Source organism: Phyllobates terribilis, unplaced genomic scaffold, assembly GCF_046119375.1.
Source record: "Phyllobates terribilis strain yellow unplaced genomic scaffold, ASM4611937v1 Scaffold_9__5_contigs__length_417890890, whole genome shotgun sequence".
Lineage (NCBI taxonomy): Eukaryota > Metazoa > Chordata > Amphibia > Anura > Dendrobatidae > Phyllobates > Phyllobates terribilis.
Window position 1 is genome coordinate 249,408,126 of NW_027362769.1, and position 1,153,433 is coordinate 250,561,558.

General features: G+C 40.9%; 1 protein-coding gene across 11 annotated transcripts; it reads right to left on the bottom strand.

The window, feature by feature from the left end:
* Positions 1 to 62,386: 62,386 nt before the first annotated feature.
* Positions 62,387 to 951,829, bottom strand: RBFOX1 (RNA binding fox-1 homolog 1). Of its 11 annotated transcripts, none has more exons than XM_073647782.1 (14): positions 951,159 to 951,829; positions 409,752 to 409,994; positions 323,489 to 323,632; positions 311,292 to 311,345; positions 292,394 to 292,486; positions 289,489 to 289,549; positions 287,368 to 287,421; positions 210,352 to 210,453; positions 181,491 to 181,623; positions 177,883 to 177,922; positions 114,701 to 114,765; positions 82,798 to 82,850; positions 66,548 to 66,623; positions 62,387 to 63,114 (listed from the first exon to the last, which is right to left on the bottom strand). In XM_073647782.1, the coding sequence occupies exons 1-14, from the start codon at positions 951,300 to 951,302 to the stop codon at positions 63,066 to 63,068; spliced, it is 1,311 nt and encodes a 436-aa protein (XP_073503883.1). In that variant the 5' UTR covers positions 951,303 to 951,829; the 3' UTR covers positions 62,387 to 63,065. The 11 variants fall into 11 exon arrangements, with proteins under 11 accessions (XP_073503883.1, XP_073503885.1, XP_073503882.1 ...); XM_073647783.1 differs by having other exon boundaries at positions 63,055 to 63,192; positions 951,159 to 951,810; XM_073647784.1 differs by lacking the exon at positions 82,798 to 82,850 and having other exon boundaries at positions 951,159 to 951,812.
* Between the last annotated feature and the right edge of the window lie 201,604 nt (positions 951,830 to 1,153,433).

The following is a 1,153,433-nucleotide window of genomic DNA, read 5'->3' on the forward strand; positions in this document are numbered from 1 at the left end:
GGGCCTTTTTTGAGACTGCAAAGGATGAGACAACTCACATTATCTGCAAACTTTGCAAGAAAGAACTCAGTAAAGGGGAAAAGTGCAATAATTTGACTACTACATACTTGAATCTTCACATGCGCACACAACATGGATTATACTGGGAATCTTACTGCGCTAAAATACAGACCAGAGGACCTCAACAAACATAAGCTGCCCCATCAACCGAATCCGCTGCTTTTTCTTCCTCTGTTACCATTCCAAGTATTGGCAAGCAGGTTTAACACCGCAAAACTTCTGGTTCTCTCCCTGCCCCTGTCAGGCTGAGTGAGAGCCCGTCAGCTGTAATGGAAGCGAACATGCCTGCTGTGTTTGTTTCACTGAGCACACCACACGTTTCTCAATCCACTATAACATCTGTGCCTGCACCTCACTGACAGTCCAGCAGTTTGTCCATTTCACCGTACACCGCTCTCTCTAAGCACCCCAGCCATCCCTTGGTCCCGCAGTTGTGGTCACGTAAAAGATTGTTTCATCTTACACATGACAAAGCTAAGAGGTTGAAGTCCACCATCTCAAATTTGTTGGCTACGGAAATGCTGACTTTACGCCTGGTGAATACAGATGGTTTCTGAAAGCTGATGGCTGTTGCAGTCCCCCAGTAGCAGTTGCCCAGTCGTCATTACTTCTCTAAGAAAGCTGTGCCTGCGCTACACCAGCATGTCGCAGACAACATCACCCGCTCGTTGGCTAAATTGGTATCTGATAGGGTGCATTTCACCACAGATACCTGGACGAGTAAGCAGGGCCAAGGGCGTTACATCTCGCTCACTGGGCACTGGTTGACTCTTCTGGCTGTGGGGACAAGCGGGGAAGGGGCTGCTCCACAAATCCAGGGTAATGACAAAATATAAATAGCTAAAACCAAAAATACTCCTCCACACCTTGGGCTTTGTCCAAAATTTTTGCACTTTTGCATTGCTTTCAACCGTGACAAATGCATTCCCCGGGAAATGTCATTTTAACATTTTACAACCTTATCTGGCTATATGGTATGTGAGACATGATTAGACACATCCTGCTTCATTTATGAAGGAGGGACTCTGAAAGTCACAAAGCCTATTTATAGGGCCATCAGGCGGCCTTTACTATTCATAAAGGGCCAGCAGTCGGCCCTCGCTATTGTTAGAGAGCCATCAGCCGGCTATTCTTTGTTGTTCCCATTACTAAAGAGTGGGTCTCCTTTACTGTTGTTGCGTAAGTAGTGAGTGGCAGGGCTGGCCAAAATTTGGACGCACTCTAACACCCCTTTGAAAATTTGGACGCACCACAATACCCCTTTGAAGAGACATGAGAGGGCCTACTGAAAACAATGTTCCCATTATTAGGAAGTGGGTCTCCCATACTGTTTGCCTATGCAGTGAATGCAAGGGCTGCCAAAAATTTGGACCTATTCCAGTGCCCCTTAGATGAGACATAGAGGAGGGCCTCCTGAAAAAAAATGTTCCCATTATTAGGAAGTGGGTCTCCCATTGTGTTTGCCTTTGCAGTGAATGCAAGGGTTGCCAAAAATTGGGAGGCACTCCAATGCCCCTTGAATGAAACGTGGAGGTCAGAGGGCATCCTAAAAACAATGTTCCCATTATTAGTAAGTGCGTCTCCCATTGTGTTTGCCTTTGCAGTGAATGCAACGGTTGCCAAAAATTTGGAGGCACTCCAATGCCCCTTGGAAGAGACATGGAGGTCAGAGGGCTTCCTGAAAATAATGTTCCCATTATTAGTTACTGGGTCTCCCATTGTGTTTGCCTATGCAGTGAATTCAAGGGTTGCCAAAAATTTTGAGGCATTCCAATGGCCTTTGGAAGAGACGTACAGGTCAGAGGGCCTTATGAATACAATGTTCCGATCATTAGGAAGTAGGTCTCCCATAGTGTTGGCTTATGCCGTGAATGCAAGGGCTGCTAAAAATGAGGAGGCACTCCAATGCTCCTTGGAAGAGACATAGAGGGCCTCATGAAAAAATGTTCCCATTATTAGGAAGTGGGTCTCCCATAGTGTTGGCCTATGCAGTGAATATAAGGGCTGCCAAAAATTGGGAGGCACTCCAATGCACCTTGGAAAAGACATGGAGGAGGGCCTCATAAAAAAATGTTCCCATTAGAAAGTATCGGGTCTCCTATACTTGTAATGCCCATGCACTAATTGTATGAGATGACAAACATTTACCCCTAAGGGTACACATGAACATACTGTATAATTTTTTTTTTAAACGGACATTATAAACACCCTTTAAAAAAATTATGTGGGTGTTACATCATGGACCATGGTCACCCTGGTGATATGGTGGTGGAGGATGAGGATGAGGAGAAGGAGGAGGACAAGAGCAAATAGCCAAAATCAGGAAGTGTTTGCCCATGTGTGGGTGTGAAAAAGTGCATGGGAATAGACCTCCCAAGAAAAGACACTGGATTTGAGTTTATGTTATGCTGCTATCATTCGGTGGTGTTGAGAAGTCTGGCCCAATCCAACCTTTGTTCATTTTTATAAAAGTCAGCCTTATCAGTTATAATTCCACCAGCGGCACTAGAAACCAGTTCTGATAAAACGCTAGCGGCAGGGCAGGCCAGGACCTCCATGGCATAGTGTGCCAGTTCATTCCACGTGTCCAGCTTGGATACCCAATAATTACACAATGGAATCACAGAGGATGTTGGTACGGTTGGCAAGGTACTCGCTTCAGCATCTTCCCAAGCTTTGCACTCCTTGTGAGTGTACCCCACGCCTCAGGGTCTGTGCGATGGGAGGGTCTGAGAAAACTGTCCCAGAACTCTGACAGTGTTCCCCTGCCTCTGCTGTATTGGAGTTGAGTCTCTCTCGGCTGTACTCCTTGGTTGTACAATGAACTGTGACCTCTGCCGCAAGCGTTTTCAGATGGGAATTTTTTTAATAGTTCCGCAACAAGGGCCTTCTGGTACTGACCCATTTTTGTACACCCGTGTGCCTCAGGAAGAAGAGAAAAAAAGTTCTCCTTGTAGCGTGGGTCTAGAAGTGCCACCAACCAGTAATGACTGTCATCCAAAAATTTGAGAATGCAAGAGCCACGGGAAAGGCAGCTTAACATAAACTCAGCCATGCATGCCAGACTGCTAACAGGCAAGACTTCCGTGTCCTCACTAAGAGAACAACTGACCATGCTCTCCTCCTCCTCCTCCCTTTCCTCAGGCCATCTGCACTGAACAGACGGTATGACAGTTGTGCAGGTAGTACCGTTTATAGCGGATGAAACTCCTCTTGCTCACTGTCACCCAATCCACGTTGGGATGAGATGAGGCTGGGCTGTGTGTAAGCACCCTGTATGGTTCCTTACTACATCTCATCGTGCTCTGCATGCAATACATCCTCTCTGATTGTGAGCAGAGAGCATTTCAGAAGACAGAGAAGCGGAATGGTGATGCTAATTATGGCGTCATCGTCGCTTACCATCTTGGTGGAGTCCTCAAAGTTTTGGAGGATATTACAGATGTCTGACATCCATGTCCACTCCTGAGGTCTTAAGTGTGGAGTCTGAACTGAATACCGACAGCCTTGTTGATGCTGGTAGTCAACAACTGCCCTCTTCTGCTCACAAATCCTTCCCAACATCTGCAGTGTAGAGTTCCAATGCGTGGGGACATCACACACCAGTCAGTGAGCCGGAAGCTGCAAATGCTGCTGAAGCACAGCAAGGGCGGCGGAAGCTGTAGCTGACTTTCTAAAATCGGCACACAGGTGGCATACTTTGACAAGCAGATCTGGCAGCTCCAGGTAGCTTTTGAGAAACCGCTGAACCACGAGGTTAAGCACATGGGCCAGGCATGATACATGTGTGAGCTCGCCTCGCCTCAGAGCCACAACCAGGTTCCGGCCATTGTCAGACACGACCATGCATGGCTGTAGGTTCAGCGGTGTCAGTCACAGATCTGCCTGCTCTTTCAGAGCTGTTCACAACTTTTCAGCATTGCGCAGTTTGTCACATAAGCATATTAGCTTGAGCAGAGCCTGTTGCCTCTTGGCTAAGGCAGTGCTGCAGTGCTTCCAGCTTGTGACTGATGTGGTAATTTCGGAGATGGAGGCTGAAGAGGAAGATGAAGAGGATGAAGTGCAGGAGCTTTAGACTGTGGGGACAGCCCTGATTGACCTAGGGCTCGCAATCCTCGGCATTGGTAGGATGTGTTCCGTCCCAAGGTTCGACTTGGTCCCGGCTTGCACTTTGTTAACCCAGTGTGCCGTAAGCAAGATGTACTGCCCCTGCCCACAAGCACTTGTCCATGTGTCCGTGGTTAGGTGGACTTTCCCTGCAACTGCATTGTTGAGGGCACGGCTAATGTTGTGGGACACGTGCTTGTGTAATGCGTTGACAGCACTCCGGGAGAAATAGTGGTGGCTGGGGACCGAGTACCGAGGGACGGCCGCCACCCTCAGGTTGCGGAAAGATTCCATCTCCACAAGCCTAAAAGGCAACATTTCGAGCGCAAGCATTAGCAAAATGTGGGAGTTTAGTAGTGTGGCCTGTGGGACTTTGGCTCCGTATTGGCACTTGCGTTCCAAGGACTGGGGCATGGACAACTGAATGCTGCGTTCGGACAAGGATGTGCTTGCTGATGGTGCTAGTTGAGAGTGTGCAATGACAGGTGCAGCTGCAGAAGGCATCTTCGCATGCACTATGGACAGGGGATTGGCTTGCACACACATAATTCGAAGAAGCAGTGGTGTCACCCACAAACATTGCTGCTGGACCTGGGGTTCGGCCCACTTAGTCAGGTGCTTTGCTGCCATGTGGCTAATCATGTTGGTGGCGGTAAGGCTGGTGGTCTTGCTACCCCTGCTGATGCTGGCCTGGCAGTTGGTGCAAATGTTCTTTTTGGGGTTATTAGTAGACTCTTTAAAAAGAAACCAGACTCGGGAAGACCTAACAGTTGTAGTGGCTACTTCTGTCGTGTTGGTGTTACGGGGAATGGTTGCCCGCAGGCATGCTTGCGCTCTGCAGTGTCTCTGAAGGATGACAAGCTGGATGGCAGCGCTCAGCTGTGATTCAGCCTGTCATTTCAATGCCATCCCAGCGTGGGAGAATTCTCCTGCTCAAGCGTTGAGCGCTGAGAATTTTCCCACGCTGTCAGTGACGTGCATGAGGTGAGCCAAGTTCATTGGACATGAGCTCACCTCATGCACGTCACTGACAGCGTGGGAAAATTCTCCTGCACTCACAGCATGCGAAGGAGAATTTTCCCACGCTGTCAGTGACGTGCATGAGGTGAGCTGAGTTCATTGGACATGAACTCGGCTCATCTTTATGCGGTCACAGCCAGACACTGCAGAGCGCAAGCATGCCTGCGCTTCCCAGTGTCTGCCGCATGGCAAGCTGGATGGCAGCGTTCTGCTGCGGTCCAGCCTGTCATGTGAACGTAGCAGAGCTGAAGCTGTTGTGGGATCCATGGAAAGGTAAGGATGATGTTGCTTTATTATTTTACTTTTATTGCAGGAGATCGTTGGCTTCAGCTGGAATGGGCGTGATGGTAAGTATGGTTTAATTTAGAACAATAAAGAATTGTATCTTTATTTCAATTAAAGGACTTTATTCTGGGTGTTTGTGTTTTTTTGTAACTTTGACTATGGGGTTAGTAATGGGGGTGTCTTATAGACGCCTCTCCATTACTAACCTGGGCTTGATGTCAGCTGGCATTATAAGCTGACATCAACCCCAACCCTATTACCCCACTGCCAGCGCTACAAGGCAGTGGGAAGAGCGAGGCTAAGTGCCAGAATTGGCGCATCCTATGGATGCGCCATTTCTGCGTCGGCTGACGGCTGGTGTTTCTAGCCTGGGAGGGGGCCAATATTCATGGCACCCTTCCTGGGCTATTAATATCAGCCCCCAGCTGTCTGCCTAGCCTTTGCTAGCTATTAAAATAGGGGGGGACCCCACGTCATTTTTTTGGGGGTCCCCCATTTTAATAGCTAGTAAAGGCTAGGTATTCAGCTGGGGGCTGATATTAGTAGCCTGGGAAGCTCCGTGGGTATTACCCCCTTCCCAGGCTTCAAACATCTGCCCCAGCCGTCTGTTTAACCTCTGCTACAGACTAAAATTATGGGGAACCCCACGCCAATTTTTTTTTTAATAAATCCTTTATTTTAACACTAAATGACAAGTACAGTAATCAACACTATCACTGTACTTATTATAAATGTGACTGACATGTTTCTATCTATCTAATCTATGTGTGATGCTCTATTCTTTATGTTATAAATTGTCGGGTACCGAAGCTGAATTGCCGGCTTTTTTAAAGAGACGGTGCATGAAAACACTAATATTTTTTTTAATAAATCCTTTAACACTAAATGACAAGTACATTAACCAACACTGTCACTATACTTCTTATAAATGTGACTGACATGTTTCTATCTATCTAATCTATGTGTGATGCTCTATTCCTACTTGTCTAAATTGTCAGATACCGGTGTATGCCGCTGCCGAATTGCCAGCCGGCTTTTTTAAAGAGAGTGTCTTCTGAGCAGTTTGTCAGCTTTTGGACATCTTTGAAGGTGTTTTCTATGTGTTTCTATGTGTTTTTGTTTGCCTGCCATTGGTTTTAACGGTGTTCGACGGTGTTCGACGGTGTTCTAAGGTGTTCGACAAACAGTTCTTCGAACATCCCGGTGTTCGACGAACCGAACCAAACTCGAACACTACGGGGGTGGATCAACACTATACCTGAGCCTATTTCTACAAATATCTGTAAAAACACCCTCAGTCAGAACTGGAATGGACCCTCTTGCTATGTGCACTGCAGTCTGCTATACACCCTGACTGCCTGCCTAGCACTGATATCTCTGCAGCTGGATTAGTCCTCAGAAGGACTGTTAGTTGAGATGGAAAGGGGTCTCTAATATAGTCTGGTATACCTTCACTAACTAGAAACTAGCAAATCTCTCCCTAGCTCAGCAGCAGCTCTCCCTACACTGTCTGATTCCAGAGACGAGCATGGTGGCTCCAGGTCTGATGACCTGATGACACTGTGCGGCCAGCCAATTACTGTAATACCACAACCACCATGGCTGTGGCATTACAGTGTGTGGCAGACAGTCCCTGTATGTAGATTGGCGCCCTAAAGAGCACCAAACATGCAGGGAGAGGACCCAAGCTCCCGCCGAGCAACCCCGGAAATAATTGGCAAGCGCCAAACATTTCGAGCAGTGAGATGCTCGGGCGAGCACAGAGCAGTAGCGAGCATGCTCGCTCATCACTAGTGGACAGTTCTCCAAGCTCAGTTTCAGCAATGGCTATTTCTGCTGAACCTGGTGCCAGGGAAGACTGTGTGCGATAATGGTGCGAACCTGTTGGCGACCCTATAACGTGGCAAACTCACACAGATTCCTTGCATGGCTCACATCCTCAATCTGGTGGTACAGTGATTTCTCCACCACTATCCTGGCCTGAATGAGCTTCTTCAGAAAGTATGGAAGCTGTGCGCTCACTTCCGCCATTCACATCCCTCATGTCATCAACTTGCATTGATACAGAGGTCTTTCTCCGTGCCATTTAACAGGTTGATATGTGATGTGCCGATGTGGTGGAATTCCACTCTGCACAAGTTGCAGTGACGGTGTCAGCAGCAACGAGCCCGGACGCAGTATGTCATGTCGTATAGCCTAAGCCAACGCAATACAGACATGGGGCATATCACGTTTACGAATTGGGAACAGATTAAGGACCTCTGCACCCTTCTGCACAGTTTTGAAATGGCTACTAAACTAGTTATCGCTGACAATGCCATCATCAGCATCACTATTCCCGTCATCTAAATTCTGGAATAGACGTTGAATATCGTGCGGCAGTAGGTGGTTTTCCCTGAAGAAGAGGAGGATACAGAAGGGATAAGAATGTGTCAAATGTGTCAAAGTTCCAGACTCTCTTCACACAGGCGGATGCCAAGTGACGGTGGCTTCCTGCGATTGTGGGGGATTGGTGATACCAGACATACTGTTAATAACGGTGCAAGAGCCGAGGAACAAATGGAGGAGGAAGAGGTGATGGAGAGGTGAGCAACAGTCAGAAGACAAAGAGGATAACTATCCCCTCTCTGTTAAACGTGGTTGGGGGATGGAGGAAACATGCATCAGTGTTACGCAGCCATCAATGGAGTCTGGCTTTGGACCACCTGTAAGAGCCAGACATATTAGTGCCTTCTTGCTGCACTTTCTGTAACATGATCCCCGTATAGGTAGGATTCAAGATAATGCTGACAACTGGGTTGCCACTCTATTAGATCCATGTTATAAGAGTAAATTTTGCTAGATGCTTCCCGCCCTGGAAAGGGACACGCTAATGTTGGAGTATCAAAACAAGCTTTTAAGCAACATTAATAGAACTTTTCCCCAAGAAAGGAGTGAGGTACACACTGTGCTTCTCAGCTGTAGTCTTACAACCTCCGGCACATCAGTTGGTCAATGCCAAAACAATAGCAGCAGTAGTAGAGAAAGTGGCAGAAGCAATTTCTGTGAGTCCTTTCACACATTTTTTAAACCAGCTTGTGCACCAGCACAACAGAGTACAATTCTAACAAGTGGAGAACAACTAGAGAGGATGGTGGAGGACTATCCAGATCTCAATACGAATACCATCAGTGAGGATTTTGACCATTTTACCTTTTGTTCTTCAAAAATGGATGAATGGCCTGAGCTCGCCTTTCACACCTTGGAGGTTTTATCATGCCCGGCACCCAGCGTTCTCTCAGAACGTGTGTTCAGCGCTGCTGGTGGTGCCCTGATGTATAAGCGCACCCGTAAGAAGTGTAGACCGCCTATCTTTCATCAAAATGAACAAGTCATGGATCTTAAACTTTTGCACCCCAATTGCAGACTGTACAGAGTAGGCGATGTTGTAGTTTTTGGTGTGCTGCACTGATCTTGCGGAATTGCAGTCTGTGATATGGCATGTGTGCATGCTCTTTCTGTGGCTGCAGGTATTAGGCCCTAATTTTTGGAAATGCGGGGACTCCTGATTGTGTCTCCATCTATTGGGCTGGCTCTAGTGGAAGAAGTGTATGTCCCCATTGTACTACTTATACTTCTAGTGAAATTGATGTCACTTTGGTGTTTTTGGGCACAAATGTCTTCAAATGGGAACAGCCCTGATTGGGTCTCCATCTACTGTGTTGGCTGTCGGGGAAGAAATGTCGTTTCTAATTATACAATTGCTACTGTACTTAAATTGATGCCACTTTGCTGGTGTCTGCCAGTAATTTTTGGAAATGTGGGGAATCCTGATTGGGTCACCATATATTGGGTTGTTTGTAATGGAAGAGGTGTTGCTCCTAATTGTACAATTTCTACTGTACTGAAATTGATGCAACATTGTTGGTGTCTGCCAGGAATTTTTGGAAATGTGGGGAATCTTTATTGGGTCTCCATATATTGGGCTGGCTGTAGTGGAAGAGGTGTCGGTCCCCATTATACTACTTATACTCTAGTGAAATTGATGCCACTTTGGTGAATTTAGGCCCAAATGTTTATCAAATGGCAACAGTCCTGATTGGGTCTCCATCTACTGTGTTGGCTGTAGGGGAAGAAGTGTCGTTCCTAATTGTAAAATTGCTACAGTACTGAAATTGATGCCACTTTGTTGGTGTCTGCAAGCAATTTTTGGAAATGTGGGGAATCCTGATTGAGTCTCTATCTATAGGGTTGGCTGTAGTAGAAGAGGTGTCGTTACTAATTGTACAATTTCTACTGTACTGAAATTGAAGCAACATTGTTGGTGTCTGGCAGGAATTTTTGGAAATGTGGGGAATTCCGATTGGGTCTCCATTAGTGATGGGCAAGCAATAAAATGCTCGGGTGCTTGAGTTGAGCAAATTGGAATGCTCGAATGCTCAACCCGAGCAACGAGCCTAATGTAAGTCTATGGGAAACTCAAACATTTTTCCGACAGCCCCCCCGGCGGTCTGCAGAGGATCTAGAAATTGCGGAAATCGATGGGAACAGTGCTCAAATGACATTAGAACAGCAAGAGGAAGACCTGTGGAAGCATTTCTGACTCCCAGGTCACTGCTGTGAATAATGTTGTCAGAGTATTGCGCCACTTTTACGGACTCACAATAAAAAATACAAAATCAAAACCAAAATGGATTTTCCTGGGAAAAACGTTAATGAACATCCTTTGCAGGGTAATGACTTGTATATAATGCAAAATAAATAACCAAAAACAAAAATTCTCCTCCACAACTTGGGCTATGTTCACACGTAGCGTTTTTGATGCATTTTTGCACTTTTGAATTGCTTTCAACAAAGACAAATGAATTCACTGGGAATTGTCATTTTAACATTTTACAACCTTATCTGGCCATGTGGTGTATGACACATCATCAGACACATTTATAATATAATCGCTGCACTCCCGTTATGTGGTGCTCAAGAAGGGACCGTGCCCTCAATCTGGTAAAAATAACCTTGGCACTCAAGAATATGTTCCAGTAAATGAAAATTTATTGCAGTCCATTACAAATAATGACAAAACGTTTCGGTCACTTAGGACCTTCTTCAGTTGACTGCAGAGAACGCAAAACATTGTAAGTAAATAATATCAAAAAAACTTTTTCACAAAATCATATAAATCCAACATAATGTCAATAAACATCTATGTATCAATAATTGATGTGGACTCAGGAGCAAGGGAAGAGGAAAAGGACCTGAGGGATTCTTACATGTGAATAAAGCTATCTCTATCCATCCGTGGTTGTAAGGGGAAAAAAAAGTATGGAGACAGTTACCTACCAGTAAATAGACTGTGGTAGGATTAATGGACAAAAGCAAATATCTTAAGAGGGTCCATAAAGGACTGCCTGGGAGTGAAAAAAAATAGTGGAGTGAATTTATAGGTGAAGCCAAAACAGTTAACTCGTAAAGGTGGATGGCACAAATACCTGGTTCAAGTGGGATAGACACTGATCTGATGGCACCGCGGTATCCACCGCTGGTTATGCTGACCATCTGACTATGGGGGAATCTCTTAAATAGGGGAGGGAATAGCAGGACACACCAATCACTATTGTGGTTTAAAGGACGCGGTTTTCGCGAAACCGGAAGTGACGTCCTTACTCTACCGGAAGTGACGTTTCAAGATCACGTGTGCGGTCCACGGGAGGTGCGCTTGCGTTCCAAAGTGCAGGAAATGTCTGCGCTGGATCAATAACTGTGAGTAACGGTACAAGAAGGTGCTTAATTGTTCGGGGATCCCAGTGGAGGACAAGGGAAAAGACTCTAGGGATAGACAACATCTGTAAATAAAAAAGAAACAGTCAGGAGGAGGTACAGCATATAGGAGCATCACAATTAATATTCTCCATATTTTTATTATTCGATATGATGCTATTTAAATTCTATATATAATATATAAAAAATATATATAAAAAAGTTTGGTGTAACATGAGTTTCCCTATATAGGATAGGAAAATATTAAACAAAAGACAGAAGGTCATAATCCCTATTAAGTCCTTTGGGTGCAAGAGCATCCATCTCGTGGATCCAAAAGGCCTCCCTCTGTTTTAGGAGGCGAATACGGTCACCCCCGCGTCGTGGTGGTGGGACTTGTTCCAACACCTGGTACCTTAATTGAGAGATATTGTGTCCCATGGTGACAAAGTGGTGGGGAACGGGCAGAAGCAGATTCTTGCACCTTATCGTGGATTTATGTTTTGATATTCTATCCCGTATGGGCTGTGTAGTCTCTCCTATATATACCAGTCCACAGAGGCATTTGATAAGGTATATTACAAATGTGCTTTCACAGGTATAATAGCCTTTGATATTGTATTTCTTGCCTGTCTGTGGATGGTATATTATATTGCCTTTAAGGACATTGTTACATTGTCTACATTGTAGGCATGGAAAGGTACCCGTCTTGGGATTCTGGAGAAAACGTTGTGTGTGTCTCGATTTACTGGTGCCAATGTCGGCCCGGATCAAGGAGTCCTTAAGGTTTTGGGCTCGTTTGAAACAGGGATTATGACCTTCTGTCGTTTGTTTAATATTTTCCTATCCTATATAGGGAAACTCATGTTACACCAAACTTTTTTATATATATTTTTTATATATTATATATAGAATTTAAATAGCATCATATCGAATAATAAAAATATGGAGAATATTAATTGTGATGCTCCTATATGCTGTACCTCCTCCTGACTGTTTCTTTTTTATTTACAGATGTTGTCTATCCCTAGAGTCTTTTCCCTTGTCCTCCACTGGGATCCCCGAACAATTAAGCACCTTCTTGTACCGTTACTCACAGTTATTGATCCAGCGCAGACATTTCCTGCACTTTGGAACGCAAGCGCACCTCCCGTGGACCGCACACGTGATCTTGAAACGTCACTTCCGGTAGAGTAAGGACGTCACTTCCGGTTTCGCGAAAACCGTGTCCTTTAAACCACAACAGTGATTGGTGTGTCCTGCTATTCCCTCCCCTATTTAAGAGATTCCCCAATAGTCAGATGGTCAGCATAACCAGCGGTGGATACCGCGGTGCCATCAGATCAGTGTCTATCCCACTTGAACCAGGTATTTGTGCCTTCTACCTTTACGAGTTAACTGTTTTGGCTTCACCTATAAATTCACTCCACTATTTTTTTTCACTCCCAGGCAGTCCTTTATGGACCCTCTTAAGATATTTGCTTTTGTCCATTAATCCTACCACAATCTATTTACTGGTAGGTAACTGTCTCCATACTTTTTTTTTCCCCTTACAACCACGGATGGATAGAGATAGCTTTATTCACATGTAAGAATCCCTCAGGTCCTTTTCCTCTTCCCTTGCTCCTGAGTCCACATCAATTATTGATACATAGATGTTTATTGACATTTTGTTGGATTTATATGATTTTGTGAAAAAGTTTTTTTGATATTATTTACTTACAATGTTTTGCGTTCTCTGCAGTCAACTGAAGAAGGTCCTAAGTGACCGAAACGTTTTGTCATTATTTGTAATGGACTGCAATAAATTTTCATTTACTGGAACATCATCAGACACATGCATACAGTGCTGAAAAGACACGGAAACAGCATGGGGAGGACCCCTGGAAGAATCTCGGACTCCCTGATCACAGTCTAAAAGTGTGCCCATCATAAGTGAACCTTGGCGCATGCAAAGATTAGAGATGAGCGTTGTTCTACTCGAACTGTTCGCCAATCTCAAATTCGAGCTGTTTTGGGCGGTGTTCGAGCCGGTCGGCGAACACGAACAATTTGAGAAAAATTCGGCTGTTCGAGGTTATGTTCGATAACTGTTCGTGCACCAAAATCATAACTGGATTTTTTCTCAGTAATGATGAAAATTAATGTTAATACGCAGTTTGAGTGTACAGCGGGGCGGGGGGAGGGGCAGGGGATGGATCTCTGCAGGAACAATGAAGATCTCCATTTTTTTTTCTCTTTCCCGCATTTGCAGTGGGGAGGTGCAATCTGTCAGCCTATCAGCAGCGCACACACGGAGCGAAGTGCTTTTTTTCACACAAGCAAGGGCATGTGTGATTGGCAGTGTATGTCACATGTCCTTGCCCTATAAGACCAAGACATTTTCCCCGTTGCCACCATTTTCTCACTGCTGCAGCTGCGTGTTAGACGGCACCGCTGTTGCTGTGTGCGCTATACCTTGTTAATTTCAAGCCAATTTTCGCACAAATATACAGATAGCTTGGGAGTAGGGAATAGTTGTGATTGCAGTCCTTTTAAGGACTAGGTTACAGCATTTCCTACGACTTTTATCAGGCAGGTCTGTGCTCTTAAATAGATAGATTGTGGGAGTAAAGACTAATTGTAATTGGAGTCCTTTTCAGGACTAGGTTACATCAGTTCCTATCAGTTTTTGCCAGGCAGGTCTGTGCCAGTGCTGTGCAAGTTTTTTTCACAGCATTTGGCTGAATCTAGCAAAGCTAATCCTTTTTGGCCTATTGCAGAGTGTGTTAGTCAGTGGAGTAGCCTATCTGTGTTGCAAGATATACCACCTGTGTATAGAATACCAATTTTTTTACTGCACCTAGTGAAGTAAAATCTTTTGGGCATAGCATCATTCTATTAGTCCATCTATACTGACCTCCATCAGGTTGCAAACTGAATATAATTTTTTTCTGCATCTAGCTCTGAAAAAATATTTGGGCTTCTAGCGGTGTGTGGGACTTGGTCTATTAGTCCATCTATACTGACCTCCATCAGGTTGCAAATTAAAAATAATTTTTTTCTTCATTTATCTCTGAAAAAATATTTGGGCTTCTAGCAGCGTGTGGGACTTGTTCTATTAGTCCATCTATACTGACCTCCATCAGGTTGCAAATTAAAAATAATTTTTTTCTTCATTTATCTCTGAAAAAATATTTGGGCTTCTAGCAGCGTGTGGGACTTGTTCTATTAGTCCATCTATACTGACCTCCATCAGGTTGCAAATTAAAAATAATTTTTTTCTGCATCTAGCTCTGAAAAAATATTTGGGCTTCTAGCAGTGTGTGGGACTTGGTCTATTAGTCCATCTATACTGACCTCCATCAGGTTGCAAATTAAAAATAATTTTTTTCTTCATTTATCTCTGAAAAAATATTTGGGCTTCTAGCAGCGTGTGGGACTTGTTCTATTAGTCCATCTATACTGACCTCCATCAGGTTGCAAATTAAAAATAATTTTTTTCTGCATCTAGCTCTGAAAAAATATTTGGGCTTCTAGCAGTGTGTGGGACTTGGTCTATTAGTCCATCTATACTGACCTCCATCAGGTTGCAAATTAAAAATAATTTTTTTCTGCATCTAGCTCTGAAAAAATATTTGGGCTTCTAGCAGTGTGTGGGACTTGGTCTATTAGTCCATCTATACTGACCTCCATCAGGTTGCAAATTAAAAATAATTTTTTTCTTCATTTATCTCTGAAAAAATATTTGGGCTTCTAGCAGCGTGTGGGACTTGTTCTATTAGTCCATCTATACTGACCTCCATCAGGTTGCAAATTAAAAATAATTTTTTTCTGCATCTAGCTCTGAAAAAATATTTGGGCTTCTAGCAGTGTGTGGGACTTGGTCTATTAGTCCATTTATACTGACCTCCATCAGGTTGCAAATTAAAAATAATTTTTTTCTGCATCTAGCTCTGAAAAAATATTTGGGCTTCTAGCGGTGTGTGGGACTTGGTCTATTAGTCCATCTATACTGACCTCCATCAGGTTGCAAATTAAAAATAATTTTTTTCTGCATCTAGCTCTGAAAAAATATTTGGGCTTCTAGCAGTGTGTGGGACTTGGTCTATTATTCCATCTATACTGACCTCCATCAGGTTGCAAATTAAAAATAATTTTTTTCTGCATCTAGCTCTGAAAAAATATTTGGACTTCTAGCAGTGTGTGGGACTTGGTCTATTAGTCCATCTATACTGACCTCCATCAGGTTGCAAATTAAAAATAATTTTTTTCTTCATTTATCTCTGAAAAAATATTTGGGCTTCTAGCAGCGTGTGGGACTTGTTCTATTAGTCCATCTATACTGACCTCCATCAGGTTGCAAATTAAAAATAATTTTTTTCTGCATGTAGCTCTGAAAAAATATTTGGGCTTCTAGCAGTGTGTGGGACTTGGTCTATTAGTCCATCTATACTGACCTCCATCAGGTTGCAAATTAAAAATAATTTTTTTCTGCATCTAGCTCTGAAAAAATATTTGGGCTTCTAGCAGTGTGTGGGACTTGGTCTATTAGTCCATCTATACTGACCTCCATCAGGTTGCAAATTGAATAAAAAAAATTTCTGCATCTAGCTCTGAAAAAATATTTGGGCTTCTAGCAGTGTGTGGGACTTGGTCTATTAGTCCATCTATACTGACCTCCATCAGGTTGCAAATTGAATAAAAAAATTTTCTGCATCTAGCTCTGAAAAAATATTTGGGCTTCTAGCGGTGTGTGGGACTTGGTCTATTAGTCCATCTATACTGACCTCCATCAGGTTGCAAATTAAAAATATTTTTTTTCTGCATCTAGCTCTGAAAAAATATTTGGGCTTCTAGCAGTGTGTGGGACTTGGTCTATTAGTCCATCTATACTGACCTCCATCAGGTTGCAAATTAAAAATAATTTTTTTCTTCATTTATCTCTGAAAAAATATTTGGGCTTCTAGCAGCGAGTGGGACTTGTTCTATTAGTCCATCTATACTGACCTCCATCAGGTTGCAAATTAAAAATAATTTTTTTCTTCATTTATCTCTGAAAAAATATTTGGGCTTCTAGCAGCGTGTGGGACTTGTTCTATTAGTCCATCTATACTGACCTCCATCAGGTTGCAAATTAAAAATAATTTTTTTCTGCATCTAGCTCTGAAAAAATATTTGGGCTTCTAGCAGTGTGTGGGACTTGGTCTATTAGTCCATCTATACTGACCTCCATCAGGTTGCAAATTAAAAATAATTTTTTTCTGCATCTAGCTCTGAAAAAATATTTGGGCTTCTAGCAGTGTGTGGGACTTGGTCTATTAGTCCATCTATACTGACCTCCATCAGGTTGCATATTAAAAATAATTTTTTTCTTCATTTATTTCTGAAAAAATATTTGGGCTTCTAGCAGCGTGTGGGACTTGTTCTATTAGTCCATCTATACTGACCTCCATCAGGTTGCAAATTAAAAATAATTTTTTTCTGCATCTAGCCCAGCCAATAGTTTTGGCCTCATACCACAGTTTGGCCACTCAACTCTGCTCGGTTACCATCCATTGTTTTTTTGTGCAAACAACTCCAGAGTTGTGAATTAGTTAACCACCAAAATGAGTGGAAAAAGGCCTGCTGCTGGTGGAAAGGGTAATAGGCGTGTTGGGAAGGGGAAAAAAGGTTGTGTCCGTGGGGTAGGTGCAGAAGAAAGACCATCTTCCAGCCAAACTAAAATGTCTACTTCTTTTAGCGGACAATGTGATAAGATCCCTTTCTTACGGCCACGCCAATCGCTACAAATTCCAGATGAGGCACAAAAACAGCAGGTGCTTCAACGGATATTAAGTGCTCCTTTAAGTGGGCTCTCCTCCACATCAACTTCAACATCACAAATACTCCAGTCCTCAAAGGTGTCACCCAAATCGCACTTGCTTCCTCACAGCTCCCAAATCTCCAGCTGCCCGTCTGAGTATGAGGTAGAACAGATGGTTGAGTCTGCAGAGCTGTTTACTCATACTATAGCCTGGGAATCAGAGGTCGACTCCAGCGCTTCTGTGAATCCAGACGAGGAAATGATCTGCACTGATGCCCAGAATCTTTATGAGTCGGATCCAGGACCAGACGCAGAAGGTTCTGACCATAATGTAGACCCTCATTCCCAAACTGTAACTCCTGTTGGTGGAGACAATGAGGAAGACGATGATAAGACTCAAATACCTGATTGGAGCGACAACTTTAGTTTTTTGTCAGGGCAGGAACAGGTTGGCTCTGAGGACGACGGGTGTGATAACGCACAGGGTGATGATGATGAGGTCGGAGATCCCACTTACTGTCAACCCACAGTCAGCCAAGAGATGAGGTCAGCAGAGGAGGTGGAGGAAGATGCTAGTGACGACGAGGTCAGGTTGCGCCTTCCTGGACAGAGACGTAGTACTGGAAGCACGTCAACAACTGCATCCTCAAACACAACTCTGCCTCTCACCACAAGTCGTGGTGGCTCTTCAGGTCGCATGGGTGCTAAGCCTTGCATAGCCTGGGCATTTTTTCAGATCGATAAAGATGACCCAACTCGTGTTATCTGTAACATTTGTCAACAAAAGCTAAGTAGAGGCCAAAAAATACATAGTTTGAGTACTTCATGCATGAACCGGCACATGGACATGAAGCATAAGTTGCAGTGGGAAGCTCAGTGTGCTACAATGCGGCCTAGCCGGCCGGGCCAATCACCGTCTGCCATATCTTGTGCATCCGCGGCCTCTTCATCCTCTGTGACTGGGGGGACAGCAGTCACACCTGTTTTGGGGCGCAGACCTGCCACCTCTTTACCCGCAACAGCCAGCGTGATTGGCAGGTCATCATTTTCTTTGGAGGTGGTAACACCAGCTGGTGTTGAGCGCTGTCCGACATCGATAGCACCACCTTTGGATCAAGGCAACCTAACATGTCCGCCTGCATCTTCCTCACAGACCGGCAGTTTGCCGGGGACACCCTTATCAACCCCGTCTAAGCACAATAGCCAGCCCTCGGTCCCTCAGATGTGGACAAGTAAAAGACCATTTCCTCCTAGCCATGAGAAAGCTAAGAGGTTGAATTTCACCATCTGCAAGCTCTTGGCTACAGAAATGCTGCCTTTCCGCCTGGTGTACACAGAGGATTTTCGAGACCTTATGTCCGTCGCAGTGCCCCAGTACCAGATGCCCAGTCGGCACTACTTCTCAAAGAAAGGTGTGCCTGCGCTCCACCAGCATGTCGCACATAACATCACCGCTTCTTTGAGAAACTCTGTGTGTGACAGGGTGCATTTCACCACAGACACTTGGACGAGTAGGCATGGACAGGGGCGTTACATGTCGCTGACTGGGCACTGGGTAACTATGGTGACAGCAGGACAAGGGGCTGCTGTCCAAGTCTTGCCGTCCCCACGAGTTGTGCGTCAATCCTCTTTATGTAAAAGTTCCTCCACTGCTTCTGCCTCCTCAACCTCCTCTCGGTCTTCCACCTGCACCCAAAGCCTGTCTGGTCATGCCACAAGCTTTCTAACTGCGCAGAAGGGATCCTGCACACCTCCTTACTATGCTGGCAGTAGGGCCCAACGTCATCAGGCGGTTTTTACATTGAAATGTCTGGGAAATGTGAGTCACACAGCTGAGGAGTTGTGGTCAGCTCTGGAGAACCAATTTCATGAATGGTTGTCTCCACTGGACCTGAAACCAGGGAAGGCCGTGTGCGACAATGCTGCAAACCTGGGTGCGGCCCTTCGCCGGGGCAATGTCACACACGTGCCTTGTATGGCTCACGTGTTGAACCTGGTTGTCCAGCAATTTTTAGCCCACTATCCCAGACTAGATGGCCTTCTGCAGAGGGCACGGTCGCTGTGTGCTCACTTCCGCCGTTCGCATCCCGCAGCTCAGCGACTTACATCTCTACAGAAGTCGTTGGGCCTGCCACTTCACCGGCTAAAATGCGATGTGCCTACCCGGTGGAATTCAACTCTGCACATGTTGCAGCGACTGTGGCAGCACCGACAAGCCCTGGTGCAATACGTTCTGACGTATAGCCTGGGCCAACGAGATTCAGAGGTGGGGCAAATCACGCTGGAGGAGTGGTCTCAGATCAGGAACCTATGCACCCTTCTGCACAGTTTTGAAATGGTGACGAAGATGTTTAGTGCTGACGATGCCATTATCAGCATGACTATTCCGGTGATTTACATGCTGGAGCACATGTTAAACAGAATTCGGAGTCAGGTGGTGGCACAAGAGGAGGTGGAGGAAGTAGAGGAGGAGGAGTTGTATGCGGAAGGGCTAACATCTGCAAGGTCCAGACGGTCGGCAGCACCAAGGCGGCAGGCATGTGAGGGTGGGGGAGATGGTTTTACCAGGGCGCATGGTAGCAGCCAAACTAGTGAGGAAGGTGCAGGAGCCCAGGAAGAAGTGGAGGACGAACTGATGGAAGACTCATCAGATGAGGGAGACCTTGATCACATTTCTGTTGTGCGAGGTTGGGGGGAGAGGACAGAGGAAGGAAGCATGATTGTTACCTCGCCACCAACACAACAGGGACTTGGTGCTCCTGGATGCGCAACACACATGAGTGCCTTCTTGCTGCACTACCTGCAACATGACCCTCGAATTGTGAGAATTAGAAATAATCCTGACTACTGGGTTGCCACACTGTTAGATCCCCGGTACAAAAGTAAATTTGCAGAAATTATTCCTGCCATAGAAAGGGATGCACGCATGCAGGAGTATCAGCAGAGACTGTTGCAGAATCTTACATGTGCTTTTCCACAAAATACCAGTGGTGCACGTAGTGAATCTCACAGTTCCAACTTGCCAACCGTGGGACCGTCAAGTGTTCAGCACTCAAACCGTAACAGAACCACAGTATCTGCTGGTAACATCAATTTTGCGGAATCATTTCACCACTTTTTTAGCCCATCCTTTGCATGGCCACAGGAGACAAGAAGTCTGACACATAGTCAACGCCTAGAGACGATGGTACAGGAGTATCTCCAAGTAAACATTGAAGCCACGACTGTGTCACTGGACCCTTGCTCTTTTTGGGCTTCCAATCTGGATAAATGGCCGGAGCTAGCCACTTACGCCTTGGAGATCTTGTCATGCCCCGCAGCCAGCGTTCTGTCTGAACCAGCGCTGCTGGTGGTGTGCTGACAGATAAGCGCATGCGGCTCTCCACTGATAATGTAGACAGACTCACGTTCATAAAGATGAATCCGAAACGACTTTTCTACCCCTGTGTCATCCTGGGGAGAGTAAAAGCTTGATGATTGGTTAAAATCACCCTACCAACCGTTTTAAGCTTTCAAATTACTAATCATGTTTATCTGTATCTTGACTGGAAAATAATTTGGGCTTTGTAGCAGTGTGCAGCACTGATCCTATTAGGCCATCTATAATAAGCTTCACCAGATTTAAAATTAAAAATAATTTTTAGCTGCATCTAGCCCGGAAAATAATTTTGGGGCTCCGAGATGCGCAAGACACATAAGTGCCTTCTTGCTGCACTACCTGCAGCATGACCCTCATATTGTCAGAATTCGAAGTAATCATGACTACTGGGTTTCCACACTCTTAGATCCCCCAAACTTTTCGATCAACCTTTTCATTTTAATAAAGACCAAAAAAATGGTCATTTTTGAAATTATAAGCATTAGCAGGTTGTTAGAAACTGAAATCAAACAGTTTTCAACTCAAAACTTTATTCTAGGTGATGTTACATTTTCACATAGGACCCCTTGTTCGAAAGGAGCTTCTGAACTCTCTCGTCCATTGAATTTGTCAGGTTTTGGATGGTTTCTGCTTCAATTGTTTTGCATGAGGACAGAATACCCTCCCAGAGCTGTTGCTTAGATGTGAACTGCCTCCCGCCATCATAGACACTCCTTTTAATGATGCTCCAAAGGTTCTGAATGGGGTAGAGGTCAGGGGAGCATGGGGGTCACACCATAAGTTTGTCCCCTTTTATGCCCATATCAGCCAGAGATGCAGATGTTTTATGTGCAGCATGAGATGGTGCATTATCATGCAGAAAAATGATCTTGCTGTGAAATACACGGTTCTTCTTCTTGAACCATGGCAGGAAGTGCTGTTTGAGAAAATCCACATACATTATGGAGTTCATCTTTAGCGCCTTCAGGGATCCTAAAGGGGCCGACAATCTCTCTCCCCATGATTCCAGCCCAAAACATTACTCCACCTCCTCCTTGTTGGCGCTGTAGCCGTGTTTGCGTGGGGTGTCCATCAACCAGCCATCCTCCACTCCATTCATCTGGACCATCGAGCGCTGCACGGCACTCATCCGTGAACAAAACAGTTTTGAAATCAGTCTTCATGTAATGTTTGGCCCACTGGAGCCGTTTCTGCTTGTGTGAAGTGGATAGAGGAGGTCGACAGGATGGCATATGCACAGCTGCAAACCTCTGAAGGACCCTGCATCTTGTTGTTCGGGGGACGTTGGAGGCACAAGCAGCTTCAAAAACTTGTCTGCTGCTATGACAAGGCTTTTTTGCCGCTGCTGTTTCAACCTGACGTAATTGCCTGTAGGAAAGAGTACTCAATTTGCCCTTATCAGCACGCACACGTGTGTACTGTGAATCAGCTACATATTTCTTGATTGCCAAGACACTTCATCCTGATCATCGCACAATGTTGATTGTAGTCATGCCTTGACCTAAACACTCCACAATTTGTTGCTTCTCAGCAGCCGACACATCCTTTTTCTTTCCCATTTTGGCAGAAAATGTAGGCTGCTTAATAATGTGAGAGAGCCTTCTTAAGTAGTCTTGCCTTTCATTGGACACACCTGCCAAACTAATTAGCACAGGTGTCTGCAATTGCTTACAGTGATATAAAGAGCCCTGACACACATCACCATCAATGAGTTTAACTGACAAACAAACAAATTCTTCCCTTATCACTCCTAAACACTTTTTGCATAATAATTTGGAACGCGGTGTACATGTGCTTTTCCACAAAACACCAGTGGTTCACGTAGTGAATCTTACAGTTCTAACTTGCCAACCGTGGTCTGTATGGAATTGTTCAATAAAGGGCCCAAAATTAAGATAACATAGATGGGAGAGGTCTCTATGAATAGGAATTCCTAAGTATTTGATACCCTGTGAGGGCCAGGCAAAGGGAAAGTTGGACTGGATGGAATCCTATATGGATTTAGGGAGGGAGACATCGAGGGCCTCAGACTTCGCTGCATTGATTTTAAAATTTTACCATGTAACAAAGTGATCTATTTCAGCCATAACAGCAGGGATGGATATATGTGATTGAGTGATATATACTAGGACATCATCAGCAAATAGAGAGCACTTGTACTCGGTGCCTCCCACCTCAATCCACCTAATATTGGGGTTATGGCGAATTGATGAGAGCAGGTGCTCCGTCACTAGGATGTATAAGAGAGGGGACAGAGGACATCCCTGCCTTGTCCCATTGGTGATTATGAAAGGTGATGAAAATGTTCTGACGCGCCCCCTGGGCCTTGGGACACCCGGAGCCGGACCCTTTTTGGTGGATGCTGGTGGTTGTAGTCTCCGTGGCGGCGACCCGGGTCCGTGGCTCAGGGCGGTCAAACCAGTGGCGGAACTATTTATGTGGTTTTGATGTTTAAATGTCCAACTACGCCACCCGTGGATTGCGGTCAGAGTGAACCGCCGCTGCAGGGCAGACCGCTGAGGCTGGTGTTGTGGGTGCAGCAGAGCCTAGCATAAGGGAATATAGCCTCAGGTAAGTGTATGCGGAGGATGGGGGTGATGGTGCAGGGCAGCAGCAGTAACGACACAGAGTCAGTGATGCAGTCCAGGGCCTTTACTCACAGTTCTTATTATCCAGACCACGTCTGCAGGTAACGGCTGCCCACGTCATACTATGCTCACCAGGTGAGGGGCTCAGACAACTCCAAGATAACTTTGGAGCGCTTCACAGGACCCCCTTTGCGTGTCCTTTGTCTGGCCTTTCTTACCAACCCTTCTGTCCGGCTGCCTCAAGCCTCCTCTTGGTAAACTTGGCGCCAGTTTCCCTGACCCTATGTGGTGCCTTCCTAGCGGGTGTAGCGAGGGGCTGTGCCACATAAAATGTCACAGCCTCCGTTTCTAGCTGAGCGTCGTTTCCCGCCTCCACTAGTTTCGGGGACCGGTCTCCCCCTTTGGCCTGACCCCTCCACGCAGGTGGATTCGGGCGTGCGGTGGCGACTCGCCCATCCGCACCCATGGGATCCCTTCGTTCCTCGTTCCTGGAGCCTTCTCCGCTCCTCTTCCTTCCTTCTCCCTCTTCCAGGCCTGGGCCTCTGTTACTAGGCCCGCCTCCGGAGCAGAGCTCATGCAGAGCCCCTGCTCCCTGTCACTTCTGCTCAGACTTCTCTGCACTGAACTAAGATGGTGACCACCTTTTATACTCCCTTCTCAATGCACCCAGGAACTGCTTCCTCCCTGCTCCTGCACTACAGGGTTCCCCTTCCTCAGTGTTCCCTTCCCCCACTCCAGCCAGGGACAGGGACTGTCGTGCCCATCTCAGGGGCATATTGGTCGCCCTGCCCCACGGCAATGTGGCGTAATGCATGCAGGTGTCGGGTCCTGATCCACACTCCATCCATACCTGAGAGTGAGATATCACACCTCTGGGTGAGGTGCAATACCTCTGTAGCAACCGAGCCCTCAGGGTGCTACAGTTCCATTTATCTTCAGCCTAGGTGACAAATTGCGATACAGGGCCGTGATTTTGGCTATAAAAGGTTCCCCTAGACCCCTACCCCAAACTTTTAAGAGAATAATATATGGCATGCCAGGAGACTCTATGGAATGCTTTCTCAGCATCCAACGAGAGTATCTAATTACAAATTTTTAACTGCATCTAGCCCAGGAAATACTTTGTGCCTAGTAGCAGTGTCTGCTAGTCAGCGGATTATCCCGGCTGTTAAGCAAGCTACACCACCTGTAGTTTGGACACTTCATTTTTTCAAAGGAAATGCTTCAGGACCACGGGATACTCAGTGAAGAGCATCAGGAGGCACCCCAAGGCATAGGGGCTGGGACTGGCAGCAGGATGCCTTGCGGTGGACAGCCGAGCTCGATCATTATAAAAGCTTTTTAACTACAGCAGCTTTAGTGGACGCTACTGGAGCTGGAATTACGCGGCTGCTGGCATGAGACTTGCCCAATAGATCCTTGTAAATGGATTTAAAGTGTATTCATTCAAATTAGAAAGACAATTTAAATTAAAAAGCTTAGAGCTGCCTCCACCACAGCGGGGCTCTCTCGACCCACCAGCGGACAGGCACCAGTATTGGGAGAGGGGGGCTGGCCGTCAGGGTTCACTGCGGCTCTGGCACAAACCCGGCGACACGGAGGTGGCACGGGCAGGAGCGGACTGGCCGTGTCGGCTTCTCACTTTTTGGATTTTAGAAGGGCATGACATGCCTATATCTGTGTCTCCCCCTCCTTTTACTCCTCCACCTCTTTTCTTTTCACATGACTATATGTACTTGTCACTTTCCATGTGTTAGTTATGTCTTCTGAGCAGTTTGCCAGCTTTTGGACACCTTTGAAGGTGTTTTCTATGTGTTTCTATGTGTTTTTGTTTGCCTGCCATTGGTTTTAATGGTGTTCGAAGGTGTTCGACGAACAGTTCGATGAACAGTTCGGCGAACACACGGGTGTTCGACGAACCGAACCGAACTCGAACACTACGGGGGTGGCTCAACACTAATCAGCAGAGGCTGTTACAAAATCCTACAAGTGCTTTTCCAGAAAACACCAGTGGTGCATGTAGTGAATCTCAGAGTTCTAACTTGCCAACCGTGGGACTGTCGAGTCTTCATTACTCAAACCGTAACAATAACACCGTATCTGCTGGTAACAGCAATTTTGTGGAATAGTTTCACCAATTTTTTAGACCATCCTTTGCAAGGCCACAGGAGACAAGAAGTTTGACACATAGTCAATGCCTAGAGAGGATGGTACAGGAGAATTTCCAAGTGAACATCGAAGCCATGATTGTGTCACTGGACCCTTGCTCATTTTGGGCTTCCAATCTGGAAAAATGGCCTGAGATCGCCACTCATGCCTTGAAGAGCTTGTCGTGCCCCGCAGCCAGCATTCTCTCTGAACCTGTGTTCAGCACTGCTGGTAGTGTGCTGACAGATAAGCGCACGCGGCTGTCCACTGACAATGTAGACAGACTCACGTTCATAAAGATGAACAAATCATGGATCCGCAAGGACTTTTCTACCCCTTTGTCATCCTGGGGAGATTAAAAGCTTGAGGATTTTGGAAAATCACCTCACCAACCATTTTAAGCAACTCTGGGGCAATTGATGCCACTTAAGTGGTGTCTGTGCCACAATTTTTGGAAAAAATGGAGACTCTTTTTGGAGTCCCCTTGCTGTGTTTTACATGACGTTGGTATCGTCAATTCCAGGTTGGTTGGGTCGTTCCCCCCCCCTTTTAACCGTAAGAAACTACATACACTATGGCTTGGGGTAACACAGATGCTTGAGTCTGAAGAGCTGTTCACTCATACTATAGCCTTGGAATCAGAGGTCTGCTCCAAAGCTTCAGTGTCTGCTAGTCAGCGTAGTAGCCCAGCTGTGAAGCAAGCTACACCGCCTGTGTATCTAATAACAATTTTTTTACTGAATCTAACCTAGCCAATCATTTTGGGCTATTAGCAGTGTCTCGTAGTCAGAGGAGTAGCCCATCTGAAGCAAGGTACTCCGCCTTTGTATCTAATAACAATTTTTAATTGCTTCTAGCCCAGGCAATACTTTGGGCCTAGCAGCAGTGTCTGCTAGTCAGCGGAGTAGCCCAGCTGTTTTGCAAGCTACACCGCCTGTAGATCTAATTACAAATTTTTAACTGCATCCAGCCCAGGCAATACTTTGGGCCTAGTAGCAGTTTCTGCTAGTCAGTGGAGTAGCCCAGCTGTTAAGCAAGCTACATCACCTGTGGTTTGGACACTTAATTTTTTCAAAGGAAGCGCTTCGGGCCTCCGGGACACTCAGTGAAGAGCATCGGGGAGGCACCTCAAGGCAAGTGGGCTGGGACTGGTGGTAGCACGCCTTGCGGCGGTCCGCCAAGCTCGATCCTTATAAAAGCTTTTTAACTGTAGCAGCTTTAGTATACGCTATTGGAGCTGGAATTACTGTGGCTGCTGGCACCAGACTTGCCCTCCAATAGATCCTTGTAAAAGGATTTAAAGTGTACTCATTCAAATTACAGAGCTTAGACCTGCCTCCACCGTGGGGGGTCTCGACCCACCAGCGGACAGGCACCAGTATTGGGAGAGGGCGGCTGGGCGTCAGGGTCTACTGCGGCTCTAGCACAAACCCGGCGACACGGAGGTCGAACGGGCAGGAACGGCCTGGCCATGTCAGCTTCGCACTCCAGCGTAGTCCCTCTGCCCGCTCGCTCCAGTAACCTCAAAGGAATGCGCAAGCGGATTTTCTTCCCAGGGCTGTTCCCCGCCCAGCAGGAACATGGGGGAGCTCAGGTCGGCCTTCCACCGTACTCTCTTACCTCCCTCGCCCTCTTTCCTTCTTCCGTTCTCCATCTAACCCCTCGGCTCTGTGGTGTCCGCTTTCCCTCCAGCTCTCTCCTTCTCACAGGTGGACTACCACATGTATTCACAATGTGACAAATCTTTTGAGCCCAGGCATAAGAAGTCGTCGAGGTAATGGATAATATGTGCTCCCTTAGAAACGTCCATGACGACCCATTCGAGGAAGCAACTAAACGCCTCAAATAGTGAGCAGGATCTGGAGCACCCCATGGGCAAACAGTGATCTATATAGCATGCTCCTTCCCAGAAGCAGCCCAATAGGCGGACACTATTTGGAGGCACAGGTAGTAAGTAACCGGAATGCCCCCTCAATGTCTGTTTTGGCCATTAGGGTGCCCTTTCCCAACTTCTTGACCCGCCTGATTGCCTTGTCATAGGATGTACAGTATATGCTACTGTACTTGGTTCCGCGTCGATGTTGTCATTTACTGACCTGCCCCTTGGATATGAAAAATGGTGGATTAGTCCGAATGTATTGGGTTACGTTTTTGGCACGACTCCCAATGGGGATACCACTATGTTTTATAAGGAAAGTGTTCTGAATGGAACCGCCTTTTTACCTAAATATATTTCTTTTTTTAATTTTCTTGTCACGACGTCTGGGAGTTGGTAGGCTGATTTTAGATTTTTACTCCAGCCTTTCTTGATTTTAGAAAGGCATCACATGCCTATATCTGTGTCTCCTCCTCCTTTTACTCCTCCACCTCTTTTCTTTTCGCATGACTATATGTACTTGTCACTTTTCCATATGTTAGTTGTGTCTTCTGAGCAGTTTGTCAGCTTTTGGACACCTTTGAAGGTGTTTTCTATGTGTTTTCTATGTGTTTATATGTGTTTTTGTTTGCCTGCCATTGGTTTTAACGGTGTTCGACGAACCGTTCGACGAACAGTTCGGCGAACATACTGGTGTTCGACGAACCGAACCGAACCTGAACATTATGGGGGTGGCTCAACACTAGAATAGACCTCCCAAAAAAGACACTGGATTTGAGTTTATGTTATGCTGCTATCATTCGGTGGTGTTGAGAATTCTGGCCCAATCCAGCCTCTGTTCATTTTTATAAAAGTCAGCCTGTCAGCATTTTCAGTTGACAGGCGCATGGGCTTATAAGTTATAATTCCACCAGTGGCACTAAAAACCCGCTCTGCCACAACGCTAGTTTTGATTTTTTATTATTGCATTTTTGCTACCGAAAAAACGTAATAATTGCATTTTTATTTTTTTATTTTTATGTTGTTTACCGATTGGGATAATTTATTGTAGATTTTTGATAGATTAGACTTTTGCAGATATGGATATACCAAATATTTTCTGATTTTTAATTCATTAAATGGGGTAAAATAGCAGTGATTCTCTTTCCATCCCTCTCTGTGTGAGACTAACAAATAAAGTAGAAAAAAATTATCAAAATAAAAGAAAACTAAATTATAAAATGACATTAGCCCATCCAATGATGCTTCAGCATTGTAGGAAATAGTGCATGGCAACTTTATTTATTTATGTTTTTGGTGAATCGCATTCTGAATTTCAAAGAGTTCGAATTTGTATCAAATAACGAATTTCAGGAAATTCACCTTGAACCCGATCCTCTGTGGGATAATGTACACATCTCAATTTGATTGTATTAAAACATCTTTATTAGAGATGATGCAAACAGATTAGCAGTACCTGGTCTATTGGCCAACTCATAAAACGTTGGACAAACAACTAGTGATGAGCATATATATTCGAAATCCGATCCCAAATGTTAAGTTCGACACGAATGTTGCACATTCGGATTCGTGATCGGAAAGGCGAGCAAAATTTGTTACATTCGGGAAAATCGGTAATGTTCGGCGAATTTACGTGGTTACGTGATTGCGGGGCAACTACTGCATTTTTTACAGTTTTGCTACCATAGTGCTTGCGTATGATGAGCGGGGAGACAAGGCAGATGGGTGGGGTGAAAGCTCAGAACAGGTCAGATCAGTGGCGCCCTGTTTTTTTGTTTTTTTTTTCCTTCCTGCAGACATGTTACACTTTGCTATAAGCCACCTAGCGCTTTTATTGTTGGTGAAATTCAACTGTTTTCTGTGTAAAAAATAAGATTTTTTCTGTTCCTAGCCACAGTACATCAAAGATTTTTTTGTGTCGCAGACGTGATACACTCTGCTATAAGCCACCTTGTGCTTTTAGTGGCGGTAAAATTCAACTGTATTCCGAGCTTGTGCAGAGCCCAAAAAATCTAATTTTTGCTCTTGCTAACGTTATACAGCAGCCTAGATCTGAGTTTGGAATAGTTTGGAGAATATCTCCTATGTTATACAGGTGTCATCCACTGTTAAAAAATTCTTTGTTCGGTTCCTAAACTTATACACCAGGGACATCTCAGTTTGAAACACTTCGGAGAATATCTCCCATGTTATACAGGCCTCATACACAGTAAAAAAAAAACTTAAATACTTTGGGTTCTAACGTTATACAGCAGGGGCATCTCAGTTTGAAATAGTTTGGAGAATATCTCCTGTGTTTTGCAGGCGTCATCCCCAGTAAAAAAAAAATACTTTGTTCAGTTTTTAACACTATACAGCAGGAACATCTCAGTTTGAAATAGTTTGGAGAAAATCTCATGTTATATAGGCGTCATCCACAGTAAAAAAAAATACTTTGTTCGGTTAGTAGCGTTATACAGCAAGCCATATCTTACCTTGTCATTTAGTGTCGCTGAAATTCAGGTGTTTGTTCTGCTAATAGCATGCGCCTACTACAGTATCTGAGCAACAGGAGTGGGAAAAAGAGAGGTCATGGTGGAAGGGGGAATAGGCTTGGTGTTCAAGGTATACGTGGGGTAGGTGGTAATGTTAATGAAAGCACTAGTGAACCAACTCCGTCATTTCCTATGCATAGACAACTGACAACTTCTGTTACTGGACGGGCTACTCCTCTCCATTTCGCTGGCAGCCGCATAGCGATACGCCTTGTTGATAAGGGCCAGAAAGAGCAGGTGTTCCAGTGGATGGCAAATGCTGCTTCAAGTTGCCTCTTCTCTTTTTCCTCCACCTCAACATCACACACAGTACAGTCCACAGAGGTGCCACCCCAATTACCCTTACTTCCCCCCGTGTCACAACTGTCCAAGCGCCCAATTGACTGTAGTGAACCACAGATGGGCGAGCCAGTAGAACTGTTCACCCAGTTCTGGGCATCAGAAGTGTACTCCAAACATTCACAGAGTCTTGAAGAGGAGGAAAGCCTCTGCACCGATGGCCAAATTTTTTTTACGTTGGATTCGGGGCAGGACGGAGTAGGTCCGAGCAGGTTCTTGACACTCATCACCAGACTTTAACCACCGGGGAGGGAGGTGATCCTGATGAGACTCAGATACCTGAGGCTCATGCGGACTGTACTGTGCTGTCAGGGCAACAAAAGGAGAGGGGTCACTCTAAGGGCGAGGAATGGGATAACATATAGAATGATGACAAGGTTGAAGATCCTACTTGGTGTGAACCCAGAGTCACGCAGCCGAGTAGGTCATCTGAGGATTTGGAGGAGGCAGACAAGGAGATTACCTTCTATCCTACGGTGAAGACACGGAGTGATGCAAGCACTAGGAGCACGGTATCCTTAGCCACAATTGTGGCTGTGGCCAGCAGTGGTCGTGGGTCTGCAGCTCGCAGGGGTGGCAAAGGTTGCCTAGCATGGGCCTTATTTGAGACTGTAAAGGATGAGCCAACTCATGTTATCAGCACACTTTGCAAGAAAAATCTCAGTAAAGGGGAAAAGTGCAATAATTTGACTACAACATGCATGCACCTTCATATGCGCACACAACTTGCGTTATACTGAGAATCTCATTGCGCTAAAATGCAGACCAGCGGACCTCAACAACCATCAGCTGCCCCATCAACCACATCTGCTGTTTTTTCCTCCTCCTCTGTTACCATGCCAAGTATTGGCAAGCAGGTCTAACACCGCAAAACTTCTGGTTCTCTCCCTGCCCCTGTCAGGCTGAGTGAGAGCCCATCAGTGGTAACGGAAGCGGACATGCCTGCTGTGTTTGTTTCACCAAGCACAATGCACGTTTCTCAATCCACCATAACATCTGTGCCTGCACCTCACTGACAGTCCAGCAGTTTGTCCATTTCACCGTACACCGTTCTCTCTAAGCACCGCAGTCAGCCTTTGGTCCCGCAGTTGTGGTCACATAAAAGATTGTTTCATCCTACACATGACAAAGCTAAGAGGTTGAACTCCACCATCTCAAATCTGTTAGCTATGGAAATGCTGACTTTCCGCCTGGTGGATACAGACGGTTTCTGAAAGCTGATGGCTGTCGCAGTCCCCCAGTACCAATTGCCCAGTCGTCATAACTTCTCTAAGAAAGCTATGCCTGCGCTAAACCAGCATGTCGCAGACATCACCCGCTCCTTGACTAAATTGCTATCTGAAAGGGTGCATTTCACCACAGATACCTTGACGAGTAAGCATGGCCAAGGGCATTACATCTCGCTCACTGGGCACTGGTTGACTCTGGTGGTTTGTGGGGACAAGCGGGGAGGGGGCTGCTCCACAAATCCAGGGTAATGACTAGTGTTGAGCCACCCCCGTAGTGTTCGAGTTCGGTTCGGTTCGTCGAACACCCGTGTGTTCGCCGAACTGTTCGTCGAACACCTTCAAACACCGTTAAAACCAATGGCAGGCAAACAAAAACACATAGAAAACACCTTCAAGGGTGTCCAAAAGCTGACAAACTGCTCAGAAGACACAACTAACACATGGAAAAGTGACAAGTACATATAGTCATGCGAAAAGAAAAGAGGTGGAGGAGTAAAAGGAGGGGGAGACACAGATATAGGCATGTCATGCCCTTCTAAAATCCAAAAAGTGAGAAGCCGACACGGCCAGTCCGCTCCTGCCCGTGCCACCTCCGTGTCGCCGGGTTTGTGCCAGAGCCGCGGTGAACCCTGACGGCCAGCCCCCCTCTCCCAATACTGGTGCCTGTCCGCTGGTGGGTCGAGCGAGCCCCCCTGTGGTGGAGGCAGCTCTAAGCTTTTTAATTTAAATTGTCTTTCTAATTTGAATGAATACACTTTAAATCCATTTACAAGGATCTATTGGAGGGCAAGTCTCATGCCAGCAGCCGCGTAATTCCAGCTCCAGTAGCGTCCACTAAAACTGCTGTAGTTTAAAAGCTTTTATAAGGATCGAGCTCGGCTGTCCACCGCAAGGCATCCTACTGCCAGTCCCAGCCCCTATGCCTTGGGGTGCCTCCTGATGCTCTTCACTGAGTATCCCGTGGTCCCGAAGCATTTCCTTTGAAAAAATTAAGTGTCCAAACTACAGGTGGTGTAGCTTGCTTAACAGCCGGGATAATCCGCTGACTAGCAGACACTGCTACTAGGCACAAAGTATTTCCTGGGCTAGATGCAGTTAAAAATTTGTAATTAGATACTCTTGTTGGATGCTGAGAAAGCATTCCATAGAGTCTCCTGGCACGCCATATATGATTCTCTTAAAAAGCTTGGGGTAGGGGTCTAGGGGACTATTTTATAGCCAAAATCACGGCCCTGTATCGCAATACGTCACCTAGGCTGAAGATAAATGGAACTGTAGCACCTTGAGGGCTCGGTTGCTACAGAGGTATTGCACCTCACCCAGAGGTGTGATATCTCACTCTCAGGTAAGGATGGAGTGTGGATCAGGACCCGACACCTGCATGCATTACACCACATTGCCGTGGGGCAGGGCGACCAATATGCCCCTGAGATGGGCACGACAGTCCCTGTCCCTGGCTGGAGTGGGGAGAGGGAACACTGAGGAAGGGGAACCCTGTAGCGCAGGAGCAGGGAGGAAGCAGTTCCTGGGTGCATTGAGAAGGGAGTATAAAAGGTGGTCACCATCTTAGTTCAGTGCAGAGAAGTCTGAGCAGAAGTGACAGGGAGCAGGGGCTCTGCATGAGCTCTGCTCCGGAGGCGGGCCTAGTAACAGAGACCCAGGCCTGGAAGAGGGAGAAGGAAGGAAGAGGAGCGGAGAAGGCTCCAGGAACGAGGAACGAAGGGATCCCAGGGGTGCGGACGGGCGAGTCGCCACCGCACGCCCGAATCCACCTGCGTGGATGGGTCAGGCAAAAGGGGGAGACCGGTCCCCGAAACTAGTGGAGGCAGGAAACGACCCTCAGCTAGAAACCGGAGGCTGTGACATTTTATGTGGCGCAGCCCCTAGCTACACCCGCTAGGAAGGCACCACATAGGGTCAGGGAAACTGGCACCAAGTTTACCAAGAGGAGGCCCGAGGCAGCCGGACAGAAGGGTTGGTAAGAAAGGCCAGACAAAGGACACACAAAGGGGGTCCTGTGAAGCGCTCCAAAGTTATCTGGGAGTTGTCTGAGCCCCTCACCTGGTGAGCACAGTACGACGTGGGCAGCCGTTACCTGCAGACGTGGTCTGGATAATAAGAACTGTGAGTAAAGGCCCTGGACTGCATCACTGACTCCGTGTCATTACTGCTGCTGCCCTGCACCATCACCCCCATCCTCCGCATACACTGCCCTGAGGCTATACTCCTCCCGTGGGGAGTTATGCTACGCTCTGCTGCACCCACAACACCAGCCTCAGCGGTCTGCCCTGCAGCGGCGGTTCATACTGACCACAATCCACGGGTGGCGTAGTCAGACATTTAAACATCAAAACCACATAAATAGTTCCGCCACTGGTTTGACCGCCCTGAGCCACGGAACCGGGTCGCCGCCACGGAGACTACAACCACCAGCATCCACCAAAAAGGTTCCGGCTCCGGGTGTCCCAAGGCCCAGGGGGTGCATCAGAACATTTTCATAACCTTTCACAATCACCAATGGGACAAGGCAGGGATGTCCTCTGTCCCCTCTCTTATACATCCTAGTGACGGAGCACCTGCTCTCATCAATTCGCCATAACTCCAATATTAGGTGGATTAAGGTGGGAGGCACCGAGTACAAGTGCTCTCTATTTGCTGATGATGTCCTAGTATATATCACTCAATCACATATATCCATCCATGCTGTTATGGCTTGAATAGATCACTTTGTTACATGGTCAAATTTTAAAATCAATGCAGCGAAGTCTGAGGCCCTCGATGTCTCCCTCCCCAAATCCATACAGGATTCCATCCAGTCCAACTTTCCCTTTGCCTGGCCCTCACAGGGTATCAAATACTTAGGAATTCCGATTCATAGAGACCTCTCCCATCTATGTTATCTTAATTTTGGGCCCTTTATTGAACAACTCCATACAGACCACGGTTGGCAAGTTAGAACTGTAAGATTCACTACGTGAACCACTGGTGTTTTGTGGAAAAGCACATGTACACTGTGTTCCAAATTATTATGCAAAAAGTGTTTAGGAGTGATAAGGGAAGAATTTGTTTGTTTGTCAGTTAAACTCATTGATGGTGATGTGTGTCAGGTCTCTTTATTTCACTGTAAGCAATTGCAGACACCTGTGCTAATTAGTTTGGCTGGTGTGTCCAATGAAAGGCAAGACTACTTAAGAAGGCTGTCCCACATTATTAAGCAGGCTACATTTTCTGCCAAAATGGGAAAGAAAAAGGATGTGTCGGCTGCTGAGAAGCAACAAATTGTGGAGTGTTTAGGTCAAGGCATGACTACAATCAACATTGTGCGATGATCAGGATGAAGTGTCTTGGCAATCAAGAAGTATGTAGCTGATTCACAGTACACACGTGTGCGTGCTGATAAGGGCAAATTGAGGACTCTTTCCTACAGGTAATTACATCAGGTTAAAAGAGCAGCCGCAAAAAAGCCTTGTCATAGCAGCAGACAAGTTTTTGAAGCTGCTGGTGCCTCCATCGTCCTGCGAACAACAAGATGCAGGGTCCTTCAGAGGTTTGCAGCAGTGCATACGCCATCCTGTCGACCTCCTCTATCCACTTCACACAAGCAGAAACGGCTCCAGTGGGCCAAACATTACATGAAGACTGATTTCAAAACTGTTTTGTTCACGGATGAGTGCCGTGCAACGCTCGATGGTCCAGATGGATGGAGTGGAGGATGGCTGGTTGATGGACACCCCACGCAAACACGGCTACAGTGCCAACAAGGAGGAGGTGGAGTAATGTTTTGGGCTGGAATAATGGGGAGAGAGATTGTCGGCCCCTTTAGGATCCCTGAAGGGGTAAAGATGAACTCCATAATGTATGTGGAGTTTCTCAAACAGCACTTCCTGCCATGGTTCAAGAAGAAGAACCGTGTATTCCACAGTAAGATCATTTTTATGCATGATAATGCACCATCTCATGCTGCACATAAAACATCTGCATCTCTGGCTGATATGGGCATAAAAGGGGACAAACTTATGGTGTGACCCCCATGCTCCCCTGACCTCTACCCCATTCAGAACCTCTGGAGCATCATCAAAAGGAGTGTCTATGATGGCGGGAGGCAGTTCACATCTAAGCAACAGCTCTGGGAGGGTATTCTGTCCTCATGCAAAACAATTGAAGCAGAAACCATCCAAAACCTGACAAATTCAATGGACGAGAGAGTTCAGAAGCTCCTTTCGAACAAGGGGTCCTATGTGAAAATGTAACATCACCTAGAATAAAGTTTTGAGTTGAAAACTGTTTGATTTCAGTTTCTAATAACCTGCTAATGCTTATAATTTCAAAAATGTCCATTTTTTTTGGTCTTTATTAAAATGAAAAGGTTGATCGAAAAGTTTTGGGGGATCTAAGAGTGTGGCAACCCAGTAGTCAGGATTACTTCGAATTCTGACAATATGAGGGTCATGTTGCAGGTAGTGCAGCAAGAAGGCACTTATGTGTCTTGCGCATCTCGGAGCCCCAAAATTATATTCCGGGCTAGATGCAGCTAAAAATTATTATTGATTTTAAATCTGGTGGAGCTTAGTATAGATGGCCTAATAGAATCAGTACTGCACACTGCTACAAAGCCCAAATTATTTTCCAGCGAAGATACAGATAAACATGATTAGTAATTTTAAATCTGGTGGAGCTTATTATAGATGGCCTAATAGAATCAGTGCTGCACACTGCTACAAAGCCCAAATTATTTTCCAGCCAAGATACAGATAAACATGATTAGTAATTTGAAAGCTTAAAACGGTTGGTGAGGTGATTTTAACCAATCATCAGCTTTTACTCTCCCCAGGATGACACAGGGGTAGAAAAGTCGTTTCGGATCCATGATTTGTTCATCTTTATGAACGTGAGTCTGTCTACATTATCAATGGAGAGCCGCGTGCGCTTATCTGTCAGCACACCACCAGCAGTGCTGAACACACGTTCAGACAGAACGCTGGCCCTGGGGCATGACAAGATCTCCAAGGCTTAAGTGGCTAGCTCCGGCCATTTATCCAGATTGGAAGCCCAAAAAGAGCAAGAGTCCAGTGACACAGTCATGGCTTCAATGTTTACTTGGAGATACTCCTGTACCATCGTCTCTAGGCGTTGACTATGTGTCAGACTTCTTGTCTCCTGTGGCCTTGCAAAGGATGGGCTAAAAAAGTGGTGAAATTGATGTTACCAGCAGATACTGTGGTTCTGTTACGGTTTGAGTGCTGAACACTCGACGGTCCCACGTTTGGCAACTTGGAACTGTGAGATTCACTACGTGCACCACTGGTGTTTTGTGGAAAAGCACATGTAAGATTCTGCAACAGTCTCTGCTGACACTCCTGATGCGTGCATCCCTTTCTATGGCAGTAATAATTTCTGCAAATTTACTTTTGTACCGGGGATCTAACAGTGTGGCAACCCAGTAGTCAGGATTATTTCTAATTCTCACAATTCGAGGGTCATGTTGCAGGTAGTGCAGCAAGAAGGCACTCATGTGTGTTGCGCATCCAGGAGCACCAAGTCCCTGTTGTGTTGGTGGCGAGGTAACAATCATGCTTCCTTCCTCTGTCCTCTCCCCCCAACCTCGCACAACAGAAATGTGATCAAGGTCTCCCTCATCTGATGAGTCTTCCATCAGTTCGTCCTCCACTTCTTCCTGGGCTCCTGCACCTTCCTCACTAGTTTGGCTGCTACCATGCGCCCTGGTAAAACCATCTCCCCCACCCTCACATGCCTGCCGCCTTGGTGCTGCCGACCGTCTGGACCTTGCAGATGTTAGCCCTTCCGCATACAACACCTCCTCCTCTACTTCCTCCACCTCCTCTTGTGCCACCACCTGACTCCGAATTCTGTTTAACATGTGCTCCAGCATGTAAATCACTGGAATAGTCATGCTGATAATGGCATCGTCAGCACTAAACATCTTCGTCGCCATTTCAAAACTGTGCAGAAGGGTGCATAGGTCCCTGATCTGAGACCACTCCTCCAGCGTGATTTGCCCCACCTCTGGATCTCGTTGGCCCAGGCTATACATCAGAACGTATTGCACCTTGGCTTGTCGGTGCTGCCACAGTCGCTGCACCATGTGCAGAGTTGAATTCCACCGGGTAGGCACATCGCATTTTAGCCGGTGAAGTGGCAGGCCCAACGACTTCTGTAGAGATGTAAGTCGCTGAGCTGCGGGATGCGAACGGCGGAAGTGAGCACACAGCGACCGTGCCCTCTGCAGAAGGCCATCTAGTCCGGGATAGTGGGCTAAAAATTGCTGGACAACCTGGTTCAACACGTGAGACATACAAGGCACGTGTGTGACATTGCCCCGGCGAAGGGCCGCACCCAGGTTTGCAGCATTTTTGCACACAGCATTCCCTGGTTTCAGGTCCAGTGGAGACAACCATTCATGAAATTGGTTCTCCAGAGCTGACCACAACTCCTCAGCTGTGTGACTCACATTTCCCAGACATTTCAAAGTAAAAACCGCCTGATGACGTTGAGCCCTACTGCCAGCATAGTAAGGAGGTGTGCAGGATCCCTTCTGCGCAGTTAGAAAGCTTGTGGCATGACCAGACAGGCTTTGGGTGCAGGTGGAGGACCGAGAGGAGGTGGAGGAGGCAGAAGCAGTGGAGGAACTTTGAGATAAAGAGGATTGACGCACAACTCGTGGGGACGGCAAGACTTGGACAGCAGCCCCTTGTCCTGCTGTCACCATAGTTACCCGGTGCCCAGTCAGCGACATGTAATGCCCCTGTCCATGCCTACTCGTCCAAGTGTCTGTGGTGAAATGCACCCTGTCACACACAGAGTTTCTCAAAGAAGCGGTGATGTTGTGTGCGACATGCTGGTGGAGCGCAGGCACACCTTTCTTTGAGAAGTAGTGCCAACTGGGCATCTGGTACTGGGGCACTGCGACGGACATAAGGTCTCGAAAATCCTCTGTGTCCACCAGGCGGAAAGGCAGCATTTCTGTAGCCAAGAGCTTGCAGATGGTGAAATTCAACCTCTTAGCTTTCTCATGGCTAGGAGGAAATGGTCCTTTACTTGTCCACATCTGAGGGACCGAGGGCTGGCTATTGTGCTTAGTCGGGGTTGATAACGGTGTCCCCGGCAAACTGCCGGTCTGTGAGGAAGATGCAGGCGGACATGTTAGGTTTCCTTGATCCAAAGGTGGTTCTATCGATGTCGGACAGCGCTCAACACCAGCTGGTGTTACCACCTCCAAAGAAAATGATGACCTGCCAATCACGCTGGCTGTTGCGGGTAAAGAGGTGGCAGGTGTGCGCCCCAAAACAGGTGTGACTGCTGTCCCCCCAGTCACAGAGGATGAAGAGGCCGCGGATGCACAAGAAACGGCAGACGGTGGTTGGCCCGGCCGGCTAGGCCGCATTGTAGCACAGTGAGCTTCCCACTGCAACTTATGCTTCATGTTCATGTGCCGGTTCATGCATAAAGTACTCAAACTATGTATTTTTTGGCCTCTACTTAGCTTTTGCTGACAAATGTTACAGATAACACGAGTTGGGTCATCTTTATCGATCTGAAAAAATGCCCAGGCTATGCAAGGCTTAGCACCCATGCGACCTGAAGAGCCACCACGACTTGTGGTGAGGGGCAGAGTTGTATTTGAGGATGCAGTTGTTGACGTGCTTCCAGTACTACGTCTCTGTCCAGGAAGGCGCAACCTGACCTCGTCGTCACTAGCATCCTCCTCCACCTCCTCTGCTGACCTCATCTCTTGGCTGACTGTGGGTTGACAGTAAGTGGGATCTCCAACCTCATCATCATCACCCTGTGCGTTATCACACCCGTCGTCCTCAGAGCCAACCTGTTCCTGCCCTGACAAAAAACTAAAGTTGTCGCTCCAATCAGGTATTTGAGTCTCATCATCGTCTTCATCATTGTCTCCACCAACAGGAGTTACAGTTTGGGAATGAGGGTCTACATTATGGTCAGAACCTTCTGCGTCTGGCCCTGGATCCGACTCATAAAGATTCTGGGCATCAGTGCAGATCATTTCCTCGTCTGGATTCACAGAAGCGCTGGAGTCGACCTCTGATTCCCAGGCTATAGTATGAGTAAACAGCTCTGCAGACTCAACCATCTGTTCTACCTCATACTCAGATGGGCAGCTGGAGATTTGGGAGCTGTGAGGAAGCAAGTGCGATTGGGGTGACACCTTTGAGGACTGGAGTATTTGTGATGTTGAAGTTGATGTGGAGGTGAGCCCACTTAAAGGAACACTTGATATCCGTTGAAGCAACTGCTGTTTTTGTGCCTCATCTGGAATTTGTAGCGATTGGCGTGGCCGTAAGAAAGGGATCTTATCACATTGTCCGCTAAAAGAATAGACATTTCAGTTTGGCTGGAAGATGGTCTTTCTTCTGCAGATGTTACTGTTGCTTTAACACCTACCCCACGGACACAACCTTTTTTCCCCTTCCCAACACGCCTATTCCCCTTTCCACCAGCAGCAGGCCTTTTTCCACTCATTTTGGTGCTTAACTAATTCACAACTCTGGAGTTGTTTGCACAAAAAAACAATGGATGGGAACCGAGCAGAGCTGAGTGGCCAAACTGTGGTATTAGGCCAAAACTATTGGCTATGTTAGATGCAAAAAAAAATTATATTCAATTTGCAACCTGATGGAGGTCAGTATAGATGGACTAATAGAACAAGTCCCACACACAGCTAGAAGCCCAAAAATTTTTTCAGAGGTAGATGCAGAAAAAAAATATATTCAGTTTGCAACCTGATGGAGGTCAGTATAGATGGACTAATAGAGAAAGTCCCACACACTGCTAGAAGGTCAAATATTTTTTCAGAGCTAGATGCAGACAAAAAATTATTTTTAATTTGCAACCTGATGGAGGTCAGTATAGATGGACTAATAGAGAAAGTCCCACACACTGCTAGAAGGCCAAATATTTTTTCAGAGCTAGATGCAGATAAAAATTATTTTTAATTTGCAACCTGATGGAGGTCAGTATAGATGGACTAATAGAGAAAGTCCCACACACTGCTAGAAGGCCAAATATTTTTTCAGAGCTAGATGCAGAAAAAAATTATATTCAGTTTGCAACCTGATTAAGGTCAGTATAGATGGACTAATAGAACAAGTCCCACACACAGCTAGAAGCCCAAATAATTTTTCAGAGGTAGATGCAGATAAAAATTATTTTTAATTTGCAACCTGATGGAGGTCAGTATAGATGGACTAATAGAGAAAGTCCCACAGACTGCCAGAAGGCCAAATATTTTTTCAGAGCTAGATGCAGACAAAAAATTATTTTGAATTTGCAACGTGATGGAGGTCAGTATAGATGGACTAATAGAACAAGTCCCACACACTGCTAGAAGGCCAAATATTTTTTCAGAGCTAGATGCAGAAAAAAATTATATTCAGTTCGCAACCTGATGGAGGTCAGTATAGATGGACTAATAGAACAAGTCCCACACACAGCTAGAAGCCCAAATATTTTTTCAGAGGAAGATGCAGTAAAAAAATTATATTCAGTTTGCAACCTGATGGAGGTCAGTATAGATGGACTAATAGAACAAGTCCCACACTCAGCTAGAAACACAAATATTTTTTCAGAGGTAGATGCAGAAAAAAATATATTCAGTTTTCAACCTGATGGAGGTCAGTATAGATGGACTAATAGAGAATGTCCCACACACTGCTAGAAGGCCAAATATTTTTTCAGAGCTAGATGCAGACAAAAATTATTTTTAATTTGCAACCTGATGGAGGTCAGTATAGATGGACTAATAGAGAAAGTCCCACACACTGCTGGAAGGCCAAATATTTTTTCAGAGCTAGATGCAGAAAAAAATTATATTCAGTTTTCAACCTGATGGAGGTCAATATAGATGGACTAATAGAACAAGTCCCACACACAGCTAGAAGGCCAAATATTTTTTCAGAGCTAGATGCAGATAAAAATTATTTTTAATTTGCAACCTGATGGAGGTCAGTATAGATGGACTAATAGAGAAAGTCCCACACACTGCTAGAAGGCCAAATATTTTTTCAGAGCTAGATGCAGACAAAAAATTATTTTGAATTTGCAACATGATGGATGTCAGTATAGATGGACTAATAGAACAAGTCCCACACACAGCTAGAAGCCCAAATATTTTTTCATAGGTAGATGCAGAAAAAAATTATATTCAGTTTGCAACCTGATGGAGGTCAGTATAGATGGACTAATAGAACAAGTCCCACACACAGCCAGAAACACAAATATTTTTTCAGAGGTAGATGCAGAAAAAAAATATATTCAGTTTGCAACCTGATGGAGGTCAGTATAGATGGACTAATAGAGAAAGTCCCACACACTGCTAGAAGGCCAAATATTTTTTCAGAGCTAGATGCAGACAAAAATTGTTTTTAATTTGCAACCTGATGGAGGTCAGTATAGATGGACTAATAGAGAATGTCCCACACACTGCTAGAAGGCCAAATATTTTTTCAGAGCTAGATGCAGACAAAAAATTATTTTGCATTTGCAACGTGATGGAGGTCAGTATAGATGGACTAATAGAACAAGTCCCACACACTGCTAGAAGGCCAAATATTTTTTCAGAGCTAGATGCAGAAAAAAATGATATTCAGTTTGCAACCTGATGGAGGTCAGTATAGATGGACTAATAGAACAAGTCCCACACACTGCTAGAAGGCCAAATATTTTTTCAGAGCTAGATGCAGACAAAAAATTATTTTGAATTAGCAACCTGATGGAGGTCATTATAGGTGGACTAATAGAACAAGTCCCACACACAGCTAGAAGGCCAAATATTTTTTCAGAAGCTAGACGCAGAAAAAAATTATATTCAGTTTGCAACCTGATGGAGGTCAGTATAGATGGACTAATAGAACAAGTCCCACACACAGATAGAAGCCCAAATATTTTTTCAGAGGTAGATGCAGATAAAAATTATTTTTAATTTGCAACCTGATGGAGGTCAGTATAGATGGACTAATAGAGAAAGTCCCACACACTGCTAGAAGGCCAAATAATTTTTCAGAGCTAGATGCAGACAAAAAATTATTTTGAATTTGCAACGTGATGGAGGTCAGTATAGATGGACTAATAGAACAAGTCCCACACACTGCTAGAAGGCCAAATATTTTTTCAGAGCTAGATGCAGAAAAAAATTATATTCAGTTCGCAACCTGATGGAGGTCAGTATAGATGGACTAATAGAACAAGTCCCACACACAGCTAGAAGCCCAAATATTTTTTCAGAGGAAGATGCAGAAAAAAATTATATTCAGTTTGCAACCTGATGGAGGTCAGTATAGATGGACTAATAGAACAAGTCCCACACTCAGCTAGAAACACAATTATTTTTTCAGAGGTAGATGCAGAAAAAAATATATTCAGTTTGCAACCTGATGGAGGTCAGTATAGATGGACTAATAGAGAAAGTCCCACACACTGCTAGAAGGCCAAATATTTTTTCAGAGCTAGATGCAGACAAAAAATTATTTTGAATTAGCAACGTGATGGAGGTCAGTATATATGGACTAATAGAACAAGTCCCACACACTGCTAGAAGGCCAAATATTTTTTCAGAGCTAGATGCAGAAAAAAATTATATTCAGTTTGCAACCTGATGGAGGTCAGTATAGATGGACTAATAGAACAAGTCCCACACACTGCTAGAAGCCCAAATATTTTTTCAGAGCTAGATGCAGAAAAAAATTATATTCAATTTGCAACCTGATGGAGGTCAGTATAGATGGACTAATAGAGAAAGTCCCACACACTGCTAGAAGGCCAAATATTTATTCAGAGCTAGATGCAGACAAAAAAATATTTTGAATTTGCAACCTGATGGAGGTCATTATAGGTGGAATAATAGAACAAGTCCCACACACTGCTAGAAGGCCAAATATTTTTTCAGAGCTAGATGCAGAAAAAAATTATATTCAGTTTGCAACCTGATGGAGGTCAGTATAGATGGACTAATAGAGCAAGTCCCACACACAGCTAGAAGCCCAAATATTTTTTCAGAGGTAGATGCAGAAAAAAATTATATTCAGTTTGCAACCTGATGGAGGTCAGTATAGATGGACTAATAGAACAAGTCACACACACTGCTAGAAGGCCAAATATTTTTTCAGAGCTAGATGCAGATAAAAATTATTTTTAATTTGCAACCTGATGGAGGTCAGTATAGATGGACTAATAGAAAAAGTCCCACACACTGCTAGAAGGCCAAATATTTTTTCAGAGCTAGATGCAGAAAAAAATTATATTCAGTTTTCAACCTGATGGAGGTCAATATAGATGGACTAATAGAACAAGTCCCACACACAGCTAGAAGGCCAAATATTTTTTCAGAGCTAGATGCAGATAAAAATTATTTTTAATTTGCAACCTGATGGAGGTCAGTATAGATGGACTAATAGAGAAAGTCCCACACACTGCTAGAAGGCCAAATATTTTTTCAGAGCTAGATGCAGACAAAAAATTATTTTGAATTTGCAACGTGATGGAGGTCAGTATAGATGGACTAATAGAACAAGTCCCACACACAGCTAGAAGCCCAAATATTTTTTCATAGGTAGATGCAGAAAAAAATTATATTCAGTTTGCAACCTGATGGAGGTCAGTATAGATGGACTAATAGAACAAGTCCCACACACAGCTAGAAACACAAATATTATTTCAGAGGTAGATGCAGAAAAAAAATATATTCAGTTTGCAACCTGATGGAGGTCAGTATAGATGGACTAATAGAGAAAGTCCCACACACTGCTAGAAGGCCAAATATTTTTTCAGAGCTAGATGCAGACAAAAATTATTTTTAATTTGCAACCTGATGGAGGTCAGTATACATGGACTAATAGAGAATGTCCCACACACTGCTAGAAGGCCAAATATTTTTTCAGAGCTAGATGCAGACAAAAAATTAATTTGCATTTGCAACGTGATGGAGGTCAGTATAGATGGACTAATAGAACAAGTCCCACACACTGCTAGAAGGCCAAATATTTTTTCAGAGCTAGATGCAGAAAAAAATGATATTCAGTTTGCAACCTGATGGAGGTCAGTATAGATGGACTAATAGAACAAGTCCCACACACTGCTAGAAGGCCAAATATTTTTTCAGAGCTAGATGCAGAAAAAAATTATATTCAATTTGCAACCTGATGGAGGTCAGTATAGATGAACTAATAGAGAAAGTCCCACACACTGCTAGAAGGCCAAATATTTTTTCAGAGCTAGATGCAGACAAAAAATTATTTTGAATTTGCAACCTGATGGAGGTCAGAATAGATGGACTAATAGAACAAGTCCCACACACTGATAGAAGGCCAAATATTTTTTCAGAGCTAGATGCAGATAAAAATTATTTTTAATTTGCAACCTGATGGAGGCCAGTATAGATGGACTAATAGAGAAAGTCCCACACACTGCTAGAAGGCCAAATATTTTTTCAGAGCTAGATGCAGAAAAAAATTATATTCAGTTTGCAACCTGATGGAGGTCAGTATAGATGGACTAATAGAACAAGTCCCTCACACTGCTAGAAGGCCAAATATTTTTTCAGAGCTAGATGCAGATAAAAATGATTTTTAATTTGCAACCTGATGGGGGTCAGTATAGATGGACTAATAGAGAAAGTCCCACACACTGCTAGAAGGCCAAATATTTTTTCAGAGCTAGATGCAGAAAAAAATTATATTCAGTTTGCAACCTGATGGAGGTCAATATAGATGGACTAATAGAACAAGTCCCATACACAGCTAGAAGCCCAAATATTTTTTCAGAGGTAGATGCAGATAAAAATTATTTTTAATTTGCAACCTGATGGAGGTCAGTATAGATGGACTAATAGAGAAAGTCCCACACACTGCTAGAAGGCCAAATATTTTTTCAGAGCTAGATGCAGACAAAAAATTATTTTGAATTTGCAACGTGATGGAGGTCATTATAGATGGACCAATAGAACAAGTCCCACACACTGCTAGAAGGCCAATTATTTTTTCAGAGGTAGATGCAGATAAAAATTATTTTTAATTTGCAACCTGATGGAGGTCAGTATAGATGGACTAATAGAGAAAGTCCCACACACTGCTAGAAGGCCAAATATTTTTTCAGAGCTAGATGCAGACAAAAAATTATTTTGAATTTGCAACCTGATGGAGGTCAGTATAGATGGACTAATAGAACAAGTCCCACACGCTGCTAGAAGCCCAAATATTTTTTCAGAGATAAATGAAGAAAAAAATTATTTTTAATTTGCAACCTGATGGAGGTCAGTATAGATGGACTAATAGAGAAAGTCCCACACACTGCTAGAAGGCCAATTATTTTTTCAGAGCTGGATGCAGAAAAAAATTATATTCAGTTTGCAACGTGATGGAGGTCGGTATAGATGGACTAATAGAACAAGTCGCACACACAGCTAGAAGCCCAAATATTTTTTCAGAGCAAGATGCAGAATAAAATTATATTCAGTTTGCAACCTGATGGAGGTCAGTATAGATGGACTAATAGAACTATTCCCACACCCAGCTAGAAACCCAAATATTTTTTCAGAGGTAGATGCAGAAAAAATATATTTTCAGTTTGCAACCTGATGGAGGTCAGTATAGATGGACTAATAGAGAAAGTCCCACACACTGCTAGAAGGTCAAATATTTTTTCAGAGCTAGATGCAGACAAAAATTATTTTTAATTTGCAACCTGATGGAGGTCAGTATAGATGGAATAATAGAGAAAGTCTCACACACTGCTTGAAGGCCAAATATTTTTTCAGAGCTAGATGCAGACAAAAAATTATTTTGAATTTGCAACGTGATGGAGGTCAGTATAGATGGACTAATAGAACAAGTCCCACACACTGCTAGAAGGCCAAATATTTTTTCAGAGCTAGATGCAGAAAAAAATTATATTCAGTTTGCAACCTGATGGAGGTCAGTATAGATGGACTAATAGAATGATGCTATGCCCAAAAGAATTTACTTCACTAGGTGCAGTAAAAAAATTGTTATTCTATACACAGGTGGTATATCTTGCAACACAGATAGGCTACTCCACTGACTAACACACTCTGCAATAGGCCAAAAAGGATTAGCTTTGCTAGATTCAGCCAAATGCTGTGAAAAAAACTTGCACAGCACTGGCACAGACCTGCCTGGCAAAAACTGATAGGAACTGATGTAACCTAGTCCTGAAAAGGACTGCAATTACAATTAGTCTTTACTCCCACAACCTATCTATTTAAGAGCACAGACCTGCCTGATAAAAGTCGTAGGAAATGCTGTAACCTAGTCCTTAAAAAGACTGCAATCACAACTATTCCCTGCTCCAAAGCTATCTGTAGATTTGTGCGAAAATTGGCTTGAAATTAACAAGGTATAGCGCACACAGCAACAGCGGTGCCGTCTAACACGCAGCTGCAGCAGTGAGAAAATGGTGGCGACGGGGAAAATGGCTTGGTCTTATAGGGCAATGACATATGACATACACTGCCAATGACACATGCCCTTGCTTGTGTGAAAAAAAGCACTTTGCTCCGTGTGTGCGCTGCTGATAGGCTGACAGATTGCACCTCCCCACTGTAAATGCGGGAAAGAGAAAAAAAAATGGAGATCTTCATTATTCCTGCAGAGATCCATCCCCTGCCCCTCCCCCCACCCCGCTGTACACTCAAACTGCGTATTAACATTAATTTTCATCATTACTGAGAAAAAATCCAGTTATGATTTTGGTGCACGAACAGTTATCGAACATAACCTCGAACAGCCGAATTTTTCTCAAATCGATCGTGTTCGCCGAACGGCTCGAACACCGCCCAAAACAGCTCGAATTTGAGATTGGCGAACAGTTCGAGTCGAACAACGCTCATCTCTAGTAATGACCTGTTTATAAGGCAAAATAAATAACTAAACCCCAAAAACTCCTCCACACCTTGGGTTATGTTCACACGTAGCGTTTTTGATGCGTTTTTGCACATTTGCATTGCTTTCAACCATGACAAATGCATTCCCTGGGAAATGTCATTTTAACATTTTACAACCTTATCTGGCCATATGGTTTGTGAGACATGATCAGACACATTCTGTTTCATTTATGAAGGAGGTACTCTGAACGTCACAAAGCCTATTTTTATAGGGCCATCAGGCGGCCTTTACTATTCTTAAAGGGCCATCAGTCGGCTATGCTTTGTTGTTCCCATTACTAAAGAGTGGGTCTCCTTTACTGTTATTGTGTATGTAGTGAGTGGCAGGGCTGGCCAAAATTTGGACGCACTCTAATACCCCTTTGAAAATTTGGATGCACCCCAGTACCCTTTTGAAGAGACATGTGAGGGCCTCCTGAAACAATGTTCCCATTATTAGGAAGTGGGTCTCCCATACTGTTTGCCTATGCAGTGAATGCAAGGGCTGCCAAAAATTTGGACCTATTCCAGTGCCCCTTGGAGGAGACTTAGAGGAGGGCCTCCCGAAAAAAAAATGTTCCCATTATTAGGAAGTGGGTCTCCCATTTTGTTTGCCTTTGCAGTGAATGCAAGGGTTTGCAGAATTTGGGAGGCACTCCAATGCCCCTTGAAATAGGCGTGGAGGTCAGAGGGCCTCCTGAATACAATGTTCCCATTATTAGGAAGTGGGTCTCCCATAGTTTTTGCCTTTGCAGTGAATGCAAGGGTTGCCAAAATGTTGAGGCACTCCAATGCCCCTTGGAAGAGACATGGAGGTCAGAGGGCCTCCTGAAAACAATGTCACATTATTTGGAAGTGTGTTTACCATTCTGTTTGCCTATGCAATGAATGCAAGGGTTGCCAAAAATTTAGAGGCATTGCAAGAGACTTACATGTCAGAGGGCCTTATGAATACAATGTTCCCATCATTAGGAAGTTGGTCTCCCATAGTGTTGGCCTATGCAGTGAATGTAAGTGCTGCTAAAAATTAGGAGACACTCCAATGCCCTTTGGAAGAGACATAGAGGGCCTCATGAAAAAATGTTCCCATTATTAGGAAGTGGGTCTCCCATAGTCTTGGCCTATGCAGTGAATACAAGGGCTGACAGAAATTGGGAGGCACTCCAATGCACCTTGGTAAAGAGTTGAAGGAGGGCCTCATAAAAAAATGTTCCCATTAGAATGTAGTGGGTCTCCTATACTTGAAATGCCCATGCACTAAGTGTATGAGCTGACAAACATTTACCCCTAAGGGTACACATGAACATACTGTATAATTTTTTTTTTACGGGCATCATAAACACCCTTTAAAAAAATTATGTGGTTGTTACATAACGGACCATGGTCACTCTGGTGATATGGTGGTGGAGGATGAGGAGAAGGAGGAGGACAAGAGCAAACAGCCAAAATCAGGAAGCGTTTGCCCATGTGTGGGTGTGAAAAGGTGCATGGGAATAGACGTCCCAAAAAAGACACTGGATTTGAGTTCATGTTACGCTGCTATCATTCGGTGGTGTTGAGAAGTCTGGCACAAACCAACCTTTGTTCATTTTTATAAAAGTCTGCCTGTCAGCATTTTCATTTGACAGGTGGATGCGCTTATCAGTTATAATTCCACCAGCGGCACTAAAACCCAATCTGCGCTAGCGGCAGGGCAGGCCAGGACCTCCAAGGCATAGCGTGCCAGTTCATTCCACGTGTCCAGCTGGGATACCCAATAATTACACAATGGAATCACAGAGGATGTTGGTACGGTTGGCAAGGTACTCGCTCAGCATCTTCCCAAACTTTGTACTCCTTGTGAGAGTACCCCACGCCTCAGGGCCTGTGCGATGGGACGGTCTGAGGAAACTCTCCCAGAAATTTGACAGTGTTCCCCTGCCTCTGCTGGATTGGAGTTGTGTCTCTCTCGCCTGTACTCCTTGGTTGTGCAATGAACTGTGACCTCTGCCGCCAGCGTTTTCAGATGGGAATTTTTTTAATAGTTCCGCAACAAGGGCCTTCTGGTACTGCCCCATTTTTGTAGACCTGTGTGCCTCAGGAAGTAGAGAAAAAAAGTTCTCCTTGTAGGATGGGTTTAGAAGTGTCACCAACCAGTAATGACTGTCACCCAAAAATTTGATAATGCAAGGGCCACGGGAAAGGCAGCATAACATAAACTCAACCATGCATGCCAGACTGCTAACAGGCAAGACTGCCGTGTCCTCACCAAGAGGACAACTGACCATGCTCTTCTCCTCCCTTTCCTCAGGCCATCCTCACTGAACAGATGGTGTGACAGTTATGCAGGTACTACCATTTATAGCGCATGAAACTCCTCTTGCTCATTGTCACCCAATCCAGATTGGGATGAGATGAGGCTGGGCTGTGTGATAGCACCCTGTATGGTTCCTTGCTAAATCTCATCGTGCTCCGCATGCAATGCATCCTTTCTGATTGTGAGAAGAGAGCGTTTCAGAAGACAGAGAAGTGGGATGGTGACGCTAATTATGGCGTCATCGTCGCTTACAATCTTGGTGGAGTCCTCAAAGTTTTGGAGGATGGTTCAGATGTCTGACATCCATGTCCACTCCTGAGGTCTTATGTGTGGAGTCTGAACTGAATACCGACAGCCTTGTTGATGCTGGGAGTCAACAACTGTCCTCTTCTGCTCACAAATCCTTCCCAACATCTGCAGTGTAGAGATCCAACAGGTGGGGACATCACACACCAGTCAGTGAGCCGGATGCTGCAAATGCTGCTGAAGCATGGCAAGGGCAACGGAAGCTGTAGCTGACTTTCTAAAATGAGCACACAGGCGGCATACTTTGACAAGCAGATCTGGCAGCTCCAGGTAGCTTTTGAGAAATGCTGAACCACGAGGTTAAGCACCTGGGCCAGGCATGATACATGTGTGAGCTCGCCTCGCCTATGAGCCACCACCAGGTTCCGGCCATTGTCACGCACGACCATGCCTGGCTGTAGGTTCAGCGGTGTCATCCACAGATCTTCCAGCTCTTTCAGAGCTGTTCACAACTTTTCAGCATTGCGCTGCTTGTCACCTAAGCATATTAGCTTGAGCAGAGCTTGTTGCCGCTTGGCTAAGGCGGTGCTGCAGTGCTTCCATCTTGTGACTGATGTGGTCATTTTGGAGATGGAGGCTGAAGAGGAGGATGAAGAGGATGAGGTGCAGGAGCTGTAGACTGTGGGGGCAGCCCTGATTGACCTAGGGCCCACAATCCTTGGCGTCGGGAGGATATGTTCCGTTCCAAGGTCCGACTGGGTCCCGGCTTCCACTTTGTTACCCAGGGTGCCGTCAGAAAGATGTATTGTCCCTGCCCACAATCACTTGTCTACGTGTCCGTGGTTAGGTGGACTTTCCCTGCAACTGCATTGTTGAGGGCACGGCTAATGTTGTGGGACACGTGCTTGTGTAATGCGGGGACAGCACTCCGGGAGAAATAGTGGTGGCTGCGGATTGAGTACCGAGGGACGGCAGCCACCCTCAGGTTGCGGAAAGATTCCGTCTCCACGAGCCTAAAAGGCAACATTTTGAGCGCAAGCATTAGTGAAATGTGGGAATTTAGTAGTGTGACCTGTGGGGCGTTTGCTCCGTATTTGCACTTGCGTTCCATGGACTGGAGTATGGACAACTGAACGCTGCGCTCGTACAAGGATGTGCTTGCTGATGGTGGTAGTTGAGAGTGTGCAATGACAGGTGCAGGGCAGAAGGCATCTTCGCATGCACTATGGACAGGGGATTGGCTTGCACACACAACAGTGGAAGAAGCAGTGGTGTCACCCGCAGACACTGTTCCTGGACTTGGAGTTCGGCCCACTTAGTCAGGTGCTTTGCTGCCATGTGGCTAATCATGCTGGTGGTGATAAGGCTGGTGGTTTTGCTACCCCTGCTGATTCTGGCCTGGCAGGTGGTCCAAATGGTCTTTTTGAAGTTATCAGCATAGTGTTTAAAAAACAACCAGACTCAGGAAGACCTAACAGTTGTACTGGCTACTTCAGTCGTGTTGGTGTTACGGGGAATTGTCGCCCGCCTTCTGTCTGCGGCCACCACACTGATCCTCCTGCCTTTTGGGTGCTCTGCCTCCCTCACCCTGTGTGCTGCTGTCCTCGCTCTGCATGTCCTCCTGCCAGGTTGGGTCAGTTACTATATCATCCACCACCTCGTCTTCCACTTCCGCACCATGATCCTCCTCCTGACTTTCTGGCAATTGTGGCTCATCGTCTTCCACCTCTTGTGACACTTTACCACCGTCACCTTTGTATGACCGTGGCTGCTCAAATATTTGGGCATCGCTACATGCGATCTCCTCTTGCCCCGCTTCAAGTGGACCAGGCGAGAGGACTGAATCTATAAATGGGAAAGTGAACAGCTCTTCGGAGTGTCCATGTGTGGGATCAGTTGTCTCTGGGCCCTTGGCATGGTGGGAGGAAGGAGGATCAGGGGGAGGAATATTTCGGTCCAGACTCACGGCTACTGAGACTTGACCGTGTGGAAGACAGGGTGATGGTGGTGGCTAAGTGACTGGAAGCAGTATCTGCTATCCAACCAATAACCTTTTCACAGTGCTCTGTGTTCAAAAGTGGTGTTCTGCGGTCCACTATTAATTGGGACAGGAAGCTCGAGTGAGAAGATGTGGGTATTTGTTCTGGCACAATTTCAGCTTGCCCACGGCTTCGGTGTCTGCATGCACCATCACCATCACGTCCAGTTCCCCGTCCCTTGCCACTTACCTTGCCCATTTTAAATTGAGAACAATATCTTCCACACTCACTACAAATGGCTTAATTTGGAGCAAACTTATATAAGATCCGTGTGATGGACACATCACAGTGTTAAATAGCTGGCCTGTAGGTAACTATTTTTAACAGCAAACTGGTGTCAATAACTTCAATGACACACTGAAACAAAATTTTAATGGAGGACAGAAATGGCAGAATTTTCAGCGCAATTATATGTGATGTGATCTGTGTGACGGACAAACCACAGTTTTAAATAGCTGGCCTGTAGCTAACTATTTTTAACATCGCCGTCCTTGTGTCAATAAATTCACTGACACACTGCAACAAAATTTCAATGGAGGCCAGAAATGGCAATATTTTCAGCGCAATTATATGTCATCCGTGAGGCAGACAACACTGACACACTGCAACAAAATTTCAATGAAGGTCAAAAATGGCAACATTTTCAGCGCAGTTATATATGATCCGTGTGATGGACAAACCACAGTTTTAAATAGCTGGCCTGTGGTTAACTATTTTTAACAGCAAACTGGTGTCAAAAACTTCACTGACACATTGAAACTTAATGGAGGCCAGAAATGGCAGAATTTTCAGCGCAATTATATGTCATCCATGTGACGGACACACCACATTTTAATATAGCTGGCCTGTAGCTAACTCTTTTTAACATCGATGTCCTCGTGTCAATTAATTCACTGACACACTGCAACAAAATTTAAATGGAGGCCAGATATGGCAATATTTTCAGCGCAATTATATGTGATCCATGAGGCAGACCACAGCTTTAAATAGCTGGCCTGTAGGTAACTATATTTAAAAGCGCCGACCTAGTGTCAATAAGTTCACTCACACACTGTAACAAAATTTCAATGGAGGCCAAAATTGGCAATATTTTCAGTGCAATTATATATGATCCGTGTGATGGACAAACCACAGTTTTAAATAGATGGCCTGTAGGTAACCATTTTTAACATTGCTGACCTCATGTCAATAAGTTCACTGACGCACTGCAAAAAAATTTAAATGGAGGCCAGAAATGGCAATATTTTCAGCGCAATTATATATGATCCGTGTGATGAACAAACCAGTTTTAAATAGCTGGCCTGTAGGTAACTATTTTTAACAGCAAACTGGGGTCAATAACTTCACAGACACACTGAAACAAAATTTTAATGGAGGCCTGAAATGGAAATGCTTCAGTGCAATTATATGTGATCCGTGTGGCGGACAAACCACAGTTTTAAATAGCAGGATTTTTAGCGCTGTAATATGGAAAGGACCTGGCTGTATTCTGCAGTGCCAACAAGCAAATGGCGCAGATAAACGGTGTTCTCTGGATTGCTTTTTAAGTAAATAATCATGATTAAGATAAAAAAAAAATAATCCTGGCCCCTGATACCTGGGCCTATTTCTACACATGGAGACAACCAGCAGACACATAGCCCCCCTAAAAAATAACTTTTATTAATAATCTCTAAAAAGGACCTAAAAGTCCATAGACAAACAACAATAATACTCTAAATGATAGGACATATAGAATCAGGTAATACACCGACCGGGAGGGAATACAGATTCAAGCTGTCCCTGTTATGTCCCTAAATCCTGTCCCTACCTGACAGCGGAGGTTGGCACCCTAATTTGTACTTCGTGGCGCCCCCGCTCAACGTCGGTATCCCTAATGTCCCTACAAGGACCCTTTTAAATTCCATTTGATGTATGGGGAGACATCTACCTGGGTGGGATTTTGCTTTCTGAGCCGCCTTTTGAGGTATATAGCTGGACTATCAAAGTGTAGCATGTGTCCATATTTGATTGCTCTGGCTGCTATTTGATTTTTTTTGGCTATGGAGAAACAAGCACTGTGCTCCTCTACCCTAGAGCATTTATGTTTACCCGACCAAATGAATTTGGCCATCTATAATCATTGACCTATTATCGGCTTCTGTATTTATACGTTCACTTTTTCTACCCTTTCTCACTATTGTGGTTTTGTTTAATTTAAGACAAGGGTCCTTGTAGGGACATTAGGGATACCGACGTTGAGCGGGGGCGCCACGAAGTACAAATTAGGGTGCCAACCTCCGCTGTCAGGTAGGGACAGGATTTAGGGACATAACAGGGACAGCTTGAATCTGTATTCCCTCCCGGTCGGTGTATTACCTGATTCTATATGTCCTATCATTTAGAGTATTATTGTTGTTTGTCTATGGACTTTTAGGTCCTTTTTAGAGATTATTAATAAAAGTTATTTTTTAGGGGGGCTATGTGTCTGCTGGTTGTCTCTATTTATTAGGCCCCTCATGTGATATTTTGTTTAGGTGTTTAAACCTATTTCTACACATATCTGTAAAAACACCCGCAGACAGAACTGGAATGGACTCTCTTGCTATGTTGCTATGTGCACTGCAGTCTGCTATATACCTTGCCTGCCTGCCTAGCACGTTTATCTCTGCAGCTGGATTAGTCCTCAGAAGGACTGTTAGTTGAGATGGAAAGGGGTTTTCTAATATAGTCTGGAATACCTACACTAACTAGAAACTAGCAAATCTCTCCCTAGCTCAGCAGCAGCTCTTCCTACACTGTCTGATTCCGGAGACGACCTTGGCGGCTCCAGGTCTGATGACCTGATGACACTGTGCGGCCAGTCAATCACTGTAATGCCACAACCAACATGGCTGTGGCATTACAATGTGTGGCAGACAATCCCTGCCTAAAGAGCGCCAAACATGCAGGGATAGGACCCGAGCTCCCGCCGAGCAACCCCGGAAATAATCGGCGAGTGCCAAGCATCTCGAGCAGTGAGATGCTCGGACGAGCACCGAGCAGTAGCGAGCATGCTCGCTCATCACTACTGGACAGCTCTCCAAGCTCAGTTTCAGCAATGGCTATCTCTGCTGAACCTGGAGCCAGGAAAGGCCGTTTGCGAAAATGGTGCGAACCTGTTGGCGGCCCTACACTGAGGCATACTCACACACGTGCCTTGCATGGCTCACGTCCTCAATCTGGTGGTACAGTGATTTCTCCGCCACTATCCCAGCCTGAATGAGCTTATTCAGAAATTATGGAAGCTGTGTTCTCACGTCCACCATTCACATCACTCATGTCATCGACTTGCATTGATACAGAGGTCTTTCTCCATGCCATTTAACAGGTTGATATGTGATGTGCCGACGAGGTGGAATTCCACTCTGCACATGTTGCAGTGACTGTGTCAGCAGCGACGAGCCCTGACGCAGTATGTCATGTCGTATAGCCTAAGCCAACGCAGAACAGACTTGGGGCATATCACGTTTACGAAGTGGGAACAGATTAAGGACCTCTGCACCCTTCTGCACAGTTTAGAAATGGCTACTAAACTAGTTAGCGCTGACAATGCCATCATCAGCATCACTATTCAGGTCATCTACATGCTGGAGAAGACGTTGATTAACGTGCGGCAGGAGGTGGTTTCCCAGAAGAAGAGGAGGATGCTGAAGTGATAAGAATGTGCCCTGCACCCAGTGATCTCTCAGAACGTGTGTTCAACGCTGCTGGTGGTGTCCTGATGTATAAGCGCACCCGGCTGTCCCATGAAAGTGTAGACTGCCTAACTTTCATCAAGATGAACAAGTCATGGATCTCAAACTTTTGCACCCCGATTGCAGACTGTACAGAGCAGACGATGCTGTAGTTTTTGGTGTGCTGCACTGATCTTGCGGAATTGCAATCTGTGATAAGGCATGTGTGCATGCTCTTTCTGTGGCTGCAGGTTTTAGGCCCTAATTTTTGGAAATGTGGGGAATCCTGATTGTGTCTCCATGTATTGGACTGGCTCTAGTGGAAGAGTTGTCTGTCCCCATTGTACTACTTTTACTTCTAGTGAAATTGATGCCACTTTGGTGTTTTTAGGCCCACATGTTTTCAAATGGGAAAAGTCCTGATTGGGTCTCCATCTACTGTGTTGGCTGTCGGGGAAGAAGTGTCGTTACTAATTGTACAATTTCTACTGTACTGAAATTGATGCAACATTATTAGGGTCTGCCAGGAATTTTTGGAAATGTGGGGAATCTTTATTGGGTCTCCATATATTGGGCTGGCTGTAGTGGAAGAGGTGTCGGTCCCCATTATACTACTTATACTCTAGTGAAATTGATGCCACTTTTGGTGGTTTTAGGCCCAAATGTTTTCAAATGGGAACAGTCCTGATTGGATCTCCATCTACTGTGTTGGCTGTAGGGGAAGAAGTGTCATTCCTAATTGTGCAATTGCTACTGTACTGAAATTGATGCCACTTTGTTGGTGTCTGCCAGTAATTTTTGGAAATGTGGGGAATCCTGATTGGGTCTCCTTCTATTGGGTTGGCTGTAGTGGAAGAGGTGTTGCTCCTAATTGTGCTTCTTCTACTGTACTGAAATTGATGCAACATTGTTGGTGTCTGCCAGGAATTTTTGGAAATGTGGGGAATCCTGATTGGGTCTCCATCTATTGGGTTGGCTGTAGTGGAAGACGTGTCAGTCCCCATTTATACTACTTATACTCTAGTGAAATTGATGCCACTTTGGTGGTTTTAGGCCCAATTGTTTTCAAATGGGAACAATCCTGAATGGCTCTCCATCTACTGCGTTAGCTGTAGGGGAAGAGGTGTTGTTCTCAATTGTACAATTGCTGCTGTACTGAAATTGATGCCACTTCGGTGGTATTAGGCCCTAATTTAGGGAAATGTGAACACTCATGATTGGGTATCCATGTGCTGGGTTGGCTGCAGTGGAAGAAGTTTTGGTTTCCATTACAATAGTTATTCTCTAGTGAAAATAATTTTTTGGTGCAGATATTGATCTCCACACAGGGGTACACAGACCTGATAATCTTAACATGTGTATAAAAAGCAGACTGCATCCCAGCTTAAAATTGTTTGGGGAAGATATTCATCTCCACACACGGGGAAAAAAAAAAAAAGGTTGGGTCAGAGCAGCTTCCTGACCCTGGACTGTACTATGCTGTCAAGGCAAGAAGAAGAGGAGGATGACTCTGAGGGCGAGGAATGGGATATCACATTGGATGATGATAAGGTTGCACATCCAACTTGGTGTGAACCCAGAGGCATGCAGCTGAGTAGCTCATCTGAGGAGGTGGAGGAGGAAGACGAGGAGATTACTTTGCATCTTATGGCGCAGACACAGAGTGATGCAAGCATGAGGAGCACTACATCCTTAGCTACAACCGTGCCAGTGACCAGCAGCGGTTACTGGTCTGCAGCTCGCAGGGGAGGCACGGGTTGCCTAGACTGGGCCTTTTTTGAGACCGCAAAGGATGAGCCAACTCATGTTATCTGAAAACTCAGTAGGGGAAAAAGTGCCATAATTTGACTACAACATGCATGAACCTTCACATACGCAATCAACATGCGTTACTCTTGCAATCTCACTGCAATAAAAAGCATACCAGCGGACCTCAACAGCCATCAGCTGCCTCATCAACCGCATTTGATGCTTCTTTCTCCTCTTCTATTACCAAGTATTGGCATGCAGGTCTCCCACTGCTGAACCTCAACTTCTCTACCTGCTCCAGTCAGGTGGAGTGATAGCCCATCAGCTGTAATAGAAGAGGATATGCATGCTGTGTCTGTTTCACCGAGCACACCAAACGTTTCTCAATCCACCGTAACATGTCCCGCTGCACCTCACTCACAGTCCAGCAGTTTGTCCAATTTACCATACTCTGCCCTCTCTCAGCACCACAGCCAGCCCTCGGTCCCGCATTTGTGGTCACATAAAAAATTGTTTCCTCCCACACATGACAAAGCTAAGAGGTGGAAATCCACCATTTCCAATCTGTTGGCCACGGGAATGGTAGTGTCAGGCCCTAATTTTCGTATTTGTGAACACCCCTGTATGGCTTCTTTTTTTACTGAGGAGGTAACCAGAGAACCTGAAGGAAACCCCCTGTAAACAGGGTGAGAATATACAAACTACTTGCAGATGTTGTCTTCTATCACCATAAAGTAGTTAGCTCGTTGTCTAGGAGACCGACCTCCGCTGCTACCTACCTTGTGACCATTATGTTGAAGCTTGCAAGGTGTCACGGGTTTACCATGACAGAGAGGAGCAAAAAGATTGCAGCGTCTGATTCCTCCCACTCCTGCAGTCATTAAAAAGAAGCCTTTTGCCTTAATATTAATCGGTTCCGGGGTTAATATGCTCAGTTGTGAGCTCCTGGAAGCTTATCATGATTTAGGCTCTCGACAGATTTGTCCCGTGCATTTCACCTACTGTGATAGCGCTGTACCCCAACACATCAGACTGCCGCCTACCATTGAAACCTGGAAAAGGAAGCTGAAGACCCACTCTTTCTGAGTACAATCTGCGGCAACCCTCGCTCCAGCATACCGTTTAACGACTTGCTATACCCTGACCTACTGTATCCTCACCCATTCCTTGTAGATTGTTTGTGCGCCCTGGAGGGCAGGGTCCTCTCTCCTCTTGTACCCGTCGGTGACCCCTTTTGACATGTAATGCGCCACGAAATAAATGTCGCTGTAATAGTAATAATAATTACAGTACTTGTACTGGGTCAATTGATGGTACTTTCCAGATGTATACCCTTAATTTGATGTGTTTTTGCAGCTTTTGGGCCTGTTTTAAGGTGCTACGTATGCGTTTTTTTTGTCCCCCCATTAAATCCAATGGCGTTCGGTAACAAATAAATCGGCGAATATCGCAAATTCGGCAATCGTAATCCGAATCGAATATAGAAACATTTGCTAATCTAGATACAACCTCTTACCTGATTTTTTTCCATGGCTCTTCTTTTGATTAGCCTATCTGGTGTTACGTTACTATTGAGATACGTCATGTCGATGAGATCAATTCAGGCCAGCAAATGAACAGTCGAGCCAGTAAAAAACTATTCTCAGGGCTTCGTTCCGATTTGCACTAACTCCTAACTCTGCTCCATATGCACTTTTATAAAATTGGTGTCAAACAAATATGTGGTAGAGGATGCATGCACATCTACAGCAGTCTTATTGTACCTCTGTACAAATGAAATACTTTAAATACCAGATGAATAAATACTTAAAGCAAACACTTGTATTTAATACTATATTCACATAGAGAAATTTGCAATCCAGATTTTTAATAGTCTTCTAGCCAAAACAAGCAGATTATTATTGCTTTTTTATGTTCCCGAATTTTGGATCCACTCTTAGCTTTAGCAGAAAAACCTCAGGTAACATTAATCATGTTGCTCGTTCTGATCCAATACGCATTGTTCTTCCTTTGTGACATATAATGTATTTCACAAATACACAAAAGACACACTCCAGATGTTATTTATACATTTGAGACTAAGCTTTTATTTTTTATTTTTTTAATATTACAAACCATTGTTCTTTATTCACAAACCACTGTAGTGATATAAACACTCATTTCTAAAGACAGATATACACATTATCTGGGTTTGCAGATTTCTTTGATAATCTGTTTTGAAGTCACTATAATCCACACATGGTATTTTATAATTTATTTTATACTTGATAGCATCAGTAATTATTTACATACATGAAAACATTCCAAATATATATTGTTTAAAAAAAGAAAAGAACATAAATAAAAAAATCCAAATATAGCTATCCCAGATAAACAATTTAATTAAATTGTAACCAGTGAAAAATCTTTTTACTATTTTTTTGCGAAATATGGATACCTCTTTCCTTCTGACATATCTCATTCAATTACAGATTTGTTGTTATTTATTTGTTTTTCTTCGAGAATTTATAGTACCATTCATTCACATCATAAAGTCTTAAGTAAATCTGATTTTAAAATCAGTATCTATGAGGTGTCTTAAAAAAATGATGCAAACCCCCATTGTCGATTTGAGGTGATGCCGATCTACTAAAAAAATATTGTCTTTTTTCCCCAGTGTTACAGTACATTTTAAACTGGATTTGCATATACTTTAAATATACTGGAGGGAATATCCCTTTTTCTTTTATACTGAAAATAACACACAATACAGAAAGTTTTCTTTTTTCTATTTGAAACTTTTTTTTTCTAATTTCTAAACATAAAAGATACTTTCTATACTTAGAAACACTACTGAAAACATTTCATCTTTTGTGGATCTTTATTGATGTATGTTCAACTGATCATACTTGCATGCACATACGATGACAAAGAGAAAATCTGGTCACAAACACTTGTATTTAAAGCAGTTTTTTATAGCAAGTTGGTAGGTTTACAGCAGTGATTCATTGAATACAGTGGTCGTCTCTGTGGACGGGCACAGTACATATGAGGATATTATTTGCAATGAACAGAAAATAGAAAGAATGGGAAATATACCCACATTTTGACCCCTCCCCCGCCCCCACCCCCACCAAGTTAATTGTATTTTTTTATTACAAATACAAAAACAAAACTCTGGATGAGATTACCATAGCTCATTATAGCTCATAAACAGGACACCATGGAAGAGAATCTACACATATGCACAGACAAACTGCAATTTTTCAGTAACCTGACAAATGGAATTATTATGAATTTCATTGCATATTTCTCATCACTCTGAATGATAGGCTTGAACTGTGCTCAATGTTGATGATACTGTTGCCAGTAACCATTGATTATTGTATGCTATGAATCGTTTTCATATAGTACGCTTAAAAAACATTATAAAATTACTAATTGCATATTTTTATGTGCATGAAAGAGAACATCCTGTTGCTAAGTGTTTCACTTCTATTTAAAGACCATCTGTTAGCAAAATGCTCTTCTTTGTATGTTTTTGGACTATTCTTCATGACTGACTGAGAATAAATAAATTACACTGTGCTACACTTATTTTCCTCCAATAATTTACACTGTGATTCTCTATATTTTATTCTGTGTTTTCTGATTAAAATAGATGATCATGAATATTCTTCAGGAGATGATGCCCTGTGCAGCCCTCTCGAAATATATAATTTAGCAGCGTTGTCTACATACTAACAGCTGACTGGTCTGTCATGTAACCTCACAATTACAGTCATGCAAAAGGAGATATTATTAGTCAAATCCCTCACTGGACAAGTCTATATGCTCCATAATATAGACTCATTCAGGGATGGACAACCATGTTAGACTCATTTGCACCTGATACAAAATTCCTGAAAACTAGTCTAATGAGAGATACTAAGTAATTCAATGGGACCCCGAGTATGTGAGATACATTATCTAATTGAATAAGTACAAAAGAGTATAAGATTACCACCAGATTTGATTCTATTACTAACATTTCTAGTTATAGCAATTTCTAATCCCACCTATATGCTACATAATAAACAAACACATCAATAATAAAATGGAATATGTTGCATAAGTTTTAAGTATTACTGATATGTTGGTTTATTATTACCCCTCCTAAAATTCTATATTTTTTTTAATTGATCATTTTTATAATTAATAAGAAAATGTTTTCTTTGTATGCTCATTTTCTATATTTGAGACTTTTTATTTGCCTTCTTAATTTTTTATTTTCCAAGGCTTACACCTAAAAGCTTTGATGAATCGTACACTTTGATCAAATTCATTTCGTAATTAATTTTCTTTCTTTTTTTCCCGCTACAATAACTTTTTTTAATTTTTTTTTTAGGTGTGTTTTAAAATAGTTCAAAGTATACTGAAATGTATAAACTATTAAAGAGTCTGTTAAAATAGGATTCCCTATTTAAATATGCTATATACCTTAATTAAGTAATTTTAGCTGTAAACTACCACTTACTTGAAATGAAAGGAAAAATGAAACTTAGAAAAAACAAAAAATAATAAGTTATAAGACCCATAGAATTTAAATAGATGAAACTCTCTCAGTAAGAAAATGTGTTATTAAGGATTATGGTTTAGTAAACATGAATAATAAACTAACTTGTGTGACACATAATCCATATTTTATAGAAAATTTGGATCTTTACAGGTCTCCTTAAAACTAAGTATAAAGAGTGGTTACTGTGTGTCAGTCATATAAATTAACTGGCATACAGTAATTCAAAACTTTCTTTTCATTAAAACAGAAGTTACATAGATAGAGTTTTGTACAACTGAAAAATTGCAGATTGTTTACACAGTATAATGTTTAAAAAAAGCAGCAACCAAGCAGTTGAAAATACCGTGATTATCTCTACGTAATGAATGCAATACTTGTAAAATGTTTATATAAATCTTGATATATTTAGTAATTAACTCCATAAAAATGATAATTTTCTCTAATAGTTGTTCTAATAGGCTAAAACTAAAAGCATAATAGGCTGCGTATATTTTTAGAACGTAACAACTCCACTGCACAGATGTAAATTTTGTACATTTTAAATGGTACAAACAATTTAAGGTATTTTTTTATTACTTTCCCTTTACAACTTTCAAAAAAAGAAAAAAATAGAAACAGTGCTTTTGTCATCTTTTTTAATAATACTCCCCCTCCCACATTATAAAAATCAGCAATGATATCAATAATTTATTATACTGGAAGAAATATAAAAAAGAATGTAGATGAACTAACTAGCTTGTTTGTTTTTTTCTTTTATATATATATATTTTTTTTATTTTTTTTCTTGTTTTCACTCATTTTTTTTACTTTTTTTTCTTGTGATTTTTGTCTTTTCTTGATTTTTTTTTTCAAACTGTTTACGCCAAGATTATTATTAATAGCTGAATACTGTCTGGTGGAATGCTTAAAAAGGGTAAGCTAGGATAGCATTTCATCAGATTTTATGTTCAAAGAGTCAAATTCACAAATTTAAACACAACCTTTGGCTCTGGACAATTAATAAATAATTTAGGACAGTCACTAAATGAAGTTTGGTGCAGTGGTAACCTTTTTGCTTAGATGTTTCAGCATTTTAGCCCTCCCAAATAAACTGAAATATGTAAATGCAGAAATGACTACTATAGTCACACGCTTACAAAATGTGATAATTCCAATAGCTTAATATTTAGCATATATTATTAATTTACATATTATAGCACTCTTGATTGTGGCCCTAAAATAGTTTTTTTTATTCATATCTACATTAGTAGCTTCCTAGGTCAACCACAAAAAATCTACAGCCAACAATCAACTACAGAACTTTGAGAAATTAAAGACCCACAATATTAAAATACACAGAACAAAATATCTGAGGTATAAGATAAAAAATGTAATTTTACTCTCTTTGAGTTTTATTTAGTTATTTAGAGTTGCTAAAATGATGCACTACTGCATGTATTGCAATACCCAGGCCTCGGAAAGCTTCTTTTTTCCCCCACACTGGAAGAGTTTTATGGTTTTGTCATTTAGTATGGAGCAAAACGGCTGTATCCCCCTCGGTATATACTAGCCTGTAATGAAGAAAGAACGAGACCGACATCATCAGCATGGCTCCTAGTCTTGGCATCAGTGAAGGGTGCAAAAGCATTCTGAAACAAAGCAATTTCATGGGTTTGTTTTTTAAGGTTACTTTAAAAAAATCAATTTCAGAAATTAAAATATTACCACCACCCCAGAAATCAATTACCATCAAAACTTAATAGTTTAGATAAAGCTCAAACAATGATAATTTCAACATTTATAGAGAATCCTGAATTAAAGGTTTTTTTATAGCGTGCGTTGTACATAAGAGAAGAATTAACTGGGTAGAAAGCCAAAATGAGCAATTGTAAGTGCACAGTGCTATATAATATGATGACTGCAATATATTAAGAGGATAAAAACTTTGATGGGAGTGCTTTTTAATATAAAAGGTGCATGGGCCTAACTGTGGCACAATGTTTTCTAGCCAAGGCACAGATTTTTATCAACTTTACTTTTGTGGCTTTCTTCTTTACCATTAATAAATCAATGCATTTCCAGCCATTCTTCAAGCATAAATGGGGAAAAGGTTTTGTCTGGAATGTTTCTTTAATATTCTACTCAGGATTTATCTGGGAGGAATATTGTGAAATACTCAACACTCTTTCTTGTTTTGAGATACAGGCATATATCAGAGATATGTACATATTTATGGATCAATTATGATTTTGCTTTGCACCTTGGATTTTACAGGGGTTGTCTTATAAATATCCTGTATGTTATGCTTTACAGGTGAAGTAGAGTGAGTTCTCCACTTGGACCACCCATTTGCTTTAAAAGTCAAAGCAAAAAGTCAGAGTAAAAGCAACTTTGGCCTTGCAATGTATTACTGAACCTGTGAAACGATAAAAATGTATGGAAAATGAAGCCCTTTCACTTGGTGATAGTACCGGTTTGGATTGCATCTCAGGAGCTAAAACAGCTGTAATTACCTTATCATCAGGGCAACTACTTTTTAAAGAAGAGATCTTTATAAAAAAAAGCCCTTTTACAGATTATCATTTGAAAGTATTAGTTAAAATACCTGCTTCGCTTCTTAAGTAGAATCCTTCAGATCTCTTAACATGTCTGCTTTAGTAAATGGTTTTAGATTTTCTAAAATAACCAATTCTGGACCATGCTTTTTAGGACTCTATATTGGGCTGGTCTTCCTGTATGCTTCTTAAAAATGTATGTGTAAATTTTCAAGTGGGTGATACCAGTTGAAGACATATCTCTTCACAGTTTCACCTAGGTAGCACAAATTGGATGCTAACAGTATTACTGGTACATACCTTGAACTGGTAATATCCAGTGATCAATTTACTCATACATTTTTTAGAAGAATAACTAAGGAATTCCGCAACACAGATGGCCTAAAAGCACTATTTAATATAGAATATGAGGATTTACTAAAATAGGTATATCAGAAATAGAAATAAGAAATACTGCTGAAATTTGTATTTAGAAGATCACTTGAATTCGTCTGGGAAATTCGATTTAAATGAAATAAATTCAGTGCGATCTGAATCCTCTGGAAATGCATTAAAAGCAACACATCATATATATTTCCCCTTGGTCCTCCCTTTTTCTTTCTTGCCACTGCCGCTTTTCCCATTAGCTCCTCTATAGTCTCTTTTCTGTGTTCTGTCTTCCATCTTCTATCTTAGTCTTTTTCTGAGCCTCTAATGCTTCCATCCTTCACTAGGTACCCTACCGTCATGTGAGCCATTGACACTAATGATGCTTGTCACATCAATGTAACTGTGAGTGGCACAACACATGTTATTAATGTGTGATAGCCCCCAGATAATGTTGTGGGGCTTAGTGAAAAACAGCAGCATCAAAGGACTGTAAAGAAAAGATAGAAGGTACAAGACAGAAGACAAAGGAATCAATAGGTGGTAGTGGGACAGGCATAGGAAGGGTCAAGAAAGAGGGGTTACATTTTTTTTACTAATTCCTTCCTGGCCCACAGAATTCAGAATAATGGTGGTCAGCTAGCCACTTTCCATTTTGTTGGAATTAGTGCAAATCAAATTTTTCAGGAAATGCGTAATAAATTTGATAAAATGAGAAGAATCAGCAATACTTTTGTTTCAAATTTCTTAATCTATTCCTTTAACTAGTTTATACCTATTTTACAGCAGCTCACACTTGCTTTTGTCTTTGAAGATCATAAGTTTCATGGAAGCTTAAGAATTTGTATCACTTTTGCTCTTTGAATTTAGGACAGTTTTTGGAGAAAAAAGATCATAATCTTTTACTGCCTTCTGAAGGCAAAAGTATCAATTCTATCTGATCTGTTTTCCAGCCTGTACTCCTCTACTGCTTGAGTATGCTGTTTCAAACTAGTAAGCATTGATGAAGTACAGTACCTTGATAACCAGGCAATAGTTAACTAAGAAGCCTGGTGACTTGTTTGATCTATTACATGATAAGAATTTTTAGGAGGCTGAAGGAGCTGCGAAACATTATAATGTAAAAATCGACATGATTGTTTTTAGATGAGTGTTTAAGTTATTCATTTCTATGATGTATTTCTATCATTAGTTTAGTCCTTCTAAGTATGTACAATATATGGATTTTTTTGATACCTATCAGAGTTAAAGGGGTGGTTTCGTGAACCAGCTCATCCAAAAAAGTTCTCAATCACCTTGTATAAGTGAATGAAGCAAGAGTCAGAGATTTTCCCTAGGATAGTTTTATAAATGCAAGTGTATTTTGGTATATATACATATTGTTTTAGTCTATTTTAGTTTATATATTATAAAAAATATAGAATTTTGAAATTCAATTGCAAATCTGTAAAGACAACCTTGCAATTGATATGCCTTATGATAGTTGGATAACTATATTATATAACTTGGATAACTGAATTTATAGCTTGTTCAGATGAATGTATTTTTGTCTTCATGCAAAAAGGGTAGCATAGATTCAGAGACTGACCAATGCAAATCTTTGGTGTTGTTCAAATGAGTGTGTTTGCACATGGACCGATGGCTTGAGTGTAACAAAATCGCTACATGAACTATCTTGATCTGTTTTTCACCCAATCAATTTAATGGGATTGTTAAAACTTGGATGTCATATGTACATCCATAAGGCATCTATTTTAACAAATATATTGCTATTATTGATATAGGAAGCTGATAAAACATTGACTATTTTTTCTGCATGAAAACTGTCAATTTTACATATTCTCATCTGTACCTGGCCTAATTAACATTTTAATTTGATTGGAAATTACAGAACATGTCCCTATTTGTCAAAATGAAAAAGTAATCTAAAGAATACTTCAAAAATCCAAAAAAAGAATAATATTAAACACACTGTATATCTGCATGAAAACAAATCATATTATACTTTCACTTTACCACTATGAAAAAATTAACATTCAATTTGTGATGAAAAAAAATGTGAAAAATGAGAAGAAAAGCTTACCACGGTACCAACGCCGTAGGTGGCTGCTGGAGCAAGTGTGTGGTGGTAGGGGTCGGCAGCATAAACTCGTCCGTAACTGAAAACATAAACATTTATATATATGAATCAACAAGTAACATTATTAGGAATGAGAAATAAAATGCAACCATTAAATTTTTTTTTTGAGCAATTTGCTATTTTCTTTACTTAAAAAAAACAATCTAAAGTTACTTTAAACTTTATATTAAATAAATATATAAATTTAAGGTGTATGAATGGAAAATAGATTGTTGTGCCTATCCACCTATCTACATTATATTCAGGCTATAAATCATTCTGCTACAACTCTAAAACCGGCCACAAATGATATCTTTTAGGACATATAGACCAGATGTTTTACCTTGGAATCTAGACCTGTAAATTTTGAACTGAAGCCAACACTTTAAATGAGTGTAGAGAAGTAATCACACTCCTCTGTATACTGAAGTACAACAGGTAATCCAGCTCAGGACATTGATAAATATTAGCCAAGATACTGTTCTTGGAAGATGTCCAATTACTAAAATGTCCTTTCATTCTCCAATCTTACAGTCAATATTGTAAAAGCTTATAAGTGCATCTCACTAAACTGTCTATAACATAAAATATGGCACAGAGTTCTTAAAGTAAAAGCTACTGCAAATAAAAAAAAAGAAAATGTTCTGTAATAGATCATTTTTAAATGTTAAAGCAAAATAATTGAGTTAAACAAAACATATATCAAAAACATATGACATTATTCATTATTGAAACAAATATCTATATTTGCTTTGCACATATTTGTATATTAAAACAAAAATATATAAAATATATATATACAGTACAGACCAAAAGTTTGGACACACCTTCTCATTTAAAGATTTTTCTGTATTTTCATGACTTTGAAAATTGTACATTCACACTGAAGGCATCAAAACTATGAATTAACACATGTGGAATTATATACTTAACATAAAAAGTGTGAAACAACTGAAAATATGTCTTATATTCTAGGTTCTTCAAAGTAGCCACCTTTTGCTTTGATGACTGCTTTGCACACTCTTTGCAATCTCTTGATGAGATTCAAGAGGTAGTCACCGGAAATGGTTCTCACTTCACAGGTGTGCCCTGTCAGGTTTAATAAGTGGGATTTCTTGTCTTATAAATGGGGTTGGGACCATCAGTTGTGTTGTGCAGAAGTCAGGTGGATACACAGCTGATAGTCCTACTGAATAGACTTTTAGAATTTGCATTATGGCAAGAAAAAAGCAGATAAGTAAAGAAAAATGAGTGGCCATCATTACTTTAAGAAATGAAGGTCAGTCAGTCCGAAAAATTGGGCAAACTTTGAAAGTGTCCCCAAGTGCAGTTGCAAATACCATCAAGCGCTACAAAGAAACTGGCTCACATGAGGACTGCACCAGGAAAGGAAGACCAAGAGTCACCTCTGCTTCTGAGGATAAGTTTATCTGAGTCACCAGCCTCAGAAGTTGCAGGTTAACAGCAGCTCAGATTAGAGACCAGGTCAATGCCACACAGAGTTCTAGCAGCAGACACATCTCTTCAACAACTGTTAAGAGGAGACTTTGTGCAGCAGGCCTTCATGGTAAAATAGCTGCTAGGAAACCACTGCTAAGGACAGACAACAAGCAGTAGAGACTTGTTTGGGCTAAAGAACACAAGGAATGGACATTAGACCAGTGGAAATTTGTGCTTTAGTCTGATGTGTCCAAATTTGAGATCTTTGGTTCCAACCACCGTGCCTTTGTGCGACACAGAAAAGGTGAACGGATGGACTCTACATGCCTGGTTCCCACCGTGAAGTATGGAGGAGGAGGTGTGATGGTGTGGGGGTGCTTTGCTGGTGACACTGTTGGGGATTTATTCAAGATTGAAGGCATACTGAACTAGCATGGCTTCCACAGCATCTTGCAGTGGCATGCTATTCCATCCGGTTTGCGTTTAGTTGGACCATCATTTATTTTTCAACAGGACAATGACCCCAAACACACCTCCAGGCTGTGTAAGGGCTATTTGACCAAGAAGGAGAGTGATGGGGTGCTACGCCAGATGACCTGGCCTCCACAGTCTCCAGACCTGAACTCATTCGAGATGGCTTGGGGTGAGATGGACCTCAGAGTGAAGGCAAAAAGGCTAACAAGTGCTAAGTATCTCTGGGAACTCCTTCAAGCTTGTTGGAAGACCATTTCCAGTGACTACCTCTTGAAGCTCATCAAGAAAATGCCAAGAGTGTGCAAAGCAGTCATCAAAGCAAAAGGTGGCTACTTTGAAGAACCTAGAATATAAGACATATTTTCAGTTGTTTCACACTATTTTGTTAAGTATATAATTCCACATGTGTTAATCCATAGTTTTGATGCCTTCAGTGTGAATAAACAATTTTCATAGTTATGAAAATACTGAAAAATCTTTAAATGAGAAGGTGTGTCCAAACTTTTGGTCTGTACTGTATATATATATACATAAACACATATAGAAATATATTAAAATGCAAAGACACACACACAATAATAGTATCTGGTCATTAAGTCCCAAGTGGAGCTAGTTATTAATGAGCTAATTACTACAACGATAATCACAAAGTCCAATTTATATAATGTATACTATAGGATATTCATAGTACATTATAAAGCAATCTATTCCTTTGTGTATGTTTGTGATGTAGAATAGATTACCCATATTACTTAGTCAGTTAATTTTAAGTCGGCCAATAAAACTATCTTCCTTATGCATTTTTAAGATGTAATATTGATATTACTGAAATACACGAGAAGCTCGTCAATAATCAAAAATAACCAGTTTTGCTGTATTTTTCTCTTTTAAATGACGTTCGACAAGTCCCGCCTTACTATGTTGAAGAACCCAACCATCTACTTATACTAACTGTATCATTTCAGGAGCTACCTTTTTTGGTGATTAGACAGACAGACTATAAAGGGGCTCATCTATAATCTTTCCTTGGTATTTTCCTTGGTATTTTCCACTCTTTTGCCATCTTGCTTCTTATCAACCAGTGTCATCACTTTCTGCTACTAAAATGTTGCTTTCTCTAACACCATGTAAAATGCTATTGTAATCACAACTCTGATAATGCTAACTGTAACTATAATGTATTTCTTACACCACAGAGCCCAATGGAGATGTTCTTACACCAAGGACATAATGAGGACTTTTAGGGTTCCATCGACTTTAAAATGTTTTGACTGAAAAAATTATGTTGCATGCACTGTTTTTCTTGCCTTCTAAAATTTCAGGTTTGTTTGTTAAAACGAATGAGTGGACCCGTGGAAGTTCAGGTTCTAGTACCCGACCCGAACTTTATTGCAAAGTTTGGTTCAGGTAACATAAATGTATCCAAACTTGAACCATAGAACCAGAACCTGAACCCCATTGAAAACAATATGAACCCAAACTTTTCAGGTAGAAAATAAATTAAATTCTCTCTATCTCTCGGATTTCCCCCTGAGCTCCAAACATTGTATGAACTTCAAGGGAAAGTCTGTGTTCGGCGTTTAGCACCAAACAGTAACTGTCCGGTACGAATGCTGAACTTATAAGTTCAGGTTCGCTCATCTCTATTTATTAAAAACAGAACATTATGAATATTGTAATTGGAGTAACATAAAGGAGAGTAAACCTCCTAATTGTGTGTGCGTCTGTGTGGAATGAGGGCACAAAAGAGAACAGGAGCACTAAATATGGGTGGTTTCAAGGCAAAATAGTCTATGATAGTAACATTTATACCATATATTAATAATATATGCAGTTCACGGATAATCACAAAGAATCCTGAGAACAGAGCTCGGTATCTCCTGCAGTACCCTAGGCAATGAATAAAGTTCATGAATGATGCTTCATTCATTTGTGTCTACAGCTAGGAATCAAGAGGAGCTTCAGATCAATGTTCTAGGGATAATTGTTGTTCTAGCTGTAAGACCCTAAGTAATCAGATATTTGTCAACTATTCTCTGGATAGGGCATTTGAAAAAACAAAAACATTTAAAATCTTTTGCACTGCGACCAAAAAGTTTAAAAATTTGGCATGGAGTAGGGCTGAGTTAACTAGAGCTGAAGTTTTATTTGCTGAACAGCTCTCCCTGAACAGAGCCCCATTCCTGTATTATATTATCCATCAATTTCAATGAACTACAGAAGTGAAAATTGATGCTCGCAATGGTCCTCATATAACAGGTACTGATTCAAGCTATTTTTAATGCATCTCTGATAAATCTTGTTACTTGGGTAGGCTTTGTTACAACATAAATGCGGCGTCTTTACATTCTCTAGAAATCATTGTATTTGTTGGCGCTGACCTTCACTTTGAAAAGTTGATCTAAAGTGGGTCCTTTGCTATGATTAATATTTGCTATTTTATAGAGAAAATAGAAAGGGTCAGTTTATTTTTCAAATACAAGGCTTATTTCTAAAGCTGATTTAAAAAGACTCACCTATGCCTGACATTGACATTTAAGGGCTTGAAAGGTTAGGATTGTTCACTAGCAGCCCTTTAGTATTTTAAAACAGCACTGCAAGTAAAGATTTCCAGACAAACTGATGTTTTGATTTCAGTTAAAGCCAAAACTATATCATACTTAAACTAATTCCAAAACTGTGTAAAAAAATAAAATGTACTTGACTTCATCATGCTATATATATATACTGTGTATATATATATAAATATATATATATATATATATATAATTTAAAATATATATATATTTATATATATATATATTGTGTAAATACTATTACTATAACATTAATTGGTTGTCTAAGGGAGATAATTTTTCCTTGCGGGGAGTGCCAAGTTGGTGAAAGGAGATGTATAGGCCATGCAAAGCTTCTCTGGGAATTCAAATATACAACTATCCTCCTCATGGAGGAAGAAAATTTGAACTTTAACATCACCTATTGGATGAAGCAATCCTAAAAGTCAATATTGATCTCTTATTACTGAGGAGGGACAAAAACCCTGGAACACGTGTCTGTAAATTAAGCTTCTGGTGGGTCATTTTATCCTAAGTCATATGGCAGACCTGGGTAAAGGTTCAATATTGACTTTTAGGAATGCAGCATCCAATATGCCCTTGAGTTCAAGTCCGCTTCCTCTCTGAAGAGATTTGCATATATAACATTAATGAAAATTTCCATAAACAAGTAAATTATATATGTATAAATATCCCATTTAATGTCAGACACTGAGGACAATAGAGAAATCATTGGAGCGACATTCAGTAGGTGGCAATAATCACTTTTGCAGACAGTTCCTTCTCCTTGTGGAGAGACAAGTCAGTGTAAGGAGACTAATAAGAAATGCAATGTTTCTTTGATAATTGAAATATACAAATATCTGCTTGGGAGAGGAAAGACACTTGAAGTTTAGCACTACCTATTGGATATAGCAATATCAAAAGTCAATATTAAGCCTTTAACACTGAGGAGGGGCAAACACCCCGAAACATGTGTCTGCAAATGGAGTTTATGGTTTAGCTTTTTATCGCAAGACTTGTGGCAAAGTTGGTTAAAGATTTAATATAGACTTTTAGGAATGCTGCGTCCAAAAGGTGGCCAATACAGTTCAAGTTCTTGTCCTCTCTGAATAGGTTATGTGCATATGTAAAATTAATAAAAATGTCTATTGACATGTCTGTAAATTACATATGTATGAATATCACATTTAATGTCAGACACTGATGACAATAGAGAAATTGGAGTTTACAGCAAACAATAGGTGCCAATAATTAAATTTGTAGAAAGTTCCTTTCTCTCTGACATTCACTGACTGATTGACAAGAAGTTCTGATATGTTCTAAATAGAATTTGCTTGTATATATTATGCCGATATACGCCCTGGTTGCTGCAAAATAGCCGAATATGAGAGCATTTAATATCAATCAGTTATTCACCAAATAATCATTAATCAAAATGGGTGTTGCCCAAATTACAGCTTATTATTTATCCACAGAGAAAGTTATAGTTCCTGAGACATTGAGTGAAGTAATACTTTACATGCTCCACTGCCACCCCATTTAGTTTAGTTACACAGGATCACATTTACATATCATTCATGTTTCACACTGAATGACTAATCAATTATTTTTTAAAGTTCTAACAATTTTGTGTTCATTAATATTGTATGTTTGTTTTATGTAACGAATGCATAAGAAATACATTTTATACTAAATATTAATTATTTTAATTTTTTTGGTGAAAAGGCCACAGAAAAAGAAAAAAGTCATACTACTGATGAATCCAATTAACTAAAGCATGAGAATGATCAGTAATCACAATCATGGAAAAGCTCCATAAATTAAAGCTAATAAATTTGCATGTATGGAACTTTTCTTAGCACGGTAGATCATAGGAGCCAATTTTATGTAACTTGTTTCCTGTAAAGAGTTCATATATTTTTTTATAAACATTGCATATTTTTTCTGGTTATACCATAGGACTGTGCACATTAATTATACTACAGCCTCCTGATTACTGCTCTCTAAGTTTCACATTTTTGATAATGTCCATTTATACTTAATATCTTGTCATGTTGTCACATTTGACTAGTCATGCGAACTGACCTAGAACCAAAGGAACAGTCAAGACTGTCAAAATGATAACGACAATAATGCCAAAAAAGGCCAAAGTGCTTTCTCTGTTTAAAAAGACAGATTAATCAATGTACCCAACAAAAATAAGGAAAGGATCTAAGCGTTTATGGATTCTTATCATTTGATACATGTTTCATGTATTCCATTGACAGCAAGCTTGAATGGAAAGAGAGAGAAGGAATTTCATTTTTTGTCGAGATAAACTCCCAGTCACTGTGGCAGTACAATTTTGAGTACTTTTCATGTTAGGGCTAATCCTCTTTACGGCTAAATTTGAAAAGGTTTTCAGTGACAGAAGACAGTGTGATAGACATGCTTTTGAATAAGGAAGCACCAGCAAATCAAATGTATGTGGAAGCAGGCAAATAGCGATAATCCTTTTATTTGGTTCCTATCTTTTTTTTACGATGACTGCATAATCAGTAGCACAACAACTGTATAATTTAGTAACATCTGTCTTAATTGCTATTCCAAGCCCTTCTGAAATTAGGTCAGTACCACAGGCTATATGTGATTCTAAAAGCACAAATAATTAAAATTTTATTAGCAATGCTGAGATGTAACAATCATTGAGCAAACACATGAAAAGCCTTCAACTTATTGAAATACATTTAAAAGAGAAACTTTTGAAACAATGGCGTTGTTAATGAGGTATCAAGTAGAATGATATGCTTATAAACCTTTATTGGGTAACAGACTTTGCTGGTACATATACTTGTTTGCAATGCATAAAATTCTTTGTTTAAACTTTATTGCTATTAATACTGAGTTTAATCATATTATGTGTATAAAAAATGGCCTCTCTCTCTACTTATTATTTTATTACCCCTTAACCCCTAAAGAACACATGATGAGTATTAATGTCACAAACACATTTTCCATACTCCTTGCTCAAGCACAGCAACTATGCCCGTGCAGTCAGGGCAAGGGTTGTAATACACAACTGTAACCCCTTCTATAAAGGTAGAAGTCACTCTTCTGTAAATGTAGACATCAGAGTAACATGTGATTGCAGCTGTTTAACCTCTTGAAATAAGCTGTCAATGCTGATTGTGGCATTCAGAGGGCAAGGAAGAGCCCCCTTAGATAGTGTCACAGGGAATTCTTGAAGCTCATACTTATTGTAATAATCCTCTGGATCTTACGTGGGTTTCCTCTGGGTTCTCAGGTTTCCTCCCACACTCCAAAAACATACTGATAGGGAATTTAGATTGTGAGCCCCAATGGGGACAGCAATGATGATAATGTCTGTAAAGCGCTGTGGAATTAATAGCTCTATATAAGTGAGTAAAATAAATAAATAAAATACATCTTGAAAATTATAGCCAATCAGCAAATTTAAGCATCATATTTGTTTTGCGCACCACAAAATTAGTTATGTTCAACTGTTTTCTTCTCTAAACCAATTTGGCTGTAGATCAGTGTGATGGGTAGAGAGTTAACCCTCCACCAGGCACAGCTCAATTATTTTTGTTTATCTCTCCTCTCAAAATTGTCAGAAAATTTCCTCCCTTCCAGTTATTTCCTGTCTTTACATGCTCTTTGAAACCTGATCTCAGAGTGTTACAGAAGACCTTCTGGAGAGCAGATCTTTCCTTTGTGGCTTCTCAGGCTCTCTGTGCCTGAACTCATCTAACATTTTAAGGTTGGTATTTTCTCTTTTTATTCATCATAATTGTTTATTTAGCTTGCTTTATGAAAGAATAATGCAAAGTTTGTGGAAATAAGTAGGGTTTTCTTAGAAAAAGAGGGTGTCCTCTAAGGCACATTGCGCCCTAACATGTACTCTCTCTCTTGCTTCAGGTTCTCTGCTGAAATGGGCAGTAAAATGTATGATTTAGCTAACCCCCTTCATGTTGAAGAAATGAAGAACTTGAGTTAACCGAAGAGCTACTGCGTTAGCAGAAACACCAAGCGCTGGCCAATGGTCATTTTGTCCGCGATGTTGAATGTGGTTGGTATCAATTCACAAGTGATTAACCTAGGCAATCAACTGGAACCACTGCATAGAAGAATTTAGCTGAAAACTTTGGCTAATGAACTGATGAGTGGAGAGCTACCCCGAAGAAGACTGAAGACGAGTGGAATCCCTTCTAGCCTACAAGTCCGGCTGAAAAGATTTCATCCCAAAGATGATTGAGAAAAATCACCACTTTTCCCACCCATTTAATATAGCTATATTTAGTGCTGACATAACTGAGATCACCTGCACAGAAATTTTGGGGAAATTTATTAGGATTTGTGCATTCAGTAAAACAAGTAAGTGAAAAAAACCTCTGCAACATGGCTTTTCTACTTAAATTTTGCAAAAAATAAAAATTAATTAAAATTTAACACTGATACATACTTGCCAAAATATGGCACATACATAGAGTACAATCGCAGGCAAAGAACAAGACCACATACAGCTAAAAAAAAAGAAAGCTGCTGGGATGCAAAGGAAAAGAAAAAAAGAAAACTTTATCTGATCATCAATGACAAATTTTGCTCCATTGTCAAGAAGTTTTGTACAAAGGTCAAAAACATGACTGCTGTAAATGTGTTGTGTCGAGTATTGACTCTCAGCTATGCTGAGCTGCGATACCACACACTGCCCATCAAAAAGAGCTGCTCTGTTCTTAAAAATATGTCCACCCCTTTAGCACACAAAGGGTGCAGTCAGGTGGCCATGAAAATCAGAACGAGATTGGAACGCAATGCATGGCCTGTCTAGTGGGACTCCTGACTTGAGCGTGACAGCTTCATGTATTTCTATTCAACTGTCACTCTCTGGTCGGGAGATTTGAAGGCCAATCCGTGCATTGCATTTTGATCTCAGTCCGAGTTATAAAGCCATTATACTGCATCCTTTATATCACAAGTGTCAAACTCCGGCCCGTCGGCCAAATCTGGCCTACAGGGTGGTTATATTTGGCCTACAACACCAAAACTGCCACCCATATATGGGGTGGTTATTCTGTGTGGAGGACTATATGGGGCCATTATTCTGTATAGAGGACTATGTGGGGCCCGTTATTCTTTAGGGAGGACTATATGAGGCCATTATTCTGTATGGAGGACTATATGGGGCCATTATGCTGCATGGAGGACTATGTGGGGCCCATTATACTGTATACTGGTTGGCCGACGACTTTGTCCAACTTTTTATTTTTGGCTCTTTGTATGTTTAAGTTTGACATCCCTGCTTTATATGAATAAATTGAGAACTGAGATTCATCCCTAATAGGATGACAGTCCAATCAGTGTTGACAGTGTCATAGTGTGTACATTTTGACAAAGTGACAAGGGGAATGATTAGTTTCCTAGGTTATTGCTACACTGTTCTTATTTTATATAACATAGGCCACACAAGGCGGTTGACCATTGGTGATTTTATGCTGGTATAACTAAAGAGGGGTAAAAAGTATCACTTATTATAAGTCCACGTAAGCCAAAACCAGGAGTGGAACAGTCAGAGGAAAAGTATAATAGAAACACGTCACCACTTCTGTATTTATCACCCACTCCTGGTTTTGGCTTACAAATACTTATGTAAAATACTGACCAAATAATCAACGTGTGAATGTGGCCCAAGAGTTAGACTTTGAAGTGGATACAAGGTGTTATTATATTAAATTGTTTTACAATTGTATGTTTCTGTTCAGAGATAGAAGAACTTGGATTAAAAAATATTGCAAATAAGTTTTTAACTGGAGCAACCTTTATTTAACAGAGAGTATGTTCATGGTTCAGTAATCTAGTGAATAATCAAAAGTACTTCTGCAAAGTAATAAATTACAATCGCATTCTTGCAGACCTCAAGAAGTCTAATTGCTCTAATAAACTTTCCTGCAAGTATATGCACTTTTGTTCTTCACTGTAATTCTGTAAATATTTATCTCTAGCAGAAAAATAACAAAAAAAAATAAATGTTATAAAAGTTCTAAAAACTAAAAAAGTCAACTTCTTAATAGAGAAACAGTTTAATCTAAAATACAACAATGTGGTCATTTAATGCTTACGTTCTGCTTGGCATTTGAGTGGTAAGATAACATTTGAAATGCTATTTAGATTATATGATTTTAGGTATATGCTTAATGAAACAAATCTGTTTCTATGAAGATTAATTATAAGATTAAAGTGAGAAGTTCAAGCTGGCTTAAATTAGTTTAATTTTTTTTCTACTGAGGATATCATATCAATATATGGCATAGCAATGTAACATTTTGATTGATAAATGAAAGGTAAATAAGAAACTATACGGAAACTCCAATTAAATTTGTAGAATTATTTTTTCTTTACATTGTAATAGACACACACACAATAGGTATCATATTCCAGTGAATCATACATTATGACATGTGATTGTGGCAGCTATATCAGACATCCCTTGGAGAACAGGCAATGGGTCAAGGGTGCAATTACCCTCTGGACCTCTGTTCTTCTAACAGATGCGAGATGCCATTTCTTTTTTTTCAGTGCTAGGACTAAAATGATCTCAAGAAAATCAGGCAGAAACAATTATTGTCATAAAGCATCGTTTCAGCATTGCTTGTGAATGTGATTTTAAGCACTACACTTTAACCCTGGCAAAACAAAGCCAAATGCAGGTTAAGAATTCAAAAAGTACCCTGGTCAAGTAAATTCACCATAATATAAAAAATATGAATGACTATTATTGTTAGTCATTGTAAACTGCATAAAGTTGGCTACATCTTCATCTAAATACTAATATTTAGAGATCTCTGACAACCCTACTAAAGATCCAAAACTTTATTATATAAAGAGAAATATAAAGGAACTACATGGTAAAACTATAAAAATATAAAGCATGTATATTTAAAGTCAAACAAAGCACCATGAAAACATGAATAAAGTATAAAACATTTATACAGTCAAATTGAAAGGTCTCCCCAGCAAAAAAAAAATCACTGATGATCTATCTTAAGTGCAACTGACATTTAAGGAGTACTTGCAGGAGAATCTCTGTTTTTAGCTCCTCCCGTCCCTACTCCTCATCCCTCCCCTTTCTATAGAATCTTATCAGTATCAACTGCCATCTCCTATCTCAGCAATGGGAAAGTCTATAACCACTAAACACAAATTTTACACTTGACATAAGAGTGCAGGATAAAGGAGGAGAAAGAAGGAGATTTCTCTTTATATATATTACAAAATTGCTTATTTTTACATGTAATATTGATTGATGAAATAACAGTTTAAATGATGATTACTCTTCATAGGGAAATCCGGGAGTTTATAAAAAAATGTACCTTAGCACTAAAAAGTAGGGAGCTGCCTGTTGATCCCAACCCTGTTCTTGGACGGGATAGAGCAGTCATTGACAGCTCCTGAAGATGATTCAGCTGCTCCCTGTCAACAGAGCAACTCTTCTTCTTCTGAATGCTCTGTCGATGGGCATGACTGCCTAAGCACTAGGCGTGACTGCCTAAGCACTAAGCGTGACTGTCTAAGACCTAACAGGTAGATAGAAACTACCTACTTGTTAGTGCTTAGGAACATTTTGTTTTTTAAAGTCCAGGATAATCCCTTTAAGGCCATCAAATGAGTATTTATTGTGTATTCTGCGGTTCAGCAGAGGCAAGAGGCAGTACAAGGCAGAGCAATTCTCTCAGCCTGGAGTCATTCAGATTTCTTGAACTCTGTAGCTCCTTCGCAATTTGATCACTAATTGATGGTCAATAAAGTATTTATCCACCAAAACACATTTAAAGCAAAGGTGGAGCCACATTTCACAATGATATCTGATGCACTGATGTGCTTCAGAATGGTAGTAATATTATGGGAAAAGTTATACTGGGCAAAATTACAAATGCTGCTTTTGCATTGCAAAATAAAAAATATTTATTACTTTTTTCAAAGTATTTTTGGCCATAATACATAATGTCTATGTATTTTATTTTTCATTAAGATCTGGCCTATGACTTAGGGATGTCACTTATGTATTTTGAAGGTCCGTGCGTGTGTACATAAATAATATATTTATATATATCTTAGTAAAGTTTATATAACTTCTTTTCATCAGTGTCGAAAGCCTTGTAGTGTGCAGCTTTTTCAGATGATGGCACAATACAGAAGGCTTCAATGTCTTTTTTACTTTGAAACAGCATTTCTAAAACATTTTCTCCACACCAATGTAACATTCATGATCTTGAATAATACATGATGAACTTTCACAGGAACAAAGTTTCCGTAAGTCCTGATATTTTATTAAAGTAGCGTGGAGCTCAAACTTTTCTTATGATTTACAAAATTGTCAAACATTAAAGTAAATAACAAGAAAATAAGTAAAGAAAGACTAGATAAAAAGTATGGCTATAATGAAACATATCTACAAGTCTAACAATAAGTAAAAGATTAGTGTTTGCAATAGGTTAAACTAGTACTCCTCACCAAGTGGCTTCCATGCCACGTTTAGCTTTGTGCTCCCTTGCATATGGCTACACAGCTGTTGACAGCAGCAGATGTTATTAAGCACTAGCGGCACCAAGGAAGTTGTAGACTCACTAGAACTCAGCCCCAAAGTCAAAAAACATATTAAGGGCATATGTATTATTGCTTCAAGTGCGATCTGACAAAACATCGGATTACACTTGGACCAATGTTATTTCATGGGGCTGTGCACATGTCTGATCTTTTCCAAGCCGGTCTGAGGAAAAATTGCATCATGCCTGAGTTGGATCTGATTATCGGATCCCAGTCGGCCATGCAAGTCAATGAGTGCATGGAAAATATTATACTGCACTAGGATGACATCTGAGTGCAGTCCGATTAAAACGGATTGACAGTAATGAGAAGATGGAGAATTTTTTTTCCATCCTCTCCTCCTCTGAGAGAATTGGATCCCACTCAGTGTCATTAGCATAATCGGCCTGATTCTCTTGGATGAGAGAATGTACCAGGGTTCGACCCTAGCCGAAGGGTATGTGCACATGTTAAGTATTTGTTTCAGACATTTCTGCATCAAAAACGTGTCTCTTGGCAGGAAAAACACTGCATATAAAATGCACATTTTTGCTGCGTTTTTGCATTTGTTTTAGTGCACTTTTTTTCTGTGTTTTTTACCATTTATAAGAACGGATGAAAACATTGAAAGATGGGACATGTTGCAGAATTAAACTGCTTCAAATCTACCATGAAAAAAATAAGCAGGATGTGCAAGAGGTTTTGATGGGACAATTAAATGCTGTGCTTTTCGAGCCAAACATAGCGCAAAAAAATGTGCAAAACCACTATGTGTGATCATACCTTAAAGGTGGTCAACGCTAGAGTAAGAACATTATAATTGGCAATTATTACAAGGGTTAAGAGCCAAATGACTCCATCATATCTTTAAAAAGATTTTTTATTAACATTCGTTGTTGAATCATACCACCTTTCACATTAAAAACTCTCACAACCTGCAAAAAGTTGAGGGCTATAATCGTTATCATTAAGTCTAAATGATTAAATAATTCTCACTTCTGTAATTTACTGTAAGCGGTTTCCTTATAATTGTAACATGTCCAGGGAGTAATTATATTTTGGATAGCACATAACAATGCTACATGCTTACAGTTGTCTTTCTACAGCACATTTTTGACCTTAATATAATGTATACTTGGCCAGCATAAGCAGGAGGCTTATAAGAGAAATGTACAGAATTAGAATGAAGGCATTTACAACAGCAGAGAACATTACTTATGTTTTACACAATATATAACAGCGAAATAGTAATTGAAAGGTGACCCAACTACAAAAAGGGAATGTTAATTATTTAGCTATAGCATAATAAGTGATACAGCGTGCACTTTCCATACAGAGACATTCAGAACCCGAGCCATCAGACAGGGACAATGCCAGCACCTCCCTCCCCCCACGCAGACAGCCAGGCACCCTGCCAGCATAAATTTATCAGAGTAGCTGCTTATTTTCTGCTCCCCTGACAGCTTGTGTCATTGAGAGTGTCAATCTTGCATTAAGTGATGTCACTATGCTCAGTGGTGACATCTATAGTCCTAATCGGGGTATCCAGGGCTATCCTCATCTGACCCTTACAGGTGTCATAAAATATCATACATGAAATGTGATTATTATCATTAAAAAAAATATAAAAATTTGCTCCTCATTGAAATATTAGGTGGTTCAAAACAATAAAATGAATTCAACATGGCATCATCCCAACCAGTCCATGTTATATTGTAAATAAATGTATGCCTTTACACAACAAATACACATTCAGCTGACTAAATATCATATTAAATTATTGGACTCTGTTGGCTCATGAATATAATAAGAAAGGCAGGAAGGGTCACAAAGGTTTGGGTAGATGCTGAGCAGAACACAAGTATGGGGTTCAACATATTAAGGGCTGTTGTTATTCTTCAACATTGCATATGCATGTTAGTGAATATAGCCCTCTCAAGTCTTTGATTGTCATTGTTAACTCTACTTTTCAAAGAAGTTAAGTGGGGGAGAACATTAAGGTCCCGATTCACCCTTCGATGGCCTTCGATCTTCACACCGGTTTTGTTGAGGAGATGTGCTGGAGTAAGACTCTTCAGATTTATTGAATGAACTCATTCAATGAATCATGAGAGTTGGACAAGTGATGTGCGCCTCAAAACATATTCTGCTCCAGTCTCTGCTGGAGAAAGATTTGTGGCAGAGCAACATGAAGTTGACAATCAGCAGTTGCCACGCCCGTCCCACCCTAGCTTTGCCTACTTTGTCGGAGTTGCGTCAAAATGTTGCAACTTTTCAAATCTTTTTACACCAGAATACTGGAGTAAAAGTTTTGATGAATCGGGCTCTATGTTCTGAGACTAGACCCTTTATAATTAGGACATTCATGGTTGAACACCATTTTCTTTTATACAATTAGGCCAAATAACTGCCCTCAATCATGTCACCTTATTACTCTGATGTCACAATTTCTTGTTCGATTATTTAAAATACTTTTTTCCAACATGGCTAGCTGAAAATCCCAGAAACAGTACAGGAACAAAAAATCAAATGATCTCCCATATTTTTCCTCAAAAATCTATCACTGCAGTATATTCATAAATTAGTATTGTACTATCATGCACTTCTATAAAAAAGTATCTAAAGTATTACCAACAGTGTATGTACAGAAAATTGTAGAATCAGAAGAATTCATGCATATGTGAATGAGAACATGCAATTCTCATAACATTGATGTAAAATCAAACCAAAATCTATATATCCACAAGAAACCCAAACTGATGTAGATGTAGTTGAGAACACACAGTGAAAACAGCATGATACATTCTCCGTATAGATGCAGGGACACTATCTGTCTCATCATATACTCAACTAGCAGTTAACCTTTGCTATATGCTTTAGGAATATGGCAATATATTACTCCTCCATGCATATTCTCAATTCAAGATTCTGCAGCTTTAGATCAATGTGACAAATAAAACCAAAGCTGCAAATAAAGTATTACAGTCAGCAAAATTGTGTAATGCTCATAATAGAACAGAGCCCACAGGCTACTGGTACATTGGTGAAACCGAGATTGATAGCCTGATTCTAACAGAGCATTCTAGAGTGATTAACTGCAGTTTGTGTAAAAAGGATATTGAGACCTGGACGGATGCATCAAGAAGTATCAATGGTTGTTACCTGAAGAGGAGTTACAAGAAATTTCATCTGCTGCAACGAAGACGAATTGATTTCTGTAAAAGAAGATAAAATTCACAATACTGCTTGCTGACTAGAAAATGTAGTAGCTGCCAGTTGACTTGATATGTATAGATGGGACATTGGGAAGGAATTTAATTTTAATGAATGTGGAAGGAACACATGTTGACAGATTTTAGATCTACAGAATTCATAAGTGTTGTCATGAAGAATGGTTACAGGGTATTATGAAGTTGAATATGAATGATGGACAATTCTATCACAAAATGCTTCAAGGCTACAGATTGTTCAAACTAAGAAATATGTTTTTGTAAGTGTAAATCCAAAGCCTATGTTTCCGGTTGTGATTTATAGAAGGTGTTATGTGATATGACTGATGTGAACACTGTGTCCTACAGAGCCAGAGTTACTGTTGCTCAGATCTAGTGACTGCATGAAAGATATACTTTACACCTGCACTAAGTACCAGCCATTAAGAAAAGTGCAATAAAATCACAATCTACTACAGTGATAGCGTATGAACAATCATACAGTGTGTTAACTTAAATTGCAATCATTTATTTGGCTCCCATGTGCATGAGTATCAATTAGGCTAATTGCAGACGAGCATATTTTTTGTTATCCGGAAAAATCGTACCAATTATGCTAATCACACTCTGATCAGAGTTTAATCACAATGTGATCATAGTGTGAGTCGATATTCTCGGATATGGAGAAGATGGAGAAAACAATGTCTCTATCTTCTCCATACTATCAGTCCATGGAAATCGGATTGCACTCAAATGTCATCCGAGTGTGGTCCGATCGTTTCCACGGACATATTGACTTTCATGGCCAAATGCAATCTGAATATTAGATCAAACTTAGGCATGCAGCGATTTTTTTTCCTCGGACAGACCCTGTCTGGCGACAAAATCAGACATGTGCACGGCTCCATATATTAACATTGGTATCAGATCGCACTTGGACCGATAATACGGTCATCTGCACAAGCCGTTAGAGAGATGTACCACGTTCATATAGGATGAAAACCAAATTTATTAAAGAGGTTTCTTAGAGGTATTCCTACAATAAAAGGAACACTTTAGGCAAAATAGATACAGTGTAATTTGCCGAGTAAAAAGCCTGCAGAGGGGGGGGGGGGGGTTGCAAGAGACTGTAAATTAAAGTCCCCCGAAAAAGATATCCTTATGCCATGCATTTCTCCTTGGTCTCTCCACTATGCATAGTAAAAGGTATCAGTTTTGCCCAGAATGAACTTTTACATTTGTGGGCCCACTAAGATAGCAACTCTCCATATGCCTTAAGACATAAGGACATCAAAGAAGAGGAGTCCACTCAGTATCTTCCTCTAAGGCCTCGGCCCCACTATTAGTATTTGGTCAGTATTCGGTCAGTATTTTTTCTCAGGAGTGGGAGCCAAAACCAGGTGAGGGACAATCAGAGAAAAGGTATAATAGAAACAAGTCACCAATTCTGCATTTATCACTCACTCCTGGTTTTGGCTCCCACTCCTGAGAAAAAATACTGACCAAATACTGACCAAATACTCATAGTGGGGCCGTGGCCTAAGAGTTGGATTGGAGAGCTATCAAATGCTAGCAAAGAACGGCTTCCTCACATTTAGGCCATCTCTACATTACATGCTCAACCATTTATTTAATTGGTTTTCATATAATACTTTATTTCCAGGGCCAGCTTGTAAAAGTGAGCCTGAGAAATATGGTAGGACAACTTTTAAGCTGTTTGTCAATTTTTTTACTTTTAGTAAGTCTATTCCGAGTCAATCTTGAGTCATGTCTGTTTTCTAGGGATACAAAATGCCAAAATATGGTAATCTTTCCATTGGGGTTGTCATGAAGCAATCAGCCTGTCTCAGATTATTCAGGCCTTCATTTCAATGCAAAATTGCCATTGAACAGTGGGCAGAGAACAGTGAGTTTTGAAATGTCCTAAAACTGTAATTTCTCTATCATATCATTCTAACAGTACATTTCGGTTGTAAGCCTTCTTTCATTACGTCACATTGTTTGCCTAAATGAAGGAAAAATAACCATTACTGTTTTAGCCAAATGGTTTGGAATTTACATGAATGCTAGAACAATTTGTAAATTCAAGACATACATTTTGAATTTAACGGTTAGTGACTATTTGTGACCTGCACTTAATGTACTGTACATCACAAGACTATACATTCACAAAATTAAATATAATACAGAATACATTGATAAACTAAAACTATACCTAAAATATCAGTTTTGGTGAATTTTAAGTAGATTCTAGCTTTTAGTCCAGTTAAAAAAAAATATTTGGCTATATTATGTAGACATTGATAGCTTCTAGGAGGAACTCATATCCTAACTGAATAATATTGCAATGGTGGGAAATAGAAAATCCTTACTTCTCATTTTATTTTTAATTCATTTTTCTCCCCACAGGGAACAGAAAAAGAGTCTAGTGGGCTCACTGGGCAAGGAGTGGAACAGTAGATGATTTAGGAGCCATAAATCAGAAATGGATTACAACCAATGCTAAAACATCTCTGAACACAAAATGTACATAGCCTGAACTTATTTTATGGCATCTCTCCTGCCTCAGTCACAGTCTATATCCTGCTTCCTGCTTACAGAATAATGGCTGCCATAAATGTTAGTCTATCGCATCTAGAATGGCAATCAGTGGAGATTCAAAATGCTCCCTGACAATCCTGTTCTATGCTACTTGATTAAATCATTTTAGAACTGTTCTTTAGGCAGCTCTCCTATATTGCATGTTAAGACTAGTATATATATATATATATATATATATATATATATATATACACACACACATGTATACATATTTTCTTATCTTTCATGCAGAAATATAATTATCCTAAGTTATAAGCCATAAACTTAGTATCAATTCCTGAGAGACTGTGGTGACAGCATATTTTCTGATTCCGGTCAGGTATAGTATTGTCATGGAGAGATAATTGGACTCAAATCAGCTATAACAATATCTACATCCTACATGTTTGTGAATATATGTGAGATGACGACCAATGTATTTGGGGATTTGAAAATAGAATAGTATTAACGACAGCTTAAAAAAAATTATTATTTGGACCACTTTTGATGAGTCCGCCTTCAATGCATTGTGCCATGTAACATTCGTTAGTCTCACAACTAAAGCTCATGTTTCGTGTTTGTAGTCTGTTTGCATACAAATTCTGATGCTTGACTAAAACATGGTTCTCCTGATGATTTTTGAAGTACATTTCCAATATGTATTCATCCTTTCAGCTTTGGACCTACTGTCAGGTTTCACCGATATTGCCTTTGAGAGTGGCCAGTCACGTAACTTCAAGTATGCTATTTGCATACATACAGTCACATGCCAACTAGTTGTGGTCAGCTTCTCTCAATTTATTACTATTGGAATAAGCAAGGCACTTCTAGTTGGAATGTGGCAAGAAATTTACAAATTGCATACTAGCGATCACGTCATCACCCGCTCTCACCAGCAATACTCCTGAATCTTGATAGTGGTCGCACCATATGCTGTCAGGATTCAGATGTCTACAGTCACAAACTGTAGAGTGCTTGCAGACTTTTAACAAACTCACACATATTGACTCTTCAGCAAGATAATCAACTTTGATTGGGAAATCTAAAGGCAATAGCAATGAATCTCTGTTTCCACTAGCCATGCCAATCTGGGTAAAGTATGTGATTACTGTATAGAAGGATAGACACATAGATTTTCAAGGTCACCCAAAAGGCACCTTTGCCTAGAAAAGCATTGGTATATTAATTTGGCATTCTTCTTTCAGATTATTCTTTAGAAATTACTTTTTAAATATTTTAACCATTATGTTAAAGACTCATGCATACAATAATGCCATGTGAGTCTATTCAGTATGTCAGCATATTGAGTCCCTTTGGATACATTTTGCAGATCTGTAAGCACTCTTTATGTAACCGCACAGTGCCTTGGTGAGGTGCTGTGTCACTCCTAAAAGTAATGTTGTAGAGGAGAGCACTTTTGTCTAACATCATGTAGAATCCATAAGAAAGTCTCTGTGAGCTCCCATAAAGTATTGGATGTACACGGGGTTGTGGCGTGTGCTTAAAGCAGCCCATGCAACATATTTCCCTAATAGGATAAAAGGGGTCTTAATAATGTTTTCTTGCCTTTTGTGTTTCCTGCCTTTATGTATAATTATACACTGTATACTAATATACCAATATATGTCTATGTATTCAGTGTATATACCAAACAGTCAAAAGGTTAAAACTAGTAATGAGCGAATATGTTTTGTTAACCCTTTTGGCGAGCATGCTCAGGTGCTCGCCGAGTATCTTTAGAGTGCTTGGGTGTTATGTTTTAGTCACTCCGTGCTCATGATTTGCGACTGTTTGACAGCTTTAATATATGTGAGGAATGCCTAAGAAACAGGCATTCCTCATATGTATTAAAGCTGTCAAACAGTTGCAAACAATGAGTGACTAAAACATAACAGCCGAGCATGCTGAAGATTCTCGGGAAACACCCGAGTGTGCTCGCCAAAAGGGTTAACAAAACATTCTCGCTCATCACTAGTTAAAATCACTGACCACTGGCATGTACAACATGGATCCTCATTGTAGATACAATGGCACTTATAAATGGTGGTTGGGATATAGTTGGTAGGATCTGAATAAACATTTCTTAAAATGTATTTGTTTAGAAGAGGGTAAAATGGGCAATGCCAAAGGACCATTGATGCATGTATGGAGCAAAAGCTAACAAATCTGGTCCAACCGACTGAAATGTTAATGCCCATCTCTGGCAAAAAGTCAAGTTGAATTAGCTGCCAAATGGTCTTTTATGCATGGCTTTATGTCATTTTTAACATGTATGAGAGTATAAATATCTTGTGACTTTTTGAAGATTTTAATATACTATGTCTGTGTTTTACACCTTTTACGGAATATTGGTTGCAACTCTTATGAGACAATGTTGGGCTGAAGGAGTCATTACAAACCAGTGGGGATTAACATTTATTTCTGGATTTAAAGGAAAAGAGAGGAGGACAGCCTTATCTCTCTTCACATCATGGATAACGGTAAATTGAAATTATTGTTTCTTATTATATTTTTGACTGGTGATCAAAGACACTTTTTTATATATCATTAGTACAATTGGCTGTTGGCAAAAGTCTTGTGGGCTGATTAAATATTGTTGTTTTTCCACCGCAGTTACCCTGGCTGTGCAATTTTTGGAGCTACGCTAGAAATAAATGGATGGAGCTACACAAGTTCAATTACTTCTCTGACAGTGGTGCAAAACGACCCCATTATAGAGATAATTGAGGATTTCAATGAAGGAATGCATATCTTTAATACATTTATGTAGATATGCCGTAAATATAAAAGATGGGAATATTGATGACCTATACTAGATCATCAATAACCAATATCTTATCGCTTAGGTCAAAATTTTAGCACCATCACAAATCAGTTGATTTGATTTGTTCCCTGAAATATTTACTAGGCTCCATATATTTTGTAAAGGCTATGTCTAGTAATATAGCAGAGCCCCATTTACTTAGATGGGAGGGAAATGCAAACAGCTGCAGTACCAGATACAGCCACTAAGGGATGTGTGGAGCTACGTGATGTACACCATAAAGTGATCCCTTCAATATGCTGATTAGTGTAGCTGTTGGGAGTTGGAGACCTATTGGTGCCAGAAACCATGAGATACCTTCAGAGGTCTTGCAGAGTCCATTCTTTGACAGGCAACAGATCACAACTGTTCTGACTAATATTAGGCAGGTAAGTGGTTTTAAATGTTATGGCAGATCATATATGTATAATGCGTATTTTCTATTCCAAAATAAGTAATGTATGTACTATCTCTCCATGATACACTAGTCTCTTCCTGTAGGAAATTAAATCAGGAATAATGGCTTTTAAAAATTGAACATCCAATAAGACCAAACCTTAGAGATGCGAGATTTTGTGCAGAAAAAAAAAAAGCTGACAGCCACACAGACATCAAATGCTTGCAAAAGCAATCCAGGCAAATCTATAAATGTCTATACAGCCACTAAATTGGTTAAGGCATGCTCATTAACAGTCACAAACATGCAAACACAAAAGTAATATGCTGGGATAATTGGAATAGTCCACAGTGGTGAACAGCGATAAACACAATGTCTTAGATCAATTACAGTGTACTTTAATTTACAATTTTACAAGAATGAGCTTGTAGGTGAATTGAATACACTTTGTATTTTTAAGAACATATATAAAATCAAGATAACTGCAATTAAAATGTAATGTACGACATAGGACATGTAGTAGAACAATGATACATCTAGCCTACATGCAAACACATATATCAATCAGACAAACTAGTGCAAAAGCTCTTCCAGATGAACATATCCCTGTCCCAAAATCGCTATCCAATAAACAGATATGGAACAATTCATAATTAAACTGTATTATGCCCTGTTATTAATATATCAATAGAAGGGTCTCTTTCTCAGCATGTCTATCTTTAGATATAGTAGTTTCGAAACACCTTCTGGACTCAGCAAGTGATAACTGTTTATTTCTATTCAGGATTCTATGGAATCTTTGAGTTGTACGGAAAAGGTGTTAGTATTCCCCAAAATAGGGTAATTTCAAGAGTTCTTACTTTTACAATGGAAGTACATAGATTTAGGGATTTTCATTGAGGGGACCATATTAAGGAGTTTTTATGCTATGCATTTGCCATTTGCGGACATTTACTACAGCAGGCAATCTTGTTAGAAATCATCAGATCGAGCTGCGGAGAATCAAATTTGAGTTGAATTTCTTGAAATTCACAAACCCCTATGAATTCCAACAGTTTGCTATTTGGTTCATGTGGATTGGCTAGAAAAAATGCCTAGCGCCATTTCACACACTGTTGGAAGAGTCACAGAATGGGTGTATGTTGACCAATAAGGCAGGCCAAGCTACCCCATGATGCACTATAGCTATCACATCACATGGTCTACCAAAGCAATACAGGGAATACTATTACAGCCAGTATAAAAAATGCGAATTAGCCAAGCAGCTCCATTTTATGCTTGTACCTTGTGGGAATAAGAAGTCAGAGTGCACAGCTTATTCCACATATAGACAGAAAAATGCCAAATTTGGATTGTGTTGTACTACTGCACTAATGTTGAAAAACACCTAGTTGCAATCAATGGAGAGAGAAAGAGAAGGTGACAGCAGCAGTGCCAGAGTCCGGTATCCCATTTGCTCTACTTATATTCAAATCTTTCTCTCCTTTCAAAAATGTTCTGCACACCTTTCCAAGGCAATCGGACTACTTGAGATTCCTCACAAATAAATTCACTGCAAACAAATTTTTGGGGAAAAATTTGCTGTACCTGATGAATTTGAATTTTAAAAGTTTTGATCATCTCTAAATGTTATGTCTACCTCTAAAGACATACTCCCTCATAAATAAACAAGTCATTCAGTACAAGATACATAAATACTACAAAATCAAATACATAGAGCTCTACGTAAGCTGATTGAGTAAATATGTTATAATCACACAAAAAATTTTCTCCACAATATAACCCAATCAATACAACTTTTTACTATGTTACTAGCTGTTATCTATTTCAGTTTAGGGCCTTCATCACACAATAGAGTTTCAGTCTACAAATGTAGCTGGTTGCTCTTATTATTTCCCTACAAACTACTAGTAATGTATGTCTATAATGGCTTAAATGTCAAATATGCCATAAAAGTTTGATTGACAAGGATTAGTGATGCGCGAATGTGCTTGGATAAGGCGTTATCTAAGCACACTCGGGTGCTAACACAGTAACTCCGGAGTGCTTGAAAAATACGTTCGCGTTGCTGCGGCTGCACGTCTCGTGGCTGTTAGACAGCCCCAACACATGCAGGGATTGCCTGTTTGGTAGGCATTCCCTGCATGTGTTGCCACTGACTAACAGCCACAAGACATGCAGCCGTGGTGACGCAAACATATTTTTCGAGCACGCCGAAGATACTCTGTTAGCACCTGAGTGTGCTCGGATAACACATTATCCAAACACATTCGCTCATCACTAATAAGGATCCAGAATCAATTGCTTTAGGTACACACACATTCAAAACATAGTGTAAACCTGGTCGAATGAAGACTAAATTAGTCCTGATACAAATAACTGCTTTAGATCACCATTGTTTTTTTTCCAGAGAGGAAAAGGGAAATGTAATGTCATCTGGGCCCTGTCGTGGATGTAGATGCCAAGAGTTGGGCAAGGGAAAATGTTTTATTGGACTATGCATTTCGGAGATGGTCTGTTTCCTTCATCAGGTTCAATGCATTGTAGCTGATAAAGGAAAGTAGGAGATGGACCGTCTCCATTGTACCTGATGAAGGAGAGGGATCATCTTCCTTGTACCTGATGAGGGAGACCGACCATCTCCATTGTACCATATGAAGGAGACGGACAGTCTCTGAAACGCAAAGTCCAATAAAACGTTTTTCTTTTCCCAACTCTGGTCATACACCGCCAAAGCAGCCCCCAGGTGACACTGTACTTCCATTTTCCTATTTGGCAATTCCTTGTAGTTTCATGACCCACATGATTTGGAACCAGTGGTCAGTGAAGCAGCCCCATGGTGGATTTGTCTTGGCTCTTTTCAGTGTTGTGTTTGCCCAGCACAACCAAATGAGGTGAGCATTGATCGAACACCAACACATGTCCTATAATATTGCTCCACACATGGAGCACCTTTCTTCTTCCTTTTCACTATTATTAGTTTTCTTTTAAATATTCAAATTTTTCTTTTAAATGTAAATAGCATACATGATCATAAACTCTTAAGAAAGATATGAGAACTTTGTAATGCTTGTTCGGGAAGTCACATAGTCCTGCATGTTTTGCATGTATATAATCTATCTTTATGTTTGTATATTCAGCAGACACTGGCTATATGTGCACTAATGATACAGTATTACTATTCTTTTTAAATAAGGTTTCGTTTAACAGTACATTGTTACTTTAGGTGCTGTTTTCATACAACTGCATGGCTATGACAATCACGTCAGATTGAGAAGTGTTAAACTTGCCAATTGTAAGTGACAAACCCTTCTTGTCCCCCAGATGTCAGCATTGCCATGTAATCAGACGAACTGCATAGCAATCAAGTCAGAAAAAAAGAAGAATGGATTACCCCAAAGGGTTTTACTGCTCTGACCCATGAATCTAAGGAAAATTCTTTATCTCAAGATTTAAAATGGGAATTATCAGATGGATGAGTTTTACCTTTAAAAGAAAAGTGCACGAGGCCTTCCCAAATGAGTTAAAAAACCCTGAAGCAGTAAGTCATATAAATCCTACATGGGTATTTTTGCTCACATCGGCAAAACAGCACCCAGGGTGCACATTACTGTGCATCTCATGCAGTTAATGTCCAACCGAGATGTTAATAGCTGGGAGTTAGAAACACAGAGAACCAAGTTGAAACCTTTCAGTTTTCAATTGAATGGAATGACTTTTCAAATTGAATTAACTCCTTACTTTCAGACTGCCCTAAATACTAAATGGAAAGAATGGCTAGTAATAAATGGATGAAAAAATATACTCTGAGTGGAGCGGTTCATCTGTTTATTTCCAAAGAAAGCAATGCTACGGAATATCTAAGTCCAATTTTCATAATAAATAAACCACATCCATTCAATAAAGGCAAAATATCTGCAATGTATATTCCACAGTGATAAACAATTGATAAAATGTTGAATGTATTTTCTCATGCCATTCAATTTAATAAGCACAGCAGGTCAGAGAAACCTATGAAACAGTGTAGGTCATTAGAGGGAAATGCAAATTGTTGTCACAAGAAAACAAAGACCATTCCGGCAATAAAGTCTTGTCCCCTTGTAATGATGCAATGATTGTAATTTGCTAGAACAATACAAGGAAATAAATCACACTGGAGAGATTTTGCAACCTGTTTAGTTTTAATCTCTTTTTTTGTAACATATGCTCGTTGAATCTTCCTTCCTTCTACCAATATTTCCCATAAAGATGACAATTTTTACCTACAGCAACATAGACAAGTGCTAACATAAAGTACTGTTTTCACTCACTGAAGAAAAAAATATTTTTATATAACATATCTGTTTCTGTGCATTAATTATTTCTTTATCACTGCGTAGGATGACATGTATTCTGCTCAGTATCAGTATCACTGACAGTGTGCACATCTATATGGCAAAAAGCAGCTGTAATGCTATCAATCTCTACTAGGTGTAAGGCATACTCTACTATATTATGACTCCGTACAACCTCCCAATGGTCGGAAGAAATAATATAGTGCCCATAAATAACTATGACCTTAAGAGTCTGTTTATACAGACTAACCGATGGCCCTGAACGACCACTAATTAGAAAAAATTCTTTAATAGCTTGCTTACACAGGGAGACCATGCACACTGAGCGATCTGTAATAGATCGCTCAATACACATAGGCTTCCATAGTACTTGGCAATGAAAGTCCTGTTTACACAGGATGATGCGCTGCCAAGAATGATGATCTTTTACATGCATAAAAGATCATTTCATTTCATTATTGGATCAGCAGTCTGTCTCTGCTGATAGATTATGGTAAAATGAGGATTCTTTAAGAAACATTCCAATCAAAGTTTTTTTCCTCTTAATATATTGCAATCATCATATTATTAAGCACTGTGCACTTACAATTGCTCATTTTGCCTTTCTACCCAGTTAATTTGTCTCTTTTCCATTAGGTCGAAGCAACCACGTGATTAAAAACAGATTCCTTCTAACTCTATGCAGAAATAAGTCTATTTTCCCTGCATGAGTCATCCCTGCAAAAGTCCCTGGCAGGGGGGAGAAGGGAGCAGCAGGGTCAGGAGCTGAAGATGGAGATGACTCATGAAGAGAAAAGAGACTTCCTGTTTCTACACAGAGCAGAGAAAAGAGAAAAATTACCTGGGTAGAAAGGCAAAATGAGCAATTGTACACAGCGCAATATAATATGATGATTGCATTATATTAAGAGGATAAAGACTTTGACTGGAGTGATTCTTTATGAATGCTCATGCACAATTATCTTTTAGTGTAAATGCAGCTTAACTGTTGCTCTATATACCTCCAATTTCATCTGAAAATGTATCAATGAGTTCTGTATGAGAAAAATTGTGGTATGCTCCGGATATCATTTTACAAAGATTGTCTCAATACTGATTTTAGAGAGGAATATCTCCTTATCATTGTACCATATGAAGGAACCATATGGCAGAAAACAAAGTGCCTAGGGCCCGTTTCATAAGTTCGACATAGACTGAGATGTCTGGACAGGCTGCAAAACTCCTGACCTGAACTCAACTATCTCATCTTTCGATCCGAACATCATGGTCTGTACTTGGACCGTGAATGTCAGACATGTGGAACCAGCCTTAGGCACTCTGCTTTCTGGCAACAGCATAATTTATGCAAAGTAGGCTATTGAGTTCAGGTTAGGAGATCTGTGGCCGGTCCAGACATGCATTGCTGTTTCCCTTTGGTTTTAACTGCCCCTTTTTGGATCATTGGGTTTCCTAGCTACTACACAGACACCACTTTATGATATATCATAAAAGTCTCTTTTTGTTTAACATCCCTTAAAAGGATGATCTAATTCTAGACCCTGAAGCCCAATCTAACCCCACAATAAATCAGAGTAACACTATAAACTAACAGATGAATAAATAAATACATAAAATATTTATTTCTCCATTAAAATTAATTTTATCTGGTTACTTCTGCGCTCATCTTTCATGAAAGGACTGATAAACAAGACTATTTATTCCCTTATATAGAAAACGAGATGTGAATCTTGTAGGAATCATTCGTTCTTGACTTGCAGCTAACAGTGTTTGAGTCCTTTGGGGCAATGACATTGCAAATGTATAGTTTTAATATGTTTGTTTGTTCCTTTACAAGCCTCTGTAAGTTTATGTATGACGGCATTACTAAAAGATTATGGCAACACATATATAGCTGTTACCTTGAGAAACCTGTTGTGTTTGTATGCACACATTAGCCTTTATGTATCTGTATTTTATGTTTTAATTTCGTGGTTTGACTTGTCTAAAATTATAGACTCTGGATGATTATTCCTTTAATATAGCAAGGCTGTTGTACACAGGAGTATAAAGGGAAAATGTATTGGTACTGTAGCTTAGTGTCTGTCCATGAGCCTATAATCCATAAATTTTTAGGGAAAGCCATTAATATCAAATCAGTTAGAGTCCCACACCCAGCACCCTCACTATCAGCAGTTTTCTGCTCCAGTGGCAGCTCAATGTTAACAGTGAACAGTACCAGAACACCACAGCTCCATCCACAAAGTAGTGGTGATTGCCAAGAACTGCAACTCAGCTCCTATTGGGCGTAGGCACTTAACACTAAACTAAGCGGAGTTGTGCTGTGTTCTGTCCATCCAATACTTACATCTAGCCTCAGCTGAGAGTATCTCATGGGAGTGCCAAATGTGTAGGCCATGAGAAAAACTCTTTAAGTGACATACCCCCAAATGTGCATAAGAATAAAATAAGAAAAATTGCTTACTAAACCCATTATAAACATGTCCTTTGTTGCTTTAATACATAATTGTTTCTGCCATAGTTTTTACATACCCACAATCTCAGACCATGTCTTGAAGGCGTTGTGAATATTAATTCTCACACATTACATCTAACGTCTCTGATGGAAAGTTATTTTGGCAAAATTCATAAGGACGTAATGATACACATTCTTTCTGTGATTTTCACAAAACGAAAATGCAACCTTTCTAGTCTGCGAGGCTGTTCTATTGTACATGTTTTAATCTGGAAAAAAAGTAGACATGTCCACTTTTGCTCCAAATTATGGGTTAAATGTAACTTTTTAAATTAATGGATCCATTAAAAAAAGGACAGTACATGGATGTCATCCATACCCCATCTAAGCGCTATCCGGTTGTTACTGTTTAATGTGTAAGAGAAGGTTGGAAATGTTTTTTTATGTATAAAAATAGGTGAACATTGAATCCAGCACACTTAAGAAAATTGGACATTTTCTTTTCTCGTCTGCAAAAAAAATGAGAGGCCTGAAATTACCTGGATGAAAACCTTATCACGTAGAACTAAAGCATACTGCCTAAACCTGCATTGCTATACATCTGATAAAAGGTATTATGGATAGGAATTCTAAAGAGGAATTTTTGGCTTGTTGCTTGTGGGTTGTGTGGGCTATAAAATGTTTGGATGCCCACCAACACACAGTGAGGCAAAAAATTAAAAAGCTGAGGTGCCTTTCCAATATTTGTTTTTTTACATCAATAGAAATAAAATAAGATATTATCGCCACAACTACATAATTTATTTGAATAAAACCAAATCAATTTATTATAAAAGACCAGTAATAATGACTAATGCTGAGCGAGCATGCTCGGATATGGAATTATCCGTGAGTGCTTGGGTTCAGATAAAGGAGACGGCATGCTCGAGTCAAATGCTTGGGTAGCCGCGGCCTCATATATCGTGGCTGATACACTGCCGATAAACATGCGGGGAATGCCCGACACTGCATATCCGAGCATGCTCGCTCATCCCTAATAATGACCAGATGCACAAGGCAAAGAATATGCACCTACAAGACAACAGCGTGCAAGGCAAATAGAGAATGATAAAGCAGTTTCATAAGAGAGGAAGGCTTTGTCATTGACTTGCATAACTAAAATACTAAGTTATGACAAAAAATGTAAATTCAAGATGAAACGCTAACATCAAAACTTATGAGTGCTGAGAATATATATTATTTCCTGTGTTGCCTGGTCTCAATAATATTAATGAAAAAATTGCTATTGTATAATCATCTAAATCACATATGGGTAGAACTGTATTCATGAGTTATGTCCCAGTAATTACAATAATTTAGTTTACACATTCATTAGTCAGTTCAAGTCTGAAGGGGCTTTAACAAGGGTTGTTTTGAGATATCACATGTTGATGAAGTTCTTGATTCGAAAGTGCATAGTGGATTGTTAAAGGCGTGTTCTCCAGTTTGAATTTATCTCCTATTTATAAGATAGGAGATAACTATAAGATAATGGGAGTTCAACTATTGAGGCCCACACTAGTTCCAAGAACCAGGGCTCTGAAGATCTGCAACTAAATGAAGCAGTTGTAGGGAGACAAGACACTGTGGAACCAGAACAGCATGAAGGCATGGCAGAGGGGATTTGTTTGATCAGGACTCTGGGTACAGCGTTGTCGGGGAAATGAGCTGAGGATAAAATCAGCACAGTTCTGAGGTGATTCTGGTGCCAAAGACAGAGACTGTAGAAGCGACAGTAGCGTCCGGAGCTCCTGTCAGGAGGAAAGGTGTCGCTTATCCGCCCAGCTCAGAAATCGACGGTCAAGCTCCGAAGACCCGAGCGTCGCCAGTCAAAGTTCCCAGCCCAGACATCGATGGTCAAGCCCCGAAGATCCGAGCGACGCTAGTCAAGGTTCCTCACCCGAGTGACGTCAGTAGACAGGATGGATGCCGGCTGCAGCGGCACCGTTCTCAGACGTGTGCGCCAGTGATAGGATGTCGCAAAAGCTCCGGAGGTGTCAGACCAGAGATTCACGGTCAGATCGGCTACCATGAAGGGCGCGTGAGATGGGCCGTTACTTCTGACAGAGACATATGGTACTGGGCATGGATAGAGGGAAAGACAATAGTCAGAAGGGGACCAGCAGACGCCAGAGTGACATTGCAAAAGTGGATAGAGCGTTACGGGCGAAATGGGCAGTGAGTTGTGATAGGAACAAAGTATTGCCAAAGCTTTAAAATACTGCCCCTCTCTCAGTATAGTTAATGACAATGTAGTTCCCCTTCCCTCCAGTAGATCATTTTAAACTATCCACCCCTGAATTCTAGTGTATTCATATAATTTATTCTGTTATGCGATTTACTACTTATTTTACTGTCAAGCGTTGTAAAGAAATTGTTACCATATAATACGTGTTTTACAATTAATATTAGTTGTTAAATAAAAGAAATTTACTTTTGTTCCACCTGGGTCCCCTGGCAGCTTTCAATTTCATTCACAGGAGCGGCTCCAGCGCAGGTTCAGTCACTGCTCGGAGTAACCACGCCCCCGGCCCTGACTGACAGGTGGCCCCAATGCAGTGCCAGTGTCAGTCAGGGCAGAGGGCGCGGTTACAGCAGCCACTGTGACTGAAGAAGCTCTGGTGCCGCCCTATGGCTGAAATCAAATGCTACCAGGGGAGAATAAAATGTATTTTCTCCCCACAGCGCTCGGCTACATGCGGACATCGTGCAGGTTGGTTAGTAACACTATTAACCTGTAGATTAAGTCCATATCTTCAGGTTACTAGCGTTTTCCTTTTAACTAAGAAGTCCTTGCATATAGGCACTCATTTTAATTATTTCCAATAGTGACCTTCTTGGTCAGGAAGGGTTTAAATTGTAGACACGCACAAATGTCAATTGCTATTTTTAATGTATTAAGTTGAGATGAGTGGATGTAATGAGATTCGATTTGGCAATTTGTGCAGAATTTACAGAAAGATTTGATTGACAGCAAAATAATTCCTTGGAAATTGAATTGTCCTTACTATGCTTTGACCACAAAGCATTCTAAACATAAAATGTTAAAAAAAAGCAAAAAAGAAAGAAAATGAATATTCTCCTCACCACTCACCTATCCCGCCGTCCCTGCAGCCTGTCATCTGGTCGCCTGCACCTCTTCTTCTCTTTTTCCCCCATCACGTGGATTATCCTTTGCCTCTTTACTCCAGGCCAGAATTTCCAGCATGACCAGGCCTCAGATGTCACTAAGCTCCATGCTATTATTCAAGCTACCTACGTCATAACATCATGACGTGACTATGTGTGCCACACAGGGACAGACGTCCTGGCCTGGAGTGAAGAGGCCAAAGGATATCCAAGCAATGGTATAAGATGAAAGAGGCACAGAGGACTGGATGACAGGGTGTGGGCTGAGTTTTATTTATTTTTTTAACTGTTTGCATTGCCCTTTACAGTTCAACAAAAGCAGTCGTAAAAGGAGGAACTTACAAAAATCCTTATTGGGAGATATCTGGAGAATTCAGTTTAATGCAAATAAATTAGCTCATCTCTAGTATTGGGTCGTTGCTTAGAACTTTTACTAAACCCATGTAATCAAGAGTTCAGTGAATAACTTTTTACAAAGGATGAAATTCTGTAAACTTTTACTTTGTACAAATGACTATTAATAATCATCTAACAATCTTCAGTGATACCCATGTGCCTTGACCTGTCCACACAAGGGTATGTCTGGTCCACCAGAATATGAGAGAATCAGTCTATAAACCCATACCCTTGTAGAGTAGTGTAACTTAAAGATCGTACAGAAGACAACCCCTTTGGAGCTGACTTTGGAAATACTCATTTGCCACTGGGGCCTATTTCTTACCGGTAAATTCACAAATACCCTATTATACAGAATGATACTGTAAGTTATTTCATATGTTACATGATAATAAAAAGAAATGATGCCATTTACTATAATTTAACTCGTTAGTGACCACCAATGGGTCTTTTTACTGACCTGAGATATAGGAGAACAGCATCCCACGAAGGATGAAAATTCAGCAGCTGTCAGCTGTACACTATAGCTGACACCATGCTGACACCCTGCTGCATCAAAATTTAGCAACATTTAGGTGGTAAAAAGTAAATTTTTCATTCCTGTCATGCCACTTGGCATTAATTCCTGAAAAGCAACTGAAGTGTTAATAAACTACCTGACAGTAATACAGAACATATTGAGGGGTTCTGTTTTAAAATTTAATCTATTTTTGGGGTTTTCCAAAATTTAGGTCCCTCAAGGTAGACATATGAGAAATGTTATTTATTAACTATTTTGTGTGGTATGATTGTCTGGATTAAAGGATAATCATTAGAAGTTTGAAAAATGCTAATTTTTTAAAATTGTTATCAAATTTCTGATATTTTTATAAATAAACACAGAATATAGCAATCCAAATTTACCATTAATTTAATGTACAATTTGCAACGAAAAAGCAATCACAAAATCACTTGGATACGTTGAAACATTCCAGAGTTATTGCTACATATTTGAAAAATTTGACGTGTTCACTAAACGGTTAAGACATGCATATACTTTGTATTCTGCATGAGAAAATGGGTTAAAAATTTCTCTCTTTTTAATCACTAGATCCTTAGTTTGGCTTTATTCCACATCATCTTAAAAGGGTTGTCCTCACATTGATCTAAATGTTTGGGGCCGATAAAATAAAAAAGCCTATACTCCCCTCCCGTGCGGGCGTCGTTCCAGTGGTGTCGGTACTCGCAGTCCCGAGGCTCACGTGTGGTTGTTGTTACTGACTCCGCCTTCAGATGTTTTGAACATGAAGAAGAATTCAGGGCTGCAGCTGATCTCTGACTTCTTCTTCATGTTCAAAACATCTGAAGGCGGAGACAGTGACGCCGGCACTGATTGGACAATGGGGGACATGACTTAACAATCACATGAGAGCCCCAGGACCGCGAAAGCCGACACCACTGGAACGGCGCTGGCACTAGAGGTGAGTATAGGTTTTTTATTTTATAGGCCCCAAACATATAGATCAGGAAGGGGTTGTCCTAGTATTGGACAGGCTCTCTCTTTAAGCTCATCATCTTAGATATGGTCAGAATTCTGACATACAGTAATGTTAGATTTATTTCCAATTTAAAAAATAATAATTTAAAAAGTTCTATTTCATATTATGTCAATCAACAAGCACTTATTTACAAAGTGTCGTTTTGTATGCATTTTCTTCTTCGCAAAAAGATATTCACTTCTCTTATTTATTCAATTTCTGTTTACTTATAAAAACCGAATTATATTAGTAATAGAAGAAAATAAGCTACAATGCAAACAAGGTCTTGGTGCCTAGGTATATGTAATAACTTAATGCTCAAGTAAAATTTTCCTCTGCTACTTAACTTGGAGTGATCAGAGTTATGGAATCCTATATTCATGTTTATATCTGTAATACAAAAATTATATATACAACCCATTTTCCTTTTATATTATTCATGACAGGAATCACAATTAAGATGCAAATTTCCTTTGCATTGTACAATTTATAGGAAGTAAAGTGCCTGCCCAAGGTGACACGGAGTAACAAAGATAGGATTGTGGTATGGCCTTTCCTATGCAAACTGCAGAGTCTGTGCTTTATGCTTCCAGTATCTTGCTTCTCAAACTGCAGCATTATTATACAGCAATAATAAAATGCCGAGAATGTTTCCTGCTCAAGTCAATACACTGCAGTTATTCATGTGTGATATAAGTCAAGGTGTAGTAAAAGTCCAAACATTAATACTTATTCCGTGAATTTTAAAAACGTTTGAAAAAAAAAAATCTACAGGGCACAAATTTCATTTTATGAATTTCCACCAGAATTTCTTGGAGCAATGCATAATTCTGTGAAGTATGTGTTTTACATTTTATGGAATGCATAATTTTGTCTCATTATATATGTATGTTAGGATTGTGACACCTCAAAATTATTAACTCTATATTTTGCTTAGGTGGTCACTGTATTTTCAAATAAACTGATCTAGCTTTATAGATAATGTGCCAAATACGACATCGTCAATTCTCTTCCATTAAATATTAACGTCCCCAAAAAATCACTCAAAATGTCCAATGGCACCAAAAGTCAGCTCACCGTTATTGTGTTGAGGACTCACAGCTTTCACAAACATCTGCCTAGATCAACAGACTTCTTAATCCCAAACTTAGAGAAAGTCCAGTAATGCTGAAAAAATCCCATAAAATTTAACGGTTACTTTACCATAATTTAAAAAAAAGGTATCAAAGAAGTCAGGAGCCCATGAATGGCCTCCATGTTTCGGCAGGTTGTGCCTTATTCGTGCCAACAGCCATGATGAAACAAAGTCTTGTGGGATTATTTCTGAATTAATGACGTTTTCTAAATTTCGGACAAAGTGCCTGCCGTCTGCATATCTTGTTGTCCACTTTCTGCCAAGTGTAATCCACCTCTAGATGCATAAACACCAACATGGATTGCATAAAGTAGGGGCAGGCCTTTCTTTCTTCATTCCTGCTGTTCTGTTTGTCATTTAGCCATAGTAGAGATACAGGATTTTGGTTCAGGCAAGGCAAGACATTGGACAAGGGCAAGAGCATTCATGTTGGAAAATGAGGGAAAGAATATTAAAGCATCTATAGTGCTGGCAAATTTCTGATATAGAGGGACTGCCCATTCAAAAGGCGTGGAAAACAATTTACAGAACATGAGAATAGGAACAGTTTCTTGACATACAATACTGGCATGTGCACCAAAATCGTTTTTTTATTTCTGTTGAAAGTGAGGAACATCTTATGTTTCCACCTTAAAAGCTGAAGCATGATTGTTTGCTTTGGGCAGCAAGTCCATTGCTTTCTCTAGATAATTAATATTGGTGCTTAAGAGTTAAGAAATTGAATACTACAATCTATAATCTTACATGCACACATTTTAAAGAGGAAATTTCAAAATGTACAGTGATTTTAATAAAAAAAGAGTAAATAATATTAATTCTCTAAATATATGTATGGTCACATTTTTTCAAAAACTTCAAAATTGAAACACTGAATAATTAGAAAGGAAATTGATGGAATTGACTGGATAATTATATCAGAAGCAAGTTTTTACATAAGAATCAAAGTAATGGACAACTGGTCCAAAATAAGCCCATTATAAGACAAAAGGATATATGTACATACACATGGCATATAAAAAAAACGGTGAGAATCCATCGCCTAGTGTATAATAAGTAGAAACTCATAAACACATTTTCCATTTTGGAAAGTAATTACAAGAAATTTTGGGATTTAAGAGTCACTCCATGAAAAGCTTTTGTATAATGTGATCGATCTCTACATGCCCTCATAGTGTCTTTTACCTGAATAATACCATTACTGAGATCTCCTGCTGTCTTTTTCTGGGCTGTAGTTGAAGCTTGTATTGGCCACACAATGATGACTGACCCCCTGCTGAATTCTAATTGGACACCAGTGATGTTGGGGCTTGAAAAATGTTAAGATTTACAAATAGCTCATTTTTATGATAGTTAAGCCCATTATGGTTTAAGGAGTAGATTAGCTTTGTACAGCTGCCAACTGACTTCTACATAGGGTGATCTAATTAATATACAACTGACTCATTTACTGTCCTGAAACTATTTTTATCCTGTGGATAGCCACCTCTTGATGTCATAAAATAGTAACAGCAAATAACAGGAAGCACGAAGTCATTACAATGTAAAGGTAAGGAACATAAACACAATGCGATGACTTATTTCTTATTTTTCACTGGAGTGTTGATGTCAAAGAGGTTTTCTTGTTTAACAGTAAAACATCCCATAGATTTGAATTGCATTGCTTGCCTATTGCTTACCAACTGCTGCTCTTTGCTGACCTAGTGACAGTGGTGATGTCACATTGACAGCATGTGAATAATTCCAGCTAATTACTGGGCTTAGCAGTTATGATGATGTAGACAGCACAAGACCAGTGACTGGCTAAGTCACAAAGTGTTGGCATGACATTACCATAGCTGCTATGTAAATAAAGACAGTCTGGGAGCTGCAGAGAAGCAGTCCTTGAGTGTCAGTAGGTAAGATGTTCAAAGAAGACTATAGTCCAAAAATCAATTCCAATATAGACAAGAACACATAGAAAAAAATCCAGTTTAATTAAAAATCAGTAAAATATATAGATACAGTACAGACCAAAAGTTTGGACACACATTCTCATTTAAAGATTTTTCTGTATTTTCATGACGATGAAAATTGTACATTCACACTGAAGGCATCAAAACTATGAATAAACACATGTGGAATTATATACTTAACAAAAAAGTGTGAAACAACTGAAAATATGTCTTATATTCTAGGTTCTTCAAAGTAGACACCATTTGCTTTGATGACTGCTTTGCACACTCTTGGCATTCTCTTGATGATCTTCAAGAGGTAGTCTCAGGAAATGGTCTTCCAAAAATCTTGAAGGAGTTCCCAGAGATGCTTAGCACTTGTTGGCTCTTTTGCCTTCACTCTGCGATCCAGCTCACCCCAAACCATCTCGATTGGGTTCAGGTCAGGGGACTGTGGAGGCCAGGTCATCTGGTGTAGCACCCCATCTCTCCTTCTTGGTCAAATAGCCCTTACACAGCCTGGAGGTGTGTTTTGGGTCATAGTCCTGTTGAAAAATAAATGATGGTCCAACTAAAAGCAACCGGATGGATTAGCATGCCGCTGCAAGATGCTGCTGTAGCAATGCTGGTTCAGTATGCCTTCAACTTTGAATAAATCCACAACAGTGTCACCAGCAAAGCATCCCCACACCATCACACCTCCTCCTCCATGCTTCATGGTGGGAACCAGGCATGTAGAGTCCATCCGTTCACCTTTTATGCGTCGCACAAAGACATGGTGGTTGGAACCAAAGATCTCAAATTTGGACTCATCAGACAAAAGCATAGATTTCCACTGGTCTAATGTCCATTCCTTGTGTTCTTTAGCCCAAACAAGTCTCTTCTGCTTGTTGCCGGTCCTTATCAGTGGTTTCCTAGCACTATTTTACCATGAAGGCCAGCTGCACAAAGTCTCCTCTTAACAGTTGTTGAAGAGATGAGTCTGCTGCTAGAACTCTGTGTGACATTGACCTGGTCTCTAATCAGAGCTGCAGTTAACCTGCGATTTCTGAGGCTGGTGACTTGGATAAACTTATCCTCAGAAGCAGAAGTGACTCTTGGTCTTCCTTTCCTGGGGCGGTCCTCATGTGAGCCAGTTTCTTTGTAGCGCTTGATGGTTTTTGCAACTGCACTTGGGGACACTTTCAAAGTTTGACCAATTTTTTGGACTGACTGACCTTCATTTCTTAAAGTAATGATGGCCACTTGTTTTTATTTACTTAGCTACTTTTTTGCCATAATACAAATTCTAACAGTCTATTCAGTAGGACTATCAGCTGTGTATCCACCAGACTTCTGCACAACACAGCTGATGGTCCCAACCCCATTTATAAGGCAAGAAATCTCACTTATTAAACCTGACAGGGCACACCTGTGAAGTGAAAACCATTTCCAGTGACTACCTCTTGAAGCTCATCAAGAGAATGCCAAGAATGTGCAAAGCAGTCATCAATGCAAAAGGTGGCTACTTTGAAGAACCTAGAATATAAGACATATTTTCAGTTGTTTCACACTTTTTTGTTAAGTATATAATTCCACATGTGTTAATTCATAGTTTTGATGCCTTCAGTGTGAATGTACAATTTTCATAGTCATGAAAATACAGAAAAATCTTTAAATGAGAAGGTGTGTCCAAACTTTTTGTCTGTAGTGTATATATATATATACATTTAATATACACATATATTAAATGTATATATATATATATATATATATATATATATATGTGCCTAATCATATCTGTCAGCATTATTCCTTGGTATTTTTCTACCATCCGGTGACAATTATATATATATATATATATATATATATATATATATATATATATATATATATAGTACAGACCAAAAGTTTGGACACACCCTCTCATTTAAAGATTTTTCTGTAATTCATGACTATGAAAATTGTACATTCACACTGAAGGCATCAAAACTATGAATTAACACATGTGGAATTATATACTTAACAAAGAAGTGTGAAACAACTGAAAATATGTCTTATATTCTAGGTTCTTCAAAGTAGCCACCTTTTGCTTTGATGACTGTTTTGCACACTCTTGGCATTCTATTGATGAGCTTCAAGAGGTAGTCACTGGAAATGGTCTTCCAACAATCTTTAAGGAGTTCCCAGAGATGCTTAGCACTTGTTGGCTCTTTTGCCTTCACTCTGCGATCCAGCTCACCCTTAACCATCTCGATTGGGTTCAGGTCTTGTGACTGTGGAGGCCAGGTCATCTGGCGTAGCACCCCATCACTCTCCTTCTTGGTCAAATAGCCCTTACACAGCCTGGAGGTGTGTTTGGGTTCATTGTCCTGTTGAAAAATAAATGATGGTCCAACTAAACGCAAACCGGATGGAATAGCATGCCGCTGCAAGATGATGTGGTAGCCATGCTGATTCAGTATACCTTCAATTTTGAATAAATCCCCAACGTTGTCACCAGCAGAGCACCCCCACACCATCACACCTCCTCCTCCATTCTTCACAGTGGGAAACAGACATGTGGAGTTCATCCGTTCACCTTTTCTGCGTCGCACAAAGACACGGTGGTTGGAACCAAAGATCTCAAATTTGGACTCATCAGACCAAAGCACAGATTTCCACTGGTCTAATGTCCGTTCCTTGTGTTCTTTAGCCCAAACAATTCTCTTCTGCTTGTTGCCTGTCCTTAGCAGTGGTTTCCTAGCAGCTATTTTACCATGAAGGCCTGCTGCACAAAGTCTCCTCTTAACAGTTGTTGAAGAAATGTGTCTGCTGCTAGAACTCTGTGTGGCATTGACCTGGTCTCTAATCTGAGCTGCTGTTAACCTGCAATTTCTGAGGCTGGTAACTCAGATAAACTTATTCTCAGAAGAAGAGGTGACTCTTGGTCTTCCTTTCCTGGGGCGGTCCTCATGTGAGCCAGTTTCTTTGTAGCAATTGATGGTTTTTGTAACTGCACTTGGGGACACTTTCAAAGTTTTCCCAATTTTTCGCACTGACAGACCTTCATTTCTTAAAGTAATGATGGCCACTCATTTTTCTTTACTTAGCTGCTTTTTTCTTGCCATAATACAAATTCTAAAAGTCTATTCAGTAGGACTATCAGCTGTGTATCCACCAGACTTCTGCACAACACAGCTGATGGTCCCAACCCCATTTATAAGGCAAGAAATCCCACTTATTAAACCTGACAGGGCACGCCTGTGAAGTGAAAACCATTTCCGGTGACTACCTCTTGAAGCTCATCAAGAGAATGCCAAGAATGTGCAAAGCAGTCATCAATGCAAAAGGTGGCTACTTTGAAGAACCTGGAATATAAGACATATTTTCAGTTGTTTCACACTTTTTTGTTAAGTATATAATTCCACATGTGTTAATTCATAGTTTTGATGCCTTCAGTGTGAATGTACAATTTTCATAGTCAGGAAAATACAGAAAAATCTTTAAATGAGAAGGTGTTTCCAAACTTTTGGTCTGTACTGTATATATATATATATATATATATATATATATATATATATAAGTATATAATATATATTCATATACAGTACAGACCAAAAGTTTGGACACACCTTCTCATTTAAAGATTTTTCTGTATTTTCATGACTTTCAAAATTGTACATTCACACTGAAGGCATCAAAACTATGAATTATCACATGTGGAATTATATACTTAACAAAAAAGTGTGAAACAACTGAAAATATGTCTTATATTCTAGGTTCTTCAAAGTAGCCACCTTTTGCTTTGATGACTGCTTTGCACACTCTTGGCATTCTCTTGATGAGCTTCAAGAGGTAGTCACCGGAAATGGTTTTCACTTCACAGGTGTGCCCTGTCAGGTTTAATAAGTGGGATATCTTGTCTTATAAATGGGGTTGAGACCATCAGTTGTGTTGTGCAGAAGTCTGGTGGATACACAGCTGATAGTCCTACTGAATAGACTGTTAGAATTTGTATTATGGCAAGAAAAAAGCAGCTAAGTAAAGAAAAACGAGTGGCTATCATTACTTTAAGAAATGAAGGTCAGTCAATGCGAAAAATTGGGAAAACCATAAATCGCTACAAAGAAACTGGCTCACTTGAGGACCGCCCCAGGAAAAGAGGACCAAGAGTCACCTCTGCTTCTGACGATTAGATTATACGAGTCACCAGCCTCAGAAATCACATGTTAAAAGCAGCTCAGATTAGAGACCAGGTCAATGTCACACAGAGTTCTAGCAGCAGACACATCTCTTCAACAACTGCTAAGAGGAGACTTTGTGCAGCAGGCCTTCATGGTAAAATAGCTGCTAGGAAACCACTGCTAAGGACAGGCAACAAGCAGAAGAGACTTGTTTGGGCTAAAGAACACAAGGAATGGACATTAGACCAGTGGAAATCTGAGCTTTGGTCTGATGAGTCCAAATTTGAGATCTTTGCTTTCAACCACCATGTCTTTGTGCGACGCAGAAAAGGTGAACGGATGGACTCTACTTGCCTGGTTTCCACCGTGAAGCATGGAGGAGCAGGTGTGATGGTGTGGGGGTGCTTTGCTGGTGACACTGTTGGGGATTTATTCAAAATTGAAGGCATACTGAACCAGCATGGCTACCACAGCATCTTGCAGCGGCATGCTATTCCATCCGGTTTGCATTTAGTTGGACCATCATTTATTTTTCAACAGGACAATGACCCCAAACACACCACCAGGCTGTGTAAGGGCTATTTGACCAAGAGGGAGAGTGATGGGGTGCTACGCCAAATGACCTGGCCTCCACAGTCACCAGACCTGAACCCAATTGAGATGGTTTGGGGTGAGCTGGACCTCAGAGTGAAGGCAAAAGGGCCAACAAGTGCTAAGCATCTCTGGGAACTCCTTCAAGATTGTTGGAAGACCATTTCTGGTAACTACCTCTTGAAGCTCATCAAGAGAATGCCAAGAGTGTGCAAAGCAGTCATCAAAGCAAAAGGTGGCTACTTTTAAGAACCTAGATTATAAGACATATTTTCAGTTGTTTCACACTTTTTTGCTAACTATATAATTCCACATGTGTTAATTCATAGTTTTGCTGCCTTCAGTGTGAATGTACAATTTTCATAGTCAAGAAAATACAGAAAAATCTTTAAATGAGAAGGTGTGTCCAAACTTTTGGTCTGTACTGTATATTTCCACAAAGTTAATTGCAATGCAATTTTGGGAGTTAGATATATAGAGATTTGGTGCAATGTACTGCACCAAAAATTAAATCAGTAGTGAAAAAATTTAAATACATAATAGCTAGACATACTACCAAAAAATAATAATAGACTGTGTCACCACATTGGCCTCCAACACCAACGCATGTTTTGACCATGCTTCATCTGGGGGTCAGAGATGGAGGGAAGTAGGTAGCAAAGATGCGCTGATAAGATAAATTTAGTCAAACATCGTTCCATGATATCAGTGGGAGATAAACGTTCATGGGGGTCTGAGGTGGAGGCCGATGTGGCGGCGCAGTGTATTATTATTTTTTGGGGTATGTCTAACTATTATGCATTTTAATTTTTCACTACTGATTTTATTTTTTGTGCATTGCAGCAAATCTGTATATATCTAACTTGCAGAATTGAATTGTAATTAACTTTGTGGATATATTCAGTTGTGCTTAAAAGTTTACATACCCCGGCAGAATTTTTCCTTTCTGAGCCTTGTTTCAGAGAATATGAAACAAGGGTCATTTGGATGTTTTTGGTTGTTATTAAAATTTAAAAAGAGAAAACACAGTAGTTTGACAATAAATGGCTTCACCCAACCAATAACCATGAGTGGAGAAAAAGGTTTTTTTATCATATTCTCTGAAACAAGGCCAAGAAAGGAAAAATTCTGCCAGGGTATGTAAACTTTTGAGCACACCTGTATGTGCTTACACAAACCTGTTATCATTACTCATTGGTAGTATTCTGCCATCTGGTGGATACCCTTTGTATTGTAATCTTATTTTCATTATTTTGTGTCTCTCATCAGCCTCCCCCTGCTTTCATTGCTCTTTGTTTTTACTATTAACTTTTAACTTTTATTTTTATTGTATAGTTGTGTATCTTAATAAAATATTTAATGTGTATATATACATTTCTCTCATTCTTTATCAAATTGGGTTAACACTGATAGGTAAGCAATTCAAGCCTTTGGGTTATTAGACTGGAAAACTGTAGCCTTTAAGTAGCTAAGTTTTAAAATAATTCCAGTTTATCAAATAGCGTGTTGTTTAATCACACAGTAGACCTTGCAACTTTTTATCTCCATGTCTGTTTCAAATATTGTATGGTGATTAATATATAGTACATATTTGGACATGATATCAGTAATAGTTAACATCTTCACTTATGACTACAAGTGCATCTGTAAGGATAACAATGCTATACAAGAAAAACAAAATCAAACATGCATTTATATTTAATTTGTAAAAAACAAAACATCTATTAAGATTTTTATATGCACAATCAATACAGTGTATACCAAAATCACATGCACAGGCTTAAATCCAACATTTTATGTGTGCAAAATCAGATTTCAGCAGAGCATTTGTTAAATAAAATAATGAAATAAATTTCACAATTTTTTGTTTAAAACCACGACATGCTTGCATTGCTCTTTTTTCTTTAAAATGGAATGGCAACAAATATGCAGCACTCCCTTTAATTTTAGTGATTAAAAGCCACCATGACATTCAGGGAATCAGACTTTGACTACATAGTGATAAAAGAGCATATCAATAACAACAACAAAACATTATATTTAGGACAAGGCATGCGTCAGCTACACATGCAATTGCTTTTCTTTACATCATGTATCTACCTGCTCTAATAATAGAGGATTACTGCAAAGTATTCATGCACTACACATTATGTATCATTCCACACAACATATATGTACCATTATGCATTCTAAAAAACAAGAAATATACGAGAGCATTTTTGTGGGTAAATCTTCCCATGATTCAACAAAAGATTGCAAATAATCCAGTATATTTTTTCATTTTGATACCTTCTTTTTATTCCTCACACTATTGTATAGGTATGTGAATTTTAGGTTCAAATAGCAGTGTCTACACATAAATAGAATGTGATTAATAGAGTTAAGCCTATAATGTGTCTATTTGTCATAACCAATCTGTCCATCAGCAAACACATGTGAGAAAAGGGTAAGCTGTTTATAGGAAGGACAGTATACTTAGATATATTGAGGGAAGGGAGGTGAGGTAAGTGAATGAGTTTACAAAAAAGTAAAAAAGATATACTGACATTGTATGTGTGTGTAAATATATGTGGAAATGTATATTTTCTAATATCTGGATGCACATATTAGCTATTGATTATTTTACAATGTATAGAAAAATAGCATAATAATAATAATAATAATAATAATAATAATAATAATAATAAAAATAATAATAATGATCATATTTATTATACATTAAAATAATATGTAATTTAACAACTTCAGGACCAGGACATTTTCCCCTGTTCATGATCAGGCACATTTTTGTTTTTCTTTCATACATGTGGCTTTAAGATACTCCAATTTTTTTCCTTGCATGGATATTCAAATTATTTTTGTCTCTCTTTTTGTGATATAAAAAGCCTAATTTTTATGCCTTTTTTATAATATAGAAAAAGGAAGGAATGTAAAGAAAAAAAAGAAAAAATAAAAGTATATTTTCAGTTATTACTTTTTCTTTTACGACCACAAGGGTGCAGCAAAATACATTTTATTTTTTGTACCCTTTTTTGTTGCAATCATTTGTAATCATTGGGCACGTCTTTTTTTTCCTACAAGGACAGGACTAGAAACAGTGATTCAATCTATTCAATTGTGTCTCTCTTTCCCTCCCCCAGTTTATCTTTTTATTCATTCATTTATTACTTGTATTGTGTTGCCATAAGGTCAAAAAAGACATTTTCATTTTAAACTCTGATCGAATTGTTAAGGCTGCAGTCTATCAGCAGTCACTGATTTACTGCAGCGGTCATATGAAATAACAATGTCACATGACCACTGGGATCACAGTGCTGACATTACTGTAATGAAGCCAATCCTAGATGTGAGTATATGTTTTGTTTTTTTTTTCTGGGGTACTTTAGCATTTAAGAAGGGTTTTAAGTGCTGGACATCATCATTATAAAGATTTTGCTAGGCTATATTTTAATGTAACTGCTTAGCTAAATTGATTTAATCTTTTAACAACAGAAAAAGATACTGGAGGGAAGATATAATATATTGGCATGTTGCATATGATATTAAGAGAAGAATGATAATGCACATATATGGACATTCAATTGTAGATTTCATATTTTTCTAGAAATGTTTAAAAGACAAAAAGGGACTATTTTGCTAACTCTTATAAATGGTCTTATATACACTTTGATAATTGATAGTAAAAGCATACATATTTAACTAAATAACCAGACGATCAGTTACAAATATGTTAAATATCATTTTGATGTTACAAATGTTACTTTGTTGATCTAGATTTAGCAGATAACTTTACTCTGAAAAATTTTTACTTTAAATTTTTACATTTTTTAAATTAGTCATTTATTCGTGATTCATTCTATATATGCATTCTCTGTTTAAGGGGTTTCACAACCATCTTTACGGTATGGCCTCCAGATCAATGTTCTCCATTCAATAGTTCCGAAATCATATATTTTTCTAGGGCTGTCCAGCTACTGGCAACCCTAAATACCATCAGGACCTAGTGACACTAAGCCATGATTTTACAAAAATTTAGCACTAGAGTCAAAGTTATATTACTGGGAGCCGACATATGAACTTGTCAGACTTTAATTTTACTTTTTAATATCCACTACGGCTTTATAGTACCTTTCATATTTCAAAAATAACTTGCGGGTTGGGGACTTTTCATGCTCTATAAAAGTAAATAGGATATACTACATTTTTAAATTCTCAGGGGAGCATTGCATAACCTGTAAGCATTCTTACAAAGAGAAACTTTACCCTTTTATCAGGGGACAATCACCCAGCTAAACTAGTTTTCCTGCTTTGCACTGATGAAGGATAAACACCCCAAAACATGTTGTGTTTGGTTTGACTTGTGGCAAAGCCCTTGAAAGGGTTGATATTGACTATTAAGATTTCTACTTTCAATAGGTGGCTCAAGAATTTCTGACCTCTTCTTTGTAGAGGTTACTTGCATGTTAGGATATACTGAATGAATTCATCTGTTTTTATATATCTTGTTAATATGAATTAAGTTTTATCAAGAGAGTGTAGCCATATCTCTGCCAAAACAGGGAGGTGATATCCCTGATCTTGTAATCTTGGGAGTGCTAGCTGTTAAAAACTTTGAAATTTAAAAACTTTTAGCTCATCTAATTAAAATGCAATGCAATTTTATGGTGGGAAAAACATTTAGGGTAAGATTTGTTGCAGAAAATTCTGCAATTTAAAACTACTTTCATATATCATACAGTAACATGGGTTGTTTTTAGAGTAAGTGCATACATTTCTGAAAAGTACATTAAGATGAATCGGAAAAGAGATTTTTGCATCAAATCTTCAACTTCTAAACTTTGTTTTATAGATTAGAGTTTGTATAATATTTTTATTATTATTATAAATAACCGTGTCCTATTCTATGGGATATTTTCTATCCACTAATAATTATAATGAAGCTATTAGATAACTTAATTTAAATTAATAATTCTATTATTTATATGATATTTCTTTGATAAATCTTTTTTTTTAAACTATATGGCAATGCAGATTTTAATTTTTTCATCAGAAGGCTAAAATATGAATCTAGCAGATTACAAGTTTGATCATGATGTGAGAGATGTGAAAGCAACTTTATTGTTTAAGTATTGTTAAGAAGAAAACTATATAAGGTACTTATAACATTTTAAATCAGAATTGAAAAAAATAAAGTTTTAAATAAAAGTCTTAAATTAAAATAATAATGTTAAAAGCTTATATTGAAAGATATGAGCTATGTTAAAGGTAAATACAAAGTATTGTTATTATTATTATTATTATTATTATATGTTTATTCCTGGAATTTTTAAATCAGATTATATTTACTGACATTGTAGATGTAAATTGTTTGCAGCATTGATTGGCATAATAAATACAAACTGCCGTATTAAATAATTGTATGTATAAAACAGGGACTATGTGAATGTAAAGAAATGAAAATTTATGTAAAAAATACAATAAGAGAAAAATTGCTGACTTAAATAAATACTCCAGGAAAAATCAATATATATTTATATGCTAGAATGGAGTCTTGAGCGAAAAGTGCATACCCGGTTTGAGCATATCTCAGCAGAGAGATGAATTGTTGCATGGGTTAATGAAGGATATTTACTGGGACTGCCTGGAATTTTTATCCTTTGACTTTAAGAGGACCGATAACTCAAGTCCTGTGATGCTTGCATCCATTCATTTTTCATTGCTAATAATTTCATTTTGTATTAGCTTACAAAAGTCCCACAATGGTATCCCATATATAGTGATATTGATCACAAAAAACTCCAACAATATGTAGCGACTACTTGCATATAGGATATTAATCCAAAGAACAAGAAGATATCTATAAAAACTAGATATAGTATTGTGACTTTATTTAAAAAAAGTTAAATTTTATGATCTGATATACTAATTTTCTTGTTCTTTGGATTAATATCCTATATGCAAGTAGTCGCTACATAATTTCGTTTTGTGGTGCATGACACAAGACCACCATAAATAGTTGTCATGCACCACCCCTTTAGGCCCTACACTGAGCATAACCTTGAGTGTTCCTTTAAAATAAAGTGCTCCATAACAAGAAAATGTTATATAGTGTCTCCTAAAATTAAATGATAAAATAGTAATTATAAAACAGTTGTGACAGCCAGTTATTTTTTATATTCTAAATTAGAAAATATTTTATATTTGTTTTGCATTTGCATGTTCATACTTTTAGAAGTAGCTTTATTTACTTATATATAGGTACAAGGTTTTAGCTTTTTGATGTTTAAGTCATGATAAGGATGCAGCCCTTTTAATTCTAACATTTTGTACATGTGCATACCCCAGTATACCCTACAGCAATAAATGAACCAATGAAACACATAAAGAGTAAGATTAACAGCCCTTACCTGTCACTATATGCAGCTGCTGTAGCTGTCGCAGGCTGAGCATATCGATAGGCAGCATAACCACCCTGAAAAAAAACAAATACATTTTCAAGTGTTTATGATTGTTAATTAGATGTTAAAAGTTAATATTATTGTGCTAGCATGCAATCACAGGAAATATAAGTATAAGCCAATATTGGCAACTCTTAAAAATGTATTCAGCATGTAAAAGTTTGTAGATTAGTAAAAGACAAAAATATTTCTAGACCATCAATAAAAAACAATTCAGTAGCTAGATTGTATGCTTATTAATGTTAGCCTGCAAACATGTACTAAAGAAATAATTGGTCAGTCTGGTGTTTGCTATTTTGTTACACCAATTGCTTAATCTTTGTTGTAAGCCTTTAGGGGAGCTGTGGGTCCAAACAAAAATGTTAGGAATCAGAAAGTCTTAGGCTACATATGCACACTTTTTATAGAACGTTAGTCATACTGTTACATATGCATATGTAAAAACTGTTTGCTATATAAATAACTCAAATCATGTATACATATTTTTTGGAGGATTTGGAAAAGAATAGTCCTACACATATGCATTAACAGATTCCAATAGATCATTGTTACATAGTTACATAGGTTGAAAAATGACTTTGGTCCATCAAGTTCAGCCTTGTGATGGCTTATTTTAGTCTACGGCCTATTTGTATACTGAACTTTTGTCATACAGCAGACATCAGTCACTTAGTATCAGTATATTTCTATCTGTACCAATGTATCCACCAATAAAGATGTACTCACTTATATTGAGTAATTATCCTTTACTCTATAATAGTACATTTATGCGCATTAGCGAGACTAATCTGTCTTCTGTTGGTAGTTACAAGAAGATTGGTAGCTACAATTAAGGCATGACATGTTTTGCCATAAATCAATCTAAGGGTACATATAATCTTCATGACTAGAGTTCATTTGCAGGATCCTGGTCCAACAGTCACTTTGGAAGTCCATGGCCTTCAGACAAGAGTCTTATGAATATCCTACTACCTGCCAGCAAACGCAAACTCTCTTCTGATTTATTGAACCCGCACCATCATTACATTGTGGCAATGCATGCATTACTTTGTACCGGGCCTGCTAATCAGAAGAGGCGCGAGAGATGTCAAAGATAGTTTGATAGCTGTGATCCAGTGACCACGGGATACCAATGTGACTGCTGGACCTGGGTTAAATCTTTAATCATCTTTATTTGGGACCACCTCTGATATATGATATTCATTTTCTAAGCAAATTGCCAAGGAAACAGTGGTGCTTTTGGCAGAAGAAAACTTTGCCGAGAATTACATTTCTTAGCTTTTTTTTGTGCGATTAAGCTTCTATTGAATCCACATTGCCAATCCATTGAAGTTAATTGCTAATCATATTGTCTTTATTCTAGTGATAAACGATCAATGTCATTATTGAGATGACTCTTTTTAAATTCAGTTAGGCTGTAGATTCTTAAGTTGTTACAGGGAATCTGTCAGCAGGTTTTTGCTTTTTATGTAATCTGAGGACAGCATGAGTTTGGGGTTAAAACACTGAATTCAGTGTTGTGTCACTTATCAGACTGTGTACTGTTGCTTACTTACAACAAACTTTTTTTCACTAGAACATTATCATTGCCCTGACTAGCTGTCTGACCTCGCCCCCTCGTCTGATAAGCAGCTCACTATCAATAGAATATATACATACATTCTGACTGTGTCACAACTGCTGCATCCAATAAGCTAAGTGATGCATCACTGGAATCAGGCTCTCTTTTCCTACATTATGCTACTCTCAGATGAGGTAGAAAAAAACCTGCTGACAGATTACCTATAAAGGATACACAGGAAAAAATATGGTTTGGTCTATTGGTAATGTACATAACTGTGCTGTAAATTTTTGTTGCTGATTATTGCATTCTTGCATTATGACTTCCTTTCCGATCATTTTACTGTATCACATGAGCCACGTTCTAACTCTCCAAATCATACAGGTTCTTATGTATAGATATAGAACCAAAGTTATTTTCTCTAAATATTTTTATGGGAGCCTTAACCCCTTTACGACCTATGACATATCTAGACATCATAGGTCACCTCCACCTCTTTGATGTAGGCTCCGGCGATGATCCCACATGTTTTTAGGCACATGACCGCTGATCTGACCAGCTGTCATTTGCCACTAAGCCGAGGGTGGAATCGCGATCCACCTGTGGCTGTTAACATGTTAGATGCCGCTGTCAATGTCTGATAGTGGCAATTAACATGCCCGCATTGGAAGCAAGTCACTAGCTCCAGCCATCAGTGCCCATGTCACATGATCGCGAGGTGCCGATGGGTCTGCAGGAGCCCCCTGTGGTTATTATAACCAATCTGCTATGAGCGCCATACAGTGGCCGACATTGTGCTGAAGCCCTGCTATGTGTAGCACAAGCAATCAAAAGACCACAGCTTCAAGTCTCCTATCGATACTATTGAAGAATGTAAAACGTAAAAAAGTTTTTAAAAATATTTAAAAAATAAAAAAATTATAAAAGTTCAAATCACCCCCCTTTTGCCCCATTCAAAATAAAACAATAAAAAAATAAAAAACACACATATTTGGTATTGCCGGGTTCAGAATTGCCCGATGTATCAATATATAAAAATAATTAATCTGATCGGTAAACGGCAGATCGAGAAAAAAACTCAAAATGCCAGAATTAAGTTTTTTTGGTCGCCGTAACATTGCATTAACAGGTGAGAAACATATCATATCCAGCCCAAAATGTTATCAATAAAAAACATCAGCTCGGCGTGCAAAACATAAACTCTGACGCAATCTCAGATCCCAAAAAATGGAGATGCTATAGGTCTTGAAAATGGCAACATTTTCTTTTTTAAAAACTTTGGTTTTTTTTCACCACTTAAAAAAAAATCTATACATGTTTGGTATCTACGAAGTCGTAATAACCTTAAGAATCATAATGGCAGTTCAGTTTAGCATTTACTGAACAAGGTAAAAAAAAAAATCTGCACTTTTATTGCAATTTCACCGCACTTGGATTTTTTTTCCTGTTTTCCAGTACACTATATGGTAAAATAAATGGTGTAATTGAAAAGTACAACTTGTCCTGCAAAAAAAAAGCCCTCACACGGCCATATTGATGAAAAAAATATAAAAGTTATGGCCCTGGGAAGAAGGGAAGCAAAAAACGAAAATGCAAAAATGGAAAAACCCAAGGGGTGAAGGGGTTTATGTGACAGTCATAAAAATGCATATAGAAAATGACAATCATGTATGCATGATTGCATGTGGGTCACATGAAACAGATCTACTTTGTTATAAAAAAAAATCTTTAAAAAATAACTGTTTTCTTTTGTAATGGTAACAGTCCCCAATAGAAGAATTAAATTACTAAGACATTTAAACTAATTTAATACCAAGTATTACAGTGTGTTCATAGTAAATTAGCAAGTATAATCCTGCACTCTGTGAATTTCATGCTTCATCATCATTCAGCAATATCTGTATAAACATGCACCGCAGAAGTCACACTAAATACAACTGCTGCACTTTAAGATAAGTGTATTATTTTTCAGTGTTAGAACAAAAAAGGGCAATTTGTAGTTTACAAATTGGTATCAGTATTTTTGATTTTTTTTTTCAAATTAACATTCAATTGTATGTAACGGTAATTGCAGCTGTTTGTTTAAGCCGGGGACAAACAAAAACATGGATTTCAAAGAATTGTGTTCAGTGATGCATTGATTATCAAACTGTGAAAACAGCAGAGCTTCTTGTGCAGTGGACCACAATGTTATATCAACCATTTCAAAATGATCTCAGCATGCCAATTAACAAATAGAGGCCATTCTCTATGGATAAAACAAACACCATTTATGTTCCTATTACATTTAACCCTCCACCCTAGTGTCCCCAAGGATACATTTTTTTGTGGCATTCAGAACTTATAACAATAAAAACTGGAAATGAGCAAACTTATTGAATTCTCAAATTTGAAAAAAAATTGTAATTCACTGTACACAAATTCAGCAATATGGTGGCAAGCTGGCCGCCATTTTTCTGAAAAATAGAGGACCAGTAAAGGGTTAAAAATAAAATAAAAAAAAATTTCTAACCTTGTCGTTCACCTGTACAGCGATGCCTCATTTTTATGCTGTTGCACGCCGCATTTCTGGCCTCCTCACTATGCCAGGACTTTTGGAGGTGACCTGGACTTGGAAATCCCTGACCACATGTGCGCCCCGATGTTACAACAAGATTGCAACCTCACAACATGCAGGGATGTCTAAGTCATGTTTGAACCCGGAAGTCTCAACCTAGAGTGAAGAGGCTGGAGACGTGGTGCACAAGGGCAGAAGAAAGAACTATGGAGGACCCGACAGTGAGCAGCAAGGGAAGCGAAACAGGTGAGTGGTGAGGCTTCAGTTTTCTTTCTCCCATCTTACCTTTATGCTCTGCAGTATGGAGTGAGATATAAAACATTCAATTTGCAGCGAATAACTATGTGTGAGCTGGAAGTAGAATGAGGCCCCATAGTCTTACATAGCAAAAGCCACTTACAGCTCACACTAGCGTTTCACCCAGGAGAGTGGGACATTTTTTTCTCACTTGCCATCCATGTGCTGTCCGTACACAATCCGTTTTTTTGCTCAGCAGCTATTAATCTTTTAAAGGACCATTTACACTTTCCTCTGCTACAGAATTGTAATGTATCCATATGCAAATGGTCTCTTCAGAGAGGAAGAGGACTAGAACTCTAGTGCCACCTACAGGAAGTAGCAGTCCTAAAAGTCAATATCAACCCTTTAATGAGCCTTAACACATGACTTAGGATAAAAGCCAGAATCAGAATCTCAATATGCAGTCACTCTGTTTTGGGGAACAGCCCCTCGTCAGTACAGAGTGTGAGATCTGGTTTGGCTGGTTGAAAGGCGTCAGACCAGTATCTAGGGGTAACGTTTCTCCTTGTGGAGAGTGACATGTTAAGCATGTCAAGGTGAGGAGACTATTAAGCCACAATGCTCCTCTGGGAAATATGTAAATTGCTTGTCTCCCCACCTTGACATGCTTAACATTTCACTCTCCGCAAGGAGAAAAATTACCCTTTGGATAATGCATCCATAAAAATCGGATGTCATACTAATGGTCCATATGGCATGCAATTTATTTCTTACAGTGTACCGATTTCGGAGGGAAATTGCAGCATGCTGCAATTTTTTTCTCATGATGAATACAGCGAATTCAAAGTAAAAATATGCAGATCTGTACTGCCTTATTGAATAATATTGGTCAAAGTGCAGAGCTATTTTTTATCAGATTTTATTTGTCCTATTTATATGCTAGTGTGGGCGAGCCCTAAAAGCAACTTACAGCTCACACATACAGCACAGTGTGATCCAACAAGTGGGAAGAGTCATCATTTGACTCAGAAAAGGACTGGAGTTAAACTTGGAAACCGCAGAAGATAGCGACTGGTGATTATATTAACACACACTTCACTATACTAACATTTACACAAGTTTTGGGAATACAAAAAATAATAGGAGTGCTTATTTAATGAAGAAGTAGTAGGAGAACTGACGAGTGTTACACACACAATGATCAAGGTGGTGGCACGAAACAGATTTGGCTCACAGAAAAGGAAAAAAATTCAGAAAAAATCACAGAAAAAATCAGCCTTACCAAAACCAGGTCAGATTACCAAAGCACAAGCAGAAAGCGGCAGACCCCATGATAAAGGCTGGGGCCACACAGGTGCAAAATACTGATGTCACAGCCACCCATTCCATGAATTGGCAGATACATGAGTGTCTGTGTAGTATTAACATTGCACACAAATCCAGCTTATATAGGACGCCAGTCACACAAATAGGTGTGTTTTATTTTTTTTGTGGTGCACTGTGTTAGGCTTACAGCCTATTAATGACGCCCATAATTTTAAATTGAGCGGGCTGCCTGGCACTATATAGGTGTACCACACAGGACAGATGCCCAAATACACCCACCCAAAAATGAAGGGCCTGGCCACATCCTGAAAAAAATGGAAAATGTGCAAATATATGAAAAATAATGTATAAGATAAATATATTACATGAGGTATTGGTCGATATTTTGGTCAAAATACACAAGCTTGCAACCCACGTCAAGGATCCCCATATTTGCAAGTCCCTATGCTAAAATTAAAAACAGCTCACAGAAAATGACAAAAATTCCAAAAACATCACAAAAAAAACCCAGCCTTACCAACACCAGGTCAGATTACCAAAGCACAAGCAGGACAAGGCAGACATCCTGTGATGTTTTTTTGAAATTTTGTCCTTTTCTGTAAGCTGTTTTTACCAGAGGTCACTGGTAAATTGTGCTCCTGTCAGTGTATTGCTGGCTGCCAGATAGCACTGTCTCATCTCTGGATGTGACTGAGCTATCAATGACATTGACGTGGGACCCTGGCTATATGGTCTACAATGGACAGGTGAGGATGAGGTTGGTTTTTTATTTTACCTTTATTGCAGGTGACAATGGCTTCAAAGATTAGGTTTAAGGTAAGTATATGGTGTTTTTTTTAGTTTTTTTACAGGGTACGAGAACATTGGGGTCAAGGTGCATGTAAGTGTTAGGTGAGTATAATGTGGTTATAATTTTTAGTCAAATTATTTATTTTAACTTTTTTTTTTACTTTGAGTTTCACCATGCAAGTGTGTTGATGAGAAATTACTTCTCCCATCAGCGGCGCTTGTTTACAGTGACAGGAGGCACCGGTCGATGGTGGTAGTAGCCCCATCAGCCGGTGCCTATGACCCTCCGTAAGCTTTTTGCCGCATATCACTGTCACAGCTGCGGGATCACGCTGACACCTGTCAGCATGATCCTGCAGCGCTGTGACCAGAGGTAGCGATCTTACCGCCAGTCACAGCCCCTGATTCCCGGGAGTCACTGTCAGAGCTGCGGAATCATGCTGACGCCTAATGTCCAGTGTTGAACTCCGAACACGAACTTCTCCCGGAAGAACTGTGTTGCAGAGATGCAGAGAGAGAGACTCTGTGGGGTACTCTGCTTCCTTTGGCAGCCCCCTAGCCCTTATTACAACCATTTTACAGCACCAAAGTTTGGGTACCTCTTGACTTCAATGGGGTTCGGTTCCAGTTCGGGTAGAGTTCTGGTACTCGAACCAAACTTCACACTAAAGTTCGGTCAAACCCGACGAACCCAAACATCCATGGGTCCGGTAATCCCTAGTTATAAGCAGAGCATATTCATACACTGGATTTTACCATTTTAAAAATTTGCAAAGGAAACTGTGTCAGAAATCCTAGCCTTATCCTCATATTTCTGCTTTAGATTTTCACTTTGACATGCCAATGCTCAGCATGTAGTTTTAATCCTGTTCATTAGGGCTAAATCATGGGCGACTATCAGATGTGGTTTCTGCACTTACGCCATGTTAAGTTTAAGATAAAAATAATTTTTTATTCAACTGAGAATTTGCATAGACTTCAATTGTGGGAGGTAGAATGCACATGAATTTCACATAAATTGTGGTGTAGGATCTGCATCGAAACCAATATGAAATTTATTACATGTCTATGGGAAAATATTCTTGTAATATGTTTCAGACATCATTAAAATTCTTAGCAGTAATAATGGAGAGAAATGCCCTTACTGTATATTCATGAACACAAAGTTATTTCAAAGTTAAGTTCTACATATATAGATCTCGTTTCATAAAGGACTTTTAGTCAGAATTCTGTAATAAAACTCCTTAACGTCACAAAATGTTTGTGCAAACTATTTGTTAAAATATTTTGCAACTTTTGGTGTTTTTACACCAGTGCCAGCCAGCTACATCAACTTTGAAAAAAGTTGGAGGTGTTGGGTCAAAGAATGGTCTTAGCGAAATCCACCCCAAAAATTCATCATAATTTATGCTACAAAAGTGGTATAAATTATACTGGAAATGTAAGACAACTACTAGCTGGAGTAACATTTCTGACAGGGGTGCCTGGTAGTGATGAGCGAGCATGCTCGTTTCTCGAGATTTACGAGCATGCTCGGGTGTTTCCGTAATATCTTCAGCGTGCTCGAATGTTATGTTTGAGTCACTCCATGTGCATGATTTGCGACTGTTTGACAGCTTTAATACATGTGAGGAATGCCTGTTTCTTAGGCATTCCTCACATGTATTAAAGCTGTCAAACAGTCGCAAATCATGAGCACTGAGTGATGAAAACATAACACCGAGCACAGCTGAAGATACTCGGCGAGCACTTGAGCATGCTTGCCGAAGAACATACTCGCTCAACACCAGTACCCGGCAGTTTTAAGATACGCAAATTCATTAGGAGGCACACAGTTTTTCATGAGTTTGGCACATCTTACTCTAGCGCTGCCTACATTAACCCCTTCTTGACCTTCAATTTTCCATTTTTGCGCTTTCGTTTTTTCCTCCCCTTATTCCAAGAGCCATAACTTTTTTATTTTTTCATCCACAAAGCCGTATGAGAGCTTGTCTTTTGCGGGACAAATTGTATTTTTAATGACACTATTTATTTTATCATGTGATGCACTAGAAAGTGGAAAAATTTCCAAGTGCGCTGAAATTGCAAAAACAATGCAATTCCACAATTTTTTAGTTTTATTTACCATGTTCACTATATTCTAAAACTGACATGGCAATTCGATTCTCCAGGTAATTATGAGTACACAGATACTACACATATACAGTTTATTTTTTTATTTAGGTGATGAAAAAAATGTCAGAAATTAGTAAGAAAAAAAATGTTGCTTAGATAGCCATTTTCTGAGACCTGTAACATTTTAATTTTTCTGGATCTGGGGTTGTGTAATGAATTATTTTTTGTAGCCTGAGCTGATGTTTTCGATTGTGTTTTGGGGTAGATTCGATGTTTTGATTGCCTCTTATTGCATTTTATTGCAATGTTGCGATGATCTAAAAAACTTAATTCTGCCGTTTTAATTTTTTTTCTCGTAACACTGTTTACCGATCGGATTAATTTATTTTATATTTTGATATATGACTTTTACAAATGCAGTGGCACTAAATAAGTGTACTTTTTAAATTGTTTTAATTGGGGCAAAAGGAGGGTAATTTATAGTTTTTTATTTTTTTCCTAATTTTAAAGACTTTTTTCCTCACTGTCTTTTTTCCTCACTGTCTCACTGGAGCACTGCTATGTGTAGCAGAAATCACGAACTCCTATGAACACCAGCCACAGGCTGGCGTTCACAGGAGGATCATAATGACAGGTATGGGGGTCATCAGTAGACTCCCAGCTATCATGACAGCCCTTCAGCACTCCACGATCGCATGATGGCACACCGATGGGTGAGATGAATGATGTGCTTTCGACCGGTGAAATCTTCATTCAGTGAAGACAGACTTTCCCATTACTAATATAGGAGATGACAGCTGCAACGGATACAATTCTATGTAGATGGGAGGAGAGAGGAGCTAGAGGCAGAGCTCCACCCCTACCTATCTAGACAGAATCTTAGCAGTAGCAGGCCCATCTCCTATCTCAGTAATGGGAAAGTCTGTCTACACTGAATGCAGATTTTACTTCAGAATTGAGAATGTTGATAATGACTGATAAGTAGTGTTGAGCATTCCGATACTGAAATATCGGGTATCGGCCGATATTCGCGGTATCGGAATTCCGATACTTAATTCCGATACTTTTGCAATATCGTATACCGGAATCGGAAGTTCCCATAATGCAATGAGACATTTTCATTTTATTCAGCCAATGAGGATCCTAAGAAGTGTGGGCACATCCTGTTAGGCATGTAGGCATCTTAACTAATGGCATGGCTGTGATTGGCTGCTGAAATGATGTCATGATGCACTATAAAAGCCACCGCCGCCATTTTGAGCTCACTCTGCTGTGAATTCAGTTAGGGATAGGACGCTGTTGTTCTGAGGGACAGTTTTAGCTACCTATTTGCTCTATACTGCTTTACCCAAGCTACTTTCTAAATCACTGTGCCTTGCAGTGCTAGTGCACAGTTCCCTGTGCTGTTCACCGCTGTCTGCAAGGTCTGTGTGTGTGAGTGCAGCTCACCCTGTAGTGTGTGCTTCAGCCAAGTCTGGTTGTAGTGCACTCAGTGTGTGTCACTGCCTCATACATTGTCCTTTTTTGCCAATTCATAATTTTTCCTGATATCTCCTATTAGTGTGGTGGTTCCATCTGTATTCAGCTAAATTGGTTCCAAACACACTATATAGGAGTAGATAGAGAAATTTTATTCCGTCTTGCAGCGCTAGTGCACAGTGCTCTGCATCTGTACTGTTCACCGCTGTCTGCAAGGTCTGGTGTGTGAGTGCAGCTCACCCTGTAGTGTGTGCTTCAACCCCGTCTGGTTGTAGTGCACTCAGTGTGTGTCACTGCCTCATACATTGTCCTTTTTTGCCAATTCATAATTTTTCCTGATATCTCCTATTAGTGTGGTGGTTCCATCCGTATTCAGCTAAATTGGTTCCAAACACACTATATAGGAGTAGATAGAGAAATTTTTTTGGTCTTGCAGCGCTAGTGCACAGTGCTCTGCATCTGTACTGTTCACCGCTGTCTGCAAGGTCTGGTGTGTGAGTGCAGCTCACCCTGTAGTGTGTGCTTCAACCCCGTCTGGTTGTAGTGCACTCAGTGTGTGTCACTGCCTCATACATTGTCCTTTATTGCCAATTCATCATTTTTCCTGATATCTCCTATTAGTGTGGTGGTTCCATCCGTATTCAGCTAAATTGATTCCAAACACATTATATAGGAGTAGATAGAGGAGCCTTTCTGCAGCCTTGGGCCCTGCAGCCCCAGCCAGATTAGTATTAGCCTATTTTTTGCAGCCTCATCTATTGCATTGTAGGTTACCTTCCTACATTGTAATAGCTACAAAAAGTTTGTGATACTATCGTTATTACATCTTTAGGCACATCCAGTGTCTTTTTGTGACAAAAAAAAACCTAAATAAAGTTCACCAAACACTCCACTTTACAGTTGTGTAGGCCACATTAGCTCATATTAAAGTCTAGTCCACACTTTATAAAATTAGTGTTTCTTATACCTGTTAGCAGCTGTTCAGGAATAAGCACACTAAGCCCTTAGTACTTTTCTGCCTATCTTTATCAGTCTACCAAGATGAAGAAGGCAGGGAGTAAGGCATGTGGTCGTGGGCGTGGGCGTGGGCGTGGAGTTTCTGCAGGGAGAGGACGTGAGGATTCTGTGCCTGCAGGGAGAGGACGTGGGGATTCTGTGCCTGCTGCGGGCACCAGTGACTCAGCATCCCCCAGTTTTACCAGGGAACAGTCCTTTATGCGCAGCTTTGTAGGAGCTAGCCTTACCCCACTGCTGCGCGAGGACCAAATTGAAGCCGTTGTCGGATGGATGGCAGCTAACGCATCGACTTCAATTAGTTCCAGATCCTCTCAGGTCCTGAGCACTGAAGAGCACCCATCTGTCTCTTCACCACCTGCCAAATTGCCCAGGCAGTCAGAGAGCCCTGGACAGGAGCCATCTCTACTTCTGTTCTCTGAATCTCTTGGCTTGGAAAGAGGGGGCCAGCCAAGCAGAATTCGAGAATTTGAAGAAGAGGTAGTATGCAGTGATGCGCAACCGTTTTGTCTCTCTGAATCTGAAGAGGCGGGTGGGCCAGTGCCTATGGTCAGCAGCACACCTCAGTACGCATCTGATGATGAGACTCAGGTGCCACTTTCTGGTGCGTACTGTGCTGTCGAGACTACCCAGGAGAAGCAGTTGTTTGAAGAGGGTGGTGTAGATGATGAGGTCCTTGACCCATCATGGCGTGAGGGACAGGAAGGTGGTGGGAGCAGCTCTGAGGAAGAGATTCCCCGAACGGCACAAAAAGGAGGGAGAGGGAGGGGGCAGACTTGGTTGCCTGTAGCCTCCACTTCGGCACCCATTAGGAGCATGGCTCTTCCAAAATCCAAAGCGGGCGCTCCCAAGACTTGCAGTGCCTGGTCCTTTTTTGACACAGTTGCAGATGACATTTGCTTTGTCAAATTCAAGCTGTGTAATCAGAAGGTGAAAAGAGGGAAAAGTGTCAGCAACCTCAATACCACAAATATGTGGAAACATGTGCGGACCAAGCACGTGGTGGAGTTACACAAACACACTGAAGACCTAGGCCAACCTACAGCGCCACCTACCACCTCTTCAGCTCGTGTTGTAGCCTCTTCCTCCAGCTCACACACAGCTGGTTCGGCTTCCTCACAGGATCGCCATGGAAGAATCTCTGGCACTGTTGTACAGAGACACAGTGTAAATCCACCCACAGCACCACTTTCCCTGTCATCCTCACACTCCCAGGCCAGTCTACAGCCATCGTTAGCACAGGCATGGGAGAAAAGGCGCCCATACTCGGCAAACCACCCCCGAGCACAGGCTCTGAATGCTGGCATTGCTAAACTACTGGCCCTTGAAATGCTATCATTTAGGCTGGTGGAGACTGACACATTCCGTAACTTTATGGCATTGGCAGTCCCACAATACAACGTGCCCAGCCGCTTTTATTTCAGCAGGCAAGCCGTCCCTGCCCTGCAACATCATGTGGAGGGAAAAATTAAACATGCGCTACAAAACGCCGTCAGTAGCAAGGTCCACCTGACCACTGATGCGTGGACCAGTAAGCATGGACAGGGACGATACCTTTCCCTCACTGCCCATTGGGTAAATGTTGTGGAGCCGGGTACAGATCTTGAGAGTGGCGCTGTACGTGTTCTGCCAACTCCAAGGATTGCAGGAATCCAGTCTGTACACATTGACTCCTCCTCATACTCCAGTTCCTCTGAATCAGCGCTGCAGGAGCCGTCACGGTCTACCTCCACATCGACCCGTGAACGGTTACCTGTTATGATGACCGATATGAGCACAGCCGTGGCCAAACGTCAACAGGCCGTATTAAAATTAATTTCTTTGGGGAATCGAAGCCACACAGCGCAGGAGCTCTGGAATGCCATCAAGCAGCAGAGTGACGTGTGGTTTGTGCCAGCGAATCTCCAGCCAGGCATGGTAGTGTGTGACAATGGCCGAAATCTGGTGGCAGCTCTGGGCCTAGGCAACCTCACTCACATCCCATGTCTGGCACATGTGCTCAACTTGGTCGTGCAGAGTTTTTTGAGGGACTATCCGGATCTTGATGCACTACTTCACAAGGTCCGCATAGAGTGCGCTCACTTGCGGCGTTCCAGCAATGCAAGATCACACATTGCAGCTCTGCAGCGCCGATTATGTCTTCCGGAACATCGCATCATATGTGACCTACCCACCAGGTGGAATTCAACGTTACATATGTTGGAGAGGTTGTGTGAGCAGCAGGCAGCAGTAATGGAGTACCAGCTGCAGCAGGCGCAAACAAGTCGCAGTGCGCGCCGTTCACACTTCACCACCACTGAGTGGGCCTCTATGAAGGACATTTGCCACGTTTTGCGTGCCTTCGATTATTCCACGCGGATGGCGAGTGCAGATGATGCACTAGTCAGCATGACTATCCCCCTTATCTGCCTGCTTGAAAAAACACTGCAAGCACTAAGGGACGAGGTTTTGGAAGAGGTGGAGGATGAGGAGTCACAAATGCCATCTGCTTCTCTACAGTCTGCGCAACGTGGTTCCTCACAAAGGCCTAGGCAGGGGACACTTTGTGAGGAGGATGAGGAGGAGTCAATGGATGAGGAAGACATCTGTCCAGAGGAGGGAGGTACACAATGCTCTAGTAGTCAGTATCTAGAGCGAGGGTGGGGTGATGCAGAGCAGGCAGAGATCACGCCTCAAGCAGGGGACAGCGTTTCTTGGCCAGTTGGCAGTCTGCAGCACATGGTTGATTTCATGCTACAGTGCCTGAGAAACGACCGCCGCATCGCCCACATTCTCAACACGGCTGATTATTGGGTGTCCACCCTCCTAGATCCTCGCTACCGGGACAACTTACAAAGCCTCATAACACCGTTGAACCGGGAGCGTAAAATGCGGGAGTACCAAGACGCACTGGTGCATTCCATCATGTTCTCCATTCCAACCGAGAGCAGTGCTGCTAGTGCTTTACAAAGCAGCTCAGTGCGTCGAGGCAGTGGAGGAAGCTCTGCACAAAGAGGGAGCAGAAGCAGCGCCTCAGCACAAGGCAAGACCAGTATGGCCGAAATGTGGCAAAGTTTTGTGTCCCCGCCGCCACAAATGTCTACACCATCACAGACGGCTCCAGTCAGCAGGAGGCAACGTTTCCGTCAGATGGTGACAGACTACATGTCTTGCCCTCTTAGTGTACTCCCAGACGGCTCTTCTCCCTTCAAGTTTTGGGTCTGTAAGCTGGATACATGGCCAGAGCTTAGTCAGTATGCACTGGAGGTGCTAGCTTGCCCTGCTGCTAGTGTATTATCGGAACGCGTCTTTAGTGCCGCAGGTGGTGTACTAACAGACCGTCGCATGCGACTATCCTCCGATAACGTTGACCGGCTTACTTTTCTCAAAATGAACAAAGCCTGGATCTCTCATGAATTTGCCAGTCCTCTTCCAGAATAAATAATTGGTTGGCAACAGTATCCAGGTCTCCTGTTCTGTTCATGTTTCTACCACCTGAACTGTAATCCCTGAGCTCCAACACCGCCAGTTGGCGCTCGGAAGTGCCGTCTGCACAGTCAACACTTGCTGCCGTGTTATTGGGGTTCAGTAACGTCAGCTGTTCCCCTGCTGTGCGGACGGCAATTTCTCCTGCTCTGTCCACATCCACTGTACTACTGATTTAAAACCTCCTCCAAATACACCTCTGGCTCCTCTGTTTTCAGTATTATCCCTGAGCTCCAACACCGCCAGTTGGCGCTCGGAAGTGCCGTCTGCACAGTCAACACTTGCTACCATGTTATTGGGGTTCAGTAACGTCAGCTGTTCCCCTGCTGTGCGGACGGCAATTTCTCCTGCTCTGTCCACATTCTCACTACTACAGATTTTAAAGTTGCTCCAATTACACCTCTGGCTCCTCTGTTTTCAGTATTATCCCTGAGCTCCAACACCGCCAGTTGGCGCACGGAAGTGCCATCTGCACAGTCAACACTTGCTGCCGTGTTATTGGGGTTCAGTAACGTCAGCTGTTCCCCTGCTGTGCGGACGGCAATTTCTCCTGCTTTGTCCACATCCACTGTACTACACATTTTAAAGTTGCTCCAATTACACCTCTGGCTCCTCTGTTTTCATTCTTATCCCTGGGCTCCAACACCGCCAGTTGGCGCTCGGAAGTGCCGTCTGCACAGTCAACACTTGCGGCGGTGTTATTGGGGTTCGGTAACGTCAGCTGTTCCCCTGCTGTGTTCACGGCAATTTCTCCTGCTCTGTCCATATTCACTGTGCTACTTATTTAAAACTTGCTCCAATTACACCTCTGGCTCCTCTCTATTTTTATTCTTATCCCTGGGCTCCAGCACCGCTAGTTGGCGCTCGGAAGTGCTGTCTGCACAGTCAACACTTGCTGCCGTGTTATTGGGGTTCGGTAACGTCAGCTGTTCCCCTGCTGTACGGACGGCAATTTCTCCTGCTTTGTCCACATCCACTGTACTACACATTTTAAAGTTGCTCCAATTACACCTCTGGCTCCTCTGTTTTCATTCTTATCCCTGGGCTCCAGCACCGCCAGTTGGCGCTCAGAAGTGCCGTCTGCACAGTCAACACTTGCTACCATGTTATTGGGGTTCAGTAACGTCAGCTGTTCCCCTGCTGTGCGGACGGCAATTTCTTCTGCTCTGTCCACATTCTCACTACTACAGATTTTAAAGTTGCTCCAATTACACCTCTGGCTCCTCTGTTTTCAGTATTATCCCAGAGCTCCAACACTGCCAGTTGGCGCTCGGAAGTGCCGTCTGCACAGTCAACACTTGCTGCCGTGTTATTGGGGTTCAGTAACGTCAGCTGTTCCCCTGCTGTGCGGACGGCAATTTCTCCTGCTCTGTCCACATCCACTGTACTACTGATTTAAAACCTCCTCCAAATACAGCTCTGGCTCCTCTGTTTTCAATATTATCCCTGAGCTCCAACACCGCCAGTTGGCGCTCGGAAGTGCCGTCTGCACAGTCAACACTTGCTACCATGTTATTGGGGTTCAGTAACGTCAGCTGTTCCCCTGCTGTGCGGACGGCAATTTCTCCTGCTCTGTCCACATTCTCACTACTACAGATTTTAAAGTTGCTCCAATTACACCTCTGGCTCCTCTGTTTTCAGTATTATCCCTGAGCTCCAACACCGCCAGTTGGCGCACGGAAGTGCCATCTGCACAGTCAACACTTGCTGCCGTGTTATTGGGGTTCAGTAAGGTCAGCTGTTCCCCTGCTGTGCGGACGGCAATTTCTCCTGCTTTGTCCACATCCACTGTACTACACATTTTAAAGTTGCTCCAATTACACCTCTGGCTCCTCTGTTTTCATTCTTATCCCTGGGCTCCAACACCGCCAGTTGGCGCTCGGAAGTGCCGTCTGCACAGTCAACACTTGCTGCGGTGTTATTGGGGTTCGGTAACGTCAGCTGTTCCCCTGCTGTGTTCACGGCAATTTCTCCTGCTTTGTCCATATTCACTGTGCTACTTATTTAAAACTTGCTCCAATTACACCTCTGGCTCCTCTCTATTTTTATTCTTATCCCTGGGCTCCAGCACCGCCAGTTGGCGCTCGGAAGTGCTGTCTGCACAGTCAACACTTGCTGCCGTGTTATTGGGGTTCGGTAACGTCAGCTGTTCCCCTGCTGTGTTCACGGCAATTTCTCCTGCTCTGTCCATATTCACTGTGCTACTTATTTAAAACTTGCTCCAATTACACCTCTGGCTCCTCTCTATTTTTATTCTTATCCCTGGGCTCCAGCACCGCCAGTTGGCGCTCGGAAGTGCTGTCTGCACAGTCAACACTTGCTGCCGTGTTATTGGGGTTCGGTAACGTCAGCTGTTCCCCTGCTGTACGGACGGCAATTTCTCCTGCTCTGTCCATATTCACTGTGCTACTTATTTAAAACTTGCTCCAATTACACCTCTGGCTCCTCCGTTTTTAGTATTTACCCTGGGCTCCAATACCGCTAGTTGCTGCTCAGAAGTGCCGTCTGCACAGTCAACGCTTGCTCCAGTGTTATTGGGGTTCAGTAACGTCAGCTGATCCCCAGCTGTGTGTCCGGCAAATTCTCCTGCTTTGTCCACATCCACTGTACTACGGATTTAAAACCTCCTCCAAATACACCTCTGGCTCCTCTGTTTTTAGTATTTACCCTGGGCTCCAGCACCGCCAGCTGGTTCTCGGCAGTTCCATTGGCTCTTGTACCTTCTGCTACCCATCCGGGTTCCAGTACCGTCAGCTGGTCCTCGGTAGTTCCATTTGCTCTTGTATCTTCTGCTACCCATCCGGGTTCCAGTACCGTCAGCTGGTTCTCGGCAGTGTCTTTGGCACGGGTACTCCCTCCTGCCCAGCCTGGATCCAGCACGCCAGCTGTTTCCGGGTAGTGTCAACGTCACTTTGCCTCCAATGCGTTGTCCTGTCGTGTTGCGGTTGGGTTAGCCGACTCTAGGGTGCCTGCAGTTTAGGTGACTCCTATGTGGGCTGCGGGATCTGGCAATGAAGGCTGGTTCCATAGTGCCAATAGGACAAGCACCCCCTGTAGGACTGTGGGTTTTGGTAACTGCGGCCGGCTCGCGGCCTTGAACTTTTTTTTACATGGGTACCTTCTGCTACCCATCCGGGATCCAGTACCGTCAGCTGGTTCTCGGCAGTGCCTTTGGATTAGGTGCCTCCTTCTCGGTATCCAAGTTCCACCAACGTCTGCTGGTCCTTGGTAGTGCTTTCTGGCACAGGTACCTCCTGCTTAGTAACCGAGTTCCAGTAACATCAGCTGGTCCTCGGTAGTTCCATTGGCTCTTGTACCTTCTGCTACCCATCCGGGTTCCAGTACCGTCAGCTGGTTCTCGGCAGTGTCTTTGGCACGGGTACTCCCTCCTGCCCAGCCTGGTTCCAGCACGCCAGCTGTTTCTGGGTAGTGTCAACGTCACTTTGCCTCCAATGCGTTGTCCTGTCGTGTTGCGGTCGGGTTAGCCTACTCTATGGTGCCTGCAGTTTAGGTGACTCCTATGTGGGCTGCGGGATCTGGCAATGAAGGCTGGTTCCATAGTGCCAATAGGACAAGCACCCCCTGTAGGACTGTGGGTTTTGGTAACTGCGGCCGGCTCGCGGCCTTGAACTTTTTTTTACATGGGTACCTTCTGCTACCCATCCGGGTTCCAGTACCGTCAGCTGGTTCTCGGCAGTGCCTTTGGATTAGGTGCCTCCTTCTCGGTATCCAAGTTCCACCAACGTCTGCTGGTCCTTGGTAGTGCTTTCTGGCACAGGTACCTCCTGCTTAGTAACCGAGTTCCAGTAACATCAGCTGGTCCTCGGTAGTTCCATTGGCTCTTGTACCTTCTGCTACCCATCCGGGTTCCAGTACCGTCAGCTGGTCCTCGGTAGTTCCATTTGCTCTTGTATCTTCTGCTACCCATCCGGGTTCCAGTACCGTCAGCTGGTTCTCGGCAGTGTCTTTGGCACGGGTACTCCCTCCTGCCCAGCCTGGTTCCAGCACGCCAGCTGTTTCCGTGTAGTGTCAACGTCACTTTGCCTCCAATGCGTTGTCCTGTCGTGTTGCAGTCGGGTTAGCCGACTCTATGGTGCCTGCAGTTTAGGTGACTCCTATGTGGGCTGCGGGATCTGGCAATGAAGGCTGGTTCCATAGTGCCAATAGGACAAGCACACCCTGTAGGACTGCGGGTTTTGGTAACTGCGGCCGGCTCGCGGCCTTGAACTTTTTTTTACATGGGTACCTTCTGCTACCCATCCGGGTTCCAGTACCGTCAGCTGGTTCTCGGCAGTGCCTTTGGATTAGGTGCCTCCTTCTCGGTATCCAAGTTCCACCAATGTCTGCTGGTCCTTGGTAGTGCTTTCTGGCACAGGTACCTCCTGCTTAGTAACCGAGTTCCAGTAACATCAGCTGGTCCTCGGTAGTTCCATTGGCTCTTGTACCTTCTGCTACCCATCCGGGTTCCAGTACCGTCAGCTGGTCCTCGGTAGTTCCATTTGCTCTTGTATCTTCTGCTACCCATCTGGGTTCCAGTACCGTCAGCTGGTTCTCGGCAGTGTCTTTGGCATGGGTACTCCCTCCTGCCCAGCCTGGTTCCAGCACGCCAGCTGTTTCCCGGTAGTGTCAACGTCACGTTGCCTCCAATGCGTTGTCCTGTCGTGTTGCGGTCGGGTTAGCCGACTCTATGGTGCCTGCAGTTTAGGTGACTCCTATGTGGGCTGCGGGATCTGGCAATGAAGGCTGGTTCCATAGTGCCAATAGGACAAGCACCCCCTGTAGCACTGTGGGTTTTGGTAACTGCGGCCGGCTCGCGGCCTTGAACTTTTTTTTACATGGGTACCTTCTGCTACCCATCTGGGTTCCAGTACCGTCAGCTGGTTCTCGGCAGTGCCTTTGGATTAGGTGCCTCCTTCTCGGTATCCAAGTTCCACCAACGTCTGCTGGTCCTTGGTAGTGCTTTCTGGCACAGGTACCTCCTGCTTAGTAACCGAGTTCCAGTAACATCAGCTGGTCCTCGGTAGTTCCATTGGCTCTTGTACCTTCTGCTACCCATCCGGGTTCCAGTACCGTCAGCTGGTCCTCGGTAGTTCCATTTGCTCTTGTATCTTCTGCTACCCATCCGGGTTCCAGTACCGTCAGCTGGTTCTCGGCAGTGTCTTTGGCACGGGTACTCCCTCCTGCCCAGCCTGGTTCCAGCACGCCAGCTGTTTCCGGGTAGTGTCAACGTCACTTTGCCTCCAATGCGTTGTCCTGTCGTGTTGCGGTCGGGTTAGCCGACTCTATGGTGCCTGCAGTTTAGGTGACTCCTATGTGGGCTGCGGGATCTGGCAATGAAGGCTGGTTCCATAGTGCCAATAGGAAAAGCACCCCCTGTAGGACTGTGGGTTTTGGTAACTGCGGCCGGCTCGCGGCCTTGAACTTTTTTTTACATGGGTACCTTCTGCTACCCATCCGGGTTCCAGTACCGTCAGCTGGTTCTCGGCAGTGCCTTTGGATTAGGTGCCTCCTTCTCGGTATCCAAGTTCCACCAACGTCTGCTGGTCCTTGGTAGTGCTTTCTGGCACAGGTACCTCCTGCTTAGTAACCGAGTTCCAGTAACATCAGCTGGTCCTCGGTAGTTCCATTGGCTCTTGTACCTTCTGCTACCCATCCGGGTTCCAGTACCGTCAGCTGGTCCTCGGTAGTTCCATTTGCTCTTGTATCTTCTGCTACCCATCCGGGTTCCAGTACCGTCAGCTGGTTCTCGGCAGTGTCTTTGGCACGGGTACTCCCTCCTGCGCAGCCTGGTTCCAGCACGCCAGCTGTTTCCGGGTAGTGTCAACGTCACTTTGCCTCCAATGCGTTGTCCTGTCGTGTTGCGGTCGGGTTAGCCGACTCTATGGTGCCTGCAGTTTAGGTGACTCCTATGTGGGCTGCGGGATCTGGCAATGAAGGCTGGTTCCATAGTGCCAATAGGACAAGCACCCCCTGTAGGACTGTGGGTTTTGGTAACTGCGGCCGGCTCGCGGCCTTGAACTTTTTTTTACATGGGTACCTTCTGCTACCCATCCGGGTTCCAGTACCGTCAGCTGGTTCTCGGCAGTGCCTTTGGATTAGGTGCCTCCTTCTCGGTATCCAAGTTCCACCAATGTCTGCTGGTCCTTGGTAGTGCTTTCTGGCACAGGTACCTCCTGCTTAGTAACCGAGTTCCAGTAACATCAGCTGGTCCTCGGTAGTTCCATTGGCTCTTGTACCTTCTGCTACCCATCCGGGTTCCAGTACCGTCAGCTGGTCCTCGGTAGTTCCTCAGCTTTCTTGTACCTTCTTCTACATTTCCAAGTTCAAGCGTTTTGAAATGGTTCTTGGTAATCACTCTGGATCTCCCTGACGAGGACCCTGAAGACGAGGACCCTGAAGACCAACCCTAAGAAGACGAGGACCCCCAAGACATTGACCCTGAAGACGAGGACCCTGAAGACCACCCCGAAGAAGACGAGGACCCCGAAGACGAGGACCCAGAAGACCAACCCGAAGAAGACGAGGACCCCGAAGACGAGGACCCCCGAAGACGACGACCCTGAAGACCACCCCGAAGAAGACCAAGAAGATGACCCTGAAGAAGTTGACCAAGAAGACAAAGAAGAGAAGACAAGCACCAAGATACAGAAGAACAAGAGACAGAAAACCAAGAAGCAGAAATACAAGAAGCTGCAGAACAAAAAGCGGAAGAACATTAAGCATAAGACTAAAAATCAGAGCAAAAGATAATATCTAAATTATAAGCAGAAGATGACTAAGCAGTGTATGGGGGTGAGTCCGTTCCTCCTCGTGGTGCCCCTGGAAAAGACCTGCTGCTGCAGGCCAAACTGAACACGGACAAATCCTGTTGTAAATCTTTTGTGACGGGCAGAACGAAAGGTGCAATGTCCAACCTTTTATAGATAACAACTACAGGAATGCCTGTCACAAATAAGAATATGATGAAGAAGAAGAATATGAAGAAGATGAAGAAGTAGAATATGAAGAATGTAAAAAAAAGAATAATACGAAGAAGGTGAAGAAGAAGAAGGTGAAGAAGAAGTGGATGAAAAAGATGCTGAGGATGATGAAGGAGAAAGTGTGGGAGAAGTAAAAAAGAAGGTGAAGAGCATGGAAGTAGTGAAACATAAATATCTGACAAAATATAAAAATACTTAACATAGTTAATATTTCCGTAACTCAGAACATAATAAAAAAATAGTAATTCCTGCTATTCCATTTGACTGGGCTAAACCTCTATGCCTTTATTGTCTCCCCCACCTCCCCCAATACATTCTACATTATTCTTAGTTGTTTTCCTTCATGTAGAAATAACCTACAAGGAAAGAAAGGGTTTATTTTAATTCCGATATTTATGTCCCATTGACTTGCATTGGTTTCCGGTATCGGAATCGGCGATATCCGATACTTTTTCGGTATCGGTCCGATCCAATCCGATCCGATATTTCCCGATATCGGAAGGTATCGCTCAACACTACTGATAAGATATATTAGAAAGTTGCTAATTTTCATGTGTATTATTGATTTATGAAATAAAAATTAATATGATGGTTATGCTTTAATACGTAAAAATATGATGATGGATATATTAAAGGGCTTTCCCAGACATTTACATTTATGCTCGTCTGTAAATGTGTTTTTTGCAAATTTCAGATCTCTTTTACAAGTAGGAAAGCACAGTGGCTCAGTGGTTATCACAGTAGACTTGCACTGGGGTCTTGGGTTCTAATCCCTCAAAGGACAACATTAGCAAGGGCACTCCGGTTTCCTCCCTCACTCCAGATACATACTGATGTGGAATTTAGATTGGAATCCCCAGAGGGGCAATGATGTCGATGTCTGTAGAGCGCTGTAGAATTAATACCGCTATATAACTGAGTGAAATGAAATACATAAATAAATAGAGATCACCGCCATGCGTGGTCACCTTTCAATTTCTGGTGTTGTGAGATCAGGCCCTAGAGATCTAGCTGTAGGGGTCCTCTAAACATTCCCCACAAATAAAGATGTAATACAATTTGTAAAGCTGCCATTGGAGAGTGAGTGGTATATTGAGCTTTTGTTGTAAGAAGCACTAGAATTATGGATATATTATGGGAAAATCATTATGAAACCTGTTGTTTTTTACTATTTATTAAGCAACATAACTTTTGCACAACATTTCAAGTCTCTGATCACATCTGACTCTTCAAATATGGAACCTGCACTGATCAAAACATCTAGCATGTCACTATTAGAAGTCAAACTCTGTTAAACAATGGCTAAACTTTACAATATAACTGTGATGCAGCATTTATCTAAAAGCATCTACAACCCCAATTCCAAATCAAAGTTGTGAAGTTGAGTACAATCTGAAGAAAACCAAAATGCAATGATTTGGAAATCTCTTATAGCCATATTTTATTCACAATTGAATATGGAAAAATAAGTAACTTTCACTTTCTGATCTGTATTCCATATCAATTTAAAAAATAAACTCATTTTAAAATTCATGGCAGCAACACAAAAAAAGTTGCATCCATTCCATGTCTACTCAATATGTAGCATCCCCTCTTCTATTTACAACAATCTGTAAATGTCTGGGAAGTGAGGACTCCAATTTCTGAAGTTTTGGAGAAAGGAATGTTGTCTCATTCTTGTCTGATGTAGGATTTTAGCTGCTTTACAGTACTGGGTACTCTTTGCAGAATTTTTCCTTTCATAATGGGCCAAAATTTTTCTATAGGTGGAAGGTCAGGGGTGCAGATGGCCGGCTCATCACCGTCGCCATGTGGTTGTGATGGATGCAGTATGTGGATTAGCATTCTCTTGCTGAAATATGCAAGGTTTGCTGAATTGGACGTCTGGATGGGAGTACTGATTGCGCCTTTCAAGACGTATAAACTCCCCATGCCATAGGCACTAAGACTACCACATACCATCAGAGATGCATGCTTCAGACCTGTGTAATGATACCAACCTGGATGGTCCCTTTTGATCCCACAGGACATGGCATCCAAGGTTTTCATAACAGGTAGCGCTATAGAGTTCTAGTCTTCATCCTCTCTGAAGAGGCAATTTAATTTCCCAGAGGAGCATTGCACGGCAAATAAGCCTCCTTACACTGGCATGCCAGAGCTGATATATCACTCTCCAAGAGGAGAAACATTACCCCTTAGACCTCAATCCAGAGCCTCTCATGCAGCCAAATCAGTTCCCTTACTTGCACTGATGAGGGGCAATAACCCAATACACCGTGTCTGCAGATTGGGATTCTGGTTTGACTTTTCTCCTAAGTCATATTGTAAGACTAATTAAAGGGTTAATAGTGACTTATAAGATTGCTGCTTCCAATATGTGAATTGTGTTCATAGACAATAATTTTTGGAAGTATTTCTGAGCCCATACAGAGATTTGCACGACCGAATCTTGCCTATTTTTATGCCATGCTGCCTAAGGGTCTGTAGATAACGAGCACCCAATACTAACTGTTGGCCTTGCCCATTCGATTTCTCCAGAATCTTAAAATCTTTCGATGATTGTGCAGTGTAGACGATAGATCATTCAAAGTCTTTTTAATTTTACATTGAGGAACATTTTTTTTAAATTGCTCCACATTTTCCAGATGCAGTTGTTCACAGATTGTTGAATCTCAGATCCTCTTTGCTTCTGAGAGACTCTGCCTCTCTAACTTCATACACAGTTATGTGGCATAAAATTTGACCCTTCAGCTGTTTTTCATTTCATTTTTAGCCTTTTGTTAACCCTGTCCCAACATTTTTTTGAGATATGCTGCTGCCATCAATTTCTAAGTGAGTTTTTTTTTATCAAATCAAATGGGAAAATGTCTACCTTTCAACTTCTGATCTGTGTTCTATGTTCTGTTGTGATTAAAATATGGCTAGAAGAAATTTCCAAATCTTTGCATTCACGTTTTCTTTACATTTTACTCAGTGTCTCGACTTTTTGGAATTGGGTTGTATATTCTATTCTAAAAAGTTGTTTATCTGAATCTTACACAATGGGCTTGGTAACAGACACTTGATTATATCTAGATTCAGTTGGTGGCCGGCCTGGATTTCAGTAATAGTTCAACTTGCATTCACTTAGTTCAATAAGTGCATCACTTATTATTCTGTACCTGCTGCTGAAATAAGAATAACAGTTAAATGATAAAAAGTCAAGACACTTTTGAAAATAAAGAGGTAAAATGCTAAATACAAATATTCCTTCCTATGTTAGCAAATTAGTGGTCTCCTTTTCAGACTTGCAAGGAGTTATTACTTATAATAGGTGTAATTAGGAATATTATATGTGAACAGCATTCAGGTATACAGTCCGTGACCGTGAAACACATGCACCATCCAGCAAGCTCTGTGTGATTGGCTTTCAAGAAGAGTAAACCATAGATGCTCGATTGGCCACAATGTTGCCACTTTCATGTATAACTGTGCACATCATAGCATATACTAGGACGTCACATTTTTCTGTTAGTATTACATGGCAAACAACATTCAGTGAGAAGATTTTTGCATCACCAGCAAACTTCATACCTGAGATAATATATTATCAAACAGAAGCTCTTGGCACACTACTCTATAAGGAAAAACAAGTGTAATGGAGTGAATACAAATAAATATGTAAAATAAGTCAGCATTTCTAAACCAAAATAAATGATGATGGTTGATGATACCTGGACTAGCAACACTAATAGATACTTATGTGAGTATTATTGTATTTGTATAAATTTCTGAGTGCTAAATGAAATTGTTTGTTCACTAATTATGCACTGTGCAATTTAGCATTCCATGGAACTTTGCTGTTCTTTATGTTAACAGCTAGACTAGGATATGGGTTTGATATACCCATACCTTTGTCTGCTCCATATATGGATTTGTTCTATTATGTGATTGGCCAGTCTTTTGGTATTTCTATTGTAGCTTATTATCAATATACTTATGCCACTTTTTAACGTACAGTACAGACCAAAAGTTTGGACACACCTTCTCATTTAAAGATTTTTCTGTATTTTCATAACTATGAAAATTGTACATTAACACTGAAGGGATCAAAACTATGAATTAACACAAGTGGAATTATATACTTAACAAAAAATTGTGAAACAACTGAAAATATGTCTTATATTCTAGGTTCTTCAAAGTAGCCACCTCTTGCTTTGATGACTGCTTTGCACACTCTTGGCATTTTCTTGATGAGCTTCAAGAGGTAGTCATCGGAAATTGTTTTCACTTCACAGGTGTGCCCTGTCTGGTTTAATAAGTGTGATTTCTTGCCTTATAAATGGGTTTGGGACCATCAGTTGTGTTGTGCAGAAGTCTGGTGGATACACAGCTGATAGTCCTACTGAATAGACTGTTAGAATTTGTATTATGGCAAGAAAAAAGCAGCTAAGTAAAGAAAAATGAGTTGCCATCGTTACTTTAAGAAATGAAGGTCAGTCAGTCAGAAAAATTGGGAAAACTTTGAAAGTGTCCCCAAGTGCAGTTGCAAAAACCATCCAGCGCTACAAAGAAACTTACTCACATGAGGACCGCCCCAGAAAACGAAGACCAAGAGTCACCTCTGCTTCTGAGGATAAGTTTATCCGAGTCACCAGCCTCAGAAATCGCAGGTTAACAGCAGCCCAGATTAGAGACCATGTCAATGCCACACACAGTTCTAGCAGCAGACACATCTCTTCAACAACTGTTAAGAGGAGACTTTGTGCAGCAGGCCTTCATTGTAAAATAGCTGCTAGGAAACCACTGCTAAGGACAGGCAACAAGCAGAAGTGACTTTTTTGGGATAAAGAACACAAGGAATGGACATTAGACCAGTGGAAATCTGTGCTTTGGTCTCATGAGTCCAATTTTGACATCTTTGGTTCCAACCACCGTGTCTTTGTGCGTCGCAGAAAAGGTGAATGGATGGACTCTACATGCCTGGTTTCCACCGTGAAGCATGGAGGAGGAGGTATGATGGTGTGGGGGTGCTTTGCTGGTGACACTGTTGGGGATTTATTCAAAATTGAAGGCATACTGAACCAGCATGGCTACCACAGCATCTTGCAGCAGCATGCTATTCCATCCGGTTTGCGTTTAGTTGGACCATCATTTATTTTTCAACAGGACAATGACCCCAAACACACCTCCAGGGTGTGTAAGGGCTATTTGACAAAGAAGGAGAGTGATGGGGTGCTACGCCAGATGACCTGGCCTCCACAGTCAGCAGACCTGAACCCAATCGAGATGGTTTGGGGTGAGCTGGACCGCAGAGTGAAGGCAAAATTGCCAACAAGTGCTAAGCCTCTCTGGGAACTCCTTCAAGATTGTTTGAAGACCATTTCCGGTGACTACCTCTTGAAGCTCATCAAGAGAATGCCAAGAGTGTGCAAAGCAGTCATCAAAGCAAAAGGTGGCTACTTTGAAGAACCTAAAATATAAGACATATTTTCAGTTGTTTCACACTTTTTTGTTAAGTATATAATTCCACATGTGTTAATTCATAGTTTTGATGCCTTCATTGTTAATGTACAATTTTCATAGTCAAGAAAATACAGAAAAATCTTTAAATGAGAAGGTGTGTCCAAACTTTTGGTCTGTACTGTATATGTCTTTTTATGAAATATTTTTTGCATCTATAAATAAAAGAGTGTGATTTGTTTGCATAATATTGTTCTTATACGTCATTTTTTCTGATATGAATTGCTGCCATAGACGTTGAACAGAGTTCCTGTAAAATATTTATTGGATAGATGACCTTGGTGGTCAATTAATCTGCTTCTATAAGGAAAAACAAGTGTAATGGAGTGAATACAAATAAATATGTAAAATAAGTCAGCATTTCTAAACCAAAATAAATAAAAATATCATATAAAAGTATTACTTATTATGCTTTGCTTAGCTAACACCAACATATTCTGCAGTGCTTTACCTACACTGTTCCCATTGGGAAAAAGATCAGCAAGATAAAACCTGCCCACATGCCGCCCCTCTCTCTCTGTCTGGCTATCTCTATGATGAAGAACATACTTATGCTTCGGGGCGGCCTGTGGGCAGGTCTTATCTTGGTGATCTGGCCTAGAGCACTAAGATAAGACCATGCCTAGAGTCCCGCCCCGGAGCAAAGACATATCATTAACTCAAAACTGCAAGCACTGATTACACAAGAACCACAAGATGGATTTCTTCACCTCAAGTATCATATTAATCAGTGCAGCAGCCTAAACATGACACTGCCTGTAGTTTACTTAGCAAAATCCTGCTGACAGGTTCCCTTTAAGCACAAAATATTTATACTAGTTTTTATTTCCATGCATTGGGAACTTTGCACACTGTTTTATAATTCAAAACATGCAGAAAAATGAAAATAATTTTTAATACTTTACAGAAAAATAAAAAAAATGAACACTGGGCTGTTCTAAAAAATAGCAAAAATAGTCTGCATTTGTCTTTACAAACTCACAATATGTACTCTTTTTTTTTGAGGATTTTGCATTCCTGTGAATCATTGACGTAATATTTAGTTGTATACCCATGGTTTTTTAGAACTGCCTCACATCTACGTTGCATAGAGTCAACCAACTTCTGGCACCTGCAAACTGTTATTCCAGCCCAGGTTTCTTTGACTACAGCCAACTATTTTTTTGGCATTTGTTGGCTTTGCCTCAGAAACAGCATTTTTGATGTCACCCTACAAGTGTTCTATCGGATTAAGGTCCGGGGATTGGGCTGGCCACTCCATAACCTCAATTTTGTTGGACTGGAACCAAGATTTTGCTTGTTTACTGGTGTGTTTAGGGTCATTATCTTGTTGAAACACCCATTTCAAAGGCATACTCCCTTCAGCATAAGGCAACATGACCTCTTCAAGTATTTCAATATATGCAAACTGGTCCATTATCCCTGGAGTGCGGTAAATAGATCCAGCACCATAGTAAGAGAAACATGCCCATATCATGATGCTTGCACCACCATGCTTCGCTGTCTTCAGAGTGTACTGTGGCTTGAATGTAGAGTTTGGGGTCGTCTGATGAACTGTCTGCGGCCCTTGGACCCAAAAAGAACAATTTTACTTTCATCAGTCCACAAAATGTTTTTCTATTTCTCTTTAGGCCAGTTGATGTGTTCATTGGCAAATTGTATCTGCTTCAGTACATGTTTTATTTTTTTAAGAGTGCGACTTTGAGGGGACTTCTTGCTAAGAGATTTCCTGCTTCACACAGACGTCTTCTAACTGTCAAAGTATTCACAGGTAACTTGAGACTGTCTTTGATCATCTTAGAGCTGATCATTGGCTGAGCCTTGGCCATTCTGGCAATTCTTCGATCCATTCGAATGGTAGTCTTCTGTTTTCTTCCAGGTCTCTCTGGTTTTGCTTTCATTTCTAAAGCATTGGAGATCATTTTAGCTGAACAGCTCATCAATGTCTGCACTTCTTTATAAGATTTAGGCTGTGTGCGCACGATGCGTTTTTAAGCGTTTCCGTAGCGGCAAAAACGCTGCAGAAACGTTTAAAAAACACATGGTAGAAGGCCTGCCATGTTCCCCAATGATAATCCGCATGTGCTATGCACATGCTGCAGAAATTTCCGCTGCGGATTTTCATTGCGGAAAAAAACGCAGCACTACCAATTATTTTGCGGAAGCGCTGCATTTTCTCCCCCATTGACTTGCATTAGAACGCATGTATTCCGCTTCACTAGATAAGCACATGTGGAATACATGTGTTCAATGTGCGGATGGTACCCAGGTCTAGAGGAGAGGAGACTCTCCGCTGGACCCGGGTACCATAGAAACTGTAAAAAATAAAAGAATAAAATAAAAAATAAATGTTATATTTACCTTCTGATGGCCCCCGCTGCACTCGTCCTCCTTTGCCGGCAGATCGCGATGGACTGGAGGACCTGCGCTGACGTCAGAGTCATGTGATGGCAGGTCATTCAGTGTACCGTGATCTGCCAGCAGCCAGGACTGAGCGAAGCAAGACTGCAAGGGCCATCAGAAGGTAAGTATAGATTTATTTTTTATTTTTAAACATTCTTTCGGTCACAGTATATAAATCCATTCCGGTTCCATGGATTTATATAGTGTGACCAAGTTGACAAGCACTTTTCAAGTGATGCTAAAATCGCTTGGAAAGCGCTTGTCAACCCGCTTGCGGAAATGCATGTGAAGAACGCTTCACATCTGCTTGTCCCTGGAAGGAAAATGCATGTACAATCCGCATGCGTTTTTTTTCTGCCAGGGAGATGCAGAAACGCTCAGGAAAAATCCAGAGCATTTCTCTATCGTGGGCACATAGCCTTACCCTCTCCAACAACTTTTTAATCAAACTACGCTGTTCTTCTGAACAATGTCTCAAACTACCCATATTTCTCAGGCTTTCAAGGATAAATGCATGTACAACATGTGCTGGCTACCTGATTCCCACCTGTTTCTTCACAGAATGATTGACCTCACTAATTGAACTCCACACTGCTATTATTTTGAACACACCCCCTACAAATAATTATTCAAATACACAGACTCAAAAACATGAAGATCATGAATGCTGAGTCTGTTAGTTCTCCTAGAATCTACTGCACCAACAGGTAAATTATTTGACATGTGGTAATATAATTTACACCAAAAGCACTGATTAATCTGGTTAGTCACATTGGACTGCTATTACTTTGAACACTACTCTAAATTCTGTTTATAAGGGTTCAATAGCCAAAGACTCAATAATACATTGTTTTTCAATTTTTAATATGTTATTGATAAATATCAATAGCTCTATGAAACACTGGAGCAGCTGACAGGTCACTTTTCACTGGAGACGTACCTTAGCGACCCTGGAGAATGATGAAGGTGTTGGCAGGTGAGTATCAGACAGGAGGCAGGGTACGTACATTTAAAGCATCACTCCAGCGGTGCAATAAAAAAAATACTGGAGTGGTGCTTTAATTATTGTTATCTGACTTATAATAATGAGCAAATCTAAGATTTCGGAAAATATAGATGGCATAGGATTCCAATAGAAAAGTAAAAATAGTAAAAAGCTAATGTTTCTTATGCAGAGCAAACCTTCCACTCCACTGAATCTTTTTTTTCTACCAATTACTACATGTATATACTGTATACAGTGGGGAAAAAAAGTATTTAGTCAGCCACCAAATGTGCAAGTCCTCCTACTTAAAAAGATGAGAGAGGCCTGAAATTGACATCATAGGTAGACCTCAACTATGAGAGACAAAATGAGAAAATCACATTGTCTGATTTGGAAAGAAATTTTTTTCAAATTTTGGTGTAAAATAATTATTTGGTCGATTACAAACAAGCAACATTTCTGTCTCTCACAGACCTGTAACTTCTTCTTTAAGAGGCTCATCTGTCCTTCACTCATTACCTGTAGTACTGACACTTGATTGAACTTGTTATCAGTATAAAAGACACCTGTCCGCAACCTCAAATTCGATTACATATCCAGGCCTGTCTGAAGCTTGCTAGAGAGCGTTTGGATGATCCAGAAGAGTATTGGGAGAATGTCATATGGTCAGATGAAATCAAAGTAGAACTGTTTGGTAGAAGCACAACTCGTCGTGATTGGAGGAGAAAGAATGCTGAGCTGCATCCAAAGAAAACCAAACCTACAGTGAAGCATGGGGGTGGCAACATCATGCTTTGGGGCTGTTTGTCTGCCAAGAGACCAGAACGACTGATCCGCGTACATGAAAAAGTGAATGGGGCCATGTATTGCGAGATTTTGAGTGCAAACCTCCTTCCATCAGCAAGGGCATTGAATATGAAACGTGGCTAGGTCTTTCAGCATGACAATGATCACAAGCACACCACCAGGGCATTGAAGGATTGGCTTTGTAAGAAGCATTTCAAGGTCCTGGGGTGGCCTAGCCAGTCTCCAGATGTAAACCCTATAGAAAACCTCTGGAGGGAGTTGAAAGTCCGGGTTGCCCAGAGACAGCCTTAAAACATCACTGCTCTAGAGGAGATCTACTTGGAGGAATGGGCCAACATACCAGCAACAGCGTGTGCCAACCTTGTGAAGACTTACAGAAAACATTTGACCTCTGTCATTGCCAACAAAGGATATATAGCAAAGTGTTGAGATGAACTTTTGCAATTGACCAAATACTTATTTTCCACCAAAATCTGAAAACAAATTCTTTCCAAATTAGTCAATGTGATTTTCAGGATTTGTTTTCTCAATTTGTCTGGCTGACTAAATACTTTTTTTCCCCAATGTATATATATAAAATGATTTTATACCCTTTGGCCAACTTCCAGAGCCACAAATAAAGAACATATCTGAAATCTTTAATCTTTTGAAATAAATGAAGGTATGTTGATTTATTTTAACTAATCAACTATAAAAAAAAAGATCTTTTTATTTATTTATTTTTGCAGCACAGTATGTGGGTTGGTCTCTGCAGAGAGCACGTGAACAACTCTATACTCAGACTGTGAATGAAGAAGATCTGTCTGCTTGTTTCCCAGTGGAAGTCCCAGCAAAGTCTCAAGTATTTATTAACAGTTAAATTACATTCAGCAAATTAGCTCTATGTAATAAAACTTTTTCTGTTTAGATCACTGAGTGAACTCTCTGGATGCATGTTACTCTAACACAACATCAAGCATCACCATATAGAAAGTCTCTTCTTATTATCCTAAAACAACATTTCAACCCAAACCAATACCAACACACTAGGTCCAGGGAGAATCACAACATCCAAAGATCAAAACATAAGGGATAAAACATTTACAAAATCAAGTTTAATAATAATTTCATAAACACTTCCAGTAAAAAAGCTCACTGAATAATACATAAATACAGGGGATAACCACATAAAAGCTGATACTAATATGGTCATAGCATAGAAAATGTAAAAATGAATCTGGGGCCAAACTACGTCACTGTAGAAGCAGTGCCCTCTTTCCCTGAGTAGTTCCCAATACCATTTATTATAAATAGATATTATAATTGATATTATCACTGTCCTTAATTCAAGGGGCGCCCTAGCTATCCCTGTTCCCCGGATTACTTCTAATAGTGAAGACGCCGGGGCAACATGCCTTGCTGAGTTCCTGAATCCACCCTCAGTCTGTTCCCTCCTCCCACCCAGGGAAGAGGAGAGTAGTAGTGTATGGCAATATACCAACCAAACTAACAAAGCAATGCATACAGGGATATAGGAAAATACCAATCATACAAATATGATCTCACCACGGAAATATGATCTCACAGGGGAACACCACAGAGTGAAATAAGGGAAAAAATCAAAATATGAGAAGGAGAGGATTAGCACACAACCAAAACCATGCAACAGTCTTTAGATAAATTTGACAAATGCCTCATCAAACAGCAATACTCCACCAACTCCTGAAACCATGCAGCAATGAAGTTAACTCTGGTAATGACAACTTGCCAGAGGTGAATATATATAGGAGAGGGGAGTGACCAACACAGAACAGCTGAGAGCAAAGGCAGGTAAACTTCCAGGAATTCTCAACTAAACAGATTAACCCCTGCACTGCTAGAAGAAACTTACACTGTTTAATATGAAGGTGAAGTGCTTGTCATCTAAGCAGGAGTAGTAGAAATCAGACAGCTCCATCTTCTGGCTCCTCTCTGTCACAGTAAACCCGTGACAATTACATTATATAAAATCATGTTATATTACATAATATCATATATTAATGGTCCACCCTTTTAAGCTGTCTATATGGCATGCAGGTCTTAGAAAGTTGAATAAAATGATACATTAACAGCTCATTTACAGTTATATGAAAACGTTTGGGCACCCCTATTAATCTTAAGCTTAATGTTTTATAAAAATTGGTGTTTTTGCAACAGCTATTTCAGTTTGATATATGTAATAACTGTTGGACACAGTAATGTTTCTGCCTTGAAATGAGGTTTATTGTACTAACAGAAAATGTGCAATCTGCATTCAAACAAAATTTGACAGGTGCATAAGTATGGGCACCCTTATCATTTTCGTGTTTTAAATACTCCTACCTACTTTTTACTGACTTACTAAAGCACTTTTTTTGGTTTTGTAACCTCATTGAGTTTTGAACTTCATAGCCAGGTGTATGCAATCATGAGAAAAGCTACTTAAAGTGGCCGCTTGCAAGTTGTTCTCCTGTTTGAATCTCCACTGAAGAGTGGCATCATGGGCTCCTCAAAACAACTGTCAAATGATCTGAAAACAAAGATTATTGAACATAGTTGTTCAGGGGAAGGATACAAAAAGCTGTCTCAGAGATTTAACCTGTCAGTTTCCACTGTGAGGAACATAGTAAGGAAATGGAAGAACACAGGGACAGTTCTTGTTAAGGCCAGAAGTGGCAGGCCAAGAAAAATATCAGAAAGGCAGAGAAGAAGAATGGCGAGATCAGTCAAGGACAATCCTCAGACCACCTCCAGAGAGCTGCAGCATCAACTTGCTGCAGATGGTGTCACTGTGCATCGGTCAACTATACAACGCACTTTGCACAAGAAGAAGCTGTATGGGAGAGTGATGCGAAAGAAGCCGTTTCTGCAAGCACGCCACAAACAGAGTCGGCTGAGGTATGCAAAAGCACATTTAGAGAAGCCAATTTCTTTGTGGACTGATGAAACCAAGATTGAGTTGTTTGGTCATACAAAAAGGCTTTATGCATGGCGGCAAAAAAACACAGCATTCCAAGAAAAACACTTGCTACCCACAGAAAAATTTGGTGGAGGTTCCATCATGCTTTGGGGCTGTGTGGCCAATGCCAGCACCGGGAATCTTGTTAAAGTTGAGGGATGCATGGATTCCACTCAGTATCAGCAGATTCTTGACAATAATGTTCAAGAATCAGTGATAAAGTTGAAGTTACGCAGGGGATGGATCTTTCAGCAAGACAATGATCCAAAACACAGCTCCAAATCTACTCAGGCATTCATGCAGAGGAATAATTACAATTTTCTGGAATGGCCATCCCAGTCCCCAGACCTGAATATCATTGAACATCTGTGGGATCAATTGAAGAGGGCTGTCCATGCTCGGCGACCATCAAACTTAACTGAACTGGAATTTTTTTGTAAAGAGGAATGGTCAAAAATACCTTCATCCAGGATCCAGGAACTCATTAAAAGCTACAGGAAGTGAATAGAGGCTGTTATTTTTGCAAAAGGAGGATCTACTAAATATTAATGTCACTTTTTTGGTGAGGTGCCCATACTTATGTGTGTCACCCTGGCCTGGATGCCACAAATGTATAATAAAGCTGTGTCTGAGAGCAAGGGGGAGGTTCTCTGGTCAGGGACCATTAGCATGCAGCACCTCCTGTCCCAGGCCAGTAGGGGGAGCATGCTGCCCCTATAAAAGCTGGAACTGGGGGCAAGGTTAGAGGAGAACTGGACAACTGGTCTCTGGATTGAGAGGTGTCCCAGAGCAGGGACAGACAGTTGTGTTGCAGCCTAAGAGGCCATGTGGCAGTAGGAGAGCCACGAGCCAGGGGCAAGAGGTGAAGTGAGCCTGTCCTGGCAGATAGAGAAGCTAATCTACCGGACTTTGGTGTCCGAGGCTGTTAGGATTCCAAGTCCTACAGCAAATAACCAGTCCGCAGGGGACTGCATGTCCTTTGGCCTAAGAAGCCCGGAGGTTCCTCCACAGCAGAAGGGACCGGTGAAGCCGCACCAGGCCAAGAGTAAAAAGGGACCCAAGTCGCCAGCCATACGGGCGAAAAGACACGGTGAGCTCAGGAATGTGGGCTATTACACCGCAAGGAGGGAAATAGCCAGAAGGAGCGCAGAGAGCACGGTAGGCCTACACCCTCACCCTGATCAGGGCCAGCTTCCCACTTGTTCTCAGACATTCAGGCCCCCTCCTAGCCGGGACTGTTTTTGGGTCGACTCACCTGTCCTAATAAAGACCCTGAACTGTTTAAGAGGCCTCCGTCTCCTGGCTATTGCGACCGGAATCATCCCCTCCATCATCCATCTATATACTGTCCTGGGGCCATACTCCTCCCGTGGGGAGTTGTACTATTCAGTGCTGCACATTTGCATCTGCCCCAGCGGTCTGCACTGCAGCGGTGGTTAGCCCTGACCGCAATCCACGGGTGGCGTAGTCGGACACTGCAAAACATAATAGACTGCCACTGGTCTGATCACCCTGAGCCACGGACCGGGTCGCCACTACTACCCCCATTATTGCACTGTTGCCCGGATCCGAGTGCCCCACGGCCCAGGGGGCGAGTCATATGCACCTGTCAAATTTTGTTTGAATGCAGATTGCACATTTTCTATTAGTACAATAACCCTCATTTCAAGGCAGAAACATTACTGTGTCCAACAGTTATTACATATATCAAACTGAAATAGCTGTTGCAAAAACACCAATTTTTATAAAACAATAAGCTTAAGATTAATAGGGGTGCCCAAACTTTTTCATATAACTGTATATATATGAAAAACATGGATATCTCTGGAAAAAGACATCAGATGACAGATATCAAGGTATCATTTTATTCAGCTTCCTATAACCTTCGTGCCAATGTAGATGGCTTAAAAGGGTTGATCCTACTGACAGAATTCCTTTAAAAAAATACATGCAGTTCTGTTTTGGGTTTTTATTGCTGACACTAAAAGTTGTCACTATGTTATTATGATTTCGTGTTACTTTAGCTTGTGACTAGTTTGTTAGTGATCTACCACTTATTACCACTTACTTTTAATTTTTTAATTCTTTAATGATGCAGTTATTTTTTAATATTTCCAATTTAATTTTTTCTCTACTCCTTTTTTTCCTTTTAACATAGACATATGGGGGCTTGTATTTTTTTGCAGGACTAGTAGTTTTGTATGACAAAATTCATTTGATTCCATAATAATGTAATAAAATGAGAAAAAAAGTTCAAGTGTGGTGAAATAGTAAAAACAAATTTTGTAATTTTTTAGGTCAGTACCACCTGTGTCACCATTGCATGTAAAGTTTGTCTGAAGTTGTTGGCTCAAAAAGGCAACTTTGGACAGACTTGGCGCTAGCTAGCCAATATGGTAGGTCAAAGATGAACCCCCGGTCCCCACCATTTATTCCCTATAAATGGGCCACTAGGTTGCATTCACAGAGTAGCAGCTGGTCATTGAGGCAAAATTGAGGCAAGAGTAATCAAACTAGCTGCATCACTAACTGGAAGTAGAGAATCAGGGAAAGACGCAGGACACAAAAACATAATCAGAAGGATAGCCATGTCAGATACCATGATATCAGACAAAAGGAAAGTCAGACAAGCCAGGACTGATATCAAAGCAAAATAGGTCATAATTTAGCTAGGTCACACACATGACATAGCAGATAAAGAGCACCATATGTACTCAGTACCCAAACAGTAACTGTCAATTGCCAGTAGATTACTCAAAGTTTGAATATGGTCTGGTCCAGTCCCATAGGCCACAAATGGAAGTAGATTACAGCCACACACACTTTTACTAGCTGGGCTGCGCTAAAAGATACAGCCACATCAGTATTCTTATCTGACCTGTGCCACCAAATGATACTGTTATTAATGCCTCCTCCATCAACAACTGCAGAGTAGATGTGGAGGAACCTGGTAACAGAAGAAGACTTCACTGGATCAGGTCCAGGTAAGGATACAACATTGCGGTGTTGGCTGTGTTGTACACCTGGAACATGACTTTAACAACCGCACTCAAAGCTAGCCAATGCCATAAATATTAAACCTAGAAAACAATAATTGGAATACCACTTTTGATAATATTTTACCCCACTGCAAAATCGGGTAAGGCATACAAATATAATTTACATTTTGATTGCTTAGTTGTCGCTAAGGTCTCAGAATGAGAATGGAGATCAGTGCTAAATGAACTTGCTATTTGATCCTACAGACATAATCACAAACGATAAATGTCATCTGACAATGCGCGAGGGCTGTGTATGGAAGCGTATGCGAGCGCCTCGACTCTCCCTTGCCAATGTATATGTAAGTGTCCTAACTACTCCATTAGCAGATGTCGGGGAAATGAATTCAACATGCCCAGTATTCTGTTCTCTTGGGAGATAAGCCACTGGCTCTATTTTTGTAATATGCACTGCTGATAAGTTAATGAGTTTTATAAACTAAGGAACTAAGGTCATTCTTCCTTCTCTTATTTACATATTGCCATTACCATTCTAGTTTTTCCCACAGAGTGTACAGAAGATTTGATTTCAAAGAAACTTGGCGACATATGGCCTTAAAGTGGATGTTTTATAAAATATCATATACAGTACTGTGCAAAGGTTTTAGTCAGGTGTGGAAAAAAGGCTATAAAGTATAAATGCTTTAAAAAATAGAAGTCTTAATAGTTTGTTTTTATCAATTAGCAAAATAGAAATCTAAATCAAATTATTATTAGATGTAAAGGTGTGAACATCACACCTTGACTTTAACCCCTTAATGACCGGATCATTTTCCGTTTTTCCGTTTTCGTTTTTGCTCCCCTTGTTCCCAGAGCCATAACTTTTTAAATTTTCTGTCAATATGGCCATGTGAGGACTTATTTTTTGTGGGACGAGTTTTACTTTTGAAAGAAATCACTGTTTTTACCATACCGTGTACTGGAAAACAGGAAAAAAAATTCAAATGCAGTAAAATTACAAAAAAAAGTGCAATACCACAGTTGTTTTTGGGGCTTTTTTTACCACATTTACTGAATGCCAAAACTGACCTGCCATTAATATTTTCCAGGTCATTATGAGTACATAGACACCAAACATGTATAGGTTCTTTTTTTATTTAAGTGGTGAAAAAAAAAATCCAGAGTTTGCTGAAAAAAAAAAAGTCACTTTCCGAGACCTGTAGCGTCTCTATTTTTCGTGATCTGGGTGAGGGCTTATTTTTTGCGCACCCGTCTGACATTTTAATTGATACCATTTTGAGGTGGATGTGATGTTTTGATCACCCTTTATTGCATTTTATCGCAATGTTGTGGCGACCAAAAAAACGTAATTCTGGCGTTTAGAATTTTTTTCTCGTTACACCATTTGCCAATTGGATTAATTATTTTTTATATTGATAGATTGGGTGATTATGAACATGGAGATACCAAATATGTGTATGTGGGGTTTTAGTTTATTTTGAATGAGGTGAAAGGGGGGTGATTTCACCTTATATATATTTCTTTTTTTTTAATATTTTTTAAAAAAATGTTGGTACAATTTCTGCTTGCTTCAATAGTCTCCATGAGAGACTAAAAGCAGCAGTTGCCTGATCGGCTCAGCTACATACAGGCGATGAGAAGATCGCCTGGATGTAGCAGAAATGCTCACTAGCTGTGAGCGCCGACCAGTTGGCGGCGCTCATAGCAATTAAGACATGAAAACCACAGGGGTCTGCTGCAGACCCCGGGTTGTCATGCCACCCATCGGTGACCAGCGAACACGAGATGGGGTCACCGATGGGCGGAGTCAGTGACACGTTTTTCTGAAGCGAGTTAAATGCCGCTGTCAGAGATTGACACCAGAATTTAACTGGTTAACAGCCGCGGGTGGATCGAGAATCCACCCACGGCTGTTGCGGGCACATGTCAGCTGTAATAATCAGCTGACATGTGCTGGGTTCAGTGCGGGCTCAGCGTCGGAGCTCGCGCTGAACAGGGGGTACCGACGTGATGCATACTATTACGCACCACGTTGGAAAGAGGTTAAAACAGCATCAATTCTTCTAGGTAAATGTGCACACAGTAGATAATTATTCAAGGTAGACATGCACACATTAGATAACTAACCATCATGCAATACATTCAGGAAAGTATCTAATTAGCTCCAAATGTATACTGCAAGACAACGACCCCACACATACAGCTGATGTCATTAATACATATTTTCAGTGTAAAGAAGAACAAGGAATCCATCAATTGATATTATGACCCTGACAAAGCACTGATCACAACATCATCAAATCTGTCTGAAGAGACAAAAGGATTTGCACAAGCAAGATCCACAGAAGATCTATGATCAGTTGAGATGAGCGAACCTGACCTTAAGAGTTAGGGGTTTGTAATGGACAGTTAGTGTTCGGTGCTAAACTCCGAACAAGGACTTCTCCCGGAAATCTGTTGTAATGTTAGGAGTTCCGGGGAAAGTGCATTGCAGACAGATAGAGAATTGTTTTTTTCCAGCCCAAAAAGTTCGGATCCACATTGTGTTCAATAGTGTTTGGGTTCTGGTTCAAGTTCAAGTACAGTTCGGGTACTGGTACCAAACTTTTGAATAACCCAAACTTCCACGGGTTCTCTCATCGCTAGTGGTTAGTTCTCCAATATCAACAAACTCCCTGCCGAGTTCCTTCAAAAAACTGTGTGCAAGTGTACCTAAAAGAATTGATACTTTGTTGCTGTTTTGAAGGCAAAGGGCGATGACACCAAATATTGATTTGCTGCAGATTTCTTTTTTGTTTATTCACTTAGCATTTTGTTAGTTGATAAAAATAAACCTTTAACACTTCTATTTTTGAAAACATTTTTACTTTGTTTCATTTTTTCCCCTCCTGCTTATAATGTTTGAATAGCACTGTATATAAACCATGTAATAAAGCACAATAGCTATAATATGCATGTTTATAAAAAAAATATCAATTAGAAATATGCTTTTTAACTTAATCCTATTCTGAATTCAGCTTATTAATCAAGCATGTGTAGTCACAGAACTCTCCGTTTGTCAACTGTACTTTACTTGTTAATAAAATCTATTTTCGACTTACTACCAGCCCTAGGGGGTTAAACACGAAGTATAAGACAATATTTTCTAGGGAGGACTTAATGAATATCATTATCTTTGAGGTGATTACATTTTTAGCTATTAAAATCACATGACTATTTAGTTTATAGGAGTAAATTGAGTTACACAGATCCAATGCATATTGCAGAGAACCCACAGTACCATTACTTGTGGAATTATTCCAAGATATCATTTGTATAATAGGCACTTGTCTATGATATTAAAAATAAGTGTATGCTGTAAACAAAGTCAACTATTTTCTAGCAATACTTAAATGAGAAAATATGTCTAACAAACATAAAAAATACATTTTAGACGGTGGCAGTAAAATTAAATAAAATGTGCTAGTGAATAAAGTGTACAGAAAAATCAATTGAGCGGCTGGATCAAATTTTACTTCTGTAACTGAAAACTTTTTTTCTTACCCATTATGCACAATTTCATGATTGCTGTACAATATTTTTCAAAGATTATCGACAATGCGTATAAAATGTGTTCTGCTCTTCTATAATGAAATTTTGATCACTTCTTCAATGTATTTTAAATCAGTTTCTCACTGCTAAGAAGTAATTGTAATTTCAGAAATAAAATGACTGGAGAACTTAATCCTATTGAAGACTGTTTCATTGTAGTCCTACATGTGCTTCATATTTTTATGTTTTCATTACAACGCATACTGTGGATATGTAGACAGCCAATCTTATACATTAAAGATTTTATCTTCTTGATTTATTATGCAATAAATTAAAATAAATTCTCTGACCTCAACATTACAATACACTACCAATATTCAGTTAACCCAAGCCGACTTACTATAACTCCAGCACAGCATAAGTAAGTTCCTGTGGGAAATCAGTACAATGCCTTTATAACATCACTGACAAAATTAATTACAGGTCTCTACTTTACACACTAGACATTTTGCAGCTTTTACCATTGTGTCCAGTGGTAGATTAAATATCGCCACAGTGTAGAACACTTTTAAAGGTGGGAGTTTAGTTTTCAGTTAACCTGCAGCTTTGTTCTAACTTGATTCTGTGTAATAGATAAATGGTCCAATAGGCATGATAATGAATGTTTTTAATGGTTCTTTCAGAAAAGCATATAATCAGTCCGTATGCTGTCCGTATACAAAATGGGTAGCTTTCAGACAGCAAGGTGACCAATGGACCAATTCATGTCAATATATTAGTTCACATGAATGATTTAACACATGGACGAGCCGATATTTGCAAATTATTAATGTGTCTATCGATCCTGTGATTGTTATTATTCCACGAACGTTCTGAATGGGTGTTACAAATTCAATGTTGAGGAGTGTTTCCCTTTCCCTCTCTATTTCACTCTTTCTCTATTACTTTTATTTATTTATTTTTACTTAGAGATATCAGAGGAAAAAGAAAACAATGGAAATGCATGTGAAATGCATGTGCGTTTTTCACTTTTCATTTTACATTTTTTATGACGACAAAGGACCACTGAAATACATTTTAAATTGTATTCCCCTTTTCGTTTACAATTATTTTTATATACAGCACACATATTTTTTTTCTCGATGGAGACAGGACTAGAAACAACGATTTGGACAGGCAGTAGCTTTCTTTTTTATTCTACTTATTTTTCTTTTTACTCTACGTTTTTATTTATCTTTTTCTCATTTATTTCACACGATGTGCCCCCTACAGAGAGCATTTTAGTTATATACAGTATATATATATATATAAATATATATATGTACATATATATACAGTACAGACCAAAAGTTTGGACACACCTTCTCATTTAAAGATTTTTCTGTATTTTCATGACTTTGAAAATTGTACATTCACACTGAAGGCATCAAAACTATGAATTAACACATGTGGAATTATATACTTAACAAACAAGGAGGAAAAAACTGAAAATATGTCTTATATTCTAGGTTCTTCAAAGTAGCCACCTTTTGCTTTGATGACTGCTTTGCACACTCTTGGCATTCTCTTGATGAACTTCAATAGGTAGTCACCGGAAATGGTTTTCACTTCACAGGTGTGCCCTGTCAGGTTTAATGAATGGGATTTCTTGCCTTATAAATGGGGTTGGGACCATCAGTTGTGTTGTGCAGAAGTCTGGTGGATACACAGCTGATAGTCCTGCTGAATAGACTGTTAGAATTTGTATTATGGCAACAAAAAAGCAGCTAAATAAAGAAAAACAAGTGGCCATCATTACTTTAAGAAATGAAGGTCAGTCAGTCCGAAAAGTTGGGCAAACTTTGAAAGTGTCCCCAAGTGCAGTTGCAAAAACCATCAAGCGCTACAAAGAAACTGTCTCACATGAATACCACCCCAGACAAGGAAGATGAAGAGTCATCTCTGCTTCTGAGGATAAGTTTATCTGAGTCACTAGCCTCAGAAATTGCAGGTTAACAGCAGCTCAGATTAGAGACCAGATCAATGCCACACAGAGTTCTAGCAGCAGACACATCTCTACAACAACTGTTAAGAGGAGACTTTGTGCAGCAGGCCTTCATGGTAAAATAGCTGCTAGGAAACCACTGCTAAGGACAGGCAACAACCAGAAGAGACTTGTTTGGGCTAAAGAACACACGGAATGGACATTAGACCAGTGGAAATCTGTGCTTTGGTCTGATGAGTCCAAATTTAAGATCTTTGGTTCCAACAACTGTGTCTTTGTGCAACGCAGAAAAAGTGAACGGATGGACTCTACATGCCTGGTTCCCACCATGAAGCATGGAGGAGGAGGTGTGGGGATGCTTTGCTGGTGACACTGTTCGGGATTTATTCAAAATTGAAGGCATACTGAACGAGCATGGCTACCACAGCATCTTTCAGCGGCATGCTATTCCATCCGGTTTGCGTTTAGTTGGCCCATCATTTATTTTTCAACAGGACAATGACCCCAAACACACCTCCAGGCTGTGTAAGGGCTATTTGACCAAGGAGAGAGATGAGGTGCTACGCCAGGTGACCTGGCCTCCACAGTGACCAGACCTGAACCCAATCGAGATGGTTTGGGGTGAGCTGGACCGCAGAGTGAAGGCAAAAGGGACAACAAGTGCTAAGCATCTCTGGGAACTCCTTCAAGATTGTTGGAAGACCATTTCCGGTGACTACCACTTGAAGCTCATCAAGAGAATGCCAAGAGTGTGCAAAGCAGTCATCAAAGCAAAAGGTGGCTACTTTGAAGAACCTAGAATATAAGACATATTTTCAGTTGTTTCACACTTTTTTGTTAAGTATATAATTCCACATAGTTTTGATGCCTTCAGTGTGGATGTACAATTTTCAAAGTCATGAAAATACAGAAAAATCTTTAAATGAGAAGGTGTGTCCAAACTTTTGGTCTGTTCTGTATATATATATATAGCACTCTCTTTATGTATAAACCCATATCATATACACAGTAACGAGCAAGAGTGTAACATTTTTTTTTTACTTTTGACTTTCAGGCTCCATATCTCACCATCCACTACTGCTTCGAACTTGAGAGTTTCAGCAATTTTTAGACAATCATCTTGGCTATCTCATACATAAATTTGACTTGCAACTATTTAACACATGATTAGCTATGCAGATTATTTTCATGTCACTGCATTGTTTTGCTCCTAAAAATCTAAGTTTTATTTTTCATTATTTTGTCAGTATTTTGTAAATTTACCTTTGGCTTTCAACACTGCCTGAATCCTTCTGGGCACACTCTTGATCAGAATCATGCATGTCTTGACCAAAATCTGATCCCAGGTCTCTTCTAGACATTCCTAAAGTTGGTGCATATTGGTCAATTCACTTGGGTATGTGTACAGTTTTTTCTTCAACTCTACCCACAAGTGTTCAATTGGGTTGAGGTCTAGGGACAGTGGGGGCCAATTCAGCACCTCTACTTCATAGTCATTGAACCATTTCTTCACCAATCTCGATGTATGCTGCGGGTCGTTGTCCTGCTAGAAAACTGTGTCATCCTTTTCATACCCATAGTACTCCAGTGTATGAAGTAACTCATCTAATAGGATACTCACATATAGCTCAGTACTGAGACCACCATCAATCCTTGTCAATTATCCAATGCCTTTCGTTGTGAAACAACCCTATATCATCAGGCTTCCCTGATCAAACTTGACAATTCCTTTAATTTCTCAATCGCTTAGCCCCATTTTCCCTTGTTTCTTCCAGACTCATTTGCACCCATCAGAGCCTAATCTATTGACTTTTATGTCATCTCTCCAAATCCCTCGTTTCCAATCTTCTACTGTCCACTTTTCCTACTCTTTTGCAAACTCAAGCTGACACTACTTACTTGTGTAATGTGCATAGCATAGTGCTTGCATGGACGTCTGTGATCTTACTATTATGAAGCATACGAGACATTTCCACTGCTGTATTTTTAGCGCCAGAACTGATAGACCTTGCATTGAACCAACTTGTTGACTCCAATATTTTGCCTAGATGTCCACCTCTTGGATTTTAAATGGATGAACAGACTTCATTTTGTTTCCTTCCAACTCTCATAGCATTCATATGATGCAGTTTGGCAATTTTCTTGACCGAGAGACCGCTATCGATGACCTGGATGATGCTATTTCTCTTTTTCTTGGGAAATCTTCTTCATGGCTGCTCCTCGATTCGATTCAGTGACATTTCACTGGGGAATCAACCTAATAACACACGGAGCTATTGTCGAATGTGTGAACAGGTTGTATTTTGTAGTATACGGGAAGAAAAAGATTTTTACACCACCAAGAGCAAAACAGTAACAATGTAGTGAAATTACAAAAATCTGCATAACTAATCATATGCTAAATTGTTGCAAGTAAAATTTATTGAGATAGCCAAGATGATTGTCTATAAATTGATGATAGTCTCAGTAGCGAATGGTGAGATATGGAGCCTGAAAGTCAAAAGTTCAAAACACTGTTACCTCTTTGCTCATATATATGTACATATATATATATATATATATATATATATATATATTTATATATATATGTATATATATGTATGTTTAAGAGAGTTGATCCTAATAACAATTTTTTTGAAGACCCCGCAGCTCCAGCTCACTCCTGGAACTCAGCAGTAGTGTTGAGCCACCCCCGTAGTGTTCGAGTTCGGTTCGGTTCGTCGAACACCCGTGTGTTCGCTGAACTGTTCGTCGAACTGTTCGTCGAACACCTTCGAACACCGTTAAAACCAATGGCAGGCAAACAAAAACACATAGAAACACATAGAAAACACCTTCAAAGGTGTCCAAAAGCTGACAAACTGCTCAGAAGACACAACTAACACATGGAAAAGTGACAAGTACATATAGTCATGCGAAAAGAAAAGAGGTGGAGGAGTAAAAGGAGGGGGAGACACAGATATAGGCATGTCATGCCCTTCTAAAATCCAAAAAGTGAGAAGCCGAGACGGCCAGTCCGCTCCTGCCCGTGCCACCTCCGTGTCGCCGGGTTTGTGCCAGAGCCGCGGTGAACCCTGACGGCCAGCCCCCCTCTCCCAATACTGGTGCCTGTCCGCTGGTGGGTCGAGAGAGCCCCCCTGTGGTGGAGGTAGCTCTAAGCTTTTTAATTTAAATTGTCCCTCTAATTTGAATGAATACACTTTAAATCCATTTACAAGGATCTATTGGAGGGCAAGTCTCATGCCAGCAGCCGCGTAATTCCAGCTCCAGTAGCGTCCACTAAAGCTGCTGCAGTTAAAAAGCTTTTATAAGGATCGAGCTCGGCTGTCCACCGCAAGGCATCCTAGTGCCAGTCCCAGCCCCTATGCCTTGGGGTGCCTCCTGATGCTCTTCACTGAGTATCCCGTGATCCCGAAGCATTTCCTTTGAAAAAATTAAGTGTCCAAACTACAGGTGGTGTAGCTTGCTTAACAGCCGGGATAATCCGCTGACTAGCAGACACTGCTACTAGGCACAAAGTATTTCCTGGGCTAGATGCAGTTAAAAATTTGTAAGTAGATACTCTCGTTGGATGCTGAGAAAGCATTCCATAGAGTCTCCTGGCACGCCATATACGATTCTCTTAAAAAGCTTGGGGTAGGGGTCTAGGGGACCCTTTTACAGCCAAAATCACGGCCCTGTATCACAATACGTCACCTAGGCTGAAGATAAATGGAACTGTAGAACCTAGGGCTCGGTTGCTACAGACGTATTGCACCTCACCCAGAGGTGTGATATCTCACTCTCAGATAAGGATGGAGTGTGGATCAGGACCCGACACCTGCATGCATTACACCACATTGCCGTGGGGCAGGGCGACCAATATGCCCCTGAGATGGGCACGACAGTCCCTGTCCCTGGCTGGAGTGGGGGGAGGGAACACTGAGGAAGGGGAACCCTGCAGTGCAGGAGCAGGGAGGAAGCAGTTCCTGGGTGCATTGAGAAGGGAGTATAAAAGGTGGGCACCATCTTAGTTCAGTGCAGAGAAGTCTGAGCAGAAGTGGCAGGGAGCAGGGGCTCTGCATGAGCTCTGCTCCGGAGGCGGGCCTAGTAACAGAGGCCCAGGCCTGCAAGAGGGAGAAGGAAGGAAGAGGAGCGGAGAAGGCTCCAGGAACGAGGAATGAAGGGATCCCAGGGGTGCGGACGGGCGAGTCGCCACCGCACGCCCGAATCCACCTGCGTGGAGGGGTCAGGCCAAAGGGGGAGACCGGTCCCCGAACTAGTGGAGGCAGGAAACGACCCTCAGCTAGAAACCGGAGGCTCTGACATTTTATGTGGCGCAGCCCCTTGCTCCACCCGCTAGGAAGGCACCACATAGGGTCAGGGAAACTGGCGCCAAGTTTACCAAGAGGAGGCCCGAGGCAGCCGGACAGAAGTGTTGGTAAGAAAGGCCAGACAAAGGACACACAAAGGGGGTCCTGTGAAGCGCTCCAAAGTTATCTGGGAGTTGTCTGAGCCCCTCACCTGGTGAGCACAGTACGACGTGGGCAGCCGTTACCTGCAGACGTGGTCTGGATAATAAGAACTGTGAGTAAAGGCCCTGAACTGCATCACTGACTCCGTGTCGTTACTGCTGCTGCCCTGCACCATCACCCCCATCCTCCGCATACACTGCCCTGAGGCTATACTCCTCCCGTGGGGAGTTATGCTACGCTCTGCTGCACCCACAACACCAGCCTTAGCGGTCTGCCCTGTAGCGGCGGTTCACTCTGACCGCAATCCACGGGTGGCGTAGTCGGACATTTAAACATCAAAACCACATAAATAGTTCCGCCACTGGTTTGACCGCCCAGAGCCACGGAACCGGATCGCCGCCACGAAGACTACAACCACCAGCATCCACCAAAAAGGGTCCGGCTCCGGGTGTCCCAAGGCCCAGGGGGTGCGTCAGAACATTTTCATCACCTTTCACAATCACCAATGGGACAAGGCAGGGATGTCCTCTGTCCCCTCTCTTATACATCCTAGTGACGGAGCACCTGCTCTCATCAATTCGCCATAACCCCAATATTAGGTGGATTGAGGTGGGAGGCACCGAGTACAAGTGCTCTCTATTTGCTGATGATGTCCTAGTATATATCACTCAATCACATATATCCATCCCTGCTGTTATGGCTGAAATAGATCACTTTGTTACATGGTAAAATTTTAAAATCAATGCAGCGAAGTCTGAGGCCCTCGATGTCTCCCTCCCTAAATCCATATAGGATTCCATCCAGTCCAACTTTCCCTTTGCCTGGCCCTCACAGGGTATCAAATACTTAGGAATTCCTATTCATAGAGACCTCTCCCATCTATGTTATCTTAATTTTGGGCCCTTTATTGAACAATTCCATACAGACCACGGTTGGCAAGTTAGAACTGTAAGATTCACTACGTGAACCACTGGTGTTTTGTGGAAAAGCACATGTACACCGCGTTCCAAATTATTATGCAAAAAGTGTTTAGGAGTGATAAGGGAAGAATTTGTTTGTTTGTCAGTTAAACTCATTGATGGTGATGTGTGTCAGGGCTCTTTATATCACTGTAAGCAATTGCAGACACCTGTGCTAATTAGTTTGGCAGGTGTGTCCAATGAAAGGCAAGACTACTTAAGAAGGCTCTCTCACATTATTAAGCAGCCTACATTTTCTGCCAAAATGGGAAAGAAAAAGGATGTGTCGGCTGCTGAGAAGCAACAAATTGTGGAGTGTTTAGGTCAAGGCATGACTACAATCAACATTGTGCGATGATCAGGATGAAGTGTCTTGGCAATCAAGAAGTATGTAGCTGATTCACAGTACACACGTGTGCGTGCTAATAAGGGCAAATTGAGGACTCTTTCCTAAAGGCAATTACGTCAGGTTGAAAGAGCAGCGGCAAAAAAGCCTTGTCATAGCAGCAGACAAGTTTTTGAAGCTGCTTGTGCCTCCAACGTCCCCCGAACAACAAGATGCAGGGTCCTTCAGAGGTTTGCAGCTGTGCATACGCCATCCTGTCGACCTCCTCTATCCACTTCACACAAGCAGAAACGGCTCCAGTGGGCCAAACATTACATGAAGACTGATTTCAAAACTGTTTTGTTCACGGATGAGTGCCGTGCAGCACTCGATGGTCCAGATGAATGGAGTGGAGGATGGCTGGTTGATGGACACCCCACGCAAACACGGCTACAGCGCCAACAAGGAGGAGGTGGAGTAATGTTTTGGGCTGGAATCATGGGGAGAGAGATTGTCGGCCCCTTTAGGATCCCTGAAGGCGCTAAAGATGAACTCCATAATGTATGTGGATTTTCTCAAACAGCACTTCCTGCCATGGTTCAAGAAGAAGAACCGTGTATTTCACAGCAAGATCATTTTTCTGCATGATAATGCACCATCTCATGCTGCACATAAAACATCTGCATCTCTGGCTGATATGGGCATAAAAGGGGACAAACTTATGGTGTGACCCTAATGCTCCCCTGACCTCTACCCCATTCAGAACCTTTGAAGCATCATTAAAAGGAGTGTCTATGATGGCGGGAGGCAGTTCACATCTAAGCAACAGCTCTGGGAGGGTATTCTGTCCTCATGCAAAACAATTGAAGCAGAAACCATCCAAAACCTGACAAATTCAATGGACGAGAGAGTTCAGAAGCTCCTTTCGAACAAGGGGTCCTATGTGAAAATGTAACATCACCTAGAATAAAGTTTTGAGTTGAAAACTGTTTGATTTCAGTTTCTAACAACCTGCTAATGCTTATAATTTCAAAAATGACCATTTTTTTGGTCTTTATTAAAATGAAAAGGTTGATCGAAAAGTTTGGGGGATCTAAGAGTGTGGCAACCCAGTAGTCATGATTACTTCGAATTCTGACAATATGAGGGTCATGCTGCAGGTAGTGCAGCAAGAAGGCACTTATGTGTCTTGCGCATCTCGGAGCCCCAAAATTATTTTCCGGGCTAGATGCAGCTAAAAATTATTTTTAATTTTAAATCTGGTGAAGCTTATTATAGATGGCCTAATAGGATCAGTGCTGCACACTGCTACAAAGCCCAAATTATTTTCCAGTCAAGATACAGATAAACATGATTAGTAATTTGAAAGCTTAAAACGGTTGGTACGGTGATTTTAACCAATCATCAAGCTTTTACTCTCCCCAGGATGACACAGGGGTAGAAAAGTCGTTTCGGATCCATGATTTGTTCATCTTTATGAACGTGAGTCTGTCTACATTATCAGTGGAGAGCCGCGTGCGCTTATCTGTCAGCACACCACCAGCAGCGCTGAACACACGTTCAGACAGAACGCTGGCTGCGGGGCATGACAAGATCTCCAAGGCGTAAGTGGCTAGCTCCGGCCATTTATCCAGATTGGAAGCCCAAAAAGAGCAAGGGTCCAGTGACACAGTCGTGGCTTCAATGTTTACTTGGAGATACTCCTGTACCATCGTCTCTAGGCGTTGACTATGTGTCAGACTTCTTGTCTCCTGTGGCCTTGCAAAGGATGGGCTAAAAAAGTGGTGAAATGATTCTGCAAAATTGATGTTACCAGCAGATACTGTGGTTCTGTTACGGTTTGAGTGCTGAACACTTGACGGTCCCACGGTTGGCAAGTTGGAACTGTGAGATTCACTACGTGCACCACTGGTATTTTGTGGAAAAGCACATGTAAGATTCTGCAACAGTCTCTGCTGATACTCCTGCATGCGTGCATCCCTTTCTATGGCAGGAATAATTTCTGCAAATTTACTTTTGTACCGGGGATCTAACAGTGTGGCAACCCAGTAGTCAGGATTATTTCTAATTCTCACAATTCGAGGGTCATGTTGCAGGTAGTGCAGCAAGAAGGCACTCATGTGTGTTGCGCATCCAGGAGCACCAAGTCCCTGTTGTGTTGGTGGCGAGGTAACAATCATGCTTCCTTCCTCTGTCCTCTCCCCCCAACCTCGCACAACAGAAATGTGATCAAGGTCTCCCTCATCTGATGAGTCTTCCATCAGTTCGTCCTCCACTTCTTCCTGGGCTCCTGCACCTTCCTCACTAGTTTGGCTGCTACCATGCGCCCTGGTAAAATCATCTCCCCCACCCTCACATGCCTGCCGCCTTGGTGCTGCCGACCGTCTGGACCTTGCAGATGTTAGCCCTTCCGCATACAACTCCTCCTCCTCTACTTCCTCCACCTCCTCTTGTGCCACCACCTGACTCCGAATTCTGTTTAACATGTGCTCCAGCATGTAAATCACCGGAATAGTCATGCTGATAATGGCATCGTCAGCACTAAACATCTTCGTCGCCATTTCAAAACTGTGCAGAAGGGTGCATAGGTCCCTGATCTGAGACCACTCCTCCAGCGTGATTTGCCCCACCTCTGAATCTCGTTGGCCCAGGCTATACGTCAGAACGTATTGCACCAGGGCTTGTCGGTGCTGCCACAGTCGCTGCAACATGTGCAGAGTTGAATTCCACCGGGTAGGCACATCGCATTTTAGCCGGTGAAGTGGCAGGCCCAACGACTTCTGTAGAGATGTAAGTCGCTGAGCTGCGGGATGCGAACGGCGGAAGTGAGCACACAGCGACCGTGCCCTCTGCAGAAGGCCATCTAGTCTGGGATAGTGGGCTAAAAATTGCTGGACAACCAGGTTCAACACGTGAGCCATACAAGGCACGTGTGTGACATTGCCCCGGCGAAGGGCCGCACCCAGGTTTGCAGCATTGTCGCACACGGCCTTCCCTGGTTTCAGGTCCAGTGGAGACAACCATTCATGATATTGGTTCTCCAGAGCTGACCACAACTCCTCAGCTGTGTGACTCACATTTCCCAGACATTTCAATGTAAAAACCGCCTGATGACGTTGAGCCCTACTGCCAGCATAGTAAGGAGGTGTGCAGGATCCCTTCTGCGCAGTTAGAAAGCTTGTGGCATGACCAGACAGGCTTTGGGTGCAGGTGGAAGACCGAGAGGAGGTTGAGGAGGCAGAAGCAGTGGAGGAACTTTGACATAAAGAGGATTGACGCACAACTCGTGGGGACGGCAAGACTTGGACAGCAGCCCCTTGTCCTGCTGTCACCATAGTTACCCAGTGCCCAGTCAGCGACATGTAACGCCCCTGTCCATGCCTACTCGTCCAAGTGTCTGTGGTGAAATGCACCCTGTCACACACAGAGTTTCTCAAAGAAGCGGTGATGTTGTGTGCGACATGCTGGTGGAGCGCAGGCACACCTTTCTTTGAGAAGTAGTGCCGACTTGGCATCTGGTACTGGGGCACTGCGACGGACATAAGGTCTCGAAAATCCTCTGTGTCCACCAGGCGGAAAGGCAGCATTTCTGTAGCCAAGAGCTTGCAGATGGTGAAATTCAACCTCTTAGCTTTCTCATGGCTAGGAGGAAATGGTCTTTTACTTGTCCACATCTGAGGGACCGAGGGCTGGCTATTGTGCTTAGACGGGGTTGATAAGGGTGTCCCCGGCAAACTGCCGGTCTGTGAGGAAGATGCAGGCGGACATGTTAGGTTGCCTTGATCCAAAGGTGGTGCTATCGATGTCGGACAGCGCTCAAGACCAGCTGGTGTTACCACCTCCAAAGAAAATGATGACCTGCCAATCACGCTGGCTGTTGCGGGTAAAGAGGTGGCAGGTCTGCGCCCCAAAACAGGTGTGACTGCTGTCCCCCCAGTCACAGAGGATGAAGAGGCCGCGGATGCACAAGATATGGCAGACGGTGGTTGGCCCGGCCGGCTAGGCCGCATTGTAGCACACTGAGCTTCCCACTGCAACTTATGCTTCATGTCCATGTGCCGGTTCATGCATGAAGTACTCAAACTATGTATTTTTTGGCCTCTACTTAGCTTTTGCTGACAAATGTTACAGATAACACGAGTTGGGTCATCTTTATCGATCTGAAAAAATGCCCAGGCTATGCAAGGCTTAGCACCCATGCGACCTGAAGAGCCACCACGACTTGTGGTGAGAGGCAGAGTTGTGTTTGAGGATGCAGTTGTTGACGTGCTTCCAGTACTACGTCTCTGTCCAGGAAGGCGCAATCTGACCTCGTCGTCACTAGCATCTTCCTCCACCTCCTCTGCTGACCTCATCTCTTGGCTGACTGTGGGTTGACAGTAAGTGGGATCTCCGACCTCATCATCATCACCCTGTGCGTTATCACACCCGTCGTCCTCAGAGCCAACCTGTTCCTGCCCTGACAAAAAACTAAAGTTGTCGCTTCAATCAGGTATTTGAGTCTTATCATCGTCTTCCTCATTGTCTCCACCAACAGGAGTTACAGTTTGGGAATGAGGGTCTACATTATGGTCAGAACCTTCTGCGTCTGGTCCTGGATCCGACTCATAAAGATTCTGGGCATCAGTGCAGATCATTTCCTCGTCTGGATTCACAGAAGCGCTGGAGTCGACCTCTGATTCCCAGGCTATAGTATGAGTAAACAGCTCTGCAGACTCAACCATCTGTTCTACCTCATACTCAGACGGGCAGCTGGAGATTTGGGAGCTGTGAGGAAGCAAGTGCGATTTGGGTGACACCTTTGAGGACTGGAGTATTTGTGATGTTGAAGTTGATGTGGAGGAGAGCCCACTTAAAGGAGCACTTGATATCCGTTGAAGCACCTGCTGTTTTTGTGCCTCATCTGGAATTTGTAGCGATTGGCGTGGCCGTAAGAAAGGGATCTTATCACATTGTCCGCTAAAAGAAGTAGACATTTTAGTTTGGCTGGAAGATGGTCTTTCTTCTGCACCTACCCCACGGACACAACCTTTTTTCCCCTTCCCAACACGCCTATTCCCCTTTCCACCAGAAGCAGGCCTTTTTCCACTCATTTTGGTGGTTAACTAATTCACAACTCTGGAGTTGTTTGCACAAAAAAACAATGGATGGTAACCGAGCAGAGCTGAGTGGCCAAACTGTGGTATTAGGCCAAAACTATTGGCTGGGTTAGATGCAGAAAAAAATTATTTTTAATTTGCAACCTGATGGAGGTCAGTATAGATGGGTCTAATAGACCAAGTCCCACACACCGCTAGAAGCCCAAATATTTTTTCAGAGCTAGATGCAGAAAATTTTTTTATTCAATTTGCAACCTGATGGAGGTCAGTATAGATGGACTAATAGACCAAGTCCCACACACTGCTAGAAGCCCAAATATTTTTTCAGAGCTAGATGCAGAAAAAAATTATTTTTAATTTGCAACCTGATGGAGGTCAGTATAGATGGACTAATAGACCAAGTCCCACACACCGCTAGAAGCCCAAATATTTTTTCAGAGCTAGATGCAGAAAAAAATTATATTCAATTTGCAACCTGCTGGAGGTCAGTATAGAAGGACTAATAGAACAAGTCCCACACACTGCTAGAAGCCCAAATATTTTTTCAGAGCTAAATGAAGAAAAAAATTATTTTTAATTTGCAACCTGATGGAGGTCAGTATAGATGGACTAATAGACCAAGTCCCACACACTGCTAGAAGCCCAAATATTTTTTCAGAGCTAGATGCAGAAAAAAATTATTTTTAATTTGCAACCTGATGGAGGTCAGTATAGATGGACTAATAGACCAAGTCCCACACACCGCTAGAAGCCCAAATATTTTTTCAGAGCTAGATGCAGAAAATTTTTTTTATTCAATTTGCAACCTGATGGAGGTCAGTATAGATGGACTAATAGACCAAGTCCCACACACTGCTAGAAGCCCAAATATTTTTTCAGAGCTAGATGCAGAAAAAAATTATTTTTAATTTGCAACCTGATGGAGGTCAGTATAGATGGACTAATAGACCAAGTCCCACACACTGCTAGAAGCCCAAATATTTTTTCAGAGCTAGATGCAGAAAATTTTTTTATTCAATTTGCAACCTGATGGAGGTCAGTATAGATGGACTAATAGACCAAGTCCCACACACTGCTAGAAGCCCAAATATTTTTTCAGAGCTAGATGCAGAAAAAAATTATTTTTAATTTGCAACCTGATGGAGGTCAGTATAGATGGACTAATAGACCAAGTCCCACACACTGCTAGAAGCCCAAATATTTTTTCAGAGCTAGATGCAGAAAAAAATTATTTTTAATTTGCAACCTGATGGAGGTCAGTATAGATGGACTAATAGAACAAGTCCCACACGCTGCTAGAAGCCCAAATATTTTTTCAGAGATAAATGAAGAAAAAAATTATTTTTAATTTGCAACCTGATGGAGGTCAGTATAGATGGACTAATAGACCAAGTCCCACACACTGCTAGAAGCCCAAATATTTTTTCAGAGCTAGATGCAGAAAAAAATTATTTTTAATTTGCAACCTGATGGAGGTCAGTATAGATGGACTAATAGACCAAGTCCCACACACCGCTACAAGCCCAAATATTTTTTCAGAGCTAGATGCAGAAAAAAATTATATTCAATTTGCAACCTGCTGGAGGTCAGTATAGAAGGACTAATAGAGCATGTCCCACACACTGCTAGAAGCCCAAATATTTTTTCAGAGCTAAATGAAGAAAAAAATTATTTTTAATTTGCAACCTGATGGAGGTCAGTATAGATGGACTAATAGACCAAGTCCCACACACTGCTAGAAGCCCAAATATTTTTTCAGAGCTAGATGCAGAAAAAAATTATATTCAGTTTGCAACCTGATGGAGGTCAGTATAGATGGACTAATAGAATGATGCTATGCCCAAAAGATTTTACTTCACTAGGTCCAGTAAAAAAATTGGTATTCTATACACAGGTGGTATATCTTGCAACACAGATAGGCTACTCCACTGACTAACACACTCTGCAATAGGCCAAAAAGGATTAGCTTTGCTAGATTCAGCCAAATGCTGTGAAAAAAACTTGCACAGCACTGGCACAGACCTGCCTGGCAAAAACTGATAGGAACTGATGTAACCTAGTCCTGAAAAGGACTCCAATTACAATTAGTCTTTACTCCCACAATCTATCTATTTAAGAGCACAGACCTGCTTGATAAAAGTCGTAGGAAATGCTGTAACCTAGTCCTTAAAAGGACTGCAATCACAACTATTCCCTACTCCCAAGCTATCTGTATATTTGTGCGAAAATTGGCTTGAAATTAACAAGGTATAGCGCACACAGCAACAGCGGTGCCGTCTAACACGCAGCTGCAGCAGTGAGAAAATGGTGGCGACGGGGAAAATGGCTTGGTCTTATAGGGCAAGGACATGTGACATACACTGCCAATCACACATGCCCTTGCTTGTGTGAAAAAAAGCACTTCGCTCCGTGTGTGCGCTGCTGATAGGCTGACAGATTGCACCTCCCCACTGCAAATGCGGGAAAGAGAAAAAAAAATGGAGATCTTCATTGTTCCTGCAGAGATCCATCCCCTGCCCCTCCCCCCGCCCCGCTGTACACTCAAACTGCGTATTAACATTAATTTTCATCATTACTGAGAAAAAATCCAGTTATGACTTTGGTGCACGAACAGTTATCGAACATAACCTCGAACAGCCGAATTTTTCTCAAATTGTTCGTGTTCGCCGACCGGCTCGAACACCGCCCAAAACAGCTCGAATTTGAGATTGGCGAACAGTTCGAGTAGAACAACGCTCATCTCTACTCAGCAGTTACATGATCGCTGGAACCGGAGCAGGAAGAGCTATCAGTGCTGCCTAATCTGTATAGACCAACTCTACCTTCCCTATGGTGAGTCCAGCTATATCTGAAGCCAACTTTGAACTCTGTGCAAGGGCTTACTGTGCAATGATGGTTTAGAACATCATTTTAGAGTAATATACAGACTGCAATGATGTTTAAGGTCATGACTCGGCCAAGATGCTGTACCACCCGGATAACTCACAGCAATTGCTTTACCCACAAGGAGGCCAGTTATTAATTTATGACTATGGCAAAATACCAAATAATGGAACTTAACTGCCATAGTTCATTTTTAATTGCCTGAAAAAGCATGGATAAAGAATAATAACTAATTTGCAGATTTAGGTTACCTTTAAAGGAGATAACCATTGCTATATAAAATAAAAAGCTTAATAATTAGTTCCCTTTAGCGAAAATGTCAAAATCATCTTAAGGAAAAGCATTCATGTGATTCTGGAAGATTAGTAGTTCTTCAGAAAGCTGTGGTACTTCCTAACATGTGATCACCTCCTACTTTTATATGTTACTGACCCATACTATTTCCCTTAAGCTGTTTTTGTTTTTTTTCACTCTCCCTCCTGCCTCTGCAGTATACTGTCCAACCTTTTCGTCATAAGTGCCAACTTTAAGACAGAAAAGCAGAAAAGAGGAACACATACTGTATACTGCTCCAATATTTATTGTACTCTCAGCCAGTTCACTTAATTCACCTAATCTTTTATACACACTAAATTAGAAATATTCCCTCTCGTGAGGCCCACTAGTGTTAACAAACAGTATAGTATCACTTTCATGGCCACCCACAGAGCACCCCACACACATGAGCACCGCCCTCACAGTACAATGCCCCTCACAGTACATTGTCCTGCACATAGTATGATGCCGCCTGGGAGTACATCCTCCTGTACATAGTATGATTTAGGTCAGTAGTACATTCCCACATACATATTATAATGCCTCCACCAAACATTCCCCTACACAATGTATAATTCCCCCCACAGTTCATTCCTACACACAGTATAATCACACCTACAATACATCTCCTAACACATATTACATTCTCCTACACAGTATGATAACCCCACACATTTCATTACACCACACAAATTATGATTCCCCTCAATACATTCCCATACACAATATGATGCCCACCCAGTCCCCTTCACACAGTATCATGCCCCAAGAGTACATTATTCCACACCCAGTGTGATACCCTCAAATGTACCCCACTCCATACAGTATGATACGCCTAGAGTACATTCTCCCACACAGTATGTTGCCTCCACATTACCCTCTCATAAAGAACGATGCCCCTATATTACATTCCCCCACATGCTACAATGCAACCACAGTGCCTCTTATGCACAGTATGATGTCCAAGCAGTTTCTCCCAACAGTATATTCACTCATATACATTATAACCCTCCCCAAACGGTAAGATGCCCCCCACAGTCAACCAAATACAGTATGATTTCCTCGCAATATGATGCCTGAAAGTTCTCCACCACACAGAATAATGCCACCATATGATCCCACACACAGTACGATCCCTCTACAGTACTCATATACAGAATGAAGTCTGCACAGTCCTACACATACAGTATGACACTAGTCATACCAGTCAAAGTCTTTTTTACAGAAATCATGTTTCCCAAATAGCTGCCCATAAACAGTGTGGTGCCCTGATAGCCCCCCCCACACAGCATGATGCCCATATCGTGTCCCCCAGACAAAGTATGATGACACCACAATCCCTTACTTACAAAGTATGATACCCCTAAAGTCACCCAAATGCAATATGATGCCCCAAGTCCAGCACACAGTATGTTGCCCCCAAAGTCCCCCACCCCAAACATTACAATGCCTTCGCGACGCCCCACACAGTATGATGCCTAGCGTACTTATTCACTTTGTTTTTCCTACAGAGATGCCTACAGCTCTCCTACAGCATGCTGCATTTGCAAAAATATACTAAAACCTAAAAAGGCACCAAAAGCATGAAAGTATTTTGCAACATCTGTCAACTGACCATTTGCACAAACTCACCACTTCCCCCAAGCTACTTTCATGCTCATACCCACCTTTTTGTTGCAAATATTTTTGCTAAAAATGTATATTGTATCATGCACCATACAAAAATTCAACAAAGTGGCTAAAACAAATCTGTCACTGAAGCATGCTATATTAAAAAAGAAGGCACAGAATCCCCAAGAAACCTTGTCATGTAAACAAAATGGCACAGTATAAACAAACTGTGTGTTGTGTGCCTATTATTTTCTTTTTTACTTTCAGCCAACATTTGATTACAGCAAAAAAGATCTAAATTCACACATGAAAAAATATTTACTCTTACCAAAATGGCCATATTAAAGCACCATATTGAATCAAATTTAGATTAGAATCTTGAACCAAAGTGTTGAGTATTGTAGCAGAAAAGAACTGAAGAAAACAATGGAATCCTGCCAGCTGATAAAAATTAGCAATCTTTATTTCATGTCTTCAAAAAGGGGATATCCACGCAATAAAAACAACTAAACATTCTGACGCGTTTCTGACCGAAGCCCTTAGCCACTATGACTATCAGCTGCCTGGATTCCATTTTTTTCTTCAGGTCTTTTCTGCTACATTCCGATGATCAACGGACTTGAATAAGGCTGCATTCATTTTGGAGCAACAATCTATATATATAATCGTCTAATTCTGTCTGTTTGTCTGTAACGGAAATCCCGCGTCGCTGATTGGTTGCAGGCGGCTGGCACGACCAATCAGCGACAGGCGCCGTCCGGCCGTGAATTGGGGTGGGATTTGAACCACGCTTCGCTGATTGGTCGCGCCAATTGGTGACTATGAAAATTGTACATTCACACTGAAGGCATCAAAACTATGAATTAACACATGTGGAATTATATACTTAACAAAAAAGTGTGAAACAACTGAAAAGATGTCTTATATTCTAGGTTCTTCAAAGTAGCCACCTTTTGCTTTGATGACTGCTTTGCACACTCTTGGCATTCTCTTGATGAGCTTCAAGAGGTAGTTACCGGAAATGGTCTTCCAACAATCTTGAAGGAGTTCCCAGAGATGCTTAGCACTTGTTGGCCCTTTTGCTTTCACTCTGCGGTCCAGCTCATCCCAAACCATCTCGATTAGGTTCAGGTCTGGTGACTGTGGAGGCCAGGTCATCTAGCATAGCACCCCATCAATCTCCTTCTTGGTCAAATAGCCCTTACACAGCCTGAAGGTGTGTTTGGGGTCATTATCCTGTTGAAAAATAAATGATGGTCCAACTAAACGCAAACCGGATGGAATAGCATGCCGCTGCAAGATGTTGTGGTAGCCATGCTCGTTCAGTATGCCTTCAATTTTGAATAAATCCCCCACAGTGTCACCAGAAAAGCACCCCCACACCATCACACCTCCTCCTCCACACTCATCAGACCAAAGCACAGATTTCCACTGGTCTAATGTCCATTCCTTGTGTCCTTTAGCCCAAACAAGTCTCTTCTGCTTGTTGCCTGTCCTTAGCAGTGGTTTCCTATCAGCTATTTTACCAGGAAGCCCTGCTGTGCAAAGTCTCCTCTTAACAGTTGCTGTAGAGATGTGTCTGCTGCTAGAACTCTGTGTGGCATTGACCTGGTCTCTAATCTGAGCTGCTGTTAACCTGCGATTTCTGAGGCTGGTGACTCGGTTAAACTTATCCTCAGAAGCAGAGGTGACTCTTGGTCTTCCTTGTCTGGGGCGGTCCTCATGTGAGCCAGTTTCTTTGTAGCGCTTGATGGTTTTTGCAACTGCACTTGGGGACACTTTCAAAGTGTGCCCAATTTATCGGACTGACTGACCTTCATTTCTTAAAGTAATGATGGCCACTCGTTTTTTTTTTACTTAGTTGCTTTTTTCTTGCCATAATACAAATTCTAACAGTCTATTCAGTAGGACTATCAGCTGTGTATCCACCAGACTTCTGCACAACACAACTCATGGTCCCAACACCATTTATAAAGCAAGAAATCCCACTTATTAAACCTGACAGGGCACACCTGTGAAGTGAAAACCATTTCCGGTGGCTACCTCTTGAAGTTCATCAAGAGAATGCCAAGAATGTGCAAAGCAGTCATCAAAGCAAAAGGTGGCTACTTTGAAGAACCTAGAATATAAGACATATTTTCAGTTTTTTCACACTTTTTTGTTAAGTATATAATTTCACATGTGTTAATTCATAGTTTTGATGCCTTCAGTGTAAATGTACAATTTTCAAAGTCATGAATATGCAGAAAAATCTTTAAATGAGAAGGTGTGTCCAAACTTTTGGTCTGTTTTGTATATACATATATATATATATATATACATACATATATATACACACATATGTATATACACATATATATATACCGTATTTTTCGGACTATAAGACGCATTTTTTTCTTCCAAAATTTTGGAGGAAAATGGGGGGTGCGTCTTATAGTCTGAATGTTGGGGGGGTGTATATTTATGTTGGGTGTGGGGGAAGCAGTATCAGTGGAGGAGCGGGGCACAGGAGGCAGCAGCCACCTGCTGCAGCTTACACTGTCCCCGCTGCTAAAGAAAATGAATATTCACTGCTCCCCACGCCCATGGGGCATGGGGAGCACTGAATATTCATACTCTTTAATAGCGGTATACAGTGTAGCTGCGCTGCGGCTGCTGCTGCTGCCAACTATCTCCTGTGCCCGCTGTTAAAAGGCATGAATATTCAACCTCTCTCCACGCCCATGGGCGTTGGGAGGGGGTGAATATTCATGCCCTTTAATGAGCGGGCACAGGAGATAGCCAGCAGCAGCCGCAGCACGGCTCCGCTGTGTGCAGGCTATTATGCAGCATGAAGTCACTGCTCCCCACGCAAACAGACCCGGCGTGGGGAGCAGTGAATTCTGGCAGCTGATCTCTCCTTGTGAGGCGCGCATGGCAGTGACGTCATGCGCGGCTCACATGGAGAGATCAGTGCGGGCAGACAGGACGCAGCGCTGGAGGAGAGAGAAGAGAGGTGAGTAGGAGAGTTTATTTTTTTTTTGTGCATTAGGGGGACCATGCATACTAGGACAGGGATTAGGGGTGCCATGCATATCAGGACAGGGATGAGGGGTGCCATGCATACCAGGACAGGGATGAGGGGTGCCATGCATACCAGGACAGGGATGAGGGGTGCCATGCATACCAGGACAGGGATGAGGGGTGCCATGCATACCAGGATAGGGATTAGGGGTGACATGCATACCAGGACAGGGATTAGGGGTGCCATGCATACCAGGATAGGGATTAGGGGTGTCATGCATACCAGGCCAGGGATGAGGAGTGCCATGCATACCAGTACAGGGATCAGGGGTGCCATGCATACCAGGACAGGGATAAGGGGTGCCAAGCATACCAGGATAGGGATCAGGGGTACCTGCATACCAGGACAGGGATTAGGGGTGCCATGCATACCAGGACAGGGATGAGGGGTGCCATGCATACCAGGACAGGGATGAGGGGTGCCATGCATACCAGGACAGGGATGAGGGATGCCATGCATACCAGGATAGGGATTAGGGGTGCCATGCATACCAGGACAGAGATGATGGGTGCCATGCATACCAGGATTGGGGATGAGGGGTGCCATGCATACCAGGCCAGGGATGAGGAGTGCCATGCATACCAGGACAGGGATCAGGGGTACCATGCATACCAGGACAGGGATGAAGGGTGCCAAGCATACCAGGAAAGGGATCAGGGGTGCCTGCATACCAGGACAGGGATTAGGGGTGCCATGCATACCATGACAGGGATTAGGGGTGCAATGGATACCAGGACAGGGATTAGGGGTGCCATGCATACCAGGACAGGGATGATGGGTGCCATGCATACCAGGATTGGGGATGAGGGGTGCCATGCATACCAGGACAGTGATGATGGGTGCCATGCATACCAGGATTGGGGATTAGGGGTGCCATGTATACCAGGACAGGGATGATGGGTGCCATGCATACCAGGATTGGGGGATGAGGAGTACCATGCATACCAGGACAGGGATGATGGGTGCCATGCATACTAGGTTTGGGGATGAGGGGTGCCATGCATACCAGGATAAGGATGAGGGAGCCATGCATATCAGGATAGGTATGAGGGGTGCCATGCATACCAGGATAAGGATGAGGGGTGCCATGCATACCAGGATGGAGGGATGGGGACCACATATAAAAGGAAAGTGGGCAGCATATATATGAGGATGGGGGATATTGTCATAATTGGGGGACATTACCCCTATACCAGTGTCAGCAGATGACCCCCTCCCCCTTAAAAGAGCATCATGACCACATTTTTTGCTTAAATTTTTATTTTTTTATTTTCCTCCTCTAAAACCTAGGTGCGTCTTATGGTCCGGTGCGTCTTATAGTCCGAAAAATATGTTATATATTTCTATATATACCTGTACATACTGTATATGTCCAATGCACCTCTCAATGTGGAAGAAAGTGTAGAACTAATTTAATTCCTTAAAAATTAACACATTAATTAAAACCTTAGAACTAGATTTTTACAGTACTATAAACCACCAGAGTATTTCTTATATATTTTATTTCTGATAATACTCTTTCGTCATCACAGTATATTGCATGCTTGAAACTAGAAGCAAATACTGATCTTATCTATGTAATTAAAATGCCGTAACTGCGTAATCAATGAATTTATATATTTAGATTTACATGCCCACATGAAAACTAAAATACATTTGTGAAAATTAATTTTACTGAACACTATCTCCTTTCTATGACAATAAAATATCATGCATATAGATACTTACATAAATATCTGCACCATAAAATCCATCCTGGTAAACAACACTGCGAATAAAACATAGAAAAAAAATGCACAAATTAGTGGCAGACAAAACACAGCCAACTAAGCCTAAAAATGAGATTTTGCTGTAATACCTCTTGGTTCTTTGTGTGTTTACACATGATAAAGCAGTGTGCATATCCACATGTTTATTCCAGTATTGCATGCTCTAGTTAATGTTGAATTTGGCCTAGATAATTCCGATATGTTGAGGGCAGATTCTGAGTAGACTGCAGAATAGCCATGTGTGTTATACAAGTTTTCAGGGCTTAATGAAGTGCAACATCTGATCAGACTTTACAGTCTAATTTCAAAGATATATCTTTATGTAAATCAAATTGGCTCTAGATCCTGGAGTCCAGCGATACAAAATATGTGCTGGCGCCTTATAGAAGAAATACAAGAAAGCAAACTCATTGCACAATCACCTTTACAAAATATTGGATTTTGATGTATCAGAAAAAAAAAATGTTATTTTTAAATATACACTCCATTCTCAAGAACAGAGTGATTTTTAATTTTATTATTCAGTGTTCAACGCCTAGGACACCAGCTACTGTTGAAGTCTAGGAACGTTAGTCAAATATGTGCAGTGCTTTCAAGCTCTTTCCACTAGAGCTTGTAAAAGCTTCTCTAAAGATGGGCAGATTGCTATAGGGCACTTTATCTCCCGATTCCAGATCCAACCGGCTTCAGTGAAACCGTGCTGCTGCGATGATGCACAGGCTTAGCTGCTTCTGCTTGCAACATCGGAGGGTGCACAGTTCAAGCCAGTGGTGCGAAGATGCAGCTGGTTCACACTGTTTGTCAGGTCAGGCAGGATTACACTGCTTCCCATTAAGCAGGTAAACCAGAAGGAAGGAGAGCTGTGTGCTCTTACAGAAGTCGATAAAACAACCCCTTTAAGGCATTGTTTAAAGGGAACCTGTTCTCATTCATGCTGTCTTAACTACGGGCAGCATGAATCAAAAACTCCGCACTATTGAAGCTGTTATATTTTAATCTTTGGATAGTGGTGCCAGCTGGGGAGAAACTGTAGGTTACAGGCCTCGGACTAGTCAGTGGAGACACAAAGTCCCGGCCAGCTTTTCAAAGTATGTTTTCTATGAAACACCAGTATCAATAAGTGTTCATCACCTCTAGAAACTCCATAAATACTGTAGGAAAATGATTCTAATTGGTTGTCATCAGATTAAAAGGGTGGGGGAATACTTTGAGGAATCTAAGGTTTAACATTCTGGTTTGTTTCACACATGTTTTTTCACTCCATGATTCTATATCTGATCCTCATTCTTCTTTGTTTTGCTGCCTTCAGTCTGACTCTAATATGTTCAGATTCCAATAGGAACAAATTTAACCAGGTGTGTCCAAACTTTTGACAGTTACTGTTTATGTAGTAAAATAAGGTACTTTTAATTCCACATATCCTTGAATAACCATTTTCGCAGGGCTAAATTATAATGGAGCTAAATTTGTTTTTTTTACACTATTGCCCTGATTCATCATTGCCTTTGTACCTGTTTTTGTCTAGTTTTGTGTTTGTTTTCTTTCTGTCTGTTTTGTTTGTTGATGAATGCAATTTCTTTTTATTTCAAAATTTAAGTGCAGGTAGACATAAGCTCAGAGCAAGCATAAAGTGAAAATTATAGATGCGACATAACGTTATGACCTCGTCCCGGGTCTTGTTCACAGAGTCGCTGTTAAAGTGCTGAGCTTGTCCATAAAGATTCTGATGGTCCCTGGTGGGGTAAAGTATAGGGGTTTCTCCTTAGCTGTGGTGTCATCGTGTGCGCTCCTGCATCTCTGGTGTGTGAGCCCTGGTTGGCACACCAGAGTCGCAGGAGTGCACACCATGATACCAGAGCCAAGGAGAAAAGCCTATACTTTACCCCACCAGGGACCAACAGCACCTTTATGGACAAGCTCAGCACTTTAACAGCGACTTTGTGAACAAGAGCTGGGATTAAGTCGAAACGTTATGCCACGTCTATATTTTGCACTTTATGCTTGCTCTGAGCTTATGTCTACCCGTACAATGAAATAAAAAGAAATTGCAATTATCACAAGAGTGTGTGGTGAAGTTACCTAATTAGATGTCCTAGTGGCTCATCACCTCCTAACACCTGCACCTCGACTCTATTTCTGTGAGCATGCCAATTCTTCTCTACTGCTTTGTTTGTTTCCCTTTATTTTTTTGCATAAAATCAATTATTTTACTTGTACCTTTTTTTAAGTAAATTTTATAAGAGCTTTTCTGTTTTTTCTTCTCCCCTTTGAGAGACAAGTTTAGCTAATCCAAATGTTTTCCTCTGATTCAACTCTTTAAAAAGTAAAGCAATTTGGTGCAACTTCACTCCAGTCCCCTTTGTTCCATTTTTGAATACGCAAGCATTTTGACATTTGCGGCATTTTTTGAAACATGGAACTTTCGATGCCAAAGAGTCGCAAAAACAGTTCAAGAGAAAAAAAAAGACCATTTTTGACTTTGTGGAAAATTCATGAATCATGTGGATCATTTTAAAGAATTTGACGCCCAAAATGCCAACTTATACAAGAGGACAAAATAAAAAGGGAAGTGACCTAAAAAAATGCAAATGATGAATCAGGCCTATAGATATGAGAATTTACCAGCTTTCTGAAAACTATTGAGAACACTTTATCACATTTTGACAAATTTGGCTAAATGATAAATTCAGCTTTACTACATTATTTCATGAGTATCTTAGGCAAGTATAGGTTTTAGCAATGAATACTTCTTCCTAGAAGATGCAATAACTAAAAACTGGGAGGAAGGGTACTTGCACTGACGATAAAAGATGCATTACCAAGTGTTCTAAACTCCCATATTAATAAATGATCCTTTTACTGCACTTTTACTACTACATAGCTTTATTTTTATGCCATATATATTTACTTTGGACAATAAACTTTATATCCTCAAATTCTTCTGCAATGCTCAAGATATGTCAGATAGTAAGTTGTTCTGGTAGATGTCCAAAATTCTAATGTGTTAAATATATGTTTTATTTCTAATGGATAAATAAAGAAGGACAATCTTGTTAATATTCGTTTGCTCTTGTTTATTGTGTGCATTGAGTATATTGTAGGCGATGGGAGATCTCATATTTTCTCGCTGTGGCACCTGCATTATGGTCTCTCAGAAAAAAAATGGATTTTATTGGAGCATTGAAACCCTATTAATCAGAATCTGGGGGGAGTTGCACAGTCTCAGCTTCATCCAACCTCCTTAATGACCAGATGTTTGCAATCATCAAAGACACATTTTCAATTGTAACAATTTTTTTGTTTCTGCAGCATTTAGGCTCTAGTGGAATTTACATAACAACATGTGACATATCAAATGCTTAAAGCCACCAACCATGACAGTACAAATTACAGTCATTTTTCAATAGCCTATGCTGCGCAAGGTGCACAACTTCAGGCACTTGGCCTAGCACCATGCTGTGTTTGTTTCTGGAGGAAGACAAGAACAGCATGTTTTTTTTTTTCTATCATAGTTTATTTTTTCTAGTGGGAAAGTGTTCTAATGGTATATGAGAATGTAATACTTACCCGCCATAAGCAGGGATTGGAGGAGGGGGTGCTGCAGCACGAAATGTGTTATAGACCGTGCGGCCTCTGCCTCTGAGGTGTGCTCCTCTGTACGCAGCAGCAGCTGTTGCAGCAGGATAAGGGAAGCCAGGTACTGAAATAGAACACAAATGCATTATGGTTATTAAGTTAGAGCAACCTATTCATAATACATAATAAATGTTTTCCATAACATACAGTAATACATGTCCTGTTTGTCATTGATCAAGCAAATTCCTGCAATGTGTACCTCAGAAAAATATTTTTTATTACTGATATCTGCAAAAAGGAAATCATTAGGGGGGGAACCAGTGCATGTTCCTTAAGTCGGAATAGACATTGAATGGCTGTAGTTAAAATAAAGGAAATAGTAAAAAATGGGAATAAAATCACTGGTGAAGTAGAGAATCAGTCCAGGGTGTAGTTCACCACTTTTATCTGATTAAAACAATGAGGTTACAAGGCTACGCGTTTCATCATCGTACCAACACCTTCTTCAGGCCTCTCACCAGTCAGCCTGATTGCTAAACCTTAACCAGAGACTCTGCAATATGGCGCACCCTGTGTTTTTTTTTCTCTTCTTCTCTAGATAACATGAAATGGCTTTCCGCCTAAAGGTGCTTCGGCCGATCATTAGCCGGACTGTAGCCAGACTGCCTTTTCTACTGGCTCTCCCATATACAGGAGCACTCGTTTAGTCGAGCTCTCATATGTTTTCTATGAGAAGGCCATTGCCAGACATTTCTGTCGGGTAGCTCATCCCCAGAAGAACAAAGCTATTGGCAGTCTGAAATCAGACATGTTTGATCGACATCCCCCACCCCCCGATAATCAGATGGCCAACGCCCTCACACACATTAGGTTGTCGGCCAAACTTGCCAATCATTGTCTTGTCTTGAGGTCCTCGACCTTTCTAACCTTGAGGGCCACATTCAGTTCTAAATGATGGTCGCAAACCACATCCAGCACCTATCCTCCCCCACTATAGCATTATCCAGTGCCCCAATTATCAGCATAATGACAGCCAAAGATTCCCCACAGAAACATCTTGCACCACCCTGCCTTTTGCCAGTATACTTATATCAAGGGGTTCCCACTTTGGCCCCAATCATAATTCTAGCATGAAGCACTCCCATCTAACACTTGCATCCAGCTTCAACACCCCTCAATCTAACAGTATCACCCTAAATCCAGCTTACCAAATGTATCCCCCCCACCAGTATATGCACATTCATATCTGCTTTACTGTGAATGGCAACACACAAAAGTAACAATCTGCTAGACCTGGTGCTAGTGCACCAAGTTGGCAGACAGCCGTGAGCCACAGATCAAGGGCCGGCAAGCCACATGTGACTCCCGAGCCAAAGGTTGGAGACCCCTGGTCTAACGTATAGAGAATCTTTAGGTGTTGAGTGCTGGGGGAAGGAAACAAGACACTTTACCTTGAAAAAGGCATTAAATACAGGGCTGGGGGCACTTTGCACTCTGTAATAAAAAGCCTAGCTACAGGTTTGAACAACAGAACTGATCCAACAGATTTTTCTTTATCTACTGGCACAGTGATTCCATAAAGCATAATATGAAACTATAGACTACAGGGCATTTTTAAAACAGACTTTCTGAATTAAAGGAGGTTTCAGAAAACTATTTTTTTATCCCTCATAGGTTTAAAAAAAATAAACAGTTGCATTGGGTCTTTGATGACAGGATGCAATGGTGACATCATGGCTTCAGGAAACATGACTCCTGTTGCCATTCATTGAACTCAAGAGCGTCTGCAGATGAAGATGACACAAGCTCCTGAGCCCAGTGATTGGCTGCAGCAGTCACATGCACTGTAGTTGTGATGTCACCACTGCATCTTTTCAATAAAAGCTTGGGCAGTGACCAAGATGCAAAGCTGAACCTAAGGAGTGTGAGTAACACCAGAATCTACTATTTTAACATGGTGGACTTGATGCGGAGAGAAAAGTTAGTTGCAAACCCTTTATAACTCACTAAACAATGGGGAGTAATATTGATTATGTAGGTACCCCAGAGTGTGCAATAGGCTTTCCAAAAATTCTAAAAAGAGCTGGGCTGGAAGGTTTTTTTATCCAGTTTACTTTTAGCCTCAGGTTCTATTGCACTTTATAAAAATGTTAATGAAACTAAATGCAGCAATTTCCAAATATTGATTCAGTATTGGAAACTCTCTCTTTAAAGGGAATCTCTCAGCAGGTATTTGCTACTCCATCTGAGATCAGCATTCTGATTCCAGTGATATGTAACTTACCAAGCTGTGTGATTCTGTTTCAATAAAATCAGTGTTTTATCAGCAGATTATAATTACGGGACTGGGTGTCTTTATCATCTTGGTCAACTGTTCTGTGTGACTTTGTCCCCAGCAATGATTAGCAGATTTCTGCCTATGCACAGTGTACAGAGAAAGCTGCCAATCAATTGTACAAGTGAACTTATACAGGGCTCAGCATTCAGGGCACTGCTAGATCTACAGTACAGCAGAGAAAACTGTGATTGTATTAAAAAGAAAACACACAGACCAGCTAGTGATGCATCACTGGAATCATGGTCTCAGCCCCAACATTTTCCTGCCCACAGATTACCTAGCAAAACTTGGCTACAGATTTCCTTTAATGGTAAAAATGTTAGAAAATTTTTCTTTGCTGCGTGAATCACAAATTCTTCTCTGTTACTTTGCAAATCCCTCGGCAAACTACAGGTGACAGGGAAACCTCAGAGAATTTCCATTTCATTGATTCGCTTCTTTAATGTAGGAACTTAATGAAAGCCGATAATACAATTTTGGGAGAAAAAAAATATTATTTATGCAATTCTAGTAGGTTTACCTTTGCTAATCATAAGCTTTAGATTATCCTCCAAAGATTCTGCTATAAAAGCGGAGAATATCAAAAGCAGCACAGCCCTGAATTTCGACAGAAAACAAAGGAGGATGTAAAAAAGATTTTTAAGACACAGCAGCTTTCCAAAATGAAATCTATATACCATTTGCAAATTGGAAAGAAAAAGTTTTGCTGCGGCTTATAAATGACTGTGTTCAGGATGTTCTATATTCATTTTTTTTTGCATTATTTATTTATTCTCATCTATATTTCCAGAAAGGCAGAGAAAAGCAAAAGTATTTCACTGTCTGTAATATTTCTTGATAGTGGAGAAGCAGGTTCTGAAGTAAGGGAAATGAGAAAACAAAAAAGAACATTTTATGATCTGCAGAAATCTCGGCTTGTAATGCCTGAGAGAGGCATTACTGAAATCATGCTAACCCATCCATTATCACCTGGCTACAGTACCTTCCAGGCTTTACGAGATTCCTTTCAGGAAAGAGCAAGGTTTACAGTAATTCTGTCAGGATTTAGATGTTGAGATACAACATGAAACAGAATGTCAACAATGAAGAGCAATAGAGCATTCTGTATAAGGGAGCAGAATATGGAAAAGTGCAAGTTTATTACATCCCATGTCATTCAGTAATGCAGCAAAAGTTAATACGTGCCACTGGCATATACAGATGGGAAGGTAATAGAAGAAGTAGTATATCACTCTGTGATGCAGCAGTGGTATTATATTCTCTTTAACACATCAGACTTTTCACATTTTATTGTACAGACCATTACATTCTTTTCTCTATCATGGAATACTAATATACACTGGCTGTAATGATGCCAGCCCAAGAGCCTTGGAAGTCACATTAGACCTATTATTACAGAGGGTTTAAAGACAGTAGAGCACAGGATATACTTAGTTCTTAAGGGGAATCTATAGTGGATTAAGAGTAGCACTTAAAAATAGAATTCAGCATAAACAGATTCTGTACATAAAATCCTATATCCTCAATAGAGGATATGTATCTAAATGAAAGGGGTGGTCGGACGTCAAACTAAATTTTATTCTGTATCTCTATCTATTTAGTGCTGTAGTCTAAGCTATTTTCTATTATACTTGTATTAAAAATTCCCTACCGTTCTATCACTACACTAACTGCTATTCTATTTTTCTCTCTATTTCTTGTGTTGGTGATGCTTCATTTGAGAATCCAAGTGCATTCTGGGATTCCCAAACAAAGTGTCATGAGAGCAGGGGGCAGAGGCTACGGTCACTGTCACAGCCCCTGCCCCCCTCTCTGAAACCAGGGCTGTGAAGTCGGTAAGTCAAACCTCCGACTCCAACTCCTCAATTTCCCTGACTCTCTACTCTAACTCCACAGCCCTGCCTCACTACTGAGCATGTGCATAAAGTGCAGCCCGGCCTCACTACTGAGCGTGTACATAAAGTACAGCCCTGCCTTTCTACTGAGCATGTGCATAAAGTGCAGTACTGATTCATCTCAACTAAAAGCCGAGATCCTTAGATCAGGAACAGAACAGACATTTATTGGACTTTTCCTAACTTTCACAAATTCTTATGAAAACATTTACAGCACATCCTGCATTGTACTACTGTACCCAATTTATTACATGTTTTAGGAGTTGATACATTTTATATCGACTCCAACTCCACCAAAATGAACCCCGGCTCTGACTCCACAGCATTGGTAGGTGTAGCTTCACTTCTGAGCGTGTACATAAAGTGCAGCACACATTCATCTCAACTAAAAGCCTAAATACTTCGATCAGGAACAGAACAGACATTTATAGAACATTTCATTACTTTCCCAAAGTCTTATAAAAACATTTACAGCACATCCTGCATTGAACTACTATACCCAATTTATTATATATTTTAGGAGTTGGAGTAGGTCTATTTTATACCGACTCTGACTCTACCAAAATGGACACTGATTCTGATTCCTCGACTCTGACTCCAACTCCACAGCTCGGCCTGATACAAAGTATATAGCTTAGATTACTGTACTAAATAGATAGGGATTTACAATGAAATTTAGTTTGACTTCGGACTCCCCTTTAATCTAGTGTTTAACATTGTATAGAGGTAGTGCATTAGAAGATTTTGTAATTGACAGCATGGTGGTTAGCACTGCTGCTTTGCAGGGCTGGGGTCTTGGGTTGACATCCCACCAAGGACAATGTCTACAAGGAGTTTGCATGCTCTCCCCGTATTTGCTTTAGTTTCTTCCAGGTTCTCCGGTTTCCTGCTATGCTCCAAAGACATACTGATAGGGAATTTAGATTGTGAGCCTCAATAGGACAGAGATCATAATGTCTGAGAAATATGATGGTGCCATAAAAGTGATTAAAATAAATTGATTAAATTAAATCTGATACCTATTTGACAATAGTACAAAAATAATGATTGGGACAATGATGAGCTCACCCAAATCTGATCATTAATTTATTAAATTAAACCAATCAATCCAATATCAGGATTTGCCAGTAAAACTAGGACATTCGGAGGTGACATTTACTTCTCAACTATTGGGGAGCCTCTAGAGATGAATGAATCAATAGAATGTCAAATTCACCAACTTCAACAACTTGACCCAGGAAATATGACTCATGGCTAGACAATCGATTGTATTTCAAGCCCCCGATTGCTCTGAAATAAAATGTGTATGGGTTATTCAACTGCAATGGCACTATAGCCATACTAATCAAGAAAGCAGCAGCTGCAAGCTATGTGTCCCTCCTGGCCCTGCTTTGATCTCCTTATTTTCACTCCCTATCAATGAAGTCTGTGATATTTTTTTTATTCCTACACTAATCTTCTTCGTTACTGTGCTGTTTCACACACTATCTGTACAGTTTATTCAGGTTTTACATCTTTCTTTCCCTAACTCTATAATTAAGCTATGATGTCTTCTCACTATCCTGGTTCACCAAAAAATGACTGCTGCATTTCCTGCTTCTGCTTTTATATCGACAGAAAATTGCTAAAAACTTGAGACAAACTTGATTAGCATTGAATTAATTTGCTCTAGTAGCCAAACATAGAGACATATTGTAACATACCTGGCGGCGTCCTTGCATGGTGGTCCATCTCCCACTGTGCAAGAGCGCGCACTTGATCTCCTGTCCAGAATGTCTTTCTGGCTTCCCTCCATGCTGTCTGTTTGTGTCTGTTTCTGCTGCTTAAGGGCGGCGCCCGATCACTTCCTGCCTTTTGTACCTGCTGTGGGTCACACCCCTTGTGCGTCCTCAGCCTATTGCTGTCTGTCACTTGGTATATAGCTCAGCAGCTCCCTTCTATCCCTGCCTGTGCATAGTGTTTCTTTCAGTGTGTGCTTGCACTCTGAAGGTGCCAGGTCCCGTTCTGTGTTCTCTTGTCTGCCTATCCTGGAGGCTGTATTTCCAGGCCTGTCTGAACACGCTCCTAGCCTGTTCCTCCTGCCTTCTAGGGGCCGATTACCTAGACCTGTTCCTGTATCTTGTCTGACCTGTCTGAACACGCTCCTAGCCTGTTCCTCTCGCCTTCTAGGGGCTGATTTCCTAGACCCGCTTCTGTATCTTGTCTGTCCTGTCTGAACACGCTCCTAGCCTGTTCCTCTCGCCTTCTAGTGGCCGATTTCCTAGACCCGCTCCTGTGTCTGGTCTGTCCTGTCTGAACACGCTCCTTGCCTGTTCGTTCCGCCTTCTAGTGGCCGATTTCCTAGACCCGCTCCTGTGTCTGGTCTGTCCTGTCTGAACACGCTCCTTGCCTGTTCGTTCCGCCTCTCTGGGGGCCGTATTCCCAGACCCGCTCCTGTATCCCTCTGCAGTGTCGGTCTCCTCCGTACACTCAGTTCCAGTCTGAACTCTCTCCTGTCCTTTACCTGTTTTGCCTCTATGTCCGTTCCCTTCCTTTTTCTGCAGAGTCTGAACTCGTACCTAACTCCTGCTTGTTGTCTCTGCAAGTACTGTGTGAGTATCTGGCTCTGTCTTTCCCTTCCTGTCTGTTCCGTGTGAACAGAGTCCTGTCCTGCCCTGCTTCTGCCCGCTGCTCCGGCAGTCCTGTCCTGCCCTGCTTCTGCCCGCTGCTCCGGCAGTCCTGTCCTGCCCTGCTTCTGCCCGCTGCTCCGGCAGTCCTGTCCTGCCCTGCTTCTGCCCGCTGCTCCGGCAGTCCTGTCCTGCCCTGCCTGTACCCCTCTGCCTGTAATGTTCCTGAGTCCCAGTGTGTACTGGGCCCTATCCCGCCTGTGTTCCTACCTGCTAGTGCCTTCCTGTCTGCACTCTAGCTGTGCTTGCCTGTACCCCCCCTGCCTGCTTACCCGCCTGCCTGCATACCAGTCGTGCCTGCCTATACCCACCAGTCTGTGTGCCAGCCTACCAGTCTGTTCCTGTATTCCCCTGTGTGGGTCAACAGCCGTGTCCGGGGTCTGTCCTGGAGTAGCACCTGGTCCCTCTGCTCGGTTCCTCCTTGGTGCACTGGCGTCGTATGCCGTCGTGCGACCCTGGTCGGATCGGGTGAATACCTAGTCACGCCCCTCCAGGCATTCACTCTCCGGCACGGTCCAGTGGAATCACTACCAATCACACGCACACGCCGCTTAGCCCGGGCGTGTGCATAACAGCATGCTCAGGCCATGGTTCCCGTTGAGCCCCACGGCCTTCGCCCTCTGAGAAGTTTTCCAGCGAATATATGCATTAAAATAAATAAATAATTTTTTTTTCTCTTAGCTGAGTTCCAGGCGAAATTACGCACCGTCCAGATGGATCTATCAGCTCTCGTTCCTGCGGATCCGCCACGTTACTATGGGGATCCAAGACAGTGTCGTGCATTTGTGGAGCAATGCATGCTACACTTTAAGGCCTACCCTCTCTATTTTCCTTCCGATTGGGCTAAAGTGGCCTTTATTATGTCTTACCTGGCGGGTGATGCCTTGGAATGGATCAACCCCCTATTTGAAACACAGGATCCGATCCTCCTGGACCTAATGGCCTTCCTGGTGGCCTTTCTAATGGTCTTCGATGATCCTAACCCGGAGGCTCCTGCTGAAGCTTCACCTCCCAATATCCCGGAGCAGCCCCGATGGGTAATGTGTGTGGGTAGCGCAATAGTCCTCCAGCCCAATGAGACTACTGCCCACCCAGAATCCTCACAGGGTGACTACGCTTTCCGGAATACTTCTCTCAACCTCAAGAGGCAGTCCAGACGTGCTAGACTTAGAGGCAAGCCGTCACGCCAGGGTCTGTCCTCCCTGAGACCTCCTGACCCCAACCTTGAAGTCCCTACTGAAGCTTCATCTCCCTGTATCCCGGAGAAACCCCAATGGGTAATGTGCGTGGGTAGTGCACCAGTTCTCCTGCCCGAAGAGACTTCTGCCCATCCAGACTCCACACAGGAGAACTTCCTGCACCCGGCATCAGATGCTTCTCTCTCTTTAACCGGTGTGCATGTCCAAGGATGCTCCAAAGCTGTGGTTACCTCTGAGTCTGTGCACCTCTACTACCTGGCGGAGGATCCCCTGTTGCCTCCTGAATCCTCCGGGATACCACTCGATGACAAATGGAGAGAGACTTCTCTACACCCGGTACTCAATACTTTGTCCGCTTCGTCCTGTGAGCCTGACAATGGGTACCCCAAAGTGGTAGTTACCTCCGAGTCTCTACACCCCTCCGACCAGGCGGAGGATCTCCAGTTGTTTCCTGAACCCTTCGGGGTGCTACCTGGTAGCGAAAGGACAGAGACTCTCCTATACTCTGTACCTGATACCTCGCTCGCTTCGTCCAGTGAGTCCAACTTAGTGTACTCCGAAGCAGAGGTTACTCCTGAGTCTCTACACCCCTCCGACCAGGCGGAGGACCTCCAGTTGTGTTCAGAATCCTTCGGGGTGCCACCTGGTGGTGAATGGACAGAAACTTTCCTATATCCTGGATCTGATACCTCGCTTGCTTCGTCCAGTGAGTCCGACCTAGTGTACTCTGAAGCAGAGGTTACCCGTGAGTCTCTACACCCCTCTGACCAGGCGGAGGACCGCCAGCTGTCTCCAGAACCCTTCGGGGTGCCACCTGGTGGTGAATGGACAGAGACTTTCCTATACTCGGTACCCGATACCTCGCCTGCTTCCTCCAGTGAGTCCGACCTAGTGTACTCTGAAGCAGAGGTTACCCGTGAGTCTCTACACCCCTCTGACCAGGCGGAGGTCCGCCAGCTGTCTCCAGAACCCTTCGGGGTGCCACCTGGTGGTGAATGGACAGAGACTTTCCTATACTCGGTACCCGATACCTCGCCTGCTTCCTCCAGTGAGTCCGACCTAGTGTACTCTGAAGCAGTTGTTTTCTCTGAGCCTCTGCACTCTTCTGACCCGGCGGAGGACCTCCAGTTGTTTCCTGAATCCTCCGGGATACCACCAGATAACAAAGAGACAGTGACTTTTCCTCATTATGTACCTGATAACCCGTCTATTTCTTCCTGTGAGCTTGACAAGATGTACCTCGAAGCAGAGATTACCCTTAAGTCTCTGTCCCCCTCCAACCCAGTGAACGACTGGTCCTCGAATTCCCTGCAGAAGATTCTGGCAGGCCTGAAGAAGAGGGGGCGTAAGGGGGGAGGTACTGTAACATACCTGGCGGCGTCCTTGCATGGTGGTCCATCTCCCACTGTGCAAGAGCGCGCACTTGATCTCCTGTCCAGAATGTCTTTCTGGCTTCCCTCCATGCTGTCTGTTTGTGTCTGTTTCTGCTGCTTAAGGGCGGCGCCCGATCACTTCCTGCCTTTTGTACCTGCTGTGGGTCACACCCCTTGTGCGTCCTCAGCCTATTGCTGTCTGTCACTTGGTATATAGCTCAGCAGCTCCCTTCTATCCCTGCCTGTGCATAGTGTTTCTTTCAGTGTGTGCTTGCACTCTGAAGGTGCCAGGTCCCGTTCTGTGTTCTCTTGTCTGCCTATCCTGGAGGCTGTATTTCCAGGCCTGTCTGAACACGCTCCTAGCCTGTTCCTCCTGCCTTCTAGGGGCCGATTACCTAGACCTGTTCCTGTATCTTGTCTGACCTGTCTGAACACGCTCCTAGCCTGTTCCTCTCGCCTTCTAGGGGCTGATTTCCTAGACCCGCTTCTGTATCTTGTCTGTCCTGTCTGAACACGCTCCTAGCCTGTTCCTCTCGCCTTCTAGTGGCCGATTTCCTAGACCCGCTCCTGTGTCTGGTCTGTCCTGTCTGAACACGCTCCTTGCCTGTTCGTTCCGCCTTCTAGTGGCCGATTTCCTAGACCCGCTCCTGTGTCTGGTCTGTCCTGTCTGAACACGCTCCTTGCCTGTTCGTTCCGCCTCTCTGGGGGCCGTATTCCCAGACCCGCTCCTGTATCCCTCTGCAGTGTCGGTCTCCTCCGTACACTCAGTTCCAGTCTGAACTCTCTCCTGTCCTTTACCTGTTTTGCCTCTATGTCCGTTCCCTTCCTTTTTCTGCAGAGTCTGAACTCGTACCTAACTCCTGCTTGTTGTCTCTGCAAGTACTGTGTGAGTATCTGGCTCTGTCTTTCCCTTCCTGTCTGTTCCGTGTGAACAGAGTCCTGTCCTGCCCTGCTTCTGCCCGCTGCTCCGGCAGTCCTGTCCTGCCCTGCTTCTGCCCGCTGCTCCGGCAGTCCTGTCCTGCCCTGCTTCTGCCCGCTGCTCCGGCAGTCCTGTCCTGCCCTGGTTCTGCCCGCTGCTCCGGCAGTCCTGTCCTGCCCTGCCTGTACCCCTCTGCCTGTAATGTTCCTGAGTCCCAGTGTGTACTGGGCCCTATCCCGCCTGTGTTCCTACCTGCTAGTGCCTCCCTGTCTGCACTCTAGCTGTGCTTGCCTGTACCCCCCCTGCCTGCTTACCCGCCTGCCTGCATACCAGTCGTGCCTGCCTATACCCACCAGTCTGTGTGCCAGCCTACCAGTCTGTTCCTGTATTCCCCTGTGTGGGTCAACAGCCGTGTCCGGGGTCTATCCTGGAGTAGCACCTGGTCCCTCTGCTCGGTTCCTCCTTGGTGCACTGGCGTCGTATGCCGTCGTGCGACCCTGGTCGGATCGGGTGAATACCTAGTCACGCCCCTCCAGGCATTCACTCTCCGGCACGGTCCAGTGGAATCACTACCAATCACACGCACACGCCGCTTAGCCCGGGCGTGTGCATAACACATATAATATGGACATAATCGTGACAGAGTATTGCAAATTTTTGTTATGATCTTATGTCACTTATCTTGAGATTGGTTATGCCAACAGATAAGAGACGACTCTATAAAGTATCTATAAATCTACTTTGAGAGAAATAATACAATTAGTGTATGCTCACACATAAAACATGGCCGAGTGCAATGCAATGTTTTATTGGATAGCACTCAGCCCAATGTTATTCTGTGGGGCAGTGCAGACCTGGGATTATTTTGTCATACTGATTCAGCATGAGAAAGCAATCGCAGTGTGCTGCCAATGCATCCAATAATTGGATCATGGGCTCCCATATAAGTCAATGGGTGCGTGTAAAACATCGGACACAGAGACAATGAAGAAGATGGAGAAATTTAGCTCTCCATCTTCTCCACACCTGTGCTCCGATTCTCTCATGCAAGAGAATAGGATCACAGTAAGATGACACTCGGCTTAAACTCTGACAGAGCTTGATCTGAGTGATATTAGCATAGTTGTCCTGATTCTCTCTCATGGGAGAATATATGGTAGTGTGAGCGAACCTTTATATTATTTTTTGAACAAAAAATCTACTAAAGAATTTGAAGAAAAACATCAAATAACAAAGTAGATAAATATCTTGAATTCTTTGAATGCATTTACTTATATGATTTTATGTTACACATGATTTATGCATTGTCCAACTCCCATTAAGATTCTGGGCCTATCAGAATATTGGTAGAATGACACTACGCTGATTTCTTTCCTGAAACAACTGAAGCAATGTCAGTCCTGCTGAATAAGGCTAGGGTCACACTAGCGTATAAAAAAACTGTTCGATTTTCATCCAGAAAAGTTGGACTTTTTTTTTTCTCACTTGTCATCCTTGTGCAGTCTGTAGATGTCCGTATATGATCTGTTTTTTAATCAGCAGCTATTAATCATTTACAAGGCCATTTACAGAATTGTAACGATTCTGTAAAACTTGGATGACAAACTGTGGCATTTTTTTTTTTCTTGCACCGATCCAATTTTCTTTACACACAGGTTCTGTCAGTGAAAAAAATCGGTCATCAGCAATGTCCCATTGAATGACATGGGTCGGATTGCTATCCGATTAAATCTATCCATAAGATATTGATTTCATATTAAGAAAGGAATTGTTAGTGTAAATGGCATATTTGGACCAACTCCTTAATTTAGAACATTAGACTGAATGCATAGAAATCTGTAAACATAGCTTAAAGGGAACCTGTCACGTGAAAAAAACGCTGCAGGTTAATGGCATTCTGGACCTGCCTGGTGCCCGCACGTAGATACTCGCTGCCGGGAGGAAATGAACATTATTCCTCCATGCAGTATTCTAGTTTCAGTTACCGCTCTGTGTATAGAGAGAAGTGGCTATAACCGTGCACCCAGCACTGACTGACAGCCGCTCAGCATTAGACCAGGCTGTCAGTCAATGACGCTAGTGCAGTTACAGCCGCCGCTCTCTATACAGAGGACTAACTAAACTCGTGCCGGCACCTCCCCCGTGACTGAAACTCAAACACTGCCAGGAGGAATAAAATTAAATTCTTCCAGACAGTGGGGCTCTCAGTGTGGGCACTGGGCAGGTTAAGGATGCTAACCCTATAACTGCAGGTTACTAGCATTTTTTCACGTGACAGGTCCCCTTTAATTTCTATTTCTTCTACCTTGCCTATCTACCATGTCCTACTGATTATTGTGCCCATAATCATAATTTTAAGTTAATTAGAGGAGCTTTCCCAGAATTTAAAGTTATTCCTTATAGAGGCCCCAGGCTTAAATGGAGAGGGGGTGCACATGCTCAACCTTTGCTCTAGTCTTTGTTCTTTACTTTGCTTTCTCCAGAAGTCTCATAGACACCTGTGCCCAATTCTCCATATCAGATCCCTGTTCTCCAGATTGCTGGGGGTCCCAATTGTTAGACCACCAGGCATAAATAACTTTCAATTCCTGGAAAACCCTTTTACAGAGGTGCCATTTTTGTTTTGCAAAAGATGCTGAAAAACATAATCACTATGTCACTATTGGGTAAAGAATCTTTTTAATCATTGTAACTATTTACTAAATTAATTTTAATTTTAGATTAATACTATTATCTAACTTTTTTTAAGAACAGTATTTTTGGCAATTGTGAAGCATTATCTTTATATCTTGGAAAATTCATAATTCGCATACTGGCTAAAGAAAAATATTTCTTCTTTATCCAGCAATTCGCAACTTTATGTTACATACTGGGAAAGGCAAAAAAAAACAAGCAGAGAATGAAGTATAGGACGACTATGTACATTTTATGTACAAGGTTATATTTATAGAACTATACGGTGAACATGTGACCTTACAGATATAGAAGTCTTTTCGTTTGTGATTCCTCACAAGAGGGATGTAAAGTGATAACATCATCTAGTGGGCTCATGAGAATTCACATTTTGAAAGCCATGCACTTCCCTTGAACAGATCAGTAGGCATTTCCAAGAAAACAGTCACAAATCACAAACCTGAGTAAGGAGGCAAAAGTAGGACAAATGGATCAATGACTGACAAGACACACACAGGTATGTGACAAGTGGAGGCTTTAACATCACTATTTTTCAGATTTTTCCTGGTTTATTTTTTTATCTTAATACATCCATATTTTTCTGTTATTTTCTAATATATACCATTATAAGAGCCACATCTACAGCCATATATTAACACAAAACCCAAGACCAAAACAAAATGAGCAAACACCCTGCAATGAAAAAATAAACAGCAATAGTGCATGAAAATAATGTAGGGTACTTGATTAACATAATTTTGATAAAAATAGCATAAAAGCCATCCCACCACGTCAGGGTGACCCTATTCGGGACAATTCTAACCTCTAGTATTAACAGCTTACCATGTGTCTATGTGAATAAGGGCTGAGAAGGACGGAGGCCACGACTAATGGACACCCACCGGGAGGAGCTTTAAAATGTAATGTCCAGCTCAAAGAACAGGGAGGCCATGCAGTGAAAAAATAAATAGCAATAGTGCATGAAAATAATATACGGTCACCATGACGTGGTGGGATGGCTTATATGTTTTTTTTATCAAAATTATGTTAATCAAGTACCCTATATTATTTTCATGCACTACTGCTATTTATTTTTTCACTGCAGGGTATTTGCCCATTTTGTTTTTGTCTTGGGTTTTGTCTGTTTAGTGGCCAGTGTGAACATGCGCCTACACGCTGCATGCACACCAACTTATATTCCAATTCAGTTCTTTTAGTTTCTAATAATAACACAACAGAGATCCTTTAGCAAATATTCATACATAATAATGAGCCAGGAAGTAGTAAGCTGTTTAGCTTATTCTAGTGGTGTCTTAAGGAAACAAACATATTATCATTTAATTCTGAGACTATGACTATGCTGGCGATCTGAAAAACAAAGCTCTTAGAATATTGGCATACTGGATTTGGAAATCCATTTAATAATCTATATACATCAGCATAGCTTTATTTATTTTCCCTACTCATATTTATACCCTGATTGCAGAAATGTCCGTGCATTATCCAGCCTCTAAGTACACAAAAACATACACAATTACTAAGTAAAATAATTGATGGCTGCAAACTCCTATTAAGGAAAATGCAAAAACCAATAAGGTGAAGATTTAGCAAAAGACTCATAAAAGTATACAATCTAATAAGAGTCAATTATTATTTGTGCAATGGTAGAAATTTGCATGGGAACACATATGCCTAAAGAAGGGTATGCCATCAACTAAAATAATATATCTTGTATACATTATGAAAAATTCACCCATTTTTTTCACTTGGAGATGTTTTAAATTAATGGCATTTCTAAGATGCAAAAAATGATTCACAAAGTAACTACCATAAATCTCATCATTATAGAGTTAATTTCAGCTGAAACAAACAAATATCAAGTAAAACTGAATTCATATCACTGCTCTGGTTTGCAGCGAAGAGAACACCTATGGGGACAATCTATCAGAGATGCTGGACAATAAATTAGAAACAGAATGGTATGATAGGACGCACGCTGGGGTGGGACAAATAGGATCATTTGTATCATACTGACTGACAATATTAGGAGCTAAAGATCAGATTTTGCAGCTGTTCAAACATTGTTATGAAGTTCGAGTCTTTACATATTACAATATATTCATTTTCTGCAAAGCTCTGCAATAACACAGCGGAAAAAAAAAGATTTCAAAAAGTAAATTACTATGTGTTCTAATTTCATTTTATATGCATACTATCACCTTTTTATCCTGCAGAATAATAATGTCTTAAATACAAATACATTGATAACTTGTCTGCATTAAACTTCTTACTAGTTAGGTAACCCAAAATAATTAAAATAAAATTATATCTTTTTTAATTTAAATACCTAAAATGTATGCTCCTTGTATACAAAAACATACTAGTGCACCTCATGGGACATTAGATAAAAAGACAACCATAAATAGCTATGCCTACATACAAGTGCTTCTCACAAAATTAGAGTACTTTATAACAACAGCTTGAAAAATGTTTATCAAATCTGAAATGTTGGCCTACTGAAATGTATGTTCAGTAAATGCACTCAATACTTGGTCGGGGCTCCTTTTGCATCAATTACTGCATCAATGCAGCGTGGCATGGAGGCAATCAGCCTGTGGCACTGCTGAGGTGTTATGGAAGCCCAGATTGCTTTCATAGAAGCCTTCAGCTCGTCTGCATTGTTGGGTCTGGTGTCTCATCCTCCTCTTGACAATACCCCATAGATTCTCTATGGGGTTAAGGTCAGGTGAGTTTGCTGGCCAATCAAGCACAGTGATACTGCTGTTTGTAAACCAGGTATTGGTACTTTTGGCAGTGTGAACATGTGCCAAGTCCTGCTGGAGAATGAAATTTCCATCTCCAAAAAGCTTGTGGGCAGAGGGAAGCATGAAGTGCTCTAAAATTTCCTGCTAGATGGCTGCGCTGACTTTGTTTTTGATAAAACACAGTGGACCTACACCAGCAGATGACATGGCTCTCCAAACCATCACTGATTGTGGAAACTTCACACTAGACCTCAAGCAGCTTGGATTGTGTGCCTCTCCACTCTTCCTTCAGACTCTGGGACCTTGATTTCCAAATGAAAATTGAATCTCTGGGACCTTGTGGAGTGTGTCAATGACTGCCTTCTGGACATCTGTCAAGTCAGCAGTCTCCCCCATAATTGTGGAGCCTACTAAAACAGACTAAAGGACCTTTTTAAACAGATCGGAAGCCTTTCCAGGTGTTTTTTGTTAATTATTCTAATTTACTGAGATAATGACTTTTGTGTTTTCATTCTCTGTATGCCATAATCATCAACATTAACAGAAATAAAGACTTGAAATAGATCACTCTGTTTGTAATGACTCTATATAATATATGAGTTTCACTTTTTTGTATTAAAGAACTGAAATATATTAACTTTTTGATGATATTCTAATTTTGTGAGATGCACCTGTACTTATCCTCAGTATGAAGACTATGATAATGGGCCCCATAACAGTTGTACAGAGAGATAACTGATCATTTCTGATTTGCTGCTTGCTGACTACCAAGGCAGCCAAAACACAATAATCCTCACGTATTGTGCCAAACATTACTTCAATTACAAGTTATTTACTGATTAATTCCAGTACCAAAAACTATGATGGAATTATGCAGAGCTCAGATGCGAGTTGCAAGCGGTAATGCAAATTACCATAAGGAATTAGGCACCAACTGACCGCTTAAAAGTATACTAAAGGGGTAGTCTGCAGTCATTCAGTGTGCACTCTACGCTGTGAAGATTCTCTGATACCGGCGCTAGGAGCGGGTGGTACCCGAGCTGCATACTCCCGGCCTCAATCCAACTCAATTCAAGTGTATTGAGTAGTGTTGAGCCACCCCCGTAGTGTTCGAGTTCGGTTCGGTTCGTCGAACACCCGTGTGTTCGCCGAACTGTTCGTCGAACTGTTCGTCGAACACCTTCGAACACCGTTAAAACCAATGGCAGGCAAACAAAAACACATAGAAACACATAGAAAACACCTTCAAAGGTGTCCAAAAGCTGACAAACTGCTCAGAAGACACAACTAACACATGGAAAAGTGACAAGTACATATAGTCATGCGAAAAGAAAAGAGGTGGAGGAGTAAAAGGAGGGGGAGACACAGATATAGGCATGTCATGCCCTTCTAAAATCCAAAAAGTGAGAAGCCGAGACGGCCAGTCCGCTCCTGCCCGTGCCACCTCCGTGTCGCCGGGTTTGTGCCAGAGCCGCGGTGAACCCTGACGGCCAGCCCCCCTCTCCCAATACTGGTGCCTGTCCGCTGGTGGGTCGAGAGAGCCCCCCTGTGGTGGAGGCAGCTCTAAGCTTTTTAATTTAAATTGTCCCTCTAATTTGAATGAATACACTTTAAATCCATTTACAAGGATCTATTGGAGGGCAAGTCTCATGCCAGCAGCCGCGTAATTCCAGCTCCAGTAGCGTTCACTAAAGCTGCTGCAGTTAAAAAGCTTTTATAAGGATAGAGCTCGGCTGTCCACCGCAAGGCATCCTAGTGCCAGTCCCAGCCCCTATGCCTTGGGGTGCCTCCTGATGCTCTTCACTAAGTATCCCGTGGTCCCGAAGCATTTCCTTTGAAAAAATTAAGTGTCCAAACTACAGGTGGTGTAGCTTGCTTAACAGCCGGGATAATCCGCTGACTAGCAGACACTGCTACTAGGCACAAAGTATTTCCTGGGCTAGATGCAGTTAAAAATTTGTAAGTAGATACTCTCGTTGGATGCTGAGAAAGCATTCCATAGAGTCTCCTGGCACGCCATATATGATTCTCTTAAAAAGCTTGGGGTAGGGGTCTAGGGGACCCTTTTATAGCCAAAATCACGGCCCTGTATCACAATACGTCACCTAGGCTGAAGATAAATGGAACTGTAGCACCGAGGGCTCGGATGCTACAGACGTATTGCACCTCACCCAGAGGTGTGATATCTCACTCTCAGATAAGGATGGAGTGTGGATCAGGACCCGACACCTGCATGCATTACACCACATTGCCGTGGGGCAGGGCGACCAATATGCCCCTGAGATGGGCACGACAGTCCCTGTCCCTGGCTGGAGTGGGGGGAGGGAACACTGAGGAAGGGGAACCCTGCAGTGCAGGAGCAGGGAGGAAGCAGTTCCTGGGTGCATTGAGAAGGGAGTATAAAAGGTGGGCACCATCTTAGTTCAGTGCAGAGAAGTCTGAGCAGAAGTGGCAGGGAGCAGGGGCTCTGCATGAGCTCTGCTCCGGAGGCGGGCCTAGTAACAGAGGCCCAGGCCTGCAAGAGGGAGAAGGAAGGAAGAGGAGCGGAGAAGGCTCCAGGAACGAGGAATGAAGGGATCCCAGGGGTGCGGACGGGCGAGTCGCCACCGCACGCCCGAATCCACCTGCGTGGAGGGGTCAGGCCAAAGGGGGAGACCGGTCCCCGAACTAGTGGAGGCAGGAAACGACCCTCAGCTAGAAACCGGAGGCTCTGACATTTTATGTGGCGCAGCCCCTTGCTCCACCCGCTAGGAAGGCACCACATAGGGTCAGGGAAACTGGCGCCAAGTTTACCAAGAGGAGGCCCGAGGCAGCCGGACAGAAGTGTTGGTAAGAAAGGCCAGACAAAGGACACACAAAGGGGGTCCTGTGAAGCGCTCCAAAGTTATCTGGGAGTTGTCTGAGCCCCTCACCTGGTGAGCACAGTACGACGTGGGCAGCCGTTACCTGCAGACGTGGTCTGGATAATAAGAACTGTGAGTAAAGGCCCTGAACTGCATCACTGACTCCGTGTCGTTACTGCTGCTGCCCTGCACCATCACCCCCATCCTCCGCATACACTGCCCTGAGGCTATACTCCTCCCGTGGGGAGTTATGCTACGCTCTGCTGCACCCACAACACCAGCCTTAGCGGTCTGCCCTGTAGCGGCGGTTCACTCTGACCGCAATCCACGGGTGGCGTAGTCGGACATTTAAACATCAAAACCACATAAATAGTTCCGCCACTGGTTTGACCGCCCTGAGCCACGGAACCGGATCGCCGCCACGAAGACTACAACCACCAGCATCCACCAAAAAGGGTCCGGCTCCGGGTGTCCCAAGGCCCAGGGGGTGCGTCAGAACATTTTCATCACCTTTCACAATCACCAATGGGACAAGGCAGGGATGTCCTCTGTCCCCTCTCTTATACATCCTAGTGATGGAGCACCTGCTCTCATCAATTCGCCATAACCCCAATATTAGGTGGATTGAGGTGGGAGGCACCGAGTACAAGTGCTCTCTATTTGCTGATGATGTCCTAGTATATATCACTCAATCACATATATCCATCCCTGCTGTTATGGCTGAAATAGATCACTTTGTTACATGGTAAAATTTTAAAATCAATGCAGCGAAGTCTGAGGCCCTCGATGTCTCCCTCCCTAAATCCATATAGGATTCCATCCAGTCCAACTTTCCCTTTGCCTGGCCCTCACAGGGTATCAAATACTTAGGAATTCCTATTCATAGAGACCTCTCCCATCTATGTTATCTTAATTTTGGGCCCTTTATTGAACAATTCCATACAGACCACGGTTGGCAAGTTAGAACTGTAAGATTCACTACGTGAACCACTGGTGTTTTGTGGAAAAGCACATGTACACCGCGTTCCAAATTATTATGCAAAAAGTGTTTAGGAGTGATAAGGGAAGAATTTGTTTGTTTGTCAGTTAAACTCATTGATGGTGATGTGTGTCAGGGCTCTTTATATCACTGTAAGCAATTGCAGACACCTGTGCTAATTAGTTTGGCAGGTGTGTCCAATGAAAGGCAAGACTACTTAAGAAGGCTCTCTCACATTATTAAGCAGCCTACATTTTCTGCCAAAATGGGAAAGAAAAAGGATGTGTCGGCTGCTGAGAAGCAACAAATTGTGGAGTGTTTAGGTCAAGGCATGACTACAATCAACATTGTGCGATGATCAGGATGAAGTGTCTTGGCAATCAAGAAGTATGTAGCTGATTCACAGTACACACGTGTGCGTGCTAATAAGGGCAAATTGAGGACTCTTTCCTACAGGCAATTACGTCAGGTTGAAAGACCAGCGGCAAAAAAGCCTTGTCATAGCAGCAGACAAGTTTTTGAAGCTGCTTGTGCCTCCAACGTCCCCCGAACAACAAGATGCAGGGTCCTTCAGAGGTTTGCAGCTGTGCATACGCCATCCTGTCGACCTCCTCTATCCACTTCACACAAGCAGAAACGGCTCCAGTGGGCCAAACATTACATGAAGACTGATTTCAAAACTGTTTTGTTCACGGATGAGTGCCGTGCAGCGCTCGATGGTCCAGATGAATGGAGTGGAGGATGGCTGGTTGATGGACACCCCACGCAAACACGGCTACAGCGCCAACAAGGAGGAGGTGGAGTAATGTTTTGGGCTGGAATCATGGGGAGAGAGATTGTCGGCCCCTTTAGGATCCCTGAAGGCGCTAAAGATGAACTCCATAATGTATGTGGATTTTCTCAAACAGCACTTCCTGCCATGGTTCAAGAAGAAGAACCGTGTATTTCACAGCAAGATCATTTTTCTGCATGATAATGCACCATCTCATGCTGCACATAAAACATCTGCATCTCTGGCTGATATGGGCATAAAAGAGGACAAACTTATGGTGTGACCCCCATGCTCCCCTGACCTCTACCCCATTCAGAACCTTTGGAGCATCATTAAAAGGAGTGTCTATGATGGCGGGAGGCAGTTCACATCTAAGCAACAGCTCTGGGAGGGTATTCTGTCCTCATGCAAAACAATTGAAGCAGAAACCATCCAAAACCTGACAAATTCAATGGACGAGAGAGTTCAGAAGCTCCTTTCGAACAAGGGGTCCTATGTGAAAATGTAACATCACCTAGAATAAAGTTTTGAGTTGAAAACTGTTTGATTTCAGTTTCTAACAACCTGCTAATGCTTATAATTTCAAAAATGACCATTTTTTTGGTCTTTATTAAAATGAAAAGGTTGATCGAAAAGTTTGGGGGATCTAAGAGTGTGGCAACCCAGTAGTCATGATTACTTCGAATTCTGACAATATGAGGGTCATGCTGCAGGTAGTGCAGCAAGAAGGCACTTATGTGTCTTGCGCATCTCGGAGCCCCAAAATTATTTTCCGGGCTAGATGCAGCTAAAAATTATTTTTAATTTTAAATGTGGTGAAGCTTATTATAGATGGCCTAATAGGATCAGTGCTGCACACTGCTACAAAGCCCAAATTATTTTCCAGTCAAGATACAGATAAACATGATTAGTAATTTGAAAGCTTAAAACGGTTGGTAGGGTGATTTTAACCAATCATCAAGCTTTTACTCTCCCCAGGATGACACAGGGGTAGAAAAGTCGTTTCGGATCCATGATTTGTTCATCTTTATGAACGTGAGTCTGTCTACATTATCAGTGGAGAGCCGCGTGCGCTTATCTGTCAGCACACCACCAGCAGCGCTGAACACACGTTCAGACAGAACGCTGGCTGCGGGGCATGACAAGATCTCCAAGGCGTAAGTGGCTAGCTCCGGCCATTTATCCAGATTGGAAGCCCAAAAAGAGCAAGGGTCCAGTGACACAGTCGTGGCTTCAATGTTTACTTGGAGATACTCCTGTACCATCGTCTCTAGGCGTTGACTATGTGTCAGACTTCTTGTCTCCTGTGGCCTTGCAAAGGATGGGCTAAAAAAGTGGTGAAATGATTCCGCAAAATTGATGTTACCAGCAGATACTGTGGTTCTGTTACGGTTTGAGTGCTGAACACTTGACGGTCCCACGGTTGGCAAGTTGGAACTGTGAGATTCACTACGTGCACCACTGGTATTTTGTGGAAAAGCACATGTAAGATTCTGCAACAGTCTCTGCTGATACTCCTGCATGCGTGCATCCCTTTCTATGGCAGGAATAATTTCTGCAAATTTACTTTTGTACCGGGGATCTAACAGTGTGGCAACCCAGTAGTCAGGATTATTTCTAATTCTCACAATTCGAGGGTCATGTTGCAGGTAGTGCAGCAAGAAGGCACTCATGTGTGTTGCGCATCCAGGAGCACCAAGTCCCTGTTGTGTTGGTGGCGAGGTAACAATCATGCTTCCTTCCTCTGTCCTCTCCCCCCAACCTCGCACAACAGAAATGTAATCAAGGTCTCCCTCATCTGATGAGTCTTCCATCAGTTCGTCCTCCACTTCTTCCTGGGCTCCTGCACCTTCCTCACTAGTTTGGCTGCTACCATGCGCCCTGGTTAAACCATCTCCCCCACCCTCACATGCCTGCCGCCTTGGTGCTGCCGACCGTCTGGACCTTGCAGATGTTAGCCCTTCCGCATACAACTCCTCCTCCTCTACTTCCTCCACCTCCTCTTGTGCCACCACCTGACTCCGAATTCTGTTTAACATGTGCTCCAGCATGTAAATCACCGGAATAGTCATGCTGATAATGGCATCGTCAGCACTAAACATCTTCGTCGCCATTTCAAAACTGTGCAGAAGGGTGCATAGGTCCCTGATCTGAGACCACTCCTCCAGCGTGATTTGCCCCACCTCTGAATCTCGTTGGCCCAGGCTATACGTCAGAACGTATTGCACCAGGGCTTGTCGGTGCTGCCACAGTCGCTGCAACATGTGCAGAGTTGAATTCCACCGGGTAGGCACATCGCATTTTAGCCGGTGAAGTGGCAGGCCCAACGACTTCTGTAGAGATGTAAGTCGCTGAGCTGCGGGATGCGAACGGCGGAAGTGAGCACACAGCGACCGTGCCCTCTGCAGAAGGCCATCTAGTCTGGGATAGTGGGCTAAAAATTGCTGGACAACCAGGTTCAACACGTGAGCCATACAAGGCACGTGTGTGACATTGCCCCGGCGAAGGGCCGCACCCAGGTTTGCAGCATTGTCGCACACGGCCTTCCCTGGTTTCAGGTCCAGTGGAGACAACCATTCATGAAATTGGTTCTCCAGAGCTGACCACAACTCCTCAGCTGTGTGACTCACATTTCCCAGACATTTCAATGTAAAAACCGCCTGATGACGTTGAGCCCTACTGCCAGCATAGTAAGGAGGTGTGCAGGATCCCTTCTGCGCAGTTAGAAAGCTTGTGGCATGACCAGACAGGCTATGGGTGCAGGTGGAAGACCGAGAGGAGGTTGAGGAGGCAGAAGCAGTGGAGGAAAAATGACATAAAGAGGATTGACGCACAACTCGTGGGGACGGCAAGACTTGGACAGCAGCCCCTTGTCCTGCTGTCACCATAGTTACCCAGTGCCCAGTCAGCGACATGTAACGCCCCTGTCCATGCCTACTCGTCCAAGTGTCTGTGGTGAAATGCACCCTGTCACACACATAGTTTCTCAAAGAAGCGGTGATGTTGTGTGCGACATGCTGGTGGAGCGCAGGCACACCTTTCTTTGAGAAGTAGTGCCGACTGGGCATCTGGTACTGGGGCACTGCGACGGACATAAGGTCTCGAAAATCCTCTGTGTCCACCAGGCGGAAAGGCAGCATTTCTGTAGCCAAGAGCTTGCAGATGGTGAAATTCAACCTCTTAGCTTTCTCATGGCTAGGAGGAAATGGTCTTTTACTTGTCCACATCTGAGGGACCGAGGGCTGGCTATTGTGCTTAGACGGGGTTGATAAGGGTGTCCCCGGCAAACTGCCGGTCTGTGAGGAAGATGCAGGCGGACATGTTAGGTTGCCTTGATCCAAAGGTGGTGCTATCGATGTCGGACAGCGCTCAAGACCAGCTGGTGTTACCACCTCCAAAGAAAATGATGACCTGCCAATCACGCTGGCTGTTGCGGGTAAAGAGGTGGCAGGTCTGTACCCCAAAACAGGTGTGACTGCTGTCCCCCCAGTCACAGAAGATGAAGAGGCCGCGGATGCACAAGATATGGCAGACGGTGGTTGGCCCGGCCGGCTAGACCGCATTGTAGCACACTGAGCTTCCCACTGCAACTTATGCTTCATGTCCATGTGCCGGTTCATGCATGAAGTACTCAAACTATGTATTTTTTGGCCTCTACTTAGCTTTTGCTGACAAATGTTACAGATAACACGAGTTGGGTCATCTTTATCGATCTGAAAAAATGCCCAGGCTATGCAAGGCTTAGCACCCATGCGACCTGAAGAGCCACCACGACTTGTGGTGAGAGGCAGAGTTGTGTTTGAGGATGCAGTTGTTGACGTGCTTCCAGTACTACGTCTCTGTCCAGGAAGGTGCAACCTGACCTCGTCGTCACTAGCATCTTCCTCCACCTCCTCTGCTGACCTCATCTCTTGGCTGACTGTGGGTTGACAGTAAGTGGGATCTCCGACCTCATCATCATCACCCTGTGCGTTATCACACCCGTCGTCCTCAGAGCCAACCTGTTCCTGCCCTGACAAAAAACTAAAGTTGTCGCTCCAATCAGGTATTTGAGTCTTATCATCGTCTTCCTCATTGTCTCCACCAACAGGAGTTACAGTTTGGGAATGAGGGTCTACATTATGGTCAGAACCTTCTGCGTCTGGTCCTGGATCCGACTCATAAAGATTCTGGGCATCAGTGCAGATCATTTCCTCGTCTGGATTCACAGAAGCGCTGGAGTCGACCTCTGATTCCCAGGCTATAGTATGAGTAAACAGCTCTGCAGACTCAACCATCTGTTCTACCTCATACTCAGACGGGCAGCTGGAGATTTGGGAGCTGTGAGGAAGCAAGTGCGATTTGGGTGACACCTTTGAGGACTGGAGTATTTGTGATGTTGAAGTTGATGTGGAGGAGAGCCCACTTAAAGGAGCACTTGATATCCGTTGAAGCACCTGCTGTTTTTGTGCCTCATCTGGAATTTGTAGCGATTGGCGTGGCCGTAAGAAAGGGATCTTATCACATTGTCCGCTAAAAGAAGTAGACATTTTAGTTTGGCTGGAAGATGGTCTTTCTTCTGCACCTACCCCACGGACACAACCTTTTTTCCCCCTCCCAACACGCCTATTCCCCTTTCCACCAGCAGCAGGCCTTTTTCCACTCATTTTGGTGGTTAACTAATTCACAACTCTGGAGTTGTTTGCACAAAAAAACAATGGATGGTAACCGAGCAGAGCTGAGTGGCCAAACTGTGGTATTAGGCCAAAACTATTGGCTGGGTTAGATGCAGAAAAAAATTATTTTTAATTTGCAACCTGCTGGACGTCAGTATAGAAGGACTAATAGAACAAGACCCACACACTGCTAGAAGCCCAAATATTTTTTCAGAGCTAAATGAAGAAAAAAAATATTTTTAATTTGCAACCTGATGGAGGTCAGTATAGATGGACTAATAGACCAAGTCCCACACACTGCTAGAAGCCCAAATATTTTTTCAGAGCTAGATGCAGAAAAAAATTATTTTTAATTTGCAACCTGATGGAGGTCAGTATAGATGGACTAATAGACCAAGTCCCACACACCGCTAGAAGCCCAAATATTTTTTCAGAGCTAGATGCAGAAAATTTTTTTATTCAATTTGCAACCTGATGGAGGTCAGTATAGATGGACTAATAGACCAAGTCCCACACACTGCTAGAAGCCCAAATATTTTTTCAGAGCTAGATGCAGAAAAAAATTATTTTTAATTTGCAACCTGATGGAGGTCAGTATAGATGGACTAATAGACCAAGTCCCACACACTGCTAGAAGCCCAAATATTTTTTCAGAGCTAGATGCAGAAAAAAATTATTTTTAATTTGCAACCTGATGGAGGTCAGTATAGATGGACTAATAGACCAAGTCCCACACACCGCTAGAAGCCCAAATATTTTTTCAGAGCTAGATGCAGAAAAAAATTATATTCAATTTGCAACCTGCTGGACGTCAGTATAGAAGGACTAATAGAACAAGTCCCACACACTGCTAGAAGCCCAAATATTTTTTCAGAGCTAAATGAAGAAAAAAATTATTTTTAATTTGCAACCTGATGGAGGTCAGTATAGATGGACTAATAGACCAAGTCCCACACACCGCTAGAAGCCCAAATATTTTTTCAGAGCTAGATGCAGAAAAAAATTATATTCAATTTGCAACCTGCTGGACGTCAGTATAGAAGGACTAATAGAACAAGTCCCACACACTGCTAGAAGCCCAAATATTTTTTCAGAGCTAAATGAAGAAAAAAATTATTTTTAATTTGCAACCTGATGGAGGTCAGTATAGATGGACTAATAGACCAAGTCCCACACACTGCTAGAAGCCCAAATATTTTTTCAGAGCTAGATGCAGAAAAAAATTATTTTTAATTTGCAACCTGATGGAGGTCAGTATAGATGGACTAATAGAACAAGTCCCACACGCTGCTAGAAGCCCAAATATTTTTTCAGAGCTAGATGCAGAAAAAAATTATTTTTAATTTGCAACCTGATGGAGGTCAGTATAGATGGACTAATAGACCAAGTCCCACACACCGCTAGAAGCCCAAATATTTTTTCAGAGCTAGATGCAGAAATTTTTTTTATTCAATTTGCAACCTGATGGAGGTCAGTATAGATGGACTAATAGACCAAGTCCCACACACTGCTAGAAGCCCAAATATTTTTTCAGAGCTAGATGCAGAAAAAAATTATTTTTAATTTGCAACCTGATGGAGGTCAGTATAGATGGACTAATAGACCAAGTCCCACACACTGCTAGAAGCCCAAATATTTTTTCAGAGCTAGATGCAGAAAAAAATTATTTTTAATTTGCAACCTGATGGAGGTCAGTATAGATGGACTAATAGAACAAGTCCCACACGCTGCTAGAAGCCCAAATATTTTTTCAGAGATAAATGAAGAAAAAAATTATTTTTAATTTGCAACCTGATGGAGGTCAGTATAGATGGACTAATAGACCAAGTCCCACACACTGCTAGAAGCCCAAATATTTTTTCAGAGCTAGATGCAGAAAAAAATTATTTTTAATTTGCAACCTGATGGAGGTCAGTATAGATGGACTAATAGACCAAGTCCCACACACCGCTAGAAGCCCAAATATTTTTTCAGAGCTAGATGCAGAAAAAAATTATATTCAGTTTGCAACCTGATGGAGGTCAGTATAGATGGACTAATAGAATGATGCTATGCCCAAAAGATTTTACTTCACTAGGTGCAGTAAAAAAATTGGTATTCTATACACAGGTGGTATATCTTGCAACACAGATAGGCTACTCCACTGACTAACACACTCTGCAATAGGACAAAAAGGATTAGCTTTGCTAGATTCAGCCAAATGCTGTGAAAAAAACTTGCACAGCACTGGCACAGACCTGCCTGGCAAAAACTGATAGGAACTGATGTAACCTAGTCCTGAAAAGGACTCCAATTACAATTAGTCTTTACTCCCACAATCTATCTATTTAAGAGCACAGACCTGCCTGATAAAAGTCGTAAGAAATGCTGTAACCTAGTCCTTAAAAGGACTGCAATCACAACTATTCCCTACTCCCAAGCTATCTGTATATTTGTGCGAAAATTGGCTTGAAATTAACAAGGTATAGCGCACACAGCAACAGCGGTGCCGTCTAACACGCAGCTGCAGCAGTGAGAAAATGGTGGCGACGGGGAAAATGGCTTGGTCTTATAGGGCAAGGACATGTGACATACACTGCCAATCACACATGCCCTTGCTTGTGTGAAAAAAAGCACTTCGCTCCGTGTGTGCGCTGCTGATAGGCTGACAGATTGCACCTCCCCACTGCAAATGCGGGAAAGAGAAAAAAAAATGGAGATCTTCATTGTTCCTGCAGAGATCCATCCCCTGCCCCTCCCCCCGCCCCGCTGTACACTCAAACTGCGTATTAACATTAATTTTCATCATTACTGAGAAAAAATCCAGTTATGATTTTGGTGCACGAACAGTTATCGAACATAACCTCGAACAGCCGAATTTTTCTCAAATTGTTCGTGTTCGCCGACCGGCTCGAACACCGCCCAAAACAGCTCGAATTTGAGATTGGCGAACAGTTCGAGTAGAACAACGCTCATCTCTAGTATTGAGCGAGGCCAGAAACAGTCTAGTAGAAATGTGTCTGGTAGTATGCATATCACATACTTGAGGTCACACAACCAATCGCTCCCAGCGCCGGCAACAGAGAATCGTTACAGCATGCATAGAGTGACTGCAGACTTGTAGCTTAAGCCCGAACAACCCCTTTAAGTCATATATGGACCCGTACATGCAGATCATGCATGTACGTGCAACAATTGGGATGAAATCAGAGTTATTAGATCTAGCATGTAGCAGAGCTCAGAAAGATAACTCCGCCCACACTTCTTTTTACATTGTTTATTGACAATAAACTGCTAATCAGTGCTGTGGGTGGTGTTGGACAAGGACTCATGTGTGCATCAGTGATAATCTCCTGGTGATAAAACACTCATTGTATTGAAACAACAGAACACAGCCTAGTAAGTAACACATCACAGAAATCAGTGTCTCAGCCCCTACCTCATGCTGCCTTCAAATTACATAGAAAAACCTGAAGACAGATGACTTTTCAGAAAGCTACTTCCAATAGGTGACTCTAGAGTTACTGTCCTTTCTCTCTCTGAAGAGGCAATTTGTAAGTTGTAATTCCAGGGGACCATTGCATGGCTTATAAATCTCCCTATGCCCACTTGGTATTCCCCACAAAGAAAAACTCTACCCCTTAGGTTACGTTCCCACGATGAGTTTTTGGTGCGTTTTTGACTCGGCATATTTTTGAAGAGTCAAAAACGAAGCAACTTAAGTTCCAGCAAAGTGGATGGGATGTATAGAAATCTCCTGCCCACTGTGGTTTTATTTTACTCAGTGCAAACTGACCTGCGGTGCGTGTTTCAAATCCGCAACATGTCAATTTCTCTTGCGGGTACGCTGAGTCTTCTGTGCGGATTTCCCCATAGACTTGCATTAAGTGCGGAAATTCTGCAGGTAAAAAAATGCACATGCGGAAACGCATCAAAAACGCATGTAATCCGTACCTACATATATCAATAAAGTTTTTTTCAAAGCAAAAAAACCATGAAGCATCAAAAACAAAGCAGCTTTAGTTAAAGCATGACATAGCAAAGTAAAACAAAAAATGCAGAGTCAAAAACGCACTCAAAGACGTAATGAAAAACCGTAAGTAAACTAATTTAAATTATGGGTGCAGAAATTCTGCAGCGTCAAATTTCATTGTGGGAACATAGACTGAGACTCCAAATATAATTGAGACAAAGGTATATACTGGCCAAAATACGCAAATTTTATGAGAATTGCAAAGGAAAAACGAGAACATGGAGCCTAATAGAGATGTGTATGGAATGGAACATTTCCTAAGAAAAGTAAATGAATGTGCGTTTATGATTGGCCTCTTCAACCTAACTCAATTCCACAGATATTATCTTTATATATTTTCTACGGTGATGATTTTGACAAATGAGTAATATCAATTGTAATATTATTATAATAATTACTGTTGTACATAGAATATCTTTTTGCAACAAAATATTTTCCACCACCCGATAAAATTTAAACAAACTTCATTTCAACTTTATTGGAAATGGAACGGGAGGATTGAAATAATTAAAACTATAATTTTTACTATTCCATTAAAATTACTGCCTTATTTTCATCATGTTGCTTAGTGATGGGATGAAAACTTTCGCTTCAGCCTATATTTTATGTAACTCTTTTTACTTTTCAGACAGAATCCTCTCATTTAAAATGCATTGAAGGAAAACAACAACAAAAAAAAATCTAATTAATGAACAGGCCTAATCACCATTCCCCACATGGAAAAGTCATTTTTCACTGTTCGTTTTTTTTTTTTTCAGTGTAATCTCAAAACTGACATAACAGGAAAGCAATGGGCAATCAATCCACTCCCATTCATTTCTTTATTATTCGTATTGAAGAGAAATACAGCAGCGGTCTATTACAACATGCAAAAACATGATAAAAAAAATATATATTATGAAAGGCGAGATGTGTTTCTTCATGACTCGGTGTTACAATTTGTTTTACAAAAAGACAATAAATGACTTGTGAATTGTCCCTCAGCTTGCTTCACGCTGGGCGATTAGTGATTAATTACCTTGCTGCAAATTGACATGGCACAAGGAAATTGACACAGCCCTGATTAATTAACTTTTTATGTGAGATAGTTATTTACAAAACATTGCGCACTGTAATTGAATCCTTTTACACAAAGTCACGGTAGAAAGGTTTTAGTCAAACACAGATTAGTCCAAATTTCAATGTTAATCTGGCAATTGTTCCTTTTGGTGTTAAGCTAAGAAGAAATATCAACATTTTTATTCCGCTAAAGCAATGCGCTCTATAAATAAGCAACAAACGTGATATTAGAGCAATATTTGTACTCTGATTCATATTCTCTGCTCGGTGGTAGGTCACCACTGTGACCCAGCTCGCAAAATATCAATACTTATAATTACAAGCCAGTAAAAGGATTCTTCTCAGGTTGAAGTAGGTTTTATTGGAGCTGCACAGAAGAATTACATGGAAGCGTTGTACAAGTGCTTTTGAGACTACTAAGGTAGACACCTTTGTACCTCGGTGTCATTTGTAACCACAATATCTAACCTATAAAGAACTGTGATGTTCAGTACATTCAATTCCAGCTGATACATCATTTAAAGATATTAATCCAATAAAGAGTATCTCAAAATGGAAAGATAATGGAATGGATGTTTTTCGGATGTCGAAAGAAATGATAACAAAAGGACAAAATGAAGGTGTAATTTTACTTCCAGAAACATAACCACGATCATCCCTGTTAACTTAAAGGGAACTTGTCATGTCCTTTTTTGCTATTAACCCCTTAAGGACCCAGGGACTTTGTGTTTTTGCATTTTCGTTTTTTTGTCCCCTTCTTCCCAAGCCATAGCGTTTTTATTTTTTGGCAATATGGCCGTGTGAGGGCTTATTTTTTGCGGGATGAGTTGTACTTTTGAACGACATTACTGGTTTTACCATATCGTGTACGGGAAAATGGGAAAAAATATTGCAAAAAAAGTAAGTGCAATACCACAGATGTTTTTTTTTTTTTTTATCACGTTCACTGAATGCTAAAACTGACCTGCCATTATTATTCTCCAGATCATTACGAATTCGTACATACCAAACATGTATAGGTTCTTATTTATTTAAGTGGTGAAAAAAAATCCAAAGTTTGCTTAAAAAAAAAAAGGCGCCATTTGACAAGACTTGTAGCGTCTCCATTTTTTGGGATCTGGGGCCGGATGAGGGTTTATTTTTTGCATGCCGAGCTGAAGTTTTTATGGATACCATTTTGGGGTAGATCGCCTGTTATTGTATTCTATTGCAATGTTGCGGAGACCAAAAAACTTAATTCTGGGTTCAGCTTGGGCTCAGCGCCGGACCCCACGCTGAACAGGGGGTGACAGCCTGGAGCGTACTATTATGCCCGAGGCTGTAAAGGGGTTAAACTGCCCTCAATGTCTTGTTAGTTATGAACATTGCATCATTAACATGTTTTTCTCAAGCAAAACATCCCCGTATTTATCACAAAAAAAACACTCTTTATACTTTGATAATTGCCCCACATACCTTCTGTTTCAGGCATGGGGTGGGGATCTTTAGTTTTCCATTCAGGATCAATCAAATGCCTTTTCAAATTCTCCATGCCCATCACATCATAATTCTTTCCCTTCACTGCTCCCTACATCACCGAAATCTCCCAGCAGATCCTGCGCTTGCGCAATAACTATTAGCTTTCCGGGCATGCGCACTAAGTCTGGGTGTACGCCCCAGCTTCATATCATATGTGAGCATACGCCACAGTCGCTGAGAGTCAGTGGCTAGTGGATGCGTGCATCATTGTGACTCTCAGAGGCTCTGGAATATGCGCACATATGAAATAAAGCTTGGGCGTACACCCAGATTCAGTGCGCATGCCCGGAAAGCAGATAGTTATTGCGCAAGTGCAGGATCTGCTGGGAGGTTTTGGTGATGTAAGGAGCAGTGAAGGGAAGGAATTATGATGCAATGACCCCTATGACTGAAGCAGAAGGTATGTGGCGCAATCATCAAAGTATAAAAAGTGTTTTTTTGCAATAAATACTGGGACGTTTTGCTTGATAAAACATGTTAGTGATGCAATATCCATCACTAACAAGACATTGGGGGCAGTTTAATAGCAAAAAGGACGTGATGGGTTCCCTTTAAAAATGTAGTCTAGGGGTATCTGTACTCATTAAGTATCTGCTGCAGAAATGCACCATTTCTGCATCTCTTGGCAGGAAAAACATTGCGTAAAATAAGCGCATTTTTTACAAGCATTTTTGCTGCAGATTTCTCTACACTCATTAGTATGAGTGAAACGTGCAGCAAATACACTGAAATAATTGCCATGCTGCAGATTTATATGTGCACCAAGTCTGCAAGTCACAAATATCAAACATGTGCATGAGACTTCAGGATTCTCATTCATATTGCTGGCATCAGGAAAGCTTTCAGGTTTTGTAAGAAGTCTGCAGAAAAAAACTTGACAACTATGCAGTGTGAGCACAAGCCCTAATAATTATTATGCTTTTGTTTACATAATGCCATCATATTCTTTAACATCACTTTCCTCATTGGGACTCACAATCTAAATTCCCTATCAATACTGTATTGTCTTTGGAGTGTGGGAGGAAACCCAAGCAAACATGTCAAGAACATATAAACTCCTTGCAGATGTTGTCCTTGATGGGATTTGAACACAGGACCCCAGTGCTGCAAAGCAACAGTGCTAACCACTGAGCCACCATACTGCCCATATCTAATATTGTCTTCTGGAGCACATGGGTCCTCTGTCTCTCAACTTCCTGCTTTCTAGGGGATGATGTACTCCTGAAGACTGAAAGTTCAGACCAGAGCAATGGTCATGCTGCTGTCTAGCGCTAAGTATCTGCGGTCTATTCTATATGCTGCTGTAACTTTAACTGTGTTATTTCCCCTAGTACTGCATGACTTAATGCCAGTTCTATTACCGTGTCCTGGTGGATGTGAGTTAATTTGTGAGTCCTTCTTCCACCAGGTGGTGCTGCTGATAGAGTTTCACTCTATACCTGGAAGCCGTGCTGTGCTGACATGTTTGTTTGTGCCTCTGAAGTCCTTTCCTTTGAAGTTGCTGTACCTTTTCAGTGGAGGGAGGTGAGGGGGATTAGCACAGGGCTTGTGGAGGAGTTAGGGCTTAGGGTGGAGACCCGAACTTTCTCACCATCATAGATACCTTCGGGGTCAGGGCTATTAAGGGATCCCAGTCTATGGACAGACTAGTTTTCCTTGCTCACCCTGCCCGTATCTGCTGTTTCCTCACCAGCATTCCCCCTACACCATGACATAAGACTAACCACCACCGATAAACTACAGAGAAGGTCAGTAACCTAGGCAATGAGCAGTAAACTAGAAGATAAAAAAAACTCCATTATTGAGAACAGAGAGATTTTTTGACACAATTCTTGGAAAATATTTTACAATTTTGCCCATTTAAGAAATTTAGACAACCCATTTAAACAAATTAAAATAATTATTACAAGGTAAGATTTGTGGCATCAACAAGCAAACGATTAACACGTGTTCAAACTTCCCTACTATGTGCTTGTGTGGCAATGGCAATTATAGAGGTGCATAGCGCAACAGGAACAGCAAACAGTCTTAGATATGAAGAAGAAAGAGCAGCACTCACCATTCCTTTATAAAAATTAGAAAGTCCTTTATTCCATAAATTTTCTGGACATTTATGCATAAAGCAGGGGATGTGAGGAGAGCTTGTGGAATGCGGCCATTTTGCACCCGTCTGGCGCTTCTACGGGACCAGGTGTCAAGACCTGTAGACCTGGACCCATAGAAGCGCCAGATGGGTGTGAAATGACTGTAGTCCATAAGCTCTCCTGACTTCTCCCTGCTTTCCGCATAGATGTCTAGAAGATTGATGGAATAATTATTATTATTAATAATAATTTATATAGCACCATTGATTCCATGGCGCTGAACATAAGAAGGGGTTACATACCAAATACAGATATCACTTAGAGTAAACAAAACTAACAATGATAGAATGGTACGGAGGGAAGAGGACCCTGCCCTTGCGGGCTTACATTCTACTGGAAAGGGGCGGAGACAGTAGGTTGAGGGGTTGCAGTAGTTCCTGTGTTGTTGGCTGACAACCCTCCCAGATCTGATCTGTCAAGTAATGCCACTGTCAAAAATGTGAATGTGATGTCTAATAAAAGTGTGTGTTGTGGTAAAGGGGAACTCAGCCACCTCACCCCGCGGGGTGATGCTGCTGAGGATCCCCTAAAGCGAGCCAGCATAAGTGCTAGGGGCAAGGGGAGCAGGCACAGACACCAGGAAGCAGGTCATCCTGTGCAGGTGACCAGTGTCACACCAGATGTTGACATGGTCAATGGTAGCTGCCCCATGACTAGCACGGCTCCAGAGGTGATGTGGAAGGATGGGGATCAACACGGGGATCATAGGAAAAGTGGTCCTGTGCCGACTACCAGTGTCATGACGGACTGTGACATGGCCGGTCATAGCTCCCCCCTAGAGAGCACAGCTCCCAAGGTAAAAGACATGGCAGGTAAAAAGGTAGGCCACATAACCAGGCAAGGTAACAGGAAAGTGTGCCCCCCTGTCAGTCAGGAGAATAGGAGGAAGGTACCCATAGCCTGTCAGAGGTGTGGAGAAAATGTATCCCAAACTGGTCAGGGTGATCGGAAAGCTGGACCCTCAGGTTGGTGGGCAAGTGGATCTGCAGCTTGTCGGATCAGCTGGAAGGGTGGGCCAGGAGGTGGGCTCAAGAGGTGATCTGTAAATCACCCCTTATGCCACCTCAAACAGGGGAAGATGTCAGGAATATTATAAAATATTAATATCAGGGAAATGTTTGTCCATATCTGCCAGAGATAGATGTTCACCCCCCCTCCCTTATTCCCCTTCTGCTCAGCACAAAAGCCCCAATTAGTCCACGCCTGGTAAATAGTTTATGTAATCGAGGCCAGCCAAGGAGTGTTATAACTTCGTTAGGAAGCAATCATCGTGTCTCTGAAAGACGCAGGAGGTAATTAAAATGCAGGCTTGCACTAATTTGCGCGTAACTGTTGAAGCTGCTCCCCGAGCTTCAAAGGGGAATTTGCAGACATGATGACTCTGATATGAATTATGAGATATTATGAGTTCCATAGGTCCGACAGTAACGGGACCCATATGTGTAGTGACCAAATCAGCCCAGGAATGTATAGGTAGTTTTCCAGTGCGGTAACCAAAATCAGGAAGCTGCAGCGCAAAAACACCAGAATAGCAGACTGCAACTATGTGATGTGTTATATCAAAATAAAGATAAAATAATAAGGGAAAAAATGGCGTAGTTTGCAAGCTTCTGCGATCAACGAGCAATGAGTTATCACAGAAATTAGCGTTTTTAATAAAAATGTACAGGCTGGAGACCGGCCCACATGATGTCTTCACAAGGGGCGTGTGGCCAGATCTCCAATCAGGTATAAGAGAATCCATGAAGAAGACAAGAGCACTCATTGCCAGGGGGGAATAAGAATTATAAGCAATGGGTCCTGTTCAATAACAGCATATTTCATCTGGAGAGCCCCTCCTCCACCTATATTGAATCGTCTCCACGATCGTATAGAGTAAGTTGTCTTCTTTTTACCCTGTTTATTTTATGTAACTGCGTATGTATTGTAATGTCCCCTTTGTAACATCATTGAATATATTTTTCCTAAACACTGCCTCCTTTTGGATTAAATATAAAATTTAATAGTTCAGTTTCTTTTGTTCTGTAATCGTTCCCTTCCCTGAAGCCATATATGCTACCAAAACGCAGGTGTCCGGCCAGGCCTGTATTATATTTTAAACTCGGCCGGTGGCGGCAGAGTATTAATAATTGGGCTATCGTGAAGCTGACAGTGACCATACAGAGGGCGTTAAACACGGATTCCAGGCTGTGGAACCCAGGGTGTTGAGCCATATGCTCACTGGTCGCTTACCGATACCTACATAGAGAATAGTATCGATCGCGTGTTCGCGAATCCGGAAGAAATACGGACAGCGTAACGGCATGGTGAGATATTGTGTGATCTCCCCGGTGTCGTCCTGACTGTGTGTGAGTGGAATCCCTGACAAATTGGTGGCAGTGGTGGAATAGTGTGTGATCCTGTCGGTGCCGTTCATGACAAATTGGTGGCAGCGGTGGGATATTGTATGATCCTGCCGGTGCCGTCCTTGACAAATTGGTATAAAGGACTTTCTATTTTTTATAAAGGAATCGTGAGTGCGGCTCTTTCTTCGTCATATCTAAGACTGTTTAAAAATAATTATATCTCTTGGGGAACAGCAGCCCCTTTTCTTTCAATTATTTTAACCTAGTGGAGATCCTATGGAGGAGATAGCATGGGCCAATAGTTAAGTCACTTGCACAGAAGTCACTGTGTCTGATGGTTGTCAGCTCTGTCAGTTTTAAACTTCAGGCAATCTTTTGTTACAGAATCTAGACTTAGTAGTATTTAAATTTCCACCTATTTATTAATCCCTTCTAGGTCATTATCGCATATCCATTTTATTGGTATATGAGCTATCCATTATTTTTACAGCTAGATTATGGATCTATTACAATTAATGTGCTTTTCACATATCCTTTTTTTGTAAATTATGTGCAATAAAAAATTAACAGAGGCATGCTCCACTTTCATCCAAACTCCCCTTACAATCAATGGGCCCATGAAAAAAAAATGTAATGTGAGTGCTATATATATTTTACTTTTTCATATGCGAAAAACGGATGCAACAAGTATTGTAAAAACTGACACAAAGACTTAAAATATGTCGAACACATTGAAAAAAAGATGCATAGTTTTTCTTGTAAAAGAAAAAAAGGATAAGTGAAAACGGCTTAAGCTGATTTAACATAAAAGATTTTCCTTAGTCATAACTAGATTTTATTTAAAGTACATCAAACCAAACTAACAGTCAACTACAATTCAAGTCACTTTGGATGACTTAGCATTTTCTGTCCATTGACTAGATAAATTCCTATGATTAAAGTCTAGTAATAGCCTAATAGTAATGAGTAAACCTGTCGAAATTCAAATTTGGCAGCTTGTTCCAATTTAATCAGAAAATTCAATTTGCATCGGAGTTATTAGATGCAAATCAAATGTTCCTTATTTTGCTCTGGGGTCTCTGAGCTTCCAGTGCTGAGTTGGCCTCACATGTCACAAAGCATGTCGTCACATGATAACGTCATGATTCATGTCACCCAAGGCCTACATCAGGCTTACCCAGGGCTACGAGCTAAGTAATGTCCCAAAGTGTGTCATAATCACCAAGGCCTACCTACTGTTGGAAACCCCAGCATCAAAAAAAGATGATATAAGAGCCAAAGAGAATATGGACATGATCGAATGAGGGCAGCTGCAGCAGAACAGGTGAGTGTTGAGGTATTTTTTTTTTTTACAAACTTCTACAATTAAGAAAAATGGCAGCTGGCAGGTTGCCATTTTCATGAATTCACGTAAATCAAATCACACTAAAGTTAGATTCACATGTCTCCAATTTTTTTGTGAAATTCGAGACACATTGAATTCATTTCAAACAGATTCACTTATTTCTAGTGACCAAGTTTGTCTTCCAATGTTTTGCATTTTAAAAACAACGTTGATGTATATTCATTTTTCTATTCTTTATTTACAAAGAAACAATAATTAAAAACTAAAGAAATGAGCCGGAATATATGTTGGTATAAGTGCAATGTGTAGGTGCACATTCACACTGCGGCCATTTAACAACAGAATCTAAAATAAAAACAAACTGAGCAAATACCCCGTAGTGAGTAAATAAGTAAATAGTAATAGTACATGTAGGTAACATAGTGTACTTAGCTGTTGCTATTTTGATCAAAAAAGTGTAAAAGCCATCCCACCATAACAAGGTGTACCCTATCGGGACAGACCCTAACTCTTGTAGTTCATCTCACTATGTGTTAGCAGATCTCAAAATAGATGAGGACAGAGCAGCACAAAAAATAATCTAGAATATAAATAATAAACATAAAAATAACTCCTACACATTCCAATCTTTTACTAATCATCCATCTGAGATGGAAAAAAACAAACATCTCAGAAATTTTCTAAGACCTGAATTCATATCTTCTATCCAAGGATCCTATAAGTGTTTGTTTTTGTATGACAGGCCACGAGTAAATAAATTCTTTTATTTCAAAATATTTTTGTTCTTCATTTGTGAATCTCAAAATGAGGAATTCAACCCCACAATATTATCCTTGACAAATAGAAAGCTCTTACAATATGATGTGTTTTCCTAATGTATCAGAACATGTGCAGAAATTGATCAACTTCAGATGGTAAATTGATCATGAAAAGTTGTATTGTTGTCATTAAAATGATAGTATGGTTGTAATTAAAAGAGTAAAACTGTATGTAGATAATGTTAAAAGAATGTAAGTACCAGTCTCATCTCTAAAATTCATAGCTGGATTTACAATGTTTTTTGTCTTTAAGCTTAGATTTTTTTTCTACAAGTCTATGTTTAGACACTATGAACTTTTACCAAACTTGTCTGAAATATTTATAAAATGGAACTCTTGAGGAACTCAAAGCTTGGGGGATGGTGAAAAGCAGAGCAACATATCTGAGACAGAAAGATCAGTACTCATTGCCTTGTCAGTTCTAAGGGACTGAAGAGATACAAGAGGCACTTGTACTGTTGAGCACTAGAGATATGGAAACATAGCCAAGTACTGCAGCTGTTGAATGCTTGAGAGCCTTTATTCTTTCAAGATAAAACAGCTACCTAACCTATTAGATCTTTCTTAAAGCCCAAAAGCAGTCACTTCATTTCCACTTTACTTTGGTTATAATGGAATGTTTAATATACACTTTTGAGAAGGGATCCTTCTGTTTCTACATGTGTTACTTAATGGGATAAGACATAAAAAGTATGGATTGCAAAAGGTTTTTGTACGGATGTGGTATACATCTCTCATGATTTGTATTGATTTAAGCCTGGTTTATTCCTAAAATGTGCAACATGTATTTACTAAGTAAATTCAAGTAATTCAATTGGGGTTAAAGAGCAGCTTTTAAAAAATACTCAAGTGCACATAGCGCTGTGTATAGACCATTCTGTATTTACTAGAATGGAGAGAATCATGAAAGGCAGGCTGCGCCTCAGGACATGAGGAACCATTGGCGCTTCAGACATGATTTTCATTAGAACCAACGCGTTTCGGCAATGGACCGGCACCTTTCTCAAGTTCAAAAAATACATTTTGATTTTTTTTTGGACTTGGAGAAAGGTGCCGCTTTGGCGCTGAAATGCTTTGGAACTGCTAAAACCGTATTTTAAATTCCAAGGTTCCTCATTTCAGAGCAGCGTGCCTAACGTGTTTGTATCCATTCTGGTAAATTCACATTTGGAAGATATCTTCTCCAGCCACGGGCAGCAGCAGATATTCACAATTAAAGAGGTGCGTCAACATCATCAGGTGAGCACAACCACCCCCTCAGTGGAGATCTTTTTAACCAGTACTGTCCTATTGTGTGCACTTTTGCCCCTCTCTAGAGCTCTTCGTAGACATTGTGTTGTGTCCATACAATGCTCTGTGTGCTCTGGAACAGAAGTCGAGAGTTACTGCCCTTTGGTTTGAGTAATCAGTGAGTGTCTAAGGACCAAGTTCTTCACCAATTAACAATGTTGACCATGAGCTACAGCATATCAGTTAATTTAGATTAATATGTTTTTTTTAATATTGATATATTATCTAAATTCTACATTTGTCTTTTTTGACAAAAAAGTATTTACATAAAGTCTACTAGCAAATCGAAAGGATGTGTGATTTCTTGATCATATTCCAATTCCTGACAGCCACAGATATCAAAGATGCAGAAAAACAAACTTGAAAACATACAAATTATTTATTAGTGAATATGGCTGGAATACGAAACGCATTTTATTGCTAAGAACAAAACTAAAACTGGAAAACAAATGAAATGTGCCACAATGTTTCACCTAAAGTCGTGGCCTCTTTATTTTCTTGATGATTGGATCTACTTTACTGCCTGCCCATTAACTACTGGGCCATCTGAAATCTTTACACAGTGGAAATATTAGAAGGGAATAGACCTTGGGCCTCATGTCTATGGCCGCAATGTGTTACTTTTTCCTTATTACACATGTGAAGCAATGTCATATTAACAATGCATTGCTTGCTGAGATATATATGATGGGCAATGCATTTTACTTGAAAGGTTCCACTTGTTACCACAGTATTGACGCACTGAATTTACAACATCCCGCACAATCTCATACTGAATATTTATAGGAAACCTTTCCATACTCGTATCTAGATTTTGCCTGTGTGGCAGAAATGAAATTAGGTTTTTAACTGCTACTGGCAGGAGCGGTTTAATTAAAATCTTGATTTTGACTCTTGATCACAGTATAATTTACTTTTTGCTCTTTCCCTCTGTAAGTAAATCAAATAATATTTTACTGCCAGGGGCAGATGTCTGTTAATTTTATGATGTTCTTCACATCATTATATTACGAAAGCTTCTATGTCATTCACATAAGGGAGTAAACTGGTGGATTCCTTTTTTAGAATCATTTGTAACTCCAACTGTTAATGTTGGCTAATTTCTTTTCATTGTTACTACTTGTCAAACGTTTATTACCCAAATCACAGTTGTTGCCAAAAGGCAGCAATGTGATTCATTTACTTTGATTGCTATGACAGTGCTAACAAACACTCTCACAGTTAGATTCCATTACTGAGGTGCAAGATAAATTCACCTTAAAGTGTTTATTAGCCTCCAAGAGTTCACATAGGATGAGCTGTACAGTATTGGCATGGAAGTGTTGAATGCATTTATTTTAGATCACTTAGAAAAAAAATCACTCAATGGATGATAGATGTGATATAAATGTTTATATGTGACTGTCTTGTTAACGAACATGTGTAGTTTTGTTTTAGAATTTCCACTTCCTAATGATTTTTCTTTAACTTGGTCCCATGCAGAAGAATTCTAGTACTAATTCGATATCTCTGCAGCTTAAAACATGCAATGCTTTGCTTGAAAAAAATTTTGACATTTTGTTTTCCAATATTGTCTCAAACTGTAGCTTCTCCAGATGTTCCAAAATCAAAACTCCTATCTGAACTGAAAGTTTTTGTTTCGCAAGGTTTTGCAATGAGCTTCCGAAATATTTTTCACTGGAGAACCATCAACCATCAATATGTAGGGAAGGAGAAATAAATAGTAATCAGCTTACCTTCCAGGAAGGACAATTCAGTGTGAGAACTACTTATATTCGCCTAGGAACCCTAGTAGACCATGTTTGGTCAAGATGTGGTGCAATGAGTGTAGGAACACACCAGGCTGGTATCCTGGTCAGAAGTGGAAGAAGGGTCCATCAGCAAAAAGCTCCAGCACCAATGAGAAAATGTTAAAGCATAACATATCATGGTGAGACGAAGCAAAAAAGATAAAGGATTCATAGTTGTGAATAATTGTTGCTAACCCAAAATGCATACATTTATGGATCCTTAATATTTTAAAATCTTTTTTGCTTCACTATGTTTATAATTGCACAAAAAAAGTTATGTTTTAACATTTTCTTATTGATCATGGAGTCCAGTCCTCATGGACCCTTCTTCCATAATCAACCTTACCGAAATTTCACAAAGTTTGAGAAGTACTAGCTGCAGGTTTGGAATTAATATTCCCCTGAAAATTGCATTTTTTTGTCCCACAGATAACCTTATGGAGCTGTGCAAGTCCCAATCCATTAAAACCGGCAATGTACACACCAGTCTAAAAGGGGATATCTGGGACTTTAAAAAAAAACATGTAGCTGCTAACAGAGGCAACTACCTGTCTGTTGTACCAGCGCCGGTCATTGATCGCTCCTGATGGAGATTCAGCTGCTACCTGTCAACAGAGCAGCAGTTTACCTTCCTGTTAACAGGGTGGGACTACTGGTGTCATGTTGATTGACAGCTGTCTCTCTGCTGCCTAATTAGGCAAAGCCACCTGTCAATCAACATGACACCGGTAGTCCCACCTTGTCAACAGGAAGAGAAACTGCTGCTCTGTTGACAGGGAGTAGCTGAATCTCCATCAAGAGCGGTCAATGACCGGCGCTGGGTACAACAGACAGGTATTTGCCTCTGTTAGCAACTACATGCCTTTTTTTAAAGTCTCGGATATCCCCTTTAATGAAGAGTCATGCAGGAGTCAGATGAGTCTATTTCATTTAGAGGCACACACCACTTAATGAATTACTCTAATTTTTTAAGTGCTATAAGCCTCCACTAGAGATGTACTTCAGTCATGATACTAAAGTGGTTTAACTTTTTTGAAATTAAATGGGCGGGCATAGCCTTGCTCCATTCCGCCCATGCTTCACTCATTTAAGCAAAGTTGGCTCGGAGTAGCATAAAAAAGTCACAACCTTTCTGTGCAACTTTTGAGTTACGCAAAAATTGTGGAACTTATTAAGGTGTTTTTCCATTCGAAAACTACAAAACACCTTGATGATTCAGGATCTATATGTCTTAGCAGCTAAGATAGAACTGATTTAGCTTTACTATTGTCATTTTAATGAGAACAACATATAAAGTGTAAAGGTTGCTGTATAGAAAACTTTATAAAAAATATTTGTAAAAGTTGATATTTTTTTCATCCTAAAAAAACTCTTTCAAATATTAACCTTGTAAGTCAAGCGTCTGACTTATAGAGCCAGTAATAAAGGCTACTCATATATTATCAGAATTTCTATAATGAAATAAAGTACTATTTCAATGTAATATTATCACTCATTGTTTTGTTTGTAGTATAACAGCCCTGTCATCTGATTTAAACTAAATTGGATTTGCTTGATCTACTGTCCATAAAGAAATATATAGAAAGTAGCTAATGTGTATAATATGTGATGGCACAGAATATCTGTCACACAAAATACCATCTGGACAAGGGGATAACAATTGCAAAGAGGTGGTATTATGAAGAGGTTTCACTGCGTATATAATTATAATTATAACAATAATTAATTATTTTGGCAGAATTCACATGACCATGCTATAATTGCATTTTCCACATTCACATACGGTATTGTCCATATACAGTCTATAGTAAAGGCGATCAAATCATTTGAAATTTTAATTTTCCAGGTTCAACTATTTTTTTTTTTAAAAAATTGATTTTGAGTTTCCATGTGTAACATTCTGAGGTCCAAAGGACTGTATACAACCCATTTCTAGCTATGCAAACATAGCCTTAGTAATATCAAATTGACCTCACCATTTAAATGGATGGTAACCCAATAGTAACCAGTGGAGCATTTTATAACACATTGCACATACAGACTTTTCATCTTTAAAAAAAAAAAAAAAATAGAAACAGTCCAAAAATTATCCATCTCAGTCATTTGTGATTAGGCAGAACATTTTGTGCAAAACACTGATTCAAAGTGACAGTTTTGCTGTTTGAGGTAACATCATTCTGAGCCTGAAACTAGTGATATGCCATAACGCCCTCCAATTCATTTCCACTAATATGCTTACCAGAGGCAACAAAGGACAACTTTTACCTGCCTTTGGTAGTATTATTGCCTAGTCTACTGTTTGCTTATGCTAGCATTGGTGCTTGTACTTATGCTGCAGCTAGTGACTCCTCCATTCTTATCCATGATGTGTTTTTTCATTTTTTTCATTTTAACATTTTGATTTTCTTTGCAAATTTCATAAGATTATTTATGAACTTAGTTCACATCAAACTGACTCACTTATCCCTAGTCTGTTTTAGATTATGTGGTAGTCCATTGTAGTCATACAAATTAAACATGACATATATATTCTCAAGAATATACAACTTATTTTTCAAAATTCTTACTGTGCAGTATTTTTTCCACACTTGCCAAAAACTCTTGCACAGCAATATCTATTATATACATATATACAGTACAGACCAAAAGTTTGGACACACCTTCTCATTTAAAGATTTTTCTGTATTTTCATGACTTTGAAAATTGTACATTCACACTGAAGGCATCAAAACTATGAACTAACACATGTGGAATTATATACTTAACAAAAAAGTGTGAAACAACTGAAAATATGTCTTATATTCTTGGCTCTTCAAAGTAGCCACCTTTTGCTTTGATGACTGCATTGCACACTCTTGGCATTCTCTTGATGAGCTTCAAGAGGTAGTCACCGGAAATGGTTTTCACTTCACAGGTGTGCACTGTTAGGTTTAATAAGTGGGATTTCTTGCCTTATAAATGGGGTTGGGACGATCAGTTGTGTTGTGCAGAAGTCTGGTGGATACACAGCTGACAGTCCTACTGAATAGACTGTTAGAATTTGTATTATGGCAAGAAAAACGCAGCTAAGTAAAGAAAAACGAGTGGCCATCATTACTTTAAGAAATGAAGGTCAGTCAGTCCGAAAAATTGGGCAAACTTTGAATGTGTCCCCAAGTGCAGTTGCAAAAGCCATCAAGCACTACAAAGAAACTGGCTCACATGAGGACCGCCCCAGGAAAGGAAGACCAAGAGTCACCTCTCCTTCTGATGATAAGTTTATCCGAGTCACCAGCCTCAGAAATTGCAGGTTAACAGCAGCTCAGATTAGAGACCAGGTCAATGCCACACAGAGTTCTAGCAGCAGACACATCTCTTCAATTACTGTTAAGAGGAGACTTTGTGCAGCAGGCCTTCATGGTAAAATAGCTGCTAGGAATCCACTGCTAAGGACAGGCAACAAGCAGAAGAGACTTGTTTGGGCTAAAGAACACAAGGAATGGACATTAGACCAGTGGAAATCTGTGCTTTGGTCTGAAGAGTCCAAATTTGAGATCTTTGGTTCCAACCTCCGTGTCTTTGTGCGACCCTGGTAATGGTGTGGGGGTGCTTTGCTGATGACACTGTTGGGGATTTATTCAAAATTTAAGGCATACTGAACCATCATGGCTACCACAGCATCTTGCAGTGGCATGCTGTTCCATCCGGTTTGTGTTTAGTTGGACCATCATTTATTTTTCAACAGGACAATGATCCCAAACACACCTCCAGACTGTGTAAGGGCTATTTGACCAAGAAGGAGAGTGATGGGGTGCTACGCCAGATGACCTGGCCTCCACAGTCACCAGACCTGAACCCAATCGAGATGGTTTGGGGTGAGCTGGACCGCTGAGTGAAGGCAAAAGGGCCAACAAGTGCTAAGCATCTCTGGGAACGCCTTCAAGATTGTTGGAAGACCATTTCCGGTGACTACCTCTTGAAGCTCATCAAGAGAATGCCAAGAGTGTGCAAAGCAGGCTACTTTGAAGAACCTAGAATATGAGACATATTTTCAGTGGTTTCACACTTTTTTGTTAAGTATATAATTCCACATGTGTTAATTCATAGTTGTGATGCCTTCAGTGTGAATGTACAATTTTCATAGTCATGAAAATACAGAAAAATCTTTAAATGAGAAGGTGTGTCCAAACTTTTGGTCTGTACTGTAAATGTATATATGTCACCACAAGACATTTGTTCTTAGTTACTTTTGGGGTCTGTCACCTGCACCAAAATAAATTTTGAGCCAATCAGGCACGTCAAATATGGTATTGCATGATGGACAATTAAATGACTGTACTTCTCAGCATTGACAACACCATTAGTTGTGATTAAATCCCCAACTCCATGGGCTGAAATGTAGCCCCAAACTTGCAAGGAACTTTCACCATGATCATATGATTCCTGCAGGCATTCATTATTATACCACTCACTAGCCCTTCATGAATAAACTGCCTCTTATTGCAGAAATACATGTCACATTTAAACTCATCAGTCCAGAGCACCTGCTCTGATTTTTCTGAACCCCATTCCTATGTTTTATGCATATTTAAATCACTTGGACTTGTTTCCATGTAAATGATTGTCTTTTGGCCACAATAGTTCCATGAAGACCAATTCTGGCAAGATTTCTCTGCCCATTTTTGCTAAGAAATACAGGCAGATGCTTATCCATCATGCATTACCATCTGGGAGTAATCTGACTGACTCTAAATTTATTCTGCAGCAGGACAAAGACCCCAAACATAGAGCCAATGTCATTAAGAACCATTTTCAACATAAAGAACAAGGAGTCCTGGAAGTGATGATATGGTCCTCACAGAATTCTGATCTCAATATCATCACGTCTGTCTGGGATTACATGAAGAGACAGAAGGATTTGCACAAGCGACATCCCCAGAAGATCTGTGGTTAGTTCTTCAAGATGTTTGAAACAACCTCTCGGTCAAATTCATTCCAAAAAATTCTTTAAGTTTACCTAGAAGAATTGATCCTCTGATGCAGTTTTGAAGGCATAGAGAAGCCACACCAAATGTTGATTTGACTTACATTTCTCTATTAACTATTAACAGTTTTATTTTTTACACCAGTCTTACATCATGCCTAAAACTTCTGAACAGTAATATATATGTGGAAGTTCTAGCCAGGTGATAAAATGCTGAAAAGTAAGAATGATTTAAAATATAAAAATGTTAGTTTTTATTTTATATATAACTAACTGCTTCAGTATACTATTTCTGTTATATTTCTATGTCTTGTGTTTCTTTTATTTTTAGGATTGTATGATTTACTATTTTAAAATATCACAGAGTATAAGAGAATTTGAGACGTATTGTAATGAAGGTGTTAAATCCTTTACAGATTGCTGCATGGTGAATTTCTATTCACCTTTGTCTGAATGGAGAATATGTTCTCTCATTGAGGGGAGTGTCTTTGCAGTCTCTTGACTGGAGACCTTATGTAACCTTCCTCTATTATTTGTATTTGTAATGCTGAAATTACCTCCAAGGCAGGCTGGCTGCACACTGAGAAAATCTTATTAGAAAGCTGAGAACTGAAGAAGCAAGATGAAGAAATGGATTGTTAAGAAATATATATAACAGAAATCAAATATCAGCCAAATAATATGAAAATATGAGCACTGAGTGAAATGTTGTCTATTAAAATGTATCTTGCAGATACTATAGAGATTCAATTGTGTCTTGAGGACTGACATGTACAAATGCCTCATCAGCCTCTGCTGGGTTGTTCTTAACAGCCTCCCAGGATAACAGGGGTTATCTATTATATCTATGTGACAAAATAAAGTGTCTCTCCTGTTTCTGTCACATATGATAGAGATAGCTACTCATTTATTAGGAATTACATATTTTCAAAATGCAGCTCACATAAAGCCGAGGGAAACTCAAAGCAACAGTGGGGAATTTGAAATTCCCCATTCTGCTCTTCCCCATTTTCCTGGACCTAGTCCCCTTTTCATAACATATTATTAAATTGCTATTTAGGAATGTTTTTTTTCAGAGAAGCTAAAACGGTAGACACACCCTAAATCATTTGGTGTAAAACATCTTTTACTGAAAAACCAAAACCACTTGCTCTAAATCAATATTTATGTACCATATTTTGCAGATTATAAGAAGCACCAGACCATAAGATGCACCCCAAATTTTCGGGAGGAAAATAGGAAAAAATATTTTTAATAAAATGGTGGTGCATCCAGGGGAGCAGCTGCAGTATAGGGGAGTTCCAGGAGGTAGGGGCACTGCTGCAGGAAGCTGGCGGCATCAGGAGTGGGGCAAAGCTGCTGGCCCCGGGATGGGAGGAGTGGATGTTTGGTGGTACAAGGCTGTGTGAGCTCTGGACTTTCAGAAAACGTCAGGAGTTCGTGCACTTCCCATCCTTTTCCCTTCACTGGACTTTAGGAAAATGGCCAAAAGAGGTGGCGAATGCGCAGATTGAGATCTCTTGGAAGTCGAGATCTCAATCTGTGCATGCGCTGCCTCCGGCGGCCATTTTCCAAAAGTCCACAGCAGTGAAATGGATGGGAAGTGCAGGGACTCCTGACATTTTCTAAAAGTCCAGTTCTCACACAGCTTATCACCACCAAACGCCCCCTCCTCCCATCCTGGGGTCAACAGCATTGCCCCACTCCTGCCGTCGCCACCAGCTTCCTGCAGCAGCGCCCCTACCTCCTGGGACCCTGCGCCACCGCTGCCGCCCCCTCGTTAAGCTACATTTGACTTATAAGGTGCATCCACACACCCCCCCCCAATTTTGGAGAAAGAAAGTGCGTCTTATGAGCCAAAAAATACGGTAAATAAATTTAATATAATTTAGTACAAGGGTTTTTTAATTGCAGATTCATTTGTACATTTTAAGATTATGTTTATACAGTTTTTTTGAGAAGTTGTTTGGAGCAGATTTTCCCCAAGACCATCCTCAATATCTGCTATAAAATCATTTGGAAAAGGCTTCCAATTCATTTTTATGGAAATCCACTTTGCTGTCCATATTAGAATTTTTTTAAAGTTTTGAAAAATATCTGGTGAAAAGAAAAAAGTGCCTGCCACTTCATTGAATTGGATCTCCAAACTAAGCACTATCCAATCAAAAGGCTGCAAAGAGCCCTTCAGGAAAAATACTCTTTCAAAACAATTCAAAACTGCTTTCAAGAAATGATTCAGTAAAAGAAAAACTTGTCCAAAAATGTTCAAAACATAAGAGTTTGCTGAAGAACTTTTTGCTTAAAAAGCTCATGGTTTTTGAACTCCTCAAAAAACTCTGTGTTAACATAACCTTTAAGTAGTTAAGCTAAATTTGACTGCTCTTAGCTCCTTTTGTTGGCCTTCATTACTGACCAGTGATAATGGACTCACTAAAAGAGATAGTCTGCTTTAGATAATTTCTATTCACATATGTCATATGAATGAAAATCGGGGTGTCACCTGCTTAGGACCAACTTTATTCACCCAAGTGAATAGCTACGGCAAAAAGTGTCTCTGTCTCTGGAAGACCCAGCACATTTATATATTATAGATTGTCTTCTAATTTCCCTTAGGGTAACCAAAAAAATAAAGTGCAAAGTAAAAATATAATGTTTTTAGAAATATATCTAAAAATATTGTACCACCTCCTTTTCTTAGTTAAAAAAAAATAATAAAAAATATTAGGTATTACTGCCTCCATAAGATCTTAACTATCAAAATATACAATTATTTAACCTATACAATAAAATTCCTTCCCTTTTAGATAAATGCAATTAGAGTAGTAGGTGCAAAACTATGATATCCTACTAAGGTGTGTCAAATTACAAAGTCAGCTTGGCCACACTGGATATCCAAAAATTATACAGATAAAGCATGTTGTAGGGGACAGTCTGTAGTTATCAATGACAAGATACAAAAGCCGCAGTATCATGACCGGGAGTATAAGCTAATAGGAAATTCCGCAGTACCAAATGCACCATTCACTATAAGGAACCATCCTCCATCTGTCTTAACACGCAGACATTACTGTTTCTACAACACATTCATATATCTAATGAACTCCTGCAAAATTATTTCGATGTGACAGGTGTTTAAGACAGGAGAAAAAAAGCCCATTATAGTCCATTTTTTTCTATTCAACCGTTAACTTGCTTCCTATTAATTGGACTTAATGTAATGTCGTTTTCTAAATTGGAGTGAATAACTAGTGATCTGGAAATTAATTTAGACCATTAGTTTAATTACAGAAACTGATTGAAGTTTTATCAGACAATTACATGAAGAGCAAAAACACGGACTGATTTATACACTGTTGTGCTTCCTAAATCATATTTCTACAGTCGACAATGGAACTGATTACAATCTACAATCAATACATCTGTTCTGAAATCTGCTGCCAGCGTTCTGTGTCACCGAGAGCAATGTTCACTGTAGCTCAACAATTATCAAAAGAAGAATTCAAGCTGCTGAGGATTTTTCCCTTGTTATTTATCATGAAAACATCTTTGAGGAAATATATCAGACTATTCTTCACATTGCGGAATACCATTTTTAACGGCCGCTTTCTCTACCAAACAGACTAATCCCTGCCGCTTTACCTGGGAGCGAGGGCATGAGCTGGTGACCTTGTAGAGGAGCAAGAATTAATACCTATTAATTACAGAGTAAGAATACATGAGCTGGAGGCAAAGGCATGAAAGTATCAAACTACCACATTACAGATGGAAGGATAATGAGTATATTATTCTGGATAGAAATTTCATGCTGCTCTATGGTGAAATCACCTGAAAATGATCTTGCTCAAGTTAATAAACTTTAATTTCTTAATGATACATATATATATTTACAATACAAAAATCCAAAAATTGGAGATGATCAAATTGTTTTGATATGAGTTGAATTTTACGGAATTTGCAAGTCCCGGTGAATTCGAAGAATATCCAATTTATGTAAATCACGAAAAGATTGAATGCTGTCTTTTTACACTTTGCCGAATATGACATTAGTCACAAAACGCTGACATTAACTCAAGCACAACCGAGTGGGCTTGTTTATAATGTCTTATAACTATCACATCACATGGTATAGCACAGCAAATCAGAAGGCACTATCATAGCCTGTATAAAAGCCTAGTCATGGAATGCAGCAGCTATTTCAGGTGTATGTAGGATAGTGAAAGTCAGAGTTCACAGCCCAATAAAAGAGACAAAAAAAGAAATACCTTAAATATGGGAAAATCTCTCTAAATAGTAATACGTTGAATAACTGCAACAGTGAAAATTAGTCTTGAGAATAATGGAGATATCCAATTGATATGTGAAGAGAGATAAGAGAAGTGCTAGCAGCAGTGCCAGTGTGATTGATCAATAATATGGTGTAGCTGGCATCTGTCTTACGGCATTTGAAATACAATTATACACTTTTTTCTTAGTTCATAAAGTGCTAGAAGGCAGAAGTAAGACTTCATGGATGAACTGCAGTCCAAAACCATACCTTCGACATGTAAAAAAGACTATGTGAAAACATACGAATTGGTTTGCAGTAGAATGACAGCAGGTGCTCCAGACCGAAGGGTTAAAATTTGAAATATATGGTTGCAGTAGATGACAGTTTGTTAAATGAAAGGTTTGAAAGCAGTACAATAAAAAATGCCTGAAGGTAACAGTTCAATCATGGTGCAGGTTCCTTACAACTTTGGGGCTGTATTTAAGCAAATGGAGTTTGAGATTTGGTCAAAACTAATGGTGTCCTCAATGCTGAGAAATATAGGCAGATATATATACATCATGCAAAACCATGAAGGGGCACATGATTGGCTCCAAATTATTCTGCAGCAAGACAACAGCACAAAACACACAGCCATATCATTAGGAATAAACTCCAGTGTAAAGAAGAACAAGAGGACTTAGAAGTGATGATGCGACCCCCACAAATCGTTAATTTCAACATCATCAACTTTGTCTGGAATAAAGAAACAGAAAGATTTGCATAAGTGAAATCCACAGAATATCTGTGGTTGGTTCGCCAAGATGTTTGGAACAACCTCATTGTTGTGTTCTTTCAAAAACTGTGCGTAAGTGTACCAAGAAAAATTGATGCTTTGATTCTGTTTTGAAGGCAAAGGGAGGTCACACCAAATATTAATATGAGTTAGATTTCTCTTTTGTTCATCCACTTTGTAGTTTGTTAATTGATAAAACTATACTATTAACAGTTCTATTTTCAAAAGCATTCTTAAATTTGAAGCAACTTTTCCACATCTGCCTAAAACTTTTGCACAGTACTGTATATCATATGATATTATATTAACAATAATACAATAAGATAATAATTTAAAGAGATTGTCAACTACTTTTTTTATTTTAAAAATAGACTCGTGGTGGTTTCTCAACAGTCAACTTGCTTACATTTCCATGGAGAATGTCATGCAATTGCTGTACACAATTAATGGTCACTGATAGGCTGCAGCAGTCACTTTCAGTCTAAAGCCAAAGAACCAGTCTCCTAGCTCTCTCTTCCAGTTCAGAGGTTACACAAGAGCTGCAGTCAATCAGTGTCTGTTTTTTTACTTTAGCTGACACATAAAGTCCCCCTGAAGTTACCTGCTGATAGATAGATGAATGTTAACATGAATGTTAACAGCTCAAAGCCTTCTGCATCACCTACTTTTTAGGTGCAGTAATAGATGTATATTTACTTTTATTTACAGCTTTATTTTAATCCAAGATATCTTTACACTGTGACTTGCTATGTGGTATTATTCATTTTTGCACATTTTTCACAATGTAGGCTGCTATATGTGGGCTTTTTTTCTTTTAAAAGGTTTAGAACTAATGAGAACAGGAATTTCTGGGATGCCTAGATCCAGGAATTAAAAATATGCAAACAGCAGAAAATATATCCTGTAGATTTAATTATTTTTCAATACGTTCCTCGGGGGATATAATAAATGTACAGAAAGCAATTTGCAAATTCCCAAGTGGAATCTAACAAATTGAATATAATAAAAAGTCAGGGTTTCTTTTTTTACTTTATAATTGCTAAATACAAGGGAAAAATGAATGAACCCTTCCCTATATAACTCATGATTTACATTAATAGCTTTCTACACATTGAGTGTGAAAATTTAAGGTAAAAAACATTATATACATTTCTCACAAATATATAATTAGAACGTTTACTGCAACAGTTACTTTAAAGAAGCACTTCTACCAATCTACAGTTAGGTCCATATATATTTGGACAGAGACCACATTTTTCTAATTTTGGTTCTAGACATTACCACAATGAATTTTAAACAAAACAATTCAGATGCAGTTGAAGTTCAGACTTTCAGCTTTCATTTGAGGGTATCCACATTAAAATTGGATGAAGGGTTTAGGAGTTTCAGCTCGTTAACATGTGCCACCCTATTTTTAAAGGGACAAAAAGTAATTGGACAGATTAAATAATTGTTAATAAAATGTTCATTTCTAGTACTTGGTTGAAAACCCTTTGTTGGCAATGACTGCCTGAAGTCTTGAACTCATGGACATCACCAGACGCTGTGTTTCCTCCTTTTTGATGCTCTGCCAGGCCTTCACTGCGGTGGTTTTCAGTTGCTGTTTGTTTGTGGGCCTTTCTGTCTAAAGTTTAGTCTTTAACAAGTGAAATGCATGCTCAATTGGGTTGAGATCAGGTGACTGACTTGGCCATTCAAGAATATTCCACTTCTTTGCTTTAATAAACTCCTGGGTTGCTTGGCTTTATGTTTTGGGTCATTGTCCATCTGTAGTATGAAACGATGACCAATCAGTTTGGCTGCATTAGGCTGGATCTGAGCACGCAGTATGGCTCTGAATACATCAGAATTAATTTGGCTGCTTCTGTCCTGTGTCATATAATCAATAAACACTTGTGACCCAGTGCCACTGGCAGCCATGCATGCCCAAGCCATCACACTGCCTCCGCCGTGTTTTACAAATGATGTGGTATGCTTTGGATCATGAGCTGTAGCACGCCTTTGCCATACTTTTCTCTTTCCATCATTCTGGTAGAGGTTGATCTTGGTTTCATCTGTCCAACGAATGTTCTTCCAGAACTGTGCTGGCTTTTTTAGATGTTTTTTAGCAAAGTCCAGTTTAGCCTTTTTCTTCTTGATGCTTATGAGTGGCTTGCACCGTGCAGTGAACCCTCTGTAGTTACTTTCATGCAGTCTTCTCTTTATGGTAGATTTGGATATTGATACGCCTACCTCCTGGAGAGTGTTGTTCACTTGGTTGGCTGTTGTGAAGGGGTTTCTTTTCACCATGGAGATTATTCTGCGATCATCCACCACTGTTGTCTTTAATGGGCACCCAGGTCTTTTTGCATTGATGAGTTCACCAGTGCTTTCTTTCTTTATCAGGATGTACCAAACTGTAGATTTTGCCACTCCTAATATTGTAGCAATTTCTCGGATGGGATATTTCTGTTTCTTGCAGCTTAAGGATGAGCTCCTTTGACCGCATGTTTAGTTCACAGCAAAACCTTCCAAATGAAAGCACCGCACCTCAAATCAACTCCAGGCCTTTTATCTGCTTAATTGAGAACGACATAACGAAGGGATTGCCCACACCAGTGCATGAAATAGCCTTGGAGTCAATTGTCCAATTACTTTTGGCCAAAATATAAACTAATACCTCATATGACATATATATATATATATATATATATATATATATATATATATATATATATATATATATATATATATTTTTTTTGCACTTTTTCATCTGCCAGGGAGCGACCAGGCCCACTTATGGTGATCCTGTGAATGGGGGCATTGCACCTCTGTGATGCACGGAGAGGGTGCCGGGCATCCCGCCTAATCGAATAGGAAGGGCATTTAATAGGATGCCGGCCAGGCATGGTGCCGCTAGTGTGAATGGTACCCTATTTGCAGGTTTCATCTTGTGCGGTTATATTGCGGGGCAGTCACTCCTCCAGTGTAAGTGGTTGAGAGTGATTGCTCATGGCATTCCGCACCTGTGTCATCTCCTTCCTACAGGGAGGGGGCGGCCGTGTCCTGGTGTGCATTTCTCTTGTACCTTTGGCTGGTAAGTTCCATTGCCTTTTTTCTATTTTATAATTTGATTTTTGAATTTTTCTAAAAATTCTATTTATTATTCTGGCTATGCTGGTTGCTTTTATGATAGAGTAGGGACTAGCAAAATCATGAGGACCCTTGACGTTTGGGTTGCGAGCTTACGTATTTAGGCCAAAATATAAACTAATACCTCATATGATATATATATATATATATTTTTTGCACTTTTTTATCTGCAAGGGCGCGGCCAGGCCCACTTATGGTGACCCTGTGAATGGGGGCATTGCACCTCTGTGATGCACGGAGAGGGTGACGTGCATCCCGCCTAATCGAATAGGAAGGGTGTTTAATAAGATGCCGGCCAGGCACGGTGCCGCTAGTGTGAATGGTACCCTATTTGCAGGTTTCATCTGGTGCGGTTATATTGCGGGGCAGTCACTCCTCCAGTGTGAGTGGTTGAGAGTGATTGCTCACGGCATTCTGCACCTGTGTCATCTCCTTCCTACAGGGGGGGGCCGGCCGCGTCCTGGTGTGCATTTCTCTTGTACCTTTGGCAGGTAAGTTCCATTGCCTTTTTGCTATCCGTTATATAAGTGAGTAAAATAAATAAAAATAAACTGCACATCTTAAAGTGGGTATTCCCATTTCCAAGAGCATATCCCAATATTTAGTAGGTGTAATAATAATAATATTAGTAAATACCTCCAATAAGAAATGTAGTATAGCTCTTCTGATTCGCTATGTTGTTTACTCCATGTACAGGGCATTGCACTAGCTTAAGTATCCATGGCTATGACCACTAACAGCTACCTAACCAACTGTCACCATATGAGTAGTCCTAATTATGGATACCTAAGCTACTGCAATGCCCTGCACATGAGGTAAGCAACATAGCGTGTCAGAAGAACTCTAATAAATTTCTAATTGAGGGTGTTTGCTAACGTTATTATAATTACACCTACTACATACTACATGGATACATGTATCCATTGATTACATTGCAGACGGTATGAAAAAAAACATTACATTTCGGGTAAATACCCTTTATCGGAGGTGTCAGTAGTGGAAAATACTCTTAAATTTAGAAAGGTCCACGATATGAGGTGGTCTATCCTAAAGCAAAATGGCAACTCAGGACCAAGTATTGTGTAAAGTAAGCGGTGTGTTACATTTTTTCATACTCAAATCTATGGATTTGAGATATTCTGAATAAATGGTAACTATAACTAAGCATCTCCACATGTGCCGTTCCTTTCTTAAATTTACAATGGATTTACCGGAGCTCTGTCGTTGGCTCCAGAGGAATTGGCACACTACACAAATTCATATCATCCATTAAGGTTGTGCCACCTACCCTATTATCTATTTTGTCATACAGAGTGATCAACCTCAAAACCATTGATGTAGATCCTGATGTCAGTCACACTTGCTGCTGTGAGCATTCTTTGATATTCAATAGCCATGTATAACACTTAATTGTCCAAGCCTGCATGTTTACATGTTAACCTGTAGCATAGAACTACAAGACAGATCTGAATATATAGCCCCAGCTGTGCTAATACTATGTGAGCCGCAATCCAATTTCACAGCCAGTGGTAAATTTTCACAGCTATACATAGCTTGTATAGAGGACTACCAAGTGCAGGTGGCACATAAGACAAGGGTATTGGTCTCCTATTAACCTGACTTTAAGATGTTTGCCCTCTAGGCATCAGTGTATAAAACGTATGTGTTGTACTATTTCTTTTTTTTAACAATAATGGCATAGAAAATGGTTAATGTGGTGCAGAATCTGAATCGTCCAATGTACATGTATTGACGCATAGACTTGCATTCCTAGTTAAAGCAAATAACTTTTCACCCTGGCTTCTGAGTCCAGATTTTTCATTATGGTCATGTCATGTTTCTTGACCAAGAAATGGGTTTTCATATCGCCACAATGCAATTACTTTATACACATACGTAGAGGTCCCAGAGTATGGTCTGAAGGCCATTTACTGTTTACTAGATATTATTTACACAACACAGGCACCATCCACAAACAGATCATTTATACTTTTATTAATATATTATTATTATTTATATTTTATCATATGATTGCACTGCTAACGTAATCTTTCTTTACACAAAAACTGTCTTAAAAAATAATTATATATATCTATATACTTAGAGATATATATCTGTGAATATAGATATACAGTACAGACCAAAAGTTTGGACACACCTTCTCATTTAAAGATTTTTCTGTATTTTCATGACTGTGAAATTTGTACATTCAAACTGAAAACATCAAAACTATGAATTAACACATGTGGAATTATATACTTAACAAAAAAGTGTGAAACAACTGAAAATATGTCTTATATTCTAGGTTCTTCAAAGTAGCGACCTGGTCTCTAATCTGAGCTGCTGTTAACCTCCAATTTCTGAGGCTGGTGACTCGGATAAACTTATCCTCAGAAGCAGAGGTGACTCTTGCTCTTCCTTTCCTGGGGCGGTCCTCATGTGAGCCAGTTTCTTTGTAGCGCTTGATGGTTTTTGCAACTGCACTTCAAAGTTTGCCCAAATTTTCGGACTGACTGACCTTCGTATCTTAAATTAATGATGGCCACTCGTTTTTCTTGCCATAATACAAATTCTAACAGTATATTCAGTAGGACTATCAGCTGTGTATCCACCTGACTTCTGCACAACACAACTGATGATCCCAACCCCATTTATAAGGCAAGAAATCCCACTTATTAAACCTGACAGGGCACACCGGTGAAGTGAAAACCATTTCCGGTGACTGCCTATTGAAGCTCATCAAGAGAATGCCAAGAGTGTGCAAAGCAGTCATCAAAGCAAAAGGTGGCTACTTTGAAGAACCTAGAATATAAGACATATTTTCAGCTGTTTCACACTTTTTTAAGTATATAATTCCACATGTCTTAATTCATAGTTTTGATGCCTTCAGTGTGAATGTACAATTTTCATAGTCATGAAAATGCAGAAAAATCTTTAAATGAGAAGGTGTGTCCAAACTTTTGATCTGTACTGTATATGCAAGCTTTCTTAGCACAGAGGCTCCTTCTTCAGGCAAGGATGGTAATCCCTGCCTGAAGAAGAAGCCTATGTGCTCTGAAAGCTTGCATATATATTTTGTTTACAATCCCTGCCTGAAGAAGGAGCCTCTGTGCTCTGAAAGCTTGCATATATATATATTTTTTGCAATCCCTGCCTGAAGAAGGAGCCCTTGTGCTCTGAAAGCTTGCATATATATATTTTTTACAATCCCTGCCTGAAGAAGAGGCATCTGTGCTCTGAAAGCTTGCATATATATATTTTTTTACAATCCCTGCCTGAAGAAGAGGCCTCTGTGCTCTGAAATCTGGCATATATATTTTTTCTGGTTAGCCAATAAAGGTATCACTCCGAGAATACTTTTATCATTTTTGGGCAAAAAAGTATTTACATCAATTTTTCTGGCTAACACGGTACCACAATCTAATTTTGTATTGTACATCATTACAAATTAATAAAAAATATATTTCATTACAAACACTTATAAATTAAAAAAACAAGATAAATTTCTTCCATATACAGCGCCACTCTTGTCTCTAGGCTATGTTTGGAATTGCAGTTAAGCCCCATTTGCTAAGCTGTAATACTAGATAATCTAGGACATTTTTTTTCTAAATTTATACCATTTTTTTAACAGACACAAATAACAAACGGTTTGATTTTTTTTTCTTCATTTCCTATGGACATGCACTGTCATCAAGAATCAGACTTTTTTGTTCAAAAATTGCTGACAGCAGTTTTACATCTGGGAAAGAGTTAAGATCTCATTACGCTGACCTTTAGCATGAGGACACCACAATGACATGTCATCCGTTATACTTTCAATGCACTGCTTTCCTCCAAATCATACAGCTAGGTCCGAGAAAGGTTGAGCTTGATGGACAAGCGTCTTTTATCAACTTAAGTAACTATGAATATAGAACGACTTCTTTTTTTAGCTAAATACTGTACATCCCATACGTTTAACAGAAGAAACAACATCGTTCTATACCATGACAAATGTCACCATTAACCTTAAAGCAAATTTAAATATATAACACATTAACTAATTTATTCTCTAAGAACACAGCCTTTAGCGTCATTCCTTGGGTATTTTGCATAGTTATTATAATAGTATATACATTTTAATGCAAAACTCATTACTACCAAGCATAAGGAATAATTAATTCTGGGTGATTCTGAGTAAATAGCTTGTGCAGATGCTAAGTTCCATTTTCTACTGACTTTATTAATTTTTCATAAACCGATATTTCTACTGTAATGGTTTATAAGAGCTGTGTGGAAGTTTCAGAAATGCATTAACTGTCAGCAGTGTTGTTAATGTAACTGTGGTTTTACATTACATCTGAAAGCACTTTACCATTTTATTTTTCAACCATGGTTAAAGCTTTGTTACATAAACTGTAAATTAACTTTTGGACTAATTAACAGTGTGAATTGTGTATATGACTAATAGCACTTATGTAAGAAACCGTTTCACCCAGGAGCCGACACAGACAGAACAATATATGGGCCCTTTACAGTAAATAGCTCATTATAATGAACAATTCCACCTGCTTTAGAAGGGTAGGTTGCACCAATAGTATGTCCGCCCTTGGTTTGACCCCTTATAACTTTATTCTATATCTTTATCAATGTTCCTCGGTTTTAGGGCTTATTCAGATGACTGATTTTTGCATACGATTGCTATCCGTAGTTCTCACAGATAGCACTTTTACCTGTGATAGTTTATGGGGCCATTCACATGTCTAATTTTTTCCTTCGACCTATAGTTTCGAGACATATCTGAGTGTCAGATCAAAATTATCAATGCAAGTCAGTGGGTCCGTGAAAAAAATCGGACCACTCTTGGATGACATAAGGGGCTACTTTCCATGCCACTTCAAGGTTGTATACAAGGCTTTACTGTATTTTGGGAATGTGGGACTAGTGCTCTTTATGCATATTGTTACAAACTGCTCTATTACTAGCTTGGGATTTCTCCTTATACATTGATATATGCCATGCTTGCATTCAATTATAAAGTATATATATATAAAACTTCCTGATTTGCTATGCACTATATTGCATCCACTAGATCCATATTTTTGATACAGCCTATCTTATTTTTTATACTGATATCTTAGGTATGCACATGCACTTTATCAGTTTATAGAACTTTATGAACAAGGTACCCGTATTATATCTTGCATTAAAACACTATTTGTTTGATTAGACTATACGTCTACTGTAACTTTACCATCTTTTCTTCTGGTGAAATGATGTTGTATTGTGTATGGCATAATATTCTTGTTATATAAGATCCATAGTCCTATTGACCTCATTGCTATCTACAATATACAGTTCCATGCCTTACTTTGTGTACTCCCTGTAGTTACGTGGCACTTTGGTGTCATCATTATTCTCCCTCAGTTTTTACTCATTTGGGTTTTGTCTGTTTTTATATATATATATATATATATATATATATTGTGTAATAAAAATATAAATTTTACTTGATATGCTCCTGATTCCTATCTTTCTTATGGGTTATGGACATAAGAATGCAGTCTGATTTTCACGGACAGAATGGAGAAGGTAGAGATATTTTTTTTAAATTTCTCCTTGTACAAGAAAATCGGAAGATACTCCGACCACACTCTGATCAGAATCTGATCAGCAAATCGGTCCGTTTTTCTCGTACGTGAAAAAATCAGACATCTGAATGAGCCCTTATTTTTATGCCTAAGGCTATGATCAAATTGCATTTTACCCTCACATCAAGGATTCAACCAGAGTTACATCTGATGCCCTAAAAATCGGACGTTTGTGTTGACGGGGCCATTGACTGCAATGATGCAGATGGAGGCACTGTCTGCTTTGTAGGACATAACCAGGATTTCCAAAACTCAGTTGACCATGTCTTGAAGGCTGCCTCAGATAGGCAGATACAGACAAAATTATGTCCAACAGAGCAAATAGTGACTCCATTTGCATAATTACAGTAAATGGCCTCCTCAACACAAACATCTGAATCCCAGGCATTCAGATGTAAGCCCCAACAAAGCACTGTTGTGAGGATAAAAAGCAATATGAACCCGGCCTTAGTTTCTGGGGTTCAGTCAGAATAATAATTTCCACTTTGGCTTGGGTGTGGTAATTAGATACATGGACAGGACAGGAAACAGAAGAATATTTTTAGACAATTGTGCCAATTTGTCCTAGAATCTCCAACGATTTCCTGTTTATTGTTTAAAAATGGGTGTTCTTAAATGGAGAAAGGGTCCCTTCAGGTATGTAACATAAGTTCTGCCAGAATGTTAGCACAAGCTTATTCTTGCTCAAAGCTTGTATGACCTGATTCATCGCACAATTTTTGCCAGAAAACAGCATGAATCTGGTGCAAATTAATTTTTTGTGCAACTTGTAGCCATACAAAATATACCACAATGAACAAGAAATGTATAATTTTATGACGTGTCAAAGAAACTAAGTCTATTGAAAACTTGTATATGGTCATAAATAGCTGAATATTTTAAGCATATCTTCACCACCAGGAATACATATTAGAAACCGCCCTAGGCAACAACTATGGAAGATGCTTCTTTTAGAACTTGTTTTCTTTAGAAATGAGCATGTTTGTCTCTTCATAGTAATAGCAAATCACGGCAAATTCACTGTGTAGGTTTAGACCCCTATCCTCATTAACAGTGGGCGGTAAACGGGGGCTTTTGTGAAATCTCCTGTAATATTCTGTCATATATTTCATACCGGAACCAAAGTGGGCACAGTTTATGAGACCTACATTAATCTCGTGCTGGGAACAATTGTTCACAGCAAGAAATTAATGTAAGCCTCATAAATAATTATTTATGTTTCCGTAGCCTTGCATCCAGCATGACTGTGCACTGCTGCAATCCAAATGACATTGTCAGAGATTCTTAAATTCTATCCTACAGGTGGTCAAATGCTAATGAACGGCATCGATGCTTACAATCATGGCAACAACCAATTACACACAGCATCGTAAAATCTTCTTATCTGCACTATAGTTATTTACACCACTTCTAGCATGTACATATTCTTACATTGTTATTACAGGTAAACTGCCTTAATCAATAGGATATTCTTTCTGCTAAGTTTTACTCTAGATTAGTGTACTCTATCTACCATAAAAGGGGTTGTCTTGTGAAAAGATGTTATTACCTTTCCTTATGATATGAGAGAAGTTTTATATTAGTTGGTCCGACAGCTGAGACGCCCATCGATCGGCAGAATGAAACACTTTCATGCCTATTAGAATGGAACGGCAGTGCACCTATCCGACCACTGCTCCATTATATCTCTATGAGATGGCCTAGCAATGAGCTTGTTTCTTTTCTGGCAATCCTCATAGAGAATTAATGGAGTGGCAGTTGGGCATGCAGTTTGCCGATACATCCCAATGGGATAAAAGTGCCCCATTCTGTCAATCAGAGGTGGTCTCAGAAGTTGGACCCTGCTAATCTGTAAAATGTCACCCATCCTGTGGATATGTGATGTTATGCACACGCCCGGACTGACTGGCGTGTGCGGGTGTTGTGGTTCCACTGGACCATGAACCGGAGAGTGCCTGGAGGGGCGTGACTAAGTATCTGGCCGATCCGACCAAGATGGCACGACGGCATATGACGCCAGTGCACCAGGGAGAAACCGGGCAGAGGGACCAGGTGCTACTCCAGGTCAAACTCCGGACACGGGGGTTGACCCACACAGGGATTACTGGAACAGGCTGGTTAGGCTGGCGCACAGACTGGAGGGTATAGGCAGGCACGACTGGTATGCAGGCAGGCGGGTAAAGGCAAGCGCAGCTAAAGTGCAGACAGGGAGGCACTAGCAGGTAGGAACACAGGCGGGATAGGACCCAGTACACACTGGGACTCAGGAACAATACAGGCAGAGGGGTACAGGCAAGCACAGCTAGAGTGCAGACAGGGAGGCACTAGCAGGTAGGAACACAGGCGGGATAGGACCCAGTACACACTGGGACTCAGAAACAGGCAGGTTAGGCTGGCACAGACTGGTGGATGTAAGCAAACACGGCAGGTATGCAGATGGGTGGATACAGGCGAGTATGCAGGCAGGGAGGTACTGGCCGAAAGGACGGGCTGGAGCACAGAAAGGTTAAGACCCAGTACAGACTGGGTCACGGGAACGCCCGAAGCGGTGGGCAAGAACAGAGCAGGACGGGGCTGCAGGAGCAGCGAGCACAAGCAGGGCAGGACAGGACTGCCGGAGCAGCGGGCAGAAGCAGGGCAGGACAGGACTGCCGGAGCAGCGGGCAGAAGCAGGGCAGGACAGGACTGCCTTAGCAGCGGGCAGAAGCAGGGCAGGACAGGACTGCCGGAGCAGCGGGCAGAAGCAGGGCAGGACAGGACTGCCGGAGCAGCGGGCAGAAGCAGGGCAGGACAGGACTGCCGGAGCAGTGAGCAAAAGGGTCAGAGCGGAGCAAGGCTGCCGAAGCAGTGAGCAAAAGGGTCAGAGCGAAGCAAGGCTGCGGAGCAGTGAGCAAGGAGTCAGAGCAGGCTAGAACCGCCGGAGCGGTAAGCAAAGGAGTCAGAGCAGACTAGAACCGCCGGAGCGGTGAGCAAAGGAGTCAGAGCAGGCTAGAACCGCCGGAGCGGTGAGCAAAGGAGTCAGAGCAGGCTAGAACCGCCAGAGCGGTGAGCAAAGGAGTCAGAGCAGGCTAGGCTGAGTAGGGGGGACAGGGCTCTGTTCACACGGAACAGACAGGAAGGGAAAGGCAGAGCCAGACACCCACAGGGTACTAGCAGAGAAGTAGCGAGTGGACCACAAACTCACAAACGGGAGTACAGAGACAACAAGCAGGAGTTAGGTACGAGTTCAGACTCTGCAGAAAAAGGAAGGGAATGGACATAGAGGCAAAACAGGTAAAGGATAGGAGAGAGTTCAGACTGGAACTGAGTGTACGGAGGAGACCGACACTGCAGCGGAATGCAGGAGCGGGTCTGGGAATACGGCCCCCAGAGAGGCAGGACGAACAGGCAAGGAGCGTGTTCAGACAGGACAGACAAGATACAGGAGCGGGTCTAGGTAATCAGCCCCTAGAAGGCGGGAGGAACAGGCTAGGAGCGTGTTCAGACAGGTCAGACAAGATACAGGAACGGGTCTAGGTAATCGGCCCCTAGAAGGCAGGAGGAACAGGCTAGGAGCGTGTTCAGACAGGCCTGGAAATACAGCCTCCAGGATAGGCAGACAAGAGAACACAGAACGGGACCTGGCACCTTCAGAGTGCAAGCACACACTGAATGAAACACTATGCTCAGGCAGGAATAGATGGGAGCAGCTGAGCTATATACCAGGTGACAGACAGCAATAGGCTGAGGATGCACAAGGGGTGTGACCCACAGCAGGTACAAAAAGCAGGAAGTGATCGGGCACCGCCCTTTAGCAGCAGAAACAGACACAAACAGACAGCATGGAGGGAAGCCAGAGAGACATTCTGGACTGGAGATCAATTGCGCGCTCTTGCACAGTGGGAGATGGACCACCATGCAAGGACGCCGCCAGGTATGTTACAGTACCCCCCCCTTACGCCCCCTCTTCTTCAGGCCTGCCAGAATCTTCCGCAGGGAATTCGAGGACCAGTCGTTCACTTCAAGGAGATCACTTCCACTGTCCACAGGAAAAACTGATCTCATCTGGTTAGCTAGGATGCTACCTCCTATCCAGCCATCCTCAGCAACAGACGAAACGGGTGGAGTACCAGGAACAGCACACAAGGAAGTCTCTCTCCACATATTTTCAGGTGGCACCCCAGAGGGTACAGGAGACAACTGGAAGTCCTTCACCGGGTTGGAGGGGGACAGAGACTTGGGGGTAATCTCTGCTTCGAGGTACATCTTGTCAAGCTCACGGGAAGAAATAGACGGGTTATCAGGTACATAATGAGGAAAAGTCACTGTCTCTTTGTTATCTGGTGGTACCCCGGAGGATTCAGGAAACAACTGGAGGTCCTCCGCCGGGTCAGAAGAGTGCAGAGGCTCAGAGAAAACATCTGCTTCAGAGTACACTAGGTCGGACTCACTGGACGAAGCAGGCGAGGTATCGGGTACCGAGTATAGGAAAGTCTCTGTCCATTCGCCACCAGGTGGCACCCCGAAGGGTTCTGGAGACAACTGGCGGTCCTCCGCCTGGTCAGAAGGGTGTAGAGACTCACGGGTAACCTCTGCTTCAGAGTACACTAGGTTGGACTCACTGGACGAAGCGAGCGAGGTATCAGGTACAGAGTAAAGGAGAGTCTCTGTCCTTTCGCTACCAGGTAACACCCCGAAGGGTTCTGGAGACAACTGGAGGTCCTCCGCCTGGTCGGAGGGGTGTAGAGACTCGGGAGTAACCTCTGCTTCGGAGTACACTAGGTTGGACTCACTGGACGAAGCGAGCGAGGTATCAGGTACAGAGTATAGGAGAGTCTCTGTCCTTTCGCTACCAGGTAGCACCCCGAAGGGTTCTGGAGACAACTGGAGGTCCTCCGCCTGGTCGGAGGGGTGTAGAGACTCGGGGGTAACTACCACTTTGGGGTACCGATTGTCAGGCTCACAGGACGAAGCGGACAAAGTATCGAGTACCGAGTGTAGAGAAGTCTCTCTCCATTTGTCATCGAGTGGTATCCCGGAGGATTCAGGAGGCAACAGGGGGTCCTCCACCAGGTAGTAGAGGTGCACAGACTCAGAGGTAACCACAGCTTTGGAGCATCCTTGGACATGCACACCGGTTAAAGTGGGTGAAGCATCTGATGCCGGGTGCAGGAAGTTCTCCTGTGTGGAGTCTGGATGGGCAGAAGTCTCTTCGGGCAGGAGAACCGGAGCACTACCCACGCACATTACCCGTTGGGGCTTCTCCGGGATACAGGGAGATGAAGCTTCAGTAGGGACTTCAAGGTTGGGGTCAGGAGGTCTCAGGGAGGACAGACCCTGGCATGACGGCTTGTCTCTACGTCTAGCACGTCTGGACTGCCTCTTGAGGTTGGGAGATGTATTCCGGAAAGCGTAGTCACCCTGTGAAGATTCTGGGTGGACAGTAGTCTCATTGGGCTGGAGGACTATTGCGCTACCCACACACATTACCCATCGGGGCTGCTCCGGGATATTGGGAGGTGAAGCTTCAGCAGGAGCCTCCGGGTTAGGATCATCGAAGACCATTAGAAAGGTCACCAGGAAGGCCATTAGGTCCAGGAGGATCGGATCCTGTGTTTCATATAGGGGGTTGATCCATTCCAAGGCATCACCCGCCAGGTAAGACATAATGAATGCCACCTTAACCCGATCGGTGGGAAAACATAGAGGGTAGAACTTGAAGTGTAGCATGCATTGCTCCACAAATGCACGACTTTGTCTTGGATCCCCATAGTAACGTGGCAGATCCGCAGGAACGAGAGCAGATAGATCCATCTGGACGGGTGCGTAATTCGCCTGGAACTCAGCTGAGAAAAAAATAAATAAATTTTATTTATTTATTTTTAATGCATGTATTCGCTGGAAAACTTCTCAGAGAGCGAAGGCCGTGGGGCTCAACGGGAACCATGGCCTGAGCATGCTGTTATGCACACGCCCGGACTGACTGGCGTGTGCGGGTGTTGTGGTTCCACTGGACCATGAACCGGAGAGTGCCTGGAGGGGCGTGACTAAGTATCTGGCCGATCCGACCAAGATGGCACGACGGCATATGACGCCAGTGCACCAGGGAGAAACCGGGCAGAGGGACCAGGTGCTACTCCAGGTCAAACTCCGGACACGGGGGTTGACCCACACAGGGATTACTGGAACAGGCTAGTTAGGCTGGCGCACAGACTGGAGGGTATAGGCAGGCACAACTGGTATGCAGGCAGGTGGGTAAAGGCAAGCGCAGCTAGAGTGCAGACAGGGAGGCACTAGCAGGTAGGAACACAGGCGGGATAGGACCCAGTACACACTGGGACTCAGGAACAATACAGGCAGAGGGGTACAGGCAAGCACAGCTAGAGTGCAGACAGGGAGGCACTAGCAGGTAGGAACACAGGCGGGATAGGACCCAGTACACACTGGGACTCAGGAACAGGCAGGTTAGGCTGGCACAGACTGGTGGATGTAAGCAAACACGGCAGGTATGCAGATGGGTGGATACAGGCGAGTATGCAGGCAGGGAGGTACTGGCCGAAAGGACGGGCTGGAGCACAGAAAGGTTAAGACCCAGTACAGACTGGGTCACGGGAACGCCCGAAGTGGTGGGCAAGAACAGAGCAGGACGGGGCTGCAGGAGCAGCGAGCACAAGCAGGGCAGGACAGGACTGCCGGAGCAGCGGGCAGAAGCAGGGCAGGACAGGACTGCCGGAGCAGCGGGCAGAAGCAGGGCAGGACAGGACTGCCGGAGCAGTGGGCAGAAGCAGGGCAGGACAGGACTGCCGGAGCAGCGGGCAGAAGCAGGGCAGGACAGGACTGCCGGAGCAGCGGGCAGAAGCAGGGCAGGACAGGACTGCCGGAGCAGTGAGCAAAAGGGTCAGAGCGGAGCAAGGCTGCCGGAGCAGTGAGCAAAAGGGTCAGAGCGGAGCAAGGCTGCGGAGCAGTGAGCAAGGAGTCAGAGCAGGCTAGAACCGCCGGAGCGGTAAGCAAAGGAGTCAGAGCAGACTAGAACCGCCGGAGCGGTGAGCAAAGGAGTCAGAGCAGGCTAGAACCGCCGGAGCGGTGAGCAAAGGAGTCAGAGCAGGCTAGAACCGCCGGAGCGGTGAGCAAAGGAGTCAGAGCAGGCTAGGCTGAGTAGGGGGGACAGGGCTCTGTTCACACGGAACAGACAGGAAGGGAAAGGCAGAGCCAGACACCCACAGGGTACTAGCAGAGAAGTAGCGAGTGGACCACAAACTCACAAACGGGAGTACAGAGACAACAAGCAGGAGTTAGGTACGAGTTCAGACTCTGCAGAAAAAGGGAGGGAATGGACATAGAGGCAAAACAGGTAAAGGATAGGAGAGAGTTCAGACTGGAACTGAGTGTACGGAGGAGACCGACACTGCAGCGGAATACAGGAGCGGGTCTGGGAATACGGCCCCCAGAGAGGCAGGACGAACAGGCAAGGAGCGTGTTCAGACAGGACAGACAAGATACAGGAGCGGGTCTAGGTAATCAGCCCCTAGAAGGCGGGAGGAACAGGCTAGGAGCGTGTTCAGACAGGTCAGACAAGATACAGGAACGGGTCTAGGTAATCGGCCCCTAGAAGGCAGGAGGAACAGGCTAGGAGCGTGTTCAGACAGGCCTGGAAATACAGCCTCCAGGATAGGCAGACAAGAGAACACAGAACGGGACCTGGCACCTTCAGAGTGCAAGCACACACTGAATGAAACACTATGCTCAGGCAGGAATAGATGGGAGCAGCTGAGCTATATACCAGGTGACAGACAGCAATAGGCTGAGGACGCACAAGGGGTGTGACCCACAGCAGGTACAAAAAGCAGGAAGTGATCGGGCGCCGCCCTTATGCAGCAGAAACAGACACAAACAGACAGCATGGAGGGAAGCCAGAGAGACATTCTGGACTGGAGATCAAGTGCGCGCTCTTGCACAGTGGAAGATGGACCACCATGCAAGGACGCCGCCAGGTATGTTACATGTGATAAGTTATTGTCACTGAAATGTGGCGCACCTGAGGGTTCAGTCGCCACAGGGGTACTGCACCTCAGATAGAGGTGTGGTATCTCCTCTTCCAGGTAAGGATGGAGCATCACGCAGGACCCCACTTCACACTCAACACTACACCACTCCAGTCCTGTAGGGGGCCTAAATGCACCAGGGTGCTGCCCCGGTCCGGGATAGTGGAGATGGGGGGAAACAAAGATAGGGGGAACCAAGTAGTGGGTGAGGGTGGAGGAAACACTTACAGGAAGCACTTATAGAATCATATATAATAGGTGGCCATCTTAAGTTCAAGGTCTTTGATTGTGGGTCTTCTGTCAGGGTCCAGCAAGAGTCTGTACCTGGCTGAAGATTCACGGTCCTCGCTCTCTGGCCTTAAGATGAGGAGCGAGTCTGAGTTAACAAGTGTCTCTGCCCGGTCAGGGTCCTGTTCTAAGAAGGCCTTGGAGGGGAGTAGAGGAGTTAGGCTCCACAGACGAAAGGATCCCAGGAGGGTACGGACGGAGTGGAGTCGCCACCTGTATTCTTCACTCTGGCCTAGCCAGAGGGACTCCTGCCGCAAGAGGGGTAACCGGCCCCCGATATCTGACTTTGTCACTTCATGTCTTAGTCAGAAAAGCCCAGGGGCTTAGTGGATCCCAGGGGGATACGGATGGAGCGGAGGCGCCACCTGTATCTCTCAATCTGCGTTTACCCAGTGGGATCCAGCTTTACGCCACGTTCATACCACGCACAGTCAGGAAAGGAACCAGTGGACCCAACTTACTAAGGAGAGGAACACACCAACGGGGTCTTGACAGGTGCTCCTGATCTACCTGGGAAGTGCTGAACCCCCTTCCTGGTGGCCGCAGTACGCCGTATGTAGCAGAGAGAAGCTTTGCAGCTGCTACTTCACCAAAGTGAGTAAAGCTTGGATGACTTCACCTACTGCCTCCGCTTGTTCATTCCTGCGCGGCACTGCACCCACCCCAACTCTCCAGATCGTACACACTGCCCTGAGGCCTACTCTGCCTGTGGGGAGTAGTACCAACCAAGCTGCCAGAACATCAGTAGTGTTGAGCCACCCCCGTAGTGTTCGAGTTCGGTTCGTCGAACACCCGTGTGTTCGCAGAACTGTTCGTCGAACTGTTCGTCGAACACCTTCGAACACCGTTAAAACCAATGGCAGGCAAACAAAAACACATAGAAACACATAGAAAACACCTTCAAAGGTGTCCAAAAGCTGACAAACTGCTCAGAAGACACAACTAACACATGGAAAAGTGACAAGTACATATAGTCATGCGAAAAGAAAAGAGGTGGAGGAGTAAAAGGAGGGGGAGACACAGATATAGGCATGTCATGCCCTTCTAAAATCCAAAAAGTGAGAAGCCGAGACGGCCAGTCCGCTCCTGCCCGTGCCACCTCCGTGTCACCGGGTTTGTGCCAGAGCCGCGGTGAACCCTGACGGCCAGCCCCCCTCTCCCAATACTGGTGCCTGTCCGCTGGTGGGTCGAGAGAGCCCCCCTGTGGTGGAGGCAGCTCTAAGCTTTTTAATTTAAATTGTCCCTCTAATTTGAATGAATACACTTTAAATCCATTTACAAGGATCTATTGGAGGGCAAGTCTCATGCCAGCAGCCGCGTAATTCCAGCTCCAGTAGCGTCCACTAAAGCTGCTGCAGTTAAAAAGCTTTTATAAGGATCGAGCTCGGCTGTCCACCGCAAGGCATCCTAGTGCCAGTCCCAGCCCCTATGCCTTGGGGTGCCTCCTGATGCTCTTCACTAAGTATCCCGTGGTCCCGAAGCATTTCCTTTGAAAAAATTAAGTGTCCAAACTACAGGTGGTGTAGCTTGCTTAACAGCCGGGATAATCCGCTGACTAGCAGACACTGCTACTAGGCACAAAGTATTTCCTGGGCTAGATGCAGTTAAAAATTTGTAAGTAGATACTCTCGTTGGATGCTGAGAAAGCATTCCATAGAGTCTCCTGGCACGCCATATATGATTCTCTTAAAAAGCTTGGGGTAGGGGTCTAGGGGACCCTTTTATAGCCAAAATCACGGCCCTGTATCACAATACGTCACCTAGGCTGAAGATAAATGGAACTGTAGCACTGAGGGCTCGGTTGCTACAGACGTATTGCACCTCACCCAGAGGTGTGATATCTCACTCTCAGATAAGGATGGAGTGTGGATCAGGACCCGACACCTGCATGCATTACACCACATTACCGTGGGGCAGGGCGACCAATATGCCCCTGAGATGGGCACGACAGTCCCTGTCCCTGGCTGGAGTGGGGGGAGGGAACACTGAGGAAGGGGAACCCTGCAGTGCAGGAGCAGGGAGGAAGCAGTTCCTGGGTGCATTGAGAAGGGAGTATAAAAGGTGGGCACCATCTTAGTTCAGTGCAGAGAAGTCTGAGCAGAAGTGGCAGGGAGCAGGGGCTCTGCATGAGCTCTGCTCCGGAGGCGGGCCTAGTAACAGAGGCCCAGGCCTGCAAGAGGGAGAAGGAAGGAAGAGGAGCGGAGAAGGCTCCAGGAACGAGGAATGAAGGGATCCCAGGGGTGCGGACGGGCGAGTCGCCACCGCACGCCCGAATTCACCTGCGTGGAGGGGTCAGGCCAAAGGGGGAGACCGGTCCCCGAACTAGTGGAGGCAGGAAACGACCCTCAGCTAGAAACCGGAGGCTCTGACATTTTATGTGGCGCAGCCCCTTGCTCCACCCGCTAGGAAGGCACCACATAGGGTCAGGGAAACTGGCGCCAAGTTTACCAAGAGGAGGCCCGAGGCAGCCGGACAGAAGTGTTGGTAAGAAAGGCCAGACAAAGGACACACAAAGGGGGTCCTGTGAAGCGCTCCAAAGTTATCTGGGAGTTGTCTGAGCTCCTCACCTGGTGAGCACAGTACGACGTGGGCAGCCGTTACCTGCAGACGTGGTCTGGATAATAAGAACTGTGAGTAAAGGCCCTGAACTGCATCACTGACTCCGTGTCGTTACTGCTGCTGCCCTGCACCATCACCCCCATCCTCCGCATACACTGCCCTGAGGCTATACTCCTCCCGTGGGGAGTTATGCTACGCTCTGCTGCACCCACAACACCAGCCTTAGCGGTCTGCCCTGTAGCGGCGGTTCACTCTGACCGCAATCCACGGGTGGCGTAGTCGGACATTTAAACATCAAAACCACATAAATAGTTCCGCCACTGGTTTGACCGCCCTGAGCCACGGAATCGGATCGCCGCCACGAAGACTACAACCACCAGCATCCACAAAAAAGGGTCCGGCTCCGGGTGTCCCAAGGCCCAGGGGGTGCGTCAGAACATTTTCATCACCTTTCACAATCACCAATGGGACAAGGCAGGGATGTCCTCTGTCCGCTCTCATCAATTCGCCATAACCCCAATATTAGGTGGATTGAGGTGGGAGGCACCGAGTACAAGTGCTCTCTATTTGCTGATGATGTCCTAGTATATATCACTCAATCACATATATCCATCCCTGCTGTTATGGCTGAAATAGATCACTTTGTTACATGGTAAAATTTTAAAATCAATGCAGCGAAGTCTGAGGCCCTCGATGTCTCCCTCCCTAAATCCATATAGGATTCCATCCAGTCCAACTTTCCCTTTGCCTGGCCCTCACAGGGTATCAAATACTTAGGAATTCCTATTCATAGAGACCTCTCCCATCTATGTTATCTTAATTTTGGGCCCTTTATTGAACAATTCCATACAGACCACGGTTGGCAAGTTAGAACTGTAAGATTCACTACGTGAACCACTGGTGTTTTGTGGAAAAGCACATGTACACCGCGTTCCAAATTATTATGCAAAAAGTGTTTAGGAGTGATAAGGGAAGAATTTGTTTGTTTGTCAGTTAAACTCATTGATGGTGATGTGTGTCAGGGCTCTTTATATCACTGTAAGCAATTGCAGACACCTGTGCTAATTAGTTTGGCAGGTGTGTCCAATGAAAGGCAAGACTACTTAAGAAGGCTCTCTCACATTATTAAGCAGCCTACATTTTCTGCCAAAATGGGAAAGAAAAAGGATGTGTCGGCTGCTGAGAAGCAACAAATTGTGGAGTGTTTAGGTCAAGGCATGACTACAATCAACATTGTGCGATGATCAGGATGAAGTGTCTTGGCAATCAAGAAGTATGTAGCTGATTCACAGTACACACGTGTGCGTGCTGATAAGGGCAAATTGAGGACTCTTTCCTACAGGCAATTACGTCAGGTTGAAAGAGCAGCGGCAACAAAGCCTTGTCATAGCAGCAGACAAGTTTTTGAAGCTGCTTGTGCCTCCAACGTCCCCCGAACAACAAGATGCAGGGTCCTTCAGAGGTTTGCAGCTGTGCATACGCCATCCTGTCGACCTCCTCTATCCACTTCACACAAGCAGAAACGGCTCCAGTGGGCCAAACATTACATGAAGACTGATTTCAAAACTGTTTTGTTCACGGATGAGTGCCGTGCAGCGCTCGATGGTCCAGATGAATGGAGTGGAGGATGGCTGGTTGATGGACACCCCACGCAAACACGGCTACAGCGCCAACAAGGAGGAGGTGGAGTAATGTTTTGGGCTGGAATCATGGGGAGAGAGGTTGTCGGCCCCTTTAGGATCCCTGAAGGCGCTAAAGATGAACTCCATAATGTATGTGGATTTTCTCAAACAGCACTTCCTGCCATGGTTCAAGAAGAAGAACCGTGTATTTCACAGCAAGATCATTTTTCTGCATGATAATGCACCATCTCATGCTGCACATAAAACATCTGCATCTCTGGCTGATATGGGCATAAAAGGGGACAAACTTATGGTGTGACCCCCATGCTCCCCTGACCTCTACCCCATTCAGAACCTTTGGAGCATCATTAAAAGGAGTGTCTATGATGGCGGGAGGCAGTTCACATCTAAGCAACAGCTCTGGGAGGGTATTCTGTCCTCATGCAAAACAATTGAAGCAGAAACCATCCAAAACCTGACAAATTCAATGGACGAGAGAGTTCAGAAGCTCCTTTCGAACAAGGGGTCCTATGTGAAAATGTAACATCACCTAGAATAAAGTTTTGAGTTGAAAACTGTTTGATTTCAGTTTCTAACAACCTGCTAATGGTTATAATTTCAAAAATGACCATTTTTTTGGTCTTTATTAAAATGAAAAGGTTGATCGAAAAGTTTGGGGGATCTAAGAGTGTGGCAACCCAGTAGTCATGATTACTTCGAATTCTGACAATATGAGGGTCATGCTGCAGGTAGTGCAGCAAGAAGGCACTTATGTGTCTTGCGCATCTCGGAGCCCCAAAATTATTTTCCGGGCTAGATGCAGCTAAAAATTATTTTTAATTTTAAATCTGGTGAAGCTTATTATAGATGGCCTAATAGGATCAGTGCTGCACACTGCTACAAAGCCCAAATTATTTTCCAGTCAAGATACAGATAAACATGATTAGTAATTTGAAAGCTTAAAACGGTTGGTAGGGTGATTTTAACCAATCATCAAGCTTTTACTCTCCCCAGGATGACACAGGGGTAGAAAAGTCCTTTCGGATCCATGATTTGTTCATCTTTATGAACGTGAGTCTGTCTACATTATCAGTGGAGAGCCGCGTGCGCTTATCTGTCAGCACACCACCAGCAGCGCTGAACACACGTTCAGACAGAACGCTGGCTGCGGGGCATGACAAGATCTCCAAGGCGTAAGTGGCTAGCTCCGGCCATTTATCCAGATTGGAAGCCCAAAAAGAGCAAGGGTCCAGTGACACAGTCGTGGCTTCAATGTTTACTTGGAGATACTCCTGTACCATCGTCTCTAGGCGTTGACTATGTGTCAGACTTCTTGTCTCCTGTGGCCTTGCAAAGGATGGGCTAAAAAAGTGGTGAAATGATTCCGCAAAATTGATGTTACCAGCAGATACTGTGGTTCTGTTACGGTTTGAGTGCTGAACACTTGACGGTCCCACGGTTGGCAAGTTGGAACTGTGAGATTCACTACGTGCACCACTGGTATTTTGTGGAAAAGCACATGTAAGATTCTGCAACAGTCTCTGCTGATACTCCTGCATGCGTGCATCTCTTTCTATGGCAGGAATAATTTCTGCAAATTTACTTTTGTACCGGGGATCTAACAGTGTGGCAACCCAGTAGTCAGGATTATTTCTAATTCTCACAATTCGAGGGTCATGTTGCAGGCAGAAGCCCAAATATTTTTTCAGAGCTAGATGCAGAAAAAAATTATTTTTAATTTGCAACCTGATGGAGGTCAGTATAGATGGACTAATAGAACAAGTCCCACACACCGCTAGAAGCCCAAATATTTTTTCAGAGCTAGATGCAGAAAAAAATTATATTCAATTTGCAACCTGCTGGAGGCCAGTATAGAAGGACTAATAGAACAAGTCCCACACACTGCTAGAAGCCCAAATATTTTTTCAGAGCTAAATGAAGAAAAAAATTATTTTTAATTTGCAACCTGATGGAGGTCAGTATAGATGGACTAATAGACCAAGTCCCACACACTGCTAGAAGCCCAAATATTTTTTCAGAGCTAGATGCAGAAAAAAATTATATTCAGTTTGCAACCTGATGGAGGTCAGTATAGATGGACTAATAGAATGATGCTATGCCCAAAAGATTTTACTTCACTAGGTGCAGTAAAAAAATTGGTATTCTATACACAGGTGGTATATCTTGCAACACAGATAGGCTACTCCACTGACTAACACACTCTGCAATAGGCCAAAAAGGATTAGCTTTGCTAGATTCAGCCAAATGCTGTGAAAAAAACTTGCACAGCACTGGCACAGACCTGCCTGGCAAAAACTGATAGGAACTGATGTAACCTAGTCCTGAAAAGGACTCCAATTACAATTAGTCTTTACTCCCACAATCTATCTATTTAAGAGCACAGACCTGCCTGATAAAAGTCGTAGAAAATGCTGTAACCTAGTCCTTAAAAGGACTGCAATCACAACTATTCCCTACTCCCAAGCTATCTGTATATTTGTGCGAAAATTGGCTTGAAATTAACAAGGTATAGCGCACACAGCAACAGCGGTGCCGTCTAACACGCAGCTGCAGCAGTGAGAAAATGGTGGCGACGGGGAAAATGGCTTGGTCTTATAGGGCAAGGACATGTGACATACACTGCCAATCACACATGCCCTTGCTTGTGTGAAAAAAAGCACTTCGCTCCGTGTGTGCGCTGCTGATAGGCTGACAGATTGCACCTCCCCACTGCAAATGCGGGAAAAAGAAAAAAAAATGGAGATCTTCATTGTTCCTGCAGAGATCCATCCCCTGCCCCTCCCCCCGCCCCGCTGTACACTCAAACTGCGTATTAACATTAATTTTCATCATTACTGAGAAAAAATCCAGTTATGATTTTGGTGCACGAACAGTTATCGAACATAACCTCGAACAGCCGAATTTTTCTCAAATTGTTCGTGTTCGCCGACCGGCTCGAACACCGCCCAAAACAGCTCGAATTTGAGATTGGCGAACAGTTCGAGTAGAACAACGCTCATCTCTAAACATCAGCCTCAGAGGACTGTTGCAGCGCTGGTGGCCTTCACCAGAAACCACAGGTGGCGTAGTCAAACAACCACTCATCCAAAAGCCCATTTTTTTCATGTGACAGCCCTGGTCACGGACCGGGTCACGGCCACGATGACATCCCACACCACCACCATACATTGGCCCGGCACCGAGTAACCCCACCGCTCAGGGAGGGCGAGTCAGAAAGATCCCTTTAAATGCATGGTAGAAAGACTTCAAAAAAAGTGCAATATAAAATGGTTCAATATAAAAGTGAAAGAATTGGGACCAGGAAGAAGCGCATGCTTGATGCGAAACTCCTGTTGTCCCTGCTCTGTAGTGTATCACATGCTATCACGCTCTAACTTTACTTGCTTGGAATAAAGTCTGCTGAAGCTTTTTACACTCTCTCTTTTGTATTGAACTATAGACTGCTTTATGCACCTTGCTGAGCACCTCCTTAGTGTGTGGAGAAGAATGTTTTTTGGTTATAGTGCCAGTACTAAGTTCGGGGACCATGAATTGGTTAAGGTTTCAGATTTCAGGAAAATGCCAAGCACAAAATGATTTATTTAGTTATGTATATATTTATTTATTTTGTTTGTTTATTCATTAGTTAGTTCTTGTGATTGATTATAGTCAATCATATTTCTGGTTTATCAGATACAGAATAAAGAAATGTTGCTGTTTATCACAGTATGATGTCAAGTCTTATATGCCAATATCTGTAGAAGTTCCATTAGTGTACTTTAATATGACTTTGAAAACATTGGACCTGATTCAACATTACCGGCGTTGTTCACGCAGGTCTTGATGAGGAGGTGTAATGGAGTCAGGCGCTTCTGATACATAGAGGGGCATAGGCCTCTAAATGAATCCGGAGCGCCAGATGAGTGGCTTACACCTTTGTGTTTGCCTCCCCCAAATCCTACTCCAGGTCATGCTGAAGTAAGATTTGTGACAAGCATCGCTCGCCCCCGCCCCGTTCCACCCCAGGTCCATTCACTTTGTCAGAGCTGGGTGAAAATGGTGTGAGAACACCAAAAGTCACAAAATTTCAGCACAGCTTAGAGTTGCACCCAATTATGCCACTTTTCAAAGCTTTTTAGGTCAGAATACTGGTATAAATGCTTTGATGAATCTAGTCCATTGTTCCTGTTACTCCCACTGAGCATTTTTTACATAGGAAGAGGGTCTCTATCCATGAAAAATATGGAAATCTTAAGTACATAAAACATAGACATGTGAATTGGGCCAAAAGGCGAGTAAAAGGACCAAGTGATAGAAAATCATAATTTTACATTGTCTTGGTTATACACACAGTTTATTACAACATTGATGAACCTTTTGGTGGGTTAAATAGTATCTAGTTACCCTATTGGGTGCATCAATACCTGCACTGATAACCATAGTATATTAGCCTATTAGACAGGGCATTTCCCATTTTTTCTCAGTTTGCATTCTGAGATGAAATATTTAGTTTTTCATAAAAAAAATACTTTAAACCTCATACAATCCAGAATCCTACCCTCACAGTTTCATTATATTAAGTCATCTGAATTATTGCAGAATCATTTTTCCCATCTTACAACAGATCTATTAACAGTAAAAGAAAATATATCTCCTAAATGACACAAAGTAGAAATGATAACGCTTCAGCGTATAAAATGCAGCAAACAAAAGCAATTATAAAAATTCATCTGTATAGCTTTTCTTGCAATGAATCTCATCAAGAGCAGTATTTTTTTTTTTATTAAGCCTGCAGACTACAATCTATTATTGTACCGACTGTTGCCAAGGATTGTGCAATATAATTAGTTATATAACAGATGATAAACCCATCTGCAAGAATTTAATTGTTGGGTTATAATTAATTAATCCATATTACATCAATGTTCATTTAGAATTACCTGTCTAAAATAGCTTCTGTATAGTGTATGTGTTTAAAGAGAGGGAGGAGAAAGACAGATATAAATATGCACAATATAGGATGTGTATAATGCAAATGATGATAAAAACCACCCAAGTTAGTGAACATATATTTTAGAGTACAGATATTTGAGTTGCAAATTGTAAAACCTAGAATAGTGCCAAAAGTGAAACACCTGCAAGAACACCCTGCTCTCCAGTTTCCCAGCTGCCATCCTTCCTCAGTTTCACAATAGGGACTGATCATCATAAATAAGTAAGCAAAATACGGTGGAGCAGTTCCCCCTTGATGCAGATATAATTAACACACATACAAAGATGCAGAGATATCCTAAAGCAGCAAAGAGAACCTTCACATATAACTTGATACTTTCTATAGATTGTATCAAGTTAAAGATACAGTTTTCTGCTACAAAATATTTTACAGCATCATAGTATTGTGAATACACTGTGATTTAGTTTAAAAAATTCTACATCTACCGTACTGATTTAATGCTTCTCTTTAAAGAGTTTTCAATAAAAGTTGACAAAGTCTGCAGATTTAAACTTGTTTTCACATTGCCTTCAAGTTTCATCCATTTTCTCTGTAGCCACAACTAAATCTCCTCCACTTTACTATCCAATACCTCTGCTCAGTAATATGCAAGCCTTCACATTGGTGTGTGTGTGTGGGGGGGGGGGGGCTGACTTTCTTTTCCACATTTCCCATCATCCATTGTGGTATCTTTCGGAGCATGCCCAACACTTTTCTAATTACCAGCAAACTATTCTCAATGTAATGCCCAATCCCCTTTTGAACTAATTAGTAATGTAGATAGCAGAGGAGTTGGGGATTCTTCTGACTCGTGATAGAATGCTGTTCCCCCTGCTGCGTGGGTCACATGCTGCTATGGTCATATCACTACTTAATGAATCACTGCAGACTGAAGACAGGAACACACTTTAGCTAATGTCAGACATGCTTCCACATCCTGCTGTCCATCTTGGTATCTCTGCTACTAGAGACAGACTTTGCCTATAAATTTGACCAAATTGCATTTTGCAGGATCACCCAGGCATCTAATGTGTATGGGGTCTTCCAGACTATTCTCTGACGGATGATGTCAGAGAAGAGAATGAATGGGCAGTTGGATTTTCAATGCCCAATCCTTTTATTGTCAAGTGATATAAGCCATTGCCAGGTGGGATTGGCGTTGGCTTTCTCCTCTCTCCCTATTGAAAACTTATTAACTCTCAGCTGTGCGTTCATTTGTATGGGGGAGTCAATAGAGATAGTGGTCTGCTTGGCCAACAGCTATTTGATGTGTATGGCCAATAACTGCTAGCAAAAAAAGAGTCATGCATTTAAATGTCTTGTAATATCTCCAAGTTAAAGGGACTTTGTATAGGTGGACAGCTGTTTAAGCTTGTACTGTCTAATGTGTATTCGTGTAGATCACATATGACATATGGCTCAATTTCTATCTGACATTAGGACTAAAGGACACAAGCACACATTTATCCCAGTCTGGTAAATGTTTGATCTGCCAGACATTTTCAACAATTGCATTAGTCTTTCATGAAATAAAAGCTCTTTGTTTTCTAAAAAGTTTGACTTTGTGTAATATTTCTTTGTTCATCAACGAAACCCCAAAGAGTTAGAAATCACATTTAAATCCTAGGAGAAGAGATCAGTATGTCTAACTCCTGGAACAATCAGCTCTGTTCTCCCCTGAAACCAACACGGAGAAAGGTATATCGTATTGAACCAGAATTGCTTAAGTGTTCCATTAAAATGCAAATAGGCATACATGCAATTTAAGAGTGCTCTTGAACTTGTTACTGGTTTATTAGACCTGTCCTTTTCTGAAATCTACTTACTGCAGGATGCTTTTAGGACAACTTAATTCATGAAAAAAATATACTACGCTTACATTGATAAATGCTAAAACATGGGCTATGGCACAGGCATATTGTAAAGTACCAATATACAATGTAAGATATATACTAGGGTTCTCCCAACCACCATGTACAATGACATCACATTGTCATATATATTACATTATCAGTGATTTTTTTTTTCTTACAATATGTGTAGCATGATTATGTTATTCTGCCTATATTATGAAATGATGTCACACTACTGCGCTATCCATTTATATCACTGATAACTTAAGCAAATTAAAATTCTTTCTTTCAATCCTAGCCACTGACTTAAATTAAATTAATTCTGTAATTTTTTATATTTTTCAAGTCCTAAAAGTACATTATTTAACAAATGTAAATTAATTCTACACACTGTAATTTACACAGATATTACTTTATTCACTTGTCAATTTACATCTGATAATTCATGATATATTCCATTTAGTGATCCCTTTCATGGGAAATACATGCATTTATGCTTTCTGTTCAGTCAGCAGAAGATACCATATGATGAAATATCATGGTCTGTACCACTGAAGTTGTCTAGAGAGAGGGGGGGACTCATATCACAGTTACTGATGATAATTAGTCAGCTCCTCTTACACAGTTATATAGATTATTTAGGAGAATATATAAAAGATATTCTCACTGTTCCTAAAGCAGTCAGAGATGGTGATGGCTCTATGTGCCCATGTCATACTGGACTGATGAATTGGATTGATAGTTGAGTAAAGAGGGATAAAATGCATGGTGAAATCTGGATCTCAGAATGGAGTCTGAAGAGGGGCATTGAAGGCTGAACTACATGGGTATAAGTACAGTATGTATAATAGAATGGCATAAAGTGATAAAAAATCAGGTAGAGGTGCAAAGATGGAGAAAAATAATGCTGAACTGCTTCTTTAACTGTTGGGACTAGATACCGTACTACTCTTGCTCTAATGATGATATGATATGCACCACATAACAATTTAGTACATAAGAACTGATCTCAGGGTGGGCTATTTTTCTATATATCTCTAGGCAAGGTGCATATTTGCATCTTCTTATAGGTTTTACAAGATGTGTTAATTTTGGATCCTGTTGTGTCACACTGTTACATCTTTATGGAGAGGAACTAAAACCAAATTTTCAACTGTATTTGAAGTTAGAATGATGTACTATTTTTATGGTCGATGTAGTTTTCCCATATCTATAATGGTGACACATGTCATCAAGAAATCCCTAGCGAACTTATATACCAGTTAGATCACATTCTACATGGTTCGATGTTTCTTATAACGTTTATGTAAGTATTCGAGGGCATGACATAACTAATGTTTATTTAAAACTCATGTGTGCATTGTATTAGGAATGCTTAATCCTGGCAACAGCACTTAAAGAATGAGATAAAAAAGTCAAAATAATATAAAGCAACAATAATATAGCCAGTACCTTAGCTCAACTATTAACCTAAAAGGCTTTGGATTTGATTTACAATGTGTTTCTTTAGTTTTGACTTTAATTATCTGCTTCAAGTTGTCAGGACATAACCATATCTTAGATTTGCATTGCATTAGGGGATCTTTCCTTCCTATCTCTTCTGATCTTGTCTTCTGAAGTAATTTAACACAATTCTAATTTTCTTTTGCATGCGGGGTGCTCTCCATCCACGGAAGTGAGTTATGTGTATTCAAGTGGCGCATCTTATGAATCTTGTTAAGCTTTACCGCCTTACAGCTCTCACTGACGGAATATTTAATCACAGAAATGAGTTGGCAGATATGATATACAATGTGGTTAAGCCTTGCAGCATGTGTCTTCACTGGCAATTGAGGAACAGGTGAATTTGCCATTTATCAGTCCTATCTTGACAGCTTTGTGTAACCTTCTGTTTTCTTACTTATTTATGAAGATTAAAGGTGCTTTAAATCAACACTTTCCCTGTAGATATATCATTTTTATTTCCAAAGTGGCCATTTTTTCATCATTTGCATAGCTAGTAAAAGAGAGCTTCTCATTAAAACAAAAGCCAACTTGGGAAAAATGACTTCTAGAAAAAAAAAGGCTTCCATGTTTACACTGATTACCATTCTCAGATCTCGATATAAGCCAAGAATATTTCACCGATGAATGATGAGATAGGCTTTTTAATTACTGTTTTTTTTCTGGTGTAGTAATGTCTACTTTTGAAAGATATAACTATCTAAACATGGTTTTTAGAATCATTACCAATACATTGTTTCTTTGGTTTGCTTCTTTATGGACCAAAAAAGTAGACATGAAATCAACTACATCATCAAAAGTAACAAATCAAAAAGTAATCACCACGTAATATGATATAATAGCTCTTCATTTTCTTTGCATAGCAGAGAGGTCAGTAGCTTAGGGCTGTTTCTCCTGCAGAGGACTTTTTCAAGATACATCAACAAATGTATCAAGACTCACCTCATAATCACTGAATTTAGGTATTTCTTTTATGAAAGAACATGATGTACAAGGTTTATAGATCAGTAAAGGTAACACAGTGTAACACATTTGTTAGCACTGCTGCAAAACATAGCTCAAAACAAAGAACTCAAATGGATTGAGCCTTGGCCAATGTTTTGCTGCTCTGGAATTTGGGTGGTGATATCATCAAACCAATCCATATATGGACTCTTCTCATTCTGCACTGTCTACACTCTTCTCTTTGAGTCTTTTCAACATATACAGTACAGACCAAAAGTTTGGACACACCTTCTCATTTAAAGATTTTTCTGTATTTTCATGACTATGAAAATTGTACATTCACATTGAAGGCATCAAAACTATGAATTAGCACATGTGGAATTATATACTTAACAAAAAAGTGTGAAACAACTGAAAATATGTCTTATATTCTAGGTTCTTCAAAGTAGCCACCTTTTGCTTTGATGACTGCTTTGCACACTCTTGGCATTCTCTTGATGAGCTTCAAGAGGTAGTCACCGGAAATGGTTTTCACTTCACAGGTGTGCTGTATCAGGTTTAATAAGTGGGATTTCTTGCCTTATAAATGGGGTTGGGACGATCAGTTGTGTTGTGCAGAAGTCTGGTTAATACACAGCTGATAGTCCCACTGAATAGACTGTTAGCTGCTTTTTTCTTCCCATAATACAAATTCTAAGTAAAGAAAAACGAGTGGCAATCATTACTTTATGAAATGAAGGTCAGTCAGTCCGAAAAATTGGGAAAACTTTGAAAGTGTCCCCAAGTGCACTTGCAAAAACCATCAAGCGCTACAAAGAAACTGGCTTACATGAGGACCGCCGCAGGAAAGGAAGACCAAGAGTCATCTTTGCTTCTGAGGATAAGTCACCAGCCTCAGAAATCGCAGGTTAACAGCAGCTCACATTAGAGACCAGGTCAATGCCACACAGATTTCTAGCCGCAGACACATCTCTACAACAACTGTTAAGAGGAGACTTTGTGCAGCAGGCCTTCATGGTAAAATAGCTGCTAGGAAACCACTGCTAAGGACAGGCAACAAGCAGAAGAGACTTGTTTGGGCTAAAGAACACAAGGAAAGGACATTAGACCAGTGGAAATCTGTGCTTTGGTCTGATGAGTCCAAATTTGAGATCTTTGCTTCCAACCTCCGTGTCTTTGTGCAACGCAGAAAAGGTGAACGGATGTACTCTACATGCCTGGTTCCCACCGTGAAGCATGGAGGAGGAGGTGTGATGGTGTGGGGGTGCTTTGCTGGTGACACTGTTGGGGATTTATTCAAAATTGAAGGCATACTGAACCAGCATGGCAACCACAGCATCTTGCAGCTGCATGCTATTCCATCTGGTTTGCGTTTAGTTGGACCATCATTTATTTTTCAACAGGACAATGACCCCAAACACACCTCCAGGCTGTGTAAGGGCTATTTGACCAAGAAGGAGAGTGATGGGGTGCTACGCCAGATGACCTGGCCTCCACAGTCCCCAGACCTGAACCCAATCGAGATGGTTTGGGGTGAGCTGGACCGCAGAGAGAAGGCAAAGGGGCCAACAAGTGCTAAGCATCTCAGGGAACTCCTTCAAGAATGTTGGAAGACCATTTCTGGTGAATATCTCTCGAAGCTCATCAAGAGAATGCCAAGAGTGTGCAAAGCAGTCATCAAAGCAAAAGGTGGCTACTTTGAAGAACTTAGAATATAAGACATATTTTCAGTTGTTTCACACTTTTTGTTAAGTATATAATTCCACATGTGTTAATTCATAGTTTTGATGCCTTCAGTGTGAATGTACAATTTTCATAGTCATGAAAATACAGAAAAATCTTTAAATGGGAAGGTATGTCCAAACTTTTGGTCTGTACTGTATATAAAAAACAATTTATGACAGGTAAACAGGTAATTGATAATTCTAATAGCATTAATTAGGTATTACACTTGTCAAACAAGATTCTGCCTCTTGATTCCAGTTCAATTAGCAACAACGATAACAGCCATATTTAAAGTGGTTTATAAATGTCCATAAATAATGCAAGCAGCTGTAGTGCTCTAACTTTTTTAGTTAATATTGTGGAAGGGTTCACGTTTAGTTCACTTATGTCTTATCCATATGAGCAAGAGACATACTGTAAATGAACATAACTAGCAAAGTTAAGGCACCAATATTGGTCTCTTTGGCGCCCGGTCTCTATATCTTTCCATTCTCCATTACGTTCACATTTTTCTAACTTGATTGGTTTAATTTTTAATTTTGCTTCAATAATGTTTGGACTACAAAACAGAATTAAGTGCATTTAATATTTAAATTAATGTTAATATTCTATGCTAACAATTTGAGCATATTCATTACACACATTTATTTAGGCTCAATGAAAGCACTGTAGATTGATTTCTTCATCACAAAGCATTCATATGCAACATTAAACGGAATCTGTTAACAAGTTTTTCCTATGTAATCTGTGGGCAGCATGAGGTAGGGGCTGAAATACTGATTTAAATACAATCAGTATTTTATCAACAGGAGATTATCACTGTCAGACTAACTTCCCTGTGCCTTCTAGTCCAACCACGCTCACAGCACTGATTAGCATTTAACTGTGAATATACAATGTATAAAGAACGCTGTCAATCAGTGGTGTGGGTGGGATAAGCTTTCTGAGCACTGCTATATCTACAGCAGAGAAAATTGTGATTGTATCACAACTGCTGCACCCAATAAAGTAGGTGATACGCTGCTGGAATCAAGGTATTTTCCCCTAAGTTATGCTGCTCTCAGGTGAGGTAGGAAAAAATCTGTTGACAGATACCTTTTAAATGGACTTGAGTATTAATTTTGTCACAAGGTACATATAAATATTCTTTCTGACCAAAACGTATTTTAGAGGCTCTACTAAAGTAAATACTTTAAAGGAACACTCTGTCCTGTATTGTGCCTATTGGGAGATGCATGAATCAGAATAAAAATCATGCATGCCCCTTTAAGTATTGCATGAGATGAGACACAATACAATGTATCATATTTTTACAGAGTTCCTTTAATAAAAATGCTTTTTAACATGTGATGCTTCTTTATGATCACATTTTATAATTGTAGTCTCCTTCAGATATATTATTTTTAAGTGAAGATTCTAGAATAGCAAGACATGATATCTGATCATGGCACAATTTTTTTTTCTAATAGATTCCTTAGGTATGTGAAGGAAAAAATAATATTTATGTCTCTTTATGAACTCAAAGGCATATGGTGGTACAATAAGGTCTAAAATATTCTACAGGGTGGGCCATTTATATGGATACACCTAAATAAAATGGGAATGGTTGGTGATATCAACTTCCTGTTTGTGGCACATTAGTATATGGGAGGGGGAAAACTTTTCCAGATGGGTGGTGACCATGGCGGCCATCTTGAAGTTAGCCATTTTGGATCCAACTTTATTTTTTTCATTGGGGAGAGGGTCATGTGACACATCAAACTTATTGAGAATTTCATAAGAAAAACAATGGTATGCTTAGTTTTAACGTAACGTTATTCTTTCATGAGTTATTTACAAGTTTATGAACACTTACAAAATGTGTTCAAAGTTCTGCCTATTGTGTTGGATTGTCAATGCAACCCTCTTCTCCCACTCTTGACACACTGATAGCAACACCGCAGAAGAAATGCTAGCACAGGCTTCCAATATCCGTTGTTTCAGATGCTGCACATCTCATATCTTCACAGCATAGACAATTGCCTTCAGATCACCCCAAAGATAAAAGTCTAAGGGGGTCAGATCGGGAGACCTTGGTGGCCATTCAACTGGCCCACGATGACCAATCCACTTTCCAGGAAACTGCTCATGTAGGAATGCTCGGACCTGACACCCATAATGTGGTGGTGCACCATCTGGTTGGAAAAACTCAGTTTCCTCTACCTGAGGAAGATAGGTTCTGCTATCGAAATGCATCATGGCGTTAGAGAGCGTACTAAACAATAAAAGGTTTGTGTGTTATAACCTAATCCCCTGTCTAGTTGTTCTAGCGCTTCACTAACACCGCACAATTCCTTCTTTCTTGATTGCTAATCTCCCCTGCAGAGAGCGGTGGAAGCAGACTCCCACCTGGAAGTGTTTTCCCTTGTTGTGCGGGGATCCTTTGCACAACAGGACCAGGTGAGTGGTCACAACATCCTCCCCCTTCACCCCCCCCCCAAACCTCAGGCTCTTCACCATTGGCGCTCCAACTGCTTTTGTTTTCCAATAAATCAAGAAATGCATTTATTGGTTTAAATTTAGTACAATTTGGACCTTAAGTCAGTGGGCTGGGAATCTTCTTTAAGTATTTGGGATATAAAATGTTTATGTACAGGGATATATCATAAACTGAAGTGACCAATTTATTTTTCCTGCATATCCTGTTCAAATGAAGCCATGAAAGTAGCATTCATTCATAATAACAGTACTAATAAATTAGTGTCGTATTTGTGAAGGAGAATATTTTTCCATAACTACTGTGCATTCTTCAAGTTGTGTTGAGCATGGTGATAAAACATGATTCATAATTCTAAATTAATACAGTTGTAATGGTAATTAAAGATTCTCATTAGAAGGTACAAATGCCTCCCATGTGCTAGCTGTAAACCTGCACTTGGGAATTCAAGTGGTTATACGAAAAAAATCAATAACCTGCCATTTTATAATTAAAAGACAAAATAAATGTTAGGGAAAAATGTACTAAATTAGGAAAATTACTTAAGGAAAGATTGAAAATATTGATTTTAATTTACCAAATATGTGAACTCCCTTTGCCCTCCATAAGAAGACAATTAAAAGTTAGGTTGTTAATTCTGCATAAACTTGAAAATAAAATCAATAATTATGAGATTGGCACACAGAGTTATTTTTCATTAATACAAAGTAATTCCTGAAGATTTCTTTCCCGGTAGGGTGAAACTTTACTTCTTGGTTATTTATAGTGGTGTGCAGTAAGTCCTAAGTACTATTGTAGTTGTCACTTATTTCATTGTTAAAGATGTTTAGAATTTAGCTCAGATTTGTCTGTAGATATTTTAATTTGTGTGAAATAATTAACAGCAAGCAAATATTGTGCACATTAGGTTCATGCAAACAATAAGGTATAGAAACAAAGGACTCAATTCATCAAGGTGTTTTCTCTAGTTTTCTGGCGTAAAACACTTTAAAATGCCACAAAAATTTGTGTGTAATTTAAAGTTGCAAAAAAAATTCGTGACTATTGGTGTTTTTACAAATGTCCTAATTAGTCATAATTGATGCCACTGCAGTGTTGTTAATTATGTTAGTAATGTAATATGTAATATAGTCCCTGACTTAAGAAACTTAATTTCTGGTGGTGGCACACAGCAGTATAAGGATGCACCAGATTCATTAAACCACACCAGCGGGTTTTTTTTGGAGTGGTGCTACTAAGCTAGGTTTTCTATCCTTAGTCCTATACTCACCAGCTGCCATCTTCATCTTTTACCGACACCGTTCATGTTGATCTTCAGCAGTTTGTGAACAACCGTATCGGTCCAGTGTTTGTTGCGTAATCCGCAATTCAAAGCTCAATGTAAGTCTATAAGAGTCAGAATGAGGCCAGAACGCGTCTTCCATAGACTGACATTGATAGCTTGTGACCGTAACCTCTGACTTCCGGTCAGTCAGTAGTTGCAGTCACAATTAGAGATGAGCGTTGTTCTACTCGAACTGTTCGCCAATCTCAAATTCGAGCTGTTTTGGGCGGTGTTCGAGCCGGTCGGCGAACACGAACAATTTGAGAAAAATTCGGCTGTTCGAGGTTATGTTCGATAACTGTTCGTGCACCAAAATCATAACTGGATTTTTTCTCCGTAATGATGAAAATTAATGTTAATACGCAGTTTGAGTGTACAGCGGGGCGGGGGGAGGGGCAGGGGATGGATCTCTGCAGGAACAATGAAGATCTCCATTTTTTTTTCTCTTTCCCGCATTTGCAGTGGGGAGGTGCAATCTGTCAGCCTATCAGCAGCGCACACACGGAGCGAAGTGCTTTTTTTCACACAAGCAAGGGCATGTGTGATTGGCAGTGTATGTCACATGTCCTTGCCCTATAAGACCAAGCCATTTTCCCCGTCGCCACCATTTTCTCACTGCTGCAGCTGCGTGTTAGACGGCACCGCTGTTGCTGTGTGCGCTATACCTTGTTAATTTCAAGCCAATTTTCGCACAAATATACAGATAGCTTGGGAGTAGGGAATAGTTGTGATTGCAGTCCTTTTAAGGACTAGGTTACAGCATTTCCTACGACTTTTATCAGGCAGGTCTGTGCTCTTAAATAGATAGATTGTGGGAGTAAAGACTAATTGTAATTGGAGTCCTTTTCAGGACTAGGTTACATCAGTTCCTATCAGTTTTTGCCAGGCAGGTCTGTGCCAGTGCTGTGCAAGTTTTTTTCACAGCATTTGGCTGAATCTAGCAAAGCTAATCCTTTTTGTCCTATTGCAGAGTGTGTTAGTCAGTGGAGTAGCCTATCTGTGTTGCAAGATATACCACCTGTGTATAGAATACCAATTTTTTTACTGCACCTAGTGAAGTAAAATCTTTTGGGCATAGCATCATTCTATTAGTCCATCTATACTGACCTCCATCAGGTTGCAAACTGAATATAATTTTTTTCTGCATCTAGCTCTGAAAAAATATTTGGGCTTCTAGCAGTGTGTGGGACTTGGTCTATTAGTCCATCTATACTGACCTCCATCAGGTTGCAAATTAAAAATAATTTTTTTCTTCATTTAGCTCTGAAAAAATATTTGGGCTTCTAGCAGTGTGTGGGACTTGTTCTATTAGTCCTTCTATACTGACCTCCAGCAGGTTGCAAATTGAATATAATTTTTTTCTGCATCTAGCTCTGAAAAAATATTTGGGCTTCTAGCGGTGTGTGGGACTTGGTCTATTAGTCCATCTATACTGACCTCCATCAGGTTGCAAATTAAAAATAATTATTTTCTGCATCTAGCTCTGAAAAAATATTTGGGCTTCTAGCAGTGTGTGGGACTTGGTCTATTAGTCCATCTATACTGACCTCCATCAGGTTGCAAATTAAAAATAATTTTTTTCTTCATTTATCTCTGAAAAAATATTTGGGCTTCTAGCAGCGTGTGGGACTTGTTCTATTAGTCCATCTATACTGACCTCCATCAGGTTGCAAATTAAAAATAATTTTTTTCTGCATCTAGCTCTGAAAATATATTTGGGCTTCTAGCAGTGTGTGGGACTTGGTCTATTAGTCCATCTATACTGACCTCCATCAGGTTGCAAATTAAAAATAATTTTTTTCTGCATCTAGCTCTGAAAAAATATTTGGGCTTCTAGCAGTGTGTGGGACTTGGTCTATTAGTCCATCTATACTGACCTCCATCAGGTTGCAAATTGAATAAAAAATTTTTCTGCATCTAGCTCTGAAAAAATATTTGGGCTTCTAGCGGTGTGTGGGACTTGGTCTATTAGTCCATCTATACTGACCTCCATCAGGTTGCAAATTAAAAATAATTTTTTTCTGCATCTAGCTCTGAAAAAATATTTGGGCTTCTAGCAGTGTGTGGGACTTGGTCTATTAGTCCATCTATACTGACCTCCATCAGGTTGCAAATTAAAAATAATTTTTTTCTTCATTTAGCTCTGAAAAAATATTTGGGCTTCTAGCAGTGTGTGGGACTTGTTCTATTAGTCCTTCTATACTGACGTCCAGCAGGTTGCAAATTGAATATAATTTTTTTCTGCATCTAGCTCTGAAAAAATATTTGGGCTTCCAGCGGTGTGTGGGACTTGGTCTATTAGTCCATCTATACTGACCTCCATCAGGTTGCAAATTAAAAATAATTTTTTTCTGCATCTAGCTCTGAAAAAATATTTGGGCTTCTAGCAGTGTGTGGGACTTGGTCTATTAGTCCATCTATACTGACCTCCATCAGGTTGCAAATTGAATAAAAAAATTTTCTGCATCTAGCTCTGAAAAAATATTTGGGCTTCTAGCGGTGTGTGGGACTTGGTCTATTAGTCCATCTATACTGACCTCCATCAGGTTGCAAATTAAAAATAATTTTTTTCTGCATCTAACCCAGCCAATAGTTTTGGCCTAATACCACAGTTTGGCCACTCAGCTCTGCTTGGTTACCATCCATTGTTTTTTTGTGCAAACAACTCCAGAGTTGTGAATTAGTTAACCACCAAAATGAGTGGAAAAAGGCCTGCTGCTGGTGGAAAGGGGAATAGGCGTGTTGGGAAGGGGAAAAAAGGTTGTGTCCGTGGGGTAGGTGCAGAAGAAAGACCATCTTCCAGCCAAACTAAAATGTCTACTTCTTTTAGCGGACAATGTGATAAGATCCCTTTCTTACGGCCACGCCAATCGCTACAAATTCCAGATGAGGCACAAAAACAGCAGGTGCTTTAACGGATATCAAGTGCTCCTTTAAGTGGGCTCTCCTCCACATCAACTTCAACATCACAAATACTCCAGTCCTCAAAGGTGTCACCCAAATCGCACTTGCTTCCTCACAGCTCCCAAATCTCCAGCTGCCCGTCTGAGTATGAGGTAGAACAGATGGTTGAGTCTGCAGAGCTGTTTACTCATACTATAGCCTGGGAATCAGAGGTCGACTCCAGCGCTTCTGTGAATCCAGACGAGGAAATGATCTGCACTGATGCCCAGAATCTTTATGAGTCGGATCCAGGACCAGACGCAAAAGGTTCTGACCATAATGTAGACCCTCATTCCCAAACTGTAACTCCTGTTGGTGGAGACAATGAGGAAGACGATGATAAGACTCAAATACCTGATTGGAGCGACAACTTTAGTTTTTTGTCAGGGCAGGAACAGGTTGGCTCTGAGGACGACGGGTGTGATAACGCACAGGGTGATGATGATGAGGTCGGAGATCCCACTTACTGTCAACCCACAGTCAGCCAAGAGATGAGGTCAGCAGAGGAGGTGGAGGAAGATGCTAGTGACGACGAGGTCAGGTTGCGCCTTCCTGGACAGAGACGTAGTACTGGAAGCACGTCAACAACTGCATCCTCAAACACAACTCTGCCTCTCACCACAAGTCGTGGTGGCTCTTCAGGTCGCATGGGTGCTAAGCCTTGCATAGCCTGGGCATTTTTTCAGATCGATAAAGATGACCCAACTCGTGTTATCTGTAACATTTGTCAGCAAAAGCTAAGTAGAGGCCAAAAAATACATAGTTTGAGTACTTCATGCATGAACCGGCACATGGACATGAAGCATAAGTTGCAGTGGGAAGCTCAGTGTGCTACAATGCGGTCTAGCCGGCCGGGCCAACCACCGTCTGCCATATCTTGTGCATCCGCGGCCTCTTCATCCTCTGTGACTGGGGGGACAGCAGTCACACCTGTTTTGGGGCGCAGACCTGCCACCTCTTTACCCGCAACAGCCAGCGTGATTGGCAGGTCATCATTTTCTTTGGAGGTGGTAACACCAGCTGGTCTTGAGCGCTGTCCGACATCGATAGCACCACCTTTGGATCAAGGCAACCTAACATGTCCGCCTGCATCTTCCTCACAGACCGGCAGTTTGCCGGGGACACCCTTATCAACCCCGTCTAAGCACAATAGCCAGCCCTCGGTCCCTCAGATGTGGACAAGTAAAAGACCATTTCCTCCTAGCCATGAGAAAGCTAAGAGGTTGAATTTCACCATCTGCAAGCTCTTGGCTACAGAAATGCTGCCTTTCCGCCTGGTGGACACAGAGGATTTTCGAGACCTTATGTCCGTCGCAGTGCCCCAGTACCAGATGCCCAGTCGGCACTACTTCTCAAAGAAAGGTGTGCCTGCGCTCCACCAGCATGTCGCACACAACATCACCGCTTCTTTGAGAAACTCTGTGTGTGACAGGGTGCATTTCACCACAGACACTTGGACGAGTAGGCATGGACAGGGGCTTTACATGTCGCTGACTGGGCACTGGGTAACTATGGTGACAGCAGGACAAGGGGCTGCTGTCCAAGTCTTGCCGTCCCCACGAGTTGTGCGTCAATCCTCTTTATGTCATTTTTCCTCCACTGCTTCTGCCTCCTCAACCTCCTCTCGGTCTTCCACCTGCACCCAAAGCCTGTCTGGTCATGCCACAAGCTTTCTAACTGCGCAGAAGGGATCCTGCACACCTCCTTACTATGCTGGCAGTAGGGCTCAACGTCATCAGGCGGTTTTTACATTGAAATGTCTGGGAAATGTGAGTCACACAGCTGAGGAGTTGTGGTCAGCTCTGGAGAACCAATTTCATGAATGGTTGTCTCCACTGGACCTGAAACCAGGGAAGGCCGTGTGTGACAATGCTGCAAACCTGGGTGCGGCCCTTCGCCGGGGCAATGTCACACACGTGCCTTGTATGGCTCACGTGTTGAACCTGGTTGTCCAGCAATTTTTAGCCCACTATCCCGGACTAGATGGCCTTCTGCAGAGGGCACGGTCGCTGTGTGCTCACTTCCGCCGTTCGCATCCCGCAGCTCAGCGACTTACATCTCTACAGAAGTCGTTGGGCCTGCCACTTCACCGGCTAAAATGCGATGTGCCTACCCGGTGGAATTCAACTCTGCACATGTTGCAGCGACTGTGGCAGCACCGACAAGCCCTGGTGCAATACGTTCTGACGTATAGCCTGGGCCAACGAGATTCAGAGGTGGGGCAAATCACGCTGGAGGAGTGGTCTCAGATCAGGGACCTATGCACCCTTCTGCACAGTTTTGAAATGGCGACGAAGATGTTTAGTGCTGACGATGCCATTATCAGCATGACTATTCTGGTGATTTACATGCTGGAGCACATGTTAAACAGAATTCGGAGTCAGGTGGTGGCACAAGAGGAGGTGGAGGAAGTAGAGGAGGAGGAGTTGTATGCGGAAGGGCTAACATCTGCAAGGTCCAGACGGTCGGCAGCACCAGGGCGGCAGGCATGTGAGGGTGGGGGAGATGATTTTACCAGGGTGCATGGTAGCAGCCAAACTAGTGAGGAAGGTGCAGGAGCCCAGGAAGAAGTGGAGGACGAACTGATGGAAGACTCATCAGATGAGGGAGACCTTGATCACATTTCTGTTGTGCGAGGTTGGGGGGAGAGGACAGAGGAAGGAAGCATGATTGTTACCTCGCCACCAACACAACAGGGACTTGGTGCTCCTGGATGCGCAACACACATGAGTGCCTTCTTGCTGCACTACCTGCAACATGACCCTCGAATTGTGAGAATTAGAAATAATCCTGACTACTGGGTTGCCACACTGTTAGATCCCCGGTACAAAAGTAAATTTGCAGAAATTATTCCTGCCATAGAAAGGGATGCACGCATGCAGGAGTATCAGCAGAGACTGTTGCAGAATCTTACATGTGGCTTTTCCACAAAATACCAGTGGTGCACGTAGTGAATCTCACAGTTCCAACTTGCCAACCGTGGGACCGTCAAGTGTTCAGCACTCAAACCGTAACAGAACCACAGTATCTGCTGGTAACATCAATTTTGCGGAATCATTTCACCACTTTTTTAGCCCATCCTTTGCAAGGCCACAGGAGACAAGAAGTCTGACACATAGTCAACGCCTAGAGACGATGGTACAGGAGTATCTCCAAGTAAACATTGAAGCCACGACTGTGTCACTGGACCCTTGCTCTTTTTGGGCTTCCAATCTGGATAAATGGCCGGAGCTAGCCACTTACGCCTTGGAGATCTTGTCATGCCCCGCAGCCAGCGTTCTGTCTGAATGTGTGTTCAGCGCTGCTGGTGGTGTGCTGACAGATAAGCGCACGCGGCTCTCCACTGATAACGTAGACAGACTCACGTTCATAAAGATGAACAAATCATGGATCCGAAACGACTTTTCTACCCCTGTGTCATCCTGGGGAGAGTAAAAGCTTGATGATTGGTTAAAATCACCCTACCAACCGTTTTAAGCTTTCAAATTACTAATCATGTTTATCTGTATCTTGACTGGAAAATAATTTGGGCTTTGTAGCAGTGTGCAGCACTGATCCTATTAGGCCATCTATAATAAGCTTCACCAGATTTAAAATTAAAAATAATTTTTAGCTGCATCTAGCCCGGAAAATAATTTTGGGGCTCCGAGATGCGCAAGACACATAAGTGCCTTCTTGCTGCACTACCTGCAGCATGACCCTCATATTGTCAGAATTCGAAGTAATCATGACTACTGGGTTGCCACACTCTTAGATCCCCCAAACTTTTCGATCAACCTTTTCATTTTAATAAAGACCAAAAAAATGGTCATTTTTGAAATTATAAGCATTAGCAGGTTGTTAGAAACTGAAATCAAACAGTTTTCAACTCAAAACTTTATTCTAGGTGATGTTACATTTTCACATAGAAACCCTTGTTCGAAAGGAGCTTCTGAACTCTCTCGTCCATTGAATTTGTCAGGTTTTGGATGGTTTCTGCTTCAATTGTTTTGCATGAGGACAGAATACCCTCCCAGAGCTGTTGCTTAGATGTGAACTGCCTCCCGCCATCATAGACACTCCTTTTAATGATGCTCCAAAGGTTCTGAATGGGGTAGAGGTCAGGGGAGCATGGGGGTCACACCATAAGTTTGTCCCCTTTTATTCCCATATCAGCCAGAGATGCAGATGTTTTATGTGCAGCATGAGATGGTGCATTATCATGCAGAAAAATGATCTTGCTGTGAAATACACGGTTCTTCTTCTTGAACCATGGCAGGAAGTGCTGTTTGAGAAAATCCATATACATTATGGAGTTCATCTTTAGCGCCTTCAGGGATCCTAAAGGGGCCGACAATCTCTCTCCCCATGATTCCAGCCCAAAACATTACTCCACCTCCTCCTTGTTGGCGCTGTAGCCGTGTTTGCGTGGGGTGTCCATCAACCAGCCATCCTCCACTCCATTCATCTGGACCATCGAGCGCTGCACGGCACTCATCCGTGAACAAAACAGTTTTGAAATCAGTCTTCATGTAATGTTTGGCCCACTGGAGCCGTTTCTGCTTGTGTGAAGTGGATAGAGGAGGTCGACAGGATGGCGTATGCACAGCTGCAAACCTCTGAAGGACCCTGCATCTTGTTGTTCGGGGGACGTTGGAGGCACAAGCAGCTTCAAAAACTTGTCTGCTGCTATGACAAGGCTTTTTTGCCGCTGCTCTTTCAACCTGACGTAATTGCCTGTAGGAAAGAGTCCTCAATTTGCCCTTATCAGCACGCACACGTGTGTACTGTGAATCAGCTACATACTTCTTGATTGCCAAGACACTTCATCCTGATCATCGCACAATGTTGATTGTAGTCATGCCTTGACCTAAACACTCCACAATTTGTTGCTTCTCAGCAGCCGACACATCCTTTTTCTTTCCCATTTTGGCAGAAAATGTAGGCTGCTTAATAATGTGAGAGAGCCTTCTTAAGTAGTCTTGCCTTTCATTGGACACACCTGCCAAACTAATTAGCACAGGTGTCTGCAATTGCTTACAGTGATATAAAGAGCCCTGACACACATCACCATCAATGAGTTTAACTGACAAACAAACAAATTCTTCCCTTATCACTCCTAAACACTTTTTGCATAATAATTTGGAACGCGGTGTACATGTGCTTTTCCACAAAACACCAGTGGTTCACGTAGTGAATCTTACAGTTCTAACTTGCCAACCGTGGTCTGTATGGAATTGTTCAATAAAGGGCCCAAAATTAAGATAACATAGATGGGAGAGGTCTCTATGAATAGGAATTCCTAAGTATTTGATACCCTGTGAGGGCCAGGCAAAGGGAAAGTTGGACTGGATGGAATCCTATATGGATTTAGGGAGGGAGACATCGAGGGCCTCAGACTTCGCTGCATTGATTTTAAAATTTTACCATGTAACAAAGTGATCTATTTCAGCCATAACAGCAGGGATGGATATATGTGATTGAGTGATATATACTAGGACATCATCAGCAAATAGAGAGCACTTGTACTCGGTGCCTCCCACCTCAATCCACCTAATATTGGGGTTATGGCGAATTGATGAGAGCAGGTGCTCCGTCACTAGGATGTATAAGAGAGGGGACAGAGGACATCCCTGCCTTGTCCCATTGGTGATTGTGAAAGGTGATGAAAATGTTCTGACGCACCCCCTGGGCCTTGGGACACCCGGAGCCGGACCCTTTTTGGTGGATGCTGGTGGTTGTAGTCTTCGTGGCGGCGATCCGGTTCCGTGGCTCAGGGCGGTCAAACCAGTGGCGGAACTATTTATGTGGTTTTGATGTTTAAATGTCCGACTACGCCACCCGTGGATTGCGGTCAGAGTGAACCGCCGCTACAGGGCAGACCGCTAAGGCTGGTGTTGTGGGTGCAGCAGAGCGTAGCATAACTCCCCACGGGAGGAGTATAGCCTCAGGGCAGTGTATGCGGAGGATGGGGGTGATGGTGCAGGGCAGCAGCAGTAACGACACGGAGTCAGTGATGCAGTTCAGGGCCTTTACTCACAGTTCTTATTATCCAGACCACGTCTGCAGGTAACGGCTGCCCACGTCGTACTGTGCTCACCAGGTGAGGGGCTCAGACAACTCCCAGATAACTTTGGAGCGCTTCACAGGACCCCCTTTGTGTGTCCTTTGTCTGGCCTTTCTTACCAACACTTCTGTCCGGCTGCCTCGGGCCTCCTCTTGGTAAACTTGGCGCCAGTTTCCCTGACCCTATGTGGTGCCTTCCTAGCGGGTGGAGCAAGGGGCTGCGCCACATAAAATGTCAGAGCCTCCGGTTTCTAGCTGAGGGTCGTTTCCTGCCTCCACTAGTTCGGGGACCGGTCTCCCCCTTTGGCCTGACCCCTCCACGCAGGTGGATTCGGGCGTGCGGTGGCGACTCGCCCGTCCGCACCCCTGGGATCCCTTCATTCCTCGTTCCTGGAGCCTTCTCCGCTCCTCTTCCTTCCTTCTCCCTCTTGCAGGCCTGGGCCTCTGTTACTAGGCCCGCCTCCGGAGCAGAGCTCATGCAGAGCCCCTGCTCCCTGCCACTTCTGCTCAGACTTCTCTGCACTGAACTAAGATGGTGCCCACCTTTTATACTCCCTTCTCAATGCATACAGGAACTGCTTCCTCCCTGCTCCTGCACTGCAGGGTTCCCCTTCCTCAGTGTTCCCTCCCCCCACTCCAGCCAGGGACAGGGACTGTCGTGCCCATCTCAGGGGCATATTGGTCGCCCTGCCCCACGGCAATGTGGTGTAATGCATGCAGGTGTCGGGTCCTGATCCACACTCCATCCTTATCTGAGAGTGAGATATCACACCTCTGGGTGAGGTGCAATACGTCTGTAGCAACCGAGCCCTCGGTGCTACAGTTCCATTTATCTTCAGCCTAGGTGACGTATTGTGATACAGGGCCGTGATTTTGGCTATAAAAGGGTCCCCTAGACCCCTACCCCAAGCTTTTTAAGAGAATCATATATGGCGTGCCAGGAGACTCTATGGAATGCTTTCTCAGCATCCAACGAGAGTATCTACTTACAAATTTTTAACTGCATCTAGCCCAGGAAATACTTTGTGCCTAGTAGCAGTGTCTGCTAGTCAGCGGATTATCCCGGCTGTTAAGCAAGTTACACCACCTGTAGTTTGGACACTTAATTTTTTCAAAGGAAATGCTTCGGGACCACGGGATACTTAGTGAAGAGCATCAGGAGGCACCCCAAGGCATAGGGGCTGGGACTGGCACTAGGATGCCTTGCGGTGGACAGCCGAGCTCGATCCTTATAAAAGCTTTTTAACTGCAGCAGCTTTAGTGGACGCTACTGGAGCTGGAATTACGCGGCTGCTGGCATGAGACTTGCCCTCCAATAGATCCTTGTAAATGGATTTAAAGTGTATTCATTCAAATTAGAGGGACAATTTAAATTAAAAAGCTTAGAGCTGCCTCCACCACAGGGGGGCTCTCTCGACCCACCAGCGGACAGGCACCAGTATTGGGAGAGGGGGGCTGGCCGTCAGGGTTCACCGCGGCTCTGGCACAAACCCGGCGACACGGAGGTGGCACGGGCAGGAGCGGACTGGCCGTCTCGGCTTCTCACTTTTTGGATTTTAGAAGGGCATGACATGCCTATATCTGTGTCTCCCCCTCCTTTTACTCCTCCACCTCTTTTCTTTTCGCATGACTATATGTACTTGTCACTTTTCCATGTGTTAGTTGTGTCTTCTGAGCAGTTTGTCAGCTTTTGGACACCTTTGAAGGTGTTTTCTATGTGTTTCTATGTGTTTTTGTTTGCCTGCCATTGGTTTTAACGGTGTTCGAAGGTGTTCGACGAACAGTTCGGCGAACACACGGGTGTTCGACGAACCGAACCGAACTCGAACACTACGGGGGTGGCTCAACACTAGTCACAATATGGCGGAGTGAAATGAGACTAACGCCCGAAAGAGCTAAAGACAGTGCCTGGTAATTGTAAAACTAAGTTCAGGGAACTTAGATTAGTAGCACCACTCCAGTGCGAAAATACGAAAAAAATTGCTGAAGTGTTGCTTTAAAAGGTGAGTGAATCTTAATGAATTAGGCAAATCTTAATGAAGTGTATACTTCATTAAAACTACTTATAGAATTGGGTCCAAAGTGTGTGGAAGAAGTTGTATAACTTTCATTAAACAATGATTTTTGTATTGGTCCATGGGTTTTAGTGTTGGATGCAAGGACCAACAAGTCAGCTTGCTTTGGCCGGATAGAGGTTCAGCTCCTAGAGTCAGCTAAACTTTGGCCATTGGTGAATGAAATCTTAGCTTTTACAGCACTTGATTGACGTACAATGCATTTTGACAGTGTGTTCAAGTTTGAAAACTGCTACTCACCTTGCAGTAGAAATCTATGCTTCCCACTTTTAGTAGTTAAATTTAGCACTCAATATATTGTGGAAACGTCAAAATTCGATTCACTCTGCATGGGCGTCGTACACCGTTTTGCAATAATTGTGTGTGACACCCATGAAGAGTGACTCAGTGCCAATCATCTTTGGAACTAATAAACTCTCCTTTTATTGTACTGGTGATTTGTGTGGTACAATTTCTAAATAGTCATTTAAATGAGACTTTAAAGGAGTCTGTAAGCACAAAATTACTGTTCAAACCAAGAATAGGAGCTCAGTGCACCCTTGACATGACCAAGCAGTTCAGAATACATTCTCGCCTGGTTATTTTCCATCTATCTCTGTTCTTCTCTGGCTCCTGCAATGCTAAGGAATAGGAGATAAATGGAGATATGTGGCGATAAATGGAAAGGTAGGTGGAAAGGTGCAGAAAACTGTTTGGGCATCCCAAGGGTTCACCTAGCACGTGCACTTGGTTTGAATTGTAACTTCATTCTGGCAATCTGCCCTAAAGGTTTATATTTAATTGTCCAAACCGAAGAAAGTTTATGCAAATAGCAACAAATAAATTTAAAATATTAAAGGTGTAAAACTTTCCTTACCAATCATCAATCCCCTACTTCCCTCATGCTGATGCTTTATTGGTGCCCTATAATTTACTGTTCACTAGATTCCAGCATTAATACGTTGATATGACATTTAACCTTTGCAACCAATCACAGGCCAATATAATGTGCCCGGTGGTGCAAAGATAGCCAGTAATATATTGGTAATGTGAGTTTTACACCTTTTGTTTTTTATTAGACTATTACTTGTAAAAAGAAAATGTAAGTGTGGACAACCAAATAAAAAAATGAATCCATTTTAAAGAAAAAGAAAATAAATAAATATATATATATATATATATATATATTTCCAAATTAGTTTTAAGGCAAAAATGCATGCACAAATGAAAAAGAAAACATTTGGACAGACTAAATGATAGAACAGCCATGCAGAGCCATATTAGAACCAGTAAAAAGCTAGAGCTTTCTCTCTGGTCTCAAAGGTTGTGAGCCCTCAAGTCATGAAGGGTTACAGAGAACATGAGAATAGTGAACGTATTATATTGTTAAGCATTTAATAATGCTCTATCGCATGAAATGAAAGAGCTGTATAATTTCACCATTCATAAATTGATATCTTCCCTGCTTGCATATCTGTAAAGGTCTGAGAATGTATAATCCTCTTTTAACCTTATTCAAATGTTATGCAGCATTATAGTTCTTGCATCTGAAAAGATATGATCCATTCTCTACAGTTCAATTTTACAAATATCTTCTATTTTGCCAAAAGGGGTCAAGTCAGGTTTAATGCCTTTATCAAGTTACACCGATAGTCATCAAGAAATGTCCCACTACATCTCACCAACATCATATAGACTCATAGGAACATTTCACAAATCTTGGAATATGCCCTAAGTCATAAAGAACAAAATGAAAAGTACCACTTTATATGCATCAAATATTCATTTTATATCCTGTCTTCAAGAACAAAGCTGCTCTATATTGTGTCTGTGTGTACATTAATCAGTCTGGGTGCATAGATGTAAAAATTATACAGAATTTGGCGCTCTCAAGACTTTCAAGCAACATTACGAAGTCGAAAGAGAAAAAATGCCCATGCTTGAATGATTTCCATAACTTTCCAGTTCACAAAACCAGATTTACTTTGACTTTACTAATCATGTGAACTGTATATGGCTAAACACATGGCAAACTTAACATCATTATATTTAAAGTAGAGAGGTGCATATATTTTCAAGTGGAATTTAATTCTACTTGAAAATAGCAAAAATCTGCATATGCCTAAATGCAGAATTTTTGTAATTCGCTTCCACAAGGTCTCAGGAAAATGGCGGTCATTGGCTGTCATTTTGCTAAGCAGTAAAGCACCATCAAAGAGTTATTTTTTTTTTTAAAAAAAGGCTTATACTTACCATCACTATCTGGCAATCACCACCAATCATCCCTGGACTATTCATGCTGGGTCGGAACTTCTAGCTCTAAGGAGGCCCATGATGTCTTTGAGCATGCATGTGCACACGTCATGATATCACGGCCCTATGCAAGCCTGCACAAAACTGTATTGGCCCCATCATAGTCGGAAGTCCCAGCCCAACATGGAGAGACTCCAAGATTCAGGGCAAGTGGTAGTGATAAGAACATGCAATGAAGTGGATTTGTTGGAGAGGTGAGCGATAAAGTGAGTATAAGGATTTTTTTCATTCTTTAAATATTTTTACCTGTAATAAATGTGGGGTCACTAAAAAACACTTGAAAACTGAGCCAATTTATGGTGAAACCAAATGTGATCTCGATATTTGTCCAAACTGTAACTGTACCACCATGGCACATGCTGTGGAAACATCATTTTTAAGATATATAGAAGTGATTTTTTAAGAGCATACACTACAGGTGTATGGTTACTCTGCCATATGCTACTTTTGACTCCTTTACTATACTTTATTGAAATTAAATAAACCTAAATTATTTTGGTGCATGCTATATGTTTGGAATAAAGTTGTGCTGTTTTCTGCTTTTAACCACTTCGCACCAGAGCCTGTTTTTGCCTTCGTGACCGGGCCAATTTTTTCAATTCTGACCACTGTCACTTTATGAAGCAATTACTCTGGAACGCTTCAACGGATCCCCCTGATTCTGAGATTGTTTTTTCGTGACATATTGTACTTCATGATAGTGGTAAAATTTCTTTGATATCACATGCGTTTATTTGTGAAAAAATCGGAAATTTGGCGAAAATTTTGAAAATTTTGCAATTTTCAAACTTTGAATTTTTAAGCCCTTAAATCAGAGAAATATGTCACACAAAATACTTAATAAATAACATTTCCCACATGTCTACTTTACATCAGCACAATTTTGGAACCAAAATTTTTTTTTGTTAGGGAGCTATAAGGGTTAAAAGTTGACCAGCGATTTCTCATTTTTCCAACAAAATTTACAAAAACATTTTTTTAGGGACCACATCATATTTGAAGTCACTTTGAGGGGTCTTTATGACAGAAAATACCCAAAAGTGACACCGTTCTAAAAACTGCACCCCTCAAGGTGCTCAAAACCACATTCAAGAACTTTATTAACCCTTCAGGTGCTTCACAGAAATTTTTGGAATGTGGAAGAAAAAAATTAACATTTAACTTTTTTCACAAAAATGTTACTTTAGACCCAATTTTTTTTATTTTCACAGGGGTAACAGGAAAAAAATGGACCCCAAAATTTTTTGTGCAATTTCTCTTGAGCGTGCTGATACCCCATATGTGAGGGAAAACCACTGTTTGGGCGCACGGCAGGGCTCGGAAAGGAAGGAGCGCCATTAGACTTTTTGAATGTAAAATTTGTCTGAATAATTAGCAGACGCCATGTTGCATTTGGGGAGCCCCTGATGTGCCTAAACAGTGGAAACCCCCCACAAGTGACACCATTTTGGAAACTAGACCCCTTAGGGAACTTATCTAGATGTGTGGTGAGCACCTTGAACCCCAAGGTGCTTCACAAAAGTTTATAATATTGAGCTGTAAAAATAAAATTTTCACATTTTTCCCACAAAACCGTTTTTCATCCCTTAATTTTGCATTATCATAAGGGTAATAGGATAAATTGCACCATGAAATTTGTTGTGCAATTTCTCCTGAACACGCTGATACCCCATATGCGGAGGCAAATTACTGTTTGGGCGCATGGCAGGGCTCGGAAGGGAAGGAGCGCCATTTGACTTTTTGAATGTAAAATTTGTTTGAATAATTAGCAGACGCCATGTCGCATTTGGGGAGCCCCTAATGTGACTAAACAGTGGAAACCCCCCACAAGTGCCACCAGTTTGGAAACTAGACCCCTTAGGGAACTTATCTAGATGTGTGGTGAGCACCTTGAACCCCAAGGTGCTTCACAGAAGTTTATAATATTGAGCTGTAAAAATAAAATTTTCACATTTTTCCCACAAAAAATCTTTTTCATTCTCTAATTTTGCATTATCATAAGGGTAACAGGATAAATTGCACCATGAAGTTTGTTGTGCAATTTCTCCTGAACACGCCGATACCCCATATGTGAGGGAAAACCACTGTTTGGGCGCACGGCAGGGTTTGAAAGGGAAGGAGCGCCATTTGACTTTTTGAATGTAAAATTTATTTGAATAATTAGCGGACGCCGTGTCACATTTGTGGAGCCCCTAATGTGTCTAAACAGCGGAAACCCCCCACAAGTGCCACCATTTTGGAAACTAGACCCCTTAGGGAACTTATCTAGATGTGTGGTGAGCACCTTGCACCCCCAGCTGCTTCACAGAAGTTTATAATATTGAGCCGTGAAAATAAAATTTTCACATTTTTCCCATAAAAAATGTTTTTCATCCCCTAATTTTGCATTATCATAAGGATAACCGGAGAAATTGCACCATGAAATTTGTTGTACAATTTCTCTTGAGTACGCCGATACCCCATATGTGGGGGAAAACCACTGCTTTGGTGTACGGCAGGGTTCGGAAGAGAAAGGAGCGCTATATTGGCTGGGATAGGCAGCAGACACCATGTCACATTTGAAGAGTCGCTGACATGCCAAAACAGCAGAAACCTCCACAAATGACCCCATTTTGTAAACTACACCTCTCAAGGAATTCATCTAGGGAAATAGTGAGTATTTTTTAATTTTTAAATTTATACCATTGGGCAGTGAAAAAATCATAATTATATTTTTACCACAAAAAAATGTTTTACCCTCAGATTTTACATTTTCACACAGGGCAATGGGTAAAAATGGTGCCGAAATGTGTCACACAATTTCTTCTAAAAGTGTCAATACCCCATATGTGGCTGTATCGTACCGCTTAGCCATACGGTGAGATCTGGGTGCTATTTGACAATTGGAGAACAAATTATTGTAGAATAGGCATTTGGATTTGGGAGCACAAAATTTTCTGAATTTCTTTTGGGGGGCAAGGGTCATTTTGCTTTTCCAGAGCCTTTCTGCTACCAGTAACTTGGAAGTCCCTTATATTTTTAACAGATGACGGACCTGAGTGGGGACTAGCTTTTTTTGAGGACTGAGTTGAAGCTTTTATTGGGAACATTTTACGTAACATTTATCCGGCGCTCTAGGCTGAGCACTTACATCGGGGTTTCCATCTAAATTTCCAAGTGATGTAATTCAGATGAAACCCCTGCAGGATCCATTCACTGTAATGAGGCAGCAGAGTTACTCTGGACACCGTCTGGCCTCTGTGTAGCGGTGTCCTTTTTTTCAGAAGTGCACAAAACTGTGGCCAGCCGCACTTTTATGCACGCCTAAAACAAATGACACCGTGGGATCACAGGCTAGACGGCGTCCACAGTGGCCTATATCTGTCTCATTACAGGGAATCTTCCGTCATGGGTTCCGGCTGAATCACGTATTTCAGAGATTTACACGGAAACTCTGGTGTAAGTGCTCAGCGCAGAGCACAGGATAAATGTGGGCAGAGCCTTACTGGGATCTTTGGGGACATAATAAACAAATCAGTAGCAGGTGAAGAATTGGTTTTATTTATTTTTTACGCCGTTCCTAGTGTGATATAACTGATTAGATTACTTTATTCTTCGGGTCGGTGTGATTACAGAGATACCAGATTGATATCGGGTTTTTATGACTGACAGCTGTCACACACTAAAAGACGCTTTTTTTGCAAAATCTAGTTTTTGCATCACCATATTTTGAGAGCTATAATTTTTCCATATTTCGGCCGACAGAGTCATGTGACGGCTTGTTTTTTGCGGGACGAGTTGACATTTTTATTGGTACCATTTTTGGGGACGTGACATTTTTTGATCGCTTTCTATTCCGTTTTTTGGGAGGTAAAATTAACAAAAACAAACAATTCAGGAATTGTTTTTTGAGTTTTTTTTTTATGCCGTTCTGCGTGTGGTAAAAGTGATCAGGCAGCGTTATTCTTCGGGTCAGTACGTTTACAGCGATACTACACTTACTGTATTTTTTTTATGTTTTGGCGTTTTTACACAATAAAACTATTTTATAGAAAAAAATATTTTTTTTGCATTGCTTTATTCTGAGCGCTATAACTTTTTTATTTTTCGGCTGATGGAGCTGTATGGCGGCTTTTTTTTTGCGTAACAAGATGACGTTTTCAGTGGTACCATTTTTATTTCTATTTTGTTTTTTGATCGCATTTTTTTCCACTTTTTGTTTGGCAATATGATGAAAAAGCATATTTTTTTGCTCCGTTTTTTATTTATTTTTATTACGGTGTGCACAGAAGGAGTTAATTAGTGTGACAGTTTTATAGCTCGGGTTGTTTCGGACGCGGCGATACCAAATATGTGTACTTTTTTTGGTTTTGTAAAAATATACGGATTTATTGGTTTAATATTTTATTTATTTATTTTTATTTATTTTGTGATTTTTTTATTAATAGTTTAAAAACTTTTTTTTTACTTTTTTTCACATTTTTACTTAGTCCCTGTATGGGACAATAATTTTTATTTTTCTGATCGCTGATCTCATGTAATGTAATAGACATATATTACATTACATGAGATCTTCACACAGTCAGTGTGTCCTGCCAGGCTTCAGCTGCAGCTGAGCCAGACAGGACACCATATATGGCAGATCTGGAGGCGGTCATGTGACCTCCAGCTACCATAGCAACCCCAGGTCCTGGAAGGACACGGAGGTCTTCGGAGAGGTAAGTTGACGACCCCCTCTCCTCCTGCTGTCTCCTATATGCCGTGATCACTATAGATCACAGCATATAGATGACAGCTAAGGGTTAACATCACTGGGACCTGATCTAATCAGGTCCCGATGATGTTCCCTGTCAGAGCTAACGCTCTGCACCGGAATCGCAGCGCTTGCAGGACCCTAGGGGTCCTGAGCGCTGCGAGACCACCCACCGTTTTTAAACGTCGGCGCTGCACAGAGCCCGGCAAGCGCCGACGTTTATCTACAGTGGGCGGTCCTGAACCGGTTAATCAAAAGTCATTTCTTTAAACATTTCTTTAAAAAGAAAATATCTGAATCTGACCTGCATAGAATTCAGGACTGTAAACTGCACCGACAACAGGGTTTAACTTCCAGCCTAGAAAGCAGGGATAAAATAAAAAATTAATTGCATAATGTGTCATACATATAGCACATTTTATATCATTTTTATATAGGTAAATGAGATTTTTTTATATTTTTAAACGTGTAAAAAAGTTTACATTTACAAAAGTGATCAAAAGATGGTTGAAGCCAAATATCTGCACAATTTTGTAATGTAAAGTAAATACATTGCTGTAATAGCGTTGTGATTCTGATTACAATGATTTGGGTGCACAGGGGCCGGACTGTGCACTAGGTCTTCTCTTCACTGTCTGTGAATTCCTGGCCCCTCCGACTGCCTTCGGACTGTGATTTCCCAGCCCTCTGCCTCTGATGTATGAATCATCTGCTTTTTCTGTTTGAAATTTCAGCAGGGACCTGTCATTCATAGACTAGCTACAGGTGTAGGGGCTGGGGAATCACAGACAGGGAGGTGAAAATCCAGTGCACAGCCCGGCCCCTGTGCACCGAAATCTAATAAACAGAAAACTTCAAATGGTGATTAAAGAAGAACAACAAAGTGGATTTCTTCACCAAAGGTATCAATGTAATCAGTTTTACAGCATTATTACAGCCTTTTCTTTATTCTACATTATAAAACCATCTACACAGTTATATAGTCCTAAACATGGTAATTGAAGAATGGTAGTGTGACTAAATTCATCTATTAAAGATCGTTGAGTATGTGGAGTTCTGTATGTAGCGATTTTTCAAAATATTCCATTGATGGACCAGTCGGGATACATGCCTCATTTCATGTAAAGACAAGCAGGACAAGGAACCATTAATAAACAATAGGGCGGAGCTTAACAAGTCAGGACAGCAGCACTCATCTGCTAATAATATCATTATATAATTTAATACCCTATATAAAGTGATCATTTTCCTCAGCATTGGTGGCAAATAGTTAAAGCTCTATACCTATCACCAGATTAAGAATGTTGAGTTGTATCAACATTTCAATCAAATTATTGTATATTTTTGTAAAATTCTATAATTAATAACTTTGCGGCGATGTGATTGAATCCTGCCGCAGAGATGAGAGATTCTCATATCCTCCAGACAATTCTGTCAAGAATTCTAAGGATTTTTATCACATTTCAAGATTCACTAATGGGTCTTCAATTTGTCCATGAAATTTCTTCTCAGCTCCAGGTCGATGCACACAGCTGAGAAGTTCCTTCATATTTCATTTCCTTCCCACTCCATTTTCTGATGGCTGTATTAGCCAACTTTTTTTTTTCAGAGACTACGCAGGAAAAGACTTAATTCATCATGATGAAAATAACACCAATTAAAATTTACTTTATCTTGTCAGGGAGATATGTGCTGGCTCATAAATGTGTGGGTTAATCATGTGTGAGAAGTGCTAATGTCACTATCCTAGTAAAAGAACCGCCATGGAGCCTGATGTTGTCATTTATGGAGGTAAGTTCTTTGTTGTGGGTGTTAATGGCCGTATTTGTCTTCATGCATTAAATGTCAATTATTCTTTGACATTTGCCATTGCAAATGGCGGGTCATTAGAGAAATCATTGCTCTTTTCTACTGCTTATATGCTTATGCTGTTTTAATAATGTCCTATTCCAACGATTGTGCTAAATTTAACTTGATATTTTACTTTATTTTGGCATTGCTACTATGAATACTGTTGCTGCTGATGATTTACCAATTAAAATAAATAAAGGGAATATTATTACTTAAAAAAAATCAATAAAAAACACTAAATGGAGATTTGTATTAAAATGTCTAACAATATGTAATGTATGACAATGCAATTCAAAATGGCAGCAGATTATTATAGTGTGGAGCTACTTGGTGGCTACAAAAGGAAAAGAGAATCAATTTAGCCTAAAATACATTTTGTCTGATAAAAGCTAATCAAATAGACTCATTTTTTAATGTGATCTGAAGAAGCTATAACACTGATAATTATCTCAGAATTTTACAACATATTGTTTGTAAAAACTATGTAATAATGGTAAAGTTACAAAACTTAAAAATAAGATTTTTTTGGTACATTTTTTTAACAAATAAAACTGTATCTCTAAAATAAACTTACCATTTGTGTAAGGATTCAACGTCTTTTTATTTGTCATAACACGTGCCGTGGCGTTATTAACCTAAGCATATATAAAAGTAATATTAGTGTTTGCTTTGCTGGTACAGACCTGATATTTCCATGCATACAAATTTTAAAGTAAATATTAATTTAATATAATGATAAGGAATTGTAAAAATATACACAAAATGTGTAAAAAAAAATCAAATTACTTCTAATTACATTTACTTCAATCATTATAAAAATACAAATCATTTCAATAAAGCAACAGCATATCAATTAAAATTTAATAAAGAGACATTAAAAGCAAATTAAAAGGTTTTGCATAATTTAGAATTCAAGAGCATGCTCATATTCTATGAGAACGCTGAAATGATAAATATTTAAAATAATCAAAGAAGAATGTTATATTAAGCAGCATGCAGTGGAAAGCGTGGAGGGAGCAGAAACCGAAACTGTGAAATGTAAGAAGGAAATCTAGGTGTAAAAACAAAATACATGACAAAAATCCTCAAATTTCATGGTGATAAATGTTCCCCTTTTAGTTAACTGAATGATAAGCTATTTTTAGCACATGATACCAATTTAGCATTAAAATTACGCAATATTACTTGTTTGTCCAAACTATATTTAAATATATCCAAAGCGGTCAACTTGCTAAGCTATTTAAATCATTTAATTGTAATATGCATATAATGCATTTGCCACCTTACCCTGGTGAAGCCCATAAAGGTGAAACATGTTGTGGAGGCTCTTTCTCTATTTTAATAGCACTTTGTTCCTCTTATCATTACACGTTACAAAATGGGATACAATACCTAATGGTTAGTTAAAGAAGCAATCCTCTCATCAAAGTCTTATTATATGGCACTCTGTACTTGCAATTGCTCATTTTTGCCCTTGTACCTAGTTAATTCTTCTCTTTTCCATTAGGTCTATGACATCATGTGATTAAAAACAGTCTAGCTGAATCCTTGTAAGCTCTATGTAGAAACAATAAGTCTCTTTGCTTAAGTCATCATTGGAACTACAATTCTACATCACTGAAAAGTCTCTGGCAGGGGGGAGGAGTGGAGCAGCTGGTTCAAGAGTTGAAGAGGAGGTGGAGCTGGGCTGCCAGTGACTTTGCAGTGATGTAGAATTGTAGTTCTACTGATAACTCATGCAAGGAAAAGAGACTTCTTGTTTCTACTTAGAGCTTAGAAGGATTCAGCTGGTTTGTTTAAACCTGTGATATCATAGTCCTAATAGAAAACAAAAGAATAAACTGGGTAGAAAGGGAAAATGAGCAATTGTAAGTACACAGTGCTATATAATATGATGATTGGAACATATTAAGAGGATAAAAACTTTGATGGGAGGAGGAGTGCTTCCTTAACTGACAGCAGTACTTTTGCTCTGTGCTAGTCATACAATTTGAGGCTACTGGTGCTGCACATCTATGTAGCAACAAATAGATTGATCTATCCATATGTATATTACAATGTAATAATTCAACTAATGTAGCAATTTGACCATTTTTGATATATTTAAACATAGGTAGAACCAATAAAAAACAAAGTGTAATTTTAATGTGCACAGTAATTTATGATTTGCATTAGTTATTTGTACAATTTATTTATTATTTAAAAATGATGTTTTATTTTGGATTGGTTGAAATTGAATTTATGGCCTTTGGCTATTGAATTTATAATATTATTTAATCCCTACCAACAACATTGAGCAACTTCGGTTTTATTTCAAGTTAGAAGACTATTATTTACATAATAAATATATTTAAAATCAATAAAAAACTTTGTTCTTTGGGTTAGTTTGAGACTGTCGTACGCAGCACCAGTGTATTGGAAGTTAAAATGAACCTATCACCTACAAATATGCTATTTATCTGCAGATATAGTGGCATCATAATTAAGTCATCTTAGGCTGGTTTAATGGAAGTAAAGCTACAAAGAAAAAAATGAAGCTATATCTTCCCTGCAGCTGCTCACTTACAGTCTTAAGGGCAGTGCAATTCACTATAAGAATCACTGCTCATTATACTGTGAGCGCACTGTGATCACGCCGCTTCACATTGATTGACAGCCAACTCTGCAGTGTCATACCAGGCCAACCAATCAAAAGAGGAGCTGAAGCTGCTGACATAAGAGGCGGTACTCCTGTTTCCAGGCAACGGCTGTAGACTACTGTCGTTGCCAAGGAAATGGAATGTGTAAGTCGATTTGCACCAGCTTTGCTTACACTGTATCAACTCCGCAAAATTCAATATACAGTGTACATAGAAATCAGCCAATCAGTGGTGTGGGCGGGTTATACAGGGCTCAGCATTCTGAGTGCTGCTATATCTACAGCAGAGAAAACGGTATCAAAATAACAGCAAGCAGGTCAGCAAGTGACACATCACTGGAATCAGAAATTCTGTCCCAACTTCATTCTGCTCTCAGACTACATAGCAAAAACTTGGGGACAGATTCATATATATTTTTGGGAAATTGACTAGATTCTATAGGAAAACAACACTAATTATGAATTACTATCACTTAATGCAACGCTTTCCTGCTTGTCACAAAAGACATCTGTCGTCATAATGGATAACAGCAGAAGCTTTTGCAAACTTTTTATTTTTTTGCAAAGCAGAATTTTATTGAAATCAATGGGACCTGTTTTTCTGTTTTTGCACCTTTGATAAAAATGAGACAACAGATATTGAAAAGTAAAGTGAATGTGTGTGAACAAACCTTATGGGCAAAAAAAATCAGTCCATAATGACACAAATAAAAAAGATGCTGCAAATGAAAAAATAATGGAAGAAAGAATATGCAGACACAAAAATGATCAAATTACAGTGAAACAGTAATTAGGGAAAGATATATAATAAATAGACAATAAAAATATTTTTAACATGCACCTCTATTTTACGGCCCTCTACCACCGTGCCGTGTAATTTCTCCCTGGCCCTGTCCGCATCAGCACTATTTTCGAAAGTTACGAAACCAAATCCCTGCATGCAGGAGGGAGAAGGGAAGAATAACATGCAGATTAATATTTCAGTTTTCAAAGTTTTATTTGCTTTTCATTCATTTATTATTTTTTCAATTGAAACATCATATTCTTATTTGTAGCATGCATCTTCAAGGAGTGTAGAGAATTGAATGGTTATTTCGCGATATGTGAAATATTATCTTAATTTCAGCCACAAGTCAAGTATCAGACAAGTAGAGAATAGAGTGGATGTACCTTTTCATGTCACTGTAGATAATTTAATATCTAATAAAAAATAAAATAGCATCATCCAGTAGCTGAATTTGATAATAACTTTTTCTATAAATCTTACTTCATTTCTATTTTTTAAAGAGGACCTGTCACCAAGTCAAAAGTGGCCAGTTTTTACTCTTATTTTGCTCCCACTAATCCTCTTATTATTACATTTTTTACACATTTTTTGAAAAATCAGATGGTTACAGAGATATGGGTCTTTCATTCAGTGTTGATTTTTATAGTCTTTACCAACGGGGCAGTGCTCACACGATCCTCTGGGGTGTGTCTTTAGGTTGAGTTTTTATCCTGCGAGCCATGCCCCTTTGGTAAAAATTAACATGAAATAGAAAGGCCTATACCTCTGCAACTGTATGGTGGAGTTAAAGAAAAAAAAAAGTAGAATAGTAAGGGGAGCAGTGGAAAAAATAGACCACTTTCGACCTGGTGTCAGGTTTTATTTAAGAATCTATAAGACAATGGAAAAGGCCATTTTACAGGAACAATTTCTAATAAGTCTTTCAATTATTGAAGTAGGCTCTGGTGAGAGACATAAGCTGATTCTAAAGCTTAATTTAGGACAGTGAGAAATCCTACTTCAGTTTGAAAAACTGTAAATACACTTGGAAAATAGCCCCAGTTTTCTTTAAGAAAGAGCAACTATATCTGTGATAAAAATGATATTCAGTCATTTTCTGCATTTTATTTAAACACATTTCTAGAATAGATTTAAAGGAAATGTGTCATGTACTATTATTTTATTTTTTTTTTTTTTACTTATTCATTCCAAGTTACTTACGGAACATTTTTAATCTTTGGTATTTGTTTTAGATTTCTGGAAATATGAAGTAATTACCATTGTCTGCCAGAAGAGGGAGCAAGTACGGAATTATTGAACAGACAATTAAATGCCCATGCCAGAGTATAGGCGCAGTTCACATTTAACATGGCTCCAAAATAAAAGATAAGATTGGCTAGCTTCCCTACCCTCCTATGCTCTTTCTGAGCTGTATAGTATCTGTGTATTTGTTCAGCAGTGACAAAGCACACATATTGTTACATAAGACAGCGCGCTGTAAAAGAAGTGTGCACATTCAAAATCAAATTCCATGACAAATTAACTTTAAAGTGTCCATTACTTTTATATTAATCACTTATATTTGGGATAGACAATATCAGAACCTCAGGGGTCTGTCACCTGGCAACCCTGCCAATCAGCTGTCATTACCTCCTGTGGTGGGAAGAGGTGAACAGAAAACCACAAATCTATACACTGTTTATAAAGTAAAAAGTACACTGTTTGGTGGCCGAAGCTGAGTTCTCCAGATCATCTCCAATATGCTTTAATAGGAGTGAGCTTTAGTACCCGGCCATGACCACTAATCAGCGTACAGAGATGTGTTGCTCTTCTCTGCTTACAAAAGATAACAGCTGACCCTAATTAATCTGATATTGATGACCTATCCTTAAAGAGGTCGTCCACTACTCATACAATCTCTTCTCAATTACAATATTCCCCATCGTAGAATAAAAACACCTTATACTCACCTTCATGCCAGTGCTGTTTCAGGGCTCACATGACATTATGTTAAGGGAGCCCTGCAGCCAATTAGTTGCTGCTAATGAGTGCTTCACTCTCCCTTCCTTTGGATGTAGCTGACATCCGGGGAAAGTCAGAGAGCAGCGTTAGTTCTCACTTTACAACATCACATGAGCCCCAGACGACCAAGCGTGGGTGTCACTGGAATGGCACCAAAGGTGAGCTCAAGGTGTTTTTATTCTGCGTGTGGGGAATATTGTAATTGATAAGTATTTGTCTGAGTAGTGTACAACCCGTTTAAGGATAGATCATTAATATCAGATTAATGGGAGTCAGAACTCAGCTTTATTGTACATGGGGAAATAATGTAAGTGAGAAGGGGTTGTCTGAGCCTTGGACAACCCATTTCAGAAAGGTCATCATATAAATGTAGTGAACAACCGCTTTAATATTGTAAAAATAAACAACTTGACAAATTCTGGCATTATCTTAATGAAAGTCAATAATACAGTCCTGCAACAAATGCTGCATTGCTTTTATAAAATATATAAACATATAAATTAACAATTCATATACATTTATAGCATGTATAGTATTTGTATAACATAGCATTACATAGTATAGTATAGATCAAAGCCTAATGGTCAAAGTTTTCTACACCTTAATTATGAAAACAAGGACAGTGAAAAAGTTGAGCAGAGGAAAAAACAAGTTGCATCCTATTATTCAAAAATATTGGAGACCAAAATTGCTATGGCAGCTGCTATACTTATTTTTCCAAAAGTTTGTTTTTTTCACACACCATACAACATTTGCCAATGGATAAAAAAGGTATTTATACCCTTTTCTGGTGCCTTTGATCTGTTACCTTTAATATTGCGACTTTTTAGCCTTTGCAAAATACAAATGGCACACAACATGTCATGATAAAGTGCATTTAGAGGGTATAGTTATTTTAATTGTGGCAAACAATTTACATAAATAATCTATTTAAAACTTAAAGGAAAGATCAAAATAACATTTTGTATTGCAACATTTCCCTGCATAGATTCCTTTATAGAGAAGAGTTTGGGTTTTAAATCAATACATTATGAAAACAAATTAAACAAGCATTTTAAAAGGTTACCAAAATACCATGTGGATAAATGGACTTGACAGAACCATTTAGAAGCCTTGTGAAAATGCAGACTTTGATAGAACAATCACTTAGTGAAGAAACAAGTAGAAATATAATAGCCACAGCTAATTTAGACAATTAAACATGGAGAACAATTGTTGTCAAGTATTGTTAGTGATTTAGGACACGTAAACAATTTGAGGACACACACCACAGACAAGAAGAGAAATTAATAAATTTCAAGGCATGTTATCAATTTGGTACATAAATTATGTCATATTTTTTAAAAACTCTTCTGACGTGTGTTGGTAAATCCTAGTAATCACCATGAAACAACAAAGTCTCAAACTTCTTTTCATAGAACTCTCTTTTGTGCCATTCTTCTGTTTATCTATCTCCAAATTTAGGTCAATTAACAACTGAGGTTTTGTTCCTATAGGCAGATTCCCAGTCCAGCAGCGAGGTCAGTAATCTGTGATGGCTGGGTGACTTACCTGATGTCATTGCCAGCTCTTCTTTTGTTTAGCTGGGCCAGTGGGACATCATCATTACAGTATGATTTACACACGATGTCGCACCAGCCTGGCAAATCAAAAGGCGAGTCGAGGACTGTAGCCGGTAAATGATGATTTACAGGCATTGTGGCTTGTGGAAGGGGGTTCTGCAAACTGATTTTCCAATCTCTAGTCTTTACACAGTCTGACCATGTCCAATCAGTGCTGATGTGTCAGACTATCTCGGAACAAACCCCTTTGACAAGGAAAAGATAACACCCAGCTGTCAATTTATTCAAATTGTGAATTATTCAACCCCCATTGCAGGTTAGGATTTTTAACAAAATATATAAACTTTTTGCTGTTCATAATAAACCAATCAAAAAAGAACAATTTAAAGACCTCAACACAATTAATATAACAAGCGTTTTCTCTAAATTCGACCTGAATTGCCAGTCTCAGAATTAATCCTTCAAGTCACAAGTGTCTCCCCCATATAGCTCCAAAAATACCATTTGAATTGCTCCCTCGGTGTATTTAAATGAGGATTTTCTGATCAGATGGGCATCATCATTGGGGCATCTTTGCCTCCTGTCTGCTCCTAATCATCGTCCTCCGTCTCTGATTGATAATGAGAACGCGTCCTGCAATCTCTCACTTGCGCAGTAGCATAGCAGTCCCGAGCAGGAGGACTTTCACCGGAGCCATCGGAGTTGAAAAGTTCTCTGTCGGCACTGAATATGCATAGTGATGTCTGCAGGTGCGAGATGTACATCAAACAAAGCTGGAGGACGGCGATTAGCAGGGGAAAGGAGGGACAGATGCTATAGCAATGACGCCAATTGGACCAGACTATACTCAATTAAATGCAGTTAAAGCAATTCAAAAGGTATTTTTGGGGACATACAGAGGGAGTCAACAAACAATATACATGTTTTTGGAATGTAGTACAGGAGCAGATAAAGGTGGTGATAGATTCCCTTTAAGTACATGGTACATTGGCCATTATGACCTGCTGCAAATATAATTTAAAGCGAGACACCAGCCTCTGAAATGTTTCAGAGGAAATTTAACTCATTGCTTGTGTGCAAAGGCCTCCAGTTCGCTAATATTCTTGGATTGGCAAGAAAGTGGTACAACAAGTTTATAGTAGAAATCACAAGAGAATGCACAAACAAATAAAAGGATACAAAAACATACAAAGCCAATGAATGTTCCTAAAGATACAGTTGAAAACATAATTCTCAAGTTCAAAGTTAAAATAACAATGACTACTTGACCTCGATGTGCCACAGTCATCTGACTTGACCCCATAGAAAATCTTTGATGGGATTTGAGAAAGGCGGTTGCAGCATGTAGACCCAAGAACGTAAGAGAGCTGAAGGCCATTGCTCATGAGGTAGGGACTAAGATTCAGGAATGCTACCAGAAGCTTATGTCTGACAATGCATCAAATTTGCAGCAAATCATAATAGTCAAAGGGCTCTCTACTAAGTACTAAAATGCTTGTCATGAAGGGGAGAAAAATTCTGATTTTGCAGAAATAATTATTAGCTGTATTTTCATTGAATTTGGAGAAACCACTTGTTATATTGGTTGTGTGGAGCTTAATAAATTGTTCTGATTGGTTTATTGCAAGTAGTACAAAGTTTGTAAACATTTTTAAGAAACTTACTGTGCAATGGGGGTTGAATAACTTTGATTACAACTATAAATATTCAGTAACAATAACAAAGGATTGGTACATTGCAAAGTTATGAGTACAGCCACTAAAGAATTATTTCATGTGGAATACAAGCATTTACTAAACCAGACATGTCAATTTTTGACACATCTTTTTCAGTTGAGAAGTTAAGTAGAAATGTAATCTTCAATAATTTGTTAATATTGAAAGCTATTTTATCCTTTATGGTAACCATTTTATAAACTGTAAAATAATCAGCTTGTCAGGTGAGAAAACATCTTAATTCCCTTGCCTCTGATTCTCCCAAAAATGAAAAAAAGAGAATGTTAGAATTGTTGCAAACCTAAACCTAATGTTACTGTATTTATTTGAAGCCAGACAATATGTTTGCATGATTACTGATACTAATTAATGAAAAATACTCATAGAAACATAAATAGCTAGATAGATAGTTGTTATAGAAAATGGATTATGTAAAACAACAAGAATAAAAGGAAAAACACCCTCTTATGCTGACCTGATTCATAAACCATCACTTGATCCTTCATCCCCTTTGTCCCCATTCACGAATTACAGATAATTCCTCTCAAATTTTATGTAATTCGCTAGTTCGGTTAACAATTTTTTTTTTTTGTGAATAAATGTTTTTTTAAAATTATAAAAGTAAATTCCTCCAAATCCAGACATTTAACTGGTTTAACCTCGAAGAGGTGTTCGTGTCACAAACAAGTTTTTTTCTTGCACATCTATTTTACTAGTCAAACTTTGACTTCATACACACCACATTGTTGCAGGTGCAGGCATCTTAGGATGTCATTTTTGGGAAGGAGAATGAATTTTGTTAAAAATAAAACTAAAAAAAATGTAAAAAAAAAAAAAATCAAACATTTAACTTTTCATGTCTGTTTTTACATAGCTGCTTTCGTAGTCTAAAACCTTACATGCCACACCTATACTGTGGCCTGCTGCAACATTTACCTTCTGTGTGTGTACCTTACTATTATTTGTTACGTTTTTTTGCCAAGGGTTGAATAATTGAGGTTGGAAAGAATGTCAAAGATTAATTATAATAATGTACAAAATGTTTACAGTCCTAGGAGACCTCAGAATGTCAAATGCATCTTTTCAGGGCAATTGGTGGTTTTGTATTATTGCAATTCATGAACTGCAATAGAATTTTGAGGAAAAATTTGTTGAACCTAGTAAATATGAATTGAAAAAAGATTGGATCATGTCTATTGCTGACAATTATTGTATGCTCCGCAAATTGGTACAATTCAATTAAATATCCATAAGGATACCAACTTAAAGATGTTTTTACCCAAATGGTAGGTTATCATTTAACTTGATGTCTGGGAGTCCAATCTCTGACCCACCATCAATCACTAGATCATGGTGCAGAGCCCTCATTCCTCTTTTATAGATTATACTAATATTTTAATGTAACAAATTTTTCATCAATCACTAAAATGTGGGCCTTGAGGCCACATTCTTACTAGCTGAGGTAAAGATTGAATGGAGCAGGGAGATCACAGAGTAGTTAGCTATGTTCTTTCATGTCACATTGCTGATTTAGAGATTACTAGAACAATGGAATTCCTACCGACATTTATCAAATATCCTATAGAAAGGTTATAAACATTATTAATGGAAAATCTCCATAATCGTTCATTCTAGTAGATTGATAGATGTTCTCTGCAGCATAGTCACATAGATTTGAAAAGGAGATGCAGCAGCAAAAATGTGTGACTTTCATAGAGCATATTTCCACCTTCTAGTGGAGGCTAATTGAAGCTTTGTGAAACAACTAGATATTAGCGGATCTGGCAAAATTTGAATTTGCCCAATCGATTTACAGCTAATTTATTTTTCAAAAATTGAATGTACCTTAATATGTTCTGCGGTTTGGAGTGAGAGCAACACTCACCTTCTCTGCTCACTGTTCCCTCACCACCTCTTGTCACCATCACACACTGAAACCCCATTTTAACATTGGGCGAGAAGTCAACCAGGAATGTCCCGGGCCTAGTCATAATCAGTCCAAAAGTGAGCATCGCAAGATCGACTCACACATCATGACGTTTTGCAGTTGCCATGATCTTACAACGTGCATACGTTGAGATGTTCTAGACATAGTCATGACTGGAAGTCCCAGCCTAGAATATGCATTCTAAAGTCACGGTGTATGTCGCTCTAGGCCACAATATCCTGGGCCTAGTGGAAGCTTAAAGTTCCAGCCTAGCGTGAAGAAGCTTAGGCTTTCAGCGTGCGGCATAGGTAAGAATAGGTGCCAAGGACAGTATGAAGGAGAGTGGGTAGAGGAGATGGCCAGAGAGAGGTGAGTGATGAAGTGAGTATTATTTTTTGTTGTTATTTTTTAACCTTTTTCAGGCCTTCTATCCTACAGCAAATTGGCTACCAGCCTTTCACCATTTTGCTGAATTTGTGAGGAGCATATTGACAAAAATTTGCATTCTGGAATATATGGCTTTTTGTAACATTCGAGTAGACTTGAATTCCACTCAAATAAATTTGCTCAACTCTAGTAAGTTCTTTAGTTTGAGTAAAAAAGAAAGAGGGCTAGCCTCTTTGTATACCATTGTCAACCGGTGTTTGTAAGTATTGTGTGCATTGATATTTTGAAAGGCAGAGTGCAATACAAATCTATTGATGCATTTCGACCACAAGGTCTTAGTTGTATCATGCATATTACATCTTAGTCGTAAAATTTTAACTAGATCTTCCATCCATTTCTTCTTATAAACATTTCTTGCCCGGATAATCTGATGGGCTAGCTGGTATAGTGAAATAATATATTTTTTCTATCTGCTGTTATGGAGTCATCTTTTGCTGTCTATTAGAGATGAGCGTGTAAGGGGTAGCATGTTTCATTGTGGAGAATGACGTGCCTGCCAAGCCAGTGTAAAGAGACTTATATGCCATGCAATGATCCTCTGGGAAATTAAATAAGTGGGACTAGAGTCTAAGTCCCATTTCTCTTTGCATATTTAGCAAACCTAAAAGTCAATATCAACCCTTTAGCAAGTCTTTTCACATGACTTAGAATAATAAACAAATGAGATACTTTATTTGCAGACATGTGTTTCGAGGTGTTTGCCCTTCCTCAGACCAAAGCAAGAGATCTGATTTGGCTGGATGAGAGGACTCTGACTGAGGTATAAGCCATAAACATCTCTACTTGTGGAGAGTTACATGCATGACATGCTCTCTGAAGAGGCAATTTGCATATTTATTAGAGATGAGTGAATTTATTTGAGTGGAACTGAATATATAAAAAATTCTGAAATTTTGAGAATACGGACTTTTGTAAATTCACTTTGCATGGATTCTGCAAATTAGAGACACCCCAGAGCATAATAAAGGACATTTCATTTGCCGAGAATAACTTTGCAGCAAATTGATTTTTCTGGAATAATCCATGCGATTTGGTGAATTTGTATTTTGTCACATCTGCTTATCTCCACTATCTATTATTAATATCACTAGTTATCTATTGCATAGTAGCCTGTCATAGAAACAACCACCCAAAACTGTAGTTAAAAATTGCCTTATTAGAGTAGTAACCCATATGCAAATAAAAGTCCAACTGATCTTTATTAGATACAAGGACCATTGCATATTTCCATTCCTCGAGTCTCTTCTACACAACTATGGGAAAATAATTTGCTGAGAATAGCTAGAGTATAACATTTATCAGTAACAAAAATATATACAAATCACATTATGAATTCAAAGGCATGGAGTAAAGAGATTCTTTTTCTTGATAGAAAAACCCCGCACCAGAGTAAATTGGAGCAATACACAGAGTAATTGCTTGAGAGCATATTAGATTATATTACCAACTTTCACTTCAATAACAGGAAAATACCTATTCCAGCAAATGTTATTTTTTTTTTTTTACTTTTTTTTTTTATTCCACAAACATGAACTCATTTTCTGTGATGAGAAATGTAATTATCACTAGGGGATAAGGGAAAAAAATGTAAAACCCTTGATTATCTCTATAAAGAAAGCAGTAATTCTATTTTAAGCTCACAGTCCATAACCTCTTATCTACTAATACTGCATATTTTACACACTAAACAAAATTCAGAAAATACATAATAATTGCAGAGAGTAAAATAGAAGGAGGCTTAATTTATGATTTATTGTAATCCAAATGTTTAACTACATGTAGTATTATTGACAGTGGTAAACGAAGACCATTTTTCCATTATAAAAATTGTTACAACATACCAAATGCCAATACTATCTGTGCTATGCAGTTGGGTCCCATAGACAGCTATGGGCCCATATAGTACTGCTATGGCTAGGGCTAGGTGGCGACTCTGTAAGTCAGTATCAGAAAACATTAATTATCTTGACACATGGTTTGGATTATCAGTGAAAACAGAGGTGTCCATATGTAGACTGAACTGTTTCAATGTTGTTTCATTACTAGGCATATGATTGTGTGTCATGTTTCAAGGCTCTCTTTGGGGCTTAAAGTCACGTCAAGATTTGGATATTCCAGGCCCAAGTTTACAATCATGTAAAAAAAGGATGTGCCCTTTAAAGGAAACATGACAGCAGGATGGACATCTATTATCAAATTACATGACCACATTTGTTGGTGCTTTCAGGCAACCTCATTGTTTGGGCAAAATATGTATGATATTGCGATTCTCCCCCTTTCAAAGTTCTTTCTCTGTATATCCTAATGAATAGAACTAGTCCAAAAGGTCTGTGCTATGGCCGGACCAATCTCCTGATAGGATGGCCACAGAGGCATGACTGAGATCTATGATCTGCCCTTACACTCTCCTCCCAGAATTTTAATTTCTGTGGATGACCATGAACATGGAAACTTCAGTCAAGTACATTGGACTTATGGCTACATAACAGAGGCTTGCGGTCACATTGCGCATGCTAGAAGTCGTGGTGCTCGCGACCATCCAATGAATTTAGAATTGTCCATTTGACAGACTTCTGGGGCATGTCTGTGACCAGTAGACATAGAGTACAGACCAAAAGTTTGGACACACCTTCTCATTTAAAGATTTTTCTGTATTTTCATGGCTATGAAAATTGTACATTCACACTGAAGGCATCAAAACTATGAATTAACACATGTGGAATTATATACTTAACAAAAAAGTGTGAAACAACTGAAAATATGTCTTATATTCTAGGTTCTTCAAAGTAGCCACCTTTTGCTTTAATGACTGCTTTGTACACTCTTGGCATTCTCTTGATGAGCTTCAAGAGGTAGTCACCAGAAATGGTTTTCACTTCACATGTGTGCCCTGTCAGGTTTAATAAGTGGGATTTCTTGCCTTATAAATGGGGTTGGGACCATCAGTTGTGTTATGCAGAAGTCAGGTGGATACACAGCTGATAGTCCTACTGAATAGACTGTTAGCTGCTTTTATCTTGCCATAATACAAATTCTAAGTAAAAAAAAACGAGTGGCCATCATTACTTTAAGAAATGAAGGTCAGTCAGTGCGAAAAATTGGGAAAACTTTGAAACTGTCCCCAAGTGCAGTTGCAAAAACCATCAAGCGCTACAAAGAAACTGGCTCACATGAGGACCGTCCCAGGAAAGGAAGACCAAGAGTCACCTCTGCTTCTGAGGAAAAGTTTATCTGAGTTACCAGCCTCAGAAATTGCAGGTTAACAGAAGGTCAGATTAGAGACCAGGTCAATGCCACACAGAGTTCTAGCAGCAGACACAACCTAAAACAACTGTTAAGAGGAGACTTTGTGCAGCAGGCCTTCATGGTAAAATAGCTGCTAGGAAACCACTGCTAAGGACAGGCAACAAGTAGAAGAGACTTGTTTGGGCTTAAGAACACAAGGAATGGACATTAGACCAGTGGAAATCTGTGCTTTGGTCTGATGAGTCCAAATTTGAGATCTTTGGTTCCAACCACCGTGTCTTTATGCGATGCAGAAAAGGTGAACGGTTGGACTCTACATGCCTGGTTCCCACCGTGAAGCATGGAGGAGGAGGTGTGATGGTGTGGGGGTGCTTTGCTGGTGACACTGTTGGCGATTTATTCAAAATTGAAGGCATACTGAACCAGCATAGCTACCACAGCATCTTGCAGCGGCATGCTATTCCATCCGGTTTGCGTTTAGTTGGACCATCATTTATTTTTCAACAGGACAATGACCCCAAACACAACTCCAGGCTGTGTAAGGGCTATTTGATCAAGAGGGAGAGTGATGGGGTGCTACGCCAGATGACCTGGCCTCCACAGTCACAAGACCTGAACCCAATCGAGATGGTTTGGGGTGAGCTGGACCGCAGAGTGAAGGCAAAAGGGCCAACAAGTGCTAAGCATCTCTGGGAATTCCTTCAAGATTGTTGGAAGACCATTTCCGGTGACTACTTCTTGGAGCTCATAAAGAGAGTGTGCAAAGCAGTCATCAAAGCAAAAGGTGGCTACTTTGAAGAACCTAGAATATAAGACATATTTTCAGTTGTTTCACACTTTTTTGATAAGTATATAATTCCACATGTGTTAATTCATAGTTTTGATGCCTTCAGTGTGAATGTACAATTTTCATAGTCACGAAAATGCAGAAAAATCTTTAAATGAGAAGGTGTGTCCAAACTTATGGTCTATACTGTAAGTCCATTGCAGAAGCCAGAAATTGTTAAGTTCATGAGATCAGAGAGCTTAGTGGGAATGTTCTATTGGGAGACTGGGCAGAAATGGTCAACATCTAGTGCCCACCTTTTTAACTAGTATTATTCATTGCAACATGCAAAGAAAGAACTTTGAAAATTTGAGACTGGTGATATATTGTGAACTTTCCCCAAACAATTAGGTTGTCTGAAATATCCATTAAAAGACAAATACAGCCATATAAATCGTTTTTTAGATGTCGATCCTGCTATCAAGTTCCTTTCAGGGATCTACTCCCTTTATCCAGACAAAACGAAAATTACATGGTCCTTATATTGTATTTGCCAACTATATCAGAATATATGGGTTATACCCTGAAAAGGGGAAATCTTCTGACTCCACTTGTCCCCTAATCACCCGAGAAACCTCACATAACATAGAGTTTCCAGTAGGTTTCCTGTGCCTGATAGGATGCACCAATATTAGACAGAGCTACAGGATCAAGATTCCTTTTTAAGGTTGCATGGAATGAGGAGTAAAGAGGTGTATCCTTAAAAGGGGACAGGATTCTAGAGAACATTTCCAGCTCAAAAGTTTCAATGTTGAAGGTAAACGTAAGTCTATCGAGTACAAACTATAACCTAACATGTTGAGCCAGAGAAAGGAAAAAAACATTGAGGCAGATTCTAATTATCCCATATTAGGGGAAAAATCCATCCTGATTCCACATGTGGCAATCAGACTAGTTCCCTTGACCAATGTCCCATCACAGAATCTTGTGCCCATAACTTGTATTAGTATACTTTGCAAAAAAGGCATCCAGGGCCAGCTTGAACTTTTTACTGAAAGTTGGCAAGTATATTTTATATGCTAAGAACAGTAAAGGTAAGGTAAAGTCAGGACTCAGGAGTATTGTGCTGAGTAATAGGTAAAATAATTAAAAGCATAAATCATTTTAATTATGGTAGCATAATAAATAATTTTATAGTAGAAATGTGTGGATAAGTTGTGATCTCAAATAAAACACCAAAGCCTCAATTTAAAGGTGTGAATAGCAAAGTAAATAGTATAGTACGTATAATAGAATTAGCAACAACACGGAAACATTTATGAACAGTTGTCACACAGCACACAGAACACACCTAAGGCATAGCTAAAAATTGGCAAGTGAATGAGCACACTTTGCAATAGCCACTCCGAATGAATACCATAAAAATGAAAATTAGAGATAAGCAAATTTACTTCAGTGGAATTGAGTTCTCCTAGAAATGTACAAAAAATAGTTTTCTCCATTTTTCTGGCAGGTAGCTGCGGCTGCCATTGTACTAAACCATAGAGTGTCAACAAAGATTTAAAAAAAAAAATGTAATACCTGACCGGTTACCTTTTCCGCCACTCCCACAGCATGTCGCCTGGTTCCCTGTGCCTCTTTTTTGCCTTCCCCCATCATGTGTATCCTCCTTGGCCTGCTTCACTTTATTCCAGAGCTTTCGGGGCCAACTAAACCACTAATGTGACTGCATGCCATACCAATGTGGCGTGTATTGGGATGTCAGAATGTTATTATGTGCGTCCTCCAAAGCCTAGTTAGCGCCTCAAGAAGTGCAGAATGTGATGTCATAACACTGTGTGTGCAGTCCTGTTAGATACCTAATCCATGCCAGAAGCCCCAGCATAGAGTGAGGCAATCTGACTAAGATGGATGTGATGAGAGAAGGCAAAAATTGTGAAAGACTGGATTGCAGGCTAAGGGTACAGTGGGAGAGGTGAACGGTGAGATGAGAAATTTTTTATTTCATTCTACGATTATTATGCTCTTAGGTCTGAAAAGACCCCAGAGTATAACAATGATCATTTAATACAAATCAAATTTAGCCATGATTTACAGGTAATGTTTTATCTGTGCCTTTAGGCTAGCATACATTGCTGACAATATGCATTGTCTTTGTATAGGTTGCTGCAGTATAGTCGCTTTTAAAGCCAGATTTTTGGCATACATTGTAGCAGAACTGTGGTCGGATAACTCACAAAACAGTGAACATTTTTCATTTTCTTTTTTATGGCAGCTATCAGAGGTGGGAAAAAAGTGACCAAACTCTTGACAACTATTTCTGTGCTTGGCATGCAGGTCCACTTTTCACACTTGGAATAGCTTTGTCTACTTTATATAAGTAATTAAACCATACTTTAGTCTGTGGGCCTTTATATTATTAATTTTTTTGTACACATTTACTCTTGTTTTAAAACTTTTATACTGTCTACTATGTTATTTGACAACAATTACACTATGTGAAAGCTATTTATTTCTTTTGTTGCATTGTTGCTAGCACTTATCATAAATCGTGCATTAGAATTGTTACTGTTATGTTTTTTTAGGCGATCACAATTTATCCATGTATTTATTATTAATCTTCAAAAATTTTCATACCAATATAAGGTTATTCTATAGTATTATTTAAAAAAAATTCATTCTCTTATTATTTTTAGATTTATTGTAACAAGACAATTTTTGCTTGCAATATCCATGTACACTTGATCCCTGACTTCTGTGAGTCAGTGACTGCTGGACTTAAAAGTATCATTACCTAATAAGCCTGCAAAGTGTTTGTGCTTTTTGCATAAATGACATAGGTAAGCATATAAGTTCATGAATCACCTATTTTAGCTTTAGTGATATATTTTGAAGCTGCCCACTGCCCACACTGAGAGCCCCACTGCCTGGAGGAACAGAATTTTATTCCTCCAGGCAGCCTCGGACTTTCAGTCATAGTGATGTTGTCGGAGAGGTTTCAGTCATCGTTCAATGCACAGTAAGCGGTGGCTGTAACCACACCATGCCACTGACTAACAGTCAGAGCACTATGCACTGAGCGATGATTGAAGCCACGCCGGCAGCACCCCTATGACTGAAAGCCCTAGGCTGCAGGGAGGAATAAAGTTATTTTCCTCCCGGCAGTGGGGCATTCAGTGTGCACACCGAGTGTTAAGGGGACGATTGTAAACAACTTTATTAAATAATGGAAAGTAACTGAACCCGGGGTCCGCGAAGCAGCCTAGAGGACTGCGGCCGAACACCTTCCGGGTAAGAAGGTAAAACAACCAACTAATGTATAAATCCCTCCAGTGTTACTTCACACCGGGATGGGAAAAGGGATTCGCACTATCTCCGTTAACTGCACGATAGATGTGCGACAAATAAAGTAGCCGTAGCCCTGTTAACTGCACAGAGGCTACGCAGCAGGCGCTAAGAAGTGTGTGTGACTCACGCCGGCATGTACGTGCTCCCAGCCGGTGTGCGACCGGACTGTGGAGTAACTCGCCGCGTGACTAACAGGCTGTACCAGGGATATGGAGCCCGCAGTCTGCTTGGAGTGTATAGCGACCCCCTTAATGATGCCAGACTGTCAAAAGTAAACTACCTGCCTCCCTCCAGCTATGACTGCCTATCTCCAGCTAAACCTGCTTGTCCGAAGCTAGGCCTGCCTAAGCTACCTGTGCTAAACAGCTGAGCAAACTCTGGCATCGGCAGGTCACGGAGAAAGCAGCTAGAGAGAACGTAGAGCCCAAACAGGCAAGCGTCCACACAGGAACACACCCTTAGCTCAATGATCAGAGCGCACCGCCATGCTTGTGGGCGGGCTATTTAAAGACTAAGCCCTGCCCACCGTCTCATTATTGGTCACACTACTGATGATGTCACTCGCGACAAATCAGGCATTGCCAGGTCACCGGATCAGCTGATACCGAACCACCAATCACGATCCGCCATGTCACGGGCAAGCTCAGTGCAGTGCATCCTGGACTTAGACTGTAGCAGCCCTGTTCCCCTCCGCAACCTATGCTTAACACTATTAGGAACAAAGAACCAAGAGAGAGCCTGTACATCTTGTGCACTGGCTAGGCATTGGGACCGACAGCGATGCTAAGCAGCATCCACCCCAGCTGGACCAGAATGGGAGACCACAGAATCCACTGATGACTCTGACCCAATTTCAGGTCCAGCAACCACCTGACACCTAACATAATCCCCCTCCACTTTACGCTCATATTCCTCAATGAGCAGGGGAGCATGAATGTGGTCCACTGGTTCCCAGAAGCGATCCTTAGATCCATGACCCCTCCAGTGTACTAGGTAATATTTTTTCCCATGAACTATCTTAGACCCCACGATCGCCTGTACCTTGAGATCATCACCCTGGTGTATGTAGCAGGTTGGGGTTCAGCGAATTTTGTCAGGTGAACGGGCTTAAGGAGCGACACATGAAAAGTGTCGTGACTCCTCAGGTGTCATGGTAACTGTAAAGGGTACACTACGGGGCTTACTTGGGCCAAAATTTTGAAAGGACCAATAAAGCGGGGAGCAAACTTAGCAGATTCCCTGCGTACTCTGATATTGCGAGCCGCGAGCCAAACCCTGTCGCCCGGAGAGAATACAGGCCTGGACGGCGATGAGTGTCAGCCGACTCTCTCATCCGATTCTTGGATGCCAATAAAGCATCCTCGGTATGGTCCCAAACCTCCCACGCCTCCAGAGCCTAATTTCTGACCCCAGGTTGCACAGTGGGAACTGGCATAGGAGCCAGAACGCACGGATGTTGGCCACTATTCAGAAGAAACGGGGTCTGACCTGTGGAATCCGCCACGGGTAACGGATGATGAAGCCCAGACGGTCTTTGACGGGATGATTTATCTCTCGCACAGGAGACACACGCTAGAACATATTCCTTAACGTCCTGGCGCCACCGGGGCCACCAATATGACCGTTGGAGAAACTTTGTGGTAAGTTTGACCCCAAAATGACCCCTGATCTTAGAGGCATGTGCCCAGGAGAGCACCTCATTTTGCAGATTAGGAGGAACGAACGTCCTCCCAGAAGGAACCTGGTTTAGGGACACTGAAGTCACTGTCCGCATACTTCCCGAAGGAATGGTAAGCCTGGGCTCGTCATCGTCCTCAACCTTATCCAGGGATCGGGACAAGGCGTCTACCCGAGGGTTCTTTTTGATATAATCAGACATGACCTGGGTCTTGGGGACAGACAGAGGATAAACCCTACCGCGAGGAGACTCCGTGCCGGGGATCAATTCACTAGGACAGCCATACGGTCGGAGGCGAGGCAAAGTCTCTGGAGCCTTTTTGGAAAAGACATCCGCAAAACTCTGATATTAGTGTTAGTGGCCAAGTTGGTAGAAGACTCAGAGACTACCCTCCGGGTGGCTGTAACCATACACTGAGACTCACAATTCTCACCCCAGGAAGAAATTTTTCCCGTACCCCAGTCAGTGTGTCGAATGTGACAACGTAGTCATGCAAGACCCAATAGCACCTCATCTAATCCACCGGGAATAATAAGAAAGGAGATAACCTCCCGGTGACCCTGAGGAAACGACATGGTGAGGGGAATTGACTGGTGAGTAATTTGCATGTCCAGCAGTGAACCGTTGACTACGCTAATGTTCATTGGTTTTGGCAGTAACTCCACAGGAATGGCGTGCTTCTGGGCGAACATAGATGACAAAAAATTGCCATCGGCACCAGAATCCACCCACACCTTGGCAGTAACCGTGGTTGTTCTGAAGAGCAACGTCACCTTATATAATAATTTGGAGGAAGAAGCCCGGAATCTAACACACCTCCTCCAACGGCGGTTAGACACACTCATTTTCCCGACTGCTTGGAACCCTTATTAATGGGGTACTCCAAGTGATGTGCAGGTCGGGAACGAGAGGAGCTAGACTCAGTCCGGGATATATCCATAGCCTCAGGCTCCGGGACGGGAGTCACGGGGTTGGAAATGGGTCTAGAGAATGAAGGTGCCAACCGAAACTGAGGTCTGGAGACCTCCAGCTCTAACTTGTGTTCTGCATGACGCAAATCTATTCGGTTAGCGAGAGAGATTAACTCCTCCAGGGAGGTTGGAATCTCTCTGGTAGATAGAGCATTTTTAATATGCCCAGCCAGACCCTTCCAGAACACCGGGATAAGCGACCGCTCAGACCAATCCAGTTCAGCCGCTAAGGTTCTAAACTGGATGGCATAGTGGTTGGCGGTGGCCGAACCCTGGGCCAACGCAAGAAGCTTAAGAGCCGTATCAAGCGTGACTTAAGGACCTAGGAAAACAGTCTTTAGGGCTCTAAGAAAGAGACCCACCTTAACCACTACCGGGTCACTCCACTCCCACAGAGGGGTAGCCCACTCTAAGGCCCTGTGAGAAAGTAACAAGATGACAAAACCCACTTTGGCCCATTCAAAGGGGAACCATGCTTCCATCATCTCTAACTGAATGGAGCACAGATTAATAAAACCTCTGCAGGATCGGCTGTCGCCAGAAAATTTTTCCGGGAGAGCAAAACGGGGTAATGGGGCAATTGCAGCTGCCGCAGCATTCACCGCAGCCGTGTTAACCAGATTGGCCGCCTGAGAAGCTGCCTGGGTCACTACTGCAGTGATATTAGCCTCTGGGGCAGCTTGTTCCAGATTCCTAAGTCTGGCCTCAAGTTGCTGTATATAGCGCTGCAGTTGCTGGTTGCCAGCCATATTCGGCAAGACCCTGGCGCTCTGATACTGTTATGAGGACGGTTGTAAACAACTTTATTAAATAATGGAAAGCAACCGAACTCGGGGTCTGCAATGCAGCCTAGAGGACTGCGACCGAACACCTTCCGGGTAAGAAGGTAAAACAGCCAACTAATGTATAAATCCCTCCAGTGTTACTTCATACCGGGACGGGAAAAGGGATTCGCACTATCTCCGTTAACTGCACGAGAGATATGCGACAAATAACGTAGCCGTAGCCCTGTTAACTGCACAGAGGCTATGCAGCAGGCGCTAGGAAGTGTGTGTGACTCACGCCGGCGTGTACGTGCTCCCAGCCGGTGTGCGACCGGACTGCGGAGCAATATAAAGGAACAACTAACTGAGATATTTATGTTATAAAGAGAGCTAACAGTTGAATATAATATTACAGATATATAGTTTGATTGGTAAAATATATAAAATGGATAGATAGGTGATAGATAGATAGATAGATAGATAGATAGATAGATAGATAGAGAGATAGAAAGATCGATCAAGCTTACCTTTGATCCCCGCTCATTAAAAATTATTTCAACATCTAAGATTTTACCAAATTGCTGCAAGAAAAAAAGTAATGATTGTTATTTAATTTAAATAGATAAATTCATAAAGATAAAAGTTTTCACAAAAGCAATGACTATTAATGTGATAAATTATTGTGAGGCCAACTTTTAATCTATCACTACACATTCACATTTCATAAACTGTGTTGCAAACAGAGGTCATATAATCAGGATTGCTTAATAGGCAATTCGTTAGTCAATTAATTCATAATAAATAGACACAAGAAGCAAAGGATTAATTCTAAAGTCAGCTCTGAATGTGGCTGGCTTCTGTTAGACCTTTGGATCATCTCCTGCCTTCTTCTATTAGATTCCTGCCTTTATGCCATGCTGATGCACCGTCGTCCTTACAAAAGATGGTTGTTTTATAATGCTAATGTTCTTTTTTATTACTCTTTTAAGTGCATTGTATTTCTACACATTCTTCAGAAACTGCATGCTTATTAATGTTAGCAACAGCAGTGATGATATTTTGCAATTCAGTTTTTCTTTTCAGAGATTTTCTGGGAGTAACAAATAACTTGGGTATAACATGTGACAACTATGGAAAAGTAAAGCAAAAGTTACTTAAAAAACATCTGTCAACAGGATATTCGACTCCTAACTAAATGCATGAGAGTAAACCCTCTTTAATAAGTATTACATTCATATTTTGCCTGTAGTATTTAGTTGGGGAATTTTTGAGAAATCAATCCTTGAAGTTTTTATCACAAGTGCAAAAGGCGTAAACTGCACATCCAGCTCTGCTGTGCCTTCTAGTTGTTTCCCGCCCACCCCCAGCAGCCTGTGTTTTATTGATGTGTGTCTCTTCTCTCAGCGATCTTTCTCTCCTGTGCATCCATTGTCATTGCCCAGATTAATTTTATCAGAACATGCGCAGTAAGCACTAAATGGCGTAGCGAGATCAAAAGACCGGCTACCGCAACATCATCAGGAGATTAGTGCACATATGTCGCTCCTTCTGATGGGACAATCCTGGGCAATGATAGTGCATGTGCAAAATCTTGGTTAAGGAAAGACAGGTCACTTTGAGAAAAGTAGTGAGAAAAGTAACCTGTCAATCAAGGACCGAAAGCCAGCAGTATAAGGCAGCAGAGATGGAAGTGCAGTGCCTGCCTCGCTATACTTGCAATTAAAAGTTAAATTATGAATTTCACAAAAATATCCCAATGACCTACTACAAGCAAGGTATGAGGGCAATAAACAATAAAAGGGCTTTACACTCATGGCTATTTATGGGTCCAATATCCTTCTGACAGGTAAATAAGTGCAAAATGCAAAAATAATTTCAGTAAAACAACAACACTAAGGTCCTAAACATTTAGTATTTGGCCATTACACAAATACTTGACTTGGCGTGAATGTGTTCTCAATGTGGAGGGCAGAGAAAGCCACTGCCAAATACTATATCTGTAATGGGAACTTATCACTCAGAAAAATTAGAGGATTTGGTAAGGTGACTGATTACCTGTTCCTTTTCTTCCTCATCATTATTTGACTGGGAAAGTAAGGCGTTCCCTATACATACATTTTGGGATGTTCGTCCAGCCCTGACTACAAATTTCTATTTCTGTAAAGGAAATTGAGCCTTTAATGGCTGAAGGTACATTAACTGCAGTTGGGGTCTGATATTGAAGCCCTTAAAAGCAGTGGGTACAGCACCAATCCTAATTATAGTTTGCTAATAAGATGTTGGTTAAAGGAGTTGATAGCTACTTTTATTTTGATGAGGTCATTAATATGAGGGGCCAGGAACTGTACATTTGCCCCAATTTGAATGAATGAGGGCGGATGTGCAGTACTGTGCTGTGGCCACTATACAGTTGATGGAGCTGTGCAGCGCCTTGTCTTGGCCACGAGCACAGGGAGCAGCTGACCGGTGGGGGTGTTGGGTGATGCACTCCCACCAATCTAATATTAACCTATCCTAAAGATTATTCATCAATATAAATGTAGTGGACAAGCCCTTTGATACTATTTCTTTCACACTGATGAATTCTAAGTTTTATATTTTATTAAAATACTTCTATCTCTCATCATTAAAATAGCAAATGTAGTTGGTCACTGTTTTAGCTGTTTATTGACTTTTCTAAAAGGCAAAGCTAAATGGGTCTATGCAATGAAGCCAACTTGGGCTCTATGCACTTGGTCAAACCAGGTGCACAGGGCCTGTACAGCCATGCAAGGAACCCCAATGTCCCTGGACTATGGAGGTGTTGGCATTCTGTATGGCGCCATATCATAAGATCTCATAAAGCCATAGCAAAGAGTCCTAGCAGGGAAGAGACCATTTCATAGTTTCATACTACATTTTTGGTAAGATGTGATGATTGAGCCATGTGTGGTCTAAGTATATTCTGTCAAAATATATGACCGTGCTCGGACCGATGCTAGTTTCTGGGGCCATGCACATGTTACATTTTTTTCTTGGTCTGCGGTGCTTCAAGGGAAAAATCAATGCATGCCCAAATTTGATTTGATATTTAGATTGCACTCGGCCACGCAAGTCAAAGAGTCCATGGAGACCAGATGAGATCTGAGTGCAGTCCGATTACCACGGACTGACAGAATGGAGAAGATGGAGAAATTTTTCTCCATCTTCTCCTCATCCAAGAGAATTGGATTACACTTTGCTCACAGTCTGATCAAACTCTGATTAACATTTGATGAGAGTGTGATTTGCATAATCGACCTGATTCTCTCCCATGAGAGAATACACGGTTGTCTCCACCTGCCCTAAATTGATATACAGATACAATCTCAAAGAGGGTGGATTTCCAAAAAAATAGATTGCTTAACTTATTTCTGAACACACTCTGCAGTGTGCATTTAAGAAAAGCAAGAGTGAAAATGTTGACAGTTTCATAAAAATATTGGAATGCAAAATGTGTAATCTGTTATTGTTATTTTGACTGCAACAAAATAGCTTGCAGTTTTACATCCCTTGGTAAATGACCTTATTACCAAAAGACATTATTTAGTCATCAGTGCAGTAAGTTTAGATGTGTTCCTTTTCAACAAACTAATTATTGTGCTATCATTAGTTTAAATAGGCCTGAGTTCTCAACAGGAGGTGATTACAAATTATTTTTCACAGAAATAGGTAAGCTAAGGATAGGTGCATGAGCAAGTAACAAACTATGGATCAGATGATTTTCTTCTTTACTTCAAATTAGATAATGATGTGTGCACATGTACTCAGAATATACAACTATTAAATTGAATTTCTAATTACCTTCTTTACTAGTTTTGTATTATTGTATTTTTGTACTAGTTTATTATATACAGTGAAGGAAATAATTATTTGATCCCTTGCTGTTTTTGTACATTTGCCCACTGACAAAGACATGAACAGTCTATAATTTTAAGGGTAGGTTAATTTTAACATTGAGAGATAGAATATTAAAAAAAATTCAAGAAAATCACATTGTATAAATTAGATAAATGTATTTCCATTTTTCAGTGAGAAATAAGTATTTGATCCCCTACAAACCATTATGAGTTCTGGCTCCTACAGACCAGTTTGATGCTCCTAATCAACTCGTTACCAGCATTATAGACAGTTGTCTTACATAGTCACCTGTATAAAAGACTCCTGTCCACAGACTCAATTAATCAGTCAGACTCTAACCTCTACAACATGGGCAAGACCAAATAGCTTTTTAAGGATGTCAGGGACAAATTATAAACCTGCAAAAAGCTGGAATGTTCTACAAAACCATAAGTAAGACGCCGGGTGAGAAGAAGACAACTGTTGGTGCAATAGTAAGAAAATGGAAGAAATACAAAATGACTGTCAATCGACATTGATCTGGGGCACCATGCAAAATCTCAGCTTGTGGGGTAGCCTTGATCATGAGGAAGGTGAGAGATCAACCAACAACTACACGGGGGAACCCTGTTAATGATTTCAAGGCAGCTGGGACTACAGTCACCAAGAAAACCATTGGTAACACATTATGCCTTAAAGGTTTAAAATCCTGCAGTGCCCACAAGGTCCCCCTGCTCAAGAAGGTACATGTGCAGGCTCGTCTGAAGTTTGCCAATGAACACCTGGACGATTCTGTGAGTTATTGGGAGAAGGTGCTGTGGTCAGATGAGGCAAAAATTGAGCTCTTTGGCATTAACTCAACTCGCTGTGTTTGGAGGAAGAAAAATGCTGCCTATGACCCAAAGAACACCGTCCCTACTGTCAAGCATGGAGGTGTAAACATTATGTTTTGGGGGTGTTTCTCTGCTAAGGGCACAGGACTACTTCACTGCATCAAGGGGAGAATGGCTAGAGCCATGTACCGTAAAATCCTGAGTGACAACCTCCTTCCCTCTGCCAGGACATTAAAAATGGGTTGTGGCTGGGTCTTCCAGCAAAACAATGACCCAAAACATACAGCCAAGGCAACAAAGGAGTGGCTCAAAAAGAAGTACATTAAGGTCATGGTGAGGCCTAGCCATTCTATAGACCAGTGTTTCCCAAACCCCATCCTCACGTCCCCCCACAGGTCATGTTTTCAAGATCTCCTTAGTATTGCACAGGTGAGAGAATTCCTGATGCCTTGATGATACTTCAATCACCTGTGTAATACTAAGGAGATCCTGAAAACATGACATGTGGGGGGCCGTGAGTATGGGGTTTGGGAAACACTGCTCTAGACCTTAATCCCATAGAAAACTTATGGAGGGAGTTGAAGCTCCGAGTTGCCAAGCGATAGCCTCAAAATCTGAATGATTAGAGATGATCTGCAAAGAGGAGTGGACCAAAATTCCTCCTGACATGTGCGCAACCCTCATCATCAACTACAAAAAATGTCTGACTGCTGTGCTTGTCAACAAGGGTTTTGCCACCAAGTATTAAGTGTTGTTTGCCAGATACTTATTTCTCACTGCAAAATGCAAATACATTTATCTAATTTATACAATGTGATTTTCTTGACTTTTTGGGGGATATTCTATCTCTCAATGTTAGAATCAACCTACCCTTAAAATTATAGACTGTTCATGTCTTTGTCTGTGGGCAAGCTTACAAAAACAGCAAGGGATCAAATAATTATTTCCTTCACTATATATATAAATTTATATATATAGTTATATATTTATAAATAAAAACTATAGGTCCTTTCAATACTCTTAGACCCTCATTTGTTCTTTAGTCATATTAGTCATATAGTTTTAATGTATTAAATAAGTTATAAATTGCTGTTTTTTTGCCAGCCCATATTGAAAAACATAGTTGCTTTTCCATACAACTTTTCCGGCAAATGTGAAGCTGAAACTGACTGTGAATCTACTTTTCTTCCTTTCATCAGTGCTATAAAGGAAAGCAGAATAAATATGTATCAGAAAATCACAGACTAGATATAATGTCAGATTCTCAGTATTTTCTGTATTTACTCTTTAGGGCTCGCTCTCACCACTGTATAAATCGGACAAGTGCTACTTGATTTTTTATCCGATTGCACTCGGACCCATGTTATTCAATGGGGCAGTGCTGACAATCAATTTTTTTCAAAGACAAACTCTGTCTGTGAAAACAATTGCAGCATGCTGAGATTTCACTTTGAAATCAGTTGGGTGCGAGAAAAAAATTGGATGAACTACAGAGCCGAAGTAAAGCATTCAATTTTTACGGATACATTACAGTTCTGTATCATAGGAAATTGTAAATGGTCTTGTAAATGATTAAAAGTCGCTAAGTAAAAAAGCGTATTGCATACGGACAGCACATAGATGACAAGTGAGAAAAAATCATCCCACTCTCCTGGATGAAAATGTTTTATACGCTCGTTGACTCAAGCCTCTCTGTTATTATAGCTTCAACTCTTTTTGGAAGAATTAATGTCAGTTTTCTAAAAAAATCCATTGCTATATGTTTCTATCCATTTTGTAAATGTAACCAAAGTTCAATGTTTACATCCTCTTACACATTAGATTAAAGTTGTCTGACCCTGCCTATACCAGTGGGATAGGATGATCATCTGATGTAAATTCTGGGGTCTTAATTTCAATGGCTTAAATTCAAATGTCTTTTGTTCTCAAGATGGAAAAGTTACCACGAGAGTTTTTTTTTGGTTACTCTACTCTTCCAAGACAGAACAAGCCAAGCCAAGTGTTCATGTGTATGGGGAGTTGGGAAAGATAACTGTTGGGTAAAAGATCCATTGTCTGTTGCTTACTAAGGTGGGCCGGCACTTTTAGGGTATGTTCACATGATGCCCTTGCGCTGCTTTTTTTTGTCCCAACTTTCTGAAATTGCTGTAAAATTTCTGTTTTCCTTGAAAAACTGATACAAAACTGATGCATTTTTATCATAATTTCGGAAGCCTATGGCACTTACCCTAAAATATTACATATTTTTCTGATATCTACACTGCAGGCAATTCCAAACAAATTTTATAGATGTCGAGCTTTGACCTTTGAGATATCCTACCCAATGTTTAATCTTTCCAGTTATATTACATATGACTGAAAATCAATTCCAGATGTTACACATCCTCAAACTTACACTGATCCTCCACTACACATGACTGATAGGTGTAAAAATGGTTGGAAGAGTGTTTCACTGCTTCAGTTACAAGCATTATGTCTTCTATTACCTATAAAGACCTCACATTTAAACTTACCAGTTCATAAAATCTTACGCTACATCTCAGATGTCAAGTTTTATATTCTAATACAAAAGTCTTTTTTTGCCTATTCTGTTTTTCAGTAATTACGTGATAGATACACTTCATTTCAGGCTTACACTGTTGAGTCGCCTTTCCATAGTTGCAGAATTTGCAGCAAGAGGAAGTTTTTTCTTGTCTTTCAAAGAAAATCCAATCTTCTCTAGCACCCTAGTGGTGACAGTTTTAGACACATTTCTCACCATGTATTTGTATTTTTTCATAGCTGTATATTTTTATATTGTACATAATAATCTATTGTGAAACTGCAAAAAGATATAATTTTAACTCAAGTAGATCCATTCAAGTCCTTTTTGGCGTTTTTTTTTTCATGATACATGTGGATTCAATTTTATGTCTCTGTCAAATCCTCCTTTTCTTTGTGTCTGTTTTTCCCATTTTTATATTTTTTTTAAGACCACACAGGGTCACTAAAATACATTTAAAATTGTGTTCCACATTCTGTAACAAATATTTTTATATTTGACACATTTTTTATGGGGACAGGGCTAGTAACAGCAATTTGGATTGAGAAAGGCAGTTGTATTAATGTGTTTAATTTATTTTTTTACCTATTACTTTTTTTAATTCATTTTAGTCTTCATTTATTTTGCACATTGTCCCCCCCCCCTTCATAAAGTCATAAAAGACCTTGGGGGTTTATTTAAAGTGGTTAGGCCACCATAAAGAAGACATTTAACTAAGTAGAAAACGTGGAAATAAATGGTTTTGTAATTTACAGTTATTAAAAATGATGCTCCATTCAAAAAATAACCTTTCAACTTCTGAAGTATGCTCCCTGGCGCCCCCTGTCATTATTCTATTCCGTCCTCCCAGTGGCCGATCAGGTGGCTGAGCAAGCACAGTTCCTGTTCTCATAAGCGTCCCCCCCCAGTGTGCACAACATATGTGAGACGCTCCCAGCGCTCACCCAGGTCTGACAGCATGCGCAGGATGCAGATTGCGGGGAAGCAGGGAGGTGTGTGCAGTGATTTTGCTCCCTGCTCTCACACAGGTCAGACCTATATGAGCGCGATTGTACACAGGCGCTTCCCGTGCTCACACAGCTCTGATTGCTCGCATGTGAAGAAGAATGATCTCACCCATATGTCAGACCTGTGTGAGCGCAGGGGGCAAAATCACTGCACACACCTCCCGTGCTTCTCAGCAATCTTGATCCTGCGCATGCTGTCAGACCTGGGTGAGAACTGGGAGCGTCCCACTTATGTTGTGCACACTGGGGGGTGGAGGTGGGGGGACACTTAAGATGACACGAACTGTGCATGCTCAGCCAGCTGATCGGCCACTGGGAGGACGGAATAGAATAACGACAGGGGGCGCCAGGGAGCATACTTCAGAAGTTGAAAGGTTGTTATTTTTGAACGGAACATAATTTTTTATAACTGTAAATTACAAAACTATTTATTTCCACATTTTCTGCTTAGTTAAATGTATTCTTTATAATGGCACAATCACTTTGAATATTTAAATATTTTTATGTTCATCTTATTTCCCTTGTAACTGGGCATAGTAAATTAGCTCCAGTTACAGGGGAAATGTAGCCTCCTGGCTGCATCGCAGAGCTGTCTGGATCTCCTATCATACAGAAGCTTCTGCTCCCTCCCTAAACAGCAATCACATGACGGCAATGTATGGAGGAGGAAGTGTTGTCAGCACATCCTATTGCTGCATATACCGAGCTTGTTTAGCATTATGTATACAGCAATAGAGAAGGCACAGACAGTAACAAACAATCTGTACATTCCCTTTGGGGACTCCAGCTGTCCCTTACAGCTGGATCCCTGCTTCTGCAGCTACATGATCACATGTAGCTGTACGCCTATTCGGTGATGCTCGGAGGCTTAAAATCTACAAGCGGTGTGATAGCAGTTAAATAACCAATGGGGGGGTGTGTGTCAAGAGATCATGAAACTTATTTTCTGAAAAAGAAAACCATGAAAAATGGATGCAAATGTATCATAATATTCGCATCCATCTTCCATAGACTGTAATATTTTAAAAAAAAATGCTTTTTTCATTCATTTGTTTTAATGGTTGAAAGAACGCAGTAGACTGTTCTTTCTGCATCCTGTAAAAAAAAAATTATCAAAAAGTATATCTGCACAGATGTATGTCAAAAGGATACCCATTTGATAAACATTTATCATGTTGAATTCTATATAGTTACAAAGGTATCTGTTTAAATGTTGTTTTTTTTACTTTACAATCAGAGACATCAACCACACAACCAAAATGTGGTGTCAAATAGACTAAAATATTTAGAAAGTTTCTCTTATTAATAGTTGAATTATTTGTTATGCCTTATATTGTTTGTACATGTCCCCATTGAATTGCAAAGCACTGTGGAATACGTTGGCACTATAGAAATATAATTATTATTAAATAGTCTATGGGATCCTGATAATTTGTATCTTTAATAGTTTTGTGTATTCCAATTTTCTATTTTTTTTTATTGTTACTGTAATACCATTATTGGAGTTTTCTGTATTATTTACAGCTACAGAAGAACATTTAATATTTAGATTATTTTTGCAAAACATCATAATACTGACTAATGTAATTGACTGTTATATAGTGACATGGATGCAACATGTGCCAGTGTATGGTACGGCTGTAGCAAACTAGCACAGCTACTCGGATTCTTATGCAGGTCTGCTAGGCTGTCTGTAGGCAGACATAACTAACACTGCTACTAACACTACTGACTACTAACACTACTGACTAATTGTCCGCAGCAGAGATGAGACAAAAAATTTGAGTGAAATTTAATTCTACTAGAATTTTTCAAAAATCTGCATTTGTCAAAATGCTATTTTTTTATATTGCAGTTCTGTGTGCAGCCAGCAAAATGTCACCTGTTGTCCACCATTTTTCAGAGCCATAATGGGCCATGAAATGGTTAAAAAAAAATTAAAAATCCTTATACTCAGCCCACTGCTTACCTCTTTGTCACTCCTGTTACCAACACACATAAGGTCCTCACCACATCTTCTGATCCAGCGATGGTCGCTCTTTGGGCCTCTTGCACTGTCCCCGATTTCCAGGTGTCATGGCACCCAGGATGAATTTGTGCATGCCATTGAAAGGTCACGGTGCATGTTGTGACATCATGACGGCATTGACCTCCAGTGTGCTAGGCAGAACCCTCCTGAGCGCCATGACACTTGGAAGTCCTGCATAGTGTGAGAGAACAGAAGATTCCAATGCAAGCAGCAGAGGAAATGAAGATGTGGTGAGGACCGGACAGGTAGCAGTGAGTAATGAAGAGGATGTAGAGGTGAATGGAAGATGAGTACAACAATTTTTTTTATTTTTTACATTTTGTTTATTAGGCTATAGGATCTGAAGAGAATCCTGAGCAAAATAAGGGACATTAAATGCATTGAAAATAACTTCTCAAATTAAATTTTCTGGGAAAAAGTGCATAAACAGACAAATTCAGATTTTGCCTGACCTGCTCATCTCTATTCAGCAGTGTTAAGTTAATGCATGGAGATTTTTCTGAATTTTTGAAGATCTTATTTTGGTGATGCTACATCTGTGACATGGTGAAACAATGTTTTCCCATTTATTAAGTGGTGCGCTTAGTTTGCTCACACACTTGCAATCGATATAAGCCCTTCCAAGGATGTGAAGAATGTATTCAGTTTTGACCACGGAAGTAATGTCATCTGAGAATCTGTCTCTTCCTTTAAGATGTCATCCTAGTATTAGTTTTGACTTTTTATTTTGAAATAACAATCCACCTTATCGCTGTAAATATTGTGTTCATGTGTTTTCTAAATTTGGAGTAGATTACTATTTAGTATTATGGATTTTTTTACAACCTATTTACTGGTTTCTTCGTACTTTTCTACCGAACAAACATGAAGCTGAAGAAACTATTTCTAAATGACCATGAAGAACAGTTATATTGGAGAAATAAAGGACCTGAATGACATCGATAACTACATAGTACATGCTGAATATGTCAATAGAGAAAGGCTACATTTACTCTACTCATCATGATGTCATTTGTGGTTTTCAGTGATCATACAAGTCAATGTACTACATGTATGGAGCATACTGAGGTTAAGGCATAGACTTGGTCTTTTGGTAATATGTGTTTGAGACTCTACACTTACTGCTTTCAAACAAAATCAACACCCTGTTTTAATTCTCTTAAATGAACTGGAAAATTGGCAATTGAGATGTAACCTTATAAGCCTAAAATGTTAAGGGATTGTCAAGCCTTTACAATTATCCTAAGCTTTACTGAACTGACTTGGAGTCTATTGGAATTAAATCTAGATAGCACATAGCTGGATTTTCTAGGACATCCAGGAGATTTAATCTTGTAGCTAATGAAATCTTCAAGAATTGATTTAGAAGTAGTTGTCAACCCTATGTGCATGTGTAAAATTCCATCAGTCAACCTCTATAATACATCACCTCTAAAATAACAAGTTAAAGGCTGTGTATGGGACTGCTTCTTGATGAATCCTGAGGCAGTATGATCATGGAGGACACATTGATTTAGTTTTCTTTCTTTAAATGCTGATTAAAGTAACAACAAAGTAAAATAATAAGCCAAGATTGTCTAGTGTGGTGAAGCTTGCCTTAAAGGGCATCTGTCAGTAGAATCAACCCTCCTAAGCCGTCTATATGGGCATACAGGTCATAGGAAGCTAAATAAAATGATACCTTGATATCTGTGTTACAATGTCTTATTCCTGAGAAATCCATGTTTTTCTTACATGTAAATGAGCTGTTCAGGACTATGGGCCGGGTCTGCATGATTATCCGTCTCCAGAGATTGCTATAAATGAAATAAGGCTTTACCAGTGTGATGTGTGATGGCTGCTCTCTGCTCTCCTGATTTCACTGCAGAGCAGTGTGTGATTATACCTGACACATCTGCAGGTTCCTCTCAGCTCCAGCTTCCAGATCATAGGCAGACAGGGCTGCAATATTGTTACAATAGAGCACAGCTGTGAGAGCTGCAGCATATGTGTTTGTAAGAAGACAAAATTGAGTTCTACTGTTCTGTGCTGGTTACATTTCTTACATTGGTAACTGCTCCTTTCATTTAAAATAATCTCCGTAAGGGTGTCTTATACAGATCAGTGTCCGGCCCATAGTTCTGAACAGCTTATTTACATATAAGAAAAACATGGATTTCTCTGGAATAAGACATTAGATCGCAGATATCAATATATAATTTTATTCAGCTTTCTATGAATTACATGGCCATATAAAAGCCTTAGGATGATTGATCCTACTGACAGAGTCTCTTTAAAGGGAGTGTGTCTACATATTCCAGTTGTTGCTTTTTTTACCCCCTAGGGTATTAGGTTGATGATTCATGCCCTAACTAATAGCAGGATTTCTTAATAGGAAAGATGCTAAAATATCTTACATTTTTACGCTAAATACAAACGCTGAAACCATCAAGGAAAAATTCAGATTTTTACTTACTCCAAACATTTGCCTAAGGTCTGGATCTCTAAATCTGAAAGGAATATTTGAAACATGGAGTCTCTTCGGCTGTGTTTTGTTTTCTGTGTTTTCTGAAGACTGTGTCTGTTGTTGTCCATCAGTCTGTGCTGACTCATCTGTTTGCTGTAATACAAAAACATATTGAATTAAATTATTGAGAAATAATATTACAATTAAAAATAAAATCTCAATTCTTGCCTTATTATTTTAAACAAAGGATACATTTCATTGAATATTATGTCCAAAGAAAAAGCATTTTTTTTTAATAAATAGCAGTAAGTATCACCATGAGCACTAGCAGCTGTTGACAAGTGAGATATTTTGTAATATTGAGTTCTTCTAATATTACTCTATGTGACAATCTAATATTTTATGACCAGTATATTCTGAATTCATAAAATCTGGGGGAACAGAAGAGAATAGGGACTTTTCTTAAAGAGCTTGTCTAGTCTTCTGATGAATATCTGAACTCACTCAATGTGACTTCAAACTACTAAATTCTTACAGCATGCTCACTGCACACTGTCAGTATTCTCCGGTGTAGCTGATGAGAGTGGGCAATCAGTTGACCGCAAGTATGTATTATGCATACATATGATCACTTACCGACTAGACATGTTGGGCCTGGCTCAATACAAGTGACTTGAATGAGACCGATCACGACTAGTCAGAATGTGGCTGGGAGTATACAAATGTCATACTTGCAGTCACATGACTGCCCACTCTCACCGGCAACACTGGAGAATACTGACAGCATACGGTGCACACTGTTAGAACCTTGCTGTTAGTTTTTTTTTCCTTTGCTGGTCACATGACCTTGTTGGCCTATTTAATCCTGCTCCGCCCTTCTGGCTTTGCTGGACTTCATTGTATATCTACTTTCTAGCTAGCCTGTGCTCTGTATCTAACTCTGTTAGTTTGCTTGGTCTACGGACCTCTATGTTCTATCTATTTTGTTTGTTCGTCTGTCTGCTACTATTTCTGTTAGGAGGTGTCCCATATTCCTCCCAGTCCTTAGTACTTGTAGGGATTCCCTCCTCACATCTATAGGTCTCCGTACAGACTAGATTAGGACTTTAGCAGGTCTGATCGCAGGATCAGGTTCCCTGTTACATCGTAGGGATTCAGCTGAGTCTTATAGTAGGGACAGATCTCCTCTCTTTCCTTAGCTTTGGTAGCAGAACATAACAGTAAGTCCAGCCTGCAAATTCTCTAAGGAAAGATTTTTTTTTTTTTTTTTTTTTTTTGTTCCATCATGGTGTCGGTTCAGGATTTGGCTAAACACCTGCAGGGACTCTCTCTGGAAGTGGCCGAGCTCCGTCAGCACGTGAGTAACTGTCCTGGAGCATATTTCTTGGAGCCTAAGGTATGTTTGCCGGATTTATTTTTTGGTGAACATCGAGAATTTTTTTCATTTAAAAATGCTTGCTTATTGTATTTTCGTTTGAGACCCAAGTCCTCTGGGGATGAATCCCAGCGCGTAGGGTTCATAATGTCACTTTTGCGCAAAGAGCCTCAGGAGTGGGCCTTTTCTTTGCAACCTAGTGATACATGCTTCAGATCAGTGGATAGTTTTTTTTCTGCTTTAGGACTATTATATGATGATCCTGACCGTGTGGCATCAGCTGAGACTGAGTTAAGACGTTTAAAACAAGGATCAGGTAATGTCGAAAAATATTGTACTCATTTTCGTCGTTGGTCCACTCAAACAGGGTGGAACGATTCTGCTCTGAAAAGTCTATTTCTTGCTGGGCTCAGTGAAAGGGTTAAAGACCTGCTAATTGCTTATCCTACACCTGAGGATTTGCAACAGGCTATGCAATTAGCTATACGGGTGGATAGAAGACTGCGTGCTAGGGTTAATGAGAGCAAATCCTCTGCTATGTCAGTTTCTGGTTATGATAATGTGTGTACTAACAGTGGTGAACCGATGGAGATTGGATCGGTGGCACCTCGCTCTCAAGAAAAAGACCGTCGTTTTTCAGAAGGCTTGTGTTTCTATTGCGGAAAATCTGGTCATTTGATTAAAGGCTGTGAGCTTCGTATGAAGAAAGAAAAAAAAATGGTCAGTCACGCCCGTATTGCCTGTTTAAATTCCAAGGGTATATTTTTAGCTGCTTCCACGATTGCTCAGGAAAAATTAATGGAATTTCGGGTGTTTGTTGATTGCGGGTCTACACTGAATGTAATTGATGGGGGATTCGTGGAAAAACTCAATTTAAAACCTGAACCTTTATCATCCCCCATTGCTGTGGTTTCTGTGGATGGCTCCCCTTTGAAGAATATTACTCTCAAGGTCAGTGAATTTCCTCTCACTATTAATGGTGTTCACCATGAGAAATTGGATTTGGTAGTGTTGAATAACTTGCCTTCTCCAGTAATATTGGGTTTGCCCTGGTTAAAATTTCACAATCCTGTACTGGATTGGTCTACCAGTGAAATTAAATCCTGGAGCCATAAATGTTATGACAAGTGTTGTAACGGGCGTATTGCAGCTTTGGATAGGGGAGAATTGCCTGTTCCTATTCAGGATTTTTGGAGAGTTTTTTCTGAGAAGGAATCGCAGGTTTTGCCTCCCCATAGAGACTATGATTGTTCTATTGAATTTGTCCCTGGAGCGACTCTTCCTAAAAGTCGTTTATTTAACCTTACCATTCCTGAGAGGAAGGCTTTGGAGGAATACATACAGACAAGTTTGGCCGCCGGTCACATTAGGCCCTCTAAGTCTCCTGTGGCGGTTGGATTTTTTTTTGTAAAAAAAAAGGACGGCGGTTTACGTCCTTGTCTGGATTTTCGTGAGATTAACAAAATTACGGTACGCAATCCTTACCCACTGCCATTGATTCCTGATCTGTTTAACCAGTTATTAGGGGCCAAGTGGTTCTCTAAAATTGACCTTAAGGGGGCATACAATCTGTTGCGCATGAAGGAGGGTGATGAATGGAAGACTGCTTTTAACACTCCTGTGGGTCATTTTGAGAATCTGGTTATGCCTTTTGGTCTTACTAATGCTCCTGCATTTTTTCAGAATCTGATTAATGACATCCTTAGACCTTTGATCGGTAAAAATGTGGTTGTGTATTTGGATGACATTTTGATTTATTCGCCAGATCTGGAGTCTCATTGGCGGAGCGTGCGTGAGGTATTACAGTTATTAATGGACAATTCGCTTTTTGCTAAGCTGGAGAAATGTGAGTTCGCTGTACAGAGAATTAGTTTTTTGGGCTACATTATCTCCAGCAAAGGTTTTGAGATGGATCCGGTTAAGGTTCAGGCTGTGCAGGAATGGCCTAGGCCTATTGGTTTGAAATCGATACAGAGGTTTTTGGGTTTCGCCAATTACTACAGAAAATTCATAAAAAATTTTTCTAGTATTGTCAAACCTCTGACTGATCTCACCAGGAAAGGTGCTGATGCGGTTCAGTGGTCTTCTGAGGCCATTGAAGCTTTTGTGTATCTCAAGGAGAGGTTCACCTCTGCTCCCATCCTTATGCAGCCTGATGTTACTAGGCCGTTTTTGGTTGAGGTTGATGCTTCCTCTGTGGGGGTTGGCGCAGTATTGTCTCAGGATAACAGGGATGGATTACATCCCTGTGCCTTTTTTTCAAAAAAATTTTCGGAGACTGAACTGAATTACGATATTGGTAATCGGGAATTATTGGCTATTAAACTCGCATTTGAACACTGGCGCCACTTCTTGGAAGGTGCGGAATTTCCCGTTCAGGTTCTTACGGATCATAAAAATCTGATATATCTTGATGCTGCCAAGCGCCTGAATGCCCGTCAGGCTAGGTGGGCACTGTTTTTCTCGCGGTTTAATTTCTCCGTTACTTACATCCCTGGTACTAAGAATGTTAAGGCGGATGCCTTGTCTCGCAGTTTTTCTCCCATAGTCGGTGCTGAGAAAGAGGAAAACATTTTACAAGAAGGTGTTGTGATAGCTGCTTTAGACTCCGTTTTGGAAGATGAGATTCTTAAAGCACAGGAGAATGCCCCATCTAACACTCCTCATGGGAGGTTGTTTGTGCCTGGGACCTTTAGGAGAGATTTGTTTGTTGAGTGTCACGAATCTCGGTTGGCAGGTCATCCCGGAATCTCTGAGACCAAGAGACTGGTGGGTCGCAGTTTTTGGTGGCCTGGATGGCAGAAGGAAGTCATTAAGTGGGTGCGCCAATGTACTATATGTGCTAGATCTAAGTCCTCACATACTCCTGCTGCGGGGTTGCTTTGTCCTTTGGAGGTCCCCAGTGCTCCTTGGACACATTTGGCTATGGACTTTATAACTGACCTTCCCTCCTCTGAGGGTTTTACTGTCATCTGGGTGGTCGTGGACCGTTTTAGCAAGATGTGTCACTTGGTTCCCTTCGTCAAACTGCCCTGCGCTAAAACTCTCGCTAAGGCCTTTGTCAAGGAAATTGTCAGACTTCATGGCGTTCCTACTGACATTGTTTCTGATAGGGGTCCTCAGTTCGTGGCTCGTTTTTGGCGTGCCTTTTGTGACAGGTTGGGAATTCATTTGTCGTTTTCGTCCGGATATCATCCTGAATCTAATGGCCAGACAGAAAGGAAAAACCAGGATGTTGAGCAGTTCTTGCGTTGTTTTGTGGCAGACAATCAAGAGGGGTGGTCTGAGTTTCTGCCACTTGCCGAATTTGCTCTGAACAATCATACATCTTCTTCTGCTGGTTGTTCGCCTTTTTTTTGTTGTTCTGGGAGACATCCGTCGTTTGGGTCGTTCTCCAAGTTGGGATCTGCCGTGCCTGAGGAGGAGAATTTTTCCGGTGATTTGGAAAGAGTTTGGACGGATGTGCGTGGTAATCTTCAGGAGGCCAACAGAAAATCTAAAGACTACTTTGATAGGAAACGACAGGAGGTTTTGTTCGCTGTTGGTGACATGGTTTGGTTGTCCTCTAGGAATCTGCGGTTGAGGATTCCTTCTAAGAAATTGGGTCCCAAGTTTGTAGGGCCCTTTAAGGTGCTTCAGGTTGTCAACCAATCTGCTGTTAGGTTGGAGGTTCCTACCTCCTGGAGAATTAATCCGGTCTTTCATGTCTCTCTGTTAAAAAAAGCTGTTGTGTCGGATGGTGACGCCTCTGCCTCTGTTCCTCCGGTGGTGGAGGACGGGGAATATGAAATTTCTCGCATCCTTGACTCTAGACGGTATAGAGGTAGTTTGCAGTATCTTGTGGCCTGGAAAGGTTTCGGACCCGAGGATAACTCTTGGGTGAGGTCAGATGATGTTTCCGCGTCCAGACTTATCAGAGCGTTTCACAGGAGATTTCCTGATAAGCCTGGTCCTAGGGGATCCGGAGGATCCTCTTAGAAGGGGGGGTACTGTTAGAACCTTGCTGTTAGGTTTTTTTTCCTTTGCTGGTCACATGACCTTGTTGGCCTATTTAATCCTGCTCCGCCCTTCTGGCTTTGCTGGACTTCATTGTATATCTACTTTCTAGCTAGCCTGTGCTCTGTATCTAACTCTGTTAGTTTGCTTGGTCTACGGACCTCTATGTTCTATCTATTTTGTTTGTTCGTCTGTCTGCTACTATTTCTGTTAGGAGGTGTCCCATATTCCTCCCAGTCCTTAGTACTTGTAGGGATTCCCTCCTCACATCTATAGGTCTCCGTACAGACTAGATTAGGACTTTAGCAGGTCTGATCGCAGGATCAGGTTCCCTGTTACATCGTAGGGATTCAGCTGAGTCTTATAGTAGGGACAGATCTCCTCTCTTTCCTTAGCTTTGGTAGCAGAACATAACACACACGTTGTGCACACGTTGTAAGGATTCAGAAGTCTGAAATCACATAGAGTGATTGCAGACTTTCATCAGAAGCTCAGACAATGCCTTTAAGAAGACTAGCTATATATAGAGTACTAGAAATTCTCCATAGCAAGTAAAAATATGCAAATTTCTAGCCATTAAATGAGTCTTAGAGCAATTAATAGAGATATTATCCAAACCAAACTCATCTACTGACAAGTGTTTTGATGTGCTTCCCCATGATCATTGTAAAGCAGGGTTTGGCTGGTTGAGCGAGAAGCCATCTTATTGGAAGCTACAGCTAAAAAATGGCAAGAGCTGATGAGATGGTGCGAAACTGTCTTTACCAGAGAATTTAGGCCCTGAATCATCATGACTGGTATACTGTAGACTAGTTTTAATGAAGGGTGCGCTGGAGTAAGATGAGTTATTTTTTCAAAAAGAAACTGGCACTAAAAATCCTAAACTACTACTTTGAGCGATTATATTTCAACATTTCAGATTTTATCTATAAAAAATATTCAATGAATCAGGACTTTAGTATTTTCAGTCATTTCGGGTTCGACATAGCACAATTAATGATGTCTCCACTGATGGATGTTTTACTTGATTTGATATTGTCCAACCAGTCCTATATAGGTCTTAGATCACTGCTTGGTCTCTGGAGATGCATATCGGCAGATAGTCTACATCAGGCTAACAACTGCATTGTGGATTCTAAGCCATTCAAAGACAATAATGCCTCCACTGTGATCTAGACTTTGCCCAATCACAACATTACCATTGTTTTCCATCTTTCACATAAAACACTCGTGTTGGATTTTTTAATTATCTATAATTAGGGTTACATGTGCCTCATGAATTATAAAAAAAGGTTTTGATGTATCAAAATATAAAAAATAGAATAGACATACATTAGTTATGCCTACTGTTAGTATAATGCATACAATATTTTGCATTTATTTCAATAGTGCTCAATCCTAATTTTTCACCCATCTTTCAATTTGGCAGCAATCCATTTGAGTAATTACGCGCAGTTTCATAAGAAGCCTGATCTATCGTTCTAAGAGATTTGAAGCATGTAAATAAGTGCAAAATTACATATAGTAAGAAGTTTTTCTATTCAGACCCTGCCAGCTTGAGACAATGACAATTTTGTTGCATCGTTTGCATCTATATATAATGTAAATATAACTCGGCTCTGATGTAATTACACTGCAAACTCCTATTTTGCCTTCCTCAGGTTTGCTTGTATCAGTCTTTGCCAACAATTGCCAGCTGGCTTTACACTGAAAATGATGTTTTCAAGCTGTAGTATGGTATAAAAGAATAATGTAATAAGGGTTCTTGGTTATAAAATGCTGTATAATGTTACTATGCAATGTGCTCTGTTTTCCCACATCAATCACATTTTATGGTAATATTTAGCTTCACAAATAATCAATATACATATATAGAAATTTACGGTTTTCACATAGTATAGTTTCTCTCGTGAATAAGTTTGGATTTTTAAGAGTATGTCCTTCTGTAAATGTCATCATCTAATCTCCTTTACCATGAAAGCTAATAAAATAGAGGAACTATTAAAAGAAAACAAAAAAAAAACAACTTGTGTGATTTGTTAAAGTTGTAGACTATTCATATTGATTCATTATATTAACATTATATTATGGGAAGTTATAGAGGACCTATCAATCAATTTTTTCATGTTAGCTGTAAAGTGGAATAAAACTTTTTTTTTCTTCAACCCTCCATTGTCAAGATATTAGCAACCAAAGTATTTGGCATCTAATGAGTTATTTTTTGTCCATGTCCAAGTTGGTATTATCAGATAGCAACTCATACAGAGAAAGGATGTACACGCCCCCAGTGAAAACACCCACTTGGATCTAACTAAAATTAACATAATAGGTGCTAAATACTTTGATTTCTAATACCTCCTCAATGAAGAGGTAAAATAAAAAAACAAACTAAAATGTTTAATAGAACATCTATATAAAAGTTGTTTGCATCATTCTCCAGGAAACTGTGATTGACAGATTCCTAACTCCCTAATTGGCTACATCATAGAATAGTGGCTTCAGAGCTGAGTAAAACATATGTTACATCTAAGGCACACACATCAAACTCTGGCCCGTCGGTCAAATCTGGCCGCAGGTTGATTGTATTTGGCCCTTAACACCAGAACCACCACCCCTATGTGGGGTCATTAATCTGCATGGAGGACTTTGTGGGGCCCACTATACTGTATGGAAAGCTATGTGGGGCTATTATAGTGTATGGAGGACTATATGGGGCCCATTTTTCTGTATGGAAGACTATGTGTGACCCATTATACTGTATGGAGCACTATGTGGGGCCATTATACTGTATGGAGGACTATGTGAGGCCCATTATACTGTATGGAGCACTATGTGGGGCCCATTATTCTGTATGGAGGACTATGTTTGGGCCCATTATACTGTATGGAGGACTATGTGAGGCCCATTATACTGTATGGAGGACTATGTGGGGCCTATTATTCTGTATGGAGGACTATGTGGGGTCATTAATCTGCATGGAGGACTTCGTGGGGCCCACTATACTATATGGATGACTATGTGGGGCCATAATTCTGCATGGAGGACTTTGTGGGGCTCATTATACTGTACGGAGGACTATGTGAGGCCCATTATACTGTATGGAAAGCTATGTGGGGATATTATAGCGTATGGAGGACTATGTGGGGCCCATTTTTCTGTATAAAAGACTATGTGGGCCCATTATACTGTATGGAGGACTATGTGAGGCCCATTATGCTGTCTGGAGCAATATGTGGGGCTCAATATTCTGTATGGAGGACTATGTGGGGCCCATTATTCTGTATGGAGGACTATGTGGGGCCCATTTTTCTGTATGGATGACTACGTGGGGGCCATTATACAGTACAGAGGACTATGTGGGGCCCATTTTTCTGTATGGAACACTATGTGGGGCCCATTATACTGTATGGAGGACTATGTGAGGCCTATTATGCCGTATGGAGCACTATGTTGGGCCCATTATTCTGTTTGGAGGACTATGTAGGGCCCATTATTCTGTATGGAGGACTATGTGGGGCCCATTTTTCTGTATGGATGACTATGTGGGGGCCATTATACTGTATAGAGGACTATGTGGGGCCCATTTTTCTGTATGGAAGACTATGTGGGGCCCATTATACTGTATACTGGTTGGCCAGCGAGTTTGTCCAAGTTTTTCATTTTGGTCCTCTGTGTGTTTGAGTTTTACATCCCTTGTCTATGGGGACAATAACAGATATTTTTCTATAGGTGCGTATATTTCTTCCTTTGTATAACGTTGACCACTCATATGCTGGCAGAAACAATCTGGGTAAAAAAGAACATGCCCCCACACTAGATTAGGACAGGTTTCTCAGTGTAAAGAATGTAATGACAGACAGTTTAATCTCCTCCCTTATCTCATTGCAGAGCTGTGCATGATGAAAAAGTCCCATTAGAGCAGAAATTACTGACATCTTTAAGCTTTTATCTCATGACAGTCAGTATAAGGAGGGGAGGATAGCTGAGCTGAAATCACTGTGAGAAGGGATCCCAAGCTGCAAAAGTGTTTGCAATAAGACAAATCTCAGCTCTGCTGTATTGACAATTGCCAAACTGACTGTAACAAAATGAAAACTGAAAGGAGTGTGTACTCATACTCATCTCTGCTTTACTCTAGACACTATGCAGTGAGACCAGAGAAGAGAGCAGACTGTCTGTCATTGCATGTCTCACATTGAGAAACCCTGCTCTAAGCTTTTGTATTGTATTGTATGTTGCGGCCAGCTTATGATTAGTCAACGTCAGACAGAGAGAGAAGTACACAGCCCCAGAGAAAACACATTGAAATGCCCCCTTGGACTTAATATAAAAAATAACTTAAACTTTGTATGTTAATATTTTTCAGAGGAGAAATATAGATACAAGATAAAAATTACAATTTCCTTACCATATTCAAACTGGTGAAAGGTCCTTTTTAACCCCTTCACAATATATGATGTACATGTAAGTCAAATTTTATGTCCCTGTCTTTGATGTGGACTCATACGCTGATGATTTAATCAGTCATCGTGTATCTTTAACAGCCACGGGTAGAGTGGCGCTCCGCCCGTGGATGTTAACCAGTTAAATCCCGCAGTCAACCACTGACAGTGGGATTTAACACAGGCAAGCCAGGGGCGTCATTAATCACGCCCATCAGTAATCCTTGTCAGGTGATCACGGGGAGCTGATGAGATGTCATGACAGCCGGGGCTCTGGTGATGACCTCATGCCTGTCATTACGATACTCCTGTGAACACCAGCTTGTGGCCAGCGTTCATACGAGATTTTGATTTCAGCTAAATATAGCAGGGCTGAAGCTCTGCTATGTGTAGCACAGGAGATCAGATGATCGCAGCTTCAAGTCTCTTAAAAGGACTATTAATAAAGTGAGAAGTAAAAAAAAAAGTTTTAAAAATCTGAAAAAAATAAACATAAAAGTTCAAATCACACATATTTTGTCCCGCTGCAATATAAAAAAATTAAGAAAAAATTAAAAATACATACATTTCATTTTGCTGCATTTAAAAATGTCCAATCTATCAAAATATGAAAACAATTAATCCGATCAGTAAACGGTGTAATGATAAAAAAAATCAAAATGCCAGAAATAAGTTTTTTTGCCTTTGTAACAATGCTATAAGAGGCGATAAAAACACTGTATCTACCCCAAAACGGTATCAAGAAAAATGTCAGCTTAGCACGCAAAAAATAAGTCATCACACAGCCCCATATCCCCTAAAAATGAAAACACTACAGGTCTTGGGAAATAGCGACAAAAGCCAAAATAAAATTTTCATTCAAATTTCCACATTTTTTTCACCACTTAAATAAAACAAAACTTAACATGTTTGGTATCTGCCAGGTAAGTTTTACCATATACTGACACGGTAAATAAAAAAACATTTGTGGAATTGCACTTTTTTTTCCAAATTTTACCGCACTTGGACAATTTTTCCATTTTCCAGTAAGCTTTATGCTAAAATTAATGGTGTCATTCAAAAGTACAACTTGTCCCGCAAAAAATGTCTATATTGATGGAAAACTAAAAAAGTTTTGGCTCTGGAAAGAAGGGGAAGAAAAAATATATAAAATGCCCTGGGGTAAAGGGGTTAAGAAGACCTCTAGCATAAACACTTCTTCCTATCATAGCCCCCCCATCTGATTGTCTAGAACATTTTAATTTTACATTTTTTACTGAATATTGTACTTAATATTGCAATATTGTATTCTGATTATTTTAATATTGTACTCTTGTCAGTTTGGCCTCTTATCTTCTTCTGATCGGACTCCTTATTGAAATTTAGATTTCACCCAGATCTGTCTTTCCCTATGTTCTGCTATTAATAAATAAATGTAGCAGTTCAATGTCAAATGGGAAACTGGAGCTGGAGTTGTGGGAGAAGTGTATCTTCCATTGCATCATTATAACTGTAGGACAGGAGCTGTATAGTCATCAGCAGTAACTGTCATAGGGTTTGTGTCCTGCAGTGGAGAACTTGTGCGAAGAAGTTTAACTGTACAGGAGATTCAAGTACAACAGCGTGTCACCAAAACCTGATTCAGACTTGCTATAAAGTTTTGTTCGACAATCTTACACTGGTGTGCATTATAATCTGTCAAACAAATAAGGATATAAAAAAAGGAAAAGGAACCAGCTTACCCAGGCTCTAGGCATCATGAAGCGTGGAATCCAAGGAACCACTTGAGAATGAAGGAAAAAAGGAAAGATCCAGAGCTATGATAAAGAACGCAGTGTGTTGGCTCGAAACGCGTTTCTGTTTCTACAAATATCATGGATCAATTTTTATAGCTCTATGAATTTTTTTGAATAAATTTGGAATTTTATAAAGCCTGATCTTTCCTTTTTTTCTTCATTCTCATAAGGTTATAAAGAGAAGCATGTTGGCCCACAGAGGCTTCATCCCTCCTACTAAACAATCCAGTTTGTCTTGGTTAATCTTTTGTGCCAATAAAGTAGCATAAAGAATTTTGTCTTTTTTCTGCATATTCATTTTATTATGGATAACTGCTCATGGTTATTATTGTTCATGGAATATATATGTATTATCCAATAAATATGTCTAGCGCTGCATTTCATTTTACTATGAGGCTATCTTTCTGATTTCTGTAATAATGTATTTGAATAATACACCATTTGGTACAGATTAATCGTTTTTCTTACGTGTGTCTTGGTGATTATGCTGTCAATGTATTTTGTAGTACTTGAAGTGGAACATATCATTTGTCATTTCATCAAAAAGGTCATGTCCACTCATTTTCTGCATGACTCTCTACAGATCTACTTGTGTGCTGCTGAGATTAACTTTCTAATTTAAAAACCCAGACAAACAAGTATTTATATTAGAACATTATTGATGAGCAATGTCTGGGGAGCTATGGCTACAGTATCAGCCAGTCATCGTGCAGCCACTGTGACAAGAAAATCACTTGCACATAAGCATATAAAGTGATCACGAAATTGCTTGGCTCATGAAATTGTCTTTTTTGAAGAAATAAAACGCAGATATGATGTATGTTCATAACCTGACATATTTTAATGTCACATATTGAAACTCTTAGATGCAAAATTGCAGAATCTTTAAAATGCATTTTTTTTTGTCAACTGGTTTTAGGTTACTTGAATCATGTGCAACTTTACAACATTTTATATTGATGTACAGCATCTATAATAGAATATGAGGCAAAAAATGAATAGACAGGTTAAATAAAACCTACATTCTTGTGTCTACAGCTCTTATGTCATCACTTAATGCTTCATTTTGAAGCAAAAAAAAATGGCTGGGGAATTTATTAATGGGTCAACAAGTTTTTCTTTCATGTAAAATGCATCAGATAGGCTTCAAGACCATTTTCCAGACATTGATTGATTTCAGTCACCGGTCTCTTCTTAGACTTCAGAATCCAATTGGAAGCAGTAAACTGAAAATTCTCATTAATGAAACTACCCTCCAAATGAGTCAATGAAGCACAACCTAAAGTCTTCCAAGCCTATAAGAAAGCTGAACAAATGTCTGCCAAGTAGGGTGCCATCAGTGGCTACCTTGTTAATAAAATTTCCTGTTAAACCTGACAAAATTAGGATCTATTTTGCCATGAACTGAATATGATCTGTTTATCCCATGGGTCTACCTTTTGGAGTTGCTTGGCTTTCATACAGTGTATATTATCATATTGAAAATATTGATCACTAATGAGTTACAGACAGGAATTAAAGATGAGCAGATCTGTCTGTGGATGATTAAACTTTGAGTAGAATTTACGGAAATTCGCAGGCTCTTCAAATCAATTTAGAAAGGTCAACTACGCCCCCCAAAATAATCTAGCACCATTTCATACACTACTGAACACTCAGTAAGAGGGCTAATAATATCAGGTTGGCCTTCCCCATAATGCCCTGCAGCTATCACATTACATAATCTAGCCCAGAGTAGACTATTGCAGCCTGTATAAAAGATGGGGGCCTGCCATTCAGGGCCATTTTAGGTTTTTCCAGAGTAGAGTTAGGAGGTCAGAGCACACAACTAATTACACGTAGAGATGAAAAAAGGCTTAATCTAATTGAGGCACACTAATGTGTGGCGCCCTTGCGGGTTCATTTTCTACAGAGTTACTGCATCTCACCCAGAGGTGTGGTGCCCCACTCTCATGTAAGGAGGGAGTACTGCCCGGCACCCACCCACCTGCATCCAACACTACACCATTCCAGACCAGCAGGCAGGGCAAGATGCATGCGTACAGTGCTGAACCCTGTCCCAGGTTGAAAGTGGGGGGAACCAAGAGAGGGGGAACCATGTAGTGGGTTTGAGTGGAGGAAGTAGTTCAGGGGAGCACCTTCAGAAGGAATATAAAAAGGGAACCATCTTGTAGGAGACAGTTCAGTCTGAGGAGAGAGAGAGAGAGATGGGAGCAGGATCTCTGTAAGAGCTCTACTCAGGAGGAGAGGAGGAAGGAGCGGGCCTAGTCTGAGAGGACCAGGAGGACAGGCTGAGAGAGGACGGGAGCTGAAGGAAGGCTCCAAGAGCATCAGAGGGGATCCCAGGGGCACGGGAAGTGCAGGAAGCCACCCGTGCACCTGAATCTACACAGACATGGAGGGATCAGGCCACAGAGGGGACCAGCCTCTAAACTAGTGGAGAACTACAAGGCTCAGCTAGAAAACCGGAGGCTACTGTACTTTCAGGGTGCAGCTGCCCACTACCACAATTATATCACCGAAAAGGTGGCTGCATAGGATTCAGGGGACTGTACGTCGTCCAACAAGTTCCGAGGCTACTGGCTTGGGACACGGATTGTGAGGCATAGGGCAGGAGGTTGAGAGCCAGCGCAGGAAGATGACCAAGGAAGGCACATAGAATGGGGTCCCATTAAGTACTCCTGAAATACCTGAGGGATTGCTGAACCCCTTCCATGTTGAATGCAGGACGACGTGGGAGGTTACACTCTGGCGCTGGTAACCTGGAGTCTTGCACAACTGTGAGTAAAACCCTGAAGACTGCACCCCACTGTGTCCTAAAATTATTGCTGCACCATCACCAGTCCTGCAATACACAGCACTAGCAACATCTACCTCATAACATCACTATTTCCTGCCCTGGGGCTTCGCTCTGCCTGTAGAGAGCTGAACCAACTCTGCTGCATCACCATCAGCTCCAGAGGATCTGCACCGCAGTGGCGGCCCATATTTCCACATACCACAGGTAGCATCATGAACATTATATATAAAAACTTTATTCCTTTTACTTTATTCCCCATTAATTGACCACCCTGGGTCACGGACCAGGTCACTGCCACCGTGACATCCCCAGCACCGACCGGCCCAGCTACCGAGTAAACCACGGCCCAGGTGGCACGTCAAATGCAGTGCTGAATAACACTGGAAATTAGAGAGGTAGTCTTAGGCCACGGCCCCACTATCAGTATTCAGTCAGTATTCTGTCAGTATGTTTTCTCAGGAGTGGGAGCCAAAACCAGGTGAGGAACAATCAGAGAAACAGTTATAATAGAAACAAGTTCACCAATTCTGCATTTATCACCCACTTCTGGTTTTGGCTCCTTCTCCTGAGAAAAAATACTGACCGAATAGTGACCAAATAGTGATAGTGGGGCTGTAGCCTTAGACTGTGAATAATAATCCAAAGATTCAAGTGACGTAGAGAAGTGCTGCAGCTGTATAGTCACTCCATGTGACCATGGATAGATTGTCCTGAGATATACTTCAGTGACAAGAGATTAATAATGGCTTTTTTAATTCTTCACACACTGCAAACAAGGAGAGCAACATTAAACCCTTCAGTGTTCATTTTACTACTAAACCAAAATCCTGAAACCTAGGCTTGCGTGTCACAGAAAGCATGTTTCCTGCATTGTGAGACAGGCAAACCATTTTTTTGTAAAGCCAAAATAAAAATATCCATAATACAGAAATTTAAACACAACTGTCTACCTCACAATGTGTTGTAAAAAATATTACTGTTATTTTGCATGCTTCCTTATTGTAATAGTTTAATGTTAGACATGTGCACACCACCCATGTAATGCTGTTGGAGAGCTCAGTGCTATAAATGTTTTTTTACCGGTTAACTAGAGGGTTTTCAGTATTGCGATTTTTGGCGAAAAGACATGATACTAATTACATTTTTGAGGAAAATTTAGTGAAGCTGGCTAATTTGAATTACAAATAATTTGTCCAACTCAAGATGGGGTATGTTATTGAGAATAAGACATTCTGTAACCAAGGATTTTTTATATCATATCATATTTTACAGTATATTTTCTTGTACTTCTTTTGAGCATTTCCCCTATTAATTGTTGTGACACTTATACATGCTTGCTTAGTGGCACTTTACAGGGCATTTCCCAAATATGACTCTCATATTATATGCAAAATGTCCAATATTATTTATAAAGGAATCTAGGTGAAGGGATATCTATGACATTAACATCTGCCACTTATGGTATATTTAATAAGTAATTGATGCACTTACACAAGCAGTGTCATTGAGATGAGCCTAACCTGGGTTCCTTTAAATGTCTTCAAGTGAATTATGTTTGTTAAATACACAGTGTAATCCTTTGCTGTCATATATTAATTATTAGCTTCTCCATTCGTTATGATTAGCTGCTCTTTCATGGCCTTTAGTTCCTCCGTAAATTACTGGTCTACATGCACACCATGACTCTTTGCAATTAACAACACATTTATGCTCTCTATATCAGCTCAGGAAAACACAGTGACCTGGTTTAGAGTTTATTTTCTAGGCCTTCTACATAATTAAATGTTTACCTTGGTGTTCCATCATACTTTCATCTCTGATTCTATAATCAATAAATAAATAAATAATGAAGCGTTTGAAGAGGCTTCAGTACAGAAGTAGTTTGGAAATGATTTTACAAAGATTTTCAATTTGTAAGAAACTTCATTTTATTTCCACTTTTGTTTCAGATAATATTTTCTGTTTATTTGTTGTACTTATAGGGAAAAAAATATACTAGTGACAAAAAAATCTGTCTATCGATCTATCTACCTATATCTATTTGTTCATGCTTCAACTAAATACAGTACTGTGCAAAAGTTTTTGGCAGGTGTGGAAAAAATGTTGTAAAGTAAGAATGCTTTCAAAAATAGAAGTGTTAATAGTTTATTTTTATCAATAAACACATTTCAAAGTGAATGAACAAAAGAGAAAACTACATCAAATCAATATTTGGTGTGACCACCCTTTGCCTTCAAAACAGCATCAAAGCATGAATTCTTCTAGGGTATACTTGCACAAAATTTTTGATTGAACTTGATGCAAAGTTTGTTTCAAACATCTTGGAGAACTTACCACAGATTTTCTGTCAATGAAGGTTTTCCCGAATCTTTCTGTCTCTTCATTTATTTCCAGACAGACTTGATGGTGATGGAGCCAATCAGACACCTCCTTGATGGTATTTCATGATGGGTAATTATTTTCCTGTATATCTCAGCATGCATGAAACCATTCATTTTGACCAAACTCCCAACTTCAATTGCTGAAATGCTGCACAAACATATAAGGAACCTCCACCATGCTTCATTGCTTTCTGCCATCACTTATTGTACCATTCTCCAGTCCTTTGGTTGCAAAATTCCTTCTGCTACAGTCAAATATTTCATATTTCATCTCATCAGTCCAGAGCATCTGCTGCCATTTTTCTCGCTTCTTACGTTTCGTTCATAGCTGAGTAGTTTGGCCTTATTCTAATGTCGAAGGTACGGCTATTTGGCAACAATTCTTCCATGAAGACCACTTCTGGCCAGACTCCTCTGAACAATAGAGAGGTGTAGCTGGGTGCCACTGGTTGCAGCCAATACTGAGTTTATAGCACTGCTGGAAACCTTTGAAGGGAATCTGACTTTGAAGGAAAGTAATCAGAACGTGAAGTTTATTTCTTGCACTAAGGTTCCTTAGTTGATCACTGAAATGTGTTCTGCAGTAGGACAACAACTCCAAACATGCAGCTAATTTATTTGGAAACTATCTTTTGCATAAAAAAGACATCATCGATTCTGTGTGGTATTACATAAAGAGACAGAACGAGTTACTTAAGCTTACATTGACAGAAGATTCATTGATGAAGTCAAATCCCGGCACTCACATTTGTTTTCAATGCTTCTTTAATGCACAACCACAGAAGACGTTTCAGCCCATCAAAAGCTGATTAAAGCTCAGGATGGGCTGATACGTCTTCTGTGGTTGTCCATTAAAGAAGCATTGAAAACACATGTGAGTGCCGGGATTTTACTTCATTGATGAATATTCTGATTTTCCACGTGCACCACCTTTCACTGAACGGAGTGCCGACCATTTCTACTCTTTTTGTACATCGACAGAAGATCTGTGGTTAGTTCTCCAAGATGTTTGGAACAACCTCCCTGCCGAGTTCCTTCAAAAACTGTGCAAGTGTATCTAGAAAAAAATGTGCTTTATGCTGTTTGGAAGGCAAAGGGCAGTCAAACCAACTGTTGATTTAATACAGATTTTTCTTCTGTTAATTCACTTTGCATTTTGTTAATGAATAAAAAATAAACTATTAACACTATTTTTAAAAGCATTCTTACTTTGTAACATTTTTTTTTCTAGAACAGCCTAAAGCTTTTTCAGGAGTATCGTATGCTATTTTTGTGTGTCGTATTTTGGTTATTTTTTTAAGAGTAATCGGACCATTAAGCTTGAAAGTGTAAAGCAGTATAAACATACATGTTTGTGCCGCTATTTTAGTGTCATTCTGCACTGCAAGGAACATTTGTAAGGTCCTTGGACCATTTTATAGTATATTTAGACAAAAAGTGATCTGGTTAATGCAATCAAATGCAATCAATAAGAATTGGATAAGGAAGCAGCACACTTGGTGTGTATTGCAGAGTGCTTTGAAAAAAATCTTCAAACCAAATTATCAGAAGTATTTTTAAACCATTTCTGACCCCCTCTCAAAAGCCCCAGTCGATTATTGGCAACATTGTTTCTACTAAATTTCACAATTACAAAATCCCAGGTCAATAGAAATATTAGTACATGAAAGCACAGTAAAGCCACATGCCCATGACATTTTACATGTAATCATCGGTCGGTGATGTTGTGCCTATAGTCTACAAAAACAAAGCATACATATAGTATTATAAGATACCTTAGATGGAACCCGTCAAGTGAATAAATGCTATTAACCTGCATATATAGGGTTAATCTGCAGGTTATTAGCATTCTGAACCTGTCCGGCACCCGCAATTTGAACCCTGCTGCAAGGAGGAAATGAACTTTATTCCTCCCTGCAGCATACAGCACTCAGTCGTGGGGGTGGCACCGACGCGTGTTCAGTCACCGCTCTGTGTATAGAGAGCGGCAGCTATAACTGCGCCCACGGCAGTGACTGACAGCCGGGTCTAATGCTGAGCTGCTCTCAGTCACTGCAGGGGGCACGGTTACAGCCAACACTCTATACACAGAGCATTGACTGAACCTGTGCTGGTGCCACCCCTATGACTGAAAGCAAGATGCTACCAAGTAGAATAAGGTTCCTTTTCATGTCAGAGGGGTTCAAAGTGCAGGTGCCATACAGGTTCAGAACGCTATTAACCTGCAGATTAACCCCATATCTGCAGGTTAATAGCATTTTTTCATGTGACAGGCTCCCTTTAACCCTTCATGTTAACCTCAAAATATCCCCCCAGCTAAATGGATCATCTCATAACATTATATTATGGATTTTATAATTCAAGAAGCTTTCTCTAAATATTTTAAGAGATGCAATTTAACTGTAAAAGAAATGTAAATGCTGGACCCATATATAACATCCTAAATTAATCTATTTTACTTTAATACAGGAAAAACTTGGATTAAGTAACAAAAAGTCTTTTTTTTAGATGCCGGATGCACCAATCAAGCTTTTTCACAAGGAGAAAAGCCTGTGAATTTCTTCTAGGCATTATATGATTAAGTTGACAATATTATGTGAGCAATGCTTGAGTACCCACTGTGCTGTACTTTTGACCAAATTGATTTGTGTAATGAACACTTGCTCTGTCTCTTTTCTAAGCTTGAATAGGGCTCTTGATTTAACCAGTAATGCAGGAAGCCAAGTGAATTTACAGCCCCCACAGTCATTCTCACTCAATGTGAAGAGAATAGCAGCAGCCTTACAGGAGCAAAGCATAATTCAATACATTCTGCTATAAGCAGAGAAAATAATATCACAGAGCTCTGCAATATACCTATTTGATTTGATTTGTAAACCTGATAAAAAAGCAATCGAGAAAAGTTCAGGGCGCAAATATATATATGAGTCCTGAGAAAAATATGAGTACATTGAATGTGTATAAAGCTGAGGAATATCATGCATATTAATTCAGATTCTTACATTCAGGACCAGTTTTACCAGCTTCCTATTCCTATTCTCTGAAGCACAGACGCCAGATACCTTTCTGTTGAGAATGTAGCTGTGGATCGCAAACTGTATCTGATGGAGTTCAGAAAGTTTCCATTGCTGCAAAAAGTGTCATGTCTCCTGTATATTACATAGCATATAATAATCCCTATAATATATGGGATGGATAGACTGGTTAAATTAATTGTGAATGTTCTCACAAAGAAGGAATACCAAATATATGGACATTTGACTATAAAGATGATATATAAACATATATTACATAAAATATTTAAAAAGTTGTAATTATATTTGTTATTGCTACTTTTTAAACTTTACATGATATAATAATGCAAATTTGAAAGGGTTTTCTATACTTTTCAGTGATAGTTTTACTCTTAGGATAAGTAGCTGATGTGTGATTGGCTTGGCTCTATCTAGAGTTGAGTAAATATATTCGAGTTGAATTGAACTCAACTTGAATTTTACAAATATCTGCGTTTGCCAAAATTCAGAGTTTTTGTAACTCTCTTCCGCGCCGATGACGTCCCTGGCAACCATTTTGCTGAAACATAAAGAGCCATCAAAAGGTTAAAACAAAAGAAAAAAATATGTTTATACTCATTCTACTACTCACCTCTCTGGCCCCTCTGCTCCTCACCATCACTCGTCTGGTTCTCATCGCATCTTCTGATCACCGCCGTAAGCACTGAATCTATGGATCTCTTCATTCTAGACTGGGACTTCTTGTACTGATGAGGCCCAGGACACTGCTAATCTTGTGCGCTGAAGGTCAACGCACATGTTTTGATGTAATGATGTTGTGAACTTAAACACACTTGCATAAAACCATCCCATGTCTCATCAATGTTGGAAGTCCTGGTCTAACATGAAAAGGCTCAGGTATTCAGCACTCAATAGGGTGATAAAAAGATGACCGAACGGTTGATGGTGAGGAGCAGAGGGGCAGGAGAGGGAAGCGGTGAGGAGAGTATAAGTATTTTTTTTATTTTTCACATTTATTATGCTCTTGGGTCTTGGTATATCCCAAAGCATAATAAGGGGCATTAAAATTCATGGAGAATAACTACTTTGCAAATAAAATTTCTGGGAAATTGAGTTCAAACAGGCGAATTCAAATTTTGCCTGATCCGCTCAGCACCAGCTTTATCCCCTGAGATTTGCATAATCAGTAGTGTAGAGCGAGTATGTTCTATTAACCCTTTTGGCGAGCATGCTCGGGCCGAGCTCCGAGTATTTACAGCTGCTCGGTGATATGTTTAAATCGCTCCCGTGTGCATGATTTGCAACTGTTTGACAACTTTATTACATGGGAGGAATGTCTATTTCTTACACATTCCTCACATGTAATAAAGCTGTCAAACAGTTGCAAATCATGCACACGGGAGTGATTTAAACTTATCACCGAGCAGCTGTAAATACTCGGAGCTCGGCCCGAGCATACTTGGACAGAACATACTTGCTCAACCCTAATAATCAGCAAAACATAAAGTCTGCAATGTCAAAGCACCGCTACTACAGTTCATCTCCATCCATGTGATCTAAAATAAGCATTGGTGCCGATATTCATACATTGATTGTGTATCCTAAAGAAAAAGCAATTTATGCAAAATTATGAAAAATCCGTTTTAATGCATATGCAATAATTAAATTTTACATGTAACAATGAGGTCATTTGTGATTAGGTGAACTATCTCAATAGATCTTGGAGCAAGGGTTTTTTATAACATGTCACTAGGTTTCCAAAAAGACAAAGAAACATATTTAGCCCTGGGAAGTATAGCGATTATCACCATTCACATGTTTCTCCTTATTGGGATGCACAATTTACTTTCACTATTTTAGATACAAACTCCATCAACTCCATTGAAAGTCATTTGATCTCTTAGTATATTAAGAGCGTGGGAGAAAACTAAAGTAACTATAGGAAAACCATGCAAACTCCATGTCGATATTGCCATTACTTAGATTTGAAACCAGGATCACAAGAAACCAATAAACAATGCTATCAATAAAGATGTTAGTAGACATCAATCAGACATACTTGTAAAAGAATGGCACACCCAAATGTAACAAATGAATATTAGAAAACTTTATTAGAATACTACAATAAATGTATACAAAGATCTATTACATTCAAAACCATATAACCATATAAAAATGCACATGGTGCAAAACCCATGATCCTAACACAGCTGGCAGCAACCACTGGGACTTGGCTACATCCATCTATTCAGAGGAGTCTGGTCAGATGTGTTCATAAAGTTATACCTTGTGCATTGAAATAAGGTCAAGCAAATCAACTATGCACAAAAAAAAATTGGAAAAAATGTCAACAAGTGATTTGGACTGACAAAAGGCAGTTTTTTTGACAAAGGATAATACTGAGTGTCTGCAGGCAACACTGAAGCTTGGTGGAGATTAATTGAAAGTTTGAGGCTACATCTCAATAAAATTAGTTGGAGATATGGTCTAAATTGAAGATGTCCTCAATGCTCAATGCTGAGAAATATGAGCAGACACATCTATGATGCAATACTAGCAGCGAGGGGTCTGATTGTCTCCAAGTTTATTCTGCAGCAGGACAATGATCGCAAACACATAGAGGGAATGTCATTAAGAACTATCTTCGGTTTAAAGAAGTGCAAAGAGTCTTAAAAGTGATGATTTGGCCCCTTAGAGCCCTGATCACAATATCATCAAATCTTTCTGGGATTACATGAATAGACCAAAGGATCTGTGGAAGCCTACATCCATTGAACATCTGTTGTTATTTCTCCAAGGTGTTTGAAAGAACCTCTCTGCTGAGTTCCTTCAAAAACTGTGTGCAAGTGTACCAGAAGAATTGCTTTGATGCTGTTTTGAAGGTGAAGGGTAGTCACACCAAATATTGATTTGATTTTGATTTCTAATTTGTTCATTCACTTTGCCTTTTATTAACTGTTAAAAATAAATGATTAACAGTGCTATTTTTTAATGCATTTTTTACTTTGCAGCAATTTTTCAACATGTGCATGAAACTTTTACAGATTATTATATATTCCTGTTATCTGTTTACCTACTCAGGTGGATTCTCTAAGTCACAATTTCAGGTGAGCAACATGGACTGAAAGTGACAACATATTGGGCAGGACTTAGATCATAAAGGACCAAGACAGCAGGGTATACTGCTTGGTAGGCAGACAAGCAGAATAGGAAGGCAATAACATGAATGTACACAGGAACTGAAGAAGTATAGTAAGTCCCGGACTTTTAGAAAACAAACAGCTGTTCTATGAGGAGACAAACGGTCAATGGCAGAGACTTAGACAATTAGCAAATACATGGTTAACTGCAGGCAGAAGTTATGAACAGGCAAACTAAATACTTAAAGAAAAAATACTGATTGTTGCTACTGCATTGTAGTGTGAAGAGCACCAGAATTTGTTATGCTTACAGCAAACAAATAGTTATGTGCAAGTCATAGCCAGGATGTAAATGCAGATAGATGACAAACAAGCAGGAGTTTATTCAAGAAATGATTAGCAAGCTAAGAGAAATGGATGGGGTGGCAAACTCCAAAAATACATATGGTAACAGACTGTAAAACATACTGAGTGCACAGACAAGTACATAGCTTTCTGAGTTGGCCTTAAAATGCCTTGGTGATTAGGTCAAATGAGATCAGCAGGTTACTTGGAAACCTTAGAGTTAACTAAATTGAAGGAAAAATAAGCAGGGACTGACACCAGTGACAGGTGAGTAACCATTTCATTTTGTGACTGTAACATCCATGTCGGGTCATACCCCCTCTATTTGTACGTTGGTTGCTGGGTGGCGCCATACCTTTGTTGAGGGTGATGTGGCGCAACAATGTGGAAATCCCATTTAATGCTTGAGACATTAGGTGATGCTCAGTAAGGGAGTAGTGAGGTAACGTATTGGCTATTTAGACTTCTGTGAGCTTTGGATGGTGTTGTCTTTTATTTAAACTCTTGAACCTCTGACTCTCACTGCCAGTTAAAAGTTCTCTGGTTCAGCCTTGTGCTCCCAGCTTCTGCTTCGTATATTTGAATTCCTGATGCCTGACTGCGGCTATTTCCTGATCATTCTTTTGCCTTCTGATTTTGTACATTTTCTGCCCTCCGGGATCTTACCATTCCTACCAGTCTGCACCATCGACCTCAGCTGAGTCTGTGGTCCCAACTCAGAGGGCTCTATGTAAGACCAGATTCCTTTACAGGGTTTAATGGGTAAAGACCAGGGCAATCCCTGGGATTTGGTAAAAGCCATCCAATCTTGTACAGGGGCATGCTGGAGCTGTCAGTACTGTGATTGACAACTCGACCATCCAATCTGGTACAGGGGCGTGCAATAACTGTCAGTGCGGTGACTGACAGCTCGGCTGTCCAACCTGAGACTGGGAGGCACTGGCTTTCTTCAGGTGTTCATTATTCCAATTGAATGCCTGGCTACTTAACTGAGCTGCTTTCCCCAGATCTCTACCAGACGTACAGTACAGACCAAAAGTTTGGACACACCTTCTCATTTAAAGATTTTTCTGTAATTTCATGACTTTGAAAATTGTACATTCACACTGAAGGCATCAAAACTATGAATTAACACATGTGGAATTGTATACTTAAAAAAGTGTGAAACAACTGAAAATATGTCTTATATTCTAGGTTCTTCAAAGTAGCCACCTTTTGCTTTGATGACTGCTTTGCACACTCTTGGCATTCTCTTGATGAGCTTCAAGAGGTAGTCATCAGAAATGGTTTTCACTTCACAGGTGTGCCCTGTCAGGTTTAATAAGTGGGATTTCTTGCCTTATAAATGGGGTTGGGACCATCTGTTGTGTTGTGCAGAAGTCAGTGGATACACAGCTGATAGTCCTACTGAATAGACTGTTAGAATTTGTATTATGGCAAGAAAAAAGCAGCTAAGTAAAGAAAAACGAGTGGCCATCATTACTTTAAGAAATGAACGTCAGTCAGTCTGAAAAATTTGGCAAACTTTGAAAGTGTCCCCAAGTGCAGTTGCAAAAACCATCAAGCTCTACAAAGAAACTGGCTCACATGAGGACCACCCCAGGAAAGGAAGACGAAGAGTCACCTCTGCTTCTGAGGATAAGTGTATCCGAGTCACCAGCCTCAGAAATCGCAGGTTAACAGCAGCTCAGATTAGAGACCAAGTCAATGCCACACAGAGTTCTAGCAGCAGACACATCTCTACAACAACTGTTTAGAGGAGACTTTGTGCAGCAGGCCTTCATGGTAAAATCGCTGCTAGGAAACCACTGCTAAGGACAGACAACAAGCAGAAGAGACTTGTTTGGGCTAAAGAACACAAGGAATGGACATTAGACCAGTGGAAATCTGTGCTTTGGTCTGATGAGTCCAAATTTGAGATCTTTGGTTACAACCACCGTGTCTTTGTGCGACGCAGAAAAGATGAACGGATGTACTCTACATGCCTGGTTCCCACAGTGAAGCATGGAGGAGGTTTGATGGTGTGGGGGTGCATTGTTGGCGACACTGTTGGGGATTTATTCAAAATTGAAGGCATACTGAACCAGCATGGCTACCACAGCATCTTGCAGCGGCATGCTATTCCATCCGGTTTGCATTTAGTTGGACCATCATTTATTTTTCAACAGGACAATGACCCCAAACACACCTCCGGGCTGTGTAAGGGCTATGTGAACAAGTAAGAGAGTGATGGGGTGCTACGCCAGATGACCTGGCCTCCACAGTCACCAGACCTGAACCCAATCGAGATGGTTTGGGGTGAGCTGTACCGCAGAGTGAAGGCAAAAGGGCCAACAAATGCTAAGCATCTCTGGGAACTCCTTCAAGATTGTTGGAAGACCATTTCCGGTGACTACCTATTGAAGCTCATCAAGAGAATGCCAAGAGTGTGCAAAGCGTCATCAAAGCAAAAGGTGGCTACTTTGAAGAACCTAGAATATAAGACATATTTTCAGTTGTTTCACACTTTTTTGTTAAGTATATAATTCCACATGTGTTAATTCATAGTTTTGATGCCTCCAGTGTGAATGTAAAATTTTCATAGTCATGAAAATACAGGAAAATCTTTAAATGAGAAGGTGTGTCCAAACTTTTGGTCTGTACTGTACATTCAGCTAGTGTTTGGGGTTTGTTCTCTGTGCCTTGCGTTCTGTTTATTGATCTTCTGTTGCCTGACCTTGGACCTTGTTCTGACCATCCGTCTGTTTAACCCCTTCTGCTCTGATCTGCTTTCCTCCTGGTATTCTGTTCTACCGAATGTTACCTGACTACGCCTTTGCCTCTTCCCTCTGTTTATGACGTACCCTCCTGGCTTTGACTTTGGTCTCCTTAACTATCCCGTCTCACGGCCTGGCTGTGAAAAGTAACTCAGCGTCACACTTATTTTCTGAATGTTTTGTTCTTAAATGGGACCTTGTGCATTTTTGAGGTTTGAACATTTTGTATTTTTAACTGGTTCTAAATGTACGTCATCTTTTTATTGGAATTATTGTATGTAGTGATTAAATTAAATTTTGTGATATTTTGTTACATTTCTAGTTGCTATTTACTATATAGAAGGAAGATGGGCACCCCAATAGGTATGCCCAGTGAGACCTGCCTTCTTGTTTATTTCAATATAAATGAAGCATTTGACACAAATGGCTACTAAATAAATTTCTGAATGTACATTTTATATGCAAAATAAATATCTAATGAAAATGTTATACTCTATTATATTATGACAATTAAAAGTCCATGCAGCAGTGCAGAGTCACCTGCTTTTAAAAGTTTTTACTATTCTTACCACATAAACAAGAAACTAAGAAGAAATGTTTCAGAGCTGCTGATGAAGTATGCACTTAACATCTGTTTCGAAATTAGCAACATATTTTCAATTGTCACACAGTGAAATATTTGCCATCCTTACAAATTATTTTATGCCACTTTTACATAATGTTCTCATTCAAAAACATGAAAACTATCATGTGAAGGACAATAAATTAACAAGTAACCTGCTGTTCAGCTTTGAATCAAAGCAATGCAGATTTCAGTTTTGTGTTGCTTACATTATATTTTCGTCTCAGCCTAGAATGTTTTAAACAATAAACTTACTGTGTGCAGATGATACGTTATATCTGAGAGTGTGCTATACAATAAAATGTGTTTATGATATGTCATAAATTAGAGTGACTGCAATATGTGATAAACAAAAGAAAAAAAATTAACAAAAAATGCATTCATAGAAATCTGGTCAAAGGCAACGTATTCCTATATTAAACATAATAATAACAATAAAATGTAATAATAATCTATGTCAAGAATTCTAACTTTCGTGCTTCAAAATATATATATAATGTTAAGTGAAGACAAAAAAATCCTATTCAAGTTTACCCCCACTCTTCCCTCAAACATTGTGTGCGCAATTTGTATTTTTGATGAATAATTTTGTTCTTAACTTCTGTGCAGTTTATCGATCCAAAAGGTTAATAAATCTGAAACCTAAATATTTTAGAAAGTAAAAGTGAGGTTTTGTCTTTTTAAGAGAGTATCTATGGGTGCAGAATTATTCGGCAACTATTACTGTGCAGAATTATTATGCAACTAAATGAAAAATGTAAATTTTCCCATCTCAATTGCTTATTGTCATCTGTTAAAGTGAGAATAATAACCAAACAACTCAAAATGCACAAAAATACATTTAAAAAAAAATCTCAGAGACCAATATAGCCAGTTTTCTTTTCAATAAAAGTCATAAGCCCTCAATCCATAGAGTCAGTTTCTAAATCTGTTGATGATCAATTTTTGGGTAGCACCAACCACAACCTCCCAGACACTGTTCAGAGAGGTGACTGTTTTCCTTCATCTTAAATCTCCCATTTAAAAAGGGCCCAGAAGTTCTCAATAGGGTTTAGGTAAGGTGGGGAAGGGGCCATGTCATTATTCTTTCATCATGAACATCTGTACTAGCAGCCAAGCAATGAAGGACTTTGTTGCATGCGATGGAGCATGGTTCTGCATAAAGCTCATATTTTTATTGAAAGATGCAAGAAACTGTCTTCAAAAAACTGACAGTAGGCTTGGGAGTTGATTTTGAGTCAATCTTCAACCGGAAATTGTCCAATTAGCTCATTTTTAATAATTCCATCCCAAATCAGCAACCAATCTCCACCTTGCCACCTTGCTGGAGTCAAAGTGGAGGTTTGTGACCAATACTGATACAGTCACAGGCTCATCTATCTGGTCCGTAAAGAGGCACTCTCATCTCATTAGTCCATAAAACCTTTGAAAAATCTGTCTTCAGATATGTCTTGGCCCGGTCTTGACATTTCAGCTTATGTGTCTTGCTCAGTGGCGGCCAGGTTTCCGCCTATCTTACATCTGCCAGATCTTTAACCCTAGCATGCGTGACGTCGCAAATTTATGCCTTTTTGGCCCCCGTGCAAATCATATGGAGAAACTCACATAAATAACTTTTACAAGTTTATTTCAAAATAGCAAAATAAGATATGAATAATGCACAACATTTTAATTATAATTTTTTGTAGAAAACACCAAAAAACATTTTTTTTCCAAATTTCAAACAAAGATATGAAAAACACACAAAGGTATATAAACCTAGCGTAAACTAGCTGCAGCTACATTTCTTTTCTAACTTTTTCTTTTCAATTTTATTGATCTTCCAAACAATTTTCACATGTTATCTTTTCAAAATAATGTTCTTTACAGACATTTTCCCCACATGTGGTACAATATCACACGGTTTTCCTCTCTAAGTTTCTTGGACAAATGAAACAATGCTTTCGTTTTTTTTTCTCCTGGCCCTGGAATATCCTGAAACTGTAAGCCACACCATTTCATTGCTTCTTTACTTTGCTGTGGCAAGCATTTTATGTTGCTTCGCTTCATCATGTGAGGCATTACAAGTTCATGGCAAAAGTCCTTCAAAAATAGGCATCTCCTGTCCTTCCTCCTTGCATGGAGTTCTGGATGAGTTTCTGAATAAATAATGAATGAATTCAGGGCTGCTACATCAAGCATATTTGAAAAAATTACTACAGGCCAAAGTCTTGTTTGCCTCTTTCATGAATATTCTCCCACCATTTCATCCATTTTGTCTATACCTCCTTTAGTTCTATTGTAATACAGGATGATTTCTGGTTTTAATTTCCTGTCATTGCTGTCAATACTGCAATTGTTATGATCTGCAAACAAGAACTAAGGAAAGAATGGGAAAGCTTTCCCTACAGTAAGACTAAGCTGAATCCCTACAATGTAGCGGGCTGCCTGTTCCTAGCGAACAGACCCGCCTTAGTCCTCGGCTAGTCTGAGCGAAGACCTATAGAATGGATGGAAGAGGTCCCTAAAAGAACTAAAGACTGGCACAAAAATGGGACACCTGAACAGAGAAAGTTGTTGCTGAAAACCAAAGACAAACTGACAAAAAGGTACTAGAGGTCCCAGGACAAAGAAAACTGAGAGATAAGGCACCGAAGCACCTGGCTAGCAAAACAGTCAAACAACACTGAAGTCCAGCACAGCCTAAAAGGCGGAGCTGGAATAGAAAGGCAGATGGTCACGTGACCGCAAAACACAAGATGGAAAAAACAAACAGGAGGGTTCTAACAGTACCCCCTCTTTTAAAAGTATCCTCCGGATCCTCTAGGCCCAGGCCTATCCGGAAACCTCTTGTGGAAAGCTCTAACAAGCCTAGTAGAAGAGATATCATCCACCCTTACCCAGAAGTTATCTTCGGGACCGAAACCCTTCCAGGAGATGAGATACTGTATTCTCCCTCTATGCCATCTAGAATTTAAGATACGTGAAATTTCATATTCGCCGTCTTCCACCACAGGAGGAACTTGAGACAGTTTCATCCCTATCAGATATATCCGCCTTTTTCAACATGGAAACATGAAACACAGGATTAATGTTCCAGGAAGTAGGAACATCCAACCTAACCGCAGATGTGTTAACAACCTGAAGCACTTTAAATGGACCCACAAACTTAGGACCCAGTTTTTTAGAGGGAATTCTCAACTGCAGGTTCCTTGAGGACCACAGTAAACAATACCTCCTTTTGTTTCCTGTCAAAATATTTCTTGGACTTCTTGTTAGCCTCTTGAAGGTTGCAACTTACATTAGTCCAAACTCTCCAAATCACCAGAAAAATTCTCCTCCTCCGGCACCGCCGACCCCAATTTGGAGAACGAACCAAAAGACGGATGTCTCCTAGTACAACAAAAAAAAAGAGAACCCCCAGCTGAGGAGGATGTATAATTGCTAAGAGCAAATTCTGCGAGACGCAGAAACTCAGACCACACCTCTTGATTGTCCACCGCAAAACATCGCAAAAACTGTTCTATATCCTAGTTCTTTCTTTCAGTCTGTCCATTAAATTCAGGATGATACCCAGACGAAAATGACAAATGGACTCCCAACCAGTCACAAAAAGCACGCCAAAAGCGAGCCACAAACTGAGGTCCTCTATCAGAAACAATATCCATGGGAACGCCATGAAGCTTGACAAACTCCTTAACAAATGCCTTAGCAAGTGTCTTGATGCAGGGCAACTTAATGAATTGAACCAAATGACACATCTTACTAAAACGGTCCACGACCACCCAGATGACAGTAAAACCATTGGACAAGGGCAGATCAGTAATAAAATCCATTGTGAGATGCGTCCAAGGCACACTAGGAACCTCCAGAGGGCAAAGCAACCCCGCAGCAGGAGTATGTGAAGCCTTTGACCTAGCACACACCATACATTGATGCACCAACTTAATGACTTCTTTCTGCCATCGAGGCCACTAAAAACTGAGACTGATAAGTCTCTTAGTCTCAGAAATTCCTGGATGACCTGCCAACCGAGACTCATGACACTCCACAAACAAGTCTCTCCTAAAGGTTCTAGGCACGAACAACCTCCCATGGGGAGTGTTAGATGGAGCATCATCCTGAGCTTTTAGAATCCCATTCTCTAAAACGGAGTCCAATGCCGCCACCACAACTCCTTTCTGTAAAATGCTCTCCTCCTCGGCACCGACTGAGAAGAGAAGCTGCGAGATAAAGCATCAGCTTTAACATTCTTAGTACCAGGGATATAGGTAGCAGAAAATTGAAACCGAGAAAAAAAAAGTGCTCACCTAGCTTGATGGGAATTCAAGCGCTTGGCAGCATCCAGATAGATCAAATTCTTATGATCTGTGAAAACTTGAATAGGAAATCTAGTGCCTTCCAAAAAATGACACCAATGTTCAAACGTGAGTTTAATAGCCAGCAACTCCTGATTTCCAACATTATAATTCAATTTTGGTTTCCGAAAATTTTTTCAAAAAGAAGGCACAAGGATGTACTCCATCCCTATTCTCCTGAGACAAAACTGCTCTGTCCCCCACCGATGAAGCATCGACCTCGACCAAAAAAGGCTTGGTCTCATCAGGCTGCATAAGGATAGGGGCTGAACTGAAACTCTCTTTGAGATGCTTAAACGCTTCAATGGCCTCAGTAGTCCATTGGACCTTATTCGCACCTTTTTTGGTGTGATTGGTTAGAGGTTTAACAATTACAGAAAAATTCTTAATGAATTTCCTGTAATAATTGGCAAAACCCAAAAATCTCTGTATAGATTTCCAACCAATAGGCCTAGGCCATTCCTGCCTGAACCTTTACCGGGTCCATCTAAAAGCCCTCGCTGGAGACAATGTAGCCCAAAAAACAAATTTTCAGCACAGCGAACTCACATTTCTCAAGCTTAGCAAAGAGAGAATTATCACTCAATAACTGCAAAACTTCTCGTACACTCTGCCAATGGAACTCCAGATGTGGCGAATAAATCAAAATGTCATCCAAACACACAATCACATTCTTACCAATCAAAGGTCTCAAGATATCATTAATAAGGTTCTGAAAAAATGCAGGTGCATTGGTAAGACCAAAAGGCATCGCCAGATTCTCAAAATGACCTACCGGAGTGTTAAAAGCAGTTTTCCACTTATCACCCTCCTTCACTCGTAACAAATTGTATGCCCCCCGGAGATCAATTTTAGAGAACCACTTGGCCCCCACTTACTGGTTAAACAAGTCAGGAATTAACGGCAATGGGTAGGAATTGCATATGGTAATCTTATTAATTTCACGAAAATCCAGACACAGACGCAAACCCCCATCCTTTTTTTTAACAAAGAAAAATCCAACTGCCACAGGCGACTTAGACGACCTAATGTGACCAGCAGCCAGGCGAGTCTGTATGTACTCCTCCAAGGCCTTTCTTTCAGGGATAGTTAGATTAAACAAGCGACTCATGGGAAGAGTAGCTCCTGGAATAAACTCAATGGCGCAATCATAATATCTATGAGGAGGTAAAACTTGGGACTCCTCTGAAAAAACCCTCCAAAAATCTTGAATAGGTACAGGTAATTCCCCTTTTCCCACAGCCGCAATGCGACCGTTACAACATTTATCATAGCATTTCGGACTCCAAGACTTAATCATATTAGTAGACCAGTCCAGCAAAGGATTGTGCAGTTCTAACCACGGCAATCCTAGAACCACCGGAGAGGGTAAATTATCTAATACAACCAAGTCCAAAATTTCATGATGAAGACCATTGATAGTGAGTAATACATTTCAAGGGAGTATTATCAATTGCAATCACAGAAATAGGTGATGACAAAGGTTTGGATTTCAATTTAAGTTTTTCCAAAAACCCTTTATCAATCACATTAAGTGTTGAACCACAATCCACAAATACCTGAAATTTAATCAAATTTTCCAGCAAAGTAGTACTCCCTGAAAGAAATACTCCTGCAGAGCATAAACAAGCTCTACGGGCGTACCTGACCTTTTTTTTTCTTTACTTATCCGAAGCTCACAACGCTAAATCAAATGGTCAGCTTTACCACAATAAAGACACAATCCCTCGGCGAACCTCCGGTCTCTTTCCTGAGAGCGGAGCGACATCGCCCCAACCTCCATTGGTTATCCACCATCTGAGCAGATTTTCTGGGGACTATGACCTGGCATTGCAGGAGTCTTTACCTCATTCTGCCTAGATCTCAGCCTCCTATCCACACGAACAGCTAATTGCATGGCATCCTGCAGAGTCTCTGGTGCAGGGAATGCTATTAGCAAATCCTTAACCCTTTCACTCAGACCAGCAAGAAATAGACATTTCAGAGCAGGATCATTCCATCTGACTTCAGAAGCCCACCTTCTAAAGTGTGTGCAATAAATCTCAGTATCATCTGACCCCTGATTCAAACGCCTGAGTTCTGCCTCAGCAGATGAGATTCAATCAGGATCGTCATATAATAGACCCATAGCAGAAAAAAACTCTTCTACCAACCTCAAACATGGATCATTAGGTTGAAGAGAAAAGGCCCACCCTTTTGGTTCATTGCGCAAAAGAGACATAATAAAACCAATGCGCTGTGATTCAATCCCAGAGGACCTTGGTCTCAAATGAAAATATAACAAACAAGCATTTTTAAAGGAATAAAAATCTTGCTGTTTACCATAAAAAACATCCGGCAGTCCTACCTTGGGTTCCACAAAATGCGCTCCGGAACAGATACTCACTTGTTGCTGGAGCTCGGCCACCTCCAGAGTCAACCCCTGCAAGCGTTGAGCCAAATCCTGGATGGAAGCCATACTGATCCCCGTATTAATATTTCCTTAAATTTTATTTTTTTTTGGGCTGGACTTACTGTTATGATCTGCAAACAAAAACTAAGGAAAGAAGGTGAAAGCTTTCCCTACAGTAAGACTAAGCTGAATCCCTACGATGTAGTGGGCTGCCTGTTCCTAGCGAACAGACCTGCCTTAGTCCTATGCTAGTCTGAACGAAGACCTATAGAATAAAGAGAAGGGGTCCATAAAAGAACTAAGGACTGGAACAAAAATGGGACACCTCCTGAACAGAGAAAGTTGTTGCAGAAAACAAAAGATAAACTTGACAAAAAGGTACTAGACGTCACATGACCAAGCGAACTGAGAGATAAGGCACCGAAGCACCTGGCTAGCAAAACAGTCAAAAAACACTGAAGTCCAACACAGCCAAAAAGGCGGAGCTGGAATAGAAAGGCAGATGGTCACGTGACCGCAAAACACAAGATGGAAAAAACAAACAGGAGGGTTCTAATAGCAATCATAATGCATGGTACTGAGTAATATAACAAATTTCTCCTTCTACGCCTTGTAAGATACCAGTGTTGCTTTGTTGTTGAAACCAAAGACACACTCATAAAGTGCTCGCTGTGGATTGTGTTTCATTGCTTGAGGAATTTTTCGTCGGTTTGGCTTCATAGTACAAACAAGTATAACAGCTTTTTCAAGCAGAAAATTGCCCAGTGCAACATTTGTAAAATAACTGTCCATGGTAATGTTTCTACCTGAATTGTATATTGGTACTGTTAAGGGGACGGTTGCAACAACTTTATTAAAAATGGAAAGCAACCGAACCCGGGGTCCATGATGCAGCCTAGAAGACTGTGGCCGAACACCCACCGGGTAAGAATGTAAAACCACAAACAAAGTATAAATCCCTCCAGTGTTACCACACACCGGGATGGGAAAAGGATTCGCACTATCTCCTTTAACTGCACGGGAGATGTGCGACAAATAACGTAGCCGTTGCTCTGTTGACTGCACAGACACTACGCAGCAGGTGCTAGGAAGTGTGTGTGACTAGTGCCGGAGTGTACGTGCTCCCAGCCGGTGTGTGACCGGTCTGCAGAGTAACTCTCCAAGTGGCTAACAGGCGGTGCCAGGGATACGGAACCCGCAATCTGCTCAGGGTGTATAGCAACCCCCTTGCCGGAGCCAGACTGCCAGATGGGAACTATCTGCCTAAGCACATCTAAGCCTGCCTAAGCGACCTGTGCTAATCAGCCGAGCGAACTCCGGCATCGGCAGGTCACGGAGAGAGCAGCTAGGGAGCACATGGAGCCTGCCTAAGCGACCTGTGCTAATCAGCCGAGCGAACTATGGCATCAGCAGGTCACGGAGAGAGCAGCTAGGGAGCACGTGGAGCCCAAACAGACAAGTGTCCACACAAGAACACAACCAAAACGGAATGATCAGGGCGCACCGCCATGCTTGTGGTCGGGCTATTTAAAGACTTAGCCCTGCCCACAGTTGCATTATTGGTCGCACTACTGATGACGTCACCCATGGCCAATCATGCGGTACCAGGTCACCGGATCAGCTGACACCAAACCACCAATCACGGTCCGCCATGTCACGGGCATGCTCAGTGCGTGCAGTGCACCCTGGACTTAGGCTGTAGCAGCCTTGTTCCCCTCTGAAACCTATGCTGAACGCTACTAGGAACAAAGACCCAAGAGACAGCTTGTACATCTCGTGCACTAGCTAGATGTTGGGACCGACAGCGATGCTGAGCAGCATCTGCCCCAGCTGGACCAGAATGGGAGACCACAGAATCCACAGATGATTCTGACTCAATTTCAGATCCAGCAAATGCCTGACACCTAACAGGTATAGAAAGTGTTTTCACAATCTCAGACCCTACATCTTTCTGTACTGGTGCATCAACTTCTTTGCCACAGTAGATAAGCCCATTTATGCAATAATAATTTGCAGAATCACACATCCAGAAGATTTTTATTCCATACTTGGCTGGCTAACTGGGCATGTATTGTATGAACTTGCAACGTCCTCTGAAGGATACAAGTTGCTCATCTAATGTAACATTAGTACTAGGATTGTAAAGTTTGGTGCAATTTTTGATAAATGTGTTCCAGATATAACTGATAGGGGTTAATTTGTCTGTTTGGAACCTCGCTGCACGAGTTCGCTTATCATCAAGTCGAATGTTTCTTCTAATTTCCTCATATCTGTCCACTGCCATTGTCGCTTTATAGTGTGGATCAGAAAGTGGGTCCAGAAATAATTCACTGATTGGAACATCATATGATTTTTGACTCCTTGCCAGCAGTAAAAGTCAAACATATGCATAAAGTTCCTCTTTTGAGATATTTTTCCAGGACTTTTGCAGAAGCGATACATCTTCCTTCTAGGTTTGAACATAAAAGGACCTCTTCTGCAATATTGTCAGAAAAAAAAGTACAGAATACGTCTTTAGGGGAAAAGTACCTGGGACTTCCCACAGCTCCTTGAGCATGTCTCACAATATTATGTATTGGAGTATGTCCGACTAATGAAGGATTACTGTCCCAAAAAACATTTGTTTTGGATGTTCTACTTATCAATTCTTCAGGATCCACTGGATCCACTTCTTCATCATCAGAAGAATCACTGGATGAGGATGTTTGATTAGCTGGTGGCAGGTACTCTTCATCGGACAAAGATAGTTCACTTTCATCATCACTTTGAAACATAATTGCTTCAATCTCTTGGTCAGTCAAATGCTTGGAGGAAGACTGTGCCATTGCTGACTAGATGTTAGCAAGCTTAAAGATAAAACAATGAACACAATCAGGGTTGTCCACTCTTTGCTTGTGTGTGACACACTGTAAGGGTAAAGTGCCCCCTTCCTCCTCTCACCCTCAGCAGCTCTTACCTTTTATACTTTCTTTTAGGTGGTGTACTATTCTCTGGATTTTTGTGGCTCACAAGCTCTACCCTTTGCAAGCTTCTTATAGAAACAAAGAGACTGAAAATGAGTCAGACTTCCTCCCAACATCATATCATCACAGGTCCTTCAGCAATTAGCTCACAGTGTATACTGTCCTCAGTACTGTCTACACAGCTCATTACTGTGTTCAGAAGAACCTGCAATGATGTCATGGCCTTATCACTCCCTCCCAAAATCACATGACATCCTCACATGGCATGATCCACCCCCTGCCCCCCCCCACCAGCAACCCTGACTACAAATAAAGTAACTTGAGATACAAACAGTGCTGAGTACATGATAAAAATTGCAGGGGCCTAAAAGGCCCCCGTTCCATACAGATGTGGTTTTCCCCAAAAATGCATTGTTACACCAAAATGCCTATCAAAAAAATTTTTTGAACAACTGGATATTACCAACAACGACATACTTGAGGAATACCTAGAGTTTCAAAATTCTAACTAAAGTAATTTTGCAGATAATAGCAAAAAAGTAAGCACCGGGGCCTAAAAGGCCCCCAATACGCATTGTAGGGTTAAGCACTGAACACCTTGCACTTTTGGGCCTCCAGAAAGGTTGCAGTTCGGGAATATGACAGCACTGGAAGATAATGAGTTCTTGGTCACTTCATGTTAGATCCTTCTCAAATCTTTGACAGCTAATGTGCATCTTTAGAGATTCATGTAAAGTGAATTGAAAATAGTTTGAACTCCATTAAAAAGAGGAACCTGAAATGTTTTAGACTTCTATCCGCTATCAATCCAGTGTAATGCTCTTGTGGTCACTTGCCCGTCTTTTTTTATAGTCTACCAACAATGACATACTCTACTGGCATGTAAGTTCTGCTTGCAATTCGTAGTCCCAGTGATCGCCTAATATTCTATACATGTTTAATTCTGCATACATGCTGCTCTTTCCAAATATTGTCAATTCTTTTTGTTTTCAATGCAAGATATTATTTTAATTGAAAAAAAAAAGCAAAAATACAACACTTCTACAATAGCGGAAATAGTAATGTTCATTGAGTACTATAAGTCACAGAAGCAGAATCCAGCCCTGGTTAAATATGCTGGTTCTATCATTTACTTTACACCACCGGCCCTGAACATCGAGAACTACAGTATATTTCAGTATGAGAGATTTATACCGGGAATGTGGAAAAAGTTACTTCCCCATACAAAATAAATGTCAAGAACAAAGTGAATAGCACCTTCTTAGCAAATCAATCCTGTCTGGAGTTCTTTTAATCTTCCAATATCTGTCTTCAGCTCAAGGCGAACAAGTACCACTCTCTCCATCATTTTTCCCTGTGAAGTTGGTTCATGTCACGTATGTAAAGCCCCTTTTGTTGTAGGAGTTGTGTTGACACAACCTACTGCTGAGTGGACTTGCCAGATCAGTTTCATGCTGTGAAAAAAGTCTCATTATTGTAGAAAACTACTCTTCACATGGAAATAAAAGGTCACTATTCGATGCCAGGCTTTCATTACTTGACCTATGACAGTAGATCAACAGATTATCCAAAATCAAGCTGAGTAGCCATTTGCGCTGGATCGTGCCCGCTATTTCTCTAGCCAGTTTAAATTCATAACCCTTTTTATAATAATGTCAATTCCGCTTTAATTTAAATTACAATTGATGCAAGAAAGCGTAGACATTCTCTTCATTGCCCATTTCAGAAATTCATAAATATTTATTCCGGAGGATTAATATGGAAAATGTTCAATTATTTAGTTTACCACACAAAGCAGAAATTAAACTGAATTGCGAGTCTTCGCTTAGATTACTTCTACGACTGTTCTTGGAAATCCAAACTTATGCAGTTAAAAAGCACTAAATAATAGTACAATAAATGAACAAATATAGTTTAATCGTTGACAGACCCTTTGCACAGACTATAAACATTGCCACTCATATAAAAGCTGGAGCAAATGTCTCGTCATGATCTAGCGGGCTGCTCTCCATGTTTTACAACCCTTCACACTACATTAACCTTTTGTACTGCAAGTATTTATGACCTCATATAACAGTATTAATCAAACTGAAAGCTAATTTTTAGTGCCGTGGGTAAGCCACCATTGTTTAGGAATATGCTTAACTTTCCTCGCCTTTTTACTCCAATCATCTTGATAAATCGACATATACCTAAGATACCAGCCAATTCTATTTCTTAAAATATAATGACATGCGTATTCGTGAAAATGTTGGAAATATTATATGGAGAGAAATTCTAAACATTTGATGACACTAGGTGAGACTTAAAGGGGAACATCTAATTTTGATTACCTAAATTTTTCTAGAAGATTATGTATGCTGTGTAGGGGTGTGACACTAAATTACATTATGTGATGATGACTGTTCCCTCCTTTTTTTCATTTTTTCATTCAATTTTACCATTAGTCTAGGTCATCTACATCAGATCTATGGTGAGTTCCCACATCCAGAACCCTCACCGATCCACCGATCATCTGTTATTAGTACCAGTGACAGCCAAACATTGTCTAGAGGTGTACAGCACAGCTCTGCTCAATATATAGCGACTGATGCCAAGAACTGTACGTCAGCGCCTATTCTTTTAAAGATAGGTCATTATTACATTCCTGGAGAACCCTTTAAGCTTTGCGGGCCCTAATGCCCTAAATCTGTAATAGCCACACCTTCTACCCACCAACCATCTGGTATTAATCCTACTAGTATTTTCTGCATTTTACAGTCTATATATCTCATTAAATGTATCGTTTGTATAAGATTTTATTTTTTTATTTTTTTCTTAACAATTATGATAATGACAGAAAACATTCAAAAACTTTCCCTAATCTCAGATTCCACATTCTCTAGGAATAATCAAGTTCCTTTCTGGGAATACACACTAATGGAGTATTAGCCTAGACTATTGGGGATGGATTTATCAAAGCAATGTCACCAGAATTCTGTTGTAAAAGCTTTGAATAGTCCTAACATTTTTTTTGCAAGTCATAATTGTTCAAAAATGTTGTGCATTTAGCATTTTCATGCCAGTTTGTTAAGGAGACAACCCATTTTTAATTGAAGTAGTGACTCATACAAACTAAAAATACCCAATACCACTAGCAGCAGTGCTGTTCCAACTATGTCGGTGCCGGGTCAGCCACACAATCCCCGACAGACCCAATGCAAACATTGTTATTTTACATGGGGGACTACTTCATTTAGGAAGGGATTGTCCAGGTAGTGGACAATTCCTTTAATCCCCTTTACAAGTAACTCCAGACATGTGCTAACAGTCACATCTTTCAAGCTTAACTATCCTTTTTAACATTGAAATTGAAAAACCCAAAAGCCAAAGCATTGGCATTATGGATATCACAGTACCAATACACATATGAACGCTATGCAGATGATGAAACAACGGAAGCATCATTTTTAAAACATCATGATATATTCATTATCGAGCATAGGACACCACTTGAAAAAGAACATGCACTTACACACCTTGGCTACTATCATTGAGGTTATTAACGGTTGTCTAAGAAATTTTCTGCCATTCAGAATGCTCTTGGGCAACAAATCATCAAGGTCCGCTGCTGGCAGCTTCTTTGCATAGCCAACCAATGACGTACCAGATGTACTTAATGGAGACAAGTCCGGACACCCTGCAGGTCATGGTAGCACAATTGGGTCACAGACCCTACTCACAGGAGCACGAAAAATATGTGACCTGGCATCGTGTTGAAGAACAGCTCATAAGATATTTTAGAGAAATTATTAATTCATTCTAAACAGCAAGTGAAATTGGACATTACATACCAAGCCTAATGTGTAATACATTGTCTACACAGACCTTCAGAAGGTGTTTGCAGGACAATGGGCTGCAAGAAAGATGGTCACCTACAGGTGCTCCATTGACTTCAGAGGCTATAGTGATGGACAGCAAGATGGCAATGGAGTCTGGATCCATCATTGATAGCAGCCAGGGTGTGTAAGTCCATGTAATTCTACGTGTGGCACTCATACTCGATACTGAATAAATAGAGATGCTTTACATTTTTCCACATCTTTCATTATTTGCATATAATTATTATGTTTATCAATCAAGTGATTTCCATAATTCTGAGACTTTAGCAAGTTGCATAAGTTAATAATGTAAGTAGATTCAAGTGCAATTTTTTAAAGCTTGAAAACAGCATTAATGTTGGAAACCCTGAAGCAATTGATTCATTTGCCCATGCTGTAATCCAGGCTATTCAGGGCATCTGATGTCCAACTGTTTCAAAAATGATTTTCCAAATCTAGTAACAATATAATATCTTTTTTTTTTTAAACAAATCAGTTGCACCAAGTGAATAAGCTTTAGGCGTACAAAGTTTAATATGAAAGACAGTAGTTGATCCGGCAGGGATGTAAAAAAGTATTGCTATAGACATATAACAGAAGATCAAAGCAGGCATGCCAGGAGTAACAGGTGACAGGATAGCTTTGAAGATGAGGGGTCTACTTTTGTCTATGATTTGTTGCTTAATGAAATGTCAACCATGGAAGCTTGTCACCTGGCTGTACTTTCACTGTTACCTCTGCTGTAGATGATATGCAGATCTGCAGTCTCGGTATATTTATAGTTTGCAGAAGAAATTGTATGATTGTATTAAAATAAGATTTACAGAGCAGCATACCTTAATAAAAAGTTGCAAGACGAACGAATCAAGGAATATTTTATTTTTGTAATTGACCTTCTATGTAAACAAAAGGTATAAGAAATAGCTTTCCTTGCTGTCTCCCTCCTCCGAAACATTAGCAAATATCTTAAATATTTCAGCAGCGGCAGTCTCTTGAAAGGACTTTCTGTTTTTATTGGTAAGGTTCATAATACACTTCAAAACATAATGGATGCATATATTGCCTCTTATAGAGCAGACAAACAAAAATAATCTATTCCGTCTCCAACTGCGGAAAAGTATGCTGGGATAAACAGTAAGAAAAAAAGTGAGAAAAAAAATACATGAGTTCAGCGGATTTAAAAAAAAAAAATAATAATAATAAAGAATAAACAGTCAAATATATAGCTCTAAAAACAACAATTTCTATTCATTATATTTGTGTGAAGGATTTTCCCTGTACAAGAGAAAACTGCTGAGACTTGTTACTTGAATTCCATCCACACTTGAAAGAAAAAGCTGCATTGCAGCTCAGGACTCACAATATAAATGTGGATAAAAAAAAAAAAGCCCACAAAGTACATATCATGACGTATCTTTTAATGAATATTTAAACAGCTTCCGTTTATAAGGCAAAAGTGAATTTGTCTGGGAACTTTTCAAAACAAACTTGAGACTTCAAAATTATATTTCTGGTGATAAACTTTTCAAATGATTGATGGAAACGCATTAAGAATATTCTCTTACCTAAGGCGTCTGTTTCAACTGAAAAAATACATATAATATGAATTCAGCGGGCCCTTTTTTTGCAATACCATTTATGTGTCATGAATCAAGAATTCTTGACATTTCTACTTGTCATTTTTGATACTTGTGGCTTTTCCTGTCATACTGTTCAGTGAAATTGACTGGAAGTACTGCATTCCATTTACGATTGGATATAGAAAATTGAACCTTCTGTTGACTAGTAGGGTATGTTATATAGGTTCCACTGTTCTTTCCATATAGATATGTATAATTGAATGCCCTGCTGTTAAGTCAGATAATTACATCATAAATATAAAATGTGTGCTTTCAAAGGATGGAAAAGTTCCTTCCTATGCCTGGATACAGGGCCTGCATTACAGTGCTGGTCACCTTCTGGATTTATGTTCTACAATGCCATTGCCTAAAAATAATTCCATTGAAAAAAAAAATTGCAGAAATATTTGACATGACAGCTAGTTTACAGAATCACAAAAGCAACCATGTAGAGTTTGAAATATATTATATGTGTACGAGGCCGGTGATAAACAAATATACATACACGAATGCCTATGAATTCTATGAGCATATGGCACACCAGTCTAACAAATGACAGAAAGATTTAAATAAAGTCAAATTATTCATACAGCCGTGGTTTGACCACATTGAAGAAGCTCTCCTATGAAGTCTGTGTATATGTGTATGTAGTGTTTATGTGTTAATATATTCAACTATCACCACTCTCTCATGTATCCAGGACCATTCCACTCCTCTTCTCATTGATTTCACCACTCTTCAGACTCTCCAAGTTGCACTGTGCGCCCCGGAAGTCACTTTTACAATGCAAGCCTATGGAGAGTCACAACAAGGCTACATAGACTTACAGTGTAAAAGAGACTTCCGGCTCACACATGGAGCATAAAGTGACCCGTAGGGTCTGAAGAGCGGTGACATCACTGAGAAGAGCAGTGGAGCAGCGCTGGATCCCATAGAAAGTGGCAGTTGGTCAATATATTAACACACACTGCATTACATATACATATACACAGATTTTGAAAAATCAAACTTCATGGGAGGGCTTCTTTAAAATAAAGCTCATGGTTAAAAATAGAAATACTTTTATATCAGATTTTCCTCCGCTCTATTGTCATGCCCAAGAAAATATGGGATTACCTGGCACTCAGGGGTGTAAGAAATCACCATGGAGCAAAATAGCCCAACTTGAGATGGGAAAATGTCAACTTAATTACTATGTTAGTCTTCTTAACACACAGGAATAAGATATTTCATCATCCAGGGCTGATGCTCATACTGAGGTCACAGTAAAGAGATAATGCTCACAGTAATATCACAATATAGGGACAATGTGCCCTTTGTGTGCCGTATTATCACAATATTGGGACAATGTGAACATTGGTTGTAGAGTACAGGGATAATGCTCACAGTAATATTACAATATTGGGACAATGCGCCATTTGGTAGTACAGTACAGGGATAATATGTATAGTAATATCACAATATTGGTAAAATGAGCCCTTTGTGCACAGTAATATCAAAATATTGGGACAATGTGCACTTTGGTTGTACAGTACAGGGATAATGCTCACAGTAATATCACAATATTGGGATAATGTTCCCATTGGTGGAATACTACAGGGATAATATCCTCAGTAATAATAACACAAAAGTGGGACAATTTTCTCTTGGGTGGTATAGTACTAGGATAATGCTCACAGTAATATAACAATTTTGGGACAATGTGCCCATTGGTGGTACAGTACAGTGATAATGCTGGACAATATGTAGATAGAAATTTGTCAAGTACATAGATTATGCACACAATGATGTCACAACAGTGTGCTAATGCCCAAGGAATGTCACAGGTCAAGGAAGAGACTACAGTGAGGTCGCAGTTAATGGGTTCCATGTAATCAGTAATATACAGGACAATAATTATGTAAACCAATGTAGAAAAAAAGGTCATCATATACCTGTTACCTTGCAGCATTGGAACAAAAAATATTGGTATAATGTATATACAATGTCGCAGTTCAGGGAGAAACCAATATGACAGCACATAAATTATGTAAAAAGTAATGCTACCGACAAGGGATGATTTATAAAGCTGCAATAAATGGTATATGCTCCTTATGTATTCATCAATATCTGAACCTCTTGTCTAAGTAGTGCTAACACCCACTGTAGGTGCTACGCCTGATATCTTGGTATCTATGCCCACGATGGCTCTTATTCAAATAATAGTCATGCTCCGTCTTCCAAAATTGGAACGTATTGCTGAAGCAACTCCGTTTGACTAATAGAAGACGGTTCCCAAAGGTTCCATGATGGATCATCCCCTTTAAATGATGCTCCTTTAGCTGCAGATCTTGGTGGTTGCCTCTCCCCACCCTTAGACGTGTTATATTTTCTTCAAAATAAAACACTCTTACTCCCTTACAAACCAAAATCCTTATTTACTTAGTGACCTCCGAGTAGTAACGTTTCAGAGAAGGGATTGATCAACCATTTTTTGTATTTGACACCCAAAAAAGCCCCAAAATACTGTTATTTCAGGTTCAGAGATAGCAAATATTTGCTTGTTTATTAGGAAACTACATCTACAACATTTCCACAATGCAATCTAATGGCACAAATTACTGGCCATCTCAGCTCTAGCAATTAAGAAAATAGGGTTGAACAGCCCTCGGAAAATCACATTTCTTGTACTGTTTATAGCTCTTGTGTTTTGGCCATAAGTGAGGAGCTGTCATGATGGCCATCAACAGATGTCAACTTCTCTTTCCATTCAGAAAAAAAAACAGGTGCTGTGAGTAATGCTTCAATTTCTTCACACAGCTACAGTTAAAGGGATTGTCCAACAATCACCTGTCATCTGTTAAAGGTACACAAAAACAAGTTCTACCTTCTTATATGGCGCCATCACAAGGAGATAAAAAAAATCTGTAAACTGTGAAGAAAAGGTCCACCCCTATTTATAAAGGGTTTGTCCAGGACTTTAACACTGATGGTCTACCTTAGGATAGGTCATCAATGTCTGATCAGTGAAGGTGCGACACCCAGCACCCCTGCCGATCAGCTGCTCCCGGTGTCAGCAAGAACTTCTCAGTTATGGAGGGGCACAGCTTCAGTGACAGAATATAGGCTGTGGCCAGGTATTGTGCATGGCTATGGCATTACAGTGAGTGGCAGACAATCCCTGCATGATTGGTGCTCTAAATAGCACCAGACATGCAGAACGGGGACCCGAGCTCCCGCCCGAGCATCGCGCAAGTACTCGGCGAGCTCCGAGCATCTCGAGTACTGAGATGTTTGGGTGAGCATGCTCGCTCATCACTAATTATAGGTAAAACAAGCACTATGGCTTAAATTAAGCCCTAGGCGGATGGCTGGGCTTCCAAACTTTTCACACTGCACCATCTCAATATTTCTTAAGATGTCTAATGGTATAATTGATTCATATTTACAGAACAATTAGTGGATATTTCTATAATTTATCTGTAAATGAATAATATCCACCCTTTTTATTTCGGAGAGTAGATCAATAAGCAATTTTCTAATTTGTCATATATATGGCTCTTTCCACTTCTAAAGTCACTAATGACCACATTACCATTTCTGTTGATCTACTCTACTTCATCTGTAAAGTAAATATCATGGCTAATATTATAAATGATATCTATTGCGACAAATTACAAAGGGAAAAAAAAATCAATATGTTCTAACCATTTGTTTAGTAGGGGCTTTACGACAATTACTCCACTTTTCATCCATTCATTTTGCTTGTGCAAACATAGATTTCAGATTTGCCTCGAAACTACAGTAACACGGACTTTAGAAAGGGTTTCAGTCATTTTTTTCCTCTCTTGAACATTGCCGTAAAATATACAAACACCGGCATTATCATGCGGAACACGTTTTAGTTGTTCTTTTGTGAAGCCAATGAAACATTTACCTTTACTTTGATTTTACTGCTTGTTTTTACAGTACGTGCTAAGCAAATGTCAAAGGAGTGCTGGTAGTTTGTTTGTCTGGTTGAGTTCTCCATAAATGTATGTTTTCTGCAAAACTCTAATTTCCCAGAGCGCAAAATTGTGGTTTTAAAAGTGCAGGCTCATATAACTAAATATATAGTTGTTTCTTAAATCATAGTAATTCGACTTAAAAAGGGTGAGCTGTCATTTTCAATGCTCAGTATCATATATAATGCACTATGCTGAGAAGATGGAAGACAAAACATGCAGCAAGTACTTTCCTCATGTGAAATGCAAGTTTATAATGTGGACTCAATATGTACAATGTCTGATTTGCTTTGTGCATACTGCATTAGGGCCTATTCAACATGAGCTCTCTTGTTTGATACCTCTGTGCTATGTAAGCTGCCATATTATAAGCTTAAATTAATCTGTCAAGAGGTTTTTGCTATATAATCTGAGGGCAAAATGAGGTAAGGGCTTAGACACTGAATTCAGGAAGGTGTCACTTATTAGGCTATGTGCTGTTGTTTTCATACAGTGAATGTTTTATCACCAGGAGATTATCACTGCCTGGACTTCAGTGTACATGAGACCTGGAATGACCACGCCCCCTCCTATGATAAGCTGAGCACTGTCCATAGACAATGTACATAGAAAACTGTGGTGTGGGCGGAGTTAGCTTTCTGAACTTTGCCACATGCTACATCTAAAAACTCTGATTGCATCACAACCGTTGCACCCAGTAAACTAAGTGACACATCGCTTGAATCAGGGTCTCTTTTCCAACTTTATGCTGCTTTTGGATGAGGTAGCAAAAACCTGTTGACAGATTCCCTTTAAAAAAAGTACCCACTTCTGTTTCCAGAGCAGTAAAATGGAGCTCTATGAAAAAAAAGGCTGTCTCTTTCCATATAAAACTTAAAGTACATAGGTTTCTGGAAGCCTAAAATCGACATCCAAATTAAAGAAATGCAAAAAAATAGCATTACAAGTAGAGATGAACATGCCTGAACTTAAAATTTAGTTGTTAAACGCCTTCTCCAGGAAATCCGTTGCAACGTTCGGAGTTCTGGGTGAAGTCCATTGCAGAGACAGAGAGAGAGTATTTTCCAGCTCAAAAGTTCAGGTCACCATTATTTTCAATGAAGTTCGGGTTCTGTTTCAAGTTTGGGTACAGTTCTGATACCGAACTGAACTATTGAATAAAGTTCAGGTTGGGTAACAGAATCCAAACTTCCATGGGCCCGCTCATATCTAGTTACAAGAATATAATTCCATATCAGTGCTAGATCAGCTACACAGTATTTACATACTAGAAAATATTTGGAAATATAACAAAAATTATAAGAATAGACCCAACATATCAACTTATCATCATAATAATTTTCTGATCCTTTGGGATCAAATTAATTTTGAGAAGAGGGCTTTGGAGTCCCCGATTTGAATAGAGTGAGTGTCCCAGATGCACAACACTGCTCTATTCATTGTCTATGATACTGATAGAGGTAGAGGAGTACAGATCTTGGCTTTCTTTATCAGTCCCATAGACAATGACCTAAGTAAAAACTTGCATGGGGAAGCATTACTCTATTGTGGAGATCCCATCCCCAGAAGTAAAAAAAGTATCCTTCAGATAAATGATAAAATGCTATTGTTTCTTATTTAAAGAGAAAAAACAGTGAATATATTTAATTGTTTGCGTTGTGAGCTGAATTTTGCATATTCATGCAGATGGGTAGGCCAATTCAAGACTGGAAGGTAAAACATGGCCGACAGATGCCTTATAACGGCATTGCACCATTTTAAGCCTTTCTATCTACTGTAATAAAAACTTTCTGTATCACTTGTGGTGCTTCGATGTTTGACTTCCTCCTAGAACTAAACTCTTCCTACTACATCCCAACCTCACCATGAAAGGTTATCTTTAGGGACCCGTAGAAGTTTGGGTTCTGGTACCCAACCTAAACTTTATTCCAAAGTTCGGTTTGGGTACCAGAAGTGTAACCAAAATTGAACCTGAGCCTGAACTTTTTAGCTGGAAAACTCTCTCTCCTCCTGGACCTCCCCCGGATCTCCGATCTTTGCAACAGACTTCCGGGAGAAGCTTATGTGCGGCGTGTAGCACCAGACACTAACTGTCCAGTATGAACCGATTCGCTCATCTCTAGTCATCTTCCTAAAAGACGATCAAAAAGGGTTGTACTGATTAATTCAATGCTTTTAAATGAGACTGTGACCAGTTTAGGTTATAATGTAGTGTTAATAAAAGATTTTTCCCCTTTTCATACAATGGTAAATTAAAAAATAAAGTGTCTTATGGTAAAGGATTAGCAGCTTTTGTTTTGCTGAAGTGTCCATAATTTCCTACAAACTTCAAGTTTGAATAGAAATATTTTAGTACGGGTACAATAGTTTCCATATTTCTGTCACTTCGATATATTAGGGTGTTTGTTTCAATAGTAAAAACATAGACATGAAAACAGCCGTTGTATTCTTGGTGTTAACAAAATCCTTGTTCCAAGGACGCTGTGTACTGCATAAAAATGGCCTCCAGTTACATTTGCTCATCACCTACTGTGCCATCTGCTTTGATATTTTACATTATTTAAGGAGGGTTGCTACGCTAAAAGTCAATTCTCTTTCTTTTGGGGTGCTAAACATCAAGGTCTCTGGTGTTTTATTGTTATGTTCTCTTAAAACCAGACTGTTCCATGACCTTTCAAAGTCTAATATAATAAAATGTAATAAAAAAGAGCACAACATATCGTCTGAGATAAAAATAAACAAATCTTGAATGCGTCCTCAATGGACCATTTTATTGTAAAACGGCCAAAAGTATAACTATAATTTAAACAAATGTCTCATATGTCATAGATATATGGCAAAAGTTGTGGTTAACAACTTGGAGTTATTCAGTTTTGAAACATGAAGGCTTAAGGGCGATCTTATTACAATGTACAAATATATGAAGAGACAAGATAATTCTAATGATCTTTTTATACCTAGGCCTGCAACAGGGACCAGTGGGCATCCTCTACGCCTAAAGGAAATAAGGATAAATAATATTCACAGATGCAGATTCTTTACTGTAAGAGCAGTGAGACTAATGAACTCTGCACTATAATTTGTAATGGTTGACTCACTACAAAAGTACAAGGAGGGTCTGGATGCCTTTTTTGAAAAAGAAATTATTACAGGTTATCAGTTCTACAATTTGTGATGGGATTTGATCAAGGGAACTTGTCTGATTGCCGATATGGAATCAGGAAGGAATATTTCCCCTAATATGGGGCAGTTAGCATCTGCCTCAGACTTCCTCTGGATCAACTTGTTGGGTTATAGGTTGGATTTGAAGGACTTGGATCTTCTTCCAACCTTAAAAACTATGAAACTATTGGAAATACTCAGGGTCAAGATACCCGAAACGAATTCGCAGAAGTGCTCTATGGTAAAAAAATATGATAAACCTCAATTACAAATGTAGCTGGTGAGTGATTTCAAGTTGATGGAAGTTTAACTTCGATGACAATCGGCCTTAGGCGGACCTAGAATGGAGAGATATAATGGTAATAATTGTTACCCACAGCCCCATTTGTTTTGAGGTAGCAGGCATAGCAGCTGCTGTTGGGGCCCAACAATTAAAAAGTCACCATCTCCATCTTCACTCAGGGTTAAGGTGCAGATAATGATGATTTTAAACTGGCTTATACTGTAGATAATTGAAAGAGGTTGCTTCTTCAAGTTTTGCTGTGGATCCTCATGTTTCTTTATTTTTCTTTATTCATGAAAGAGACATTTTTTATACTCCCCCTTAGTTATACTGGTGCTTACAATGATGTACAAAAGGGATTGAAGCACTGAAGCAAGCAGTGATGGAGCCGATAATATTTTTCTGTAGCATCAGCTGGAGAATCCAGTTAAAGCTCTGTGACTATAGCCAGCAGAACCGACCATGCGTGCGGTGCTCATAGCTGAAATAGTATTTGCTAATTGGCAATGGTGTGTGTGCTAACATGAATGTGTGTGCGTATGCATGTGAGTGTAAATGTATGTGTATGTAAATGTATGTACACCAGTGTGATTGTGTGCACATATGTGATGGGTCATAGTTAGAGGGGGAAGAACTTAGGTGTGCATGTATGAGATTGTGATTGTGTGCACGCATGTGAAAAGGCACAGCTAGGAGAGGAAGGCGTGTGCCCCTGGCACTAAGTGTTCTTTGGTGCTAGAAGCTAATCTGTCTCAGGTAAAGTATTTAAATATTGGGCTAGGCTTTGTCTCAGGTGAAAGCCTAGTTTGACTTTTGGTATGTGAGTGTGAATGTGAGTGTCCATGTATAATTGTGATTATGTGTGACTGGTAATTAAGGCACACGTATATGCTGGTGTTTTTACAAGGGGGTTAATTTTTTTTTTTATTATACATTGCTTATACAATGCTATCATATTCCGCAGCACTTTACATACATCATCATTGCTGTCCCCATTGGGGCTCACAATCTACAGTTATATGAAAAAGTTTGGGCACCCCTATTAATCTTAAGCTTAATGTTTTATAAAAATTGGTGTTTTTGCAACAGCTATTTCAGTTTGATATATGTAATAACTGTTGGACACAGTAATGTTTCTGCCTTGAAATGAGGTTTATTGTACTAACAGAAAATGTGCAATCTGCATTCAAACAAAATTTGACAGGTGCATAAGTATGGGCACCTCACCAGAAAAGTGACATTAATATTTAGTAGATCCTTCTTTTGCAAAAATAACAGCCTCTTGTCGCTTCCTGTAGCTTTTAATGAGTTCCTGGATCCTGGATGAAGGTATTTTTGACCATTCCTCTTTACAAAACAATTCCAGTTCAGTTAAGTTTGATGGTCACCGAGCATGGACAGCCCTCTTCAAATGATCCCACAGATGTTCAATGATATTCAGGTCTGGGGACTGGGATGGCCATGCCAGAACATTGTAATTGTTCCTCTGCATGAATGCCTAAGTAGATTTGGAGCGGTGTTTTGGATCATTGTCTTGCTGAAAGATCCATCCCCTGCGTAACTTCAACTTTGTCACTGATTCTTGAACATTATTGTCAAGAATCTGCTGATACTGAGTGGAATCCATGCGTCCCTCAACTTTAACAAGATTCCTGGTGCCGGCATTGGCCACACAGCCCCAAAGCATGATGGAACTTCCACCAAATTTACTGTGGGTAGCAAGTGTTTTTCTTGGAATGCTGTGTTTTTTTGCAGCCGTGCATAACGCCTTTTTGTATGACCAAACAACTCAATCTTGGTTTCATCAGTCCACAGGACCTTCTTCCAAAAAGAAATTGGCTTCTCCAAATGAGCTTTTGCATACCTCAGCCGGCTCTGTTTGTGGCGTGCTTGCAGAAACGGCTTCTTTCGCATCACTCTCCCATATGGCTTCTCCTTGTGCAAAGTGCGTTGCATAGTTGACCGATGCACAGTGACACCATCTGCAGCAAATTGATGCTGCAGCTCTCTGGAGGTGGTCTGAGGATTGTCCTTGAGTGATCTCACCATTCTTCTTCTCTGCCTTTCTGATGTTTTTCTCGGCCTGCCACTTCTGGCCTTAACAAGAACTGTCCCTGTGTTCTTCCATTTCCTTACTATGCTCCTCACAGTGGAAACTGACAGGTTAAATCGCTGAGACAGCTTTTTGTTTCCTTCCCCTGAACAACTATGTTGAATAATCTTTGTTTTCAGATCATTTGACAGTTGTTTTGAGGAGCCCAAGATGCCACTCTTCAGAGGAGATTCAAACAGGAGAACAACTTGAAAGTGGCCACTTTAAGTAGCTTTTCTCATGATTGCATACACCGGGCTATGAAGTTCAAAGCTCAATGAGGTTATAAAACCAAAAAAAGTGCTTTAGTAAGTCAGATAAAAGTAGGTAGGAGTATTTAAAACACGAAAATGATAAGGGTGCCCATACTTATGCACCTGGCAAATTTTGTTTGAATGCAGATTGCACATTTTCTGTTAGTACAATAAACCTCATTTCAAGGCAGAAACATTACTGTGTCCAACAGTTATTACATATATCAAACTGAAATAGCTGTTGCAAAAATATCAATTTTTATAAAACATTAAGCTTAAGATTAATAGGGGTGCCCAAACTTTTTCATATAACTATAGATTCCCTATCAGTATGTCTTGGGAGTGTGGGAGGAAACCGGAGAACCCGGAGGAAACCCACACAAACACGGAGACACAATACTAACTCCTTACAGATGTTGTCCTTAGTGGGATTTGAACCCAGGTCCCCAGCGCTGAAAACTGTGCTAACCACTTGAGGAACCTGAAGATCCACATCTTTCGACAAGCGTACAAGCTGCAGTAACCCTCACTCCACCATACCGCTGCACGACCAGCTCTATCCTCACCTACTGTATCCTCACCCATCCCCTGTAGATTGTGAGCCCTCGCAGGCAGGGTCCTCGTTCCTCCTGTACCAGTCACTGACTTGCATTGTTCATGATTATTGTACTTGTTTGTGTGATGTATACCCATTTTCACATGTAAAGCTCAATGGAATAAATGGCGCTATAATAATAAATAATAGTAATAATAATAAATCACTGAGCCACTGTGCTGCCCTATACAAGTATATACTGTTTGTAAGTAAATTTGAGTATATTTATGTTTTACGTGTGCATAAAATATATATATATATATATATATATATACAGTATATATATATATATATACATATATATTTATCCTGCAGTAGGATTATAGTATGTTGAAATTAAATTTAAAAAAGGAAATAAATGAGAGAAACAGTCAAGACTCAACCAAAATGTTACTTTTTCTTCCTCATTCACATTTTAAATACAGGTCCATGTTCCTGTATTTCACTTAGAAGAGACGGTTACATCTCTTGCCCATATCAACATCTTATTAAACAGAAACACCCTAGCTGCAGTGCCGAAGTAAAATTGATTACTTAAGAAGCTGCCACAAGAAGAGACTTTTCCAGAGTTATATTCAAAATGCATTTTTAATGGGAAATTAATGACCCTACACATAAAAATGCATTCTCAGCAGGATATATGCAGATTTTTTCATTGCAGATAGTCTGCGCATTTAATTTCAGATTGCCTAAGATAAAGGACAAACATGAAGCTTGTCAGGCAGTCTAGACAAAGGCTGTTCTGGCTTGTTATAGGGAAAAAAGGCTTTTTAAAACTTTATAATATATAATCAGCTATAGCAGTATACTTAAAATTTCATTAAAAATGCAAAGACACGGTATACATCCACACCGCAACGCCCCCCGCCATTTTATTATGTACACATATTATATTATTGTCATTGTTGCTAAGATTTTGAACAATTTCCACTTGCCATGAGGCAAACGGAAATATTGTTTTTACTATAGGTTAAATAAGTATTAAATAAAACTGGTTAAACCAATATATAAAGATGAGCTGATGGTGAACAGTATAGCATGCAAATTGCCTCTTCAGAGAAGAGAACTCTATAGCGCCACCTGTTGGAAGAGGTAATCCTACAAGTCACTATTTAACCTTTAATGAGTCTTGCAATATGACTTACTGTAGGATAAAAGCCAAATCAGAATCTCAATTTGCAGACACGGTGTTCCAGGGTATTGCCCCTCATCAGTGCAAAGTATGACAACTGATTTGGCTAGGTGAAAGGCTCTGGACTGAGGTCTAAGGGGTAATGTTTCTCCTTGTGGAGAGTGACATACCAGCTCTGGCATGCCAAGGAAGGGAGGCTTATTCGCCGTGCAATGCTCCTCTGGGAAATTTAATATGCAAATTAACTCTTCAAAGAGGAAAAGGACTTGAACTCTATAGCGCCACCTGATCACTGTCTTTTGGAAATGGGTATCCTTTTTTGTCAGCTTTGGCTATTTGGTTGTTTCTAACAATACTTCAACATATATCAGTGAGGCTAGGGTAACACCAGTATACAGTTAGGTCCATATATATTTGGACAAAGACAACATTTTTCTAATTTTGGTTCTAGACGTTACCACAATGAATTTTAAACAAAACAGTTCAGATGCAGTTGAAGTTCAGACTTTCAGCTTTCATTTGAGGGTATCCACATTAAAATTGGATGAAGGATTTAGGAGTTTCAGCTTCTTAACATGTGCCACCCTGTTTTTAAAGGGACCAAAAGTAATTGGACAGATTAAATAATTGTTAATAAAATATTCATTTCTAGTACTTGGTTGAAAACCCTTTGTTGGCAATGACTGCCTGAAGTCTTGAACTCATGGACATCACCAGACGCTGTGTTTCCTCCTTTTTGATGCTCTGAAAGGCCTTCACTGCGGTGGTTTTCAGTTGCTGTTTGTTTGTGGGCCTTTCTGTCTGAAGTTTCGTCTTTAACAAGTGAAATGCATGCTCAATTGGGTGGAGATCAGGTGACTGACTTGGCCATTCAAGAATATTCCACTTCTTTGCTTTAATAAACTCCTGGGTTGCTTTGGCTTTATGTTTTGGGTCATTGTCCATCTGTAGTGTGAAACGACGACCAATCAGTTTGGCTGCATTTGCCTGGGTCTGAACACACAGTATGGCACTGAATACATCAGAATTCATTCGGCTTCTTCTGTCCTGTGTCACATCATCAATAAACACTAGTGACCCAGTGCCACTGGCAGCCATGCATGCCCAAGCCATCACACTGCCTCAGCCGTGTTTTACAGATGATGTGGTATGCTTTGGATCATGAGCTGTACCACGCCTTCGCCATACTTTTCTCTTTCCATCATTCTGGTAGAGGTTGATCTTGGTTTCATCTGTCCAAAGAATGTTCTTCCGGAACTGTGCTGGCTTTTTTAGATGTTTTTTAGCAAAGTCCAGTCTAGCCTTTTTATTCTTGATGCTTATGAGTGGCTTGCACCGTGCAGTGAACCCTATGTATTTACTTTCATGCAGTCTTCTCTTTATGGTAGATTTGGATATTGATACGCCTACCTCCTGGAGAGTGTTGTTCACTTGGTTGGCTGTTGTGAAGGGGTTTCTCTTCACCATGGAGATTATTCTGCGATCATCCACCACTGTTGTCTTCCATGGGCGCCCAGGTCTTTTTGCATTGATGAGTTCACCAGTGTTTTCTTTCTTTCTCAGGATGTAGCAAACTGTAGATTTTGCCACTCCTAATATTGTAGCAATTACTCAGATGGGTTTTTTCTGTTTTTGCAGCTTAAGGATGGCTTCTTTCACCTGCATGGAGAGCTCCTTTGACCGCATATTTACTTCAAAGCAAAACCTTCCAAATGCAAGCACCACACCTCAAATCAACTCCAGGCCTTTTATCTGCTTAATTGAGAATGACATAATTGGGATTGCCCATACCTGTCCATGAAATAGCCTTGGAGTCAATTGTCCAATTACTTTTGGTCCCTTTAAAAACAGGGTGGCACATATTAAGGGGCTGAAACTCCTAAACCCTTCATCCAATTTTAATGTGGATACTCTAAAATGAAAGCTGAAAGTCTGAACTTCAACTGCATCTGAATTGTTTTGCTTAAAATTCATTGCGGTAATGTCTAGAACCAAAATTAGAAAAATGTTGTCTCTGTCCAAATATATATGGACCTAACTGTATATTCTCTCATTCAAGAGAATCTGGCAGAATATGATAATCACACTCCGATCATAGATTTTATCAGATGAGAAGATGGAAAACAAAATTTTCTCCATCTCCTCCATTCTGTCAGTCTGTTGAATTTGCACTGTGCTCAGATTTCACCGAGTGTGGTTAAATTTTTTTCACTGACTTGCATGGCCGAGTGCGATTTGAAAATCGGATGCAAATCAAGCATACTTAAATTTTGTCCTCTGTCCGAGGAAAAACATTGCATATGTACATGGCCCCATAAAATAACATTGGTCTGAGTGTGACCAGATGTTTTGTGGGATCACACTGGTTCCAAAAATTCTGCCATCAGCATGAGCACTGATTGCGACTTATCTGCATTGACTAATATAATCCCAAGGTAGTCTAAAAACACCTTCAGTCTTATCACAGACTCAGGCTATTGATCTGTTTGACCTCCATATTTTATGCTAAGGCCCCCATACTCAATACATATCTATTCCCTAAACAATAGTCCGGTCTGTCTTTCGGACGGTAGCTATTTCATCCAACTCCTCCATGTTGTATAACACTGGCTCAGCCAAGGCTTTGTATTAAGAGCCGTTTCGAGACACCTCTGGCAACAGCTCATTTCTAATGGAGAATAAAAGTGTCTGTTGTCCAAATTCACACATGCCAGAGTCTTCTCTCCCAGACAGATGATGAGATTTTAGAGGCCCCCATAAGCATTAACCGGTCAGCCAATCCCAACAATAATAATATCCACAAGTCCAGACGATGTTAGTCTAATGTGTATGGGGGCCTTAAAGCTCCGACTGTTGGGATTGTCTTCTAAGCACAAGCTCCCCAATCAGTAAGGAGTACTGATATATATTATAGTAGTTGAAGAATGTGTGTAAAGCTACCATCATTGGACTTGTTGGATATGTTGTAACTTACAAGAGTTGGACTGGCCCGCCAGAGAATAGGAGAATCCTCTGGTGGGCTCTAGCTTCTCCTTCAGGAGAGTTTATAGTGCAAATCTTGGGGCACTTCAGCAGGGGAGAAAGGAGGGCCCTGAGAATCAATCCTCTGGTGGCCCAATGTTCTTCAGTCTGACATTGGTTGTAAGTTACACAATTGTTTCTAACTAAATTTGCTCATCCTCTTCTCACAATCTCTAAAAAACAGAGTTAATTTTTGATAAAGTTCCACATTAGCTCATTTGCTTTTAGTTTAAGCAATTTTAGAAAATGTGATATCGGGCCATGTGACGTAAGTAAGAATTTCATTTTGCAAAGCTGTTCAAACCCACACAGACAATTTGGCCAATACAAACGATGATTTGTGCTCCTAATTTTACTTTATGATGACAAAATTATTGCTTCTGACAGATGGATATTAATTTCATCAGTCAGAAACTTTATTGGAAATTTAGAACAGAATTAGCTTTAGATTTGCTGACTAAATAATGTCCAAAAGAAGACAAAAGTGCTAATTCGTCAAGGGGAGCAGGTTTAGGGATGGGGACAAATGTGTAGTTGGTGCGGATTTTAGCTGCAGATTTTATACACGTAAAATCCACAGCATTTTACAGAATCAGCAAAGTGAATTCATTTTGTCTTAATTTTATCTAAAAACTTTGGGGTTTTTTTTGTGTGGAATTTACTTGGAACAAAATTATTATTTTTTTCTAAATCTGAACCATGTTAATTTCTACGGCTCAAATGCACTTTTTTGGTGCAGATTTTACCCTTTAATTTCAATAGGGACACTAAATACACAGGATAAATCACTGGCCTGACTTTGTTCTGTTGCATTTTCGGAACATAAAATGACTCGAATGAGTGTGGAAAATATGTACTGATATTATTTTGCAGAAATACTGAAAATTTCAATTTAGAAAAATCCACACCAAATAAGTCCTTAGGGAACAATGCACACAACAATCCTGTTTATATGGTGCCAATATAGTGACACAATATTCCTCTATGAGTCTCTAGTGGCACGGTATAAGGCTATAGTAGTATTGCATCAGCTCATAGTAGCTTCTGGGTACTATATTAGGGATCTGTACGATCCGAATTAGTAATATGGCCATATTCAAGGCCCTTTAGAATGAAGCTACCCTTTTATTCACTGAAGATACTGTTAGTGCTTGCTGACAAAGGAAACTAATAGAATGTTTTTTCCTGTGCACTAATAGTAGGCTAGAGGTAATCGGAAGAAAAATTGACCTAAATTTAGTATTAGTAGCAAAAGCAAAATATTCTATAATTTTATAAATAGTAAATCTATGGGAACTGTCCTGATTATATTTCCTGGAAACTTTTCTGTTACTCATTAGCAAATTATAGACAAAGTAAAAAAAAAAACACTTTCATAGTGAAAATCCACTCAATCCAAAATGATAATGTAAAACCACCAGACTGCATATTGTATAACTAAATAAATATTTGTCCCTCCGATACGCAATCTGGTGCATTTTTACTATCATTTTTTTCATTAACTAGATGTTTGCTAGTTAATGAAAAAATGACATTAATCAAATCCAAAGCCATTTGTACAGACACCTGAGGATTTCTGAGAGTAGCAACATAGCACAATCTGTCGGCATATCTGCATCAAGTTTTTAACCCCTGAACTATAAAGTAGAGGCTAGTGGGATGGACTCCACCTTTTTTACTTTGTTAATATACGATGATGTAGCGTAGTGGTTTCTTTTTATTCCATCTGGTTGTTGTTGGGCTTGGAGAACTCGCTCTTTCATATCCTGTGTTGGCTCCACAGAACTGTGATAGGGTGAGATGCCGGAACACAGAATCCGTATATTACCATTAAAGGGAATCTGTCAGCAGGTTTTTGCTACTTCATCTGAGAGCAGCCTGATGTAGGCAAAGCGACCCTGAATCCAACGATGTATCACTTATATTACTGGATGCAGCCGTTCTCACACAATCAGCGTTTTTAGATTTAGCAATAAAGCAGAGCTGAGAAATCTAATCACGCCCACACCACAGCTAACCCCACCCACACCAGGCTCTGTATACACAATGTCCATAGACAATGAGCTGCCTATTACAGGAATGGGTGTGTCAGACTAGCTTGCACGCACTGCTGTGTCCCAGCAATGATAAGCTCCTGGTGCTAAAACAATCATTGCAAGCAAGCAAATCTATGTAGCATGATAAGAGAGACATTGCAGTCATCTGTGTTTTAACCCCTACAACATATGGTCTTCAGATTACACAGCAAAAATCTGCTGACAGATTAACTTTAAGAAAATTAAAAATGTTGCTGGGCTGAAAAAATTGTCTGAATTCCATTTAGCACCTGTAGAATAAAATATGGAAGGCACAACATGGAGTAAAGCAATGACATCTAATCATTCCCACACCTTATTGAAGTCAGTCCAATAAAACTTAAAGGGGATCTGTCAGCAGATTTTTACTACCCCATCTCAGACCAGCATTATGTAGGGACTGATACCATGATTTCACCGATGTATCACTTATTGGGCCAGCTTGCAAAAGTTTTAATAAAAACCTAGTTTTCTATGCTGTAGATCTACCAGTTCTCTAAACACTAAGCTCTGCATAACCCCGCCCACATTACTGATTGGCGGCTTTATTTGCACACTGTACACTGGCAGAAAGCTGCCAATCAGTGGTGGGGCTGGGGCTATACAGAGCAGGAGGATTAGTTGCTTGACACAATTAGTCCTGCAGTGATAATCTCCTGCTGATAAAACACTGATTTTAAACTAAAACAAGCAGCCCAGTCAGTGACCCATCATTTGAATTTTAGTCTCTGCCCCTACAACATGCTGCTCTCAGATAAAACAGCAAAACCTGATGTCATATTCCCTTTAATATTATATATGTTCCATGTAGACAATTTAATTTTATTTTATTTTAATTTTAGACATGGTTGTTTCAATGATAACCATAAGCCACTCCAAATGAATTTTACACAAAACAAAGCAAGGAGTTTTTAACTAAAAAAATATATATTTTATAAGAATTGAATATGTGAAAAGATTTTTAAGTAATCCAAAAACATGCGAGAAGACAATTTCCAGCACAGGCAACCTAGCAGGGCATATAGTGAGATAAGATAGGTACAGTAAAAGTATCAACTACAAGTAATGGACGCAATGGTCAAGAAAAAAACTGCATTATAAACTTGCACCCATTCACATAAATATGGCAAAAAAAACACCCTTAACCATAGTATAACGCAAAAAGCAGGGTCACCACAGATGCACAATACCCAACTCGCATTTCGCATGTAATGACTTTGCTTCCTCAGGGAGTATAATAAACCTGATACTTTTTCTGTACCTATGCTATTGTCACGGGGTTATCGCGGCAGTTTGGAGCCAGAAGACCTCAGCGTTGGATGGCTCCTACTCCAGCTCCGAGAAGAAGCACTTCTCCGTCATTTTAAATATGTGTTTTTTCTTCCGGTAGAACAGGAGTTAAGCGGCCATGTTGGGATTCCCTGTGCTCATAGCTGAGCTCGGTTAGCCACTCCTTTTCCCTTTATAATCTGCGCTCTGATACATATCCTTGTCATAGCTAGCTTTTGCTGCATGGCGAACGGAGGGAGAGGAGTTCTTATGAGAAGGAGTGTTGAAGGAATTATTTGTGACTGTAGTCTGGTTTGTGCAATGATAATTCCTTATCCTTATCCATTTTTGGTTTATTCCCCTACCTTCACACCCTGGTGCTTTCCTCTGTCATATGTGAGTGAATATTTTGTGTGCCTGGAGTTTTCTGCTTACCCGTGTCTGTGTAGCCCTGTTTGTCAGGGTGAGGGTACTACGGGGCACAGTAGCGACCACTTCTCTGGGTGGGAGGAAGGAACAGACGGAGGGCTTACTCGGGAGTTAGGATGAGGGTGGAGGCCCCGGCATCCTCACCTTCCAAGGTATCCCGGGGAATAAGGCAAGCTAGGGAAGGAGCCTTTGGTCCCTTGTCACCCGACAGCTGTGTCGTGACATTTATCTCACTATATGCACTGCTAGGTCACCAGTGTGCTGGAAATTGTTTTCTCATATGTTTTTTGATTACTTAAATAACTTTTACATATACAATTCTAATAAAATACTTTTTATCTAAAAACCTACATTATAAACTTGTACCTATTCACATATATATGGCAAAAAAATACCCTTTCCCATAGTATAATGCACAAAGCAGGGTCACTACACATGCATAATCCCCAACTTGCGTTTCGCATATAAAGGTTTTGCTTCCTCAGGGGGTAAACCTGATACTTTTACTGTACCTATCTTATCTCACCATATGCACTGCTAGGTTGCCAGCGTCCTGGGAATTGTTGTGTCATATGGTTTTTGATTACTTAAATTACTTTTTATATGCATTTCTAATAAAATATATACATTTTAGCTAAAAACTCATTTTTTTGGATCTGAACAGAACAGATGCAAAGTATAGGTTCACGATATGATAGGTTAGAATATATATGAAATTACATTGATAACAGCCATTTGACCATTGCTGTATTTGACATTTAGCATGTATTTGGCAGCTCAGGCATTACAGGCACAAGAAGCAATGGGCATCTGACTGCACCATTATCCCAAAGATAAAAGCCAGATCTTGGATATTGACCTGTTCTAGCATATAATTAACATTATCACTATTAAAAATAGCAAAGTAAATGAAAGTAAATGAGAGCTTTTATACACTGAAGAGATATCACATGTTAACAGAAAGCAGGAAGAGAAGTTTAGCTTTTTTGTGTGCTGGCTCCAGCTCTCCAGGGGATTTGGAAGAGATTTGCTCTAAACCTTATTTGCAAAGAGATAAAAGTACACAAATTCCTCTGGATCTGAGAGGAGTCAGAAGAAAATGGCATCCATGTTGGCAAGGCAACATGGATCAACTCTCATCCACTGAGACTACATCAAAGCTGCCAGATCAATTTGCTTGAATCTCCACTGTACTTGTGGGGCATAGTGTGGGAAGGCAACGACTACATTAAAATAATACAGAGAATGCAACGAATAACGGGCTCCCACCTAGCCATTAACGATAATGCATCTAATTGATAGAAAGATGTAAAAAAAAAAAATCTTTTTCTTTCCAACCTTTTTTTGCAATGTTTTTTTTATTTACAATTTCTATACAAATGTCTTTTGGCAGAACGTAGATTCTGGAGTCTATATCCCATTTTACCTGCATGGATCATATTGTATTCCAGTTCCTTCCAATGATGACAAGGATTGTGTTAAATCCTGATATTTTCTAATATATGATAATATGGAGTTAATCGGCATAGCTATTTAATATATAATAACCAATGATGATGATAACAAGTGGCATTCCTTAAAGTGTCTTTCATATTTAGTATCTACGTGTCCTTCCATATTATTATAATCATTTTCTTCCTGACTGCCCCTTCTGTTCACATGAATGATAACTCTAATCATGGGATACTGGATTAGTGCCTCACAGGGTTAAAGAGGCTCGTTACAAGGATGTTCCCAGAGCATCCTAGCAATGACTTCTCACCATGTCCTACTCCAGATCCTACTCCAGATAGGCACCGGAGTATTACTGGAGCAGTTGGCCATACACATTAGGTCTATATAAGGCAAATTATCAGGCAGTTGGATTTTAACTTTAGGGATGAAAAAGCCACCGCCAGACTTGTCTTGGAAAAACTTACTTAATCTTCTCGTCTTATTCAGAACTCCTGCACGCTCAGTCAAACTGGGTGTGCATGTTCATAGTGGAGATTGCTGTTGGATCTAATGTATATGGCCAAGTTTGGCAGAAATCAGGATTTGAGTGGAAAGCAAGAAGGCATGGAAGAAGTTTTTTGTATTTTTCTGCAAAGTAGGGGATCAGTTGATGCAAGAGAATAATGTACATTGTCTGTGGCTGAGTATGTTTCAGCTTAGATTAGGGACAGCAGTTTGCAACTGATTGTCTGGGATCATTCCTCAATCAGATTCTTTTGGGTGAAAGAACTTTTCAAAGAAAAAAAATATGCCAAGCTAGGACATCATCATACCTCCCTGTTGTTACAATAATGATAGCTGAAGGATCTTTTAGGAAAGTAAATCTTAAAGAGGACACAAAAGGAAAAGAAGAGAATGCTGCTGCCAAAAGGGGCAGGAAAAGGGGATGGAAACTGACAGGAGAAAAAAAAAGTTTAGAAAATCTGCTTCCAGTAAAGGCTGGCATGGAAAAAGAAAAAATGACCTTTGTTAAAGAAGCACTCCTCCTCTCATCAAAGTTTTTATCCTTTTAATATATTACAGTCATCTTATCAGATAACACTGTGCACTTACAATTGCTCATGTTACCTTTCTACCCAGCTAATTCTTCTCTTTACTCTGCTCTTGGTAGAAACAGGAAGTCTCTTTTCCTTGCACCAATCATCCCCCTCTTCATCTCCTGACCCAGCAGCTCCCACCTCCCCCTGCCAGAGACTTGCAGTGATGACTCATGAAGAGAAAATTGACCTCCTGTTTCTACATAGATCTTAGAAGGATTCAGCTGGTCAATTTTTAATCCGGTGAAGTTACAGATCTAATGGAAAAGAGAAGAATTAATTGGGTAGAAAGGCAAAATACGCAATTGTAAATGCAGAGTCCTATCTAATATGATGATTGCAATATATTAAGAGGATACAAATTTGATAGTGGTTTTTTTCAATTGTTGTCAGTGAGTATTAGTAAAAGGAGAAAAACTGCTGTTTATAGGAATCTGCTAGAACAAGATGACTGTTCAAACCAACCACAGGCAGTGCTCCCTTTAGCTTGACCATCAGTTCCGTGAAGCTTCCTATCATCTTGTTTTTATTCAATCTCCAGCCTTATCTTCTTCCTTTGAAGCCAAAGCTGTCATTGAAGGAAGAATCGGGCGGCAGTTGATGGAACACAAGTACGTGGAAAGGTGCACTGAACTGTTTGGCTTCATCAAGGGTGAACCGAGCGCCTGTGCTTAGTTTGAACATTTTGTGCTGACAAGCTCCCTTTAAAATGAAATGTCAATGTCACAAACTGAATAGAGAGGATGTAACAGGAATAGATACTGTTTGGCCAATTTGACATTAGTGTAGGATGGATGTGTTTTTGATCCTGCATTACAGCAGGAAATTCCAGCTTAACTATCACTATGATCATCTAAATGAACATATCATAGTTCCTTATACCGCTACGTTAGTCCTGGCGATCAAACCTGTAGTCTGCCCGTTATTTGGGCACAAAAATGCATGTGTAGTACATTCAAGTGAAATGGACCATAATTGAGAGCATGATGACTGCAATCAAAGGCTATATTAGGGTCTCATTCAGATGTCCCTGTTTAAACAAGTACCTGAAAAAATTGTACCATTTTCATCAGTGTTTGGTCAGTGTATCATCAGTGTTTGGTCAGGGTGTCCTCAGTGTTTGGTCAGTGTGTCCTCTGTTTGGTCAGCGTGTCCTCAGTGTTTGGTCAGGGTGTCCTCAGTGTTTGGTCAGTGTGTCCTCTGTTTGGTCAGCGTGTCCTCAGTGTTTGGTCAGTGTGTCCTCAGTGTTTGGTCAGTGTGTCATCAGTGTTTGGTCAGGGTGTCCTCTGTTTGGTCAGCGTGTCCTCAGTGTTTGGTCAGCGTGTCCTCAGTGTTTGGTCAGCTTGTCCTCAATGTTTGGTCAGCATGTCATCAGTGTTTGGTCAGCGTGTCATCAGTTTTTGGTCAGTGTATCATCAGTGTTTGGTCAGCGTGTCCTCAGTGTTTGGTCAGCGTGTCATCAGTGTTTGGTCAGCGTGTCATCAGTGTTTGGTCAGCGTGTCCTCAGTGTTTGGTCAGTGTGTCCTCAGTGTTTGGTCAGTGTGTCATCAGTGTTTGGTCAGGGTGTCCTCAGTGTTTGGTCAGTGTGACCTCTGTTTGGTCAGCGTGTCCTCAGTGTTTGGTCAGCATGTCCTCAGTGTTTGGTCAGCTTGTCCTCAATGTTTGGTCAGCATGTCATCAGTGTTTGGTCAGCGTGTCATCAGTGTTTGGTCAGCGTGTCATCAGTGTTTGGTCAGCGTGTCCTTAGTGTTTGGTCAGTGTGTCCTCAGTGTTTGGTCAGTGTGTCATCAGTGTTTGGTCAGCGTGTCCTCAGTGTTTGGTCAGTGTGTCCTCAGTGTTTGGTCAGTGTGTCATCAGTGTTTGGTCAGTGTGTCATCAGTGTTTGGTCAGCGTGTCCTCAGTGTTTGGTCAGTGTGTCCTCAGTGTTTGGTCAGTGTGTCATCAGTGTTTTTCAAGTGTTGATAAATAAATAAATTACAAAGCTTCCCCTATCCTTAGAAGTGTTAAGCACAGACAGCACATGCATATGCTGCCTGTGTTTTTCATAGACCCTAAGACTTGTATTGGCAGTTTTCATCCATGCTGCCAGAAAATACAGAACATGAACACACTGTCCGTAAAAAACACGGCCATGTGAATAGCACCATAGATTAAAATGGGTACTTACATAACATGGATATAGAAAGCATGTGCAGCAAAGACATCCAAATGATGCCTCGAGCCTCGTTCAGACGTTATTTTTCTTTAAGTATAAGAAAAACTGAATTTCATCAGTGATTTTAATGGAAATTTCAATCGAGTGTCATCAAATTTTCATCAGTTTTGGTTAAAATTTCATCAATATTTTTCACTGATGAGAAAAAAAACTGTTTCTCCTCCTTCTCCTATCAGTGAAAAATGGACAACAACTGAACACTGTCAGATTTCTCCTCTGACACATATACTTGCATTGACGATTTTGATACAGACACTTGTATAAATATCGGACATGTCTCCGCAATTTTAGACGGACCACTCAGTCCAAGGTAAAAATCTGACACCTGAATGAGCCCTAATACAGAGTCATTAGATCTATTTAACCAATCAGCATTTCTAATATTTCTATGATGAAGTAATATTTTTGCTTAAAAATATAATGCTGGAAGTTAGGTAATATGAGGACAAAACAATATCTTCCTTTGCCTAACCTCTTTATTTCAGATCAGAAGCCAAAATCAGCGTCTCTTGCTAAAAATTGGGGCCAAGACCAAAACATGGAAAGAACATGCATGGGGGTATGTGTATTAGTAAATATATGAACTATTTCTATATATATGTATTTACAATGATATAAACCCTTTCAGCTTGCACCTAGCCTACGTCCCATAGGACTACACAGACAGAATTCCAGTGCATTTTCATTTATCACCCTAATTAAACCTCTCATGGTAATTGGATACATTTTCCTTATTCTCGTTAGTAAATTTTGCCGGTCGCTTCCCATTATCCTTAGGATCTTCTACCTTCCCCACATATAAATTTCAAACATATTTATTCAGATGCTCGTTCCATCTATTGTAGGACGGGGCATAAGGACAAGTTTAAAAATATGTATACAAGGCTCTCAGGATTCATATATTAACTTTTAGATGATGTATGCACAGAATTGTAAACCCTACCCGAGCATACTGCATATAATCATTCAAATTTCTACCAAAGGCAACTAAATGCAGTTTAGTGTGTCCCAGACCATCTCAATTTGTATAATTTCTTACAAAGCATAGAAATATTACCAGGAATGTAAAATAAAACTTTACACAGAATTTTATAAATAAAACATTATTTTAATGGAATTCTCACATGAATGCAATGTTTTATTAATGTCTGCATGACCTCTACAGAGCACAATGCAACTATAAAATGTTAGTTATTGAGCTTTTAAAAAGGTTTAGCTTGAAAACTGTATTCAGTAAAATTTGCACAAAGAGCAAAGCGCAAAGTGTTGTGAAAAGAACAGAAACTTTACATTTTGAGTGAGATTTGGGAGATGGGGAGATAGTTCTGGCGATGTGTGGTATGATCCATTCCATCTGACAAAAAGTATGGAGGGTGTGCTTCAATACAAAATATGGAATTACTTATAGGGGCATAGAGTCATGCTCTCACCTCATTTATCAAAATGGCCTGGCTAATCAGAGCTTAACTTTCATTTAAACTATTTTCTCAAATATTGGGATGAATGATGATCCATTCAATCAAAAAGATCGGAGATGTTAATGCTGACATGGCTGCTTTGGAAGGATTTGGAGAAAGCCCTTATTCCTAGCAGGTCCCAAAGTTTCCTGTTCTTTACCTTTAATGCCATAAACAGGTATCTGAACTTTCATCAAGGCCTCCTGGCTGTCACCAAGGAGCAGATGCTCTCTGAAGAAGAAAGCACTAGGCAAAAGTAGTTAAACTGTCTGTGTCAGTAACCGGGGTGACAAAATAGGGACAAAATCAGAAGATTTTTCCAGAGTCAGAAGAATAGCCAGGGTCAGGTACCAGGAATTAATTCAAAGTAGAATCAAAGTCAAGGGGAATCAAGGAATGTCCAACAAAGATAAAGAGATCAACCATATAATAATTGCTAATGCCCAGCAGACAGTTGGAGTTTAAATAGGGTGTGGTGCCAGGCAGCAGAAATACACATAGAATCAGTTTATTATGGCACCACAAATCCCAGTAAGACAGCTATGATTAGATCTTACTGAGACGATATCTGTGTCAGCGATGGCATTTCTGTCTTTTCCATTGCCACCACCACCTGAGTCAGTGCAGCAGCTCCTTGCTACAAAAATAGACATCACCGGAGTAGAACAAAGGAACATGATTTCCAATAGTTCAGGTTTTCACATATCTACTCCATGAACTGAATCTCATAAGTAGCAATTCTGCTTGTTTTGGGGCATTACCTGGTTAAAAACCCCATGACTAAGGATTCAAGTCTTGGTCAGTATGTTTCCAGACTATTGGAGGAGCTGAGTAAGATTGAGTCCACGTATATTCACTGCATCAGGACCAGGGTCTTGAGTCTTGATGAAGCTCAGTTGCTATCAGGATTTTTCCCAAATACTCTCAGATGCTGGTCTGCTGCCAGATCACAACTTTATGAAATGTAACCTGCCACCAAACCTGTTTGATGCAAAAACTGTGCTAGATAGGTGGGGACGATCCCATTACAAACAATGAGATCATTTCCTCCATCAGTTTCCTTCCAACGTTCTTGTTCTTCCTGGAGAACAACGACACAGCACTGGGTATATGTGAACTCAGCCGTACTAGTGATATATAATGGTCATTGTCTTGATTTCCACAGAAATATCTCACAAATTAACCCTAAAACAAGAGAGTGGATTCTGCTAATATAAATCAACAATTATCCATTCTGGATGATTTTAGGAATGGAAGGACCTAAAATGTCCCAGGAATTGAGATTTAATATTAGCAAATAATCATGGAGCCCAGTGAGGGAGGGCACCTGACTATCTTGTCCATTGACATAGAGTTTTAAAATGTTTTGATTGACAAAAGTTAGATTTTATTATTATTTGTCCTATTTTTATAATTTTGACATTTTATTGCACAAAAATCATATCGATACCGTGTACAGATTCAATTCTCTCTCTCTCTCTCTATATATATATATATTTATATATATATATATAAACAAGAACTAGAAATTTAGAGCAATAGGAAAAAAGTTTTTTAAAAAAAGTATAAAATAAAAATAAGTTTGCCGCCATGCTCCTTAGCGTAGGCTGGAATAGATACATGGTGCCATCAGCCTTTCAGGCAAACATAGTCCTGCTATCAAATAGAAGTATTCTTGTTATTCTGACAACCTCTGCTAACCTTTGTTAATCTTTCTGCACATCATTCCAGCTCTGCGAGTACATCTCAAGCAGTCACCTTGAGCAATTTCAAATATAGTGGAATGAAATGGCAGTATCTGAGCACACCATTAGTTTTCACTGATGGTGGTCTACAGCTGTTAGGACATTTTATTCTCTTTAGAACATATTAAGAATGTGAATTTTTTTCACGGGATGGAGGCATATAGATATCAAAGTGCACATTTGACAAAGATGTTTGCTCCCTTTCTGTTAATCACGTAGCAGAGGTAAACAGATGCCTTATAATACGCTCATTTCTCATTACCGCGTCCTCCCATGTATTATTGTGGCTCAAATGTAAATGAAGACATTTAGTTGTAATGTGGATAGAACGGGGAATGCAAAATGCTTTCTGGGTATGGGTAATGATTGTATGGTATGATGAGGCTTGTAATACATATGTATCTCTAGAATATAGGAAAATAACACGATTTTAAGGTGGCATTCATTTGGTTATAGAGCTAAGGGCCTGATTTAACATTTCGTTTTTTTATGATTTTTAAAGCACCACTGCAGTGTTTTTTTTATTGCACTGCTGGAGTGGTGCTTTAAATGTAATTCTCCGGCCCCCTGTTTGATACTCGCCTGCCGTCTTTATTTGTTTTTAGCAGCGATCCGGTCAGTCTTCAGCGAAAAGTGACCTGCTTGTAACTCTAGGGTTTCATGGAGCTGCATGGAGGTCACTTTTCAATACAAGACTAAGACCCAAACTTGAAACTGAACCCGAACCCCATTGAAATCAATTTTGACACTATCTTTGGAGCTGTAAAATTTTTCCCTCTCTGGACTCCCGATCTGTAAAATGGACTTCCAGAAGAAATCTGTGTTCAGAGTTCAGCACCCCGAACTTTACAGTTCAGGTTCGCTCATGTCTAATCATGGACCAATTTAAATGTTGAGTTTAAGCTGCTGTGAGTTGGTATAAAAATGAACATAACTCTTATTTTGTGAACATGCCTTTGATGATGTTTTTGCATTTGTATAAGTTTTGTAGAGTACTTTTATGGTTTTTCGGTCCAATTCTAGTTAACTAATTTACTTTAATCTGATTATCTGAAATGGCAAGTTTAAGCTGTGACTTGGACCAAAAACGGTCTACATTTTCCTACTTTTTTTATTTGCTGACAATTAGCGTTGAGCGAATTTGTTCGGCATTTAAAATTCGGGTTCGTGTTCGGGGTTCCTGCTTGTTTGCGCCAAAAAATCTGTTATCTGCGTGACATCGTGGCAAATCAGGGATGTTCATGGGCGGAGCCAATTTTTTGGTGCGAACAAACCGGAACTCCAAACACGAAGCCGAATTTGAAATGCCGAACAAATTCGCTCAACACTACTGACAATCTGCAAAGAAAAGGAAAAAAACCAATAACATGTAAATAGTCGATAGACTATTATAGGTAAGTGTCCTATTGATGAAAAACTTGGAAAAATGGACATTTGAATAAGGCCTAAATGTAGAATTTACATGTCCATGTCTCAAGGTCTTTACACAGATTGCAAAGCATGTACTGACCGCAGGTCTCCTAACCCAAAATTACAACCTCATAGATGGACTGCAGACCCACAGAGAGTCCAAACACTTTGGTCCATACACAGACGTATGAATTCGACACTGTACATCACACTAAATTTGCATTCAATTATATTCTATAATATATACAGTGGGTAAGGAAAGTATTCAGACCCCTTTAAATTTTTCACTCTTTGTTTCATTGCAGCCATTTGGTAAATTCTAAAAAGTTCTTATTTTTCTCATTAATGTACACTCTACACCACATCTTGATTGAAAAAAAACAGAAATGTTGACATTTTTGCAAATTTATTAAAAAAGAAAAACTGAAATATCACATGGTCATAAGTATCCAGACTCTTTGCTCAGACACTCATATTTAAGTCACATGCTGTCCATTTCCTTGTGATCCTCCTTGAGATGGTTCTACTTCTTCATTGGAGTCCAGCTGTGTTTAATTAAACTGATAGGACTTGATTTGCAAAGGCACACACCTGTCTATATAAGATCTCACAGCTCACAGCACATGTCAGACCAAATGAGAATCATGAGCTCAAAGGAACTGCCCAAGGAGCTCAGAGACAGAATTGTGGCAAGGCACAGATCTGGCTAAGGATACAAAAGAATTTCTGCAGTACTCAAGGTTCATAAGAGCACAGTGGCCTCCATAATCCTTAAATGGAAAAAGTTTGGGACCACCAGAAGTCTTCCTAGACCTGGCCGTCCAGCCAAACTGAGCAATCATGGGAGAAGAGCCTTGGTGAGAGATGCAAAGAAGAACCCCAAGATCACTGTGGCTGAGCTCCAGAGATGCAGTAGGGAGATGGGAGAAAGTTCCACAAAGTCAACTATCACTGCAGCCCTCCACCAGTCGGGCCTTTATGGCAGAGTGGCACGACGGAAGCCTCTCCTCAGTGCAAGACATAGGGATGCCCGCATAGAGTTTGCTTGAAAACACATGATGGACTCCCAGACTATGAGAAATAAGATTCTCTGGTCTGATGAAATGAAGAAAGAACTTTTTGGTGATAATTCTAAGTGGTATGTGTGGAGAAAACCAGGCACTGCTCATCACCTGCTCAATACAATCCCAACAGTGAAACATGGTGGTGGCAGCATCATGCTATGGGGGTGTTTTTAAGCTGCAGGGACACGATGACTGGCTGCAATTGAAGGAAACATGAATGCGGCCAAGTACAGAGATATCCTGGATGAAAACCTTTTCCAGAGTGCTCTGGACCTCAGACTTGGCCGAAGGTTCATCTTCCAAAAAAACAATGACCCTAAGCACACAGCTAAAATAACAAAAGAGTGGCTTTAGAACAACTCTGTGACCATTTTTGACTGGCCCAGCCAGAGCCCTGACCTAAACCCAATGGAGCATCTCTGGAGAGACCTGAAAATGGCTGTTCACCATCCAACCTGACGAAACTGGAGAGGATCTGCTAGGAAGAATGGCAGAGGATCCCCAAATCCAGGTGTGAAAAACTTGTTGCTTCATTCCCAAGAAGACTCATGGCTGTACTAGATCAAAAGGGTGCTTCTACTCAATACTGAGCAAAGGGTCTGAATACTTATGACCATGTGATATTTCAGTTTTTCTTTTTTAATACATTTGCAAAAATTTCTACAATTCGGTTTTTTTCAGTCAAGATGGGGTGCAGAGTGTACATTAATGAGAAAAAACATGAACTTTTTAGAATTTACCAAATGGCTGCAATGAAACAAAGAGTGAAAAATTTAAAGGGGTCTGAATACTTTCCGTACCCACTGTATATAATAATATGTTAGTATATTTTGACACTTGTATTTTGTAGTGTATTTTTGTACTTTTTCAGTTTAATTCTAAATAATTTTTGTTTAAAAAAAAATGTAAATCCTGATATTTTTTTTATTGTGCCTGAAATAAGGAGACTGCAACATTTTGGAGTCAGTTGACAAGAAAAGGATACATTGACTGATTGATGGTCCCGCCAATCATAAGCCAAACCTGGGATACCGGACGGTAAGAAAATTCAGATGGCTCCTGTCCACGGCCAGAGATTACTGGACCATGTACCGGGGTTGCGTTAAATAACCTTCCCATTTCTACCTGATATCTGATGTCTGCTTACATTCAAGGAGAGAAAGAGCTGTTTTGTCAAAGCAAAATCACTTCATTTCGTGAACTATTATAAAATGAAATGCAGTAAGTAAGTGATTTTTTAAATCTATTCATGAATCCTTCATGAATATTCAATTTTTAATATGGCACCATACGGGATAACACATTGCAAGACAAGGGTCACACACTGATATTTAGAAATATTTGTCAGGCTTACAGCATAAGCTTACTTTGGATAGTCTTGGGAGTATATGTAAAAGTGACAGAACAACTGTAGGATGTGTAGAAAAAAATAATAGAAGCTAAGATGTCACAAGCAAATAAATCTGAAATATCTATCTTTCTATATATCTAATATCTATCTATCTTTCCATCTGTCCATCTATATATATATATTTATCTATCTATATCTCATATTTATCGATCCCATTTCCATATATGTATAAGTCTTATCTATCTATCATCTATCAATCCTCTATCTATCTTTCCATCTATCTATCTATCTATCTATCTATCTATATCATTTTATTAAACCTTAGAACTTCTAGGTAGGTTAATTATTTCATATTTGCCATGTAGTTGAAAAATGTCTTTATTCTGGCACCCGTTGATCTAACAGATTTAACTGTTAATCTGATTGTTGACTCTACTATAAAATTGTAATATTATGTAAAAAATCACAAAAAGAGGTATATTTGAGACAGTACTGACTGTCATTAAAGGGGTTGTCCGGCTTTAGGCTACAAGACTGCAGTCACTCTATGTGACTGCAAACTTGTGAATCCTCACATTGTGCTCACTGCACGCTGTGAGTATTTTCCGTCTCCAGCGCCTGGATATTTGCATACTTTTAGCCACATTCCAACTAGACTGTGTACGGCCTCATTCAATACACTTGCATTGGGCAAGGCCACCTCCATCTAGTTGGCATGTGACCATATGTATGCAAATCACATGCTTGCGGTCACACACCTGCTGCTCATGGCACCATCACTGTAGAATCTTCACAGCGTGCAGTGAGCACAATGTGAGGATTCAGAAGCCTTCAGTCACATGGAGAGACTACAGACTTGTAGCCTAAATGCAGACATTGCCAGAACTTTAGAAAAAAAAGCATAGACTGTGCATGCAAAAATCATACAGTGATCTAATGCTGCTAGGCAAAAATTTACAAAACTGAACAAGGTTCTTAGTTTAACATTCTTAGTTTAACATTCTGACCAGACTATATAAAGTCCACTGCCATGTCACAGGTAACCTCTCAGTGGGTCCCTAGCTTAGAAGGTGCAGCGCTGGGTGCAAATCACCGTTGTCGCGACTGTGCACCAGGAGAGCAGGCGATCTGGTGCCTCACAGCTCCCATGCTACAAGGCTGAGTCCTGGCCACAACACCACACAGGCAGAAAACAACAGCAACAATGACCGCCACATAACACCAACACCAAGTGAATGGAGCCATGAAACTCACCTTCCACAAGCTCTCAGACTGTGAGCTGAGAAAAAAATAGGCTGAATCACTCTTGTAGTCTCCTGCAAATTTAAAAATGCCTGAGTCGAATGGGAGGTGTGCTGGTCCAAGTAAAACAAGGGACCCACTGAGAGGTTCACCGTGACGTGGCAGTGGGCTTTATACAGTTTGATCATAATGTTAAACTAACAACCTCATGTTCTGTTTTGTAAATTTTTGCCTAAGGGCATTGCATCGATGTATGATTTTTGGATGTGCTGTCTATGTCCTTCTCTACAGTTCAGGCCTAAGGCCGGACAACCACTTTAAGGACTAAGCAAGACTAAGTACTTTTTCTTGTATGCAAAAAAATGACCAATTTCCATCAGTTTTGTAACAGATTTTCATCAGTGTTTGGTCCGTGTGTCAGTTTCACCATCAGAGATTCATCAGCTGTTGTTTTTTTTTTAAAGTTTTCTCTAGCTTCTTCTATCAAACAAACATGAAAATTAGACAGCATCCGGATGGCAAGCAGATGGCATCAGAGTGCTGTTTGATCTTTTTGACAGACCCGTAGACATGTAATTGGTGAGTTCAATCTTGGATCAAAATCAAACCTGTGTCCGAGTTTTGGTGCATTTCACTCAGTCTGCAAAAGTACACAGACTAAAGGGATTGTCCCATCACAGACATCACCATACAGAGCCTCAATACATCTGATTTTGCAATCAACCAGAATTTTCTTTTACAGCTGTCATCACAAAAGAAAAGTAGTATGACATGGTGGCCACGAAGATAATTAGTCCTCTGGTCTAGTGCTACAAAAGGACACAAGTTGTTTACATAAGCAAAAACTTCTTTTCTGTCCTAACCTGTTTCACTATGCTTAAAATATATTTTTATTCGCACAGTCTGGTCAATATTTACAGAGTTTGAAAATATTTTTTTCTTTACTACCCTTTGCACATAGACACAAGCTGATATCTAGATGAGTACTGCTGGGAATCTCCTATCAGAGGAAATACAATTAAAATCTGCACTGATTGAACAGACTTATATACTGCAGGGTCGTCCTTTGCTTTCTTCTCCATTGCAGTGCCACTCTGGGTACATTTTCTTTTTAGGGCATATCTTATCTTGCATTTTTTTGGGAATGCGGTGATACAGACAATCAGACAATGCAAAGAACATTTGTTTTCTGACTGCTCTGCTTGGACATTTTACAAGGAATGCAGAACTACGACTTCTACTAGACAATATGTTTTCTTTCATTGCCTATCAGCTCCATTCACAACAGATTAGGAAATAATAAGGTAAAATAAGTCGCCAGCGTAAGCTCAGGAAAAATGCATCTGCTGAGTCAAAATATGAAATGCGACTTTACAAAGGTAAGTTGCATAGAAAGCAAATACCAAAGGCAATGACAAGAAAAGATGCTTTGCTGTGATTTAAGGTGACTTCTTTTATGCTGCGTTACCCCCCACTGTCTTAATACCTGGTGCTTAAAAAAGACATTTCAATCCTGCAGTCACCAAAGCAAAAAGAATTAGGACTCTGTCTTTATCAGTAAAATAAATTATTGGATAAGGAAAGATATTTAACATATCAAACAGATGATTTTAGTAAGAGAAAAATTGACTGCTATGGGTAGAAAAATGAAAGCTTGGAAGACTTTTTTAGAGAAGTAGGAGAAATGAGTATCAGTTAGAGGGGCTATTCAGAAAAATAAAAAGAATAAAAACAGCAGTAAACGACGAGAAGCAAAAAAATAAACAGCACTCCGGCACATATGTTGCAGCAGTCCTACCGGCATTTACTTCCAAGCTGTGGCCATGGGAGGGGGTCACGTGCCATTGTTTGCTGGCATCATCGCTCACAATTAGATCACCAGCATCACCACTCATGAGCCATGATGCCAACAGTACAGCTTGTAAAATGTTGACAGGGCGTAAGCAAAGTCTGGGAGGACTGCTGAAACACCGGCATTAGATTCTGTTTTTTATTTTATTTTTTTTAAACTCTATAACCCCTTTCAGAAGAGTGGGAGTTTTATGCATAAAAGTTCAAAGAATATGTCATGACTTCCCAATGGCCTAATTCACATGACAAGTACTGGTTGCCTTGTTGCACTCCTCACCAGTGGCATATCGCTAATAGTGGCAGACTATGTGGCCGCTGTAGGACCCATGTCCAGTGCCGTCGCGGACACCGGTTCCCCCACACATCCTGCCCAGCATCACATTTTAAGCTATATATGCATCCTGGATGCAGATACAATTGATAGTAATGATGGAACAGGGAGCCGTCAGCTCCCTCCTCCATATGTCTCTATGTGCATCTGGCATCTCAGCGCAGCAGGCGCAATGACATCACTACATCGAGCCTGCTGTTCTGAGCTGTGCAGAGCTTCAGACCACGCACTACAGAGACCGGAGCAGCAGGGGAAAGGGGAGAGGTGACTATGTGGGGGCCAATATGCTATTTGGAGAGCTATGTGGGGGCCCTTATTCTCTTTGAATTTCTATGTTGAGGTCATTATACTCTTTGAAGGGCTAAGTGAGGGCCATTATACTGTTTGAATAGCTATTTGGGGGCCATTATACTATGTGGAGGACTATGTGGGGGGCATTGTACTGTTTGGAGGGTTATGTGAGGCAGTCGCACTGTTTAGAGGCATTGTGGAAGCCATTATACTGTTTGGAGGACTGTGGTGGGGGTCATTGTACAGTGTTTAGTTGTGTGTAGTCCATCATACTGTGTGGAGGGAAGTGGAGGCCATTATATTATATGAAGGGCCATCATACTGTATGGAAGGCTGTGTGGAGGACATTCTATTGCCATTAGGGCTGTAGGGGGGTCTATACTTTGGGTGAAGACTGTGTAAGGGTCATTGTACAATGTATGAGGGTCTTCATACTGTGTATGGGCCATTATACTATGTTGGGGTCACTTTGGGTGTATCATACTTTGCGGGGGATGAAGGGTGATATTTTGCGTGTGGAGGGTATTCTGGAGGAACTAATTGTGGGGGTATCAAACTGGGTTTGGGGGGGCACTTTTGTTGGCATCAAACTTTATGGGGGCCATGAAAGGGGTATTTTAATGCCTTGGAGATCTTGTCATGCCCTGCAGCCAGCGTTCTCTCTGAACGTGTGTTCAGCGCTGCTGGTGGTGTGCTGACAGATAAGAGCACGCAGCTCTCCACTGATAATGTAGACAGACTCACATTCATAAAGATGAACAAATCATGGATTCGCAAGGACTATTCTACCCCTGTGTCATCCTGGGGAGACTAAAAGCTTGAGGATTTGGTAAAATCACCTCACCAACCGTTTTAAGCAACTGTGGGGCAATTGATGCCACTTAACCCTAGAACGCATGACCATAAAAATCTACACTTTCACATACCTGGGGCCTTTTAGGCCCGTGTGCAAATAACATGGAATAACTCAAAGTCAAATGACAAACAACTATATACATGAAGAATACCTAGAGTTTCAAAATTCTAACTAAAGTAATCTTGCAGAAAATAGAAAACAATTAACAGGGCGGGCCTGCGAGGCCCAGGTATGCGTTCTAGGGTTAAGTGGTGTCTGTGCCACAATTTTGGGAAGAAATGGAGACTCTTTTTGGAGTTCCCTTGCTGTGTCTTACGTGACGTTGGCATCGTCAATTTCAGGTGGGTTGGGTCGCTCCCCCTCCCCCTTTTAACTGTAAGAAACTACATACACTATTGCTTTGGGTAACACAGATGGTTGAGTCTGAAGAGATGTTTACTCAGAAGTCTGCTCCAAAGCTTCAGTGTCTGCTAGTCAGCGTAGAATTTTTAACTGCATCTAGCCTAGGCAATACTTTGGGTGTAGTAGCCCAGCTGCGAAGCAAGCTGCACCGCCTGTGTATCTAATAAGAATTTTTAAATGCATCTAGCCTAGGCAGACTGTGGGGACCCCCAACCAAACCCAGACGCTCAGCCCCCCTACCGCCCCCCTTTCCTTGACAATACAATAATGTAACTCTTATAACTGGATGGGTGAGGATCGGTCACAGCTTTATTAACTCTTTATACTCATTCCATTAGAAAGGCATTTTATTTCTAAAATAATTCAGCTTGTTGCAGCATGCCCTGGGTCTCCACTCCGGCAAGTTGGCCAACAAGTGTAACTCTCCAACATGTCCTTTCTATTTCCAGGCCACGGAGGATCCTGCGTACTCGTATGCTGGACTCTGACCCCCACCCATCACTCTTAACACTTGTACCACTCCGTCCTGGAGTCCTGACAGGAATATGTCCAGTCTAATATCCATTAAGTGAACACCGTCGGGCCGGATGAGGCCTGCTTTATCTCCTTCCAGTTGTCGGTGTCGTATCACTACACTGCCTCTGTCTCTTCTAAATTTTGCCATCCGAATATTTATTACCCGCCTTGTCCGTTCAATGGCCGTGATGTCTCGCACACCTTGCCATACCACTATCGGCACAATCTCTGACCATCCTATAGTTAGTTTTGTGAAAAATTCTCTGAAGCGCTCAGTGTCTAGTTTCATTATTGCCATTAGTTATGCGCTCTTGTGATGACCTAGGTTGTTTCCCCCGGCCTGTATAACTAAGATGACCAGACCTCTTGCCTCTCTCCCTACCTTGATTACCTCCATTAGTACCTGTGGCCATAGCAGGCCTCTAATACCTCTCCAGTTGAAATCTGTGTTATGAAACTCTAATTTCCTCCCGCCTGAGCGGACTTTCGCCCTTTTTTCTGCCCAATAGATATACGAGTGGCCTATCACCCACATTGTTGGCTTAGCGTCACCTGTAAAAGAAACAAACCACGTTAGGATAACAAGTCCGGTCTTATGTATCTCGCCAAACTCATGGATCGCCATCTCCCTATCCTCTGAACTTCCGTTTCTGACAGTCCTGCTCTTGCTGCTTCCGTGGCCGCACCTATGCGGAATGAGTGTGTCCCGTAATCTTTGGGGTGGTTCCCTGCCGATGTTATGCATTTATTAAATATAGCTTAGAACTGGTATCTTGATAATGGCGTTCCATCAATGTATGATAGGAAGAAATTAATTTGTGATCTGATGTTTAGATATGTTTTTACTATTATTACCCGACTCAGTGTACCGTTTGTGGGTTGTAGAAGTACCCAAGTGCTGCTGCCTGCTGGAACCGTTTTCGATTGGCGTATGTGTAGACGTATTGCATTATTTGCTATTACTACGTCCTGGTGTAATAAGCCTCCACTGGTGGTAATTTTGGATTGAGGGACTAATTCGCTTATGCATAGTGCCCCGAAGAAGGCGATCGCAAATGCAGTAGACAGTAGTGTTGCTTCAAATTGTGAGTGTCATGTTAATGGTGTGAGGGATATGATATGAGAAATCAGTTTTAGTGACACGGGACGGGACGTCTACACTCCTGTCTTGGCTGACCCCTTTTCCACTCTTTTATGGATTGTCTGATGATGAATCTTTGTCACATCTCCCCAATTCAGTAGTTGGAAGTGAAATGCTACTCCGGTCAGACACCGCTGCGCTGACACCCCTGATATGCCCCTCATCATTAGCTGGTGGAGAAATTCTATGGTGACTTGTGATCTGGCTTGTTCATATTGGTCAACCCGTCTGCCTGCTACTAGTCGAGTCTACTCTTCCCATGCCTTACCGTATGCTTGCCACATCGACGGGGCAACTGACACTCTGATTAATGGCCTCAACTATTCGCCACTAGATCCGATAGGGAGGGTGGGCAACTGTTGCCCGATAGGTGGGCGTTGGGGAAGAGCTCTGTGAAAATCTGCCAATTGAATAGTGATAAAGCGTTAGCAGCAGCTTTAGACCCCTCAGCATCGTGGCTAGCGCGGACCCATACATTGTGTTTTAGGCACAGGAATGCTAGCCGGCGTAGTAGGCCTAGCACTGGGAGAGACGATGATGCCATCTTATTAATACAGTGCGCTTGGCTGTTGTTTTTTGTTATGAAACGTATATTTTTGTTAGCCAGGCGTGCGCCCCATATTTCTATTGCAACCACTATTGGGAAGAAAAATTATTTTCAGGGCTAGATGCAGCTAAAAATTATTATTAATTTCAAAGCTGGTGGAGCTTTGTATAGATGGCCTAATACAATGAGTGCCACACACTGCTACAAGCCGAAATATTTTTTCAGAGCTAGATGCAGAAAAAAATTATATTGAATTTGCAACCTGATGGAGGTCAGTATAGATGGACTAATAGAACAAGTCCCACACACTGCAAGAAGCCGAAATATTTTTTCAGAGCTAGAAGCAGAAAAAAATTATATTGAATTTGCAACCTGATGGAGGTCAGTATAGATGGACTAATAGAACACGTCCCACACACTGCTAGAAGCCTAAATATTTTTTCAGAGCTAGATGCAGAAAAAAATTATATTGAATTTGCAACCTGATGGAGGTTAGTATAGATGGACTAAAAGAACAAGTCGCACACACTGCTAGAAGCCTAAATATTTTTTCAGAGCTAGATGCAGAAAAAAATTATATTGAATTTGCAACCTGATTGAGGTTAGTATAGATGGACTAATAGAACAAGTCCCACACACTGCTACAAGCATAAATATTTTTTCAGAGCTAGATGCAGAAAAAAATTATATTGAATTTGCAACCTGATGGAGGTCAGTATAGATGGACTAATAGAACAAGTCCCACACACTGCTAGAAGCTGAAATATTTTTTCAGAGCTAGAAGCAGAAAAAAATTATATTGAATTTGCAACCTGATGGAGGTTAGTATAGATGGACTAATAGAACAAGTCCCACACACTGCTAGAAGCCTAAATATTTTTTCAGAGGTAGATGCAGAAAAAAATTATATTGAATTTGCAACCTGATGGAGGTCAGTATAGATGGACTAATAGAACAAGTCCCACACACTGCTAGAAGCCAAAATATTTTTTCAGAGCTAGATGCAGAAAAAAAAGATATTGAATTTGCAATCTGATGGAGGTCAGTATAGATGGACTAATAGAACAAGTCCCACACACTGCTAGAAGCCTAAATATTTTTTCAGAGCTAGATGAAGAAAAAAATTATATTGAATTTGCAATCTGATAGAGGTCAGTATAGATGAACTAATAGAACAAGTCCCACACACTGCTAGAAGCCTAAATATTTTTTCAGAGCTAGATGCAGAAAAAAATTATATTGAATTTGCAACCTGATGGAGGTCAGTATAGATGGACTAATAGAACAAGTCCCACACACTGCTAGAAGCCAAAATATTTTTTCAGAGCTAGATGCAGAAAAAAAAGATATTGAATTTGCAACCTGATGGAGGTCAGTATAGATAGACTAATAGAACAAGTCCCACACACTGCTAGAAGCCTAAATATTTTTTCAGAGCTAGATGAAGAAAAAAATTATATTGAATTTGCAACCTGATGGAGGTCAGTATAGATGAACTAATAGAACAAGTCCCACACACTGCTAGAAGCCTAAATATTTTTTCAGAGCTCGATGCAGAAAGAAATTATATTGAACTTGCAACCTAGTGGAGGTTAGTATAGATGGACTAATAGAATGATGCTATGCCCACAAGGTTTTACTTCACTATGTGCAGTAAAAAAATGTGTATTCTATACACAGTTGGTGTAGCTTGCAACACAGATAGGCTACTCCACTGACTAACACACTCTGCAATAGGCCAAAAAGGATTTGCTTTGCTAGATTTAGCCAAATGCTCTGAAAAAAACTTGCACAGCACTGGCACAGACCTGCCTGGCAAAAAGTGTTGGGAACTGATGTAACCTAGCCCTGAAAAGGACTTCAGTTACAATTAGTCTTTACTCCCAACCTATCTATTTAAGAGCACAGACCTGCCTGATAAAAGTCATGCGAAATGATGTAACCTAGTCCTTAAAAGGACTGCAATCACAACTCTTCCCTACTCCCAAGCTATCTGTAGATTTGTGCGAAAATTGGCTTGAAATTAACAAAGTATAGCGCACACAGCAACAGCGGTGCCGTTTAACACGCAGCTGCAGCAATGAGAAAATGGTGGCGACGGGGAAAATGGCTGGGTCTTATAGGGCAAGGACATGTGACATACACTGCCAATGACACATGCCCTTGCTTGTGTGAAAAAAAGCACTTCGCTCTGTGTGTGCGCTGCTGATAGGCTGACAGACTGCACCTCCCCACTGTAAATGCGGGAAAGAGAAAAAAAAATGGAGATCTTCATTATTCCTGCAGAGATCCATCCCCTGCCCCTCCCTCCGCCCCGCTGTACACTCAAGCTGTGTATTAACATTAATTTTCAGCATTACTGAGAAAAAATCCAGTTATGATTTTGGTGCACGAACAGTTATCGAACATAACCTCGAACAGCCGGATTTTTTTCAAATCGTTCGTGTTCACCGAACGGCTCGAACACGGCCCAAAACAGCTCGAATTTGAGATTGGTGAACAGTTTGAGTTGAACACCGCTCATCTCTAGTCGAGACCGCTGTCGTTTGGTCAAAAGGACTGGGGGCCCAGTGGGTGAGACCCGAGACCGCCCATTGCCGCCAGAAGATGGACACCCTCCGGAGTGAGTGTCTGAAGACGGACGTAGATATCGCTAAAGGACAGATAAGTGCAAGCCTCCAGTAATCGATCTTCTCTTATTCAGCCTGAACTTTTGGGACTGCGCCGTATTGTTCATCCTTTCCGTGTTATAGTTAAACCACAATCGTTTATTGTCCGATTTTACTGTTTTATTGTTGTGTTACTTAAATTTACCCTCCCTGCGTGGAGAAACCAAATCTTGAATTAAACCTCTGCCATACTCTCTGCGTGCTGTGTGCGGCATCTGAGCCTTTTAACATTTGGCATAGTCGGCAGGATGTCGTCCCCAGAAGCAGTTGCAGGCATGGCAGACCAGGCCAGCACGAGAGCCCCTTCAGCTAGTCTACCCCTGGGCACCATGTTGAATAATCTCCCATAGTTTACCGGAGACAACATGATGCTGTGGGATTGGGTAGAACAGGTTAAGAGCATGTTACGGATGCACCCAATGACCCCCGATATGCAAGCAGAGATAGCTTTGCTGGCTTTAGAAGCAGAAGCTTGACAGTCAGTAATGTTTTGCTCCCTCACTGACCGAAATACGGTGGAAAAGGTGGTACGGATCCAAGAAGAAATGCATGGGGACCCTACTAATGTGGCAGAGTTAAGGATGCGACTATTCCAACAGGTACAAAGGGAGGGGGAGACTGTGACCCAATATGTCAACGCCCTACAGAGTGTGTACACTTACATCACTAGGAAAACGAACCTAGAAGAAGTGTGAATGGGGCCCCTGGACCTAGTACTTAGGGACCAGTTCGTAGCCGGCCTCAGAGATGCGCAGCTGAGACAGGCCTTGCGAGAGCGCTTGCGCTCCAACCCGCGATTGACATTTCTGGAGGTAGGGGCAGAGGCCCGCATGAGGGAACAAGAGATGGGGGTAGTGACCCTGGCAGGGATGGTCCGGGGCAATGCAGTGCCCCCGTCACCCATGGTCGAACCAGAATGGGCCCGAGAGATGCGGCGGGAGATCCAAGAAAGGCGAGAAGAGTGGTACAATATTCGAGTGGCTCAATCAGTGAGAGACAGAACAGTTGACCCGAGACCCCCGGGTGAAGTAAAGGACGAGCCCAGACCCCGGGTTGAAACAGAGCCCCAGCAGACAGGGGACCAACGTGTTGGAATTGTGGGGGCATGGGCAATTACGCCAGGAGCTGTGCCAGTCGAGGAAGGCCTCTGTCCCGGCAGCCGTTAAACTGACGGGCTCCGGGTGTGAGGGACGCAACCCGGACCGGAGGAAGGCAGTGAGTCCCAAAGACTTAATATCCATGAGCCCGACATTGTGGGCCGAGCTTGGCGGACGGGCGGTTCACTGCTTGCTTAACATGGGATCTCAAGTGACCACCATTGTGGAAACTTATTTCCGTCAGCGATACCCAGAGATGGCACGAAATGAAGGGGGTCCCTTGATGAAGCTCACAGCCGATAACCAACTGCCCATTCCGGTCACAGGAGTAGTGTGGTTATGCATCCGGGTGTGCGGACAAGAAGTGGGAAGAAAAGGAGTCATCCCTACAGGCGGAGATGCCGGCCCCGGACTACCAGTGACCCTCGGTATGAACGTGCTGAAGGAAATCGGGCAGATCCTGATTAGGGAACTACGAGAGCTCACGCTAGGGCGGTGGAACTTTAGAGCCCCTCAAAGGAAGGCCCTCCAGCAGCTGATCAGGGTTGCCCAGGAGCAAGAGACCTCAAGTGGGGGAAAAGTTCTGTGGAAAGGTGATAATACCCGCCACCAACACCCTCACCTTACCACCAGGACAGACCATCCTCACTTTGCCCGTCCGAGCCTGCACCCCACTAGAAGGCTTAGAGATTCAGATCGAGTCAACCACCGTGGACAAGGTGCCTCCGGGTCTATTGGTAGCGCGGACCTTGGCTACCGTCCATAAGGGAAACGTGGTGGAACGATGCGTGAACCTGAATCCGAGTGAGCTCATTCTTCCCGCCAGGACTGAAATTGCCCTGATCCTGGGGATGCCAGAACAGCTGGAATCGCCAGATGTGATACAATTGTCAGCCGTAAGGGGGGATCCCTGGACCCTGGCGATCACCGTACAATCGGGGTCTCCTCGACCTCAGACTAAGGACGGTCGAAGGATCCTAGAACAGATGCGTGCTGATTTGACAGAGCTCACGACGGAACAGGTGTACCAGTTCGAAGAGATGCTGGGACGGTACCAGGATGTCTTTGCCCGACTTGAGGACGACTTTGGATGTACCGAGGCCATCACCCATGAGATCCCTACGGGAAATGCTGCTCCGGTACGGGAACGGTATAGACAGATACCCCCACAAATGTACCAGGAGGTGAAGGAAATGCTGGCCCATATGATACAGAACGGGGTGATTCGGGAAAGCCAGAGCCCGTGGGCGGCTCCAATCGTCCTGGTCAGGAAGATGGATGGAACCCTATGATTCTGTGTGGACTACAGGCGGCTAAATGCTTGCACCGTGAGAGACTGGTACCCTTTACCCAGGATCAATGAGTCTCTACCCGCCCTAGGCAAGGCGAAATACTTCTCCTCCCTGGATCTGGCCAGCGGATACTGGCAAGTGCCAGTGGCTGAACACGACCGCGCCAAGACAGCATTTGTGTTGCCCATGGGACTGTTCGAGTTTAATCCGATGCCTTTTGGCCTAATCAACGCTCCCGGGACCTTTCAACGCTTGATGGAGAGATGTTTAGGTGATCTGAACTTTGAGGCCACACTGATCTACTTCGATGACATCATCGTCTATGAGTCTACCTTCCAGGCAGCAGAAGTTTAAGGAACATAGGCACCATGAAACGCCACCTCTTCGGGGGACAGCCCTTAAGTCGGGAGAATGGGTGTTGGGACAAGAGACCCCGGGGCAAGCTGGGTAGACGGTGGGTGTCGACCCCGTATCGAGTGAAAATGGAGAGTTAGTCCTGAAGCACCGGTGAATGAGGTTCAGCCTGAGGGGGAAGAAGTGGCTCCAACTAGAATCGTTCATCGAAGCATGTTACGGCCCTGTTTGTCTAGCGATGAGGAAAAGAAGGAAGAACTCAGCACAAGGACGAGAGATGCCACAACCAGTGCGCCCGTCTACGATGATGAGGAGGAAGAGACGATAGTGGCTGCGATCCCCAGTCTCACATCACCCACAGCTTCCCACACGAGAGAGGAGGGCCCACCGCTCCGTCAGGCTGGGCCGGGCGAAGTTGGGAACCCCAGCGACTCTCACGTACCATGCGCTCCAACTGTGTTACGCCGGTCCGAACGATCCACGGCTGGTGTGCCGCCTATCCACTACAATCAGGATCGGTTCATCTGGCAACGTATCATCCAAGAGGTCAAAGAGTGTGAGCGCCTGGTGAAAAAACTCTCGCCCGTGGAATGGCGAGCTCAAAGGGAGCGGGAGTGTAAGAAGGAAGACTTGCCTAGGGACAGGTGCGGAGCTCCGGCGCCGGAACTGCCGGAGTCCTGCCCAGTGTTGCCAGGGGAAGGGATTAAGAGTGCACGGGGGACTTCCTGGACGGTGCTGGGAGACAGAGAAGAGGGACGGAAGAGAGGAAGTCAGGTGTCTGGGCTCGCGCGAAAGAGACAGTTGGTTGTGGAGAGCAGACCGGCACTTGGAGAGAAATAGTCTGACCTGCTGACAACGAGAGAGAGACGTGCTACCCTGTCCTCGGTGAATTAGAGACGTGCTGACCTGTCTGCGGTGATGGACGAACGGGTGACACAGCTTGCTGCAAAACAAGGGGCGCGCGGTCTGTACCGGGCCTACAGAACGTGATCGTTCAGTTACCTGCGTCACCACAGTTTTCCAGACATCTGACGGTGATCTACGGGTGAGGACGCACCCGGGATTAGTGATCCTAACGCAGTTTGTTGTACACTGGAGGAGCTTGTTACGGCTCTTAAAGGAGTCGTGACCACTGTCGTGTGGTCAAAAGGACTGGGGGCCCAGTGAGTGAGACCCGAGACCGCCCACTGCCGTCAGAAGATGGACACCCTCCGGAGTGAGTGTCTGAAGACGGACGTAGTTATCACTAAAGGACAGTTAAGTGCAAGCCTAAAGTAATCTACCTTCTCTTATTCTCTTATTCTCTTATTAGGATTAGATCTATCTTCACTGTGTTGTTTGCATCTGTGTTTCTGTCTCTCACTTCTCTTATTCAGCCTGAACTTTTGGGACTGCGCCGAATTGTTCATCCCTTACGTGTTATAGTTAAACCACAATTGTTTATTGTCCGATTTTACTGTTTTATTGTTGTGTTACTTAAATATACACTCCCTGCGTGGAGAAACCAAATCTTGAATTAAACCTCTGCCATACTCTCTGCGTGCTGTGTGCGGCATCCGAGCCTTTTAACATGTGCACGTGCTCTTACATGCTGCATGCACACCAATTTATATTCCAGTTCATTTCTTTAGATTTTTTCTCCAAATTTTAGCAAACAATATTTTGATTCCTAACCATATCATTCAGTAGGTAGCCCATCAAATAAAGGAAGATAAAAAAGGCCAATAGACCAAATAAGAAAGCATTAAAAACCTAATAGTGTATTGACACTACATGATAATATTTGGTGTTGACTTACTGTTGCTGTGCCAGAGACAGTTTGTGCATTTGAATCCGTAACACCCTGTTCAGAGTGTGTCTGCGCCGGGGTGTAGATACTTAACGTGTGCTCGGGAACTGTGGACTGTCCTGTGTAGTCTGGAGCTGGGTGAGGATGTGGAGTTGTGTATTCTGCCGGAATACCATTTTGGGGTGGAGCAAACTGAGCAGAGGCATAGGGTTGAGCCATTGTATCGGGAGGTGCTGTAGCTTCCTGATTACCCTGAGAAAAGAAATGTGGATATTTAACATTGGATTTATCAAACATAACAATAGATAATGTGAAATACTATGAGAACTAATCATCATATCATTGAGTGACGGATATCGACAAATATCAACTTTGTTATTATATATACAGTAGTAGCTGTAAGTGGTATTGAAAGAAATTTCCACTGAATTAAAGCTGGGCAGACATATTAGATGACTGTCGGCCGGAAGCGATCTCAGCCGACTGTCCCATACAAAGGAACACACACTCGGCCAAAAGCTCCTGTGTTCTTTATGAGAAAGCTGCCATTGATATTTCGGCTGGGGACTTATCTCTGGGAGAACATTGTGGTCAGCAATCTGAAATTGGACATGTGTAATCAACATCTCCTCCGACCATTGGTTGGTCAGCACCCCCATATACATTAGACCGTCAGCCGAACCCATCAATATCGGCGGATTCAAACAACGTTAGTCTAGTGAGTATAGGGGCATTTAAGGAGCAATATTAAAGCTGACAAGTGCAGTCAATTCATTATTCCCTTAAATTCCATGAATATTCCCTTTACTGCTAGGAAACAAAATCTTTCCTGTTCTTAGAGGTGGATCACAACACATTAGGTTGACCAAATGGTGAATGGAATTGCAACCCTTAGCATATCTAAGAAAGGCGTAATCATGTGAATTGGTCCTTGTAATACAGCCAGTTCATTCTTAAAGGGGTGTTCTAATCTTGAACATTTATAGCATGTAAACAGATTCCACTGGATACTATCGCTGACACTCATATTTATCTAAAAAAAAGTGGCTTTGCTTGTGTGGTCATGAATGAAGAAGTGACCATAGATGCGTAGTCCGCTCTATTCACTTCTAAGATGCGCTCCATTCTCTAAATAGAATCAGGTGGTAACTGCATGTAAAGAAACGTCTCCACTATCAGTATTGGGTCAGTATTCGGTCAGTATTTTTTCTCAGGAGTGGGAGCGAAAACCAGGAGTGGGTGATAAATACAGAATCCGTGACTTGTTTCTATTATATCTTTTCTCTGATTTTTCTCACCTGGCTTTGGCTCCCACTCCTGAGAAAAAATACAGATCGAAAACTGACCGAATACTGATAGTGGGGCTGTGACCTAACAGGCATTATGGCAAATGCTGTGGACATGATGTAGAAAAACACTGGAGCTATATACTCATTAAAATGAATACTTTATTAGAAAATAAAACTTGCAATAAAATATTCTTAAAAACATATAGAGGTGTTTATTGCAAGTTGTATTTTATAATAAAGTATTAATTTTATTGAGTATATATATGGAGATTACTCTAACTTCAATCCAAAACTATATTTCCAGTTGGGATTAAGTACTGGGGGTACCATATGGTCCAAAAAACATGATGTCATCAACCAGCATATACTGTATTCTGTGAATTTAAAGACATGATGTAGATGTCTGAGATGGGAATATCTAGTTAAAGGCTACATTCCCATTAAAGCCACATTAACGACCACCATTAAAAGATGTCGACAATCCTTTCGGAATACAGAATTTTCCAAATGTGCCATAATAATAATATTTTTCCTATCATGGTCAATCTGTTATAAAAGGCATTAGCAGCTCCATTGTATAGGAAGTGGATCTGCCCACGTTACTTTCCATCATTACATTGCTAATATTGACCTAATTATCCTATTGACATAGAAATAGATCTATTTCACAGTATGAAAAGAGACACAATGGCCGCAGTACAAGCGATAAATGAAACTTTTTTTATTCGATTTGAAGAAAGAATGTTTGGTTTCTCTTTAAATAGGTATTTGAGTGATTTCACTTCACGTTGAATTTCCCCTAATTATATCTCAAGGCCTTAGTAAAGGAACATCGCAGGTTGTTCATGTGCCAGGTGGCAGCCCTAAAGTCACGTCAGTACATCATAGTCTTTATTACCACAATAGCATGTGGCCTTTATGACTGCAGTAGAAAATGATGTTTTAAGCTCATAGATTATTTCTTTGGTAAACAAGTTGTTTTGTCTGTGAGTGAATAACCTGAAGCATGACATTTCAATGATGTTATAAATATTTCAAAGTCAATAGGATTGTATCCGAATGAAGGTGAGCTCCGCTAATGTTTCACATTTTACTGTTTCGGCGCTAAACAAACTGCAAGTGTAATTCCAAATGACAATTAGTAAATTCACTTCTGCAAACTTAATATCTACATAATTAAAATAATTTGGTTTTGAGTTTTTTTTTTTTTAGGCAATACATTTATACTTGGATACATTGCATTCTGATAAGCATGGTTATATTTTTGAAAAGATGTAGGCGAGGCTGGATTCACATCTACACTGCTTTTCCTGTTTTTTTGTTTCGCCAGTTTATTTACATGATGGACCTGACAAACCTGAACGACTAAAATTGAGTCTGTTTGGTTTTCTTTAAGGAGTCAATTCTAAAACAATATGTCTACTGTGGTGTTTTTATCACCATTTTAAATATCTGACTGCCTCAAACGCAGATCTAAACCTAGTCCAAAAAATAAATGTTTGTATTGTCTTCCCACATTTTCGTACTCTACATAGTCTATGGAGCCTTACTCTTATTTTTCACAGCTTTTTAATAATGATAGAGAATTTTCCATCTTGTACAAGAGGATATACCATCAATGTGTGTTAGATCTTTCTCGAGAACAGGGTCCCGTCTTTCCTCCATCAGTGAAGAAGTGGTCGGAATTCCAACACAAATTAATTGGCAGAGACCTGTATGTGTATGGTAATTTCCGACCACCTCTCCAATGACAGAGCCACCTCTGATGGCCCTTGGCCTTGAGATATATGCAGGTCTCATTGACGATAGTAGCATCTATTATACATTAAAATGAGTACTTCAAGGAGAAAGAAAAATGAATTTCACTCCATGTTCTGTGTAAAACATTATTGGCTCAAACCTTTCTTCTTGTTCTTAAATGCCACTGCATGCTATTTTACAACTACTCACTGTGATCTCACATCACAGCACTGCTGCTGCTACCTTCAGGGATGCTAAGCCAGAGGTCAATGGTTGTGACTTTCATCTTATTCCTTATACTAGCCAGCCCCCTGACCAAGGCCTATCTCTGCAGTCATAGATCAGGCAGTGTGGCATGCATTTTGCTCCTTATGCAAGCCAGTCCATTGACCAAGGCTTCCCACAGGCTCTAGGGGGATTGCTGTCCACCCTTACCCTCTCTTGCCCTGCTATGCTATCCTACCATGCTTATATGTCACATAAGAACAGAAAAGGAGCACAGAATGAGTCAAGAAAGTGCATAATGAGTACTGGCAGCTCTTATATTACACAGCAGAATGGCAGTGTATCACAGTAGGTAGAGTGAGGGAGAGTGGTGACATCAAACCCACATACAGCCTATGATAAGCCTGAGTCAGGGGGCTGGCTCGCATAAGGAGCATGATAAAAGCCCCACCCCCTCAATCTCTAATTGCATCCAAGAAGAGATCACTCAGGAGCAGCAGCAGTGCTGTGATGTGAAGTCACAATGACCAGAAGTAATAATACATAAAGTTACATATATGAACAGAAAGAAAGATGTGTGCATTTATAGTTTTAGACAAGATGAGAATACCCCTTTAATAACCTATCAGATGTAAAAAACGATTATTTTTTTCATACCCTTCACCGATCACCGTCATATATACTGTCCTGACTTTATGTTATGGATTGTCTTGAGAATGTCGAATATGTGCATATTATTCACAACTTTACAGATAGCCCCAGGGCCTTTTTTTTTTAAAGGATCAATGACTGACTGTGCATATACTATCAAAGGCTCCTCCTTTGTTTTCCTGCTTCACACCCCAACCAGTTTTGATTGCAGAGAACAAGGGGTTAATCAACAATGACCAGAGGTTTCTCTGATCACCATCATTACAAAGCTGTCTTTGAAAGCTGCTTTTTGGCTCCTTGTCACAATGTGTCACTCCTGATGGTACTGTACATGTTCACCCAAAGGTGGGAACAAGGTGAAGAACTTCACTACCAGCCAAATGTGACTCATGAATGAGAGCTGTCCAACACTTTCCTTTTTACATATGGTGAATATTTGATTACAATGATATTGTATAATGTAAATATTTCTAATATTCAGATTGCGTTTTGCACAAGCCATGTCGACAAACACAGTTTTATGTTCTCGGCATAGAAGATTTATAGCACCGAATCCTCCAGACGATAATGTTTTTGAGAAACAGCCAAGTTAAATTAGAAAATATAATTTCAGTAGCGCTTAGTCAGCCAGTCAGATGAATTGGTTGAGCTGATGTTAGATGTGACTTCATCTATTGCTTTTTCACATTGAAGTTCTAATTTTGCCTTATCACAAAAAAAATATGCATATTCCTCTTATAAAACTAAATGTATCATTCCCCTACATGGAATTATTGTATTAATGACAGATCCTCAAGTAAGGGATTTCATGACATTTAGAAAGGGCTCCATTCAAAGCCATGTCATTAGATTATTGCTGCTGTAATCACTGTCCTTTCTACTATAAGGCCAGGCAGATAGTGTAAAACGAAGTGGTATAAAGTAGTCAAAAGGTAATAGATCATGGTTGTCTTCTCGATTGATTCTTCAGGAATAGTGGTAAGCGAGTGTGCTCGTTTAACACTTTAAACCAGCACGCTCGGGTGCTCGCCGAGTAGTTTCGGCATGCTCGGCATCCCTGTTTGAGCTGTGGTGGCTGCATGTGTCACAGCTCTTAGACAGCTGTGACACCTGCAGGAATTGCCTGTTGGTTAGGGAATCCCTGCATGTGTCACAGCTGTCTAACAGCCACGACACATGCAGCCGCAGCGGCTCAAACAGAAATGCCGAGCACACCAAAACTACTCGGCGTGCACCTGAGCGTGCTCGTTTAAGGGGTTAAACGAACACGCTCTCTCAACAATATTAAGGAGGTGAGATAACCTAATTTACTGTGAGTATAATACATGGCAAATTAATTCTACCAATTTTTATGTGGCATATAGGCTAGAGATGAGCGAACCCGAGCTGTAAAGTTCGGGGTTCGTACTGGACATCTAATGTACAGTGCTGAACTCTGACCATGGACTTCTCCTGGAAGTCAATTTTACAGTTCGGGAGAAGAGAGAATTTTTTTTCCATCTCCAAAGTTCGGATCCCCATTGATTTCATTGTGGTTCGAGTTCAAGTTTGGGTACAGTTCTGGTACCCGAACCGAACTTTGCACTAAAGTTCGGTCGGGTACCAGAATCCGAACTTCCATGGGTTCGCTCATCCCTAATACTGACCAATTCTGAAGCTAGACCCAATTCCAAGTATCATTTAAATTTGTCCTCACATATGAATTGCCAAATCTGAGAGTTCAGAGACCATACAGCTCTGCTTCTTCATCCTTATGTGACTGTGGACTTGTGAATCCTGACATTATGTGCACAGCGTGCTGTGAGGATTCTTCACTGCCGGCGCCAGGGTTCGCGTGACAACAAGTATGTGATATGTATACATGCGGTCCCATGCCGACTAGAAGTGCGTGGTCTCACTCAATGCAAGTGTATTGAGAAAAGCAGGACATGTCTAGTTGGAATGTGACTGGAAGCATGGAAATCGCATACTTGCGGTCACATGACCACCCGCTCCGGCAAATTCTCACAGCTCGCAATATGTGGATTCACAAGTCGCCAGTGTACATAGAGCAACTGCAGACATGTAACCTAAGGCCGGACAACCCCTTTAAGTAAGGAGATCTGCTACTCGGAAAATATATGTAACAGCATGTGAACCACGTTTCCAGTTAAAATTGAAAATATAGCGTACAAGTGCAATTCTTCAGCAGATATTGAGGACAATACCTGAGCATCCCACTGGTTATTTTAGCAAAGTTACATAGTGTAGAAGAATACACTATGTAGATACTTGATATCTACTGTAGAACTGCCAATGAGAAATAGATAGACTCGTCCCCGAGATAGAAATATCATCTGAAATGTCATAGATCTTATTTTTTTATGTTAGTTCTTGTATAAGAGCAATCCTTCCATACTCAGAATGATTACATACGTACTCCAGCAGATGGCCCCACTGTCTGTTAATAGTGGCAACTTGTTAAAACAAGGGATCTATATAACGAGCAATAATTTATATACATGTGTATAAATATATATATATATATATCTATATATATGTATATATATATATATATTCCAGATCAATGTATAAGAGCTAGACAGATACCTTGCCATATAAACCTTCGGGATTCTGTGTAACTACAAAGTGTAGCAGCCACTAGGTAAAACAAGAAAAAAAAAACAATTTTTTGCATAGGTTCTTTTAAAAAGGTTAAAAATGTTTCTGGCAATATATCTTGTATATTCATCCACATCTAGTGGTTGAGCTTTGCAATGTTATGCATCACAGTTTGGGTCCCTTAGGGCTGCTGATTTATGGAGCTGTTGCAAATTGGCATAGGAGGGACATAAGGTGATGGGGGAGGGGAGGACAACACATGGATAGAGTGTTGGAGGTGCATGTTGTAAAGAGTGCACACAAGGAAGCAAACTGCAACAATGTAACAGCAATGCTAAGTACATCATGAAGTGCAGCACAATGTTTATTACACAGATAAAGCTCTATGGATGTGTTCACATGACATGGATGATTTGCCTCTTTATAAAGTGCTAATTTTTATGGTCTTCAACCAAGGGGGTGAACGGCTTACAGAATTCTATGAGGGTGTATTTAGGCTGCTCTGCATTATTACTGTATGAGCAACGTCCCTTAGTAAAGAACATAAAATGTACTGAACAAAAAAATCCTGATCCAGTAAGCAAAAAACGGATCCGTTTTCCATTGACTTCAATGTTATAAAAAAAAAAGGATCCATTTTTTTTTTAGATGGAAAAAAAAGTTGAGTCTGCACAACTTTAATTTGCAACAGATCACTGCTGGTGCCGGGAGAGATCGTAGCCTTGAAGGGGGTGTCCACTACTGGACCACCTCAGCTTAATCAATTCAGGTCCTGTAAATGATTAATAGCTGCTGCTGTATAAAAGTAGATTGTATACGGATAAGGGAGGGGAAAAAAGTCCCACTTTTCTGGATGAAACTATGTATGACTTTTTCATGCGCTCGTGTGATGATAGAGATCAATATAAATACTGCATCTATATACTCTTCTATAACTGTGCTTGCTCACTGTATTCTAATACAATACCTTACCAAATTATAGCACATGGCATATACGGCAACTACTGCATATATACATATATATACAAAGAATATTAAAACCAACGGTTTAACCCACTATATAAACATTATTTAAATAGGTTTCTATATGGGTTAGAAATATTCCTGTATATATGGATTAATGTACATATTGCATTGATATACCCGTATGTGATTATGCATAGACCAATTGCTGAACAGATCGCATATTACAGAAATGACTTACAGTATGGGCCTGTCTAGACAAGTCTTATGTACAGACATATAGAAAATCTCTATAAGGTACTAGCGAAAGCTTAAAGGGGATGTCCACTACTTTAGCATTGATGACATATCCTTAGATCATTAATGTCTGATCAGTCTGGGTCCGACACCCGGCACCCCCACCGATCAGCTGTTACCGGTGGTGGTGGCTGCTGGCCGGAAAAATTTACGGGTCTGGCCATCTTAGGACAGTGGTTGAGGCTTGGTACTAAACATCCACCTCCTATTCAAATCAATAGGAGGCGGATGTGTAGTACTGTGCGGCGGCCACTATCAGAAGATGGAGCAGCTCCGCATTTGAGCACTTCCGGTTGGCCACCACCACTGACTCAGTTGATCGGCGGGGGTTCCGGGTGTCGGACCCTGAACGATCAGACATTGTTGACCTAAGGAGAGGCCATCAATGCTAAAGTAGTAGACATCCTCTTTGAATGTAAAGCCACGTCTGTAGCCCGATACTGTCACAAGTCTACACAATCTGCAGTTTATGTTCTGCTCCTGAACCTAAGCTGATAATTGCATTATACAAGTTATACCAGCGTCAAGCAGCATTAACAGAAGTAATTCCAGTGCTTTTATTTTATTGGACTAAATTGGCAGTTTTACGATAATAAAATACAACTCTAATTTGGTTGAGTACAAATATTATATGGAGGTTGGCGCAAATTCAGAGATTTTAGCAAGTTGCTGGATGCTATCTGCAGTGGTAAGTGCCATAATAAAGTCATACGTTTCGCCTTAGTATCTCTATTAATAACATTTCCAGGTGCACGGGTTTGCTGACATTTTCAGCGCTCATTAAGGTAGAGGATATTCAATGCTGTTCGTGTTACAGGGGGAAAAAAATGAAATTCTACCATCGTGTAGTGTTAGGAAAATGGCAATCAAACATATGTCCTTTATGCTTTCCAAATTAAAAATGCGCGCGCGCCTTGACTTTGACCTTATTCAGTTTCTCGAATTCTGTTAAACTCAGCTGCGGGAGTAGATGTAAAAGAATTAGATGCTTTGTACCAAAAATACCTAGCGTATAAAGCATGGAAAATTACCATGTGAAACAGCCATAAGGAAATAGATTTTTCACCAGGAAATAGATTTTCTTAAGTTATCTTCTGTTATGTTAAATTTGACAGCTTGTGGAAACCACATTTACGCCTATGTGCGCAGCAAAGTGTGGCAGAAGCATTCACAGCGAAAATAGCAGAATAGTTCTAGTTCATGTTTTATAGGAAAATGTTACATCTAAGTCATTTCCAGCATCCAAGTCCTGTTTTGTGTATTTAGCTAAGGTGTCATCTTGCTAAACAGCAGTATACACCATCTGGATCTGATTTCCTCCTGCCAGAATTATACTCAGGACATTTACTACATCATATCTATGGTAATATATAAGGAAGTTAAAATCTGCATCCGATATTTGAGGTACATTACCTACAACATTAGTACAGTGAATTGGAATCTCTTCCCTTTATATTCTCAATGACTTTCCTTCCTTCCATGCCGAGCAGAACGTGTTATTGAGTGGCGCGCATCAGGGCAGGTGATCTCTGTTACTGCCCAAGGCAGTGGTGTCAAAATTCAGCCCCTTCCTCCCTCTCGGTCCCTAAAGTTCAGCATGATAGCTGTTGGATGAACAATCGTTCAGCTATTGTAACTGTTCCCTGATGCACTTTTTCCATCAATCACTAGAGTAGAAGAACTGTTAAAATAAAAAGCCAGGACATTGCTCTTATACTAAATTCATAAATTGTGCCCCTCTTCAATTGGTGGCGCTCTAGGCAACTGTCTATTCTGCATAACCCTTGTGCCAACCCCGGTGTGTGATCTTGGTAGGACTGTATTAACGTTAAACTCATCTTGTGAAAGAGTAAGACGCTACTAATAATCAGAAACTGATGAACAATGCTGTAGTAATATTAGTATTAGGCTTGAGGAAGAGTTTATTTAAGAAAATTACAAATATTTATAACTTGATTACAGTTACTCTGAGTATCAATGAGGAACATGACATTCTCCTGGCTAACATGAACATTTTTAGCTCATTACCACTATTAAAAAGTGGTATTTTATTCATGAAACTGTAAAAAAATGTTTTATAGGTTTTGCTATAGAGCACCTTGAAAAGTGATACAGTTTAAAGGTAATCTATCACCAGGATTTCACACCACAAACTGTTTATATGCACATGAAGCTCTTTCAAAGATGGGTCCAGCCTTACCTTTACATGGCCAGTCCATTCCTCCGTTAATGAGAAATCAGCGTTTGAATTGATATGCAAATGAGGCTGCGGAGCTATTTGTAGATCTGAAGCCTCTGTCACTCCAGCTCTATTCACCACCCAGTGCCACCTCCTCTTGCTTGACTGATGGCTCCTTTGCCTGAAGGCACACAGCTTAGAGGCTGTCAGTAAAGCAAGAGGAGGTGGCTGATTAAACACTGTTTGCTTTGAAAATACAACACACAGCCTAATAAGTGACACATCGCTGAGATCAGGGTCTTGTGCCATATATTATGCTACTCTCAGATTAAATAGGAAAACCTGCCGACAAATTCCCTTTAAATAATGACCTTATTTATTTTTATTTATTTTACTCACTTATACCTTATCTAATTATCTACACAGGCGGCTATTAATACTTAAGGTTCGTTTACATGACGCATTAAACTAATGCTGATCTGCAACTTTTTTGCTTATCAACAGTCAAAGGGGTTGTCCATCCAAATCGATAACTGTGTGTGACTGCTGACTTAGAAATCCTCTCAGCACACAGTGTGCACTGCGAGGATTCGCCGGTTGTTGACCCGGGACTATAGGGTAGGTGTATGCATTATACAAACTCTCGGCTAAGGCACGTCTAGTGGGCGTGGCCTCTCTCCACACACTTGTATAGAGCAAGGCTTCGGCCTCTAGTCAGCCACACCCCTTGGATATCTGCTTCACTAGACGTGGCGCAGCCTCGCTCCATACAAGTATATGGAGAGTGAGGCTGCGCCCACTGGTCGGTAGTATGTATAACACATACATACGCCCCGGTCTCGGGTCAGAAATCCCGCAGTGCAGAGTGACTGCAGACTTATTGATTTGGACCGGACAACCCCTTTAATATTCTTTTTAAACAGGCCGACTGCTCTTACCAATGTGCACTGAGTGATCTGTAATAGATCACACTGTGGGCAAAGTTTGCCGTTACTCTTGGTAGTGCAGGTCCTGTTCACACAAGAACAATGATTTTTTGCACAGCAAAAAAGTTTATTTCACCTGAAAAATTAGCATTTTGCTCATTCGTTGGGTGATTGACAGCCTGTTTAGACAGTAAGATAATTGGGGAAACATGTTTCATGGAATCCCTTTCACTATAAACTTGTAATGTAAATGGACCCTTAGCCGGTTCCCTTCTTAAGACATATATATTGTAGTGAGATCACTAGCTAGAGCCAAGAGCTCAGAATACCCTTAAGCGTTACAATACCATTAGACTAATGTCAGCCACACTTGCTTATATCGACAGGTTCAGCCAACACTATTTGTGTATAGGGACACTGACCAACTTCGGGGACAAGTCAATCGGACATATCCCATTTTGGACTACCTCTGGTGGAAACGCGTTGGTTTTGCTGACTGAGCCGTCCTGTCTATGTTTATGTTACTGAAATAAATTTGAAGATTTTAGTCCACTCATGGAGTGCTTGATATTCTTTGACTGTTAATATCTTACAATTGCGTTGAGATCGCAAGCTAGAGCCTACAGCTCAAACTACCCTTGAGCCCTACATAATCATTAGACGAATTTTGGCCCCACTTGCTGATATCAATGGATTTGACTCACACTATATGTGTATTATGGGGACCCTGACCAACTGATTGTCGGGGGGAGATGTCAATCGGGTGTATCCGATTTTGGACTGCCAATTGCTTTATTCTCCCGCAGATAAACCACAAGCAGAGATGTCTGTTGGTGGCTTTCTCATAGTGAACACAAGAGTCCTCGGCTGAGCGAGTGCTCCTGTCTATGGGAGAGACAGCCTACTTGGCTGTCAGTTGAATGATGGGACGAAGCGTCGTTTGGCCGACAGTCATCTATTGTGCATGGGGACCTTTAAAAAATCACTTATAGCCATTAAAGACAGAATGAATAAACATGGCAGATGATGCCCTTGTTGGCACTAAAGCCAAGGCACCAGTACTACGGCATCAATGTGCTTCCCAATTATAAGGAAGCTATAGAATATTCAAAGAAACCAGAGAAAAGTATATATTTTTTATTTTTAAATGGAATGCCTTTGAGGAAATGTATTTCTCTTTCATTGATGTACGTCTAAACTCTTTTCTATGTTGATGGCTTTTCATTCTCTAGTGCCGGCATTGTGTCCTCACAAAGGAGCAGCCTTACAATGAGCATGCTGCCAACTCGCCAGCACTTTATAAACAAGTTATTCATGGTGCTGAGAACACTTCTGTGTCATTATTTACAGTCGGTAATGTTAAATGTGTCTAGTTGACTTTATTAACCTACTTTTTCTGATCCTTTCATAGCTCTCAGCTTCCATCAGGATTCAAGATGAAAAATTGTTAAAAGTCTGGAGTTAAAGGGGTAAAAAAAAAAGAAATCTAGAATATCTGACAATATAGCCATTAAATGCTCATTTATTTACAGAAAAAAGCTAGCACTTATCTAACCATCATGACACGGCCTGTAAAAAATGTAACATTTGATATCTAAAATAAATGAGTGTTTAATTACAGACTCCACTTCCTAATATATTCTATTGAGATTGTGATATTCTGTTCCGCACTAGCAATTTGCAACCTTTTATATGAAATAACATTCAGCTCTGAAACCAACAATTTTGTCAATGGAAAGTTCTTAATGCCTTTCCATTTTGCCATTGCTCTTTCATTCTTTCTCTAATTAGTAAAATAGCAGTCTCAGTTCATTGATTCTATACTGTATTGTGGCAGAAGCTTGCCCAGGTCTGCAATCAGTAGCCTTGACATGGAGGGGAATATCCTATATGAAACTGCAATAATTAGCAAACTCAATTCTCCCATGTTAAAAAATAAAACTAGATTCTGTTCATCTGATGTTTGCTTTCGAAAATCCAGAACATAATCATTAACAGCAGCAGAGAGTATGACTTATTAAATCACATTAGTGTCCATCTCCTTGGAAGACAGATAATGAATTTAGTTTACCACTTGTATTGATTATTGATTCAATAACCCCCATCCCTGCCTTGAGGATAGATACCATTACAGAACAAAGATCATTCACCCATTTTCCCATGGGAACAGCTGAGCCACATTATGCCATTATGCAAAGACAGATTTACCTCTCCATCTGCTACAAGCCCAATGTAAGAATGATTTTATTTGGTCACGTGACGCAGGCTCGGTGTGACAGCTCGGTCAGCCTGCCATCAGCCAAATGGTCATATGGAGCAGTCTGTCACATACTGGCACGTGTCCTCCTTCTCCTGACCTCTACACTTTCAGTGGCACTTTGTAGCCTTCGGAACCACTTCCATCATTGCCACTACTAAACCATAAGCATCTCAATTATTGATTCGAGTGAGATTCGACAAAACATCAGATCGCGCTTGGACCAATGTTATTTTATTCAATTTTTTCCTCTGACCAAGTTTGTCCAAGGAAAATATCACAACATGCACGATTGGCATCCGATATCGGATCGCACTCCGTCATGCAAGTCAATGAGTTTGTGGAAACAATCGGACCTCACTCAGATAACATCCAATTTTCAAAGACTGACACAATGGAGAAGATGGAGAATTATTTTTTTCCATCTTCTCCTCATCTGAGAAAATCAGACCACACTTTGATGAAATCTAATTTGCAAGGACTGACACAATGGAGAAGATGGAGAATTATTTTTTTCCATCTTCTCCTCGTCTGGGAAAATCGGACCGCATTCGGATGACATCCAATTTTCAAGGACTGACACAATGGAGAAGAAGGAGACATTTTTTTTCCAATTTCTACTCATCTGAAAAAGTCACACTGCATTTGTTAGGAGGGCGGTTGCAGACAACTTTATTAAGATGGAACGCAACCGACCCTGGGGTCCGCGATGCAGCCTGGAGGACTGCTGCCGAACACTTTCCGGGTGGAAAGTAAAGTAACCAACTTAAATGTTAAACCCTTCCGTGTTTCAGCACACAGGAATGGGTATAGCGGTTCGCTCTATCTCCATTAACTGCACGGGAGAAGAGTGACCGTGATAGCACCAACTTAACTGAAGAACCACTCCGTGTTAATGCACACGGAGCGGGCTTCAGCGGTTCACACCATCTCCAAGAACCGCAGGGAGACGTGCGACCGGAGGGAAAGCAGTAGCCCTGTGTTCGATACAGGCCCTACGCTGTAGGAATTGGCGCTAAGATGCATGTGACTCAAGCCGACGGGTAAGTGCCCTCTGCCGGCGTGCTACTGGACAGAGGAGTGTTTCTCCACGTGGTCCAGCAGACTGCTCGGGGTGTAAGGCGACCCCCACTGACAGAGCCAGTCTGCAAGGCAAAGCTATCTGCCTACTTTCATTAGCCTGCCTCTATGGAGCTAACCTGCCTAGCAGAATCTACACGTGGAGCACAGACGTCCACACAACAGCATCATAAGCTCAAATGATCTGAACGCGTCGCCGTGTTTGTGGGCGGGCCTTTTAAAGACTAAGCCCTGTCCACCGACGCGCCAGTGGTGACGTTACCCGTGGACCAATGAGGCGGTGCCAGGTCACCGGGTCAGGTGGGTGCCAACCCACCAATCATGAACCGCCAGGTCACGCACATGCTCAGTGCGGCAAATCCTGGACTTAGATTCCACAAGCCCTGTCTCCCTCTGCAACCCAGGCTTAACATTGCTAGGCACAACTACCTGGGAGATAAACAGTGCTCGCGGACCAGCTAGGTGTTGAGGCTGACAGTGATGCTGAGCAGCATCAGCCCTGGCTGGACTGAAATGGGAGACCACAGAAGGTCTTGGACCCTTTTCAAATCCAGCACCAGACCGACGCCTAACAGCATTCAGATCACATCCAATTTTCAAGGACTGAGAAGATGGAGAATTTCTTTTTCCATCTTCTCCTCATCTGAGAAAATCGGACTGTAGTCCGATGACGTCCAATTTTCAAGGACTGACACAATGGAGAAGATTGAGGTTTTTTTTCCATCTTCTCCTCATCTGAGAAAATCCGACTAAATTATGATCACAATCTCATCAAACTCTGATTAGCATAATCGGAATGATTTTCTCGGATGAGTGAAAGTACAATCATGTGACCTTGGCCAAACTCTACTCATTCTGCTTTCGATAGAAAAAAACACAAGCACGATTTATATAAAAATCAAGTATAATCAATCACTGAAAATAAAATGAAATAAATATTTATTACATTTAATTTTTTATGCGTATATAGTTATGTATTAAACAGTTTTTCATTTGTTTTGTATATTTTTCTATTATAAAACAAACTATTTTAACCTAACAACCAATGGTTCAGAATTCTTTCTAGTTTATTTTCCTCAAAAAAGTCACACATTTTAGTTTTATTTCAGCACATGGAAACCTCGGTTCAGCATGAGATCATAATCCTGGAAGAAGGATTTTTTTGAAATGTGAACTAAAATTGGCTGCAGTGTTGAAAATCCTTTTAATTTTGCACTGGAAATATATTGTAGCTGGAAACTCTTACACAGTAGCAAGGATTTCAAATATTACTATATACTGTATATGGTTTTTTTTTTAGTGTGAACAGTATAATAGCAAAAGCTAATCTACTTCATGTATCAATTACACATTTTTGTAGGTTTCTAGATAAAGATATCTCAGGTCTTATAGTGATCAATATCTTGCTAGTTGCCATACTGGTACACAAAACCACAAATAAATCATAATTGATAAAACATGTAATAAAATCTGGTCCCCAAAAGTATAACATAAAGCCCCTAGACTCCAATGCAGTATCTGCAGCAGGGCTGTCCTCCCATCATGGACCATCTATAGAACTGCTACTTTCTTATGTGGCTGAGGAATTTGTATTTCCCCTAAGGCACCAGACTCTGGGTACAAATGCTAATTAGGCGTACTATGCCATATAGCCACACAAATGTAGGGCCTCATTTATAAAGTCTAATGAAGGCAAAAAAAATTGTTTTATCAAGCAACCAGGATTCTACTTTTATTTTCTCTTCTGCACTAGAAGCCTGAGCCTCTTGGGTTGCTCTGAACAACTTTTTTACTCAATGGGTGGAAAAGTAAAGTTTCGCATATTGGCTCAAATTTTTCAGTCTTGGTTAATTGGAGGTTGTTACACTTTGAATGATAATGATCATGAAACCTCTTTTAAGGTATCAGGAAATGTTATTAATAAATCAAAATCAGTATTAATCTGATCTGTCAATTTATAGTGTATAAGATATATATACATATATACATATGTGTGTGTGTGTGTGTGTGTGTGTGTGTGTGTGCGTGCGTGTGTGTGTGTTTTAGTGCAGCTCTCAATAGGTCACTGCATTTTATCTATCCTTCTGGTCTAGAATCAGCTGGACACACATATACACGTGTACAAAGTAATGTAGACCGGATGGATAGATTAAATGAAGCAACAGATGTAGATTGTGAGCCCCAATGGGGACAGTGCCGATCATGTCTGTAAAGTGCTGTGGAATTAATTGCGCAATATAAGTTAGTAAAATAAGTAAATTTATATATATACAGTTAATACGTTCAACAGCTAAATGTAGACCAGAAGGATAGATAAAATGAAGTCACAGATGGAGGGCCGCAGTAAGGTATATATATATATAGGATGCGTATATACAGTGGGTACGGAAAGTATTCAGACCCCTTTAAATTTTTCACTCTTTGTTTCATTGCAGCCATTTGGTAAATTCTAAAAAGTTAATTTTTTGTCTCATTAATGTACACTCTGCACCCCATCTTGATTGAAACAAACAGAAATATTGAAATTTTTTTGCATTTCTTTGGAGGGCCGCACAGCCCTCCATGTGCTCTCCAGAGGTAACCTGACTGCCATTAGGTACCGAGATGAGATCCTCAGACCCCTTGTGAGACCATATACTGGTGCGGTTGGCCATGGGTTCCTCCTAATGGAGGACAATGCCAGACCTCATGTGGCTGGAGTGTGTCAACAGTTCCTGCAAGATGAAGGCATTGAAGCTATGGACTGGCCCGCCCGTTCCCCAGACCTGAATCTGATTGAGCACATCTGGGACATCATGTCTCGGCTCCATCCACCAACGTCACGTTGCACCACAGACTGTCCAGGAGTTGGCGGTTGCTTTAGTCCAGGTCTGGGAGGAGATCCCACAGGAGACCATCCGCAACCTCATCAGGAGCATGCCCAGGCGTTGTAGGGAGGTCATACAGGCACGTGGAGGTCACACACAATACTGAGCCTCATTTTGACTTGTTTTAAAGACATTACATCAAAGTTGGATCAGCCTGTAGTGTGTTTTTCCACTTTAATTTTTAGGGTGACTCTAAATCCAGGCCTCCATTGGTTAATAAATTTGATTTCCATTGATGATTTTTGTGTGATTTTGTTGTCAGCACATTCAACTTTGTACAGAACAAAGTATTCAATGAGAATATTTCATTCATTCAGATCTAGGATGTGTTATTTGAGTGTTCCCTTTATTTTTTTGAGCAGTGTATATATATATATAATATATATATATATATATATATATATATATATATATACATATATATATATATATATATATATATATATACGTCCAACAGCTGAATGTAGACCGGAAGGATAGATAAAATGTAGTCACATACGGAGAGCTGCAGTAAAGTCAGCAGCATCTGACTCAGCTTTTTGGTGAAAAGGCAATTAAATTGAGATCGTTATGTCAATAAATGCTGCTCACTGTGGAAAATATATTTATGTGCAGATCAATACACTACACTAAATGTCCATTTCACTGATTTGGGCAATGTCACTTTTTTTCAAGATACCACCATAAACAAATAAGAAAAAGGCACTTCCAGAGTGTTATCCTGGATGCGGCAGTGCTGGGTGTATGACATGCCGCATATAGAAAGTTACCAGGTGCCATGCTTCCGAGTGCTTCTACGCTTTCAGTCACAGCCTGAACAGACACCAAATGTGCCCAGTTTGATAAACCTATATTTACATGGTGGGACTTATAATTCTGTGTAATGAATTAAAGTGGAATAACTTATCACAGACTAAGGTCTCCTGCACATAGCTGGATTATAGATCCATGTTGTATGTTCTATAACAACCATAGATTTCTATGGGCCATTCTTTACCACCACATCCTTTGAATTTGAGTTTTTTTTCATGAATTCAGAATAAAAAAAAATGTCCTATCTATTGTTTGAGGGATTTTTGGAAGTATTCTTTATAGGGAGCAAATAGTCACAGACACCATATGGCAGTCCACAGACTGCACGTGGCTTCATAATCCGGCACTATCGAAGCTTTGTGTATGCTGTACAAGCTTCCGCTTTCCCTATGATATTAAGTAGCTGTGTACAGATTAGACAATGTATACGTTACTCTGACCATATAGTCAAAGATGGCTTAAGGCCTCCATACAAATTAGATTATTGTCAGCCAACACTCCAATGCATGTGGGCGCCAGACAACTGATCGTAGGGGACTGCCAATCACATTGTTCTCCTGAAGATAAGTCACCAACAAAAAGGTCAATCGGTAGCTTTCTCATTGAGAACACAGGGAGCTTGACTGAGTGAGCAATGGACAAGATCACTGTTGGCCAAACAATCAGCCAAAGCATCGTTCCACCGATGGCCATCTAATCTGTATGACCGTCTTTACTATATGAGTAACTTCAAAGCTTCCCATAACATACCAAAGTTCAGCCAGGGCTGAGCACCATGGATGGAAATGCTCTTGAGATAACAAAGTCCTCAGTGTACTTTACAATGGCTCGATAGCTGCTGACAACGTTCATACATAACAGTAGTAACGGTATGAGAGGCCATTAGAATTCAAGAGATTGGAAATTAATTACTACAAATGTTTGCTATATGGCACGTAGACCATGTAAGCACATGAATTTTACTATGGGGGGGTGGGGAGGGGAAATCATAAGAGTGCTATAAATAATGCAAAATCAACAACCTGCTCTGCATAGATAATGGTAATATAAATCAGACACCCGACCCCAATCTATTACAGTTTGCGAGGGTCAAATTTCCATGACTAAGTATAGATTCGGATACACAATACAAGGTTTGTTCTTATGGAAAACACATACACATGTACAGATTTATAGCACTATCATTCAGCTTGTTCACCAAATTTCAACAAAACAAAAGCCTAAACGTTAGAAACTGTGAAGATCCACCAACAATTACAGTACCAACCTCTATATTAAAACAGCAAAATGTGTCAAAGACTGCACATTAGCCGACGAGGGTGCGGCTGTTTGATATATATTGTATGACCAGGGACTAAAAACAAGATATATACCAGTACAGACCTGTGGTTGGGAAAAATGGCCATAAAAGGGCATTTGGTAAAAGTTTTCCATAAACGTGGATCCAACAGTACTGGCCCAGCTGCAATATGCTCCGCTTATAGGGTGCTGATAAGGTATTAGCTCCATATGTCCAGATATTCTTTTCGACCACCAACCATAATCCTAATACTATAGCTAAAGGTGTAGACCGACATAGAAGTGATTCCTGTGACCCATCCTGGAGAATCTCTCTGCCAATACAGATCTACTTCTACAAGAACAATGTGATTCCAACAGCTCCTAGAAAGGACAGCCCCTTTCCATATGGCCAATTAGGACTTAATGATTTCTTGGAAGGAAGTCCTTACTCAGGACATATATCAGCCAGAAGAGAGAGGCAGAAAAACATGGATAACAGATATTACAATTAGATAGTCATCGTAGTAGCAACTAGTTCATGAGAATAAAATAATTATTGGATATTGACGAATATCTGATTGTGGAGAAATCTTTACAGTAAGTCTTAAACAGGATTATATATCTACTAGAGTTGGAGCAAATTGATACGCACGTCCAGTTCCATCAGCCATTCCAGTGGAAAAGGAGTACCGCCTCTTACTTGTCTTCTTTTGATTAGCCGGCCTGACACAATGTGATCATTGCAGAGTGACACAAATGTGACTTCATGCCAGGCTGGCTAATCAAACAAGAGCCACGGATGCCACAGGGTAAGAGGCCAATGAAATGAGACATGCAATAAATTCATACCAACTCCAATATCTACTGCACCTACTAACTCTACAATACTAACCAGGACGATACTTTCTCCAGTGAGCACATGTTCCCCTTTATTAATGCTCAGTCAATTTGTCCAGGATGACCGGAGAATGCTTCCTATACTTTTAATTCAAGAATGAAGCCCACACCCCTCCGCCATTCCCCTTTAACAGCATCAACTTAATTGCAAACAATTGAACTCACAAATATAATACAATTCACATAATGCCCCGGGGACTCTCCGTTTTATCAAGTAAGTTTGATCTTTGAAATAGGCCAGAAAGCCTAAATTATGAAAGCACAAAAAGCAGTTGCAATCATGTGAAAACGCTGCCTTTGAAACTTATAAATCTAGGTCAACTCGTCTTGCCCAGAGTATGTAGGATCGACACAAAGCTTTATCACTTATAAGTGGAAAATTAACATTACAGCAAATAACAAGATGAAAAATTGAAAAAAGACTGGTTAAAACATCGAAAGACAATTTCCCTATTAGCTGGATCCTTCTCGCCGTACGAGCCTACGAATGTTAAGCAATGTGGAAATATCAGGAGCATGTGTATAGTGGAAAGGTGTTAATAACTGCACGAAATGTGGACGGTTTTACTCTGCTGAAATGAACAGTCTTTAGCATTAAGGCCTAATCAGTGTCAAAAATACCGGCATGTTGGCAAACATGCGGAGAAATTCCTAGAACTCTCCGTAACTAACGTTTCATGCTTTATAAAACGATGGTTCTTAGGATGAAAAATAGAGATGGGTTTATAAATGTTACCTCCTAACCAATGCACCAAGCAAATGTAATCCCAAAGATGGGATCGATGAATCGTGTAGTCCCAGGTGAGTCTTAAAATATCTAATGTTCAAAAACACCAGATAATACGGTTCCTTGATGTTCTCAGTGCACCTTATCTTATCACCCCCTAAAGTACCAACTCTACTGACATTTCCTGTTCTAGTTCTCTAAATGAATGAATAAAGCTTTAGGCATCCACATGAGGTCTATTATCTTATCCAAGGAAAGATGATGGTACAAATGGTCAAATTAGATATCACATCATTTATATCCATAAGTAAATATGTCTGCCAACCTTTACAAACAGGTGAATGTATATTCCAACAGTGGTCATGTCAGGTCAACCCTTGTCACACAATCTATGAACCATGATGCACATTTGTGGATTCATTACATATACTCATCTAAATGCAAACTACTGGTACATACATGTCACCGTCTCTACTGCATGTGGCCTTCATTCTCCCCTGCACAGCCGCCTAACCAAAATCCTTCCACAAAAGAAAGGAAATATAAAGAATGTATGTGTCACCAGTATGACAGACGACAGGGGCCAGGCTGCGGCATTGCCTAATGTCAAGGAATTCCTCCAATAGTCTTCTGATATCAAATACAGTACATTATGCAAACTGGTGAAACAGAGTGGCACATCAATGAGCAGACGTTTACACAGGACTGCAGGAAGCTCCTTACATCACCACCATGCACAAGAGTAACAAACTTACCACTGCTCAACACTTATGCAGATATCTCATAGACGATAGATAGATAGATACTGTAGATTTATAGATGATAAATAGATAGATATGTGAGAGATAGATAGATAGATATGTGAGATAGATAGATAGATGGAAATAGAATGATAGATAGATAGATATATGGATAGATAGATAAATAGATAGTAGATAGATACACGGATAGACATATTATTGGTGCAACGGCACAGGGGCCCACGAAATATGGGGGCCCATTCCACTTCCAAAGCGGTTGGAATTGTGCATTATAATGAGTTATTGGGCCCATATACTGTTCTTGCACAGGGGCCCCTCTTCTGTCTGTGTCTGCCACTGGATAGATAGATGGATATATAGCTATTGAAAGACAGATATATATAGATAGATAATAGATAGATAGATAGCTAGATAGACATTGAACAATAGATAGATAGGTAGATAGATATATGGATAGATAGATAGATAAATAGATACTAGATAGATAGATAGATAGATAGATAATAGATAGATAGATATAGATAGATAGATAGATAGATACTATATAGATAGATAGATATAGATAGATAGATAGATAGATATAGATAGATGATTGATAGATAGATAGATAGATAGATAGATAGATATTGAAAGATAGATAGAAAGATAGATATGTGGATACATAGATAGATAATAGATATATGGATAGATAGATAAATAGATATATATTGAAAGATAGATAGATAAGTAGTTAGATATATGGATAGATAGATAGATAGATAGATAGATGGATAGATATAGTGATAGATAAATAGATAGATAGATAATAGATAGATATATGGATAATAAATCGATCGATAGATAGATAGATAGATAGAAATATGGATAGATATATAGATAGATAGATAGATAATAGATAGATATATGGATAATAAATTGATCGATAGATAGATAGAAATATGAATAGATAGATAGATAGATAGAAAGAAATAAAGAAAGAAAGATAGATAGATAAATAGATATATGGATAGATAAATAGATAATAGATAGATAGATATATGGATAGATAGATAGATAGATAGATAATTTTAGATGGAATATATGTTTAGTCTTTTACTAATTTTTTCCTTAAAGCTAAACATCAGTAATCAGACTTTAGTACAAATATGACACCAAATGCAGCACATCCCAGAAATCTGCAGGTGTGTTTCATCTAAAGCTTTTCGGCTACCTTGAGTTATAAAACAGATGTTTCGGGGACCCCTGTAGTTTCTCATTAACTCTGGCAGGAGTTCCAAGAGACCCAAATTAATATTCAAAGAATTCTCACTTAGTGCTAATTACAAGTAATATTTAATTAAGAGCAGTGAGGTTCTGTCTCCTTCCTTGCTATTAGGTTGCTATACCGTGAGTGTGTACGTTGCAGTGAAGGCCGTTCCCCAGTGTTCCTCTGATTGTAATACTTTAGTCATTTAGTCATTTCTTAAGCTGCTGTGAAGGTTGTAAGCCCTTTTAAAGTAACTTGCTGGCAACAGAGAGAAGAAAAAAAAAAAACAAAACAAAAAAAAAAAACCCAAGGATGGCAGACAGTCAGCATTTGCTAAATGTTTTGGACAGAAATTTAATGAAAACCACATTTCAACTCCGAAATATGCATTACGTGGCAGTGTATTAAATATAGTTTATTGCCTTTTCTGCCGTGAACCCGAACGAACCAGAAAAGCTATGCTTTACAGGGACTTCTCCAATGCTCAGAATGGTAATTTTAAAACCAGAAACTGCAATGAATAAAAACATATTTCATTCCGCCGCCGCCTGTTCTCAGCAAACACAAAACTTTCCCCCCCAAAAAAAATCCCAATCACAAAGCATAATAATAGGATCTGTGAGCCCCGGTGTTATTTGGAGCCCCTTAGATGTATTAAGGAGCTGATGTTGGTGACACGACGCCTTGCTTTGCGGGCTCGGTTGGATCACACTGCTCCCCTCTACGCGCGCCTGGACCCAGTTTACCTCTAGCTGACAAATTGCCTTTGTATTAGATTTGTTTTCCTGTGTTCCATTGCTCCTGCCAACAGCATTGCATATGCAAAGGACGCCTCTCCTACAGTAGTTAAATGAGCCAAGCAGTGTCTTTTTCCTCAGGGCATGGAAACAAAGAAGAGAAAAATGCAAAATTACTCTGTAAACCTGCTGGTTAGAAAAGCAACTCAAATAGATGGATCAAGCAAAGCAGAAAAAAGCCGCTGCTGCATTCTCTACATCTTCGTCCTGAATGCTAGAATACATCTAAGACACTGGCAGCCTTCCTTGCTAGCTCGGCTGAGGATGCAGCCTACTAGGAGATGCACTTCCAGTATGTGCTATGCCATTGTTATCGAGAAAGGAAGGAAATATACCTGCTGCACCATCCTGCTCCCTTTCTTCTCCATAAACTTAGCAGCTGTTTGAGTCCCAGGCCCTGCAGCATCTGCCCAAAAGCAGGCATCAATTATGGATGAAGGCGTGCATTTTCTGTCTAATGTGTGTATAAGTGTAGATGGCAGGGGTGTCGAAGGAGGGGGAGCTAAAATTCAAGCCTTACTGACCTCCCACTCAACATCTGACTGCTCCTAAAACCTAATCCAGATGGGACTCTTAGCTCGCTGCAGCTCACTCCATCAATCACACAAGGCACGCCTCCGTCTATCCTCGCCAGACCCTATAGCACACTGCTGAGACAATCATCACATAGAAAGAGAACAAAGTCAATAGGATTTTTTTTTTTTTTTTGGAACCTTATAGTGAACAGCGTTAAGAGAAGAATTAAGAAAAAAAATATATTGTGCATGGATACGGATGAGGAGGACCATACAAAATATGTCTTTATAATATATCATTACTTGCCCACAAGGTGACCAAAAAAGCCATTTACATAAGAGCCCATAAAGGAAGGTCACCGCGGTAAACAAGTGTTAGGAGGGAAAGCAATAAATATGCAAATTGGAAAGAATGTGCGAAATATGCAAAGGAGAGATTGGAGCAAAGTTGTTTCCTTTCAAATTAGCCTTTCTTCCTAGGGAAAAGTAACAGGACGAATGTCTGTGTTCGGAGGTAGAACAACAAATTGCCGAACATCTACATGTCATTAAACAAGTCACACAAGGCCAGTTTTGGCCATGGCAAGCTGAGACGGATACAAGCACAATCGAAGAAATCCGAACACATTGTGTCAAGTTATCCTGAAATATAATCTTAGATATAATCACCGGTATACAGGATGCAAACCATCAAGATTTATCTAAAGGCAATCCAGAACCGCGGCATCTGCATGCGTAAGGCACAGCCGAATGTTGCCAGCTATGGGCCGGAGAAGCTCCCTGGCTTAGCACAGCTTAGTGGATCCCTGAAAATGAATATATTAGTATAACGATGGCATGGTGCGGAGGCTTTTTACATATTTTTAAGAAAGATTTATTCATCTCTTACAATATCATTTAGTTTCCTTTTTCACTTCTAGGCATATGAAAATAAAGAACAAATATATATATATATATAGAGTAAATAATGTGGCAGTGTGGAGCAGTACTGTGCTGGGGTCCTCTTCCTTGGGCAATAGCAAGATCACTTGTTATTTTTAGATAGAAATGACAAAGAATATATAGTTGGACCGGGGGCGGACATATCATTAAGAATATATAGTTTGACCGGGGGCAGACATATCACTGGTGCAACCTGTGTGACCACAGAGGGACCCGAGAGGTAAGGGGCTCACTTCTACCTCCAAAGTAGGTGCAATTTTGCATTTTTAGGAGCTTTTGGGCTGGAAAGGGCCCATATACTGTTCTTGCACAGGCGCCCTTTTTTGTCAGTGAGTTGGATTACGGATTCCCTTCGGCTCTGATATCCTATTAGAGCAAGGAACGTATATAATGTACCGTTACACTATATTATACACCATGTTCAGTAGGTACATTCTGGTAAAGTTTACCGCTAAGATAAAAGACAAAATGGAATATTTATATGCGCTGACATGTAAAACATTAACCATTGCATCATAAATATAAATATTAAGGATAATAATAGATATTTAAAATGACACTGATATTAAAGGGAATCTGTCAGGAGGTTTTTACTGTGTAATCTGAGGGCAGCAGGAGATAGAGGTTGACACACAGATTTCAGAGATGTGTCACTTACTAGACTGTGTGCTGTTGTTTCTATACAATTCTTGTTTTATCCCCAGGAGATCATCACTGCCTGGACTACAGCTCCTGTGAGCTCTGGTCTGACCACACCCCCTCCTGTGTTAAGCAGCTCACTGTCACTATACAATGTACACAGAGAGTCCAGTGTCAGCGGGGTTAGCTTTCTAAGAGTTGTGCTTCATCCAAAAACTCTGATTGTATCATAACTGCTTCACCCAGTAAACTAAGTGATACATTGCTGGAATCATGGTCTCTTTTCCTACATTACGCTGCTCTCAGATGAGATAGCAAAAAATCCCACTGTAATGTTTATATTTTTAGAAGATACCAATAGCTAATTTTTAGCAACTGCTGGTGAAAGTTGTGTTAGAGGTAGTGGTAATAACACAATAAAGGACTAAACATTTCCAGAGCCCACAGCTGTAGAATTCATTACAGGACAACTATGATACATGATGCCATGACAAGTACACAGTTGGAGATACTGTCAAGTTGTTGAAAGAAAATTCTATCATCTGTCATTAGGTTTATGCTTTCTCTTATGAGGGCAGCAAATAATAGGGACAGAGACTGTGATTCCCGTGATGAGTCACTTTCTGGGCTCCTTGCTGTAGTTTTAATAATACCATATTTTTTGTGTTGCAGCCCTGCTAGTATTCTCACTGATGGGCTCTCTTTAACTGTGTACCCACCATTGCCACTGATTGATTGTCTTTTGCCTACACTGTGCATAAGAAGAAAGCTGCTAATGATGAGGATGGGGATGGCTGTAGCTCATGGTAAAAATAGAGCACACCATAGTAGGTGCTCATCATTAAAAGGACTAGCAGACATGCAGCAAATAAAACTGTGTTTTATCAAGACTACAGTACTAATCTCAGTAAATGAACCACAACTAGAATCAGGGTTTCTGAACCTAATTTACAAAGCTCTCAGATGATGCAACATAAGTTCAACGTTTTTGATGCTTGAAATTGAACAGTATGGGTCTGCTGCAAATATTTACTCTGCAAATATTTACTCTGTGGACAAAATGTTCACCCCAAGAAAAGTCTCTCTGTCCTTGAATAGCAATGTAAGACATGCTGCTACATATCTAATTCTTTACATTACTTTCTATGTAAAACGAGAAATCTAGGTGGAGTAAAGTGTAAATGATACAGAATAAGTTAGTATTATACTGTATGTCAGGTTCTCTATGCATATGAAGTGCAATAACATGTTTGCTCTGCAGAGGAGCAACTTTAAGCTCCTGAGCCCCATAGAGACTTTGTTACCTACAACATGTGCCATAAATTGTTACACACCTGTCCTGAGTCCGAGCTATGTTCCCTTCATCCCGGTCTGCTAAACTGTTCTAAGACACACTCCTGGGTCTTGGTATTAAGATTCTTAGTTTGTCTGATCAACACGACCTGCTCAGTATCTGTTCTAGGACCTCTGCTACTTATCTGCAGTCTCTAGATCCTGTGCTACCTGTCAGCGGTCTCTAGGACCTCAGCTACCTGTCTGCATTCTCTAGGACCTCTGCTACCTGTATGCGTTCTCTAGGACCTCTGCTACCTGTCTGCGGTCTCTAGGACCCCTGCTTCCTGTCTGCGGTCTCTAGGACCTCTGCTACCTGTCTGCAATCTCTAGGACCTCTGCTACCTGTATGCAGTCTCTAGAACCTCGGCTACCTGATTGTGGTCTTTAGGATCTCTGCTACCTGTCTGCAATCTCTAGGACCTCTGCTACCAGTTTTTGGTCTCTAGGACCTCTGCTACCTGTCTGCAGTCTCTAGGACCTCTGCTACCTGTCTGTAGACTCTAGGACCTCTTCTACCTGTCTGCAGTTTCTAGGACCTCTGCTACTTGGCTGCGGTCTCTAGGAACTCTGCTACCTGTCTATGGTTTCTAGGATCTCTGCTACCTGTCTGCAGTCTCTAGGACCTCTGCAACCTGCCTGCGGTCTCTAGCACCTCGGCTACCAGTCTATGGTCTCTAGGATCTCTGCTACCTGTCTGCAGTATCTAGGACCTCTGTTACCTGTCTGTGGTCTCTAGGACCTCTGCTACCTGTCTGTGGTCTCTAGGACCTCTGCTACCTGTCTGCAATCTCAACGACCTCTGCTACCTGTATGCGGTCTCTAGAACCTCGGCTACCTGTTTGTGGTTTTTAGGATCTCTGCTACCTGTCTGCAATCTCTAGGACCTCTGCTACCGTTTTTTGGTCTCTAGGACCTATGCTACCTGTCTGAAATCTCTAGGACCTCTGTTACCTGTCTGCAATCTCTAGGACCTCTTCTACCTGTCTGCGGTCTCAAGGAACTCTGCTATCCGTCTATGGTTTCTAGGATCTCTACTACCTGTCTGCAGTATCTAGGAACTCTGTTACCTGTCTGCGGTCTCTAGGACGTGTGCTAGCTGTATGCAATCTCTAGAACCTCTGCTACCTGTTTGTGGTCTTTAGGACCTCTGCTACTTGTCTGCAGGCTCTAGGACCTTTGCTACCTGTCTGCAGTCTCTAGGACCGCCGCTACCTGTGTGTGGTCGTTAGGAGCTTTGCTATCTATCTGTGGTCTCTAGGACCTCTGCTACCTGTTTGCAATCTCTAGGACCTCTGCTACCTGTCTGCAGTCTCTAGGACCTCGGCTACCTGTTTGTGGTCTCTAGAACCTCTACTACCTGCTACCTGTCTGCAGTCTCTAGAACCTCTACTACCTGCTACCTGTCTGCAGTCTCTAGGACCTCGGCTACCTGTTTGTGGTCTCTAGAACCTCTACTACGTGCTACCTGTCTGCAATCTTTAGGACCTCTGCTACCTGTCTGCTGTCTCTAGGACCTCTGCTACCTGTCTGCAGTCTCTAGGACCTCTGCTACCTGTCTGCAATCTCTAGGACTTCTGCTACCTGTCTGCGGTCTCTAGGACCTCTGCTACCTGTCTGCGGTCTCTAGGACCTCTGCTACCTGTCTGTGGTCTCTAGGATCTCTGATACCTGTCTGCTGTCTCTAGAACCTCTGCTACCTGTCTGCGGTCTCTAGGACCTCTGCTACCTGTCTGCGGTCTCTAGGACCTCTGCTACTTGTCTGTGGTCTCTAGGACCTCTGCTACCTGTCTATGGTCTCTAGGATCTCTGCTACTTGTCTGAAGTATCTAGGACCTCTGCTACCTGTCTGTGGTCTCTAGGACCTTTGCTACCTGTCTGCAGGCTCTAGGACCTCTGCTACGTGTCTGAAATCTCTAGGACCTCTGCTACCTGTTTTTGGTCTCTAGGACCTCTGCTACCTGTCTGCAATCTCTAGAACCTCTGCTACCTGTTTGTGGTCTTTAGGACCTCTGCTACTTGTCTGCAGGCTCTAGGACCTTTGCTACCTGTCTGCAATCTCTAGGACCTCTGCTACCTGTTTTTGGTCTCTAGGACCTCTGCTACCTGTCTGCAGTCTCTAGGACCGCCGCTACCTGTGTGTGGTCGTTAGGAGCTTTGCTATCTATCTGTGGTCTCTAGGACCTCTGCTACCTGTTTGCAATATCTAGGACCTCTGCTACCTGTCTGCAGTCTCTAGGACCTCGGCTACCTGTTTGTGGTCTCTAGAACCTCTACTACCTGCTACCTGTCTGCAGTCTCTAGAACCTCTACTACCTGCTACCTGTCTGCAGTCTCTAGGACCTCGGCTACCTGTTTTTGGTCTCTAGAACCTCTACTACGTGCTACCTGTCTGCAATCTTTAGGACCTCTGATACCTGTCTGCTGTCTCTAGGACCTCTGCTACCTGTCTGCAGTCTCTAGGACCTCTGCTACCTGTCTGCAATCTCTAGGACTTCTGCTACCTGTCTGCGGTCTCTAGGACCTCTGCTACCTGTCTGCGATCTCTAGGACCTCTGCTACCTGTCTGCGGTCTCTAGGATCTCTGATACCTGTCTGCTGTCTCTAGAACCTCTGCTACCTGTCTGCGTTCTCTAGGACCTCTGCTACCTGTCTGCGGTCTCTAGGACCTCTGCTAATTGTCTGTGGTCTCTAGGACCTCTGCTACCTGTCTATGGTCTCTAGGATCTCTGCTACTTGTCTGAAGTGTCTAGGACCTCTGCTACCTGTCTGTGGTCTCTAGGACCTTTGCTACCTGTCTGCAGGCTCTAGGACCTCTGCTACCTGTCTGAAATCTCTAGGACCTCTGCTACCTGTTTTTGGTCTCTAGGACCTCTGCTACCTGTCTGCAATCTCTAGGACCTCTGCTACCTGTCTGTAGAATCTAGGACCTCTTCTACCTGTCTGTAATCTCTAGGACTTCAGCTACCTGTCTGCAGTCTCTAGGACCTCTTCTACCTGTGTGTGGTCGATATGAGCTTTGCTATCTGTCTGTGGTCTCTAGGACCTCTGCTACCTGTCTATAGTCTCTAGGTCCTCTTCTACCTGTTTGCAATCTCTATGACCTCTGCTACCTGTCTGCGGTCTCTAGGATCTCTGCTCCCTTACTGCAATCTCTAGAACCTCTGCAACCTGTCTGCGGTATCTAGTACCTCAGCTACCAGTTTGTGGTCTCTATAACCTCTGCTCCCTGTCTGCAATTTCTAGGACCTCTGCTACCTGTCTGCAGTCTCTAGGACCTCTGCTGCCTGTCTGCGGTCTCTAGGACCTCTGCTGCCTGTCTGCAAACTCTAGTACTTCTGCTACCTGTCTGTGGTCTTTAGGATATCTGCTACCTGTCTGTGGTGTCTAGGACCTCTGCTACCTGTCTGCAATCTCTAGGACCTCTGCTACCTGTATGCAGTCTCTAGAATCTCGGCTACCTGTCTGTGATCTTTAGGATCTCTGCTATTTGTCTGTAGTCTCTAGGACCTCTGCTACCTATTTTTGGTCTCTAGGACCTCTGCTACCTATCTGCAATCTCTAGGACCTCTGCTGCCTGTATGCGGTCTCTAGAACCTCATCTACCTGTTTGTGGTCTTAAGGATCTCTGCTACCTGTCTGCAGGTTCTATGACCTCTCCTACCTGTCTGCAATCTCTAGGACCTCTGGTACCTGTTTTTTGTCTCTAGGACCTCTGCTACCTGACTGCAGTCTGTAGGACCTCTGCTGCCTGTATGCGGTCTCTAGAACCTCGGCTACCTGTTTGTGGTCTTAAGGATCTCTGATACCTGTCTGCAGGTTCTATGACCTCTGCTACCTGTCTGCAATCTCTAGGACCTCTGATACCTGTTTTTTGTCTCTAGGACCTCTGCTACCTGTCTGCAATCTCTAGGACTTCTGCTACCTGTCTGCAATCTCTATGACCTCTGCGTGGTCTCTAGGACCTCTGCTACCTGTGTGTGGTCTTTAGGATCTTTGCTACCTGTCTGTGGTCTCTAGGACCTCTGCTACCTGTCTGAGGTCTCTAGGACCTCTGCAACCTTTCTGCAATTTCTAGGACCTCTGCTACCTGTCTGCAGCCTCTAGGACCTCTGCTACCTGACTACAATCTCAAGGACTTCTGCTACCTGTCTCTGGTCTCTAGGACCTTTGCTACCTGGCTGCAATTTCCAGGACCTCTGCTACCTGTCTGAAGTCTCTAGGACCTCTGCTACCTGTCTGAGGTCTCTAGGACCTCTGCTACCTGTCTGCAATTTCTATGAGCTCTGCGTAGTCTCTAGGACGTCTGCTACCTGTCTGCAATCTCTGGAACCTCTGCTACCAGTCTACAGTCTCTAGGACCTCTGCAACCTGTCTGCAATTTCTAGGACCTCTGCTACCTGTCTGCGGTCTCTAGGACCTTTGCTACCTGTCTGCAATCTCCAGGACCTCTGCTACCTGTCTGAGGTCTCTAGGACCTTTGCTACCTGTCTGAGGTCTCTAGGAAATCTGCTACCTGTCTGAGGTCTCTAGGAACTCTGCTACATGTCTGCAATTTCTATGACCTCTGCGTGGTCTCTAAGACCTGTGCTACCTGTCTGTGGTCACTAGGATCTCTGCTACCTGTCTGCAATCTCTAGAACCTCTGCTACTTGTCTGCAGTCTCTAGGACCTCTGCTACCTGTCTGCAATTTCTAGGACCTCTGCTACCTGTCTGCAGTTTCTAGGACCTCTACTACCTGCTACCTGGCTGTGGCCTCTAGAACCTCTGCTACCTGTCTGCAATCTCTAGGACCTCTGCAACCTGTCTGCATTTTCTAGGACCTCTGCTACCTGTCTGTAGTCTCTAGGACCTCTGGTACCTGACTACAATTTCTAGGACCTCTGCTACCTGTCTGCAGTCTCTAGGACCTCTGCTACCTGTCTGCGGTTTCTAGGACCTTTGCTACCTGTCTGCAATCTCCAGGACCTCTGCTACCTGTTTGCAGTCTCTAGGACCTTTGCTACCTGTCTGCAGTCTCTAGCACTTCTATTATCTGTCTGTTTCCAAGCCCTCTGCTATCTGTCCCCAAACTCCAATCTGTCTTTATTCTCCACGACTTCAACTACCTGTCTGCAGTCTCCAGTCCCTCTGCTACCTGTTCCTGGACTCCAGTCTGTCTGCAATCTCTAGGCCCTCTGCTACCTGTTCCCAGACTCCAGTCTGTCAGCATTCTCCAGGCACTCTGCTACTTTTTCAAGGACTCTAGTCTGTCTGCAGTCTCCAGGCACTCTTCTACCTGTTCCCGGACTCCAGTCTGTCTGCAGTCACCCAGGCCCTCTGCTACCTGTTCCCAGACTCCAGTCTGTCTACAGTTTCCAGGCCCTCTGCTACCTGTTCCTGGACTCCAGTCTGTCTGGGGTCTCCAGGCCCTCTGCTACCTGTTCCCAGACTCCAGTCTGTCTGCAGTCTCCAGGCACTCTGCTACCTGTTCCCGGACTCCAGTCTGTCTGATGTCTCCAAGCCCTCTGCTACCTGTTCCCGGACTCCAGTCTGTCTGCAGTCTCCAGGCACTCTGCTACTTGGTCTTGGACTCCAGTCTGTCTGCGGTTTCCAGGCCCTCTGCTACCTGTTCCTGGACTCCAGTCTGTCTGCAGTCTCCAGGCCCTCTGCTACCTGTCCCCGGACTCCAGTCTGTCTTCAGTCTCCAGGCACTCTGCTACCTGGTCCTGTACTCCAGTCTGTCTGCGGTCTCCAGGCCCTCTGCTACCTGGTCCTGGACTCCAGTCTGTCTTCAGTCTCCAGGCACTCTGCTACCTGGTCCCGGACTTCAGTCTGTCTGTGGTCTCCAGGCCCTCTGCTATCTGTTCCCGGACTCCAGTCTGTCTCCTTTCTCCAGGCCCTCTGCTACGTGTTACCGGACTCCAGTCTGTCTGCGGTCTCCAGGCCCTCTGCTACATGTTCCCGGACTCCTGTCTGTCTGCAGTCTCCATGCACTCTGCTACCCGGTCCCGGACTCCTGTCTGTCTGCGGTTTCCAGGCACTCTGCTATCTGTTCCCAGACTCCAGTCTGTCTGCAGTCTCCATGCACTCTGCTACAAGGTCTTGGACTTTTCTCACCTTTGACTCAGCAAAAACTCTTACTGTAGCTCTTATTCATTCTCGTCTTGACTATTGCAACGCTCTACTAATCGGTCTCCCTCTTACTAAACTCTCCCCTCTCCAATCCATCCTGAACGCAGCAGCCAGGATCATATTCCTTGCCAACCACTACTCCGATGCCTCTTTCCTGTGCCAGTCATTGCATTGGTTGCCCATCCAATATAGAGTTCAATTTAAACTTATCACGCTTACCCACAAAGCGCTCCATGCTTCAGTACCCCCCTACATCTCCTCCCTTGTCTCAGTCTACCACCCTACACGTGCCCTCCGTTCTGCAAATGACTTAAAACTAAAATCCTCCATAATCCGAACTTCCCACTCCCGTCTCCAAGATTTCTCGCGTGCTGCGCCAATTCTTTGGAATGCACTACCCAGGACAGTTCGATTAATTCCCAATACCCACAGTTTCAAGCGAACCCTAAAAACACATTTCTTTAGACTGGCGTATCAACTAAACACACTCTGTCCGTCCCAGTTTTCCCCCATATTAAAATCTTCTTCAACTTCGGGTTCATACCAACCATGCACATAATAGCCTCTGTCAGGACTGCACACATACTGGCTGGCGACCAGTCCATGTATTATTATTTATCCTATTCAGTATATCAAGGCTGCATTATACAATATATGTACTTTTTACCTTTTGTGTCTCCTCCACTTCCTCATAGACTGTAAGCTCGCGAGCAGGGCCCTCACTCCTTTCGATATGAGATATGCTTATTCTGTATTGTCTGTATATGTCCCCCCTAAAATTTGTAAAGTGCTACGGAATATGTTGGCGCTATAAAAATAAAAACTATTATTATTATTATTATTATTGGACTTCAGTCTGTCTGCAGTCTCCAGGCCCTCTGCTACCTGGTCCTGGACTCCAGTCTGTCTGCGGTCTCCAGGCCCTCTGCTACCTGTTCCCAGACTCCAGTCTGTCTGCTGTCTCCAGGCCCTCTGCTACCTGGTCCTGAACTCCAGTCTGTCTTCAGTCTCCAGGCACTCTGCTACCTGGTCCCAGACTTCAGTCTGTCTGCGGTCTCCAGTCCCTCTGCTACCTGTTCCCGGACTCCAGTCTGTCTGAAGTCACCAGGCCCTCTGCTACCTGTTTCCGTGCACTTCAACTGCCGGCTGCACCGACGACCGTGGCCCATGTGCCCACCCAGACTTTGGGCTTTGAGGATCCACCTCATCTGGTAAGCCTAACATAAATAATACTGACTTTTTTTACAAAGTGGATTTGGGGCTCCCTCAGGCACCAGTACCCAGACACAACTGCTATTATACACCCCTGCTGCTGTACAATAGAAGGGAGGCCAAGCAGAAAAGTTGGTGCATGCAACATCCAGGATTCATTTACCTGCAAACTCCTGCACAATATTATCAGCTGTTCATATAATATAGCATTTTGTAACCAAATATATTATTTTGGCAACAGTCACACACAATACTAAAGCACAACATTCAGCATCAAACTTAATGTAAATGTACAAGTATTATAGAGTCGTGATGTGACGGCAGCCTGTTAGCTATAGTAAGTGACTGTATACTATATACCCTATGGTGCACAACGCTGTCCTTCTTGAACCTTAAAGTTTCCAAAGATTGGACTGTTTCCAGCATGGCAAGTTCCAGGTGAAATCACTATTACAGCAGTAGCAGATAGTAATGAAATAAGTAATTATGAACTTCTGTGGGTCACCCCCTGAGGAGAAATGCACTTTGTGTGACTGTATAAGAGAGGCTTAGGAAAACAATTAACAACTGCTCTAAACTCATTTACTGTATTTCACAGAAAAATGGTTGTCACTTTTACAACTCCAGCTGTGGGCCTGACAGGTGTAAGCCCCACATACATCACATCAAGAGATCGGCTCTCAGATCTCGGATTTTGTCGAAAGAGAGAAAATATTGGAAGAACGTTTCCTCTGTCCTTTTTTATTGAGATCCAGTCCTCTTTTAATTAAAAAGATGTACGGGGGAACGGATCTTCTGAAAATGATGTACAAGGTATGTAAGCTGAACAGCTCTACTATACCTGCAGTAACCATTATAATACTGCACCCTAAGGACAACATTAAGGGCCCGAAGATATAAAAAATCATATCTCTCAGGAGTTGCTCTTTACGATAATTCTGTTTCATAGGATTTTGCATAACCTTGGAAGTCTTTCATAGATAATAAGGCAAGCACACTTTTTCCATGCATAACTTTAGCCGGGTCACACTAACACACCGGATAAGATTGATTGCTCATTCAGGAGACACCTGCCTTAAAACTTCGCTAACTAAGTCACCTAAATTATAGAACATACAGAAAGGACACAGTGTTTCTGCTCGGATTCTTCTTTATCTGGATTAATAATGTACTGTCCTTCAGAAACTATAGAAATTAATATATGGTGTGGAATCCATCTCTCTCATATCTATCTATCTATCTGTCTATCTATCTATCTACCTACCTATCTATCTATATGTTCCATATCTATCTATCTATCTTCCTTATCTATCTATCTATCTATCTATCTATCTATATGTTCCATATCTATCTTTCTATCTATCTATCTATCTATCTATATGTTCCATATATATCTATCGATCTACAGTATCTATTATCTATCTATATGTTTCATATCTATCTATCTACAGTATCTATTATCTATCTATCTACAGTACAGACCAAAAGTTTGGACACACCTTCTCATTTAAAGATTTTTCTGTATTTTCATGACTATGAAAATTGTATATTCACGCTGAAGGCATCAAAACTATGAATTAACACATGTGGAATTATATACTTAACAAAAAAGTGTGAAACAACTGAAAATATGTCTTATATTCTAGGTTCTTCAAAGTAGCCACCTTTTGCTTTGATGACTGCTTTGCACACTCTTGGCATTCTCTTGATGAGCTTCAAGAGGTAGTCACCGGAAATGGATTTCACTTCACAGGTGTGCCCTGTCAGGTTTAATAAGTGGGATTTCTTGCCTTATAAATGGGGTTGGGACCATCAGTTGTGTTCTGCAGAAGTCAGGTGGATACACAGCTGATAGTCCTACTGAATAGACTGTTAGAATTTGCATTATGGCAATAAAAAAGCAGATAAGTAAAGAAAAACGAGTGGCCATCATTACTTTAAGAAATGAAGGTCAGTCAGTATGAAAAATTGGGAAAACTTTGAAAGTGTCCCCAAGTGCAGTTGAAAAACCATCAAGCGCTACAAAGAAACTGGTTCACATGAGGACCGCCCCAGGAAAGGAAGACCAAGAGTCACCTCTGCTTCTGAGGATAAGTTTATCCGAGTCACCAGCCTCAGAAATCGCAGGTTAACAGCAGCTCAGATTAGAGACCAGGTCAATGCCACACAGAGTTCTAGCAGTAGACACATCTCTTCAACAACTGTTAAGAGGAGACTTTGTGCAGCAGGCCTTCATGGTAAAATAGCTGCTAGGAAACCACTGCTAAGGACAGGCAACAAGCAGAAGAGACTTGTTTGGGCTAAAGAACACAAGGAATGGACATTAGACCAGTGGAAATCTGTGCTTTGGTCTGATGAGTCCAAATTTGAGATCTTTGGTTCCAACCACCGTGTCTTTGTGCGACGCAGAAAAGGTGAACGGATGGACTCTACATGCCTTGTTCCCACCGTGAAGCATGGAGGAGGAGGTGTGATGGTGTGGGGGGGCTTTACTGGTGACACTGTTGGGGATTTATTCAACATTGAAGGCATACTGAACCAGCATGGCTACCACAGCATCTTGCAGCGGCATGCTATTCCATCCGGTTTGTGTTCAGTTGGACCATCATTTATTTTTCAACAGGACAATGACCCCAAACACACCTCCAGGCTGTGTAAGGGCTATTTGACCAAGAAGGAGAGTGATGGGGGGCTACGCCAGATGACCTGGCCTCCACAGTCACCAGACCTGAACCCAATCGAGATGGTTTGGGGTGAGCTGGACCGCAGAGTGAAGGCAAAAGGGCCAACAAGTGCTAAGCATCTTTGGGAACTCCTTCAAGATTGTTGGAAGACCATTTCCGGTGACTACCTCTTGAAGCTCATCAAGAGAATGCCAAGAGTGTGCAAAGCAGTCATCAAAGCAAAAGGTGGCTACTTTGAAGAACCTAGAATATAAGACATATTTTCAGTTGTTTCACACTTTTTTGTTAAGTATATAATTCCACATGTGTTAATTCATAGTTTTGATGCCTTCAGTGTGAATGTACAATTTTCATAGTCATGAAAATACAGAAAAATCTTTAAATGAGAAGGTGTGTCCAAACTTTTGGTCTGTACTGTATATGTTCCATATCTATCTATCTATCTATCTATCTATCTATCTATCTATCTATCTATCTATCTATCTGTTCCATATCTATCTATCTATATGTTCCATATCTATCTATCTATCTATCTACAGTATCTATTATCTATCTATCTATATGCTCCATATCTATCTATCTATCTATCTATCTATATGTTCCATATCTATCTATCTATCTATCTATCTGTTTATATGTTCCATATCTATCTATCTATCTATTATCTATCTATCTATATGTTCCATATCTATCTATCTATCTATCTATCTATTTATATGTTCCATATCTATCTATCTATCTATCTATATGTTCCATATCTATCTATCTATCTATCTATCTATCTATCTATCTATCTATCTGTTCCATATCTATCTATCTATACATTCCATATCTATCTATCTATCTATCTATCTATCTATCTATCTATCTATCTATACCTTCCATATCTATCTATCTATCTATCTATACGTTCCATATCTATCTATCTATCTATCTGTATGTTCCATATCTATCTATTTATCTATCTATATGTTCCATATATATCTATCTATCTATCTATTCCATATCTATCTATCTATCTATATGTTCCATATCTATCTATCTATCTATCTATCTATCTATCTATCTATCTATCTATCTATATGTTCCATATCTATCTATCTATCTATCTATCTATCTGTTTATATGTTCCATATCTATCTATCTATCTATATGTTCCATATCTATCTATCTATCTATCTATCTATCTATCTATTTATATGTTCCATATCTATCTATCTATCTATCTATCTATCTATCTATCTATCTATCTATCTGTTCCATATCTATCTATCTATACATTCCATATCTATCTATCTATCTATCTATCTATCTATCTATACCTTCCATATCTATCTATCTATCTATACGTTCCATATCTATCTATCTATCTATCTGTATGTTCCATATCTATCTATTTATCTATCTATATGTTCCATATCTATCTATCTGTCTATCTATCCATCTAGTATTATGACCACAGAGAATGCATGTCAGCAAGTTATTCGGAAGGATGTACGTAAGTGAGAACAAACAATTTTGTGCATAGTATTTTGTGATTCAGCATAGCCCACAATATTCTTTCAGCAATATGAATGCTAAGCAGCAAAAACACAATTCCATCACACTGAAGCAGAAGGACAGATTTATTTTGTGGCTAAGTGTAGTACACATGCAATGTCAAGATACTAGAGTTTTACCTGAAGTGTTTAGAGAACTGCACAAAATCTCTGAAAAGAATATTTGAATATTTAAATTCTCCGGAGAACGTTGCATGGCCCATAAGTCTCCTTACCTTGACTTGGCACACTACATAAGGCTATGGTCACATTGGTGTGTATTATTCAAATCACACTCGGAGCCTGCTCCGACTTTCTTGGATGAGGAGAAGATGGGAAAAAATTCTCCATCTTCTCCATGACTAGGGTGTTGAAAATTGTTTACGGCATTAATTAAATAAACAACATGCGTTGTTTATTTAATACGCTGAGTGACGTTGGAGAATAATGGCTGCAGCAACCTTTATTGATTACAATAGAAATATAAACAAAACTTAAATCACCCTTTTTCCTGAGGAGATCCTGGATGACCAACCAAAAACACACAGGCAGTACAAGCTCCAACTCCCCAGTCGCACTGCTCCAACTCTGGGTTGACAAACTGTCATAGTACTGCCCACACAACCATTTCTCTGGTCCCCGGAAACCATCCCGGCTGGTCACCATGAGTGAGGAGCGAGCATGTTAAACAGCTGCGACACATGCAGGGATTGCCTAACAAACAGGCAATCCCTGCATGTGTTGCAGCTGTCTAACAGCCGCGACATATAAAAGCTCGGCTGATCAAACCTAGATGCCGAGCGCGCGGCAAAAACTCGGTGAGCACCCTAGCATGCTCGCTCAACACTAGTCATCATCCCTCTGATGTGCCCAAACTCTAATTAACCAAGGCCGTCCCTAACCTCCTCACCTCCAGCTGCTATAACAAGACAAACAAAATGAAGGAATGTGGTCAAATGATAACCAACAAAAATTAAAAGCGGGTGGGAGGGATGTTCACTAGTTCTGTATCCTGGATAGAAACAGTTTGGTCCACGATCCTCCTCTTCTTATAAAGGTACCCTAAACTACTCTTCCCCCTATAAGTTTTATCCACTCATAACCTAATGCCCCCAGGTGATCTATCCTTCAACCCACGCCCCCCTTTTTCTACCTCTTCATGCCTACCTGAATAGCTACCAGTTAACCCCTTCCTTACCGTCTACATTCAAACTCCTGTCATGTCCGGGCCTCCACTAGCTGCTCCCATTCCATCCCTATCTTTCTGTAAGTCCGTGAAAATTAGACCACACTCAGATGTCATCTGAGTGCAGTGCAATGGTTTCCACAGATTCATTGACTTGCATGGCCGAATGCAATCCAAATATTGGATACAACTCGGGCATGCTGTGATTTTTTTCTTGGATTGGCTGGGTGCGAGGAAAAAATTTAACATTTGCACGGCCCCATAGAGTAACATTGGTCCGACTGTGATCTTATGTTTAATAGGATTGCACCTGGATCGAAAATACGGTCAAATGCACGAGCACGAGAAAATACTTCTTAGACCCCTATCAGAGCCTCTGATTCAGCCAAACCAGCTCTCCTGCTTTGCACTGATGAGAAGCAAAAACACACCGAAACCTGTGTCTGCAAATGCAGTTTCTGGTTTGGTCTTCTCCTACGTCATAAGGCAAGGTTCATTATTGGCTTGTAGGACTGCTATTTCCAATAGGAAGCATTATAGTTTAAGTCCTATTCCTCTTTGAAGAGGCTATTTGCACACAACAAGGACACACAAATTGAAAAATATTACTGATATGGGAAGTGAAAATGACCATACACCTGGTAAAGGGAGTCCCATAAGAGAGAAGCCCTCATAGATGACCACAGAAGAATCTGTTGTATGTCAGGCAGTTTCTCTCCATGAATATGATGGACCTGTGCTTTTTTATCCTTTTTCTAGCCTTACTAGAATAAAGGGATGATATGAACCCTCAGACCATCAAGCTCCTTGTCAGTTGGAGGCCTGTGTGAAAGAAACCCCCGGGTCTGCGTCATTTTCCATACTACACTGCACTCTTCCTGTACATGTGCCCCCTAGCAGCTGTATGTCGCCATATAAAATAAATGCTATGCTCATCTTCACAACCATTTTTTGGAATTCTCTCCGTGCCGATAAAGTGAAACAATTTCCTACCGCTTTGGTTCTACAGCTCCTATGTAGACTGCAAGGTAACCGACTACAAACTCTGCACGGCTGGATCCTGCAGCCATTTTCCCTTCTGTTTATCCTCTACTACTCTCTAAACTACCAAATGTACATTCACACAAAAATAAGAAACAAATGGAAAAAAAGTCCAAAGCAACAAGACTGCAGAAATGGACTACAGAGAATTGATTTGTTTTCCGTTACCATGGAAACGGCTCAGTTTTTATTAGTAAAGGTAGAAAAAAAGAATGAGGAATTTTTTTTTGAATTTTCAGGCTGGAATTACTTGGATGATGACATAAGTTGTGAAGGTATATATAGTCTTCATCTGTTTAGTGTATGTTACAGCATCTATGTATTTTGCCCATTTTTAGTGAAAGCCACAAATAACTTATGATATAATTTTGCCTATTACCTCTTCCACATACGAAACTAAAATAAAATATGTCTTTACCACAGTCTCTTCAATGTAGTTTTTCGGAGCCAAGAATCCAGTGGAGATGGTGATTTTATCAAGTGCTTTCAGCCAGCCATAAACAGACAGCTGTCTCACCCCCACATCCCTAGGGTCACTTTTCTACGAGAAAGGGCTAGGATCAATTATTTGCACGGAAGATGGAAAATCCTCCTGTGTGATATTGAGCACTCCTGACCATCTCAGTGCCGAAATTCTCCCCTATATAGCCTGATACTAAGCCTCAGCTTTGGATCAGTCGGACTACAAACGGCCAGCGTTTTAGCTCATCTCCACGCTATGTAGCTCAAATCAGATATATGATATTTAAATGTTTGTGTAATGTGTTTTGTAGGTTAATATAATTATAAGACATCTTCTAAAACTGTATAAACAAGACGCTATCTATCATATGTGATGTAGTGGATATGTAGCGCCCCCTACAGGAACATACTGAAATCTTCTCCCCCATGCTGTTCCATCTCAACCAACAAAGGATGACCCATTTGTGATCCATTACACGGTGCTCTCCACCACCCAACATTTCAGCTGTTTCCTGTATTCAGCCTTCGTTTCACAGTATTTGTAACACTTGTGCATTAGAAAAAATAAAGGACAATGTAATGCAAGTATTACTCCAACACTCTCACAAATTATCACTTCCCTGATAAATAGCATCAATCCTGCCATGAATTAGCACCTCAATGATAAGTAGTCACAAACCTGTAAATGAAGCGTAAAAATCTGTAACCGTTGCTCAGTAAAAGGAAAACTTAAAAAAATATCATGGCTTTAGCCTCCATTGCAGGCTAATACTCCTAGGGGCTCGTGCAGACGGACCAATTTTTGGTCTGAGTGCGATCCAGCAAAACATCAGAACACACTCGGACCAATGTTGTTCTATGGGGCCGTGCACATGTCTGATTTTTTACTTGGACAAAGTCCGTTCAAGGAAGCAAATCGCAGAATGCACAATTTGCATCCAATATTCGTATCGCAGACAACCATACACGTCAATGAGTCCGTGGAAAAAATGAGATGATATCCGAATGCAGTTCATTTTTCAAGGATTAGCACAATGGAGAAGATGGAGAAATTTTTTTTTCCATCTTCTCTTCATTGAAGAAAATCGGATCCCCCTGATGGCACTCTGGTCAAACTCTAATCATATTGTAATTAGCATAATGGGACCAATGTATAAAAGAAGAATAAAAAGTTTATGTGCCAGCATATACGGTACAGACCAAAAGTTTGGACACATCTTCTCATTTAAAGATTTTTCTGTATTTTAATGACTTTGAAAATTGTACTTTCACACTGAAGGCATCAAAACTATGAATTAACACATGTGGAATTATATACTTAACAAAAAAGTGTGAAACAAATGAAAATATGTCTTATATTCTAGGTTCTTCAAAGTAGCCACCTTTTGCTTTGATGACTGCTTTGCACACTCTTGGCATTCTCTTGATGATCTTCAAGAGGTAGATACCAGAAATGGTTTTCACTTCACAGGTGTGCCCTGTCAGGTTTAATAAGTGGGATTTCTTGCCTTATAAATGGGGTTGGGACCATCAGTTGTATTGTGCAGAAGTCAGGTGGATACACAGCTGATAGTCCTACTGAATAGACTGTTAGAATTTGTATTATGGCAAGAAAAAAGCAGCTAAGTAAAGAAAAACAAGTGGCCATCACTACTTTAAGAAATGAAGGTCAGTCAGTCCGAAAAATTGGGCAAACTTTGAAAGTGTTCCCAAGTGCAGTTGCAAAAACCATCAAGCGCTACAAAGAAACTGGCTCACATCAGGACCGCCCCAGGAAAGGAAGACCAAGAGTCACCTCTGCTTCTGAGGATAAGTTTATCCGAGTCACCAGCCTCAGAAATCGCAGGTTAACAGCAGCTCAGATTAGAGACCAGGTCAATGCCACACAGAGTTCTAGCAGCAGACACATCTCTACAACCACTGTTAAGAGGAGACTTTGTGCAGCAGGCCTTCATGGTAAAATAGCTGCTAGGAAACCACTGTTAAGGACAGGCAACAAGCAGAAGAGACTTGTTTGGGCTAAAGAACACAAGGAATGGACATTAGACCAGTGGAAATCTGGGTTTATGTCTGATGAGTCCAAATTTGAGATCTTTTGTTCCAACCACCGTGTCTTTGTGCGAAGCAGAAAAGGTGAACTGATGGACCCTACATGCCTTGTTCCCACAGTGAAGCATGGAGGAGGAGATGTGATGGTGTGGGGGTGCTTTGCTGGTGACACTGTTAGGGATTTATTCAAAATTGAAGGCATACTGAACCAGCATGGCTACCACAACATCTTGCAGCGGCATGCTATTCCATCCGGTTTGCGTTTAGTTGGACCATCATTTCTTTTTCAACAGGACAATGACCCTAATCACACATCCAGGCTGTGTAAGGGCTATTTGACCAAGAGGGAGAGTGATGGGGTGCTACGCCAGATGACCTGGCCTCCACAGTCACCAGACCTGAACTCAGTCGAGATGGTTTGGGGTGAGCTGGACCGCAGAGTGAAGGGAAAAGGGCCAACAAGTGCTAAGCATCTCTGGGAACTCCTTCAAGATTGTTGGAAGACCATTTCCGGTGACTACCTCTTAAAGCTCATCAAGAGAATGCCAAGAGTGTGCAAAGCAGTCATCAAAGCAAAAGGTGGCTACTTTGAAGAACCTAGAATATAAGACATATTTTCAGTTGTTTCACACTTTTTTGTCAAGTATATAATTCTACATGTGTTAATTCATAGTTTTGATGCCTTCAATGTGAATGTACAATTTTCATAGTCATGAAAACACAGAAAAATCTTAAGTGAGACGGTGTGTCCAAATTTTTGGTCTGTACTGTATGTCTATGTCAGTTTGGGCTCACCAGAACAGGTTAATGTCCACTCTGAAACTCTGGCAGTGATTAATCAATACAAGGTCCTTCACACCTCCCACACACAGACAGCTTCTGACGAGGCTCAGTTGCCTTTTAAATGAGCTACAAAGCCTGGATTGGAACTATGGGAATGACCCATCCCATCCAGCTCTTCTGGTCATTCCTAATAACTGGATGAAAAAATTTGTGTCCATTAAAAAAATATTCAGAGATTACTTTACTGGAGTCCTCTCTCCGGGATTCAAATTATCGAGGCCAGCCACCTCAGAAACATACCTCTCCAGGACCTGCCCAGCTGCATCCTTATAGGGCCTTTACTTTCTGCAAAAGAAAATACTCCTTGCTCAATATCCTCTAGCTGCTCTGCAGGCAAAGGTACAATTTGCAGTTCTAGCCCTTATATCTAAAAATCCAAGCCAAGAAGAAAAAAGGTGGTTTGTTGGCTGTACCCAAAGTACATGTCCAAGCCATGTCACTGCTTTGAAGTGTTGATTTCCTAGGGATGAAGAACCTTATTAACCAGCTACCATAAAGAAAATTGGCTGAGATTGTCTAACTCTTGGGATTCCTCTTTTCTTTGGTTTTTCATATAATGGAACATTCGGCAACTGCTCTCACTAGCTGTAAAGAAGAGCCTTCACTGAACTGCAGCATGAATTTTCCAAATGTGTGTTAAAATTAGCAGTAATGCAGAATATCAATGTACACCAGTAGACATAGAATAGAATGTGTAAATTAATTGGACAATGTCACACGAGACCTTCAATCACATTATAACACAGCACCGCACTGTTACATTAGTGATGGACATATTCTAAATAGAGCCTACACTCATCTGTCACTTTCTCCGAGCACATACAGCACTCTATAGAATTTGTATAATTCAGTTCATTTACTCCTACTGCCAGCTTGTCATAACGTCATATTTATTACTGGAGGTTTTATCTTATATGTCACATTGAGATTCTTAGGCACAAAGCAAGTAAATATCAATCCTAACATGCGGCATCTCCGAATAAATATGTTTCCGTGTTTTATCTCCTATCAAAATTATATTCAATTCTGATTAAAATACAAAGATAAAATATCTCCCAAGGAGTCTGCTTGTTTGACAGCTGCTAATGTATTAATTAGATGTTTCTGAACCATAGAGCCTTCTACAAAAGGAACATTCTGTATTCCTCCCTTGAGACATTTCACCTCTGCAGTGCACCTGATCTCCAGTAGCCTGAAAGCAGAAGTCCCACCGGCATCCTTTGGTCTTCCACTTGACAAAATAGCCTCATTTTTATTTATTGCATTTTCCAGGCTGTCATCAGGAAAAGGCACATCATTAAAAAAGGAATTAAGGATCATATTGAAATTACTGAAGCACTTGCAAATAGGAATGAACTATTCACTTCAAGTTAATTTGTATTGTGCCAGCCCAAAGTGCTTATAGATTGTATGGGAATTTGCTTGATTGTATGCTGCAATTTAAATGGAACGTTGATGCAATGGCTCTGGAGCTTGTAAAATCAAAAATCGGTATTCAAATATTTCAGTATCGGTTAGTAGGATTGTTTGGTCTGTTTTTTTTTAAAGGACCCTCAAGAATCACTTCATCCCAGAGCTTCACTCTATTAAGACTCCCAAAAATGAACTGCCCTCAGTAGAAGAATCTTGCCTGAAGTGTTTAGTTTCCCTGCAGCAACTCCACAGGACAAAAGAAGAATTACACTGTTAAAACTGAAATAAATGTATTGTCCAAGTAATGTATATTAGGTCTTCCAAAGAGATAGAAACTGATTAATAAGGAAGAGTCCGGATTTGAAAATCGCATCTATGACATTAGACTGTGGAAATTAACTGAGTTTTTTTCTTTTTAAAAAACTTTTTATAACAGCCTGCTTTTTAAAAGAAAAAGAAATCCATTTTGAAAAGCTAAGTCAGTGAATTTGTTCCTGAAATCTGTGAACATTATTTTCTAGCTCTGAAAATTGACCAAAAGATGTGTGACTTAAATAATGAACTGTGAGTCTTGAAGATTATATGCAACTTTAAAAATCTTTTGATTAATTATTGAGGCATGCCAGAAGATGTTATCGGTGCAAGCCTGAACCAAGATCCCTTCCAAAGGGCAGTAACATTGTAAAAAAAATCCGGAACCTCTTCAGCTTCTATTGGCTTTATTGTATCTCTGTATCCTCAAGTGAAGCCGATGGAGCTCCTATTGAAATCGAGAGGAATGCAATGTTCATGCATCCATTTCATACCGGCAATAGTAGCAGACATGGCTGATAGCATCTCATAACATGTCTCAATTTAAGACATGCCAGAAAATGTTCAATGGTGAGCGCATCCTTGCATCCAGTCAATGAAAAAAAAAATACAAACATATCTTTTGAGAAAGCAGAGACTAAAAATGCATGGGGTTTGGAATCCATTAGATGGTAAAGTAAATCGGTTGGCTCGGCCCCTTAGACTGAGCTGCATTTCAGCAGGTTCTGCTTCTTAAGCTATGTGCGCACGTTCAAGATTTGAAGCAGAAATTTCCTGAGCGTTTCTGCATCTCCTTGGCAGGAAAAATGCTGTGAAAAAAATGTGCGGATTTGACACATTTTTGAAGCACTTTTGTACATCAATGAATGCTTTTTGGAGCTAAATAAAGTTATTTGGTGGGACATTGCTTAAATCCTTGGATCACCTTCAGATCTGGTTTCAGTATATTGGTTAATTTAAATGATTATAGAATGTGCCTGTTGTATTTCAAATACAGTGTTTTCTCTTTGTGTGTTTAACTCTTTACTTTACTTTAATTACGTTTGATGATGAAAGGGTCTGATTGACACCTTGTCATCACCAAACAAAAGAGCTACGTGTCAGCTAATCCCATTCGCCCAATCTCATTAGCACTTCCATTCATGTAATTTATGCGGCAGCTGTGAGCTGCTATTTTTAGCCTAGGAAGGTGCCATTTGCAAACATGGTCCCTGGCTATTATTAACAGTTCACAGCTGTTTGGTTAGCCTTTACATCGCCCCGATCAGCACTCAGCAGCACTTTGGATGCAGCATATTTTTGCAGCGTCCAAAACGCAGTGTTCTAATGCCGTACTTTTGTTGTCGGTACATATGAATCCACCGTATATAATAACACTTCAATTGGTCAAAATCTGCAGCGTGTCCGCTACAGAAATTGACATGCTGTGAGTGAGTTTGGGTACACAGCCACGATCAGGAGCCGCTGCAGGTTTGATGCTGATTGTTTATACAGCGTCAAACCCGGAGCGTCCAGATGTTACAGCATAGTGGATGGGATCTCTAAAAATCCCTTGTCTACTATGCATGTATATTATAAATATACATATTATTCAAATATTATACCTGTGGATTTCCTGCAGTTCAATTCAAGTCAATGGGCGCGAATTTGTGGCAGAAACGCCCGAACAATAGTCATGCTGTGGTTTTTACCGCAATGGTAATCCTGAGCGGAAATTTCCGCATCATGTGCACAGCACATCAGGATTACCATTGTTATAGCTGGCAGACCTATTAACTAGTGTTGAGCCACCCCCGTAGTGTTCGGGTTCGGTTCGGTTCGTCGAACACCGGGATGTTCAAGGAACTGTTCGTCGAACTGTTCATCGAACACCTTAGAACACCGTCGAACACCGTTAAAACCAATGGCAGGCAAGCAAAAACACATAGGAACACATAGAAAACACATTCAAAGGTGTCCAAAAGCTCACAAACTGCTCAGAAGACGCTTTCTTTAAAAAAGCCGGCCGGCAATTCAGCAGCGGCATACACCGGTACCCGACAATTTAGACATGAAGGAATAGAGCATCACACATAGATTAGATAGATAGAAACATGTCAGTCACATATATATGAAGTACAGTGACAGTGTTGCTTACTGTACTTGTCATTTAGTGTAAAGGATTTATTAAAAAATATAATAGTGTTTTCGTGCACCGTCTCTTTAAAAAAGCCGGCCGGCAATTCAGCATCTGTACCCGACAATTTAGAACAGAAAGAATAGAGCATCACACATAGATTAGATAGATAGAAACATGTCAGTCACATATATATGAAGTACTGTGACAGTGTTGCTTACTGTACTTATCATTTACTGCAAAGGATTTATTAAAAAAAATAATAGTGTTTTCATGCACCGTCTCTTTAAAAAAGCCGGCTAGCAATTCAGCATCTGTACCCGACAATTTAGAATAGAAGGGATAGAAAATCACACATAGATTAGATAGATAGAAACATGTCAGCCACATATATATGAAGTACAGTGACAGTGTTGCTTACTGTAATTGTCATTTAGTGTAAAGGATTTATCAAAAAAAATAATAGTGTTTTTATGCACCGTCTCTTTAAAAAAGCCGGCCGGCAATTCAGCATCTGTACCCGACAATTTATAACAGACAGAATAGAGCTTCACACATAGATTAGATAGATAGAAACATGTCAGTCACATATATAATAAGTACAGTGATAGTGTTGGTTACTGTACTTGTCATTTAGTATTAAAATAAAGGATTTATTATTAAAAAAAATTGGCGTGGGGTTCCCCGTAATTTTAGTCTCTAGCGGAGGTTAAGCAGACAGCTGGGACAGATGTTTGAAGCCTGGGAAGGGGGTAATACCCACGGAGCTTCCCAGGCTACTAATATCAGCCCCCAGCTGAATACCTAGCCTTTACTAGCTATTAAAATGGAGGACCCCCCAAAAAAAAATTACGTGGGGTCCCCCCTAATTTAATAGCTAGCAAAGGCTAATCAGACAGCTGGGGGCTGATATTAATAGCCCAGGAAGGGAGCCTTGAATATTGGCCCCCTCCCAGGCTAGAAACACCAGCCGTCAGCCGCCCCAGAAATGGCGCATCCATAGGATGCGCCAATTCTGGCACTTAGCCTCGCACTTCCACGCTGCCCTGGTGCGGTGGCAGGGGGTAATAAGGTTGGGGTTGATGTCAGCTTATAATGACAGCTGACATCAAGCCCAGGTTAGTAATGGAGAGGCGTCTATAAGACACCCCCATTACTAACCCCATAGTCAAAGTTAAAAAAAAAACACAAACACCCAGAATAAAGTCCTTTAATTGAAATAAAGACACAATTCTTTATTGTTCTAAATTAGACCATACTTACCATCACGCCCATTCCAGCTGAAGCCAACGATCACCTGCAATAAAAGAAAAATAATAAAGCGACCTCATCCTTACCTTTCCGTGGTTCCCAGGACGGCTTCAGCTCTGCTACATCGAGATGACAGGCTGGACCTGCAGAACGCTGCCATCCAGCCTGTCATCCCGCAGACACTGAGAAGCGCAGGCATGCTTGCGCTCCTCAGTGTCTGACTGTGACGGCATTCAGATGAGCCGACAATGAACTCGGCTCACCTCATGTACGTCACTGACAGCGTGGGAGAATTCTCCTGCAGTCAGCGCTTCAGCGTGAGAATTTTCCCACGCTGTCAGTGACGTGCATGAGGTGAGCCGAGTTCATTGTCGGCTCATCTGGATGCCGTCACAGTCAGACACTGAGAAGCGCAAGCATGCCTGTGCTTCTCAGTGTCTGCGGGATGACAGGCTGGATGGCAGCGTTCTGCTGCGGTCCAGCCTGTCATCTCGATGTAGAAGAGCTGAATCTGTCCTGGGAGACATGGAAAGGTAAGGATGATGTTGCTTTATTATTTTACTTTTATTGCAGGAGATCATTGGCTTCAGCTGGAATGGGCGTGATGGTATGTATGGTTTAATTTAGAACAATAAAGAATTGTGTGTTTATTTCAATTAAAGGACTTTATTCTGGGTGTTGTGTTTTTTTTAAATACTTTACTAGAAATTCATAGTGGTCATGTCTAATATTGGTGTGACCCCATGAATTTCGGGCTTAGGGCCAGCTGATAATGCCAAGCCCAACATCAATTTTTTTTTTCATTATTTCATGAATTTCCTGAAATTATTTAAAAAAATTGACGTGGGGCTTCGCCCTATATTTGTGTCCAGTCAGGTACAGCAGGCAGGAACGGGCTGCCCCCAACCACCAGCTGCCTATTTGTACCTGGCCAGACACAACAATATAGGGAAGCCCTTTTTTAAAAAAATTATTTCATGAAATAATTAAAAAAAAATTGACGTGGGGCTTCGCACTATATTTGTGTCCAGCCAGGTACAGCAGGCAGGGACGGGCTGCCCCCAACCACCAGCTGCCTATTTGTACCTGGTTGGACACAACAATATAGGGAAGCCCTTTTTTTCTTAATTATTCCATGAATTTCATGAAATAATTTAAAAAAAAAATGCGTGGGGCTTCGCCCTATTTTTGTGCCCAGCCAGGTACAACTAGGCAGCTGGGAGCTGGAATCCGCAGCGCAGGGAGCTTTCTGGGCCCCACCCGCTGCAAATTGCAGTCCGCAGCCGCCCCAGAAAATGGCGCGTTCATAGAAGCGCCATCTTCTGGCGCTGTACCCAACTCATCCAGGGCCCTGGTGCGGTGGCTCACTGGGTAATAAAGGGGTTAAGGCCAGCTTGGCATTATCAGCTGGCCCTAAGCCCGAAATTCATGGGGTCACGCCAATATTAGACATGACCACCATGAATTTCTAGTAAAGTATTTAAAAAAACACAACACCCAGAATAAAGTCCTTTAATTGAAATAAACACACAATTCTATATTGTTCTAAATTAAACCATACTTACCGTCACGCCCATTCCAGCTGAAGCCAATGTCTTCTGCAATAAAAGTAAAATAATTAAGCAACCTCATCCTTACCTTTCCATGGTTCCCATGACAGCTTCAGCTCTGCTACATCGAGATGACAGGCTGGACCGCAGCAGAAAGCTGCCATCCAGCCTGTCATCCCGCGGACACTGAGAAGCGCAGGCATGCTTGCGCTCCTCAGTGTCTCGCTGTGACGGCATAAAGATGAGACAAGTTCATGTCCAATGAACTCGGCGCACCTCATGCACGTCACTGACAGCGTGGGAGAATTCTCCTGCATTCAGCACTTCCGCGTGAAAATTCTCCCACGCTGTCAGTGACGTACATGAGGTCAGCTGAGTTCATTGGACATGAATGAGCTCACCTCATGCACGTCACTGACAGCGTGGGAAAATTCTCACGCTGAAGCGCTGAGTGCAGGAGAATTTTCCCACGCTGTCAGTGACGTGCATGAGGTGAGCTCATTCATGTCCAATGATCTCAGCTCACCTCATGCACGTCACTGACAGCGTGGGAAAATTCTCCTGCACTCAGCGCTACAGCGTGAGAATTCTCCCACGCTGTCAGTGACGTGCATGAGGTGAGCTCATTCATGTCCAATGAACTCAGCTGACCTCATGTACGTCACTGACAGCGTGGGAGAATTCTCACGCTGAAGTACTGAGTGCAGGAGAATTCTCCCACGCTGTCAGTGACATGCATGAGGTGCGCCGAGTTCATTGGACATGACCTCGGCTCATCTGGATGCCGTCACAGCCAGACACTGCAGAGCGCAAGCATGCCTGCGCTTCTCAGTGTCTGCGGGATGACAGGCTGGATGGCAGCGTTCTGCTGCGGTCCAGCCTGTTATCTCGATGTAGCAGAGCTGAAGCTGTCGTGGGAACCATGGAAAGGTAAGGATGAGGTTGCTTTATTATTTTTCTTTTATTGCAGGAGATCGTTGGCTTCAGCTGGAATGGGCGTGACGGTAAGTATGGTTTAATTTAGAACAATAAAGGAATGTGTCTTTATTTCAATTAAAGGACTTTATTCTGGGTGTTTGTGTTTTCTTTTAACTTTGACTATGGTGTTAGTAATGGGGGTGTCTTATAGACGCCTCTCCATTACTAACCTGGGCTTGATGTCAGCTGGCATTATAAGCTGACATCAACCCCAACCCTATTACCCCACTGCCACCGCTACAGGGCAGTGAGAAGAGCGAGGCTAAGTGCCAGAATTGGCGCATCCTAAGGATGCGCCATTTCTGGGGTGGCTGACAGCTGGTGTTTCTAGCCTGGGAGGGGGCCAATATTCATGGAACCCTTCCTGGGCTATTAATATCAGCCCCCAGCTGTCTGCCTAGCCTTTGCTAGCTATTAAAATAGGGGGGACCCCACGTCATTTTTTGGGGGGGTCCCCCATTTTAATAGCTAGTAAAGGCTAGGTATTCCGCTGGGGGCTGATATTAGTAGCCTGGGAAGCTCCGTGGGTATTACCCCCTTCCCAGGCTTCAAACATCTGCCACAGCCGTCTGGTTAACCTCCGCTAGAGCCTAAAATTATGGGGAACCCCACGCCAATTTTTTTTTAAATAAATCCTTTATTTTAACACTAAATGACAAGTACAGTAATCAACACTGTCACTGTACTTCATATATATGTGACTGACATGTTTCTATCTATCTAATCTATGTGTGATTCTCTATTCCTTCTATTCTAAATTGTCGGGTACAGATGCTGAATTGCCGGCCGGCTTTTTTAAAGAGACAGTGCATGAAAACACTATTATTTTTTTTAATAAATCCTTTATACTAAATGACAAGTACAGTAAGCAACACTGTCACTGTACTTCATATATATGTGACTGACATGTTTCTATCTACCTAATCTATGTGTGATTCTCTATTCCTTCTATTCTAAATTGTTGGGTACAGATGCTGAATTGCCGGCTGGCTTTTTTAAAGAGACGGTGCATGAAAACACTATTATTTTTTTTAATAAATCCTTTACACTAAATGACAAGTACAGTAATCAACACTGTCACTGTACTTCATATATATGTGACTGACATGTTTCTATCTATCTAATCTATGTGTGAAGCTGTATTCTGTCTGTTATAATTTGTCGGGTACCGCTGCTGAATTGCCGGCCGGCTTTTTTAAAGAGACGGTGCATGAAAACACTATTATTTTTTTTGATAAATCCTTTACACTAAATGACAAGTACAGTAAGCAACACTGTCACTGTGCTTCTTATATGTGTGACTGACATGTTTCTATCTATCTAATCTATGTGTGAAGCTCTATTCTTTCGATTCTAAATTGTCGGGTACCGGTGTATGCCGCTGCTGAATTGCCGGCTTTTCATGTTTCACTGTTGGCACTGTTCCCATCGATTTGGGCAATCACTGTAATGCCACAACCACCATGGCTGTGGCATTACAGTGAGTGGCAGACAATCCCTGCATGATTGGTGCTCTAAATAGCGCCAGACATGCAGGACACGCTTTTGGTGCACGAACAGTTATCGAACATAACCTCGAACAGCCGAATTTTTTGCAAATCGTTCGGGTTCGTCGAACAACTCGAACACCGCCCAAAACAGCTCGAATTTGAGATTGGCGAACAGTTCTAGTCGAACACCGCTCATCTCTACTATTAACAAGCATTTTCGCAGCGTTTCCGCGGCAGAAAAAACGCAGCGGAAACGCAGTAAAAACGCTTTGTGTGCACATAGCCTTAAGAATAAATCTTTTTTAATCCCATGTAACTCTTTAAGATTGATTTCACTAAGTTTTATTTTGTTTTGTTTGTTTTTTTATTCATTCTATAGTTCTTTTTTTATTTAGTTTTTTAGCATTTTTTCCAGGCAAAGAACACTCTGGCCAGAAAATATGTGAAAGGCTAAAGGGCAATCTGAATTCCACTCTAGAAACAAACAGTGGTGCTTTTTTTTCCAAAAGGCTACATTTAATAGGTTTGACATTTTTATAGTACATGTTAAAAATGAAATGATTAAAAAAAATGCTTGTAAAGAAGCAATAACCAATAAGGACTGAATTTGTGGCATTTTACAAGCAAAAAAAACGATGAAACTAAGTGTGTACATTGAAATCTTTAGCAACAAATAACAGAGTAGATTTAATTTCTTAAACTGCATTTGTGAAATGAAAGCTGCCTTGTGATTGGCTGCCATTGGCAATTTTTCGTTCAGACTCTTGATAAATTTGCCCCTTTGGTTTTAAGAATTTTTTAAGCACAAATTTTATAAACATCAATAATTTCTAGTGTTTTTTAACAAGCTTTTCTGCGGCATTTTTACTATGAAAGTTTTTACTGTTTTTTGATATAGGACAGTCTGTTTAGTCAATAGGAAATTCTTTAAAGGGAATCTGTCACCAGGATTTTCCCAACTAATCAGATGCAGCATAATATAGAGCCAGCTCTATATAACCACGCCCCCACCACTGATTGGCAGCTTCCTGCCTATGCACAGTGTACACCGAATGCTACCAATCAGTGGTGTAGGGGGAGGGGTTATACAAAGCTCAGCATTCAGAGAACCGGTACATCTGGAGCAGATAAAATAGGGTTTTTATCAAAACTACAGAACCTAGTAAAGTAAGTGACACATCAATGGAATCAGCGTCTCTGACCCGTCTTCATGCTGCGCTCAGATGTGATAAAAAAAATCCTGGTGACAGATATCCTTTAAGATCTCTCCCCAACTTTCTAATTTCCTATTTTATTCTTCATTTTCCTTTTGTTACATAATTATGTTGCATAACTTATTTTCGAGATCCTTTTTTCCCATTGTAAGAAAAATCTTGGTTGGTGACTGCAGATTACTAAGATATTAACTCTGCTGTTTTTACATCACATGCCTCAAAGGAATATGCTTCTAGTCTTTTTATAGAAATCCTCCCACTATGCAGTGTGGGCCTATGTCATACAGAATGTAACAATGATGTTTGCTACATTCCTTGTTTTGCTATTATTATAACAACCTTAATATTACCGGGGGCATTGGACTGATATATGCTACTCTATGGCCATTTTATATCGCGCGGAATATATTTAAATGATAAACAGGTAGGAAATGTTGTTTTGTGGTAATGAATTAATTAAAATATGGAGAAACAAACCAGGTAGATGATATATAAAATGAGAAGGATCCCTGTTGAGAAGGTGGTAAATAAAGGATTATGCCTCGCAGACGGGTAATGTTATAATGCATGCATTATATAAATGTGCAATCCAGAAAGGTCATACTGTGGGGAATTGAAATAATCACTGTGCTCCGACAATCAAATAATTTATATAGCTATTCTACTGTTAATATTCATTTGAGCATTGACTTAGAAATATACAAAGGATCTGTTGGACTGAAACCTTTTCCATTACTATGTATGTATATTTATTTTATATTATAACCCCATGGAGGGATAAAATGAGTTCCTATGTAGATGAAAAATGAGAATGCCAGCATGGCTGCAACGCTAAAACAGTTATTTATCAAATCAAACACTCACTGTTACCAGAGCTAAAAGGTAAAAGAGAAAAAAAATGACCTATGTGTCACCACAGCAGTATTTAAGAAGATCCCTCTGGAGTTCTGTGGTTATAGAATGTGGATAATGTTCAGGGTTTCATAGTAGAAGATGGAGCGTCTACTGCTTGGAGAGGTGAAATTTAATCTGATGTTGCTAAAAGAAAGGGACAGTAGGAAAGATATACTCTGGGCCAGTATACTTAGTAACCATAGATGGGACAGTGAATCTGAAGACCTGTCAGCTGGTCACTAACAATATATTATCTGCAATAAAGCACATTATGCATCATGTAGAAAGAACAGAAATGAGTTCGAAGGGAGACCCATTAACCTTACATGGAGCAATTTTCTCCAGCATTTTGCTTTTTTTCTTAGAAGATGTTTTAGAAACGGCAGGTGTCTTCTGAGGATTCAGTATATCTGCAATGAGCTCTAACCAAGCCGAAACCAACAGCAATAAGTTCCTATGAGATGAGGAGGCAGGGGTTCAGGCATTGTGGTCAAAGCTGATCATTAAAGTCCAATAGGTCCACCTATCTCATATCGGGAGACTAGGACTACAATTGTCGTATGATAAATTGGGAGCCCGGTTACAAATTTCACATTAAGGGCCCTGGAGCTTACAGGGGGTTGTCTGGGGATATGCTTAGGGAGGGGTTCAGGCATTGTGGTCAAAGTCGATCATTAAAGTCCAGTAGGTCCACCTTTCTCATATCGGAAGACTAGGACTACAATTGTCGTATGATAAATTGGGAGCTCGGTTACAAATTTCACATTAACGGCTCAGGAGCTTACAGGGGGTTGTCTTGGAATATGCTTAGGATAGGCCACCTATATCTGATTAAAATTGATGAGGGTCTGACATCCAGCAGTCAAACTGATCAGATATTTAGGAAGGGGTATTCAAGAGAAAACAAGCTGAGATGCTTTTCTCAAAGGTAGCCTCTACATAGTGAATAGGGCTGTGCTGTTTAGACCTTTCAATGTTTACTTCCAATGGTTGGATCCCCATCAACAATTTTGATGACCTATCCTTTGACGACCTATACTTAGAATATATATAATTCATCAATATTAAATGGCTGGACAACAACTTTAGAACTGTATGTGATAATGTAATAAGCCATAATTCACCTTTCAATTTCCCTTTGGTTCATTTTCTGCTGCCACAGTAGTCCCCACTGGTTCTGCAACAATCATATCATATGCAAGGTTTAAGAATGATTCTGTTACAAGACTGAAGACACCAGTGATTGGCTGCAGTGGTCCTGTGACTGATATATGTCACATAACCAGCTGTAGGACTGGCAGGGACTACTAAAGCAGCGACACTGGAACCTCAGGGGAGTTATCAGATAAAATCACAGCCACCCTTTGTTATACCTATATCCTAAGCACAGGAAATGAGAATGTTCATTCAAAAAAGGGATTTAAAAAGTCATTGGCTGATTGATGCACCTTTCCTTGGCAATCACCATCCTGGGAACATGGTCAACATGGCACCACTTCTATGCATCTGCCTCTGCTTTCGTCACTTATTAAGAACTGAAAACCCATTTTTGCATGTTTCGGTAAAAAATCAGTATTTTTTTTCAAATCTTAACGACATGAGCAGCATCAACACATAAGAGGAAAGACGGGACAAATCAGCGTAAATGGGTCATGTGTCAAAAGTTGTTTATACATTGTTAGTCGAGGTGAATGGATCTTTTGAAATTCAAATTCACAAAATTCACCAAATTTTCCCACAAAACTTTATTTGCAGCCAATAAATTTGCGTGAATCTCAATACTGGACAATTTTAAGTTGCTCGAAAAATAAACGTGGAGGAGAGGAGAGAAAAAGAAGCCGAGAGGACCTGGCTGACCATAAGAGATTACAATCTACAAGAGAGAAAACCTGGCTGACCATAAGAGATTATAATCTACAGATGAGAGAGAGAGGACTTTGCTAATTTTAAGAGCTTAAACTCTACTGGTGAGAGTGAGAGAGAGAGGACCCTGCTGACCATAAGAGCTTACACTCTATAGAAGAGAGAGAGAGACCATAAGCGCTTACATGCTACAGAAGACAAAAGACTCTGCTGACCATAAGAGATTACATACTACAGAATAGGGAGAGAGAGGACCTCGCTGACCATAAAAGCTTACACTTTACAGGTGAGAGTGATAGAGAGAGAGTGAGAGACAGAGGATCCTGCTGACCATAAGAGTTTACACTCTACAAGTAAGAGAGAAAGAGAGAGAGAGGACCCCGCTGACCATAAGAGCTTAGAAGCTACAGAAGAGAGAGAGAGAGGAACCAGCTGACCATAAGAGATAACACTATGAAGGAGAGAGAGAAAGAGGAACTAGCTGACCATAAGAGAATACACCCTACAGAAGAGAGGGAAAGGAACCAGCTGATCATAAAAGCTTAGAGTCTCCAGGAGAAAAAGAGGACCCTGCTGACCATAAGAGCTTACACTCTACAGGAGAGAGGACCTTGCTGACCATAAGAGCTTACACTCTACAGGAGAGAGAGAGGACCCTGCTGTCCATAAGAGCTTACAAGCTACAGAAGAGAGAGAGAGAGGAACCAGCTGACCAAAAGAGATAACACTATGAAGGAGAGAGAGAGAGGAACCAGCTGACCATAAGAGATTACACTCTACAGAAGAGAGAGAAAGGACCCAGCTGACAATAAAAGCTTAGAGTCTCCAGGAGAAAAAGAGGACCCTGCTAACCATAAGAGCTTACACTCTACAGGAGAGAGAGAGAACCCTGCTGACCATAAGAGCTCACACTCTACAGGAGAGAGAGAGGACCCTGCTGACCATAAGAGCTTAGAAGCTAAAGAAGAGAGAGAGAGAGGAACCAGCTGACCAAAAGAGATAACACTATGAAGGAGAGAGAGAGAGGAACCAGCTGACTATAAGAGATAACACTATGAAGGAGAGAGAGAGAGGAACCAGCTGACCATACGAGATCACGCTATGAAGGAGAGAGAGGAACCAGCTGACCTTAAGAGATAACACTATGAAGGAGAGAGAGAGAAAGAGGAACCAGCTGACCACAAGAGATTACGCTCTACAGAAGAGAGAGAAAGGAACCAGCTGACCATAAGAGATTACATTCTACAGAAGAGAGAGATAGGACCCAGCTGACCATAAAAGCTTAGAGTCTCCAGGAGAAAAAGAGGACCCTGCTAACCATAAAAGCTTACACTCTACAGGAGAGAAAGGACCCTGCTGACCATAAGAGCTTACACTCTACAGGAGAAAGAGACTTACCCAGTGACTCTGGAGATGGAAAACGACTCTGTCATACAAACTTTGCTCCACTAGGAAGTGCTGATCTGTAAAGACCCAGATTCGACCACCATTGTACAAGATATGACGATCCATAGGATGTCAAAGCTGTAAGGCATTATGGGGGAGCACGTACAGCAATGTCAAAATGATTGAATTCATGTGAAATTGTGAATTTCTGAAAATTAGACTCAAACTCTATCCTTCCGAGATAAATCTACTCATCCTTAATTGTGAGATAGAATTTATATGTCTTAAATGTCATATAGCAGAAATATTTATATCTATAATTTTTTGTACACCAATCTGAAGATGATTGGAAAGCAATGCCGGTGATAAGACTTCCATCACCTTGTATTTTATCAGATTACACCTTTTAATAAAGTGAGCAATTGCGCTAATACATGTATAACGGATAATTGCTAGGACTGCAATTCCATAAAAACAAACATACAGGAGATTTACAATGAGCTCACACTATAATGGGAATTGTAACCAAAGTAACTTTGCATTCTAGCTTGTGATAAAAGAACTTGATTATGATAAGAAGGGATCATTACAGATTCTGTTTCTTTCCTGACTTTGTTGCAGAATCATAAATCTCTTGATGCATAATATTATATAACAATCCTTATGAGACACTTCACAGGTCTTAACTTCAAACTAAATAAAGCATAGTCTTTCTCCATGATAATGAATTATTCTGTCAGAAGCCCGGTCCCCGTGTAGGTAGGGTTCACTTTCTCATGTTGTAAACAAAGAACTGTTCAATGTATCTAGATTTTATTGTTCTCAGTGAAGAAGATGTTAAATTGTCTATTTTTCCCATTAAGAAGAATAAACATTTATCTCACTTGACCAAAATCCAATACTTTATGAGCTCTTCATTCTAATGTTAAAAAGACCAATATATTGACAATAAGGATCAATTCCAGAATGCAGACAACATCATTACTGTGTTTCCTTACATACTGGATATTTCATTTTATATAATGGTATATAGAATCATAGAATGTTAGAGTTGGAAGGGACCTCCAGGGTCATCGTGTCCAACCCCCTGCTCAATGCAGGATTCACTAAACCATCTCAGACCTGTGAAGACTTCCATTGAAGGAGAACTCACCGCCTCTCGTGGCCGCCCGTTCCATTCATTGATCACCCTCACTGTCAAAAAGTTTTTTCTAATATCTAATCTGTATCTTTACCCTTTCAGTTATATATGTATATAATAGTAGTTGAAGTAGTATATACTCCGACTATTCAATCCTTCTCTATTTTCAATTTTAGAAGCAAGTGCAATTCTGAAGAATTATGGAATGTATGAGCAATAGCTGCCATCTGCTTGCCTTGCTCCTGCTATAGACATTTATTGCTTAGACATTCCTTTTTTATTGCCCCTCTAACAATTCTTACTCTCCAAATTCCACTTACTATAATTACCCTACTAGGGGGCCAGATTCAAGTGCATCCATTAGTCCATTTTACTGCCATTTGCTTGGCTTGTTTTGAACAATATATACTCTATAAATCCAGCTGTTTGGGGCTTTCACTATGGTTGTGCCTACTAATCAGTATTAATTGTAATAAATGTATGACTAATTATGTTGTATTTTTTAAAAAGAAGAATTAAAGAATTTTCTGCTTTTTTATTGCTGATCGTAACACATCCTCCCATACTAGTGACTAATTTCTGATTACCTCTCCACAAGCAAAAATGTTACTCCTTAGACCTCAGTCCAGAGCCTCTCATCTAGCCAAATTCGTTCTCATACTTTGCACTGATGAGGGGCAATACCCTGAAACACCATGTCTGCAAATTGAGATTCTGATTTGGCTTTTATCCTAAGACATATTGCAAGACTTTTTAAAGGGTCAATAATGACTTGTAGGATTGCTGCTTCCAACAGGTGGCGTTTGCATGAAAACCTCTTTGGGTTTCTAGTCTTAAGCTGCATTTACATTGAAAGATTTACTGGGAAAACAAGCTGTCGATCACCCGATGTACGAGCAAAACACTCATTCATCAAGTGAAATTACCTATTGTGGAGCACAAAAGATCATCGTTCTTAATGATGCATCATCCTATGTGAACAGGAGTGCTGAGAACAATGGCTGCCTGTAGTCTACCTGTATAAACTAAGTATATAAGAACAGCCGATCGGTCTTTTAGAGCCACCAATCAGTCCTTGTAAATGGACCCTCAGGCCACAGTCACACGTTCTGTATTTGGTCAGTATTTTACATCAGTGTTTTTAAGCCAAAATCAGGAGGAAAAGTAAAATAGAAACACGTCACCATTTCTGTATTTTTCACCCACTCCTGGTTTTGGCTTACAAATACTGATGTAAAATACTGACCAAATACTGAATGTGTCTTTAGGCTCATTCACATGTCAGTATTTTTGATCAGTATTTCATCAGTATTTCTATGTCAAAACCAGGAGTGTCTCCAGAACACAGAATAGGTGTCAATCTTTAAATTATAGTTTTTTTTCGGTAAGTTCCACTGTTGATTTTGGCAGACAAACGCTGATGCAAAATACTGACCAAATACTGACATGTGAAGAGTACCCAATTCCAGAGATGTCATCACCTAATCATCCAAAGCAGAGGAAAAGAGCCATCACACTATAGCTGAATTCAGTCTAGTTAACCTCTTGAACTAAATTGAACTAAATTGATAGGATTTAAGATTAATCCATTTTACCTACATAGATACATTTGAGAAAATTATCAGAATAGCAGCAATATTTTTGTTACTTTGTTTTTTTTCACGCACATAAAAGATTGTCTTGTCCTGTTTATATATACAAATGTGTGCCCTATGTCTCTAAATACTACTTTTACGGATGAATAAGATCTCGAAAATAATGAGAAATTAAAAACTGCTTTACACTATTATTACGCTTCATGAATTGCATCTATTGTTTGTTATGTTCATGCATCCTGATGCACAGTGATGTAAAGGCCATATTCACACCGTAAGTAAAGTTGTCATCGCTATATTGCAGATATCAATATGTCAGTATTGCATTTTTCTCACTGCTAAAATCATAGTTCACACCCCCTGAGGAAGTTGGACACGAAACGTGTGTTGGGGTGGAGGGACTAGGGACTCCATTGTCATCCACACCACAGCTGTCATACCTAAGTAGTACACATATGACTTAATCTGCATTCTTTGTACTTTCTCTGGCCTTTTATGCACTGACTTTATACATTTTGCACATAATAGGTACTGGGGACTGCTGATTTGCTTTGGATTTTGTGATTTAAGCCTATACTATAAAATCATAGTGGGCACATATTTAATGGTGCTCTATGTGAAAAGATGGCTTTTTTTGCACCGTGCAATTTTGACCCATTTGGTTCTTCTTTCGAAAAGGTCCACCTATAGACCTTCATTTAAAAGAAAAAAAAACATTCAGATGTGCCTTGCACATGTCTTAACGTATTTATGTTTTTTTTTATTGTGTTTTATCGAAACGCTAAAAATCAATTTGTGAAGGAAGTTGTATAGTTTGATGATAGTTTAGAAGGCTCGTTACTCTAGAAAAGACCAAAGCCTGGTGTCCAAACGGCAGCATCTAAAAGTAAAGGAAGCGCCAGATCTATAGGGCATTCTCGTAGAGTAACACACAACACCTCTGTCTGTGGGTATTAGCAGAAGATGCAAATGAAGATGTAAAAAGAAATCAGCTCATCAATCACAACCTCACAGGGACACCGAGCAAGGCAAAAGGATTAGCACTTCAGCCTGCACAGGTCTCTTTCCGATCACCACTCCAGTTTAATTAAACATCACCTCAAGTGCCTATTACCAATGAAAGGCTCAGTACTGAAGGCTAGCTTTCCCTAATCTACACACTGGAGTTAATTAGAAAAAAAGCATGAGAAAAATATTCATTAAGCACTGGTAATATTCCCTGTACAGAAATTATCCATACATTTATTATTAAGGTTTTCTATTTCTTGGACTTAAAATAACATGTTAAATAACCATCATTAAATTTAGGCTTCTCACTCTGAACCGTTACTTGTCCGGATGCCCTAAGAAAGGGCCAGGGCAGGTATAAGAGCAGCACTGCAGTACTAATGATGCATTAGGAAACCTTTGTGGAGACCTGATCTTCTAACTCAGACGGCTAAAAGAAGACAAACTTTAATGGTTGATGTTAAGAATGAAGTTTTCAATTAATTCAGGAATTGGTCCAAGAAATATCACCTATTCAGAGGTGAATTATTCACTTACATACACATGAAAGATGTAAGTCAGGACTGGATAACAAAGAAGGTGATTTAGCAGCGTATGGACCCGGGTTTCCACACTATTAAGCACATATTATAGTTTTCCATGAAAAAGAAAAATTTTGGAAAAGAAAAATTTTGTTTGGAAGACATGTCCTAAGAAATTTATTAAATGGGCTTCCTAGGAATAGACAATGATGACTTATTGGAAATGGGTTTGAGCTGCAGTACTAAGTAGAAATGAGTTGATGCTTGAGTTGAGCAGAAAGTTTCACAGGACCCATATCAGTAGCCTGTGACCAGAGCCCTCCGAACGTCCTACTACCTTTGGGATCCCCAATGCCTCTTCTGATTAGCAGGCCCCTTGATGTGATTATGTTGTAGTACAGTGGCATTCTAATCAGAAGAAGATTACAAAGGTAGTATGAGGTCCATAGTTCTCTAGTCCAGCGGCCACTGACTATTAGTCCTTTTCTTAAACTCTAGTTGATGCAGCTCTTTAAAAAAATGAAAACACTGGAGTGCCACTTTTATACTGATCATTTCTGGTCCTGGGGGTCAGACTCAGACCTCCACTACTTCTCTACAAATATGTTATCAATGTGTATTCCTAGAAAACCCACATCAATACATTTTCAACAGCTATCAATTGGTATATAATGAATAGTATTTTGTAACAAATTTGGCAATTAAGTGCTTTTTTAATGCTGCCTTTCAAATGAATTGTACAGTTTAAGCTCCTCTTTAATATCAAGTAAGAACAGATATATTTATCTGGATTCTAAAGTGAGATTAATTATATTGATGAAAGTCACTGGAGCACTCCTGCATAGTTGGGTATTCCTGTTACTCAAGTTGTGCCATTGTATATCACTACTAATTCCAATATATGTCACGTATCATAGGCGCTTTCATTTATTATGAGCCTTATTTCCACACAAAAGCCATAGTCCTTCCCAGCATGTATTATATTAGAAGTAGTTAAATAATAGTGCAGAGAGTATAGTACTTGCTAATTACCGAGCCATTAAACTGCATATCAGCCATGATCCCTGGTGAAATGTTAATAATGGACAAATTTACAGTTCATGACTGTCTGATATTGGGTTAACTGGACAGACCCTTGCCTGAGAATTAAAATCTGCATCATTTATTAGCGCTTATTACTTTATACAACCATGGTTGATAACATTGAATCACTGAAACTACAAGTTAGAAAATCAGTTAAAGGAAATGGACAGAATATTACTTAAATTCCCAAAGTTCTCACAAACGCGTTCAGGTCCACAATAACAGCTTATTATTTTACATAACTATTTCAATATTACTGCCATCATTTTTCCTTTACCTACGGAAAATATTGAAGAATCTTGTTTATTTGTGATACCCTAAAGTATGGGGTTATATAGCGAACCCGTAATTGATGCTTATTAGGACATTGGGCTTAAAATATCTTTTTTATCCCAATTCTTTGGGTGGATACCTCTGATCAATATTCATATACCAATACTGCCTCTACTGTGTAAAGGTTGTAAGGCTTTAGACCTGTCAGCACTCCTGACATTTCTGTTTTAGCAAATACTTGTGTTTACTAAGATTTTTTTCTTCCTTACAGGTCTAGGTTATTCTGGGTCTCTATTGTTCCTCCTAGAAATTTATGGATACATTAAAAGGGTTGTCCACTACTAGGACAACCCCTTCCTAAACTAAATGATGGGCCCCGATAAAATAAAAAAAAAACTATATTCACCCCCCGTGTTGGCTCCATTCCAGCGGTGTCGGCACTCGTGGTCCCAGGGCAGTGATGCAGTGGAATAACACGTAATCGCCGGCATTCAATCAGCCCTGGCGTCACTTTCCCCGCCTTTGTATAAACTGAACATTAAGAGTGAGTCAGGGCTGCAGCTGATCCTGGACTTCCTATTCATGTTCAGTTTGTCTGAAGGTGGGGACAGTGACGCCAGCATCACGTGTCATTCCACTGCATCATAGCCCCAGGACCGCAATTTCTGACACCACTGGAATGGAGCCGGTACGGGAGGTGAGGCTTTATTATTTTACCGGGGTCGTACATTTTGTTTAAGACGGGGTTGTCCTAGTAGTGCACAATCCCTTTAATGTATCCATAAATTTCTAACAAGGGGTTGTCCTAGTAGTGGACAACCCCTTTAATAACAGAGTGTTACCAGTTGAGGTGGCCCCATATATTTGCATATTTGTCAAATCGGTGCTCACTATGAAGGCAAAGTAGGGACACTCCTTTTTGAGAAGATGAGTGGTAACACCCAGTTAGCTAATTTTTTGGAATTTTCTAGAAGGAAAAACAAGAGAATGGTACAATGCAAACTTCTAAAAAAGTATTGTTATTTGCTCAATAATTTAAGCATTTACTAAATCAAATGTATTGCGAGCGTTGACTGGTCTTTTATAATTAGGAAAAGATGGTAACTACTTGTTGGTTCAGGTTATAGTCAGTGATAAAAAAAATGTTCTTTTATGAGCATTGAATACCTTTAGAATGAAATCTTAGCATTTAAATCCGGGTACAAGCTTTATCTAAATAATAAATTCAGCTAAGACTGAGTAAATGTATCATTTACTGGAACTAAAGTCAAGTTATTCGACAAGTCTCTCATTTACAGTTGGATCAGGATCAAGTGCAGTGTTAAGTATTAGGTCAACTCACAATGGGGTCATTGTATATAGGTAGTTATAATACTAGCTGATACTGAGACTCTTCAGTAAAAGCCTTATCTAGAATATTTCATCACTAAAACTAATTTTATGTTAAAAACAGTAGTTCGTATAAAGGGCGTGCAGACTATGAGAGCAGCCTGACCAAGTAAAAGCAGAATGCCAACTTGGACTAGCCTCCTTGGACAATGTATACATGGCCATGACAACACTTTTCCAGATACTGCAATATGGTGGCCAAAACAGATAGAAGGACCAATTTATGGGCAAAAAATGTCTTAACTCCTCAATAAAAGTGACCAAAGTTATAGTCTTTGTATAGTAATATGATAGTGTGAGCATGAATCAATTTTTACAAGTTAAGTTGGTTATGAAATTTAGATCACGAGGCTGTCTTTTCCACAGAGAGACAATCCAGTGAGTTACAATTTAACTTCTCATTGGGACATCCTGAATTACACCCTTCAGAAGTCTTCCGGTACTCAGTTAGAGGGTCCCTACTTAGAGACCACTAAAAACAATAATTACAAAGCTGAAAAATAATGTGTCTCTTTTTCCCTTTGAGGACTTTTTCAGGAAGGACACATTATTTTTCTCTGAAGCCATGGCATCAGATCAACAGAGGCAAGACTAATTTCTCATGGACCTTTGACTGGTTCTTTAAAATCCATTTATTGATATTTAATCTAACAAATTTTAATTTAAAAATGTTATAATGTTAGATTCCTTTAAAAGAAATCTGTCATCAGGTTTTTGCTACCCTATCTGGGAGCAGCATGACATATGGGCAGCGACGTTCAATTCTGCAATGAATAAATTATTTTATTGGTTGCTTCAGTTTTACTAAAATCACAGATTTATCTGCTGCAGATCTAACAGTTTTCTGAATGTTGAGCTCTGTATAACCCCGCCCACACCACTGATCAGCAGCTTTCTGTCTACACTATGCATAGGCAGAAAGCTGAAAATTAGTGATGAGCAAGCATGCTCGTTACTCAAGACTTACGAGTATGTTCGGGTGTTATGTTTGAGTCGTGCTATGTGCATGATTAGCGACTGTTTAATAGCTTTAATTCATGTGAGGAATGCCTGTTTCTTATGCATTCCTCACATGTATTAAACCTGTGAAACAGTCGCAAATCATGCACACAGCGCAACTAAAACATAACACCTGAGCACGCTGAAGATACTCGGTGTTCACCCGAGCATGCTCGCCGACAGGGTTAACAGAACATACTCGCTCATCACTACTGACAATCAGTGCTGGGGGCGTGGTTGAACTACATGGCAGCAGGTTTACTTATCCTCTAGTGATAATCTCCTGCTGATAAAACTGAGATTTTATCAAAACTACTGCAAGCAGCCCAGTAAGTGATAAATCGATGAAATCAGACTTTCTGTCTCTATTTTATGTTGCTCTCAGATTAGGATTCAAAAACCATGTGACAGATTCCCTTTAAAAAGCTCAATCATACTACAATTAGATATATTAAATTGAGAGTGGTCACCAAAAATGGTTCTTCACAGAGAGTTGTTGATCGCCACATTAGATGTAAACCAATATATTGGGCAGTTTTATCGCAATGCTCATTAGACTGGATTTGTACACAAGCAGCTTCAATAAACATTAGGCCACTTTTATACGTTTTCTAATATACCTTAGAATAAATCTACATTTGTACAGCAATTTCATACATTTATTCTTTATATTTTTAGAACCTAAAGCTCTAATAATATGGGCCATCTGCTGCAGTAGACTTCATCAAAGGTCTACCCCTGGGTATGAATAAATCCTAATGCCAGTGAATAAGAAGTAATATATTTAACTCTGAAGTGTTAAAGTCGTAAGATTAAGTACTTATATTCTTGTATGGGAAAATCAACAACCTATATTTTCCTTTTTGGAAGAGACAACCTTGTTTTGCCTAAATCCATCATGAAAAGAACAACAGAGAACTGCAAAAAGAATCAAACTTGTTATTTAGTCAAGGACTTGGCACAGCTATTGATCCAAGAGTTGGGATCAATGTCAAGAGTATGCATGCGATTTTCCATCTGTTGCGGTGCCAAATCCTTCACAGAACAAGGGACTCTAGACCAAGTTTCAATCACATCCATTCTGTCAGGTTCATTACGGAGCTTTCTTTATGTGTGTAAACTACTATGAGAATTCCTAACAAAGTAAACAGGTTCTTAGTTCTCCAGAAGAGACAGATCTGCAAAATCAGATCTGCAAGGAGCATGATAACCATGACAGGCATTGCCTGACAATATATGGAGAATCTCGAGGATGCCGCATTGTTGGGAATATAAACAGGTTGCTGAAAGCACGTCAATCATTAATTATAACTTCTGCAGACTGGTTCCTGTATATTAAATGGATCTATGGGAACAATAGATACTTCAGAGCACACATCAAACAGCTGGACAAGGTCATTGTGTTCTCATCTACTGTACTCTATAATATAGATCCCGTAACAAGCATGGCATTTTGAAGATGGCATACCAATGGTAATATACAGATTGCACTTGACATTTTCTTTATGTCTTGGGTGTTATGTAGATTTAGTTTAATTCTTATAAAAATGCATAGGGGGTAAAAACACATCAAGAGCCCATGCCTGCATAAAATGGAATTGAAATTGAATTGATAACTTTGTTCAATTACCCTTTGGATGGCATTGTCCCGTTTTCTTGTTCTTTTACAATTTGTGCCATTAAAAGATATAGACTGCCACAAAATGCAGCCTGCAAGTCCAAGAAAATTGTAATGTGTTAATGGAACTGTCCAAGGTAGAAAAGCTATTTTCATATCTGGGAGTAGGGAAGGGCAGATCAGGGGAAGTTTGGGTTCTGGTACCCGACCCGAACTTTATTCCAAAGTTCGGTTCAGGTACCAGAACTGTACCCAAACTTGAACCAGAACCTGAACCCCATTGAAAACAATGGAGACATGAACTTTGGGTCTGGATAAGAAAAAGAAAATCTCTCTGTTTCTCAACAGACTTCTCCCGGAACTCCGGACATTGCAATAGACTTCCGGGGAAAGTCAGTGTTTGGAATTTAGCTCCAGACACTAACTGTCCAGTACGAACGCCAAACTTTTAAGTTTGGGTTCGCTTATCTCTATCAGGGAGTTATAAGAGGTGGTCCTTTGTTGATGCTCATTTTTTGGCAGAGTGAAGAGCAATTACAAACAGCATCTTTGTCTGGAGGACATTACACAGATCACCTACTGTTTTGAATGAGCCATGTGCATTTCTTAAGCAGCATTTACACTGAAAGATTATTGTGAATGAGACAATCACTCCAAGAATGATCAAAATGCTCATTCATAGGGTGAAATGATCTTTTATGCAGTGCAAAAAATCATCGATCTTGGCAGCGCATTATCCTTTGCATACCGGTCTTGCACTGCAAAGAGTAATGGCAGCCTATAGTCATTAAGCAATCTACTACAGATCATTTTGTGTAGCTCTGACTGTCTAATTAGACTATTAAACGTTTGCCGATCGGCATTTGTTAACCAATCCACTGTCATTTAGTGATTCTAGTTGGTCTGTGTAAACTGACTCTTAGTTTTTCCTGTGGTTGTGTGCTAGAATTATTAAGCAGGGCACCGCCATGAATGCAATATATTTTGTATATTTGAAAAAAGCTCAACAACTGACCCCTGAAATGTCATAATATTATCTATAGGGACTGGAAGGCATCAGTGAAAATAAGGGGGAGATTTATCATGATAGGACTATTTAGAGTCAGTTTTGCTTCTAGCTGAGTTGCTGTTATTTGCCCCAAATTTAACATGTTGCACAATGCTTAATAAATGTGCTGCATATGTAATTAGAACACTTCAGTTAGAGATGCTTCTTCTATTTACATGCCAAATCCTATTGGAGTGAGAATTGTGACATTTCGGAAGCTTTTTTAAATTCAAAATATATAAATCTGATTAAGACTTTTTAGCTAACCATACCTACTTCGTAGAGTTAAAAGCGGTATAAAGTCACAAAAAGTCAATTTTTTAATTATTTTTTTTTAGGCAAATGTCAAACAGCGTCATTTTTTTACTACAGAAAACTAACACAAAAGTTGTAAAGCACAACTTCATGTTTTTTTCTTTTCAATACTGGAGTGGTGCTATTAATCTAAGTTCCCTGCCCCTAGTCTTATACTTACTAGCCACCATCTTCTTCTGCTCGCAGGATTGCTCTCTTCTGCAGGTTGTGACCTGCCAGATCCCTCAAATGTTTGCTGGGCAATCCGGAAGTCAATGCTCAATGTAAGTCTGTGAGAGGCAGAAAAAGGCTCTTATAGACTTACACTGAGAGCTTGTGACTAGAGATGAGCGGTGTTCGACTAGAACTGTTCGCCAATCTCAAATTCGAGCTGTTTTGGGCGGTGTTCAAGTTGTTCGACGAACCCGAACGATTTGCAAAAAATTCGGCTGTTCGAGGTTATGTTCGATAACTGTTCGTGCACCAAAAGAGTGTCCTGCATGTCTGCCGCTATTTAGAGCACCAATCATGCAGGGATTGTCTGCCACCCACTGTAATGCCACAGCCATGGTGGTTGTGGCATTACAGTGATTGCCCAAATCGATGGGAACAGTGCTCACAGTGAAACATGAAAAGCCGGCAATTCATCAGCGGCATACACCGGTACCCGACAATTTAGAACAGAAAGAATAGAGCTTCACACATAGATTAGATAGATAGAAACATGTCAGTCACATATATATGAAGTACAGTGACAGTGTTGCTTACTGTACTTGTCATTTAGTGTAAAGGATTTATCAAAAAAAATAATAGTGTTTTCATGCACCGTCTCTTTAAAAAAGCCGGCCGGCAATTCAGCAGCGGTACCCGACAATTTATAACAGACAGAATAGAGCTTCACACATAGATTAGATAGATAGAAACATGTCAGTCACATATATATGAAGTACAGTGACAGTGTTGATTACTGTACTTGTCATTTAGTGTAAAGGATTTATTAAAAAAAATAATAGTGTTTTCATGCACCGTCTCTTTAAAAAAGCCGGCCGGCAATTCAGCATCTGTACCCAACAATTTAGAATAGAAGAAATAGAGAATCACACATAGATTAGGTAGATAGAAACATGTCAGTCACATATATATGAAGTACAGTGACAGTGTTGCTTACTGTACTTGTCATTTAGTATAAAGGATTTATTAAAAAAAATAATAGTGTTTTCATGCACTGTCTCTTTAAAAAAGCCGGCCGGCAATTCAGCATCTGTACCCGACAATTTAGAATAGAAGGAATAGAGAATCACACATAGATTAGATAGATAGAAACAGGTCAGTCACATATATATGAAGTACAGTGACAGTGTTGATTACTGTACTTGTCATTTAGTGTTAAAATAAAGGATTTATTTAAAAAAAAATTGGCGTGGGGGTCCCCTTAATTTTAGTCTCTAGCGGAGGTTAAGCAGACTGCTGGGGCAGATGTTTGAAGCCTGGGAAGGGGGTAATACCCACGGAGCTTCCCAGGCTACTAATATCAGCCCCCAGCGGAATACCTAGCCTTTACTAGCTATTAAAATGGGGGACCCCCCAAAAAAATGACGTGGGGTCCCCCCTATTTTAATAGCTAGCAAAGGCTAGGCAGACAGCTGGGGGCTGATATTAATAGCCCAGGAAGGGTGCAATGAATATTGGCCCCCTCCCAGGCTAGAAACACCAGCCGTCAGCCGCCCCAGAAATGGCGCATCCTTAGAATGGGCCAATTCTGGCACTTAGCCTCGCTCTTCTCACTGCCCTGTAGCGGTGGCAGTGGGGTAATAGGGTTGGGGTTGATGTCAGCTTATAATGCCAGCTGACATCAAGCCCAGGTTAGTAATGGAGAGGCGTCTATAAGACACCCCCATTACTAACCCCATAGTCAAAGTTAAAAGAAAACACAAACACCCAGAATAAAGTCCTTTAATTGAAATAAAGACACATTCCTTTATTGTTCTAAATTAAACCATACTTACCGTCACGCCCATTCCAGCTGAAGCCAACGATCTCCTGCAATAAAAGAAAAATAATAAAGCAACCTCATCCTTACCTTTCCATGGTTCCCACGACAGCTTCAGCTCTGCTACATCGAGATAACAGGCTGGACCGCAGCAGAACGCCGCCATCCAGCCTGTCATCCCGCAGACACTGAGAAGCGCAGGCATGCTTGCGCTCTGCAGTGTCTGGCTGTGACGGCATCCAGATGAGCCGAGGTCATGTCCAATGAACTCGGCGCACCTCATGCACGTCACTGACAGCGTGGGAGAATTCTCCTGCACTCAGCACTTCAGCGTGAGAATTCTCCCACGCTGTCAGTGACGTACATGAGGTCAGCTGAGTTCATTGGACATGAATGAGCTCACCTCATGCACGTCACTGACAGCGTGGGAGAATTCTCACGCTGTAGCGCTGAGTGCAGGAGAATTTTCCCACGCTGTCAGTGACGTGCATGAGGTGAGCTGAGATCATTGGACATGAATGAGCTCACCTCATGCACGTCACTGACAGCGTGGGAAAATTCTCCTGCACTCAGCGCTTCAGCGTGAGAATTTTCCCACGCTGTCAGTGACGTGCATGAGGTGAGCTCATTCATGTCCAATGAACTCAGCTGACCTCATGTACGTCACTGACAGCGTGGGAGAATTCTCACGCTGAAGTGCTGAGTGCAGGAGAATTCTCCCACGCTGTCAGTGACGTGCATGAGGTGAGCCGAGTTCATTGGACATGAACTTGTCTCATCTTTATGCCGTCACAGCCAGACACTGCAGAGCGCAAGCAAGCCTGCGCTTCTCAGTGTCCGCGGGATGACAGGCTGGATGGCAGCTTTCTGCTGCGGTCCAGCCTGTCATCTCGATGTGGCAGAGCTGAAGCTGTCCTGGGAACCATGGAAAGGTAAGGATGATGTTGGTTTATTATTTTACTTTTATTGCAGAAGACATTGGCTTCAGCTGGAATGGGCGTGATGGTAAGTATGGTTTAATTTAGAACAATAAAGAATTGTGTGTTTATTTCAATTAAATGACTTTATTCTGGGTGTTTGTGTTTTTTTAAATATTTTACTAGAAATTCATGGTGGTCATGTCTAATATTGGCGTGACCCCATCAATTTCGGGCTTAGGGCCAGCTGATAATGCCAAGCTGGCCTTAACCCCTTTATTACCCAGTGAGCCACCGCACCAGGGCCCTGGATGAGTTGGGTACAGCGCCAGAAGATGGCGCTTCTATGAACGCGCCATTTTCTGGGGCGGCTGCGGACTGCAATTTGCAGCGGGTGGGGCCCAGAAACTTGGGCCTCCCTGCGCTGCGGATTCCAGCTCCCAGCTGCCTAGTTGTACCTGGCTGGGCACAAAAATAGGGCGAAGCCCCACGCATTTTTTTTTAAAATTATTTCATGAAATTCATGGAATAATTAAGAAAAAAAGGGCTTCCCTATATTGTTGTGTCCAACCAGGTACAAATAGGCAGCTGGTGGTTGGGGGCAGCCCGTCCCTGCCTGCTGTACCTGGCTGGACACAAATATAGTGCGAAGCCCCACGTCAATTTTTTTTTAATTATTTCATGAAATAATTTTTTTAAAAAAGGGCTTCCCTATATTGTTGTGTCTGGCCAGGTACAAATAGGCAGCTGGTGGTTGGGGGCAGCCCGTTCCTGCCTGCTGTACCTGACTGGACACAAATATAGGGCGAAGCCCCACGTCAATTTTTTTTAAATTATTTCAGGAAATTCATGAAATAATGGAAAAAAAATTGATGTGGGGCTTCGCCCTATATTTGTGTCCAGTCAGGTACAGCAGGCAGGAACGGGCTGCTCCCAACCACCAGCTGCCTATTTGTACCTAGCCGGACACAACAATATAGGGAAGCCCTTTTTTTCTTAATTATTCCATGAATTTCATGAATCTAAAAAAAAAATGCGTGGAGCTACGCCCTATTTTTGTGTCCAGCCAGGTACAACTAGGCAGCTGGGGGCTGGAATCTGCAGCGCAGGGAGGCCCAAGCTTTCTGGGCCCCACCCGCTGCAAATTGCAGTCCGCAGCCGCCCCGGAAAATGGCACGTTCATAGAAGCGCCATATTCTGGCGCTGTACCCAACTCATCCAGGGCCCTGGTGCGGTGGCTCACTGGGTAATAAAGGGGTTAAGGCCAGCTTGGCATTATCAGCTGGCCCTAAGCCCGAAATTGATGGGGTCACGCCAATATTAGACATGACCACCATGAATTTCTAGTAAAGTATTTAAAAAAAACACAACACCCAGAAAAAAGTCCTTTAATTGAAATAAACACACAATTCTTTATTGTTCTAAATTAAACCATACTTACCATCACGCCCATTCCAGCTGAAGCCAACGATCTCCTGCAATAAAAGAAAAATAATAAAGCAACATCATCCTTACCTTTCCATGGCTCCCACGACAGCTTCAGCTCTGCTACATCGAGATGACAGGCTGGACCGCAGCAGAACGCTGCCATCCAGCCTGTCATCCCGCAGACACTGAGAAGCGCAGGCTTGCTTGCGCTACTCAGTGTCTGGCTGTGACGGCATCCAGATGAGCCGAGGTCATGTCCAATGAACTCGGCGCACCTCATGCACGTCACTGACAGCGTGGGAAAATTCTCACGCTGAAGCGCTGAGTGCAGGAGAATTTTCCCACGCTGTCAGTGACGTACATGAGGTGAGCCGAGTTCATTGTCGGCTCATCTGGATGCCGTCACAGTCAGACACTGAGGAGCGCAAGCATGCCTGCGCTTCTCAGTGTCTGCGGGATGACAGGCTGGATGGCAGCGTTCTGCTGCGGTCCAGCCTGTCATCTCGATGTAGCAGAGCTGGAGCTGTCCTGGGAACCATGGAAAGGTAAGGATGAGGTTGCTTTATTATTTTTCTTTTATTGCAGGAGATCGTTGGCTTCAGCTGGAATGGGCGTGATGGTAAGTATGGTTTAATTTAGAACAATAAAGAATTGTGTCTTTATATCAATTAAAGGACTTTATTCTGGGTGTTTGTGTTTTTTTTTTAACTTTGACTATGGGGTTAGTAATGGGGGTGTCTTATAGACGCCTCTCCATTACTAACCTGGGCTTGATGTCAGCTGGCATTATAAGCTGACATCAACCCCAACCCTATTACCCCCTGCCACCGCACCAGGGCAGCGTGGAAGAGCGAGGCTAAGTGCCAGAATTGGCGCATCCTATGGATGCGCCATTTCTGGGGCGGCTGACGGCTGGTGTTTCTAGCCTGGGAGGGGGCCAATATTCATGGCTCCCTTCCTGGGCTATTAATATCAGCCCCCAGCTGTCTGCCTAGCCTTTGCTAGCTATTAAATTAGGGGGGACCCCACGTCATTTTTTGGGGGGGGTCCTCCATTTTAATAGCTAGTAAAGGCTAGGTATTCAGCTGGGGGCTGATATTAGTAGCCTGGGAAGCTCCGTGGGTATTACCCCCTTCCCAGGCTTCAAACATCTGCCCCAGCCGTCTGCTTAACCTCCGCTAGAGACTAAAATTACGGGGAATCCCACGCCAATTTTTTTTAATAATAAATACTTTATTTTAATACTAAATGACAAGTACAGTAACCAGCACTATCACTGTACTTATTATATATGTGACTGACATGTTTCTATCTATCTAATCTATGTGTGAAGCTCTATTCTGTCTGTTATAAATTGTCGGGTACAGATGCTGAATTGCCGGCCGGCTTTCTTAAAGAGACGGTGCATGAAAACACTATTATTTTTTTTGATAAATCCTTTACACTAAATGACAATTACAGTAAGCAACACTGTCACTGTACTTCATATATATGTGACTGACATGTTTCTATCTATCTAATCTATGTGTGAAGCTCTATTCCTTCTATTCTAAATTGTCGGGTACAGATGCTGAATTGCCGGCCGGCTTTTTTAAAGAGACGGTGCATGAAAACACTATTATTTTTTTTAATAAATCCTTTGCAGTAAATGACAAGTACAGTAAGCAACACTGTCACTGTACTTCATATATATGTGACTGACATGTTTCTATCTATCTAATCTATGTGTGAAGCTCTATTCTGTCTGTTATAAATTGTCGGGTACCACTGCTGAATTGCCGGCCGGCTTTTTTAAAGAGACGGTGCACGAAAACACTATTATATTTTTTAATAAATCCTTTACACTAAATGACAAGTACAGTAAGCAACACTGTCACTGTACTTCATATATATGTGACTGACATGTTTCTATCTATCTAATCTATGTGTGATGCTCTATTCCTTCATGTCTAAATTGTCGGGTACCGGTGTATGCCGCTGCTGAATTGCCGGCCGGCTTTTTTAAAGAAAGCGTCTTCTGAGCAGTTTGTCAGCTTTTGGACACCTTTGAAGGTGTTTTCTATGTGTTCCTATGTGTTTTTGTTTGCCTGCCATTGGTTTTAACGGTGTTCGACGGTGTTCTAAGGTGTTCGACGAACAGTTCGACGAACAGTTCCTCGAACATCCCGGTGTTCGACGAACCGAACATAACCCGAACACTACGGGGGTGGCTCAACACTACTTGTGACCATTACCTCTGACTTCTGGTCAGTCACAAGTCGCAGTCACAAAATGGTGATGTGGGACTGGAGTGGTGCCAGGAAGAGCTGAAGATGGCAGTTGATAAGTATAAGATTGGGTCAGGGAACATACATTAGTAGCACCCTCCAGTGCTGAAATTAAAAAAAAATGCTGGAGTGGCGCTTTAAGAATTCCCCCAAAGTATCCCATTATAACTAGTTAATAACTAGTAACTAGGTGTTATACAGTCCTTTATGATCCCTAATATACATAAATCAGTGCATGCTAAATTCAAGAAAATGTCATTTCAATTTAAAATACTTGATGATCCTAGTGGTTTTGATGTATACGTGAATACAGGCTTGGACTGGACCACAGGAGGACAGGTGAATCCCCCGGTGGGCCCTACTGCAGGAGTAGATCCTCCACTTTCCTACAGACTTGATTTTCTATGTACAGATAAAAGCAGCATCTAATTATTCATTGAACAAACTACTCAGTTTAATATTATGTAGATGCATAGGTACATTTGTGAATTAGTGTACTGTGATATTAGCATACAGTTGATCAGTGGACCCCCAGAGTCATTGTTAGTGGTGGGCCCTTGGTACCCCGGTCCAGCACTGAGTCTATATGATAATTTGTTTTATACTACAGTTTAGTAGAGGGAGAATATAATAGGAAACCCCCCTTTTTATAATCCAATAATAATAAACTGTCTATGTTATTAGTGACCTCATAGTTTAGTCCTGTAATAGATGTGGACCCTGGTCATTTTCATGAGCGGCAGAGGAAACCTGCTCATGATAATACTATAATAATAAAAGTAGATTATAAACATTGGTAGAATAAGTAAGAATAATAATTATGTAGAAATATGATATAAGCTATGGATGTTTGTAGAATTGGAGTTTAACGGGTTAGCAATGCATAGTGGATTGCTTCACTTCCGTTCCTCACATAAGTAGCTCAGGTTCAGTGGATGTTGGCTGAATTAAACACAGAAATGGTTTAAAATGCATTAACAGGCAGACATTATCCTGCATTTCTCGTTCTTCAGACCTTGGGGATTTTCATATAAACTTTAACAACTTGACTGCTTTGAATTGAGAAAATCATGTGTAGTTTCCGTATTATGTAAATACATTATTATGAGCTGTGTGGCACAGACGATTCTGTACCTAAAGAGCACCCGGCATGGGATTTTCTCATGTGAAATTAAACTTTAACTCTCATTTTTCTCCCTTTTGGCAATAAGGGAATATAATGATGTGGACACTTACTGTGTATTACTAATTGTATTTCATTTTTTAAGACGTAATATTAATACTCATTGCTTATATGGGGAACAAAGTATAAAATTAAGTCCTTTATATAGAGGGAATATACTATATAAGAAGAATATTTCATATAATTATCAGGTTTTTATTATAAAATGTTATTATATTTTTATTATAAAATTATAAATATTCTTGTTTTTTTAATGTAACCTATATAGATGTAAAATATTGGGAAATGTTTTTTTTTTTTTTACTAGTCAGTGGAGCACAAATGACAGTTTTCGGCATTCCACTTTTTTTAAATTATTTTCTGTGTAGATTGGGGAAGGTTAAATATGCAAATTGTCTCTTCAGTGAGATAGAGGACTAGAACACTAGTGCCACCTATTGGAAGTAGCAATCCTAAAAGTGAATATTAACCCCCTAAAGAGCCTTGCCACATGACTTAGGATAAAATCTATGGCTTATAAGTCTCCTCACCTTGGCATGCCAGGCTTGGCTTGTCATTCTCCATAAGGAGAAATGTTACCCCTTGGATTGGGGAAGATATATCCTCTTATCATTAGGGGTGGGATGTTTAATGACATATGACAGCTCTATTGTAGTCCTAGATAAGGCAGGGTAGCAAAACTATTCAATATACATAGTTAAGACTCTTAGTCTATTCTCTGGTCTAAGGGAGCTGAAGCTGTTGTGACAGAGTCACTGGTGTTATATATGAGGGGAGGTATGTGCATGTGTCAATCAGGTTGCTCTCCTGTGTGAACTGAGACCTGCTGAATTTCTGCCAGCATATGATATGCAGGGGGTTAACTCTTTTAAAGGGTGTGGTTTTATGTGAATGACATAAAGATGGGAGGGATGTCATTCACCATACCTCCTCTCAGAGTATGGCTGAGCATGGTTTAAATGTTCAGTCCTGTTTTTTTTTCTGTGTTGTGGTCTGGAGAGGCAAGGTCTCCAGACTCAGAAAGCTTCAGCTCAGGATGGAGCTGAAGGCTGGGATTACACCCTGTGTGGGCGTATTCCCCATGTATATGGACTGTGCTATCATTTATCTTTTGTTTTGTCACTTTGCCAGTAATGCTGTGTTTATTCTTGCTGGAGTTGCAGGGCTTTATGCCATATAATAAAACCTGCAGAGAAAACCCGGTTCCTGAGTCTACTCCCCGAAGCGGCCGAGCGAGTCGTCCTACCTCACTGTACTTTATGTCTCTCTAGGGATTGCATTAGCCTATTTACACTATCCTGACCACCATTCTTTGCAGCTGCCATAAAGCAAGCATATCCTGCTGTAATATAGATGTTGAACATATGTTTTCCCCCAAAAAGTGAATGAAAATAAAAAATAGTTATAATATATAAAATAAACATATTATTTTGAAACAATGTCTCAATAGTTGTTATTGCAATTTCTCTTGTTATCAATAACAGTATTAGATTAATAACTTTCACATGGCTGAAGAGAATTCTCATAAGTTGCCCAGAAATAAGGTATCAGCATCGATACACTTTTATATTGTCATTTCCATAATTGTGCAATATGCCAGGAAATGTGTATATGTTTTGATGACACATTGTGTGGCACAAAAACTTTGGCTGGCAAGGAAGACGGTTGAAGGAAGTTTGATGTTTGAACGGGAGTTGAGTACAAGAAATAATTGTTATCTAAATTAACTTTGGTACGTCATGAGGGATGATTCATAGGGTGTCTTCAGCATTGAGTTGTCACAGTAAAGCAAAGTTGGGACGACTTTGCCAAATGATGAGTAATGTTAACAAAAGCAAAGCAGAGAGGGCATAAAACAGAACAATCTAGATAATGTAGAAGCTCGTTGGTAAGATCATATGTGTAACAATGTCATAATCCTAATTTTCCATTACCCATGACAATTCTGCTATGCTGGGGTCAAATATCTGGGGGCACTTTGATTGTTGTTTTTGTCACTTGACAGCAATCTCAATGGAAGGTTAGCTTTCTCTTGATTAAAGGGAGCCCGTCATCTGATTCAAGCTGCCCTATCCACAGGCTGCACGATTCAGACTTTGGGTGCATTGTTTTATTATCTTTTCAAGGTAATCTGTCAGCAGGATTTTTCTATGCAATTGGAAGACAGCATGAGACAGGGGCTAAAAGACAGATGTCAACAATGTGTCACTTATCAGGCTATGTGCTGTAGTATACTTACACTGAAGGTTTTATAACTAGGATATTATCATTGCTGTGACTAGCTGGTCCTGTGAGCACTGGTCTGACTCCGTCCCCTTCTGTTATAAGCAGGTCACTGTCAGTAGACAATGTACAGTACATACAAAGCCTGGTGGGGGCGGGATTATCTTTCTCAGCTCCACTGCATGCTACATCTAAGAACTCTGATTGTCTCACAACTGGAGAACCCAGTAATCTAAGTGATACAATGTTGGATTCAGGGTCTCTTTGCCTACATCAGGCAGCTCGCAGATGAGGTAGCAAAAAATCTCCTGACAGATTCTCTTTTAATTTGAAATGCTGCAGTGTTTCAGAGAAAACATACCTTGAAAACCTGGCTAGTCCTAAACAGATCACCATTGACTTCTCCACACACCAGTCCCTTTGACTGACAGGTCTCTCGTGATGCACACATATGAGTGTGGGGAAGTAGAGCAGAGAGAAGATAACAGCAATGCACTAGTCAGCCGAGATACATAGTCGCTGGTCAGGTTTCCAAAGTATGTTTTTTATGAACATTACAGTGCTTTAGAGTAAAACTTACACCTACAATAATATAGCCAGTATCTGATGCATGCTTCCTGTGGTTCAGGCAGTATGAATCACATGACAAGTTTGATTTATCACTGTTGGACATTAGTTTAAACTTTATGGATTTATCAAGTTTCATCAGTTCTCTTTGACTGTCTATGTTGAAAATGATTTCTTTGAGAAAAGATATATAATTTGGTGAACCTAATACTTAGTAATTGTTCAACCAAATTAATCAACAACTTGAACATCATTTCAGATTTTTTTCTTTGTTCCATAAGGAAATATATCAACCATAACAGGTGCCAAACTTTAAAGGATACGGTGTCCATTAATTAAAACATGTTTAGAACCGTTTTTCTTAAATTTAAGGGTCCAGTCATCATCTTTTTAATAGGGTCCTGCTGAGTAGAGATGAGCAAACCTGAACTTAAAGTTTGGGGTTCATACCGGACAGTTAGTGTCCGTTGCTAAACGCAGAACATGAGCTTCTCCCGGACGTCCGTTGCAATGTTCGGATTTCCGGGGGAAGTCCATTGCAGAGAGAGAGAATTTTCGGGCTCAAAAGTCTGGGTCCCCATTGTTTTCAATGGGGGTGTGTTCTGGTTCAAATTCGGGTACAGGTCTGGTACCTGAACCGAACTTTGGAAAAAAGTTGAAATCTGGTATCAGAACCCTAACTTCAACAGGTCCGCTCACCCATACTCCTGAGTCCTGCATTGCATGGGCAGTATAAAGTGGACATATCAACTAATGGAGGAAAGAAGAGAACGATTCTGTCTGGAATCTGTCCAAAGCAGCACAGATTAGCAGCAGTACCAAAGGGTCATTTGAAAGCAAAAATGATGAAGAGGCTATTTTTTTTACATCTAGAAACACTTTACTTTAAAAAGCTTCTGAGGGCATTTAAGGACTTTGGACATGGTAATAATTCATAAGATAGCCTCTATAAGTGGGTAAAGCTTTTCCTTACACATAGTACAAGTCAATGATGATGGTTAAGTAAACAAAATACCCTACAGCTTAAATCCAGCATATGTGAATGTAGTATATTCTAAATGCACATAGTCTGATAACTTCTTTATGCATGGATGGAACGTGCATTCACAAAGTTATCTGAACAAGAAATGGTCTTAGAAAGGCATTAAAGACCAACCATCAAACCCACTAACAGGATTTCTAATTAATTTTTTATGAAACATCTTACGGCAGCTTCAGACTTAAGCATATCTTTTTATTGCGATAGGTAATTTGTGACTAAAGACGGCTTTATGCATTTTCATAGCACAGTATAACTTCTACACAACTGTAGAATGAAAAAATAAGTAGAGTTGAAAAAGGCTTGAAAAATCGCTATGAATTTGGGCTGAAACATTGCACTCATGGTTAAGTATAGAAACCGTCTCTTTTTCTATTTTATGCCTTGTAGTGATGTGTATTTTTTATTCTTTATGTGCAGAGCCTTCTACATATTGTGCTGATATAACATTACAACCACTGACAAGAGGTTCGAGTGACATTGGAACTTGTTAATGGATGCAATATGTTAGGCAGCCAATCAATTCTTCAATATGATGAAAAAAGTGCATAAATGTAGGGAACTATGCAACTTTGACAAGGGCCAACTTGTCTTGGCTAGTAAGGTAATTCATAGCATCAACAAAATAGCAGGGTGTTGCCAATATTGAACGGTTAGTGCCTACCAAAAGCAGAAAACCAGCAACTGGATCATAGGTACCGAAAGCTCAGCAATTCCCTAGGAGAGGAAAAGATTGCCCAGCTGGCTTTATCCCACAGATAGCTGAGCACAAAGTGCATTTTAGCTGTGGAGAAGCTGATAGGTCATATTGCTTTTTGAGCAACAGAAATCACCTAGGGAGCAATGGAAAAATATGGCATTGCCTGATGACACATGTTTGTTAAAATGTATGTGCATTGTGTACTTTCATAAAGATAGCGCTAGGATGCACTTTGGGAAAAAGATAATTAGTCGGAGGCAGTATGTTGCCCAGCGCAATGTTCTGCTGGGAAAACTTGATCCAAGGCATTTATGTGGATCTTACTTTTACATCTACATTTTCCTAAGCATTCTTACAGATCACGTACATACTGTGTCTTGATGTATCCATTATTCCCTAATGGCATTAAATATGTCGAGAGTATTAATCATGCTTTGCTCTATATATATATATATATATATATAAATAAATATATATATATATATATATATATATATATATATATACTGTACATATATATATATACATATACAGTACAGACCAAAAGTTTGGACACACCTTCTCATTTAAAGATTTTTCTGTATTTTCATGACTATGAAAATTGTACATTCACACTGAAGGCATCAAAACTATGAATTAACACATGTGGAATTATATACTTAACAAAAAAGTGTGAAACAACTGAAAATATGTCTTATATTCTAGGTTCTTCAAAGTAGCCACCTTTTGCTTTGATGACTGCTTTGCACACTCTTGGCATTCTCTTGATGAGCTTCAAGAGGTAGTTACCGGAAATGGTCTCCCAACAATCTTGAAGGAGTTCCCAGAGATGCTTAGCACTTGTTGTCCTTTTGCCTACACTCTGAGGTCCAGCTCACCCCAAACCATCTCGATTGGGTTCAGGTAGGGTGTAGCACCCCATCACTCTCCTTCTTCATCAAATAGCCCTTACACATCCTGGAGGTGTGTTTGGGGTCATTGTCCTGTTGAAAAATAAATGATGGTCCAACTAAGCGCAAACCGGATGCAATAGCATGCCGCTGCAAGATGCTGTGGTAGTCATGCTGGTTCAGTATGCCTTCAATTTTGAATAAATCCCCAACAGTGTCACCAGCTAAGCACCCCCACACCATCACACCTCCTCCTCCATGCTTCACCATGGGAACCAGGCATGTAGAGTTCATCCATTCACCTTTTCTGTGTCACACAAAGACACGGTGGTTGTAACCAAAGATCTTAAATTTGGACTCATCAGACCAAAGCTCAGATTTCCACTGGTCTAATGTCCATTCCTCGTGTTCTTTAGCCCAAACAAGTCTCTTCTGCTTATTGTCTGTCCTTAGCAGTGGTTTCCTAACAGCTATTTTACCATGAAGGCCTGCTCCACAAAGTCTCCTCTTAACAGTTGTTGAAGAGATGTGTCTGCTGCTAGAACTCTGTGTGGCATTGACCTGGTCTCTAATCTGAGCTGCTGTTAACCTCCGATTTCTGAGTCTGGTGACTCGGATAAACTTATCCTCAGAAGCAGAGGTGACTCTTGGTCTTCCTTTACTGGGGCGGTCCTCATGTGAGCCAGTTTCTTTGTAGCGCTTGATGGTTTTTGCAACTGCACTTGGGGACACTTTCAAAGTTTGCCCAATTTTTCGGACTGACTGACCTTCATTTCTTAAAGTAATGATGGCCACTCGTTTTTCTTTACTTAGCTGCTTTCTTCTTGCCATAATACAAATTCTAACAGTCTATTCAGTAGGACTATCATCTGTGTATCCACCAGACTTCTGTACAACACAACTGATGGTCCCAACCCCATTTATAAGGCAAGAAATCCCACTTGTTAAACCTGACAGGGCACACCTGTGAAGTGAAAACCATTTCTGTTGACTACCTCTTGAAGTTCATCAAGAGAATGCCAAGAGTGTGCAAAGCAGTCATCAAAGCAAAAGGTGGCTACTTTGAAGAACCTAGAATATAAGACATATTTTCAGTTGTTTCACACTTTTTGTTAAGTATATAATTCCACATGTGTTAATTCATAGTTTTGATGCCTTCAGTGTGAATGTACAATTTTCATAGTCATGAAAATACAGAAAAATCTTTAAATGAGAAGGTGTGTCCAAACTTTTGGTCTGTACTGTATATATACACTGCTCAAAAAAATAAAGGGAACACTTAAACAACAGATTATAACTCCAAGTAAATCAAACTTCTGTGAAATCAAATTGTCCATTTAGGAAGCAACACTGATTGACAATCAATTTCACATGCTGTTGTACAAATGGAATAGATAATAGATGGAAATTATTGGCAATTATCAAGACACACTCAATAAAGGAGTGGTTCTGCAGGTGGGAACCACAGACCACATCTCAGCACCAATACTTTCTGGCTGATGCTTTGGTCACTTTTGAATGCTGGTTGTGCTTTCACACTCATGGTAGCATGAGACGGACTCTACAACCCACAGAAGTTGCTCAGGTAGTGCAGCTCATCCAGGATGGCACATCAATGTGAGCTGTGGCAAGAAGGTTTGCTGTGTCTATCAGCATAGTGTCCAGAACCTGGAGGAGCTACCAGGAGACGTGGAGGGGGCCGTAGGAGGGCAACAACCCAGCAGCAAGACTGCTACCTCCACCTTTGTGCAAGGAGTAACAGAAGGAGCACTGCCAGAGCCCCGCAAAATGACCTCCAGCAGGCCTCAAATGTGCATGTGTCTGCACAAACGGTTAGAAACCGACTCCATGAGGGTGATATGAGGGCACGAAATCCAAAGATGGGGGTTGTGCTCACAGCTCAATACCATGCAGGACGCTTGGCATTTGCCACAGAACACCAGAATTGGCAAAGTCGCCACTGGCGCCCTGTGCTCTTCACAGATGAAAGCAGGTTCACACTGAGCACATGTGACAGACGTGACAGAGTCTGGAGACTCCGTGAAGAGCGATCTGCTGCCTGCAACATCCTTCAGCATGACCAGTTTGGCAGTGGGTCAGTAATGGTGTGGGGTGGCATTTCTTTGGAGAGCCGCACAGCCCTCCATGTGCTCACCAGAGGTAGCCTGACTGCTATTAGGTACCGAGATGAGATCCTCAGACCCCTTGTGAGACCATATGCTGGTGCGGTTGGCCCTGGGTTCCTCCTAATGCAGGACAATGCCAGACCTCAAGTAGCATGAGTGTGTCAGCAGTTCCTGCAAGATGAAGGCATTGAAGCTATGGACTGGCCCACCCATTCCCCAGACCTGAATCTGATTGAGCACATCTAGGACATCATATGTCGCTCCATCCACCAATGTCACGTTGCATCACAGACTGTCCAGGAGTTGGTGGATGCTTTAGTCCAGGTCTGGGAGGAGATCCCACAGGAGCCCATCTACAACCTCATCAGGAGCATGCCCAGGCATAGTAGGGAGGTCATACAGGCACGTAGAGGCCACACACAATGCTGAGCCTCATTTTGACTTGTTTTAAGGACATTACATCAAAGTTGGATCAGCTTGTAGTGTGTTTTTCCACTTTAATTTTGGGGGTGACTCCAAATCCAAGCCTCCATTGGTTAATAAATTTGATTTCCATTGATGATTTTTGTGTGATTTTGTTGTCAGCACATTCAACTTTGTGCAGAACAAAGTATTCAATGAGAATATTTCATTCATTCAGATCTAGGATGTGTTATTTGAGTGTTCCCTTGATTTTTTTGAGCAGTGTATATACATACTGTGCACTATATAAACCTTTCACTATCTCATGCATATTAATGGAAGGATTCCCTATAATTCAAATCATATTTCAAAATTCTTCATTCTATTAAAGGGTCTTGCAATTTACATTTGAAAAGAAAAAAAAACATTGAAGCTGGTAGTAAGAAGCGCAAGGATGTCAAAATGAGGGGCAAACAATCCATGAGCTAAAATTTAAAAAGTAAGCCAAAGCAGCACACCAGTAACCCCAAAGGGGTCGGAAGTGAAAAATGCAAAAGGTAAAAGCTGGTGATAAAAAGCGCTAAGGCATATAAAATTCAGCAATTGCTACATTTAATAAAGTCCTTGTAAAAACACAACGCGTTTCGACGGCATGCAAGCCATCTTCATCAAGTGATGAACACACGTTGTCATTTTACAAGGACTTTAATAAAGGTAATAATTGCTGACTTTTATATGCCTTAGCGCTTTTTATTACCAGCTTTTACCTTTTGCATTTTTTGCAATTTACATTGACACAGCGGACATGATGATTCTGATACCTCATGCATCCTCAGGACTCATTCAGACATCATGTCGCATGTATGAGTTGTATCCATTTTTCTCACAGATACAACATGTACCCACTAGTGATGAGCGAGCATGTTCTGTTAACCCTTTCGGCGAGCATGCTCGGGTGCTCACCGAGTATCTTCAGCGTACTCGGTGATATGTTTGAATCACTCCATTGCGATTCTTTGCGATTGTTTGACAGCTTTAATACATGTGAGGAATGGCTAACAAACTGGCATTCCTCACATGTATTAAAGCTGTCAAACAGTTGCAAATCATGCGCATGGAGTGACTCAAACATAACACCCGAACACGCTGAAGATACTCGGAAAACAACCGAGCATGCTCGTAAATCTCAAGTAACGAGCATGCTCGCTCATCACTAGTACCCATTATAACCTATGCTGCTATTCACATGTCCATGTTTTTACATTGACCGTGTGTCAATGCAAAACAGACAGAGACGTGTCCAATTTTTCCAGCAGCATGGATGACAATTGCCAATGCAAGTCTATGAGTCTGTGAAAAACACGTACATAGATGGCATCTGTGTGCTGACCATATTTAACTTTGTTTATAGGAAAAACTATATAATTTATCTATATATCCATCCATGAAAAACACGGAAGACATACTGATGGTAGAAAAGGACACACGGAAGACACATGGATGACACACGGAAGACACACTGATGTCACATGGATAACCCACTGATCCAAAACACTGAAGACACCGGTACCATTTTATGACGTTAGTATAAACATGGACGTGTGAATAAGGCCTTAGACATAGCATGCACTACTTTAATTTCTAAGTAAATAACAATTAGTGCACGTCTATAATATCCTTGATATTCGTACCAAATTGGTCAATGGATCAAACTTCATTCTTTTCAGCCTGTGGAACCTGCATATAATTGTGATTCTTTATCTTTTTACTCTTGTTTCTTTAAATGTATTTTATTATTTAAATATCCCATACACTTTGACCCAAGATTCATTGTCTTATTGCTGCTTTGTTTCTTCACCTTAGCTTAATACTCTACAGAAACCTGAAGATGTCACTGTGACTGTATTTCTTCGAAAGAGCTTTAGTCTATGAACGTCTACAATTTCTGCCGATGATGCACCATGAGCATCATAATACACCCAGACTGTAAATCACCTTATCTCTCTGCGAAAATCACATCAAATGAAGCAACATAGAATTCATACTTTAGTTAATATATATTTTAACTACAAAAGATAATGCTGGCTCGTGCTCGCCTTATTATTGCCCTGTGATTGTCTTATAATTAGTTAGAATTTATTACTAAGTTTTTTTTTTCATTAAATGTAGATAGTCATAATTTTTTGATGATGAATCTTAAGTTCAGTATTGAGCTAGATATAGTTATTAAAAATGAAGAGGATTTAAAAAAAGTATAACATAACAATTTATGATAGCCCCATGGGGGGATAATAAACCCCCTAAACTGTACTGATTTTATGTAACTCTTGGAGCCTCTAGTATATATTAAAAGTATCATTGCTATTATGTAATATGTGTATGTAATCATATTCTATCCTGGACATAGCTGTTATATAATTCGTTGAAGTTTTTTTCTTGCCTTTTTGCTGTTTTAAATCTGATAGCTGTCTGACGTATTTAAATATTAATTTATCAGTCATATTATTATTATTTATTGTTATAGCATCATTTATTCCATGGCGCTTTACATGTAAAACATATCTAATTGCAGATTTAAACAGAGAAAGAGTGATACAATACAATAGCACAATTTATAAATTTTTGTAGAAAGTTGTCCAAACATTTATCATATCTGTTGACTAACTTAATAAAAAGTGCAAAAAAAACCCCTTCCACCACCATAGGTATCTTTGATTTCACAAACAGCATACACAAACAGCATGGACCCCACAGGTCCAAAGAATCCCAGCATCCCTAGTTTTATATGGCGCTGACACCTTCTCTGATTCAGTTTAAAGGGAATCTGTCATGTTTTTGCTATTTAATCTGAGAGCAGCATGATTTTGGAGGAGAGACCTTTATTCCAGGGATGTGTCACTTATTGGGCTGGGTGCTGTAGTTGCAATACAATCAGAGTTTTATTAGCAAGAGATTATCACTGCTGGACTAGATCTCACATGCAAACCAGTCAGTCTAATCTGTGTAACCCCACCCCGATCACTGATTGGCAGCTTGCTGACAATGCACAATGCACACAGGAAGCTGTGGTGTGGGCGAGGTTATACAGAGCTCAGCATTCTGACCACTGCTACATCTACAGCAGAGAAAACAGGGATTATATCACAACCGCACCAACCAAAAAGCACAGTAAGTGACACATCACTAGAATTAGGGTCTCTATCCCTACAAGAGATTGCATAGTAAAAACCTGCTGACAGATTTCCTTTAACTCTTCATTTATACTGGACTACTTGGCCATTCACATTCAATGCAGTTCAGATAATAACTGACCCCATCCTGTAGATGTCACAGTCAGCAACTGATTTGTTACCACCTCTCTATTTTTACTTCTTTATTTTACTTTTCTGCATAATTTCTATTATTACGCTGCTGATATATCTGCACAAGCTGAGGTCTACAGAGACAGAGTCTCCCTTAGCTACTTGTATCTTACTGATGGATAGTTTAGCTGATCTTGTCTCTACCAGATGTTCCACTGTATGTGACATCAATGCTTTAACGGAAAAGTAAAAATAACCCTGTATACAAAAAGTCATGGATTTCAGTGTATAGTACAAGTACAAGCAGTAAAATGATCGCAGGTTCAAGTCTTCCTGGGGAGCTAAAAGAATAAGTGAAAGTTGATAAGAAAAACTCCCCCCCCCCCAAAAAAAAAGTCATTATTGCATTGTATCACTATACCACATCACTTTGTAATTTTTCCCATTTTGCAGAACATTATATGGCAAAACTACAACTTATAACTAGAGATGAGCGTTGTTCTACTCGAACTGTTTGCCAATCTCAAATTCGAGCTGTTTTGGGCGGTGTTCGAGCCGTTCGGCGAAGACGAACAATTTGATAAAAATTCGGCTGTTCGAGGTTATGTTCGATAACTGTTCGTGCACCAAAATCATAACTGGATTTTTTCTCAGTAATGATGAAAATTAATGTTAATACGCAGTTTGAGTGTACAGCGGGGTGGGGGGAGGGGCAGGGGATGGATCTCTGCAGGAACAATGAAGATCTCCATTTTTTTTTCTCTTTCCCGCATTTACAGTGGGGAGGTGCAATCTGTCAGCCTATCAGCAGCGCACACACGGAGCGAAGTGCTTTTTTTCACACAAGCAAGGGCATGTGTCATTGGCAGTGTATGTCACATGTCCTTGCCCTATAAGACCAAGCCATTTTCCCCGTCGCCACCATTTTCTCACTGCTGCAGCTGCGTGTTAGACGGCACCGCTGTTGCTGTGTGCGCTATACCTTGTTAATTTCAAGCCAATTTTTACACAAATATACAGATAGCTTGGGAGTAGGGAATAGTTGTGATTGCAGTCCTTTTAAGGACTAGGTTACAGCATTTCCTACGACTTTTATCAGGGAGGTCTGTGCTCTTAAATAGATAGGTTGTGGGAGTAAAGACTAATTGTAATTGGAGTCCTTTTCAGGACTAGGTTACATCAGTTCCTATCAGTTTTTGCCAGGCAGGTCTGTGCCAGTGCTGTGCAAGTTTTTTTCACAGCATTTGGCTGAATCTAGCAAAGCTAATCCTTTTTGGCCTATTGCAGAGTGTGTTAGTCAGTGGAGTAGCCTATCTGTGTTGCAAGATATACCACCTGTGTATAGAATACCAATTTTTTTACTGCACCTAGTGAAGTAAAATCTTTTGGGCATAGCATCATTCTATTAGTCCATCTATACTGACCTCCATCAGGTTGCAAATTAAAACTAATTTTTATCTGCATCTACAGTACCTCTGAAAAAATATTTGGGCTTCTAGCTGTGTGTGGGACTTGTTGTATTAGTCCATCTATACTGACCTCCATCAGGTTGCAAATTAAAAATAATTTTTATCTGCATCTACAGTACCTCTGAAAAAATATTTGGGCTTCTAGCTGTGTGTGGGACTTGTTGTATTAGTCCATCTATACTGACCTCCATCAGGTTGCAAACTGAATATATTTTTTTCTGCATCTACCTCTGAAAAAATATTTGGGCTTCTAGCTGTGTGTGGGACTTGTTGTATTAGTCCATCTATACTGACTTCCATCAGGTTGCAAACTGAATACATTTTTTTCTGCATCTACCTCTGAAAAAATATTGGGCTTCTAGCTGTGTGTGGGACTTGTTGTATTAGTCCATCTATACTGACCTCCATCAGGTTGCAAACTGAATATATTTTTTTCTGCATCAACCTCTGAAAAAATATTGGGCTTCTAGCTGTGTGTGGGTCTTGTTCTATTAATCCATCTATACTGACCTCCATCAGGTTGCAAACTGAATATAATTTTTTTCTGCATCTAGCTCTGAAAAAATATTTGGGCTTCTAGCTGTGTGTGGGACTTGTTGTATTAGTCCATCTATACTGACCTCCATCAGGTTGCAAATTAAAAATAATTTTTATCTGCATCTACAGTACCTCTGAAAAAATATTTGGGCTTCTAGCTGTGTGTGGGACTTGTTGTATTAGTCCATCTATACTGACCTCCATCAGGTTGCAAACTGAATATATTTTTTTCTGCATCTACCTCTGAAAAAATATTTGGGCTTCTAGCTGTGTGTGGGACTTGTTGTATTAGTCCATCTATACTGACTTCCATCAGGTTGCAAACTGAATACATTTTTTTCTGCATCTACCTCTGAAAAAATATTGGGCTTCTAGCTGTGTGTGGGACTTGTTGTATTAGTCCATCTATACTGACCTCCATCAGGTTGCAAACTGAATATATTTTTTTCTGCATCAACCTCTGAAAAAATATTGGGCTTCTAGCTGTGTGTGGGTCTTGTTCTATTAATCCATCTATACTGACCTCCATCAGGTTGCAAACTGAATATAATTTTTTTCTGCATCTAGCTCTGAAAAAATATTTGGCCTTCTAGCAGTGTGTCGGACTTTCTCTATTAGTCCATCTATACTGACCTCTATCAGGTTGCAAATTAAAACTAATTTTTATCTGCATCTACAGTACCTCTGAAAAAATATTTGGGCTTCTAGCTGTGTGTGGGACTTGTTGTATTAGTCCATCTATACTGACCTCCATCAGGTTGCAAATTAAAAATATTTTTTATCTGCATCTACAGTACCTCTGAAAAAATATTTGGGCTTCTAGCTGTGTGTGGGACTTGTTGTATTAGTCCATCTATACTGACCTCCATCAGGTTGCAAACTGAATATATTTTTTTCTGCATCTACCTCTGAAAAAATATTTGGGCTTCTAGCTGTGTGTGGGACTTGTTGTATTAGTCCATCTATACTGACCTCCATCAGGTTGCAAACTGAATATATTTTTTTCTGCATCTACCTCTGAAAAAATATTGGGCTTCTAGCTGTGTGTGGGACTTGTTGTATTAGTCCATCTATACTGACCTCCATCAGGTTGCAAACTGAATATATTTTTTTCTGCATCTACCTCTGAAAAAATGTTGGGCTTCTAGCTGTGTGTGGGTCTTGTTCTATTAATCCATCTATACTGACCTCCATCAGGTTGCAAACTGAATATAATTTTTTTCTGCATCTAGCTCTGAAAAAATATTTGGCCTTCTAGCAGTGTGTCGGACTTTCTCTATTAGTCCATCTATACTGACCTCCATCAGGTTGCAAATTAAAACTAATTTTTATCTGCATCTACAGTACCTCTGAAAAAATATTTGGGCTTCTAGCTGTGTGTGGGACTTGTTGTATTCGTCCATCTATACTGACCTCCATCAGGTTGCAAACTGAATATATTTTTTTCTGCATCTACCTCTGAAAAAATATTGGGCTTCTAGCTGTGTGTGGGACTTGTTGTATTAGTCCATCTATACTGACCTCCATCAGGTTGCAAACTGAATATATTTTTTTCTGCATCTTCTTCTGAAAAAATATTGGGCTTCTAACTGTGTGTGGGACTTGTTGTATTAGTCCATCTATACTGACCTCCATCAGGTTGCAAACTGAATATATTTTTTTCTGCATCTACCTCTGAAAAAATATTGGGCTTCTAGCTGTGTGTGGGACTTGTTGTATTAGTCCATCTATACTGACCTCCATCAGGTTGCAAACTGAATATATTTTTTTCTGCATCTACCTCTGAAAAAATATTGGGCTTCTAGCTGTGTGTGGGACTTGTTGTATTAGTCCATCTATACTGACCTCCATCAGGTTGCAAACTGAATATATTTTTTTCCGCATCTACCTCTGAAAAAATATTGGGCTTCTAGCTGTGTGTGGGTCTTGTTCTATTAATCCATCTATACTGACCTCCATCAGGTTGCAAACTGAATATAATTTTTTTCTGCATCTAGCTCTGAAAAAATATTTGGCCTTCTAGCAGTGTGTCGGACTTTCTGTATTAGTCCATCTATACTGACCTCCATCAGGTTGCAAATTAAAACTAATTTTTATCTGCATCTACAGTACCTCTGAAAAAATATTTGGGCTTCTAGCTGTGTGTGGGACTTGTTGTATTAGTCCATCTATACTGACCTCCATCAGTTTGCAAACTGAATATATTTTTTTCTGCATCTACCTCTGAAAAAATATTGGGCTTCTAGCTGTGTGTGGGACTTGTTGTATTAGTCCATCTATACTGACCTCCATCAGGTTGCAAACTGAATATATTTTTTTCTGCATCTACCTCTGAAAAAATATTGGGCTTCTAGCTGTGTGTGGGACTTGTTGTATTAGTCCATCTATACAGACCTCCATCAGGTTGCAAACTGAATATATTTTTTTCTGCATCTAACCCAGCCAATAGTTTTAGCCTAATACCACAATTTGGCCACTCAGCTCTGCTCGGTTACCATCCATTGTTTTTTTGTGCAAACAACTCCAGAGTTGTGAATTAGTTAACCACCAAAATGAGTGGAAAAAGGCCTGCTGCTGGTGGAAAGGGGAATAGGCGTGTTGGGAAGGGGAAAAAAGGTTGTGTCTGTGGGGTAGGTGTTAAAGCAACAGTAACATCTGCAGAAGAAAGACCATCTTCCAGCCAAACTAAAATGTCTACTTCTTTTAGCGGACAATGTGATAAGATCCCTTTCTTACGGCCACGCCAATCGCTACAAATTCCAGATGAGGCACAAAAACAGCAGGTGCTTCAACGGATATCAAGTGCTCCTTTAAGTGGGCTCTCCTCCACATCAACTTCAACATCACAAATACTCCAGTCCTCAAAGGTGTCACCCAAATCGCACTTGCTTCCTCACAGCTCCCAAATCTCCAGCTGCCCGTCTGAGTATGAGGTAGAACAGATGGTTGAGTCTGCAGAGCTGTTTACTTATACTATAGCCTGGGAATCAGAGGTCGACTCCAGCGCTTCTGTGAATCCAGACGAGGAAATGATCTGCACTGATGCCCAGAATCTTTATGAGTCGGATCCAGGACCAGACGCAGAAGGTTCTGACCATAATGTAGACCCTCATTCCCAAACTGTAACTCCTGTTGGTGGAGACAATGAGGAAGACGATGATAAGACTCAAATACCTGATTGGAGCGACAACTTTAGTTTTTTGTCAGGGCAGGAACAGGTTGGCTCTGAGGACGACGGGTGTGATAACACACAGGGTGATGATGATGAGGTTGGAGATCCCACTTACTGTCAACCCACAGTCAGCCAAGAGATGAGGTCAGCAGAGGAGGTGGAGTAAGATGCTAGTGACGACGAGGTCAGGTTGCGCCTTCCTGGACAGAGACGTAGTACTGGAAGCACGTCAACAACTGCATCCTCAAACACAACTCTGCCTCTCACCACAAGTCGTGGTGGCTCTTCAGGTCGCATGGGTGCTAAGCCTTGCATAGCCTGGGCATTTTTTCAGATCGATAAAGATGACCCAACTCGTGTTATCTGTAACATTTGTCAGCAAAAGCTAAGTAGAGGCCAAAAAATACATAGATTGAGTACTTCATGCATGAACCGGCACATGGACATGAAGCATAAGTTGCAGTGGGAAGCTCAGTGTGCTACAATGCGGCCTAGCCGGCCGGGCCAACCACCGTCTGTCATATCTTGTGCATCCGCGGCCTCTTCATCCTCTGTGACTGGGGGGACAGCAGTCACACCTGTTTTGGGGCGCAGACCTGCCACCTCTTTACCCGCAACAGCCAGTGTGATTGGCAGGTCATCATTTTCTTTGGAGGTGGTAACAGCAGCTGGTGTTGAGCGCTGTCCGACATCGATAGCACCACCTTTGGATCAAGGCAACCTAACATGTCCACCTGCATCTTCCTCACAGACCGGCAGTTTGCCGGGGACACCCTTATCAACCCCGTCTAAGCACAATAGCCAGCCCTCAGTCCCTCAGATATGGACAAGTAAAAGACCATTTCCTTATAGCCATGAGAAAGCTAAGAGGTTGAATTTCACCATCTGCAAGCTCTTGGCTACAGAAATGCTGCCTTTCCGCCTGGTGGACACAGAGGATTTTCGAGACCTTATGTCCGTCGCAGTGCCCCAGTACCAGATGCCCAGTCGGCACTACTTCTCAAAGAAAGGTGTGCCTGCGCTCCACCAGCATGTTGCACACAACATCACCGCTTCTTTGAGAAACTCTGTGTGTGACAGGGTGCATTTCACCACAGACACTTGGACGAGTAGGCATGGACAGGGGCGTTACATGTCGCTGACTGGGCACTGGGTAACTATGGTGACAGCAGGACAAGGGGCTGCTGTCCAAGTCTTGCCGTCCCCACGAGTTGTGCGTCAATCCTCTTTATGTCAAAGTTCCTCCACTGCTTCTGCCTCCTCAACCTCCTCTCGGTCTTCCACCTGCACCCAAAGCCTGTCTGGTCATGCCACAAGCTTTCTAACTGCGCAGAAGGGATCCTGCACACCTCCTTACTATGCTGGCAGTAGGGCTCAACGTCATCAGGCGGTTTTTACATTGAAATGTCTGGGAAATGTGAGTCACACAGCTGAGGAGTTGTGGTCAGCTCTGGAGAACCAATTTCATGAATGGTTGTCTCCACTGGACCTGAAACCAGGGAAGGCCGTGTGCGACAATGCTGCAAACCTGGGTGCGGCCCTTCGCCGGGGCAATGTCACACACGTGCCTTGTATGGCTCACGTGTTGAACCTGGTTGTCCAGCAATTTTTAGCCCACTATCCCAGACTAGATGGCCTTCTGCAGGGGGCACGGTCGCTGTGTGCTCACTTCCGCCGTTCGCATCCCGCAGCTCAGCGACTTACATCTCTACAGAAGTCGTTGGGCCTGCCACTTCACCGGCTAAAATGCGATGTGCCTACCCGGTGGAATTCAACTCTGCACATGTTGCAGCGACTGTGGCAGCACCGACAAGCCCTGGTGCAATACGTTCTGACGTATAGCCTGGGCCAACGAGATTCAGAGGTGGGGCAAATCACGCTGGAGGAGTGGTCTCAGATCAGGGACCTATGCACCCTTCTGCATAGTTTTGAAATGGCGACGAAGATGTTTAGTGCTGACGATGCCATTATCAGCATGACTATTCCGGTGATTTACATGCTGGAGCACATGTTAAACAGAATTCGGAGTCAGGTGGTGGCACAAGAGGAGGTGGAGGAAGTAGAGGAGGAGGAGTTGTATGCGGAAGGGCTAACATCTGCAAGGTCCAGATGGTCGGCAGCACCAAGGCGGCAGGCATGTGAGGGTGGGGGAGATGGTTTTACCAGGGCGCATGGTAGCAGCCAAACTAGTGAGGAAGGTGCAGGAGCCCAGGAAGAAGTGGAGGACGAACTGATGGAAGACTCATCAGATGAGGGAGACCTTGATCACATTTCTGTTGTGCGAGGTTGGGGGGAGAGGACAGAGGAAGGAAGCATGATTGTTACCTCGCCACCAACACAACAGGTACTTGGTGCTCCTGGATGCGCAACACACATGAGTGCCTTCTTGCTGCACTACCTGCAACATGACCCTCGAATTGTGAGAATTATAAATAATCCTGGCTACTGGGTTGCCACACTGTTAGATCCCCGGTACAAAAGTAAATTTGCAGAAATTATTCCTGCCATTGAAAGGGATGCACGCATGCAGGAGTATCAGCAGAGACTGTTGCAGAATCTTACATGTGCTTTTCCACAAAATACCAGTGGTGCACGTAGTGAATCTCACAGTTCCAACTTGCCAACCGTGGGACCGTCAAGTGTTCAGCACTCAAACCGTAACAGAACCACAGTATCTGCTGGTAACATCAATTTTGCGGAATCATTTCACCACTTTTTTAGCCCATCCTTTGCAAGGCCACAGGAGACAAGAAGTCTGACACATAGTCAACGCCTAGAGACGATGGTACAGGAGTATCTCCAAGTAAACATTGAAGCCACGACTGTGTCACTGGACCCTTGCTCTTTTTGGGCTTCCAATCTGGATAAATGGCCGGAGCTAGCCACTTACGCCTTGGAGATCTTGTCATGCCCCGCAGCCAGCGTTCTGTCTGAACGTGTGTTCAGCGCTGCTGGTGGTGTGCTGACAGATAAGCGCACGCGGCTCTCCACTGATAATGTAGACAGACTCACGTTCATAAAGATGAACAAATCATGGATCCGAAACGACTTTTCTACCCCTGTGTCATCCTGGGGAGAGAAAAAGCTTGATGATTGTTTAAAATCACCCGACCAACCGTTTTAAGCTTTCAAATTACTAATCATGTTTATCTGTATCTTGACTGGAAAATAATTTGGGCTTTGTAGCAGTGTGCAGCACTGATCCTATTAGGCCATCTATAATAAGCTCCACCAGATTTAAAATTAAAAATAATTTTTAGCTGCATCTAGCCCGGAAAATAATTTTGGGGCTCCGAGATGCGCAAGACACATAAGTGCCTTCTTGCTGCACTACCTGCAGCATGACCCTCATATTGTCAGAATTCGAAGTAATCATGACTACTGGGTTGCCACACTCTTAGATCCCCCAAACTTTTCGATCAACCTTTTCATTTTAATAAAGACCAAAAAAATGGTCATTTTTGAAATTATAAGCATTAGCAGGTTGTTAGAAACTGAAATCAAACAGTTTTCAACTCAAAACTTTATTCTAGGTGATGTTACATTTTCACATAGGACCCCTTGTTCGAAAGGAGCTTCTGAACTCTCTCGTCCATTGAATTTGTCAGGTTTTGGATGGTTTCTGCTTCAATTGTTTTGCATGAGGACAGAATACCCTCCCAGAGCTGTTGCTTAGATGTGAACTGCCTCCCGCCATCATAGACACTCCTTTTAATGATGCTCCAAAGGTTCTGAATGGGGTAGAGGTCAGGGGAGCATGGGAGTCACACCATAAGTTTGTCCCCTTTTATGCCCATATCAGCCAGAGATGCAGATGTTTTATGTGCAGCATGAGATGGTGCATTATCATGCAGAAAAATGATCTTGCTGTGAAATACACGGTTCTTCTTCTTGAACCATGGCAGGAAGTGCTGTTTGAGAAAATCCACATACATTATGGAGTTCATCTTTAGCGCCTTCAGGGATCCTAAAGGGGCCGACAATCTCTCTCCCCATGATTCCAGCCCAAAACATTACTCCACCTCCTCCTTGTTGGTGCTGTAGCCGTGTTTGCGTGGGGTGTCCATCAACCAGCCATCCTCCACTCCATCCATCTGGACCATCGAGCGTTGCACGGCACTCATCCGTGAACAAAACAGTTTTGAAATCAGTCTTCATGTAATGTTTGGCCCACTGGAGCCGTTTCTGCTTGTGTGAAGTGGATAGAGGAGGTCGACAGGATGGCGTATGCACAGCTGCAAACCTCTGAAGGACCCTGCATCTTGTTGTTCGGGGGACGTTGGAGGCACAAGCAGCTTCAAAAACTTGTCTGCTGCTATGACAAGGCTTTTTTGCCGCTGCTCTTTCAACCTGACGTAATTGCCTGTAGGAAAGAGTCCTCAATTTGCCCTTATCAGCACGCACACGTGTGTACTGTGAATCAGCTACATACTTCTTGATTGCCAAGACACTTCATCCTGATCATCGCACAATGTTGATTGTAGTCATGCCTTGACCTAAACACTCCACAATTTGTTGCTTCTCAGCAGCCGACACATCCTTTTTCTTTCCCATTTTGGCAGAAAATGTAGGCTGTTGAATAATGTGAGAGAGCCTTCTTAAGTAGTCTTGCCTTTCATTGGACACACCTGCCAAACTAATTAGCACTGGTGTCTGCAATTGCTTACAGTGATATAAAGAGCCCTGACACACATCACCATCAATGAGTTTAACTGACAAACAAACAAATTCTTCCCTTATCACTCCTAAACACTTTTTGCATAATAATTTGGAACACAGTGTACATGTGCTTTTCCACAAAACACCAGTGGTTCACGTAGTGAATCTTACAGTTCTAACTTGCCAACCATGGTCTGTATGGAGTTGTTCAATAAAGGGCCCAAAATTAAGATAACATAGATGGGAGAGGTCTCTATGAATAGGAATTCCTAAGTATTTGATACCCTGTGAGGGCCAGGCAAAGGGAAAGTTGGACTGGATGGAATCCTATATGGATTTGGGGAGGGAGACATCGAGGGCCTCAGACTTCGCTGCATTGATTTTAAAATTTGACCATGTAACAAAGTGATCTATTTCAGCCATAACAGCATGGATGGATATATGTGATTGAGTGATATATACTAGGACATCATCAGCAAATAGAGAGCACTTGTACTCGGTGCCTCCCACCTCAATCCACCTAATATTGGGGTTATGGCGAATTGATGAGAGCAGGTGCTCCGTCACTAGGATGTATAAGAGAGGGGACAGAGAACATCCCTGCCTTGTCCAATTGGTGATTGTGAAAGGTGATGAAAATGTTCTGACGCGCCCCCTGGGCCTTGGGACACCCGGAGCCGGACCCTTTTTGGTGGATGCTGGTGGTTGTAGTCTCCGTGGCGCCAACCCGGTTCCGTGGCTTAGGGCGGTCAAACCAGTGGCGGAACTATTTATGTGGTTTTGATGTTTAAATGTCCGACTACGCCACTCGTGGATTGCGGTCAGAGTGAACCGCCGCTCCAGGGCAGACCGCTGAGGCTGGTGTTGTGGGTGCAGCAGAGCGTAGCATAACTCCCCACGGGAGGAGTATAGCCTCAGGGCAGTGTATGCAGAGGATGGGTGTGATGGTGCAGGGCAGCAGCAGTAATGGCACGGAGTCAGTGGTGCAGTCCAGGGCCTTTACTCACAGTTCTTATTATCCAGACCACGTCTGCAGGTAACGGCTGCCCACGTCGTACTGTGCTCACCAGGTGAGGGGCTCAGACAACTCCCAGATAACTTTGGAGTGCTTCACAGGACCCCCTTTGTGTGTCCTTTGTCTGGCCTTTCTTACCAACCCTTCTGTCCGGCTGCCTCGGGCCTCCTCTTGGTAAACTTGGCGCCAGTTTCCCTGACCCTATGTGGTGCCTTCCTAGCGGGTGTAGCGAGGGGCTGCGCCACATAAAATGTCACAGCCTCCTGTTTCTAGCTGAGGGTCGTTTCCTGCCTCCACTAGTTTCGGGGACCGGTCTCCCCCTTTGGCCTGACCCCTCCACGCAGGTGGATTCTGGCGTGCGGTGGCGACTCGCCCGACCGCACCCCTGAGATCCCTTCGTTCCTCGTTCCTGGAGCCTTCTCCGCTCCTCTTCCTTCCTTCTCCCTCTTCCAGGCCTGGGCCTCTGTTACTAGGCCCGCCTCCGGAGCAGAGCTCATGCAGAGCCCCTGCTCCCTGCCACTTCTGCTCAGACTTCTCTGCACTGAACTAAGATGGTGCCCACCTTTTATACTCCCTTCTCAATGCACCCAGGAACTGCTTCCTCCCTGCTCCTGCACTACAGGGTTCCCCTTCCTCAGTGTTCCCTCCCCCCACTCCAGCCAGGGACAGGGACTGTCGTGCCCATCTCAGGGGCATATTGGTCGCCCTGCCCCACGGCAATGTGGTGTAATGCATGCAGGTGTCGGGTCCTGATCCACACTACATCCTTACCTGAGAGTGAGATATCCCACCTCTGGGTGAGGTGCAATACCTCTGTAGCAACCGAGCCCTCAGGGTGCTACAGTTCCATTTATCTTCAGCCTAGGTGACGTATTGCGATACAGGGCCATGATTTTGGCTATAAAAGGGTCCCCTAGACCCCTACCCCAAGCTTTTTAAGAGAATCATATATGGCGTGCCAGGAGACTCTATGGAATGCTTTCTCAGCATCCAACGAGAGTATCTAATTACAAATTTTTAACTGCATCTAGCCCAGGAAATACTTTGTGCCTAGTAGCAGGGTCTGCTAGTCAGCGGATTATCCCGGCTGTTAAGCAAGCTACACCACCTGTAGTTTGGACACTTCATTTTTTCAAAGGAAATGCTTCGGGTCCACGGGATACTCAGTGAAGAGCATCAGGAGGCACCCCAAGGCATAGGGGCTGGGACTGGCAGTAGGATGCCTTGCGGTGGACAGCCGAGCTCGATCCTTATAAAAGCTTTTTAACTGCAGCAGCTTTAGTGGACGCTACTGGAGCTGGAATTACGCGGCTGCTGGCATGAGACTTGCCCTCCAATAGATCCTTGTAAATGGATTTAAAGTGTATTCATTCAAATTAGAGAGACAATTTAAATTAAAAAGCTTAGAGCTGCCTCCACCACAGGGGGGCTCGCTCGACCCACCAGCGGACAGGCACCAGTATTGGGAGAGGGGGGCTGGCCATCAGGGTTCACCGCGGCTCTGGCACAAACCCGGCGACACGGAGGTGGCACGGGCAGGAGCGGACTGGCCGTGTCGGCTTCTCACTTTTTGGATTTTAGAAGGGCATGACATGCCTATATCTGTGTCTCCCCCTCCTTTTACTCCTCCACCTCTTTTATTTTCGCATGACTATATGTACTTGTCACTTTTCCATGTGTTAGTTATGTCTTCTGAGCAGTTTGTCAGCTTTTGGACACCTTTGAAGCTGTTTTCTATGTGTTTCTATGTGTTTTTGTTTGCCTGCCATTGGTTTTAACGGTGTTCGAAGGTGTTCGACGAACAGTTCGACGAACAGTTCGGCGAACACACGGGTGTTCGACGAACCGAACCGAACTCGAACACTACGGGGGTGGCTCAACACTACTTATAACGCAAGAAACAAGTCACAATATGAGTATGTTGATGGAAAAATAGAAAATATTAAAGAGGAAAGGGCAGAAATAAAAACAAATTGACCAGGGCAGGAAGAGGTTAAAAGTAACTAAAAAATATAAAAGGATGTAAAGCAATAAAGATTTCATTATCAGCAGATCATGTCTTTTTTGGAAATAATCTTTGTAGTATAAAGTGTTCTATGTTGTTTCCAGTTCCAGTAACTCTCCACAGATAATAATGTCATCATTAATTAGAGATTACAATCAGTCCATATTAAACAATACTTTAGCGCTGAAAGCATTCGCGTTAATACAATATCATAATGGCATTACAGAGCAACAGTTGACCAATGGAGTCATTTTCTGATCTCTTTAGCCTTTTCATAAATTAGATTTAGGGATAATCTGTATAAATCTAGTCCACAAGAATTTAATCCTGCAGGGAGAGCTATAAACAGTATAAGCGCTAGCCGCCACTGGGAAAACAAAAGTAAGGTAATAAAGGCAGAAGTAAACCTGAAACCTACACAGGCCTAGCACTAAAGGTATGTCACACAGCATCTTTTTAAGGCTGTTGAAGTTGCCAACTTGTTCAAGAAAAAGACGCCTAAGGAAACGCTGGCATTTTTTTTGCCGTCAGTGTTTTTTTTTAGCATTTTTTTCCAGCATTTTTTGGTGTTTTTTTACTAGCTTTTTCTATTGCATTTTTAACTCTTTTCAATAAGGAAGATCCACTAGTAGGGATGAGCGGACCTGTGGAAGTTCGAGTTCTGGTACCTAACCTGAACTTTATTCCAAAGTTTGGTTCGGGTATAAGAATTGTACACGAACTTGAACCAGAACCCCAACCCCATTTAAAATAATAAGGACCTGGACTTTTGAGCTGGAAATTTTTTCTCTCTCTCTCTGCAATGGACTTTCCCCGGAAATCCAAACATTGCAACGGACTACCAGGAAAAGTCCATGTTCGGAACTCCAAACATTGTAACTGACTACCGGGAGAAGTCCACGTTCGGAACTCCAAATATTGCAACGGATTACCGGGAGAAGTCCATATTCGGTAGTCCAAAAATTGCAATTGACTACCAAGAGAAATCCATGTTCGGAACTCCAAACATTGCAACGGACTACCAGGAGAAGTTCATGTTCGGAACTCCAAACATTGTAACTGACTACCGGGAGAAGTCCATGTTCGGAACTCCAAATATTGCAATGGACTACCCAGAGATGTCCATGTTTGGAACTCCAAACATTGCATCTGACTACCGGGAGAAGTCCATGTTCGGAACTTCAAACATTGCAACGGACTACCTAGAGAAGTCCATGTTTGGAACTCCAAACATTGTAACTGACTACCGGGAGAAGTCCATGTTCGGAACTCCAAATATTGCAACAGACTACCCAGAGAAGTCCATGTTTGGAACTCCAAACATTACATCTGACTACCGGGAGAAGTCCATGTTTGGAACTTCAAACATTGCAATGGACTACCTGGAGAAGTCCATGTTCAGAACTCCAAACATTGCAATGGACTACCAAGAGAAGTCCACGTTCGGAACTCCAAATATTGCAACGGATTACCGGGAGAAGTCCATATTCGGAAGTCCAAACATTGCAATTGACTACAAAGAGAAATCCATGTTCGGAACTCCAAACATTGCAACGGACTACCAGGAGAAGTTCATGTTCGGAACTACAAACATTGTAACTGACTACCGGGAGAAGTCCATGTTCGGAACGCCAAATATTGCAATGGACTACCCAGAGAAGTCCATGTTTGGAACTCCAAATATTGCATCTGACTACCGGGAGAAGTCCATGTTCGGAACTTCAAACATTGCAACGGACTACCTAGAGAAGTCCATGTTTGGAACTCCAAACATTGCAATGGACTACCAAGAGAAGTCCATGTTCGGAACTTCAAACATTGCAACGGTCTACCAGGAGAAGTCCATGTTCGGAACTCCAAACATTTCAATGGACTACCGGGAGAAGTCCATGTTCGGAGCTCCAAACATTGTAACTGACTACCGGGAGAAGTCCATGTTCAGAACTCCAAACATTTCAACGGACTATCGGGAGAAGTCTATGTTTGGCATTTAGCACCGGACACTAACTGTCCAGTACGAACCCCGAACTAAAGTTCGCTCATTTCTAACCACTAGCAGTTTTTTCTAGCAAAATGATGAAAATGATGCCCTGGCATTGGCCGGTTAACTTTTGAGCCATCCAATTGACTTCAAATACATTTTAGAGCATGTTCATAATAGCAGACAATGCCTAAAGAATGGTCAAGTCACTTGTTTTCACTACTTGGCATCTTTGGAAACCTGAGGCAGTTCAAAAGACAATACATCTGAACAGCAAGTTGTTTTTATATAGAAATGCACATGTTCATTCTTTTAAGCGTTTAGTTCGCACTTTTTCAGGCAATTTTTGGAATATAAATCACTGAAAAAGATGTGTACAGCTACCCTATGGTGGTTCAGGGCAAAGGACCGAAAACATTTATTGATCTAATAATGATTTAGCAAAAAGATTACCACATCTAAAATACTTGCATTTGTTTGAATCTTTAACTTAATTTAGCTATATCTGATGGTTAATTTATTCTGTGTATTTATTTATCTATTAAAAGTTTGCATAAGGGAATAAAAGGTTTGGTTGGAAATATTCCACAGTATGTTAAAAGTATTACTTGTAATGAATATGTACCATAGTGCTGTATAGGTGAGCTAAATATGCTTTTCCAAATTATTTAATATCAATTCAATATCTTGTAGAGATGAAAAAGAAAAGTGGTTTCATAGAGAAGATTGCTTTTTAAGAGATTAACATGTTAAGCTGTTTGCACTCACCTACAGTTCTACAGTAACAGATACAATAAAGAGTACACTGTTCAATGTACTTTAAAGGGAGTTAACACAAAATGACTGTTCAAACCAAGCACAGCACCATATAGGAAAATATACAGCTACTCAAATAAAAAATCATGTATTTAGCGTCAAAATCCTTTTGTTGCATTTGCTAAAAATAAATATAAGTATGCTTGTTGCACTATTGGTGTGGCCGAACAGTAGAGTTAACCTTCCCACCTACTTGTTTTCCTTCTATTTCTGCCCTCCTCTGCCTCTTGTAATGCTAGAGCTGTCAATCAAGGAAGAGTGGGAGAAGATAGATGGAAAACAAGTAGCTAGAAGGTTCTGAGATCTGTTCGGTCACACCAAGAGTGCACCAAGCACCTTATTAGCATGTTTAATTAAACAATAACTTCTGGCAGATGCAGTAATGGATTATAGACAATAAATACCACACTTTATTACATCTGTGTCTGATATAAAGCGCTGTGGTTTTGAATCTATTTTTCAGTATTTGAATAATTTTGTAGAAGGTTTGGTAAAGTGACGAGTGACCACAATTGAAAAGGAGCTATGCAAATGGCATATTGTGTTCACCTCTGTAATTTGGTGGGCATGGCCCATTTTTTCTGTTGGATTCCTGCAGAATTTGATAGACCAATCTCCTGTATATATTTTTCTACAATAATAAGCAAATGGATGTACTGTATAGATCTAGAGACAGGTATAAGTGCTTTATTTTAATTACATACAACTCAGAAATTGTACAGAACCATACAAGATACATGTGTGTTGGCTAAATCTCCAAGAAACTTCTAATTTTTCATTACTAATACTTTAGATTTTGTTTTTTAGCCATGTTGCAGTTTATTTCAGCCAAAGATTAGCGGATGTCAGGAAATGTTGTAGTTACCAAATTAAGATCATCAAATGGGATATGTAATGAGTGTAAGCCAGTTACCAGCCTACTGTAGAGTTGGGCTAAGTTCACATGTCCTGTAATCATCTGTTAGAGAGGATCCAGCAGCAATCCATTGGCACAAAGGTTGTGCAGACACAATGTTTTTGTCCATTTTTAAACTGATTTCCACTGGATCTGTTTTTTTAACATTGAAGTTTATGGGCAACAGATTTGTTAATTAGCCAATCCGTTTCTCTCCCATTTGAAATTGATCTATTTTTTGTTTACTGGATCAGTTTCAAATAGACGATTACTTGAAAGTTCACATGTCCAATAGTAGATGTTGAATATTTATTTTTCCACCTCCAGTAAGCAAAATATGGATCATTTTCAAATTTGAGAAAATTGGATGGCTGTTTAATGGACCTGTTTTCCATAGACTTCAACGTTAAAAAAACAGATCCATTTGCAATAATTTTTTTTTAGGACAAAAAAGTTGTGTCTGCGCAACTTTTTTGTCAATGGATTGATGCTGGATCTGTTCTAACAGTTGATTTCTGGACTTGTGAAGTTAGTCTTAAAGAGAACCTATCATGCGATTCATGCCACCTGAACCATGGAAAGCATGAATCAGAGCCAAGCTGTATCACTATAAATGTGTATTTTGTTCCCTGAAATGCTGAAATGTTTCAGAAAAAAACATACTTTATATGGGGGGGGGTGGCAGTGATTGAAATGACTAGACACCAAGACGGGCCCCCAATAGCTCATCCATGCCCATTTCAGTTTCACATATGTAGCGCCCTGAGGGTTTGGTCGCTACAGAGGTATTGCATCTCACCCAGAGGTGTGATATCTCACTCTCAGGTAAGGATGGAGTATGGCTCAGGACCCTAACACCTGCATGCACTACACCACATTTCCGGGGGACAGGGCGACAATGCTCCCATGAAAGAGCACAACTGTCCCAGATCCCTGGCTGGAGTGGGGAGGGACCACCTAGAGTAAGGGGAAACAAGTAGCATGTGGGTGGAGAACGTAGATCCTGGGTGCACTGATGAGAGAGGTATAAAAGGTGGGAGCCATCTTAGAGACAGTGTTCAGTCAGAGGGAAGAAGTGACAGAGCAGGGCCTCTGTGGAGCTCTGCTCCGGAGGCGGGCCTAGCCTGTGAGGCCCTGCCAGGACTGAACCAGCAAGGAGAAGAGAGAAGAGGGAGCAGGAAAGGCTCCAGGAGTGGAGTGAAGGGACCCCAGGGGTACGGGCCATGGGCGGACCACCCGAACACCCGCCGCTACCGGGAAGTAGGAGGGTCAGGCCAAGACAGGGAACCGGTTCCCTTAGCTAGTGGAGGCAGAAACCACACTCAGCTAGTCACCGGAGGTTGTGGCATTACATGTGTCACAGCCCCTCACAGTCCATGCTAGGAAGGCACCACATAGGGTCCATGGGGCGGAACACACGTCGCCCGCCAAGACCCGAGGCAGCTGGACGCAAGCGGTGTAAGGTGTGAGGCACGAAGGGCCAGAGAAAGGACACATGAAGGGGGTCCTGACAAGTACTCCAAAGCTACCTGAGAGCCGGCCGGGCCCCACACTTGGTGGACGCAGCGCGGCGCGGGAAGTTATGATCAGCTGAAGTAACGTGGATTAACAACTGTGAGTAAAGACCCTGGACTGCACCACAGGACTCTGTGTCATTACTGCCACTCCCGCACACCCTCACCACCAACATCCACACTCACTGCCCTGAGGCTATACTCCTCCCATGGGGAGTTATACTACCCTTGCTGCACACACCATCACACTCAGTGGTCTGCTCCGCAGCGGCGGTTCCTAATAACCGAAATCCATGGGTGGCGTAGTCAGGCATTTAATCATAAACACCACATAAATAGACTGCCACTGGTTTGACCACCCTGAGCCACGGGACCGGGTCGCCGCCACGGAGACTACAAACCCCCAGCATTACACAGAGACCCGGCTCCAGGTATTCCCCCACACACGGCCCAGGGGGCGCGTCAATTTTGACATAGTCGGCAGGATTACGTGCCTGCTACCACCGGGTACTGCGTGCCTAAAGATTGTTTCACTGTATTAAATGTGGCGCCCGCCCGAGCAGAACGGACACCAATATGTGCGTGCAAAAAGACAATGAGAAGTTACCTCCCATCGTGGTCCAGGTCCCAGAATGGTGCCAAAAGCGGAGCCCACCCCAAGCAGCAAAGATCACGTATGTGGATTTGTCCATCAACGTGGGTGTGCTGTCCCTGAGTGTGATCGGCAGCAGGCTGCCAAGGGACCGCCCCCAATGAGGGAGCGGAGGAAAGAAAACAGGAGAACAGGGTGTTGCCTGGATCAGTCCTGGCAGACCGCACCCAGAGGGCAAGATGGAGGATGTCAGCCCTAGAGCCCCAGCCAGCGACCTGCTGCAGCCGGCAGCACCTTACACCGTGGAGGAGCTCGTGGCAAAGCTGCCCCAGGAGGATTTGGAATTCCTCCACTCCGGGATGGAGGACCTGGGCCGGAGGATGGAGAAGGCCCAGTGTGACACCATCGCCGGATGGAAGCGGGAAATGGAGAAGAGCCTGGCGGACTGGCAGCAGACTAAGCTGCCCAGCATCGGCAGTGCCCCAGCCGTCGCGGATCCCGACCAGCGCCAGGAGAAGATGTGTGACGCAGGAGCAGTCGTGGGAGCAGGTAGGAGGAGTCTCCCTGTCCCAGACGCTACCAGCGTTAGCCTGCTTCCGGGCCCCCTGGTGGAGCCGCCGATACCGGGCGCTTCCGACACTGACCTGCTCCAGACCCCTCTTCAAGCCCCGCAGCCGAGCCCTCCAGCCCTGGGTGCTACCACCACCAGCCCGCGCCCAGGCCCAAAGCCGCGCCCTCTGACCCCGGGCGTCATCAAAAGCGGCTCTCTCCAGGCCCCGCCACAAGGCCTACTGCACCGCGGCGCAAGGGGCTGGTATGCCCTCAACATCCACAGGGTGGGAGCACAGAGTCACCCTCCGCGCTGCTGCGCTGAAGACCCGGACTGGTCAGCCTATTATGGGCAAGAGCCTCCCCGGAGGGAGCACCCTTACTAAAGCATAGTAAGAAGGATTGAACTGTATATAGTTACCCGTAGGGTGAAGACAAAGTTGAAGAAAGAAAGTTGTACCCTGTTTAAAAAGGATTGTTACCTGTTTACCTAGTTACCCGTGAGGGTATAAAGACATTGGGGCAGAGGGCAGTGATCTCCCTGAAAACTTTCCTTTGTAGACAGTTGCACTTCCTTAAGTGCCCCGCCTATTGGTTCTATACATATACACCTCACCTGACCACAGAAGAAAAATCTGTCCGGCGTGGCCCCCTTGTGGTCCAAAGTAGTTAGTTGAGCCTTGCCGCCATGCCCAAGGCTAGGGACTTGGGGTTATGTTGGGACAGATCACCGCAACGTTTGAAAGTTTGCACCTTGTTATGCTGCACTTTGTATAGTAATGTGGACAACCAGTCACACCATGAACTGTGACCCGTTAGAGAGACTGCGTCGCAAGAATGCTGCTGAAAGAGTTTTATGTTCTCTACTTTAAAGTCCGTTTTAAATTTGTATGCTGAAAGTCATATTGAAAGTGAAAAGTTTTGTATGATAACCGTAACTTCTAAAAGAAAAATTGCCTCCCATAAAGGGATGAGTTATTGTGGTTTATAATCTTATATGTTGATGCATTCTAAAAATTTGCATGTTTTGAACTGTCTTTTACTCTGTTCCAGCTCGTGGACGTGCTGTGATTTACCAAGGGGGAGTGTAGCGCCCTGAGGGTTCGGTCAATACAGAGGTATTGCATCTCACCCAGAGGTGTGATATCTCACTCTCAGGTAAGGATGGAGTATGGCTCCGGACCCTAACACCTGCATGCACTACACCACATTTCCGGGGGACATGGCGACATTGCTCCCATGAGAGAGCACAACTGTCCCTGATCCCTGTCTGGAGTGGGGAGGGACCACCAGAGTAAGGGGAACCAAGTAGCATGTGGGTGGAGAACGTAGATCCTGGGTGCACTTATGAGAGAGGTATAAAAGGTGGGAGCCATCTTAGAGACAGTGTTCAGTCAGAGGGAAGAAGTGACAGAGCAGGGCCTCTGTGGAGCTCTGCTCCAGAGGCGGGCCTAGCCTGTGAGGCCCTGCCAGGACTGAAAGAGCAAGGAGAAGAGAGAAGAGGGAGCAGGAAAGGCTCCAGGAGTGGAGTGAAGGGACCCCCGGGGTATGGGCCGTGCGCGAGCCACCCATACGCCCGCCGCTACCGGGAGGTAGGGGGGTCAGGCCAAGACAGGGAACTGGTTCACTTAGCTAGTGGAGGCAGAAACCACGTTCGGCTAGTCACCGGAGGTTGTTACTGCCGCTCCCGAGCACCATCACCACCAACATCCACACTCACTGCCCTGAGGCTATACTCCTCCCGTGGGGAGTTACACTACCCTTGCTGCACACACCGTCAGCCTCAGTGGTCTGCTCCGCAGTGGTGGTTCCTAATAACCGCAATCCACGGGTGGCGTAGTCGGACATTTAATCACAAAAACCACATAAATAGACTGCCACTGGTTTGACCACCCTGAGCAACGGGACCGGGTCGCCGCCACAGAGACTACAAACCCCCAGCATTATACAGAGACCAGGCTCCGGGTATTCCCCCGCACACGGCCCAGGGGGCCACGTCACATACAGTTTTCTCTCTATGTTTGCTGAGGTAATTCAAAGTTAAACATACATAATTGTAATAAGGAAGTCTGGCTCTGATTCATGTTACCCATGGTTCGGACAGCATTAATTACATCACAGGTTACCTTTAATAGCCTTTAGGAGACAAACCTAAAGGGACTGTAGCAAGTATTAATACAGAAGAGATGCCTAGCTAAATATATAGAGGGCAGCACGGCGGCTTAGTGGTTAGCACTGCAGTTTTACAGCACTGGGGTCCTGGGTTCAAATCCCACCAAGGACAAAAACTGCAGGGAGTTTGAATGTTCTCCCCATGTTTGCGTGGGTTTCCTCTGGGTTCTCCGGTTTCCTCCCACACTCCAAAGTCATACTGATAGGGAATGTAGATTGTGAGCCCCAATGGGGACAGTGATGATGATGTCTATAAAGTGCTGTATAAGTAAGCATAATAAATAATATTTAAACACAAATAGAAAATGTGAATATTAACCATCATGAAATTGCAGAGATAAGTGGTTATTCATACTATAGGTATAGTAGAAAATATCCTTTATGCCTGGTCTGCAAAGTGTGAACATCTTGTAAACCATCAGAAGGAAGCTTTAACTTACAGTAGAAGCCCTAGGACAAACATGCTGCGTATCTTACAATATCATAGCTAAATTCGTCAGTATAATATTATTTTGAGTCCTTTCAAAAAAAAAAAAAAAAAAAAAAGATCACTAAAGGCAACTTGTAAAAACAGCAGCCTTACTCCACGTGTGGCTGTAACCTGTCATTTTAAATATTTTAGTCACCGTAAAGAAAAATGCCATTTCCTTCAAGTCATGTTAAGGCTAATTTCAAAAACTGAAATCTGAAACTGAGTCTCAAGAGCAAAGTAAAAAAAAAAAAAAAGTGAAAACAAGCCCCTATGAGTCTGGATTGCATGTAACTGCTGCCATCTTAATAAGGTGAGAGCAGTTTCTGAGTCCCCGGCAGATTCAGACACTGCAGCCCAATCCCTGCCATATGGAGTCAGCCTGGAATCTGTCAAGTTCACTTAGTGGATTTTAGCTGTGGGGAGTCAGTCAGGCAAACTAGATGTGAATAAACAGAATGCTGTTGAGATCTTCAGGCTAATACTGGTACAGGCTAGAGTACTGAACCAAAAAATTCAATTTTAAATTAACATGTGTTTGACTGTAAAATAAGGAATAATTAGACTTCTCCACGGGCAACAACACAATACCTCCGACAACACAGAGCCGATCTATGTTCAAGGCTTCCGAGATGTTTTTAAGACTTGTACCTGACAACGTCCATAGAGTAAAATGGCAGAAGGAACATGCAAACTCAAGTTACTCACCTTGTTTCCCAAATCCTGTGTAATAAAATCCCCTGTATTTGACTTTTGGCATGAATCCTCATTCGTAGCCTTAAGGATCCTCTGAGCTACACCATGCATCTGTAAATTTCTCTCGCATACATGCAACTTACTTCCCCTGGGAATCTTTTTTTGGGCATTCACTTTTATTGAAGGAGACACTTGGAAACATGCTTTGTACAATATGTTAAGATGATGTCTAGAATCATATTATAGTGACCAAATACAGGGCAAATGTATATACAGAAACTCACTGAAAAGGACATAAAATTCATAAAACATCACGGAAAAGGCAGCCGCATATACCAACACCACTATTAATGTGCTGCAGGATTCAGCAGGCCCCCATGATAAAGGCTAAGGTAACACATGACTAGGGTATTGCAGATGGCTCTGGGTGTATAAATCAAGAGACCACGTTGAGTGACGATGGAAATATAAGAGAGTACCAGACATTATTACATATAAATGGTACAATTAATTAAAAATCAATAACACTGCCAATTGAGAAGGTCGTGGATGGCCCCAACTGGCAACAAATGTTTCTACATCCCCAGTCGCACCACTCCGACTAGGGGAGCTGATAAAATTATCAGGTGCTGCCTAATACCTCATTTTAACTAGTTCCTTGGGAACCGTCCCAGCAGTAACAAAAAAACACAACATATAATAAGAGTAACCATACCTCCGATGTGACTCCAACCACCTCAATCCAGGCCATACAAGACCTCCTCACTGCTAGCTGTCGTGACATGAATCAAAACAAAAAGAACCCTCACTTCACTGAACAGGTATTAAAAAACATAAGGGTGGTTGAACGGACTGTTTGCAGTTTCTGTGATCCACTGGAATGTAAGCTCCTTCGGCTCCTCCCTATCTTAAATTGGGTTCCCAAACTCCAACCCCCTTCCAGAACTTTTCTATCCTATCAGGGCATTGCAAAACCTCCATTTTACCCTGACTGCCCTGAAGCTCTTACCCCAGTATTCCTGCATCGTTTACTACTGTTCCCAACTTAGAATTAACCCTCTAATTGCTTACCCCTACAAACTCTATCATGCCCAGGCCTACACCTAAGCTGCACCCTTTAAAGGTCCTCTCTGGTGAAAAATAATGATGAAGCAACCACTCGCATACCTACCATTGATGGAGGAGGTGGTTGTCTAGTATAACAAATGCACATTGATAAAACTTGTATAGGGCACCAGTCACACACATAACTGTAGCGCACAGTGTCTGGCTTACAGTCTATTAGTGATGCCCATACTATCTGATCAGGTTGGGCTACCCAGGACTATTTTGTTAAGTGCACCCCACAAGAAAAGACACCTCACACTGATTATATAGTGCTATGCAACCCACCCGGTCTAATACTATGGGCGTCATCCCAAGACAGTAAGTCAGTCACTTATTTGTGTGACTGGTGCCTTAAATAAGCCTTACTTTGTGAATTTGTAATAGTAAGCAACCACCAGTGAGTGATAGGCGACTAAGTGGTTGTTTCAGAAGTATTTTGCACCTGTGCTGCCTCCGCCTTTATCACGGGGGTCTGCAACATCCTACAGTGCATTCACTTTGGTGTTGGTAAATATGGCTGCAAGTGTATTTACCTAGACGAAGTAGCAGGCACGATTTATAAATTGCTGAAGCATAAACTACTGAAAATCTTCTATTGAATAATTCAAGAAAAAAAAATGCCTGCACATAGTTAAGGATGTCACCGGGTTAATGGTTACAAGGGTCACGGTGGCCAGATACTGTATAATGAGTCTCATTGACATGTTTTCGATTCTAGTGAAAATATTCCAGTCAAGTCCATCCATTGACAGTGAGTAGATTGGATTTCTTCATCAATTTCACTGACCATAGGAATTGTTAACAGGGTTTGATGATGCAATTTTATATTATATTTTTCAAAATAAAACACAAAAAAATATTGGAACAAGTAAGCCAGTTAGAAATGTTAAAAACAGATTCCACGTATGATGCTACCATTGTAGGTATATTTTGAAAAACATAAAAGATTATACCAAAATAGCCAATCAAATCTATATATTATACTGTTAGAACTTTTGTTTAAAAAAAAAGGCAAAAATATTCTAAAAATGATTCTATTAGCTAACAAGTTTTGTCACTACACAAACGAGTTATATATTGAAATTAGCATACAAAATACTCCCAAGTGTCTCCGTACTGCACTGCTCAGGTGTCATGGCCAGCACAGGCTTCAGCTGTGGTCAGTTTGGCTGTACCTATAATTGCAGCAGAACCTCATTCATATGAATTGAGTTAAGTTATGGTATGAGACATAGCCCATGGAAAAAAAAATATTTTTTGTCTCATGTGAAACAAAATCCCACTAAAGATGAGTAAATCTTTTGATATTCAAATTTTCGAGCTTTGCTACATTTTTCCAAAATTTTGATTTCCAGTAAAGAGATTTTCCATGAATATAAATACTCCAAAGCCTCTAATTGCCAAGGAAAGATGTGTATAACACTATAAGGTCTCCTATGACTCAATTGAACCCCTTTTGAGTTCTCTAATGCAAAAACAGCCAAATTTTTTTCCAGTCAACCTTATCCTAACTGGTTAGGGAAAAAGGGATGGTATCCGACAGCCTATTTAACAACACACTGAAATATCAAACTTTTTAAACTACTTAAATTGTAAAACAGTCCAAAAATTATCCCTTTTTGGCAGCATTTTGGGAGCAGATGTCTGCCTTTCTGGTATGTATACAAAGGTGGTGCAAACAGAAAAAAAAGGTGGCTTTTTCACACAAGGTAGTTCTCGGAAGATTCCCATCCTAAAAGTAAGCACCCAAAACGGTCTACTGTATTTGGGCTGCATGTATGGGTGTAATATTGGACTATTACAACAAGGAAGTGTGCAAAAAATATAATATTTTTTACATCACAAACAGTTTGTGAGGCGTACATTTCTGGAATGTGGAGATTATTCCTTTGTCTTAAAAAAAAAAGAGAAATAAAAAAAAAAGGCAAAATAAGTGCAAAATAAATACAGCTTACAATCCTGGAAGCTCACTCTCTGTCACACACAAGTCTTGGTTTCAGGATTTTTCTTCAGTAGCAAAATAAGGATAGAGGGGTATTAAAATGCTCTATTTGTTTGCAATATATGAATAATAAAATATATTGTGTTGTTGAGGTTCTGTACTAAAGTATATCACAGATCAATCATTTCACTGTCAAGCTAAATGACTATGCAGGTCCAGTACCTCCCTATCATTTGAACCTTTGTATTCCTCACAGACTGAGACTACCACTTCCATTTTCAATGTGTTTCAGCATGGCACTAGTGCACCACACTTTGATTAGGTCTTTTTCTATCCCTTTCTGTAATGCACTGTGTATTCTAACCTCCTATCCCTAAGCAGTAAAATCCAAAAATAGCGCTGCTTTCCTTGCCATCATCGCTTATAGTGGCTGTGATAGTCCCACCTTATTGGTTGTGTTAGACAATGTGATTTAATAGCTGCAAAACATTATAGGGAAGCTCACATGTCATGAGCCTCCTTTCTTGCTGATGCAATCTTCTGCAATGTATGAGATGGTGCCAGCTATTGTTTTTGTGATCCTCACAAATAAAATCAAAAATTGTTCCAACTTGTTAGCACCCACAAATGAAAGGAAATTAGAAGGTGATTCGCAGGGTAGGAATCTGCTCATCTATAGTAGCTAGTGAAGAAAGCAGAAGCCTAGTTCTACTCACCCGAGTGAGTAATAAGGAAATTACTGCTATCGGTTGCTCTCTATTGTGGTGCTATGTCTGCTCTCCATTTTTTAAAAATATATTTGTTGTTGTGTGCTCCTAAGGGTAAACGAGATCGTGATGGAGGAAACTCCTGTGTGGATTGAAAAGGGAATAAGTACCTTGGAATATGTGAGTGGGAAAAATCTGAAAGTGTAAGTTCACTTTTTTTTATGTATACATTTTTCTCTTTGACTTTCCTCTTCCAATCTGTCAGTGTAAGCCTGGTGGATGTGATTGCTACTTATAAGATTTTTATATTTTCCTTACATTTTTTCCATGGATCCTTCTTTATTTATTATTTATTATTATTTATTATTTAAAGAAAATATTATTATTAATGTAATAATATTATTATTAATAGTGTTCTCTTTGGCTAAAAGTGCTTCTTATTACCCTACAGATCAAGAATCTGTCGGCTTAATTGACCTTTTTACCAGTGTTTCATATCGTTTTATCATTATTTGAGCACTGGAAAGAAAGTTCGAGGAACCGTGTTTACTTATTTATGTCCTTTACTATTTCATTGATACTCTTCCCTTGACACACATACTACAACATGTATTCCAATAAACTACAGGGTGCAGCCTGTTCAAACAAATAATGAGTCATGTGCAATGCCACTAGACATCCCATAGAATTCAGAATGGCTATAAAATATGTATTATTTAGTGTTGCATTGGTTCACACGTAGTCCTGTAAATGGAATATTAAATATTAAAAGGTGGATATGGCCACATTAGTTATGTACTTGTGGAAAGGGAAAAAGGTTAGCACAATATTTTTAACTATAAATATCAACAGAATTGTACTTTCCACTCCACCATTCACAATGGTTTATATAACGTACAATTTTGAAAAATAGGAAAAGATCTTTTGGTAAAAGTTAATAATGGACTTTTATGCTCAATGACTGTTTTAATAGGCAAGCTACTTTTATCTGATTATAAAAGGTCTTCTTAAAAAGGTGGTGTAGGGGTATAAAAAAGGACTGCTACTCTAGTCCATGGGCTGTGCCTGGTACTGCAGCTAAGCCATTTTCCATTCATTTGGGTTGAGCTATGGAATGATTTTAAGCCTACTAACAAAAACGTCACTAATTCTAGGCAAAAAAAATCATCTGTTTATCAATACACAATTATTTTGCTACATGGCTATATACATATGGTTTACAATACCAATTTTAGTGCTTGTGCAGATGACCATAGAAATCGAATGAGTTCTATTCGTCATTTTGATGGATAGCATTTATCCCCATGTTATTCTTTGGAGCTGTGCATATGTCTGATTTTCTCCTTGGTCCAAAGAAAAAAATCGCAACATGTACGAGTTGCATTCGATTGTCGGATCGCACTGGGCCACTCAAGTCTCTGGGTCATCATCTTTCTGATTTTCTCCATGCTGCTCCATACGTTCACCATTCTCACAAGACTTAGGGTTTGGGATGACCTTTGATTCCAACCTTTCCTTTAGCATATGCATCCAAACATTTTACTACATCCTGCTGCCTCTACCTAGGAACCAATTCCTAATCCTGCCTATCCTAACCAAATGTTTGTAGATGCTCTCATCAAAATCTGCATATACTGCTGCAACATACTGCTCTGTGGCATTCCCTTTAAGATGCCAAAACCCCTCTAATTGATACATAATTCTGCTGCATGGTAAGTCAACCCATTTTCTCATTCATTTGTAATCTCTCCTCTCTACTTATCCATTAAAGGGAATCTGTCAGCAGGTGTTTGCTACTTCATCTGAGAGCAGCCTGATGTAGGCAAAGAGAAGCTGAATCCAACAATATATCACTTTGTTTACTGAGTGCAGCCATTCTCGCACAATCAGGGCTTTTAGATTTAGCAAAGAAGCAGAGCTGAGAAATCTAACCCCACTCACACCAGGCTCTGTATACACAATGTCCATAGACAATGAGCTGCCTATCACAGGAGGGGGTGTGTCAGACTAGCATACACAGCTCTGCAGTGTCCCAGCAACTATAAGCTCCTGATGCTAAAAATCATTGCAAGCAAACAAAACCTCAGAGCTTGATAAGAGAGGCATTGGTGAAATCTGTGTTTTAACCACTACAGCATGCTTTCTTCAGCTTACATAGCAAAAACCTGCTGTCAGATTCCCTTTAATGGGCTACTAGCAACCAATAACTCTCTGAAGAGCAAAACTTTTGTAAAAACATACCAAGGACTTGTATCCCCCATATCTCTCCACCTTAATCACCTCCTGTAAAGTCCTTAAAAAATAATCTCCAAGATTTGCTTAGTGCATCCCACTCCTTACTGCCCCATAAGACAGTACAGTATACATCTTCCTGCTTCTCTTTCTCCCACAGACTGTGTGCCTTTCCAGCTAGGATTTTTTCTCTTTCCATCTCTGTTCGCCACTCAGAAATTTCATGCTGTTGATTCTATTGGCTTGTGTGTTCCTATGTTATATATTTATTCCCCCTCTATTGTATATATAGAGAACCCTGTAAATGAAAGGTGTTACTAAATGAACTAAAAGAATAGCAATAAAGTTGGAATGTGCAAACACGACATTTTTAACCCTAAATCTCCTTGATTGATTCTATGGTACATTTGTTGCTACTTCTGCTGTGTTATTTGCATTTCATTCCGCAGAAGTAATTATTTAGTTTTATCTTGTTTACTCATCAAAGAACAAATATAACAAATTTTCATCCTTCCGATTGTACTGTGCACGCTGCAGAACATTAGTTTGTTTTACACCCAAATGTTTAGAATGCCAGTGGTACTTACAGAATTGTCCCGCCGGATGATTTACAGTGATCTCCTTCTTTTCTTTATAGTGCAATGCATCTGAGTGTATTGTGCGCTGCCTCCTTCATCACCACTTTCTCTTTCCTCTGTGATATAGCATGCTATAACTCAAGTGTGTGACATCACTGCAGTGAATTATAGGCCATTCCTGATGTCAATTCAGTGAATTACAGCATTATATTTCAGCTAGGCAGAGTTCAATTATTAGCCGTATACATGTATTATAAAAACTACATTAAAACAATGTTAGAGTTCACACACAAGCCAATAAAACCAAAGAAATTATAACTCCAGGCTGTCACTGTGTTCTCAGCTCAATCTACCACAAATACCAAAGAACATACTGTTCTAATCAAAAAAAATAAAGCAAAATCCTAATCGCATTTGCATAAGGGGTGACACATTCTCAATATTTATTTCTGCTTAGAAACAGAGTTTTCTCAAATAAATAATAAAAGGCTATCCTACCAGACAGATGAGGCTACTCTGTGTTTCACGATAAGGTCAGACAGTACCGTAGTGTCATATTCATCACAGAGACCACCATTATATTGTAAAGCATTATCATCATCGCTGACCCCTTTTGGGGCTCACAATCTAAATTCCCTCTCAGTATGTCTTTGGAGTGTGGGAATACCTGTAGGAAACATGGGGAGAACATACAAACTCAGGACCTCAGCAAGGCTACAGTGCTAACCATTAAGCCACCATACTGCCCATTTACCAAAACAGCCATATCATTGGTGTAAGCTGTGCAGCCACACAGGGAAACAAGAGGTTAGGGGGCCCATTTGCACCTTCAAAACATGTAGAATTGTGCATTAGGATGAGCTATAGTATTACAAAGAGTGCCTATATTGTCCTTGCATAGGAGCCCTTTTCTGTCTGTTTCCATCAGTTCCATGTACAGAACCAATTCCAGACAAGGATCGAACACTGAGGCCCATTATTAGAAAAGAACAGAAGGACGAACTGTAGCCAAACACAGTTCTAAGTTCATCAGCTTTGTGGCTACCAAATATTTTGGACAGTACAGTCCACAAATTAAGCTACATGTTTGTCAATTTCCAGTTTTCCGACGCTATTTACAGACCCCCATGGAGGTGTTATCAAAGAAAATGGCCAGTAAGTACAATACAACATATAGTGGAGATTAAAGGGGTTTTCCAGGACTTTAAAATTGATAGCCTATCCATAGGATTTGTCATCAACATCTAATCGATGGGGGTAAAAAATCCGGCACCTCTGCTGATCAGCTGTTCCAGGTGTCGGTGGTGTCCAGAACTGCCCAGTTGAGGAGATGCACAGATCCATCAACTATATGGTGGTTGCAGATGGGTACTTCATATCTGCCCCGTATTTGAATCAATAGGGGGTGGATATGTAGCCACTATTCCATTGCTGGACTTGTGCTGTGCAACTCAACAACTTATCAGTTCTGGCCGCCACCAGCATCGGTAACAGCTGATTGGCGGGGGTGGCGGATAATGCATTCTCACCGATCAGACATTGATGATCTGTTCTAAGGATAAGCCATCAATGTTAAAGTCCTGGACAATCCCTTAAAATGGGAGTGGGAATTTGTTATGGCAAATCTGGTTTGATAGAGAGTGTCTTTCTTAAAGAAGTTGTCTTTTGTTGAGGTTTCACTGTATACCTTAGCACTGAGCGTGTCCTTCTATAATTCTGTGTTAAGGTGCCATCATATTAGTTAATTCTTTCTTTGTGTATGTTTTTTTCCTTCTTTAAATCCTTTATCTTTTTGCAGTTTCTTTGCTTTTTTAGCCATCATATTTACATTGCAGGGCATGAGAGGTGATTTACTCTGCATCTCCTGCTATTTATTGTCATGTTCTTCAACCCACTAGGCAAACAGACTTTATGAGAAAAAGTGGTTTATCTTAATCTGAACAGATAATGTTCTGCTATATCTTCTTACAGCACTGGGTAAGATGTTTATCAACCCGCAGTTTGTGTAGTGGGAATTAAACGGAATATTCAAAGAAATACTTCACCAAAGGTAACGTGTGCACGGGAGTGCAAAATCGGGAAATACCGAAGATATTTTACTTTTTGTTCAAGTTGTTTTTCTACAATATTAATTAAATATATATCTGACAAGCATTGTAATAAGTAGGGACAGAGCAAAAACTACTGGCCCCTGGGCAGTAAGCGTTTTGGGCAGTTTACCGCACAAAGTACAGATATTTTATAAATTATTTTTTAAAACTTTTTTTTTTTATGACCTAATAGTGGAGACTAGCAGGAGTCATAACAGAATCACTTAAGACTTTGATAAAATCATGAGATTTTGAGTTGTTTTAAGATTTATGATGTACATTTCAGAATTAAGACTGTTGAAGTTTTTGATGTTGCAGACTTTCTGCAGCACTTCTGCACTTCAGGTAAGTTAGGTTACTTGCGTTTTTCATTGCATTTTTTACCTACTTTTTATCATGTCTTTGTCTCTTTTCGGTATATCATACTTTGTTTTTTATACTTTCAGGTATTTGGCTTTAAAGAGAACCTTTCAGCAGTATTTTGACAGGAAACGTTCAGACAGAGCCATATTGGCGATGTGATCCTGATTAAAATGATACCTGTGGTGAAGAAATCCGTTTTGTGGATTTTGGGTAATCAGGGTTTGAAGTTTTCTTATTATCATATCTTTGTGCATCGTGGTAGGACCGTGGGACAGGACTGTGGGTAGGGTCTCAAGCAATGCCACGGCCCCTCCACTGCTCTTGTTGCATTTGTTTAAATTTCGCACCGGCGTCATCCTTGCTTGAGCATATTGATCTCCTGGCAGACTTCAGGAAAATGGCGCCAGTGGCGGTGCATGCGCAGATTTATATCTTGGTTCATTATTGTTTAAACCAGAAAGATCATAATGACAACAGGAGCAGGGGAGAGGGAGTGACAGAGCCAAAGACCCTACCCACAGTCCCGCCCCACAGTCCAGATCCACAGTCCAGCCCCACTGTCCTGCCCCACAATCTTTCCCCATAATCCTGCCCCACAGTCTTGCCCCACAGTCTTTATCTACAGTCCTTGCCCCAGAGTCTTGTCCTATAGTCCTGCCCCACAGTCCTGCTCCACAGTCTTGCACCACAGTCCTGCCCCACAGTCTTGCTCCACAGTCCTGCTCCACAGTCTAGCCCCACAGTCTTGATCCACAGTCCTGCCCCACAGTCTTGCTCTTCAGTTCTGCCCCAAAGTCTTGTCCTATAGTCCTGCCCCACAGTCCTGCTCCACAGTCTTGCTCCACAGTCTTGCCCCACAGTCCTGATCCACAGTCCTTCCCCACAGTCTTGCTCCACAGTTCTGCCCCACAGCCTTGTCCTATAGTCCTGCCCCACAGTCCTGCTCCACAGTCTTGCTCTACAGTCTTGCTCCACAGTCTTGCCCATGGTCCTGTCCCACAGTCTTGTCCCACAGTCTTGTCCCACAATCCTGCCCCACAGTCTTGTCCCACAGTCATGCCCCACAGTCTCGCCCCACAATTCTGCTCCACAGTACCTTCTTGATATATGAAGCTATGAGTCCTGCCCTATAGTCTTCCCCACAGTCTTGCCACCTAGTCCTTCCCCACTGTCCCACCCCATCACCCCACCTTGATATACGAAGCTATGATTATAAGAAAACTTAAAACCCAGATTACACAAAATCCACAAAACGGATTCCTTTACCCCAGGTATCATTTTAATCAGTATCACAGTGCCAATATGGTCATGTTTGTACTTTACTTAGCAAAATCCTTCTGACAGGCCTCCTTTACCAAACTTTATTGATACATCCTTGCGCAGATTACATGTGTTTTTAGTGATTTTCCACAGTGGAAAAGTTCTAAAAATACATATGTGTTTTTTACGTGATCTAATGCAATTCTAAGGAAAAAATCTGCACAGAAAACTCAGTGTAGCCACAAGAGAGATTGCGATTTTTGCTGATTTCAAACACACACCGCAGGTCAATTAACGCATCATAAAAAAGCACAGTGGGAATGAGATTTCTATGAATCCCATCGGCTTTGCTAGAATTGTAACACTGAATTTTTTTGCACAACCCAAATTCAGTGTCAAAAACTCACCCAAAAACTCATTGTGGGAACTGAATCTTATGCTCTGACTCATGTTGAGAACGACATTCATGTGTTTGCCACAGGTTGCAAGATATAGAAGATGCATCACTCTTCAAATTATTTCAAGATTTCTCAAATATTCATTTTTTATAATTTTTTTACTTTTCTTTTTATTATTACTAGATAGGTAGAGTAAGGAAGAATTATGTCTCCATAGTTTCAAAAATCACCTGTCAATGCCTACTACATTGATCTAAATATTATTTTTCCTAACCATAATGGGTAAAAACAAAACTCTCACACCACGTATAGTTGCAAAGTGGATTTGGACTGTAATCCTTCTTTAAACTGTCCTAGGAATCTAATGGTTTCCACAAACTGCTAATGTCATAGCAGGGTTCCTCTGATTTGCCAGCACTAGATCTGAATGTCGGCTGGAGTCCTGTGGTGAGCATCTTGTGAACGTTTCTGAAACATTGTGAGCTTCTACAATGCAGCTCTTACATGTGTTACATCTTTTTACTTTTATTAGTCAGTGTTTAGTGATACTTTTTTTCAATCATCCTGGTTATTTCATTGGTTAATGTGCATTGAAAACTAAAATGATTATTTTAATTAGTTTCAATAATAAATATTACTTTTGAACAATACTGATCACTGTTATTAAAATAGAGCTATTCTGATCATTAAAGTCCCCTTATAAATTACATTTTTCATGGATTCATCATATAGAGCTTTTTTTTTCTGGCTTGAAAATAATAATTCAACGAATTTAATTATTGCTTTTCAAAATTTTTCTGTATGTTTTTTATTTAAACATGAATTTTTACATTTTCCTGTCTTACAGGGAAGTACATGAAAAAAACACCTGATGAAAATGCCACAGATTAACCATGCTGCGTTTGTTTAAAAAATGAAACTATTACTGGAAGCAAGCAGCTGCTGGGAGGATATAACTTCATTTTCTCCCATAAGCTGGTAAGGCATGCTTTATACTCTATTTACCTGCGGATTACTACTAATATCTGCATCTAAATATAGCTGTTCTGGAGGTGACAGGTTCCCTGTTACAGGAGTTTTCCCATATATCAAGCCTAAATGTCTCAACATTATCTCACATAATTCCATGAACTGCCATATCTTCAGTTTATGAGAGGGGTTCATGGAAGGCTTCAGCATTTCTGGTTAAGGAACAGGATTACAGAAATACGGTTAAGACTGACACATTCATATTAGTAAAATAGATGGAATTATTTTAAATTCTATTCTCTACAGACTTCTTAATAATTAAGTTTGAAAATTCTGCATCAGTAAGACCATTGCAAGTTCAGAAATAGCTGATTTTTTAAACTCAGTTCATTAACTTATTGTGAATGCACCTTAAATCATTTACACACAAACACGCACATAAACACAAAAATGTACATAAAATATATATATATACAGTACATACCATAAGTTTGGACACACCTTCTTATTTAAAGATTTTTCTGTATTTTCATGACTTTGAAAATTGTACATTCACACTGAAGGCATCAAAACTATGAATTAACACATTTGGAGTTATATACTTAACAAAAAAGTGTGAAACATCTGAAAATATGTCTTATATTCTAGGTTCTTCAAAGTAGCCACCTTTTGCTTTGATGACTGCTTTGCACACTCTTGGCATTCTCTTGATGAGCTTCAAGAGGTAGTCACTGGAAATGGTTTTCACTTCACAGGTGTGACCTGTCAGGTTTAATAAGTGGGATTTCTTGCCTTATAAATGGGATTGGGACCATCAGTTGTGTTGTGCAGAAGTCTGGTGGATACACAGCTGATAGTCCTACTGAATAGACTGTTAGAATTTGTATTATGGCAAGAAAAAAGCAGCTAAGTTAAGAAAAACGAGTGGCCATCATTACTTTAAGAAATGAAGGTCAGTCAGTCTGAAAAATTGGGCAAGCTTTGAAAGTGCCCCCAAGTGCAGTTGCAAAAACCATCAAGAGCTAAAAAGAAACTGGCTCACATGAGGACCGCCCCAGGAAAGGAAGACCAAGAGTCACCTCTGCTTCTGAGGATAAGTTTATCCGAATCACCAGCCTCAGAAATCGCAGGTTAACAGCAGCTCAGATTAGAGACCAGGTCAATGCCACACAGAGTTCTAGCAGCAGACACATCTCTACAACAACTGTTAAGAGGAGACTTTGTGCAGCAGGCCTTCATGGTAAAATAGCTGCTAGGAAACCACTGCTAAGGACAGGCAACAAGCAGAAGAGACTTGTTTGGGCTAAAGAACACAAGGAATGGACATTAGACCAGTGGAAATCTGTGCTTTGGTCTGATGAGTCCAAATTTGAGATCTTTGGTTACAACCACCCTGTCTTTGTGCGACACAGAAAACGTGAACAGATGGGCTCTACATGCCTAGTTCCAATCGTGAAGCATAGAGGAGGAGGTGTGATGGTGTGGGGGTGCTTTGCTGGTGACACTGTTGGGGATTTATTCAAAATTGAAGGCATACTGAACCAGCATGACTACCACAGCATCTTGTAGCGGCATGCTATTCCATCCGGTTTGCGTTTAGTTGGACCATCATTTATTTTTCAACAGGACAATGACCCCAAACACACCTCCAGGCTGTGTAAAGGCTATTTGACCAAGAAGGAGAGTGATGGGGGGCTACGCCAGATGACCTAGCCTCCACAGTCACCAGACCTGAACCCAATCGAGATGGTTTGGGGTGAGCTGGACCGCAGAGTGAAGGCAAAAGGGCCAACAAGTGCTCAGCATCTCTGGGAACTCCTTCAAGATTGTTGGAAGACCATTTCCATTGACTACCTCTTGAAGCTCATTAAGAGAATGCCAAGAATGTGCAAAGCAGTCATCAAAGCAAAAGGTGGCTACTTTGAAGAACCTAGAATATAAGACATATTTTCAGTTGTTTCACACTTTTTTGTTAAGTATATAATTCCACATGTGTTAATTCATAATTTTGATGCCTTCAGTGTGAATGTACAATTTTCATAGTCATGAAAATACAGAAAAATCTTTAAATGAGAAGGTGTGTCCAAACTTTTGGTCTGTACTGTACACATAAACACACATAAACATGCTCAGACATAAACATACAAAAACATAAACACACCCACATAAACATACACACACATATATATATAAGAACAAACATACACATAAATATACACATACATAAAAAACACACAAAAACATACACACATGTGTACACATACAAGCATACACACAAGCATATACACATAAACATACACACACATAAACATACACACACAAACATATATGCACATAAACATACACACACATATGCATACATGTACAAACATACACATACATAAACATACACAAAAACACACACAAAACCTTACACACACAAAAACGCACACATAAACATACTCAGATATGAACATACAAACAAATATAAACGTACACAAAAATAAAAATCACACACAAATATACACACATAAACATACACACATAGGCATATACACAGCACATAAATATACACACATAAACATACACACACACTAACATACACACACTAGCATATACACACATAAACATACACATAAATAAACACACAAAACCATAAACACACAAAAATACACACACATAAAAATACACACCCAAACATACAGGCACACACATAAACATACACACAAACACAAACACACACACAGAGGCTTTGGCAATGTTTTGAATAATTACCAGTCGTCAGATGGCTATATTATACAAAACTGTGCTGTCCTGTAACACAAATTCCATGCAAATACAGCTGTTATTTTAGAAATGAATTAAACTTCAAAGTTTAATCATGTTTATTTTCTGAAAAAGGGAAAATAAATGTATCCCGTGGATAAAGCTGGGTATTGTGGTGTCATCATTGGCAGTCATCTAAATTGTTGTTTTAATAAACTTGTATCTGTGCAGTTGAACTTCTGCAGCTCACGATTAATTCAGTGGGAACTAAATTAGAGAATTTATACAGAATGCTTCCTCAAGTCAATGTAATTACAAATTATTTAAATGAAGGAGGCATTTGTGCGTGCCGATTAGGTAAATTTTGTATTACATACTACTTTTGTTCAGCATTCACTTACAAATTACCTTCAAAGTGGCATGTAGAGAAATGTGAGCGGCTCAAATAGATTCATAAAGTGCAGCTTTCATTGCTGTTTATACCATTGTGTAACAAAGCTGCTGGGCTATGTGAAAAACAGAAAGCAATTTGGCTATCAGTAGAAATTCTACATTGCTCTGAGCCGTGAGGTAATTAGACTATTACCACGTTTGTCCAGAGCTACTTTGTGGGATTTCTTGATGAGACTTTATTGAAGAATGAAGAAAGCTGGAGAGTGAAATAATGAAATGTGTCAATTTGGAACAAATTACATTAAAATGTGACCTTCAGATTGTACAAAGCCAAATGAAATCGTTATCTTTCATAACTATGCAGAATATAGGATTCATTTGTTTGGGTTTCATATTTTCCTATAGGTATACAACAAGGTCAATGAGATCTAAACAATTCATCAATGGCAAATTTACTAAAAAAGATTGGTGATGGCAAAACATGAACTGTGATAAAGCCACAGTGGACTAAACGTAACCATGCACATAGTCCAAACATGTGTTCTGCTAACAGCTATTCCTCCTGACACCCCTATGCCTAAGCACATTCTGCTAATGGGAAAACAATAGTATACTGCTCCCTGATACCTCTGTATGTGGCTTATATATTGTGAGAACAAAAAACATTGAACGATTGGCAGGTCCTACAAAGGACAGCTAGTTCACCTGGAATCCATCTAATTTATATTTTATGACACCTTAACATCCAGGTCTACTGATCTCTAACCTAGAGTGTTAGGGTACAGCACAGCACAGCACAGTGAACAGCTGATCATCTGGAGTACCTGATGTCACACCCACACTAATTAGAAATTGTTGAACTATCACAAAGGAGTGGTCTGGCACCTAGAATGTATTTTCTAACTATCCTTAGACTCTAGCTACTTTTGTGATATCTAGCTAATCCCTAAATATGTGATATTTTTACTTCCCTCTCCTGTGACGTTTCGTTTGAGAGGAGTCTCAAACAGGATGTCACAGGAGGCTGGGGCTGCACTCACTCCCTGCAGCCTCTATCACCCCTCTTGGAACAGAACCCAAAGGGGGACAGCACTGCAGTCTCTTACTAGTTTCTTGCATTACTGCCTTCTCTGAAGATGTACTGGATCCTGGGTGATGGACGATGTGGGAGAGGAGAGTGCAGCACCAGCTCCCTGCTCCTGTCTCCACCACTGCCATAGCTTCTAAGTGTGAAAGACATAGGCAGGGGGTGGAGATAGATGCAGTGAGTGACAACAGCTTCAAGCAGTGCCTTCAAACAAATTATCATCAGGGGGTAACACTGGTGTCACTGTCTGCTTTTAGCTCCAACCTCAAATGAATTGTCATCAGGAGGCAGTGAAAGAAGCAGTGAATGATACCATCAGCACCCCCTGATGACAAGTCATTTGAGGGCAGTGCTAAAAGTTGTAGGTTAGCACTGGTGTTACTCACTGCTTCAATCTCTGCCCCCGGATCTCGTCTTTCTCAGAAGCTACTGTCGTGGCTAAGATAGAACCAGCGTGATGGCACTACACTCACCTCTCCCACAGCATCCATCATCCAGGATCCAGGACATCTTCAGAGAGGGTGGCAATGCAATAAACTAGTGAATAACTGCAGCGCTGCCCCTTTTGGGATTCTGTTCCTTGAGGGGTGATGGACGCTGTGAGAAGTGAGTGCAGCCCCAGCCTCCTGTGACATCACATTTGAGTCTCCTCTCAAATGAAACATTACAGGAAGAGTAATAAAAAGCACATTTAGGGATTAGCTAGATAGGGAGAAGTATAATAAAGCAAATTACAAAAGGGGTTAGGGTGTAATGATAGATATTTATAAAATACATTTTAGGTGCTGGACCACCACTTTAAGGAAAGACCATCAATATAAAAGTCCCAGACAACCCCTTTAACTACAAATTGGTTGCATAATACTGACTGAATCACTTCCCACCTGATATACAAACATTGTCCAGATTACAATGTAGCAAAATCTTGATGCAATCTTCTGCCCCAGACTTCTTGCATAGAATGACATGATATATAAAAGCTATTATAAGGTGCCTTGCCTAAAATGCCAGTTGCTGAACTGCACAGTGTGACATTATGCATTTATCTATCTTTCTTTTTATAATCACCTATTGGATAAATCAAGGCAGATCAATAGAATCTCAAATGATAGAACCCATGGTTGATACTTATGTTGCGTTACATGAGGCGCATTTATTTCTAACATGACAGCATATTTACACTAGAAGAAGACATTGACTATAAAACCAAGAATATAGACCAACAGATGCATTTTAGTAACTGTGCACATGAACCATGGCAGAGCATCATCAGTAACACATCTACGCTGTTGACTAGTTTGCCATCTACATCCAGGTGTGAGAGCGGTTCAGCAGACTGAGCACGTGTCCTGCGTGTTACCGAGGTAGAAAGCTTAGAAGCAGCACTGAACAAAATATTCTCTGGCTGTGTTCACTTAGCGAGGGCTGCAGTAGACAGGTGGCATAAAACTGTTTGAGCTCAGCTGGCATTGCCAAATGGTGCTTTAGCTTGGCTTTATTGTTTTATTGCTTGCTAAACTAACTGACAAAAGTAGAAATACTGCTAAATGACGCCAACAAAACATTGGACTGCAGGTAAACCTCCTGAGCTACCATTTTGCAGCAAATGCATGAATGACAAATTCAGATCTGCTTTTAATAATAAGAAATTTTAAGACATTTTTCCATGTAAACCTTCACTGTCCTTTGCTATTTACATGAGGATCAGTATTTGGACACTGAATGCAAGTTTATGTAAGTATTGAATTGCAGTATTATGGCAATTATTATTGTATATTGTTTGGAATTATAGTCAGTAGGGATGAGCGGACATGTGGAAGTTTGTTTTCTGGTACCTTCCACAGGTCCGCTCACTTATGGTTACCAGAACTGTACCAGAACCAGAACCCGAACCCCTGTAAAAATAATGGGGACCCAAACTTTGGATCTGGATTCATATTCTCTCTCTCTCTCTCCAACGGACTTCCTGGAAATCTGAACTTTGCAACCGACTTCCGGGGACGACCAACTGTCCGGTAAGAACCCCGAACTTAAAAGTTCAGGTTCTCTCATCTCTAATAGTCAGCCATTGTACGGGGATATTTTACGTGCACGGAATGGCATTGTTGTGTAGCAAGAAGAGCTGACTGTCCATGGCCACATTTTCTATCAAACCAGCCCAGAAATATACTTTCCTAGCAAGTAAGATGTTTCCTACTACAAATGCTAATATAAAAGTAAAGTTGTAAAAAGTTTCAAGTGCCATTTCCTAGAAGACTTGCTGTAAGAGATGAGGTATAGTTCTGACATGTCCTCATATTGTTATTTATATACATATTTACTGCTGCCACCTGCTTGTAACTCAGCTCATATCATAAAGCAGTACAGTTCCCCTGTTTCATTATACTTTGACATTTCACTATAGCTACATAGCCGGCTATTTCTCAGCCTGCAATTGCTCTGCTGCCGCTCTTATTTTATATTACCTTGGTAATGGAATAAAGATCTTTCTCTCTGGTAGTAGTATCTCCTCTTTTTTTTATACCCAGATGGCACAAAGCACTGCTGGCACATGTGACAATTATAGTACAGCTTCTGCTGCGTAAATGAACCCCCATAAACCCCACAGAGTTAGATTAGATTAGGGAATTGGGATATGTGCAGAAAGCATGGCCACTGGTCTCAAATGAACCAGATAGGAGCTGTCAGTGGTGCTGAATATGCTTTTTTAGATGTAACACATTTCTTACTCTGCAAAAGCAATAGAATTGATATTTCCGACTGTCAGGATTTACTTTTGGATCTGAGTAATAATATAGCTTTTGTGTAGTTTGCTGCCCAGTATGCTTTTTCCTTGATTTTAACTGAAACAAGTATTAACTCTTCAGTTCAGTTGTACGTTAGTTGCATTAAGTGCATAGCATGAATTATTGATAATGCTTTTATATGTACATATTCTACAACTACAAATAAAGCCATTGGTATACCACCATGTCATACCAGAAGCAGCAAGTCTTGATATTATAATTGTTGGTGGTGATTTGTCTTGGGTCATCTTTAGAGATGAGCGAACTCAAACTTAAAAGTTTGGAGTTCATACCGGAAAATTAATGACCGGTGCTAAACGCCGATCACGGGCTTCTCCTGGAATTCCGTTGCAATGTTCGGAGTTCCGGGGAAAGTTTGTTGCATAAAGAAAGAATTTTACAGCTCAAAAGTTTGGATCCCCTTTGGGTTGGGTTCTGGTTCAAGTTCGGGTACAGTTCTGGTACCCAAACTGAACTTTGGAAAAAGTTCAGGTCAGGTACAAGAACCTGAACTTCTACAGGTCTGCTCATCCCTAGTCGTCTTGTGAAATTATGGTCATTCACAATCAAATGTGTCTAATAGCTTCTACCTAGCTACAAATGAAAAATACAGTGGATATTTAAAGTAATTTAACAATTAAAAGGATATTCTAATTAGCTTCCACAGGAAAGGCCATAACTAGAGATGTCGCAAATTATGCAAATTAAACAGTGAAATTTGGTTTCCATTAAAGTTACTTGATGCAAATCAAATTTTCAGACCCCAGAACATAATGAGCATAGGATAAAAAAAATCACAGCCCTCGGTCTGGTCCTGTGTGTCACTTCTTTAGGCCTTCCCCCGTCATTCTCATCCTCCTCAGCCTGCTTTTCTCTACACCTAGTAGGCATCTAACATCACTGCACACCGTGCAATCATGGCACACATCATGAAGTCACAAAGTTTCCAAGTGTAACACCCAATGCCTAGTTAATGATTCAGGGAATCCTGGTTGTGATGTCATGTTTCAAGATGGCACGCAGTGATGTAATAGTATTCCTTGGCACCGGAAGCAGGCCAAGGATGATGCATGTGATGGAGGATAGCGATAAGGAAGAGGACAAGATGGCAGGCTGCGCAAGTGGGAGACAAGTGAGCAATGAAGTGAGTGATCATTTTTTTTACCTTTTGACCGCCCTCAACTGGATGCCATTTTGCTGAATTTGCACCGAGTGAATTACAACAAATGTGTATTCTGTAGAATTTGAAGTTTTGTACAATTTGAAGAGAATTCAATGCTACTTAAATAAATTCGCTCACGTCTAGTCATAACTACTAGATCAGTGTGGTTTTCACTGCAAAGACCTATATAAATTACCTGAATGGTGGGCTTCTGCGTGCTGCCACTCCATTTATTCTGGCGGACAGCTATATAGTACAGTATGCAGACGAGTGTAGAATTAGTCCTCCATTTTAGCATTGGGCAGGGGGTCTCAGTGCTCAGATTACGCATCTTTGATATGTTTTTTTCAGTTGAATGTGATCAGTGGCAGTGGTGTAACCATATTGTTTTTCTGTCCAGCTTATAATTACAGAAAAATAACAAATAGTGCTAAAGGCACTGTATCATGGAACTTAAAGGGAACCTGTCAGTATATTCTTGCTATGTAATCTGAAGACAGCATGCTATAGGGGTTAAAACACAGATTTCAGAGATGCCTCTCCTATCAAGCTCTGCATTTTTGTTTGCTTGCAATGATTGTTTTAGCACCAGGAGCTTATCATTACTGGGACACAGCAGTGCTTGCATGCTAGTCTGACACGCCCCTTCCTATGATAGGCACCTCACTGCCTATGGACATTGTATATACAGAGCCTGGTGTGGGCGGGGTTAGCTTTCTCAGCTCTGCTCTATTGTTAAATCCAGAAACTCTGATTGTATCAGAATGGCTGCACCCAGTAAGCTAAGTGATACATCATTGGATTCAGCTTCTCTTTGCATACATCAGGCTGCTCTCAGATGAGGTAGCAAAAACTTGCTGACAGTTTCCCTTTAATGGACAACTAAAAGGAATGAAGCAAGTAATTATGTTGCTCCTAGGCTAAGCCTGGTATCTTCTCTTGGAGGTCTATTCCCCCATTGGCACTTTCATTAGTTCAATCATAAAATATAAGATGATTATTTTGGACTCCTTGCTGTTCCATCCACCTTTCCACTCATTGATCTGTTTTATCATTTCTATTGCCCCTTCGCTAGCTGCAGCTTTCTTATTAGTAGATTGCAGTCCACTGCTTGGCCCTATGTCTTCTATACATGGAGGCATGATCATAATGTTTGGGATTCTATTTAGAAAGGCTGAACATTTTAAGTAATAAATCCCTACAAGCTTGTATTTTTTTTTGGGCTATACATACATTTTTTATTACTCAGTTTTCACAGTAGCCTTGGGAGTACGTTCTGATTGTATGTATGTACTCAGAGTTAAAGAATAATGAGAGTGGTGCCCCAGAAGAATGTCCTCAGATGCCTCCAATCTAGATCTCCCTTGATTTTCCAGATCTATTTGTCAAATCAGTAAATGCCTCAGTAGTTCTGTGAAGAACTCTGGAAAAGCATTGTACAGGATTTCTAATGATACTTCTGAAAAATCAATAAATGTTCCTGGCCAGAAGATCAATAAGCAAATACATTAATAAGAATCAGAGCAGAAAAATGTAATATAAGCTTATTTTGTAATGAGGTGAGTGTCTGGTTTATATTTTATATTTTCCTATAGGATTCAGTTTATGATTTGCTAATATTGGAAAAAAACAAGCCTCCTTTTTTTTTTTAAAATATTACCTTGATCTTTCCCGTCATATTCCAGCCCTTTGATCGATGGACCTGTCATCAATATTTGATACTTAGATCAAATGTGCTTGAAAGATGGTTTGCATTAATCGTGCGTGGACTTTGCAAATGATGCATGTTTGAAATTTATACAAAGCTGACTAACTACTTCATTAAATTCTAATAGCTTCCCTTGCCTGAGAAAATTGGTTTTCAACAAATGTCTTCTGTTGTATACTTCCCTTGACACAATGCTTCATATTTCCCATTTGTGATAATTGATGCTAATGCTGCTATAATGTAGAGAGTTGACAATGTTTTCTTGATTTTTATTTTGAATTCACATGAACTAAGTTTGGGAAACTGCATAAATAGGAATCCTAAATAGTATTAATTGCAATTGCTACATTAAGTGGTCGGAGTGTTTTCATAGTAAGAAGCTACGATCACATGTTCAGTGTTTGGTCAGCATTTTACATCAGTATTTCTAAATACTGATGTAAAATACTGATGAAATACTGAACGAAGACAGAATATGACTCATCGTAATTAATTTTATATTTTCTGCTCCTGCTTCAACCCTATAAACAAACTACAAGCTGCCATCATTGGTCTCCAGCCAGTCACCTTGGCTATATCCATTTCTTATGCTAGAAAAATGTGAGAATTTACTATTTATACCATTGTCAAATAATTAAGTAATAAAAAAATGACTATTCTGCCTGTTCAAGGCTGTCTTTAAATATGAAATATAACACTTGTTCTATTCAGCCAAATTAGGAAAACGGTTCAGGTATGCCCCTTTGCATGGGTCAGCTGTATGAGGGATTTTTCCCAGTTTGAAACGTTGTGTATTCTTTATTTGCAGCGTCAAATATACGTACATGAAAAAAATATTGTGTTCATCACACTCTTTGTTTCTTGACAGGGTCAAATGGGAAGTGGTGGTGGAAAAGACTATTTTAACTATTATGAAGACAGTACTATGGCTCAGTGGTTAACAATGTTTCCCCAATGTCCTTGGTTTGCATCTGACTGGAGACTAAGTCTACAGATAATTAAAAGTTTAAGAAGTTTCCTCAACTTCCCCTGCAGGAGCGTACCGCTTCCTTCTATCTGTAAAGTGGTGCTTCTGATTAATTCACTTTGGCCAGTGTCATTGTTGGGTAATTGGCTTGAACTGTACAAGCCCCAATTCTGCAAACATCAAAGAAGTAGAGAGGCACTAAAGTTGGCCTACTCCAGTGGCCCAGACAACATTAAAGCACAACAGTCTAGCTTCCACATAGACCACATTTAATAATGCAAGTATATTTGAAAATGTTATTGATATTGAGACCAGAACACATTTGATACATTTTTATGAATTTGGAGATTTTTGCACATATACCCAAATAGGTTGCAAGCTGTAATTACCCATCTGCATTTAGCCATGTCTAATAATGACCTCTCGTTGGCCAGTATCACTTTTTAACTCCTGGAAAAACTACTCTACAGAAGCCATTTATATATTGCCAAATCTGAAATTTCCAAACCTTAAAAGAATATATTTTTCTGAATGACTGTAGACCACATTACAGAAAAATCACCTGACTCCTCAACAGATTAGGTTGGATGCAAGGATAATCGGAGAACAAGGTTGTGTCAAAGGCGTTTGTGATCATTTGGCCAACAACTATGGAAGGTGTATGGGTAAGTTTCTAACTAATTCAGATATTTATCAAGTTTTCAAGAAAACTGTGCCCAAAACAGTTGTATTTTTCACAAGGTTCTCAAATAAGGTTGGAAAAATACATCAAATTGTAAAAAAAACCCCAGCAATATATGATTCAGCCGAAAGCAATAGGCTACTTAGAATATTCCGTTAAGAATTATTCCAAGATAAAGAACTCTAGTATATATTAATCTACTAATGGGGCCTTCGGAGTACAAAAATAGCATGAAAACTAACATGAAGCCTTAGTGTTCACAGAGTGACAGGGTTTATAAACATATTCTTACAGATCAACCGCAAAGGTCAGATCTTCCCTTTTGGCCACAACTCTTCGAAATACATGCAAGCCAATGCTAGCATATAAATACAGTACTTCTGAGTGCATGGTAATCTTCTCTCTGGAAGGTAATTTGTAAGTAATATCATTTCACCCTTACCCATGTCAGGATTATTCTAATATCTGTAACCTAGGTCTCATATTAAGATGACATGTGCTGTGTGTCACACATGTTAATAAACTATGCTAACAGATAATATTATTAAAATGTAATGCCCGGAGCAAGACTGAACAGCAGACTGGACAGGGAAACTGAGTAATCCCTTCCATAAGATTAAATATTAAGCATTAAAATAACTGGAATACATGAATAAATCTGGTTTGTTGACAAATTGCTTCTAAACATTTTTTTGCTGTTTCTTATTTAATTGTTTTTATTTTATTTTTTTTACATGATTTTAATGTAAGTATTGATAATATGGGTATTGTTATTAGGTTATTTGTTTTTTTTTAACTATTTCATTGTCTCAATGTTTTTTTCAATTCTGCATATAAAATACATACATACTGACCTCTAAAATGGAATTACTTGTACCACGAGCTTTTCCATAATAGACAGATGATACTCTATTTATTTGCCTTGAGATAATTCAGTCTGGATATAGTGGTCAATAAATGACAACAAATTAGCTGGTAAAACAAATGCAAATGAATATCTACTTAGTTATAGAGGTTGTCCACTACTTTAACATTCATAGGATAGGTCATCAATGTCTAATTGGTGGGGGTGCGACACCCGTCACCTCCGTCGATCAGCTTCTCTCGGCGGCGGCAGCTTCTGAAAGTGCTCAGTTACAGAGCTTCTCCGTCTACTGATAGTGGCCACGGACGGGTACTGCACATTCGGCCCCTATTCAAATCAATAGGGGGCGAATGTGTACTACCCAACTGCGGCCACTATCAGTAGACGGCGCAGCTCCGCAACTGAACACTTCTGGCAACTGTTGGCAGCTGCCGGCACCAAGAACAACTGATCGGCAGTGGTGCCGAATGTCGCACCCACACCAGTTAGACGTTGATGACCTACCAATGGATAGGCAATCAATATTGAAGTAGTGGAAAACCTCTTTAATGTGTAGTTGGGGATTAAAAAAATATATTTTTTAGAATCAGGTGTACTCTAGAACACTAGTTGTTAATAAAAAAATGTTTACTTGCTTGGGGGCGAGAGGTGGTGGGGACCTGTCAACAGGATTTCCCTATATAAACTTAGTCCACCACCTTTATGTTACCTTGAACAGCACTCTAGAAACCACATAATAAGTTCCCAGCTCATCATCAGTATGCCAATAAAATACCTTTTATGTTTGGATCACGCTGTATGGTAATTAGCGTGATCTGGTCCAAGGAGAGTCGCTGGTTGGTTGTTGGCACCTCTTCAGTCCTGGCAATATCCATCCTCCTGCATTGATTTAAGTGGCCATCTACAGAGTCTGTAGTGCCTGTGTAGACCCTATTCTCTAATGTGCTAGTGAGGGAATTGTACAGACTCTTTATGGATGACGTAAGACACATCAGCCACATCAATCGAGGCAAGAGGACGGCGATTAGGGGAGCAGAGCAGACGCTGAGCACAGACTAGCGACACTCACCAAACCAGACCAGGCCAATTAGCATACAAAACAGGACAACTCTAAAAAAAAGTATTTTTATTTGATATGCGTGTGAGCTGGGCACTTATGAACCGGTTCTTGGAGGGCTGTTCATGATGACCTAAATGTGATGGTATTTAGTTTATATGGGGAAAACCTGGTGACAGTTTCCCATTGATGTATTCTCATGCAAACCGTATAAAGAGGATCTGTCACCGGATTTCATAATACAAACTAGATAGATTATGAAAAGGAGTTCTAAGACCTGATGAGGTTGGTGTACTTACTTAAATCCACATGAGAATGACTCTATGATCCTTTTGCATAATGAAGCATAATCTCCACCCACCTACCCTGCTAACCAGCTCCTTAGTCTCCCCTGTCTCTGCTGCTGCAAAAACTTCACTCTGCTCAGTAAAAGTAGAAATACTTAGACTAGTCAGTTGTGAAATGTTCATGTCATCATGAGGATTATACAGCCATTATTCTCAGATCTAGCATTTTTATCTAATAAGTTTGAATTGTGAAATTCAATGTCAGATCCACTTTAAGCCAATAGTTCCTATTTATCACATCCCCATCTGGTGCCATAGTAGGTACTGTATTTTTGACATTACTGCACCCATTGAAGTTCAGTGCATGGCCAAGCTTTGTTGGTATTGCTACACATGAGCCCCAGAGTAACTTTCACAGGCTTGGGCATAAGAATATACACAATATGTTTAACACTGATTTTCTGAAGACACAATGAAAGCAGGCAAGCAAAAAAAAAATCTAAAATAATTAAATGAGACCAAAAATTGGTTTTAATCTTCTTAATGGCTGATTGACGTCAAAGGTCTTTTTTCCCGAACCTTGTGTACAATAGCTGTAAATCAGCACTATTTCTCAGTGTTAAATGGCATCCAGACACGAGCGTCTGCAGAAAGGGTACATTAACATTCTGGAGTTGGTTGTCTGTCTCTGTACATTTTTTTTTCACCTAAGTTTGCCAAATGCAAATTATTAATATAAGCTTACATTTACAAATGTCAAACCCAAACTACATCTTCCTAATTGATTTCATATCGCACGGGCACAATTCTTCACTTTATGTTACGCCTGTATTGTCATAGAGATGGATAGAACTTTTTTGTTTGTTTTTTTCTATTTTTGTTAAGTCCCTAATTGTTTTTGTATATTTTTAGTAGCGGATTGTTATTTTTGATAAATGTGCGGCCCATGAGATGTCCTTCCATACAAAGTATTACAATACATTACATAGAAAGCCCTGCTTGGATCTCAGAGGGCTTTTCTGTTACTTAGTGATGTCTCTATAGCTGATCCAGCAGCTGCACCTTATTGCCATCTCAGCAAAGCAGCAGCACGGTATAATGGATAGAAGAAAGCCGCGGGGGAATGGTGCATATGATAAAGAAAGCAGAGCTGCCCTTTTCCATGTGTTTGACACTGTCTACTATAATAAATACAGAGCTATTACTGATGGTGTTTTTTGCTACTAGAAAAAGAAAATAACTAATTACATTATGTGTCATAAATTACCAACCGGAATCTGTCCTGGGGAGAAACTATAGGTGGCATTAATGTACCGAGGATCTGCACAATACAGTTATTTAGTGGGGATATTTATTGTGGAATTTATTGTGGAATTTGTAGAATGAATTCATTATTTATTGCGGAATTTGTAGAATGAATTCATTATTTATTGTGGAATTTGTAGAATTAATGTGCATGTGATTAATTTTTTACATTGCGATGCCAAAACGCCACCCAGATTTTTCAAGAATATGTGAATAGGGTTTCAAAAATCCTATTTATATATATTGGATGCAGAATGCGTTTGGATTTGATGGACATGGCCTAATTGGGATCTTTATAATAAAATATAAGTGTTAATTGGCCGTTCTACATTAATTCAAGCGAGTTAGTATATTTATTATTAACAAGCGATGCCTATTGAGTAGTAATGACACTTCTAGATTAACAATCTTGTCTTACAATGACAATAACCTACACACATTTTTTTTTCCGGATTAAATGCTTTATACATGTGTGACATGTTACATGTAACGTATGTATATTGTCATAGATATTGTAAAAAAAAATGTTATTGTGACAGGAGAAAAGGAGAGAACAAAGAAAAAGAACAGTTGTTAGTTATTGGGAAATCATTTATGACAAAGTTAATTAACACATCCCATTGTTTCCATTTTCTAAAAACAATAGGATTAATTGGCTGGCAGCGCTTACATGATTATTTTAAGTCAATTATCTTCTATTGTATTTTATCATAATTCCTAATTTCTTTTGAGAGCCTTAGTATAGGAACTGTGCATAGGATATTTGTTTGCAGTGTAACAAAGATGTAAAAAATATCACATTTAGGCAACAATCACAAGTTCAGTTTTTGGTCAGTATTTCACATCAGTATTTGTAATAGAAAAACAGGAGTGGAACAATCAGAGGAAAAGTATAATACCACCACTTCTGTATTTTCCACCACTCCTGGTTTTGGCTTACAAATACTGATATAAAATACTGACCAAATACTACACATGTGAACATGGCCTTAAATGGTGTCTGTCAGAAAAAGACTGTTCAAACTTAGCGCAAATTTAATGCACTTTATCTTCTTGTTTTCCCTCTTTTTCCAAGAATAGCTCCTGTAATGCCAGAGCTGTTAATTGAGAAAAAGGGTGCAGAGATGGGTGCAATACAAGTAGGTGGGAAGGTGTACTGAACTGTTTGGTTACACCAATAGCCTGTGCTTTGTTTGAACATTTTGTACTGACAGACTCTTTTTAACTATGGACCAGTATAGTAGAGGTGGCACATAGCACTCCAATATTGGAAAATGACAAAGAGCACATAGGCTCGAAAAGGACTCACCAAAGTTCCAAGGAGACCATTTGGAAAAAAAATCAATAGAAGAATGAGACAGCATCCAATTTAGGTGAAAAAAAACTTTAAGGCTTCATTTATTCATTTATGGCAGAATAAATGGAACCTTGAAGTTTTTTTTCACCAAGATTGGACACTGTCTCTTTCTTCTTTTTACCAACTGAGAGTTTCAGAAAGAATATTTGTTGAAATATCATGAGAGTCACATACTCAATAGAGAAACAAAAAGTGTGTCCGGAGAATTAACATTATTTTCAAAAGTCAAAGGGGGAATGTTTCACCTTGCGGAGAGTGCCAAGCTGGTGTAAGGAGACTTGTAGGCCATGCAATGCATCTCTGGAAATGTAAATATGCAAATAGCCTCTTCAGAAGGAGGAGGACTTTATCTCTATCACCACCTATTCCATGCAGCAAGGCAATATCGACTCATAAAATAGCCTTGCCACATGACTTAGGATAAACATGGATACGCCAAACCAGTAACTCCATTGGTAGACACATTGTTTTCAAAACTACTAAGAGTAGTTAAAAAAAGAAAAGTTCACCCTCACCTATTCCTCTTCCAACACTTACTCGGTACCTGTTGATCACTAAATTCTGAATCTGTCTCAACATTCTAAAAATGTCTGAAATGGCTGAGGCGGGTCACCATTGTGGTCAGTGATTGGCTGACCAGGTACTTCCAATGTGTCAACATGGAATAAAAAATAAAGGCAATTTTTTATGAATCTGTATAAAAATAATGTTTATTCCGCAGAAAATATCTTTAAGTTGATCAATAATATATGTAACTTTTTTGCAGCTAATATTGATAAAAAATTCATATATTGAAAAAATAACGTTCAAGTTATGTGCCTTGGACTATCACAAATAAAAATAGCCTCCACTTAACCCTAACTTCAAGACAAAGAAATAAAGATATCCTATAGACACGTTGAAATGTAATATTTAGGGTATTCTGACTTCGAAATTGTATTATGTCTGCCTATTAGCTTCAAGTTCCCGCACTGAAAGCGAGCAGAACAAAGCTTATTGGTATTACAAAATATTATGCAGTATCACTTTTCTTTCCAAAACCAAAATCAGTTCAACAGAACATAGTGACAATGTGAAAGCATCTGTTTTATCAATATTTCAGTCACTCCAGTCATTTAGGGAGTAAAAAACATGCAGCAAAAACAAGTAATATTTTTGAGCAACAGACCTTGGTAACCAATTTTATTCCTTTGCTATGTGCACTCAGGCGAGAAGAAATCTGTAACTGCCATGGTAGCACAACTCAGTGGCAAGATACAAGTTAAATATCTTAATACGTTGTCCTACTATCTTTTCTTCTGGAATTGCTTGCACTGATATACACCGAGGTCAACAACTCCTGCCTATTTATCCATTAGATGGGAATCATCTTGCTCAAGTATACTGATTGATTGATCCTGTTTTGGGGGTGAAGGTATGATGTTTTTGTAGTTTTAAGATAGGGAATATATTGCTTCCTGGGTGATAAGCGTCCTAGGCTAGATTCTCTTAGAAACCTTTAAAAAAGCCAGAAAATCTAGCATAGCACACATTACTATTTTTCCCTGCAAATCATAATAATGATGGAAACTTGATGAACATCCGTACAATCAATGGGATCTGTTTGGTGCCACTGGTGTCCATCATGTACTAGATCAATCTATGCCTATTTTAATTTTTATTTTCTTATGATGGAACAGAAAACCAAAAATATGAAGCAGATGTGAAGTTAACTTGAACAAATCAAATTACACAAAATCTTAGTTGTTTAATTTTAACCAAATGAATATGGTTACATGTCAGCACTTTTGTTGTATATCGGTGATATATTATACTTTGATCTCACAATAAAGAGTGTCTCAATAAGATTAGGGTCCGCAATGTGAATTTGTACACTATGCAGATTAAAAGATCATTCAATGCTACTGCAACATCGCAATGGAATGCGGTGAATGTGGTTGCTTTGCGACCCATCAGGGAGCGCGACTGCGACAGCAGCAGCATAGAGCCATATTCTGTGTCACTGCCAAAGTCACTGTTTAGCTTCAGTCAAAGTCAGGCAAATATTAGTTTGAAGTTGGCCTGGTTGCATCTGATCCAGCTTTAGAAATCTACTTAAGTTAAGGCTAGCCGTAAAATGGTTTGAAAAACAAACGACTTTGAGCTGCATGGATAGGTAGGGTCCACCAAAATTTTTGTTAGTGGCTTTCTACACTGGTTCCAAGCAGGTGATCTACCATCTATGATATTCATTCACACTTATATACAGCATGGAATGGGGCTGTCTTTTTGAGACAATATTTTTTGCTTCTTTTCAATTTTGGTATCTATTAGACATTTAGAAAGAAATATTTTCCTTAAAATAGAACACATTAAATTGAGTTTGGCATGTTTCATAGTGTATATATATATATTCCTATCACTCTCATTCCTATTATTAGGTATTGGATACAAAAAGATATAATTTTAGTACCACTTTGATTATTAAAATATTTGATTTGACTGAATCATTTATTGATGAGTGCTATTTAACTGTATCAAGGCAATTCATGATTTCAATACTACTATATAGATTGGAAAGCATTTTTTAGGTCATACACATTGTATTTGGTCAGAAAATCATCTGTGTATCAATATATCTAATAGAAATCCTCAAAAATTTGGCAGCAGTCCAAAAAGCTCACATGTAAAAATATAGTGGCTTATGTGGTAAAAAAGCAAAATTTCTGCTAATAAACAATTGAACCTTTGTCAAGCAACAACATGGTGGAAAAGACATAATTTTTATCTATTTGTCTGTCTTTTTTAAATATCTCAGATTTATCTATCTATCTACAGTGGTGTGAAAATTGTTTGTCCCCTTCCTGATTTCTTATTTTTTTACATGTTTGTCACATTTACATGTTTCAGATCACAAAACAAATTTAAATATTAGACAAAGATAACACAAGTAAACACAAAATGCAGTTTTTAAATGAAGGTCTTTATATATTAAGGGAAAAAGAAATCCAAACGTACAGGGCCATGTGTGAAAAAGTGATTGCCCCCCCTCTTAAAACATAATTTAACTGTGGTTTATCACATCTTTGGGAAGCTGAGTTCAATTTCCCTAGCCACACACAGGCCTGATTGCTGCCACACCTGTTCACAATCAAGAAATCACTTAAATAGGACCCACCTGACAATGTGAAGTAGACTAAAAGATCCTCATCAAATCCCCATCATGCTGCAATCCAAAGAAATTCAGGAACAAATGAGAAACAAGGCAATTGAGATCTATCAGTTTGAAAAAGGTTACAAAGCCATTTCTAAAGCTTTTGGACTCCAGCGAACCACAGTGAGAGTCATGTACAAATGGCAAAAACATGGAACAGTGGTGAACCTTCCCTGGAGTGGCAGGCTGACCAAAATGACCCAAAAAGGCAAAGACAACTCATCCAAGAGATCACAAAAGGCCCCACAACAACATCCAAAAGACTGCCGGCCTCACTTGCCTCAGTTAAGGACAATGTTCATGACTCCACCATAAGAAAGAGACTGGACAAAAATGACATACATGGCAGTGTTCCAAGAAGAAAACCACTGCTGAGCAAAAAGAACATAAAGGATTGTTTCAGTTTTTCCTAAAACATATTGATGATCACCAAGATTTTTGGGAGAATACTCTGTGAACTCACGAGACATAAGTTGAAATTTTTGGAAGGTGTATGTCACATCTGGTGTAGAAGTAATACATCATTTCAGAAAAGGAACCTCATACCAACAGTAAAATATGGTGGTGGTAGTGTGATGGTGTGGGGCTATTTTCCTACTTCTGGACTTGGAAGACTTGCTGTAGTAAGTAGAACCATGAATTCTGCTGTCTCCCAAAAAATCCTTAAGGAGAATGTCCAGCCATCTGTTCCTGACCTTAAGCTGAAGCACACTTGGATTATGCAGCAGGACAAGGATCCAAAACACACCAGCAAGTCAACCTCTGAATGGCTTAAGAAAAACAAAATTAAGAGTTTGGAGTGGCCTTGTCAAAGTTCTGACCTTAATTCAATTGAGATGCTGTGGCATGACTTTAAAAAGGCGATTCATGCTCGGAAACCCTTCAATGTGGCTGAATTACAACAATTTTGCAAAGATAAGTGGGTCAAAATTGCTCCAGAGCGATGTAAAAGACTCATTGTCAGTTATCGAAAATGCTTGATTGCAATTGTTGCTCTTTATGGAGGACCAACCAGTTAATAAGTTTGGAGGGCAATCACTTTTTCACACAGGGCGCTGTAGGTTTGGATTTCTTTATCCTTTAATAATAAAAACCTTCATTTAAAAACTGCATTTTGTGTTTACTTGTGTTATCTTTTTCTAATATTTAAATTTGTTTTCTTGATCTGAAACATTTAAGTGTAACAAACATGCAAACGAATAAGAAATCAGGAAGGGAGGAAATACTTTTTTACACCATTGTATCTATCACTATTAGTGATGAGCGAGCATGCTCGTTACTCGAGATTTACGAGCATGCTCTGGTGCTCGCCGAGTATCTTCGGCGTGCTCGAATGTTATGTTTGAGTCACTCCGTGTGCATGATTTTCGACTGTTTGACAGCTTTAATACATGTTAGGAATGCCTGTTTGCTACGCATTCCCCACATATATTAAAGCAGTCAAACAGTCGCAAATCATGCACACACAGTGACTCAAACATAACATTCGAGCATGCTGCAAATACTCGGCAAGCACCCGAGCATGCTCGCCGAAAGGGTTAACAGTACACGCTCGCTTATCATTAATCACTATATATCTATCTCATATCTATCTTTCTAACTATCCATCTCATATCTATATATCTCTATCTATCCATCTCATATCTACCTATCTCATATCTATCTCATATCTATCATCTCCAGTATCTATCACATCAAATTTAGATAAAAAGCATTTAACAGCACTTTTGCTCAATTTACATCATAATTTTTCTCTAATATTTCCACAAAAAAAATGGAAAATAGGACTGTTTTATGTTTGCATGGACTATATTTTGTAATCTGATTCACGTACAGCCATTTTCGGCAGATGTATTGATTTTTAAAATTGCTTTTGCTGCTTTGACTGCCCTAGAGACAAAGTCAATGAATTTATCATTGTGCTGTAGACAGAAAATACAATTTTTCGGTTGTGAGTTTCACATTTTTATACAATATGAATTAACTCTTAAAAGTTTGCAGTCTCTTTGAACTTTTACAAATCATGATTTAATACAAGCCTAATATCTTTTTCAACACAATGGAAAAATATTTTGCTCTTGCAATAGAACTCACACGGACAGAATAGTAAATGTCTTTATTTAAATTTTTTGCCTCTTTCATTAAAATTCCAGACTGCAGTGAATCACATGTGTATTTTGTAGCTGAAAGTAAGTTTTGAAAATCTTGATAATATGGGCCAATATAGGTTTTAGCACAATAAGAAAGCTATTTTGCAGTCAAATGATTGACAATAATGGGACATTATTAAAGGGAATCAGACACTGGATTTATGCACCCTATTTGAGGGCTACATAAAGTAATGACAGGGGCCCTGAATCTAGAACTATAGTTGCAGCCATTTTGATAAAGCCCTGGGGTCCTAGTGTTCACGAATGGCGGCTCACTCCGTCAGCTCATTGCTGTTTGACAGCTACTTTTCATTCTTAGAATAGAAAGACACCTGCCAATCAGAAGGAAATGTGAGAGAAACTCATGAATACTGAGGACTCAGCAGTGCAATCAGATCATCTAGAAGACTCAAGTTCTGCAGATTATAACTTGGAATGTCATGAAAACAGCTGCAAAAAACAAAAGTAATAAAGCAAAAATGGAAAGGGAGGGGAAGCCAACTCATCATGAATGGAGTCCAGTATGCACGGAACCACGTTCTAACTAGACGTAAGTAAAAGCTTCTGGCTAAAAAATTCCAAGTTTATTCGATCGTTTTAAGATGCCGTTCCAAAAATTAAATGGATATACAAAAACCATGAAAGCAAAACGAAAATTTTCCCGTCAGTCTTAAATGTCACCGTGGACAGATCCAGGGGGGAGTTAGGAATCACATGATTTATCAATTAAACAGATATTATATATTTGACAAAGAATGCCGGATTGTGTTAGAAACGTGTTGCTCTTTTCCTTTTGTTTTCCCACTTATTTTTTGGAATGGCATTTTAAAATGATTGAATAAACTTTTTAACTTTTAAACCGGAAGCTGGAACATTTTCCATTAATCCAAACAAAAGTAATCCATTCCTGGAATCGGGATCAGCATTCTCACTTTAAATAGGTTGTCCACTAATTTTTAATTGACTAGAGATGAGCGAACCCGAACTTTAAACTTTGGGACTCGTACCGGACAGTTAGTGTCCTGTGCTAAATGCCGAACACTGACTTTTCCTGGAAACCCGTTGTTATGTTTGGAGTTCCGGGGTGAGTCTGGAGAGAGGGAGAAAGATTTTTTTCCAGCTCCAAAATTTGGGTCCCCATACATTTCAATAATAGCTGATGAATGTATTACTTTTAATTAAATCTTATATGAAGTTATCCAAGCCAACTAATTTCAGTGGCTCTGGCCCACCATATAAACAGTATAGGGGTCCCCTAACAGTCTCCTGGCAGATGATGTCAGACAAATGATTGAACTTGTTATATTTTAACACTCCAGACTTTTGTTCCTGTAGTATATAGGCTACCACCAAGTTGCCTGAAAGCCGCTTATTCTCCTCTGCCTACCTAGTGTATATGTGTATGGGGTAAGGACAAATCTGCTATACATTCTGTCTAATATCTATATTAAAAACAGCACTGTGGGGTTTTTTTGCTTATGTACTATCTGGAAATTCATGGAGTATTCTTCTTCAGTTAGGGCATGTGATCACATGGTGACCACTTGAGAATTAAATTGCTTTACATCCTCTGAAGGGGTTACTATCACAATCACCAAATATGACTGCATGATGCAATTGTATGAATAAAACCACTGAAGTTCTCCACAGGAGAAAAGGAGGGCAGAAACTTATATCAAGGCTAATGATGATGACTGCACAGTGCCAGTCACACAGTTATAATGTAGGAGATCCGAGTTCAATTTCCTGGATATATACTGATAATCTATTAGCTTATGAAAGAGAATATAGTCTCCTTCCAGCAGACAGAGATAATACCGGATATAGCTGGTTATGTAATGCTGTACTGATGCTATATGGGATTTTTTGTACAGCACAACATGATAATATAGTAAAAATCAAAATTGAAACACACAAGGACACAGTAAAACAAACGTATAAAATTACTCTGTTGTAAAAAAAGTAACAGTAAACAGCAAGTGCTAGTAAAAAGGTGATAAAAAACAGGCTATTTAGTTGACACGTTTTTTGCAAAAAATGTATTGTAAGCCGCTCTACCAACGTCAAGGTAACCTAGATCAGAGCAGCCCTATCTGATGTATTTAAAAACTGATCATGTGTATAGTACCTATATGAGAAGATCTAAAAGGTAATGTCCATGTGGACACGCTGCAGAGGACGGCATTTTATGTGCCTGGCCCACACATGGCCCATGTGTTTGTATTCAAGAATCAAAATTGAGGCTGAAATGAAGAAAATAGCAGGCCAAATTACATGGAAATAAATACACTGTATATATTGAGCGTGAGAGACAATTACGAGGGGGTGCAGTTATAAAAGAAAAAAACTGGGAATGCTTCTTTAAGGATTTGTCAAACAAGCTATCTTAAACAAGCTCTTTGCTATTTCTGCTGTCAAGTATATTAAGCAATCGTAATGTAGTAAGTGAGAAATGACTTTGTACAATATTTTATATACATGTGAGGAAGGGCAAGAAGATGTATGAATATTGAGAAGTTTAAGGATTATTTTTAAACACCTTTATAATATTTATTAAAAAAACATATTTTAACTTTATGTGACCATCTTTATGTAAAGATAACTTTTCTTTATCTGTATGATTAATCTTTTCTCTCTATCCTCTTAATAAAGTAGCCTAGGTTCATATTACTGATTACCTTGTCGCCTGTGAAAATTAGGTAATCAGAAGGCCATTGATCCACCCTGGTCTATTTTGCCCATTAACCCAAGAGTTCAAGAGTTTAACTGCAATGGATGTTAGTTTTAACTAGCTCAGATAAATGTGCATGATACTCCAAATAGAGTGAACGAATTCTTGGTTATACCATTAGTAGTCACAATATTGAGTGCAAATGGTTCCCCTGTATAGCCAAGAGCATTAGCTTTATTAAATAGATCAATTGTTTTAAGTAAATACCACTTTAAGGCAAATGAGGCAAATTCACTGAGGACTACATTAAAGAAAGGACAATTTGTTGAAATTGGTTGATTTCTTCCAGTTTGGCTTAAAGACCAGAATGCCGTAACTTATATTACTCTTCAATATATCCCAATGGAGTTTATACTGTTTGGTTCACATTTTCAATGATCTTCAAGCTTTAATCAATAGCACTTCAATTACATTTTTAGATATATATTATTAAGAATTGTACAGTAAGTTTCATTAAGTGCACCATTGCTGTATACAGTTTTGTTCCTCATCAGGAAAATAATATTTTTGAAAACACAGACTACATTTTTGATTCTAAGGTCTAATCCTTGATCTTTCTTTGTTCTTACTTCCTTGGCAGTTTGAGCATTAAAATGCATATAGATTAAAATGATGGTTACTTTTATGTACTCTTACTTTAAAAAAATGATCAAAATGTTACTAGTTTAAATAAATAAATCTAGATTTTGTGTTCATGATATTGTTGAACTACAGGGTAGATTGTGTAACAGAGCTAGCCTTGATCTTCATATACTTCAATGTTGCATGCTTTATCTTTTAAAGAAATAAAAGTTCTCAAGGTTTTTGATGGATTGTTTAGAAATTCCTCAGAGTGCATTTCAAAATTAATATACAAAATTGAAATTCCATGAACAAAAGTATTGGTATACACCTCCGTTTAGTCAGGTTTTTCATTCCATCCCATTGGCACAGGTATATAAAATCAACCCCTTTCGATGCAGTCAGCCTTTACATAGTTTGTGAGTGAATGGCTCACTCTAAAGAGCTCATTGAATTGGAGTGTGGCACCCATTGTAACAAAAAAGGTTGTGAAATTTCTTCCCTCCTACAGATTTAAGGGTAAACAGAGATATATTAATGACAGTGGAAGAGATTTGAAACCACCACAAGCCAGGGCTTGTGGACGGCCCCACACGATCACCTGCTGCGGGGGTCCATAATCACTCACCTCAATTCCATTGGCCAATGGACTCTATTTAATGATCCCACACCCATGTTTCTATCATCCCTCGTTAAAGCCAGCAAGGCGAAACGCGCGTCGGGATACGCGGGGTTCAGTGCCTACACACTGGTGGTAAGGATGCTTATTTTACTGCATTTCGTATCTGCTCCCCTCCTTATTATATAAGGGATTCATTGCTCTAACTGTGGGTATTATACCTTAATTGTTGAATTACTTTCCCTTTATTTATTTTTGCATGTTTGAACTATTACTAGCACTGTCACTTTACCCTGTTACTACTATGGGAAATATCACAATTATTTATTTTTCACAATTTTGTGATTTATGCAAATTTTGAAGAGCCCCCTTTTTTCTCTTTTCATTCACAATCCCACTTTTTGAGCTTTTGATATTTATATCATACATCCTGTGATTGTGTCTGCATGTACCCACCATATATTAAATAATTTTTATACATTTTCTTGGGTTTTTTCAAGCCTCTAGCATTAATTGCTATTCATAATATATCATACATGTTCCCATGATTTTGTGTATTTATTTATTTATTTACTTGTCTTGGCACTTTATCCAGTATACAAACACCTGTGGGATTCTGTACTATTCCATATTTGTCTGTCTATTTTACCTAATAAAGCTTTTTTGATTTTTATTATTGTCTGTTGTGCATTCTAGTTGTAGGGGATTACCACCACAAATTAGTCAAAAAGTAGTAGACCATGTAAAGTTACAAATCTGGGTCGCTAAGTGCTGTGGCACATACTGCATAAAAGTCACGTTGTGTTGACTCCATGTATAAAGAGATCCAAAAGTCCTCTGGCATTATTATCAACACAAAAACTATGTGATGGGAGCTTCATGGCATGTGTATCCATTATAGATTACAGATGTTTTTTCTAGTGGAATTGAATTCTACTCGAATTTTACAAAAATATGCATTTGCAGAATTTTTTGGAAGACGCTTCCACTCAGATTCAGCAAAAATAGTGGCCAGCTGTCAGCCATTTTGCTTAACTGTAAAGGCCAATGAAAAGTAAAAAAAAAGTATACGCACTATAGCGCTCATCTTTCTGTCTCCTGCGCTCCCCACTGTTCCCCGTGTGGCCTTCACATCTTCTTACTGTTGCTGCAAGCACTAAAATTCCAGCTCTTTTCATGCTAGGCCAGGACAATTGTCACGGGTGTGTCAGAAGTGACAGACAGTTGCCCTGCAGTTGGTTGCAGGATATCTCTACGCTTGGCATTACAGACATCTTCTTAGAGGCTGTCTCTAGGACCCAGCGGCTACACTCCTCTGGCTATTTAACTCCCTGGTCTGGGTGAATATGTGGCGCCCCTGAGGGTTCAGTCGCCACAGGGGTACTGCACCTCAGTAGAGGTATGGTATCTCGTCTTCCAGGTAAGGATGGAGCACTTCACAGGACCCCACTTCACCACTCAACACTACACCACTCCAGTCCTGTAGAGGGCCTAAATGCACCAGGGTGCTACCCTGGCCCGGGATAGAGGAGATGGGGGGAACCAAAGATAGGGGGAACCATGTAGTGGGTGAGGGTGGAGGACACACTTTTAGGAAACACTTACTAATTCATATTTAACCTATAGCCATCTTAAGTTCAAGGTCTTTGATTGTGATCTTCGTCTCTGATGGTGGTCTTCTGCTAGAATCCAGCAAAGGGCTGCAGCTGACCGAAGATACATGGTCCTCGTACTCTGGCCTTGAGACGAGGAGCGGGTCAGAGTTAACCACTGTCTCTACCTGGTCAAGGTCCTTACCTAAGAAGGCCTGGAGGGGAGCAGAGGAGATAGACTCCACAGGCAAAAGCATCCCAGGGGATGCGGACGGAGCGGCCTACGCCACCTGTATTCTTTATTCTGGCCTAGTCAGAGGGATTCCTGCTGCAAGATGGGTGACCGGCCCCCGATATCTGACTTTGTCACTTCATGTCTCAGTCAGAAAAGCCCGGAGGCTTAGTGGATCCCAGGGGGATACGGACAGAGTGGCTTACGCCACCTGTATCTCTTACACTGCTTTTATCCAGTGGGACCCGGCCTTTCACCACGTTCATTCCACACACAGTCAGGAGAAGACTTAGTGGGAGAACTTACCAAGGAGAGGAACACACACCAGAGGGGTCTCGACAGGTGCTCCTGATCTACCTGGGAAGTGATGAACCCCCTTCCCGGTGGCCGCAGTATGCCGTGCCTAGCGGAGGGAAGCTTTGTGGCTAAAGTTCATCTGAAAGTTAGTAAAAACCCTGGATGACTTCACACATCGCCTCAACCTGTTATTTCCTGCGCGGCACTGCACCCACCATCCCTTCTCACACTGCACTGAGGCCTGCTCCGCCTGTGGGGAGCCGTCCCATCTTAGCTGCCCGTAACACCAGCCTCAGTGGACTGTAGCAGCGCTGGTGTCCATCACCGGAAACTGCAGGTGGCGTAGTCGAAAAATTACCACTCTTACTTGAAAGCCCATATATTTTTATGTGACGGCCCTGGGCACAGAACGGGTCCAGGCCACGACTGTCTCCCCCGCTACCCCTACACGACCCGGCTCTGAGTAACCCCATTTCCCAGGGAGGGCTGTGAGCATCACATATAAATCCCTGCTGTGTATCAGAAGGATGTGCTGGCGATATTCATTTACTCCTTGTGAAGGCTTTAGCAAGAACAGTACTGCTTCCTCTCTGGTGCTTGAGGTTGTGTGCGCATTTGTCTGGAGTCGTCTAAAGCTAAGCTATTTCTCCAGTTTGTCCTCCCTTGTTGTCTTTAGTGTTCAGTGGGGATCAACTAGTGCTCATCTTCTCCCTTCCCTAGCCTGAGTCTTACGCCAGGGAAAGACAGGGTGAGAAACGCGTGCAGCGATTAGTAAATAGGCAATATAGGGTCAATAGTTGAGACCGGGAGACACTAGACCAGACTAGGAGGTCTCCACTTCCCCTTTTCCCTAGAGTCTGGGCTCCCTTTCCCTCTTCCCTATGTGTTGCACTAAGTCTTTCCCACACCTTGCGTGACAACAATGTTCTGTGGATGTTGGCTTGTGCATATCCTTCTGTTTCTTCATGTAATCCCAAACAGACTTGATGATGTTGAGATCAGGGCTTTGTGGGAGCCATATCATCTTTTCCAGGATTCCTTGTTCTTTGCACAAAAGATAGTTCTTCAAGACGTTGGCTCTATATTTATGGTTGTTGTCCTGCTACAGAATAAATATGGAGCCAAGAAGATGCCTTACTGATGGTATTGCATGATGGATAAGTATCTACCTTGATTTTAATATCATCCAGTCACATTTTATGGCGATTTCTCAGTGGTCTGGATCTCCACTTATAGCCATATTAAGATGTAACAGTTCCCCATGGTGCCCAAGGCATGTTCAGAGCCTACTGAAACCCATGATCACTGTTCTGCATTTTATCTAACTTCATTATCCACTTCTAGTGTTTCTCGTTGGCAACTCACAAGAGTACATTTACTGCCAGAAGAGGAGAAAGGCTTATTCATAAAGTACGTACTTTAATAAATGACATTTCATAAACAGATCAGTCCTTCAGAACTCAGTATGAATTAACGTTTAGCATAATTCTAGGGGGTTACATAATGCTGACATAGACGTAGAATAACTTTTAATATGATATTTATTTAGTAACCTTGAGCAATCACCATGAAAAATACTCATAAAATGCTTGTCAAGCCCCTGTCAATTTAAATGTTTTCAGTAAAATAAAAGCTCTACTATTTATCTACATTTGCAAGTAAAATATGTAGGTGCCACATCTTCTTTAAGCAATCATGTTTCATCATCCCTTATGGCAACATGGACAACAATCCTGTCTCGTAAAAGATTCATGACACAACTTTGCACTTTCGTATGCTTGCTTTCTCACAAAAACAGTGCAAATCCCATCAAAAATTTAGTAGAACCCCTGCCTCATCTGTTTAGGCCTGAAGCTAGTTGCGGGGACAACTCATTAGGGACAGGCTCATTAAAACCAGCCCTGGAGCGAAAGCAGTTTGCAAGCTTCCTCATTTTTATTCACTTTCACCTAACCATTTGAGTTTCTTGTGTTTGCCGGATACTGAGCTTTTAATGATTCTGTACAATAACCAAGGCTGTTTTGAGGCCTACGATTCTCAGCAGCTTACAAATACAGCTCCTTTACGCTTGCCAAAGCTAATGCAGCACTGCTAATTTATATAGCTTTTGATGGTTAAGTGCCAAATTAATGACAGAACGGGAACAGGAGACACAGAGGTATACGAATCTTTAGCAAGTGTAAAATGGCATTGTAAAATTAATCTGTTTCCAGTCTAATGCACAAAGCTATTTTTATACAGATTTGTCTGTTCCATATTTTCCTGAGAGTAAGATAACATATGGGTGTATTCTTCACATACATTCAAAAGGTTGATGGATAATTATGTCACTTCAAGGATGAGAAGATATAAATTATATATATTATTGAGGATTAGAGAAATGTTTTGGGTGGGGTCATTGCTTACTTATGTAATTATGTCACGGGTGTGTCAGAGGTGACAGACAGTCACCCTGCAGTGGTTTGCAGGAGATTTCCATGTTTGGCAATGAAGACAGCTGCCTTGATAGGGGGCTGTGTTTAGGGCCCATGACTACCTCCCTTTAGTCTGGTTGTATATATACCTGTTGTGTCTAGGTGGGCGTCGCCAGTTATACTCATTTCTACTTGGAACTTGGCTAAAGCAGCATCACGTCCTCTCTGGAGTCTTGAGGCTGTGTGCCCTATTGGAGTTCTTCTAAAGTCAAGTTGTTATTCCCCTGTGTTGTCCTCCCCTTTTGCCTTTAGAGTGCTAGCGGAGATTGACTAGTGCTCATCTCCTTCCACCCCCAGCTATAGCCTTATTCCAGGGATAGTAGGGCGAGGCACATGATCGGCAACAGCTGCGGAGCCTGTATAGGGACGTTAGAGGGAGACAGGATGATTCTAGTCCAAATTAGGAGGTCACCTCTTCTTCCTTTCTCTAGTGTCTGGGCTCCCTTTCCCTTTCCCCTCTGTGTTGCATTCACATCTGGCTTGACAAATTATGCTTTATTTTGACCACACAAATAATTTGGTCAAATACCTGTTCATCCAAATCTTTTTCTCTCAATTCCAATTTCAATAAACATGCATGCCAAACTAAATGTGCATTTTAGTTTAATAATTGGGAGGGGGAGGCCACTGTAAGACCTTTCTTGCAGCAGATTATCAAAGGATCAGGCATGTTGCACTTTAACATGTCCAATCAATTTTTTCAGTGAAGCCTACCTTTAACAAACTGCCCTAAAACTCCCATACACTTTAGCTCATTGATCAGGCATGTTGCAGTCCAACATGTCCAATCAATCTTTCCACTGAAATCTACCCTTAACAGACTGCAGGAAAACTGCCATACACATTAGCTCATTGATTCGTCCTTTAGTAATTGGCTGGTTTGGCCATATTTGACCATTGTATGGCCAGCATTATATCCTTACAGTTGGGAATTGAAAAATATTTATTTTTAGCTATGGTCATAAGAAAAACTACATGCTCTTTGAATTCTATGGGGTTATATATCAAGACATAAAAAACTACTGGTCCTAAGAAGGTCTTAAAATAAGGTAAATACAAAAGTTCATGAAAAACAAGACCTGAAAAATTATACCGTGCCATTATTTATTTAATAAAAACTAGACCAAAATGCTGAGGCAATTTGTAGAAAAATAAGTACATTGTCACTGTTTCCATACACATTATGAGGGTAATTAACATTTCGGCCCTGAATCCGGACCTTCATCAGAATGGTGGCATTCACTGTAGCATTGATAGAACATGGAACTTTTATTCCCATTAGAATAGAGCGGGAATGCACATGCTCAACCAGCAGATCATTCATTCCTTTTGGGGATGACGAGGGTGCTGCACTTGTCTTTTTTCGGAAGTCCCAAAAAGAATAAACGGAGCAGCCATCGGGTACCTGACCTGCCTCACCATTTTGTATTGGTTATAAAAATTTCTCAATCTGCAAATGCAACCGGTGGGACACTCATCAGTCATCAAGTTATGACCTGACCCACACAATAACTTTAATAACCCCTTTGATGGAAAGGAAATGAAATAATCAACACCTAATTTAAACTACCGTGTTTTGTGGATTATAAGATGCACCAGACCATTAGACACACCCCAATTTTTGGGGTGGAAAATAGGAAAAACATTTTTTTAAATAAAATGGTGCTGCGTTTTATAGTCAGTTTTAACAGTAGCTTACCTGGGTGGTAGCTGTGGTGGAGAAGGGTCATAGGAAGCAGAGTAGCTGCTTCAGGAGGCTGGTAGCAGCAGGAGCGGGGCGGTGCTGTGGGCCCTGGGCTCTCAGAAGATGTAGGCGTCGGTAAGCCGAGTCCATTTTCCTAATGATTTCCCTGCATTGGGCTTCGGGAAAATGGCTGCCAGAGGTGCCACATGTGCAAATTGAGATTTCGGGAGACGAGTTTTCAAACTGCGCATGCGCCATCACCAGCAGCCATTTTCCCAATGCCCACTGCAGAGAAATCTATGGGAAAGGGGACTCAGCTCTCCCCTGCCGACATCTTCTGAGAGCCCAGGGCCCACAGCACCGCTCCTGCCACCACTGCTGGTCTCCTGAAGCAGCGACCCTACCCCACCACTGCCGCCCCCGGTAAGCTCACTTCGGATTATAAGACACACCCCCATTTTCCTCCCAAATTTGGAGGAAAAATAGTGTGCCTTATAATTCGAAAAATACGGTACTTTGTCATTATTTCAACAAAGTGCTACACAATAGATATGGTAAAAGCAGCTTGTTTGTGGTTTTCACGTACGGTAGAAATATTTTCCCAATTAGAAAAAGACAGCTAGACTAAGCTTCGCAATAACACACGGTGGCAGCTCACTGAACTCTAGAAACTGTCGGTTTATACTAGATTCACTCCCTTTTTAAAACATTAATGTACTTATAGAAGTAGTCAGCATCCCGAAAGCAAATGCAGCAAATCTACAGCGTTCTCAATGTGCATTACAGTTTATCACAAAATGACAGTTCCATATACAGTATGGCCAATTACAGACATCCATTTCTTAATGCATTTGCATTATTGCAGCTTGCCAAATGACCTTTCTTGGCATGAAGGAAGCTATCATAATGCTGACTAAACCTTAATCTTCCATACATAAGGAGTTGGCCTGATTATTGCCATCATCATCAATGTACAGGCTGCACAGGAATAAAGCCGAACAACATAGCCCCAGGGGCTTTATAGCCGCATTCATAGATGCTACTCAATCTTGCTCATTTCTACCGTTCAAGTGCTAATGTGTTATCTCAGGAGAATAGGAGAGAGTGGTTGTACAAATGCATCTAATCTCGCTAGTTAGTGCAATTTCATGTATTGTATTAAATTAGTTTATCTATATTCTATTGAGAGAAACAACCAGAAGGATGTATAGATATTAACTCTGTATTAATAAGCATATCGGTAAACGTCTCGTAATTTGGCACGTAGAAGCTAAAAAAAAAAAAAAGAACTTTTTAGAATAACACAATACCTTATTTTGCAATTATCTCTTGTTTCCATAGCAGCCAATAAGATATTAGCTTAATAGCATTAGTACAATATCCTAATTAAACCCATTTTAACTGACTGGTATTTACTGACAATGGATATCTATAAAACCACATAGTTAGCAAATCTTATAACTCTGATCATTAAAGATACTAGAACATTTTCCTGGCAGTAGAAATGTGTTCTTCCTTAATTGTCCTATTGGTTCAACTGATTTCAAGATAAAAGGTGTGATGTGGTCAGCTTTGAAAGAAAATTTGTTTAACGAAACTCTGTTTGGAGATGTGTATGCTCTATGTATCTACGGTACTCTGTTTGGAGATATGTATGCTCTATGTATCTACGATACTTTGGAGATGTGCATGCTCTATGTATCTACGATTCTCTGAAGATGTGTATGCTCTATGTATCTACGATACTCTGGAGATGTGTATGCTCTGGGTATCTACAATACTCGATTTCGAGATGTACATGCTCTATGTATCTACGATACTCTGGAGATGTGTATGCTCAATGTATCTACGATACTCTGAAGATGTGTATTCTCTTTGCATCTACAATACTCTGTTTGGAGATGTGTATGCTCTATGTATCTACAATACTCGGTTTGGAGATATGTATGCTCTATGTATCTACAATACTCGGATGGGAAATGTGTATGCTCTATGTATCTATGACACTTTGGAGATATGTATGCTCTATGTATCTACGATACTCTGAAGATGTGCATGCTCTATATATCTACCATAATCTGTTTAGAGATGTGTATGCTCTATGTATCTACAATACTTGGTTTGGAGATGTGTATGCTTTATGTATCTACGATACTCTGAAGATGTGTATGCTCTATGTATCTATGATATTCAGTAGATGTGTATGCTCTATTTATCTACAATACTCTGTTTGGAGATGTGTATGCTCTATGTATCTACAATACTCGGTTTGGAGATGTGTATGCTCTATGTATCTACGATACTCTGAAAATGTGTATGCTCTATGTATCTACGAAACTTTGTTTGGAGATGTGTATGCTCTATGTATCTATGATACTCTGAAGATGTGTATGCTCTATGTATCTACGAAACTTTGTTTGGAGATGTGTATGCTCTATGTATCTACGATACTCTGTTTGAAGATGTGTATGCTCTATGTATCTATGATACTCTGTTTGAAGATGTGTATGCTCTATGTATCTACGAAACTTTGTTTGGAGATGTGTATGCTCTATGTATCTACGAAACTTTGTTTGTAGATGTGTATGCTCTATGCTTCTAAGATACTCTGTTTTGAGATGTGTATGCTCTATGTATCTACGAAACTTTGTTTGGAGATGTGTATGCTCTATGTATCTATGATACTCTGAAGATGTGTATGCTCTATGTATCTACGAAACTTTGTTTGGAGATGTGTATGCTCTATGTATCTACGATACTCTGTTTGAAGATGTGTATGCTCTATGTATCTATGATACTCTGTTTGAAGATGTGTATGCTCTATGTATCTACGAAACTTTGTTTGGAGATGTGTATGCTCTATGTATCTACGAAACTTTGTTTGTAGATGTGTATGCTCTATGCTTCTAAGATACTCTGTTTTGAGATGTGTATGCTCTTTGTATCTACAATACTCTGTTTGGAGATGAGGGTGCTCTATGTATCTACGATACTCTGAAGATGTGTATGCTCTATGTATCTACGAAACTTTGTTTGGAGATGTGTATGCTCTATGTATCTACAATACTTGGTTTGAAGATGTGTATGCTCTATGTATCTGCGATACTCTGAAGATGTGTATGCTCTATGGATCTACAAAAATTGTTTGGAGATGTGTATGCTCTATGTATCTATGATACTCTGTTTGGAAATGTGTATTCTCTATGTATCTATGATACTTTGGAGATGTGTATGCTCTATGTATCTATAATACTCTGTTTGGAGATGTGTATGCTCTATGTATCTACAATACTTGGTTTGAAGATGTGTATGCTCTATGTATCTACGATACTCTGAAGATGTGTATGCTCTATGGATCTACGAAAATTGTTTGGAGATGTGTATGCTCTATGTATCTATGATACTCTGTTTGGAAATGTGTATGCTCTATGTATCTATGATACTTTGGAGATGTGTATGCTCTATGTATCTATGATACTCTGGAGATGTGTATGCTCTATGTATCTACGAAACTTTGTTTGGAGATGTGTATGCTCTATGTATCGAAGATACTATGTTTGGAGATATGTATTCTCTATTGTCTACGATACTTTGTTTGGAGATGTGTATGCTTTATGTATCTACGATACTCTGTTTGGAGATGTGCATGCTCTATGTATATACGATACTCTGTTTGGAGATGTATATGCTCTGTGTATCTATGATACTCTGATAGGAGATGCATATCCTCTATGTATCTATCATACTTTGTTTGGATGAGAAACACAGTAGCCCACATATTGAGATTCAAAATAGGGTGGTGTGGATAAGTAGCCACTCACACCCCATGTTTATGTAGCCAACTTGAACAAAATACAAGGAAACAGGTGAAAAAACAAGTATATTGGCATACAAAAGTTTATTATAAATACATATAAAAATCCATAGGTAGATGGTAAAACGGTATATATAATAAAGTACAGACAAACAGATCCAAGAAAGCCCCGCTGAAGTGATATAGAGAATTGCAGGACGCATCAAAAATATCATGAATAATACAAAACAAAAATTAGGAAAGTAACACTAATGTCCGCCAAAAGAGGAGGACAAACAGTAAAGAAATTGACTAATAATCACAAAACAAAAAAATCAAAAGGAGAGAGATAAGGCAGGGCAAGAAAAAGTGATATACATAGCACTTAGTGTGTGGGGATCACGTATACTGTGGTCCTGTACAGTAAATCCATTGCCATAATGCGTGTCATGTACAGGGCATAGGTAACTCACCCCAGAATATCACATGTAGCTAAGGGACAAATGAGGGCCGGTGTCTGTCAAGGAGGGCAGCCTCAAGGCTCAAGGCACAATAAGTGCTATGTATATCACTTTTTCTTGCCCTGCCTTTTCTCTCTCCTTTTGATTTTTTTGTTTTGTGATTATTAGTCAATTTCTTTACTGTTTGTCCTCCTCTTTTGGCGGATATTAGTGTTACTTTCCTAATTTTTGTTTTGTATTATTCATGATATTTTTGATGCATCCTGCAATTCTCTATATCACTTCAGCGGGGCTTTCTTGGATCTGTTTGTCTGTACTTTATTATATATACCGTTTTACCATCTACCTATGGATTTTTATATGTATTTATAATAAACTTTTGTATGGCAATATACTTGTTTTTTCTCCTGTTTCCTTTGTTTTTAGATGTGTATGCTCTATGTATCTAAGATACTCTGTTTGTAGATGTGTATGCTCTATGTATCTACAATACTTTGTTTGGAGATGTGTATGCTCTATGTATCTAAGATACTCTGTTTGGAGATGTGTATGCTCTATGTATCTACGATACTCTAATTGGAGATGTTTATGCTCTATGTATCTAAGTGTGGGGACCCAGTGTGGATCTAATTGCACTGAATAAAATTTTGTGTTTCAAGAAATCCTTAATGAAATTAATGGAAGGGTAATGGTGGACACACTTGTAGGTCAATTAAGTAAAAAACGTACGCGTTATGAGTAGGGTTGAGCAAGTATGTTCTGTCCGAGTATGCTCGGGCCGAGCTCCGAGTATTTACAGCTGCTCGGTGATAAGGTTAAATCGCTCCCGTGTGCATGATTTGCAACTGTTTGACAGTTTTATTACATGTGAGGAATGTGTAAGAAATAGACATTCCTCACATGTAATAAAACTGTCAAACAGTTGCAAATCATGCACACGGGAGCGATTCAACCATATCACCGAGCACGCAGTAAATACTCGGAGCTCGGCCCGAGCATAGTCGGCAAAAGGGTTAATAGAACATACTCGCTCAACACTACTTAGCCATATTTCTCTCTAGCTCAAAAAGTTATTCCATAGCAGACAACTTCTTTGGATTTTAAGGGTGAAAATGCAGAATAAAACAGAATAAAACAAGCAAAAATAAAATAAATAGACACTTTTGTATTTTACACTACACTGATTTTGAAAGTTGTATTGCTTTTCATGCTTATTCCTTACAATGTTATGTGATGGTCTTTTCATGACATTGCCCCTTATGTAGATATACTTTGTCTATGCTTTGGTGAAACATAATAATATTTGCTGTCTATACAGTGATGTGGTCTTTGTCAATAGCAAACACATACTGTACAGTATAAGAAAAAAGCTGGCCACATACTGTACAGTACAGTGATATTCGTATAGTATCCACATGAGAATTACATTGTTAAATGTAGAAAAGGATAGTTCCCCACAACGCTGGAAGAATATAACAACAAAGCGGGCCATACATATCAGCTTATTTTCCTCTCCGTTTTAAAAACATATGCATGATCAGCCAAACTGACTGTCAATGTATATGGGTGGAAAGGTCAGGAGATAAACTGTTGAAGAATGATGGCTGACACAAGATGAGGTTTTAATATTAGATAACTGTCCCGATTGGGTCACCTTGTCGAGGTCCAATGGCTTTTGCCTTTTTCTTTCAATCAAATTAGTGTTAGGTAAGACCACTATGTCATTTACATGCACTATTACTAGTTATTTACTGCAGGGTAATTGCTCATTTTGTTTTTGTCTTGGGTTTTGAAGAATTAATATTAAACAAAAACATATTGAACATGTAAGGTCATCATAACAAGGAATGATGTCTGCAACCTAAACTGAAAAAATGCAATACAGATTCTTAAAACTAGACCCTAGTCACAAAAATGTCAGACTAACTAAAGCAGATCTATTTTATAGTATTTGTATTTTATAGTGATATATCTACTAAAAATGTCTTCAGTGGGTCATATCATATGTTAATATATGTTGCCAAAAATTGATGAAAATCTAATATTTATGGCCACCTTAAAGAAAATCTGTCAGAAGGTTTTTGTAATCTATGGGCACCATAATGTAGTGGCAGAGACCCTGATCACAGTGATGTGTTGCTTACTAGGTATTTTTTATTTTTCCTGTTATAATACAATTAGTGTTTTATCAGCAGGAGATTATCACTGCAGGACAACTGGCTTTGTGCCTCCTAGTCCAACCACATCTCCAGCACTGATTAGCTTTCTGTCAATATACAATGTACACAGAAAGCTGTGGTGTTGGCGGGAATATACACAGCTCACCAACTGAGCCCTGCTAGACCTGAAGCAGGGAAAACTGTGGGGTTGATTCATTAAGATGGTATAGCGCATAGTGCTTGCTGAAAGTCACTGATCTGATTCAGGTCTCACTTAATGAATCAGGTGCATTTGATTTCCTGCCGCCGCCAGAAATTTATACCAGCTGGGGGCTAACAAACATTTCTGGAGTAAGTTAAGCCAATTTAGTTGGTGTAACTTGAAATGAAATTGACGGGCGGATGTGACCACGCCCCATCTCACCCTTTCCCTGTTCATACTACACCCATACTAGCATAGCTGGTTGGAAATGGCATATAGACACCAAAAGTCACAATATTTTTGCACAACTGCCGAGTTGTGCAAAAATATTGCAACTTAAGGGTGTTTCCACCATATTTCTGGCACAAGCACTTTAATGAATTGACCCCTCAATCATAACTTTGTCACTAAATAAACTAAGTGGTACATCGCTGGAATCATTGTCTCTGTCTCTACATTATGCTATCAGATTAAGTAGCAAAAACCTGCTGACAAATTCCTTTGAATCCCTTGATCCATTTGTTGGGGGGAGTAAATGTATTGACACATCTGCTAATCCGCCCGTCCCCCTTCAGCATTAATGAAAGGTATAAATAATTTACTTCGGGCTATGTCAGACATACACCTGTAGAAGTCTATATAGGCGAAACGCGTTGTTTCTCATGTTTTTTATGTGTCAATGTGATATACTCTATGCTATGAGCTCTTACAGTAAAATAAACAGTTTTAAACCTCTGGATCATCATTTTCATCAAGTGGAAACCCCTTGGCTTAGTTCATCTTCTCTACTCCAATCCCTTCATCTAGTAATATCCTCCAAAAAAAATCAGTTTATGCTACTGCTGCACCAATACAAGCGAGTTCAGGGCAATTTTTGATTTTGGAAAAGTTGACATTCCATTGATTTACATGATGGATCACAGTACTTTTTCTACATTTTCCCTGACCTACTTTATTTCCTCTCTCATCGAGGTGTTAATATTTGCTTCGAATCATACTACAACATAGAATTTCTGTTATATTAGAAGTAGTACAGAATTTTCCAGCTCGCTATGGTTGGAATATTTCGGCTAATACACGAGATGAGTTGAGATTGTGAACAAATTGACTGCAGCAAGCAAAAGAACAGAGTGAGAACAGAAGCATGAACAGGCCAGAGATACATAAAGGAGCTGCCGCATCATCACACTGCCTGGGAAAGCCAGAAGCAGAATGAAGCCAATGAAAGTGTGGAGAGAATTTATCATAGCCGTGCACACTGTTAGGCTGAACACCAGCAAGAGCACAGGAATATTAATGCTTCTCCTGATATCTTTTTTCTTTCATTTTAGTGTGAAAAAGCGTTTCTCTCTGCTTGGAAAAAATAATAGGTACATTTCAGAACCCATGGTCACACTCTGGGGGGCTTCTGAAAACATACCTCCCCGTTATTAGATGGCTGGTAGCATTTACAAACATTAAATAAGGAAGTTGCTATGGCAACTGGAATCGTGCGGGGAAAAAAGTCTCGAAACAAAGTATAGGGTTAGTCAATAATTGAAGATAAATACTTATGCTTCCAATGTTGTCAGGGTCACGAGTAAACAAACTGCAGCCTCCAAAACTTCTCGTGGTCTTCTAGAGGAGCAATGACAACAGGACACGGAAGCCGTCGCCAGCGCCGCTCATTAGAGATTCTCAACAAACAGGTGTTTCACACTGGGTCTACTTCTAAAATTGCTTTCTTTTTACTCGCAGGAACACATCAAGAGCTAAAGGGGAATTCATGCAGTATAGATCAGTCAGGCATTGACAGCGCATCAGACTTTGACAAGCTGTTTGGTGCTGTTTAAAGTCTAACTTAGGCCTTGGCCCATCAAGGCCATGGCTATTGAATTATTGACAGCCTCTCAGAGTGGTGCAAAGGAACGGAGTGCTACAGTCTCAGTTCAATAAAGATGAAATGGAAACAGTCTCTGAAGCTTACTTTAGCACGTTAAAGGGGTTTTAATGGGCTAGTTTAAAATTCAATAAAAGAATGCATTAGACTGATTAGATTTACCACCGTAAATGGCAAGATGGAAACGCAAACTTTCTAGAAGCATTAAATGAGGCAAAAAGTTACTCAGTAAACAGCATTTTTTTTTTGCAATGTTTATTCACAGTGCATGGTTTTGATCAGGGCTAGTTGGAATTTTAAAATTTGCAAAAAGTGCATTGAGGAGAACAAAGATTTATATATATACATGTATGTAGAAAGCATTGCAAAGTTAATTTGCATCAGTCTCTTCCTCATAGATGCATGTAGAGAATAAATTATGAAGACTAGTTAGTTCCCATTAGCACAAAATGTTATCTGAGAAAACCCACATTACCCTTCTGTTTTCTGTGACTTTTGGGCTAATTACCACTCTGCCCCCCATTTATATTATTAAAGGTAATCTGTCAGCAGTTTTTTTCTACCTAATCTGAGAGCAGCCTAATGTAGTCAAAGAAAGGCTAAACCCAACGATGTATCACTTAGATTACTGGGTGCAGCTGTTCTCACACAATCAGAGCTTTTAGATTTATTAACACAGCAGAGCTGAGGAAGCTAACCCCGCCCACACCACAGATAACCCCGCCCACACCAGGCTCTGTATATACAATGTCCATAGACAGTGAGGTGTCTATCACAGGAAGGGGGGCGTGTCAGACTAGCATGTATGCACTGCTGTGTCCCAGCAATGATAAGCTCCTGGTGCTAAAACAATTAGTGCAAGCACACAAAACTATGGAGCTTGATAAGAGAGGCATCTCTGCAATCTATTTTTAACCCCTACAGCATGCTGTCTTCAGATTACACAGCAAAAACTTGCCGACAGATTCCCTTTAATATTGTGGTGCCTCTGTCGAAAGAAGGATCTACAAAGGGTAGTATGGAGCTACAGTAAGCTGAGCCAAACCCATCAATTGGTATTCTTTCTGTAATGTATTTCCATTTTACCTGGGTGGAAATTCTAATTTTCAGCATTTTGGCTGTAAGAGAATGCTGAACGTTTGAATTTTCCAAAATGTGAGGGTCAAGTTTGGGTTTGTTCAAACACTCCTTTTTTTGCCAAGTTCTTCCCACATTCTTTCCACTTGTTTTTATCCCATTAAAGTGTATAAGATTTCTGAAATCTCATGCACATGTTTCCTTTTCCTTGCAGATTTGAATAAGTTTTCAATTTGCAGTCAATTCTTCCAGCATTTTTGCAGCATTTTTTAGCCATTCTAATGAATGGGAAATAAATTGCATTAAAAAAAATGCATCAAAAATGCATGCAAAAACGTGTGATTTTTGGAACGTTTTTTCCACCAAGCGACACGCTTTGATTCAGAAATATCTTCATCATATACTTACCCTTAGGCCAGGATATCACATCGATTTTCTCTCAGAAAATCAGTCCGATTATGCTAATCACTCTCTGATCAGAGTTTGATCAGACTGTGAAATGATTCAATAAATAAAAAAGTTTCTCCATCTTCTACATGCAGTGTGTCCAAGAAAATCAGACTGCACTTGGATGTCATCCATGTGTGGTCTGATGTTTCTCATGGATCCATAGGCATACAGTACAGACCAAAAGTTTGGACACACCTTCTTATTTAAAGATTTTTCTGTATTTTCATGACTGTGAAACTTGTACATTCACACTGAAGGCATCAAAACTATGAATTAACACATGTGGAATTATATACTTAACAAAAAAGTGTGAAACAACTGAAAATATGTCTTATATTCTAGGTTCTTCCAAGTAGCCACCTTTTGCTTTGATGACTGCTTTGCACACTCTTGGCATTCTCTTGATGAGCTTCAAGAGGTAGTCACCGGAAATGGTCTTCTAACAATCTTGAAGAGTTCCCAGAGATGCTTAGCACTTGTTGGCCCTTTTGCCTTCACTCTGCGGTCCAGCTCACCCCAAACCATCTCGATTGGGTTCAGGTCTGGTGACTGTGGAGGCCAGGTCATCTGGCATAGCACCCCATCACTCTCCTTCTTGGTAAAATAGCCCTTACACAGCCTGGAGGTGTGTTTGGGGTCATTGTCCTGTTGAAAAATAAGTGATGGTCCAACTAAACGCAAACCGGATGGAATAGCATGCCTCTGCAAGATGCTGTGGTAGCCATTCTGGTTCAGTATGCCTTCAATTTTGAATAAATCCCCAACAGTGTCACCAGCAAAGCACCCCCACACCATCACACCTCCTCCTCCATGCTTCACGGTGGGAACCAGGCATGTAGAGTCCATCCGTTCACCTTTTCTGCGTCGCACAAAGACGAGGTGGTTGGAACCAAAGATCTCAAATTTGGACTCATCAGACCAAAGCACAGATTTCCACTGGTCTAATGTCCATTCCTTGTGTTCTTTAGCCCAAACAAGTCTCTTCTGCTTGTTACCTGTCCTTAGCAGTGGTTTCCTAGCAGCTATTTTACCATGAAGGCCTGCTGCTCAAAGTCTCATCTTTACAGTTATTGAAGAGATGTGTCTGCTGCTAGAACTCTGTGTGGCATTGACCTGGTCTCTAATCTGAGCTGCTGTTAATCTGCGATTTCTGAGGCTGGTGACTCGGATAAACTTATCCTCAGAAGCAGAATTGACTCTTGGTCTTCCTTTCCTGGGGCGGTCCTCATGTAAGCCAGTTTCTTTGTAGCGTTTGATGGTTTTTGCAACTGCACTTGGGGACACTTTCAAAGTTTTCCCAATTTTTCGCACTGACTGACCTTCATTTCTTAAAGTAATGATGGCCACTCGTTTTTCTTTACTTAGCTGCTTTTTTCTTGCCATAATACAAATTCTAACAGTCTATTCAGTAGGACTATCAGCTGTGTATCCACCAGACTTCTGCACAACACAACTGATGGTCCCAACCCCATTTATAAGGCAAGAAATCCCACTTATTAAACCTGACAGGGCACACTTGTGAAGTGAAAACTATTTCCGGTGACTACCTCTTGAAACTCATCAAGAGAATGCCAAGAGTGTGCAAAGCAGTCATCAAAGCAAAAGGTGGCTACTTTGAAGAACCTAGAATATAAGACATATTTTCAGTTGTTTCACACTTTTTTGTTAAGTATATAATTCCACATGTGTTAATTCATAGTTTTGATGCCTTCAGTGTGAATGTACAATTTTCATAGTCATGAAAATAAAGAAAAATCTTTAAATGAGAAGGTGTGTCCAAACTTTTGGTCTGTACTGTAGATGGCCAAGTGCCATCCAATTATCGGAGGTAGCTCACACATGCTCACACATTTTTTCCTTGAACTGATTAGAACATGTGCACTGGATATATGCACTGCCTCATTGAATAACATGGGGACAAGTATTGTCATTCAAAATGTCGAACAGCACTCATCCGATTATTACGGGTGTGTACATGAGCCCTTAAACAAAATATTGCTTATTTTAAGAATACAGCGATGTTCATTTGCTGCTGGAAGATATTAGGGTAACCTGTCATATTCAACATGCAGTCCATGAGTAGTCTTGGTCTCTAGGCTTAAGAGTCCAGTAGGTGGTCTCTGGGCTTAAGAGTCCAGTAGGTGGTCTCTTGGCTTTAGAGTCCAGTAGATAGTTTCGGGGCTTAAGAGTCCAGTAGACAGTCTCTTGGCTTAAGAGTCCAGTAGGCGGTCTTTGGGCTTAAGAGTCCAGTAGGTGGTCTCTGGGCTTAAGAATCCAATAGATGGTTTCTAGACTTAAGAGTCAAGTAGGCGGTCTCTGGGCCTAACAGTTCAGTAGGCGGATTCTAGGCTTAAGAGTCCAGTAGGTGGTCTCTGGGCTTAAGAATCCAGTAGATGGTCTCTGGGCTTAAGAGTCAAGTAGGCGATCTCTGGGCTTAAGAGTCCAGAGAGTAGCACTGATCAGTGAGTGACAGCTATGTCCATGCATAGAGAAGGCTGTAAATCATTGAGTTAGGTCTTCCATTGGAATCAAGCCCAGAATAAGACCTGTCATATTCAACATGCAGTCCATGAGTATTCTTGGTCTCTAGGCTTAAGTGTCCAGTAGGCGGTCTTCTGGGCTTAAGAGTCCAGAAGGTGGTCTCCGGGCTTAAGAGTCCAGTAGGTGGTCTCCAGGCTTAAGAGTCCAGTAGGCGGTCTCAGGGAGTGACAGCTATGTCCATGCACAAAGGATGCTGTAAATCATTGAGTGAGGTCTTCCATTGGAATCAAGCCCAGGATAAGATTTTAAATGAGCGAAATACACTTTGTATTAAATATTTTTTGACAAAAGTATATATCAATCTGTTCAGCTGCTCTTGCTCTATAACATGCTGCCTTCTGATAAGACTGTATTTTCAATATGACAGGCATTTCTTCTCTCAGCAGAAGGTTTGCTTTGCATGAGATTTAACAGTTAACCAAATGCATTGAACAGAACAGTATTTTACGCTGTAATTAGACAGTATTCCAGGCCCACTGTTATTATTACTTAAACATACTTAACTCCTGCTTGGTATTATTTTCTTCTTATAATGCTGGCAATGGGCTGAAAGAAGTTTCAGGCACAGTGAGTCACTGCCTGAGGCGCTGAAAGATAAAATGACTTGCCCAAGGTCACGAGGAACTTGGGACGCAGGAATCAAACCAGGCTTTCCTGCTTCAGATTCTGTCACAGTGTGCGTTGCTTCCTACTGAGCTATTCCCCTCTCACTTGGGCTAGTACACATTGTAAAGCTGCAGAATGTATTTTAGCAACCAATCCGCAGCAAGTTTCCTCCAGTGATAAAATTAGCAATTCCCATGAACAGTTGGTGTAGTAGCACGTTTTATGTTGTGCCAAGGATCTGGAAACAACAGGTGTATACTATATAGGTTATTTCTGTACGCACTGTAAAGAGTTCTAAAGGGCATTTTATACTTGTCTCTTCAGCACCATTCAGTAGTTCTTATTAATTAGTCATTATTTTCTGATTATTAAGTAGTTCAAAAAAGTTCATCTTGTTTGCTAAACTTTTAATGGTCCAGTAGATACCACATCTAAAAATGGAGGAAAAAAGTCAAAGAAATAGTTAGCTGTGATAACATGTAACTGTTGTTTTTTTAAGAAAACCCTTTGGTTCCTCTTCCACATAGCCTTTAACAACTTCACCCAGGGCAATTTTTGTTTTTTCCTCCCCTTCTTCCAAGAGCCATATCTTTTTTTTATTTTTTCAGCCATGTAGCCGTATGAGGGCTTGTTTTTTTGTGAGACAAGATGTACTTTTGAATGACACCATTCATACTGCCACATAGTGTACTGGAAAACAGGGAAAAAATTGCAAGTGCACTGAAATTGCAAAACAAAAGTGCAATTCCACAGTGTTTTTTTTGTTTTTATATACCATGTTCAGAATATGGTAAAGCTGAACTAGAAATGTGATTCCCCAGGTCAGTATGAGTACACAGATACCAAACAAGTATAGTTTTTTTTCATTTAAGTGGTGAAAAAAAATTCAGAAATTTGTAGAATTTTTTTTTCTCCTTTGACCCATTTTCCAAGACCCATAATATTCTCATTTTTGGGATCTGCAGCTTGGTGATGGCTTATTTTTTGTGCTCTGAGCTGATGTTTTAATTGGTACCATTTTGGGGTAGATATAATGTTTTGAACTCCTTTTAATGCAGTGTTGCGGCAACCAAAATACTATAATTCTGGAGTTTTTATTTCTATTCTTATTGCGTCCCTTTATCAATTGGAATAATTTATTTTATATTTTAAGAAATCTGACATTTCTTAACACAGTGATACCTGATGTGTGTATGTTGTTTTTTTTTTTGTTTTTTTTAATGGGGTAAAAGAAGGGTGATTTGAACTTTAGTACTTTTTTTTTTACATTTTTTAAAAGTTTTTTTGCTCACTTTTTACAGTATTTAATAGTCTCCTTAGGAGACTTGAAGCTGAGATTGACCGATCGCCTGTGCATATCATAGCAGGACTTTAACCCTGTTATGTATAGCAAACATCCTGACCTCCTATGATCGCCGGCCATAGGCCGGGGTTCACAGGAGGATCGTGATGACAGGGAGTGTGTCTTCAGCAGATTCCCTGATGTTATGGCAATCCATCGGCTCCCCGCGATCAAGGGATGAGGTGCCAATGGGCGGGATCAATGATGTGCTTCCTGTAAGCGCATTAAATGCTGCTGTCAGTGATTGACAGCGGCATTTAACTGGCTAACAACCGCGAGTGGATCTCGGATCCACCCGTAGCTGTTAAAGACATTTGATCGCTAATTGCTGTATATCAAATAAATAGAATAGATGATAGTGGTGCAAAATGAGTGTCACTATACTGTGCACATAAATTGCACTGCTACCATATACACGTACAGTACAGACCAAAAGTTTGGACATACCTTCTCATTTAAAGATTTTTCTGTATTTTCATGACTTTGAAAACTGTACATTCACACTGAAGGCATCAAAACTATGAATTAACACATGTGGAATTATATACTTAACAAGAAAGTGTGAAACAACTGAAAATATGTCTTATATTCTAGGTTCTTCAAAGTAGCCACCTTTTGCTTTGATGACTGCTTTGCACACTCTTGGCATTCTCTTGATGAGCTTCAAGAGGTAGTCACCGGAAATGGTCTTCCAACAATCTTGAAGGAGTTCCCAGAGATGCTTAGCACTTGTTGGCCCTTTTGCCTTCACTCTGCGGTCCAGCTCACCCCAAACCATCTCGATTGGGTTCAGGTCTGGTGACTGTGGAGGCCAGGTCATCTGGCGTAGCTCCCCATCACTCACCTTCTTGGTCAAATAGCCCTTACACAGCCTGGAGGTGTGTTTGGGGTCATTGTCCTGTTGAAAAATAAATGATGGTCCAACTAAACGCAAACCGGATGGAATAGCATGCAACTGCAAGATGCTGTGGTAGCCATGCTGATTCAGTATGCCTTCAATTTTGAATAAATCCCCAACAGTGTCACCAAGAAAGCACCCCCACACCATCACTCCTCCTCCTTCATGCTTCACGGTGGGAACCAGGCATGTAGAGTCCATCCATTTACCTTCTCTGCGTCGCGCAAAGACACGGTAGTTGGAACCAAAGATCTCAAATTTGGACTTATCAGACCAAAACACAGATTTCCACTGGTCTAATGTCCATTCCTCGTGTTCTTTAGCCCAAACAAGTCTCTTCCGCTTGTTGCCTGTCCTTAGCAGTGGTTTCCTAGCAGCTATTTTACCATGAAGGCCTGCTGCACAAAGTCTCCTCTTAACAGTTGTTGTAGAGATGTGTCTGCTGCTAGAACTCTGTGTGGCATTGACCTGGTCTCTAACCTGAGCTGCTGTTAACCTGCGATTTCTAAGGCTGGTGACTCGGATAAACTTATCCTCAGAAGCAGAGGTGACTCCTAGTCTTTCTTTCCTGGGGCGGTCCTCATGTGAGCCAGTTTCTTTGTAGCGCTTGATGGTTTTGCAACTGCACTTGGGGACACTTTCAAAGTTTTCCCAATTTTTCGCACTGACTGACCTTCATTTCCTAAAGTAATGATGGCCACTCATTTTTCTTTACTTAGAATTTGTATTATGGCAAGAAAAAGCAGCTAACAGTCTTTTCAGTAGGACTATCAGCTGTGTATCCACCAGACTTCTGCACAACCCCAACCCCATTTGTAAGGCAAGAAATCCCACTTATTAAACCTGACAGGGCACACCTGTGAAGTGAAAACCATTTCTGGTGACTACCTCTTGAAGCTCATCAAGAGAATGCCAAGAGTGTGCAAAGCAGTCATCAAAGCAAAAGGTGGCTACTTTGAAGAAACTAGAATATAAGACATATTTTCAGTTGTTTCACACTTTTTTGTTAAGTATATAATTCCACATGTGTTAATTCATAGTTTTGATGCCTTCAGTGTGAATGTACAATTTTCAAAGTCATGAAAATACAGAAAAATATTTAAATGAGAAGATGTGTCCAAACTTGTGGTCTTTACTGTATATACAGTATGCAATACACAAATGGAAACATACATTGCATATGTGTAAATATATTAAGAATGCACACATATACACATAGATTCATACACATTACACAGATACATTACACATACATCTACACTCACATACATATATAGAGCAGAGGAGAAAAAGTCTTAAGCAGAGGGCAGGACTGAGAGTATTCTAGATTGCAGACTCATTTCTTCTCCCTCTTCTATTTGTCCCAAACACATTATCTGAGATTTTACTCATTTAGAGAAACAGAACTAAACACTAAAGAGGAAGAAGAGATATAACACCTGTATGTGTCCTGAGAAGGGAAATTATAAAGGAGCAACATCAAACTGGAGAAGGGAGAGCAGAGCAAGAAAAGCAGTAACGCTGGAGGGCTAACAGTGAAGAGGAACCTACAGTTATGTTGCACATCTCCTTTGTGCTCCCTAATTCTACCCATGTCCTGCCCTCTTTCGCTATGACCTTAGGTTAAAGCACAACACTATTCCAGCATCTTAAAGCTGCTCTTTAAGGCGTCGGTCTCTTAGTCCTTACCAGTAGTCCAGTCTATACCCTTTTCTACAAAACTTATTTGTGAAATGAAATAGAGCTTTACATTAAACTATTGATACCATGGTCTCGATTCATCAAAGTCATTACACCTGAATTCTTCCATAAATGGTATTGAAAAATTTCAAAATTCCTTCTAAATGAGGAGTTACACAAAAAAGTTACAACCTTTGGGATCTTCATGCCAGTTTCACCAAGCTGTGCCAAAATGGGCGGAACAGGGGTTTGACACTACAAATCATTTAATTCATGACGAGCTATGGCATGCCTTGTGCTACAAATGTTATTCCAGTCCCTGACTGGAGTAAGATTAGTGCGTAGGCACAAGAGGTGCACACCACTTGTCAGACACTCCTGATTCATCTGTCTTTATGAATCAGGGCCCACACCTTTTCTCTGGTATATTTAGAAATATATCTTTTATTTAGTGACTGAGCATTAGAGGTGCAGTGTAAAGAAGTAGCTTATAAAGATACATTCTTCAGCACAAAACAAAAGCCTAAAAACTGGGAACAGCGTGATCATATTAACAAATTCTATTCTTTGGAATAATCTCTTTTCTTCTTCAAATTTATACCTGCCAAGCTTTAACATGCATTTAAATAACTGATGTCAGATAAGCAACTTGCTGGAAGTCCCATGTTAGGACTATAATTTAAAACACAATGAAGCAAGCGTCAACTGTCGCATTGACAGGCACAAAAATATTCCGTGTGGACTATAAAGTGCATCCTAAAAGCTTCACCAAACTATGAGATCTAAAGTAATGCGAATCTTCAAAAGGAGCTTTTTTTTTAAGTAATTTGTCTAATATGACCCCATCCTCATTTTCCCGACATCACTCGCAATGTGCCACTTTCTGTCAAATCACAAAGAGATTCTAACAGTACAACTAAATTTATGTTCGTTTTATTTCGGCTGGATTATATTTGCTACGTCAAGCATTATAAGTAAATCAAAGATGCTTCTCAGAGGCTATAACAGTAGCACTAATCTCTAGACCAAAATTCAGAAGGCAGCTTAGCCATCTCCAGCTTGAGTCATTTCCAACTGATTTGACTTACTCTAATTACAGCCTTTATGTAATAAAAGCCATTTGTATGTTGCCATGAAGCATTTTCATTGCAAATACACAGAAATGTGCTGAGTTTATACTCCCTAGCTGATTAAGAAAATGGTCCTCTCTGGCTCTTCCTCTAATTAGAAAATCACACTGCACAGAAATCACCAATCCTTGAACATTAAAATCACAGTGTCCTCTGCCTGGACTGAAATGATTTCCCCAAGCAGGGAACCACGGGGCTGCTGTTGCCCACTTAAGATTTGAATTAGAAGCAATTTCCATATTTGTGTATATGAGACTGTGATCTTTTCAGGGCAGACACTTCATCTAGGAATAAGGATATAATTAAACAGATGATTGGTATTTAGGCCAGGGCATTGCCTAGGTTCCGTATGTCTAGAACATTTTACAAATAGAGATGTATTTTTTTTTCTTCTTTTATAAGTTGATATTTAACTGCGTTTAACATCTTAAAGGGAATCTGTCAGCAGATTTTTGCAATGCAATCTGAGGACAGCGTGAGGTAGGGGTTGAGTCACAGATTTCAGGGATGTGTCCCTTATTAAGCTATGTGCTGTTGTTTCCATACAATGAGGATTTTATCACCAGGAGATTATCACTGCCTGAACTACATGGCATGTGAGCTCTGGTCCGACTCCGCCTCCTCTTCTGATAAGCAGCTCACTGTTAGTAGACAATGTACACAAAAAGCTGTAGTGTGGGTGATTAAGTTTTTTGAGCTCTGCTGCATGCTACATTTAAAAACTGATTGCGTTACAACAACTGTTGTTACACCCAGTAAGCTAAGTGATACATCATAGAATTTATTCTTTTGACTAGGGGCCTAATGTAGAAATGAGTAAGGTTTTATCCTTATGATGGATCCTCCTATTTTTAAATTAATTTCTATTAAAAAGATGAATTTTATGGATGGAAGTGCCGGAAAATCCTTTTTATCTTCTTCGGTTCTACAATAGCTTAGCTTCAGCAGCAGGAATTGGCACCCCTTCATCAACTTTTTGGTATATCCCCAACAATATTGGGATGATGAGCTTCTTTATTTCTTTTTTCCATTGAAAGAATGTCTCCAACTGAACATTATTGACGTATACTGTATGTCTATTAATTTTGTTACATAGGAACTATAAGAATATTGTTATACTGTCCTTATTTTACCCTAAGAAGTGTAAGTATTTATTTTCTTACTGTATATTTTGCATAATCTATTATCCTTTCTCTACTAGATATTTTCTGCTATAGGCTTGTATGAGAAAACACTAGCACATAATCATAGCCGAAAATAGTTACGATGACCTTTTATTATAACATATTTCTTATTACTTCATGCTTATTTTCACATATGTGCAAAAAATACTATTTGTCAGATAATTAATTAAAAATTAAAATAAATTAGAGGGTGATATATGCCCTGCTGAGTATGACAGATAGTCAGGCAATATCCTGAAAATGATTTATTAAATGAATACAGAACTTTTCAACATCGGACAGATGTCTGTCTAAGGCGAGGCATCTATCATGACCAACATGACCATGTCCAACGTGACCAACAGGATAATGTTCAACATCATACAGATGTCTTCCTAAAGCCAGGAATCTACCATGACCACCATGACCATGTCCAATGTGACCAACAGGACAATGTTCAACATCATACGTCAACGTCTTCCTAAGACCAGGTATCTATCATGACCAACATAACCATGTCCAACGAGACCAACAAGACTATGTTCAACATCAGACAAATCCCTCCCTAAGGACAAGCATCTATCATGACCAACATGGCCATGTCCAATGTGACCAACAAGACCATTGGACAGATTTCTTCTTGAAGTCAGACATGTATCATTTTAAAAATACTGGCACATGATCATAAAGAAAAATTGCTACTATGACCTTTTATTATAAATTCAATTGGTTGGATGCTTTATGATTATTTTTAAAAGTGTGACAAAAACACCATTATCTGCCACGTAGCCCAACTACCCCTATGTCTGGTGTTGCGTCACTATTTCCATTGTTATATTTAAATGTAGTTGGAAATGCATGGAAAATTGTTTGCACTAGGACCATTCCCACCTTTTCCATCAGTTGTTGCACCGGACAGGTGCAGTTACCAATCCAGTGGCTAGATCACAATGTTTCATGCAGAATTTTGATCCGGCCGGTATCTATAGAAAAATGTTGTATTCATCATTTTTTTGTGGGGTGAATCACTGTTTAGTATTATGCATCAGATAAAGTTTTCTTTCTGTAAATTAAATATTAAATTCATACTAACACTCCTGCCTTGCAAATGCCTAAGGAACGCTGGAATGCATTAAATCTATAGAGCCTTATAAATACATCCGACATACAGTATATGCTGAAAAAATGTCCCAAATACAGAGGAAACATCCTAAAAATCCATGCATGAAGATGGCTTGTCTGACATACACCAAGTCAAATTTTGTAGGTCGTGCTCAAAAGGGATAAGTCTGATTTGACATAGTTAAAAGGAGTATATAAAAAATTGTCCTTTTTTTCTGGATGAAAAATATCTTGATAATTTTTCATCTTTATTGTCAACCATATGCAATCTCTATGGCATTCGTTTTTATACATCAGCAGTAGTGATGGGTCAGTGCGCTCGACACTGCTCGATACTCGATCGAGCATCAGTGTGCTCGATCGAGTAGCAAGCAGTGCCAAGTATCGCATGGTGTGAAAGGGCTTTAAACCCCGTAAGTGGATTTTCGAGAGCGAAAAATGCTCGAGTTTGCCATTCACTTCCATTATGCTCACTACTCGAGTCGAGCACATCCGAGCATCGGACATGCTCAATTTGAGTACTGAACACTCAAGCATTTCAGTGCTTGATCAACACTCATCAGCAGTTCTTAAAATTTACAAGAAAAAATACAGTTCCCTATGTTAAAGAATTTCACTGTATCCATAAAAATCAGATGTTATACAGTTTGTCCATATGGGATCCGATTTTTTTTTGTGTACCCCTAGACTTGAATAGGCGAGTTTCATCTAGAATAAGGAGAAAATGAGTGCATGGTAAAAAAAAATTATTATGATATTAGGTCAGTGAAAGAAAAAAATAGTCATCTGAATGATATTTGGATCAAGTGCTGTCAGTTTTTTCATGGACATCATTCAGACCAAAAATCTAATTGTGTGAACTTCGCCTTTAGTAGAGGAAAGCCACCTTGTAATCAAGATCCAGAGCTAACACTTTAGTTTGACACTACTCACTGAGCAGGAACTTCTGAGTATTAATATACAAGTATTATACATTTCAAATATACTTCCTCATACTTGAAATCACAAACGACATGAGCCGGGGCACCATGTTTATAACAAGATTAGATCAATCTGGATAAGGAATAAAATCTCTGCTGTGTTATGACAATAGAAGTGTGTGATAATGAGCACCTTTGCAGCGGACACAATAACTTCCTGCCTGACCAAACACAATATGAGTGTAGAGCTCTCCATAGTATGCAGACATCCCGATAATTGCTCTCAATGCTTGCACACTTCCGTCAGACAGAAACACAGCATTACAAGCATTATGTTTGCCCCCTAATGTCACCAGATCAAGCTTGTTCAGCTTTTCAGTACATACTTCAATGCTATTAGCTAATGCGATGTCTCTACCATTGGTGTTCTCGAGATTGGTCCAGTCAGAAAGAGTGCATGTGAGAGAATTAAAGAGTCATTGGAGGAAGAGATCGCAGAAATTACAGATTCAGCTTAAGAATTCCTGAATTTGTTGTTAATTTTTTTTTTTTTTTGTGCACTGTGAAAACTTACTGACAAGATCATATAATTTTTAATTTTATTTTATAATGGCTAAGTGTGTGTTTTTCTCAGATACAAATCTTGTACGAACACAAAACAGTTAAAGAGGATGGCAACTACTTTTTTTTATTAATGGCTTATACTAAGTACAGTGATTGGTGGGAGTATGACACCCTCGTTGTTCAGATGTTTCTAACGGTGGGCAGAAATTCTCAGATGCTGCCCGAATACAGCAACTTCATCAGAATTACAGTGACCATGGCAGGGTACTACAGGTCTACCCCCTATCTACATAAGGGGTTGGATTTGTAGTACCCTTCAGCAACCACTATAGAAATGATAAAGTTGCTGCCACTATTGAAATGACAGAGCATTCAAGCTCTTCTGGCCACCACTGGTAACAGCTGATTGGTGGGGGTGCCTTGTGTCTTACCCCTATTGATCGGTTATTGATGATCTATAATTAGGATAGGCCATTAATAAAAAAGAAGTGGCCAAGCTCGTCAAAGGGAACTTGTCATGTAAACTAGCTTTGGGTTTAATCTGCAGGTTAATAGCATTCTGAATCTGCCCAACATCTGCAGTGTTCGGCGTTCAGTCACAATTTCAGTTACTGCTGTTTACATAGATTGCGACGGCGGTCGCTACTCCTCCATATTGACTGACAGCGGCTCAGCATTTTTGCCGGCTCTCAGTCAATTTAGAGGCATGGTTACAGCTTTCGCTATCAATTTAAAAAGTGGTGACTGAAACTATGGTGATGCCATCCCTATGACTGAACACCCAAAGTTGCCTGGGGAAATAAAATTAATTTCCCCCTGGCAGCGGGGCTCTCATTGTGGGCAATAGGCAGGCTCAAAACAATATTAACCTACAGACTAACCCAATTTCTGAAGGCTAATAGCATTATTTTTCCTGACAGTTTCCCTTTAAGTAATAAAATTTGGGTTCCTTGCTCCACTGTATTTTTAAACTGAGCCAAAGCACTAGGCAATAGTCTCATTATCTCACCCTAGTGGCAGCTGCAGGCAAACTGGATTTTTATCATTTAAATCTATGGCTATTTGGGGGCTAAATACAAAAATATAGAAATTAATTGGACAGAAATTTAGAGGAAAAATAAAATTACATTGACATTTACTTTATTGGCCGACCTGAAACTTAAACAGGCAACAATCTGCTTGGTTTGCCGCTGATCTCTACTGAAAAAACAATAACGGTCAAAGATTTTCTATTATATAACTTTTTGATCTGGATGTATTATTTATGGTCTGTTGATAAGAAAGCTCTGCATCCTTCTTGTGACTTTCACAATTTCACATGTTTATGGACCATCCTACTACATAAAATCAATACAACTCGCTTTATACAAGTCATCGAGTCATTGAAAGTTTACCCAATGGTGGAACCCTTTAGATTGGAAAAATACAACTGTTATGACACGTAATAAAAATGGAAATGAACTGATTCATTAATATAACTATAAAATATAACTCTTCCTACGTGAAAGTGACTTACCTATTGGCAATGTAGAGACTTTATGGCTATAGCATATAACTCTTTAATTGCTAGTCATTTGGACACTAGCGGCAATTCATAAGAATTTAATATTTAGTAGAGAGTTTCAATTGAACTGATAATCATATTAATAGGATATTATAGGTTTAAATGTTTATTCAGATTCCGCTTCTTTCAATGGTTTTCAATAGTTTAGCTCAGAAAGCTGCCCCTACCCAAACCAGGCTCTCTGTGTACATTGTATAGTGACAGTGAGCTGCTTATCACAAGGGTGGGGTGTGGTTGGTCTAGTAGGCACATAAGACCTAGTCAGGCAGTGATAATATACTGGTGATAAAACCTTCATTGTAAGTAAAAAAACAGCATACAGCCTGACATGTAACACATTGCTACATTTGTTGTTTTAACCCTTACATCATCCTGTCCTTGGATTACATAGCAAAAACCTGCTGACAAATTCCATTTATCAATGTCTAAACCAAACTATGTTTTCTGTAGCTTTGACAGATTTTAGGGTTTTTTACTTGCATTTATACAGTGGCTTAACAAGGTTGAACAAGAACGTTGGGTTGGTCTTAGACATAAGATTAATGTCCACCAACTTGTTTAATTTGTATGGAAAGCCTCTTAACTCTCTGAAATGTAAATGCTGAGGGAAGGGAAGTACTAGGCAGTAGGATTGCAACACACCCTATTATTTTGTTTTTAAGAGGGATTGCCAGAGTTGTCTGGCGTCTGCTTAATGCTCTTTCCTAATACAATACAAGCACGCTTGGGCAATGTAAGCATGCATGTGTATGGGAGAGAGTGGGAGGTTGTCAGGAGAGAGAGTAGTCAGCCTGGGAAGCATTTGTAAGATGCATATGGCCAACTTTATTGTCATAAGTGTTTATAGATATTAAGAGTGGAAGCAGATTCTAAGTCTTAGGATTAACTAACCAGAGTACTAGTACACATGTGGACCATAGCATAAGAGGCGTTCAATAACCCACTGAATTATCTAAATCTTGATGAGTGTTACTGTTTCTGAAGGTTTTCAGGAATGGAATAAGCAAATGGGAAAATAAATATACAGGTGCATCTCACTAAATTAGAATATTATCAAAAAGTTAATTTATTTCAGTTCTTCAATACAAAAAGTGAACCTCATACTATGTAGAGTGATTACAAACTGAGTGATCTATTTCTAGTGTTTATTTCTGTTAATGTTGATGATTATGGCTTACAGCCAATGAAAACACAAAAGTCATTATTTCAGTAAATTAGAATACTTTATAACAACAGCTTGAAAAATGTTTTTAAAATCCGAAATGTTGGCCTACTGAAATGTATGTTCAGTAAATGCCCTCAATGCTTGGTCAGGGCTCCTTTTGCATCAATTACTGCATCAATGTGGCATGGCATGGAGGTTATGGTCAGGCGAGTTTGCTGGCCAATCAAACACAGTAATTCTATTGTTTTTAAACCAGGTATTGGTACTTTTGGCAGTGTGGACAGGTGCCAAGTCCTGCTGGAGAATGAAATTTCCACCTCCAAAAAGCTTGTCGGCAGAGGGAAGCATGAAGTGCTCTAAAATTTCCTGGTAGACGGCTGCGCTGACTTTGGTCTTGATAAAACACAGTAGACCTACACCAGCAGATGTAATGGCTCCCCAAAGCATCACTGATTGTGGAAACTTCACACTAGACCTCAAGCAGCTTGGATTGTGTGCCTCTCCACTCTTCCTCCAGACTGTGGGACCTTGATTTCCAGATGAAAATTGGAACTCTGGGACCTTGTGGAGTGTGTCAATGACTGCCTTCTGGACATCTGTCAAGTCAGCAGTCTTCCCCATGATTGTGGAACCTACTGAAACAGACTAAGGGACATTTTTAAAAGCTTAGGAAGCCTTTTCAGGTGTTTTTTGTTAAATATTTTAATTTACTGAGATAATGACTTTTGTGTTTTCATTGGCTGTAAGCCATAATCATCAACATTACCAGAAATAAACACTTGAAATAGATCACTCCGTAATGACTCTATATAATATATGAGTTTCACTTTTTGTATCGAAGAACTGAAATAAATTAACTTTTTGATGATATTCTAATTTAGTGAGATGCAACTGTATTTGGACCTAAGGTCACTGATCACAATGAAGAATAATACAGCTAAATGTTATTGGCATGGGTCCGGCTTCTCTAACCTCTCAAAATCATCTGTTCTCCTTCATTGGAGCTCCATGAGCAAACAAACTATTTCACAATGCCTTGTCAATTGTATGACTTGTCAATTATGTGGCTGTGGTAAGCTCACCAGAGTCGAAGCATCCTCTGAATTGGTTCTCTGCTCTTGATTGGGCACCTAGTGAGGAACCTCAACTTAATCTCCATATAATCTTATAATACATATAGAAAAGAGTTGTCTTGATGGGGCAACCTATTTTGTTGTGCTACTAATGTAGACATTAATTTGGAAATATTGTTAGTTTACATTAAAAAAAAATATTTAACAAAATAAAAGTATTTTCAAAATTTTTGGACAAATTTAGAGAAATAGCTTTAGAATAATGAGTTGTTCTAGCTAGTAAAGGTGAGAAACAAAGCAAAATGCAGTAGATACAGTACAAAGCTGGTGTCTATAATATTTAAGCTCTACCCTTCCTATAAATAAGAAAAGGATTAAAATAATGGAACTCCCAGCCTGACTTTTATTTTCTGAAATGACCTCCAAATTCTATATGAAGTCTAACTTTTTAATTGCCGGATAGAACGCTCACTCAAAGTTTTAGAAACAAATCTGCTTTGCAGGAAAAGTGAGTCACACTGGAAAGTCTTGAATTTTAGCATAGTAAGAAACATTAAATGGGATATTATGGTCTGCTCTCCTGAATGTAAAAATACAATTTCTCTAATGAGATCTCAGGTGTTTCAGCAGACATGAAAAATGTAAGTTCTCTGCTCAGTGTTTGGGATGAATCTTTTCACAAATCTAATTTTTTTTCTACTAAAACTGTGACTATGAATAAAGACATCCAGATGTACAAAATTCTGATTGAATAGCTAAAATGAAGAGACAACTCAGAAACGTATATTGGGAGACAAAATTATACATTAGATCAGTATTTAAATAAAACAGAGTACAATGCAAATAACTTGAGAAGACTCTACGTGGCTTGATATAATTATGTCTTTGAAATGTTCTAACTTCATCCTCCTATATCCTTGTTAGTCTAAAACATTAAATATAATTCCTTAGTCTATGAGAAATCTTTAAATTACATGATCTATGCATCAAATGAATGCTGACAAACAAAATACAGATGCTTAAGCACATTATTTGAAAAATTGCTCCAAAACACTGAAAAAATCCAGAAAACTTCATGTGCCTTTAGAAGAAAAACCATGGTGTTTTTAGATGCAACAAGAAAGATAGTTGCAAAAAAAGAGTGATTAAAACAGGGGTCTCCTATTCAAAGCCAAAGGCCACATGAGGCCCCTGAGGCTGACGTCTGTGGCTCGTCTGGCACCAAAACTCCGGAGACATGCCTGAGACAGCTAGGAGCATGCTGAAGTAAGAGCGCGTCAGCGCCCCTTAATGGCATGACGCCATTGTGCAGTGTGTCAAAGTAGAAGTGTATCTTTTCCAAACTAGTATATTGCTATTTTTGCAGGTGAACATGGAAAGGAGGATTTTTTTCACCTCTTCTTGACATCAGTTGTACATGTATGTATATGTCATACCTGTGTGGCTCAACGAGAGGTGACTACTTGCAAACTGCCATACATGTAAGGCACAGTTATACACTGTGTGCAGAATTATTAGGCAAGTTGTTTTTTAGAGGATTATTTTTATTATTAATCAACAACTATGTTCTCAATCAATAGAAAAAACTCATAGATATCCAAGCTTAATATTTTTGGAAGTTGGAGTAGTTTTTTTTTAGATTTGGCTATCTTAGGAGGATATCTGTTTGTGCAGGTAACTATTACTGTGCAGAATTATTAGGCAACTTAATAAAAAACAAATATAATCCCATCTCACTTGTTTATTTTCACCAGGTAAACCAATATCAGTGCACAAAATTTAGAAATAAACATTTCTGACATGCAAAAACAAAAAAACAAAAAATTTGTGATCAATATAGCCACCTTTCTTTATGATGACACTCAGCAGCCTTCCACCCATAGATTCTGTCAGTTGCTTGATCTGTTTTTGATCAACAAAGCGTGCAGCAGTCACCACAGGCTCCCAGACACTGTTCCGAGAGGTGTACTGTTATCCCTCCCTGTAGATCTCACATTTTATGATGAACCACAGGTTCTCTATGGGGTTCAGATCAGGTGAACAAGGGCACCATGTCATTATTTTTTCTTCTTTTAGACCTTTACTGGCCAGCCACGCTCTGGAGTAGTTGGATGATTGTGATGGAGCTTTGTCCTGCATGAAAATCATGTTTTTCTTGAACGATACCGACTTCTTCCTGTACCACTGCTTGAAGAAGTTGTCTTCCAGAAACTGGCAGTAGGTCTGGGAGTTGAGCTTAACTCCATCCTCAACCCAAAAAGGTCCCACAAGTTCATCTTTGATGATACCAGCCCATACAAGTACCCCACCTCCACCTTGCTGGCGTCTGAGTCTGAGTGGAGCTCTCTGCCCTTTATTGATCCAGACTCTAGCCCATCCATCAGGCCCATCAAGAGTCACGCTCATTTCATCAGTCCATAAAACCTTTGAAAAATCAGTCTTAAGATATTTCTTGACCCATTCTTGACCTTTTATCTTATGTTTCTTGTTCAAAGGTGGTCATTTTTCAGCCTTTCTTACCTTGACCATGTCCCTGAGTATCGCACACCTTGTGCTTTTTGATACTCCAGTAACGTTGCAGCTCTGAAATATGGCAAAACTGGTGGCAAATGGCATCATGGCAGCTTCATGCTTGATTTTCCTCAATTCATGGGCAGTTATTTTGCGCCTTTTTTGGCCAACACTCTTCTTGCGACCCTGTTGGCTATTTTCCATGAAACGCTTGTTTGTTCGGTGATCGCGCTTCAAAAGTTTGGAAATTTCCAGACTGCTGCATCCCTCTGCAAGACATCTCACAATTTTGGTCCTTTCAGAGGCCGTCAAATCAGTCTTCTGACCCATTTTGCCAAAGGAAAGGAAGTTGCCTAATAATTAAGCACACCTTATATAGGGTGTTGCTGTCATTGGTCAACACCCCTCCTCATTACAGAGATGTACATCACCAGATTTACTTAATTGGTATTTGGCTCTCAAGTCTATGCAGCTTGGAGTAGGACAACTTGTATAAAAAGTATCAAAGTGATCAAAATACGCATTTGCCTAATAATTCTGCACGCGGTGTAATGCCAGTACACAATAGGGCACCAACAATAGCTAGTGTCAGCTGTATATTATAGCTGACACCCTGCTGCAACTGCCAAGATCAGTATTAGCAGTGATCGTGCCAGTTTAACCCTTTAGATACCATTGTCAAAATTAACAGCAGTATTAATATCATTATTTGAAAGATGGGTGAATGTGGAATGCCAGTAGCTGCCATGGTAACCTGAGATCAAGTAATGGCCTTCTGGTCAGCCAGCTACAGTGGCTGCTAATGTCCTGCAATAAGCGAAATGTCAGTGATAAACTGACAGGCTAATATCTTGCAGTACAGAAGTATTGCAGCATAGTAGATCAGCAATCAGGCAAGTCAAAGTTAAAGTTACATATTGGAACTAAGCATAAGAGGAGAAAAATTATAAAACTGTACAATAAACCATATAATGAACCTAAAAAACGCAAAGAAAGTAGCTTTTTTGTTAATACTGACACACAAAGAATGGAATACTAAGTGATCAAAAAGTCATATAGAAAAAAAATGTTTTCAATGAAAATATAATTTCATCAAACAAGGAATGCAGCCCATCAACTTCAAATAGCTTCTTGGTTTGGCCAATTTACCCTTCTGATTTAGAGACCCCTGGTTTAAAATGAAGAGTTAGGGTGAATGTACACATTGCAAATTTGCTGCAGATTTGCAGCATGTTTTCTAAAAGCCAATCCACACTGTAATAAAGAACCAGCAATGTAGATAAGATTTATAAGACTCCAGCCATGCATAACATGAGATGAAATCTACAACAATTATGGTGACAGCATCTTTATGTGGAACCATAATGATATGTTCACGCAGAGTATTTTGCTGTGAATTTTGATGTGGATCCCACTCAAAATCAAAAGAAAAAAACTAAATGAACATGTCCTGAGGATTCATTCACACATGAGGAATTTGTTATTAAATTTCTGTGTCCAAAGATCAATTTCATTCATCTAAATGGGGATATTTTGGCTACAAGCTCATTGATTTCTTCAAGTTCAATTCAGATAAATTCCTATAATTAAAGAAAAACCTTTAAAGGAGATACTAAACTACTAAACATATTCATCACCATAAACTCTCATCTTCAGGCGGAGGCAGAAAGACCTATAGTATATTGAAGTATATTGTAGGAAAATAAGTAAAGCGAAATATGATATTGTCTGTGTCAGGAAATGTGATTTCTGTACTTATCCTTCACAAACATGTAAATACTCAAAATAGACAACTTAAGCATGTATAAGAGTTGACCTAAATATGCCTATCATGTAGAAAAAGAACTTACTGATTACATTAAATGTTACTTCCAATGATTTATTGTAAAGCAGAGCAAAATAATGGAAAGCTGGAATCACAAATGCAATTTTTTGTGGAAGTTTTTGATGCAATGCTGAGCTAAACACAAGTGAAGATACAAAAGAAGAGAGTATTATTCTTCTCTTTCAACTTTTTTTTCTTACCAGATGCGCTTGCTTTGGCTCAAAAAACTGTCAAAAAACAGCATGTGTACTTCCACAATGTAGCAGTGCTTGAAAGTTTATGAACCCTTCAAAATTTTTCATATTTCTTTATAACTTTAAACTAAACCTTCGTCAGATTTTCAAACAAGTCTTAGGCTGTGTGCCCATGAAGCGTTTTTCAAGCGTTTATGCTGCGGAATTTCCGCAGCGTAAACGCTTGTTAAACGCTAGGTAATCCGCACCCCATGGTCCCCAAGGGGATTCCGCATGTTCTATGCACATGCTGCGGATTTTTCCGCAGCGTTTATGCTGTGTACAAAAATCCGCAGCATGTCATTTAATTTTGCGGAAGCGCAGCGGAACTCCCGCCATTGACTTGCATTGAGACGCATAGAAACCGCGACTGTACATTTTTACAAGCGGCTTCTATGCGTCTCTATGTGCGAATGGTACCCAGTTCTGGAGGAGAGGAGACTCTCATCCAGACCTGGCTACCATTGTACCTGTAAAAAAAGAATAAAATAACAAATAAAGTTTATATTCACCTGTCCGGCGGCTTCTCTCTGAATGCCGCCATCGCTTGAGGACCTGCGGTGACGTCACAGTCATGTGACCGCATGCCCTTCACCGCTCTGTCTCGAGATATGCCGGCAGCCGGGAACCAGACAGGAACGAGCGCTGCAGCCACGCCGGGGCCTCGGGGGTGAGTATAGCTTTATTTGTTTTCATTTTTACGGTTCACACTATATAAATCCATGCTGTTTGCATGGATTTATACAGTGTGACCTAGTTGTCAAGCACTTTCCAAGTGATGCTATCGCCTGGAAAGCGCTTGTCAATCTGCATGCGGAAACGCATGTAAATCCGCATGTGGATCTGCATGTATTCTGCAGGAAAAACGCATGCACAATCTGCATGCGTTTTTTCTGCCAGGAAGATGCAGAAATGCTGCAGAAATTTTCTGCTTTATTTCTGCATCGTGGGCACATAGCCTAAGGGTATGTGCCCACGAAGCAGATTTTAAGCAGAAATTTCCTGAGCGTTTTTTCCTCTCCCTGGCAGAAAAAACGCATGCAGATTTTACATGCGTTTTTTTCTGCCAGGGAGAAGCGTTTTTAAGCGTTTTTGCATGCATTTATGCATGCGTTTTTTCAAGTGCTTTTCCAAGCGATTTTAGCATCACTTGGAAAAGGGCTTGACAAGTTGGTCACACAATATAAATCCATGGAACTGGCATGGATTTATATTGTGTGACCGTGATTTCTGCTTAAAATACTGCACCTATAGTAAAAAAAAAAAGAATTATAAAGTAAAAAATAAAAAAAAATATTCATACCTACCTCTCCGGAGGCCCCCGGTTTGCTTCCGGTGGCGTCCTCTCACCACAGCGTCCTGCGGTGTTCTGCCAGGACCTGCGGTTGCATCATTTAATCAGCTGATAGTCACGCAACATCACCTGACCTCTGACGTCAGTGGTCGCGTGACCATCAGCTGACTAAATGACGTTACTGCAGGTCCTGGCAGAACACCACAGTCCGCCGAGGAGAGAGGACGCCGCCGGGAGCAGACCGGGGGCTGGCGGAGAGGTGACTATGATTTTTTTTTTTATTTTTTACTTTAGAATTCTTTTTTAACTTTCAGGTACTATGGTACCCGGGTCTGGAGGAGAGTCTCCTCTTCTCCAGACCTGGGTACCATCCGTGCATTGAATAGCATAACATCCGCATGTATACATGTGGATGTTACGCGGTTCAATGCATGTCAATGGCGGCGATTTCGCAGTGAAATCGCACAAAAAATGGTTCTGCTGCGGATTTTTCCGCAATGATAATCTGCAGTGGAAATTTCCACAGCATGTGCACAGCACATGGGGATTATCATTGGGAAACATGGCAGACATCTTAACAAGCGATTTTAATGGGTTTCCGCAGCAGAAATATCGCCGTGTAAACGCATTAAATCCGCATCGTGGGCACACAGCCTTAAAGTAGATGAACAGAATAAAATCAAACAAATGAGTCAAAATATTAGATATTGTGTTTTTTTATTGAGGAAAATTATCTAATATTACATGTCTGTGAGTCCTAAAAGTATGCAAACTTTTAGGATTAGCAGATGATTTGAAGGTGAAATTATATTCTGGGGTTTTTAATCAATAGTGTGACAATCAGGAATGAGTTGCTGACCTATTTTATTTAAGGAACCAGAATCAATCAGAGTCTGATCTTCACAACACATGTTTGTGCAACTCTATCATGGGATGAGCAAAGGAGATTTCTGAGAATCTTGGATGAAGAGGCTGGGATTGATACAAAATAATCTCTAAACAGTTTGGACTCCTCACATCCACAGTCAGACAGATAGAAATGTATACAAATAGATGAAATTCAAGACCATTATATACCTCACTAGATTGGTTGACCAACAAAGATCACTCCAAGAGCAAAGTGTAAAATGTTAAATAGTCTGCAAGTTCACAAAGAAACCCAAGGTAATCTCTAAGCAACTAAAGGCCTATCTCATATTAGTTAATGTTTATAAGTTCATTTTGAGGGAAAGGAGAGAGAGAGACAATAAAACTCGCTGACCATAAGAGTCTAAACCACATAGGTGAGAAAGAGAGAGGAACCTGTTGACTATAACAGCTTGCACTTTATCGGCCTAAAAGAGAGAGAGATAGAGAGAGAACACAGCTGATCATATGAGCTTACACTCTACAGGATAGAGAGAACCCTGCTGACCATAAGAGCTTACACTCTACAGGAGAGAGAGAGGACAGTGCTGACCATAAGAGCTTACACTCTACAGGAGAGAGAGAGGACCCTGCTGACAATAAGAGCTTACACTTTTTAGGAGAGAGAGAAAAGACCCTGCCGACTATTAGAACTTACACTATAAAAGAGAGAGAGGACCCTGCTTACCATAAGAGCTTACACTCTACAGAAGAGAGAGACTTACCTAGAGACTTTGGAAATGGAGAAAAAGTTTACTGTACAAAATGTGCCCCACTGGGAACCACTGATATATGATGGCTCAGGTACTAACCACCACTATTCAAAGCAAAGACGTCATAACTGCAAGGCATTGTGAGCAGGCCCGCAAAAATAATAATAATAATATTCTTTTTATTTATATAGCACCAACATATTCCGCAGCGCTTTACAATTCAGACAATTTACAGACATTATGGGCACTGTCCCCAAAGGGCTCACAATCTACATAAAAAAGTGCAAAATGATACTAGCCCGCTCTTTAATCTCTCTGAACCCTCAGAAATGTGGAAATTGGTGCCAGGCAAGTTTTCTCTTTTGCAAAATGTGAATGGAATCTAAAAATGAAACCATGAATTTCAGAAAATTTGAATCGAACACGATCCTCTGCTCATGTCTAATAATAATGTTAGATAGATCTGTGTGATTCACACCATCAGGACCTGTGTAATCATAAGAAAGATGGACTTATGTCTGCTGTTGTCTTTTCATGGCAAGGCTGTGACCTGTAAGTGTTGAATGGAGGTTAAGGTCTCAAATGCGCTTAGCCTCTTCATTCAAATCTTCATATCTTCGGCGCCATGGACTTGAATGGAGCAGCATGGCTAATACATAGCTTTACACTCCATTCAACAGTTTCTGATCACAGTCTTGAAGCCAGGGAATAATTATGGGAAAACAGGTGACATAGGACCACCATTCTGGTGATCGATGGGGTTCCAGAGATGGGATCCACGCTGTTCGAATAGTAATCCATTATTTAGTGAATAGGTAATACTTGCTTATACAGGAATATCCATTTAAGTTTCCATAGAAGAAAAGAAGAAAACTAGATGGAATAATACATTGAATGTAATTCTCCCTAATACACATTGCACCCAATTTCACTAAAATCTCTTAAAATTTCCCATGCGTATTTCCATGTCATACAGTATCAGGAAAACTTCTCAAAATCTTCCTGGCACCTTGCCCCATCTGACAATTCTGCTGCCTGAGATGTGATGTTAAGTGTTGTTTGCGCAAGAAATGTTGTACACTTGATACCTGTCTTATATGTTTTTATCTTTATTTTTTACAAAACCATATGGTTACACGTCTGTTTTTCTACATACATTACAGATTTCTATGTCAGCCTGCAAGTATAATGCAAGCTGTCATTGTAGTATCTCATTTATTATGTGCTTGGATCATCTAATTACTTTCTATTTGCTACAATTGGCTTGTGACTTCAATAGGAATTCAATTTACATTTACAATCTGAATGACTCTTCTATGGTAAGAAAAAATAATAAGGGGATTTACTATATAGTTTATATATTAAATATAAAAGTAGCAAGATTTTAACCTTTTCCAAGAGCCATAATTTTTTTATGATTTTGTCAATATAGTTGCATGAGAGCTTGTTTTTTGTGTGACGCGTTGTAATCATTCACTTTTCCATTCAATGTATAAGAAAAAAAAATGCAATTCTACAATTTTTTTTTTAATGATATTCATTGCAAATAAAAGTGGCTTGTAACATAATTATCTCGGCCAGCGTGATTTCATCAATACCAAACCTGTAAAAAAAAAAAATATTACGTGGTGAGAAATAATGTCTGTCTGAGGATGATTGGGAGGTAGTCAGCACCTGATCTTTAGGCAGGCTATGTAATCCTGATCACTGCTCAGTCCTTTGCTGTTTATTGCAGTTCCCATGGGCTTGGTGGTTTGTGGTGTTAGCATTAGGTTTTGGTATTACTGCAGGGTTTTCTCATTTTCTCTTTTGGTTACACTTTCTGGGGTTCATGCAGAGGTACTCACCTGGTCCTAGACTGGGCACCAGCCGCGTCACCAGATGCCAGCTGTCCGGCGACAGTGGGCCTGGGAAGGGCTCTGCCAAAGTCCCCCTTCCATGCAATGGGAGCTGGGTGAAGAGTAGTCCCGACACTCAAGGGTTCGCCCAGCTGGGCAGCTTGTGCAAAGTGCATCTGTGGCTGCTCCTTTGCTGGTTTGGTCCCAGTCTTTTTGGGTCCGTCTTTGAAGCGCATAACAAATAGACAATAGATGCAAGAATGATTTTTAGCCAAACATAATTGCTTCTAAGTTGAAAAAAAAATCTGTCCATATACTTTAAGTTCGCAAAAGAGATCTCTTAGGGCACAGTCAGATGGACGTATAAATCAGACCGCAATGCTCAGACTGTCCATGGCTCTCCTGATCTGAATTTGACAGCTGCATAGAAATATATGAAGCTGTAATTCTCGGGTTGAGAGAACCACCGGCTAGCCTGAGCACTGCGGTCCTATTTATACGGCCATCTGACTGCCCCCTTATAATGAGACATCTAACCTGAATAGGACAGATATTCAGCATTTAAAAAATAATGCTTCTATTTTGTGACAGCAAGCAGAATTTGGAAATATAAAAAGTTGTAATTTTGAGAACGGAAAAATAATCTATGGCTCTTGGAAGTAAAGTAAGTAATGTGAATGTGTTTGTCAACAGAATGCAGCATAATGTAGCATCTCGGCAAATAGCAGAGGTCTCAGCTCTTGGCAAAGTTCGAAGAAAGAATATATTAAGACTGCAAAAAGAAAATGAATTAGATACTGGTGCAGGTGTTTTGGGCTTTATCTGGCAATATGTGCTTTTCAATTCAATATTCGTGAGTATAGTAATCCCGCTCAATGTTGAATACCTCCTGCCATTGTGTAAGGGAAGGCTGTGATTTAAAGATGTGCATACAGGTTCTGGAGATCTAGCATTTACTAATCAGTGGCATTTCATCTGTGATTTGCTCTCTTGTCTTTAAAGGCATTTTCCTTGCACAGAGCTTGTAATATGCTTCAGCATTCTTTGGATTGATAAATATTTTTTTAACATTTTGTAATATATGAGTATTAATATAAGGTTGCAATTATTTTTTTAATAGAGAATTGAACTAACCAATGTTCATATGCATGCGACACTTTCTATAAAAGCCAGTGGATTACTTGATTAAAGCTTCAATCACATTTTTTAAATACATTTTTTGGGGTGTTAAAACGCAACGTGATACATCTTTTTTACTATTATTCTTTAGGCATTTTTTTTTAAATCAGACATTTTTTCTTGCATTTTTTTATACGTTCTTCAAGTCCTTATTCAAAAATTATGAATAATGCAAAAACACCAGGAAAATGGCTGCAAAGAAATGCACTATTTTTCCTAAACACACCGTTCTTCAAACCATCCTCAAAAGACTTTTATGGAAAATACCATTCATGGCCTAATTTTAGGCTAGTAATATATGATTTGTGGAGGTTCTGTTGAGTACTATTGAAATAGCTTTGGCTTAACTACAGCACTGGGTACAGCAACACTTATACAAGTGATACAGGTGTACATGTACCTGGTTCTGCAGATCAGCCCATTTGAGAAAATAGGGCTGAGCTTGGTTGCGATACCATAACAGACAGAGTCACATTTGTATGGGTGGCCCTGGGCATGAATTTTTTTCTGTGTATCCAAGGGACTGGACCCCATTAATCTTATATTGCACAGGCTATTTATATTATAATTGTGAAAACCTCTTTAAAGAAGTAGACTCAAACTAAGGATGATCAATTCTGGCAATATACAAATTCTCCAGATTCTTTCATAATTGGATGGGAAATATGATTTACATATAATGTGTTAGACGTCAATTGAATTGTCAAATACATCTATTATCCTTTGAGGACTCTCCAGAGCCAAGTGCATAATAAATGGAGAGGTTAAAAAAAAAAAAAACATTATATTCACCTTGTCCCACACCTATTTTAGCTCCATCGCTTCCCATCTGGTCAACCACTGGCTTACTTCCCGCTTCCGGCACCAGTCTTTTCTTCCATCTTTACTCTTTGGTGCTTCTGGTGCTGACTTGAACTAAGGCAACGCCATAACGCTGCATGTCGATGAACATCATGAGCTTCTTTGCTCCCAATCTGGTCCACCGCTGGCTTGCTCCCCCCTCCAGCATCAGTCTTTCCTTCCATTTTTATCTTCACTCTTTGGCCCTTCCGGTGCTGACTAGGACTAAAGCAACCCCATAACGTTGCAGGCCAACGTACGTCCTCTCATCGTGTGAGGTCTAGGTATTGACAAGGTCTCATGAGATGTCATGATATGCGTCATCCTTTGATGTTATGATATTGCATGAAGCCTACTCAGTGCCGGAAACACTGAAGAGTAAAGTTGAAGACAGAAGAGAAAGCGAGAGCTGGAGGGATGAAGTGAGCAAGCAGCCAGATGGAAAGATGCCACCCCTGAAACGTTTAGGGGTAAGGTAGGCATACTCTTTATGACCAACCATTAGCCATTATGTTGGATTCACATCTATAGAATGACAAAAAATTAAAGTTCTTGGTGAATCTGAATTTTTGTGAAATTAGATGTGAAATCAATTTAAATATGAATACGGGTTGTCCATAGGATGAACTATTATAATACTACATACTCATTGTTTTATATCTTGATAAACTAATTAACTACATTGAATATGCATGTGCTTGAACTTAAAAAATGAAATAAAATATAATGAAAATAAATAAAAAATGGAGTACTATTCCAAACAGGGATTGATTCACTACGTAAATGCTGCAGAAAGTGTTAGTGCTAGTAGTGTTAGTATTACTTTTCCTTCGCTGGCAGGGTAACACCAATGATAAAATGATGTTTCAAAACTTCTGAAACGTCCCTCTTCCATGTACACAACCAATTACAGTGTTGTAAAGCTCTGCAGTATAGGTGCAATGACTCACAAAGTAATTCTCTGTTCTCTGTATTGTTGAATATTTTAGCACATTGCCCCCACTTTAGTGAATAAAATGTTCTTCCAACAACATCAAGTTACGCACATCCGACATTGCGTCACCTGGAGGCTCCTACAAATTTCACTTGTTCGGGATCATTAGTCAGGTCTAATACTCCAGTCCTTGCAGAAGACAATCTTCGAGGATATCCTAGTGGATCACAGATCAATCAATCACACATTAATAAATAAAGAGTGGATGTGTGCAAAGATTGGTATAACATTCCTGTAGCCATGCTGCAATGCAGCACTTTGTCAGCAGGGCTGAGATGTTGCAATTTTATCTGTACCAGAGGCAGCAGAATAGTGATGGGCAACATGTGGCTTTTTCTCATTTTAGAAAATAACCAGCCTACAGAGATTCCTGCCTTGCCGTCCATAAGAGAACGTATCTACTTAGCAATAACTGTAGTATATTAACCACTTCATGATATTGGAATATCAATCCAAATTTTAAAGACCAGGGTTAATCATCAAAATCAGCAATGGATTCTATAGCTTTTTATGATAAGACTAAAATAAAAAGAGAACATACACTGAATATCTAACATACTCAGCAACTTCAATGGAGGGAGGTAAAAGGAAATATTCATTGTTAACATATGTCTAAACAATCTGGCATTTCAATTCACTTATGGTAGGATATACCATAAATGCAGATAGAAGAGGAGAGTTCAAGGGTTCAGCACCTATCTCATCTCCAGAATGGGGGTCCTCTGACCCCATGTCCTATCTTGTGCAAAGCATGTTGTGAATGGAGAGGTGGTGGTCGCACAACCATGGCCAATCAGAATATATATGCACACACACTACTCAACATTAAAATTTCTATACAAATAAGGAAAAATCAAGGAATTATCGAAATGATAGAATCTATAGAAACAACATTTTCAAAACGTATTTTTTCAGCACTGAAAAGCATTCAGCATTGCAGAAATACACACACATGTCTTGTCTGCTGTCAGTGATGTTATAATAGTTGTCTGAGGAATGTCTTGCCTCATTGAATGCACTTGGGCAACAGGTCATCAAGATCAACTGCTGGCAGCATCCGTTTGTAATTGTCAGTTGCCAATCAAAGACGTCTCAGATGTTTTCAATGGTAGACAAGTCTGGAGACGCTGCAGGCCATGATGACATGTTTAAGCCACGCAGGCGGCTCAAAGAATCACAAGCAATATGCAATCTGGTGTTGTCATGTTGAAAATCGGCTCCTTGAACACTTTGGAGAAATGGCTGTACCACTGGTTCTAATCAATGTAACAAAGATCTGTTATTGTAGCTGAAATGAAAGCTAGAGAAGTCTGGCTACTGTACATTATGCCACCCCACACCACATTCCAAGGAGTAGAACCTGTGCCACAATTCCTTGTTAAAGCTTCTTCATGGTGTTGCTTAAGTTGTCTCAAAATAGAGACTAGAGGCTGGAATAGAGCAATGAAAGCTGGAATGGAGATCAATCATCTTCATTGATGAGTTCTGGTTTTGTCTTGATGGAATGAAAGCCAGAGATTGGTCTGGAGACCACGTGGGAAATTCCATGAAGAAGCGTCACACTTGTCCAACTCCTTGGACTATAGTATGGGGTGGAATAATGTAAAGTAACTGGATCCCTTTATTCTTCGATTCAGGTACACTAACAGTTTGGCATTAGATTGATTGGCTGTGAAAGCAGCTATACAACCATTTCTCCAAAGGGTCCCAGGAGCCATTTTTCACTTCAACAATGCCAGAATGTGAACAGCCTGAATGGTCTAAATGTGCTACCATGGCCAGCAGTATCATGAACTTTTCTACCATAACAAACATCTGGGATATCATTGGCCATCAACTGCAAAGGAAGCGGCAGATGTTGATGATTTGCATGCTCTAGTGCATTCAGTGTGACAAAACATTCATAAGCCAACCATTAATAACCTCATTGATAGCAGCCAAGGCGTGTAAGTGCAGGGATATCTGGTCATGGCACTCATACTAGAAACAGAATAAATCGAGATGCTTGGAATTTTTTTTCCATTTTTTTATCATTTGCATATCATTAACATATCTATCTATCCAGTGATTTCCTAATTCCATGAGTTTTCCTTCTGGAAATTGCAATTGTAATGTTGAGGAGTGTGCATATGTCTTGTTTCTGATTAATAATAAAAAAATGTTTAAACGCAGCATGTGCTATATGCAAAATACTGCTGAAGAGTCATGGGGGTAGAGCCATTCCTGTGAAGAGTCACACCAGTACTTAAACATGCTCTTTTTGGCTTTATTATAAGGACTGGTCTGGGGACTGTTCAAGAGAGTGTTACAACCCCCCTGTCTTTTAAGCACTAATATACTTCACCAGTTTCTCATCATTTCCAATATCACTCCTTGCTTTCAATGAATTGAAACATTCACTGCCAGTGCTTACATACAATGTATCTGAGTAGGTAATTCTGTAAAACAACACAAAAATTTGCAAAAATTTTAGGCAAGCGTGAAAAAATGCTGCAAAGTAATTATGCTTTCAAAAATAGAGGTGTTAATATAGTTTATTTTTACCATTTAACAACATACAAAGTAAATGAACAATAGAGAGATCTAAATCATATCAATATTTAATGTGACTGTCCTTTGTCTGCAAAACAGCATCAATACTTCTAGGAAGTGTCGGACCGGGGTTCCAAGAGCCCACCAGTAACCAATTCCAAGGCCCCCCTTTTCAGCTACATGCAAATGTGACACTATCCTCAATAATTAATTTATATAACAATGAACTGGGTAGATTGTTAAATGAATAAGATGCTGGCTTTCTCTTGACATAGTAATTCAAGTGTATTGTGCCAAGTACTGGTCATACAAGAGGGTGGTGGCCCACCGGAGGATTCTCCTGTTCTCCTGTGGGCCAGTCCAAGCCTGCTTCTAGCTACACTTGCACTCTTCTATGTACACTGGCTCACAGTTTTTGACGGAACTTGGCAGGGAGGTTGTCCCAAACACCTTGGAGAACTAACCACTGAACTTCTGTGAATGTAAGATTGTGCAAATCCTTGTCTCTTCATTTTATCCCACAAAGGGTGGTTATCATTAGCGTTGAGCGAATTTGTTCGGCATTTCAAATTCGTGTTCGGGGTTCCGTCTTGTTCGCGCCAAAAAATTGGCTCCTCCCATGAACATCCCTGATTTGCCATGCTGTCACGCAGATGTTATCTGCATGACAGCGTGGCAAATCAGGGATGTTTTGGGGCCGAGCCGATTTTTGGCGCGAACAAGCTGGAACCCCGAACACGAATACGAATTTGAAATGCCGAACCAATTCGCTCAACACTTGTTATCACCCCACAAAATTAATTTGATTTAGATTTCTCTTTTTTTAATTCATTTTGCATTTTGTTAAAAGCTAAAAAAATATTAACAGAATCAAAAAGCATCACATAAAATCCCATGTAATATCTTTTCCCTCTCCATCTCCTGCGAGTCAGATCAGAACAAGGCCAACAGACGTGCACTCCGCTTTGTCTGAAGCAATCTAATATTTCCTGTTTAATATGAAGTTGCGCTCAGAGACCCCTTCTATGTGATTGCTAGATTTGCTGACTATTTCAATATGTATTGAAACACAGTGCAGCATTTAGACACACTGCATGAAGCATAGAACGATGAATGGAGTTACTGTAGCATTATAGGTAGATATAGGTAGATATTTCTCACAGTAATAAGCATAACACGTTCCAATAATCAAGGAATTCTGAAAATGCTGTAAACGGCAAAAATATTCGAGAGGCAGAAAAATGTAGAATGGGAGCTATCATATACTCTGCTGGATATTTTTATAATCCCCATTTGGATACAATTTGTACATGTACAACTATATTAGTGGTGTTTCTCAGTTATTAGATAACTGTGAGCCTAATGTGTTAGGAGGTGTTGAGCTAATAGAAAAAAAGAGCATTGATTCACTTGCCTCTGTCTAGCGTGCCGCTTCCAGAGCCCTAAAACAACAACAGAGAACTCCCCTGTAATCACCTACTGCAAGCTGCGACCATGGGCAAATTGCTGGCGAGCATTAAGTGTGAAAACCCTCATAGGATCAATGTCAGGCAGCAAAGGGGCTCAATTTGCAGTCCATCCAGACTCTATAATCACTTCCTTTACAAACCTAGAAATGGCTACTCGAGTTGTTTTAACATTTGCCCAGCAGCCACATGGCATTGTCTGAGATTGCAATGGCAGAGTAAATAGATTGTGCTCAGATAAAATATGCATATGGTTTATTCCTTGTAAAGCCCAGTGGATTTACTGTATTGCCAAAGGGAATAATTAGTGCTGTGGGCTGAGAAATTAGTGCAAAAATAACCATTAAAAAGGAGAGAAAGTCTTCTAGATATGAGGAATGGAACATGGGGCCAAAATCTGTTTCTTTAAATTGCCAGCATTCATTCCATCTGTACATTAAATAATTAGCAGAATGACAGGCTAGAGTTAATTGTACATTTACACATCACATATGTTTTGATAGTCATGTCTGTGGCACATGGTACATATGTTCTATGTAAAACTCAATTACTTCCCGCCATTATATGTTTAATGAACACATTGGTTATGGTGGATGATATCTGTCACTGTCAGGAGCTTACAAACCTGTCAGATAAAGGAGACAAGGATCGGCCTGGCACTGAGAAAAGTAAAATAGTCTCAACCTCCTGCTCACGAAAGATGTCAGCATGTAGTGATGTCCTCTTATCGTTAAATTCCAGTGCGGAGCTGGAGGGCAGGATAGAGATTGGTTTATGACTGTAAGGTGAGTGAAAAATTAAGCACATTGCAACACTGTAGGTATGGAACTGGTCTAGTTATAGGTTGTGGTTGTCTAGTTATAGGCTGTGGTTGTCTAGTTATATTTTTTGATTGTCTAATTATAGGCCATGGTTGTCAAGTTATAGGCTGTGGTTGTCTATTATAGGCAGTGGTTGTCTAGTTATAGGCAATGGTTGTCTAGTTATAGGCAGTGGTTGTCAAGTTATGGGCTGTGATTGTCAAGTTATAGGTTGTGGTTGTCTAGTTATAGGTAGTGGTTGTCTAGTTATAGACTGTTATTGTCTAGTTATAAGCAATGGTTGTCTAGTTATAGGCTGCAATTGTCTAGCTATAGACAGTGGTTGTCTAGTTATAGGCTGTGATTCTCTTTATAAGCAGTGGTTGTCTGGTTATAGGCAATGGTTGTCTAGTTATGGGCCGTGATTGTCTATTTATAGGCTGTGGTTGTCTAGTTATAGTCAGTGGTTGTCTGGTTATAGGCAATGGCTGTCTTGTTATAGGATGTGGCTATCTAGTTATAGGCAGTGATTGTCTAGTTATAGGCAGTTGTCTGGTTATAGGCTGTGATTTTCTAGTTATAGGCTGTGGTTGTCTAGTTATAGGCTGTGGTTGTCTAGTTAAAGGCTGTGATTATCTAGTTATAGGCTGTGGTTGTCTATTTACAGGCAGTAGTTGTCTATTTATAGGCTGTGGTTGTCTATTTATAGTCAGTGGTTGTCTGGTTAGAGGCAATGGCTGTCTTGTTATAGGATGTGGCTGTATAGTTATAGGCTGTGGTTTTCTCTTTATAGGCACTGCTAGTCTAGTTATAGGCAGTGATTGTCTAGTTATAGGCAGTGATTGTCTAGTTATAGGCAGGAGTTGTCGAGTTATGGGCTGTGATTGTCTAGTTATAGGTTGTGGTTGTCTAGTTATAGGTAGTGGTTGTCTAGTTATAGACTGTGATTGTCTAGTTATAGGCAATGGTTGTCTAGTTATAGGCTGCAATTGTCTAGTTATAGACAGTGGTTGTCTAGTTATAGGCTGTGATTCTCTTTATAAGCAGTGGTTGTCTGGTTATAGGCAATGGTTGTCTAGTTATGGGCCGTGATTGTCTATTTATAGGCTGTGGTTGTCTAGTTATAGTCAGTGGTTGTCTGGTTATAGGCAATGGCTGTCTTGTTATAGGATGTGGCTATCTAGTTATAGACAGTGATTGTCTAGTTATAGGCAGTTGTCTGGTTATAGGCTGTGCCTGTCTCGTTATAGACTGTGGTTGTCTAGTTATAGGCTGTGGTTGTCTAGTTATAGGCTGTGGTTGTCTAGTTATAGGCTGTGATTATCTAGTTATAGGCTGTGGTTGTTTTGCTTTAGGCAGTGGTTTTCTAGTTATATGCTATGGTTTTCTAGTTATAGCTAGTGGTTGCCAAGTTATAGGCCGTGATTGTCTAGTTATAGGCTGTGCTTGTCTAATTATAAGCTATGGTTGTCTAGTTATAGGCTGTGGTTGTATGGTTATATGCAGTGGTTGTCTAGCTATAGGCAGTGGTTGTCTGGTTATAGGCAATGGTTGTCTAGTTATAGGCTGTGGTTGTCTAGTTATAGGCTGTAGTTCTCTAGTTATAGGCTGTGGTTGTTTAGTTATAGGCAATGATTGTCTAATTATAGGCTGTGGCTGTCTAGTTATAGGCAGTGGTTGTCTAGTTATAGACAGTGATTGTCTAGTTATAGGCTGTGATTGTCTAGTTATAGGTAGTGGTTGTCAAGATATAGACTGTGATTGTCTAGTTATAGGCTGTGATTGTCTAGTTATAGGTAGTGTTTGTAAAGTTATAGGCAGTGGTTGTCTAGTTATACGCTCTGGCTGTCTAGTTACAGGCTTTGTTTATCTAGTTATAGGCTGTGGTTGTCTAGTTATAGGCTGTGGTTGTGTAGTTATAGGATGTGATTGTCTAGTTATAGGTAGTGTTTGTAAAGTTATATGCAGTGGTTGTCTAGTTATAGGCAGTGGTTGTCTAGTTATATGCTCTGGCTGTCTAGTTACAGGCTTTGTTTGTCTAGTTATAGGCTGTGATTGTCTAGTTATAGACTGTGCTTGTCTAGTTATAGGCTGCACTTATTTAATTATAGGCTATGGTTTTCTAGTTATAGGCTGTGGTTGTCTAGTTATAGGCTGTGTTCTTTTATATATGGTACTCTCTTCTGTCCAACAGTATTCTGTATATTATTACAAACTGGTTATGTTGACACATGCTGTCATTGGATTTGAAACAGATTTCAGCATGAAATCTCAATGTTAAATGTGTGCACCATGTGTAAATCGACCTTTAGTTATCCCTTATGTTATCACACATACACAAATTCAGTCACCCTACTACTGTAATGTTTGACTGCCTTTATGCATAAAAATTGCACTAGAGGGTAGTATTGACATCATACATAGCAGGACTGGCGCTGCCGCCAATCAATAAACTGATGAGCTCAGTGATTACAGTAGTCATGTGCACTGTATTCATCTCACCTCGGCTGCAAAAAAAGGTTGGTGCGGAAGCAAAGAGGCACCGCTGGATTAGAGGAGGATGAATATTTACTTTTTTTCTTATTTTAATTTAGTTCAAGCCGATAGGCTGAAGAAACTTATTCCCTGAAAATTCCTTCAGATTATTTTTGGAATATCAGGGTATGCACACAATGTATTTTTCAGGTGGCAACGGTCCATAACCCTCTAGAAAAAGCAGAACCTAAGATAAAAACAAAATGAGCAAATACCCTGTAGTATGTAAATAAATAGTAATAGTACATGTAAATAACATAGGGTACTTAGATAATATGGTTTTCACCTAAAAAGCAAGAAAGCCATCCCACCAAGACAAGGTGTACCCAATTGGAATGGTCCCTAACTCTTGTAGTTCCCCTCACTATGTGTCAGCAGACATCAAATTAGATGAGGGCAAAGCAGGACCGGGTTTTCGGACACCTTTACTTTAACCGGTTCAGGACTGCCCACTGTACATAAACGTCGGCGCTGCCCGGGCTCTGTGCAGCGCCGACGTTTAAAAACGATGGGTGGTCCCGCAGCGCTCAGGACCCCCAGGGTCCTGCTAGCGCTGCGGTACCGGTTCAGAGCGATAGCTCTGACATGTGGCATCATGGGGACCTGAATGGATCAGGTCCCCATGATGTTAACCTGTTCCTATCTTCTAGATGCCGCGATCCATAGCGATCGCGGCATTTAAAAGATAGTAACAGCTGGTGGTCGGCGATCGGGACCCCCCACATACCTCAGGAGCGGCGGGGATCCTGGTGCTGTGTCCTCTGACATCATTGAGACCTGATTGACTCAGGTCTCGATGATGTCAGCGTCACACCAGCCAATCAGAGAGATCACCAGGGAAGTTTGTTTTAGCAACAAACTTTCCCGGGTGATCTGCCTGATAAATACACTGTTTCTCCTCCGATCTCAGTGAGAGAGCAGAGGAGAAACAGTGTGACAAGAGCTGTGTCAGCCTTGCCACTGTGAAAGTAAAAAAAATAAAATAAAAAAGAAAGTAAGAGTTAGGGTTAGTGAGTCTGTCAGATCAGTCAGTCCTGTCAGATCAGTCCTGTCAGATCTGTCAGTCAGTCAGTCCTGTCAGATCTATCAGTCAATCAGTCCTGTCAGATCTATCAGTCAGTCAGTCCTGTCAGATCAGTCAGTCAGTCCTGTCAGATCTATCAGTCAGTCAGTCCTGTCAGATCAGTCAGTCAGTCCTGTCAGATCAGTCAGTCCTGTCAGATCTGTCAGTCAGTCAGTCCTGTCAGATCTGTCAGTCAGTCAGTCCTGTCAGATCTGTCAGTCCTGTCAGATAAGTCCAGTCAGTCAGTCCTGTCAGATCTGTCAGTCAGTCAGTCCTGTCAGATCTGTCAGTCAGTCAGTCCTGTCAGATCAGTCAGTCAGTCCTGTCAGATCAGTCAGTCAGTCCTGTCAGATCAGTCAGTCCTGTCAGGTCAGTCAGTCCTGTCAGATCAGTCCCGTCCGTTCAGTCCGGTCCGTTCAGTCCAGTCAAAAAATCTAAAAATAAAATGGCCCATCAGACTTATACCGCAGAGGAGGTGTATGCCCTGCTGTGTTCTGACACTGATGACAGCGCAATCTCAGATGGAGATGTGGATTTTGAGGGCTTTAGTAGCGGCGACACTGAGAGCTCAGAAATGAGCAGTGATTCTGGTCCATCCTTAAGCCCAAGGACCAGTACAACAATAGGGGCAAATAGCGCTACTGGAGAAACGTCTCCAAATCAGGGAACACTGCCCAGTACAAGCACTGTCCCTGCTACTAGTGAATTGGCGCACGCCAGTGTACAAGGGGCTTTGCCACATGATCTAGCATTTCCCAGATGGGAGGCTTCGGATTCGGCTGCTCCATTCAGCCCTGATTTCAATGCCACTCCTGGTATAAATGTGGAGGTGGAAGATTTTGGACCAATTCATTTTTTTAATTTGTTTTTTACAGACAGCTTGCTAGAGCATATTGTCGTGCAAACAAATTTATATGCATCCCAATTCATAAGCCAGAATCCCCGATCTTACTATGCTAGGGCAAATTTATGGACACCAACTAATGTCCCGGAAATAAAAAAATTTTTAGGACTTACATTTGCCATGGGGCTTGTTAAAAAACCAAGCATTCGATCCTACTGGTCCAACCACCCTGTTCAAGCCACCCCTATGTTTTCAGTCATTCTGCCTAGGACCCGTTATGAAATGCTCATGCGGTTTTGGCATTTTAACGACAATAGTCAATGCCTGCCCAGAAATGCCCCAGAACATGACAGGTTATATAAAATTAGACCCATCATTGAAAATTTGTCAGAAAAATTCTTAAGCCTCTACACCCCAACACAAAATATTTCTATAGATGAGTCCCTTGTAAAATTCAAAGGAAGACTGCACCTCAAGCAATTTATCCCATCTAAAAGGGCAAGGTTTGGAATAAAGATCTATAAAATGTGCGAAAGTTCAACCGGATACACATCCGCTTTCCGCATATATGAGGGGAAAGATAGCCAACTAAACCCACCAGGATGCCCTACTTATCTGGGGACATCTGCAAAAATTGTTTGGGAGCTGATAAGTCCATTTTTTCAAAAAGGCTACAATCTATATGTGGACAATTATTACACCAGCATACCCCTATTTAAAAGTCTGGTTGAACACAACATCGGGGCTTGTGGGACCATCCGTAAAAACCGTCAGGGGTTTCCACAACCATTGGTCAACCAAAAGTTCCAAAAGGGGCAGTCAGGGGCTGTACGCAACGGAGAGCTGCTTGCCCTGAAATATAGGGATAAGAGGGATATTTTTGTCCTCAGCTCGATCCACACAGATGCCACTAGGATCCACCACTCCGAAGCAAAAACCTGTGTCAGTCATTGACTACAACAAACACATGGGGGGTGTGGACCTTGCAGACCAGGTTCTACAGCCATACCAGGTATCAAGAAAGTCCTATACCTGGTATAAAAAGTTGGTTATCTATTTGTTTCAGGTGGCCACATACAATTCTTTTGTGTTGTACAAAAAAGCAGGAAATTCAGATCCTTTTCTTGATTATCAAGAAAAGGTAATTGAAAATCTTGTCTTTCAAAGTGTTAGCCCCGCTCATCCATTAGAATCTGAGGATGTGAAAAGACTCACTGGGCGACATTTTATTGCACTTAATCCAGCAACGGAAACAAGAAGGAACCCCCAGAAAAGATGTTGTGTATGTACTAAGAGAGGAATGAGGCGTGATACCCGCTACTATTGCCCACAATGCCCATCATTGCCAGCCTTATGCGTCACTGACTGCTTTAAAATCTACCACACAGAACCACGTTTTTAAACTGTAAAAATGTATCCCAATTTGTCATTCAAACATTTGGTTCATTTAGTGAATGACATATTCGAGTAGAGCTCACTTAATTTCCAGGGGGGGTTCTCCAGAATCTAAACCTTCCATTGCGTGCTTATTTCTGGAAATCATCCACCGAGTTAAAATGGTCACTAAACCCATAGATGAATTCCCAGAGGGGTGTCATTTCCAAAATGGGGTCACTTCAGGGGGGATTCTTTAGCTCTGGTACTCTGAAAAGTGCCAGAACAGCATAATCCCCCCTGAAGTGACCCCATTATGGAAATGACACCTCTGTGGGAATTCATCTATGGGTTTAGTGACCATTTACCTACTTATTTTCCCACCACTAGATTAATTTATACAGAGGAGTACATTGTAAAATTCGGTCACTTGTTGTTGGTTTCCTCTGTTTAGGCACCTCAGGGGCTCTCCAAATGCAACATGGCGTCCGCTATCCATTCCAGTCAAATTTCCATTCCAAAAGTCAAATGGCGCTCCTTACCTTCCGAGCCATGCTGTGCGCCCAAACAGTGGCTTTGCACCACATATGGGGTATCAGCGTGCTCAGGAGAAATTGCACAACACATTTTGGGGTCCATTTTTTCTGGCTGCCTTTGTGAAAATTAAAAATTTGAGGCTAAAGTAGCAGTTTTGTGTTAAAAATGTGTTTTTTTATTTTCACCCTTCAACATTATAAAATTGTGTGAAGCCCCTGGGGGTTCAAGGTGCTCACGAGACATCTAGATAAGTTCCTTGAGGGGTCTAGTTTCCAAAATGGGGTGACTTGTTGGGGGTTTCCTCTGTTTAGGCACCTCAGGGGCTCTCCAAATGCAACATGGCGTCCGCTATCGATTCCAGTCAAATTTCCATTCCAAAAGTCAAATGGCGCTCCTTACCTTCCGAGCCATGCCGTGCGCCCAAACAGTGGCTTTGCACCACATATGGGGTATCAGCGTGCTCAGGAGAAATTGCACAACACATTTTTGGGTCCATTTTTTCTGGCTGCCCTTGTGAAAATTAAAAATTTGAGGCTAAAGTAGCAGTTTTGTGATAAAAATGTGTTTTTTTATTTTCACCCTGCAACATTATAAAATTGTGTGAAGCCCCTGGGGGTTCAAGGTGCTCACCACACATCTACATAAGTTCCTTGAGGGGTCTAGTTTCCAAAATAGGGTGACTTGTTGGGGGTTTCCTCTGTTTAGGCACCTCAGGGGCTCTCCAAATGCAACATGGCGTCCGCTATCGATTCCAGTCAAATTTCCATTCCAAAAGTCAAATGGCGCTCCTTACCTTCCGAGCCATGCCGTGCGCCCATACAGTGGCTTTGCACCACATATGGGGTATCAGCGTGCTCAGGAGAAATTGCACAACACATTTTGGGGTCCATTTTTTCTGGCTGCCCTTGTAAAAATTAAAAAATTGAGGCTAAAGTAGCAGTTTTGTGAAAAAAAGTTAAATGTTCATTGTTTTCTTCCACATTCCAAAAATTCCTGTGAAGCACCTGAAGGGTTAATAAACTTCTTGAATGTGGTTTTGAGCACCTTGAGGGGTGCAGTTTTTAGAATGGTATCACTTTTGGGCATTTTCTGTCATAAAGGCTCCTCAAAGTCACTTCAAATAAGATGTGGTCCCTAAAAAAATGTTTTTGTAAATTTTGTTGTAAAAATGAGAAATCGCTGGTCAACTTTTAACCCTTATAGCTTCCTAACAGAAAAAAATTTTGGTTCCAAAATTGTGCTGATGTGAAGTAGACATGTGGGAAATGTTATTCATTAACTATTTTGTGTGATATATCTCTCTCATTAAAGGGCATGAAAATTCAAAGCTTGAAAATTGCAAAATTTTCAAAATTTTCGCCAAATTTCCGATTTTTTCACAAATAAACGCAAGTGATATCGAAGAAATTTTACCACTATCATGAAGTACAATATGTCACAAAAAAACAATCTCAGAATCAGGGGGATCCGTTGAAGCGTTCCAGAGTAATTACCTCATAAATTGACAGTGGTCAGAATTGAAAAAAATGGCCCGGTCACGACGGCAAAAACAGGCTCTGGCGCGAAGTGGTTAACAATTTTTTTATCAAAGCAGTGTTAACTAAGAACTCTATGTTATTTATATGTACTGTAACTATTTATTTACTTACTTACTTACTTATTACAGGGTATTTGCTCATTTTGTTTTTATCTTAGGTTCTATTTGTTAAATGACCACAGTGTGAATGCACACCTATGCATTGCATTTATACCAACATATGCTTCGGCTCAATTTTTGGGGTTTCGTTCTCTTGAAAAAGCACTAAATAAACATTACAAAGGATGAACATATGCACTGCAATGTAAAAATGACTTCTTGTGCCTTTAGTATGTTCAGGCCTTTGAGCTTCTTTTAACCACTTTACATTTTGAAAGATGTGAAGAGGTTAAACATGACCTGACCATTCTGCAGGTGGCTTGCGGAAGTCACTCACTATTTCAGGAAAAGAAAAATTGCGGGTGGCAAAGCCACCACAAAAATTGTCAATAAAGATGCCAAAAAAGATGGCGATGTTTTCCTGAAGCATCTTCTGCTTTAAAAATTCAGCAGGAACGCCATGTATTTAAGGGATTTATGAAGTTAGAAAAAATGATACATGTTCTATTCCACTTATTTATACTACTTTTCACACTATATGCATGATAGGAAGGACTATATATAGGATGGAAAATGTACATAACATTCTTTAAAGCTATGTTCAGTCTCTCCGGTGTGAGTTACACACCGCACTTGATAATCCCTGATAATCCATTGATAATCCGTTACTTTACAGATTAGCTGAGTCTCAATTTTTATAAAACTGGTTAAAAAAATCCTACATTTCAAATTTGTTTAAACACGGAAATACCACAGATCCAGATATCTTAAAGGGACATTCACACCACAAAGAGTACTGATTATGTTGATAGGAAATGCAGTGGGGCTCTGACTAGAACATCCTTCATTATTTCTATAACCAAGATGCCACACTGCTCGGTAACATGCAGAAGTTAATCCTTTAGTTTGTTCCTTAACAGCGCCCCATCATGTATGTATAGGTATTACAACTCAATTATATTTGTCAACCTCTCTATGATGGGGCTGTTATTGGTCAGTGTCCCAGTATGTTAATATGCTTACATGTACTGTATGTGGTGACAACCCTCCCTTTTAGTGTACAGTATTGTCATTCTTGGTGACAGTGGCATACATACTTACATAGTTAAATAGATTGAAAAAAACATTTATCCATCAAGTTCAACCTTTCTCAATGAATTATACATTTTCTATGGCTAGATTGTTTATAACCCACATTTTAATTTCTTTTTGAAGCATCCAGCCTTTTTTTAAATGCTGATAAAGTGTTTGCCATTATTACCTATTGATGTAGCCCATTCCACTGTCAGATTGCTCTACCTGTAAAGAACCCTTTCCTATTTAGCTGCCGCAATTGCCTTTTCTCCACAAGTAATGGAGATTATCTCTTTTTATACACCTTATACACCTTAAATTTGTATTTGCTTCTGCAGCTACTGCTTGACATTGAGTACAGCTGCTCAGCTTACTTGTGACCAGAATAGCCAAGTCCTTCCCGTATTCTATAGTCAATGGCATATCTTTTTTTTAAAGGGATGATATGAAGTCCAAAGTAATTTTCATCCTAAATCCCTATCTATTTAGTGCCATAATCTAAACTATTTTCTAAAATACTTACATTAAAAATTCCCTTCCGTTCCCTAACTACATTATCTAACTGTTTTTTATTTTTTTTTCCACTTCCTTTTTGATGACGCTTTGTTTATGAATCCCAGTACATGCTGGGATAATGACACAAAGCGTCATCAGTGATGCTTATTTCAGGGTTTGGGCTAGTCCCTGCATGATGAGTACTGAGCGATGTGCTCAATGACAGAACGCTTTGTTTCCGGGTCAGATCACCAATAACGAGCCGTCACGAAAGAGCGACTGCAACCTAGGTGCACATCAATATGCATCTAAATGTTCACAAATACAACTTGGCAACCTCTTCACTAATGATGGATCAAGTTAGGAACATGATAAGGACTGGACTGGTTCCAGCTATGATTTCCAACCAGTTCCATACTTAATACCCTATAGACTCCTATTTCTTTTTCTAATAGTGGGGGTGGTATGTAAAGTTATTTATATGTGCTTCTGTAGGGAAATATTTTCTGATAATATTTTCCAGGAAAGCTTTATTTTATCACCCATATTTGTTCTTAACAATAAGTGAAGTCCACATTCAAACAAGTCTGACTTTATGAATAGAAATGTATGCTGTTCTGAGATGAGATATTCCATATGAATTGAGAATGGGTTTATGGCATGTAAACTTTGTGGACTGTTATAGGAGAGACCAGTAGAAAAATATATATCCAACCTGCCATCAAATTTACCCTATTAATAGGACAATTTTAGGCCCTGCCCAATATATCTATGAACATACACAAAGCATTCTAGGAATGACAACTAGCTTTAAAATTTCCATTAGCCCTGCCCACTTTGCTATCCCTTTCAGTGTACACTGCTTACTTTGCTATCCCTTTCAATGGGCACTGCCCACTTTGCTATCTCTTTTACTGGGTACTGCCCACTTTGCTATCCCTTTCAGTGTACACTACTCAATTTGCTATCCCTTTCACTGAACACTGCCCACTTTGCTATCCCTTTCACTGGACACTGCCCACTTTGCTATCCCTTTCACTGAACACTGCCCACTTTGCTATCCCTTTCAATGGGCACTGCCCACTTTGCTTTCCCTTTTACTGGTTACTGGCCACTTTGCTATCCCTTTCACTGGACACTGCCTAATTTGCAATCTCATTCACTGGACACTGCCCACTTTGCTATCCCTTTCACTATTCACTGGACACTTTTGCTGTTCCTTACACAGGACACTGCCCACTTTGTTATCCTTTTCACCGGACACTACCCACTTTGCTATCTCTTTCACTGGGCACTTCCAACTTTGTTTTCCCTTTCAATGGGCACTGCCCAGTTTTCTATCACTTTCACTGAACACTGCCCACTTTGCTATCCCTTTCAATGGGCACTGCCCACTTTGCTATCCCTTTTACTGGGTACTGCCCACTTTGCTATCCCTTTCATTGGACACTGTCCAATTTGCAATACCTTTCACTGGACACTGCCAACTTTGCTATCCCTTTCACTGAACACTGCCCACTTTGCTATCTCTTTCTCTGGACACTGCCCACTTTGCTATCCCTTTTACTGGGTACTGCCCACTTTGCTATCCCTTTCACTATTCACTGGACACTTTTGCTGTTCCTTACACAGGACACTGCCCACTTTGTTATCCTTTTCACCGGACACTACCCACTTTGCTATCTCTTTCACTGGGCACTGCCACCTTAGTTATCCCTTTCAATGGGCACTGCCCAGTTTTCTATCACTTTCACTGGACTCTGCCCACTTTGCTACTACTTTGACTGGACACTGCCCACTTTGCTATCCCATTCACTGGACACTGCCCACTATTCTAACACTTTCACTAGACACTGACCACTTTGCTGTCCCTTTCATTGGGCACTGCCCACTTTGCTGTCCCTTTCACTGGGCACTGCCCACTTTTCTATCCCTTTCTCTGGGCACTGCCCACTTTGCTATCCCTTTCAGTGTACACTGCTCACTTTGCTATCCCTTTCACTGAACACTGCCCACTTTGCTATCCCTTTCACTGGACACTGCCCACTTTGCTATCCTTTCACTAAACACTGCCCACTTTGCTATCCCTTTCACTGAACACTGCCCACATTGCTATCTCTTTCACTGGACACTGCTTACTTTGCTATCCCTTTCAATGGGCACTGCCCACTTTGCTATCCGTTTTACTGGTTTCTGGCCACTTTGCTATCCCTTTCACTGGACACTGCACAATTTGCAATCTCTTTCACTGGACACTGCCCACTTTGCTATCCCTTTCACTATTCACTGGACACTTTTGCTGTTCCTTACACAGGACACTGCCCACTTTGTTATCCTTTTCACCGGACACTACCCACTTTGCTATCTCTTTCACTGGGCACTTCCAACTTTGTTATCCCTTTCAATGGGCACTGCCCAGTTTTCTATCACTTTCACTGAACACTGCCCACTTTGCTATCCCTTTCAATGGGCACTGCCCACTTTGCTATCCCTTTTACTGGGTACTGCCCACTTTGCTATCCCTTTCACTGGACACTGTCCAATTTGCAATACCTTTCACTGGACACTGCCCACTTTGCTATCCCTTTCACTGAACACTGCCCACTTTGCTATCTATTTCTCTGGACACTGCCCACTTTGCTATCCCTTTTACTGGGTACTGCCCACTTTGCTATCCCTTTCACTATTCACTGGACACTTTTGCTGTTCCTTACACAGGACACTGCCCACTTTGTTATCCTTTTCACTGGACACTACCCACTTTGCTATCTATTTCACTGGGCACTGCCACCTTAGTTATCCCTTTCAATGGGCACTGCCCAGTTTTCTATCACTTTCACTGGACTCTGCCCACTTTGCTACTACTTTGACTGGACACTGCCCACTTTGCTATCCCATTCACTGGACACTGTCCACTATTCTAACACTTTCACTAGACACTGACCACATTTCTGTCCCTTTCATTGGGCACTGCCCACTTTGCTGTCCCTTTCACTGAGCACTGCCCACTTTTCTATCCCTTTCTCTGGGCACTGCCCACGTTGCTATCCCTTTCACTGGGCACTGCCTACATTGTTATCCCATTTACTAGACACTGCCCACTTTGCTATCCCTTTCACTGGACACTCATTCAAAAAATGGAAAAAATGGGGATTGATTATAGAGCTCTAAATGAGAGATTATTATTTTGTGTGCAATAATGCAATTATTAAATCCTTCACCAATACAGCATATAAGGGTATATGTAGCCAAGTGATGGTATATGACAGCTTTACATATATGTATGTATGGTGGCACGTTATGTCACCACTTATGAACCTGGTAGACTGGGCACAGTTATAGCTTTTGTACTAGGGATTAGACGCTTTGCCAGGGAAATCAATATTCTTCACGCCAGAAAATGGCTGCCTCTGATTTTACTGTAAACAAGGAGATATTGAGAAATATTCCAGGTCTGTCTGTATTAGTGGAGTTCCAGGATTTCCTATGTTTTCTCTTCTGGCTCATGAAGGAAAATGACTGCAGATGCGCCTTTATACAGTCTTATGATAATGCCATGTATTATGCTTTTGATCAACCCTTCTGTCCTCAAAACCTTCAGAGTCAGAGACTCATTAAAAAACAGAAAGATCAAACAGCTGCTCGTACAACAGCTGAGGTATCCCTCTCTTCCCCTACACCTTCCCCATCCAGCCTATTTCCCATTTACATTATTTGTTCTTTAGTATTTCTGCATAAAACAGCCTCATATGCATTTTTAGGCCAAAGAATCCGAAGATTTTAACTCTTCCGTAACAGACATATTAGCATTTATTATTCATAGCTTTTATGGCACGTTTCCTTATACCGTACGTGCAGACTTTCCTTCGAAACCCTTATATACTCGATTTGTCGTTAAATATCTTTAATCATTAAATATTTATATCTTGCTTAGATTTGGCATAATATTGGTTAAATATTTTTGCTCTAATGTGTAGAAACCAATCAAGTCAGAAAAAAAAAAAAAGAAAGAAATAAAACACAAGCGGAGGGGATGGCGGGAGGTGGGGGGGAGCCAATATGTGCTAAATCAATGACAGCCAACAGCCATATCACCAGTGTTACTTCTCTACTCCTACTTATGATTCAGACTAGGAGAGAAAAAAAAACTTGTCTTTGCTTCTGCCGCATTAACTGTGTCAGGCCCAAATTACATTTATATCTCCCTTGCAGTCATAATCTAATACAAGCCATTGCAAGTAGCTTGCGGTGTTAACTCTTCGCAATACCATAGCCAATAAAACCCTGCTGCAAACTGCTGCAGTTCCAATGGAGACATACATGACAACAATTACCGCTCAATTTCTATTATTTCTTAATAACTTATTTATTTATCTTGATAAGGAGAACAAAAGCCGACAAGCTTGTTTGCTCCTGTGAAAATAATTGTTCTTCAGCTATTGCCAAAAATATCCTTCTCAGCAATTAAAGTTGAAAAGCTCCTGTATTATCATCCCTGATAGCAAAACTGCTTTTAATAAACATTAATTGTATATTAGCTGAAGTGAGATTGCCAGGAGAAGTGGGAAAAAACAACTGTGAAAACACAGCTACAGGAGGAAAAAGGCATAAATGATCTGTAGTGTTATTAATGGATCAACAGCTTGATGGGCTAAGTATAGTAAAGCATTCTATGGGAAAGCAGTATTTACCTTGTAAAAACCTGGGTCTCCTCATCCAAAGAGAGACGTTGGCCACAAATTGTCCTGTCACTCAGGTTCTTACGCTACCTAGTCGCTAGTGCAACTGAAAATTGTGGGGTTGTTTATGTGTGAGTGTATGTATGTGCATGTAACTGCATAGGGATGTATGTGCTGTAGTTTTATGTCTTCATGCAAATCTGTAGGTAATAAAATATATATATCCTTATTTACAAATATGAAGATGTATGTGTGTATGAATGTGTTCAGTAAATGTGTCGCTTTATGTTGAAATGTTTGTATGTGCATGTACGTAAATAGGAATGTATTTACTCTAGATTTATGTTTTCATGCAAATCTATAATTAATTATATATATATGTATGCATATTTACAAATATGAAGAGGTATGTGTGTATATAAATGTGTTCTGTAGATATGTCACTTTATGTTGAAATGTATGTATGTGCATGTAATGTAAGTGTGAAGGTATGTATGTACTGTATATTTCTATCTTCATGCAAATCTGTAAGTAATTTTATATATATACATATATTTATGTATATGAAGATGTATGTGTGTGCATGAATGTCTTCTGTAGATATGTCACTTTACGTAGATATGTATGTGTGTGTATATTTATGTTTTTATGAAAACATGTGTATGTATATTTGTGTATGTATGTTTATATACAGGATATGTGTATGTATTTGTCTATGTATGTATGGTGTTATGAAAGTGCATATATGAATATATGTGTATATACTATTTGCATGTTTATATATATATGCTTGTACTCTGTATATATATACATATATGTTTTTATGAAATTGTGTAAATATATGTTTGTGTATTGTATGTGTGCATGTATGTAACTATAGCGATGTGTCTACGTATGTATGTCTGTATGATAGTATGTATGTGTGTGAAGATTTACCGTACATGGTATCTATGTTTATGTGTAGTTTTGTGCATAGTATGTTTTTATGAAACTATGTGTATGTATGTGCGCCATGCTCGGTATGCATGTGTGTGTATATGCCTGTGTATGTAAAGCTAAACTTTATGACACGGAAGCACAATAAAATTAAACATTCATAGAAATTGCATAAATAAGTTTAAATAACACTTGTGCTCTAACTTAATATTTAATTAATTTAATTTAATAACACTTGTGCTCTAATACTTAATTAGCTGAAATGCGTCCAATGTGTCAAACGCTGATCACAGGATCCATGGGGGAGGGGATAGTTTGGTTACATACAGCTCGGCCTTGTTGGCTTCTGTTATTGAGAATAATGGATTACGTCCATAGACTGTAATGCATGTGTCTAATTTACAGTTCCAAAGACAGGGACTAGGGTCAAACTTTACTAATACGTAATATTATAGTGCAATTTTGTGAACGTCAACTCTAGGGAATGGGGTTTGGGGCATTTTTTAGTTTCATTTGTCAAATTCAAACAGCCTATTCTATGCTTAAGATACAGAGCACATGGCGAACTTTTCCATGTATTCTATCCATAAAGTAGTAGTAAAATATTTGACCAGCACACAAGTAGGTAATGTATATATAGAGTAAATTACAGAACCAAATGCGTTCTGTTCTTTTTGCTATATACATATATAAATGCTATATATATATACAATCCCAATGAACTAGTTAATGGTTATAATGGTATATTTGTATATACCATTAAGATGGTTTGTATTAGTGACTTTTGCCCTTTGGGTAATTATAAGTAAGCCTAAGAATAAGAGGGTATAACATTATTAGTAGGAGCCCTCAATGTCAGGTTGCTGTAAGAAAGGCTGTATGCATTACAGTACATCTCTCACTGCTAATGGGCAATGAGTAGTGACTCAATGACGCCTCTCTTAGGTTACAAATACACGGGCAGGCCAAAGTTGGGCTTCCAGGAGAACAATAGTTGTTTTCCAATAGATTATTAAAAATTGCTCGCTATTTAAAAATGTATTATTATTAGCCATTTGGCATACCTGCAGAACCACAATTAGCAATTAATTGACAATTAATTTTTAACAATCTATTTGAAAAATATGGCGGCGAGCATGGATGCGTGGATTTTGCCTGCATCCATACCCATTTCGAATGCCGTCCCTTGTGTTCATTCAAGGAATCGTGTAGCCAGTCAAATGGCCTCATTGGGCCCTTCGCTGGTTTATATTACTCTGTTTATTGGACAGATAAGATTCCCTAATGTGAGGGTCTTCTTTGTTGACAAATTGTCTTTAATCTTATAATAATAATATAAATAATAATATAAACTACAAAATATAAAATAGTAAGAAAGTGTACAAGATACATAATGCTACTAGCAGGATTGGACTGGCCCACAGGTGAACAGCAGAATCCTCCGGTGGGCCCTTGTGCAGGAGTGGGACACCACCCTCCTATATGAGAAGTACTTGCCACAATATACTTGAGTCAGACAAAGACGTCATCTTATTCATCTATTAATCTGCCCAGTTCATTGTTATATAAATTTGTGATTGAGGATAATGTGACATTTGCATGTAGCTGAAAAGTGGAGCCCTGGAGATGGTTACTGGTGGGCCCTTGGCACCCCAGTCCGACACTGGCTACAAGACATACTATCTATAAGTATATCACATATGCTATATGTTTACTCTGTATTTATATATATGTATATATATATATATGCTCTGAAATATAGTAAAATCCTTGAAAACATGAGAGCATCTAAAGTAAAGCTGCTCCAATAATGATGTTGCACCAGTTGTTGCAGTGAAGTTTGCAGACACACCTATTACGTCACATTGCCTATGGCACGAAAATGTGGAATCACTTTTTATATGACTGGACACATGACCTGGTCAGCCAATCATAACGGACCGATATAAGAAAAAAAAAAAAAAAACATGCCATATAAACCGTCCGTCACATCCAAACAAACACAGTCCTGGGACGAGTAGCATGAAATCAGCGCCATTGAGCAGTCAAGTGTATGCAGATCTCCTTCTTCCCCAGCCATAAACAATCCCGAGGAGTTATGTATCTGTAATTGTAACCTTGATGCAGACACAACTGCTTGTAATATAATGAGGCTGAACTGCAACAACAATCACAGCTTGTGCAATTACTCACCACAAAGTCCCAGCGCCTTTCAATTTGTCCCCCCTCATTGAAATAAAGTCTTCAAAAGGGACATATGAAACTCGCTGAAATGGCAACATTTCTCATTCTGTTCTAGGTGCAATGTGCTGGACTCATTGCAGCCGAGGAGGATATTGTCAGGCTGCCAATGCCGTTCTCTTCCACCTGCTTTGTAGGTCATTCTTAACAGTTGTTACAGCACGTGAAGGCGACGGCAACTGTGATCAAGCATTTAACGCCCCCCCCCCCTTTTCTCTGACGCTCTTTATGGCTGAAATTGCTTACATTAAATATACAAACTCACCCCACTGTGAAGTGTAGCCTCTTGCGAGGTTGGCTAGCCACGAGACAGTGCTAGTGGCTACTAGGTAGCTCCATGCAAAAAAAGGAAGACAAAAAGCATTAAAAAAAGCATCAGTGGAAGGCGAGAGAGAAAGAAAGAGGGATGGGAAATTAATAATCCAACAGGCAGGTTCTCTCAGTGTTATTAATCATGCTGCTTCTCACAAGCTCGAGAGGAGCTGAGATTCGCACATGGGTAGGGGAGGGGAGCAGACATCATTGGCCGACTGCGCTCATTCCTATACATCACAGCCAATCCTTCGTTTTTTGCCTAAAGGTACAAATACTGTATATCTGTGAAGCAGTTACAAAACCCTGGAAGATGGAAAACCCTGCTCTCGGGCTAGGCAATGCTTTTGTCCAGTTAATGCACTATAAACTTTATTTGAGCTGATTTCCTATCTGATACCCCTGTGACAGGGTCAGTGAACGGCAAGCAATTCCATCCCAAATCATACCATAATCGAATTGCTGCCTATTTCCCAAACCTATAATGAAAAAGGCAACCGAAATAATGCAGGTAATGTTGCCAGCCTCCCATTGCTGTCGTACATTATTACTGCCGATTGCTTGCCTCCATTTCCCCTGTACTCTAACAATGAATATATTTCACAGCTCACTTGCTTTACTGTGTGGGTGGCATGGCATAGACACCTACATGATATGAAAGAAAATCTAAGACAATAGGGTTTTTGCCTGTGAAAGCAACCTAACAGGCTGCTGATAGTAAAGACAATTTTGTCAGTGTGATACCCTGACATGGAGAAGACGGGGAGGGAGGGCGGACAGTCGGCTACAGCTGGGATTTGAATAAATGTATTTTTTTTTTTTTTTTTACTTTATGGCGCATTTTTTTTTATAACATGATTTTTCGGTAATAGTATGTTTGCCGGCTCTAGACAAGTCAGCAGCGCGACAGACAGCCCCAAAATCAAGGGAAGGCAAATTATGATGTCTGTACTTTATGGGTATCACAAATCTCATGGTTTCTCTGTATATGATAAAATGCAAACATGCGCTATGCCAAAAGGGTTAACCCCGTCGCGCTTTCTGGCAGTTCTTCCCTTTGTGTTTTTGCTGCATATATTATAAATATTTAAGCAATATCTCATCCTCTCTTTTCAACAAAATAGATCAAAATGGACTTTACAATGTCACCGTTCGGGTTCATTTCCATTTCCCCGTTCTGGATTGCACCTGTGTTGGGAAGCCATGTTACTGCCTGAAAGGTAACCGTCGTTTTAATTTTCAATAGTACGCGCAAAAATAAGAAACTAATATATCTTATCAGAGAAATCAGCTTTTTTCTCCTCCAGGAATGATATTTCATTGTCAAAATTCTCAATTCATGCGTAAAATATGTATTCAGTGAAGACAGATTTTCCAATTACGGAGAGAGGACATGACAGTTGGTGCTCATAAAGTTCTATGGACAACAGAACTGTTGTTTCTTGGCAGCTTTTCCATTCCATGCTTGGCCAGATCATGGCATACTGGACCCATATATTTATGATTGGTGAGATTGCAGTCCTTTCTTTTTTTTGTAAGAGCAGAACTTTAACTGTTGTTTCAAGATGGAAAATATACATCAGAATGTCTTTGTCTGCCTCTATCTCCTCCTGACTCCTCCCCTCTCCATAGAATCATGTAAGCACCAACTGCCATCTCCAATCTCTGCAATGGGGAAATCGCTCTTCAATGAATACAGATTTTACGCATGAATTGAAAGTGAATGATTATTTCAGGAGGATAAAGAAGCAGCTTCCTCTGTTAAAATATATTACATGGCAACTTTTCGACGCTTGGTCAGATCATGGCATACTGGACTCTAATATTTATGATTGTTGAACTGGCAATCCTTCTTTTTCTTGTAAGAACAGAACTGTAACTGAAAATATAAAGAAGAATGTCTGTGTCTGCCTCTAGCTCCTCCTGACTCCTCCCCTCTCCTTAAATTCTTATAAGCACCAACTGCCATCTCCTATCTCTGTAATTGAGACTTCAATAAATACAAATTTTACCCATGAATTGAGAGTGAATGATCAATCCAGTAGGAGAAAGAAGCAGATTCTTCTGATAAAATATGTCTGCCTCTGGCTCCTCCTGACTCCTCCCCTCTCCATAGAATCTTATAAGCGCCAACTGCCATCTCCTATCTCAGTAATGGGGAAATCGCTTTTCAATAAATACCGATTTTACCCATGAATTCAGAGTGAATGATCAATCCAGGAGAAGAAAGAAGCAGATTATTCTGATAAAATAAGTCTTCCACTGCCTCTAGCTCCTCCCAACTCCTCCCCTCTCCATAGAATCTTATAAGCACCAACTGCCATCTCCTATCTCAGTAACAGGGAAATTGCTCTTCAATGAATACAGATTTAACCCATGAATTGAGAGTGAATGATCAATCCAGGAGGGGAAAGAAGTAGATTCCTCTGATAAATCAATAGTAGACATGTTGTATACTTTATGAAATAAAAATTAAAACCAAACCCACATACACATCACATTTCACTTCTAAAATTGCAAATGTATTGAAAGCTGCAACAGATGCTGTTTTTAATACAGTTTTAAAGGCACCTAAATCCCAACATCTATATATACACTAATAACAGCATCAATTTATCTATACAGGATAAAAAAATAAAACCATAAAGTGTTATATTTAAAATATTCATATTATTAACTTTATGTCTCGACTATCTCTATAATAAACATCCCTTCCGCTCTTGATAACCCACTTTTGCATGTACACAGGTGCACACACATGTATATGCTCCCTACTTGCCTCCTAATTTCTGGGGGGGAAATGATCTATAAATGGCTTCCCAGCTGGTGGAAAGGTTCTCAGAAGCAATAGTTTTGATTGCCCTAGAATGAATGACTTTGCCCAGCTGTTTTCCTACAAACAGATCAGCGGGTTCTTAGAAGAAGGTTTCAAGACATTATTAAGATCTAGGGTTAAACAAAACTTTTCAGCTGTCGCTCATATTGACAAAGGATCCACTAATGGGCACTAAACTGCATGGAGAGGAGTTTAGATTTGCTAGAGCTTAAGATTTTCTATTGACTCTGGACCAATGACCTGAATCAAAGTTGCAGTCTGAACAGCCATGTTAACCCTTAACGGAATTTAATGAATCCCCCCTGTGTTTGCTTATGTATTATCCCAGTTTTGCAGCTGGAACACTTTGATAAGTAATCCTCTTCTCCCCATGTACAAAGCACTGCAAGGCTGAATCAGCATGACCCTGCATGGAGAACAAGATATACTGTATCCTTTTCAATCAAGCAGAAAGGATATGTGCTCCCTGCGACTGTTGTCAACTATCAAGAAACTCAGTAGGACGAGAAAAAGAATAATTGTTAAACAACAGGACGGCTCCGACAGCTAAATCAATTCCGATGACGTGGTAGATTAAGATTGTTAATATAATTAGAATTGAAAATCATAACAATAAAAATTACTTATGCAGGGAAATAATTGGCACAAAAAAATCCCAGAAGGATTGGTCAAGAGTTCATTTCATCGTTTCTAGCACGATAAGGTGGAAAATAAATATTTTATGGCACAATTCCACCATCCAGTTTATTGTCGTCTTATTGTTGCATTTCATTTAGAGTTTTTTACCTTTTTTTTTTATCTTAATCAATTCGTGGATATAAGACGTATATTAAAAAAAAACATTGAGATCAGTAGGTTAAATGCTAAATAAATAAGATACAACTGATCTTCTCATATGCAATTTTTTTGTGGCGTGTTTTCAAAAATCGAAAAAATATATATATTTTGATAAAATATGTAGATCTATATTCAAATTGATATTTTGCGTGGCTCTTTGAGCAAATATTATTGTTATCTTCTACATGGACTTTGGATTTCTGATGTAACGACAAGGGTCAGACATTTCTACTTATTCTTCAGCTGTTCTACATGACGACAGACCATAGAGCTAGACAAAGACCACCAACAGCAATAATTTGACACCACAATGGGGAAAGGTAATCAAAGCAAGTTTTCACAATCTGTTAATTGGAATCCGAGTAGAAAACATTAATGCTGACGTTATTATATACCAAACCATTATGTAAACCTATTGCTGTAATATTAATAGAATTAATTACTTTTTCCTATTGATTTTCCAATAAGTCAAGTAGCGTCATTTAAATAAATGATTACATTATCTAAAACTAATTAAGAGTTTTATACTCCTACCTTTAAATAACTGAAGTGTACGGTGATTTCTTGATATGGTAAAACATATAAGAATGTTTGTCCATACTAATAAAAGGAACAACTCATCGAGTAATAATGGCGCCCTCACTGATGACTACAGGTCCAGTCTGTCACATTAAATATAAAAATCCAAAGTACATTGCTCATGATAGATAAAAGATAAATTTAAAGATTGTTAGAAGTAGCTTCAACCTTGTTTAAAAAAAGGCATTTTTGGCTCGGACACCTTCAGCCGGGGAATGGTAATGCAAGAGACCTCACCATAGGTCAAATTCCATATCAAAATTAAAATATTGCTCATTTTATCTTTCCTTTGTCCCCTCAATTCAATATAATGTTAACTTATTCTTTTTTATTATTTGATTGTCTATTCTTAGGATAGGTCATCAATAATAGATCTGAAGGTTATGACTCTCTGCACCCCTGCCGATCACCGGTTTTCTACCCTTCGTTGCTTGCCGAGCACAGCTCCATGCTTTTAGTAGCTGTTGAACCTGATTTTGCTACCCAGTCTCATTCATTTGAATAGGATGTAAATCGTACAAAATGGTAATACTAGACATAGCCTTTACTAAGGGCCCGAGTGGCAGCACTAAATGCCTGCCGATCAAGAACATTGGTCATTTAATATCCTCTTTATAAGGACATATCATGGTTGATGATGCGCACTGAACAATCTGTTAAAGATTGTTCAGCACACATAGGCTGCCATTGTTCTTGGCATCGTCAATCTTACTAACGCTTGTTCGCTTTAATATTTCAGTGTAAAAGCAGTATTTGGTCAGTATTCGGTCAGTATTTTTTCTCAGGAGTGGGAGCCAAAACCAGGAGTGGGTGATAAATGCAGAATTGGTGACTTGTTTATATTATACCTTATCTCTGATTGTACCTCACCTGGTTTTGGCTCCCACTCCTGAGAAAAAATACTGACCGAATACTGTTTTTACACTAAAATATTAAAGCGAACATTTAATATTAAAGGACCATTTAAACAGCAGAATGGCAAGACTGTTATGAGTTGGACCATCATAATATAATACTGAAAGCTTATCCTAATGATAAATAAAATAAACCAAATAGCCAGGTAATGCAAAACAGCAATTAAGTTGCTACTACAGAAATTAGGTAAAAGCAATGCACGGTCAATGCGAAATGTGCGTTGGGAAGCTGTAAACCGCACCTTTCTATTCCATTGGGGGGTTTCCAGCCTCTGGGTAAGTGTCTTACTACAAGTCCAATTTTAGTTACACCCTTTGCACTATACTTTATGAGGGTCACTATATTTTGCTCCTTGCCTCTGGCCATCTGTGGGGCATTATAGCAGCATTGTCTGCCCCTCTTCATAGACTTTATTCAAAATGTTTTTTCTGTGCCAGCTTGTTATGTGTGGACATGAGGACTTGTATACTTTAAAACTTTTTTTGCTTTGCACTTTAATATCTTTACTTCCCTGGGCTGGATACTCGTCAGGGTGTCTGCTTCTGTTCTGAGCACATCACATTTTAATGTACTTTATATGACTTTTTATGATTTAAATATGTATTCAATAAAGAATGTTTCTACTTGCATTTAAAAAGCTCCAGTTGTCTCCTGCTTTCACATTTATTTTGGAGTTATGCTGCTGTTGTGACACACTCCCGCCTATGGGTGTTGATGTGCCTCCAGCCATCATGTATCTGGGTTTTATGTTAGAAATTAGATAAAAGAGTATTCAACAGGACAGATCAGTGTGTGATTACTTCTACCAAATTACCCCATCTGCTGCACCCAATCAATATTAAGCACTAGTGGTACTGCCCATAGGCGTGTCTAGCAGCTTACCAGACGCTCTGAAGAGCAAATGAGTTATATGTACCACTCCCTTTTTTCTACTATATTACCGGTAGAGTTGCTCCCAAGCCGGTAAATTACTGGCACAGCCAGGATTTACACTTGGAGCTTGGAAATAGTAAGTGCCAGAATTTTTGCATTGTAATACAGTGCGAGAAGCCCTATAAATGTCAGTAGTGCACAGTGGCTCAGTGGTTAGCACTGCAGCCTAGCAGCGCTGAGGTCCTGGGTTCAAATCCCACCAAGGACAACATCTGTAAGGAGTTTGTATGTTCTCCCTGTGTTTGTGTGGGTTTCCTTTGGGTTCTCTGGTTTCTTCCCACATTCATACTGATAGGGAATTTAGATCGTTAGCCCCAATGGGGATAATGTCTGTAAAGTGCTGTGGAATATGATAAGACTAAATAAGCAAGTAAACTAAATAAATAGTGTCAGGAATAGGTCAAGTGTGGGATTGCACTAGTAGGAGATTCTGATAGAGAAGGCAGCAGACAAAAAGCAGTGACAGCCCATTGCCTGCCTCTACAGTCTGGAGAATGGATAGCAGAGGAATATACTCATTTATGTGGTTACACGCTGCAGTGTCTGTTTGCTGTATACCCCATATTAGCTATTGTTTGGCCGATGTGCAGTACATTGCTATATCTTTATTTTGCCACATAGAATAGCTCAGTCTCAGCTCGATCTTATTTAGTTACAAAAAAAAAAAAACCTACAACCCACATGGTGCATGGAAAATTCATAATAGTTATTATTTGCACCAATTGTTCAACAATCACACAAAACCAGAATATGTATATCACACTGAACCTGGGCAATAGATTTTGGCAACCTAATATGTGAAGTGACTAAATTGTCTTGCCAATAAATAATTCCCAATTCCCTTTTTTAACCTTGACCTAAAAACCCTAAGATTAGCTTGTGTAATTTTTGCTGATGGATGAATAAAGCAATGGAATTATTGGGAGGGCATACAAATATGTTCAAATATATATTATTTTTTGTCAATACTTTTCAGTTTTTTTTACTTATTTTTTAAATATGATTATCTGTAAATAATAATATGACACTGTCTGGAACAGCAATTTTAGAAGAGAAAAAAAAATTAGCGCCACCCTGGTTTAGCATCTACTTCAGTAACCCATAGCAGGCGGACCTGGCTCCTGTGTACTTCTTCGGCTGGTGCTCAAATTCCAACATTCTGGTTGCCAGTTGTCATTTCCCTGTGATGTCATGACATCATGAAAGGCCAACTAATTAGTTGTGATTAGAGATGAGCGAACCCGAACTGTAAAGTTTGGGGTTCATACCGGACACCTAGTGTCTGGTGCTGCACTTCAAGCACGGACTTTTCATGGAAGTCCATTTTACAGTTCGGGCAAGAGAGAGTTTCCAGCTCCATAATTGGGTCATCATAGATTTCAATGTGGTTTGGGTTCTGGTTGAAGTTCAGGTACGGTTCTTGTACCCGATCTGAACTTTGGACTAAAGGTTTTGGACCAGACCCTAACTTCCAAGGGTCCGCTAATCCCTAGCTGTGATGTCATGATTGGATGCCAGGAGTCTAGTAATTGCAAGATTATTGAGTAGAGGATGTGGAAGTGCAGGATTGAGGGTAGGATGTGGAAGTGCAGGATTGAGTGCAAGATGTGGAATTGCAGGATTGAGTGCAGGATGTGGAAGTGCAGTATTGAATGCAAGATGTGGAAGTGCAGGATTGAGTGCAGGATGTGGAAGTGCAGGATTGAATGCAAGATGTGGAAGTGCAGGATTGAGTGCAGGATGTGGAAGTGCAGGATTGAGTGCAGGATGTGGAAGTGCAGGATTGAGTACAGGATGTGGAAGTGCAGGATTGAGTGCAAGATGTGGAAGTGCAAGATTGAGTGCAGGATGTGAAAGTGCAGGATTGAGTGCAGGATGTTGAAGTGCAGGATTGAGTGCAGAATGTGGAAGTGCAGGATTGAGTGCAGAATATGGAATTGCAGGATTGAGTGCAAGATGTGGAAGTGCAGGATTGAGTGCAGAATGTGGAAGTGCAGGATTGAGTGCAGAATGTGGAAGTGCAGGATTGAGTGCAGGATGTGGAAGTACAGGATTGAGTGCAAGATGTGGAAGTGCAGGATTGAGTGCAGAATGTGGAAGTGCAGGATTGAGTCCAGAATGTGGAAGTGCAGGATTGAGTACAGGATGTGGAAGTGCAGGATTGAGTGCAGAATGTGGAAGTGCAGGATTGAGTGCAGGATGTGGAAGTGCAGGATTGAGTGCAGAATGTGGAAGTGCAGGATTGAGTGCAGGATGTGGAAGTACAGGATTGAGTGCAGAATGTGGAAGCGCAGGATTGAGTGCAGAATGTGGAAGTGCAGGATTGAGTCCAGGATGTGGAAGTACAGGATTGAGTGCAGAATGTGGAAGTGCAGGATAGAGTGCAGAATGTGGAAGTGCAGGATTGAGTGCAGAATGTGGAAGTACAGGATTGAGTGCAAGATGTGGAAGTGCAGGATTGAGTGCAGAATGTGGAAGTGCAGGATTGAGTGCAGAATGTGGAAGGTAGGATTGAGTGCAGGATGTGGAAGTACAGGATAGAGTGCAAGATGTGGAAGTGCAGGATTGAGTGCAGAATGTGGAAGTGCAGGATTGAGTGCAGAATGTGGAAGTGCAGGATTGAGTGCAGGATGTGGAAGTGCAGGATTGAGTGCAGGATGTGGTAGTGCAGGATTGAGTGCAGGATGTGGTAGTGCAGGATTGAGTGCAGGATGTGGATTTTTGCATTGCCCTGTTTTGGCTGTCACTGAATAGTTTTTTACATCTCTAGCAATTTATGGTAATTCCTGTTATCTACAGATAGTATCACACTTTATCTTAACTAGTGTGGTGTTAGTGATGAAGTCAAACATGCACCACTCAAATAGCATAGGACACTGAATAAAGCTTTGGCGCATTTTTGGTGTCAGAAGTCCAACTGGCTCTTGCTACATCTGTATATAAAAGCAATTATGTGCAAACTTCTAATAATTATTGCTTTTGGTCAGTAACAAGTACATACAATCAAACACATGATCATTCATTTTCCATACAAGAAAGGGTATTAGATTGAATTTTAATCAAAAACCCAATAACTGACATATGATACATCAGCGTTATATGTAAAAAAAATGGCTGAACCCCTTAAGAGTCACGGCAGACATGTATTCAATATTTGTGCACGTAATGACAGAGGAGTAAACAAGAAAGCCTGAAAAGGTTTCATAAGTCAATAACTGAACCAGGGAAAGGCACTGGCCCCAGTCTACCTTAATTGTTTAGACAAATAAGCTAAAGCTCCTTATTTAAACAAATGCCGAACCAGTTATAAGTGTTTTCTGAAATTTGGATTTCTGCCAGATTTCCTAGGAAAAGTCAAATTTCCCAGTTCTATCTCAGTTTTATTTTGTGATTCTAATGAGATCTTCCTGCTGTGATTGTCAGGTGCTTCCAACACGTCCTTTATTCTGTCAGTTTCCCGCACGCTTATTGATCAAGATCTAAGGATGCATCACTTTGGAAAAAACATAGGGAGCTCTAGATATTTTTAAATTAATTTTAATTGATAGTTAAACACCATCAAAATAGATGAAAGTGATGTTTTAGCCATTGTGACATCTCATTTCCTCACAAGTCATTAGTTATTGCAAACCAATGTTCACACACATTTCACATGCAAACATAGTAATGCAAACACTGATGACCAGGATAGGTAGATATATGGTTAGATAGATAGAAAAATAATAGATAGATAGATAATAGAGATAATAATAGAGAGATAGATATAAAGATAGATATAAAGATGGATAGATAGATAGATGGATAGATAGATAGATGGATAGATGGATAGATGGTGGATAGATGGATATATATAATGATAGACATAAAGTTGGATAGTGTGACAGAGTCACTGGTGTGATATATGAAGGGAGGTATGTGTGTGGCGCCCAGCTGCACTTCGTACCACAGATCCTAGAGGGGTGCATTACCGGATTTCTCCACAAGAGGCCTCCACAGCATACACACACCTCCACCTTCCACCTCAGACCACCAGAGGGAGCCCGATAGGGATATAAATAGGGAAGGTGGAGCTAGGCAGCTGAGTGATTCAGCAGTTTCTGCTCAGACACAGAAGGAGTCAGTGCAGTCGAGACAGAGCCTAGCAGTTCCTGCAGAAAGAGTTCAGTACAGTCTGTAAAGTGAGTCCAGGCTAGAACTCACAGAGCTCAGGATGGAGAGCTACGAGTGTGCCAACACTCTGAGAGTGGCGAAGAAGAGCAGCGTCCCGGCTGCAGTGTGTGTAGCCCAGTGAGGACTCGAGCGGGGCCGAAGGCAAGTGTAAGAGCGTAACATAGGGGGCAGAGGAGCTTTACAAGCTCACCCCAGAAGCATATACCGGACACCGGGTCCGAGTCTACATGGATCTTCATGACCAGTAGAAAACAACCGGAACCCCTGGCGAACTACATGTCCCAGGATCACCAGAAGCTGATACGTACCAGGGTCAGGAATCACGGAGACCGCAAAGAATAGGCAGAGTGATCTCCAACAGAAGGCCCTATCACCAAGTCAGCAGGTGCAGAACAGAAACCAAGTTAGGCCTAGCTCCAGGCAGGTCAGAAACTTCCTACAGAGAGGCAAGAAACAGGAGGCCGTACACCCGCTCACTGGGGAGAATCCGGATGTGCACCCCTCACCCTACAGTGCTCCGGGGTGTTCCTGAATTAACACCAGTAAAGGTACAGAAGTGACTTTTGTGTGTGCTCCCATTCCTGCTTTGACCCGGCTGGGTCCCCTCTGTCCTGCATCCCCCTCTCCGTATGCTGCCCTGAGGCCTAGCTCCACCTGTGGGGAACTATACCACGCAAGTTGCCTTATCACCGGCCTCAGTGGGCTGCAGCAGCACTGGTGATCCTCACCAGACACCACAGGTGGCGTCACGAACATTTACAAACCTATTATCCCAATATACATTCCCCTCTTTTCAGCTGTCCGCCCTGGGCCACGGACCGGGCCAGCCACCGTGATATCCCCCAAGCATCTGAGGGCCCAGCTGCCGAGTACCCCACGGCCCCGGGGGCGCGACATGTGTCACTCAGGATGCTCTCCTGTGTGAACTGAAACCTACTAAATTACTATCAGTATGTTATATGCTGGGGGTTTACTCTCTTAAAGGGTGTGGTTTTATGGAAATGGCAAAGAGGGTGGGAGGCCATTTCCCTACCTCCCCTCAGAGTGTGGCTGAGCAAGGTTAAATACTCAGTGAGTAGTTTGTTTTGTGTAGTGTGTGATCTCCAGGCTGTGTTGGGCTGAAGCCAGAAAGCAACACCGGATGACTGGTGTTGCTGAGACTTCACTGTGCTACCTAGAGCAGGCCGAGCCTTGCTTGCTAATAGACTCTGTTGTACTTTCTCTTTTGTTTTCCCTTTAACCTCGAGAGGGCCTGTTTATTTTTTATGGGATGCTGCTGTAGTTTATGCCACACAATAAACCTGCAGGAAGTTTACCTGAACTGTGTGTCCTGTGTCTGCCTCCAGAGACCCGAGCAAGTCGCTTTACCACAATAGATAATTATAAAGATGGATAGATAGACACACAGACAGACAGATAGATAGATAGATAGATAGACAGACAGATAGATAGATAGATAGATAGATAGATAGATGTATAGACTGACAGACAGCTATAAAGATAGCTCTTGCTGAGCTAATAAGTGATCTATTTTTGGAGTGCTGTTTCTACTATTTTTTTCATATGTAAGATGGTTTGGTATTTACCTGGAGGACGGGCACCCACCCATTTGCAAGTTGTTTGCTTGTGCTGCTCTTTTTCTTTTTTTTTCTAGATATTAAGATGGATAGATACATAGATAGATATATAGATAGATGGATAGATCTAAAGATAGATAGACAGATAGATAGATACTGTATATAGAAAGATAGAAAGATAGATAGATAGAAATATGGATAGATTGATAGATAGATAGATAGATAACAGATAGATAGATAGATAGACAGATAGATAGAAATATGGATAGATTGATAGATAGATTGATAGATAGATAGATGATAGATGAATAATAGAAAATGATTTTTACATATTTTTATAGTTTCTTTTTTTAAGTATTTTGTTTGAATTTTTTATTTTGTACAATTTTGTGTAGTTTTCTCAAACCATAAAAATATTAATGACCCATCCATAAGCACCAACACTAATCAGCTGAGAACAGCTCCTGTCGCCACCGGATGCAAGCCTGTTAAACAGAGCTGCCCATCTTAACTTCATTCAATATGTTATGGTCATTGCCGACTACTATAGCATAACTCCTATTTTTTTTACATTTGTTGGATGTTTGGGCTGATTTCAGCTGATTGTTGGGTAAGCCGGGTGGTCAATCCCACCAATCTGATATAGATGACTGATTCAACAGATAGGTTATCCATAATTTCTGCCAGGAAAACCAAGTTAATGTTAAAATAATTTGTCAGCTCTTATAGAAAAGACTAGCTAAATAGAGAATCGAGAACAAAATCAGAAAGGTGTAAGATGTCTAACTTTGTAAATGCACAGCAGATATTAGTTTTTTGTCAATATCTTCGCCTACTCTTGTGATTCTGAATTGACCTCAATTGTAGAGATGAGCGTTGTTCTACTCGAACTGTTCGCCAATCTCAAATTCGAGCTGTTTTGGGCGGTGTTCGAGCCGTTCGGCGAACACGAACAATTTGATAAAAATTCGGCTGTTCGAGGTTATGTTCGATAACTGTTCGTGCACCAAAATCATAACTGGATTTTTTCTCAGTAATGATGAAAATTAATGTTAATACGCAGTTTGAGTGTACAGCGGGGTGGGGGGAGGGGCAGGGGATGGATCTCTGCAGGAACAATGAAGATCTCCATTTTTTTTTCTCTTTCCCGCATTTGCAGTGGGGAGGTGCAATCTGTCAGCCTATCAGCAGCGCACACACGGAGCGAAGTGCTTTTTTTCACACAAGCAAGGACATGTGTCATTGGCAGTGTATGTCACATGTCCTTGCCCTATAAGACCAAGCCATTTTCCCCGTCGCCACCATTTTCTCACTGCTGCAGCTGCGTGTTAGACGGCACCGCTGTTGCTGTGTGCGCTATACCTTGTTAATTTCAAGCCAATTTTCGCACAAATATACAGATAGCTTGGGAGTAGGGAATAGTTGTGATTGCAGTCCTTTTAAGGACTAGGTTACAGCATTTCCTATGACTTTTATCAGGGAGGTCTGTGCTCTTAAATAGATAGGTTGTGGGAGTAAAGACTAATTGTAATTGGAGTCCTTTTCAGGACTAGGTTACATCAGTTCCTATCAGTTTTAGCCAGGCAGGTCTGTGCCAGTGCTGTGCAAGTTTTTTTCACAGCATTTGGCTGAATCTAGCAAAGCTAATCCTTTTTGGCCTATTGCAGAGTGTGTTAGTCAGTGGAGTAGCCTATCTGTGCTGCAAGATATACCACCTGTGTATAGAATACCAATTTTTTTACTGCACCTAGTGAAGTAAAATCTTTTGGGCATAGCATCATTCTATTAGTCCATCTATACTGACCTCCATCAGGTTGCAAATTAAAACTAATTTTTATCTGCATCTACAGTACCTCTGAAAAAATATTTGGGCTTCTAGCTGTGTGTGGGACTTGTTGTATTAGTCCATCTATACTGACCTCCATCAGGTTGCAAACTGAATATAATTTTTTCTGCATCTATCTCTGAAAAAATATTTGGGCTTCTAGCTGTGTGTGGGTCTTGTTCTATTAATCCATCTATACTGACCTCCATCAGGTTGCAAACTGAATATAATTTTTTTCTGCATCTAGCTCTGAAAAAATATTTGGCCTTCTAGCAGTGTGTCGGACTTTCTCTATTAGTCCATCTATACTGACCTCCATCAGGTTGCAAATTAAAAATAAATTTTATCTGCATCTACAGTACCTCTGAAAAAATATTTGGGCTTCTAGCTGTGTGTGGGACTTGTTGTATTAGTCCATCTATACTGACCTCCATCAGGTTGCAAATTAAAAATAATTTTTATCTGCATCTACAGTACCTCTGAAAAAATATTTGGGCTTCTAGCTGTGTGTGGGACTTGTTGTATTAGTCCATCTATACTGACCTCCATCAGGTTGCAAACTGAATATATTTTTTTCTGCATCTACCTCTGAAAAAATATTGGGCTTCTAGCTGTGTGTGGGTCTTGTTCTATTAATCCATCTATACTGACCTCCATCAGGTTGCAAACTGAATATAATTTTTTTCTGCATCTAGCTCTGAAAAAATATTTGGCCTTCTAGCAGTGTGTCGGACTTTCTCTATTAGTCCATCTATACTGACCTCCATCAGGTTGCAAATTAAAAATAATTTTTATCTGCATCTACAGTACCTCTGAAAAAATATTTGGGCTTCTAGCTGTGTGTGGGACTTGTTGTATTAGTCCATCTATACTGACCTCCATCAGGTTGCAAACTGAATATATTTTTTTCTGCATCTACCTCTGAAAAAATATTTGGGCTTCTAGCTGTGTGTGGGACTTGTTGTATTAGTCCATCTATACTGACCTCTATCAGGTTGCAAATTAAAAATAATTTGTATCTGCATCTACAGTACCTCTGAAAAAATATTTGGGCTTCTAGCTGTGTGTGGGACTTGTTGTATTAGTCCATCTATACTGACCTCCATCAGGTTGCAAATTAAAAATAATTTTTATCTGCATCTACAGTACCTCTGAAAAAATATTTGGGCTTCTAGCTGTGTGTGGGACTTGTTTTATTAGTCCATCTATACTGACCTCCATCAGGTTGCAAACTGAATATATTTTTTTCTGCATCTACCTCTGAAAAAATATTGGGCTTCTAGCTGTGTGTGGGTCTTGTTCTATTAATCCATCAACACTGACCTCCATCAGGTTGCAAACTGAATATAATTTTTTTCTGCATCTAGCTCTGAAAAAATATTTGGCCTTCTAGCAGTGTGTCGGACTTTCTCTATTAGTCCATCTATACTGACCTCCATCAGGTTGCAAATTAAAAATAATTTTTATCTGCATCTACAGTACCTCTGAAAAAATATTTGGGCTTCTAGCTGTGTGTGGGACTTGTTGTATTAGTCCATCTATACTGACCTCCATCAGGTTGCAAATTAAAAATAATTTGTATCTGCATCTACAGTACCTCTGAAAAAATATTTGGGCTTCTAGCTGTGTCTGGGACTTGTTGTATTAGTCCATCTATACTGACCTCCATCAGGTTGCAAACTGAATATATTTTTTTCTGCATCTACCTCTGAAAAAATATTTGGGCTTCTAGCTGTGTGTGGGACTTGTTGTATTAGTCCATCTATACTGACCTCCATCAGGTTGCAAATTAAAAATAATTTGTATCTGCATCTACAGTACCTCTGAAAAAATATTTGGGCTTCTAGCTGTGTGTGGGACTTGTTGTGTTAGTCCAGCTATACTGACCTCCATCAGGTTGCAAATTAAAAATAATTTTTATCTGCATCTACAGTACCTCTGAAAAAATATTTGGGCTTCTAGCTGTGTGTGGGACTTGTTGTATTAGTCCATCTATACTGACCTCCATCAGGTTGCAAATTAAAAATAATTTGTATCTGCATCTACAGTACCTCTGAAAAAATATTTGGGCTTCTAGCTGTGTGTGGGACTTGTTGCATTAGTCCATCTATACTGACCTCCATCAGGTTGCAAACTGAATATATTTTTTTCTGCATCTAACCCAGCCAATAGTTTTGGCCTAATACCACAGTTTGGCCACTCAGCTCTGCTCGGTTACCATCCATTGTTTTTTTGTGCAAACAACTCCAGAGTTGTGAATTAGTTAACCGCCAAAATGAGTGGAAAAAGGCCTGCTGCTGGTGGAAAGGGGAATAGGCGTGTTGGGAAGGGGAAAAAAGGTTGTGTCCGTGGGGTAGGTGTTAAAGCAACAGTAACATCTGCATAAGAAAGACAATCTTCCAGCCAAACTAAAATGTCTACTTCTTTTAGCGGACAATGTGATAAGATCCCTTTCTTACGGCCACGCCAATTGCTACAAATTCCATATGAGGCACAAAAACAGCAGGTGCTTCAACGGATATCAAGTGCTCCTTTAAGTGGGCTCTCCTCCACATCAACTTCAACATCACAAATACTCCAGTCCTCAAAGGTGTCACCCAAATCGCACTTGCTTCCTCACAGCTCCCAAATCTCCAGCTGCGCGTCTGAGTATGAGGTAGAACAGATGGTTGAGTCTGCAGAGCTGTTTACTCATACTATAGCCTGGGAATCAGAGGTCGACTCCAGCGCTTCTGTGAATCCAGACGAGGAAATGATCTGCACTGATGCCCAGAATCTTTATGAGTCGGATCCAGGACCAGACGCAGAAGGTTCTGACCATAATGTAGACCCTCATTCCCAAACTGTAACTCCTGTTGGTGGAGACAATGAGGAAGACGATGATAAGACTCAAATACCTGATTGGAGCGACAACTTTAGTTTTTTGTCAGGGCAGGAACAGGTTGGCTCTGAAGACGACGGGTGTGATAACACACAGGGTGATGATGATGAGGTTGGAGATCCCACTTACTGTCAACCCACAGTCAGCCAAGAGATGAGGTCATCAGAGGAGGTGGAGGAAGATGCTAGTGACGACGAGGTCAGGTTGCGCCTTCCTGGACAAAGACGTAGTACTGGAAGCACGTCAACAGCTGCATCCTCAAACACAACTCTACCTCTCACCACAAGTCATGGTGGCTCTTCAGGTCGCATGGGTGCTAAGCCTTGCATAGCCTGGGCATTTTTTCAGATCGATAAAGATGACCCAACTCGTGTTATCTGTAACATTTGTCAGCAAAAGCTAAGTAGAGGCCAAAAAATACATAGTTTGAGTACTTCATGCATGAACCGGCACATGGACATGAAGCATAATTTGCAGTGGGAAGCTCAGTGTGCTACAATGCGGCCTAGCCGGCCGGGCCAACCACCGTCTGCCATATCTTGTACATCCGCGGCCTCTTCATCCTCTGTGACTGGGGGGACAGCAGTCACACCTGTTTTGGGGCGCAGACCTGCCACCTCTTTACCCGCAACAGCCAGCGTGATTGGCAGGTCATCATTTTCTTTGGAGGTGGTAACAGCAGCTGGTGTTGAGCGCTGTCCGACATCGATAGCACCACCTTTGGATCAAGGCAACCTAACATGTCCGCCTGCATCTTCCTCACAGACCGGCAGTTTGCCGGGGACACCCTTATCAACCCCGTCTAAGCACAATAGCCAGCCCTCGGTCCCTCAGATGTGGACAAGAAAAAGACCATTTCCTCCTAGCCATGAGAAAGCTAAGAGGTTGAATTTCACCATCTGCAAGCTCTTGGCTACAGAAATGCTGCCTTTCCGCCTGGTGGACACAGAGGATTTTCGAGACCTTATGTCCGTCGCAGTGCCCCAGTACCAGATGCCCAGTCGGCACTACTTCTCAAAGAAAGGTGTGCCTGCGCTCCACCAGCATGTCGCACACAACATCACCGCTTCTTTGAGAAACTCTGTGTGTGACAGGGTGCATTTCACCACAGACACTTGGACGAGTAGGCATGGACAGGGGCGTTACATGTCGCTGACTGGGCACTGGGTAACTATGGTGACAGCAGGACAAGGGGCTGCTGTCCAAGTCTTGCCGTCCCCACGAGTTGTGCGTCAATCCTCTTTATGTCAAAGTTCCTCCACTGCTTCTGCCTCCTCAACCTCCTCTCGGTCTTCCACCTGCACCCAAAGCCTGTCTGGTCATGCCACAAGCTTTCTAACTGCGCAGAAGGGATCCTGCACACCTCCTTACTATGCTGGCAGTAGGGCTCAACGTCATCAGGCGGTTTTTACATTGAAATGTCTGGGAAATGTGAGTCACACAGCTGAGGAGTTGTGGTCAGCTCTGGAGAACCAATTTCATGAATGGTTGTCTCCACTGGACCTGAAACCAGGGAAGGCCGTGTGCGACAATGCTGCAAACCTGGGTGCGGCCCTTCGCCGGGGCAATTTCACACACGTGCCTTGTATGGCTCACGTGTTGAACCTGGTTGTCCAGCAATTTTTAGCCCACTATCCCAGACTAGATGGCCTTCTGCAGAGGGCACGGTCGCTGTGTGCTCACTTCCCTTTCGCATCCCGCAGCTCAGCGACTTACATCTCTACAGAAGTCGTTGGGCCTGCCACTTCACCGGCTAAAATGCGATGTGCCTACCCGGTGGAATTCAACTCTGCACATGTTGCAGCGACTGTGGCAGCACCGACAAGCCCTGGTGCAATACGTTCTGACGTATAGCCTGGGCCAACGAGATTCAGAGGTGGGGCAAATCACGCTGGAGGAGTGGTCTCAGATCAGGGACCTATGCACCCTTCTGCACAGTTTTGAAATGGCGACGAAGATGTTTAGTGCTGACGATGCCATTATCAGCATGACTATTCCGGTGATTTACATGCTGGAGCACATGTTAAACAGAATTCGGAGTCAGGTGGTGGCACAAGAGGAGGTGGAGGAAGTAGAGGAGGAGGAGTTGTATGCGGAAGGGCTAACATCTGCAAGGTCCAGACGGTCGGCAGCACCAAGGCGGCAGGCATGTGAGGGTGGGGGAGATGGTTTTACCAGGGCGCATGGTAGCAGCCAAACTAGTGAGGAAGGTGCAGGAGCCCAGGAAGAAGTGGAGGACGAACTGATGGAAGACTCATCAGATGAGGGAGACCTTGATCACATTTCTGTTGTGCGAGGTTGGGGGGAGAGGACAGAGGAAGGAAGTATGATTGTTACCTCGCCACCAACACAACAGGGACTTGGTGCTCCTGGATGCGCAACACACATGAGTGCCTTCTTGCTGCACTACCTGCAACATGACCCTCGAATTGTGAGAATTAGAAATAATCCTGACTACTGGGTTGCCACACTGTTAGATCCCCGGTACAAAAGTAAATTTGCAGAAATTATTCCTGCCATAGAAAGGGATGCACGCATGCAGGAGTATCAGCAGAGACTGTTGCAGAATCTTACATGTGCTTTTCCACAAAATACCAGTGGTGCACGTAGTGAATCTCACAGTTCCAACTTGCCAACCGTGGGACCGTCAAGTGTTCAGCACTCAAACCGTAACAGAACCACAGTATCTGGTGGTAACATCAATTTTGCGGAATCATTTCACCACTTTTTTAGCCCATCCTTTGCAAGGCCACAGGAGACAAGAAGTCTGACACATAGTCAACGCCTAGAGACGATGGTACAGGAGTATCTCCAAGTAAACATTGAAGCCACGACTGTGTCACTGGACCCTTGCTCTTTTTGGGCTTCCAATCTGGATAAATGGCCGGAGCTAGCCACTTACGCCTTGGAGATCTTGTCATGCCCCGCAGCCAGCGTTCTGTCTGAACGTGTGTTCAGCGCTGCTGGTGGTGCGCTGACAGATAAGCGCACGCGGCTCTCCACTGATAATGTAGACAGACTCACGTTCATAAAGATGAACAAATCATGGATCCGAAACGACTTTTCTACCCCTGTGTCATCCTGGGGAGAGTAAAAGCTTGATGATTGGTTAAAATCACCCTACCAACCGTTTTAAGCTTTTAAATTACTAATCATGTTTATCTGTATCTTGACTGGAAAATAATTTGGGTTTTGTAGCAGTGTGCAGCACTGATCCTATTAGGCCATCTATAATAAGCTCCACCAGATTTAAAATTAAAAATAATTTTTAGCTGCATCTAGCCCGGAAAATAATTTTGGGGCTCCGAGATGCGCAAGACACATAAGTGCCTTCTTGCTGCACTACCTGCAGCATGACCCTCATATTGTCAGAATTCGAAGTAATCATGACTACTGGGTTGCCACACTCTTAGATCCCCCAAACTTTTCGATCAACCTTTTCATTTTAATAAAGACCAAAAAAATGGTCATTTTTGAAATTATAAGCATTAGCAGGTTGTTAGAAACTGAAATCAAACAGTTTTCAACTCAAAACTTTATTGTAGGTGATGTTACATTTTCACATAGGACCCCTTGTTCGAAAGGAGCTTCTGAACTCTCTCGTCCATTGAATTTGTCAGGTTTTGGATGGTTTCAGCTTCAATTGTTTTGCATGAGGACAGAATACCCTCCCAGAGCTGTTGCTTAGATGTGAACTGCCTCCCGCCATCATAGACACTCCTTTTAATGATGCTCCAAAGGTTCTGAATGGGGTAGAGGTCAGGGGAGCATGGGGGTCACACCATAAGTTTGTCCCCTTTTATGCCCATATCAGCCAGAGATGCAGATGTTTTATGTGCAGCATGAGATGGTGAATTATCATGCAGAAAAATGATCTTGCTGTGAAATACACGGTTCTTCTTCTTGAACCATGGCAGGAAGTGCTGTTTGAGAAAATCCACATACATTATGGAGTTCATCTTTAGCGCCTTCAGGGATCCTAAAGGGGCCGACAATCTCTCTCCCCATGATTCCAGCCCAAAACATTACTCCACCTCCTCCTTGTTGGCGCTGTAGCCGTGTTTGCGTGGGGTGTCCATCAACCAGCCATCCTCCATTCCATCCATCTGGACCATCGAGCGCTGCACGGCACTCATCCGTGAACAAAACAGTTTTGAAATCAGTCTTCATGTAATGTTTGGCCCACTGGAGCCGTTTCTGCTTGTGTGAAGTGGATAGAGGAGGTCGACAGGATGGCGTATGCACAGCTGCAAACCTCTGAAGGACCCTGCATCTTGTTGTTCGGGGGACGTTGGAGGCACAAGCAGCTTCAAAAACTTGTCTGCTGCTATGACAAGGCTTTTTTGCCGCTGCTCTTTCAACCTGACGTAATTGCCTGTAGGAAAGAGTCCTCAATTTGCCCTTATCAGCACGCACACGTGTGTACTGTGAATCAGCTCATACTTCTTGATTGCCAAGACACTTCATCCTGATCATCGCACAATGTTGATTGTAGTCATGCCTTGACCTAAACACTCCACAATTTGTTGCTTCTCAGCAGCCGACACATCCTTTTTCTTTCCCATTTTGGCAGAAAATGTAGGCTGCTGAATAATGTGAGAGAGCCTTCTTAAGTAGTCTTGCCTTTCATTGGACACACCTGACAAACTAATTAGCACTGGTGTCTGCAATTGCTTACAGTGATATAAAGAGCCCTGACACACATCACCATCAATGAGTTTAACTGACAAACAAACAAATTCTTCCCTTATCACTCCTAAACACTTTTTGCATAATAATTTGGAACACAGTGTACATGTGCTTTTCCACAAAACACCAGTGGTTCACGTAGTGAATCTTACAGTTCTAACTTGCCAACCGTGGTCTGTATGGAGTTGTTCAATAAAGGGCCCAAAATTAAGATAAAATAGATGGGAGAGGTCTCTATGAATAGGAATTCCTAAGTATTTGATACCCTGTGAGGGCCAGGCAAAGGGAAAGTTGGACTGGATGGAATCCTATATGGATTTGGGGAGGGAGACATCGAGGGCCTCAGACTTCGCTGCATTGATTTTAAAATTTGACCATGTAACAAAGTGATCTATTTCAGCCATAACAGCATGGATGGATATATGTGATTGAGTGATATATACTAGGACATCATCAGCAAATAGAGAGCACTTGTACTCGGTGCCTCCCACCTCAATCCACCTAATATTGGGGTTATGGCGAATTGATGAGAGCAGGTGCTCCGTCACTAGGATGTATAAGAGAGGGGACAGAGAACATCCCTGCCTTGTCCCATTGGTGATTGTGAAAGGTGATGAAAATGTTCTGACGCGCCCCCTGGGCCTTGGGACACCCGGAGCCGGACCCTTTTTGGTGGATGCTGGTGGTTGTAGTCTCCGTGGCGGCAACCCGGTTCCGTGGCTCAGGGCGGTCAAACCAGTGGCGGAACTATTTATGTGGTTTTGATGTTTAAATGTCCGACTACGCCACCCGTGGATTGCGGTCAGAGTGAACCGCCGCTCCAGGGCAGACCGCTGAGGCTGGTGTGGTGGGTGCAGCAGAGCGTAGCATAACTCCCCACGGGAGGAGTATAGCCTCAGGGCAGTGTATGCGGAGGATGGGGGTGATGGTGCAGGGCAGCAGCAGTAATGACACGGAGTCAGTGATGCAGTCCAGGGCCTTTACTCACAGTTCTTATTATCCAGACCACGTCTGCAGGTAACGGCTGCCCACGTCGTACTGTGCTCACCAGGCGAGGGGCTCAGACAACTCCCAGATAACTTTGGAGCGCTTCACAGGACCCCCTTTGTGTGTCCTTTGTCTGGCCTTTCTTACCAACCCTTCTGTCCGGCTGCCTCGGGCCTCCTCTTGGTAAACTTGGCGCCAGTTTCCCTGACCCTATGTGGTGCCTTCCTAGCGGGTGTAGCGAGGGGCTGCGCCACATAAAATGTCACAGCCTCCTGTTTCTAGCTGAGGGTCGTTTCCTGCCTCCACTAGTTTCGGGGACCGGTCTCCCCCTTTGGCCTGACCCCTCCACGCAGGTGGATTCTGGCGTGCGGTGGCGACTCGCCCGTCCGCACCCCTGAGATCCCTTCGTTCCTCGTTCCTGGAGCCTTCTCCGCTCGTCTTCCTTCCTTCTCCCTCTTCCAGGCCTGGGCCTCTGTTACTAGGCCCGCCTCCGGAGCAGAGCTCATGCAGAGCCCCTGCTCCCTGCCACTTCTGCTCAGACTTCTCTGCACTGAACTAAGATGGTGCCCACCTTTTATACTCCCTTCTCAATGCACCCAGGAACTGCTTCCTCCCTGCTCCTGCACTACAGGGTTCCCCTTCCTCAGTGTTCCCTCCCCCCACTCCAGCCAGGGACAGGGACTGTCGTGCCCATCTCAGGGGCATATTGGTCGCCCTGCCCCACGGCAATGTGGTGTAATGCATGCAGGTGTCAGGTCCTGATCCACACTACATCCTTACCTGAGAGTGAGATATCACACCTCTGGGTGAGGTGCAATACCTCTGTAGCAACCGAGCCCTCAGGGTGCTACAGTTCCATTCATCTTCAGCCTAGGTGACGTATTGCGATACAGGGCCGTGATTTTGACTATAAAAGGGTCCCCTAGACCCCTACCCCAAGCTTTTTAAGAGAATCATATATGGCGTGCCAGGAGACTCTATGGAATGCTTTATCAGCATCCAACGAGAGTATCTAATTACAAATTTTTAACTGCATCTAGCCCAGGAAATACTTTGTGCCTAGTAGCAGGGTCTGCTAGTCAGCGGATTATCCCAGCTGTTAAGCAAGCTACACCACCTGTAGTTTGGACACTTCATTTTTTCAAAGGAAATGCTTCGGGACCACGGGATACTCAGTGAAGAGCATCAGGAGGCACCCCAAGGCATAGGGGCTGGGACTGGCAGTAGGATGCCTTGCGGTGGACAGCCGAGCTCGATCCTTATAAAAGCTTTTTAACTGCAGCAGCTTTAGTGGACGCTACTGGAGCTGGAATTACGCAGCTGCTGGCATGAGACTTGCCCTCCAATAGATCCTTGTAAATGGATTTAAAGTGTATTCATTCAAATTAGAGAGACAATTTAAATTAAAAAGTTAGAGCTGCCTCCACCACAGGGGGGCTCGCTCGACCCACCAGCGGACAGGCACCAGTATTGGGAGAGGTGGGCTGGACATCAGGGTTCACCGCGGCTCTGGCACAAACCCGGCGACACGGAGGTGGCACGGGCAGGAGCGGACTGGCCCTGTCGGCTTCTCACTTTTTGGATTTTAGAAGGGCATGACATGCCTATATCTGTGTCTCCCCCTCCTTTTACTCCTCCACCTCTTTTATTTTCGCATGACTATATGTACTTGTCACTTTTCCATGTGTTAGTTATGTCTTCTGAGCAGTTTGTCAGCTTTTGGACACCTTTGAAGGTGTTTTCTATGTGTTTCTATGTGTTTTTGTTTGCCTGCCATTGGTTTTAACGGTGTTCGAAGGTGTTCGACGAACAGTTCGACGAACAGTTCGGCAAACACACGGGTGTTCGACGAACCGAACCGAACTCGAACACTACGGGGGTGGCTCAACACTACTCAATTGCCAATAATGATCTTGTCAAAAATCCATAAGATATTTAATGTCATTATGTCCTCCTTTTATACAAAACTGAATGTGTCAAAAACTAAATTCCTTGTGTTTCCCCTCCCTACTAACCTACCTAAACCTGAAACTGCCATCTGTGTGTGGTTCTACCATAATTTCCAAGCAGCAAGCTGGCTGTCTTTGCGTTAGATTTTTCCTTGATGCCCAATATCCAATCACTTGCTCCCTCGTGTTACCTGCTACCTACAAAAACATCTCTAGAATTCAACCTTTTTTTACCTCGGACTCTGCAAAAACCCTTATTATTGCTTTGATTGATTCTCAAATGGACTACAGAAACTCTTTTTTAATTGGTCTCTTTCTTTACTAAATTCTCCCCTCTCCAATGTATCGTGAATGCAGCAGCCAGGATCATTTTTATATCCAACCGCTAAACTGATGCCACCACTCTGTGCCAGTCTTTGCGCTGGCTTCCCATCTGCAACAGAATCCAATATAAACTTATCACACTTACACACAAAGCTCTGCACAGTTCTGCATGGCCCCACAGCTCCCGTTTCATGTCTGACTACCACCCTACCTATGTTCTATCTTCTGCTAATAACCCAAGAATAACATCCACTATAATCTGAACCTAACACTCCTGTCTCCAGTACTTCTCTCATGCTACGCCAGTTTTCTGGAATGCACTATTCCAGAAAATCCAGGAAGTCCCTGGTATCTACAGTTTAAAGCATGCCCTAAAAGCACACTTCTTTAGACAGGCCTATTATCTCACCTCATTAATCTAACTCTTCCCAATACCGTAGCCATTTTAAGGTGATTTAGAATAGTGGAAGTTTGGTGAAGCTCACAGAGCAGTAATTGAGATAGGAAGAGAAAATCATATAACATTGGACAAAAATTCCAGACAGTATTGTGTTGTATAACTACTGCATTGCAGAAGATGAATGTAGTGGTCTGCAACTAATGCATAGATTCAATTGATAGAAGTAGAGATATAAGAGACGCACCAACAACTCGGTGTGATTAATGAGTGATATGATATATCCGCCATCTGTCCTGTTGAATTTGAATTACAGTTACATGTTTTTTTTTCTTCAATCAAAATGCACTAGAAAGCAGCAGCAGGGCAGTCAACATTTGTTACAGAAAAAAAAAATCTGAAATCAGAGCCGGGCGGTGTGCTTGCTTGTCACAAGCAATTGTATTGAGCTTTTCATTTCTTGTGCACTTTCACCATGCATTTTTCTTTGTACTCCTCAACATTGCGACATCATTCAGTTTTAAAGACATCAGTTCCAAAAACATTTATCTTGGTCTCATTACTCCAGAGTACAGAGTCCCAGTAGTCTTCACATTTTTGAGTATAGGCTCTGTCAAATTATAGGTGGGCTTTTTTGTGCATGGTTTTTAAGTGTGGCTTCCTTTCTGGATGACACCCATGCATGTCATTCACGTGCAGTGTGCATCGTATTGTGTCATGTGAAACACTCACCCCAGTGTGACTTTCTACTTCTTTAGCTAACTGCAGTGAACGTGCATGTCAATTTTCTTCAACCCTTCTCACCAGAAGATGCTCCTGTTTAGGTATTAACTTCCATGGTCAGCCTGCACATCTCTATGAGATGGCAGAAGATCCATCATTGTTACATTTTTGCATCACTTTTGTTACAGTATTCTGAATGATAAATAAAGCTTTGCTGATCTTCTTGTAGCTCTAACCTTTCTTGTGTAAAGAAATAATTTTCTCTTTCTCAGCTCTTGTGACATTTCTCTACCATGTGGTGCCATTGCTGACAGCATCAAATGGGAATGTTTTTTTTTTATTAAGTAAGCAACATTCTGTATAGACAAATGTCTGCTGAACACCTGTTTAATTAAACTTACCTGTGGTTGATTTTTTGTTAAATAGAACTTTGTAGTCTAAACTTTAGCTTTTCTCCAAAGAGTTTCATTGGGGTGTACTCATTTTTGCAACATGTTTTTGAATTAATTTGTAAATTAAAACTCTTTTTTGAGGTGCAATATAACAAATCTTGTTTGCAATCAATGGCCCACAAGTGGAAGAGTATTTTATAATATGGTATCCCATGGAAAACATTGATTCTGAAAGGAAACTAAAAGATTTCAGCAAATCTGTTAGGGGGTACTCATTTATGCAACGTACTGTGCGTATATATACACAGCAAACTATAAGGGACATACCACTTGTCATTGCTCTTTGTGTTTTGTGCGCATTCTAATACAAGTGTTTGAATATCTGTGAAAAACCTTGGATTAAATCACTGGTTCACCCCTAATTTTCATTCCAAAATCCAACTAAGCAGGATTAAAAGCTATATAATAAAGTAATCTTGTTTTACTGATCCCCTTCCACTCTTCTTCCAGTGATGTCTATGTTACTTGTGTGTCTTCGCACCTCCTGTTCTGGATTAATAGGCATGTTAGAGAGCTGGTCACTCTACATCTTATACTGGGTGACCAGATATGTGCAATGATGTGTTGGTTACCGCTGCAGCTAGTGATTGGTTGCAGTGGTCACATGGCCATCCAGTCTTCACTGGAAGAGGACTGGCTTGGTCTAGCCATTATATTTTACTTGTTATTTTGGAGCATGCCGAGTGGTTTTTGAAAAAAAAAAATATTGTATAATATTTCTAACCTATTCATTTAAATTATCTTGTTCTTTTTAGCTCCATGCTAAAAGAAAAATATCTAAAAATGTTAAATGTTTTTATTGTACAAAATAAGAGATCTAGGCTTTGCCAAAAATGCAATTTTGCAGTGTATTGTTACCTTGCTATTTAGTCTAGCTATTTACCCAAACCAACAAAGTCATTGGGATAATAACACAAGTCACAGTAAAAAAAATCCAGAGGGATCTTTGGAAACAATGTGTGTGAATTTTATTCCCAAAGGCTAGCCTTACACGTGGGCACATTAGACATACATTCATTCTTTCAAACAGCTTAGCACTATAAACTATAGAGAACATATTTTATAAGAAAAAAAAGATCAATATAAAAAAATCACAGTGGATGTAATTGAAGTCATACATTTTACCCAACTTCTGCTCTACTCCCAATTACTGCTATTTATCAAAGAGAAGATAACATAAAACCTGGCAGCATAAAAACAAATTTTACTAGGTCTGAAAAAATAGTGGAATATCATCAGAAAAGAGAAGAAAAAAAGGACACAAATAATAAATAATTCAATATTCCTGAGGAAAGCTCTAGCGGAAGAGGCCTGAGCTGATTCAAACATCAGACATAAGGCTGACAAGAGGTATATCGATTTAGACAATTCTATCATTATTATTCTAGCCCGAGTCCTTCAGGAAAGTTGCTCCTTTGGCCCTGTTTTTATTGCAGAATCTACAAACCTTCCTCTTAGACCTCATACATTTGAACTTCTCGTCATTTCTGCTATTCAATCTAAACTTTATGTATGAAATAGTAAACAAAAACTGTTCCAATTTATACCTTTCCGTATATTTGACAACTTCATCCATTTATAAAACCTTACACACAGGTAACTGTGCAAAGAAGATAATCACACCCATGACAACCTCCCAGGCTTTATCTTGCATTCTCTCAAGTTTTACAAAAGACTATTTTCCTGCCTTTATTAATTTCTATAACTTTAGGATAAGATGTTTTGATTGTGATGCCCAATTGGACCCTGAAGACATGTCTCTTGATCAAAATACAAGCTCAATTTAGCATCAGTGCTAAATCCTCAACATTTGCAACTCCAGAGGTTCAACTCAACCAAACATGTTACACCATAGATTTTTGTTGTCTTCCTAGTTTAGTCAAGTTGTACCTTTTATGAATGCTAAAATTATCCTACATTATGGTTAACGTGCCAAAAGAGCCTTTTACATTGGGCAATGATCACACAAACAATCATTCACGCTCGTTGCCCAGTGAAACATGCCAAACTTTCAAACAACAAGCAAGTTATTTAATTTAAAATTGAATGAATCCTTTACGAAGACATAAAAACCATCAATTGTTGAGAGCACATGTCCTTGTATACTGGCGTACTGTAGACAATGGGATACAAATTTCCCAGAGGAGCATTGCATGGCTCATAAGCCTTCTTACACTGGCATGCCAGGTATGTCACTGTCCACAAGGAGAAACATTACCCCTTAGGCCGCAGACAATGGTCTGAGGCCACGGCCCCACTATCAGTATTTGGTCAGTATTCGGTCAGTATTTTTTCTCAGGAGTGGGAGCCAAAATCAGGAGTAGGTGATAAATACAGAATTCTGACTTGTTTCTATTATACTTTTTCTCTGATTCTTCCTCACCTGGTTTTGGCATCCACTCCTGAGAAAAAATACTGACCGAATACTGACCAAAAACTGATAGGGGGGCCGTGGCCTAACTGTGAAACTGTTAAAGAGGAGGAAAATGGATGATCACAGCTAGAGATGAGCGACCCCGAACTTAAAAGTTAGCGGTTTGGACGGAACACTTAGTGTCCAGTGCAAACCTCCAAACACGTACTTCTCCTGGAAGACCGTTTTAATGTTCAGAGTTCGAGGGAAAGTCCAGCAGAGAGAGATGAGATTTGGGTTCTGGTTCAATTCAGGTCAAGTTCTGGTACCCGAGCCAAATTTTGGACTAAAGTTCGGGTTGAGTACCAGAATCCGAATTTCCATGGGTCCACTCATCCCTAATCGCAGCAAATAATATAATAATGGCAACTGTAAATGTTAGTAAACCAGCAGCAATTGACTTGCCATCTCGTTGATTGGTGCTCGGTATGGTACTTTATCTGCCGATGTTAAAGGAATTTGGTGGTTGATTTACAACACTTTTACTAAGCAACACAATAAGAATTGTATTCTATTTGTCTGTGGCTCCACTGGTCTCCAACTTTGTCCACACAGTAACAGATGTAGCAATGACATTGAAGTGAGGCTATCAAATTATTACTTTCTTAACATTATGTATTATTTTCGGAAACCAGTAAATATTTGTCAGTGTTCAAGCTACAACTTATAGCATAGTAATTTTGGAAAGACACACAGTACAGCCCATTATTACCCAGTTAATGTGCCCTAGTTTATCTCAATTTGACAAAAATGTTTTCAAAACTTTTGTATATCATATGATGGTTGTGACAGTATAAAGAGAACATTATATCATGTAATTATTCTAAATGTTATCACAGTCATTGTCTTGGTAGAGTATAGTATCTTTGTTTTTTAGCTGCCCTAATAAGAAAAAATATACATTTCCCATACTACCATCTAGTTATTTGTCAGTTCATAGTCAGAGCATCAATATTCTATATGTGCATTTTATTTTAGAATTTTTTATATCTTGTTCAGCGCTTATCATTATAATGCAAGGATGGTGTGCAAAATAAAAGAATTGGTGATAAATAGATGTGTACTAAAATCTTTTTTACCTAGCTATAACCAAGCAAATGGGAAGAAAAACTACAGAGCCCAAAGTACACCATGTGCTAATGTGTGGGTTATCTGCACAAAGTTCTAATGCAGTAAAAGTCTCTTGGGCTAAATTCACATGAATGTATACAAACTTGTCTGATCTTCAACCGGAATAATGAACAATTTTCCTCTCTATCTGTATGGCATCTGTATGAAATCCATATGATATTCGTTTTTATACATCAGCAGTAAATAAAATGTACAAGACCAAAAACAGTTTACTTAACCATATATGGCAATGTATGCATAAAAATCGGATACTATATGGTTCATCCGTATGGAATCCGATTTTTTTGAGCACCCATTGATTTGAGTAGGTGAGTCTCATACGAAATACAGAAAAGTCATATAAAAAAATGGACATATGAATAGCCTAGTTGAAAAATTTTGTTCCTAGTGTTGTCTTTTCCACAGACAACAATTGGACCTAAAATACGGTCTTGTGTATGTAGCTGTAACACTTGAGTAGTGGTGAGATGACAAGACTGAAGGCCAGCAACAGCAGCATGCCAGACACACTTGGCGCAAGCTATCACACTATTGCACACCCTTGAGGGGCAGAATACTCTACACCTGCTATCATTAGAGGGAGGGGGACTTTTGCAGAGCCCTTCCGAATTGCCAATAGCAGGTGGCTGGGCACACTGGCAACAGTTGGGTCAAACAGACTAATAAACTATACCGGGAAGGCAGAGATGAACCTAACAAACTAGGAAGGTAAGGGAGCATTAATAGGGATGCAAGAACCAGAGGAATCCAATCACCAGAGCCAGAGACAAACCAAAGAAACACTCACCTAAGAGTTACCAAATGTACCACGAAAGTGCAACTGAATAATCAGTGGTGAAGTAGAGGTTATGGAGGATTTAAATATCCCTCTCATTGATCACCTAACACTGTTGAGGTAATGCCCAATCTCCACCCTCTGCCCAGAGAAGCAGAGAATGGGGTGAGGAGGGCAGAGAGAAAGAAACCTCCCATCCCATACCTGAACCATGAGACACAGCGTCCCAAGTCTCCTGTCAACAGCTGACTCTGAGGAAACTGGAGTCCCGGGACCCCTGAATAGCATCAGTGCTAGGAGCTATGGCATGCTGCCTCCCAACAACACCATGCAGGTTCACTGGAATAGAGTACAAAGGTATGGTGGGGTCCCGCACCCGAAGGTGACACCCCACCCCTCACAACCAGAGAGCGATGCCCAGAAGCACGTGGGGCACGTTTGCACTGCCTGACAGTAGCCTTATAAGAAGCAAGGCTTCTAGTGAAGGCTTCTAGTGAAGAATATCTCCATCTATTCATCATTCTGCTGTCTACTGGAAGTGGATTTTTACAAATCCATATTATAGTTATCATGGGCATATTTTATATTACTTTTCAAACCTGAATCTGAAGACAATGTAAACATGAAATAAATATTAAATGAAGATTTAACTATTCCATATTAATAGCAGAAGTGTACCATACACCCCTAGTGAATGGCATGCACTTACTATCCATGAGCATATTAGTATAAAACAAATGGATGGCCCATGTTCTTTAAACTAGGAGCTCCCGAGACAATGCTCGTCGTCATTTACATTAGGTTGTATCTGACTTTCAGTGTAATCATTACTTTCCCAGTGTACTGAATACGTTAGCAGTATGTAAATAATTAATCGCAATAAAGGATAGTTCTGTTTTTCTTTTACACTGAGAAGTGAAACGGAGGTAAAATGCCATTAGTGTTATCGGCTCTAATGGTGCCTTGGATATTTTTATGTCTTGATTTGTTTTATACTTACAAATAAAGCTCAAAATGACTAATAACCCTGACAATACACTGTATGGTTAGCGGGTAATATAACACAAGCTAAAGGGAGCAGAGTCGTCTTCTGAAATGATACAACACATGCGAGGAGGATGTTGACCTTTGAGCTGGAGATCCTTCCTCAATAATGTTTGCATGTGTTAATGTTTTTCTGTAATAAACGCATGATCTTTAGAACGAAATGTGCGCATTCCAGTTTGCATCCATTTGATTAGTGTTAAGTGGGGTGAGACTGTAAAACCGATTGACAGCCATTATTCCGGCGATGTGCTCTAGTTGATTACCCAGACGTGTAACACTGATGATTCCCCTAATGCACAAATATTTGATTTTTTTTTTCATTTTATGCACTTGTTTAAAAAGGTTCTATCTTTTTTCCAAATGACAATTTTGTGACATGATAGACATTCATGTGTAATAGATCTAGTTATTATCTACTGGCTTACTGTTAACCCCAAAAAATACATCATGGAGTAAGGCATCCTATTTTGATGACTTGGCAAAGGATTGATTCTCCTTTAGCCGAGCATAAGGTTAGTAATCCATAACAAGATCTGTATAATGTAAGTTATTTCTCAGATAGTGGATGACTAATCTTTCTTAATCTTATTATTAGTTCCACTTTCTCAATTACATACCTACTAAATTCAATCCATGTTTTGCAGGGGAACATGAGGAGGGGATGACATGCAATGAACGTGGCCCAGTAGGTCAATCCTTTGTTTTTAAATTTGGCATTTATTAGAATTTTAGAGACGTGCGATAAGTATTACATTTGCATCATTATGAGTCTATTTCTGTGCCATGCTTTGTAGAACTCACATCGTAATGCACCATCTGTTATGTGCCTCTCTAGATGCTTCTCCTTTTGCCTTCAACTGAGCAAAATGGATATCCAAGTACCTTTCACTCTTAATGTTGGACATACAATTAATTTCACTGTTTAATAACATACTTTTAATTTTTTTTTTTGATTTAAATAAAAATAAAACACTTTTTTTCAATGAGAAAGTCACATACATCCTCTTCTAAGGAAACAAAAATAATATAATTTCATGTCAAAGCATTAAAAAACTTGTTCGACTTAGACCAAGCTTTCCTGGTCATAAATGTAATACACGCTTTTATCTGAAAAAGATTGCATGAACAACAATTAGGTTAATTACTATAGCAAATATGATTCAAGGCAGTATACTACGCACAGTGTATGTAAGTGTCTGTAGTAAAACAAAGTTTCAACAAAATAAAAATAGTATTTTCAGATAATTAAATATTTGAAATTCTAATTCGCCAGATTCAATAAATTTTTAATTTTTAAACTGCATTCAATTTGCAGTAAATTGATTTGCTGCAAATTGCAATACTGCAAAACCTCCAATTGCCCTGCAACATTCAAAGGTTTCCTAGGACTTATACAACCCCTTTCAAGCTAATGTGAAAGTGACCTCACCATAGAAAAAATAATAGTAACCTGGTAGTAATCAACAGCCCATTTAATTACATAGACTTTTAATTTTTTTTTTTAATGAAAAGTCCAAAAATGATCCCTCTTAGTCATTTGTGATCAGACAGACTGTTGACTGCTGAACACTGACGGTGTCGCTGTCAGAGTGCAAAAACATCATTATAGTCACTTATAACAAGCATGTACACAGTCTCTGGCTGTCACTGATTTCAAATTTTTTTCCTAGAAAAATATTGTGCTGCCTTGCTGCAGCTTTTTAGTGCATTAAGAATGTAGAAAAGAAATTGAAATTGTAATTCAAATGCAGCAGGACAAATTTCCAGCTACACCACTGATCATTCACATTGAATGTGCTGAGTGTTTCATTGCTGCTGTTAACATCTCTCTTATCTCTCTCATCTCTATTAATTGGATCTCTGTATTATTCTCAGACTCCTACACATATAGTTGTACAGCACTTTACTGAATGGAATATTTCCCCACACACATTGGTGCAGTGACGTATAGTAAAACATGAACCCGTGTGATCATCAAAGAACAGATCTTTACCCTTGAGGGAAAGTTTCTTATTGTTTAATGAACTTTCAGGGATATTGTAAATGACGAGGAGTGGATAAGCAAAGTATTAAAAATATGGTTCAACTGTTCATGGCAGAATAAGATAAGCTTTATTTACCAAAACTAGAATACCCCTTTAGGCTATTAACCTAATATTGACCTTTCTTTTACTGATCCTTATAAGAGTGTAGGCATACAGCCTCTTTGCATTGAGCCTATTCTGAATTTCAAATGGCTTTCCATTTATTCTTTTTTAATTAGCTTGCATATTGTGCTGTAAGCAAGGGAAGAAAATATTGCTTTATCATACATTTCCATGCAGAACTAGATCTCCAGATTTCAATGTGTTAATTGCAAGCAGATAGGATATGCCATACAAAATTAACAGTCTTGCAAAGACATCAGAGGTAAACACACAAAACGGGAGCTTCTAGGAGGTCAGGAGAGCAAGTCAATTTTGAGAAAGGATAAAAGAACTGTCATGTATATGATTGCTTATGAAAGGGAAGAGGGCAATCCTGCCTTGTTATCATCAGTTAATTAGGCACTACAGTCAGGCCTGTGCACATTTGCCATGGTAATCAAATGTATTATTCAAATGGCAGACAAAACAAAAGCATTTACGATTGTGACAAGTCAGAATGCAATCTTCTCATTCATTGGTGCAGCTGAAATATCATCACACAGGAACAAATAAAAAAGGATAAATTGAATTGATATTTCATGAATCCTTCAAGTCCAAACTATGAACATATCTCACGGCAGCGTTGAATCACTAAATTTTTTTCCTTGGACATGAAAAAGAGGGATATAAAAGTCGGGGAGAACAGACGATAATTTCAGGTGACATCATATATTTTTTTACAGAAAGAATTGTAATGGTGATCATAAGCTGATATAAAATCCCCAAAGAAGCCACATATTAAAGATGTACATAAAGACTAACATTACAAATGGCTAAGCATCAGAGATGTGCCTAGAATTTAGATATGGGGTTTGATTACATATGAAAATCTATTAAAATAATTATTTGGGGTTAAGGGTTAATCCAATCTTAGCTCTTAGCTAAGCAAGTTATCATCTATCCAAAGGACACTTGGGCTCCAAACCGTTAGGAATAGAGAAGAGCGTGGCTCGACTCGAACTGTTCGCCAATCTCAAATTCGAGCTGTTTTGGGCGGTGTTCGAGCCATTCGGCGAACACGAACGATTTGAGAAAAATTCGGCTGTTCGAGGTTATGTTCGATAACTGTTCGTGCACCAAAATTATAACTGGATTTTTTCTCAGTAATGATGAAAATAAATGTTAATACGCAGTTTGAGTGTTCATCGGGGCGGGGGGAGGGGCAGGGGATGGATCTCTGCAGGAATAATGAAGATCTCCATTTTTTTTTCTCTTTCCCGCATTTACAGTGGGGAGGTGCAATCTGTCAGCCTATCAGCAGCGCACACACGGAGCGAAGTGCTTTTTTTCACACAAGCAAGGGCATGTGTCATTGGCAGTGTATGTCACATGTCCTTGCCCTAAAAGACCAAGCCATTTTCCCCGTCGCCACCATTTTCTCACTGCTGCAGCTGCGTGTTAGACGGCACCGCTGTTGCTGTGTGCGCTATACCTTGTTAATTTCAAGCCAATTTTCGCACAAATCTACAGATAGCTTGGGAGTAGGGAATAGTTGTGATTGCAGTCCTTTTAAGGACTAGGTTACAGCATTTCCTTCGACTTTTATCAGGCAGGTCTGTGCTCTTAAATAGATAGATTGTGGGAGTAAAGACTAATTGTAATTGCAGTCCTTTTCAGGACTAGGTTACATCAGTTCCTATCAGTTTTTGCCAGGCAGGTCTGTGCCAGTGCTGTGCAAGTTTTTTTCACAGCATTTGGCTGAATCTAGCAAACCAAATCCTTTTTGGCCTATTGCAGAGTGGTTAGTCAGTGGAGTAGCTTATCTGTGTTGCAAGATATACCACCTGTGTATAGAATACCAATTTTTTTACTGCACCTATTGAAGTAAAATCTTTTGGGCATAGCATCATTCCATTAGTCCATCTATACTGACCTCCATCAGGTTGCAAATTGAATATAATTTTTTTCTGCATCTAGCTCTGAAAAAATATTTGAGCTTCTAGCAGTGTGTGGGACTTGTTCTATAAGTCCATCTATACTGACCTCCATCAGGTTGCAAACTGAATATAATTTTTTTCTGCATATAGCTCTGAAAAAATATTTGGCCTTCTAGCAGTGTGTGGGACTTGTTCTATTAGTCCATCTATACTGACCTCCATCACGCTGCAAATTCAAAATAATTTTTTGTCTGCATCTAGCTCTGAAAAAATATTTGGCCTTCTAGCAGTGTGTGGGACTTGTTCTATTAATCCATCTATACAGACCTCCATCAGGTTGCAAACTGAATATAATTTTTTTCTGCATCTACCTCTGAAAAAATATTTGGGCTTCTAGCTGTGTGTGGGACTTGATCTATTAGTCCATCTATACTGACCTCCATCAGGCTGCAAACTGAATATCATTTTTTTCTGCATCTAGCTCTGAAAAAATATTTGGCCTTCTAGCAGTGTGTGGGACTCTCTCTATTAGTCCATCTATACTGACCTCCATCAGGTTGCAAATTAAAAATAATTTTTATCTACATCTAGCTCTGAAAAAATATTTGGCCTTCTAGCAGTGTGTGGGACTTTCTCTATTAGTCCATCTATACTGACCTCCATGAGGTTGCAAAGTAAAAATAATTTTTATCTACATCTAGCTCTGAAAAAATATTTGGCCTTCTAGCAGTGTGTGGGACTTTCTCTATTAGTCCATCTATACTGACCTCCATCAGGTTGCAAATTCAAAATAATTTTTTGTCTGTATCCAGCTCTGAAAAAATATTTGGCCTTCTAGCAGTGTGTGGGACTTCTCTATTAGTCCATCTATACTGACCTCCATCAGGCTGCAAATTAAAAATAATTTTTATCTGCATCTACCTCTGAAAAAATATTTGGCCTTCTAGCTGTGTGTGGGACTTGTTCTATTAGTCCATCTATACTGAACTCCATCAGGTTGCAAACTGAATATAATTTTTTTCTGCATCTAGCTCTGAAAAAATATTTGTCCTTCTAGCAGTGTGTGGGACTTTCTCTATTAGTCCATCTATACTGACCTCCATCAGGTTGCAAATTAAAAATAATTTATATCTGCATCTAGCTCTGAAAAAATATTTGGCCTTCCAGCAGTGTGTGTGACTTTTTCTATTAGTCCATCTATACTGACCTCCATCAGGTTGCAAATTAAAAATAATTTTTTGTCTGCATCTAGCTCTGAAAAAATATTTGGCCTTCTAGCAGTGTGTGGGACTTTCTCTATTAATCCATCTATACTGACCTCCATCAGGTTGCAAATTGAATATATATTTTTTCTGCATCTACTTCTGAAAAAATATTTGGGCTTCTAGCTGTGTGTAGGACTTGTTCTATTAGTCCATCTATACTGACCTCCATCAGGTTGCAAACTGAATACAATTTTTTTCTGCATCTACCTCTGAAAAAATATTTGGGCTTCTAGCTGTGTGTGGGACTTGTTCTATTAGTCCATCTATACTGACCTCCATCAGGTTGCAAATTGAATATAATTTTTTTCTGCATCTAACCCAGCCAATAGTTTTGGCCTAATACCACAGTTTGGGCACTCAGCTCTGCTCGGTTCCCATCCATTGTTTTTTTGTGCAAACAACTCCAGAGTTGTGAATTAGTTAACCACCAAAATGAGTGGAAAAAGGCCTGCTGCTGGTGGAGAGGGGAATAGGCGTGTTGGGAAGGGGAAAAAAAGTTGTGTCCGTGGGGTAGGTGTTAAAGCAACAGTAACATCTGCAGAAGAAAGACCATCTTCCAGCCAAACTAAAATGTCTACTTCTTTTAGCGGACAATGTGATAAGATCCCTTTCTTACGGCCACGCCAATCGCTACAAATTCCAGTTGAGGCACAAAAACAGCAGGTGCTTCAACGGATATCAAGTGCTCCTTTAAGTGGGCTCTCCTCCACATTAACTTCAACATCACAAATACTCCAGTCCTCAAAGGTGTCACCCCAATCGCACTTGCTTCCTCACAGCTCCCAAATCTCCAGCTGCCCGTCTGAGTATGAGGTAGAACAGATGGTTGAGTCTGCAGAGCTGTTTACTCATACTATAGCCTGGGAATCGGAGGTCGACTCCAGCGCTTCTGTGAATCCAGACGAGGAAATGATCTGCACTGATGCCCAGAATCTTTATGAGTCGGATCCAGGACCAGACGCAGAAGGTTCTGACCATAATGTAGACCCTCATTCCCAAACTGCAACTCCTGTTGGTGGAGACAATGAGGAAGACGATGATGAGACTCAAATACCTGATTGGAGCGACAACTTTAGTTTTTTGTCAGGGCAGGAACAGGTTGGCTCTGAGGACGACGGGTGTGATAACGCACAGGGTGATGATGATGAGGTTGGAGATCCCACTTACTGTCAACCCACAGTCAGCCAAGAGATGAGGTCAGCAGAGGAGGTGGAGGAAGATGCTAGTGACGATGAGGTCAGGTTGTGCCTTCCTGGACAGAGACATAGTACTGGAAGCATGTCAACAACTGCATCCTCAAACACAACTCTGCCTCTCACCACAAGTCGTGGTGGCTCTTCAGGTCGCATGGGTGCTAAGCCTTGCATAGCCTGGGCATTTTTTCAGATCGATAAAGATGACCCAACTCGTGTTATCTGTAACATTTGTCAGCAAAAGCTAAGTAGAGGCCAAAAAATACATAGTTTGAGTACTTCATGCATGAACCGGCACATGGACATGAAGCATAAGTTGCAGTGGGAAGCTCAGTGTGCTACAATGCGGCCTAGCCGGCCGGGCCAACCACCGTCTGCCATATCTTGTGCATACACGGCCTCTTCATCCTCTGTGACTGGGGGGACAGCAGTCACACCTGTTTTGGGGCGTAGACCTGCCACCTCTTCACCCGCAACAGCCAGCGTGATTGGCAGGTCATCATTTTCTTTGGAGGTGGTAACACCAGCTGGTGTTGAGCGCTGTCCGACATCGATAGCACCACCTTTGGATCAAGGCAACCTAACATGTCCGCCTGCATCTTCCTCACAGACCGGCAGTTTGCCGGGGACACCCTTATCAACCCCGTCTAAGCACAATAGCCAGCCCTCGGTCCCTCAGATGTGGACAAGTAAAAGACCATTTCCTCCTAGCCATGAGAAAGCTAAGAGGTTGAATTTCACCATCTGCAAGCTCTTGGCTACAGAAATGCTGCCTTTCCGCCTGGTGGACACAGAGGATTTTCGAGACCTTATGTCCGTCGCAGTGCCCCAGTACCAGATGCCCAGTCGGCACTACTTCTCAAAGAAAGGTGTGCCTGCGCTCCACCAGCATGTCGCACACAACATCACCGCTTCTTTGAGAAACTCTGTGTGTGACAGGGTGCATTTCACCACAGACACTTGGATGAGTAGGCATGGACAGGGGCGTTACATGTTGCTGACTGGGCACTGGCTAACTATGGTGACAGCAGGACAAGGGACTGCTGTCCAAGTCTTGCCATCCCCACGAGTTGTGCGTCAATCCTCTTTATGTCTAAGTTTCTCCACTGCTTCTGCCTCCTCAACCTCCTCTCGGTCTTCCACCTGCACCCAAAGCCTGTCTGGTCATGCCACAAGCTTTCTAACTGCGCAGAAGGGATCCTGCACACCTCCTTACTATGCTGGCAGTAGGGCTCAACGTCATCAGGCGGTTTTACTTTGAAATGTCTGGGAAATGTGAGTCACACAGCTGAGGAGTTGTGGTCAGCTCTGGAGAACCAATTTCATGAATGGTTGTCTCCACTGGACCTGAAACCAGGGAAGGCCGTGTGCGACAATGCTGCAAACCTGGGTGCGGCCCTTCGCCGGGGCAATGTCACACACGTGCCTTGTATGGCTCACGTGTTGAACCTGGTTGTCCAGCAATTTTTAGCCCACTATCCCAGACTAGATGGCCTTCTGCAGAGGGCACGGTCGCTGTGTGCTCACTTCCGCCGTTCGCATCCCGCAGCTCAGCGACTTACATCTCTACAGAAGTCGTTGGGCCTGCCACTTCACTGGCTAAAATGCGATGTGCCTACCCGGTGGAATTCAACTCTGCACATGTTGCAGCGACTGTGGCAGCACCGACAAGCCCTGGTGCAATACGTTCTGACGTATAGCTTGGGCCAACGAGATCCAGAGGTGGGGCAAATCACGCTGGAGGAGTGGTCTCAGATCAGGGACCTATGCACCCTTCTGCACAGTTTTGAAATGGCGACGAAGATGTTTAGTGCTGACGATGCCATTATCAGCATGACTAATCCGGTGATTTACATGCTGGAGCACATGTTAAACAGAATTCGGAGTCAGGTGGTGGCACAAGAGGAGGTGGAGGAAGTAGAGGAGGAGGAGTTGTATGCGGAAGGGCTAACATCTGCAAGGACCAGACGGTTGGCAGCACCAAGGCGGCAGGCATGTGAGAGTGGGGGAGATGGTTTTACCAGGGCGCATGGTAGCAGCCAAACTAGTGAGGAAGGTGCAGGAGCCCAGGAAGAAGTGGAGGACGAACTGATGGAAGACTCATCAGATGAGGGAGACCTTGATCACATTTCTGTTGTGCGAGGTTGGGGGGAGAGGACAGAGGAAGGAAGCATGATTGTTACCTCGCCACCAACACAACAGGGACTTGGAGCTCCTGGATGCGCAACACACATGATTGCCTTCTTGCTGCACTACCTGCAACTTGACCCTCGAATTGTGAGAATTAGAAATAATTCTGACTATTGGGTTGCCACACTGTTAGATCCCTGGTACAAAAGTAAATTTGCAGAAATTATTCCTGCCATAGAAAGGGATGCACGCATGCAGGAGTATCAGCAGAGACTGTTGCAGAATCTTACATGTGCTTTTCCACAAAACACCAGTGGTGCACGTAGTGAATCTCACAGTTCCAACTTGCCAACCGTGGGACCGTCAAGTGTTCAGCACTCAAACCGTAACAGAACCACAGTATCTGCTGGTAACATCAATTTTGCGGAATCATTTCACCACTTATTTAGCCCATCCTTTGCAAGGCCACAGGAGACAAGAAGTCTGACACATAGTCAACGCCTAGAGACGATGGTACAGGAGTATCTCCAAGTAAACATTGAAGCCATGACTGTGTCACTGGACCCTTGCTCTTTTTGGGCTTCCAATCTGGATAAATGGCCGGAACTAGCCACTTACGCCTTGGAGATCTTGTCATGCCCCGCAGCCAGCGTTCTGTCTGAACGTGTGTTCAGCGCTGCTGGTGGTGTGCTGACAGATAAGTGCACGCGGCTCTCCACTGATAATGTAGACAGACTCACGTTCATAAAGATGAACAAATAATGGATCCGAAACGACTTTTCCACCCCTGTGTCATCCTGGGGGGAGTAAAAGCTTGATGATTGGTTAAAATCACCCTACCAACCGTTTTAAGCTTTCAAATTACTAATCATGTTTATCTGTATCTTGGCTGGAAAATAATTTGGGCTTTGTAGCAGTGTGCAGCACTGATTCTATTAGGCCATCTATAATAAGCTCCACCAGATTTAAAATTACTAATCATGTTTATCTGTATCTTGACTGGAAAATAATTTGGGCTTTGTGGCAGTGTGCAGCACTGATCCTATTAGGCCATCTATACTAAGCTCCACCAGATTTAAAATTAATAATAATTTTTAGCTGCATCTAGCCCGGAAAATAATTTTGGGGCTCCGAGATGCGCAAGTCACATAAGTGCCTTCTTGCTGCACTACCTGCAACATGACCCTCATATTGTCAGAATTCGAAGTAATCATGACTACTGGGTTGCCACACTCTTAGATCCCCCAAACTTTTCGATCAACCTTTTCATTTTAATAAAGACCAAAAAAATTGTCATTTTTGAAATTATAAGCATTAGCAGGTTATTAGAAACTGAAATCAAACAGTTTTCAACTCAAAACTTTATTCTAGGTGATGTTACATTTTCACATAGGACCCCTTGTTCGAAAGGAGCTTCTGAACTCTCTCGTCCATTGAATTTGTCAGGTTTTGGATGGTTTCTGCTTCAATTGTTTTGCATGAGGAGAGAATACCCTCCCAGAGCTGTTGCTTAGATGTGAACTGCCTCCCGCCGTCATAGACACTCCTTTTGATGATGCTCCAGAGGTTCTGAATGGGGTAGAGGTCAGGGGAGCATGGGGGTCACACCATAAGTTTGTCCCCTTTTATGCCCATATCAGCCAGAGATGCAGATGTTTTATGTGCAGCATGAGATGGTGCATTATCATGCAAAAAAATGATCTTGCTGTGAAATACACGGTTCTTCTTCTTGAACCATGGCAGGAAGTGCTGTTTGAGAAAATCCACATACCTTATGGAGTTCATCTTTAGCGCCTTCAGGGATCCTAAAGGGGCCGACAATCTCTCTCCCCATGATTCCAGCCCAAAACATTACTCCACCTCCTCCTTGTTGGCGCTGTAGCCGTGTTTGCATGGGGTGTCCATCAACCAGCCATCCTCCACTCCATCCATCTGGACCATCGAGCGCTGCACGGCACTCATCCGTGAACAAAACAGTTTTGAAATCAGTCTTCATGTAATGTTTGGCCCACTGGAGCCGTTTCTGCTTGTGTGAAGTGGATAGAGGAGGTCGACAGGATGGCGTATGCACAGCTGCAAACCTCTGAAGGACCCTGCATCTTGTTGTTCGGGGGACGTTGGAGGCACCAGCAGCTTCAAAAACTTGTCTGCTGCTATGACAAGGCTTTTTTGCCGCTGCTCTTTTAACCTGACGTAATTGCCTGTAGGAAAGAGTCCTCAATTTGCCCTTATCAGCACGCACACGTGTGTACTGTGAATCAGCTACATACTTCTTGATTGCCAAGACACTTCATCCTGATCATCGCACAATGTTGATTGTAGTCATGCCTTGACCTAAACACTCCACAATTTGTTGCTTCTCAGCAGCCGACACATCCTTTTTCTTTCCCATTTTGGCAGAAAATGTAGGCTGCTTAATAATGTGAGACAGCCTTCTTAAGTAGTCTTGCCTTTCATTGGACACACCTGCCAAACTAATTAGCACAGGTGTCTGCAATTGCTTACAGTGATATAAAGAGCCCTGACACACATCACCATCAATGAGTTTAACTGACAAACAAACAAATTCTTCCCTTATCACTCCTAAACACTTTTTGCATAATAATTTGGAACACAGTGTACATGTGCTTTTCCACAAAACACCAGTGGTTCACGTAGTGAATCTTACAGTTCTAACTTGCCAACCGTGGTCTGTATGGAGTTGTTCAATAAAGGGCCCAAAATTAAGATAACATAGATGGGAGAGGTCTCTATGAATAGGAATTCCTAAGTATTTGATACCCTGCGAGGGCCAGGCAAAGGGAAAGTTGGACTGGATGGAATCCTATATGGATTTGGGGAGGGAGACATCGAGGGCCTCAGACTTCGCTGCATTGATTTTAAAATTTGACCATGTAACAAAGTGATCTATTTCAGCCATAACAGCATGGATGGATATATGTGATTGAGTGATATATACTAGGACATCATCAGCAAATAGAGAGCACTTGTACTCGGTGCCTCCCACCTCAATCCACCTAATATTGGGGTTAAGGCGAATTGATGAGAGCAGGTGCTCCGTCACTAGGATGTATAAGAGAGGGGACAGAGGACATCCCTGCCTTGTCCCATTGGTGATTGTGAAAGGTGATGAAAATGTTCTGATGCACCCCCTGGGCCTTGGGACACCCGGAGCCGGACCCTTTTTGGTCGATGCTGGTGGTTGTAGTCTTCGTGGCGGCGACCCGGTTCCGTGGCTCAGGGTGGCCAAACCAGTGGTGGAACTATTTATGTGGTTTTGATGTTTAAATGTCCGACTACTCCACCAGTGGATTGCGGTCAGAGTGAACCGCCGCTGCAGGGCAGACCGCTGAGGCTGGTGTTGTGGGTGCAGCAGAGCGTAGCATAACTCCCCACAGGAGGAGTATAGCCTCAGGGCAGTGTATGCGGAGGATGGGGGTGATGGTGCAGGGCAGCAGCAGTAACGACACGGAGTCAGTGATGCAGTCCAGGTCCTTTACTCACAGTTCTTATTATCCAGACCACGTCTGCAGGTAAAGGCTGCCCACGTCGTAGTCTGCTCACCAGGTGAGGGGCTCAGACAACTCCCAGATAACTTTGGAGCGCTTCACAGGACCCCCTTTGTGTGTCCTTTGTCTGGCCTTTCTTACCAACCCTTCTGTCCGGCTGCCTCGGGCCTCCTCTTGGTAAACTTGGTGCCAGTTTCCCTGACCCTATGTGGTGCCTTCCTAAGGGGTGTAGCGAGGGGCTGCGCCACATAAAATGTCACAGCCTCCGGTTTCTAGCTGAGGGTCATTTCCTGCCTCCACTAGTTTCGGGGACCGGTCTCCCCCTTTGGCCTGACCCCTCCACGCAGGTGGATTCGGGCGTGCGGTGGCGACTCGCCCGTCCGCACCCCTGGGATCCCTTCATTCCTCGTTCCTGGAGCCTTCTCCGCTCCTCTTCCTTCCTTCTCCCTCTTCCAGGCCTGGGCCTCTGTTACTAGGCCCGCCTCCGGAGCAGAGCTCATGCAGAGCCCCTGCTCCCTGCCACTTCTGCTCAGACTTCTCTGCACTGAACTAAGATGGTGCCCACCTTTTATACTCCCTTCTCAATGCACCCAGGAACTGCTTCCTCCCTGCTCCTGCACTACAGGGTTCCCCTTCCTCAGTGTTCCCTCCCCCCACTCCAGCCAGGGACAGGGACTGTCGTGCCCATCTCAGAGGCATATTGGTCGCCCTGCCCCACGGCAATGTGGTGTAATGCATGCAGGTGTCGGGTCCTGATCCACACTCCATCCTTACCTGAGAGTGAGATATCACACCTCTGGGTGAGGTGCAATACCTCTGTAGCAACCGAGCCCTCAGGGTGCTACAGTTCCATTTATCTTCAGCCTAGGTGACGTATTGTGATACAGGGCCGTGATTTGGGCTATAAAAGGGTCCCCTAGACCCCTACCCCAAGCTTTTTAAGAGAATCATATATGGCGTGCCAGGAGACTCTATGGAATGCTTTCTCAGCATCCAACGAGAGTATCTAATTACAAATTTTTAACTGCATCTAGCCCAGGAAATACTTTGTGCCTAGTAGCAGGGTCTGCTAGTCAGCGGATTATCCCGGCTGTTAAGCAAGCTACACCACCTGTAGTTTTGACACTTAATTTTTTCAAAGGAAATGCTTCGGGACCACGGGATACTCAGTGTAGAGCATCAGGAGGCACCCCAAGGCATAGGGGCTGGGACTGGCAGTAGGATGCCTTGCGGTGGACAGCCGAGCTCGATCCTTATAAAAGCTTTTTAACTGCAGCAGCTTTAGTGGACGCTACTGGAGCTGGAATTACGCGGCTGCTGGCATGAGACTTGCCCTCCAATAGATCCTTGTAAATGGATTTAAAGTGTATTCATTCAAATTAGAGAGACAATTTAAATTAAAAAGCTTAGAGCTGCCTCCACCACAGGGGGGCTCGCTCGACCCACCAGCGGACAGGCACCAGTATTGGGAGAGGGGGGCTGGCCGTCAGGGTTCACCGCGGCTCTGGCACAAACCCGGCGACACGGAGGTGGCACGAGCAGGAGCGGACTGGCCGTGTCGGCTTCTCACTTTTTGGATTTTAGAAGGGCATGACATGCCTATATCTGTGTCTCCCCCTCCTTTTACTCCTCCACCTCTTTTCTTTTCGCATGACTATATGTACTTGTCACTTTTCCATGTGTTAGTTGTGTCTTCTGAGCAGTTTGTCAGCTTTTGGACACCTTTGAAGGTGTTTTCTATGTGTTTCTATGTGTTTTTGTTTGCCTGCCATTGGTTTTAACGGTGTTCGAAGGTGTTCGACGAACAGTTCGACGAACAGTTCGGCGAACACACGGGTGTTCGACGAACCGAACCGAACTCGAACACTACGGGGGTGGCTCAACACTAATTAGGAACCCCAATGATATGAGAAGGGGACTATGTGGGACCAATCAAAAGAAGAGCAAGGAATCCTGAGAGGTAAGGAGGTTTGCAGGCCTCCTATCCAGCGGTCACAGATTACTTAGCTGGACGATGGACAAGAGTCCTTCAAATCGATTCTCCATTCTCTAGTAGCCATGTATAGTGATGATCAATCCAACTGGACATTTCAGAACTCCATTCTCAGAATGATTAAGGGGAGAAATCACCTAAATTACTGAGATGGAAGTAACCTTAAGGCTATGTGCCCACGATGCAGAAATGCTCAGGATTTTTTCCTGAGCGTTTCTGCATCTCCCTGGCAGAAAAAAACGCATGTGGATTGTACATGCGGATTGTAAATGCGTTTTCCTGCCAGGGACATGAAGAAATGGAGCGTTATTCACTGACATTTCCGCATGTGGATTGACAAGCGTTTTCCAAGTGATTAGCATCACTTGGAAAGTGCTTGTGACAACTAGGTCACACTATATAAATCCATGCAAACGGCATGGATTTATATAGTGTCACCCGAGAGAGTGGTAAAAATTAAAAAAATAAATGTATACTTACCCTCCAATGGCCCCCGATGTCCATCTTTACACTCCGTTCTCCCTTGCCGACAGCGGTGGTTTGAAAGACCTGCTGACGTTAGCGTCGCGTGACCCGTCACATGACTCTGACATCAGCGCAGGTCCTTCAATCCACCGGGAAGCAAGGAGGAGCGCAGCGCGGGCCGCCGGAAGGTAAATATACATTTATTTTTTATTTTATTCTTTTTTTACAGATTTTTTAATGGTACCTGGGTGTGGATGAGACTCTCCTCTCCTCTATACCCGGGTACCATCCGCACATTAGAATGCGCCAATTACGCAAGTACAGATGCAGTCTTGCGGAATTGGCGCGTTCTAATGCAAGTCAATGGTGGCGAAAACGCAGCATTTCCGCTAAATAATTGGTAGTGCTGTGTTTTTTTCCGCAATGATAATCCGCAGCGGCAATTTCTGCAGCATGTGCGCAGCACATGCAGATTATCATTGGGGAACATTGCTGCCCATCTACCATGCGTTTTAATGCGTTTCTGCAGTGTTTCCGCAGCTGCAAAAACGCTGCAGAAACGCATTAAAAACGCATCGTGGGCACACAGCCTTAAACATTTTTTTTTTAATTCCAAAAAATTATCTCCTAAATTACATAGTTTACATTTTGGCAATTGACATGAAAGTGTCTCCTTTGCAGCCTTCTACATTGCATTCTTGAGACCTACCACTGGTGTATTATGATCTGGCTTTGCTTAAATGATGTCAAGCAGTCACGTGGTTTATAGTCCCCTTAGCACTGCCTTGTTGACAGGGGCTACTTTGATATGCCATTTTTGGGATGGTTAATATGGCTGTGTGCTAAAACAATTGAAGGGGTGGGCAAAATGTGAGAACATGGATCACATGAAAACTAGACAAATTCAAAATTTTACTCTCATTCCAGGCTGGTTTAAAAGTATTTTGGTTAATGCTGTGGTTTTAAAGAATAAAATCCCCTTTAAGATGGTCTTCCTATTAAGTACAGAAGAAGGTAGCTACTGTGACGCTCTAGTGATAAAAAATGGTGGTTTGGGTGTTAAACCCTCTACACTTGAAGAACGGAAGGCAGCACCGGAGACAGTAAATCCTTTCAAGGGCTGAGTGGGATACATTTGATTTATATAATGACAAAGTATTGGTCCACTACCTGATGGAGAAAGGTGAGTACACTGCAAATATTAAATTAACTATATTACCGTCCACAATTCACAAACTTTTTTTCAGCTCTGGACCCAAATTTACTGCTTGCAATACACTCACCTTTTTTCATTGGGTAACGCAAAGACACTTTGCCATATACAGATTCCTATCAAGGAAGGCATTAATTGCTAAATTTGGACTCAACCATATTTCACTACTGATTACATTTGTAATACATAAAAAGTTAACATTAAGCAGTAACATACTGTGTTAATGGATGACTTTATATGTAAGAAACATAAAACAATATAAATAATAGTTTAAAAACAAAGGTTAGATCATAGAACCTAACAATACCCTTTGTCATCTCTTGTAATGACCAAGTATTGCTTCACTATATAGGTCTTCATTGATCGTAAACATTCTTTTTTTCTCAAGCAATGTTCTGAAGTTTTCCATTTTCAGGCTAAGCCCTGTACAGCTTTTACCAGTATCGATTCCAAGTAACTAGATCTAAATCCCCAAAGTATAATTACAATAGAAAATGGAATGCCATTTTCATCTAAGTCAATACAGACACACTGGACACTTGATGGGTCATTAGAGTAGTGGTGAAACATTGTGTGTTGAAGTTCACAAGGCATTTCATGCGTGACAACATGATCAAGAAAATCATTAGTCATGGTAGGCCAGCTACACAAGGGATATGTGGTATGGCCATCACTAGTCACAATGGTGAGGGCGGCTTTATCTATATTTCTATCTATCTATCTATCTATCTAGAGGCAGCCCACCAAATAGAATAATGAAAAAATTAGTGGTTTAGTAGTACACAGTGATGACAATGTTTTGGTTCAAAGCTTGAGAAAGGTTCTGTGATAGGACCGAAACGTCACCAATGGGCTAATAAAGTCCACACTTTTTGACTATTAATGGAGTGCTGCCTCTTCTCATTTTTATATATCAAGCAGATTATGGGATGGTTAGTCCAGGAGTAGGGATGAGTGCACCCGTGGAAGTTCTGGTTCTGGTATCCGACCCAAACTCTAGTCCAAAGTTCGGTTCGGGTACCAGAACTGTACATGAACTTGAACCAGAACTCGAACCCCATTGAGAACAATGAGGGCCCAAACTTTGGAGCAGGAAAATTCTCTCTCATTCCAGACTTCCCCCGGGACTCAATGCTCTTCCGGGAGAAGTCAGCGTTCGGCATTCAGCACAGGACACTTACTGTCCAGTGCGGACCCCGAAAGTAAAAGATCGGGTTCACTCATCTTTATCCCGGAGGCTTGCACTGTGAGTTTTTTTAATTTTTTGCATTATTTTGCATTTTGTGCTGCTTCTCTTTTCTCTATAAGTATCTAGCTATATATCTATCAATCAGTTTCTCTCTATATATTAAGATGCAACAAAGCTCAATTTATCAATTACCAATCTTATTTGCATACTATGATAATTCATTGAATTATTGGGTAACTCAATACATTTACCTGCAGTGTTATGGATAATACATGTTGACATTAGGATGAGATGTGACAAATGACAAATTTGGCCATTACATGAGCAAATTCAAAACTACTACATCCATTATTTATCTCTTTGTTTACGTACATACGCCTGCTTTTGTGTTTTGTCTTTTCTTTTTGCTGCCCTATTGTACTGAATGGCTCAGTAGCCTAGTGACTTAACATCATCTCCAATAAATCATGTTGAGAAGCTCATTAAAATTACATAAGATCTCTCACTGTCAAATGTCTACCACTTTCACAAAAAAAGTTTAAAAAAAAGACAAAAACAAAACAGAAACATTAATATTAACAAGGTTCCATATTTCATTTCTGTGGTACAGAAGGTGTTCTACCTTTTAATATTTATCTACAAGAGTTCAGATGTGCAATATGGCATCATACTTAATTTACCTAAACGGGGGACATTTAAAGTAACGTCTTTGTCATCTATCATCCCCCTTCACCCTCCAACTTCTGAGCAAAACTAGTTTCCCCTATGTGTGTCTTTTGCTTATCTGGCTCCACAGAAAATTTGCCAAGAAACGATATACTTTACAGGGGACGTGGGGTCACATGGTCATTAATATGAGATCAGTGGGGTCCGACATCCGGACCCCACACTGATCAGCTGTTTTAAGCAATGGCAATATCTGGATGTAAGGATTGAACAAAGCCACGATGTACAGCTCCATGTAATATGTAGGAGATTCTTCTAGGAACTGCAGATTAGCTACTGTTCACTTGAATTCAATGGGCCCAGGCCCAGTTTATGATTGTATTTTTTTTCCCTAGCTTTTGGTATTTTTCACCTTTTTTTAAATTTGTACCTTATTCCTATTAAATTGTTCACCTGTTTTGTTTTTTAGTTTGTTCACCACTGTGAACAGAAATTCGATTTTCCAGATAGATTCATCATTTGCGACTCATCCAAAAGTTGCAAAATTAGTTGCAAATATACTCCAGTACCTCTCTGGAATGATTTTAAGTATGTCAGAAACCATTGATGCAATTTTTGCATTATTTTACGAAATACACATCTTTTGACTTTCTTGAGTTTTGTGCACCATTTTGAAGAATTCATTAAATAAATGGCAAAAAATTGCAAGAGACAAAAGGAGAAAAGTGACTTAAAAAATGGAAAAGTGATGAATCGGGCACCTATGTGTTTATATTTACCACTGCCAGACCTTACAACAATTGTCGGACCCCCACCAATTTAATATTGGAGGCCTATCCTAAAAACAGGTCATCAATGTCTTGTGATGGAACAAACCCTCTAACTACAGCTGGCTATACACGTCACATTGTCAGCTATCTCTCCTGACTGTCTCATGGACATGAACACTCAGTTTGGTCTCTACCAGACCTCTCAGACAGCAAAATATATTCCCTGAAACAAAAGGATTGACCATTGTAATTCCAATAAATCGATCCCTCTCTTCATCATCTTTTGGGGAAGTGTTATGAGGTCACCATGCACATCAGATGATGTGACTGCAGATTTGTCTGGCTCTCATCAGACTCAATTCACATACTACATTCAGGTTTGATTTTTGCTGCTAAACATATGCATCAGACATTTGCAAATGCAATTTTTGCAGTTGTATGTTTTTTCGCTTGTTATTGGCAACTTTGCTATGGTCAATTTATAAAACAGCTTTCTTATATTTAAGGATCTATTGTAAGGCTATGGTCACATGAGCGTATATTCTCTCATCCGAGAGAATCGGGCCGATTATGCTAATCACATTCTGATCAAACTCTGAGCATAGTGTGATCCGATTCTCTAGGATGATAAGAAGATGAAAATAAAAAATCTCCATCTTCTCCATTCTGTCAGTCTGTGAAAATCAAACTGCACTCCGATGTCATCCGAGTGCAGGCTGATGTTTTCCACGTACTCATTGACTTGCATGACCAAGTGTGATCTGATAATTGAATCCAACTTGGGCATGCTGAGATTTTTTTTCTTGGACAGGCTCGGTACAAGGAAATAAATTTGACATTTGCCCGACCCCATAGACAAACATTGGTCTGAGTGCGATCCGATGTTTTGTCGGATTGCATTCGAACTGAAAATACAGTCATGTACACGAGCCTTAATACTTATTTATCAGTTAGTGTCACAAAATCATATCCATAATACATTTGTTAAAAAGTGAGAAAGTGAATTACCTCTTTATTTCAGAGAAAAGTGCACTAAAAATATTTTTTTATTATCAATAAAATGCTTCATAAAGTCATGGTTTCTAGTAACAAGTATAGTTTTGTAGTAATCATCTAGACAGTGTTTCCTCTAACTGAGCAATCTGGAAAGGAAAGAGTTAAACAACTTACTAATGAGATCAATGAACCCAATTACAGATGTACCTGTTTGCAGCGTGTAGAATTTTTTAACTCTATCGATTCCATAGCAAACAGATTAGAGGGGGTACTGCTCCTAGATAAACAGTGCTCCTCCTTGATAATCAGTGCTTCTAGTTAAATAATGAATAAATAACTAAAGTTGCATTTCCACTGCATGATTATTGTTATTATTTCTAGGAATACTTGTTTCACAATAATTATGCAGTGTAAACAGGCTGCTGATCATTCAATAAATTAGCAAAATTCTCGTTCATTGGGTGAAATGATCTTTTGGTTTGTGTAAATGGGACTAGAGATGAGCGGTGTTCGACTAGAACTGTTCGCCAATCTCAAATTCGAGCTGTTTTGGGCGGTGTTCGAGTTGTTTGACGAACCCGAACGATTTGCAAAAAATTCGGCTGTTCGAGGTTATGTTCGATAACTGTTTGTGCACCAAAAGCGTGTCCTGCATGTCTGGCGCTATTTAGAGCACCAATCATGCAGGGATTGTCTGCCACTCACTGTAATGCCACAGCCATGGTGGTTGTGGCATTAGAGTGATTGCCCAAATCGATGGGAACTGTGCTCACAGTGAAACATGAAAAGCTGGCAATTCAGCAGCGGTACACCGGTACCCGACAATTTAGAACCGAAAGAATAGAGCATCACACATAGATTAGATAGATAGAAACATGTCAGTCACATATATAAGAAGTACAGTGACAGTGTTGATTACTGTACTTGTCATTTAGTGTAAAGGATTTATAAAAAAAAATATTAGTGTTTTCATGCACCGTCTCTTTAAAAAAGCCGGCCGGCAATTCAGCAGCGGTACCCGACAATTTATAATAGAAGGAATAGAGAATCACACATAGATTAGATAGATAGAAACATGTCAGTCACATATATAAGAAGTACAGTGACAGTGTTGATTACTGTACTTGCCATTTAGTGTAAAGGATTTATTAAAAAAAATAATAGTGTTTTCATGCACCGTCTCTTTAAAAAAGCCGGCCGGCAATTCAGCATCTGTACCCGACAATTTAGAATGGAAGCAATAGAGCATCACACATAGATTAGATAGATAGAAACATGTCAGTCACATATATATGAAATACAGTGACAGTGTTGATTACTGTACTTGTCATTTAGTGTTAAAATAAAGGATTTATTTAAAAAAAAATTGGCGTGGGATCCCCCAAAATTTTAGTCTCTAGCGGAGGTTAAGCAGATGGCTGGGGCAGATGTTTGAAGCCAGGGAAGGGGTAATACCCACGGAGCTTCCCAGGCTACTAATATCAGCCCCCAGCTGAATGCCTAGCCTTTACTAGCTATTAAAATGGGGGACCCCCCAAAAAATTGACGTGGGGTCCCCCCTATTTTAATAGCTAGCAAAGGCTAGGCAGACAGCTGGGGGCTGATATTAATAGCCCAGGAAGGGTGCCATGAATATTGGCCCCCTCCCAGGCTAGAAACACCAGCCGTCAGCCGCCCCAGAAATGGCACATCCATAGGATGCGCCAATTCTGGCACTTAGCCTCGCTCTTCCCACTGCCCTGTAGCGGTGGCAGTGGGGTAATAGGGCTGGGGTTGATGTCAGCTTATAATGCCAGCTGACATCAAGCCCAGGTTAGTAATGGAGAGGCGTCTATAAGACACCCCCATTACTAACCCCATAGTCAAAGTTAAAAAAAAAACACAAACACCCAGAATAAAGTCCTTTAATTGAAATAAAGACACAATTCTTTATTGTTCTAAATTAAACCATACTTACAATCACGCCCATTCCAGCTGAAGCCAACGATCCCCTGCAATAAAAGAAAAATAATAAAGCAACATAATCCTTACCTTCCCATGGTTCCCACGACAGCTTCAGCTCTGCTACATCGAGATGACAGGCTGAACCGCAGCAGAAAGCTGCCATCCAGCCTGTCATCCCGCAGACACTGAGAAGTCAGTGACGTGCATGAGGTGAGCCGAGTTCATTGGACATGACCTCGGCTCATCTGGATGCCGTCATAGCGAGACAGTGAGGAGCGCAAGCATGCCTGCGCTTCTCAGTGTCCGCGGGATGACAGGCTGGATGGCAGCGTTCTGCTGCAGTCCAGCCAGTCATCTCGATGTAGCAGAGCTGTCCTGGGAACCATGGAAAGGTAAGGATGATGTTGGTTTATTATTTTGTTTTTATTACAGGAGATCGTTGGCTTATAATGCCACCGCTACAGGGCAGTGGGAAGAGCGAGGCTAAGTGCCAGAATTAGCGCATCCTATGGATGCGCCATTTCTGGGGCGGTTGACGGCTGGTGTTTCTAGCCTGGGAGGGGGCCAATATTCATGGCACCCTTCCTGAGCTATTAATATCAGCCCCCAGCTGTCTGCCTAGCCTTTGCTAGCTATTAAAATAGGGGGGACCCCACGTCATTTTTTTCTGTTCTAAATTGTCGGGTACCGCTGCTGAATTGCCGGCCGGCTTTTTTAAAGAGACAGTGCATGTAAAGACTATTATTTTTTTAAATAAATCCTTTACACTAAATGACAAGTACGGTAAGCAACACTGTCACTGTACTTATTATGTATGTGACTTCTTATATGTGTGACTGACATGTTTCTATCTATCTAATCTATGTGTGATGCTGTATTCCTTCTTGTCTAAATTGTCGGGTACTGGTGTATGCCGCTGCTGAATTTGCCGGCCGGCTTTTTTAAAGAGAGTGTCTTCTGAGCAGTTTGTCAGCTTTTGGACACCTTTGCAGGTGTTTTCTATGATTTTCTATGTGTTTTTGTTTGCCTGCCATTGGTTTTAACGGTGTTCGACGGTGTTCTAAGGTGTTCGACGAACAGTTCGACGAACAGTTCCTCGAACATCCCGGTGTTCGATGAACCGAACCGAACCCGAACACTATGGGAGTGGCTCAACACTAAATGGGACCTTCGCTGTCAAGAGTAACGGCAGCTGATGAACACTGAATTATAAATCGTTCACTGTGCATCTGAAGACTGGTCTGCCTGTCTGATCATGTTATTAAATGACTGCCGATGGGCAAACATGCATTTAATGTTTCACAATGCACAGTGTAGGTGAGTATTTAGAGCACATGCTGCATCAGGCTGCATGTATCCGAAAAAATGCCCAATGTGATATCTAATGGGTGCAAGATATTGAAACCAAATAGTGTGGCCATTGGGCATTACATTGGGTAGAGCTAGATAAGTGTGTTCTGTCACCTTTGAAGGCAAATAATTGCCCATGAAAACCTCAGATTTTTTAGCAAGTCGAAAGTTGCTTAATTACATACCTAATTCTACGTTTTCTGTATGCATGATTATTTGGACAACTGATTGTGTTTTGCAACTTAATATAGTCTGCATTATTGTCAGCAGCATATCCCTGTTTACATGTTAGCCTGCCAACAAATGATGATTTTTATGTCTTCATAAAAGACGTTGTCAGCGACAAACAGTCACATCATCCGTCATTGTTTGATCGCTTGACATGTTTTTACTGGGCAATGATCAGAATGAACATTTTTATGAACAAATTCATTCAGACACATAGATGTTATCAGAAGCTTGGGAGCCCCAATGCAAAATCTACAATGAAGCCCCAAATTATCCCAAGTTTTTAATAGTATTGGTCTTCTTATAGAGAACAAAGTGACCCCCCAAGACTCCGGGGCCCTGCACTTCTGAACCCACTGTAGTTATGCCTATATTTTGAGTATTGCCGGTCAACGTAATAATTCCCTTTAGTTCCATTTTACCAACATCTAAATAAACTGAATAGAAGGAGGTAGTTAATGGGAATCATGTCAGCAATATAGAAAGACATTTTATTTAACATTCATGGACAGCAGGGCTATGAATAATCTCCACTCTGACCCATTTGTGCTGCTTTTGAATGTCCCCGTGGACTATAATAGTGGCCGGTTGGTTTATTTAGCCTGAGGTCATCGTAGAAAGGAGTGAAGGGACTAAGAAATCTCGCTTAAAGAGTCTTTTAATAGCTTCTTCCAAAATCAGTATGGGATTTTATAAGATTAAAGATCTGAAAATATAGAAAAGCAGCAGAGTGTTCACTTCTTATTACTTCGGATTGCAGTTTTAACACAGCACATTAGTGTTTTTTCACCAGAGACTACTAAATTATTTGGACGGTAAAATAGTGCTGATTGCTGTGGTCATACGTTGTCTCAGTTGATAGAATAGCTGCAATTCAAAGCACTTGCATCTCCCGTGGGACCATGATAATTGATCCCCTGCTCTGTTTCTGACTCGTCAACAATATTCTGTACAGTGAAACAGCTTATCTCTTTGCAAGGGACAATCCCACATAGGAACCAGCTGAATTCTTGTCAGGAATGTATTTCGTGTGTGAAGGAAAATAAGGACTGATTGCTCTATCCCTTAAGTAGAAAGCTGACAGTAATATAGCGGGAGATACATAGTGACACCATACCAGTACATTTACATTGATGAAGCGGAAGTTAAGACATTGGATTATATACATGAGTTACAGAAAAATAAAAGCAGGCTATTATTATCTTGCTTTGCCAGGGTATTAATTCATTCACTTTGTGCAGCTCTTTACTATCTCCTATGGTGGTAGGTCTTGCCTGTGTGCCTTATCTTGTGCCATATATGCTTATATTGGTCTCCATTTATTTCCTCCCATAAGACCATTTTATATATCCATTTGCCTCTCGCATAACCTCTATATTCATATTTTCATGTGATTATTGCATTTAGCCGCATTTCTGTCTATGATTGTTGATCACATTTTGTATTTGCCTGGTATGTGATTTATTCTTAGGATTATTTTTTCCATACCCCTATTTGTTGTTTGTACATTTTTGTACCTTTTTTAATTGTTCTTAAGTCTCTGTTAGTGTTTTCCAGTAAATTTTATAAATTCATATTCTGATTAGGGTTGAGTGGACACTTGGGATGTTCCAGTTCGTCAGGTTTGACCGAACTTTAGTCCAAAGTTCAGTTCGGATACCGGAACTCTACCGGAACTTGAAGCCGAACCTCATAAAAGTCAATGGGGATGTGAGCTTTGATGCTGTAAAATGGTCATAGTAATGGCTAGGGGGCTGCAAAAGGAAGCAGAATCAATCTCTCTCCGAACACTAAAACGGACTTCCATAAGAAGTCCATGTTTAAAATTCAGCACTGGACACTAGGTGTTCGATTCAAACCTTGAAGTTTATAGTTAAGGTTCGCTCATCTCCAACTCTGATATTTGCTGTGCACTATACAATTTTTCTGTGCAACTTCTTCTCCTTGATTTTTTTAGGATGCAAAAAGCACTTCCGAGAAATAGAAAACTAAATCGTTCCCAGCAATGACATCATAAATGTATCGCTGTACTAGAAATACATTAAATACATTAAAATAAATAAATATGATATACAACACAACTGTAGATGTAGTACAGATGTAGTAATAATCTAAAAAAGTATGGTACAGTATTGCTCTATTATTGCAGGTCTCTACATTTTGTGCGGCACGGCCAGGCCATTACTTTGTATTGGAGTGGCTGTGCTGCACAATTCAAGTATGAATGGATTAAATGAACATTATGACATGCCGCTTATATGCCAATAAGTATTAAATTAAAGGAAGATTTCAAATTTTAGAGCAGGATTATAAATTCACGGCCTCTTTCTTTCAAAAATACCGCTTCACCTGTTCACAGTTTGTGTGCGGTATTGCAACTTATACCAATGCACTTTAATGAAGTTGTGTAGCAACTAGCAATGGATGACTCATTTTTCAATTAATCAAATTTGCTACAAATTCTCACCTCCCCTCTATATTTTTGGGGAAATCTAATTCACTTGAATCCAGCAATATTGTAGTCAGAACACATGACCATTTCAAACATCATTACTGTCAATGATATGCATAGCACCCATTGTGATCGATTGGGGTCTAGTCAATGGCAAAGCCAGAAGAAGGAAGACCCCAAAGGGATTGGAAGAAGAATACGGAACAAAAAGAGACGATCACAGGACTGGGTGGTGGCAGAGCATTTTCTTGGAAGGGCTGAATTGAAGTGAGTAGTAGAGGTTTTTAAAGAAGCCCTTCTATCAAAATTTTGTTCCTCTTAATATATTGCAATCATCATATTATATGGCACTGTGTACTTACAATTGCTCATTTTGCCGTTCTACCCAGTTAATTATTCTCTTTCCCATTAGGTTTATGACACATGATTAAAAACCAACTAGCTGAATCTTTCTAGGCTCTATGTAGGAACAGGCAGTCTTTTTTTCTATGCATGCATCATCACTGGAAGGGGTGGAATGGATCAAGAGTTGAAAATGGGGATGACTCATACAGGAAAAAAGAGACTTCCTGTTTCTACTTAAAGAAGTAAAAAAAGAAAAAAGAATTAGCTATGTAGAAAGGCAAAATGAGCAATTGTAAGTAAGTACACAATGCTATATAATATGATGAATGCAATGTATTAAGAACACAAAAACTTTGATGGTGGGGCTTCTTTAACCCCTTCCTGGCTGATTTGATTTGTATCTAATTTATTTGATGTAATTCGAATCTTCTGCTTTTTTTCTATTTGAAAAAGTTTTTAGTTGGAAAACTAAAATGTTGCACCGAGATGGGCTAATAAAACTCCACATTTCTTCTGCTGCCTCCAGTTTTCCAGATAGATTATTTGACGTGACAAATTTGACCTTGCACTGTTTTACGGAGGCAGCCTTGACTCTGAATGCAATAGGTTAAAAAAATCTTTCAGGATTCAGTCTTCTAACTAATTCATCTCAGACTAGGTACTTATTGATCTACCTCACAATATATGCCCCAAAAGCCTATCTAATAACAAAGGAGCTCTGTGGTTTCATAGCTTTCAGTCAGAAGCACTTTTTTGACAAGTCATTTTAAGACACCAAGTCTCTACTGAAGGGATTCAACTGAATTTAATAGGTTAAAAGAAGATCCACCAGGAATTCATGATTTCAAAGTAGTTCATCACACACTGTGTACTTATTGATTTCAGTCCCTATGTATGCCCCCAAAGCCTCTCTAATAACAAAGAGTCAGGGAAGTTCAATAGCTTTCAGTCAGGTCTTTTTGACAAGTCATTTTAAGAAGCAAAGTGTGCTCTGTATTGTTGTATATTAACTATCTGACATCATATTTATATACAGGATGCAGCAAGCACTTGTCTTTGTAAACCAAATGGACTGCAGAAATTCATTTTCTACGGAATGACCATGAATTATCTTATTTTAGGATTATTTTGTATTCAAAGATTTACAGTGTTACATGATGAAGGGGCTTGTATGGCATTCAATAAAATTTTAAGACTTATATGTAGGGACATATATTAAGCCTGTACATGATAATTCAATAAAAAAGTGTTGTTATTGGACTATGAAAGGTTAAATGTCACCTCTACGGTATATTGCCTGATGGGCCGTTTCTTCAACCATCCAAACTGGTTTTAGGATTCTATGTAAAGATAAATTTCTATACATGGCTTCTTTAAACTGAGCTATTGGTTAGATATGAGCCCTTCCTTAAAGGAAACGTGGCCTTAACCCTTTAACTCCTGTTCATGGATGTGATTTACACAGGAACATTGGGTTAAACCCTTGGAGTAGCTGCTTGTAGTGGAAAAAGCTGGTAGAAATGGTAAGGTAGCCATATCAGAACCAGAAGGTAAGAAAAGGGGCAAAATTGTAAGTTAAATGAAGAGTCGGCTGAAGATTGGGCTGAAGTCTGAAACGGAAAAAGGACTTTTCCCATTAAAGACATTTTTAACCTATCCACAGGGTAGATAATAAAAATTTGGATCAATGAATGTTCCACTACCGGGTCTCCCACAAAACAATTGAATGGGAGTACTGACCTCTTATTCCTCCTTTCTGCGTTGGAACTATATAGGGCAGCATGGTCACACGTGTACTCAAGCAGCTCGCATTTGCTATGCACTCCACTCAATCTCAACCACATCTTGGAGCAATGGAGAATCAAGTCCTTTTGCTCTAGTGATCACGGGAAGTCTCGTCAGTGATACCTACAGTGATCAGCCATTTTTAGCACTTGTCCTGTAGGTAGCATTAAAGGAGTCGTCCACTACTCAGACAGCTCCCTTCTCAATTACTATATTCCCCCATGTAAAATAATAATAGCCTGTACTCACCTCCAGTTGCAGTGCCATTCCAGAGACATCATAACCAGATCTCATGGGGCTTGAGTGACGCTGTTATGTCATGCAAGCCCTGCAACCAATCAGTGGCTGCTCACTTTCACTTCTTTTTGGACTAAACTGACATCTAGAAGAAGTAAAAGCTGCTGCTCTCTGATTTCCTCCGATTGGCAGTTACATCCAAAGACGGAGAGAGTGAAGCGTTCCCTGATTAACTACAGGGCTCAAGTGGTATAACAACATCATGCTAGCTCATGGAGAACCAATGCTGCTGGAACGATGCCGACATTGGTGGCGAGTACAGGCTATTTTTATTTGACATGGATGAGAATAGTAATTGAAAAGGAGTTCTCCAAATAGTGGACAATCCATTTAAGCTCTTTCTCTGATGTATGATGCATTGTCTATGCACAACACTTTAGTGCTATGGAAATCACATTGTAAGGAAGCATAATTTCTTAATTATGCCTTGATGTTAAGTGCTGCATCAGTTAGCAATGTTGTGGTTATTGCAGCATAAATTTGTCCTGTTGTTTTCTTTGTTATAATCTCCAGACGTAGAACCCTCATTAACAGTGACTGAAGTTAATTATATAAAACCTATCATTATTGGCCAATCAGAAGTCACAAGAGAGGCACAAGCATATTGCAGAAAATCTGGTCTGGGGGCTCTGCAAAGATCAGCGGCATCAGTGTACTAATTTCCTACATTGTCATCGGGAACTTCTGGTTTGATATTTTTTTCCGAAGCCATTTGTTGGGCTGCAGTTGGTTATTATATAAACTGTTTCGATGGGGATTTGGAAATCCCTGTAGTAACGCTTCTGCATTTCTAGGAGAAGTGTCTTCATATCTGTTTTAATATTCTGCCCACCAAGCACTGCTGCCCTTATTATTTATTATGGCATTATAGCGAGTGACCAGGCGTCCCATTACTGCGGAGTTCTTCAGAAGAAAAGATGAATTATGTATTGTTTTACTGGCATCAGCTCCGACCTGCCCAAATGAATCTAAACTAAAAAGAATGGTCATGCTAACACTGTATTAGGCCATAACTGATGATTCTCGGCTCCTTATACTTGTATAGAAGTCATTTATAAATAATAACCGCAACGGCTTAACTCATTTTGTGAAATATTTGTCTATATCGATCACAGACTGGACTGTAAGACCTGAGGCCATTCATCAGGACTGTGGGTTCAGAAAAAAAGAGATTGCATCAGTTTTGAAGCCCCCATCTGCACATGTCTGAATTTCGGCCTAGTGTGGTTGTTGACATGGTAACATGTGTCTGCTTATCTTGGCAAGTATTTGCCGTTGTCTCTAGAACAGCACTGACTGGTCTCTCGTAGTTCTTTGTTACAAGAACGAGCATTTCACATGTTTAGAAAGGATGGTACAGATTGAGAATAGTACTGCAAACATTTCTCCAGAAGTTCAGTGGAGGTGAAACATAATTTATAATCTTTGATATAATGTGCGAGCTTCAGAATTGTTTTTTAACAATGCTAGGTAGAATAAATCAGCTTAATGTCACCATTAGCGCTCAACCACATCCTTATTTTATGGTAGATTAAAATGTCTTTTTTTTAATGTAGCACGCATTTTTGGGGCGTTTTGTGGAAGTTTTATAATGTCATTTTGTAATTACATTTATCTTGCTATTTTTCCCATACTATAAAGGAGTCTTAGGAAAAATACTAGATATCAGATAGCACACAGGACCTGGAGTGTACAATGTTTTACCTAAAAATAATGATCCTGATAATGATGAGTAGATCGAGGATCGAGTCTGAGTCAAATTTCCTGAAATTTGTGGTTTCACTCAAATTCAAATATTTTGAGGTTTAATTGATGGTTTGCAAAAAAAAAAAATAATAACTTGCCTGGCACCATTTCCCACAGAGCTGAAGCATCAGATGGCAGGTAGATGTCATTTTGTGTTGCCGATCGGGCGTCACCATAATACCCTGCAGTTGCGACATGTAGAGCATTATCATACCTTGTATAATGGTGATCAGTAACTGGGCCATCATGGATCAGCGGTTCCCAGCAGAGCACAGTTTGTATTTCAGAGTCATTTTCCATCTCCAGAGTAATTGGGTAAGTCTCTCTCTTCCGTAGAGTGTAAGCTCTTATGGTTAATGGGGGAATTCTCACTTTTGTAGCATATAATCTCTTATGGTCATCAGGATCCTTTCTCTCTCTCTCTGTTTTGAAGAGTGTAAGCTCTTATGATCAGTGGGGACCTGTCTCATTCCTATACTGTATATCTCTGAAGGTCAGAGGGGTCCTCTCTCTTTCTTCTGAAGTGTGTAAGCTCTTATGATCATCAGGTTCCTCTCTGTCTCTCCTGTGCAGTATAATCTCTTATGGTCAGTGGGGTTCTCTCTTTCTCTTTCCTGTAAATTGTAATCTCTTATGGTTAGTGAGGTCCTCTATCTGTTCTGTAGTGTGCAAGCTCTTATGGTCAGCAGGGTCCACTCTTTCTCTCTCCTGTAGAGTGTAAGCTCTTATGGTTAGAGAGGTCCTCTCATTCTTTTGCCTGTAAAGCATAAGCTCTTATGGTCAATAAGGTCCTTTCTTTTGCCTGTAGAGTGTAAGCTCTTATGGTAAGCGAGAATCTCTATCTCTCCTCTCTCCCATGTGTATTTTATGAACAATTACAAGCTTTCCAGAATTGAAATCAGTGCAAAGTTATTTGCTCCAAATCAAATTTTGGGGGAAAATTCAGTGAAGTCAACCAATTGAATTTCAAAAGATCCTCTCATGTTTACCACTGACGGCATACAGTGTATTTTTGCGGTATTTTTTGTGGTATTTATAGTGTATTATATATCACTATAGACTTCAAAGTAACATTTGGCATCAAAAAGCTCCATTTAAAAGCAATAAACAAATTACAAAAATGCCAAGTTTTGTCATAAAAATGCTGAGTGTGTGAATCCTGCCCTAAGAGTTAATAGCATTATTTTTAAATGGCCCTTGCAGTTGACGTTGATTTTTGAGGCAACTCCAGAAATGGTTTCAAAAGGAGCGGAAAGTATAAATCAATCACTTATACTTCTCCAGTTGGTTTAAGAAAACTACATCAATTTTTCGTCCCAAAAAACCCTGACGTTTTTGCATCTGTATTTTGTTTCATTTGTCTGTATTGCATTTGTATATCCATTTTTTACACCCATGTGCAGACCTTATGTCTGTTCTGTACATGTGTACGGCATACGGCTTTTACATGAGCAATTTGACAAATAAAAAAGGTCAAATACAGTTTCCTATCTTAATGATTTTTTTTTGCTTTTTTTGGCTCATAATGGGTGAGTCTGATCGGGAATATGGAAAAGTAGTGCATGCTGCCATTTGTTACATGCAGACCATTGGTTCCTGAGTAAAGTTGTTCAATTGAACTACCAGATTGCCTTGCATTGGTCTTTGTGCTATCTGTATGTGTTAGGAGGGCGGTTGCAGACAACTTTATTAAAACGGAACGCAACCGACCCCGGGGTCCGCAATGCAGCCTGGAAAGCTGCTGCCGAACACTTTCCTGGTGGAAAGGAAAGCGACAACTTAAATACTAAACCCTTCCGTGTTTCTCCACACAGGAATGGGTATAGCGGTACGCTCTATCTCCGTTAACTGCACGGGAAATGAGCATCCGGAGATGCACCTAACTGATTAACCCCTCCGTGTTAACGCACACGTAGCGGGTATAACGGTTCAAACAATCTCCAAGAACCGCAGGGAGATGTGTGACCGGGGGAGAAGCAGTAGCCCAACTGCAATACAGGCGCTGCGCAATAGGAGTTGGCGCTAGTGTGCGGGAGTGACTACGCCGACAGGTACACATGCCAACAGCCGGCGTGCTACCGGACTGAAGGGAGCTATTCCATGTGACAGACAGGTGATAGCCGTGAATAGGGCTTCTGCAGGCTGCTCGGGGTGTTAGGCGACCCCTTTGGCAGAGCCAGATGCTAGATGAAGCTACCTGCCTACTTTCACTTGCCTGCCTACGTTCTCTAAACCTGCCTGCAGAAACTACGTGGAACCAGTCGTCCACACACCGCAACACATGCTCAATGATCTGAGCGCGTCGCCATGTTTGTGGGCGGGCCTTTTAAAGACTAAACCCTGCCCACCGACGCGCCATTGGTGACGTTACCCGTGAACCAATCAGGCAGTGCCAGGTCACCGGGTCAGGTGGGTACCAGACCACCAATCATGATCCGCCAGGTCACGGACATGCTCAGTGCGGCAAATCCTGGACTTAGATTCCACAAGCCCTGTCTCCCTCTGCAACCTAAGCTTAACATTGCTAGGCACAACTACCTGGGAGATAAACAGCGCTTGCGGACCAGCTAGGTGTTGAGGCTGATGGTGATGCTGAGCAGCATCATCCCTGGCTGGATGGAAATGGGAGACCACAGAAGGTCCTGGACCCATTTTAAATCCAGCACAAGACGGACGCCTAACAGTATGATACCCATTTTATGAACAGGGACGTTTTAAAAGCTCGTCTGAATTAGTCCTGAAAGTGAGTTTACTTTGCTTAAATGAAAATGTGTTTGATCCTTTAAGATGGTTCCTGACAATTCTTATTAAATTTTATTTTTTTAACAAAATAACAAAGGAATGTAAAAAGATCTGGATTTCTATGGTAAGCCTTTGGCAGTATGGGAGTTTTATTTTTTTCTTATTTTTTTACCTTGTAATCAATTATACGCTGATGCAACGAAGCATTTTAGATTGGGAACGTTTTCTGTAACTGCTCCAAAAACACTAAGATTCAGACTGCAGATAAAGCTTTAAACTACAGAGCTCTACCAAACCATGAATTCCAATATTTGTGTTCCTATCTGAACAAGATTGCTCTGTAAACCAGCTCGTATCCCATTGAGCTATGATAACAGAATCCAAAGACTGCTGCGGGAGATATATAAAGAGATCAGTTTGTGATTTTACCTTACATTAGTGTCAACCTGTTGCTCACTTTCAGTTGCCTTTAAAGTCCCTTTAATCTGATAATAGCATCTCCATATGCCCATTGCTGTGGAAAGGATTGAGACAATCAGTAATTTATAATCCAAGCTCCGGGTCTGCATCTGTACGTACGATACGATTTCACCAGAGATCACATCACTTGTAAGATTACCTTACAGAATCATTTCACTTCAGGGATTTTGCACCACAAGCGTAGCATGCAACCGCTAAATTGCAATTATATCTATAGTAGTGGTTTCAATTTGAGTTGATCTGAGCAGACGGTAGATTAATATGTTGCGTCCCTTTATAAACTAAATGCTTGTAATTAAATTTATTCTCTTCCATTGTGTGTGGCTAAAAATGTGCATGTAAATGACAATTCATAACTATGGATGAGCGGACCCGTGGACATTCGGGTTCGAACTTTAATCCAAAGTTTGGTTTGGGTACAAGAACTCCACCCGAACTTTAACCCAAACCTGAACCCCATAGATGTCAATGGGAACCCAAACTCTCTCAACACTAAAACTTCCAGGAGAAGTCTGTGTTCTGAATTCAGCACTGGACACTAGGTGTTCGGTATGAACCCTGAACTTTGCATTTAGGGTTCGCTCATCTCTGTAACATTCATGAGAAAACAATTTACATATACATTGTAAGAAGATAATATTATATAGTTGTGAGCGGTTTTATTTTCAATTGGTCACACAAGCATATATTCTCTCATCCGAGAGAATTGGGCTGATTATGCTAATCACACTCTGATCAAACTCTGAGCATAGTGTGATCATAGTGTGCTCTGGTTTTCTCGGATGAGAAGAAGATCGAAATAAAAATTTCTCCATCTTCTCCATTCTTTCAGTCTGTAGAAGTCGAGCTGCATTCAGATGTTATTAGAGTGCAGTCCAATCATTTCCATGATTTCATTGACTTGCGTGGCCCGGTATGGTCTGATAATTAGATCCAACTCGGGCATGCTCCAAACTTTTGCTCGGACTGGCTTGAACATGTGCACGGCCCCATAGAATAACATTGGTCCAACTGCGATCCGATGTTTTTCAGACCACACTTGGACTGAAAATACAGTCATGTGCATGAGCCCTAACTTGTACATGGACTGAGTAGAAAAGAACTGTAAACCCACAAACAATGTAATCATCAGATTAGATGAATATAAATACCACTCACTGATCTGCTCAACTAAAACTGAGTCCACGAACATCCCGATAGAAACTGATGGAGGAACTGATCCAATTGTTTGTATTTTTTGTGGATCAGATGCCAGTCAAGAGAATGGATATTAATGTTTGAAATAACATTATGATCTAGCCTCGGACCAGTGCCTGTGAATAAATGAGGAAAAAGGCTGACAGCAATGGTTGCATTTTTGCATCAGCTGAGTTGCATCATGGACAAAAAACTGAGCTTGATATTATAGATGCCTGACATGTGTATTTTACCTAAACTATTCAGTTTTCTTGTGCCAATAGGGAGCGAGAGGGCGACCGTGCAGCTTAGGACAGCACAGCAAAAACAACAAGGTGGACTTGTATCGAAAAAAGGAGCAAACCACAGGTGGTTTTGCCAGCTGGATTTCGACTGGTAAACCATTTAGATAGATACCCAGTAATATTACTGATCAATTACTCATGTTTGTGCCATGTCAAAAATAAAGTTATTGTACAAGTTTTTTGACTCTTAATGAATGGCCAGCTTCAAATAAATTTAGACAGATGCAATTACAAAATGTATAAAAAAAACTGTACCATGGATTATAAACCAAAATGAAGTCTATCGTTGGAAAAAAAAAATATCACAACTTAGAGGAGGGCCCCCCAACCATTCTGACCTAGAGAAGCACATTCAACTCTGAGAGCTGATTGGGGAGCCACATCCAATAAGGAGAATTAGTAGAAGCCATTTAACCAATAAAAAACAGAAAATAACAGGAAATGACTACAACTAACACTATCTAAGATTGTGCCACTGTATCAGCGGCATCGCACCATCTTTGGCTGCATGATTCCTGTTACTGCCAAAGGCGAATGAAAAAATATCCAGGGTTTGAAAACTGCACGGGAACTACCTAGAAGAAGGAGACAACGGTCAGAAGGGTGAAGTCACCAGATAAGTGGAGGATGAAGCCGCCGCAGCACCGCAAGAGCCTTTTCATAGTTTTTCCTCCATCTCCAATGTTTCTCACTTTTCGGCTACATCTACTGAGTGCCACACGTTGGGGATCCCTGACCTATAGCATGCAATGTTTAGTAAAAAGGCACATGGCTGTAAATGTATCAAAACTGATACAATGTGAAGCGGTTGCAAATGAACCTTGCTCAAAAACAGACGGGAAAGCACTAAAGTAATATAAATGAAGATTAAAAAAGTTGTCAGTGATTGAACATACACAAAGGCTATTGTTATTATATCAATTAGATGCATCATTTAAATTCTAATGGATTCTATTGTCATACAATAGTCTGTTAAGTTTCTAGTATTTTTGAAAGCAAGAATAGAATTGCAAACTGCACAATTCTTGCCATTAAAAGCACTTTAAATCCCAATGGACTGGCAAAGCGCCAATGTGAACTTAACCTTGTGCTTATTTCTAAATCCTTTCACATGTACTATATACACAATCACTGTTTCATACTTCCATATATAAGTGTTGTAAATGCTTTACGTATTATATTTTGGAAATACCAAACACTAAAGTGCAGTCTACTATTCATAAATAAGATATTTCATTATTCCATTACAGACATGGCGAATTCCACTATTGCATTGTCCCATTTTCATTGAGACATGGCTATCCTGTGCTCTTTATTAATTCTTTACAGAAAGATACATTACAGTATATAAAGGACTGTATATGGATCAAATTAACCTGACATGGATCAATATGAATCATTGCTGCGTCTGGAGGTGCTCTGTCTGCAATGATCAGTCACAAAGCAATATGTGAAAAAGAAATAATATCTTCCTCTGGCATTGAAATGTTCTTTTAGTAAGTCTGTCACTTCTTATTTCAGTTAACAAACTCGTGAATAAAGCTCATCACTGGTCAAGTATTACCCCTTCAGAATACTAAACAGGAGACATCGTGCCAGATATCATGAGGAGGATGCAGGGATATTCAGAAATAATTATCATCAGGATGGCGAGCCTGTACAATATTCTGCAACATGAATGGGACATACTGTGTCTCATACTTGAAATTAGGTCTATGTACCTACCAAGGACCCAGACTACAGGTTCTTAAACTATATATATTTACATATATATATATATATATATATGTATATATACTATACCTGTTTCTTTCCCACATAAGTAGACTTGGATATCTGATGGTGCGATGGATAAAGAGGAGGAGGAGTAATCGGATTATGACAAGCAGTAGCTGTGGTTAATGATGATAATGATGACACCGACCAGTTATTACATGAGTATGTGACCAGGTTACCAAACAAATTTGCAAGGTGAAGGGGTAGGAGGATTGCTTGAGCATTGTTCATATACCTGACCAATTTGCTTTTCCCATATTAGAAGGTGAGGTCACTTATTGTGCTAAAGGAGAGCCATGATTCATAGTCTCTTCAAATCTGGAGTTAAATCCCTTGGTCTCTTTCTGCTGAGCCTGTACACTGGAAAATATTTGCTGACCAGCAATGTAGAGAAAAATTCTCATATCTGAGAAGCCTACTCCAAGAGTCTGCCACAACCATGACTATGACCAGAACTTTCAAATGCTGTTGAGCCTTTTCAGCCAACAAAAGTTACATCATCACAGAATCCAAAGTTGTCCACAGAAGAAGCAGATATTCCCCAGGAAGTTCTTTTAGACAATTATTGGCTATTCTCTTTATCGCCGACTCCACCACCCTCCTCCTCTGGTGACATTATCTCCTCCTCATCCTGATCTCATTTCAGGTCTTATCCACCATTATATTCATCATCATCCTCATCATCCTCAATAACTTGACTATTAGTTGCCTCAGCTTGGGAAAAGTCCAGAGCTCCTTGTCCCCTTTTCTAATTTCTACCTCTAGATTTACTAACGCCTCAGCTGCCATTCCAAGTGCCCCTATCACCATGGCTGATAGTATTCGGCTAGGTATTCGAGTCATATCCTCCATCTCCTCTGGCCCTATGTCATCTAAATACAAAAGCAATGGGAAGAAGTTGTTGATGTCAAATATATTTTTCTGCATTGTGCAAATTGATGGCTGACATTTTTTTCTATCGGAGCAAATCACAAATTGTTCAAATTCGCCAGGATAAATTTTCTTTTTTTATTCTTGCACAAATTATATTTACATGAAATATTTTTGATCTTCTCTATTATTATATATATATATATATATATATATATATATATATATGTGTGTGCGTATGTGTGGGTGTATATAAGTATTTTTCTGTATATTAGAAAGGAACCACTCTTCCAATTTATCCCTGATATAGGCAAGAGATGGAAGATAAATGTGTGTCAAGAATGCTGACTTTTGGTTATATATTACAGCTGACTAAGGAACCAAGAGGATATCTAAAAGTACCAAAGAAACAACTCACAATAGAGCAAGTTATGAAGTAGGCAAAAGCTAGTGAAAAATCTTCAGCATTCTTGGGCTTTCTTTCTAGCAGCAGGAAAATAGTGCTTGAAAAGTTCTACATAGGAGTCTTCCTGTTTTTCAGCACCTATTTGATCTCATGCTTGACAGACACAAGGGAAATACAATAGTAACCACTACAAAAGAAACAATGTACTGTATAGAGGATCTGTCCTGGTCTGTCCAGTGCATGTCACTTTGTATGTTATTCTAAGGAAAGGCCACAAGTAAAGTTTAAGGTCAAATGTAGTCAGTAATGCAACATTTTTGCATCATTTCTCAATCTGTAATATACACTACTGTCCAAAAGTTTTAGGCAGGTGTGGAAAAAATGCTATAAAGTAAGAATAATTTTACAAATAAAAGTGTAGAAAGTTTTTTTTTTTTACAAAATAACAAAACGCAAAGTGAATGAACAAAAGAAAAATCTAATTCAAATGAATATTTGATGTGACCACTGTTTGCCTTCAAAAAAGCATCAGTGCATCAATTCTTCTAGATACACTTCCATACAGTTTTTTGATGGAAATTGGCAGAGAGGGTGTTTCCAACATCTTGGAGAACTAATCACAGATCTTCTGTGGATGTAGGCTTGCGCAAATCCATCTTTCCATCTTTCAATGATGCAGACATCAGGGCTCTTTGGAGGCCACATCATCATTTCCAGGACTCCATGTTCTTCATTTTGCTGAAGATAATTCTTAATGTTATTGGCTGTATCTTTTAGGTTTTTTGGGATAATATCCTGCCGCTGAATAAATATAAATTTCTAGCTCTTTTGAAACCTGATGGAATTGCATGATGGGTATGCATCTGCCTGTTTTTTCAGCATTGAAGACATCAAGAAATGTGAAATGTTGAGGATCATAGACACTGTGGTCAGCAAAGAAAACTTAGTGCAGCACATGAAAGACACCTAATGCTTATTTCCATTCTAAATTGGAAAATGTCTAAAAGTGCCACTAGCTCAAAACTGGCAGTAACCAGTGGGACAATGCTATGTCCATCTACTGTTCTGATAAGTCTTACCAGTTATGGTCTTCGTGATGAAATTGTGTCCAAAAATAATTCCTTTGACATAGAAAAAAGGCTTGGTAAATCATCTACACATGAAAACATAGGAACTATGGAGCAGAAAAGGTTAGAAAGTGCTCTGTAATGATGAGTCAAAATTTGAAATATTTGGCTGTAACAAAAAGGGCTGGTATAATATTAAGTGTCTGCAAGCAACAAAGAAGCATGGTGGAGGTCTCTTGCAAGTGTGGGGCTGCATATCAGCAAATGAAGTTTGGAATTTGGTCAAGATTAATGCAAAAAATAATGGGAAGATACTTATCCATCATGCAATACCATCAGGTGTCTGTCATCTCCAATTTTTTTCTGCAGCAGGAAAATGACCCCAATCATATAACCAATGTCATTAACAGTTATGTTCAGAGTTAAGAAGAACAAGGAGTCCTGGAAGTGATGATATGGACCCACAGAGCCCTGATCTCTACACTATTGAGTCTATATGGGCTTACAAAAAGAGACAGAAGAATTTGTGCAAGCCTACAGTCACATAAGATCAGTGATTACTTCTCCAATTAATTTGGAACAGCCTCCTTCCTGGCGAGTTCCTTCAAAAATGGCATGCAAGTGTACCTGGGATAATTGAGGTGGGGGTGGGGGGAATCACATCAAACATTTGAGGTTTTTTAGATTTTTCTTTTTTTCATTCCCTTTGCTTTTTGTTAATTGATAAAAATAAACTATTAACATTTCCATTTTTATTAATTCCTCTTCTACAGCAATTTTTCCACACTTTTCTAAAACGTGTGCACAATTCAGCACATGTTACAAACTCATCAATGATGCAGAGATGCATATATATATATATATATATATATATATATATATATATAAATCACAACAATGGATGGTTGAAGGTATTTCTAAGTAGGATTAAACATAAAGGCACAGTTGGGCTATTACTGACTATGACATTGCAGTGAGGGAACCCAATTGAAGAGGAAGCATGTTATAAATGTAAATTAATTTTACACAAATCGGTAATTGTGCATGCCACAAGCCTCAGAGATAAATCTGACCAGACTATTATTTCTTTAATGTAAACGGAAAAGACAATCTTAAAAATAGTTTATTTTCTTCTTAATCTCCTGTTTTCAGAAGTAGAGGTATTTTCCAAATTAGGTTTGGATTTGGTGGAAACAAAGCTTAGTACATACTGGAAACCACTTTCCGAAAATAAATACAAGATGGAATATTACTGACAACACAATTAGGTCTTAGCAGCACATTAAGCTTTACCCTAAGCCCCTAGAGAGATTATTAACTTTCTAAGTGATGTTTCTCCAAGCTACATCATAGTGCTATGACTTTAGGATGTCAGGTGGAGGACATTTCTTCTGCCTGGTCAAGGTATTACAGTGGCACCATTTAGAATGGTGGCATATTGCACAATAATTCATATTAGATATAAAACATTCACCTCTCCAATAGAAACTATAAAGTATGATCTACTAAATATTTAATAAAACACTTTATTATTATTTAATGTCTCAATTTTTTAAGATTCTGTGTCATAAAAATAGGCACCTTGGCTCAGCATGTTGGCGATATAGAGCAAAGGCAGAATTATCTAGTGCAGCTTATTACACCAACTACATATCAGGATAAGATCTTGGAGATGGGAATACCCCTTTGATTCTTCCTGTCAAATGATCGGGAAAAATTTGTAAGCCATTATTTGAAACAGATTTCAATCATGCTCGCTTTATTTTTAGTGAGCGGATAACCCCTTTAAATACTTTCAGACCTCTCTAAAACTTACAATTATTAAAAGTTTGAAATAAAGAGTTTATGTTTTAGTTAATAATTAATAAGTCAATCAATACTGAAACCTTTAAAGTGACATCACATTTATGACGCTATATATACTTTTTATACATAGATTGTAAGCAGGTTTTGAAGGTATTTACTCACCAAATGCCCACCGTCTAAAATTTTGAAAGCTACAACTGAGAAATATAATTTAGCTCTATAATATCTCTCCACAGAGTTCTAAAAACTTTGTAGTTACCGGTACAGGTCACTTACAGTAGTGATATCCTCGGGCAAAGAATGAAATCAAACTTTCCCTAGAGAGACATTGACTCTTCTTGCAGCAAAAACTGGTAAATAACTCTTGTTTGGTTGAGCTAACACGATATTTATAAATGAACAAGCAAAGGTTGAAATCATTACCACTGGGTTGCCTTCAGTCTTCGTATTAAATGATACTCAAATGGATCGAGATCAAAATAGCTTACAATAAAAATATTGGAGTTCAAGCCCTGTGTAATGGGCTAGAATTCACTTCTCTGTTGAACTAAGTGAAGATGTCTTCACATTTGTGCACACTGATTGCATTTTCAGCTATACCATCAAAAAGGTCTCGGTGGGCAACATAACGGCAAGAAACATAGCGGCTGAGCATCACTAGGGAAGGTTATATGGATTCCGTCCTATTGTGGCCCGCTGTAAACGGCACACAACACAATTTATGAATTTTTATGAAGCAAGAAGAACAGGTCACAGGCAATGAACCATGATCTACAAGTGTAAACTTGCTGCAACTTCAAATGAAAGGAGAAGAAGTACACTCATTTTTTGAGTCTTTTGGCTGTGAAAGGCAATAAAAATCAATAACAACAGCTATAGGCAATTAGAGGTGTTACAACTTTGAGAATAGTGCAGAAAATGATAGTTAACCCTGCAGCAGAGGTATCACCTTGAGTACTGCCTATCCCAAAGGATGAAGAACAGTTCCGGCTTATAATAGCAATGACTTATGATCATGTCACAGACATTTATACTTGTAAATACTTTTACTTTTTCTAAAACACGCATTGCTCATTGCCTTATCTTTTGCCACTGAAACACTTGTGACGCTCTCCCTGACTAGATAATGGAAGGTGTCTGATTTTCATAGTTATAAATATTGCTTGAAGATTACAAATGGAGTATTTGAAAATCCACAATCCGCTCTACGAGAAATATGACTTTAATGTATGAAGCAGATACAAAGTCAGCAAGGTAAATATCCTTTTTACGAATTACAGAAACCCATTATCTGAAACTCCAGATAAATATAGATCAATGTTTCCAGTTGACTTAAAAGATAAATGATCTCGGAAATTTAAAGAGAACCTGTCACCTTGGAAAATGCTATTTAAATGCAGATATAGAGCTGGAGCTAATCTGCAGGTAAATAGCGTTACCTTGATCCTGGCTACCTGGGAACCATCAGCTTTCAGTCATGGGGGCATTCATGGAGCAGCAACAGGGATCGCTCACAGCACAGCTCACAATAATGTGACCGGCGACTCTAGACACACTCCAGCACTTTGATTGACAGCTCCCTCTGCAGAACATCTGTGCATTCTCTTTGGAACTGCTAGGAATGAATGGAGCAGTGGTCTAGCATATGTACTGCCTCTCCATTCAAACAAGGATTAAAGTTCTGCGCATTCTCTTTGGGACTGCTCGGAATGGATGGATCAGTGGTCAAGCTCTCGCACTACCTCTCGATTCTAGCAGGGATAAAAGTTCTGTGCAGTTTCTATGTAACTGCTGGGAATGAATAGAATAGTGGTTGAGCATACGTATTGCCTATAAATTTTGACAAGGATTAAAGTTCTTCGCATTATCTGTATAACTATTGGGAATGAATAGAGTAGTGGTCAAGCATACATACTGCCTATCCATTCTAACAGGAATAAAAGTTCTCCGTATTTCCTATATAACTGTTGGGAATGAATAGAGTAGTGGTCGAGCATACGTACTGTCTGTTCATTCTAACAAGGATAAAAGTTCTTTGCATTTTCTATGGGGATGCTGTGAATGAATATGCTCTATTGAGAAGCTTAGAATGAATGGAGCAGTGTCGAGCATGCGCAATACCTATCCATTCTAACAGGGATTAAAGTTCTGCACATTCTCTATGGGACTGCTTGGAATGGATGGATCAGTGGTCAAGCTCTCGCACTACCTCTCCATTCTAACAGGGATAAAAGTTCTGTGTATTTTCTATGTAACTGCTGAGAATAAATAGAGTAGTGATCGAGCATACGTACTGCCTATCATTTCTAACAAGGATAAAAGTTCTTTGCATTTTCTATATAACTGTTGGAAATGAATTGAGTAGTGGTCAAGCATACGTACTGCCTATCCATTCTAACAGGGATAAAATTTCTCCGTATTTTCTATATAACTGTTGGGAATGAATAGAGTAGTGGTCGAGCATACGTACTGCCTGTTCATTCTAATAAGGATAAAAGTTCTTTGCATTTTCTATGGGGTTGCTGTGAATGAATGCAGTTATGCACATTCTTATTGGGCTGCTTGGAATGAATGGAGCAGTGTCGAGCATACGCACTATCTCGCCATTGTAACAGGGATAAAGGTTCTCCATCTTTTCTACGGGGCTGCTGAGAATGAATGGAGCAGTGTCAAGCATGCACAATACCGATCCATTCTAATAGGGATTAAAGTTAAGCACATTCTCTATTGGGCTGCTCGGAATAAATGCAGTAGTGTCGAGCATGCGCCTTGCCTCTCTATTCTTACAGGGATAAAGTTCGGTACATTTTCCATGTGGCTGCTGGAAATAGCAGTGGAAGAGCATGCTGACTCCATTTTACTCCAACAGGGATAAAATTTCCCTTTCTGATTGATGTGGGTTCCAGAGGTCAGAAACCCACCGATCAGCTGGTTATCACTTATTCTGTTGAAAGAGGATGAATTGTTTTCACTGGACAACCATTTTACCACTTGCTGACTGGTAATGCCACAGCTATATCAAGCTTTTATCTGGGAACCTTTCTAACATAAAGGTCCTAAAGAGAAATACATTTCTCAAGTATAGGTGTACTGTATTTGTTTATATTAACCATTTGTTATTGTAGAACATCTAATGGAAGGTTATGGATATACTGCTACTAAAATCAGTGACGATGAATATGTTAAATATTGTGCATGTTAAAAACTCAATATAAGAAATATAGTGATATTTAAATGCCAAACATTTATTAGTTTCATATTTGGGCTTCAACTTTTGATTTCGTGAACTAGGGAAGTTTCAGGTTTACTGTCGCAGGCATTTTGTGTGAAGGATTTCTTCACTTTCATCCATATCCTCCCTTGGGGCTGAAGTAAACATCCCGGTCTCCCATGAACCGATCCTGAGCACATAGGGAATACAGAAGCAAAGTGGATGAGTTGCTATATTTCCTTTGAAGGTGCGGATGTATCTGTGCAGCACACATCCAACAGAGACCAGTTTGTCTACTCCAGCCTCAAGGGTGGAAACAGCCAAAGTTGAACACCCACAAATGAGAGTTTTAGATTAGTCCCTATGATAAACCACACTGCTATATCTATATGAGCACAATTAAGAGAAAACTAATCGTTTTCTCATAGTTTTTAAAGTATTTTGAAGTTCTGTTTGAAATGATCAAGTACCCTTATGTTTGGCCTTTTATACATTGGGGTTTCCTTAGACATAACTATGATTGCCCATATCTGTGACTATATAAAACATGTTTTAGGTCGTACCTGAACAACATGTGATCTGGCTTGCTAGTAGGGTGTTTTAAATGACAGTATTGGGTATGTGCACACACGTGGTGGATTTCTGTTTGAGACACACAGCATTGTACGCCGACGTTGGTCATTCTCAGCCATAGCCATCAGATGATGGTCGCATCGGTCAATTGTATTTTTTTGGGGTGCTTTTTTTACTTTGCTTTTTTAGATACAAATTAATGTGATACATACCTCATGTGATTCGAAGAATTGTATTGGAACGCACATGAGTTGTCTTATTAAAAGCAGAGTTAAAGATAAAATATATTGCAAAACACATTAGCACATGCATTTTTTGCTTCAGGGACAAAATAGTGAAGGACTAAAAGAGAAAAATTGCACATATTTCATAGTAAAGATAATCCTAGGTCATGTGTAATTGTAAAAAAAACTGAAACTAAGCCCCCAAAAATGCGTCAAGTGAAGAAAATCTCTCCAGTAATTGTTTTAATATTTCTTTAAGGACTTACTTGAAACATATGGCAAAACTGATAGAAAAAACGATGGGCTAAACACTGCAAAAAAAACAAACAAAAAACAAAAAACCCAGTACTCTCTGGAAAACTGTGTGTGAAAAGTCTTTATATGCCCTTTATTAGCTGTTATTATTAATTGGAGGTCTATCCAAAAGTATGACGAATTCACATGCAACAGATTTGTTGCCGAAATGCTGACCGAATCTGAACTTAAAATTTCGGGGTTTGTACCAAACAGTTTGTGTCTAGTGCTAAACGCCGGACACGGGCTTCTCCTGGAAGTCCGTTGTGATGTTTTGGAGTTCCGGGAGAAGTCCAGGAGAGAGAGTTCAAGTTCGGGTACAGTTCTGGTACCTGAACCAGACTTTGTAATAAAGTTCCGGTTGGGTAACAGAACCTGAACTTCTACGGGTCCGCTCATCCGTAGTCTTTCTATGTTCCATTCATCTGTATGGAGCTCATAGAAATTCAGGCCTTGTCACCAAAATAATCTATTCCAATGTGAGGAACTAGTTTTCTCTAGCAAAAAATTCTGCAACAAATCGGAGTATGATTTTTTCCTTTCATTCTACTATTCTTCAGCAAGCTTCGTCTTCATGCATGCAGGACCACTGGAGATAAATTATCTCTGAAAATGCACTTAATATAAGTGTATAATGGCTGCCGTCACCTTGATTATGTATGTATTAGACCATATTAATAATGTAAGAACTTTATTGTATCCAAGCTCGAAGATATATTTTACTTACATCTCTCAAGTGGTTTGATTTGATCCACCATCAACCCTCAATAGAACAGTTTTGAATCAAATCATCTAATGAGATGAATGCCAGCAGGAAAATTTGTGAAGAAGACCGAAATAAAATTAAGTTGTATTGCAAAATGTTCCATTAGGTGTCACAAAAAAAAGGAAATCAAACTATTGAATGAAATAATATACAGAGCAGGAATACAGTAGTAATGTAACATAATTTAGGTAATGGTTAAATGCCTTTGAGCATCATAGGATTATTTAATTAATGTGTTAATTGTATTCCAGCTATGAACAATAGGAATAATCATAATACGCACACATAAAACATTTTCTATGGTCAAAAACTGAGTTAATTCCCTTAATTGAAACGCAATGTGAATCATAAAAGGTTTCGCGTCAGCGCTGGCTACAATCCAGGTTAGATGGATGTGTTTTTCTTACATTGACTTTTAACTTATCATTCTTGACCCAAGTCTTATGGCTAAGAATTACTATCTATTACTATCAGAGGGATTCACTAAGCTTTGATTAGCTGAATGGCTTTACTGTAAAGCCAGAAAACACCCCTGTTTCTTTCCAGGAAACACAGCTTTCGTCTGGAAATGAATTCAGTAGAAAATGATAAAAACAAGAGAAAAAAGATCACTGGTATATGTCTTGGCTGGAGAAAGATATATGAAAGATTCCTGCGTTAAGGAGAAAATGGGAAAAACTGTAAGAGCATGACAAGCACACTAAAGCCAGCCGTAGCCATAAGACCTCTATCTGCTCACCCTCCACAGATACATGCATGCTAGGCTTGGTGAAGCCCACCGTGCATTCATACCCATAAAGACTGCAAAGAGATGAAGAATTACACCTAAAACCTAATTAGACCTAAATCCTTAAAATATCAGTAAAACAAAAGGATTGACCTTTCTGAGATCATAAATTCGAACATTTACAGATGTAACAAGCACCAACATGATGTCCCATATGCAAAATTAGTAGAGTAGCATGTCATGGCGCTTTAAGCTATTTGCCTAATAGGCATTCTCATTTACTTTGACAATTGCCCTAGGGTATCTCAATATGGCATCGCAGAAGCCATTGCTTCATTGGCAGCTTGAGAAAATGAAGGTGATGTACCAAAGTAATGGTGGGAATAGACATGAAGATATTTTTTGTCCGACAATGATATAGCGGCTGAATTGATCTTCTTCATATCTGCTTTCTCAGGGTCAAAACAATATGCCCAGCCCAATTTTTCCAAAGCCCTTTTCTTTCCACATTGAAAAAAGCACCAGAAACTACTTATCTAGGCTCTTACGAGACTGTGGTCTCAATGCATAATTATTCTCAAGTAAATTGCACCGAACCAGTTTGTTCAACCTCAGATGTTCTACCTTCATTCCTTTATCTGAGTATCCCAGATCCTCACATTACTCTATTAGGCTAGGTGCAGACGACAGTGTATTCACTCATCCTAGAGATCATGCTAATCACACTGATGAAACTCTGATCAGAGTAAGATCAGAGTGTGATCACAGTGTGATCCAATTTTCTCAAATATCTCCATTTGTTCCATTCAGTTAGTCTATTGAAATAGGACTGCACTCAGATGTCATCCAGGTGCTGTCTGATGTTTTCCACGGACTCATTGATTTGTATGGCTGAGTGAGATACAAATATTGGCTCAATCTCAGGCATGCAGTGAATTTTTCCTTGGACCAGTCCGGGGGAAAAAATCGGACACTTGCATGGCCCCATAGAATAACATTGGTTGGGGTGAGATCCGATGTTTTATCAGATCGCATTTGGACTGAAAATACGGCCCGTAGACCAAGGGTGGAAAAGCTCAGGCCCACGGCCCTTGATGACCTTTTATCCAGCCCCCGGGCAGATTCCTGTCGACAGCAGTGCTTGTGCCGGCAGTTTTATTTTGCCGGCCCCCTGCCCATTAATTTCTTCTTGCTCTGTGAGCACATGCAAAGTTCACTCCTGAATGCTGAGGCTCGTGCAATGAAAAATTACGTCCTCAAACTTGATCCACCGTCAGGACGTACTTTATGGGTGGAGTTAGTGCACAATTTGTACAGTCCCCAAAGGATGGTATAAATATCAAAATGGCCCTTGGCAGAAAAAAGATTCCCCACCACTGCCTTAGATGATGCAATTTTTTTTACCAGGTTGCTCATCTACCTGTCCACCTTATTTTCCCATATGTGTGTTTCCCCACTTTTCCTCCATTTGATATACTGCATTTTTTTAAGTTATTTACCTCAGATCATCTGAGCCATCATGTCAAAGATCGGAGTTTTTTGGCAAAAAGTAACAACACACTTTATTAAACATATAAGAAAAATGAATAAAAAGGACGAGTAGACAACCAAGCTGGGCAACTTGTCAATGCAAAAATAATACAAAATAACAATCTCTAATATAAATAGTAATAGGGCTAAAGTGTAAATAGTGCCAATCTCAAATGAGAAATTGTATATACATAACACAGAACATTTAATTTATATGTAAACGGCCTAGTAAGTATAACGGATGGTCATGTGGTAGGAATAAACAAGAACTACAGAAAACACCAGTACATTATTAGAATTATAGTATTGCACTCTAGCCCATGAATAGAAATCAAAGTGCCCAGGATAAGAAATCCCCAACGCACGTTTTGTGTTGTATATTACAGCTTCCTCGAGGAAGTGTTATGTATATACAATTCCCATTTGAGATTGGCACTATTTGCACTTTAGCCATATTACTATTTATATTAGAGATTGTATTATTTTTGTATTATTTTTGCATTGACAAGTTTCCCAGCTTGGTTGTCTAGTCATCCTTTTTATTATGTCATTTGTCTTATATGTTTAAGAAAGTGTGCTGTTATTTTTTGCCAAAAAACTCCGATCTTTGTACAATTTTTCATCTATATTCATATATGTGTAAGACATGATGGCTTAGATGATCTGAGGTAAATAACTCAGAAATAAAAAAAACAATAGAGTGGCATTGATAACCACCTTTCCTATATATGGGACCCTAATTGGGATCAGGTGGTCTTTTCCATTATGATGTACCTAATGAAATTTTGGTTACTTATATATGAATATCGAATTGGTATAACCTTATATTATTAATTAATTTATTTATTAATCGATTTATTTATATACGTGATTCCAACATCACTGTTTTGGCTATTTACCGTATTTTCCGGCGTATAAGATGACTTTTTAACCCCTGAAAATCTTCTCAAAAGTCTGGAGTCGTCTTATACGCCAGGTATCATCTTATAGGGCGTATACCCTTATAGGCCGAATGTTGGGGGAGGAGGAGGTATATATATATATATATATATATATATATATATATATATGTGTGCGATAGCCGCCTGCTGCATCCTACACTGTCCCCGCTGCTAAAGAAAATGAATATTCACTGCTCCCCAAGCCCATGGGGCATGGGGAGCACTGAATATGCATGCTCCTCATTAGCGGCACACAGTGTAGCCGTAGCGTGGCTCCTGCTGCTGCCGCAATCGCCTGTGCCCGCTGTTAAAGGGAATGAATATTCAACCTCTTTCCTCGCCCATGGGCGTGGGGAGGGGTGAATATTCATGCCCTTTAATAGAGGGCACACGCGATCGTCCGGCGGTAGCAGGAGCCGCGCTGTGGCTATGCTGTGTGCCGGCTATTAAGGAGCATGAAATCACTGCTCCCGCGCCCACAGTTGCGGCATGGGGAGCAGTGACTTCCGGCAGCTGATCTCTCCTTGTGAGCCATGCATGATAGTGACGCCATGCGCAGCTCACATGGCGAGATCAGTGAGGGCAGACAGTATGCAGCGCTGAAAGAGAGAAGAAAGGTGAGTAGGAGTGTTTATTTTTTATGTGCAGCATGATGGGGATTAGGGGACCATGCATACCAAAATAAGGATGAGGGGGCATACATAACAGGATACTGGTGAGGGGGCCATAGATACCAGGATAAGGCTGAGGGGGGCATACATAACAGGATAAAGATGAGGGGGGCATACATAACAGGATAAAGATGAGGGGGGCATACATACCAGGATAAGGATGAGGGGCCATGCATACCAGGATAAGGATGAGGTTAAGTGCATACCAGGATAGAGATGAGGGGTGCCATGCATACCAGGACAGGGATGAAGGGTGCCATGCATACCAGGACAGGGATGAAGGGTGCCATGCATACCAGGATGGGGATTGCTGTGCCATGCCTACCAGGATAGTGATTAAGGGTTCCATGCCTACCAGGATAGGGATGAGGGGTGCCATGCATACCAGGATAGAGATGAGGGGTGCCATGCATACCAGGATAAGGATGAGGGGTGCCATACATACCAGGATGGAGGGGTTCCATGCATACCAGGATAGGGATGGGGGGTGCCATGCATACCAGGATAGGTATGAGGGGTTCCATGCACACCAGTATAAGGATGAGGGGTGCCATGCATACCATGATGGAGGGGTTCCATGCATACCAGGATGGAGGGATGCCAGGCATACCAGGATGGGGATGGGGGCCACGTATAAAAGGAAGGTGGGCATATATACCAGGATGGGGGATATTGTCAGAATTGGAGGACATTACCCCTAGACCAGTGTCAGCAGAAGACCCCCTCCCCCTTAAAAGTGCATCGTGAACACATTTTTTGCTTACATTTTTTTTCTATTTTCTTCCTCTAAAACCTAGGTGCGTCTTATGGTCCGGTGCATCTTATAGTTCGAAAATTATGGTATTTATGATAATTTATAAGCCCTCCCTGTCTCCAAGACTATCAGAGCGGTAGCATATCCCTCTGGCCTGCCCTTGTATCCTATTACTGGTACCTCCTTCTCTGCCTCTCTGATCTCGCTCCTGAGGACTGCAGTGATGAGGTGAGGGAGCGTCTCACCGGGAAATTGTAAGTGAAGCAAGCTGCAGGCCCCGAAAAACAAGCCTCTTTCACTCGTCTGGCCTGCCCTTGTATTACCTCCTTCTCTGCAATCTCCGTTAACAGCACGGGAGATGTGCGACCAGGGAAGTAGCTGTAGCCCTGTTAACTACACAGGGACTACACAGTGGGCGCTAGGATGCATGTGTGACTCACGCCGGCGTGTAAGTGCTCTCAGCCGGCGTGCTACTAGACTGAGCAGAATCACACCACGTAGCTCACAGGCGGTACCGGGAATATGGCATCTGCAGACTGCTCGGGGTGTATGGCGACCCCCTAGTCGGAGCCAGTCTGTACGGCAAAGCTACCTGCCTATTTCCAAAACACCTGCCTATTTCAAACTAAAGAACACGTGGAGCTCTATAGGCCAAGCGTTCACACAACAGCATCACTGCTCAATGATCAGAGCGCGCCGCCATGTTTATGGGCAGGCCTTTTAAAGATTAAGCCCTGCCCACCGTTGCATCATTGGTGACGTCACCCACGACCAATCAGGCGGTGCCAGGTCACCGGACCAGCTGACTCCCAAACCACCAATCACGGTCCACCATGTGACGGGCATGCTCAGTACAGAAAAACCTGGACTTAGACTTTAACAGCCCTGTCTCCCTCTGCAACCTATGCTTCCTGTTGCTAGGCACAAAGGCCTGAGAGACAACCTGTACTTCTCGTGGACCAGCTAGTTGTTGGGACTGACAATGATGCTGAGCAGCATCAGCCCTGGCTGGACCGGAATAGGAGCCCACAGAAGGTTCTGGACCCAGTTCAAATCCAGCAAACGCCCGACGCCTAACAGTTGTCTTATACACCCAGTCGTCTTATACTCTGGAAAATACGTTACTACTCATTACTATGGCTTTTTTTTTTTTGTATGGATTTGACTTTATCTTAAATATTCTAGTTTCTTTCTCCAATGACAAGACCAAGGCATAGGTTGAAGCTCCTTATCTCTACTGCAAAGTCTTCCACTAAACATGTGCTATATATAAAATCGGTGTGCTAAATATTTCATTACTGGTGTCATCACAAAATGCGGAGATGAACGAAGATCGCTCACCAATAGTGGAGTTAATGATTTGTTTTCTTTCAGAGACTTCTAGTATCAACTTTACCCCATGTTAGTAGAGTGCTAGGATAGGCACTCGCTGAATTCAATCTTCTAAGAAAAATCCATTCTAGCACCTCAATAAAACTACATTCTTCTTGCATTCAGAATTGATTAAAACATGGTATACAGACCCACATAGATTTCCTACGCATTTCGAGAATAGAATATTTGCCGGGATGGCTTTTTCTTAGAATCATATCTAAGGGATCTGGGACTACTGCCTTTGCACCATCCTTTACAAGATATTATGAAAGGAGAAGAATGGTCATTCCTGGTCTGAAATGAACATCCATCTTTTGGGTCATTTCTTTGAAATACAGGACTTATGACTATCTACTTTCACATAGTTCTCCTCTATTTTTTTTTAGAGGACAACTAAGCAAATTTTTTTTTTTCCTATCACCGAATAGGAAATGTAGACTTCTATCAACTAAAACAGATATTTTTTTTGTTATATACTGTTGCCTCAACAATGAATAAAACAAGCAGGCTTATAATATCAATTCACAGAGCTGTTTCTGCTTCAATGAGCTGTTACTGAAAGGTTCAGAACAAAGCTACAGGCACATCGGACAAAGCTGCTGTAACAGGATTTACATTAAACTGAGACTGATAAGACCACATCAGAGAAACTGCTCAATCTACCTTTGATTGGAATAGCTGCATAGCTGTGAGCTTCTCTGGCTCTGAGCACCTGATCACAGCATCTCGATTATACTTATCAGGATGTAATTTTGATCTAATCTAACATTTACAGGATAATGCACTTCTCATGGCATTTGGAGTATGTTATATAGCATTAGTCCAACTGCAGCCTATGGCGGACAAAAAGCACTTAAATACATTATCGAAAGCTGGTTGTGTCCTTTACAAAATGTACCAAGAAAATATCCTGTAAATGACTGCATGAAAAGGAAAACAACCACAAACCCGAATCAATTCTCAATGAAATTGATATATCAACTGCAAACCTGGAAGAGAGAATACACATATTGCAATTCTTGGCTTAACCCCTTCCCTCTACAGCCAATTATCACTTTTGCTCTTCCATTTTTTCCTCCCCTTTTTCCATGATCCATAATTTTTTAGTACTTTTCCATTGACACAGTCTTAAGAGGGATTTATATTTTTGAATCACGCCATTCGTTTTATAATTTAACGCACTGGAAAATGGAAAAAAAAAAATCCTAGTTCTGTGAAATTGTGAAAAAAAATCCAATTCCGCCATGACTTTTTTTTAGGATTTTGTTTTTATTGGAGTACATTTTGTGGAAAAAATTACTCTGAGTCATGATGCTAAAGATATGATTATATGATATCGAACTTATATGGATTTTTTTTTCATTTAAATGAAAAAACAATGTTTAGAAACTCATAAAAAAATGGGTGTTTGCTGTGCCATTTTTCAAGATTGATTGCATTTTTATTTTTAATTGATTAAGCTGGCATTTTTTGTGTGATGTGCTGTTGGTTTCATTAATGGTAATTTAGAATAGATAGGATGTTTTGATCTTTCTGTATTGCATTTTTTAAGGAGGAGTTGCTATCGAAAAACTACATCTAATGTTTTTTTTTTATTATGTTTACCATTCGAATTAATTAAATTTATATTTTGACAGATTGGACTATTGATAGACAATCACAGATGCAGCCAATAGAAAGATGGACAGCAGTGTTTAAATGGTTAACAGCTGAGTTCTGACTGACAGTGTTAGAAACAGATGCTGGTTCTGTAATATAGGTGGTATCTGCCGTAATGGGGGCGCTCAGTTCCTTAGCCCACTCCCCATTCAATCACTTCCAAAATTACATACAAGTACGTGATATTGCACTAATGGGTTAATATTATGCAGCTACTCTATCATATAGCACAAACATCCAATTTCTCCATAAATACTTGTTCCCAGAATTGGCTAAATGTTATTCCTTTTCTCAAAAAAATTTGAAGAATATAAAATTACTTTCCATTAGTAGAGAGCTAAGAGTTCATATTCAGTACATTAGGTGGTTTTTAGAGGTTGCTAGCCAATTCAAGTAACAATAGCCTCTTAGCTGCATAATGTGATTTCATAATAATATATAATTCACTATGTATGCTTGATAAAGGCCAATATGCTGGAAAGATCACACAATTGGTAATAATTCTATCACGTTTGGCAATTTATCGGTTAATGCCACCTCTTAGGCCTCTGCACATATATTCAACACTGTGCTATTATTTCCATCCTGCATTTAGATAAAATGCCAAATGGAAACAGATGGAGGAACTTATCCAATTGTTTGCAGTTAAATTGTGGTCACCAGTCCGGCACATCAGTATCACATCTCCACCAGGACTGCAACGTCTTCTTCTGTCGCCAGGTGCTGCGGGCGGCGCTGGTGATAGGAGAAATGTTGGAACCAGAAGTTCTGGATGGTGAAGTCTTTAGATTAAGGTGGCTGGTACCTGCACTGCTATCCAGTCTGACAGTATAGGTGTGTGAGCTGTCCAGCTGGAGAATTCAGCTGCCTGCTCAACACCCTACTTTAGCTTCCTTCTTACTGCTGGAAGCTGCCAGATATAGTTTGTACTTCTGTGGATTAGTCCTGTTTGTTTAGTTCCTTGCTGTATCCATTGTTCCGTGTTTTGATCTCGACTTGTGTTTCTGACTACTCTTACATATTCTGATTTTGTACTTTTCCTGTCCTCTTGGTTCTGACTTCGCTACCTGACCACTCCTGCCAGCTTGCACCACGGTACAGCTGCTTTTTATGGCCCCAACCAAGAAGCCCCTGTTTAAGTTCAAATCCCTGTACAGGGTATAAAGGGTGAAGGACAGGGCAACCCCTGAGATCTGGTAAACAGAGTGACTTGAGCTAAATCTGTCCATGGTAGCCATTTTAGAGTCAGGCGACCACTGATAGAACGTCATTACAATCAGTTGAGGCATCAGACATGTTGGTCACTGGCTCGGGGGCTAGATTGCAATGTTTCATGTACTATTGCGAACAGACCCTGCGTCTTTTGCCTGGAAGTAAATTGTGAAAAAGCCAGATTGCAACTGATGCACTTTTAATTAGTTCTATCATCAGTTGTGATGTGATCAAAAAAACTGTGTCTAATGCAATGTATACTGTATATGTGAGCCCAACCAAATTCTCTATGTTGGAAACTTCATCTGTGATTGATCTTAGGTGGTTCAGAGCCCTAGATATTTTTTTTACATTAGTTTGGAAAGTTTGAAATCTCAAGGAAATTAGTTTGAGAACCGCACGTGGTTCCTAGAAGACATATTGGGCACCTTGGCTAAAGTCTGTTGTTTTTGGTAGTCTAGAGGTTACGAGTAGAACCCATAGACGACAGAGGAAAATGCACTGAATTATCTTCCAAGCAACATCCAACTTTGGCGGCATTTCAGACAGCTCCTGCATTTCCAACATAGCCTCACACTTCTGTGCAGTATGTCTGTAAAGGATTTGCAGTTTTCATGCCATGATTACATTTGACGGGGTTGATATAACTGCATTTCCCTTTCATATTTACACAAGCAGCTGTGTCTGTTTTAGCAAATAGAGCTCTGCTTGTCTACTTCCTCCGAGATGGCTTCGAGTTTTATTGAGTCACAGCAGAGACACTCAGCGGCAAATGCCCTGCTATATTATACGGAAGAACAGCAGTAAGTACTTGAAGCACTCTTCTTCCTTGAAAGTAAATCTTCCAGGAGACAGAACACAAATCTAAGACAGTTTATAAGTCCCCTGCAATATATTAACATCCATATATTATACATTCCCACTAGCTTCTGCTTCCATATGCAAGTGAGACCGTGGTTGCCAGTTCTCTCCTACTTGAATGCGCTGCATAAGCAAAATCCCCTACAATGTGTTAAATGGGACATAATGTATCGAACTGCAGGTGAAAACTTTGAGAATATAGTAAAAAATAGCAATTCTTACTACTTGAAAAAGAGAGTTTTGGTTATTCAACCATAGTGGCTGCTTCAGAAACCCATTTTAACTAATCTACTTAAGTTAATAAAGGAGATCTATGTGTTTGTGAATTTACCATGCAGTGGCACAGCAGGGGAATTAAATATTTTTGGACAGTAGATTAGATCCATTTATGTGGGGTCCCAACAGTGTGACTTCTGTGATAAGAACACTTCTATAAATATTTCCACAAAAAGGTTTTCCCAGGAATAACATTTATCACCTACCTGTATGTAGTGCACATGCATGACCACTAGTGATGAGCGAGCGTGTTCTGTTAACCCTTTCAGCGAGCATGCTCTGGTGCCGAGTATTTGCGGCGTGCTCAAATGTTTTGTTTGAGTCACTGTCTGTGCATGATTTGCAACTGTTTGACAGCTTTAATACATATGAGGAAAGCCTATCAAACAGGCCTTCCTCACATGTATTAAATCTGTCAAACAGTCACAAATTATGCACACGGCGTGACTCAAACACAACATTCGAGCATGCCGAAGATACTTGGAAACCATTAGAGCATGCTCGCATATCTCGAGTACCGAGCATGCTCGCTCATCACTAGCGACCACCACTCGATTACTCTCTACAGGTGCAGAGGTCACATATGCACATTACCACGCTCATAAGCACATAGAAGTGAGTGGAGTGGTGTTACACATGTGCTCTACCAGGGAAATTGTCAACAGTTTCTTCTACTCCAACTAAAAACTGCATGATGTAGGGGCAGTGATCCTAATTCCAGTGATGTATCACTGACAGAGCTGCTTGCTGTCATTTTTGTTTTATCTTCTGCAGATTTACCAGTTTTCTGAATGCTGATCTCTGTATAAGCTGTCCAAACTCCTGACTGGCAGTTTACGCTGTGTGTAGGCAGAAAGTTACCAATCAGTGGTGGTTGTGGGGTTATACAGAGCTCATGAATATAGAGAGCTTTATGGCAGTAGGTTTAAAAGTCCTCTATTGATAATCTTCAGCTGACAAAACAGTGATTTGATCAAAACTACAGCAAACAACCCAATAAGTGACACCTCACGGGAATCCAGGTCTCTTTTGTCTACATTATGCTGATCTGGCAAAAAACGATCTAGTCCTAATTCACATGAGGACTCAGAACTGTTGTTCTCATGATTGGTGGGGGTTTGTCAGCTATTTTTGAATAGGTTATGAATGTTGTTCAAGGGATGACCCCTTTAGCATATCTAGCTGAGATACATATAGGCTCTTATTAGCTTATGTATCTTACGTTCCTGTACGAAAGCGATCTTTCTTATTTGACACAAAGTCAATAAATTATCCAGTCTGTTTTATTTAAGAAATTCTGATACTTTAAAGGAATAAAATGAAGAATGGCATATTTCCATTGTCCATATATATGCTGCAATATATGATCCCACAGTGCAAAAAAAATATCTTCATAGTTTCCTGGATGTTCCATTGCATCTCAGTGTAAACATAGACATTAAATATGAGTGTCTCCCATATTCAGGCCCAATTTTGCACCAGAAGTATACAAGTATATGGGTCAGTGAAAAAAATTGACAACACTTGGATAACATCTGAGTTTCACGGACTGTCAGAAAGGAGAAGGTGAAGAAACTTTTATTTTAAATTTCTCCTCGTAAGAGAAAAACGGATGACACTTAGACTACCACAAACCCTGATCAAAGTCTGATCAAAATAATTGGCACGCTTTTCTCATAGGTAAAAAAATCGGACTTGTGAATGAGCCCCAAATGACATAGACATGGTACATTAGTTTAACCCCCAACGTCACAAGCATGAGCTCTGCCAGCCTTCCCTTCACTATAAGCCTGGATGAGTATATCTACTTCTCGCATGAGTTTTACTTGCTTTAGCTGATTTATAATTTCTAGGACCAAATTAAGCCAGACATGTCACTGGAAGCAAAGATCACCAAGCTACGGACTTGCCTACTTTGGACATATCATGCAAAGAAAGGAATCACTGGAGAAGGAGATCATGGTCAGAACAACAAAAGGAACAAGTCAAATAGAAAGACCAGCAACCCGATGGCTTGATACAATCAAGATAACAATAGAGAAGGCCGTGGTGGACCTATCTAGGCTTGCACAAGATCAATCATCCTACGAAGCGTTCATCCATCAAGTTTCCATGGCTCGAGATCGAGCTGAAGGTCGATAATAATAAGTGTAAAAGTATTACTGGTCCTTTAGAAAAAAAAAAACTACAATTGTAAAAAAAAAATCATGAAATGTAACCTTGTTATGCACTGGAAGACAACCATGAAACTCTCAAGTTCTTTCCTTGAACGTCATTCTTTGCCAGGGACCAAATTGCTCTACCTGTACTAGAAACCAAAGGTCCACCGGGATTTATTCAAATAGATATCTACATTTTCCGGAAAAACTTTTTGGACACCACGGATGGCATTTCTCCCAAGCAAATAAAGGTTTAATCACTACTAAACACATTTCTAGAAAACTTTAATTATTTTTTAGCTCTCTGTTAGGAAAAGTCATGACGCTTGACATGTATAATAAATAATACATTCTTATGTGCCAACACAATTCATGCTTATTTTCGGATTCTGTCAGCTCTCATTAAATATACTACCATTAGCGATTTCCAGAATTCCCATAATTACAGAGGCTTATTTAACTAACATTTCATGAGCTACCAATCTATTAAAATTGCAGAGCCTTCATATTTAATAGATTGTTGACTGCGGTGATTACAATCTCAGCATCAACCCTCTTAAGTTCAAACGCTAGCCTAGCTTAGCATGATCCAAAATATGTGAATAACCAATCAATCAAATTGCTTTCTTCCTAGAATGAAAAGATACAAATTGCAGGTTCGGTGCAGGTGATCTGGCTCTAAGTATCTGAAATTTGCAGCAACAATCCAATTATGTCAATATAGAAATGAACCTCTGCTGTTAAATATTAGAAACATAACATTAGCAAGTCCGCCTGCAACTAACCAAAGTGCCGTCTCCTCAGTAGCGGTAACCAATATGTATGTTGTCTTAATATGTGAGAGAAAAGCTGTCATGAAAATATCTCACTGTGCATTGTTAACTGTGAACTAAAATGACTGGCAGTAACACAGCGAGACATATTAGTATTACTAAATCTTGCACCAACATTGCCTTTATAGACCGGTGGAGCTTGAGACAAACGACATAAAAATCATGACGAGATGGCTACATTTAATAAAAAAAAGTTAAGAGTAGTTGTTGTTTTAGTTTGTTTTTTTCTTCTTCACATATCATGAAAATAGGAAACTTTGTAATATATCTTATCAGAAAAAAACGGCTTCTTTTTCTCAACATTCACAACTCATGGGTAAAATCTGTATTCATTGAATATAGATAATACCATTACTGTGATAGGAAGTGACAGTTGGTGCTTCTAAAGTTCTACGGAGAGGGAGGGAAGAGCTAGAGACAGACAAAGACATTCTGCTGAAACACCCGCGACACTATAAACAGAATCTGTCAGCATGTTTTTGCTATGTAATCTGAGAACAGATGAGGTAAGGGGTTAAAATACTGAATTTGACTATGTCATTTATTAGGCTGTGTTCTGTTATTTGCTTACAATGAAGATTTTATCACTAGAACATTATCACTGCCCTGACTAGCTGCCTCATGTCCGACTCCTCCCCCTTCTGTGATAAGCAGCTTACTGTCAATAGACAACATATATACAGAGCCTGGTGTGGGCACGGTTATCTTTCTCAGGTCTGTTATATCTAAGAACTCTGATTGTGCCACAACTTCTACACCAAGCAACCTAAGCGATACATCACTAGATTCAGCTTTCTTTTCCTACATTATACTGCTCTCAGATGAGGCAGCAAAAACATGCTGACAGATTCCCTTTAAATGTCTTACATTAGTTCTCTAAGCATTAAAAGGTTTATCTGTTTTAAAAAAATAGGATAAAGCCTGTAATATTAAAGATAAACAAAATATAACTTACTTACCTTTTGAAGTCCAAGCCGCTTACGTGCCGCCTCTCTACTGCATCCCAGAGATCATTCTTGAAAGGACTGCAGTGCTGATGTTTCTAACTACATCTTGTGACCACTGCAGTCAATTACTGACCTCAGTAGTCTACCTCAATATTAGCACTAAGGCCAGTGATTGGCTGCAGCAATCATGCATTGTAGACCAATTGTCACAGCTTCAACACTATCAACAATAAATTCCATGGAGCAGTAGAGATGGCACTGGAGTAGCAGAGACTTCAGTCGGCAAGGGAGGACTATTTTCTTATTTTTAAAGGGAACCTGTCAGCTGATACATTCTGTCCAAAATGTGGCAGCATGTATCAGCCACTGGCTGTACAATCATAGCCGTGTATGTTAGATTGTGAAATGCTGAAAACGCGTATAAGCAGAGGCATGTCAGTCACTGTCAGTGGGTGGAGAGAAGCCTCCGGGGACCTGCCATTAGGACTAGTCCTCCAAATGGCTTAGTCCCCGGCAGCTATTAAAAGTATGTTTTTCTCTGAAACTCCTCAGTGTTTCAGAGACAGATATACTTGGCTGTGTTCACACATACAGTTGAAACCAGAAGTTTATGTAAACTCTTGACTTTGCAGTAAGTAATAAAAAATGCCTTAAAACACTCTCTCTCTCTCTCTCTCTCTCTCATTATTCTGGTATTTGGCAAATATTAAAAATTATGGTAATCCTAATTGACCTTAAATGGGAAAGGTTTATTCTGATTTCATGTCAGATATTGAGAAAAAGATGCATACGTGTCTTTTGATATAGTGTATGTAACCTTCTGGTTTCACCTGCTGCCTATGATTATGCCAGCATGTATCACCTGTCAGGTACCCTTTAAACATTACCTGCTTTTTACAATTTCTTTTAAAGTAGGCAACCCCTTTAAATTTCAGAATGGTATGGATCATATACTTCATGCAATGCAATAAAAAGCATAACAAACTGGATGGGAAGAGGTGAGATAAAAGAAGGGGGAAAATGGAATATGAAGCCTGTATGATTGTGATGTTCTGTGATAGATTCTTAATAAAGAAAAACTGCTGTAACTTAGCTGTCTACCGAGCCCAGATTCTAAAGAAGAACATGCCAGGGGTATAACTTGATTATCAAGAAGAAAAAAAGAAACAAAAAGACAAAACCGGGAGAGAGCTCGGGGCGACTAAGTTTGATTCCTATGAGTGCAACTAAAAATCAAGCACTTTTTAAACATTGGTTCGATTTGGTAACAGTCGACTATGCGTGATCATTGGATCAGTGCAGTGACGTAAGAACTGTGAAAGGCAAGCTTTATTATCTATCTGCATGTCTACAAATATTTCTATACATACACACGTTCATTTCATAGTTTTCATAATTCTATTACGTCCAACGTTATGTATGGTAGTGTGGCAAAAAAAGTGTGAGCTTTCCACATACTTTTCCCTTGTGACATCAAAGGTGTATAGCGATAAACAAACATCTCATTTCAGTTTTAATTATACATTTACAAATTCATAGATGTTAATTGCATCTTGTTTCTTCCACGCTAATCTATCTAAAGCGAAATGTTCTTTGGCAGCACCTGGTGGAATCTTGGTAAAATTACACTAATTCAGTCATTGTATTTCGCTCTTACTATTCAACATGCAGACTAGACCTAGAATACAATTATTCATTATATCAGGATTGCTTGTTTTTTTTTATTTGTTTTTTTATTCTTGACGCAGAATAAAAGCACATTAGATATAACATTTATACATTATTATCCTATATAATAAATTCAAGTTTATCTTTACCAAACACTCGCAATGAATCAAACCTCTCCGTCCTTTATGTATCTGTGATATCATGTAGGCCGACATTATGGGGGCTTGAGTATATTTTTAACCTGATACACCAAAGATATACACTATAAAGCCAAGTTCACATACAACAGTATTTTTGATGCAAGTGCTGTCCGTGAAAAAACAGACGGCAAACGGACCAATGCTATTCAATGGGGCATTGCCAATGAGCATGTTTTATCATAGACCGAATCTACGAATGAAAAAACTCACATCTTGCACTAGTTTCTTCTATGTTTCAGATGAGACTCGCCTATTCAAGTCTATGGGCAAAAACACTTTGGATTCTATGTTGAGTTGCCATATAGCATACATTTTTTACTGATACAATGCAATTCTTTAACAAAGCATACTGTATTTGGTCTTTTTTACATTTTTAAAAACTTCTGGTATCTAAAAAGGGATTGCACACAGACTTCAAATGGATGACAAATGAGAAAAAAAAATCGCTCTACTTTTCTGGATGGGATATAACTTGTATGACGTTTTTAAACTTATGTGTACTTAACCCAAGGCTAGGGTGACATGACTGTTGAAATCAGAAGACTGATATAACGGATCGCACTCATATCCATGTTATTCCATGGGGCTGTGCACTTAACTGATTTTTTCCCCGGATCGAGTGATCCAATAAAAAAATCTTTGACATGTCGTATCTTTTGAGTGTCGAATCAAAATCGTCAATGCAAGTCTTTGAGTTAGTGGAAAACATTGGACCACACTTGGATGACATAGTTTTCTCTTCATCTGAGAAAAATGGATCCCACTCTGATCAAACTCTGATCAGAGTCTGATTAACATAATCAGACCATTTTTCTCAAATGGAAAGAAAATTGTTGGGTGACCCTGGCCTTACACTGAGCAAAATTGTACTTTGGTCAACATCAACTGATACAGTCTGTATAAGATAGGGTTGGTAGATGATGGCATTGTCTATGTACCCAGTTAGTGCTAGGACTAGTGGAAAATACCACCACTTTGCTAGCAGTTCAGAATACAAGAGACTTTTATGGCCAAAGACACCTTCTTAAAATGTAAAGTTGACAATCAAATGGGTAATATAGAAAGAACCAACATTTTTAATATTATAAGTAGGTTGACCAATGAAGCATGCTTGTTTATGGATCAGTGACATTTTCCTAACCCAGAAATGGCTTTTTTAATAAATCTGATGAATCTGATCCTCAGTACGAAAATCAGAGTCAAATATCTTGTTTAATAATGGTATGCAATAGAGATGTGAAATTTAATTCACAGGACTCTGCTCCATCGGCCAGTGCAGGTCAATAATCTTTGATCGCTGGATGGGAGGTCTGCCAATCCCCTTACTTTTCAGCATTCCCAGCTTCTTTTGTCTACCTGGGCTGGTGCGACGTCGTTATTGTGGAGTGATGCACACATGACATGCCAGCCCTACTAAACAAAGGAATAGAAAGGAATGCCGGAAAGTAAGGAGATTGGCAGGCCTCCTGTCCAGGAATCACAGATAACTGACCTGAAGTCCTGTGAATTGATTCTCCCAGCTTTACCCAGCATGCTACAATATTCCCATCTGTTAAATGAGGAGCACATTTTGTCCATTTTTAATACAAATACAAAGGGATAAACTGGCACTATTCAAAAAAACGCTCCTCCTATGCAGGACTGCTTTCACATACCTTGCGACTGACAGAAACTCTGGATGCTTCACCATAAGAAACAATGTCCATATAGTCTCTCAAAGGATGAAAGGTGGCACTCTCCGTCCCATAAAAATGACTTCATTCAAACATAATAAAACCTGGATGCAGGGGGGTGAGGTCAACAAGAAGGGTTATGACTAGTGTTGAGCGAGTATGTTCTGTTAACCCTTTCGCCAAGTATGCTCGGGCCGAGCTCCGAGTATTTACAGCTGCTCGGTGATATGTTTGAATCGCTCCCATGTGCATGATTTGCGACTGTTTGACAGTTTTAATACAAGTGAGGAAAGTCTATTTCTTACATATTCCTCACATGTAATAAAGCTGTCAAACAATTGCAAATCAAAAACACGGGAGCGATTCAAACATATCACCGAGCAGCTGTAAATACTCGGAGCTCGGCCCGAGCATACTCGGAACAGAACATACTCGCTCAACACTAATGATGACCTTTTCACATCAACTGACACTTCAATGGGTCCAGGTACTTAGACCTGTTGAAGCATCAGCTGACATGAAAGGTGATCTTCTTCATGTAGCCCGCACCCCTCTGCATCCACGTCTTATGATGTTTGAATAAAGTCATTTTTATGGGATGGAGAGTGCCACCTTTCATCCTTTGAGAGACTATATGGACATTGTGTCCATTTTTTACACCCAGCTCCCCTGTGATTGGGCTATAAGAAACCATCAGGTCCTATGTGATCTTAGTTTGCTTCAATTTATCTTTAGTGCTGCCATTAAAAGTATTTTTTCATGTTACTTACATATTCTGCAGCATTGTACATATACTATCCTATCAGTCCCTGAAGACCCAAGAGTGTTAACAATCAATTTCCCCTTCAATTATATAGGCAGCTCATTAACCTGTATTTTTTTTACAATACGGAAGGAAACCTACACAACTAAATGGAGAACCTACAAATTCCATGTATGTTGCAGATTTCCAGGACATCAGTGCTGGAAGGCGACCGGGCTTACCACTATGCCCCCAGATTCATTATGATTAGTAAGAAACATGTTTGCTTTTTTTCCCAGAAAATGTGCCATGGATCTGTTCTGCTATTGCAGGTCAACCCCGTTCAAGTGAATCTTGCTGATTTCTAATACCAGCCCATGAAAAGAAATAGCACCATTTATGCAAAAAAGAACGCTTCTTTTGTCTAATCTCAGACAGCCAATTTAAGTACAGATGCAATACACCCATTTGCGTTTTAGAACGTCTCATTGAACTCTTGAATCTGCTTACGGCTACTTTTTTCATTCTCATTACAGTTTGCATTGTTGAGTTTTATCGGCTTCGATTTCTCTTCTCATCAGCTTACGACGTATACAATGTGTCTGACTTTTCTAGCATTTTATACTTGACTTGCCATGTTTACATGAATTCTTGACACTAGAATACCAACCATCACTAATATGACTAACATCTACTTGTCAATTGAAATGTAACAGAGGCAGTGATTGATGTCTGCAATCAGTTTCTGCCATCCTATCCTTATAGGATGACATGCAGCAATTCAGCTTATAGCATTAAATAAAAAGGGTGATATTGAATGTGCCCAAGGAGAGGACAAAAACCAATAAACATGTCATTTAATATCCAACGAACGTGGTGGCTTACATAGTGTTTACTACTGTATTTCTATTTATAGGGACTGAAGATCCTCACAATCTCATTAAACCTCAGATATAGTTTTTTTTTCCATTTGCACGTTTTCCTGATCTTAAAATCTTATAAATGTACACTCGTTAGTTTAATCATCTTTACTCCATCCTTCCATTAAGAAGTCTTTAGTGTGATCGTACAGGTACAACCAAGAACCTTAGCTTCCATGAGCATGCTTTCAAAACATTCTTATTGGAAAGTCTACAAATTAATGATTAGTCATTTGATTTGAATGGTATTACAATTTATTTTTTAAATATTATTTTAAGAGCAATATTAAGTAAATCCATGGCCATAATGACGCTGTTATACTGAATAATTGATACATTCGGTGAATGAATCCAATCTGTAGATATTGTTTAATCAGGATTTGAAGTTTTCGTTTAGTAATGATATTTCAGTTCACAATGACGGGAATGTAGGTAGGGTCTTCCCCTCCTGCTCCGGACCCCCTGCTGCCGGCTGGGTCTCACTGACTGGTCACTGATTTTTTAGTGAACTGCCTCCTGCTTCAGCTGAATGACTTCTTCATTAAGGCAAGATCTCAACTTGTGCATGCGCCGCCTCTGCCACTATTTTATTGAAAACCAGAAGACCATCCATGAAATCAAACTGTGCACTCACTGCCCATGCAAATGACAACGTTTCAAACAGGAAGAAGGTCTCTGAAAATTTATTGACCTGTCATTAAAACACAAGAGGCAGGACGAGAGACCAGAGCAGGAGTAGAAGACCCCACCCACAGTCCTGTCCTTGTGCACTGAAATATCGTTAGAAGAAAAATTCAAATCCTCATTAGACAAGAACCTCAGATCAGATTGCTTCACCAAAGGTATCAATTTAATCAGTATAACAGTGCCATAATGTGTGCAGTGGCTGTAAGCCTAACCCAGGACTTTTACTGACAGCCAGCTCTGTGCTGATGTACTTCAGAGCTGGTTGTCAGTTAAACTTTTTGCTCACAGTGCTTTGAGTGGTGATTTTAACCACATCAGCATGCATGCATAACTGAAAGCCGGTGGCTCCCGGGAGAGATAAAGATAATTTTCTCCCAGGTGTTGCACTTTCAGTATGATGGCTGGGCATCATCCAAGTTCCCTTTATCTTACTTTAGATAGTCAAAACAGCTATCTGTTCATTTTTTTCTTGGAATTTGCCACCAAGTTATCTGAGAGCAGCATGGGGCAAAGACTCTGTTTCCAGAAATGTATCACTTACAAGACTATTTGCATCAGTTTTGATAAAAACACAGTTTTGTCTGCTGCAAATCTATCAGTTCTCTGAATACTGAGCTCTTTATAACCCCATCCACACCACTGATTGGCAGCTTAATTTGTACACTGTGCATAGGCAGAAAGAAGCCACTCAGTGGTGGGGGCTGGGCAACACAGAGCTCATAAATATGAAGAACTACTAGGCAGCAGGCTTACTAGTCCACTAGTGATAGTTTTCTGCTGATAAACCAGTGATTTTTATCAAAACTACAGCAAGCAGCCCCGTAAGTAGCACATCATTGGAATAAGGGTCTCTTGCGTCTACATTACGTTGCTCTCATATTAGGTGTCAAAAACCCGGTGACAGGGTCCCAGTAAATATCTTAATTTACTAGTGATGGCTTTTCCCATTTACAAATAGCCACAATGAAAAGATTTTCAACCAATCCCTTAACCGAGACCTGAAGATACAATGGGGAGAGTTACTAAGCTACATATGCAAACATTCTGGAGTAATGTGTGCAAAAATACTGTCTTTCATGACTTGTCTCACAATGGATGTAATGGTGGTAATGGGAAAGGCTATTGTCAAAAAGGGTTTTGCCAAATTTCAGGCAGCAAGCTAATGAATGGAGTGTTCTTGTATAGACAATATAAGGGCTCACCAAATTAACCAAACACCATCTTGATAAATTTAGCACACTGTCAGGCTATGTGCATACGAAGCGATTTTAATGCTTTTTTGGGCATATTTTCACTGCAAAAATGCCACGAAAATGCACTAAAATCGCTTGTAATAGGTCTGCCATTTACTGCAATGCAAATCTGCATGTGCTGTGCACATCATGCGGAAATTTCCGCTGCGAATTCGCATTGCGTCAAAAACCGCAGCAAGACCAATTCTAGTGCTATTTCACTGCAAAATCGCCGCCAATGACTTGCATTGGATCGCATAAGATCCGCATGACTACATGTAGTCTTGCGGATCTTATGCGATTAATGCGCGGATGGTACCCGGGTCGGGAGAGGAGAAGACTCTCCTCCTGACCTGGGTACCATAGTACCTGTAGTTAAAAAATAATTAAAATAAAAAATAAACATATACTTACCTTCTGATGGTCCCCTGTGTGCCCCCGGCGGTGCTGCTGGCTCTTCGGCTGCTCGTGGTGGTAAAAGGACCTTCCATAACGTTACTTAGTCATGTGACAGGTCACGCGACCGCTGACGTCGGCGGTCACGTGACCTGTCACATGACTAAATTACATCATGGAAGGTCCTTTTACACCACTGCGTGCCGCTGAAGACACTGGATGCACCGGAGAGAAGACCAGGGGCCATCAGAAGGTGAGTATAATGTTTTTTTTTATTTATCAACATTTTTATTCATTTTTTTACTATTGATGCTGCATTTGCAGCATCGTAACTTGGTCACACAACCTAAATCTATGCCGGTTGCATGGATTTATATAGTGTGACTAAGTTGTCAAGCACTTTTCCAAGTGATGCTAAAATCACTTGGAAAAGCACTTGACAACCTGCATGCGAATTCGCATGATCAAAACGCTTCACAAACGCTTCTACCTGGCAGAATAAATGCATGTAAAATCCGCATGCGTTTTTTTCTGCCAGGGAGATGCAGAAACGCTCCGCAGCATTTCTGCATCGTGGGCACTTAGCCTTATACTTAGAGAGTATCGATAAATGTGCCCCATTATGTAAAAATGGTTTCAACAAGAAGTTTCAATTTAAAAAAAAATCTAATTATATTTCTAGTGGAAGTGCAACAGGCAATGCTATTATTATGACATTATTTTTTTTTGAGGACAACTAAACCAATGGTCCATGCATTACCCATTTTTCTCCAGTAAAAAAAAACACAAAAAACAGCTGGCAAATATCTATTACATTTCCAATGCAATGGCAGACACGTCAAAGATCAACAATTCCAATCAGATTGAGAAACTTCCGTCTCCACTAGAAATCCTTCCTATTATTTTTATTTTCTCTATTTTTCATTTTTGGTTAATGGTTAAACCTTTAATAGCTGACGTATCACAAACCGACTTCATTAAAATATTTCTTTTTTTTCTTTTTCTATTTTTATTCATTCTACTGACTTTGTTTCAACGTTATCGTAATGGAAATGGCAAAATTACAACAATTCTAATCAAAACATTTGCAATCCACATCTATTTCCCAATAGAGTAATTATTTTAATGGCAATTAAAATGCCACAATGCATCTCCAGCGACCCGATTACTATGCCATGCTGCTGTCTTCAATCTATCCAGAAATCCCGATGTTACTGTAGAAAACAAACAGAGAAAGCTCTGGAAGACGAGGTTAAATGTGTAATTGAAATCATAAAGCATATCAGCTGACAGCATATTCTGAAGAAACACCTACATTTGGTGTGCTGAAAAAAATACATGAATATAAAGGGAGGAAATCTGAAATTGTTGTAATGAATGGATGGGAATGCTTTTTAATGCTGTTTTAATGTTTATTTAATTATTTGTTTTTCTATTTGATTGATATATATTGCCATGGAAACAACAAAACATTAAAAATCTCACAAAGCTAATAGATAAATTAATTCAGACTATATTTATGTATTCCTTTAATCTAAATCTGACCTAATAAATTAAATATTGTGTTTATTATCAACTTCCGTTTTACAATTTTTACTAAATGAAAATCATGGTGATTGACAATGCTAAATACAGTAAACTCATATAAGCAATGTAAAATAATGACATCACATTCAGCCCTAAAGAAACTGACTAAGCAATCGGCGTGGATGCTGGGTTATTTTTCCAATGGTATTCTAGGCTAAAGTGAATCAATGGTGGGACTGCAGTGGCGAGACACAGCCAAGTCATGTTTGCCAATCATAAATAGGTACAAATAGTAATAATTAGATAACCTGTAAACACTATAAGTGAAAAAAAAACCTGTCCATATGCACGTCATAAATAAGGATCCCCCTTGACAACTCCTTTTTCAGCCTGAGAGATCATCTTAAAAACAGGGGCTCCTGCCCTGGTGAACCCAGCCAATAAATGTAATGACATGTTTGACCATTCATGATATGGTTGGCTGCAGTGCTCAAAAGTGAGAATTAAAGATGAGCAAATAAATTTGAGTGGAATCCAATGCTACGCTACTCGAATATTACAAATCCTAATTCATTTCCATGTAGATTTAGCAAAATGGCCATTTTTCTGAACTGTAAAAGGCCATCAACATGTAAAAACAACAACTTTGTACTCACCTTTTCGACCTCTCTGCCCTTCACCACCACCCATTTGGACCTTTGTGTGAGCATTCAAAGTATCCTCCTGGGCCTAGCAAGCCTCAGAAATTCTCAAGGATTTCAGTGCACCCAACAGCAATCCAAAGACGTGATGAGGACCAGATGGTCAGTCGGGTAGCAGTAAAGTGCGAAGGAGCCAGATAGGTGAGGGGTAAGGTGCGCAAAAGGATTTTTAATTTTATATATATATATATATATATATATATATATATAGGTACAGTACAGACCAAAAGTTTGGACACATCTTTTCATTTAAAGATTTTTCTGTATTTTCATTACTATGAAAATTGTACATTCACACTGAAGGCATCAAAACTATGAATTAACACATGTGGAATTGTATACTTTAACAAAAAAAGTGTGAAACAACTGAAAACATGTCTTATATTCTAGGTTCTTCAAAGTAGCCACCTTTTGCTTTGTTGACTGCTTTGCACACTCTTGGCATTCTCTTGATGAGCTTCAAGAGGTAGTCACTGGAAATGGCTTTCACTTCACAGGTATGCCCTGCCAGGTGTAATAGGTGGGATTTCTTGTCTTATAAATGGGGTTGGGACCATCAGTTGTGCTGTGCAGAAGTCTGGTGGATACACAGCTACTGAATTGACTGTTAGAATTTGTATTATGGCAAGAAAAAAGCAGCTAAGTAAAGAAAAACGAGTGGCCATCATTACTTTAAGAAATGAAGGTCAGTCAGTCCGAAAAATTGGGAAAACTTTGAAAGTGTCCCCAAGTGCAGCTGCAAAAACCATCAAGCGCTACAAAGAAACTGGCTCACATGAGGACCGCCCCAGGAAAGGAAGACCAAGAATCGCCTCTGCTTCTGAGGATAAGTTTATCCGAGTCACCAGCCTCAGAAATCGCAGGTTAACAGCAGCTCAGATTAGAGAACAGGTCAATGCCACACAGAGTTCTAGCAGCAGATACATCTCTTCAACAACTGTTAAGAGGAGACTGTGCAGCAGGCCTTCATGATAAAATAGCTGCTAGGAAACCACTGCTAAGGACAGGCAACAAGCAGAAGAGACTTGTTTTGGCTAAATAACACAATGAATGGACATTAGACCAGTGGAAATCTGCGCTTTGGTCTGATGAGTCCAAATTTGAGATCTTTGTGCGATGCAGAAAAGGTGAACGGATGGACTCTACATGCCTGGTTCCCACCGTGAAGCATGGAGGAGGAGGTGTGATGGTGTGGGGGTGCTATGCTGGTGACACTGTTGGGGATTTATTCAAAATTGAAGGCATACTGAACCAGCATGGCTACCACAGCATCTTGCAGCAGCATGCTATTCCATCCATTTTGCGTTTAGTTGGACCATCATTTATTTTTCAACAGGACAATGACCCCAAACACACCTTCAGGCTGTGTAAGGGCTATTTGACGAAGAAGAAGAGTGCTGGGGTGCTATGCCAGATGACCTTGCCTCCACAGTTACCAGACCTGAACCCAATCGAGATGGTTTGGGGTGAGCTGAACCACAGAGTGAAGGCAAAAGGACCAACAAGTGCTAAGCATCTCTGGGAACTCCTTCAAGATTGCTGGAAGACCATTTACGGTGACTACCTCTTGAAGCTCATCAAGAGAATGCCAAGAGTGTGCAAAGCAGTCATCAAAGCAAAAGGTGGCTAATTTGAAGAACCTAGAATATAAGACATATTTTCACTTGTTTCACACTTTTTTGTTAAGTACATAATTCCACATGTGTTAATTCATAGTTTTGATGCCTTCAGCGTGAATGTACAATTTTCATAGTAATGAAAATACAGAAAAATCTTTAAATGAGAAGGTGTGTCCAAACTTTGGAGTCAGGAGAGACGCCAGAGCGTAGTAAGAGACATTGCATTTGTGGAGAAAAATGGAATGTCCTGGGAAAAAATCCGCGAACAGATGAGTTAAAATTTTGCCTGATCTACACATCTTTAGTGATAATAACTAATCAATGGTGGTTTTAGAACCCATGACTTTGGTAAACTGCTGATCTCAATGTAAGGTATTGTTAGACAACACGACTTCTTGAAAAAACACTCTCTTTAAATAAGATCAAAACTTTGAAGATTTGCTTAGCTAACTTTTCCCAATCTATATATATAATCGTCTTATCCCATCTGTCTGTCTGTCTGTCTGTCTTTCTGTCCAGGAAATCCCGCGTTGCTGATTGGTCCGGCCGCGGCCAATCAGCGACGCGGGATTTCAGAAAAAGATGGCGGCCGTTAGCGGCTCATCTGCCGGACGGAGGTCAGCGGCGATGAAGCAGGGAGATGAAAGGCGCTAGTCGCTCATCTCCCTGCTTCTGGCAGCATAAGTACCCCGATCGGTGGCGCCGCTCACCTCCATGCGGCTAACGTCGGGAGATCAGCGGCTGGGCCCGCTGATCTCCGGAGGGCAAGTGTGAACGGAGGACCGGGGAGCAGCGCCGCCTGTCGGGATGCTTCTGCTGCGAGTAGCTGCTCATCTCCCGGCTTCTCACAGCGGAAGTAGCCGCACAGGCAGCGCCACTCCCCGGTCCTCACTAATACGACGCTGATTGGTCGTGGTCGATGCCCGCGACCAATCAGCATTATTGGCACCACATTTAAACCCCCCTCTGCTGATTGGTCGCGGTGGCAGGCTGCGACCAATCAGTGATTTTGGTGCCAAATTTAAACCCCACTCTGCATATTGGTCGCGATCGCCAGCCACGACCAATCAGCGAGATTGGCGCCAAATTTCAACAGCGCTCTGCTGATTGGTCGCGGTCGCGACTAATCAGCGATTTTGGCGCCAAACTTAAACACGCTCTCCATTCCTCACTAACACAGTTCGCTGATTGGTCGCGGCCGCCGCCAGCGACCAATCACCAATATTGCCGCCAAATTTAAACACCACTTTGCTGATTGGTCGCGGTTGCCGGCCGCGACCAATCAGCAATTTTGGTGCCAAATTTAAACACCGCTCTGCTAATTGTGCCCGGTCGGCCGCATACATCTAGAATACCCGATGCATTAGAATCGGGCCACCATTGAGTGATTTATATTCATCTTATAGTAAAAGCACAAGAGAAAGAGTTAATTGCTCTTACAATCAAATGACAAAGATAAGAAAGGAAGGAAATAAAGAAAAGATTTTAAAATAAAAAAGGAAAGAATGAAAAAAAAAAAACATTTTCCAATATTGCTCAGTAGTAGAGATGCTCGAATCTGCCGAGATTCCAATTTGACAAACTACTTACATTTGATGGTAAAATTCAAATTGAATCAAAGTTATTATGCAAATGTAATATTTATTAACTTGTTGTGGGGTCTCTCCAGACCCTAGAGCATAATAAACATAGAATGTAAAGCAAAAAAAAAAATTACCGTCCCTTCAGCCCACTGTTTGTTCCTCTGAACATCTATTCTTTGCGCTTTCCTTTGTCGCGTTCATCCTCTTCAGCCTGACTTACTCTGACTTGGCCTCTTATATTATGGTACGCAGAACCATGGTGGTGCACGTTGTGACATCATGATGTTAAGATGTCACCCGAGACCTAGTCAGTGCTTCAGGGAATGCTCGTCATGAAATCTCAATGAGGACCATGATGACACAACGCACAGTAACATCAGTGAATCAGGTCAAAGAGGGGAAGGATAAAACGAAAGTCATGGAGGACCAGATGGTGGGCTGCAAGGCTGGCAGGAGAGATGAGCGTTGAGGTATTACATTTTTTTCTTAACCTTTTCTTGAACCTTTATGGCTAGGCAAAATAGCAGCCACCTGGCCACGATTTTGAAAAAAAAATCTGATTCTTGAAAAATTCAATATTTTGTAGACTTCTAGGAGAACACAATTTTTTCTTGAAGAAGTATACTGTATAGTAACCTGTACATAATCAATGCACATTGTTGTGTGCACACTCACATAATTGGGTATATATATACATTCAATATAATAAGTCAATAGCTATATAATAATATGAACTAGTTTAGTTACTTTTTATTATGTACTTGTGCAGCTTCAATTTAATGATTCTTTTTTTAACCTTCACTACCTGTATTCTTCTAGTTCATCTTGGACTTCCAACTGGGACATAAATGTGCTCCACCAGGTTCAAGTCAGCAGGTATTTGCTATATTGTGACAATTTCAGTATTTTAATGTGTTATGTAATGAATGCAAATAACCAAAAATCCTTGTGGAAGTTTTTATTTCAGCACCAAGGACAGAGGAACCCGTTGTGAGCTGTTTCTAATCCACTAATAATACAAGAGAAGGGATGGGTTATCCAATGGGTTAAAAGTTTCATCCACAAATTATCATTTATCCTTTCTTTATAGATGACTTGTGGGATGGTCAGGTCCTCATTGCAATGTTAGAATTCCTACTGTTTACTAACTCAGTGCAAAAAAAATAAAAAAAAGCATGGAAAGACATTGCAGAACACTTGAATAGCAAAATCTGTTTACCTTTCTAGCTAGAAACAGTATCTACCTATTATTATTATTTTATGTTTTTCGCAGAATGACTTTTCTAAATGTTAATTGTTCATTAATAAATCCATTCTAAAGAGATATCGATCTGTAAGCTGACCAAAATCAATGCAATTCCCATAGTAGAAAGAAACTATTTTGCACTCGCTATCAAGTAAATAATAATTCACTTTGATACTTAAAGAGGCAGTCTCCTTTACAACTATATCTGTGTATATACTATGAAACTTTTAGGTGGTTGATAGAGTGGGGTCCCTTATTTATTGTCTCCATCAATAAGCTAAAGCTTACAATAGCTGAAGAAAGCATCTTTGTCTCTTTGGAGGACCCAGTCTATTTAAGTACTTCTTGGAAAGGCCACTGATTCTAGTGGGTATTCTTCAATTCCAAATTTCCCCGGTCTATAAGAGAATTGCATACTTGATGACTGTTTTCCCCATAGATTACAGCTGATTATAGGGGTCCCAGCTTCATTTTTTGTATCCTCTTCTTATGAAAATGAATATAAACTGAAGCAAACACTCACTTTAAAGGGAACCTATCAGGCGATTCATGCAACCTAAATTATGAGCGTCATGAATGGCAGCCTGGCTGCATGACTTCAGCTAAGTATATTGTTCTCTGAAACGCTCCGGAATTTTAGAAAATATATAGTTTTAAGATTTGACTCTACCCCCTAAAAATATACCTTGGAGGCAAGCGTACAGCCAGGATGCGATTCATCCTGCCTGTGGCTTCGACAGCATATAACGCTTGACAGGTTGCCTTTAGTAGCTGGGCATCAACTCCAAAAATATGGAACCATCACATTAATAAAGAAGGATAGAGTAGTGTTGGTGGTTGTTACATTATACTCTTCTAACCCCTTAGTGACCAATAGACATCTTTTTACTGACCTGTGATATGAGACTAGCATTCCCCGACAGGTGACAATCCTGCAGCTATCACCCGTATATTATAGCTGACAACTTGCTGCATTAGCAATGATCAGTGATGGCACCGACCATGCACGTTTAACCCCTTCGATTCTGCTGTCAATGGGGACTAGAGAATCTAAATAGTTAACAGAGTGTGAGGGCTCCCTCTTTAACCTCATCAGCACTTTGAGATCTTGATCATGTGGTCCTGATGATTGCCATGGCAGTTCATGGCCAAATAACGGCCTTAAAGTCTGCCAGTTATAGTGGCCTGTACAGAAGATATCAAAATTTAGGTGGTGAAAATAAACTTTTTCATTCTTGTCATTCTATTTTCCATTACTTTCTGAAAAGAACCAGAAGGGTTAAAGAAATTTTAAATATGTTGAGGGGTGCAGTTTTTAAAATGGTAAGACTTTTGTGTGGTTTCTAACATATAGGACCCCCAAAGTCACTTCAAAACTGAACAGGTCCCTATAAAAATATTTTTTGGAATTTCCTTGAAAAAATAAAAAATTATTGCTACATTTTTAAACCTTCTAAAATGCTAACAAAATAAAACAACATTTTAAAAATGGTGCTGATGTAAAGCAGGCAGGAGGAAAATGTTATTTATTAAAGTTTTTGTGTGGTATGACTATCTGGATTAAAGGGATAATCATGAAAAGTTTGAAAATTGAAAATTTTAAAACATTTTTTGTCACATTTCTGATATTTTTATTAATAAACGCAAAACACATCAACCTAAATTTACCATTATTATAAAGTATCATCTGCCACCAAAAAAACAGTCTTAAAATCAATGGAATATGTTGAAATGTTCTGGAGTTATTACTACATAAAGTGACACTGGTCAGATTTCAAAAAATTGTTCCGGTCACTAAGGGGCTAATGATATTATATTCTACTCAGATGTTATATAAATAATTTATTGACCGAATGACTAATTTGGAAATATAGCAAAATTATCTTTTTAATCAATGAAAGTCTAAGTAGTGATTGTTGAGATTTCAATTTTTCTCTACTGAGGATATTTTCAGTGAACAAGGCTCGGAGTTTTAATTGGATAATATCTCCTAACAGACTAGGTCTCCAGAACATTATTGTCCTATAAGAAGGTATTCACAGGAGGCAAGCCTTCATTTTCTTAGAGATGGTATATGGAGTATTTAGCATATAATATGCCAGTGGCTGTCAAATTAGCCTCATTTAAAATACTGTAATTAACATAAGGGACCTAACATACTTATCGCAGTAAGCCACTTGTATTCAAATCTTGTTAAAGTGGTTGGAATCTAAGAAATATATTTTCCATTCCCATTGCACCAAAACCCAGGGGCATTTTATGCCTAACAATAACCTTTCAAACCCATTGGAGACTTCATTTTCGGTTGAAGTGAGTGAATTAAAAAAGGAAAAAAGATGATCTGAAATTTCAGGGCTTTAGAGAATATTGTATATAAAGCAGCAAGTGAATAGTGGCATAACCCTTTTATTCTGCAAATGATTAGGGCAATCCGAAGATGGAATAGTTCAAAAAAGATTGTGAACTTTAAAATGTGGATTTTCCTTATGACAAGGACCTGTTAAACTAAATATCTACATTAATGAGCACTGTACTCCCGGCATAGAATTGTTTTATATCTAATGTGCTTGTATAGTATTTTCCAGCTATATTCTTATAGATTCTTAGCTAGTAGAGAATGGTTCCCTTTTGTTTCATAGAATAGCATGAAAAGTCATCTTAATATTTGAGTGACGCTACACCTTTGACCACCTATGACAGGAGAACTTTATGTTTTCTTGACCCTTGTTTTCTAATTTTTTTTGCTAATGTTTTAGGTCTTTTGAGTAAATGTCTACATAGGTTCTTAGTACTGATGAGAAAATAAAATCTGCCCAAATCGAGTTTGCTTACAATATCCCATAATTCATCGAAGTTTTCAAAACGGAATAATTCTCTATTCATTTCATATTAATCTTCTTAAATTGCTGCCACCATGGTACTAGATAGCGTAAGATGTAGAAGAATTAATTAACCTCTAATACGGCACGGCAAGCTTCCCATCATGGCTTCCACTAAAAAAGCCCAAGCAGGAGTTGCTGCTGCTATTTCTTGGGGAATTTGGATAGGAGAGACGACCTCAGAATTAATTAATTGAATTAATTCATTTGAATTAACATTCAAATAAAAAAAAAATAATATTAATCTAAAATTAAAGGGGGTGATTCATCGAGACAAGGGATGAGCGGACCTGTAGAAGTTTGGGTTCTATTACCCGACCCAAACTTTAGTCCAAAGTTTAGTTTGGGTACCAGAATTGTACCTGAACTTGATCGAGAAACCAAACCCCATTGAAAACAATGGGAACTCGAACGTTGAAGCAGGAAAATGATGTCTCTCTCTCCTCAAACATTACAATGGATTTTCAGGAGAAGTCCATGTTCAGAGTTTAGCACTTGACACTAACTGTCAGGTATAAACCCCAAACTTTTACATCTCTCACTGGTCTTAATGAGAGGATGTCTTGGAGCAGATTCATTAAGAGGTTCACACTTATTGAGGCAAGATTTGTGACATACTCCTCATGAATTTGATATGGGGCAGTCACTACGCCCAGTCCCGCTCCTGTTCCACCCCAGGTCTGCCCACTTTGTTGGAGCTGGGGCAAGAATGGCATTAACATGCCAAAAGTCAAATCATTTTGCACAATATCACGTTTGGCAAAAAAAAATGAGACTTTTCAAAGCTTTTTTTCTAGAGCTTTGCTGAATCACCCACATAATATGTTAAATTTTAATAAGTCTACAATGTAGTATGTTATAACAGGATGTTTTCTACTACTGGTTACCATCCCCTTTTCAATAGCCAAATATTTTGAGGCCATTTTGCCATTACTAAGGCTTTATTTATTTTAAAGAGTTTGAAAGGGGTTGCATACAATCTGGGTTGATCTCAGAGTGGCACATAAGCTGTTTCAGGGCAATTGGAAGCTTTTGGAGTATTTTTAATGTGTGCAAAATCAATATGGTTTTCGATAAAATTTACCTAGAAAATCAGACACCATTTTTCAGGAAATTCACTCATCTTTTGTTCATACCCTTCTTTTAAGTAAAGATGACCCAACAGCCTGGTCTGAACCCGCACTACTCATTTATAGAAGCCATATGAGTTGCCTTTATAGCAAATTCAACTTTATTAATCACTTTGTCATACTTTGCGTTACTGTAAGTAACGTTTGGAAAAATGAAAATATTGTGCTGCCCACCTGCAAATAACTAATGGCCAACCATCCTTCTTGTTCTTTTTACCTAAATAAAATGCTTTAAAAATGAAATTTCAGTAGGTAATTTTTTTTTACCTTTTAAGCTACATTCAAATGGTCCAATTATTTTTTCGGACCACTCAAATCTGCGAATTGAGGACGTGACTTGTTTCATGTACAGTGGAGAAGTTGCTTACTATTTACATGCACTTGTTTGGTCTGTATTTTGGACCAAACTAAACAGTAAGCATTAGTGATGAGCGAGCATGTTCGTTACTCAAGATATACGAGCATGCTCGGGTGCTTTCCAAGTATCTTCAGCGTGCTCAGGTGATATGCTTGAGTCACGCCGGGTGCTTGATTTGCGACTGTTTGACAGCTTTAATACATGTGAGGAATGCCTGTTTCTTAGGCATTTCTCACATGTATTAAAGCTGTCAAACAGTCACAAATCATGTGCACGAAGTGACTAAAACATAACGGCCGAACACGCTGAAGATACTCGGCGAGCACGTGAGCATGCTCGCTGAAAGTGTTAACAGAACATACTCTCGCTCATCAATAGTAAGCATGCTGCCACTTCCATGTAAAAAAATAACCGAGGTCCACGTGAAAAAGAATTCATGTGAGCTGGCACTTAGGATATCATTAGGTCTATGTGCAGTACATTTTACATATGGAGAGCATACAGATGACTCGCCTCCTGGGCCGTGGGGCACTCGCATCCGGGCAATAGGGAACGATGGGAGTAGTAGTGGCAACCCGGTTCCGTGGCTCAGGGTGGTCAGGCCAGTGGTAGTCCGTTATGTGCTATTGATTATGTCCGACTACGCCACCCGTGGATTGCGGTTGTTAGGAACCGCCGCTGCAGGGCAGACCGCTGGGGCTGATGATGTATGCAGCTGGGATGATGTGACTCCCCACGGGAAGAGTGCGGCCCCAGGGCAGTGTAGTAGATGGTGGGAGTGATGGTGGTGAGAGTCCCAGTACCGGTAGTGCCGGAGGAGTGAAAAAGCACACAGACAACGTACTGCAGTCCAGGGTCTTTACTCACGGTTAATATCCAAGTCACTTCTGCAGGGAATGACTGCCCGAGCCGTGCTGCGTCCACCAGGTGAGGGGCTCGGTCAACTCCCAGGCAGTTCAGGAGCATGGCACAGGACCCCCTTTAATCCTTTCTCTGGCCTGCCTCACCAGTGACCCACTTTTGCCGCGGACTTGTGCGGGTAAACGTGGGCCCCGTCCTCCGCTGTCCTATATGGTGCCTTCCTAGCAGGTTTGATGAGGTGTCGCACCAATAAATGATCACGACGACCGGTCTTTGGCTGAGGGTAGTTTCTCCTCCACCAACTTGGGATCCGGTACCCTTAATCTGCCTGACCCTTCACCCTGGATTCTCGTGGGTTCTTAGAGTCCCTTCCACCTTCTTGTTCCTGAGCCCTTCTGTTCGTCTCTCTCTCTCTTCTCCTTCTTTCCTGTTCTGTCTTCTCCTCCTTCCCTTGGCCTCTTCTCCAGGCCCACTTCTCCTTCTCCTCTTAGGCTCCGGCCTCTTCTCTAGGCCTGCCTCTGGAGCAGCACTCAGCCTGAGCTGCTGCTCCCTGTCAGCTCTCCTCTCCTCACAGACTGAGCACTGTTCTAAGATGGTGCCCACCTTTTATACCTCCCTCTGACCATGAGCCCAGGTGACCAGCAACCAATGAGCTCCTATCTACGCTCAGGAACCAACCCCTATCTGCCCCTACAGCACTGGGTGTTCCACCCCCCTCCCCACTCCAGGCAGGGACATAGTCGGTCGTGCCTGCACTTCTGTCTAGTGGGAGCACCGTTGAGCTGTCCCTCGGAAATGGGGTGTGTGTGCTGTATGCAGCTAACTGAGCCCTGGTCCATACTCCATCCTTACCCGGGAGTGGAATATCACACCTCTGGACTGAGGTGCAATACCCCTGTAGCGGCCGAACCCTCGGGGCGCTACACAGACAAGCGTAAAGGTTGGTCAGAATGTATCTTAAAAGTAAGACACATATTCGTTGCCCGAAATCTGAGGACAACCTCTTTGTTTTGCTTAAATGCTTCTCCGTTCTCTGCTGCATCGCAGTAAATATGAGCTTCTGCTGTAAATTCCATACCCCTTTATGATTAATTATATAACCCTAGCTCAGATGTATTGTATATGTTAATAAAAACAGGCAGGCAATGATTATCCATCTGGTAATTGAAGTCCAGCCCTAATATTCAAACAGTAATTATACCTTTTGTTAATATTCATATTACAAGGATCATTAAGATAGCTTTCCTGGTCTATATCTTTTCTATAGTCTGCAGCTTGCATCTTAACTACTCCATCCCTGCACAATTTCCCTACAGCTTCTGCCACTATAAAATGAATGTTATTTTCACTGCAGTAGTTTCACTGCAGTGTTTAACCATGTACGGTACCTTTCAGATCTGTGTGAACATCCTGGGGTCAGCACAGGTGAACACCACCACAGCCAACATCATTTATCATATCAAGGCTGAAACCTTCTTTTACTTAATTTGGTCCATGCCGAGAATGTTTACAAGGATATTGGTTCCTTCCTTTTAAATGTTTAAATGCCCTGGCTTCATTATTTTTTCTTTGTACCAAACACTTGAATAATTTCCAAAAGGGGTAGTAGAATAGGGAGTGGCACAAAGCAGTGAGGGTTTAAATATAGAGCGGCGCTGTGATCTTCTTATAGTCATCACCTTTCGTCTTCTTTAGATTGTGTTGACTAAAGCAGGTGTGACAACTGCACCGACATTGCCTTCACAATTATTAGGAATAATTCTCAGGTCTGTTCGCTGCTATCTCTTAACCCTCGCCTTATTAGAAGAAAATTTGACAAGACCAATATACCAGAGATTTGCCGTTAATGCAAATCCACTATAAGGAATTGAAGTTTTAACCAAGAAGAAACTCCACTTCAAACAGTGCAATCTTTGTTGTATTGGGTCATTAAATTTTAATATAATGAGTTTTTGGTACATTCAACAGTGAAAATGCCGAAATTTGAATCCAGCAGTTTGCTAAAATTTGGCCAAGAAATTCTTCAATTAATGCCTGGTGCAGATGACTGTATTTTGTTATTCTATGAGGCCATGTACATGTCTGTAGGCTAAGGTCACACAACTATATTTTCTCCCCTCTGAGAGAATCGGGTTGATTATGCTAATCACACTTTAACCAGAGATTGTTATCAAAGTTTGATCCAATTTTCTCAGATGAGAAAAATATGGAAAAAACGTTTCCATCTTCTCCATTCTGGAAGTCTGTGAAAATCAGATTGCACTCATATGTCATCCAAGTACGGTCCAATTTTTTTCCACGGACTTATTGACTTGCATGGCTGAGTGCAAAATGAATTTCGGATGCAAATTATGCATGTTGCGATTTTTTTCCTCCGAGAGTCTCGGTCAGAGGATAAAAATTGGACATGTGCCCCATAGAATAACATTGTTCTTAGTGCAATCCAATCTTATGTGGGGTCACACTCAGACCGAAATACGATTGCCTGCACAAGCCCTTACACTGTACAATTATTTTGAATGAACGTTCACAATCCTTTTGCAATTTAAACAGGCAAATGAATGAGAAAAATACTTATTTGTCAAGTATAATCACCTTTTGCGCTGCACAAAAGATCATTGTTCTTAGTAACACATTGCGACTAGTGCCGTCAGGAACAATGGCAGCTTATGTGCATGGAGAAATCTATCACATATCGTTCAGCGCTCATCTGAAGAGGGATCGACTTGTGTAAACAGGTTATTAATTGACTGCCGACTGGCAAACTTGTTGCTTCATGTAATGTAAAGGCAACTCTATTATACTCCAGAGTACAGTAATTTTACTGTTCAAACAATTAAAAAAATAAAGCATACTATTTTGTTAACCCTTTTCTGCGCCCTTTAAAAAAAAAAAAAATTTTCTTCAAAATTCACTTAGCAAGTCACAAAAATGTTATTTGAGCAAATCAGATTTTTTTTTAAATTTAAGGCAAATTCGATTTGTCCAAAACCGTTTCACTCGAATGCAATAAAATTTGTATATGAAATCTTTTTTTTTATTTTTTTCTGCACTGACGTAAAGGCCTCATAGTATCACTATCTCGAGCTGTAATAAGGCATCTAAAAAAGCAAAGAGCCTACACAGTCTAGGTTATTATAAACCTTGGTCATGGTGCTTCTGATCATATGTGGTCGTCCTGAGGAAGGAGTCGGATTTGACTCTGAAACGCGTTGACAATAAAACACTTCAAATTATTTTATCTTCGGATCCGTTTGTGAATCAACAGCACACTTGAAGTCCACAAATCCTGGCTTTCTATACATCATATGCCCCTATGTGGATGATGCAGCAGCTGACAACCATGCAACAGTAGTGGTTGTGTCAGCCACAACCCTAGTAGGTGACATATAAGGTCCTCAGCCTTATACTGTATGCTTGGATAAGATTGCTCTTTGTACATTTGTTTCACTTTCTTATGATAGAAATTCAATACATTATTGCATCACTGTAGCAAAACCCTGGACAAGCTGAAATTTAAGTGATAATTACATGCAGATACAGATAGTATAAACGTCTCCTGACAAAGTATCATTGAATCATGTTTTTTTTTTCAAAGCTGATAATCATCGTGCACCATATCTTGGGACTTAATAAAGAAAGGTGAAGAAAGATACATCTGTTATATGTAAGGATGAGCGGACGCGTGGAAGTTTGAGTTCTGGTACCCGACCAGAACTTCAGTCCAAAGTTCGGTTTGGTTACCACAGCTGTTCCCGAACTGGAATCAGAACCCGAACCCTATTGAAAACAATGGAGACCCGAACTTTGGATCTGGAAAAAATTCTCTCATTCTCTCTCTCTCGAACGGACTTCTCCCTAAACTCCGAAACATTAAAACGGACTTCCGGGAGAAGTCCACGTTCGGAGTTTTTCACCAGACACTGAATATCCGCTACAAACCCTGAACTTTTAAGTTTGGATTGGCTCATCTTCCGTTATGTGTCATATTGTAGCATGCAGAGAAATAACAGATTTATAGAACAAAAATGCAATCTGCTCCCATCCAGGTCCACACCATGGTCTACGATGTACATAGCATGTGAACATTGCTTCTTAAATTGATATTACATAATAGGACTGTTTGATAACCAAGAATCGTATATAAACAGTCAACATTTTTGACCGATGAACAGGCTTTAAAACAAAAACAATCGTCATTAGAAAAACAAAAAAATCCTCTAACTAATAAATGAGGCATCTCTTCATTAGACGTCTCTCTATTCTTACTTTTACCTGAGTTATGTATACGGCACGTCTTCTCTAATGCTCATACATTCCTTCCTACCTGATTCTACTAAGTTGCTTGAATGAGATTAAGAAAAGAGAGCCGTCTCATTTTCTATATAGTTGTCTGGATTAGGCAGGGCTCGGCGCTGTCTCTGTACATTATAAAGCAGATAATGAACAGCACATTTTATGGATACTCATGAAATGGCTTGCAGCCTTTATCTAGGTTTGCATGAAATCCTGATTGAACGTCTTAAGGGCAGATGGGAAGGGAAAAGGACAAAACCAATAACTCTCTAATTGTATGCATATTCATATCATATACATTGCCTCATTTTTTTAGTCTTTATTACAATGACTTTTAGTATAATCATGGAGCTTGTTAATAATGAATGTCCCTTTATGTATATTTAAGTCCGGTGACGTGACTTTAAGACTTTCTCAAAGCTAATTAACAAAGCTTAAAGGAACTTATACAACTTTAGGAAACTTATACAACTTTAGCCCAAGCTATTTAATATAAAGAAAGAAATTCATTTATTTTACCAAAATATTTTTGGACTCATTTACTAATTCAATGTTATTTTATTGAACACATTTTATTATTTTATTCATTTCATTTATCATTATTTATTTCATTTAAAAAAAAAAACTTATTAATGCAGGGCAAGAATAGCATAGGAAGGTACCACATAATACCCAAATGGCATCCTAAAACTCTACACCATATAAATCGGACGTGTGCTACCCAATTTTTAATTGGATAGCACGCTGATCAATGCTATTCAATAAGGCTGTTCAGATTAATGATTTTTTTTTCTTGTACGAGAGTCCGTGAGATAATAAAACGCAGCATTCTTTATTTTCGGCCATGTTCATACAGTGCGTTCAGTATTTGGTCAGTATTTTCCATCAGCATTTGTAAGTCAAAACCAGGAGTGGAACAATCAGAGGAAAAGTATAATAGAAACATGTCACCACTTCTGTATTTATCACCCACTCCTTGTTTTGGCTACAAATACTGATGTGAAATACTGACCAAATACTGAATGTGTGAACATGGCCTTCATCCGAGTCTCAAATCAGACTCACACATTCAAGTCTATGGGTGCAATAAAAAAGTAGGATCCCACACAGAAGTCTTGTTCTCTAATGTAGGCAAAAATTTAGGGTGCACATGGGTGCTGCCTTTGGCAATGATCCCGATGAGGAAAAGGGATTTATAGGCAATAGTCAGTCCATTTTTTTCTATAGACTATTTAAATGCATTTTGGATTAAGTAACTGTTCACAAGTAAGGTCTCATTCAGACGTCAGTTTTTTTTTTACGTACAAGAAAAACGGACCGAGTTTCATCTGTTTTTCATCAGATTTTCCTCAGAGATTTTGCCAGAGTTTCCTCAATTTTTTTCACTGAAGAGAAATGAAAAGTTTTTCCACCTTCTCCTATCATTCAGTGAAATATGGACAGCCCACATGTGGCATCCGAATGCCGTCAGATTTTTTTTACTGAGCCTTAGAGGACATTTGCACGATCGTATTTTTTGTCCCAGTGCTCAATGTGGAAAAATCGGACAGCACTTGGACCCATATTATTCAATGGGACAGTGCAGATGAGCGATTATTTTCACTTATTGAATCTGTGCATGAAACAAAATTGAATCATGCTTTAGTTTTTTCCATAAATCAGGTGAGACTCGCACATTCAGGTTTCAGGGTGCATTAAAAAATTGAATGTCGTATAGCATCTGATTTTTATGGATACATTGCAGTTCTGTAACATAGGAAACTGGAAGTAGTTTGTAAATAGCTGCTGCAAAAAACATTGTACAAAAAAAAAAATTGTCCCACTTTTCTGGATAAAACTGTGAATGATTTTTTATACGCTCGTGCAAATCTACCCAAAGACTTGCACTGCTGATTTTCATCTGACTCTCAGATTTTGCGATTTTGCATGAACCGCTTAGTCAGAGGAAAAAATCTAATGCGTGAACAGCCTCACAGACTGTCATAGGTTCGACTGCTATCCATGAAAAAAAACGGAGAGCATAACATGTGAATGAAGCCTTATTCTCACGTATACCAGGCAGCACGATGGCTCAGTGGTTAGCACTGCTTTCTTTTATCACTCGGGTCTTGGGTTCACATACCACCAAAGACAACATGTCCAAGGAGTTTGTATGTTCTCTGTGTACTTGTATGCTCCTTGGGTACTCTCATATACTAATAAGGAATTTAGACTGTGAGGCCTAATGGGGAATGAACGGCACTATATAAGCAAGTAAAATTAAGAAATGCTAAGCATTCTGATAATGAAGTCACTCCTTGAGAAAGCCAAGGGTGAAACGTATGTCAGAGTCCTGGGGTCTTGATTTACTTGCTGTTTTTCACTTTTTATGGTATGTTTCTTAAATGGAACCTGTCACCAGAAATAATGCTATTAACCTGCAGATATGTGGTTAATTTGCAGGTTAAGAGCATTATTATGCTGCCCGGCGCATGCACACAGCTGAATGCAGAGGGCATTCCCACCAGCATTTGATTTCAGTCATGGGGCGGTGGCAGCGCTGGTTCAGTCATCAGTCTGAGTATACAGAGTGGTGGATGTAATCGCCCCCGGCGCTGACTGACAGCTGAGCCCCAATGCAGAGGGAGTGTCAGTCAGGGCTAGGGGTGCGGTTACAGCAGCCGCTCTGTATACTCAGAGCGATGACTAAATCAGCACCCCCGCCTCCATGACTGAAAACGAATGCTGGCGGGGAGAATAAAGTTCATTTTCTACCTGCTGCATTCGGCTGCATGCAGGCGCCGGGCGGCATAATAATAATGCTGTTAACCTACAGATTAACCCCATATCTGCATGTTAATAGCGTTATTTCTGGTGACAGGTTTACTTTAATGAGCATATGCAGCTTATCTGTCTCATAACTAATTGCCTATCTTTTTATTTCTCTTCTTGATATATATCTGCTATATCTCATTCTACGTATTATTATTCTACTGAGAATATAAGTGTATTGATTAACCCCGGCCACACATATGTTAATTTTGATATGTTTGTCGTGAACTTTCTTATTTCTATGTGTATCACTCCCCACAATTTTAATATGTTTTTTTTTACTTTATGTATTAATAAATTTCCCATTTTTTTATGAGATATACATATGTTCTCATTGTGGTCATTCACTATTTTTTGAAGTTTGATAATGAAGAGTGTAGAACAGTGCATTGAGTCGGTGATGCTGACGGACGCACGTGAATTTGGGGTATACATTTCTTAGTGATATTACGTTATAGTACACAATGTTATTTATGTGTATGTGTTTTTTTACTTTCATGATTATAGTTTGTGTGATTTCATGGTTGCTGCAAAAGACATTATGGGAAAGTACAAAAGCCTGTTTTATGTGAACAGTAATAGATAAACAGAACACAAGCCACATATAAATGTACAAAGCGATCATATAAAAGATGAATAGACTGTACAGATGAAAACATAAATGACTTCTATAGATTTAGTAGACGTTACTGCACCTGTTGGCATTTGTTAGTACATTACGGTTAATGTACCAGATGCTGCGATTAACAATGCATTAGACTCTCATGAAAGGAGATGGGACTATGGCATTATTGTACATGTCATTATCCGCAAGCACATTGTCTTTATTTGTGATGAGAATTTGAGGAAATATTTGGATGTTAAAGTAAATAAAATATAAATAAAATAGTCATATAATGGAGGTACAGAAATCTTTAGTTACTTCATAGTAAATTGAATATACGCGTTATTGAGCTGACCGGACAATCAGTAGAAGTAGAACAATAATGTCAAGCAGTTCAGACCGAAAGAAAGGACTCAAAGCCTGAGAATATCTATGGAAAGTCAATCACAATTCTTATCTTATTGCCTTGCGAGAAAATACGGATATGGACAAACTATGTGTAAAAAGTAAAGATCGGTGACAACTTCAGCCCCGCTATATCAGCATCGCACGTACTTAATGCTTTTCTTTCTTTTCATTACAATAATATGGCGATCCAATGGATCCACATTGATTTGTTCTTCTAGGATATCATTATTTTGGGATCAGATTTTAATATTTCATCAGTAAATGAATATCATGGTTTATTGCAAGAAATAATAATAGGAATCACTTGTTCAAAAATTGCTGAGTGGATGTTTGTCTCCAACCAGCAATCGTATAGTTCTTTACAATATCCCAGTATGGGCCTGTAATATGCAGATATATGGGGCCAGAGCAAATGGAAGAGATGACATCCTGCTCAAGGTGAAATTTTTTGTTACTCTGCATTTTATGAAAGAATTGAAATTCTGGACTGTAATTACACTTTATTCTCTTTGTTGCAGCTTACTATTACTTTTAGTTTTATATTTGCAGTTTTATAATGCTGTTCATTATGAATTGAGCCTAATATACTATATGTATCGAGGGCATTGTATGCCTTTGGCTTCAACTTCATTGTTGACTCCATTGTTTTATAATACTTCTGTTTGATAATTTGAATAGATACAAATAAATTTGGGACTTAATTATTAGAGATAAGCGTTGTTCGACTCGAACTGTTCGCCAATCTCAAATTCGAGCTGTTTTGGGCGGTGTTCGAGCCGTTCGGCGAACGCGAACGATTTGAGAAAAATTCGGCTGTTAGAGGTTATGTTCGATAACTGTTCGTGCACCAAAATCATAACTGGATTTTTTCTCAGTAATGATGAAAATTAATGTTAATACGCAGTTTGAGTGTACAGCGGGGTGGGGGGAGGGGCAGGGGATGGATCTCTGCAGGAATAATGAAGATCTCCATTTTTTTTTCTCGTTCCCGCATTTACAGTGGGGAGGTGCAGTCTGTCAGACTATCAGCAGCGCACACACGGAGCGAAGTGCTTTTTTTCACACAAGCAAGGGCATGTGTCATTGGCAGTGTATGTCACATGTCCTTGCCCTATAAGACCAAGCCATTTTCCCCGTCGCCACCATTTTCTCACTGCTGCAGCTGCGTGTTAGACGGCACCGCTGTTGCTGTGTGCGCTATACCTTGTTAATTTCAAGCTAATTTTCGCACAAATCTACAGATAGCTTTGGAGTAGGGAATAGTTGTGATTGCAGTCCTTTTAAGGACTAGGTTACAGCATTTCCTACGACTTTTATCAGGCAGGTCTGTGCTCTTAAATAGATAGATTGTGGGAGTAAAGACTAATTGTAATTGCAGTCCTTTTCAGGACTAGGTTACATCAGTTCCTATCAGTTTTTGCCAGGCAGTTCTGTGCCAGTGCTGTGCAAGTTTTTTTCACAGCATTTGGCTAAATCTAGCAAAGCTAATCCTTTTTGGCCTATTGCAGAGTGTGTTAGTCAGTGGAGTAGCCTATCTGTGTTGCAAGATATACCACCTGTGTATAGAATACCAATTTTTTTACTGCACCTAATGAAGTAAAATCTTTTGGGCATAGCATCATTCTATTAGTCCATCTATACTGACCTCCATCAGATTGCAAATTGAATATAATTTTTTTCTGCATCTAGCTCTGAAAAAATATTTGGGCTTCTAGCAGTGTGTGGGACTTGTTCTATTAGTCCATCTATACTGACCTCCATCAAGTTGCAAACTGAATATAATTTTTTTCTGCATCTACCTCTGAAAAAATATTTGGGCTTCTAGCTGTGTGTGGGACTTGTTCTATTATTCCATCTATACAGACCTCCATCAGGTTGCAAACTGAATATAATTTTTTTCTGCATCTAGCTCTGAAAAAATATTTGGCCTTCTAGCAGTGTGTGGGACTTTCTCTATTAGTCCATCTATACTGACCTCCATCAGGTTGCAAATTAAAAATAATTTTTATCTGCATCTAGCTCTGAAAAAATATTTGGCCTTCTAGCAGTGTGTGCGACTTTCTCTATTAGTCCATCTATACTGACCTCCATCAGGTTGCAAATTAAAAATAATTTTTTGTCTGCATCTAGCTCTGAAAAAATATTTGGCCTTCTAGCAGTGTGTGGGACTTTCTCTATTAGTCCATCTATACTGACCTCCATCGGGTTGCAAATTCAAAATAATTTTTTATCTGCATCTAGCTCTGAAAAAAATATTTGGCCTTCTAGCAGTGTGTGGGACTTTCTCTATTAGTCCATCTATACTGACCTCCATCAGGCTGCAAATTAAAAATAATTTTTATCTGCATCTACCTCTGAAAAAATATTTGGCCTTCTAGCTGTGCGTGGGACTTGTTCTATTAGTCCATCTATACTGACCTCCATCAGGTTGCAAACTGAATATAATTTTTTTCTGCATCTAGCTCTGAAAAAATATTTGGCCTTCTAGCAGTGTGTGGGACTTTCTCTATTAGTCCATCTATACTGACCTCCATCAGGTTGCAAATTAAATATAATTTTTTGTCTGCATCTAGCTCTGAAAAAAATATTTGGCCTTCTAGCAGTGTGTGGGACTTTCTCTATTAGTCCATCTATACTGACCTCCATCAGGTTGCAAATTAAATATAATTTTTTGTCTGCATCTAGCTCTGAAAAAAATATTTGGCCTTCTAGCAGTGTGTGGGACTTTCTCTATTAGTCCATCTATACTGACCTCCATCAGGTTGCAAACTGAATATATTTTTTTTCTGCATCTACCTCTGAAAAAATATTTGGGCTTCTAGCTGTGTGTAGGACTTGTTCTATTAGTGCATCTATACTGACCTCCATCAGGTTGCAAATTGAATATAATTTTTTTCTGCATCTATCCCAGCCAATAGTTTTGGCAAAATACCACAGTTTGGCCACTCAGCTCTGCTCGGTTCCCATCCATTGTTTTTTGTGCAAACAACTCCAGAGTTGTGAATTAGTTAACCACCAAAATGAGTGGAAAAAGGCCTGCTGCTGGTGGAAAGGGGAATAGGCGTGTTGGGAAGGGGAAAAAAGGTTGTGTCCGTGGGGTAGGTGTTAAAGCAACAGTAACATCTGCAGAAGAAAGACCATCTTCCAGCCAAACTAAAATGTCTACTTCTTTTAGCGGACAATGTGATAAGATCGATTTCTTACGGCCACGCCAATCGCTACAAATTCCAGATGAGGCACAAAAACAGCAGGTGCTTCAACGGATATCAAGTGCTCCTTTAAGTGGGCTCTCCTCCACATCAACTTCAACATCACAAATACTCCAGTCCTCAAAGGTGTCACCCCAATCGCACTTGCTTCCTCACAGCTCCCAAATCTCCAGCTGCCCGTCTGAGTATGAGGTAGAACAGATGGTTGAGTCTGCAGAGCTGTTTACTCATACTATAGCCTGGGAATCAGAGGTCGACTCCAGCGCTTCTGTGAATCCAGACGAGGAAATGATCTGCACTGATGCCCAGAATCTTTATGAGTCGGATCCAGGACCAGACACAGAAGGTTCTGACCATAATGTAGACCCTCATTCCCAAACTGAAACTCCTGTTGGTGGAGACAATGAGGAAGACGATGATGAGACTCAAATACCTGATTGGAGCGACAACTTTAGTTTTTTGTCAGGGCAGGAACAGGTTGGCTCTGAGGACGACGGGTGTGATAACGCACAGGGTGATGATGATGAGGTTGGAGATCCCACTTACTGTCAACCCACAGTCAGCCAAGAGATGAGGTCAGCAGAGAGGAGGTGGAGGAAGATGCTAGTGATGACGAGGTCAGGTTGCGCCTTCCTGGACAGAGACGTAGTACTGGAAGAACGTCAACAACTGCATCCTCAAACACAACTCTGCCTCTCACCACAAGTCGTGGTGGCTCTTCAGGTCGCATGAGTGCTAAGCCTTGCATAGCCTGGGCATTTTTTCAGATCGATAAAGATGACCCAACTCGTGTTATCTGTAACATTTGTCAGCAAAAGCTAAGTAGAGGCCAAAAAATACATAGTTGAGTACTTCATGCATGAACCGGCACATGGACATGAAGCATAAGTTGCAGTGGGAAGCTCAGTGTGCTACAATGCGGCCTAGCCGGCCGGGCCAACCACCGTCTGCCATATCTTGTGCATCCGCGGCCTCTTCATCCTCTGTGACTGGGGGTACAGCAGTCACACCTGTTTTGGGGCGCAGACCTGCCACCTCTTTACCCGCAACAGCCAGCGTGATTGGCAAGTCATCATTTTCTTTGGAGGTGGTAACACCAGCTGGTGTTGAGCGCTGTCCGACATCGATAGCACCACCTTTGGATCAAGGCAACCTAACACGTCCGCCTGCATCTTCCTCACAGACCAGCAGTTTGCCGGGGACACCCTTATCAACCCCGTCTAAGCACAATAGCCAGCCCTCGGTCCCTCAGATGTGGACAAGTAAAAGACCATTTCCTCCTAGCCATGAGAAAGCTAAGAGGTTGAATTTCACCATCTGCAAGCTCTTGGCTACAGAAATGCTGCCTTTCCGCCTGGTGGACACAGAGGATTTTCGAGACCTTATGTCCGTCGCAGTGCCCCAGTACCAGATGCCCAGTCGGCACTACTTCTCAAAGAAAGGTGTGCCTGCGCTCCACCAGCATGTCGCACACAACATCACCGCTTCTTTGAGAAACTCTGTGTGTGACAGGGTGCATTTCACCACAGACACTTGGACGAGTAGGCATGGACATGGGCATTATATGTCGCTGACTGGGCACTGGGTAACTATGGTGACAGCAGGACAAGGGGCTGCTGTCCAAGTCTTGCCATCCCCACGAGTTGTGCGTCAATCCTCTTTATGTCAAAGTTCCTCCACTGCTTCTGCCTCCTCAACCTCCTCTCGGTCTTCCACCTGCACCCAAAGCCTGTCTGGTCATGCCACAAGCTTTCTAACTGCGCAGAAGGGATCCTGCACACCTCCTTACTATGCTGGCAGTAGGGCTCAACGTCATCAGGCGGTTTTTACTTTGAAATGTCTGGGAAATGTGAGTCACACAGCTGAGGAGTTGTGGTCAGCTCTGGAGAACCAATTTCATGAATGGTTGTCTCCACTGGACCGGAAACCAGGGAAGGCCGTGTGCGACAATGCTGCAAACCTGGGTGCGGTCCTTCGCCGGGGCAATGTCACACACGTGCCTTGTATGGCTCACGTGTTGAACCTGGTTGTCCAGCAATTTTTAGCCCACTATCCCAGACTAGATGGCCTTCTGCAGAGAGCACGGTCGCTGTGTGCTCACTTCCGCCGTTCACATCCCGCAGCTCAGTGACTTACATCTCTACAGAAGTCGTTGGGCCTGCCACTTCACCGGCTAAAATGCGATGTGCCTACCCGGTGGAATTCAACTCTGCACATGTTGCAGCGACTGTGGCAGCACCGACAAGCCCTGGTGCAATACGTTCTGACGTATAGCCTGGGCCAACGAGATCCAGAGGTGGGGCAAATCACGCTGGAGGAGTGGTCTCAGATCAGGGACCTATGCACGCTTCTGCACAGTTTTGAAATGGCGACGAAGAAGTTTAGTGCTGACGATGCCATTATCAGCATGACTATTCCGGTGATTTACATGCTGGAGCACATGTTAAACAGAATTCGGAGTCAGGTGGTGGCACAAGAGGAGGTGGAGGAAGTAGAGGAGGAGGAGTTGTATGCGGAAGGGCTAAAATCTGCAAGGTCCAGACGGTCGGCAGCACCAAGGCGGCAGGCATGTGAGGGTGGGGGAGATGGTATTACCAGGGCGCATGGTAGCAGCCAAACTAGTGAGGAAGGTGCAGGAGCCCAGGAAGAAGTGGAGGACGAACTGATGGAAGACTCATCAGATGAGGGAGACCTTGATCACATTTCTGTTGTGCGAGGTTGGGGGGAGAGGACAGAGGAAGGAAGCATGATTGTTACCTCGCCACCAACAGAACAGGGACTTGGTGCTCCTGGATGCGCAACACACATGAGTGCCTTCTTGCTGCACTACCTGCAACATGACCCTCGAATTGTGAGAATTAGAAATAATCCTGACTACTGGGTTGCCACACTGTTAGATCCCCGGTACAAAAGTAAATTTGCAGAAATTATTCCTGCCATAGAAAGGGATGCACGCATGCAGGAGTATCAGCAGAGACTGTTGCAGAATCTTACATGTGCTTTTCCACAAAACACCAGTGGTGCACGTAGTGAATCTCACAGTTCCAACTTGCCAACCGTGGGACCGTCAAGTGTTCAGCACTCAAACCGTAACAGAACCACAGTATCTGCTGGTAACATCAATTTTGCGGAATCATTTCACCACTTTTTTAGCCCATCCTTTGCAAGGCCACAGGAGACAAGAAGTCTGACACATAGTCAACGCCTAGAGACGATGGTACAGGAGTATCTCCAAGTAAACATTGAAGCCAAGACTGTGTCACTGGACCCTTGCTCTTTTTGGGCTTCCAATCTGGATAAATGGCCGGAGCTAGCCACTTACGCCTTGGAGATCTTGTCATGCCCCGCAGCCAGCGTTCTGTCTGAACGTGTGTTCAGCGCTGCTGGTGGTGTGCTGACAGATAAGCGCACGCGGCTCTCCACTGATAATGTAGACAGACTCACGTTCATAAAGATGAACAAATCATGGATCCAAAATGACTTTTCTACCCCTGTGTCATCCTGGGGAGAGTAAAAGCTTGATGATTGGTTAAAATCACCCTACCAACCATTTTAAGCTTTCAAATTACTAATCATGTTTATCTGTATCTTGGCTGGAAAAAAATTTGAGCTTTGTAGCAGTGTGCAGCACTGATTCTATTAGGCCATCTATAATAAGCTCCACCAGATTTAAAATTACTAATCATGTTTATCTGTATCTTGACTGGAAAATAATTTGGGCTTTGTAGCAGTGTGCAGCACTGATCCTATTAGGCCATCTATACTAAGCTCCACCAGATTTAAAATTAATAATAATTTTTAGCTGCATCTAGCCCGGAAAATAATTTTGGGGCTCCGAGATGCGCAAGACACATAAGTGCCTTCTTGCTGCACTACCTGCAACATGACCCTCATATTGTCAGAATTCGAAGTAATCATGACTACTGGGTTGCCACACTCTTAGATCCCCCAAACTTTTCGATCAACCTTTTCACTTTAATAAAGACCAAAAAAATGGTCATTTTTGAAATTATAAGCATTAGCAGGTTATTAGAAACTGAAATCAAACAGTTTTCAACTCAAAACTTTATTCTAGGTGATGTTACATTTTCACATAGGACCCCTTGTTCGAAAGGAGCTTCTGAACTCTCTCGTCCATTGAATTTGTCAGGTTTTGGATGGTTTCTGCTTCAATTATTTTGCATGAGGACAGAATACCCTCCCAGAGCTGTTGCTTAGATGTGAACTGCCTCCCGCCATCATAGACACTCCTTTTGATGATGCTCCAGAGGTTCTGAATGGGGTAGAGGTCAGGGGAGCATGGGGGTCACATCATAAGTTTGTCCCCTTTTATGCCCATATCAGCCAGAGATGCAGATGTTTTATGTGCAGCATGAGATGGTGCATTTTCATGGAAAAAAAATGATCTTGCTGTGAAATACACGGTTCTTCTTCTTGAACCATGGCAGGAAGTGCTGTTTGAGAAAATCCACATACATTATGGAGTTCATCTTTAGCGCCTTCAGGGATCCTAAAGGGGCCGACAATCTCTCTCCCCATGATTTCAGCCCAAAACATTACTCCACCTCCTCCTTTTTGGCGCTGTAGCCGTGTTTGTGTGGGGTGTCCATCAACCAGCCATCCTCCACTCCATCCATCTGGACCATCGAGCGCTGCACGGCACTCATCCGTGAACAAAACAGTTTTGAAATCAGTCTTCATGTAATGTTTGGCCCACTGGAGCCGTTTCTGCTTGTGTGAAGTGGATAGAGGAGGTCGACAGGATGGCATATGCACAGCTGCCAACCTCTGAAGGACCCTGCATCTTGTTGTTCGGGGGACGTTGGAGGCACCAGCAGCTTCAAAAACTTGTCTGCTGCTATGACAAGGCTTTTTAGCCGCTGCTCTTTTAACCTGACATAATTGCCTGTAGGAAAGAGTCCTCAATTTGCCCTTATCAGCACGCACACGTGTGTACTGTGAATCAGCTACATACTTCTTGATTGCCAAGACACTTCATCCTGATCATCGCACAATGTTGATTGTAGTCATGCCTTGACCTAAACACTCCACAATTTGTTGCTTCTCAGCAGCCGACACATCCTTTTTCTTTCCCATTTTGGCAGAAAATGTAGGCTGCTTAATAATGTGAGACAGCCTTCTTAAGTAGTCTTGCCTTTCATTGGACACACCTGCCAAACTAATTAGCACAGGTGTCTGCAATTGCTTACAGTGATATAAAGAGCCCTGACACACATCACCATCAATGAGTTTAACTGACAAACAAACAAATTCTTCCCTTATCACTCCTAAACACTTTTTGCATAATAATTTGGAACACAGTGTACATGTGCTTTTCCACAAAACACCAGTGGTTCACGTAGTGAATCTTACAGTTCTAACTTGCCAACCGTGGTCTGTATGGAGTTGTTCAATAAAGGGCCCAAAATTAAGATAACATAGATGGGAGAGGTCTCTATGAATAGGAATTCCTAAGTATTTGATACCCTGTGAGGGCCAGGCAAAGGGAAAGTTGGACTGGATGGAATCCTATATGGATTTGGGGAGGGAGACATCGAGGGCCTCAGACTTCGCTGCATTGATTTTAAAATTTGACCAGGTAACAAAGTGATCTATTTCAGCCATAACAGCATGGATGGATATATGTGATTGAGTGATATATACTAGGACATCATCAGCAAATAGAGAGCACTTGTACTCGGTGCCTCCCACCTCAATCCACCTAATATTGGGGTTATGGCGAATTGATGAGAGCAGGTGCTCCGTCACTAGGATGTATAAGAGAGGGGACAGAGGACATCCCTGCCTTGTCCCATTGGTGATTGTGAAAGGTGATGAAAATGTTCTGATGCACCCCCTGGGCCTTGGGACACCCGGAGCCGGACCCTTTTTGGTGGATGCTGGTGGTTGTAGTCTTCGTGGCGGCGACCCGGTTCCGTGGCTCAGGGTGGTCAAACCAGTAGCGGAACTATTTATGTGGTTTTGATGTTTAAATGTCCAACTACGCCACCCGTGGATTGCGGTCAGAGTGAACCGACGCTGCAGGGCAGACCGCTGAGGCTGGTGTTGTGGGTGCAGCAGAGCATAGCATAACTCCCCACGGGAGGAGTATAGCCTCAGGGCAGTGTATGCGGAGGATGGGGGTGATGGTGCAGGGCAGCAGCAGTAACGACACGGAGTCAGTGATGCAGTCCAGGGCCTTTACTCACAGTTCTTATTATCCAGACCACGTCTGCAGGTAACGGATTCCCACGTCGTACTGTGCTCACCAGGTGAGGGGCTCAGACAACTCCCAGATAACTTTGGAGCGCTTCACAGGACCCCCTTTGTGTGTCCTTTGTCTGGCCTTTCTTACCAACCCTTCTGTCCGGCTGCCTCGGGCCTCCTCTTGGTAAACTTGGCGCCAGTTTCCCTGACCCTATGTGGTGCCTTCCTAGCGGGTGTAGCGAGGGGCTGCGCCACATAAAATGTCACAGCTTCCGGTTTCTAGCTGAGGGTCGTTTCCTGCCTCCACTAATTTCGGGGAACGGTCTCCCCCTTTGGCCTGACCCCTCCACGCAGGTGGATTCGGGCGTGCGGTGGCGACTCGCCCGTCCGCACCCCTGGGATCCCTTCATTCCTCGCTCCTGGAGCCTTCTCCACTCCTCTTCCTTCCTTCTCCCTCTTCCAGGCCTGGGCCTCTGTTACTAGGCCCGCCTCCGAAGCAGAGCTCATGCAGAGCCCCTGCTCCCTGCCACTTCTGCTCAGACTTCTCTGCACTGAACTAAGATGGTGCCCACCTTTTATACTCCCTTCTCAATGCACCCAGGAACTGCTTCCTCCCCGCTCCTGCACTACAGGGTTCCCCTTCCTCAGTGTTCCCTCCCCCCACTCCAGCCAGGGACAGGGACTGTCGTGCCCATCTCAGAGGCATATTGGTCGCCCTGCCCCACGGCAATGTGGTGTAATGCATGCAGGTGTCGGGTCCTGATCCACACTCCATCCTTACCTGAGAGTGAGATATCACACCTCTGGGTGAGGTGCAATACCTCTGTAGCAACCGAGCCCTCAGGGTGCTACAGTTCCATTTATCTTCAGCCTAGGTGACGTATTGTGATACAGGGCCGTGATTTTGGCTATAAAAGGGTCCCCTAGACCCCTACCCCAAGCTTTTTAAGAGAATCATATATGGCGTGCCAGGAGACTCTATGGAATGCTTTCTCAGCATCTAACAAGAGTATCTAATTACAAATTTTTAACTGCATCTAGCCCAGGAAATACTTTGTGCCTAGTAGCAGTGTCTGCTAGTCAGCGGATTATCCCGGCTGTTAAGCAAGCTACACCACCTGTAGTTTGGACACTTATTTTTTTCAAAGGAAATGCTTCGGGACCACAGGATACTCAGTGAAGAGCATCAGGAGGCACCCCAAGGCATAGGGGCTGGGACTGGCAGTAGGATGCCTTGCGGTGGACAGCCGAGCTCGATCCTTATAAAAGCTTTTTAACTGCAGCAGCTTTAGTGGACGCTACTGGAGCTGGAATTACGCGGCTGCTGGCATGAGACTTGCCCTCCAATAGATCCTTTTAAATGGATTTAAAGTGTATTCATTCAAATTAGAGAGATAATTTAAATTAAAAAGCTTAGAGCTGCCTCAACCACAGGGGGGCTCGCTCGACCCACCAGCGGACAGGCACCAGTATTGGGAGAGGGGGGCTGGCCGTCAGGGTTCACCGCGGCTCTGGCACAAACCCGGCGACACGGAGGTGGCACGGGCAGGAGCGGACTGAACTATATCTGTGTCTCCCCCTCCTTTTACTCCTCCACCTCTTTTCTTTTCGCATGACTATATGTACTTGTCACTTTTCCATGTGTTAGTTGTGTCTTCTGAGCAGTTTGTCAGCTTTTGGACACCTTTGAAGGTGTTTTCTATGTGTTTCTATGTGTTTTTGTTTGCCTTCCATTGGTTTTAACGGTGTTCGAAGGTGTTCGACGAACAGTTCGACGAACAGTTCGGCGAACACTGGTGTTCGACGAACCGAACCGAACTCGAACACTACGGGGGTGGCTCAACACTATTAATTATCATATTGATTGTGATTGCTTTATTCAGTGTGCTGGAAGTTCCATGAGGCCAAGATATTGTATTAAATTCAAATCCATGAAAAAAAATAGTGGCATGCTCCATTGATGTTACATTATGTCATATTATTATGATATCACATGATGTCATATTATTAATCACATTGTAGCATATCTTCCTTAATTGGGTATTCCCATCTCCAAGATCCTATCCCAATATTTAGTAGGTGTGATGATATTAATATTAGCAAATATCTCCAATTACAAATGTAGTACAGTTCTTCAGATTCACTATGTCTCTTACCCCATGTGCAGGGCATTGCAGTTACTTAGATATCCATGGTTACGACCACTAATAGCTAACTAACTTATTTATTTTATTTTACTTACAATCTGGATTTCCTATCAGTATGTCTTAGGAGTGTGGGAGGAAACTAGAGAACCCAGAGGAAACCCACGCAAACACGGGGAGAACATACAAACTCCTTGCAGATGTTGTCCAAGGTGGGATTGGAATCAAGGTTCCAAGTGCTGCAAAGCAACTGTGCTAACCACTGATCCACCATGAGCTGCCTGTCACTATATGAGTGGTCATAACCATGGATACATAACCTACTGTAATGCCCTACACATGGGGTAAGAGACATAGCAAATCAGAAGAACTCTGCTACATTTGCAATTTTAGGTATTTGCTAATATTATTATTATTACACCTACTACATATTGGGATAGTATCTTGGAGATGGGTATAACCCTTTTAAGGCTGGGTTCACATATGGCCGGCTCTGTGACTTAAACAAAATCCCTGCATGGAAACTAATGGAGAAACTGATCTATTGTGTGCAATGTGTTTACCCAACCTATTTGGCGCATCAATTTTTGCATCAGTGGCCTTATCCTAAACCCTGGATTAGCACCTGGAAGTAAATGGTCAAAAAACTGGATGCATAATTTTTGCCATCAGTTCTAATCCTTTGAGCTTCAACAGGCTCAAAAACCGATCCTGATGCAACGTTTATAAGTGGACTCAGATTTATTGAGGTGGCCCATCAAGTGCTTATGACTCTACAGCCATTGGAACTCTAGGTGCCTCCATTCAGGCTCCTTTGCTTACGGCTCTGGCTAGTGCATTGATCCTTAAAGAACCAGGATTCGGTGCTATAACTTTATCTCCCCCTTGGACAATTCTGAGTTTTTGGTACTGACGATTGTAGAATGTCCTATATAAAGATTTTTGGGGGCAAAATTTGGCAAAGTGGTCGAATTCGAACTTAAAAAAAATCCATTCACCCATCAGTCAATTTTTCCTATGTGCCAGTATTCTTCTCTCATTGTGTAACTAACATAAAAAATCATAATAAAATAACAGCTTGGGTTTCTTTTATTTTTATTTTTTTTAAATCTGTTTGCAATGATTCATACAGCATTAAAAATATAAATTCCCAAAACAAAACATTGATTTAAAGCGAGACAACAATACGATGAAATGCATGCAAGTATATTTATTTTCTATGAGGTCACGTCGCCTCTCAGCAAAAACTGTTTCTGAACTCCTGGTGTATTTAAACAATTTTTTTTTTATCACTGGAAGCTTTAAAAGCTGTGTTTTAAGTGTAATCTTTCCTAAAGCAATAGGCTTCTGCTAGATTTAACACTTTTGTCCCTTTGTATTCACAGACTACACATAGCTTCTACCACGCTGGCAGGGCAACATATTAGAAATAAAATGCAATTCTGGTATCTGACACTTCAATTTAGCTTCTTCAGCAGCAAAGATCATCAACTGCACTGCTTTCTCCCATGATAGAAGATCACCTAAATATCACTTAACTGATGTGCGCTCTGTTGGTAATGCATATACCCACTTCCCACTACATTACCGCCATGCTGCCTAGAACAAAAATCAATTTTTAATTGACTGGATTATTTGAGGAATGTTGCTTATCCATTGTGTGCCTTTGCTGATGGATTTTCCTAGTTTCTCTGTCATCCAGAAGACTGCAAGTCTGCAAAAAACTCTTCAACATAATAGCATTTGAATTTATATAGAAGGTAAAATCACATGCTTTTTGTTCCGGTTGTCTTCTAACCAACAGCAACATGTGACTGAAGGGGAATAGAGAGGATTTTCAGCGTCAGCAGAATGTACCTTGTGTGTGTCTATAATAAGTAGTAAATGGATCGAGAATTTCCTTTACGGGGCACAATATATGCTCCTGTTTGGTAAGTGGCGATGATGATAATTATATTTGTGGGAATTCTTCTCTGTGCTGCATACCCTTTTTTTCCGATGAAAGTGTAATTTATGTAAAACATAAAATTCAGATCTATTAATTAGAAATTAGTGAATTGATTTAATGAAAATTAAATCCATGTCAAATTTTAGGAAATTCACTGAACCCAGCGAAATCAAAGAACTTGCGGTTCGATTCACGCAAATTGTTTAAAAAAATCCCTGCCATCATTTTAGATAAAGTAATGGCTTGGATAAGAAAGTGAAGGATCAGACCTCAGGCATGACATGCTTATCTTAGATGAGGATCCTGAGTAGAGGATCCTCTTTTTTTAAGAAATATTTCTCTAGTAGAGTAGTGTAAGACCAGACAACCATTTTATGGGCACAGACAGACGGCCATGTTTCTCGTGCGAGAATGGCATCGCAGTGCACAAACTGACTCGGCACTTCTATCCTGAGCATAACAGTGGCATATATTTCTATGAAGCTGTCACGGTCAGATCAGCAGAGCCGACGGTCAGTCCGAGGATTGCAATGTGATCCTCGCACAAGAAATACGGTCGTCTGTCTGCCCCCCTAAAGCTAATTTCACATGTTGAGATTCAAGGTCCAAGTAGAGGCAGCAAGGTCTGAATGCACCATGGATATAATGATTCGAACTCAGCACTGTCATATATGCCTATGAGATTGCTGAGTTCGACCTGTGGTAAATTTGGACGGTGTGATACGTACTTAGACTATTAATGTCCAATGTGTGTAACCAGCTTTAGGGCTCTTAAAGACATCGGGGTCATCGGTATGATCTCAGATCGCAATGCACCGTGCATCTGATGACCCCAAGCGTGACAGTTTCATAAATTTCTAATATTTCTATGAGGCTGTCACACTCGCTGAAGCCAGTCCGTCCATTGCGATTCAAGATTGGACCGATGATCAAGGATTTCTGAAGCACTGACCAAAGCAGCATCTGCAGTTATTTGAAGACTTTTTCATTATGGTCTAAGGAGCTATTCTCATACCTGTGTTTTTTTTTTTTTGCAGACCGTGGGTCTGCAAGAAAATCAAGGAGGTGTCCATTTTTGATCCAAGTAAAAAATCAAAATCACCCATACAAGTCAATGTGCCCATTAAAGGGGTTGCCCCCCCAAAAAAGTTCATTTTAATCACTAGATCTTGGAATAAAAATAATTTCCATAATTGGATGTGATTAAAAAAATGTTTCTGCACTGAAATAATGTTATAAATGTCCTCCTATGTAATGGCTGTGTCTGACCGTGTACAGAACATGGTCTGATCATACCACATCTCCTGAGCAGGGGGAAAGCAAAAACGTATACAGACAGGACAGCATGGGATCACAGCTGATTCTTTCTGTGAGGTAAAACATTTTTCTGCATGTTTTTAAGCAATGTTTTACTTCAAAGAAACAATCAGCTGCAATCCTGTGCTGTAATGCCTGTATACTCTTTTGTTTTCCCCCCTGCCCAGGAGCTGTGGTATGATCAGACCATGTTCCTGCATGGTCAGACACAGCCATTACACAGTACACAGCAGGGGCACATTGATAAGATTATATCAGCACAGGAACATTTTATTTAAACACATACAATTGTGAAACATATTATTATTCCAAGATTTTGTGATTAAAATGAACTTTGGTCGAGTGAAAACCCCTTTAAAAATCACAGACAGCACACATTACCATCTGAGTGCAATATCTGTAATGTCAGTGATTAACTTTGAAGTGGGTTGGAAAAGCAATGATTTTTTTCATTTTCTGCATACGAGAAAATAACGGATGGTAAAAACTGACACACTGTCCGAACACTGATGAAAATATGATCTGATCCAAAACACTGTTGAAAATTGGTCTTTTTTTTCACATACATGAAAAACAGACATCTGAATGAGGCCTTAGCGTTAGAACGTGCGTTTGCAAATTGAGTAACTTTGCTGGTACTTTGCAGTTTAGTATTTAGTCCTATTACCAATTCCATTAAAAGTGCTTTAAATATTTTACTGGATGCCTTCAGAAACAGTAGACAGTTGACAGCACCCGGCACATATGGCGTCCAACGAAACATGAATGGATTCTTCCATTCAAAAATGGAGTCACAAGGAGGTGTAAATATATCACATAGAGTTTGATAGGTCCAGTATTATGGTGACTCTTTGTACCATATACAGGTTGTAGTGGGTGCACGCCCTCACTGCACCTACCTCGGCTCTCTGGTAAAGAAATGTAGTGAAATTATGAATATAGCTTCCGGCATGAATGGAGAAATCATCATGAGACTTACAGGACAGACCAAAAGTTTGGACACACCTTCTCATTTAAAGATTTTTCTGTATTTTCATAACTATGAAATTTGTACATTCACACTGAAGGCATCAAAACTATGAATTAACACATGTGGAATTATATACTTAACAAAAAATTGTGAAACAACTGAAAATATGTCTTATATTCTAGGTTCTTCAAAGTACCCACCTTTTGGTTTGATGACTGCTTTGCACACTCTTGGCATTCTTTTGATGACCTTCAAGAGGTAGTCACCGGAAATGATTTTCACTTCACAGGTGTGCCCTGTCAGGTTTAATAAGTGGGATTTCTTGCCTTATAACTGGGGTTGGGACCATCCGTTGTGTTGTGCAGAAGTCTGGTGGATACACAGCTGATAGTCCTACTGAATAGACTGTTACAATGTGTACTATGGCAAGAAAAAGCAGCTAAGTAAAGAAAAACAAGTGGCCATCATTACTTTAAGAAATGAAGGTCAGTCAGTGCGAAAAATTGGGAAAACTTTGAAAGTGTCCCCAAGTGCAGTTGCAAAAACCATCAAGCGCTACAAAGAAACTGGCTCACATGAGGACCGCTCCAGGAAAGGAAGACCAAGAGTCAACTCGGCTTCTGAGGATAAGTTTATCCGAGTCATCAGCCTCAGAAATCGCAGGTTAACAGGAGCTCAGATTAGAGACCAGGTCAATGCCACACAGAGTTCTAGCAGCAGACCCATCTATTCAACAACTGTTAAGAGAAGACTTTGTGCAGACGCCTTCATGGTAAAATAGCTGCTAGGAAACCACTACTAAGGATAGGCAACAAGCAGAAGAGACTTGTTTGGGCGAAAGAACACAAGGAATGGACATTAGACCAGTGGAAATCTGTGCTTTGGTTTGATGAGTCCAAATTTGAGATCTTTGGTTCCAACCACCGTGTCGTTGTGCGATGCAGAAAAGGTGAACGGATTGACTCTACATGCCGTGGTTCTCATCGTGAAGCATGGAGGAGGAGGTGTGATGGTGTGGGGGTGCTTTGCTGGTGACACTGTTGGGGATTTATTCAAAATTGGAGGCATACTGAACCAGCATGGCTACCACAGCTTCTTGCAGTGGCATGCTATTCCATCCGGTTTGCGTTTAGTTGGACTATCATTTATTTTTCAACAGGACAATGACCCCAAACACACCTCCAGGCTGTGTAAGGGCTATTTGACCAAGAAGGAGAGTGATGGGGTGCTGCGCCAGATGACCTGGCCTCCACAGTCACCAGACCTGAACCCAATCAAGATGTTTTGGGGTGAGCTGGAATGCAGAGTGAAGGCAAAAGGGCCAACAAGTGCTAAGCATCTCTGGGAACTCCTTCAAGATTGTTGGAAGACCATTTCCGGTGACTACCTCTTGAAGCTCATCAAGAGAATGGCAAGAGTGTGCAAAGCAGTCATCAAAGCAAAAGGTGCCTACTTTGAAGAACCTAGAATATAAGACATATTTTCAGTTGTTTCACACTTTTTGTTAAGCATATAATTCCACATGTGTTAATTCATTGTGTTGATGCCTTCAGTGTGAATGTACAATTTTTATAGTCATGAAAATACAGAAAAAACTTTAAATGTGAAGGTGTGTCCAAACTTTTGGTCTGTACTGTATGTCCTGATTCATTAAGGCTGGACTTGTGCATGCCAGTTGTGTACGTCATCTAATGAGTAAGGGCTTGTGCAGATTACCATATTTTGGGTCCGAGTGTCATCCAGCAAAACATCAGATCGCACTAGAACCAATGTTATTCTATGGCGCCGAGCACATGTGCGATTTCTCCCTCGGATTTGCATCCGATGTTCAGATCGCACTTGGCCATGCAAGCCAATGAGTCCGTGCAAAAAAAATTGAACTGCACTTGGACGACAACAGAGTGCAGTCCAATTTCCATGGACTAACAGAATGGAGAAGAAGGAGAATTTTTTTCCCATACTCTCCACAGCCAAGAAAATCAGATCAAACTGTGGACAAACCTGTGATCAGTGTGTGTTTAGCATAATAGTCACAATTCTCTTACATGTGTTGTGCGCTTCCAGTAGAACTGGACTCCAGTTACGGACTGGAGTACATTTCTTTAAAAGGTTACCCACTAAAGTGCCATAACTTTTCATGAACTTGACGGGTGGGGCATATCCACTCTTCGTCCCACCGCTGTTGCTCTGCCCATGCTGGTATAACTGGCTGGGACTTCACTATATTTTTGCACATCTTCCAAGGAGCATAAAAATTTTGCTACCTATTAAAACTTTTTGAGTCAGAAATCACATCCGCATTCGAGGCTGCATTCAGTGCCTCTGTTGCAGATTCTGTCAAATATGGATGCAAAAGGACAGACATCATGACTAGAGATGAGCGAACCAGAATCTTACAAGTTTGGGGTTTGTACCAGACAGTTAGGGTCCAGTGCTAATCGCCAAACACGGACTTCTTCCGGATATCCGTTCCTACAATGTTCAGAGTTCCGGGGAAAGTCCATTGCAAAGAGAGAGAGATCCAAAGTTCGGGTCTCCATTGCTGTGGGGTTCAGGTTCAAGTTACGGTACAGTTCTGGTATCCGAGCCAAGCTTTGGATTCATCCCAAATCGCGATGTAACTCAATAGACATCCTTTGTCTTTGCGAGGTGCAGTTCATATCCATCATTAGTCAGATATGGACCTTTGTCATTTTTAACGATCTCCGATGATGGACTGAACATGGAATATAAGGAACACAGATGCAAGTAAAGTAAATCAAAAAGTTCCTCAACATTTTATATAGATTTTCTATATAGAAAAAAATCATTTTTTTCTTTAATATTGGAGATTTCCTTTAAGTCAATAATTTATCATGGTGCAGAGGTAATGCATTCCCAGTAAATCTCACATTCAGCTCCTGTATGGATATTGTCCTTAAACATCTAGCGCGTTTAGCCGGTGAAACTATTCAGTTACTTTACGGAGATGCAGAATTCACAAACAGTATTTAATAATTTCTGAATTAGTTTATCATTTTACTTAGCGGATTCCATAATACAATTTAGTCTGCAGCTTTCCAGTAATAAGAGCCACATTATATACTACAGCAGCATCAGCTAGATCCAGACATACTGCAATGTCTATGAGTGTAGTGGAAGCTCATTTTTCTGTTTCCATAGCAAAACTAATATGCCTTTGCCTTGGTTTTATTTTTTTCTTCCCTGCTTTAAACATTTACCTTAATGAGCTTTGGTTCTTTGTCCCACAAGAGATTAGTATTCAATCCAACAAAACAATTTATTGCCCAAAATGTTACAACTGCTGATAAAATCTCAGCTTCCCCAATACTTTTGCCTTGACAGCTAATACCCTAATGTTTCATTTACAGCTGAACAAAGCAGCTTATCTCTGCTAAAAGGGGAATTAGTAGTGAGAAATAATTTCAATCATCTGTTTGGCTTCCCGAAGAAACGATGACTTATGCATTCTCGTCTAGTCGGAAGACAGGTGTGTATAAGTTGGCGAAACTGAGAACAATTCTGTAGCATATTCTTTGTAATGCGCACAAAGCAGTTACATGGATCAGTGAAGAGTTACTTGGCCGGGTCTGTCAAAATGGAGAAAAAATGCAATTAGCTTTATGCTGTGGTCAGCAATTCTCCTGAAAAGATCAGGCTGCGACAGAAAAAAAAAATCAGTTTAGATCAATAAATGGTTTTCTTTGTCACAAGCAAATGTGTGTAAAAAATACCAACGTGTTAAGGCGGCATGGATCGAAGCACGAGATGTTGATAAAATTATACTGTCACTGAAGTAAATGGGTTACAAGACTGCAAAACTATGGAATTTTTTCAATCCTTTGTCTGAATTTATTTAATTCAATTTGCTACAGTCTAATATAATCTCAATTGCTTCAACATCACCTTCGAGAGAAATTTATATGTAAAGAACCTATGGAAAGTCAGCTGTAATAGAAGTTAAATTGCAGACTGGATAAGGAAAACTTGACTATAGGTAATGTTCGGTACCTGCTTCCCGAAAGAAAAAAAGTGCATTTAAAGATATAAGGTTATTGAAATGGATGTAATAATTTAAAGCAATTCAAAGAAGGTCCTATTTGTTTCCACCACCAAAATGCTCCAGCAATTAGACCTTCTAACAATATTCATCTTGCTATTCATGTGTCATGAATAGAAAGCCATAATTACATTGAAGATTGACTCTCAGAGTAGGGGGTGGATGTAAAACCATATAACAAATGCAATCTAAATATCAATTATGGCCATGGAAGAACAATCTCTACAATGGTGGTCATACAGCATATGATTATCAAGAGATGATTGAACATAACTCAGGTTATAGGCGTACGTGGTTTATAAGCAGTCCATTTAGCTGTTATGGGGTCCCTAAGAGGTGCAGGCAAGAAATCAGATTGGAATAAGCAAAAATTATGTCCAACTTTATGAGGTGGCTTTAGTGGTGGTTGCTGTTGACCAGCATTATAAGGTAACCCACTTTATTCTAAGCCCAATCACCTTTATTTATGCCCCTGCTTAGAGCTTGGTGGTACAATTACAAGGATGGCAATGGTATAGAAGAGAGTTACACAATTATTAACCTACAGAGCTTATTGCACATTGTTTTTATTGAGGTTTTACCATGACTTAAGTGCAACAATTGTGCTGAAGTACAACTGTCCAATGGGAATGGAATTTCACATTGCTCTATAATGTCAGCTTGAGAAGTAATCCTCCTTGAAATGAGCTCTCCGGGTTTGCAGCTTTTCCAATGCTTGTTGGCTTTCTGATCTAGATACATCGTATAGACAAAAGTATTGGGAACACCTCTTTATCCTCGAATTGAGGGTTATTTCATTCAGTCCCATTGCCACAGGTGTATGAAATCCACCCCATAGCAATGCAGTCTGCCTTTACAAACCTTTGTGAAAGAAGGGTTTGTTCTAATGAGCTCGCTGAATTAAAACATGATATTGTAATAGGATGCAACTATTGTAACAAGTCAGTTGAAATTTCTTCCTAAATATTCCACAATTACCTGTGATTGGTATTACTGAAAGTGGAAGCATTTAGAAGCCACAGAAACTCTGCCCAAAATCAGCAGACCATGTAAAGTTACAAAGCGGGGTCACTGAGCTGCAGGGGCCCCTAGAGCGTAAAAGTCACCAATGCTCAGAATAGTCAATAACTGCAAAGTCCACACATCTTCCAGCATTAACAACAGCACAAAAACGCCGATAGTGACATGGCATAGGTTTCCATGGTTGAGAAGCTTCATGCAAGCCTATCATCACCAACCCAATGTCACGCATCAGATGTAGTGGTGAAACATAGAACATCACTGGACTCTTGAGCAGAAGAAATCTGCTCTGTGCAGTGTCAAATCACACTTCTTTATGTGGACAGTCTGATGGATGAGTCTGGGTTTGGTTAATGGCAGGAGAACGTTACCTACCTGACTGAATTGTGCCAATTGTAAGGTTTGGTGGAAGAGGGATAATGCTATGGGGGTGTTTTTAGAGGTTGTCCTAGGCACCTTAGTTCTAGTGAAGGGAAATCTTAATACTTCAGCATACCAAGACATTTTGCAGAACTATATGCTTCCAACTTCGTGGGAGCAATTTGAGGAAGACCCTTTTCTATTATAGATTAACTGTGCCACAGTGAACAAAGCAAGGTCCATGAAGACATGGTTGGGTGAGCTTGATGTGGAAAAACTGGCCTTGTCCACCCAGATTCCTGAGCGCTACCCCATGAAACATCATTGAGAACCAGGCTCCCTTGTCCAGCATCAGTATTTAACCTCATAATTGCAATTCTGGATTCTGGATGTTTGGGCAAAAATCCTTACAGACGCTGAAAAATCTTGCCAAAAGGCTCTTGCATAAGAGTGGAAGCTGTTTTCGCTGCAAAGGAACAGCTAATTCCATATTAGTGCCTATGGATGTAAAATAGAGTGTCATAAAGTCACCTGTAGGTGAAATGTGTGTCACAATACTTTTATTCACATTGTGCATTCATTTAGACATAACATGTAATATTGTGTGTATTAAAATTAAATTTAAATATGGCCTCATGAATCTATGTTTCGACAAACATGAATAATTACATGGAAGATGCTAAAAGAGTGTTAAAACTAAGCATTGTTTTGCAGCGAAGAAACCAACTAATAATTCAACAAAATTGCTCCTCAATTATTGACCTATCACCTAAATGAAAAAAATAAGTAGCTAGCACTGGAGTCTTCAGAGCACATAAAAGCTGTAATTTATTAGACAAACTCCATTAAACTCAATGAGTAAGCACCTAGTATGTGAATTGAGCTTGTGTGTCATTTGTCCTTTTCCCCTCCTTTTACCTTTAATGGAGTTTGTTTAATAAATTGCTCCTTTTACGACCATACAGGACTTCAGCTTCGATCATTCTGTTTCCCCGTTGATCGTGCTCTAGGAACATATCTTACTCAATGAGTTGTTTTCGGCAATCTAATCTAGAATTAACTATTAATTTTCTAGTATTGATATAAAATTATTACAATAATTTGTGTAATACTTTATAAAATAAATTGGCTAATACATGTAATTTTAAAGAATCATGATAGCATTGATATAACATGATCAAAAATCAGAAAAAAGTAATATCCGGCATTAACAATTGCACTCAGCTTTGAGAATCAGTAAAACTGCATATTAAAGTGGATGCTGGATACAAAGTTCATGCATTAAGCCTCTATGGGTCTTTTAATGAAACGGAAGGAAAAAAAATGCATGTTGTATTTTGGATGTCTTATCAAACCCTTCAAGACGTGTCCTATTTTTCGGACATGTAGACATGTAGACACGTCTTCTTCATCACATTTCTCAAATTGGCATTGCCTTGTAGTATCTCCCTGTTAAATTCGAGTTAATGGAGAAATACTGTACTATGCAGTGAGCACATTAGTTCCTGCCTTTTATTGCACAATTCACACCATCCATTAACTATACAGTGCTTAATAAAACCCTTCGCTTTCTATCTGCTGAGTTGGTTTGATTGTATCAAAAAAGAGCCGGTTCAAGGTCTCTGGAGACACCAAGGAATTTACCATCGCTGATATATTCCAGGGAAACCAGACACCAGGGCATATCCCTTAAATGCCTAATCCCAATGAACATTCAGATGTTGCTGTGGTTAACCCTTACTATCTAACATCTCTCATATTTTTAAGTTGTTGTTTTAGCAAGAAAAATATTTGGTCATCCATGATTTTATGTTGACTAAAATCACCGTAGGGTCAAAAAATTCCATTTATAAGACTAGTGCTAATACACATATCCACTCGATTTTCTTGTTAATATAACGTATTGGATTTGCAATATGCTGATCTTTTCATTTTTTGTTACTCTTTTCATCATTATTTTTGTTGTTGATTTCATATCACTTTGTGAAATATACATAAAAAGTAAAAAATGTATTGTTTTAAAAAAAAAATCTATTTGTCAGTCTTAAAGTAGAAGAGCCTCTAGTGTGAGAGATATATGTAGTGTCTATTCACCAGTGATCACTTTGCTTGCTTCAAGCCACTGGCAAGTAGAAACATAGCTAAAGCAGCTCATCAATCTGCAGATCCTACAAATACTTTTCTGCATCTCAGCTTAAAGAAACACTCCCATAAAAGTTTTTTATCCTCTTAATATATGGTCGTCATCTTGTTATACAGCACTGTGCACTTACAATTGCTCATTTTGCCTTTCTACCCAACTAATTATTTTCTTTTCTCTGTGTAGAAACAGGAAGTCTCTTGTCCCTGCATGAGTCATCTCCCTCTTCATCTTCTGACCCAGTTGCTCCCTTCTCCCCCCTGCTAGGTGAAAAGTGACTTCCTGCTTCTACACAGAGCTTAGAAGGTTCAGATCACGTGATGTCATAGACTTAATGGAAAAGAGAAGAATTAACTGGGTAGAAAGGCAAAATGAGCAATTGTAAGTACAAAGTGCTATATAAAATATGATGATTGTAATAAATTAAAAGGATAAAGATTTTGATAGTGGTTCTTAAATTATGCTTTTTGTACTAGTTGAATATTTTGCCCACCATGGTCAAACTGTAATATTGACTTTAAACTAAGGTTTATCTGAAATGTCTAATATGGGGGGAGGTGAAATAAAACAAATCCTATCTTTTAATGCAAATAAAAAAACAAAGTTGGCAATGGGAGGCCTGACTAATAATCTGCATGAAGATTACCATGTTATATGGGAGTGTTTGCTAATATTGTTATTTGGTATCGGGAATATCGTTTAATGGATTAAATAAAATGTATATTATTTTTTATACTCTTTCTTACTTAAGGTAGACATTGCTTTTTTTTCATTCTTCTCTGCACTGACTACCAGCCACACAATCTGGAAGGAAGATCTGTAGACCCCCAGCCTTATCTTAACCACACATGTGCTTCTTACCCTTCCGACAAGCCAGACCCTTAAAATTGGACCCACGTATTAAACTCAATATTTAACAGCTTTTGTAAATTATTTCTATTCTTCTCCACATACCTTGCTCTTAAGATGTTGCCCTTCCTATCTGTCTTTACCCCTGTAGGCCCTGGAACACTCTATATCACAACTTCAACATTAGCAATGTCACAAATAGAGCAATGTTTTAGAACAGATAAGGAAATGGGTGACATGATTAAAGTAGGCCTTATCTGCCATCAAATTCCATGTTTTCTTGAGGCTTGTTTCATATGAAGAAATAGGACTGCACTTGTTTTGCTATCTCACATGAATGTGATCGGAATTAACAATTTGCCTGGTTTTATTATAATCTAATAAAAAATATTATTTGTTTTCTATGTCAATTTTACCAATGTTGTTTGCAAGGGAAAGCAAACAAGAAAGGATCATATGTGATTAAAGGAAATCATCTAAAACACAGTAATTAGATTATAAACCTTTATAGTAAAGGTCAGCATGGAACTGCATTTTCACACAATTTCCTCTGATTAAATTAAAGATGCCCCTGCAATTAATTTTATGCCATGTAGGTTTTTCCTCAAGTGTGGTGGCCATCAGATCATACATAAAGGTGCACACAATTATTGCTGACTAGATACATGCATGGCTGCCAAGAAAGGAGCACAAGAGGAATAACAAGTAGGAATACCATTAGTTAAATTGGGAATTGTTCAATTATTATTTACTATATTGGATTTGACAGTGTTTTAATTCTTCTATGTGAATGCAGATGAGACCAGTTCCTAAAATGCTTTTCTGCCTTAAAATGATAATTTTCACCAGTTTATACTAGGAATTGGCTAAGGGAACAAAGAAAGCGCAATAGAGTGTTATCCAGATTAAAGTAGTGATAACCGGCGGTTCTGCTCACCCGGTAGGATTGTACACACGTGGTCAAAATTGTTGGTACCCCTCGTTTAATGAAAGAAAAACCCCCAATGGTCACAGGAATAACTTGAATCTGACAAAAGTAATAATAAATTAAAAATCTATGAAAATGAACAAATGAAAGTCAGTCATTGCTTTTCAACCCCGCTTCAACAGAATTAAAAAAAAAATTAAACTCATGAAATAGGCCTGGACAGAAATGATGGTACTCTTAACTTAATATTTTGTTGAACAACTTTTGAGGCAATCATTGCAATCAAACGATTCCTGTAACTGTCAATGAGACTTCTGCACCTCTCGACAGGTATTTTGGCCCACTCCTCATGAGCAAACTGCTCCAGTTGTCACGTGTTTGCAGGTTGCCTTTTCCAGACGGCATGTTTGAGCTCTTTCCAAAGATGCTCAATAGGATTTAGGTCAGGGCTCAAACAGTACTGGCCAAAAGTATTGGCACCCCTGCAATTCTGTCAGATAATACTCAGTTTCTTCCTGAAAATGATTGCAATCACAAATTCTTTGGTATTATTCTCTTCATTTAATTTGTCTTCAATGAAAAAAACGCAAAAAGAATTGTCCAAAAGCCAAATTGGATATAATTCTGCACCAAACCTAAAAAGGGGATGGACAAAAGTATTGGCACCCTTTGAAAAATCATGTGATGCTTCTCTAATTCGTGTAATTAACAGCACCTGTAACTTACCTGTGGCACCTAACAGGTGTTGGCAATAAATAAATCTCACTTGCAGCCAGTTAACATGGATTAAAGTTTACTCAACCTCTGTCCTGTGTCCTTGTGTGTACCACATTGAGCATGGAGGAAAGAAAGAAGACCAAAGAACTGTCTGAGGACTTGAGAAACCAAATTGTGAGGAAGCATGAGCAATCTCAAGGCTACAAGTCCATCTCCAAAGACCTCAATGTTCCTGTGTCTTCCGTGCGCAGTGTCATCAAGAAGTTTAAACCCCATGGCATTGTGGCTAACCTCCCTAGATGTGGACGAAAAGAAAAATTAACCAGAGATTTCAACGCAAGATTGTGCGGATGGTGGATAAAGAACCTCGACTAACATCCAAACAAGTTCAAGCTGCCCTGCAGTCCGAGGGTACAACAGTGTCAGCCCATACTATCCATCGACGTCTGAATGAAAAGGGACTGTATGGTAGGATACCCAGGAAGACCCCACTTCTTACCCCAAGACAAAAAAAAAGCCAGGCTGGAGAAAGCCTAAAATGTTTTGGAAGAATGTTCTCTGGTCAGATGAGACAAAAGTAGAGCTTTTTGGAAAAAAGCATCAACATAGAGTGTACAGGAAAAAAAACGAGGCATTCAAAGAAAAGAACACGGTCCCTACAGTCAAACATGGCGGAGGTTCCCTGATGTTTTGGGGTTGCTTTTTTGCCTCTGGCACTGGACTGCTTGACCCTGTGCATGGCATTATGAAGTCTGAAAACTACCAACAAATTTTGCAGCATAATGTAGGGCCCAGTGTGAGAAAGCTGGGTCTCCCTCAGAGGTCATAGGTCTTCCAGCAGGACAATGAACCAAAACACACTTCCAAAAGCACTATAAAATGGTTTGAGAGAAAGCACTGGAGACTTCTAAGGTGGCCAGCAATGAGTCCAGACCTAAATTCCTTAGAACACCTGTGGAGAGATCTCAAAATGGCAGTTTGGAGAAGGCACCCTTCAAATATCAGGGACCTGGAGCAGTTTGCCAAAGAAGAATGGTCTTCAATTCCAGCAGGGCATTGTAAGAAACTCATTGATGGTTACCGGAAGCGGTTGTTTGCAGTTATTTTGGCTAAAGGTTGTGCAACCAAGTATTAGGCTGAGGGTGCCAATACTTTTGTCTGGCCCATTTTTATAGTTTTGTGTGAAATGATCAATGATTTGATTTTTGCTTCATTCTCTTTTGTGTTTTTTCCTTGCAAGCAAATTAAATGAAGAGAATAATACCAAAGAATTTGTGATTGCAATTATTTTCAGGAAGAAACTGAGTATTATCTGACAGAATTGCAGGTGTGCCAATACTTTTGGCCAGCACTGTAGAAGGCCACTTTAGAATAGTCCAATGTTTTCCTCTTAGCCATTCTTGGGTGTTTTTAGCTGTGTGCTTTGGGTCATTATCCTGTTGCAAGACCCATGACTTGCGACTGAGACCAAGCTTTCTGACACTGGGCAGCACATTTCTCTCTAGAATCCCTTGATAGTCTTAAGATTTCAATGTACCTTGCACAGATTCAAGACACCCTGTGCCAGATGCAGCAAAGCAGCTCCAGAATATAACAGAGCCTCCTCCATGTTTCACAGTAGGGACAGTGTTCTTTTCTTGATATGCTTCATTTTTCCATCGGTAAACATAGAGCTGATGTGCCTTGCCAAAAACTTCCATTTCTGTCTCATCTGTCCTTAGGACATTCTCCCAGAAGCTTTGTGGCTTGTCAACATGTAGTTTGGCAAATTCCAGTCTGGCTTTTTTATGATTTTTTTTCAACAATGGTGTTCTCCTTGGTCGTCTCCCATGAATTCCACATTGGATCAAACAACGATGGATGGTGCGATCTAACACTGATGTTCCTTGAGCTTGAAGTTCACCTTTAATCTCTTTTGAAGCTATTCTGGGCTCTTTTGTTACCATTCGTATTATCCATCTCTTTGATTTGTCATCAATTTTCCTCCTGCGGCCACGTCCAGGGAAGTTGGCTACAGTCCCATTGATCTTAAATTTCTGAATAATATGTGCAACTGTAGTCACAGGAACTTCACAGGAACATCAAGCTGCTTGGAGATCGTCTTATAACCTTTACCTTTAACATGCTTGTCTATAATTTTCTTTCTAATCTCATGAGACAACTTTTTCTTTTGCTTCCTCTGGTCCATGTTGAGTGTGGTACACACCATGTCACCAAACAGCACAGTGAGTATCTGTAGCCCTAAATACAGGCCCACTGACTGATTCCATGATTGTAGACACCTGTGATGCTAAATAGTGGATACAACTTGATTTAACATGTCCCTTTTGTCACATAATATTCAGGGGTATCATAATTTCTGTCCAGGCCTATTTCATGAGTTTAATTTTTAAAAAATTCTGTGGAAGCAGGGTTGAAAAGCAATATCTGACTTTCATTTGTTCATTGTGGGTTTTTCTTTCATTAAACAAGGGGTACCAACAATTTTGACCACGTGTGTATTAGACACAATACTTAAACAGTATCAAACAGAGTTCCAGCAGTTGGCCGATCCAACGTGGTTATGTGGGTAGTTTTGAGATAGCGTGACCTGTGCAGCTGGTGTGTATCCAATCAAGGAGTCAGAATCAGGCAAAAATATTGGTAGTGCAGTTTGTTCTCTACATGTTTCAATATACTCTAACTTCTTCTTCAGGAGAACCAACACCAGTTTATATTAACTTTCTCATACAACAAATCCTTTATATATTTTTAAGGGACTCTGTCAGCCCAAATTCACAGTATAAACTAAACACATGGCCTTGTAGGGGATATAATCCCTTTAAAAATTACACCTTTAGCTTTGTATTTGCTGCCTCTATCCTGCAAAAACAAAAGTTTAATCTAATATACTAATTAATATTCTCGGTGCACCCTTGGTGGTACCAAGACGCAAAGTGCACTGATCTGCCCATTGATTTTGCATATTCACACCCCCGTCACCAGTGATTGACAGCACTAGCTTGCCTGAGCTTTCCTTGTGCACAGTACTCGCTCCACACAAGCCAGTGCTGTCTATCACCTGTAAGGGAATACAAAATCTGTGCACTGAGAATTTTGGCTGCACCAAGGGTGCACCAAACACCCTAACTAGGTTATTTGATTTAACTTTGGTTTCTGCAGAACAAAGGCAGCAATTAGAACACTAAAGGTGTGATTTTTATAGGGCATACATCCTTTACAAAACTATGGCCTCATTCACCAATGTGTTTTACGCTAGAAAACTGGCGGAAAACGATTTGAAAAGTTGCATTTTTTTGCGCAATGCAAAGTTCATAAAAAATGTTGCGAATTTTGTTGTTATCACTGCAGCTTTGTGCAGTTTCATCAAAATGGACAGAGCTGCTGCCACAGGGGAGTGACATACCGCTCCTGCTGTCGATTCAGCAACTTCTGCTGATGTCACATCAACAGAGCAATGGTTTCTCATATGTTTTACTCTGTTGATGGGGCATGACTGCCAATATCATGCTGAATGTGTAACCAGCTCCCCACTGCCTAACTGCGGGGAGCTGGCTGTCAATCAGCATGATGTCGGCAGTCATGCCCCATCGACAGTTCAACCTGGAAGAAGAATAAGAGCTGCTCTGTTGATGTGATGTGGGCAGCTGAATCGCTGGCAGGGGTGGTCTGTGCCAGCCCCTGATATAACAGGCAGGTAGTTGTCTCTGTAAGCACCTACCTGCCTGTTAGCTTTTAGGTCCATAGTGAAAATAAAATCCTGGATAACCTCTTTAATTTTTCTTTCATATTGGCTGTAGGAAATTTTTTTTAAAACAAACCGCATGTAGAACAATTATTGAGCCAATGCTGAGCATAAAGACATTTCCTCAATATTAAGATTAGCAATTTTGACTAAATATTAGATAAAGCACTGTTCCTTCCAATATGATGATGTACTACACAACCATGACCGAGCACAGGAGCACTGAAAATATAAGGAAATAACCCTCCCAATCGAAACCCCCTGAGAAGAATGTTCTGCTGTTAGGATGCAGTGAGTAATTGCTTTAGTTCATGTCCTTAGGGACGTTATTCCTATGTCAGATGAACAGATACAAAAAATTTTAAATGAAAGAAGCCCTGATAGGTAGACTAAACCATGACAGTACGTATTGGAAAAAAGCCCCCACATGTGCAGCAATAGGTCTAACAAATGAGGCATATTTATAAATAACTGTGATGGAGCTGCATTGTGCGGACCCCTGCAGAACCTGCTCATATGATAAATAGGAGCAGCACTACAAATCACTTAATTAGAGGAAGCTGGTTAGAGCAAGTCCTCAGAGCTTCTGCATTGATCTAGAACTTCATAGATTTTTAGGTAAAAGAAAAAACAAAACGATCTCTTCAGAAAAATATATACATAATGCTTGTTTGTGTTGATCATTTTCTTTCTTTTTTATTTCACCGATAGGTGGGGGAGATTTTTACACAAAGCGTGATTTCTTAAAGCAAATATCAATTCTTTTTAATTCCACCACTCTGAACAAAAAGAGAGAATAATAAGGCATTTATTTATTTAGTAATTAATATATGTGATTATATGGAATATACCTCTCAATAAAGTAACATAATTTAGTTAAAAATATGTGGACAGAGAAATAATGCTGCAGAGCAATATTTCTAAACAGATGAGATGAATGAAAAACTAAGAAGTTTTGCCAGCCTTGGGCTATGTTCCCACGATGAGCATTTTGTGAGTTTTTGATGTTGCAGATTTTCTGCACCAATAAGGCCACGTTCACACGTTGAGTATTTAGCGAGTTTTTTTTCCATCAGTATTTGAAAGCCAAAATCAGGAGTGGGTGAAAAATGAAGAAGTGGTGTCGTGTTTCTATTTGGCTACGTTCCCACGATGAGCTTTTGGTGCGTTTTTGATGCTGCATGTTTTTCTTGTGTCAAAAGAACAGCGCCCTACAGGTCTAGCAAAGTGGATGGGATTTATAAAAATCTCACGCTCACTGTGCTTCTTTTTAATGCTGCATCAACTGACCTGCAGTGCTTTTTTCAAGTCTGAGGCATATCAATTTTCTTGCGGGAACGTTGAGTGTTCTGTGCCGAATTTCACCATAGACTTACATTAGGTGTGGAAAATTCCCATCTTGGAATCCCATCCACTTTGCTGGAACTGTAAGGCGCTGCAAAAGTGTAAAAAACTCACCAAAAAACTCATTGTGGGAACTTAACCTTAGGCTGCAGTTTTTGATCCAGTTTGTAATGATGTTTGCTAGAATTTTTAGTTGAAGTCAGAATGAATCCTGAGAAGAAAAATAAATCCTACTTTTATAGTCCTCATTCCTTTAGAGTCCATTCCCGGCTCAGGGTATATGCATACGCTAAGTATTTGCAGCATTTTTGTCACATTTTATTCCGCGCAGTTTTGTCACCAAGAAATGAAGAATTTCCAAGTACCAGCATGAGATTCCAGAAACCTCATGCACACGTTGCTTATTATTTCCTTGCAGATTTGAAGCAATTTCATAAAGCATGTCAATTATTTCAACGCCTTTGCAACATTTTTTACCCATTCCAATGGATTGGAAAAATGCATAAAAAACCTGCATCAAAAGCAAGAGGCACATTTCTGATGCAGAAATTTCTGCATTATAGTTAGCGTGTGAAAATATCTTTAGGCTCAAAAACGACATAAAGCTGCACCACATATAGACACAAAAACCACAAAAGCAAAAACATATGAATATGCCTATAATCATTGTGTGTCTATGTGTTCTAAGGAAAAACCTGGATAGAACATGTATGTGAATTATTGCCATCTGAATGAGGTCTAAGTGTTATTGCTGATGGCACATTTCTGTTGCTCTTCTTTTAATCTGAATATGACCTGCACAAATGCATATACAACACCATTACAAAGTATTTTGGATTTTTAGTTTCCATTGGTCAAATGTATTGTTTAAAGGGATTTTCCCATGAACAAAAGTTCTTTTTAATCAATAGATCTTGGAATGATAATAAGGTCCACAATTGGATGTGTTTAAATAAAATGTTCCTGTGCTGAGATAATCTTATAAATGTGCCCCTGCTGTGTACTGTGTAATGGCTGACTGTGCAGGAACATGGTCTGATCATACCACATCTCATGGGCAGGGGATAAAGCAGAAGAGTATACAGACATTACAGCATGGGAATCGCAGCTGATTCTTTCTGTGAGGCAAAACATTCCCCTGCCTGTTTCTAAACAATGTTTTACCTCACAGAAAGAATCATTTGTGATTTTGTGCTGCGCTATCTGTATACCCTTTTGCTTCTCCCCCCCTGCCCAAGAGATTTGGTATTATCAGACTATGTTCCTGCACGGTCAGACACAGCCATTACAGTGCACAGCAGGGGAACATTTTATAAGATTATCTCAGCACAGGAACATTTTATTTTAACACATCCAATTGTGGAACTTATTATTATTCCAAGATCTATTGATTAAAATGAACTTTTGTTCATGGGAAAACCCCTTTAATTACTAGTGAGTGATGACCAAATGCATCCAACTGCTGAAACTACAGCCACATTAAATCTGCATGCCAGGAAATGTTTGTACTTTCCTTTTTTTTATTTTTGCAACATTAATCTACAGCAATGTGAAATAAAATTATGTTAAGCAGTGCGAAGAACTCAGAATAGGGAAATTCAAAACCCTCCTTCATATTATAAGTAACTAATTCACTTTTTTACTGCCGCAGTTTACAGTTTTCTAAAACTCTTCTTGGAAGAATACATATATTTTGTCAACCACTAAATTTGTGCGTGGTTAGCAGTTCAATAATGGAACTTTAAAAAAAAATGTTAAGATCCATGTTTGCTGACAGATTTAGGCCAACTAAATGCGGAACAGGAAAGCCAGACATTGCTACTAATACCATCCATTAATAATTCAGCATTATTAATTTTAATGCTTATTATGTTCCCTGAAATATTTGTATGAAATTGAATATTGTTTAGGTTTCTTGGATTGTGTATTCAGCATTGCATTTCCTGTTGGTGGGAAAATTTCTGATCTCTTTAACTCCTTCCTGCTAAATGATGGACATTTAGTCGTGAATGTTCCAATCCCAGAATTTTAACCCCTCAGATGCTACTGACAATAATGAAAGTTTCATGTGAGCAGTTTGACAGAGGGAGAACATGCCCTTTATAACTCTATCAGCACCTCTGCAGCTCTATCAGATTGTAAGTGTACAGTCAGATGACCTAATAATTTGGACCGAGATCAGGCGACAATGCACGGACTGGCCGTCAGCTCTCTCTACCCAAGCACGACAGCTTCATATATTTCTATGCAGCTGTCACGGTTGTGCTGGGAGAGTCGTGGCCTGTCTAAGCATTGCGGTTCAATCTTGGACCCATTTATTTGGCCGTCTGACTGCGCCCTTAAAGGTAACCTGTCACCAGGTTTTTCACATATAAAGTATGGCCAGTACCTGTAAGCCCTTTGTTACAGCATACTCGAATTCTATATATATGTCCCCATTATGCTCTGCATAACACAAAAAATTGCTTTTATTATACTCACCTATAACGCAGTCCAATCTGATGGGTGTCGCTGGTCCTGTTCTAGTGCCTTCCCTCTTCTTGCGATCACTATCCTCCTTCTTGATTCGTGTGGCTGACTCGCCCAATGTGGATAGCGTAGGATGCATCATCCGCACGAACCAGAGAAGGAAGACGAAGATCGTAACCAGAGAGGAGGGGCCAGATGAAGACCAGAGACGCCCATCGAACCGGACCATGCCACAGGTGAGTATAATAAACACTATTTTTTGTGTTATGCTGAGCCTATTGGGGACATATATACACGATATTAGAATGCTGTAACAGAGGGCTTAAAGGTGCTGGCCCTACATTATATGGGAAAAATCTGGTGACAGGTTCTCTTTAATGTGTATATATATATATATATATATATATATATATATATATATATATATATATATATATATATATACTGTATGCATACAGGACTGTGCAAAAGTTTCAGCCAGCTGTGGAAAAAGTGCTGTAGAGTAAGAATGCTTTACAAATTGAGGTGTTAACAATGTATTTTATCAATTAATAAAATGTAAAGTAAATGAACAAAAGAGAAATCTAAATCAAATCAATGTTTGGTGTGATCACCCTTTGGCTTTAAAACAGCTTCAAAGCCTCATTTTTCTAGGTACTTGCACAAAGTCGGGAATTTTGTAGGATTATAGTCAGGTGTGCGAATAACCAATTATACCAAACAGGTGATAACGATCTTCATTTATATATGTATGTACTGTATATATTGATTCTGCAGATTGCTTCTCTGTGTACATGTTCTGGAAAGTCTTGATATGTATGGAAAAATTGGTGGTGAAGACTCTGATTTAGCATTTGCTGCAATGGTTAATCTGGCAACGTCTCCTTATTAGCATAGGCTTCTTTGGAGGAATTTTATTTTGCTCACATTTTGTGTTATTCCAGACAGTCTCAGGTTAGGAATGTAAACCTGTCCTCATAAAGACATCTTTCCAAATTAGAGAAAGCAATGATTTTACTATTAATCGATTAGAGCTGTTTAACCTTTTGACAGAGATTTCCAGCGAGCAGAGAAGCTGCTGACTTGGCAAGGAATTATTGAAACAATGCAATCTCATTGAACATGGTACTTCACATAATAGAACAGTACTCACTAGAATAATGAGTACTCAGACTGCTTACAATGTCATTTGTATCACTTGAAGAGTACAGATACACTGAAAATGATTTATCTAAGGTCATACTGAGAAGTCACTTGTGGTTGCCAGTATATGTGAAATCCACTGATGTTTATACGCGGTCAATACTTTATTACTAGAAGTATGCAGTTATTACTATTCCTAATCCATACTTTTATTCATACAGTATTTGTCCAGTTGTATTAAGGCTGAGAATCAGTTCTTGTGACTGAGGACACAAAATAACACTGGACCAGTAGACCTTTATAATTGGGTCTTTCGTCTTCCATCAAAGTCATATACAGTATTTCTGGCTTAAAGTGAACTTGACATTCACACCAATCATTAGGCAGCTGGTTATGGAGCCGAAAGTCTTCAGTAGAGTGAAGTAGATGAAATTGTAATTTTTTTTCATTTTTATTTCTATTCATTTTAGGCTTAGGAGTCCAGTAGGCAGTTCTACTCAATGAATGCCAGCACGGGCAGCATGGTGGCTGAATGGTTAGCGCTGTTGCTTTGGGTCCTGGGTTCAAATCCCACCAAGGACAACATCTGCAAGTAGTTTGTATGTTCCCCCCAGTTTTCTCCCACACGTCAAGGACAAATTGATAGGGAATTTAGTTGGTGAGTCCAATGGGACAGCAATGATAATGTCTGTGAAGCGCTGTGGAATATGATGGCGCTATATAAGAAACGCATGCTAAATAATTGTAAACTATATCTTTACGTATGCTTTTACAAAGAAAACTTTCAATTAATTTGGACTCCTAAGTCCTGAAAAAGTAGGAATTTAAAATGTTGCAGTATACTGAATCTTTTCCTTAAAAAACTAGTTGTCAATCTGTTCAGCCTCGCCTGCACGATAGCATGCTGCCTATACATCCGAGTTATATTCAACTTGACTGGTTCCCTTTAGGCAAGATAAATATACCCATCAGATTTTAAAACTCATCAAGTGTACATTTCTACGATGAGATTTTGGTGGGATTTTAACGTTGCAGTGTTCTGCATCTATTAAAGAGGTTTTCTCACGAACAAAAGTTCATTTAAATCAATAGATCTTGGAATAATAATAACTTCCACAATTGGATGTGTTTAAATAAAATGTTCCTGTGCTGAGATAATCTTAGAAATGTGACCCTGCTGTGTACTGTGTAATGTCTGTGTCTGACCGCGCAGGAACATCTGCCCACATCTCCTGGGCAGGGGGAAAGCAAAAGAGTATAAAGATATTACAGCAGGGGATCACAGCTGGGGATCACAGCTGATTCTTTCTGTGAAGTAAACCATTTTTTTAAAACCAGACAGTGAAATGTTTTACCTCACAGAAAGAATCAGCTATGATCCCCCTGCTGTAATGTCTGCATACTCTTTTGCATCCTCCCCTGCCCAGGAGATGTGGTATGATCAGACCATGTTCCTGTACAGTCAGACACAGCCATTACACAGTACACAGCAGGGGCACATTTATAAGATTATCTCAGCATATTATCATTCCAAAATCTATTGATTAAAAACAACTTTCATTTTTGGGAAAACCTCTTTAAGTAAAATACGTTACTTGCATTTTTTCGAAATTACCCTGGGTAAAAAATTCACCAAAACTCATCATGGGAACGTAGTCCCTCAGTGGTTTTTTTTTTGCCAGAAGTAATTGTATTTTGCTATAATATAATATTACTGTCACATGGGCACTGTTCATAGTCATCTGACACCTCCAAAATGGCTACCACAAAGAGGATGGCTCAAGCTACTCCGTTTCCCAAAGCCCAAAGACCTTCACCTTTTACAACTGTACAAGAATCTGGACTTACACAGGGGTCCCTGGGCAATGGCCACAGAGTCAGCTGCTGCTAGGTGGCGCATGCTGGCAAAAAGGGTCGTCAAGCAGGGTCAAAGCTAAGACAGTCAGAAATCAAACTGAAGTCAAAGAACAGGAGAAATCAGGACAAAATACAGGATCAGAGCTCAGCAGTATTCACTATGACAGCAATACTATTGACTGGCAGGGGGGGCTGGCTCTCAGTGGTTTATATAGAACAGTCCCACCCAGTGCTGACAGCAGATAGAAATCACATAACAATATTAACCCAATTGCTTCTGGACTGGCCAGAGCCATAAGTTCAAGGAATAAAAAAACATTTATGCTATCAAGCATCACGTGCAACAACGGTGTGGCGCCGCCTAGCGGCTGAAGCAGAAACCGGCACATGCTGATCAATGCAGGTCAAACTGCCATGAGCCTCACCGATCCTCAGATTGAGAAATTTTCACAGTTGCTCCCTACAAACCAACACTTCTGTCCCCCAATGTGCAGGGTAAAGGAACACAAGGTCAATGAGAGCGGTCTAATAAAGCCATGCCAAATCCTGAAAATGAAGGTCCCATTGGCTGATATTATAGCATATAATTTCAGTATTTTACAATGATAATACGAGTGTGAATAGATATGTAGAACATTATCATTTGTAATACTGTGGTGGTATTTTTATTGTGCACACACTCTTGTAGTTTTGCGGCATGTGGTGTTTGTGTCATCAATCATGGATACTACTGCAGTGGTTTTCTAGAACCCTGAGGGAGCGAGCTATACCTTCCTACAGTTGACAACATATGTCTTGAGTTCTGATATCAGTTTGTGTGTCCCGGGGAATGAGTATTTGGACATGTCTTATTTTTTGCATTCAGTGACATAAAGTGTATTTCCCTGTGTTTTATGGCTTGTCACATTTACAATATTTTCTAAATAGAAGAGATAAGAATGAATATATTCATCCCATCAGTAAAGGAAAAGCAATATTTACAATGTAGAAAATAATATGTCCACTGAGCCTGAGATAAAAGTAACCTACAAATGAAATAAGTCAGTCACTGGTGACCACCTCGTTTGGATAGTGCATTCTGTATTTGCTTTGATATGTTAAATTGATATTTTGCAATTGTTTGTTTCCTTTTTCTTATAAAACAGTCTGTGCATTTTAATCAAGCCATATGATGTCAATGTTGATTTCTATGCAAAATCACCCAAATTCCTTACAGCTGGGTCAATATATAAACAGCCCCCAATGGAGTTTACAAAAAGAACTAACTGATGTATCAAACACAGAAGCTTGTCAGAGAAAGGTATTTATTGATGTTCTTCTGACACCTAGAAGATAAATTACAGCCCTATTAATTCATGTTGGCAGATTCAGCTAGGCAAGAATAATACTGAGATAACTCTAGTGAGGATTGCAGTGTTAAGGGACTCTGACCTGGAGCACTTAGATAGAAGTAGCTTACAAATCTCCTGTCAGTCTTTTTATGAGAAAATTGCTGGACTCATTATGTAGATATCTGAGTTAAGGCATGTTTTTTACTAGATTCAATTCATTTTCAGGGTCGGAAAACTCCTAAATGGCTCCATAGCAGACTCTGAATTAGGGGGGAGAGTTGAAGGGGATTTAGAATATCCATAGCCTTTTTAAGAAGAATTGCAGATATCAATCCATAAGGTTAGTCAATATGGTTGATCAAAAGAAGATCAAAAGAAGATCTTTGCCAATGTCCCATCCCCTGATGATGCCGCAAATGTGGTGAAACATGTTGGGGGGACTTGAGTACAGTTTGTCCTATTCTGACACTTGAATGAAAGCACCCCGGGGTGCCGCTAAGTGTGTAGAAATATGAATACCACTATACTAAAGACAGATTAGGGTCAACGTTTTATATACCCCTAGACGTTTTTAATCAAATATGACATAAAAGCTACGTTTTATGGCTTGTTAGAGAGGGGTCTCTTTTGGGGTTCCCCCCATTTTGTAAATACATTATCAATATACCCCTCCCAGGCCATTGTTTTCCTCACAGTTGGTTATTTATTCAAATGTAAATAACCACCATTGCCACTTGTGGTCCATAAGATAAAAAAAATAAAATGTGCGAGTCCTTCAGTGGTCGATACTAGAGTTGGTGCAAATTGATTCACAGGACCCAGTCCACCGGTGACATCACTGGACTGGAGCCCTAGAAACTGCCTCCAATCTCGTGGCAACTGCCTCCAATCTTGTGGCAACAGCCAGCCTTCTTTCGATTACTCGGCCTAGCGTGACATCACATATGCATCACGACACAAGGATGACATCACATCAGGCCATCTAATCAAAAGAAAAGCCATTTATACAGTTCTCAAGGAATCCATTAAACAGACACATATTACTGATGTGATCGATGAACCGAATCAAGCGAATCAATTCGCATCAATTCTTGTTCATTTTAATGGCTAACGAAAAATGTGATGACGGAGGAAAAGGTGATTTAAGTTTTGCCATTTTGTATCCATCTCTGAGGAATCTCAATTTTTATTAATATTTTTACTATCAACTGGCTTACGCGGTACAAAGATATATTTTCTGCTCTTTAACATCCAAATTATGGACCAATTTCTAAAATAAAGTATTTTCGGATTTTAGCAGTGCACATTTCTTGGCTTATTATCTTATTATCTCTCTTTCGTCAGGTATCTTTCCCTCATCATTTAAACATGCCATCATAACCCCTTTACTTAAAAAGCCATCCCTGGACCAGAACTGCACTGCTAACTATAGACCTGTCTCTAATCTTCCCTTCATCTCTAAACTCCTGGAACGCTTGGTCCACTCCCGTCTAATCCGCTATCTCTCAGATAACTCTCTCCTCGACCCTCTACAATCTGGTTTCCGCTCCTTACACTCCACTGAAACTGCCCTCACTAAAGTCTCTAACGATCTACTAACAGCCAAATCCAAAGGTCACTGATCCCTGCTGATTCTCCTGGATCTCTCTGCAGCATTTGACACTGTGGATCACCAGCTCCTCCTCACTATGCTCCGCTCTATAGGCCTCAAGGAAACCGTTCTCTCCTGGTTCTCCTCCTACCTCTCTGACCGCTAGTTCACTGTATCTTTTGCCGGCTCCTCTTCCCCTCCTCATCCCCTTACTATCGGGGTTCCTCAGGGCTCAGTCCTAGGCCCCCTCCTCTTCTCTCTATACACTGCCCCTATTGGACAAACAATCAGCAGATTTGGGTTCCAGTATCATCTCTATGCTGACGACACCCAACTATACACTTCTTCCCCTGACATCACCCCTACCCTAATACAAAACACCAAGGATTGTTTATCTGCTGTGTCTAGCATCATGTCCTCCCTCTATCTCAAATTGAATCTCTCCAAAACTGAACTTCTTGTGTTTCCCCCCTCTAGTAACCTAACTCTACCTAATATCGAAATTACCTTGGAGGGGTCAACCATAACTCCCAAGCAGCACGCCCGCTGCCTTGGGGTCATATTCGACACTAACCTTTCCTTTACTCCCTATATCCGATCACTCACTCGCTCTTGTCACCTGCATCTTAAAAACATCTCCAGAATCCGACCTTTTCTCACTTTGGAAACTGCTAAAACTCTTACTGTCACTCTTATTCACTCTCGTCTGGACTACTGCAACTCTCTTCTGATCGGTCTCCCTCTTACCAAAATTTCCCCTCTCCAATCTGTCCTGAATGCGGCAGCCAGGGTCGTATTTATGTCCAGCCGCTTCACCGATGCCTCCACCTTGTGCCAGTCATTACACTGGTTACCCATTCACTACAGGGTCCAATATAAACTCATTGCTCTCACCCACAAAGCTCTCTACAGTTCTGCACCACCTTATATCTCCTCTCTCATCTCAGTCTATCGTCCTACATGTGCCCTCCGTTCCACAAATGACCTAAGGCTAACATCCCCCATAATCCGAACCTCACACCTCCGTCTCCAAGACTTCTCTCGTGCTGCACCAGTTCTCTGGAATGCTCTACCCCAGACGATCCGATTGATGCCTAGCCCCGATGTCTTCAAGCGCGCTTTAAAAACCCATCTCTTTAAACAAGCCTACCACCTCAACTACTCAGTAAACTAACTTTCCCCTGTTCCCTCCTAAATACTATTCAGAATCTGCACCCTACTGTTCATCTGTTTCTACACCCTCCATGCACTCGATAACTGCACTCGGTAATTGAGTATTGCACTTTAACATACAGGCTGATGACCGGATCATACAGCTTTATATGATAATCCCGACTTATTATAATTGCCAGACCTGAAATAACAAGCACTTTCCACCTATTGTGTCCCCCCATTTCCATGTAGATTGTAAGCTTGCGAGCAAGGACCTCACTCCTGATGTAACTGTTAAACTGTCTCACCTTGTATTGAATTTATTGTTTGTACATGTCCCCGCTTAATTGTAAAGTGCTGCGGAATATGTTGGCGCTATATAAATAAAAATTATTATTATTATTATTATTGTACAGATGTAGCAAGCACCAAATGAACAGTAGTATTGCACGAACTCTATGTGCGTCTAATTATAACAATTGTTATATGCAAATATCAAAGCACACCATGGCAAGCATTGAATGTTTGTTGCCACTTGCTACATATGTATAGAGCATTCTAGAATACCAAAGCAAATTAACTTTACCGGTTGTTATGTATTTGGTTTAAGCAAAAGATATTCTACAAAAAAAAAATGATGTGACATTTAAATGATGGATAATTTTAGTAGCCATGGGCACTTGGGTGACCGTCCGTCTTCCAAACCACCCATATTAAAATTTGGAACTGAGAGGTTCCTATATATTGTAATAAACAAGAGAATTGATTCACAATAGTCCTGACAAACTACACTTTTAGATTGAATTATTGAGCGAGTCCCGCTTTGTAGTGCTGTCAAAATGTAGTGATATGTAAATAATGATATTGTTATCATCCCAAATGAGAAACTATGCATTTTCGATGACAGAATATGAACATCTTCTTTTATGTGGTGTAGTCAGGCTAAAGCATCATATAGTTAAACCTTTATTATATAGAAATCATTAGTTTATTGAATCAACAAGTACTGAAAACCAGACCAATTATATCCATAGATTTTATTCATATAATACATATTTTTATTATGTTGTATAATACTGCTGACTAATTATCCTTAGCAATATGCTTGATTATAGCCATAGATTTTATTTATTTAATATATATTTTTATTATGTTATATAATATTGCTGATTATTTATCCTTACCAATATACTTGATTACAGCCATAGATTTTATTTAGATATTGTTTATGTTATATAATATTGCTTATTAATTATCCTTAACAATATACTTGATTATATCCGTATATTTAATTTATATAATACATATTCATATTATGTCATATAATATTGCTTATTAATTATCCTTATCAATATACTTGATTACAGCGATCGCCCCTTTTTTATTCTAAGACACAATGGCCCTGATACATGGAGACAGGCGTTATCAATGCCGGTCTTTATGAGGGAGCATGTTGGAGTCAGGGATTATTGATTCTTTAAGTAAGGAGGGAATAAAATGTGTGGCAAGACTCACGGAGTGACACTCTACTTTTCAAACAAGCCTTATTCATTAGGAGGTGTGTGCATCCATGTGACTCACCCCACTTCTTACACCAGGTAAAGACTGGAGTAAGATTTCTGGCTTTTAATAAATTAGATGAGTTATGATGTCATGTCCCCGTTTCGCCCCCATCATCCTGCTTTAGCTCTGTCCATTTCGGCAGATCTGGGTGAAACTGGAGTGAAAAAAATGGGACTTATCAAAGTGTTTTAGTCCAGATTTTTGGCAAAAATACTTTGATGAATCCTGTCTTTTTTTAAATATTAAAATACAGAGAAATTGTACAAAATAGTAGCTCATCTTATGGGATCTATAATGATGGCAGGAGATGTGTACGTGCATTTTTAGAGATTTTGGGAGGCCCAAACCATATCTAACCCCAGAGGAGAATATCTTAATTATATATAAGAAGTAATATATAACAAATAAAATAGCAAAAAAAGACTCCACAGTCACGTCAGGCTCAGCGTTGTGTCCCTTTTATCCAATTGCTTAGCACCTAGAAGCACATGTTTCATCAATCATCAGTTTTTACTCATGGACAGTTGAGTTTTCTTCTTTTGCACAGAACATTAATTTTCCCGGAGGCAGGAGCCATGTGTGTGTGCAATTACACACTTAACGTGACATAGTTAAAGCTTATGGATACCTTGCTGTACATGCTGATAAATGATATGTAACTAAAAATACGGATAATAAGAATTGGAAAGCTGCCTATCAAATCTGTCTATCCCCGAAAAAAATTGCTTAGAAATCCTTGTTAACGGTCGTGTTCCTTTAATAGCTGCAGACTGCAAACAACGCACGCGGTATTAAGTTATCCTCAAATCTGATCTCTTGCGCGGTCTCGAAGGAAATGCATTTTGTTTTGTTTATCACAGGCTCCAACCGCAATATTGTCAAAGTCAAATGTCCCATTAATGCAAAAAGTCAATGCCAAAATGTACAGTGCATAACAAAATGCATTTTCTTTTATAACCTTCTATCAATAGGTAATAAAGGTATTGAATTCTGCTACTGTCTTCACATTTCAACCTGGATGTAGCAATGTCTCTTTCTTTGATATGTCCCTGTGCCTTTTCCTCTGCCCCCGGGTAACCCTAAAACAAAAATAAATCTCAAAGAGCTGTATTTCATTTAGATATGTCTGTTGCCTTAATCCATGGATTGAAGGGACTGGTAGCTTTTCCCTTGCTTCTAGATGTCAACAGATAATGAAAAGATAATTGCTGTATTGATCACAGGTTCCAAGCACAATCTTACTGAAGGTTTCTCTTTCCAAAATGTGTAAAGATAAACCAGTGATGTAAAACTACACGGCCGTTATATGTCCGGCAGGCATATTCACTTGGAGATGGATATATAGGGGTCTAAATAATAGAAAGAATGCAAATGCATATTGAGAAGGTAAAGAAAAGAAACTGATGGGCCTTTGAAATTTATGGACTGTTCTGCCAGAAGATCGAAACATTGGGTCTTAATGTCACAATCATAAATATACCAACTAGTCAATACTATACCATGAACCAAAAAGATATGTGAAAGGTTATTTTAAAAATGTAAATTACAATTTACAAATAGAATCAGGGGTACATCTAAGGAATGTGAATATTTGCAAGTACTCTTACACCGTATTCCTTTTCCAATTAAAGGGGTGGTCTGAAGTCCAAAGTAATTTTCCTCCTGAATTCCTATCTATATAGTCCCATAATCTAAACTATTTTCTAATATACATTAAAATTTCTTTACCATTCCGTGACTACACTATCTAACTGCTATTATATATTTTTTTCCCAGTGCATGCTGGGATACTCAAATGAAGCTTCATCGGGGGAAGAGGCTGTGGTCACTCCCACAGTCCTTGCCCCCTCCCTGAAATGAAGTGTCAGCAGTGACACTTATTTCAGGGTCTGAGCTAGTCTCTGCACTCTCTGTTGTCAGCTCAGATCAGCAGTAATGAGCTGACAGGAGAGCACATTGTCAGTATAACCGACATGGAGTGAATGAAGCATCATCAAAAAGGAAGCAGGGGGTAAAATAGAATAGCAGTTAGATAGTATAGTTAGGGAAGGATAGGGTAATGTTAATGCAAGTATATTAGAAAATAGTTTAGATTATTTCACTAAAGAGATAGGGATTTAGGACTAATATTCCATTGGACTTCGGACAACCCCTTTAAGGCCAATTATATGCCTTAGTGACTGGAACTACTGGGTAGTGCACAAAGAAATTCCTATTTGACTCTTTGAATACACAATTTTCTCATTTACCCATTGAAAATGTTGTGCCAGCAGCATCATTAGTTCATGGGAAGATGAATCATTATGTGTGATTTATAATTAACTTGGTAATAGATGCAAACTCTTTCGAAAAGTCTTATTGGGCCATTTCAAAGTCATAGAGATTTTGTTCTGGATTCTATCCTCTGAGAAAGAATGGAGAACTGCTCTGTAAATCCAGCTCCTGTTCTGGAGGATGCGTGATATTATTATTATTTATTTTCATAGCGCCATTCATTCCATGGCGCTTTATATGTGAAAGGGATACACATAGCACAAACAATTACAATAAATTTGAACAATTTGATGATATCCATGTATGACATGGTCAAAAACTCATCTGGTATTTCCCTCTAATTACCAATAACTTATAATATGTCAAATGACCCTACACAATTTAATAGATGGCCAGTATCATGTTTTCTTTCAGCATGAATATCGGTTCACAGTCCACACAACAAGCACATTCAACATCTAAGGTGATAACAAAATGAAAGGACTAATTGTACAATATTTTCCACTTCATAAATAAGCTCTCACGTTTTGGCTGGGGAGACAAGTCTACTTCCTAATTGGGACTTTTTTTCTTTACTGTTATTGTTCCGGGAAACACACATTTTACTCCTTAAATATATTTTACGAGAGCACTTTAACTAAGAGCTCTCTAAAATTCCAAAAGTATGTACAACTAAAGTAAATTTGACCGTTTTCTAAAGCTTATAGCTAGTTGCTTAATTGCATTACACTTGTGTAAGTAGTCAGCAATTTAGTTTCAAGTGGCGCGCACTTATGTATTTTTCCTTTTCAGCTTTTCTGGAGCACTCTTGTTAATAGATAATGCATTCTATTGACTTAACCCCTGAGTACTCTTGACATGTAAATATGTGTTTACTAAGTGCTTCTTAATATGTATATCTTGTTTACCAGGCATAATTCCAATGATTTATTCAGATACTTATTTTTAATACGAAAAATTATATGAAAACATTACCTCTCCGACTTCTCACCTTTGCTGTAATCATGAGCATTATCCACGCCTTTGTTTAAATTGATTCTGCTTGTCCAAATAAATGTGTATTCCTCATAATGCCATGTTAATATACTTTATCTGCTCTACAGATAGACATTCAGATTGAAAATGAGAAGGCGCAACTTGAAGGGGTTGTCCAGGTTTAAGAGCAAAATCTGCAGTCATTGCATGTGACTGCAGATTTCTGATTGGTAACAGCATGTGTAGCATATGCTGTCTTTATTCTCTAGTACTTCTGGTGTGAGCTAGATGTTTCATGATCCCGATTTGCATACATGTGGTCACATGCCAACTAGACTAGTTTGTCTTCTCTCAATTCATTTCTATTGAGAAAAATCAGATGAGAGTAGTCTGCAAGTGACCAGTTGCTCGGAGTCGCAGTCACTTGACGACTAGTCTCATCCATTTTTTGTTAACAGAAGTGAATTGAAAGAAGAAAAACAAGTCTAATTGGCATGTGACCATATGTATGCAAATCCTGGTCATGTAACCTCTAGTTCACACCGGAAATACCAGGGAATCAAGACAGCATATGTTACATATTGTTTATTGTTACGAATTAGACGTTTGCCATTTTATAGAGTGACTGCACACTTTGCTCTCAAACCTGGACAACCCTTTTAACTGCAACTAGTGGAATATATTGAATAAAATTATTCATCCATATATCTTTTTGGCTGAAAGTGTACAAATCTACTACTCAAATGTTTTTCAGGCTAAAGCTGACTATATACATAAGGTAAAGGTATGTTGAATGCTAAGTTAGGTGATAGTTATCCCTCCAAACCCCCTATACACATATGTTCTGAATGGTGAAACGGAAAAATGCTGTAAGAAACCTCTGGTGCTTGCTTTTTACCCTTGAGAACAAAGGAGCTTGGCATATTTCCTAGATTTCCAAGATATCTACAGTTTGGGGATAGCCTATATTTACCCCCCCCCCATCCATACATATTAGTCATCTGGTCCAACCAAAACGTCAATTCAGCCAACATTAGTGTAATGTGTATGATTAGCTTTAAGTTTGCATACATGTCTTATTTCCAACTGAATCATAACAGTATAAAGAATAAAGCCAAAAGAAGCATATATCTGCGAGAAACAGCTGTTGCTCATTCAATCTGTGTCTCTGTATTAATTCCGATGACCAAATAAACTATCTTTTATAGAAATGCCAGTGGTCAGTGCCACTTTCTATTCCTCTTCAATTTAACTTTAAAGACATAAAGAAAATAGATGTTGAAAAAAAATTGCAGATTAATACATTAAAAAAACAAAAATGATGAAAATGTTTCAAGGATAATTAAACTGACAAGAAAGTAATACATTTATTTAGTAATATACAGTGGAACAGGCACATTAGCAGTGTTTTACAGCACAGCAATGTGCGCTTGATGATAATTATATCCTTGAGTTTTAGATCATTTTCCCAAATATTCTGTATATTTTACTTGTCTTTTTTTTTTTCCAATTAATTTAAGTTTAAATCATTAGGACTGTAATATGTTTCCACTTTACTTGACGTATTATTGTTAGCATTGCACAAACAATACACTATAGATAACTTTTATATATTATTGTAGTCACAAAGTTGAGAAAGTCAGAAGCATCGCTTTACTAATTATTAATAAATATTATTTACTAAAACCGGCAAAAGGATGAATTGACTATGAAACAAATGAATTTAATTAATGCTTCATTTAAAACTATGAAGAAACAATGAAGCCAAAATGATGCTTTCAAAGATGTTTATTATATTTCTGGGATGTAACTATCGCTAGTTATCCAAACATCATCATGTGCTTCCTATGTGTAATATAATTTACGTAATCTAATCTAACGGAAGGTTTTCAAATATTTAGTTGAACAGGGAGTAATGAATATAGATAGGATAAAGTTTAATTATTTTCTTGAAAAGGAGTTCTCTTTGTGCCTAAGTGTGATGTATTGGCTTTTGTCACTTTGAATAAAAAAGAAGCAATTAGTCCTTACTTGAATGCATTGTTTTCTTTGAAACAACTAAACTAAAAATATTTTAGATTGTGCTGTTAAAAATTCCGTGTAGCACTTGAAGCATTAATTGATCATTTTTATATGATAAATCTCTGTCACTGGAAGCTTCTAAAATGTACTTTCATAATGAAATAGTAACAATTAGCAATGAAGACAGATGGGAATGAACAACTGGTTATTTCTTTTTTTTCTTTTTCAGAATAATATCTTAGAAAATCAATCCTACTCTAGAAGCGGTACATATTCTTTAAAACGCTTTACGTCTTAGCCTAGGTGTATAACCTTAAAGAACTGTCCTAATTTGACAACCCCTACTTAAAGAAGTGCTCCCATTAAGTTCTTTATGCATTAAATGTGCATATATATACATGTAATGTAGTATGAGTGGGCTAATATACGCAGCTACTGCCGCGCTCTCCAGTGACCCACTTTTCAGAGTGACATCACCACTCTGCAGACTCTCCAGGTCACACCGCGCTCTACGAGACCCGGAAGTCTCTTTTAGGCCATTGCCCCACTATCAGTATTTGGTCAGTATTCGGTCAGTATTATTTCTCAGGAGTGGGAGCCAAAACCAGGAGTGGGTGATAAATGCAGAATTGGTGACTTGTTTCTATTATACCTTTTCTCTGATTGTTCCTCACCTGGTTTTGGCTCCCACTCCTGAGAAAAAATACTGACCGAATACTGATAGTGAGGCCGTGGCCTTACAATGTAAGTCTATGGAGAATCAGAATGAGGCTCCACAGACTTACATTTTAAAAGAGACATCCCGCTCACACGTAGAGTATAGAGTGAGCCGGATAGGCACAATTGTGGTGATGTCACTCAAAAGAAGAGAAGAACGGCACTGGATCCCGGAGAGTACCATGGTAGATGAGTATATTAACACACTCACACTACAGTTCATACATTTAACAAATAAAAAATTTAATGAAAGCGCTTCTTTTAAAGAAAGCCTCCTCACAGTAGATGACTGCTGATCTGGGCTGATAAAATGTCTTAGTGTTAAACTGGTTCTAAAAGAAAAGGACCAAAAGTGGCGCTCCATAGTTTAGATGTTTTGGGTAAATTGAGAGCTTCTGAGAGTAAACAGAACTTCTGAACTTGGAGAGATGTTCTAGTAACAGGCACAACTCTGTCTGAGAACTTGTAAAAAATGGACCAGTTGCTTCTTCTCCTTGTGCCCAGTATGCACAATGACAACCGCAATAAGTGCTGAAAGCTGTAGAAGAGAAATAAGGAACAACTGGGCGCTGCTAGAAAAAATGTCAGCTCATGGGTAAAGATTCAGTCACTTTATTGAGGCTGCGCATTTCAACACCATACAGGGCCAACCATATGGTGCCGAAACACGTAGCCTTGATAAAGTGACTGTACCGCTACCCATCATCATTTTTTCCTGTAGCACCCGGTGACTGTTTTTCTTCTACACCTTGTAGTGTTGCACTGGGGGAAACTTTGGATGGCTACAATTGGTTTTCCTTGATCTGGAAGAGTAGAAACAGTTCTTTCCGCATGCTCTTCACTCAAACTTATAAACAGTACTGTGAAACTATTTTTTTTCTGTGATATCTGTTTACCCACATGTTTAAGAGTTGTCCATCTTAGACAACCTTTTTAACATTTTTGCTTTAAGAAGAATATTTTCACATGCATTTTTTTCTCTTATCAGCTTTCACAGGCATATACAAAGAGGAAAATGTATATATATGAACTGGAATGTTCCAATCTTAAGGTTTCTTGATAAAAATACTATATATTCAGGTCAAGAAAGGACCAGATTTGATAAATCGACTTATGGGAAAAATTTCCATATCATTTACATGTGTAATTTATTTTTTAAGTGTCTCTTTAAGCAGATTCCTCTAACTAAGTCTGGAATACTTCAGATAATAATAATAATAATAATAATAATAATATTTTTTCTATATAACATTCAACATATTTCGCAGCACTTTACATTCCATAGCACTTTACACTTTACCATTAGATTATGGTATACTTCTCCATTTCTTAAAAACTGGGCATATGCTGAGCCCTGTACAAGATTGTAAATTCAAGTGCCCACTTTTTATCCTGGGGAGTCACAGTGCCTATTCAACTTTTATCATGTAGAATATGTAAAAGAAAGTTTTTATCCCCCCACCTTTATTGAAGAAGTGGATACAAAACATTCTAAGGAGTATAAAAAAAAATTTAAATATAATATTTTATACTAAAAAAAAAAAAAGAAAAACAATCTCATCCGCTCCTACTCACTTTTGTATTGTGCAAATATGATGACTAAGAATAAGTGCAACAGTAATTTTAATACAGGTGCATAGGGTACAGGTATGAAATTATTCCAATCCTTTCATTCATTAGCAAAATAAAAAAATATATAGCCTTTAGCAAGCTGTGACAGGGAGCACAGTTTATAAGAAACATCCTAACTGAGCTTGTCAGAGCCTCTCATTCTGGTCAGTGGTAGAATTTTTCATGATTATGCTGTCATTCTGCTGGATGACACCATAATGTTAGGCATTGTCACTTTGGTTTTGTTATTGAACCTTTATTCTTTGACAGGCATTTATCTGGATGAGTTCCAGAAAAAAAAAATAAAACAATTTTTCAAAATCTGCCGTAATAGAGAATAACAGTGCACAAGTAAAATGATTTTATCCTCCTATATTATCCAATTATGCTGTGCAGAGAAAAGAATATTGGTATTATTTATATAGAGATTTATACCTAAAAAAATTCTACTCAGGCTGTATAATTAAAAAAATAGTTAAAATCTTAACAGTAATGTCAATGTGACAATGTTATGGTATTTATTATACTTTAGTACATAGCTTTTCCATTGATATTGCTTTCCTAAATCTTAATGCTCACATAGAAAATGATGGGGCAATTGACCTCCTGTTTCTTTTAGGCGAGGATTCCCAACCTAATTAGAACCCTTAAAAAAAGGTTTTCATTCCTATGATACCCCACTAAAATTCCAATCTCAGTACCATGGACTTCTAAAATTTTTACTTGTTGACTTGTAATTGAGTCTCGTTGACTGCTTTGTCGTTGCATTATTCTTGCCGTAAAACTGACATGTCATGCTAATGCAGTCTTTTGGAGAACTTCTCTATCAGGTTCCAGAAATTAATCTTTTAAAATGACTTTCTTGGAGCATAGGTTTTCATAAAGGACATCTAAAATATATAACAAAAAAGTTTTATACTTAAAAGGATTTTCCTTGATGCTCAAAAAAAGTAGTCTAAAGTGGGCAGCATAGTGGCTCTGTGGTTAGCACTGATGATTTGAAGCCCTAGGATCCTGGATTAAAATCCCACCAAGGACAACATCTGTAAATGTCATCATTACTGTCTCCATTGGGGCCCACAATCTAATTTCCCCTTATAGTATGTCTTTGGAGAGTGGGAGGAAACTGACTTACCCAGAGGAAACCCATGGAAAGAACATACAAACTCCTTGCGCATGTCCTCAGTGGGATTTGAACCCAGGACCCAAGCATTGCAAGACCACAGACAGTGCTCACCACTGAGCCACGTGATACAATGTCATTAATTTATGTCACCTCCTCAGGAGTGGATACAGACAGAACAGGACCCCTGGGTAAGAACAGTATATAGGCCATTTGCAGTCCAATAACTCATCACAATGCACAATTCCACCTGCTTTTTATGTGAAAATGATCCCCCTGACCTCTTGGGCCCCTGTGCCATTGCACAGGTTGCCCCAATGATATGCCTACCCTTGCCTCTACTACCTCTACCATATGTTTTTCTATTGTTGCTTTAAAAATATAAACTATAAAAGAGAAACCAGAATTCTTATAGCATCCAATTTTATCTATGTGTTTTTGTGATAAGACATCTTTTTTCTCAGACTGAGGGTCACTCTGAAAACTACTGAAACTGAGAGGTTCCACTTCCAGAAGCCCCCTTGACTGACAAAAACAATGATAGCTCTTAAATAATCAAAACAGGCAGGTGGCACAAACAGGGAATTGGAGATAGCTTAAGAAGGATGCTTGTTCCTCTAGAGTCAACCACTGAGCTCCTGTAGACCAATAGTAGAGAGAGTGAAGGATCTTCACACTTTAGGTTACTTGGAGATGCTTCAACTGGGATTTATTGCCAGTATTTCATATCCATTGGTTACTCTGTGGTAAATACAGTAATACGTAACGTTTCAGGTGTAGACCCTTCATCAGACGTATAGGCTATGTTCACTGCATATATGTCAAGGGGATCCAGGGTACGGGGCAGGACTCCCCCAAACAGGGAAAACCAGGAACCAGCTGTATCAAGTCCTGCAATGTGTAACACCCTATTGAGCGATATGCAGTAAACATAGCCTATACGTCTGATGAAGGGTCTTCACCGGTAAAGCTACATAATACTGTACTTACTGCAGTGTAACCAATGGATATAAAATACCGACAAAAAAATCTTATTTCAAGAATCTCCAAGTGCCTTTAGGTGTGCTTTTCCTTTACTCTGTCTACTATTGACTCTTGAATAGAGATGAGTCAACCCGAACTTAAAAGTTTGGGGTTCGTACTGGACAGTTAGAGGCGGTGCTAAACATCAAACATGGACTTCTTCAGGAAGTCCGTTGCAATGTTTGGAGTTCTGGGGGAAGTCCAGAGAGTGAGAGATTCTTTTTCCAGCAAAGTTAGGGTCCCCATTATTTTCAGTGGGATTCTGGTTCAAGTTCAGGTACAGTTCTGGTACCCGAACCAAACTTTGGAATAACGTTCGGGTTGAGAACCAGAACACGAATGTCTATTGGTCTGCTCAACCCTACTCTTGAATAATGTCAATGTTTTTTTCTTTACATTATACAAAGGGTTCCTGATAACCCTATAGGGGAAGCAATTTTCAATTGTTTTCTTACAAGAATCTTGAAATTGCCTGACAGCCCCAAGAGAGGTCCATTAACAGAATGCAGGCTGCCCTACATAGCATCTATAATCTGAAAGGCAGAAGCAAGGAGTCTAATAAAGACATTATGAAACAAGAGAATTGCATAATGCAATTTTCTAAAATAACACTCCGAATGACTCAAAACCAAAAGCTTTTTATTCAGCATAAATAACTTCTTATCTGAGATGACTAATTCTTACAAAATATTTGTATATAAAGGGATTTCAATGAATTATAGGCTCTTGTAAACTTTACACTGCGGAATAATAAAATAATAGTTGTGATAGCAATGCCCTTTGTAAATACATAAAAAGAAATACAGATATTTATGAACTGCAAATATAATAGAAAAGGCAGCGAGTACCACAACAGAATCAACCAAATGTTACTTCATTCTTTATGTAGGTCATTTACATTATAACATTATCTCCAGGTAAAGGCAATATCATTTCAAATGCAGTACATTCATTAATAATGAATTTACACTTGATTAGCTATGTGGCTCACAATGGTTTTTCCAATCATGACTCCAGAAAATCAGCAATGTTTTCACAGCAGGAAAATTGTTGCATTAGTAAAAATGTAATGAATATTTTGTAAATATCAAGAAAACCAATAGCATGATTATTTTAATTAATTATGGAAGGACTGCCACCATGCCTGGAATACAATAGGAACACTGGCTTATATTAGCATTGAAATTTAATTTCAATGGTTTTTATATTCCGAGGAAAAGCAGATAAATTGAGCGACGCTGACAGTTTAAGTGTCTTTTTTTTCTTTATTTGAGGAGGGAAAGTGAAAAAAAGACATTTAAATAACAATAATCTCATTGGATTGCAATTGATTGTCAGTATTTTCAATATTCATTTTAAAATCCAATTGAAAGTTCACAACTGAGCGTCACTTTTAATTTAATATAATATGTATATATATAGGGCTTTATTTGCATGATGATATATTATGTCTAGGGATGAGCAGACCTGTAGAAGTTCGGGTTTTGGTACCCGACCCAAACTTTGGTCCAAAGTTTGGTTTGGGTACGAAAACTGTACCCAAACTTGAACCAGACACCGAACCACATTGAAAACAATGGAGACCAGAACTTTGGATCTGGAAAAAAATGTCTCTCTATATACAACAGAATTCCCCCAGAACTCTGAACTTAGTAATGGACTTCCGGGAGAAGTCCATGTTCGACCTTTAGTGCCCGACAGTAACTGTCCAGTACGAACCCCAGACTATTAAGTACGGGTAACGATTGGGTTCGCTCATCTATAATTATGTCCCAGTTATTTCCATTTTCTAAGGTCCTCAATATAGACATAATGCAGCCATTTAGAGGGTCATATTTGCTATTTTCCTCATACAAATATGCTGCATGTTATATTTGGTATATCCTTTCTATACAAAATCAGTTGAGTCCCCAAAATATACAGTCTCTTATGTGATCTGCATTTATACTGTATGTGTGTTTGATCAGTTTTATGTCAGGCCTTGTTCAAAATGTGTCAGAGTTTTCTTGATCTTTTCTCAGGATTCTACGAGTGCTTTTTAGCCGAGTGACATAACCTGGATGCTTTAATCCTACGCTGAGTGCTGGAGACTACTTTCATACATGTCAATAATACATGAAAATCAATACAGATATAAAAGAAGTAAAGAGTATATACGGTCCATTCAATCCATATTTCTTATTTATCTATTTTAGTATTTGAACTCAATTCCAATAAGTTCATGAAAAATAAGCCTTGTGATCAGCAAGTTAGCTAAAATCTACTTTAGTGCTCTCGAAATACAGATTATTATGTCAAATAATCTACTGAGACAGATATGCCCTTTTTTTCAACAAAAAAACGCCTAAGGCTGTGTGCCCTCGATGTGTTTTTTAAGTGTTTCTGCAGCGGCAATTCCGATGCAGAAATGCTTAAAAAACGCTTGGTAGAAGGTCTGCCATTTTCCCCAATGATAATCCGCATGTGCTGTGCACATGCTGTGGAAATTTCCGCTGCGGATTATCATTGCGGAAAAAAACGCAGCACTACCAATTATTTTGCGGAAACGCTCCGTTTTCGCCACCATTGACTTGCATTGGAACGTATGAAATCCCCATCACTGGATCTGTGCATGCACATTCCATGCGTTTCAATGTGCGGATGGTACCCGGGTCTGGAGAAGAGGAGACTCTCCTCCGGACCTGGGTACCATAAAACCTGTAAAAAAAAAGAATAAAATAAAAAATAAATATTACACTTATCTTCTGATGGCCCCCGGTGTGCTTGTCTTGGCTTGCCGGCAGATCGCGGTGGACTCAAGGACCTGCCATGATGTCATTTAGTCATGTGACGGGTCAAGCGACCGCTGACGTCGGCAGGTCCTTTAGTGTACCGCTAGCTGCTGTCAAGCCCAGACGCATCAAATAAAGACATCAGGGGCCATCAGAAGGTAAGTATATATTTATTTTTTTATTTTTTACCATTCTTTAAGGTCACACTATGTAAATCCATGCCGGTTGCATGGATTTATATAGTGTGACCAAGTTGTCAAGCACTTTCCAAGTAATGCTAAATTCGCTTGGAAAGCACTTGACAACCCGCATGCGGAAATGCATGTGAAGAACGCTTCACTTACGCTTGTCCCTGGCAGGAAAAGCGCATGTACAATCCGCATGCGTTTTTTCTGCCAGGGAGATGCAGAAACGCTCAGGAAAGAATCCGGAGCATTTCTGCATCGTGGGCACATAGCCTAAACGATGAACAATAGTTGAGGTGTTGTAATTTTGAGTCTCTACCACACCAGGACAAGGTGTGACTGGCTCAGCAGAATACCAGGAGATTCATTAGGGGGTTGAAAATCGTATACCATGATACAACATGATGGGTCCAAAAATGTATCTTTAGTCCAGCCACATGGATAAAGCATAAAATCATCTTTATTGAATGAAGTTAAAACATGTTGTAACAGAGTGACATCATAAAATGAGGTCCAGATACTACGCTTTTTGAGCTGTTAACCTTCTCTTAACCACTCGAAACGCGTAGGCTCTGTATCTCATTTTATGATGTCATTGTGTTACAACATGTTTTTTCTTAACATTCAATGAAGATGATCTTATACTTTATCCATGTGGCTGAACAAAAGATGCATTTTTCCCCTCTCATGGGAATTCTACACAGGAGCATGGTCCGTACCTTGGATTAAGCCAATATACACTTGGTGAGTTGGTACACTTTTTGATTTTTGGACTCTCTAATAGGGATGAGCGGACCTGTGGATGTTTGGGTTCGTCAGGTTCAACCGAACTTTAGTCCAAAGTTCGGTTCAGGTACCAGAACTCTTCCCGAACTTGAACCTGAACTATACACCCATAGAAGTCAATGGGGAGCTGAACTTTGGTGCTTTAAAAGAGCTGTGAAATGGTCATAGTAATGGCTAGGGGACTGCTAAAGGAAGCAGAGTACTCTCTATCTCCTTGAACACTAAAACAGACTCCCGGGAGAAATTCATGTTCACAGTTCAGCACCAGACACTAGGTGTCTGGTACGAACCCCAAACTTTATAGTTTGGGTTCGCCCATTCTTAATTTCTAATTAGGACAGACATATGCAATCCCATTTACCAGAATCATTGCCCTGGTGTGAGAAAAAAACATTGCTCCTGATGTGCTGAACCAACTCCTCTCTAATGATGCATAAGACTGTTGAACAACCTTGTGAAATGATTGGATTTCCCCAGGCTTCGTATCACCATGCTACTCTATGCATGCACTGAAGCAGCAGGGGTTGTTAAGAGTCATGAGCTTAGAATTTAAACTAATAAATGAAGGTAAATGGAGCAACATCATAAAAGAGAATTAGTTGTATTTATAGAATGAATACAATGGTGATCAATATAATATTCTTCACAACCTCTTCTTTTTAATATTTTTACCACTTTGAGTAAGTTTTTAGTTGTTACAAATAATATCTAATTTTCTATTTCAGATGGAAACAACCTAAGTAAGAAATTAGATCATGAGAAATGATTGGCTAAATTTTGGTAAAATAATGCAAAAAATTGAAACAAATAAGTGAGTCTGTGCCTATTGTTGTTTAGTTTTGTTTAAACTAACAGATAAATCTTTGATGCGTTAAAGATACCAAAGCAAGTTTATATGGGAATGACATGTCCATTTTATGTGATATCGTTGTAAAGCAGTTTCATAAAAACAAAGCATAAAAAGAAAATTGTTTTTTTTTTTTGGAGCACAAACTACAGAAATGAAAGTCAAACCTTAACAGCAAAGTGAAAAAGCAGATATATATTTCCATTTCCAGGCATTATAACAATTGTACATAAATATGTGTATTGCCTCAGTGTACAAAAATGTTCACGGCATTCAACAATATAAACTGCCATCTGGGATTCACATTCTTTAAAGAAGTTTTTTCACTCGTATGACCCAAGTGACTCTATAAAAAATACATAGCATAAAGTCGCTCACAAATCCTCCACTGCTTCTCTTCTATGCTGGCCTCGCCAGTCTCCTCTGCTTCTCTTCCAGTATACTGCTGCTGCCAATTAGTGGCTGCAACGGTGAGAAACAGGAGGATTAAAACTTTTTATAGTCAATTGAACATCAAAAATGCTCTACTGATTATATATAGAGTAGACCAAAAATTAAAATTCTTCATGCCAATGACCTATGTTTTCATGTATTTCTGGGTATAGATGATGCTAAGTTAAAGATCATAGAAGGGATTATGGAAGTGCTACTAGTGCTTTTGGACTTGACAGTAAGTGGTGAAGACTAGACACCAGCAGGACATATCCAATCAGTATGCTTTGAGTTTTTTGACCAGAGTTTGTGCCCCTGATCTGGATCATTCATGATTCGTGTCCCATCCATTTAAAAGCCCATTTGGCTCATCTAAATGCATTGATACACATCAGGCAAAGGTTTCTGAACCTGCCAATATTGTCAGGATTGGCTGACAATCTAATGAGTATGGGTGCTTCCCAACTCTCCCTGACAAATGATGTTGAGGGACTCAAAAATCTGGATTAATCAATTTCAGCAACTGATCCATGTGGTCTCCCCAGAGATAATTTGGTGCCTTATAGAGAGCACAGAAATGATCGGTCAAACTGAGCGTTCCTGTGCATAGGGGGGCTGGGAGACGTAGTTGTTGACTGAACAATAATTTGACTGACAGCCATCAAATGTGTATGGAGGCCATAAAAGATATAAATTTTCAACTTAAATTGGGGAGATAAATAGCTGCCATAGACCTCTCGTGATAAATTTGAGGTCATTATGTTGGGGTCCAAGTTAAGACTTTGTGAAACATTTGCATTGACTTCACCAAAGACAGATGACGGATCACACCTTAATAAGGATAATATCATGTATATTGCCAGTATCAATGATATATAGTATATCATTGTATTGCAACTGAACCGCACATAAATTAATTTAATCTTGTTGTAGTGCACAAAACGAACAAAAATAATGATATTCAACTCTGCTTCTTCTGCATATATAAGCCAAGTTATAGTGAAGAAATAGATACTCACTGGTTTGCATTCCAAATTAAAAAAGCTTCCTAAGACACGTGCCATATTTCAATTCTAAGCAGGTTTGGAGAAGGCGCCGTTCCTCTGTCATCCCCTGACAGTTATAGACTAGCACTGCACCTTACAAGAGATTAAGGTTTGCACAGACACTCTGTTTCCCAGTCATCGCTTTTCAACATTCCAACATTTATTACCAGGCTGCAAGAGATTAATATCTTTAATTCAGATCTTAACATTACCTTTTCTGACCAGCAAGTCCTCAGACTGTGAAACAACATGTTCTTAATCATCAGTAAATTTATATTCTAACAGGGGAGAACCTGTCAGAAAACATTTGCAATGCAAACGAAGTCAATGCCATTAACATGGACTAACAAGAAAACAATCCTTTATTTGTGTTTGGAAAGAAAACTCCCAAGTGTATGGGTAGAAAGCAATGAAATGTGTGACATCTAATATGTTAATTGCACCATTTTAAGTCTGAAAGGTTTAGGTAAAGTTCAGATGGTGGCAAAAAAATAACATTTGCTGCATTATTGGTCAACTCTCTTTGAGAAGTGTTTCGAGTCCAAGCAAAATCAATCATAATCCTCCTTAGTTTACCTTTCATTTACTTTTTATATGAGACTTGTTGGATTGCCAAAGTACATGTAGACTTAATAGTCAGAATATTAGAAAATTGTAGCGGTTATTGTTTTGAAGGTCGTGTTCTGGTAGGCTTGTTCCTCAATATGCATTAGTGCATACCTATTTTTATTATTATTAGTAGTAGTAGTAATAGTAGTAGTATTAGCAGTTGTAGTAGTATTAGTAGTAGTAGTAGCAGTGGTTTAATTCTCAATTTTTATTTTAAATATTTTAACTATTTAATGTTAATTGAATTTAATACTAGTGTTGAGCCACCCCCGTAGTGTTCGAGTTCGGTTCGGTTCGTCGAACACCCGTGTGTTCGCCGAACTGTTCGTCGAACTGTTCGTCGAACACCTTCGAACACCGTTAAAACCAATGGCAGGCAAACAAAAACACATAGAAACACATAGAAAACACCTTCAAAGGTGTCCAAAAGCTGACAAACTGCTCAGAAGACATAATTAACACATGGAAAAGTGACAAGTACATATAGTCATGCGAAAATAAAAGAGGTGGAGGAGTAAAAGGAGGGGGAGACACAGATATAGGCATGTCATGCCCTTCTAAAATCCAAAAAGTGAGAAGCCGACACGGCCAGTCCGCTCCTGCCCGTGCCACCTCCATGTCGCCGGGTTTGTGCCAGAGCCGCGGTGAACCCAGATGGCCAGCCCCCCTCTCCCAATACTGGTGCCTGTCCGCTGGTGGGTCGAGCGAGCCCCCCTGTGGTGGAGGCAGCTCTAAGCTTTTTAATTTAAATTGTCTCTCTAATTTGAATGAATACACTTTAAATCCATTTACAAGGATCTATTGGAGGGCAAGTCTCATGCCAGCAGCCGCGTAATTCCAGCTCCAGTAGCGTCCACTAAAGCTGCTGCAGTTAAAAAGCTTTTATAAGGATCGAGCTCGGCTGTCCACCACAAGGCATCCTACTGCCAGTCCCAGCCCCTATACCTTGGGGTGCCTCCTGATGCTCTTCACTGAGTATCCCATGGTCCCGAAGCATTTCCTTTGAAAAAATTAAGTGTCTAAACTACAGGTGGTGTAGCTTGCTTAACAGCCGGGATAATCCGCTGACTAGCAGACACTGCTACTAGGCACAAAGTATTTCCTGGGCTAGATGCAGTTAAAAATTTGTAATTAGATACTCTCGTTGGATGCTGAGAAAGCATTCCATAGAGTCTCCTGGCACGCCATATATGATTCTCTTAAAAAGCTTGGGGTAGGGGTCTAGGGGACCCTTTTATAGCCAAAATCACGGCCCTGTATCACAATACGTCACCTAGGCTGAAGATAAATGGAACTGTAGCACCCTGAGGGCTCGGTTGCTACAGAGGTATTGCACCTCACCCAGAGGTGTGATATCTCACTCTCAGGTAAGGATGGAGTGTGGATCAGGACCCGACACCTGCATGCATTACACCACATTGCCGAGGGGCAGGGCGACCAATATGCCTCTAAGATGGGCACAACAGTCCCTGTCCCTGGCTGGAGTGGGGGGATGGAACACTGAGGAAGGGGAACCCTGTAGTGCAGGAGCAGGGAGGAAGCAGTTCCTGGGTGCATTGAGAAGGGAGTATAAAAGGTGGGCACCATCTTAGTTCAGTGCAGAGAAGTCTGAGCAGAAGTGGCAGGGAGCAGGGGCTCTGCATGAGCTCTGCTCCGGAGGCGGGCCTAGTAACAGAGGCCCAGGCCTGGAAGAGGGAGAAGGAAGGAAGAGGAGCGGAGAAGGCTCCAGGAACGAGGAATGAAGGGATCCTAGGGGTGCGGACGGGCGAGTCGCCACCGCACGCCCGAATCCACCTGCGTGGAGGGGTCAGGCCAAAGGGGGAGACCGGTCCCCGAAACGAGTGGAGGCAGGAAACGACCCTCAGCTAGAAACCGGAGGCTGTGACATTTTATGTGGCGAAGCCCCTCGCTACACCCGCTAGGAAGGCACCACATAGGGTCAGGGAAACTGGCGCCAAGTTTACCAAGAGGAGGCCCGAGGCAGCCGGACAGAAGGGTTGGTAAGAAAGGCCAGACAAAGGACACACAAAGGGGGTCCTGTGAAGCGCTCCAAAGTTATCTGGGAGTTGTCTGAGCCCCTCACCTGGTGAGCACAGTACGACGTGGGCAGCCGTTACCTGCAGACGTGGTCTGGATAATAAGAACTTTGAGTAAAGGCCCTGGACTGCATCACTGACTCCGTGTCGTTACTGCTGCTGCCCTGCACCATCACCCCCATCCTCCGCATACACTGCCCTGAGGCTATACTCCTCCCGTGGGGAGTTATGCTACGCTCTGCTGCACCCACAACACCAGCCTCAGCGATCTGCCCTGCAGTGGCGGTTCACTCTGACCGAAATCCACGGGTGGAGTAGTCGGACATTTAAACATCAAAACCACATAAATAGTTCCGCCACTGGTTTGACCACCCTGAGCCACGGAACCGGGTCGCCGCCACGAAGACTACAACCACCAGCATCCACCAAAAAGGTTCCGGCTCCGGGTGTCCCAAGGCCCAAGGGGTGCATCAGAACATTTTCATCACCTTTCACAATCACCAATGGGACAAGGCAGGGATGTCCTCTGTCCCCTCTCTTATATATCCTAGTGACGGAGCACCTGCTCTCATCAATTCGCCATAACCCCAATATTAGGTGGATTGAGGTGGGAGTCACCTAGTACAAGTGCTCTCTATTTTCTGATGATGTCCTAGTATATATCACTCAATCACATATATCCATCCATGCTGTTATGGCTGAAATAGATCACTTTGTTACATGGTCAAATTTTAAAATCAATGCAGCGAAGTCTGAGGCCCTCGATGTCTCCCTCCCCAAATCCATATAGGATTCCATCCAGTCCAACTTTCCCTTTGCCTGGCCCTCACAGGGTATCAAATACTTAGGAATTCCTATTCATAGAGACCTCTCCCATCTATGTTATCTTAATTTTGGGCCCTTTATTGAACAACTCCATACAGACCACGGTTGGCAAGTTAGAACTGTAAGATTCACTACGTGAACCACTGGTGTTTTGTGGAAAAGCACATGTACACTGCGTTCCAAATTATTATGCAAAAAGTGTTTAGGAGTGATAAGGGAAGAATTTGTTTGTTTGTCAGTTAAACTCATTGATGGTGATGTGTGTCAGGGCTCTTTATATCACTGTAAGCAATTGCAGACACCTGTGCTAATTAGTTTGGCAGGTGTGTCCAATGAAAGGCAAGACTACTTAAGAAGGCTCTCTCACATTATTCAGCAGCCTACATTTTCTGCCAAAATGGGAAAGAAAAAGGATGTGTCGGCTGCTGAGAAGCAACAAATTGTGGAGTGTTTAGGTCAAGGCATGACTACAATCAACATTGTGCGATGATCAGGATGAAGTGTCTTGGCAATCAAGAAGTATGTAGCTGATTCACAGTACACACGTGTGCGTGCTGATAAGGGCAAATTGAGGACTCTTTCCTACAGGCAATTACGTCAGGTTGAAAGAGCAGCGGCAAAAAAGCCTTGTCATAGCAGCAGACAAGTTTTTGAAGCTGCTTGTGCCTCCAACGTCCCCCGAACAACAAGATGCAGGGTCCTTCAGAGGTTTGCAGCTGTGCATACGATATCCTGTCGACCTCCTCTATCCACTTCACACAAGCAGAAACGGCTCCAGTGGGCCAAACATTACATGAAGACTGATTTCAAAACTGTTTTGTTCACGGATGAGTGCCGTGCAGCGCTCAATGGTCCAGATGGATGGAGTGGAGGATGGCTGGTTGATGGACACCCCACGCAAACACAGCTACAGCGCCAACAAGGAGGAGGTGGAGTAATGTTTTGGGCTGGAATCATGGGGAGAGAGATTGTCGGCCCCTTTAGGATCCCTGAAGGCGCTAAAGATGAACTCCATAATGTATGTGGATTTTCTCAAACAGCACTTCCTGCCATGGTTCAAGAAGAAGAACCGTGTATTTCACAGCAAGTTCATTTTTCTGCATGATAATGCACCATCTCATGCTGCACATAAAACATCTGCATCTCTGGCTGATATGGGCATAAAAGGGGACAAACTTATGGTGTGACCCCCATGCTCCCCTGACCTGTACCCCATTCAGAACCTTTGGAGCATCATTAAAAGGAGTGTCTATGATGGCGGGAGGCAGTTCACATCTAAGCAACAGCTCTGGGAGGTTATTCTGTCCTCATGCAAAACAATTGAAGCAGAAACCATCCAAAACCTGACAAATTCAATGGGCGAGAGAGTTCAGAAGCTCCTTTCGAACAAGGGGTCCTACGTGAAAATGTAACATCACCTAGAATAAAGTTTTGAGTTGAAAACTGTTTGATTTCAGTTTCTAACAACCTGCTAATGCTTATAATTTCAAAAATGACCATTTTTTTGGTCTTTATTAAAATGAAAAGGTTGATCGAAAAGTTTGGGGGATCTAAGAGTGTGGCAACCCAGTAGTCATGATTACTTCGAATTCTGACAATATGAGGGTCATTCTGCAGGTAGTGCAGCAAGAAGGCACTTATGTGTCTTGCGCATCTCGGAGCCCCAAAATTATTTTCCGGGCTACATGCAGCTAAAAATTATTATTAAATTTAAATCTGGTGAAGCTTTAGGCTATGTGCCCACGTTGCATTTATGAAGCAGAAAATTTCTGCTGCATAAATGCAAGTCCTCTCCCGGAAAAACGCATGCGGAATTCCGCACGCGTTTATCGCGCATTTTTCGCTCGTTTATCACGCGTTTTCCACATGCGGAATTGCCTTGCGTTTTTTATGCATTGGACTAAGGCAATTCCGCTTGCGGAAACGCAAAATTAAATGACATGCTGCGGATTTTTGAACGCGGCATAAACGCTGCGGAAAAATCCGCAGCATGTGCATAGAAGTTGCGGAATCCCATTGGGGACCATGGGGTGCGGATATACATGCGTTTTTCAAGCGTTTACGCTGCGGAATTTCCGCAGCATATACACTTGAAAAATGCTACGTGGGCACACAGCCTTAGTATAGATGGCCTAATAGGATCAGTGCTGCACACTGCTACAAAGCCCAAATTATTTTCCAGTCAAGATACAGATAAACATGATTAGTAATTTTAAATCTGGTGGAGCTTATTATAGATGGCCTAATAGAATCAGTGCTGCACACTGCTACAAAGCCCAAATTATTTTCCAGCCAAGATACAGATAAACATGATTAGTAATTTGAAAGCTTAAAACGGTTGGTAGGGTGATTTTAACCAATCATCAAGCTTTTACTCTCCCCAGGATGACACAGGGGTAGAAAAGTTGTTTCGGATCCATGATTTGTTCATCTTTATGAACGTGAGTCTGTCAACATTATCAGTGGAGAGCCGCGTGCGCTTATCTGTCAGCACACCACCAGCAGCGCTGAACACACGTTCAGACAGAACGCTGGCTGAAGGGCATGACAAGATCTCCAAGGCATAAGTGGCTAGCTCCGGCCATTTATCCAGATTGGAAGCCCAAAAAGAGCAAGGGTCCAGTGACACAGTCGTGGCTTCAATGTTTACTTGGAGATACTCCTGTACCATCGTCTCTAGGCGTTGACTATGTGTCAGACTTCTTGTCTCCTGTGGCCTTGCAAAGGATGGGCTAAAAAAGTGGTGAAATGATTCCGCAAAATTGATGTTACCAGCAGATACTGTGGTTCTGTTACGGTTTGAGTGCTGAACACTTGACGGTCCCACGGTTGGCAAGTTGGAACTGTGAGATTCACTACGTGCACCACTGGTATTTTGTGGAAAAGCACATGTAAGATTCTGCAACAGTCTCTGCTGATACTCCTGCATGCGTGCATCCCTTTCTATGGCAGGAATAATTTCTGCAAATTTACTTTTGTACCGGGGATCTAACAGTGTGGCAACCTAGTAGTCAGGATTATTTCTAATTCTCACAATTCGAGGGTCATGTTGCAGGTAGTGCAGCAAGAAGGCACTCATGTGTGTTGCGCATCCAGGAGCACCAAGTCCCTGTTGTGTTGGTGGCGAGGTAACAATCATTCTTCCTTCCTCTGTCCTCTCCCCCCAACCTCGCACAACAGAAATGTGATCAAGGTCTCCCTCATCTGATGAGTCTTCCATCAGTTCGTCCTCCACTTCTTCATGGGCTCCTGCACCTTCCTCACTAGTTTGGCTGCTACCATGCGCCCTGGTAAAACCATCTTCCCCACCCTCACATGCCTGCCGCCTTGGTGCTGCCGACCGTCTGGACCTTGCAGATGTTAGCCCTTCCGCATACAACTCCTCCTCCTCTACTTCCTCCACCTCCTCTTGTGCCACCACCTGACTCCGAATTCTGTTTAACATGTGCTCCAGCATGTAAATCACCGGAATAGTCATGCTGATAATGGCATCGTCAGCACTAAACATCTTCGTCGCCATTTCAAAACTGTGCAGAAGGGTGCATAGGTCCCTGATCTGAGACCACTCCTCCAGCGTGATTTGCCCCACCTCTGAATCTCGTTGGCCCAGGCTATACATCAGAACGTATTGCACCAGGGCTTGTCGGTGCTGCCACAGTCGCTGCAACATGTGCAGAGTTGAATTCCACCGGGTAGGCACATCGCATTTTAGCCGGTGAAGTGGCAGGCCCAACGACTTCTGTAGAGATGTAAGTCGCTGAGCTGCTGGATGCGAACGGCGGAAGTGAGGACACAGCGACCGTGCCCTCTGCAGAAGGCCATCTAGTCTGGGATAGTGGGCTAAAAATTGCTGGACAACCAGGTTCAACACGTGAGCCATACAAGGCACGTGTGTGACATTGCCCCGGCGAAGGGCCGCACCCAGGTTTGCAGCATTGTCGCACATGGCCTTCCCTGGTTTCAGGCCCAGTGGAGACAACCATTCATGAAATTGGTTCTCCAGAGCTGACCACAACTCCTCAGCTGTGTGACTCACATTTCCCAGACATTTCAATGTAAAAACCGCCTGATGACGTTGAGCCCTACTGCCAGCATAGTAAGGAGGTGTGCAGGATCCCTTCTGCGCAGTTAGAAAGCTTGTGGCATGACCAGACAGGCTTTGGGTGCAGGTGGAAGACCGAGAGGAGGTTGAGGAGGCAGAAGCAGTGGAGGAACTTTGACATAAAGAGGATTGATGCACAACTCGTGGGGACGGCAAGACTTGGACAGCAGCCCCTTGTTCTGCTGTCACCATAGTTACCCAGTGCCCAGTCAGCGACATGTAACACCCCTGTCCATGCCTACTCGTCCAAGTGTCTGTGGTGAAATGCACCCTGTCACACACAGAGTTTCTCAAAGAAGCGGTGATGTTGTGTGCGACATGCTGGTGGAGCGCAGGCACACCTTTCTTTGAGAAGTAGTGCCGACTGGGCATCTGGTACTGGGGCACTGCGACGGACATAAGGTCTCGAAAATCCTCTGTGTACACCAGGCGGAAAGGCAGCATTTCTGTAGCCAAGAACTTGCAGATGGTGAAATTCAACCTCTTAGCTTTCTCATGGCTAGGAGGAAATGGTCTTTTACTTGTCCACATCTGAGGGACCGAGGGCTGGCTATTGTGCTTAGACGGGGTTGATAAGGGTGTCCCCGGCAAACTGCCGGTCTGTGAGGAAGATGCAGGCGGACATGTTAGGTTGCCTTGATCCAAAGGTGGTGCTATGGATGTCGGACAGCGCTCAACACCAGCTGGTGTTACCACCTCCAAAGAAAATGATGACCTGCCAATCACGCTGGCTGTTGCGGGTAAAGAGGTGGCAGGTCTGCACCCCAAAACAGGTGTGACTGCTGTCCCCCCAGTCACAGAGGATGAAGAGGCCGCGGATGCACAAGATATGGCAGACGGTGGTTGGCCCGGCCGGCTAGGCCGCATTGTAGCACACTGAGCTTCCCACTGCAACTTATGCTTCATGTCCATGTGCCGGTTCATGCATGAAGTACTCAAACTATGTATTTTTTGGCCTCTACTTAGCTTTTGCTGACAAATGTTACAGATATCACGAGTTGGGTCATCTTTATCGATCTGAAAAAATGCCCAGGCTATGCAAGGCTTAGCACCCATGCGACCTGAAGAGCCACCACGACTTGTGGTGAGAGGCAGAGTTGTGTTTGAGGATGCAGTTGTTGACGTGCTTCCAGTACTACGTCTCTGTCCAGGAAGGCGCAACCTGACCTCGTCGTCACTAGCATCTTCCTCCACCTCCTCTGCTGACCTCATCTCTTAGCTGACTGTGGGTTGACAGTAAGTGGGATCTCCAACCTCATCATCATCACCCTGTGCGTTATCACACCCGTCGTCCTCAGAGCCAACCTGTTCCTGCCCTGACAAAAAAATAAAGTTGTCGCTCCAATCAGGTATTTGAGTCTTATCATCGTCTTCCTCATTGTCTCCACCAACAGGAGTTACAGTTTGGGAATGAGGGTCTACATTATGGTCAGAACCTTCTGCGTCTGGTCTTGGATCCGACTCATAAAGATTCTGGGCATCAGTGCAGATCATTTCCTCGTCTGGATTCACAGAAGCGCTGGAGTCGACCTCTGATTCCCAGGCTATAGTATGAGTAAACAGCTCTGCAGACTCAACCATCTGTTCTACCTCATACTCAGATGGGCAGCTGGAGATTTGTGAGCTGTGAGGAAGCAAGTGTGATTGGGGTGACACCTTTGAGGACTGGAGTATTTGTGATGTTGAAGTTAATGTGGAGGAGAGCCCACTTAAAGGAGCACTTGATATCCATTGAAGCACCTGCTGTTTTTGTGCCTCATCTGGAATTTGTAGCGATTGGCGTGGCCATAAGAAAGGGATCTTATCACATTGTCCGCTAAAAGAAGTAGACATTTTAGTTTGGCTGGAAGATGGTCTTTCTTCTGCACATGTTACTGTTGCTTTAACACCTACCCCACGGACACAACCTTTTTTCCCCTTCCCAACACGCCTATTCCCGTTTCCACCAGCAGCAGGCCTTTTTCCACTCACTTTGGTGGTTAACTAATTCACAACTCTGGAGTTGTTTGCACAAAAAAACAATGGATGGGAACCGAGCAGAGCTGAGTGGCCAAACTGTGGTATTAGGCCAAAACTATTGGCTGGGTTAGATGCAGAAAAAAATTATATTCAATTTGCAACCTGATGGAGGTCTGTATAGATGGATTAATAGAACAAGTCCCACACACAGCTAGAAGCCCAATATTTTTTCAGAGGTAGATGCAGAAAAAAATATATTCAGTTTGCAACCTGATGGAGGTCAGTATAGATGGACTAATACAACAAGTCCCACACACAGCTAGAAGCCCAATATTTTTTCAGAGGTAGATGCAGAAAAAAATATATTCAGTTTGCAACCTGATGGAGGTCTGTATAGATGGATTAATAGAACAAGTCCCACACACAGCTAGAAGCCCAATATTTTTTCAGAGGTAGATGCAGAAAAAAATATATTCAGTTTGCAACCTGATGGAGGTCTGTATAGATGGATTAATAGAACAAGTCCCACACACAGCTAGAAGCCCAATATTTTTTCAGAGGTAGATGCAGAAAAAAATATATTCAGTTTGCAACCTGATGGAGGTCTGTATAGATGGATTAATAGAACAAGTCCCACACACAGCTAGAAGCCCAATATTTTTTCAGAGGTAGATTCAGAAAAAAATATATTCAGTTTGCAACCTGATGGAGGTCTGTATAGATGGATTAATAGAACAAGTCCCACACACAGCTAGAAGCCCAATATTTTTTCAGAGGCAGATGCAGAAAAAAATATATTCAGTTTGCAACCTGATGGAGGTCTGTATAGATGGATTAATAGAACAAGTCCCACACACAGCTAGAAGCCCAATATTTTTTCAGAGGTAGTTGCAGAAAAAAATATTTTCAGTTTGCAACCTGATGGAGGTCTGTATAGATGGATTAATAGAACAAGTCCCACACACAGCTAGAAGCCCAATATTTTTTCAGAGGTAGATGCAGAAAAAAAATATATTCAGTTTGCAACCTGATGGAGGTCTGTATTGATGGATTAATAGAACAAGTCCCACACACAGCTAGAAGCCCAATATTTTTTCAGAGGTAGATGCAGAAAAAAAAATATTCAGTTTGCAACCTGATGGAGGTCAGTATAGATGGACTAATACAAGTCCCACACACAGCTAGAAGCCCAATATTTTTTCAGAGGTAGATGCAGAAAAAAAATATATTCAGTTTGCAACCTGATGGAGGTCTGTATAGATGGATTAATAGAACAAGTCCCACACACAGCTAGAAGCCCAATATTTTTTCAGAGCTAGATGCAGAAAAAAATATATTCAGTTTGCAACCTGATGGAGGTCTGTATAGATGGATTAATAGAACAAGTCCCACACACAGCTAGAAGCCCAATATTTTTTCAGAGATAGATGCAGAAAAAAATATATTCAGTTTGCAACCTGATGGAGGTCAGTATAGATGGACTAATACAACAAGTCCCACACACAGCTAGAAGCCCAATATTTTTTCAGAGGTAGATGCAGAAAAAAATATATTCAGTTTGCAACCTGATGGAGGTCAGTATAGATGGACTAATACAACAAGTCCCACACACAGCTAGAAGCCCAATATTTTTTCAGAGGTAGATGCAGAAAAAAATATATTCAGTTTGCAACCTGATGGAGGTCTGTATAGATGGATAAATAGAACAAGTCCCACACACAGCTAGAAGCCCAATATTTTTTCAGAGGTAGATGCAGAAAAAAATATATTCAGTTTGCAACCTGATGGAGGTCTGTATAGATGGATTAATAGAACAAGTCCCACACACAGCTAGAAGCCCAATATTTTTTCAGAGGTAGATGCAGAAAAAAATATATTCAGTTTGCAACCTGATGGAGGTCTGTATAGATGGATTAATAGAACAAGTCCCACACACAGCTAGAAGCCCAATATTTTTTCAGAGGTAGATGCAGAAAAAAATATATTCAGTTTGCAACCTGATGGAGGTCTGTATAGATCGATTAATAGAACAAGTCCCACACACAGCTAGAAGCCCAATATTTTTTCAGAGCTAGATGCAGAAAAAAATTATATTCAATTTGCAACCTGATGGAGGTCAGTATAGATGGACGAATAGAATGATGTTATGCCCAAAAGATTTTACTTCACTAGGTGCAGTAAAAAAATTGGTATTCTATACACAGGTGTTATATATTGCAACACAGATAGGCTACTCCACTGACTAACACACTCTGCTATATGCCAAAAAGGATTAGCTTTGCTAGATTCAGCCAAATTCTGTGAAAAAAAACTTGCACAGCACTGGCACAGACCTGCCTGGCAAAAACTGATAGGAACTGATGTAACCTAGTCCTGAAAAGGACTCCAATTACAATTAGTCTTTACTCCCACAATCTATCTATTTAAAAGCACAGACCTGCCTGATAAAAGTCGTAGGAAATGCTGTAACCTAGTCCTTAAAAGGACTGCAATCACAACTATTCCCTACTCCCAAGCTATCTGTAGATTTGTGCGAAAATTGGCTTGAAATTAACAAGGTATAGCGCACACAGCAACAGCGGTGCCGTCTAACACGCAGCTGCAGCAGTGAGAAAATGGTGGCGACGGGGAAAATGGCTTGGTCTTATAGGGCAAGGACATGTGACATACACTGCCAATGACACATGCCCTTGCTTGTGTGAAAAAAAGCACTTCGCTCCGTGTGTGCGCTGCTGATAGGCTGACAGATTGCACCTCCCCACTGCAAATGTGGGAAAGAGAAAAAAAATTGAAGATCTTCATTGTTCCTGCAGAGATCCATCCCCTGCCCCTCCCCCACCCCGCTGTACACTCAAACTGCGTATTAACATTAATTTTCATCATTACTGAGAAAAAATCCAGTTATGATTTTGGTGCACGAACAGTTATCGAACATAACCTCGAACAGCCGAATTTTTCTCAAATTGTTCGTGTTCGCCGAACGGCTCGAACACCGCCCAAAACAGCTCGAATTTGAGATTGGCGAACAGTTCGAGTAGAACAACGCTCATCTCTATTTAATACATTGTATGGATTGGAGAACCAATTTATATTACAAAGTTCCGAAACTTCTTCATAAAATAAAAATGATTGAGCATCTTTTTTCAGAACTCTGCATTATGCTATTTCTCTGCTATTCCTCCTAGAAATGTATTAATAACAACTGGGTGTTACCATTTAGTATATCAAAGGGATGTGTCCGTGCACAATCTGATGCTTTCAGCACTGATTGGGCAGTGTCAGGGCTCGTGAAGATGACCGTATTATCGGCTCTAGTGCAATCTGAAAATTCATCACCAATGTTATTCTGTTATTCTATGGGGCGTGTACATGTCCCATTTTTTACCGGACAAAGACTGTCCGAAGAAAAAAATCGCAGCATACACAATTTGCATCCAATATTCAGATTACACCCAGCCATACAAATCAAAATCCGAGTGCGATCCGATTTTCACAGGTTGACAGAATGAAGAAGACGGAGAAATTTTTCTTTTCCATCTTCTCCTCATCGGATCAGTTTCCGATCAAACTCTGATCAGAATGTGGTTAACATAATTGACCCAATTTTCTCGGGTGAGAGAAAATACAGCCATGTGACCCTAACCTCAGAATATGTAGAGTCACCCCTAACTAGTAACACCCAATTGTCAAGTTACTTCACAATAAATGCCTGGAGGGAATAAAGGAGGGATTTCACAGTGCAAGAGCTCTAGGAAAAAATACTCCAGATGTGCGATTTTATTGGGAATGCAAATATTCACTAAAACAGCCAAGTTAAGAGAGTTGACCAAACTTTTTTAATAATAAAATTCAGGCTGCTGGCAATCATCACCAGGGAGAAGACAGATTTATGCTGGAATCAATCATACATCAGTCTTCAGTAAGCTCTCTATAGTGGTGGATGTGAACATCCAGAATTTTAACTGTGTGAAGAAAAACTCCGACAATAACACAAAAATACCCATCTTATGAAATTAATTGGTATATACTTTACTTTATTGTTTACAAAAAAAATGATAAATCCAATGTATGTTTTCACATTTCTAGAGAAAATAGATATTATCTATAGTATGTTCCCATTATAATAAAAAATAATATTACTAACAATTATGCTAATAATAATAAAATTAATAATAATAATAATAATAATAAGTTAACATTTTAGATATTTATACATTTAATAATTGTATTAGTTGTATCCTCTTTAATGCCCAAATACAGATTTTCCACTGTGCAACAGCCTTAAGAGCCAGAAAAAACACAGTGTTCCCCATTCATTATGTTGACGTTCTCTTTTTAGACTAGAGATAAACAACAGCCTCTGATATGTGGTGTCCAGCATAATCTTGACATGACTTTCATGTGATTTAAACCTTTTTTCTTGCCAAACAAATGAGTAGAAATGTTCTCCTACTGCTCTCTTCTATGTCAATTTCTATTGACTTATATAAAGTATGGCAGTTTCATGCCTGTTACACACCAGTGCCAAATAGTCACAAAAGTTGTACTTTTTAAAGAAGCCATTATAAAGCTCTGTTCATAGATAATGGAGAAGGTGCCAAGTCTATAGGTAGAAGCGACATCAAACAAGCCGCCTTAAAGTAATCGCTTAGGGAGGAATGTTATCTGTTGCTAAACTACATCCGTATAAAGCACAATTAATGATGGCCCTAAAGGGCTGTTAGAAAAGAGAATTTTTGCTTTTTATAGAAGAATGTCTTGGGCTGTTTCTGGCGTGGCAGATCAGACATTTTTTCTTTAGTGCTAACTGACTTCCATAATAGTAGCAAGACATAGCTTCAAGCATTATCCTAAAGCAATTTAGTTACATGGTTACTGCAGTTGAAAAAGACAAATGTCCTTAAAGCTAAACAAGGGGAAGAGGGAAGAGTATGTGTTAGAGGAAAGGTAGGGACAGTATAAGGCACAAAAAATGCTTAAAAGACATGATTAAATCTATCCTTGAAAGCGGTCTATGCTTTGGGCAGTCTTTACTTTTTTTAAGATTTTCCTGAAAATAGGTTGATGACAGGAGTCTGTACTCCAAGAGGAAACCAATCGGTAAGTGCTTCATTTTCCTACAGCACTACTACAGGGCAGATGAAGTATTACACAACTCTTATTCAAATCAGTGGCTTGTCCATGCAATAGAGGAACCAGCGGGTCCTCCAAAGTGAGAGATGATCCTTGACTATATAATGCTTAAGAATAGAATATTGTTCGATTATAAACCACCAATTTCCCCTGATAAAACATGGGGTATTGGTAAAAGGAATAAGCACTAATGCACTACTGCAAGTTTAACAAATATTTTTTTTCATAATTATGTTTGCCATCAATTAAAGAAAAAAAATAAATTTGCATTAATTGTTTTAAACCAAGTAGACATTTTTTAATTAACTAGACCAGAGCATGAAATAGTATGCTATCTATTGTTGGCAGAGTCCGTAGGATGAGATATGTCAATATTCACAATTTGCAGCTCAACATTATAAGTGACTATACCCAAACACTGCAATAAATAACAATGTAACACAATTAAACAATTTATTACAATTGATTTATTGACAGTCTTGTCCCATTTCTTTAATGCCAAATATACAATATAGTCTGCTCATTTTTTACGTTCATTGATTTGTGTAAGCTGCGCAGTGGCAATGGTAAGCATATGTTCTGAAACAAAGCTTAATGAACAATGCTTCTAACTCTTACGTTCCTTTCAAATTGCAAAACTTAAAGGAAAGAATTTAAATAAGTCCTTGACCTTTCTAGTTTAAGTTGAAAAAGCTCTATTTTCTGTGTGCTCACTTTTACATAGTACAAATTTGAGTTTCCACATTGTAGTGACCAAAGATTGTATTCTCCAGGTCCCATTTTTTTTTCTCCCCGAGAAACATGTCTACCACAGGTTTAAAGGGGTTTTCCACAAATCAAAATTATACTTCAAAAGTCTCAGACCAATTAAAACAATAAAAGATATTATACTGACCACTAATATTTCCCTTCAGGTCTCTATCCTGTGCACACTTAAGGCCCTGTCACACTAAGCGAGATCGCTAGCGAGATCGCTGATGAGTCACAAGTTTTGTGACGCAACAGCGATCTCAGTAGCGATCTCGCTATGTTTGACACTTAGCAGCGACCAGGCCCCTGCTGTGAGATCGCTGGTCATGTCAGAATGGTCTGGACATTTCTTTGATCGTTGAGGCCCCGCTGAGTAGTATGCATCGGTGTGTTTGACACCTTACCAACGACCTTGTTGACGACTCAGACACAGAAACACATAGGCGTGCATCGTTATACAGATCGTTACGGGTCGCCGCATCGTTGCTGCATCATTGGGAAAATCTGACTGTTTGACATCTCACCAGTGACCACATAGTGACGCAACGATCCCTGACAGGTTGTATCGTTGTCGGGATCGCTGTAGCGTCGCTTAGTGTGACGGGGCTATTAGTTCTCACTGGTCTCTGCTTCCTGTTTCCATTCTTGACTAGAAATACTCACTAACTTAATCACCAGATAAGGCATGTCACTGCTGTTGTCAGTGATTGGTAGGGCAGCCATTTCCAGTGAATTGAGGATAGGACAAGGAGGCACAGATCAGTAAGGACCAGATGAAAGATCAACAATGGATTAGCACAAGTAAATATAATTTATTTTTATTTACGTTGACAAGTATTAGTCCATCGATGTAGAATTTTTAGTGATGAGCAAATTTGACAAAATTCAATTGTGAGAGTTCACTCAAAATTGGCAATCAAATTCGATTGAAATCGTAGTCTTTTGATGCAAATCAAATGTTCTTTACTATGTTCTGGTGTCTCTATAGGCCTAAGATCCTAATAAACATAGAGTGAAAAAAATAAAATAACCAAATAATACTCACTTCACCGCTCACCAGTCCGGCCAGTGCCGCTCCCCATCCAGACCTCTACGAAGCCCCATCCGGTCTCTTCTTTCCTTTGGCACATGATGTTGGGCAACTTCACTCTGGACTTCCGGCGCCAAGCAGGCAACTGACGTCACAATTCACGTCATGAGATCATGATGTCATAAATTTTGAGCGCTGCACATCATTTGTGCTGGATTCATTCAAAGAGAATCTACCAAAATTCTGATTCATCTGAATCCATGATTTTGAGAAATTCTGAACAAATTTGATTTGTTTACAATTGATTTGCTCATCTTTAATAATTTTGATTGTTTGGAAAACCCCTTCGATTACTCTACACTTCCCACAAGTGATTACATTCTAGAATATATTTTTTTATGAAGTGTGTAAATAATTTGAGAAAACATTTTCATACCATATTTGATTTGTTTTCAGCAAAACATATCAAAAATGCTCAATCGAAGTTTTCCATATTATCTGCCATATGTCATAGACAGGTGGGGGCACCACTTGCCACTCCTTATTACCTGGCTGAAATACGAAGGGGAAGCAGAAGAGAGTCAAAAGCCTTACAAATAGGTACTAACTAAAAAATAAAAGAAAATCAAGTACATCTGCTCCATGTGGTAACGAGGTACAAGAACACAAGGCCAACGTTCCTACAACCACTTGGACCCCCTTTTAGTTATTGATGGCATATTCTCTACCAATAAAAGTGATTTACACAGTTCACTTTTGTGAAAAATACATTTATCTTTTATGACTTAACATTTTTTGTTTCCGCTTACATAGTTTTTGCCGAAATGGTTTTTCTCCATAAGGCTTTAGTATTGCCAACATTGTGATATTCTTATATGGCAATCAATGTACCAGGCTGATGTCAATTATTTACAAATGTAATGCCCGGAAAAGAATTTTCCTAAATAAAAATGGAGTTTTCATCTCATTCCCATGTGCTGATTGTCATTATGACTCTTCGTTATCATTAGCATTGTAACACTGTAGCATTAATCTCTCCATGTACACAGGTCTTAACAGAATCCTAATATAATAAATCATTGACTACATGAAGGTGGGTTTATGCACAGAAAGCAAAGATAAGAAAATGCTGCGTCTTCCAAATGTCTGCTGAGGAGACACAATAGAAGCTTGAAAGACTAGGTCATTCTAGGACAAGGACTGTGACGTGGGATTGGATAGGATCTGGAGCAGCTCGCATGTATTCATATGCCGGTATAGCTGGTTGATATGTATACTGCATAGCTCTGTACTGATATGATATATATTCACAGTGAATGGAGCAGATAAAAGCTCACTAACATTACACATAACAGTATACAGCTTTACTTTTAATAATGCACTTGCTCAGTTGCTTTAAACATATTCATCGGACATTTCAGCTATATTTAATCAGTCCCTATGGCACTTATTCCCCAAACCTCTCAGGAATAAACTATTCTTGCTTCAAACAATTGTTACAGTTTGGATCCAATTGACTCCAGACAAAAGTATTGAGATAATCAGCATATTAAAGCCAACAGTGTAACCATATGTTAATTATGTAAATGATTCATTTTAATCAGGCAGACCCATGTAAAGAGTTACCAGGAATGCAAATGTATCGAGTTATTAAAAATCTCATTATTATTCCTCTTAGTTCCATGTTTGAATCTATCCATCCAAACAGATAAATTAATAGTTAGATGAAAGATGAAAGAGCTGGAGGGGAAGTCTGTGGGAAACCATCTGTCTTTCTTTGTAGCCCTTCAAGGCCTTTGCAATTCTGCAAAGATTACATGTAAATATCGCTAGACCAGAGACAACGGACCGACGTCAATATGAAAATCATAACCTGTAGTCAAAGTTTCTGTGAGAGCTGTTTCAGCACTTCTTACTATCATGCTTTTATGGCTCACATTTTTTTTTGCTAATAAAAGCACCCTGTCATTTTAGGTCTAATGGCTCTGCTTTATTTATTCTGGCATTTGGATTCCTGGAGCATCTAAGAGATGAGCTTGTGTAATCCCCGGCTTCTTCTTTATTTGTTTTCCATTTTCCATTTATAGCGGTTTACCAGCCTTGTTACACTTTTAGCACCTATAAAAGGAAGTTAGCACCCATTTCAAAAGTGGTTCGGCAATACATGTCTATAACCACACAGTTATATAGAAAAGCCCTGATACGGTGCCTACGTGCAATAATAACAATACATAGTAGAACAAGGCTCTCCAATGGGATGTTTGGGACTATCTTATTGCTTAATTTTATACGTGCTTGGCACTCCAAAATTGACGCAAGAAAAGCAAGAAATTTATTGTGCTTCACACAGCAATCCACTGTATAAATTTGATGTTTCGGCCAATTATTAGACCTTCATCAGAACTATGTACAGACCAAAAGTGTAGGGAACATGTTGGCAGTGCTTTGGAGAGAAGCATATCCATGCTGTGAGCATAGCACTCTCTCCTTATACAATCCGGTTCAGATGAAGGCCTAATAATTGGCCGAAGCGTCAAATTTATACAGTGGATTGCCACGTGAAAAACAATAGATTTCTTGGATCAGTTTTGGAGTGCCAAGTTCATATAAAATTTATATTTAGAGTCAAATCCTACTTGAGCATCCCGTTGTAATAGGAGTGCCCTGACGAAGCCTTTTACACCCCTGTCTTATTGCTGAAAACCTTTGGGCAATCATGCTCTGGGCTTTATCCAGTAATAATGCATTGGGAAACTATTTGTAGTGTTGACAAAAAGACTGTAATCAACTTATTTCTTTAACTACTTTCAATGCAAAATAATATATAGCCTTTACTGCTCCTGTGAAGCCCAATTGGGTTGGGGAAAAGTCAAGGCCCATGATTTTCCCATTTGCTTCCAAATGGCTGGACTCAAAGGTCGATCATAGCTATGGAGGATGAAACATACTAAAGTTGCCCATTAGCGCAAAGTTGACTGAACCTTCCAATTTCTGCCGGAAAGGCCAACTGTGTAGGTACTCCCAAAATATTCCCTACAGGTGATGAAAGATAGGATGCTGAAGATTGAAAAGGGTGTTTTTACTGTGAAGAAGGGAGCTTCTTCCAATTTAATAACATTTAGCCGCTAAGCCGTACTGTGGGAGCATCGGCTGAGTCAGTAAGAAAGGAATAGCTCTCTTGGCCAACATCTATTGAAGATGTATGGACACCTTCAGACAGAACCTTTTATCAATTTCTGCCTCTGTTTGCTTCTTACCAAAAAAGCTAAATTGACAACCACTTATCTATCTGCAACTCCTATGCCTAATTATTCAGAACATTTAAATTTGTCTTGTTGTCAGTTTAGCAACCAAAAGATTTCCTGTTATCAGAGGATGGAGGCTAAAATGCTGAGATAGAGATTTGTCTTCCTGCCTCCATTCTCTTAAGAAAGGAAAAACAGTTCCGTACTAGGAAATGTGCCTACCGGCCAAATGACAGCAAAGCTAAGTTTTCAAGTTTTGTCTCATGTCTACGAATCTTACACCCTGGTCTAAAATTCAAAATACAAGCTTTCTTTCAAGAGTCCTACAGTAGTTACTTTCAACCTAAACCAGAACAAGTTTAGAAAGAACTTGGAAAATGAGAACGTAATGTATGTTTTATTTTATTCGTATTTCCACAAAGTCAAACAATCAAATAATGCCAACAGGAAGACTTGTTTTCTAATTAATCTCCGCAATTATTTGACCAGTGACTAAATAAACAATCCTGGTGCATCGCCAAGTAAACAAGATGAAAATGAATATACACACTGTATGACATTCATATCTTTAGTAGAGATAAGAAAGCAAATGTTTGCTGACTCAAATACACATTGTGATCGGTTGTCATTCCATAGAAAATAGGCAATGTCATTTATAATACAATATCACAACTTGACCTGTGTCTCGATGTAGTTTCTATCAAAGAAATGATGCTTTAATGAATATGTAAATTGTCATCATACATATTTGTAAATTGAAACTTAAGAAATTGTTTCAATCTGTTCTAATGTAGCCGTCTATTAGATGATAATGTCTACAAGGATGCAGCCATGTTAAAAAGGTACTAAACACAGAAAATCATAAGAAAAGATATCCCAGCAATTCATCCATTCTTCTTCTTTAGGGTTCATGAAGATGTCCGAGCAAATTGGTCTGATATCAGACAGCAATGCACGGACTGGCCATGGGTCTTCCCACCGGAGCACGGCAGCTTCAAGTATTTCTATGAGGCTGTCATATTTGTGTCAGGAGTAGGGATGAGCGGACCCATGCAAGATTGGATTCTGATACATGACCTGAACTTTATTCCAAAGTTTGGTTCAGGTACCTGAACTGTACCCGAACTTGAAAAAGAATCTGAAACCCATTGAAAACAATGGGGTTCCGAACTTTTGAGCTAGAAAATCACTCTCTCTCTCTGCAATGGACTTCACCCAGAACTCCGAATATTGCAACGGACTCCTGTGAGAAGTCTGTGTTCGGCGTTTAGCACCAGACACTAACTGTCCTGTATGAACCCACAATTTTTAAGTTCAGTTACGCTCATCTCTAGTCAGGAGACCCACTGCCAGACTGTTTATTTCAGTCCGAGATCAGACCAATTTTCATGGATGTCTGAATAATCCCTTACTTTGAGTCTAATTTTGTCACATATTACAAAGCAAAACTGAGAAATAAAAAAGAAAACTTTTTTGTATGTCTCAGGTGCTTCATGTAACCCCTTCTCCAGATTAGTATCCTGAATCTGTCTGTAAAGCAACTTACTCCCTTTTGTGATCTGTCTAAACTAAACTAAAACATCCTTACAAGGAATCTGTCACCAGTTTTTGCAATGGAATCTTAGCACATCATGATGTAGGGGAAGAGAGCCTGATTCCAGTGATGTATCACTTACTGGGCTGCTTTGTGTGGTTTTGATAAAATCCTGGTTTTCCCTGCTGTAGATACAGCAGAGCTAAGTCTTCTGCTCTGTGTATAACCCCTCCCACAAACCTGATTGGTCGCTTACTGTGTACACTGTACATTCTGAGCAAGCTGCCAATCAGGGGTGGGGGCGGGGTGACACAGATTAACTGGACTAAGTGGCACGCGACACTTAGTCCTGGAGTGATAATCTTTTGCTAATAAAACACTGATTGTAATAAAGTTACAACAAGCTGCTGAGCAAGTGACACGTCCCTGGAATTAAGCTCTCTTACCATACATCTTATAGCTCTCAGATTAAATAGCAAAAACTGCTGATGGGTTGCCTTTAAGCAATGCTCTCCCTCTTGACTAGGGGGGACATGGCCTCAGATCGTCACCAGTTAAAAGAAACCGGTTAGCAATAGAAGAATTATTTTGCTCTTTACAGGATTTCTAAAAGACTGTTATCTAACAATGAAGAAAATGCTGCAAACTGACAAAAAGTGAGAAAAACTATATTTCTTGTTTAATTTAAACATTAATTTATAGGTTAAATATGTTGTTATTTAACTATGGAGTCATTCCGTTAAAAAAACCTAAATGAGTTTCATTGTAGATATTGTCAGAATTTCCATGCAGTCCTGTAGGTAATTATCAGAAATGCTCCCATTAGCTGCTGGAGTTTTCCCATAAGTGCCTGCAAGGTTTAAAAGTCTTAAGTGCATCCTTATGGGTTATAAATATTAAAGTAAATGTCTACCTTTTAACACTGTGTCACTTTCACTTCCAATATTCTGTGCTGATTAATTTCTTTATATAACTTTATAGCAATGTAAGCTCCCTTTTTGAAATTCAGGGCTTCAGCTCTCTCGTATAGACATAAATAAGATTAAATTCTAGTTGCCAGAAGTCACAACTAGAGGGCGCTTATGAGCACATTGCATACTGTTTTATCAGTGAATTCAATAAATAAATAACATGCAGTCATTTTAAAAGCTCCCTCTAGTGGTGACTGCAAGGAACTATAAATAAATCATTTAATTCTGATTCTGACAAAGGTTTTTTCCTGGGATTTTGTGAAAGTTGATTAAGATTAGGAAATTATATAAAACAAAAAGTAATCATTTCTTGATTATTATATCCCCCAATCTCCTAGTGGACTCCTTTGGACCAGCAGCAATGATGTAATCAAATGTAGCCAATCACTAGCCCACGGAGTGATCCTTATTTGTATTATATGTGACTGATAAAGTCATTGGTCAGCGGCACTGATCAACTAAATGATGTACTCTATGTACATTATGTTATATACAGGAGAATTTGTAGATCTGTTACTGGAAAAATGAAGCTCCACCACTATGAAGATTAATAAGCATAATATTTTGGATCTATTTATATATATAAAAAATAATAATGTTTAACTGTGGACATTCACTTAGTAAGTTATGTTATCAGAGAATTGTTACTTACCAACTGCAATACCCGCATTCTCCACCAGGAGGCAAGACATAAGCTTTTCAATGTTCATGCACATTTATACGCATTGTACAATTATCATTTTTTATTTTTATATGATGAGTGAAATATGCATCATTTGCCTTTGTTTTACTAAGAATATAAAGACCCATAGTCAAATGCTTTGTGTATGAAGTCAACGTAACAAATGCTTTGCCCATAATTTATATACACGCTCTAAAGGATATTCCATCTATCAAACACTTTCTGAAAATACAACGCAGGGCTCTGATTTTTTCTCTGTGGTTCTGCCAGTGAGAAAATTAACTGATTCTTAATATGAGCTTTGAGAGATTTATTGCTTAAGTAAATGATCTACTATTCAAATAGTCAAACATTTTCTTTGGTCAAAATAATACTTTAATTAACCTCATAGACCCATGATAGATACACTTGAATAAATGGATGTTGTAGGTCACTAATACTTTTATTTTAATACCTTTGCATCAGTGTTGAAACAAGAATTCATTAATTTCTAGGAAATATGACTGTGTAAATTTAGTTTAGGCTTAGAAAAAAGACCCTTGACAGGTATGGGGCTGCTAGGTAATATAAAGCAGGATTTTCTCATATGGGCTGCCAAAATACCAAAGGAAAAAATTCATTCAATTATCCTTTTCTTGTTTTTTTTGCAAATATTTCACAAACCAAGATTAAGCGCACAACAGTGTATAACGGAAGTCAGCCAAACCAGACAATTTTGAAGGACCGGTCAACCTTCTACTGTGTATGAGGGTCTCCCAACAACATATCTTGGAGGAAAAAGCAAAATTGGACATGGTGAATTTCAATGCCCACTCCTAATGTTCTCAGGGGAGATAAGATGCCATCATAGGAGTTTTGCAGCTACTTACTTCCCTTTCCACATTAAAACATGTGATTGTATATAGGGAAAAAGGTGATGAAAGAGATGACTCAAGTGTTCGACCAACAGCTATTGAGATGTATGGATAATTAGAAGCCTCTGTATTGTTATTCATTTGGAAAAATGGGGGTTTACTTAAAGGGAACCTGTCACAAAAAAAAAAACGCTATTAACCTGCAGATATCTGGTTAATCTGCAGGTTCATAGTGATATTATGCTGCCCGGCGCCTACATGTAGTCTAAGGCAGCGGGGAGAGAATTAACTTTATTCTCCCCCACATTATTCCTCTATCAGTCATGGGGCGGTGCCAGCGCTGGTTCAGTCACCGCTGAGTATACAGAGCAGCCGCTGTAACCGCGCCCCCGGTCCTGACTAACACTCCCACTGCATTGAGGCTCAGGTGTCAGTCAGAGCCGGGGGTGCGGTTACAGCCGCCGCTCTGTATACTCACCGGTGACTGATCCAGCGCTGGCACTGCCCCATGACTGAAACAGGAACGCCGCGGGGGAGAATAAAGTTCACTTTCTCTCCACAGCATTAGGCTACATGCAGTCGTCGGGCAGCATAATAACCTTATTAACCTGCAGATTAACCCCATATCTGCATGTTATTAATGTTTTTTTCTGATGACAGGTTTCCTTTAAGTGGAAAGAGACCCTGACGAAGATGTGTTATGTTATAAGAGTATACTCACTTTATTGATCATATGAAAATAAAAGATAGATAGATAAAAAGAGAGATAGATAGAAAGATAGATAGATAGAGATAGATATATGGATAGATAGATAGATAATAGATAGATAGATCAATAGATAGATCGATAGATAGATAGACAGATAGATAGATATTTAGATAGATATGGATAGATAGATAGATATAGATAGATAGATAGATAGATAGATACAGATGTAGCAGCTGATAACTTGACAGCTGCAGCCTGCTGTGATAATAAAGTAATTCACCAATGTTAAAGGTAGTAAGCTCTGTCACACAGCGCAAACAACGCAAACTGCCGCGGCACAGTACTCTATTAGCAAAGTGCAGCAGCCATCAACTTGTCATCTGTTACCTCTATCTTTAATTTTTATTTGAAAAAAAAGAAAGAGAGAGAGCGAGAGAGAAAGAAAGAGAAAAAGAGAGGAAGGAAGGAAGGAATGAAAATAAAAAAATAATAACAGCATTCTTCAGTATAAAAATGGGTGCTAAACCCTCAAGGTTGTTGCCAAAACCGCTTGCACACAAATCCGAAAAATGGGGGCAGCACCGCAAAGTCAGATGATGCATATTATGACTTACATCCACAGTAAGCACATGTCCTTTGAACGTTATGTAACTTGGGACATATATTTTACTTTATATATTCTTATTTTACTAGCTTTGTATTAATTAGCTAATTAATATGCTGCTAACACCATTATCCCTAGCTCATTATCTATGTGCTTACTTCACCTTACATAATGATTGAGAAAGGCTTCACCATTTTAAGCCAAAAGCATTGAATTGACCGATAAACACTTTTTCATCATCTGATTTTTCAGTATTAGTTCTGTTTTTAGGAGGAGTTTTTTTTAGATATTTCAAATCTATCTATCTTCTATCTATCTATCTGTATATCTATTTATCTATTATCTGTCGGTATAACTATCTATCTATCCATCTATCTACCTATTATCTATCTGTATATGTATCTATTATCTATCTATCTATTTATCCATCTATCTATCTATTTATCTATCTATCTATTTATCTATCTATCCTTATATCTAATTATAATCTATCTAATCATTTATCTTTATTTTTGATAGATAGATAGATAGATAGATATGGGATAGATAGATAGATAGATAGATAGAAGGATAGATAGATATGGGATAGATAGATAGATAAATGAATAAGAAAGTGAACTATATGTATTATGTATACTATATGTATTTTATGGTATAAACCATGGAAAAATACTCTGGATTTACATAGTTAAATCCTCTTATTTTGATCTACGGGGTAAGAGGTGTCCCCTAAGTTCTGAAGCCGAAGCATTTACATTTAATTGAAATGATGAAAGATGGCTATTTCCCTGGACATTGCCAACATGCAGGATTTATGCTGCTCATTTACCTTATCACTACGATCTGGCGGAGATGCAGTTTGGGAAGAAGGTTAAAGGCAAAGTAACTGAGACCTTTCATCGCTCAGGTCCACATCATTTATTGCATTATGGGATTGCTGCTTCAATTTTTCTCTGACGACTAAGATGGAGAGGTATACTTTATAGAATTAGATTACATATACTGACGGCACTTCATGATATGCTCTCAGTGGCCTAAGGCGGCCACGTTAGAGTAAATGAAGTTCAGCTCTGTGTCCATTGTTTTCTCATTAATAGTGATTCTCCTACATCTTGTTCTTGTGATGACACTTCAACCTTTTCCCCAGCACCCATCTAGCAAATCCCGCTACAGAGGGGTTTTATTTTGTGCCCTGAAGGGTCCCTTCATTTTACTTAGTATCTCTAATAGCTGCACAATCTTGTATCAGAATCTCTCCGGGACACAATAATAAGCATGGAAGACAAACAGCCCCTGTAATATCCCTTCACAATGAATGCAGGGGTCTAAAAGAAGCAGGAAAGAAAATAAAGGAGTCCGGCAAATCAGCTGGTTGCTTTAAAGGGTGAACGCTGACCTGAAAAATCAGCCGCGAACATAAAGTAACATTGTCATCTGGTGATACGGGTCGGCCGTGATTCTAAATTTAACCTAAATAAAAGTGATTTGTGAATGATTTGTGTTTAAATTGTTTGCCTCCTCTGAAACGTGAAGTGCTGTGTTCTGTAATATTAAATGACAGAGACTAAAACACAAAATGAGTCTAAACAAAATGACAAAGTGCATTACATAAAGATGGTGTGATACAGATGGAGCCGCTGCGTTGCAGCACTTTGCAAGATGTGGCAAATGACAGCTCAAGCCAAGACATTGCTAAATGAGGCAACCTGAGATATACCTTACAGGGACGTAGCATAGATACACTCTGAATATTTTGCTTTTTCTGTTAGCAAACGATATGAGCCCATGGCACCTGGGACAGAGGTTCAATGGGATCCATTTAGGAAGCCCTCAGCTCCAAACACTGTGTAATGGGTGTTCTCAGGTGCTGCAACTCAGCCCCTCCTAAAGTATGGAGAGAGGAGATTACATCAGCTCACCGACGAAGGTAGTAGTTCCTTGATGGGTGCGGTGCAAGGAAATCCTGAGTCCAGGTCCCAGGTGCAGCAAGGTAGGTATAAGACTATGTTCACACATCATGGATTTTTTTGCGTCACAAATCTGCAGCAAAACTTTATCTTCAGGGGCATTTTGTTCAGTATTTTTCTTGCAGTTTTGGTGCTTTTTTGATGCATTTTTGGTGCGTGTTTTCAATGTTTTTTTTTCACTGTCCTTCTGTCTCTAGTTATGCATGTACATAAAGTTCTGTGAAAAAAAGAACCCCAACGCTGAAAAAACGCTGTTGAAAATTTTGGTGCGTTTTTTCAGCGTTTTTTTCACCACCCATTACTTCCTATGGGTGAAAAAACACTGGCAGAAGTGACATGCTCTATTTTCCAAAAAACCATGCAAAGCACAAAATACGGAAAAAAAAAAAAAACATGATGTGTGAACAGAGAATTCTTGTTTCTCATAGACTTTGCTGGTACTGCAAAAGGCAGCTGAAAATTTTCATAAAAATCTGCAGCAAAAAAAACTAAAAAAAACTTGATGTGTGAACATAGGCAAAGAAGGAAAAAAAATCCAGATATCGCCAAGGGATTGTATTATAAATAAAAAATACAAATTTTATTGACACATGTCAATGTCAAACATGATAAACAACACCAAATAAATATATCATGTATATTACTGACTATTCACTATATGGTCAACAAATCCTACTCAAAGAAATAATGAATAAACACTAGACATATAAAATCTAAAATTACATTTTTATTAATATCCAAAGACAAAACAGAATGGGGAAAAGGAGAGGAGATTACTCGGGACATACAATTTCCCAGAAAAATATATGGGGTTGTTGGTACATAAAATTGATAACAGTCTACCCTGGGTATGTACAATAATTAAATATCACAGCATCCGTATAGCAGCAAAAGGTATATATATATATATATATATATATATACACACACAATATATGAATAAATATAATAAATAAGTCCAAGTGGATACTATATAATAAATAAACTTACTATACTAGATACATCATACATTGAATCAAATATATAACATACAAAACAGGGAAAAATAAATATCATATAGTAAGGACCCCAAAACCTCCAATGCCGTTTCGCCAGGTGGCTTTTTCAAGGAATATCAAACCATTAACAATTTTATGTACCAACGACCCCATATATTTTTCTGGGAAGTTGTATGTCCCGAGTAATCTCTTCTTCCCCCCCTTCTGTTTTATCTTTGGATATTAATAAAAATGTAATTTTATATTCATTATTTCTACTGTTTATTCCTTATTTCTTTGTATCTATAATACTATCCCTTGGCGGTAGCTGGATTTGTTTTTCTTCTTTTACCTGAGTTATAATACCTGAGGATGCCAATTACACAGTGTATGAAGACCTACTTTTCCGTACGCTGTTACATTCAGCCAGTGCCGAAGCTGCAAACAGCTACACAATGGGGAGGACAGAAAACCTCAGATCTGGTGGTGATAATCTATCTCCTAAAATCTCAGCCATGCCCGCCTTCCTCTTCTCTGGACTGAGTCTGGCTGTAAAACCACTGACTGCAGCAGAAGCCCCCCCCCATCTGCCCTGTCTTCAGTAGGACACAGGAGCACTGTGGGACATCACTTTAAATAATTTCCAGGTTCAGATGGAACAGATTAGGAGGCAATTAACCTTAGTTCTCTTCAGAATTTTTAACAGACTATTTTAGGGTCATGTACAAAATATTGAAGACAAAAATATGGAAAATTGAGAGCCCTCAGTGGTTGACATCTTTTAAAGGGACTCTGTCAGCACAAAATGACTGTTCAAACCAAGTACAGGCAATCAGTGCATCATGACGGAGCCAATCATTTAAATATACCTTTCCACCTGCTTGGTTTCCCTCTATCTCCACCCTTCTCTTGCCATTTGAAGCATGAGCTGCCCATCAAATAAGGAAAGGAGTGAAGATAGAGGGACAACAAGCAGGTGGGAAGATGTACTTAAATGGTGGACTCTGCGATGAAGCACTGAGCTGGGGACTTAATTTGTACAGTCATTCTGTGCTGACAGAGTCCTTTTAATGGCTAAATGAAAAGAAAGGGAACAAATAGCAAGTTTTGAAAACCACTGAGGAATCTCAGTTTTGAATATGTTTCTATCTACTGGCTAACATGGTGCAAGGATATATTTTTCCTGCAAAGACTTTGTAAACTCATAATGAGAGAAACTCACATTTCGACCGTGTAAGAAAGGGTTTCTTTTGCTCTAATCAAAAGTGATGAAACCTGTAGAGCTCCAATGATGCCATCACCAGATGTTGTTCCCAGGAGGTCAGCAGGGAATGCAGCACTTTACCATAGAGGATCGGCACTACAGTTATATTGGCAACCCCATTCGCATCTTGACAAGTGTAGAGCATGTTTGCACATTTCAACATGGCCCCTTCAAGAACCGTGGTATAATGAACCCAAATTATGTGCTTTAATCTGAAAAAACAAGGCTATTAAGATCTCTGCTAGATAAGAATTATCACTTAACTCACACCAAAAATAGAATTACTCCTGTAATCCAGAAAGACAGCAATACAGTTACAGTGGGACATCATTTTCATCTTGATCAGTTCAGGACATGTTTTCACTTTGCATCATGAGTCCTTGCAGAACAGTGGAGCCTGCTTCTCCTGGAGTTTAGGCCCATCCTGCCCATGACAGAGCCTTTGGCGAAACATTAGTGGTCTCACCAAAATATGTTGAGGTAAATAAAGGCTTTGATTTTTCCATCTGGTTTTAAATCAATGAACCAGGAAAATACATTTTAATCTGGCACATCCAGTCTATTCTGTTTAAAGTCCGTCCTTTACTACCTAATGGTGTTTGTCACTCAACTCGCATCAAAATAGAATTATTCATATAATCCAGAATGGTGAAACCCAACGCACAAACCAATATCATCTGCTGTGTCTACAGGAAGATTAGAGAGTGATGATTGAACACATACAAATATGTATTGTATCAATAAATGCAATTCTCAGCATAATCATTGTTGTCTGTAATAAATTTTCACCATCTGGCAAAGTAATAATCCTCACATAAAATCAGCCTTAGAACGAGAGCTTCAAAGTGAACTGTATGTTAATAACACAAAAGGAGATATGTAATTACAGCAATTGTCTACTCAATGTCACAATTACAAGGGGCACGTTACTATAATTCAATAAAATGTGTAAAAGCTGTACCTTCTCATCAATGTATAAAACGACAGGAGCTACTGGTAATCAATGGATACAGTGAAAATAGAATTGAAATAGAAAGAATACAGACAGCAAGGAAGGCCGATTCCCACAGCCGTGAGGTTCTCCGTCTTAGCTTTCAATTATATTGGATTCTGACCAACGATTCTGGATCCCCTTTCGAATGGATACTAAAAAAACCTTCTGATAACTCAATTTACTAGTAATTACAGTTTTCCATTTTTTTTCGTCAGGTTGTCATATCTTTTAATTGAGTCTGACATTCTTTTGGACAAAAAAACTCTGATAGGAAGAGGAATTTTTATTATGGTTGCAATAGGTTAAACCACAATCTCCTATTTTCTTGGATTTTCTGAACTGAATGGAACAAGATATACTATACAAACAATAATTTTGCAGCATACCCAGCTACCGATATAACCTAGGGCTCATTTACAAGGGCAGATAATCTTCTTGACGATAAACGTTGTGATCGTAACTCAGAACTAACAAATGATGTCAGACAAGTGGTTATATATAGAATGAAATGGTTAAATAGGGATCATTACAATGTAACATCAAGCATTATGCACTGTGTTTACACAGACAGATAATATGAAGTGTAGGTGTGTTCCGCATTCTGATCCCATAGGTGATACTAATTATCTCGAATACATAAATTCATAAAGTATTGAACAAACATTTCCATAGTTAATGTACAAAGAAAATGTAATCACGTTAACAAAGCTAAAAATTTGTTTTTCGATAACCAAGACTATGCATTAGTTCCAATGCTCCAACTGAAACTGAACTATTTACTGCCTCGGAACACGATCAACCGTATTTAGGACTTGAATTTCCACTTCTCGTTTTTTGCCGGACAAATCGTTGAACAAGTGAAAAATCTTGATTCACATTACACAATTTTTAAAAGTTGAACGAGAATTTTTTTGCATGCCCAAATGATTTTTCACACAATGACGGAGCGGTTTTGACACATTTTTCAGTTGCTCAACCCATTCACATTACTCAATTATGGGGAGTGATGGGTCATTAACATAAGAGTCTGACTGATTAGCGGCCAGCGTAAATGCAGCCTAAGTGGTTGGATAGAGGAAGGGATTCAGTGGTCTCAGGTTTACCTTTTAGGCTAGCAACCATGCAATCATAAAGTACAGTGGCTTAGTAGGATTGAAAAAAAAAGTCTAAATAAGTTTTAAAAAATGTTTAAAAGAGAGAAACAATGAAAAAAAGAAAAAAAAACTCTTTCAATAAAAATGCTTTAATAGGTAAAAAAAATCTAAAGACACAAAATACACATAATTGGTGCCACCCCATCCACAACAATCTTAACTGTAAAATTTTATTCAACCCTCACTATAGGCATTCTAAAAAACCTGACTAAAATAATAAAAAACTGTTATAAAATAATAGTATAATATACTATAGTGGTATAGTGCCAATGAAGATACCAACTCATACAACTGAAAGACAAAACAGTTCACTTAACAGAAAAGTTAAAATAAACTTATGGCTTTGATACTCTAATGACAAAAAATAGTTTTTAACCACTTCACGACATATGACATAAATTTAGTGTGCCTGCTTTTGATGCGGGCTCGGCTTGCATCTTTCCCTGCATGTGACGGCTGATAAAATCAGCTCTGACAGCTGCGGGTGGAACGGAGCTCCACCCACGGCTTTTAACCTTTTAAATCCCGCTTTCAATCTCTGACAGCGACATTTAATATGCGTCAACAGGGTTATGGTAGTTCCACGCTCCCATCAGCGCTGTGACGTGATCGCGGGGCACCTATGGGTTGTCATGAAAGCCGGGGGTCTGCTGAAGATCCCCGTGCCTGTCAATATGATACTTGTCTGAATGCCAGCCCGTGGCCAGAGTTCATAGCAATACATTTCAGTGCTGATGAGGTTTTCTTTATTATGCAAAAGTAGTGAAAATGAAAGAGAACCATAAGTTTAGTATCTCTATAATTAAACTGACCAGTAGAATGAATTTAAAGGGGTTTTCCATTATCATAAAACTCTTGTACTAAGGCATAGTTTATTTTTAATAAGATCCAATTGTGCTTTACTCATTGTCGCCATCTCCGGGTCCTGCACTGAGTGTCTTCTGTTGCTTACCATGTGTGTATAGCTAGGTTCACACCACCGTTTTTTCTCCATCCGAGATAAACGGTCCAAGTATGCTAATCAGACTCTGAGCAGACTTTGATAAGAGTTGGATCTGATATTCTAGAGGTGGAGAGAGCAAAAAAGTTTCCCCACCTTCTCCATTCTCGATTTTTTTACGGACCCATAGGCTTAAATGGACAAGTGACATCCAATTCCTGGAAGCAAACTGCGCATGCTGCGACGTTCACAGCCCCATGGAATAACATGGATATGAGTGCTTTCCAGATAGTAATCGTCAAATTTATATGGTCGTCTGCATGAGCCCTTATTGCCATTGACGTGACGGTAATTCTGCAGCCAATTAGTGAGCTCAGTGGCTCTGCCTATGTTGACAACTGATCAGAACTGCTGAGCTTACTGATTGGCTGCAGTGCTGCTAAGACAGCTTACAACAACACACAGCAGGAGCAACGGTGGAGACTCAGCACTGGACCCGAGAAGGATGCATAAAGATCATTTTTGTTGTTGCTTTTCTTTAATACAAATGGCAGCTGGGGACAAGGACTTTCTTAAAACTGAAAACTCTTTTAATATGTTATTTATACCTGATGATGCATTTATTTATTTTCATTTCAGGTATTGAAATAGTCGCCAAATTCCTGCCTTAAACTGGGCATTTGGTTAAAGAAAGGATGCAGAATCTAAGCTTTTTATCCACCGTGAACAGACCTTGGACCCACTGTATGTGAGGAATTGTCTGTTGGGTAATTTATTGCGTGCGTTAAATTATTGCTATTTTATATTAATAGAATCCTGATATCTCTAATAGCATACAGATTCAGGGGAGGAAAAGACATAGAAATGCTTCTGTGAAGGTAATACAGCAAGCCATTTTAATAGAACACATAGCCATAACTCATGCCTCTGAAGTGTAAAGCATTTTCTACAGGACTCTGCTTTGAAAAACATGTGACTTAATGTTTTTTTAATCCAGTGTGCATTTTACAGAGATATGGCTCCACATTACTTAGGCATGAAATAGAAGGAAGGCGTTTTAACAGCCCAAAGCAGTGAACCACTGAATTCCATACAATTAGAAGCTACATGTTTCTGATGTTCAAACAGAATACATTAAGTACATTAATGAAAACAAAGAAAGCATAAGCATCTATTTAATTACGCCCTGTACGTTTCATTTTAGCAGATATTAGGCATTTCTCATGTGATACAGTCTCTCAACTCCCTTCCTTAAATTCAACAAATCACTGGTCATGAATGTAATAAAACTGAAATATAAAAAGAAATGTATAACCGGTGTCTTTATTGTGGAAATTGCCCAGTTTAATATACAGTAGAAATAGAAGCAATTCCCTGCATTTTGTGCTCAATGTGTTGTACAATTTAATACAATTTGACTCTGATTTAAAATAAATAAATAATGAAAATAAAAAAAATGTTATCCACTCATTTACCAATTGGAAAACATGTGGTTGAAATAAGTATCCAATCAGCACTGAGCTCTCTACTTTACAGGAGTGAATAGCGTTGAGAACATTGATTGAAAGCTAATCAAAATTGATTTCGTTTTTTTTTTCTATTTCTTCCAGTCGAATCTAGCAAAATCATGGTTGGCTATCATTTTGCTAGATTCTAAATGGTTAAGAAAGGATTAAAAAAAATACAATATTCACTTTTCCCTGGCTCTTCATGAAACTCTCCGACTAGTCCTTTAGACAATGCATGTTCTCTTGAGGTCTTCTCAGTGCTGGGGACCACTGTGAATATGTAAGAGGACTGGATTCACCAAAAAAAAAGTTCCAAACAGGGAGGTGTATGGAGGGACAGGTTAGGGCCGGGGAGAGGTGAGTATAAGTATTTTTTTCAAAAAATGTTGACTTTATTTTGCTCTGGGGTCTGGAGAGACCGCAGAGCATTATAAGGCATATTAGATTTGCACTGAATAAATTTTACAGATGTTACATTGATGAGTTATTTGCCCTAAGTAGACCTGGAAAGATTACGCAAAATTAGAATTTGCTCGTTCATGCGGATTTTCTTGGTAATAACTTCTTTGCAAATTTAATGTCTTTTATTATGCTCTGGGGTCTTTATGGACCCCAGAGCATAAATGTAATATGTAAAAAATAAAATAAAAACTTATACTCACCCCATCACTCCCTTCTCTGGCCCCTCCGCTCCACACCGTCACCCACCCAATCCTCATCGCATCCTCTGATAACCACTGCTCACACTGAAATCCCTTGACTTCTCAAATTGAGCTTGGACTTCTGGTTCTGATGAGGCCCAGGAAGGTACTGCTCAAGTGCCTTGCACCGAACCATCCCAAGAAACAGCAAGGCTGGAGGTCCTGGCAAAGAGCGAGTGGCCCATGGATCTTAGAGCGAGCGGTGGGGATCAGAAGATGTGACATGAAGAGCAGATGGGCTAGAGAGTAGTGTTGAGCGAATTAGTTCGGCATTTCAAATTCGGGTTCGTGTTCGGGGATCCGACTTGTTCGCGCCAAAAAATCAACTCCGCCCACGAACATCCCTGATTTGCCACACTGTCATGCAGAGAGGTGAGTAATAAGGTGAGTATAAATATTTTTAACTTTTTGATTGCTCTTTATAGCTCAGAAAAATTGTGGGCAGTGGGCACCATTTTGCTGAATCCGCGTGGAAGAAAATTGCAAAAAAACTACATCTTGCCAAAAGCAGATTTTTGTAAAATTTGAATAAAATTCATTTTCGTTGGAATTTATTTGATCATTTCTAAGCACAAGCCCAGCTCCTGGAAGCCTGGTAATCAGCTGTTATTGCCAGAGAAGGGGGAGAAATGTGTTTGGCTATGCAATTTCTCTGAAATGCCAACTGAAGGCAAAGTGTATTGTTAAATGCCAGCCTTTAAAATTAATAGCGTCCTTACATTTAAAAAGTGCGGACTGCAATTTGCCCCTTATTAATGTGTCACCTATCTATCTGATAAAGGGAGTCCTGTTTGGAGGATACCCCTTTATGACACCCATATATGAAGAGGTTTTATTTTATAGGCAACTATTTTAATGGGGGGATGTGCATTTTAAAACAAATTAAAATGGATAATTTCAGCACAAAAGAATATTTAATTAGCTGTCATCATTGTTGTAAAGTATACAGCAGAAAGTTAACGCTTATCACCAGTGCACAGGAAGACCGGAGATTTTTATAGTTTTGCACAAGGCATCATTTTTCTTGTGCCTGGTGTCTCAGATAATGTGGCATAAACTATTAATACTTGAATTATTTTTTTCTTTTTTTTTGTAGCTATTCTTTCTTTCTTTGATTAACGTATTGAGAGTAAAAAAAACAAAAAAAAAAAAACTCCAAAAAAACAAACCAATGGTCTCACTACATATACTGTATGGAATTTTATCAAGTTTATATGCCACTGATGGAATAAAATACTATATTCTTTGGTGGTTTCTCTTTTACATTCCTACCTACATATATTGAATAAATTAAAAAGAGAATACATTTATGGGAAAGATGTGTATGTGTATGTGTATGTGAAATTTTCCCACTTTTTTTCCAAAACTCCATTAAGCTAAAGCTTATGGATGGAGAGTTTCATTGAGTTCATAGATAATATAAATGAATGTTCAGCTGGTAGTTTACCAGATTCATTGGGATCATCTACACGAGTAAGTTCAGAGTACGAAACTGGGTTATCCAAAAGTCCTGTAGTGTAGCTGGACCATTGTATTAGGGGTAGCCTAGAAATTCAATGGGGCTCAAAAAGTTGACTATTGGCTTTACTATCAAAGAAGAGTTTTCCTTACTGTTCAAATAGATAGGACATACTTTTACTTAAATATTTAACATGTGTTTACAGTATCTGATTGCAAAGTTGAGCAATTATTTTATGGCTGAGTTTTAAGATAGATTCATTTTTTACACCCGTACCAGTTTTGGAGGGACCAGACAACTATATGTTGTATATAGGGGTAGGCAGATCTTTTTGTTGTCACAATAAGCAGCAACTGGGGGTCTTTAGGTGTGGAATGCTCCTCTGTTTCCATGGAGAACTCTTGCATGCTCAGCCATGTGTAGAAAGGGTCAGGAGTATTAGCTAGCATCATGAGCCATGATTAAGAGAGGGTTAATGGCTCGAAATGCGCAGGCTCTGAACCTCATTTTATGATGTTACTCGGTTACAACATGGTATTACTCAATATTCAATAAAGAAGATTTTATGCTTTTTCCATGTGGCTGGACTAAAGATACAGTTTTGGGTTCTCATTGGAATGCTACACAGGAGCATGGTCCATGATTGGATTAAGCCTATCTAGATCCGGTGAGCTGGTACACTTTTTGCTTTTTGGATAATGAGTAGAGAGGAGCGAACTCGAACTGTAAAGTTCAGGGTTTGTACCGGACACCCAGTGTGTGGTGCTGAACTCTGAACACGGACTTCTCTTGGAAGCCCATTTTACAGTTTGTGAGTCCGGGGAGGAGAGAGAGAGACATTTTTCATCAAAGTTTGGGTCCTCATTGATTTCAATATGGCTTGGGTTCAGTTTCAAGTTCAGGTACAATTCTGGTACCCGAACCAAACTTTGGACTAAAGTTCAGTCTTGTACCAGAACCTGAACTTTCTTGGATCCGCTCATCCCTAAAAATGAGCATTCCTTTAGTTAGGCTGACCATACATTTCCAAAACCAAAAATTTCTATTTTCCACTTTATTTTAACACACTTAAACACAATCCCACACATTACTTTTCAATAAAATGCAAATTGCATATTTTTCATAAAGCATAGAAACAGAACCCACTGCTTATGTAATTTATAATTAAAAGTGCACACTTTATATTTTATCACGTCAAGTAGAAGATGTTTCTAAACAGAGTTACATTGACTGCACTTTTAATTAGGCCACAGAAGGCATTATTTTCGTGATAAATATGCTTGGCATCTGTATTATGTAATCCAATCTGTTTTTAGCTTGAAACATATTTATCCTTCTCACTAATGAATGTTCCATGTGGTATTTTATTCCTATGTATGATAGGAAGCCTACATGTCAACCTCCAAAGTGAAGGAAGATACTCCTAGCACAAAAATACAGCAGACTTTGAATATTTTCACTCCTTTATTTATCTGCACTTCTTCGGTTAAGATGTCATGCAGTGTTTCTCCAATTTAATTACATAGTATAATAAAAAATACATCTATAACATCAATCTTCGTCTAGAAAAATATAAACAATACCTGTAAATTAGATAATAAATTTTCCTTGTGTACTAGAAGTTCTTAATGTAATCATTAATTCGGATCTGTCCTCAGATTTCACAGCACACTCCTTATAATATTTTATATAAGTCTCAAAGGACTGACAGGCATTTTGTACTTACTTTGAAAATAGTTTGAAAATGGCTGTATAATCCAGATATTAGGGTGAGCATTTTTAAGCCCAGTTGCTCTGAACTCATAAAATGTTCATAGACAGGAAAATTTCCAAAAGAATTATGTAGCCATTCTGACATAGATTTACAAAGTAAGAACAAAAGCATCATCAGGTCTAAGAGTGAAGTGCATGCGATATGAGAATTCACAAGTCTGCAGTCACATAGAGTGACAAAGTTTAAGACCAGACAACTCCTTTAATGGACAGTCATCTTGCAGGAGATTAAAGCCTCCATCACACTAAAGGCCCCATCACACTTAGCGACGCTGCAACGATCCCGACAACGATACGACCTGTCAGGGATCGTTGCTGCGTCACTATGTGGTCGCTGGTGAGCTGTCAAACAGGCAGGCTCACCAACGATCAGGGGAGCAGCGACATCGTGGAAAGAATCTTTCCACGATGTCCTGCTCCTGGTTACGAGACTGCTGAAGCAGGAGCAGGCTGGTAACCATGGTAAACATCGGGTTACTAGGGGCACACACGCACCTAGTAATCCGTTGTTTATCATGGTTACCACTCTGCTACGGTGAGCGGTTACCGCTCACTTTAGCAGGCTCGTAACCATGATAAACAAAGGGTTACTAGGTGCGCGTGTGCCCCTAGTAACCCGATGTTTATCATGGTTACGAGCCTGCTAAAGTGAGCGGTAACCTCCCGCTCACTGTAGCAGAGTGGTAACCATGATAAACAACTGGTTACTAGGTGCGCATGTGCCCCTAGTAACCCGATGTTTACCATGGTTACCAGCCTGATCGCTGCTCCCGCTGGTCACACACAGCGATGTGTGCTGGCCAGCGGGAGGGCAACGACAAAAAAATGGTCCAGGACACTTTGCAACGATCAGCGACCTCACAGCTGGGGCCTGATCGTTGCAAAGTGTCACACATAGCGACATCGCTGATGAGGTCACTGTTGCGTCACCAAAACCGTGACACAGCAACGATCTCGCTAGCGATCTCGCTATGTGATACGGGGGCTTAAGCGAGATCGCTAGCGAGATCGCTGCTGAGTCACAAGTTTTGTGACGCAACAGCGACCTCAGCAGCGATCTCGCTATGTTTGACACTTAGCAGCGACCAGTCCCCTGCTGTGAGATCGCAGGTTGTGTCAAAATGGCCTGGACCATTTTTTGATCGCTGAGGTCCCGCTAGGTAGCATGCATCGGTGTGTTTGACACCTTACCAACGACCTCGTTGGTGACTCAGAACTGAGACACATAGGTGTGCATTTGCGTTGCATCGTTATACAGGTCGCTACGGGTCGCCGTATCGTAGCTGCGTCATTGGGAAGATCTGACTGTTTGACATCTCACCAGCGACCACACAGTGATGCAGCAACGATCCCTGCCAGGTCGTATCGTTGTTGGGATCGCTGTAGCATCGCTAAGTGTGACGGTACCTTAACAGGGCAAAGTGAGAAGGTTTCTCTAATTAAAAATGAAAATATATATTCTTGTACCGTGTTAGCCAGTAGATAGAAAAATATTTAGATTTGAGAGTCCTCAGTGGTTGATACCTTTTAATGGCTAACTGAAAAGATGGTAACAAATTGCAAGCTTTCGAGGTATCAACCACTGAGGACTCTCAAATCTAAATATTTTTCTAATTAAAAGCTAATTAAGATAATCGCTTTAAATCAGCCTTATTCTGCCAGGTATGCTCTGCTGCTCCACATGTCCATTGTGATATTTATAAATGTAATTTGATGTTAAAGTATTAAAGAAGACTTTAGGAGAATAATAGCCCACAATATCAACTAACAGACAGGTTTGGAATAGAAATGTTGGACCATGGTTTAATACTTTGAGCTTGATGACAGGGTTCAATTCAATTTTAACTAATGTAAAACTTTCATAATATTTTCAACCATTCGATTGGTCTCTTGGTCTCCAAATAAAAGTCTTGCTAAATAAACAGGACCATATATTTGTAATGCCAAAAGAATATTAAGCAGGGTCTCTAAACGACAAGCTCATGTTGTAAATGATATTCATAAAGCTTATAGAACAATAAATAATAATCACCCACTTGTACTTATGGATAAATACTGTACATATAAGAATTGTATCTGTTTCTATTGTACATGGAATTAATGACTATTAAACAAAAAAAAGTAAAGTTCAATTAAATCTTTTCCAATTTCCCTGCATAATTTTTTTAAAGAAAACACTGGTCTATGGCCAGATTTGGTCTGTCTGACATATGTGCAGAACATGAGCCAGTAGTGTTGTGCATACTAATTAACTGCTGAATAGGCATTTTTCTACTAAAATCCTGATAATTAATGTTTGTAGCTGTAATTTGCCAAGTGAGATGGCCATTTTTATTTATCAATGAATATGCAGATGCCTTTTGTAATGCCTGCTGTCTCAATTCCGTTAATATATACAAAATTGTTAAATAATATATTTTTTACAAGCATAACAATAATAATAATAAGAAGAAGAAGAAGAAGAAGAAGAAGAATTTCTGGGTATAAGTGGTTAAACCCATCCTGTAATATTATACTCTATATTATAATATATTATAGTATTCCAATAATATACTCTTTTCCCTATAGGTACATGAAAGATAAGTAAATGTCCAAGATCTCTTTGTATGTCATTTTAGTGTTTATATATTTTTTCGTATTCAGTCTTTCCAATTCCATAAAATGTCTCATCTTGTGTAAAATTTCTTCCTTTGGATCGATTCTAGGTTTTAACCATTGCAAAGTAGTATAGCAATATAGCTGCAACTAAGGCTTCCATAATCTGGAGTTGAATACAACAATATGGCTCTTGAGTCCAATGCTAGAACCAACCCCTATATACACTTTAAAACAGATTTTCAGTAGTTGGCTATGGCTCTGTCCTTAGTATAATAAAATAGTATAACATTTTATAGTTGTTTTTATGAAATTCTCAAATACATGTGTGGCGCCCCTGAGGGTTCAGTCGCCACAGGGGTACTGCACCTCAGTAGAGGTGTGGTATCTCCTCTTCCGGGTAAGGATGGAGCACTTCTCAGGACCCTACTTCATCACTCAACACTACATCACTCCTGTCCTGCAGGGGGCCTAAATGCACCAGGGTGCTGCCCCGGCCCGGAATATAGGAGATGGGGGGAACCAAAGATAGGGGGAACAATGTAGTGGGTGAGGGTGGAGGACACACTTTTAGGTTACACTTATTCTTTCATATTTAATCTACAGCCATTTTAGGTTCAAGGTCTTTGATTGTGATCTTCACCGCTGATTGTGGCCTTCTGTTTGAACCTGCAGCCTATTGAAGATACATGGTCCTCGTTCTCTGGCCTTGAGGCGAGGAGCGGGTCAGAGTTAACCACTGCCTCTACCCGGTCAAGGTCCCTACCTAAGAAGGCCTGGAGGGGAGTAGAGAAGACAAGCTCCACAGGCAAAATGATCCCAGGGGGATACGGATGGAGCGGCACACGCCACCTGTATTTCTTACTCTGGCCTAGTCAGAGGGACTCCTGCTGCAAGAGGGGTGACCGGCCCCCAATATCTGACTCTGTTATTTCATGTCTCAGTCAGAAAAGCCCAGAGGCTTAGTGGATCCCAAGGAGGGATATGGACGGAGCGGCATACGCCACCTGTACCTCTCTACCTGCGTTTATCCAGTGGGACCCGGCCTTACACTTAGTTCTAACCACACAAACAGTCAAGTGAAGACTTAGTGGGAGAACTCACCAAGGAGAGGAACACACATACCAGAGGGGTGTCGACAGGTGCTCCTGTCCTACCTGGAAAGTGCTGGACCCTCCCTTCCTGGTGGCCGCAGAACGCCGCGAGGAGCAGAGGGAAGCTTTGCAGCTAAAGTACATCTTAATGTGAGTAAAAAACCCTGGATGACTTCACACCCCTCTTCAGCCTGTTATTTCCTGCGCGGCACTGCACCCACCATTCCTTCCTCACACTGCCCTGAGGCCCGCTCCGCCTGCGGGGAGCCGTTCCATCTTAGCTGTCTGCAACATCGGCCTCAGTGGACTGGAACTGCGCTGGTGTCCATCACCGGGAACTGTAGGTGGCGTAGTTGGAAAAATACCACTCAACGCTGAAAGCCCATTAAATCTTTTATGTGACCGCCCTGGGCAATGACCGGGTCCGGGCCACGACTGCAACCCCGAGACACCTACACTAACCCTGCTCCGAGTAAACCCATTTCTCAGGGAGGGTCTCACACATGGTTTATATTTCCAGATATAGTCTAATATTTAATCTCTCCACTTGTTCTTCCTTGCTTTAATCCCTCTTCTTTCATTTTCCTGTGTCCCATTCTGATTCTCATGTTTCCTTTCCCCCTTCATTGTATTTCTTCTTTTCTTCCTTCTTTCATTACCTTATTCTTCATTTCTTTACACCTCTACTTTCAAGCCCTTTTTGTATTTTCCTCTTAAAGGGAATCTGTCAGCAGGTTTTTGCTACCTCATCTGAGAGCAGCCTGATGTAGTCAAAGAAAATCTAAACCCAACGATGTATCACTTAGATTACTGGGTGCCGCCATTTGACACAATCAGATTTTTTAGATTTAGCAATGCAGCAAAGCTGAGAAATCTAACCCCGCCCACACCACAGCTAACCCCGCCCACACCAGGCTCTGTATATACAATGTCCATAGACAGTGAGCTGCCTATCACAGGAAGAGGGGCTTGTCAGACTAGCTTGCACATGCTGCTGTGTCCCAGCAATGATAAGCTCCTGGTGCTAAAAACAATCATTGCAAGCAAACAAAATCATGGAGCTTGATAAGATTTGCTGAAATCTGTGTTTTAACCCCTACAGCATGCGGTCTTCAGATTACATAGTAAAAACCTGCTGACAGATTCCCTTTAACTCCTTCAATTCCTCTGGTTACTTGTTCCATGCTTCTCTCTCTTCCATATTCCCTTCCCTCCCTTTTGTTCTTCCTTGCCTTCCATCCTTGCATTCTCCCTTTTTTCCCTCTTTTTACTCTCTGCATTTCCTTTTGCTCCAGCGCTACCAGCTATTTTTCAAGCCACATAGAGTTACTGTAGTGAAATAAAACCACGTTGAATTTTCTAATGCCAAACCTGGAGAATGTCTCTGACTTGTGTAATGTTCTATTTTTTTGTGGATGTACTTCTGACAGCTTGCAAGCTGATGCAGTGCCTTGTTCTGATAGCATGCTTGCCTAACTGTGAGATTGCACTCCTCAGCTTATTCTTGTCATGTATTGTTCTTTGTTGGTAAAGCCTGTTTTGCCAATTTTAAAAGCGTCCACCTGGGAAATTAAGTGAGTCTGTAAAAAGGAGACTTTGATATTGAATAAATACTTTCTCTTCATGATTTCTGCATCCATTCTAGCTCTATTCAAAGGAAGAAAGGTTGGCTTTGAGAATAGAATGTAACTGTGTTTTTTGCACTGCTTAAACCAAATGAAAAAAAAAAAAAAATTGAGAAATTGAGAGAAAAAATGGAACAGTGGACACACATAATTACAGCTGCCCATTATAATTTTTTTTTTTTTTAGTTATTCAGACATTGTTTTTTATTTGTATTTTCAGGATTATTTATATTGAATTATCTTCCGAGATTATGACTCCTTAAGCACTCCCATGAAAAGTTTTATTGGCTAAACCTATATAAATGTATATGTAGAGTATTAAAGGGATTGTCCAGGACTTCAACATTGATGACCTATCCTTAGGACAAGTGATCAATGTCTGATTGGTGATTGTGCGACACCCAACACTCCCACTGTTCAGCTGTTCCCAGTGTTGGCGGTGGCTGAAACTGCTCAGTTACGGAGTTGCACAGCACTACTCCGTCACCGGAATAGTGGCTGCGGCTGGGTACTGCACATCCATCCCTATTTATTTGAATAGAAAGTGGATGTGCAGTACCCGGCCACGGCCAGAATTCCATTGACCGAAGCATGCTGTGCAGCTCCGTAACTGAACAATTACGGCCAACGCCCAGAACAGCTGATCGGCGGGGGTGACCGATGTCACATCCCCACTGATTAGACATTGATGGCCTGTCCTAAGGATAAGTCATCAACATTAAAGTCCTAGACAATCCCTTTAATTCACTACATATACATTTATATAGGTTTAGCCAATAAAAACTTTCATGGGAGTGCTTCTTAAAAGAAAATCACCTGTTCATCAGAAGAATATCATAGTTTATACATTTCAGTCCCATCTATTAATATATCTTATTCTAATATCCTAGTTAATTTAGGTGGCTACATCTTCCGAAACCTTTCTCTCCTAATATATTGCATATAAAATTGTTGGTTTTGATGTAGGTTTGTCGTTTTATTCATGCATCATGAGCATCAGGATAAACAGAGATCTTGAAACTATACAAAGCATTGGATATTTCTTAGGATGCACTTGAGTTTAATCCTAAGGCACAAGCCTTATTTTAGGTGTTCATTATGCATAAACTATCTTCTGTTCAGAAATTCTGCTATCCATTTAACCCAAAATAAAAGTATTTTCAGATACATTAGCTAGAAATATTCAGCTCTTCTCTCTCACTTATGCTGTATGCAAATCTACTTGAGTCAACGTAAGTAGATGACAATCTTGTGAAGGAGCCCTTATGTCTATGCAGTAGATGAACACTACAGGTCGTTCAAGTAACATTCAACCCTGAGTAGCGCCTGCACTTAGCATGTAGCTCACATGCAGACAGGACCAGGTAATGGTCTATGGAAGACCTGGGAAAAACATCTGCATTTCATGTAGCATGTAGATCACATGCAGACAGGACCAGGTAATGGTCTATGGAAGACCTGGAAAAAAACATCTGCATTTCATGTAGCATGTAGATCACATGCAGACATGACCAAGTAATGGTCTATGGAAGACCTGGGAAAAACATTTGCATTTCATGTAGCATGTAGATCACATGCAGACAGGACCAGTTAATGGTCTATGGAAGACCTGGGAAAAACATCTGCATTTCATGTGGCATGTAGATCACATGCAGACTGGACCAGGTAATGGTCTATGGAAGACCTGGGAAAAACATCTGCATTTCATGTAGCATGTAGATCACATGCCGACAGGACCAGGTAATGGTCTATGGAAGACCTGGGAAAAACATCTGCATTTCATGTGGCATATATATCACATGCAGACAGGACCAGGTAATGGTCTATGGAATACCTGGGAAAAACATCTGCATTTCATGTAGCATGTAGATCACATGCAGACAGGACCAGGTAATGGTCTATGGAATACCTGGGAAAACATCTGTATTTCTTGTAGCATGTAGATCACATGCAGACAGGACCAGGTAATGGTCTATTGAAGACCTGGGAAAAACATCTGCATTTCATGTGGCATGTAGATTACATGCAGACAGGACCAGGTAACGGTCTATGGAAGACCTGGGAAAAACATCTGCATTTCATGTAGCATGTAGATCACATGCAGACAGGACCAGGAAATGGTCTATGGAAGACCTGGGAAAAACATCTGCATTTCTTATAGCATGTAGATCACATGCAGTCAGGACCAGGTAATGGTCTATGGAAGACCTGGGAAAAACATCTGCATTTCATGTAGCATGTAGTTCACATGCAGACAGGACCAGGTAATGGTCTATGGAAGACCTGGGAAAAACATCTGTATTTCTTGTAGCATGTACTGTAGATTTCATGCAGACGGGACCAGGTAATGGTCTATGGAAGACCTGGGAAAAACATCTGTATTTCTTGTAGCATGTACTGTAGATTACATGCAGACAGGACCAGGTAATGGTCTATGGAAGACCTGGGAAAAACATCTGCATTTCATGTGGCATGTAGATCACATGCAGACAGGACCAGGTAATGGTCTATGGAAGACCTGGGAAAAACATCTGTATTTCTTGTAGCATGTACCATAGATTACATGCAGACGGGACCAGGTAATGGTCCATGGAAGACCTGGGAAAAATATCTGCATTTCATGTGGCATGTAGATCACATGCAGACAGGACCAGGTAAGGGTCTATGGAAGACCTGGGAAAAACATCTGTATTTCTTGTAGCATGTACCATAGATTACATGCAGACAGGACCTGGTAATGGTCTATGGAAGACCTGGGAAAAACATCTGCATTTCATGTAGCATGTAGATTACATGCAGACGGGACCAGGTAATGGTCTATGGAAGACCTGGGAAAAACATCTGCATTTCATGTAGCATGTAGCTCACAAGCAGACAGGACCAGGTAATGGTCTATGGAAGACTTGGGAAAAACATCTGTATTTCATGTAGCATGTAGCTCACAAGCAGACAGGACCAGGTAATGGTCTATGGAATACCTGGGAAAAACATCTGCATTTCATGTAGCATGTAGATCACATGCAGACAGGACCAGGTAATGGTCTATGGAAGACCTGGAAAAAACATCTGTATTTCTTATAGCATTTAGATCACATGCAGACAGGACCACGTAATGGTCTATGGAAGACCTGGGAAAAACATCTGCATTTCATGTGGCATGTAGATCACATGCAGACAGGACCAGGTAATGGTCTATGGAAGACCTGGAAAAAACATCTGTATTTCTTATAGCATGTAGATCACATGCAGACAGGACCAGGTAATGGTCTATGGAAGACCTGGGAAAAACATCTGTATTTCTTTTAGCATGTACTATAGATTACATGCAGACGGGACCAGGTAATGGTCTATGGAAGACCTGGGAAAAACATCTGCATTTCATGTACCATTTAGCTCACAAGCAGACAGGACCAGGTAATGGTCTATGGAAGACTTGGGAAAAACATCTGTATTTCATGTCGCATGTAGATTACATGCAGACGGGACCAGGTAATGGTCAATGGAAGACCTGGGAAAAACATCTGCATTTCATGTAGCATGTAGATTACATGCAGACGGGACCAGGTAATGGTCTATGGAAGACTTGGGAAAAACATCTGTCTTTCACGTAGCATGTAGTTCACATGCAGACAGGACCAGGTAATGGTCTATGGAAGACCTGGGAAAAACATCTGTATTTCATGTAGCATGTAGATTACATGCAGACGGGACAAGGTAATGGTCTGTGGAAGACCTGGAAATAACATCTGCTTTTCCTCTTGGTTTAATCTTGGAAGACGGATAAACAAAAAAAGCTGTGATGAAAATATCCTATACCACTAGTAATGATTACTCAAATAGTATTTCCTTAAGTAGCTAAATCAGCAGCCATACAACACTGCCGAGTCTATCTGTGTCACCCGTGGTCAAATTGTAAAGATTGCCCTTAGGTAGTAGAGTCCCATGGATAATTTCTCCATTTTGCTCTCCTATTATGTAGCATAGCATATCGCACAAATCCTACATATTGTATATGACATTAGTTGGCATGTCTAGATTTTGACAATAGTCCAAATGATTGCCAGTACTCACATCTTCTTAAAAGAATTGCCTTGACAAAAGCTTGACAAAGGATCATGTAGGTCTGAAACATGTTGCCTGAGAGCGCAGCAAATATCTCTACTGCCATTTTAATTTTTGTGCTGTTGTTGTCAACCATTTTTGTGCCTTTTATACTTCTGGATCAATAAAGCAATTTTTTAAGAAGATGTGAGTGCCGGCTACCGTTTTGACTGTTGATATTACTGGAGTATTTTTCCGTGCACCCAGACAGGTGAACTGATTGATCCTTTTTCACATATCTGGACTTTCCTTGTCTCCCCCCCATATTTTCTCATTTAGCACATTTATTAAACATAGCTTTGTTCCACGGTGGTTGCAGTTTATATTATATTAATAAAAACTGTCATTACAGGTTATTTTATTAGGTGTTTCACACTTGATAGCATTCAATATTCTTTTGCTCATCTTCCCCCACTCTTTATGAGATCATCACCATAAAGTGCAAGACTCTCTGTTGATATAGTCAATTTTGTTATTTGCATTTTGTCTGTGTTTATGTGCGAAGATTTATTACAAAGTGTAAAAATACATAAAATTTCTCCCAAGAACCTTGCAAGCAACTATCAAGGTTTCTAATCAAGAAAAAATATTGCAATGTTATTGTATGCTTGTGACCAAGTACTCAGAATGTGTAAAGTTAATAGGTATGCATTGATTAATATTATGATAGTCCATTGTAAGTCATATAAGAATGGTTATTTAAAGAGGCTCTCAAAGAACATATACCTGCGCACAAGATGTCCTACTTTGCTTTATGCTTTAATAGTACAATTTGGTTCCTGAACAATTAAATATAGGACTTTGGCGACTTTGGCTAAAGTAGACATGGAAAGAGGATGTTGGAATTGTTTATTTGCTGTATTTAATCTTTATAATCCATAGATATGTATGTATCCAAAAAAGATATATGACTATATCCTAGCGCATATCTTGGAAATTAGTGATAAGAGGAATGATTTGTGACAAACACTATCAATTCATACTTTCTTCTCTTTCTATTAATTTTTACTTTACTACAGAAATCTCAATTTTTTGGAGAATGACAGATATGTTTACCCAAATAATATTTAGTAGTGTGGAGCGACATTGAATACAAAAATGGAAAATATCCATCAAACGAGTAATTAAACTTTTTTTTATTTACTTATCCCCCCAAACATTGTAAAGCTCTGAATTTCTGAAAAGCTCCTTTAGAGGCTTCTTTCAACTGCTGCTCAGCAAGATCCATACACTGTATTCAAACAGTATGCAAACAGGACTCTCCCTCTCTGAGTGTCTCTGTTCAACTCTCTTATAATTTGAATATAGTGTATAAATTTTGCCAAGCAGCGGCTGAAAGGAGCATCTAAAGCAGCATAAGCAAGGAATTAAATATAGCGCTGCACCATATTGCCTAGGACACAGGGAAGCAAAATAAGGTAATGAAGCATAATACAAAAGTTCAAAACTTTGCAAAGCCTGGAGGAAAAGAGGATGAAAAAAAAAAGTTTGGCTGATCGTTAAGAAGAAGCCTGGGCTGAATAGAGAAAGGTTGATCATGCACACTACTTCTCCATTAATTTTATCATTCTACTATGGGCGCTGAAGATCAGCCGAGCGCTGCACTCGGTAATCTCCGAAGCTCCCATTAAGAATGAATGGAATGATAATGTGTATGATTGACCTTTGCTCCATTAAGTTTAGGCTCTTCAGAGTCTTTCGAATGGTGGGGGCCACAGTGGTTGGACAACCTCTGACAAGAAGGTTATACCTTTGGATAGGAGATAACTTTCAAGCATGAGAACACCCCTTTAATGCCAAGAATTGTCACTAGTGCAATAGCATCTGTCGGTGGCAATAGCTGGGAAGGTGGGTGGAAATCCCAAAAAAGTAATGACTTATTTTATGAGTCACTTATTGTTTGTAATCTATTTCGAAAAAATAATTTACCATCTCCATGAATGTGCCGCCATTTAATTTAAAGAAACACTTTCCATTCAATTCCACATTTCATACTTATGTAGCACAACAAAGTTCAATAATGAAACACATTTCCTTCAGCTTTATAGCATTACATCAATAGCAGTAGGAACCAATATGTTTTCAATAGCCGTCTGTCATGCTAAATCAGCTGCCATCTACAGATCAACGAACCCGAATTTGAAAGTTCGGCATTCGAACCGGACAGTTACTATTCGGTGCTAAACACCAAACACTGACTTTCCTCGGAAGTCGGTTGCAATGTTCCGGGTTCCGGGGTAAGAGAGAGAGATTTTTTTGCTTTTTACAACTTTGAGTTTCCATTATTTTCAATGGGGTTTGTGTTCTGGTTAAAATCTGTGTACTGGTCTGGATCCCGAACCGAACTTTGTCCAAGTTGGGTACCAGAAGTCGAACTTCCACCGGTCCGCTCATCCCTACTCTCATCCTTATGTAAATGCATGACGGACTTACCTATAGAAACTGCAGGGCTATAACTTGCTGTGATGATAGGTGCCAAGTAACACATAGAATATGGATTCACTGAATTGTGTATATTCTTTTTCATATTATATATAGTTATATTCTAATTGGTCACAATAGTAGTTAGATGAGCACACCAAAGACTATAAGGTTCCAGACAATTCATGTCTACATGTTCTGAGTAAGGTGTAAAGAAATGTCTCATGAAAAACTCACGAATTTGGTGGGGACAGCCAACCATCTACTGTATGTGACCGTGTTCTGACTCTCCACTGTCACTTTGCCATGGGAAAATAATGATCGGTTTGTTGGATTTCAACATGCCCAATCCTTTTTTTTGGAGATGGCATCAACTTACTCAGCTGTTCTCACTTAGAACTCATGCACGCTCTGCCAAGCTGAATGTACATGTGTATGGTAGGATCAAGAAGAACTGTCTGCTAAACTGTTACCACGTCCATGTCCAATTACAAGGCTTTCAAAAATTTCGAAAAACTGTTCTGTGTCACATGACTAACCCAAAAGTAGAAAAAAGCTCAATTGTCCTATGTGTCCACCGATTCTCTTTGAAATAAAAACAATTGTTTGATCGTTGGATGCATGGTGCTATGTGATGGTACAGTAGAACAAAAAATATGTAGAAAATACATTAAATATGCAAAAAATATAGCTCCTGCCATGATATTTCATTAGCCACCCACAAACAACTGTAAAGAAAATAGCTTGTGAATGGAGAAACAAAGAGAAATGCCTTTATAGTATTCTGCGCAGCACATTAAAACACAAATGAGATGCAGCTCTTACAGCTCCAAATGCTACTTAATTGGATCAATATTTCTTACTTATAATGATTTCAGAATGCCAATAAAAACTAATTGTAGCTGGTCTTCAGCTAGGCGAGATCAAAAGGTTGTGACAGACTAGAAAGGAGGAAGCAACCAAAACTTCTCCTGTAGTTTAGGTCAATATGATGAGGGAGCTTTTACAAAGGAACAGCCTTGTATGTCACGGTGTGTCAGCCATAGTATCCGGGCTGACATGAGAACACTCCACATTCATGGGAGCAGAAACAATCTGTATTGACAAGTATCATGTCACACAAGAGAAAAAGTAGAGTATCATTGTGCATCATGATTATATCATTCTCATGCATCTACAGTAAATCCAATCTCTTTTATGACCGGTATATAACATTCACTTTACATGTAGCGGAGACGTATATTCTGAATGAAATGGGTAAAATATCGATTCAACTTAGCTGAAAATAATCAACCTAATGGAAGAAAGCAGCATATGAGATACATGTGGACTTGTGACAGCACGTTGGAGAAATAAGAAGATCCTTCATTCCAGCTTTTTAAAAATAGGTCATCTATCTATCTATCTATCTATCTATCTATTGTTCAATGTCTATCTATCTATCTATCTATCTATTGTTCAATGTCTATCTATCTATCTATCTATCTATCTATCTATCTATCTATCTATCTATCTATCTATCTACCTACCTACCCTGTTTCCCTGAAAATAAGGCAGGGTCTTCTATTATTTTTTTACTATGAAAAATGGGTTACGGCTAATTTTCAGGAGATGTCTTATTGTTTTTACCATGAACAACAATTCAAATTTATTCTTGAACAAAAAAATGAACATTTATTCAAATATTATCATGTAATCACACACACACTGCACAAACAAATGTATACACACACACTGCACATACACATGAAATTACACACACATGTATATACACACACACTGCACATTTATATACACACACTGCACATGTACTGTATATACACACACTGCACATACACATGAAATTACACACACATGTATATACACACACACACTGCACATGTATATACACACACTGCACATACACATGAAATTACACACACATGTATATACACACACACACTGCACATGTATATACACACACTGCACATACACATGAAATTACACACACATGTATCTGGGATGTATTAACAGAAGCATACAGTCTAGATCACGTGAAGTCATTATCGGTCTTTACTCCTCTTTGGTCAGACCTCATCTGGAATACTGTGTACAGTTTTGGGCACCACATTTTAAAAAAGACATAGACAAACTGGAGCAAGTTCAGAGAAGAGCGACCAGAATGGTGACTGGTCTGCAAACCATGTCCTATGAGGAACGGTTGCAGGATTTGGGAATGTTTAGCTTGCAAAAAAGAAGACTGAGAGGAGACTTAATAGCTGTCTACAAATATGTCAAGGGCTGTCACATTGTAGAAGGATCATCTTTATTCTCATTTGCACAAGGAAAGACTAGAAGCAATGGGATGAAACTAAATGGGAGGAGACACAGATTAGATATTAGAAAAAACTTTTTGACAGTTAGGGTGATTAATGAGTGGAACAGGCTGCCACGAGAGGTGGTGAGTTCCCCTTCAATGGACGTCTTCAAACAGAGGCTGGACAGACATCTGTCTGAGATGATCTAGTGAATCCTGCTTTGAGCAGGGGGTTGGACCAGATGACCCAGGAGGTCCCTTCCAACTCTACCATTCTATGATTCTATGATTCTATGATTCTATATACATACACACTGCACATGTACTGTATAAACACACACTGCACATACACATGAAATTACACACACAAGTATATACACACACACTGCACATGTATATACACACACTGCACATACACATGAAATTACACACACATGTATATAGACACACACTGCACATGTATATACAAACACTGCACATGCACATGAAATTACACACACATGTATATACACACACACTGCACATGTACTGTATATACACACACTGCACATACACATGAAATTACACACACATGTATATACATACACACTGCACATTTATATACACACACTGCACATACACATGAAATTACACACACATGTATATACATACACACTGCACATGTATATACACATACTGCACATACACATGAAATTACACACACATGTATATACACACACACTGCACATGTATATACACACACTGCACATACACATAAATTACACACACATGTATATAGACACACACTGCACATGTATATACAAACACTGCACATACACATGAAATTACACACACATGTATATTCACACACTGCACATACACATGAAATTACACACACATGTATATAGACACACACTGCACATGTATATACACACACTGCACATACACATGAAATTACACACACATGTATATACACACACACTGCACATACACATGTAATTACACATGTATATAAACACTCTGCACATGTATATACACACACTGCACACACATGTACATATACACACACACTGCACATATATATACACACACTGCACATAGACATGAAATTACACACACATGTACAGTACAGATCAAAAGTTTGGACACACCTTCTCATTTAAAGATTTTTCTGTATTTTCATGACTTTGAAAATTGTACATTCACACTGAAGGCATCAAAACTATGAATTAACACATGTGGAATTATATACTTAACAAAAAAGTGTGAAACAACTGAAAATATGTCTTATATTCTAGGTTCTTCAAAGTAGCCACCTTTTGCTTTGATGACTGCTTTGCACACTCTTGGCATTCTCTTGATGAGCTTCAAGAGGTAGTCACCGGAAATGGTTTTTTCCTTCACAGGTGTGCCCTGTCAGGTTTAATAAATGGGATTTCTTGCCTTATAAATGGGGTTGGGACCATCAGTTGTGTTGTGCAGAAGTCAAGTGGATACACAGCTGATAGTCCTACTGAATAGACTATTAGAATTTGTATTATGGCAAGAAAAAAGCAGCTAAGTAAAGAAAAACTAGTGGCCATCATTACTTTAAGAAATGAAGGTCAGTCAGTCCGAAAAATTGGGCAAACTTTGAATGTGTCCCCAAGTGCAGTTGCAAAAACCATCAAGCGCTACAAAGAAACTGGCTCACATGAGGACCGCCCCAGGAAAGGAAGACCAAGAGTCACCTCTGCTTCTGAGGATATGTTTATCCGAGTCACCAGCCTCAGAAATCGCAGGTTAACAGCAGCTCAGATTAGAGACCAGGTCAATGCCACACAGAGTTCTAGCAGCAGACACATCTCTTCAATAACTGTAAAGAGGAGACTTTGTGCAGCAGGCCTTCATGGTAAAATAGCTGCTAGGAAACCACTGCTAAGGACAGGCAACAAGCAGAAGAGACTTGTTTGGGCTAAAGAACACAAAGAATGGACATTAGACCAGTGGAAATCTGTACTTTGGTCTGATGAGTCCAAATTTGAAATCTTTGGTTCCAACCACCGTGTCTTTGTGCGACGCAGAAAAGGTGAATGGATGGACTTCACATGCCTGGTTCCCACCGTGAAGCATGGAGGAGGAGGTGTGATAGTGTGGGGGTGCTTTGCTGGTGACACTGTTTTGGATTTATTCAAAATTGAAGGCATACTGAACCAGCATGGCTACCACAGCATCTTGCAGCGGCATGCTATTCCATCTGGTTTGCGTTTAGTTGGACCATCATTTATTTATCAACAGGACAATGACCCCAAACACACCTCCAGGCTGTGTAAGGGCTATTTGACCAAGACGGAGAGTGATGGGGTGCTACGCCAGATGACCTGGCCTCCACAGTCACCAGACCTGAACCCAATTGAGATGGTTTGGGGTGAGCTGGACCGCAGAGTGAAGGCAAAAGGGCCAACAAGTTCTAAGTATCTCTGGGAACTCCTTCAAGATTGTTGGAAGACCATTTCTGGTGACTACCTCTTGAAGCTCATCAAGAGAATGCCAAGAGTGTGCAAAGCAGTCATCAAAGCAAAAGGTGGCTATTTTGAAGAACCTAGAATATAAGACATATTTTCAGTTGTTTCACACTTTTTTGTTAAGTATATAATTCCACATGTGTTAATTCATAGTTTTGATGCCTTCAGTGTGAATGTAAAATTTTCAAAGTCATGAAAAATCTTTAAATGAGAAGGTGTGTCCAAACTTTTGGTCTGTACTGTATATACACACACACAGCACATGTATATACACACACTGCACATACACATGAAATTACACACACATGTATATACACACACTGCACATACACATGTAATTACACATGTATATAAACACTCTGCACATGTATATACACACACTGCACACACATGTACATATACACACACTGCACATATATATACACACACTGCACATACACGTGAAATTACACACACATGTATATACACACACACTGCACATGTATATAACACACACTGCACATACACATGAATTTACACACACATGTATATACACACACACTGCACATGTATATACACACACTGCACATACACATGAAATTACACACACATGTATATACACACACACTGCACATACACATGTAATTACACATGTATATAAACAGTCTGCACATGTATATACACACACTGCACACACACATGTACATATACACACAAACTGCACATATATATACACACACTGCACACACACATGTACATATACACACACACTGCACATGTATATACACACACTGCACATGTATATACACACACTTCACACACACATGTACATATACACACACACTGCACATGTATATACACACACTGCACATAGACATGAAATTACACACACATGTACAGTACAGACCAAAAGTTTGGACACACCTTTTCATTTAAAGATTTTTCTGTATTTTCATGACTATGAAAATTGTACATTCACACTGAAGGCATCAAAACTATGAATTAACACATGTGGAATTATATACTTAACAAAAAAGTGTGAAACAACTGAAAATATGTCTTATATTCTAGGTTCTTCAATGTAGCCACCTTTTGCTTTGATAAGAGAGTGGGAGGCCTGAGAAATTGTCCAGTTTCTCCTCCCCTCTAATGCCAACTCTGACTATAACTAGGGCTTATATTTCAAGCATACTCCAAAAATCCTGTAAAATCAAGCAAGGGCTTATTTTTCTGGAAACATTCTATCTATCTATCTATCTTTCTATCCGTATATCTCTATCTATCACTCTATCTATCTATCTATCTATCTATCTGTCTCTTTATCTTTTAAGCTCTTGCCTTCTTGTATTCAGAACCACATACACAGATATTATATTTATTCTGTTTGCAGAATTACATTTGTAAGCATGGAACAGATATTAATAAACTAATTGATAAATTCAATAGAGTGAAGGTCACAAGATAGGCAGCGTCAGGACTTCTTTTTTTTTTGTTCCAACACTTTTTAGGCATCTGACATCTACAGATGTCTACAGGAAAACATCAAAAATATAGTATAGGAAAAATAGATATACTCTGGCAGTAACATTGATAGAATACATAGCTCTTCAGCTGCTTACAGCCTCAAGAGCAACTGACAAGTTTGACAGAGAATATGTGTTGGTAACATTGCTTGATCCATGTTTTAAATCTGAAATTGAAGCCATCTTTCCAGGAGCTTGAGACACTGATAACTGCAAAGGAGTCATTGTAAACAAATAAATACAGGTCATGTCATCCACCTTATCATGGTTCTTTGCTTCTCTTGTCATGATCTAGCACTACATCTTCTTAAGAAGTAGGAATCTGAGTTCTCTATCAATGACAATGACAACGGTCTGCGACATTGAAGCACAGAGTGAACTGCACCATAATTATGTGAGGACTTGATGTGAACATACCGCAAATCACATCAACGCGGAGCTGAAGAGAAAATAGGATGTGTAGCGCGGGACTACCTCCTAATAATGACAATGTATAATTGAATGCTATTTTTGTGCATATAAACTTCTCCGGGAAAATTACTAGTCTGCGAAAATGGCAAATGAAAAGAATGATAAAAGATGAAGAACAGAAGAATCACAAGCATCACTCCAGCTACAGACATTGGCAATGTTCAAGGTAGAACGGAGCCTGCTATTTTTGCTTTCATCAGTGTCATTCACTATCATGTTCTTCCTAAGAAAAATAGGCGTTGTAGAAAACTAAAAGAACATGGTCTCTCTCTTATTTTTTTTTTTTTTTTAGAAACAGTGCTCAGACACAACCAAGGAGTAGTTATCTAACACTTCTGGAAGAAGGTGGCCATGTTCATCCACCATATATAAATGCCATCCTCTCTTTTGATATAGAGCAGAAGAAGCTGAGAAGATTAATATATTATTCTACAAAAATATATTTAATGTAACATATTTTGTTTATTGTAATCCGTATTCTTTTTCCTGCTTTGGAGTCCAGTGGGTGGTCCTACTCAATTACAGATCTAGGACCTCCCTCAGGACTCCTAATATAAAAAGAGCAGGTATATGCACAAAATACAAGTCATACTGAATCTTTTCCCACAAACCTATATATCAATCTGATCGGCTTCTTTTGCTCTATACCATGTTACTAGAAGATCAGACAACATGAGTAACATGACAGTATTTTTTTAATACTAACACCTTGAAGTATCTTAGTTTTACTGGTTCATTGACATTTCAGCCCTTTCCACATAGCCCACGTCTTCACTACATACAGTACATTGGCATGTTTAGATTTTTCTCTTATTATGTTGATTTTCACTTCAACATACAAAATACCAAATATAAAATCCAATACTACACACAGTATTGGTAAAAGACATCTTGGCGTATTCTATGAAAAAAGATGTACTTTTCATGTAGAATTTGTTGCTATTGTCTCATGGTAGTGATAATTATTATTTATTACCAATTGTAGAATGATCATCTTGGATGCATGAAAAATCCAAATCTAATTGCCATTTTTGTGATGATAGTAGATCAGTCAGAACTACTAAGAATTATAATATGTATTTATTTAAATATTTATAGCAGTGCAAGATAATGATGATAATTAGTGATAATGTAATCACTGATTATCCTGGGGAATAGCAGATATTTATTTTGTTACAATGGGACCAATTATTCCTGTTCCCATAGAGCCAACATAGCTGTCAGCGGTCAGCTCTGAAGTATGCCTCAATCAAATTATTGGAACATTCATCTGTTGGGGACAAAATTTTCATATGTAAACCAAAATGTATACTATATGGAATAAGGAAAAATATGAAGTAATTTATCGGTATATTAAAAAAAAAGAGTATATATAATATTTATAATTATATATATATATATATATATATATATATATATAAAACTTTTATATATTATAAAATATATATTTCTTTATAATATGTATATACATATATATATATATATATATATATACATATATATATATATATATCATAAAGAAATATATTTTTTATAATATATAAATATTATATATATATGTACTAAAAAAATATATATATACACAGTATATGCATATATATATATATATATATATATATATGTTAAACTCTTATCTACCTGTTTCCTATGCTATGTAAAAATCGAATATAGAAAATTGCTCCTACATAAATTGCTTCTTTGCACTTGTATTGATAACAGGTATATATATGCTACATAGAGCAGACACACCATGTCAGAAATTCTTGCAGTTTCGATAGAGTAGAGACAAGGGGAAAACTAGGTATAAAGCAGCCGAGTATTTGTAATGGGGGATGGTGTAAAGGTGCAGTAATTGAATTGACCCAACAAGATTGGTGTCAATGACGTTGAAGTATAAGATCGTATAGACGGGAATAGAAATAGATTTATAAATAGAGAAGCAACAGACGGCATTGAATACTGGGAAGAAATTCCTAAACAATTTTCTGCTTACAGTATATATTAAATAATTTTTGTTTAGACCAGTCACAATGGCAATTCCATTATATTATAAAGAGATTTTTATTCTCCATCCTACGCAAGATCCCATATAAGGAGAATTTCTATAAAGCAAAGCTTTGTACCTATTTACCTTTAACAGGATTCTCATAAATGACATTTAATGGTGGTAATGGCGATGAACAAAAACACTTTATAGTGCACAATAAATAGAAATCTCTTTCTGATTGATGGATCTTTTTCTTGCACCCCCTGAGGATTGCAATAACTTTTATTATATTTTTATGATTTCGCCGTAACTGGACAAACATCTGACAGATAATGAATTTAAATGCCCAATCCTTTTGTTCTTGGGGAGATAAGCTGTCTGAAAGGCGTCTTCTCCTCATACAGAAAACATACATACAGGTGCATCTCTCTAAATTAGAATATCATCAAAAAGTTAATTTATTTCAGTTCTTCGATACAAAAAAGTGAAACTCATATATTATATAGAGTCATTACAGAGTGATCTATTTCAAGTGTTTATTTCTGTTAATGTTGATGATTATGTTTTACAGCCAATGAAAACACAAAAGTCATTATCTCAGTAAATTAAAATATTTAACAAAAAACACCTGCAAAGGCTTCCTATGCTTTTAAAAAGGTCCCTTAGTCTGTTTTAGTAGGCTCCACAATCATGGGGAAGACTGCTGACTTGACAGATGTCGAGAAGGCAGTCATTGACAAACTCCACAAGGTCCCAGAGTTCCAATTTTCATTTGGAAATCAATGTCGCAGAGTCTGGAGGAAGAGTGGAGAGGCCACAACCCAAGCTGCTTGAGGTCAAGTGTGAAGTTTCCACAATCAGTGATGGTTTGGGGAGCCATGTCATCTGCTGGTGTAGGTCCACTGTGTTTTATCAAGACCAAAGTCAGCGCAGCCGTCTAGCAGGAAACTTTAGAGCACTTCATGCTTTCCTCTGCCAACAAGCTTTTTGGAGATGGAAATTTCATTCTCCAGCAGGACTTGGCACCTGTCCAAACTGCCAAAAGTACCAATACCTGGTGTAAAAACAACAGTACCACTGTGCTTGATTGGCCAGCATACTCACCTGACCTTAACCCCATAGAGAATCTATGGGGTATTGTCAAGAGAAAGAGGAGACACCAGACCGAACAATGCAGACGAGCTGAAGGCGGCTATCAAAGCAACCTGCGCTTCCATAACACCTCAGCAGTGCCACAGGCTGATTGCCTCCATGCCACGCCGCATTGATGCAGTAATTGATGCAAAAGGAGCCTCAACCAACTATTGAGTGCATTTACTGAACATACATTTCAGTAGGCCAATATTTCGGATTATAAAAACATTTTTCAAGCTGTTGTTATAAAGTATTCTAATTTACTGAGATAATGACTTTTGTGTTTTCCTTGGCTGTAAGCCATGATCATCAACATTAACAGAAATAAACACTTGAAATAGATCACTCTGTTTGTAATGAATCTATATAATATATGAATTTCACTTTTTGTATCGAAGAAATAAAATAAATTAACTTTTTGATGATATTCTAATTTTGTGAGATGCAGCTGTACTTGTCCAAACCTGCATGTATATGAAGTTCAGGGGGAGATAGCTGTGATGTGTATGACCATCTTAGAATGCCTTTGTACTAATTCTTAGATATTTCTGCAACCTGGGGTATAACAAGAATTCATAGCACCTCATAGAAAAAGCCAAGAATGTTATTTTTTCACTTGAAAATACTCAATAAGCCCAAAATGCATCATATTACTAAATTGCATTTCTTTTTTTTTCAGTATGGCACAAAGTGCTACTTTTCTTTCATTGTGTACTCCCTTTGTTGGCAGACAGCTGGGCTGTAATAATACCCTATGGTCTAAGAAATGGAAATGGAAGTATAGAATAGATAAAAGTAAGGTGACGTGACCTGAGGAAATAGAAGGTACAATTCTGTGCTAAATAGCGAAACCCTGGATAAAACTGTCACTGATAATGACTTGGGAGTATGAGTGGACAGTAAACTCAATGTTAGTGACCAGTGTCAGGCAGCTGCTGCCAAGGCAAATAAAATACTGGGATGCATTAATAGAGGCATAGATGATCATGATGAGAATATCGTTTTGCCCCTATACAAGTCAATAGAATAATCTACAATTTTGGGCTCCAATTTATAAGAAGAACATAACTGAGCTAGAGCGGGTGCAGAGAAGAGTGGCCAAGGTTATGGGTGAACTGCAATACCAAGACAGGTTATCCAACTATTAAAACTATGAAAGTACAGTAAATAACAGCAAAACTACCACATTTTGCAACAACCAAAAGATGCATAGTAGAAGTAAAATATAGATCGCAACCATATGTGTTGTCTTCGCAGAAAGAAAAAAACTTTCTAGACCTGAGTGAGTCCTTTCAGCCACTAGACCCCACCCTGGTAGTTGCTATGTCTGCTGTGGCTGTAGTCACTCCCATATGTCTAATACATTTGGAAGTGATGCTATACAGAAATGCTTTAGTTTTTTCTTTTATTTTTGTTAACATCATTTTGGAATTAAAGGGTATTCCCATCTCCAATATCCTATCCCAATATGTAGCAGGTGTAATAATAATAATATTAGAAAATACCTCCAATTAGAAATGTAGTATAGTTCTTCTGATCGCTATGTCTCTTTCCTCATGTGCAAGCATTGCAGGACCTAAGGTATCCATGGTTACGACCACTGATATATTGACAGCTAGCTAGTTGATAGTGGTCATAACCATGGATACCTAAGGTCCTGCAATGCCTGCACATGAGGAAAGAGACAGAGAGAATCAGAAGAACTATACTACATTTATAATTGGAGGTATTTTCTAATATTATTATTATTACACCTACTACATATTGGGATACGATCTTGGAAATGGCAATACCTCTTTAATAAACAAATAAGCATTTGAAGATATTTTCTAGGATCAAGGCATACAGTAGGGGCTGATTCATTAAAGGGGTTTGGCTGCAAATCTGCAGTCAATATGTGAATCCTCACATCATGCACACTGCAGACTGTGAGGAATCTCCGGGGTCGGCATCAGGAGCGGCGAGTGTGTGACCGCAAGTATGTGGTTTGCATACATGTTGTCATGTGTCGACTAAACGTGTGCCGCCTCGCTCAGTGCAAGTGTAATTAGCAAGCCTGGACTCGTCTAGTCGGAATGTGGCCAGAAGTATGCAAATTGCACACTTGCAGTCACATGACCGCTCGAATACTCACAGTGTGCGTGTGAAGATTCAAGCGTGCATGAAAATGACAAAAATCACAACATTTTTGTGGAAATCTACATGTTTTATACTAGTTTTCTGGAGAAAACACTTTGATGAATCACCACCATAGTTTTTTCAATCACATACCCCCCTTATATCTCCTGATCTACTATATTTCTTCCCTTCCATTTTTTCTTGCTCAATGTTGATATAAATATCACTGCACAATGTATGCAGGTCATATTCTCTATGGAATACATAAACCTGCAGAGTTAGTATTTGAATTTAGTGTGTAAAAAGGCTGAATGTAATATTCTGGCTTTTGTGGTCGTCCGTACATGCCACAATGCCAATTTATTCTAAAAAAGGCATACTTTGCTGAGGCTGCAGGTCTTTAAAATTGTCAGAATGACAGATGGTAACGGCAGAAGCAAATATTTTTGTTGGCTTGCTGATCTTAATCAAAAGAGATTGACAAAGTTGTTTTAATCTTTTAATTATAGGATAGTAAGTTTTATGTAAAAACAAGAACATTTGCTCGCAAAAGTCCTGAACATGTAAATTTAAAGGACTTTCTTGGTTCTGAACAAAAGATATGAACGAGGAAATGAAATAAACATTTCACTACTGGTCTGCTGGGAGTAAAAATGACTTCAGAGAAAGCTAATGCAGATTCATAAATCTCCTGCACTGAATATTAAAGGGAGCGTACAGGAGCTGTGCTCTTCTACATTAGCACTGTGGATCTCCGATGAGAAAAAAAACACACATGGCAATTGATTTCTGAAGTTTTTATGTATTAGACAGATTGATATTTTGGTCAGTTTTGAATGCTAGCCAGACAGATTACTATATTACAAGTGATATCAGACAGTCGGCAATCCCTAGGCTATGTAACCTTTTGTAATTTTTTGAAACATATTTACATATAGTCTTGATTATAAATGTCCTATGATTTTAAAGCTATAGCGCCTCTATGTGTTTCCATTATTACAGACTACAAACTCACAGTAGTCTTGTAGTCATACTTCTTGTCATCCAAAATTGCTATAGTGGCAAGGAATGAAAAAGTAGCAGTTACATCTACAAACATCGCAATCGCCAAATTAATATTTGACATACTAAAGCCCCCCATACACTTTGGATGGTTAATGGTTAAATACTTACATTGCAGCATGTGCTCAGCCAAGTGCTCTCTTGATCTCTATGAGAGAGCCGCTGCTAGACATCTCTGGCAATGGCTTATCTCTAGTAGGGATGAGCAGACCCGCAAAAATTCAGATTCTGGTACCTGACCAGAACTTTATTCCAAAGTCCGGTTCGGGTATGAGAGCTGTACTCAAACTTGAACCAGAGCCTGAACCACATTGAAAACAATGGGGACCCGAACTTTGGGTCTCTTTTTCTCTCTCTGCAACAGACTTCCCACAGAATTCCAAACATTGCAATTAACTTCTGGGGAAAGTCCATGTTCGGCGTCAAGCCCACTTACTGTCGGTTACGAATGCCGACATCACTAATGCATGTTCCTTGTCCGTAGTAATATACTTACTAGCTGCCATCTTCTTCTGCTCTCAGTGCCACTCCGGACATCTTCTGCTTGTTATGATCTGCCGAAACACTAGTGTTTTACTGGGTGAGCCAGAAGTCACTTCTCAATGTCAGAACAAGACTTTTATAGACCTACATTGAGAGCTTGAGTTCTGACTTCTGGCTAGTCAGGAGCTGCAGTCACACAATGGCAAAATTGGATCGGAGGAAGAGCAGAAGATGGAGGCTGGTCAGTATTTTACTAGGAGCAAGAAACATGTATTAGGGATACCAATCATGCAATGAAATAAAAAAAATGCTGTAGTGATGCATTAAGAAACACAATGCAAATAGCTACACACTGATACACTATCACCTTTGCATGTAGCGGCTGTCAAGTTAGTGTTTGTAAAAGTTCGAACTAGAGATTAACCAATGTCCTGAAATTTGTTTTGGTCAGATATTCTCATTTTGGTCATCAAATTTGATCCAGCCCAAATAAAATTGGTCTGAATTGAAAGAGTTCTGAAATTATATTTCTTACACTCTGAGGTCTTTCAAGATCCAAAAGCATAAAAATATAGGGTAGGACATTGTAAAAAAGTAATAAACATGATATACTTCTCTTCCCTAGGCCTAACCCTCACCTGGTTTTATGCCACTGAAGCTCCCTGTTCTCCTCCGCTAGTCTTTAGATCTTTCGCTACTGAGGCCTGTGTCACATGGTGTCGTATGGTGAACGAGGGGTGGGAAACACGTCATTGAGGTCAATGAAATGCATCAGCTTATAGTCACGATCATGGCTGTTGGCCAACATTTTTATGATCTAAAATTTTGGTGAATTTTGTAATTGATTAGATTTAATTAATTCACTCATCTCTAATTCTTGTGTCTAAAGAGAGTAAAAGTCTCAATTTTCATATAAATAGACACCAGTATTATACAATATACATGATGTGTGAGACCCCATTATACAGTTTACTTTGGGGTATAGAAGCTTCAAATTATGCCTTGAGGTCAAGAGAAGGTTAGACTACATATTTCTTTTAGTTTGTCTATCAATCGCAAACTGGACAAGAGTCCAGATTTTCCTTTGACAGTCCTGTAAAATGGGCCACAAAGGGCTGAATGTTAGTAAACCACAACCATAGATGGCCATTTTTTAGCATTTCTGACTGTTTAGAGGGACACTCCTGTGGGCAGAACCTAAATGTCCCAAATTCTGCAGTGTAACTGTTGTTAAATTTCTATCTAGTCTAATGCAATTGAATATGATATTAAAAAAATGTTGGTATTACAAAAATATTGTAAAACTTGGCTAAAACATGAACTGAATGACATCACAAGGATTCTCGATCACTGTTTCTGTTGCAGGGAAATCCAGTGTTCTGATATAAGGAAAGCAGATTCAACCACAGCTGCTCCCGAAATTTGCATAGTAATTGAGTACAAATCTCTGTACACAAGGCTTTTACTGACATGTGATGTCCCATTGAGAAAGTTAAAGGTCACAAACCTCAACAAGAGAGAAGCTGCACAGAAGTATTCAATTTGTTTCATTTGGCTGCATTTTAGTGTATTTGGAGGATTGCCATTAAAGAGATGTATAGTAACGGGGAATTAGGTAGAAATAATTCAAAGATGTACTATTTCAAATTGATGAGCGGAAATAAAAGATGTGCAAAAATCAATTCTATATTCAGTATATGACAGTAGCAAATCTGATCTAAAACATTGGAGGATATCGACCTTCAGCTTTATTGGAACTGTTACTTCCATGGTCCATCCAGATTTGGAGAGGAAGCATGGCCTCTATTCTTCCCTTTAATCTTCACTACTGAAGTTTCAAATAGTTTTAAAAGTTTTTTAAGAGTTTTCCCTGCAGTAATATTCATCATATATTTACAATTAGACACAGAACGCTAGATCACTAGGGATCATACCAATAGAATTCTTATCTATTACTAGTATAGATGACTTAATGAGGATTCATCACTTTGCATAAATATCTACATTGTTTTACCAGGTGTAAATGCCACTGTTTATCCAGAATCTGGCACCATTCACTTTTTTGTTCCTGCACCTCTCCATTCTTGTTATAGGGCACCCTCTTCCCTATAAGCAAATGTAGCCTTTTTATACAAATGTAAGTGGTCATCAAGAATAGCTGAGGACCAACCATGCCCACTTGACTTAAAGGACAGATTTGCATACAGAGAAGACAGGGTCATATATCAGGAGTGGAGTGGTGCCGGAACAAGAGAAAAATACATCAGATTCAGGAGAACAGTTGCATTTGCACCAGGTAAACAAATTACATATTTATGACAAGCGAGAGATCCTCTTTAACTTAAATCTTTGTAGCATCAGACTATATTTTTGGGTCCAAGAAAAGGCACCCCATCAATGCAAGTCTAGTCCAGGTCACAGTGAAAAGCAAAAATTATTTGAGCATTTTAAAATATGCCATTGTTATCCAGAATGAAAACTTTCATAGACTCATAGACCCTCTGTGAACAAAAAGTTTTTCAAAAGCAGCTGTCTTATGATAACACCAAGAGCGAATACATCCAGGTCATAATCTCAGTTCTGCAGGTTTTCCGTGATTACGTGACATTGTCAACTGAAAATGTCTACAGTACTGTATTGAGCGGATCTTTTGAAATTAAAATACGCTGACTTCTCCAAATTTTGCCCCCAAAAAATTAGATTTCCAGGGAATACATTTACATGAATTTCGATACTGGAAAACTTGTAATTGCTCAGAAAATATGTTGGGGAGAGGAGAGCAAGAGAGACGACTCCGCCAACCATAAGAGCCTACATTTTACAGGAAACAGGGAAAGAGAGGATCCCGCTGACCATAAGGGCTAACACTATTAATAATAATAATCTTTATATTTATATAGTGCTAACATATTCCTCAGGGCTTTACATACATAATCATCACTCTCCCCACTGGGGCTCACAATCTACATTCCCTATCAGTATGTCTTTGGAGTGTGGGAGGAAACCGGAGAACCCGGAGAAAACCCACAGGGAGAATATACAAACTCCTTGCAGATGTTGTCCTTGTTGGGATTTGAACCCAGGACCCCAGCACTGCAAGGCTGCAGTGCTAACCACTGAGCAACCATGCAGAAGGGAGAGAGAGAGGACCCCACTAATCAGAAGAGCTTACATTCTACAAGAAAGAGAAACAAAGAGGACCCCACTGACCATAAGAGCTTACACACTATAGAAGACAGTGACTCTGGAAGTGGAAAATGACTCTACCGTACAACCTGTGTTCTGTTGAGAACTGTACAAGGTATAATAATCCATAAGAAGTCATAGCTGTAGGACATTATTGGGAGACCCACATGGCTATGCAAACTGACTTTATCCCGCTCTCTAGTGCTTCAGCATTGTGGTAAATGATGCCGGGCAAGATTTATTTTTTCACAAACCATAAATCGAACCTCAAAGTGTTTGAGGAAATTTGATTTGAACTTGATCCTCTGCGGATTGATCCGCTCATCTCTATACAGTATTTTGAAATAAAACTAAATATAGTAGAACGATATAAATAACAAAAATTCTATTTTATATTATCATTAACAGTAAAAAGTTATATATAATTGCATCTACAAGCCTCTAATGCATCAACCAAAGATTAAGAAATTTGGCTAAAAAAATAGATATCAAATAGGAATGTAGAGAACAGACTCCAAACTTCGACCTACCTAACCATAAAATACACACCTGAATTTAAGCTTTTAAACTTCAGATCTGCTTGTAATACTATTTAGGTATCCATCTCCTTAGCGGTATCTTATCTGAATGGGATAAGTTAGCATTAGATCCTTTAGACGATGGTCAGCCCCTAAATAGAGAGTGTACATCTCATTGCAGCTTGCTCCATCTGAGCTACCTCAACATGTATGACCTAAATGACTATGCTGACATCAGCTGATTGTATCATTGTCAAACAGGTAATCATTTACACTGTCCCCAAAGAGCCTGACACATATTACTCCACAGAAGATGTCAAATCTACAGGCCTGAAGCCATATATCACAGACAAATCTCATCCAATATGAAGTCATCTTATAACATTCACAAATAATTGTGTCCTGAGATATGTCATATTCAATGACAGCATTCAAAATGGTTGACATCTTGTGTAACTGATATCTGACCAAACTATACCTTAAAGACAATGTGTCATCAGAAAGTTACCTATTGTTTCAATCAGGTTTTATTCCTGCTAAATGTATTTTTTGAAAAAAAAATGTATTTATATCACAATTTTTATTAAAAATAGAAAAAATAAGACTAGATTATTACATGAGATGTAAAGTTTCTCCTACGGTGAGGGATTGGAAAAGTTGGGCTTGTTTAGCTTAGGAAATAGATGCCTCAGAGGAGATCTTAATGACAAGTATAAATATATGTGTGGTCAGTACAAAGGACTGGCACAGGACTTATTCTCTCCAAAGACCTTATTAGGGTCAGAGGACATTCCTTATGTGTGGAGGAAAGGAGATTCCAGTGTTAAAACAGGAAAGGGTTCTTTACAGTTAGAGCAGTCAGACTGTGGAATGCTCTTAAAAGGGCTGGATGCTTTTATCGCAACAAATGGAAATGTGGGTTATAAATAATCTAGTGGTAGAGAGTATAGAACTGGTCGACTTTATGGATGTATCGATTTTTTTCAACCTATATAACTATGTAACTATCAAATCTTGCAATTTTCACACTGGCCACTAGGGCTTTTTTAGACTCTAACTTCCTGTTGTTTCAAGAACTCTATTTGTATATTAGCAGCAATGAACCGATTCAGACACAGATGAAGCAGGTAATGAGTGTGAAAATGTTATTGTAAAGGAAGGCTGAGTTTTGACATTGCGTATTATGATTGTTAGACTTTGTGTTATCAGCTGATGACAGTCATTCTAATTCTGCCTCTGATGATAAGGAAACTGCTGTAAAGTCTTCCTGAAACAAAAAGAAGTCTGAGACTGAAAAAGTCTTGCTGCCAATGTAAATATTGCAAGATTTTTTATTATTTTTCTTAGTAAATATCATGATTTTAAATTAAAAAATAAACATTGCAACACAAAATCCTGATTTATATAATAAGTCATTTTCTGGAGACACATTACCTTTAAGGCTAATTTATTTCACCCATAGTAATTGGCTGTAAGTCATTAAAAAAATATGAAGGAAATGAAAAACTGTTTTTTCGTGGCAATTTTTCACATTGGTGATGCATTTTTTGGGTCCCTGACACTTTTTTTTTTCTAAATGCAGCGTGCTGTAAGGTGCAGCATCTAATATCTATTTTTTTTACTCACAAATCAATACATATTGTGCAATTTTCTTTTTTTTTGTTAATATTATTTAGATTTTGGCAACTTGCTTGCAGCAGCATTTTCTGCGAGTCAATAAACAATATGAGAAACTGCAGTTGATATATATTAACATGCCATTCAGCTGCCAGTATGATCAATCAGCATACACATAAAACAGAGCTGAGCTGGTCAATACATCAAAGCTGAGTTTGTCATTTGGCGAACAGGGCTATAATATCATGATATGTGGTTTTATACAGAACTACAGGTAAATCGCTGTTAGTTATCCCTGTGTATAAAAGAAGCAAATGATAAACTGAGTGCACTACATTTATAGGTACAGTATATATAGATATTTGTGTGTTCTTTCATTAAATGTTTTACATTACAAATGTAAATATACACTTTAAATGGCCCCAGTCATTTTAGAAATTTTGAATAAATCAACATTGCAATCCTATCTAAAAAATTGTAATATATCTAATCAAAGAATTCTGCTTCTTTCTCCATTTATGAGCCACTTCTTTCACTCCATCCTGCCTCCTGAACTCATCATCTACTCTGAAAAACCGTTAAAATCCATCTTGTTGAAAGCAAGACAAACTTTCAGCTCACTGAGGTTTCGGGTTACACCTCCTATTATACTCGATGGAGAGGAAAGAAGAAGGGGGAATGCGGAGCACTAAGTTTTGAAGAAGGGGGAATGCGGAGCACTAAGTTTAGAAGAAGGGGGAATGCGGAGCACTAAGTTTAGAATAAGGGGGAATGCGGAGCACTAAGTTTAGAAGAAGGGGGTATGCGGAGCACTAAGTTTAGTAGAAGGGGGAATGCAGAGCACTAAGTTTAGTAATAGACCTGGCAGACATGAGTGAATGGAACAACAGCTTCACACAACTGATTTATATCACTTCAGTGCTAAATTCACAGCAACTCAGCTTAGTACTGCTGTATAATGTCCTCCATGCATCTGTCTGTGCACTACACAGTAGGAAAAGCAAGAAGCCATTTCTTTTTGCTTGCTGTCTATAGCTTAATGAAAGATCCAACAGACATGGGTATATGGAGCAACAGCTTCAAGTGATTGAATTATAACACTCCAGTGCTGAAGTCACAGACACTCAGCTTAGTCCTGCTGTAAAATGTGCACTGCAGAGCAGGAAGAGCAAGGATCCATCTCTTTTTGCGTGCTGTGTATCATAGCAGATAATTTCTGCTCACTAGCTCGGAGGCAACTGAAGATAAAAGATAGGTCCTGCAGAGAGGAGAGCTGTTGAAAAATTCAAGATTTAAGTCATGTGATAGCCTGAAATTGTGTTATTTCTATTGTACACATACTACAGCTTGTAATGAAAGCCATCAAAAACAACAGATATGCTTTAAAGTAAAATTTACTGTAATCAAGTTTTACAAAAATTATCTGTTGTTTCCACGATATATAAGCTATTTGGTCACTGCTTTCACCGTTACAATATGATTGCTACATTGCAGCAGCTGTTGACTTACAGTATCTCCATATTTTCTCACATCATTAAAGAAGTTGTCCAGTACTTTTTTCAATTGCCCCAATGTATTTAGCATGTGCTCATAAGTGTTTTTGTAATTACCTTTAGTTGTATGTATTGTCTGTGAGCAGTGCTATAGTCCTCTGTCGATGCAAGGTGGTAATATTAGTTATCTGCATAATATAAACAGGTGATGGGATTCATTCTGTGTTTTCATTGGCCAGTTGTAGTATTTATACCTGCCTGACTCCCTTACAACTACCCCTGACGAAGCAATGGTGAAACGCGTGTCTTTTTTTTTGTTGGCTGAGCTTATTACCTTTATGGACTTGGTACTTTACCTTTGATTTATTTCCATATATTTATTATTTTTTTACTTACAGGGAAATATTTAATTATGTGCCATACATTAAAGGGGAAGAATTCTCAGTGTCAAAATTATTAAACACATAGATATTTGTACATGCATGCATATATTGTTGAATTACTAATGTATATGCATGATTACCACATGGCTATCTGTATACTATACTCTTATGTATATATATATATAAATATATATATATATATATGAATTTTTCCCTGATTAGCTCACCCACCAAATTTTAGTCTTTCATGTCTGTCATTTCTATGTTTATCTTTTCACATTGTTTTTTAATATTTGTTCAAATACAAATTAATTTTTCTTAATACTTGAGTATCAGTTTGTTCCTGGCACACGTTCTTCTTTTGGGTATTATTTTAAACAAAGAACCGGCTAGAATATCCTCGATTTATTATGAAGTCTTTACCCACAATGGCAGGAGTGATGTTTCCGTGCCAAAGGTTTTTGGAAGCCCTAATTAGAGTAAGCTTAACTAACCCTGTTTATACTTCAAAAATTACACCTAGGCCCAATTACACATGGTTGATTATTGTATTATGGTGCTTTGGGTTGGATTGACCCAGAAAGTTCACCAGTGGATTGTACAGGGAAAAGAAAAATAAATAAATATATTTGTACCGTTTTAGCCAGTAGATAGAAAAATATTTCGATTTGAGAGTCCTCAGTGGTTGATACCTTTTAATGGCTAACTGAAAAGATGGTAACAGGTTGCAAGCTTTCGAGACTACTCAGGCCTCTTCATCAGGCTAGTATAACCAAAAATCTGAAGAGTCACATATTTATACACAATATGGCACAGAAATTAAGACTTGTGGGGTCATCACAAAACTGCACCAAACAATAAAACTTTCATAGTCCTTATAAATGAACTGCTAAAATATTTACAGCCAGAAATGTTTATCTCTCCCAGAATAATAGCTCTGCTTTTCATCACCTGTCTCATCTATTGCATTATTTCTGTGCCATATTGTGTATAAATATGTGACTCTTCAGATTTTGGGTTATAGTAGCCTGATGAAGAGGCCTGAGTAGTCTCGAAAGCTTGCAACCTGTTACCATCTTTTCAGTTAGCCATTAAAAGGTATCAACCACTGAGGACTCTGAAATCGAAATATTTTTCAGTGGATTGTAAAAATTCATAATGAAGGGTCTCTAAAATATAATGGAGTAAAGGTGAACCAGAAGACAATCACACTTGAAGCTAAATCTTTCAATTAATTGACACTGCATGGTCTCATGGAATATGAAAAAAACTATTGACATTGTGTAATTATGAAGCTTATAGGGATGTATCCATCAGGGGAATTTATGACATACCCATATGCTTGCTTTGTAACTTTTGAAACTGCAATACAAAGGAGATGAAAAAGCCACATATGTGCCACCAATTTTCCTCTCCTAAGAGGGATAGATAGGAGTTGATGAGTTTGATGGAGGTCCATTTATCCATTTATACCATATTTTGTGGATATACCATACATTTTTGAGAAGGGACAACACTTTTGATCATATCTTAAATTAAGAGAGGAGTGCTCAGCATAGCATTATGGGATGTCCAAAATTTTTCAGTTTAGCATCCTGAAACCAAACCCATTTTCCCAGCAGGACATTTACAGTTCACCATTTCATTAATCTGTCATACTGGCTTTATTGTACTTACATTTTATATAATATTATTCTCTTTGTAAATGTTTTAAATATGTTTATCTCTTTCTTTTATTTAAGAGTTGTCCCTGGCTCTAATCTATCTACCCTCGTAATGCTTGCAGATTTGGCATTTTGTAATGACAGCAACATCCCAAAGAATCAATAGTTATTTAATTCCCAACAAGCTCTCAAGTCCATTAAACCTGATTACATTCACCCATTTCAGTTGGGTGCAGTTATTTTTCCTACACCGGCACTTAATCTATAACAGGAACTTATGAGAACTTTCAAATGCAATTTCAGCATCAATCAGCATATAGTGAAAGGCACAATTTTCTTGTAATTATTTATTGGACTGGATGGCAATGGGTTTGACTGAGCTCCAGAATCCGACCTTCATTCATCCAAAAAAAAAATGATGTGACGGACAGTTTAGTGTTTTCACTATTTACTCTTTTCCATTCTATCATTATCATGCGAGTAAATGGAATTCATAGTTAACATTAGATTATACTGCCAGACATCTGTCCTAACTCTGTCAATAGTGATAATATTTCAGCAATGAATCAATCACGTGCAGAGTGGCCATGTCATACTGTGCAGTTTCGGTTTGACTTTATACTTATGTGGCAATTCTCTATCACTGACCTCAGACATACAGGGTTTCTAATACTAAGAGCTATTTATGCCACATTTGGAATCAATTCCTATGTCCAGACTGATTTTCCCCCACCTCGTCCGGCCTATTGAAATGGCCACTGGTGGAGAAGTAGCGTAGCTTGAGCAGCTTTCTCCATTCATAGGAGTACAAAATACAGATCAGTATGCTTGCTCAGCTGTTTTTTGAACTCCCGCGGAAATGACAAAGAGCCAGGTAGGTGAGGCAACTTCTCCATTCATAGTGTATGTTTGGGAGGGATCTATTCACTTCTGTTGTGTAAATAGATGAAAGTGTCAGAAGTGGGGAGACATTTAGAAAAAATGTTTAAATGTCTAAGATAGGAATACCTTTAAAAGAGATGTATCTCTCAGCCTGTTATGATCAGGGAAGTTTTGAGTTTGTGGCTCTAGCAAGAATGTCTGAATTCACTGGTAGCACAGAGAGATCTTGGGTATGGCAATCAGAAAGTAGATCAGAAAGTTACATTTTTGGTAAATATCTCTGTCTGGAAATGTCTATTGACAATTTGTTCATGAAATGATTATTTCCAATGTAGAGATAAAGTTTGAAGGGAACTTGTCAGCTGATTCATGCTCCCCAAACTATGGGCAGCATGGGTAAAAGTCTGGCTCCATTATTACATCCATGTATGTTTTACTTTGAAACTATATTCCAAAGGAAATATAGTTTGTAAAGCCAGTTGGGGACTATGGACCCGATTCATCAAGTCTTTACACCAGAAATCTGGGAAGAAATGTTATAAAGTCACAATTTCTTTTTTAACTTTGTATGACTTTTGGAATTTTCATGCTAATTTTGGCAAGCTCTACCATAGTTGATGAAGCTGGGGTATACAGGGGTGGGATGGGGCATAGCAAAAACCCACTAGTTTTACTTATGATGAGTCATAGCTTATGCAACAGTCTGTGACTGGAGTAAGATTTATGACGAGGCGCATGAAGGCGCGCCTTACTTTTAAGATATGTCTGATTTATTAACAAGTGTGCACCTCTTATTGAGGATATAGGAGGAAAAACTTGGATTTTTCCGCATGGCTGATAAGTGGAAATGGGGATCTAAAGTAAGGAACTGGATTAATGCGTTTTTTAATCGACTCGTTTCGAAGTACACACACTTCTTACTCAGGATATAGTGTTCATCCTGAGGAGGAAGAAGTGTGTGTACATCAAAACGAGTCGATTAAAAAATGCATGAATACAGTACCTGGCTTTGGATCCCCATTTCCACTCATCATCAACGTGGAAAAATCCACATTTTTTCTCCTATATCCTATAATGGTCAAATGACCTGTGGATCTGAAGCAGCTGGATATTCATGTTCCTGTATTTTGCTGTGTGGTCACAACTCTACCAGGTTAGCACCACCAATAATATTTATACATTTTTATTCCAGGTAAGACCCTATTGTGCTTTTCTGCCTGCCCCTATATATATATATATATATATATATATATATATATATACATATATATATATATATATATACTGTATGTACATATACATATATATATATATATACATATATATATATACACAGTGCTCAAAAAATAAATGGAACACTTAAACAACAGAATATAACTCCCAAGTAAATAAAACTTCTGTGAAATCAAACTGTCCACATAGGAAGCAACACTGATTATCAATCAATTACACATCCTGTTGTGCAAATGGAATAGGCAATAGATGTAAATTATTGGCAATTATCAAGACACCCTCAATAAAAGAGTGGTTCTGCAGGTTGGGACCACAGACCACATCTCAGTACCAATGCTTTCTGGCTGATGTTTTGGTCACTTTTGAATGTTGGTTCTGCTTTCACACTCGTGGTAGCATGAGCTGGACTCTACAACCCACAGATGTTGCTCAGGTAGTGCAGCTCATCCAGGATGGCACATCAATGTGAGCTGTGGCAATAAGGTTTGCTGTGTCTGTCAGCGTAGTGTCCAGAGGCTGGAGGCGCTACCAGGAGACAGGCCAGTACACCAGGAGATGTGGAGGGCAACAACCCAGCAGCAGGACCGCTACCTCCGCCTTTGTGCAAGGAGGAACAGGAGGAGCACTGCCAGAGCCCTGCAAAATGACCTCCAGCAGGCCACAAATGTGCATGTGTCTGCAAAAATGGTTAGAAATCGACTCTGTGAGGGTGGTATGAGGGCCCGACGTCCACAGATGGGGGTTGTGCAGGAAGCTTGGCATTTGCCACAGAACACCAGGATTGGCATAGTCGCCACTGGCGCCCTGTGCTTTTCACAGATGAAAGCAGGTTCACACTGAGCACATGTGACAGACGTGACAGAGCCTGGAGATGCCGTGGAGAGCGATCTGCTGCCTGCAACATCCTTCAGCATGACCAGTTTGGCAGTGGGTCAGTAACGGTGTGGGGTGGCATTTCTTTGGAGGGCCGCACAGCCCTCCATGTGCTCGTCAGAGGTAGCCTGACTGCCATTAGGTATCGAGATGAGATTCTCAGACCCCTTATGAGACCATATGCTGGTGCGGTTGGCCCTGTGTTCCTCCTAATGCAGGACAATGACAGACATCTTCTGGCTGGAGTGTGTCAGCAGTTCCTGCAAGATGATGGCATTGAAGCTAAGGACTGGCCCGCCCATGGCCCAGACCTGAGTCCGATTGAGCACATCTGGGACATCATGTCTCGCTCCATCCACCAACGTAACCGTTTTACCACAAACTGTCCAGGAGTTGGCGGATGCTTTAGTCCTGATCTGGGAGGAGATCCCACAGGAGATCATCAGCAACCTCATCAGGAGCATGCCCAGGCATTGTAGGGAGGTAATATAGGCAAGTGGAGGCGACACACAATACTGAGCCTCATTTTGACTTGTTTTAAGGACATTACATCAAAGCTGGATCAGCCTGTAGTGTGTTTTTCCACTTTAATTTTGGGAATGACTTCAAATCCAGGCCTCCATTGGTTAATAAATTTGATTTCCATTGATGATTTTTGTGTGATTTTGTTGTCAGCACATTCAACTTTGTGCAGAACAAAGTATTCAATAAGAATATTAAATTCATTCAGATCTAGGATGTGTTATTTGAGTGTTCCCTTTATTTTTTTGAGCAGTATATACTGTATATATATATATATATATATATACAAACTCCTCTTTATGAATCAGACCCCTCTGACTCAACCACACCACCCCCATCAAGATCGGCATGAACAATAATGCTTTTGACGACTAATCTAATACTGGTCTCTCTGACTAACAGCTCTCTCCATATCACACACATATGGAGATACAAGTCAGTCATCGGGAGTGGGGTGGGGAGAAGAGACTAGGGACCCTCAATGGACTAGTCATCTAATATGTATTGTCCCTGGCAAGTGTGGTGCTGCGTGATCCAAGTCAAGCTGATATAGCAGGTGCCTCTCACACATATGGGTGGAACCATGACAAGGAATTCACTTACTGCAATGTGCATGCTTCATCAGTATGAAAACACTATAAAATGTGGGCACAATGGGTGAGGCCTTCACATTTTGGACACTTTTCTTTACTATTAGCATCAGCATGTAATTGGCATTCAGTACAGAGGTACAATGGAAGCCTCACATTATATCAGAGGCAAAATATACCTTGTAAGCCCTCCCCACTCTTTCTATGGGATAACACAGTATATAAGGTTTGCCCGGGGTACCCTTCCATCTATGATTCCAATTTCCTCTGAAGGCAAAAAAAAGTCCTTAATCTATTGCCTCTGAACTGGAGCAAAAAGTACAACTTTGTATACCCATAGACAAATCTCAATTAAATTATTGGATGAATTTTAGTTATACTTTTACATAATTGGTTTTTATTAATGCATATTATCCAAGTAAGTGAATATTAAAAACAGTATTTGGAAATATTTATACAAGATATAACAGTGCACTATCATTATTATTATTTAGTGCACCCAAAGAAAATCTTCCGAAAATGAATTAATGCGCATTAATGAAAGTAAATGATGCCAGAGCTTTCTATTTTTATTGTGGTCTTGAATTAACTTGAATAATGTTTCTCTTTCTTTTAATACCTTCAATCAAAAAAATTTTACCGCTGCAGAAAAGTTTATTTAGACACAGAACATGTTTAATGATGAGGATTAGCTCATTAAATTGATCATTTATTCATATGCATTCTAATTATGTAAATTAAAAGCATCTATTTAAATGAAAATGATGAATACATTCACGTTTTGTTATTATAACACCTGAGCTAAACAAATTAAAACTCGGCAAAACTTAGCAGGTTCCGCATTTCCATTCCACATCAGATAAATGCTTTATTAATGGTTAAGTATCTTCAAGCTTTGGTCTTGTGTCTATCAATGTCTAAGCAAAAGTTTAAAGATTAACTCCCTATTTGGGACTTCTTCCATAATTTGTGTGCCCAATTAATTGTAAGCAGATCAGCCGCCACTGCATTCCTTTCTTCTGATAGGCTCCCATTTTTCTTCTCCAGTCCGGCCTTCCTTTAGCTCATAACTTTTGGCATGGCCTCATTGCAATCTCCTCGTCGTTGACGTGTGTCATGTCCGAAGTGACTATATTGGGCACAGTCAGCAGTGCCACCTGCCAGAAGTCTGAAGTTGATGGAAGACCGGACCAAAGAAGAAGGATGAGAAGCTTATTGGAAGAAGGAAGAGAAGCAGTGGTGGTATCAGTATGGGTAGGGTCAAGGAAAGGTGATTATAAGAGTATTTTTTATCTTTATCGCCTTCCAGTCAGATTCGATTCACACCAAATTTATGCAATGTGAATGCCGCACAAGTCATAATAAATTTACTCAAACATGAAAATGCTTAAAAACAAAATAAAAATGCACAAAATGAATGATGAAACAGGACCAATGTGCATTGTAGAAGAATAAATGCAACATGGAAACTATCATCAAACAGGATAGCTGCTGCTAAAAATATATTTTCTTTTTGGTGAATATCATACTCATTAAGACTGAAAAATGTAATCGGCAGTAAAACATGAACAAGTGTTTAATATCTGCATAAGATATTTATGTGTCAATATGTCTATCTACAGAAAGTAGTAAGGTGAAATAATTAGGACTGAAAACCCACGGCTGTCAATTACTCATTATAATGTATCAAACATACAAAAAGAAAACAAATGACACATGTGAATATCAGATCTGTGAACTGCTGCTTTTTGACTGTTTCCATAAAAAACTATATAATAATACATAAAAAATTACAAGGAAAGGATAATTATGTCATAGTCTACTAGTAATACTCACATTGTTACCTTAAGATTTGTTTAGTTCCTTTATTGTAAATTGTTGGACTAAACATTCAATAAGCTTTAAAGGGAATTTGCTGGCAGGATCTCTCCCCCAAACTATGTATGTGCATGAAGCTCTTTTAAAGATAAGTCCAGCTATACCTTTACATTGCCAGTCCATTTCTCTGTTACTGAGAAATCAGTGCTTGAATTGATATTCAAATGAGGCTAAAAGATTATGGTAGATCTGAAGCCTCTGTCACTCCAGCTCTTTTCCCTACACAGCACCGCCTCCTCCTGCTTGACTGAAGACTTCTTTGTCCAAAGTCACACATCAGTCAAGCAGGAGGAGGCAGTGCTGGGCAGGGAATAGAGCTGGAGTGACAGAGGCTTTAGATCTACCATAGGTTTTCAGCCACATTTGCATATAAATTTAAATGCTGATTTCTCAGTAATGGAGGAACGGACTGGCCATGTAAATGTATTTCTGGATTTGTCTATGAAAGAGCTACATGCGGATATAAATAGTTTGTGGTGTGAAATCCTGCTGACAGATTCCCTTTAAAATGTTGTATGATAATCTTCAAAGCAGAAAAAAAAAATTGAGACATTTCAAAAAGCCACATTTTATGAATTAGCCAAAAACATCTAGGCAACGAAGACAACAGCCACCTTGCCGATCAAGCCTATAAAATGATGAAAATAGAAAAACCTCGAGTCAAAATGGTGTAATTGTCATAATGAATTTGGTGTCAGCATAATAAAAGCTTAAAAAGTAAACATATACTCAAAAAAGGCATTAAAGAATGGTTAAATGTATGTATACATAGTGTAGTAAAATAAATGCAACCTTGAAACTATCAGCAAGCAGATTAGCTGCTGCTAACAATAAGAAAGTACATGCTCTGTATTTATTTTTATTTTGTTTACTGTCAAATATAGGAGATTGGAATGAAATGTTCGGACTGGCCGGCGGCTCTCGCCCCAAGCAGCTGCAGATATTTCTATGAAGCTGTAGCGCTCGGTTCGGGATATTCGCCGACTAGTTAGAACACTGTGTTCTGATCACCGTCTGATTCATACGGCCGTCTGACATCACCATAATACTGTAAAACTCCAGGGCCAGTAATACATGAGTAAGTTATAAGTGTTGGAGATATTTAAGCATGTAGTAGGGTGATAATGATAATGAGGACTGAAAACCCACAGTTATTTCTCATGGATGTGTCAGATGCAACAGACAGTCGCTCTGTGTCTGGCTGTAGAAGGTCTCTGCGTTTGGCATTGCAGACACCTTCTTAATCTTTCTGACTTTTGGACCCAGTGGCAACCTCCCTCCTGCTCTGATTGACACACCTTGGCCTGGGTGCTTATAAACTCTCAGTCTGCTTCAGGAAGTCGCTGGTGATATTCTCATTTTCCCTTGTGATGTCTTGAAGCTATTGCAGTCGGCTAATTTCCTCTCTGATGTCCTTGAAGGATGTTTGGTGTTATCTCTCTGGAGTCTTCTCAAGCTAAGTTTCTCCCCATTTGTTTGTCTCCTTGTTGTCTTTAGTTTATAGTGGGGGCAGACCAGTGCTCATCTCCCCCCTCCCTATCCAGGGCTTAGTTCTAGGGATAAACAGGGCTTAGGTTTCCTGCTCGGCGATTGGTGTGCAACCAATATAGGGATGGTAGGGTTGGCAGGGTGTTATTAGATCGGCCTAGGGGTCTCCACTCCCCCTATCCCTAGTGTCAGGGCTTCCTTTCCCTCATCCCTTCGTGTTGCACTTAGTCTTTCCCACACTATGCGTGACATTATTAAGTTCTCATTAATTATCAAAAAGACAAAAAAAAAAGCAAATGACACATGAATAAGTAGCAACCAAAGAGTGAAAATCTATATAATAATGCATAAGAAAAGACAGGGAAGGGTAGGTATTTCATGGTCACTGTCTACTAGTAATACTTCCACCTATATCCTAATTGGATCATGTTAACTAATAAAATGCTATGAGCACACGCACATTGTATTGTAGTCATCAAATGGTAAAATAATGCCTTGGGTTTCACATATGCAGGGACGTGAATAATAGAAACATTAATTATTTGACATTTTGACCCACATCTAACTTGATGAAGTAGAAATGGCAAATCTGCACATACCTATCATTCTTAGCAGAATAACAGATTTCAGGATCATTTACTTCCTACACCTTGTAATTGGAAAAAGGTCATTTCCATGGTACTGCCCCCGTACTGATTCATTTAGTCATGCTACAGATCCAGCGAAAGAAAGCAGCGGCTGAAATTCCAGGGTTTCAAGCGTATCTTTAGTTCACCTGGAGGTGATGATGAAGATATCTAATGATTATGTAGGATATGATCTAAATGTCTGTTTAGAATATGATGCTGTATAGAATGTTCTTCTATACCGCCCATCATTACTAGGTATGATAGCTAAGGCTGATTTCCTCATTGTAAGGTAATTTGCATGTACATTTAAATATGGTCATGATTATAATTATCTCTTAATTTATTTTAGTGTTTACATGCCATAATAAAAATATGGAAAACTATGCGCGAATACCTAGATGGTAGATCTAGAAATGACGTAGTGAGCTTAATAGATGGCCCAGCCTTTCTACAGTACTTAAGCTGAACATTACGGCCACAACATAATCTTCTGCTATGCTTTATTATCAGTCATGGGAATGCTGAGTCCCTTAGAAAGCTGGAATGGATAGAAAATCCTCTTCTTTGCCCTGTGGTCAACCTTGCAAAGTGATGGTATGAATTTTAAACAGGAGTCAGATCAATACAAGCAAATATAGCTCAACTACACCATTTATTCAGCCATGAGAGATGTCAATATACAGATTAGGGTGATCCATCTTTTTGATTTCCTACTGTCTTCTCAGTGACTACATGAGAGCTTTTGCCTGTATTAAAAGTGTTTGCTTTCTCAACCATAAAAATTCCAATTATTACACTAAGTGCACTAGAGTTATGCTGCTTGTTGCAAGTGGCCTTGCATTACCTGAACTCCTGTGAAGTATGGATCTACAGACAGAATCATGGCGAACCCATGGGGACGCAACAAAACTCCTTGAGGTGACAGCATGATTTGACTGATTGCGTAAGTCCCTTTATAGCTAAACACATCAGTGGAAAGTCAAAGGAACATCAAAACAGCCCATCTGAACTTGTGAGCTGCAGGCGAGATTATCTCCGGCAGGTCAGAGTCGTCGGGAACAGGTAATAGAGCTAAGTATTTTCCTAAAAGATGACAATTTCAAGATAAAGGAGCTTCACTACTTGCATTATATGCAATGCCATTCATATCCAATTCAAAATTTGCTTTTACATTCTTTTTCTATAATAGAAGTTATTTTGAAGACCACATACATAAAGGAATCTCAGATAACTTAATGAAGGTATAGAGAATGGCACTGTCACATATGCAGGTGTGAAAAATAAACATAAAATGTATAATAATAATAATAATGTGAAACCTTTTTTTCATCAATACTACAGAAAATTCCATTGATGGTCATTGTTTTTCTGAGGGGATGGTCTAAGGAAAGAAGGTTGCCGATATGCATTATCTATGGTGGAACATTTGTCACAAAAAAATCAGGTCTGGATAATGTAGATATCTTCTCAAAGAGGTGGCCTGATCATCTGACAGTGCTATTTTTCCATGACATTAATAAGATTAACAGACCTTATAGACCTTATAGATGCTCTTGTCAATCTCCTGGACTCTGCGGGACTATATAATTTGAAGATACATATAATACAGATCAGTGCTTCTCAAACTGTGAGAAGGGTCTTACTGGTATTTGTTGAGACAAACCTGGAGATGAAGTATTGGCAGAAATAAACATAAATTAATTGCTCCTGTTGCCCCTTATTGGTGCGGGCAACAGTAAAAAACATTAAATAGAGTATGGAAAGTTAAAGAAGCACTCCTCCTCACATCAAAATTTTTTTCCTCTTAATATATTGCAGTCATCATATTATGTTGCACTGTGTACTTACAATTATTCATTTTGCCCTTCTACCCAGCTAGTTCTTCTCTTTTCCATTACATCTGTGACATCACATGATTAAAAACTGACTGAGTCCCCCTAAGCTCTATGTAGAAACAGGGAGTTTCTTTTCCCTGCACGAGTTATCATTAGAACTACAGTACAGACCAAAAGTTTGGACACACCTTCTCATTTAAAGATTTTTCTGTATTTTCATGACTATGGAAATTGTACATTCACATTGAAGGCATCAAAACTATGAATTAATACATGTGGAATTATATACTTAACAAAAAAGTGTGAAACAACTGAAAACATGTCTTATATTCCAGGTTCTTCAAAGTAGCCACCTTTTGCTTTGATGACTGCTTTGCACACTCTTGGCATTCTCTTGATGAGCTTCAAGAGGTAGTCACTGGAAATGGTCTTCCAACAATCTTGAAGGAGTTCCCAGAGATGCTTAGCACTTGTTGGCCCTTTTGCCTTCACTCTGCGGTCCAACTCTCCCCAAACCATCTCGATTGGGTTCAGGTCTGGTGACTGTGGAGGCCAGGTCATCTGTCGTAGAACCTTATCACTCTCCTTTTTGGTCAAATAGCCCTTACACAGCCTGGAGGTGTGTTTGGGGTCATTGTCCTGTTGAAAAATAAATGATGGTCCAACTAAACGCAAACCGGATGGAATAGCATGCCGCTGCAAGATGCTGTGAAAACCATGCTGGTTCAGTATGCCTTCAATTTTGAATAAATCCCCAACAGTGTCACCAGTAAAGCACCCCCACACCATCACACCTCCTCCTCCATGCTTCACGGTGGGAACCAGGCATGTAGAGTCCATCCGTTCACCTTTTCTGTGTTGCACAAAGACACGGTGGATGGAACTAAAGATCTCAAATTTGGACTCATCAGACCAAAGTACAGATTTCCACTGGTCTAATGTCCATTCCTTGTGTTCTTTAGTCCAAACAAGTCTCTTCTGCTTGTTGCCTGTCCTTAGCAGTGGTTTCCTAGCAGCTATTTTACCATTAAGGCCTGCTGCACAAAGTCTCCTCTTAACAGTTGTAGAGATGTGTCTGCTGCTAGAAGTCTCTGTGGCATTGACCTGGTCTCTAATCTGAGCTGCTGTTAACCTGCGATTTCTGGGGCTGGTGACTCGGATAAACTTATCCTCAGAAGCAGAGGTGACTCTTGGTCTTCCTTTCCTGGGGCGGTCCTCATGTAAGCCAGTTTCTTTGTAGTGCTTGATGGTTTTTGCAAATGCACTTGGGGACACTTTCAAAGTTTGCCCAATTGTTCGGACTGACCTTCATTTTTTAAAGTAATGATGGCCACTCGATTTTCTTTGCTTAGCTGCTTTTTTCTTGCCATAATACAAATTTCAACAGTCTATTCAGTAGGACTATTAGCTGTGTATCCACCTGACTTCGGCACAACACAAATGATGGTCCCAACCCCATTTATAAGGCAAGAAATCCCACTAATTAAACCTGACAGGGCACACCTCTGAAGTGAAAACCATTTCCGGTGACTACCTCATGAAGCTTATCAAGAGAATGCCAAGAGCGTGCAAAGCAGTCATCAAAGCAAAAGGTGGCTACTTTGAAGAACCTAGAATATAAGACATATTTTCAGTTGTGTCATACTTTTTTGTTAAGTATATAATTCCACAAGTGTTAATTCATAGTTTTGATGCCTTCAGTGTGAATGTACAATTTTCATACTCAGGAAAATACAGAAAAATCTTTAAATGAGAAGGTGTGTCTAAACTTTTGGTCTGTACTGTACAATCCTACGTTACTGAAAAGTCCATGGCAGCCCAGCTCCACCTCCTCATCAACGCCTGACCCAACTGCTGTCAAATTGTAATTCTAATGATGACTCATGTAGGGAAAAGATACTTTCTGTTTCTACATAAAGCTTAGAAGGATTCAGCCAATCAGTTTTTAATCACATGATGTCATAGACCTAATAGAAAAGAGAAGAATTATCTGGGTAAAAAGGCAAAATGAGCAATTGTAAGTGCACAGTGTTTTATAATATGAATATTGCAATATAATAAGAGGATGGGAGTGCTTCTTTAAATACTTTCTGTGTGAAAAGACTCCACAATGTTTTGTTAATGTTTTCTTAGTTAAATTAGTTAAAATGTTAATTGCAGATAGCTAACCTTTTGCTTAATTATTATTTTGCTTCTAGATAGTCATAGAAATAGTGTCAAATTAAATTAATCTTTTTGTAAAACTAGAAATAATGATTGGAAAATATGTAATTAAAACAAGATCCATTATAGTAGGTGTATAAGTCTCTGTTCATTACTGGCAAGAATCTTTCCATTAAAGGGATCGTCTACCTTTGGAGATTTTTTTTTGCTGAAATACATATATTTTGGGCGTCAAAGCATATTTGCAAATGGGTTTAATTAAAAATATTGCACTATTTGCCTTGTACATGCTTATTTTCCATATACATTCAATTTTGGTCTGTGGTCATAAATCACCTGGGAGGAAAAAGACAGTGTTAAAACCTCTCTGTCAAGCTGTCATATCGGGCTGACTGATGGATTCTCAGTGAACTCATTCTGCAGCCAGCAAAAGACGGTGCAACACCAAAGCTCTAGAAGGCAAACAGAGCAAAACTTTTCATGAAAACCAAATCCAAAAATGATTTTCAGTCCCAATTATGTGCATTTAGGTGGTAAAAAAAGTACCCAAAGTGAACAAATCCGTTAAGTAAAAATTAGATATTGTGTCATTTGGTGATCATAAGACAGAAGACTATGCACATAGATCAAGTTCTACCTATATGGATTAAGAAATATTTCCTTTGTTGTACCCAAAAAACCTCAGTCTAACACTGAATGGATTATTTTGAGTATAGAAAATTACAAATGAATAAGTAGCTATGTTTTAGCAAGTCACTATTTATAATATTATACAATAATATAGTGAATATTGCCATATATATACCGTAAAGGGATTCCTACTGCTGTGAGTGTTTAATGTCATATATGACAAATTGTCAGTAATTGACTCCGGTATATGACAGCTATGGTGCCAAATGAATAAAAACTTCCTCACAGTAGCACCTGTCATGAATGGCCCAACACTATTTTTATTCTTAGAGTCGATAATCTAACCTTTAAATGATTCCTATATGAACCAGTGGAAGAGTCATATTATAGATATGTCATGTGATTGTCACTTTTTTTGTAGTCTTAATAGGTAGCATATCCACGTGCGGCTAATGAGCACTGCATTAAAGTTTCCAGCAGCAGAACAGTTTAATGTTAAGAAAAAGCTTCTGAGAGCCAGAAACTGATTAGCCATTAGTAACAAAAAGATGAGGTTGTCGACTTTAATGCTAATTTACCAGACATGGCTTAATGACTTTGTAAGTAAGGTAAAACTCCGCGGAGCTTAGTTTTTTTTCCATTTACTTGTCCAACCTTAACAGGAAGCTGAAAGAAAATGGTTGCCCTATTTTCTCAAATGACTATGCTATAATGCTGTTATCTAAATAGTTTGTTTACAACAGTTTAATGGCGTATACATAAATGTGTAATCGGGTACAAGAAAGAAAGGAATAAAAGCCCATAAAGCTATTGTTTTGTTCTCGGAATGAGATTAAAAATGCTACAAGGATCTTCTAGGCTAATCATATGGTAATGTATGTGGCCATTAAAAATTACAGATAAACAATAGTTACTTGATGTCAGGTTGAATCTATGGAAATGATTATGCCATGAAGACAAAAAATAATTTAACGTGTAACTACACTTTGAGAAAACTTTTGACATGGCATAGAAACATTTCAAAGGCTTTGACCACTGGGGGTCAAGGTGTTAAGACAAGGGATGAGCGGACCTATGGAAGTTTGGGTTCCGGTATCAGACCGAATTTTAGCGCAAAGTTCGGTTCGGGTACCAGATCTGTACCCGAACTTGAACCTGAATCCGAACCCCATTGAATTTAAATGAAACCCAAACTTTAGAGCTTGTAAATCTCTCTCGTTCTCTCCTCCTCGGACTCATAAACTGTAAAACGAAATTCCAGGAGAAGTCCATTTTCAGTGTTCAGCATCGGACATTAGGTGTCTGGTATGAACCCTGAACTTTACAGTTTGGGTTTGCTCATGATAAGTTAAGACTTCCAAGATAACTAAAACAGAAGTGCTCAGCCAAATGCTGTCCCTGTGAAGACTGGTGACTGGCTCTATAGGATGTCCTTCAGTTTTGATGTGCAGTTGAGAGCTTCTGCCCATTCAATTGAATCATTGTTGGGGGTTTCTGCACCCAGACCACCAATAATCAAAACATTAATATTAAGAGAATAGTCATGGAGACATAACCCAACAAAGGATGGTAGGTGCATTTACACTGCATAATTATCGTGAATGAGCTTCCCTAAAAATGCTCATTTCCAGATAGTTGTGCAGTGTAAACAGGCTTCTAATCATCTGATAAATGAGCAAAATGCTCATTTATTGAGTGAACCTATCTTTTGTGCATAGTTCCCGGCAGCACAACTCTCTGTGTAAACAGGACCTGTGCTGCCAACAACAATGGCAGCCTGTGCTCACAGAAGGATCAATTAATGATACATCTGTGCAAACCAGAAGCAGTGTCTACCTGTCTATCAGACTATTACACAACCGCCAAACAGCAAACATGTTGCCTATCCATGGTCGTTAAACACTGCTCATCGGCTACTGTAAATGCTCCTTAAAGTGCCACTCCAGAAGGATTTTTTTTTACTTTACTTCTGGAGTGGTGTCACTAATATAAGTTCCCTGCCCCTTATCTGCTATCGGTGGCACTCCGGTCGGTCTTCTGCAGGTGGTGACCTGCCAGATTTCTCCAGTGTTTGCTGGGTGATTCGGAAGTCACAACTCAATTTAAGTCTATGAGAGCAAGAACGAGGTCAGAATGAGTCTTCCATAGACTTTCATTGAGAGCTTGAAACTGTTACCTCTGACTTGCTGTCAGTCAGAAGTTGTGGTCAAAAGATGATGGCGCAAGACCAGAGCGGCGATTGGAACAGCTAAAGATGGAGGCTGGTGAGTAGATTACCCGGGCCACTGAACTTAAATTAGTGGCACCACTCCTGAACTAAAAAAATGCTGGAGTGGTGCTTTAAGAATGCCCATTGTGATAAACTAAAATATTCACCTAGAACCGTATAGAGTTTTAAATCAACATCACAGAGGGCCACCATGTCAATTATACAATTAAAGAAAAAAGACATAACGAATAATCAAATTTGTGTTGCAAAAACTAGAGAAGAGACAGAGAAACATTGTTATAAGGAGAATTGGACATTTTTTTTCAAAAATAACTGTGAGATGTTAGAAACATGGCAGAGACGGACAACCATGAATTTCTAGGTTGTATCGGAGGCCACCGTGCACTGCATTCAAGCTAGTAGAAGACTGATATAAAACCTTGAGTTGGCCTTTAATACCGAAGTCTCCTACAAGAGTTAACACACACTGAAAAACAAGCACTAATGGCATTTCAGCCCCATAATACATTACACAATCCTGAATGGATTCTAGCCAAATGTGTTATTATACAGCTTAGCTACTGATCTGCTTATGTGCCTTTGTGTCTTTATTGTTCTTGCTTGTCCCATATATAGACAGAGCACCAGGATGAACAGCGATGTTCACACGGCTCCATTTAATGGTACATCTCTGCCTGCAATCTAAAAGGTTCTCTTTTAATAAAATGTTTTCATTTATCCCAAAGTGAAATATATATTTTTTAATGAAAGCGTTTGAGCCTGTCTATACACGGCAGCCAACAACACATGCTATTCGCAGGCTTCTCCCTATTATCTTCCTCGCCTCTAAATAAATATCTGATAAAATAAACTACAACATAAAGTATCACTGCTTTTCCATTAACACTCAGATGATGGCAGAAGCAAAGTACGTTGTCTCCTTATCAAACCTTCCTTTACAGATGAGGAAGCTAGGGGCAAGAGAAAGTAATAGATTACAGGGGAGCACAAAGGGAGGCCTCTCATGGCTGCCTGCTTGGAGTATTAAATAATCAAATCCACTGTTTTCTGTAGAATTGAATCTATTAGGATTAAAGGGTTTTTCAGAGGTTTGGTTTTATTCTGATCCAGACTCCATATCTTATTCGGTCTAATATTTTTCTGTTATCGTTTTGGGTCAGAATTGATGGTTCTAAAAAAAAAAATCAGATATCCTAAAAGCTGCTCTTTTGGTGTTAGGCTAATACACATGCCATACATTCTACATTCCCTAGTAGAGATAAGTAGAGCTTTTGAAATTCAAATCCGCTAACTTCACCAAATTCTCCAAAAGAATATGATTAACGGTAAATAAATTTGTGTAAATCTCAATGCTAGGAAGCTTGTAATTGCTTGGAAAATACATGTGAGAGAAGGAGAACCTCAGATGACCATAAAAGCTTAAACTTTAAAGGCGAGAGAGAGAAGAGCCCACTGACCATGAGAGCTTATACTCTACAGGAGACAGAGAGAGAACCCCACTGACCATAAGAGTTTACAATCTGCAGGAGAGAGGAAGGACACCACTGATCATAAGAGCTTACACTCTATAGGAGACATAGACTTATCCAGTGACTCTGGAGATGGAAAAAACTCTGCCATACAAAAAGTGCTCTACTGGGAACTGCTGATCTGTGATGGTTCAGGTACTGACCACCACTGTGCAAGTTATGATAATCTGCTTGATCATAGAAAGCTGGAAAGAAATGGGTTAAACCTGCGCTGATGATGAGAAGACTGGAATCCAAAGTATGCGGCTTATTGGTCAACCGTTTTCGAAGTTTCAAACTTCTTCATCAATACAAAGCGCGGTGATACATATTGTCAAAAATTACGTGAGTTCGCTCTCTGATGCTTATTCAGTGTGCGATATGGTGCCAGGCAAGATTTTTTTGAGGAACTACAAATCGAATCTCAAAGTGTTAAAATTTAGATGAAACCCTTGTAATTTTCACGCAAGGCAATTTTCAGGAGAGATTAGTGTGTATTATAATTTATTTATTTAACCAAAATTAAAATAAACTAAATATTCCAAGAATGCTTTCATTTGGTTTTGAATCCTTACAGACTGTTTATATGAATGATTGTCACCAATCCATAACGATCGATGACAAATTGTCCTGTTAACTGTAGCAGCTGTGTGTAGTCTGCCCTCCAAAAGCCGATAGAATATCAAATAGATGCATATGGACATTCATCCTCAATTCCGAAAAAGTTGGGATGCCGTGTCAAATATAAGTAACACAAGAATGCTAGGATTTGGAAATCTCTTGTAGCCATATTTTATTCACAACAGAACATAAAACACAGACCAGAACTGACAGACATATTTCCATTTCATTTGAAAAAAAAAAAACTCATTTAGAAATTGATGGCAGCAACACTTCTCAAAAACTTTGGGAAAGGGTCATGTCTACTATTGAGTAGCACCCCCTCTTCTTTTCTTCTTTTTTACAATAGTCTATAAATGTATGGGAAGTGAAGAGAAAATTGCTGGGGTTTTGGGAGAGGAATGTTGTCCCATTCTTGTCTGATGTAGAATTCTAGCTGATAACAGTCCTTTGTCATTCTTACTGGATTTTTCGCTTAATAATGAGCCAAAAGTTTGCTATTGGTTAAAGGTCAGGGCTGCAGGTGGCAAGTGCATCACCTAAACTCTTCTTCTACAAGCCATGTGGTTGTGATGGATGCTGTGTGGGGTTAGCATTGTCTTGCTGAAATATGCAAGGCCTACACTGAAATTGACGTCTGGATGGAAGCATATGTTGTTCTAAAACCTCCCTATATAATAACGTTCAGAACAGATAATGCCTTTCAAAATGAGAAAGCTGCCCATGCTATAGGCAAAATGCAACCCCACACCATCAGAGATGAAGGAACTGTGCTCTGATAACAAGCTGGATGGTCCCTTTCCTCCCTATTCCATAGATCAGTTCAGAACAGTTTTCCATTTTCCTCAGTTCATTTTAAATAAGATTTTGTCCAGAAAATAGGGCATTGTTTCTGGATTGATATATGGCTTATTCTTTGAATGATATAGCTTTACCTTGTATTTGTGAATTGCACAGTGAACCATGTTCACGGAAAATAATTTCTGGAACTATTCCTGAGATCATGCAATGATCTGAATGACCGAATAATGCCTTTTTTAATGCAATGCTGCCTAAGGGCCCATAGATCAGGTACATCCAATATTGACCATCGGCCTTGTCCCTCATGCACATGGATGTTTCTAGAATCTCTAAATTTTGTGATGACATTATGAAATGAAGATGGTGGGAAATTCCAAGTCTTTGCAATTTTATGATTTGGAACATTTTTCAGCCACTTGGTAATTGGTGAACCTCTGACCATCTTTGCTTCAGAGAGACTCTGCCTTTCTAACATCCTCTTTTTAAATACAAGCATGTGACTTCGTTAAAATTTGACTCTTCAGCTGTTTTTCATTAGACCCATTTACTTTTCCAATCTTTTGTTAACCTTGTCCCAACTTTTTTGACATGTGTTACTGACCATGATTTTATAAGTGAGTTAGTTTTTTCAAATAAAATGGAAAAATGTCCGACTTTCAACTTCTGTTCTGTATTCTAAAATCTTCTGTTATCAGTAAAATATGGCTATAAGAAATTCACAAATCATGGCATTCTTGTTATAATTTACGTTTTACCAAGCGTCCCAACATTTTTTAAATTGTGCTTGTACAGGAGAGCTCCATACAAGTTTATGGGTGCAGTATTATTGCAATGTAATAGGATTTACAGAGCCATATTACGATAGTGTGCATGACTTATAAGTATTAAAGTAAAAATACAAACTCCTACAATTGTTTAATAATTCTACTCGGATGTCTATTTTCTAATATCACAATGTTCCTTCTGATATCACTGGCACTGACAGAAAGGACCTATTTCCCGCTGCTATTCCTCCAAGGCCAAAGGCCTCAGGTAAAGTACTAGAGGGCTGTCACCTGGGCATCAGTGACATAAAGGCATCAATTGCAGCAAACAAACATACTTCTACAGCTATTGAATGGGCTGTATGGACAGTGATACATTGTGTCTTGGTCTATCCTTATCTGCTTCAATAGGGAAGATGTGTTAATGATCTGTGTAAATGGATCTGATAATCCAAATGACCCAAATACTGATAATAACTCAACATCATCTCTGTGATATATAAGTATACTAAAACAGTATGCAATGTGTAATATATTGTGTTCACGGCTAATGGTTTCTGTCACTGTTGCTGTTACTCTTAGCAGAATTATTTTCACATTATTTGATTAGTAGGGATGATATTTTTTTATCAATTATGGTATTATATTTAGGATATTTACAGTAGTGGGTGCTACATAATGATAAATTCCATGTAAAGATTTCTTTGATCTTGCAAAATAATAAAATATTCCATTTCTAATCAGTATTGATCTTCTCTAATAATAGCATCCTTTCATGGCTCTACTGCCTAGGTTTTCCTTATCAATCTGTAAAATATTGGAAAAAAATACCTGGTTTCCAGCACAACTTAGAATAACTATTCTTCATGACTAAACTTTAGCTAACCTAAACTTATGGGCTATGTAACGTGATATTCCACATTTGGTGCGTTTCAATTAACAATGATCAGAAAATACAACTTTTCAACCTGTACTAAATATTAAAATAAACCCTCCAGGCAGAACTGGTGCATTGTGTTATGCCTAGTGTAAGGCCTGAGGAAGAAAAGTGTGACATTGAACTTCTCTATGGTGTTCTTTGAGTCTCTGTCATGTAGCGCCCCCTAAGGCAATGCATTTGACATAACATAGTGAATCCATTTTGCCTGATGTGTTTTTTTTATATATATTTACTTTTCTGTTTTCTTCAGCTTCCATTGAAGGCTTTCAGAAAAGATCTTTTTGAGATAGGCAACAGGCAGCAAGATGCAAAATAGCTGTTGATGAATCCTGTTATAGACCAAGTTTGATAGCACTGCATTTAATTTGAGAGCTTAAAGTAAATCTGTCACTATTTTTTTGCCACCTTATTTGAGAGTAGCATAACGTAGGAAAAGAGACCCTTATTCCAGCGATGTATCACTTGCTTTACTGGGTGCAGCCATTTTGACACACTCAGAGTTCTTAGATTTAGCATGAAGCAGAGCTGAAAAAGCTAACCCTGCCCATACCAGGCTCTCTATTTACTTAGTCTATTGACAATAAGCAGCTTTTCACAGGAAGGGGCGGAGTTGAATGACTTAGCACTTGCCATGTAGTCCAGACAATGATAATCGGTAGGTGATGAAACCTTCATTGTAGGTAAAAAAAAAGTACACAGCCTGATAAGTGACACATCATTGAAATCTGTGTTTCAGCCTCTACCTCTTTCTGTCCTCAGATTACATAGCAAAAACCTGCAGTCAGATTCCTTTTAAAGGGTTGTTCTATAGTTTCATCTTCAATAGTGCTTTGCTCTTTTATCTCCCTCAGATTAAATGAAAAATCCCTCAGTTTTTGAGAAAATTGAAGATTTTTAATAAGAAAAAAATTCCCAAGTTGCTTATTTTTTTACACGGACTTTATAATTTTACCCATTATTGATGTTGAGAAAAGTCCTTTTAAGTCAGAGTGTCTATGAACTGACTTAAGAAAGTAAGCTGGGCAGGTGGATAATAAATAGTAAGTACACTTTTTTTTTATTTTTTTGTGAAACAAAAGGAAAAGTGAAGATAAAAAAAAAAATCTTTCCCTACGTATCAGTCACTTCTTGCGTCCTGTACTGATCACCTACTCTCAAAAACTGCCATCTTTGTCTACAAATCTGTCTGCAATAAGGGATCAAAATTACTCCTGCTGCTTATAATAATTTATCAAGGGAGGTGGACGGAAGCTGGAAGAGGACAAAAGCAGAATAACTCAAGGGGAATCTGCTGAGGCTTCTAGTGCAGGAAGAAAATTTGGTAAAAATGCATGAAATATGATGTATTATATTCAGAAATGGTGCACAATTTTGCACACACATGAAAGCTTATTCCAAAAAGTCATCTGCTTTGTAACTTTAATAGGAGCAGGAGTTGCATTTGCACCAGGTCCCTGAAGCCTAGAGGGGCTCTAAAGGTCCCTTTACCCCATCTAAAGAGATTATTACTATTTAAGACCTGTTATAGTTGGGGACCCTGTTGGAGATTTTGCATTTGGGCCCACAAGCTTCACTTCACGCCACTGGTCACCTGTAAGTTCAGCCATATTGTATAAAGATTTTTTAGGGAATAAAAATTGTTAAACTAGTTAAAAAGAAATAAAAATAATTATTTACCATCACCAATCCCAGCAGCTTCCATTTTGGCGTCTCCTTCATGGCTCAATCTTGAGGCATCAGAAAAGCTTAAAATATGGATTCAACCAATTTCTTGGCACAGCAGTGATCTGCCCCTGCCAGTGATTGACTTAGCTGGACTTTTTGCCATTTCAGGACTGAGACTAGTGGGCATCAGGTAAATGTAGTGAGAAATGGGGAGGAATATGTAATATGGTCATTAGGACTTATTTTCATAATATTTTTAACAAGCCTGAACACTTTTATTAAAGTTTCCATCCCCGGATAAAATCCCTTTAACGATACTGCATATCAGGAAAGAAGGAATCAAGTGACTGCATTTTATGCTAGAAATGACAGTAGTTATTGCAAAAACTAACATAGAGTAACAACAAAATTGTATATATATATTTTTGCTACTTTTAAATCCTTTGGAGAAGACATATTCAGAGAGGCATTGATCATGGTGCAGTATCATGGGGTCTTATTATAAATCCCGCAGAGTAAAAGGTGTTGACTCATCTGAATAAACTCTGCCTATATTCTCCATTAGGACATGTGGTTATCCTGCTCTGGCCCCCTCCTGTGACAGATCTGGACTGCACACGGTCACTCATTCATGCGAATAAGGGTAGTGTTTCATGACTTGTTTCCCACAATGACTGATGGCTGGGGGTCTCAGCTGCTGGACCTGAAATGATAAGCTAATCACCAGGATGGCTTTTTATTGAATAGCATTTCTCCATCTTGGATGACTCCCTTTAGGTGTCATATGTAAATGTCATCACAATCCCTGCGCAGGTGCCCGATAAATTTTCTAATAAAAAAACACATGCAAACATATTCAAATATTAATAATATCGATTTTCTTGGTGTGAATTTTAACTCCATTCGATAAAAATATGTTTGCTCATTGATTGACCTATTTAGGAATTTTTATTTATATTGACTATTTATTTTTCCAGCTTTGCAATCGTGCAATGAAGAGTTTTGCTGTAAACCACAATACCTATGGGACTTCCTACTTAACAGTCATGATAAGCTTCCCCTTCTAATTATCCTATTAATATCTCCCTCATTTACAGGTTTTAATACGTATGCAGCCTTCCTTCCCACACTCTTCTTGTTTTTTGCTCATAGAATCTTTTTAGCACAACGTAAGTATATAGGGAGAAAAAAGAACAATTTATTTAATTGTCTCTCTGCTATTTATATTCATTTCAAATGTCTAATAATACTTGTTTTCTATCAAAACGCTATGACTTGTAGAGCTCTGTTTATCCTGCTTATGGTTGAGAGGTAGGGGGCTCCTTTTAACCCAAGCACCCCTATACTTACTACATGTGGAGCCTGTTATTATGCTTGGAACCGTTCCACGCTTTTCTTTATATTCAGAGGCTTGCCTGAAGCGACCCATCCTGCGCTGCTTGCCTCAACTAGAGGCAATGTTTTAATATTATGTTTCCATGTTTGAAACTATCTCTGCGCACATTTCTCATAGCTGTGCCCAATATGTCAGTGAATATACACTCAGATACTGATGTATAAAAATCATTCAACCTGTTCATTCATTAGGAGCTTATTACATTTGGCTTGCATATTTTGGTATGTTTTCATGCCCATTGCATCTGCTATTAAATTATCTTCTATGCAAGAAAACATGGTTTTATGTTAACATTTTGCTCAAAAATAGTAGTATTAATAACCATATTTAACCATATTTTATCCACACACACATAAACATACGCACACTTGCATACGCACGCACAGACATGCAACATTTTCACTCACGCACACATACACACTTGCATATGCACACATGCAGACACACACACGTATGCACACATTCATACGCACACATACAGATACATACATACACACATGCACATACACACATGCACACAAGCACACGCACACATACACACATGCACATTAACATACGAATAATAGGACACACATGCCACATACACACATTCACACACGTACACATACACACTCACGCACACATACAGATACATACAGACACACATTCACATGCACATACACACATGCACACAAGCACACGCACATGCACATGAACATACGCACCCTTGCACACGCACGCACACACAAGCCACATGCACACACTCAGGCACACATACACACATGAACACTTGCATATGCACTCATGCAGACAAACACACATGCACACATTCACACGCACACATTCACACTCACGCACACATACAGATAAATACATACACACATGCACACATTCACATGCACATACACACATGCACAGAAACATACGCACACTTGCATACGCACGCACACACATGCCAAATGCACACACTCACGCACACATACACACATGCAAACTTGCATATGCAGTCATGCAGTCACATACATATGCACACATTCACACGCACACATACAGATACACACATGCACACACTTACATGTACATACACACATGCACACAACACATGCACACATACACACACTCACATGAACACATACACACACTCCCATGAACACATACACATTCACAAACACACACCCACACACCTAACATATTTAACATACAGACCCTTGGTTATTGCTTTTTTAATTGATTATACAAAATATAGACATCCAAGCATAATACATAACACAACATTTATAAATAATTTTGTGTTGCTTATGAGTAGAAACTTGTCAGATACAAAGTACTTGCAGTGATATCAGCACTTGACTACTCCTAAAAAAAAAAAAATACAGCATGGTGACTGGCCAACTGCCCAGATATGTACTCTCGGCATGAAGGCAAGAAGTAAGAAGCTGTGCTGGTTCTCAGCTTTCGGTGATAGCAAGATGATGTAAGGGTATAAAATAACAAATATAGATGAGGAATATCAACTGTTCACTGTGCTCCATATGCTTCAATACATATAAAAAAAATCACTAATATATAATGCATAAACTGGAAAGCAAGCTAACAGCTATATACAGCATAAGCACAAAGCCAATGATGGATATATCATAGGTGCAGCATAAGCAGCTGTATTGGAGCCTCAAGGCAGGAGAGGTCTACACTACAATGAAAACAGGACACCACAATATGTATTGGCTCAAAATAATGAGCAGTAGAGTTAAAAAAATCTCACAAAATTTGAGTAGGACAAATTTGCTAAATTCATGAATGGAGATTTGATGTACATTGAATAAATTCGGTGCAAAACGGCTCTGTTGAGAAGAAATTAAAAAATTATAAACTCTTATATTCAACTTAGTTTGGCCCTTCCCATATCTGACCTGCCACCACTAGGGATGAGCAGACTCATGAAAGTTCGTACCCGGCCCAAACTTGATAGCCGAACTTGAACCACAACCCGAACCCTATAGAAAACAATGTAGCCCCAAACTTTTGATCTGGAAAATATTCTCTCTCTCGCCTCCCGGACTTCCTCTGGAACTTCGAACATTGCAACAGACTTCCGGGAGAAGTCTGTGTTCGGCGTTTAGCGGTCTAACTATTCGGTATGAACCCCACAAACTTTTAACTCATCTCTAGCCACCACCACTCCCCTCCCAGTCCTCTGGTTGTTTCTTCAACTTTCTTCAGAGACTTCCTGTGAATAATTCTGACTATGTTCTATGGACATATGAACATAGTGACTCCAGTGCCGACTGGGCGTAGGGCTCACATGGTGTTACAACCTCACATGAGCCCAGGGAACTTGAATGCCAACACTGCTGGAATGGTGCCGGCACCGGGGGTGAGCATAAGTGTTTTTATTTCAAAGGGGCCAAACATGAACAATGAGAAAGGGTTGTGCAAGTAGTGGACAACCCCTTTAATCATTCATCTCAACATATTTGTAACCCAATGATGTTGGTAGGCACTACTCTGAGCAACTACAAGACATGTGAGTAGGATCACTTAAGCTACCCTGGCATGAATAGAAATCCAACAGTTCACTCTTATGGGTGAGCCATCAGCCAATGCTTTAGCTCTTACACACGTTATTCTATCAGGTCTTTCATCAACCGAGGTTAAATAAATGTATAGCCTTAATGTTTTTGCTCGAAGTATCAGTATTTTGGTGAAAGGGGTTGCCATTTTTCAACACACCATAAATGTTAAAAGGTCACGCTGCTGAAAATCCCAGTGATCAGCTGTGATTTTTGGTTCCTACTAGTGATGAGAGAGCACTAAAATGCTTGGGTACTCATTGCTCGGGTCGAGCAACTTGGAATACTCGGGTGCTCGACCCGAGCAACGAGCCCAATGTAAGTCTATGGGAAACTTGAGCATTTTTCAAGCGGCTCCCCCCGGCTGTCTGCGGAGGGCCTAAAAAGTGCCCAAATTGATGGGAACAGTGCTCAAATGACATGGGAACAGCATGGAAAAGATCCCTGGAAGCATCTCTGACTCCCAGATCACTGTTGTCAGCAACGTGGTCAGAGTATTACGCCACTTTTACGGACTCACAATAAAACATACAAAAACGAAACCCAAATAGATTTTCCTGGGAAATGTGTTAAGGAACATCCTTTCCAGGGTAATGATTTGTATATAAGGCAAAATAAATAACCAAAAACAAAAATACTCCTCCACAACTTGGGCTATGTTCATACGTAGCGTTTTTGATCCGTTTTTGCACTTTTGAATTGCTTTCAACCAAGACAAATGCATTCACCAGGAAATGTCATTTTAACATTTCACAACCTTATCTGGCCATGTGGTGTGTGACACATCATCAGACACATGCATACAGTGCTGAAAAGACATGGGAACAGCATGGGGAAGACCTCTGGAAGCATCTCTGACTCCCAGGTCACTGCCTAAAAGTGTGCCCATCATAAGTGATCCTTGGCGCATGCGAAGATACCTCCTGCCATGCACCTGTCGTTGCAGATTTGCAACAATCACCGTCCATGTCCTTGTCCCACTGCAGCGTTCAGTTGTCCCTACCCCATTTCTTGGAATGCAAGCGCAAGTATGCAGGAGTCACCCACCCACCCACCCACAGGCAGCAATACTATATTTCCAAATTTTTGACAGCTGCTTGCACTTGAAATGTGGCCTTTTAGGCTCGTGGAGGCAGAAGCTTTTGCACAACCTCATGCCGGCGGTGGCGGGGTGTCCATACTCGGTCCCCAGTCGCCACTATATTTCCCGGTATTGTCTCCGCCTTCCACAAGCATGGGTCCCACAACATTACCCGTGCCCTCCCCAGTGAGCTTACTGGAAAGGACCGCCTAACCACAGACACGTGGACAGGTGAATGTGGCCAGGGATGGTACGGAGACAGTTCACAACTTTTTTTGCTGAGAGTTGTATATAGCTTGGTGAAAGGACTGGCATAGAGGGAAACAGTATCTACCCTGCGTGTCATTTCTCCCAGGAAGTCTTCTAAAGCTGCTTGCACTTGAAATGTGGCCTGAACATTACTGCTGGGAATTTGCTTGCCTCCTACCAGCCTGGAATATTTCCAGCAAACTATGGTACGACGCCATGGTATTAGCACTGCCCCCAGTACCAGTAGCGAAGCCATCCCCAATTTCCTTCTCAGGAATTTTATTTGATAGACTGAGTGGCTGCCCAAATACATTTTCTCTCAAAGGAGCTGAAGATAGAGTGGCAGTAGGTGCAAGTTTCTCCAGCCTGTTAGATATTAGAGGGTGAACTGCAGCACATTGGATCAGTGGTTAGCACTGAAGCCTTGCAGCGCTGGGATCCTAGGTTCAAATCCCAGCAAGGACAACATCTGCAAGGACTTTGTATGTTCTCCCCGTGTTTGCGTGTGTTTCCTTCTCAGTAAATAAACAGCCATAGAGTGTCCGGGAAAATTCCCACACACTTTTCTTAGCCAGGACTGCTTTTCTGCAGGGTTTGACGGTCCCACCAGAGAATCCTCTGGTGTGCCCTGGCTTCTACATCAGGAGAGTTCATGATAGCGCTAACTTTGCAGCTGCTATGGGGCTCTTGAGCGGGTGAGAAAGGTTAGCCCTCAGAATGAAATACTCTGGTGGGCACAATGTTTTTCAATCTGAAACAGCTTCTCAGTGGGAGTTGTTTTTCACCACAGCCATATTTTTTAGCTCGGTGAAAGGACTGGCATAGAGGAAACCGTATCTACCCCGGCTGTCATTTCTCCATCACAAGGTTCCGACCATTGTCACACACGACCATGCCTGGCTGTATGTTCAGCGGTGAGAGCCACAGATCAGGCTGCTGTGTTACAGCTTTCAACAACTCTGCAGCGCTGGGCTGTTTGTCAATTAAGCAATAAGCATGTTATCTTCAGCACAGCCTGTTGCCGCTTGGCCAAGGCAGTGCAGCAGTGCTGTCAGCTTGTCACTGATGTGGTCATTTTGGAGATGGAGGAGGAGGTGCATGAGCTGAAAAATGTGATTACATTGAGGTTAAATTGGTGACGCTGTTTTTTATACTAAAGAAAGATCCTATTGTTTTATTTTTTTACATTATTTTTTAAGACAAATGCATTCACCGGGAAATGTCATTTTAACATTTTACAACCTTATCTGGCAATGTGGTGTGTGACACATCATCAGACACATCCTTTTTTATTTATGATGGAGGGACTCTGAAAGTCATAAAGCCTATTTTAATAGGGACATCACATGGCCATTACTATTCTTAAAAGGCCAGCAGTCGGCCCTAGCTATTGTTAGAGAGCCTTCAGCCGGCTATGCTTTGTTGTTCCCATTATTAACAAGTGGGTCTACTATACTGTTATTGCATATCTAGTGACTGCAAGGGCTGCCAAAATTTTGGACGCAACCCAATACCCCTTTGAAGAGACATAGAGGAGGGTCTCAGTAAAAAAAATGCTTCCATTATAAAGGAGGGGTCTCCTATAGTGGTAATGCCCATGCTGTGAATGCAAGAACTGCCAAAATTTGGGAAAAAACCCACTAAGAATTTAAAGACACATGGAGCAGGGCCAGAGTAACAAGGTACGACATGTTCCCATTAGAAAGGAGAGGGTCTGCTATACAGTTATAGGGTATGCAGTGAGTCCAACGGCTGACCAATTTTAGGAAAAACACCACTAAGAATTTAAAGACACATGGAGCAGGGCCACAGTAACAAAGTACGACATGTTCTCATTAGAAAGGAGAGGGTCTGCTATACAGTTATAGGGTATGCAGTGAGTCCAAAAGCTGACCAATTTTAGGAAAAACCCCACTAAAAATTTAAAGACACATGGAGCAGGGCCACAGTAACAAGGTACGACATGTTCCCATTAGAAAGGAGAGGGTCTGCTATACAGTTATAGGGTATACAGTGAGTCCAACGGCTGACCAATTTTAGGAAAAACCCCACTAAGAATATAAAGAAACATGGAGCAGGGCCACAGTAACGACAAATTCCCATTAGAAAGGAGAGCGTTTCCCATAGTGTTGGCCTATGCAGTGAATGCAAGGGTTGCCTAAAATTTGGAGGCACTTTAATGCTCCTTGGAAGAGACGTGGAGGAGGGCCTCATAAAAAAATGTTCCCATTAGAAAGGAGCGAGCCTCCTATTCTTGTAATGCCCATGCACTAAGTGGATGGGCTGATAAACATTTGAGTTTATGTTACGCTGCTATCATTCGGTGGTGTGAAGAAGTCTTGCCCAATCCAGCCCTTGTTCTTTTTTTTAAGAGTCAGCCTGTCAGCATTTTCAGTTGACAGGCAGATGCGCTTATCAGTTATAATTCCACCTGCGGCACTAAAAACCCGCTCTGATAAAACGCTGGCGGCAGGGCAGGCCAGGACCTCCAAGGCATAGAGAGCCAGTTCATTCCACGTATCCAGCAATAATTATAAGGCACAGAGGAATCACGGAGGACGTTGGTAAGGTCGGCAAGGTACTCCCTCAGCATCTTCCAAAACTTTGCACTCCTTGTGAGAGTACCCCGCGCCTCAGGGCCTGTGTGATGGGAGGGTGTGAGAAAACTCTCCCAGAGCTTTGACAGTGTTCCCCTGCCTCTGCAGGATTGAAGTTGTGTCTCTCTCGCCTGTACTCCTTGGTTGTCCAATGAAGTGTGCCCTCTGCCGCTAGCATTTTCAGATGGGAATTTTTTTTAAAGTTCCGCAACAACCATTTTTGTAGACCTGTCCGCCTGAGGAATATGAGATATAAAGTTCTCCTTGTAGCGTGGGTCTAGAAGTGTCACCAACCAGTAATGACTGTCACCCAAAATTTTGAGAACTTGAGGGTCATGTGAAAGGCAGCGTAACATAAACTCAGCCATGCATGCCAGACTACTAACAGGCAAGACTTCCATGTCCTCACCAAGAGGATGACTGACCACGCTCTCCTCCTCCTCCTCTCTGCCGTCTGGCCATCCACGCTGAACAGACGCTGTGACAGCTGTGCAGGTAGTACCGTCTATAGTGCTTGAAACTAGCTCCTGTCCTTCCTCCTCCTCCTCTTCCTCATTCTCACCCAATCCACATTGGGATGAGATGAGGCTTGCCTGTGTGTAATCACCCAGTATTGTTCCTTGATCCATCTCATCGTGCTCCACCTGCAATGCATCCTCTTTGATTGTGAGCAGAGAGCGTTTCAGAAGACAGAGAAGCGGGATGGTGATGCTAATTATGGTGTCATCGCCGCTCACCATCTTGGTGGAGTCCTCAAAGTTTTGGAGGATGGTACATATGTCAAACATCCATGTCCACTCCTGTGGTCTTATGTGTGGAGTCTGAACTGAATACCGATGGCCCTGTTGATGCTGGTACTCAACAACTGCCCTCTTCTGCTCACAACTACTTCCCAACATCTGCAGTGTAGAGTTCCAACACGTGGGGACATCACACACCAGTCTATGAGCCTGAAGCTGCAAACACGGCTGAAATACTGCACGGGCGGCGGAAGCTGTAGCTGACTTTCTAAAATGGGCACACAGGCGGCGTATTTTAACAAGCAGATCCGGAAGCTCCGGGTAGGATTTGAGAAACCGCTGAACCACGAGGTTAAGCACATGGGCCAGGCATGGTACGTGAGTGAGCTTGCCTCGGCTCAGAGCCGTCACCAGGTTCCGGCCATTGTTACACACGACCATGCCTGGCTGTAGGTTCAGCGGTGTGAGCCACAGATCTGCCTGCTCTTTCAGAGTTGTCCACAACTCTTCAGCATTGTGCATTTTTTCACCTAAGCATATTAGCTTCAGCACAGCCTGTTGCCGCTTGGCCGAGGCAGTGCTGCAGTGCTTCCAGCTTGTGACTGATGTGGTCATTTCGGAGATGGAGGCTGAAGAGGAGGAGGAGGCTGAGGAGGATGAGGTGCAGAAGCTGTAGACAGTGGGGGCAAACCTGATTGACCTAGGGCCCACAATCCTTGGCGTCGGGAGGACGTGTTCCGTCCCAAGGTCCGACTGGGTCTCGGCTTCCACTATGTTAACCCAGTGTGCCGTCAGCGAGATGTACCATCTCTGCCCACAAGCACTTGTCCACGTGTCCGTGGTTAGGTGGACTTTACCGGTAACTGCATTGTTGAGAGCACAAGTAATGCTTTGGGACACGTGCTTGTTTAATGCAGGGACGGCACACCGGGAGAAATAGTGGCGGCTGGGGATCGAGTATCGAGGGTCGGCCGCCGCCATCAGGTTGCGGAATGCTTCCGTCTCCACGAGCCTAAAAGGCAACATTTTGAGCGCAAGCAGTCGTGAAATGTGAGAATTTAGTTGTGTGGCCTGTGGGGTGTAGGCTGCATATTTGCGCTTGCGTTCCAAGGACTGGGGTTTGGACTGCTGAACGCTGCACTGGTACAAGGACATTGACTTACTTCCTGATGCTGCTACTTGAGAGTGTGCAATGACAAGTGTAGGGCAGGATGCGTCTTGCGTCTTCGCATGCACAATGAACAGGGAATTGGCTTGCATGCACAACAGCGGAAGAAGCAATGGTGCCACCCGCAGACACAGTTCCTGGACCCTGGGGTTCGGCCCACAAAGTCTGGTGCTTTGCTGCCATGTGCCTGATCATGCTGGTGGTTGTCAGGCTGGTCGTTTTGCCACCCCTGCTGATGCTGGCCTGGCAGTTGGTGCAAATGGCCCTTTTAGGGTTATCGGCAAAGTCTTTAAAAAACAACCAGACTCGGGAAGACCTAACAGTTGTACTGGCAACTTTCTTTTTGTTGGTGTTACGGGGAACGGTTGCCTGCCTTCTGTCTGCGGCCACTACACTGCTTCTTTCTGCCTGTTGGGGTGCTCTGCCTCTCTCCCCCTGTGTGCTGCTGTCCTCGCTCTACATGTCCTCCTGCCAGGTTGGGTCAGTTACTATATCATCCATCACCTCGTCTTCCACTTCCGCACCCTGGTCCTCCTCCTAACTTTCTGGCAATTGTGTCTCATCATCGTCCACCTCTTGTGACACTTTCCGCCTTCGTGTGACCATGGCTGCTCAAATATTTGGGCATCGCTACACGCAATCTACCCTTACCTCGCTTCAAGTGGACCGGGCGAGAGGCCCGAATCTATAAATTGAAAAGTGAACAGCTCTTCAGAGTGTCCAAGTGTGGGATCAGTTGTCTCTGGGTACTCGGCATGGTGGGAGGAAGGAGGATCAGGGTGAGGAAGATGCGGTCCAGACTCACGGCTACTGAGACTTGACCGTGTGGAAGACAGGGTGGTGGTGGTGGTGGCTAAGTGACTGGAAGCATTATCCGCTATCCAACCAACATCTTTTTGACACTGCTCTGGGTTCAATAGTGGTGTGCTTCGGTCCCCTAGAAATTGGGACAGGAAGGTCAGGCGAGAAGATGTGGGTGTTTGTTGTGGCACAATTTCGGCTTGCCCACGGCCTTGTCCTCGGCCTCTGCATGCACCATTACCATCACGTCCAGTTCCCCGTCCCTTGCCACGTGCCTTGCCCATTTTAAATGGAGGACAGTATCTTCCACGCTCACTACGAATGACTGAGTTTGGAGCGAATTTATATGTGATCTGAGTAATTGACGGAGAAAACAGAGTTTTAAATACCTGGCCTGTAGGTAAGTAGTTTGAACAGCAAACTGACGTGAATTGCTTCAATGACACACAAAAGGAAATTTTTAATGGAGGCCAGAAATGGCAGTATTTTCTGACAACATATATGTGATCCATTTGACAGAGAAAACACAGTTTTTAATAGCTGGATTTCTAGCGCTCTAATATGGAAAGGACCTGGCTGTATTCTGCAGTGCCAACAAGCAAATGGTGCAGAAAAATGGTGTTCTCTGGATTGCTTTTTAAGCAAATAATGAGGATTAAGATCCAAAGAAAAGTATTCCTGGCCTCTGAGCCTTTGTATAGAAATATCTAACAGCAGCAGAAGGAAGAATTGGAATGGAGCCTCTGGTGCTATATGCACTGCAGTCTGCTATATACACTGCCTGCCTATACATCATTCCTGCCTGATATCTCTGCAGATGGATTAGTCCTCAGAAGGACTGTTTGTTAAGATGGATATGTGTAATGTACGGTTTTTCTCCCTACACTACCTAATACACGATCAAATCTCTCCCTGACACAGCAGCAACTCTACCTACACTGTCTGATCCGGAGTGACTGTGACGAGCATGGCGGTGCCAGGTCTGTTACAGACCTGATGATGCTGTGTGGCCAGCCAATCACTGTAATGCCCACAACCAACATGGCTACTGCATTACAGTGCATGGCAGGCTGTTAGGTGACGGTCTGGTGCTGGATTTGAAATGGGTCCAGGACCTTCTGTAGTCTCCTATTTCAGTCCCGCCAGGGCTGATGCTGCTCAGCATCACCGTCAGCCCCAATGCCTAGCTGGTCCGTGAGCCCTGTTTGTCTCCCAGGTAGTTGTGCCTAGCAATGTTAAGCCTGGGTTGCAGAGTGAGACAGGGCTTGTGGAATCTAAGACCCGGTTTTGCAGCACTGAGCATGTCCGTGACCTGGCGGCTCATGATTGGTGGGTTGGCACACACCTGACCCAGTGACCTGGCACCACCTGATTGGTTCACGGGTAACTTCACCAATAGCGCGTCGGTGGGCAGGGTTTAGTCTTTAAAAGGCCCGCCCACGAAGATGGCGACGCGCTCAGATCATTTGAGCTGGTTGTTTGTGGTGTGCACGCTGAAACTCTTGGGCTCCTCTTAGAGCCATAGCTTTATGCAGGCAGGTAGCCATATAGAGCGGGTCTGCTCAGTCCGGTAGCATGCCGGCTGAGTGCACGAATACCCGGCGGGTATCACACCCACATACTATCGCCGACTGCTATAGCGTAGCGCCTATACCGGAGACAGGGCTACTGCTCCTAGTCCAGTCACACGTCTCCCTGCGGTTCTTGGAGATTGTGTGAACCTCTTTAGCGCCAATCCCCATAGCGTAGCGCCTGTATCAAAGACAGGGCTACTGCTGTTCCCACGGTCGCATGTCTCCCTGCGGTTCTTGGAGATTGTGCGAACCGTCTTACCCTTCCGTGTGCCTTAACACGAAAGGTTAAGATAATTGTTAGGTGCATCACCGGTCGCTCTCTCCTCCGTGCAGTTAACGGTGATAGAGCGCACCGCTTTACCCGGTCCGGTGTGCTGTTAACACGGACGGGTTATCTGTTTAGTTGTCGCTTTTCCTTTCCACCCGGAAAGTGTTCGGCAGCTGTCCATTAGGCTGCATTGCGGACCCCTGGGTCGGTTGCATTCCATTTAAATAAAGTTGTCTGCAACCGCCCTCCTAACAGTATCTCAGCGCAAGGGTCTTGCCGAACATGGCCAACAACCAGCAGCTGCAGCGCTATATACAGCAACTGGAGACCAGACTCAGGTCTCTGGAACAAACTGTCCCGGTTGCTGATACCACTGCAGTAGCTTCCCAGGTGGCTACTCTAGCTGCCAATATTATTAACTCAGGTGCGGTGAATGCTGCAACCACTACAAGTGCCCCATTACCCCGGTTTGCCCTCCCGGAGAAATTTTCTGGGGATAGTAAACTTTGCAGGGGCTTTATTAATGTATGCTCCATTCATTTGGAGATGAAGGAAGCACGGTTCCCCTCTGAAAGAGCCAAAGTGGGAAATATCATCTCATTACTCTCTCACAGGGCTCTGGAGTGGGCTACTCCCCTATGGGAGCGGAATGACCCGGTTGAAATAAACGCGGGCCTATTCCTTAAGACTCTAAAAAGTGTTTTTCTGGGTCCTCAGGTCACGCATGATACGGCTCTTAAGCTTCTTGCGTTGGCCCAGGGTTCAGCCACCGCCAGCCACTATGCCGTCCAGTTCAGAACCCTAGCGGCTGAACTGGATCGGTCTGAGAGGTCGCTTATCCCGGTGTTTTGGAAGGGTCTGGCTGGGCATATTAAAGATGCTTTATCTACCAGAGAAATCCCAACCTCTCTGGAGGAGTTAATATCTCTCGCTGAACGTATAGACTTGCGTCATGCGGAACATAAGTTAGAGATGTAGGTTGCCAAACCTCAGTATCGATTGTAACCATCCGCCTTTAGACCCATTTTCAAGCCTAAGACTCTCGACCCGGAGCCTGAGGCTACAGATATATCCCGGTCTAAGTCTAGTTCCTCTCATTCCAGATCTGCACATATCTTGGAGCGCTCCATAAATAAGGGTTCCAAGCAGTCGGTAAAACGAGTAGGTCTTACCACCACTGGAGGAGGTGTATTTAATTCCGAGACTTCTTCCTCCAAATTATTACATAATGTGACACTGTCCTTTGGTAAAGCTGCAGTTTCTGCCAAGGCGTGGGTGGACTCTGGTGCTGATAGCAATTTTTTATCATCTACGTTTGCCCAGAAGCATGCCATCACTATTGAGCTACTCTCTAGTCCCATTAACATTTGTGTTGCCAATGGTTCACCCCTGGATGTGTAAATCACCCATCAGTCGATCCCTCTCACCATGTCATTTCCTCAAGGCCACCGGGAGGTTATTTCATTTCTTATTATTCACGGTGGATTAGACGAGGTGTTATTGCGGCTCCCCTGGTTACGTTGTCATACTCCACACATTAACTGGAATACGGGGAGAATTTCTTACTTCCTTGTCTGTTTCCAGGACCCGATCCTTGTCTGATTTTGTCGCTAAGAACTCTCAGAAAGAGAGGGTGGCTGTAGTGTCCTCCAACCCGGTTCCGTCGGGGAGGACGTTTGTGTCCCCTAATCTACGGAGTATGGTGCTCTCCTGGGCTCATGCCCCAAAGATCGGAGCTCACCTGGGGGTCAAACGTACCATTAAGTCCCTTCTACGGTCCTATTGGTCGCGCCAGGATGTCAAGGACTTTGTTCTCGCGTGTCTCGTCTGTGCGAGAGATAAATCTTTTCGCCAGAGACCAGCGGGTCCTTCCTCCCTGTCACCCATGAAGGATCCTACCAGTTGTCACTGCTTCCCGTCCTAAAAGAGGGAACCCTGTACACCGGAGGGGTCACTGTTTCATGAATCCTCTATGTGACCCGTTGGACCACATCCTTGCCCCCCACGTCAATGAGCGTCAATGAGCGTCAAGTGGATGGGGATGTTAAAGGGGGGGATAATGTTAGGCGTCGGTCTGGTGCTGGATTTGAAATGGGTCCAGGACCTTCTGTGGTCTCCCATTTCAGTCTACCAGGGCTGATGCTGCTCAGCATCGCCGTCAGCCCCAACGCCTAGCTGGTCCGCGAGCCCTGTTTGTCTCCCAACTGATGAATAAAGGGCTGTGTCCTCGAAACGCGTCCAGTTGTTCCCCTCCTAGGGGCATGTTGTGATTTTTAATTTTGGAATAAAAGGATTTATCGCATGTGGCACCGGATTTTACCTTCTCTATATATTCTTGCAAGTGTATGCTGGACACTAATCCGTGAGCCTGGGATTCCTGTGAGTATCAGTTGATATGAGCTAATTATCTTTTTTCACCCATTTAAAACAGTAGCCAGTCAGATTCTCCAGAGTGAGGGACACTCTTTGCAGTTACTCTTTAATTTGGTTAATAGATAGTGGTTCTGAATGGATGAACCATTGGTTTTAAACTCCTTATTAAGATATCTGTACTGGTTTTACATCCCAGATGACCTATTTAAGGTTCTTCTTCAGGAATATTCTCGTTTGATTATTTAACATGAACCAATGTTCATTTGTATTGTCAAGAATTTAATCGCAGAATTCATAGCTAATGAAGGGTTAATATGGAAAAAAAGGTATGTGCAACATGGCAAACATACAGTATATTATTGGATGCAGTGCATACTCCGGGACAGAAGTATATCTCTTTATCCAAGCATTATGGTTTACATCAAAATCTTACAAAACTAAACCAAGACTCTTTGTTTAGTTAATATCTTTACATTACTTCTAGAAATTTGTGTATGCTTATACATGCAAGAACTGGTATAATTGAATCTATCACTTTTATTTCCATCTGACAATCCATTGATTCTTATTAACAACCACTGGCCTTTACCATAAAATGTAATTCACTATGTTGTAAGCAGCTCCTGCAATAAACCAGTCAGGAAAATATAGTGTTGGACTGCGGGCCATGAAAATGAAAAACCACTCCACAAATAATTCAGAGCAGCAATATGGTAGTTTTCATGCATAAACTAGTCTATGTTCAGTTAGAATTTTTCTAACATTTACCAATATTGTTTAATTCTAATGCTATGTAGTAATCCTCACAACATATGTTGCAGAAATGCCTTACACATGGACGGATTGGTATACATGAGGCAACAGAAGAATATAGACTGGGTCAGACTTTAGCTGAAGATCCTCCGGTGGGCCAAGTACCAATATGATAATAATCCTCAAAGATCCAGAAGAAGAGAGAGCAAATAACATTTAAAGGGGTTGTCCAGGACTTTAACAGTGATAGCTTATTATTAGGATAGGTCATCAATGTCTGATTGGTGGGGATACGACACCTGGCACCCCGCCGATCAGTTGTTCCTGGTGTTGGCAGTGGTTGGAACTGTCCAGTTACGGAGCTCTATAGCACAACTACGTCAACGGAATAGTAGTCGCGGCTGGGTACTGCACATCCACCCTGTACTGATTTGAATAGGGGGCGGATGTGCAGTGCTCGGCCCCAGCCACTATGCAGTTGACGGAGCAGTAACTGAGCAGTTTTAGCCACAGCTGAACTTGGGAACAGCTGATCAGCGGGGTGCCGGGTGTCGCACCCCCACCAATTGGACATTGTTGAACTATCCTAAGGAGAGGCCATCAATGTTAAACTACCGGACAACCCCTTTAAGTTTGGAATTGGTATCTTGCCACTAGGCTTTATTTCTTAGGTTGACCTTGTTTATTATTAAAAGGGAATGTGCAAATGTTCTTTATATTTGGTATGCCGAATGAACTTCAGTTAAACAATTATTAGAATCAGTCACCAGGTTCATGCTGTCCTAAAGAAGAATAAAGTAGGGGACAAAACCCTGATTTCAGCAATGTATGACTTACTGGGCTCCTCGCTGTAGTTTGATGAAAAAAAATTGCTTTAAATGTTTCAACTCTGCCAGTTCTCGCAATGATTAATTTTGGTTATCCCTGCCTGCCACCATTGATTGACAGTTTTCTCCCTAATTAGGATATAGGCAGAAAGCTGTCAATTAATGGCGTGGGCAGGGCTAGACAGGTCTTATCCATGAGAGTTCTAGCAGAGCTGCAGCAGATAAAACAGTTATATTATCAAAACCACAGCAGGAAGCCCAGTAAGCATAAATCTGGTGACAGATTCCACATTTCTCATGTTCCTATACTTGTATGAAATAACTACATGACATCTAATAAAAAAATCATGTTTTTTCCGATAAAATATATATATATAAAGCATAGTGTTGGCAAATCTCCAGCGATCATGTTATGTCATATATTATATAGACATACTATACCTAATATTTCCTTTACAAAGCATTTACATTCAGTCATTCTGTTAACAGTGACTGGGAAACCATTAACCATCTTGGCTTTCTAAAAACATCAGACTACTTACGGTTTATAAATGATTCAGCTTTTTGTTGATATTGTGTTACTGGACTATGTCATACATTTCTCTGTTATGGATTCTTGCACATAAATCGATCGGTGAACACTTTGGACTCTACTATACCTGACATACGAGTTTTATTATTTAAATATTTTCCATTTCATGGCAGACACTAAATCTAGGTTATGTCATGGCTACCATTAAAACGATGATCCTTATAGGTGTCTAGATATCTGTACAGTCTTGTTTTATTACCATCAAGCGCTAACAAAATGTACATTTGTCAGAAATAGTACAGGTAAGAGAATAGAAATGTAAGCCTATATAATGTAGGTAGAATATGATGATTTTTTTTAAGTCTAGGTTTACTTGAAGGGTTTTTCCCCAAATCAGAATGAGGTCTCAGTTTTCTGTACATGCAGAATTAATCATGTATTACAATCCAACCTATTTATAAATCTGCACAGATTATCAGCTATTTTCACCCCTAAAAATGAACCACAGGGCTCTCTTTACTTTATGTTGCCACTGGATCCATCCTCCAGTTGTTCTAAAGCCTTCAGTCAAGCATGAGCAGATGCACCTAATGACCCTGTGTGATAAAATATCTAGTAGTCGGGTTGTAAGCACAGCTCAGCTATGCTATGCTGAAGATTCCACTGATACCAGCAACATTTCCACTTTTTACCATGTCTAATTAATGAAAAATAGATATACCCATGACCCTGTCTAATAAAACACCCCTCTGTCATAGCTTCTTCATTGCCCTGACATTAATGTGTTGTACCACAGCTCAGATACTCTATGCTCAGCTCTTGTATACATGCAAGAAAAGCATGATAATGCTCTGAGGATCCACATAATCCACCAATGAAATATGGGATTTGTAAATAATAATGAATGTTGATTAAATTGTGGGTCACTTCGGTCAAACAGACTATTATTGGTCACCTGAAATCTATCTATATCTATCAATAAGCACAAAAAAGAAAGACATGACTGCAGCACTGAGGAGAAGCAGGGTGCTGCTAGGAAAATGTAGTTTCAGCAGATAAGTATAGGACTGCCCTTTCAACTTTATGAAGCTGTCTGTACAGATTAGCAGAAGGAAATAAAAATAAGTCACAAAGGTACAAGAAACAAACTTTATGCTGGACTTATACTGTATATTAAGAATAGTCATGCAACTTATGTGCTTTGTAAAGTAATAATGTCATCATGGGAATAACCTTTAAAATTACTATTTATAACCTGGTAGTAAACCTACAAATAAAGTAATTGATTATATAATTAGATTAGATTTTATACATAGGACGCAATAGAAAATACTCACTAGTCCATTACACATACACTCTGAAAGAGTCAATATAATGAGCTTGACTTTTATGGAATTTTTGCATATCAAAAAAAGGATTTCACTCTATCTACTACTTCAACTTTCTAAGGTAGCAGGAGATCCAGCACACTTGAGCAGATAAAATCATTGTTTATTCCAAAATTGTTAACAACATCTTCATCAGTGTAAATTCCATAAAAAAATTAGGTAAAGGTCTAAGAGACATGGGAGTTTATTACGCGTTTTGAATCTTTGAACTCCCTGATTCTTAGTCATAGCTTTACGACTTTATGTTCACATAAACATGAAGATGTTTTAACAATTTTGGAATAAACATTGACTTTATCTACTCACATGTGCTGGATTCCATATTAACTTGGAACCTTCTGTGTGGGATTGACTCTTGCAAGTGCTCCTGTTCACCATGTTTCCTATGATTGATGGCTGATAGGAAGGCGAGCAGAATATTTTTTCCCCTCTACTTTCACCATCTGTATCTTTTTTTAGATATTTGATATCACACAGATATGGATTAATTTCTGAAACAGCAGTAAACCTATCATCTCCCTACAAGACCGTAATGGTGACCAGACTGAAGAAGACAACCGGACCAGAGTAGGGCTGTGCGCAAGACACGTGAAGACATGATGACTATCATTTTTTAAAATGTTTTTAAATATGTCTACTATGCTTGATGGGTACAGACAGGCTTCAGAGTATAATAGTATACTTTCGATTAATACTGAATAAATTTGATGTGAATCAATTTTCCTGGTCAAATTTGAAAGAACCTTCAAATTTCAAATTTGGAACATTTTCTGACCACTAGTTTAAATTGCTCATAGATCTAAGAATTTATTCTGATTTATAAGGTTTTTGCCTTACTCTGAATCTATATTGCCAGAGAATAAGGGGACTTTTTATTTTTAAAGCTTTCCAATCCATATAACTCTGTATAGATTTTTCTGATATTTTATGGTAGCGGGCTGTTATTTGAGGAAAATATGCTAATTCTTGGAAAATATATGGGGCAGGTGGTGCAAACAGTACATATCTTTCCTCATAGTTTAAGATACATTGTATAGAGTCCAGAAAACATAACAGAATTTTCCTCATTACTTCCTAATATTTTTTAACAGTCTCTAAATTGTCCAAAAGCAATAGGCAGCAGTTGTATGTAAAATGAGCAAAATATGTCATTGTGGTCAGATGATAACTGCTAGTAGCCCTTATATGCAACCTTCTGTCTGAAAATATGAGAAGTAGTTGCTTTTTCAGCTATGTGTAGTCCAGGATCCTGACTTGTGAATATTCAGACCTGTCCCCTGGATAATGATGCAGTAAATAAACTCGAGGCAGCCATCTGGCCAGGCTAAAATATGATCAACTTGATTACAGAGTCTTGGCTATTAAATCACCTTTCAAAGTTCTATGGTAGCACTAGCAAGTTATTAATGTTATTTACTAGGTAAGGTTTGGCTTTACTTTTACTATAAAATATGCATTGGCGCACAGATTTAATATGTACTATGAAGTAAACTGCATTAACCAAAGCTCATTATTAAATTTACTTCGGAAAGTTCCCTGTCCGTAGATCTTAAAGAGGTTACCTTTATAGAAAGCCCATTAAAGGAATTGAAGGAGCCTCTACTATTAGTCAAAGTCGACAGTGGCTATGGAGGACCTAGCACATCAATGCATTACAGAGCAAGCACATTCTTTCAATTGAACTGTGCAATGCTTCATTTTCCCCGTGGGGGCGTTGGAGAGAAATAGAATATTGGTTGCAAGGGTAAACTTTAAAAAAGAGATAATCACTATAGTTTTTCTGTTTATCATCAAGTAACATAAAGTGATTGTTCAACGCTAACAACACCTTTAGATGGTCACTGTTTTAACAAATTTTGTCTAAAATCAATAGCAAAATATACAAAAGTTTGTAATATAAAGGTATATATTTCTTTCTCTACTTTCAGCCAATTCTTCTCATCCCTGTCTCCTGAGTTCACAATTCCCTCTGAAAAACAATAAAGAAAAGATGGACTCGCAGCTGACTGAGAGATCACATTATATTTGCATATTAAAGTCTAGAGAGTGGGGACAGGGAGGAAGAGGAATGAGCAGAGTGTAAAAGAGAGGCAGAGAGACAGAATGTATCCTTGTTTTCTAGTAAGTGTTTTATCTCACTCAAAAGCTGGATTCACATCTATTCTGCTCAGTGCTAATGTATAATGCACTCAATGCTGCTGTTGCTTCAAAATACGTAGGATTTTCTCATATCTCTATGTGGTGTGGGATACTTTAAAACAGCTAATCTCCACATACTAGCTCAGAGACAAATTAAAAGTCCAGATAGAGCCAGCAGAGACAAAATCTGATGGAACTTGTAGAAGGCAAGTCCATCCAATAATTGCTAAAAATGATATTATTTCTCATTTACACACACTACACCTAAGGGCGGGTGCAGAAGACTGTATGTTCTCCATCCCAGAAAAATGGCCCAATTATTCTAATCACACAGCACACTCAGAGTATGCCTGAGGAAGGAGTAGGCTCCACTCCGAAATGCGTTGCAATAAATAGGAGGTTTTATATTAACCACCTGGATTAACTTTTGTCTGTGGCAGAGTACAGGATCCACCACACTCCTCTCTCCTCTAGTTTGATCAGAATTGGAATAATTTTTCTCAGACGTTGAGAATTAAAAAAGATAAAAGTTTCTCCATCTTCTCTATTCAGTCTGTCCGTGAAAACTTGACCACACTTGGATGTCATCTGAATGTGGTCCAATGTTTCCCACAGACCCATAGACATGAATGGGTGATTGCCATCCGATTATTAGAGTCAAATCATGCACGCTGTGATTTTCTTTTTTTCCTTGGACCACTCAGCCAACCGAAAAAATCGGATATGTTCATTGCCTCATTAAATAACACTGGTCCGAGTGCGATACGATATTTTGGCGGATCATTCTTGGATTGGAATTACAGTCATGTCCAAGAGCCCTTATTCGAAAACTCCTAAATTTCTTTATTCTGAAATTCCTAAAACTTCATGCAAGATTTCAATTGATGTAAATAGATCAGGAGCGGCACAAAGAAGAATCCTTAACACAAAAAAGACACAATACATAATATTAAATTCCAGATGATATAGTTACCACTGGTAAAGGAATATTTTCTCTTTTTGTCAAACGTTCTAGAAGTGATTGACTAATGGAAATAGATCATATTAAATATTACTTCGAGCTCTCTAAAATACATGGACTTTTCGGATTCAGCCTCAGTTATGCCAGACCCATTCACCCTCTGTCATCTCATCTAAAATACATTTTTGACATCCATGTACCTGCTAAGGGATTTTGCCTTTGACACGTTTTGTGTTTAAGAGAAGTGCTATGAGCATTGGATGTTTCTGTCAATCAAAAGATTGATTTAGGGCTGAGGTTGGAGGAAAATATAGAGAAAGGCATAATACTTTGTGACTAATGTGGGAGGAAAAGCTGAGAACATCTCTAAAGAGGAAAAAAGGCAGAGGTTGATTTGTCACATTGTCATCTAATGTAACGTCTGTTAATTAAATTACTCATCATTTTATTGTTAACGTTTCTTATTAACATTGTCACCTGATTTTAGTTAAGTAAAACCAATTTGACCCAAAATATTAGTAGGCTATGAGCATAATAATCGTAACCAAAATACATTGGTGCTGAACTTACAATAATGTATCCCAAGTATAAATTGTTGCACTGTTCTGGATTTGAAAGGTTAGCTATAATTGCATATCTTTTGGAAAGGTGCTAGATATTGTTCTGGTTTAAATTACCACCTGTCAGAAGTAGTTGAAAATCTTTAAAAAAGTATAGATTGTGTGGTGACATTTAAAGGGACAACTTTCTAAATTGGTGTCAAATTGCAGTAAGCCCCAACCTGATTGAAAGCTGAGTAGGAGGTGAGCAAGTGTTCTTATATACTCCGGCACATGAAGCAAAACTATTCCTCTGCTATACTTTCTGTAAAACAAATGATGAGATCTTTCCCATAAAAGTATACATGCATTCTGGAATAAATATACTCATAATGTAATAGTACTATAATGTAATAGTATAATTACTCAAAAAGCTTTTCATAAACATATATGTATATCTAACAAAGCCATTGGTGCACTATTTCGATAATTCAATGTGCCTATTCTAGTTGCAAAGTAACCATGTCATGTTATGTTATTACTGTAGTACTCAACATTGAAATTACAGTGCCAAGATGGAACAGTTGTGGAATTATGAAAACCATGGGATCCATAGACATGTTAATGATATGCAAATGATGAATAACTGGAAATAAAATATTCAAAACATCTACATTTTTTCGGGATCAAGAATAAGCACCACTCACAGAAATCCCCGTACTTACGCACCTTATCATACTACCAATGAGGTTATTAATGTTTTTTGGAAAAATATTTGTGGTCAATTAAAGGAGCGCTATGGCTAGAGAGCACACTTGTCTTACAATGATGTTATTAATGGAAGTCTGAGGTCTGAGGAATGTTCTGCCTTGCCAAATGTGCTTGGGCACTCAAATGATCAAGATCCGCTGCTGGCAGCTCCCTTTGAAATTGCCGACCAATGACGTCCTAGATGTGCTCAATGGGAGACAAGTCTAGAGATGCTGCAGGTCGTAGTAGCAATTTTTGACCCCACAGGCTTCTCTCAGTAGCATGAGCAACATGCGGTGGCATTGTTGCTTTGACAAGCTGCTCCTCAGACACTTTGGAGTAATGGCTGTATCTGTCACAGGTGTGTCGATGTGACAGACAGTCACCCTGCAGTTGGTTGCAGGAGATCTCTTCGTTTGCCTATATGGACACCTTCTTATATCTGTTTCACTCGAGGACATGGTGGCTACCTTCCTCTTGCTAATTAAAACCCTGGTCTAGGGTTTAAATACTATCAGTGTGCAATAGGAAGGTACCGGTGATATTCACATGTTTCCTTGTGAACACTTGGAGCTATTTTAGGCTGCTGGTGCTTGGAGGACATTTGGAGTTACCTCTTTGAAGTCAGCTCAAGCTGAGTTGCTTTTCCCCGTGTTTGTCTCCTTTGTGGTCTTTAGTTGTTAGTGGGATTGACAAGTGCTCACCCCCCCTTCCCTATCCCTTCCCTAGGGCTAAGCGCTGGAGAAATACAGGGGTAGGTTCATGTGCAGCGATTGGTGAAGAACCAATATACGGATGGTAGAGGAGACAGGGTGATATCAGATCAGCCAGGGAGGTCTCCACTACCCCCTTTCCCTAGAGTCTGGGCTGCTTTCCCCTCTTCCCTTTGTGTTGCACTTAGTTCCATGACCATATCAAGTGAACTACAAGCTGTTGGTCTACCTGGAATAAAGGCTAGAAGGGTCCAGCTACTATGCATTATGACACACCACACCATAATTTTGGGAGTAGTACTAGTCTGACATTTCCTCAAAAAGACCTCTTCATGGCGTTTCCAACATGGTCTCCAGACCAATCTCCGGCTAGTACTGTGTCTAAGATAATGACTACCCCTGACAAAGCTACTCAAGTTTCCGATACACAAGGGATGCTTTCTACTCTTGCTGCACTCATTCTTCCTGGTCCAGGTTGTGTGCACATAACTTTATTTATTCTTACTTAATGATCCCCTTTAGCCCCTTTATTTGTACTTGGATTGCATTATCTTTACATATGATGTATTGACATTTTTTATTTATTATTTGCACAAATTTCTTATGGCACCTATAGCCTTCACACTGCAGATAGGAAGCCAGGATATGTTTGTCTACTGTGACTTAGATCCACAAGGTTAAGTTTTTTGTATTTTGATGCCTTTTTAAATGTTTTTATACCATTTGTCTGCTTCTTGCCTTAAAAAGTTATATTCTTGATCAAGAAACCTCACCATGTTGTACTCATCATCTACTATTTGTTAAATTATAGATATGCATATTCATGTGTACAGTTGAATATATTCTGTAAGGTTTAGGTAGTGCAAAATTTTTGTTTCTTAGGCAGGATAAAAACTGGACTCATCCTTGAAGAGGATAGACCTTCATTCCTAGATTTTGAGAGTGGTGGGCGGAGGTCAATGGAGCATCTGTAGCTGGACATCTGGCTACTACTGTTTGACACCTTAGAATTGTTGTGTGATGTCCAATATCACTTACAGTACAGAACAGATCAATCATGGAACCAGTGGTACGGCCATTTCTCCATAGTATCCCAAGAGCCATTTATCACCGTAAAAATACCTGGCGACATGTTGCTCATGCTGCTGCGAACAGCCAGAGTGGACTAAACATACCAATATGGCTTGCCGCATCTCTGGACTTGTCTCCCACCGAGAACATCTGGGACATCATTGTTCAGCCATAGCAAAGGGAGCTGCCAGCAGCGGATCTTGATGATTTGGTGAACAAATACATTCAGCATGGCAGAACATTCCTCAGACAACCATTAAAAACATCGTTGATAGCAGCCTATTTCTGTGTATAAGCCTATTTCTGAGTATGGAGCTCATATCTGATATTGAATAAATCAAGATATTTAGCAAATTTTATTTCCATCTTTTCAATGTTTGCACATCATTAACATGTCTACAGATCTTGTAATTTACATATATACTCTATTTATATGTATAAATACATCTCTCGTTATATACATATACTGTATATTCAGTATATACATATATAGCATATATAAACAGTAGATACACAACTGTCTTTTTCTTCTTGCTGACATCTACAGACACACTCCCCTTACAATGAACAGCACCTGTACAGAGCTAGCTACAGCTCATAAATCATGACTGGAAATATTTCATTAATAAGTGACGTTACCATTAATCTATTCTATTTGAGATCAGTAGGGAAAAAAAGAACATCAAGACTTTCCCCTGACAGTGGCTCTATGACCAGGGGTGAGCAGCCATGAGGCATCTGATTTCTCGTACATGCTGTCCCTTGTTAACAGAGTGATTGTGGCAATATGTAACCAGTATATTGTTTTGGGGCGCTGCCATAAATGCAGTGCTGTTATATGAATATGTGAATGTTATATGTTTCCATTTAAATACATCATTATGGCGTACACCAAAGAAAATGAATTATTTCTAAAAAAAAAAGACACATAACAATGAAAAAATGCAGGAATGCTCAGACATGGGAAGAATGGTTCTATGAAATATATTTGGACTACAAATGTAGCAGAGGTTATCATGAACCACAACGCACATCTTGATAACTTGTCACAGCTGGTTATGTCAATTAAGAGGATTAAACTTGCCACTCTGCATAAGGATAAACTTAACCCATTAAATCTCCTGTCAGAGCTTCTCTCCCTGCCAAACCGGTACTTTTGCTTTGCACTGATGAAGGGCAAACAGACCGAAACATGTGTCTTTATTTAGTGTTTCTGATTTGACTCCTTATCCTAAGTCATGTAGCAAGGCCCTAGAGGGTCGATATTGACTTTTAAGATTGCTATCTCCAAAAAGTGGCATTTGATATCCTGCTTTCTTCCTGTAGGAAGAGCGCATTCAGATATTCAGAGACGTAGTATAATTTATTATTGCATAAGCCAGTGGTTGATGTCAAGTTAGGTCTCAAATTTTTGTGCTGTGATATCGCAATGCTGTGCTATCTACGTCAAGGTGATCTTTACTAAATCTGTATTTAATGGTAGTCTTTAGCATTAGTGTGAGTGACCAAGGATAATATAGCCCAACAATTAAAGGGTCCATTTCCACTGAGTCCTAAGGTTTGGTAACGATGACTATGGACTGTTATAGAAAGAGTGGAAAATTTAAGATATCAGCATCCTTAGGCCATGTGCCCACGTAGCGTTTTTGCAGCGTTTTTGCGGCTTTTTTACTGCTGGCAAAACGCCACGAAAACGCTTGTAAAACCGTCTGCCATGCAAAGCAATGTGAATTTGGATGTGCTGTGCACTTGATGTTCTAATTAGACCGCCGAATTCACATTGCATTGCAAACCTCAGTATGACCATTTCTACCGCGATTACGCTGCAAATTCACTCCCATTGAGGAACATTGAAACGCAGCAAGCCCGCAGGTATATGTGGATTTGCTGCGTTTCAATTAAACTCAATGGCCGCGAATTTGCAGCGTAATCGCGGTGCGTGTGGTACCCGGGATGAAGAGGAGACTACAACTCCTCTTCATCCCGGCTGCCAAGCGGGGAAAAAAAGAAATAAAAAAGTTAAAAATAAATAAAACTTGTATACTCACCTCTCCGGTCTCCTCCCAGCGGCGATTTTCTCTTCTCGGCGTCCCGCGGTGTACTTGCAGGACCTGCGGTGACGTCATTTAGTCAGCTGATGGTCACGCGACCCCTGACGTCAGCGGTCAGCTGATGGTTGCATTACCATCAGCTGAATAAATTACGTCACTGCAGGTCCTGCAAGTACACAGTGGGACGCCGAGAAGAGAGGATAGTCGCCGTCGGGTGGAGACTGGAGATGTGAGTATACAGTTTTTTTATTTTTAACTTTTTAATTCTTTTTTTTTTTAGTATTGATGCTGCATTTAAAGCATCTAAGTTGGTCACACAATATAAATCCATGCCGGTTGCATGGATTTATATTGTGTGACCAACTTGTCAAGCACTTTTCCAAGTGATGCTAAAAATCGCTTGGAAAACTGCTTGAAAAAACGCATGCGAAAACGCTGAAAAAACACTTCTCTCTGGCAGAAAAAACGCATGTAAATCTGCATGCGCTTTTTTCTGCCAGGGAGAGGCAAAAACGCTCTGCATCAAATTTGCTACGTGGGCTCATAGCCTTAGTGTAACTATGGGTCTCTATTGTTACCCCAGCTGTGGGCATTATCCCTTCTCTGCAGTGTCAAAATTTGATTATGGTCCAATCCTTAGGCTAAGTGTGGAGCCCCTTTAGCATTACTTTTTGCATTATTTGAAACCGTTAATATCTCTACATTATCCCATTTCCAGGACATCAAAATACCCAAATATGACGTCATTGTGCTATTCTCCAATGCTGTGATGTCACAGTGTATATAGTTACATTTTTGTGTTTGTTATTTCTGCCCTAAAATATCATGGTGTATATTACCCATGTTCTGTGACATCACTGTATATTCCCTGTGCTGTAAAATCCATAAGTAAACATGTTCTGCACTGTGACATCAGTGTTTTTACAGTTTAATTCCGTAACAATACTGAGCAGATTATTTGTGTACTGTGACATCACTGTGTTTATCATTCAATTTTGTGACATCACTGTGTTTATCATTCAGTTCTGTGACATCACAGTGTTTATCATCCATGTGCAGTGACATCACTGTGTTTATCATCCATGTACTGTGACATCACTGTGTTTATTATTCCTGTTCTGTGACATCACTGTGTATATTACCCCTGTACTGTGACATCACTGTGTTTATCATCCACATTCTGTGACATCACTGTGCTTATTATCCCTGCACTGTGACATCACTGTGTTTATCATCCATGTTCTGTGACATCACTGTGTTTTTTATCCCTGTGCTGTTAAATCACTGTGTATATTACCCCTGTACTGTAAAGGCCCCGTCACACTAAGCGACGCTACAACGATCGCGACAACGATACGACCTGGCAGGGATTGTTGCTGCGTCACTATGTGGTCGCTGGTGAGATGTCAAACAGTCAGATCTTCCCAACGACGCAGCAACTATGCGGCGACCCGTAGCGACCTGTATAACGATGCACGCCTATGTGTTTATGTGTCTGAGTTGTCAACAAGGTCATTGGTAAGGAGTCAAACACACCGATGCATGCTACCCAACGGGGCCTCAACGATCAAAGAAATGTCCAGACCATTCCGACATGACCAGCGATCTCACAGCAGGGGCCTGGTTGCTGCTAAGTGTCAAAAGTAGCGAGATCCCTACTGAGGTCGCTGTTGCGTCACAAACCTTTTGACTCAGCAGTGATCTCGCTAGCGATCTCGCTTAGTGTGACGGGGGCTTAACATCACTGTGTTTATTATCCCTGTACTGTGACATCACTGTGTTTATCATCCACATTCTGTGACATCACTGTGTTTATTATCTCTGCACTGTGACATCACTGTGTTTATCATCCATGTTCTGTGACATCACTGTGTTTATTACCCCTGTGCTGTTAAATCACTATGTATATTACCCCTGTACTGTAACATCACTGTGTTTATCATGCACGTTCTGTGACATCACTGTGTTTATTATCCCTGCACTGTGACATCACTGTGTTTATCATCCATGTACTGTGACATTACTGTGTTTGTTATTCCTGTTCTGTGACATCACCGTGTATATTACCCCTGTACTGTGACATCACTGTGTTTATCATCCACGTTCTGTGACATCACTGTGTTTATTATCCCTGCACTGAGACATCACTGTGTTTATCATCCATGTACTGTGATATCACTGTATTTATTACCCCTGTACTGGGACATCACTGTGTTTATTATTCCTGTTCTTGGACATCATTGTGTTTATTATCCCTGTGCTGTTACATCACTGTGTTTATCATCCATGTTCTGTGACATCACTGTTTATTATCCCTGTACTGTGACATCACTGTGTGTATTATCTCTGTATTGTGACATCACTGTGTTTATTATCCCTGTGGTGTTACATCACTGTGTTCATCATCCATGTGCAGTGACATCACTGTGTTTATCATCCATGTACTGTGACATCACTGTATTTATTATTCCTGTTCTGTGACATCATTGTGTATATTACCCCTGTACTGTGACATCACTGTGTTTATCATCCATGTTCTGTGACATCACTGTGTTTATTATCCCTGCACTGTGACATCACTGTGTTTATTATCCATGTTATGTGATATCACTGTGTTTATTATCCCTGTGCTGTTAAATCAGTGTTTATCATCCATGTTCTGTGACATCACTGTGTTTATCATCCATGTTCTGTGACATCACTGTATTTATTATCCCTGCACTGTGATATCACTGTGTTTATCATCCATGTTCTGTGACATCACTGTGTTTATCATTCATGTACTGTGATATCACTGTGTTTATCATCCATGTTCTGTGACATCACTGTATTTATTATCCCTGCACTGTGATATCACTGTGTTTATCATCCATGTTCTGTGACATCACTGTGTTTATTATTCCTGCATGGTGACATCACTGTATTTATTATACCTGCACTGTGACATCACTGTGTTTATCATCCATGTTCTGTGACATCACTGTGTTTATTATCACTGCATGGTGACATCACTGCATTTATTATCCCTGCACTGTGACAACACTGTGTTTATCATCCATGTTCTGTGACATCACTGTATTTATTATACCTGCACTGTGACATCACTGTGTTTATCATCCATGTTCTGTGACATCACTGTGTTTATTATCACTGCATGGTGACATCACTGTATTTATTATCCCTGCACTGTGACAACACTGTGTTTATCATCCATGTTCTGTGACATCACTGTGTTTATTATTCCTGTACTGTGACATCACAGTGTCTATTATCCTTGTCTAGTAAATGGATATTCTGAAAAAACAAGTTATTCCCTTTCCATTGGATGGGAGATAACTTGGTGGTTGCTGGGAATCCAACTGCTGTGACCCAGTCCTGAATATAGTGGAGGTGCACATGCTCAGCCTTAGCTCCATTCATTGTCAGTGGGACTCCTGGAGAAAGCTGAGTACTGGGCTCTGCTTTCTCTGGCAGTCCCATAAACTTTGGAATAAAGTGGCACAGAAGAAAGAGAAATAAAAGATTTCCAGGATCAAATGAGCAGCCATAACTGAAGGAGGTACTCAGGTTAAATTAAAAGAATCCAGTGAAAGATCTTCTTTAGGCTAAATCTGAATAAACATAAGAATTTCATGTTCTGAACATGCTGCTGCAGATGGACATGATGGAATGGGGCCCTATTAGAAGTTTTGGCTTTGGGCCCAATAGTTACTTGTTACACTGATGGCTTTTCCCTATGTGACAATAATACTTGTCATGTAAGAAATTATAGTTCTCATATCAAGATTTTACTGCTGGTAAAATACTATACTGCAGCACCTGATTTTTTTATTTATTTTTTTACCGAGTAATGTATGTAAAGGGAATGCAAAGAGGCAAAGCAAACAATTTGCATACATAACAGCCAATCATCTCTGTCATAAATGTTTTTAAACATGAATTACCGTACAATCATAACCAATTTTCATAATAATCAGAGGTGCCTTCTGACAGTCTAATATTTCTTCATTACCATCCTGTCTATTGATGCCGTTGTCTTACATAAAGAGCTTCTGTCTTTCATGTGCACTTGTTTATATAATGCACAGTGTTTTTTTTTCTTTGCATGGAGCCGTTCGTCTGGTTTAACAAGTGATGCCGTATATTGGATAACACACCTTTGTGTAATATTGTGAATTTTGCTGTTTGTTCCTTTTAGTTCAAAAATAGATTGCTCACAAACCCATCAAAGTTCTGTGCAAAGCTAGGAAACAATAGAGCAGATGTTGACTGCTGTCTTACGCTTCATAGACATAATTAAACACAATGAGACACTCATGCAACCGAATAATAGAGGACAAACAAATAAAAACTGTACAGTGTAAACAGGAGCGTTATTTAAAGGACACCTGCCCGATATTAATCCACATTAAGACATGTTGTATATATCACAATAAGCTTCTCAATTAGCCTCCAAAAAATGGAGCTAAACAAACTTTACCTTCACAATTAATGGCTCCTGTCATTTGACTCCACCACACTATCTGTTTGACCATAAAATCCTTTTATAATTACAGATGAGATATCCATTGTATAGGAAAGGAGGAGATAGATAGATAGATGGCTGGATGAATGGATGGATGGATGGATGGATGGATAGATAGATAGATAGATAGATAGATAGATAGATAGATAGATAGATAGATAGATAGTGTTTCATAGCTGGGAATGACAGGGTTAAATTCCAGCTCTGCAGGGTTTTGGTTAGATACACCTGTAGGGTTTTGCTATGAACAAGGAAGTAGTTTCATGGAGTGGCAGTCTCTTGAGGGAGTGTCAGTCTACTGGATGATGAGTGTGCTACTGGTGAGTGACCAGCCAAAATGTGAGTTGTAGGGGAGAGAGAGAGAAATGCCAGGGTCTGTCTCTGAATGGAAACTGTGCTAAGCTGTTTGTGAGAGCTGTAAAGAACTTTGTGGAAGCTGCAGCCTCTTCAGTGTGAACTGAGACTGGAGTTGAACACTTCTGTGTGGCGCTGGAAGCTGCTGGAGCTCAGGCAGGAGGGAATATGGCAACAGGTGGGATCGTGCTTCTTCTGTGCCTTAAGTCTGCTCCTGGAAAAGGGACTGTAATCTGTTCGGATGAGCCCGCACTGACATATGTGTTCATGAATAAATGCACGGGCAATGTGCAGAGAACTACAAGTATCAGTGGTTGCTGTTTTGTTTGACCAAGCTGGGGCTAGCTCAGCCTTATATTATTAGCCTCAGTCTATTCTGTGTAGTTAGCGCCTGGACAAGGCTAGGAATTTATGTTTATGATTTTATTTTGGTGCTGTGCACCCTTGGCTTTAGGTCCAGATCACTTCTACATGGCTGCTTAAAGATAGGATGGCCGTCCATATTACCCTAAATCCTAAGTGTATGTAACAAAACCCAGGATATCAGAATGGGGAATTATATCCCTAAACACAAATCTCGGCTCTGGCCACCAACTCACTATACACATGTATTTTGGTGCTACTAATTGGTTAAATCCAACCATATACTAAATATAAGTGATGAAACAGCTGGGCACTATATGAGTAAAACACAGCACGTCCCCTATTACATACAGAAGCCCCACTGGATCCAATCCCATAAACAGATACATAATTAAAATCCCTAGTTCGAGAATCATGTTGGATTTGCGCGTGATGTTTCCTCTTATAGGAATGCTAGAAATCTATGCCTTTTTTTTTTTTAAGTTCGCATCTCTTTATGGCTGTTCTTCTACTGCATTACATACATTAGTTTTTATATCCTGTCGCCTGTAGGAAACTCATATAACACAGACCAGAGCATATCAGCGAGAGAGAATAGCTCAGCGTGCCGCCGCCGCTCCGAGATCAGCGCCCGGGGACCGAATTGTAAGAGACTATACGATGTGGTGTGAGGATGATATGTGCAGTACTTTCTGATATATGGAGCATATATCATATTCCCTGCCATCAGCCCCCGTCCACCATCTATATCCATATCTACCACACTTGTGCCGATTTTAATAAACATTTATCCATTACCTATACCGACGCCTGCATTATATATAGCAGACGTCCTGCTCTAGACAGAATGTACCAAACGTCAGGAAAAAGGGAATATTGTCTTTTCTAAATAACCTACATCTTATCCTACAAGTAAGAAGACAAAATACGCCTAAAAGCTTTGCTAAATCTCTATGCAGTAGTCTGTTCGCTGAAATTAGTTTATTAATACAGCCGAGCCTTTCTAGTGAACAAAAGCACTGATGCGGTGTGTATAAATCATTAATACTATGCTATGCAATGGCTGAATTTGCTGCGTTAGCAGGAAAACCTTTCTGCACAACAGGGATTTGGGGGATAGAATTGGCTGCTATGAAATACACTCCATCATTCTCTCTGACTTCATCTTTGCTGCAGCTTTCTGCCTCCTTCACACCCTTCACTGCAGCAGGATCCCGGTAAATACATCCAGTATAAAGCTATAGGTTTAGAGACCATTCCCGTCTGCTTATACTATATATATATATATATATATATATATATATATATATATATATATATATATATATATATATAACATATACATCATGTGCACGGATCGGCTTCATTTGTGTGGCAGTAATACACTGTACTATCTGGTAGACATAGAAGAGCTGCTAGGCTCAACGCTGCCCCGATATCTCTGCAGTGTGTAATCCTCACACATAGGATGGGCAGATATTTATTTATAAGGCTTATCTTATTAACCATCGGCGTACAATAAGGTAAGAGGACCAAATGTAGCTGTCAGCGCAACCACGTCAAGTGCTAAAAGTCAAAAATGTGTTTCTTGAAAAATGAAAATACACACTCGTCTTAAAGAAGGGGCAGGCAAGAGTAAAAGGCATGCGCCACTTCCAGAATTAAGCGCACCTTATAAGCGGCGCCAGAAATGTTACTCTACTCAGGGACTGCTGTACATTTTTGGTGAAATTTATGCCACTAAAGTGCCACCAATTTTCATTAATTAGATCGGTCGGGCTTCACAATGGTTGCACCCATTTTGGCGGAACTGACTGAGACAGGTGCGAAAGCACCAAAAGCCGCACAATTTTGGGACAATTGAAGGTGTTTTATACCTGAAAGCTGGAGTAGTAACAGTGCTAAAAGGAGGACAAATGCGCACATAGGGTGATATCCAACAGATAATCATGTATATATTAGGATTGTGCTCACCTTAAGTATGTAAAATCCAGCTGCTGCTCCTTGTCAGGGGAGCAATCATAGAAATTTGGGGTAGAAGACAAGGATGTCACGGATGAAGGTGTTGTGCTGCTGGGAATAGAGTAGACTCCAAACGTAGAATTGACATAAAAGGATGATGCAGTTTAATTGCGAATGTGTTTCGAAAACAAACCGTTTGCTTCCACAACCGGTTTTGTCTTGAAAAAGAAACCGGTTCAATTTTGACAAATAAACTGCATCATCCTTTTATATCAATTCTATGTTCAGAGTCTACTATGTCCCCAGCTGCTTCTCCTCTACACCAAAAAGCTGGTGTAGATGCCTTCATGAATTAGGCCAAATTTGTATCTACAATTAGAAAGGTGAAGAACTTGGAAGCTGCGGTAAGTAGATTGAGAAATGGAGCAGATTTCTATCAGTCGGAACTTTTTTAGTAAAGGGCGCCATTCACATCTAAGCCTGCATCACAGATTTTTAAAGGGCAGCAAGGCACGCTACTTTTGGGCTCCCTCGTGGCGCCAGTTGCAACCAGTCACTTGTTATGAATACGTAATTTTTTTTTACCTGGTGTAAATGCCACTTTTCCTTATCTAGTGTTGTCTTTTTTTACTTTGAGATATGGTCTTCTATCTGTATGTAATTCTACTATTTTTAACCAAGTGGGCGTGGTCACTTATGAGAGTCATCTTCTCTATGGGTGTCTTCTTGAGGACTGTACGGGAAAGAGACGGCCTAATCTTAATATTTGGGAGGCACAGAAAAAAAATGAAAAATAATGCCAGATTCAGGAGAACAGTATTATTTATAACAGGTGAAAAAATGACATGTTTATTTTAAGTAACAGGTCTCCTTAAAAGTTCAATGAACATCTTTTGCCACCATTTTTGTCCACGTCTTTCTTCTCCTATGACAAAATAGATAAAAAATGGAAACTAACACAGAAATATGCACAACAATCACAATCAGTTCTCCTCCAAAGAAAATTGATAAAGCAAGAGTTTGCTGAGCATTCTCACTGATCATATCCATAGGGTCCACAGAAGAAAAAGTCAAAGAAGACATCTCCTTTTACTACCAGTCCCAGCTTTTATTAATAATGATCTTCAAACTGTCTGATATTTGGTCATATAACACATGACACATGATCTTATAAGAAAAGTATAAAGACAAATTATTCTATTTTCCATTAATTATTCATGGTGTCTAATAAACAATGTAAACATGTCCTATATGAAGATATTTGAAGAAGAACTTTGTCTATGCGGTTGGTAAATCAAACCGAGATACAGAGAACAACCAAAGGACAACCATTATGTCACACAGTGATAAATAAATACTATAAAAATTAAAAGTTCTATTAGTTTCACGATAATAGTAGTAGTGGTAGTAAAGCGAATATATAAGAAATATAGAAATTGCGGAATATATTGTTTGAAAAAAATATTTAGTTTAGCAGGCAATTAAAGGGTGAAATTCTGAAAATAATACTTATTTCCTTTATTTGCACATATTGTTCAAAAGGTAAACCTGACTTTGTATGCGTTGCTTGGTTTGTTACTGCTGGTAATGATAGGGATTAGTATTCCTAAAATTCAGCCTTGAGACATGGGGGTCTTTTAACACTATGTTTTACTGTGTCCATTAGTGGTATATGTCGGGAGAGACTCCCACTGCAGTAAAATATATACCCCAGAGGGTACTTTTTTTTTTTACTAGCTGTGGAATTGAATTGTGTGCTGCACTATTCCATAAAGCAAAAACAAAAAAAAACATACACTCAATGTATAAAAGCCTAAAAGAAGTCAAAGGAGCCGATAAATAAGTTTGACGTTTAGGGGACACTACTAAACATGGTGGGCAGCGTGGTGACTCTTTATTAACGCTGGGTTCAGATCCCTCCAAAAGCAACATCCCTTTACTTGCATGACTTTCATCCTAAACTCCAAAAGACATACTGATAGGGAATTAAGATTGTGAGCCCCAATGGGGACAGTGCCCATAATGTCTGTAAAGTTCTGTGAAATATGATGGCTCTATATAAGCAAGCAAAAAAAAAAAAAATAATTATTAATAAAGTAGCCTTTGGGTGGAAAAAATACGTCATCACTTCAATAGAATTGAATACGTTTCCTGTAATAATATATAATAATAATAATAATTATTATAATAATAATAATAATAAAAAATCATGACAAACTGAAAGCATTATACAATAAAACTATAACTAAAATGAAAAAGGAGCTAAAAAAGGGACAGAATAAAAGAACTTACAAAGTTAAAGGGGTATTCCCATCTCCAAAATCCTATCCCAATATATAGTAGGTGTAATAATATTAGCAAATACCTCCAATTAGAAATGTAGTATAGTTCTTCTGATTTGCTATGTCACTTACCCCATGTGCAGGGCATTGCAGTAGCTTAGATATCCATGGTTGCGACCACTAGCAACAAAATAGTTGTCACTATATGAGTGGTTGTAGCCATTGATACCTAAGTTATTGCAGTGCCCTGCACATGGGGTAAGCAACATAGTGAATCAGAAGAACTATACTACATTTCTAATTGGAGGTATTTGCTAATATTATTATTACACATACTTCGTATTGGGCTAGTACCTTGAAAATGGGAATACCCCATTAAGGCATGAATAATTGTAGAATAACTGGGTAAAAGGAATGAGTTGAAGGGAATTGGCTGGAGAGGTTGTTGCAGGGAGCTGCATTACAGAGCTCGGCTGCAGCCGCTCTCATCCTCCATCGATCACAGGCTGAGATATTTATGGGTAGGATCGGTGAGGATATTACAGCACTCCATTTCCCAGCATACATCAGGCATCCAGCTTATAAGTGACTCATAAAAGGATCATTGACTGTACTTAATGCATCTCATGATGTGAGTGCTGGTAATTATAAGTGGTTGAGCTATTGCCATTTTTGGGGATTGGGGGATATTTCCACATTCTTCATTACAGGAGCAGTTAGCTCTTGGCCATAGTATGTAGATCTTGTGATCACTGCAATGCAGTCTGGAAGCTAGGGCTCATACGGGGCAGTGCATGGAGCCCATTCATCTCCTTATTATGGAGCCATATTGCCTATGTCCTTGATTCGGCATACAGAGTAAGAATACGACAATGGCAACGCAACTGCAGCTCCATATTATATGGCTGTGTATGTGAGACGTAAAACACAAACTTTAAGGAGCTGTCCATTGGAGTCTGATAAATAGAAGCCACTTATTATAACTAAACCAATATATTTCCAATGAAAACCTATGAAAAATAGTTATAAACAAAATTGCCTCTAGTAGAAAAGTTTTTAAACTGAGTAAATATTAGTAAATATGAAACTACAAAGAGTTTCACTTTATATTCCAAATTCATCAAAAGTGCAGCACGTCTTTTATTTATTTATTTATTTATTTTACTCACTTATATAGCGCCATTTATTTAATAAATGTATTAATTAATTAAATAATTATAGATACCTACATAAAAGAGGAAAAAATCTCTAAGGATAGTTGGTCGGAGTCCTATGTCAAACCACAATAATCTCCATGAATCAAAGGCAGCCCCGTTACATGGCTTCGTATCTGCCCGGTCTGATGCATTACATGACCATACATGTTAAATAACTAGGCGATTAAAATAAATTTGCATGTTCCCTTTGATGTCACTGCTAACAGTGAGCACAAGTGGCACATCATCACTACATCGCTACGCATGGAAATTTATTCTGCGGGATAATAAGGAAAATAACAATAATGATAAAATAAAAAAAAAAAACATTGTGAAAAGTAATTGACAACAAAGCACGTAGGAAAATGGTAATATAGTTTACATCAGAACCATGCTGGGAAATAAAAAGACACATCATCCGAAAACAGACAGGTCTGCAGATACAATGATGCACTTTGTCAAACGAGGTCTGTTGGGTTTTGACACTTGTTTATTGATTACAGTCACGTATTAAAGAATTTCAGAATAGAGAGATAAAAACACAAGACCTTAGGATCCCTTCTAATCTCATTATTTCCCGGATGGAGCAAACGTTGAAGCGTTTTATTGGACTGATTAACCAGGATTAATCAGGAACGCTGTAACAGAATAATCCATTTTATGCACAGCTTGGGAGCCTTGCACTGAAACGGTGCAGCGCTGACAGTCTACTGTAGCTCAGCTCATTGCTAATGTCACAAAGGGTTATCTGTGGGTAGACGCAGAACTGCGGGAAACCTACTGCATTGTGTATCCCACTTTGCCATGAAGTGCAAGCGCTGCTCACAAACAGTTAAAATGCATAGGCTTTGCTGTAACTGTACAGTTTAGTTACATTGTGACCCTAAAAGGAGCAAAAACGTATATTGTAATAAAAATGTGATGGCTTCATGTCAGTGGTATCATAGGGATAGGAGAGTGATGGTAAATGGGGCAGGGAATGATAAGGTAGAGCCAACGAGGGTAGGGATGAGCTATGTTGAAGGACTGTTACATGGACACTGATATATCAGAGCGGGGTTTGTTATTTGGTATTACTCATACAGTCTATGATATGTTCGGGTGTTCATTTAGCAAGTCATTATAACGCACGAAGTGTTAAAGGAGCATTCCTTCTAGAAACATAAAGATAAAAGTTAGTGGTGTTCAAGGGAATCTGTCAGCAGATTTTTGCTATGTAATCCAAGGTAGAGGTTAAAACATTGAATTCAACTATGTGTCACCTGTCAGGCTGTGTGCCGTTGATTACTTACAGCGAAGGTCATCACCAGGACATAATCATTGCTGTGACTAGCTGGCACACGGTCACTCATCCGACTCCACCCCCTTCTGTGATAAGCAGCTCACTGTCTATGGATATTGGACATACAGAGTCTGGTGTGGGCGGGGTTAGCTTCCTCAGCTCTGCTCCATTCTACATCTAAAAGCTCTGATTTTGTCACAACCACTGCACCCAGTAAACTAAGTGATACATCGTTGGATTCAGGGTCTGTGCACCTATATTTTGCTGTTGCCAGATGAGGGGTAGCAAAAAGCTGCAGACAGATACCCTTTCTGTTGGGATTTGACCACGGTTCATACAAGAGCCAAGACTGTCATTACAATAAAACCGAGACTAGATTGTGACGCAGGTCATGCGCCCAATGATTTCCCGTGCTGCTGCTACAATGAATTGTAATGCAGGTGAACTGGGTTGTCTTGTGAACCATAATGCATCATGAACAAAGCAAACAAGTCCCAAAAATTTGGAAATAATTTAATTGTTTTACAACTTCGCAGTACCTTGTGGATCTCAATGTGACACTACACCAGCAGCATAGAGTGATCTATGGCCACATGACCTGTGTTGCAGCCAAAGTGACCATGTAGCCCTAGCCTTAATGACCAGTGACTATCATCATATACAAGAGGTGCGACTACTGTGAAGAGTTAGATACAGATATATACTGTATCATAACAGCTGATACGCTACATTAATAGCGTAGCATGACACGGCTTTGTACTCCATTTGTCTGTTCTCATTTACTTTAAATAGGGGCATGCTATGTAAGTCATGTAGGTGCACTATAGCGCCCCGCAGTGGCCTTGATGGCTGCTGCTACATTTCTACATTATTTCATAAGATGGATCAATGAGCATGCGTGCTGTCGCTCCATACAAACATTACGGGACATATACAGACAGCAACGTTGGTAGGTGATAAATGCTGGTGCATCAGGAAAAATATATCATTGTACCATTTAGGCAATAAAAATAAAAAAATATTACAATTTGAGAGTTCATTAAAAGGTATCAACCACTGAGGACTCTCAGATTGTAATATTTGTGGTGGTGCATCATTATTTTTCATCTGCTCTCGATTCATTCTTCCATATTCCGTCCTCTTAACCAACCGCTACAATAAGAAGTCTTCTGTTCAGCGCAAAAAATATTTACAAAGCGAGCGAGCGAACGTTAATGGGAGAGTTCCTCTTTGCATTGCAGGTTCTTCTGACACCTAGGGTGTAAATAAACACTTAAGTGTTTGAGAATAATAAAGATTATAAGAATAAGCCCAAACTGCATGAAGGAGTCACTCTGTATTACCCAATAATGACATTCTGAATGGAAATAAATGAAGCCCCTGCAGTGCTATTCTGTCAGCCTTTGAAAGTAAATAACTTGGCTTCTGACAAGAGAGAGACCATTTTTTCCTCCTCCTGCCACGGTGCATTAATTGAGCTGTGCAGTTATGTTACAACGGAGACAGAGTAGTGCCTCATTCGGAGAGAGAAGAAAGCCTGCCTGCTTATTATCTTCTCACAATTACTAAAAAACTTCCACCTGATTCTATAGAAACACAATGCGTCGGGATAGATCTGTGTAAGGCAGACTCGATTGTGAAACGCATCAACATCGGCCTTAATTATTTATTTATTTTCACATCAATCAGTAAATTTTGCACCTTGTAGAGCTTGACGTGGTCATAAAAATTTCTCCGATGCTTACTGGCATAAATACATCGATAAATATGTCACTTTGTCCGGATCCCACATTCATGAAGCCCCTGCATCACCTCGCTAGTTGTATTATTAGTCAAGCTTTCCCCAAATTTTCCATTTTTTATTTTAAATAAATGCATAAAGGCGCATATGTATTCATGAAATACACGTAACTCATCCAATATATGGATATGTTTTCTTTTATGGAATGATAATGTTTTCCCATTCCCTATTTGCTGATGCCGTAATATCAACAACGTCAACAAATATATGTTATAAACGTGAGTATTCACTATATGATAAAGAAATCCTACTCAAAGTGAATATTCAATTTTTATTAATACATAAGGATAGAAGACAATCAACTAGGAGGAGACATAAAGGGGGAGAGAGATACTATACGGGAAAAGTATAACAATCCCAGAAAAGCGTAAGTCGGTCTATTAAATAAACAGTGATTTCCCTGAATAAATATAATATATATAGATATAAATATAGCAGAAGAATACATAACTATACAATATATTAAATAATTAAATCCAAGTGGATCGTTTAAATGGATAATCATATAAACACACTGCAATAGATATAGCACTTAATAAATATAATATAAAACATCATAGAACAGGGAAAGGAAAATACTATATAAAGACACCCCTGAACTCCAACGCACGTTTCGCCTGGTGGCTTTTTCAAGGAGTACAGTACATGAAATATAGTATACGCTTTTCTAGGATTGTTATACTTTTCCCGTGTAGTATCTCTGTCACTTTATATGTCTCCTCCTAGTTGATTGTCTTTTGTCCTTATGTATTAATAAAATGTATATTTTTTTTTAATATTTTGAGTGTCTATTCACTTTTCTTTAAGTAGGACTGATGCCGTAATATGTGAAACATTGGATGGATCGGTTCATGACAATGGTATATTTACATGATCAAACTTTCAGTGAGGGCTGACTAATATACCGAATGGTGTGTAAATGATCTGTAGAAATCACTTTCAGATCATGATATTATTAACATTGTGATAAAAATGAACCAGTTATGTTACAAATTCTGTCATTAGACAGGCAAACCCTATACCTGGGTGTGAGCACCCTTGTATGCCATGGGAAGAAATAACCTCCCACCTTCAAACATCATTGAATTGTATACATAGGGAATTCAAAGGGGTTGTCCAGGTGTGAAAGGGTTGTCTATGTGACAGCAGACTTCTAAATCGTGACAGCGTGCCACAATTCCCTGGCATTGCCTGTGCGAGCGGACATATGACCACATGAATGCAGTCAACTGCAGTGCCAACTGGTCTCATCTGGCTTCTCTTAATAGAAGTGATTTTAGACAAGCCAAATGGGTCTCGTTGGCACATGACCACATGTATGAATGTGAATCACAAAGAGTGAGTGTAGGCTTTGCTCTCAAACCCAGTCAACACCATTAATCAAAGGGAATGTGAAGGACGTACCCATAGCCATCACCTCAACTGCATCATTCATTTCCATAAGGCATAGATCATAGATCTACTGTAGAATCAGAATTTTTGCAATGAGCAAATGTTTTACTCTTCCTTTACTCAATACAAGTATCACAATCAGCATAATAATTAGAACATTTTTGTGTTGCAACCCAGCCCAGATCACACTAATGATTAAACATTTTCTGTATGGCCACCTACCCATAGAATAAGAATTAGCATGATCTTTCATCTAATGTGAATGGTTGACTTATGAACCACATGCTAAGAACGAGTATATTACTATAATCTCATAGAATTCATTTTCACTCATTGTTTCGGAGAAAACACTGTAACAAAGCACTGTCAGCAGCAGACTGGAAGCTCATAGGAAGGCTTAAATTCAGGCTTTCCACATGCCATTCCATCTATCAAGTCCCAGTGGAACCATGTCCTTCACCCTTACAACTTATACAGGCATCTGGACTTAAGCAGGGTCCCTGGATTGAGTCAAAGAAATGGCTGCTGGCAGGTGGAGTGGGCTGGCATAGAAACGTCAGATAGTTTGGTCAAATTCATATAAACAGACTGCGTCAGAGAAGTAGGAGTGAACCAGAATAAGTAAAACCTATAACTGGCAGCCAGAGACTAACTACTGAGGGTTTGAATAGGCAGGAGCCCAGCCCATGGCTGCCAGCATGGAGTTAGTTCCACAAGTGCACTACCCTCTTCTGTAAAACACAAATGAATAAAAGTAAGGGACAACAAGTCCCAGCTATCTGAAAGTTAAACTGACACACACTACTTTTGCCCAGTTGCATCTGCAGTATTATTATCTATTTAATTTACTTATTTGGGCTCAGTTTGGATGGCTCCATCTGCTCTTCCACATCCTTCTCTCAGATAGAAGGGAAATGTCTATGCTCTCCAGGAGGGCAGATAACACAGTATAGCCCATGGAGGAAAGCTATAGAGAGTATTTATGTATTTGTCATTGTGTGCATTCAATGTGGGCATGGGGATCTCCATTGATCATTAACAGATCTAGTTTATTTCTGTTACATTTGTTCTAAATCTTATGTGTTTTACCACCAACATCAGATCTCAAGTGGTCACTTTGTTAGGGTGCTGGTTTTTCGAAAGGGGTATAGTCACATTTGCACCTAAAATTCAGGTGTCCATGAAACGCGGTCCGTGTACAGATAATGATGGATGAGGTTGTTGAGTTTGGGTCAGGAGACCTGCTGCCAATCTGTCCATCATGGTCCATACATGGACCATACGTCTGAATTCGACCTAAAAGTACATTCACACATGGCAGATTTGTTGCCAAAGTTTCCACAAATTCTCATTTATCTGAGTGGGGCTTGCAGAAATCCATGTTCATGCTGTAGAAACAATCACATTCAGATGTATGGAGTTTGTTTATTTTTGCCGAAATATCTGCAACAAAGCTGCCTCATGTGAATAAAAGCTGATTTATTGCAGACATGTATGAACAGATTTTCAGTCGCCCAGATGTGTATACCCTGTAAGGACCCCGGATGCCTAATGCTTCCAAGCGGACACCTCCGTGTTGAAAGATTTTAATGACATCCTCCTGAGGATTAGTTCTGATGATCCAATTTAGTTAATTTTTTTTATCCCAGCACAAATGAAGAAATACACTGACGCTGAACCTCGATGCTGCATAATATTAATAGCCCTTTCTCTCAGCTCATAAGTCTAGTTTTTGTCTAATTAAGTTTACAGCGGTGCCAGGAAAAGGGAATATAATGCAAAAGAAGTAAAATGATTGCGCATTGGTCTAGTCAGGAGGTAAATGAGAGATGCTAGCAGAGGAATGGCATAATTTCCTCAAGAGAATCCAATGCATTAAATACTTCAATTTCAAACTGATAAATCAATTTCACCAGTGCCTTGAAAAGACTGCAGACCTTTAGGGATCTTTTCATATGGAAAGGTTCAGCTTCAGCTCTCGCTAATGTCATTACGGCTCTTAATGCAAAGTGATATACTCTGTTGCAGAAAGCCATTGTCACTTCTTTTTTTCTTTTCTCCACCTCAAAGCCTGCAGGATTTTACTAAAGCTTAAGACAGAGACAGCACAATAGACTTTCTTTGTGTACATTATGTGGCAAACAAAAAAAACATGTAATAAAATAAAGCGCGGCGTGTGAGGAGGAAAAAGAAAACAACTTTATCTTTGCTTGGTAAATAATACAATAAAGCCACTTATATTGAAGACTATAAAAATATCACAGCTCTATGCGCTGCATTACAATGAGCAGACAGCCACTGCCGCACAAGCCAAGTGTTCAGAATCAACCCATAGGGCGGGTAAAAAGGCTGAACACTGGCCCCCGGTGTGTGCAGAATATGGCCGACAGACTCTACTGTATGTGCCACACACAGAGACGTAAATCTGAAAAAGGACCCCCCATTTCCCTTGGATCATTTATAATACTGCTGTCTTCTTAGATCCTAGAGGGCCTGTTTTACGAATGCTGTGATACCGAGGGCCCGTAAAAGCCTAGGGGAGAAATGCCAAAACAATGGGCACACTGCACCAATCAAACTGTAGTGGCCGTTGCCAGCCATTGCCAGCTACTGCAGCACAGCTTTAATGGAAAAGAATAGGAGCCGTGCTGCAGTAGCTGGCAACGAGCTACAATGGCCAATACACTTTAAATGGCGCTGCTTCAGTCCCGGAGCTAAAAACAGATGGGGCGCCGGGTGTCGGACCTCCACCAATCTGCTATTGATGACCCATCCTGTTGATAGGTCATCAATACAATATAGATCTACAGTGAAAAATGAAATAAATTCAAAGAATTATGGTTTGCGGTATTTTTGGACTTAGGAGTTTGTGTATTTTAGTGGAGCATGCTCTGGGACAGCACATGGATGGCGTCAGTGTGCAGTCCGTATTTTGTTTGTGATTAACATTACAATGAATAGGAGAAGCTTTGCAAAAGATTTAAATATTTTTTTCATACGAGAAAATCACTGATCAACCACTGATGGTAACAACCGATACTCTGACCAAACACTAATGGTAAGAACTGACAATCTGACGAAACACTAATGGTAAGAACTGACACTCTGACCAAATACTAATGGTAAGAACTGACACTCTGACCAAACACTGATAGTAAGAAGTGACTCTCTGACCAAGCAATGATGGTAAGAACTGACTTTTTAACCAAACACTGATGGTAAGAACTGACTCTCTGACCAAACACTAATGGTAAGAACTGACTCTCTGACCAAACACTGATGGTAAGAACTAACACTTTGATCAAACACTGATAGTAATAAGAGACTCTCTGACCAAACACTGATGGTAAGAACTGACTCTCTGACCAAACACTGATGGGAAGAACTGACTATCTGACCAAACACTGATGGGAAGAACTGACTCTCTGACCAAACACTGATGGGAAGAACTGACTCTCTGACCCAACACTGATGGTAAGAACTGACTCTCTGACCAAACACTGATGGTAAGAACTGACACTCTGTCCAAACACTGATGGTAAGAAGTAACATTTTGATCAAACACTGATAGTAATAAGAGACTCTCTGACCAAACACTGATGGTAAGAACTGACTCTCTGACCAAACACTAATGGTAAGAACTGACTCTCTGACCAAACACTGATGGTAAGAACTGACACTCTGTCCAAACACTGATGGTAAGAACTAACACTTTGATCAAACACTGATAGTAATAAGAGACTCTCTGACCAAACACAGGTGGTAAGAACTGACTCTCTGACCAAACACTGATGGTAAGAACTAACACTTTGATGAAACACTGATAGTAATAAGTGACTCTCTGACCAAACACTGGTGGTAAGAACTGACATTTTAAACAAACACTGATGATAAGAACTGACTCTCTGAACAAACAATGATGGTAAAAACTGACACTCTGACCAAACACTGATGGTAAGAACTGACTCTGACCAAACACTGATGATAAGAACTGACTCCCTGACCAAGCTCTGATGGTACGAACTGACTCTCTGACCAAACTCTGATGGTACAAACTGACACTCTGACCAAACACTGATGGTAAGAACTGACTCTCTGACCAAAACTGATGCTAAGAACTGACTCTCTGATCAAACACTGATGGAAAGAACTGATTCTCTGACCAAAAATTGATGGTAAGAAGTGTCACTCTGATCATAAACTGATGGTAATATCTTACACTCTGATCAAACACTGATAGTAAGAACTGACACTCTGATGAAACAATGATGGTAAGAACTAACACTTTGATCAAGCACTGATAGTAAGAATTGACTCTCTGATCAAGCACTGAAGGTAAGAACTGATTCTTTGACCAAACATTAATGGTAAGAACTGACACTCTGATCAAACACTGATAGTAAGAACTGATTTTCTGACCAAACACGAATGGTAAGAACTGACTCTCTGACCAAACACTGATGGTAAGAACTGACACTGATCAAACACTGATGGTAAGATCTGACACGGACCATACACGAATGGTAAGCACTGACACTCTTATCAAACATTGATGGTATGATATGACATGCTGATCAAACACTGATGGTAAGAACTGACACTCTAATCAAGCACTGATAGTAAGAACTGACAGTCTGACCATACACTGATGGTAAAAAGTGACACTGACGAAACACTAATGCATATCGGAGCCAATACACTGATGAACAATGGTCGGTATGAGAAAAATCACAGACATCTGAATGAGGCTTCATGGAGATCTATAGGTGATTAATACCATAGGGAGAAATTTATTCAATTCATATTGCCAATACTAAATCCTTTCAGGCTTCAGTCATCGTATCACAGTGTTTAAACTACAAGTGTCTTATATCATTAGTAGACATAAAAAGTTATAGATGTCTATATGGAGCCTATGTACTGCAGCATATCATAAAGGAATTCTTCTCTACAAGTCAGATGTGTAATTTTAAGATTCTGGAAAAAATTGCCTAACTGTAAGCAGGAACCTGGGAAACAAGTTGCAAATTACAAACTTGGATCAATGGAACAAATTTGTATCTGGCACTGTTTGTGATTTTGTATATATATATATATATATATATATATATATATATATATATATATATATATATATATCTATCATAATCTGAAATATGCATTTCCGGATACAGCTTTGCAAGTAGAATCCTTATCATGATTTTGGATGCTGATTTGATTTTGCATAATAATAAAGTATTGTGTGTTATTACTGTAAAATGTAAAACAAAGACGTAACCAGATTAAAAAGTATGCATATCATTAAAGGCAGAAAACACTCATGGATATTCCTCTTATGTCATTTAGAGAAGGTCCAGATGCTACAGTCACACACAGACTATACGTTCCCCTAAGTAGAGAAGCTGTTCATGAGCACCACACTGCCCCCTCTGGTGAAGAGGAGACGTGAAGTCACAATGCACATCACACAATGCTGCACATTTACAAAGCATAATTTGTCAGACAATATGCTTGTGTGTTAGTGAATGCTGAGCAGTTGCTTGCCTTTCACAACGTCTACTGTACATCAGTTACATTAATCAGAAAACAAAACAAAAACATCTACTCCCTGCCCCGGACCATCCGTCAAGGCCCAGCTGTAAGGAAAACAGATGGCGAATGAGCATTTGTGGTAATGTGGGCTCCTTTTTACTCAAGTAGGCAAAGCGCTGACATTTCTCATGTGAAAATGGCACAGTGTACAATGTGCTGCTAAAAAACACGTCTTCACTTATTCATTGTATGCAAAATAATTACTGTGTAACAGACTGCGGCCATTCACATCCTAGGTTTAGTCAATTGCAGTCATTTCACTAAAGCAATATTCCAACTTCCTATTAACAGACACAGCCATTCCAATATTTGGCATATAATTCTCTATCCCCTCTCTGACATTATTTCTGTCTTTTGGTCTATGAATCCCTCTGTCTATAGTTACATCTCTCTTTTTGCCTTTCTATTTATCTCTATTTCTTCCCTCTCTATCAATATTTACACATATATATTATCTCTATTGTCGTCTCCTAACTATCTGTCCTTCTCTCTGTCTATTTTCTTTCTGTCCACCTTAACTGTCTTATCTATCTATCCATTTATCTAATTATCCATCTATCTATCTATCTATCTATCTATCTATCTATCTATCTCATATCTATCTATCTATCCCATATCTATCCATCTATCTATCTATCTATCTATCTATCTATCTATCTATCTATCTATCTATCCCATATTTTTCTATCTATCTATCTATCTATCTATCTATCTATCTATCCCATATCTATCTATCTATTTTTCTATCTATCTATCTATCTATCTATCCCATATCTATCTATCTATTTTTCTATCTATCTATCTTGAGAAAGGCAGAGAAATCTGCCAAAATGTTGCTGATCTTGGATCAGTAAAGCCATGTTTTTTTCACTTTAATTTTTGGAGTGCGGCCTGTTTTTTCTTAATTTTTATTTGTGGAAAGTTTGGACATCACCTTAACAGGTTTTATTGCACCCGGCTTCTTTTGGTAGTGCTGCCAAATTTTCTTTAATTATCTATCTATCAGATTATCTATCTATCTAACTATCACATTATCTATCTATCATCTATCTTTCTTCATTATCATCAATATATTGTATCATCACTTTTTTTTACAAATTAAGGTTAAGGTGAGGGATAATTTGTGACAAGAGCAACACTTCCGATAAGCCTGAATGCTCCCAGTCTGCATAGACCCTCTGTGTTTCCTACTGTTGTTCCTCAATACAATGTCCATCATGATGTTAGTGAATTCCAGAAAAAGAGCATGATCTGAGGTTTTTCTCCCGATACTTGTGGATGTGCAGCTTCTATTATCAGACATGGTTATGTAATCACATCCAGTTATCACAGCATGATCTATTGAGCTGCTCTCCAGTTCAAGCTTAGGGCAAGTGTCTACCACCAAGATGACGGTCCTGTTTTCCACAAACCCTATTCGGAGTTGCAATTTCTGCTGCATGAGATCACAATTGCTGGGAGGGGGGAAGGGATGGGGTTTTTCCCATCTCGCACGTCACTGCTGAGATTCCAGGCAGCATCCCTATCAACTGGGAATGGCAATGACAAGAAGCAGTGTGGAGCAATCTGCCTGCAGCATCATTAGACTGCAGTGCAGATAACACATGCAGCACTTCCACCATAGACGCTTACAGCCGATTGCAGAGTTAGCTCCCTCCAACATATGGGTTCACATTTTAGGTGAATTGCCGCAGTGATTATGTTCCTGCGGCACAAGTCTCTTCTGGAGACACAGCTCTAAAGTGTTACGAATCATCATAAGACAGATCCTTCTGCATGCTGATAGCTGTAGCTTACAAAGGAAACATAGTATAGGCAGCTCGATAATAACGCCATGAAGTGTAGCCTTGTATTAATAATTACAGGCACAGGTTATTCCTCATTTTATACAATATAGAGTTAAGAATAGAAATAAGAAAAGTATAACCTCCAAATAATAAAATCTAGATATAGTCAGTGTGTATAGACAAGTGTACATTGTATATTGCTCAATCCTTCATCATATATTCCGATCTATTCTGATATTGTTTATAGTAAACAAAATAGCATATTTTAAGAGGCTCTCCGAACCTAATATTTTATATTATCGTTCGACTTGACTTATTACATCCAATCACTGGACAGCAAATTAACTTCCTGAGGATGCTGATTGACTTATTGCGCACTATTTAAAGAACACGGCTAACAGCTCGACTTCTCTTCATTTCCTTGGGGCCATCGGCCCGCACAGCTGATACCTATTTCTGCAAGCCCAGCACTTCACAAATGCCAATTTTCTACTGTTTAAGCACTTAAGAATGACCAGTCACTGCCGCCATTAATGATCTACTGCGGGCTACTTTCTAATTAAAAAGGAAAAAAAAGTTGATCCAGAAGTTTTAGTTCAATTGCTTTCGATCTAGGTACGTCCGTCCACCTTGAGCAATGTCTCTGTTTTAAGCTAAATTATTCCCAGATTACGGATGACTTCATTTTGAAAAATAAACCCCATGCATCATCATTAAGCAAAGAACACAAATTAACAGTTCGAGCACGTTGACAAGGGCATGGCCCACTGTAAGATAACTTATCGGAGTCAACTCGAGCAGATGGCAATTTGACCACTGGCTAAAGCGGATGTTTAGAGCAACCTGTAACAAAGCATTGCTTTCTTGTGAGTAAATATATATATAACAAGATATTACTAAGAAAGTGGACTATAGTTATTAGCTACAGCAAGGCAACTATTGATACATCTGGGAAAAGTGTTTTCTTACATTAGCACTTATTTATTTTCTTGTTTTATAGTATGGTGGTGGGAGGGATCATGCTATGGTACACAGGAGAAAAACACTTAACTAAGTCTATGGACTTGAAATTTTACAAAATAAATATATTCCACGAACATACAAACATAGTGGCATTCATAAAAGCAGACATACGACAACTTAACCAACTAACTTAGTAAATATCATATTGTGATACAGATATAAAACTAAACATAAGCACTATTACAAGAAACACACAAACACACATACATACATATACAATCACAAGGAAACACAAATACTTTATAGAATCATACACAACAAACCCACCTAACTAAGTATCATCATTGATATAGATGTAAAACTAAACATAAACATAAGAAACACACAAATACACATACATACGTATACAATCACAAAGAAATACAGATACTATAGACAAACATACACAACAAATCCAGCTAACTCACTAAGTATCATATCGTGATATAGATGTAAAACTAAATATAAACACTATTATAAGAAACACACAAATGCACATACATACATACACAATCACAAGGAAACAGATACTTTATACAAACATACACAACAAACTTACCCAACTAACTCATTAACTATCACATTGGGATATAGATGTAAAACTAAGCAAACACTAGTACAAGAAACACACAAATACACATACATACATACACAATCACAAGGAAACACAGATACTTTATACAAACATACGCAACAAACTTACCCAACTAACTCATTAACTATCACATTGGGATATAGATGTAAAACTAAGCAAACACTAGTACAAGAAACACACAAATACACATGCATACAGCTAACGATACATACAAAATCACAAGGAAACGCAGAGATACTTTATACAAACATAGACAGCAAATGAAACACATAAAGGTAATATGAAATGTGTAAAATCACACACAGAAACATAGATTCATTCAGAAAACCCATACAGTACACAACCAAACCCAGCAAACTCAATAAAGATCCCTTTTGATATAGGTGTAAAGTCAAACAACTAAAACCACACACATATACATACAATCATACATACACACATACATGGATGGACAAACATAGAAACCATATAAATGATCTGATATGTTTGAACTTAGATTGCCATGTATAATAATGAGCGCGCACATACACTCACTACACATATGCCCAACAAACACAAACACTCTTCAACAGTGAATGTACACTTGTGCTACAAAAGTACTGAACATGCAGAAACATATGGGTAACAACAATGCAAAAAGCGGGCACACTGAAATATTAACATAACACCTGCTAAGACAAATTAATAACAGTAAAAGGTTATCCTGCATTGTAATAAAGTATTTATTAAAGTAGTTAATAGTTAAGCGCAATTTTCTAAACTTGTGCAACTACAAGGGGATATAGGCCATACCACCAATAGTCACCAGATGTATCAGTTGGTAACATTTTATACAATTTTGATAGGCTCTTTTGTCCTCAAAAGACAGGTGGTGATCACTTTATAACTGAGCCGCATTCATGCTCTGCTCGTTCCAGGTTTCAGACATGCAAATAGTTTCAGGGTCATTTATAAAAGTGTTATTTATGTCCAACTATTGATAAATAAACTTAATAGATACCTAATGACAATTCATTATTAAACTTGTCACAAAACAAGATGTGTTGTATTGCGGAAGTTTATTTCACTGTGCTACAAAGTGCAAAATGACGTGTAGCGCCTTTTTAACTAAAGTACAAATGTAGCATAACTGTCATTTGACTCAACTCATCTTGTCTTTTGCACAGGACTGCAGCTACCTCTCCGGCATTGTGCTATGTCTCTGAACTCAGAGGTAGAACTTGTAGAGTAAATTAATGTAGCCCAAAGAGATAAGTGACAAAATCCAGCTCTGTTACATTTACCTTTCGAATACAAAAAGAGCAAAGTAATAGATGCCCAGAAAAAAACTCTGCATTGAATAGTTTACTAGCATCAGCCATCCCAGCGGACTATAATCAACCAGCGTGCAGTGTAAATCATGTGCATGTATCATACAGTATGGCGGTGTACCAGGTATGAATGTGCATTATTGAAAAAATCTGTGTGTTGTATGGATGTGTAAGTTATACATGAGCAATATTGTATCATTATGTGTTTGCATGCATGTGTAGTATATTGTTTTTTTTTATTATTGGTGTGCGGTATTAGTGTATATCATTGTATGAACATGCAGGTACACATGGGTATTATTGTATTGATGTCTATCATTGAATGATGTCCAGTGTATAGATGCATATTACTGTATGGATATCTACAGGTGTATATTGTATGGATGAATATTATAGAGATATAAATATTATATGGATGTCAGCAATGTATGAATGTGTTGTACTGTATGGATGTGTATATTTGTATGATTGTGTGGGTGTTATGAATGTATATTATTGTAGGGAGTCGTGTCATTGTATACAGATGTTCCTTATATGGAGGGATATTTTTATATAGATATATATGTTGTTGATGTGTTCAATGTATATTACTGCTGGGATGTGTATGTTTGCATGACTGTGTGGGATGTTTGGGTGTGTATTATTACATGTATGTCTATCACTTTATATACACTTACTGGAAGAATAAGTATTACTCTATAGATGTATATTTTGTATGGATGTGTATAATGTATATTATTGTTTTGATGTGTATGTTTATATGAGTGTGTGGGATGTTTGGGTATGTATTATTACATTTCTGTGTATAAGTGTATGCATATATACTTCTAGCAGTATTGTATAGATGTATTTATTGTATGGATGTGTACAATGTATATCACTGTTTGGATGTGTATATTTATATAACTGTGTGGGATGTTTGGTTGTGTATTATTGCATGTGTCTATCACTGTATATATATATACTTCTTGTAAGGATAAGTATTATCGTATAGATGCATATATTGTATGGATGTATACAATGTATATAACTTTTTGGGTGTGTATATTTATATGACTGTAGGATGTTTGGATGTGTATTATTACATGTATGTCTATCACTGTTAATATGTAAATTTTTTATAAGGATAAGTATTATTGTATATATATATATGTATATATATATATTAGTATGCATGTGTATGATGTATTTTACTGTTTGGATGTTTATATGACTGTGTGGGATGTTTGGGTGTGTCTATCACTGTATATATATACACTTCTTGTAAGTATAAGTATTACTGTATAGCTGTATATATTGTATGGATATGTACAATGTATATTACTTTTTGGATGTGTATATTTATATGGGATGTTTGGGTGTGTATAATTATTGTGTCTATCACTATATATAGATATACTTCTTGTAAGAATAAGTATTATTGTATAGATATATATATAGTGTATGGATGTGTACAATGTATTTTACTGTTTGGATGTGTATTATTAATGTGTCTATCACTGTATATATACACACTCATGTAAGTATAAGTATTACTGTATAGCTGTATATACTTTATGCATGTGTACAATGTATATTACTTTTTGGATGTTTGTATGACTGTGTGGGATGTTTGGGTGTGTAGTATTAATGTGTCTATCACTGTATATGTACACACTTCTTGTAAGTATAAGTATTACTGTATAGCTGTATATACTTTATGGATGCGTGCAGTACATGAATGACTATTATTCCGTAGATGTACATAGATGTAAACATTATGCAGTTTCAAGTGTTCACCACAAATCTCAGAAGACACACAACACAGCCATGTATTATAAAGCTAATGGTGTCCTGTACGATAACTAGTTGTGTGGGCTTGAAAGCTGAGCAATTCTTTTGAAAGCAGAACTATACTACATATTAAAAGCGACTTCCGCAGCCACATTGAGTTTCCCTTTGTAAATATACATCAGGCTATTATACTCATAGGGGCGTTTTGTATCGTGCATCTTATGTATAATGCAGATGCTCTCAATGCAGAAACTGGCAATTCTTTAAGGAACTCTAATTGGAGCGGGAGCAAAAAAATGTTGACGAGAAAATCATCTATTTCCATAATACTTACACACTAGAAGTTCTCAGAAATCATTTACATTGAGATAAACCTATGGCCATAAAACAAATAGGAGATGTTGTTGCTTTTTTTTCACTGGAGTCATTTCTTCACATTTAGTTGTGTTTCATCAAACTTGTCATCCATAAAAGATATTGTCCACCTCCCATTGTGCTTTATGTGGCATTATCCGTAACAATAACGTGTATAGCGGCAGCCTGTTGATGTCTGCATGTATTTTCCTGCTTTATAAATAATGCAGGCAACTGTTAAAAACTACTGGCAAAGGCGAAAAGTATCTGCTAAAATATTCAGGACAAATATAAAATTTACACGCCGCTCGGAGCTGGCGGCAGTAAATATTGGTGCCTTTTTTTACTGCACATTGGTTACGTCGTAATGGTGGATTCCTTATCGCTATATACAGGACTTCTTCCATATTACATAGGGGAAAAGGAGTCAATGAAGCGCGTATAGGCTCCTGGGTCACACATCAAGCCTATATGTCGTCAGATAGGTTACTGATATAATGATATTGATATTAGCCATTCCAGAAAAGGACCAAGATTTAAGGGCACATCAGGTCCAGAAGAAGTATAAATGGTTAAGGAGGTTCACAATAAAACCCCTCTACTATGATAGTGGTTGGGAAATATTTAAAAGGTTTTTGCACCTTACCTGCAGTAGTAATGGGGTTACAGATGGAGTGGAATGATTACATTAAAAGACAATTGCTTCTATGGAGATCTCCCAACCCTCTTGTAAGGTCCTACTGACCTGTCCCCTCCAAACGTCTTTCATCGTCTAATGAGCATTACTTAATATACAAAAAATGAAAGACAAACAGATGACCACGCGAGATAAAAGAAAACAGCAAAACCTCCAGCCAGCCTAATTAAAAAATATTTTAAAAAAAGAGTAGATCTGTGAAAGATTTCTCTAAAAGTAAAAAGAACCGGCCAGTTATTAGGAAGGAGGTAATTAAAAAGACAATCCTAGAAAGTTGATGTATTCAGCATTTATCAAATGCAAATTGGAAATGGGAATGCAAAAACATGAACTCCCATTGCTGTTCCCAAATCACCGTCACAATCTATGTACACATAAATCTTTTAGCACGCATACATTATAATATGCTAAAGTGACAACAAAGCCCATAGGGAAGCAGCAGAGACAGAGCTGCATGTCTGCCTGTGTACTGCCTTAAACTACTGCATAGGCAAAAACCTCAGGACCCCAGGTGAACCACAGCATGACCATCACATTACCAAGGAAATAACATTTTCTGTTTTTTTAATGAAATTACTTACGAGTCAACGCGAAGAATAACCGAATCGAAACGTGTGGATGTTTCACTAGGACAACATGTATGCGTCACACTCAACGCTGGGCAGGATATTATTATTACTGCATGGGATTGTACAGGTAATTTAAAATGAATGAGAGCCAGCACTTTACACTGAGTCCTATGATGTGCATCCAAGTTTAAAGAATTCCAATAAAAAAAAAATCACATAAATAGCTAATAAATTGATTTCTCATGTGCTCGGTATACTTTGATGTCAATTATAATGGAGCACAATGGAGGCACAAGTGCTCACTGATAATGCAGCAGAGATTGCAGCACATGATATCCAGGCGTCTATGTATGTCCTGGATGACATGTAGGCATGCGCAGGCAGTATACACATAAAGTTTGGATGTTACTATGTATCTATCACTACTTTGGTGCATAGAGCGCCTGCACCCAGAGCTGGACGCCCCTGATATAGGGACCTCTCCTATATTTCTCCATATACTACATGGGCAGTAACAGTAAAAAGAGCATTTTCTGCTTCCGCAGCACAAAGGTAGCCATTGTGAAGACTTTTAAGTCACAGGTGAGGAAATGAATACAGTCCAGACTGAGAGAGATTAGAAAATAGACACCCTTCTGAGATGGAGATCACAAGACAAGCCTAAGGAAGCAGAATCAGGCATAAGATCACACTTTAACCACTTACAATGGCGCAATGCTTTCATTCCTAGGCATTAACTCTTTGCAGGATTCCTGCAGGAACAGCCTTTTATTAGGATATGAGCTGTAACACGGAGCTTTTTTTTTTTTTTTCAGGTTCACAAAGGAGACATTTACATCTCATTAAAATATTTGCTATCTAGTATTTGCTAGAAATCCACTAGGCACAGACTTCCCCAGTAATGTACAGATACACAAGCATGAATGAAGCAGAATGGGCTGCAGGTTATGGTCTTCTGCTCAGGTTATGTTCTCGGTGCTGTACAGCGGCAGGCTGGATCCATGACTCCCAGATAAGAGCATGCAATGTGTGTGCAGCCAGATGCTGAGATCCTAGCACACTCATGTCTTAACCTCGCCACCTAAGACATTCCAGCTCCTACCGCCAGCAAATCTATGCAAGCCCTGCTTTCCCCATCTAGTTACATAGGTCTTTTTATTTTTTCAACCTAGGTCCATCAAGTTCAACCTTTCTCCACCAATTATACATTCAGAATAGAAAGGTGTGAAACCCCCACAGCCAAATAAAGCAAAAGTTCCTCTACAAGCAACAGCAATGAGAAGAGAGCAAAGCAAGGAGAAACTTACCTGCTGCAAGTACATAAAAGTCAAGGCACAAGAGAGCTGTGGACACATGCCCACATTCGGCAGTGCCACGCAGGTTGCACCCGTCAGAGGATGCTGCATGGTGTTGCTCTGGAGTCGACGTAGAACAAGTGAAGGGGCTAGCATGCAAGCACGTTTGTCCTGTCTTGTCAGCAGGTTTTAAATCGTCTTTTAGCTGCGGTGACTTAAAGTTACCAAAAAAAAAAAAAAAAAGTCCTTTTCTTTTTTTATCGTTTTTTTTTTTCCGTTCCCCTTTGCTATCCTACCGGCTGGAAGCTAGGGTTCATTCGTCAGCTAAGGCAAGTAGGCGAATTAAAACTGAAACCCGCTTTAAAGTGGATAGAATAGTAAAAAAAAAAGCAACGGAGGGATTTAACCAAAAGCCTGCAGCCTAATGAAGAGTCAGTGTAACTTCCTCAATGACAGCGGAGAGAGGGAGCTCGGCGTTTCCCAACAGGAGCTTGCTGACTAGCAGAGAGATTGACTCACTGGAGCTCAGTCGGCTGGTGTTGATGCTGCACGGCTTCTCATTTGTCAAATGGGTCCTAGGGCAGAGGCTTTACCACTCACCAAAATTCAAATACTGCATTTTTAAAATCCCCAGGGAGGGTGGAGAGAAATAGAGAGCGATCGAGTGAGCTAGTGCGAAGGAGAGGGAGAGGGAGCAAGCCATTGAATGAGAAAGCTGCATCACAGACAAGCGTGAGATTTAGGCAATTAATGTCATTGCCCAGCTGGGACCCGGTGTCTATTAGAATCTCTTTTGCATTGCTGTTGGTCAGCAGAGTCAGCACCAAATCATGTTTTCATTTTTTTTTATTTTATTTTTTTCCCTTTCTCTCATCTACGTCACAAGCCATCTACATAGATACATGGAAGATCTTATCTTAGGTTAGCCACCCATTTTATATCCTTATTTGCTGACATTTTTACCATGAATCTTATTCTGATAAGATTTTCGCGTAAACGTAACAATTCAGGGACTTGTTTTTTTTAATGATGAAAAGGTTCAGCTACAATTGAAATTGGAATTATATTCTATTAGGCTTTATTTTAAATTAAAACTCGGCTTTTGATTATTTCATCTATTTTTTTTGCCTTCCCTGTGACTATGTTTCCGATTAATATTCCACTCTTGTGCGCTCTTTTTCTTTTGTTTTATAGAGTGATAATTGTTCATTAGGAGGGCTAGTTAACCTTTATGTAATAAAACAGAATGTGACTCGCGGATCAAAGTATTTTTTACTTTAGGTGTCCTTGTGGAGAGGCATTTATGAAGATTTACACTATATACTGTCACTGGGAGGTTAGGTGTTATTTTTTAACACGTGTGTGTGTTTTATCATATGATTATATCAAGTTTATGGCAGATCCTATAGGATTTGGTAAAGTCAGAGGCATGATGAAAACCATCACAGTCATATAAATAGTGCTAAAAGTATAATTGATTCAGGAAAATTACGTTTTGCATCAGTGAAGTCAATAAACGCATGTCATAATACACATAACGCGCGTTCAATGACAGATACCAATGCAGACATCTTCATATCACATACACACATCCGAGGATGCAAACTCACACACACTCACATTACACACATATGTAATAAAAACACATATATCTACAGGTACACAACAATACATGCTCACATCACACTCATGCACAGAAAATACAAATGCATACAGTACACACACACATGCACACATACTTTTATATTGCACACAAACATATATCACAGCTGCACACAATACACACGTGACCACACTGACATAAATTCATAGGCTCATACCCAAATAATACAGACACACCTACAGAGGAACACTCATATGCCTTCACATTACAGATACCTTCAGATACACAATCATACACCTTCAACACATGCACTCTCTTAGATACACTTTACACACATACACTTACAAATGCATATGCCCTCACACACTCCAACAATAAAAACACAGTACACACACATATACATACTCAAATACTCTCATATCACACATAAATAGTAGCAACAAATACACAACACAAACATATATTACAAACATATGACCACATCAACAAAAACTCGTAGGCTCTCATCACAAAATCATACATGTAGATCCATGCTCATATCCAGCCTATCGCAGACATACACAAATATATAGTCCAACAGATGCACAATCACATACGATCATATAATATGAAATAAAAAATACACTAATAGACCTTTATATTACACACACATGTATATTACAGACCCATGACCGCACAGACACAAACTCATAGACTCTCATCACACACGTACCAGGATAATACAAGGACAGACATTCACATATGCACGCTCAAATGCCCACACCTCATACACACACAAATATATAGTTTTACAGAAAATCATACACCTTCACATTACACATGCATAATATCATACAAACTTACAGACTGTCATCACCCTCATTATACATACCTGAATTATACAAACACTTACACCCACCCATAAATGCACATATACACAAACAATACAAATAGATTCAGCTTTTGAACAATACACACTTATACAATCATAAACCATCACATTACACATGCATAATATTGTACAATATAAACACACTATTACACAAACTGAGACTGTTATCACTCTCATTATACATACCTGAATTATACAAACACATACACCCACCCATAAATGCACATATACACAAACAATACAAATAGATACAGCTATTGTACAATACACATATACAATCATACACCATCATATTACACACATATAAATAATACAAACACCAACAATTACACACTCGTACTTTCATATGAAATAAACAAATGACACACATACATAGAAAGATACACTTGTATACTCTTACACCTTCACATAACATACACATAAATAATACCGACACAAACTTACACTGACATAACATACTAGTAACCAAGTAATGCCAAGACCTGGATTTACACAGGCAAACAAATAATATATATCCACTGTACAATACACACATATACACTCTTAAATCGCACACATATACAACACTAGGTGCACAATCATACACCATCAAATCACACACATATGTAAATAATGCAAAACCAAACACCCACAAATACACACTATTACACTTTCATATGAAATACACAAACACTCATTGATACACTGTAAGACAGACCAGCACACTCATACAATAGCACATTCATACATTGTCTCTTAATGTTCACATAAGTAATGCAAAGCATTACTACAAAGACACAAAATGACAGTATTATAACACACATATACCCAAATAATACAAAAACTCCACCTAGATATGGGCACATACTCACAAAAAAATACAAGACATGTCCATATTACACATACCATAACAGCACACCGACGTACATGCACACATAATATAATAAATGCTACTACACCCTCACATATAAATAATGCAAACACAGATACACCAACAGATACACACGTAAACATAACATGCACACATGATATAGAAGAACATGTAATATAAGTGTTTAATCCGCCAGCTGCACACCTAACACAGTCACTATAACATCACATGCTGCACATACACCTACAGACTACCACTCGCCGACTCTGAACCCTAGCACCATATACTTACACAAACACACACCGAAGCACACTAGCTTTAGATTAATGAGGCCCTCAGCCCTGGAAGTGAAAAGTGGCTACACTTTTGTCATATATAGTCATCCTACATGACGCCCTCTGCAGGACACAGGGATCAGTGCTAATTCTGTACCCCAATTGAAGAGCACAGGAATGGCAGTGGAGGTGCGATTCTGATTTACCACCCCGCTCTCCATGACACTGTGCCGCATATCTTGGATTTTTGAGAACGGTAACCCTGTCTTTGTGGATAAGGCAGGGGAAGACAATCAGAGGGCACCAGCTAGGGTGACTATATATGACAAATATTTAGCCACTTTTCAGTGCCAATGTGAAGGATCACTTTAAATGTAACATCATTGTTATTAGTTTTATTTATTTTGAAAGCACCATTAATTTCATTGTGCTATACATGTGAAATAGGTTTACATACATATAATAGAGTACATATGTACAATACAGTAAACAAGCTAAGGGGTAAGTTTCCTCTTTATGGAGAGTGACATGCCAGGTCTGGCACACCATTATGAGGAGGCTTAAACGCCTTTATCCTAAGTTACATTATAAGGCTCGTTAAAGGGTCGATTGTGACTCATAGGATTGCTACTTCCTATAGGTGGTGCTAGATTTAAAGTCCTCTTCTTCTCTGAAGAGACAATTTGCATAATAAACAAACTGTGACAGACCAGCACAGAGGAGGAGAGGACCCTGACCTCATGAGCTTACAATCTATATGGTATTGAGGAAGGAGGCAGTAGGACAGGGCATAGCGGCAACTAAATACTAAACTCAATCTACATCTCTAATTGCAGCTGTAGAAATGAATCGCATTGTTAATGCACAGGGAAAGCTGATAAGCAATTTATATATCAAATCTGCTGCTAATATCTAAGGAAACTTCCAGAATACATGTCCTTAGATATTATGAGGCAAGTGACTGTAAGCAAAAAATATATGTGCAGGCAAATCAAAAACCCAGATGAGATACTTGAGCATTTTATAATGACCATGCAAATTATTTGTAATCCACTAAACTCCAGACCTACTGATGTGGAATATAAAAAGTGAGCACCAATGGGGACAGTGATGATAATGTCTGTAAAGCATGGCAGAATATGATGGCACTATATAAACATGCAAAATAAATAAATCAATAAACTTCCCTGGCAGCGCACTTCTCTAATGCAGAAATGGTTACAGTGTCGTACGTATTCCCAAGGATGAGGTTGTGTATGTGCAGTACAGATAGACAGGGTGGACGTAGTGTAGCCTTAGGGGGGTTCCTCTCCATAGAACATATAATAGCAGCAGTGCAGATGTGGGGTGCAGTATAATGATAATTGCACTATAATGTAATGACTATAAAGAGTAATTGAGATCAGGAGCTAATCAGTGATTGCTCGATGACTAAGCCATTAATAGTCTGTATTTGTTAGGATGTATTATACTGGCAGCCAGCCTATTTCTGGTGACGCAGTCAGGCAATAGGAAAAGGAGCCTTTCAGCTCGCTCACGCTGCAAAAATACAAAAACAGTGGAAATCGTCACTCTTTAAGTTCTTAAGAATAGTGTATAGGAAGTATATTTAACGTTTTGGTCATCTGACCTTTATCAGATATACACTAAAAGAACTTCAGACATCCCCTTACATACCTCCGAGTGCACGGTCAGACATCCCCTTACATACCTCCAAGTGTACGGTTAGACATCCCCTTCCATACCTCTGAGTGCACGGTCAGACATCCCTTTACATACCTCCGAGTGCATGGTCAGACATCCCCTTACATACCTCCGAGTGCACAGTCAGACATCCCTTTACATACCTCCGAGTGCACGGTCAGACATCCCTTTACATACCTACGAGCGCACGGTCAGACATCCCTTTATATACGTCTGACTGCACGGTCAGATATCCCTTTACATACCTCTGACTGCACGGTCAGACATCCCCTTACATACCTCCGAGTGCACAGTCAGACATCCCTTTACATACCTCCGAGTGCACGGTCAGACATCCCTTTACATACCTCCGAGTGCACGGTCAGATATCCCTTTACATACCTCTGACTGCACGGTCAGACATCCCCTTACATACCTCCGAGTGCACAGTCAGACATCCCTTTACATACCTCCGAGTGCACGGTCAGACATCCCTTTACATACCTCCGAGTGCACGGTCAGATATCCCTTTACATACCTCCGAGTGCACGGTCAGACATCCCCTTATATACCTCTGAGTGCACAGTCAGACATCCCTTTACATACCTCCGAGTGCACGGTCAGACATCCCTTTACATACCTCCGAGTGCACGGTCAGATATCCCTTTCATACCTCCAAGTGCACGGTCAGACATCCCCTTACATACCTCCGATACCTTCGAGTGCACGGTCAGACATTCCCTTACATACCTCTGAGTGCACAGTCAGACATCCCCTTTCATACCCCTGAGTGCATGGTCAGACATCCCCTTACATACATCCGAGTGCACGGTCAGACATCCCCTTACATACCTCCGAGCGCACGGTCAGACATGCCCTTACATACCTCCGAGTGCACGGTCAGACATCCCCTTTCATACCTCCGATACCTCCGAGTGCACGGTCAGACATCCCCTTGCATACCTCTGAGTGCACGGTCAGACATCCCCTTACATACCTCTGAGTGCACGGTCAGACATCCCCTTACATACCTCCGATACCTCTGAGTGCACGGTCAGACATCCCCTTACATACCTCTGAGTGAACGGTCAGACATCTCTTTACATACCTCCGATACCTCCGAGGGCACGGTCAGACATCCCATTACATACCTCTGAGTGCACGGTCAGACATCCCCTTACATTCTTCCGAGTGCACGGTCAGACATCCCTTTACATAACTCCGAGTGCATGGTCAGGCATCCCCTTACAAACCTCCGAGTGCACGGTCAGACATCCCCTTACATACCTCTGAGTGCACGGTCAGACATCCCCTTACATTCTTCCGAGTGCACGGTCAGACATCCTCTTACATACCTCCGAGTGCATGGACAGACATCCCTTTACATACCTCCGAGTGCACGGTCAGACATCCCCTTACATACCTCCGAGTGCACGGTCAGACATCCCCTTTCATACCTCCGAGTGCACGGTCAGACATCCCCTTACATACCTCCAATACCTCCGAGTGCATGGTCAGACATTCCCTTACATATCTCTGAGTGCACAGTCAGACTTCCCCTTTCATACCCCTGAGTGCACGGTCAGACATCCCCTTACATACCTCCGAGTGCACGGTCAGACATCCCCTTACATACCTCCGAGTGCACGGTCAGACATCCCCTTACATACCTCCGAGTGCACGGTCAGACATCCCCTTTCATACCTCCGATACCTCCGAGTGCACGGTCAGACATCCCCTTTCATACCTCCGATACCTCCGAGTGCACGGTCAGATATTCCTTTACATACCTCTGAGTGCACGGTCAGACATCCCCTTACATACCTCTGAGTGCACAGTCAGACATCTCCTTACATACCTCCGATACCTCCGAGGGCACGGTCAGACATCCCCTTGCATACCTCTGAGTGCACGGTCAGACATCCCCTTACATTCTTCCGAGTGCACGGTCAGACATCCCTTTACATAACTCCGAGTGCATGGTCAGGCATCCCCTTACAAACCTCGGAGTGCACGGTCAGACATCCCCTTACATACCTCCGAGTGCACGGTCAGACATCCTCTTACATACCTCCGAGTGCATGGACAGACATCCCTTTACATACCTCCGAGTGCACGGTCAGACATCCCCTTACATACCTCCGAGTGCACGGTCAGACATCCTCTTACATACCTCCGAGTGCACGGTCAGACATCCCCTTACATACCTCTGAGTGCACGGTCAGACATCCCCTTACATACCTCCGATACCTCCGAGTGCATAGTCAGACATTCCCTTACATATCTCCGAGTGCACAGTCAGACTTCCCCTTTCATACCCCTGAGTGCACGGTCAGACATCCCCTTACATACCTCCGAGTGCACGGTCAGACATCCCCTTACATACCTCCGAGTGCACGGTCAGACATCCCCTTTCATACCTCCGATACCTCCGAGTGCACGGTCAGATATCCCTTTACATACCTCTGACTGCACGGTCAGACATCCCCTTACATACCTCCGAGTGCAAAGTCAGACATCCGTTTACATACCTCCGAGTGCACGGTCAGACATCCCTTTACATACCTCCGAGTGCACGGTCAGACATCCCTTTACATACCTCCGAGTGCACGGTCAGATATCCCTTTACATACCTCCGAGTGCACGGTCAGACATCCCCTTTCATACCTCCAAGTGCACGGTCAGACATCCCCTTACATACCTCCGATACCTTCGAGTGCACGGTCAGACATTCCCTTACATACCTCTGAGTGCACAGTCAGACATCCCCTTTCATACACCTGAGTGCACGGTCAGTTATCCCATTACATACCTCCGAGTGCACGGTCAGACATCCCCTTACATACCTCCGAGTGCACGATCAGACATGCCCTTACATACCTCCGAGTGCACGGTCAGACATCCCCTTTTATACCTCCGATACCTCCGAGTGCACGGTCAGACATTCCCTTACATAACTCTGAGTGCACGGTCAGACATCCCCTTTCATACCTCCGAGTGCACGGTCAGACATCCCCTTGCATACCTCTGAGTGCACGGTCAGACATCCCCTTACATACCTCTGAGTGCACGGTCAGACATCCCCTTACATACCTCCGATACCTCTGAGTGCATGGTCAGACATCCCCTTACATACCTCTGAATGCACGGTCAGACATCTCCTTACATACCTCCGATACCTCCGAGGGCATGGTCAGACATCCCCTTACATACCTCTGAGTGCACGGTCAGACATCCCTTACATTCTTCCGAGTGTACGGTCAGACATCCCTTTACATAACTCCAAATGCATGGTCAGGCATCCCCTTACAAACCTCCGAGTGCACGGTCAGACATCCCCTTACATATCTCCGAGTGCTCGGTCAGACATCCTCTTACATACCTCCGAGTGCATGGACAGACATCCCTTTACATACCTCCGAGTGCACGGTCAGACATCCCTTTACATAACTCCGAGTGCATGGTCAGGCATCCCCTTACATACCTCCGAGTGCATGGTCAGACATCCCCTTACATACCTCCGATACCTCCGAGTGCATGGTCAGACATTCCCTTCCATATCTCTGAGTGCACAGTCAGACTTCCCCTTTCATACCCCTGAGTGCACGGTCAGACATCCCCTTACATACCTCCGAGTGCACGGTCAGACATCCCCTTACATACCTCCGAGTGCACGGTCAGACATCCCCTTACATACCTCCGAGTGCACGGTCAGACATCCCCTTTCATACCTCCGATACCTCCGAGTGCACGGTCAGACATTCCCTTACATACCTCTGATTGCACGGTCAGACTTCCCCTTTCATACCGCCGAGTGCACGGTCAGACATCCCCTTACATACCTCTGAGTGCACGGTCAGACTTCCCTTACATACCTCCGAGTGCACGGTCAGACATCCCCTTACATACCTCTGAGTGCACGGTCTGACATCCCCTTACATTCTTCGGAGTGCACTGTCAGACATCCCTTTACATACCTCCGAGTGCACGGTCAGGCATCCCCTTTCATACCTCCGAGTGCACGGTCAGACATCCCCTTACGTACCTCCGAGTGCACGGTCAGACATCCTCTTACATACGTCCGAGTGCATGGTCAGACATCCCTTTACATACGTCCGAGTGCACGGTCAGACATCCCCTTACATACCTCCGATACCTCTGAGTGCATGGTTAGACATCCCCTTAAATACCTCTGAGTGCACGGTCAGACATCCCCTTACATACCTCTGAGTGCACGGTCTGACATCCCCTTACATTCTTCTGAGTGCACGGTTAGGCATCCCCTTACATACCTCTGAGGGCATGGTCAGACCTCCCCTTACATACCTCCGAGTGGATGGTCAGACATCCCCTTATTTACCTCCGAGTGCATGGTCTGACATCCCTTTACATACCTCCGAGTGCACGGTCAGACATCCTCTTACTTACCTCCGATACCTCCGAGTGCATGGTCAGACTTTCCCTTACATACCTCTGAGTGCACAGTCAGACATCCCCTTTCATACCTCCAAGTGCACGGTCAGACATCCCCTAACATACCTCTGAGTGCACGGTCAGACATCCCCTTACATACCTCTGAGTGCACGGTTAGACATCCCCTTACATACCTCCGAGTGCACGGTCAGACATCCCCTTACATACCTCCGAGTGAACGGTTAGACTTTCCCTTACATACCTCCGAGTGCACGGTCAGACATCCCCTTACATACCTCCCAGTGCACGGTTAGACATTCCCTTACATACCTCCGAGTGCACAGTCAGACATCCCCTTACATACCTCCGAGTGCACGGTCAGACATCCCCTTTCATACCTCCGAGTGCACGGTCAGACATCCCCTTACATACCTCCGAGTGCACGGTCAGACATCCCCTTTCATACCTCCGAGTGCACGGTCAGACATCCCCTTACATACCTCCGATACCTTCGAGTGCACGGTCAGACATTCCCTTCCATACCTCTGAGTGCACGGTTAGACATCCCCTTTAATACCTCCGAATGCACGGTCAGACATCCCCTTACATACCTCCGAGTGCACGGTCAGACATCCCCTTACATACCTCCGAGTGCACGGTCAGACATACCCTTACATACCTCCAAGTGCACATTCAGACATCCCCTTACATACCTCCGAGTGCACGGTCAGACTTCCCCTTACATACCTCCGAGTGCACGGTTAGACATCCCCTTTCATACCTCCGAGTGCACGATTAGACATACCCTTACATACCTCCGAGTGCACGGTCAGACATCCCCTTACATACCTCCGAGTGACCGGTCAGACATCCCCTTACATACCTCCAAGTGCACGGTCAGACATCCAATAACATACCTCCAAGTGCACGGTCAGACATCCCCTTACATACCTCCAAGTTCACAGTAGAGGATTTTGTACTAGCTCTAGTTAGTGACTGTCGTGTATTCTTGTGTTTGAGAGGCTGTTATATGAAATTCATAGAGCTGAGCTGTATTATTTATGAATTTGTATGAATTCTATTCATCTAGGTAAATATCTTCAATATGTCATTATATTTGTATGTTTTCTCTATGTATTTATACTAGTTCTCTTTGTCAGGTGTATGTTATTCATCTATCACGTTCTTTTAGAGTATATCTGATGAAGGTCAGTTGACCAAAATGATAAAAATGCTTCCTATACACTATTCTTAAAGCCCCACTCCCGCGTTTTTTTTTTTATTGCACCGCTGGAGAGGTGCTTTAAATGTAAGTCACCTGCCCCAGTCATATTCTCACTATCCGCAGTCTTCATCGGTTTCCTCTCCGGTTCGTCTCCTGTGAAAAGTGACATACCGGGCACTCCAGTATTTGGTGGAGCTGCACGTAGGTCACTTTCAATATAGGTCTATGAGAGCCTCGTTCTGTCTCTCATAGACTCGTATTGCAAGCTTGGGAGGTAGCTTCTGAGTTCCGGCCAGTCAGAAGCTGCGCTCACAAGATGGCAAAGCGGGACTGGAACCGTTCTGAAAACCGGGTAGAACGCCGGAGGGTGAGTATATCACCTGGGATAGGGGACTTACACTTAAAGCGCCACTCCAGCACTGCAAAAGAAAAGCCGCTGGAGAGTCGCTTTACGAAGCTAATAAAATTTAACTAAAAGAGTGTCAAATTCCAATTTTTTTTTGTATGTTAAAAATTGGGACCCTATTTGTGCACCTATATTTTTAAAGGACTGCCGTTCTTCCCTTTAATTTTGAGTTACACTTCATAAATAGTCACATAAAATAAATGGTGTTGGTGAACCCGTTTCTTCAATTTTTAATAGTAGTAGGGATACTAGTAATAGTATTGGAGATAGTCGTTTTACCTAGAACTTCCAAATGCTGGACAATATATGCTAATTCACATTTATTATTGAAAGTTTCCCGAAGACCATGTTCACACGTTCAGTATTTGGTCAGTATTTTACATCAGTATTTGTAAGCCAAAACCAGGAGTGGGTGATAAATACAGAAGTGGTGACGTGTTTCTATTATACTTTTCCTCTGATTGTTCCATTCCTGATTTTGGCGTATAAATACTGATGTAAAATACTGACCAAATACTGAACATGGCCTAAAGCTTTATTCACAGGTGGGTATTTTTGATCAGTATTTCATCAGTATTTGTTTGCCATAATTAGGAGTGCCCCCATAACACAGAACAGGTGTCAATCTTTCAATTATAGTTTTTCCCTGTAAGTTCAACTCCTGGTTTTAGCAGACAAACACTGATGCAAAATACTGACCAAATACTGACGTGTGAATGAGGCTTTAAACATTTGCCAAACATGTCAAGAACATATACAAATGAATTATTTAGTATCTGGTTTCAGATTTACCAATCATTTAATAATTATTGATCATTGCTTAAATCTTAATAAATTAATTCTTGGAAATTTTCAAGCACTCTTTTTTTCATATAACTGCTGTATATACCATATAATTGTATGTATCAGGATCTGTGAATCTTGCTGTTACAGGATGAGGCAACCTTCTAATGTAATGGAGAAGACAAGCCCCCATTCGAGCAAAGGTTGTCAATTCAAATATGTCTCTCCAGTCGTTGTAATAAATTCTATCCAAACCTATATTAATACATTTTAAAATGTGGGATGATTATCATTGTATGCCCAAAGCTAGATATAGTAATACCTCTAGGGTAATAAAATAGATTAGAATAATGTATTAGGAGCCAAAAAGGAAGGAAACTCTTTGATCTCTGCCCCGGGTCTAAGAGCAACCAATTATATGAACATGTCTGCATCAATAAATGTTTACTTAACAATAAATCAAAAGCCAAATCTAGATAGACGGGGATAAAACACACTCATATGCATAATCGACAAACAGTAAAAGGACAGAACTACACAAACACCTAAAATCTAGGCAGGTATACTCAGCTAGTCTAGCTGGCAACACAAATATACTGCTAGATAGATATTAAAGAGATAGATATGAGATAGTTATATAGATGTGAGCTCAATAGATGTGAATTCTATACATAAATATTACAGATAATTGAATCTTTTAAAAATCAAAATTACCAGCAACTTTTTAAAAAAAATTATTTTCACAGGTACTGCAGGTATTCACAGGTGCTCCAACAGCCCTAAAATCGGTCTCCTAGGACTTTATCCAACCACTTTCAAGCACATTAATGCAAACACACCCTTGGCAATGTCAAAATGACCTCACATACATGGCTATGGGCTATGATGTGCTTAAAATGATTGCTGCACTGCATTCCCTACCTCAGCTTTTATACAGGCTATGATAGGCTGTGCTATATTATGTGATGAAATAGGTGCAGGGCATTATTAAGTAGTCAGAACGGTCTCACCTGAAGTCATATCAGCCTTCTGTGGCTAATGCAATCTTTTGCAATTGTGAGAAATTTTAGCGGGTAATATTGTCAATATGAGCAAATGGAATCGCAAATTGTTTGAATTTGTGGGGTCTAGCAAACGTTCTAAAAGATCATCACAAATCAATTCTATAATGGAAATAGACATTTGGTGATAGATAGATAGATAGATAGATAGATAGATAGATAGATAGAAACATAGATTCATATGGGGTAGATAGATGGATAGAGAGATGGATTTGTGATAGATAGATATATGGATAGATGGAAAAAAATAGATAGATAATGCATAGATAAGATAGATAGTTAGATAGATACATAGATAGATAGATAGATAGATAGATAGATAGATAAGAGAAATAGATAAATACATACATAGATAACAGATGGATAGAGCGATAGATACTGTATTGGATAGATAGATAGATAAGATATATAGATAGATAAGATATATAGATATACAGATAGATAGATAGATAGATAGATACATACATAGATAACAGATGGATAGAGCAATAGATACTATATTGGATGGATAGATATATAGATAGATAAGATAGATAGATAGATAGATAGATAGATAGATAGATAGATAGATAGATAGATAGATCGATAGATAGATAGATATGGAACATGTAGATAGATAGATAGATAAGATATATAGATATACGGATAGATAGATAGATAGATATACAGATAGATAGATAGATAGATAGATAAGAGAAATAGATACATAAATACATACATAGATAACAGATGGATAGAGAGATAGATATTGTATTAGATAGATAGATAGATAGATAGATAGATAATAGATAAATAGATAATATTCAGTGAATGTATATACTGTATATATATATTGAGGACAGACGTTCCATTTTGCTGAGTAACTCAGTGATTTGTCCATTCCAGCCGGCTTATATAATGGCTCAGCATTCCTCCTTGTTTTAATAATTTTATACAGTTAATGTTGATTTAATTACATGTTTATATAATGTTCCTAAATGTCCTCTTTATGTAAATGCAAGGACTCAGTCGGGGAGAGGGAGCTAATGGCTTTTCTGTGCTTTCCACTGACTTGACGTCTCTCCTGACTTCTGACCTGTCTCCAGATAGAGATGTTGATGTGAATCGGCCCTTGGACGGCGGCCTGCAGCAGATCTCCACTTGTGGACTGAATATGATGTGTAAGTCATTACTATGGCTAATACCTGCTAATTATTTATTCGGTGTTATCGCTTTTAGCTTTGCTAGGCTATTCTCATCTGCGATGATGGAGGTAGCCTGATAGCCATCTCTTATCAGAAGGGATGTTTTGTTCCTCCTCCATGCTTTACATGACAGCTCTTCTTGTTCAGACATGCTGTAACTATGTAAACACAGAAATTCATCAGAATATCAATATTTAGCTTTTTTATTATTATTATAGCAAGGATAGAATAATAATTACTGTATGTACAGCCTGATCTCTAGGGGAAAATATATGATCCATTTCCACAAGTATAGTAAAGCACATATGCTTCCAATAGAGGGAGATGTGAATGTAACATTGGAATATGCACTACATCATACATAGGGAATACTTGGTGTCATAAAGGAGGGATCCTATGTGTCCTGTTAAACCATTTTTAATTTTAGTCTCCAAAAAACCCTTTAACATAATAATTGTAAATTACATCCAAATGTTATTAATCATTATAAGCCGACATTAACTGCACATGTTCCATCTTCGCACCCTATGGGTGGGACTGGGGTAGTAATTATTCTATGGCTCCCGCTAATGAAGCGAATTGCAAAACTGCTTATGTAGAGAAACTGAAGAGACAAGCGAATACATATTTTATGAGTTAACAGTTTGTATTCCTGAATGTAAATCACAAAGAGACTAATAAGAGCGACAAACTTGTGGATTTGACCACTATATACACTAGGGGGATGAAACAGACTGACCATGGTGGTATTAGGTCAGTGGCCGAGCGCCGCTGGTCAGAAAAGGTTCCACGGCCCATTAATAAGACGCATTTATGTCTGTCCCCAGCTCTGAATGAGCGCTCAAGGTACAGTACAGACCAAAAGTTTGGACACACCTTCTCATTTAAAGATTTTTCTGTATTTTCATGACTATGAAAATTGTACATTCACACTGAAGGCATCAAAACTATGAATTAACACATGTGGAATTATATACTTAACAAAAAAGTGTGAAACAACTGAAAATATGTCTTATATTCTAGGTTCTTCAAAGTAGCCACATTTTGCTTTGATGACTGCTTTGCACACTCTTGGCATTCTCTTGATAAGCTTCAAGAGGTAGTCACCGGAAATGGTTTTCACTTCACAGGTGTGACCTGTCAGGTTTAATAAGTGGGAATTCTTGCCTTATAAATGGGGTTGGGACCATCAGTTGTGTTGTGCAGAAGTCAGGTGGATACACAGCTGATAGTCCTACTGAATAGACTGTTAGAATTTGTATTATGGCAAGAAAAAAGCAGCTAAGTAAAGAAAAACGAGTGGCCATCATTACTTTAAGAAATGAAGGTCAGTCAGTGTGAAAAATTGGGAAAACTTTGAAAGTGTCCCCAAGTGCAGTTGCAAAAACCATCTAGCGCTACAAAAAAACTGGCTCACATGAGGACCGCCCCAGGAAAGAAAGACCAAGAGTCACCTCTGCTTCTGAGGATAAGTTTATCCGAGTCACCAGCCTCAGAAATCGCAGGTTAACAGCAGCTCAGATTAGAGACCAGGTCAATGCCACACAGAGCTCTAGCAGCAGACACATCTCTACAACAACTATTAAGAGGAGACTTTGTGCAGCAGGCCTTCATGGTAAAATAGCTGCTAGGAAACCACTGCTAAGGACAGGAAATAAGCAGAAGAGACAAGTTTGGGCTAAAGAACACAAGGAATGGACATTAGACCAGTGGAAATCTGTGCTTTGGTCTGGTTCCCACCGTGAAGCATGGAGGAGGAGGTGTGATGGTGTGGGGGTGCTTTGTTGGTGACACTATTGGGGATTTATTCAAAATTGAAGGCATACTGAACAAGCATGGCTACCACAGCATCTTGCAGCGGCATGCTATTCCATCCGGTTTGCGTTTAGTTGGACCATCATTTATTTTTCAACAAGACAATGACCCCAAACACACCTCCAGGCTGTGTAAGGGCTAGTTTACCAAGAAGGAGAGTGATGGGGTGCTACGCAATATGACCTGGCCTCCACAGCTCACCAGACATGAACCCAATCGAGATGGTTTGGGGTGAGCTGGACCGCAGAGTGAAGGCAAAAGGGTCAACAAGTGCTAAGCATCTCTGGGAACTCCTTTAAGATTGTTGGAAGACCATTTCCGGTGACTACCTCTTGAAGCTCATCAAGAGAATGCCAAGAGTGTGCAAAGCAGTCATCAAAGCAAAAGGTGGCTACTTTGAAGAACCTAGAAAATAAGACATATTTTCAGTTGTTTCACACTTTTTTGTTAAGTATATAATTTCACATGTGTTAATTCATAGTTTTGATGCCTTAAGTGTGAATGTACAATTTTCAAAGTCATGAAAATACAGAAAAATCTTTAAATGAGAAGGTGTGTCCAAACTTTTGGTCTGTACTGTACATAGACCAATAGAATAAAATAGAGAAGCCGCTTATATAACAAAAAAGTGACATACATTTTCTGAATGCCTCTTATTCCTTATATGATGACACAAAAATGGAATCACTACTGTATTACATGTGCACAGGAAAAAAAACAAAGAGACTTTGTTAGCAAAGCTCATTGATGAAGCCCCCTTAAAGGACCACTCCAGCATTTTTGCCGGATCGCTCCATTGTTTCATGAAACGATCCGGAGGTCACTTTTTTATAAAGGCTAGGAATGCTTCCTTCAGGCTCTCATAGATTTGCATTCAGAGCTTGTCACCATTACCTCTGACTTTCAGTGAATGAGAAGCTGCAGTCACAAGATGATTCAGTAAAACCAGAGCGGAGCCGATAAAAGGTGAAGACCCCGGCAGGTAAGTACAAGACTATGGGCAGGGACCTTAGATTAGTAGCACCTCTCTAGTGATGAAAATAAATTGCTGGAGTGGTGATTTCATAGAGTCATAGAATGTTAGAGTTGAAGGGACCTCCAGGGTCATCGTGTCCAACCCCCTGCTCAATTCAGGATTCACTAAACCATCTCAGACAGATGTCTGTCCAGACTCTGTTTGAAGACTTCCATTGAAGGAGAACTCCCCACCTCTCGTGGCAGCCTGTTCCATTCATTGATCACCCTCACTGTCTAAAAGGTTTTTCTAATATCTTATCTGTATCTTTTCCCTTTCAGTTTCATCCCATTGCTTCCCGTATTTCCATGTGCAAATGAGAATAAGGATGATCCCTCTACACTGTGACAGCCCTTCAGATATGTGTAGACAGCTATTAAGTCTCCTCTTAGTCTTTTTTTTTGCAAGCTAAGCATTCCCAGATCCTTCAACCGTTCCTCTTAGGACATGCTTTGTAGTCCGTTCACCATCATGGTAGCTCTTCTCTGAATTTGCTCCAGTTTTTCGATGTCTTTTTTAAAATGTAATATATTGCTTAAATATAGTGCTACAATTAAAAATGCTCCATTTAGGCATAGAGATTCCTATTACACAATGTTGGGGTTATGGACAGTCGCCATCTCATGGCTTGGTGAATCACTCTCTTAGGATGGGCTTTCTAATGATACCACTTCAACTATTATTGGAGAGGAGTTGCTTGTAAAAATAAAATTATCTCCTTCATTTCCTGAAGCACACTGTACAATGTCAGTAGAAGTCCCTTTAGTATCTGTGGGCAACGTCACATTTTCTTCGCACCAGTTTTGACAAATCATTCTCATTGTGACAATGGATATGTCACCACCATATTCTGCCCTGTTTAAGACCAGCTTACTATTGTTAAGGATCCACTGACCAAAGATCATGCCTTCTGATTCATAGAATCTAGGTCTTATACTTGGACTTATAGTTCTGACCCCCCTGTATCCATAGGCAGAGTGTTTCTCCTGCCGCTCAACACTTCTGGCTGCTGTGTGTCTGCATGTGGACTCAAACTCTCCCTTCATCGTCTATAGCTCTGGAGAATGTGGGCTGATTCTCCAGAAACAGAGGCTTTAAGGATTCACCGTCTCAGAAGTCAGGAAAAAACTACCTTCCTTTCTATAGTCATGCCTACAATGGCAGGCAGCAAAAAGCAATGTCCTTACTGCTGGCTATGGCCTTGATGCCAATTTGCACAGAGATCTATGGGGTAAGGTTTCTCCTTGTGGAGAGTGACATGCCTGGTCTGGTATGCCTGTATGAGGAGACTTAAACACCTTGCATGCTACTATGAGAAATTAAATATGTCAATTGTATCTTCAGAGAGGAAGAGGACTTGAACTTTAGCAGCACCTACTGGAAGTAGCTCTCCACAAGGAGAAACCTTACCCCTTATATCTCAGTCTTAGCCTCTCACCTAGCCAAATCAGATCTCATACTTTGCACTGATGAGGGGCAATACCCTGAAACACTGTGTCTGCAAATTGAGATTCTGATTTGCCTTTTATCCTAAGTCATATTACAAGGCTCGTTAAAGGGTCGATATTGACTTGTAGGATCACTACTTCCAGTAGGTGGCACTAGAGTTCAAGTTCTCTTCCTCTCTGAATAGACAATTTTCATATTTAATGTGCACAGAAGGACAATACCAATTTACAGAAGTATGGGTCTATATAGAACTGATTTTAAAAAAATATTTAGAATCCAGTTAAGAAAAAAAGGACAAAGTGGTGATTTGCTATCCATATGGTCGCCAGGAAGGAAATCCACATTGATGGCACTTGTTACTGTTAATTATATTTATAACATATCTCCTCTCGGTATATGTGTTCTCAGCTTGGAGGATGTATATATAGGACGTAGCTGAAATTCCGACACCAACAGCATTGGGCTGTCATAGGGATCACTGCACACATATGATAGAAGCCAAGTATTCATAAAAACAAATTCTAATTAAACAGAATACATAATTATAATGATTTATGAACATTAACATGGCTTCCTAGGGGCAAATGACTGAGACATTGCTGGCACAGATAAATTGCATTCAGCAGACAACTTCTCAAATATATGCTATAAGAAAGCAGATTTATTTGCCATATACATCTATTTTGTTTTACATTCCTTTTATTATACTTATTTTATTGTAATTGTTTGCAGAAAATTATAGACCCCCTGGCTTAAATGTACAATATGTATTTTCCTCTTTATGGTCATGTAGGATCGTTCATATAACAATAAAGCAGAAATTAAACGTTTCAATGTATATAAAAGAATCAGTGGTTATAGAAGACCTTTAATAGCCTGCAGGCAATGTACAGCACGATCGACAAAACCTTGACGCATTAATAAAACTAAACTTCTCAAGGACTTAGTGAAGGAACTCGTAACATAGTAATACTGTATGTACCCTAACCTTTTCTTTTCCATGTACTGATATTTGTTCCTTTTCTGTTTTTGGATCTCTACCAAGTAGTTAGATGATTAAGGTGAGTTAGATAACATCTTTTCCCTCATTACATATTCTTTATTAAAAGTTGTAATATAAAACCAAGTAGTTCTGTTTTCAGGAGATAGAACAAAAAACTAAAAAAATACATTTTAACCTGAAAAAGAAAAAAAAAATGAATAAAATCGGGCAAAAAAGTACAACAAACAAGACCAACTAACAAACACAAGAAAAAAAATATTTTAGCCTTAAGAAGAAAAAAATAATGAATATTATTGGACAAAAAGTACAATAAACAAGTCCCACTAACAAAAACAAGGAAAAAAAATATTTAAACCTAAAACAGAAAAAAAGAAATGAATAAAATAGGACAAAAAGTAGAATAAACAAGTCCTACTAATAAAAACAGGAAAAAAAATATTTTAGCCATAAAAAGAAGAAAAAATTAATAAAATAGGATGAAAAGTACAATAAACAAGTCCCACAAAAAAAAACAAGAAAATAAATATTTTAACCTAAAAATTAAAATAAATTAATAACATAGGACAAAAAGTGGAACAAACAAGTCCTATTAACAAAAACAAGAAAAAAAATATTTTAATAAAAGCTACTGATATATAGTAGTAGATCTTAGGCTGTCACTAAACTGTGCTGCTTGTTCAGTCTGATAAGACCAAATTCTCACATCCTAAGTTTTTATGTATTTTTTTATGTGAGAGATGGGAGGAGAACATGCAGGAGAAAAGGAAGAAGTTATATTTGTCCTTTTTCATGTCTTAAAACTGTCCCATCTTTCTTATTGATCTCTTTATCTCATTTTTGTCTGATATCTATCTCTCCATCTATCTCATATTTCTTATTTTCTTATTAAACCATTTCTATTTACACGAAATTACTTTCTTAAAAACGTAACAACTTCATTTAGCATTTTCATCTAATTTTCCAAAGCAAAATTGGAGGCTTTCAATCTGAAAAGATCTGTTTCAGGGTCTGGATTACATCATACGTGGTGTGATCAACCATGCTGGTGACAGAAGGCGTACAGTATGTCTGTTGTGATGCTGGAAAGGAGCAGTCGCAACATTGTTGTCAGGCACAGCTCTATATAATAGGAAGCGGTGACACGTGAATCATGTTTTTCTGGCAGTCCTACATGTGAGCAGTCTCCAAAGTGTCTCATTATTGTGCCACAACAGGAAAAATGGCAGAATTTGTAAAAGGGTCAATTTAGAACCTGCAAGTGAGCCTTTGAAAATTTCTTGTACAGAATAATAGAAAGGCAAGCCCAGTGCCCCATGGTATCCTCTTAGAAAGCACTTAGACATTCAAAGAGAACAAAGCGTATTCAGCTATACTATAATCAGTGTAAGCGCGGTGGATAAAACATCACTAACCTTACAACTATTGCAGTTATTCAATTTAAAACATTTTAGACAAATAATCTGGAGTGTGTACTTTGTAAAGTAAGAAGAAGAGGCTCGCTCCAAAATCACAATGTTAAGTCCCTCTTGTTACAGTCCTTGTGACAGACGATGCCCGGTGCTACGCGTTCAATATTTCTGTATACAAAAAAAGAAACAAAATAAATCAGTGGAAACCAAAAATATATTGATTTTTCGAAGACAAAATAAAATGACTAACAATATTAATTGACCTGTTTTATCGTGTTATTATTGTGCTGTTCCAAAAATATCTACAACATTGTCTACAGAAAGTAGTACTAGCCCTAACTAAGGTTGATCAACTGGTAACATTTCCAAGAAACTAATTAAAATGTGATTGCGATCAATCATCAAGAATATTGTTGTTTTTCTTATACTGCATTTATTGTGCCCCTTAAAAATAAGGTATTGTAATCAAAGATTTTAAAGAGGACCAGTCACTATTGATGAGGGAGCATGCTCGTTACTAGAGATTTATGAGCATGCTCGGGTGTTTTTCGAGTATCTTCAGCGTGCTCGGGTGTTATGTTTGAGTCACACCCTGCACATGATTTGCGACTGTTTGACAGCTTTAATACATGTGAGGATTGCATGTTTTTAGGCATTTGTCACATGTTTTAAAGCTGTCAAATAGTCGCAAATCATGTGCAGGGTGTGACTCAAACAGAACACCCGAGCACGCTGAAGATACTTGGCGAGCACAAGAGCATGCTTGCCGAAAGGGTTAACAGAACATACTCGCTCATCACTACCAGTCACCAATTCTGACATGTATGTTTTGTAAGTATTTGAAATCCCCATGAAATAGCAGTTATGGAGCATATTGTCACATAATCCTGCAATTGTGCTGTTTTTCCTGCATATTTCTAAATAAACTGACAACTGGGTGTTACCATTTGTCTCGTCAAACAAGGCATACCTCTACATAATCTGGCAATTAAAGAGAACCTGTCACTCAGGCCGGGGTCACACAAGCGTAGATTTTCTCATGCGAAGGAATTGGATTGATTATGATAATATCACTCCGATCAAACTGTAATCTGAGTTTGCTCAGAGCGTCAGCTTAGTGTGATCATATTCTCACAGATGAGAGAATCGGAGCACTGGTGAGAAGATGGAAAACAAAATTTCTCCATCTTTATTCTGTGAGTCAGCAGAAATAGGATTGCACTCAGATGTCATTCGAGTGCAGTCCGATGCTTTTCACGCACCCATAGACATTAATTTGTGCGTGACATACGATTTGCGCTGCAAATCGCAGCATGCTTTTTTCTCATTATGAATTGGTATGCAAAATAAAAAGCACTGATCAGCACTGCCCAAAGAATAACATTGGTCCCATTGCTATCCAATAAAACAACGGATAGCACTCGTGTGAGCGAGCCCTAAAGCTGAGAAATTCAGGCATATTCAACTTTGCCTGTTCACGCGTTTCTTCTCAGGAAATTCGATTTGTGAAGAAGTTATTCTCTGCAAATTTAATGTCTCTCCAGTAAACATTATAAAAACATAGTATGCAAAAAAAAATAAAAACCTCATTATACTCACTTCACCACTGACCTTTCCGATCCCTCCACTACTCCCCACCACCCATCCGATTCTCACCGCATCTTTAGATTCCACTCTGCTTGAGGGGGGTTTTGCGCATGCATGCAGGAGGTCTTCAGCGCTATGATGTCATGACCTCTCACGCGCATTGCAGGACCCTCCCCATCACCATGATACCCAGAAGTTCTGGCATAGTGTGAGAATTAAGAAGTTTACATCACAAGTGGTGTGGGATACAGAAAGTGGAAATATGGAATAGAAAGCGATCAAAAAATGTCACGTGCCCAAAATGGTATCAATAAATGTCAACTTTTCCCGCAAAAAGACAGCCCTCACATGACACCGTCAGAAGAAATATTGGAAAATTATAGCTCTCAAAATATGGTGATGAAAAAACTAGGTTTTGCAAAAAAAAGCGTCTTTTAGTATGTGAGACAGCAGCCAAACATAAAAACCCGATTTTGGTAACGCTGTAATTGCACCGACCCGAAGAATAAAGTCATCTAATCACTTATACTGCATGAGGAACGGTGTGAAAAATAAATAAAAACAATTCTTCACTTGCTGTGCAAGTTGATTTGTTCATTCTGCCTCCCAAAGATTGCAGTAAGGCTCAGCGCACATTTATCCTGTGCTCTGCGCTAAGCGCTTACACTGGGGTTTCTGTGTAAATCTCTGAAATACGTGATTCAGATGGAACCCCCGGTGGAAGATTCCCTGTAATGAGGCAGATGAAGTCACTGTGGACCCCGTCTGACCTGTGATCCGGTGGTGTCTGTCTTTTTAGGAGTGCATAAAAGTGCTATTTTGTGCACCTCTTAAAAAAGGAAACAACTCAACAGTAGAGATGAGCGGTGTTCGACTCGAACTGTTCGCCAATCTCAAATTCGAGCTGTTTTGGGCGGTGTTCGAGTCGTTCGATGAGCTGGGCATAACGTACTGGTCACTACAACAACAGTTTGCAATTTTCACTCAGCAACATTCACTGCTGCTTTTTTCTGGAAAACCCCCATGTCCAGTGTAGTTAAAATGCTCACCACCCCTGTAGATAAAGTCCCAAAGTGGTGTCACTTGAGGGGGGAAGGAATTCTGCTCTTCTAGAACTTATTAGCTGTGTATATGGAGTCTGCAAGCAATTCTAGAAAAATCTTCGCTCCAGGAGGCAAATAGCGCTCTGTCCCTCTGGAGTCTCGCTGTGTGGCTAAGCAGTACAGTATAGCCACATATGGGGTTTTTCTACATTCAGTATAAATTGTGGGACAAATTTTGGTGCCATTTTTACCCATTTTCCTGTGTGAAAATGCAAAATCTGGGGCTAAAACAAAACTTTGGTGGTAAAAATGTAATTATTACTGCATACCTAGATGAATTCATTGAGAGGTGTAGTATGTAAAATGTGGTCTCTTATGGGGAGTTTTGCTGTTCTGGCACCCTAGGGACTCTGCCAATATGACATGGCACCATCAAAACTGTCCAGCAAAATCTGAACGCCAATATGGTGCACCTTCCCTTCTAAACTTTCCCCCTGTGCCTCAAAAGTTGTTTTTGACCACATATGGGGTATTGGTGTACTCAGGAGAAATTGCTATCCTTGTGAAAATGAAAAAATGTGGGGCTAAAACAATATTTTTGTGAGAAAAATATATTTTTTGCATTTTCACAGATCAATGTTGTAAAATTTTGGGAAGCACGAGTCGGTTCAAGATGCTCACCACACATCTAGATAAGTTCCTTGAGGGGTCAAGTTTCCAAAATGAGGTCACTTGTGGATGTTTTTCACTTTTTAGACACATGAGGGGCTCTCCGAACGTGACATGACCCCCGCAGACCATTAGAAACAGCCACTCCTTCTGTTTTGAGCTCTGCCATGCCAAAAACAGTTTACCCTCATATATAGGGTATTGGCGTACTCAGGAGAAATTGCACAAGAAATTTTTGGTTCCATTTTCTCCTGTTACCCTTGTGAAATTAAAAAAAATTGGTGCTAAAAGAACATTTTTGTGGGAAAAAATGTGATTTTTTTATTTTCACAACTCTATGTTATAAACTTCAGTGATGCACCTAGAAGTTCAAGGTGCTCATCACATATCTAGATACATTCCTTGAGGGGTCCAGTTTTCAAAATGGTGTCACTTGTGGGGGGGTTCCACTGTTTAGGCACATCAGGGGCTCTGCAAGCACAACATGACATCCGCTAATTATACCAGCAAATTTTGCATTCAAAAAGTCAAATGGCGCTCCTTCTTTTCCGAGCACAGCCGTGCACCCAAACAGTGGTTTACCCCCACATACAGTATAGGGTATCGGCTTACTCAGGAGAAATAGCAGAACAAATTTTGGGGTCCACTTTCTCCCGGCACCTTTGCAAAAATAAAAAAAAATTGTCTCTAATGTAACATTTCTGTTAAAAGTTCATTTTTTCTTCCACATTCCACAAATTCCTGTGAAGCACATGAACGGTTAACGATTAACTTCTTGAATGTGGTTTTAAGCACTTTGATGGGTGCAGTTTTTATAATGGGTATTTTCTGTCATATAGACCCCTGAAAGTCACTTCAAATGTGATGTGGTCCTTAAAAAAATTAGTTTTGTAAATTCTGTTGGAAAAATGAGAAATCGCTGGTCAAATTTTAACTCGTACAACTTCCGAACAAAACAAAAAAAATTGTTTAAAAAATTGTGCTGATATAAAGTAGACTTGTGGGAAATGTTATTTATTAATTATTTTGAGTGACATAACTCTTTGATTTAAGGGCTTGAAAATTGCAAAATTTAATTTTTTTTTGCCAATTTTCCATTTTTTTCACAAATAAATACAGGTCATATCGATGAAATGTTACCACTATCATGAAGTAACATATGTCACGACAAAACATTCTCAGAATCAGTGGGATTGGTTGAAGAATTCAAAAGTTATTGCTTTATAAAATTACACTGGTAAGAATTGTAAAAATTGGCCTGGTCGTTAAGGTGCATACAGTCTTGGGGGATAAAGGGGTTAATAAAAAAAAAACTCTTGAGGAAAAAAATGCATGTGTTCCATCCATTCTAAAACTTGTGTGTGCTTTATGTTGACATTGTTGGTCATATCTTTAAAAAAGTATATTGTAGCAAAAAAGTACTGTGTGTCCTGACCTGAGAGCAGCGCGTAAAGAATAAAATGGCCTTTGCCTTTTTGTCGGTTTGTCACATTTAGGAGCAGTCTTTCCTCTATGTCATTTACTCATTGCTGCAGTACAACACAAGTTTTGCATTTATAGAATGGGAAATGATGTCACAGAATCATTAAAAGCTATACATTTATTTGATTACATTTACACATAACTTTAATCAAATTTAACCCCTTAATGCTAAGCTTAACCACTTAATGGATAAATATGAAGCGAAGTAGGCACAGGTCCTGAGCCTGCTCAGCACGGTAGATGCTGGCTGTGTTGCAATGAAGGCATTTACCTCTAACTGCTGCATTGCTATCAGCATTCTCACATGTAACCCTTTTAATGCCGCTGTTAATATTAACCTGCAGGTTAATAGCATTTTTTCACATGACAGGTTCCCTTTATTCTGAGAGCAGTATAGCATAGAGGCAGAGATCCTTATTCCAGGGATTTGTCACTTACTCAGCTTTGTGTGCTAGTTTCAATACAATTAGTGTTTTATCTGTAGGAGATTATTTTTGCAGACTAAGTCTCACATGCAGTCCAGTCAGGCTAGTTAGTGTAACCCCACCCGCACCACTAACTGCCAGCTTGTTGACAATGCACAATGTACACACGAAGCTGCCAATCAGTAATGTTGGTGGGATGACATACAGAACAGCATTCTGATCTCTGCTACATCTACAGCAGGGAAAACAGGGATTCTATCGAAAGTACACCAAGTAGCACAGTAAGTGACACATCGCTGGAATCAGGCTCTCTGACCCAACATCAGGCTTCTCTCAGACTGCATAGCAAAACCCTGCTGACTGACTCCCTTTAATCTGGTGACAGATCCTCTTTAAGTATAAGAGAGTTCTCATTTTTATTAGCACTTCATCTAAGTCAAAGCATGTTTTCTATGAGATGTCATCAAATATGAAATCAGTAAAAAAAATTATCTATGATAGTGTGATAAGAAAAACCGTAAGATTTACTACATGTCACTTCCTCATTAAACTACAAAGGAAGCCATACAAGGTAAAATACAATTATACAAATGCTAAATCTTTAATTTTAATCTTTGATATATATATATATATATATATATATATATATATATATATATATATATATACTGTATACATATACTGTATATTTATATATACAGTATGTATATCCATTTATCTTTTCTTTAATTCTGGGTCTCACAATATAATTACTGTAGAATATATGTAGAATATGACATAAAAATCTACTACCAAATTACATTTCTGACACAAAATCCCAATTTGTGGGACAGGTCTTGTAGTTACTTTATAGTTATTTATAGCATTGGCTGTTTTGTATTGATTATGAGATTGTTAACATGAATTGTCAGTTTTATTCCCTATTATACTGGTAATATTCAAGAATATGACCAACACATCACACATCTCCTTACCATTTACTGGTTTTCCAATGTTCTATTCAATCAGGATAACAAATATTGCATTACAAATGATCAACTGCAGAGGAGCAGCCATGATCATTGCATGCCATGATTGTAAAGCAATATTGCTGTTTCATTGGGCAAAATCCAGATGTGGCAGATTTTCAAGGCGGATTCTGCAACACAGATCCACAGTAAATTACAATAGATAGGGTCATGAAGAAAGCTTTCAACAGGAAGGGGTTATTTTCTTTGAGGAAAAACAAGTATGCTATGAATTTTCCAGTCTGCAGCATGTTAATTCTGCTCTGGAAATAGAGTTATTTACACATCAGAATTAACTCTTTTATTTTGGAGTTCATTTTTACCTCTACCTTTCTGCAACAGAATCTGCAGCACAACCATTTTTCATTTCTGCAGCACAATAGTTTTTCCATGCAAGATATTTTACTGCATGGAGCAACATATGGGGCCCATACTGCATGGAGCAACATATGGGTCCCATACTGTATGGAGCATTATATGGGGCCCATACTGCATGGAGCATTATATGGATCTCACACTGCATGGAGCAATATATGGAGCCCAACTTGCATGGAGCATTATATGGGGCCCATACTGCATGGAGCATTATATGGGGCCCATACTGCATGGAGCATTATATGGGGCCCATACTGCATGGAGTAATATATGGGGCTCAACATGCATGGAGCATTATATGGGGCCTATACTGCATGGAGCATTATATGGAGCCCATACTGCATTGAACAACATATGGGGCCCATTATTCTGTATGGAGCATTATATGGGACCAATACTGCATGGAGCATTATATGGATCTCACACTACATAGAGCAATATATGGAGCCCCACTTGCATGGAGCATTATATGGGACCCATACTGCATGGAGTAATATATGGGGCTCAACATGCATGGAGCATTATATGGGGCCCATACTGCATGGAGCATTATATGGGGCCCAACCTGCATGGAGCATTATATGGGGCCCATACTGCATTGAACAACATATGAGGCCCATTATTCTGTATGGAGCATTATATTGGGTCCATTATTCTGTATGGAGCATTATATGGGGCCAATACAGCATGGAGCATTATATGGGGTCCATACTGCATGGAGCATTTTATGGGGCCCATTCATCTGTATGGAGCATTATATGGGGTCCTTTATTCTGTATGGAGCATTATATGGGTACATTATTCTGTATAGAGCATTATATGGGGTCTATTATTCTGTTTGAATCATTACAACCCCTGGCAAAAATTATGGAATCACCCGGCTCGGAGGATGTTCATTCAGTTGTTTAATGTTGTTGAAAAAAAGCAGATCACAGACATGGCACAAAACTAAAGTCATTTCAAATGGCAACTTTAGTGCTTTAAGAAATATTTAAAGATATCAAGACAAAAAATGTGGTACTCAGTAAGGGTAATTTTTTTCAGACCAAGGGGAAAAATTATGGAATCACTCAATTCTGAGGAAAAAATTATGGAATCACCCTGTAAATGTTCATTTCCAAAACTAACACCTGCATCAAATTAGGTCTGCTCATTAGTCTGCATCTAGAAAGGAGTGATCACACCTTGGAGAGCTTTTGCACCAAGTGAACTGACATGAATCATGTCTCCAACACGACAGATGTCAATTGAAGCAAAGGAGAGGATTATCAAACTCTTAAAAGAAGGTAAATCATCACACAATGTTGCAAAAGATGTTGGTTGTTCACAGTCAGCTGTGTCTAAAATCTGGACCAAATACAAACAACATGGGAAGGTTGTTAAAGGCAAACATACTGGTAGACCAAGGAAGACATCAAAGCATCAAGACCGGAAATTTAAAGCAATATGTCTCTAAAACAGAAAATGCACAACAAAACAAATGAGTAACGAATTGGAGGAAACTGGAGTCAATGTCTGTTACCGAACTGTAAGAAACCGCCTAAAGGAAATGGGATTTACATACAGAAAAGCTAAACATAAGCCATCATTAACACCTAAACAGAAAAAAAACAAGGTTTTAATGGGCTATGGAAAAGCAATCGTGGACTGTGGATGACTGGATGAAAGTCATATTCAGTGATGAATCGCGAATCTGCATTGGGCAAGGTGATGATGCTGGAACTTTTGTTTGGTGCTGTTCCAATGAGATTTAAAAAGATGACTGCATGAAGAGAACAGGCAAATTTCCACAGTCATTGATGATATGGGGCTGCATGTCAGGTAAAGGCACTGGGGAGATGGCTGTCATTACATCTTCAATATATGCCCACGTTTACATTGATATTTTGGACAGTTTTCTTATCCCATCAATTGAAAGGATGTTTGGGGATGATGACATCATTTTTCAAGATGATAATGCATCCTGCCATAGAGCAAAAACTGTGAAAACATTCCTTGAAAGAAGACTCATAAGGTCAATGTCATGGCCTGCAAATAGTCTGGATTTCAATCCAATTGAAAATCTTTGGTGGAAGTTGAATAAAATGGTCCATGACAAGGCTCCAACCTGCAAAGCTGATCAGGCAACAGCAATCAGAGAAAGTTGGAGCCAGATTGATGAAGAGTACTGTTTGTAACTCATTAAGTCCATGCCCCAGAGACTGCAAGCTGTTATTAAAGCCAGAGGTGGTGCAACAAAATACTAGTGATTAGTGTTGAGCGAGTATGTTCTATTAACCCTTTCGCCGAGTATGCTCGGGCCGAGCTCCGAGCATTTACATCTGCTCGGTGATGTGGTTGAATAGCTCCCGTGTGCATGATTTGCAACTGTTTGACAACTTTATTACATGTGAGGAATGTCTATTTCTTACACATTCCTCACATGTAATAAAGCAGTCAAACAGTTGCAAATCATGCACACGGGAGCGATTCAACCATATCACCGAGCAGCTGTAAATACTCGGAGCTAGGCCCGAGCATACTCAGACCAGAACATACTCGCTCATCACTACTAGTGATGTATTGGAGTGTTCTTTTGTGTGTTTGTTTTTCATGATTCCATAATTTTTTCCTCAGAATTGAGTGATTCCATAATTTTTTTCCTCTGCTTGGTCTGAAAAAAAATACCCTTACTGAGTACCACATTTTTAATCTTGATTTCTTTTAGTGTTTCTTAAAGCCCTAAAGTTGCCATTTGAAATGACTTTAGTTTTGTGCCATGTCTGTGATCTGCTTTTTTTTCAACAACATTAAACAACTGAATGAACATCCTCCGAGCCGGGTGATTCCATAATTTTTGCCAGGGGTTGTATATGCGGTCCATTATTCTGTATGGAGCACTATATGGGGTCCATTATACTGTGTGGAGAGCTGTATGGGGGCCATTATTCTGCATGGAGCATGATATGGGGCCCATTGTTCTGTATGGAGCAATATATGGGGCTCACTATTTTCTATGGATTATTATATGGGGTCCATTATTCTGTATGGAAAATTACCGTATTTTCGGACTATAAGACGCACTTTTTCCTCCAAAATTTTGGAGGAAAGTGGGGGGTGCGTCTTATAGTCCGAATACTATATACCTATATACTATGGCTGTGCGTGGTGGGGTTGTGGGGGAGTGGCAGTGGGGGATCAGCAAGGCACAGGAGGCCGCAGCCTCCCGCTGCAGCCTACGCTGTCCCGCTACTAAAGAAAATGAATATTCCCTGCTCTCCACACGCATGGACATGGAGAGCAATGAATATTAATTTTCCTTAATAGCGCGCACACTGTAGCCACAGCGTGGCTCCTGCTGCCGCTCTGCGGTCTGTGTGCCCGCCATTAAAGCTCATGAATATTCCCTACAACCCACTCCCTTGTGTTGTAATGAATATCCATGGTCTTTAAGAGCAGGCACACTAACCACAGAGCGCAGCAGGAGCCGCGCTGCGGCTACAGTGTGCGCACTATTGAAGAGACTGAATGATCACTGCTCCCCAAGCACAGAGTCCCAGCGCGGGGAGCAGTGACTATTCTGGCACAGCACTACACTGTGTGAGGGCACATGGCAGGGACGCCATGTGCACCCTGCCATGCGCGGCTCACACAGTGAGAGTGTCGGCAGCAGAGAGGGACTGCGCTGGAGGTGAGAGGAGGTGAGTATGATTGTATATTTTTGATGGGGGATCAAGGGCTGCCATGAATGCCAGGATGGGGGATCAAGGGGTGCCATGCATACCAGGATGGGGGATCAAGGGGTGCCATGCACACCAGGATGGGGAATCAAGGGGTGCCATGAATACCAGGATGGGGGATCAAGGGGTGCCATGAATACCAGGATGGAGGATCAAGGGGTGCCATGAATACCAGGATGGGGGATCAAGGGGTGCCATGAATACCAGGATGGGGGATCAAGGGGTGCCATGCATACCAGGATAGGGAATCAAGGGGTGCCATGAATACCAGGATGGGGGATCAAGGGGTGCCATGAATACCAGGATGGGGTATCAAGGGGTGCCATGAATACCAGGATGGAGGATCAAGGGTGCCATGAATGCCAGGATGGGAGATCAAGGGCTGCCATGCATACCAGGATGGGGATGAGGGCCACGTATACCAGGAAAGAGGGGCCATACATACCAGGATGGAGGATATTAACAGAATTGGGGGACATTACCCCAATACCGGTGTCAGCAGCAGACCCCCTCCCCCATAACTGTGCATCATGACCACATTTTGTACTTACATTTTTTTTCCCTATTTTTCTACTCTAAAACCTAGGTGCGTTTTATGGTCAGGTACTTCTTATAGTCTGAAAAATACGGTATATGGGGTCCATTATTCTTTAAGGAGCATTATACGGGGTCCATTATTCTGTATGAAGCATTATACGGGGTCCATTATTCTGTATGAAGCATTATATGGGGTCCATTATTCTCTATGGAGCACTATGCGGTGCCCATAGTACTGTATATAGGACTATGTGGCGTCCATAATACTGTATAGAGGACTATGTGGAGCCAATAATACAGTATGGAGGACTATGTAGTGCCCATAATACTGTATGGAAGACTATGTGGTGCCCATAATACTTTATAGAGGACTATGTGGTGTCCATAATATTGTATGGAGGACTATGTGGTGCCCATAATACTGTATGGAGGACTATGTGGTGCCCATAATACTGTATGGAGGACTATGCTGTCCGGTCTAAAATGAAATCTTTTGAATCCCCTTAGGGCACACACTGCGCTCCGAGGATTTGCCAGTTTCTGAGATATTGTAGAATTTACAATAGATTAATACAATTTACTCATGTAATGTAAGAAGTAAGTGAAATATTTGGCATTGTACTATACCTATATTTCTTAGCTGTGCATCATGAATTGTGGTATGTGTTTAAGGGGCCCACTGAGACTCTTTCTCCTGGGGCCCATGAAAACCTGGAGCCGGCCCTGATGATAGTGTGGGACCCTTCAAAAATAACCTGGATGCAATATGGAAATAGGGTGGAGGAAAGACCAATATATTAAATCCTTTTATCTGTACAGTATTTACTTGAGAATATCCAATCATTATTATAATAGTTGACTTGTTTAAGGATACCATTAATTTTCCATTAAATGTCACCTGTTTACACCACGTGACACTAAAATATACAAATTACTGGATCCAGATGGCATACATTCCCAAGTTTTTTCAGGAAGTAAGTACTGTAATAGACAGACCATTATTTTTAATATTTAATGATTAGGGTTGAGCGAGTATGTTCTGTCCGAGTATGCTCGGGCCGAGCTCCGAGTATTTATAGCTGCTCGGTGATAAGGTTAAATCGCTCCCGTGTGCATGATTTGCAACTGTTTGACAGCTTTATTGCATGTGAGGGATGTGTAAGAAATAGACATTCCTCACATGTAATAAAGTTGTCAAACAGTTGCAAATTATGCACACGGGAGCGATTCAACCATATCACCGAGCACGCTGTAAATACTCGGAGCTCGGCCCGAGCATACTCGGCGAAAGGGTTAATAGAACATACTCGCTCAACACTATTAATGATTCCATCATAACAATGTCTGTTCCAGAGATCTGATGCATAGCAAATGTGGTGTCAAATTAAAAAAAGGGCCAAAAACTAAGCCTTAAAACTATACACCAGTGAATTTAACCTCTATAGTGGACAAACTCTTTCAGGGTTTTCTAAAAGATGACATCCTGGAATATCTCAATAAGAATAGTCTTATAACCCAACATCAATATGGGTTTAAGAGTGATTGGTCCTGTAAAATAAATCTGATCAGCTTCTATGAGGAGGTACATTTCAGATAGACGAGGATAAGACCATTGATGTTGTCTACCTAGATTTTTCATAGGAATTTGATAAAATGTCACATAAAAAGTTAATTTAGAGTGAACAGGTTGATGAAGATGTGACAGTGGAAAGAATAAGACCAGACAGCGGGAAGCACTGCTCATCATTCGGTTCTCAGAGCTGGCAGTTGCAGTTCCTTTCTCCATCTTTCACCACATCTCCTGGCCTGTTCATTCTAGGCTGGGACTTCCAGCCGTGACCAGGACTCAAAGGTCATTGCGCATCGCATGTCCATGATGTCACAACGAGAGATGTGTAGTGACCTTCAAGGCCTGGTTGCGTTTGGAAGTCCCGGCCTAGAATGAACAGGCCGGGATATGTGTGTCACAATGGAGAAAAAGAGATGCTGCTCTGAGGACTGGTTGACGGCCAATAAGCAGTGGAGGGGACAGACAAGGGAAAAGTGTGATTTTTACATCTTTGATTTATTATGCTATGGGGTCTGTATGAGAATGAGAATGAAGATATCACCAGCCATGTCTCAGTCTGTCATCACACTGGTCAGCTGCACGTGACCGCCTTCCTAATGGTCCTAGTCCCTGTCAGCATCCTCCCTTAATACCTCATGACGTTTGGATATGGGACGGACCCCCATTTTGTCTTAAAACAACCATAACTACAGTAAACCTCGACACTGGAATAAATCCACAAAACCCATTATTTTGGTTGTCAAAATGGCCACAGCTTTATTTAAATTACAGGATTAAAACAATCACATTAGGAGTCAGGTGAAGTGATAGTACATTGGGATTCACCAGTACTGTGATATCCCCATCTGTCTGACATACAGCACCAGGACAGACAGCCATAAAGGGCCACACACACTGGCTTGCCATTCAAGCAGAGGCACCAATGACCCTAGTATCTTCACTCCTGTGCTTAACCACCATGCTTGCCCCTGATAGATGTTACATTTTCAACATCCTTGAGGCTGGCCACCAAAGCCGAGCCTCTTCACCACCATGAGGTTTTACTTCCTCTATTAGTTAAAATGAGTCCAGCTTAACTTGTATGCAACTTCCACCTGACTCCTAAACCGCCACCAAAGAGGCCAGTTGACACCTTAAATGGACTCAACCACCATCAACCATGCCAAATAAAGCCATCAGCCAGTTCTACATGCTCTGGAAAGACTGTGTATAAAAGTAACAAAATTCCAGAGCAACAACAGATTCATTTACACAATGCAACTCTACCAAATTGTGATAATATGGTAACTAAAGCAAAATAACAGTCGCTAACCATCCCGTAATGGAGAATGTGGAAAGTGAACCATAATAAAGGAGGTCGCCACAGTGTGAATACCTGTAGAATAACTTCTGCCATGCCTCAAAAACTATTATACTGCAGCCAGTTCTAATAATTCACCAATTCACATTTTTTGATTCTAGAAACCACTATTATGTACAGTAGCTGTGCAGTAATAATTTCTTAAACCAATTTACTACTAACCGAAAAGTGATGAGTATATATAAAAGAGAAAAATATTATAAAGAGAGAGTACTTAAAAGCTATATATATATAACGTCAATATTAATAACTGACCATTAAAAACTTTCATAACATTGGGAATCTAGACTACATGCATCAATGAGGACAGCGCCGACAACGCCTGTAAAGCGCCACAGAATCAATGGCACCATACAAGTGAGCAAAACAAACAAAATAAATAAATATTTGAACATAGTAATTGAAATAAAACCTATAGCAGAAAAAGTCAACTAAGGCATTATTAATAACCCTGTAACTCCATTGTCAATTGGTTTTCAGGCACTTGATGACATTTACCCTTAGCAGCTCCCACCGACTCAAGGCCACCCATAATAGCCATATATTGCCCCAAGTTTGTAGTTCACTTGATGACAATTTCCCTTAGCCGCTCCCACTCGCTCAAGGGCACCGGAGATAGGCATATAGCCCTTTGTGTCAAAGCACTTGATTACCCTTAGTTGATCCCACCAACTCAAGGGCACCCGGGATAGGCATATTGCATTTCATGTTATTGCACTTGATTACTTTAGGGTAAGTGCACACACGTTGTGTTTTTTCTGCACGTTTTCTGCACCAAAATCTGCACATAACTTTTTCTCTGGCAGGAGATTAGCTGCGTCAAAAACGCAGGTTTAGCTTCGTTCCTTGTTACATTTTTGCTGCGTATTTGCAACGTTTTTTTTCACTGTCCTTCTGTCTCTATTTAGTAATGCACATAAAGTTCGGTGAAAAAAAGACTCCCATTCTATTTTGCCATCAAAAATGCTGCAAATATGCAGGTGCACTTTGGTGCGTTTTTGCTGCATATTTGTAGCGTTTTTTCATCCACCCATTACTTCCTATGGGTGAAAAAACACTGAAAAAATGCTGAAAGAAGCGGCATGTCAATCACATGTTAATCACATGTTAATCACTGATAATACGCAGCAAACAAAAAAGCAACATGTGGGAACAGTGAATTCTGGTTTCTCATAGACTTTACTGGCACTGCCAGATGCAGCTGAAAATTTACATAAAAATATGCAGCAAAACACAACGTGTGTGCACATACCCTTACCCTTAGTCGCTCCCACCAACACAAGGGCACCCAAATTCGGTACATTGCTCTTCATTTCAAAGCACTAGATTACTGCATTGACCCGACGACAACCTTGAAAGAAACAGGAGTTGGTCAATAGAAACAGTCAAAATCTGTACCTCAGAAGTTTCAAGTCACAGAAAAAAGAGGGTCCTTAAAGCTACAGATTGTATTGAAAAACATGCCTACCTCTTTTTCTTTTCCCCTCCAGCTGCTGTTTTTAGCTTGGAGGAGCCAATTTATTCTGTAGGCATGGAAAATATGATTGCCATTACCCCTGGTACATTACCCTAACAGGGTCTTAGAACATATAAATGCTTCTGGAGACCAGGAAGCCATACTGTGATGGTAACCCCTCCACACAGGGGGTCATACATGAGACGGTTACCCCTCCACACCAGGGGGCCATACCCGATATGGTTGCCCCTCCTCACCAGGGGGCCATACCTGAGATGGTTACCCCTCCACACCAGGAGGCCATACCTGAGATGGTTACTCTTCCACACCAGGGGTCCACACCGTGATTGACACCCCTCCAAACCAGGGGTCCATGCCTGAGATGGTTACCCCTCCAAACTAGGGGTCCATGCCTGAGATGGTTACCCCTCCACACGAGGGGGCCATAATGTGATGGACACCCCTCCAAACCAGGAGTCCATACCTGAGATGGTTACCCCTACTGGCCAAATTCTAAGTAACTTCAAGAACCCTCTAAAAGGGAAAATAAATAACTGCTCCTTTTTTTGTTGCATATTTATTATATAGATACATAAATTGACCAGTAACAATGTACCCACATGACAGCTTCTTCTGAAGTTTAATTGAAAATGTATTTATCTTTCACTAATGATTATGAACACTAATGTTAAGAACACTTTACCCCTACAGCCATTTACCAAAAACAGTTCCTGAAATGTATGGCATGTGGGACAAGTGAGGATGAAACATCATGTACTTAGGTGAACTTTACAACCAAGGTATACAGCAGGTTTAATACTGGAAAATATCCCATCATATGGTCAGAAATAGTCAGTGATGGACAATGTTGTATTATATGGTGTAACAATAAATGAGAAGAAGCCGCCTGCTCCTATGGTTACAGAAAGGCTCTGTAGTCACTAGCTGCACATAAATAGTAAGAAATATAATAAGAAGGTCTAGTATTAGCTACATGCAGCCGTATGAGTATGTGTGGAAGACCGCAAGGTCTGTACCCCAGTCAGTCACACTACCTACACATTATACCTGATAGTCAGGGCTGAAACCTGGGCTTGTGATGTGTCCTCCAGAGCTGGGTGCAGCATCACACAGGCAGTGCCCTCTCACTGACCCAGCTTGTGCTGAGTTATTAGTTCCACTCACAGCCCGCCATGTGCTGAGTTATTAGTTCCCACTCACTGCCCCACCGTCATATGCTGAGTTATTTGTGCTCACTCACTGCCCGGCCATGTGCTGAGTTATTTGTGCCCATTCACTGCCCCACCATGTGCTGAGTTATTTGTACCCACTCACTGCCCTGCCATGTGCTGAGTTATTAGTGACCACTCACTGCCCTGCCATATGCTGAGTTATTTGTGCTCACTCACTGCCCCACCATGTGCTGAGTTATTAGTGCCCACTCACTGCCCGGCCATGTGCTGAGTTATTTGTGGTCACTCACTGCCCCATCATGTGCTGAGTTATTAGTGCCCACTCACTGCCCCACCATATACTGAGTTATTTGTGCTCACTCACTGCCCAGCTATGTGCTGAGTTATTTGTGCTCACTCATTGCCTAGCTATGTGCTGAGTTATTAGTGTCCACTCACTGCCCCGCCATGTGCTGAGTTTTTTGTGCCCACTCACTGCCCCACCATGTGCTGAGTTATTAGTGCCCTCTCACTGCCCCAAATATTTATTCCCAAAATATTTAATTATTTTATATATGAGAAAAACATATATGATAAGGCTCCAGGTAATCCACTCTGTGCTATCCACCATCTTATGTAAAGTAAAATAAGCACATGGTGGGTCTGCACGGATCCTTCAAACACATGAGGGGGCAATATAAAGAATCAGGATGGATATATCAGGCAAGGCAGAATGTAAAATTGAGGACTAAAGGCTGCCAACTCTCCAGAGATGAAGCACTAAGCATGTACAGATTATATATATATATATATATATATATATATATTACTTACTTAATCATTATTAACATGTTATACTAGCTATTGAACCACCCGTTCTACGCCAGGGTGGCGAGCATTTTTATTGGCATATGGTCTCTCATGCTGGTATGTGCTGCCCCCCTCCTGGTATTTGTGCTGCCCCCATCCTGTCCCCACCATCCTATACTGGTATGCGTGGTACCTCTCACCCCAATCCTGGTATGTGTGGTACCCCTCACCCCAATCCAGGTATGTGTGGTACCCCTCATCCCAATCCTGGTATGTGTGGTACCCCTCACCCCAATCCTGGTATGTGTGGTACCCCTCACCCCAATCCTGGTATGCGTGGTACCCCTCACCCCAATCCTGGTATGCGTGGAACCCTTCACCCCAATCCTGGTATGCGTGGTACCCCATACCTCATCCCTATCCTGGTATGCATGGTATTCCTCATCCTGGTGTGCATGGCCCCCCTCATCCAAATCCCGGTATGCGTGGCACCCCTCATCCCCCAATCCCGGTATGCATGGCACCCCTCTTCCCCCCAATCCCAGTATGCGTGGCACCCCTCATCCCCCCAAACCCGGTATGCGTGGCACCCCTCATCCCCCCAATCCCGGTATGCGTGGCACCCCTCACCCCCCCCCAATCCCGGTATGCGTGGCAGCCCTCATCCCCCCCCAATCCCGGTATGCGTGACAGCACTCATCCCCTCAATCCCGGTATGCGTGGCACCTCTCATCCCCCCAATCCCGGTATGCGTGGCACCCCTGATCCCCCAATCCCGGTATGCGTGGCATCCCTCATCCCCAATCCTTGTAGGTGTGGCACCCCTCCCCCCATTCCCGGTAAGCGTGGCACCCCTCAGCCCCAATCCCGGTAAGCGTGGCACCCCTCACCCCCAATTCTGGTATGCATGGCACCCCTCACCCCCAATCCCATTATGCGTGGCACCCCTCAACCCCAATCCCGGTATGCGTGGCACCCCTCATCCCTATCCTGGTATGTATGGTACCCCTCACCCCCCAATCCTGGTATGCGTGGTACCCCTCACCCCCAATCCTGGTATGTGTGGTACCCCTCACCCCCAATCCTGGTATGTGTGGTACCCCTCTCCCCACAATCCTACAATCCTGTTATGTGTGGCCCCCTCATCCCTATCCTGGTGTGTAAGGTATCCCTCATCCTGGTATGCATGGTACCCCATCCCTCATCCCAGTATGCATTGCACTCCATCCCTCATCCCCAATCCCGGTATGCATGGCACCCCTCATCCCCAATCCCGGCATGTGTGGCACCCCTCATCCCCAATCCTTGAATGCGTGGCACCCCTCATCTCCAATCCCGGTATGCGTGGCACCCCTCATCCCCAATCCCGATATGCGTGGCACCCCTCATCCCCAATCCCGGTATGCATGGCACCTCTCATCCCCAATCCCGGTATACTTGGCACACCCTCATCCCCAATCCCGGTATGCATGGCACCCCACATCCCCAATCCCGGTATGTGTGGTACCCCTCACCCCCAATCCCGGTATGCGTGGTACCCCTCACCTCCAATCCTGATATGCGTGATACCCCTCACCCCACTATCCAGTTATGTGTGGTACCCCTCACCCCCAATTCCGGTATGTGTGGTACCCCTCACCCCAATCCTGGTATGTGTGGCCCCCTCATCCCTTTCACACTGTACACACATACAAAAAAAATAAACACTTATACTCACCTTTCTTCTCTGTGCTCCAGCGCTGCTGCGTCCTCTTCTGCCGGAGGCCGGGGGAGGAGTGCGGCGCCGGAGCACCGCGCTGTCCGGCACCATTTTGCTGAAGACACACTGTAAATGTGTCTTCAGTAAAATGGCGCTGGATAGCGCAATGTGCACGCGCTGGTCCGACACCTTCACTCCGCCCCCCGGTCTCCAGTGAAGAGAGGTGCCGCGGCAACACTCCTACCGGTCAGGTAAGTATGTAAGTATGGCGCCGGAGATCCGCGGTAAGCGTTCAGTGTCTACGCATACCGTTCGATCTCCGGCGCCATACACCTCCTCTTACCTGTAACGGCTGGATGCCTGCTTCTGTCTGGAGCCAGACTGCGCGTCACGCATGCGCAGTCTATCAAGGCTTCGGACAGAGACACGCTTCTACGATTATATTATAGATATATATCAAGGATGATCTTGCTTCAAGCAACCGTGGCAGATCCACCAGTTGAGCCTTAGGCAGGGATGGCAGGACAAGGGGTTGGCCTTTGGCGGGAGCCTTTCCAGTGAACACTTTCACTCACCTGAAGCCACGGCTCCCAATTGGGCACATAGGAGTTTTCTAGGCTCGCTGCTTGAGCTGTGTCCTTAGGTTCCCGGTCAAAAACAAATTGTCATCCGGTGGGCAGATGTTCAGGAACTGTTCCTTCAGCAACAAGTCTTTTATGGCTTCCACAATAGTGGCAAACATGCTGCTGGACCACTGCTCCATGTCATCCATCTGGTGATCGGAGAGGGCAGCGTAGATCTCCCAAGGGCTAGAGGTGGTCAAACATGTTTGGAAAACGTTCAGTTTTTTCAAATTCAGCATGAACATTTCACATTTGGATTCGTGATCGAACCCCCGAGCATTCTTACACAAAATCGGCAAAATTCGTCCAAAGTTCTGTAAATGATAGCGTTTCCACTAGTTTTTTTTTTTTTTCTTTGACTAGGATAGTGGTGCTGTTTGATGAGCTGAGTAGAAGTGTTTGATGAGGGGAGAGGGTGGGGTGAGATCAGAGGAGCAGCGGACTGTTATTCTTAATTTTTTTTCTTAACTTATATATGTGGAGATTCCGGAAAGCCAATCAGGGCGCAGGAACCATCCACAATGTCCAGCCCCAAGGGCTTGTGTCATTAGCTGCTAAAGTCACATGTCCCTCTCCATATAAAGCGCAGACATGTTGTTTTGGCGCCATTTTGTCAGTGTAACAACGCGGAGAGTCTGCTCCTGCTGCTGCTACTGGATAGTGAGAGAGTGAGATAGTTAGCTAGGCGGTTGCTTGTAAGTCAGATAGTTTGAATAGATAGGATCCTGTATGGCAGTGAAATCAATCTTCCAGCAGATCAATCATTTTTGCTGTTAATGTGGTCCAGACAGACACACCAGGCCACATTTCAGCATAAAACTGTTGTGCTGATATTCTGTTCCATGCAGAAGTACAACTTTGAAACTCTATTTTTTTCTGTTATTACCGTGCTACATTAAAAGGCCACATCTGAGGTTGTAATTGTTTTGTGCTGAGATTCTGCTGTATCCTGGGCTCCACAGTAGAAAATCTACATTTTTCTGTTACTACAGTGCTACATAAAGCAGGCCATATCTAAGCTCGTAATTGTTTTGCGCTGAGATTCTGCTGTATCCAGGGCTACACAGTAGAAAATCTAATTTTTGATTGCTAATAGTGTGCTCCAGAAATACTATCTGAGCAAATAAATACTGATTGGTAATTTAGTGACAGGTTACGGGCAAGTCTGGGCATAGGTTTGTTAAACAGCTGGTTAAAAGAGGGGAAGGGTACATACAACATGAGTGTGAAAAAACGAGGTAGTGGTGGAAGGGGGAATAGGCTTGATGTTCAAGGTGTACGTGGAGTAGGTGGTAATTTTAGTGAAAGCTCTACTGAACCAACACTGTCACGTCCTATCGAAAGACAACTGACAACTTCTGTTACTGGATGGGCTACTCCACTCCCTTTCTTTGGAAGCTGACCAGTGGTACGCCTTGTAGATGAGGGTTAGAAAGAGCATGTGCTCTAGTGTTTGGCAAGCGCTGCATCAAGTGGCCTCTCCTCCTCTCCCTCCACCTCAACATCACACATAGTACAGTCCTCAGAGGTGGCACCCCAATTACCTTGGTTTCCCACCACGTCACAACTCTCCAACCGCCCAACTGACTGTAGGGAACCACAGATGGGCAAGTCTGCAGAGCTGGTCACACATTCTATGCCATGGACATCAGAGGTCTGCTCCAAAGATTCACAGACTCAAGAGGAGAAAAGCATCTGCACTGATGGCCAAATTTTTTTTCTGTTCGATGCGGGGCAGGATGAAGTAGAGGCAGAGCAAAATCCTGACCCTTGTCATCAAACATTAATCCATGGGGGAAGGGGGTGACTCTGATAATACTCAAATACCTGAGGCGCAAGCAGACAGTACTGTGCTGTCAGGACAATAAGAGGAGGAGGATGACTCTCAGGTCGAGGAGTGGCAGAACAGAGAGGATGATGATGAGGTTGTAGATCCACTTGGTGTGAACCCAAAGGCATGCAGCTGAGTAGCTCATCTGAAGTTGTGGAGGAGGAGGAGGAAGATGAGGAGGTTATGTGGCGGCCTACCACACAGACACGAAGTGATGCCACCACGACGAGCACTTCATCCTCAGCCACAACTGTGGCTGTGGCCAGCAGAAGTCGAGAGTCTGCAATTCACAGGGGAGGCAAGGGTTGTCTAGCCTGGGCCTTTTTTGAGACCATAAATGATGACCCAACTCACGCTATCTGTCAACTTTGCAAAAAATGACTCAGTAGAGGGAAAAATTGCAATAATTTGACTACTACATGCAAGAACCAGCAAATGCTCAATCAACATGCATTAGTCTGGGAATCTCACTGTGATAAAATGCGAACCAGTGGTCCTCACCAACCATTGGCTGCCCCATCTGCATTTTCTTCCTTCTCCATCACCGTGTCAAATGTTCTCTCCCAGGTCTCCAGCCGCAGAACCTCCACTTGTTTACCCATTCCAGTCAGGGTGAGTGATAGCCCGTCAGCTGTAATGGAAGTGGACGTTCCTGCAGTTTTTGTTTCACCAAGCACACCATATCTTTCTCAATCTACCATACCATCTTCGCCTGCACCTCACTCACGGTCAAGCAGTTTGTCATGTTCACCCTACTCCACCCTCTCTCAGCACAGCAGCTCGCCCTCGGTCCCGCAGTTATGGTCACGTAAAAGATTGTTTCACCCTTCACATGACAAATCTAAGGGGTTGAACTCAACCATTTCCAATCTGTTGGCCACGGAAATGCTGCCTTATCGCCTGATGGATACATACAGTTTCCGAAAGTTGGTGGCCGTCACATTGCCCCAATACCAGTTGCCCTGTCACCATTACTTCTCTAAGAAAGATATGCCTGCGCTACACCAGCATGTCACAGGCAACATCACCCGTTCCTTGAAAAAATCTATTTCTGCCAGGGTGCATTTCACCACAGACACCTGGATGAGAAAGCATGGCCAGGAGCGTTACATCTCACTGACTTGACAATGGGTGACTCTGGTGGCTGTGGGGGCAGGCGGAGAAGGGTCTCTTCCACAAGTCATGGTATCCCCAAGGCTTGCAGGGCAAACCTCTGTATCTAACACTTCTTCCACTGCTTCTGCCTCCCCCTCCTCCACAACCTGCACCTGCACACTCAACCTGTGCCTTAATGAGACACACGTTCCAACAGTGCATAAAGAATACCCTCACCTCCGTACTGTGCAGCCAGTGCTCACTGCAATCAGGCAGTGTTACAATTAATATGCCTTGGAGATCACAGTCATACAGCTGAAGAGTTTTGGGCAGCTATCCAGTATGCATCCGAGATCTGAACTTCCCACCCCAGGAACTTTGAGTCGTCAATGCAAAAACATTAGCAGCAGCAACAGTGTAAGTGTCAGAAGCAATTTCTGTGAGTCGTTTCACACATTTTTTAGAACCAGCACATGCACCAACAGAACAGAGTACAAGTCTGACACATAGTGAACGACTGGAGAAGATTGTGCAGGAGTATCTCAAGCTCAAATTCAATACCATCTGGTGAGATTTGGACCGTTTCACATTTTGGTCTTCAAAAATGGAAGATTAGCCTTAGCTCACCTGTCACTCCTTGGAGGTTTTGTCATGCACGACAGCCAGCGTTCTCTTAGAACGTGTCTGTAGTGCGGGCATCTCTGCCTACTGCCCGGCAGAGACACCAACTCCCTTACCGCCACGGCTCTGCTCAGGCATCCTCCGCTCCTCTAGCTGTGTGTGCCTGGGGTGCAAGAACTGTGCGCAGATTCCCAAACACTGTGCTTAGGGCACGCGCTCCCTGCTTCTTAAAGGGGTCACGAGCGCCATCCTAATATGTCCCTGGCCAATGGCCAGAGGACAGCCGATATTTTAGGCACCTCCTCCAAAATGGAGGTGCCTGTGCAATGTTGTAGTTTGTGTGCTAACTCTCTCTCCAGCCCTCAGGTCCCAGTGCTGCCCACCAGCCTGTCTATCAGCCATGCCTGCCTGCCTGTCTATCAGCCATGCCCACCAGCTGGTCTATCAGCCTTGCCCACCAGCCTGTCTAACAGGCGTGCCCGCCAGCCTGCCTATCTGCCATGCCCACCAGCCTGTCTATCATTCGTACCCGCCAATCAGCCTGCCAGCCGAGCCTCTCCGTCAGTCAGCTCCATCCGCCTGCCTACCAGCCGTGCAGATCTGTCTGCCCATCTGTCGTGTCAGTCCACTTCGGCTATCAGCCCCGTGGGAGTCGCCTGCTGTCACACGAGGTCGGTCCCAGAGTGGCACCTGGTTCACCTTCCCGGTCCCTCTTTGGTTCACAAAGTCGACTAAGCCGCCATGTAGTCAGGGTCGGTCCAGGTAGGCACTTAGTTACGCCCCTCTGGTCCCTCCTTGCACCATGGCACAGTGGTTCTACCATCTGGACCCATAACAGTTTGCACAGGCCATGGAATCCAGTGGTACCCAGGCTCACTCGCTTTCTGACCTGTTTCAAGAGGTCTCCCGCCAAAGATCTCAACAGGATACTATCCTTTCCTACCTGTGGACTGTAAACTCTCATTTGGATGCACTGTCCACCCCTGCAGCGTCCGTCTCTAACAAAGCGGCATCTGCTCCAGCGGCACCTCTTCCCAGCAGCAGTGTGACACCCAGCGTTGGACCCCGACTATCTGCTCCTCCACATTTTGGCGGTGATTCCGTTCTATGTCGGGGCTTCATCAACCAGTGCACTCTGCACTTTGAGCTCCTGGCTCATCAGTTTGGTTCTGACCGAGCTAAAGTGGCATTTATTATGTCTCATCTCACCAGAGAGGCGTTGGCGTGGCTTAACTCCCTGTGGGAGAGAGGGGATCCTCTGATGTCTGATCTCCAGGCTTTCATTGTGGCTTTCCGGAGGGTGTTCGATGAGCCCAGACGCACATCTTTGACTGCCTCCTCCCTCCTTCGACTCTGCCAAGGGAGTCTCACTGTGGGCCAGTACGCTGTGCGTTTCCTCACCCTCACGTCAGAACTTGCCTGGAACAATGAGGCTCTGGTGTCTACCTTTTGGGAGGGCCTTTCTGGGCCGATTAAGGATGAGCTAGCCAGTCATGACAAACCCACCTCTCTGGATGACCTGGTGTCACTGGCCACATGGATCGACATCCGGCTCCAGGAGCGTTCAAAGGAGGTAATCCGTGAGAAAAAGCCTCTGTGCCTTGCACCAACCTTCCAAAGGCCAGTCTCTCCACCAGCATCAGCCTCGGCCTCCCCCCAGAGTCTATGCAAATAAACCAAGTAAAGATGGTCTAGTCTCATCAGGAGGTCTGCCGCGCCGAGGGAAGTTGCTTTTACTGTGGCAGTACTGAGCATCTAATCTGTTCTTATCCAGTGAGACCAGGAAACTCCAGTGTCTAGGAGACTGCTTACCTGGATTCCGGTGCCACTGGGAATGTCATCCAACAGGTCATTGTGGAGCAGTGTCTTATCCCTATCCAACGTCTTGCGGTTCCGTTAGCGGTCTCCTCCGTGGATGGGAATCTTCTTTCTCAATCCATCTTGTTCGTCACTGAGCCTGTAGTTCTTCAGGTAGGAATACTACACTTGGAGAAAATATTCTTCTACGTACTGTCTGGTCTCTCTCACTCATTACTGCTTGGTCTACCTTGGCTTCAAACACATGAGCCGGTCTTGAATTGGAGTTCAGGAGAGGTGCTCCGTTGAGGTCAGGAGTGTCACAGGAGGTGCTAGGTTCCTGTCCATCTGGCTCAACCTCCATCCTCTCCAGATAATTTGCCCAGCTTACCGGCACCCTACTGGTCGTACGCTGACGTCTTTGACAAGAAGAGACACTACCACCACATAGGCGGTATGACTGTCCTATTGACCTCCCGAGGTCGAATTTACCCCCTGTCGGTGACCGAGACCAGACCCATGTCTGAATACATCGAGGAGAATCTTGCTAGGGGATTTATCCAGAAATTCATCTCTCTGGCTGGAGCAGTATTCTTCTTCGTCAAGAAGAAAGATGGCTCTCTTCGCCCATGTATCGACTATAGGGGCCTAAATCAAATCACTATCAAAAATAACTATCCGCTGCTTATTATCTCTGAGTTGTTTGACTGCCTCAAGGGCACCAATGTCTTTACCAAGCTAGATCTCCGTGGAGCATGCAATCTTATCCGGATTCGCCAAGGTGACGAGTGGAAGAAGACAATCAAGACCCGGGATGGCCACTACGAGTACCGCGTGATGCCCTTCAGACTCTGCAACGCACCAGCAGTCTTCCAAGAACAGGTGAATGATATCTTCCGAGATCTTCTGTACTCCTGCATGGTAGTGTATCTGGATGACATCCTGGTGTTCTCTTCTGATCTGCCCTCACATCGAAGAGATGTTCGACAGGTACTGCAGAGGCTCAGGAAGAATCGTCTGTATGCCAAATTCGAGAAATGCATCTTTGAACAGACCTCTCTTCCCTTCTTGGGATACATAATCTCAGTGACCGGGCTTAAGATGGATCCTGAAAAGGTGTCTGCCGTTCTAAAATGGCCCCTACCGGAGAGGTTGAAGGCTATTCAGCTGTTTTTGGGGTTCGCTAATTATTACCGCCTGTTCATTCCTTACTTTTCCTCCTGGACAGCTCCCATCTCTGCTCTGACCCGCAAAGGGTTTAACCCCAGGGAATGGACCCCCGAGGCAGAAAACACCTTTGTATTCTTGAAGCAAGCTTTCTCCTCTACTCCGGAGCTTCATCATCCTGACTGTAAAAGCAGTTCTTCCTGGAGGTTGACGCCTCTTCCTCAGGGGCCGGAGCAGTTCTCACCCAGAAGTCCTTGACCAGCGAATGGTAACCTGTGGCTTCTTTTCCAAACTCTTCCCTCCCTTGGAGCACAATTACTCCATTGGTGAGAACTGCTTGCTATTAAACTGGCATTGGAGGAATGGAGGTTCTGGTTAGAGGGGGCTCTGCACCCTGTGGTCATCTATACGGATCACAAGAATCTCTCCTACTTGCAATCCGCTCAGCGACTCAATCCTCATCAGGCCAGAGGGTTCCTGTTCTTTGCTGTCCCTTCATTTCTGTCCAGCAGACAAGAATATTAAGGCAGACGCACTCTCCCGTTCCTTCCTGTCTACCGATCAAGAGGACGAGCCATTGCACATCATTGATCCCTCCAGAATAATGACTGTCGCACTGTTTGATCTGTCTCATCTTTCTCCTAGTAAGACCTTTGTGGCAGCTCCAGATAGGAGGAGGGTCTTACTCTGGGGTCATTCTTCCAAACTGGCTAGACATGCTGGTCAGAGGAAGACACTTCTGTTAATTTCCCGACATTACTGGTGGCCGACTCTGCGCAAGGATGTTGCGGATTTTGTCTCTGCTTTCTCATCCTGTGGCCGTAACAAGACGCCTAGGCAACGTCCGATTGGTCGACTTCTTCCTCTTCCCGTGGCTTCTGCTCAGTGGCAACACATCGCGGTGGATTTCATCACGATCTTCCTGTATCGGCCGGTTGTACTGTAATTTGGGTGGTCGCTGACCGCTTCTCCAAGATGGCTCACTTCATTCCCTTGCCAAGTCTTCCTTCTATGCCAGTGCTAGCCAAAGACTTCATCCTTCACATCTTCCGTCTCCACGGCCTACCTCTCCCTATTGTCTCGGATAGAGGAGTTCAGTTTACTTCACGCTTTTGAAGAGCCGCATGTAAGCTGCTGAATGTCGCTTTGGACTTCTCTTCAGCCTATCATCCTCAGTCCAATGGTCAGTTTGAGCGTATCAATCACATCCTCACTAATTTCCTTTGGCATTTCGTCAACCCTCACCATAGTGACTGGGTGGAGCTTTGGTGTACGGTCAGCATCCCAATATTCCGTTTCCTGCTTCTACTTCAGTGGACAATCCTGCTGCTTAGTCTCTTGTCAGAAACTTTTCGGTGATTTGGGAGGACACTAAAATGGTATCGCTACAATCCTCTGAGCGGATGAAGAGACATGCTGACAAGAGACGTCTGGACCCACCTCTATTCCGTCCAGGGGACTTGGTGTGGCTTTCCTCTAAGTATGTCCATCTCAAGATGCCTTCTTAAAAGTTGGGTCCGCGGTTCATTGGTCTGCTCGAGATTCTGAGCCAAATTAAGCCAGTGGCATATAAGTTAAAACTCCCTGCCTCATTACGGATCCCCAATTTCTTCCAAGTGTCTCTAATTAAGCCTGTTGTCCTCAATTCTTTCTCCAGGTACCGTTCCAGCTCCAGTCAGCGCTGAGGACGTTTTTGAGGTAGAGAGCATTTTGGCCTCCAAGAGGGTAAGAGGAAAACTTTTTTTTTTGTGAATTGGAAGGGGTTTGGTCCTGAGGAGAGGTCATGGGAGCACAGGGAGAACATTAATGCTCCTCTTCTTCTGGAAAGATTTCTTGCAGGCTTGAAGAAGAGGGGGCGTAAAGGGTGGGGTACTGTAGCACAGGCATCTCTGCCTCCTGCCCGGCAGAGACCTCGACCCCCTTACTGCCACAGCTCTGCTCCGGCATCCTCTGCTCCTCTGGCTGTGTGTGCCCGGTGAGCACGCACCGCGCACAGATTCCCAGGCACCGTGCTTAGGGCGCGTGCGCTCTCCCTGCTTCTTAAAGGGGCCGTGAGCACCGTCCTAATATGTCCCTGGCCAATGGCCAGAGGACAGCTGATATTTTAGGCACCTCCTCCAAAATGGAGGTGCCTGTGCAATGTTGTAGTTAGCACTCGCTCCAGCCCTCAGGTCCCAGTGCTGCCCACCAGCCTTTCTATCAGCCGTGTGCGCCAGCCTGTCTATCAGCCATGCCCACAATCAGCCTGCCAGCTGAGCCTATCCATCAGTCAGCTCTATCCACCTGCCTATCAGCTGTGCACATCTATCTGCCCATCTGTCATGCCAGTCCACTTTGGCTATCAGCCCCGTGGCAGTCGCCTGCTCTCACATGAGGTTGGTCCCAGAGTGGCACCTGGTTCACCTTCCCTGTCCCTCCTTGTTTCACGGAGTCGACTAAGCCGCCGTATAGCCAGGGTCGATCTGGGTAGGCACTTAGTTACGCCCCTCTGGTCCCTCCTTGTACCACAGCACAGTGGTTCCACAATCCGGAACCGTAACAGAGTCTTCAACGCTGCTGGCGGTACCCTGACAAATAAGCGCATCCGACTGTCCCCTGAAAGTGTAGACCGCCTAACTTTTATCAAGATGAACAAGTCATGGATCTCCAAAGACTTTTGCACCCCAGTCGCAGACTGGGCAGACTAGGAAATGGTGTCATGGCCATCTTTGTCGTGGCTTCTGTGCCTACTGATGCTGATGATTATTTTACTAACAATTTTTTGAAATGTGGAGATTCCAAGTTGGGTCTTCATCTAGTGGGTTGCCTGTAATGGAAGGGGCGTCAGAGGCCCATTATACTATTTCTACTCTGGGGAAATTGATGCCACTTTAGTGGTGTTTGCCCCTAATTTTGGAAATGTTTGGACTCCAAATCGGGTCTCCTTCATGTGTGTTGCCTGTAACAGTAAGGGCTCTCAGACCGGCAGGCCTTCACTTACTTTCGGTCAACTACCTGTGTTACTATCCATAAACTGTTATAATAATAGTAGTCATCGAAGCTGATATTTGTGCCACCTGAGTATGGCTGAGCACAAAAGCAGTTTGAGCTGTTGCAGTAGGTATCAGGGCTCTCAGCACAGCAGGCCTACACCGGTCCCTCACCCACCTCCTAATTTGAACTTAATTTCAAAGCTGTAAATGCTGGCCCAGACCCTGTCTCATGCATGGCACATTATAAAATTTATACTGTGGGTCAATTGATGCAACTTTTCCTGGTGTCTGCCCCTAATTTTTGGAAATGTTTGGACTCCAAGTTGGGTCTCTTTCATGTGTGTTACCTGAATTTGGCAGGGATGTCAGAGCACCAGGCCTACACCTGTCACTCATCCACCTGTAACTGATCAATGTTTAAGCTAGAACTTCTGGTCCAAACCCTGTCCCAGGCCCTCTCTCATGCCTGACTGCTGCACAATTATACTATTTGTACTCTGTTTTAACATCAAATAATTGGATAACAATATGCAAATAATGGCACTTCAAACAAATCCATAAACCACCACATCTACACTAATATACCAGTGCAGAGAAGCAAAGAGATCCATTAGTATGTAAAAGTCAATTTTATTTCATCAATCAATTAAAAATATAACAAACAAGTTTTCAAAACAACATATAGCTAAATAACAGAGTGCCCAGTATGGGGAACTTGCTCATGCCAAGAAATATAATATAATGTCAAAGAAGGCTCATAAGTGACTATCCTAATATCCTAATCCTAATTGGGAATTATTTATGTGGATCCAAAGAAAGGGTTAATTGGTGTCCCTTCATTGGACCATACCCACTATATTACTGTTAGCCATTAATTATATTACAGATATCATGCAGAAATATTTACTTTAAGGAAGTCTTTAGGAATATAGCAATACTATATTAGGATAGTCACTTATGAGCCTTCATTGACATTATATTATATTTCTTGGCAGGAGCTAGTTCCCCATACTGGGCACTCTCTTTTTTAGCTATATGTTGTTTTGAAAACTTGTTTGTTATATTTTTAATTGATTGATGAAATAAAATTCACTTTTACATACTAGTGGATTTCTTTGATTATCTGTAATCTGTTACAATTATTACCACTTTTCCTGGTGTCTGCCCCTAATTTTTGGAAATGTTTGGACTCCAAGTTGGGTCTACTTTATGTGTGTTGCCTGAATTTAGCAAGGCTCTCAGAGCACGTGGCCTACACCTGTTACTCATCCACCTGTTACTGATCAATGTTTAAGCTAGAAATGCTGGTCCAAGCCCTGTCCGAGGCTCTCTGTCATGCCTGACTGCTGCGCAATTATACTATTTGTACTCTGGGTCAATTGATGCCACTTTTCCCAGTGTCTGTACCTAATTTGAGATGTTTTGGCAGCTGTTGGGCCTTCCTGAATGTCTGAACACCCTGTCAGACATAGATTTTTTCAAGCAATAGGTGATGTTGTCTGCGACATGCTGGTGTAGCGCAGGCACAGCTTTCTTAGACAAGTAATGGCGAATGGGTAACTTGTACTGGGGGACTGCGACAGCCATCTGCTTTTCACCAAGTGGAAAAGCAGCATTTCCGTGGCCAGATTGGAGATGTTGAATTTCGAGCTATTAGCTTTGGCATGTGTAGCAGGAAATAATCTTTTACGTGACCGAGGGCTGACTGCTGTGCTGAGAGAGGGTGGAGTAGGGTGAACACAAAAAACTGTTGGACTGTGAGTGAGGAGCAGGCGGAGATGTTATGCTGGATGTATACTGCAGGCTGGACCACACAATTAGCACAAGGGATTTATGTTAGAACCCTCCTGTTTGTTTTTTTCATCTTGTGTTTTGCGATCACGTGACCATCTGCCTTTATATTCCAGCTCCGCCCTTTTGGCTGTGCTGGACTTCAGTGTTGTTTGACTGATTTGCTAGCCAGGTGCTTCGGTGCCTATCTCTGTCAGTTCGCTTGGTCCTTCTGGGACCTCTAGTACCTTTTTGTCAGTTTATCTTTTTGTGTTCTGCAACAACTTTCTCTGTTGAGGAGGTGTCCCATTTTGTTCCAGTCCTTAGTTCTTTTAGGGACCCCCTCCATTATTCTATAGGTCTTCAATCAGACTAGCCGTGGATTAAGGCGGGTCCTTTCGCAAGGAACAGGCAGCCTGCTACATTGTAGGGATTCAGCTTAGTCATACTGTAGGGACAGCTTTCCCTTTTCTTTCCTTAGTACTTGTTGCAGATCATAACAATTTAGATGCTGAAATGCGGACTGGTATCTGGATCACACAATTAGCACAAAGGATTTAAATGCTGAAATGTGGACTGGTGGTGGGACCACACAATTAGCACAAAGGATTTAAATGCTGAAATGTGGACTGGTGGTGGGACCACACAATTAGCACAAAGGATTGATATGTTGGAAGGTAGATTTGACACAGGATCCTATCTATTTGAACTAGCTGACAAGCAACCATCTAGCTATCTGTCTACTAGCAGCAGGAGCAGCCTCTCTGCGCTGTTACACTGACAAATTGGCGCCAAAGCTTCATGTCAGCTTTTTATATGGAGTGGCACATGTGACTTCAGCAGCCAAAGACACAAGCCCTTGTGTCTGAATGTTGTGTATGATTTGTGCGCCCTGATTGGCTGCCGGAATCTCTACACATTAAGTTAATAAAAATAAATAAATAAATAACAGTCCATTGCTCCTCTAAGCTCCTCCACCCCCTCCCCTCATTAAACACATCCCCCCACTCATCATACAGCACCACTATCCTAGCCAAAGTCCTAATAAAAGCATTAGTAGAAACTCGATCATTTACCAAACTTTGGCCGAATTTTGCCGATTTTGAGGAAAATGCTCGGGAATCCGAACACGAATCCGAAAGTCCTTACCGACTTTGAGAATGGCAAATGCTTTCCGAACAAGTGCGCTCATCTATTTTTATATGCACCTTTTGTTATTCAAAATATCAAACAGATGTTGGAATTTCCTATTGTTGTATAGCTCATTGCAAGCGACTCATTCTGCCTCCCCAAATATGTATGTTTTCTGCTTATTATAAGCCAGCATTTACTAAATTGTGACATTTGACTTTTTAGTGAGCAAATAAGGCAGAGATTCTATAAACATACAATGCAGTACAGAGCACTTCACAGCCAAGACCTCAGAGTTTGTATGCTGTCTGCAATGAACCTATTAATCACATCAATAAATTGCTGGACAGTCTTTAGCAAAAAAAAATGTCTAAGGCTGTGTGCCCACTATGCATTTTTTAAGCGTTTCTGCAGCGGCAATTCTGCTGCAGAAAGGCTTAAAAAAAAATGCTTGGTAGAAGGTCTGCCATGTTCCCCAATGATAATCCACATGTGCTGTGCACATACCGCGGAAATTTCCGCTGCGGATATCATTGCGGAAAAAAATACAGTTCTACCAATTATTTTGCGGAAGCACTGCGTTTTCGCCGCCATTGACTTGCATTGGAACGCATAGATTATGCATCACTGCATCTGTACATGCAGAATCCATGCATTTCAATGTGCAGATGGTACCTGGGTTTGGAGAAGAGGAGACTCTCCTCCAGACCCGGGTACCATAGAACCTGTAAAAAAAAGAATAAAATAAAAAATAAATCTATACTTACCTTCTGATGGCCCCTGGAGTCCTTGCCTCTGCTTGCCGGTAGCTTGCGGTAGACTAAAGGACCTGGGCTGACGTCATTTAGCCATGTGACAGGTCACGCGACCGCTGACGTCGGCAGGTCCTTAAATCTACCGCGAGCTGCCGGCAAGCAGAGGCAAGGACTCCGGGGGCCATCAGAAGGTGAGTATAGATTTATTTTTTATTTTTTACCATTCTTTGGTCACACTATATAAATCCATGCCGGTTGCATGGATTTATATAGTGTGACCAAGTTGTCAATCACTTTCCAAGTGATGCAAAAATCGCTTGGAAAGCACTTGTCAACCTGCATGCGGATATGCATGTGAAGAACGCTTCACATCCGCTTGTCCTTTGCAGGAAAAACTAATGTACAATCCGCATGCATTTTTTCTGCCAGAGAGATGCAGAAACGCTCAGGAAAAAATCCAGAGCATTTCTGCATCGTGGGCACCTAGCCTAATAGCCCAAAAAATACAAAGATAAAGTGAAAAATCCAGCTCACCATTGAAGTTGATGCATGTTGTTAGAAAATCCCATGGGTGGTGCACAAATGAAAGACTGTGTCAGCATCAACCAAAAACATGCAGAGGGTGTGGATAGAGGGAAAGGTATTTAAAATAAATGTTTATTAGCTGGTATTAAAAAATTAGGAGAATTTAAAAAAGGGTGGGGGTGGAGTTTCCGGGAATCACATTAATTTTAATTACCTTTCTCTGGACGTGTTGGTGGATACACCTGCAACATGGCATGGGGCGATAGCTGTGGGCGAGGAACTCGACTTCCACTAGCAACATGAAAATGAGGGTCTTGGCTCGGTGCATGGACTTTTGCAGTGATGGCGATACACCCTTGCAGATTATATTTGGCCGGCCAGGAACAGATGTTACTGAATTCAGTGAGGGAGACCGTAGTTCATAAGTAAACATATTTTTACTCAAGAATAACTTGGTATGAACTACTGTATATACAGCAGCTAGTAGGCATTTATCTTCAAAGGCTTTACTTTAACAACAAGTGACACATCATCACTTTATCTTTCTTAGTTACTTTCTCTACTCTTTACACAGTCCAGCACACTACTTCAGAATCTCTACAGTCCAGTAGCAAGAGTCCTATACTCCAACCCACGGTTCCATGTCCTTTTCTCGGTAGGAGAATTTCAGTGCCAATATAGCGGCTACTCAGCTTCCTTTCTTACAAACTCCCCTGGATTACCACTAGGGGCATTTTCTCCTTGTCTCACTTCACTTTTCCTTTTCATTAAATTATCTTTCTGACAGATAACTCCGTACCGTCCCACTAGGCTTCATGCCCAAGGACCCGACACTTCTTCCTTTGCTTTCTCACTATTTCTGTCCTGATTTCAGACTGCTACTCACTTTCTTCAAGGTGTCTCTTTTCTACAAGGTTTTACTATCTGGCTCCTTTGTCTCCCTCTTGCCACAGGGACACTCACTCCATGTGTTACTGCTAATTTGCCAGACATGGGGTCTGCTACTATTGCAGGCTCATCCCTGTCTGACATTCTGACAGTAAACTCTCCACTGTCTCGTCGCCTCACCCCTCGTATTCTTGGCTAGTCCCAACTCTTAACCCTATCTCTCACAACTTCATCACATAACAATGAAAATCGTTAAACAGACAAACATTATAATGCATTCCAGCAATACACCTCTTCAAAGGGAAACGTGGGCAACACCTCCACCTCCTTACACAGCGACTCTGCATAGCCTAAAAAATACAGTATTTGAGGGGGCTATCAGGGTCTAAGATATTGATAACCTACTCCTAAGCTAAAGAACAATTAATAATTTAAAGTGTATATTTCCTATCACTCAAAAACTTTGGAAAAGCATGGTCTTGTTGCGCTCAAATCCCACAAGATACATCTGCTTCTGATACACATACCAGTCTTGTAAAGCCCAGGAACTATCATGATGCTTATGGTCTATAACTTGCCATTCTCCTTTAGAGTGAGCAGTTCTCCTTCCTTAGTATTCTGCCAGTTCTGTAGGAACTGGGACTGTACGTCCCTCACTTCTCAGCATACTCTTGTTGCTGTTCATTGACTTGTCTGACTCTAACTGAAATTTTGTTATGACTGACTCATTTGTTATGCTTGTATACAGCTTTACAGACTGGAAAGGAGCAGCAAGAAGACAAAGAACCTTCACAATTTCCATTAATCCGTATCAGTTTCTCTGCTGCTAAGGATGGATATCAGTGGACATCAGACAGTGTAGAGCAAGTTACACAAAAGGAAGACACCTAGTGATTTTTTGGGGATAAGACAGCATTTATAATTTTGAAACTACTCTGTAAACGTAGACGAGACAGCCTTAAAATGCACCACATTTATAACAGTGTTTCATGTTGTTTGATAAAATTGGTCAATCTTTAGTTTAGGGTTATAATATCTTTAATTGACTTACTTTGCGTCAGAAATTTGCACTAAACTCAGAGAACTATGAAGGCTAGTCCTCTGATTGGTTGTGTATACTGCATGCACAGTGCAAACTCAGCTGATGTTTCCACCAGCCCTGCCGCAAAGAAATTGACAGCTGGCTCTGGATGGGAAACGGGTAAGTCTGTAGTAACAAAATGCGTTTTCTGCATTGGTAATGGTGGAAAACAGTGGTCTAGATAACTATATAAATTATATAGATATCAACTTTCTGAAATTTTAAGAGCCTGACATTCTTTTAAGTATTTAAGAGACCATAAAAGGATTGATGGTGTGACTAATATCCTCTACTCAGCCATTAATATCCTATTTATCGTAGTTACTACAAAGTTCCACTGAATAAACAAGCGACAGAAATCATATAGTTAGGTTTGACAATTGAGTAGAAATACTCCTAATTAGATGTTCAGACTATCACAATGTTTATGTTTGATTGACACCCCTTACTATATATGACTGCTCATTTTGAAGGGAGACTTGAATAACTTGGTTCATTACTGATGTCTTAATTTAATAACTTGTCAAAGAAGTTTAACTCAATAGGCAGGAAGTTCTGCATTGTGATATTCGGCTTTATAGAGCTGGCATAAAATCATATTCATGAGCACCTTAAATTTATTAATTAAATGTGTCTAACGTTTTAACCAGTTGGCAGCACCAACATACTGACAACTCATTTTAAAATTAAATTCTGATCAAATTTAAAATAGCTCTTTGTTGCCATGTCAGGCCTGAAAATTCAACTATCAATGGATTTTTTTTTCTTTATGATACAATTTTAATTAAGATTTATAGAAAAGACAATGAAAATTTATGTTTATGACGTAAGTGGACTTTGAGGGTGTCCAGCAGGAAGAGTGCCAACAAACAAAAATCGCATATTTTATCAAGTAGACTGTACACCTAATGTATAAAGGACTCTTCTTTAACTAAGGGCAGCATGGTGGCTCAGTGGTTAGCACTGCTGCCTCACAGCGCTGGGATCTTGGGTTCAAATCCCACCAAGGTCAACATCTCCAAGGAGTTTGTATGTTCTCCCCGTGTTTGCATGGGTTTTCTCCAGGCTCTCCAGTGTCCTTCTACATTCCAAAGACATACTGATAGGGAACTTAGATTGTGAGTTTGACTGATTAATTGAGTTCATAAAGTGGAACACTGCAGGGATGGCAGAAAGTAAACGCACAATATGCTTAGAAGGTGGAGCACACCAAACATAGGTCTCTAGAGTCTCAATCCCAAGACACAGGTGTTTGTCTTAATGGGCCTTAAATAGGTCTAGGGAGATGATGTCATTGATTCACACCGGGAAACTAGCAAAACCCAACGTGGAGTACAACAGAAGGCAGCGGACCCAATGCAAGGAAACGGAGCTTGGGTACATCATATTGCCTCAAAATACTTAAGAGATAGTGATGTGCAAACGTGCTCAGATAAGGAGTTATCTCAGCATGCTTGAGTCCTAAGCGAATATCATTGGCGTGCTTAGAAAACATGTTCATGTTGCGGCGGCTGCATGTCTCGCGGCTGTTAGACAGCCACAGCACATGCAGGGATTGCCTGTTTGTCAAACAGCCAGTAATCATGCAGCTGCGACGACACGAACATGTTTTCTGAGCACGTGGAAGATACTCGGTTAGGACTTGAGCTTGCTCGGATCATCCCTTATTCAAGCACATTCGCGCATCACTTGTAGGAAACCATTGCTGTTATCATCTTCAACAACTATTGTTAATGCAAAAGGGAGAGAAGGGAAGTCTGCACACTAAAAATATAAAACCCTCTAGTTAGTGTATTTTCAAATGTATCAGAACAATGCCATAAAGATAAATAAATGTTTTAAAGGAAAACAGGAAAAACATATCTTTGTACTGTGTTAGCCAGTAGATAGAAAAATATTTAAATTTGTGAGACCTCAGTGGTTGATACCTTTTAATGGCTAACAGAAAAGGGTAACAAATTGCAAGCTTTCGAGGCTATTCAGGTCTCTTTTTCAGGCATAAAATAACACAAAATCTGAAGAGTCACATATTTAGACTTTCCCCTGTTCCCTGCTTCTAAATATTATTCAGAATCTGCTCCCTATTATTAATCCGTCTCCACACCCTCCATGCACTCGATACTTGATTATTGCACTTAACCATAAGGGGTGATGACCGGATCATGCAGCCTTAGGCTGTGTGCCCACGATGCATTTTTTAAGCAATTCCGCGCAGCAAAATCGCTGCAGAAACGCTTAAAAAGAGCATGGTAGAAGGCCTGCCATGTTCCCCAATGATAATCCGCATGTGCTGTTCACATGCTGCGGAAATTTCCACTGCGGATTATCATCACGGAAAAAAACGCAGCACTACCAATTATTTTGCGGAAGCGCTGCGTTTTCGCCGCCATTGACTTGCATTGGAACGCATGGATTACGCATCACTGTATATGTAGATGCGCATTCCATGCATTCCAATGTGCGGATTGTACTCGGGTGTGGAGGAGAGGAGACTCTCCTCCGGACCCGGGTACCATAGAACCTGTAAAAAAAAGAATAAAATAAAAACTATGTTATATTTACCTTCAGGCGGCCCCCACTGTGCTCGTCCTCTCATGCTGGCAGATCGCGATGGACTGAAGGACCTGCGCTGACGTCATAGTCATGTGACGGGTCACGTGATGCTGACGTTGGCAGGTCCTTCAGTGTACCGCGATCTGCCGGCAGCCAAGACCGAGCGAAGCAACACTGCGGGGGCCATCGGAAGGTAAGTATAGATTTATTTTTTATTTTTTTACCATTCTTTTATGGTCACACTATATAAATCCATGCCATTTGCATGGATTTATATAGTGTGACCAAGTTGACAAGCACTTTCCAAGTGATGCTAAAATCGTTTCGAAAGGGCTTGTCAACCCGCATGCGGAAATGCATGTGAAGAACGCTTCACATCCGCATGTCCCTGGCAGGAAAAACGCATGTACAATCCGCATGTACAATCCGCATGCGTTTTTTCTGCCAGGGGAGATGCAGAAATGCTCAGGAAAAATCCGGAGCATTTCTGCATCGTGGGCACATAGCCTTACATGAAAATCTCTATTTATTTTAATTGCTAGACCTGAAATGACAAGCACTTTTCACCTATTGTGTCCCCCCAATTCCTTGTAGATTGTAAGCTTGCGAGCAGGGACCTCACTCCTAATGTAACTGTTTAAACTGCCTTACCTTGTATAGAATTTATTGTCTGTACATGTCCCCGATTAATTGTAAAGTGCTGCGGAATATGTTGACACTATATAAATAAAAAATATTATTATTATTATTATTATTACACACAATGGAGCACATAAATAATGCAATAGATGAGACAAGTGATATGAAGCCGAACTATCATTATGGGCGAGGGATAAGCAGTTGTTGCGTTCCAGTATTTACGGCCACAAATGTTTATCCCTCTCCCATAATGATAGTTCTGCTTCATGTCACTTGTCTCATCTATTGCATTATTTCTGTATCCTTTTGTGCATAAATATGCGACTCTTCAGATTTTGTGTTATACTATGCCTGATGAAGAGACCTGAGTAGTTTTGAAAGCTTGCTATTTCTTACCATCTTTTCAGTTAGCCATTAAAAGTTATCAACCACTGAGGACTCTCAAATCTAAATATTTTTTTAAAAGGAAAACTACACTCAGATGGTCATGGAAGTGAAGATTGGGGAAATAGTACACAAAGCAATCCTAATGTTGCTTATAGTAAAGTATGTAATCATTCTACCTACAGAAAAGTGCTAAAACATGTAAGACCAATTATATAGCAGGGATAGACTTATCCATATGTGTTAGTCCAGATCCTGCTTAACAATGAGTCCCAGTGAGTATCTGGCCCTCTTTGACATTTTGTGGTAATTATAGCTTTTATGCAGTTTTAAATACTCCACCATTTGGATCAATTGATCAAAAAACAACCATATCGGCACAGTCCGGCTCCCACTGGTTAAAATTTTCTATTGTTTTGCCACTGTGAGCATCCTTCTAGTTTCAGTCAAAATTTCTGAGGAAAATCATGACTAATAGCAGTCAGTTATATTATGCTTATAGCATCTTTAACTACTAGTTGAAGGGGGCATATAAATAGTCATTAGAAAACAAACTCTGCAAACTGACCCAGCTATAAGATGTTTTTTCAGAAACCTCTAAATCCCCATACTTAACCCCTTTCTGACATTGTACGTAATAATATATCCTTGTGCCCTGGGCCTTAGGGACCGGGTACGTATTATTAAGACATAATTCTGACAGCTGACACCCGGCACTCAGTGGCAGGAGTGATGCCCGCACCGCTCCCGGCACTTTAACCCCCTAAATGCTGCAATCGCAAAAAAAAGCCCCTCTGCTCTTTGATCGGAGACCGGGTCCCGATAGTTGACACGGTGGCCCAATGTCGTCATGTCGACAACTGGGCCACCAGACCCCAGCAAGTTAGTTTGATCATGCGCAATGCATGATCAAAGTAACTTGTGTCTGCAGGGCTGACAGTTTTCAAGGTATAGCAGTGATCCTGCACTGCTATACCTTATAACTAGGATCAGCCTGCAGAAACTGAAAGTCCCATAGAGGGACTAAGTAAAAAGGTGAAAAAAAATTAAATACGAAGTTGTAAAAATATTTTTTTTAAATAATATTAAATATATACAGTACAGACCAAAAGTTTGGACACACCTTCTCATTTAAAGATTTTTCTGTATTTTCATGGCTTTGAAAATTGTACATTCACACGGAAGGCATCAAAACTATGAATTAACCCATGTGGAATTATATACTTAATAAAAAAGTGTGAAACAACTGAAAATATGTCTTATATTCTAGGTTCTTCAAAGTAGCCACCTTTTGCTTTGATGACTGCTTTGCACACTCTTGGCATTCTCTTGATGAGCTTCAAAAGGTAGTCACCGGAAATGGTTTTCACTTCACAGGTGTGCCCTGTCAGGTTTAATAAGTGGGATTTCTTGCCTTATAAATGGGGTTGGGACCATCAGTTGTGTTGTGCAGAAGTCAGATGGATACACAGCTGATAGTCCTACTGAATAGACTGTTAGCTGCTTTTTTCTTGCCATAATACAAATTCTAAGTAGAGAAAAACGAGTGGCCATCATTACTTTAAGAAATGAAGGTCTGTCAGTGTGAAAAATTGGGAAAACTTTGAATGTGTCCCCAAGTGCAGTTGCAAAAACCATCAAGCACTACAAAGAAACTGGCTCACCTGAGGACCGCCCCAGGAAAGGAAGACCAAGAGTCACCTCTGCTCCTGAGGATAAGTTTATCCGAGTCACCAGCCTCAGAAATCGCAGGTTAACAGCAGCTCAGATTAGAGACCAGGTCAATGCCACACAGAGTTCTAGCAGCAGACACATCTCTACAACAACTGTTAAGAGGAGACTTTGTGCAGCAGGCCTTCATGGTAAAATAGCTGCTAGGAAACCACTGCTAAGGACAGGCAACAAGCAGAAGAGACTTGTTTGGGCTAAAGAACACAAGGAATGAACATTAGACCTGTGGAAATCTGTGCTTTGGTCTGATGAGTCCAAATTTGAGATCTTTGGTTCCAGCCACCATGTCTTTCTGCGACGCAGAAAAGGTGAACGGATGGACTCTACATGTCTGGTTCCCACAGTGAAGCATGGAGGAGGAGGTGTGATGGTGTAAGGGTGCTTTGCTGGTGACACTGTTGGGGATTTATTCAAAATTGAAGGCATACTGAACCAGCATGGCTACCACAGCATCTTGCAGCGGCATGCTATTCCATCCGGTTTGCGTTAAGTTGGACCTTCATTTATTTTTCAACAGGACAATAACCCCAAACACACCTCCAGGCTGTGTAAGGGCTATTTGACCAAGAAGGAGAGTGATGGGGTGCTACGCCAGATGACCTGGCCTCCACAGTCACCAGACCTGAACCCAATCGAGATGGTTTGGGGTGAGCTGGACCGCAGAGTGAAGGCAAAAGGGCCAACAAGTGCTAAGCATCTCTGGGAACTCCTTCAAGATTGTTGGAAGACCATTTCCGGTGACTACCTCTTGAAGCTCATCAAGAGAATGCCAAGAGTGTGCAAAGCAGTCATCAAAGCAAAAGGTGGCTACTTTGAAGAACCTAGAATATAAGACATATTTTCAGTAGTTTCACACTTTTTTGTTAAGTATATAATTCCACATGGGTTAATTCATAGTTTTGATGCCTTCAGTGTGAATGTACAATTTTCATAGTCATGAAAATGCACAAGAATCTTTAAATGAGAAGGTGTGTCCAAACTTTTGGTCTGTACTGTATATATATATATTTATTTTTGAGCAGTGTATCTATACACTCAAATAACACATCCTAGATCTGAATGAATGAAATATTCTCATTGAATACTTTGTTCTGTACAAAGTTGAATGTGCTCACAACAAAATCACACAAAAATCATTAATGGAAATCAAAAAATCTAATTTATTAACCAATGGAGGCCTGGATTTGGAGTCACCCCCAAAATGAAAGTGGAAAACACACTACAGGCTGATCCAACTTTGATGTAATGTCCTTAAACAAGTCAAAATGAGGCTCAGTATTGTGTGTGGCCTCCACGTGCCTGTATTACCTCCCTACAATGCCTGGGCATGCTCCTGATGAGGTTGCGGATGGTCTCCTTTGGGATCTCCTCCCAGACCTGGACTAAAGCATCCTCCAACTCCTGGACAGTCAGTGGTGCAACGTGACGTTGGTGGATGGAGCAAGACATGATGTCCCAGATGTGCTCAATTGGATTCAGGTCTGGGGAACGGGCGAGCCAGTCCTTAGCTTCAATGCCTTCATCTTGCAGGAACTGCTGACACACTCCAGCCACATGAGGTCTGGCATTGTCCTGCATTAGGAGGAACCCAGGGCCAACTGCACCAGCATATGGTCTCACAAGGGGTCTGAGGATCTCATCTTGGTACCTAATGGCAGTCAGGCTACCTCTGGCGAGCATATGGATGGCTGTGTGTCCCTCCAAAGAAATGCCACCCCACACCATTATTGACCCACTGCCAAACCGGTCATGCTGAAGGATGTTGCAGGCAGCAGATCGCTCTCCACGGCATCTCCAGACCCTGTCACATCTGTCACATGTGCTCAATGTGAACCTGCTTTCATCTGTGATGAGCACAGGCCGCCAATGGTGACTTTGCCAATCCTGGTATTCTGTGGCAAATGCCAAGCATCCTGCACGGTTTTGGTCTGTGAGCACAACCCCCATCTGTGGACGTAGGGCCCTCATAACACCCTCTTGGAGTCGATTTTTAACTGTTTGTGCAGACACATGCACATTTGTGGCCTGCTGGAGGTCATTTTGCAGGGCTCTGGCAGTGCTCCTCCTGTTCCTCCTTGCACAAAGGTGGAGGTAGTGGTACTGCTGCTGGGTTGTTGCCCTCCTATGGCCCCCTCCACATCTCCTGGTGTACTGGCCTGTCTCCTGGTAGCGCCCCCAGCCCCTGGACACTACGCTGACAGACACAGTAAACCTTCTTGCCACAGCTTGCATTGTTGAGCCATCCAGGATGAGCTGCACTACCTGAGCAACTTCTGTGGGTTGTAGAGTCCGTCTCATGCTACCACGAGTGTGTAAGCACAACCAACATTCAAAAGTGACCAAAACATCAGCCATAAAGCATTGGTACTGAGATGTGGTCTGTGGTCCCCACCTGCAGAAACACTCCTTTATTGAGTGTGTCTTGATAATTGCCAATAATTTCCATCTATTGTCTATTCCATTTGCACAACAGCATGGGAAATTGATTGTCAATCAGTGTTGCTTCCTAAGTGGACAGATTGATTTCACAGAAGTTTGATTTACTTGGAGTTATATTCTGTTGATTAAGTGTTCCCTTTATTTTTTTGAGCAGTGTATATATTGTACCCATAAATAAATATTATTATGAAAAAAAACAAAACAAAACAATAAAAGTACACATATTTGGTATCCCGTGTCTGGAATGACCTGACCTATAAGACTGTCCCACTAGTAAACCCCTTTAGTGAACACCTTAAAAAATAAAAAATTAAGCAAACAGCGGTTCTTTATCGTCATACCGCCGAATAATAAGTGGAATAAAACAAGATCAAAAAGACGAAAGTAAATAAAAATGGTACCTCTGAAAATGGCATCTTGTCTCATAAAAACAAGCCACCATACAGCTCCATCAGCCGAAAAATAAAAAAGATATAACTTTCAGAATAAAGAGATTCAAAAAAAATTATTTTTTCTATAAAATAGTTTTTATTGTGTGAAAGCGTCAAAACATAGAAAAATATATAAATGTAGTATTGCTGTAAATGTACTGACCAGAAGAATAAAGCGGCCTTTTCAATTTTACCACACGCAGAGCGGCATAAAAAAAAACAATTCCTGAATTGTTGTTTTTTGTTTATTCTGCCTCCCAAAAATCAGAATAGAAACCGATCAAAACATGTCACATGCCCGAAAATGCTACCAATAAAAACTTCAACTTGTCCTGCCAAAAACAAGCACTTACATGACTCTGTCAGTAGAAATGTGGAAATATTGTTACTTTCAAAATATGGTGATGAAAAAAAAAAGTTTTTTTAGTGTGTGACACCTGCAAAACATAAAAACCTGATATAAATCTAGTATCGCTGTAATCACATTGACCCAAAGAATAAAGTCATCCAATCACTTAAACTGCATAAGGAATGACTTAAAAAATAAATAAAACCAATTTTTCACCTGCTGCTCATTTTTTAATTCTGTCTCCCAAAGATCGCAGTATGGCTCACCTCACATTTAACCTGTGCTCTGCGTTGAGCGCTTGCACCGGGGTTTCCGTGTAAATCTGAAATACGTGATTCAGATGGAAGCCCCAGCGGAAGATTCCCTGTAATAATGGAGACAGAGATGACAGATGGAGACACTGTGGACGCTGTCTGGCCTGTGATCCCATGGTGTCCATCTTTTTATTAGGCGTGCACAAAAATGCCTTCAGCCACAGTTTTGTGAGCCTATGAAAAAAGGACACCGCTAAACAGAGGCCATATGGAGTCCAGAGTAAGGCCGATTTCACATGTCATGATATTTCCGGTACCGGAAACTAGTGCCGGAGATATCCGTATCCGTGTGCACTTGTATGGCATACAGGTGGCAACTGTGTGCCACCCGTGTGCCTCATTAGGAGCACACTTACCGGTGCCTGGGAATCAGTGGTACAGTTAGCGCTGTTCTCTAGTTCCGGTTGCTGAATGCAGCCCTCATCATTGTCTCCTGCCGTCGCTGCGATCAATGCGAGCAAGGGACAATGTTGAGAGTAGTATTTTGCTTGTTTATAAATAAGAATAAAATAAAAAAATCCTTATACTCACCTGTCTGAAAATGGCCCCCGCTGTAACCTATCTGACTGCTCATGCCGAGGAGTCGGGGAGAATGACTCGCTCTAGCGAGTCGACCCCAGAGCTGCTCTCAGCGAGTGGTGTCCTGTCACTCACTGAGCTCAGTGCAGTTCCGGAACTCGCTCACTGGACAGAGTCATTCTCTCCGGCTCCTCTGTGTCAGCGGCCAGGTGGATTACAGTAGGGGACATCTTCGGACAGGTGAAGTATAAGAATTTTTTTATTTTATTATTATTTTTACACCAGGAAACAGTGTGAGCCGAATACTACTCTCATCATTGTCCCTTGCCCCTGGAGCTTGGGAACAGGGCCTACTATACACTGAATACCCGGTACCAGTACGTGTCACACTGATGAAACACGGATGTCATCTGTGTGTCATCAGTGTGGGACATTTTGCTGCTCATGCAGTGCAAAAAAAATGGACATGTCAACATGTTTTGCCCACAGACACATGGTTCTTGGAAACATACTGACATGTGCACAGACCCATTCATGTGTATGTGTCTCCAGCATGTGGGAAACCACACCAAACGTACCGGACACACTGACTTGTGAAAGAGGTCTAACTCCTGCCTCATTATAGTGAATGGATCCCTCAGAGGTTAATCTGAATTACGTAGGAGCTGTGTATATGGAGTCTGCATACTATTCTTGGAAAATCTGTACTCCAGGAGGCAGATAACTCTCCATCCCTCCCGAGTCTCATTGTGTGGCTAAGCAGTACTGTACAGACACATATGGGGTATTTCTACATTCAGCAAAAGTTATGTGATAAATCTTGGTGCCACTTTACCCATTTCTCAGTGTGAAAATATAAAATCTGGGGCTAAAACAAAATTTGGTGGCAAAAATGCAATTATTCTTTTTTCATCGCCCAATGGTGTAAAATTCTGTTAGGCAGATGTGGTGTCAACATGCTCACTGCACACCTAGATGAATTCATTGAGAGGTGTGGTTTGTAAAATGGGGGGTTCTGCTGTTCTGGCACCTTAGGGGCTCTGCCAATGTGACATGGCGCCGTCAAATTAGCCCAGCAGTATATGAACTACAATATGGCGCTTCTTCCCTTCTGAGCTTTGTACTGTGCCTCAAAAGTAGTTTTCAAACATATATGGGGTATCTGCTTGCTCAGAAGAAATTGCACAACAACTTTTGGCATCAAATTTCTCCTATTACCCTTGTGAAAATATAAAATTGGGGCTAAAAGTTAATTTTTTGCAAAAAAAGTGATTTTTTATTTTCACTGCTCTACGTTATAAACTTTTGTGAAACACTTGGGGGTTCAAAGTTCTTTCCACACAACTAGAATCTAGATAAGTTCCTTAAGGGGTCTAGTTTCCAAAATGGGGTCACTTGTGAGAGGTTTCTACTATTTAGGCACATCAGGGGCTCCCCAAATGCGACATGGCATCCACTAATTATTCAAGCAAATTTTACATTCAAAAAGTCAAATGGCGCTCCTTCCCTTCTATGCCCTGCCGTGCACCCAAACAGTAGTTTTCCCCCACATATGGGGTATCGACTTACTCTGAAGAAATTGCACAACAAATGGTATGGTACAATTTCTCCTGTTACTCTTATGAAAATGCAAAATTGGGGTCGGAAAAACATTTTTGTGGGAAAAATGTGAAAATTTTATTTTTACAGCTCAATGTTATAAACTTCTGTGAAGCATCTTGGGGTTCAAGGTGCTCACCACACATCTATATAAATTCCCTGAGGGGTCTCGTTTTCAAAATGGTGTCACTTATGGTGAGTTTCCACTGTTTAGGCACATAACAGGCTCCCCAAACATGACATTGCGTCCGCTAATTGTTCAAGTAAATTTTACATTCAAAAAGTCAAATGGCGCTCCTTCCATTTGGAGCCCTGCCGTGCGCCCTAACAGTGGTCTTACCCTTCACATAGGGTATTGGCATGCTCAGGAGAAATTGCACAACATATTTTGCGGTCCATTTTTACCTTTTACCCTTGTGAAATTAGAAAAAATTTGATCTAAAGTAAGATGTTTGAGAAAAAACTATTAACCTGAAGGTGTAATAAACTTCTTGAATGTGGTTTTGAGCACCTTGAGCGGTGCAGTTTTTAGAATGGTGTGACTTTTGAGTATTTACTGTCATGTAGACCCCTCAAAGTCACTTCAAATGTGATGTGGTCCCTAAAAAAATGTTTTTTTAAATTTTGTTGGAAAAATGTGAAATCGCTGGTTAATTTTAACCCTTATAAATTCCTAACAAAAAATAATTTTGTTTCAAAATTTGTGCTGATGTAAAGTAGACCTGTGGGAAATGTTATTTATTAACTATTTTGTGTGACATAACGCTCTGATTTAAGGGCATGAAAATTCTAAATTTTAAAATTGCGAAATTTTCTACATTTTCGCCAAATTTCTGAGATTTTCACAAAAAAATACCAGTCATATCAATTAAATTTTAACACAATCATGAAGTAAAATATGTCACGATAACAGTCTCAGAATCAGTGGGATCCATTGAAGCATTCCAGAGTTATTACCTCAAAGAGCCACTGATCAGAATTGTAAAAATTGGCCTGGTCATTAACGTGCAAACAACTTTCGGGGGTAAGGGGGTTAGTGACATTTATATACATATACATTTATTTAAAAAAAAATGTCTGCTCATTTCATGTTTTGGAGTGTTATAGATAAAAGCATATATTTCTTCATGAATTTGTATTTGGGTAATTAGGAAGACGTTGCAAATATTAATAAAGATCTTACTTTAGAAGCTGTTTTTTTTTTTTACCAAAGTAACAACTTGAATAATGTGATGCATGCACTAGCTTCTAGAATAGGCTGCTAATAGATGAATCAACTTAAGGGTATGTGCACAAGGTCAGGAGCTGCTGCGGGCTTTACGCTGCATGTTATGCAGCGTTACACCTGCAGCGGCCAGAAGTTACAGCATAGTGGATGGGATTTGCAGAAATGGCATGTCCACTATGCGTCTCAGTGTACCTGCGGATCACCCGCGGACACGAACATGCGGCGTGTCTTTCCAGACTGCAGCATGTCAGTTTCTCTTGTGGAGTCGCTAGTCTCTGCAAGAGAAATTATATCACTGCATTGTATTGACTGCGTTCAATCCGCATAATTCAATGAACATATGAGGATTTACCTGCCTGCAGCGCTTTGGATGCAGCATAAAGTATGCTGCATTGAAAATGCTGCCTGTGCGGATAGTGTGCACATACCCTAAGAGTTAAACAATTTCTCTCAGAAAATTTACAGCTTGCTGCTGAAAAATAAATACAGCAAACTTAACTTACTTAGCAGAGGACACAGACAGAACAGGGCCCCTGTGCAAGAACAATGTATGGACCCTTTGCAGCCCAATATCTGCACAATTGCAGAAGCTTTGGATGTGGAAATGGGCCCAGATTGCCTCTTGTATGTCTGTGTGATCACACAGGTTGAACCAATGGTATATTGGTCTCCCTCTACTTCTAACTCTATACCAGTCCCCTGCCATTCTCCATACTTCCTCTTCCAATTTGTCACCATTGTGACCATGGAATAGCTCAATGACTTCATGTCCATCTGGCAGAACTGGATGTATAGAGTCCAGCTCTGTTCATTCTGTCATAAATATAGGTGTAGCCAGTCAAAACATATTTCTTTGGATATCCTTGGATAGTGCTTTTGACTTTGGAAGTCTATGCTCACTTTCAGTTACCAAATTTGAGGTTGACACACAGTTAGAAGTGTTTAGCAGCATATCATAGTGATCCTAGTATAAGAACCATATCACTATTAAAAACCTCTGCTTGGAGATGGACTTATAGCATAACATCAATGGTTAGCACTATTACTTTTCGCTGTTGTTCTGGGTTCAAATCCCACCAAGAACAACATCTATAAGGAATTTGTATTTTCTCCCCATTAGTGATGAGCGAACGTGCTCGCCACTGCTTGGTACTCGCCTGAGCATCGCGGTGCGAGTATTTCTGGGTTGCTCAGGTGGGAACTCGGGTCCCCTCCCTGCATGTTTGGCGCTCTTTAGAGAGCCAGTGAACATGCAGAGATCGCTTGCCATGCACTGTAATGCCGTAGCCATGCAGGTTGTGGGCATTACAATGAATGGCTGGCTGGTCTATATAAGACCTGGCACCGCTATGCTCATCACAGTCTAACCGGGAATCAGGCAGAGTAGGGAGAGCTGCTGCTGAGTCAGGTAGAGATTTGCTTGTTTAAAGTTAGTATAGGTATTCCACAACATATATCTATATATTATCCATTTGAACTAACAGTCCTTCTGAGGACTAATCCAGGTGCATATTTTCAGTGGTGAAGGTGATAGCAGGAGCTAGGCAGGCAGGCAGTGTATTTATCAGACTGAAGTGCATATAGTGCATGAGGGTCCATAACACGTTCCTGCTGCTGCTGTTCTTGCAGATATTTGTAGACACAGCCCCAGGTATCACGGGCCAGGGAAATTTTTTTTTTTATCTTAAGGCTGGTTATTTGCTTTAAAAGCAATCCAGAGTACGCCATTTTTATGCTCTATTTTCTTGTTAGCACTGCAGAATACAACCATATCTGTTCCATATTTCAGCGATAAAAATCCAAGAATTTGAACTGAACCTGGAAAATATTGGCCTCTTTTTCCATTGTGTTGCAGTGTGTCGATCAAGCTATTCACACTACGTCTCTGTGAAGAATATTATTAGTTAGTTACAGGCCTGCTATTTGAAACCATGGTTCTCTGTCAGACATAACACATATTACAGTGTTCCAAAATCAGTCATTTCTGCCTTCCATTTCGTTGCAGTGTGTCAGTCAAGCTATTCACACTAGGTCTCTGTGAAGAATAATATTAGTAAATTACAGACCTGCTATTTAAAACCGTGGTTCTCTGTCAGATGTATCACATGTATAACAGCGTTCCAAAATTAGCCATTTCTAGTGAACGTGGAAAATATTGTCCTCCATTTAAAATTGATAAGGTGCGTGGCAAGGGACGGGAAGTGGACGTGATGGTGATGGTGCATGCAGAGTCCGAGGCCGAAGCAATTGGCAAGCTGAAATTGTGCCACACCAAACACCCTCATCTTGTCACTCAACCTTCCTCTCTCAATTGGTAAGGGACCACAACACACCACTATTGAACCCAGAGCAATGTCAAAGGGTTGTTCGTTGGATAGCAAATAATGCTTCCAGTCACTTTGCCACCACCACTACCACACGGTCAAGTCTCAGTAGCCCTGAGTGTGGACCGCACGTTCCTCATTCTGATCCTCCTTCCAGCCACCATTCCGAGTGCCAGGAGACAACTGATCCACACTTGGACATGCAGAAGAGCTGTTCACTTTTCCATTTGTAGATTCGGACCTCTTGTCAAGAGGAGAACACATTTAGCGATGCCCAAATATTTGAGCAGTCACAGTCACACAGTCAAAGGCAATGGTGGGAAAGAGCAAAAGAATAGCAAAAGAGGAGACAGAGAGACTAATTGCCAAGGAAAGTAAAACGAATCCCAAACTGTTCTTTAACTATATAAACAGTAAGAGGATTAAAACTGATGGAGTTGGCCCATTGAAAAATAACCTGGGTAAAATCATAGAGGGCGATGAGGGTAAAGCAAACCTACTCAATAGCTTCTTCTCCACAGTTTTCACAAAAGAAAACAATTTATCGGAGGAAATGCAGAGTGATAAAGTAAACCCTCCACTAAATATCACCCACCTAACCCAGGAGGAAGTTCAGAAACGCCTAAATAATATCAAAATAGACAAGTCACCAGGCTCAGATGACATATACCCCCGGGTACTAAAAGACTTAAGTAATGTGATAGACAGGCCGCTGTATCTTATATTTAAGCACTCTTTATGGACAGGGACTGTCCCACTAGACTGGCGCCAAGCAAATGTGGTACCAATATTCAAAAAGGGGTCTAAAAGTGACCCTGAGAACTATAGACCAGTCAGCTTAACGTCTGTTGTGGGTAAATTGTTTGAAGGATTTCTTAGAGATGCTATTGTAGAATATCTTAATGATAATAACTGTCTAACTCCATATCAACATGGATTCATGAGGGGTCGCTCCTGCCAAACAAACCTGATCGCCTTCTACGAGGAGGTGAGCTCACAGCTGGACCCAGGAGAGTCAGTGGATGTTGTATACCTTGACTTCTCCAAAGCGTTTGATACCGTGCCACACAAAAGGTTGGTATATAAAATGAGAATGCTTGGTCTGGGGGATAATGTGTGCAAGTGGGTAAATAGCTGGCTGAGTGATAGAAAGCAGAGGGTGGTTATCAATGGAGTAAACTCAGGGTGTGTCAGGGTTACTAGCGGGGTGCCTCAAGGGTCTGTCTTGGGCCCTATATTATTTAATATATTTATTAATGATCTAGTGGAAGGGTTGCATAGTAAAATAGCAATATTTTCAGATGATACTAAACTTTTTAAAGTAGTTAATACAGATGAGGATAGGGCACAGCTACAGGAGGATTTAGATAAATTGGGGAGTTGGGCCAAAAAATGGCAAATGGGGTTCAATGCTGATAAATGTAAGGTCATGCACATGGGAAAGAAAAACAGCAATCACCCATACATATTAAATGGGAAACCGTTGGGGAAATCTGACATGGAGAAGGACCTGGGCGTCTTGGTTAATAGCAAATTAAATTGGAGTGCCCAGTGTCAGGCAGCAGCTGCAAAGGCAAATAGAGTCATGGCATGCATCAGAAGAGGAATAGGGGCATATGATGAGAACATTGTTCTTCCTCTGTATAAAGCGCTGGTAAGGCCGCACTTAGAATATTGTGCACAGTTCTGGGCTCCGGTGCTCTGGAAAGACATATTGGAGCTAGAGAGGGTACAAAGGAGGGCGACTAAGGTAATAAAGGGAATGGAGGGACTAGAATACCCAGAGAGGTTGTCAAAATTAGGCCTATTTACATTGGAAAAGAGAAGGCTTATGGGAGACCTCATAAACATATATATAAATACATCAGGGGGCAGTACAGAGATCTCTCCCATGACCTGTTTATACCAAGGATGGTGACAAAGACGAGGGGGCACACTATGCGTCTGGAGGAAAGGAGGTTCCTGCACCAGCATAGAAGGGGATTCTTTACGGTCAGAGCCATGAGACTCTGGAACTCTCTGGGAGAGGAAGTGGTGATGTCCAACTCACTTAAAGAGTTCAAGAGAGGCCTGGACGCCTTTCTTGAGAACAATAAAATTACATCTTATGCTTAGTTAATTAATCCAGGGATTTAATCTGACTGCCAGATTGGTGTCGGGAAGTGAATTTTTCCTCAATGATGTAAATTGGCCTATACCGCATGGTTTTTTGTTGCCTTCCCCTGGATCAACGCTGCGGAATAGCTGCAGTGCACAAGAAATAGGCTGAACTGGATGGATGCTTGTCTTTTTTCGGCCTTATAAACTATGTAACTATGTAACTATGTACTGTCGCAAAAGGTGGATGATGATGATGATGAGACACAATTGCTGGAAAGTCAGGAGGAGGACCAGGGAGCGGAAGTGGAAGACGAGGTGGTGGATGATATAGTAACTGACCCAACCTGGCAGGGGGACATGCAGAGTGAACAAAGTAGCACAAAGGGGGACTGAGGTGTAGCACCACAACAGGCAGGAAGAAGCATTGTGGTGGCCGCAGACACAAGGTGGGAAAGTGTTCCCCGTAACACAAAAACGACGAAGTTGCCAGTACAACAGTTAGGTCTTCCCGAGTCTGGTTGTTTTTTAAAGACTCTGCAGATAACCCCAGAAAGGCAATTTGCACCACCTGCCAGGCTAGCATCAGCAGGGGTAGCAAAACTAGCAGCCTGACCGCCACCAGCATGATCAGTCACATGGCAGCAAAGCACCCTACTAAGTGGGCCGAAACCCAGGGTCCAGAAACAGTGTCTTCTTCAACTGTACGCCAATCCCCTCTCCATGGCAAATGCGAAAATGCCTCCAGCCCTGCACGAGTCAGTGCACACTCTCAAATAGCACCATCAGAAAGCACGTCCACTTCCTTGTCCAAGCGCAGCGTTCAGTTGTCCATACCCCAGTCCTTGGAATGCAAGCACAAATACACAGCCAATGCCCCACAGGCCACACTACTAAATTCACACATTTTTCTACTGCTTGCGCTCAAAATGTTGCCTTTTAGGCTCGTGGAGACGGAAGCTTTCCTCAACCTGCCCTCACCAACGCAGTTACTGGGAAAGTCCACCTATCCATTGACATGTGGACAACTGCTTGTGGACAGGGATGGTACATCTCACTGATGGCACACTGGTTTAATATAGTGGAAGCCGGGACCCATTCGGACCTCGGGACGGAACGTGTCCTCTAGACACCAAGGATTGCGGGCCCTAGGTCAATTAGGGTTGCCCCCACATTCTACAGCTCCTCCACCTCCTCCTCTTCAGCCTCCATCTCCGAAATGAGCACATCAGTCAGAAGCTGGAAGCATTGCAGCACTGCCTCGGCCAAGCAGCAACAGGCTGTGCTGAAGCTAATATGCTTTGGTGACAAACAGCACATTGCTGAAGAATTGTGGACAGCTCTGAAAGAGCAGGCAGATCTGTGGCTGAAACCGCTGAACCTTTAGCCAGGCATGGTCGTGTGTGACAATGGCCGGAACCTAGAGGCGAGCTCACACATGTACCATGCATGGCATATGTGCTTAACCTCATGGTTCAGCGGTTTCTCAAAACCTACCCAGATCTGCTTGTCAAAGTACGCTGCGTGTGGGCCTAAAGTTAGCTACAGTTTCCACCGCCCTTGCCATACTTCATCAGCGTTTGCAGCTTCCAGCTCACCGACTGGTGTGTGATGTCCCCACGCATTGGAACTCTATATTGCAGATGTTGGGAAGGATCTGTGAGCAGAAGAGGGCAGTTGTTGACTACAAAACTTTGAGGAGTCCACCAAGATGGTGAGCGGTGATGACTCCATAATTAGCGTCATCATCCTGCTTCTCTGTCTTCTGATACGCTCTCTGCTCACAATTAAAAAAGATGCATTGAAGTTGGAGCATGATGAGATGGAGCAAGGAACCATACAGAGTGATTCCACACAGCCCAGCCTCATCTCATCCTAATGTGGATTAGTTGACAATGAGGAAGAGGAGGAGGAAGAGCAGGAGCTAGTTTCCTGCGCTATAGACGGTACTACCTGAACAACTGTCATACCGTCTGTTCAGCCTGGATAGCCTGAGGACAGGGAGAAGGAGGAAGAGGAGGAGGAGGATGAGGAGGAGAGCATGGTCAGTCATCCTCTTAGTGAGGACACAGAAGTCTTGCCTCTTTGCAGTCTGGCACACATGGCTTAGTTTATGTTACGCTGCCTTTCCCATGACCCTCACATTGTCCAAATTTTGGGTGACAGTTATTATTGGCTGGTGACACTTCTAGACCCACGCTAAAAGGAGAACGTTCTGCCTCTTATTCCCTTGCCGGACAGGTCTAATTAAATGGGTCAGTACCAGAATGCCCTTGTTGTGGAATTATTAAAAAAATTCCCATCTGAAAAAGCTTGCGGTAGAGGTCACAGTTCGTTGGACAACCAAGGAGTACAGGTGAGAGAGAGACAAATGCAATTGAGCAGAGGCAGGGGAACACTGTCAAAGTTCTGGGACAGTTTTCTGAGATCCTCCCATCGAACAGGCCCTGAGGTGCGGGGTACTCTCCCAAGGAGGGAAAAGTTTCGGAAAATGCTGAGGGAGTACCTTGCCGACTTTACCAACATCCTCCGTGATTCCTCTGTGCCTTATAATTATTTGGTATCCAAGCTGGACAAATGGAGGTTCTGACCTGCCCTGCCGCTAGCATTTTGTCAGAGCGTGTTTTTAGTACCACTGGTGGAATTATAACTGATAGGCGCATCCGCCTGTCAACTGAAAATGCTGACAGGCTGACTCTCATAAAAATTAACAAGGGCTGGATTAGGCCAGACTTCTCAACACCACTGAACGATAGCAGCGTAGCGTAAACTCAAATACAGTCCTTTTTTTGGGAGGTCTAACTCTATTTTCATGCACCTTTGTATTCACACATAGACATGGGTATAAGCTTCCTGATTTTGTCTATTTGCTGTTGTGGTCCTCCATTTCCTCATCCTCATCCTCCACCACCATATCACCACAATATCTACCATATCACCATATCTACGTCTTTTGCAAGGGGCATTGGAGTTCCTCGGAATTTTTGGCATGCATTGCATTCACTGCATAGGCAAACAGTATGGGAGACCGATTTCCTAAAAATGAGATCATTGTTTTCAGGAGGCCCTCCGACCTCTACGTCTTTTGCAAGGGGCACTGGAGTTCCTCCAAATTTTTGGCAGCCGTTGCATTCACTGCATAGGCAAACAGTATGGGAGACCCAGTTCTTAAATGGGAATATTGTTTTCAGGAGGCCCTCCAAACCTCTATGCCTATTGCTAGGGACATTGGAGTTCCTCCACATTTGTGTCAGCTGTTGCATTCACTGCATAGGCAAACAGTATGGGAGACCTACTCCTTTCTAATGGGAACATGTCGTTACTGTGGCCCAGCTCTATGTGTCCTTAAATTGGTAATGAGGTTTTTCCTAAATTTTGGCAGCCCTTGCAGTCCCTGCATGGGCATTACTACTATAGGAGACCCACTCCATTATAATGGGACCATTTTTTTTACTGAGACCCTTCTCTATGTCTCTTCAAAGGGGAATTGGGGTGCATCCAAATTTTTGGCAACCCTTTCAGTAACTGCATACGCAATAACAATATAGGATACCCACTCATTAATAATGGGAACAACAAAGCATAGCTGAATGCTGGTCCTTTAAGAATATTAAGGGCCGCCTGATGGCCCTATAAAAATAGTGTTTGTGACTTTCAGAGTTCCTCCTTCATAAATGAAACACGATGTGTCTGATGATGTCTCACACACCACATGTCCAGAAAAGGTAGCAACATTTTTAAATGACATTTCCTGGTGAATGCATTTTTCATAGTTGAAAGCAATGCAAAAGTGCAAAAACGCATCAAAAACCCTACGTGTGAACATAGCCCAAGGTGTGGAGAAGTATTTTTGTTTTATATATTTATTTTGCCTTAAATACAAGTCATTACCCTGGAAAGGATGCCCCTTAACATTTTTCCCAGGAAAATCCATCTTGGTTCTGTTTTTGTATGTTTTATTGTGAGTCTGTAAAAGTGGCATAATACTCTGACCACATTGCTGACAGCAGTGACCTGGGAGTCAGAGATGCTTCCAGGGGTTTTCCCCATGCTGTTCCCATGTCATTTGAGCACTGTTCCCATTGATTTGGACAATTTTTAGGCCCTCTGCTGACCGCCAGGGGGAGGTGCCTTAAAAATGCTCGAGTTTCCCATAGACTTGCATTGGGCTCTTTACTCGGATCAAGCACTCGAGCATTCCAATTTGCTCGACCCGAGCAGCGAGCACCCGATCATTTTAGTGCTTGCTCATCACTACTCCCCATGTTTACATGGGTTTCCATCAGTCTCTTCCCACACACCAAAATACATACTGACATTGAATTTATATTATGAGCCTTAATGGGGGCAGTGATGATAATGTCTGAAAAGTGCTGTGGAATTAATGGCGCTATATAAGGGAGTATAATAAATTAATATAATCTATGCATTAAACGTAATTCTATACTTGCCTATTTTATTTCTTGGCGTCTAAAAAATGTGCTTTGTTTAGTGTATCATACACAGTGACACTAAAAATTCAGTTTTCTTGATTGAAACTAATCTCTAACATTACAGATGTTACATTATTAAAATCTCCTAAAATTATCCCAGTTATTTCCTATGACATTCTAAGGAGTAATGCACTTTATTGTATGGCTTAGTACAACATCTAATCTTTATGGAGTTGGCATACAGCACTCAGAGTTATATGAGACCCAGTTGAACCCTGATGTTGCACATTTTATCCAGAGGCATATGGAGGTTTTATGATGGTCACATCACATTCCATCGGAGACTCATTATAGATAAATATCTCTTTAATATGATGCTATAAAGTCTATTTGTTGTTTTTATTTTGTAAAACAAATTAGGATATTTTATTTTCCTATCATTTTGTTTTAAATGCAGTTGAAACTAACTAAAACTTCACATGTGGATATAATGTCAGATGGTCCAAGGGGAGACGTTTCTCCTTGTTTAGATTGCTAAACTGGCATAAGGAGACTTATAAGCCATGCAATGCTCTTCTGGAAATTAAAATATTAAAATAGCATCTTCAAAGAGGATGAGTACTAGAACTCTACTGCCACCTATTAGGAATAGCAATCCTAAAGTCATGGCCCCACTATCAGTATTTAGTCAGTATTCGGTCAGTATTTTTTTTCAGGAGTGGGAGTCAAAACCATGTGAGGAACAATCAGAGAAAAGGTATCATAGAAACAAGTCACCAATTCTGCATTTATCACCCAATCCTGGTTTTGGCCTCCACTCACGAGAAAAAATACTGACCGAATACTGACCAAATACTGATAATGGGGCCGTGGCCTAAAAGTTAATGTTGATTGCCACCAGAGTTCTAGTTCCTTTCTGAAGAGGCTATTTGCATATTTAAATTCCCAGAGGAGCATTGTATGGCCTTTAAGTCTCCTTACACCAACTTGGCACTCTTCTTAAGGAGAAAAGTTCCCCTTAGATACCATCAGAGGACTCTTACCTTGCACAGATGGAAAGGAGGAAACAGTCTGAAACACGTGTCTACAAATGAAGTATCTGGTTGGATTTTATGCTAAATCATGAAGAAACGCTTAATAAAAGGATAATATTGAGTTTTAGAATTAGGCGGCGCTAGATTTTTAGTCTTCTTGTCTTTCTGAAGAGCATATTTACACATTCAGTCTCGGAGTACCAATATTACAATATTAACATTTGGTCCATTTTAGAATTTTCTTCATAGAATAAGAAGCAATTCATTTTGCTTTTGCTGCCTATTTGTCATGTTCCACTGGAAAACAATGTGATGTGTGCATCAAATAATAAATGATAATAAACATAAGAATAAAATGCACGTTTACCTATAATATTCGGTAATATAATGCTTTGTTTTTATTTCTATCTAAATTTAATTCTTATGAACCACACTATATTCGTATATCATTCAACACTACATATCGGTGGTATAGTGCAGGTGCTAACATAATATTGATATTTTTCATAATGACACAGCAAATTAAGTTGAAGTAATGCATGTCCAATGTATTGAACCTGTCAAATTTCACCTACTCACTTTGAACTAGAATAAGTAATTTTCTGCTCATTAAAGCTTCTCTATGACATAAGTTGATAACCTTATGAATGAGGACTACACATACATTTTGTACCATTAATACAATTATTTGACAAGGCATAAGAAGCCCTGGGAAATGTCTGCAGAAGCAAAGAATTAATGATGTAATAAACCCATAGATATTTCATACCATTGGCTAGCAGAGAACCATTTCCAGATTCTGTTACACAAGTAGAAACCGATAATTGGCTTGGCTAAACCTCTTTTGACTGGGTTAGCTGTTGGTGAGGACTGAGTATAGATTTGAAGAATAATTGAAAAATTGTGACAAATTGTGTCATGTTTAACCACATAATGACCAGAGACCTTTGACCTTAATAACTGCATACATGCTTTTTAATGATTTTATACATGTGACAGATTTGGCTTTCTTTTGGTGTTTTCTCTGTACATCTTATTGGGTAATATTGTTTGATAAATATTTATGTGCAAAATTTGAAAACTGTAATTACGTGGATAATTTTACTATGTCATTACTATTTTAAATCACTTTTAATAGCTTACTTACAATATAATCTCAATCATCAAAGAAGTTGGCTACTACTTTTTTATTGATGTCTTGTTCTTAGTATAGGCCATCAATGTTTGATTAGTGGGGGTGTGACACCTGGCACCCTCATGATCAGTTGTTACCAGTGTCATCAGTGGACAGATGTTCTCGGATGCTGCCAGAATACAGCAGCTCGATAATATCTATGGTGGCCGGGTCCGGCAACTGTAGACCCACCGACTAGATAAATTAATAGGTGCAGTAGCCAGCCATGGCTGCTATAGTTTTGACAGAGCTGTTGCGTGCCGGCAACATCTGAGAACTTCTGGCTGCCGATGATATCTGATTGGTAGGAGTGTCAGGTATCACACCCTCACCAATCAGATACTGATGGCCTATTCTAAGTATAGTGGCAAATTTCTGTAACTTATTAGTACATCTGTATTAGGCTTGTAAAATACAGGTGTTTCTCACAAAATTAGGATATCATCAAAAGTTAATTTTTTTCAGTTCTTCAATACAAAAAGTGAAACCCATATATTATATAGAGTTATTACAAACTGAGTGATCTAAGTGTTCATTTCTGTTAATGTTGATGATTATGGCTTACAGCCAATGAAAACACAAGTCATCATCTCAGTAAATTAGAATACTTTATAACAGCTTGAAAAATTATTTTAAAATCCAAAATGTTGGCCTACTGAAATGCATGCTCAGTAAATGCACTCAATACTTGGTCGGGGCTCTGTTTGCATCAATTACTGCATTAATGCAGCGTGGTATGGAGGCGATCAGCCTGTGGCACTGCTGAGGTGTTATGGAAGCCCAGGTTGCTTTGATAGCAGCCTTCAGCTCGTCTGCATTGTTGGGTCTGGTGTCTCATCTTCCTCTTGACAATACCCCATAGATTCTCTGTGGGGTTAAGGTCAGGTGAGTTTGCTGGCCAATCAAGCACAGTGATACTGTTGTTTGTAAACCAGGTATTGGTACTTTTGGCAGTGTGGACAGGTGCCAAGTCCTGCTGGAGAATGAAATTTCCATCTCCAAAAAGTTTGTCAGCAGAGAGAAGCATGAAGTGCTCTAAAATTTCCTGGTAGACGGCTGCGCTAATTTTGGTCTTGATAAAACACAGTGGACCTACACTAGCAGATCACATGGCTCCTCCAACCATCATTGATTGTGGAAACTTCACACTAGACCTCAAGCAGCTTGGATTGTGTGCCTCTCCCCTCTTCCTCCAGACTCTGGGACCTTGATTTCCAAATTAAAATTGGAAATCTGGGACCTTGTGGAGTGTGTCAATGACTGCCTTCTGGACATCTGTCAAGTCAGCAGTCTTCCCCATGATTGTGGAGCCTACTAAAACTGATTAAGAGACCTTATTAAATGCTTAGGAAGCCTTTACAGGTGTTTTTTGTTAATTATTTTAATTTACTGAGATAATAACTTTTGTGTCTTCATTTGCTGTAAGCAATAAACATCAACTTTAACAGAAATAAACACTTGAAATAGATCACTCCGTAATGACTCTATATCATATATGAGTTTCACTTTTTGTATTGAAGAACTGAAATAAAATAACTTTTTGATGATATTCTAATTTTGTGAGATTCACCTGTACATGCACATGTGAAAGATTCAACCCCAAATAGATGCATGAATAAATATTCTTAGTTATAATAAAATCTGGAATAAATCTATGACCTGTGAACTTACAGGCCCAGATTAATCAAGACTAGTGATGTTCATGCTGGTTTTGACGAGGGGTCATGTCATGTCATAACGAATCAGGTGCAAATGAAAAGTGGCATGTATGTCTGTGTGCCTCTCCACAAATCCTACTGCAGTCAGAGACGGGAGTAAGATTTCAGATGTAGGGTACACCACAGCTCGCCATCTTTTATATGAGCTGTGTCGTCACTCCCACATTGGACGCCCACCCTGGCCCAGCTCCACCACTTTGTCAGAGATGGGCGAAACAGGCATGAAAACACCAAAAGTCGCAAAATTTTTGCCCAGTTTCATGTTGCACAAAAAAATTACGAGTTTACGACTTTTAAAGCGATGTTACGCCAGATCACTTTTTTAAATCAAGGCCAAAGTACTTAACCCTCCTAATATGGGTCCAATTACATGCTCAGTCTTGTATTCATCAAAATATTTTTTGGCACTGATGTTGTAAAGTTAAATTGCTGGGCAACAAGAACAATATGGTGCATGTTGTAAAATGTCCTTGTCTTGAAAGAATCTGGCTTGCCGGAGTTTACCTCTTTTCTCTTGTTTAAATTTTTTTTATGTGACAGTTAAGATCAGACTTGTATCAAAATAGTCAAAAGGAAATAGACGACCATACCATAACAAACAATAACAAAACCTTATTGAATAACAAAATATTCAAATAAAATTACATTAAAATCTGGAGTTATGCAGATGCAATAAAAAAGAAGTAGTAAAAAGTGACAGTAGTCTACCATTGGTTGCAGCGCCAAAAGAAAACAATTATCAAGATATAAATAAATAACCAGTATTATATCAAGTAATACACTAAAGCAGATGGAAATGTAGCCCAATGATATTGATGGCACATGAAATAATGGAGCATGCAGTTATCTAAATATTCTAATGGAGGCTACTAGTGGTGCCTGCCATTTGGTATTATGCCTTATTAGCTACTGCATTCTTTTTAAATATTAATTTTGTTGATATTTTTTTCACACACATTATGGATATGGCAGGACAGCATAGGAAATGCCTTACTGATGATTGTGGGGTGTTTTGGTATGTAAAAGGTTAATGAAGTCTGTGTCAGAGGGGTTCGGTAATTGGATGTTTGTCGGATGTAATAGCAGGGGAGGTTTCCTTGTATAAACCCTTTCCTTTGTTGGTTCGCCTTCTTTACTCTCTGGGTGCAGTGCATCAAGGAGACCCACCCCCCTGTCTAATGTTTATTGTATACTGTTCTATACACTACTCTTTTATATAGTAAAAAAATATATATATATATATATATATATATATATATATATATATACACAGTACAGACCAAAAGTTTGGACACACCTTCTCATTTAAAGATTTTTCTGTATTTTCATGACTATGAAAATTGTACATTCACACTGAAGGCATCAAAACTATGAATTAACACATGTGGAATTATATACTTAACAAAAAAAATATGTCTTATATTCTAGGTTCTTCAAAGTAGCCACCTTTTGCTTTGATGACTGCTTTGCACACTCTTGGCATTCTCTTGATGAGCTTCAAGAGGTAGTCACCGGAAATGGTCTTCCAACAATCTTGAAGGAGTTCCCAAAGATGCTTAGCACTTGTTGGCCCTTTTGCCTTCACTCTGCGGTCCAGCTCACCCCAAACCATCTCGATTGGGTTCTGGTCTGGTGACTGTGGAGGCCAGGTCATTTGGCGTAGCACCCCATCACTCTCCTTCTTGGTCAAATGGTGCTTACACAGCCTGGAGGTGTGTTTGGGGTCATTGTCCTTTAGAAAAATAAATGATGGTCCAACTAAACGCAAACCGGATGGAATAGGATGCCGCTGAAAGATGCTGTGGTAGCCATGCTGGCTCAGTATGCCTTCAATTTTGAATAAATCCCCAACAGTGTTACCAGCAAAGCACCCCCACACCATCACACCTTCTCCTTAATGCTTCACAGTGGGAACCAGGCATGTAGAGTCCATCTGTTCACCTTTTCTGCGTCGCACAAAGACACAGTGGTTGGAACCAAAGATCTCAAATTTGGACTCATCAGACCAAAGCACAGATTTCCACTGGTCTAATGTCCATTCCTTGTGTTCTTTAGCCCAAACAAGTCTCTTCTGCTTGTTGCCTGTCCTTAGCAGTGGTTTCGTAGCAGCTATTTTACTATTTTACTATGAAGGCCTGCTGCACAAAGTCTCCTCTTAACAGCTATTGTAGAGATGTGTCTGCTGCTTGAACTCTGTGTGGCATTGACCTGGTCTCTAATCTGAGCTGCTGTTAACCTGCGATTTCTGAGGCTGGTGACTCGGATAAACTTATCCTCAGAAGCAGAGGTGACTCTTGGTCTTCTTTTCCTGGGGCGGTCCTCATGTGAGCCAGTTTCTTTGTAGCACTTGATGGTTTTTGCAACTGCATTTGGGGACACTTTCAAAGTTTGCCCAATTTTTCGGACTGACTGACCTTCATTTCTTAAAGTGATGAAGGCCATTCGTTTTTCTTTACTTAGCTGCTTTTTTCTTGCCATAATACAAATTCTAAGTCTATTCAGTAGGACTATCAGCTGTGTATCCACCTGACTTCTGCACAACACAACTGATGGTCCCAACCCCATTTATAAGGCAAGAAATCGCACTTATTAAATCTGACAGGGCACACCTGTGAAGTGAAAACCATTTACAGTGACTACCTCTTGAAGCTCATCAAGAGAATGTCAAGAGTGAGCAAACAGTCATCAAAGCAAAAGGTGGCTACTTTGAAGAACCTAGAATATAAGACATATTTTCAGTTGTTTCACACTTTTTTGTTAAGTATATAATTCCACATGTGTTAATTCATAGTTTTGATGCCTTCAGTGTGAATGTACAATTTTCATAGTCATGAAAATACAGAAAAATCTTTAAATGAGAAGGTGTGTCCAAACTTTTCGTCTGTACTGTATATATATATATATATATATATATATATATATATATATATATACTTATATATATATGTATGATTTGGAAACTCTATTGTTTATATGAAAGTCACAGCGGACATTAAGCTACCAGAAGGTATGAAGTTCGACACCCGTATTCCAGCTAAGGGCATTCTGCCCATGGTACCAAAGTACGTGTGGTTCATAAGGTTATGATGTTTGAATAAAAATTGTGGCAAAACCCCATCCATCAAAGGTTAAATGTTTGTCATTTTAGTTGTTTATGGGAAGACCGTTGGGTGTAGATCAATTAGGGTTTTTTACATTCGCACAGTCTCATAGTTGGTTCTGATTTTCTAAAGGGTGTATATTTCTTGAGAGATATCTACTTGAGTTGCACTAAGACCTTTATTCTCTGCACAAGATATCCACCTCTTCTGCAGTCAGCACTTCATAAGAATATTTAGATAACTGCATTTTCCATTATTTCATGGTGCCATCAATATTGTTGGGTTGTATTTCAATCTGCTTTCATGCATTAATTGATATATTACTTGTTATTTATTTATTTATTGATAATTGTTTTTTTTTTTTTGCACTACAACCGATTGTAGACTACCGTCAGTTTTTTTTTCTTCTTTTTTTCTGTATCTACTTAACTCCAAATTTTATTCTAATATTTTTGGAATCTATTGTTATTCAATTTAGTTTTGTTATTGTTTTCTATCCTATGGTTGGAAGCGGTCTCTTTCCTCTCATCGGATTGGTATTTACTAGGGTTGAGCGGACCCAAGGAAGTTTGAATTCTGGTACCCAACCGAACTTTAGTCAAAAGTTCAGTTCGGGTACCAGAACTGTACCCAAATTTGAACCTGAACCTGAACCTCATTTAAAGCTCTCTCCTCCCGAACTGTAAAATAGGCGCCCGGGAGAAGTCCATGTTTGGAGTTCAGCACCAGACACTTAGTGTCCAGGTCGAACCCCGAACTTTACATTTCGGGTTCGCTCATCTCTAGCATTTATTTTCCGACTCCCAAATTATTACAGGGCTCAATTGGCTAATTGCATCAAAATAGAAAGGCTGATTTAAAGTAAGTGTCCTGCCATTAATAAGTTCAAAGGAATCACAATAAGAACAAATAGATTTGATAAAATCATTAATATATAGATAAAGCAATAATCAGATATTGGTCAAAGTGTGCCTGAGCTGTGCTGAATTTCCACAATATTCTTAGTTTTGATCTAATGAAAGTGAATTCTCTGACAATGAATTTAAAATGATTAGGAAAAGAGCAGTTTCTGTAATTAATTTCCAACAAGCTATTTCCTTCAGAATCGCCCATTTTCATACAGCTCATATTTCATTTTTACTACAGCTGCAGGAATAAGAACCTAATAAAGGTCAGCTGAGAAACTGCAAAAATGTGTCCTAGCAGCACAAATGACCTTTTGTGATGTCATGGTCATTTTTTAATACAAATTTATATATTTTTTCTCAGATGCATATGAGAAGATATATATCTACAAGTGTAATTCAAAGGATGTTTTAAACTCATCATACTTCATGAACTAACATACTTCACTTTATTCATAGTGCCATTCAACCTGTAATTATTATGATTTACGGTAGTTAATTGTGTTTGAGACATTCAAAAAAGCCCGTCTTAGGTTAAGTTTCCACGAGGAGCTTTTAGTAAGATTTTAACGCTGCATATTTTCACTGACTACGTTCCCACAATGAGTATTTGGTGATTTTTTGATGGTGCTGATTTTCTACACCATTCTGCACCATTTCTGCCCCTATTAGGTAACTTAGGTCACTTGTGGATTTTTCATTGCGTTTTTATCGCGATTTTTGTCTCTTTTTGGATTGTCAAGCTTTAAATAAAACTGCTTTCGTTTTGAGTAATCTGGTATTTGGCTTTTTCCAAAATTTTACTGATAGCCACATGCATTTTTAGTGCGTTCCTGGAGCCGAAAAGCACTGAAAACAATTGTGTTTTTTACATGGGGATTTTCTTTATCTAATGTAAGTTTAAGGGGAAAATTTGCACATAAAATCAGTTTACCCGCAAGAAAAATTGACATGTTATGGATTTATAACACGCACCCCTGCGTTAAAAAAATGCACAATGGGCGAGATTTCTATAAATTGCACCCACTTTGCTGGAACTGTTAGATGCTGCAATGAATACTCACAGCGGCAAAAGCTCACTAAAAACTCATCGTGAGTACACAGCCTTAAGGCAAAAAAATGCTTATGCCTTTTTTGTGCATTTTTTCACAAAAAAACGCATACAATTCGCATATTAATAAGGTTTTCTCACAGCCAAATACTAAGAAGTATAAAAAACAAAGCAGCTTTATTTAAGGCATGACATACCAAAAAGAGACAAAAATGCCACATCAAAAATGCGATAAAAACACTTAAAAAAGTGCTCAAAAAGACAATGAAAAAAATCCAACTAGCCTAATTTACCTAATAGATGCCAAATGCTGCAGAAATTCTGCAACATCAAAACCTCACCAAATACTCAAAGTGGGAATGTGGTGTTAGACATGGTATATGATCAAGCCACCCAAAAATGCCATGGGTGCTAAAAATGCTGATGGAACTGATTACTAAAATTTATTTTTAGACAGTGTATGCTTAGACTAGACAATCTTATAATGTGTTATATGCATCACAATAACTTTTGTATAATTGATACATATATACCTGGTCATTATCTTCACTGTCTCAGCTGCTGGGCTCCACTACTGTATTTATTCTAATGCTGTTAACATTAGGGGAGCGCTGCTGTTCTGTGCAGTACTGTCATTCTGTTAGCAGGTAGAACATTACTGTAGTTTATGTTCCGTTTGCTGGCAGCCTGTATTGCTGTCCAACTGAATATAGTTTTAATTATGTACATTGGGTCATGATGGCCGGACTGGTCAGAAGACTAATTATTGAACACCGCTTATAGTGGGATACCTCTATATATGTAAGTGCAGAAACACTTTTTTATCGAGCTAGTAAATGCTGTCTGCCAATGCATACTAGGCAGACAGATGCCAAAATGACAAGAGGTTTTTTTGATATAGTATTTGGATCTCACAAATTTTTACTGTAGGACAGATAGAGACAAGCATATTTTTTGTCATCCGAGATAATCAGATCAATTATGCTAATCACACTCGGACCAGACTCTGACCAGAGTTTGATCAGAGTGTCAGCAGTGTCCTCCAATTCTCTCAATGAGGAGAAAAATCTATCCATCTTCTACATTCTGTCAGTGCGTGGAAATCGGACCGCAGTCAGATGTCATTCTAGTACAGCCCAATGCTTCCTACACACTCATTGAATTGCATGGTCGAGTGTGATCCCAATATCTGATTAAACTTGGACCTGCAACAACTTTGTCCGAGGAAAAAAAAAATTGGACATGTGCATGGCCCCATAGAATAACATTGTTCCGACTGTGATCCGATGTTTTGTCAGTCCGCACTCTGACCGAAACAACGCTCATCTGCACCTGCCCTAAATGATGTGCTCTGTCACAGAGATTGATTGGTGAATATTAACAATGGAAAAGGGTTAGTTACCGTATTTTTTGGACTATAAGACGCACTTTTTTCCTCCAAAATTTTGGAGGAAAATGGGGGGTGCCTCTTATAGTCCGAATGTTGGGGGGTGTATATTTATGTGTGGTGTGGGGGGAGCGGTATCGGTGGACAAGCGAGGCACAGGAGGCAGCAGCCGCCTGCTGCAGCCTACACTGTCCCCGCTGCTAAAGAAAATGAACATTCACTGCTCCCCACGCCCATGGGGCATGGGGAGCACTGAATATTCATGCTCCTTACTAGCAGTACACAGTGTAGCAGCGCTGCGGCTCTTGCTGCTGCCGGCTATCTCCTGTGTCCTGTGCCCATGGGTGTGGGGAGGGGGTGAATATTCATGCCCTTTAATGAGCGGGCACAGGAGATAGCCGGCAGCTGCAGGAGCCGCAGCGCACCTCGGCTGTGTGCCGGCTATGAAGGAGAGTGAAGTCACTGCTCCCCGAGCACACAGACCCGGCGTGAGGAGCAGTGAGTTCCGGCAGCTGATCTCTCCTTGTGAGCCGTGCATGGCAGTGACATCATGCATAGCTCACATGGAGAGATCAGTGCAGGCAGACAGGATGCAGCGCTGGAGGAGAGAAGAAAGGTGAGTAGGGGTGTTTATTTTTTCTTAATGTGCAGCATGATGGGGATTAGGGGGAACATGCATACCAGGACAGGGATTAGGGGTGCCATGCATACCAGGACAGGGATGAGGGGTGCCATACATACCAAGATAGTTATTAGGGGTGCCATGCATACCAGGACAGGGATGAGGGGTGCCATGCATACCAGGACAGGGATGAGGGGTGCCATGCATACCAGGATAGGGATGAGGGGTGACATGCATACCAGGAGAGGGATGAGGGGTGCCTTGCATACCAGGATAGGGATTGCTGTGCCATGCATACCAGGATGGGGATTACTGTGCCATGCATACCAGGATGGGTATTGCTGTGCCATGCATACCAGGACGGGGATGAGGGGTGCCATGCATACCAGGATGGGGATTGCTGTGCCATGCATACCAGGATAGGGATGAGTGGTGCCATGTATACCAGGATAGGGATTAGGGGTGCCATGCATACCAGGATAGGGATTATGGGAGCCATGCATACCAGGATAGGGATTGCTGTGCCATGAATACCAGGATGGGGATTGCTGTGCCATACATACCAGGATAGGGATTGCTGTGCCATGCATACCAGGACAGGGATGGGGGTGCCATGCATACCAGGATGGGGATTGCTGTGCCATGCATACCAGGAAAGGGATGCGGGGTGCCATGCATACCAGGATAGGGATTAGGGGTGCCATGCATACCAGGATAGGGATTAGGGGTGCCATGCATACCAGGACAGGGATGAGGAGTGCCATGCATACCAGGACAGGGATGAGGGGTGCCATGCATACCAGGATAGGGATGAGGGGTGCCATGCATACCAGGATAGGGATGAGGGGTGCCATGCATACCAGGATAAGCATGAGGGGTGCCATGCATACCAGGATGGAGGGATGCCAGGCATACCAGGATGGGGATGGGGACCACGTATAAAAGGAAAGGGGGGCATATATACGAGGATGGGGGATATTGTCAGAATTGGGAGACATTACCCCTATACCAGTGTCAGCAGAAGACCCCCTCCCCCTTAAAAGTGCATCATGACAACATTTTTTCCTTAATTTTTTATTTTTTCCTCCTCTAAAACTTAGGCGTGTCTTATTGTCTGATGTGTCTTATAGTACAAAAAATACGATAAGTTTATAACTTGTATGCAAATATTATCAGATAGCATAAAATGCGTAACAGTAACATATAGGTGTCTGAGTCAATACTTAGCAGATTAAATAGACATACACTTTCTGTTTAGGGGGAAACAAAACAATAGGAATTCACTTAACCCCTTTCTGACATGGGCTGTACTAATACCTATCTGCGCCTGGGGCCTATTGGGCCTGATACGTATTAGTACGCCCTAGCTTTAATACTGCACCTCTACCAAAGTCGCAGTGATCGCATTAAATTTCTGGCACCATCTTACCTTAGGGTAGATGGCGTTGTCATCCCAGGGGGTGTCGCTGCCCCCCCTTCCCATGCAACCACGGTCACTGTAATTGGCTGTTCAATTCTGAACAGCAAATCACAGCATTTCTCACTGTTTCAGGCAATCATATTGCCTGAAACAGTGATGTGCAGCCTATGATCGGTGCTCCTATGAGCACCGATCCTAGGCTGTTGCCTAGCAATGCCAGCCCTCTTCCAAACCCGCTCTGATTGGTGCAATCGCACCAACCAGAGCGCGACCGCGAGGTGAACGGGTGGTCACAAGGCGGTGACTGGCTTGTGACCTGCCTGCCACCGCTCCATGACCCCAAGTGATGTCTGCCCAGGCCCCAGCCAGCTCTGATTGGAGCGATCGATGATGACATAGATCACACCAATCAGAGAGCCTGACCGAGAGGTGTCCGGGTGGTGACCGGCCTGTGACCTGGCTGTCACCATTCTTTCTCCCCCCTGTGACCACCCTGCAGCTCCTCACAGTTGGCGAGGAATTGTACAGGGCGGTCACACATCTGATCTGCACTGTTCTGGGCCTTATGGTGCCACAGAAGCCTCTGTGACACCACAAGACCTTGGGTTTGGTATCCCTGGTCTCTGAGGTCATTGGTGTCGCGTATATAAGGTGTGTATGTTATATTGAATTTTATATGTACTATTCTCTGGGCAATTTTGCCTTGACTAATTTTTCAGTGTTTAAAACTTCATCTCTTTATCAATATATACCTCTTATTTGACTGTGTTGTCTGTAACACTTTATGAACTTGTATTTAGTCAAGGTTTTGACTTATTTAAATTAACTGTAGTTTGTGCGATACCTTTCAAATAAATTATTATCATTATTGTAATAATGTATAATATACGGTATCTATGCATATTATTCTTCAAAGGGTGGAAATTTTTTTCTATGTTTTCAATATCTTTTTAATTGTATGTCTATTTTTTTTGAATAAAGACTTTTTGGTAATATATATATATATATATATATATATATATATATATATACAGGGTGGGCCATTTATATGGATACACCTAAACTAAATGGGAATGTGCATGCATCCAGCAGCCGCCGAGCGTTGATCGGTAGGACAAATCACCGATCAACACTTGCGCTTGCTACTTTACACATTTTTTCCACTAACCTTTTTTGTTTTGTAGAGGGCAGTCGCGCTGTCCAGTTGTGTGCCATGCTGGGCCTTGCAGTGCCACAGAAGCCTGTGACACTACAATCGCTGCTTCAGCTGCTGCTACAGAAGACATCCAACAGAAGACATCTGACAGAAAACAACTATAAGTAGGATTTTTTGATCCCTCCTCATCCACCTGAATTCCCCTCTCCCCTTCCCCCTTCACATCTCCCTTTCTGCCACCAAGTGCTGATCGTTACTTTATCAGTACTTGATCGCTCGACTTTTGTCATTTTTTTTTTTCCTGCTTCCTGCAACGGCCAAGCGCTGATCAGTGACCACACATCCTGATCTGCACTCGTGCTTGCTGTTTTACACTTCCCCTTCTCCTTTGCACCACATCTGTGCGCACATCCAGTAGCCGGCGAGCGTTGATCGGGGATGTAGTTCACGGATCCGCACTCGTGCACGCTGTTTGCACCACCTACGGTTGTTCCTTTTTTTCTCTTTTTTATTCAGAAATAAAAAAAGTTTGCACCAAACACACACACACACTCTAAATAAAGTACTGACACAAATGCACCACATACATAAAAAAAAGTCCCTCTCATCCCAAACTCGCTGTTCAGCGCAGGAGGCATATGCTTTCCTTGCCTCTGACACTGACAGCGAGGGAGAGGATCTCACCTATCTTTATTTTTCCGACTCCTCATCGTCATCCTCCTCTTCCTTCTCTTCTTCCTCAGGTGCTGCTGAACAGCCACGCAGTCGTCCCAGGAGAGAAGATGAACCAGCACACCCCACTACTGACTTCATATGGACCTCACCACCAGAAAATTATGAGCCACTGCTTACTGATTACATGGTGGAATCAGGAATCAAGTTTGATACCGCCAGCCTCACAGAAATAGACTTTTTTAAAGTCTTTTTCTCTAAGGATTTTGTAAACCTCATGGTGGGCCAAACTAATTTGTACACTCATCAATTTGTGAAACAAAACTCCTCTTCATCATTTTCTAACTGGTCTCCTGTAAACGCAGTAGAAATTATGAAGTTTTGGGGCCTGGTTCTTCATATGGGGATCCTGAAGAAGCCAGAAGTTCGGCAACACTGAAGTGTTTTGTATAACACTCCAGTGTTCCGATTGGTCATGATCCGGACATGTTTTGAGGCCATCCACAGGTTCTTGTATTACAACAATAATGCAAAGTGTACTGCACGTCATGACTCGAACTTTGATCGTCTTTTCAAAGTTCAGCCAGTCATCGAGTACTTCAACAACAAGTTTCCTGAAGTGTAAGTTCCCCAAAGGGACATCTGCGTGGAAGAGTCCTTAATCCATTTTAAGGGATAGCTTGGATTCCAGCAGTACCTGCCGACTAAGAGGGCCATGTACGGAATCAAGCTGTATAAACTGTGTGAGAATACCTCAGGGTACACTCACAAGTTTAGAGTTTACTAAGGGAAGGACTTCCGGATTAAAGCCCCTGAATGTCCCCCTGTTCTGGGAGTGAGTGGCAGAATTGTGTGGGATTTGGTGCACCCACTGCTGGATAAAGGTTATCCTACGTCAGTTGTGCAGTGTTCGTCAGGTTGTCCTACACAACTGATATATAACACTACATTATAAAATTCACAAATCAGGTATCATTTACAAAAAATGGGGGCACTTGTTGGGCATTTCTACTGTTTAGGCACATCAGGGGCTCTGAAAATGTGACATGATGCCCACAGCCCATTCCATCAAAGTCTGCATTCCAAAGCATCACTCCTTCCATTCTGAGCCCAGCCGTACGCCCAAACAATGGCTTTCCCCCACATATGGGGTATCAGCGTACTAACGAGAAATTGCACAACAACTTTTAAGGGTCAATTTCTCCCATTACCCTTGTAAAAATAAAAAAATTGGGGTCTAAAGTAAAATTTTAGTGAAAGAAAGTTAAATGTTCATTTTTTCCTTTCACGTTCAATTAATTGCTGTGAAGCATGTGAAGTGTTAATAAACTTCATGAATGTGGTTTTGAACACCTTGAGGGGAGAAATTTTTTGAATGGTGTCACTTTTGGGTATTTGCTGTCATATAGACCCATCAACGTGACTTCAAATGTGGTGTGGTCCCTAAAAAAATGGTTTTGTAAATTTTGTTGTAAAACTGAGAAATCGCTAGTCAACTTTTAACCCTTGTAACTCCCTAACAAAAAAAAAAATTTGGTTCTAAAATTGTGCTGATGTAAAGGAGACATGTGGGAAATGTTATTTATTAACCATTTTGTGTGACATACACTACCGTTCAAAAGTTTGGGGTCATTTAGAAATGTCATTATTTTTGAAAGAAAAGCACATTTTTTTTCAATGAAGCTAACATTAAATAAATCAGAAATACATTCTATACATTGTTAATGTGGTAAATGACTATTCTAGCTGCAAACGTCTTGTTTTTTTGTTGTTGCAATATCTACATAGGTGTATAGAGGCCCATTTCCAACAACCACCACTCCAGTGTTTTAATGGTACATTGTGTCTGCGATCTGTGTAAGAAGGCTAATGGATGTTTAGAAAACCCTAGAAAACCCTAGAAAACCCTTGCACAAGTACTGTATTTTTCGGACCATAAGACGCACTTTTTTCCCACAATATTTGGGAGGAAAATGGGGGGTGCGTCTTATGGTCCGAACGTTACCTGCGGTGGTGATGAAGTGGGATTTCAAGACCCTCCAGTATCGCGGCGGTGGTAGCGACGGCGGCGTCAGCGGCAGCAGAGGTGAGACAGAGTGGCTGGGGCCGGGACCGGGACCTGTGCCCGGCTGGTACTGGAGCTGGGGCCGGTGTAAGGCTGTGAGCGGCGTCGGCATGCGCAGACCTGTAGCTCCGATGGCCATTTTCCTGTAGATCACAGGTCTAGGAAGATGGCCGCGCACACCGGAAACCTGCGCAGGCGCACTGATTCGCCGCCCAATGCCACTCCCTGCCCGGCATCTGCCGCAGCCCGGTACAGGCCCCTGCCCGAGGCCCCGGGCTCAGCATGGTACAGGCCCCTGTCCAAGGCCCCGGGCTCAGTCCGGTACAGGCCCCAGCCCGTGGCCCTGGCCTCAGCCTAAGCCCCAGTCAGAGGCCTCAGCCCCAGTCAGAGGCCTCAGCCCCAGCCAGAGGCCTCAGCCCCAGCCACAGGCCCCAGGACAGGAACCGGCCAGGCTAAGGGCCTCAGCCAGGCACAGGCCCCGACAGAGGCTCCACAGCATCTAACCTCTTCTGCTGCAGCCGCCGACTTCCTGAGGGACCCTGCCTTTTGTAACCCTCATTCCAATGCCCCCCAGGTAAGATACCATACCTATTCAGACTATAAGATGGACCACCATCTTATAAAAAATATTTTTTTCTATTTTCCACCCCAAAATATGGGGTGCGTCTTATGGTCCGGTGCGTCTTATAGTCCGAAAAATACGGTATGTTAGCCCAGCTGAAAATGGTTTGGCTGATTTGAGAAGCTATAAAATTGACCTTCCTTTGAGCTAGTTGAGAATCTGAAGCATTACATTTGTTTGTTCTATGAAGCTCTCAAAATGGCCAAAAAAAGAGAACTTTCATGTGAAACTCGACTGTCTATACTTGTTCTTAGAAATGAAGGCTATTCCATGCAAGACATTGCCAAGAAACTGAAGATTTCCTACAATGGTGTGTACTACTCCCTTCAGATGAGAGCACAAACAGGCTCTAATCAGAGTTGAAAAAGAAGTGGGAGGCCCCGCAGCACAGCTGAGCAACAAGTACATTAAAACAACATGTACATTAAAGTCTCTAGTTTGAGAAATCAACGTCTCACAGCTCCTCAACTGGCAGCTTCATTAAATAGTACACCACTGTCAACGTCTATTGTTACTCCGGGATACTGGCCTTCAGGGCAAAGTGGCAAAGAAAAAGCCATATCTGAGACTGGCTTATTAAAGGAAAAGATGAATATGGGCTAAAGAACACAGACATTGGATAGAGGAAGATTGGAAAAAAGTTTTATGGACAGACGAATTAAAGTTTGAGGTGTTTGGATCACATAGTAGAACATTTGTGAGACGCAAAACAATTGAAAAGATGCTGGAAGAGTGTTTGACCCCATCTGGCAAGCATGGTGCAGGAAATGTGATGGTCTGGGGTTGCTTTGGTGCGGGTAAAGTGGGAGATTTGTACAAGGTAAATAAGATTTTAAATAAGGAAGGCTATCACTCCATTTTGCAACGCCCTGCCATACCCTGTGGACAGCGCTTGATTGGAGCCAATTTCATCCTACAACAGGACAATGTCCCAAAGCACACCTCCAAATTATGCATGAACTATTTAGGGAAGAAGCAGGCCGCTGGTATTCTATCTGTAATGGAGTGGCCAGAGCAGTCACCAGATCTCAACCCAATTGAACTGTTGTGGGAGCAGCTTTACCCTATGGTACACAAAAAGTGCCCATCAAGCCAATCCAACTTGTGGGAGGGGCTTCAGGTAGCATGGGGGGAAATTTCTGAAGATTACCTCAGCAAATTAACAACTAGAATGCCAAAGATCTGCAATGCTGTAATTACTGCAAAGTGAGCATTCTTTGACGAAAGCAAAGTTTGAAGGAGAAAATTATTCTTTCAAATAAAAATCATTCTTTCTAACCATGTCAATGTCTGGACTATATTTTCGATTCATTTTGCAACTCATTTGATAAATAAAAGTATGAGTTTTCATGGAAAACACAAAAATTGTCTGGGTGACCCCAAACTTTTGAACGGTAGTGTCTGTCTGAATTAAGGGCATGAAAATGAAAATTTTGAGAATTGCGAAATTTTAAAAATTTTCACCAAATTTCTGATTTTTTCACAAATAAACGCAAGTCATATAAAATAAATGTTACCAATATCATGAAGTACAATATGTCATGAAAAAAGAATCTCAGAGTCAGGGGATCTGTTGAAGCGTTCCAGTGACAGTGGTAAGAATTGTAAAAATTAGCCTAGTCATTAACGTGCAAACCACCCTCGGCGGTAAAGGGGTTAAGAGCATATGTGTTCAGTCATTACTGTGTACCTAACAACTTGTTCATATATGCTAATTAAAATTGAAAACTGCATAGTCTAGCATTTTTTAAAAAATGGCTTGCAGGTTGCATTTTTCATTGTTAATGAATTCTCTTAATAAACCCTATTGGTAGGTATTTCATACATCAATTCCCATTGGATCTCTAGTTTAATATAGCTAAAAGCTGATTACAATTTATTTATTAAGCTTGATACAGGAAAAGATATATCTTTGTACCGTGTTAGCCAATAGATAGAAAAATATTAACGTTTGAGAGTCCTCAGTGATTGATACCTTTTAATGGCTAATTGAAAAAATGTTAATAAATTGCAAGCTTTCAAGACTACTCAGGTCTTTCATCAGGCATGGTATAATACAAAATCTCTAGAGTCACATATTTTTACACAACAGGACACAGGAATAATGCAATAGATAAGACAAGTGACGTGATGCAGAACTATCAGTATGGGAAGGCGAGGAACAACTGTGGCCATAAATATTGGAACAGTTCATAGATAAGTAGTGTGAAAGTTTGATTGTCCTGTGATTGAGGTCTGGTCCATGGTTATGATGCCCCCAAATAGTTTGAAGAGCACATTCCTTAGTTGATATAGAAAGACATAAATCCATGTGACACATTAATTTCTGCACTTAGTTTGCCAAAGGTTGTCATAAGTTTGTACTCCATAATTATTCTTTTTGCTCTGTTTTCTGTAAGTGTTATCCTCCGAGTTCTGATTCATGCCACTTGTCTTATCTATTGCATTACTCCTGTGTCCTAGTATGCATAAATATGTGACTCTTCAGATTTTGTGTTATTCTATGCCTGAAGAAGAGACCTGAGAAGTCTCGGAAGCTTGCAATTTGCTACCATCTTTTCAGTTAGCCATTAAAAGGTATCAATCACCGAGGACTCTCAAATCTTAATATATTTTTATGAAGCTTGAAATCGGATGATTTTATATTGTACTTTTTGGTGTTAGTCTTATTTACCCGTTTGCACTGTCTTAAAAGATTAGGGGCCCAAGCCCCAAAGCACATACTGTAATAAACCCCATACCTTTCACCTCTGCCTCTTAGAAGAGGATCTATACACACATAATTATTGCATAATACTGTTTATAACCCTAAAATACATTACACAAAGACCAATATTACAAACATTACTACTATAGAAGGCCAAAATAATACTGCTACACAACATCTACTTATGTTACCATTACACAGAGAGTACATAATATTATAATATGACCATTACATCTACAACAAAAATATAAATATTACCACCATATAGTGACTATATAGTGATAGATACCAGTCCTAGAGAACATAAAGGTGCATCTCAATAAAGTAAAATACCATCAAAAAGTTAATTTATTTCAGTTCTTCAATAAAAAAAGTGAAACTCATATATTATATAGAGTCATTACAAGTAGAGTGATCTATTTCAAGTGTTTATTTCTGTTAATGTTGATGATTATGGCTTACAGCCAATGAAAACACAAAAGTCATTATCTCAGTAAATTAGAATACTTTGTAACAACAGCTTGAAAAATGTTTTTAAGATCTGAAATGTTGGCCTACTGAAATGTATGTTCAGTAAATGCACTCAATGCTTGGTCAGGGCTCCTTTTGCATCAATTTCAGCATCAATGCGGCGCGATAAGGAGGCGATTAACCTGTGGCACCGCTGAGGTGTTATGGAAGCCCAGGTTGCTTTGAAAGCAGCCTTCAGCTCGTCTGCATTGTTGGGTCTGCTGTCTCTCATCTTCCTCTTGACAATACCCCATAGATTCTCTATGGGGTTAAGGTCAGGTGAGTTTGCTGGCCAATCAAGCAGAGTGATACTGTTGTTTTTAAACCAGGTATTGGTACTTTTGGCAGTGTGGGCAGGTGCCAAGTCCTTCTGGAGAATGAAATTTCAATCTCGAAAAAGCTTGTCGGCAGAGGGAATCATGAAGTGCTCTAAAATTTCCTGGTAGACTGCTGCCCTGACTTTGGTCTTGATAAAACACAGGGGACCTACACCAGCAGATGACATGGCTTCCCAAGCCATCACTGAGTGTGGAAACTTCACACTAGACCTCAAGCAGCTTAGATTGTGTACCTCTCCACTCTCCCTCCAGACTCTGGGACCATGATTTACAAATGAAATACAAAATTTACTTTGCATTTACTTAGTGTCAATGACTGCCTTCTGGACATGTGTCAAGTCAGCAGTCTTCCCCATGATTATGGAACCTACTGAAACAGACTAAGGGACCTTTTTAAAGGCTTAGGAAGCATTTGCAGGTATTTTTTGCTAATTATTCCAATTTACTGAGATAATGACTTTTGTGTTTTCATTGGCTGTAAGCCATAATCATCAACATTAACAGAAATAAACACTTGAAATAGATCACTCTCTTTGTAATGACTCTAAAGAATATATGAGTTTCACTTTTTGTATTGAAGAACTGAAATAAATTAACTTTTTGATGATATTCTAATTTACTGAGATGCACCTGTTTAAGTGACATAAGCCTATTCACAAAACATATAATAATTATTTAAAAATTAAGGCACAGTGAGCAAACACTAGCGGCAATACATAACAACAGGAGAGGATGAGGTAGATATAGTGAAAACAGCATACTATATATGCAGCACCAATAATATACAGTACAGACCAAAAGTTTGGACACACCTTCTCATTTAAAGATTTTTCTGCATTTTCATGACTATGAAAATTGTACATTCACACTGAAGGCATCAAATCTATGAATTAACACATGTGGAATTATAGACAGTACTTAACAAAAAAGTGTGAAACAACTGAAAATATGTCTTTTATTCTAGGTTCTTCAAAGTAGCCACCTTTTGCTTTGATGACTGCTTTGCACACTCTTGGTATTCTCTTGATGAGCTTTAAGAGGTAGTCACCGGAAATGGTCTTCCAACAATCTTGAAGGAGTTCCCAGAGATGCTTAGCACTTGTTGGCCCTTTTGCCTTCACTCTGCGGTCGAGCTCATCCCAAACCATCTCGATTGGGTTCAGGTCTGGTGACTGTGGAGGCCAGGTCATCTGGCGTAGCACCCCATTATTCTCCTTCTTGGTCAAATAGCCCTTACACAGCCTGGAGGTGTGTTTGGGGTCATTGTCCTGTTGAAAAATAAATGATGGTCCAACTAAACGCAAACCGGATGGAATAGCATGCCGCTGCAAGATGCTGTGGTAGCCATGCTGGTTCAGTATGCCTTCAATTTTGAATAAATCCCCAACAGTGTCACCAGCAAAGCACCCACACACCATCACACATCCTCCTCCATGCTTCACAGTGGCAGCCAGGCATGTAGAGTCCATCCGTTCACCTTTTCTGCGTTGCACAAAGACACGGTGGTTGGAACCAAAGATCTCAAATTTGGACTCATCAGACCAAAGCACAGATTTCCACTGGTCTAATGTCCATTCCTTGTGTTCTTTAGCCCAAAAAAGTCTCTTCAGCTTGTTGCCTGTCCTTAGCAGTGGTTTCCTAGCAGCTATTTTACCATGAAGGCCTGCTGCATAAAGTCTCCTCTTAACAATTGTTGTAGAGATGTGTCTGCTGCTAGAACTCTGTGTGGCATTGACCTGGTCTCTAATCTGAGCTTCTGATAACCTGCAATTTCTGAGGCTGGTGACTCGGATAAACTTATCCTCAGAAGCAGAGTTGACTCTTTGTCTTCCTTTCCTGGGGCGGTCCTCATGTGAGCCAGTTTCTTTGTAGCGCTTGATGGTTTTTGCAACTGCACTTGGGGACACATTCAAAGTTTGCCCAATTTTTCGTAATGACTGACCTTCATTTCTTAAAGTAATGATGGCCACTCGTTATTCTTAACTTATCTGCTTTTGTCTTGCCATAGTACAAATTCTAACAGTCTATTCAGTAGGACTATCAGCAGTGTATCCACCTGACTTCTGCACAACACAACTGATGGTCCCAACCCCATTTATAAGGCAAGAAATCCCAATTACTAAACCTGACAGGGCACACCTTTGAAGTGAAAACCATTTCCGGTGACTAGCTTTTGAAGCTCATCAAGAGAATGCCAAGAGTGTGCAAAGCAGTCATCAAAGCAAAAGGTGGCTACTTTGAAGAACCTAGAATATCAGACATATTTTCCGTTGTTTCACACTCTTTTTTTAAGTATATTATTCCACATGTGTTAATTCATAGTTTTGATGCCTACAGTGTGAATGTACAATTTTCAAAGGCATGAAAATACAGAAAAATCTTTAAATGAGAAGGTGTGTCCAAACTTTTGGTCTGTACTGTATATATATAATTATTCAATTCTAATAGAATGAAAATACTCTAAAGTATTATAGGGCTGCAGACTCATATAACAATAAGTGCTGAGGGTAAGCAAGTTAGAAAAATATATACATAGGTTTATTTGGATTCATCTCCTTCTGTTGGAATGGTGACAGGTCCCAATATACGTTTCTGCTTGTAGCCTTTGTCAGGTGGTTACAGTTCAGGTATATACAATATAGTGACTTACAGGTGACATTAGTTCTGAATGGGTTAACTCTTCTCATCTCTTTCATCTAGTCCATACCAACATGATAACTTCATCCAGCCACAACTTATCTGTGCAGTGCAATGTTTATTAGAAAGACACATTTGACTCCTCAGACTTATCCAACCTACACTCCATCTCTTTATTCTGCTTCCACCTGGAGCATGGAACAGTAATCCAAATACTTAAAAAATTGTGTCATTATTATGATTTTCCCTCCCCAACTAAAAAATGCTAAGCAGACAATATGTCAGAAATAAAGTCTCTTTAAAGTCCATAAAAAGCTCTTATGCCCCCATTTTGCTACCTAGATTGTACTGCTGCCCCTTGTGCGCCTTTGAAGGTTATACAGTTGTAATAGTGGGGAAGGGTGTAGCCTTCCCTTGGTACTGAGATAGTTAAAGGAAGTGTCCCTGAGGTCAGACCTCCCTCTCTGTGGTAGACCAAGCTAAGGGGGTTAGCTTTAGTTGTCCAGTTAGTAGAGTAGAGGGGGAACTTAGTGCCCTTATCAAGCCTAGAGAGATATAAAGCTTGTTCCTGGTATAATTCCTTCTGCGCTGTAGTACCTGAAAACAGCCACAAGATGCCACTGTTCTGGGTGCAGATGTCAGGTTGAGTCTGCCAGCAAAGTTATAGACAGTGATGGGTTAAAGTTCTGTGATGACAGCTCACTGAGGGTGGGCATATTAGGAAAGTCTCTGTTTAGTTTCCAGAATCAGGAAGTGGTTCTTCAGTACGAGTTGAGACCGCAAGTTGTTCAGACAGCCTGATTATAGTGGCTGCTAGGGTAGACGGGAGCTCCGTACCCTCAGACAGTGGGATCCCAGTGTGCAAGTCTCCCCACACAAGAGCACGAGTCCTGTCAGTCCGCCGGAGAAACTCATCAAAGTGTAGTGAGGACACGGGGGACTTCTAGTCTGCAGGAAGCAGAGGAAGCTAAATAGGACTCCAGGCTAAGACGTGGGGGAGAGATATCGGATCCAGGTCACTGTCAATACAGAGGAGTCTCTTGGGCCAGGGATTATAGCCACAGAGATGCTCCGCTTAAAGAGGGAACCAGGGCTGAAGCAGTTAACAGCGCCTGTGAGAGAGATGATTGCCTGTCAGGCCTTATCCATTATATCTGACTGTAAATATTGTATATATTCCTCTTCCCCAAGTAAAGTCCAAGTTCTGGTTAAGAACCTCGTGTAATCTGAAATTATTGCTGCCCTTGTCCCAGAAGAAAATTGTCTGGAGACAGCCGCGATCGGATGGCTTGAAGTAAGTGAAGAGCACTACATACACAGTGTAACATACCTGGCGGCGTCCTTGCATGGTGGTCCATCTCCCACTGTGCAAGAGCGCGCACTTGATCTCCAGTCCAGAATGTCTCTCTGGCTTCCCTCCATGCTGTTTGTGTCTGTTTCTGCTGCTTAAGGGCGGTGCCCGATCACTTCCTGCTTTTTGTACCTGCTGTGGGTAACACCCCTTGTGCGTCCTCAGCCTATTGCTGTCTGTCACCTGGTATATAACTCAGCTGCTCCCATCTATCCCTGCCTGAGCATAGTGTTTCATTCAGTGTGTGCTTGCACTCTGAAGGTGCCAGGTCCCGTTCTGTGTTCTCTTGTCTGCCTATCCTGGAGGCTGTATTTCCAGGCCTGTCTGAACACGCTCCTAGCCTGTTCCTCCTGCCTTCTAGGGGCCGATTACCTAGACCCGTTCCTGTATCTTGTCTGACCTGTCTGAACACGCTCCTAGCCTGTTCCTCCCGCCTTCTAGGGGCCGATTACCTAGACCCGCTCCTGTATCTTGTCTGTCCTGTCTGAACACGCTCCTTGCCTGTTCGTCCTGCCTCTCTGGGGGCCGTATTCCCAGGCCCTCTCCTGTATTCCGCTGCAGTGTCTGTCTCCTCCGTACACTCAGTTCCAGTCTGAACTCTCTCCTATCCTTTACCTGTTTTGCCTCTATGTCCGTTCCCTTCCTTTTTCTGCAGAGTCTGAACTCGTACCTAACTCCTGCTTGTTGTCTCTGTACTCCCGTTTGTGAGTTTGTGGTCCACTCGCTACTTCTCTGCAAGTACCCTGTGGGTGTCTGGCTCTGCCTTTCCCTTCCTGTCTGTTCCGTGTGAACAGAGCCCTGTCCCCCCTACTCAGCCTTGCCTGCTCTGACTCCTTTGCTCACTGCTCCGGCGGTTCTAGCCTGCTCTGACTCCTTTGCTCACCGCTCCGGCTGTTCTAGCCTGCTCTGACTCCTTTGCTCACCGCTCCGGCGGTTCTAGCCTGCTCTGACTCCTTTGCTCACCGCTCCGTCGGTTCTAGCCTGCTCTGACTCCTTTGCTCACCGCTCCGTCGGTTCTAGCCTGCTCTGACTCCTTTGCTCACCGCTCCGTCGGTTCTAGCCTGCTCTGACTCCTTTGCTCATCGCTCCGTCGGTTCTAGCCTGCTCTGACTCCTTTGCTCACCGCTCCGGCGGTTGTAGTCTGCTCTGACTCCTTTGTTTACCGCTCCGGCAGTTCTAGCCTGCTCTGACTCCTTGCTCACTGCTCCGCAGCCTTGCTCCGCTCTGACCCTTTTGCTCACTGCTCCGGCAGCCTTGCTCCGCTCTGACCCTTTTGCTCACTGCTCCGGCAGTCCTGTCCTGCCCTGCTTCTGCCCGCTGCTCCGGCAGTCCTGTCCTGCCCTGCTTCTGCCCGCTGCTCCGGCAGTCCTGTCCTGCCCTGCTTCTGCCCGCTGCTCCAGCAGTCCTGTCCTGCCCTGCTTGTGCTCGCTGCTCCTGCAGCCCCGTCCTGCTCTGTTCTTGCCCACCGCTTCGGGCGTTCCCTCTCTGCTGTGGTTGTCTACCGCATCTGCGGTTCTGTGACCCAGTCTGTACTGGGTCTTAACCTTTCTGTGCTCCAGCCCCTCCTTTCGGCCAGTACCTCCCTGCCTGCATACTCTCCTGTATCCACCTATCTGCATACCTGCCGTGTTTGCTTACATCCACCAGTCTGTGCCAGCCTAACCTGCCTGTTCCAGTAATCCCAGTGTGGGTCAACCCCCGTGTCCGGAGTTTGACCTGGAGTAGCACCTGGTCCCTCTGCCCGGTTTCTCCCTGGTGCACTGGCGTCGTATGCCGTCGTGCCACCTTGGTCGGATCGGCCAGATACTTAGTCACGCCCCTCCAGGCACTCTCCGGTCCATGGTCTAGTGGAACCACAACACCCGCACACGCCAGTCAGTCCGGGCGTGTGCATAACAGCATGCTCAGGCCATGGTTCCCGTTGAGCCCCATGGCCTTCGCTCTCTGAGAAGTTTTCCAGCGAATACATGCATTAAAAATAAATAAATAAAATTTATTTTTTTTCTCAGCTGAGTTCCAGGCGAATTACGCACCCGTCCAGATGGATCTATCTGCTCTCGTTCCTGCGGATCCGTCACGTTACTATGGGGATCCAAGACAAAGTCGTGCATTTGTGGAGCAATGCATGCTACACTTCAAGTTCTACCCTCTATGTTTTCCCACCGATCGGGTTAAGGTGGCATTCATTATGTCTTACCTGGCGGGTGATGCCTTGGAATGGATCAACCCCTTATATGAAACACAGGATCCGATCCTCCTGGACCTAATGGCCTTCCTGGTGGCCTTTCTAATGGTCTTCGATGATCCTAACCCGGAGGCTCCTGCTGGAGCTTCACCTCCCAATATCCCGGAGCAGCCCCGATGGGTAATGTGTGTGGGTAGCGCAATAGTCCTCCAGCCCAATGAGACTACTGTCCACCCAGAATCTTCACAGGGTGACTACGCTTTCCGGAATACATCTCCCAACCTCAAGAGGCAGTCCAGACGTGCTAGACGTAGAGGCAAGCCGTCACGCCAGGGTCTGTCCTCCCTGAGACCTCCTGACCCCAACCTTGAAGTCCCAACTGAAGCTTCATCTCCCTGTATCCCGGAGAAGCCCCAACGGGTAATGTGCGTGGGTAGTGCTCCGGTTCTCCTGCCCGAAGAGACTTCTGCCCATCCAGACTCCACACAGGAGAACTTCCTGCACCCGGCATCAGATGCTTCACCCACTTTAACCGGTGTGCATGTCCAAGGATGCTCCAAAGCTGTGGTTACCTCTGAGTCTGTGCACCTCTACTACCTGGCGGAGGACCCCCTGTTGCCTCCTGAATCCTCCGGGATACCACTCGATGACAAATGGAGAGAGACTTCTCTACACTCGGTACTCGATACTTTGTCCGCTTCGTCCTGTGAGCCTGACAATCGGTACCCCAAAGTGGTAGTTACCCCCGAGTCTCTACACCCCTCCGACCAGGTGGAGGACCTCCAGTTGTCTCCAGAACCCTTCGGGGTGCTACCTGGTAGCGAAAGGACAGAGACTCTCCTATACTCTGTACCTGATACCTCGCTCGCTTCGTCCAGTGAGTCCAACCTAGTGTACTCCGAAGCAGAGGTTACTCCCGAGTCTCTACACCCCTCCGACCAGGCGGAGGACCTCCAGTTGTCTCCAGAACCCTTCGGGGTGCTACCTGGTAGCGAAAGGACAGAGACTCTCCTTTACTCTGTACCTGATACCTCGCTCGCTTCGTCCAGTGAGTCCAACCTAGTGTACTCTGAAGCAGAGGTTACCCGTGAGTCTCTACACCCTTCTGACCAGGCGGAGGACCGCCAGTTGTCTCCAGAACCCTTCGGGGTGCCACCTGGTGGTGAATGGACAGAGACTTTCCTATACTCGGTACCCGATACCTCGCCTGCTTCGTCCAGTGAGTCCGACCTAGCCTGAAGCAGATGTTTTCTCTGAGCCTCTGCACTCTTCTGACCCGGCGGAGGACCTCCAGTTGTTTCCTGAATCCTCCGGGGTACCACCAGATAACAAAGAGACAGTGACTTTTCCTCATTATGTACCTGATAACCCGTCTATTTCTTCCTGTGAGCTTGACAAGATGTACCTCGAAGCAGAGATTACCCCCAAGTCTCTGTCCCCCTCCAACCCGGTGAAGGACTTCCAGTTGTCTCCTGTACCCTCTGGGTTGCCACCTGAAAATATGTGGAGAGAGACTTCCTTGTGTGCTGTTCCTGGTACTCCACCCGTTTCATCTGTTGCTGAGGATGGCTGGATAGGAGGTAGCATCCTAGCTAACCAGATGAGATCAGTTTTTCCTGTGGACAGTGGAAGTGATCTCCTTGAAGTGAACGACTGGTCCTCGAATTCCCTGCGGAAGATTCTGGCAGGCCTGAAGAAGAGGGGGCGTAAGGGGGGGGGTACTGTAACATACCTGGCGGCGTCCTTGCATGGTGGTCCATCTCCCACTGTGCAAGAGCGCGCACTTGATCTCCAGTCCAGAATGTCTCTCTGGCTTCCCTCCATGCTGTCTGTTTGTGTCTGTTTCTGCTGCTTAAGGGCGGCGCCCGATCACTTCCTGCTTTTTGTACCTGCTGTGGGTAACACCCCTTGTGCGTCCTCAGCCTATTGCTGTCTGTCACCTGGTATATAACTCAGCTGCTCCCATCTATCCCTGCCTGAGCATAGTGTTTCATTCAGTGTGTGCTTGCACTCTGAAGGTGCCAGGTCCCGTTCTGTGTTCTCTTGTCTGCCTATCCTGGAGGCTGTATTTCCAGGCCTGTCTGAACACGCTCCTAGCCTGTTCCTCCTGCCTTCTAGGGGCCGATTACCTAGACCCGTTCCTGTATCTTGTCTGACCTGTCTGAACACGCTCCTAGCCTGTTCCTCCCGCCTTCTAGGGGCCGATTACCTAGACCCGCTCCTGTATCTTGTCTGTCCTGTCTGAACACGCTCCTTGCCTGTTCGTCCTGCCTCTCTGGGGGCCGTATTCCCAGGCCCTCTCCTGTATTCCGCTGCAGTGTCTGTCTCCTCCGTACACTCAGTTCCAGTCTGAACTCTCTCCTATCCTTTACCTGTTTTGCCTCTATGTCCGTTCCCTTCCTTTTTCTGCAGAGTCTGAACTCGTACCTAACTCCTGCTTGTTGTCTCTGTACTCCCGTTTGTGAGTTTGTGGTCCACTCGCTACTTCTCTGCAAGTACCCTGTGGGTGTCTGGCTCTGCCTTTCCCTTCCTGTCTGTTCCGTGTGAACAGAGCACTGTCCCCCCTACTCAGCCTTGCCTGCTCTGACTCCTTTGCTCACTGCTCCGGCGGTTCTAGCCTGCTCTGACTCCTTTGCTCACCGCTCCGGCTGTTCTAGCCTGCTCTGACTCCTTTGCTCACCGCTCCGGCGGTTCTAGCCTGCTCTGACTCCTTTGCTCACCGCTCCGGCGGTTCTAGCCTGCTCTGACTCCTTTGCTCACCGCTCCGTCGGTTCTAGCCTGCTCTGACTCCTTTGCTCACCGCTCCGTCGGTTCTAGCCTGCTCTGACTCCTTTGCTCACCGCTCCGTCGGTTCTAGCCTGCTCTGACTCCTTTGCTCACCGCTCCGGCGGTTGTAGTCTGCTCTGACTCCTTTGCTTACCGCTCCGGCAGTTCTAGCCTGCTCTGACTCCTTGCTCACTGCTCCGCAGCCTTGCTCCGCTCTGACCCTTTTGCTCACTGCTCCGGCAGCCTTGCTCCGCTCTGACCCTTTTGCTCACTGCTCCGGCAGTCCTGTCCTGCCCTGCTTCTGCCCGCTGCTCCGGCAGTCCTGTCCTGCCCTGCTTCTGCCCGCTGCTCCGGCAGTCCTGTCCTGCCCTGCTTCTGCCCGCTGCTCCGGCAGTCCTGTCCTGCCCTGCTTGTGCTCGCTGCTCCTGCAGCCCCGTCCTGCTCTGTTCTTGCCCACCGCTTCGGGCGTTCCCTCTCTGCTGTGGTTGTCTACCGCATCTGCGGTTCTGTGACCCAGTCTGTACTGGGTCTTAACCTTTCTGTGCTCCAGCCCCTCCTTTCGGCCAGTACCTCCCTGCCTGCATACTCTCCTGTATCCACCTATCTGCATACCTGCCGTGTTTGCTTACATCCACCAGTCTGTGCCAGCCTAACCTGCCTGTTCCAGTAATCCCAGTGTGGGTCAACCCCCGTGTCCGGAGTTTGACCTGGAGTAGCACCTGGTCCCTCTGCCCGGTTTCTCCCTGGTGCACTGGCGTCGTATGCCGTCGTGCCACCTTGGTCGGATCGGCCAGATACTTAGTCACGCCCCTCCAGGCACTCTCCGGTCCATGGTCCAGTGGAACCACAACACCCGCACACGCCAGTCAGTCCGGGCGTGTGCATAACACACAGCCACACTTCAGAGGGAGGACACGTATTGTCTGTAGGGTGCCATAGCGAGAGGGGGCTACAGCTCGCCCACGACTACCTCTCTGGGGCACCTTACATTTGGCATAGTCGGCAGGATGCGAGCTCCTCACATGAAGAAAGCGGGGAAGAGCCGACGCAGAACACTGAGGAGAAAGTGTTGGAAGGCATGCGGCCCAAGATGGCGGCTCGAAGCATGGATTCCAAGATGGTGACGACGGCGGTAAAGTCTGGGAGAAGAACCGCCTATCGTGGGAGTGGACGGCGCTGGAGAGCGCAAAAAGATGTCCAGCCCCTTTGAGTTCCGGCCCGAAGAGGGAGGGGCCCAGCGGTGAAGATGCGTCCCAGGATGGGACGTCCAGAGAGGAAGAGGGCGCAGCGCAGAGTGAAGCCCGGCCCCGTGAGTATCAGCACGCACAGAGAGGGGGCGCGGCTGAAGGCGGAGAGGCCGAGAGTGACGAGTGACACGGCGGTCGCCTCAGAGGTACGGCCTAGGAAGAGGCGGAGCTGGACGCGCAGAACGCGCGTCACCGGTAAGCGGCCGGCGCCATTTTCTGTCCGACACGTCAGGAGAAGGAGATCTGGCAGCGGACGTCTTGCAAGAATGGCAGCCTCAGGGCCTCACGGCGTGCGAGAGACCGGCGAGAGTTCAAACCCCTGCAGATCGTTACCCCGGGGACCGCGGCTGGAAGCCGTTCTCCGGCGGGCGCTGCCCGCGAACCGTTGCCTTTACCCCCAGTGGCTGTTCAGTGGGCCACCAGGCCCGATCCGGAGTTGGGCCTGCTACTGCACGAGCTTCGTGTGTGGTGCTGGAGCCGTATACCGGAGGAGTCATCCCCCTCGGCTGAGGGAGGAGAACACCCAGGAAGGGCCGGAGCAATCGTTACAGCGGAGCTAAGAGAAGGTGAGCGGTCCATTCCCCAGCGGCCGGTCACCCCTGTAGGACCTGCCCCAGCAGCCTCGGCGACAACAGAAGCCCTCAGGCCCTCAAGAGGCGGAGCAGAAGAGAAGCCTCCTAAAAGAAAGGCCCCGCAAGAGAGCTTCTGGTCATTGGCCATGGAGGCCCTACATTCCCCCTCCGCAGAGCGGTACACCAAGCCCGGGAGTCCACAGTGGGCCACCCGCGACCCTCCGATGACCTCGCGGGAGCAGCGGAGGTGAACCGACACCTTCCTAAGAGGCTGGCTGGAGGGATACAACGCGGAGTGGAGGGAGTCAGTGGAGGACTCCCAGACCCGGGGGCGGGTTGTGGAGTTCCATGTCCGCTAGGGATAAGGGTTCCTCGAGGAAGAGTGGACTGGGCATGAGGTATTTATCAGCCGGGAGGCCATTAAACGCGAATACCTGCCCGATCGCCTCCACAACCTGCGGGAAGGGGAAATTGTCCTCTTCGTAAAATGTGAGTGTGCAAGGGGGTGGTATGTGGCTGCGGTCTCCCGCCCATACAAGTGGGAAGACGTCCTAGAGAAGGACCAGCAGGTCTTCCGGCGAAGGGCTGAGAGGGAGGCTCGGCAACGTCGGGCTAGGGAAGCCCCTGGAGGATTCTCGTCCCCTCCCAAGGTCAGCACCCCGCAGGAGGAAAAGCCGGGAAGCCAGCAGCGGAGAGATGGTGCCGAAAAAGAGGAGGATGTCCCAGGTCGTAGTAGGGCTGACTCTCCAAGTGAGGCTATGGGCTCAACAACCAAACACCCAGGAGGGGGCGAGGTGGCTAATAGTGGAGTCACCGAAAGGACTCAGGCGGCTGTTAGTCAGGAGGTCCATAGTTTCACCGTGACCAGCTACGGCCCCACGCAAGTTGGCTGTGGCAGCGCCACCTCCTCGGATGAGGACCCCGGGCGTAGCCGACACCCTGACCAGCCTTGGAGGTGGAGGAAGCCACCTTCCTCTGCAGCATGGGCCGCCTTGATGAAGGAGAAGAAGGACGCCCGGAAGAAGTGAGCTGGCTAAAAGGTCCGTTGACCTTCAACTTTTCTCTTTAGGACCCATCGGTGGTGGTCCTGTCTGTAGTTTGGGACTTTTACCCAGTGGGGGCAGAGTGCCCCATGTTGACTTAAGTTAAAATGAAAGAAAAATAAAATAAAATGGAGGACTGTTCCCCTTCCTCCTATGCCAGGAAGGCCTTAAGCAGCACCCAAAAGTTGCGTGCCCGGGAGAGCTGCTCTTTATGTTTTTACTTTTGTTTTCTTTTTGTTGCGCTTGTTGCGCCTTTTTCTGCTGGAATTTAAAATGCTGAGGCACACCTTGAGGATGGATATCCTCCAAATCGAAAAGACTTGTGGCCTAGCGGGAAGAACCGGTGACCCCCGCTAGGGCCAAGAAGAAAGAGACTCACAGGGTGTTACCTGTGACTGTGTGCCTCAGAATGTAGCCCCAGGAGGGGATTGGGGGCTATTGAGGTGTTGACCTGACTTAAAACTGTGGACACATCATTTCCAGGGTCCTTACCAAGAAGGACCGGTGCCTCTGAAAAAGTTGATAATGGACTGTCCTGAATTGCTGTTCCAGGGCCCTTAACTGAGAAGGGCCTGTCTTCCATCCAAGAAGATGACCTCAGGACCAGTCAATTACTAAAAATGTTTTAGTAAAATTTAGTTATGCAACATAATTTTATAGCTGTTGATTGATGTTTATTGCTTAGTGTGGTCAGGGATGACCAACATTAAAGTGTCGGGGAATGTAATAGTGGGGAAGAGCGTAGCCTTCCCTTGGTACTGAGGTAGTTAAAGGAAGTGTCCCTGAGGTCAGACCTCCCTTTCTGTGGTAGACCAAGCTAAGGGGGTTAGCTTTAGTGGTCCAGTTAGTAGAGTAGAGGGGGAACTTAGTGCCCTTATCAAGCCTAGAGAGATATAAAGCTTGTTCCTGGTATAATTCCTTCTGGGCTGTAGTACCTGAAAACAGCCACAAGATGCCACTGTTCTGGGTGTAGATGTCAGGTTGAGTCTGCCAGCAAAGTTATAGACAGTGATGGGTTAAAGTTCTGTGATGACAGCTCACTGAGGGTGGGCATATTAGGAAAGTCTCTGTTTAGTTTCCAGAATCAGGAAGTCATTCTTCAGTACGAGTTGAGACCGCAAGTTGTTCAGACAGCCTGATTATAGTGGCTGCTAGGGTAGACGGGAGCTCCGTACCCTCAGACAGTGGGATCCCAGTGTGCAAGTCTCCCCACACAAGAGCACGAGTCCTGTCAGCCCGCCGGAGAAACTCACCAAAGCGTAGTGAGGACACGGGGGACTTCTAGTCTGCAGGAAGCAGAGAAAGCTAAATAGGACTCCAGGCTAAGACGTGGGGGAGAGATATCGGATCCAGGTCACTGTCAATACAGAGGAGTCTCTTGGGCCAAGGATTATAGCCACAGAGATGCTCCGCTTAAAGAGGGAACCAGGGCTGAAGCAGTTAACAGCGCCTGTGAGAGAGATGATTGCCTGTCGGGCCTTATCCATTATATCTGACTGTAAATATTGTATATATTCCTCTTCCCCAAGTAAAGTCCAAGTTCTGGTTAAGAACATCGTGTCCTCTGAAATTATTGCTGCCCTGGTCCCAGAAGAAAATTGCCTGGAGACAGCCGCGATCGGATGGCTTGAAGTAAGTGAAGAGCACTACAAACAAAGCCACACTTCAGAGGGAGGACACTTATTGTCTGTAGGGTGCCATAGCGAGAGGGGGCTACAGCTCGCCCACGACTACCTCGATGGAGCACCTTACACAGTCCCAAGTACCCGCTTCAAGCAATGCATACCCTTGAGTTTCCACTTAAAGTAACAATGCCTCCAAAAAAGTAATAGTGCCCCCTGATTTCCCAAATTAAAATAAGCCTCTAACTGAAACAAATAATGTTCTTTCAGAGCCCTTACAGCTCAATATAAACTTTATGATGGTCTCACAGCCGCTCTATAAAGTAGGATACCCCACAGCCCTCTATATACATTGTAAAGCCCCCACAGCTCTCTATATAAAATTTAATAGATCACACAGCTCTCTATATACAGTATGATAGTCTTCCACAGCACTCTACTGTGTATTCATTATGAGGCAGCTACAGCCTCCTATATACAATATAATGTCCCAACAATCCCATATATATATTATAAGGCCCCCAGGAGCCCCACACAGTACAGACCAAAAGTTTGAACACACCTTCTCATTTAAAGATTTTTCTGAAATTTCATGACTATGAAAATTGTACATTCACACTGAAGTCATCAAAACTATGAATTAACACATGTAGAATTATATAGTTAACAAAAAAGTGTGAAACAACTGAAAATATGTCTTATATTCTCGGTTCTTTAAAGTACCCCCCTTTTGCTTTGATGACTGCTTTGCACACTCTTGGCATTCTCTTGATGAGCTTCAAGAGGTAGTCACCGGAAATGGTTTTCACTTCACCGGTGTGCCCTGTCAGGTTTAATAAGTGAGATTTCTTGCCTTATAAATGAGGTTGGGACCATCAGTTGTGTTGTGCAGAAGTCTGGTGGAAACACAGCTGATAGTCCTACTGAATAGACTGTTAGAATTTGTATTATGGCAAGAAAAAAGCAGCTAAGTAAAGAAAAACGAGTGGCCATCATTACTTTAAGAAATTAAGGTCAGTGAGTGTGAAAAATTGGGAAAACTTTGAAAGTGTCCCCAAGTGCAGTTGCAAAAACCATCAAGCGCTACAAAGAAGCTGGCTCACATGAGGACCGCCCTAGGAAATGAAGACCAAGAGTCACCTCTGCTTCTGAGGATAAGTTTATCCGAGTCACCAGCCTCAGAAATCGCAGGTTAACAGCAGCTCAGATTAGAGACCAGGTCAATGCCACACAGAGTTCTAGCAGCAGACACATCTTTTCAACAACTGTTAAGAGGAAACTTTGTGCAGCAGGCCTTCATGGTAAAATAGCTGCTAGGAAACCACTGCTAAGGACAGGCAACAAGCAGAAGAGACTTGTTTGGGCTAAAAAACACAAGGAATGGACATTAGACCAGCGGAAATCTGTGCTTTGGTCTGATGAGTCCAAATTTGAGATCTTTGGTTCCAACCACCGTGTCTTTGTGCGACCCAGAAAAGGTGAACTCTACATGCCTGGTTACCACCGTGAAGCATGGAAGAGGAGGTGTGATGGTGTGGGGGTGCTTTGCTGATGACAATGTGGGGATGTATTCAAAATTGATACTGAACCAGCATGGCTACCACAGCATCTTGCAGCGGCATGCTATTCCATTCGGTTTGCGTTTAGTTGGACCATCATTTATTTTTCAACAGGACAATGACCCCAAACACACCTCCAGGCTGTGTAAGGGCTTTTTGACCAAGAAGGAGAGTGATGGGGTGCTACGCCAGATGACCTGGCCTCCACAGTCACCAGACCTGAACCCAATCAAGATGGTTTGGGGTGAGCTGGACCGCAGAGTGAAGGCAAAAGGGCCAACAAGTGCTAAGCATCTCTGGAAACTCCTTCAAGATTGGTGGAAGACCATTTCTGGTGACTACCTCTTGAAACTCATCAAGAGAATGCCAAGAGTGTGCAACGCAGTCATCAAAGCAAAAGGTGGCTACTTTGAAGAACCTAGAATATAAGACATATTTTCAGTTGTTTCACACTTTTTTGTTAACTATATAATTCCACATTTGTTAATTCATAGTTTTGATGCCTTCAGTGTGAATGTACAATTTTCATACTCATGAAAATGCAGAAAAATCTTTAAATGAGAAGGTGTGTCCAAACTTTTTGTTTGTACTGTATACAGTGCTGAAAAGTCATGGGAACAGCATGGGGAAGACCTCTGAAAGCATCTCTATCTCCCAGGTCACTGCCTAAAAGTGGGCCTATCATAAGTGAACCAAGGCGCATGCGAAGATGCCTCCCGCCATGCACCTGTCATTGCAGACTTGCAACAATCACCGTACACGTACTTGTCCCAGCACAGCGTTCAGTTGTCCCTACCCCATTCCTTGGAATGCAAGCGCAAGTATGCAGCCATCCACCCACCCAAAGGCTGTAATACTATACTGCCAAATTTTTCACAGATGCTTGCACTTGAATTGTGGCTTTTTAGGCTTGTGAAGGTGGAAGCTGTCCACAACCTTATGGTGGCGGAGGTGGCCGGGTGTCCATACTCAGTCCCCAGCCGCCACTATTTGTCCCGTTGCCGTCTCCGCCTTCCACAAGCACGAGTCTTACATTACACGTGCCATCCCCAATGCACTTACTGGGAAGGACCGCCGAACCACAAACACGTGGAAAGTGAATCTGGACATCGAAGGTACAGAGCCAGTCCACAGCTTGTCGGTGAGTTGTATTTCACCACAGTCATATTTTTTAGCTCAGTGAAAGGATCGACTTTTGGGAAACCGTATCTATTCCAACTGTCAATTCTCCCAGGAAGTCCTCTAAAGCTGCTTGCACTTGAAATGTGGTCTTTTAGGCTCGTGAAGACGGAAGCTTTTCACAACCTCATGCCGACAGCGCCCGGGTGTCCATACTCGGTCCCCTGCCGCCATTATTGCTCCCGGTTTCGTCTCCGCCTTCCACAAGCAAGGGTCCCACAACATTACCCTTGTCCTCCCCAGTGCACTTAGTGTGAAGGACCGCCTAACCACAAACACGTGGTCAAGTGAATGTGGCCAGGGACGGTACGGAGCTAGTCCACAGCTTGTCGGTGAGTTGTATTTCACCACAGCCATATTTTTTAGCTTGGTGAAAGGACTGACTTTTGGGAAACCGTATCTTCTCCAGTGGTGATTTCTCCCAGGAACTCCTCTAAAGCTGCTCACACTTGAAATGTGGCCTTTTAGGCTCGTGGAGATGGAATCCACAACTGCCATTATTTCTCCCAGTGTCGTCTCCGCCTTCCACAAGCACGGGTCCCACAACATTACCCGTGCCCTCCCCAGTGCACTTGGTGGGCCCTGGCTTCTCCATCAGGAGAGTTCATGATAGCGCAAACTTTGCAGCAGGTATGAGACTCTTCAGCGGGGGAGACAGTTTAGCCCTCAGAATCAAATCCTATGGTGGGCCCAATGTTTTTCAGTTTGAAACTGCTTCTCAGTGGGAGTTGTATTTTACCACAACCATATTCTTTAGCTCGGTGAAAGGACTGGCATAGAGGAAAACCGTACCTACTCCGGCTGTCACTTCTCCGTCACCAGCTTCCGCCCATTGTCACACACGACCATGCATGGCTATATGTTCAGCGGTGAGAGCCACAGATCAGGCTGCGGTGTTAGAGCTTTCAACAACTCTGTAAGGGTGGGCGGTTTGTCACCTAAGCATTAAGCATGTTATCTTCAGCACAGCCTATTGCCGCTTGGCCAAGGCTGTGCTGCAGTGCTTTCAGCTTGTGACTGATGTGGTCATTTCGGAGATTGAAGCCAAACTGGAGGAGGAGGTGCAGGAGCTGAACAATGTGATTACATTGAGGTTACATTGGTGATTCTGGTTTCTATACTAAAGAAATATCCTACTGTTTTTTTTATTACGTTATTTTTTTAAGACAAATGGATTCACCGGAAAATGTCATTTTAACATTTTACAACCTTATCTGGCCATGTGGTGTGTGACACATCATCAAATACATCCTGTTTCATTGGAGGGACTCTGAAAGTCACAAAGCCTATTTTTATAGGGCCATCAGGCAGCCCTTACTATTCATAAAGGGCCAGCAGTTTGCCCTCTCTATTGATAGAGAGCCATCAGCCGGCTATGCTTTGTTGTACTCATTATTAACGAGTGGGTCTCCTATTTTGCTATTGCATATGCAGTGACTGCAAGGGCTGCCAAAAATTCAGACTCAACCCAATACCCCTTTGAAGAGACATAGAGAAGGGTATCAATAAAAAAAATTTCCTATTATAAAGGAGCGGGTCTCCTATAGTGGTAATGCCCATGCTGTGACTTACAAGGGCTGCCAAAATTTAGGAAAAACCCCACTAACAATTTAAAGACACATAGAGCAGGGCCACAGTGACAACATATTCCCATTAGAAAGGAGAGGGTGTTACGCTGGCGTGTCCCTTAATAAAATAAAATAAAACTTAAAGGACACGTTGGGGTCCACTGGACTGCAGAGGAGCTGCAGCAGCTGTGTCCCAGAGGAATGTTCAGCTAAGCACAGAGAAAGAAATGAACTAGTGTGTTAAGTGCACACACTAGTAGTAACTAAACAAGGTACAATGCTGGGAGTTAACAACACTCCAGAAACGAAACTAATAAACTTCTGCACTGCAAGACACCGCTGTGCAGAGCAGGAAGGATTTGGCAGCATGAAACTCCTGAGCACTAGATGGCGGCATATAGAGCTGCAGATAGCTGCAGGCCAGGAAAGGCCTGGAACCTAAGTTCCTAAAGAGGAGAAGAATCTCTGCAGCACCCAACACATGGGTGTAAAAGCGGCAGTGTGACCACACAAACAATGGCGGACCCTGGAACACTGGATCGGTAGCAAGGACGCCTCTGTGGCATGGACACAAACCGGTGAACTGACACAGTAAAGCATGCTGCTCACAGCATTCCCCTAGCCCTAATTGATGGCTAGGATGACTAGGGGGCACACAGCAGGAACCCTTGACAAAGACTCTCACACACTGCATTTACTGCCAGAGACCTCACCCCAGGTTAGAAAGAGATAGACCAGGCACCGGGGCGGAGCCCACGGAGCCCTTAAACACACTAGAGACAGCCCCAGGCCCTCAGGTCAACCAACCATGCTGTACAAGACAGCAGGGGGCGTGACTTAGCGGCACATGACCGCGAGGGGGCATGGCTTAGCGGTACATGACCGCAAGGGTGTGTGGCTTAGTGACACATGATAGCAAGGGGGCGTGGCTTAGCGGTACATGACCGCAAGGTGGCGTGGCTTAGTGGCACATGAGCAAAAACGCAGAAACCACACTTAGAATCCCTAGAACGGAACCTAAATGCTGACAATTACTGACCAGCAGGAAAGGGCCTGGCCGGACGCCGCAAGAAAGCCCTTCTCCTGCGTTCCGGCCTAACAGAGGGTTTCCCATACTGTTTGCCTATGCAGTGACTGTAATTGCTGTCAAAAATTTGGAGGCACTCCAATGCCCCATGCAAGAGGCGTAGAGGTCAGAAAGAATCCTAAAAACAATGTTCCCATTATTAGGAAGTGGGTCTCCCATACTGTTTGCCTATGCAGTGAATGCAATGGCTGCCAAAAATTTGGAGGAACTTCAATGCCCCTTGCAAAAGACGCAGATATGTTGATATGGTACATATGGTGGTGATATGGTGGTGGAGGATGAGGATGCGGAGAAGGAGGAGGACAAAAGCAAATAGTCAAAATCAGAAAGCATATACCTATGTCTGGGTGTGAAGACAGAGGTGCATCGGAATAGAATTAGACCTCCCAAAAAAAAGACACAGTATTTGAGTTTATGTTACGCTGCTATCATTCGGTGGTGTTGAGAAGTCTGGCCCTATCCAGTCCTTGTTCATTTTTATAAGAGTCAGCCTGTCAGCATTTTCAGTTAACAGGCAAATGAGCCTCTCAGGTATAATTCCACCGGGGGCACTAAAAACCCGCTCTGACAAAACGCTGACAAAACGCTATAGGCAGGGCAAGCCAGGACCTCCAAGGCGTAGAGAGCAAGTTCATGCCACGTGTCCAGCTTGGATACCAAATAATTAAAAAGCACAAAGGAATCATGGAAGATGTTGTTATGGTCGGCAAGGTACTCCCTCACCATCTTCCGAAACATTTCACTCCTTGAGAGTACCATGTGCATCAGGGCCTGTGCGATGGGAGGGTCTGAGAAAACTGTTCCCCTGCCTCTGCTGGATTGCATTTGTGTCTCTCTCATCTGTACTCCTTGGTTGTCCAACGAACTGTGACCTTTGCCACCAGAGTTTTCAGATGGGAATTTTTTTAATAATTCTGCACCAAGGGCCTTCTTGTACAGCACCATTTTATTAGGCATGTCCAGCAAGAAAATAGAATACATAAAGTTCTCCCTGTAGCGTAACATAAACTCAGCCATGTGTGCCAGACTGCAAAGAGGCAAAACTTCCGTGTCTTCACTAAGAGAACAACTGACCATGCTCTCCTCCTCATCCTCCTCCTCTTACATCTCCTCCCCGTCCTCAGGCCATCCACGCTGAACAGACGGTATGACAGTTGTGCAGGTAGTACCATCTATAGCGCAGGAAACTAGCTCTTGTTCCTCCTCCTCCTCTTCCTCATTGTCACCCAATCCATGTTGGGATGAGATGAGGCTGGGCTGTGTGTAATCACCCTGTATGGTTCCTTGCTCCATCTCACCATGCTCCGCCTGCAATGCATCCTCTTTAATGGAAATCAGAGAGTGTTTCAGAAGAAAGAGAAGCAGGATGGTGACGCTAATTATGGCATCATCGCCGCTCACCATCCTGGTGGAGTCCTCAAAGTTTTGGAGGATGGTGCAGATGTCTGACATCCATGTCCACTCCTGAGGTTTTATGTGTGGAGTCTGACCTTAATACCGACGGCCTTGTTGATGCAGGTAGTCAACAACAGCCCTCTTCTTCTCACAAATCCTTCCCAACATCTGCAATGTAGAGTTCCAACACGTGGGGACATCACACACCAGTAGGTGAGCCGGAAGCTGCAAATGCTGCTAAAGCACTGCAAGGGAGGCGGAAGCTGTAGCTGACTTTATAAAATGGTCACACAGGGAGCGTAGTTTGTCAAGCAGATCCAGTAGATCTGGGTAGGTTTTGACAAACCGCAGAACCATGAGGTTAAGCACATGGGCCAGGCATGGTACGTGTGTGAGCTCACATTGCCTCAGAGCCGCCACCAGATTACAGCCATTGTCACACACGACAATGCCTGGCTGTAGGGTCAGCCACAGATCTGCCTGCTCTTTCAGAGCTGTCCACAACTCTTCAGCATTGTGTGGTTTGTCACCTAAGCATATTAGCTTCAGAACAGCCTGTTGCCGCTTGACCAAGGAAGTGCTGCAGTGCTTCCAGCTTGCGACTGATGTGGTCATTTCGGAGATGGATGCTGAAGAGGAGGATGTGCAGGAGCTTTAGAATGTGGGGGAAACCCTGATTGACCCAGGGCCCGCAATCCTCGGAGTCTGTAGGACGTGTTCCATCTGAAGTTCCGACTGGGTCTCTGCTTCCACTATGTTAACCCAGTGTGCCGTCCCTGCCCACAAGCACTTGTCCACGTGTCCGTGGTTAGGTGGACTTTCTCAGTAACTGCATTGTTGAGGGAATGGCTAATGTTGTGGGACACGTGCTTGAGTAATGCAGGGACGGCACACTGGGAGAAATAGTGGTGGCTGGGGACCGAGTACCGAGGTATAGCCGCCATAAGGTTGCAGAAAGCTTCCGTCTCCGCGACCCTAAAAGTCAACATTTCGAGAGCAAGCATTCGCAAAATGTGTGAATTTAGTAGCGTGCCTATGGGGCGTTAGCTGCGGATTTGCACTTGCATTCCAAGGATTGGGGTAGGGACAACTGAACGCTCCGCTGGGACCAGGATGTGGGTGTGCTTGCTGATGGTACTAGTTGAGAGTGTTCAATGACAGGTGCAGGGCAGGAGGCATCTTGGCATGCACCATAGACAGGGGATTGGCGCGCAAGCACAACAGCAGAACATTCAGTGGTGTTACCCACAGACACTGTTGCTTGACCATGGGGTTCTGCCCACTTAGTTGGGTGCTTTGCTGCCATGTGCCTGATCATGCTTGTGTTGGTCAGGCTGCTAGTTTTGCAAACCCCTGCTGATGCTGGCCTGGTAGGTGGTGCAAATTGCCTTTTTGGGGTTATCAGCAGAGTCTTTAAAAAACAACCAGACTCGGGAAGACCTAACAGTTGTACTGGCAACTTCCGTCGTGTTGATGTTACGGGAAACGGTTGCCCGCCCTCTGTCTGAGGCCACCGCACTGCTTGTTCTTGCCTGTTGTGGTGCTATGCCTCCCTACCCCTGTGTGCTGCTGTCCTTGCTCTGTATGTCACCTTGCCAGGTTGGGTCAGTGACTACATCATCCACCACCTCATATTCCACTTCCGTACTCTATTCCTCCTGCTGACTTTCTGGCAATTGTGTCTCATCATCATCCACCGTCGCCTTCATGTGAATGTGGCTGCTCGAATATTTGGGCATTGCTACATGCGATCTCCTCTTTCCCCGCTTAAAGTGGACTGGACCAGAGGCCCGAATCTATAAATGGAAAAGTGAACAGCTCTTCGGAGTGTCCAAGTGTGGGATCAGTTGTCTCCGGGCACTCGACATGGTGGGAGGAAGGAGGATCAGGGTGAGGAATATGTGGTCCAGACTCACGGCTTCTGAGACTTGACCATGTGGAAGACAGGGTGGTGGTGGTGGCTAAGTGACTGGAAGCATTATCTGCTATCTAACCAACAACCTTTTCACACTTCTCTGTGTTCAATAGTGGTGTTCTGCTGTCCCCTATTAATTGGGACAGGAAGGTAGAGTGACAAGATGTGGGTGTTTGTTGTGGCACAATTTCAGCTTACCCAGGGCCTCGTCCTCTACATGCACCATCACCATCACGTCCACTTTCCCGTCCCTTGCCACGTGCCTTGCGCATTTTAAATGGAGAACTATGTTCCATGTTCACTACAAATTGCTGGATTTGAACCGCAGTGATATGTGATACGTGTGATGGAAAACCACATTTTTAAATAGCGGGTCTGTAGGTTACTATTTTTCACAGCAACCTGGTGTCAATAACTTCACTGACACACTGCAGAAAAATTTAAATGGAGTACAGAAATGGCTGAATTTGGAGCGAACATATATGTGATACCTGTGACGGAAAAACACAGTTTTAAATAGCTGGCCTGTAGGTTACTATTCTTCACAGCGACCTGGTGTCAATAACTTCACTGACACACTGCAACAAAATTTAAATGGAGGCCAGAAATGGCTGAATTTGGAGCGAACTTAAATGTGATACGTGTGATGGAAAACCACAGTTTTACATAGAGGGCCTGTAGGTTACTATTTTTTACAGCGACCTGATGTCAATAACTTCACTAACACACTGCAACAAAAAAATTAACTGGAGGCCAATATTTTCCACATTCACCACAAATTTCTGGATTTTTATTGCTGTAATATGGAAAGGATCTGGCTGTATTTTGCAGTGACAACAAGCAAATGGAGCAGAAAAGCAGTGTTCTCTGGACTGATTTTTAAGCAAATAATCAGGATTAAGATAAAAAAATATTATCCCTGGCCCCTGATACCTTGGGCTATTTGTAGAAATATCTGTAACAGCAGCAGCAGACAGAACTGGAAGGGAGCCTCTTGTGCTGTATGCAGTGCACTCTGCCACATACACTGCCTGCCTGCATAGCTCTGATATATATATATATATATATATATCCATTCAAAAATGGAGGCAGCACACAGAGTAGAATAAAATAAATAAATTCCAGTGGGAATACTACCTTGGAGAGAATACCATTGGTTACCACCTTTTGTGAACAGAGCAAATATGTGGCCAATATTGCTAAAAAACATTGGCCTATGCTTAATAGATGTCAGCCGGAAATTAAAGAGTTTAAAATGCCCCCGCTAATTTCATATAAAAGGACTAAGAACATTAGAGATAGATTAATACGGGTGGATATTGGTCCTCAGAAGACAATAACTCAGGGTTCACTAACTGGGAGACAAAGATTGGGTTGTTTCCCATGTCTCAATTGTGTGAATTGCCCAAATATGTTAAAAAGATATAAATTTCGAAATCCAATAAGTGGAGTGATATATACAATTAAATACTATCTTACATGCTCTTCTGACTATATTGTTTATTTACTGCAGTGCCTGTGCAACTTATTGTATATCGGTGAGACGACTACAGATTTTAAGACTAGGATGAACAATCATAGACACTCTATTAGGAAGAAAATACTCAACTTACCTATGTCTAAACATTTCATAGAGAAGGGACATCTTGAGAAACAATTGAAATTTAGGATTATTGACCATATACCCCCACTTAGAAAAGGAGGAGCTAGGGTGCGCCTCCTCAAGATTAGGGAACTTGAATGGATTAGGAGACTTAATACTTTGAAACCACATGGCCTTCATATTGACTTTAAATTGAGTGTGACACTTTAGAAATGATCGCTTTCCTGATTTTCTCTCCTTTGTGAATTTGTTTGTCGTACATGGTATAAATCTTAGGTGTTTTTATTAATTTTTATATTCTTTTTTCTTTGATTCTTTAGATCTGCTGGTGCTGTAAGACAACGGAAGACATGACTCATCCCCATATATATATTATAGAGATCGTAATGGGTTATGAATTATATATCACATATAAACCTTTTATTTATATTGCCCTATGTTGGATTAGGAGTGTGGATTTCATTATATGCACTTACCTTGGAGTCCGTGATCCAATATGATTTTACAGCTCTATTTATGACATGCTAACCCTTGTATGGTTCTAGGGTACAGATGTGTTCCTCACAGGTTCATATCTCCCCTATACCTTTGGCCTCTGGGGTTCTTACTCCAGCATATGTGGGGCGTTCCCATTCTACTTCGGTCTATGTCTTATTTTAAATCACAGGATATTTGCTTTAATGCTTTATTTATTATTCTTTGGATACGGTCCTTCTATTTGTAATATCTCCGATATTATATGAAAATTGGGCAGTGCTCTTTATACTGCTTTGTGCCTCTAGATCATGTGACGCCCATGATGCTCTATGGTGCAACATATGGATATGCCCTTTTTCAAGATTGCGCTGGTATACCTGGTCTTCTAGTGCACAGATGTGGAAGTCCTTACCTCCTGTTCTGACATGCGTGGTATTAGCTGCAGGGACGCTGAGATTTTGGCGCTATATGCAAATGCAAATTGGGGTGAGCCATGTTTTCCTTTTTGTATACACAGCTGCTGCATATGATCAATTATGTATTGATATGAGTGTTATGGCTATAAGCCTGTTTACATTGTATTTTTGCACTTAAACTGATTATGCACCATCATGTCTTGTAATGTTATTTATCTGAAAGATTATGTATATTATGCACTTTTCATGTACTTGCTGCTGATTATCATTGTAATTAGATCGCCTTAAATACTCTACACTTGCACCTTACCAATGCTTGAGAAAGATTCACAATTTTGGACCGAAACGTTGCCATATGGGCTATTAAACCTTATCACTTTATTCTACTCTGTGTGCTGCCTCCATTTTTGCATGGATATCTAAAGGACTGGTATGTGCCTGGGGGGGGCTTTTTTTTTTTTTGCACCAAAAACATAATTTTTGTGCTGTTTCCTATATTTTTTTTTTTTATATATGTCTATATATACAGTATATACAGGGTGGTCCAAAAGTAGGTGGACAGAAAGTGTAATAAGGTTATGAAGGGGGAGATTTATCAAACATGGTGTAAAGTGAAAATGGTTTAGTTGCCCTTAGCAGCCAATCAGATTCCACTTTTCATTCCTCACAAAGTTTATAGACGAAAACCAAAAAGTGTCAGTGATTTGAAAAATTACATAAGAGATGCATTTCAAGAAATTAATACCCAAAGAGACTCGTGAAAAAAAGTTTGTCGAAGCATAAGAGGCAGACTTCAAAGCTGTGCAAATTGTAATGGAAAACAGTTTGAGCACCTGCGTTGATAAAATTTAAGGGCTTTTATATTACTGTTCAGAATAAAATTTAATTTTCAATGTTATGCTTGTGTTAGTAAATATAATTTTATATATAAATCAAAATAAATGTTATTATTTTCTGGCCACCTACTTTTGGACCACCCTGTATATATAAATGTTGTGGAATACCTAGACTAACAGGATGTTCAATGGACCCTCTTGCTATATGCACTGCAGTCTGCCACATACACTGCCTGCCTGCCTAACCCCTGCTATCACCACTGAATAGATGCAGCTGGGTTAGTCCTCAAAAGGACTGTTAGTTCAGATGGATATATATAGATGTTGTGGTATACCTACACTAACTAATAAACAAGCAAATTTCTCCCTAGCTCAGCAGCATCTCTCTCTACACTGTCTGATCCGCAGTGACTGTTTAGAGCGTGGCGGCTCCAGGTCTTGCATAGACCTGATGATGTTGTGCGGCCAGCCAATCACTGTAATGCCACAACCAACATGGCTACGGCATTACAGAGTGTGGCAGGCAATCCCTGCATGTTCATTGGCTCTCTAGAGAGCGCCAAACATGGAGGGAGGGGACCCGAGCTTCTGCCCGAGCAACCCGGAAATACTCGCAGAGCGCCGAGCATCTCGAGCAGTGAGATGCTCGGGCGAGTGCCGAGCAGTGGTGAGCATGCTCGCTCATGACTACTGACTATATATATTATGATAACCTCACAGCTCCCTATATTTAGTATGATGGCCTCACAGCACCCTATATAAAGTATTATGGCCTTACATCTTCATATATATTGTCTGATGGCCCCACATCTCCCTTTATATAATATAATGATCCCACAGCCACCTATATATAACATGAAGTCCCAACTGCCCCCTGTATATTGTATGATGGTCCCCACAGCTCCCTTCATACAATATAATGGCCACACAACTCCATATTTACAATGGGGATGACGACCATATTTCACATATTTCAATTTAAATGGAGAATGCCCTTTGGAAGACTGAGAGACATCACAAACTGCAACCATAAGTAAGGAGGAAGAAAGTCACAATTTTATCATTTTTATTCACATCTTTCTTTTAGCATAGATTTTAACATCTTAATCAATCACTTTACTAGTCCTTTCACCTGTGGATGATATGTTGATGACAGATGCAGCTCTGTGAGCTTAAATATTTTACAAAATTTCTTCATGGTTCTTAACATAAAGGGGCACCCTGGTCTATAAGGATTTATTTTGGTTTTCCTATTCGACTGACTATATGCATCACCTCTTTAGCTATGGCTTGGGTGATACATTTTGTAATGGTATGGCTTCAGGATAATGACCAGAGTAATTCATAATTAGAGGCAACCTGTCAGCTGATACATGCTGCCCAAACCCAACATGTATCAGACTCTGGCTGCAGTATCCCAACCATTTATGTCTGTCTCTGCAGGGATAAACTTACTTTTAACCACCCCTCGTCTGCTGAAAGTGACTGAGAAGCCTCTCTCTACGTGGTCGTTTAGGCAGGTATTTATAAGTCATTGTCAGCGAGTGGGGAGACCTTCCTGTACAACTAGTCAAGAGCGCGGCTCCGTCCCTGCCAGGTATTAGAACTATGTGCAGCTTTTTAGAGACAAACATATATGGCTGTAATCGTACAGCCAGTGGCTGATACATGATGCCCACGGTTTGGGCGGCATTTATCAGCTTTCAGGTTCCCTTTAAAAACTATGTCAATATGCTAGTAACCATTGCCAGATTTTGTAACGACCCACATCATCTATAGATATTTGCTCTTAAAGCACTTCAATAATTTTTAGTTTTATGCATTGTAGCCTTTGAAAGTGTAACCTAGAGGCTCCCAATAGTCATTTCAACTTCCAAAGCTGCCCCCTTGATATAAACATGAACAACATCTAACACAGTTTTTCTATATGTAGAGAAAGGCAAGTCTAGTTTCAGGCTGAACCAATTTCTCATCAATGACCGTTATACTCTCTCCGGCTCTAAATAGGGCAGGATCTTTTGTCTAAACATTAGCAAAATTATCTTTTTATACCACAATGAATGGATGCCTGCTAGGATCACATTGCTAAAATGCCAATGTCAGTTCTTGACAGCAGAATTTAAGGGGTTAACAGCAACGATCAGAGATAGCGCTGATCGCTGCTGCTAGATTGAGATGCCGGCTTTGTAACACAGCTGACATCTACACTGTGTGAAACGTGCTCAGTTCCTGATCATTCTACATATCCCAACTGGCTCCATGATAATTATATCATTAATAGCTAATATTTAGACGAAGCATGGATTTTTTTATTCAAATTATGAAAATGGATACTATATTGTTGGTAAAAATGGACACACATACCAAATATTGAAGAAAATCAGATCTATCACACCCCAAAAATATTACCATCTTTCCTTATATGCTAAAACCCAGAAATTTCTGAATGAAGGCTTAGAGTCAAATTGTCAGCCTAATTAGATACACTCATCTTTCTTTAGACAGCATTGTTTCAGAGTTGTTGCTACTTATCTGTATTGAATAGGGCTCTGTTTGAGAGTGAAAGATATTTGATTACTTACTCCCTATATTGGGTTATAACCTGTTATTATTCAAAGTTCTTTAACAAACTCATTTTTTATTCCCTTTGTTCCAACAGCCATAACTTTTATTTTACCATCGAATTAGCCGTATGAGGGCTTGTTATTTGTGTGATGAGAGGTAGCTTTAAATCACATCTAGAGATGAGAAAATATATTCAGGAGAAATTGAATTCTACTCAAATATTACAAAATCCACATTTTGTAATTTGCTTCTGCATGAACTCAGCTGCTGGCCACCATTTTTCAGAATCTTAAAAGATTAATGGTTACAAAACTAAAAAAATACTTGTATTCACCTTTTCCCTCACCTCTCCAGCCCCTCTGCTCCTCACTGTCACAATCAGGTCCCGTTCACAACTTCATATCACTGCAGCAAGCGCTAAAATCCCCATGACTCTCATTATAGGCCAGGATCTCTGACTGCGATGAGACATGGGACGGCTCTGCGCATGCGCACACGAGGTCATTGCGTATGACACATCATGACGCCTTGACCTTATGTGCACTTGCGCAGAACCCTACTGGGACTCATCACAGCCGGAAATACTAGTCTAAAATGGGGTGATTTTATGTTTTACGAGTTTTCATATATATTTTTTTAATTCTGTAAACTTTTTTTTAATTATAGCTGATTGCTGGTACTACACTGCATTACTTATATACTACAGTGTATTGTTATACGGTATTAGCAATCTCCTACTGAGTCCTCCCTTTGTTCAACAGGTTTGTAGAAATATACAGTGCCAAATTAGTATATGTTTTTTTCTTTTTTGTACTTAGACCCAGTAAATCATCTGTTTAGGGGAAAAATTATTTTTCAGCAAGCTTCATGCCAAGAGCCAATGTAGCTTAATTAGTTTTATTTGGACAGGTTGAAGTTGTTTTTTGCCACTATTTTAAGATAAACATGGAGTAATTAATTGATTTTCTTTTTATATATCTTTAGCCCACAACATTTATATGGCAATGAACATGGATATCTAGCCTTTAGGCCTCCACTGTTCATCTCTATACTGCCTACTCACACCTCCAACCCACCAAAACCCGAGCTTGATTTTCACAATGGCAAATTTTTCCAGACATCAAATATGGTCCATTATAATTTTCTTCCTTGGTGTGAGACTACTCTCTTGATCAACTCCTTCCTGTCTCTCCTATTACAGATACAACCCAAACAACCATGTACATTTTTGGCTCTTCCTGGACCAAAGCCAATACTAGTGCGTTTTCTCGGAGTTGACTGCTATGATAACCTCAATACTGCATATCTCCTCACTAATTAATAGATCACATTATCAGAATATATATATATGTATATATATATATATATATATATATATATATATATATATATATATATATCGTAATGCAAGAAGATGGACTGTGAAGTGGATGAGCTTTTTCTCAAAGTAAAGCATAAAGTCTCTCTAACTTTAGGGGTGGACATAATCTATTATTCTTTTCTCCCGCTTACACAAAACATTTTTTTCCAACTCTTCACTCTGAAAGTAATAAATACAGTACATTTTTCATTGACATCACTGTAAGAGGATTTGTTTTTTCATGATTTTTAAAGTTACAATATTTGATGCACATAATGTATTCAATAATGATTATGTTAGAACCCTCCTGTTTGTTTTTTCCATCTTGTGTTTTGCGGTCACGTGACCATCTGCCTTTATATTCCAGCTCCGCCCTTTTGGCTGTGCTGGACTTCAGTGTTGTTTGACTGTTTCTCTAGCCAGGTGCTTCTGTGCCTATCTCTGTCAGTTTGCTTGGTCCTTCTGGGACCTCTAGTACCTTTTTGTCAGTTTATCTTTTTGTGTTCTGCAACAACCTTCTCTGTTCAGGAGGTGTCACATTTTTGTTCCAGTACTTAGTTCTTTTAGGGACTCCTTCCTTTATGCTATAGGTCTTCGTTCAGACTAGCCGAGGACTTAGGCGGGTCTGTTCGCAAGGAACAGGCAGCCCGCTACATTGTAGGGATTCAGCTTAGTCTTACTGTAGGGATAGCTTTCCCCTTTCTTTCCTTAGATGCAGATCATAACAGATTAAACAGATCTACAACAACAAAAAAAAATTGCAGGTGCCAAGGTTTTTTGAAATGAGGGTCCTGAATTAAAAAATAACATTACTTTTGCTGAATTGGTTCTAGTTTTTTAGATTTTTCATCCATGAAAATAATGCATTCCCCCAATGTGGCTTGTGTGTGATAACAAATGCAATAGTTATGGTCTTTTGACTCTAACAATGTCTTAGGTAATGAAATATCCCTTATAATTATTTTTTATTTCAATTTGTAGGCTTTCAATGCTATAAAAGCGACTTTTTGATGCCAGAATTCTACTTTAACTACTAAATATCTCAGAAACTAGAGACAATCTGACAAAAGCGAAGTCATATTCTTAATGAGCACCAAAAACTTAATATAACACATTCAGGCATTGTTGGCACCAAAATCACTGTATACCAGTGTATTATATTTTTTGCAGGGAAATGTAAAAACTTTTCCAATATTTTTGGGGTTTGTGATAAAGGCATTCACTATGGTTATAAATGTTAGGTTATCACATGGGTTAATACAGTGTCGGACTGGGGTGCCAAGGGCCCACCAGTAACCTCAACTCCAGGGCCCCACTTTTCAGCTTCAAGCAAATATGACTTTATCTTCATTAACAAATTTATATAACAATAAGCTGGGTTAATTGTTAAATAAGTAAGATTCTGCCTTTGTGTTTACATAGTGAATCAAGTGTATTGTGCCAAGTACTAGTTGATGTCTCACTCCTGCACAGGGGCCCACCGGAGGATTCTCCTCTTCTTCTGTACGCCAGTCCGAGCCTGGGTTAATACCATTATGGTGGCACTATATGAATGAATGCAAACCTGCTTGGTACAGATTGTTATGAATAGTGCAACAGCAATTAAGTGTTTTTTTTATCATTTTTGCTTCCATAGTAATACAGTGTGAAGGAAAAATGTTTCTTTTTTTTTTTTAATTAAAATGTTTTTCATTTTCTATGAACTTTATTTTAATTTCTTTTTACATTTTTTACTCCCTATGGGACTTGATGTTGTGATCCTTTGATTATTCAATAATATATTGTGATATCCCAGGCAGCCTTCCTCCTACTTATATCTGTGAAAAGAAAAATTGTTAGAATATAGCAGACAAATCTTCCATTCCAGAAAAAAAGATTATATCCACAAGCTACAATGTAAAAACCATTCTTTATTGATAAATACAGAGGCGCAAATACTTCACAATGTGGTTGGAAGAAACATACTAAATATACAATTGCTTTTAGCTGGTGTTTTTTTTCCTATTTGAATGGAATTTTGCATAGTCATACTATATTTATAGAAAAGTGATTTCGCTACGATTTTATGATACATAAGGTATTACCATCATCCACTGATAAATCTAAATATGCCACATGCAATGTTTTCCTGTAAATCACATCAAAACTTTTTTTTAATCCTTTTTCTTCATTCATTGGATGGATGGAAAGTCAGTGGGACGATGAATGAAACAATAGATGTGATGGATGACAACCATTGTCATCTGTCGCATTCATTTTTTCTGTCTCTCATCTTAGTGGCTCAGTGATCAAAAACAGATGACAACAGAAGACAGTGATGATGACATAACTGATGACAATGTCTATATTTTTGTATTAGCCTTACGAGAATTTTGATCCTTTCATTAAAATGTGGTGGAGAAAACAATCACAAGTATAGCTTTAGCTGTTTTGATCCTGATGTACTGTACACTAAGAACACTGTTGTGTAACTGAACTGCAAAAAAGTATCTAGTACTACACCGAATTAACCAAAAAGAAACTATTCTTTGCGAATTGCAAACTTGTTTTAGGAAAAGTTTCTAGTTCCTACACAATAAGAAGAAATGAGGAAATATATTTGAGTGGAATTGAATTGCACTCAAAATTTGCAAAAATCCACTTTTGCCAAAATGCGAATATCTTGTAATTCAGTTTTGGGTGGATTCAGCAAAATAGCATCCAATAGCCACCATTTTTCTGAACCATAAAAAGCCATCAAGATGTTAAACAAAAAGCTTATGCTCAACTTACTGCTCACTTCTTTGGCCCCACAGCTCATCACCATCACCCATTTGGTCCTCGTCCTATTTTCTGAATCCTTAGACCTCTCACAATAGGCTGGGACTTCTGGCTCTGATGAGACTCAGAATGGTTTTGAGCATGACCATGCAGGGTTATAGCACATTTCATAACTTCATGATGCCATGACCTTCTACACACTTGTGCAGATATCCTGGACCTCATCAGAGCCGGAAGTTCCAGCTTAGCATGAGGAGGCCTTGGGATTCAGCATGCACGATGGAGATCATGAGATGTTACCTTGAATGGGTGGGTGATGGTGATGTCACGGGTGTGTCGCCACGAAGATAGTCACGATTACACAGCCTGACTTCTCGCAGCTGAGTTTTTGGTGTTTTGTGTTTTTCAGCAGTGAGGGAGTTAACTCTCTCTCTCTGTGCTAGACGAGGTCCAGCCTCGCCCAGCTGCAATCTATGCTGCAGTAGTGGGACTCCTTCAAATGCCTGCCGGTCTGTTAGGGAAGTGTCGGTGAAAGCATTTCATACAGACAAACAGAGCGGATCGTGGTATTTTGGAGTTCTGAGCTAAGTGTATTTGGTGTGGTTTTTCCCTTCCTCGCTTTATCATTTATCTCCTTTCCCGTTGGTGTTCCCTCTGTAGTTGTGGTGTAGTTTTTGTATGCAAGGTGGTTTTTGGTTTGACCCTTGTACTGTCTCGTTCGTCTAAGTACTGAGTGTTGGCATATTATTTCCGGTCCCCTTTTGTTGTGATCGGGGTCCTTTTCAGGACTAGATTACTGAGGTACAGGGATCCTCAGGAGGTAGGGGTTACGCTGGCGGCCTGGACCTCTGTACCTTTAACAGTACCTCCAGGTAGAGGGATTAGTCAGGGCCCCAGCTTAGGGACAGCTTAGGCCCCAGACCTCCTGTACGCAGAGTCAGTGTGACAGGTGAGTAGTGAAGGGACCAGAGATGGGAGTATAAGTAAATGTTTTTTTACATGTTTTATTTACTGCGGTCTGGAATCTTTGGTAATACCAGATCAAAATAAGGGACATTAAACACATGGAGAATAGCTTCTCTGCAAATGAAGTTTCCTGGAAAAATCCATGCAAACAGGCAAATTGGGAATTTTGCTTGATACACTCATATCTAACAATCAGATTAAAAATAAACACAACAGACTACAAGTTTCATAAAAACTATATTTTTTTAAGTGGCATTCAGGTAACTTTTTAGAATTAGCTGTCAGTAGAGCACTGGTTCCCAACCTTTCTGACCTTGAAAACAACATTCAGCTTTAAGAGAGGGTCACGAGCCACGTTTAGGTCTAGGAAAGAGTCGCAAGCAACATCCAGCTCCCGCCCCCCTCACAGAGCCCTTATTACTGGTACAATGATAGCCAAAGCTTTTCCATGGAATTTACACCAAAGCAGTATACCAAGATCCAGAGGTTCCCACAATACCTCCATTCAGTATTCTCGCATCAATCACTCCAATCACACTGTTGCATCCAGTTTCAATCACCTCCTCAGACAGTTAGCATCATCCAAAGCGAAAAACTTGGCACTCACAAGGGAAAGGGGTGAAAATAAAGTTCCTTATTTTATTTGCATTCTGAATGCAAATAAAATAAGAACTTTATCTTCACCTCATTCCCTTGTGAGTGCCAACTTTTTTGCTTTGCTATGTATGGGCTGGATGTCCTACTTATGCACCATGCTCACAAATCCTAAGAGTGCCGTATATGACTTTATCCAGTTAGCATCATCCAGTCACCAGCGTACCATACTTAAATTAACTCCAAACAACCAAAGCCTGAATATGCACATTCAGATTTGCTCTTTTGTGCAGGGCGACTCACAAAATTCACAATCTGGAGACCTGCTCTTCATAGCTGTTTGCTAGACCTGGAACTAATGCACCAAGCTAGTAGGCAGTCGCCAGCCGCACATCACAGGTCCGCGAGCCACATGTGGCTGCCGAGCCAAAGGTTGGGGACCCTTGACGTAGAGTAACACTACTCCAGGCAATTATACAGTACAATGTGTATCCTGTAATTTTTACCTCGTTTCCCCTCTGCAAGATAACAGATAAACTTTTAATATATTTTTATAGAGTTATTATATTTATTTGTTTTGTTGATTTATGCAAATTTGTTAAAATGCTATTGACCATTTAATTGGTCACTTTACTTCCCAGCATAATCCCATTTCATAGCTATTGTGTTAAAAAGTCAAATCACTGTGTTAAAAAAAAATGTTGTCCTACCCCAAAAATTAACTCCACTAGTCTCTCTTCTTTCTTACTTGCTGTCCACTGCATGTTATAAAGTAAAACAGATTAATTGACCTTTGTGGTCACATGATAATAAGTAATCAAACTTACGACCATGAGCTCTGTTCAACGTCTCAAGCAACAGTTCATATAGACAAAAATGACGTAAACGAACATATTCTGTTCAAAAAGCTGTTAAATTTATTAGTACATATTAGTAAAAAAAGAAAAGATATTCATTAGAAAAGTAGCACAAATACATGAATAATGAGCAAAAACAAGGATGCCAGCATTGACACACAACAAATAGATATATAAATATATAAAGCAGATAGAGACAATATGCACACATATATACACATATACATACATGCATAAATATACACATACATATATATATACACATGGGTAACAAGCCCCAACCCACCCATACAGTATAATCACAAAGCTAGAGCTATAAATGTAAAAGTGCACAGTGCATATCCAAACAATGAATATAATGGAGGTAGGTATAGGTATATAACTCACATGTCCCCATCCCAACTATAAGCATATATATCAAGGCATCAAAATATCCAACTACCAATAGAAAAACACAAGGCTTTAAACTGAGCCCTAGAAAACATGAAAACCGCTCACAGAGGTCAGGTCAGATAGACACCTAAGGTCCTACATAATAGCCAAGTGGGGATAGAGCATTACTTACTTATTGTAGTGTTATGTCAGCACGGGCATCCGCAACCCTACGCGCGTTTTGGCACTGCGCCTTCTTCAGTTTAAAGCCTTGTGTTTTTCTATTGGTAGTTGGATATTTTGATGCCTTGATATATATGCTTATAGTTGGGATGGGGACATGTGAGTTATATACCTATACCTACCTCCATTATATTCATTGTTTGGATATGCACTGTGCACTTTTACATTTATAGCTCTAGCTTTGTGATTATACTGTATGGGTGGGTTGGGGCTTGTTACCCATGTGTATATATATATATATATATATATATGTATGTGTATATTTATGCATGTATGTATATGTGTATATTTGTGTGCATATTGTCTCTATCTGCTTTATATATTTATATATCTATTTGTTGTGTGTCAATGCTGGCATCCTTGTTTTTGCTCATTATTCATGTATTTGTGCTACTTTTCTAATGAATATCTTGTCTTTTTTTACTAATATGTACTAATAAATTTAACAGCTTTTTGAACAGAATATGTTCGTTTACGTCATTTTTGTCTATATGCATGTTATAAAGTGTAATCCATCTCCAGTAGCACACACACCAAAAGTGGGTCATCGCTTTGGCTTCTTGTTTCTGCTCTCTGTCTGTCAACCTGCATAGTAACAAACCAGAGAAGTGGACCTTCAATTTGGAGCGAGCAAACCATGGAGCAGTAGTAGAAGTTTAGTGGCATGACTAGAGTTGTAAATTTCCCCTTTTTTAGGGGTTAGGTCAGCAACACTATGTTTTCTACAAATTGTGTCTGAAAGAATAGTTATAGTTTAACTAATGCAGTGTAACATGAATGCAAAGGAAAAGCACAGCACGATATGAGTATAGTCGTGCTGTGAGTTTTTTTAAGTTGGTATTACACTAAAAATAGAAAATATTTTAAGAAGCTTTCATTTTGTTGTGTTTCTCCAATTCTGGATAAATATGAAGCCGCTTTATTCCTAAAACCCAAGATCAGATATAAACACACTGCAGGATATTCCGGTTGAACTAAAGGGAACACATTCGCTTACTATAAAGCTACTTTGTAGATTGTTTTTATATTGGACAAAAATAGGATTCGGAGATATGGAGTGACGCTGCGATGCCTTAAATTTCATTCTTTCGGTGACACTTTTTGCAGTTGCCAAATGACCTTTTTACTGTTTAGTACAGTAAAGCCTTTACATTCGAGTCAATGCAGTGGAGGAATACATTGCAAAGATTTTATTTTTTTTTTTTTCTTTTATTAGTTCCAATGAAAAAAGATGGCACATAAAAATATAAAACATAATACAATAATATTTTACATCAATTGTTGTTTTCTGCTCTCCCAATTTGTGTTCATTTCGGACTTCGGTGGCACAATGATATGCACTGAAATGTTTACACATATTGAGGATACACAAATAATTTAATAAACGAGGCAAAATTGTAGCAATGCTTATTTCTCCAGTCAAACCTGGAAAAGACACATTCTTCTGTTGTCATAGTTACTGTAACCTAATATAGAACAATCAAATAATACACCATCATGTACATACTGTATAAAGCACTTAAAATAAACATGACTTCTATTTATATTTACATATAGTTTGTTCAGGAGCTCATTTTTTTGTATTGGATTCTTTAAAATGTACATTTCACTCTTAGCAAAGTGCAGATGACAAGAATATTATGACATGCAGATATGACTCACTTGGAGAATGGGTGTAATTAGCAGGATTTTATTGTCTCATAAAGAGGTTTTGCAAAGACATTTTTCTTTTGCATAAAATAGATGATATATGGAAATAAATTTGTAAAAACTGTTTATTCTTTTCTAAAAAGTGTGTGCCCAGCACTTGTTTTAGATAACCCTGGGTTACATGTCATCTTAAGTGATGTCATGTCCAAGTGTCAAGTGACATAGTCATGTAACCACATACCTCTCGTACAGATGCTGGGCTACATTAGACATTTGCATTACATATATGTGGTTGAATCTTTCAATGACGAATACCTGGAGTATTGCCTTCAATAGAACTGTATCTGCCAATGGTAATATTTTCATGTAGCAATTCGATTAGATAGTTGGAAAGTTCTGCCATGGAAAAAAGATTTTAACAGCTTAATGTTGCTTGGAGAATTTTAAGTGAAATACAAATTATAATTTAAAATGTGATCATAGGTAGCATAAATATTGATATCCGTTTCTCAAATGTCTCAAAATGGCTGAGCTATGAAATTTGATCTTAGGCTATACTTATTTGTTGCTGTGACACTGCACCACTGAACACAGCCTTATACTGGTGGGTAAGTGCACCTGTGCCTAATTTTGGACATCAGCAGTTTACTTACTCTGACCCTGCATGTCTGTTTTATTAAAGAAGCACTCACATCAAAGTTCTTATACTCTTAATATTTTGCAATCATCATATTATCTAGCACTGTGTACTTACAATTGCTTATTTTGCCTTTCTGCCCAGCTAATTCTTCTCTTTTCCATTAGGTCTATGGCATCACACGTTTAACCCCTTTCTGATGACGTCAGTAATAGTACGTATCTGTGCCCTGGGACTTATGGACCAGCTATGTACTATTACGCATAATATGATCACGCCCGCACACAAGCGGTGCGATTGCCGCTGGATGTCAGGTGATTGTCACAGCTGACACCCGGTGCTATGTACAGGGAGCGGTCCCACACCGCTCCCAGCACATTAACCCCCGCAATGCTGCGATCTAAGTTGATCGCAGCATTGCAGGGGAAGAGGGGAGGTAAGCGCCGGTACTCACCTCCTCTTCGGCCTCCAGCGATGTCTGCGGCGGCTCCCGGATGTTGTCATGACGACCCGATGTCGTCATGACAACATCCGGGTCACCAGGAGGCAGGAAGTTACTTTGGTCATGCACAGTGCATGACCAAAGTAATGTCTCCCCTGTGTGCAGCACTAACAGGCTGCATAGCATAGGGAGCTGCTGCTCTCTATGCTATACAGCCAATCAGGCTGCAAAAAGTGAAAGTCCCATAGTGGGACAATGTGTAAAAGTAAAAAAAAGGTTAGGAAAGTGAAAAAAAAATTATAAAAATCTAAAAAAAAAAAAATGAAAAAAATAATCCCCCAAAAATAAAAATATATTATACCCATTATATTTATTTATTATGAAAAAAAAAATAAACCAATAAAAGTACACATATTTAGTATCACTGCATCTGGAACGACCTGACCTAGAAAACTGTCCCACTAGTTAACCTCTCATTGCTTTATCATCATGCCGCCAAACATAAAATGAAATAACACGCGATCAAAAAGACCAATATAAATAAAAATGGCACAGCTGAAAACGTCATCTTGTCCCGCAAAAAACGAGCCACCATACAGCTTCATCATCCGAAAAATAAAAAGTTATAGCTCTCAGAATAAAGCGATACAAAAAAATTATTTTTTCTAGAAAATAGTTTTTATTGTATAAATGCGCACCCAAAAAAACAATTCCGAAATTGCTGGTTTTTGTTTATTCTGCTTCCCAAAAATTGGATTAGAAAGCGATCAAAAAATGTCACATGCCCGAAAATGGTACCAATAAAAACGTCAACTTGTCCAGCAAAAAACAAGCCGTCACGTGACTGTCGGCCGAAATATGGAAAAATTATAGCTCTTAAAATATGGCGATACAAAAAGTAGTCTTTGAAAAATAAAGTGCCTTTTAGTGTGTAACAGCTATCAATCATAAAATCCCGATATGAATCTGATATTACTGTGATCACGCCGACCCGAAGAATAAAGTCGTCTAATCACTTATACCACATGAGGAACGGCGTAAAAAATAAACTCTAGGGTTAGGGTTGTGCTAGGGTTATGGTTAGGGTTGTATAAGGGTTGGGGTTAGGGTTGTGCAAGGGTTAGGGTTGGGCTAGGGTTAGGGTTGGCGTTGTATTAGGGTTAGGGTTAGGGTTGGGCTAGGGTTAGGGTTGGGGCTGTATTAGGGTTTGGGTTAGGGTTGGGATTTTTTCAAAAGTAAAGAAAAAAAAATTATGACGATATGGCGACCAGTGTTGAGGGCAAGTGCTTGCTACTTGAATTTTCATCGGGTGCTCGGGTATGCACTGAGTATCACGGGTGTTCGAGTGACATGCTCGAGTCTCTGCCCCATATGCTTCGCGGCCATAAAAAACGTTGCTGGGATCGCCTGCCATGCACGAGCGATCCCTGCATGTTTTTTTTTGGTGTCTAACAAACAAGAAACATGCGGGGTGGGGACTCGAAAATGTCGCTCGAGCACCCGTGATACATGGTGCATACCTGTGTACCTGATGCAAACTCGGGTAGCGAGCACTTGCGCTCAAGACTAATGACAACGTATTCAACATGATGACCTAATGTTATCAAATTCTGTTGTACCTCTGGGTTCAAAATGTACACTATACCCCTTAATAAAATCCTGGAGGGGTCTAGTTTCCAAAATGGAGTCAATTGTGGGTGGTTTCCACTATTTAGGCACATCAGGGGCTCCCAAAATGCAACATGGCGTCCACTCTTGATTCAAGCCAACTTTGCATTCAAAAAGTCACACAGTGCTCCTACCCTTCTGAACTCTGACGTGCGCCCAAACAGTGTATTTTCCCCACATATGGGGTGTTGGCGTGCTCAGGAGAAATTGCACAACAGTTTTTAGGTTCCATTTTCTCCTCTTACCCTTGTGAAAATAAAAAAAATTGGAGCTAAAACATAATTTTTGTGGAAAAAGTTTGATTTTTTTATTTTCACGGCTCCATGTTATAAACTTCTGAGAAGCACCTGGGGGTTAATGGTGCTCACCACACATTTAGATAAGTTCCCTGAGGGGTGTAGTTTCCAAAATGGTGAAACTTGTGGGGGTTTTCCACTGTTAAGGCACATCAAGGGCACATTTACTAATTATTCAAGCAAATTTTACATTCAAAAAGTCAAATAGCGCTCCATCCCTTCCGAACCCTGCCATACGCCCAAGCAGTGGTTTTCTCCCACTTATGGGGTATCGGCTTACTCACGAGAGATTGACAACAAGTTGCATGGTGTAATTTCTCCTGTTACCCTTATAAAAATGAAAAACTGGGGGCTGAAAAACATTTTTGTGGGAAAAATGTGAAAATGTTATTTTCACGGCTCCATGTTATAAACTTCTGTGAAGCACCTGGGGGTTCAGGGTTTTCACTGTTTAGGCACATCAGGGGCTCTCTAACGCAGCATGGATTCCGCTAACTATTCAAGCAAATTTTACATTCAAAAAGTCAAATGGTGCTCCTTCCCTTCTGAGCCCTGCCGTGCACCAAAACAGTGGTTTTTCCCCATGTATTGGGTATCTGCGTGCTCAGGGGAAATTGCACAACAAATTTTGGGGTCCATTTTTCCTGTTACCCCTGCAAAAATAAAAAAAATTGGGTCTAAAGTAACATTTTTGTGAAAAAAGTTAAATGTTCATTTTTTTCTTCCCCATTCCAAAAATTCCTGTGAAGCACCTGAAGGGTTAATAAACTTCTTGAATGTGGTTTTGAGCAAATGTGATGTGGTCCCTAAAAAATGGTTTTGTAAATTTTGTAATAATGAGAAATCACTGGTCAAATTTAACCCTTATAGCTCCCTAATAAAAAAAAATTTGGTTCCAAAATTGTGCTGATGTAAAGTAGACATGTGGGAAATGTTATTTATTAACTATTTTGTTTGATATCTCTCTCTGATTTAAGAGCATAAAAATTAAAATGTTGTAAATTGCGACATTTTCAAAATTTTCTCCAAATTTCCAATTTTTTCACAAATAAATACAAGTGATATCGAATAAATTTTACCACTATCATGAAGTACAATATTTCACGAAAAAACAATCTCCGAATCAGCGGGATCCATTCAACCGTTCCAGAGGTATTACCTCATATAGTGACAGTGGTCAGATTTGTAAAAATTGGCCCCGTCATTAACGTGCAAACCACCCTCGGGGGTTAAGGGGTTAAAAATGGACTAGCGGGGTCAGGAGTTAAAGAGGGAGATTACTCATGCAGTGATAAGAGACTTCTTGTTTCTACACAGGGCAGAGAAAAAAAGAATTACTTGGGTAGAAAGGCAAAATGAGCAATTGTAAGTACACAGTGCTATGTAATATAATGATTGCAACATATTAAGAGGATAAAAACATTGATGGGAGGAGGAGTGCTTCTTTAACCAGGTTAATAAAGCCAATATTTGTATTGCTTCGTCTGTGCCTTAGAAAAAACATGGAGAATTATAACAGCTTTATGTTTTAGGAATCATTTATTTATAATCCTATTTCCTAAACAACAGTTAGTAAAGCTAAATTGTAAAGATGAGCGGAATGATTTGCGGGACTCTGATCCAGCGTTCAAATCAGTGGTGCCTGGTGGTTGGACGAGAGTCCCATGAATCTCCTACCTTGAACTTCCCTGGCACAGCTTTTGATTAGCTAGGGCTGGCGTGACATCATCTGTGCGTAACGTCAGGTATGAGATTTATGGGAGTTCCGCAAATCCACCTGCTCATCTTTTACCATTTATCTTTTCTAACCACCGTTGTTTAGGAAAGTCGGATTATAAATAGAGATGTTCAAATCTATTCTCTCTCAATGGATCAAATTGCCACAAATCTCAAGTACTGTTATGCCTTTAATTGCCCGCAAAAGATGTATAACAGTCAAAAATGATACCTTTAATTACTGAGAAGAAATGGGTTTGATGTTTGAAAGTAAAGAAGCAATGGCTTAACAACCTGTGTAAAAATGTTACGTTTTGAAGGAGCAGTTTCACCTTTATTTATCCTTTAAATGGGTAGGGTTACCAGTAGCAGTACAGTGTAGCTATACAAAAACAATGAACAAGCAGGAGATGTGTACAAGCACAGTGTAGAATATGACAGGGCAGGCAAGGAGATACCTGGCAATACAGAGCTATTACTGACATCCCTGGCAGCAGCAGTACTGAATAGATATAAAACACGGTGAACAGGTAGGAGATGTGCGGATGCATAGTGGCAGTGGCAAAAGACACACAATGTAGAATAAGTAGGGACAGACAAATGGATGTCTGGTTTTCTGTGGCCATCAACAGCAGTCCTGGCAGAAGTGGAACAATATAGATGACATGATGGATGGGGAGTAGATGTCCAATTGGGCATGGAGCATCAGCACTGGTGTCAATAGAATAGTGTAGAACACAATGGAAAGATATTGTGGGCATCATAGTAGGTTGAGAGCACATGCCCACAGAGCTGAAAGAAATTAAATGCCCAATTGAATGAGAAAAAATGTAACACATTAGTAATTTTGGTGCCCTGTATATCCACAATGGAGTGGAGAAAATAAAAGCAGAAAAAAAATGTTTTTAACTACATTCCTGCAATTATGTGCAGGAATGTACAGTTAATAAGGTCAAAAATTGGAGAAAAAAGTCCTCTTTATTTGATAAACGTAATATTACTATAAACTAATAAATAAATTAATGATAGTATAAATATGGAGCAGAATTATTTTCAGTCTGTCTCCCTCTTTTTTCCTTTATAAAATTAATTGCATACACCTGTTCTCGGTGGATAAATAAAAAAATTGTTTAAACTTAACCTTCATGTTTAGGTTTTAACCAAAGTAAAATAAGCTCTAATATTTAAGAAAGACTCATTTTAATGACTGCATCATAAACAGAAATATAAGACAATAGGTGAGGTGAAATTTATAGGAACAATATACTGTATGTAAATGTATGCAAGCATTATCAGAAGGACATACCTGGAGACTTTTCTTCAAAGCCGGGGAAAACAGAAAACCCCAATCAAGTAGCCTTGCTGCCAACTCCTATCTTTCATATATACAGTACAGACCAAAAGTTTGGACACACCTTCTCATTTAAAGATTTTTCTGTATTTTCATGACTATGAAAATTGTACATTCACACTGAAGGCATCAAAACTATGAATTAACACATGTGGAATTATATACTTAACAAAAAGGTGTGAAACAACTGAAAATGTGTCTTATATTCTAGGTTCTTCAAAGTAGCCACCTTTTGCTTTGATGGACTGCTTTGCATACTCTTGGCATTCTCTTGATGAGCTTCAAGAAGTAGTCACCGGAAATGGTTTTCACTTCACAGTTGTGCCCTGTCAGGTTTAATAAGTGGGATTTCTTGCCTTATAAATGGGGTTGGGACCATCAGTTGGGTTGTGCAGAAGTCTGGTGTATACACAGCTGATAGTCCTACTGAATAGACTGTTAGAATTTGTATTATGGCAAGAAAAAAGCAGCTAAGAAAAGAAAAACATACTGCAAAGTCAAAAATTTACATACATTTCATTTGTATTTGGTACCATTGCCCTTAAAATGAATGACTTGGGTCAAACGTTTGGGATATCCTTCCGCAAGCTTCCCACAATAGTTGGTAGGAATTTGGGCACAAAACTGGTGTAACTGATCCAAGTTTGTAGGTTGCCTTGCTTGCACCTACCTTTTCAGCTTTGCCCAAAAGTTTTCAATAGGATTGAGATCAGGGCTTTGTGATGGCCACTCCAAAACATTGACTTTGCTGTCCTTAAGCCACTTTGTTACCATTTTGGCAGTATGCTTCGGGTCTTTGTCCATTTGGAAGACCCATTTACACCCAAGCTTTAACTTCCTGACTGATGTCTTGAGATGTTGCTTCAATATTGCCACAAAAACGTCTTTTCTCATGATGGAATCTATTTTGTGAAGTGCACCAGTCCCTCCGGCAGCAAAGCAACCCCACAACATGATGCTGCCACCCTTATCTATCTATCTTCCTAATATCTTGGCTGATTTCTTTAGACTTTCCCATGATGCTACACAAGGAAGCAGGGTGTTTCAGGTGTGTATTAAAATACATGCACAGGTGTGTCTCTAATTAACTCAGATGTTGCCAAAAAAAACTATCAGAAGCTTCCAAACACATGACATCATCATATGGGCTGTCCGGAATTGTTTAAAGGCATAGTAATCTTAGTGCATGTCAACTTTTGACTTTGCAGTAAGTAATAAAAATGCTTTAAAACATTCAGTCTCTCTCATTATTCTGACATTTGGCAAATATTAAAAATATGGTAATCCCAATTGACCTAAAACGGGAAAGGTTTATTTTGATTTCATGTTAGATATTGAGAAAAACATGCATATGTTTCTTTTTACATAGTGCATCTAAACTTCTGGCTTCAACTGTATGTAGAATCTGAAGTTTCTATTTTCCAGTTATAAAACAAAGTCTAACTTCAAGAGGTCTCGAATACTGTGTTGGTGTCTTCATGTCACTAAAGTATCCTATGGATAATTTGAGAGAAAATATTCGTCAGCGTTCTCAGGAAAAAATTATACATTTTTCCAAAGGATCTTTTTGGGCCAATAGCTTTTTCAAGTAAGTCACCTTCTGACTGTGATGAAGAGAGTTTTATGGACTTGTGGCCACTACCGATAGCATGTTGCTCAGATGTGTGGATCCTTGTGAAAACTCATACAAATAAAATTTAAAGTCTCAAAGAAAACAAAGCTATAATATAAGCTACTATGTGTGATATTATACCTCTAAATATTAATTTCATACAGTAAACAAATAGTAAATATTATCACCATCATGTTACTAAAAAAAACGCTGTACCAAGACCAATAGCACCAAAAATAGTGTACATAGGCACATGGAAGCAACAGCACAAAACAGAAGACACAGCTGAACCAATTGATTATTTATTTTCTACAAACAATTTAGGTGAACAGAAATGAAATGTCTAAAAGTTTAGTAATTTACAAGAAACGTTAAACTAGTTCATAATAAAGCGGGTTATTATTCTAGGTATATAAACACTATCTTTATATCACAACACAGTTTTAAATCACAAAGTTAAATAACTAATATTACAAACGATAATTCTACTGGTACCTTAGTCCATGGTATCTCAACGTTTGTGTGGTAATTGTCACAGTAATCATCTAAACAATATGTCTGTTGTGGTAGTCTCTGTAACAGGCATCAATGGGAGTCAGCTCCATTTCTCCATTAGGCTACAAGTCTTTTGCCATAGTATACTGACAAATCACTTCACCAAAGTGCTGTTTCGGCTGCCTCCATCTCCTAGAGCACAGCCTGGGTCCTCTCTGTATGGTTGCCTAGATCTCAGGATTTCAGTTCACTGAGTCATCTGAATCTTCAACCATTCACTCTATTGTTCATATTCCATTAACTCCTCACTGGATTGTCCATATCCCTATATCCATTCACTGGATGACCCCGCCCTACTGCGTCATCTGAGTGGCACTCCACTTGGTTACTCAGGCTCCTTGGTCTGCACAATTGCTCTCATCCTGCAGCTCTTATGTCTCTGAGATGTGGCTGTTAAACAGTTCAGCTAGCACTGAACCTTTGACCTGACACAGGTCTATTCTATGACTCCCCCTCTTCCCTAGCCTCAGGGTCTTTTCATATTTTCTGTTACTGCCACACATCTGGTCACATAACCTTGTGCTTCTTGCTTCTACTTCCTACCTGGCAGCACAAACACATCCTAGTTCCTGCTTGCTCTCTTTTTGTTCCCATTCTTATAATCTTTGGTCACTAGATGGCAGTGTTCGTCTACTTAGGCTCCACTGTGCATTCAGCTATATAAGTCTTTCACCTCCTTACAATACCATTACACAAGTGATAACTAATATCGTCACATTGAGCCATTCTATTATCTAATGTAAACCTGGTAAACAGATATTATTCGTTCACTTTCCTTTTTCTTCTTCATCAGCACAGACTGCAAAGAAAACTTCTTTCATCCTTGACTTGTCTCTGCAGAATGTAACTCAGAGGCATTTATGGATTATCACTTTTTTAACCATCATAGTGTAATAGCCATCAATATTGGTCAACACAGTAATAATGTGCACCAAAATAGAGATACTGCCATCTTTGTGCCTCCACACAATATCTCACTTCTTCCTGTTCACAAGACAAGTGATTGGGTCCATCTACTGTCACCCAGCTGAGAGTGCTATGCAGTGATGTTATAGGGCTGCCTGTGACTGAGTGCTGCTGTCCCTTACTCCTCTAGTCTTCCAATGGGCCTGTGGCTTCCATTATAAGTGGCAGGGCAGGGAGTCAATTAATCTTTGATGGAAGTTGGCTATTGCTATCTTATCTAATTCATATAAAAATATATCAGCATCATTTTATATTAACTCAGTAAGAATGTGATTTTTACAGGATCACATTCATAGCATTTTTCATATTTTTCTCTATATTTGTAATTGTTTTGCTATGTCTATTGAATACTTTGACAATTTCCTTTCAATTTATATGAAATGTAAACACATGATAAAGTAAAGCAGTATAAATATAGAAACAAAAATAATGTTCTGGACAGTGCTTACGATATGTTTTTGGACCCTGAAAATAAAAAAACGTCCAAAAAATATATGTACATTTTAAAAAATGTATCAAATTATAAGCTTAAGTTGACACTAAAACACTAATATTAAGGAGTCTTAAGTTATGTAATATGATAGATATGGATAGATAAGAAAGAAAGAAAGAGAAACTGCTGTCATCGTACCTTAAAGTAAGAATACGTCTAAACAAGCTTGTGTAATTAAATCTTTATCAACTATTTTTGTAAAAAGTTGATACCAATCAGTGAGTATGAAATTAACTTCACATAGATGACAATACCCAGGTGTCTCATTATGCGATCTTCAAAGGAAGAAAGGTGGAAGTTGGCACAAAAGAAAGGCACCTGTTTTTAATGGCATTGTGCTATTAATGTAGTCTTGCCCAGAACATCAAAAAAGAATCACAGGCACATATATGCTTTTTATGTGCTTTTGACATGTCCACCAGGATTCCATAAAATTGACTTCACTGTAGTTCAGTACTTAAAAAACTGGCCGAATGTTGTGCAAACACAGTTCAAAAGTAAGGACATCCTGGGCATCTTGTGCTTAAGATGAAAAAGTTGCTCAGTCCCTAATGTAATGGATTTCTAAATTATAATCATGAAAGAGAATAGTACATTAAAATATGAGTTTATGTGGGCTCCGACCACTGCAGTGAAAAAGTATTACAAAAATAAAGCTTGCTCCATTAATGTTTGGTATTGAATGGGTTTTCCCACAAGAGCAAACAAAGGCTATGTTCCCACGATCAGTGTTCGGTAAGTTTTCTACTCTGCATATTTTTTAAAAAAAATTAAAGTACAGTAACCTATTTTGCTTAATGGGTGAAGAAATGCTGCAGAAAATCTGCAACATCAAAAATTCACCAAAAGCTCATTATGGGGATGTAGCCTTACAGTAAGCTACACTCACATAACTGTTTTTTAGTCCAAGTGCTGCCTGTGGAAAACAGCTGACATCACACAGACAGCACTAAGACTAATGTTTTTCAATCGAGCTGTTCAGATGTCAGTTTGTTCACTCGGACCAAATGTCTTCATGAAAAAGATTTCAGCATGAACTAGCCTCTTCCATATTTCGAATGAAACTCGCCCATTCTAGTCTATGGGTGTACAAAAAAAATCAGATCCCTTACGGATCATCTGTAATGATATAATTATTATTAACATAGGAAACTTTATTTGCTCTTGAAATTTTTACTCAATGTTGATGTATCAAAAAATTAATGCTACCTGTATGCCATAAGGATTACATACAGATGGTATACAGATAACAATGCCAATTTAAAATCATCTGTTTTGGGGTTTTTTTCAGGATGAAAATCCAACAATTTACTTGACCTTAGCCTTAAGATTCAGCTCTTCTAGCCGGTTCGAGTGATCGTTACGTGTATGTCATGTGCATACATACTAAACTCTGAGAGAAGTGGATGAGACTGCTCATGATGAATGCACATGATGACCAGATTTTTATTTACATCTATGCATGAATTTATTTGAATACATTTGAAATCACAGCACGCACCATGAACTTGAGCGCATATGCAAAAGCCGTAGTTCCCAGGGATTGGCTCATGAATTTCAGTGTAAATTGCAGTAATCTGAAGATGCAGCAAGGATCAAATGGGTGACAAACAGCATTAGGCATTATTGTTATACATATACCCCCTTCCCTTTATTATTTTTCATCCTTCGAGTGAACTTGATGGACATTTGTCATATTTCAACCATCTTACCTATTAACCTATGTAACTGTTTTGCATGAAGATTTTTCTTTATATTTATTTGCAGATTTTCAGCAAATTTCACAATTTAAATTACAAACTATTAAGTCCATGATTATTCACAGAAGACAACTGACATATTAAGAATCTTTTAAATCTGCACCACATGTGAATTTCACCTTTTGTTTTAGCAATATATAGTTAGAGAAGCACAACCACAACATTTTTATCCTCTTAATATAGTGTGGTCATCATATTATATATCACTGTATCTTACAATTGCTCATTTTGCCTTTCTACCCAGTTAATTCTTCTCTTTTCCATTAGGTTTATAACATCACAAGATTAAATACTAGCTTAGAAACAATACGTCTCTTTTCCCTGCACTTTAATAGTCTCTGGCAGAGGGGAGAAGTGAAGCAACTGGGTCAGAAGTTGAAGAGGGAGATGACTCAGGGAAAAGAGACTTACTGTTTCTATTTAGAGAAGAGAAAGGAAAAGAATTAACCGAGTAAAAAGCAAAATGAGCTATTGTAAATATATGGTCCTATACAATATGATGACTTTAATATATTAAGAGAATAAAAACTTTGATGGAAGTTCTTTTTTAAAATTTGTTGAGATCTCATCTACAGTGGGTACGGAAAGTATTCAGACCCCTTTAAATTTTTCACTCTTTGTTTCATTGCAGCCATTTGGTAAATTCTAAAAAGTTCATTTTTTTCTCATTAAAGTACACTCTGCACCCCATCTTGACTGAAAAAAAACATAAAAGTAGAAATTTTTGCAAATTTATTAAAAAAGTAAAACTGAAATATCACATGGTCATAAGTATTCAGACCCTTTGCTCAGTATTGAGTAGAAGCACCCTTTTGAGCTAATACAGCCATGAGTCATCTTGGGAATGATGCAACAAGTTTTTCACACCTGGATTTGAGGATCCTCTGCCATTTTCATTGCAGATCCTCTCCAGTTATGTCAGGTTGGATGGTGAACGTTGGCGGACAGCCATTTTCAGGTCCCTCCAGAGATGCTCAATTAGGTTTAGGGTTTAGGTCAGGGCTCTGGCTGGGCCAGTCAAGAATGGTCACAGAGTTGTTCTGAAGCCACTCCTTTGTTATTTTAGCTGTGTGCTTAGGGTCATTGTCTTGTTGGAAGGTGAACCTTCGGCCAAGTCTGAGGTCCAGAGCACTCTGGAAGAGGTTTTTATCCAGGATATGTCTGTACTTGGCCGCATTCATGTTTCCTTCAATTGCAACCAGTCGTCCTGTCCCTCCAGCTGAAAAACACCCCCATAGCATGAGGCTGCCACAACCATGTTTCACTGTTGGGATTGTATTGGGCAGGTGATGAGCAGTGCCTAGTTTTCTACACACATACCGCTTAGTATTATCACCAAAAAGTTCTGTGTTTGTCTCATCAGACCAGATAATCTTATTTCTCATAGTCTGGGAGTTCTTCATGTGTTTTTGAGCAAACTCTATGCGGGCTTTCATATGTCTTGCACTGAGGAGAGGCTTCCATCGGGCCACTCTGCCATAAAGGCCTGACTTGTGGAGGGCAGCAGTGATAGTTGACTTTGTGAAACTTTCATCTCCCTACTGCAGCTCTGGAGCTCAGCCATAGTGATCTTGGGGTTCTTCTTTACCTCTCTCACCAAGGCTCTTCTCCCACGATTGCTCAGTTTGGCTGGACAGCCAGGTCTAGGAAGACTTCTGGTGGTCCCAAACTTCTTCCATTTAAGGATTATGGAGGCCACTGTGCTCTTAGGAACCTTGAGTAATGCAGAAATTCTTTTGTAACCTTGGCCAGATCTGTGCCTTACCACAATTCTGTCTCTGAGCTCCTTGGGCAGTTCCTTTGAGCTCATTATTCTCATTTGGTCTGACATGCACTGTCAGCTGTGAGGTCTTATATAGACAGGTGTGTGCCTTTCCAAATCAAGTCCTATCAGTTTAATTAAACACATTTGGACTCCAATGAAGGAGTAGAACCATCTCAAGGAGGATTACAAGGAAATGGACAGCATGTGACTTAAATATGAATGTCTGAGAAAAGGGTCTGAATACTTATGACCATGCAATATTTCAGTTTTTCTTTTTTAATAAATTTGCAAAAATTTCTACATTTCTGTTTTTTTTCTCAGGTAAGATGGGGTGCAGAGTCTACTTTAATTGGAAAAAAAAATGAACTTTTTAACATTTACCAAACGGCTGCAATGAAACAAAGAGTGAAAAATTTAAAGGGGTCTGAATACTTTTCGTACTCACTGTATTTAGCTAGTACTGTATAACTCTACAAATTGTCCACATGTAAATTGGCAGTAAAATTCTTTCTATATTTTACTTGCTTACGTTATATAGCACCATTAATTCCATAGTGCTTTAAAGAAGTCTTCATTGTTCCCATTGGGGCTCGCAATGTAGATTGGAGTAAACAAATTAACATGTAAACGTACAATAAGCATTAACATGGACAAAGACATATTTCATAAAAAGACTATGTGTTTGGTAAAAGATTGATAATCAAATCTGAAGCTCATTGTGATCAGTAGGTGGAAATATGCATTCATGTGTGCACTTTTAGTTAGATTATAGCTATTATTAGGCTGGGCATTATATTACTTTTATTGTTTCTGCTTTACTTATGAGTAAAACCCTGATTAAAACTTACCTTGTGGGAAAATACTTGAAGGAAATAAAATGTTGAGTCCACATGGGAGAAAATACTCAGTGGGAAAATCAATAATGAAACTAATAAATACCATCAAAGGGTTGATTACAAGTTTGTCACCATAATATGCAATAAAGGAAGTTCCACTAAATAAAGCAAATCTATACAACATTCTCCAATACACTGTCACATTCGAGCCTGAGTGGCATAAAATCTTTTTTTTTAATAATTTAAAAAACTATGAAATATTGTGTTTACTTTCTATATATAGCATAAACTTAAATTCATTTTATTAACAATAATCTCTGCTCTTCAAACCTCTTAGGAGCATTGGTGCACAGATATTAATATAGGCTAAGTAGTAGTGTTGAGCCACCCCCGTAGTGTTCGAGTTCGGTTCGGTTCGTCGAACACCCTTGTGTTCGCTGAACTGTTCGTCGAACTGTTCGTCGAACACCTTCAAACACCGTTAAAACCAATGGCAGGCAAACAAAAACACCTATGCCTTGGGGTGCCTCCTGATGCTCTTCACTGAGTATCCCGTGGTCCCGAAGCATTTCCTTTGAAAAAATTAAGTGTCCAAACTACAGGTGGTGTAGCTTGCTTAACAGCCAGGATAATCCGCTGACTAGCAGACACTGCTACTAGGCACAAAGTATTTCCTTGGCTAAATGCAGTTAAAAATGTGTAATTAGATACTCTCGTTGGATCCTGAGAAAGCATTCCGTAGAGTTTCCTGGCACGCCATATATTATTCTCTTAAAAAGCTTGGGGTAGGGGTCTAGGGGACCCTTTTATAGCCAAAATCACGGCCCTGTATCGCAATATGTCACCTAGGCTGAAGATAAATGGAACTGTAGCACCACGAGGGCTCGGTTGCTACAGAGGTATTGCACCTCACCGAGAGGTGTGATATCTCACTCTCAGGTAAGGATGGAGTGTGGATCAGGACCCGACACCTGCATGCATTACACCACATTGCCGTGGGGCAGGGCGACTAATATGCCCCTGAGATGGGCACGACAGTCCTTTTCCCTGGCTGGAGTGGGGGGAGGGAACACTGAGGAAGGGGAACCCTGTAGTGCAGGAGCAGGGAGGAAGCAGTTCCTGGGTGCATTGAGAAGGGAGTATAAAAGGAGGGCACCATCTTAGTTCAGTGCAGAGAAGTCTGAGCAGAAGTGACAGGGAGCAGGGGCTCTGCATGAGCTCTGCTCCGGAGGCGGGCCTAGTAACAGAGGCCCAGGCCTGGAAGAGGGAGAAGGAAGGAAGAGGAGCGGAGAAGGCTCCAGGAACGAGGAATGAAGGGATCCCAGGGGTGTGGACGGGCGAGTCGCCACCGCACGCCCGAATCCACCTGCGTGGAGGGGTCAGGCCAAAGGGGGAGACCGGTCCCCGAAACTAGTGGAGGCGAGAAATGACCCTCAGCTAGAAACCGGAGGCTGTGACATTTTATGTGGCGCAGCCCCTCGCTACACCCGCTAGGAGGGCAGCACATAGGGTTAGGGAAACTGGCGCCAAGTTTACCAAGAGGAGGCCCGAGGCAGCCGGACAGAAGGATTGGTAAGAAAGGCCAGACAAAGGACACACAAAGGGGGTCCTGTGAAGCGCTCCAAAGTTATCTGGGAGTTGTCTGAGCCCCTCACCTGGTGAGCAGAGTACGACGTGGGCAGCCGTTACCTGCAGAAGTGGTCTGGATAATAAGAACTGTGTGTAAAGGCCCTGGACTGCATCACTGACTCCGTGTCATTACTGCTGCTGCCCTGCACCATCACCCCCATCCTCCGCATACAATGCCCAGAGGCTATACTCCTCCCGTGGGGAGTTATGTTACGCTGTGCGGCACCCACAACACCAGCCTCAGAAGTCTGCCCTGCAGCGGCGGTTCATTCTGACCGCATTCCACGGGTGGCGTAGTCAGACATTTAAACATCAAAACCACATAAATAGTTCCACCACTGGTTTGACCGCCCTGAGCCACGGAACCGGGTCGCCGCCACGGAGACTACAACCACCAGCATCCACCAAAAAGGGTCCGGCTCCGGATGTCCCAAGGCCCAGGGGGCGCGTCAGAACATTTTCATCACCTTTCATAATCACCAATGGGACAAGGCAGGGATGTCCTCTGTCCCCTCTCTTATGCATCCTAGTGACGGAGCACCTGCTCTCATCAATTCGCCATAACCCCAATCTTAGGTGGATTGAGGTGGGAGGCACCGAGTACAAGTCCTCTCTATTTGCTGATGATGTCCTAGTATATATCACTCAATCACATATATCCATCCCTGCTGTTATGGCTGAAATAGATCACTTTGTTACATGGTCAAATTTTAAAATAAATACAGCGAAGTCTGAGGCCCTCGATGTCTCCCTCCCCAAATCCATACAGGATTCCATCCAGTCCAACTTTCCCTTTGCCTGGCCCTCACAGGGTATCAAATTCTTAGGAATTCCTATTCATAGAGACCTCTCCCGTCTATGTTATCTTAATTTTTGGCCCTGTATTGAACAACTCCATACAGACCACGGTTGGCAAGTTAGAACTGTAAGATTCACTATGTGAACCACTGGTGTTTTGTGGAAAAGCACATGTACACTGTGTTCCAAATTATTATGCAAAAAGTGTTTAGGAGTGATAAGGGAAGAATTTGTTTGTTTGTCAGTTAAACTCATTGATAGTGATGTGTGTCAGGGCTCTTTATATCACTGTAAGCAATTGCAGACACCTGTGCTAATTAGTTTGGCAGGTGTGTCCAATGAACGGCAAGACTACTTAAGAAGGCTGTCCCACATTATTAAGCAGCATACATTTTCTGCCAAAATAGGAAAGAAAAAGGATGTGTCGGCTGCTGAGAAGCAACAAATTGTGGAGTGTTTAGGTCAAGGCATGACTACAATCAACATTGTGCGATGATCAGGATGAAGTGTCTTGGCAATCAAGAAGTATGTAGCTGATTCACAGTACACATGTGTGCGTGCTGATAAGGGCAAATTGAGGACTATTTCCTACAGGCAATTACGTCAGGTTAAAAGAGCAGCGGCAAAAAAGCCTTGTCATAGCAGCAGACAAGTTTTTGAAGCTGCTGGTGCCTCCAACGTCCCCCGAACACCAAGATGCTGGGTCCTTCAGAGGTTTGCAGCTGTGCGTACGCCATCCTGTCGACCTCCTCTATCCACTGCACACAAGCAGAAACGGCTCCAGTGGGCCAAACAATACATGATGACTGACTTCAAAACTGTTTTGTTCACGGATGAGTGCCGTGCAACGCTCGATGGTCCAGATGGATGGAGTAAAGGATGGCTGGTTGATGGACACCCCACGCAAACACGGCTACAGCACCAACAAGGAGGAGGTAGAGTAATGTTTTAGGCTGGAATCATGGGGAGAGAGATTGTCGGCCCCTTTAGGATCCCTGAAGGGGTAAAGATGAACTCCATAATGTATGTGGAGTTTCTCAAACAGCATTTCCTGCCATGGTTCAAGGAGAGGAAATGTGTATTCCACAGCAACATCATTTTCATGCATGGTAATGCACCGTCTCATGCTGCACATAACACATCTGCATCTCTGGCTGATATGGGCATAAAATGGGACAAACTTATGGTGTGACCCCCATGCTCCCCTGACCTCTACCCCATTCAGAACCTCTGGAGCATCATCAAAAGGAGTGTCTATGATGGCGGGAGGCAGTTCACATCTAAGCAACAGCTCTGGGAGGGTATTCTGTCCTCATGTAAAACAATTGAAGCAGAAACCATCCAAAACCTGACAAATTCAATGGATGAGAGAGTTCAGAAGCACCTTTCGAACAAGGGGTCCTATGTGCAATTGTAACATAACCTAGAATAAAGTTTTGAGTTGAAAACTGTTTGTTTTCAGTTTCTAATAACCTGCTAATGCTTATAATTTCAAAAATGACCATTTTTTTGGTCTTTATTAAAATGAAAAGGTTGATCGAAGAGTGTAGGGGATCTAAGAGTGTGGCAACCCAGTAGTCAGGATTACTTCGAATTCTGACAATCTGAGGGTCATGTTGCAGGTAGTGCAGCAAGAAGGCACTTATGTGTCTTGCGCATCTCGGAGCCCTAAAATTATTTTCCAGGCTAGATGCAGCTAAAAATTATTATTAATTTTAAATCTGGTGGAGTTTAGTATAGATGGCCTAATAGAATCAGTACTGCACACTGCTACAAAGCCCAAATTATTTTCCAGCCAAGATACAGATAAACATGATTAGTAATTTGAAAACTTAAAATGGTTGGTGAGGTGATTTTAACCAATCATCAAGCTTTTACTCTCCCCAGTATTACACAAGGGTAGAAAAGTCGTTTTGAATCCATGATTTGTTCATCTTTATGAACGTGAGTCTGTCTACATTATCAGTGGAGAGCCGCGTGCGCTTATCTGCCAGCACACCACCAACAGCGCTGTACACACGTTCAGACAGAACGCTGGCTGCGGGGCATGGCAAGATCTCCAAGGCGTAAGTGGCGAGCTCCGGCCATTCATCCAGATTGGAAGCCCAAAAAGAGCAAGGGTCCAGTGACACAGTCATGGCTTCAATGTTTACTTGGAGATACTCCTGTACCATCGTCTCTAGGCGTTGACTATGTGTCAGACTTCTTGTCTCCTGTGGCCTTGCAAAGGATGGGCTAAAAAAGTGGTGAAATGATTCCGCAAAATTGATGTTACCAGCAGATACTGTGTTTCTTTTACGGTTTGCGTGCTGAACACTCGACGGTCCCACGATTGGCAAGTTGGAACTGTGAGATTCACTACGTGCACCACTGGTGTTTTGTGGAAAAGCACATGTAAGATTCTGCAACAGTCTCTGCTGATACTCCTGCATGCGTGCATCCCTTTCTATGGCAGGAATAATTTCTGCAAATTTACTTTTGTACCGGGGATCTAACAGTGTGGCAACCCAGTAGTCAGGATTATTTCTAATTCTCACAATTCAAGGGTCATGTTGCAGGTAGTGCAGCAAGAAGGCACTAATGTGTCTTGCGCATCCAGGAGCACCAAGTCCCTGTTGTGTTGGTGGCGAGGTAACAATCATGCTTCCTTCCTCTGTCCTCCCCTCCCAACCTCGCACAACAGAAATGTGATCAAGGTCTCCCTCATCTGATGAGTCTTCCATCAGTTCGTCCTCCACTTCTTCCTGGGCTCCTGCACCTTCCTCACTAGTTTGGCTGCTACCATGCACCCTGGTAAAACCATTTCCCCCACCCTCACATGCCTGCTGACTTGGTGCTGCCGACCGTCTGGACCTTGCAGATGTTAGCCCTTCCGCATACAACTCCTCCTCCTCTACTTCCTCCACCTCCTCTTGTGCCACCACCTGACTCCGAATTCTGTTTAACATGTGCTCCAGCATGTAAATCACTGGAATAGTAATGCTGATAATGGCATCGTCAGCACTAAACATCTTTGTCTCCATTTCAAAACTGTTCAGAAGGGTGCATAGGTCCCTGATCTGAGACCACTCCTCCAGCGTGATTTGCCCCACCTCTGGATCTCGTTGGCCCAGGCAATACGTCAGAACGTATTGCACCAGGGCTTGTCGGTGCTGCCACAGTCGCTGCAACATGTGCAGAGTTGAATTCCACCCGGTAGGCACATCGCATTTTAGCCGGTGAAGTGGCAGGCCCAATGACGAGATGCGAACGGCGGAAGTGAGCACACAGCGACCGTGCCCTCTGCAGAAGGCCATCTAGTCTGGGATAGTGGGCTAAAAATTGCTGGACAACCAGGTTCAACACGTGAGCCATACAAGGCACGTGTGTGACATTGCCCCGGCGAAGGGCCGCACCCAGGTTTGCAGCATTGTCGCACACGGCCTTCCCTGGTTTCAGGTCCAGTGGAGACAGCCATTCATGAAATTGGTTCTCCAGAGCTGACCACAACTCCTCAGCTATGTAACTCACATTTCCCAGACATTTCAAAGTAAAAACCGCCTGATGACGTTGAGCCCTACTGCCAGCATAGTAAGGAGGTGTGCAGGATCCCTTCTGCGCAGTTAGAAAGCTTGTGGCATGACCAGACAGGCTTTGGGTGCAGGTGGAGGACCGAGAGGAGGTTGAGGAGGCAGAAGCAGTGGAGGAACTTTGAGATAAAGAGGATTGACGCACAACTCGTGGGGACGGCAAGACTTGGACAGCAGCCCCTTGTCCTGCTGTCACCATAATTACCCAGTGCCCAGTCAGCGACATGTAACGCCCCTGTCCATGCCTACTCGTCCAAGTGTCTGTGGTGAAATGCACCCTGTCACACACAGAGCTTCTCAAAGAAGCGGTGATGTTGTGTGCGACATGCTGGTGGAGCGCAGGCACACCTTTCTTTGAGAAGTAGTGCCGACTGGGCATCTGGTACTGGGGCACTGCGACGGACATAAGGTCTCGAAAATCCTTTGTGTCCACCAGGCGGAAAGGCAGCATTTCTGTAGCTAAGAGCTTGCAGATGGTGAAATTCAACCTCTTAGCTTTCTCATGGCTAGGAGGAAATGGTCTTTTACTTGTCCACATCTGTGGGACCGAGGGCTGGCTGTTGTGCTTAGACGGGGTTGATAAGGGTGTCCCCGGCAAACTGCCGGTCTGTGAGGAAGATGCAGGCGGACATGTTAGGTTGCCTTGATCCAAAGGTGGTGCTATCGATGTCGGACAGCGCTCAACACCAGCTGGTGTTACCACCTCCAAAGAAAATGATGACCTGACAATCACGCTGGCTGTTGCGGGTAAAGAGGTGGCAGGTCTGCGTCCCAAAACAGGTGTGACTGCTGTCACCCCAGTCACAGAGGATGAAGAGGCCGCAGATGCACAAGATGGGGCGGATGGTGGTTGGCCCGGCCGGCTAGGCCGCATTGTAGCACAGTGAGCTTCCCACTGCAACTTATGCTTCATGTCCATGTGCCGGTTCATGCATGAAGTACTCAAACTATGTATTTTTTGGCCTCTACTTCGCTTTTGTTGACAAATGTTACAGATAACACGAGTTGGGTCATCTTTATCGATCTGAAAAAATGCCCAGGCTATGCAAGGCTTAGCACCCATGCGAGCTGAAGAGCCACCACGACTTGTGGTCAGAGGCAGAGTTGTGTTTGAGGATGCAGTTGTTGACGTGCTTCCAGTACTACGTTTCTGTCCAGGAAGGCGCAACCTGACCTCGTCGTCACTAGAATCCTCCTCCACCTCCTCTGCTGACCTCATCTCTTGGCTGACTGTGGGTTGACAGTAAGTGGGATCTCCAACCTCATCATCATCACCCTGTGTGTTATCACACCGGTCGTCCTCAGAGCCAACCTGTTCCTGCCCTGACAAAAAACTAAAGTTGTCACTCCAATCAGGTATTTGAGTCTCATCATTGTCTTCCTCATTGTCTCCACCAACAGGAGTTACAGTTTGGGAATGAGGGTCTACATTATGTTCAGAACCTTCTGCGTCTGGTCGTGGATCCGACACATAAAGATTCTGGTCATCAGTGCAGATCATTTCCTCGTCTGGAATCACAGAAGTGCTGGAGCTGGCCTCTGATTCCCAGGCTATAGTATGAGTAAACAGCTCTGCAGACTCAACCATCTGTTCTACCTCATACTCAGATGGGCAGCTGGAGATTTGGGAGCTGTGAGGAAGCAAGTGCGATTGGGGTGACAACTCTGAGGACTGGAGTATTTGTGATGTTGAAGTTGATGTGGAGGAGAGCCCACTTAAAGGAGCACTTGATATCCGTTGAAGCACCTGCTGTTTTTGTGCCTCATCTGGAATTTGTAGCGATTGGCGTGGCCGTAAGAAAGGGATCTTATCACATTGTCCGCTAAAAGAAGTAGACATTTTAGTTTGGCTGGAAGATGGTCTTTCTTCGGCAGATGTTACTGTTGCTTTAACACCTACCCCACGGACACAACCTTTTTTCCCCTTCCCAACACGCCTATTCCTCTTTCCACCAGCAGCAGGCATTTTTCCACTCATTTTGGTGGATAACTAATTCACAACTCTGGAGTTGTTTGAACAAAAAAACAATGGATGGGAACCCAGCAGAGCTGAGTGGCCAAACTGTGGTATTAGGCCAAAACTATCGTCTGGGTTAGATGCAGAAAAAAATTCTATTCAATTTGCAACCTGATGGAGGTCAGTATAGATGGACTAATAGAACAAGTCTCACACACTGCTAGAAGCCTAAATATTTTTTCAGAGCTAGATGTAGAATAAAATTATATTCAATTTGCAACCTGATGGAGGTCAGAATAGATGGACTAATAGACCAAGTCCCACACACTGCTAGAAGGCCAAATATTTTTTCAGAGCTAGATGCAGATAAAAATTATTTTAATTTGCAACCTGATGGAGGTCATTATAGATGGACTAATAGAACAAGTCCCACACACTGCTAGAAGACCAAATATTTTTTCAGAGCTAGATGCAGAAAAAAATTGTATTAAATTTGCAACCTGATGGAGGTCAGTATAGATGGACTAATAGAACAAGTCCCACACACTGTTTGAAGGCCAAATATTTTTCCAGAGCTAGATGCAGATAAAAATTATTTTTAATTTGCTACCTGATGGAGGTCAGTATAGATGGACTAATAGAACAAGTCCCACACACTGCTAGAAGGGCAAATATTTTTTCAAAGCTAGATGCAGATAAAAATTATTTTTAATTTGCAACCTGATGGAGGTCAGTATAGATGGACTAATAGAACAAGTCCCACACACTGCTAGAAGGCCAAATATTTTTCCAGAGCTAGATGCAGATAAAAATTATTTTTAATTTGCTACCTGATGGAGGTCAGTATAGATGGACTAATAGAACAAGTCCCACACACTGCTAGAAGGGCAAATATTTTTTCAAAGCTAGATGCAGATAAAAATTATTTTTAATTTGCAACCTGATGGAGGTCAGGATAGATGGACTAATAGAACAAGTCCCACACACTGCTAAAAGGGCAAATATTTTTTCAGAGCTAGATGCAGACAAAAAAATTATTTTTAATTTGCAACCTGATGTAGGTCAGTATAGATGGACTAATAGAACAAGTCCCACACACTGCTAGAAGGGCAAATATTTTTTCAGAGCTAGATGCAGACAAAAAATTATTTTTAATTTGCAATCTGATGGAGGTCAGTATAGATGGACTAATAGAACAAGTCCCACACACTGCTAGAAGGCCAAATATTTTTTCAGAGCTAGATGCAGATAAAAATTATTTTTAATTTGCAACCTGGTGGAGGTCAGTATAGATGGACTAATAGAACAAGCCCCACACACTGCTAGAAGGGCAAATATTTTTTCAGAGCTAGATGCAGACAAAAAATAATTTTTAATTTGCAACCTGATGTAGTTCAGTATAGATGCACTAATAGAACAAGTCCCACACACTGCTAGAAGGGCAAATATTTTTTCAGAGCTAGATGCAGACAAAAAATTATTTTTAATTTGCAACCCGATGGAGGTCAGTGTAGATGGACTAATAGAACAAGTCCCACACACTGCTAGAAGGGCAAATATTTTTTCAGAGCTAGATGCAGACAAAAAATTATTTTTAATTTGCAACCTGATGGAGGTCAGTATAGATGGACTTATAGAACAAGTCCCACACACTGCGAGACGGCCAAATATTTTTTCAGAGCTAGATGCAGATAAAAATTATTTTTAATTTGCAATCTGATGGAGGTCAGTATAGATGGACTAATAGAACAAGTCCCACACACTGCTAGAAGGCCAAATATTTTTTCAGAGCTAGATGCAAATAAAAAATATTTTTAATTTGCAACCTGGTGGAGGTCAGTATAGATGGACTAATAGAACATGTCCCACACACTGCTAGAAGGCCAAATATTTTTTCAGAGCTAGATGCAGAAAAAAATTAGATTCAATTTGAAACCTGATGGAGGTCAGTATAGATGGACTAATAGAACAAGTCCCACACACCGCTAGAATACCAAATATTTTTTCAGAGCTAGATGCAGATAAAAATTAATTTTAATTTTCAAGCTGATGGAGGTCAGTATAGATGGACTAATAGAACAAGTGCCACACACTTCTAGAAGGCCAAATATTTTTTCAGAGCTAGATGCAGATAAAAATTATTTTTAATTTGCTACCTGATGGAGGTCAGTATAGATGGACTAATAGAACAAGTCCCACACACTGCTAGAAGAGCAAATATTTTTTCAAAGCTAGATGCAGATAAAAATTATTTTTAATTTGCAACCTGATGGAGGTCAGTATAGATGGACTAATAGAACAAGTCCCACACACTGCTAAAAGGGCAAATATTTTTTCAGAGCTAGATGCAGACAAAAAATTATTTTTAATTTGCAACCCGATGGAGGTCAGTATAGATGGACTAATAGAACAAGTCCCACACACTGCTAGAAGGGCAAATATTTTTTCAGAGCTAGATGCAGACAAAAAATTATTTTTAATTTGCAACCTGATGGAGGTCAGTATAGATGGACTTATAGAACAAGTCCCACACACTGCTAGAAGGCCAAATATTTTTTCAGAGCTAGATACAGATAAAAATTATTTTTAATTTGCAATCTGATGGAGGTCAGTATAGATGGACTAATAGAACAAGTCCCACACACTGCTAGAAGGCCAAATATTTTTTCAGAGCTAGATGCAGATAAAAATTATTTTTAATTTGCAAGCTGATGGAGGTCAGTATAGATGGACTAATAGAACAAGTGCCACACACTTCTAGAAGGCCAAATATTTTTTCAGAGCTAGATGCAGATAAAAATTATTTTTAATTTGCTACCTGATGGAGGTCAGTATAGATGGACTAATAGAACAAGTCCCACACACTGCTAGAAGGGCAAATATTTTTTCAAAGCTAGATGCAGATAAAAATTATTTTTAATTTGCAACCTGATGGAGGTCAGTATAGATGGACTAATAGAACAAGTCCCACACACTGCTAAAAGGGCAAATATTTTTTCAGAGCTAGATGCAGACAAAAAATTATTTTTAATTTGCAACCTGATGTAGGTCAGAATAGATGGACTAATAGAACAAGTCCCACACACTGCTAGAAGGGCAAATATTTTTTCAGAGCTAGATGCAGACAAAAAATTATTTTTAATTTGCAACCTGATGGAGGTCAGTATAGATGGACTTATAGAACAAGTCCCACACACTGCTAGACGGCCAAATATTTTTTCAGAGCTAGATTCAGATAAAAATTATTTTTAATTTGCAATCTGATGGAGGTCAGTATAGATGGACTAATAGAACAAGTCCCACACCCTGCTAGAAGGCCAAATATTTTTTCAGAGCTAGATGCAGATAAAAATTATTTTTAATTTGCAACCTGGTGGAGGTCAGTATAGATGGACTAATAGAACAAGTCCCACACACTGCTAGAAGGTCAAATATTTTTTCAGAGCTAGATGCAGACAAAAAATTATTTTTAATTTGCAACCTGATGGAGGTCAGTATAGATGGACTTATAGAACAAGTCCCACACACTGCTAGACGGCCAAATATTTTTTCAGAGCTAGGTGCAGATAAAAATTATATTCAATTTGCAATCTGATGGAGGTCAGTATAGATGGACTAATAGAACAAGTCCCACACACTGGTAGAAGGCCAAATATTTTTTCAGAGCTAGATGCAGATAAAAATTATTTTTAATTTGCAACCTGGTGGAGGTCAGTATAGTTGGACTAATAGAACAAGTCCCACACACTGCTAGAAGGCCAAATATTTTTTCAGAGCTAGATGCAGAAAAAAATTAGATTCAATTTGAAACCTGATGGAGGTCAGTATAGATGGACTAATAGAACAAGTCCCACACACCGCTAGAAGGCCAAATATTTTTTCAGAGCTAGATGCAGATAAAAATTATTTTTAATTTGCAAGCTGATGGAGGTCAGTATAGATGGACTAATAGAACAAGTGCCACGCACTTCTAGAAGGCCAAATATTTTTTCATAGCGAGATGCAGAAAAAAATTATATTAAATTTGCAACCTGATGGAGGTCAGTATAGATGGACTAATAGAACAAGTCCCACACACTGCTTGAAGGCCAAATATTTTTCCAGAGCTAGATGCAGATAAAAATTATTTTTAATTTGCTACCTGATGGAGGTCAGTATAGATGGACTAATAGAACAAGTCACACACACTGCTAGAAGGGCAAATATTTTTTCAAAGCTAGATGCAGATAAAAATTATTTTTAATTTGCAACCTGATGGAGGTCAGTATAGATGGACTAATAGAACAAGTCCCACACACTGCTAAAAGGGCAAATATTTTTTCAGAGCTAGATGCAGACAAAAAATTATTTTTAATTTGCAACCTGATGTAGGTCAGTATAGATGGACTAATAGAACAAATCCCACACACTGCTAGAAGGGGAAATATTTTTTCAGAGCTAGATGCAGACAAAAAATTATTTTTAATTTGCAATCTGATGGAGGTCAGTATAGATGGACTAATAGAACAAGTCCCACACACTGCTAGAAGGCCAAATATTTTTTCAGAGCTAGATGCAGATAAAAATTATTTTTAATTTGCAACCTGGTGGAGGTCAGTATAGATGGACTAATAGAACAAGCCCCACACACTGCTAGAAGGGCAAATATTTTTTCAGAGCTAGATGCAGACAAAAAATAATTTTTAATTTGCAACCTGATGTAGTTCAGTATAGATGCACTAATAGAACAAGTCCCACACACTGCTAGAAGGGAAAATATTTTTTCAGAGCTAGATGCAGACAAAAAATTATTTTAAAATTTGCAACCCGATGGAGGTCAGTGTAGATGGACTTATAGAACAAGTCCCACACACTGCGAGACGGCCAAATATTTTTTCAGAGCTAGATGCAGATAAAAATTATTTTTAATTTGCAATCTGATGGAGGTCAGTATAGATGGACTAATAGAACAAGTCCCACACACTGCTAGAAGGCCAAATATTTTTTCAGAGCTAAATGCAAATAAAAAATATTTTTAATTTGCAACCTGGTGGAGGTCAGTATAGATGGACTAATAGAACATGTCCCACACACTGCTAGAAGGCCAAATATTTTTTCAGAGCTAGATGCAGAAAAAAATTAGATTCAATTTGAAACCTGATGGAGGTCAGTATAGATGGACTAATAGAACAAGTCCCACACACCGCTAGAAGACCAAATATTTTTTCAGAGCTAGATGCAGATAAAAATTATTTTTAATTTTCAAGCTGATGGAGGTCAGTATAGATGGACTAATAGAACAAGTGCCACACACTTCTAGAAGGCCAAATATTTTTTCAGAGCTAGATGCAGATAAAAATTATTTTTAATTTGCTACCTGATGGAGGTCAGCATAGATGGACTAATAGAACAAGTCCCACACACTGCTAGAAGGGCAAATATTTTTTCAAAGCTAGATGCAGATAAAAATTATTTTTAATTTGCAACCTGATGGAGGTCAGTATAGATGGACTAATAGAACAAGTCCCACACACTGCTAAAAGGGCAAATATTTTTTCAGAGCTAGATGCAGACAAAAAATTATTTTTAATTTGCAACCCGATGGAGGTCAGTATAGATGGACTAATAGAACAAGTCCCACACACTGCTAGAAGGGCAAATATTTTTTCAGAGCTAGATGCAGACAAAAAATTATTTTTAATTTGCAACCTGATGGAGGTCAGTATAGATGGACTTATAGAACAAGTCCCACACACTGCTAGACGGCCAAATATTTTTTCAGAGCTAGATGCAGATAAAAATTATTTTTAATTTGCAAGCTGATGGAGGTCAGTATAGATGGACTAATAGAACAAGTGCAACACACTTCTAGAAGGCAAAATATTTTTTAAGAGCTAGATGCAGATAAAAATTATTTTTAATTTGCTACCTGATGGAGGTCAGTATAGATGGACTAATAGAACAAGTCCCACACACTGCTAGAAGGGCAAATATTTTTTCAAAGCTAGATGCAGATAAAAATTATTTTTAATTTGCAACCTGATGGAGGTCAGTATAGATGGACTAATAGAACAAGTCCCACACACTGCTAAAAGGGCAAATATTTTTTCAGAGCTAGATGCAGACAAAAAATTATTTTTAATTTGCAACCTGATGTAGGTCAGTATAGATGGACTAATAGAACAAGTCCCACACACTGCTAGAAGGGCAAATATTTTTTCAGAGCTAGATGCAGACAAAAAATTATTTTTAATTTGCAACCTGATGGAGGTCAGTATAGATGGACTAATAGAACAAGTCCCACACCCTGCTAGAAGGCCAAATATTTTTTCAGAGCTAGATGCAGATAAAAATTATTATTAATTTGCAACCTGGTGGAGGTCAGTATAGATGGACTAATAGAACAAGTCCCACACACTGCTAGAAGGTCAAATATTTTTTCAGAGCTAGATGCAGACAAAAAATTATTTTTAATTTGCAACCCGATGGAGGTCAGTATAGATGGACTAATAGAACAAGTCCCACACACTGCTAGAAGGGCAAATATTTTTTCAGAGCTAGATGCAGACAAAAAATTATTTTTAATTTGCAACCTGATGGAGGTCAGTATAGATGGACTTATAGAACAAGTCCCACACACTGCTAGAAGGCCAAATATTTTTTCAGAGCTAGATACAGATAAAAATTATTTTTAATTTGCAATCTGATGGAGGTCAGTATAGATGGACTAATAGAACAAGTCCCACACACTGCTAGAAGGCCAAATATTTTTTCAGAGCTAGATGCAGATAAAAATTATTTTTAATTTGCAAGCTGATGGAGGTCAGTATAGATGGACTAATAGAACAAGTGCCACACACTTCTAGAAGGCCAAATATTTTTTCAGAGCTAGATGCAGATAAAAATTATTTTTAATTTGCTACCTGATAGAGGTCAGTATAGATGGACTAATAGAACAAGTCCCACACACTGCTAGAAGGGCAAATATTTTTTCAAAGCTAGATGCAGATAAAAAATATTTTTAATTTGCAACCTGATGGAGGTCAGTATAGATGGACTAATAGAACAAGTCCCACACACTGCTAAAAGGGCAAATATTTTTTCAGAGCTAGATGCAGACAAAAAATTATTTTTAATTTGCAACCTGATGTAGGTCAGAATAGATGGACTAATAGAACAAGTCCCACACACTGCTAGAAGGGCAAATATTTTTTCAGAGCTAGATGCAGACAAAAAATTATTTTTAATTTGCAACCTGATGGAGGTCAGTATAGATGGACTTATACAACAAGTCCTACACACTGCTAGACGGCCAAATATTTTTTCAGAGCTAGATGCAGATAAAAATTATTTTTAATTTGCAATCTGATGGAGGTCAGTATAGATGGACTAATAGAACAAGTCCCATACCCTGCTAGAAGGCCAAATATTTTTTCAGAGCTAGATGCAGATAAAAATTATTTTTAATTTGCAACCTGGTGGAGGTCAGTATAGATGGACTAATAGAACAAGTCCCACACACTGCTAGAAGGTCAAATATTTTTTCAGAGCTAGATGCAGACAAAAAATTATTTTTAATTTGCAACCTGATGGAGGTCAGTATAGATGGACTTATAGAACAAGTCCCACACACTGCTAGACGGCCAAATATTTTTTCAGAGCTAGGTGCAGATAAAAATTATATTCAATTTGCAATCTGATGGAGGTCAGTATAGATGGACTAATAGAACAAGTCCCACACACTGGTAGAAGGCCAAATATTTTTTCAGAGCTAGATGCAGATAAAAATTATTTTTAATTTGCAACCTGGTGGAGGTCAGTATAGTTGGACTAATAGAACAAGTCCCACACACTGCTAGAAGGCCAAATATTTTTTCAGAGCTAGATGCAGAAAAAAATTAGATTCAATTTGAAACCTGATGGAGGTCAGTATAGATGGACTAATAGAACAAGTCCCACACACCGCTAGAAGGCCAAATATTTTTTCAGAGCTAGATGCAGATAAAAATTATTTTTAATTTGCAAGCTGATGGAGGTCAGTATAGATGGACTAATAGAACAAGTGCCACGCACTTCTAGAAGGCCAAATATTTTTTCAGAGCGAGATGCAGAAAAAAATTATATTAAATTTGCAACCTGATGGAGGTCAGTATAGATGGACTAATAGAACAAGTCCCACACACTGCTTGAAGGCCAAATATTTTTCCAGAGCTAGATGCAGATAAAAATTATTTTTAATTTGCTACCTGATGGAGGTCAGTATAGATGGACTAATAGAACAAGTCACACACACTGCTAGAAGGGCAAATATTTTTTCAAAGCTAGATGCAGATAAAAATTATTTTTAATTTGCAACCTGATGGAGGTCAGTATAGATGGACTAATAGAACAAGTCCCACACACTGCTAAAAGGGCAAATATTTTTTCAGAGCTAGATGCAGACAAAAAATTATTTTTAATTTGCAACCTGATGTAGGTCAGTATAGATGGACTAATAGAACAAATCCCACACACTGCTAGAAGGGGAAATATTTTTTCAGAGCTAGATGCAGACAAAAAATTATTTTTAATTTGCAATCTGATGGAGGTCAGTATAGATGGACTAATAGAACAAGTCCCACACACTGCTAGAAGGCCAAATATTTTTTCAGAGCTAGATGCAGATAAAAATTATTTTTAATTTGCAACCTGGTGGAGGTCAGTATAGATGGACTAATAGAACAAGCCCCACACACTGCTAGAAGGGCAAATATTTTTTCAGAGCTAGATGCAGACAAAAAATAATTTTTAATTTGCAACCTGATGTAGTTCAGTATAGATGCACTAATAGAACAAGTCCCACACACTGCAAGAAGGGAAAATATTTTTTCAGAGCTAGATGCAGACAAAAAATTATTTTAAAATTTGCAACCCGATGGAGGTCAGTGTAGATGGACTTATAGAACAAGTCCCACACACTGCGAGACGGCCAAATATTTTTTCAGAGCTAGATGCAGATAAAAATTATTTTTAATTTGCAATCTGATGGAGGTCAGTATAGATGGACTAATAGAACAAGTCCCACACACTGCTAGAAGGCCAAATATTTTTTCAGAGCTAGATGCAAATAAAAAATATTTCTAATTTGCAACCTGGTGGAGGTCAGTATAGATGGACTTATAGAACAAGTCCCACACACTGCTAGACGGCCAAATATTTTTTCAGAGCTAGATGCAGATAAAAATTATTTTTAATTTGCAAGCTGATGGAGGTCAGTATAGATGGACTAATAGAACTAGTGCCACACACTTCTAGAAGGCCAAATATTTTTTCAGAGCTAGATGCAGAAAAAAATTATATTCAATTTGCAACCTGATGGAGGTCAATATAGATGGACTAATAGACCAAGTACCACACACTGCTAAAAGCCCAATTATTTTTTCAGAGCTAGATGCAGAAAAAAATTATATTCAATTTGCAAATTGATGGAGGTCAGTATAGATGGACTAATAGAATGATGCTATGCCCAAAAGGTTTTACTTCACTAGGTGCAGTAAAAAAATTGGTATTCTATACACAGGTGGTGTAGCTTGCAACACAGATATGCTACTCCACTGACTAACACACTCTGCAATAGGCGAAAAAGGGTTAGCTTTGCTAGATTTAGCCAAATGCTGTGAAAAAAACTTGCGCAGCACTGGCACAAACCTGCCTGGCAAAAACTGATAGGAACTGATGTAACTTAGTCCTGAAAAGGACTGCAATTACAATTAGTCTTTACTCCCAACCTATCTTTTTAAGAGCACAGACCTGCCTGATAAAAGTCATAGGAAATGCTGTAACCTAGTCCTTAAAAGGACTGCAATCACAACTATTCCCTACTCCCAAGCTATCTGTAGATTTGTGCAAAAATTGGCTTGAAATTTACAAGGTATAGCGCACAGAGCATCAGCGGTGCCGTCTAACAAGCAGCTGCAGCAGTGAGAAAATGGTGGCGACGGGGAAAATGGCTGGGTCTTATAGGGCAAGGACATGTGACATACACTGCCAATGCACATGCCCTTGCTTGTGTGAAAAAAGGCAGTTCGCTCCGTGTGTGCTCTGCTGATAGGCTGACAGATTGCACCTCCCCACTGTAAATGCGGGAAAGAGAAAAAAAAAATGGAGATCTTCATTATTCCTGCAGAGATCCATCCCCTGCCCCTCCCCCCACCCCGCTGTACACTCAAACTGCGTATTAACATTAATTTTCAGCATCACTGAGAAAAAATCGAGTTATGATTATGGTGCACGAACAGTTATCGAACATAACCTCGAACAGCCGAATTTTTTTCAAATCGTTCGTGTTCGCGGAACGGCTCGAACACCGCCCAAAACAGCTCGAATTCGAGATTGGCGAACAGTTCGAGTCGAGCAACGCTCATCTCTACTAAGTGGTAACCTCATTGCTGTTTTCCTTTAAAAATGACTTTTTCAAACATTTTGAGCAGAAGCATGGCTGTATGTTTATCAGCATTTATTTACTTTAAAGTACAATCACAACTCTACATGATACGACATGAATCAACCCTCAGGAGAGGGAGCTATTTTTGCTTTTACTTTAGGCCCATTCTGCAACATACCTGCATCAAAATTTCTCTGAATATGGATGAGCAAATTAAGGTTCCTACCCTTGAAGTCTCCAATCACATTTTTTATTTACAGGCAAAGATGTGTTAGGTAGTGATTAGTGATGAGCAAGCACTAAAATGCTCGGGTACTCGATGTTCGAGTCGAGCAAATTGAAATGCTCGAGTGCTTGGTCCGAGTAACAAGCCCAATGTAAGTCTAGGGGAAACTCGAGCACTTTTCTGGCAGCTCCCCCCCAGCGGTCTGCAGAGGACCTAAAAATTGCCCAAATCGATGGAACAGTGCTCAAATGACATGGCAACAGCATGGGGAAACATTTCTGACTCCTAGGTCACTGCTGTCAACAATGTTGTCAGAGGTATTACGCCACTTTTTCGGACTGGGAAAAATGTTAAGGAACATCCTTTCCAGGGTAATGACTTTTATGTAAGGCAAAATAAAAATATACAAATACAAAAATGCTCCTCCACAGCTTTGGCTATGTTCACACGTCGCGTTTTTGATGTGTTTTTGCAGTTTTGCATTGCTTTAAAAGGTGAAAAATACATTCACCGGTAAATGTCATTTTAACATTTTACTACCTTATCTTGCCATGTGGTGTGTGAGACATGATCAGACACATTCTGTTTCATTTATGAAGGAGGGACTCTGAAAGTCACAAAGATTATTTTTATAGGGTTATCAGGCGGCCCTTACTATTCTTAAAGGGCAACCAGTCCGCTATGCTTCATTGTTCCCATTCTTAAAGAGTGTCTCCTATACTGTTATTGCATATACAGTGACTGTAAGGGCTGCCAAAATTTTGGACACACCCCAATACCCCTTTGAAGAAACATAGAGGAGGGCTTCAGTAAAAAAAATGTTCCCATTATAAAAGAGTGGGTCTCTTATAGTAGTAATGCCCATGCAGTGACTGCAAGGGCTGCCAAAATTTGGGAAAAACCCCAATAACAATTTAAAGACACATAGAGCTGGGCCTCAGTAACGACATGTTCCCATTAGAAAGGAGCAGGTCTGATATACAGTTATAGGGTATGCAGTGAGTCCAACGGCTGCCAAAATTAAGGAAAAATCCCAATACCAATTTAAAGACACATAGAGCTGGGCCACAGTAATGACATGTTCTCATTAGAAAGGAGTGGGTCTCCCATACTGTTATTGCTTATGCAGTGACTGGACTGCAAAAATTTGGAGGAACTCCAATGCCCCTTGCAAGAGACGTAGAGGTCAGAGGGCCTCCTGAAAACAATGTTCCCATTTTTAGGAAGTTGCTCTCCCATTCTGTTTGCCTATGCAGTGAATGCAATGGCTGTCAAAAATTTGGATGAACTCCAGTGCCCCTTGCAAGAGACGTATATGGCAGAGGGCCTCCTGAAAACATCGTTCCCATTGTTAGGAAATGGGTCTCCCATACTGTTTGCCTATGCAGTGAATGCGACGGCTGCCAAAAATTTGGTGGGAATCCAAAGCCCCTTGCAAGAGACGTAGAAATGGTGATATGGTAGATATTGTGGTGATATGGTGGTGGGGGATAAGGAGAAGGAGGAGGAAAATCAGGAAGCATATACCCATGTCTGGGTGTGAAGACAGGTGCACAGGAATAGAGTTAGACCTCCCAAATAAAGACACTGTATTTGAGTTTATATTACGCTGCTATCATTCGGTGGTGTGGAGAAGTCTGGCCCAATCCAGCTCTTGATAATTTTTATAAGAGTCAGCCTGTCAGCATTTTCAGTTGACAGGCGGATGTGCCTAAAAGCTATAATTCCACCCATGGCACTAAAAACGTGCTCTGAAAAAATGCTAGAGGCAGAGCAGGCCAGGACCTTCAAGGCATAGAAAGCCAGTTCATGCCAGGTGTCAATCTTGGATACCCAATAATTATAAGGCACAGAGGAACGACAGAGGACGTTGGTACGGTCAGCAAGGTACTCCCTCAGCATGTTCAAAACTTCTCCCTCCTTGTGAGAGTACCCCGCGCCTCAAGGCATGTGCGATGGGACGGCCTGAGAAAACTGTCCCAGAACTTTGACAGTATTCCCCTGTCTCTGCTGGATTGAATTTGTCTCACCTGTACTCCTTTGTTGTCCAACACACTGTGACCTCTGCCACCAGCATGTTCAGATGGGAATTTTTTTAATAATTCCGCAACAAGGGCTTTCTGTTACTGACCCATTTTATTAGGCCTGTCTGGCGTGAGAATAAGAGACAGAAAGCTCTCCTTGTAGCATGGGTCTAGAAGTGTTACCAACCAGTAATGACTGTCACCCAAAATTTGGACAACGCGACCGTCATGGGAAAGGCAGCGTAATAAACTCAGCCATGTGTGCCAGACTACTAACAGGCAAGACTTTTGTGTCCTCACCAAGAGGATGACTGACCATGTTCTCCTCCTCATCCTCTTTTTCCTCATCCCTGTTGTCAGGCCAACCACACAGAACCAACGGTATGACAGTTGTGCAGGTAGTACCATCTATAGCGCTGGAAACTAGCTCCTGTTCTTCCTCCCTCTTCTCCTCTCCCTTATTGTCACCCAATCCACGTTGGGATGAGATGAGGCTGGGCTTTGTGGAATCACCCTGTATGGTTCCTTGCTCCATCTCATCATTCTCCGTCTGCAATGCATCCTAATTGTGAGCAGAGAGCATTTCAGAAAACTGAGAAGCGTAATGGTGATGCTAATTATGGTGTCATTGCTGCTCACCATTTTGGTGGAGTCCTAAAAGTTTTGGAGGATGGTACAGATGTCTAACATTCATGTCCACTCCTGAGGTCTTATGTGTTGAGTCTGACCTGAATACAAACGGCCTTGTTGATGCTGGTAGTCAACAACTGCCCTCTTCTGCTCACAAATCCTTCCCAATATCTCTAATGTAGAGTTCCAAAGTGTGAGGACATAGCACACCAGTTGATGAGCTGGAAGCTGCAAACGCTGCTGAAGCATGGCAAGAGCGGTGGAAGCTATAGCTGACTTTCTTAAATGGGCACACATGTGGCGTACTTTGACAAGCATATCCAGCAGATCCGGTTAGGCTTTGAGAAACCACTGAAACACGAGGTTAAGCACATGGGCCCGTTATGGTACGTGTGTGAGCTCGCCTCGGAGCCCACTCCAGGTTCTGGCCATAGTCACACATGACCATGCCAGGGTGTAGGGTCAGCGGTGTCAGCCACAGATCTGCCTGCTCTTTCAGAGCTGTCCACAACTCTTCAGCGTTGTGCGGTTTGTCACCTAAGCATATAAGCTTCAGCACAGCCTGTTGCCACTTGGCCGAGGCAGTGCTGCAGTGCTTCCAGCTTGTGACTGATGTGGTAATTTCAGAGATGGAGGCTGAAGGGGAGAAGGAGGAGGTGCAGGAGCTGTAGAATGTGGGGGCAATCCTTATTGACTCAGGGCCCGCAATCCTCAGCGTCAGGAGGACGTGTTACGTCCCAAGGTCCGACTGGGTCTCGGATTACACTATGTTAACCCAGAGTACCGTCAGTGAGATGTACTCTTGTGCACGTGTCCGTGGTTAGGTGGACTCTCCCAGTAACTGCATTGTTGAGGGCACGGCTAATGTTGGGGGACACGTGCTCGTGTAATGCAGAAAAGGCACACCGGGAGAACTAGTGGTGAATGGGGACCAAATACCGAGGGATGGCCACTGCCATCAGGTTTCGGAAAGCTTCCGTCTCCATGAGCCTAAAAGGCATCATTTCTAGCACAAGCATTCGCAAAGTGTGTGAATTTAGTAGTGTGGCCTGTGGGGCGGTGACTGCGCATTTGCGCTTGCGTTTCAAGGACTTGGGTAGGGACAACTGAACGCTGCGCTGGGACAAGTATGTGGACGTGCTTGCTGATGGTGCTAGTTTAGAGTGTGCAATGACACGTGCAGGGTGGGAGGCATCTTGGCATGGTCCGTGGACAGGGGATTAGCGTGCATGCACAACAGCGGAAGAAGCAGTGGTGTCACCCGCAGACACTGTTTCTGAACCCAGGGGTTCGGCCCACTTAGTTGGGTGCTTTGTTGCCATGTTCCTGATCATGCTAGTGGTGGTCAGGCTGTTAGTTTTGCTACCCCTGCTGATGCTAGCCTGGCAGGTGGTGCAAGTGGACTTTTTGGGGTTATCAGTAGAGTCTTTAAAAAACAATCAGACTCGGGAAGACCTAACAGTTGTACAGGCAACTTCCGTCGTGTTGGCGTTACGAGGAACGCTTTCCCAGCTTGTGTCTGCGGCCACCACACTGCTTCTTCCTGCCTGTTGTTGTGCTATGCCTCCCTCCCCCTGTGTGCTGCTTTCCTCGGTCTGCATCCTCCCTTGCCAGGTTGGGTTAGTTATTATATCATCCACCACCTCGTCTTTCACTTCTGCACCCTGGTCCTCCTGACTTTCTGGCAATTGTGCCTCATCATCATCATCCACCTCTTGCGTCAGTAATTGTACTTTCCCACCGTTGTGTTCTTATGACCGTGGCTGTTCAAATATTGGGGCATTGCTGCACGCGCTATTCTCCTCTTGACTAGCTTGAAGCTGGCCAGGCAAGAGGCCCGAATCTACAAATGGAAAAGTGAACAGCTCTTCTGAGTGTTCAAGTGTGGGATCAGTTTTCTCCGGGCACTCAACATGGTGGGAGGAAGGAGGATCAGGGTGAGGAATATGCAGTCCAAACTTAAGACTACTTACACTTGACCATGTCGAAGACAGGGTGGTGGTGGTGGTGGCAAAGTGACTGGAAGCATTATCTGCTATCCAACCAACAACCTTTTGACACTGCTCTGGGTTCAATAGTGGTGTGCCACGGTCCCCTAGTAACTGAGACAGGAAGGTCGAGCGACAAGATGTGGGTGTTTGTTGTGGCACAATTTCAGCTTGTCCACCGCCATGTCTTTGGCCTTGGTCTCTGCATGCACCATCACGTTCAGTTCCCCGTCCCTTGCCACGCAACTTGCCCATTTTAAATGCAGATCAATATTTTCCACGATTACTAGAAATGGCTAATTTTGGAATGCTGTTATATGTGATACTTCTGACAAAGAACCATTGTTTTAAATAGCGGGCCTGTAGTTAACTAATACTATTCTTCACAGAGAACTAGTGTGAGTAGATTGACCGACACACTGCCACGAAATGGAAATGGAAGGCAGAAATTGGTGATTTTGGAACACTGTTATATGTGATACATCTGACAGAGAACCACAGTTTTAAATATCGGGCCTATAATTTACTAATACTACTCTTCACAGAGACCTAGTGTGAATAGCTTGACCGACACTCTGCAACGAAATGAATATCAGATATGGCTGATTTTGGAACGCTTTTACATGTGATATGACTGACAGAGAACCACGGTTTTAAATAGCGGGCCTGTAGTTTTCTAATACTATTCTTCACAGAGACGTAGTATGAATAGTTTGACTGACATACCGCAACAAAATGGAAAAGGAGGCCAATATTTTCCATGTTCAGTTCAAATTTCTGGATTTTTATCGCTGTGATATGGAAAAGATCTGGCTGTATTCTGCAGTGCTAACAAGCAAATGGAGCAGAAAAATGGTGTACTCTGGATTGATTTTTGAGCAAATAACCAGGATAAAGATAAAAAAAATTGCCCTGGCCCCTGATACATGGGGCTATGTCTACAAATATTTGTCACAGCAGGATCAGTCAGAAGTTGAACATGCAATGGACCCTCTTGTGCTGTATCATGCAGTGCAGTTTGTCACATACCCTGCATGCCTTGTTTTTTAACCAAATAACCAGGATTAAGATAAAAAAAAAATTGTCCTGGCCCCTGATACCTGGGTCTTTATCTACAAATATCTGTAAGAACTGCAGCAGCAGGAATATGCCTTCTATGGACCCTCTTGTACTATATGCACTGCAGTTTGCCACATACACTGCCTGCCTGCCTAACTCCTGTTATCACCACTGAATATACAATGGGTGCGGAAAGTATTCAGACTAGAGATGAGCGTTGTTCTACTCGAACTGTTCGCCAATCTCAAATTCGAGCTGTTTTGGGCGGTGTTCGAGCCGTTCGGCGAACACGAACAATTTGAGAAAAATTCAGCTGTTCGAGGTTATGTTCGATAACTGTTCGTGCACCAAAATCATAACTGGATTTTTTCTCAGTAATGATGAAAATTAATGTTAATACGCAGTTTGAGTGTACAGCGGGGTGGGGGGAGGGGCAGGGGATGGATCTCTGCAGGAACAATGAAGATCTCCATTTTTTTTTCTCTTTCCCGCATTTGCAGTGGGGAGGTGCAATCTGTCAGCCTATCAGCAGCGCACACACGGAGCGAAGTGCTTTTTTTCACACAAGCAAGGGCATGTGTCATTGGCAGTGTATGTCACATGTCCTTGCCCTATAAGACCAAGCCATTTTCCCCGTCGCCACCATTTTCTCACTGCTGCAGTTGCGTGTTAGACGGCACCACTGTTGCTGTGTGCGCTATACCTTGTTAATCTCAAGCCAATTTTCGCACAAATATACAGATAGCTTGGGAGTAGGGAATAGTTGTGATTGCAGTCCTTTTAAGGACTAGGTTACAGCATTTCCTACGACTTTTATCAGGGAGGTCTGTGCTCTTAAATAGATAGGTTGTGGGAGTAAAGACTAATTGTAATTGGAGTCCTTTTCAGGACTAGGTTACATCAGTTCCTATCAGTTTTTGCCAGGCAGGTCTGTGCCAGTGCTGTGCAAGTTTTTTTCACAGCATTTGGCTGAATCTAGCAAAGCTAATCCTTTTTGGCCTATTGCAGAGTGTGTTAGTCAGTGGAGTAGCCTATCTGTGTTGCAAGATATACCACCTGTGTATAGAATACCAATTTTTTTACTGCACCTATTGAAGTAAAATCTTTTGGGCATAGCATCATTCTATTAGTCCATCTATACTGACGTCCATCAGGTTGCAAATTAAAACTAATTTTTATCTGCATCTACAGTACCTCTGAAAAAATATTTGGGCTTCTACCTGTGTGTGGGACTTGTTGTATTAGTCCATCTATACTGACCTCCATCAGGTTGCAAACTGAATATATTTTTTTCCTGCATCTACCTCTGAAAAAATATTGGGCTTCTAGCTGTGTGTGGGTCTTGTTCTATTAATCCATCTATACTGACCTCCATCAGGTTGCAAACTGAATATAATTTTTTTCTGCATCTAGCTCTGAAAAAATATTTGGCCTTCTAGTAGTGTGTCGGACTTTCTCTATTAGTCCATCTATACTGACCTCCATCAGGTTGCAAATTATAACTAATTTTTATCTGCATCTACAGTACCTCTGAAAAAATATTTGGGCTTCTAGCTGTGTGTGGGACTTGTTGTATTAGTCCATCTATACTGACCTCCATCAGGTTGCAAACTGAATATATTTTTTTCTGCATCTACCTCTGAAAAAATATTGGGCTTCTAGCTGTGTGTGGGACTTGTTGTATTAGTCCATCTATACTGACCTCCATCAGGTTGCAAACTGAATATATTTTTTTCTGCATCTACCTCTGAAAAAATATTGGGCTTCTAGCTGTGTGTGGGTCTTGTTCTATTAATCCATCTATACTGACCTCCATCAGGTTGCAAACTGAATATAATTTTTTTCTGCATCTAGCTCTGAAAAAATATTTGGCCTTCTAGTAGTGTGTTGGACTTTCTCTATTAGTCCATCTATACTGACCTCCATCAGGTTGCAAACTGAATATATTTTTTTCTGCATCTACCTCTGAAAAAATATTTGGCCTTCTAGTAGTGTGTCGGACTTTCTCTATTAGTCCATCTATACTGACCTCCATCAGGTTGCAAATTAAAACTAATTTTTATCTGCATCTACAGTACCTCTGAAAAAATATTTGGGCTTCTAGCTGTGTGTGGGACTTGTTGTATTAGTCCATCTATACTGACCTCCATCAGGTTGCAAACTGAATATATTTTTTTCCTGCATCTACCTCTGAAAAAATATTGGGCTTCTAGCTGTGTGTGGGTCTTGTTCTATTAATCCATCTATACTGACCTCCATCAGGTTGCAAATTCAAAATAATTTTTTTCTGCATCTAACCCAGCCAATAGTTTTGGCCTAATACCACAGTTTGGCCACTCAGCTCTGCTCGGTTACCATCCATTGTTTTTTTGTGCAAACAACTCCAGAGTTGTGAATTAGTTAACCACCAAAATGAGTGGAAAAAGGCCTGCTGCTGGTGGAAAGGGGAATAGGCGTGTTGGGAAGGGGAAAAAAGGTTGTGTCCGTGGGGTAGGTGTTAAAGCAACAGTAACATCTGCAGAAGAAAGACCATCTTCCAGCCAAACTAAAATGTCTACTTCTTTTAGCGGACAATGTGATAAGATCCCTTTCTTACGGCCACACAATCGCTACAAATTCCAGATGAGGCACAAAAACAGCAGGTGCTTCAACGGATATCAAGTGCTCCTTTAAGTGGGCTCTCCTCCACATCAACTTCAACATCACAAATACTCCAGTCCTCAAAGGTGTCACCCAAATCGCACTTGCTTCCTCACAGCTCCCAAATCTCCAGCTGCCCGTCTGAGTATGAGGTAGAACAGATGGTTGAGTCTGCAGAGCTGTTTACTCATACTATAGCCTGGGAATCAGAGTTCGACTCCAGCGCTTCTGTGAATCCAGACGAGGAAATGATCTGCACTGATGCCCAGAATCTTTATGAGTCGGATCCAGGACCAGACGCAGAAGGTTCTGACCATAATGTAGACACTCATTCCCAAACTGTAACTCCTGTTGGTGGAGACAATGAGGAAGACGATGATAAGACTCAAATACCTGATTGGAGCGACAACTTTAGTTTTTTGTCAGGGCAGGAACAGGTTGGCTCTGAGGACGACGGGTGTGATAACGCACAGGGTGATGATGATGAGGTCGGAGATCCCACTTACTGTCAACCCACAGTCAGCCAAGAGATGAGGTCAGCAGAGGAGGTGGAGAAAGATGCTAGTGACGACGATGTCAGGTTGCGCCTTCCTGGACAGAGACGTAGTACTGGAAGCACATCAACAACTGCATCCTCAAACAGAACTCTGCCTCTCACCACAAGTCGTGGTGGCTCTTCAGGTCACATGGGTGCTAAGCCTTGCATAGCCTGGGCATTTTTTCAGATCGATAAAGATGACCCAACTCGTGTTATCTGTAACATTTGTCAGCAAAAGCTAAGTAGAGGCCAAAAAATACATAGTTTGAGTACTTCATGCATGAACCGGCACATGGACATGAAGCATAAGTTGCAGTGGGAAGCTCAGTGTGCTACAATGCGGCCTAGCCGGCCGGGCCAACCACCGTCTGCCATATCTTGTGCATCCGCGGCCTCTTCATCCTCTGTGACTGGGGGGACAGCAGTCACACCTGTTTTGGGGCGCAGACCTGCCACCTCTTTACCCGCAACAGCCAGCGTGATTAGCAGGTCATCATTTTCTTTGGAGGTGGTAACACCAGCTGGTGTTGAGCGCTGTCCGACATCGATAGCACCAACTTTGGATCAAGGTATCCTAACATGTCCGCCTGCATCTTCCTCACAGACCGGCAGTTTGCCGGGGACACCCTTATCAACCCCGTCTAAGCACAATAGCCAGCCCTCGGTCCCTCAGATGTGGACAAGTAAAAGACCATTTCCTCCTAGCCATGAGAAAGCTAAGAGGTTGAATTTCACCATCTGCAAGCTCTTGGCTACAGAAATGCTGCCTTTCCGCCTGGTGGACACAGAGGATTTTCGAGACCTTATGTCCGTCGCAGTGCCCCAGTACCAGATGTCCAGTCGGCACTACTTCTCAAAGAAAGGTGTGCCTGCGCTCCACCAGCATGTCGCACATAACATCACCGCTTCTTTGAGAAACTCTGTGTGTGACAGGGTGCATTTCACCACAGACACTTGGACGAGTAGGCATGGACAGGGGCGTTACATGTCGCTGACTGGGCACTGGGTAACTATGGTGACAGCAGGACAAGGGGCTGCTGTCCAAGTCTTGCCGTCCCCACGAGTTGTGCGTCAATCCTCTTTATGTCAAAGTTCCTCCACTGCTTCTGCCTCCTCAACCTCCTCTCGGTCTTCCACCTGCACCCAAAGCCTGTCTGGTCATGCCACAAGCTTTCTAACTGCGCAGAAGGGATCCTGCACACCTCCTTACTATGCTGGCAGTAGGGCTCAACGTCATCAGGCGGTTTTTACATTGAAATGTCTGGGAAATGTGAGTCACACAGCTGAGGAGTTGTGGTCAGCTCTGGAGAACCAATTTCATGAATGGTTGTCTCCACTGGACCTGAAACCAGGGAAGGCCGTGTGCGACAATGCTGCAAACCTGGGTGCGGCCCTTCGCCGGGGCAATGTCACACACGTGCCTTGTATGGCTCACGCGTTGAACCTGGTTGTCCAGCAATTTTTAGCCCACTATCCCAGACTAGATGGCCTTCTGCAGAGGGCACGGTCGCTGTGTGCTCACTTCCGCCGTTCGCATCCCGCAGCTCAGCGACTTACATCTCTACAGAAGTCGTTGGGCCTGCAACTTCACCGGCTAAAATGCGATGTGCCTACCCGGTGGAATTCAACTCTGGACATGTTGCAGCGACTGTGGCAGCACCGACAAGCCCTGGTGCAATACGTTCTGACGTATAGCCTGGGCCAACGAGATTCAGAGGTGGGGCAAATCACGCTGGAGGAGTGGTCTCAGATCAGGGACCTATGCACCCTTCTGCACAGTTTTGAAATGGCGACGAAGATGTTTAGTGCTGACGATGCCATTATCAGCATGACTATTCCGGTGATTTACATGCTGGAGCACATGTTAAACAGAATTCGGAGCCAGGTGGTGGCACAAGAGGAGGTGGAGGAAGTAGAGGAGGAGGAGTTGTATGCGGAAGGGCTAACATCTGCAAGGTCCAGACGGTCGGCAGCACCAAGGCGGCAGGCATGTGAGGGTGGGGGAGATGGTTTTACCAGGGCGCATGGCAGCAGCCAAACTAGTGAGGAAGGTGCAGGAGCCCAGGAAGAAGTGGAGGACGAACTGATGGAAGACTCATCAGATGAGGGAGACCTTGATCACATTTCTGTTGTGCGAGGTTGGGGGGAGAGGACAGAGGAAGGAAGCATGATTGTTACCTCGCCACCAACACAACAGGGACTTGGTGCTCCTGGATGCGCAACACACATGAATGCCTTCTTGCTGCACTACCTGCAACATGACCCTCGAATTGTGAGAATTAGAAATAATCCTGACTACTGGGTTGCCACACTGTTAGATCCCCGGTACAAAAGTAAATTTGCAGAAATTATTCCTGCCATAGAAAGGGATGCACGCATGCAGGAGTATCAGCAGAGACTGTTGCAGAATCTTACATGTGCTTTTCCACAAAATACCAGTGGTGCACGTAGTGAATCTCACAGTTCCAACTTGCCAACCGTGGGACCGTCAAGTGTTCAGCACTCAAACCGTAACAGAACCACAGTATCTGCTGGTAACATCAATTTTGCGGAATCATTTCACCACTTTTTTAGCCCATCCTTTGCAAGGCCACAGGAGACAAGAAGTCTGACACATAGTCAACGCCTAGAGACGATGGTACAGGAGTATCTCCAAGTAAACATTGAAGCCACGACTGTGTCACTGGACCCTTGCTCTTTTTGGGCTTCCAATCTGGATAAATGGCCGGAGCTAGCCACTTACGCCTTGGAGATCTTGTCATGCCCCGCAGCCAGCGTTCTGTCTGAACGTGTGTTCAGCGCTGCTGGTGGTGTGCTGACAGATAAGCGCACGCGGCTCTCCACTGATAATGTAGACAGACTCACGTTCATAAAGATGAACAAATCATGGATCCGAAACGACTTTTCTACCCCTGTGTCATCCTGGGGAGAGTAAAAGCTTGATGATTGGTTAAAATCACCCTACCAACCTTTTTAAGCTTTCAAATTACTAATCATGTTTATCTGTATCTTGACTGGAAAATAATTTGGGCTTTGTAGCAGTGTGCAGCACTGATCCTATTAGGCCATCTATACTAAAGCTTCACCAGATTTAAAATTAAAAATAATTTTTAGCTGCATCTAGCCCGGAAAATAATTTTGGGGCTCCGAGATGCGCAAGGCACATAAGTGCCTTCTTGCTGCACTACCTGCAGCATGACCCTCATATTGTCAGAATTCGAAGTAATCATGACTACTGGGTTGCCACACTCTTAGATCCCCCAAAACTTTTCGATCAACCTTTTCATTTTAATAAAGACCAAAAAAATGGTCATTTTTGAAATTATAAGCATTAGCAGGTTGTTAGAAACTGAAATCAAACAGTTTTCAACTCAAAACTTTATTCTAGGTGATGTTACATTTTCACATAGGACCCCTTGTTCGAAAGGAGCTTCTGAACTCTCTCGTCCATTGAATTTGTCAGGTTTTGGATGGTTTCTGCTTCAATTGTTTTGCATGAGGACAGAATACCCTCCTAGAGCTGTTGCTTAGATGTGAACTGCCTCCCGCCATCATAGACACTCCTTTTAATGATGCTCCAAAGGTTCTGAATGGGGTAGAGGTCAGGGGAGCATGGGGGTCACACCATAAGTTTGTCCCCTTTTATGCCCATATCAGCCAGAGATGCAGATGTTTTATGTGCAGCATGAGATGGTGCATTATCATGCAGAAAAATGATCTTGCTGTGAAATACACGGTTCTTCTTCTTGAACCATGGCAGGAAGTGCTGTTTGAGAAAATCCACATACATTATGGAGTTCATCTTTAGCGCCTTCAGGGATCCTAAAGGGGCCGACAATCTCTCTCCCCATGATTCCAGCCCAAAACATTACTCCACCTCCTCCTTGTTGGCGCTGTAGCCGTGTTTGCATGGGGTGTCCATCAACCAGCCATCCTCCACTCCATCCATCTGGACCATCGAGCGCTGCACGGCACTCATCCGTGAACAAAACAGTTTTGAAATCAGTCTTCATGTAATGTTTGGCCCACTGGAGCCGTTTCTGCTTGTGTGAAGTGGATAGAGGAGGTCGACAGGATGGCGCATGCACAGCTGCAAACCTCTGAAGGACCCTGCATCTTGTTGTTCGGGGGACGTTGGAGGCACAAGCAGCTTCAAAAACTTGTCTGCTGCTATGACAAGGCTTTTTTGCCGCTGCTCTTTCAACCTGACGTAATTGCCTGTAGGAAAGAGTCCTCAATTTGCCCTTATCAGCACGCACACGTGTGTACTGTGAATCAGCTACATACTTCTTGATTGCCAAGACACTTCATCCTGATCATCGCACAATGTTGATTGTAGTCATGCCTTGACCTAAACACTCCACAATTTGTTGCTTCTCAGCAGCCGACACATCCTTTTTCTTTCCCATTTTGGCAGAAAATGTAGGCTGCTTAATAATGTGAGAGAGCCTTCTTAAGTAGTCTTGCCTTTCATTGGACACACCTGCCAAACTAATTACTACAGGTGTCTGCAATTGCTTATAGTGATATAAAGAGCCCTGACACACATCACCATCAATGAGTTTAACTGACAAACAAACAAATTCTTCCCTTATCACTCCTAAACACTTTTTGCATAATAATTTGGAACGCAGTGTACATGTGCTTTTCCACAAAACACCAGTGGTTCACGTAGTGAATCTTACAGTTCTAACTTGCCAACCGTGGTCTGTATGGAGTTGTTCAATAAAGGGCCCAAAATTAAGATAACATAGATGGGAGAGGTCTCTATGAATAGGAATTCCTAAGTATTTGATACCCTGTGAGGGCCAGGCAAAGGGAAAGTTGGACTGGATGGAATCCTATATGGATTTGGGGAGGGAGACATCGAGGGCCTCAGACTTCGCTGCATTGATTTTAAAATTTTACCATGTAACAAAGTGATCTATTTCAGCCATAACAGCATGGATGGATATATGTGATTGAGTGATATATACTAGGACATCATCAGCAAATAGAGAGCACTTGTACTCGGTGCCTCCCACCTCAATCCACCTAATATTGGGGTTATGGCGAATTGATGAGAGCAGGTGCTCTGTCACTAGGATGTATGAGAGAGGGGACAGAGGACATCACTGCCTTGTCCCATTGGTGATTGTGAAAGGTGATGAAAATGTTCTGACGCACACCCTGGGACTTGGGTCACCCGGAGCCGGACCCTTTTTGGTGGATGCTGGTGGTTGTAGTCTTCGTGGCGGCGACCCGGTTCCGTGGCTCAGGGCGGTCAAACCAGTGGCGGAACTATTTATGTGGTTTTGATGTTTAAATGTCCGACTATGCCACACGTGGATTGCGGTCAGAGTGAACCGCCGCTACAGGGCAGACCACTGAGGCTGGTGTTGTGGGTGCAGCAGAGCGTAGCATAACTCCCCATGGGAGGAGTATAGCCTCAGGGCAGTGTATGCGGAGGATGGGGGTGATGGTGCAGGGCAGCAGCAGTAACGACACGGAGTCAGTGATGCAGTTCAGGGCCTTTACTCACAGTTCTTATTATCCAGACCACGTCTGCAGGTAACGGCTGCCCACGTCGTACTGTGCTCACCAGGTGAGGGGCTCAGACAACTCCCAGATAACTTTGGAGCACTTCACAGGACCCCCTTTGTGTGTCCTTTGTCTGGCCTTTCTTACCAACACTTCTGTCCGGCTGCCTCGGGCCTCCTCTTGGTAAACTTGGCGCCAGTTTCCCTGACCCTATGTGGTGCCTTCCTAGCGGGTGTAGCGAGGGGCTGCGCCACATAAAATGTCAGAGCCTCCGGTTTCTAGCTGAGGGTCGTTTCCTGCCTCCACTAGTTCGGGGACCGGTCTCCCCCTTTGGCCTGACCCCTCCACGCAGGTGGATTCGGGCGTGCGGTGGCGACTCGCCCGTCCGCACCCCTGGGATCCCTTCATTCCTCGTTCCTGAAGCCTTCTCCGCTCCTCTTCCTTCCTTCTCCCTCTTCCAGGCCTGGGCCTCTGTTACTAGGCCTGCCTCCGGAGCAGAGCTCATGCAGAGCCCCTGCTCCCTGCCACTTCTGCTCAGACTTCTCTGCACTGAACTAAGATGGTGCCCACCTTTTATACTCCCTTCTCAATGCACCCAGGAACTGCTTCCTCCCTGCTCCTGCACTACAGGGTTCCCCTTCCTCAGTGTTCCCTCCCCCCACTCCAGCCAGGGACAGGGACTGTCGTGCCCATCTCAGGGGCATATTGGTCGCCCTGCCCCACGGCAATGTGGTGTAATGCATGCAGGTGTCGGGTCCTGATCCACACTCCATCCTTACCTGAGAGTGAGATATCACACCTCTGGGTGAGGTGCCATACGTCTGTAGCAACCGAGCCCTCAGGGTGCTACAGTTCCATTTATCTTCAGCCTAGGTGACCTATTGCGATACAGGGCCGTGATTTTGGCTATAAAAGGGTCCCCTAGACCCCTACCCCAAGCTTTTTAAGAGAATCATATATGGCGTGCCAGGAGACTCTATGGAATGCTTTCTCAGCATCCAACGAGAGTATCTAATTACAAATTTTTAACTGCATCTAGCCCAGGAAATACTTTGTGCCTAGTAGCAGTGTCTGCTAGTCAGCGGATTATCCCGGCTTTTAAGCAAGCTGCACCACCTGTAGTTTAGACACTTAATTTTTTCAAAGGAAATGCTTCGGGACCATGGGATACTTAGTGAAGAGCATCAGGAGGCACCCCAAGGCATAGGGGCTGGGACTGGCAGTAGGATGCCTTGCGGTGGACAGCCGAGCTCGATCCTTATAAAAGCTTTTTAACTGCAGCAGCTTTAGTGGACGCTACTGGAGCTGGAATTACCGCGGCTGCTGGCATGAGACTTGCCCTCCAATAGATCCTTGTAAATGGATTTAAAGTGTATTCATTCAAATTAGAGAGACAATTTAAATTAAAAAGCTTAGAGCTGCCTCCACCACAGGGGGGCTCGCTCGACCCACCAGCGGACAGGCACCAGTATTGGGAGAGGGGGGCTGGCCGTCAGGGTTCACCGCGGCTCTGGCACAAACCCGGCGACACGGAGGTGGCACGGGCAGGAGCGGACTGGCCGTGTCGGCTTCTCACTTTTTGGATTTTAGAAGGGCATGACATGCCTATATCTGTGTCTCCCCCTCCTTTTACTCCTCCACCTCTTTTATTTTCGCATGACTATATGTACTTGTCACTTTTCCATGTGTTAGTTATGTCTTCTGAGCAGTTTGTCAGCTTTTGGACACCTTTGAAGGTGTTTTCTATGTGTTTCTATGTGTTTTTGTTTGCCTGCCATTGGTTTTAACGGTGTTCGAAGGTGTTCGACGAACAGTTCGACGAACAGTTCGGCGAACACACGGGTGTTCGACGAACCGAACCGAACTCGAACACTACGGGGGTGGCTCAACACTATTCAAGAGGGAGCCACCAGAAATGGCCTTCCAACATTCTTGAAGGAGTTCCCAGAGATGTTTAGAGCTTGTTGGCCCTTTTGCTTTCACTCTGTGGTCCAGCTCACCCCAAAACATCTCGGTTGGGTTCAGGTCTGGTGACTGTGGAGGCCAGGTCATCTGGCGTAGCACCCCATCAATCTCCTTCTTGGTCAAATAGCCCTTACACAGCCTGGAGGTGTGTTTGGGGTCATTGTCCTATTGAAAAATAAATGATGGTCCAACTAAACGCAAACCGGATGGAAAAGCATGCCGCTGCAAGTTGCTGTGGTAGCCATGCTGGTTCAGTATGCCTTCAAATTTGAATAAATCCCCAACAGTGTCATCAGCAAAGCACCCCCACAACATCACTCCTCCTCCTCCATGCTTCACGGTGGGAACCAGGCATGTAGAGTCCATCCATTCACCTTTTCTGCGTCGCACAAAGACACGGTGGTTGGAACTAAAGATCTCAAATTTGGACTCATCAGACCAAAGCACAGATTTCCACTGGTTTAATGTCCATTCCTTGTGTTCTTTAGCCCAAACAAGTCTCTTCTGCTTGTTGCTTGTCCTTAGCAGTGGTTTCCTAGCCGCTATTTTACCATGAAGGCCTGCTGCACTTAGTCTCCTCTTAACAATTGTTGTAGAGATGTGTCTGCTGCTTGAACTCTGTGTGGCATTGACCTGGTCTCTAATCTGAGCTGCTGTTAACCTGAGATTTCTGAGGCTGGTGACTCGGATAAACTTATCCTCAGAAGCAGAGGTGACTCTTGGTCTTCCTTTGCTGGGGCAGTCCTCATGTGAGCCAGTTTCTTTGTAGCGCTTGATGGTTTTTGCAACTGCACTTGGGGACACATTCAAAGTTTGGCCAATTTTTCGGACTGACTGACCTTGATTTCTTATAGTAATGATGGCCACTCATTTTTCTTTACTTAGCTGCTCTTTTCTTGCCATAATACAAATTCTAGCAGTCTATTCAGTAGGACTGTCAGCTGTGTATCCACCTGACTTCTGCACAACACAACTGATGCTCCCAACCCCATTCATAAGGCAAGAAATCCCAATTACTAAACCTGACAGGGCACACCTGTGAAGTGAAAACCATTTCCGGTGACTAGCTCTTGAGGCTCATCAAGAGAATGCCAAGAGTGTGCAAAGCAGTCATCAAAGCAAAAGGTGGCTACTTTGAAGAACCTAGAATATGAGACATTTTTTCAGTTGTTTCACACTTTTTTGTTAAGTATATAATTCCACATGTGTTAATTCATAGTTTTGATGCCTTCAGTGTGACTGTACATTTTTCAAAGTCATGATAATACAGAAAAATATTTAAATGAGAAGGTGTGTCCAAAGTTTTGGTCTGTACTGTAAATACACTGATTAAAAAAATAAAGGGAACACTCAAATAACACATCCTACATCTGAATGAATGAAATATTCTCATTGAATACTTTGTACTATACAAAGTTGAAGGTGCCGACAACAAAATCACACAAAAATCATCAATGGAAATCAAATTAATTAACCAATGGAGGCCTGGATTTGGAGTCACTCCCAAAAGTAAAGTTGAAAAACACACTACAGGCTGATCCAACTTTGATGTAATGTTAAAACAAGTCAAAATGAGGCTCAGCATTGTGTGTATCCTCCACGTGCCTGTATGACCTCCCTACAACGCCTGGCCATGCACCTGATGAGGTTGCGGATGGTCTCCTGTAGGATCTCCTCCCAGACCTGGACTTAAGCATCCGCCAACTCCTGGACAGTCTGTGGTGCAACATGACGTTGGTGGATGGAGCGAGACATAATGTCCCAGATGTGCTCAATCGGATTCAGGTCTGGGGAACGGGCGGGCCAGTCCATATCTTCAATGCCTTCATATTGCAGGAACTGCTGACACACTCCAGCCACATGAGGTCTGGCATTATCCTGCATTAAGAGGAACCCTAAGCCAACAGCACCAGCATATGGTCCCACAAGGGATCATTATCTCATCTCGGTACCTAATGGCTGTCAGGCTACCTCTGGCGAGCACATGGAGGGCTGTGCGGCCCCTCCAAAGAAATGCCACCCCACACCATTACTGACCCACTACCAAACCGGTCATGCTGAAGGATGTTGCAGGCAGCAGATCGCTCTCAACGTCGTCTCCAGACTCCGACACATCTGTCTCATGTGCTCAGTGTGAACATGCTTTCAGCTTTGAAAAGCACAGGGCACCAGTGGCGACTTTGCCAAACCTGGTGTTCTGTGGCAAATGCCAAGCGTCCTGCACGGTGTTGGGCTGTGAGCACAACCCACATCTGTGGGCGTCGGGTCCTCATACTCCCCTCATGGAGTCAGTTTCTAACCGTTTGTGCTGAAACATGCACATTTACGGCCTGCTGGAGGTCATTTTGCAGGGCTCTGGCAGTGCTACTCCTTTTTCTCTTTGCACAAAGGCGGAGGTAGCGGTCCTGCTGCTGGGTTGTTGCCCTCCTACGGCCCCCTCCACGTCTCCTGGTGTACTGGCCTGTCTCCTGGTAGCGCCTCCAGCTTCTGGACATTACGCTGACAGACACAGCAAACCTTCTTGGCACAGCTCACATTGATGTGCCATCCTGTATGAGCTGCACTACCTCAGCAAATTCTGTGGGTTGCAGAGTGTGTCATATGCTACCATGAGTGTGAAAGCACAACCAACATTCAAAAGTGACCAAAATATCAGCCAGAAAGCATTGGTACTGAGATGTGGTCTGTTGTCCCCTCCTGCAGAACCACTCCTTTATTGAGGGTGTCTTGATAATTGCCAATAATTTCCATCTATTGTCTATTCCATTTGCACTACAGTATGTAAAATTGATTGTCAATCAGTGTTGCTTCCTAAGTGGACAGTTTGATTTCACAGAAGTTTGATTTACTGGAGTTATATTCTGTTGTTTAAGTGTTCCCTTTATTTTTTTGAGCAGTGTATATATATATATATATATATATATATACATATATATATATATATATATATACATCGGAATATTTCTGAGGACTAATCCAGCTGCATACTGTGGGTACGGAAATTATTCAGACCCCTTTAAAGTTTTCACCTTTTGTTTCATTGCAGCCATTTGGCAAATTCTAAAAAGTTCATTTTTTTCTAAGTAAAGTACACTCTGCACCCCATCTTGACTGAAAAAAACAGAAATGTTGAAATTTTTGCAAATTTATAAAAAAAAAAACCTGAAATATCACATGGTCATAAGTATTCAGACCCTTTGCTCAGTATTGAGTAGAAGCACCCTTTTGAGCTAGTACAGCCATGCGTCTTCTTGGGAATGATGCAGCAAGTTTTTTTCACCTGGATTTGGGGATCCTCTGCCATTCTTCCTATCAGATCCTCTCCAGTTTCGTCAGTTTGGTTTGTGAACATTGGTGGAAAGCCATTTTCAGGTCTCTACAGAGATGCTAAATTGGCTTTAGGTCAGGGCTCTGGCTGGGCCAGTAAAGAATGGTCACAGCGTTGTTCTGAAGCCACTCCTTTGTTATTTTAGCTGTGTGCTTAGGGTCATTGTCTTGTTGGAAGGTAAATCTTTGGCCAAGTCTGAGGTCCAAATCTCGGCAATGAAACAGAGTGAAAAATTTTAAGGGGTCTGAATTAGTGTTGAGCCACCCCCGTAGTGTTCGAGTTCGGTTCGGTTCGTCGAACAGCCGTGTGTTCGCCGAACTGTTCGTCGAACTGTTCGTCGAACACCTTCGAACACCGTTAAAACCAATGGCAGGCAAACAAAAACACATAGAAACACATAGAAAACACCTTCAAAGGTGTCCAAAAGCTGACAAACTGCTCAGAAGACACAACTAACACATGGAAAAGTGACAAGTACATATAGTCATGTGAAAAGAAAAGAGGTGGAGGAGTAAAAGGAGGGGGAGACACAGATATAGGCATGTCATGCCCTTCTACAATCCAAAAAGTGAGAAGCCGACACGTTCAGTCCGCTCCTGCCCGTGCCACCTCCGTGTCGCCGGGTTTGTGCCAGAGCCGCGGTGAACCCTGACGGCCAGCCCCCCTCTCCCAATACTGGTGCCTGTCTGCTGGTGGGTCGAGCGAGCCCCCCTGTGGTGGAGGCAGCTCTAAGTTTTTTAATTTAAATTGTCTCTCTAATTTGAATGAATACACTTTAAATCCATTTACAAGGATCTATTGGAGGGCAAGTCTCATGCCAGCAGCCGCGTAATTCCAGCTCCAGTAGCGTCCACTAAAGCTGCTGCAGTTAAAAAGCTTTTATAAGGATCGAGCTCGGCTGTCCACCGCAAGGCATCCTACTGCCAGTCCCAGCCCCTATGCCTTGGGGTGCCTCCTGATGCTCTTCACTGAGTATCCCGTGGTCCCGAAGCATTTCCTTTGAAAAAATTAAGTGTCCAAACTACAGGTGGTGTAGCTTGCTTAACAGCCGGGATAATCCGCTGACTAGCAGACACTGCTACTAGGCACAAAGTATTTCCTGGGCTAGATGCAGTTAAAAATTTGTAATTAGATACTCTCGTTGGATGCTGAGAAAGCATTCCATAGAGTCTCCTGGCACGCCATATATGATTCTCTTAAAAAGCTTGGGGTAGGGGTCTAGGGGACCCTTTTATAGCCAAAATCACAGCCCTGTATCACAATACGTCACCTAGGCTGAAGATAAATGGAACTGTAGCACCCTGAGGGCTCGGTTGCTACAGAGGTATTGCACCTCACCCAGAGGTGTGATATCTCACTCTCAGGTAAGGATGGAGTGTGGATCAGGACCCGACACCTGCATGCATTACACCACATTGCCATGGGGCAGGGCGACCAATATGTCTCTGAGATGGGCATGACAGTCCCTGTCCCTGGCTGGAGTGGGGGGAGGGAACACTGAGGAAGGGGAACCCTGTAGTGCAGGAGCAGGGAGGAAGCAGTTCCTGGGTGCATTGAGAAGGGAGTATAAAAGGTAGGCACCATCTTAGTTCAGTGCAGAGAAGTCTGAGCAGAAGTGGCAGGGAGCAGGGGCTCTGCATGAGCTCTGCTCTGGAGGCAGGCCTAGTAACAGAGGCCCAGGCCTGGAAGAGGGAGAAGGAAGGAAGAGGAGCGGAGAAGGCTCCAGGAACGAGGAATGAAGGGACCCCAGGGGTGCGGACGGGCGAGTCGCCACCGCACGCCCGAATCCACCTGCGTGGAGGGGTCAGGCCAAAGGGGGAGACCGGTCCCCGAAACTAGTGGAGGCAGGAAACGACCCTCAGCTAGAAAACAGAGGCTGTGACATTTTATGTGGCGCAGCCCCTCGCTGCACCCGCTAGGAAGGCACCACATAGGGTCAGGGAAACTGGTGCCAAGTTTACCAAGAGGAGGCCCGAGGCAGCCGGACAGAAGGGTTGGTAAGAAAGGCCAGACAAAGGACACACAAAGGGGGTCCTGTGAAGCGCTCCAAAGTTATCTGGGAGTTGTCTGAGCCCCTCACCTGGTGAGCACAGTATGACGTGGGCAGCCGTTACCTGCAGACGTGGTCTGGATAATAAGAACTGTGAGTAAAGGCCCTGGACTGCATCACTGACTCCGTGTCGTTACTGCTGCTGCCCTGCACCATCACCCCCATCCTCCGCATACACTGCCCTGAGGCTATACTCCTCCCGTGGGGAGTTATGCTACGCTCTGCTGCACCCACAACACCAGCCTCAGTGGTCTGCCCTGCAGCGGCGGTTCACTCTGACCGCAATCCACGGGTGGCGTAGTCGGACATTTAAACATCAAAACCACATAAATAGTTCCGCCACTGGTTTGACCACCCTGAGCCACGGAACCGGGTCGCCGCCACGAAGACTACAACCACCAGCATCCACCAAAAAGGGTCCGACTCCGGGTGTCCCAAGGCCCAGGGGGTGCATCAGAACATTTTCATCACCTTTCACAATCACCAATGGGACAAGGCAGGGATGTCCTCTGTCCCCTCTCTTGTACATCCTAGTGACGGAGCACCTGCTCTCATCAATTCGCCATAACCCCAATATTAGGTGGATTGAGGTGGGAGGCACCGAGTACAAGTGCTCTCTATTTGCTGATGATGTCCTAGTATATATCACTCAATCACATATATCCATCCATGCTGTTATGGCTGAAATAGATCACTTTGTTACATGGTCAAATTTTAAAATCAATGCAGCGAAGTCTGAGGCCCTCTATGTCTCCCTCCCCAAATCCATATAGGATTCCATCCAGTCCAACTTTCCCTTTGCCTGGCCCTCACAGGGTATCAAAAACTTAGGAATTCCTATTCATAGAGACCTCTCCCATCTATGTTATCTTAATTTTGGGCCCTTTATTGAACAACTCCATACAGACCACGGTTGGCAAGTTAGAACTGTAAGATTCACTACGTGAACCACTGGTGTTTTGTGGAAAAGCACATGTACACTGTGTTCCAAATTATTATGCAAAAAGTGTTTAGGAGTGATAAGGGAAGAATTTGTTTGTTTGTCAGTTAAACTCATTGATGGTGATGTGTGTCAGGGCTCTTTATATCACTGTAAGCAATTGCAGACACCTGTGCTAATTAGTTTGGCAGGTGTGTCCAATGAAAGGCAAGACTACTTAAGAAGGCTGTCTCACATTATTAAGCAGCCTACATTTTCTGCCAAAATCCGAAAGAAAAAGGATGTGTCGGCTGCTGAGAAGCAACAAATTGTGGAGTGTTTAGGTCAAGGCATGACTACAATCAACATTGTGCGATGATCAGGATGAAGTGTCTTGGCAATCAAGAAGTATGTAGCTGATTCACAGTACACACGTGTGCGTGCTGATAAGGGCAAATTGAGGACTCTTTCCTACAGGCAATTACGTCAGGTTAAAAGAGCAGCGGCAAAAAAGCCTTGTCATAGCAGCAGACAAGTTTTTGAAGCTGCTGGTGCCTCCAACGTCCCCCGAACAACAAGATGCAGGGTCCTTCAGAGGTTTGCAGCTGTGCATACGCCATCCTGTCGACCTCCTCTATCCACTTCACACAAGCAGAAACGGCTCCAGTGGGCCAAACATTACATGAAGACTGATTTCAAAACTGTTTTGTTCACGGATGAGTGCCGTGCAGCGCTCGATGGTCCAGATGGATGGAGTGGAGGATGGCTGGTTGATGGACACCCCACGCAAACACGGCTACAGCGCCAACAAGGAGGAGGTGGAGTAATGTTTTGGGCTGGAATCATGGGGAGAGAGATTGTCGGCCCCTTTAGGATCCCTGAAGGCGCTAAAGATGAACTCCATAATGTATGTGGATTTTCTCAAACAGCACTTCCTGCCATGGTTCAAGAAGAAGAACCGTGTATTTCACAGCAAGATCATTTTTTTGCATGATAATGCACCATCTCATGCTGCACATAAAACATCTGCATCTCTGGCTGATATGGGCATAAAAGGGGACAAACTTATGGTGTGACCCCCATGCTCCCCTGACCTCTACCCCATTCAGAACCTCTGGAGCATCATCAAAAGGAGTGTCTATGATGGCGGGAGGCAGTTCACATCTAAGCAACAGCTCTGGGAGGGTATTCTGTCCTCATGCAAAACAATTGAAGCAGAAACCATCCAAAACCTGACAAATTCAATGGACGAGAGAGTTCAGAAGCTCCTTTCAAACAAGGGGTCCTATGTGAAAATGTAACATCACCTAGAATAAAGTTTTGAGTTGAAAACTGTTTGATTTCAGTTTCTAATAACCTGCTAATGCTTATAATTTCAAAAATGACCATTTTTTTGGTCTTTATTAAAATGAAAAGGTTGATCGAAAAGTTTGGGGGATCTAAGAGTGTGGCAACCCAGTAGTCATGATTACTTCGAATTCTGACAATATGAGGGTCATGTTGCAGGTAGTGCAGCAAGAAGGCACTTATGTGTCTTGCGCATCTGGGAGCCCCAAAATTATTTTCCGGGCTAGATGCAGTTAAAAATTAATATTAATTTTAAATCTGGTGGAGCTTATTATAGATGGCCTAATAGGATCAGTGCTGCACACTGCTACAAAGCCCAAATTATTTTCCAGTCAAGATACAGATAAACATGATTAGTAATTTGAAAGCTTAAAACGGTTGGTAGGGTGATTTTAACCAGTCATCAAGCTTTCACTCTCCCCAGGATGACACAGGGGTAGAAAAGTAGTTTCAGATCCATGATTTGTTCATCTTTATGAACGTGAGTCTGTCTACATTATCAGTGGAGAGCCGCGTGCGCTTATCTGTCAGCACACCACCAGCAGTGCTGAACACACGTTCAGACAGAACGCTGGCTGCGGGGCATGACAAGATCTCCAAGGCGTAAGTGGCTAGCTCCGGCCATTTATCCAGATTGGAAGCCAGAAAAGAGCAAGGGTCCAGTGACACAGTCATGGCTTCAATGTTTACTTGGAGATACTCCTGTACCATCGTCTCTAGGCGTTGACTATGTGTCAGACTTCTTGTCTCCTGTGGCCTTGCAAAGGATGGGCTAAAAAAGTGGTGAAGTGATTCTGCAAAATTGATGTTACCAGCAGATACTGTGGTTCTGTTACGGTTTGAGTGCTGAACACTTGACGGTCACACGGTTGGCAAGTTGGAACTGTGAGATTCACTACGTGCACCACTGGTGTTTTGTGGAAAAGCACATGTAAGATTCTGCAACAGTCTCTGCTGATACTCCTGCATGCGTGCATCCCTTTCTATGGCAGGAATAATTTCTGCAAATTTACTTTTGTACGGGGATCTAACAGTGTGGCAACCCAGTAGTCAGGATTATTTCTAATTCTTACAATTCGAGGGTCATGTTGCAGGTAGTGCAGCAAGAAGGCACTCATGTGTGTTGCGCATCCAGGAGCACCAAGTCCCTGTTGTGTTGGTGGCGAGGTAACAATCATGCTTCCTTCCTCTGTCCTCTCCCCCCAACCTCGCACAACAGAAATGTGATCAAGGTCTCCCTCATCTGATGAGTCTTCCATCAGTTCGTCCTCCACTTCTTCCTGGGCTCCTGCACCTTCCTCACTAGTTTGGCTGCTACCATGCGCCCTGGTAAAACCATCTCCCCCACCCTCACATACCTGCCGCCTTGGTGCTACCGACCGTCTGGACCTTGCAGATGTTAGCCCTTCCGCATACAACTCCTCCTCCTCTACTTCCTCCACCTCCTCTTGTGCCACCACCTGACTTCGAATTCTGTTTAACATGTGCTCCAGCATGTAAATCACCGGAATAGTCATGCTGATAATGGCATCGTCAGCACTAAACATCTTCGTCGCCATTTCAAAACTGTGCAGAAGGGTGCATAGGTCCCTGATCTGAGACCACTCCTCCAGCGTGATTTGCCCCACCTCTGGATCTCGTTGGCCCAGGCTATACGTCAGAACGTATTGCACCAGGGCTTGTCGGTGCTGCCACAGTCGCTGCAACATGTGCAGAGTTGAATTCCACCGGGTAGGCACATCGCATTTTAGCCGGTGAAGTGGCAGGCCCAACGACTTCTGTAGAGATGTAAGTCGCTGAGCTGCGGGATGCGAACGGCGGTGAGCACACAGCGACTGTGCCCTCTGCAGAAGGCCATCTAGTCTGGGATAGTGGGCTAAAAATTGCTGGACAACCAGGTTCAACACGTGAGCCATACAAGGCACGTGTGTGACATTGCCCCGGCGAAGGGCCGCACCCAGGTTTGCAGCATTGTCGCACACGGCCTTCCCTGGTTTCAGGTCCAGTGGAGACAACAATTCATGAAATTGGTTCTCCAGAGCTGACCACAACTCCTCAGCTGTGTGACTCACATTTCCCAGACATTTCAAAGTAAAAACCGCCTGATGACGTTGAGCCCTACTGCCAGCATAGTAAGGAGGTGTGCAAGATCCCTTCTGCGCAGTTAGAAAGCTTGTGGCATGACCAGACAGGCTTTGGGTGCAGGTGGAATACCGAGAGGAGGTTGAGGAGGCAGAAGCAGTGGAGGAACGTTGACATAAGGAGGATTGACACACAACTCGTGGAGACGGCAAGACTTGGACAGCAGCCCCTTGTCCTGCTGTCACCATAGTTACCCAGTGCCCAGTCAGCGACATGTAACGCCCCTGTCCATGCCTACTCGTCCAAGTGTCTGTGGTGAAATGCACCCTGTCACACACAGAGTTTCTCAAAGAAGCGGTGATGTTGTGTGCGACATGCTGGTGGAGCGCAGGCACACCTTTCTTTGAGAAGTAGTGCCGACTGGGCATCTGGTACTGGGGCACTGCGACGGACATAAGGTCTCGAAAATCCTCTGTGTCCACCAGGCGGAAAGGCAGCATTTCTGTAGCCAAGAGCTTGCAGATGGTGAAATTCAACCTCTTAGCTTTCTCATGGCTAGGAGGAAATGGTCTTTTACTTGTCCACATCTGAGGGACCGAGGGCTGGCTATTGTGCTTAGACGGGGTTGATAAGGGTGTCCTCGGCAAACTGCCGGTCTGTGAGGAAGATGCAGGCGGACATGTTAGGTTGCCTTGATCCAAAGGTGGTGCTATCGATGTCGGACAGCGCTCAACACCAGCTGGTGTTACCACCTCCAAAGAAAATGATGACCTGCCAATCACGCTGGCTGTTGCGGGTAAAGAGGTGGCAGGTCTGCGCCCCAAAACAGGTGTTACTGCTGTCCCCCCAGTCACAGAGGATGAAGAGGCCGCGGATGCACAAGATACGGCAGACGGTGGTTGGCCCGGTCGGCTAGGCCGCATTGTAGCACACTGAGCTTCCCACTGCAACTTATGCTTCATGTCCATGTGCCGGTTCATGCATGAAGTACTCAAACTATGTATTTTCTGGCCTCTACTTAGCTTTTGCTGACAAATGTTACAGATAACACGAGTTGGGTCATCTTTATCGATCTGAAAAAATGCCCAGGCTATGCAAGGCTTAGCACCCATGCGACCTGAAGAGCCACCACGACTTGTGGTGAGAGGCAGAGTTCTGTTTGAGGATGCAGTGGTTGACGTGCTTACACTACTACGTCTCTGTCCAGGAAGGCGCAACCTGACCTCGTCGTCACTAGCATCTTCCTCCACCTCCTCTGCTGACCTCATCTCTTGGCTGACTGTGGGTTGGCAGTAAGTGGGATCTCCAACCTCATCATCATCACCCTGTGCATTATCACACCCGTCGTCCTCAGAGCCAACCTGTTCCTGCCCTGACAAAAAACTAAAGTTTTCGCTCCAATCAGGTATTTGAGTCTCATCATCGTCTTCCTCATTGTCTCCACCAACAGGAGTTACAGTTTGGGAATGAGGGTCTACATTATGGTCAGAACCTTCTGCGTCTGGTCCTGGATCCGACTCATAAAGATTCTGGGCATCAGTGCAGATCATTTCCTCGTCTGGATTCACAGAAGCGCTGGAGTCGACCTCTGATTCCCAGGCTATAGTATGAGTAAACAGCTCTGCAGACTCAACCATCTGTTCTACCTCATACTCAGACAGGCAGCTGGAGATTTGGGAGCTGTGAGGAAGCAAGTGCGATTGGGGTGACAACTCTGAGGACTGGAGTATTTGTGATGTTGAAGTTGATGTGGAGGAGAGCCCACTTAAAGGAGCACTTGATATCCGTTGAAGCACCTGCTGTTTTTGTGCCTCATCTGGAATTTGTAGCGATTGGCGTGGCCGTAAGAAAGGGATATTATCACATTGTCCGCTAAAAGAAGTAGACATTTTAGTTTGGCTGGAAGATGGTCTTTCTTCTGCAGATGTTACTGTTGCTTTAACACCTACCCCACGGACACAACCCTTTTTCCCCTTCCCAACACGCCTATTCCCCGTTCCACCAGCAGCAGGCCTTTTTCCACTCATTTTGGTGGTTAACTAATTCACAACTCTGGAGTTGTTTGCACAAAAAACAATGGATGGGAACCGAGCAGAGCTGAGTGGCCAAACTGTGGTATTAGGCCAAAACTATTGGCTGGGTTAGATGCAGAAAAAAATTATATTCAATTTGCAACCTGATGGAGGTCAGTATTGATGGACTAATAGAACAAGTCCCACACACAGCTAGAAGCAAAAATATTTTTTCAGAGGTAGATGCAGAAAAAAAATATATTCAGTTTGCAACCTGATGGAGGTCAGTATAGATGGACTAATAGAGAAAGTCCCACACACTGCTAGAAGGCCAAATATTTTTTCAGAGCTAGATGCAGACAAAAAATTATTTTGAATTTGCAACCTGATGGAGGTCAGTATAGATGGACTAATAGAGAAAGTCCCACACACTGCTAAAAGGCCAAATATTTTTTCAGAGCTAGATGCAGATATCAATTATTTTTAATTTGCAACCTGATGGAGGTCAGTATAGATGGACTAATAGAGAAAGTCCCACACACTGCTAGAAGGCCAAATATTTTTTCAGAGTGGGATGCAGAAAAAAATTATATTCAGTTTGCAACCTGATGGAGGTCAGTATAGATGGACTAATAGAACAAGTCCCACACACAGCTAGAAGGCCAAATATTTTTTCAGAGGTAGATGCAGATAAAAATTATTTTTAATTTGCAGCCTGATGGAGGTCAGTATAGATGGACTAATAGAGAAAGTCCCACACACTGCTAGAAGGCCAAATATTTTTTCAGAGCTAGATGCAGGCAAAAAATTATTTTGAATTTGCAACCTGATGGAAGTCAGTATAGATGGACTAATAGAGAAAGTCCCACACACTGCTAGAAGGCCAAATATTTTTTCAGAGCTAGATGCAGATATAAATTATTTTTAATTTGCAACCTGATGGAGGTCAGTATAGATGGACTAATAGAGAAAGTCCCACACACTGCTAGAAGGCCAAATATTTTTTCAGAGCTAGATGCAGAAAAAAATTATATTCAGTTTGCAACCTGATGGAGGTCAGTATAGATGGACTAATAGAAAAAGTCCCACACACAGCTAGAAGGCCAAATATTTTTTCAGAGGTAGATGCAGATAAAAATTATTTTTAATTTGCAGCCTGATGGAGGTCAGTATAGATGGACTAATAGAGAAAGTCCCACACACTGCTAGAAGGCCAAATATTTTTTCAGAGCTAGATGCAGACAAAAAATTATTTTGAATTTGCAACCTGATGGAGGTCAGTATAGATGGACTAATAGAGAAAGTCCCACACATTGCTAGAAGGCCAAATATTTTTTCAGAGCAAGATGCAGACAAAAAATTATTTTTAATTTGCAACCTGATGGAGGTCAGTATAGATGGACTAATGGAGAAAGTCCCACACACTGCTAGAAGGCCAAATATTTTTTCAGAGCTAGATGCAGAAAAAAATTATATTCAGTTTGCAACCTGATGGAGGTCAGTATAGATGGACTAATAGAACAAGTCCCACAGACAGCTAGAAGCCCAAATATTTTTTCAGAGGTAGATGCAGAAAAAAATTATATTCAGTTTGCAACCTGATGGAGGTCTGTATAGATGGATTAATAGAACAAGTCCCACACACAGCTAGAAGCCCCAATATTTTTTCAGAGGTAGATGCAGAAAAAAATTATATTCTGTTTGCAACCTGATGGAGGTCAGTATAGATGGACTAATAGAGAAAGTCCCACACACTGCTAGAAGCCAAATATTTTTTCAGAGGTAGATGCAGAAAAAAAATATATTCAGTTTGCAACCTGATGGAGGTCAGTATAGATGGACTAATAGAACAAGTCCCACACACAGCTAGAAGTCCAATATTTTTTCAGAGGTAGTTGCAGAAAAAAAATATATTCAGTTTGCAACCTGATGGAGGTCAGTATAGATGGACTAATAGAGAAAGTCCCACACACTGCTAGAAGGCCAAATATTTTTTCAGAGCAAGATGCAGACAAAAGATTATTTTTAATTTGCAACCTGATGGAGGTCAGTATAGATGGACTAATAGAGAAAGTCCCACACACTGCTAGAAGGCCAAATATTTTTTCAGAGCTAGATGCAGAAAAAATTATATTTAGTTTGCAACCTGATGGAGGTCAGTATAGATGGACTAATAGAACAAGTCCCACAGACAGCTAGAAGCCCAAATATTTTTTCAGAGGTAGATGCAGAAAAAAATTATATTCAGTTTGCAACCTGATGGAGGTCAGTATAGATGGACTAATAGAACAAGTCCCACACACAGCTAGAAGCCCAAATATTTTTTCAGAGGTAGATGCAGAAAAAAATTATATTCAGTTTGCAACCTGATGGAGGTCAGTATAGATGGACTAATAGAGAATGTCCCACACACTGCTAGAAGGCCAAATATTTTTTCAGAGCTAGATGCAGACAAAAAATTATTTTGAATTTGCAACCTGATGGAGGTCAGTATAGATGGACTAATAGAGAAAGTCCCACACACTGCTAGAAGGCCAAATATTTTTTCAAAGCTAGATGCAGATATAAATTATTTTTAATTTGCAACCTGATGGAGGTCAATATAGATGAACTAATAGAGAAAGTCTCACACACTGCTAGAAGGCCAAATATTTTTTCAGAGCTAGATGCAGAAAAAAATTATATTCAGTTTGCAACCTGATGGAGGTCAGTATAGATGGACTAAAAGAACAAGTCCCACACACAGCTAGAAGGCCAAATATTTTTTCAGAGCTAGATGCAGACAAAAAATGATTTTTAATTTGCAACCTGATGGAGGTCAGTATAGATGGACTAATAGAGAAAGTCCCACACACTGCTAGAAGGCCAAATATTTTTTCAGAAGTAGATGCAGATAAAAATTATTTTTAATTTGCAACCTGATGGAGGTCAGTATAGATGGACTAATAGAGAAAGTCTCACACACTGCTAGAAGGCCAAATATTTTTTCAGAGCTAGATGGAGACAAAAAAATATTTTTAATTTGCAACCTGATGGAGGTCAGTATAGATGGACTAATAGAGAAAGTCCCACACACTGCTAGAAGGCCAAATATTTTTTCAGAGCTAGATGCAGATAAAAATTATTTTTAATTTGCAACCTGATGGAGGTCAGTATAAATGGACTAATAGAGAAAGTCCCACACACTGCTAGAAGGCCAAATATTTTTTTCAGAGCTAGATGCAGAAAAAAATTATATTCAGTTTGCAACCTGATGGAGGTCAGTATAGATGGACTAATAGAACAAGTCCCACAGACAGCTAGAAGCCCAAATATTTTTTCAGAGGTAGATGCAGAAAAATATTATATTCAGTTTGCAACCTGATAGAGGTCTGTATAGATGGATTAATAGAACAAGTCCCACACACAGCTAGAAGCCCAAATATTTTTTCAGAGGTAGATGCAGAAAAAAATTGTATTCTGTTTGCAACCTGATGGAGGTCAGTATAGATGGACTAATAGAGAAAGTCCCACACACTGCTAGAAAGCCAAATATTTTTTCAGAGGTAGATGCAGAAAAAAAATATATTCAGTTTGCAAATTGATGGAGGTCAGTATAGATGGACTAATAGAACAAGTCCCACACACAGGTAGAAGCCCAATATTTTTTCAGAGGTAGATGCAGAAAAAAAATATATTCAGTTTGCAACCTGATGGAGGTCAGTATAGATGGACTAATAGAGAAAGTCCCACACACTGCTAGAAGGCCAAATATTTTTTCAGAGCTAGATGCAGACAAAAAATTATTTTTAATTTGCAACCTGATGGAGGTCAGTATAGATGGACTAATAGAGAAAGTCCCACACACTGCTAGAAGGCCAAATATTTTTTCAGAAGTAGATGCAGATAAAAATTATTTTTAATTTGCAACCTGATGGAGGTCAGTATAGATGGACTAATAGAGAAAGTCTCACACACTGCTAGAAGGCCAAATATTTTTTCAGAGCTAGATGGAGACAAAAAAATATTTTTAATTTGTAACCTGATGGAGGTCAGTATAGATGGACTAATAGAGAAAGTCCCACACACTGCTAGAAGGCCAAATATTTTTTCAGAGCTAGATGCAGATAAAAATTATTTTTAATTTGCAACCTGATGGAGGTCAGTATAAATGGACTAATAGAGAAAGTCCCACACACTGCTAGAAGGCCAAATATTTTTTCAGAGGTAAATGCAGAAAAAATATGTATTCAGTTTGCAACCTGATGGAGGTCAGTATAGATGGACTAATAGAACAAGTCCCACACACATCTAGAAGCCCAATATTTTTTCAGAGGTAGATGCAGAAAAAAAATATATTCAGTTTGCAACCTGATGGAGGTCAGTATAGATGGACTAATAGAGAAAGTCCCACACACTGCTAGAAGGCCAAATATTTTTTCAGAGCTAGATGCAGACAAAAAATTATTTTTAATTTGCAACCTGATGGAGGTCAGTATAGATGGACTAATAGAGAAAGTCCCACACACTGCTAGAAGGCCAAATATTTTTTCAGAGGTAGATGCAGAAAAAAAATATATTCAGTTTGCAACCTGATGGAGGTCAGTATAGATGGACTAATAGAACAAGTCCCACACACAGCTAGAAGCCCAATATTTTTTCAGAGGTAGATGCAGAAAAAAAATATATTCAGTTTGCAACCTGATGGAGGTCAGTATAGATGGACTAATAGAGAAAGTCCCACACACTGCTAGAAGGCCAAATATTTTTTCAGAGCTAGATGCAGACAAAAAATTATTTTTAATTTGCAACCTGATGGAGGTCAGTATAGATGGACTAATAGAGAAAGTCCCACACACTGCAAGAAGGCCAAATATTTTTTCAGAGCTAGATGCAGAAAAAAATTATATTCAGTTTGCAACCTGATGGAGGTCAGTATAGATGGACTAATAGAACAAGTCCCACACTCAGCTAGAAGCCCAAATATTTTTTCAGAGGTAGATGCAGAAAAAAATTATATTCAGTTTGCAACCTGATGGAGGTCTGTATAGATGGATTAATAGAACAAGTCCCACACACAGCTAGAAGACCAAATATTTTTTCAGAGGTAGATGCAGAAAAAAATTGTATTCTGTTTGCAACCTGATGGAGGTCAGTATAGATGGACTAATAGAGAAAGTCCCACACACTGCTAGAAGGCCAAATATTTTTTCAGAGGTAGATGCAGAAAAAAAATATATTCTGTTTGCAACCTGATGGAGGTCAGTATAGATGGACTAATAGAACAAGTCCCACACACAGCTAGAAGCCCAATATTTTTTCAGAGGTAGATGCAGAAAAAAAATATATTCAGTTTGCAACCTGATGGAGGTCAGTATAGATGGACTAATAGAGAAAGTCCCACACACTGCTAGAAGGCCAAATATTTTTTCAGAGCTAGATGCAGACAAAAAATTATTTTTCATTTGCAACCTGATGGAGGTCAGTATAGATGGACTAATAGAGAAAGTCCCACACACTGCTAGAAGGTCAAATATTTTTTCAGAGCTAGATGCAGAAAAAAATTATATTCAGTTTGCAACCTGATGGAGGTCAGTATAGATGGACTAATAGAACAAGTCCCACACACTGCTAGAAGCCCAAATATTTTTTCAGAGCTAGATGCAGAAAAAAATTATATTCAATTTGCAACCTGATGGAGGTCAGTATAGATGGACTCATAGAATGATGGTATGCCGAAAAGATTTTACTTCACTAGGTGCAGTAAAAAAATTGGTATTCTATACACAGGTGGTATATCTTGCAACACAGATAGGCTACTCCACTGACTAACACACTCTGCAATAAGCCAAAAAGGATTAGCTTTGCTAGATTCAGCCAAATGCTGTGAAAAAAACTTGCACAGCACTGGCACAGACCTGCCTGGCAAAAACTGATAGGAACTGATGTAACCTAGTCCTGAAAAGGACTGCAATTACAATTAGTCTTTACTCCCACAATCTATCTATTTAAGAGCACAGACCTGCCTGATAAAAGTCATAGGAAATGCTGTAACCTAGTCCTTAAAAGGACTGCAATCACAACTATTCCCTGCTCCCAAGCTATCCGTAGATTTGTGCGAAAATTGGCTTGAAATTAACAAGGTATAGCGCACACAGCAACAGCGGTGCCGTCTAACACGCAGCTGCAGCAGTGAGAAAATGGTGGCGACGGGGAAAATGGCTTGGTCTTATAGGGCAAGGACATGTGACATACACTGCCAATGACACATGCCCTTGCTTGTGTGAAAAAAAGCACTTTGCTCCGTGTGTGCGCTGCTGATAGGCTGACAGATTGCACCTCCCCACTGTAAATGCGGGAAAGAGAAAAAAAAATGGAGATCTTCATTATGCCTGCAGAGATCCATCCCCTGCCCCTCCCCCCACCCCGCTGTACACTCAAACTGCGTATTAACATTAATTTTCATCATTACTGAGAAAAAATCCAGTTATGATTTTGGTGCACGAACAGTTATCGAACATAACCTTGAACAGCCGAATTTTTCTCAAATTGTTCGTGTTCGCCGAACGGCTCGAACACCGCCCAAAACAGCTCGAATTTGAGATTGGCGAACAGTTCGAGTCGAACAACGCTCATCTCTACTCTTGAAGCTCATTACGAGAATTCCAAGAGTGTGCAAAGCTGTCATCAAAGCAAAAGGTGGCTACTTTGAAGAACATAGAATATAAGACATATTTTCAGTTGTTTCACACTTTTTTGTTAAGTATGTAATTCCACATGTGTTAATTCATAGTCTTGATGCCTTCAGTGTGAAGGTACAATTTTCAAAGTCATGAAAATACAGAAAATCTTTAAATGCGAAGGTGTGTCCAAACTTTTGATCTGTACTGAATGTGTATATACACTGCTCAAAAAAAAAGGTAACACTTAAACAACAGAATGTAACTCCAAGTAAATCAAACTACTGTG

Excerpts from the sequence above, each read along its gene's own strand:
- RBFOX1 (XM_073647781.1), bottom strand. The coding sequence starts at position 951,302 with ATGCTAGCCCCTTCACTTGTTCTACGTCGACTCCAGAGCAACACCATG. Across the intron at positions 177,923-181,490 it reads CCAATCCCTGCTTATGGCGG|TGTTGTTTACCAGGATGGAT; the intron begins GTAAGTATTACA and ends TTTTATTCGCAG. Across the intron at positions 66,624-114,700 it reads GCAGCTGCATATAGTGACAG|TTACGGACGAGTTTATGCTG; the intron begins GTAAGGGCTGTT and ends TTATGTTTTCAG.